The sequence below is a fragment of the Canis lupus genome, chromosome 32 (assembly GCF_003254725.2).
Source record: "Canis lupus dingo isolate Sandy chromosome 32, ASM325472v2, whole genome shotgun sequence".
In the NCBI taxonomy this organism is placed as follows: Eukaryota; Metazoa; Chordata; class Mammalia; order Carnivora; family Canidae; genus Canis; species Canis lupus.
In genome coordinates, this window is record NC_064274.1 from 5,177,963 (window position 1) to 6,331,395 (window position 1,153,433).

General features: G+C 39.2%; 5 protein-coding genes, 3 long non-coding RNA genes and 4 pseudogenes across 30 annotated transcripts in view; 6 read left to right on the forward strand and 6 right to left on the reverse strand.

Moving 5' to 3' along the window:
- CFAP299 (cilia and flagella associated protein 299) overlaps window positions 1-28,087 on the forward strand; it is a 622,454-nt gene extending 594,367 nt beyond the window's left edge. The window contains exon 7 of the transcript XR_007407864.1: window positions 26,528-28,087. The gene's annotated coding sequence lies outside the window, so the exon portion shown is untranslated. The remainder of the gene's footprint in view (window positions 1-26,527) is intronic.
- On the reverse strand, window positions 466-6,304 carry LOC112644327 (MICOS complex subunit MIC27-like; annotated as a pseudogene).
- A 16,238-nt stretch (window positions 28,088-44,325) lies between the features above and the next one.
- BMP3 (bone morphogenetic protein 3) lies at window positions 44,326-72,269 on the forward strand. The gene is made up of 3 exons (XM_025426629.3): window positions 44,326-44,650; window positions 60,565-61,475; window positions 68,281-72,269. The coding sequence occupies exons 1-3, from the start codon at window positions 44,326-44,328 to the stop codon at window positions 68,470-68,472; spliced, it is 1,428 nt and encodes a 475-aa protein (XP_025282414.1). The 3' UTR covers window positions 68,473-72,269.
- A 29,829-nt stretch (window positions 72,270-102,098) lies between these two features.
- PRKG2 (protein kinase cGMP-dependent 2) lies at window positions 102,099-201,612 on the reverse strand. 3 transcript variants are annotated; one of them, XM_049105011.1, is made up of 19 exons: window positions 201,594-201,612; window positions 191,413-191,886; window positions 166,468-166,634; window positions 162,140-162,253; window positions 160,560-160,665; window positions 157,261-157,324; window positions 149,742-149,819; window positions 148,031-148,125; window positions 144,682-144,750; window positions 140,435-140,533; window positions 138,939-139,092; window positions 136,730-136,866; window positions 134,486-134,575; window positions 132,155-132,296; window positions 115,445-115,608; window positions 111,888-112,010; window positions 110,877-110,939; window positions 104,613-104,679; window positions 102,099-102,571 (listed from the first exon to the last, which is right to left on the reverse strand). In XM_049105011.1, the coding sequence occupies exons 2-19, from the start codon at window positions 191,871-191,873 to the stop codon at window positions 102,476-102,478; spliced, it is 2,289 nt and encodes a 762-aa protein (XP_048960968.1). In that variant the 5' UTR covers window positions 191,874-191,886; window positions 201,594-201,612; the 3' UTR covers window positions 102,099-102,475. The 3 variants fall into 3 exon arrangements, with proteins under 3 accessions (XP_048960968.1, XP_035565647.1, XP_035565648.1); XM_035709754.2 differs by lacking the exon at window positions 201,594-201,612 and adding an exon at window positions 200,772-200,813; XM_035709755.2 differs by lacking the exon at window positions 201,594-201,612 and adding an exon at window positions 200,772-200,812 and having other exon boundaries at window positions 139,026-139,092.
- LOC125754200 (uncharacterized) lies at window positions 199,238-203,767 on the forward strand. The gene is made up of 2 exons (XR_007407800.1): window positions 199,238-199,647; window positions 203,417-203,767. It is a non-coding gene; the product is annotated as an uncharacterized LOC125754200 (long non-coding RNA).
- A 181,789-nt stretch (window positions 203,768-385,556) lies between these two features.
- RASGEF1B (RasGEF domain family member 1B) lies at window positions 385,557-933,408 on the reverse strand. Of its 11 annotated transcripts, XM_025426378.3 has the most exons (20): window positions 879,591-879,703; window positions 820,852-820,899; window positions 740,319-740,372; window positions 720,951-721,033; window positions 718,330-718,409; window positions 633,331-633,422; window positions 553,064-553,147; window positions 410,436-410,618; window positions 408,622-408,744; window positions 407,918-408,055; window positions 401,610-401,822; window positions 401,049-401,123; window positions 399,590-399,685; window positions 399,366-399,468; window positions 398,204-398,283; window positions 396,803-396,898; window positions 391,115-391,210; window positions 390,649-390,772; window positions 389,396-389,468; window positions 385,557-386,936 (listed from the first exon to the last, which is right to left on the reverse strand). In XM_025426378.3, the coding sequence occupies exons 7-20, from the start codon at window positions 553,124-553,126 to the stop codon at window positions 386,912-386,914; spliced, it is 1,488 nt and encodes a 495-aa protein (XP_025282163.1). In that variant the 5' UTR covers window positions 553,127-553,147; window positions 633,331-633,422; window positions 718,330-718,409; window positions 720,951-721,033; window positions 740,319-740,372; window positions 820,852-820,899; window positions 879,591-879,703; the 3' UTR covers window positions 385,557-386,911. The 11 variants fall into 11 exon arrangements, with proteins under 11 accessions (XP_025282163.1, XP_025282142.1, XP_025282155.1 ...); XM_025426357.3 differs by lacking the exon at window positions 720,951-721,033; XM_025426370.3 differs by lacking the exon at window positions 633,331-633,422.
- Window positions 490,249-490,626, forward strand: LOC112646507 (60S ribosomal protein L37a-like; annotated as a pseudogene).
- On the reverse strand, window positions 532,590-532,720 carry LOC112647410 (U4 spliceosomal RNA; annotated as a pseudogene).
- Window positions 933,409-970,089: 36,681 nt separating the features above from the next.
- On the reverse strand, window positions 970,090-974,091 carry LOC118353129 (uncharacterized). Its single transcript, XR_007407789.1, has 3 exons — window positions 973,426-974,091; window positions 972,935-973,052; window positions 970,090-970,493 (listed from the first exon to the last, which is right to left on the reverse strand). It is a non-coding gene; the product is annotated as an uncharacterized LOC118353129 (long non-coding RNA).
- An 80,007-nt stretch (window positions 974,092-1,054,098) lies between these two features.
- On the forward strand, window positions 1,054,099-1,055,005 carry LOC112646484 (60S ribosomal protein L6-like; annotated as a pseudogene).
- Window positions 1,055,006-1,082,751: 27,746 nt separating this feature from the next.
- LOC125754197 (uncharacterized) lies at window positions 1,082,752-1,119,540 on the reverse strand. The gene is made up of 3 exons (XR_007407790.1): window positions 1,119,403-1,119,540; window positions 1,085,012-1,085,118; window positions 1,082,752-1,083,290 (listed from the first exon to the last, which is right to left on the reverse strand). It is a non-coding gene; the product is annotated as an uncharacterized LOC125754197 (long non-coding RNA).
- LOC112646486 (uncharacterized) overlaps window positions 1,119,308-1,153,433 on the forward strand; it is a 264,641-nt gene continuing 230,515 nt past the window's right edge. For 7 of the 11 annotated variants that reach the window (XM_049105001.1, XM_049105000.1, XM_025426517.3 and 4 more), the window contains exons 1-5: window positions 1,119,308-1,119,465; window positions 1,125,729-1,125,799; window positions 1,130,081-1,130,177; window positions 1,131,648-1,131,749; window positions 1,138,954-1,139,112. In XM_049105001.1, coding sequence (XP_048960958.1) covers window positions 1,119,388-1,119,465; window positions 1,125,729-1,125,799; window positions 1,130,081-1,130,177; window positions 1,131,648-1,131,749; window positions 1,138,954-1,139,112 — 507 coding nt within the window. In that variant the 5' untranslated portion in view covers window positions 1,119,308-1,119,387. The remainder of the gene's footprint in view (window positions 1,119,466-1,125,728; window positions 1,125,800-1,130,080; window positions 1,130,178-1,131,647; window positions 1,131,750-1,138,953; window positions 1,139,113-1,153,433) is intronic. The other 4 variants (XM_049105003.1, XM_049105004.1, XM_035709757.2 and 1 more) reach the window with 3 other exon arrangements.

Genomic DNA, 1,153,433 nt, shown 5'->3' on the forward strand with positions numbered 1-1,153,433 from the left:
AATATGGATATTTTATCATAGCTCTGGGGGAAGAAAAGAGGGGAGGAACACATCCTTCTATACAACATTCTAATTTAGCTGGCAATAATTTGAAAAAAACAAAATCAAATATGTATATGTATAAATATTTACATGCACACATACATATCATTGGTATTTATATATTTACTCTATTTTTGTTTTTTTTATAAACACTCTTAAAAATCATCAAATGCATCCCAAAACTTCTACTTCTGCCTCTTCATCAACCATTTAATATTGTTTGTATTAAATTTACAGTTCGTGTTTTAATCCCTTATATGATTGGTCAAACTTACATTATATTAGAAGATGTGAGGGAAAAACTTTAATAGTTATATCCTTTAAAAAAAAAGTCATACTCTCTGTGTCACAGTTACCCTTTATATGATTTTTTTCATCATTATTTTCAACTTCACACATCTTGTAGTTCTCTATACAGATTATTCAGCTTCTAGTGCTGTACATATGTACATCTTCTGGATGCGACTGCCCGTGACCCATGAGCTTAGGGTCAAGATAAACCATGTAGCACCTGAGGTGGATTCTGATCTTCTCTTTGTTTCAGAGATTGGTTCAGTTGGCAAAGGCGCTATTCTAGGCTGTGAGTTGTTTTTGCAGGTATTTCTATTTCAGCAGAATTCCCTAGCTTGGATTTTTCTTTAGACTTAGGAAAGGACTATTTTTTGTATGTTTGTCCACAATGATTTAACTGCTTCATAAATTTGCTCGCTTGTAGTGTATGTCTTTTTCCCAGTTACCTTTGCAATTATTACTGACTGAACTGGTTAGCAAACAGCTGCTCCCAAAGTGGCCAGTCCCAGTGGATAAGCAATTTTCTTAAACCTAGAACCTTTTCTTGCCAAAACCAAGCCTATCAATCCTGAAAGAGTAATCGCTCCAACTTTTGGAAGAAAATCTCAAGGTGGATTCTTCAGATAGACATATGCATCTTTTCCAGATTGTACTGTATCCATTATTCCATTTTTCACAAACACATAAACACTCTTGCATCAGCCAATATAATGACCAGTTGTAGTGCAAATGGATGCAAAGCCCATTTGTAAATGACCAGGCTGTTCCTCAACATATTTAGATTGCAGAGGTGATGCAGTTTATACGGGAAGCCATTCTGGTTTCACTAGCTGCTTTTTGTATTCTTCTTCTTTAGCCGCATGCACAGTTATAGATGCACATATCAGACCTGCAGGTATGGTTATCAGCTTTCCCATCCTAACAGCTGCTATATCTGTGAACTTCTCTGTCTAGATTTTCATATGGTGAGCCTCATATGTGGAATTTAAGAAACAAAACAGAACATCATAGGGGAAAGATAAAATAAAATAAAATCAGAAAGCCAGACAAATTATAAGAGACTCTTAACTCTAGGGTTGCTAGAGGAGAGGTTAGAGTAGAGGAATAAGGTAACTGGATGATGGGCATGAAGGAGGGCATGTGATGTAATGAGCACTGGTGTTATATGCAACTAATAAGTCACTGCACTCTACCTCTGAAACTAATAATACACTATATGTTAATTAATTGAATGTAAGTAAGGTAATTTTTTAAATAATAAAAGTAAAAAGAATGCTTCAGATTTTTAAAACCAATTTTATTGAATTATCTTTATGGTACTAAAAAGTAAATATCATTACGGTCTCCAAAAGACAACTATGATAAAAATTTTCTGATGCAACAGCATCATCTGGGTCTATCCAAAACATACAATGTAATAAAATTTGTAGGTAATCTTTAGATTATGAACATACTTGAATTTCCCTATGGTTGATATGATTCTTTAAGGTTGTTCCAACGTTTGTTTCTCCATCCACTGATTTGCTTGTTTTCCTTATTTTGAAAATGACAACTTTGTTGTCTCTAAACAATGTCATCCCAGAGCCCCAGGCAAACAGAGTAAGACAAATGTGCCAAACATATGTATGACAAGGGAATGATTTTCCCAGAAATGATAACCACATGAAAGTTCTCAGAATACCCTCCTGGGCTATGGGACTTTTTAGCCAAAGAAAATGCAAACTGTATGGGCTGAAGTGGGAATCATAAAAAAAGAAAAAGGATAAGGAAACTGGTTCAGTATTTTTGGAAAAGAGAATTGCTTCTTGACATACACAATATCTTCATTATTCTTAAAGAACAGTGCTTCTACTTCTAAAATGAATCAGTTGATCCATGGTATTTTCATGAAAAAAAGAAAATCACTATTGTTGGAACTAACAACACTTGGAGACATAAAGGGAGTAATAATTAAATTGTATTGGGGAGATCATTTATTGAATACCTGCCCTGCTGAGCACTAGACTAGGAATTGAGCACACTAAACTTAATAATATAAGGCTTTGCCCTCAAGAAGCTGAAGTTCTAAGCCAATTCAAACTTGATTAATTCACCAAAGAGCTAACTGTCTTTTGATGATTTGTTTCTGACCTGCCTCTGAGAACTTCCAGTAATTTCCAATAACTAAGAATATCATAGTAGAAATAGATAATTAATTGATTTTAATTAAATGTGATAAAGTGTATGACAGAAGTTTTCACAAAATTACTTGATAGTTTTAAAGAAGCAGCATCCAGAAAGCTTGCTGACTGAAGTGATAGCTAAGATAAGCCCTGAAGAAGGAAATAGCCAGGCAAAGGCGAGGCATCTACAATAAAAGGATTAGAGAGAGGACAGGACGTGTTTGAGGAACTCTAAGGGACTAGACTTGTTGGCACAATGTCTGAAGTAGGATGTGAATGGTGAGACAGAAAGAAGGAGAGGAGAGGTAAACAACAATCAGATCACAAAGGGTCTCGTGTGCTCCACCCATACATTCATATTTTGTTTTTGACAAACCAGGACCTATCAATAGGATTGAGGTAAGAAAAAATGGAAGAAAGGATATTTCTGCTTTTAGATTAGATCACATGGGGTTGGAGAGAAAAAAAGAGAGGCTTGGTTAGTGTCTGAACTTCTGCAAGAATGTGATTGGATTGCTCAATGTCCTGGATAAACTGGACTAGAGAGATGAGAGGCAAGGGAGTGACCTAGGAGGAAACTGCAATAATCCTCCAAGAATCATAAGGCAGTGACAGAGGCCTGGAAGGACGAACAAAGGTGAGCGGTATTTGGAGGTAGGATTAACATGATTTAGAGACTTGTTGGGAATGAGGGAGGAAGAAACTGTAGATGCCTCAGTGATCTCTAGCCTGGGAAACTGGGAGAGTGATGGTGGCATTATGACACAATGTCAAGCCTGCTGAATGTGGTATAGAGTTCATGGCGGACATGGGGAAAACTCTAAAACAGTTTTATTGTGTTAATGACCACATATTAGCCCAGTGTCTTCAATAGCTTAAAGATTTCTAATAGCTAAAACTTTATAATTTACTATGATGTGTCATTTAAAATGTTTTCTAGGGGAACCTGGGTGGTTCAGTCACTTGAGTGTCTGACTCTTGAGTTCAACTCAGGTCATGATCTCAGAGTCATGAGTTTGAACCCCATGTTGGGCTCCATGCTGAATATGGAGTCTGCTTGAGATTTTTTGTCTCCCTCTCTGTCTCCCCCTCCTCTCTTGATCCCTCCCTCCCTCCCTTTCTCTCAAAAAATAAATAAAATAAAATAAAATAAAATAAAATAATAAATAAAAATTTTTTTCTAAAATTTTACCCAAATATGCCATTGGTACATAAAATAAGGTGTATGAAAAATGGCCTTTGCACCACCCCCTTAGAGTTTCTATTTATTTTTACTTAGCAAATGGAAAAGACATTAATATTTACAAAATGCCTACTATGTGCAAGTACTGTTTTAGAGTATTTTTGCTTACATACTATGTCCTCTAATACTCACAAAATTTGAAGAAAGTGATATGCAGGAAAGTTCAGGAAACTTAGAGATAGTAATCTCTGACTACATCTGTAGCCTAAACATTAACTCTGTAATGGCTCTTTGTGTCCAAGGTCATACACTAGCAAATGCTCTTTATTTCTGAGTACAAGTGTAGGCCATCGAGTGATACTTTATACTTCCAGAGCACTTTGCTTTGTACATCTTTGGGAAAGTAGTAATCCATTTGGTCTTGTGTGGTGTAAGTTAAAACTGTAATATATCTTTTGGACACTGGATGGCAATATTCTAAATAGACTGATGTCTACTTCCCTTGTTGGGGCCAGTGTTACATAGGGTTTACATAACAAAGCTTCATTTCTGAAATCCTATTTAGTCTCTGGCTCTCTGAGACTTGCATAGTGTTTTGCCAATAGAAAAATAGAAAAGGCCATTTGGCGAAACCTGCCAGTCTGTCCATCCAAACACCTGCAATAGGTCAATCGTATTATCCTTAAGGATGGAAACAATACGTGTAGTAAATTAACTCCAGAAGGCCAAGGGCTAAGTTTTCTTATAGCGAAATTAAGAATCTGAGCACATTCAAATAATTTCTGTTCCAGTACAAAATGTGACCATCAATAGTTCTGCAGCATCCACATATGATCAGCATATTCTGAACTGGATGTGGTCTGGGTGTAAATATGTGTCACTGTCCCCCAAATTGGGAAATCTGTGGAATCTTTTAATATGTTGGTCTGTTTGGGAAATCATGACACCACATTAGGAATCTGAGGGGGAAGAAATGAGGAGAACAGTGTCAGCTGGCTGACATTTGGTATTAAGACAGAAGGGAAAGGATGGCATATGGAAATAAAAGAAGGGGATCTCTACCTGATAGATCTCTAGATGTAAAAGAACAAAAACTAAGATGTTCTCTTATTCAGAAGAGGGAATATAGAGTTATGTGTATTTTGATGGTTTTTGTTCTTTGGTTCCTTTTTGGAGATATTCAAGGATGCGACTTGCAGCCAGACTTGGACAATTCCAGAAAGTCCTGCAGCAGGTCTCTGAGCAGTTACATGGGCTAAACTCTAGGAAAGCACCTCACTTCCTCCAACTTTTCAGAGATAGACCTTTATAATAGATTAGATATCAAAGCTAATAAATAAATTACTGAGGCCAACCATGAGCCCTAAGCACGGATCTTGGCCATTTCCCTGGGCAGTGTCTCAGAATGGTAATAAGGAAAAGCAATATTAGGAATTACATTCAACTCAAAGCACCTAGTGAAGCTCAGCTCTCCAGACGGCTGTCAGAGCTGAGCTGGCTTCAGTACAGTTGTGTACTCGGGCCAGAGGGGATTATTCTCATCTGTAACAGCTTGCTCTGCTAAACCCTACTGCCATTCTCTTTATACTACTAGTGATATTTTGAAATACAGCGAAAAGAGTTACACCTTAAAACAAACAAGAAAGCACCAGCAGCAGAAACGTGTTCCCCTGAGAAAAGTATAGAATAATTTTACACCATTTACATGTAGTCTTCTGCTTTACAGCATTATTTCTGGGTGAGTCAGCTGAGATTGCAGAAAATTATAGAGGATGCTGAAATATTAGAGCAAAATCAACTTACAGCTTCAAAAGAAAATATCAGAAAGCAATTATGTTTTATTGAAATCAATCCCTCTAATTTCTAAAACAGGGTGGAACTGAGGACAGCTATAACTTCTCTGAGTAGCTGACTGTCAGTTCCTAGGCAGATAGCAATGAAGAAAAAGATTATATTTGGAAGTGACAGAGTATGCACTTTTTTGAGCAGTAGGGAAATAAAAAAATCATATATAATTGCATGTGTATTCCCATTTGCATTTTTATATATGTGGTTTCCAAGAAGCTTGAAAAGTATGCTATTTCCAGACTGTTTATTTTTGTAGAGAGGCAGTGATGAGGATATTTAGGTAGTTGTAGATGTTCAAATAGGTTACTATCTACAAATCTGGTAGATCCTAAATTTGGTCCAATATTAGACATAATTGGGAAAAGTTTTTTGTGGGGGGGGGAGTTTTTAAAAAATACATATTCTGAGTTACATCTTAGTTCTAATGCATTACAATCCTCAGGCAGTGACACATTTACTGTCATCAAAAATTATGAGAGAGCCTCTTTTAGTTGGAATGCCATGGCCCAACAGGCAGGCCTTGGGGGCAAGCTCCTTTCAAGATAGCTCAGACCTAGACACCATCCTAAATAACCCTTTATCTTCCCGAAATGACACCCTTTATTTCCCTGCCAATGGGCAGTTTGCCCAATGGTGGCCTTTTTTCTTCAACCTGTTAGCTTCCTACTTTCAGAACTTTCAAGATAAGAAGGAATCACTAATCCCTATTGCAACGTAGACTCCCAACCACTGGGAAACATGCATTGAGGTCATACCTGATGCTTTCGTCAAAGCCCATGGCTACTTCAGCACATAAATCTGCAGTCCAGTCAATTCCAGTATATGCCTGCCCAATCTCCCTAAGTGTTTCTTGATTTAGAGACTGTTATTTGGCCAAGAAAAGAAGCACCTTCTTCTCTCTGGGGAAAAAAAGCCAAAATATTTTCTACTTCTATAAATTTCCTTAGAAAATTGATCTTTCTAGGGTTGCCTGGGTGGCTCAGTGGTTGAGCGTCTGCCTTTGGCTCAAGGAGTGATCCTGGGTCCCGGGATCAAGTCCCACATCAGGCTCTCTGCATGGAGCCTGCTTCTCCCTCTGACTGTGTCTCTGCCTCCCTCTCTGTGTTTCTCATGAATAAATAAATAAAATATTTTTTTAAAAAAGAAAACTTATGTTTCTAAATAATAATTTTCTCTTCTCTATGCTGGAGATAAATCCTTCTATTTGAGGAGACAAGTTCATTCACCACGCAAAAAGAGGACATAAATTTAATAATTCTCTTTAGAATATGGAAATACTTATCTATTATTGTTTTCAGCTTTCAGCTTAGCCAACATTCAGGATGTCATTTTTAATATCCTGTTCCAGAGATATTTAAACTCAGTAAGCTAAGTTCAATAATAAAATGATTGTAATGGTTAATTTTATGTGTCAACTTTGACTAGCCAGCCATGGGGGTGCCCAGATATTTAGTTAAACATTATTTCTGATATGTCCATGAGAATGTTTCTGGATAAAATTGACATCAGAATCAGTAGAATGAGTAAAGCAGATTGGCCTTTCCTAATGTATGTGGGTCTCATCCAGTGCACTGAAGGCATGATTAGAACAAAAATGTTGAGTAAAAAAGAATTCTATCTCTCTGCATGACTACCTTCAAGCTGGGACATGGGTCTTCTATTGTCCTCTGACTTAGAGTTGGATTGAAACTTACATCATTGGCTCCCCAGGTTCTCACACCTTTGGACTCAGATTGGAAGTATACCATTGACCCACTTGGGTCTCCATCTTGTCAGTTGCAGATCTTGGGACTTATCAACCTCCATAATTGTTTGAGCTAATTCCTTATAATAGAGGGAGAGGGAGAAAGAGAGAGAGAGAGAGAGAGGAAGATACCTTGATTGGTTCTGTTTCTCTAAAGAATCCTAATATAGACATGTAATTATTTCTCATCATTTGCTGCTAGGTTGATTCTATGGGCCTGTTCTCTTGCTCACACCAATCCCTACACAAGACTCCATTAGGAGAAATGTACTGTATAGTTTTTCTCATCTCTGCTTATTCAAAATTAATCTCAACTACCTTGCACCAACTCAATTATGTTTTAAATTTGCCTACTATTCAGAGATTCTTCAGAGTGGTGTTAAAGCTTTGGTAGGTTGATATTGCTCATAGTGGGAGTATTTATACCACAAAATTGGCAAATGCTAAAAATCAGGGTTTGGGAGAGAAGATCCTGTTTTACCAATACCATTTAGGGGTAACAATAGAAAATTTAACTTAAAACTATCCCCACTCTAAAATATGTGCACTGTAAGTATGAAGTTTACATGAAATGGATACTAATAAAAAGAAAAACAATTAAAAAAAAGTTAAAATAAGATAACTCTCCCTTTCCTTAACCCCAAGACTATAGCTAGCTTGAGACTTAGAAGCCTACAATGGGGGAGAGGAACAGAGGGACATGACCAGCTTCTTCTATACTCTCCTTTATTGCTCTAATAATCGTCCTCTCCCACTTGGCACTGCTGTTTCTGATCTTTCTAAGGTTGGGCTTCAAAGAGGAGATGATCAGGGATAAAGAACACAGATTAGGTGCCTGATGCACTTGTAATCTGGCACTGGTTCCCACTTACTGTGCTGGCTGCACAGTTGCTATGCTCTTCTCCTGTGGTTTTTTTTTTTTTTTTTTTTACGATTTTATTTATTCATGAGAAACACAGAGAGAGAGGCAGAGACATAGGTAGAGGGAGAAGCAGGCTCCTTGCAGGGACCCTGATGTGGGACTTGATCCCAGACCTGGGATCACGCATTGAGCCAAAGTCAGATGCTCAACCACCCAGGACTCCCTTCTGTGGGTTTCTTTTGAAGTCAGAGTTTTTAGGCAGAAGACCTTCAGCTGCTGGTCTCTGGATACTTCCCTGGCTGATTACTTAGGTCATTCCCTCAGGCTTTGGACTCAGAGGGTCATGTCTTCTATTGAGGTTTCATGGCTCTTCCAAGTAGTCCTCTTAGATGAGATCCTTTTAAGATGATTCCTGGTAGGATTTCTCCCACCCACCCACATTTGCCCTCAGTCCACTTCTTTTCCCTCAGAAAATAGGCACTTGCAGCCTGCTATCAGCTCTAGTATTGCCCTTGACTCTGCAAACGTGAGTCAGGATCCCTGTGCCCTCCAAATTCCAGATGACACAAGTCAGAATCTCTCAGTAATTCTCACAAAGCGTCCTTTCCCACTTTGGTTAATGTGAAGACAAAGGATCCCCAAGTTCCTCTCCATGAGGAAAGGAATCCATAAGCAGAAAAACAATACTCCAAAAATGTTGTCCTCTCAAGTTTCTTTTTATAGCTTTGTTATGGATAATGAGTCAACAGTGGCCACACAAGCCTTAAGCTTCTGAATGTATCGTATATAAACAGTCTCATGTCTTGCTTTACTATGAGGGGAGAGCTTGATACCTATTTTACTGTTCTAGGCTTTTGGAGCCTCAGCAGAAATTCTGAGATAACAAGTCATCTTTAACATCTTATTTTATGTGTATCTCTAAGTACATTTGAATTTATATATATAATATCCTGAGCAATACATATACATATTACAACTTAACCTTTGGAGAGAAGCATTTGGGGAGATGTGTGTGTTTTTACTATATAGTTTTCTGTAGTGTGTAGTTTATTTTTGCAGTGTAGATGTATTAGCATAGTCTTTAAAAAAAAAAAAAAGATGTGCCCATTCAGATTTGAGAACCACTAACCTCTCAGTACCCATTATGTTATTTAAGCGACTTATTGCAATTTGTAATAGTTCTACTATTAGTGTCTATTTTTACTGTCTGCCTCTCTCTCTAGACTGTAATGTCCAAGGGCTGCTTGTATTTGTTACTAGTGTATCCCTGACACTAAATAGTTAGAAGATGCTCTTTCTTAAAGCAAAAATTAGAAATAGAAAAACAGGAACTAATTGAAATGGTTACCTATTGTGGGTTGGTATGGGATAGATGGGAATTGGAAGAATACTTTTCAATGTATATTTGTTTATATTGTCTAAAGTTACAATATAAATACATTTTGAGTTGTAAAAATGTCAGTGGGCATCTTCTGATCCTGTATGCTATTATGGAATCTTCTACATGAAGGCAGGAATATTGCTAGGCTAAAATTTTGCTTTCTTCTCAGAAGTTCCAGACCTTATCCCAACCTGACAATTGTCCTACCTCCATGTAGAGAGCTCCATCTTAGCATGCACAATCAGAAAATGTCCACTAAAAACATTTTTACAATTCAAAAAGTATTGTCAAAGAATAGGTCACACACACACACACACACACACACACACATACACATTCCACATACACACAGCTGTCCTTCAAATTTCAATAATTTGAAGACACTCATTGGGGTGCCTGGGTGGTGCAGTAGGGTAAGCATCCAACTCTTGATTTGACTCAGGTGATGATCTCAAAGTGCTGGGATTGTGCCCCACATCAAGCTCCATGCACAGCAGGGAGTCTGTTTGAGATTCTCTTTCTCCCTTGTCTCTCCTACTAGTGCTCTCTCTTTCTCTCTCAAAAAAATAAATAAAATCTTTTTAAAAAGTAATGACATTCACTAACTAGAATCTTTATGGACTATTCACCAAATGAACTGAGATTATTTTCTCAAAAACTCAGAATTTTAAAAGGGGTCTAAGCTTCAGAAAACAAAACGTCTACTTTAGTTTAATATTAATAATATGATCCATATTACAAAATTTAGTCAAAGAAATTAACAAATAGAGTAAGCTGGAGAGTTGCATTTTATGAGTTTTTGTGGTTTAAAAACATGTGCCTATTTTCCAGCTTAAGTAAGATTCAAATAGGAGGAAGAGAAAGAAGCCCTTAAAGAATTTTCCTAAGGTTCTAGAAAGTTCAAATATTTCTTATAAGTTATAACACAAAACTCAATTAAAGAAATTTTTCCCCAGGAAGACCTTTTTTCCTTACCCATTTTCTTATTCAATTATTTAATATCGTAATAAAGATAGCCTTTAACTCAGGAAGTGAAACAAGATAGAAAAGATGCGTAAAGGCTCTTGAGGTATAAATGACCTTGGGCACAAATCAAAAACATTAGAGCCATTATTATCATAGAAGAATGAAATGGGCTTCCTAATCAAATTTGTGAAGAAAAAGAAATAAACTTTCCACTGCCAAACAGATTCAGTATTATGAGATAAACTCACCATCTAATATGGGTGTAATGTGAATCATGGCCAATTATGTAATTTGAAAACTTACCATAAAGAGAGAGAGTAGAATCAGTGATCATTCATTTAAAAAAAAAACCTTAAGACAACAAAGAGGAACTTGTCGTCTCAATTCATCTAAAATGTTCAATATACATTACATTTTTTAATAATATCAAATATTTAAGCAGTCTAAATGGCAAATCCTTAAAGATTTCTGATCCACTTTCAAGCAAGCATCCTAGCTTCAAGATCTTTTGCCTATAGAATAGATGTGAGCAAAATTTAGTGGCATCCAAATAGCCCAAGGTAAGATCCTATTCCCTAATTAGTAATGCATTCAAAATATATCTAGTAAGGGCAGCCTGGGTGGCTCAGCTGTTTAGCGCCGCCTTCAGCCTAGGTCATGATCCTGGAGACCCGGGATCGAGTCCCACATCAGGCACCCTGCATGGAGCCTGCTTCTCCCTCTGCCTCTGCCTATGTCTCTGCCTCTCTCTCTCTCTGTGTGTGTGTGTGTGTGTGTGTGTGTGTCTCATGAATAAATAAATAAAATATTTAAAAAATATATCTAGTAAGTGCGTATTACATACCCAACTCAATGGTGTGAAAGACATCTCCCATCTCTGTGGGCCTTACCAAATAGCAAGGAAATAGTTAATCAATATAACATAGTGTGGTAAGTACCTCAATGAGAGAGGTACAGTATTCTATGTAAAACATGGCAGAAGCCACTAAAGATAGCGTAGGAGCTGGGAGTAGGGAAGGCAGCAGATTCCGTGGAAGTAATCTGAAAGCACTTGTGTGTCTCTCTCTTCTTCCTCTTCCACCCATTTTCTCATCTATCTTTCTGTCTTTCCTCTTCATCTTACTCCAGATATCTTTCTTTTCCTTTTTCTTTTCTTGCCCCAACCTACTTAATACCAGTTCCTCTACTCTTTCTACAGTTGCATTGACATAGGATTTGAGCAATGCCCCTCTTCAAAGCTAAAACTCACTTAATTCATATCCAAATTTGGTTTCTTAAAATAGCAGAGAGAGCTACAGCCTTGGGGAGTGAGTGAGCATTGAACTCCCAGTCAGGTGACCTGGGCACTAATCCTGATTTTGCCAAGTAATAATAGCCGTGTGAGTCAGAACAAACAACCTCTCAGAATCCCAGAGTCTTCATCTTCATAATGAGTCCACCTTACAGGTATGTTGAAAAGGGAAATGTAGTGAAAATGATCATAAGAGGCACAGGCAAACAAAAATAACATTATTATCAAAGGAACAAACCAAAAACATGTCTAATTTGACTCAATCAGGAAATGTTTTAGGAGTCTTTCTTTTGAAATACATCAAAAGCTATACCTTAATTGTGTCATCTACAAAATGAATTAAGTTGTATAGCTCAGATAACTGGACTATACTGTACAGAAGTTTGTTTTTTTAGTGAATTTTGTTGGTGAAATGTAAGTATCTGACCATGACTGATAGAGTTTGAAAAATTTTTATTAAAAGACTATATATGGTCATTATATAACCTACTCTCTCTACTTATGTAGCTTTTTTCATGATAGGCATGAAAGCTTCCTACCTTATGAATCCTGGAATCAATCTTAAACAAGGAATGGACTTACTGATTATTCAAAATATTCAGATGTAGATTTACATTATTAGCCAAGTTTGATTGATTATTCAAAATATTCAGACATAGGTTTACATTATTATCCAAGTTTTTATTTTTAAACATCTAAAGAACACTGAGCAGTTTATACTTTGTTTCTCATCACCTACAACTACAGAGTCCTCGAAACACCTAATCATTGCTCAAAGGGAAGAATATATAATTTGACTTATCATGCATTTATAATAGACCTGAATCCAGTGCCTACAGTGATAATCCACTCTTTTCTCATAGTATTTCCAGACAGTGGGTCACCTTTTATCAGAAAGTTTTGGAAGAGTACTTTATATACATACTTGATAGAACAATTTTGTCCACTTTACTTTCTTATAAGATAATTTTTAAATTTCCCCTTCTTTGGGCAAGGCAATGTTTGACTCATGGCATTTCAAGGAAACTATCTACTTATCTTCTGGTGGTTGACTGATTCAGTCAATCTTTGAACAAATATTTATTGAGGAACTAGTATGCACCAGGTAACTTTCAAGGGTTATTCCATTTCACTGTCACCACAATTCTGTAAGGTACATAATATCCTCCACTTTCAGTGTAAAGATGCCTGGACAGAGACAGACCAAACAAAATTCTATGAAAAACATACAGAGGCTTTCTATCATCGTGTCTTCATGGAATTAGTTTGCTCATTTAAGCAGACTGGGCAGTAAACGTCACAATCTGTCTTGAACAGTTTTTCAGTGATGCCTTCTTCACTGTGGAAAGGCACTTGGGAGTCACTGTGTCTCCACTAGGAGTGCTCAATTAGATTTCCACATCACACTGCCAATGCTGTTAGGACTCAGAAGAGGGCACAGGAATCAGCAGCATCCTATCTAGAGAATTTGCCCGCTGCTGACAAAGTTTGTCAAAAATTACTGTTGTCTGTTAAGACAACTTTAGATAGAGATCCCAGCTACTTCCAATGACCAAGGCAGACACATTTTCACCATAATAAACTAGTAGGCAGAATTTCTAGGTATGGCGGGAAATCTCTTTGAGTCTCCCTTCCTTGAGGAAAGGGCAAAAGTGCACCTCCTTTTGAGAAATGCTCCTGCCTTTTGAGAAGAATGCTCCTGCCTTTTGAGAAAGACATATCTCCTGTATGCAACAAAACCAACCTGCAAAAAGACACTGTAAAGAATTTAGTAGGCTGAATCAGAATTGGGGTGCTTATGGATTCATAAATTATCTGCCCTTCTGTTTTTCTGGCTCTCAAAAAGGATGTTGGCAAGTATTTTACTCCTTGGTTTCCTGCTTTTTTAACTCATAAAATACAAGTTTCAATATTTCTCACCAAGTGACAAATGTAAAGAGTTTTGGAATTTTCAGAGGAACAGTGTTTTTGCAGGCACAGCAGTTTGCCAAAAAAATCTGCAGTTGAAGTCTGAAAAAGTATGCGACTTTAATTAAATGACCAGGCAAGAAGTGTATCATTTCTACATCATGTGTAGGCATATAATTTTTTAATTTTACATTGCAATAGAACTCTGCCCCTGAAACATTCATAATATTGCAATTTGGGGCTTTTGTTTGGAGTGGGAATGAACTGAATCACTCATTCTCAGATAAAATGCACACAGTCGAGAGCTCCATGACTATCTGTGAGACAGATGGGAACTCCTGATGCATACCAGGCCGCTGTTCTTCAGCAAAGAAAACAAAAACCCAGGTGCAGAATGTATTGGAACAGTGCAGATGGTCCTTCCAGGGTGTTCACTGTTTACAAGAAAAAGGAACGGAGCTCTCATCATTGAGTGACCACTCTTCCTGGGGATCTATTTCCCCCAGCTGGTCTCAAGCAGAATATCCCCCCAAAGGCCCAAGCAGCAGCTGTCATTGACCTCTGCCCCTTCAAAGAGAGAGGCTGGGTGGCCGCTTTCACCCTGTCAAGATGTGCTAATTATGTGAATGTTGAGAATCAGAGCCTACATACTAGGACAGTATTTCTATAGCGGGTGTGCCTCCCACACATCTTTCTCTTGCCCTTAAGTGTTTTAAAGGAAAACAGTTTCCATCTGTTTCTTTACAGATTACTGGCATCTTTTCCATCTAGTTGTGTGTTATCAGCTCCCAGTTATGTCTGAAGTATGCCATTATTTGGGGAAGTAAAAAGTCAACCGTAGGAAGATGGATTTGGTAGGAGCGGGAGGGTCCTCTAGATAGCTCTCCTGTGCCAGATGTATGTCCTTCATTTACAAGCATGGCTGCATCTGCTTCATCACATCATCACAATAACTCCTAGAGGAGAACACTCTTGTTCACATTGGGCAGACAAGTCAACTGAGACTAGGGGAGACTGATACAATACTCTCGTACTGTACACACTCTCTAGTCTCTCCCTTCCCCATTTCATCTTTGACACTACCTAGTCAGTCTTCCTAAGATGTAGTTCCAATTGTTTTTACTCCAGTGCTCCTCCCTTGAATAGTCAATGAAGTACAAACTCCTCTGTCTGCCTTTTAAGATGTAGCCTCAGCCTGACCTTCCAAGTGTATTTTAAACTCCTTACCAAGGCAAATCTCTCCAGCTACATCCCGGGTTTCTGCCCTTCCTCCTACAATTAAGATTTCTCTGATTCATCTATCTTCCCCTTTATTCTTGCATCCTTCCAGGGAGATCAGACCATATTTCACAGATCAGCACAAAGGTCATCTCTCTCAGGAAACCTTTTTCCTTGCTTTTATATGTGTTAAACCCTTTATAACTTAGCATGTTAAACTTGGAGCTCATCAAAATCCACTAAAGATGATGCTGAACCATGTATGTTCACATTGAAAAGCATACTAAAATTCAATATTATTATGATCTCCACAGAACATTGTATTATGCATCATGTACGGAGAATTAGAGAAAATAGGTAAATTTTTAAAACTCTTTTCTGAGCTGTCTTGAAAGAGAGAGAGGCAAAGAGAAGAACATAGAGTCATATAAAAAAAACAAACACTAAGCATGGAGATAATAATATGAAATTGAGTTTTCAAGTAACAATATATGGTCATTCTGTTTTACCTAGAGGCGTTGACATCAAAAGTATTTAGATACATATATTCTTTAGAGATGGCTCAGATGAAAGAAAATTAATATTGCATCCCTACAAATGATAAGAACCTATTTATTATCTCATCTTACCACAAGCAGAGATGTACCAATAAATGTTTAACAATAGGCTCTGGAAAGAAAAGAGGCCTTGATCTGTAGTCTTTGGCAATTTCTTTAGTGTAAATATTTTCATTACTAATATTTCAATCCGAACTTACTAATGTAACATCTCTGACTATGGAACTAGAAGAGATGGGCACTTTGGGCTCTTATGAGTTGGTTCAAGTCTCCTCCAGCACCCCACTCAACGAGCCAATTAGTATCCCTATTCAGCAGATGACAAAACTGAGTCAGAGGCTTTATAACCTGTGCAAGATCACATTGTAGACATATGGAAGACATATGCTTTTAGTCTGACATGTTACATTGCAAATCCTACTTTTCTCTGCTAGAATACATTATCTGAATGATGTCAAGGGACTGAATTAAGGCAATTGAACGTAGTCACTCTTGAGTCCCCTGATGCTTCTACCAGGAGTAGGGAAGTAAACACAAGTGAATAGTCACATAGTAGACAGGTCTTCAATAAAATATGTCAATAAGGGAGACATATCTGGTAGCATCTAGTGATGCTTCTCAGAAAGATAGAGAGAGAGAGATGAGCAGGAATAGAGCTGTTACCTCTCACATGATCTTCTCTCTACCTACCCAAGCCCTCACTTGTCACTGAAACCACTACTTCCCTTTAGCCCTTAACACAGCCATATAATTAGTTTCTCTTTGAAGTTTGTATTTTTTTTCTATATTTCTCTTTTATCCCTTCTTCCTTCAATCTTTCCTTCCTTTTACTTCCTCTCTGCCTTCCTATCCTTTCTTCCAGCCTTCCTTCCTTCTCATTTCTTTTTTCCCCCAACTACTATTTTATTATTGTTCTTTCATCATCAAGGCTCTGAAATAATACATGGTACCATTTGCCAATGTTGCACATCACACATAATTCATTCTGCATTGTCTAGAAAGTATTTGGGTCAAACAGGATATTAAAAAGTAGTCTCAAAATCAGAATCTGTTAATGGAGCAGGCAAAAGTGTGTTGTGAAGGTCAAATGGACTTACCCAGAGGCACATAAAACATTCCTATTAAAAGTTTGGAGTGAAAAGTTAATTTCCAGGGTATCAAGCTGAATTTTGATTCTTCTCAGTACACACAAACCAAAGTTAAGTCCAAACACTGATGCATATAACTCTCGGATCCCATTATCTTGCAGAGAAAAGAATTATAATACTATAAGTCATGGACAAAGTATACTTCCTTTTATTCTCATCATGAACTTGTCCAATACACCATTTAACACTAAAATGAATTTCTAACTTAGCCTTCATAATAAAAAGGACCAATTCCCTGGTAGTTGACAATGCACATCAAATGAAATAGAAAACAACTCATGACAAAAAGAGGCATTCCAGTTCAATCAAATAGGGCTTTTAAAAAGTCACATACTCAGGAATCATTTTGTAGCCTGTTGCTGTTGTCTTAAATATTCCTAAGGGGAGAATTAGCCTCCTCTCCCACCCACCAGCACCCTTTTTTACATTTCCCATTTGTCAAGCCATTTGTCAGCACGCAGTGGTATCCAAAGTGCCTGGACTTTGTCAGATTCTCATCTGGAAAACACAGCAAAGCTGTCTAAAGTCACTCACACAGCCACCTCCTTACAATGAACAGAACCCAGCTGATGTGCAACCTGCCACTCCTGACCCACACTCGCAGCACAAAGCACTCTGAGTAGCTGTGACACATCTATCTAGAGGACCATTAAAAAAAAGTGCAGTAACAGAAGGGACAAGAAGCAGGACTCCAGACCTGGCTCTGAGTATCTCCAGGCCTCAGTTTCTTCATCTTTAACATCAGACAAGAGCCAGATGATTATACAGGTCGTTTCCAGCTGAAAAACTCTAGAATGTAAATAAAAGCATCACCAGGCTGGGGTTTACTTTTTTAGCTGCATAGATAAGATTGAAGAATCGAGACATATTTTTTTTTATTTTAATCTGGGGGCTGTTTGCCCTAAACAGAAAGAAAAAAAGTGTAGGGTATGGCTGTGTGCTTTGGAACTTTACTTCGTCATTTTGGAAATTCTGAAACAAAGGGATACATAATAAAAGATCTCAGAAAGGATGCTACCTGTCCATGCATGAGAGAAGGAACTCGAGTTCCTTCTCTGATATCCATTTAGCACTCACTGTGGCTTAGGTGTTTAAATAGGTACATAGAAAAGATAGGGCCTCTGAAGGCAGCAGCATCTTGGTAAGGTCACTATCTTCTACAGTTTAGTCCTGAGAATTCACAGTCTGGAGCATTTTGATAAATGTTTTGCTTCTCTTTGACAGGAATAGGTTCCAAGAGCTTGCCTCACATTGATGAAGTAATAGTAACTGCCACATGAGGACCATATTAGGTACTTTCCCTATAATATATCCCTTCTTACAAACTGAGGAACTGAAGTTCAGAAACATTGAGAAACTTGCCTCAAATTCCTAAGAGTTTAGAAGGAGGTAGAGCTTGTGTCAAACTCTGATCTAACTGTAAAGTTATATTCCCCAGTATTCCAGCACACTGTGGGGCCTGGTCTAAATACTACCTGCATCAGAGAATTGCTTGGAGTGTCTATTAACAACATAGGTTCCTTGACTTCAGGCCAGATCTTCCAAATCTCTTTGTGTGTGTGTGTGTGTGTGTATGTGTATGTGTATGTGTATGTGTATGTGTATGTGTTGTGGGACAAAAGGGGCAGGAATCTAGTTTGTTTTTTTTTTAACAAGTTCCTTGAGTGATTGTTTCATATATTCAAATTTTAAAACTTTTGCATAATACTATATGGCCTTCCTAAGCAAAACTCACAAGAACCTGCTATCACCCAACAATCATAGGAAGAATTATAACAAGAAATCTCAATGCCAGGAACATTGTAATACTCAAGTTGGCTGGCCAGTCTATTTCCTTCCCAGCACATGAGAAACCAAACTCCTCTCAGCAAAGGGCCTAGTGAGTGAGCATGGAATAAGTACAAAGGGGTTTGGATGAACTCAGGAGTAACATTAGTCTGTCTCCACAAGGGGATCAATCTGACAAGGAGGACCAGTTTGCTCAATCCTGTTTATGGCAGCAGGTCTAACTTTGCACCGATAAATTCTTGCTTTTTGTCTACCCAGGCCAATTCCAATCTCCTATTGATACACTCTACACCAATCAGGTGGTGAATTTCTGAGGGTTACATGGCTGTAAGAAGCAGGACTGGGATTTGAACACATGCAGCTGAGCCCCAGATCACTCTTATCTACCCTGCCATTGCTTCTAGGAATATCTCATATGCTTATTTTTACTACTATTTTTTGATGGAACACAGATCTCTACATTTAGGTGACATTTTAAAGAAAAGATTGTGAATATAACAATTAAAGGTACAACTGGCTCTGCATGATATTTGTCATACCTGAAAATGAGAATGGCCTGAAAAAAAAATGAAATTTTATTTATAATATCCATTTGTCATGTTTCCATAAGCATAGTACTCACCCTTACTCAGTGATGATCTTAAAAGTACATACTATAAATGCTACACATAAATTATCACTAGAAATATAAAACCAATTGTATAAAACAGTGTGATGCATCACTTCTTTCCCCTAGTTATCTCATCCCTCCTGATGTGTGTCTGGGTGTTTTTACTGATAAATTATTTCACAATCACCAGAACTTAAGTGAATTTAGACTTTATCTTTTTATTTTTTGTTTGTTTGTTTTAGATTTTATTTATTTATTTGACAGAGAGAGAGCCAGGGAGCACAAGTAGAGGGAGAGGGAAAAGCAGACCCCCCACTGAACAGGATGCCTGATGTGGGGCCTGATCCCAGACCTTAGGATCATAACCTGAGCTGAAGGCAGATGTTTAACTGACTGAGCCACCCAGGAGCCCCAGAACTTAGACTTTCTATTTCATGGTACCACTCTTACTGTATCACTGGTGATACTGAAGATGGGTTCCAAGTAAGCTGAACTCATTTATACATTTACTTTAAAAAGATTCCTTTGAAGATCAATAACATCAGAAGATGAGGGTCTGCAAGAATGATGACAGGCCAGATACAAGCTCCATTTCTTCTCTTTTGTGTGAAGATGCAACTTATACAACATCCTGAAATTTCAAATAGAGACAGAGTAATTTGAATTTTCAAAAGAAGTGACTTAGGAAGCTATAACCTCTATTGGAATTCGGAACCAGAAAAGGTTTATTCCTGAAATGTTTCTCTTATTTTTAAAAAAACAATTTAAAAGAGCAAGAATGGGAAACCTGGGTAGCCCAGCGGTTGAGCATCTGCCTTTGGCTCAGGGTGTGATCCTGGAGTCCCAGGATCAAGTCCCACATCGGGCTCCCTGTGTGGAGCCTGCTTCTCTGTCTCTGCCTCTCTGTGTGTCTCTCATGAATAAATAAATAAAAATATTTTAATAAATAAATAAACAAACAAACAAGAATTGGGGCATTTGAGTCGCACAGTCACTTAAGCGTCCAACTCTTGGTTTCTGTTCAGGTCATAATCTCAGGGTCATAAGACTGAGACCCACGTTCTGCTCTGCTCTCAGCATGAAGTCTGCTTACCATTTTTCTCTCTCCCTTTCCCTCTGCCCTTCCCCATCACTCTCTCCCTCTTTCTCTCTCAAATAAATAAATAAATCTTTTTTAAAAGTAAATAATAAATAAATAAATAAATAAATAAATAAATAAATAAAAATAAATAACCAAGAATTTGTTTTCCCCTTCACGTTACTTTGATTTTATGTTTGATTGATAAATAACAACCAGGCTACAATATTTTACTTATTTAAGAAAATTTCCAGCAAACTTATCCCAATTGAACAGGCAAAATATACTATAATGCTGCATCAAGTCTAGACTGAAGTTAATTATAAATAATACAAAAACCATTTTAGACTTCTTGCTCTACGAGGTAAGTCAAGCATCTCATCAATTGATATATTATCAAGAGATTAAACACTACAACCAAATCAATAAAAGATTAAATGATTCAGTTCTAGGTAAATGACAATATGAACACCAATACCACCCTGAAAAAAAGAGTATCAAAGAGTCTCTCATTCTAGAGGAAGAATATCAAATATGCATCTTATGCATAAGGTCTATGGTTAGCCTCTTGCACTATTGGTGGGAATGTGAAATGGTTCAGCCACTCTGGAAAACTGTGTGGAGGTTCCTCAGAGAGTTAAAAATAGACCTGCCCTATGACCCAGCAATTGCACTGTCGGGGATTTACCCCAAAGATACAGATGCAATGAAACACCGGGACACCTGCACCCCAATGTTTATAGCAACAATGTCCACAATAGCCAAACTGTGGATGGAGCCTCGGTGTCCATCGAAAGATGAATGGATAAAGAAGATGTGGTCTATGTATACAATGGAATATTCCTCAGCCATTAGAAACGACAAATACCCACCATTTATTTCGATGTGGATGGAACTGGAGGGTATTATGCTGAGTGAAATAAGTCAATCGGAGAAGGACAAACATTATATGGCCTCATCTATTTGGGGAATATAAATAATAGTGAAAGGGAATAAAGGGGAAAGGAGGAAAAATAAGTGGGAAATATCAGAAAGAGAGACAGAACATGGAAGACTCCTAACTCTGGGAAATGAACTAAGGGTGGTGGAAGGGGAGGAGGGCGGGGGTTGGGGGTGACTAGGTGGCGGGCACTGAGGTGGGCACTTGACGGGATGAGCACTGGGTGTTATCCTATATGTTGGCAAATTGAACACCAATAAAAAATAAATTTATTATTAAAAAAAAGGTCTATGGTTAGCATTTTGAAGAGCATGTATAAGATACAGAATCTTCCAAGGTTTTCCAAGACAACCTTGATTTCAAACATCCTGCCCTATTCACCCCAGGTAATTACTGAATGGCTCCTATGTGCCATACTATTTGTCAAACTATGTATCCTAAATTTTGCTTGGAAAATATGATCAGAATAGGCTTTTGCTTCATCTACCATCATTGGATTTTGTCAGGATTTCTTTTCAAAATGTACTTCACAGAACTTGGACTTGAAGGAGTCCATTGTAAGAGTTAATGTTTCTGAAGCCAGACTGCCTGGATTCTTAACATAGTCCCTACTTGCTACCTACTTGCTGTATGACCCAGGGAATGCAATTTAGCCCCTTGGAGACATAGTTTCCTCAACTAGCAAAATGAATACTAATAATAGGTGTCGTATTGGGTTGTTAAGATATTAACTTCTCAGTAAATATTAATTCAATATTTTATCTAAGCTATTAATCAATTTAATTGACCATTGGATGAGACCAATACAGAGATACTACCATTTTACTTCAAAAATGGCCTCATGATAGGGGTGCCTGGGTGGCACAGTTGATTAAGCATCCAATTCTTGGTTTTGGCTCACATCATGATCTCAGGGGTGTGAGATTCAGCCCAAAGACGGGTTCCATACTCAGTGTGGCGTCTGCTTGAGAGTCTCTCTCCTCTTGCCCTTCCCACTTGTACTCTTTCTCTCTCTCAAATAAATCAACAATTTTTTTAAAAAACTGGCTTCATATACTATAAGAGGGGTATACAATTTGTACTTGAACTATGGATTTATTGATATGCTAGATTATCTTACCTTCTACCTTGCTTTTAATTTATAATATATAACTCCTATATTATTATATAAGTACCTTAACAATGTGAGAAAACATTCTTGTCAATTTCTTGTTGCCAGTATCTTATTACTTTAATTGCTCATTAAAGGAAAACCTTTCAGGATGGCATTATCGCATCTGCCTCATTATCTGTCTCCATATATTTTTAAATGAATGGAACTGCTCATTACACCAGAACCAAATTATTTCAGGTATTGCATCAAGGATATATTTGTTTACTCTTCTCTTCTTTGGTCTACATCAATATCAATACATACTTAATATCAGATATTCTATTTTTAATGTCTAATAAAAGGTTGGCAAATGAAATGCCAATATGGCATACATTTAACTTGGGATAGAATATATTTATACATGACTTTTTTTTTTTCCCCAAAAAGACAACCTGAATAGAAGGAATTATCTTGAAAAGTGTATAAGCAAGAAAATCTGAGTTCAACAAATAAGAATCCATTAATTCTTGAGAAGTAATTGTTATAGTAAACAACTACAAAGAAGCCAACTAAATGATGCTTGTAGAAAACCAGTTCTCATGGGTCCACTATGGAAGGACAGATGGTATAACATGAGGAAACCAACTGTGTAGTGCTGAAGTAGAGTCAAAGCATTAAAGGGGGGGAAAGAAAGGCTTATTCGGTCATGTGCAGAACAACTGTAACCCACACAATCTAACATAAGCATATCCCAGTCATACAGCCAATAAGCCTCACTCACAGTAGGAATTAAAGAAATGTGAGTTGTATGAAGAAATAATGAATGAGTTTGATCCTGAACTACAAGAAGGTAGAAAATGCAGAATAATGTGTTATATGTGCTTTTTATTTGTTTGGTTTTTGGCATAATGGCAATCAATTAATCTACCTCTCTAAACCTCAGTTCCTTCTTTAGGAAAATATATATAGTAATAATACTATAATTTAATGCTCCTTCCTACTCCAAAGGGCTATTGTAAATTTAAAATAAGAATATTCTGGAATTTACAAATGCTATACACAATTAAGTAATTTTTATTTCATTTCCTTGAAAAAAGTAAAAAGCCACTGGTATATTTATAAAGATTCTATCCCTTTCAATCTGCCGTTATATATCTAGAGGTGTGAGGATGAAGTTAAGGGTAGGATGGAAAAGGAAGAAATAAGTATACCTATGGAAGGAAGGTAGAGAATCTTCAATTATCCTTCCCCGTGATGGTTTAGAGAGACTGTCTACAGAAGCTGTGAAGCAAGGTAAGGAAGTCAGCATTGTTTTCCTCTGTAAGTCAAGCACTGGATGGCTTATATGGAAGATGACGTGGTCCCTGAGGAGAAAGGTGAGAGATAGCAGTTGGCAACAGTAAGTTGAAGAACAGTCATCACAAATTCAAGGTGTGAAAAGCACTATTAGTCACACAGGGCTATTTCAAGCTTCACTTGTACTCCTATCAAGCAATATGTGAGAAATGTAGCCTCCTTCCCTCCACTTTCTGAATGCAGAGGGAAGACTGTTCAGAAAGGGGAAACAAAGAGTTTCTTGTGTTAAAATATTAATTATTTGTGGGTGGTGCTTTCTAAACATAGCCAGGAGTTGTTATTGAAATGCAAATGTGAAAAAAAAAAGAAATGCAAATGTGTGTTTATTGCCCTGAGGGACATGCTGTTAAAAAAAAAAAAAAAGACAATACCCAGGGCTGGAAATTGCCCCATGGGCCAAGGGCAGATGTTGGGCAAGAGCACAAACCTGAAGAGAGGACAGGAAGAAAGGAGAAGGGGCAGGGAGGGGAAAAAAGGTCAGAAAGAAGTAGAAAAGGCCAGAGTGGACATCCCACGAGAGCTGATTAAAAAGTCACAGCTGAGCCCAGCCTTTGTCAAATCCAAGGAAGAATTCACTAGATTTAACGGGTAGAGTAGTCAACTAGTGAGGATTGGAAGACTCTTCCCAGTAGAAGCAAATATGATAAAGCTGATCTATTCTGCCTTCATCCTATGAAATGATATTGTACCCGGTAAGGTAGGGCCCAGCTATTCCTTCCCCTTTTACTATTAAGTAAAAATTGACCTAGAAATAAAATAGCCTTAGGGCACCCACATACAGAGCAGAATAGCAGAATCACTAGAGATGCGATAGAGAAGAGACAGAAAAAGCTGAGCTTATGAAATACTTAATGGAGAGCTTTCCCACTCAACTTTTTTGCTCACTGAATGGTGGAAGGAGAAAAAAACCTGGGACTCCCTAGGAAGGGGCCTGGAAGAAATAGAGGGAAATCAAATAAGCAAACTCCCATTCTTTCAGCTTTTCCTCACTTTAGCCATGCTGGAATATTAATAAAAACAACAACTAAAAACAAATGAATAAACAACTAGATATATTCGTGGACTTAGATGCACTCGGTCAATCATGCACCCTTGCTATATCAGGACAGCTTAATATACAAAGGCAAAATATTCAGGAAACTTGAATATGCTACAGTTTGGCAGGGAAGCAGAGCTGGGACTAAATTCATACCTGCTTGTCTCCTTTAGACTCAAAGTGCCTCCATATATGACTACTATTTATTCAACATCCTTTTTGTACTAAGCACTGTTCACTGTGTGGAATGCTGGAGCAGTAAACAAGGTACTCAACAGGGAAACACAAGACAGCACAGTTTGTTGGGAGTGGGACCGGAGAAGACTGCAGGCTCCTCTTGGCTGTGGAGAGACTTCATGAAGGAAGTAAGGGCTGAGCAGGAGTTTGCCACCTGTACCCTGCCAAGGATGACTTTCTTGGAAGAAAGAACTGACTAGTCATCAGCAAACTAAACCCCACTGGATTGGCATTTAAATGTTGTATTTTGAAAGGAATCTTAGAAGTCTTAAAGTATTTTGTCCCAGAGAATAGACATATTCTTTTGAGAAGGGGTAAAAGGATGTGAAGAAACTATGCTCCTTGAGAGAAATTAAGAAATTTTATGAAAGCCTTAAAAATAGGTGAACAAGATTCACATTCTCATAGTATCTGAGTAACATAAAGGATGTGTTAAAATAGTGACTTACTAATTCAATATTTTCACAAAATATATGAGTTCTTACAGGTTTTTTAGTGTGTTTTATTCTTTTTTGTTGTAGTTATTCTACTGAAAAGACCTAATCACTTAAAAAATAAAAAAAAAAACAAGTAAAGGATTCTGTCAATTGTATGAGTATTTAGAAGCCTCTTAATTTTTTAGAGGCTTCTAAATCAATCAATGTTTTGCTCCTATGATTGTAAGAATCAGGATAATTAGAGTTTGGTTTTTGAAATGGTAATTACTTGATCCTGTTCCATAACTGTATTCATTGATACATGAGGATTCATAGTAGGCCTACTAGGAAACAGTTTTTGCCATATATCCACCAACATTAACATTCCAAAAATATGTCCTATTCTTTCTTTGAGATATAGTTTATAACATGCATTTTTTGTTTTAATTTTTATTTGTTATTGAAGTATAGTAGACATAAAATAGTTTCATGTGGTTATCCCTGGTGACTCAGTGGTTTAGCACCTGCCTTTGGCCCAGGGCGTGATCTTGGAGTCCCGGGATCAAGTCCCACATCGGGCTCCCTGCGTAGAGCCTGCTTCTCCCTCTGCCTGTGTCTCTGTCTCTCATGAATAAATAAATAAAATCTTAAAAAAAATAAAATAGTTTCATGTGTTCAGCATAGTGATTTGACAATTCTATAATTATGTTATACCACAGTAAGTATAGCTACCTTCTGTCACCATATAAAGTTATTACACTATTATTGACCAAATTCCCTTTGCTATGTTTTTCATCCCCATGACTTACTTATAACTGGAATTTTGTACCTCTTAATATCCTTCACCTATTTCATGTATTCACTTATAATATATATTTTTAAAAGTACCTTTTAGAAGTGATATATGGGAACAACATAGTAAGACTTGCATTAAATGATCTTTAAAATACAATGAAGTGATACAGTATCTTGAAAGAGAAAAAAAATCTACAATTTGCTGAGTTTCTGTGTATCAAGTACATTAGATTACCTTATTTAATCTGTATAATAGTCTTTAGAAATAGAGTCAATTCTTTGTTATTCATAATAGTCACCTTTTATAAAGTCACCATAAACACTGTATTGGAGGATATAGAACCAATGTTCTATAATGTTCCAGGTTAAAGAAATATGGAGTTAGGTTCCTGCAAATCTCTGATCATAGTTATTTTCCATAACCAGTGAACACATAGCTTTGCTTTATGTGTGTTTCTGCTTAAAGACACCTTATCTATTATATGTTGTTCATTTACTAATGCTGAACTCATGGCCAACATTCAAGCATAACTCATGTGTGATAAAGTTTATATAACTCATGTGTTTTCTCCATTAGGCACATCAAGCCTTCTTATGCATCAAGAACAGCACTTGAGCACCATGCTTGGGGGCTATCATGGAGGGAAAGTCACCAACAAAAAAAAAAACACATAAATGTGAAAAAAACATGGCATCCAGTAGACTGTGAAAAGGACACCTGTTTATACTGTGAGAACTGAAATAAGAACATCACCTTATCCAACTTTAACAGGAAATGTGTACATTGGAAAGCTCACATTTTTCACCATTCTGCACATGTCCATGAATGATTGCAAAGGTGCCAAATATTGATTTTGAGGATACAAATAAATACTAATGAGTAGGTGAATTTGCACATACAGAATCTGCAAATAAAGAAGATTGATTATAAAGTCTGTTCATCCTAATAGGGAAATAGAGACCTAGAGAACTTAAATAATTTGTCCAAGCTCATCCAGTTGGGGAATAACTGGCACAATAATTGTTCAAAATTAGCCTCATCTTGAAACTTTAACCTCAACTAAATTTCCATATAGTCAGTGTACTGGAAAGATTCGGAACATAGTGGCTGGGTTCAAATCCTACTTCTTCCATTTACTAGTTGTCTACCCTTGGAATCTCAATACCACCTCACCCCACCCCACCCCCACCAAGCCTGATTATCTACCTGAGGAAGTGGGGACAATAACAAGTGCCATTAATTGAGTGGCTGTGGGGATTAGAGTGACTAGTACAGTTCTTAGCTGTGAAGTGCTCAGTAACTATTAACTTCTTAGGCTCTATTACTTTCTCTGTAGCCACCATATATTGAATGCCAACTGAGTTGTACACTGAACCAGGAACATGGTATTTATATAGTCCATCTCACAACCTATGACAAAGGTTAAAACACATTTTAGAGATGAGTAAACTGAAGCTCATAGAGGTTTAAGCTAAGTGTAAGCTTACTGCTAAGTTTAGTAGAGAAATTCAGATTTGAACTCAACTTTGACTCCAGCCAGCTTGTTTCTAATGCCTTCTCCCAGTGCCTCTTGGGTCCATCATTACAGGATCTGTATTTGAAGAATAATTATTTAACAGTGATTACATACACCACAGCACAAAATGCAACCCTCTTTCATCTGCTTTGTGCTTTTATATACAATTTCAGATGAATTAGAAATTCTCTAATTGCAAATACAGCTATGTCAGGACTCTGATGTATTAGTCATAATGCTATGTCAATTAGATAAAGAATAGCTCATCTTCATATTTTGTGACCTGAAAAATATACCAACAATATCCCTATTTTTCCTTGATTTCTTTTTGAAATATCTCCATCGCTTCCTCAAGACTATAATGTTGTAGACATAGAAGTCTTCAAGAGGCATTTAAAGTGAGGTGCTGGGATCCCTGGGTGGCGCAGCGGTTTGGCGCCTGCCTTTGGCCTAGGGCGCGATCCTGGAGACCCGGGATCGAATCCCACATCGGGCTCCCGGTGCATGGAGCCTGCTTCTCCCTCTGCCTGTGTCTCTGCCTCCCTCTCTCTCTCTCTGTAACTATCATAAATAAATAAAAATTTAAAAAAAATAAAACATTAAAAAAATTAAAAAAAATAAATAAATAAAGTGAGGTGCTTGTGATGATTCATTTTATGTCAACTTGGCAAGGCTAGGGTACCTAACTGTTTCATTGAGCACCAATCCAAATGTTGCTAGGAAGATATTTGTGATTATTATTAATAGTTTTTGTAGATATGATTAACAGTTACAATGAGTTGACTATAAGTAGACCAGATTATTCTCCATGTGCAGGTCTCATCCAATCAGTTGAAGGTTTTAAGAACAAAGGCTGAGATTTCCGGAGGAAAAAGGAATTCTGCCTGGAGACTTCATAGAAATCCTGCCTGAGTTCCCAGCCTGCCAGACCTATTCCAAGGACTGGAGATTCAAGACTACAACACCAACTCTTCCTTGAATTTCCATCTATCTACAGTCATGTGAACCAAATCCTTAAGTGAAATCTCTTGATAAATAGATGGATAATAGATAGGTAGATAGATAGAGACAGATAGATCTGTGTGTGTGTCCTATTGGTTCTGTTTTTCCAGAGAACTTTGACTAATCCAGTGACCAACTATCCTACTTTGCTCAGGACAGAGAAATTGTATGGGATGTGGACATTTCAGTTTTAAAGTCAGGATAGACTTGAGCCAACTAGGACAAGTTGGTCACCCTGCATTAAAGTATCTCTACCCTGTAGCAAGTGGCATGGTGAAAGGAAATATTAGTGCCATACAGATTTGCAGGATCCTTCCAATTATCTTGGCACAAGTTATCCAGCCAATAACAGGTCAAACTATGTTAACTTTGTACTGCCCTAGGTTGTGTTTGTGCATGATAAAGTTCACATAACATAAAATTTACTATTTAAACCAGTTTAAAGCAACATACCAATGTGCAAACATCATTACCATCTACTTGTGGAGTCTTTGCATCACCCTAAACAGAATCTCATGCTTGTTAAGCAGTCACTCTTCCCAGCTCCTGGCAACCATGAATCTGTTTTCTATCTCTATGGATATGTTTATTCTAGATATTTCGTATTAATGGAATCATACAACACAAGGTAAAATTTGTACATAAATGTTCATGGCAGTTCCATTTCACAATAATAGAAACGACCCAAATGTCCATCAGCAGGTGACTGGATAAATAAAATGTGGTATATCAATTTAAGGAATCTTATTTGGCAATGAGAAAGAATAAAGTCCTGAATACATGCCATTATGACATGTATATGTGTTGAAAACACTATGCTAAGTTTAGTAGGTTTTATAAGAGTACACAAGACAAGAATTAAAACAGAAAGAAAAAAATTCAGACTTTTTTTTTAGGTTTCCATTCAGGACCACAAGATAAACTTTGCAAAGATCCTCTCCTAACCATGTTACTACCCTATAATACTGTGTCCTCCATGTACTAATCTTTGCTGAAATCACTTAGCAACTCTCTTTCACTACCAAGCTTCCTTGGAAGCTTAGAGATTTGAGAGAATAGTTTGATTAATTCAATCCTTCAAATATTTTATAATATTATATATAAATGTGTGTATGGTTAATATACAGAGGAATTAAGACTTGGCGGGGTGGGATCAGTATATTACCCCAAAACCCCAATTAGATAGGCATAAGACCAAGGCATGGCTCTAACACCTAGGCCCATTCTCTTACATATAAAAAATATAGTAAACCATGAACATTCACTTTTATAAAATAGCAACTCAGGAGATTTAAATTCAAACATAAGTATGGAGTATAAATAGAAGGACAAATACAATCAGGTGGACTCAGTTAAGGAGGTCATAGTGTTAAGCATGTAGTGTATGCCCAATGACATATCACATTGAATTAAAAGGTTGCCTGAAGGAATTAAGTTTTGACCTAGACTTTTACAATTCAAGGAACACAGATTATGAGAGAGACTGAGGAAAAGTGTTTCAGGATTTAAATCATTTATTCATGCATTCAACAACTCTTTGACAAGCAGCTACTATGACCAGGTGCTTTTTATGGTTCTGAGGCCGTAACTGTCCTTACACACATAGAGTTTACACAGAGGGCAGGCCAATAATAGCAAAATGGTCAGATGTATTGAGTTTATGGAAAAATGTAAGCAGAGAAGAAGCTGATGAAAGATAGAGGCCCTTGAATTCTGGACTGAGGTGTTCAAATGTTAGATATGTTAGGCCCTAGATAGTCTCAATAGATTCCTGGAGCATGAAGATATCATCCTTGGCTATTCTTGTCCTATTTCTGTGTGTGGAAAAAGATAGGGAATGTAAACAAGTGATTGTTCTAAACAGGCATGAATATGAGTGCAGTCTGCCATTGCACAGGAAGATAACAGTATGACTGTGGCCTTCCCACTTTTTCACAGGATTTTTAAAAACTCCTATCAAGACTGACTTTGTGCAGGGCTTAGTTACACATTCGGCTATTATTACTCTGATAAGAAAAACCATTAAACACCTGTGTTGGGTAATATATGTCAATAACATCTCCCCTAGATCAGGACTCCATCTATACTCATCAATATTTAGCAGGACTTCTACCATGACCTGGTAAATAGATACGAAAAAGTCCACCTCTCTGCAGAAGTAGAGATAAGTACTTCCCCAGAATATTACTATAAGATGCTACTTGGATCTCCTTTATAATCCTATAATAAAACCAATAATAACACTTTGTACTTAGGAACTGCCTCACACTGAAAATCTCAAATGTTTTATAGACCATAAATTCTCCCAACACCCTTCATGAGATAAAGAATAATCACCCTCTCCAATTAACAGTTAAACCAGAAACTAGCTTGGCTGAATGACTGGCCCAAGGCCACTGAGGTAAGACGGAAGTCCACTTGTTCTGCAGACTAAAGCAGGGCTGATGCTCAACAAAGGAATGAGGGAAGTCATACTTCATCCCAAGTACTGGTTCCTCTTCCTCTTTCTTTCTCTACCAACTTCTCCTGATTTACAACATCTCCCCCAAGGTATTAAATGACACCAGTTGATAATGCTCAAAGTGTTAGCCTTCCCAGGAACATCTACCTTTTATTAGGGGGCTCTTGAAAGCTGGCTGAATTTCAAGAACCCAAGAAAGGAGCTCTTTGACTTGCTGCTGGAGAGTCTGTTCTCTTCTCAGAGCTCACGAAGTGTACTACCCCAGGAGTCATTCACCCTTGTACTCTGCGGCCCGGAGAGTACTCTCCTTCCCCAGAGTACTCTCCTTCCCCTACTACATCATCCAGTACACTGAGGTTTTGCTTTGTCTTAAGGACGGGAGTGGGAACCAAAGTCCTCTTTGTGCCCAGAACTACCCGACATCAGGACCCACCGGACCCACCTGGTCCCATCTGTGTATTTTGTAATCACATTCTTTGTGGCCAAATATTGTTAGCAAGTGTATCGTCTCTTGAAGTGTGCTAGGAATACAATCCAAACACTGCCACCAGGTGGGATCTCTTTCATCTAGCGTGACATTTTCCACAGCATTTCCAAATTCAACAACATTAAAGATCTCTTCCTACCTGGAAAGGAGAGAACAGAACAATTTGAAACCACCGGAAAATGCCTGGTTGCCATTGCCCTTTGTTAGGACTTGTATCCAATTCTCTGTAATTTCACATAGCCAGGCTATTACACATGATTCCAGAGGAAAGTAGGAACTAGGAACTTAGGACATGCGGTTTGCTATATGATCACTTGCATATCTTCTATGACATGCATCACTTCAAAGCTCTGGAGGAGGCAACCACACATTATGTATAAGGGCTGAATGCACAGAGAAAAATACTGAACATTTTTCCCCTCCCAATTTTCACACCACTGAAAGGAAGTAGTAGTGTTTTTCAATATATAAAAAGGAAACAAATTTCTATCAACTTGAAGTTCCTCTGTACAGCTCTGTGGAGGCTGCATAGATGTAATAGACTATGCCCAAGTTAAAAACAAATAAATAAAAAAAGGAAGCCTCTCTTTTCATCTTTCTGCCATCCTGGTGACAGCATGAGGATGTCACTGATTCTGCCTACGTACTCTTCTTTCAGCTGCTCTTCTAAAGGACATTTAAAGAATACCTACTGTTGGCAAAATGTTATCCCAGTTGCTATGCATGATTCTTAACCTTAAGAAACTGCATCTTAAATACAGATGCACATGTACACAGATGCCCATTTTATATGGTCAGTTAACTTCCCATATGTTTATGTACCAAATAATAATGGCCTTGACTCATCTAAGAAGGCTTTATGAAAACATTAAAATCCGAAGTTTGCTAATCTGGGGAGAATAAACACTTTGGCTTGGTTGTGTGTCATATTAGGAGGAAATTTGCATGAGAGTCTTTGTAAGCAAGAACAACTGCCACAGGACAGCAACAGATTCTTGAGGCTATTCCTCATCAATTCCTTAAAATTCAAAAATGTATACTGACTTAGCTATAAAGATCATCATAAATCCCTTTTTAATTGGTTACACTTCCTCCAAAATATGTACTTCAGTAAAAATGTGTTGCACATTTAGTATAAATGTGGGAATTACAAAAATGGAAAAGCAGGGCAGCCCAGGTGGTTCAGTGGTTTAGCACTGCCTTCAGCTCAGGGTCTGATCCTGGAGACCCTGGATCAAGTCCCACATCAGGCTCCCTGCATGAAGCCTGCTTCTCCCTCTGCCTGTGTCTCTGCCTCTCTCTTTCTGTGTGTCTCTCACAAATAAATTTTTAAAAAATCTTAAAAAAAAAAAAAAAAAAGGAAAAGCAGCAACCATTGGTCTCCCGGAGCTTAGGATCCATCAACTTCCGTTCTCTCTTAATTCCTGCCCAGCCAAATTCTACTCAGCTTGCCCAGCACTGTCCAGACACTCCTGTTCTGTTTATGGCTCAGCAATAGTTACTACGATTGACAACATGGATACCTGAAATATCTATATAGCGTTTATGCAATCACTCTTCATTGCCCAGTAAAAGAATTGGTTTGCAGGACCTGGCTCCCTGCCAAAGCTATCAAGATCTTAATTTTATAAGGCAAGAATTTACCCTAGAGTTCAAAAATTGAAAAACAGGGTGGAGGAGTTGTTGTTGGCGATCATTTGTGGTCAAGGAGAGCTGTTTGCTTTTCTGTGGGCAGATATCCAGGGGCAGTTTAAAATGACTTCCCTCAAGGAAGAAATGCCAGAAAAACACCTGGAAATCCTGAAGCAAAAGTAAAGAATAAAATTAGTTCCCAGTGGTGATATTTATCATTTCTGCATTCATCACCATACCTAAACAACTTTAATTGATCCTGTGAAAGTTTCACGTGGGCCACCTGAGCAGCTATGCCTGGAAGTCTGCAGGGTGAAAAGGCAGATGCTTACAAGCGTGACAATCATTGGGTCCCTGGGTTGCATAGGTGACAAATGAGATCACCCCCTGCCACTGCCTTTCAGCTCCAGGTGACTGGAGGCTCTGTAACCTCTTCCATCCATAGTCTCATTGCCAACTGTCTCCTGGGCTGTATTTAGTGGAAGTGTTGGTGGCAAGGAAGAGGGACAAAAGGAAAATGGGAGAAAGTAGAGAGGGGTTTGAGCTAGAGAGTAGAAGATAGAGAGAGGAGAGAGAGAGCCACGTGTATTTCAGCATTGCCAGCTATGGTAGCCTGGAGACACGATTACCTGGGAAAATGCTATGGAAATAGGAAGGGAAGTGTTCATGGAATTGTGTATGGCACCGTTGCTTGGTCACAAAGTAATTTAAGTGTTATGCTTTTAGAACCCAACTTAGGGACACTTGGGTGGCTCAGTCAGCTGTGTCTGGCTCTTTAAAAAAAATGTATTTATTTGCTTGAGAGAGAATGAGAGAGCACAGAGGGAGAGGCAGAAGAGACTCCTTGCTGAGCAGAGCACCCAACATGGGGCTCGATCCCAGGACTCTGTGATCATGACCTGAGCTGAAGGCAGATGCTTAACTGACTGAGCCACCCAGGCATTCCAGGGCATCTGACTCTTGATCTCAGCTTAGTCCTTGATCTCAGGGTCATGATTTCAAGCCCTGCTTTGGCCTCCACACTGGGTATAGAGGCTACTTTAAAAAAAAAAAAAAATGAGACACTCCAACTATCAAAATCACAAAGACTAAACCAATAGCCAGTGAAAGAACAACCTTCAAGGTGGGCTTGTAAAATTTCTCATGCTGTGAATGCAAGCATGACAGAAAACATTCTACCAAGGAGAAAGACAGCAGTTATTATAAGTAAAATCCTATTCATTTTTTAGGGTGGCTGTGGGTTGGTGTCGTGGTAAATTCTCACAGCACCATTATCAGTAGAAAATTTTCAGTATAGGTGGAGTTGAATAATACAAGGAGAAATAGGACTAGGCATGTCAATTAATTATATAATCTTTGTGTGTTATTCTGATATGTTAATCATGACACAGAATATAAAACAGCATAAAAAAGGAATAAAGTCACCTCACAATATAATTCCTTTCTAATTAAACAGGAAAGGTCAAAACATTATATGATTATAAAGATACAATTAGCACATGGAGATCTTCTATGCTCTAGGCATAGAAATAGGGAGACTGACAAGATATATCCCAATATACTAATTTTGGTTTTGTTTGTTATGATTACGGGTAACATGAAAATACACAAAATATAGTTACTACCCTCAAGGAGTTGACTAATTCTTATTCCTTACTATATTTGTTTAATCATCTTTAATTTTAACATCTTTAAAGTTTTAAGAAATGTCATAGTTGAAAAATGGTTAAAATTAATGCAGAAAAAAGAATAATCAAAGGCTAAAACTAAATAGGAAGACAGAAATATTTTGTATTCTGTATATTTATATAGGACAACAAATTTGCTGGTGGGAGATATTTGACATAACACCTCTTAGCTTGTCACTATTCAGTTGGACTCAGCTCCATAAATACTGGTTAAACACATAACAAGGTATAGCGATATTAGGGGAAGGCAATGGGAGTAAGAGATGAATGATTGTCTCTGCCTTCAAGGTTCTTGCATCCAATAAGAAGTAAGATTGATATAATGTTATTTCCACCTCTTCCTAATCCCAAATCTGTGCCTTAGATTCATGTCCGATTTTCTTTTCTTTAAGATTTTATTTATTTATTCATGAGAGACACAGAGAGAGAGGCAGAGACATAGGCAGAGAGAGAAGCAGGCTCCCTGCAGGGAGCCATATGCAGGACTCAATCCCAGGACCCTGTGATCACACCCAGAGGCAAAGGCAGATGCTTAACCACTGAGCCACCCTGGTGTCCTTTGTCTGATTTTCTTATTTAGGATAGAGAACAGGGCCAAGCCTTTGGGTGAAACTCTCTGAGTGACTAGTTGTTTTCCATCACTGGACAGCACTCAGCAGGCTCTCCATTCCAATTTTTTCCTGGGGTCTGAAACATTTTTCTTCCAGACCTTCTTAAGGCTGACTTTGCCATCATCCAGGTCTCATTTCAAATGCTGGGTCCTCAGAGAGGCCTCTCTTGACCACCTCACCATCCTGAAACATCACCCCTGCCAATATTCCCTTTCCCATATCCACACCATTCTTGATCCTATTACTTGGTAATCCTGTGAAATTCTTGTACTTTTTTTTGGTTTAGGTTTACTGTCCATTTCCCTTGGAATATACACTCCATGAGGGTAGGGAGTCTTTTGTATGGCTATATCTCCAGCTTCTAGAATAGTATATGGCTTATGATGTATACTCAATGAATATTTATGATCAAATGAGAGAGAGAAAAAAAAAAACAAAACACCTGCCTCTGCCTCTCTGGGTCTTATTGTCTTGACCCTAGATTTTTCTTTAAAAAGACAAACATTCATTTAGTTCCTAGTTTCATCTCTAGCACCTGGAAGAACTTCTACATAATGGATGTTCGGTGTATATATATATATATATATATGCAAAATAATGATAGAACAAGAACCAGGGGGAAAAAAAGACCTAAAAAGCAGAAAATCAAGAACAAAAACATTGTGTAAGCCAGGTTATGGAGTTGTGTGTTGATTTCCTTGTCTTTGTTTCCATCAACCTTTAAGTGTTGTTCACAAGTTCTAGGCTTGCCTCAGCTATGTGACAAAAATCAACGATTAAGGATGAGCTATGTGAGAAAACTTAGCCCAAGTGAGAGGAGTAACAGAATCCTTTAGTGCAGCACAATGATAAAAATCAGAATCAGCCAGAGAAGGATCCAACAGTTGGAAAATCTCTGGGGACAGAGAGTGTGACAAGAGGTCCAGCCTTTCTTCCCAGGTGGATGTTCTCCCATTACTGCCAACCCTGGGGGAGCTGGGTTTTATTAGAGAGGCAGCCGTTTCTTAATAAGAGCAAACAATACCAACATACAGAATCTCTTAAGTGCTACAAGAGGTCCTAAATGCTATGAATATTTAGAGGAGTAAGAGCTCACAAGTCCTTGGACTGATTAGGAATCACTCCATGGAGAAGGTAGCATCTTCAGATGGGTCTTGAGGAGCACAAACCAGGCATATGAAAACAACAAGAGAGGAAAGCAGAAAAGGACCATCTAGTATGGCTGGAACATATAGGATATGTGGGAAAGAAGACAGGTACTCAAGAAAATTGGGTCAAGGACAGATTATGGAAGGCTATGAACACCAAACTGAGGTTTTGTTTTGTTCAAATTCATTTGGTAATGAGCAACTACTTACTGCTTGTTGAGAAAGCTTAAAATACTACTGAACTAAGCTTTAGGAAAATCGATCTAGTGGTGGTATTTAGATGATTACTAGGGTAGGCATGATTCTAAAATGACTCTCAGTCATTTGTATCATTGCCTCCATCTTCAGTGTAAGAGGAAGCTGTGGATATGATGGAATATCACTTTGACGATTAGCTTATGTTATGGCAAAACTGAGTTTAAGAAAGGGAGGTTATCCTCTGTGGGTCTGAACTCAGGCAAGTCCCTGATCCCTTGGGACACCTGGGTGGCTCAGTGGGTGAGCATCTGCATTCAGCTCAGGTAGTGATCCTGAAATCCTGGAATCGAGTTCCGCATAGGGCTCCTTACAAGGAGCCTGCTTCTCGCTCTGTCTCTGCCTCTCTCTCTGTGTCTCTCATGAGTAGATTTTTTTAAAAAAATCTTTAAAAAGAATGGGATCTTTTTTTGGAGAAAGAAATTAGAAATACTGTATTAAACATGTAAGACGCTTTCCACTGGTGGCTTGGAGATGAAGGCGACCACATGGCAGAAATGACAGGTGGCCTCTGGAAGCTAATGACAAGCCCTGCTAATAATAACCAGCAAGACAATGAGCCCTCAATCCTGAAACTGTAACGAACTGGATTCTGCCAACAGTGAATGGGCTTGGAAGAGAATTCTTACTCAGAGCTTTCCAATAGAAACACCACCTACCCAACACCTTGAATGAGAGACCCTGAGCAGAGAAGCCAGATGAGCCCACCTGAACTTCTGATTGGAGGACCTGTGAGGGTGTGGGTTTAAGCTCCTAAGTTTGTAGTAACTTGTTATACAGCAATAGAAATCAAATACAGCAGGAGTGAGGATGAATGGAGAACCATTTGGGAGTTTAGGTTAGAATAAACTAGTAACTTAATGAAAGAGGTTGCAGTAAAAATAAAGAGGACAGGTGGAAGAGAGATCAAAGAGGTAGCCTCTGTGTGACTTAGTGATGGATTAGCTCTAGTGGTCAGAGAGAGGAAGAGGGGGGAATGTGAGTCTGAGACAGGGAACCTGGATGGCTGAAAGGATAATGGTGCCATTTATAGAAGAATGGAAACCAAGAATAAGATGGTGAAGGATGACCATTTTCATTTAAGATGCACAGAATTTGTGTGATGCCAACAGCATATCCACAAGTTTATTAAAAAATGGGAGCCTGGAGCACCTGGGTGGCCCAGTCAGTTAAGCACCTGACTCTTGATATCAATTGGGGTCATGATCTCGGTGTCATGAGATCGAGCTGCACATTAGGCTCCATTCTCAACGGGGAGTCTGCTTCTCTCCTCTCTCCCTCTCTCTCTCTCTCTCTCAAATAAATAAATAAATAAATCTTTTTTAAAAATAGGATTCTGAAATTCTATAGAGAAGCTTAGGCTAGGAAAGTCATTTTGGAGTTCCTAATAAATAAATAAAAATGCACAGCTACAGTGAGTTAACTGAGGAAATTACTGGAGAAAACTATTGGCATAAAGTTGGATGAGGATCTCAGAGGAAAGGCCTCTCTCACTTCTGTGCTCTTGAAACTTCCTCTGCCTGGAATATTCTATCTGAAATAATCCTGTAAAACCACCTACTTAACTTTCAAATCTCAGTTCAAGCATCATCTCCTCCTTGTAGCACTTCCTGCCTTACGCAGCCATTCAACATTATCTTAAGGTTTCTTAAGTGGCAATATTCTTATCTCCCCAGTAGACTAAGTTTTCAGAAGACAGGGGCCATTTTTATTTCATCTTTGCATTCTCAACACCAAATCAAGTGTCAAGAACACAACAGACACTGCATATTTGCTGAGTGAATGAAACAAAGATAGGAATAATCAAAAAGATAGGAAGGATCCAGAATAGTGCCACACACATAAGATAAAAAGGAAGAGAGATCCCAAAAGTGGGTGGTAAATAGTGTCAAAGCCTTCAAGATAAATAAGGCTGAAGACTCAGTGGTGGGGAGGGGTTGGTTTGGTGATTAGAAGTGTAGCGCCTAACACAAGAACAGTACGAGTACAAAGATCAGATTACAGATGGTTAGAAATAAAATGAAGTGATGTGATTTGGAGGTAGTGAGAAAGTGAAATGTCAAGTGAACTTTTTAAAGTAGTTCAAAGATCAAAGAAAGGAAAGTGATCGATGTTTGTGAGCCAGATAAGGAAGAGAGTTTTGATGTGTTTTTGGTTGGGAACTGGAGAAAAGCTAAGCAAGTTCACAAGTAGAACAGAAAATAACCCGTCCATGGGTTGAAGATTCATTCACTGTTCACGTTGGAGGGTCCTTATACAAGACCCTGTTAGTGACTTTACATGTTCACTGCTCCTTCTTCCTTGACAACTGAACTCCAATTCTTCTTGCAATGGCAGTGTGCGGAGGCCCAGACAAGACTCTTGATTTCCCAGTCCCCCTTGCAGGTAGGGGTGACCAATGTGACAAAATTTTGACCAGTGAGAAAAAAGAGATACCTGCCAGGGGTCTGAGAGAGGTTTCGCTTTCCCAGTGAAAAGGAACTGATATAGCCGGTGCCTCCCCTCTCCTTCTCCTTTCTCCCTTGAGAAAGCACTTGATGGCTGAAGTTGCAAAAGGCATCTTGTGACCTTAAGGCAGCAAAAAGTAGAGAAATGATAAATGAGTCCCATAAAACACTAATAATGACATTCATTAAGCCCTGAACAGATACCAACAGCTCCTTAACTGCAGACTTCCTACAACAGGAGGAAAAATAAGCCCCTATGTGTTTAAGCCACTGTGATTGAGATATATACAAATAGATACATGTTTTATTGCCCCCAGATAAGTTTGCAACTCATAAGGTATTAAATATCTTCAATCAGGGGACGCCAGGGTGGCTCAGTGGTTGAGCATCTGCTTTTGGCTTAGGTTGTGATCTGGGGTCCTGGGATTGAGTCCTGAGCTTCTCCCTCTGCTTGTGTCTCTGCCTCTCTCCCTGTGTCTTTCATGAATAAATCAATACAATCCTAAAAAAATAATAAATATCTTCAATCAGCCTGCTGCTTTTGAATCAACCTTAAACTGTCTTTACTTTGCCATCCACCTTATGTGTATATATTTCTGGAGGCAGGAAATTTATTCATTACTAAAACTTTCCAGACCATTTTTGGAAAGTTTTGGCCATGAGACAGCCTTCTATTCTCAAAAACTTTCTAGGGTTGCCTCCTTGCCCGAGATCTAGCATTCCAGGTCCTCCATAAACTCATTCCACCCTGCATCCCATCTCTATTTTTCCTGTGCTCTCCTGCATAAATACTCCATAAAGTCAGATCAGCCTTTGTCCCACAGGACTCGGCCTTAGTAACACAGCCAGCTCAGGCCCACTTCTGCGGCTTCTCTCCTACTGCTATTCTTTCCTAACCTACAAGTCCTTCATGTTTGGCTCTAAAATGTTACCCATTTTTCAAGGCTAAATGAAGCCCTACTTTTTCCAGGGAATTTTCCCTGGCTACTGCATCTCCCACTGATCTCCTCCTATTACTGACACAGCAAATTGTGACCTAGTCTCCAAAATATGGGTGAACACTGAATTAAGCCTTCTCCCACTATTTGTTCACTGTCCCGTGTGGGTTTCTTTGGCTTACCTACTAGAGGGGAAACTCCTCCCAGTCTAAGACACATTCTCGCATATTCTCCCCACAACTGCTAATGCAGCCTTACATACATACTCAATAATAATTTGATGGAGTTTTTTGGAAATAAAGGTATACCGTGCTTAAGGGATCTAATAAAACATGCTTAATACACATAAATACACAGGCAGGATTTTGTGGTGAAAAGTAGAGCTCAATTCAACAGAATCCACTAAAATTCTAAATTGGTGTTTGCTTTATAAAAATGTCTTTAACTTTCCTTCCTTTTAGGAAAAGAGACTGATATAAATGTCCTCCGATTCACTGGTAGGCTGTAATGGTAACACTTATTCTCTAGCATAAAAGAGGAAATTCCTGTTATTAAAATATAAAGCAAATTTCAATTAACCAGGCTCAAGAAGAAATCAGACACAGGCACTTGTACCACAATCATATTCAATTCTGAAGTTCCTCTTTCTGAATAGCTCTAAATCCTCCATACATCAAGTAAGCCAGATGCCCAGCCAGAATTACAAGTCCTATAATTTCTTCCTTGGAGAGGAAGGCATCTAAAGATGCCAGCATTTGGAGACTAGTTAATCCTTCCAGATCTAAGCTTCTATGGCCTTTGACAAAAGAAACACTGTGGTACTGAAGTACCATAAGATGGCATCTCCAGATGTTCTAATGAAGGAACTATTAATTCCATTTCTATTTGGTCTCAGTTCCCTAGGAGGGCACTCAGAGTGTCTGGCATGGGTGCCATTTATTTGGCATTCCTGGACATGATACTGCTTCCTACACCTGTTTCATCCCTTGCTCCATCTTCTTGGGTGTAGGCTCCTTGAGTCCAGGGCTTGGCCTCCACCAGGATTCTTCAGTTTGCTGGCTTTCATCTACACTTTCCTCTCCAGCCTTGCTCTTACAGCTGAGTGTCTCAGCTAGGGATTATTCTACCTGCTAATCCTCTCCTTGTTACTTTGTCTCTTCTGAATGTGATGGCTAGTCCCTGGAATATAAAGCTGGATACAGCTTGACTGCTGCTTTACATAAAAACATACAAGCAATTATCTTAGCTCATAGCTGACTCTTCTTAAGCATCTGCTATGTGGTAGGCACTGTCTTAATCTCCCGACACTGACTGCTCAAGGATTCTCTACAACAACCTCGTGAGACAGGAATTATTATTTTGCACTTATGGCTCAAATAAGAAAATGGAAGCACAAGAAAGGGACAGTACATGGGGCATCTGGGTAACTCCGTGGGTAAGCGTTTGCCTCTTGATGTCAGCTCAGGTCATGGCCTCAGGGTTAATTGAACCCTGCATGGTGCTTCATGCTTGGTGGGGAGCCTACTTGAAGATTCTTTCTCCTCTCCCTCTGCCCCTCCCACCTCCTCACCTGCACTATCTCTCAAATAAATAAATAAATCTTTAAAAAAGGGGAGTGAAGTATATAAATCTGGGAAGAAGTGAAGTGAAGGTAGGCATTGAAGACATGCGGTCAACCCCACCACCTACAGCTTCTACAGATGAAGAATTATGTTGAATGCAGAGTGGCAAAGGGTGCCATAGAGTTATACACTAGAGAGGAAGAGAAGGAAGAGAAGCCTTAGGGATGGCTACAGAGGGGAGAAGGGTGAAATTTTGGCAATGCAGAGGGGGGCTGGTAGAGACCCAGGACCATATAACTTGAAAGGTCAGAGGTGACCACTGAAGCAGAGGATTTTTCTTCTCAGTTTGGCATCTTCCGGGGCTAAGTATAAAGATGTGAGGAACATTGGAGGCAGACCTGGAAAGTGGAGGCAGCTCATAGAACTTAAAGCAGAAAGGAGAAGGAAAGAACCAAAGACTCACAGGGAAAAATCAGGAGAGACTTTCCAGGGTCTATTGAAATTTGCAATTGGGTCTTCATTATTAATCACAAAAGCTACTATGCTCTTGATGCCAAGGAAAGATCACACACATGATCCCCATAATCCACACAACCACCCTTGGACTATGCATTATTATCTGCAGAACAGTTCTAGGGGTGGCTGGGGGCAAAATGCAGACCACAAGGGGCTGAGAAGTGACAGAGTGGGGGAGAATGCAGTCTGCCTTTGGGATAAATTTGGGATAAAAAGGGATTGAGCTCCTATTAAAGGCTAGTCAGGGCGCCTATCACTTGAGCACTGCTTTCCAAAACAGTGCTGAACAAAACAAAACTCTAAAAGAGACATGTCCTTATTCTCCTTCAGAGAAAAAAGTGGGATTCGCAAACCCACTGTGATCTGGGAGCCTATCTTCCTTTTGGTAAGCCCCCACTCTGCTCCCAAGGAGGGGACGGATAGCACGACAGATGTTCACTAAGGGTCTTACTGCACCAGGCTGTGCTCCCTGCTAAGAACATTTCCATAACTGTCATACTGAAAAGTCAGTTTAAGTGCTAACTTCATTAATAATAGTGTGGTGAGTAGGGGCCAGGAGTCAGACTTTCTGAGTTTGGAGCTCAGCTGTGTCACCTAGGAGTGTCCTTTTCTCCCCCTCAGTTTCCTCATCTGTAAAAAGAGCTTCCTTGTGAAAATTCTTTAAAGATAATACAGGTGAGGGGCACCTGGCTGGCTAGATTGGTAGAGTTTGCGGGTCTTGGTTTCAGGGTTGTAGGTTCGAGCTCCACCTTGGGGGTAGAGGTTGCTTTAAAAAAAATACAGGTGAAACATAAAGCATAATGAGTGTCTAGGGCCTGGGGAGTGTGGGGTAAATGTTAACTAAGAGTTTGACCTCCACTTTACAGCCAAAAAAAGAATGAGCACAGATCTCAGAATGAGAAACCGTAAGCGCTTGCTCTGGATTCCTGGATGTCCCAGAAGTGGTTGTTTCATCCCTAGCCACCGTCCTACAGAGAAACCCCTTAAGGGGAATGAAGTGGTGGAGTGGGTGTTGTGGCACGTTTGCTTGTTTATCCGTCCTTAAGGAGGATTGACTCACACCTATTTTCCTCCCGGGGGGGTGGGGGGGGGGAGATGTGAAATGAAGATGTGGCAGAGGAGGAGCTGTGATGGGTGAGCCCTCGGAGAGACAGGAGGGGTGGCACCCAGGCACAGGTGCAGGGTGCACAGCTTGATAAGGAGAGGCTCCGGAAAGGAAGCAAGCAAGGCTGGTGCGCGCACCTTGATTTTGTTTGGTATCAGAGGAGAAAGAGACTAGGAGGAAGTTTATTCGCCTCTGCCCTCTTGAAGGCCTGGGCACAATCAATATTCTTGGAGGGATCAAAACACACCCTGTGCCTTCTACCCGTTCTTCCTGGATCTTCTCCTTTTCCCCCTCCTCTCCCAGGCACCCCACCCCTACTTCCTCTTCTCTCTCTCCCCCTGCTGGTTCGCTGGCTACTTCCCCTCCCTCCTCTCCTCTCCTCCTCTCCGGGCTGCAGCAGGGTGCAGGCTGCCTACAGGGCCAGGGCGAGCGAGCCTGGCCGCGGAGCGTACGGAGCGGCCGAAGAACCAAGTGGTCTCTCTCTCTCTCTCTCTCTCTCTCTCTCTCTCTCTCTCTCACACACACACACACACACACACACACACACACGCACACACACGCACACACACTCAAAACTCTTCGGACCTGCCGCACCGCTGCTGCTCCAATCCCTGGAACAGGCGAGCGAGCGAGCGCCCTCCGGACCGCTGCGCGCACCCAGACCCGACGCAGCGCTAGTGCCCTTCCCCAGCGGCCGTCTGGGCCGGGTGTTCTGGAACATAGAGAGGAGAAGGCGCTTAGGATCAGACCCTGGAGACACCCGGGCCACACGCGCCACGGCGGCAGCTCTTCCTGGGCGCCCCGGCGAGGACGGCGCCCGCAGCGCCCTGCGCGGGGAGCCCACCTGCGGCTCTGCGGTCCGCCCGCGCGGACGGCGGCTCGTCGGGGTCCCGCTGCAGCTCGCCGCCGCTAATTTGAGGTCCAGCCCCCGGGATCCGTCGCGGCCCCGGAGCGCCTGTCCCCAGCCCGCCTCGCGGGGAGCGCGCGCGCGGCGCCGGGTCCCGGTATGGCTGGGGCGCGCGGGCTGCTCTGGCTGTGGCTGGGCTGCTTCTGCGGGAGCCTGGCGCGCGCCGAGAGGCCGAAGCCCGGTCTCCCGCAGCTGCACGGCGCCGGGTCCGGAGACCGCGCGGCAGGTGGTGGCTCGGGCCCGGTGCTGCGGCCGCTCGACAAGGTGTCCGAGCACATGCTGCGGCTCTACGACAGGTACAGCGGCGGCGGCGGGGCCCGGGCGGAACGCGCGCGGGGGGCCTCGGAGCGGGGCTCGCAGCCCGCGCGCCCCCAGCCCCTGCGCGAAGGCAACACGGTCCGCAGCTTCCGAGGCGGAGCAGCAGGTGAGTGCCCAGGCGCCCCCTCTCCGCGCTCGCGCCGCAGGTGGGTCCGGGGACACCCCCTCCCCGGCTTTCTCGCCCGCCCTCTGCTCGCGGACGCTACTTAGAGACGCCGGGGCCGTTGCCCACCGAGCCCGCGTCGCGCCGGCGAGTAGGCCCAGCTGCAAAGCCCGAATTGAGAGGGAGATCTGGAGAGAAGCAAGGGCCGAGCAACCGAGTAGGTCAGGGGGAGGCTGCGGGAGCTGCCCGGAACGGGGGAAGGGGCCACCCCATGGCCGGCGGAGCCCTCCTGCGCTGGGCGTCCGGGGCACCCCTGGGGCGCCCCGTGCTGGGGCTCCTAAGCCAGCCAGCCGAAATTCCCTTGGACCGGGCTTGAGCCACGTTTACCCAAAGGCAGATGTCATTTTATGCCAACTCCGGGGCACCAGAGGGGAAGGTCCCACTCGGACGAGGCGCCTTCCCTCGCCTTCTGGACGGCGGCTTCTCCAGGCCTCGCACCCCACTTGGGTCGCGCCCCCCGCGTTACTGCAGCGGACGCTCCCTATTCGCTGGCCGCTCGGTGGCAAACACACAAGCTGAACCAGGTGGTCGGGTGTTTCCATTATTTAAAACCCATCTGGACAAACGGAGGTTGTACCTAGTCTAACCTGGGAGGAGTTGAGGGGTGGGGGTGGCCCGCGGGGGAGGTAAACACCTCCTGGAGTCTGCGGATGAAAATCTGCTCATCCCATTTTTCATCACACGCACAGATCACTGCAGACTGAAAGCCCGGGCTTAGCAAGGTTCCCCCTGTCCCCTGTGGCGAGCGCATCACTGGCGCTAACAGCCTGCCTCCCTGGTGCTAACAGCCCGAGGGAAAGTTTCCTGGACACTGACCCGGTTTCTGTACGCTTTGAAGACGCATCTGGGCTTTTTTGTCCACCACATTCACGATAAAGGGAAATGTAACTGCAGAGCCTATCTTCAGCGAACCGTTGAAAAATAGCCAAGAATCTTCAAGTAAGGAGGCCTTGACTCATGCTCTATCACTTCTGTCAGAATCACTAGAAAGAAATTTCCCAAAGCTTTGATACGCAGGACTCCCGGAAAAAAAAGGAAAACCAAAGCATCCATCAAGGAAAGCCCTAGGTTGACACTGTAAATACACTCTAGAGCTCCTAGGCATGGTGACTTTTACAATAAATGTGAATTATGCTTTCTAATGCAGAAGTCTTTCACTAGAGTCTGACCTGAACCAGATTTTACTTTGTCCTCAAAACCGTGAGTGTAATCCGTAAGGGGCTGCCCTCTGCTCTGGGTTATCCACAGTATGCCAGCCACTTGAGGAGGCTGTCCTGGCAGCGGACCACTCCAGTCAATGCCCCCTTTAGTTCAGTGCAACTCTGAGGGCAGAGCTCAAGGAAGGAACAGTGTGGGAGCAGCAGGAATAGGGAAGAAGTTGGGGGGGGCAAGGCAGGTGGCAGTAATGAAGGTCCCCAAGTCACTCTTAGCTTGATAGTCCTTTTCTTCCTGGTATTCTCTGCGAGTAGCTAAAGCACCCGAGAGATGAATAGCTTTTTTTGGTATCAACAAGTTTCATTTTTAGCATGAATCATAAGGTTGGGAGGTGGAATGTGAGTTTGTTTCACTCACACCCATTGCCTGGTTGTTTGTTTCTTTTAGGCTGAGTGAACCATGCGTAGGAGATGGATAAGGATCTGAATAAGGCAGGCCCCATGTACGTTTGGGCTTCAGCTCATTCTGTGCATTATACTTTCTAGCGTCCCTTACCAGCCTCACTGGTCTTACACCAGCAAATAATAAACTCTGATAGGGAGGCCAGAAGTTCCTTTGAAATGATGAATTGCAGTTTGAAGCATCTATACAAGGCTGTGTGCCCTGATAAGAAAAGTAATCCCTTTAGCATCCTAGAGACCGTCTTAATGACTTATTCATCAAACGTAGACACTGGTTTTTGTGAAAGCTTAAGTGTCATGTTACTGCATCGACGGAGGCTCCTGGAGAGGTGGTTCATGTTGGACCTTTTCCAAGAGTGTTTAGTTACTAACACACTAAAAAGACCTTATTATAAGGCAGTTCTGGCTCTAAGAAGGCACGACTTCAGGAAGGTGCTAAGGCTTTGTCTCGTGACATATGTTCCTATGTAAGTGAAAGATGCAGTCTGCTTTAATAAATCAGATATGTTTTCTGGTCCCTGGTGTTTAGGTTTCACAACATATAGGCTTCTCTGTAGCAGCGATGTTACAGATTTTAGTGGAGGGTCAGGTGGTGTGCTGTATATATGCAGTGGTTGCTGATCCCGCAGACTTTCCGAGTGCTTATTCAGGCTGAGTTATAGCCTTAGAGCACTATTTGCTCCTTGGAACATACCTGATTAAAATTATTTATTGTTCTAAATCTAGAATATCTTTGGTTGAAATTTAGCTGCTGTGGTATCCCTCTGATTACTTTCTACTTAAATCATTACTTGATGGTGGGTGGCATTCATCCTAAATACACTCTCTGCTAACCCCTTTTTCTCCTCCCTCAATGCTATGCAGTCGGCGTGCCAAAACCGTAAGTTTGGAACACTCGTGAGTCTTTTTGTGATGTGTAAAGGTTTACATAAAGATAGGTTTTATCTTTCCCTTTGTAAAAGGTCATTTACAAAACTATTGGTGACAGAGAAGTTTAGCTTTATAAAAATATACCATCTTTGAAGGAAGGCAAGAGGCATATGAAATCAGCTTTTATTTTGATCTCAGTTTAAGTTGTTCCTGGCTACTATGTAATAAAAGAAGAGTATTTTACATGAGGTTTTCTCCTGGCTTGATCCTTTAAGATATATATTTTGTGTTCATTAGTTTCTCATCATTCCCATAGTCACTCTTCTTTTTCTTACCCATAAATTTAACTTCTTTAGGAAAGTGATTAAAGCACACATGTTCTTACTAGGAAAGTATCATTATTTTAATTTATGACATATAACTACAAAAAGATTGTATTTCAGTGGATATTTGTCACCTTTTAAAAAAAAATCACACAAACCTCATAGGTAAAACAAAACTGAAGTAATCGGGACCCAAAAGTGAATATCGTCCTTTAATAAGAAAGGGAAGAGTCTCTCCTACCATGACCAAAACTCTTTAAAAATAAAGTATTTTCATTTGATGTGTTTCTGAAGTACAAGGCTAAATGATAAGGCTTTGGGAGAGATAAAGTTAAGGGCAGAATGAGCATTCTAATAGGATAGAATAAGCATTCCTGTGAAATACATGGGCCTGTGAGTGAACATCGTTTTTGATGGGTTTAATGGCAAGAAAATGTAATAGCTTTATTAAAACATAGTTATCTTAAAATTTTTGGCACCTAGAAGCTAGGCTTGAAATTAAAGAGTACTCAGGTTATCTAATGTTTTCATTCAAAGGACAGTAGTACATTCTGGAGAAGCAGAGCTGGATGTGCAACTGCTTTGAATTACACACTGCTTTGAATACATGATAGCTCCCAATGAAGTTTTTACTGTAATAGTCAAGAGAGCTTTACAATCTCTGACATTTCAAAATCCATAATGCCAACCATGAATTCTTGATTATCCATACTAATGGAAAAGAGGAAGAGAATGAGTTACATGAAAAAATTATTTAAATCTAGCGTTTTAGTATAGTCAGACACACTCAAAGAGACCAAGAGACCGCGAGGGTCAATGAAAAAAAAAATCCCCTAAGTGGATAATTCACTCAGGAAATAGTTCTACATTAAAAATATGTATATAATTAAGAATATATCAAGAGGGTTACATACATTTTATCTAAGCAGTGGAAGTTTATAAGCATTTGACTGACCCAGTTTAGATATCTCTAAAAATTAAATAAGGACATGAATGTCTAATCTGTTCTCAGCATTTTGGAATTATGCAAGTTTGTATTTAGAAGAGGCTTTAAGGAAAGCAAGTTCAACCCCCTTATATGCAAGAAGAATTGGTTGTCATGATGTATTTACCAGACAATTTTTCAAACTTACTCCACTCATCTCAAAACCTATTATTTCTAATAGTCTAGTCTAATTTTCTAGAAGGAAATTTTGTAAAAAGGGGTCTTTGGAAGATGTTAATAGGCGTTACATAAAATTGGGTCTTGTGGTCAAATAGGTTTGGAAAAAATTATAATTTTTACTTACTGTGGGAACTTTTGGGGCCACTAAATGCTAGTGAGTCCCCTTAAGAGTGGATCATTTACTCCCTGAGTGAGCATTTCACAGAATTGTGGTTCTAAGATATCTAGTTGGGGAACCACTGGTTAAGAGCCTTCTTAATTTCTCAGAAAAGGATGATATACAAAATTCAAGTAAATATCACAACCAAAAACTGTCTCATTTCTCATTTCCCGATTAGCACCTATCTCAGGATGTTTTCTTACACTGTTACTTTTTTGGGCTCAGGTTCAGTTGCCACTGTACCGCCTTCCTGCTTTCATGTTTTCAACTTCTCTGGATGGAATTGTAGAGTCTCACTGTCTTTAAATTTCCATTTTGTCTGTTTCTGTATGAATTCTCTTTCTTTATTTTCTTCCAAAGGGTTAATATTCATTATTTCACAACCAGTGTTATGCTTTTAACAGAAAAGCTGCTTTATTTGTGGAAAAATTCACTGGAGACCATACACATCACTTTATGTTTCATCACCACTAATATCTTGATGAAAGACACATGCAAGACACCTATCAAATCCCTTATATAATCACCAATGTGTGTTGTATTTATTAGACATAACAAAAATCATGCCTATCAAAAAACAAAAAGCCTAGTGAAAATTATTGAGCAACTTTGCATATACTTTCTATTCACTACTCAGAATTTTTTTTCAACAACATCAAGACTTTTCTCCCCAAATTTGGATGGTTTTCCCATTTATTCAATTTGTATATCCTAGTAATCAGTATCTTAATAACTTGATTTTGGTGGGAGTAGTGGAAATAAATTTGGCATCATCACAAATAGTCTCAGCTTGAACTTGCCTATGCCAGATTTCAATTCAGAGTGCTCTGTTATGATTATGTTACGAACCCATGAACATAGAATTATGTAATGGAAACACTGACATAGTATTAATCAAGTGACACAAGTATACCAGGATAATATCTACTTTGGATAGTAAATGAAGGCAATGTAACTGAAGAGCACTCATATATGGAATATATTTGGAAATGCGTAAAGTTGCTAGTCTATTCACATGCTAGTAGTGCTGTGTCCTACCATGTTGGTGGTACCTGAAGCAGTACTTTCGGTAACACACTCTTCAGGGAACTGGGTGATGGGCATGAGCAATGGGTGTTATACTATATGTTGGCAAATCGAACTGAAATAAGAACAAATGTAAAAAAAAAACCCATACTTTTCAGGGATGGTATGTTTAAAGGCATAGATGCCTCTATTTATTTAAAACACCTATACATATAAATCATAGAGTCTATTGAGCATGGGGTGTTTATTGGCTCCTTCAATAATGGACCTACCTTTAAGACCATCATTTCTTGGTGACAGAACCACGGTAAATGCAGTGCCTAGACTTTATTTGGGCACACTATGAATAAACATTTTGGACAAATTTTGAACAAAATTTTTGGACTACTGTGTTACCATCTTCAGCATGGACTTCTTACTTTACTGATTGAAGTCTATTAAATATTCCTTTTATAAAATAAATGCATCCAATAATTGTAGAAATACAAGATCTTTTGTCCAATCCTCCAATTTTACCATTAAAACAACTGAGACCCAGCATGATCTCATTTGTTTTTCTTTCAAAGAACATTTTAAAATTAAAATATTGCATGGTATTAAGCAAAAGACTATTTGAATTAAGTGTAACTGCTATACTTAGGCATGGGTTAAGGAAAATGGTTTTCAAGTAAAGAAGAGATTCCTGGTATTTTAATTTTTCTATTATCTGAGTCTGAGTTAAGAGATCTAGTGGCTAATCTTGGCTGAATTGCTAATTGATAAAGATATCTAATGTAGCTAGCCTCAGTTTCTTCATCTAACAAATGATTAAGTCATACTTACTGTGCCAGCCTCACAGAAAGATGGTAAAACTCAACTGAAAAAAATGAATGTGAAAATTCATTAAAAGTTTAGAAGCTCTATATAAATGAAATATTCTTAAATCTTAAAAGGTATCTCTCTCTAGCTTCTCACAAGCCTTATACATACCTAAACTGTTGCTCATGTGCAATTGTTTATAACACAAAGGATATAATTTCAGCAGCAATGTAAACATAGGGAAGTGGTAGTCCTCTTGTAATACAATCTGTGATATCCCAAATCCACATTCAAGAAGTCACTATTTCTGTCCTGGCCTTGGTGGCTGAATGGAGCAGAGTTGCACCTTTTTATAGTGATTTCTTGAAGTTAATTATTCTAAAATATGGTCTCTGGATTAGCAGTATCAGCTCAACAGGGACCTCGTTGGGGATTTTCCAGCCCACCCAAGACCACCTGAATTAAACTCAGGAGATGGGACACAGAAATCTCTATTTTAATAAGCCATCAAAGTGATTCTGACACATGTTTGAGACACACTCGTCTAAGCTCACGTCCCTAAAGTTTTGAGTATCTTATAACCAGCATCTGAAATCTTGGATTGATTAAAGTGTCTGGTCTCATCTGACATTTTTAGTGGGTCTTTCTGTGGACAAATGGTTTATTAATTTATATAATGGCAAGCTTCTCTCACTTTGGAAGGTATATTCCTGTCTTTTTGGCAGTTTTTCCTCTGGAGTGGACTTCAAAAGAAGTTAATAAAGACTTTTTACCCTTCTTTCATAGCTGCAGAGTTTGGGGCCTAATAGATTTGCTAGAAAGAGGACATGGGACAGGGATCTGTAAAGCAAGTCTCTGAAGCACAAAGAGCACGTCTCATTTCCTTCTTGTGTTCTGAGGACCTGGTATAGTTTGCCACATAACAGGCACTCAATAAATATTTCAGTTGAGCTAAATGAGATGTTCAGGGGACCAGATAAGAAGAGATAGTAGAAAAGCTATCAGCCAACCAAAGGATCCTTTAAAAATAAACTTGCCACGAATGAAGATCCCATGAGGCATTTTACTGTGTATGTGTCACATGGCAGTGCTATTCTACTTTATATACAACTCTTCTAATAATGCCTCTTTTCTGATGAACTGAAAGGAAACGCTATATGGTACTTCTATCCAAGAAGGGCTTCTGCTGACTTTGAAAAGTTGAAAAAACTTGGAAGTTTTTTTACTTTGGTGTTAAGTGGGAAACATTTTTGAATCTGGTAAGTTTACACAGTTGTTCATTCAACACATTTGACAAATATTTTTCAGGATATAAATACTCCAGACCATTCAAAGTACTAGGAGTTCAAAGATTTATTGGGACATGGGTCTCCCCTCTGAGAGCTCACAGTCTAGGAATGCCCTCAGGTGGAGGCTAAGGGTAGATAAACTGATTAAAGAACGTTTTGTTATTCTAGAAGAACGTAACATTATTATCATCCTTGGCCATGTTTTACTTTGGACATAGAGAATGGTTGTCTTGAAACCCCATAAAACTCAGTTGTTTGACTGGCACTCTGCAAGAAAAACAAAATTCTGTGACTTCGCGTTCTATTTAGAGTCTCCATCTCGCCTTGCCTGAGAGCTGAAGGTGACAGAGAGAAGCTGCTATCTGGACTCGGTAATATGCAAGCATTCAGCCAGTGGTTGGGGGTGGAGGTGGCTCTTTCCTAGGCACCCCTGGCATTTCTAGCAGCTGTACTTTGTTTGGAGAAAGAAGGAGGGGGAAAAAATTTGTCCTTAGTTACATATTTTCTGTATGAGTAAAATGTTTTCCCTGCTTTCTGGGGATTTAACTAATCATCAAGATTTCATTTAGTCTATTTGTTTTAAAATCAGACTTTACATAGAAAGCTTTCCATTGTATGTTCTAATTCCCTTTGAAAACATTCTGTGTGGGCCAGCACGAAGGTGAACTTCCACTTACCACTCCCTGGGCACCGCCTCAATGACTCCAGGACAGGAGCCGAACCGTCACGATGGCACGGCAGGTCCTAAGTTATAGTTTCCTCAACTGAGTCCTTGGTTTCATTAGGTTCAAGTGCTTTGTTTTCAGATGAAAACAGACATAAATCATCTGCCTTTATCTATTAATCAAACTCCTAAAGAAAAAAAAAAGTCTATATAGTTAATAGAAGAGCTGGGCTCCTCTCCAAAATCAATGTTAACTTGCTGGTTCTTCATTTTTGCATTTCTACAATGAATAGGTTGGATTCAGTCTGTTTATTCATGAAAGAAGCATTTACTGAGCACTGCTCTAAGTTAAGTCCTATGCTTGGGGCTGAAGAGTCTGATAAAGTTACTACGGATCTTCCTTTAAGAAGTTTCTGGTCGTAGGAAGGAAAGGAACAATAATATGATGAAAATCATATTAGAAGCAGAGCTCCAACCGAAGGCATGCATTGTCACGACAAGCGTACCTCAAGAGGTGGTGCCTCTGCTTTGCCTTAAAAAAAGCAAGTCTGGATTATCAAGAAGAATGGGGCGGGTGAAGGCATTCAATGGGGCGGGAGAAGCGGCAGCAGGTGCAAAATCCTGACAGGTGTGCAAAGAGGAGTCTAGCCCAAAACTCACCTGACTTCTGAAGCTTATTTAAATTCACAAATCTTTCGACTCTAGAAAATTCGAAATAAGAAGATAATGCCAATGGCAATCCTAACTAGACTGCAATTGATGTATTCCCAGCAAAAAAAAAAAAAAAAAAAAAAAAAAAAAAAATCCAAGTTTGTGCTAGTGCCAGCAAACAGTAAGAAAACAGCACCACCTATCGGTAGTTCTATTTTGGCATCAAAACATTTCCTTAGGAAGAGCTGAAAATAAAGCCTGTTGCAGGTCCTTGCAAGGGATCTGAGAGGTTACCTAATGCATCTCTCATACCTCCACACCATAAAGACATCCTCCTGTAATGGTCTTGAATTAGGACTACCTTATGTTTGCCCACTCCCCCAGACGGGTCTCACCGTCATACTAGACACATAGAAAGTCATTCCTTACACACACTGTTCTGGATTCTGTCTCCATTCAACTATCGCTTTTAGACTTCAGTCTCATCTCTGACCCTGGAAAGAAAAACCCTTTGATCGCTCTTCAGCCTCTCAAGTATTTATAACCAATTTTCATATCATCCTTTTTTTTTTTTTCCTTCAAGCCATGTCTCAATTTATTCAATTCAAACTTGTAAGACATAGTTTCCAGGCCCTTCGCTATCTTAGTTACTCTCTCCTGTATCAATGAACTGGTTAAAATGAGGGCACCCAGAATGAAGTATGCAACTAACTCTAGGTGTAATTAGATCTATGTGGCAGTCAATGTCTCCTGGTACCCGAAGACTACAAACAGCCTGAAAATGCATAAGCTATTGCTTTTTTTAACCGGATAAAACCCACCGTTGGTTTTTATATTATTATGATGTCAGTTTGTTCCTATTAATCAGAAGCTATGCCTCAGGTTTCTAGTTCAAAATAGGTATCAGAATCTTTCAGAAGAAAAGAAAAGGTGAGCACTACAGCATTTTTTGCACATTGATATTTGAACATATCATACCTGTGTCTGTAGAGAAAACTGTACCACTCCCAGAGAAGAGAGAGAAGCCTACCTCAAAACTCCTGTTATTACCTACATGAAGACTCTCACTTGAAAAGTTAAATTAATTTTAAAAATCTATTAAATAAAAAGCATGAGAGTAATTGAATAGATACTATCACTTTGTTCTACTTGCAGGGAGGTATTTATCTCCTTATTTTTTTCTCTATACTCATTCGATCATTGTAATGAAGTTATTTGTTGAGTCATTTGGAGGGCAAGAGCATTAACTTGCCCAGAAAATTAAATATTTGAAGGTGAAAGAAGGCAAAAATACAGGACAAGTTAGAGAAGTCAAGAAATGTTTTTTTGGTTTTTTTTTTTTTTTTTTTTTTTTTTTTTGCAAAATGGTTGAGACTTCTAGCTTATTGTTAAAACAAAGTGGGAGAGAAGGTCATCTAGAACAGCCAGGGATAGTGCATCACCATCAACCCCCCACCCCACCCACGTCAAGTGCTGGGCATGATACAGCACATAGAGTTAGGAGCTGAATGTAAATTGGCTACTCCTCTTCTGAATTTAAGTAGCTTAGATAGATGTCTGTTAGGATTTCAAAAAAACTAGATTAATTTAGGACATTTTAATATATTTCTGCTTAAAATATTGGACATATTGCTATGCAAAAGCATCCAGATATACAGCATTGCATGCTGCCAGAATGGGCTCCTTCTGGTTCCCCACCTCCAACAACCCTTCTTTTCCCTTCAATCTTAAAAGTCTGGTTCAAAGGTTAACTCTTCCCTGTGTATCCTTCCCCTTAGTCAGGGCGGAGTTAATTGCTCCCTTTGATGCTGCTCCAAGAGCATAGTTAACACTTTTGACCGCAAGCAGCATCCAGCATTGTCATGGTGTAGGTAGGTGTCATGGTGTAGGTGCACGTTGCTACTTTAACACCCCCCCACACACCCATCATTCTGCCACGGTGTGGACACTGGTGGGTGTTTGTGCAGCCCTGAGACCCAGTCCAGGGACCAGCCCCTAGTAGGCGTTCGACTCATATGTGTTTAAGTGAAACATTTGTTTTGCTTCGGTTCTGGTTCCTTGTTGGCTGTAGTGGATGTATCTGTGTACTACACAAATAACACAACTGAAGCTGTGTAGAGAATCGATGTGCCATCAAGCACTCTTGCTAACCTGCCCATTTAACTCTTTTAACTCTATTGTAGAGCAGTTTGCTAATTTTAGACTTCAGACTGCAGATTGAACGGATTAGCCACAGCTGGAGGGAAGATTAAAAAGTAATCACCAAGGGCAGCCCGGGTGGCTCAGCGGTTTAGCGCCGCCTTCAGCCCAGGGCCTGATCCTGGAGACCTGGATCGAGTCCCACTTGGGTTCCCCGAATGGAGCCTGCTTCTCCCTCTGCCTCTCTCTCACCAATAAATAAAATCTTTAAAAAGAAAAAAATAATCACCAAAATTATCTAATGTTCTTGGTAAAGGAAAGTCTGTTGCATTCCAAAAAGGGAACCTTTTGCCTAACTTACTTTTTGGTTTGAGTATTCATGTTTAGCAAAAATCCTAATTTTTCTGTGCATTTTGAAAAAAAAATAGATGCCTTTTTTCTTTCCTTTTGGACAATATGACTATAAAAGTGTGGTTATCCTGGACTACCAGTGTCCAGTAGAAATTTAATTTGAGCCACAAATGTGAGCCACATAGGTAATTTAAGATTTTTAGTGGCCACACTTAAAAATATGAAAAGCAACAAGTGAAATTAATTTTAATCTTATATTATTATACTGAAAATGTTCTGTACCCAATTCTCATGTGGGTGAAGTGAGTCAGAAGTTCCCCACACCAACAAGCAATTCTCAGACACCAGCAGGGTATCTGAGAATTCAAGTTAATCTCCCTGGAGATAGTATAAGATCCCACAGGCAGAGGGCTCAGCCCCACCAGACCACCCCTCCACTTCAGATGCCAGTCACCAGCCCTGGAGGTAGCTACAGATTGGAAGTTCCAATGAACACCTCCTTGGGTTTCCATTAATTTGCTAGAACAGGGATCCCTGGGTGGCTCAGCGGTTTAGCGCCTGCGTTGGTCCAGGGCGTGATCCTGGAGTCTCGGGATCAAGTCCCACATGAGGCTCCCGGCATGGAGCCTGCTTCTCCCTCCTCCTGTGTCTCTGCCTCTCTCTCTCTCTCTATGTCTATCATAAATAAATAAATAAATCTTTAAAAAATTTTTAAAAAATTAATTTGCTAGAACAGCTCACAGAAGTCAAGAAATCCATTTGCTTACTAGATGATCAGTTTATTATAGAAGGATATAACTCAGGAACTGCCAAATGGAAGAGATGCATAGGGCAAGTTATGGGGCAAGGGTATGGAGATTCCATGCCCTTCCTAGGCATGTTGTTTTCCCCAAATCTCCATGTATTCACCAGCCTGGAAGCACTCTGAACACCAATTCTTTTGGGTTTTTATAAGGCTTCATAATACAGGCATGATTGATTAAATCATTGGCCATTAGTGATGGCTTCAATCTCCAGGTCCTCTTTCCTCCCTGATCAGTGATGAGACCAAAAATTCCAACCCAATCAGTGGGTTGGTTCCCCTGTCAACCAACCCCTTTTCCTACCAGTCCTCTAAATTCACCGCATTAACATAACAAAAGGCACCTGTACAGATCTCTTAGGCAATACCAAGTGTTTTAGGGGCTCTGTGCCAAATATGGGACAAAGATCAAATAAATATACTTATTATAAATCACAATATCATACTATTTAATTCAAGATATCCAAATGTTATCATTTTAGCATACAATCGATTATAGACTTCTATTCATGTGATATTTTACATTCATTTTTGTGTTAAGTTTTTGAAATCCAAGTGTATTTTACGCTTAACAGTATATTTCAGTTTAACCTTAAATGGCTCATCATTCTGTACAGCACGATGCTAGTTAGCTAACATTCCCTGAGTTTTTTCTATGTGTTATGTGCTTTACCTGCATTCTGTCAATTAATTCTCACAACTCTGCAGTTGATACTGTTGGGCTGTTTTTACAAATGAGCAGATTTAAGGAGCTTAGGTTATTTGCCCAAGGACAGCCAGTGGGTGTGGTGGAGCTGGGCCTGGGCCATAAGGCTTGGACTTCAAAATAGTGTACTGAGCTAAAATGAAAGCCATCACAAGAGGCGGTATGGAAGATTCTAAAGCATTTACGAGAGGATATTGAAGATTAGACACGGGTGGAGGCTGCTTAACAGAAGGTCACAAGGTGTCTGGAAACATGTTTGAAAGAAGGAAACTTTTTATTTTTATTTTATTTTATTTTTTTTTTGAGGAGGAGGAGGAGGAAACATTTTGAAACAAAATGTTGGGGGAAGGAGTACTATTACTTTACCCATTAAGATGCTACCATCCAGACCCCTGCAGTTCATTTTTCCCTTGCCAGAATGTTTGGCAACCATTCCATTGCCACATACTTAGAACAGAGACTTCTCTTCCTTCCATTTTAAACTTCCATCTGCTACAAGAAGTTTGGGTAAAAGTATACGCTATGGTGACTGGTATGAATTAAGGCTAGAGTCTCTGAACAACCCTGATGCCATGGCTTTGTTATAAAGGTCTGTAAAATATTATCCTGGTGTCATGGATTATACAAATGTGCACAAATGGCAGTTTCCTCCTTTCCTTTCACAGAGTGTTAAAAATGAGTAAAATATGTTTCCCATTGCACTTCCCTTGTGCTTGGGGACTCAATGAACTCATTTTAAGTTCCCACATCTTTATAAAAATGTTTTGTTTTACTGAAATATGTTTTTGATCAAGAACATAATTTCACGATTGCGTGTATGTTTCTAAAACCAATATATATATGGAACAAGTGCATGGAGGAGGGCTCCAGCTCTGGTGACTGATCCGAGGACTGGGCATTCTTGGGTTTAGCCTTACCACCAACTTGGTAGATGATCCTAAGAGAAGGAACCAACCCCTGCCCTTACTAATCAATCTCTTGTTGTGTTTGTTCTGTTGCTTTCTCTCATTTTTGAAGAGTTGAAACACAATTGACTGATTTCGATACTTTCATCAAACCACAAAGAAAATTCAACTCTTAAGTTGTTGGGAGGTCATAAACTCCAGGCAAGCTCTACAACAGCATTACTTCTGTGTGATAATTTCAATGTGTGGCTCATCATTTCACATAAATTACCTGAATATTAAAATGTATGGTTTTGCTTACCAACCTTCATCCTACACTGTAAACTTTGTGAGGCAAGTAGAAGATATAATCCCCATAATACGGTCAATGCTAGCACTAATAACAATCATAATTTATATTTAAGAAACACTTACTGGGTGCCTTATGAACTGCTTTACACACATCTAATTTAATTCTTTTTTTTTAAATTTATTTTTTATTGGTGTTCAATTTACTAACATACAGAATAACCCCCAGTGCCTGTCACCCATTCACTCCCACCCCCCGCCCTCCTCCCCTTCCAACACCCCTAGTTCATTTCCCAGAGTTAGCAGTCTTTACGTTCTGTCTCCCTTTCTGATATTTCCCACACATTTCTTCCCCCTTCCCTTATATTCCCTTTCACTATTATTTATATTCCCCAAATGAATGAGAACATATAATGTTTGTCCTTCTCCGACTGGCTTACTTCACTCAGCATAATATGGAGGGTATCTAATTTAATTCTGATGGCAGGAGAGGTAGGTATGGTCTCCACGTAATGAATGAGAACACTAGCATAACCAAAGCGGCTGAGCCAGGGCTTGAACCAGGGTGAGTCTATTCCCACCAGTGCTCAGAGCCAATAGGCTATACACGACCATAGATAAGAAGCTATTGCAATCCTGTGCCAAATTTATAGGACTAGTTCTTGGTAGTCTTATAATGAAAAGACAGAGCTCTCAGCTCTCACACCAGTAAGTTTACTGCTGTGTTATAACTTTTACACTTCCGTACTGCTTCAGTAAAGGAAACAAACAGCAAATTAGTAAACATGACTGATCTTGCTTTAATCTTTCTCTAGCTTCTAAAATTACCCCTGTCATCTTTTTTGTTTGTTTAATGTTTGTTGAATTATGAAATTCACATAGCATAAAATTAACTATTTTTTAAGTGAACAATTCAGCATTTGATACCTTTGCGATGTTGTACAACCACCAAATCTACCTATTTCCAAAATATTTCTGTGATTCCAGAATAAGTCCTCCTACCCACTAAGAGATTTTTTTCCCCATTCTGCACTGCCTCCAGCCCCTGGAAAAACATCAGTCTGCATCCTGTCTCCATGGATTTACCTGCTCTGAATATTTTGCATAAATGGAAACATACACTATGTGACCTCTTGTATCTTTCATTTAACATGATGTTTTCAAGATTCCTCCACATTGTAGCATGTATCAACTTTTCATTACTTTTAATGGCTAAATAATATTCTACTGCATGGATATATCACTATTTGTTTAGCCATTCACATGTTGATGGACTTTTATGCTGTCTCCACCTTTGGATATTGTGAATAGTGGAACTATGCATATATATGTACTTGTCTGAGGATCTGTTTTCCATTTTTTTGGCTACAGAGGAATAGAATCGTGCCGTCATGTAATACTTCTGTGTTTAACTTTTGGAGGACCTGCCAAACGTTTCCACGTCAACTGAAGCATTTTATATTCCAACCAGCAATGTAGAAGTGTTCCTGTTTCTTCACATCCTTGCTAACACTTATTTCGTTTTTTATTACTATAGCCAGGCTAGTGTATGTCAAATGGTACCACAGTGTGGTTTTTATTTATATCTCCCTAATGATTACTAATGTTGAGCATTTTTCCATGTGCATTTTTGGCCCTTTACATATCATCTTCAGAGAAGTGTCTTCTTGATTCTTTTGCCCAGTTTTATTGATCTCTTTGACCTTCTGATGTTTATTTATATGTTCCGGATACTGCATTTTGTCAGGTATATGATTTGAAAATATTTTCTTCATCCTGTAGGTTGTACAGAGTTTCTTGATGATGTCCTTTGATGCACAAAAAAATTTTAATTGTGATGAAGTCTAGTTTATTTATCTTCTCAGTTTATTTATTTTTTTCTTCTGCTGCTCATATTTTGGGTGTCATTATCTAAGAATCTTTCACCAGATTTAAGGCCATGAAGATTTTACCTGTATGTTTTCTTCTAAGAATTTAATGGCTCTAGCTCTTATATTTGCATCATTAATTCATTGTGAGCTACTTTTTGTATGTGGTGTCAGGTAGGAGTCCTGTTTACTACTGTTTATTCTTTTTCTTTTTTTTTTTTTTTTTTCCTTCCTAGGAACCCTTGGAAGCAAGGGACTGCACATTTTTAACCTGACTTCTCTAACCAAGTCTGAAAACATTTTATCTGCCACACTGTATTTCTATGTTGGGGAGCTAATAAACATCAGCCTGAGTTGTCCAGAGTCCCGAGGATGCTCACATCATGCTCAGAGGAAACACATGCAGATTGATCTCTCTGTGTCTATCCTTAAATCTGACAGAAACCAAAGTCAACTCTTCGGTCATCTTTCAGTAGATGTAGCCAAATCTCATCGAGACTTTGGATCCTGGCTGTCTAAAGACATCACTCAACTCCTGAGGAAGGCCAAGGAAAATGAGGAGTTCCTCATAGGATTTAATATTACCTCCAAAGGGCACCAGCTGCCAAAGAAGAGGTTACCCTTCCCCGAGCCTTATATCTTAGTGTATGCCAATGATGCTGCCATTTCTGAGCCAGAGAGCGTGGTGTCAAGCCTACAAGGGCACCGGAATTTCGCCACTGGAACTATGCCTAAACTGGCTAGCCATATCAGGGCTGCCCTTTCTATTGAACGCAGGAAGAAGCGCTCTGCTGGAGTCCTGCTGCCTCTGCAGAACAATGAGCTTCCTGGGGCAGAGTATCAGTACAGGGAGGATGGGGTATGGGAGGAGAAAAAGCCTTATAAGACCCTTCAGACTCAGGCCCCTGAGAAGACTAAAAACAAAAAGAAACAGAGAAAGGGACTTCACCAAAAGAGCCAGACGCTCCAGTTTGATGAACAGACCCTAAAAAAGGCCAGAAGAAAGCAATGGATTGAGCCTCGGAATTGTGCCAGGCGATATCTTAAAGTGGACTTCGCAGATATTGGCTGGAGTGAATGGATTATCTCCCCCAAGTCCTTTGATGCCTATTATTGCTCTGGAGCATGCCAGTTCCCCATGCCAAAGGTAGCCATTGTTCTCTGTCCTATTCTTCCTACTTGCATAGAGTAGAAAGACGCACTGACTGTGTATTTTCATTTACAAAATCCATCTGGACACTTATTTATTGCCTTCTAATGTGCACTAGGCAATAATGGTTACACTTGGTTTTTCTTTAATGGCTTGTTAACATAATATGAAGTCAGTATTGATATGAAGAAGGATATGAGAAAAAATGTATGTGTGAAATACGTTTTCTGTGTTGCTTCCAAACACAGTGCGTATTCAGCGATGTGGTCTGTTCAGCTATGTGTGAATCTATGCCTGCCTACCTTAAGCAGGCCCCAAAGGACAGAAGGTGATTTTGGAGGGAACAGTCAGAGAATGACTTGATGTCATGGGAAAAGGGAAGGGGAAGGCTTAATTGGATTGATGCCCGTGCAGAATATATTTTGATGAATAGTCTCTCATGAGATGGCCCCGGACCCAGCAGGGTCAGGATCAGGGCTGGGCCAGGTAAACTTGCCCATGAAATCCACCAGTTGCTTATTTCATTTGCTTCCCTAATAAACATCAAAAAGGAAGGTAAAATAGGATATGCTGACTCTATAAATTTCTTCAAAAACTTACTCCAACTAGTCAGAGCTTACCTGTGTCTCTTTCAAAATCAACAGAAACTGTACTTTATCATATCAGTACTCAGTATCCTGAAGAATATACTCTCAGAAGCTTCCCCCATCCCACCTCTGCCTTGCACGGCAAATCCAAGTGACTCTATTCTCTTTCAATTCAAAGTTAGTAAAATACAGTGATATCCCCTGACCTTCAGTTAAGCTTATCTCCGAAATACTATTCTTAGCTTACAACAGTGTGCATCTCTGCCATACAATAAAATGGGCTGTAGGAATAGAATTGGGAGAAAGAATAGAGTTCGGTACTTTTTGTTCTTTTTCTCAAAACTTGAAATGAATCCACTTTTGCTTCTCTAGAAGAATGAAGAAAAAAATCTTTGCCTCCAAGAGTGAGCAACTTCTGCTTATAACTCTTTAAAGTTTCGTGTTCATGTCCTAGTCCAATGATCATTGGGATGTTAAATAGAACACGTGCACAAAAGTCAGACTGAACAAGGCCAGGTCAGCCTCAGCGCAAGGGACTTAACTGAAATCCCCATTGTCTTATCAGAATGTCTCAGAAGGACAAGATTTCTATAGCGTCGAAGACTTGTCTTTCCCAAGAATTGCTGTCCATTCCATGTTGTGTAAATCTAAACACTAAGTACATTTACTGTGATATAAACAGTCTTATCTTGTCTAAATATTCATAAAGGGTCCATCACAGATCAAACAAAACTTGTCCCAACTAGGATAGCATTTAAACACACACCACAAAGATGCAGATTGTAACAGCGATGGGTTTCATTGCGTGGGTTGCTTTGTGGCCTGGAGAGGCAAAATGAATTCAAAATCTTCCTCTAAACTCAGGATGAGTGATTTTAAGTGGGGCTGTGAGTTTTCCAAATGATCTCTCATGCTCATAAACTGTAACTTCTTCCATGTAGCCTGGGGAAGATGTTTTCCTTCCCAACTCCAGGCGTTAGGACCTAGGGAGCCATGGCAATGAGATGCTGCTGAGTGAGCTTTCAACTTCTCCACCTGGAGACCTGGTCTGGTCTCCACTCCACTCCAATTACCCCACCTTGATCCTCCCATCTCCTGTTGGTTACACTTGCTTTGACTGTTCAGAATCCTACAGTTCTTCTGTAGATCCTCATGATGGTTCTCCATGATCCAAAGAATAATTATTTAAAACCTTATGAGGGATAAGTTAAAAATAACAGAGATATGTTCAGGGAGAGAAGTGTGTTAGTGCAACAGAATGATGAAATGTATGTGCTCATGGCTGGGCTTCTTAACTTTCATGTGGCTACGGATTATCTGGGGATATGGAGGTTCTGATCCAGTGGCTCTGGGCATAGAGCCTAAGATTCTATGTATCTAGTATAGCTCCCAGGTGTTGCTGATGCCACCAGTCCACAAAGCCCATTTTGAGTAGCACCATTGAGAGTTAAATCCTTTTGGCTCAAATCTTGGTTCTACTCTTACCAGCTATGGCTTTTGGGAGAAGTGACTCTTACTGTATACAGTTGACCCTTGAATAATGTGGGGGTTGGGTCACTGATGCCCTGCACTGTCAGAAATCCATAGAGAACTTTTGATTCAAAACTTAACCAATAGCCTACTGTTGATTGGAAACCCCATTGATGACATAAATAGTAGATTAAACATGTGTTTTCTATGTTGTGTGTACTCTATACTATATTCCTAACAATAAAGTGAGCTAGAAAGAATGTCTAGAAATTCATAAGGGAGAGAAAATACATTTACAGTAGTGTATTTATAAAAAAAAAAAAATCACATGTTAGTGGACCCGTGCAGTTCAAACACATGTTGGGTAAAGAGCAACTGTATGTTAGTTTTCTCATCTTTGAGTTGGGCACAATAGTACCTTAAAAAACCCAACAGTATCTATATGAGAACAACAGTGGGGAAATAAAACGGTAGGATTCCTTGCACATAGCAGGTGCTCAATAAATATTTGCTACTGATATTATTATTAAAAGTCATTGCTGAGACTGACAAGAACAGAAAATCAAATACAGGGGCCTGAAGAAAGATCAAATAGGGGAAGGGATCAAGAGAATAAAAGATGTAAGACAAGAAGAAGTTTTTAAAAATGTTTCTAGCCCCTTTTCAAACATCACAAAGCCTAAAATAGGATTCTCCCTGCAGGTTCAATAGCCTGTAAGCTCTTCCAGTAATGGTTTTTTGGAGAGTAATAGAATCAGGACAGCATTGGTTGCAACAACTGAACTCATCATAATATTTGTCCAAACTTGGAATGGCATCAGAACTCCAGGGAGACATAACAGGGATAACTGTGGAGTTTCCTCTCTAAGCTTGAGATTTCCCTTTGCCAAGTTGAGAGTGGAAGTTTGGCCGTTACATGGAGTTCTCGATCTCTCATCACCTTATGTGGAAATGCTTAACTATTAAGGCTTTCTTGTGGTTCCCTTTGGCTTTCCAGGCCTTGTGGCTTTCAGGTGGTACAATAACCAAAAGGATGGGAGGCATGCAGCAATATGAAGCTGCTACATTCGGGGTAATCAATGAGCGTCGCTGTTATCAGCACAGCTTCCCACATGGTAGCCAGACTGAACTATTTAAACAAAAATAGAGTCCAGGCAACAGAGGATGACAAGGTCTCCGACCAGGTCAGTACGAACACATGTGAAATGACTGGGGTGCCAAAGAACTTTTAGACTTTAGATATATTTACATTTTGCCCCAGAGAAAAGTTCTCCCAGGCCAGACTCCTCTGCTGGCCCTCCTTCCTTTTGGCCTCCTGAGCAAAAGCCTGCTCTACATGGCGGGGCTCTCCATCTGCAAAAGTTGACAACCTGTTCTGTAATTCAGAACAGCTGTGTCCTGCCTTTCCCAAATTCCAGGCTTTGCCCTTTCACTGATTCCAATTAGATAGTTTCTGGACTATCACACCCATGTGGGCTGGACTGGAAGAGTGCGGAGCAAAACCCCACGGCCCAGGTCAGGAATGAAGGCTCCTAGCTGATGACACAGCCTCCCTTACTAATGCGTTCGACTCGAGGACATCATGTGCAGCTTGGCAGGTGCGGGCCGGACCACTGCAGATTTCATTCACAGACACGGCCGCGTGGATGTTTCTGATTTCTAGCCCCTGCAGCCAAACTGTTCTCCCTGGGAGAGACCCCTGGACTTCTGCCACGAGATGAAAAATACCCGTAGAGCTAAAGCCAAGTCCTATGCCTCTGCTTCCCCCTCACCACATTAGCAAAGATGGAAAACAGAGATTGCAAATGAAATGAAAATGATTGAGCTGTTGTTGCTGACCGAGATGCAAGAGAACCAACAAGGATTAGAGGAATGGAGTTAATTTTGCATGGAATGGTGTTATTTTCACGTGGAATGGCGTGAACGCTAACAATAGCAGGGACACAGAACTAGGCAGCAAAGGATCTAAACCCTTGGAACCAAATATCCTATACAAAGAAGAAATTCACATTTAATGAGTTCAAAATAATACACCCTCAGTTAATTTCCCGAGTTTCCAATTCCAACCTTTGATCATGAAAAAATGACCTAAAAATCTTAAATCTTGATGTACTGAGTTACCCACACAGAAACTCCCTAGACTGACATTCAAGTCATGTTTTACACTCATTAAAGAGAGAGACTAGGGAGGGAAATAACACAGAGTCACACTTGTGATTGAAAAATTTCTCAAGCTACATAAAGAGAGTCTGAAAAGTATGATCTGAACTCAAAAACAAACAAATTATAGATTGGCAACATGCTTCAAACGAGCAATTACTGCATGGATCTTTTGTGCATGACATAATCATTCCTGGTAATGGCAGCTTGATCAGAGGATTCCATAGTGAGGAAAAAAAAAAACAAACGAGGGCAACTCCCTAGCAAATTGAAAGCTCCTGATAAGACACACCAACCCAGAGCGAAGGGCCCATGCCTGAATTCCAGCAAGCCCACCGAGACTGTTCATAGTTTCTGAGTCTATCATTTGTGAGTTAGAGCTTAAAAAAAAGGACAGGAATTTTCCTAGGAAACACCCATGAATATTTTCCATATCTACTCTGGGTCATTTGCACAGAAACTTTTATTTTTGTTGATGGTTATTATTTCCACAGAAATAGGTAAAGTGGAGGGTATGCTATTTCTTATGAGTATTTCGTCCATTTTGCAAGTATTTATTCAGTGCCCAGAGCATGCCCCGTTCCAGGCACTGGAGAATAGCAATACACAGCAGTATTGGTCAACTGAGACCTCATCTACTTAAATAGATCCACTTCATATGAAATTTCAATATTATAGGGGTCATTAAAACATTAAAAATTACAGAATAATGTCAGAAAATCTATGGCTTAAAAATATCTTTTGGTGCCATTAGTATAAGTTATCTGGATCACCGAGTCTTAAGAATAAATCAATAGAGAAAAGTGGATGGCTGTGAAAATTTCGTTGGAAATTACCAATACTGATGAAATAATAGACAATGGCTATTGATCTCTATTGTACAATAACAATTAAAGTTTGGCTCAGTTACACAGATTTTATTGATGTTGTAAGGCACATGATATGCAAAACAGAACATAGACTTCCTTTCCTTAAAGGGAGAATACTGGCTTTGCAAAGCTAATTGATTGAACATGAACAATCCTTTCCAACATATACTGAAACTTTCCAGGAAGAAAGAGGAAAAAACCAGTTGCCCCTCATTAAAACCATATTTTAAATAATTTGTGCCTATTCACAATAAAGTTAAAGTCTAATATGGATAATGTCTTTCATTAATGTTGAAAGATGGGATGAGACAATTTGGATTTGCCCTTTCTCTGACAAAAATAATCCTTTTCCTTTTTTTAAAATAGAATGCCAGCTTTTCTATAGTATTTGCTTCTCCCTTGGTCTGTATTTACCTTAACCTTTAGACTTGTTCCAGTTTCCCATACTGGGAGTTTTAGGAGTATGAAATTAAAATAACAACTGCCTCTGAGCCATGAGAAAGAAACATGGCTTGAAGTCTTGAAATTAAAAACCCAGAGTTTTGGCCTAAATCCCACTTCTGAATCAACATGTGATCTCTGGCAAGTTACCAAATTTCTGTCTTTAAATCCATTTAAAACACAACTGGTTTCACCTGCCTAAAAGAGACATTGGGGAAAACGAATGCTGAAAAGCGCAGCATCTCTCCCGAAGCAGGTCATACCATTCTGGCAATACCTGAATATTCTGGGCATGAAAAGCGACTGTCCTTCAATGCTGAGCAGAGAGCTGCATGGCACTCTAAATAAAATCATATGTGTCACGTGGATGTCAATGGTTCCATTTGGCATTTTCTCAGGAATGGATTTTACCCAGGCTTCTTTGGTCAAACTCTGATACCCATGGAATAAACTTAGGTTCCCTCTATTCCCAGAGGATAGATAGGGCCCACTCCTAGAACACTTTTAACTCAACCACCTTGAAGGCTGAACCTGTGGAGCAACAGTGACCCCCAGTGGCCAATGGGGTGGTCTTCTTAATGCCAGGCTGTGCTCCCCTGTCGTGAATGAATTACATACACAGTGGAGTAGTTACCATCCAATCCATCCCTGTGCCAACTAGTAAATAAATCAATGTTCCTTGATGTGCTTGGTTTTATTTTTTTTTTGAAGCTTGGTTTTATTTTAACAGCAAAGTATAAATATCACTATATCAGTGGCAATAACATATCTATGTTAAATAGGTTTGTCAGGGTTCATTATGATTAGCATAGATTCGAGAACAAATCGTTTTTGTGGCAATCCTGTTATTGAAGATGTACTAGGATGTATTAATCCACTATTTGGAGACTAAGTTGTTTTTAAGGAAATGATTCTGGTTTAGATAACTGGATTCAAATCCTCACTCTATCACTTACTGGTTATTTGACTTTAGACATGTCATCTGAGTTTTTGAGCCTGTTTCTGTCCTTATAAAATATTTTTAAAAATGTTAGTTTTGTTATAAGGATTAGAGATGCTATGTATAACACACTTGGCACATAACAGGTACTCAATAAATGATAACCATTATGATGGTGATGATACAGGAGATTGTGCCAAATGGGTAATAATGATGTCAAAGTATTATTAAGTTGCTGAAACGAATTCATTTTCTATGTATTTTTGTGATGAATGGTGAAGAGTGGAAAAGCAGTTCCACTTAACTTACATGTTCTTTTCTCATTTCTTTCCTAGTCTTTGAAGCCATCAAATCATGCCACCATCCAGAGTATAGTGCGAGCTGTGGGGGTCGTGCCCGGAATTCCTGAGCCTTGCTGCGTGCCAGAAAAGATGTCTTCACTTAGTATCTTATTCTTTGATGAAAATAAGAATGTGGTACTTAAAGTGTATCCTAACATGACAGTAGAGTCTTGTGCTTGCAGATAACCTGGCAGAGAACTCATGTGAATGCTTAATTCAATCATTTGTTTATTTAATGGACTTTACCCCTCTTTTTTTTTTTTTTTGCACTGCCAATGCATTTCATCCCAAAAGATTTTTTCATAGTCAAAGAGAAAGAGCAGATAGACTGACGATTTCCACCAGGAGAACTGGACTGCGTTTGTTTCTGAATGTAACTCATTGTGAGATTTTAGTAAATATGGACATTTGTTTCTTGTTTTAAAAAAATCATGAAAGAAAAATGATCAAACTGTTTTTAGAGCTATTAGAGGACACACTGATTTATTTTTGTAATGGGCTTTGATAATATGTTGGGATAACACCAATAGCTAATCACTTAGCTCTACTCATTGAGAATAATTTCATATTTTGAAGTAAGCTTATTGCCATAGATTCCTAAGCGACTCAGCAAGTGCTAAATAATCCAATCAATGTTTGTTTATCTTAGAAACATTTAAGATTCTTGTTTACCTGTGTCTTTCCTCCATGTGTAATTGCGTGAATCAATGAGTGGAGAGTGTATGCGTATGTATGTGTGTACATTGCTAGGTGCCTGTGTCCTCTGTAGGAAGGTTTGCTTAACCTGGTTTTATAATTCAGTCTACACAGGATTCTTTGATTTCTTCATTTCATGTTCTGGCAAGCACCATTCAATTATGAGAACTTCACCAAAAAGGGTAGAGTGATCCAAGAGCATATGCAGAGAGTTACCACTTGGCCCAGCCTTGCAATTTGAAATACTGTTGTTTTCATTTCATTGCCTCCTAGAAAAAGGAACTAGCAACCCAATTTTCAAAAACCCAGATGTAATTCCCCTTCTGTATTTCTTTGTCATTAAGTACCTGTGTTTGCTCTTTTAAACTGAATTCAAAACTTCAACTAAATTTTTTAAATTAAATTAAAATTACAGTTTTCTTGATATGTCTTTACTCCATGTGAAGTAATCCATAGATACAGAGGCTCAAAAACTAATAGAATATTGGAGATTTCTTTAAATGACCAAATTAATCACAGTCACATGTCGAATATCATTCTCCGGTGACATTCAGGGCCAGACACCTTTTCATATGGACCAAGGTTCAACCATAAATCTACATTTTAGCGAATTATTCACCCAAAAAAAGGAAGTCAAATATAGACACTTTGTGGTTTTTTTGCCTACTTCTATGTGTCATAAATATCCTTATACTTTGCCTTTGAAAACTTGTTTCAAAAATCTCTCTCTCACTAAATTCACATGTGTGACAAAAATGTTAACAGACCATGGGTTGTTGTTGATGTCATATCTGTGGTTAATAGTCCTTTTAGTTGAGTCTTACCTGAGCAGAGACAACTAAGCCATTTCAGAGGCTGTGAAGTATCAGAAGACATAGGGTTTTGTTCTCTCTCTTCCAGTAGCTACCTATCTTGGTTCATCATTTAATAAATATTTATTGAGCATTTATTCTGTAAAAGGCATTGTTTTAACTCTGTGTCCTTAGCATCCTCACTGGTAAAATGAAGAGTTTGACTAGTTGAGCTAGAAGGCCTTTCTTACGCAGAAAGTTTGGGCTTTTGCTACTAGATTTCATACACATCTTCCTTGAATGGATGATACTGATAGATCTAAAAACACTGCAAGTATCTCTGTTCATAAACCAAAGGAAAGAACATCCAGTCTTCAGCGTTTGGGAGTGAGTATGAAATTCTCTGGTTTAAGTCATATTTCTAACATCCCAACTTATTAGAAATCCATTTAAAGAAGATTATTATGAACAGAAGCTCTTTGACACTTTTGGAGTACACAGAGGTTGGTATGAGTGTGTATTAACTCCATGAATGAGACACAATAGTTCTGAATAATAAATTAAGCTCTAGTGCCTGAGTTACTGTGGTTTCTTATAGTTCACTTTTTATTCTGGTAGCACTATCTTAAATATTTGAAATGAGATAGGCGATGGAATTACTTTTAATAAACTTTATCAACAATTTGAAAGTAAAATTATATAATAGAAGTGAGCCAGTGTATGCCAATCGTATCTTGGTCATACCATCTTTCAATAAAGAAAACTTCTTTTTCACTGGCAGAAATGATGAAATTCTTAGTTTAGATTTTCCTCTAGCAGTTCTCATCATTACTTTTCAGCCTTCTATCCAGATGTCTATTACCTTTCTTAATTTTAGTTGATAACCACTTCCTACAGATTAAATCCTACAATGGCCAGAAAAGCCTCTAAATAATAAAAATTTATGAGTATAAACTAAGATTTTAAATAGCAGTTTATATATATAACAAAATTACAATATAATTAAAAAGCTTGGTAGTCTTTTAGCAACCTAAATATTTTTTGACCAGTAGTTATTTCTGAGTGGCCTTGTAACCATCATTTCACTACCAAATTGAGGACATATTTTGCTATAAACAGGAAAAAATTGTATTCCCCCAAAATAAAGGAAGATTTATTTTCAGTCGAAGGGGTTGAAATAAATGAAATGGTGTTTTAACTAATAAAAATTTATTTGAAATAGTTGGAAAATTGACTATTTCACAATTTCTTAAGTACTAGTGTATGCATAATTTTTGCATAGACTTTTTATAAATCTCCTGGTATAAAAGTGGCAATGGTCTAAGAAGAGAAATTATGTTCAGAAATGCCATTTCTTAAATAATGCGTCTACGTCTGTCCCTCCTGCCTCCCTCTCCCATTCCCCCCCTTCTCTTTCCCAACCTCCATTCCATCCCCATTCCTAGACATCACACACACACACACACACACACACACACAGAGTCATTTAAAAATGAATTTTTTCAGTAACTATTTTCTTAAATTCAAATTCAGAGGCTGCTGATGTCAATATAGAATTTTCAAATATCTTACTATAAGCTGTGTAGATAATATACAATTTACAAGATTTGTGATTGTGGAATTTAAACTGGATGATTGGAATCCCCAGATCTCAGGACTACAATACCCCAGATACATTTTTACATTCACCTAGCTGTATTTTGACTGATGATCATTTATTCATTAAGATAAGATTTTTTACCTTAATATTTCTAGGAAAACTCTTGTTGCCTATTTAATATTTTTATAGACAATCATATGTGTATGATACTATTATCAGTCTGCAACAACATTTTTTTTCTATAATTACACTATTCAGTTTAGTCTTCCTGCTTTCACTTTTCTCTGTGCTAACAAGTAACTAATATCTGGATGTTGACTTCTTGTTGAATCAAGGTTGGGTTAAACAATAGCTATGCACATAAGTGTGTAAGATTAGATATGAAATTAAATAAGAAAGTTTGGATAAATCTCATTTCTCCACATAGTGTCTTTTCCCCTTGAGAATCATATTTTAATGTAGTTTATAAGTGATTAAATGACCCCCCTTTTCTGGAAACCTAGCCTTCCCTCAGCTTTTCACACTAGCTTCTGTAAATGTTTTAGTCCAGAATTTAATGCTTGTACAGTTAATGCCAATTTAAAATATATATTTTATATATTATATATATATATATGGGAAACTTTAAAGGTGCTTTTAATTTATTTAATGACTGTTGCTTTTCTATAATGGTAATTTTCATCCTTAGAGGGTGAGAAAATATTCTTTTTATTATAGTTATTACATGCAAAATGAAATTCGGTTCTTTAGTCAAATCCACTAAAGGGGCATGTTGCAGTGAAACTGTGCAGGACATTTCACTACTGATGTATAAGCTTTGCTGACTTTGTATCATTTTCCTCCACTAATAAGATCTTTTCATTATATAGTATGAAAATAAAAATTGCTTAATTGAATGCTTCCCCATTCTTTACTATTAATTGGGAAAGACTACATTTTCAAAACTTTTTCCAACTATGCTGCATTTGAAAAGAGGTGATAAAGGTTGGGCCCAGAACTGAAGATTTTCCAGTGATATCATAAATGGAACATCATAAACTACTATCAACAAAGCATGATTACAATGTGGAACAAGACTGAAATACATCCGGAAGGGGAAAACTTAGCTTCTAAACTGGAGAAACTGAATCTGAATTCTTTTGTATTTGTTTGGGTTTGTATTTCTGTTTAACCACAAAGTCCCCATTTCCTAATTGGAGGTATTTTTTTCTGGGTGCCTGACTCCCTATTTTGACAATAACATTATTTTAGGACATATCGTTACCATCTTCTAGGTACATTTTAGATGATAAACATCTAAATGTAATTAATCTGATAAGCGAGGTATATTGCTCTATTTTTGTTTAAGCTCTAGCTTTCCCTTTAAGAAAAAGAAGGACTTGAGGTTCAGAAGTAAAAATATACTTTCATATTATTTTCACTCATTTAATCTATATCAAATTTATTCAAACTGTGAAGTCTAATTAAAATCTATAGCATTTTGGAATTATAAGGCACTTTAAAGATTATCTTGAGCAAGTTTCTCCACCTCTCTGTGCCTTGTTTAACTCACCTATAAAATGGGGCAATAAATTTCCTGCCTTATAAAGTTGTGACAAAGTTTAATAAGACAATACATGCTTTGTGTGTATGGCAATTAATTTGCCAAGTGCTTGAAACAGAATACTCGGTTACTATCTATTATTATTGTTATTATTATTATTATCTAATCCAGTCTTCCCATTTTCCAAATAAGGAAATGTAGACTTGCTATCTATTTGGATGTCTACTGACTATGCCCTCCCTAAAAATTGGCTCCCACCATCAGAGATGGGTTTCTTGACACATGACAAACATGAGCATCGGACAAGAGTTGCAAACTCTTATGCATCAGGTTGTAACTCTTTTGTGAGGCATCAGGCTCACAAACATGAGCATCGGACAAGAGTTGAATAAATGTTGGTAAAGCTGGGAGGATATTTAGCAGCAATGCTACCAAGGAGGGTTGTAACTCTTTTGCATCAGGTTGAAAGTTTTCAAACTCAGCATTCAGAGAGAAAGAATGAAATGGGCACAGATAGAGCATGGAGCTTCACAGAGGAGATAGAGTAGCTGCCTTGTTTCCTGACCATATTATAGTTTCCATTCCTGCCTCTCATAAACTGTACTTCCTGTCCTTGGATTACGTGAGGTATCCATGCAAACTCTATAAAGTTTTCACTCTTAATTAAGCAGATTTGAGCCAATGTCTGTAAATTATAACCAAAAAGGATTACGAAGACAATATATTGAACATTGAGTATATTCAGTGCCATATGACAAACTACTGGAAAAATTGGGATTCAGAACCCTGTGTAACATTATGGGGAGAGCATGATCTTTGAGATCAAACAGTCTTGCAGTAGAATCCTTGTACTGCCAGTTATTACCAGGGTGACAGGTGCCTTTGAGGAATATTGATGGGTTCATCAAAACACCGGGGTGGTCAGTTCTGTGACTAATAATGACTTCCAAAATAAGTCACTATTGTAATAGGTTGACTCAATATTTGTGCCAGAGGATTTCCTTGATGTATCTCTTAAGATTGATCTTTGTAGCTATTAGAAGATGTGGTGGATATTGGGGTAGAGGATAAAAACTTCGAGCACAAATCCATATCATCTTAAAAATTATTTTAGCATTACCAAAGATTGCTCACATTGTACAAAACCCTGTCTTAGTTGGTGGAGATGTGATTGTTGAAATAGAGTATCAATATCTAAATTGTCCACCGTCTCAGAACTGGAGATTAGCTGTATGTAACTATTATCAAGTGAACATCAACCAGTAAGACTAAAACAGAATAGGAAAAAGCACAATGCCAGAGGTTTTATACAGTTAGGTCCACAACATACAAAATTAAGAATACATGAAAATTTCCTTCATGCTCTTTTGTTCAAACACACTCAAATAGATGTTCTCATAGTATGAGTTTTTAAATTGAGTTTTAGGGGGTTCTAATATTTGTATTAGAATGTATCAGTTGCATTTGCTGTAACCTTGGATTCTAGTTCCATCATTGCTAAGCTCTGGGATTGTGGGCTTTGCTATATTGCTTCGCCTCCTGGTGGCTTCAGCTTTCTCCTAGGTGGTCTTTAAAATCTCTTCTTGCTCTAGTACACTAGGTTCTATAATCCAAACATCCTTACTTAATCACAATTCATAAGCATTTCAGTCATGATCGTGTCTTAGGAAAAAACAATAATAAGAGCAAAAATGAAAGAAGTGGGGAGAACATGAGAAAGAACTAAGAAAATAGGAAATAGGTCACCTTCCCTCAACTTGGAAGGAGGTCACAAATTCTACCTCACTTCCGTCATGGGATGGCATCTGCCAGACTCTTGAACCTTTCGTACTTATACTTAAAACGTTCATTCTCTCATTTTAATAGCAAAATCAAGTTTTAAAAACTAGATTTATCCATAGGCCTGGAGGGTATCATGCTAAATGAAATAAGTCACACTGAGAAAGACAAACATCCTCTGATTTCATTCATATGTGGAATCTAAAAAACAGAACAAATGAATAAATACAGAAAAAGCAGAATCAGACTGATAAGTACAGACAATAAACTGACAGTTGCCAGAGGGAAGGAAGGGATAGACAAACTGGGTGAAGGGGAGTGGGAGATAACAGGCTTCCAGTTATGGAATGGGTAAGTCATAGGGAGGAAAGGCACAGCATAGGGAATATAGTCAATGGTAGATATTGTAATAGCCTTAGTAAGGTGACAGATGGGAGCTATACTAGTGGTGAGCACAGAGTAACATGTGGACTCGTCGTGAATCGCTAGGCTGTACACCTGAAAGTAACATAACATTGTGTGTCAACCACACTCAAATAAAGTTAAAAGGACAAACGATAACTTGGTTTATGTAATGTTCTTTGTAAAGAGAGTACAGCATGGGAGTTACGAGCTTAGGCTTGGAGTCAGACTATTTGCATCCGAATCTCGACTCTCACTTACCATCTTGCACAAGTTATAAAAACTCTCTGTGCATCTATGTCCTCATGTGTAAACTAAGAAGGAAACACAGAACCTACCTTGCAGAGTTGTGAGGATTACTTGAGTTGTTAAAAATGAAACACTTATAAATATTCACAGTGAAAAGTAATTTTTTTTTTTTAGATTTTATTTATTTACTTAGAGAGACAGAGGGAGATAGTGAGAGACAGCACGAAGGGGGGTAGGGGATGGCGGAGTGGGGAACGGGAGAGGGAGAAGCAGACTCTCTGCTGAGCAGGGAGCCCGACCCTGATAAGGCTCCATCTCAGGGCTCAGGGATCATGACCTGAGCCAAAGGCAAATGCTTAACTGACTGAATCACCCAGGCATCCCCAAAGTAAATGTTTGATAATATTAGCTTTTTGATGCATTAAATGTACTTTATGCATTTCCATGAGTGAGTCCTCCTTTGATCTGAGAAGTAGGGTCTTAGGTATCAGTCTCAGTTTATTCATCAAGGAGAATATTTGATCTAAACAAGGTAAGAGCCATGCTGGTGTCAGAGCTGGGATTCAAGTAGTAGTAGACTTGCTCTGATTGTCCTCCTGTTCTTTTAAACTTTGCTTCAGATGCCTCTTCCTAAAGAGAGCCATCAGAGTAAATATTTTCTCAGAGTTTAGAGAAATATTAAGGAAATAGACAAAAGCATCAGATAGGGAGAAAAAAATAAGTTTTAATAAATGCCATGTTTGATTAGTGTTTGGATCTGAGGCTGTTTGCGTGAGTTGAATTTCCTGCCCAATTGCAGGCAAACCTCGAAGGGCATGGAGACCGGCTGGTGAGCTAAGGTCCTGAAAGATGGAAAATGTGTGTTTTGAGTAGCTAATTCTGAAAAGGGAAAAAGTCCTAGAGGAGCTGAGCTGTGCACTTGTGATTGCCATTTTCCCCACCATCAGACAGGTAAGTTGGCCCCCTTCAAAAGAAAGGATGGAGATAGGAATGGAAAGTATTGTTTCAGTACTTTCCTGGAAGAGAGTACACAGGACTCTTGTTCCCTGTATAGGGAAACTGGAAGTCAGGTATTACTAAAAGCCTCCTTTCTCCAACTCCTACAGTGCTATCACAATGGGAAATAATGCCCTTCCCTACATCCCGTTAAGCATGAAGAACCCAAAAGTATAAGTTTATAATCTTTGTTTACGATCTTAAATCTTAACCTGGCCTCAACTGAGAACTATGGACCAATTGGTGGATGGCCAGTTTTCACTCTGTCCCTGTTTGGGTCAGCTACTGTCTTCCCATGGGGAAGAGCCAGGAGAGAAGGGAGAAGCAGGACATGTCTTCTACCATTGTGCCCTCTTAGCAAGCAGGATAAAATTGAACCCTATTCACAGAAAGGTGAAGAACGGGGTAAAAGTGACCAGACTAACATAAACTATGTTATGAACCATCTCCTATCACTTTTTAAAATTTTAGTGAAATTTATTATGAATTGAAAAGTAACAAATATGGTATATGGTAATCATTTCAGTTAGCTGTTGGGATTTAGTTTTGTATGAATTACTCTGCTCTGTTTTTTATAAGATTGTATTTATTTATTTATTTATTTATTTATTTATTTATTCATGAGAGATGCACACAGAGAGGCAGAAACATAGGCAGAGGGAGAGGCAGGCTCCCTGCGGGGAACCTGTTGTGGGACCCGATGCCAGGACCCCGGGACCCCGAAGGCAGACGCTCAACCACTGAGCAATCCAGGCATCCCATGTCTTGTTTATTATTCTTATTTTCTTCAGGGCCATCAAAATATCTGGAAAAAATAATCTGGCTTTGGTTACCTTGAGTCCAAGGCTATAGTGGTCTGGGTATTTGAGCTTCAGCCTGTGGGACGAGGAGTCTATTCTGTGAAAGAGCTGGAAGCTGCTATAATTAACAAGGTTAGAATACGAAGCACACTTCTCCCCACTCCACCCTTAATGCTGTCCATTTTAGTTTGCAACAACTTGGTTTTCATTTTGTCCTCATTTCCTTCTGAGACATTGCAGTGCTGCTCTGAGGGCAGTAAGAAATCCAGTCCTAGAAGAAGTTAAAATCAGAGAGTAGCAGGTGTTTTCCTCCCCCACAATCCCTTTATTCCAGCCCCATACCCAATATCAATCTCTCTCTTTCTCTCTCTCTCTCTCTCTCTCTCTCTCTCTTTCCCTCACACACACACACACACAGACATGCTGGCTCCATTGCAATATCACTGAAGCAGGGAGTGAGGTATGGTTATGTTCCAACCCCTTGGCTTAAAATATTAGCCAACTACATTTTCAGACTCAAAACATGGGCAAACTGCCATCAAGTTAAAGTCAAAACCACCCCCCACCTCATGAGGGCTCGGGCCAGATGTGAACGCAGCAGTCCAGAGGTGAAGCAATTATGTGCAAGAACCATGTGACAGAGCTTTTCCCAAAATGGACTTGCTTAAGAGAAACATTTTGATGTTTCTAGGACTTTCAGTCCTGCTTTCTGGAGATTTTCCATCACTATAAACACTGGTATACATATACAAGAACATAGACTTAAAACTGGGTCCAACATATGTACTTTCATTAAATAATCTTGTTAGAAATAGGAGAAATTAATGACACAATATCAAGATTTTGCCAGTTGAAACAGACAAATGCTGTGTGGAATCTGGAGTCTATATTCTGGTGTCAATAACATGGATTAGAAAACCCAGAGCTGTTTGGAATGTTTGGATGATTTTATAATGCAGAAGTAACATGGCCTGCCTAGCTAGGGGTGTGCATCAAGAGATAACTGAGCCCTTTGGAGCTGTGCTTTCTACTACCTTTAATTTGAATCCAGCTTTGTAATACTTCCAAGGGATAGCAACATGTTGCAAAGATAAATTTCAGCTGTGATAGGTTGGGCTGAGAGCATTTTGAAGTTATATTTGCCTGTAATGTCATCAGCAGTTCCCATTTTCCCTAGCAGAGCATTCTAGAAGTTATATTAAAATCTTACCCCACCCTCCCTAGTTACAAAACTGAGATCTAGGGCTCATCATCAAGATGAGATATTTCTGTCTTATAGCAGGCAGACTCTTCTAGTGCATTCTGCTTTAAATCACCTGTGAGACATGTAGAAAATGACCCAGCCTTGAGAACAAGGGAGAGATCACATAAACGTGGGTAAGTTAGTTGAACTGAACTGTCACCTTTTAGAGTAAAAAATCTTAATGAATCTTTGACTTCATTATTATTATTCTTTCTCAAGTCTCTTATAGCTTTCAGTAATAAACTTAGTGTGAAAAGGCCAAAATAGCCTCTAGCATGGTTATCAGGCACATATAGACAATGTACAACATACCTCAATCAGGATACCAAGAAAAATGAAATGATCAGATCGACACATTGATCATTTACTAACTGAAAGGGTAAACTCTTAAGTTTATTGGCTTTATAGAAAATGTCAGAGTCATGTCCTGGATATTTATAACTGATGAAAAATAATTATCTTGATTATAAAGCTACTTACTCAAAGAGAGAATGAGAGAGAGAAAGGGGAAGAGAAAAGGGAAAGGAAAGAAAGAGAAAGAGAAAGGAAAGGAAAACCTTTGTTTTGAATCTCTGGGAATCTGAAGACTGTTACCATGACCACTGCCAGAGACACAAGGTCCTAGATAGTAATTTATTCATTAATTGACATAAACACCAGTGGCTAAAAACAGAGGAACCCTAAATAAAAAGCTCTTCAGGTTCTTGGATGACAGGCAGCTTGAATTTTAGTTTTGGCCAAGGTTTTAAGGGTCCAGCATCTGGTAACACCAAACCATCCAGAAAAAATTCCCTCATCATCAAAAGAATTAGGAAAGCTTGAATCTAAAGCTGCACGAATACTGTAGCCATTAATCATATGTAGCTATTAAACTTTAAATTATTTAAAATTGGATAAGAATTAAAATTTGTTTCCTCAGTCCAACAAATCACATTTCAAATGCTCAGTAGCCGCACATGGCTAGTGGCTATCTGGTTGGACAACGCAGATGTAGGACATTTCCGTCATCACAAAAACTTCACCTAGACCATGCTGATCTAAGGAATAAACAAGAAGTAGCTTCACTTTGACCCTTCAAGAAAATGTCGTCTATTTCCTGTCCCTCGTCTGAACATGTGCACTATCAATAGGAAGATTCTTGGCCAACACACAAGGCTCTGTGAGTGCCCTCATGGCTAACTAAACTTGAAAAACCATTCTAAAAATGTAATTTATAAGCCATACTTCTTTAGGATTATATGTTAATTGCTCTCTGATGTAAAAGCTGCCTCAGGTCATTGGTCCTGGCACAAGGTCCAGTTTTTACTCACCTGCTATTTATAATGCAGATGTTAATTACCATTCAGATCCAGCTGGGCCACTCTTACTGGGCATTACATCACATATGGCAGAATGTTCCCAACATGCCTTTCCATTGACTCTTAACAAGTTTATGTGATAACACTAAATCTGTCCACAGATGTTCCAAATTCATTAAGTCCATTTTTACACATAACTGCTCTTTTGCCCTTTCTGAACATTCAGAATGTGCATACATAATATATGAGAATGATAAGTAGATAGATGAAGTTAAATACTGTTAAACCATTTATCCTGTTTTTCATCAACAGTTACTTCAATTCCTTTTTGATGACTCTGTTCAATAAGTTTTTTTTTTTTTTAAGATTTTATTTATGTATTCATGAGAGGCACAGAGAGAGGCAGAGACACAGGCTGAGGGAGAAGCAGGCTCCATGCAGGGAGCCCGACGTGGGACTCGATCCCAGGTCTCCAGGACAGGCCCTGGGCTGAAGATGGCGCTAAACCACCGAGCCACCAGGGCTGCCCTGTTCAATAAGTTTTCTACAAGCAGGGGGCACCTGGGTGGCTTAGTGGTTGAGCGTCCACCTTTGGCTCAGGGCATGATCCGGGGTCTTGGGATCGAGTTCTGCATCAGGCTCCCCACACGGGGCCTACTTCTCCCTCTGCCTGTGTCTCTGCCTCTCTCTGTGCCTCTCATGAATACATAAATAAAATATGTTTTAAAAATGAGTTTTCTCCAAGCAAATGACTTGACAAAAAAAGACTTTAGTTCAAATGTGTAAATGTTATAGAAAAAAACACAATATTATTAAAATTATATATTTGTATTTTATAAAAGGGGTGAAATGTTCCCCAGATATACCAATAGCTCTCCTTCCTCTGAGATAGATTGCTATCAAAATAAATAATAAACAGTTAAAAATAATTATATCAGAAAGGCAGCCATTTTCAAGGCTAAAATAGGCAGTTGTGGGTATAAACTAGATAAAAGCAATCAGTTTTAAGCTCTTTTGTTGGGATCCCTGGGTGGCGCAGTGGTTTGGCGCCTGCCTTTGGCCCAGGGTGTGATCCTGGAGACCCGGAATCGAATCCCACGTCGGGCTCCCGGTGCATGGAGCCTGCTTCTCCCTCTGCCTCTCTCTCTCTCTCTCTCTGTGACTATCATAAATAAATAAAAACTTCAAAAAAAAATTTAAACTCTTTTGTTGATTCTCCATGTAATACTGGGTGTTTGCCCAGAGAAGCCTTCATTTTAGAGGGGAAGGCTTTGGTCTCTATAATCCAGAGAACATACTTGCTTTCTGATTTCTGAAGGACTTATACTCTTCTAAAAACTCTTTTTAAAAAATATTTTTTTTAACTCTCCAGGGGACAAAAGTTTGCCTCAAATGATGGGAAGTGTTCATGTTTCTGGACTTAGAATGGGATTTTATGTGTGAAATACATCTTAGTTATGTTTTCAAAATGTGTGTGTAGTTCTAGTGTTTTTTACTCAGCATCCCATCTACAGAGATGAATGGATAAATGAAAATTAGTACTGAATTATCCATTCTTGCTTAAAAGCCAGTTTTGAGTAAAAATTAATACCTGAAGTAGAATTTTTTCATTGGAAACTGTGAGCAATGATAAGTAATCAAGATGATAATATAATACCATGTGGATATATACACTGTTAAGGTTGAGAAGTGTTCCCAAGTTCTGACTGAGACACTAGTAAGTGAACTTAGTAAACTTAGTAGACTTGGCGAATGAGAGACTTCCAAAGACCAGAGAGTAAAGACTTCTAAGCACCTGCTTTGAAACTCTTCAAGGGCTCTGAGTAAGTTGTTAAGATTCCTTGCCACTTTCACTGGATGCAAGAGGGGCTCTCTCCACTCTTTTAGCTCTTTCTCATGTATTTATTGGTGTGTATGCATTGTATCTATCTCTCCACTCTTTTAGCTCTCAGAGATATTTGTTATGTTCATTGCGCACGCTCGCGCACACACACACACATTTTCAGAAAGTGTTTTTCCCAGTATTCTCCCCCACCCAACAAATCTACATTAAACTCCTCCCAGTCTCTCTGATGCACCTGCATTTTTATTTTCTGGCTAGGAAAGAGAGAGTGGAAACTTTTGGAAGCCATCAAACTCCTCTTAAATCAGCCTGGTAAATGAGTTACATATGGTTTTTAGTGTTCATGGGAATTCCCAAATAATATGCTGAGGAATAAATGCAATCCATAGTAATGCATGAAAACCTACCCAAAGTTCATAGTTTATTCCAACATTGTGAATCTTGTGGAAATATTTTGTGTACCATATAATACCATAGACCCTGCTGTATTTATTGGTGTGTATGCATTGTATCTATCAATTCATCTTCATTTCCCAATGATCTAAGCTTATAAAATCTTCCTGGCTTTCTAATTGTGAATAAGAATTACTTATAAACAAAAAATACACTTTTATTTTACATATAATAGATATGTAGATAATAGAAACAAATTGGTAAAATTCTAAGACCTTACAATAACCTTTGATATGAATAATATCTTTCATTTATTAAGCAATAGAGAATATGAATTTCACAACATCTAGCTTAATCTTTTTTTAAGATTTATATTTGATAAATGCACTTTTTTTTTAGAGGGCGATAAGAGAAGGTGTGGGGAAGGATAGAGGGAGAATCTTAATCTGGGTCCATGCCCAGCGTGGAGCTCAACTCAGGGCTTGATTTCACAACCAAGATCATGACTTGACCTGAAATCAAAAGTTGGACACTTAACCAACTGAGCCACCCAGGCGCACCTAGCTTAGTCTTACAGCAGTGGAAACTGAGACTTGGATAAATTAAGTTAATGTTCAAATTCTAACCTTTAATATGCCTTCTTGGCATCCATTTGAACTCTGATTCATCTGAATCTAAAGCTATTAGCATTGCCACTACGACTTACAGACTTAGTGTATACCTTATACCTTTTGGTGACAACTGGCATACCCGATGCCACACTGTGAGATATTTTTTCACACTGTGAGATATTTTTATTCCCATCTATAGATGTTGGAAATGAGGCCCAAAGTTAAGTGAACTTTCCAAACTTATATGGCAAATTACAATACTCTTTCCAATTTTTATTTGTTGATATTTATTTCATAACTAATTATTACCATGTTTAATGTTTCATCCCACAAATATTTATTGAGATCCATGCGGACACTCTATAAGATGTAATCAAAACGATCTTACTGCTTGCTCTTAAAGAGTTCACAGTCTTATGGACACAACAGGTGATTCAGCAGGTAGAGCAGAGTGACATCCAGGATGCCAAGAAGGCCAGGTAGGATCCTATTCCCCTCAGAAAGTCCCTAGACATCATTTTGGAGAACAGCAGTCAGCAACCTTTTTTCTCAATCCAACAGGTAGTAGAGACGCTCGTTGCTGCCTCTGGCTGACCATCAGGGTGCAATTATCCAACTGCTAGGAAGCTGGGCTTACAGCCAGGAACCACCCGGATAGTGTAGGAGACATTTCCTGGCATCTGAAACTAATAGCTTCAGGGCATCTGCTCATAAATTCAATAAACATTTATTGAACGTGTACAGTATTCTGGGCACCAGGGATGTAAAGTCACACAACATACCATGGGGACCGTGACATGCAAGCAAATAAGAGTAATAACAACATAAGTGCACCATAGATAATGTACTCAGGGCATCATCAGATTCTCCTGCCACACATCCTGTAAGGCAGTCATTTAGATTCAGTGCTGATAATAATGCATCAACCAACATGAATGTTGTACAGTTTGGCAGAATCGAATTAAGAACCAGGATGGCCATGTGTCTTAATTTGCCCAGGTCAGTTCCCAGATCACATCTTGCATCAGCATAACCAAAGTACCCTGCTCTCACTCTCAAAAATGATCTTGCAGGATCCCTGGGTGGCGCAGTGGTTTAGCGCCTGCCTTTGGCCCAGGGTATGATCCTGGAGACCCGGGATCGAATCCCACGTCGGGCTCCCTGCATGGAGCCTGCTTCTCCCTCTGCCTCTCTCTCTCTCTGTGTGACTATCATAAATAAATAAATAAATAAACCTTAAAAAAAATGATCTGCTTGTTTGATAAACTATAAATGAATAAATAAATAAATAAATAAATAAATAAATAAATAAATAAATAAACCTTAAAAAAATGATCTGCTTGTTTGATAAACTATACCGTCATCCAACTTACAGCTCATGGAGGTTAATACCTGCTTTGCTTTAAAGTACAGGAAATGGCTTAATGTTCATTTCTGGAACCCTGACTTATGTGCCAGTCAAGCCTAGTGCTAGGTGCTACTGCCACCTCGCCCTTCCCAAAAGTCAGATGCTGTGGTATTGTATGAGCTCTATAGATGAGGAAAGTGAAATTTTAGGGAGCTCAGTTACTTGCCCAGGGGTCACAAAGATTAAGTGGCGATGGTAGGATTCAAACACAAGTTCGTCTCGCTCCTTGTAGCAGCAGATGGAGTATGTTTGACAACATTATATATATATTTTTAAAGGTTTTATTTATCTATTCATGAAAGACACAGAGAGAGAGAGGCAAAGACACAGGCAGAGGGAGAAACAGGCTCCATGCAGGGAGCCCGATGTGGAACTTGATCCCAGAACCCCAAGATCACAACGTGAGCTGAAGGCAGACACTCAGCCACTGAGCCACCCAGGTGCCCCTTGACAATGATATTAAGGATCAGAGAAGAAGGCTATTAGAGAAGCTGTGGCAAACATACTACTCATTGGGTAGGAGACACTCAGGACCTGGACCTTCAGTGTAGAGACAGGAAACCTATGGACCTCACTGACCCATGAAAGGCCTGCGTCCTTAGCCATCCCCACCCTCTCCTTGTCTAGGCGTAGCACTCCATCACCATTTCTTCAACTCAGACCTCAGACTCTTGGATTCGGACCACAGCTCATGCACCGGCACATGGATGGATGATTGCAGAAGGGGAAGGGGGCTGGTAGAGGGAACGGGGGTGTGGAGGCAAGGGGTGGGAATTTGTCCCAACCATGCAAGCTCTCTGTTGGCCTGCTTCTTTCAGAGAGAGTCTTTGAGTCTTTGCAAGTTTCCTTTTTACCCCCTTCCATATGGAGACTTAATATAGTGCCTAAGGGATACAAGAAGAGAGAATTTTTCACCAGTGAAATGGAACTTTTATGGTCTGTGAAAGATACATCTCTTTTGTTAGTCCCTTTATTTACCTCTGCAGTACTATAAACCGAAGCAGGAAATTATCCTTTCAGACTAGGAAACATTGTAGAAGGCATGGGTACAGAGTTACATGGAAATTTGTCCCAGTTGCTCAGGCTTTATTATTCCCATCTTCAATAAAAATTGCTTAATGGGTTTATCTGATAATAAAAGTAATCTATCGTAATTGTGGGCAACACAGAGAATAGAGAAAGGTATAAAAAAAAGTGGAAATTGTAATCTCACCACTGAGAGATAACACTAGTAATGTTTTAATGTATATCTTTCTGGATACTTTTCCATGCTAATTTATGTACATATGCAACTTATTATTTCAATAAAATTGTGGCATACTTTTGTAAGCTGTGTTCTCTTAGCATATTATAAATATTTTATGGTATAAATGTAGATCCAAATTTTCATTACACTGAAATAGTATACTATGTGGCTATATCCCAATTATTTTTATCATTTCCAAATAGCAAAATATTTAGGGTTGGTTGGTTGGTTGATATTTGCTGTGTTTTGTTTTTAGGGTTTTTTTTTTTTTTTGCTATTATATAAAATCCCAAAATGATGATTATTATAAATATATTTCTGTAATAGTTGTCCATTCAGTTGTTTCTTTTAGATACACTCCTAACAACTGAATCTTCCCTGTATTAGTTCACATCAGTAAGCGCTACTCAGATAGATTACATTCCCATCATCTGCCCAAAAGCCTGTCCTCTCCACAGTCATTCAATGATAGGGCTCTCGACAATTTTTAACTTTGCTGCTTTAACAAGAAATCTGTAATTTATGATTATTAACAATTTAGTTAACTGAATAATCAGGAGTTCACCCTAATTTAATTATTTAAAGTTAAACTAATCTTGCTAATGGTTGGTAAGCTTAATATAGTTTTCATGGATTTTTATACATGTGTAGGTCTTTTTTGAGAGCAACTTGTTCATCTCCTTTGCTCCTTCAGTCACCAAAAGGAGTTTGTTTCTTTTTTTATTATTTGTTTGTTAGAATTCTTTATATGTGAACAATATAAAATTTTTATCTGTTGTTCACGTGCCAAATGTTTTCCTCAGGTGGTCATTTGTCTTTTATTGATTACGAAATTTTAAAATTGGCTTTTGCAAGTATGTACGTATATATATATTAATATGTATGTATATTTTTAGATGAATGCACACACAGAGATTAGGACATGCATATAGTCATGGACAGTCACAGACATTCAACATTCTCTGTACCTCTCACTCCTACCTCCTATGGGTAGTTATCTGACCTTCACATTTCTGCATGGAACTCTCTCGTGGTTTTCTATGGAACTTTGCACCTCTTGTAATGTATTTTTGATACATTCATTAAACTTTTATCTGTTGTCTTCAACTGTGAACTCCTTGAGCCCCACAAAGCACCCAGCAGAGGGCCTGGCAGGTTTTAAGTAGATGACTGGAGGAGGAAAGCTTTGTATCTTCCTTCTCAGACACAAGGAAATTGTCCCACAAATGTTTAGCCCCAGCGACCTTCCCAAAGTCACAGAGCAGAGACAATTCTCCTGACATTCCACCCACTACTATTTCTACCATCCTCCCTTGTATCACATAACAATAAAATGAATCTCACAAAACCATCAGAGGGAACAAAAGCACTGCCCGACCTGCAGGGCCTCAGCCATAACAGGCTCCTACCTATAAAAGGAGGTATCAGAGTGATACCAGGGCCTAGAGGCTCTGTACTTTGTTGTGATTTAGTGTCCTCACACCCTCCGACAACAGGAGCAGTCAAATCTCAAGAACAGCATCGATGGACGGTTTAGTTTCCTTTTGTAAGCATCCCAGTTTGTTATTCTGACCACTAGATGGAGTCCAGTTATTAGCCTGAAGAGACCAGATGCACACTTCAGTGCATCCCAGCCTCCATGTGTATCTAGTGACCCTCTGGTTAACCAGAATGGGACCCTGCCACTGTGCAGAAATGGCTCTTAGGTAGCCCTCGCTTCCAGTGGGGACAATTCTAGATAAAGCTGGAGATCATAGGATTTTGTCTGTCTCTCTGCTGTGAGCTAATAATCCATTTGTGAGGCTCCTCAGTGAAAACTTGAAATTGCATTTTAAGTGTTTCTAGACTCCCTTTCTCTCACCGTCTCCTGTTCCCTCTCTCTCTTTAATCTTTAGATCTTTAAAGACAAAGAGTGTTCTCTGCATCTCTGTCCTTAGATACTTCTGCTATTAGATTCACCTGGTAAGAAAATATTACTGCCCTGAAATAGGAAAAAAATGTCCAGAAATGGGTTCACCACCTCTTAATTTTATCTAAAAGATTAACTGCCGGACAGATCTAGAATGGAGCTCTTCTTGATCTCACATTCAATTAAAGCCTTTTCTGGAAATAATGTTCAAGAGTGCTTTTGTCACATTCCTTATTTTCCAGTAAGTTTTCACAGAGAATATAGCACATTTTGTGATTGCCATCCTTTTTCTATGCTTCTTTATGTTCTTAAATTCGCAGTTTTTAGCAGTCACCTGAACTATCAAATATAAACACAAAGAGACATGGTTGGAAGTAAGACAAATAGAACAAGGAATGGCGATTTTAACCTGAGCACTCCTACTTTTTAAAATTCAAGATCATTCGCTTTGTACAAACAAAAATGAATCACCCCAGCTTCCCCAGGAGGCTTACCATCAGTCTGGTAACCCTCATTTAGAAATAGAGAAAATATCACCTTACAGATTTATACTAATATGTCTAACCACTTCCCCCTCTAAACAGCTCAAGTTCATAACAACTATGACAGCTCCCCTATATCAACCTTTATATCAGTAAGCTTAAGAATGACTGAGACGTTTAGAAGACAAACTTGGGAAGACAATCAATTATTTAACTGGATGGTTGAAAAGTGCCATATGCATAACCACCAACACAGAGGAAACTTTCAGGTTAAAACAAAAATCCCCGGGAATATTTTCAATACTTAAAAAAATGTATAATATCACCGATTCCTATAGGTTTTCTTTTAATGTATGCAGTTCAGACTGAAATCTAACACCTTTATTTTCCTTCTAGTTCCCTGATAAATACTAAGAGTCTCAGGCAAAAATGTTCAAGAACAGCTTGGTCTCGCAGCTTGATGTGAAAGTTAGTGCGTTGGATAAAACTGATGGTTTCATATAAAAATTTAAAGATGTCATCCCTTGAATTTTCTGCAGATCCTGACATTTCTAGAGAACTTATCTACATCTCATGGCATTCATAAAAATAGCATTTTGTGTATTTATACGTGACTTGTTCTAATGTGCTCTTCTACTTAATATACTAATTTGAACATTCTAGGGTCTTTTTAAGGGTATAGCTCTGATCAAAACACAAAGCAGTCAAATTCAAAAAAAGAAAGTACTTGAGAAATAACAGATTCATGCTATACTCTAAATTCTGTGGTTCTTGTGTAAAGAAACAAAATCTATTCACTTGGAAGTACTTAAGAGTAACAGACAAGCAAAATAAATGCAAATTCAAACTTATGATATGACTATCATAGTGATAAAAGAGTATGATAAAAATATATTGGATTAGAGAATCAGAACATGGGGGCCCTAATGAAGTCTTGCTAACACAGGGTAAGTTATTTAACTATTCTGGGATTGGTTACTCCATCTATAACTCATGCATTCATCCAAGAAATTCTTGTTGAGTGCTCACATCTGCTTAGCACTGTTCTAGACACTGGGCATAGAGCACCCTGTCATCATCAAGATTACACTGTACTAGAGGAAGACAGAAGTCAAACACATAAAATGTGTATTATATTAGAGAGCAGGGAAGGCTATGGAATAAACTAATAAGGGGGAGAAGGATAAAGAGAACCAAGGCACTCGCAATTCTAAGTATTGTCCTCAAGAATAAACCGCACTGAGGTGAGATTTGAGTCAAAATCTAAAGAAAGTAAATGTCTCAAGAAAAGGTATGTATCAGAGATGAACCAGTGCAAAGACCCTGAGGTGGGAGTATAACCCTCATATATAGGAAGTGTGTGGAAGCCAATGTGGTTAGGGAGAGTGAGAGAAATCAGTGGGACAGGAAGTGAGGGAGGGAATGGAGTTGGAGGTAGAGTGAGTTGGCCATAAGGAAGGAATGATTTTGTCTTTTTCTCTGAAAGTGATGGGAAATTATCATAAGGTTTTGTAGAGAGAAATAATATTCTGGCTTATATTTAACAGATTACTCGGGCTACTGTATTGAGAATAGATGAAATGGGGCCAGAAGTAGAAGCTGTGAGACCAGCAAAGCAAGGATTTCAAAAATCAAGGTAAAAGATAAAGGTGACTTGATCTAGAGAGCAGCAGTATAGGTCCTATCTACATTTCAAAACAAATTTAATAACTCAGATGAGAATGATTTGGAAGTTGTAAATTCTTCACAAATGTAAGATGGCAATAATGTTCCTATTTAGAAAAATTTTGACTGTTCTTTTGCATATACTATCTTAGATCAACTTTAGAAACAATCTGTAGGGATCCCTGGGGGGTGCAGCGGTTTGGCGCCTGCCTTTGGCCCAGGGCGCGATCCTGGAGACCCGGGATCGAATCCCACATCAGGCTCCCGGTGCATGGAGCTTGCTTCTCCCTCTGCCTGTGTCTCTGCCTCTCTCTCTCTCTCTGTGTGTGTGACTATCATAAATAAATAAAAAATTAAAAAAAAAAAAGAAACAATCTGTGAGTTTCATTTGAAAAATACCTAGATTTTTCTGCAAAAAGATTTTTCCAATTGGATCTTAAATCTTATCTTTTAAAAATTTCCTGTCAATATGATTATATATTTTTCCATTAATCAATTTTCTTACATATTACATTAATATATTTCCAAATAGTTAAGAGCTAAACTTAGCTGGTACTGTGAATCTTGTAATATGGTTTTGGGATTTAATTTGTGATATTTTATTTAGGACTTTGCATCCATTTTTATAAATAAGACTGGTGCACGTTTTTGTTGCTATATAAAAAAACAATTGTATAATTGAATATTTTGGTTTTACTAGCAACAGAAAAAGAATTGGGAATTACTTTTCTTTCTTTGTACAGTAAGAGTTTAAGTATCATAGGAATTGTCTATCAAACACTTAAATTATTTGGGCTCATTGCATTGTGGAGATAAGCAGTTACCATCTCATTTTGGACTATTAAGACATTCTGCCTCTACAGGGATTGATTTTTAGTGATTTACATGTTTTTTTATCTACCTTTGTAATTTATTTTCTCATTTACATTAACTCAAATCTGTAATTATTCCTTTTCTTAGTCCTGGCATCATTGTTTATGCTTTCTCTTCTGGGTCAAGCATACATTTTTTTTTTTTTTTTCTGTTATGGTGGTCTTTTCAAAAACTCAGCTTTGTCTATAATAAGGATCTAGGGGTTTTTTTTTTTCTTTTGTCAAGTAATGCTTTAATCAATAAAGCGTTTCTTACAATTCTCTAGGACTCAATTTTTTTTTCCCAGCCTCATCAGGTGAATACGGAGTTCACTTATTTTTTATTCTTATAGTGTTTTAATAAGTTCACGTAAGAATAACCATTTTCCTCTGGGTACTACTTAATCATATCCCACAGGTGTTTGAAACGTGTTGCTCATATTCTTATTCATTTCTACCATGAAATTTTATATTTTAAAGTCATCTTTAAAACTCAGAGTCATTTTGAAAAAATATCTAGTTTCCTACTGAATAGTTGTTGGGGGATTACCTTACTAATGGTCCCAGTTTTTTGCATTGAGTGCTTGATTTTTTTTTTCTGATCTACTTTTAAACACCAAAAGCACTTCTTTGATGATCCTCAAGACCCTTTAAGACCCTTTATCTAAAATTTAACATAAAAGTTAGTTTTAACTTGGATGAAGCACTTTTAAGCAAAATTAAATTAGACAAGTTTAGGCAATACAGAAATAAATACAAATGCTGACAGAAATTTAGACTGGAGGCAAGGAGACTAAGCCTAAAGAGTTCAAACAGTCCTGGCAAGAAATGGTGTTAACTTCAACAGAGATGGGGATGGAGGAGGACAAGTTCAGTTTTGAACTGAGTTTATGGTCATTAGAAAATTTAGATGAATATGATCAGAGGTCTGCTGATCGGGAGCTCAACTGTAAGGTCTGGTCTTAGGGTTGGGACTTGTGGTCACAGTTATACAGATGATATTAGAAATCAGCTAAGAGGCCATATCCCCTGTAAGGAGTGATGGGCCAGAGGCATTGAGGAGAGTGCTGAAGGTTTGAGCATATAGAGCAGCTGTGAGGAATGAAGAGAGAGGAGAGTCCTCAACCAGAGTCCTGAATAGATTATTAAATTGGATGTATTGACTTTATAGTTGAATCTTTATATAAGCTAGCTGGCCTGTATTGCCACAGAAGCTGAGTTTAACAGCTCTTTGGCCCTCACCATAAAGCAATGATGTGAGAAGCAAGATTTGGAGGATGAAAAGTGAGGACTTGTGTTTTCAACATGTTTAGCAGAAAGTATCCAAACTTCTAATATAGTAGAAGTTGAAAATATGAATGCCTAGGGGCTCCTGGGTGGCTCAATTGGTTAAGTGTCTGACACTTAATTCTGGCTCAGGTCATGATCTCAGGGTCTTGAGATCGAGGCCTCCTCCCTAAACACCCGCTCTAATTTCCCCCCATCAGACTCGATGCTCAGTGGGGAGTCTGCTTGAGATTATTTCTCTCCCTCTCTCTGCTCCTCCTTGCCCCTCATCTGTGCTCTTCCTCTCTCTCAATCTCTCAAAATAAATCTTTTTAAAAAAGACAATAAAATATGAATGCCCAGAGTTTGATTAAAGAGTTGTAGTAGTAATGAGCTGTAATTCAGGTAGAAATCAATCAATCAATCAATCAATCTGGAAAGTGGAAGCAGAAGGTGTAAGGGTAGTATACCCAGTGTCTAGCAAGCATATTAGAAGTTACTCTCCTATATGAGTGCTGCCCTCAAAGCCTGAAGAAATTTCTTTGGGAGGCTATACACTTAATCCAAAATTGTTGACATCCTACCCACCTACTAGTTTATAAGAAAATAAATTTCTTCTCCTAATAGCACTTTATTTTGAACCAAAATGGTATTGCTTATCATTCCTTCTGGTTTGTATTTTCATTCAGACTTGGCTTCTGTGGCTTTCCAAGTTGTTTTGACACTTCCTTAGCTTGCCCTTTCCATCTAGAGAGAAGGTGGAGTAAAGGATGAACTGATTCATTACATGATTCTGCAGGCAACCTCCCCAAATGGCCAATAATCTTTTGAATATATATTTACTACTGCTGAAAAATAACCTTGTTCATTTATTTTCATACTTGCACACACCATGAATGCAAGGTATAGAAGCAAAAAACAAACAAAAAACCAAAAAAAAAACCCCCAAAAGTTCTACATGAAAATAGAATATAAATTTGATGGTACAAGTGAGTTTAAGTTAGAAAAAAGTGCAAAAAAAGCTAACCAAGAAGCATTTTGGAAGCTACATTAGCATCTGTGGGTTGGGTCTATTCCATAGAAGGGGAGCGAGGGGTATTGTAGACTCCTGCAGAAGAAAGACATGATGAAACTAGCAAGTGCAGACGATTATTAGAGCAGCTGCATAGAACAGCTGGCATCTCCAGTGCTGCTTTGTTACAAGGAAAACTAAATTCTGCTGAAAAGTTGAACTTGGCATGAAGAGAGATTAAAAAAAACTAAGTCTGAACACTCCCACCCTGGTCACACTCCACCGTCTAAAACCATAACAACATTGTTTGTACATGATATACATATTTCAACTGACTTCCTGGTACAGTGTATGCTTGAGAATATTTTTGACTACAGGTGCTATATCTGGTTCAAGTCAGTGAATGAAAGGCAAGGTCTTATGTTTTAACTGATTTTGCACCCAGAAAATGCGCCACACCACGAAGAGGGTTTCAAACTTATTTTCCCAGTGAATGGTCATAGTGCCGTACTGTATGGTAATGAAGCTACTCCTTCTGGTCCTCAACTATGAATATAATGCACACAGTAGGTCCTTTAAAAATGTGGGTTGAATAAATGTCTAAAATCTATTAGTCTGTTCTTTTCCCTCCAGAGTAAAATTTCCTCACCTATAAAATAGAAACAATAACTTCATAAAGCTGAGGCATACACTTCATGTGAGATAATATGTATAAAGTACTTAGCACATCACCTTTTATGTAAGTGATTGTAATATCAATCCTTTTTTTTTCTACCTTGAACAGTGTAATCAGCAATATGTAGCAACCCTGCTTTAAAAAAATGACTGAAAAAAAATGACTGAGACCACAGTCCGCAAATTGTTCTTAAAAGAAAGGATTTTTTAAAAATTACATTATATATATAGACACATACATATGCACACATACATATACCTGCATACATATATTTACCCACCTAGAACCATGAAAACCCCAAGAATCATCTTTACTGGCTTTCTCTCTTTCTCTCATTCCTCACATCCAATCCTGTCACCTCTCTCCAGATACAGTCCCACCCATGGCTCCTTGTACATGACCCATTTGACATTCTTGCTTGAGCCAGCTTCCATTAGTTTTCCCCTGAGTTAAATAATTCAACTGCCAGCTAAGTGGTCTGCCTGCTTCCTTTATTCCCCAATCTACGCTCCATTATGGCGCAGCCACCATACTGATCTTTTGAAAACATAAATCAGATCAAGCACTCTCCCACTCCAAAAGAAAAAAAAAATCAAACAGCTTCGTATTTCATTTAAGATGAAAACCAAACTCTTTACAGTGGCCTAGGAGGTTCTCAACGATCTGGTCCTGCCTCCTTCCCTGAGCGCTCACTCTACTGGAAACTTACAAGACCTCTTTCTTTTCTCAAACATGCCAAATTCATGAATACCCCCATGGCTTTTGCATTTGATTTTTCTGCCTGGAACACTTTTTCCTAGACTATCTCAAGGCTGTTTCCTTTCACCATTCAAGTCTCAGCTCAAATATCACCTACTCAGGAAAGCATTTCCTTACCACTTACTCAAAGTCACTCTCACCTCTTCTCAGCCCTGATCTGCCACATTAGTCTGTTTATAATTATATTAATAGAGCTTATCACTGTGATGAAAGTTCACTGTTTATTTTTGCAAAAGGAAAATAATTCTCCTTTTAAATGATTAAGGTGATTTTGTTTTTGCCTTTCTGATGCTAAATTTTGGTTCTTTTCTAGAACCATCCACCTGCTGATTAGGATTAATTCCAGTAGGGTTGTACTGAGAAAGTCTTAGGGAACATTAAGCTTTTGAAATTCAAAAGCCATGCTTTGGTCCTGAAAAAAGGATTATCTAAATTCTTCTATCTCCTGTAGTTTATAAAAGATCAGGCTTTTGTGAAAGAGATCAGAGAATTTTATATATATAAGAGAAACCCAGACAGAAGAAAAAGACCAGGAAGCCTATCCTTTTCTACCTTCTGAGAACTATGGAAGGAAAGAGGGAGGAGAGGAAGCCCCTCCTTCCCACATTTGGTCTTATCACAAGCTGCCCTCAAGCAAAACACAGATAGTAACCTTGAGGGCACAGCATAGCCTGAGGTATGAGGCCCAGAGCTAGAGTTATCCTGAGTCCCTTGCCCTCTACAATGTAAAAACAGGACCTATAACTCTGAAGTTCTGGCTAGCGAAGATTTTCGGAGGGAATTACCTTAGTAGGAAGCAGGTAGATTTATAGTGAGTTCTGAAGAGGGTCTCAGCTAGAGCTGGAAGGGACCACAATCAAACCCCAAAGCCTCTAGTGCCAGCAGTAACTGAGAGGAACCCAAATCATCAAGGCAGGCCTTGGGCCCTGTCTCAGCCCAGAGAAGAGATGATGATGAGCTTCCCTCGCCATAAACTTCTGCTCCAAACATCAAATAATTAGCAACCAAGTACCTGACCCTAGAGCTTTGACTTATCCTCCATTTTGTCAGGGCTATAACTAGAAGAGAGGCTAAATGAAAATCTGAGCATTTTTGTCTAAAAGAGAGTAGGCATTTTACAGAGCAATGGTTCTCATATTTTGTGGTTGGTTTATCAAAACCACCTGGGGAGCTAATAAAGTCCACAGAAGCCCAGGCTTCTTGAAAGGGAATGTGGTCTAGGCCTTGATACCCTATTTCATTCCCTATCACAATCTGATACTGACCAAGACTTGAGAATCACTGCCCCGGAAAACCGGAAAACCGTTCCCATTATTTGTTTGGATTATTTGTTTAAACTAGAGGATACTTTTAACATTCCTCTCACTAACCAGAAGGTGGAAGCTCAAAGGAGATAAGATAAGCCACAGAGAGATAGGGTAACTGGGTGACAGGCCCTAAGGAGGACACATAATGAGATGAACACTGGGTATTATACTATATGTTGGAAAATTGAATTTAAATTAAAAACATAAATACATTTTTTTAAAAAGAATATGTTCTTAGGAAACTAAATAAAATATATGTTGATTAAAAAAAAGATAAGCCGCAGATACTTTTTTTAATTTACATTTTTTTCTTCGTTCATCCAAATTTTATGCTGAGTTCTATTACGTAATGTGCACCATTTTTAAAAATAATTTACCATTACCTTCTTGCAATTAGAATATCTGCTTCATGATGAGAGAGATCCTATGTTGTTTATTGCTGCACACCAGAGTAGTCACTCAAATATTTGTTGAAGAATCAATCAGTTGATTAACTAATTAATTCACACATAGGCATTTAGCAGAGAGAATTTGGTGTCAAGAGATACACTATCTACAGGTATAGGAGAAGTAGAGAAACAAGGCATGGAAACTCTGGCAGAAGCAGAAGTAAATAGTTTTCAAAAACAGCTAAAAAACATTTAAAGAAGTAAATTACCTGCCTCTATCAGGTGAAAGGCTTACTTTGCATCCTTCTGTGTGGAAATACATCAGAACGGAGAGGTAAGGAAGAAAGAGTATCTGTAAAAATTTGACTCAAAGATTTAAGTAAGTAGGCTCTGAATGCTGGTGAGGCCTGACAAGTTCTGTCAGCTGCCTGTAAAGTGATGTGACACAGTGACATGTGTAGTTGGCGTTCATCGGTCCTTTTGTTTATTGACCTTTTTGATGTGTAGCTTATCTGATTCAAATTTAGTTTTTGAAGTAAATCTTGTTCCTTATTATAAAATATAAATCTAATGTATAAAACTCAGATAATATAGAAGAAAAATATCCATGATCACATTTACCTGGATAGTATTATCATCACAGTTAACCTAATTATCTAATAAATATGAGTTTATATTAGGACTCTGATTTTTGTCCCTCTGCTGTATCCTCAGCATCTATGAATGCCCAGAAGAATGCTCAATAAATAACTGTTGAGTGAATGAATGAAGATATGCATCAAATATTTTTCTTCACAGTCAGTACGCATTAGAAAAAGATTCCCCTCACTCCCCTCGATCTTTATGGGCCCTCGAAAAGAAAAATATATGTTTCTATGTTTTTATTAGCCTTTCTTTACTTTCTTTGGCTTTGACTCATGGATTGAATTTTTAAATATTTCTAGGCATACTTTATAATCTTTTGACTCCCCTTCCTAAATGCAAAACTGAGCATAGACTTTAAGGGACAAGCAGAATATAGAAGAGGACAACTTTCCAGATCTTGTATTTTATGATCCATTTAGCAATCTGAGCATCCTCTTGAATTTTAAATAGCAGGGTTAGATCATTGACTCATAGCTTGTGTTGCAGTGTGACACCTGGCTTTTTCCCATCCCCCTTAAGAGAAGCCCATTTTTTCTCTGTGGTTTTCAGGATTGATGCATTGTTGGTGTTTTTCCTTTATCACATCAGAGTTTCTTCTGCCTTTTTTTTTTTTTTTCCTTTTCTCAATGCATATCGACTTCCTCACTGAGGAAGTTTATATGTATCAAAACAAATTTCATGTTACTTATCATTACACCATTTTTAGTGTTGTAACTAACAATTAAATAAACAAAATTATCTTGGCTATCTTTCAAAATTGAAAATGCTCCAGCTCTTATTCAATTTGGAAATCACCAGAGACAAGTTGTTATTGCTGGTTTCAACTGAGTTGTGTGTCCTGTCTCCATGCACACTTTGATAACTCCTGGGTAGAAAGAGAGGAAGAAAATCTTATTACTTAAAAATTCAAATGAAATCAATCATATAAGAATAATTATATATTATATATTTTACTAGCTTTGAAATTTAATGACTTTGCACTTTGTCAATCTAGCTAAGCCAGAAATTGAATATTTCCCAGGGTTCCCTTCTCTGTATGGTTCTGAGTTAGGCTTGGTCACACAGGAAATCAGTGTTATATCTGAAATGCAGAAATGAGTAGCAGCCGTATTTCTGCTCTGGAGGTCATGTAAGACCAAGCCATAGTGGCAGCGCAGGCACTGTTGCTGATCTGCTGGTCATCTAGTTGGTGAAGGGTAGCAGCCAAGTCAGTTTCCTCCAGATGCAGCCAAATTGTCTATAGGCATATGCAAATCCCAAGCCAGGTATAGATGAAGGGAAGCAGCTTATCCCAGAGGCCACCTATATGACCAAGATGGCAACCATGAAAGAGAGAAGCTGGTTCCCCTGTGTCCTCCTGAATTCTGGTTTGTTATCACAAACTATAGTTTTTCCTCTGGGATACCAGTGTGTCTTCTTGAGTCCACTGTGCCCTTGTTGCCCCCACTTTTTTTCCATTTTTCCTTCCCAGTTTAGTAGTTTAAAAAAACATTTCTTAACTCACAGATTCTGTAAGTTAGAAACTGGGGAGTTGTATTTGTGGCTACTCTGGCTGATGGACTGTCATTAGGTACAATCAAGGTGTAGGCCAAAGTTCCGGTATCATCTGGGGGCTTAGCTGGGGGAGCATCTGCTTCTAATCTCACTTCCGTGGTCATTGGCAGGATTCAGCTCTTCATGGACTGTGGGATTGAGAGCTTCACTTGATCACTGGCTGTTGGCCAGAGACTCCTTTAGTTATTTGCCACATGGCCTTTCCAGAGAGCAGTTCACATCATGGCAGCTGGTTTCCATCAGAGCAAGCAGATGAGAGAGGAAGGGGAGTGAAGAGAAGGGAAGCAGAGTCACTTTGTAATTTACTCTTAGAAGTGACATCCCATCATTTTTATTGTATTCTGTATGTTACTGGGCTCAGTCAACAATTAAGAGGAGAGGATTATAAAAGGGCACAAATGCCATAAACAGGGATCACGAAAAGCCATCTTTGAAGCTGTCTACCATACCCTTTCAGATCAAAAGGTCATCTTGTTATATGCTGTGCACATTCCCTCTATTATTTCTAACATTTTATTTATTAATGAGAGACACACAGAGAGAGAGACGCAGAGACACAGGCAAAGGGAGAAGCAGGTTCCCTGCAGGGAGCCCAATGAGGGACTTGATCCCGGATCCCAGGATCATGACCTGCGCCAAAGGGAGACGCTCAACTGCTGAGCCACCCAGGCATCTCTACCCCCTCTCTTTTAAAAAAGAACTAGGAATCATTTTCCCCAAAGCATCTTCACAGGAGGATGTGGAGTATAACCTTTGTCTAATGAAAGGAATCATAAATTTATACACAGGAAACTCACAAAGTTTTTAAAGGAAATGTATCAGGTTGGAATAAACAGAGACAGATTGAAAAAAGCCTTATCTACCACCAAACAGCTACAGACAGGAAACAGGCTAAGCAGTCTACTCAGTTGCAAATTGCAGCCATATCTTATAAAAAAGGAAGGATGACTTGAAAGGCAGAACCAGGATTCTATGCAATAAGGCCAAGAGCTATGAAGAACAACTTACAGGGAGCAGATAAAAGGTACTATGCGTCAGACCAGATTTCAGTATTTGATGGACTAGATACAGCTTTGTGCCTCCCATCTTCTCCCTCTCTGAACGCAAGTACCTGTTGTGGTTATCCTTTGATGGTCTCACCATTCAATGTTGAAAGTGTGCTGACAGATGACTTATTTACTTAGTTCACAGGCCTCCAGAACTGAAAGAACATACCCAAGGAATCACACCTAAGGACACTTACCTACGCTGGGATGGATTTAGTTGGACTAGATCTTAGATCTTTAAGCCTGATGCTGTAATGAAATTATGTTCTTAGGGAGGCTCTTGGGAGGGAATGTGTTTATTTTGCATATGCAGTAATATGATTCATCTGTGACAGAAGTGGCAGGTTTTAAAATTGCTTGTAAATTCTTTGAAACTCTCTTCATTAAGTCTATGTTCCCTTTCCTCAAATGTGGGTGGGCTTTACGTGTTTCCACCAATAGTGATTTGTTATATGGTCCTAATAACTGGAACTAAGCCATGAAAAACCGTAACAGTGAATGAAATGCATATTTGAAGCCAATTGTTTAGCTGTGAGGACAATCAGCAGTGAGTCTGTTTATAATTATTTTCGGATCTTGTGTGAATGAAATAATGAATGTAAATACTCCTATCACAATGCCTAGCAATAAAGAACAAGGGTTTACTATCATGCCAAAAGAAATATATGGGGATCCCTGGGTGGCTCAGCGGTTTGGCGCCTGCCTTTGGCCCAGGGCGCGATCCTGGAGACCCGGGATCGAATCCCACATCGGTCTCCCAGTGCATGGAGTCTGCTTCTCCCTCTGCCTATGTCTCTGCCTCTCTCTCTCTCTCTGTGACTATCATAAATAAATAAAAATTAAAAAAAATATATGCATGTGTTTATTTCCAGATGGTTATTCATCAGTGATCTACAAGTAATAATATGCTGGCCCAAAGTTCAAAAGCTCTACATATCCATCTCCAAGTTACAGATGAATAAGGTGTGGTTTGTCATTCACACAAATCTAGGCAGAGCTAGAATTCAAACCCAGATCTTTTAAACTACAAATCTCTTACTTTCCACCACTACATTTTTCTCCTTCCAGACATTTTCATATTTAGATAAAAGATGAAAAAAACTACAATTATGAAAAGTTGGCCCCACAGAGAAGAGGCTAAACAATGAAAATTTAACTTTGCACTTGGAAAAAAGAGAACAGAAATGATTTAATGATTAGGAATATGATGAGGTTGTTTATTGGGGGATTAGGAATATGATGGGTTCTGTATTTTTGAAGAATATGCTTACATATATATATCCTTAGTTCATAAAAAATTAGAATTCAGAAATGTAGGTGAACTCTTAATAAAGCACTTCATTTTGGTGAGGATTATTAACTCTTCATTTTAGGTACTGAAGTTTGATCAACCATCTTCACTTCATGATTTAAAAGAAAAAGATAAATACTGGATTTAATTGGAACAACTGTATGTGCAGATACCAAATAATACATGGGTTCAAGGCTAAATGGTCATTGAGTCTCTTTTAATTCTAGTAGAGACAGTACCAGTAGCTTCCACCTATGCAGCATTGATTATTTCACAGATGTCAGCAATGGACTCTTTAGGTATCTTTCTTAATCCCTGAAACAGGCGGCTAAAGTAGGTATTACTTTACTATGTCTTCTTCTACAGGTAAGAAAACTAGTACTCTACTCAAAGAAGTGAATGCAGTTTCCCAAGGTCACCCAGCTAGGAAACAATGGAATTGGGATTATATGATGGTTCAATCTCTCATTTCTTCATCTTTATAAAATAATCTAAAGGAAACAAAATAAAACCGCATGTGGAGATTACATAGTGAAATGGTCAATCACAGGCAAAATAAAACTGTAGCCTCTAAGTTGCTTTTATTTGTATATATGTAAGTCTTTTTTGAATTACAACATTGACCTCCTTTGAGAATATCATTGCTATTATAACTGTATAGTTCTAATATCCATCCAATGCATAAATTTTCTACATTTATAGGTGGGTAATTTAAAAATATATACATGGAAAAACATACAATGCTTACAAACAAATGCAAATAAAAATCTTTAAAAATCTTAGAAATTCATTAAGCAGGTTATGTTGATCCTATTAAAAATGGTTAGTCTATGTACAATACATAATCTTTAAAAATACTACTCCAGGAAACAAAAATTCTTTGGTTCAGCAAAAGGATTCTCTAAATGTGGAAATTCAATTTGTTAAGGATGCGCCTTCTTGGGTTGGGCCTCACTTAACTGGTTTGGCTCTTTAGGAAGCATCTAGCTAAATCTTTCTGAATGCTGAAATATGGGTGGAGAGTGGGTAGAGGTTGCTTTTCCCATAGAACATTAGCATGTGAAAATATAACCAGAAGCTTGAATAATGCAGGAACTTAGATGTTATTTTTACCCTGCCAGATCAAAAAGACACAGAGAAAATCTGCTTCCCATCCATTTGGTGGGATTGTGGTCAATGCATAATAACATTCTCTAGTAAAGTTCTTAGGCACTGGCATCCAGAGCCATTGAAACTAGTCTATTCATTGTCTGGAAGATTGCAGAGAGGAGACAGAAGGGCACATGCTGGATGCTCCTTATACTGAAGTCCTGTCACCTCCCCAGCGGTTTATCTACCTTAAAAATCTAAAATTATAAACACATCCATGACTCACATCTCTTTAAAAAGAGTTATTGATGCAATAGTGATTATAGGGCATCAACGTGAGCCAATGAGATTTTCATTAAAAATTAACTGTGGTTATTCTATGCTCTTGATTTCTTAATGGCAACAAACACAGAACTGGCCAAAATATCTCAGTTTTAAAGAGTCAGTAACCTTACCTATTAGAAATTATTCTCCTCCATATTTAATGGGAAGGAAAGGCCTTCACAAATTTGGGCCTACATGTTTTCTACTTTGTAAAAATATTTAGTATATAAGATAAAACCTTTCCAAGGCCCATCACTTGACCACACATTATAACTACCTTTAACCAGGCTTTTGAAAAGTCTCTGAGGTACCGCAGCTGGTCACAAAACAAAAAATATTTTTTGCTTTATTTTTTCAAAGTTCCTCAATGGAATATAATTACTGGCTGGGTGAATTAACTCATTTACGTTAGGAAGTGGTACCACTGACTAATACTTAAACTTGCCTTTCCCCAGACTAGTAACAGGAGCACATTAATATGTTTCTAGGTTGAATGCAGGTGAAAATCAAGAGTTTCTATCGACTACAAAGATTTCTGCAAACCATGGCTCGGAGATGCCATAATGCTCACATGGAATTGTTGGGAGCAGGGAAGTTTTCCGAAGTTCACCCTGTTCTTCCTTCCATTTGCATGACTTAGTTGCTCAAAGACAAGACACTTCTTAAACTTTATTAGGACTCAAAGGAGACAAATATGATTGAGATGGAGCAACAGATTGCAGAGAAAATGATGCCCCATCAAGAAAAATGGTTCTGATTGTGGAGAGGGGAATAGAATAGCCTCCAACATTTGAGAAAAGCAAAGAATAGAATACATGAATAATTCAGAGCATATAAATGAGACATTATAATTCAGAACCACCTTCATATCCACATTGTCCACCCAGCTCTTGGGCAGGGATTTCTCTTCCCTAATGGTCTTCCAAAAGACATTATAATACTCCAAAGAGAGAAATCATCACTATTGGATTATTGGTCCTTATAGTCCTCTTCTGGATGTATAGGCAATAATCATCTTTTCTTCTATCAGAAGTCTTTATCCCAGCCTGACAGCTCATCTGGAGGCACTCCTTTTTCAGGGGGATACTTGTCGAAGTAGCTGTGGTCTGTGGGTCCACTGAGCTAAGAGAGGAAGAATTAAACCAAAAGTGAGGATAACGTTGACTAAGCATGCTATTAGATATGGGTAATGCTTTTTTGGTATCTGAACACTGCTTTTATACTGCAATCACTGGTAAGTTATATGTAAGAGAAAGAGGACCAATTGTCATTTTTGAGTCACAATCTCAGCCTCTGAGATCTCCCCTTTAGACCAAATCCGGTCACTGCATTACATTCAATAGAAGCCACTCTGGCCTGAGGAGGTATGTCTAAAAGAAAAAGTGATAGAAATTTTTTTTTCAGACTGAAAAACATTTTAAAAGCAAATGTTTTTTTGCTTTTAAATGTTTTTTTAAATGTTTAAAATGTTTAAAAAAGTTTTTTTTTAAAAATCAAAATTTGTAACTTTTAAATCCTTTATCTACTTTGTAAAAGTTTCTCACCAACCTTGATTTTTTTTTTTTTTTTACCAACCTTGAATTTTTATATGGTTAGTTGACCCATATAAAGTTTCCAGAATCCCAAACGAAGGGTCAATTCAAAATATTATTGACCCTGTTGAAAGAGTGAAATGATTCTGGAATTAAACTCTTTTGCAAATCAGGTGATTTTTGATTCTTTACATTCAAACAAATTTTTTAAAGTACCCGACTGAATTCTCAGCAGATACATCTATATCAGATACTACTTACAATGAATCATAATGTGTTTTTTTGGGAGAGTGGGGAGATCACTCAGAAGGCATTCAAAGTGACATTGCTATTATAAAATTCTCCACTCCCAGTTACTAATTTATGTGAACACAGCTCTCAGCACTTACACCCATAGCATTTTAAAAAGGAATAGAATTGATGTGGAGCCTGATCCCCATTTTTTAAATAAGTAACATTTCTCCCACAGGACATAAATAATTTCTTTTTAAGAAATATTTTTTAAATACTTATTTAAATTTTGCAACATATATCTGTTGTTTGATACTCGGTGCTATAAAAATGTAATTACAACTGAATCCAGAAGAAATATTTCTGTTGTCACAGAAATTCTTATTGTCACAGGAATTTTAAAATTTAGAAAATTGCAGTTGAAAGCCATTTAAAGAATAATCAAATATTGGCAGGCATAAAAAGATTTTTACATAAGAGGAAACTTTTTAGGGAAAATGGATAGAAATATAAGAATATAAATTCAGAGAGGAAAAGGAATTATGTAATATTGCCGTCTGTGTATTTTAAATGACTATTTTGAATGGCTAGTGAGCATCAAATCTCACTGGTATTAAGATTACATTATATATATCTAAAGGAGTAATATTTTACTTTAATATGTCAATATTTACAACAAACTAGAAATCACATCCTCCACAACAATTTAAACATATGGTAAGAGAATTGAGAGGTCAATCTAAAAATGTACAAGGAGAGACATAGATCTTTGAAATTCCTTTAACACAGCATAGAGTCTATAGGGTGTTGACCAGAATCATTTCTGAGTCATTCTCTGTGCCCTCCCAGCCCTAAGTTAGCAGATGTTCTGTTTTCTCTAGAGCTGTGATGTCCAACCAGCAAAAGGTGGTGATCAAGCACCTGAAAGGTGGCTAGTCTAATTGAGACTGCTATAAAATCCATTTGGGATTTCAAAAACAATATAGAAAAATAAATGTGATGTCTCAATATTTTATGCTGATTCCATATCAAAATGGTCATTTTCTGATATACTGAACTAATTTAACTTAATTTCACCTATTTCATTTTACCTGTGGCTAAACAGAAAATTTTAAATCACGCTAGGATTCATATTATACTTCCAGAGATCTCTGTTAGCCTGACCAATGCTGAGTACCTGTGGACTTAGATTTATATGTAATTGGTTCCTGAGAGCTGAGCTGATCTCCATGAAAGATGAACTACTATTTAGTCCCTGTAAAATTGCTAGGACATTTTCACTTAATTTATAAAAAGTATTTAAACCATCTTAGATGTGGTACATCAGAACATACCTCTACTCTGTTTACAAAAATAAAAACTAGAACAAAATCAATAAAACAATATAGTGGAGACCATACCTCTCTCTGTAAAGGTGATGGAAGGTTCCGCGCTTTCAGGCCCTCCCAATTGAAACCGTTTAACCACCTGAGAAGTAAAAAGAGTACAGAAGAATATTACTTGCCTGATACACTATTAGCATATTAAGTTATCCATCGGTCCATTTTGTTGCCTCCCCCCTGCCCACAACAGTGCAGTGGCAAGTGGTCAGGGGGGAAAGTGTATGACCATGTTGGTTGTCTGGTCTCATAGTGAATCCAGGCCCACTAACCTCAAGGGGCTAGTTAATGCTGCCCAGAAACTGGTCTAGATTTCCCTGTTGTCCCACTCCCTTAGACTCATAATTCATCCTTTGCCCTCTCTCCTCAAACTTCCAGAAACTTCCATCCTCATTCCCAAATGATGACCTGGCTCCCTATTTCACTGAGAAAACAGGGCTGCCACAATCTTCTACCAGTTTCTCTGCCTGCCTGCCCACATCTGTGTGTTCCCTTCTCTCTTGCAACAAGAGTTAACTGCCTTTGCTTCTAGGGAAGGTCAGCTCAGCTCCTCCACTGTGTACTTGATCCTGTGGGCTCTTCGACTCAAGAGCATGCCTCTGCCATGCTCCTCACTCTTGAATCTTCAATGTCTATCTGCTCAATCATTCCCATCAGGATGGAAACATTTTATTTCGTCAACCACAAAACACCCTCCCTTGACCTGAGTTCTCATCCAATTTGCATTTTATTTCTCTCCTTCCACATAAGGAGAACTCCTTGAAAGTTATCCACTCTACTCATTTTCTCCTAACTACACTACAATCAGCATCCACCCTCCTCCACTCCTGTGAATCTCCTCAACTCTCCATTTTTGTCTTACTCAGCCTATGAGCATTTATTACTGTTCATTACTCACACTTCCTGAAATATCTTTTTTGCTTGACTTCCAGACATGTTATTTGACCTTGGATGCTTTCCCTTGTTTCCCACTGCTATTTCCATAGGAAGCTGGTAGGTTCCAGGGCTCAGTCCTTAGACTTTCTTTTTTCAACTACTCTCACTTGCTGGGTAATCTTATTCAATTTTGTGGTGTTAGCATTTATGTATCTACTGGTTACTATTTCCATTTCCAATCAAGACCTCCCAGGCTAATAGTTATAGCTGCTATTTATCATCTCCCAAGCAGGTGTCTAACCTGCATCTAGCATGTATCCGGACCACACTGGAGCTCCAAATGTGCCCCAAGGAGCTGGCCCCGACTCTTCTGGTTGCTCAAACCAAAGACCTTGGAGCTGTCCTTTTTCTTACACCCTACCTCAGTCTATATGCAAATCTTGTCAGTGTTACCTTCTAAATATATCTGAATTCGGAATCGAAATAATTCTCATCACCTTCACTCCACCAGTACAGGCGAAGCTACTACTACTATTCCCCACCTGTATTATTGTAATAACCTCCTAATAGGTCCTCCTGCTTTTTGTCCATGGGAGATAACCAAGCAGCAAGTGTGATCATTTAAAACATGTCAGGTCACATCAGACCTTTGTTCAAAGTCCCCCAGTGCTTCCCATTTTTCTCAGCATGAAAGGCAAAGCCTTTAGGATAACCCCGGAGGCCTTGCACATCATTCTTTCCACCAGGACCCCATCCCCCAGCTCACCACTGTCCTACTTTCCTTCCTCCTTCCCTCCTCACCATTCTTCCAACAAGCTAGAGATGCTCCCACATTCAGACCCATGCACTCACTCAAAGCTAGATGGTTCCTTTCCCAGATTTCCACATGGTTTGTTCCTTCAACATCTTCAGGCCTTTACTCAAAGATCATTTTCTTAGTGAGGCCTTCTCTGACCATCTAAAGTAATATTTCACCTCTCTATGCAACCCCACTTCCTATCCTCCCTGCTTTAGTTTTCTCCTTAGCTCTTACTGCTATTGGATGCTTCTGTTGTATACTTTACTTCATTCTGTCATTTATATGACACCCTATGTCATTTACTTCAGTCCTGTTTATTCTGTCTTCCCCACTAGAATGCTAGCTCCATGGGGCAAGGATTTTTATCTATTTCCTTTCCTTCTGTGTCCCTCACTCTTGGAGCAGGACTTGTCATCAAACCAGGTTCAATAAATGTCTGTTGAATAACTGAATGACTCTGCAAGAGAACACACTTACACAGATCCTCTTATTCTCACATCTTAGAACATCACACTGCCTTGGTGGTGATGTTCCTGGTGATGTGTATACAAAAACTCCAAGATAAAAAGATGTTTTCCAATAATCTGCAATGAGGTTAAGCTGATGGCCAGATGAAGTTTTGTTGTTTTCTTTGTTTTTTTTTTTTGTTTGTTTGTTTGTTTGTTTTGTTTTTCCATTTATTGCTTCCACAGAACTAATCTAAAAGAAATGATCTAGTCTTTAGGACCCATGTCAAACATGGTGGGCTGGAAATGCAACCATGTAAGTGAGGAGGCCTTGCTTCTCTTGGACATAATGTCTCTCAGGAACATGGAATAATACTGTTCTATACCCACTGATATTTTCTACTAGAACAGTGAGATCAAGGCAGCTAGCCAAAGGCAATTTGGTCCCAGGCATTGGGAAAAAACAAAGATCCTGCTTTTCAGATATTTTTATTTTGGTAGAAGGTGCCAAACAAAAATAAATAAATAAAACAAAATTTCAGATACTAGTAAGTACTAGGAAGATAAAGGAGAATAAAGTGGTGCCTGATGGCTGGAATGGGATGGGCTGGGAGTGGCTAGAATGAAGAGAAGGGGAAAGCCACGGGAAGACTTGTGGCAAGGGCCTTTTAATGGCTGAGTAATATTCCATGATATATCTCTATCTATCCAAATCCATATCTATATCTATATCTACATCTACATTTACATCTATATCTATATCATGTTTTCTTTATCCCAGGGCCTTTTAAATGGAAGGAAGTGATAGAAATGAGCTGAAGTATAGTGAATAGAGAGGAAACTAGGGGGAAAAAAGGTATCTGAGAACTGGCCAGGCCTTGTAGCACACAGTACAGAATCAGGATTTTAAATTTAATGGGAAATCATTAGAAAGTTCTACATAAATGACAGATCTAAGTACATTTCCAAAAGATAATTCTGACTGCTATGTGGAGCATGACCACAGGAGGCTGTGATGAGGCAGGGTGGTGGTAGAGGTGTGAGACTGAAGATTGGGGAACCTGGGTGGCTGTCAGCCACACCAAAAATTGTGCTCTTCCATCTTTTCTAATCCCTTCTTACCCCTGGAGTTGGTTTCGTTCAGTCCTTGACTAGAATTCCCATTCCAAGTCTGAGCTTAGCAAGAGAAAAAGTACTGTAAACAGGGAAGGCTCTAGTACATTCCATTTCAGATGCCATTCTTAACCCTAGGTGCCATTTCAGTATAAGCTGCTGAGACACTAATCAAAGAGTAAAAGTCAGACAGCAACCCCAGCTATAAGGCTTTCCCTGTCCTTGCTAAAACAACACAGAGTCCTCTCCTTGATCCACCCATCAGTTTCTTTGCATAGACTGAAGCTCCATTTTTAGGGACTTCTAGGTGCATAGTTATGTGGAATCTTTTCTTTTGCCACCAGATACTGTCACAATTTCTTTTAACATATTTTACAGTGCTCTCTACCCAGAAGTTACCCCATAAATATCAATAAAAATCATTACTGTTACCCTACTGATTCAAAGAGCCTATACATTTCTTGCTGAGTACTTGTTACAATTTGACTTATGGCAATATTTACTTAACATGAGTGGCCATTCACTTAACACTTGGCCTTTTGACACTAACCACATTTTAAGTAACACAAGTGCCAGCATGCATTCATGTGTAAAAAATATTCACCAAAGAAATATTAGCAGCAATGGCACAGAAATTGCTTCTTCATTTTTAGAAGACTTGTAGAAGCTATTCTTGAAGGTAATTTCAGCAGCTAGAAATATTAAAGGTAACATTAAGGCACTTGAAACAAATTATTATTCCTCTATCTAGCAGGAAAAACTTAACTGTCCCCTACAAATATATTATCCTTCTTTTCAGATGAGTGTTGGAAGACATGATCGGTGCCTCATTTATAAATTAGGCTCAGTAAGAGGGGATGGAGGAGCTCTGATTATTTTTAGTTAAGAAGATTTCACTCTGAACAGACAAACATAACAATATGCCATGTGAAACTGTATCATTTTTAAATACAAAGTTAAAATGAATGGTTCTCTGGGGGGGGGGGGACATATATTTTACTTTAGAGAAGAGTGGGAAAATCTGATGGCAAATTTCAGAATGATTTTCTTTTAATTCCAAGGGTCCGGAGAGTAAAGAAGCTGTAAGCCTTGGAGACTTATGGAAGGTTTTAGAACACTCCTACGTAAAGGCAGGGAGAGATCTATTTTTCAGCTTTATTTCTTAAGAAGCACTACAAAAATCAGATGAAATAATGTCAGCGAGTTCCCTCGTCTCACTGAAAGACACTGTGTAAATTTGGTACATCTTATTACTGAACCCTACCCCAATCACTGCACTCTGACTCTACCCTTGCATGACCAAGAATATCCTGCCAGTTAAGAGGAGTGGGCAAATTAATCCCTACAGGGAAGGAAATTCAAAATTCTTCATTACCATGCTGAGGTGAGAAAATCCTTTAGCATCCATTTGCATGTGCACCCAATCACAATTTGACAGGTACATTTAAATAAGCTTCAGATAAATAAGAAAGAAAAGATAAGACCAGAGCCGGTTAACCCAACCACCCAGGAGCAAAACATGAAGAAGCTTCTTTAATGAGAGAAAGGAGGAAAACACATTGGAAGAATGACTAATTGACGGGACACTTGTTTGCTCGATATGCATAGTGTGTTTCTGTGTCATTTTATAAAGAGAAAAAAATTATGATAACACCATGGAGAAAGATAAATTGGAATCTAAGACGAATAATGAGCTCTACAAAGAAGCAATCCAAAAAATGACAAAGAACAATAAAAATACTATAAACATTTTGATGTCTAAAATGCACAGACGAGTCTGTCTCTATCATCCCTACTCCCTCCTAACACACCCTTGAGGCAAAGCCCAATATGAATTTACAGTGTTGAGTACATGGCTTTATTTCAAGTAAGTTCATGAATAGATAGAGCAAGGTTGGCAGCCTGGGGGATTTTTTTTTTTTTTTTTTTTTTTGAAGCTGCACCACTACTGTTAAGCAAAATAATAGTGTTCCTTTTCAGAAGCTTTTCTCCCTTTCTTTCCACACTGTATTATGTGCCTCTAATTCTTCAGTAAAAAAAAATATACAGATAAGAATGAAATACTGAAAGGTGTTTTCATTTCTGAATATCAACACTTCAGTGTGTTCACAGGATTTCAATGATGAAATTCTCAAATTTAGTTTGTCTACTGTTAATAGCACTATCAATAGGTGATATTTTTTGTATATTTGTGAGCAACATTAAAACATCTTGTGGATTGCAGGATTTAACTAGGCATCAGATTTTTTAAAAATCTGAAAAGCTTGAAATCCACACATGTAAACCAAATCAAAGAGGATAATTCACAGAAGTTATCAATGGTTCTGAAGGCCAGCTTTAGAAATCCACAAACTGAAAAGATGCATGTTAGATTATTGTTTGGGGCTTTGTGAAAATCAATGTACTCTACCCTAAATGTAAAATACAACACTAGCTTCAAAATTTGGAGAGCTAGTTAAAGGAAAATTATATTTAAAATAAACATATATTATTAACTAAAATTGAAACAATACTATTTAAGAGTTGATTTCTCTTTAATATTGATAACAGTGACTACATTGTACCATAAGCACAAATCAAAGGTCAAAATTAAAATTTAATTCCTCTGTAGAATCCAAGTTGATATTTTTAAAAAATAATAAGAGGCGCCTGGGCGGCTCAGTTATTTAAGTGTCCGACCCTTGATCTCAGCTCAGGTCTTAATCTCAAGGTTGTGAGTTCAGGCCCTACATTGAGCTCCACACCCATTGTGGAACCTACTTTAAAAATAAAGAATAAAAAATAGCAGTGTATAAAGAGCTAAGTCACTATAACTTAAAGATGTGATTTTGTCACTTGTTTTAGAACTTCATCCATTCTTGATATGAATTTTCAACATTAGACGAATCACTTTGAAACTGTACCTACCAAAACACAAATTAAAAATAAAACACTAAAAAGGAAAAATTGAGCGTCTGTAAAGGGATCCTTGTGACCTACAATGGAAGCTTTAAGATTACATTCTTTTTTATAAATTTATATTTCTTTCTGGGTCGAGCAATAGCTACATACCTGTGTTTCTTAATATCATTAATTCCATTCTTCAGATTTCCAAGTCTTTCTGTTGGATTTTGCCTAAAATAACAATTTCAACAGGCAATTTATAATAACTATTCCTCAGTGAATTTTAAATTAAAATGTAACATTTTTTCTTTATGTATTCATTCATGCATGCAACAATATTCATAGTCCAAGCAGGTGAGTATAGGGAAATGGAACACACAAGCTCCTCTCTGGTGTGTGTATTTGTAGGTACACACACACAGACACAGACACATAAACACACACACACACACACACACACAAACCCTGGTGCTTTAGATGAGCTATGAATAAGGATGCTATCTTACCAACTATCTTACCAACTTTGCTGAGAAAACCAGGAAAGCTTTAGAGAATCATTTACATCTGAGCTGGAATCTTAGAAACATGCAGAAATTTCTGTTGGCAACCCACAGCTAGGTTTCATGTTCTAAATTTACTAAATGCTAATGCTTTAAAAAAAAGTTCAAATGTGCAAAAACAAAAAGGTAAAAGAAAGAAAACAATGACAAAGTGAAGTTTAAACACAAATTCCAGAAGTCTTCTGTTCTACAATATTATTTTTAAGGATAAATAGAAAATAGGAATAATTTAAAATAAGACCAGAGAGGTGCTGTTTTTTCAAAATACAGGCTGACAGAGTCTTTATCACCAACCACTGATTTTCTCACAAAAGGACAGGGTGGAAATTAATTACTCCTCTATTTAGCTAAGGTTCTTTTTGCCTAATACAGATAAAGATGATTCCCAAAGATAAACTGCAAAAGATGGGTCTCTTTTAAACTGTAAGTAGGTCCTGTGAGTCTGTAACATGAAGTAAACTCAAACTTCTAGTGAAGAAACGATTTTCTTTAAGGATAATTTAGCTACAAATAAAAGTACAAAAAGTCAATACATACCTAATTTTAAAATGTGTGGAAACAGAAATGAGAAGACTTCACACACTCCCCAAGAACTCTAGGTTTTAACTTTCATTCTCACCTGCAAAGCCTCCGAATCAAATCTTCCGGTCGTCTTGTTATCTTTCTGGGAAAATCCATTTTCTCAATTCCTTTGAGAATCAAGTTGTAGGTCATCATCTGGTCAATCCCAGAAAAGGGAGGGCTGGAGAAAAGCCAAAACAGGACACTAGGACCAATGTGTCAGACACATTTACAACTTTCTTTTCTTCCCTTCCTTCCTCTCTCCTTCTTTCTCATTAGTCATTGCATAAAAAATCTGGATGTGTGGTAGAAAATAATTTCATTACACAAATTACACACATGCACATGCAGGTAATTGTCACTAATGAGAAAAATAAAGGAAGAGACAGTAACAGAGAGAGGTGATTTTTCTTAGACACAGTAGATAGGAAAAACCTCTGTCACCAGTTGATGACTGAGTAGTGTGATATCAATGAAGAGGAGTCAATGAGCCACATCATTATCTGTAAGCAAAAGATTCAAAGACAGCAAGCACAAAGGCCATGAGTCAGGTGGGGCATGGGTTGTTCCAGGACTGGGTTGCTGGGAGAATGAGTAAGGAAGCAGGAGAGGGGTAGAAGCAATGAGGACTCTAGCATGTGAAGCTACCAGGTGATGGTAAGAGCCTAGGAATACGCTCTGAGTCAGATAATGGAGTTTACAGCAGTTAGATCAGAGTAAGCTTTTTAAAAAATGTGTCAAAAATGACCCATGACGGTGCTAGCAGTATGAGAAGGCAGGCCTCATGGTCTGAACTAGGATGGTAGGAGTGAAAGTGGTGAGATGTGGTTGGATTCTGGGTCTATTTAGATGGTAAAGCCAACAGGATTTGCCAATGGGGTGAATGTGGTGTGTAGGAGAAAGAAAGGATTCAAGAATGATGCTAAAGTGTTTTGACCCATGGAATGGAGCTATTGCTTACTAAGAGAGGAAAGGCTGGAGTAGGAGCTGGAAGTGATGGTCCAGAGGTACAGAGCAGGTTATGAAATGTCCAAATAGAGTTAGGTCTTAAACATCCAAAAAGAGATGCTACACAGGCAGCTGAATTTGTGAGTCTGGCATTCCGGAAAGAGGTTAGAGCTGGAGGTGTGATTGTGGGGTGTCATCAGATAGGATTTCTGGCCATGAACCTGATGCTATCAGCCAAGGAGTGAGTAGATGGAAAAGAGATCAAGGACTGAAGGGGCCCAAAGTTGATTGGTCAGGAGGATAAGAAGGATCTGGCAATGAAGGCAGAGATGGAGCCACCAATGTGGGGAAAGAAATGAAAGAAAAAGAGGTCCTAGGAGTCATGTGAAGAGAGTACTTCCAGGGAAGTGTTGCTAAGGTGAGTAAGAAAGCATTGGGAATTGACCACTGGATGCAGATAACGTTTTAACTCACATATTTTGCTATTAACACTATATTAACACATTGTGCCAATGAATTTTTGAAAATTGAAGATGACTTTCATGAACTACTCTGCTATATCTTGGCCATGCTTGAGACCTTTTGATACCAAGAGTTCCCATTTTCAATAATAAACTTGAAATAAGGTTGGTGCAACAATTTTGCAGCAATCTATGTCTTGCTTGTAAAGAAAATGAGGTACAAAAAAAAAAAGAAAAGAAAATGAGGTATGAAACAAAAAAGCATTTCTATATTTTCAATACTTATATATTTACAGCTATGTTGTGTTTGTTGTGTTGTATCGTGTTTTAGTACTTTTTCTCATTTTCACTTACCCCCTGATTCTCTAGAGTTCAAGCCACTTAAAATGAACGTTTCTCATGCCCTACCCTGAAAACCTTTCTTTTTAAAATTTTTATTTATTTATTTATGATAGTCACAGAGAGAGAGGCAGAGACACAGGCAGAGGGAGAAGCAGGCTCCATGCACCGGGAGCCCGATGTGGGATTCGATCCCGGGTCTCCAGGATCGCGCCCTGGGCCAAAGGCCGGCGCTAAACCGCTGCACCACCCAGGGATCCCCCCTGAAAACCTTTAAAAGAACAATTTCTCAACTTCTTGACAGCTTAAAGCCACTTTAACAACTAACTCCATGTTACTGGGCATTCCCCCTTCCTTATTTCCTTCCTTTATTTCCATACTCCTTGTAGCAATTGTAGCTGATAAAGACTGAGTTGTATATTCTTTAGTTACCTACACAAAGTATCATCTATTTCTTAGAAATGTGGCTGACAAAATTCCCAGGGACGAGGAACAAATTCTTGAAACAGAACTCCTTGTATTCCAAGACTGTAAGCAACTTTCTCTCTGAATGACAGTCTGGATAACTTTCTCTTCTCTCCTTTAAAATCTCAAGTAATGAGTATTTGAAAATGAATGCAGATAATATAAAATAATCTTTCATATCTGTTTGCTCAATGCATATGGCCAAGGAAGTCGAATATACCCACAGGTAATCTAACACTGAATCTGTAGAAGTTGTAAAAGTTCAAGATTTTATGAAACTCTTTTTAAGTATGTGTTGAGACCTGAATCCCCATCAAAGGGCTCATTCCAGTATTTCATATGCCATTCTATATGCAAATCCTCTCTGAAAAGAAGACAATATTTGCTTATAAAGGTGAATGATCAAATCAATTAATGACAAATGGAGAGAGAACACTGAACTGAATCCCATGGGTATGTCCGTGCATTATGTTAAAAATACATACGTATAAGGCATAGGCGTGTAATGCAAAGTGTGTCATATTTAGGGTTAGAAGGTCTGGGATCAAATCCCTGACTTTAAGCAGATAGCTCTGTCCTGGCTTTCTAATCCATAACCTCTAAGTCCTAAAATCATAAAGATTCCTTCTTTAACTTCCACATAAATTTGTGAAAACTAAACTGAGAAATACACATATAAGAGCTTTGTAAACTGTAATTGCTTCACAATATAATATTACATAGAGCCTATGTATGTGTGTGTGCACGTGTGGGTGTAAATGCGTGTGCCTGTTTATGTATGCATGCACGCATGTTGAAAATTTGGGATACTGGATTCACTAATCTAGCCTTTTAATCCCCCCAGGAATGACAATTCAACTTGAACTGTTAAACCTCCTGCTGAGTCTGGCCTCTGTTCATTAGCACCTCTAGAAAGCAGTTGACAAGGAGATTAAAATTTAAATCCAGCAATGTTCCTTTCTCTTAGTTTTTCTGGTTAATGATTTATTGGGAAGATGGAAGAATGCAGCTAAATGTACTTTCATTGTTTAATGGATTTAACTGAAACATGATTACTGTTTGTTCAATTACAAAAAAATATTTATGAGAGGAAATAAGAATGGCCCACAGCTTCACTTCCTTTCCTTATTCTTACCAAAACCTTCCCACATTTAATGATGTTCTGTATAATAACAGGCCTGGCCATGTTAGGTAAACCAACGCAATTCTGTATTTCTTTCCTGTACCTTCCTGTAGATTTTCTCCATGTTACAAACCAGCAAGCCTACCATATGTAAAATATACAAATGAGAAAAGTCATCATGCTTAATCAAAAGCATTTCTAAAATGTTAACCTCTTAAATGATATCTCTTCTATCATTAGCAAATTATCTGGTACTTGTGTGAACTCGCAGGTACTTACTTGCCAGTTAGGAGCTCATACACTAGAATTCCCAGGGACCAAAAATCCACACTGAAGTCATGACCTTTGTTGAGAATGACTTCAGGAGCTACATACTCAGGAGTCCCACAGAATGTCCATGTTTTCTGTCCAGATCCTATTTTCTTAGCAAATCCAAAGTCAACCTGGAAAAGAACATCAAAGACATTTTCAGAGACCATAAAACTCATGTTCTTTAAGTCTCCCTCTAGCTTCTCCTATTTTTTGTCCTACACCTCCATCCTCCCCTTTACACACACACACACACACAATACACACCGCTGGCCCTCTCATTTATTCTTCTGCAGGACTAGGTAAAAATCTAAGTTACACTGGAGACTGTTCCATGCGCACACCTCTACGTCCATGACCCCTAGAAGATGAGATGAACGCTTAGCAAGTATAGACCATTACAACAATTATGAAGCTCAGAGGAGGCAGATGAATGATTTTCTAGTCAATGGTGGTGGCAATCATTAGGAAGAGGAGAGAAAGGGGAAGTGATCGACCCCAGTGCACTTTAAGCTCCATCATGGAAAGAAGAGTAATGGAGAAAATTTAGAGTTTGGGAAAGGGACTGTTGTTGAGAAAAGGGGAGTCTTAAAATTCAGATCAATCTTTAAAACCATTATGCACAATGTCTGCACCCTTTACATTTTGGCATGCCAAAGACAAAGCCAGAATCACATCATCTCAACTTTGACTGACTATGTACACTTTCAGGCCTTTTCAGGCAGGCTGGTGGTGAACAACACCTGCAGGAACTTATGTTCTGAAAAGACCCAGTTGGCACCCACTTTCTGTTGGCCAGGCCCTGTGCTAGGCTTATAGATACAGAGCTGACAAGGAGAAATGCAGGGTGTTGGAAATACTTACACATATGTGACTAATATCACTTCATGTGATACATGATATAGTAGAAAATTACACAGAAGGCCAAAAAAATATATACTTCTGGAGTATTAGGGAGAAGACCACTGGGGGAGATGTCATTAGGAGGTGATATCTGAGCTCAGGCCTGACTGCAGATCAGAAATTGTCCTCGGGTTATGAATGGGTGCTACCATCATCTGTCATTTCAGAACAGGTCCCTCCACTTCTCGGAGACTCTATCCAATGAACTAAATAAGTCTGGGCACAGAATTGAGATGGCCAGGAAGGCTGGAGCAACAGGAAGACTTGCTCATTGAATGGAGCCAGCATACATGACTGATAGGGAGGTTTCTGTCCACAGGAGTTATTTAGCATATGTACTTTTCATCTCTAATACATACAGATATTATTTGAATAAAATCACCTTTCACCTCTCTGCAGTAAACAGACACACAAATTATACCTAGTCCTCAATATGAACACTTTAATAGTTTCATTATGCATGGACTATGCTATAATATGGCAATAATATTGACTAAAAAAAAATAAATAAAGTTAACATATCAAAATAGGCCCACACCTAAAAGAGTATGCCAGTGAACTATAAAATTCAACCCTCGTTTATTTATTTGAATCCTTGTATTTACAGTCTTTGTTGTACCTTAAATTAAGCTCTTAGAAACTGAGCTTTTTACTAATGTTTTTTTAGTATTTATCATGCAACAGCAAGGATTTCCTTATTAGAAAAAGGGAATTTAAACAGCCTAAATTGAAGTGGGCTTTTACAGTTTTCTTTTATCCATACAAAATGACTCATAAAGATTTCATCAAAGGGATGGCTAGGGATACTATGAAATTAAAATTTGTAACCAGCTGAGATTAGCTTATATACTTACTCCTTAGAGAAAGAACCAATATGAAAAAATCCTAGCTAATTTTTATAAAGACTGAAATTTAAGAGACAGGAAGGCAAGGCTTATAATTGCATTTTTGTGTATGCACATATGGAAATATTGTTGTTTCATAATAGCCTTTCAACTCATTTTTTTCATTGCATCTAAGTTTTCCTTTTAAAAATGACTGGAAGTTCATTAGATGTTTAGAAGACTTTTTTCTAGCTCCGAAAATGCTGAATTTTAATTTGAATAGCTGGTTTTGCTTTTGTAGTATTTGAATATCGACCCACAGAGATGGCAATAATTATATTAAGATTCTAGGATTTATGAGAACTTACCACGTTTCTTTGATCTTATCAACTTTAGGCTAATCCATTTGGTCAGAGGAAAGTGACACTCAGACCTATCCAAAATCACATGCCGAATAAAGAAGGCCTCAGATCTCCTCATGTCCAATTCTGTGTATTTTTTTTTAAAGATTTTATGTATTTATTTGAGAGTGAGAGATCACAAGCAGAGGGAGGGGCAGAGGGAAAGAGAGAAGCAGATCCCCCAGTGAGCAGGGAGCCCAATGTGGGGCTGGATCCTAGGACTCTGGGATCATGACCTGAGCCCAAGGCAGACACAACCGACTGAGCCACCCAGGCACTACTCTGTGTATTTTCTATAAGCATTCACATCACCTCTGTCATGTACCACCATGGATTCCAGCACAAAGCTTCAGTCTTTTTTTAATACTATCTCTTCCAGGCAACAGAAATGTAAGTTCCTTCCTTCCTTCCCTCACTGAATATTTATTGAATACTAGTATGTACCACGCACCAAGGATACAGACAAAGCCCCAGTCCTCTCAGAGATTACATTCGAGAGAAAGAGAACAAGCATAAAATTAGAAGATCATATGTAATAATGCCAGATACTGACATATGCTATGAAGAAACATATGGAAGAGTGAGGTATGGAGATCAATAGGAATTTTACTTTAAATAGGGTGACCAGGAAAAGGCTCTCTGAGGAGGTAACATTTGAACAGATTTTAGCAGAAATCTGAGTGAAATAAGAAAAAGGGCTCTGTAAAAATCTGAGAAAAAGTGATTCTGACAGAGAAAGAACAGTGTAAAGGCCCTAGCCTTTGGGAACATGCATGGTAAGTTCAAGGATCAGCAGGAAGGCCAGTATGGCTGGGCCACTGTGTGTGAGGGGAAGAGAGACAGGAAGTAAGAACAGATTATATGTTGCTCTGGGAAACCCCAGAAAGAAGAGTTATACATGTCCTAACTAAGTTTTAAAGGATCATTCTAGAAGGCAAGAAAATAGACCCACACTTTTTTTTTTTAATTCTACTAACAAAACTGAGCTTTCAAGAAGAATATCCAGAGAAGCCACACACGTTTCCTCTAGTCTCTATTAAATTTCCATTATTAAAAGCAGCTTACATGATGTTGAGAGTTTAAAAACATCAAGTCTCAAAGATTTTAATGAACTAGAAGGTTTTAAGATGCTTCTCAATTTGTAGTCGTGATTGCAGCATTCAGAAATAGAAAAATTAGCATTGTAGCTTGCTGGAGCCTGTGTCCAGTACATACTTGCTTTTTCCCAGAAGTCTTCCTCTGGGTCAGTAAGTTTGTCAGATATTGGTTCTCTTGGTCACATAAAAAATGGATACAGAATTACCAGTCTAATTAAGCCAAATGATTCATGGGGACATAACATTCCAAAAAAATGTTTATGTGGACTTTTCAGGGCACCTACTTCGCCTAAGTCTAGACAAAGGGTACAATGGAATTTGTTTATCCTGTCAGCAGCAACAACCAAAGATGATTTCATGTCCTTGTGATACTAATGTCCATCCACTAAAGCAGGCAACAGTGGATGGCTTCCACTGGATGGAAGTGAGAGTGAGGGAGGCTAAAGTATTGTCCTTCACCGGAAATACTTAGCGCATTTTCTAGAAAGTGGGCACATTGAAGGGGAGCTCTCCATGCATGAGCACAAACTGAAAAAAAAAAAAAACTTTGGAGGCTCATCTCATATGCCACCACCTTTTTGAAGCCTTCCTTGAATTTACAGAATCAATTCCTCTCTCCTATGAGGTACTTTAACACTGTTTATATTCCACAGTTACATCCCTTATGGCAGCATCCTTTAGTTGTGTGTGAATAAATCTAGCTCCTTGAGGAAAAGTATTATACCCTATTCATTTTTTAACCCCTACAGCATTTGTAACATAGCAGATGTTCAACACTTGCTTGGTGAAAAAGATCTGAATGAAGAGATAACTGTTAACATCGGTTTTAATAAGATATGTAAAGGCACATGTATATGTATATGTATGATCTTCACAACAGCTTGGTGAGCTACAGACTATTATCCCAATGTTAAAGATGAGAAAATTAAAGTCTAGGAAGGTCACAGATACTTAAGGTGAGACTTGATCCGGGTTCCAAAGGGAACTTTCCCATTATACATAAATTGATGAGAATGTAGGAGATTTTTAAGAGAAAAGAAGCAACATATATTAAGCGCATTGGTGGAAAAAGCTTAATTGTTACTTAATAAGTACAGCTAATAATGGTCTGGCAGAAAAATTATAGTTGGAGCTGATAATTACTTTTATCTGTCATATTAGGAAAAACTGAAACATATAAAATAATGTGACCTATATGCAGGTTAGAATAAAGCATGAGCATAAAAGCCCACTGTACGCACAACCAGGTTAACAGAGCAGAACCAATGCAGAAGCCCTCTGTGCTCTTCCCATGGTGACCTACTGCACACTGCCAAGAAGAGGTCACCACCACCCTGACTTTTGTGTTGGGCAGGTATTCGCATTCATTTCTAACTATACCCCATATTTAAAATCCTTAAGTGGCTGAGTGGTTGAGCGTCTGCCTTTGGTCCAGGGCATGATCCCAGGATCCGGGATCGAGTCCCAGATCAGGTTTCCTGCCTGGAACTTGCTTCTCCTTCTGCCTGTGTCTCTGCCTCTCTCTGTGTGTGTCTCTCATGGATAAATAAATAGAATCTCTTTAAAAAATCCTTAAGTAAAGTAAGTTCTTGTTTTTAAAAAAATTAGGTAAATCTTATAACTATTCTTGGGCAAATGGCCTATTTTCATTTAAAATTATATTTGTGAATTTAATTGATACTGGAGCACATTTATTTTCACTGCCATATCATGCACCACTGAATTAACATACGATTTTTTGTCCATTATGCTGTTGATAGGCATCTGTCTATATCTGTGTGCTATGATTAAAATGCTTCTATTAATACCATTTTCCATGTTACTCAGCAGAGGTACATAGAAAATGGTAGAATTACAAGATCAAAGACATGGTATATTCAATTTTACTACACAACGTCAAATCACTTTCTTTAAGGACCGTACTCTATTATCACCTTCTTCACCAGTAGCAATGCATAGAGTTCCGGTTGCTCTACATCTTTACTATCCTTTAATGACATCAACTTTTATTTTTGTCATTTGTAAGTATTACATCACTGTGACTTAATTTGCATTCCCCCACCTTAGTAATTAGTTTGAACTATAATATTATAACTAGTTTTAATATTTGAGAGAAATTCCTCCCACCCTCTTCTCGTTTGCCTTCAGAAATGTCTTCACTATTCTTGGCCCTTGGTTAATCTATATAAACTTTAGAATCAGCTTGCCAAACTTCATGAAAAGCTTTGCTAGAATTCCACTGCACTGTATCTAATCTGTAGATCATTCTGGAGACTATTCATCTTTATGATATTGAGTCTTGCTATTTTATTTTATTTTTTTATTTTATTTTATTTTTATTTTTATTTTTTTTTTGCGAGTCTTGCTATTTTTAAACCTAATACATCTTTCTGATTTAGGGTGATGCTATAGCTACTGTAACAAACATATCTAAGAAAGTATAAAAGCTTAAACTCTACATTAATTTACTTCTCATAATGAATTTTCTTGAGCAGTAGGGGATCTCTAGGCATTGGGCCAGGGACACAGGCTCCTTCCATTGTTTTTTTTTTTTTAAATCTATTAATTTGAGCAAGAGAGGGATAGAGAGAGCATGTACACGCGAGCAGAGGGAGGGGCAAAGGGAGAAGGAGAAGGAGAGAGAATCTCAAGCAGACTCCCTGCTGAGCACAAAGCATGATGTAGGTGGGGCTCAATCCCATCCCCCTGAGATTGTGACTTGAGCTGACATCTTGACCTGGCTCGAAATCAAAAGCCAAACACTCAACTGACTGAACCACCCAGGCACCCTTGGCTCATTCCATTTTAAGGCTCTGCCAACTTCAGATCTCAGTATTTGTTAGCCACAAGTCATAAAGACTACGAGTGATTATCCACAGAGATCACTCTCAGCCCAGGCCTGATCATGGTGCACAACCATGTCAGCTCACACTTCACTAGCCAGACTGTGCCACAGGGCCATAACAGGCACAAGGAAGGATGGATATGTTGTCTAACTCTGTGTCCAGAAGAAAAAGAATGATCCTATTAATTTACATGTTTTTAATGTCTTTCTATAAATTTGTCTAAGTTTCTCAATAAAGCTCTTACACATTTTTGTTAGATTTATTCCTAGATACATTATATTTTTATTTCTGTTATGTAAACATATATTTTTTGTATGCTTTTTAAAAATGATACTTTTATTCCTATTTATCAACGATGTTTCTGATATTTAAAAATACACTGAGTTCTTATATTATTAATCTTATATCCAGCAACCATTCTAAACTATTTACTTAATTTTAATGATTTGTTGTTATATTCTGGATTTCTGTATAACCATATCACATAGGAAAACACGTTTTGTTGTTTATGTCTCAATCTTTCTTTTAATTTTATTTATATCTTTCTGCATTGGGTTAGAACTTCCAGTAAAATATAGAAGTGCTTATTTTACTGACTTTTAAAAGCATACGCCTAATGCTTCATCATTATGTACAGTGTTTGCTTCAAATTTTAGGAGGTATCTTTCACTGGGTTAATAAAATTTATTTCTATTCCTAGTTTGCTAAGATTTTATCATAACTAAATGTAGAAACATATCAAAAATTTTTCTGCATCTACTGAGGTGATTATAGAATTGTTTCTCTTTTTTAATCTACTGAAATGGTGATTTGGTTTAAAGAATTTTTAATGTTCAATTGTGCTTAAATTTCTGAGATATATCCAATTTTGTTATGATTATGATGTCTCATATAATTTGTATTCAGTTTGCTACTATTTTACTTATGATTTTTACAGTAAATTTATGAGCTAGATGGGACATTAATTGGCCTTCCAGAGTTTTGGAGAACCAAGTTTATACTAGCCTCACAGAATAAGATGGAAATGATCTCTTACTGCTTTCTGAAAGAATTCACATCTGATTAGTATTATAAATCCTGAAGGTGAATTCTCTGGATGTGGTGTGCTATAGATTGAATGTCTATGCCTGTACAAAATTCTGATGTTGAAGCTCTAATCCCCAATATAATGGTATTTGGAAGTGAGCCCTTTGGGAAGTAATTAGGCCACGAAGGTAACATCCTCATGAATGGGATTAGTGCCTTTACGAAAAGAGACACAGAAAGATGATTTCTCTCTGCTATGTGAGGACACTGTGAGAAGATAGCCATCTGCAAACCAGAAAGAGCCTTCACCGGAACCTAACTATATTTTTACAACATACATATAAACAAATATGTATTTCATATATAGTAATAAAGTTGCCCAAATACTTTCTAATCCACATAGATCTCTGCTTTAATTGAAATTATGTTCATTCATAATAGTATTTATCTGTATCTCTTTTGATCAGTAATTCCAGTTTGTTTATTTTTTTAGTCTTTTCAAAACATCAGCCTTTGCCTCTGTATCCCTTTTATTTTCTATTTTATTAATATTCTTAACTTTATTCTTTTCCTTCTTTTCTTTGGTTTTATTCTGTTTCTCCCATTTCCATCTTCTTAAGTTGAATGCTTAGCTCATTAATTTTTAGCCTTTCTTATTTCCTAGTGGAAACATTTAAGACTATAAATATTACTCTATTATTTTAGTTGCAAACACATGTATTGATATGTAGTGTCTATTGTGCAGCTCAGTTTTATAATATTCGTTAAAATTTCTTCTTCACCGATTCTTAAGTTATTTTGAAATATCCTTAAAATTCCAGTGAGATGAGTTATGATCTTTGTTATTTCTTCCTTTTTTTTTTTCAAATTTTGTTTTTAATTTCTAGCTTAAATACATTGACATCAGTGAACAAAACCTTTATGCTCCTATTTTCAGAGCGAGGAGGTAGCTGCCCCTCTGACCTTTCACTCATTCTTATATGCTAAGCAATGCTCTAAGTCTGGCAGTAAATACCACAGCACAATTTTTGCCTCATGGGGCTATTGCCATAGAGGGGAAGGTAGGTCATAAAGAAGCAGGCAGCAATATCAACATTTAATATGTTCTACATTGAATTTTCTTATATAATACTCACTATAGGATTAAGTTGCTCTATTACCACATGAAAAGTATTACTCACATGAGTTAATAGCACAACCAAAGAATGTTTATTGATTTACTAGATTACTACCAAGTCTTTCCTTAAGCAAACCCAAGAAGACAAACTACTACATTAATTCTGCTAGGGTTGAGAATAAGGTAGATTTTTCTTTAAACTCTAAGTACTGTCCTACACTGTATTATTGTCCTTGATTCAATCATGATAACCAAAAGAAAGACTATTAATCATAATTGTCTTCATCACCTTTCCTTGGCCTTGAAAGTATAGAAAGATTGAGGAAATCATTGGATAAGTGGGTGAGACATGGTGACATGAGACTCTTCATGTTCTTTAGTAATATCTGCTAATTCTTGATTTCCTCTCAGTGTGTTTACTGATAGAGACAGTATGGACCAGGTAGCATTCATTTGGAAACAAATCTGGCTGATAATCTCAATTGTGGACTGGGGAAGAAGAGTAGAATGAAGTCTTCATCCCTCACTACAAACTCATCCTCTGTAATTACCACAAAAAGGCACATCTCTACACCCTCTAGAGAGACACTTCCAAAACCCAGATCTTTCTTTTACATAAGTCTTTTCCCCCAAGCTTTCACTGGTTATGCTTCGCTAGAAAACAAAACAAAACAAACCAAAACATCATTCCCATCGTTCCTTTCTTTCTGTCCTTAGATATCTGATCCCTCACAGATATTGCCAAGAAATTATGTAGGAAGATGAAAAACACCACTTAATAAAAGTTTGTAGAATGAGACCAAAGTAAGTCTTACATAATCTTTCATCCTCAAAGACTTGATGTCCAAGGACTGGACAGCTTAGTGTCCATCACCCAGATGTGCATTCTTATTGTGTTGTCACCAGGCACTTCCATCACCCCCCATCTCTACCACAGTCCCCTCAGGAACTCTCAGTGGAACAGCCTGGCTGGACTGTCAGCCGGCAACCTAATTCCTCTTTTTCGTATTTGCTGAAACCTTGCTTCATGGCCCTAATGGATGATAAAATTTTGTTAATTTGTATTCTTCAACTCTTGGGAACAATATTCTATAAGCCCATTAGATCAAGTTTATTAATTGTGTTGTGCACATCTTCTAAAGCTTTAGTGATATTTGGTTTGAATGTTCCATCAATTTCTGAGAGAGATGTATCAAAATTTCCTATAATTGTTCATTTCTCCTTATCAGTTCTTTCAAATCCTGCTTATTTTTTAAGCATTCTAGTAGGTAAATAAAAGATTAGGATTTTCACATCATCTTGGCAAAATGAGCCTTTCGCCATCCAAGGATAACCCTTTTATTTCTAGCAATACTGCTTCTCTGATAATGAAACCTGCATTTCATTTGTTGCATTTGTTGACTATTTCCCAGACATATTTTTTCTGCCCCTTACACTTCCACCTTTCTGCAGCCTCATGTGTTAGGTCTGTCTCTTATAAATAGCATCTAGCTGATTTTTATTTTTCAAATCTATCTGACAATCTTTGGTTTTGATCTGGAGAGCTGTCTACACACGTTAGATTTCTTTCTGCTCTGCTCTTGGAGGGCGCTTTCTCTTGGATCTTTTCCTAGGTTTTCTGTGTCTCTCTTGCTGCCTCCTTTGAAAATGACTGATATTTTTTCCTACTTTATTTTTTTTAATTTTATTTTTTTTTATTTATTTATGATAGTCACAGAGAGAGAGAGAGAGAGGCAGAGACACAGGCAGAGGGAGAAGCAGGCTCCATGCACCGGGAGCCCGATGTGGGATTCGATCCCGGGTCTCCAGGATCGCGCCCTGGGCCAAAGGTAGGCGCCAAACCGCTGCGCCACCCAGGGATCATTAATTCCAATTATACCAACTCCTGGTTTTCACACTGCTGCTGTTGAGTTATTTAGCATTTTCTCATTTTCAATACTGGATAGCGGAATGAGAATGATTACTTTGCACCAATATTTAAAGAGATTTAACATGTTTACCATCTTTCTAAGGTTGCATCTCAGATCCTCCATCAGGGATCATTTTTCCACTCCCTTAAGCACATCCTTTGTATAAGGGTAGCAAACACCCTTCATCCTTGTTTGAAAATACCTTCATTTCACCCTTTTGAAAGATAGTTTCCCTGGACTTACCACTCAAGTTTGTTAGTTATTTTCTGTCAGAATTTTATTTTATTTTATTTTTTATTTTATTTTATTTTAAAGATTTTATTTATTTATTCATGAGAGACACAGAGAGAGAGAGAGGCAGAGACACAGGCAGAGGGAGAAGCAGGCTCCACGCAGGGAGCCCGATGTGGGACTTGATCTCGGGTCTCCAGGATCACGCCCTGGGCTGAAGGCAGGCGCTGAACCACTGAGCCACCCGGGTTGCCCTCTATCAGAATTTTAAATATGTACCACTGCATTCTGGATTCTCTTGTTGCTATTGTGATGCAAACTGAAAGCCAAAGTTTTATTCGTTTCTATGTAAATTGTCGTTTCACTTTGATAGTTTTTGATACTTTGTTTGTGTTGTCCCCTCCCACAATACATTTCACAGTAAATCAGGTCTGGCCCTAACCAGATCTGACCAACAGCATGGGCTGGAAACGCTGGGATGTGACTGAGAGTAGGTTCTAAAAGGCATTGTATGGGCGCTTCAGTGGCTCAGTGGTTGAGCATCTTCCTTTGGCTCAGGCCATGATCCTGGGGTCCTGGGATCAATTCTTGCATCAGGCTCCCCGTGTGGAGCCTGTTTCTCCCTCTGCCTATGTCTCTTGCCTCTCTGTGTGTCTCTCATGAATAAATAAAATCTTTAAAAAGGGGAGGGGCATTGTAGCTTTTCCTCGGATGACTCACTCTGAGGGAAGCCAGCTGCCACGTCACTGAAGACATTCAACCTCCAAAAAGGCCCATAATGCCCCCAAATAACAGCCAGCATTCATTTCCCAGCCATGTGATTAAGTGACTTTGGATCTGGATGCCCTGGTCAAGCCCTAGACAAGCTTCCAAGTGACTGAAGCCCCAGCCAACATCTGACTGAAAATTCAGGAGAGACCTCAAGTCAGTACCACCCAGCTGAACCACTCCCCAAAATCTGACCCACAGAAACCATGAGAGATCTTAAATGATTCTTGTGGTTTTAAGCCATTACATTTTGAGGTGATTTGTTTTACAAAGATAGGAGCTACAACAAATACAATTTGTCCCAGATGGGATTTGTTTGGGTTCTTTTACGTGATGATTGGTGTTTCTTATAATCCCCCCAAATTCTCAGCTATTGTTTCTTTAAATACTGCTTTTCCCTCATTTTCCAATATTATTTTATCTTGGAAACAGATTTATAATTTTAAGAACTTCTCAATCTGTTCTCTTATTTTTTTATCCTTTTCTTTGTGTCTCTATGCTACATTCTGTGTAAATTACTTAAATTCATCTTTCTGTGAACTGATTTTCTCTTAATTTGTGAATCACCCGACATTTAACCTATTACATTTTTCAAATTGATGTATAACTTACAAACAATAATATGCATAGATTTTTGGCATTTAGTTCACTGAGTTTTGTTGCAGATTATACATGTAATCACGACTACCATATAGTTAAGATACAGACACACTCATTCTCTCAGAAAGTTCCCTCATGCCTCTTTCTAATCAAATGTCTCTCCCAGAAGCAACCATTGTATTGATTTCTACCATGATTCTAGAATGTCAATAAATATAATCATACAGAAGATACTCTTTTGTATCTGGCTTCTTTTGTTCAACATAGTTTTTTAAATTCATTCACATTGTTGCTTATAGTAATTCATTCCTTTCTACTGCTGAGCAGCATGCCATTGCTGAAGTACTACCGCCGTGTGTTTATGCATCTTATTGGTGACAGATATTTGAGCTGTTTCTGATTGGGGGACTTTTAGAAATAAAGCTGTTATGAACATTCCTGCCCAAGATTTTGGAAGGCAGGGTTTCAGTTTTCCTAGATAAATACCAGGGAGTGAAGTTTCTCCCTGGAAGTTGATTTTTTTTTTTTTAATCATAGATTAGATATATGTTTGACTCAATAAAAAATAGATAACCTAGTCTTCAAACAGTTTATACCTTTCTTTCTCCACTAGAAATTTAGGGGAAAGTCCTTGCCAACACTTTGTAGTCATTTTAGTGACTATGAAATGGTTCCTCTTTGTGATTTTAATTTGCATTTCCTTGATGACAACTGTTAGGGCTTATTAACCATTCAATGTCTTCTTTTGTGAAGTGATTTTTCAAGATCTTTGACTATTGTTTTTTTAGTTGGGTTGTCTTTTTATTACTGAGCTGTAGGAGTTATTTATATATTTCCCAATACAATCAAATCCTTTGTCATATTAATATATATTGCAAATATTTTCTCCCAGTTTATGGCATGATTATTCATTTTCTTAATGTACTTTATTTTTTTCTTAATGTATTTTAATGATAAGAAGTTTTTAATTCTGATGAAGTCCAATTATTATGGACTGCATGTTTGTATCTCCCCAAAATGTATATGTTGCAAAATCCCCACTGGGATGGTATATGGAGGTAGGGCCTTTAGGAGGTAATCAAATCATGAGGTCAAGCCCTCATTATATAATTTGAACCTTATAAGAAGAAAGCTCACCCCCCTCAACTGTGTGTGTGCAAGTCTGTGTGTGTGTGTGTCTTTCTCAAGTGAAGGAATGAGAAGGCAGCTCTCTACCAGCCCAGAAGCGAATCCTGCCCAGATGGATACCAGATCTGCCCGCACCTTAATCTTGGTCTTCCTAGGCTTTAAAACTGTGAGAAATAAATGTTTATTGTTTAAGTCATCCTGTCCATGGTATTATTATGGCAGCCTGAAATTTTTTAAATTACTATTTGTATTCTAAGAAATCTCTGCCTACCCAATGTAGTGAAAATATTACCATATTACCATTTTGAATTAATTTTTCTTCATTGTGTGAGGTGGGAGCAGGTTCGTTTTTTCCCCTCACATATGCATATCCAGTTGTTTCAGCATCATCTGCTCAGAAGACCGGCTTTTCCCTTTTTGCTAAAAATCAGTTGATCGTATGTCTATCTCTGGACTTTATTCTATTAGATTAAGCTATTTGTCTATCCTGTATTATGACACTGCCTTGATTACTGTAGTTTATAGTATCAGATACTATAAATTCCTCTATTTTGTTCTTTTTTCAAAGTGGTTATTAATTTTTCTAAACTGTGTTTCTGTGTAAATTTTAGAGTGCCTCAGTTTCTAAAACTGCACCTGCTCTAATTTATATTACAATGACCTTAAATCTGTAATTAATCTGGGGAGAATGGACATTTTATCAAATGCTGAGTCATCCAATATGTGAACATAGTATACTTTACCATTTAGTTACATATTATTTTCTCAGTAATATTTTGTGGTTTTCAATGTGGAGTTCTTACACATTTTTACACATTAAATGTATTCAAGTTTATTTTATGATTTTTGATGTTATTATAAATGATATTTTTATTTCATTTATATAAATATTTACTGCTAGCATAAAAATAGAGTTTTTATTTATATATTGACTTAATTTGTATATTGACTTAATTGACATATAATTTTATTTATATATTGACTTTGTACTGGTAATCATGCTTATTTTTCCAGAACTTTTTTGGTAGATTCCTTAGGCTTTTTCTACATAAACATCATGTTGTCTGAAAAAGACAGATAACTTCTTCTTTTTTCATCTTTGACCTTTCATTTCATTGTCTTGGTTTTTATTTCATTTGCTAAGACCTCTGTTATAATGTTGAAAAAAGTAGAAAAAATATTTTTACCCTGTTGACAATTTAATGGAAAAATGTTCTGTATTTCACTGTTAGGTAAGATGTTAACTAAAGATTTATGCCCCATACCTTATACAGTAAGATGTGTCCTGAAACAAACAGCTTTTAAACAGCTATAGCAATGTGGATTTTTCACCCAGCATGGTTCCCTTTTCTCAAGGTTTAAATGTCTACTTTTTGTTGCTCTCCTTCACATATTTTAAGACATCTATTATAATTAATCTAGCAAGATGAGTCCAATGCAAGCTGCTCCACCATTAATGAAACTTCCTTAAATATATAATTTTAATTATTATATTCTTAAGTCCTTAATAAAAGTTTTACTTTCCAGTTTTTTCTAAACTTATTAGGTTTTTTTCTCTTTTCCTTACTCATTTGTCATTCCTTCTCTTATTTTTAAAAGGCATTAGATGTAATTATTTTACATTTTGTATCTGATTACTCCAATATATGAAGCACTTAATTGCCTTCCAAATAATGCTCATGGCACCTTTTTTCCCTCATATATATTTTTTGTTTCATTTTTTTTTTTTTAAATGTGAGATCATGTTCTCTGGGACTTTATCTTCGGGAGTTCTTTGTATCCTGAGTTAAGAGTACATTCGTCCAGTCAGTATTTACATTGATTCTTGAAAAGTTGGGCATGCTACCAACATGAATCCATTTTCAAATTCTTGCATGGGGTTTTCCATCTTTGAAGATCGAGCACCCGACTTCCATGAAGACGAGCCTATGGCCAAGAATTCTTAAAAGAGACTCTTTTGTTACCCTACCAAGAGCTCAATAATGAGAAGAGCATGTTTTCTTGCTTGCACTCTATCTTTATAAATGAGATCTTTTTTCTTGCTTTCCATTTTCCTGAGAGTATAAACTGTGTGATTCGGGGCTCTGGAAAATGTTCTCTGATTCAACTTCCCACACTGCCCAGGTCCAAAAGTTGGTATCCTGTTCTCACAAGGTACAGCTACTAAAATCAGACCTCTAGTCCATCTCGGATTGCTGGGTGCCCACAAAACAGCAGCTTCTTTGTTTGATCTAGACGAAACGCTTGCTCAAGTTTGATTCCCAACCTCGGGGGAATCCCACTGCTGTCTTATAAAGCCAGCCATGCATGTAATACAGCTCTTCATGTTTCATCTAGTATTTTTAGACATTTGTTAGTGAGACAATTTCCTTATATCTGATTTGATATATAGCTAGAAATAGAAATATTCAACATTTACATTTTAATCTCTAAAGGCTTTACTCATCATTCTTCATTTAGCTAGTTGGTAAATGAGTTAGATAGATGGATAATACTAGCTAACAGGAGAGATATTTATTTATGGCTATAAATGATAAACATGCTACTGATTTTTTAAAAACAGCTATGAAGAAAAAGGAATGATCTAATGGATAGTCTGCATCCATCATGATGGTTTTAGTTCTCAAATACTCCAAAGGGTTTCCCTAAATAGCTGTAAGAAGCACAGGCAATGAAGAAATTGTGAAGAAGAGGAGTGATTGAGGCCTGTGTTAATAACTCCTCAGTTCTCAAAGCTGCCTTTCACAGATAAAATAAAGCTTGAATGGATCAAAATGTTTCTTGGAAGTTCACCAGATTTCACATGAAAGGACTTATTTTACTCCTTTACTGTGAAGAGAAATCGCTTAGCAATTACACATAATAAGTTTAATTCCTAAGGCTAAATAACACCGTGTAACACGTAGATGATAAAAACCTACCTCATCACTTATTAAATATACTAATTGCAAAATGTTTAACATAGGTCTTGACATGCAACATACTAAATTACTTATGACGTGATAGCTATTATTATTTCCATGTATGAAAAGTCCTGACATGAGAAACTTTTCACATCTTTGTAAATGTTACATTCAGGGATGGTTTCATGCCCTTGACTTACTGACAAGATAAACTCAGGAAAACTCAGCCTGGGCTCCCCAACCTGATGGGGTTCCCTCCTAGTGTCCAAGGTGCCTTGGTTCCTCCCCACCTTATGACTGCCCAGTTCTCTTACAGTTTTGCACTGAAAGTAGTTTATGTGACTGGTAGTGTGGCCCACAAGGGGATTTGTGTTAGGCATCAGAGGATTATAAAAATGGATAAGGAGGAAAGTCTCTGTCCTCAAGGAGCCTCTACTCTAGTGCTGTGATTCTCAGCCCTGACTATACTTTAGAATCACCTAGAAAGACAAAAAAAAAAAAAAAAAAGCGTATCAATATTCATATGTTTATCTTTCCTCCCTATACAGATAGTGACTATCTTGGGACAAGGGGACAGACTACCATATTCTTTTCTTATTCCTTACAGCCAGTCTCTATATGTCTCAGGAATGTAAGAAAACCTATTTAAATTCATTGTAAAAATATTAGCAAAATCCAATGTTAACGGCATTCTGTTATGTGAATCCTTAGTAGCAGTCACAAATATAGTTGAAACATTAAATTCCCAGTCCAAAAAGAATGTGCTCATAACACTTCTCCCTGTGTTAAGGGTGCCAATGTCACAGGCCATATTCTCCCCGCAGGGTGAAAATAGCAGATGTCTCAATATTTTAAAAAATCTGCAACTAGGATGCAACTTTGTATTTAGAAGTGTCTCTTGTGACACTGTTAAGAATTTGTCTTACCAATTTCAGATAACCATCAGCATCTAGAATTAAGTTTTCTGGTTTCAGGTCTCTGTAAATAATACCGAGTCGATGCAGGTAATCAAATGCTTCTGTCACGCAAGCGACACAGAACTTGGAGGTGGGTTCATCAAAGCTGCCTCTGCAATGAAATCATTTTCCCTCTTAGTACTCTAGACACACTCATATTTATTGTCTATGCCAGGTGTCAGTTATTACATTAAGAAATCAACACAATATAAATATTTTGTAGGGCATCGACACTAAAAAGCATTTTGTAGTGCCAATGAATTAGACTGATGATGGTAAAGCAATTTAGGGGGATACTGGAGGCTACTGAGAAGACTTCACTCAAATTAAAATGTCTACATCCAAACAATTGTTTCTGGTGATTATACGTGGGTACGTAAAATAGAAACATAAGAAAACAAGACTGTTTTTAGACACTTGTGGCAAACTCTGGAGACAATGCAACTACTTTCACAGAGAGCATAGAGCAGACTTCCGTAATTTATTGACTAAAAAATGATTCAAGTGATCATTTTCATTTCCTGTTGGTATAACATGTAACAACAACCCATGTAGATATAGGGTCATAACTCTTCCCTGTCTGGTGCACCTTGATGATATTAGAGCTGCCCTGTGTCAGCACTGCATGTGGGTTTATACACTGAATTATTAAAATGTGGTGGTGATTTGCTGAATGGAGTAGTAGGAGTGTGGCTTTGGAGTGAGAGAAACTACCTCTGACTCCTGCTTCTTCCATCCCCATGTCCTCAGGCAAGTTGTGTGGCTGTTCTGAGCTTCACATCCCTATCTGTAAAATGGATTTACTACTAACTGAAGAGCATTGGGAATCAGACACAGCACCTAACAGATAGTACAAACTCCCCTTTCTAAACAGATTTACCTGTTGAAGCAGAGGTGGAGGGTGCAAATGTTCCGTAGGTATCGTGCAAATCTTCTCATCCTCCCCAGTTTTCCTCACTCAGATGCATCTAACACTTTCCTAATACAACACATCCATCTCTTCTTAGATGCTCAAAGGTTTCCCATTACCTAGGTCTGTGATACTCCACCATGAGTGCACACTAGACTTGCCTGCGAGGTAATTTACTAGACCCCATCCAAGATGAACCAAATTGCATCTTCTGCCATTAAAGGCTCCGTATTTTGGGGTGCCTGGGTGGCTCAGTGGTTGAGCATCTGCCTTTGGCTCAGAGCATGATCTTGGGGTCCTGGGATAGAGTCCCACATTGGGCTCCCCACAGGGAGCCTGCTTCTCCCTCTGCCTGTGTCTGCCTCTCTCTGTGTGTCTCTCATGAATAAATAAATAAAATCTTAAAAAGAAAAAATTAAAGGCCCAGCATTTTTACTTTGTAAAGCTCTCACCTGATTGCAATGAGAACCAGGGTTGAGAACCAATGGCCCAGGTAATACTATCAAATGTTTGGCTTGGCATTTACCTCCACAGCCTCATGCAAACCTACCTTCCCAACCCCTTTTGCCAGCCTTGTCTTCTACTCAAATCCTGCTGTAAATCATCCACAAAGAGACATAATCCTATCTCAACTGTCCTATTGTATTTTTCATCCATTTCCCTTCTTCTCTGCCTTTCCAAATTCTGATCATCCGTAGAAGGTAGGTCCAGCCTTCTCTATTTCATCACATTTTTATATCTTTCCTCTCCTCCAAATCTACAGTCTAAAACACTCACTGCCATTTAATTGCAAAATGCCAACTTCTCTGTCCCATTTAGTTTACACATTAAATAATGAAATGTTTTAAAACTGCACATCATGTTATCTTCCAAATAAAATCTAAACTTACTGGGGTAAAAGTTTATACTTTTATCCTTTGGGGTAGAAAAGTTTACATTGTCTAGAGAACTCCTGCAATGGAGCCTTGCACGCTGGTGGTGCTCAGTAAACATCTGTGGTTTTGATTATGTAGAATCTTTGCAGGAGTCTCACTCTGCTTCAGCACTCCCTACCCCTTTCTTCATTTCCCTTGTAGAGATTCAGAATCAACAACATCTGGGTTTATAGCTACTCTGCCTTACACTAACCATGTGACTGAGGAGAGTTCACACTCTTTCAAGGCCTGTGATTCTTTGATCCCTAATATGGTAATGACAATGACCACCTTATAGGGTGCCTATTACAATGATAGCTAAGAAAACACCAAACACCATCATTACTATTTTATCAGGTGATAATATTTTCTCAGGATCATTTCTTAATGACTTTATCTTTAAGTGATCATGAACAAAGCCTCCTTTAGACCAGATGTGAGAACACAGGTTATTGTTTATAATTCTTTTTTCATTACCTGTCCCTTAATATGCTCCATAGCTCCCCACCTAAGCAGGCCTCCAGAAGCATGTAGACATACTTATTGTCCTTGAAAGTACGATATAATCTGTGAAGACACATAAAAACATGGTTATTATTGCAAATCTAGTTTTAAAAGATTTTTAAAATTGCTTAAGGACATCATCAATATCATCTGGAACTTTGGTGCTCATCTCATTCCAAACATCCTCCAGCTACATGGGACTTCTCACTGAATGCTCTTTGGTCTTTCTTCCTGTCTTGCTTCTGCACGTGTTAACCCCTTCACTTAGACTGCCCTCCCTGCACACACAGACTGACCTTCTGCATCTTAGTTTCACTGTAACAGTGTTATCCATTCCTCAAGATGAAGTTCAGAGGCCTGATAAAGCAGCTCATCTTCCCATCTACCAAATATGGCCTCTCTTCCCTCCAAAAGCCCAGAGACCTCTGCATACATTGCCTTTATGAACTCCCTTGATGCTCATGTCTTATGCCCTCTGGATGGTCTCAAACACTAGAGTGTGAGATGGAGACCTGTAAGCAGTAAGTTTAGTGGGTAGTGTACTTGGGAACAAGCCCCCTAGGGAAGGATTAAGACACACCTGGGTAGCCGAGAGTTGGAGATGATCTAATTTCTAGTTTCAACGAAAGCCTCAGCTCAAGGAGCTCTGCCATCATTGGATGCAGGCTGTAACTGGAGACAGAATGTGATCTTGGGCAAGGTGGATCTCTTCACCTTAGAGCAATGACCAGGAAGGGACTGAGCTAGAGTCCTCATTTGGCAACACTCCCAGAAGCTATAGGAATGACAGCCTCAATCCTGATGTGGGACTTGGGCAGGGTACTGCATTTTAACACTGGGTATCAGCAGAGCACGCAGATCATGTGCAAACAGCAGAAGCAATCTAGTAAAGTAGCTTAGGGTGGGCTGTAGATCCTAGCAGCTCAGTGTGGGCTCTGAATCCAAGCTGCCTAGGCTTGAATCCTTGACTGGCTATTTATTAGCTATGCAACTTAGTTTTCTTAATGTTCTTGAGGACAATCGTAACATGTACCTCACTGTTATAAAGATTAGATGAATACATATATTCATTTGATTTTATATTAATGATATATTAATTTATTTTTTTAATGATATATTAATTTAATGTTATATGTCTGCATATATGACATGAATACAAATACAACTTATCTTAAATATATATTAAACATATTATATATGATACATATATATATTTTGTTTATAAGAGTGGCACATGTTAATTTCTCAATAAATGCTGTCATTAATATTTATTATTGTATTATTATTTCCCTACTATATGCCAGGTACTTTGCAGAGAACTGGAAATGAAAATAGGAATAAAACTTAATTCATGCCCTGAAGCTGCTCATGATAGTTCGTTAGTGAATTATTGATGAAAGGGGGGGCATTCTGGGAACATAGTTAATATAAAAATAATTGGATGACTCTATTGCCAGCATTGCCTGGGTTCAAACTTTTTAATGTTGAAAACAAGTGGGTGTGGGAATATAGATAGACAGGAAGATTCTCTCAAGGTATTTGATCAAAAAACAAAAATTCCATTCATTATAGGGGCACTTTACATTGCCTGGAAATCACTAAAGCTACACTTTATGCCTAAGACATGTATGAAAATACATGTCTTCACTAGCCTACACTAACTCATGAATTCACAAGTAAAGAAAGTAAAGAAATCCATGGCCTAGAATAACATAATTCTCTTCCAAACTCTGGGAAAGAAAGAATAGTGACTTTTAGAAGGTGGATCTTTCATCATCTAGGCACTGCTAGGACCACGCTCTTTTCCTCCTTGGCAGCCTACATGTGCTCAAACGCCACTTCTTACAGAAATTCAACAGTAGCATGTCCCCTGGGGGTTTCAAATGAATTCTTTGCTTCCCAAATTCTGCAGTACGTATGGATTAAATAATCCATTCAAGCTATTCCACAATAATTTTATGTTCTCTCTCTCTCTCGCTCTCTCTCTCTCTCTCTCTCTCTCTCACACACACACACACACACACACACACACACACATTTTCCTAAGATTTACTTGAGAATAAAAAACCTGAACTCTTGACTCCAGACTTCAAACTTCTAACATTTTATGTATTGTTGCTATGACAGGGACGGAGAATTCAGAGCGGGGCCTCCTTTTCCTTTTCTGTTCTTTGGCATGAAACCATTCTAAATTCTGGGAGGCAAATGCTGACTTACTTCACAATGAATGGAGAACACAACTCTTCTAGAATTCTCTTTTCTGAGTAGACGTGCTCCTGCTGCTTTGTGTCAACAATATGCTTCTTCCTTATACATTTCATAGCAAAAGCAACATTCTCATTTTTCACTTTAACCTATGTAAGAACAGAGAGATCCCTCAAAATTAACTTACTAGTAAAGATTTACAATATCTATATAAAACACATTAACCAATGAGAGTTGAACTTTTTTTCACATTTAAACAGTATGTAACCTTTTAACCACTTATCTAACTCTGGAAACTAAGTTTTATTCATTCCCTTTAATTGTAATTTCCAAAAGAGTTCACATATCTGGAACAGGGTCCTAAAAACATTTGCATTAAAACAAGAAAAACAAACTCTAGTTAGATTTAACGTTTAGAAATCTATTCACTTTTGAGTGTGTGATATGAAAAACGCTGACCAGAATTGCCAATTTTTTTCTTTCTTAACATTTACTTCCTTAATTTTTTTAAAGATTTTATTTATTTATTCATGAGAGACACACAGAGAGGCAGAGACATAGACAGAGGGAGAAGCAGGCTCTATGTAGGGAGCCCGATGTGGGACTCGATCCCAGCTCTCTGGGATCACGCCCTGAGCTGAAGGCAGACATTCAACTGCTGAACTACCCAGGCATCTCTTCCTTGATTTTCAAAACAAAACATACTAAATCGAAAACCAATGCTTAACTACCCAATATGATAGCAACTAGTCACATGAGGTTATTTAATTCTAAAGTAATTAAAATAAAAAATCCAGTTCCTCAGGTTCTCTAACCACATTTTAAAAGCTTGCCAGCCACATCTAGGTGGTAGCTACCCTCCTGGATAGCAGAAGGATAGAACATTTCCATGAGTGCCGAAAATTCTTTTGGAGCTTGCTGCTTTAGATGGACAAACAAAATTTTCCCTTGAAGGGAAATAAAAATTTTTAATAGATATTTATTCAGCTAGGCTTAAAACTCCATAAGCTGACTATATTTGACAAGTAATGAAACTGCAGATTTGGCTGCACCCCATACTTTGCTTACATTTGCCATTAGTGCTGCCTAGGATTTTTAAATCAATGGTAGAATTATTGTTTCAATTATTATTACATAACTATATAAAAAAAATCTCAGCATTGCTAATTCCATCCTTTTGCCAGGATCTTTGTGAAAAATACCACTGTAGATGGATATTGCCTTTGTCTCTCCACATGGCATAAAAAAATATGACAAATACTCTTTGGCTTATTAAGAAACTGTTTCTCTCTCCTCCTCACCCATCAGAGAGGAAGTATTGACTGGGTGTGAAATGTACTATCCAGAATGTCCTGACAGCATTTCAGATCTGCTCATGTCCAGGGCCATCCAGCAGATGAAGGCGTCAGCATAATTCCCAGAGGTGAATGTACAGTGAATTGTTAAAAATTTGCTGGGCAAAGAAGAGCTTGGTAATAGCCAAGGGTTCAGAGCCATCTGTATCCAGTAAGGTCACAGATCTCCATTCTACATCAGAGCACTTGATCTGACAGTACCACTCTGTTGCTCCTTGGAAGCTAGTTATAAAGCTCAGAAAGGTGGTGATGTGGAAAACACAACCAAAATCAGGCCGTAGGTTCCCAGCTGTCCTGATCAACACTACAGAAGGCTGCTCTTCAAATATTCCTTTACAGTCACCTTCTCTTCTTTTTTTTCAGATAGAAAATTTTGAGCAACCCCAAGATAGGATAAAGGAAGCCAAATACAGACATGGCAGTGGAGTTGTGTGAACTATCATATTAAAGATTTTATTTCTATGGCACTTCCACTGGACACATTCTTCTTTCCTTCAGTATATAGTTAAGGTGTCAAGAGTTTATGTGCATACACAATTTCCTGTGACAAAATACATTTTTAATGTTTTATAGCCTCTGGGAATGCTTACTGGTACATTCTCCAATAATTATAATTAAAAACCTCACAAAATGTGATACAAGCAGCATGAAATAGCAGCTATATTACTACAAGTTACTTAATTAGCATAGACCTGCTACTATACAACACACAGAGTAAAAAATGTACTTTCTTAATTTCAGTTCAAAGCAACATTTAAGATAGCAACAACAATTCATATTTTCCTCCAAGATACACTAGAATATAAAACAAAACAAAACAAAAGTCAAAAGGCTTCTCTCAGATGCTTGAAACGTAAACCCCTTACAAGCTCAACTCTTCCGAACCCACCAACGCCCAGTGTTGCGATAATCTCAAGGTTCTGGAAAGGGGATGATGAGGAAAATCTGGCCACCTTCTCCTTCAGCTGAATCATCTCCAGAGACAGTGCTTTAGACAGCTTCCAGTTAGACATGGATCTCCTGTGTAAGAAAAGTGAAACTTTGCATACACCTCCTTAGTCAAGCCAGGGTCATGCCACACATAAATTCCACTTTTGCAACAGTCTGATTTCTACCAGTAATTACTGCGCATCATTGCTACAAAGGCTATCTCAACTTTTGCAGGATCAGATTTAATTACCTCTGGGGAGAAAAACCTCAGAATTCACAAACAAAAAACTCACATACACACAATAATAGACAAATGTCAAACTGGATCAGTGAAAGGTAAAAAGAACTAAATTGTGTGGTATTTAAAGTATATCTCAATAAATCTGTGTGTTTTTTTTTTTAAAAAGAGTCAATGAGAGGAAATAAAACCAGTGAGCCATTTCCTTTGCTATGCACACAGAAGAATGCCACATTGAGAATCTTTGCTGTGTTTTCCTATTTTTGTCAAATATTGAAGCTCTCCATGGCTGAACCAAGGAGCAGAGTAACTGCTTAGTGAAACATGAAGAAATGCATTTCTTACTTTATGTCTAACAATCATTGTTTGGAAATAAATACTCATTATTCTCTTTTAATTAAGGTTTACTGCTCTGAATTATATGTTATATATATTCGTAAGTTGTCCTTACTACAAAAGGCCTTTAAGGACATAAAAACTGCAAATACATTCCTTGCATAAAAAGACAAAAACAAAAAAACTTACGAGGTCCCAACTGAATGTTCTAATTTAACTCAAATGTCAATGTTCTAGAACTTTTGAATCCAGCTTCATTAGCACTACTTGATGAATATATGCCATAGTATTTACTCTACAGAATGTAAAGGGTTTTCAAATGATTTTAATTTTACAAAATGGTTTTTCTATTAAGTGCAAAATTTTTCATCAATATTACCACATTTAGCCCAATCCAACTCCTTCCTACATACACACAGACAGAGCCCTGGGCAACAGGTCCCCCTTCTATTCTGAAATAATTCTGCCTCTCCTCCAGCTCTCTGCCTGGAATCAGAATGAATGGGTTACTCTAGGGCCCTGGCATTCTTATTTGATTTCCACCGGCAAGATAGGCTTCATTTCTGAATAACAGTCCCGTTGATATTGAGAAGACAATGTCAAGAATCCCTTTCCCAGGGCCCCCTCTCAGGAAATGTCTCCCCAACATTACTACTCACCACCCAAAATAAGAAGCGGACTACTTACAGACCAAAATAATATCCATACTAGTGGTACGTGGCAGCCTCTTTGTGGAAGAACAATTTAAAAGAACTGCCCCCAATTCCCTAGTGGTGGCACATTATAAGTTACCACTAGAGCGATTCACACACACTGCCAGAAGTCATGTGCGGCTGAGGAAAAGATTCCTCCACTTACTTTGCATGTCTTTTCTCATCATCACGGTTCAGGTTTGCCACATACCCTTCAAGGTATTTTTGGAGTTCTTCGAAAGTCCCAACTGTTTGGTTGAATGTTCTAAGTGAATAAAACAGTTACTTTCACAATTTGACATTTTCTCGAGTTCACAGAAGACTTTTGTATGATTATTGATGGCTTTAAATGGTCTTTCAATAATTTAGGTTATGTTAAAGCTGCCATAATATGTAGAATAGCTATTAGATGTTATATAATTAATCCTGCAAGTTTCTGAAAACAAAGAAGAGAAAACCTTTCTGTTGTTTTCTCTCTTGTGGTTCAGGTTTGTCAGCAATTTTTTAAGAATACAGTGTAAAGGAAATAGTCTATATAATCTGTTTATTGAATCAACAGGTTTTATGGGTTGCAGATTTTCCTCACTTTGTTTCATCAAATTAACCTATTTATTTTAAAAATCAAGGATAAAATTTATCTTTTCTTTTCCATTGATAAACTCCTCGTTTCACATTCCTTTATAATTAAATCCAAACTGTTTACTTTATCATAGTGATTCTCTGAGGCTCAGCCAACATCTTCCCTTGACCACACTTGTCCTCCCCAAGTCAGATCTGTGGCCCCATATAATTTTACATTGCTTGTGGGAATTCTTATACATGACCTTGCCCATGAAAAATAAAGAATCCCCTTCCTAAGCAGGGGATATTTTCTTGATTATCTTTTCAATGCTTCCCCACCCTTACACTTGACAATCCATCTTGATTTGTGATTTTTAGAGTAGTTTTCTTCCCTACTGAAAAATAGTCTCCTTCTAGAAGCCATGCTTTAGTCTACTTGCTGAATCTTAACCACTTGAGGATAGTAAAATGAAAGGAGTGAAAATTTACCTCAAAACACTTAAAACTAATAAACCAGAGCTGGCTCATTCCTGTACTGCCACCATTTGTTACCTACCTAGCTCTGAAGACCTCTACCCACATTGAACTGACCACCAATATACTTCCCCATTATTAAGCAGATCTTACATACTATGCTGGGTATTTTCTATTTTTCTCTTCAGATCTCTTTTCTACCCTGCTTGTGGGCTGTCCTTCATGGACTGCACAACAGTGAGAAACAGAGTATTGCCATGAAATTTCAAATTTCCGATGGCTGATGTTTTCAAGTAAAAAGGAAATACTTCTTGTACTTTATTTTGCTTTTATTCATTCTGCATGTAACCATTACTGGCCTGCTGTTAAACTAATTAAAGTATTATCAACAAGTCTCATTTTAAAAATGTAGGTGACACCGGTGTCCCAGGTCCCTAGAAATTCTTTGCAAAAGTTAAAGCAAATTTAAACAGCTACAACATTCTAGCTGTAACACACAGCCTATAATCACTCTGGGGGTGGGTGGGGGGGTATAGCATGAGGTGTAATCAACTCTTTGGAGATCTGTCCCAACAACCAAACCATGATGGCAATGTCACACATCACCCTTCCCATATATTTAGAGTTACTGCCATTTTGTGCATTTTACTGCATTCTAAAAACAGGGAAACTTTAACTCTCCTCCTTTATGCATTTTGAAAATAATGCATTAGGAAAGAAGAAATAAAGAGCCAAAGCCTTTCAGTCACTATATTTCATTCCAAGGATGGACTTTATTCAGCCAACACATGGAGCCCTTCCCATCTGCCAAGGGCTATGTCATTTGCTGGCACTGCAACAGCAGAGCACAAGTAAATGTTTCTGTTCCCATGAAGCTTATAGAAGGGTGGGAAGACAGGTGTTAAAGTAGTGAAATAACATGCAAATGATGATATAAAGACAGATAGGGTACTGTGGGAGAATTATCATCGGATCTTAACCTAGTCCCTTAGTCATAACTATGATGATCACGTAATTTGCCATTCCAGCTGAATGCTTTTCAGAGTGAAAGGCAGTGCCAATAACAAATATGCTGGACAACCAGAACTGTCCAGGAAATCTAGGATGTAGGTCGACTTGGTCATGACTGATATTCAGCTTCTCTCATCCGTACAATAAATTCATGTAACTTTTTAAGTCTCATTGAGACTCACACAATACTCTATACTACCGCATCTCAGCTGTACACATGTAAATTGAACATTTTAAAATTATAAACTTCCAAAGAATACATAAGCTCTACGAAATCACTGCATCCTTTTCAGGGACTATGAATACAGGAGATACTGTATAAATACTTGCTTGTGGGATTACAATGAAGAAAAAGGAAAGGAGTTCTTCCTTTTTGTCATGTTTTTAGTCCCAGCGCTTTAGAGCAATTTATAAGATTCCACCACACAGCTGATGCTATTGAGTGCTTGCGTATATTTTTAATGAACTCATACACAAAACAATGCATGATCGGGACAATGCTGTACCAATATATTTCCCATTCGTGAGCTGGCTTCCAAAGGTTACCTTTATCTGAACATATTTTGCACTTTCTAGCCCTTCTGCCTTTGTTTTTACATTTTACTTCACCTGGACTTCTACATTTCTTATTTGCTTGAAAAACTCCTATGAATTTTTAAGCCCCATTTCCACACTTTAAAAAAAATCAAACCTTGCCCACTTTACCACTTTGTGATTGCTCCTCTTTCTGAACACATGCTATGGGAGCAAAGTAGCACGGTGCAAAGAATGTGAAAGAAATCGGGAGACCTGGGCGATAGCCCCTGCTCCATCACTGCCGGCATCGCTAGGGCATCCATCTCTTTACTGCCCTGGGATTTCCTTTTCTTATCCATAGGAGAGGGATTAAAATCATTGTAAGTGATATGAAAAATTATTGTCCAATGTGTGGCGATGGATGCTAACTAGACTTACTGCGGTGGTCGTTTTGCAATATATACATATATCAAATCATCATGTTGTACACCTAAAATACTTTATGTGTTTTGATTACAAATCTTGATTACAAATAATAAATAAAAAATAACTATTGCTAATTTTTAGTATATTAATGTTATTGTGGTCATGTATTATAAGGACCATTTATCTTTTAGAGATGCTACTAAAATTTATAGATGGAACAATTTTGTGTTTGGATTTGCTTGAAAATAGTATGGAGGGATGCCTGGATGGCTCAGCGATTGAGCGTCTGCTTTCGGCTCAGGTCCTGATCCCAGGGTCAGTATCAAGTCCCACATCGAGCTTCTTGTGGAGAGCCTGCTTCTCCCTCTGCCTGTGTCTCTGCCCCTGTGTGTCTCTCTCTCATTAATAAATAAATAAAATTAAAAAAAAAAGAAAATAGTATGGAAAAGGCAGGAAGTGGGTGGCAAAGTGATATAGGTAAGGCATTAACTGATAATTTTTGAACTTGTATTATGGAGTTCATAATACCACCCTGTCTGCTTATGTGAAATTTTGCACAATAAAAAGGATTTTTAAATGTTCTAAAGTTATTTCCAGTTCTAAATCTCTATAACTCTAAGTTCAATGAATGTTATGTTCAATTAGCAATCAACTACATACTCCCTTGGGATACTTCTTGTCATTTTACTAATTTTAGCTAATATTTCATATGAGTATGCCCTATTTCTTTGACTACACTATGACATTTCTCAGACAATGGCCTAGCTTTGGTATATTTGGATTTCCTTTATTCTATCTAGATAATCATCAATAAATATCCAACTGATTAATGAGAGACCTAAGGAGCCAGATTCAAATATAATTTGAAATGAGTTAAGGGCACAAAGTAAGACTTTTCTGAAAAATAACCTGAGACATTTAGAGATAAGTATTAACACACAACACTTGTAAATTACTACAAATGTTAAGTTAAACCTTCTCTGGAAATACATATAGCTAATGGGTATTTTATATTATGCCCAAGAAAGATAGGTCTTATTTAAAAAATTTTGACTGCTTAGAGCACTTTAGAAATAAATTATGGAACTGTTTACTATATTGTGTGGGGAAAGAAAATCCATGAGTACTAATAAGCTTATTTCTCTGGAAGATGCAGAATTTAAATCAGTCTATCACTGATATTTATGTACAAACTTTGCACACAAAATATTTAGCCTGCCAGCATCTGCCACTGCCACAGACAGATTCAGATCAGAAGGCCCAGTTCCTCCCCATGAATTTTAATAGAATGTACTCGCAGCTAAGGATAGGCCAGCATTTCTAAGTGGTGAAGAATAAGAAGACAGATGGGCCCTTGGAGTAACAGAAGGCCAAGTCTTCAAAGGTGGCGGAGCCTGCCTTCTTCGAGAACATCAGCATACTTACTCTCGATCTATAACTAGGCATGCGACATCATTTTCTTCAGCAATAATGTTAGCTGATCTGACATCCTCACTGCAGACAAAAACAGGGAAGTCAATTTTCTACAGTTAGAAATTAAACATCCATTTTTATTAGAGAATCTACTTTTTTATGAAACACCATCACTTACATCTTCCAAAGACTGCTTTTTTTCTAAACATCGTAACTTATAATCCACTCCTTTCCAAAAACGGATTTGAAATGTGTCCCAGTAAGGGTTATGTACACAAGGAATTGAGAGAAGAAGATAACTGTATGGGGATCAGAGAGGAATCAGTGACTGTGACTTATGTATGAGATGTCCTTCTGTGCTTTGTATCAGCCAAAATAAAATTCCTCTCCTATGATCAAATGGGAATTGCTAATTAAAAAGCAGCCAAACCTGAAATTAACTGAGCAAAGAAATCTACTGGAAAAAACATTCAGGTAATTAACATATAATAAATCACCAATCAAGAATAAAGCCCAAAGAAAGTGTTCTTAGTGTCATATCAACCAATAATTTAAATAAACACTAAAATACTTTAATTTCATAAAGCCTAAGATGTACATTTTCCACTAAAATCTCTGAAATCAGAGTATGTCCCATAATTGATGATGAATCATAGTGCAATTAATAGCATTGTCTTTCTTTCTCAAGGGTACATAATATAATGGCGGCACACCTCACAATGGATAGCTTAGATACAATGAATTATGGCATATGATCTAATGATGGCAAATTTAATTATCTAATGAATACCAATAGGCCAAGCATTGGGTAAAGTGTTTCTATAGAGACCTTTATTTATATTAGTTTCCTCCCTCTATTAGTTACAAACTAAAGACACTGAAAAATAGTACACGCCTTATGGTACCCAGTGCTGTGAGATTCACTTAAGGTAACTCGGAGGAACAAGCCTGTTGAGACTGATCTCAGCAACTTCATCAAAAATGGCATAGGGCAGCCCAGGTGGCTCAGCAGTTTAGTGCCACCTTAAGCCCAGGGCATGATCCTGGAGTCCTGGGATCGAGTCCCACATCAGGCTCCCTGCATGGAGCCTGCTTTTCCCTCTGCCTGTGTCTCTGCCTCTCTCTCTCTCTCCTCTCTGTGTTTCTCATGAATAAATAAATAAAAAATCTTAAAAAAAGAAAAACTGCATCACACAAAATATATATAGTTCCTTGCTCTTCCCTTAGTGGTGGGATAGGAAAATCTTGGTGACCCATTTCTCATTCCAAAGAAGTCCTTCATCCACACAGCTGACATCCAGAGTCCTTCTGATACAACCCATAGTTGCTCTCAAGTTTACAGGGTCTTTGCTAAATGACATCAGTGAAAACATTCCAGATTGATGAGGTTTTGAGCTGGGAGCTGGGTACTCAACTTGTATGTCTGTCTGTAGACATCTATATGTAGATATAGATATACATATACACATACATATGCATATACATATGATCTTAGATATGAGCCAATTTGATTTGTGAGTTCAGAAAAAGAAAAGGTATGGCATCCCTTTCACTTGTCAGTGTCAAGACTGACTGACTATGAACTTTATAAATATTAGGTGCAATATAAACACTTTATAAATATTAGGTGTTTATAAACACACATATGTTTCTTTCATAATGATGGTGTAAGTGCCACAGATTTATTTTTGCACATAAAATGCTTCAAGAACTCCTGGGACTATTTAATGTCAAGTCTTAGAAATACACAGAATATAAAGAATATGGAGTCACTGTCAGAGGTCCTAAAAAGTGACAGCAAAGAAATGTACAAAAACGTAAAAGTATTTGCATTCAATGCTCCTTTTCCTTGATTTTAGCTTTATGCTTCCAAAAGCCTGAGGAGTTTGGTATCTTTATTAAATATAAATTCCCATGTTTCTCATGGGAAAACACTGTAATTGGCTAGCTGTGACATATAGCATGAATTATTTCAGATCCAGCAAAATCAGACAGCATATTTCCTTTCAAGAGCTATTTTGACTCTACTGGTGCATTTATAAAGTTCTCTGCATTTTTAAACTTTAGTTGTTTTGTTTGGAAGTCTGAGAAAAATGATCTAGTAATGTTAAGAACAAATACACCAAAGTTTTGAATAACAATATTACACAATTATACTACATGAATTTATTTATATTGTCACAAACAAAGAAATTAAAAAGGACAATTTCCCTGTTATTGAAACAAAGTTAATTATGAGCCAGAAGATGAGAAAGAAAATTTTCGCTTGTCTTTAAATTCTATTTTTAAATTATTTACAAGATCACTATAATCTAACTTACTAAGTTTAAACAGTTTTTACTTTAAAAATAAGAGCTTTTTTTAGTTTTTAAATAATCAAATTTGTCTTCCAGTGATTCACGAACACCTTTTCTTTGCTCTATACTTAATATTATCATCACATACAAATCAGCAGAAATGGGACTTTATGATAAAAATTAAAAGGAAGAAAATGAACAGAAATAATGCTCATTTCTATAAGCATAGATTTGAAAATAAAAGCCATTTAGTAATAACATAAAGTTTAAGTGATGTCTTAATTTCAAGAAGTCATTTAAAAATATGTGTAACTCCAAAATAAGTATTGCTCAAACTCCAATCTTTTATAAAGTTATTTATATTTTTAAAAGTGTGTTTTTTAGAGTTGAGGTTGTTTTCTGAGTTTCAGGAAGTGTCTCTTGAGACATTTGATTGATCTTTATAAATATTTCTTCCATCAGTTAGATCAAGAGTAGATAAACTCATATCTCAAAAGACGTAAGATTCAGGTATAAGTTTCATATACACTATTTTGAGTTGTTTCTAAAACTTGCAAAATGACCTGGTAAAAATTCTTAAGAAGCTATTGCTTTTGGCATAATGATTTGAAAGCATACAAAATATGTAAAGTCATTATTTGATAATTTTTTGAGAAGGGGAAAATGGCAATATTTTAAACTTTGGAAATATAAAAACTTGTCCTTAAAGGAAAATTATAATTCTCATGTATTTCAATCTCTTTCTCTGACTCTTTTCAAGTAAAGATTCTGACAGGACACAAATTTTATTTTCACTAGCAAATTTAAGCCTTCCCCATTTCTTCTCTGTACAAAATCAGTCCACTTATTTCATGCATAAACACAAAATTTTTAGCATTCAGTTTAGAACTTTTGTTTAATTCCTGAATATTTGCTGACATTAGTTTGGTAGTTCAATTTGACATCTCTAAATGAGTAGTTGCACATGCAAAGCAATCAATTTTAATATATGTGCTGCCGAAGTGAGCACCACGTAAAGCAATCAAAGACTTATTTAAGTATGGGACAGAAATTCATGGATTTACCTGATAAGAGCTTTTTCTCCAAAGTATTCTCCTTTCTGCAGTGTTTTTATCACTTGTGGTTGATCATGGCCCTCTGTGCTCTGGGTGACTTTTACCTAAAGGATGTTAAACATTTAAAAAGAGAGGGGAAACAAGAAAAAAAATGAGAATCTGAACACATATCCATTCAACCAGACCTTCCAGACCTTTATAAATTTGACTAAAATAAGGAAATAGCCAAGCCTTAGCTTTAACTTTCAGTAGTTAGATAATCTTACTACCATCATCTCATTTGGAGGGACTGCCAAATCCTGTGATTTAACACGACCAAGTGACTACCTGTGTGTAAGAGGAAGATTCTCCATTCAAATAACTCCTCTGAAAGTTAAAAAAATTTTTATGTGAATCTAGCGATTCCTTTATAGGGCTATTCAAAGCAAATAATAATGATCCTGCGGGAACTTCTACTTTTTTCAAAAAGCCAGAGTATTGACAGATTAATCAGGAATAAGGCTAAGTGTCAGAGTTCTGAATTGTGTCCATGATTAACTTGTTGAATCCTGCGTACCCTCTAAAACTGGATGGAAAATGTGGATACGGAGAAGGGTGATAACTTTCATAGGTATCTCAGTGTGATCCATGGCCCAGGTGAGTTTAAGAACTCCCATGGCAGGACCAAATAAAAACTTTAATATTCCTTGTTTGTAGCTAGAATTGCGCCAATTCAACATGATCACAAGGGTTGCTTCTAGTTGATTAGAAATTCTGAATAGCACTATGGAAATCACAATGAATTAAAATTTTTAAAAAACATTAAGTGCAATTTGTTTATCAGTCAGAATGCTTTCAAAGCATGGAGTCCAGGTTGGGGAGAAATGATAAAAAGTGTTTTTGAGTGTTGAGTTTCTGAGGTTTGAAATTATCATGTTAATCTTTTTTTCCCTCGCTGGGTTCAAGGTTCAACCACAAATCAATTCACCAATAGCAGTGCTCAACTCTCTGATGACAAACTCTCCCATGGAAGAAAGCACATTTGTTAAAACATTTGTATAATCAAGATTTCACTCTGTCATTCAGTACTTCGCTAATGCCTTTTATCTCTGAGGAACATTGTAGAGAGTCAACATAGGAATAACTGGTAACATGTTATCCACTCAATATTAAAGAAAAAGATCTACAGTATATACACTAGCCTAAAATTTTCATTAGCATCTAAATCAACTTGAGCTATAGTATATGAGTTGAAGTCTGGAGCCATATTGTTCTATAGCTTCATGCCTGGCCACTGCTGTCTTCAACTGCCGAGTTCATTCTCCCCTACCTGTTGCTGCTTATCGCATCTATCAGATGGAAAAATTTTCCAGCCCTGATCTTGAACCTGTGGGCTTTTGGAGAATCACAGATAAAAAGGATCTTAGAAAAAAAAAAAAAGGATCTTAGAAAGAATCCAGTCACCTTATGAACAATTAAAAGAGATCCAAAGGAAGTCAAGCGACCTGCCTAGGGTCACTAAGAAGTTACTGTCTCTACTAGAACCCATCACAGGTCTTTCATCCCCCAAACCCAGTGCTCAGACCAAACCCCACAAGACTCTTCTGAGTAGAAGCTCCTTTACCTGTTTAAGGCAGAAGTTTTCCTATGGTGTCGTGCTGAGCACTAGTGTGTTTATGGCAAGCTAATGTGAACAGACTTTTTGATTAAGTACTTTAGGTAAGCTGTAATTAATACTCACCTTTCCTTTTGCTAAGATGAAGAAGGTACTTCCTTCCTCACCCTCTCTAATAATATAATCTCCTTTGTCATAGTATTCCTATTGGAATGAGAGAAAAAGAAAAGGTTAAATCCAGTAGAGATATATAAATGAAGGTAGAAATGAAATAGAACTCCTCGTGTCTTTGAAATGAGCATTCCATGCCCATTCGTTATATTTGTTGTTTATTGTCACTGTAATCTTCTTGAATGTTGCAGTCATAAGCTGTAGAAAAGTAAGGAGACTTTGCTTTATTACCTGCATGAATGTTTATCTTTCCCAGAGAAAATTCACCTGAAAGACCGATTTTCAAGCATGGAGACTAAAGAACATGAAGAGAAATGAGAGCAAAGCAATAATCGCTGATACACAAGTGAGCTTTCACCCAAATAATCTAAATACAAGCTGTTCAGTGAGCTGTAAGCAGTTTGAAATTGGGTTTAGAGTTTAGAAAAAGATAATCTAATAAATAGAAAATATTAGCTCCAGTGGACATCAGGAATATTAGACTCAATTTCTAATTCCTTGAAGAGCAAAGGCGAGGAAAACTCTAAGTACATAGTAAGTAGCTCTTTCATATGGATTCTTTTCAAAGATTTATCATCATAAAAGATCAACATTAGAATTTTTCACATGTAAATTATGTTTTTCAGTGTAGGCTTATCCTTATCCACTTATTTCTTTGTTTTCTTCACATATGTGCAATGTCATCAGAGAATTCTTGGGCAGGGCAAAATAATTCATCCATTTGTCAGATCAAACAAACAATTCAGTCTCTTAGGAAACGAAAGATGGATTAAACCGTTCACCTCTATGTCACTTTAACATTGTCTCAAAGTCACAGAACTAAAATGGATCTCTTAATTATTTATATAAACAAAAATGGGCCTGTTTGATTTATTTAAAAAGGCATTTTTAAAAATATTTTTATTAATTCATGAGAGATACAGAGAGAGAGGCAGAGACACAGGCAGAGGGAGAAGCAGGCTCCATGCAGGGAGCCCAATGTGGGACTCCAGGTCTCCAGGATCATGCCCTGGGCTGAAGGCAGGCGCTAAACTGCTGAGCCACCCAGGCTGCCCTAAAAAGGCATAATTAACAATATAATAGCTCTCTCTTTTTCTTCTAGATTCGAAAATAAAATCCAAACAAAACTACTTTTGGGTCTGCTGTATTTCAATATCCTTTTTGGTCATTTACTCCTAAAACCTATGTACATTTTTGAAATAAATATTACTCCTAATATGAATAAACATACCTTTTATTTACATAGCCCTATGTACATTTTATAAGACATTTCAACATTTCATGGAAAGGAGCAAAACATCTTAGGAGGAAAAGTACTCTGAAGCCAAACACATCTAGATTCAAATCCCAATTCTACTTTGAATTTCACATCCATCAACCCAAAAAGTTCAAATAAGCACATTTACCTTCAGAGATTTAGAGAAGTACATTAGTTTTCTATTGCTGCTGTAACAAATAACCACGCATTTCTTAGTGGCTTCTAACAACATCCATTTATTATCTCACAGTTTCCATGTGCCAAAGAGTCCAGGCACAGCATGGCTCACCTGGATTTTCTGTATAAGGATCTCTCAAGACTAACTCAAAGTAACAGGCTGTGTTCCTTTCTGAAGGCTCTGAAGGAAAATCACTTTCAAGTTTAATCAGGTTGTTGGAAGAATTCAGTTTCTTGAGGTTACAGGATAAGGTCTCATTTCCATGCTGGCTGCCAGCCCCTTTGTTCCTATAGACCTCTCTTAAGTCCTTGCACAGAGCCCCCTGTGCTTCATAACCAGCAATGGCTAATCGAATTCTTCTTGGACTTGAAATCTCTCGGACTTCCACTTCTGCTGCATCTCTCTGATGACAGCCAGAGAAAATTCTCTGCTTTTAAGGGCTCATGTAATTATATTCATCCCACCCAGATAATCTGAAATAATCTCCTTATTTTAAGGTCCTGAATCTTAATTACATCTTCCCAGTCTCTTTTACCACTTAACATAACATATTCACACATTCCAGGCACTAGGATCTGGGACATTTTGGGGGGAGTCCGTTCTGCTTACCACAATAAACCAACTCATGACCATGTTTTGATGTGTGAAAAGTACCTGAAACATAGTAAATACTCAATTAATGATTGCCATGTTAAGGAGGAAGATGATAATGGTTTGCATAGCTGTTACTTAAACCTTCTGGACCTCAGTTTACTTTTCCATAGAATTAAAATGGCATGACCTACCATACCTAATGCTGAGATAATGTATCTAAAGCATCTGATAGCACATTTGATAAACACTAAGCACCTGGTACCTCTTAATTCCTGTCAAAGGGCCTGAGAGCTGGCCATCAAAGCCTTCTACAATATATCTGGCTGTTCAGCTAACTACATGCCCCAGCCTCCCTGTTAGCTATAGCATGTGATTAACTTCCTGTTAAAAGAACCTTAGCAGAAGTGATGTGTGCCGCCTCTAGGGCCAGGTCCATAAGTAAGCCATTTCAGGCACGTGTCTTCATAGAGAGATCTTGGGAAGGGGATCATATACCCCCTGACTTGAGTTCCTTCTGTGTAGCCACCAGGGACTATCCTCATGGACTGTTATGTGAGCAACGGACAAACCTCTACTTTATTTGGAAAATGATATTTGAGTTTCTTGAATCCTGGTTTGCTTACTCCAGCTCTATTCAGCCTCGTCTTAGCTTTATCACAGACTGTCGCCACACACAAGCTCAATTTCACAGTTGAGATGATCATGAGCCTCGGTGTCTGAGTAAGTGACCACACTCCATGGTTTGGCATTTTCATGATGCAGCTACTGTTCAATTCTCTTTAACTGGGACTACTGGTGTCAAGTTAGATGTCCCCATTTCAGACAGTCTGCTCTATAATGTCTCCTGTTCCCACCCCTATCTCACTCCCCACTACCCACATGGAACAGAAGAGACATGGAGAATTTCTAAAGTGCTGGTAGACTGTTCTTCAGCTATTATAAAGCCTCTGGTGTGCGCAGATGTGTGGCTTTAATTCCTGCCAGTCAGAGAAGCTAAGGCGAAGCTTGAAAGGGAATACTGAGAAAGAGCCTTATTGTTTCTTAAGGGGCAACCTTCCTAGTGGTATTTTTCCTAGGGATGGCTCTTTGTCACTCAAAACCATGGGAGGAAGATAAATAATACCTCCCAGTGTGTTGACAGTAACTTCATAGATCAGAAAAGGCTGTGGATGTAGGTCAGACCAAAAATATATGGTGGTAAGTACTGGCTATGATGCCAGACTGGCCAGTATTTGTCAACTGGGGAGTGCAGCCAGTCTAGCCAGGGTGGTCTCCAACACCAAAAAGAGAAATGCAAACAGTGTGGTTATTGTCCTGTGGTTATGCTGCAAAGGGGTCCCTTATAGGACCAAGAAGCCATAGACCCTGTCCTCTGGAGCCATGATTTTCAAGCATTTTTTACTCTGACTTACAGTAAAAAAATACATTTTAGGTGTACACCCATATATACATATGTAAGCATGCACACATAGAAACATTTACATAAAATTGAAATATATTTAAATCATATTTATACTTACTACTGATATTTTTTTAAATGTTCCTCCAAATTAATTTCCTGATCTACTAATGAGCTGTGACCCAGAGTCTGAAAAAGATATTTTTAAAGAAGACATGTAGAAACCCTGAGAGTAGTTACTTAGCATATAGCAAGAGGTAAAAATAAGGAAATCAATCCCAGGGCAGACTAAGCGGTAGAGGTCAGAAGAAAACTATACACAGCACAGCAGTAGCTAAAGATGCAAAGAGAGGGATCCCTGGGTGGCGCAGCGGTTTGGCGCCTGCCTTTGGCCCAGGGCGCGATCCTGGAGACCCGGGATCGAGTCCCACGTCGGGCTCCCGGTGCATGGAGCCTGCTTCTCCCTCTGCTTATGTCTCTGCCTCTCTCTCTCTCTCTCTGTGACTATCATAAATAAATAAAAATTAAAAAAAAAATAAAGATGCGAAGAGTTTTTTGCTATAAAGAAAATGCTCAGTCAGTGATATCTAGAAAATGCTAAAGCCTAAATGCCTATAATAATATGTATAAAACCAGAAGAAAAACCCAAAGTGATGGAGAACCAAGACCAAGTAGCAAGCCTATAGCTTCGTTAGTCTTTAGCATGTGGCTAGAAATCTTCATCACAGGGAAGTATTGATGATACACAATCAGACGCATGATACACACACACACACACACACACACACATTCTGCATCATGTAACTATGTACCCAAGTTGGTTGTTTAAAAAAGTGTATACAGTTATTTGGGTTCTCACCAACAATTTTTTTTTTTTTTTTTGCCCAAGTATGATAGTTAAAATACCTTAGATATTTTAAAGCAAATACATTTGGATCAGGTGGACCCTTATCAACCATTCAGGCGAAATTTAGTACCTGTTGCTTATTTCCAAGGAACTAGAGCCTACAAAATGAAAACCCACAGAAATTCCTCTCACCTGAGTGAGCCAACTATCTAGAATTCTGTAACGAAACGTTGAAGGAGCCTGTAGGTATCTGGCCGACATGCCCTTATTTTGTAGATGAGGAAACTCTACTGCCTACCATTATTAATTGACAGCTGTTACTGACAGAAGCTTGACCATAAACACTAATCTCCACACTTTGGACTAGTGAACTTTCTATGACACTCAGCTGCCCCACCTTTAGCTAACTGGTCCATAAACAGACAAAATCCACAGTTATCTCAACTTTCTTATGACTCTGGATGTAATCATTAAAATAAGAAAACCCTCTGGTTTATGCAGGTGTTAGCAGGAACTAAAAGAATGAAAATTAGATTTTTAAAAACTACGAATATTGGAAAATCTCTGAATAAAGAGATAGACTATGGCAAACTCTAAATACAGGTATTCTATTCATGACTTTAAAGTAGTGCTCTCAAACTTTAATAAGCATAAGAATCACATAAATTGTTGAAGTGAGCATTTCTGGGCCAATACCCGGAGTTTCTGATTCAGTAAATGCAAGGTAGTACCCGGGAATCCACCTTTCAAGCAGCATCACGGGTGATGTGGGTAAGGGCAATAATATTCCACGTGACCCCACCTCAGCCTACTACTACTACACCTCCAGTTTCATGAAAGATGTCACATCAGAGTCACAGTGCAGAGGGCCACTGGATCACATATCAAAGCTCTCTAACAAAAGTAAGGTGACATTTTGATCAACCACAATCAAATCCCATGCTTCTTGTGTGAACAGAAACTCCTTCCACTTTGTGCTCCTTACTGCACAATCGCCAGGTGCAGAATTCACGTTATCATTTTCATCACCATTAACACCAGCACTGCATTCGGAATCTGTAACACACCTCATGATGTTCACTAGTTACCTCTTGAATGCGTTGGTACTGTTTTCTCATCAGAACACAAGTTGAGGCTTAAAGGTGATGCCTACTTCTAGAATTGAATGAGTGATTTAAGCTAAAGCAAGAAACGCTCCCAGGATACTGGAAAATCGGAGCCATTTATCTAAATGTGCAGTGGTCAAAGTGTTCACAAACACTTCAGATCAACTGCTTGGTGATGGGATATTCCGATATCCCTTCCCTGTCCCCACATAAAAATTAAAAACCTCCCAAATCAATTCCTAAACAGCATGCCAGATTCAGCTTGTTTTTTGTTTTTTTTGTTTTGTTTTGTTTTTCAAAGATTATGGGACAGCTGGTCCTGGAACTCAGCAGGCGTCCTGTTATAACTCCAATGCATTAGTGATTGGCTGTTGTCAGGAGCCTGTTGATGGGTCATTAGTCCAAGCTATGCTGGTAAATTATGTGCTTTTCTTAACGCTAAATAGATCCCATTACTCCCTTGCTAATCACTTTAGCATTTGAGAATTTTTACACACTATAGAGACACATTTGTTTGCCAGGTATGAATAAAGGGACCTTTATAAATTGTGCTGCTGTCTGCAAATGCTGAGATATAATAAAGCCTTTCTAGGGTGTTTTAAAAGATGAAAACTTTCAAACTCAAATTGTGTGTTAATTAATACTGGATTTGCACCCTCATATATATATTCTGTAGCTGTTGCCTGTGGCTGCAATAAATGTCTAATTTACCATTTATTTTTAATGATACTAAATTTTAATATTTGCTGTTAGCATGGAATTCCCCTCTGGTGAATCTACTCTATTAGTATTATATTAAAAACAGATTTCCTCAGTTAAAAAAAAAATATAGGGCTACTCCAGCTTTAACACACACTCTCAGAAATTAGGATGAATTATTAATTTGTAACATCTGTGGTTGGGTTATGTTACACTGGGAAAATCCCAGGAGATGCGGGGCAAGCAGTCCTCTTGAAAATGACTTCATATCTCTATACTCTGGGGACACAAGGCCAGGCACTGTGTCATCAGGGCCTGTCCTTGATAAACTGCTGGACAGTTTCCATGAATTGTAAATGGAAACATTACTGGTGTCACTTACTCTTAAGGATAAAATGGTCAGTGCTCCCTTCTCAACAGATATTAGTTTACATTGTATATTGTGATTGACAGAGGTATGAATCTGTCAACAATCAGTCTTGTAGAGATTTTTACAGCTTCCACAGAGAACAGCTTTATAAAAGCTTCAAGTCAGCATGTCAGACTTGAAAGAAGTCAGACTTCTTTACTAATCCTTACCTCCTTTTACATTCTGTAAAAGCCCATTCTGGTTTCAACGAAATTGACACCCCCCCCCCAAAAAAAAAATCAGAGAGAAATTATTTGCTTTGAATTTTATTCTCTGAAATCTGAAGAGGTTTTCATATAATGCATATCACTAGAATCCAAGGTACATGTTATAAAAGCTTTATTCACAAAAAGACTTGACTAGCCTTGGACTAGAACCAACCATCTGGATGATGCCTCATATGAGGTTTTTTTTTTTATATGAGTTTTTGAACACATTCCAATACACTGTTTTCCCCTAGATATTAAAATAGGTAAAGTGCTCCTTAAATGCAAGGGTTTTTAAATGTCTTTTCATGGTGTTGAATTTTAAACTATGGAGCTGTTTCATAGCCTGATTCAGGGGGCTATTCCCAAAAGCTCCAATGTATCCTTCTCTACTCCATTACCTAATTAAGCATCACTGACTGCTTTATACTGGAAAACTCTACACGGGATTGTGATGTTAACTGCAGAAAATCAAATGCCTATCCAGTAAGGCAGATTAGTTTTATAAAATGTACTAAAAAGATTAAAGTTTGTAAATCAAATGTCACTTTACACATGCAAGTCCAATTTCCTTTTATAAATTCCAGAACAGTCACCTAAACCTATCCCAGCCTCTCAGTTCCCTATGTGGTAGGTCCAAGGTTTTTCACAAAAAGGCTCCTGGACTCAATAGCCTAGCAACCTACCATCTTTTCCTTGTCATTCATTTACAATGCTAATAACAACTAGATTCTATGGTCTTCTAATGAAATGTATTTTTTCCTTTAAATTTTCTTACCACTTCCAAGCAGTCAATGATCTTGGTTAATTTATCTTCAGGTAAATTCTTCAGCAAGGATACACTTCAAAATTAAAAAGAAACCCTTAGTTATCTTACTGAATTAAACTATAAATATGCACCTATATGTAGTTCAAAAAAATTTTACCCACATCTAAAAAAAATATGATGCACTTTAATTTTTCCAAAGTAAACCTCCAAAATATATCACACATAAATAACTGAATTTCAAATACATGAAATTATATAACCACATGTAATCACAGTTATGTATCATAGGCAAATAAATAAATATAGTAAGATACCATAAAGAGAAAAAAAAATTTGTCTGTTTGAGGGAAAAAAGCCATTTCATATTTGTTGTTGGTTTTCAGAGTGAATCACATCCAGAAATTTGTTTCCCTCCACATCTCAGTATCTCTTTTATTAATATGAGTGAGGAGCTCTGCTTCCAGAGGAGGATCAGATTTTCATCTAAATCCTTGTAATTAAGTAAAGGCTGAATCCAGGGGGGAATATAAGAATTAGCATGGAAATGATCTTTGATTATTAGTCATACTGTACAGTCTCAAAATTAATGGTAACCAGGGGCATGTAACTGGAATGTTTTTACAGATAATATGCAGAGAATGAAATAGAATACTGGAAGTTATTATTTGAAAAAAAATCAGGGGTGCCTGGGTGGCTCAGTAGGTTAACCATCTGCCTTGGGTTCAGGTCATTGGGCCTCACGTTATTGGGCTCCCTGCTCAGTGGAGAGTCTGCTTCTCCCTCTCCCTTTGACCCTCCCACTCCTGTGTTCACACACACACACTCTCTCTCTCTCAAATAAATAAATGAAATCTTTTTTTAAAATCAGAAATTCCACTCAGTATGATTAGCCAGTCAAATGATTAAATTCTTTTAGAGAAATTTCTCTTTGACTTTATCCATTTTTACTCATGACTGTTCATATATTATCTGTAAGATAAATACTTCTTTACTTACCTATCTAAAATTTGACATCTCTAAGGGAAAAATGATGCTCTAAAAATACATAACTGGATCTAATTTTTGAAAAGCTAGCTCTAGATGGACCCTTGCATGTGTGCACAAGGAGGCACATAGCCAGGAGATGTGGATAGAATGTTCATATCAGAATTGTTTGTAATTGCAAAACACCAGAACACACCCCACTTGGAGAACAGATAAACACACTGTAGTAGACTCAGATAAGTAAATTCTACAACAGGAGAAATGGCTAAACCAACCAGATGGATGAAACAGAAAAACGTAATGATATTGAATAAAAAACTGAGTTACAAAAATAACACTGTTTTTTTTTCTTTTTAAGTTCAAAAAGAGGTAAAATCATGCTATAGGCAAGGTGATAAGGAATACCAGGATGATTACTAAACTTCAGAATACCGACCACCCCCAAGAAGAGACATGTAGGAAGCTGAGAAATGAATGGGGAGCATGTGAAAACAACAATTAATGTTGCTAATGTTCTAGTTCCTAGGTTGGGCAGAAAGTAGCTTAATGACGCTACAATAGCATTTTGTTATTATGTTTTATAGCTTACATATGCACTATATACCTTTTGTACATATATTACATACTTTATAATAAAAAGATGTACATGGGAAAAGAAAGAGCTTACTGTATATTATGAAACCAAATGAAATGTCTTTCTGTAATCTACCTTTATATGAATGGAAAGGTAAAAGGTAACCAGAACTTGTCATTGATTAACATACACTCATTGTGAAAGTTCTGCTTCTGGTCCAAACTGGGATCTATAAAGTTAATGAAAAGTCTCTCCTGTAAATCTATCACCCCGGAAGATTAATGAGGAAATTGATATGAGGAAAAATCTTTAATCTGTTTCCCTTTCATAAAGAGATAAGGTTTATTTGGATGGCCACTGAACACAATGTTTAGGGCCCAGCAATAAGTATTTGTTAAATGAATTCATGAATGAGATAACAAAAGGAAGAAAGAAGGAAGAAGGTTTATGTACTAGTAATTTCTCTGAATTCCTTCTACTAAGAACACCCTAGACTCCAAGGGAACAAAATGCCACGCCTAGAGGCTCAAGTTTTATCTCACACATTCAAAGGCAACTCACAAGCACTGGTAGATTTATTTATCCCTTCTTGGACAATTGCATGAGTGTAGTTCATTAGCTTTCAGTGCTGACCTGTGTTGCTCGGTTGTTGGAGTTTAGGTTACCTAGACTCGACAGACTCCACAACATGTCAGCTGAAGTGCTGGTTGGCATTTAGGTAAGGCACTTGCTTATCACTACTGCAGTTCTTTGCCGAGAGTCTGTGTTATCTCTGGGAGGGTAAATCAGAGTCTACAGAAGAACCCTTAACACCTACAATGTTCTACTGATTAACAATACATTTATTCACTATTTATTGAGTCCTTAGTATATATGAGACATTGTACAGCTCCAAAATCATTGACTTTGCAGGCTAGTTATCCAACATAAAAATCACTATAATTAAAAAGAGCTTACAATTTATTATTATTATTATTATTATTATCACTTACCATAGGTAACATTTCATTATAGTATGTACTACAGCTTTAGAGATTGCCAAAACTCCCACAAAGAAACGCAGAAATAGTTTAAATAAAGAACTTAGGTTCTCCAGAAAAAATCTTTTTATATTCATAACTGGCTTTTTCAGTGAGACAGGTATTTGTTTCTCTATGAATTGATGCATACAAATTTTGGGGGATATGGAATAGCTCACAAAATGTGTTCCAAGGATCTGTGTCATCATGACAAGCATATTAACATTTCTGGCAAGTTAATTTGCTACAAATAATATTAATTTGGAAAATGACGTGGCTATATAAATGAGAAAAAATGTCTCGGGTAAAGCAATTTAAGGCAGTAAAATAAATTAATTTTAATCTTATTCTAACCAAGGCATTATTAGGAAGATTATCTTTTGCTACACACTTTCAAGTTACAGGATGTCTTTCAAAGTCAACTGAGCAGCCCAGGTGAACATTTTAGGATTTTTTTGTATATTTTTCTATACTATATTCAATGACTCTATCAATACAAGGGCAAAATTAGTGAAAGGCATAAATCAGTGTGCAAGGCTAATGGAAATTAAATATAATTTTCCTACATAGTTACATTTACTGCAAGGGAATACTTTTGTTCCTGTGGTTTAGTCATGTGGAAAATGCTTAAATGAGAAAAGCTGTAATAAAATAATTATTGTGATAAACCCAACATATCTACAATAAGGCTACACCATCTTCTATTCTTTCCACCAATGGGTTATTCTTACCTTCTGAGGAAGTTTCTGTACTGTTCATCTCTAGCTTGAGCTGTCCTTCTCATTATGTTCTGGAATACCTCTCGATCTAGTGCCCAAGTCTTAACATTGGTAAGAGCTTTAGAAAAATCAAGAAAATAATAAAATATTGTTTAGCCCCACATTAAGAAAACATTCCAAAATGTTAATCAATAAATTTTTCATATATTCTCATAAAATGATATTTCTTAGAAAATACATTATTTAACATGCAAATGGGAGGAAGTAGTGACATAACTAGTGGGTAGTTTTATAAAATCATCTTTGGCTTTGCAATGAACCATGATTTGGAAGTGAGTAGCAAAAGATTTCCTTTCTAATTATGTTTTGCTTAGGATGATATCAAAATTAGTTTGCAATTCCTAATTACATACCACATCATCAGGATGTATTTCAGATTTGTGCTGTGATACAAGAGAAAACCAGCCAGCTTGTAGCTACATAAGAGTGAAAAATTCACAAGTTGATAATTGGAAGTTAAAGATCTCTGAGTGTATGAGTATGTTTTTATATCTTTTTATGTTGTTCAGACATTGTAGCTAATGAGAGCCAATATATTTTAAGGATCTCTATGGTTACTTTTGTATAAAGTGCATACAAATCATTTTCATAGAGATTATGCAAGACAGTTTTTGAGACAATTTTTTATAGGAAAGACATGGAAAGCAAGAATAAAATCTAAAAAGGAAGAAGAGCAGAAGTAGCAGCTCAAAAAATCTAGATGAAATTACAATTGTAATTAAAAAAGAAACAAAGAAGTAATGAGAGCCTATAAAATAAATCAAAATCCAAAGCTTTGGTTTACTAAACTTTAGAGTGAATTAGATTTATCTTGACATTCTTGATAAAAACATAGATGCCTAGGCTCCATTGCCAAAGATTCTAATTTGGGTTTGGAATGAAGCCCCAGAATCTGCATTTTTATCAAATCCTGCAGCAATTCTGAGATGCTTAAGCCAGTCCTAAACACTGAGAAACACAGCTAATTAATTCTGCCCAAGATTACCATGAATAAAGTCAATAAAAATAGGAACCCTTAAACTAACCCCAAAAGTCACTTATGAAAGCTCTCATCAATTAATTCAATCCCTTTTGATATTTATATATCTTCCTTGGCTTCATTAATTTTTCTGGTTTATAATATGATCAGAACATCATGGAGAATGAAAAGCAAACATTAAAAAAAAAAAAAAAAAAAAAAGAAAAGCAAACATTCTGGATAAGCCAAACACAGATGTTTTCACAGTAAAATTAAAAAAAAAAGTGAAGTGGCAATTAAAGCAAATATTGGAATAATTCAAGAATATAAAGCTATTTTCATATTTTATATGCAGGTATCTGCATATAAAAGGTTCTCTTAAAAAAAAAAAGGTTCTCTTAAGTTGAATTGTTTAGATAAGCGCTTTCAATATAAATCCTGTAAGCACAGTATTTCCATTAACAACAGCCTGCGGGGCACAATGAGAGACAAAGATACTCAGCAGGCAATAATGACTGACATCTTCATAAAGATTGGGTAACAATTCAAAAGTATAGCATTTCACTCCTATTACCTTTAACGGAGGCAGTTCTTGTACAGTTGTATAAAATGGCTAGTTCCCCAAACGTAGTCCACAAAGGGATGGATGATAGTAATTTCTCCCCTTGGAATACCTCTAGTCGGCCCTCTATCAATCAGAATTAAAAAAAAAAAAAAAAAAAACCCACAATCAGAATCCATCTGGATTCCATAAGTCACAAAAATAAGACAATCAGAAAGTATACAAAGCATAACAGCAACATACCTTATGATTCTCATTATAATACTGTGGTCCAGGGTGAAATCATTTACTCATTATTAGCTAATTACCTTGAAAGAAAGAGTTACCTACCCTGCCTGTTAGTGTTAGCTTTTGTTAATATTATTATCATTGTTACCAAGTTCTTCCCCTGAAGCAGTGGATGCCAAGTCTTGTATTTAAAATTCATTCTACCCCATGAAAATGTAGCATATAAAACTATTTCTCTTGTCCAAGGAACACAATAATCACTGTATGCCTTGAAAACACAGCAGAGCCATTCACATTAACAGAAAGACTAATTTGTCATAACTGAGAAATACATTGGCCCTGGAGTCCGACTGCCTGGCTCTGACCAATCATTGGCTATGTAACCTTGGGGAAGTAACTTCACCACGCCTCCACTGTTGTTTAACCACTCAATCATTGAAATGAATTAGTAAATTAAAGTTGCTAAGAAAAGTGCTTGAGAAAAACAGTATCAAGAGAATTAGAAGACAAGCCATAGACTGGGAGAAAATATTTTTGCAAAAAATACATCTGATAAAAGGATGTTTTGCAAAAGATACAAAGAACTCTTACAACTCAACAAAAAGAAAACAATCATTTAAAAATGGGCCAAAGAGCTTAACAGACACTCACTAAAGAAGATAGATGGTAAATAAACATATGAAATGATGCTCCACATCATATGTCATCAGAGAAATGCAAATTAAAGCAACAATTAAGTGACACCACACACCTAGTAGAATGACAAAAATCTGGAACACTGATAACACCAAATGTTAGTGAAGATGTGGAGCAACAGGAACTCTCCTACATCGCTGATGGAAGCACAAAATGGGACAGTCACTTTGGAAGACAGTGTGGCAATTTCTTACAAAATTAAACATGCTCTTACCATACAACGCAGCAACTGCCTTCCTCAGTATTTCCCTAAAGGAGTTCAAAACTCAGATTCACATAAAAACCTGAACACAGATATTTATAGCAGCTTTACTTATAATTGCCAAAACTTAAAAAGCACTAAGATGTCCTTCAATGGACAAATAGATAAACTGTGGTACATCCAGACAATGGAATATTATTCAGCACTTAAAAAGAAATGAGCTATCAAGCCATGAAAAGACAGGAGGAGCCTCAAGTGCATACTACTTAGTGAAATAAGTCAATTTGAAAGGGCTACATACTCTATGATTCCAGCAATATGACATTCTGGAAAAAGGAAAACTATGGAGGAAGAAAAGATTAGTGGTGGCCAGGGATGGGGGCTAGAGGAGATGAACAGGAGGAGCACAGAGAATTTTTAGGGCAGTGAAAATACTCTGCATGGTATTATAATATATGTCGTTATACATTTGCCTAAACCCATAAAAGGTACAACACCAAAAATGAACCCTATGGTAAACTATGGACTTTGATGACATATCAATATAGATTCATCCTTGGTTAAAAAAAAAAAAAAGTACCACTCTGGTAAGTGATGTTGATGACAGTGGAAGCTATGCATGTGTGTGGGCGGGGGGGGGGGGGGGGGGGGGGGGGATAGGGGAGTATGGGAAATCTCAGTATCTCCCTCTCAATTTTGTTACAAACCTAAAACTACTCTAAAAATGTTAAGGCTTATAAAAATGAGAAAGAGTGCCTGACACTAACCTTTATCTAGGTAACAGTTGCAGGAAGGGAAAGATAGCAAGTCAGGCAAAATCCTCACAATTTTTTTGCTCTGGTGATTCCTTTCTCCTTTCCCTTTGAACAAGTAAAACTAAAACTTTACCTAACAAAAGGTCATATGCAAAAAAGACCTACATTCTTAAAGGAAGAAAAATGGTGGGGTTATTCTCTTTCCCTTGAAGAATTATTCTTCCCTTTGCCTAATTCACCGCTAGGCAGCTCTAGGTCATCTCTATTCAGCCATCCACTCACCAAATTGGATTTCAGTATCTGTGTTGTAACAGGAACTGGTCCAATGGCCAGAGAGGCAACATGGACAAAACACAAAAGATACTTACTCTGATAGAACTTACATTATAGTAATAAATAAACTCTGTGTTGGCTCCAAATCCTACAGATATGCAAAATTTAATAATATCTCATTACAACTAAATTCTATACCATCGAAACCACTTAGTGGCACTGTCAAGTTGATATCATGGATCATCGTGCATTTCAAGCTTTTTTTTTTTTCTAAATGATTATGACTCATGGAACTTGAGCAATACTGAAGATTTATATGGAATATCAAAAGTTTAAGCTAAATACGCTTTTATTATTGACTAGCGTATTGACTAAATACGCTATTATTATTATTATTACATCTTATGTCATAAAGGGGAGATTTTTAATTAATTTTCTCAATCAATTAAATCAGGCAAGTTGGTCCTTCGTTAACACCATAATTAATTTAAATAAGAAATTGTCCAATTTTCATTTCCATGTGAGCTGTAGCCCTGATTTCAATGACTGTATTGATGCTGGCTTCTGCTCTAACTCTTCTCTGCCCTAGCCTTCCATTAGAGTCACTGAAAAGGAACGAGATGGGCTGACATGAGTTTCTCATCCTTGTCTAACAGGTTCTAATGAAATTTGTTGAGTTAATTTTCTATCTTTTCTTGTCAGAATTTCTGATGTTACTGAAGTAGAAGTGAAATGGCCAAGAGAAAAGCTGAAAGAGGGAGAAATTGCTCTAGATCATCTGTCCCTAAAAACTTGAAGGCTGGCTAAATTCAGACTCTAATTCACTTCCTGGGTAGAATAATTACTTTAGAATGACTGTATAATTTTAAGGGTGTCTACAAAGATATTTATGGCAAATAAACACCAATATTTATGAAACTAGTGTGTCTGAAGAATCAAAGTATATGAAAACAACCTTTCATACAATATAAATAGAATAACATATGTTTATTAATTTGTTTGGATATGCAACTTCTGCCCCATACCTAAGGCCCTAAGGAAATAAGAATCCCAAAAGCAGTCTTAGATTGCTAGGAACTAACAGTATAAAATAAAAGGCTATAGCAAATCTTAGTTTACCACCCCATCTGGGTAAACCACTTTAACTTTTTCCCTAAAATCCCAAAAGGTTGGATATTCAGAATTTGACAAAGTGTTCAATAAGCATATGCCCTGTTCAGATAATTTCTTGCTTCTGTATCTAAAATCATTTTTTGAGTACCACTATAAGGCATGCACTTAAGAAACCCTTTTTTGGGATGCCTGGGTGGCTCAGCAGTTTAGCGTCTGCCTTCAGCTCAGAGTGTGATCCTGGAATCCCAGGATCGAGTCCCACATCAGGCTCCCTACATGCAGCCTGCTTCTCCCTCTGCCTATGTCTCTACCTCTCTCTGTGTCCTTCATGAATGAATAAAGTTAAATAAAATTTAAAAATTTAATTAAAAAAAGAAATCCTCTAATTTTTAAAATTTCTCCAGCATATAAACATGTTCCTATAAGCATTTATGTAGAAAACCATTTAAATGGTTTTAAAAACACCAGTATTAATCCGAAGGCATTCCACATGATTCATATATTGCTTACATGTACCTAAATTATTTTTTGAAGTCAATCATATATAAACAAAATATTTTACAGAACCACAAAAATAACTTTTCTTTATCACACTACAACAACCTAAAAATGTCAACAGAAGCAGCAGCATTTTGAATAGAAACCCCTTTTTTGCAGTCGTTGAGTAAGTAGCACTGTGATAAATAGCATGGACTCAAGTCAGATTGCCTACATTTGCATTCTACCTCCACCACTTAGGAGCTTTGTGGCTTTTCATAAGTTGCTTAAGTTCTCTGTGACAAAGTCCACGTTAGTAATATGGAGGTAACAGCACTTGCCTAACAGAGTTGGTGAGAAGATGAAATGAAATCTATTAAAGTGTTCAATAGGATGCTTGGCATTTAAGAAGCATTCAGTAAATATTATCACCAGTATGATTATATCAACAATGTTACTATTTCATGAGCTCAGTCTGTTATGTTTTGTACAAACAGAGCAACTGGTTTTGCATTTTTATAAATGTTTGCAACAAATCATAACACAATAGGCAAAATATTTGTTATATGATAAGGAGAAAAATCTGTGAAACCCACCTGCTAGCACAAAGATATGGTTTCCTGGTTCTCCTTGCTTAATAATGTAACTCCCTTGCTGGTAGTTTCTCCCATACATGCATTCCACCATGTCTTTGATCTGCTGAGGATCTAGTCTCTTTAGAAACTGATTTTTATTAAGGGCATCTGTAATGAGCTTCTTCTCACTGGTGTAATAGAAAAGAGATGTTAAGTTACAATAATGAATACCATGTTTTGTTATTTAGATTTACTTCATTTAAATTCCTGATATTACTACCTATATGTGTTTATTTTTTATTTAGTTTTATTTATTTATTTATTTTTAATAAATTAATTTTTATTGGTGTTCAATTTACCAACATACAGAATAACACCCAGTGCTCATCCTGTCAAGTGTCCCCCTCAGTGCCTGTCACCCATTCACCCCCACCCCTGCCCTCTTCCCCTCCCACCACCCCTAGTTCATTTCCCAGAGTTAGGAGTCTTTATGTTCTGTCTCCCTTTCTGATATTTCCCACACATTTCTTCTCCCTTCCCTTATATTCCCTTTCACTATTATTTATATTCCCCAAATGAATGAGAACATACACTGTTTGTCCTCCGATTGACTTACTTCACTCAGCTTTAGTTTTATTTTTTTAAGATTATTTATTTATTTCTTCATGAGAGACACATAGAGAGAGGCAAAGACACAGGCAGAGGGAGAAGCAGGCTCCATGAAGGGAGCACGATGTGGGACTCAATCCCAGGACTCCAGGATCATGCCTTGGGCTGAAGGCAGGTGCTAAACCACTGAGCCACCCAGGGATCCTCACCACATGTATATTTTTAACTCTTCCGTCAAGGACAATTTTTTTTTCTAGCCCCACCAACACTGACCCTTAAAACTACCATACTTCACATGTAAACCTTTGAAAATATTTTTGAATAGTTTTCTGTAACTGGCATTATGTCAATTTTATTATCACTCCTACCTGTCATTGCCACAAATGTAGCATCTCTCAAGATCTCCAGATATATATAAATAATAATATTAGTAACATTAATGGATACATAATTTTTATATGGAAAGAAAATCTGGTTGGTTTGGTAGAAGGTATATTTAAGAAATTACAATGCAGTATTCATTTATTCATGTATTCTTGCATGCATTGGGCCTATAGTACTATTTTATTTAATCTTCACCATTATCCTGAGGGATAATTACTATTCCTACTTTACCAGTACGTAGACTACAAAGTAAGAAGCAATATAATCCCCCTAGGATTTCAATCTAAGTCTGTGAGTCTGAAGAATGTATGGTTTCCATTCTATCTATTGCCTCTTCTGAGTTAAAGTCAGCTCCCTTGGGACTCGCTAGGTTTGCTCAGACACAGAGGGTGATGGTGGTAGACTGGATTTACCTAGGTTTTGACTCTTGGTATGCCTAGACTAGACACAACAGATCTTTCCAATCTCATAATCTATTCATTCCCCAAATCCAAGGCCCTCTTGTTGGTAATCCTAAAAATATTCTGTTTTCTTTTGGAAAAGAAGTAGCTCAAAATAGTTACCCAATCTTCATTACCATAAATTTCAAATGTTTTCATTAACATACTTTATATGTAGATATCACAGAATTATTGAGCTGGCAGAGAAGTGGCCTCGTGGGCTAAAACACAATCTCTGTACAACATATTTGATTTCAGTCAAACAGTGTGATTTCTAAAAATAAGGATTTTTTCCCCTGTATCTTTAATTCAAACTCTTTCGCATCACTAGCTTTCCTGTTTCAAAACGTGGTATTTTTCTACACAGAAAGTTCTCAAACATAAACTAGACATCAAGTAAAATTTCACGGAGTTGGATACTTCCTTTGTGACCCTCTCCATCAAATCATTAGGTGTACATGAAGTAAACCGAAGAAATTCCTTCTGCCCTATAGTGAGTCCATCATCCTTAGAGCCACACAAACTCTTTGAGTACTTTGAGAGCTTACTTCCTCCTGCAACTAAGGTATCGCCAAATCTTGTCATTTCTCTTTACAAAATATTACAGGTATCCATTTTATCAAGGATGTCACCCCAATCCAAGAAAAAAAAATTAGGTCTGAACAACGTTAATAGCTTCTTTTTTAGCATTTCAGCTTCTAGTCTCTTTCCCCTGTGGTCTATTCTATACTATATTATCAGATTATTCTTGCTAAAAAACTGACTTCATCTGATCTCATTTCCCCCTCATCTGCTAAAGCAAATAATTCCTTCAACTAATATATACCAAGAAATTACTTTGGCTACACGTTCTTCTCAGAGAGCAAACAGTAGAACTATGAACATAATGCCAAAAAATCCTCAGCTTTCATGGGCTTTTCATGCTCTCCTAACATTCCAGCCAGTGTTTCATCAATGCCCACATAGCCTAATTTCCCAAAATATGTTCCAAGTGGTGCTCTTCCTTCATAAGCAAAAGTGTGCTCAGTTGGAATAATTTTGGAAATTGACAATGCATCCTTTGAGAGTTCAAAGAAACCTTGCAGTAAACAAATCTTTTAAATCAATGTTTCCAAACCTCAATGTCTTTTTTTTTTTTTTTCAATGTCTTTTTTATTTATTTCTTCTTTTGGCTTAACCTCTCTGAACATTCTGTGGAAGTAGTTTGAAAACTCTTTTGTCCATAGCAGAAAATCAACATCCCACAATCTGGTGTTCACCATCCCGTGACTCCACTGCATCCATCCAGTACTTACTTGCTAAAACAAATCCTTTGCTTCAGATAGGCTGGTATCCTCATGGTCTTCTATGCCCGCCAACTTTATCTTTAGGTTTAGCTAGTTTTCTCCTCCAAGTTAACTTAGTTTCTTCTCCTCTCAACTGACTGAATCCTTATAACTCTCCCTTTATGATCTAGTCAACTCTGCCTCGATGCTGTAGCTCACACAGAATCTTTTAAGTCTAGTATAAGCTCCTTAAGTGTTGTATTCATGTCTATTAATTCAACAAATTTTATCAAACATTTACTTAGGACATAAAAATTAATTAAGCATGGCCTCAAAGAGTTTGCAAATCCTTTTAACTTAATTTAGTGTATAACCCTATTAAAATATTCTACTATTAGAAAAGAGTTCTATGACTTCTTCTCCAAACTAGATTACAATTAAAAAAAAAAAAAGATTTTATTTATTTATTTGACAGAAAGAGAGAGAGAAAGAGTACAAGCAGGGAGAGTGGCAGAGAGAGAAGCAGGCTCCCCATGGAGCAGGGAGCCCGACGTGAGGCTTGATTCCAGGACCCTGGGATCATGAACTGAGCTGAAGGCAGATGCTTAACCGACTGAGCCACCCAGTCTAGGCACCTCTAGATTATAAATTCTTAAAGGACTGGGTCTTCTCTTGAATTGTCTTGGAGGCAGCATACAGCAGTGACTATATGACAAAGAGTATGAACTTTGCCACTCCTATGGTTATTATTGTCCAGATCTTACAGAATAGCCCTCCATACTCACACAATACAATTTCAAAAGCTAAGTAAAGTCTATTTTTACCAATCTTTTTGAAAGCATTAGAGATCTATCAACATGGCAACAGCCTGAAAAGTCATGATCAACAAGAGAATATGTGCTTGACATTCACCTCTACTTTTTCCTTCAGGGTATTTGCTGAGTCACACACAGCACTGATCAGTTTTGGCAGTCTCAAATGATTAGGAAGACCAAAGTTAATGTTGAAAGCACACCATGAAGGAAGAATCCTGGTAAACACCCAGAATTTCAGATGGGACACCTGTAAGGCTGCAACCTAGGAGTAAACACCAGCCCAAAACAGGCTAGCTCCAAATAGACTGAACACTAACTTCAAAATAAATTCCTATTTTGGTTAAAATGACTTGATCCTAGCCTGACTGCCTGCCACAAGCAAAGGTAAATGTCTTCTGTTGGATGTTCACAAAATCTAGAGACTCAAATTTTCTCTAGAGTTTTTCACTAAAGAGTATCTGGCATGACATCAGGCATACCAAGAGAAAAGACCAAATGACTGAAGACCAAGAGAAAAAAAGACAATAGAAGCAGACCAAATATATCAATAAATTGCTGGTATAAGATATAGACTTTAATATAACCATATCCAAGGAAAACCATACCTAGGACCATCATAGTCAAATGGCTGAAAACCAAATAGAGGCAGAAAAATCTACAATGCAACTAAAAAAGAGACACATTACCTTAAATGACCAACAACATGACTGACTTACTCCTCAATTGAAAGAACAGAAGCCAGAGACAGTGGGATAGCCCCAAAGAGCTTTAAAATGCCTATTTCCAATACCTTAATCCAGTGAAAACATCTTCAAAAATAAAAGCAAATGAATACCATTTCAAAGTGTCATTCCCCTGGCAACAGACTCATAATAGTGGAGAGCTCCAGACAAACAGAAAATGATCCCAGATGTAAACTAATAGATGTTAGAAGGAAGAAAGAACAACGGAAAAAGTAAATATGTGGATGACTAAAGGAAGCTTATCTTTATAAAAGAGAAATATCAATACATGCTAGATTTTAAAATGTATGATAAATAAAATGTTTGAGAATAATAGCCAAGTTGTGAGGGGGGGAGGGTAGCAGTAAACATAATTTAAGGCCCAGGAAGTAATAAAACTACTAATATATATTATAAATTTAATAAATTAAGGAAGTATGTCATAATTTGGGGTAACCCTTATAAGGTTAGCCAGAGAATGTTTAACCAGAAAGCTAACAGAAAAGAAAATGGAATTATAATACACATTTAATTGATCCTAAAAAATGTCAAGAAAGTAGAGGAAAAGAAATCAAAGGAAAAGAAAAAAACATTAATAAGCAAATATTTGCATTTACACTAAAGATAAACATACTAAATACTGCAATTAAAAGATTGTCAGATTGAAAAATAAAATAAAAAGGAAATACGAAATGTGTGTTACCTATAAGAAGCATTCCTTAAAGTTAAGGATATAGAAAGGCTGCAAATAAGATGGTAGGAAGAGGTATTTATCCTATATAAAAACCAATTATAAAGAAAATGTTTCTTGAGGCAGGAAAGTAGACTTTAATGAAAAGCACATTTCTGGAAATGAGGGATATTTCACTTTGATATGATCAGGAAGATATAGGTATTCTAAATCCATGTGCAATTAACTAGATAGCATCAAATATAAAAACAAAATTGACAAAAATAAAAGAATAAACTAATCCACAATTATTTTGAGAGATTTTAACACATCCCTTTAAGTAACTCACAGAACAAGTGGACAAAAATTAGTCAGAACATAGCTCTAAACAATTGACTATCAAACTTAATTTCTTGACCTCATTGATAGTCTAAAAGGTTACATTTGGGGCACCTGAGTGGCTCAGTCAATTAAGTGTCCAATTCCTGGTTTCAGCTCAGGTCATGATCTTAGGATATGAGACTAAGCCCAGCAATGCGCTCCACACTGGGCATGGAGCCTGCTTTAGGTTGTCTTTTTCCCTCTCCCTCTGTCCCTCCCTACCTCCCCCTCAAAAAGAAAAAGAAAAGATAAGATTGCATTCAACAAATTCAGAATACACATTCTTTTCATGTACACAAAAACCTTCATGAATATTGACCATATGGTGAGCCATAAAGCAAGTCTCAACAATACAAAGTATGTTATTTGAACAGTAGAATTAAGCTAGAAATCAATAATAAAAAATAATAAAAAAATTCTCAAGTGTTTAAGAATTGAGTAACACAATTTTTGAGCAATACACTTACTTTTTTATTTTTTATTTTTATTTCTATGTTTTTTAGAAAGAGGAGAGAGTGAGCATGTGCATGAGCAGAGCAGTGGGAGGGATAAAGGCAGAGGGAGAAGGAGAGAGAGAATCTCAAGCAGGCTCCACACAGCGTGGAGCCCAATGCAGGGCTCAATCTCATGACCCTGAGATCATGACCCTCGTGAACCAAAAAGCAAGAGTCAGATGCTTAACCGACTGAGCTACCTAATGGTGCCTCAAGCAATATATTTCTAAATAGCCCACTGATCAATGATTAAATAATAAGGAAAATCAAATCATATTTTGAAATAAGTGATAAAAATGTAACATACTAAAACTTGTGAGGTGTACATAAATCATGCTATGAGAAAAACTTACAGTATTAAATAGACACACTGGAAAAGAGGAAAGGTAAAAGTGAATAACTCAACTGCTAGAAGAAGAAGAGCAGAGTGAGCTCAAAAAAGAAAGAAGGTAAACAATAAAATGGAAGCAGAAAAATAGTAAAACAGGAAAAAAAAGTACAATGAGAATCAACACAGCACAAAATAGTTTTTAGAAAGACATAAAACTGAGGAATTTATGGCAATACAAGGAGACAAAATAAAAAACAATATATTAAAAATCAGAAGGGAGACATCTCTATAGATATTACAGATACAGAAAGAAATGAGTAGGCAGGGGCAGCCCAGGTGGCTCAGCGGTTTAGCACCACCTTCAGCTCAGGACGTGATCCTGGGGACCCGGGGTCGAGTCCCACGTCGGGCTCCCTGCCTGGAGCCTACTTCTCCCTCTGCCTGTGTCTCTGCCTCTCTCTGTCTCCCATGAATGAATGAATGAATGAATGAATAAATAAATAAATAAATAAATAAATAAATAAATAAATAAATAAAATATTTAAAAAAAAAAGAAAGGAGTGGGCAGAATAACCAACTCTTAAAATTTAGATGAAATTAAAAACTTCCTGGAAAAATACAACAAACCACATCTGACAAAAGAATAAAAAAGTGATTAGCTATTAGGAAAATGAAACTAAAACTATTCCATGCTCATGGATTGGCAGAATTAATATTGTGAAAACGTCAATGTTACCCAGGGCAATTTACACGTTTAATGCAATCCCTATCAAAATACCATGGACTTTCTTCAGAGAGTTGGAACAAATTATTTTAAGATTTGTGTGGAATCAGAAAAGACCCCGAATAGCCAGGGGAATTTTAAAAAAGAAAACCATATCTGGGGGCATCACAATGCCAGATTTCAGGTTGTACTACAAAGCTGTGGTCATCAAGACAGTGTGGTACTGGCACAAAAACAGACACATAGATCAATGGAACAGAATAGAGAACCCAGAAGTGGACCCTCAACTTTATGGTCAACTAATATTCGATAAAGGAAGAAAGACTATCCACTGGAAGAAAGACAGTCTCTTCAATAAATGGTGCTGGGAAAATTGGACATCCACATGCAGAAGAATGAATCTAGACCACTCTCTTGCACCATACACAAAGATAAACTCAAAATGGATGAAAGATCTAAATGTGAGACAAGATTCCATCAAAATCCTAGAGGAGGACACAGGCAACACCCTTTTTGAACTCAGCCACAGTAACTTCTTGCAAGATTCATCCACGAAGGCAAGAGAAACAAAAGCAAAAATGAACTATTGGGACTTCATCAGGATAAGAAGCTTTTGCACAGCAAACGATACAGTCAACAAAACTAAAAGACAACCTACAGAATGGGAGAAGAGATTGGCAAATGACGTATCAGATAAAGGGCTAGTTTCCAAGATCTATAAAGAACTTATTAAACTCAACACCAAAGAAACAAACAATCCAATCATGAAATGGGCAAAAGACATGAAGAGAAATCTCACAGAGGAAGACATAGACATGGCCAACATGCACATGAGAAAATGCTCTGCATCACTTGCCATCAGGGAAATACAAATCCAAACCACAATGAGATCCCACCTCACCCCAGTGAGAATGGGGAAAATTAACAAGGCAGGAAACCACAAATGTTGGAGAGGATGCGGAGAAAAGGGAACCCTCTTGCACTGTTGGTGGGAATGTGAACTGGTGCAGCCACTCTGGGAAACTGTGTGGAGGTTCCTCAAAGAGTTAAAAATAGACCTGCCCTACGACCCAGCAATTGCACTGTTGGGGATTTACCCCAAAGATACAGATGCAGTGAAACGCCGGGACACCTGCACCCCGATGTTTCTAGCAGCAATGGCCACGATAGCCAAACTGTGGAAGGAGCCTCGGTGTCCATCGAAAGATGAGTGGATAAAGAAGATGTGGTTTATGTATACAATGGAATATTCCTCAGCCATTAGAAACGACAAATACCCACCATTTGCTTCAACGTGGATGGAACTGGAAGGTATTACGCTGAGTGAAATAAGTCAGTCGGAGAAGGACAAACAGTGTATGTTCTCATTCATTTGGGGAATATAAATAATAGTGAAAGGGAATATAAGGGAAGGGAGAAGAAATGGGTAGGAAATATCAGAAAGGGAGACAGAACATAAAGACTCCTAACTCTGGGAAACGAACTAGGGGTGGTGGAAGGGGAGGAGGGCAGGGGGTGGGGGTGACTGGGTGACGGGCACTGAGGGGGGCACTTGACGGGATGAGCACTGGGTGTTATTCTGTATGTTGGTAAATTGAACACCAATAAAAAATAAATTTATTATAAAAAAAAGAAAAAGTAAACAAAAAATAAACTATCTCACAAAAGGAATTCTAGACCCTACCATTAAGTTTTCCAGACACTTATGGAAAAAATAATATTAATCTTAATAATCTTTTCCAGAAAAAAAAAAGAATTTCTCCCAACTTACTTTAGAGTATGGCAATAGCCTGATAACAAAATCCACATCACAAGAAAGAAAAATTAATGTAATTAACCACATGAAAACAACAAAGGATAAAAAAAATAGCAAAATCTTACTGGATGCAGAAAAAGTATTTGATAAAATCAAATACCTATATGATTTCTAAATTTTAAAAAAGCTCTTAGCAAATTAGAAATAGACTGGAATGGAATCTCATTAATCTGATAAAAGGTTATGTATAGAATAAAACAAAAACAGAAATGGTAAAACACATGGTAAAATACTGAGAGCTTTCCTTGAGGTATCAGAAATTGGATGTTTCAATTTGATCCTGAACCAAAAGTCTGAGCAAATGTAATAAGGTGAGAAAAAAAGAAATAATATCAAAGATGTAACAAAGGAAAAGAAGAAATAAACCTGCCATCCTTCCTAAACCTATCCTAAAGATATGCTGTGTAAGTGGTAAACTATCAAAATTAACAACTGATTTCAACAACTGGATATAAGTCTCCAAACAAATTCAATTATATTCCTCTATCCCAGAATCAAAAAACTAAAAATGAAAATTTTTAATTTATGTCACTTTAAAAAGATAACAAAACATCAACCACACAGAATTTATCAAACAGAAATGTGTAAGACCCCTACAAAGAGAAGTACAAAATATTAAGAGAAATGAAAGAAAGAGATGGAGGCATATACCACAGTTGTGGATGAGAAGACTAAAGTCTTTAATGATGTCAAATCTACTTAGACTAATTAGGTTCAATGAAACCCCAATCTACATTCTGAAAAAAAATTTTATAAAAATGAACAAGCTGATTCTAAAATTCTTAGTCACAAAGAGGCCCAAGAATAGCCATCACAACAGTGAACACCACAAAGTTGGAAGTCTTAATGTAATAGATATCAGGAATTATATACATCAAAATAATTAGAAGAATATACTCATGCCACAAGAATGAACTAAAAGACCTGTAGAACAGAGTAGAAAGTCCAAAAATCCACTTACATATACATAAATACTTAATTTAGGACGACGGTTGTACTACAGAGCTATGGGGAAAAACAGACGTCAATGGAAAATACATACTTCTAAAATGGTTCACCCTTGTGCGTTACCAAGGAAAAGATAACCAAAACCAAAACCAGATAGCACAGCATACATAGCAGAATGGCTAAAATGAAAAAAATGAACAATGCCAAATGCTGCTGAGCATGTAGAGTAACTTAAAACTCATGAAGTTACTAGTGGGAGTATACATTTGTTCAACTACTTTGGAAAATTACACAGCAATCTAAATTAAATGTAAACTTGGATAAAATGTACTACCCAGCAATTCCATTCCTACGTAGATAACCACCATAAATTATATATATATAATTTATATATAATATATATTATATACATAACATACTGTGTATGTGTAGATAGATATAGATACAGATAAATATCTACAAAGAGAGAGAGACATACATGACAAATTGTTCATGGCAGCCTTACTCAAAATTGCTAAATACCAGGACACCTGGGTTCAGTTAAGTGTTTGTCTTTGGCTCAGATCATGATCTTAGGGTCCTGGGATCAAGCCCCACACTGGCCTTCCTGCTCAACTGAATGAATAATCTTTTAAAAAGTTGCTAAATTAAAAAAATAAAAATAAAAAAAATAAAAAGTTGCTAAATACCAAAATTAACCAAATGCCCAACAACAGTAGAATTGATAAACTGTGGTATAACCACCCAGTAACTACTACACAGCAATATTAATTAATAAATTAGTAATTATTAACAATAAATAATAAATTACTGCCACATACAATAACATAAGTGAATCTCGCTATATAAACCAAGCAAGCTAGGAACGCCTGGTAGCTCTGTGGTTAAGCGTCTGCCTTCAGCCTAGGCCGTGATCTTGGAGACCCAGGATCGAGTCCCACATCGAGCTCCCTGCATGGAGCCTGCTTCTCCCTCTGCCTGTGTCTCTGCCTCTCTCTCTGTGTCTCTCATGAATAAATAAATAAAATATTAAAATAAATAAATAAACCAAGCAAGCTAGACTCTATATATAGAGTACATACCCTATAAATCATTAAAATAAAATTCAAAAAAATTGGGGTGCCTGGGTGGCTCAGTCAATTAAGCATCTGCCTTTGACTCAGGTCATGATCTTGGGGCTCTGGGATTGAGCCACTTGACCAGCTCCCTGCTCAGTGGGGAGCCTGCTTCTCCCTCTCCCTCTGTGCCTCCTCCCCACTCATGCATGCTGTCTCTCAAATAAATACATAAAATCTTTTTAAAAATTCAAAAATAGGCAAAAAGTAATCTGTGATAATACTAGCACAGACACTGGCTACCTTTGAGGTAGATAATGGGTAGAGATTAGAAGGGAAAAAGAGAGACTGAGGTGCTGGGAATGATTGATTACCTAATCTGTTTGGTGGTTACATGGGCTTGTTCACTTTATGATTTACATACTTCAATGAAAAGTTAATTTAAAAAAATGTGTATATAGCTTTGGAGTCCGAAAATCCTGGGTTCAAATCTCAGCTCGGCCACATCCTTGCTGTACAACCCTGGCCAAGTCACTGAACCTTTCCGAATCTCAAACTTCTCCCCTGTGACTTGACTAGAGCATGGTAATCATATCTACTTCACTGGAATATTATGCACATTAACTAAGGCTCCAATAAATACTTTAAAAATGGCAGTATTAGTAATTAGCGATGGTGGTTGTCATAGCATGTTTTGGGGGGTGAGTAGGAAGTTAGAGTGGAATGGGAAAAGTTCTAGAAACCAGGGAGAAACAAAGAGGCACTGCCAAGACACTCAGCCTCAGTTCCTCCAGCAGGGCTTGAACTCAAATCCCTGTCTATGGGCGGCAGCATCAGTGATCCTCCGGTAATCCTTTTACATCCTCCACTTATTTAATCAACATTCTTGGAAGCAGTAAATTTCTGCCCTCTAAATTGCTTCAGGAAATTTAATTTGTCAAAGTCCACCAACAGTTCCTGTTATATAGGGTCCTCCATCTTCTTTCTCTGGTCCCGAAGATTAGAAGCCTGTGTTCTCACTATTTGCTTTTGTTGGGCAACAGCACGTATCCTGCAAACCTTCTTTGCACAAGGCTCAGTGCAAAGCAGGGGCCAGTGGCCTCTGCCTTCTTTCTTGTCCTCTCAAGGATTTCTTGTGAGCATAGAAGTTGAGGCCATGCAACTTGTGTGGCATTTCATAGCTTAATTATATATACGAAAAGAAAGCCTACTGTAAAGCCTATTTGTCAAGGGCACAAGATCTGGAGCCAAGATGCCAGGGTTTGATTCCCAATTCTGCCGCTTATGAACTGGGGAACCCTGGGCAAGTCACTTAATCTCGAGTTTTCTCAGCTGTAAAATTACAATGAACACAGTCCAGGGGTTATGGGATTTCTATGACAATTTAATGAGTTCACAGTATAAACCTCTAAGAACAGCGCCCCGCATGTAAAACATATTACCTAAGGGATAGCTATTACTCATAAGTCAGCAAGTTCCCAGCAATTTAAAAACCTGTAAGTCAAAACAGCCCTAAAACCTATACTTAAGTCCTGTCTTGGTTTTATTGTGAGAGACCCCTTCACAATGGTGGTAAAACTCCTGACAATCCAGCCTCCCTGACTGGCCTCCAGGTGCTCAGAGAACCTGTGGCCCACTGACTTACCTGCAGGTCCACAAATGTGCCAGGCCACCCTGTCTCCTCGCCAGCCATTCCTCCTTCAAAACCCAGCTCGAGATCATCTTTCATGGAGCTTTTCCTGATCCCACCAAGCAAAGTATGCTCCCTCCTTCCTCTGTAGACCTACCTCTTTGAATATGAATCACACAAGACTGCCATACATGTTAGTTTCCCCAAAGAGACTGTGATCTCCAATGGGGTGACTATGTTTTCTTCATCTTCTTATGACCTAAACTCTACAAGTGCACCTGGCACACAGGAGGAACTGGACAAGATCAAGAATGCTAATGGACATGCAAATTCTTTCTCCTAGTTTAAAAATTACGGGTTCAGAGACAAGAGTGGAGAGGAGGAATGTCAGTTACTTGGTAAATAAGCCACAGATAATAAGTAAAATAAGCATCTCTTGATTTCCTTTTCCCCCCAAATTTTTGAGCAATAAACCAACAAGAAAAAAAAGCCTAATAAATGCACATTTATTTGAGAAACTAGATTGAGAAAGATGAGATCATTCCATGATAATCAGAAAATGAGCATGACTTTCTCCCACCAGCTCTCTCACCCTATTGCCCACGTAATTAAATACGGTTGTAATTTAATCATGTTTACTGTTACTTCACGCTCACGACAAAGACTTCTCACTCCCTTTCTTAAATGTGTGCAGATGATCCTATTCCCATGAGCATCCAAGAACAGAGTTTAATAATGAAATGTTGAAAACAACCAACGTTTACAAGGAAGTTAATCTGACACACTCAATGATATGCATAATCGTCATTGTGCTGCATGGTAATTAGGTAGAAATGGTAAATAGTTCCCTTAAAAATCTGTAATGAGTATTTCTCTTAAATTGGCACATTGAACATTTCTGGAGTCAGCTGCAGGGAAGCCTTTTCCTATAATAAAATACTGGTTCCCAATAGTCATTGCACATTATGATCCTCTGGGGAGATTTTATAAATCCTGACGCCCAGGGTGCTCACCTCAAACCAATTTAATAAGACTCCCTGGCGGATGAACCTCAAGCATCGGTATTTTTAAATACTCCCCAGGTGATTACAATGTGCACTCAAGGTGAAGAATTACAGCTGTAAACAAGAAAATGCAAGGGAGCTTGAAGTGCTCCTTTTCCTCTACTAAAGGCTCATGGAGCAATCAATGAATTACTATCAAGTAATTAATGATGATTGATTAATTAATAATAATTTAATTTTGTCACAGGACTTTTCCATGTCTCATTCTCCTCTGCAATATTACAAATAAACACAGAAATGGGAAAATCATTATTCTTCTCTCTCTCCTTCCAGGAAACTACATAGAACCTGAAATGCGTCCTAGCACATTGGGGCAATGCTGTCAAGTCAGCCCCAGGACTCTGGACTTTAAAAAAAAAATTGTGGTAAATTTACATTATACAAACTATACCATTTTAAGGGTATAGTGCAGTGGCATTAAGTATATTCTCTCTGTTTTGCAACTATCATCATCATTCGTCTACGGAGCTTTTTTCATCTTCCCAAACTAAAACTCTGTACCCATTAAACAATAGCTCCCATTCTCTGCTCTTGCCAGCCCCTGGCAACCTCTAATTCTGCTATATGTCTCTACAAAGTTGAAGACTCTAGGTTTGCCATATAAGTGGATTACTACAGTATTTGTCCCTTTATGTCCAACTTATTCACTTGGCATAATGTCCTCAAGGTTTGTTCATGTTGCAGCATGAACAAGGAAGGAATTTCCTTCCTTTTTTGAGGCTGAATAATATCCCATTGTATGTATATACTGTATTTTGTTTACCCATTCATCCATCAGTAGACATTGGGTTGATTACACATTTTGGCCCCTATAAATAGCTCACAACATGCTGCTATGGATACACATATACGTGCCTCTGGACTTTTTATGTATTGCTTTACATATCCAGTATGGCTAACATTCTTAGCCAGGGAATCTCACAACAAGAAAACGAAAGGGCCTGGCATAGTGTGTGGATTTCTAAGATGGTCCCGTGATCTCTACCCCCTGGTATTAAGCTCTTATATAATCCCAGCCCTCAAGTGAGATGGAATCTGTGATTTGCTCCTTGCCAACAGAATATGGCAACAGTGATGGGAGGGTCACTCCATGTGTGTAATATACAATTTCATCTTAGTCAACTATAAAGAGATTCTCCAAATGGCCTTGAAGAAGTGAGCTGCCCTGTTGTGAAAGGATCTGGGAGCAAAAATATGGTTAGGAACTCTGGGCAGCCACTAGAAGCTGAAAGCAGCCACTGAAGACAGCCAGCAAGAAAGTGAGGATCTCAGTCTTACAACCACAAGGAACTTAGTTCTGCCAACAATCACATGAGCTTGGAGAAGGCCTTCTTCCACTAGAAAGCTCTAGGAAGGGACACAGCCAGCTGACTCCGACTACTATCTTCTGAAGCCCTGAGCAGATGACCTAATCATTGTGCCTAAACTCCCAACCCACAGAAATTCTGAGAGAACAAGTATGTGTTATTCTAAGCCACTAGGTTTGTAGTGGCTTATCACACAGCAACAGAAACGAATACACCTGGGTGTCCTTGAATTTCTAAGTCCAAGAAATTTCAGGTAAAGTCTTATTCACTTTTTACCTACCTTTTCCTCATCTGATCTGGAAAGAAGGGACTGGAAGCTACAGATCTTTCTTTCCTCCATATTTCCCAGAGCTTGGTCTATAAACTCCAAAAAGTTGATCAAAACTACTGCTTGAAATTTACCAATTAAAGTTAATCAGACATGACAAACATATGGACATGACAAACATATACTTCTGGAAGGATTAAATGGACATTAAGAGTTTCTGATTGGGATCCCTGGGTGGCACAGCGGTTTGGCGCCTGCCTTTGGCCCAGGGCGCGATCCTGGAGATCCGGGATCGAATCCCACGTCAGGCTCCCGGTGCATAGAGCCTGCTTCTCCCTCTGCCTGTGTCTCTACCTCTCTCTCTCTCACTGTGTGCCTATCATGAATAAATAAAAATTAAAAAAATAATAATAATAAAGCTTCTGTCTTTTAAAAAAAAAAGAGTTTCTGATTGTTCACCTCTTAGTCTGAATGATATACAAGATATCCTCTGGCCATTCTAAGCTATATATATATATATCTCAAAAAACAACAACAACAACACCCACACAAAAATCTGTCAAAGAAGACTGCACTGAAATATCTATGACTAGCAAATAATTTGAAGGAGAGTCAACATGGAGAGGAGGAGACAAATTATTTTAAAATGAGACTTTAAGAAAAGGAAACAGTTTAATCAAAGGATAAATAAAATATATCTTTCACAGAGAAGGTACTTCCAAAAGGAGTCTAAAAACTGAAAAGCTTTATCCTTGGCTTCACATATTTTCCCTTTCTTGAGAACCCTAGAAAAAGTCAAGTGGGGCAGCCCCGGTGGTGCAGCGGTTTAGCGCCGCCTGCAGCCCGGGGTGTGATCCTGGAGACGGGGTATCAAGTCCCATGTCAGGCTTCCTGCATGGAGCCTGCTTCTCCCTCTGCCTGTGTCTCTGCCCGCGCCCCCCTCTGAATAAATAAATAAATAAATAAATCTTTGAAAAAAAGGAAAAGAAAAAGTCAAGTGACAGGAGCAAGGCTGCTCAGGCTTCCAGAAAGAAAAGGGAGGCTCTTCTGGAAGTGGACTGCATTGCTTATTAGAAGGCAAAGGTCAGTGGTGATGTTTCCGTCTGATGCAATAAGCACAGAGAGAAAGGTCACTGTTTTCTTGACTATACTGTTTCTACTCTATTCTTTCCTGTGAATCTAGCAAGGAAATGGGCAGTGTCCAGAAAGGCATGCAATGTCTGTAAGAAAAAACTGGGTCAGAAGAGAGTAGCCCATTTCAGAAGACACTTAGAAGATGTGAGGGGAGCTAGAGGCTCCTGCCCAGGCCTCCGGGACAATGGTTCAAAGCTAGACCTGCTAAATTCATCTGGAAGAACTTACTTGCAATCAAGCAGACCCACAAACTGTTACAAATATCATATAAATTAGTATTATAGCAAATAAAATAAGTACAGGTTTTAGAGTAGCTCTGATTAAGTGGCAGCTGTCTTGACACCCAGGTGAACTCACACAGCTTAAGGCACTGTGAATGATGACCATGGACTAGCTACTTCTGCCTGCTAAGTAAGCCTCAGACAATAATACTTAGCTGGCAGGTAGACTCTGAAAATGAATAAGATAACTCTAATCTGGGTCATACTGCAGTGTGCCTGGCCTGTAGTAGGTACTTGAAATTGGTACTGGTGGCCTCCACCTAGTCAGACGGTGAAAACAGAGGAAAATGAGGAGGGAACAAAATAAAAGTATATGTGAAAGAAATGGGAGAGAGGAGACAGAAAGACATACAGAAAGGGGAAACAAATGAGGAAGAAAACAAAACTAAAGAATGAGCTTCACTGATTAAGAAATTCAATATTCAATAAATAGCTGCCGAACTGAAGGTGTTGACCTGAAGGAGTGAAGGCAATCTTGGACACTACATAGCTGCTAGCCAAGGCTGTTGGTCCTCGTGGAGTCTCAGAACAGCATAGTACATGCTAACACTCTCAGGCACAGAGACCACCAGGTGGGGCGTGCCTTCCCCCAGCACTTGGACTCTGGACTATTCACAGCAGGGTGTCTGTCCTTGGGAGCCAAGTATTTTCTGAGGCTTCATGAAACATTTTCCCTAACACCTGGCAACTGGCAGACTGGAAGATGTGAAGATAAGGTGAGAAGGAGCAAAAGGCGCCTATAAACCAAGCAGAAGACCACGTGAGAAGCTGAGAGAGGACCTGGGTGTGCGTGCACGGTGAGGGGGAGCCCAGGGCCTTTGCCTCCAAAGAGAAAGACGACAAGTAACAGGCAGGAAGTGAGAGAGTGGGACCAGGAATCAGAGAGTCTGCCTAAACCTCTTTAACTTCACCAAGATGTCCAGGTGGCCATAACCTAATTCTAGGCAGGTTCCTCAACTTGGCTATGCTCCTTACCTCTGCCAACCACCTTTTTTTAAAAAACAGCCACCATCCCCACTCTTTCCCTCCATGGACACATCAAGGGGTAGCCATCTACACTGCAGGCTGCACCATCTATAAGAGGTGTCCACATACCCATGGTAGAGAACGTGCACTTGGCATCAGGCAGACATGAATTTTAACCCTGGTTCAGGGAACTACCAACACCATGAGCCTGAGCAAAATGCTGAAAATGACTCTGAGCTTTCATTTTGCCTTCTCTGGTGCCATGGAAAAGCAACTTCCACCTCATCCAGCAACGCTCCTGCCTCCATGAGATAATGTTCAGAAAACAACACCTACCCAGCTGTTATGAGTAATGGTTTTCTCAAGCTTTCCTGCATAGCTAGGTCTGATTGGGGTGTCTCAATGCACACCATTGCTGTAAAACATACCCTCTGTAAAACAAAACATATCACCCAGCTGCCTTCACCCATAGCGTCTGGCCATCAGAGCACCATACAATTGGACTTTTCCTTTTTTCTTTCCCTACACAGGGAGTTTCATTTTCTGCTTTTCAGAAGAGTCAAGTGAAGGCAATAGTATTTATAAGCATATATTTTTTAAAGATTTTATTTATTTATTCATGAGAGAGACACGCAGAGAGAGAAACAGAGACACAGGCAGAGGGAGAAGCAGGCTCCATGCAGGGAGCCTGACGCGGGACTCGATCCTGGGTCTCCCACCCTGGGCTGAAGGTGGCACTAAACCGCTGAGCCACCCGGGCTGCCCTATAAGCATAATACTATTATGCTATAAATAGTATTATAAACATTCTTATAAATACTATAACACAAAATTTTCAACTATCCAGCTGATTATTAAAAGCCTGTACATAGGCTCTTTCAAATCTTTAATAACCTATTGACATGAAATCTAGATACAGAACCTCTCAGACACCAACATGATTTCATGGAAGTAAAAAAAAAAAGTTTATTTCCCTCCCATCCCCAGCAAAATGTGCCACTACTGCAAACTGATAATAGGGCAGTATTATCTGGAAGTGTAATTTTCAGGGAGAAATAACAATAGCCAGGAGCTGTTTGTAATCATACAAAACAACAGCATTAGAAAAAGCACCCTTTTCTAATTATATATTTAATTTTTTACAAGGCTTCCCAACTAAAATTTAATTTTCATTTTTGAAAAGTAGTACATCGGAGTTGTTAGAACAGACTTGAAACAGCAGAGTTCCTGGTTGAATTCTGGTTCTGATATTAAAAGCTGTGTGATCTTGGGTAAGTTATTTAATTTTGCATGTTATTTAATTTTTCTCAGTTTCCTCATCTATAGAATGGGGGGGGGTAAAAATAATAATCTCTATCATACAGGTTTGTTGTGAGAATTAAATAATTCAGTATTTATGAAGCATTCAGAATGGTGCCCGACACATAATTAGTGATATATAAATGCTATTACTTCTACTATTCCTGGTTATTCCATACAAACACCTCGGCCCAATAAAGGAGCTACATTTCTGTAATGCATATTCAAATGCTCAGCCCTGTTTTAGAAAGGAAACACAAATGATAACAACCATACTCTTTCTCCCTCCCTTGATGTAGATCTTATTTACATGGATGACTCACTAGCATTTTCCACTTTTACCTATTCTGCTCCTGGGGTGGGAGTGACAAATGAAACTAATTGTCCTTCCTAAAACTAGAGTCAACATCTGAAGTTAGATGGAAAGTCTTTGTTTTATCCTTCCTTTTCAGGGAAGAACAATAGTTTCAAATGATAGTTTCACTTTCTTAGCGAAAGGCAGTCATACTAGCAACTTGCCAGATGTCTCTGATTAATTTGCCTGTGTTCCACCAGACATTCAGCATGAGCTTGTAATTTTGCTCTGCCAATGCTGAAGTTTGCTAAACAATGTCTACATAAACAGAAAATTTAATTTCAGTGAAAGGTCTGACCTCTGAACACATGGTTGTCTTGGTGCTCAAGGCAGGTCAGACATGGACAGAAATGCTATCTGAACTCTTTCTCGCCCTCCTTTGTCACTGATTTAGTTCTCAATCTTGAGAAGCACTGTACTCATATGGGGACCCATTCTTGTCCCTCCATAGATATCACAGTCTGTGCTATCAGATGGATCAAACCCATTCCCCCTATCCTTGTCACACAGGCCTGAGCTCTGAGGATCCAGCACTTGGTGAACATCGATGTAGTGATTAAGCGCTACCCAACTCTTCTTGGCAGAAGCCAGGAAGCACCACTGTTCCTCCTACCAATCAGTAAGGCATGTCAAAATAAAGCAGACTGGTGCCCAAACTTGACTTGAGGCCTTTGATTTTTGTGGGAAATTCTAAGAACATTAGGAAAAGTACTGGTCTCAAGGTCAAGAATCTTGGATTCTAATCTTAGCTCTGCCACTTACATTGGCATATTCTACAACTCCCCTGCCTCTGTCTCCTCCCCTTCTCCAGTAAAGGGGGTAGCATGAAATAATCTATCAGGTTCTTCGATCTCTAAATCTTCCACTGTTCACCATAATAAATTTAAATCAGAAATCAGAGCACTTGATATACTGTAGTGCTCTGACTCATCATGATTTATGATGCTTCAGTAAGGCTGAGTATCTGTAATAGAAACAGGCTATATGCCCACATAGTTGTATGCCTCTGAAGATCAAAAATGGTCAGTGGATACAAAGCCAAGTCACAAAAGGCTATGATATACTGCAGGCTCAGTGCAGTTTAAGAGTGATCCCACATTGTGCCTGCTTCAATCTGACAGGCACATTCTCTTTTTCTGTGGCTTTGTCCTAAAACCAAACACAGGTCCTATGTTGTCTATATAGATTTCCCAACCTTCTCTGGGTCATGATTCCCATCTCAGGAAATAGCAGTTCCAGTCAAAAACATGCAGTCTATTTCCAAAGAAGATATACAAATGGCCAACACACAAGATGTCCAAAATCACTAATCATCAGAGAAATGCAAGTCAAAGCCACAATAAGATATCACCTTTCACCTGTCAGAATGGCCAGTATCAAAGAGACAAGAAATAACAATAATTGGTGAGGATGCGGAGAAAAGGGAACCCTCGTGCACTGTTGGTAAGAATGTAAGTTGGTGCAACCACTATGGAAAACAGTATGGAGATTCCTCAAATAATTAAAATAAAAATACCATATAATCCAGTGATTGCACCATTGGGATTATACCCAAAGAAAATGAAAACACTAATTCGAAAAGATATGTACACCTCTTTGTTTATTGCACCATTTTCTACAATAGCCAAGATATGGAAGTATCTAACCTAAGTATCCATCAATAGATGAATGGGTAAAGAAATGTGACACACACACACACACACACACACACACACACACACGCAGTGGAATACTACTCAACCATAAAAAAGAATGTGATTTTGTCATTTATGGATAGAACTAGAGGGTATCATGCTAAGTGAAATAAGGCAACAGAGAAAGGCAAATACTATATAGTTTTACTTACATGTAGAATCTAAAAAACAAAGCAGAACAAACAAACAGATACAAACCCAGAAGTACAAAGAACAAATCGGTAATTGCAAAAAAGAGAAGGGTGGGGAATGGATGAAGGGAAGTGGGAAGTACAGCCTTCCCATTCTGCAAAGAATAAGTCACAGGGATGAAAGGTATAGCATAGGGAAGGTAGTGAATGGTATTGTAATAGCCCTGTATAGGCAACAGATGGAAGCTACACTTCTGGTGAGCATGGCATACTTACAGAGTTGTCAAATCATTATGTTGTATACCTAAAACTAATATAACATTTTGTGTCAACTCTACTTCAATTAAAACACAATACATAACCTAAAACTGCAATATCCAATACAGTAGTCACTAGACACATGTGGCTATTTAATTTTAAAGTTAATTAAAATAAAAATTCCATTCCTCAGTGTCACTAGCCATATTTTCAGTGCTCACAGCCACATTTTGCTATTGGCTAACCGCACTGAACAAAACAGATTATAGAACATGTCCATCGTTGTAGAAAGTGCTACTGAACAGCACAGAATGATGAGTTTCCCAATGTTATTAGAGCATGTACGTTCTTCCATATAAACCAAGGAGGTACATCTATACAGTTTAAGCTATCCCTTCAGACCCTACAGGAACACTTGATGGGTTCAGGACAACAAAGCTGGCATGAGTGAGCTGCCTAGCAGTTGATGAAGTTCACTTGCCATTTACAATATATTTGAGCATGGGGCCCCAGCAAGCTCACAGACTGCTGTGGCATGGGTTTTACAGTTTCTCACGAATTACTGAATTTGAATTCTTCAAATTTCAAATCTATCATTCCCCCCACGTTATTTTATGGTTTCCATCAGTATTCATATCTCCCTCATGTTGTTGATTGCAAAAGGGCTGGGAATCTTCCCTCGCTTTCTTGCTCACTATTAAGTCCTGTTAATTAAAGAGACATCCTTTTTGACAAAAAGACTGAAAAGCCATTCAATGGTTTTCTGACTCAGCACAGAGGGAAGGATTCCAAAATGTTGTTGACACATATTCATGGGAACGAATTTAGCATAAATTCAGCCAGGAAATTTTATAAATAAAGTGCAACATGTAAGTCACGAGAATTTAAAAATAAATGAAGGAAACATTTTGACTGATACTTTAAACCCTCTAATATCTGTTTGGAAAAGTAGCCAAACCAATGAGTGCTATATGCCATCCTTTTATCAGTTAATGATGTTCCCATCTTTTCTAAGGCTCAGATTTCTAGAAAATTGTTTCTTCCAAAATTTCTGATAGACTGTGTAAAAGATACATAAAAACATCCAAAGTTTACTTGGGGCTTTTCTCTAAAAGTAGAATATTTGAAACTGGAAAATGAATTGTAATATTAAGTACTTTAAAAAAAACTGGAAAATTTAAAATCTCTGACTTGATGTTAGTTCTCTATACTTAGCCAGTTATTCCAAACATAAGAAGAAAGACATCGGCAAGGGAAATTGTAAGAAAAAATTGAGGCAAAACCTTCTGCAAGGGAACCTGAAGCACAAACCAATCAATAAATAAAACAGTGGTCCCTAAATTCTCTTTTTTTTTTTTTTTTTCAATTTAAAACCACAAGGCTTTATCAAAGTATATGGGGACTCTTAAGTCAGGGATGATCTAGTCTGGTCTCTTCAGGACTTATCCATTTAAAAAACCCATTAGCAGGGTATCTGGGTGGCTCAGTTGGTTAAGCATCTGCCTTCAGCTCAGGTCTTGATCCCAAGGTCCTGGGATGGAGTTTTACATGGGGCTTCCTGCTTCTGCCTCTCCCCTGCTTGTGCTCCCTCTCTCTATCTCTCAATGAATGAGAAGATATGAATGAATGAATGAATGAATGAATGAATGAATGAATAACTAAATAATGAATGAATGAATGAATGAATGAATGAATGAATAAATAAATACAACCTATTGGCCTATTTCTTCATCATGATCTCAACGTAGACTTGTACCCATCTGGCTTGCCTTCATGATAAGGGCAATCATTGTTAATCCTATTCAAGAGATCTAATGTCTTCTCTCCAATGTCCCACTCATTATAGATAGGTGGTCTGGTCCAGAAATTGACTGTATCTAACTCCTGATTTTCTTTTCCTGATTATAATAGAGCTAATAAAGCAATACAAAGAAAAAATTTTATACAAAGGAATGTGTGTATCTTGGATTGTTCAGTTACCTAAAGCCAGGAGAAGGGTTTTCTGCCTCAAGATGGCCAAGTCTTTGGAACAAAAGAATTAAACATAATATTTGCTAAAGAGAAATGTGGTAGAATATGTAGGAAGATGGTGAATGAAGATGAACTGCTATTAAATTCTCTCATGCTTCTCTCAGATATACAAGAACATTCCTATTTGAAAGATTTTTTGTGGGTAAATAATACACTGTGCTTACATAAATATAGCAATATACTACATAACATGGAGTATTAACTCTATATGCATATATCTCTATTATATCAAAAGAGCACTAGATGATATCTAATTTTTATAAAACAAGCACAAATCCACACCATTAAAAATAAACATTAGTTTTGCAAAGGGGATATATAAGACCTTTCTAAACCAACTAATAATAAAACCCTCAGCTTATAGCAAACCCTTCTCTTTTTTTACCACAAATTCTTCTGAACTCTAATATTAATCAGATTTCTTTCAGCCTCAGGGTATTATGATTAATAACCCAGCATGACTTGTTTCCTTAGCAAATATTTATTGATCCCTCACTATGTGACTGTCAACAAACTGATGAATTAAACCTCCCTTCATAATCCCGTTGTCAAAATTCATCATTTATTTGTTTAAGTCAGAAGTTTTATGTTGATTTATATGACTTATGTTTATGAATAAGTTAAAATTTGTTTTAAATTCACAACTCTTCCATTTTGCCAAGAGAGATCCAGGCTCAGCCAAGATATTATCAAGGCAAAAGATCTAATTTCAACTAATAAGTATTCATTCATTTTAAAATAATGCAGAAAAGAGACCCCACCTTGGGATGACTCTAGTTAATCTTTTCTGGTTAGGAAATTCAATCTTCAGTTAGAAAAAAATGTACAAACACGTGCCATGCCCAGACATGCACACATACGCGCACATACAAGAATGCTGTCATACAAAACATGAGAGACACCTAACTCTGGGAAACGAACAAGGGGTAGTGGAAAGGGAGGTGGGTGGGGTGACTGGGTGATGGGCACTGAGGGGAGCACTTGGTGGGATGAGCACTGGGTGTTATGCTAAATGTTGGCAAATTGAACTCCAATAAAAAATTTTTAAAAAAAGAATGCTGTCATAAACATTTATAATTTCTTATAAAAATCTTTATTTTGAACATTATTCTTTTCATTGTTCCTCTGCCTGCAAGGCCCTTTCCACCTAATCTATGCTTCTTTCCCTCCTTTCAGTCTCAGGTAAAGGTCACCTCCTTGGCCAGGCCTCCAGGACAATCCAAATTCTGTTGCCTCCTGCCTTTCTCTCCCCCTAATCACAGACACCACTACTATACTGTTGGTTTCCATCATATCATTTGTCCCAAATAATGATTACACAATGTCTACTTGTTTTTGTGTAGACCTTCTCCCCATGAGAAATGCTCTGTGCCTGTCTGCTCACTAACATGCGTTAAGCATCTAACACAGTGCCTTAAACTGTGGGATGGGTGAATGAACTCATCCCCCTCTTAGGATCCAACTTATTCCTTTTTCATGATGCCTGCAGACTAAGTGCCAGCACATGGTTTTTGCTACACACACTCATAATTCACTGTGATCTGTGCACACTTTTAAGTCCACTCCTCTGGACAGAGAGAGAAGGCCAGACTTCTAGGACTCTCTGTGGACTCCCCTAGGGTTTTCCAGAGAATGGACATGCCTTCCATAAACTCAGCTCCTCAGTTATACATATCACAAACCAATGTCCGGGTAAAGCACCATTCCTGATTTACAAGAAAGTTCTGCCTAAGGGAGAGCCTTTTCCACAGCAGACTCATTTTAGCCAAGCCTCGGTCTCCAAGTCTGCAAGGGTTATTATCTCTTGGCCACTGAGGCAGCCTAAAAACTCTCACCCTCGTCTTAGATGTGACATCAAAGCTCTTGGAGTCAAAGAGTGGGGTTAACTTCTTACCTGGAGTCCTTTCTGACTCTGGCTTTCTCAAAAGAAAATTCGGGGGGTTTATTGAGGTCATAGGTTCGGCTTGTTGGCTCAGCAGACACTCCAGCTTTTGCCCCCCTCCTGCTATGAAGGGACACCAATCCTGAGGCCTTGCGGTGCACCTCAAGAGGCACTTTATCTGGAGAGGCCTGCGGCAGGCTTCCTCCCTGCAGGTGCACCACATCCTGAAGCTTGTTCAGCTGGATGCACTTGTTCTGGAGCTCCTCCGTGAGCTCGGCGACGGCCGCTGTCTGCCTCGACAGCTGTTCCCGAAGCTCCTTCAAGTGGTATTCCCGCTCCTGGATCTCAGCCTCCTTCCTCCTCAGCTCTCTCTCCAGCTCTACCACCTTGCTCCGCAGCGCGTGGGTACTGAGGTTCCCCGGGTGGCCATCGGGATGCTTAGGATGTTTGGGTTTCACTGAACCATTTCCCATTTTGCTCAAGGACCTGAGAGAGGGCAGAGAGAGTGGGGAATTACCTGGTGGAGTGTCACCACCCCCCAGCCGCCCCCCAACCCCCGCTTCATTCTGATCGGTTTCATGAATAGAAACACAGCCACTATTGTTTGATAAGCAATAAATTCCCCTTCTTCCAGAAGGAAAGCTATCGACTGATTTCCTTTATGTCTTTATGAGCTGGCACTTGGTTTCATTCTTCCCTGTCCCTTTGATGGCACAGGCGTCACACCTAAGCATTTTGCACAAGTGGCCTGAGTTACCTGCTCTTCTCTCTGGCCGTTGTCCCTGGACAGCTGTCAAATGCATCAAAACCAAAATGCAATCTGGATGTCGGCATGGCAAAGATGCAGCACAAATGAGCAGCTACAGAAGCAGAGGCTTGGACATGTCACCACTCTCCCTGCTCCCCGTGTAGCTACAGCAAGAAACTATTCCCTGATTTATAAAATAGCGCATCTGCATTCTTCCTCTGGATCAGACTGAGTTGCTGTTGCTTAATTAACACCTTTCTCCTGTCGTATATACCTTCTATGTTTTGTTTTTCTGATAGTGCTTGCTGTTAAAAAGTTCTGGGTGGCAGTCACTAGAAAGTAAAGGAGAGGTATGGGAATTCTTTTTTTTAATTTTTTTTTATTTATTCATGAGAGACACAAAGAGAGAGAGAGAGAGAGAGGCACAGACACAAGCAGAGGGAGAGGGAGAAGCAGGCTCCATTCCATGCAGGGAGCCCGACATGGGACTCGATCCCTGGTCTCCAGGACCACACCCTGGACTGAAGGCGGCGCCAAGCCACTGATCCACCCGGGCTGCTCAGGTATGGGAATTCTTTGACATCTTTTATTATATCCTAAAGCCACAGTTGTCCAAAAATGATGATGTGTGGCGCAAGGCTCCATTCTTCTCCTATAAAGAATATTCTCAAGGTAGGCCCCAAAGTAAGTCCCTAACCCAGCAGATCTCAGGATGTGATACATAAATCAGGATTATCAGGGTGGTTTTAGTTGATTCAGAATGGATTTTTTCGTTCAAAGCTATGTGTTTATTTTAACATTGCTTAGAAATATAAATAATTGGCCCCACAAAGTTGTGATTTCTTTGATATTATTGCTTATGTGGAAGATAAATCAGGTATTCAGGTTTACCGAATCCAATTCAATGACATTTTTTTTAAAATCACCTGCAGATAATAAGCACACATGAGCAAAACCAAAAAGGAGAATTTGAAGGGGGAGTTTGGAAAATGCTGCTTTGATTATTTCTCATAAGGTTTAAGTCTTTTTAGGCTTTTTAGTTTAAATATAAACTTGATATTCTGCACTTGCACTTTTTGACAGCCGTAACTCAAGAAGCATTATAACACTTGTAAACTAAGTGTAAATTATTTCTCATTATATAATATCCGAAGAGCTAGATGAAACCTTGTAGTTACATAAACCACACATTCTTGCCTCTCTCTCCCTCCAACTTTCAAACTCAAGGAGAAAAGAAATGCTTAGACTGATTTCATTAGCTCCTCCAGAATAACTGTGACCTCCACCACAATAAAGGCATAGATGGAAAGATGTAAAACAGCCTCTAAATCTCCAGCAGATGCAACCAAATAGCCAATGCACATCGCCTAAGATGGATGGTGCAAAGAGAAAATAAATGTGCTTATAGAAATAATCTTGCAATACCCAGATATTCCTCATAGAATTTGGGTTCAGAGTAGTCATTAATAAACATTAGCCTCCAGAGAATTGCCTTGCTACGTTGCAGAGATGTGGCAGGTTTAACCTTTAAGTTTCTCTTGACTTGGCAGCATTTAATATTCTTATGTATTAAGAATATATAAGGTTGAGGAGACTAGAATTCAAAGAAGTGGCCCTGGACAACCTTGTGTCCAAATAAGTAATTCAGAAGATGTTAGATTGGGACCTAGAAATAAACTTGAATGTGATTATGAATGACAGGCAGGAGATGGGTGCTCCTGGAGGCATCTTAAATTAATATGTGCACAAGTTTTTAACATGTGGCAGTGAGCCATTTTCTAGACATGCTTTTTAGGTCCATGAACAAGCATTCCCAACCAAGGAAGGATGGAGGGAGAGGACTGGTCAGAGGAAAAGGAATTGCCTTATAAAGAAAAATGAACATAAAAACTTTTAAATGTAATATTAAACTCATTTGTTATTCATGAAACCATTGTTTACTAAGACCGAACTAAGTGTCATGTACTATATCAGGGGCATAACTTCATGAATTTGCAATCAAATTTGACAGAGAAAACAGTTCCAGCATTTTAAACATGAAAAGACTTAGAATCATTTTTGCTCTATGTATGGTATTCAAAATATCCTGTTCCAATCCAATAATTTTACAAACTTGAAACACAATTAGGCAGGTGTTAAATTCTCCCAAAACACCAACTCTTCTCTGGTTTTAATGAAGACAGTTCAGAAGCTATATAAATCTTTCCAGCTATTTAGAATTCCAAAGAGGGGTGAAATGAGAGTAACTAACTCATCTTTCAAGTAACTAATTTAAGATATGTAAGTAAATCACTGAATGGCTCAATACTAAGTCTGATTTCTTAGTTCACTCATTTAAATTTTGTTGTTCCTTAAGCTAAGGCTTCAAGTGCTTGGCTTCACAAAACCTAATTAGGTTCACTCTGTTTCTTATATTAGTCACTAAGATAGATAAACTATTTCTCCAAAATGTATTGCTAAGCCACAAGGAGAATATATTGCTAGCAACTCAGGATGTTGCTCCATTGATCTAGCAACTATAGGTTATTAGAGTCATTCTTAGAGGGCAAGACATGATGTAATAAGAAAGGAGCTTGGAGACGAAGATCAGAATTTAACATGAACAATGGAGTCAGGCCAACCAGCATAGAAAACCAATCTGCCCTTTCCCAGCTGTGTGACTTTTGACAAATGACTTAAGAGTCCTGTTTTCCCATCCAGAAAATGGATATAATTATATCCAGCTCATAGGGTTATTATGAAGATTGTGTTTATAAGGTATCCTGCGCAATGTTTGGCACACAGCAGGCACCAAGTAGCTCTTAGAGTGTGTGGCCAGGGACAGGCACTGAGTGTTCCAGGAGGAAACCCCTACAAGAGATCACTGCTGAGTGGAACAAAGTCTGGCATGCTGGATGTCTTCTGGTTAAGAGATCTCTAAAGATGTCAATCATTCCCTGGGGTGAGGGGAACCTTACTCTGCCTGGTTTAGCTCTTCCATTAAGAAAAGAAATGATTGTGGGACAGCCTGGGCAACCTTCCCTGATAAGGGAAACTCCACCTAAACATGGAGACCAGAAATGTCATAAATGACCCAGCCCAGGTTCCAGGACTCCAAGGACTCCACAAGCTTTGTCATTCCCTCACACTGCCCCTACCTATTTTCACATATTGCAGTGTAATCCTTAAGCCAAAGGGGCCTGCCTAAGTATCTTTAAGGACAATAAAAAAACATGGCTCACTGTGAAGGCAGTATTCTTCTGTATCCAGAAACAGGCAAGAGGAGTAGAATGAGCTGTGGCATTTAGCAAGAAGAGAGGAAAAGTATATACAATTTTAAATTATTATTACATTAATTTGACCACTACTTCAGAAATGTCATATATAAGAAGTAACTAGAAAAGATACAGAAGAAGCAAAAATGACTATGAAGTCTCTTGCAGGTGGATTCATACTTGGGAGCCAACGTGGGAGGAATTAGGCTTTGTTGTCTGTTTTTCCTCCAGCCCTAGGGTAGCTTGAAACCAAAATCTTGGCTCTGATCTGGATAATATCTATTTCTCTCTCTCCCCCATCTGGAGTCTGATATAAATATATTTATCTGTAAATATGGGAGATGGTATAGTGCTGGCTAAGGTCACAGAGCCAGAGTCTCAATCAGAGCACTTTCACTTAGTATGTATCTGCCCTTGGCCATGATTTTGGGCTTGAGTGTCAATAACAGAACAGATGGACAGACCCATAGATAAAGCCATGGGCAGATAAAATCACTATGCATATCATGTAGAGTTGTTAAAGGAAATGAGATAAACCATATTAAATATGATTATTATTACTGTTACCATTATTTACCCAACAAAATAACTCATCTTATTAGATAAACTTTTTGATCAAAAAATACGTACTACACGAACACAATATTATAGAAGAACAAAGACAGTGGTGATACACCCAGATTTCAAGACTTACTATTAAAAAAAAAAAAAAAAGAAAAGAAAAACGTACTATAAAGCTGCAGTAATCAAGACAGTGTGATATTAGTGAAAGAATAGACAAATAGGGGAACCCTGGGTGGTGTAGCGGTTTAGCGCCTGCCTTTGGCCCGGGGCGCGATCCTGGAGACCCGGGATCGAATCCCAAGTCGGGCTCCCAGTGCATGGAGCCTGCTTCTCCCTCTGCCTGTGTCTCTGCCTCTCTCTCTCTCTCTCTCTCTGTGTGACTATCATAAATAAATAAAAATTAAAAAAATTTTAAAAAAAAGAATAGACAAATAGACCAATGGTGTATAATAGAGCTCAGAAACAGACCCATATAAATATAGTTAACTGACCTTTGACAAAGGAACAAAAGCAGTTCAATGGAAAAAGGATAATTTTTTAACAAATTGGACATCCATACAAACACACATACACACTTGAATCTAGACGCATCTTCTATCTTTCACAAAAATTATCCTCAAATGTATCAAAGACCTAAGAGTAAAACACAAAACTATAAAATTGCTAGCAGACAATATAGGTAAAAATTGAACTGGTTCCCAGTTTGGTGATGGCTCTTTAGATAAAAAACTGAAAGCACAATCCATGAAAGGAAAAAAGTTGATAAAGTGGACCTCGTTAACATTTAAAACGTCTGCTCTGCAAAGACACTGTTGAGAAAACGCTAGAACAAGCCACAGACTGGAAGAAAGCATTTGCAAAGCACATATCTAATAAAGGACTAGTATCCAAAATATACAAAGAACCCTTAACACTCCACAATAAGAAAACAAACACCCAGTGGAAAAATGGGCAAAAATATAAACAGATACCTCACCACAGAAGATACACACATGGAAAATAAGGATACGAAAAGATGCACAACACTGTATGTCATTAGAGAATCTCAAATTAAGTCAACGGTGAGATACCACTAGACACCTATAAGAATGCTTAAAGGGATCCCTGGGTGGTGCAGTGGTTTGGCGCCTGCCTTTGGCCCAGGGCGCGATCCTGGAGATCCGGGATCGAATCCCACGTCAGGCTCCCGGTACATGGAGCCTGCTTCTCCCTCTGCCTGTGTCTCTCCCTCTCTCTCTCTCTCTCTGTGACTATCATAAATAAATAAAAATGTAAAAAAAAAAAAAAAGAATGCTTAAAATCCAAGCACTGCCAACACCAAAAGCTGGAAATGAGTTTCTTATAAATTGGGAGTTTCTTATAAAGCTATATAATTACATAATGCATCAATCACATTCCTTGGTATTGATTCAACTGATACGAAAATGTATGTCCACACCAAAACCTGCACATAGATGTTTACGGTGGCTTTATTCATAACCACCACAACCTGGAAGCAATCAGGATATCCTTCAATGAATATACAGATAAACAAACTGTGGTATACCTACACAGGTATTACTCAGGGTTGAAAATTAGTAATGATCAAGTCATGAAAAGACATGCAGGAATTTTAAATACCTATTGCTAAGTGAAAGAAGTCAATCTGGAAAATCCACACAGCACATGATTCTAACTATATGACATGCTGGGAAAGATAAAACTTAGAGACATTAAAAAGATCAGTGGTTGCAGGGACTTGGGAAGATGGAGAGAGGTCTGAATAGGAGAAGCACAGAGGAATGTGGGGGCAGTGAAACTACTGTGTGATGCTGTGACGGTGGACACACGTCTTATACAGTTGTCCAAACCTATAGAATGTACAACACAAAGAATGAACCGTATTGTAAACTAGGCACCTTAGTTAATAATCATGTATCAATACTGGTTCAACAGTTATAGCAAATGAAGGACACTGATGCAACATGTTAAGAATAGGGGACCATGGAAGTGGGGTGGAGGGTCAAGGGAGCATATGGAAACTCTCTGTGAGCTTCATCTAATTTTTTTATAAATCTAAAACTGCCCTAAAAACTAAAGTCTATTAATTTTTTTTAAAAAACCCACATATTAAGGAGTGAATGAAAAAAAAAAAAAGCCAATAGCATATTCAGGAAACAGGCTGAAATGCACGATGGGAGGAAGAGTAATGAGACATGAAAAGTGTAGTGGAGGAATAAGATGCTGAAGAACTTCATATGGCATGTTATGGTATCTGCCTTTTTGTGCAGGTCAGGTTTTTTTTCAAGTTATATGGTCAGATTTGTCCTTGAGAAAAAAAAATAATTTTCTTGGCCATAAATATGGAATGAAGGGAAAGGAGTTTAGAAGGAGAGAAACAAACTAAGAGGTTATTGCACCAATTCAAGTAAAAGGTGATGAGGACAGGGTAATGCCAAAGTCCCAACCCCATTCTCATGTCTTGAACTTCTTGAACTCAAGATCAAAATGGACCAACTCCACGGTAGCCAGAAAAGAAAGACATGATCACCAGGAATTTGGTAAAAACTATGGCCATAGGCAACTCTGCAATTTCCTTCCCTTCAGTGAATATGAAAAGTAATATCGATTCTCTTTTTTTGATGTGGGAAGTTTACCCTGAAATCAGAGGACTGAATTACACAGGTTTTTATAAATAGTCTTCTAAGTCTATATGAAACTGATGAATTTGGTGCTATCCTTAACTTTGTTTCACCCAAGTTCTTTTATAAAATAATTACCCTTGCTAAATATACAAATTCTTGCTGTTCTCCCTGGAGCAAAGCACAAAGAGCTGCCCTTGTGAGCACAGCTCAATTCCCTATCAATGCCACAATTAAAAGCATCTGCCCATCTTGTGACTGATGACCTGGGGCTCAGTTTTGAATCTACTGTGTGTTTTCTCTACCCACAGCATATTAGTTTGGAGAGTAATCTTCTCTTATCAGGCAGTCATATGAGCTTCAGTTTCAGCTACTCCAGAGGTTGACTATCTCTTTGAAGTGCCTCTCCACCCAACAGAATGTTCACAGTGATTTTTACAAATGCCACATAGCCTATATTTTCACCGTCAAATGTGATGGTATTCCATTTAGCTATTTTTGGGTGCTAGAGTATCAGATACACAGGCCAAGACAGAGAAAATGTAATTTTATAGGTGTAGGTCAGAAGATTATAGCTGATGGAATTTGAGTGGTGATAAGAAGAAAGAGAACAAAGATTTGGAATTTTCCATTGTGGTAACTAAGTAAGAAGTGATGTCATTAACCAAAAGGAGGAGCAGATTGGAGAGATAAGACAATGAGTTTAATTTTGTACATTCTCAGTTTGAAGGACCTGTGGAGACTAATGTGGAGGAGTTCAGTAGGCAGTAGACATGAGGGACTAGAAAATCAGGAGGGGGAGCTGAAAATATGGCTCTGATAGCCTAAGTAGAGGTTGAAGCTGAAGTAGTAGGTGAAAATGCCCGGGAGACTGGCAATGAGGAGAGGAAAAGTATCCTGGCCTATATGACATGTGAAAGAAAAACCAGAGATACCATAAGAAGAAGCTATTGCTTTGGTAAAAGTGAGAGGGTATGAATGGATTCATGGTAAAAAAGAAAAAAAATTTTTTAAAAAGGGCATGATGGGAGGAATCCTGCAGGGGCTACATCTCAATGTGGTGAGTAAATGGGTGTACAGAGGGACATAAAAAAAAAATGATTCCAATATTTTGATCTTAGAAGGCTTGGAAGAAGGTAATACTGTTAACTCATTCATTCATTCAAAAATGAAGAGAGCACCATCTACGGGGGCGTACTGTGACACTGAAGTCCGGGGAATGAGTGAGTATGCTTTATGGAGACAGTGCTGGAGCTGAATTTATCTATGTTGAACGTGAGATGCCTGAATGTCATCAAGGTAGAAATGTCTAGCAGGTAGTGGCAAAAAAAAAAAAAAAAAAAAAAAAGGAAGGTCAAGGTAAGAGACTGCTTTACAGAGATAAGAATTTGAAATCTCATTAGTAGGTGCAATTACTCAGGGAGAAAAAAAAGGAATGCCTCTGTGGTTATATATGTACATCTAGATAATACCTGTGGATAGTACTTATAGAAGAAGAGGAAGAGGAGGAAAAGTAAAACACAAAGATGGGGAAGGAATAGTTGTCCAAAAAGAAGCTCTAGGAAAAGTATCACAGAGACCAGGAAGATGAGATTTTCAAGAGGTGAGCAGGCTGCTGTTCACATCCCACAGATACTCCAAAGCAAATTAAATCAGAGGGAAAAGCATGGAATTTAGCTTCTCACACAAGAGTTGGGATAGAAATCTGATTACAGAGGACCGTGGGAAGAGCTGACGTTGACAGTAGGGACTTCAAGATGGTATCTTGGTTCAGGAAACGGATTTTTAGAACAGTGGAAACTTGAGAGTATTTGTAAGCCCAGAATAATGAACCAGGGAGGACAGAGAAAATGAAAACACAGGAGAAGAGGGAATAATTGATAGGAAAATGGCCTACAGGAAGCAAGACAATATGGGATCAAAAGATTTGGGCAACATCCAAGCAACATATGCCTTCACTGTGCAGTGAATTAGCCTCGCTTGTCAGGATTCCAGAAGACTAGAGTTAAGTATTTCACATGGAACAGGCAGATCTCTGTGCACCATCGTTTTACGTTGTTTATTCTCAGTGACACACTGTCTCCGTGCAGAGAGAATGGCCTCTAATCCTCCAAAGAGAATTCTCCACTATATTAACTCCTCCTTTCCTGTGTCAAACTAAGCAGGAGTGCTGGCATCACATACCGTGTGCCATGTGGGATGATCGCCTTGTCTAGGAGGAGTCAGATAGAAACCTGCAAAGAAAAGAGAGGATAATTTCCAAGGAACAGGGGCGGGGGGGGGGGGGGGGAGGCAGCTGTATGTTGCTCCCTTCCTTTATAAAAAAAAAAAAGCCCCCAGGAACTTCCCAGAACAAGGTGAAGATCCGAGAAGCCCAAGACTTCCATCCGACCTCGCCACCTGTTAATTCTGCCTGACTTGTTCCTTCTCTCCTCATCTCTTGGCCTCAACGGCCACCCATTTGCACCCTAGTTCTTCTCAAACTTGAACCCACTGCTTTCGCTCTCACCCCCTAAGTGGATGGTTGATTGCTTTTGTTTGCTTGCTCCTGTTTCCTCACTGGGAAATGCAGAGCAAGCAACGTGACAGCGCCTCGCGGCGCGGGGAGCGCCACAGAACCCCCACCCCGGTTCACAAGGACCCCAACGTCCTTGCCCGCCCGAGGACTAGTCCCCCTGCAGCCTCGCAGGGCTGGCCCAGGAGCGCACGCCCCGACCGCCCGGCCCCGGGCGCCCGTCTCCAGCGCGGCTCTGCTGGGCTCGGGGGTGGGGGGACGCCCCGAGGCATCAGTCCCCACTGGGGCCGGGCTCTCCCCTCCCGCCGCGAGCCAAGCTCCTTAAAATCCGGGAGCAGGCGGACGCGAGGCGCGCACACTTCCACACGCGGCTCGGGCTCGGGCACGAGGCGGCGGGGGTGGGCCGGAGGCGCCCGGCGCGCCCCGCACGCACAGCAGCCCCACGCGCGCTCCCCGCCCGCGTCCCCGCCCGCGCTCCCCCGCGCCCGCACCTCACCGCGCAGCCGGGTAACTTTCCAGGGGCGCAGCTGGTCACGGTGGCGCCGCCGAGTCCCGTCCGCCGCCCTCCCCAGCCGCCCGCGGCGCCCGAGCCAGCGCGGGGCAGCTCAGGGGGCTCGGGCGGTGCGCGGTGCGCGGGGGGCGCGGGGCGCGGGGAGCGCGCGGGGGGCGCGGGGGGCGCGGGGCGCGCAGGGCGCGGGGCTGGCGGCGCCGAGGCTCCGGCTACGCTGCGGGCTGGAGCTGCGGAGGCTCGGGTGCTGCCGCCTGGCTCCCTCGGCGGGGGCCGGTGCCGAGCAGACGCGCAAAGAGGGAGGGAGGGACAGAGGGAGGGGAGGAGGAGAGGGAGGGGGAGGGTCAGCGGGGCTACTGCGGGGAAGAGCCGGGAGCCCGCTTCCCGAGAGGTGGGGGCACCCGCGCGCGCCCACACGGGCCCCAACCTTTGCTCCCGAGAGCAGCCCGCACTTTAGACCCCATGCCCTCCGCAGCCAGGCCGCCCAAGTGGGGAGATAACACCGTGGTTGTAAAGCTTTTTTTTTTTTTTTTTTTTTTTAATGTCATTATTATTTCTATTTCAAATGTGTGGGACTTGGGGACAGGAAAGTTCAGGGACGTGTTCCTTTCCCTGCCCTCCGGCCTGCTTCCCTGCAAGCTCGCCGCCACCTCGCCCTCCCTCCCAGAACGCCAACAGGGGCACACAGGCTGGACGCGCTCGCCTCGCCTCGCCTCCTCGCCTGGCCTCGGTCACGCAGATGCCCTTCCAGGAGACAGGTGACCCCGGAGGAGCTTGGAGACGCGCTCCTCCCGGACTCTGGGGCCCTAACTTCATCCAGGTTGCCGATTCCCAGGATGCCGGGGCCAGTGGCTTCAAGGGACGGAGATGATACCTGCGGGAATCTGTAGGTCCTTTAGCAGGAAGCTTTCTTGATCCACCGCTGCTACTGCTGTCCCAGTCGCCTTCTTGATTACATGTTTTGTTTTGTGGGGTTCCCCCCCCGCCAGGCTTGCATTAAGGTTTTCTAAATATATATATATATATATATATATATATATATATATATATATATATATATACCCCACCGCATTATTTGCCGTGCTCTGGAGTTGTGAGATCTTCGTGTGGCTTTTCCCCTTTCCTTCTGCCCCCAGAGGAATTTCACTGGCACATCCACCACAGACAAGGGCAGTTTCTGTGTTGAGGAATGGGAAGTACAGTGAGGTTGTATTTTTCACTGTGCCACTAGAGATGTCGGAACCCTACTCTCTTGGGGTTTAAATAAACCACATGGTGGCAATGGGACTCGTGTAACACTGGTCTGCTCTAGTACATACATAAACTTATATAGAAACGAGGCCCACGTAAAATATGTTGAATGGGGCCATTACATTTTAGAGAAGGAAGAATGTAGTCCTGTTTGGTTTTTTTGTGCTAACTGAAAAGAAAAATAAGCAAAAGTACAAAGTACTTTTTCATGAGCATATGTGAGAGTCTTTCCATTTTATGCAGGCCTCAAAACAGCCCAACTAGAAGAGATGGTCTTGGGAAGAATTCCACAGGAAAAGGAAAAATAATTAAGTCATTTTTAAGTCACTGTAATAATGAACTAAGTCCATAGAATGGATTTTGACGAACAGTTTAACAGTAAGAAGGAAATCAGACTTTCAAAGTTCTTATATTCATTTAGTCCATTGGGGGTGGGGGGGAGGAGAATGAATTGCTGATTAATGGGTTCACATTTTTTTAATGAAATGGAATAAAAATATCAGAGTACATCATGCATAGTAACAATAAATATGCTCTGTATATCTTTCGTTTCAGTTAAACGTGTATATGTGTATATTGGGTCAACCATGTGAGATATATTTTCTTCCTGTTCCTTGAGGCAAAAGCTTGAAAACTGTAGAAGTACTGCTGTTGCTCAGGGTCACCCATCTAGTCAGAGTTTGAGAGGGGACGTAAGCTCCTTCCCAGAGATCCTGTCCTCTGGCAACAATACTGTGCTGAGCTGTGAAGAACAAGGAGGATGGTGAGGAGGAGAAGGAGAAAAGTGACCATGTTTGAGCCTTTTCATTTTTTCAGCAAATGTGTTTAAGCAGCTCCTATGCATCCGGCACAATGATACACTCTGGGAATTCAATGATGAATAAAATCAACATATGATCTTGGCAATGTTCAAATCTACAATCCAGTAGGGGGATGGGGAAATCAGACATCAAACCAATAAACACAGAAGTAACATACATGCCAAAAGTGCCATGCAAGAAAATGATATGATATGAGAGCAAAAAAGAAAATGAAGTTATTGTCTAGATGCAGAAGGCTGGAATTAATAATTAAGCTAGTTTAAAAGATCTTAAATGGTAAGGAAATTTACTGTTTCATACGGCTAGAAGTCCCAAGGTTGAGAGGCTCTCGCTGGTAGATTCAGCACCTCAGTGATGTCAGGATAGGCCCGGGGCAGTTGCTGTTACTCCCCCTTCTAGCTCCAGCACACCAACTCTGAACCAAGGTCTGCTCCCCTCCACTGTGGCCCCAGGACGGCTGGAGCAGCCCTTTTACCACAGATAATCCTGACAAAACCCAATAGTAGCAGAGTGTGTCTCTTTTCAAGAGTGAGCAAATCTTTCTTAGAATCTCCCAGTCAACCTCCTCTCACCTGTCATTAGTCCAAACTGAGTCCCATGTCTACACCCAAACACTAAGCCTGGAAGGAGGGTTACCAACATTGACTTAGGCTCTTCCGAATTTGCCCTTGAACTTTTCAAAATTGCATCCTTTGAGGAGTTGATACTCAAACAAAAAGGAGAAAGCAATGGATGTTGGGTAGGTAATCTAGAGTCTGCTAGGGGGCTCCAGGATGACTTCTTTGAAAAAAAAAAAAAAACATTTAAAACATAGGATGAGTAAGAGTTAGCAAGGGATGAGGAGGAGGATCCTTCAGACAGAGGGAATGACAGGTGTGGTCTGACTGCCACGTGTGAAAAGCATACATGCAATTTCTCATTTACTATATCAATCCCAAGAGATAAGCCAACTTCAGGAAGCAAACTCAGAGTGTTAAGTAACTTGATCAAGTTCACAGAACTAGGAAATTGCAGAGCTGATCTATCTTATTCCAGAGCCTAAATCTTCATTTCTCCTACTAAGAGAGTGAGAAGCCAAAGTCCCCGGGACTAAAGGTCACTGCCTGAGGAACACAGTGTCCTCCAGGACACCTCTGCGAGGTTTCTCTGGGCCTACTGGTGGTGCAGGATGGGTATTCATGAATAAACTCTCTCCTACTGAGTATGCCTCTGCTCCACTGCGTGTCATGGTCTCTGCCAAACACTGTCACCAGAGCACTAGGGTTATCATGGCCTCAAAGCTCAGAGGTAGTACATGGAGACGTGGAGGGTAAAATGCAGGTCTTCGTGCTACATGCATTTCGGGAAAGTATCCAAGCAGCCTTGAATTTTACAAGAATCTCTCGATTTTTCTTACTTTCCCTTTGTCACAGGGACCTGCATCCAAGGGACTGAGCTGGAAGCAGACAACAGTAGTGCTTCCATGCTGAACACAGACTCCCAGGCCCCTGCATGACTAAGTTCTGGTTCAAACTCATCCAGCCTGAATCCTTAAAATATCTCACAGGAGGCTCCATAGTTGTCCTGGCACACAGACTTCCGTCAGGCCACCCCATCACACCAGCCTTCTTGCTCACTGTGTGGAAGCCCCAGCTCAGAGCAATCTCATGCTCAAGCTGAGCTCTCTCTTATGAATCACCAGAAGATCTCCTGAGGATGTGAGAGGGCCAAAACCAACATACAGTTCCTCACCATCTCTTCAGTTTTCCTCTCCTCTCTCCTTTCCTCTTTCATTTGTCTTTTGGCTTATTTATCCTATTGCACTGACCCCACAGGCAGCCGTTTCTGTTGTATTAGGTCTCTGTGCCCTTCATATTAGCTTTGCCAAACCCTGACCCAGGAGCAAACTACCTTTGCCATGGGTGTTCCTGCTCTCCAGGTGCCAGCATCACTAGATACAGTAACCAAATGGGGTCAACTGATTCCACTGCCTTTTTTTTTCTGCCTCCAACCTCCCTGAGGCCAACAATGCTTCTATTCACCTCAAGGCCATTTATTTCTTCCATGATGTCTCAGTGATGCTGCAGGATAGTGGCTTTGTCCTCTAGGATCCCATAGGAACATGCTGCCCAGAGTCACAAGTACCTGGTGACTGACTGACGGTCTCTCTTACTGGACTTAAGCACGGGGGCTTGGCGGTGTTGATTCTTATATCTTCAGAACGTACGGAGCTCAAATCTTTAAGATGTAGAAAACAATCCCAAAATTCCACTTTTCAGTCTATTGCCTCGATTTTATAAATACATACATATATACATACATAAAATCTTTTTTAAAAAATTGCTTCCCAGGATACTAGTGACTTGAGAAGGAACCCTGCACTCAGTGCCTCTCCTTCCTTGGTGGAGTTCATTACTGTCATCACGCAATCTTGCAGGCCCAGTTCTGGGGGCAACATTCTCCATTCCAGTCTTGTCTCTTTAAGGGGACAATGGCCCCCACTCTGAATTGACCCATCTCTTGCCCATGTTCTCCTTGAATGTCCTACCTCCTCCATCCCACTTCCACACATTTTCCATTTTCCCAGGATTCTGCCCTTACTCTCTCCTTCCCTCCCATTCCTACACTCTCTCATTCTCATCATAGCTTCACTCATTACTCTTAGGTGTATGCCTTCAGAACTCCCACAAGACTGCACTTTATGTCAGCCCTTTTTATGGTGTTTGTCACTCTCCACTTTGTATTATTGTTATCTCTCTATATTCCTCATCACCCCAGATTCACTGTAAACACCTAGAAGTGATGGTTCATCTGATTCATCTTTGCTGTGTCTCTCACAGCACCCACAGCAGGAGCAAATCCTAGAGATAGAGTGAGCTTTGACTTATTACCCAGAAGAATTAGTTTTCCACAATTCTATGGAAAGAATCTGAAAGAAGTTCTTGGGTTTCCTTCTGGAATAAAAACAATTGTTTGAAATAATGACCAATTAATTTACAAATTAATAATCTGCCTAATTAACAGTTAAGAGTAAGTTTTACTATAAAAGACCACCATATACATACATTTCGTTTTGCTTTTCTATGCACACACTGAATTTCAGTCCATAGTGTGTTGACTTTCCTAAACAGTACTTGTTTTTCTAGTTAGGGGTGCTCAATAAATAATACAACCTATGTATATTAATTATGCACTAAATTCACCGTGTTTGGAATCCCACTATCCTGTGTTATTTCAGCCAACATAGACCATCCATCCAATGCTTTGACCTTGCAACTCCTTAGTCCTCAAATCCAATATCCTTCATTTCCAGTCAGCTTCAGCCATCCACACCCAGTCACATCTGGAATCTCCTCTAAAAGCACTGATTCAGATAGTATATGTGCACCTCAGGTCAGCTCAGCCCTGCCTGCCCCCAAGAGTTTAGCCCTTTGCCTTGCTTCTCAGACACAATGGTCATAACAGTGCTTTGTGCTATTCTCATAGTTGTAAAGCTTAGGCCAACACTGCCACTGACCTCAGCCTCCTCTAGAGTGAGAAACAGACCAGCATGGCCTCTGTGTCACCCACTGTAGAGGTAGCCTAAGCTATTCCAACTCTCAGGTCTGACCTGTCTATGCCCACAGAAGCTCCAGCTTCCCTAGCTACTACCTAGAAGGGTCCCAAGACATAGCCTAGAAATATAGTAGAATTACTTCCCTGCGGAGTCAACTTTGACCATTGAGAGACAGGGGCCACAAAGAAGCCGACAGATAATTGCTCCCTTCCTGCCCACCCAAGAACTGGTCAGAGATGCAGTAGTTCTGTACTTCTGGCTGCCCTGGTATGACTTAGAGACCAACTTTGTTTTCTAAAGATTCTGTGGACAACATGGTAATGTACCACCTTGAATTCGCCTTTTCTACTTCTCTCCCTCATTTCCCTTTCTCCCTTACTCCTGCTTCCTTAAGATAGCACCCCCTAAGAATTAGCAGTAAGCTTTGCCTCAGGCTCTGTTTTCTAGAGAGAGAACCCAGACTAAGATAAGATGGTACACTCTGTGACCACAGCCTTCCATCCTTCAAGTTTTTTTGCTCAATTTAAAGTGACCTCTAATTCCTTGACTCTATTTCCTCTCTGTCTTTATCCAACTTCTTACTCAGTTTAGTATGCAGTGTATATACTGAATATATACTAAATATTACTGCATTTCAAACTATATCACAAAGTTATAGTCATTAAAATAGTACAGTATTGACATAAAGACAGACACCTAGATCAATGGAACAAATAGCCCAGAAATAAACCCATGCTTATATGGTCAGTTAATTTACAACCAAGGAGCCAAGAATATACAATGGGGAAAGGATAGTCTCTTCAGTAAATGATGCTGGGGAAAACTGAACAACAACATGCAAAAGAATGACATTCAAACACTATTTTGCACCACACGCAAAAATTAACTCAAAATGAACTAAAGGCTTGAACATTAGTCCCGAAATGTAAAACTCCTAGAAGAAAACATAAGCAATAAGGTCCTTGACATAGGTCTTGGCAATGGTTTTTTAATCTGGAACCAAAAACAAAAGCAACAAAAGCAAAAATAAATAGCTGGTACTACATCAGATTAAAAGGCTTCTGCACAGCAAAGGAAAACCATCAACAAAATAAAAAGGCCACCTAACAAATGGGAGAAAATATTTGCAAATCATATATCTGGTGAGGGGCTGATATGATATCCAAAATATATAAAGAGTTCATACAACTCAAAAACAGAAAAAAGGGGGGGCAGAAAATCTGAAAGATGTTTTTCCAAAAAAGACATCCAGATAGCCAAAAGGTACATTAAAAATATGCTCAACATCATTAATCATCAGGGAAATGCAAATCAAAACCACAATAAGATAGAGGTGCCTGGGTGGCAGAGTTGGTTGAGTGTCAGATTCTTGATTTTGGCTCAGGTCCTGCTGTCAGACTTATGAGATTGAGCCCTACATGGAGCTCCATGCACAGCATGGAGTCTGCTTAAGATTCTCCCCCTCTGCCCCCTCCCTTGTACTCATTCTGTCTCCTCTCCCCAATAGACAGATTTTTAAATGAAAAAAAAAAAAAACACAATAAGATAACACCTTACACCTGTTAATGCCTATTATCAACAAGACAAGAAACAACAAATGTTGGTGAGGATGTGGAGAAAAGAGAATCCTTGTGCACTGGTGGTGGGAATGTAAATTAGTGTAGCCACTATGGAAAACAGTATCTAGTTTCCTTTAAAAATAAAAAATAGCACTACCATATGATCCAGCAATTTAATTTCACTTCTAGGAATTTTTCCAAAGAAAATGAAAACACTAACTTGAAAAGATATATGCTCCCCCTGCCATGTTCACTGTAGCATTATTTGTGATAACCAAGATATAGAAACAGCCTAGGTATCCATTTATAGTTGAGTGCACAAGGAAACTGTGGTATGTGTATAACACACACACACACACACACACACACACACACACACACTGGAATATTATTCAGTCATAAAAAAGAAGGGATTTTCCTTTTGTAATAATGATGGACTTCAAGCACATGCTAAGTGAAGTTAGAGAAAGACATTTAAATACTGTATTATTTCTCATGTGGATGAAAGAAAGAAAGAAAGAAAGAAAGAAAGAAAGAAAGAAAGAAGAAGAAAGAAAGAAAAGAAAGAAAAGAAAGAAGAAAGAAAGAAAGAAAGAAGAAAGAAAGAAGAAAGAAAGAAAGAAAGAAAGAAAGAAAGAAAGAAAGAAAGAAAGAAAGAAAAGAGGAAAAATCATAGATACAGAGAATAGATAAGTGGTTTCCAGAGGTGACAGGGAAGGGAGTGGGAGAAATAAAAAAATAAATGCAGTCTAACTGTATTTTTTGACACAGCATATATGTGTACATGGATCTATATATTTTTTAAAGTATTCAGTGCATTATTTCACACTCTTGGTAGCTTTCCCTAACAATGCATCCTGCAAAAGCTGGACAAAGCTTCCATCTTGGCAGAAATCCTTTTGTCACCTTCTCTTCCTTATATTTGGACAGTGAGTACTAAAGAAGCAAGACAGTCCTGTTCTCATGGAAATCTGGGTCCATGATAGAAGCATTCTAGAGAAATATCTTGCACGATTTACTCAGGTCAAGAATATGCATAACCTAATGATAATTCCACTTCTGAGTATACTAGATATCCCAGAGAAATTCTGACATAGGTCCATATGGAGACACGTTCAAGGATATTTATTGAAGCTTCTTTTGTGTTGTTATGGTTAGGGACTAGAAGATTAGGTAGGGGAGGATCCTTCTCTGGGAGGAAAAATATGTAAGTTATTGGTGGATATATGCCATAGAATATTATACAACACTTAGGAGCAACAGATTTGATATTAACAAAGCAAAATGATATGCCTTAAAATATAGTATCTAATGGAAAATGGAAAAAATATAATGAGATGCATGTATATAACAATACCCTTTGCATAAATCAAAATTATACGTAAAATAGAATTACATATATTTTATATATACACATACAAATAGAGATACAAAATTAGGACATTGGTATGTTTGCCTAACGGGAGTGGGAGAAGGGGAATGGGAGTGGAGTATCTGAATAAAGGAAATAGTAAGGGGGAAGAGGAGGGAGGAGAGACAGAGAAAAAGCAAACAAATGCAAGAGACATTTTTCACCATCAACAAATACTATAATGATGATTGGACAGAAGGCTGTAGGTTGGATGTGGAGGACTACGTCTGAGACTTGGTCAGAGACGATCTCTCAGAATAGGGAACCATGTGAGTAAACTCTAAACGATGAAGAAAACCCACATATGGAGATGTAGAGGAAGGACGTGCCAGGCTGAGAGAACCACAAGTGCAATGGCCAGGAGGCCAGAAGGAGCTTGGTGAGTTTTAGGGGCAGAAGGAAGGCTGCTGTGGCTAGAATGTGTGAGCGTGGAAGAACCTGATGCCAGATAGGTCAGTGAGGGTGAATTTATGACCAGATGTAATGAAGAGTCAGGTTTTATGCCACTATAAATTCCTTTTTTTTTTCTTTTTAGATTTTATGTATTTATTCATGAGATACACAAAGAAAAGCAGAGACAGAGGCAGAGGGAGAAGCAGGATCCCAAGACCCTGGGATCACGCCCTGAGCCAAAGGCAGACACTTAACCACTGAGCCACCCAGGTGCCCCTCCGCTATAAATTCTTGATACCAGTCTCATCTGGGTAAAAAAGACTCTCCGATAATCCTGCTGAATTTAGCTAGTGAGCCTTCTTTCTAATATAATAAAAATAGCTTATCTTTTCCTCTTTCTTCAAACCTTTATCTCACCACCCTTATTGGTGGTAGTTGGTCTTACTGACTCTTCAGAGAAAGGACAATGATAACAGTGGCTATGGACTGAATTGTGTCCACTGCCTCCAAATTCATATGTTCAAGTCCTAACTCCCAGTACTCTTATGTGTATCATATATATATATATATATATATATATATATATATATATAAGAAACTAAAGTTTCTTTCACCTTATTGTGCATAAGTATGTATATATTTATATATTTTTTATATTTATACTTATATTTAAGTTTCTCCCATCTTAAGCAAGAGTTTCTCTTTTTTTAACATTTTATTTATTCATGAGAGACAGAGAGAGGGCAGAGACACAGGCAGAAGGAGAAGCAGGCTCTGTGCAGGGAGCACGATGCGGGACTTGATCCCAGAACTCCAGGATCACACTCTGAGCCAAAGGTAGATGCTCAACCACTGAGCCACCCAGGCGTCCCCGCAAGGGCTTCTTCCATTGTATCTTGTATAGCTCCTCCTCAAATTTCCCAACACCCACACTTACTGTCTTTATTTCCTCTGTCATTCCTTTGATTTTTAGTGTACCAGTTTCTTTTTTTTTTAATTTTTTAAATTAATTAATTTATTTATGATAGTCGGAGAGAGAGAGAGAGAGAGAGAGAGAGAGAGGCAGAGACACAGGCAGAGGGAGAAGCAGGCTCCATGCACCGGGAGCCCGACGTGGGATTCGATCCCGGGTCTCCAGGATCGCGCCCTGGGCCAAAGGCAGGCGCTAAACCGCTGTGCCACCGAGGGATCCCCTAGTGTACCAGTTTCTTAATGCTGCTGTAACAATTACCACAAACTTAGGAGCAACTAACAACACATACTTATTTTCTTAGCATTCTTGAGGTCAGAACTCTTAAGACTGAGCTAAAATCGAAGTGTCATCAGGGCTTCATTCCTTCTGGAGGCTCGAAGGGAGAATCTGTGGCCTTGCTTTTATGAGGCTCCCGGTCCCCTTCTATCTTCAAACCCAGCATCTTAGCATCTTCAAAACTCTCTCTGACTCTGATCCTCTTGCCTCCCTCTTTCACTTATATGGACTCTAGTGACTACACTTGGCCCACCCATGTATTCCAGGGTACCTCCTCATCTCAAAACCCTTAACTTAATCCATCTGCATGCAAAGTTCTTTTTGCCATTTAGGTACAACCTCACAGGTTCTGGAAATTAGGACATGGACTTTTAGGGAGGTTGTTATTCTGTCTACCTCACTCAGTAATCTAGTTTCCCACCGCTCTACCAAAAATACTTTCTCCTAGGTCACTGACAACCTCCATATTTCTAGTTTCCTTAGAAATACATCTGTTTCAGTTGACCTATCAGCAGCACTGCATGCAGCTACTTCATTTCTTCACAGAGCAGCAGCCCCACTGAGCACATATTCTCCATGGTTTCTCTGCTTCTTCACTAGCTGCTCCTTCTCAAGCTCCTTTCCCAATGAGTCTGCCTCTAACCATAAGTGTTCAAAGTCCTTGCTACATCTGGCGAGGTTGTTTTTTCCTCTCTGAGGGTGACCATCCTCTTGAAAGTAACACCCCCTTTGGGGCGTTAAAAATAAAGAAGGAGGAACATAGAGACATCCTTGTTTCAATGCCATCTGCATGATGGCGGCTCCCAAGTTGACATTTCCAAGTCAGGCTTCTCTTCTGTGATCCCAGAACAAATTGTTCATCTGCCTTTTTAATATTCCCAGTCAGGGACCAAGATGCAAGCCACTCAATAACAACATGTCCAAAAGAAGGAAACATCTTTTCCCCAAGAACTAACTGTTCCTTCAGTGTCACTTATATGAATAGCCATTTTCCAGTTAGATTTCTGGTTGGAATTCAAGGAGTCATTCTTATCTCCTTCTTTCCGCCAGTTTCCATAAAAACTTCATTCCAAAGTCCTGACAATTCTACCACACATGTATCTCTGATATCCATAAGATCCTCTCCATCACCACCACCAGCCTCATTTCTCACCTGGGCTGCTGTGAGAGCTTCCTCACTGTCTCCCTACAGCCACTTCTGTCCCCATCCAGCCCCAGTGCATTATCCACACTGCTGTCTGAGTGATCTTGTTAGAAAAGAAAGCTGACTCTGCCACTTCTCTGCTCAAAGCCCATTAATCTAACAAGCATATAGCCATGGTGCTTTGGGCCGTCATTACCGAGGACCTGTGGAATTATATGGGACCTGGAAAAAAATTATCATCTCCATACCACAAAAGAAAAAGTTACAAGATGTTTAACTGAATACCTATAAATCATATTACGCCAACTAGTACTTCAAGTGTACTTGTGTATTTATATATAATCAACTTTAAATCCAAAAAAAAAGTAATAATTTAGTCATATAGAAACTCAAATTTCTAAATTATAAAAAAAATTCATTCTTTAAAAAAAATTATGCCTGGGGATGCCTGGGTGGCTCAGCAATTGAGCATCTGGCTCAGGCATGATCCTGGGGTCCTGGTATTGAGTTCCACATCGGACTTCTTGTGGAGAGCCTGTTTCTCCCTCTGCCTATGTCTCTGCCTCTCTTTCTCTCTCTCTTTCTTTCTCTCTCTCTCTCTCTCTCAAATAAATAAATAAATAAAATTTATTTTAAAAATTATGTCTGCATGTTGAATGGGATGCCACTATATTTGAATGTGCTTACTATGTTGTGGAGGTAGAGCTTCTGAAAGTCAGAGTGGGTAGGGCCTATAAAAATCCTTAAATAGTTCAGCCTTCAAGACCTTCTTGCTGCTCTTACAATGAAGTCCCAAATCTTTAATGTGGCTTTCCAGCACATTAGAGCTACACTTTGTAGCTTGCCTTAGGATATGCCCATGTTGGAGGAATACACTGGGCTCCTAGGAGGCCCAAGACCAGTACTTTTCAAATTACAATGTCCATCTGAACACCGGGGAATCTTGTTACGATGAAGGTTCTGATTCAACAGGCCTGAGAGGGGACTGAGATGTTGCAACGTGTTTTTCACAAGTTCATACTTGTGATACTGCTGCTGCTAGCCCACAAATCTAGTGGCAAGACCCAGAGGGCAGCCCTGCCTCTTTCCATTGGCCACTCCAGTAATGCTAAGAGCTCCATGGGGTCTAAGTTGGCTTGGAGGTTCAATGGCTAGGAGGTACTTGTAATCTGATGGAAAATCTTTATGAGAGACATAGATGATTTTGAGGATTAGAAGATAAGAGACTTGATATCTACAGTATTGAGACTGAGCACATGGGGTGGGATAGCAGGAGAGGCAAACAAATACACTTACCTTTATACGTGCTTGCACTCTGGACATACCCTCACATAGCCTTAGGCTGCCCCCAAGCCTCTTTCCCTAATGTCGGAATCTGGCTGAGACTTGGCCTATATCACAACTTTTATCAAGCCGTTTTATAATCACGTGTTCATGTACCCATTTTAGGATTAAACTATAAATTCCTAGGTGGCCAAGAGGAGTTCTTCTTTTCCATGGTAATCATTCAGTAGATAACAATCAATAAAAGAGTCATGTTAATCCCTATTCAAGTAGAACTTCTAGCCAGAAGGCAACATTGTTCTGGAATGCCAGGAAATAATTCTATCTGCAGGTAACCTGTGTACAGTAACTAGAGATGGGTTAGCTGTTTTGGCACTCAGATGCCATGTACCCAACAAATGGAAATAGCACATAGCAACAGCTCTATAAATGGCAGCCCTAGCTATAAATTTTAAAAGAACTATCTAGCAATAGCTAGGGTAACATAAGCTGTTTGTTAATAGTGGCATAGTGGCTGTTTTTTTTTTTTTTTCTTGTTGTCTGGTTTGCCTGTTGTTTATGTTGTTGTTATATAATAATTTGTGTTACAGGTAGTGACAACTTTACCTCCAAAGTAATGAAAGATAAATGAAAATAACTTGAGTGTAATTTTTTTTCACTTGATGCTTGTAGAGTATTATGCCCTGTAGATATGGGCTATTATTTGCCCATCCTGGCATTTAAGTAGCAGAAACCTGGCTTGAACTATTTATCTTTTCACATAGCCATTCAAGGGAAACTAAATCCATTAGGACCTCTCTGGAGATAGAAAGTTGCCATTTCCCAAACCCAGATGGTTTATAACTGATTCTTCCTCCCAGAAAGCCCTCCGGATACCAAAGATTTCATTTAATCAGTCAGCAATGATATTTCCCTGAAATAAGAGTAATTGAAAATCCTGTTTAGTTTCAGTTCTTCAATGGTGCAAATTGTTTTTCAGATTTTGCTCAGTCTATATAAACAGTGTACCATTAAGTGAGCCCATTTAATGCCACAATGCCAGGCAGAACCATCTGCTCAAAGACAGAAAATAATAAATCAAATCTGGGCTTTTACATAGCCAGAATGTTGCATGAAGAAGCCAGTAAAACACAACTACGTGGTCTTCTGTCTTAGCACATTGTCAGATGTCACTGTTTATGTCATGATCTTATCAGTGGGGATAATGATTAATTAACCTAAACTACATGGTCCTCTCCTTTTCTCTGACCACGCTGATACTGGCTTTGCAGTTTATACATCCAGCTTCCCTTTGAAGACCTAATCAGGAGTAAATTACCAACTTAATTGTCAGTGTGGTCCATTTAAAACAAGTACTTATGTTAATGAAGCATAATAAAAGTTTTATGCATAGTTTGTTCTGATCTCTAGTCATTTCATATTATAAAAGCCAAGGTTCAAAGACTATTCATCAGAGGCTTGCCACAGATTACACAACATCTTCTAGGCTGTGTATTTACAAATATTCACAGAGTGTACCTAACACAGAATTGGGTGATCAATAAATATTTCCTGAGTAGATGTATAAATGTTTCTGGGTTACTTGGCTATAAGAAGAGAGGTGAACATAACCTTGTTTTTGACAATTTAATAAAAGTGAAAATGTTTGAAGATCATTTTTATGAATTAAAATATAAAATTTAATAAAAATTTATTATTAAAGATTCTGCAGCTGTGATTGACTTCTTGTATTCTCCCCCATTAGTGAATGGCTCCTTTATTGAGAGAAAATTTCAGAAATTACATCATTAGCACACTCTCTAGCAGGTGATTGTAATGATTTTACCTTGAACAGATTTTATGTGGGAGTTGAGATCCCACAGTGTTGAGAGAAGAATCTTTTGAGAGGGCAGCCTGGGTGGCTCAGCGGTTTAGTGCCACCTTTGGCCCAGGGTGTGATCCCGGAGACCCGGGATCGAGTCCTACATCAGGCTCCATGCAGGGAGCCTGCTTCTCCCTCTGCCTGTGTCTCTGCCTTTCTCTCTCTTTCTCTCCCTGTGTCTCTCATGAATAAATAAATAAAATCTTTAAAAAAAAAAAAAGAATCTTTTGAGAGATTTGCACTAGGGAGAATGGACACCAGGGTTTGGGCTCAGGCCAGACATATCCAGTTCCAATTGCAGATTTGTAGAGAAGCAGACCACAGTTGGCCTTGTGGAGGGAGTACGTTCAGAGAAATAAGGTAAGGAGGAGAGTGGAACTCCTAAATTATGTAAGTGATGCACTTTCTGCCTCTACACCCCCAATTACCCACCAGAGGTGCTAGAGGCTGTGGGAAGCTAGGCTCTGTGGTCACTCTGAGTTTCATGAAGTATGGTATCTATAGTAGTTTCTGAGGGCTACCATAACAAACTACCACAAACCCAGAGTGTTATACCATAGAAACATGTTGTCTCATTCTCCTGGAGGCTAGAGGTCTGAAGTCAAAATGTCAGCAGTTCCATGCTCCCTCCCAAACTCGAAAAGGAGAATCCTTTGCCCCTTCTGAAGGTGGCCATCAATTCTTGGTATTCCTTGACTTGTAGCTATAGCTCTTCAATTTCTGCCTTTATTATCACATAGCATTCTTCCTGTGTGACTGTTGTCCAAATGTTCCTTCTTCATAAGGACACCAACCACTAGAGTAGAGCCCAGCCTGATGACCTCCTTTTAACTTAATCCCATCTGCAAACACCAATTTGCAAATAAGGTCACACTCACAGGTACCAGGGGTTAGGACTTTAAGGTATTTCTTTCAGTGAAGGACAACTCAACTCCTAACAGTATCCTTGGCTAATTAATTTTGGAGTTAAATATAACAGTGGGTGTGTGCTGGTGGGGTGGAAGCGAGGCAGAGTCACTCCTCCCCCGCTGTCCAAAACCTACCTGAAATAACACAAGATCATAAAACCAATATATCAGAGTGGCTTTGAATCGCAATTAAGGTATCATTTGTGAAGTGAGAAGTAATTTGCTATGTCTAGAAAATAAGCATGGGCCAAATTAGGGATCATGAAGGAATTTGTACATGGCCATTTAAGCAATGAGGTGTTATTGATGTTTCTAACTCACAAAGCAGTAATATTCAACTTGTGTCATAGAGAAGGTGATCTGTCAAGAATGTGAGTGACAAAATGGTCCAGGAAAATGTAAAGCCAGAAAGAGCAGTTAGGATATCACCACAAGAGTCTGGAGAAACAAGCTGGCTGGCAAGGGCTAGAGATATGTGTGTGTGTAGGGCAGTAAACTAGTATGCTGGACAAAACAGTGACCCCAAAGAGGAGGGAAGGAGAATGGTTAGGAACATTCTAAGTGACTTATTATATCTGACTAGTAAGAAAGACAGAGGGATTGAGCAGAAGGGTATTATACTATATGTTGGCAAATTGAATTTAAATAAAATATTTTTAAAAAAAGACAGAGGTGATATTAACTGTGGCCCAATGAACTCAATTAAGTGGGTGGGATGTGTCACCGTTAATTGAAACAAGAAGCATAGGAAAACAATGCAGACTATTCAAAGGGGTGAAGAAATTAGAATATAGAAGATGCTATATAGAGATAACAAAGACGTAAGTGTTATTAAACAGGAAAAACTGTGTTTGTCTGTTATGTAAGGACATTAAGATGCACTGTCTTCTACTCCTAAGGCTTGCAATGACCCCACACGAAAAGTGTCCCAAAGAACTGATTTTTCCTCTTTACTGTTAACTCGCTCCACTTCCCCACAACCAGTCCTGTCTTCTCTACCTTAGTGGGTGACACCATGATTTACCTGTCTTTTGACTCATTAATCTGGAAGTTTCCCAATGCTTCTCTCTTCCCAAACTCTCATTTTCTAGTCATCAAGTCTTGTCCATTCTGTCTTGTAAATCTCTTGAATCGACCCTGCTCCTCTATTTCCATGGTCTCTGCTTTATTGAAGGCTCTAGCCTTCTCTCATCTGTTCTATTACGAGAGTATCTTACCAAGTCAATCCCCAGTGCACTTGAACTCATTCCAACTCTACAGCCAAAGTGATCTTTGCACAATGAGAGTCTGATCATATTGCTCTAAGATAGCTTATCCATGCTAAGACCTGTCCCTCCCCCTGCCTCATGCTGCCTGTCAGCTAAAGTCCAAACTCCATATGACCTACAGAGTCTTGTATATTATTGCCCTTGTTTATCTCTAGACTTTTGCTGTATTGCCCACCTTCTCAGGACATCTTAGCACATTTAAGGATTTTGGAGCTTCTAATTTCTGAATACCTCTTGTTTCTTCTTTGCATCATGTTTCCTCCACCTGCTCCCCTGGTCTCACGGCCCCTTTCATGTTCTCCTTGATGCTTCTGTGCACAAAAATAATCATCCTTTGTCTCACCTACCTTTGTACCATGACATACTTCCCCTGTTACACTTATTAACACTATGCGCCATTTTTGATGCAGCTGACTCCCCAACATCACCAGCAACCTACTTGACAGCAGGACACCCAAATTCCATCCCATAAGCAAACAGAGCACCTATTCTATTTCTTGCACTATGTTTTTGCTTAAGATCCAAAGATGAATGGATTGCTCTTCTTGAGTTTATGAAACCTGTGAACCGAAGAATTGGATTATTCAGACAATGCAAAGGAGCTTATAGCCTCATAGGAGAGTCAAGGTAAATGAAAATGTAAAAAAGAAAGAATCAGTTGGTACAGTAAAAAATGAATCATCACAGGTCAGAATTTTAATGTGTCTGGTTAAAAGCTACCTCAAGACATTCAGGCCAGAGTAGCTACAGCAGTATCTTTAAAGCAAACCATACAGATCAAAACAGAACAAAGTGAGTGTGAATTTCCAAATATAAAAAAGATGACATTTTTTACTTCTTTTGAAGAAGAAGTCAGTAGACCGATACATTGCTTTGGCATTTTATTTGCACCAAATAAAGCAACTCTCAACTCTGCTTTTCTCCAGTCAAAATAGAGAAGTGGTATAAAAGCAAATATATTTTAACTAATAGTAAAGTAGGTAAGCTATCCATTTTCTGATCAGAATTGACCTCTAGGGGGACACCTGGGTGGCTCAGTGGTTAAGCGTCTGCCTTCGGCTCAGGGCATGATCCTGGGGTCCTGGTATTGAGTCCCGCCTCAGGCTCCCCATGGGGAGCCCACCTCTCCTTCTGCCTATGTCTCTGCCTCTCTCTGCGTCTCTCATGAATAAATAAAAATCTTAAAAAAGAACTCACCTCTAGGGATATGCAACTTGACCTGTGACTGATAGTAAACTTTTTCCCACTGCCATCCATACCTACAATCTACCACATACATTTCTCACTGGGGTTAGTGCAGTCACGGCCAAAGTGAACTCACCCACCTCCCCTCCTGCTCTCCAAGAAAGTATAATCTTCTTAGTCTGTTCTCTACATGGCAGTAGATTATTCTTAATAGATGTTTCACTTTCTGCTTAAAATTTTTCAATGGTTTCCCAATTCATTAGATAAAATCCAGACTTCTCTCCCGATCATGAAGGCCTGCATGATCTGGCTGCTATCTCATGGTGCTCATTACCTGCTGATCACTGGACTTCCATTAAGATGTCTGCCCTGTCATGTCAAGATCTTTCCACCCCGAGGACTTTGCTCTTCCTGTTACCTCTGCCTGGAACTGTTCTACCTCTTCTTCAAATGACAGGTTCTTTCATCTTTAGAACTCAGCTTAAATATCACCCTCTCTTGGAGACCTTATCAGCACTTGGCCTCTAAAGATGGCCCTACTCTTGTCCTTTCCTCTGCTCATTTGTTTTTATAGCATTAATTTTGTTTAATTTTTAGTCTTTGTTTATGTTTAATTAATTAGCTGATTGGTCATTTGAGCTCTCGCTCATTCTAGAAAAGGAGTTCCATAAAGAAAGGGACATCTCTGACTCATTCATTTTCGTATTTCCAGGGCCTAGCACATTAACTGGTTCATAATAAGCCATTCAATACATGTTTATTGAATGATCCTTTATTGCTCATTTTATGTTATATTCATAGAAATTTTTATAATTATATTTTTATGGGCATTTTTATTGACTCAATATCTTCTTCTTTGCTAAGGTTTTAGGAAAGTAAAAATCAAGTCCATTTTGTTTGCTGTTGTATTACTGGAACCTTGCAAGTAATAAGGTCCTTAATATCTATTTATTCAATAAATGAATGTATTAAATAATTATTAACCAATGGAGACATTTAAAGGGTAATATTAAAGTATCCCCCAAAAAAGTGTCCAGACAATCCATTGTGTTAAAACAACACAAATGAACTCTACTCTCATTAATAATCTTAAAAATTAAAATCTAATAACCAGCCTATTAGAGATATCACTTTCTCTTTTAGATCAGTCCGCCAGTCTTGTATGTTAGCCTCTGTTTGAAACAAACTACTTGTTTATAGGGATACAATGTACTCAAAAGCATCTATGATGTATAACAACCTAGTCCTTATTATTTGGTTATTGGTCTCAGGATAATTTTGTGGGTTTTGATGTTGTTGTTGTTGTTGTTGTTGTTTTTCCCCCCTTAAATAGTTGTTTATTGGCAGTGGGCTGGAAAGAGCAACGGAGTTAGCATATACAGACAACACCACACACCAATGTCACATGAGAGGCCAAAGTGATGGGAAAGAGCAGGCTGGAGCCCCAGGTGAGGCCCTCTCTTCAAGAGTGAGTGTGGGAGAAGGCGGGGGCTGGAGTGTTGAGGGGGCAGCCTTCGAACATCTCCGTTTAGTAGGCATGGTTAGAGATGAAGAGGGACTCGCTGGCTGCAGTCCCAGCCTGACCACTTGGGGTGTACTTTCCTTGACAGGCGAGGCTGTTAGCCAGGGCTCGCTTGATACACTCTTCTGGCCTCAGGATAATTTTGATAGAAAGTTCTAGTGTAGAGGTTTCCAGAATTGATACTGAAGCATAATCTTGACCCACACTTCTGCTGTGTGGAAGTTTTAATGCCATAGTGTCAAATGACTATTGTGGTAGGTGGGTGGCAAAAATGGCCACAAAACCCTGTATCTCCTTCCACTAAGAAGAGGAATCTATTTTCCTAATTATTGAGTCTCTGTTGGCCTTAAGACTCGTTTTAATCAACTGAATGTGGCAAAAGCAATATTGTACTGGTTCTAAGTCTCAGCTTCAAGAAGCTTTACACCTTCTGCTTTGGCTTCTTAGAAATCTGCAAATGCCATGTGAACTAACTTGGCTAACTAGCCTGCTGGAGGCTGAAAGAACCCACAGACACCCCAGTTCTTTAAGATATCCCTGCTGAATCCGTCATAATCTGCCAGCCTGACCAAACTGCAAGTTGCCTGCAGATACATAAGGGAGCCCAATTCTATTAGTTTGCTGGGGCTGCTGTAATACCACAGACTGGCTGGCTTAAACAACAGAAATTTATTTGCTCAAAGTTCTGGAGAATAAGTCTGAAATCAAAGTGTTAGCAGGACTAGCTCTTTTTGAGAGCTATAAGGGAAGAATCTGTCATCCCATGCTTCCCTCCTTGGCTTACAGACAGCTGTCTTCATGTCCACATGGTGTCCTCCCTATATTCTGCATCACCTTCTCTCTGTACATGGCTGTGTCCAAATTTCCTCTTTTTATAAGGACACAAATCATATTAGATTAGGGCCCATCCTAATGACTTCATTTTACCTTAACTATATCTGTAAAGATCCTGTCTCCAAAGACAATAACATTCTGAGGTACTGAGGGGTTAGGACTTCCACATATGAATTTGAGGAAATGAGGTTGAGGGGGCAGATAACACAATTCAGCTCATAACACCAACCAATATCAGCAAATCTGCCTAGCCCAAATTGCTGACCTACAAAACAGAGAGATAAATGGCTGTTGTTTTAAGTTACTAAGTTCTTTTTTTTTTTTTTAAGATTTTAAAAAATTTATTTATTCATGAGAGACACAGAGCAAAAGAGGCAGAGACATAGGCAGAGGGAGAAGCAGGCTCCCTCTGGGGAGCCTGATGAGGGACTTGATCCCAGTACCCCAGGATCACAACCTGAGCCAAAGACAGATGACCAACTGCTGAGCCACCCAGGTGTCCCTCTATGGTGTCTTTTATAAAAGGGAACTAATCCCATTCATGAGGGCTCCCCACTCTAATCTATTCATGTCCCAAAGACCCTACTTCCTAATGCCATCACTTGGAGATCAGATTTCAACATGTAGATTTTGGAAGGGACACAAACTTTCAACCTAGAGCAGCAGGAGCTGCTAAATACTAAGTGAATTACAAGAGCTGTGCTGCTTACGTGGAAAACTTGCTGTGACAAACATTCACTGAAAACATACACAGTCTCTCTAGCATCCCAAGGATAGGCTAGATGTCATTTACCACAACTATTTAATTTTTTTTTCTGTCAGATTATCCTTTGGGAAGTCCAATAGCAGTGATCACACTATCAACTCAAACTCAAATTTAGTACTTTCCAGTCAATATTTCTATCAAATCTATGTTCTTCAAAGTATGTTCTTGTCCAATTTTAACCTGATCTATTTTCTGAAAAATCAAATCAAGCATACGTCATAGGACCCTCACCTACGTAGAATCCATGGTTTATTTACTTTTATGTGTAATGTTGCATCTCTAAATACCAATATGTTTACCAGAATAAACTTAGTCTTGCAAAATTAAATTTCATTCTTATCAGAAACATTTCCCCAAATTGAATAAATATTAAAATGAGCAATTCTACTTTTTGGCAGAGAGTATTAAATGTGTGTTTGGTCATCAAATTGACTTGGTGTCCCAAAGAATATCCTAATGTTTTTGGCAATGTCTCAAAGCTCTTATGAATCTCCCAGCCAACTATTGCTTAGGAGGGCAGTTTCCTCACGTAGCAGGAAGTTTTTCTAGTTAATTCACCTTAGAATCCCATACTGACCTCTTTTAATTTTTCCTACATATTTAAGCACAGCTAAAATTGTTACCAAGAGATGTTCTAGAAGTCCTATATGGTTAAGTAGCCTTATTACTCTCATGTTGGGAAACTGATAATTTATTATTCTAATTTTAACTGGATTAAAATCCTAAAATCCTACCATGCATATTACACATCTTATTGCCCAATTTTATTGGAAGAATAAAGAATTTAACAACTGTATATGGAAAATGCTGAGAATTGAATGTTTTGCTTTGGAGGGACCACTACTCCTGTTCTTAAATGCAGTTTAAGACCAAGTCAATGTTATATGCAATTTAACTTCTACTCTGAAAAAAATTGTTTAGAGAACTTAGTTTCTTTGGAATTCTTCACCAAAAATCATGAGCCATCCCAGTCTCAGAAGCACCACTGTGAGACCCCTGGATGGCTCAGTTGATTAAGTGTTGGACTCTTGATCTCAGCTCAGGTCTTGATCTCAGGGTTGTGAATTCAAGCACTGCATTAGGCTCCAACCTTGGGATGTGGAGCCTACTCAAAAAAAAAAAAAAAAAAAAAAAAAAAAGGTACCACTGTGTTCCCACTACCACAGGTTCTCACTGTACTGAGGGCTAGTTACTGTTTTGCTTCAAAGTGTCAACATTTTCCCTGTGGTTGTCTGAGTAGATGGTTAAGTTTTGCCACTCCTTGAAATTCACACTGCATTCCTTTTTGCCTTGGCTGTAACTGGGTATCTGCCATTTCCGATGTTCCAGGAAGCCTGCTTTTTACTGGTCTCTATTTCAGTTTGTTAATGTGCAAAATTTATCTGGTTTATGGACATAGATTAAGTCCTAGATAATGTCATCTCTGTTTGCAAATTGACTATACCAAATAAGAGCCTAACATCCGTATTAGACTGCCCAGAAACCTTTTGGTGCTCTGACCTTTTATTTCCATAGTCTGTCACTGGGATAAATTGGCTTGGCATCTAATCACCACTTCTTTGATTCAGGACCTCTTTCTTTCATCTCTGGCAGTGTAATAACTTGTCAACCATTTTCTTCCTCCATCCTTCCTTCCTGTCTTTTTATCTTCACATGTTTGAGGGCATGAGAGTTCTCAGTTTCACTTTGCTTTCTTTCTCACCCTGGACATGTTCTAGTTCCTTCAGGGGTCTCTTTCACAATCTAATTTTCTTGACTTTGCCAAAACCAACAAGGAAGCATTTCCTAAACAGAAAGTCTATGTGCCAGATCATATTAGACAATTTTTGTTCTCCAGATTTTTCAAACTTGAAGAGACATTGATGTCTATATTCTTGCAAAAATTACCATTGGAATCCTTCTTTTCAAGGCTTCTGACAGCCTCTCATGTTCATAAAACACTTAACAAATTTTTGCACTTAACAAATTTTCTAGAGATCTGCAGAGAGATGTTTCTCTGTCCAGGAATATCAGCTTGTTAAAAAAACAGACAAATAGAACGTATGTCCAAAAAACAGCAGCCAGAATTGTTCCTTTACACTCTTCTGCTTTTCTATTTCAAAAATAGCCTTCTGAGTTTGTGATCACTGTGACTCTAGGGGCCAGAACACAGAACATCAATCCAAGTAAATCATTTTGACTGTTTTTTAATGATAAATGTAACTCATGTCAGCTAAACTAATTGGTCATTGAGATAGACAGAACAATATTAAAGTAGGTTTTGTTATGGGACCACCCTTTGGGACATCAGATACCATCTATGACCACCTGTACTGTCAGACATGTGAAGAGCACTAAATATTTGATTACTCTAAAAACCTTTTTGGGTGTCAGATATTCTGAAAAATTCAGACAAATCAGTGGTTTTAGGGTTTTTAACAAGCAGAAAGTAAAAATACTTAGGTGACTGGGATGTATTCCTAGAACCAACAACAGAGGGAATCATTATTTATTGGGCATTTACTTTGGGGGACACACTTACAAAAGGATCTCTTCGTTCCTCACAATAATCTTTTAAGTAAGTATTATATCTCTATTTTATAATTGGGAGAAACCAAGGCCTAAAGATGTTAAGCTACTTGCCTAAGGTCATATCATGCCTTGCTGGTGTGCCGGTATGCTGGAGCCGGGACTGCAAACAGGTCTTGTTCCAAAGATCATGCCTATTCCCTTCTACTCACATGGCTTCCTAAGAAGGAGAAATAAAGAGAAAAGGCAAGGAGGTAGGATTGATCTATCTTCATCATACTTCCATGATTTATAGCCCATGTGGACTAGGCCCCTAGGAAAACAACATATGTGTTGTGTAAGACAGCAAATCATGAACATGGAGACACTGAATGTATATGTTTTCCACACATGTAAATGATAACTGAAAAAATAACACCAAAATCTAAGTACATTGTTTAGGATCAAGTAATATGAATCAAGGACCCTGAGCACATGCTTTCATCTGCACAGACCATCAGAGACACAATGTAGTGGTTAAAAGCAGGGGTGTCTGGAGCCAGACTGTCCCTGGCAAGTCCCCCTATTCCTCTTACCAGATGTACAGTTATGGGCAAGTTACTTAGCCTCCTTATGCTAAAGTTTCCTCATTCATAAAATGGGGGTGGTTTCAAAGAACAGCTTATCTTTGGGGGTTATAAGAATTAAATGAGCAACATACAAACAGTAAGCACTTGAAGCACATTACCTCCTGTTTTCTTGTGCTTTGAATCTCAAAAATTCTATGAATCCTTGTCATAACATTGGCCATCACAACCGATGGTAGTATCATTAGACTGTCTTAGGAGTTCCTGAGATATTTCATAGAGTTCCCAGGAACACAATCTATTTCAGAAACAATGAGTAGAAAGCCAGTATAAAGCAGTGGTTGAGTCAGCAGGCCATCAAGCCATTTGTTCTTACGAGCCAGTGTTGGAACCCTGATTCTACTACCCAGGAAAAAAAAAAAGGCAGGGGGGACACCTGGGTGGCTTACTGGTTGAGCATCTGCCTCTGGCTCAGGGTGTGATCCTGGAGTCCCGGGATGGAGTCCCACATCAGGCTCCTTGCAGGGAGCCTGCTTCTCCTTCTGCCTATGTCTCTGCCTCTCTCTCTCTCTCTCTGTGTGTGTCTCATGAATAAGTCAATAAAATCTCTAAAAAAGAAAAAAAAAAAAAACCAACCAGGGTAACCCAGGTGGGCATTTTTCCATATCTGGATAATGGAAGAATACTAACTACCTCACAGATTAGGAATTCCTTTGCTTCGTATATTTGAGTTCATTTACTCAGATCTTATATTGATAATGTCTTCAATTTGTGTGATACGTTTCAGCTTACTTAGCACTTCACATCTATTTCATCCATAAAACAACTTTGCAAGACAGATGTTATTCCCCTGAGATTGCAGAGAAAAGCAGAGAGATTTACCCAAGATCACAAAGTTGCTAAGTAACTGAGCTAGAACTTGAAGCCAGTTCTCCGGAGTAAAGTCTTCTATACGAGTTTTTCATGTTCCCCTACTTTATTCTGAATGTTCGCAGGAGAATTTTTTAAGGATATGTAGTCCAGGAGTTACACATGTCTCCACCAAATATGTTGATGTAACGTTGTTGAAAGTGAAGCAAGGAAAGAAAGCCTTTCCTAAAAGCAAATAGATAGTTTCAGAGTAAAGGAGAAAGAAACATGACGATGTGCTTCATCTTTTGTAAAAATCTTTCATTCGCAGTTCCCCAGTCAGTAAGAATCATATGACAGATTGTTTACAGAGTTCCCATTGAGACTTGCGAACCCAGAAAAGGCCAGAAAATCAAAAGAGCAAAGTCTTTATATTTTATGTTTTCATTTATTTTTTAAAGTATATTGTTTTCATATGCATACAAATATGAACATTGAGAAACCATTTGAAAATCCAGCAGAAAGATTATTAAATTACAAAAAAGACAGTTGATAAGGTTGTGTAGATAATTACTATGATTTTTTTTTTCTCTTTTGCCCTAATCCACTGTCAATAACTTATTCCAGTGGTAGAAACTGACATTTACTTTCTTACCTTTTTTAAACTCCTGGGTTTCGGCTAAAGTTCAGTTTCCAGGAAATCTCTCCCCATTTGGGGTCACTGTACCACAGCCTCAAATTCCGCCTGAGGCCCTTGCCCATGTACACAATCGTACAACCCATCGTCTGTTCAGGCTGGTTTAGTGGACAGTGCCCATGTGACAAAATTATATACTTCGGAAAGGAGCTGGAATGAAAGAGAACAGATATTACCCACTCAGGGATGGGGTTTAGTGTAGGAAACCAAGGACGCTCACTGGCCATAATCACCAGCTTTGCCAGCAGGCTCAGATTTTTACAATTTGGTCTCTTGGATCTGCCATGCTCCTTTTTAAAGAGTGCAGAGATACAGAAAGCCTAAAACCAAGTCTTTTTATCCAGGAAGGCAGGCCTGCTGATTTTCACAGAGAAGTCTAAACAGAGAGGTAGAAGATCAGCATATTCTAACAACCACTTACTCATTGATGGAGAACAAACAAGGGGGAAGCACAGGTCAAAAATAAATTCCTTAACAAGCCAAAAAGGACAGAAAAAATAAAACTGTGTATCAGGGATACAGAGATTCACTTTTGGTTAATGACACTAACAGGAATGACTACATTTCTTTCCCCTAAATGATGCAGCTGAATGCCCGGATGTTTGTACTTCGTCCGATATCACACATTCTTCTTTCCAAAGAGACCCCCTGTAACTTAGAAAATCAGGACTTTCTGCTCTTCACTGTGACTGTTTTGTGAGCTTGTTTATCAGCTACACAGATGTGCTGCAAGGCCTTTCATCAGCTTGGGACCACAAGTGAGTGTGTGGTGCAAAAAATACCTCACCATGCAATTTAACAGATTCCAAAAAAAGGAACAAAAATCCTGAGAGAAGGCATTCATAACAGTAAAAATTATGGTTGGTGAAACTTGGTTGAATTGGCTGAGGAATTCTTCATCTTTCTAAAAAGATTTGCCTCGTGTATTGGGGTTAAGTTCAGCCCTCAAAGGGCCTATTTGAAATCATGCTGTTCTTGCATCTGGCTGAGGACATTCTACCCCAAATTAACCACACACAAATGCCACTTTTAGTCTTTCAACATTTGCTGCAGACAAGGATTCACATCCTTTGAAGCACAACTCTTTAAGTTGCAATATAGCCAATGTGCATTGGGATACTCATTGTGTTTTAAATGAATATTCTGCTTAGATAAAATATTACCCATAATCAATATTTTTCAGCCCTTATTTCTTGAAAACCATGCTAATATGCATTATATTAGTTATCCCAGCTTTAGAAATCAGAGTATACTGAATGTAATATAATTATTTCTTAATACTAACCTGAAGGCAGTGTAATATATTAAGTAGTTTTTAAAATATCCTTCTGAATCTGTAATCACTAGGACTCCAGGGTCTGGGAAATAGAATATAAATAAGTAAATATCTGACTAAGGAATCCTGCCTCCAAAATTGCTTTTGATGGCTTTAAATATCTAGATATGTTTTCAGGTTCCATTATGATTATTAAATATATATATCCTAAGTGATGTTGAAGAAGATGATGACTTCTACCAACCTAAGTCCATATTCTAAAAGATCTACTTGTAAAAATGGCATGATTTATGTATATAGCAGTATTATTCATAATAGCTGGAAGATGGAAGCAGCCTAAGGATCTGTCAACAGATGCCTGGATAAACAAAATGTGGTATATACATACAAGGGAATAATACTCAGCTTATTCATACAATGGCATGTTATCTAGCTTTAAAAAGGAAGGAAACCCTGTCACATGCTACAACATAGATGAACCATGAGGATAGTAAGCTAAACCAAATAAACCCTACTCATAAGGAGACAAATACTGTATAATTCTACTTATATGAAAACCTAGAGTAGTCAAATTCATAGAAAGAGAAAGTAGAATGACGACTGCCAAGAGTGGGGGCAGGGGGTTGATGAGGAATTACTGTTTAATGGATATACAGAGTTTCAGGAAATTGGTTGCACAAAAATGAGATTCATTGTTACAATCAATGATTCAATGCTTTTTTACAATTTTAGCACAGCCTGTATTCCAGCCATCTATCTTCATTATAGCCCTACTAAACTCTTTACTCCTTCACATTTCCATGATTTTATGAATACTACTCTCAGTCTAAGTACAACACTGTCCAAAAGAACTTTTTTCTGTTGATGGAAATGTTCTATATCTGCATGGTCCAGTACAGTTGCCACCAGCCACAGGTGACTAGAGACTGATCCATTGGATGTCATAGGTCTGGAATGTTCTTCTCTATTTCCAAATCTGCTGCAGCTCTACTCCCTTCCTTTCCATGTAGTGAATACTGTAGTGAATACTGTCAGTGTTGCATGCAGAGCCTCTCAGATCCCTTTTATTGCTTCTGTGTGCCTTTCTTGGACTCTCAGTTTTTACTTCTAATAGCCTGTACCTATGAGTCTTGAGAGACTATCCTGAAAGTGCTGGAGCCATTGTTCATTCTGTGTGGAGAGAGCCCTGGAGTTTAGATCCTGCCCTACCTCCTCACCCCCACCCCAGGGCAGCCCTCAGTCCCTGAAAGACCAGTATAAAAGCATGAATACTCAGCTTTCTTTGATTCGGGCCCATTCTGAAGTAGAACTCACACTCCTAAGTTCTCCACAGTATTAGGTTGAAGCTACTTCTGGAGGATTTGGAAACCTCGCCCTTATGCTTAGCTCCTTTTCCTCCCTTGTCTGCTTCCTTACTAGTTTCTCCTGAGATCACTGCCTTCATAAATCACTTACACATGAATCCTCATATCAGCATCTGTGTCTAGGAAATTTGAGGATAAACTGAAATGCTGATTCCTCTGTGAAAGCTTTCCCCAGTCATCAATCAAAATTAATCTCAGAGTCCTATAAACTGCCAGGGCACTTTCTTTACATTTCTAGTCTAACACCAAGTAATTGTTAATTACATTCATAACTGGGGCCCCAACTAGAATGTGAGCTATTCATAGGTAGAGATCATGTCATATTCATCCTCATATCCTCTTTTTCAATGTCTTGTGTGTTATAAGTTCTATAAAATGTTCATTGAATTTATTTGAATATGAAGGAAAATGTGGACATCATGGCTTTTCATCATTTTTAATAAAAATATTTAATGATTTGAGGTTATTAAAGTTATAGGAAAGAGTGTCTGTTGCCAAAAGATATTTATTCAATGTACTATAGATTTTTTCCCCATACTCAGTGATGATGGCTAGCAGTTCTTTAATTTGAAAGAGATTAATATAAAAAGATGGCCTACCAAAAAATGGCTCATAAACTCATTGACAGTGACAATACTTCCTGCTTTTTATGAGTTCTTCAGACTTTAGAGTCTTTAGAAATTCAACTGGGAATAATTCAGATATATCACTGAGCTGAATCAGGGCAGCACACACAGTAGAAAGGAAAAGCCGCATCTTTCCCATCTTTTGATGATTACAAGTTAATAAAACATGGACCAAATTGAATATCTTGTAGCTATTTAAAAACATATAACTGAAGATACTCAATAATATTTATCAAGTGGACAAATAATGTTTAATGCCAAAAAAAGTAGACCCCAGAGTAGTATATATTTCTAAAAATGAAATATATATGCATATAGGAAATAAAAAACAGAAAAAAATTGTACCAAAATGTTAGAAATGGTTAGCTCTGAATAGTGTCATTTAAGGTGGTTTCTTTTTCTTTCTTCATTCTTCTTTTATTTTTCCACATTTTTTAGTTTATTTATTTATTATTTGTTTAAATAATCTCTACACCCAATGTGGGGCTTGAACTCACAACACCAAGATCAGAGTTCCATGCTCTACCAACTGAGCCAGCTAGGTACCCCAATTTTCCATATTTTCTACAGTGAGTATGTACAATTTTGAAATAAGAAACCAAGTACATTTTTTAAAGCCTCTAGTTACAGTCACATCTTTCCTATCCTGTATACTCCAAATATTGGTAATAATAATTGAATAAAAATGCAGGCTTACATACAGCAGAATAAAAATTATAACAGTTGTGCTCATTGAGAATTATTTACAATTCAACCAATTGCAGAGTAACCTGCTTGTGAGAGCTTGATCCTCTGAGTCGGGCAAACTCATAATGACTTGTTTTGATAGCGATGTAACCCCTCACAAACCACAGGGAGCCCATTCCACTAACTGCATTCTTTCCTTACGTACTTTCATGTAGGTATGTATTATACATGCAAAGCCTATGTCCTTGCAACAGAATGCACCAATTTAAACATTTGAACATTTTGTTAGCAATTCAGATGCATCACGGTTAGTTTGATTATGTTGAAAAGTAACAGGTTAATTTGACTTAAAGAACTTAACTGACCATACTATGCCTTAGGCAACTATTTTTTAAATGGACTAAAATGATTAACTCAGAATAAATCGCTCAAAGAATTCCTATTGATCAAACTGTTCAGATTCTTCAAGGAAATATCTGAATTTTTCCCTTTGAAATTCTCCTTTGGCAATAAAATTATGAAAAGAAACCTGACCTTAACTTCACTGTATGGAGAGGAAGATGATCTAGAAGTCACAAAGCTTTTAAGTAAGTGTGGTATTAGATTCCTATCTAAAAGAAAACTTTTGGTAAGTGCATAGCAGTTGTTGGGGAGCAAGAATATTCCGCCTCCAAGGTCCTAGCCAGACTAAGAATCAAACTGACACAAGACAGATTAACAGGAGAAAATCAAATGTAATAGCATAGAACAGGGAATCCACACAGACATGGAAATTTCAAAGACAGTCAAGGCAATGTAAGGTGTACATATATTGTTGAGCTGAGAAGAAAGGGGTAGGGGTGTGGAAATTCAAAGGGAAGAAATGCAACTCACAGGAAGTTGATGAAGAGTAAATGTTTGCTAAATGCTTGCTGGGCCACTGAGAAACAATGGGACACGGAAGACTTCGACCAAACAGGTCTTGCCAGGCTCTTCCCTGTCCATCGTGCCTAGTTGATACCATACTGTAGTTATCTTTGGTGATAGCTCTCGACCTGGGGCAGGTCGAGCAGCTGAATCTGTTGAGTTTTGACTACTTTTCAACTTAAAATAGTCTTTATGCCAAAGCAGAATATTTTGGGGAGGGGAGTTACCCTTGGCCACTACCTGATATATTTTGTAAATGTGTTCATCTTTATTTACACATCTTAAACATATAATAGCACTGAGAAATCAGAGCGCAGATACTCTTACCCTTATTTTTCTGCTGTAGGATCTGAAGCCACAATTAAGTTCTTTCAAAAGCCAAGCTGCATTGCGAGCACAGCAGTCCTGACTTGTATTTGCAAGGGCATTCCAACAGGCATAGGCTTAAACTCCTGAAGGATGGTTGGCCGAGAGGAAATAAGATTTGTCTGTCACCTCAGGAAAATGTCAAGTGTCCTCCTGTCCCAAGAACTTGTCCAACGTGCTTGGTAGAAATGCTCCACAGCTGAGTGTGTGCGGGGGCAGGGTGGGGCACCACTCACACCACCCCCTCGTCTGGGTGGTCTTTCTGGGAAGCCCTCAGAGGAGTACTGGTTAGGACCAGAATTGCCATGCCACCCACACCGTTCCCAGTGTCAGGACCTGGCCAGCTAAAGCATATTAGCCATCCTAAAATAATAAAAACAAATTAATGGAATTGCCTCAAGGGAAATCAAATTCCACTTAGAGGCCCAGAGGCAGAAACAGCTGTTAAAATTCATTAAATTAGAAGTTCCTGTAGTAGCTTCTTGAGGATGTTTTTCAAAGTCTTTGGGCCACTACTATAAAAAAAAAAAATCTAGTTAAACATTATTCATCAGAAAGTATTTTTGTGGTGAGGACGTGGAGTATATTTTGAAATCTTCATAGGATATAAGGTTGTGGCTGGACCATTTCCCAAGTTTATATTTCAGGAGGCTTTGACAGATGGGCTCATTGTAGTTTTAAAAGTTAAGTAGAGAATCAATGACTGCATTAAAAACCCCAAAAGCTTTTCCACTGAAGATTAAAAACCCCAAAAAGATTCCACTGAGCATGATTGTCCTATCAAAGAAACTCTATAAGATGTTTATGGATTTTCACAAGTCTGACTACAAATTCTACAATAAAATTAGTAGCTAATTGATGAGGGAACAGGGCTAGTTGCACAAAGTACAGCTGATATCCCACAAACGACCCAAGGTGGGATTTGTGTGACATTCTTCAGGAAGTTTCCAGTTGTCATAATGTTAATGCCTTGCTAGAGGGAAAAGTAATCTTTAATTTGACAATGGCAAGGTCTCCAGTATCTTGTAGGCCCTTCCTTAGCATATGAAGATCCTTTTGAAATCTCCCTTTTTGCTTACCTCCCCCAACTCTGCAAGTATATAATCAGCCACACCTCACTTCCTGCCCACAGGTCCTGTCCCTGGGCTTTAATAAAACCACCATTTTGCACCAAAGACGTCTCAAGAATTCTTTCTTATTTGTCGGCTCCAGACCTCACCTATATTCAAAAACTTCATCACTAATGACAAGAACAACTTAAAACCTGTTACTTTTAGGAGCACCCCTGGGTGGTGGCTCAGTCGGTTAAGCAACCGATTCTTGGTTTCTGCTCAGGTCATGATCTCAGGGTCATGAATTAAGCCCCACGTTGGGCTCAGTGCCTAGCTCAGAGTTGGCTTGAGATTCCTCTCCCTCTGCCCCTCCCATTCTCATGGTCTCTCTCTCATCCTCTCTCAAATAAGTAAATAAATAAATCTTAGGGGGGGAAATAATTCTCTTTCTCTCTGCTCCTTTCTGCTTGCTCACTCTCTCAACAAATAAATAAGTAAATAAACAAACAAACAACCTGTTACTTTTTTTTTTAATTGAGGTTTTCAATCTACCTTTTCTTCCAAGGATATTTCTATGCTGTTAAAAGGGATGCATAGGGAAATTATGATCTGAGTCTTAATTTCCACTTGGATCATGGTCTCAGGGTGGTGGGATGGAGCCCTGCACGTGGAGTCTGCTTGGGATTCTCTCTCTCCTTTTCCACCCACTCACGTGCATTCTCTCTCTCTCAAGATCTTTAAAGAAAAAAAAAGGGTGGGGGGCTGTGCTTGTTATAGGGGAACTATTTCAGAAAAAATTCTTATAATGTCAATAATAAAGGAATGTGTCTGACAAGAAAGGAAATGAATTTTGCTGCTCTCTGTGCTTCAAATTCTTCAACTTAAAAAGGGACGGTGGGGATTGGATTAGATTCTCTCTGAAGACTACTTCGGTTTTGAGTTCTAGGAAACTAGAATTCCAAAGGTGTTTCGCAAACCAGTGGGTAGCAGCCAGCTCTAAATGCAGAGTTAATAGATTCATTCTGTTAGATTTTGAGGAGTGCTGATACTGTAAAATGGTGATTATAAATATATCCGCTAAAGCCTTTGATTGTAAATACGGAATTCAACTCTGGAGAACCACAAGTAAAAGGGAAATCATCATAAGATCATGGTGGAGATCACAGACCCAAAAGGAAGCTTGCAAAAGCCTGAAAGGACAAGAAGCAGGACTCCTTAGGGATCTAAGTGGCAGGACTTCAGGACACTGCACTGGGACCAATTGGCTCCAACTATTTTTCTTTTGCCCTGTAGTCATCAGGCTCAAGAGTCAAAGTGTCAGGGCAGCCTGGGGGGCTCAGCGGTTTAGCGCTGCCTTCAGCCCAGGGTGTGATTCTGGTGAACCGGGATCAGGTCCCACATCAGGCTCCCTGCATGGAGCCTGCTTCTCCCTCTGCTTGTGTCTCTGCCTCTCTTTTTCTCTGTGTGTCTCATGAATAAATAAATAAAATCTTAAAAAAAAAAAAGTCAAAGCATCAGGGAAAGACCATTGCTTAGATGATGGATTGATGTCCACTATCCATTCCACCCTATTCCAGGGTCCCTTCACTCACTATAAAGGCTCAACAGCTAAAAGCTGTATTCACCAGTCTCCCTTGCAGCCAATGTTCCAGAAGATATTATTCAGCTAGTCGCATGCATTTGTGTTAGATTGAAAAGGCAGCAGTGAGGTGGATACCACATGTGTGCTGCTTCTGTGATTTCTCTTCCAGAGCATGGATGTCAGAGTGTTTGATTTTCCTGCAAAAGCGCTAGCCAAGGTCACTAGTCTAATAAGTGTTGAGAGGCATGACATGATCATTCATTTTGTTGGTGCAGTCCCAGCAGATCTGTCATAGTTCTGGAGACAACTATTTATCAGTGGTTTCTAATCCCCAGGTCACAGCTAAGGTGGCATATTGCTGGAGTCAACAGTTGGCATCATGGCTTCCTAATTCCCCAGCTTTCTGATGGTGATCATTCTATTTGTAGACTTGTTTTGTACTACCAGGAATTCCTGGAAGTACAGTTCTTTATAATAAATCCCCTTCTGCTTAAATAGCTAGAGAGTGTTCCATTTGAGTCCAACTGGCCATGGTGGTTCATACACCCACCACTGGGCTAGGGGAGGCAGGACATGTGGAGTGGCATACCCAACAAAATTGTACACATAAGAGGAATAATTCTCCCAAAATAAAATAAGTTACCCTGAAAAGGAGTTGAGAGGGGGAGTGATGGATTGTGGGTGGCAGAAAACAAACAACCCTCCTGCAAATAAATACAAGATAATCAAATCAACATTGTTTTAAGAGTATATTGCAGACTCACTACACAAACCAAAGTTTTCTGAGGTCCTGAAATGTTACAGTATATTATGAAAGCTTAACTTTCCTGAGGGAAGGAGCCAGAGGAGGCTTCATAAAGTGACATCTGATTCAGGTCTCAAGGCTCAAGTAGATATGAAGGGCTTTCTAGGTAGTGGGAAATTAGTAATTTAATTATAATTTATTGATTATTTGATAAATTTATTAATTTGATTTAATTTTTCTTGTGTATGGGGGGTGTGGTATCTAAATAAAGATTGAGGGGTTGATTAAATAGTAAAGGGGAAAGTTTTGTTTTTTAGTTTTCCTCAAAGAGGTGTAAATATTATAACTGGGAGGAAACCTAAAAGACAATGCAAACAATGGAAACACCATAGACCCCGGTAGCTAGCAGAAGATTTCAAAAGCCCAACCTCTACTTCCAAGCCCTACCCAGGCTACACACAGAAGCAGGAAGCTGCCTATCTCTGCCCTTTTTATTGCTCTATACATATATAGAAATTGGACCTAATTCCTGAATGCATTCCAAATGCTAAAGTTCATTATCCACAGACTCCCGCATCACCTGATTTTTTTTTTTTTTTTTTTTTTTTTTACTTCCTAATATTCTTCCCTAGCCTAAGTGTGCATTTCATCATCATGGTCACTGGCTCATGGACTGGCCCTGAGGGATATTAGCTTTGAGCCTCCAGATGCTTCTGCTTTCCTCGAGGAAAACCAGGCCTCTGTTATTTTTTCTCAACTCCAGCTAAGGGCATAGTTTTATTTCTCTTCTGATCTGTGACTGCTATTTTTCTCACTTGGCCATTTCACACATTGAGTTCAATTTTTACCTGCGCTGGAAATGCTGCTGAAACAGTATTGTCACAGTGATGCTTTGACCCAACTCACACAACGTGTTTTATGTGCCACCTGGTAGCATCATCAAGAGCCGGAAGGGAAAGAAAACTAACACTAATTGAATTTCCATTATGTGTCAGGTATGCGTCTAAGTCCTTTCCCAGGTGTTATTCATTTAATATAATTTCTACAGTGGTTTACCGCCCCCAGCCAATCACCCTTCAATCTGCCTCAACACCTCACAGAGGCTGCCTATGGGCAAATTCGATTTAATTAAATGCCTTCCTCCCACTAGTGTGCTTTGTCCCACTCATCCTGCTTTTTAGTCCAGGTGACTCTCAAGTCCACCTCACTGCCCTTGCTTTCACTGCTGCCATCCTCACAATCCTCCTTGGTCCCAACTTCCTGCTTTCCTATTCTTGCTTGACTCCAGTCATCCTGAAGTGAGGCTCTGATCCCAGCCCCCAAGTTCAAGCCAGTTCTAAGTGAAATGCATCTGTCTCCTCACCTATTAATACTGACCCCACATAGAGGGAGGGGAAAATAGTGAGGAGAACCAAATTTTGTACATTCCTACCATTTTTGTAAAACTGTGTCCACCTGTTTTGAATCAGTGGCATATATGAAGTGAATGTGATTCTCCCAACAGGATAAAATTGAGCAGATACACAATTCCTTATCACACAATTCCTCAAAGCTTTTCTTCCCTACTTGACCTTATACATTTTCTTTCCAAGTGGCAAAAAGGCTACGAAGAGATAAGTTTCTCAAATATGATAGAGTGTTCCTCAAAAGATTAGGGAGCAAAGATAAAAATCAGAGATCAAAAAAATATATGAATAGCATTATAAACAGGCCAGAGGAGACTTCTGTGAGCCGTTAAAGCAGGGTAAAGTCCTGATGCCTCTGTGTACAATCCTGTGCGTGCACACACACGTGCACACACACACCCCCCTCCCTGTTTACTCTTCTGTCATAGCATTTAAAAATTGAATGTGTTGGGGAGGGAGGGGCAAGATGGTGGAAGAGTAGGGTCCCCAAGTCACCTGTCCCCACCAAATTACCTAGATAACCTTCAAATCATCCTGAAAATCGACGAATTCAGCCTGAGATTTAAAGAGAGACCAGATGGAATGCTACAGTGAGAAGAGTTCGCGCTTCTATCAAGGTAGGAAGACGGAGAAAAAGACATAAAGAAACAAAAGGCCTCCAAGGGGGAGGGGCCCCGCGAGGAGCCGGGCTGAGGCCGGGGCGAGTGTCCCCAGGACAGGAGAGCCCCGTCCCGGAGACGCAGGAGCTGCACCAACCTTCCCCGGCGGAAAGGGGCTCGCAGGGAGTTGGAGCAGGACCCAGGAGGGCGGGGATGCCCTCGGGCTCCAGGGACACTAACAGACACCTGCGCCCCGGGAGATGCGCCGAGCTCCCTAAGGGCTGCAGCGCGCAGGCGGGACCCGGAGCAGCTCGGGGGGGCTCGGGGGCGGTTCCGCGGAGGGGGCTGCGGGGCGGGAGCGCAAATCCAACAGCGCAGGCCCCAGAGCACAGGGCGCCGGGACACAGCCCGGGATCCGGCCTCCCCCCGGGACAGGCAGAGGCCGGGAGGGCCCAGGACAGCGAGGACGCTCCTGCCCCAGCTGAGCAGATCAGCGGCCCCACCCCGGAGCCTCCAGGCCCTGCAGACCGAGAGCTCCGGGGTTACTGCGGGGGCTGACTCCAGGGCTGCAGAGCTGGCGCCGCCACTAGGGCTGTTGCTCCTGGGGCCTCACGGGGTAAACAACCCCCACTGAGCCCTGCACCAGGCAGGGGCAGAGCAGCTCCCCCAAGTGCTAACACCTGAAAATCAGCACAGCAGGCCCCTCCCCCAGAAGACCAACTAGACGGACAAGTTCCAGGGGAAGACGAGGGACTTACAGTATACAGAATCAGAGGATACTCCCACTTGTTTATTTGTTTTTTTTTCTTTTTTTTGCTTTTTGATTTGTTTGCTTCCCCCACCTTTTTTTCCCTTTCTTTCTCTTTCTCTATTTCTTCTTTTTTTTCTTTTTTTTTCCTTTTTTCTTTTTTCTTTTTCTCTTTTCTTTCCTTCTTTCTCTCCTCTCTTTTGCTCCTTTTCCCAATACAACTTGTTTTTGGCCACTCTGCACTGAGCAAAATGACTACAAGGAAAACCTCACCTCAAAAGAAAGAATCAGAAACAGTCCTCTCTCCCACAGAGTTACAAAATCTGGATTACAATTCAATGTCAGAAAGCCAATTCAGAAGCACTATTATACAGCTACTGGTGGCTCTAGAAAAAAGCATAAAGGACTCAAGAGACTTCATGACTGCAGAATTTAGATCCAATCAGGCAGAAATTAAAAATCAATTGAATGAGATGCAATCCAAACTAGAAGTCCTAATGACGAGGGTTAACGAGGTGGAAGAACGAGTCAGTGACATAGAAGACAAGTTGATGGCAAAGAGGGAAACTGAGGAAAAAAGAGACAATTAAAAAGACCATGAAGATAGATTAAGGGAAATAATGCCTGAGGAAGAAAAACCTACGTTTAATTGGTGTTCCCGAGGGCGCCGAAAGGGACAGAGGGCCAGAATATGTATTTGAACAAATCATAGCTGAAAACATCCTAAGCTGGGAAGGGAAACAGGCATTCAGATCCAGGAGACAGAGAGATCCCCCCTAAAATCAATAAAAACCACTCAACACCTCGACATTTAATAGTGAAGCTTGCAAATTCCAAAGATAAAGAGAAGATCCTTAAAGCAGCAAGAGACAAGAAATCCCTGACTTTTATGGGGAGGAGTATTAGGGTAACAGTAGACCTCTCCACAGCGACCTGGCAGTCCAGAAAGGGCTGGCAGGATATATTCAGGGACCTAAATGAGAAGAACATGCAACCAAGAATACTTTATCCAGCAAGGCTCTCATTCAGAATGGAAGGAGAGATAAAGAGCTTCCAAGACAGGCAGGAACTTAAAGAATATGTGACCTCCAAACCAGCTCTGCAAGAAATTTTAAGGGGGACTCTTAAAATTCCCCTTTAAGAAGAAGTTCAGTGGAACAATCCACAAAAACAAGGACGGAATAGATATCATGATGACACTAAACTCATATCTCTCAATAGTAACTCTGAACGTGAATGGGCTTAATGACCCCATCAGAAGGCGCAGGGTTTCAGACTGGATAAAAAAGCAGGACCCATCTATTTGCTGTCTCATTTGAGACTCACAAGAGACTCATTTTAGACAGAAGGACACCTACAGCCTGAAAATAAAAGGTTGGAGAACCATTTACCATTCGAATGGTCCTCAAAAGAAAGCAGGGGTAGCCATCCTTATATCAGATAAACTAAAATTTACCCCGAAGACTGTAGTGAGAGATGAAGAGGGACACTAAATCATACTTAAAGGATCTATCCAACAAGAGGACTAAACAATCCTCAATATATATGCCCCGAATGTGGGAGCTGCCAAATATATCAATCAATTAATAACCAAAGTGAAGAAATACTTAGATAATAATACACTTATACTTGGTGGTTTCAATCTAGCTCTTTCTATACTCGATAGGTCTTCTAAGCACAACATCTCCAAAGAAACGAGAGCTTTAAATGATACACTGGACCAGATGGATTTCACAGATCTCTACAGAACTTTACATCCAAACTCAACTGAATACACATTCTTCTCAAGCGCACATGGAACTTTCTCCAGAATAGACCACATACTGGGCCACAAATAGGGTCTGAACCCATACCAAAAGATTGGGATCGTCCCCTGTATATTCTCAGACCATAATGCCTTGAAATTAGAACTAAATCACAACAAGAAGTCTGGAAGGACCTCAAACACGTGGAGGTTAAGGACCATCCTGCTAAAAGATGAAAGGGTCAACCAGGAAATTAAGGAAGAATTAAAAAGATTCATGGAAACTAATGAGAATAAAGATACAACTGTTCAAAATCTTTGGGATGCAGGAAAAGCAGTCCTAAGGGGGAAATACATCATAATACAAGCATCCATTCAAAAACTGGAAAGAACTCAAATACAAAAGCTAACCTTACACATAAAGGAGCTAGAGAAAAAACAGCAAATAGATCCTACACCCAGCAGAAGAAGAGAGTTAATAAAGATTCAAGGAGAACTCAACGAAATCGAGACCAGAAGAACTGTGGAACAGATTAACAGAACCAGGAGTTGGTTCTTTGAAAGAATTAATAAGATAGATAAACCATTAACCAGACTTATTAAAAAGAAGAGAGAGAAGACTCAAATTAATACAATCATGAATGAGAAAGGAGAGATCACTACCAACACCAAGGAAATACAAACGATTTTAAAAACATATTATGAACAGCTATACGCCAATAAATTAGGCAATCTAGGAGAAAAGGACGCATTCCTGGAAAGCCACAAACTACCAAAACTGGAACAGGAAGAAATAGAAAACCTGAACAGGCCAATAACCAGGGTGGAAATTGAAGCCGTCATCAAAAACCTCCCAAGACACAAAAGTCCAGGGCCAGATGGCTTCCCAGGGGAATTCTATCAAACGTTTAAAGAAACCATACCTATTCTACTAAAGCTGTTTGGAAAGATCGAAAGAGATGGAGTATTTCCAAATTCGTTCTATGAGGCCAGCATCACCTTAATTCCAAAACCAGACAAAGACCCCACCAAAAAGGAGAATTACAGACCAATATCCCTGATGAACCTGGATGCAAAAATTCTCAACAAGATACTAGCCAATAGGATCCAACAGTACATTATGAAGATTATTCACCATGACCAAGTAGGATTTATCCCTGGGACACAAGGCTGGTTCAACACTCGTAAAACAATCAATGTGATTCATCATATCAGCAGGAGAAAAACCAAGAACCCTATGATCCTCTCATTAGATGCAGAGAAAGCATTTGACAAAATACAGCATCCATTCCTGATCAAAACCCTTCAGAGTGTAGGGATAGAGGGAACATTCCTTAACATCTTAAAAGCCATCTATGAAAAGCCCACAGCAAATATCATTCTCAATGGGGAAGCACTGGGAGCCTTTCCCCTCAGATCAGGAACAAGACAGGGATGTCCACTCTCACCACTGCTATTCAACATAGTACTGGAAGTCCTAGTCTCAGCAATCAGACAACAAAAAGAAATAAAATGCATTCAAATTGGCAAAGAAGAAGTCAAACTCTCCCTCTTCACCGATGACATGATACTCTACCTAGAAAACCCAAAAGCCTCCACCCCAAGATTGCTAGAACCCATACAGCAATTTGGTAGCGTGGCAGGATACAAAATCAATGCCCAGAAATCAGTGGCATTTCTATACACTAAGAATGAGACTGAAGAAAGAGAAATTAAGGAGTCAATCCCATTTACAATTGCACCCAAAAGCATAAGATACCTAGGAATAAACCTAACCAAAGAGGTGAAGGATCTATACCCTAAAACCTGTAGAACACTTCTGAAAGAAATTGAGGAAGACACAAAGAGATGGAAAAATATTCCATGCTCATGGATTGGAAGAATTAATATTGTGAAAATGTCAATGTTACCCAGGGCAATATACACGTTTAATGCAATCCCTATCAAAATACCATGGACTTTCTTCAGAGAGTTAGAACAAATTATTTTAAGATTTGTGTGGAATCAGAAAAGACCCCGAATAGCCAGGGGAATTTTAAAAAAGAAAACCATATCTGGGGGCATCACAATGCCAGATTTCAGGTTGTACTACAAAGCTGTGGTCATCAAGACAGTGTGGTACTGGCACAAAAACACACACATAGATCAGTGGAACAGAATAGAGAACCCAGAAGTGGACCCTGAACTTTATGGTCAACTAATATTCGATAAAGGAAGAAAGACCATCCACTGGAAGAAAGACAGTCTCTTCAATAAATGGTGCTGGGAAAATTGGACATCCACATGCAGAAGAATGAAACTAGACCACTCTCTTGCACCAGACACAAAGATAAACTCAAAATGGATGAAAGATCTAAATGTGAGACAAGATGCCATCAAAATCCTAGAGGAAAACACAGGCAACACCCTTTTTGAACTCAGCCACAGTAACTTCTTGCAAGATACATCCACGAAGGCAAAAGAAACAAAAGCAAAAATGAACTATTGGGACTTCATCAAGATAAGAAGCTTTTGCACAGCAAAGGCTACAGTCAACAAAACTAAGACAACCTACAGAATGGGAGAAGATATTTGCAAATGACGTATCAGATAAAGGGCTAGTTTCCAAGATCTATAAAGAACTTCTTAAACTCAACACCAAAGAAACAAACAATCCAATCATGAAATGGGCAAAAGACATGAAGAGAAATTTCACAGAGGAAGGCGTAGACATGGCCAACAAGCACATGACAAAATGCTCCGCATCACTTGCCATCAGGGAAATACAAATCCAAACCACAATGAAATCCCACCTCACCTCAGTGAGAATGGGGAGAATTAACAAGGCAGGAAACCACAAATGTTGGAGAGGATGTGGAGAAAAGGGAACCCTCCTGCACTGTTGGTGGGAATGTGAACTGGTGCAGCCACTCTGGGGAACTGTGTGGAGGTTCCTCAAAGAGTTAAAAATAGACCTGCCCTACGACCCAGCAATTGCACTATTGGGGATTTACCCCAAAGATACAGATGCAATGAAACGCTGGGACACCTGCACCCCGATGTCTCTAGCAGCAATGTCCACAATAGCCAAACTGTGGAAGGAGCCCCGGTGTCCATCGAAAGATGAATGGATAAAGGAGATGTGGTCGGGAGGAGCAAGATGGCAGAAGAGCAGGGTCTCCAAATCACCTGTCTCCACCAAACTACCTAGAAAACCTTCCAATTATCCTGAAAATCTATGAATTCGGCCTGAGATTTAAAGAGAGACCAGCTGGAATGCTACAGTGAGAAGAGTTCGCGCATCTATCAAGGTAGGAAGACAGAGAAAAAGACATAAAGAAACAAAAGGCCTCCAAGGGGGAGGGGCCCCACGAGGAGCCGGGCTGAGGCCGGGGCGAGTGTCCCCAGGACAGGAGAGCCCCGTCCCGGAGACGCAGGAGCTGCACCGACCTTCCCGGGCGGAAAGGGGCTCGCAGGGAGGTGGAGCAGGACCCAGGAGGGCGAGGATGCCCTCGAGCTCCCGGGGACAGTAACAGCAACTGCGCGCCCAGGAGAGTGCGCCGAGCTCCCCAAGGGCTGCAGCGCGCACGGCGGGACCCGGCGGGACCCAGAGCAGCTGAAGGGGCTCGGGCGGCGGCTCCGCAGAGGGGGCTGCGCGGACCCGGGAGCAGCTCGGAGGGGCTCGGGCAGAGGAAGAGGCTCCGTGCAGAGGGGGCTGCGCGGTTCCAGGAGCAGCTCGGAGGGGCTTGGGCGGCAGCTCCGCGGAGGGGGCTGCGCGGCCCGGGAGCGCGAATCCACCAGCGCAGGCCCCGGAGCACAGGGCGCCCGGACACAGCCCAGGATCCGGCCTCCCCCGGGACAGGCACTGGCCGGGAGGGCCCAGGACAGCGAGGACGCTCCTGCCCCAGCTGAGCAGATCAGCGGCCCCGCCCCGGAGCCTCCAGGCCCTGCAGACGGAGTTCCTGCCGGAGCTGAATCCAGGTTTCCAGAGCTGCCCCGCCACTGGGGCTGTTCCTCCTGCGGCCTCACGGGGCAAACAACCCCCACTGAGCCCTGCACCAGGCAGGGGCACAGCAGCTCCCCCAACTGCTAACACCTGAAAATCAGCACAACAGGCCCCTCCCCCAGAACACCAGCTAGACGGACAACTTCCAGGAGAAGCCAAAGGACTTAAAGAACACAGAATCAGAAGATACTCCCCGGTGGTTCTTTTTTTGTTTGTTTGTTTTTGTTTTTGTTTTTGTTTTGTTTTGCTTTTTGATTTGTTTCCTTCCCCCACCCCCTTTTTTTCTCCTTTCTTTTTCTTTCTCTTTTTCTTCTTTTTTTTTCGTTTTTTTTTCTTTTTCTTCCCTTTTTTCTTTTCTCTTTCTCTTTTCTTTCCTTCTTTCTCTCCTCTCTTTTTCTCTTTTTCCCAATACAACTTGCTTTTGGCCACTCTGCACTGAGCAAAATGACTAGAAGGAAAACCTCACCTCAAAAGAAAGAATCAGAAACAGTCCTCTCTCCCACAGAGTTACAAAATCTGGATTACAATTCAATGTCAGAAAGCCAATTCAGAAGCACTATTATACAGCTACTGGTGGCTCTAGAAAAAAGTATAAAGGACTCAAGAGCCTTCATGACTGCAGAATTTAGAGCTAATCAGGCAGAAATTAAAAATCAATTGAATGAGATGCAATCCAAACTAGAAGTCCTAACGACGACGGTTAACGAGGTGGAAGAACGAGTGAGTGACCTAGAAGACAAGTTGATAGCAAAGAGGGAAACTGAGGAAAAAAGAGACAAACAATTAAAAGACCATGAAGATAGATTAAGGGAAATAAACGACAGCCTGAGGAAGAAAAACCTACGTTTAATTGGTGTTCCCGAGGGCGCCGAAAGGGACAGAGGGCCAGAATATGTATTTGAACAAATTCTAGCTGAAAACTTTCCTAATCTGGGAAGGGAAACAGGCATTCAGATCCAGGAAATAGAGAGATCCCCCCCTAAAATCAATAAAAACCGTTCAACACCTCGACATTTAATTGTGAAGCTTGCAAATTCCAAAGATAAAGAGAAGATCCTTAAAGCAGCAAGAGACAAGAAATCCCTGACTTTTATGGGGAGGAGTATTAGGGTAACAGCAGACCTCTCCACAGAGACCTGGCAGGCCAGAAAGGGCTGGCAGGATATATTCAGGGTCCTAAATGAGAAGAACATGCAACCAAGAATACTTTATCCAGCAAGGCTCTCATTCAGAATGGAAGGAGAGATAAAGAGCTTCCAAGACAGGCAGCAACTAAAAGAATATGTGACCTCCAAACCAGCTCTGCAAGAAATTTTAAGGGGGCCTCTTAAAATTCCCCTTTAAGAAGAAGTTCAGTGGAACAGTCCACAAAAACAAAGACTGAATAGATATCATGATGACACTAAACTCATATCTCTCAATAGTAACTCTGAATGTGAACGGGCTTAATGACCCCATCATAAGGCGCAGGGTTTCAGACTGGATAAAAAAGCAGGACCCATCTATTTGCTGTCTACAAGAGACTCATTTTAGACAGAAGGACACCTACAGCCTGAAAATAAAAGGTTGGAGAACCATTTACCATTCGAATGGTCCTCAAAAGAAAGCAGGGGTAGCCATCCTTATATCAGATAAACTAAAATTTACCCCAAAGACTGTAGTGAGAGATGAAGAGGGACACTATATCATACTTAAAGGATCTATTCAACAAGAGGACTTAACAATCCTCAATATATATGCTCCGAATGTGGGAGCTGCCAAATATATAAATCAATTATTAACCAAAGTGAAGAAATACTTAGATAATAATACACTTATACTTGGTGACTTCAATCTAGCTCTTTCTATACTCGATAGGTCTTCTAAGCAAAACATCTCCAAAGAAACGAGAGCTTTAAATGATACACTGGACCAGATGGATTTCACAGATCTCTACAGAACTTTACATCCAAACTCAACTGAATACACATTCTTCTCAAGCGCACATGGAACTTTCTCCAGAATAGACCACATATTGGGTCACAAATCGGGTCTGAACCGATACCAAAAGATTGGGATTGTCCCCTGAATATTCTCGGACCATAATGCCTTGAAATTAGAACTAAATCACAACAAGAAGTTTGGAAGGACCTCAAACACATGGAGGTTAAGGACCATCCTGCTAAAAGATAAAAGGGTCAACCAGGAAATTAAGGAAGAATTAAAAAGATTCATGGAAACTAATGAGAATGAAGATACAACCGTTCAAAATCTTTGGGATGCAGCAAAAGCAGTCCTAAGGGGGAAATACATCGCAATACAAGCATCCATTCAAAAACTGGAAAGAACTCAAATACAAAAGCTAACCTTACACATAAAGGAGCTAGAGAAAAAACAGCAAATAGATCCTACACCCAAGAGAAGAAGGGAGTTAATAAAGATTTGAGCAGAACTCAACGAAATCGAGACCAGAAGAACTGTGGAACAGATCAACAGAACCAGGAGTTGGTTCTTTGAAAGAATTAATAAGATAGATAAACCATTAGCCAGCCTTATTAAAAAGAAGAGAGAGAAGACTCAAATTAATAAAATCATGAATGAGAAAGGAGAGATCACGACCAACACCAAGGAAATACAAACGATTTTAAAAACATATTATGAACAGCTATACGCCAATAAATTAGGCAATCTAGAAGAAATGGACGCATTCCTGGAAAGCCACAAACTACCAAAACTGGAACAGGAAGAAATAGAAAACCTGAACAGGCCAATAACCAGGGAGGAAATTGAAGCAGTCATCAAAAACCTCCCAAGACACAAGAGTCCAGGGCCAGATGGCTTCCCAGGAGAATTTTATCAAACGTTTAAAGAAGAAATCATACCTATTCTCCTAAAGCTGTTTGGAAAGATAGAAAGAGATGGAGTACTTCCAAATTCGTTCTATGAAGCCAGCATCACCTTAATTCCAAAGCCAGACAAAGACCCCGCCAAAAAGGAGAATTACAGACCAATATCCCTGATGAACATGGATGCAAAAATTCTCAACAAGATACTGGCCAATAGGATCCAACAGTACATTAAGAAAATTATTCACCATGACCAAGTAGGATTTATCCCTGGGACACAAGGCTGGTTCAACACCTGTAAAACAATCAATGTGATTCATCATATCAGCAAGAGAAAAACCAAGAACCATATGATCCTCTCATTGGATGCAGAGAAAGCATTTGACAAAATACAGCATCCATTCCTGATCAAAACCCTTCAGAGTGTAGGGATAGAGGGAACATTCCTCGACATCTTAAAAGCCATCTATGAAAAGCCCACAGCAAATATCATTCTCAATGGGGAAGCACTGGGAGCCTTTCCCCTAAGATCAGGAACAAGACAGGGATGTCCACTCTCACCACTGCTATTCAACATAGTACTGGAAGTCCTAGCCTCAGCAATCAGACAACAAAAAGACATTAAAGGCATTCAAATTGGCAAAGAAGAAGTCAAACTCTCCCTCTTCGCCGATGACATGATACTCTACATAGAAAACCCAAAAGTCTCCACCCCAAGATTGCTAGAACTCATACAGCAATTCGGTAGCGTGGCAGGATACAAAATCAATGCCCAGAAGTCAGTGGCATTTCTATACACTAACAATGAGACTGAAGAAAGAGAAATTAAGGAGTCAATCCCATTTACAATTGCACCCAAAAGCATAAGATACCTAGGAATAAACCTCACCAAAGATGTAAAGGATCTATACCCTCAAAACTATAGAACACTTCTGAAAGAAATTGAGGAAGACACAAAGAGATGGAAAAATATTCCATGCTCATGGATTGGCAGAATTAATATTGTGAAAATGTCAATGTTACCCAGGGCAATATACACGTTTAATGCAATCCCTATCAAAATACCATGGACTTTCTTCAGAGAGTTAGAACAAATTATTTTAAGATTTGTGTGGAATCAGAAAAGACCCCGAATAGCCAGGGGAATTTTAAAAAAGAAAACCATATCTGGGGGCATCACAATGCCAGATTTCAGGTTGTACTACAAAGCTGTGGTCATCAAGACAGTGTGGTACTGGCACAAAAACACACACATAGATCAGTGGAACAGAATAGAGAACCCAGAAGTGGACCCTGAACTTTATGGTCAACTAATATTCGATAAAGGAAGAAAGACCATCCACTGGAAGAAAGACAGTCTCTTCAATAAATGGTGCTGGGAAAATTGGACATCCACATGCAGAAGAATGAAACTAGACCACTCTCTTGCACCAGACACAAAGATAAACTCAAAATGGATGAAAGATCTAAATGTGAGACAAGATGCCATCAAAATCCTAGAGAAGAACACAGGCAACACCCTTTTTGAACTCGGCCATAGTAACTTCTTGCAAGATACATCCACGAAGGCAAAAGAAACAAAAGCAAAAATGAACTATTGGGACTTCATCAAGATAAGAAGCTTTTGCACAGCAAAGGATACAGTCAACAAAACTCAAAGACAACCTACAGAATGGGAGAAGATATTTGCAAATGACATATCAGATAAAGGGCTAGTTTCCAAGATCTATAAAGAACTTATTAAACTCAACACCAAAGAAACAAACAATCCAATCATGAAATGGGCAAAAGACATGAACAGAAATCTCACAGAGGAAGACATAGACATGGCCAACATGCATATGAGAAAATGCTCCGCATCACTTGCCATCAGGGAAATACAAATCAAAACCACAATGAGATACCACCTCACACCTGTGAGAATGGGGAAAATTAACAAGGCAGGAAACAACAAATGTTGGAGAGGATGCGGAGAAAAGGGAACCCTCTTACACTGTTGGTGGGAATGTGAACTGGTGCAGCCACTCTGGAAAACTGTGTGGAGGTTCCTCAAACAGTTAAAAATAGACCTGCCCTACGACCCAGCAATTGCACTGTTGGGGATTTACCCCAAAGGTACAAATGCAATGAAACGCCGGGACACCTGCACCCCGATGTTTCTAGCAGCAATGGCCACGATAGCCAAACTGTGGAAAGAGCCTCGGTGTCCAACGAAAGATGAATGGATAAAGAAGATGTGGTTTATGTATACAATGGAATATTACTCAGCTATTAGAAATGACAAATACCCACCATTTGCTTCAACGTGGATGGAACTGGAGGGTATTATGCTGAGTGAAGTAAGTCAGTCGGAGAAGGACAAACATTATATGTTCTCATTCATTTGGGGAATATAAATAATAGTGAAAGGGAATATAAGGGAAGGGAGAAGAAATGTGTGGGAAATATCAGAAAGGGAGACAGAACGTAAAGACTGCTAACTCTGGGAAACGAACTAGGGGGTGGTAGAAGGGGAGGAGGGTGGGGGGTGGGAGTGAATGGGTGACGGGCACTGGGTGTTATTCTGTATGTTAGTAAATTGAACACCAATAAAAAAAAAAAAAAAAAACCCCACAGAACGTCCTTGACAGAAAGTCCCATATAGGAATGAAAATAGAGCTTAACAAGCTCCCCTACCCTTTCCCCCATATAGGAATGAAAAAAAAAAAATCCTTCACCCCTTCTGGAAATCCCCTAGACCAGCCCATAAAAACACAGCTGCAACCAACTGCGGGGTCCAAGTCCCTGCTCCGCTGTGTCACATAGACTTGGACCCAAGCTCGAGCTTGTTAATAAACCCTTGTGTGCTTGTAAATAAAAAAAAAAAAAAAAAAAGAAGATGTGGTCTATGTATACAATGGAATATTCCTCAGCCATTAGAAACGACAAATACTCACCATTTGCTTCAACGTGGATGGAACTGGAGGGTATTATGCTGAGTGAAGTAAGTCAGTTGGAGAAGGGCAAACATTGTATGTTCTCATTCATGTGGGGAATATAAATAATAGTGAAAGGGAATATAAGGGAAGGGAGAAGAAATGTGTGGGAAATATCAGAAAGGGAGACAGAACATGAAGACTCCTAACTCTGGGAAATGAACTAGGGGTGGTGGAAGGGGAGGAGGGCGGGGGGTGGGGGTGAATGGGTGATGGGCACTGAGGGGGGCACTTGACGGGATGAGCACTGGGTGTTATTCTGTATGTTGGTAAATTGAGCACCAATAAAAATAAATTTATTACAATAAATAAAATAAAATAAAAAAAGAAAAAAATTGAATGTGTTGCAGGGCCTCCATTTTTTCACACACTGAATTCACAAGCATAAAAGCTGTAAAAAAAAAATCTATTTTTGCAACAGGATTCCTCTATGGGGTGCTGGGTGAGATTATGCATTTTAAAACAATTATGGCCCTGAGAAAAAGGGTGACAAGTTCCTAAGAGAACTATCAGAAGTTGGATCCAATCACCCCTCCAAGGTTTGAAGTATCAGGACAAGGCATTGCTTACCCCCTCTTCTCACCCCTGAACAATGTAAGAGGAGAAATGGGAGCCAGAAAGACCATCCTTTAGGGGTCTACAGTGTGTTATAAAAAAAAAAAAAAAAAAACAAAAAAAAAACTGTTTCCTCCCTTCCTTCAGCTCCCCCTACTGGGAAGAGAGGATTTTCCTCCCTGAATGAAAGGGAAAGACTCTCAGAAGAATTCTGGTAAGGATTAGGGTGATTGCTGGAAGGGAGATTGATGTTTCATTTTTTGGTTACATAGCTGCTTAGGAACTGGGCTGGCTCATCTGCCCAATGCCACTCAACCAGAGAAAATGGGCCACTCGGGGTCTTGCTGGGAACCACAGCAGCAGCAGGCCAAAGAGAACCTAAAAGAGGAATGCTAGCTGATGTCACCTGCTGCAGGTCGGAATATGGTAAGGATTAAGATATTTTAGCATTTTGTATCTTACATATTAGACTATGAGATAATAAAGCATGCATGTGCCTCATAAATATTCGTCTAGAACTGGTTTCAAAAAGAGGCACATTCAAAACCAACTTGAGTAATGACAACTAAGTAAAATAAATGCATCATTTTTCATAGCAGTAATTTTGAAAGACAACACATTAAGATATACCTATTTTGCTGCACTTATTCAAAAGAATGGCCCTCAGTCCTTTATTATCTACATGGATTGAAATGTGACTCGAGTACCTGTATATACAACAGTTCCACCAGTCATAAAGTCTTCCAATGGCGGATTTTCATGATTCACTTTTGCCGTCTTGCTTTCATTCATTGACCACAGGCAGGGATGTGTTGAGAAATGTCTAACAACTGAGTTTGTGGGGCAGGGGGACACAGTTGATTTGTAAAGGTGTATAATCATGCCTGATTAGCCTCCGTGGCTAATTTCAAGCTACCAATTTGACACCACTAAATGTGGGCTTGGGAAGAGATAGCAAATCAGCTCTCAGGAGCAGGTAGGTATAAGCCATGTCCAGCACACCACTGAACTGGCAAATGTGACAGTAAGATCCACTCAGTCTGTACCACTAGTTCATTTAAAACGCTGTTGTACTATTAATTTTTTTTAAGGTAGGCTCCACATGCAACACAGAAACCAAAGTGGGGCTTGAACTCATGACCCTGAGATAAAGACCTAAGCTGAGATTAAGAGATCCTTAGCTGACTAAGGCACCCTCTATTAATTTTTATTTTGTGTCCTTTCTCAAACAATTGTAAATAGTATACAGAGCACAGAGTACTCAAGTACAAGCAAGCATGGGGATGAAAGGGAAGTAAAGAAAATGAAAAAGGTTAGCCTTACAGAGAAGCCCTAACAGATGAAGGAGCTAATTATGCATCACATGGTAGGTGCTAAGTCCACATTTAAGAAGACAAAAAACCCTGCTTGTTTTATATTCTTGCTGTAATGGCCCCTACCATAGCATATCTTAAAGCACAGGCCTTTAGATGGATTTGCCTTGCGGCTTAAAAGTTCCTCAATGCTATGTGGTATTTGTAGAACTTGCTCTTCCTTTGTACTAGAAGTTAGCTCCCCAGCCCCACTAAGAAACACAGTTCTTTACCCTTGGCAAAGGAGAGAAAAACAAGAGTTGCAAAGTTGGTAGACCTTATTTTCTAAAGAGGAAGGAGTTGTGTCCCTCAAGCTGATGGAAGAGTGATCCAGCAGCAAGCCACGGAAGCCCAAGGATACTTTACTGCTAGAAGTTTCCAAAATGAGTTTTCTAACAAGGCCTCTGAAGTTATACTCTACATATACTCGGATTCTCAGCTGTAGCACAAGTGGAGATGAAAATGATCATAGCTCAATTAAGGTGCTCTCTCAGAAAATGAAATAAAAAGATTATGATTAGTATTGCTCTTTCTTAGAGCAAAACATCCCAAAATCATAGTTTTCAATCAAAAAGAAAAAGAAGAATTAACAGCATGGCCTCAATTTCATATCTGCATTAACAATTCAAGAAGAACAAATTTGCAATCATCTATTAGTAGAAGATTATATCACTGGCCTAATTCAATTACTTGTTGAATAGAGGCTAGGTCAATTTAAAAAAAAAAAGCATAGCAAAGAGTTTCTGATTTTTCACACTGAAATTTTATAGAAGACTTGCTTTGATTTTGATGTGCTACATTTACACACTCCAATTACACCCATATAAAGTTCAGTGAGCATCATGAGGTCAACCCAATTAACTGGCAACATGAAAGCCTTCTTTTACTCCCTGGTCCATCTTTGCCCTGTTCCAATCATCCCATTTTCTATTAATTAGATGCTTAGTATAGAGCTGAGGTTTAAAGGTCTTACTATTTTCCTATTATATTAAATAGAGGAAGAAGCTGTTATAATGGTTTCATTTAAAATCCATTCTAGGTGTATATAATATAATATAGTCCCTCATCACTGAAGGGATAGGTGGGAGTTACAGGACCACAGCTCCTCATATTTTGTCACTTGTCATAATTCATTCTTCTCTTTTTCACAGAACAGGAGAGAGAAACAAAGAAACAGAGAGAAAAAGAGAGGATCAAGATATGCTAAACTGGCCTAGGGGGATATACTCCTATTTAAAGAATTTTTTTCAAGCATGCTTGAAGGAGATGGAGGCAATAGCCAAAGTGTGTCTTCAAATTGTTGATCTAGTATTGCACAGATTGACAAAGAAGAAATGTGGACCAGGGGAGGCTAGCTCCTTTGAGATGCCAGCAGGCAGAAGGTGACTCAAAACTTAAAGCCCAACTCTGAACATGTTGTGAGGTGTATCTACCTTGAAAGTCACTTCTTGCTCAAGCAATTCCAACAGCATTCCATGTGTACCTATTGAACAGCGAATGAGCAGCCAGGGACTCCAACAGTAAAGTGGCATTCATCTTGGCAGAGCTTTATGGTACTGACCCCATTTGGGAAACGGACGACCACTAGACACTCAAGAAACTTTCATAACTGTGAGCTAAACTAGGGCAGCCCCAAGCAGGATGGGGCAGGAGGACTATTTTAAGGACTCCCTGAAGCACAACTTCAAATGAAGAGGCCCCGCTTTGTCACATTGGTCTGATGAAGAAGTACTTTTAAAGACCTTAGGCTAACTCTAGAAACTCAGGCAGAGCAAACAAAAGGCTTGGATTCTGCAAATAGCAGCTGCAAGCACACTTCTAGGAACAGAGTGAGTCCTTTCAGTCATTCTTGTTTTCAAACTATCAGTCTGTCACCGTCATCTTGGAATTGAAAAAAGTCGATTGCCTGCAAGTGATCTGGCCTGCAGAGAGAAATTAATTTGGTACAACTTGCCTCAGCAATGTTAGTGGCAGGCAATGAGTCAATATATCAATAACTGTTATAGATCAATAGGAAAAGGAACAAATGCCCCAATTTTCTTAACTGGGAAAAGAATGTGAAACAGCAGGTTTTTTTTTTTTTTTAATTGAAGTGTAGTTGACACACAATATTACATTAGTTTCAGGTGTACCACATAGTGATTCGATTAACTATATGCTATGTTATGGTTCTCACAAGAGAATGTGAAAGAGCAATTTTTAAAAGTAGAACTACGGCCATCAGTAAACATTTGAAAAAAATAAAGGTCAACCTAAACAGTGAGCAAAGGCATACAATATGCCATTAACAAGATGTCAGTTTTCACCTATTTGAAATTTTTTTCTTAATGATAGCGTAAGGCCAATGACAGGAAAATGAAAACCTGTATGCATTAATTTATTCATTAAATACTTTTTTGAGCTCATAACACATGACAAGCACTATTTCAGATGCTAGAAATACAGTAATGATCAAATCAAGCAAAATCTTTGTCTTCGAGGAGCTTATATTCTGTAAGAGGAGAGAAATTAATAAATGATCAAACAATTTAAATTGACCGTGATAATCCTATAGAAAGTAAAACAAGATAATTGAATAGCCCGTGACAGGAGAAAGGTCCATTTCAAAGAGATTGGGGAAGGCATCTCAGAAGAAATGACATCTGAGTCCTAATGGCAGTATGAATACAATCATACCCCTAAAAATTTGTTAAGGAAATGGATGTGCATGTCTGAAGTATTTAATTGTAGAGATGTTAACTGCAATCTATTTTATAATTGCAAAAAATTAGAAACAACATAAAAGTGCCACAGCTTTCTGTTTATTCTTTGTCTCTATAAGATCACTCATTACGGAAAAAGCAAGATGCCATGTCATGAGCAGTCCTATGGAAAGGCCTATATGGCAAAGAACTGAGGCCTCTAGCCATAGCCATATGAATAGTCTTGGAAGAGATCCTGTAGCCCTGTAACAGCAACTCTGTGACTGCAGTCCTATGAGAGGCCCTGAGCCAGAGTACCCACCTAAGCTATTCCCAAGTTCCTGAACCACAAAAACTGTGAACTAATACAGGTTTGTTTCAAAATGCTAGTTTCTTTAGGACAATTTGTTATGCAGCAATAACCAACAAGTATACCTGGCCAGAAGAATGCTTTTAGAAATTTGAATTTAAATGTTTTAAATTCAACTGGCTGGTTCAGTTGGTAGAGCATGTGACTCTTGATCTCTGGATTGTAAGTTCAAGCCCTACATTGGGTAAATAAAATCAAGGCACCTCGATCTCAGTTCAGGTCTTGATCTCAGGGTTGTGAGTAAAATAATAATAATAATTAATAGGTAAATAAATAAATAAAATCTAAAAAAAAGTTGTTTTAGATTGGCATAGTATCTCCCAATTTGTCACAGACTCTACCACTACCTGCCTCAGGCTTTCATGCAGTTCATAAAGACATTTGAGTTGAAAACACCTATAAAATTCTTACCAGATATTCAAAGGAAGTTGGGTATTTTAAAAAGTTGCCCCAAGATATATATTTTTCTAACTCATGCCCCAAAAAAGTGGTTTTCTATTTAAATCTAATTTGGGAAAGGCATAGAGTAGCTAATTCCCACTTGAAACTCACTGCACATCGCAATTGTAAAGACTGTAGGATGTCCTTCAGGAAAGAATTCTGTTTAACTATTTTTAGTATTTCCCAAAATTTAACAGTCTTTCTTCCTTCATTTCTTCCATCCTTTATTGCAATTGTCTCTCATCATACCTTGGAACACTTCAAGAAATGCTGTTCCAATTGCATTTCAGGGCTGTTCAACTGAGAGGTTTGCAACATCATCCATAATGCACTAACAGAGAAATGAATTAGAGTCTTGGCTTTTTATACATTTGAGTGAATATCTAGAGCCCCGCCTAACCTGGCGTCCCAGAAATTTGTCTAGCCTGCCTTTTTACTATAATCCATTACAAAACTGGGTGCATAGGGGAGTCATTCTTTAAGCATTAAATTGCTGCCATATATTTAAATCTTGCCTAGCTTTCCTCCACTATTAGCTGACACCTAAAACAGGAATGTATGGTTATTTAGATGTTAGTTTAAGAAAACAACAAAAAATTAAAATTAAAACAAGAAAGAAAAGAATGAATATCAACCTAATGCGGTTATTGACTACTTGGATATTGGTAACATAACTCTTCTCCCATTAGTAAGGGTTCTAAAAGCTTCTATCTGGAGATTTCTGAGAATTACCAGAAGGTTGAAAAAACCCTAATACACATGAACCCTTCTATTCATTTTAAATATATCCCATCTATAGAGATGGGAGAACATATTGGCCACAATTCAAAACCATGTCACATTAGAAATGTATTCCTTATAACTGGGCCATGCTTAAAGGCTGACAGCAACAGAATAGATAGACCTTGAGGAAGCAGAATCTGAAAAACCCACCAGTGCAGGGTCAGTACTACCAAGTTACTGGTCGGCTCTGCTGTTACTGTAAATCCTGTAGTATAGTCCTATGAGGGAATGAGAATTCATTATCGCCAAACTACTACAACCACAACCTACTGGCAAAATCTAGGCCAGCAACTGGTATGAAAAACAACATAGCTTAATGCCTTGCTGCTTAGAGTGTGGTCCCTGGCCCATCAGCATCAGCATCTCCTGGGAGATTGATAGAAGTGCTTCTACATTTCCTGGTTCAGGCCCTTGGTGAGTACTATTGGTTAGGTGGACTCTGAAATCAATAATAGTGGTAATTCATAAAGATACACTCAACTGAAAATAGCTAAACACACGCATGCACACATATACTCATGACTGTTGATAGAAATCGTAACAGGTATCGTCCATAAATGATGTTATCACATTGTTTTTATTTTTTTAAAATACATTTTATTTATTAATTTATTTATTCATGAGAGAGAGAATGAGGCAGGGACACAGGCAGAGGGAGAAGCAGGCTCCATGCAGGGAGCCCGACGTGGGACTCCATCCTGGGACCCCAGGATCACACCCTGGGCTGAAGGCAGGCGTTAAACCGCTGAGCCACCCAGGGATCCCCTATCACATTGTTTTTCAAAAAAGAAAATAGGAGTCCACTAATTTATCAACAGAAATAACAAAAACCTTGCAAAATTTGGTGAGTTAAAGCAACAATCATTTAACATCAATCACAGTTTCTGCAGGTCAAGAACATGGAAAGGGCTCAGCTAGGTGGTTCTATCTTAGCAACTTGCTCTGCTACAGTCGGATAATTTCTAAGACTGGAATAAACTGTAGTCTTGCTCACTCACACATCTGGGGCCAGCCTTTTTCTCTATCCCTGTATGATCTCTTCACATGAACTTTGCATTGTGGAGGCTTTAAGGTAGCTGGATTCCTACCTGGCAGGGAAGACGGGCATCTCATTCAATCAGAAATAAAAGTAGTATTTTGGTCTCTCTCGCTTCTCTTTTATTTCTGTACTTGCTCAGGATATAGGAAACAGAGGTAATATTTCCTAGGACCCCTTACACACTCAACCCTTTGGAATGATTGTCCTCTCACTCCTGGGGAGCCTTTCGCTTGGGGGTCCTGCCTCACTTTGGTGCCCTGCTTTCCTCACACCCCTGTCTCCCCTTCCCCCAAAGCCCCTCAGTCTGGTCGCCTTATTCTTTTCTCTTAAGGGACCCAAGGCAACTTCTATCATACCCTTGGCTATCTGCTCACCTTCTGGCAGCACTCTGAATCCTGAGCATCACACATGGCTAGGATATATCCCCCTTGCTGAGGATTCCAGAAGGAAATTATGCATGGACATGGAGCATTCTGGAGCATGTTCCCTAGGGAGGAGAGATGAGGGAGTGCAGCAGGCAGTAGCTTGTGACTTCAGCAGAGTGAAGGGAAGACAGCATAGCCTCCTTCATCCCTGCCCACCCAGTGTTCCAAAAGAAGGGAAATGTTTCTTCACCTCATCAAAAGAATACAAAAATGTCAAGTTACATGAAATTGGGTATAGGGTACCTGGGTAGCCTAGTCAATTGAGCATCAGACTCTTGATTTTGACTCGGGTCATGGTTCCAGGGTTGTGGAATCAGGCCCACATCTGGCTCCATGCTCAATGAGGAGTCTATTTTTCTCTGTTCCCCCACCCCCTGCTTGCACGTGTGCTCCCTCTCTCAAATAAATAAATAAATCTTAAAAAAGAAAGAAATTGAGTGTAATCGTTAGTTCTCTCTATGCTGTGACAATGTCAATACCCAGCGAAATGGTGGGATCAATTAATACCACATGGGCGATCTGTGCCTTCCAAACAGTGTCATCATGCTGTGCTTATAGCCAGGCAGCAGGTACCTCAGGGAGATGTAGAGAGAGTAAACTTTTATACAGACCTGTGAGGAGGCTACAGCTGACTAGCCTGAGAACATATTGGTGAAGATTTCTCAGAGCTCTGAGAGGAAGGACTGTGAGGTCTCTGCTGTTGGACTCTAGCAGCAGAAGTCTCCTCCAACTTGCAGGACGTCAGTGGATATCTCTTGAGCAGTGGTGGGTCCGGCTGTGAGAAGGAGGACTGAACAACCCTTTATGGATCTTGCCTAGTGCCTGGCTATCATTCAAGTGGCAGAAATTGGCACTTGGAGTAGACCCCCTCAAAGGGTACATAGCAAGAGCAGAGGCGACAAGGTGTGGGTTTCCTCCATGGCAGCATACCTCCTGCATCATACCTCCACCAACTAAACACAGAGGGAGAAATTGAATGATACCTGAGACCATCAGCCCTCTTCCAAAGAGAGAGACTGGGAAGAGCTACTATGGCATCAATTTGCTCCCATCTGTATATGTAGGTGGCCTTTGTGGTGAAGAAGAAGGAAATGTATGCACATCACCATTTTCTATCTTCTGACAAAAAATATCTTCCTCTTCTCCAAGTACTTTGCTGGGTTGAGTTGTCCTAGTTTCAGGTTCCTCCTGAAGCTAATGCTGGACAATATTCAAGCGTAAATTGTTCAGTTAGAAGATGGTACCGGGAAGCCCTGGCAAAGTGCGGAGCAGAGAGACCAGGAAGAGAAGAAAGCCAATTATAAGGACATGATCAAGCCAGTTTCCACTGTAAACGGTTGGGGCTTATTCCCACTGGGAGCCCTGGGAATCACTGCAGGACACTCACCACAATCATTCCTTGAGGAGGGTGGCTGTTTTTCCCACCAGCTCCTGTCAGTGACTGGTGGAGGGCAATAATTCCCCTTTCCCCTTTACTTCTAGCTTCCCCTGGCAGTCAGAAAGCCTTCAGGCAAAGAATCTATGATGCCAACAGTTAGGCCAGTCAGGCCTGGATATATAGAAATGGTGACTTGTCTACTACAAACTCAATTTCTGTCTTTCCATATGACTCTCTCTTGCACCTTTATTTATGCAAGCACTCCCTAACTCCCATAGTCCTTCTAGATCACGGAGTGCCTCTTTCTAGAACAACAGCCTGAGGCTCATCTGTCTTCCTGATCTTTCAGGCAAATTTTCTACATTGCTGCATCATCTGGTCACTCCCCTTCATAGTCTGTTACCTTCATTGGACTCTGAGGATTCTGGAATGCAATTAGATATGATATGGAAGATTGCTGGTAGAAATTTAGTTCCTTCACAAACATGTATACTCAAATAACCTCTGGTAGCAACTAGATAATGACTATTGCTGTTTCCCTGATGGGTTATTCAATTTAATTCACTTGGTTGCATTAACCAATCATTTGGTAATTAATCAAAGAGGAAAGGTATTTGAGCCACCTAAGCATGTACAACTTTTTCTTTCCATATGGACTTTAATTACAAATCACTTTCTTGCTATTAAACATCAAGTAATCAGACTTTCATAAGTCTGACATGTAAAACCTCTGAATTCCCATTTCTTCATTCTTAACTAAAAGTTAAAACCATTGCTACAAATCTTGTTTTTTGCTGGAGAGATCAAAGATTTTATGTGTCCTATGACTTTAGAGAGATTACACTGCTTATTCACATTAACCCTTACATTTCAGTTAATATGTAACATATAAATCTCCAACCAACCTTGCTTTCCTCCAAGACTTCTTCCAGGGAAATATTAAACAATGAAAAACAAAATATGAAAATTACATGCTTTTAGGGAGAGAAACAATCTGCCCTTTCCAGTACCCTAAGGGCATAAAGCTATCTATTGCTTTACTCTGAAATGTTAATGAGAGAGAAAAAGAGAGAGAGAGAGGGAGAGAGAGAGAAAACTCTAGCATCTTTGAAGGAGAAAAGAGTTCCCAGAATAATGATTCAGCCTAAAAAGCCTAAATATAAGCATTATTGGAAGCATTTATTTAGAAATTATTGAGAGGGTTTGTGTTTTTTGTTGTACCTTTCAAAGCACTCTATAGAAAAATCTTGACAGGAAAACAGCCCAAGATATCTAATTTACATCTTAAAGAGAAAGTATTTTAATATGACTTTTATGACACTTATAAAGCATGTTCATTTTTGTTTGTTTTGTTTTAATCTCATTGTGTCTTGCTATAATGACCTAAATGTCTTCTCAAAGTACCCGATAGCGTAGAGAGCAGCTTGCACTCTCAGAGATCCCTACTGACTTGAGAAGGAATAGCTGTTCTCTCTTTCCCTGTTCCCTGGATAACAGGGAAAAAATAACGTATAAAATAAAGGCTGAGTGTTTCCTTTTCTCTGACTCAAATGTCAGAAGGTGAAAGGTCTATGAAACAATGTTAACTCATCTGTTCCTCTATAATTTGATTGGGAAATGATTGAATTTCCATCTTTAATAAAGCAACCTTGGAGCCTCTGTAAAATGACTATGACAATGAGATCCATTGAGCTCCCATTTCTTTGGGCATTTTCTTTTTTTTTTTTTTTTAATTTTTATTTATTTATGATAGTCAGAGAGAGAGAGAGAGAGAGAGGCAGAGACACAGGCAGAGGGAGAAGCAGGCTCCATGCACCGGGAGCCCGACGTGGGATTCGATCCCGGATCTCCAGGATCGCGCCCTGGGCCAAAGGCAGGCGCCAAACCGCTGCGCCACCCAGGGATCCCTCTTTGGGCATTTTCATTTTGAAGTTGTAAGCTTGACATTTTACCAATGTAATATTTTCCTCTGTATTTTTTTAAAGGTTGTATTTATTTATTCATGTGAGACACACAGAGAGAGGCAGAGACACAGGCAGAGGGAGAAGCAGGCTCCCTGTGGGGAGCTGGATATGGGACTCGATCCCTGGACTTTGGGATCACAACCTGAACCAAAGGCAGATGCTCAACCACTGAGCCACTCAGGTATCTACCCCTCCAGTGTATTCTTTTTACAGGCTTTAAAGCTGGGAAATCTACTGACTTTGAGAATAGCAAGAGAAAATGCTTCTTCTCCCTCTGCCCCACCTATATTTTGGCCCAGGCCCATCCTCTGAGATAGGTCATGTCCATGTTTCTGAGTGTTTTACATATGTTTACTCACTCAGCCTTTATGACAATCCACGTGGTATGTACTATCATCATCTTCATTTTAAAGAAACAAAGACAAAAAGAAGTAATTTTTCCCAGGCCATGGTTAGTAAGAAATGGAGCCTATGCAACCTGGCTTCTGGTATTCAAGACTCCTAGCAGTTGTTGTAACCTGGGTTCATCAAGGTCCTAGAAAACAACTGTGAGGGAGGCAAAGTGGATTATCTTCATTTTGCTTTTTTTTTTGTTTGCAGGGTTTGTTTGTTGTTTTGAAAACTTTGATTTCAGTGCTTCTTTCCCTTTTCCAGAACTCCTTCACCTGAAGTCTAAAGTCCACTGATCTTGGGGCACCTGGGGTAGCTCAGTGGTTGAGTATCTGCCTTTGGCTCAGGTCATGATCCTGGGGTCCTGGGATCATGTCCCACATCGGGCTCCCTGTAGGGAGCCTGCTTCTACAGCCTGCCTCTCTCTCTGTGTCTTTCATGAATAAATAAAAATAAAATCTTTTTTTAAAAAAATAAATAAAGTCTGCTCATCTCTTGTCAGAGCCCTGATCATTTATATATTTATATGTAGGTCTGTGTTTATATTTGTATTTACAGTTGTATAATGCATATATATGAACATTATATGTGTATGGTATCTACCATATCTGAGTTCAACACAATGATCTGACTCTGTCCACCCTGCATGAGAAAACCAAGCCATTTCTCATGCTTGAGTTTGACCACATAGCCACATAAATACGACAGCACTCTCAGTATATCACACATTGGAAAATATTCAAACCCTCTGAGAGTCTCATGCTATTTATCAGACCCAATACAAGATTTAAGTCTTTCATGTACATGTGTTTTCTAATATATCTGCCACATTTTTGAAACATTTCAGCTGTTTCACATCATGTGCCACTTTGAAATAGGAAATGACTCCAATATGTTTTTAAAAATATGATATGCAGATATATTCTTGTATTTTTTTTAAAGATTTTACTTATTTATTCATGAGATACACAGAGAAAGATGCAGAGATATAGGCAGAAGGAGAAGCAGGCCCCCTACACAGGGAGCCCAATGTGGGACTCGATCCTGGGATCCTTGGGATCACACCCTGAGCCAAAGGCAGATGCTCAACCACTGAGCCACACAGGCATCCCTATTCTTTTATATTTATAGCCTTCAAAAAAATGGTGACAATTCACTAATTCTTTGCTGAAAGTCTGTACATAGACTCACACAATAGTCTCACCTCCACTAGTCACCAAATCTAGCTAACAAGAATAGATTCTTCACAGCTAGTGAGCAAAGGAGGCAAGTTTCAGAAATTCAAGAAAAGAATCTAAAGCAAAAGAGTTGAGTTGGAGCAACAGAACTAGTAAACAAAAATTTAAAACAATCAGGAAAATTCTTTAAATCTAAAATATATATATATATATATATATATATATATATATATATATTAAACCTGTAAGTTCATAAGAAAGAAAACTTAATATAAAAATTTATAGACATTATGACCACACAGGATGTCAAGAAAAGGCCACTTCTCATGCTCTTTTAAGAATACTTCATAGATTTCAAACCCTTTTCATTGGGAAATATTTCAGTTATTACTGATTTAGGGATGTTTTATTGGATACAGAAAGAACATGGAAGTATATTTTGGAAATAATCTAAATCTAGAATGGGATGATATTGGTGAGCAGCTTAATACAACTGGACAAAAACTGGCTCCCAATTCTAGTCCAGATTATGCTGGATATGAGGGCTCTTTTTATTTTCCTACCTCCCTCTGTAATAATTGCTCCAGTTACCAAAAAAGGGGTTGAGCTTAAAGATCTCTGAAACTCCTTCCTTTTTCTGAGTTTTATCAAAGGGATCTGCATTTGACAGCCCATATTCTAAATATGCCTTTAAAATCAATATTTATGTTAGACTCACAAAGAATTATAAACAGTACAGTCTTTGCTACTTACATTTGATAAAAAAAAAAACACCCTAATTTGACTACTTTTATTTTCTTTTATTTTATTGGCCAGCTATTTCCATGAAGTAGCCAAAACCCGTCATTTATAAAGTCAGGAAGACATAGATTAGCTGAAAAATCAACAATATTCTTTTTCCTCCTACCATTGCTGGTTTAATGACACAATTTTATTCTGACTAAATTATGAAACAAAGATATATGATGGCTTTTAAAAATACAGATATTAAAGTTAACCTGGAATATTATTATTATGTGATCTGTGCTCAATGAAAGAAATTAGTATACCTGAAAAGGATGATCTATGTCCTAGAGCTAATAGTAGAATAGATTTGTCTCATAATTTTGGGGACTTTCTAAATCATTAATGAGATTTTCTAATGACACACAAATAACAGTAGCAATTGGGCCCCCAAGGTGGTTTTAAGTATGTGCTTTCACTGTTAAAGTTATTGTGCATTTCATCTTAAAATAGGAATAACATAGCACTCAGCTATTGCAAAAATAGATCACTCCTAAATAGTGAGAGCACTATAAAGAGAATTTACATTCAATAAGTCAATAAATAGAACTCAGTCTTAAGATAAATCACAAAGACAGATATTACTATGAACTAAATTCTGCCCCCTTCCCAAAATTCATATCTCAGAGCCCTAACCTTCAATGACACTATATTTGGAGATAGGGCCTTTACTGAAGTAATTATTGTTAAATGTGGTCATAAGAGTAGTGTCATGATCACATAGGATTAACATACTTGTTGAAGAGGAAGAAAAGCCAAATAATCTCTCTCTCTCTGTCACGTGAAGACACATCAAGAAGGTGGCCATCTTCCAGGGAAAGTTCTCATCAAAAACTGAATCAAGTGGCACCTTGATCTTGAACTTCCAGCTTCTAGAACTGTAAGAAATACATTTCTATTGTTTAAGACCCCAAATCTATGGTATTTTGTTATGGCAGCCAGTGCTAACTTAGACCTGCTTTGGGGGGAAAAAATTAATGTTTTTAAGGTAAGATAAAGGAAGAATACTTCATTAGGTGATGGGCAAATGAGCTTTTTAGTGTTTCCTTGTGGTTATTGTTTGTTTGCCTGTTTTGCAGAAGTGGAGACCCCCAGCATAGTCTAATAACAGATTAGTCAATGAAGGGTAAGAAGCTAGTGTGACCTTGACATATAATCCTTTATAGGATCTCCTATGTTTCTTCATGAGCCCAAGCTTCTGACCCCTAGCTTAGCAAATAGGCTCATGCTCTTCTTTACATCAGCCAGTGATATCTGTCCATGTTTCCTTGACCTCATTAGAACGACTATTTATCTCTTTCTAATTCCCTCGTAGCATCTTTTGAATGAGTTAGGAACCCTATAAATCTGCAGATCTCTTGAGATTGGTAAAGATAGGAAAAGTAAGTCCATGTGAGCACTGCTGTTGTTTGAGGCCTGATGTCAGTTTCATTTTTATCCACCCAAGTGGGAGTACAATAAAAATGTTCTAGAAAAAAAATATTGTTTGTTTCTTCTCATAAGAGTCATAGCAGACAAAATAGCTGGGTGAGAGCTGAAAGAGTCATTGCAGAATCACAAAGATAGAAATAGATTAAGTAACAAACATATGTTGTGAATAACATTTCTGGAGCACACACTATGCTATGTGTACTCTGGGGAGCATAACGAAGTAGAATCTGACCCTGCATGTGGTGTAAGATGATGTCATGAAACAACACAGCACAAAATCAATCAACTTGTATCTACTCAACCCTAATTATGCTTGAGGCATCACACTTGATGCTATGGCATATGCTCAATTTTTCTATATGCAAGGAACTAATAAGCCAATTGGAGAAAGTCTGCACATACATACATATTAGCCATAGAAAATAATAACATGTTGACTGGAAATTTGTTAAACTTACATGAAGACAATAATTCTTACATCACAGCCTTTCAGCGGATCATAAGTGAGGACTAAATGGGAAGCAAAATACTTGAGAGCTCCAGACAAACTTAGGTTTGATTCCCTGCTCTGCTTCTTATGAGATAGTCTTATGCAGACATAATATCTATAAGAATGGATGACACTAGTAGTTTCATGTGATTATGGAGAGGATTGAATAAGATCACCTTTGTAAAAGTATTTGACACAATGCCTGGCAGTAAGCACTTGATAGATGTTACTTAACTGATTATACACATTTTAAGTTTCCAACATAGGGCGTGATCTGTGGAGCTGTTAAACAAATGTTAATTTTTATTTTTCCACAAGAGTCAAAGGAAAAAGCTCATCAACAAGAAATAACATGCATACCAAATATGTAATTAGAAAGCTGAACCAGGAAACACAAGGAAATAGGGCTATCATCTTCTCTAACCTGAGCTACAGACAGACATATCCAAAGCCAAATAGCACTAAACAGTGATCTCCAAAGGATGCCACTCAGGAGTCTCACAGGATCTGATGTGACTGATCTGAGAAGGAAATTTTGTTGTTGAGAACCAGAAAAGAATAGCTCACCCACCATCACTGCTACCACCAGGTCCAAGCCACCTCATCTTGTACCAGATTACTGAAGCAGCCTCCCAACTAGTTTCACAGCCTTTCCTGTTGCCCCCTTATACTCAATTCCCAGGTAGCATGAGTAATTCTTTTATAATCAGATCATGTCACTCTGCTGATTACAACCCTCTCACAGCTCCCAATTTCACTCTTAGTAAGAGCACTTATAATTAGCTCCCTGACCCTGCACCTCTTGTTTTCTGGTCCCTGGCCTCATCTCTTTTCACTCTTCCCCTCTGTGGCAGACCCAATAGCCTCCTTACTGTTTGTTGAACATGCCAAGAATATCTTTGCCTTAAGGTTTTTGCATTGGCTGTTTCCTCTACCTGCATCTATTGTCCTGCAGAGAACTCCCTCTTCTCCTTCAAGCCTTTGCTCAAAACTCAACTTCTCAATGATGCTTATGACATTTAAAATTGCAACCTATCAAAACAAGAACAAAAATAAATTACTGGGACTAGACCAAAATAAAAAGCTTCTGCACAGCAAAGAACACAATCAATAAAACTAAAAGGCAACCTACAGAATAGAAGAAGATATTTGCAAATGACTTATGCAATAAAGGGTTAGTATTCAAAATATATAAATAATTTATAAAACTCAACCCCCCCAAAAAAACAAATAATCCAGTTTAAAAATGGGCAGAAGACATGAATAGACATTTTTCTGAAGAAGACATACAAATGGCCAACAGACACATGAAAAAATGATCAATATTGCTCATCATCAGGGAAATGCAAATCAAAACCACAATGAGATATCACCTCACCCCTATCAAAATGGCTGAAATCAACAACATAAGAAACAACAGGTATCAGCAAGGATGTGAAGAAAGGAAAACCCTCTCACACTGTTGGTGGGAAAGGAAACTTGGTGCAACCACTGTGGAAAACAGTATGAAGCTTCCTCAAACAGATAAAAAATAGAACTACCCTATTATCCAGCAATGGCACTACCAGGTATTTACCTAAAGAATACAAAAATTCTAATTCAAAGGGATACTTGCTCCCCTATGTTTATAGCAGTATTATCTACAATAGCCACATTATGGAAGCAGCCCAAGTGTCCATTGATTGATGAATGGATAAAGAAGTTGCCATTTGCAATGACACAGATGGAGTTAAAGGGTATTATGCTAAGCAAAATAAGTCAGTCAGAAAAAGACAAATACCATCTGGTTTCAGTCATATGTGGAATTTAAGAAACAAAACAAATGAACAAACGGGTAAAAAGAGAAAGAGAAGAGAGGCAAACCAAGAAATAGACTCTTAACTATAGATGGGGATTGTGGAGATGGGTCAAATAGGTAATGGGGACTAAGGAGTGTACTGTGACGAGCACCCAGTGTGGTATGGAAGCATTGAATCACTATACTATACACCCGAAACTAATATTACACTGCATGCTAACTGGAATTTAAATTAAAATTTAAAAAAAAAAATTGCAACCTATCTCCCATTCTCCTCCAGTCTTATTGGTTTTCCTTGTTTTGCTCTACTTTTTAATTTTTCCATAGTAGTTATCAACTATTTGATTTACTTATTTATTACAGTTATTGCCCATTTTGTTTTCTCCCAGAAGAACATAACTTTCTATATTCACAAGGATTTGTGTTTGTTTTATTAACAGTCTTGATAATAGATCTAAAAGAATATTTGGGGGAACCCTGGGTAGCGCAGCAGTTTAGCGCCTGCCTTTGGCCCAGGGCGCGATCCTGGAGACCCGGGATCGAATCCCACGTCGGGCTCCCGGTGCATGGAGCCTGCTTCTCCCTCTGCCTATGTCTCTGCCTCTCTCTCTCTCTCTCTCTCTCTGTGACTATCATAAATAAATAAAAAATAAATAAAAAATAAAAAAATAAAAGAATATTTGGCAAATGATTTACTGAGTGATTGACTTGTCTATTGCTACTATATACAAATATATTAATATTGTGTTATATATTATACATTAATATGTTAGCAATATATCACTACCGATTCTATTATGTCTGCTGCCTTTAATTTAACCTATGATAGAGTCACTAGTAATATTAGTAATTACTAGAATTACTAATAAGATAAATTACTTATAATTTTAATATACTAATAATTCTAATATGTTATTAATATAATAAGACAAGAAAGGGTTTGAAGTATCATAGGGTTCAGAGGAAGAGCCACAGCCCCTTGCAAGAGAGAATCAATCCTTGGTAGGCCTGGCTAGAACACACAAGAGGTATCAGTAGACAGAAGCAAAGAAAGCACAAAGGATCCTATGGAGACTGCCAGTGAAGCCATTTGGGATGCAGTGGGTATATCCTAACCATAAACTAAGGCTGTGAACCAGGTTTTGGGTAGATCACTTCTATCAACTAGCAAGTCTTTAAAAAATAAATCACTGATCTCACAGATTATGTGATAGACAATTAATGTCTGGATATAAACTTTCCAGAAATTTAGGGGCAAATGCAGAGGGGAAAAAATACATTTACTGTGCTCAACAAGAAGCATAGTTCATAGAGTCAACATAGGCATCTTCATTATATGTGTCAATAGGCATCTTTAGAGAGAGACTCAAGGAATGTCCTTCACCCTTCATGCTATCTTGCCCCAATACTGGGAAAATTTCTTTTCTCTTGTGTCTCCCCCTCCCCTGGCCCCAATCTGTCATAGCACGGACATGCATTTACTTCATATTTGAAAAACAAATCATTCCCACCTCTTCCCCAGACACGCTGTTTATCATGCTCAGTTTCTACCTAAAGCGTGGAATGTATATTTTCCTCATACAAAGTAAAAGTCCTGTTTCCAACAATTTGTTTCAATGGGCCACGGGGGAAAATAGGTGTTTTTTCATATAACTAGATGTGAAATATAGATTTTTCTCTATGCAATTTACTGAGTGACATTTTCTCTCTCTCTCTCTCTCTCTCTGTTTTTTTCTTATTCCAAATCTGTCATGGCTACCCAAAATCTTGTGAGCAAAATAAAATGTCTACAACTTGGCAATGGCAAGTCTACAACTTGGTTACTTATAGGCAACCTCTTTCTACACTCCAATATAGGGGTACCTGGGTGGCTCAGTCAGTTAAATGGCTGCCTTTGGCTTGGGTCATGATCCCAAAGTTCTGGGATTGAGCCCCATCTCGAGCTCCCTGTTCAATGGGGAGTCTGCTTCCCTCTCTCCCTCTGCCCCTCCCCCTGCTCATGCATGCCTGTTCTCTTTCTCTCTTGCTCTGTCTCAAATAAATAAATAAAATCTTTTAAAAACCTCATATGAATATATATATATATATATGTATATATATATATATATACTCATTTTGATCCAGTAGAACACTGAACTCAATTCAGTTTTCTTCTTTTGGGAAAAATCTATGTAAACACAGGAGTGTAATACATTTTCTTTACTACATACTAGGTACTGTATAAATATAAACCAGAAATGGCTGGTTTTTTTTTTTTGATAGCAGAAACCATGTCTGAAAGGAGGAAAGCTTAAAAAAAAGTTCTGAATGCAAAACAACAGCAAAGTATTTTGGTCTGTTAGAATGATAATGATCTCTGTGTTGAAAAGTTGTATGTTAATGTCGGAAACAGCTTATTAAAAAGGATTTTCCATTAGTTTCTGTTACCATCTAATAACTAAGAGCACTGTCACCTTGTTTTGTTTTTCCAGAATGATGTTGCTGCATGTTCTCTTACCTTAAGAAATAAACAAACAGGACCACTTGGGTGGCTCAGCAGTTGAGTGTCTACTTTTGGCTCAAGTCATGATCGCGAGGTCCTGGGACCAAGACCTCCATCAGGCTCCCTGCAGGAAGCCTGCTTCTCCCTCTGCCTGTGTCTCTGCTTCTCTCTCTGTGTCTCTCATGAATAAATAAATAAAATCTCTTTTTTAAAAAAGAAATAAACAAACAGCAACAACAACAAATTGTGGCCTTTTTCCTGAATCAGTCAAGGCAAGCCACATTGGGTAAGGAGAAAAAAAAGGATTATTGCCCATTTCCTTCAGCCAAAACCATCTTTAGAAAGATCAAAAGACTCACCAAACCATCTCAAAAAGTTTTTGAAGTAGATGAGATATAAATAATCAATACATTGTCATCCAAAACACCAGGTAAGATGATTGGCAATCTCATGAACACAGGCCATGGACTGACAATTAGTGAGAAGAAAGTCGGGAGAGGTTAAATAAAAATGGAATGTCTTCAGATCACTGAGTATGGGCTATATGGAATGCTCACATCTCATCTATGAAATGGCCATCAACCTCCGTATAGAATGGCTCAGTCTCGCAGAAAGACACAAAATCTGACCCAACTCCCACTTGGGAAATGTTCTGGATCCTGTGATTTTCCCCCTGGGCTAAGATGTAGGCAGTCACGTAGGAAGAATGAACTCCCAATAGCTCCAAACATCAATCTAATGTGATGAAGAGCACATGCCACAACAGCCTACTCGGACCCACGTGTGTTCAGACCACACAGTCCTGAACTTGCTTAGATCCTATGTGCCTTATAGATTTTTTTTTTTAACTTCTAACAATGTCTGAAATGTATCTAATGTTAGGTCTTTTACTGACTCTAGAGTTGAAGAAAATGAAACATTTCTTCCAGGTTTGGTCTGAGGGGACATCTTTTAATATGAGAAGTGAGTGAGGTTTCAATCTTACCTTGAGAATACCCCAGGTCACTCTTTATTTTTAAAGGGTTCTGTCAGAACACAAATTTTCCTGATTCACATTGTGTTGCCATGTAAGCCTTCACATACTTGCTTTTGGGCCTAGGGTGAGAGAAAATGAGAATCAGCCCTGTGATCTTGCTCTGGCATTCCCCAGAACGCTGGAAGATGGCGGCATGTGTCGCCAACATTAACCGATAATAGCTAAAAGATGCTTCTGTTACCAAGAATAGTCCTGCCAGATGGCTGGCATCAGGAAGAACATGCCAAAGAATCATTCCCATACTTTGTAGTTAAACCTCATTTTTTTAAAAAGGGGACTTGAAGGTAAGGGGAGAGTAAGTGAAATGGGTTGAGATGGAATGCTTTTATTTGCCCTGTTTGCTCTAAGATTACTCTTTAACTTAAGTCATCCTGAGATCTGACCTGGTATCTCCCCCAAACACTCTAACATTTTGTTACAACGAGTCCCGGGGCCAGACACAAGTCTCCAGTATGGGCTTTGGTTCCAGTAGCAAATATTATCTCTGCAAATAGAAAATACAGATTGTACTGCAGACTGAAATAATCAATGACAGAGTCTACATTACATCCAAGATCCTCACTGAGATAGTAAATAAAGTCTGTCTGACCTGATATAGCTATATAGCTTGCTTCCCTGACTTGGACTCACAGTGAATTTCACCTTTTTAGTAGTAGTATGAAGCAGAAAGCAAAGTTACTAGACTATTCAGTTCACCACAGATACACACTTGACTTTAATTAAAGAAAAAAAGATGCCCTTAGGCATATGAAGAGACTGTGTCAGACACCTAGGAGACTCAGGAGCATTAAGCTTAGCTTAACAGAAATTTCTGGGGCCCCTGAGTGCTCAGGGTCTGAGTCTTGATCTTGGCTTAGGTCATGATCGCAGAGTCGGGAGATCGAGCCCCAAGCCGGGCTCGGTGCTCAGCGAGAAGTCTGCTTGGGATTCTCTTTCCTCTCCCTCTCCCTCTGCCCTTCCTCCTGTTCCCTCTCTCTTTCTCAGATAAATAAAGAAATCTTTTTTAAAAAAGAAAGAAAAAAAAAACTGCCATGGCATTTTGGGTCAATGAGCCCTAGAACTGTTGCTACACCAAGTCTATAGAACTCACACCACTTTCCACCTGCTTCACTCCATCCTTCTGTATTTGTACGTAATATCCAAAGGCCTCAGGGAAAGATATTTAAGCCCTGGTCACACATGAGTTTGCTCTGGCTGGCAGGACTTCCATTCCTAAAACTCTTGTCTACACGATTCATCTAGCACTGCCTGCCGCCTTACTGGACCGTTTAATTGTATTCCATTTACTCCTTACTTTGCCCAGTGAGTCTGAGGGCCCATCAAGTGTGAAGCCAGACCTTGGATTATATTGGTAATTTCCTCCTCCCCCACAGCCTACATATTGAGTACATTGCTTTGAAACAAACCACTTTAAATAGGATTATATTCCTTTATAGGGAAAAAAAATGCCTGAAGACAAACTGGCTCTGTGACACTAGAAATTTATATGCTAGCCCCACAGGCAAACTTTTCTAAAAAGGGCCACACTATAACAAAAATTTCCTTCAAGGAACAATTAAAAACCAAATCTGAATGGACAATACTGTCTCACTAATGGGCTACGGAAAATACCATGTGATATTTCTAAAATTATTTGACTTGGGAATATTATTGTTGCAAGATTGTACTACTTCATTTTTCCACTTTTAATCGTTTAGAGTTTATATCCCTCATATTGAAAAGGGTTGATGAAATGTTTAATAAGTTAAGACTGATTTTAGAAGAGCTTTGCTGGCTCAATTCCCTGTAAAAATAGGACCTAAAAAAGGAATGATATTTTATGAAAGACCCCCCGAGATGTCCTTTTTATAAGAAAAGAGTTTGTAAACTGACCTCATGCTACAAACTCTCTGTCTTCTAATGTGTGGTACCAGGCTTAGTGACGTGTAGCATGGAAAGGCACACACCATGGCTGGGTTGTCACAGTGACACCTATGTGCTGTTGGTCTGCGAAGGTGAGCCACACAGCAAGTGAATGCTCTGTCCCAGGAACAAGCATATGCCTGGATTGTGAGGAGAAGCAAGAGAGCATGTCTGTCCTACATTCTCTAGAAGTCCTGGCTAGAGCTGTAAGGATTCACTTTTGTCTGCAAAGAAGGAGATGAATGTCAGTGCTGCTGTCACATATACTCTGGCACCCAGAGACTAAAAGGATCTAATGACAATAAACTTGCTACTGTCTAGATCAGGGCCCCAAGCTACTAACGGCCTCCCATGCTTGAAGACATAAGTTAACACAAAGAAATTACATTCTCATTGTCAGCATGTGATCTTGTTCTAGTTCTTCACATATTTAAAAACCTTTAAGCCCGGAGTTCTGATAAATACTGCATCCCTTTCACACACACACACACACACACACACACACACACACACACCATCTAACCCCACACACTGACCAACATTTTCTTTTATCTTGAGACCCAACAGAATGAAGCATACAAAGCCTTAGATTGTTTTTTGAAGCAGATCTTCATTTTACAAAGAGTATTTCTAAATGTATGAATGCTATTTTATAGCATGTTGCCCCAGTGGTCTTGGCATTTGGTTGGTGGTTATCTCCAGCAAGTGCAATGTAGAAAAGTTCCCAGTAAGTGTAAAATTCTACCAAAATCACTGATAATAAATTGTCTGTTGTTTCCCATATGAAAACCCCCTTACAGGCATAGGAAGCTTCACCAACTGAATAATATGCATTGATTCTTAGATGAAATGTCATGCCATGTCATAGCCTGTTATATGAGTTAGCATCATTGAGCTGATTCTATATGCTTGTACTATGTCTGGGCTTTTGCTAGTTATTTTTATTTAACATGTCTTTTAAGGTGTTTGTTTTAAGACAGTTAAACTAATAACCCACTTACACTATAAAAGTAATGGGAAATGTCCTACTTATTTGCTGCCCTCATTTCTATTGTATTTTGCATGGCAGATAGAGGTCAGAAGAAAAGCATATTCTAGTGTCCTTCACAAACATCTAGCTCCTATGAGGACTCTAGGACCCACTAGGATAGAAACCTGAGGTTTCTAAGGGAAGCTAAAAGGAAAGAATTGTGCTTCCACTGTGGGTCTCTAGAATAAGCCACAACCCCATTGCCTCTGAAGAGTAGGAGTTACTCATTAAGTCATTTACTTTACATCTCATTTTCTAATCTTCTATTTGTAAGAGCACTGGACAAAGTTCATCAAGATTTATTGCTCTATCTAAATGTTTAGTCAACAGGCCACACAATGTTAGTCATCCTGAGTAGTCTGTTTCCATAGATAAAGATAATAAAAATTTACGACCATGCATGGTTTTAGCAAAAGGAAATTGGATTGCATCCTCAAGTCCAAACAAAAGCACTACAGTGTAATTGAATCAAATAATATGACAGTTAATTATTTTGTTATGATAACTCATTGTCTAAGTATCATCTTCTCTGGGTTATTTTATTGAAACCAATCAGAGTGTCTTCCATACAGACTGAGATGTCTGGTGTTCTTGCCTTTATCATCTCCTCTGAAAGCCAACCTTCAGATATCACCATAAGAGCCATAGGAAAGAGCACAGAGATACTAGGAAGTTTTTGATATTTGTTCAGAGGAAAAGCAAATGGAGAAAGACAGCTTCAATGAACAACAAAATCCGTGAAACTTCTGGAGAAGAATGGTAACACTTACTCTTTCTTAGGAGATACAGGGTAGCACAAGGAATTGTATTTAGATGAAATTTTGGAATACATCATGAGCCCTTGGGGAGTTTTTTTGTAATTCAGATACTGGCTCCTCACACCTTTGTATATTCTGATTCAGTAGGTTTGGATAGAGCCTATAGGCTATTATTCCCTGTTTCCAGCATCCTCTATCACCTTCCCTGCTTCACTCTTTTTCACAACACTTATCACCTACTAAGATACTAAGTAAGTGAATTATCTAGAGTGTGTATTTTCTCTTTTTCAGTCTCCTCCCATTTGTTTGGCTTATTATAATGACATCTGACACAGATTGATATTGGAAGGAAAGAAGGGAAAGTAGATGGGCTGGTTAACTGTGTGATCTTTTCAAAACCCTTTTAGTCTAGTGGTGGGTCTGATGGCAATCCCAACACTGAAATGTCCACTTAAGTTCCTAATAACTGTATGCCAGGACTGGTACAGATTAATGATGATTCTTTTGAGAAGTGATACACATATGACCCACTCACCTCATTCCTACCTACTGACCAGCTTTCTCGCTTCTCCTTATTTCTCCTTATTTCTCCATCAGACAATGCAAATGTCAAGAGAACCAGAAAAGGTTTTGGAAATGTTGCCAAAGACTAAGACAGGAGTTAATGTGTCCTTCCTTATCTAAACATGAAGGAAAGAAGGCAATGTGAAAGAAGGAATACAAGACAGACAAATAAGCAAATTCTCTAGATTGATTGGAGGCAATTAAGAGGAAGTTTGCCCAGAATCTGCTTACTTACGAGTGCAAATCAACTTTCATACAAGAAGCCTCTATGAACTCTACAGAGCATATTGTTTTGGAGCCACCAGAGCCAAATCTGAATCCTCTTAGATCTCTTCTTCTAAGGAATTTGATATGCATTACTTTTAAAAAGAAAATTATGAGAAAGTGGAGGTACTGAGACATTAATGAGCTAGGAGTTTGGCCTAGGTTTACATGAGACTGAAGACCAGACTAATTAATGGGAGCCAGAAAAAAAGTTAAATGGGACTAAATTGGGAAAAGCTTAGGCTAATAATAGAGATCTAATAATGCATTAGTATGAAAACAGTTAATGGATATTTTTGTTATTGTTTTTTATAGGCATCATGTTATTTATGGAACAGATAGGCTCTATTGATTTAGATCATAGAATGAATCTTTATAAAAGAAATTTCCCCTACTGACTTATATTATAAATTGGAGTACTCCTAGAGAAAAAAAATAATAGTATAGTAGTGAGAATAGCAGCTCCTTTCCCCAAAACATGTAACCCAAGAAATGCCCACAAGTGCCTTTCTCATATCCTGTAGATCATGGTGTTGTAAACTAAGAGGCTGGGTTTTTTGATGTATTTGAATCATAATATTGCACAAATAAAAATTAACTTGGAGTAACAATTTATTTTTTAAAAAACTATTTTCTAAGTGGTATAACCTGACTACTTTTTCATTCTGTAGTGCCTAATAACACCAAGCACTGTAGGGAATATAGTAAGTTAGGTCACTGACAGTCTCTGTATAGCAAACACACAGTGGAATGTCAAATAAACAAGATCCATTAAATACACAATATAAACTCAGCATTATTCTAGGACTACAGGGTTGGCAGGACAGATACATAGAAATAAAAGATGATTTAGTCCTTAGGTTATGAAATTGTTAATTTTTAACAAACTTCAACCTCATGCTGTATTCTTCTATGAGGCACTGATTTGCAGCTTGAAGAATCCCATCAAGTGCCCAGCAAAATGAATGAAAAGCAAAGAACATAACATAAAAGGACAAATTTAAGACTTAATTTACATGTCATATAAATGAACAAATGGTATGAAAGTCATCTATTATGACAAAAAAGATTCTCAGACTGGATATTGAATAAAATCCAAGTAAATGTTGCATATGGCACATTTAAAACAAAGTGTTTTGGAAACACATATCAGAAAATTTAAAATATGGTTCCTGAAATTTTAAAATAATAATAATAATAAGCAACATGGTTGGAAGGTAAAATCAAAGAACTGTTATAACGAAGCTAAAGGAAAAGGAAAGGTTAATGAATGCCCAGCCCAAGGAATTGAAAACAAACACACAAAGGAGTATTATTTTGAAATTTTAGAGCTCAAAAATAAAGAAAATATCTGAAAAGCTTCTAGGGGAGGAAAAGAAGGTCAAATATGAAGGTACGAGAGAGCAGACATCCCAAAAGCAACATGGGCTACTAAAAGACAACAGAGAAGTACCTTCAAAATTCCAAGAGAAAATAATACCAACTTCAAATTCTAGAATCAATTGTGGATACACGTGGTTTGTGGAATTTTAAGTGCTCATTGTAGTAAACCTTTGCTGTGTAGATTTGAAAGGACCTACTTTTAAAAGTAAGTTCACAGGGTGACACTTGGGTGGCTCAGTGGTTTAGCACCTGCCTTTGGCCCAGAGCCTGTTCCTGGAGTCCGGGAATCAAGTCCCGCTTCAGGCTCCCTGCATGGATCCCTCTGCCTATGTCTCTGCCTCTCTCTCTCTGTGTTTCTCATGAATAAATAAATAAATGTTTTAAAGTTCACAAAATCATGATTAGTTACAAAAAATTAGGTTAAAATAAGTTATTTTCTATTTGAAAGATTTTTAAATGGAAATGGTTTAAAGCTGTCAAAATACAATACAATATTGGCATCTTGGTGTCTGAAAGCAATCATTTTACCATATTAAGAATTTTAAGAATATTATTTCTTCTATGGATTATTGGTCAAAGTGCATAAATTTGCAACTAGAAGATAAAATGTCAGTTCTGGAGATTCAGTGAATAGCATGGTGGTTACAGTTGAGCAAGAAGGTGTTATATACTTCAAAATTGCTAAGAGACTGGATTTTAAATGTCCTTACCTCAAAAAAGAAATTATAATTACGTAACTTAGTGATGGAGATGTTAGCTAACACTTGGGTGATAATCATAAGGCAACATATAAATGTATCAAATCAACTGAGCATCTTAAACTTATACAGTGATATATGACAATTATATCTCAATTTTTAAAATCATTACATTATACACCTTAAACTTAAAAAAATGCTTCTATTTTTTATTTTTATTAAAAAAATGCTTCTAAATATGAAAATAACTTACCAGAAGAAACACTTGAGAGTTAAAAATGGTTGCCACTTAGACTGGTTTTGTGGGTTTCTTAAAAATTATAAAACCCCTTAGAATGGTTGGTTTTTTAAAAACTTCCAAATGTTTGTTTAAAATGTTTGTTTTAAATGTTTAATAAAATAAAAGATATTCACTACAAGACAAATGAAGAACAAACACGTTCCGAACTCACCATTACTTAAAATACTAACTACACATATTTTTATTCTATGAAATGTACCAAGGTACTTTTAAAAGTACCCAAGTGTACTTTTAAGTCCCAAAGTGTAAGTATTCCCATTATGGTTGATTTCAAACTACCAACATGATGTCACTGAATGTGGAGTTGGGAAGAGATGCAAATTAACTCACATTTATGTAGTATTTCCACTATACAGAAAAAATAATTTTAAATAACCTTAAGAACAAAGATAATACCAAAGATAATTAGGAAATGATGAATTTTTGAATATTTACTAACTTTATTTTTAACTCGTTTTAATTCCTTTATTTCAATTCATTTAATTATAAGCTTTTATCATTTAATTTTTTTAAATGGCTATACTTAAAGCATGCAAATTTCTAGAAATTTAACAATTGTCACTTGCAAACCAGTTTGAGCCAGCTTAAGCACACAACTGACACTCAGCATAAACATGCCACCATACTTTTCTGGAGTTGGATGGTTGTTAGGTGGATGGATAAATGGATGGACTGCTGGATGGATCAAAACATAACTAACTGAAAACACTAATCATCCAAGAGGCGATTTATAATAAACACTTTGAAAATTGAAGGCAATGTATCCACAGTGACAGTCATCCTGTGTGATGGCTGTAGTTATCTATAAAAACACTGTAAAAGAAACTATCAATAATCATCAGAAACCATATATCAGGACCCAAAGTGGATATTTACTGGATTATTTGATGAGGCTGTGTTAATGGAATCCTTCAAGGAAATTACAAGTATTTGAGGGCAGATATTGTGTCTGGCTCATTTTCCTAGCCTCCGTAACACTCACACAATGTTTATACCTATGTTGGAATTTACCAGCCAGTATTGCAATGACTTATTTATGTGTTCTCTTCTAATAGGCTGTACACTCTCCTTAAAAATGAAGTTTTATCTTGTCAATTCTATATGATAGTGCCTGGTTGATATTAATGTCTTACTAACTAGAAGTTCAGTTAGATTGAAGAGTTGTCTAATAATTATTCATTGAGTTAAATTAACTAGATTGAATCAGAACTCAATTCAATGTGTAACCACAACATGTAGATATATCTGATATGTGATCATAATACATGACTGGCCTAAACGGGTAGCAAAGGTGTTTAAAACAGCGAAACATATTCCCAATTATCTGCCAAAAGGCTTCTGATAAAATAACTTTGTGACATTCATCAGACTGTTATAGTTTCCCTCCTGGATGTAACCTGTGATTCACTAATCTGAATCAAGATTGAGTATTAAAAGATTATTGAATTTTGATCTTTTTCTGCCTTGGGTTTGCCTTGGAGATATGCCATCGTAATAGAAGCCATATATTGGTCTTCTTATCTGAGTAATTCTTCATGCCAACCATGGAGGTGAACACGTTTTATTTACTCTGAAGTGAAAGCTGATACTTGAAGTCAGAAATCTCATGATAAATTTTAAGATTTTGACTCATCAGTCCTCACCACCCAAAGCCCTTCCTACCACAGAATCTTGCCCTGCTTACATTATATAATATTTCACCTCATCTTTCTCACCAAGATTTCTAATTCAAGATGTGTGATCCAGGTAAATCAATTACATGCATTCTCTCCTGATCTTTGGTTGTTGAAGTGAAGTTGTATCCAGATAAGCTTTAAAAAGTGTCTGAAAATTCTTCGACACTTTTTCAGGCGAGAAGCTGGGTCTGTTCACTTTCTTGGAATCTGAGTGAGCTTATAACTACTTTGAAGGATAGAGTACGACAGAAGTGGCAGGATGTGGCCCCTGAGGCTAGTACATAAAAGGCCTTGAATCTTCCACCTTGTTCCTGGAGCACTCTCTCATGGAATCCTGAATTGCCAAAGAATGCCTTGTTCAGAGAGGGCCCAAGTATAAGCCCAGGCCAGAAATAGACATTCCGGTCAATGGTTCCAGATGAAGTCAAACTAGACTGAACCCAGTCCAGGACTCAAACATGCAAGTGAAGAAGCTTCCAGATGATTCCAGCTCTCAGCCATTCAAGTCACCACCAGCTGTTCCACTCTTCCCAGCTGAGGCCTCAGATTTTTTTTTTTTTTTTTTAAGATTTCATTTACTTGGAGGAGGGGCAAGATGGTGGAAGAGTAGGGTCCCCAAGTCACCTGTCCCCACCAAATTACCAAGATAACCTTCAGATCATCCTGAAAACCTACGAATTCGGCCTGAGATTTAAAGAGAGACCAGCTGGAATGCTACAGTGAGAAGAGGTCGCGCTTCTATCCAGGTAGGAAGACGGGGAAAAAGACATAAAGACACAAAAGGCCTCCAAGGGGGAGGGGCCCCGCGAGGAGCCGGGCTGAGGCCGGGGCGAGTGTCCCCAGGACAGGAGAGCCCCGTCCCGGAGGAGCAGGAGCTGCACCGACCTTCCCGGGAGGAAAGGGGCTCGCGGGGAGGTGGAGCAGGACCCAGGAGGGCGGGGATGCCCTCGGGCTCCCGGGGACACTAACAGGGACCTGCGCCCCGGGAGAGTGCGCCGAGCTCCCTAAGGGCTGCAGCGCGCAGGCGGGACCCGGAGCAGCTCGGGGGGGCTCGGGGGCGGCTCCGCGGAGGGGGCTGCGGGGCGGGAGCAGCTCGGGGGGCTCGGGGGGGCTCGGGGGCGGCTCCGCGGAGGGGGCTGCGGGGCGGGAGCGCGAATCCGCCAGCACAGGCCCCGGAGCACAGGGCGCCGGGACACAGCCCAGGATCCCGCCTCCCCCGGGACAGGCAGAGGCCGGGAGGGCCCAGGACAGTGAGGACGCTCCTGCCCCAGCTGAGCAGATCAACGGCCCCGCCCCGGAGCCACCAGGCCCTGCAGACCGAGAGCTCCGTGGTTCCTGCGGGAGCTGAATCCAGGGCTGCAGAGCTGGCCCCGCCACTAGGGCTGTTGTTCCTGGGGCCTCACGGGGTAAACAACCCCCACTGAGCCCTGCACCAGGCAGGGGGCAGAGCAGCTCCCCCAAGTGCTAACACCTGAAAATCAGCACAACAGGCCCCTCCCCCAGAAGACCAGCTAGACAGACAAGTTCCAGGGGAAGCCAAGGGACTTAAAGTACACAGAATCAGAGGATACTCCCCCGTGGCTTTTTTTTTTTTTTTTCTGTTTGCTTCCCCCACCCTTCTTTTCCCCCTTTCTTTTTCTTTCTCTTTTTCTTTTTTTTCTTTTTTTCTTCCTTTTTTCTTTTTTCTTTTTCTCTTTTCTTTCCTTCTTTCTCTCCTCTCTTTTTCTCCTTTTCCCAATACAACTTGTTCTTGGCCACTCTGCACTGAGCAAAATGACTACAAGGAAAACCTCACCTCAAAAGAAAGAATCAGAAACAGTCCTCTCTCCCACAGAGTTACAAAATCTGGATTACAATTCAATGTCAGAAAGCCAATTCAGAAGCACTATTATACAGCTACTGGTGGCTCTAGAAAAAAGCATAAAGGACTCAAGAGACTTCATGACTGCAGAATTTAGATCTAATCAGGCAGAAATTAAAAATCAATTGAATGAGATGCAATCCAAACTAGAAGTCCTAACGACGAGGGTTAACGAGGTGGAAGAACGAGTCAGTGACATAGAAGACAAGTTGATGGCAAAGAGGGAAATTGAGGAAAAAAGGGAAAAACAATTAAAAAACCATGAAGATAGATTAAGGGAAATAAACGACAGCCTGAGGAAGAAAAACCTACGTTTAATTGGGGTTCCCGAGGGCGCCGAAAGGGACAGAGGGCCAGAATATGTATTTGAACAAATCATAGCTGAAAACTTTCCTAATCTGGGAAGGGAAACAGGCCTCCAGATCCAGGAAATAGAGTGATTCCCCCGAAAATCAATAAAAACCACTCAACACCTCGACATTTAATAGTGAAGCTTGCAAATTCCAAAGATAAAGAGAAGATCCTTAAAGCAGCAAGAGACAAGAAATCCCTGACTTTTATGGGGAGGAGTATTAGGGTAGCAGCAGACCTCTCCACAGAGACCTGGCAGGCCAGAAAGGGCTGGCAGGATATATTCAGGGTCCTAAATGAGAAGAACATGCAACCAAGAATACTTTATCCAGCAAAGCTCTCATTCAGAATGGAAGGAGAGATAAAGAGCTTCCAAGACAGGCAGGAACTGAAAGAATATGTGACCTCCAAACCAGCTCTGCAAGAAATTTTAAGGGGGACTCTTAAAATTCCCCTTTAAGAAGAAGTTCAGTGGAACAATCCACAAAAACAAGGACTGAATAGATATCATGATGACACTAAACTCATATCTTTCAATAGTAACTCTGAACGTGAACGGGCTTAATGACTCCATCAAAAGGCGCAGGGTTTCAGACTGGATAAAAAAGCAGGACCCATCTATTTGCTGTCTACAAGAGACTCATTTTAGACAGAAGGACACCTACATCCTGAAAATAAAAGGTTGGAGAACCATTTACCATTCAAATGGTCCTCAAAAGAAAGCGGGGGTAGCCATCCTTATATCAGATAAACTAAAATTTACCCCGAAGACTGTAGTGAGAGATGAAGAGGGACACGATATCATACTTAAAGGACCTATCCAAAAAGAGGACTTAACAATCCTCAATATATATGCCCCGAATGAGGAGCTGCCAAATATATCAATCAATTAAAACTAAAGTGAAGAAATACTTAGATAATAATACACTTATACTTGGTGACTTCAATCTTGCTCTTTCTACCCTGGATAGGTCTTCTAAGCACATCTCCAACGAAACGAGAGCTTTAAATGATACACTGGACCAGATGGATTTCACAGATATCTACAGAACTTTACATCCAAACTCAACTGAATACACATTCTTCTCAAGCGCACATGGAACTTTCTCCAGAATAGACCACATACTGGGTCACAAATAGGGTCTGAACTGATACCAAAAGATTGGGATTGTCCCCTGCATATTCTCAGACCATAATGCCTTGAAATTAGAACTAAATCACAACAAGAAGTTTGGAAGGACCTCAAACACGTGGAGGTTAAGGACCATCCTGCTAAAAGATGAAAGGGTCAACCAGGAAATTAAGGAAGAATTAAAAAGATTCATGGAAACTAATGAAAATGAAGATACAACTGTTCAAAATCTTTGGGATGCAGGAAAAGCAGTCCTAAGGGGGAAATACATCGCAATGCAAGCATCCATTCAAAAACTGGAAAGAACTCAAATACAAAAGCTAACCTTACACATAAAGGAGCTAGAGAAAAAACAGCAAATAGATCCTACACCCAGCAGAAGAAGAGAGTTAATAAATATTCGAGCAGAACTCAATGAAATCAAGACCAGAAGAACTGTGGAACGGATCAACAGAACCAGGAGTTGGTTCTTTGAAAGAATTAATAAGATAGATAAACCATTAACCAGCCTTATTAAAAAGAAGAGAGAGAAGACTCAAATTAATAAAATCATGAATGAGAAAAGAGAGATCACTACCAACACCAAGGAAATACAAACGATTTTAAAAACATATTATGAACAGCTATACGCCAATAAATTAGGCAATCTAGAAGAAATGGACACATTCCTGGAAAGCCACAAACTACCAAAACTGGAACAGGAAGAAATAGAAAACCTGAACAGGCCAATAACCAGGGAGGAAATTGAAGCAGTCATCAAAAACCTCCCAAGACACAAAAGTCCAGGACCAGATGGCTTCCCAGGGGAATTCTATCAAACGTTTAAAGAAGAAACCATACCTATTCTACTAAAGTAGTTTGGAAAGATAGAAAGAGATGGAGTACTTCCAAATTCGTTCTATGAGGCCAAAATCACCTTAATTCCAAAACCAGACAAAGACCCCACCAAAAAGGAGAATTACAGACCAATATCCCTGATGAACATGGATGCAAAAATTCTCAACAAGATACTAGCCAATAGGATCCAACAGTACATTAAGAAGATTATTCACCATGACCAAGTAGGATTTATCCCTGAGACACAAGGCTGGTTCAACACTCGTAAAACAATCAATGTGATTCATCGTATCTGCAAGAGAAAAACCAAGAACCATATGATCCTCTCATTGGATGCAGAGAAAGCATTTGACAAAATACAGCATCCATTCCTGATCAAAACTCTTCAGAGTGTAGGGGTAGAGGGAACATTCCTCAACATCTTAAAAGCCATCCACGAAAAGCCCACAGCAAATATCATTCTCAATGGGGAAGCACTGGGAGCCTTTCCCCTAAGATCAGGAACACGACAGGGATGTCCACTCTCACCACTGCCATTCAACATAGTACTGGAAGTCCTGGCCTCAGCCATCAGACAACAAAAAGACACTAAAGGCATTCAAATTGGCAAAGAAGCGGTCAAACTCTCCCTCTTCACCAATGACATGATACTCTACATAGAAAACCCAAAAGCCTCCACCCCAAGATTGCTAGAACTCATACAGCAATTTGGTAGCGTGGCAGGATACAAAATCAATGCCCAGAAATCAGTGACATTTCTATACACTAACAATGAGACTGAAGAAATAGAAATTAAGGAGTCAATCCCATTTACAATTGCACCCAAAAGCATAAGATACCTAGGAATAAACCTAACCAAAGAGGTAAAGGATCTATACACTAAAAACTATAGAACACTTCTGAAAGAAATTGAGGAAGACACAAAGAGATGGAAAAATATTCCATGCTCATGGATTGGAAGAATTAATATTGTGAAAATGTCAATGTTACCCAGGGCAATTTACACGTTTAATGCAATCCCTATCAAAATACCATGGACTTTCTTCAGAGAGTTAGAACAAATTATTTTAAGATTTGTGTGGAATCGGAAAAGACCCCTAATAGGCAGGGGAATATTAAAAAAGAAAACCATATCTGGGGGCATCACAATGCCAGATTTCAGGTTGGACTACAAAGCTGTGGTGATCAAGACAGTGTGGGACTGGAACAAAAACAGACACATAGATCAATGGAACAGAATAGAGAACCCAGAAGTGGACCCTAAACTTTATGGTCAACTAATATTCGATAAAGGAAGAAAGACTATCCATTGGAAGAAAGACAGTCTCTTCAATAAATGGTGCTGGGAAAATTGGACATCCACATGCAGAAGAATGAAACTAGACCACTCTCTTGCACCAGACACAAAGATAAACTCAAAATGGATGAAAGATCTAAATGTGAGACAAGATTCCATCAAAATCCTAGAGGAGAACACAGGCAACACCCTTTTTGAACTTGGCCACAGTAACTTCTTGCAAGATACATCCACGAAGGCAAAAGAAACAAAAGCAAAAATGAACTATTGGGACTTCATCAAGATAAGAAGCTTTTGCACAGCAAAGGATACAGTCAACAAAACTCAAAGACAACCTACAGAATGGGAGAAGATATTTGCAAATGACGTATCAGATAAAGGGCTAGTTTCCAAGATCTGTAAAGAACTTATTAAACTCAACACCAAAGAAACAAACAATCCAGTCATGAAATGGGCAAAAGACATGAATAGAAATCTCACAGAGGAAGACATAGACATGGCCAACATGCACATGAGAACATGCTCTGCATCACTTGCCATCAGGGAAATACAAATTAAAACCACAATAAGATACCACCTCACACCAGTGAGAATGGGGAAAATTAACAAGGCAGGAAACCACAAATGTTGGAGAGGATGTGGAGAAAGGGGAACCCTCTTACACTGTTGGTGGGAATGTGACCTGGTGCAGCCACTCTGGAAAACTGTGTGGAGGTTCCTCAAAGAGTTAAAAATAGACCTGCCCTACGACCCAGCAATTGCACTGTTGGGGATTTACCCCAAAGATACAGATGCAGTGAAACGCTGGGACACCTGCACCCCAATGTTTCTAGCAGCAATGTCCACAATAGCCAAACTGTGGAAGGAGCCTCGGTGTCCATCGAAAGATGAGTGGATAAAGGAGATGTGGTTTATGTATACAATGGAATATTCCTCAGCCATTAGAAACGACAAATACTCACCATTTGCTTCAACGTGGATGGAACTGGAGGGTATTATGCTGAGTGAAGTAAGTCAATAGGAGAAGGACAAACATTATATGTTCTCATTCATTTGGGGAATATAAATAATAGTGAAAGGGAATATAAGGGAAGGGAGAAGAAATGTGTGGGAAATATCAGAAAGGGTGACAGAACATGAGAGACTCCTAACTCTGGGAAACGAACTAGGGGTGGTGGAAGGGGAGGAGGGCGGGGGGTGGGGGTGACTTGGTGACGGGCACTGAGGGGGGCACTTGCCGGGATGAGCACTGGGTGTTATTCTGTATGTTGGTAAATTGAACACCAATAAAAAATAAATTTATTATTAAAAAAAAGATTTCATTTACTTATTTGAGAGAGAGAAAGAGAGCACACATTCACAAGCAGGGGTGCAGGGAGGAGCAGAGGGGAGAGGGAAAAGTGAACTCTCCTCTGAGCAGGGAGCCTGATGCGGACTTGATCCCAGGATACTGGGATCATGACCTGAGCAGAAGGCAGACACGTAACCAGCTGTGCCATCCAGTGCCTGGAGGCCTCAGATTTATGGGACGTAGAAAAGGATATCTGCTGTGCTGTGTCAGAATTCCTGGCCCCCAGAATCTGGGAGCACAATGAAATGGTTATTCTATACCACTGAGTTGAAGGCAGTTTGTTACGCAGCAGTATTAACTGAAACATTTACCATGAACCACAAGGGAAGCCATAGAGGTGGAAATTCACAAGGAAAAAAAAAGAAAGAAAACAACCACCATCTGAAAAATGTTGCTGGGAAATAGACTCAAGCATTATTGTACAGGTAGGTACACAGCATCTCCTTTGTTTATTTAGCACCAGCAAATGTCTTCATCTCCATCCTAATCCTCTGCCTCCATCTTGCTACATTACACACCCCCAAAACACAGATGCCAAGACAATTTCCCTGATGAACTATTTGTGAGATGCAGCTATATGTGGGAAGAAAATTTTTAAATATGAGAGTAGAAATCTCTCCTACTGGGGTGAGGAAGGAAAATAGCATAAATTGGGGAAAGGTCTTTCTCTACAGGTTACTCTCGATTTTTACTCTTTTGAAATAAATGATAGAGGTATGAAAGGAAAAAGAAAAACAATATTTTTCCAAAAACCTGGAAGAAACGGAAGATGCTTTATTAATTTGTCTTGCTAAATCAGGCACAACATCTTATGATGCCTACAAGGCCCCCGATATTTAATAGTTCCTGCTACTGTATCTTTGACCTGATATTTCTTCACAGTATTAGTCACGTTGACAGAATATTTAAGACTTTGCTACATGCTGTATTTTTTATTCATATTGCCTAAGCTAAAAAAATCAAAACACTGTCAATTACAAAACTAAAAGCCAGTATAATACTCAGGGCTGCGAAATAAGTAAATCCCATAAAAATCAAAGTACAATAATAATAATTAGTACCTTTTAATTAAAAGCAATAAGCTAATTTTAAAAGGTCTCTGTAGGGATGCCTGGGTGACTCAGAAGTTGAGTGTCTGGCTCAGGAGTCCCAGGATCGAGTCCCGCATTAGGCTCCCCTTGAGGAGTCTGTTTCTGCCTCTGCCTCTGTCTCTGCCTCTCTCTGTGTCTCTCATGAATAAATAAATAAAATCTTTTATGAAACAAAAAATGAATAAAAGATCTCTGTAATTGCCCATAGTTCTTTAGACACATTATTTAGCATAGATCTTTGTAACGAATAACAGCCATAATTCAATAATAAAAATGGCAATTACCCATGTAATGCTTACAACCTATGAGTTGGGTACTTTTCCCCCATTTTACAGCTGAAGAAAAGAACACACCCAAGGACACATCACTAGTAAGATGGGGCCAGAATAAAACACAGAGTGGCCTATTCAAAGCCTGCCTTTCAGGCCAATTATCTAAATTTCACTTGATAATTTAAAACATCACCTCCTGTGCATCGTTTAACCTCATTGGATCCAGAAAGCGATGCTGTGAGTCAGCCTGTTGTTCCTATTTTATAGATAAAGAATCTTCAGCTCAGGAAGGCATAGCAAATTTCCTCAGGTCAAGCCATACCTATGACACACTTTTATACATCACAACTTCTCAATTAATAATATTTGAAATGTGTTCTGTGAGAACAATAAGGGATATTTAGTTGGAAATATGGTACCTTATGAGGAAAGATCTTGGTTTTGTGGGAGATATTTTTAAGGAAAAAAATGAACAACTACAGATATAAAATTAGGCACCAAAGTGAATATGTATTCAGAATGAGAAAACATTTCACCATAAATTAATAATTTCTGAAAACCTGAAAGATATGAGACGTCTGAAGGGTTCAGTCAGTTAAGCGTCTGTCTTTGGCTCAGGTCATGACCCTGGGGTCCTGGGATTGAGCCCTGCGTCTGGCTCCAACCCTGCATCAGGCTCTCTGTTCAGTGGGGAGTCTGCTTCTCCCTCTCCCTCTGCCCATTCCCCTGCTCATGCTCTCTCTCTCAGATGAATAAATAAAATCTTTTTAAAAAAATCTAATTATCTAAAGACCTGCCCAGAGTACCTTCATCTCTCAGGTGAACTTGATCTACACTGGACTGTAAAGGGACTAACTGGGACACATAATTTAAGCTATAATTTAAGCTGCAGAACCACTTCATCTAGATCAATTAAAAAAGTGTTCTTGGCTAACTTCATTTGCATATTTATATTAATTCTCCACTTCACTTGGATCTAAAGGGCTGCATTTAATTATAGTACAACCCTTCATTTGTCAAGCACAACTGATGCCAACAGTAAACAAGGGTTATCTATCTATGCAGAATAAAGCGAACATAATCTGTAAGGAGCAGTCATCTTCAAGCTGGAAAGGCTTGGACAAACATGACAGCAAGGGAATGGAGACCCAGCATAAGGGGAAAGCAGTTGGCAATAAAGCTTAGTGCATTTTAAATAAACACAAGTCTCTAGACAGAGATGAATTCCTTCCCAAAGTACTGAGAGGATTTGCAAATGTGAACATTGCTCATTTTTGTAACTTTTGCATAATTACAGAAAACAGAGATGCTGAGAATCTAAAAGTGGAAAAGATGTCCACTCCAAAAAAAAGGAGGTAGATGTATTTGAAAAACACAAGACTGAGGGTCTTGGTGTCAATTTCTAGCAAAATGCTAAAATAGATTATCATTTTATTAAGTAGGAATTTAGCAATTCCTAGCTCAATAATCAAATGCAATTTCTGGGTGTTAGCCATAATGCTAGCTGATAAAGAAAACAATCTATTCATGTCTGACTTAAACTCCATGCAACTCAGCTATATTCTCAATTACTCAGGTTTACAGTTCAAGAAGGATTAAGACCATCTCTCGAGTTTGTTTGTTTTTCCCTTTCTCTTTCCTCCCTGAGATTGACTCTATGCCCTAGAGGGTCTTTAAAAATGACTATGTTGTCTCCTTCATGATAGGGAGGGGGTGATTATATTTTGAGTTTACTCTATCTGCCAACTTCCTTGTGAGGATCCCAGAAGATCCTCAGAGGCAAATAATGGTCACTGTACCCCCCAGGAGCAGCCTCATTGTCCACATGGGCCATGATAGGCTGTCATTAGAGTGCTCACCGGAGTCAGCGTCAGCTTGAGGTAAGCCCAAGGCCCAGGGGCTCTCTTCTCAGAGAGACCATGTGTGTTGCTAACTTGATTATTTCAGGATAATCTGCTCCATTCCAATATATGTTTATAAACAGCCTTTGGAGCAAATTTATACTGCTTCGATGAATTCTGCGTGATCTTCCTTTTGCAGAGGTAAAAATGATAGGTCTCAAATACTAATGTGCCAAGATGAGGAGAAATGTCCTGAATTGCCTGAGAAATTGCAGAATTTCATTGAGTTTTTCTTGATTTTGATTTTATATTTACATTTTTCCTTGATTTTAACATCTTATCCTAGAGAGCAGAAGTTCAAAAATGAAGTGAAGCTTACTTTTCAAAAATCTTCTGTTTTTGTACAATGAAGCCAGGTGTATCATGGTCTATAAATTCATACCTAAGAAATTTACCACTGCTTTTTAAGCACCATTAAAAGGAAGCATTTATCACTTAGAGCCCACATGAATTTACATCTAATAACTTCTATTAAACTAATCACCTTTTTTTTTTAGTTAAAAAAAAAACAAGAAATCAGGGGAAAACTATAAATATGTATCTTGATTGAAGAAAATTAATACTGTTTTTGACAGCATCTCAGAGCCAAAAATGGTAGGAGAGAAGAACTACCTTAAATTCCAATATCTCAAATGAGGAAAATGAGGCTCTGAGAGATTGTGACATCCTCAAGGTCAGGCACTCAATCTGCAACAGAGACTAACCTTGAAATATGGGCTCTTGTCTCTCAGACCATGGACAAGCATGCTATGTGTCAGATGCTATGTCTTGGGTTGAGGACATAAAGACGAATATTCACAGTCTCGCTTTGGAAGCTCAAAGTAAGTCAGGGACAGTAAATAGACCCCAGATGGCTGTAATCTTTGCGCCCAAGGGAGTCCCTGGAACTTTTCTTCACAGGGTTGTGCAGAAGCTGGTTCTCAACCAGCTCACTGAAGCCACGTGCATGCATGTCTTCTCAGTTCCACATCCAGTGACATCAAGTCACTGTCTTGAAATTGGCAGTGGTGCAAAAACTTACATGGAGGGAGCTGGAACGTGCCACTCCCAGGGGTTTCTTCCATCCACACAGCCAGTTTTCACACATCTTCCAGCACACCTCTGCCTCTGGGATTCTCTTGCTGTCAGCCCTGCACTCTTCTCCACAAAGCAGGCTCTGTAGTAAAAAAGAAGTCTTCCTACATCTTTTTATGGCCCCTAAACACAAAACACAAACCACAAACAAAAACACAATAAAAAAAAAAAAAACCACCTTACTGAGGTTAAAAGAATTAAGCCTATTACAAAGGTAAACAGAAATCAGATGAGCAAGTTACAAAAGTTCACAAAAGTTCCTATGGTTTGCATTGTTCATACCACCCTGGCCTCCAGACTTCCCCTTCTGGGTCCATGAATGGATACGATAATATATACAAAGTTCTTAGTGCAGTGCTTGGCCATAGGATAGGTTGCTCAAAAAGGTAGTAACAATTGTGATTATATGAGATGCCTGGGTGGCTCAGGGCGTGATCCCAGGGGTCCCGGGATTGAGTCCCACATCGGGCTCCCTGTGGGGAGCCTGCTTCTCCCTCTGCCTGTGTCTCTGCCTCTCTTTGTGTGTCTCTCATGAATAAATAAATAAAATCTTTAAAAAAAAGTGTGATTATAGTACCAACATCTGGGAATACCATTGGGATTCTGCCCTCAGCCTTTATGGGACTGAGGTTGGAACACAGTACAACAATCCTCCTGACCAGCCCTCCCTCCTCAAGGGAATAGCCACCCACTGCGAAATTCCTTTTGGAAAAAGGAGGCCTGGAGATGCGAGCAGTAAAGCCAACATGTGTCCTGTTTCTCCACTGGCTACTGTGTTCACCTCACTCGCTCTGACCAGGCAGAGGCCTACTCTTCCACTAGAACCCCGATCCTCATAAAGATGACCATCCTCACACACACTGTTTTAGAGAATTCTCTTATCTAGAACATTGTCAAAAATGAAGAGGCAAGTTTAATAGTGAGTAGAAAGACTATGTGTGATAGCAGTTTAGCCTGGAGTGGGGGCAGTGGGGCCTGCAAGAAGGCCTCATGTGTTCTTTCCATGCAAGATACATTTGCAGAGCAGATGGAGAAAGGAGGATTTATAGTTGAGGGAGACATTGCCCAGTGAATCCAGAGGGAGATCCCTAGGGCTAGGCATATTGATTTCTACTTGGCCTGGGTTGTTAGGCCATCTTAACTAATGGGAGACACAGGAGATCTGCCTGTTGCATTTTTGTATGTTGGGAATGACAAATAATGCACTTAAGAGAAAGAATGAGAGACCTCATCACGTTGGTCAGATGAAACCCTCAAGAAACAAAATGAAGTTTAGATGTATAAGCAAACTTTGATTCTTGGGTGGGGTGTGCACTTAAATGATCAGCATGGGGAACATCTTGTCCTTCAAACATGATCTGGTTACCACAGGCCCATGCCAGGGAAATTTGAGCCTGCTTTTCTCATCCCAGATTAGGGGCCGTGTATTTGGGAGATTGCTCGTTGGCTTCTGGTAGAGAGCCCATGGCTGATGCCCCAAAGGTTTCCTTTTTTATAGTTATTTAGCCCTTGAAGAGACTGAGCCTGATTTTGACATTAAATGAGCCATATTCTAACCAAACGAGCGTTAAACCAGACTTTAATACATGGATTGGGAGGGAAATTTGTATTGAATTATCTTGGCAATTTCTCAATTCTTTATTTAACATTGCTTAAGTAATGGCAGATAGAATACCATGGTTCTTAATTTTCTCTGTATGTAGACATGACTTCATGACCAGTTCTGGGAAATGCTTAAGGAAATGAATTTCATTACATACAAGGTGTCATCTTCTAGTGAATGCATGAATGTATTTTAAATAGCCTAAAAATGTATTCTTTAATGGATGCAAAAGATACTTCTATATTTAAATCCAAATGGCCTTGTCTGTTGCCCTCTGAGATGTGTAAAAAAAAAAAAAAAAAAAAGTTTATTACCTTTCTTGTCAGTGGGATTTTGTCCATTAAGATATATTATTACACTATATAATAAAAATCAGCATAGGATATAAATCACATCGATTATTTTTCTGAAATGCCTCTGAATTAGATAATACTAACCATCGCTCTTGTATAGGGAGAAGATACAAACCCACCCTCAGTTTTTTAATATAATCTCTATCCAAATATTTTTAAAGGTTTAAGGGTACATTCAGGAAATGTATCCACTCAATAGAATAAAGGAAGCAGAGTCAATTTGTTAGGTATAGGAAAATAGCTTCTGGTAAATCAGGGGATATAGTAGAAGAAACATATACATACCATAAAGTCCTGTTCATTAATTTTCAATTTTCAAGCCAAGAAGGATACAATCAAATCTTACGTTCATAATGTCTGTAGGATAAATAATAACCAGTTGAGGAGAAATGTAATTCTTGCCACATAAAAATATCTTAGGAGATTTTCTTCTCATGGATGCTCAGCCTATCAATAGCAGACCTGGAGTTTAACCAGTACAATAGGCTTTTCTAGTAGTCACAAGAATATGGTTGAGTCCATCCTCAGACACCTGGCACCATTCCTTATGGGGCCAGTGATGCTGGTGATCGAATCTGTAACAAAGAACAGTCGTGCTAATGGATGCATGTAGTGATCTCTCCCACTGTGAGTAATGGAGAATTGTTTGTATGAGGTTATATATGAGAGAGAAAGAGAGGAAAACAGAATGATTTTTAAATATATATTTATTACACTGGCGTTGGCCTTCCCGTTTTGAAACACCCCCTGCTCTGGGAGAAGGGAGCTGGGCACGCTCCTCCTCAAAATATTCTGAAAAGCTTAATTGATTTTTGAGGAAAAGGTGGAATTTATTTGCATATTGAACCTAAGGATTTGGGGACAAGGAGGAAGACTGCACCTGTGGTTATCTGAGAGCGTGGGTTAGAGAAACCAATGGGCCAAGTGGCCTTGACTAGGGTTTACTGGCAGCAAAGATCATCAAAGACTCCACATTGTCCAAGGAAGTTCATTTTAATGACCTTCACTCTACTGGTTCCAAGACAGAGGGAACTGAAGCCAGAAATCACCCGCAGTAGTGCTTTGAGTAATAGCCACTGGCCATGTGTACATAAACTGAAAGGGTTTTAGCCTAGGATTCTAAACAGAGGGCACCAGTGGATCCTGTATAGACAGCAAGCCACTCATCAACCATCTGACACCGGACTGTAGCAGTCAGAAGCAGCGACAGCAATGAACTGATGCACTTCTCTGATTTTCTGTGTTCTTGACTTTTGGAAGCAGAGTTAATCCCAGCCCCTTTTCCCAAATTAGTTAAACCTTCATGATTGGTAGACAATTTAATGGGGTGGAGAAGGCATTAAGAGAGTAATTATGGACTTCCTGTTAATCAGAAAAGTGGTTTTCTCAAACAGACTAGAAAAGTGCAAGAATGTGCCTGTATTGATTCCCTAGGCTTGTGGAATGGTTAGAAACAATCACATGGGTCTCAGATATGACACTGTGATCCAATAGATGGCACTGATCAGACACACAGCTCTAAATTTGCCTGTTGATTTCTGCTGAACTATATACAGATGAAGGTAGAGGAGCCAGGATCCACATTCAGCCAGTGTCCACATCAGGCAACGACAACAAAAGTCAGGTCCACAGGATGTTCAGTGTGAATCCTGGCATCCTGTTTGAGTGCTCAAAATAGCTTTCCATAATCAAATGCTTCTTTAAGTATCTTGGAGAAGCAGTTTTCTTTAATAATATCTCGTGTCTTATGTCCATCTAAAGTACTTAATTAGTGATTATTAAGACCACAAATATATTATGCACTTGTCATTTCCCTTCTGCACGTCTTGTAAAACTGCTACAAAAGACAATGGCCACCATCATAGATACTCCTGAGTGAAAGATTCTCTACCAGTTACTTCTAAAAGGGGAAAAAATTACAAATAAAAAGAACACATTTCCTTTGATATCCTGTTTTCCATTAATTTGCTCATTCCATTACTCTTTTAAAGTACCAACTATGGGGGCAGTCCCCGTAGCCCAGCGGTTTAGCGTCGCCTTCAGCCCAGAGTGTGATCCTAGAGATCCAGGATCGAGTCCCATGTCAGGCTTCCTGCATGGAGCCTGCTTCTCCCTCTGCCTGTGTCTCTGCCTCTCTCTCTCTCTCTCTCTCTCTCTCTCTCTGTGTGTGTGTGTGTGTGTGTCTGTCATGAATAAATAAATTAAATCTTAAAAAAACAAATAAAGTACCAACTATGTGACAGTCATTTGCTAGCACTGGAGAAATGCAGATATGTGGCGCATAGTCCCTAAGTTCAAGAGATGCCCAGTCAGAGTGGTAGAGGAGAGAGATAGGCACATAATGCGTTACAGGATGCTAAAGGCGAGCTTCAGCTTGGCAAGCTCATGAATTATGGTGTCACTAACCAAGACAGGGCACAAACAAAGGAGGACTCATTCTGGGGAGAAGATAAAGAGTTTAGTTTTGGAATTTCACCTTGATATTGCTTGCCCTGGTTTTGAGCAGTGTGGCATAGTTAGTAAGTACTGACTTCCATTTCAGCCAAACCAGGTTCATATCCTGGCTTTAATAATGCTGGTGCTAATGTTGCTACCTTGGGAAAATTTTGTAAACTCTCAGAGCTATGACTTATTCATCTGTAAAATAAAATTGATGATACATACTTCATAAATGGTAATGATTAAAATGTGCAGTGGTAACTAAATGTGTAATTCTTTTCATAATCTCTCCATACACCTCACCGAGCCTAATCTGAGCCCAAACTAAATCCATTTGCTTCTGCTTCCTTTTGGTCTTCACCAATGAATGATGTACTTCTTTCTGTTGCCTACCACCCCATTTTTCCTGCCATGCTGGCTGGTTTTCTAGTGTCCTACCTCTTATCTAGAGCTGAATCCCCCCAATCCCAGCACACTTCCCAGCTAGTGTTGAGAAAAGCATGTCCTATCTCACTGTTGTCTCTAAGCCCTGGGGGAGTGAATGAATAAAAAAGAAGGATGCAAGTTATATCACCTGTTGTAACCACACCTTGCTGATGGATTGGGTATTTACATCCATGAATTTTGTCCTAACTTCCTTCATTCTTCTATCCTCCATCCTCCAAGGGGACCGATGTCCTCCCACAGTCTTGGAGTGAAGCCAGGGTACACAGTAATGTCATTCTGCTGGACTGCTCACGTGCACGGAGGGTGACAGCTGCGTCCCAGACAGCTGTTGTAAGGCAATGCTGAAGTGGAATAATCACAAGCTGGAAGGGAAAAGGAAATGCTTTATGGATTCACTGAAGCACAACTTCAAGAAAGAGAAAAACTGGAGACAATTAGGAAAGTCAGGCTGACAAGCAGCTATCAGAAACACAGCTTTCCTTTCTAAACAAAGGCAGTTGACTGACCAGGAAATGTCACAAACAGCAAAATCTCTTTCAGATAGCTGTGACCAGTGGTAATTAAAGCACATTTCCTGTGTGCCCAGTTTAGCAAGGACTGCCAGACCAGTGAAGATATTTTTGGCTAGGTGTTCATCCAGATTTCAATGCTGCCTCTCAGAGGAGGATGACCACATGCCTCTGTCCTAATACCCCTGTCTATATCACGGGGCATCCAGAAGTAAGGCCTCCCAGCCACTCTTCAGTCAGAAAAAAGGGCGTTAGCCACAAGAGAAAGGAACATAGCACATGAGGTTAGTGAGCCAGCCTGTTGGGTCAAACAGTATATGATCTGACAGGCTGACATCCAGGGATGGAATGTGCTATGGCAAAAAAGGTCAAGAGTGGATTCAAATCCCAACTCTGAGACAATATGAGAATTTGCTTCCTGGTCTATAAAATAGAGAGAAAACCCCTCTCATGGTTTTCTAAAAATTAAATGAAATAATATAGCATGCTCATGATAGGTGTCTTTTTTAATTTTTTATTTTTTTTAAAGATTTTATTTGCTTATTCATGAGGGATACAGAAAGAGAGGCAGAGACACAGGCAGGGGGAAAAGCAGGCTCCCTGTGGGGAGCCCGATGCGGAACTCAATCCCAAGACCCCCGGATCACAACCTGAGCTAAAGGCAGACGCTCAACCACTGAGCCACCCAGGCGTCCCAGGTGTTTTAAAAACAATTTGCTACTCTCTTTGATGTACTGAGGGAAAATAGGCACAGAGTGGGATTTCAGCTATACCTTTAGCTGTGGCAACTATGACTCCCCATAGCACTCCTGTCTTGCTTACTGGTCAAAGGGAGAAACATGACATTGTCATAACCTAATTTTGTCATTCCATTTGTCATTTATGAGTTTACTGATGAATAATGCAAGCATTTTACCATCTATTTCCTTCATTCGGAAAGGAAGTAAACATGTAGAATGCTCATAGTTACGGTATAGATTTTTTAAAAGTCATATTTTCTACCTTGATGTCAAGAAGGGGGAAGGATGACAAGTAGGCAAAGCTCTGAAAACTTCCCTCAGGCAGAGCAGCCTTACTTTGAAATGTTTCACACATTGGCTTTCCCATAAGTTCTGTCTATACACAAAGGATTCCACGGCTTAAAAAGTAAGTTTGAAAACCACTTTTCTATAATATTCATGTTTATGAAAACACTTGAATAAAAATACCATAGTATTTTTATATCCTGGGTCAATTAATATGGCCACAGCATTCATTTAGTCCATGCAGGGGCTGGAAACTGATATGTAATGTAGGAACTGTTCCTACCAGAAATGTCTGAAATGAGCCAGCCCCTGCACTGACAGAGGAAAAGAAAACATTTCAAGGATACAAGTTGAGGGTTCCCAAAACCATCCTCAGGTTTGATGATTCCCTCCTAGGGAATCAGGATCAACACACCAGCATACTCATGGTGATGATCATTACAGCTAAAAGATACAAAGCAAAAGCAATGAAGGAAGATGCACAGAGCAGAACCTGCAGAAAACAGGAGCAGGTTCTCAAGAGTCCTCTCCCAATAGGGTCCCAGAGCAACAAGCTGTGACAACGAGGGTCCCAGAGCAACAAGCTGTGACAACGCGTGTGAAATGTCATCTACCAGGAAAGCACATTAGAAACTCAGTGTCTAGGATTTTTGTTGGGGAGATAGTTACACAGGCTTCCTCTGCCTCATGCCTACCGAAATTCCAGACTTAGAAGAAATTCTAGACTTCAGCGTAAACCAAATTGGTTGTAGAGACAGTTTAAACACAGCGAGCCACTCTTACCCATCAGGATGGCATGAATCATCCCCAAATGCAAGTTCCCAGATGCCAGCCAAACCATTCATAAAAGAGTAATCAGGCCTGCTATGTCAACTCTTTTTGCACAGACATCCATAAAACAGTTTGACAGTTGATGATGTAAGCATAATATAGACATCAGGATACGAATGAGTTTAAATCCTCTATTACCATATAAATTCATTAACAATACTATAAACCACCATGGTCATTACTCCAAGAGGAACGACTTATGGGAAACACTAGAATCAAGTGGGAAGATACGGTATTCTGTGGTAATGAAAGCCATAAAACATGAACTTTGAATTCATATACCAACTTATGCATTTAAAAAGGGTAGGGGGAAGCATCTAGCCATGGTAATGGAGTGTAGTAAAAAAATCTTAGATCATAGTTTAATCTCCTTATTTTACAAGTAAGGACATAAAAGTCTGGAGCGATTATTTGACTGATCCAAGACCATACAGCTGGCTGTGAGCCAAGCAGAGCACAGAACCCAGCTGCCTGGCTCATAGCAATATACTTTTCCCCTTCACTTCATTCCACCCTTCATATTTGGAGGTCTCTGTGAAAAACAATCTCTAAATTTAAACACATTGCTTAGGATTGTGTTATGTCAGGGAAAGCACAATAATGCTGTAGGAATACTATATGGTGGTCACAAAGTTAATTGATAAATTAACACAAATACTGTGAAATTCCACTGATACTATTGAGAAATGATGAGCTCCCCAAACCTTAAAGCATGTCAAACTTTCAAACATGTAAAATGTGAGTGTTAGTAGGTCAAGGTTAACGAAATGAGGGCAAGGCTGATCTAAGACAAGCAGATGCTAATTGGGTGTTTGGTGAATCTGTTATCTCAGGATACTTCTTAGAGAATGTCCTGTGTTCAAATAAATTTTGAACCATCAAATGTTTGGTATTCATATACCTTGCACTTTCACGCATTCTACATCAGTTTTCAAAAATCTCCTTTCCTCAATGGATTTCCGTCTTTCACCTGTGATTGGACAGAGTTAGGTCATCATGGGATATCTCTAACTGGCCACAAAGGTAGAAGAGGGTTGACACTACAGAAGAAGGGATGGTGTAGTGGGGAGGAGGGTGCTGGTATCAGGATCTGAGCTGAGGGGGAATCATCCTTCAACTTTCTGCTTGTTCTCTCCCCCACCTACTTGTTCCTCAAAAGGAAACACTTTTCAGGATGAGTCGGAAGGGACATTGCCCAAGCTTGGACTCCCAGAAGCCCTCAATCTCCCTGGGGGTAGGGGATGGGGAGGAGTGGCAGGCAAAGAGCATGTAGCCCTCCATGGCTTTATACAGGATGTTAAGAGCCAAGCAAATGGAAACTCTGTAGAAGGAACCAGAGGATGGAAAATATGAGTGAACTACCAAATGCCTGTTCTACTTATGTTTCCCTATCAGTGTAAGTGATGATTACTAAAGCAAAGTCCAAGCACTTCGCTTGGTACAAATTGGTAGTTATTATCTTATAGGGGTCAGTCTCATGAATAAAGAGTAGGCCTCATGATGTAATAGGAGTTATGCCCTTATGATCCACTCACTCGCTCATCCTCCCACCGGCCGTCAGGCAACAAGGCTTTTATGTCTAATTGATGAAATATGCTGGATTCAATTGAGCACAAGCAAAAAGCAGCTTTCTCCTTTTTGCCACGATCTCTTTGAACCCCCTCTTTGAGCTTGTTCTTTCTCCACCCTGGATGAACTCTGGGCAGGTCTCATCCCATAGCTTTGCAGGTTGCTATGAAATACTAAGTCACTATCAACTAAGTAAAAACTTAATCGTATCCAATAAGCACATAACTCCAAACTCACATTCCATTTACATCTTCCCCATAACCAGGTTAGGTCTGCTTTAGGTTTGCAAGACTGCAGGGGTGGAGGATGCACACTGCCTGATTCTCTACTTCTGTACTTGTTCTTAATGAAACACTGGGAGAAGAAAAGATTAAGTCAGTCCTAGTCTCAACAGCTCCATTCAAATTAGTTTATTGAATTAGTTCTCAGATCCTGCCTCCTCGATGGCAGCCTCAGCTGGAGTCACTGATCCCCTCTAGCTCTGGGTGCAGCTGTGCCCATTTTGGCAAAAAGCGACAGAGAACATGCCTCACCCCCGACTCTGGCCTCCCTCCGCACAGGGTCCGAGGCCCTGCCGGTTATCCGGGAAACCATGAAAATAGGCTATTGTCGGCTCATCACCATGTGTCACGGACAGGACAGGCTGCATAATTTGTGGGGTCCCATGCAAAACGAAAACACATGATCCGTGTTCAAAAAATCATTAAGAATTTTAAGACTGTGACAGCAGAACATGGCATTAAGAGCAGGGCTCTTCTGAGCACGCGGCCACATGTGACTGCACAGATCACACGCCCGTGAAGCTGGCTCTGATCACAGAATGAATCCAGGATGAAGCGTGACAGGAAGTCAAGAGAAGCTAGCTTCTGATTCCAGGCAAGGGTGGAGGCTCAGAGCAAAGTCCGGAGCAGAGAAGATGAAAGGAGGCCCTTCAGGAAGAAAGGCTGAGAGTTACCAAAAAAACCCCAAAACAACAACAAAAAACCCAACCAGACTTGACGGGCAGAGCTGGTTCACAAAACCACTAATTCATTGGTATCAGAACCCCGCGCAGGAGTCTCAGGTGAGCTCCAGGCACCTGGGGGAGTGAGTGCTGGCCTTCCCACAAAACTTGCCTGAGCTCCCCTGTGGCCACAGGGTTCCCGATCAAAGCCTCAGGAATTCTTCTGTGGAGGAAAGCAGGGGGAGAAATGGAAATGGACTGCTGACAGACTGATGAAGAAGCACAGACGGGAAGGTCCCCAGTAAGCACCCAGGAGCAAAACACACAGGGCTTCAGGTTTTCAAAACAATCCTGTACCATCATTTCACAGTCGGCATCTGTGCCCACCGAATCGCAAGGCTCAGTCTCAGTTAAAATACCACTTGAACCAGGGAGCCTGGGTGGCACAACTGTCTCTTGGTTTCAGCTCAGATCATGATCTCATGGTCCTGGGATCGAGTCTCTCCTGGGGCCTGCTTGAAATTCTCTCTCCCTCTGCCCCTCCCATTCATGCTTGTTCTCTCTCTCTCCCTCTTTCTTACCCTCAAATAAATAAATAAATCTTTTTAAAAAATAAAAAACACCACTTATAGGTGGGCACATCCAGAGCCCCCTTTCTGATACAATGTGAGAAGACCAGCCATTGGTCATTATAATTTCATGAGCCTCAGGCCTGCCTCGGAGTAGCCTCTCTCCTCCTTCTGCTGCCATTCATTCCTTTGTGGGATGGAAGAGAAAGTGTGAGAAAGAGGTGATGCCAATCTTCGGGACTCGCAGTAGCTTCCCCTCTTAGGAGATTGTATCTATTTTGCAAAGTAAAGACATCCTCCCAAAATCCTAAAATGCTATGAGTTGTTTCAATCTACTCTATCCTGCCATGTCATTGTGGCTCAGATTACTTCAAATGAAAAAAAAAAAGATTACTTCAAATGGGGAAACTGATGTGAAAAATATCAGAATCCTCCCTATCAAGTAGTTCAAACACTTGGCACTTATAACTGAAAATGTAAACCATGACAACCCATTTTTTCTTATCTTCTCCTGGGCTGGCTCCTTTGGTTAATTAAGTCTTCTATTGTTTACTTAATTATCCTCCTTATAGATATTTGATACATCAGAAAAGATACTGTAAGATTGAACACTATGTTGTCACTAATATGTTTTTAAACCTTACTTTTTAAAAAAAGGTATACTTTATATAGGAGTATATATATGTAATTATAAATATTAGTGTTAATAATATAATATGATGAAAATAATATTAAATAAATATGTGTATATACATGTGTATAAAGAAGACAGAGAAAGATTTGAAAAACTTCCACCAAAAAATTTATAATAATTACCTGAGTAGTAGCATTAGGAATGATTTTCATTTTCTCTTTTACATTTTTTCTGTTTTCCAACTGTTCTATATTGATAACACATTTCATATTATCAAGGGAGAAAAGTATTTTTAAAAGTCCCTTGGCAACCAAGAAGATAGTACATGTTTCTTTAAACATTTCTAGGCTTACAGAACACTCCTATATACAGTCCTCACATTTTCTTGCAATAAATGTGTTTTCACAGCTCCTTTCCATACTAGACTTTATTTTCTTAAGATCTGTGTCTTACTTGTTTTTATATTTCTGGCTACTCAGCTATCTAGTTAGTAATAAATGTTAATAAGAAAAATGGGTGAATTTATGAATGAATGCAATGAGGCCACTTTCTAATCCAGACATCAGTTAAATAATTCAACTTTTGTTACTCTTTTCTAAAAAAATTGCATGGCTCCTTTTACATACTAATTCAACAGCAATATTTTAAGTGACTTTATCTTAGACTTTTTCTAAAATATTTCATTTTATTTTCATTTAAAAAACCTTTTTTTTTTTTTCTTTTTATACTCCTTTTTCTTTGGTTTACCTAGTATTCAATTAAATGACATAAGAACAAGGGCAACTGGCATGGACAGGATTAAGTTTAAGAACGATTTATGGGGGCATCGCCTCAGTGGTTCAGTCTTGGACTGGGCTCAGGTCAGGATCTCAGGTTGGTGAGGTGGAGCCCTAAACTGGGCTCATGCTCAGTGCTCAGCAAGGAGTCTGCTTGAGATTCTTTTCCCCACCCCCACACCCTCCCTCCAGCTCTGCTCTTCCCTGCAGATATCGCACATGCATGTGCACATTCTCTCTCTCTCTCTCAAATAAAAATTAAATAAATAAAATCTTAAAAAGAAAAAGATTTACTGTCAGGAAGCATTCAACTCGATAGTGCAAATAGAAGTGAGGGGGTGAGCTAGAAAGTAGCCTGAGGGCAGTAAGCATTCATCATGCAGGGGACATTAGTCAGTGTGCTTTTTTCAGAAAACCTGAGCAAGGAGCCAGCGAGCTTAAGTGAAGGTCGCTCAAGAGAGCTCTGACTTTCTTGCATCAGGCTATCTTAGTTGGCCTGCAGGATGCTTTTGAAGGCAAGATAGCCCTCTTCTGCATCATAAGCTTTGCCCCTGCTCTTCACAAGCAAATGAAAACACTGCAGAGCAATAAACAGAAGAATCTGAGTCTTTCTGTGCAGAATTTGTGTGTGTATGTGTGTGTGTGTGTGTGTGTGTGTGTGTGTGTGTTTCTGGCAGCAGAGTTACATTAAAAAAAAAAAATCAGAGCGAGAGGGAAAAAAACCCCTAAAGTCACTTTGTTACAAAAATATCCTAAAATCTGGGAAAGTGGCCCAAATCCTAGGAAGATTTGGATTTCATATTAGACAAACAGGGTCAACCATAGAACTTTCTGGTAAACATCTGTGCATAAGAATACAATTGGAATTAGTTGAAAGGGAAAAATTGAAAGTAAATGGGGAAGGCAAGAAATCCTAACCTGCACTTTATTTCAAAGTTAGCCTCAAACCTCACTTTTAAATACAGTGTCTGCTTAATATTACCTAGGTTTAAATGATTCAATAAAGAGATTTCTTTTTTCAAAAAAACAGTTTAGTCAGACCTTTAACTAAGCACTTGTTTGAATTCTATGACCATAGTAATATTCTTGGAGTTTGCAGCCAACCAGCACTTCAAATTAAATTTTGATGAGTAAATAAACCTACACCCAGATATAAAGCTAGGTACAGAACAGCCAGTGACATCATAGTGCTGTGTATTTGCAAAAGCCCAGATGAGGCGAGCTTCTCCATTCACTTTCCTTTCAGCACTGACCTGACTTTTTCCTTACTGCAACCAGAATTTTCCTTAATGTTCTATTATTAAGTTATATTATTAGGGAGTGCTTAGAGTATATAAAAATTTTTTTGAAAGGCAAATTATTTTCTAATAAAATCAGCACTATTTCTTGCAGCAGATTACTGGATATTGCAGATGTTATTCATAAAATACCTGTCAGCAGACCAGAAAGGAAATCTAATTGTGTAATGCATAGAAGCTACGGATATCTTGGTTTGTATAAAGAGACTATGTTATGCTAAGTGAAAATTTCAGAGGAAGTTTAAGACTTATGCGTAAACCAGGGTGTTATTTTAGCAATGATACATAAACAAAATAACTTAGTTTAAAATAAATAGTTAAATCTCATACAAATATATATGGACAACTCAATTGGCCTACAGTAACTTTGGAAGCAAATGTATAAAACAGTGATGGTTGTTTCTCCCTCTAAAAAGAATCACAAAAATTAAATGTAAAATATATTGTCTGATGGATCTACTTTGCTGATATAATGTTTGTACTACAGAGACAAAGGACAATAAACATTGCTAGTCACAAGCTATTGTTTCACTGAAGTTTCATTTTCAATGTTTATCCCTTCCCAACACGTAGTCTATGCTTTCTTTATTGTTTTCTACCATTTTTAGTTTTTCTTTCCATCACAATGCAAATTTCATGAAAGCAGACACTTCTCCTCTGACACTTTTATACTTTATCTCTTCACAATAACAATATCATTTGGACATCGAATCAGATTTTCCTTCTGTTCAAAAAGATTTATCTGTACACTGAAAGCACAAGCTGCAGGACAAAACTAGATATAGTTTTCAATGGTAGTTAGCATCAAAATTGAAAACTTCTGTATTGTAAAGGACACCATCAGGAGAGAGGAAAGACAATCCACAAAACAGAACATTTTTTCAAATTATGCAATCTGAAAATTATATAATTATATATAGTTATCAGTAAGGGACTTACATCTATAATATATAATGAACTATTATCACTCAATAATAAACAGACAAATAACCCAATTAGAAAATGGACAAAGGACTTGAATAGATATTTCTCCAAAGAGGATATACACATGAATAATAAACATATGAAAAGGTGTTCGACATCATCAGTCATCACAGAACTGTATGCCAAGACCGCAGTGAGACAATACTTCATACCCACTAGTTTGTTTCCAATAAAGTCAGATATAACAAGTGCAAGGAAGGATGGCGAGAAATTGGTGCCATATGCTGCTAGCAAGAATATCAACTGATGTGGCTGCTTTGAAAAACAATCTGTCACCTTTTGAATAGTTAGACATACAGTTAGCATATGATACAGCAATTCCACTCATAGTTATATACCCATGAGAAAAATAAACCTATGTTCACACTAAAACTTATACACAAATGTTCACACCAGCGCTGTTCATAGTAGTCAAAAAGTGGAAACAACCCAAAATGTCCACCAACTGACAAATGGATAACCAAAATGTGGTATATCCATACAATGGATTATTATTGGGCAATAAAAAAGAATGAAATATTGATACATGCCACAACATGGGTGAACCTTGAAAACATGCTAAAGAAGAGAAGCCAGTCACAAAGGACCACATGTTATATGATTCTATTTCTGTAGAATACCAAGACTAGTCAAACCTATTTGACTGAAGGAGATAAAAAATAGATTTGTGGTTTCCTAGCACCAGAGGTGATGTGGAGATTGGGGATGATGACTAACCTTTAAAAAACAGGTCCATCTTCTATCCACCAAGTCCTGCTGTATCAAGGTGCCAAGAGCCACAAGTTGTTGGACATTCCATCTTATGAGTCTCTACATGTTTGCATACTCACCCGCCCATGGTTGTGCAGGAGCTCTGGATTTAATGTCACAGGCCAAGGCCTTGTATCCCATATTCCACTAACTATACAATCTTGAAAAATTCACTTAACCTTTCCAAATCTTTTTTTTTAAGATTTTATTTATTTATTCTTGAGAGACAGAGAGAGAGAGAGAGAGAGTTAGAGACACAGGCAGAGGGAGAAGCAGGCTCCATGCAGGGAGCCTGACGTGGGACTCAATCCCGCGTCTCCAGTATCATGCCCTGGGCTGAAGGCAGAGCTAAACTGCTGAGCCACCTGGGCTGCCCAACCTTTCCAAATCTTAACAAAATAGAAATCAAAAACAACTACCTCACAGGCACTGTGAGAGCTACATGAGATGGCATGAGTCAAAAGTGTCTCTAAACTGTAGATCCTACACAAATGTAAGTGGTTGCTGTCATCATTCTGCAGACTTGAGGTCTTGATTTCTACTTTCCTACAAGAAGTCAGGCCCAAAGAGACCTGACTCACATCACCTAAATACATCATATGCAGGAGCCAGGATCTTAATTAACAGTGAGAAATCACACTGTCAAGTGGATTGGATAGGCATGTCAGTCTGTCCATTCATTTCCTTCCCAGGAGAGAAATCTATTTGAGAAACTCAATTATCATTGGGAGGTTGCTTAGAGAATACAGAATCAGACCTCGGAGAGTTGGATTATCCTGGGAGCATTAATATGAAGTTATGGCAAATTAATGAGTCCCCTTCCTTCTCTACAGGGATAGATTTGTCAAGCAGACTAACATCCTCCCTTCTTTAGAGCAAGAATTGCTCACAGACATGAATTTCATCCCTAGTTTTTCAGGTAATCCTCCTCCTAGTCAAGGTATTTATAACCACTTCAAAATCATCACCCCTCTGTACTTCATGCATTGTTATAATGAACCAATTCCCAATTTCAAACTTCTTTGTATTTATTTTATTTTGCAGGTTGACTGCTTCCCTGGTGACTATTTGTGGCATACAAGACTCCACACTCGAGGGAGGAGCAAGATGGCGGAGGAGTAGGGTCCCCAAATCACCTGTCTCCACCAAACTACCTAGAAAACCTTCAAATTATCCTGAAAATCTATGAATTCGGCCTGAGATTTAAAGAGAGAACACCTGGAATGCTACAGTGAGAAGAGTTCGCGCATCTATCAAGGTAGGAAGACGGGGAAAAAGAAATAAAGGAACAAAGGCCTCCGAGGGGGAGGGGCCCCGCGAGGAGCCGGGCTGAGGCCGGGGGAGTGTCCCCAGGACAGGAGAGCCCCGTCCCGGAGGAGCAGGAGCTGCACCGACCTTCCCGGGTGGAAAGGGGCTCGTGGGGAGTTGGAGCAGGACCAGGAGGGCGAGGAGGCCCTCGGGCTCCCGGGGACACTAACAGAGCAACTGCGCGCCCAGGAGAGTGCGCCGAGCTCCCTAAGGGCTGCAGCGCGCACGGCGGGACCCGGCGGGACCCGGAGCAGCTGAAGGGGCTCGGGGGCGGCTCCGCGGAGGGGGCTGCGGGGCCCCGGGAGCAGCTCGGAGGGGCTCGGGCAGAAGAAGAGGCTCCGTGCGGAGGGGGCTGCGCGGTTCCAGGAGCAGCTCGGAGGGGCTCGGGCGGCGGCTCCGCGGAGGGGGTTGCGCGGCCCGGGAGCGCGAATCCACCAGCGCAGGCGCCGGGACACAGGGCGCCGGGACACAGCCCAGGATCCGGCCTCCCCCGGGACAGGCAGAGGCCGGGAGGGCCCAGGACAGCGAGGACGCTCCTGCCCGGAGCTGAGCAGATCAGCGGCCCCGCCCCGGAGCCTCCAGGCCCTGCAGACGGAGTTCCTGCCGGAGCTGAATCCAGGTTTCCAGAGCTGCCCCGCCACTGGGGCTGTTCCTCCTGCGGCCTCACGGGGTAAACAACCCCCACCGAGCCCTGCACCAGGCAGGGGCACAGCAGCTCCCCCAACTGCTAACACCTGAAAATCAGCACAGCAGGCCCCTCCCCCAGAACACCAGCTAGACTGACAACTTCCAAGAGAAGCCAAGGGACTTAAAGAACACAGAATCAGAAGATACTCCCCGGTGGTTCTTTTTTTGTTTGTTTGTTTTTGTTTTTGTTTTTGTTTTGTTTTGCTTTTTGATCTGTTTCCTTCCCCCACCCCCTTTTTTTCTCCTTTCTTTTTCTTTCTCTTTTTCTTCTTCTTTTTTTTTTTTTTTTTCGTTTTTTTTTTCTTTTTCTTCCCTTTTTTTTCTCTTTCTCTTTTCTTTCCTTCTTTCTCTCCTCTCTTTTTCTCTTTTTCCCAATACAACTTGCTTTTGGCCACTCTGCACTGAGCAAAATGACTAGAAGGAAAACCTCACCTCAAAAGAAAGAATCAGAAACAGTCCTCTCTCCCACAGAGTTACAAAATCTGGATTACAATTCAATGTCAGAAAGCCAATTCAGAAGCACTATTATACAGCTACTGGTGGCTCTAGAAAAAAGTATAAAGGACTCAAGAGACTTCATGACTGCAGAATTTAGAGCTAATCAGGCAGAAATTAAAAACCAATTGAATGAGATGCAATCCAAACTAGAAGTCCTAACGACGAGGGTTAACGAGGTGGAAGAACGAGTGAGTGACCTAGAAGACAAGTTGACAGCAAAGAGGGAAACTGAGGAAAAAAGAGACAAACAATTAAAAGACCATGAAGATAGATTAAGGGAAATAAACGACAGCCTGAGGAAGAAAAACCTACGTTTAATTGGGGTTCCCGAGGGCGCCGAAAGGGACAGAGGGCCAGAATATGTATTTGAACAAATTCTAGCTGAAAACTTTCCTAATCTGGGAAGGGAAACAGGCATTCAGATCCAGGAAATAGAGAGATCCCCCCCTAAAATCAATAAAAACCGTTCAACACCTCGACATTTAATTGTGAAGCTTGCAAATTCCAAAGATAAGGAGAAGATCCTTAAAGCAGCAAGGGACAAGAAATCCCTGACTTTTATGGGGAGGAGTATTAGGGTAACAGCAGACCTCTCCACAGAGACCTGGCAGGCCAGAAAGGGCTGGCAGGATATATTCAGGGTCCTAAATGAAAAGAACATGCAACCAAGAATACTTTATCCAGCAAGGCTCTCATTCAAAATGGAAGGAGAGATAAAGAGCTTCCAAGACAGGCAGCAACTAAAAGAATATGTGACCTCCAAACCAGCTCTGCAAGAAATTTTAAGGGGGCCTCTTAAAATTCCCCTTTAAGAAGAAGTTCAGTGGAACAGTCCACAAAAACAAAGACTGAATAGATATCATGATGACACTAAACTCATATCTCTCAATAGTAACTCTGAACGTGAACGGGCTTAATGACCCCATCAAAAGGCGCAGGGTTTCAGACTGGATAAAAAAGCAGGACCCATCTATTTGCTGTCTACAAGAGACTCATTTTAGACAGAAGGACACCTACAGCCTGAAAATAAAAGGTTGGAGAACCATTTACCATTCGAATGGTCCTCAAAAGAAAGCAGGGGTAGCCATCCTTATATCAGATAAACTAAAATTTACCCCAAAGACTGTAGTGAGAGATGAAGAGGGACACTATATCATACTTAAAGGATCTATTCAACAAGAGGACTTAACAATCCTCAATATATATGCTCCAAATGTGGGAGCTGCCAAATATATAAATCAATTATTAACCAAAGTGAAGAAATACTTAGATAATAATACACTTATACTTGGTGACTTCAATCTAGCTCTTTCTATACTCGATAGGTCTTCTAAGCAAAACATCTCCAAAGAAACGAGAGCTTTAAATGATACACTGGACCAGATGGATTTCACAGATATCTACAGAACTTTACATCCAAACTCAACTGAATACACATTCTTCTCAAGCGCACATGGAACTTTCTCCAGAATAGACCACATATTGGGTCACAAATCGGGTCTGAACCGATACCAAAAGATTGTGATTGTCCCCTGCATATTCTCGGACCATAATGCCTTGAAATTAGAACTAAATCACAACAAGAAGTTTGGAAGGACCTCAAACACATGGAGGTTAAGGACCATCCTGCTAAAAGATAAAAGGGTCAACCAGGAAATTAAGGAAGAATTAAAAAGATTCATGGAAACTAATGAGAATGAAGATACAACCGTTTAAAATCTTTGGGATGCAGCAAAAGCAGTCCTAAGGGGGAAATACATCGCAATACAAGCATCCATTCAAAAACTGGAAAGAACTCAAATACAAAAGCTAACCTTACACATAAAGGAGCTAGAGAAAAAACAGCAAATAGATCCTACACCCAAGAGAAGAAGGGAGCTAATAAAGATTTGAGCAGAACTCAACGAAATCGAGACCAGAAGAACTGTGGAACAGATCAACAGAACCAGGAGTTGGTTCTTTGAAAGAATTAATAAGATAGATAAACCATTAGCCAGCCTTATTAAAAAGAAGAGAGAGAAGACTCAAATTAATAAAATCATGAATGAGAAAGGAGAGATCACTACCAACACCAAGGAAATACAAACGATTTTAAAAACCTATTATGAACAGCTATACGCCAATAAATTAGGCAATCTAGAAGAAATGGACGCATTCCTGGAAAGCCACAAACTACCAAAACTGGAACAGGAAGAAATAGAAAACCTGAACAGGCCAATAACCAGGGAGGAAATTGAAGCAGTCATCAAAAACCTCCCAAGACACAAGAGTCCAGGGCCAGATGGCTTCCCAGGAGAATTTTATCAAACGTTTAAAGAAGAAATCATACCTATTCTCCTAAAGCTGTTTGGAAAGATAGAAAGAGATGGAGTACTTCCAAATTCGTTCTATGAAGCCAGCATCACCTTAATTCCAAAGCCAGACAAAAACCCCGCCAAAAAGGAGAATTACAGACCAATATCCCTGATGAACATGGATGCAAAAATTCTCAACAAGATACTGGCCAATAGGATCCAACAGTACATTAAGAAAATTATTCACCATGACCAAGTAGGATTTATCCCTGGGACACAAGGCTGGTTCAACACCCGTAAAACAATCAATATGATTCATCATATCAGCAAGAGAAAAACCAAGAACCATATGATCCTCTCATTGGATGCAGAGAAAGCATTTGACAAAATACAGCATCCATTCCTGATCAAAACTCTTCAGAGTGTAGGGATAGAGGGAACATTCCTCGACATCTTAAAAGCCATCTATGAAAAGCCCACAGCAAATATCATTCTCAATGGGGAAGCACTGGGAGCCTTTCCCCTAAGATCAGGAACAAGACAGGGATGTCCACTCTCACCACTGCTATTCAACATAGTACTGGAAGTCCTAGCCTCAGCAATCAGACAACAAAAAGACATTAAAGGCATTCAAATTGGCAAAGAAGAAGTCAAACTCTCCCTCTTCGCCGATGACATGATACTCTACATAGAAAACCCAAAAGTCTCCACCCCAAGATTGCTAGAACTCATACAGCAATTCGGTAGCGTGGCAGGATACAAAATCAATGCCCAGAAGTCAGTGGCATTTCTATACACTAACAATGAGACTGAAGAAAGAGAAATTAAGGAGTCAATCCCATTTACAATTGCACCCAAAAGCATAAGATACCTAGGAATAAACCTCACCAAAGATGTAAAGGATCTATACCCTCAAAACTATAGAACACTTCTGAAAGAAATTGAGGAAGACACAAAGAGATGGAAAAATATTCCATGCTCATGGATTGGCAGAATTAATATTGTGAAAATGTCAATGTTACCCAGGGCAATATACACGTTTAATGCAATCCCTATCAAAATACCATGGACTTTCTTCAGAGAGTTAGAACAAATTATTTTAAGATTTGTGTGGAATCAGAAAAGACCCCGAATAGCCAGGGGAATTTTAAAAAAGAAAACCATATCTGGGGGCATCACAATGCCAGATTTCAGGTTGTACTACAAAGCTGTGGTCATCAAGACAGTGTGGTACTGGCACAAAAACAGACACATAGATCAGTGGAACAGAATAGAGAATCCAGAAGTGGACCCTGAACTTTATGGGCAACTAATATTCGATAAAGGAGGAAAGACTATCCATTGGAAGAAAGACAGTCTCTTCAATAAATGGTGCTGGGAAAATTGGACATCCACATGCAGAAGAATGAAACTAGACCACTCTCTTGCACCAGACACAAAGATAAACTCAAAATGGATGAAAGATCTAAATGTGAGACAAGATTCCATCAAAATCCTAGAGAAGAACATAGGCAACACCCTTTTTGAACTCGGCCATAGTAACTTCTTGCAAGATACATCCACGAAGGCAAAAGAAACAAAAGCAAAAATGAACTATTGGGACTTCATCAAGATAAGAAGCTTTTGCACAGCAAAGGATACAGTCAACAAAACTCAAAGACAACCTACAGAATGGGAGAAGATATTTGCAAATGACATATCAGATAAAGGGCTAGTTTCCAAGATCTATAAAGAAATTATTAAACTCAACACCAAAGAAACAAACATTCCAATCATGAAATGGGCAAAAGACATGAACAGAAATCTCACAGAAGAAGACATAGACATGGCCAACATGCACATGAGAAAATGTTCTGCATCACTTGCCATCAGGGAAATACAAATCAAAACCACAATGAGATACCACCTCACACCAGTAAGAATGGGAAAAATTAACAAGGCAGGAAACAACAAATGTTGGAGAGGATGTGGAGAAAAGGGAACCCTCTTACACTGTTGGTGGGAATGTGAACTGGTGCAGCCACTGTGGAAAACTGTGTGGAGGTTCCTCAAACAGTTAAAAATATACCTGCCCTACGACCCAGCAATTGCACTGTTGGGGATTTACCCCAAAGATACAAATGCAATGAAACGCTGGGACACCTGCACCCCGATGTTTCTAGCAGCAATGGCCACGATAGCCAAACTGTGGAAGGAGCCTCGGTGTCCAACGAAAGATGAATGGATAAAGAAGATGTGGTTTATGTATACAATGGAATATTACTCAGCTATTAGAAATGACAAATACCCACCATTTGCTTCAACGTGGATGGAACTGGAGGGTATTATGCTGAGTGAAGTAAGTCAGTCGGAGAAGGACAAACATTATATGTTCTCATTCATTTGGGGAATATAAATAATAGTGAAAGGGAAAATAAGGGAAGGGAGAAGAAATGTGTGGGAAATATCAGAAAGGGAGACAGAACATAAAGACTGCTAACTCTGGGAAACGAACTAGGGGTGGTGGAAGGGGAGGAGGGCGGGGGGTGGGAGTGAATGGGTGACGGGCACTGGGTGTTATTCTGTATGTTAGTAAATTGAACACCAATAAAAAAAAAAAAAAAAAAAAAAAAAAAAAGACTCCACACTCTACAGAAACTTTGGTCCAATCAAGGCCGACCAGAAAAAGCTAACCTAACTTACATGATATGGCTCCTTTTCTGAACCACTTGGTTATCTTATCTTCTTCCGAACAATTTATATCTGACCTAAAAAGTAGAGTCCTCTAAAATGTAAATTATTGTGATTACTGTAAGCCCTGCAGATCAAAAACTTCATGTTTGATCATCATGGCATGATTAGAACCTGCTGGTAAAAGTCTTTAGTCCCTCTGGCTTTCTTTCCTTTCCTGACACACTGACCATCACCTTTTTCTTAAATCAACTTTGCTTTGAAAGAATTTTAATAATAGAGAAATGAGAGTTTTATACTATTCTAGAATGAAAAATTAATTATTAATATATTTATCTGGTCTCTCCCAAAATATAGATATCATTATGGGTATCACACGGCATAATAGTGGAAAGAATGTGGATTTTGGAGTCAGGGATTCAAAGAATTCTGACTCAGTCTCTTATTAGTAATAAATCTTGGTCCGTTACTCAACCACTCTGAATTCACTTTCTTCATCCACTACATACATCTTCATTACTGTCCTACAGTAACAAAAAACAATGCGACATAACAAAGATTATGACTGAAATGTTTTAAGTACAGTGTAAAGGATAGCTATTATTATTGAGACTTTGACATTCTTTAAAAAGACCTCTGTCATTGTGAGTTGGGTCATGGCTTGCTATGTGTCTCCTAAAACCATGGGTCTTTCTGTTCATTATTTGAAAAGCAAAAGGAAAATGACACTCTTTCATGTTTAAACATAATAACAGTGTGGTTAAATAAGTTTTCCTCAGTGCACACACATTTTTATTATATATTTCAAAAAAGTGGCTCAGAGTATTATAGAACCTCAGTACGATTTGTAGGGCAGCCTCCTAAGAAATGCAGAGAAACACAAACAGTATCTGTACCAATTTTCTCATCTGATCTCACCTACTATTTCAAGAGAGGGAAGTAGCCCACAGCATTACAGGCCTCTGACTTCAAAGCCTCTTAGATTTTAAACTGCTGTTTGACTTGGAAAAACCGTGGTCAGATGCTCAGGCTTTAAAAAAAAAAAAAAATCAAACACCATTAAAAGTCCTGCTAACTGCATTCCCAAGGTTTTATAATCTGATCCTTTTCCAGAAAGGAAAGAATGATCTATGAAAGGAATACTATGTAATGAAACATTTTTTCGGTTGAAAAAAAACTGAGTTTTTTGAGTTGACTTTTTATTTTCTAAAAGTCCTCTAACTGCTGACAAGTCTAGTGCAACTCTTTCACTGAATAAAACAAATGCAGAAAACAAAACAAAAAATCTAATCCAAGAAGTCTAAAAAGGAATGCCAGATGTGAGACAGTCCTACAAGAAACAAAGGTAGTATTTCAGATTTCTTCTCCTTAAGATGAAGTCCTGTGGATTGTTCATTTTCCTGGGATATCCTTTCAGTTTTCTTGAGCCTGTCTACTCCAGCTGAGGCATCTCTTACTCAGAGAAGGGTTGCCTCCCTATTTTCCACTGACTTTTTGCATTAGTCTGCTCACACTGCCACAACCAAATACCATAGACTAGGGGGTTTAAAACAACAGAAATTCATTTTCTTATAGTCTGGAATCTAAAGGCCCATGATAGGATGCCAGCATGGTCTGGTTCTGGTGGAAGCTCTCTTCCTGGCTTGTTGACAGCTGCCATCTTTCTGTGTGCTCACATGACCTCTTTCTGTGCAGAGAGGGAGGGAGGGGAGAGAGAGAGAGAAGGAGAGATTGAGAAAGGGACGTTGACAGAAAGCTCTTTGGTGTCTCCTCTTATAAGGGCATTAATCCCATCATGAGAGCCCTACTCTCATGATCCCATCTATTTACCTCCCAAAGATCCCATCTCCAAATGCCATCTCACTGGGGGTTAGGTTTGGTGGGGGGGGAACACAACTCAGTCCACAACTCACATCTAAACCTCTTACTGGATCAACTCACTACAATTTAATGGTTTCATGGTTTATCTGGCCTTATAGTATGACAATTACTCACCAGATAAAGTGAACCGATATGCTTATAGAAGTTAAGTAAAAAAGTTGAACCCCATACCAGGTTTAAGATCTGGATAGGAAAAGGTCAATGCCTTATTGCCCAAAAGATTTCATATGAAAACTTTACCTTGATGAATTTGCCAATATTCAGAGATTGGTCCTCAGTCTTTTGGACTCAGAAATCTGATTTTTGTAGATGCACCTTTCAAAGCTCAATTTTGGATCAAAATATTCACATTCACACAGCTCAAGAAGCTAGTGTATAAATAAGAATGCCAGTAGGCCAGTTAACAATGAGAAATAAAATCTGTCACACACACACACACACACACACACACACACACACGAATACTTAAATTGGCACAGACTACAAATTCTAAGGAGTTCTTTTTTGGAAAGCCAAGTTATAATCAGAAAGCTGCTTGCTAACCAAGAATTCAAAAGAGAAGAGATTATTAGCATGATTAAAATGTTTAATATTATAAGGCTAAGAAAACCTGATACATTCAGCCTCAGTGTAGAAATAGCCTTAAACCAATGGGACCATGAAAATCAGAATCTTTCAGTAGGACTTCCTCTCCCTGAAAAGTGCCTGAATTTGCTCTCCCAAGTTAAACTGATTTTCCACTTTCTGTTGCTAAATAACACCGTGTACAATGGAACCCTCCAGACTTGCTCAGGTCTGGGAGCCACTGTACCTCTGTAGTACAGAGTTAAGGTGTGGGAGTTCAGAACAGGAGCAGGAGAGCCTGATGATCTCATTTTGAATCTTAGTTCTGCCACTCCCTGGCCAGATGACCTGGAGGGCTTGATTGGAAATGCCCTAAACATCATTCCTCCGTTGCAATATTAAGAAAATAATCCCGTTTAGGCAGTCAGTTGGGGCCACTGCACAGAAGGTACTTTGCTCATTTGAGTTCCTCGCCTTGTTCCCCTGCAACCATGTCTGACAAACCCTATATAGCTGAGATTGAGAAATTGGGTAAGTCAAAATTGAAGAAGACAGCAACACAAGCAAAAAAAATCCACTGCCTTCAAAAGAAACAATAGAACAGGAGAAGCAAGCAGACACATCCTAGTGAGGCATGCGCCGCCGGTATGCACTGTACATTCCACAAGCATTGCCTTCTTATTTTTCTTCTTTTAGCTGTTTGACTTTGTAGGATACAAAGGGGTTGGATCGAGCTTAAATGACTGTGCTGCCACTTTTCACACCAAAGAATTGAGGACCACTGACATGGAAGGCCACACCTGCCTCTCCCATCTGCCCATCTGGCTGGCAGGGAAGGAAAAGAACTTGCAAGTAGGTGAGGGAAAAAGCTGGGTGGAACAACAGGGAAATCTAGAGTAAGAACCAAGCTGCTCTAAGGTGTCCTGCGGGCTATCAAATGCAATTTAACCGGAGTGTCATTTGTTGTTGTTGTTGTTCAAATTATTTTTTTAACTATTGGAATGCACATTTTTTAAATATGTAAATAAAAAGTTCAAGAACCTGAAAAGAGAAAATAATCCCATTTAATTTGTGGGGTTGTTGTGAAGATTATGCTTGTAAGGTTTTTGGCACATTAGCCTTAATAAAATACTAAATAAATCTTAACTATTATTTGGTGGAAATTTGCAAGTTTAGTTCATTATTGGATTTTATAGTTTGAACTCTCAGGGTACAGTCTCATGTCACTTATTTCCATTTTTCCTGCAACTGACGTTTATCTCATGTTTGCTCTTGGAACATACAACCAACCTATCATACTGATGATAGAGACAGGTGATGTAACTTTAGAGAGTACACGCTTACTTCTTTTCTAACTCACTAGATAACATAGAGTTTAACAGAGAACCTCTGGGGATAATGTTATTTACCACTTTTCTAGGACAGAAGTTCAGGTCATCACTGTGGACAGTTTGTGATGGTATTTTAAAAAGGCAGCAGGAGAAGATGACTATAAAGGTCAAATACAGAGGAAAACTGCTTATCTCCCCCTGAGTTTGCCAAAACCTATGGTTATCTTTCTTTTATCTTATATTTTATTGCAAAATAGAATGCATCTACCCAAAAGTACATATACTGGCTTTGTTAGTAATTATTTCTTTGCTTTTATTTATACTTTTACTACCCAAATAATAAACTATAGCTACTGTAATGTAGTCTGTCTTTGGACTTTATACAAGTGTAATCACCCATTATTTTACATCTAACTTCTTTGTCTTAATTTTGTTTTCAACTTATACTCATGAGGGTTGGATATAGTTGGAGTTCATTAATTTTATCACTATGTGGTATCCCACTCTATAAATATAACACAGTGTATTTATCCATTTGCTTTTCATAGAATTTATTTTGGTTCTGGTTTCACCAACTGCTTACAAATAATGCTGCTTCACATTACAAATAATGCTGCTTCTTTAAACATACTTGTGCGTGCCTTTGGGTGAATCCTCACCAAAAAATCAGCCGGACAATCTAAAATTGAAAAAATGTGATATATTAAAGAACAAAAACACACTGGTTTAACAGCAGATGGTCCACAAAAGAAGACAAGCAAGAAGCAGAGATAAAAAGGACTGGGGAAAACAAAACAGAAAATCACCCATGTGGGATCCTGTGACCTGCTCCAGTGCCAACCAATCAGAGTGTTCATTTTCCATGGCCACACGTTTGGCTCAAGAGCTGGCGTGTGACTCAGACTGGGGCTTCAGGCACCAAAATGAGATACTTTCTTTTCCCCTAGACCCAAACCTGGGGTTTCTGGGCTGGAGTCTAGTCAGAGCCAAGAGAGAAGGGTAATTGAGTCCTGATAACATCATGGGAGGCCCTAGAGAGAGCTATACCAGTCCTATCGCTGGACTGGTAGGTTCCATGAGCAAATATTTCTCTATTTACTTTAGACCAATTAGAACTGGTTTTTGTTTTGTCACCTTCAATGGAAATCCTAACTGTAAATACTCTTATGCACTCTTACGCATTCTGCCCTCATTTGTAGCTTCCTAATGGAAAGGTATATATCATATTATGAGAAACTTCAGATCAATTCCCTGAACTATTTCCCAGCTTGTAAATGGCCTTCCTTCCTAATAAAGCAACAACAGAGATCTAGAGACCTAACTGCACACAGGACATCTGCATTGAATTCTTCTTCCTCAACGGATCCCTGTCGATCTATATTCATCTAGCAAAACTTTGCATTTCTCTGTCCCTTGTCCATTTTTTTGCACCCATAATTTTAATATATTGTTTTAATTAACATTTTTGGAGCTAAAGTCTTAGAGAGTTGTGATTATGTCTGAGTGGGAGGATTCATGACTACTCACCAATGGAATCATATTCAAAGAGAAGAGTGGATTGTGAATTGCAGTAGCTTCTGTTTTTGAGCCTAAGGATGAACTTAAAATTCAAGATGGCCATTCATCAGAAAGCCTCTAAGGTAGGTCTCTGTAAATTGGCTTATCTGAGCATCACAGATCTCTCCTATTGAGTTCCCTTTCCAGTTCCCTTTCCTTAGAGCATGATGCTCTAGGCCCTGGTCTCTGGGCTCTGGGCAAGACACGTTGTTCATTGCATGGTTGATTATTTTCTACACAGAGAGACACTTCCCTCTTTAAAACTAAAATGAAATCTCTTTTTCTTCAAGTTTTTTTTTTTTTTTTTTTTTTTTTTTTATTTATGATAGGCACACAGAGAGAGAGAGAGAGAGGCAGAGACACAGGCAGAGGGAGAAGCAGGCTCCATGCACCGGGAGCCTGACGTGGGATTTGATCCTGGGTCTCCAGGATCACGCCCTGGGCCAAAGGCAGGCGCTAAACCGCTGCGCCACCCAGGGATCCCTTTCTTCAAGTTTTATATTGCTCCTTATTCCTCCTTCTTAACTGGGATAGTATTAAAAAAAAAAAAAAACCTCATGGATAGGCTTTTGATTCCAATCATCTTTAAAAATTCCTTGCTTGGCCCTCCCTTCGTGTCCCCCCACACTCCCCACACCCCTAAAATTAACTAAGTCAGAACACAGAACCTGACAGGCTATAAGGCCAGCCCACAGACATGTCCCGCTTGACATTTACAATATATTTTTAAATTTTTTAATTTAAAATTTTTAAATTTAAATTTTTTTTTGTTTTAGTTGATAGTTTATTAAATACACTACATTTGTACCTTATTCTGTAGTTTTTTAAAATCATTCACACAGGGACTTATTAAAAACGTACTTTATAGAAAACCATCTGCAAAACTAAAATAAAAATAAGAACGCACATTTTACACACATATTAGATAAACTGCTGGAAATCTTAGGAACTATTTTAATGAAGGCGATTGTAAAACATGAAGTGCCTCGACTTTATCAAATCTGACACCAGACCATGACTTCGGAAGTGTTAATGTTGAAACGTGGATGCAAAAGTGTCTATTTTGCCACACACAGTTAATATCAGGAGAGTCTACATGACAAGTCTCACTCCAGGAGCCTCTTGAAATATCAGGGTGTCTGGCACCCCACGTATTCCCTCCTGGCAGCCGTTAGCTCGAGCAAAGTAGCAGCTGCCTCTTTCGTATTAAAACCGGTCCACTTCACTTACTGCCTCTCCCACTGGAGCCCCAGGAAGGCAGCAAAATGCAAAGTAGAAATTGCTGCAAAGTGTGACTGCAAGACCTCAGATGGGATGTTACCAAACACCTTATTTTCTTTAACAGTTTTTACCCCGTCCACTTTCGCATCATCTTTGTACATACCTGGTTATCAGAAGAAATATTTTTGAAAGTACATGAACCTTTTTACTTACGAGTCACCTGGAGAATGTACTGTTTCAGTTAGTATTGCCATTTAGCAAACTACCCCCAAACAGTGACTTAAAAAACAACTGTCATTCATCAGTTTGGACCGGACACAGCAGGCTTGGTTCATCTCTGCTCCATGAGATGTCAGTAGGTGACCCACACCGAGGAACTGGAATCTTCAGGAGACTGGCTCACTCACGTGTACTCACTGGCTGGTGGCTGGGCGTGGACTGGGCCTCAGCTGCAGCTTTTGGCTGCAACACCTTTAAAAGGCCTCTCTAGCAGCTGCTTGGCTTCCTTACAGCACAGTGGCTTGGTTTCCACAATAAGCGTCCCAAGAGACAGGACGTGAAAGCTACTGGTTTCTTAAGTGCCTGGTCCAGAAAACTGCACAGCATGGCTTTCACCGTATTCTACTGGTCGAGGGGTGACTGCTGAGTCAAACAGTGGACATAGAGCGAAGCTCTCGATGCAAGATGTGTCCAAAAACCCAGGGCCGTGTTTTATTTTTTTTTTTTCAGGGCCGTGTTTTAAAACTGCTACACTTATTAATAATGCAAATGCTTGGATTTCACCCTAGACTCTCTGAATCAGAATTTCTGAGGCTTGAGCCTGGGAATGTATTTTTATTAAACACCCCCAATTTTTTTAAGCAGACCAAAATTTGATTTCTGTGTCACCTCGGAACCTCTTATTTTAACATTATGTTCCTTAGCTGAGAGTTTTTTGTGATATCCACAACCACCACGCTTCATTAGATGGGAAGGGGCAGTATTAAGTGGTCCGGGTCTAAATTTGAATTCCTCCCACACTGCAAGCAGAGCAGAACACAATAGAAGGTGCAAGAAAGTAAGGTGACAGCTGACAGGAAACTTCACCAGACTCTGACCTGGGGTACCCCTCTCTTGTGAGAAAACGTGCTTCTTTCCCATAAAAATGGGAAAGGGATGATAAGGAGAGGGATGTTATTTCACTAGGGGTGTGTATCAGTTGGGTTCCTCTGAGAAGCATACCCTGAGATGCAGGCTGAATGCACACAGTTTCTTTGTGAGGTTGGGGGATAGATGAGGTAGGAGAAGCAAGACAGGGAACAGAGGTGCGTAATTAAGCCAGCCACCTCAATGGGAAACCAGAGTTTAATCCAACTGAGAGACTCTGGGAAAGGCATAAAGACATATGTGTCAGAATTATCCTGCCAAGTGGTAAGAGAGCTGAGATATTTCTATTCCCACCTTTGAATTAATTAGTAATTAAGTAAGGATGCCCTGAAGGGGTCATGAGTTCACAGCCATTCCATTAGACAATGTGGGATCTAGCAGCCCAAGAGCAGGTATTGGCCATTTTAAATCGGGCTGGTTACATGAAAGTGATAGAGGACCCAAGACGATATGAGCAGAACACACTCGTCACATGTCAGATCTCACATCTGTGCTCCTCTGGCTTAATCAAAATAGATCAGACTAAGGACTTTGACATATGGGAATTTCCAACTCGTTCTTTATGATTATTTTCGGCCTGTTTTGTTATTTTGGATTATACAAGGGAACTCCTTATCTTTCTTGGAGGTGAAGTCTGCCTGCGAAACCTGTACTATTTCATCATTTATGAAGAAAGCAGCTCCTTATCATTGAAAGAATTAACTTTTGGAGCACTGGTGATGTTATTTCCAGATGTGTACCGTCCTGACACTACTGGCCAATCCAGAGGAGCCCAGGCCACCGTGCAATAGTCGACGTGTGAAAACTTTAGGGACATCTTTGGTTCCATTAAGAGACCGCTTCACAGACTACTTTGATGCCATCTCTCCCAGGTTTTCGTGTTTTTATTTTATAAGCAGGGGAGCCATCTGGGCTATGCTCTTTTAGGTTGTGTTTGAGACTGCTCTTCGGGAAGGGCTATCCTGGAAATTGCCAGTGATTACGTAGGTGCTGGTTCTGTACTTGCCTATGTTGTTTGAGTTGCTTTGCCTCATATCCAAGGCAGCCCAGTGCTGCCCAGATAACTCTTCAGATGCTAGTCACTAGGTCCACTCTCTTTAGGAGGTGAGGAAATTGCCAGGCAGTTAATGACTTCTGATAAAGATGCTCTAGACTACAGTGAAAGCAACTGTCTAATATCATTATTCACTCAGGAGGTGGCCTGGAGGGAGGTCCCAATGATTTTGGCTACATTTCTTTGATTCATAAATCTATCTAGTTTACTAAATGCATATCATTCCTGCCTTACAGGAGCCGGTCATCTTTCTAGGCCATTTCTATAGAGAGAAGGTAAGACCATGCTATGGAGCTGCATATTTGTGACGATCTCATGCATATAATGACTGAAGTAAACGGGATTTTTTTTTCTCCTTATGCATTTTCACACTAGAGATGCTTCCTACGTGCTTCTTACTGAATTTGTCTATTTAGCTGTTCTTTTCTTGCTTTGCCACAACCTGCCCTGTGCTTTTCATCTGGTCCTGCAAGTTCATATAAACAGTCAATAAATCAAAGATGAATCAGAGTGTGCTTTCATTGAATTAGGCTATGATATTAAATTTTATTCCTCTAAAATAAATATATATATGTATGTATATCAAGAAAAAAATTATTCCTCTCAGAGGATGCAACTAGAAGCTCAATGGTTAAATTTACTATATAGCTATAGATATCGATATTGATATAAAGGTATATTTTAAAAGGCATATATAATTTAAAAATATATAAAATATATATCTTTATATCAGTCTATATCTATACATATATATATAGATATGTTTTATTTGGTCCTGACAACAATCTGAATTATGTATATAGATATAGGTAGGAAATCCATGTTTTTATGTAAACTATACTAATTTTTAATATAAGCAACTAATTAAAATCGTTTTTGTTTGTTCCTCGCAGAAACTTGAATTAATTGCCTGCATTTTTAAAATAGTATATTTCATGTAACAATATGGATTTCCCACTTGCGCAGGTTAAAGATTCGGCAACATTGGGCCTTCATTACACAGCAACTGTATGCTAAAGAGAGTAGCATCTTCTCTGTTAAACTAAGTACTCTGCAGTTTGCTACAGACCCCACCCCTCTATGGATACCCAACACTGGGGCCCAGTGTTATTACCAGTGTCCTTACAATAGCACTCAACCACCCATCTGCGTCTGTAGGAGACGCTTAGTCCCTGAAGACTGAAGTCCCTGCAAGACTGGAAGTTTCCCAAAGACAGAAAATATGTTTATCTACCTTTGTTCATTCAGTACGTGTCATACGGTAAGCACTCAATGAATATGAGTTAAATGAATGAAAGGAAAGATAAACCTAGTCTTTTGCAAGATAAGATACTTGGCTATAAGAATTCTCTTTTTGCTAGAATGGGAGGCTTTTATGCCCAGTGACCAATAACTTTGCATAACCTGCAGCCCCTGCCTTGAATCTGGACTAAAGTGACCAGCACCACACTTGGGGGGGAAGGAGGGACCTGGGACCAAAGTGACTAGGGGCTGAGTTTATTAACAGAGACTCTGAAAAGCTTCCCCCTCCCAGGTCACATAATACATTATTAATAAGGGAAAAGTGACCTTATGCACCTTATAAAAGAAAAATGTAGCCACTTGAGATTTGAGCAAGTCATTTGCTATGGCTCCAGATGCCAGGAAACTCAGATGTTTCCCTCTCTCTCCCTCTCACGCCCCTGTGTTAGCTATTAGTACTGCTCAACTAATAAAAAATATTTAATTTAATTGTTTTGGAAAGAAATCTTACTGGTAACAGAGAAAGTATGTGACTTTGCTTTATTTTTACAGAAGGCCCTTGCTTTCTAATGTTTCCTTGTGCTCAGAATGGGAGCCCAGGAGTCCACCACACGCAGGGAAACTTCAGCCCGGCCAAGCTGACATCAGAGTGCTCCTGACCCACATGATCCAACTGCAGAGCAGGGGCTCCACCCATCCATCCGTAGTCCTGCCTCTTGCAAGGATTAAACACAGCAAGGAGAAAAAGGAAGCTTATTTAATAGGGCCTTCAGAGAAGAATCCTAAAGTGCAAAATAGATAGAAAGCATAAGACACTTTGTATGACATTGAAAGAGGAAACATTTTCTTAAGGCATAAAAGGAGTGGGCAGTCTTTTGCTTTAGAAGCAAATTCAAACTTATCATCCTGGCCTCTAAAGCCTGACATGATGAGCCAGCATCTGAGGTCATCTCTTGTCTCCCCCCGCCCCACCCCCATGGGCCCTATTTCCCATCACCCAAATGCGGCAAGCCCACTTTGGGGGCTCTGAACGAGCCTGGAGTGCTGTGACCTGCATGCAGGTAGCTTGTGTTCATCATTCAGGTGTTGGCATTAATGTTGCCTTCTCAGAGAAGCCTTCCTTGACAGCCCCATCTGATGCCCCTAGCTTCGCCTTTACCTGCGATGTAACCACTAGCAAGTATGTTTCATTAGAACGAGGTTCTGGGGACGTCTGGGTAGCTCAGTGGTTGAGCGGCTGCCTTCGGCTCAGGGCATGATCCCAGGGTCCCAGGTTCGAGTTCCACATCGGACTCCTGCAGGGAGCCTGCTTCTCCCTCTGCCTGTGTCTCTGCCTCTCTCTCTGCGTCTCTCATGAATAAATAAATAAAATCTTTTAAAATTTTTTTTAAAAAAGAACAAGGTCTGACCTCCATTCTCTGATGCACTCCTGATATGTGGCATACAGAAAGCGCTCCATAAATATTTGTTGGATGAATGAATAAATAGATAAGAGAAGCTTGTCAGCAGAATGAAAAGTTTGAAAAGCTTCAAAGTAAGACTAAAAGTAGCAAGAGAGAGAGGAGCTAGGAAGGAGAGTCCCAAGAGATGTAGGAATAAAAACGGGCAGGAGGCAAGGGCTTTCTTGCTCAGAGGCCTGCTCTCCACTTTCTTGTCATTGAAGCTTCAAGCTCAGCAGAACGGTTTTTTTTTTTTTCCTTTTTTAAAAAACTGTGATAAAATCAACAAAGTGTTGTGTAAATGCAAAGTGAGCAGCATATTGATTTGTTACATTTATATTGCCATCAGTTACCATTGCAGAGATAGCTAACACCCCCATCATCACATCATCACGTAATTATTTCTTCCAGTGGTGGGAAAAATTAAGATCTAGTCTCTTAGCAAGCTTAATGTTTAGAATATGGTTTTGTCCATAATCACTGTATGGATTAGGTCTCTAGGACTTATTTACTGGTTGCAAGTATGAACCCTTAAATTATATCTCTCCCACTCCCCTAGCCTTTGGAAATGATTATCCCATTCTCTGTTTTTTGAGGTTTTTAAAATTCAACATATAAGGGATATCATACAGTATTTGTCTTTCTCTGTCTGGCTTATCTCACCTCTACATCAAACTCCAACATTTTCTGCACTGCAAAAGAAAACAATTAACAACATAAAAAGGCAACTATAGAATGGGAGAGAATATTTGCAAACCATGTATCCTGTATAGGGTTAATATCCAAAATTTATAAAGAATTCCTACAATTCAGTGGCAAAACCAACAAACTATCCAATCTAAAAATAGGCAGAAAAACTAAATAGATTTTTTTTTTCCAGTAGAACATTATAAAGGCAACGGGATGAGGAGTAGAATCAGCTGCCATGGCTCCCTCTGGCTGCCTCTGCACTGTGCTCCCAGCCTGCCCATTCTCTGCAAGGAGCCTGGGGGACACAGCCAACCAACCAGCTTTGGCTTCAGTGCCCTTCCAAGAGCATGACAGCTTGCTGGAGGCGCCTCCCCCCCCCCCCCCCCTTCCCTGGAAGCTGAGAATGATGTTGGCCATAGAGCTTGCGGTATCACCTCTCCTTCCTTCTCCTGCTGGGCCCATTGGTTTCTGCCTATATCTTCCGTAGGCTCCTGGTTCTGGAATTTATCAGACTTTGGAAGGGCAAAATGTATTCCCCACAATGAAATGTGAGATCACCTTAATCACAAAGCCTACATTTCTGGGGGCTGAGTTAATCTCTTCTTACGCATTATTCCATGTAAGCGCACAGACCCTCCATGAGGTAACTATTACCATTAACCCCGTTTCTCAGAGGAACAAACTGAAGCTTAGAAAATTAAACCAACTGCCCAGTGTCACAAAACTTGGAAATGATGGAATTGGCATATAAACCTAGCTCAAATGTTTCTACATGCTTTTAAGTGTCCAAAGGAGTAAAATTTTATTTTAAACTTTCTTCCTGTGGGCACCTGGGTGGCTCAGCAGTTTAGCGCCTGCCCTTGGCCCAGGGCGTGATTCTGGAGTCCTAGGATCGAGTCCCGCATCAGGCTGCCTGCATGGAGCCTGCTTCTCCCTCTGCCTGTCTGTGCCTCTCTCTGTGTGTGTCTCTCATGAATAAATAAATAAAATCTTAAAAAAAAAAAAAAAAAGAAAGAAAATTCTTCCTGTTGTTGGTACCCTGCTCTCGGTTTAACTAACAGCTGATTCCTTCTTCTTCCATCATTGGTGTAGGGGGTGAGTATCTAAATACAGTCATCTATTTTCTCTAGCTAGCCACACGAATTTCAGAGAAATGTGGCAATATTTGCATATATGTTTAACTTCTTTCACAGGGTTAATTGCAGAGGTTATTTTTTTGATTGTTTGCTTTTTGAAGACTCCTTCCTTGTAGCCTGAGGCCCCCAGAATCTTCGCATCCCTTAAACCAGACAAGTACCATCCACTTGCCCTACACTTTCTGTGCCGGGCTGCCCCCTAGTGGTTGAAGTCAATGCAGCTTCTGCTCAACCAGCACGTCTAAGAACCCAGGAGCCACATCTTCTTACAGTGCCATACACTGTAAGAGACATACACAGACACATACAAACGTAGAGTCAAAGCTCCACTCAATGGATTCTTTAAAAAATTTCCTGCAGTCATTGAACGGTACATGGGCAACCATACACTATCTCTGCCTAGCAACCCCGGTTTGGGGTATGGGTTCAGAATGACCCAGGGACGTACCTAAATAAAACATGCTTCATTCCATCTGCAGTGGATGCAGAAGCATTTCTTGTGGCTTCTCTTCCCATTTATCAGAAACTAGGTAAAAACAGTAAAGTGCACAGGGAAGACAGAGACAGTGATGGTAATGAATGTGTGCTCTACAGGTGGGGCCTTCCTTTTACGTGTCACAGAGGGGACATAAATCAGCCAGTACTGTTGCTTTTACAATGAAATGCAAATGTGGAATGCAGCCCACTACTTGGGAATTCTTCTGAATCTAAGGGAAGAAGTAGGGGCTTGGCAGGAAGAATAGAGAGGCTGGTAACAATTCTTTGAAGTCTCAAGGGCACCTGGGATCAAGTCCCACATCAGGTTCCCTTCATGGAGCCTGCTTCTCTCTTTGCCTGTGTCTCTGCCCCTCTTTCTGTGTCTCTCATGAATAAATAAATGAAAATCTTTAACAAATAAAATAAAATACTTAAAAATAACCAATTCTTAAAAATCTCATGTCGGAAGAAGTACAAGTGAAAGCTGTAAGTAGATTCAAGATACTATTTATGTTCACTTGTTTGTTGTGGCTTTTTCAGAGTTTGTGTATCAGGAAGACAAAAGTTCTGAACTTGTGTCTATGTGACATTACAAAATTGACCAGGCTGACAGAATTAACCCACGGTTCAGTCAAACAGGTTTAATTGATTATTTTCTTCACTGAATCTACCAGTTGTTTTGACAATTCATAGACACAGTAAAACCAGGCCAATGAGTTAGGCCAGACCACAAAGTCTGGCAAAGTCTGGTCTAAGTTTGCAAGAATTCTGCCTTGGACTCAGCTCAAGGTTGCTTTTGCTTCAATTTTAATACCAGAGCAGCAGTGCAAAGTGGTAGATGACATCAGGGATACAAACGAGTAGGTGCAGCTTGCTGACACTTCGCATTTCCATCCCCAAGCCACGTCCAAAGGTCAGTGGTTAACACAGCCCACATGGGGTGATGAACCTCCCAGGACAATGGAGAGATCTGCGTGTGGCCTGAGCACCATGGACTTCAGAAGGAATGAGGTAGCAGGGGGCCCACGGTTGTTTCTTTTGGAGAGGATAGAAATGCATTCAGTATAAAGTACATTTACAGGTAGAAGGGCATGGATGGCTGTAGACTGTCCAAGGGATACTAGGGTAAAATATATTTTTCCCACTAAAGGATCCCTAAATCTATAGATGAACGCAGGATGGTTTTAGATCCAAATGGCCATGTGACATGGTTCTGGCCACTGAGAGATAGAAATCCTTCACAAGGGTCATCCTTCCCAAGTAAAAAGGCAAGCCTTCAAGAGGAAGACAGGATAGACCACCACCATCTTTTACCCCTTGGCTCACACCTGGAACACAGAGGAGAGGCTTGGCAGTGTGGTAGCCATCTTGTGACTGTGAGGTAACAAACATGGAAATGAGGGCTTAAATGTTAAAGATGGGGAAGTGGCTCACGGACTGGTGTTTGTTTGTTTATTTGTAAGACAAACTCTGATGTTTAAGCCACTTATTATGAGTTTCAATCTGTCGATGGTAAGACTCTCAGCCAAGAATGCCCGATGCACTCACTTGCGCCTGTATTCCTCCTTGCAAGCCCTGACAGGGGCCAGTGTCGTGGCTGGGCTGGCTCTGTGGTTCATAATGGTCACAGGATACACTTCACCAAAAACCACCAGGGTACCTTATGGGAAAGATTTATTACTCACAAGTGCTGGGAGGTAGGCAGTGCACCCTAAAAGCCACACAGAGAGGTCTTGTGATGAGGGGTAAGGAGCATAGACATGGGGCTTTGCCTTAATGAGGGTCAAGGATGGGGTATCTGGGGTTTCTCTCAGGTCAACTGTTATTGGATAATTTGAAGAACGAGAGTGGGAGTTAGGGCAGAGGAGAATAGAACTAACCAAGCAGTTAGTTGTCTCAGTCACTCAGGGTTTTCTGAAAGGGGAGCTTCATGAGTGTGAGTGGCCCCATTCCTTACCTGGTTGTTTTGCTAGTTGTTTTGTATCTTACAGCTGACAATATGTTTTTTCAAGATGGCTGTCTTTGAAATTGATGTCCCAGCAAGACAATCCAAACCCTACTGCCTGACACTTATACTACATCACTCTCATAGTTCTCCGTTAATTATAACTGAGTAGTACATTCCCAATAGACTGTCTCAGTCCGCTCAGGCTGCTATAACAAAATACCATAGACTGGGTGGCTTTGACAGTTCTGGAGGCTGAAAAGTCCAAGATCAAGGCGTCAGCGGATTTGATGTCTCATTAGGGCCCTTATCCTGGCTTGCAGAAGGCCACCTTCTTTCTGTGTCCTCACATAGCCTTTCCTCAATGCAGCAAAAAAAAAAAAAAAAAAAGAGATTTCTCTCTCTTCCTCTTCTTAAAAAGGTCACTAACTCCATCATGAAGATCCTACTCTCAGGACATAATCTAAACCTAATCACCTCCAAAGGCCCCCACCTTCAAATATGATTACGATAGGACTAGGAATTCAATATATGAATTTTGGAGGGAATACAAACATTCAGTCCATAACGCGGATACATCTACAATTAAAATATAAATTATAGAAGTTTACCAATAATCCTTTAATTACCTTGTGCTTTCACTTGAGCTATATAAAGCTGTTCCTGAAGTCATAGCAAATAGAGCAAGTATATAGGTAAGGCTATATATTTGGGGCCAAGAATCAAAGGTTAGCATTTGACTCATTTGAAAATTTGATAAAGTTTCTTATGAGGCTGTGCCCACTTAATGAGTTTGAGAATATGTATTTATTTAATTATTTGATTCATAAAATTTAACTTTGTCTCTCTGTTGGATTCAGGTTATGAATGACAAAAAAAATCTATATTTGGCTCTCAGCTTCAGAGATATGTATCAGTTTTTAAAAAGGCACACATAGACAGACTTTTAAAATCTTTATTTACTAATTTCATTTTAGTATCCAGCCTAGTTCTAGCTCCTCTCTCTTCTTGACACAGATTGAGGAATCAGGAGGAGGAACAGTCCAGGCTGTGAATACTTATAAAGTCTCGTACTCTGGATCATTAGGAACTGACCTAAAACTGTGAATTAATGACAATTTATAAAAAGAATGGATTGAGGTCGTATACTTGAAAAAAGAAATTTGGCAGTAGAAGACAAGATGTCTTTGTGTTAATTCAGCAGAAAAGTATCTGGTTATCATCAGGAGAAAAGTATTAGCATCAGATGGGACACATAAATATATGCCTCACAGTGATTCACAATTGTAATTTTAGGTCATAATTATGCCTTCCATTACTATGTATTTATATGTTTTCTGTTGTGTGAGTACTTCTACTACAGAGTCAAAGAAAAAATAAGCAGTGAGAACATTTTAAACCATTTCCTTGGACTTCTGAATTTTTTTTTCCTTCTAACAGTTACATAGAGCTCTAGAGATAGAATACACTTTAACATTTCCCTTTCACATTCATAAATCACTCAGCATTATATAAGAATCCCCTAGGTTTGTAAACTACGGCTTTATAGCCCACAAGAGGTTGGTTTTTTTCCTTACTCAGTAAGCTAACACTTTCTGCAGTTCCAGCTGCAGATCCCAGCTGGGATCCTGGCAGAGATTTGAACACAGTGTAAGGTAATCAAGTGGGGAATATGCTTAGTTTCACTGTTAGAAATTATACCCAGGCAGAGACATGGATTTTTTTTTTTTTTTGAGATTGATGTTGCATTCTTTTTGAAAAAGTAAAAAACAAACAAACTCCTCCAATTTTTATCATATTTGGGAAGCAGTTGGGTCAAAATATAAAATATACAACAAAGTTGTGCCAGATGCCACCCCCTACAACCGATAGATAATGCCAGGTTTTGGACAATGTTAGCAAGCCATTGGGGTGGATAGTCGGAGATAAGTGACCCTAGAAGTTATGTCTTGCCCTAGGGGGATTCTGATAACTTTCCTTTGCCCCAGATCTTTATCTGAAACATTAGAGATTATCCATACATCTTGTTCATGTTTGAAGGCTAACCTTGGAGTCTAGATGAAACTAGGTTTTCTATAGCCACTCCACGAGTGTTTGGAGCACTATGTTGAAAGGAATTAAAATTTCAGGAACCCTTTAAACAGAAAAATATATAAACATATCCACCTTAAATAGATTTCACAAGTAATTGCAAATGCCTGGCCTCATCTCTTTCCCCAAATTCTCTCTCCCTGCCCATTCCCACGCATATCCCCAAGAGACCAGAGATATATTAATATAGACTCTCTACAAAAAAGACCTTTTTTATAGAACTTAGGAACTTAAGTATGAAGTAGTGGTTTCTTTTGATCATCCAGACTATAATCTCTCCTTTATAACTAGTTCAAGGCTGTCCAAATAGAAATTAATAATCTGATAAAGAACCAAAAAAAAAAAAAAGGAAGGAAGGAAGGAAGGAAGGAAGGAAGGAAGGAAGGAAGGAAGGAAGGAAGGAAGGAGGGTAGAAAGAGAAAGGTTGGGGAGGTGAGGGGTTGGGGAGGTGAGGGGACATAGCAGAATATCCAACTATAAATGACTTGTTTCATTTCACAATAGAAGATATTAATTTTGTCTATTTCTTGGTAGGAACACAATTTTTAATGTAAATATTTTGATTTAAAAGTGTTTTAATTTCAATAGAGTTAATAGTTAACATACAGTTATATTAGTTTTGGGTGTGCAATATAGTGATTCAACAGTTCCATAGATTATTCAAATCGCCTCAAGGTAAGTGTACTCTTAATCCTCTTCACCTATTTCATCCATTCCCCATCCAACTCCTGTCTGGTAACTGTTTGTTCTCCACAGTTAAGAATCTGGTTTTCAGTTTGTCGCTTTGTCTTTCTTTCTTTTTTTCTTTCTTTTCTTTTGCTCATTTGTTTGTTTCTTAAATTCCACATATGAGTGAAATCATATGGTTATTTTTCTTTCTCTGAGTGACTTATTTTGCTTAGCCTTGTACTCTCTAGATCCATCCATATTGTTGCAAATGACAAGATTTCATTCTTTTTTTTAATAGGATTTTTTAAAGATTTATTTATTTATTTATGATAGACAGAGAGAGGCAGAGACACAGCAGAGGGAGAAGCAGGTCCATGCAGGGAGCCCGACACGGGACTCGATTCTGGGACTCCAGGACCGCGCTCTGGGCCAAAGGCAGGCGCCAAACAGCTGAGCCACCCAGGGATCCCCGATTTCATTCTTCTTATGGCTGAATAATATTCCATCATATAAATGAGATGATATCATATATATGGTGTGTGTGTGTATATGTGTGTGTGTGTGTGTGTGTGTGTGTGTGCTGCTATAGACATAGGTGTGCATATATCCCTCTGAATTAATGTTTTTGTATTCTTTGGGTAAAAGCACACTAGTGTAATTACTGGATTGTAGGGTAGTTCTATTTTTAATTCTTTGAGGAACCTCTATACTATCTTCCACAGTGGCTGCTCCAGTTTGTATTCCCACCAACGGTGCACAAGGGTTCCATTTTCTACACATCCTTGCCAACACTTGTTGTTTCTTGTGTTTTTTTATTTTAGTCATTCTGACAGGTGTGAGGTGATATCTCATTGTGGTTTTGATTTGCATTTCCCTGATTAGTGATACTGAGCATCTTTTCATGCGTCTCTTGGCCATCTGGATGTCTTCTTTAGAGAAACGTCTATTCATGTCTTCTGCCCACTTTTTAATTGGATTATTTGTTTTTTTGGTGTTGCGTTGTACAACTTCTTTTTATATTTGCATACTAACCCTTTATTGGATATGTCATTTGCAAATATCTTCTCCCCATCTTCAGTAAGTTGTCTTTTAGTTTTATTGGTCTTTTTCTTTGCGTGCAGAGGCTTCTTATTTTGATACAGGAAGACGTTATTAATCCCATAATTTGCATCATGCCATAAATTTTTTTATCTCTCCTTGTATCTAAGGAAGATGTGGTATCAACCCCCCTGAGTTTATGTTTTATAGTCATAAAACCTATAGTCTAAGCAGTAGCTTTAGGGCAAAAGGGCTATTGGGCCTGTTTCATAACTCCTAAACTTGAAGACTGTAGGTTCTTCCTGACTCCTGCTCTGGAAAGTTCATAACTTTATACCCTTGAAATCATACCCTTCTTTACTTATATTTTGCCTATTGTTCCCTGATACTGAGTTTTATCTGAGTAAAATATCGTATGTCCCTCACTTTCTAGAGAACACCTGAAAACAGCATGACTTACAAAATAATAACCTATTCTGGTGAAATTAACCTCTATAATTATGTATTGCATGGTTATGATGGAAACTGCTTCAAATAACAAATATATGTTTAGAATATTTTTTCTGCTTCTAAAAGAATTTCAGTTATGCAACTGAGAATAAAAACAAGTGTAGGAAATACAGTTTGTTATATGTATATTTCAATAAAAACATCTTTAAAAGAGATATGTGAAATAAAACAAGTTGTAGCTATTGAGTTCATTTCTGTTAAAAATATTACCTTGTTATTCAAATCTTTCCAAATTAAGTCAGACTCTTTGGGGTTCACATACCCTGGTGTATTGTTTAAATAGATTTTTCTTCATCTGCAGTGATGATGGCCACTTTTTGGAAGTATCGGGGTTACAGTTTTTATTCTGTGCTTGTGAAATATATTTTACTGAAAACTCTAGAGAGTCAAATCCGCAATTTATTCTTATAACTGGTACCACCTGCAAAGTAGAAGCACCATAGCCCCACACATGACTCCTTCCTGGGTTTCACCACAGACAAAGGACCCTGGGAATTAAGGAATCTTGATTTGCAGCCTTCAAGCATGTGATTTAATCACAGTAAGGAAAGGAACTTTTACCCATGTGTAGAAGTCAGAAATGGTTATAGGGCTTCCCAGTGACATTTTCCATGAAGCTATACATTCATGACTCCCAAAGTATTGATTCAGACATCAGTCCTGTGCCTCATTTCCTCTCCTTGCTACCTATGTGTGATGTGTGTATTTGTTCCGGCATATCGATATATATTTTTTTCATATGCAGCCAATAAAGAGTGGCTGAAAGGAGATTACAAGGATGCATTTAGGCAATCATTAAACAGTAGATGTAGAACCCTGCAAGGTTAAATGATTAATTAAATGATAATCTCTGCCACTGAAATCTGGGCATCTGTATTGAAAAAAAGTTCCCTAAATAATTCTTATCAATATTAAAATCTAAAGAATGGCTAAGCTTGACCCTTTATTCATTTATCTGTCTATCCAACAAACATGTACTATTAAGTAGTAGGAGATACAAACAGGAACAGGACACAGTCCCTGTCTTCATGAAACTTAGAATTTAACATTTACTAAACTGTGTCTCACAGACCACCCCCCAAGTGTCCTGAAAAAATTTAACAATTGTTACAAAATGTTGAGCAGACTTTTCTGCTGAACAGGACCCAAAGCCAGGTATAATCCATATTCTAAAGAATAAAGAGAATTGTAAGCAATTGGAGACCAGATTCTCACCATCTCTTGGGCTTAGTAAGTGGCAACTGAACCATGTCCAATAATTGGCATCATCATCCAAGCCGAATCCCATTTTCTATGCATGAAGAATAAGGAGGAAAGGGGAAGGAGAGGGAAGGCATAAGTCCAAACTGGACCACTTTGGACTAGAATGACCTCAAGGCTGTGGGATCTGACTATATCGTTATGGCGTGAAGTGTGTGGTTGAAGGAGGAAACTAAAAAAATTAAGTGTTCCATGTTTCTACTGCACTGCTATACATTCAATTTTGTGTCCTCCCAGAATTCATATGTTGAAATTCAATCTCCAATGCAATGGTACTTGAAGCTGGGCCTTTTGGAGGTGATCCAGTCATGATGCTGGAGCCCTCATGAACGGGATAAGTGCCTTTATAAAACGTACTTCAGAGCATTCCTCACCCTTTTCTCCATGTGAGGATACAGAAAGAAGATGGCCAGAGAGCAAACCCTTACCAGGCACTGAAATTGCTGGTGCCTTCACCTTGGATTTCCCAGCCTCCAGAACTGTCTGAAATAAATTTCTGTGGTTTAAGCCGCCCCAGTCTGTGCTATTTTTGTTATAGCAGCTGAAACTGACTAGAACCAACTTCAGACTATTTAATAAACCACATATATAGGTATTTTGTGGGAAAACAAAAGTGTTCTTTGGCTAAATAAGGTTGAGAAATAATGTAAACTAATCCCCAGCACTACCACCACTGCCACTGCCACTGCCACTGCCACCACCACAACCACTCTCATACTGAAACTGACAGTGACAGTCCGTACGCTAAAGACTCTGGAAAATTCTGCAGAAAAGACTTTTTAATTATTTTCAATATAGCATTTCCCTATCTTATTTATCCAGAGAGAATAAGAAAGATGGGAGTGTGTGTGTGTGTGTGTGTGTGTGTGTGTGTGTGACCTGTTATATCCTACAGTATGCTAATGTTCCATGGAAGGACAGCATAGAAAATGCATGCTGGAATAAATGCTAGTTTGTGTTATACAGAGTGCTATGCAGTGATAGATAAAAATTGCTCACATATTAATATTTTATTATATGGTCACCAGGGCTGATAAAAGTAACTTTGAATATATTATCATTCATAAAGATATTAATAATAACTAATTTTTATTGAGTGCTCACTATCTTCTGGAGATTTTACTAAAGATTTTCTATGCATTATCATAATTGAATATTTTCAAGAACCTTATGAGGTTAAGTACTATAGTTAATCTTTGGACAACATGGGATGAGGGGCACCAACCCCTATACAGTCAAAAGCCATGTATAATTTCTGCTTCCCAAAAACTCAACTCCTAATAGTCTACTATTGGCCTTATCAATAACATAGACAGATAATTAATACATATTTTATATATGATATGCATTACATACTGTATTCTTACCACAATACTTTTTATTTTTGGTTTTTCTAAGCTACAGCATTTCAGCTGCAAGTTTTTTCAAATTGTTGCAAATCTCCCCAAAATTTTCCAATATATTTATTGAAGTAAGTCTGTGTATAAGTGGACCCAAGCAGTTCAAACCAATGTTGTTTGAGGGTCAACTGTATTTATATACTCAGGTTGTAGTTGGAAAAACAGAGGCCAAAGTTGCACAGCTAGTAGAAAGCCTTGTCTGTCAGATCCAAGTCCTGTTCTGGACCACTCGGATATATTGCTCTGTATTCACATTTCTCTCTGCATCCTTACGGGATATTATCCAGACTGTGACTCTAATATTACTCGTGACCACATTGAATCATCAGTTATAGCTGTGAAACTCATGACAATTAAATTATCCTTAATTTTCTAGCCAGTACTTTCAGGTTAAACAACAATGAGGAGTCTACATAATAAGTGTAGTAATAATTTGAAATTGATATGAACTACAAGAAAAAGGCCAAAGAGAGGCTGAACAGCTGTACACTTTGGAAACATTAGGGTTCCTCTGGGTGGCATATTATATGAGTTTCTGTATGTGCTGAGGGGGTGGGGGGAGTATGGGGATAATATTTATCTTCAATATACTCTAAGTATGAGCAAATTGGTTGCAGATGGCTCACAGCTGTGAGAAATACCTTTGTTTCATTTGAAACTTGTTATAAATCTGTTCCTTAAACTACCTGCTCCAATGACTTTTAATTTAGAGGATGTCTGGTAAGTCCCTGCATATGACCCTCATATATCATCATAAAAGTGGTGGGGTGGTTTTGCCTGGAAACCCCTGAGAGAGTCCCTAGATTTATCAAAGGGCTAGGTTACCATGGGTACTTTGGGGAGTTTGAGAAAAGATTTTTATTGATTATCAGCATGGTAAAGAAGAAATCAATTTTTTCAAAGAGTGAGATTGAAGGAGAGAAATCCCCTTTGACTCTACTAAAAAAAAAAAAAACATAATGTTAGAATTATTCTTTTTTGCCCTGCTGGAAATACTATTCTATACTTCTATACCTTACAGAAGTTTGGGCTGCAAAGGAAAAGATAGTTTTTGTGGGTAAACAGTTTAACTTACTTTCCTCTAAAGACAACTATGATTGAATCAATGTCTGGGGTACATGTATCGGGGGTGGCAATGGGACAACAGAGGAGGGGATAAAGTGATGATCATCACATGAGTTATTTGACTTCATAAGTCCAAATTAGTGGAGCTCATACTTGTAAAACAGCGTTTTTTTTCCATTTTTATTTTTTTGTACACCAAATTTTCATTAAATCCTATAAAGTGACTTTATACTTGAAAAATTAACAGAATAAACTTTTCTTAAATGTTGGGAGTTGCTATAATTTCTGTTTTACAAGGTCTGGTTTTGTTATTGGAATTTCAACGGTCCTTTTACACTAACTCTTCAAAGTCAAAAGCTTTGAACTTATAGCTTCTTCTCTGACTCCTCAAGTCTTGAAAAGACTTTAGTTGATAGTTTGGTACACTCTACAGTTGGCCCCCCCCCCCATTTTCTCTACCTTAGCCAGCAGGTCTTTCTCAAAGAACTGTCTAGGTGCTCAATGGGCATTGGACCTTCCCTTCCCTAGAAGTAGGTCAAAGTAGAGATCTGAATCTATTAAAAACCCATGAACCATTAATAAGTTTCCCTGTCACACATAAGCCATGCAAAGGAAAAACAAAATGGATTCTAAAGAGTGATCACTGAGTGGAACAAAGGAGGCCACTGCAAAATGACAGATGACATCAGCTCTCCATTCAAAGATTTTTTCCAACATTCATATCTTCAAATTGACCACAACTTTTTAAAGAGCAATTGTCATAATTTTGAATAAAATTTAAACTCTGGAGCATGAAAGAATATTTCTCTTTGCAATACAAAGTTTTGCCAGGGAACAAATATATCTGTATTGTGTTCCTAACTTCACCAAATGTATATTTTAAGATACGTTGTCAACTCAGCCCCTACAGAAATATCCTCAAAAGACACCAAAAGGTGCTTGGTTTTACCAAAAAAAATATTTTCCCTAATAACCTAAAGTGTTTATTTCTGTTTTATTTCATGTTCCTTTATTTTGTGATCAAATTTGCTTCTTTTGTGGTAGAAATGAGTGTATCCTTAAGAATGTTATTGTCCTATAAGAGAGAAAGGTTTTATATCTGACCCAACTTATAATGATTGTCTAGGAACTATTTAGTCATATTTTTGGGAAAAATATTATCCCCCATCAATTCAACTAAGGGTATTAATACATGTTTTCATTTCCCTCTATTATGAGAGTTTTAAAAATGGCTACCGTGTTGCAGGAAAAATGACCCAAATGTTTAAGGAAAAGAGTTCTCAAACTTTAATGTGCCTGTAAACCACCCTGGGGTCTAGTTAAAAATGAAGATTCTGATTCATTAGACTCAGGTAGGCATTCTAATCTTTCTAACAAGCTAACAAGATGACACTAATGCTGCAAGCTGTTAGAATCCCTGGTACTTGAAGGGGTAGTGGAAAGAAAGTTCCTAAATAAAGTAAAAGGCACAGCATAAAACAATGAGCACTGTGGCATCTTAGCAGCCATCTAGAAGTATCTTAAAAGAAAACAGGGGTGCTTGGCTGGCCCAGTTGGTGGAACATGCAGCTCTTGATCTTGGAGTTATGAGTTCTAGCCTCACATTGGGTGTAGAGATTGTTTAAATAAATAAACTAAAAAAAAAAAAAAAAGAAAAGTAAAAGGATAAAAAATATAGTTAGAGCCATAATGATAAACATAGCTGGTTAAGGAATAGGTAACGAATTATAGCAAAAGAGCACCAGATTGGAAGTCAAAGAGTCTGGTTCTAAATTTAGCTCTGCCACTAATTATGTGAACTTAGGCAATTCAACTACCCAGTGGATCTTGGTTTCACTCAATTGCACAGCCTGGACCTTGGTTTCCTTGTCTCTACAATGATGTAGGCAGGTCTTCAGCTGATTACAGCAATGGAAACAACATGATTAAGAAACTTCAGGGAAGTACAAAGTTCTGCAGTTGAGATAGATAAATTGGCCTCCTCAATGCAGCTATTGAGTGTATTTTCTTAAAAGCAGAATAGCAATCCCTACTTTCTGACAAGAATTCCTCCTCTAAAAATTAATCCTGAAATACAATCAGAAGTGCATGCAAAGAGAGGTAAGCACAGCTTCATTTATCATAATAAAAATTCAGAAAACATCTAAATGTCTAAAAATATAATGAAACAATTAAGTTGGTGATGGTTCATACAACTAATGAAATGCCATGCCAAAATTTTAAAAACTTTTTTTAAAGATTTATTTATTTATTTGAGAGAGAGAAAGAGTGTGCCTATGTGCGCAAATGGAGGGAATATCAGGAGAGACTCCTCAAGCAGACTCCCCCCTGAGCATGGAGCCTGATGTGGAGATTGGCCTCATGACCCATAAGATAGATCATAACCTGAGCTGAAACCAAAAGTCAGATGCTTAACCAGCTGAGCCACATTGGCAGTGCAAAAAAATGTTTTAAAGGATTTTGTAATATTATGTAATAGAGGGGCTCTTGGGTGGCTCAGTCCATTAAGCATCTGCCTTTGGCTCAGGTCACGATCTCAGGTTCCTGGGATTGAGCCCCATGTGGGGCTCCCTGCTCAGTGGGTAGCCTGCTTCTCCCTCTGCCTCTGCTTGATGCTCCCCTTATTTGTGTACTTTCTCTCTCTTTGTCAAATAAATAATAATTTTTTTTAAAAAAAAGGTATTTTGTAATAGATAAATGGAAAATTCCTCAAAGGAAATAAACCAAATTTAAATAAGAGTTTGTATTTACCAGATTTTCTTAGTGCACATCTAAAAGTTCTATAATTAATAAGATTTTTTTTTTAGATAAATTCTCACTGGAGAATTGGGAAATCATCATAGATAGTTTGTCTTTCCTGTCACCCTTGAAAAATGGAATGAAATAATTTCTCAGGTCCTTTCCAGCTCTAAAATCCAATTGTTTTATAAATGAAATGCTTTATACTAAGAAAGCGAATAGAAGAATTGAAAAAACTATCCAGATAATCATTTAATATTCAGAGTTTTTGTTTCTGTTAAGTTTTCAGCGAAGCTTATGTAATACGTACTGATTCCACTCACTCCATCTTCTATATATTGGTCTTTTGGGAATTAAATATGACAATTCTGTACATGCTCCAAAGTGTTTTAGTTCTTTCTCAATCTTATAATCACTTACGTGTTGTTTGGGTAATACAAATTTAATATTGATCAGAAAGCAGAACAAATCTGAAGTGACCTGCTGGCACTGAGGTATAGAACACCGACTTACAGTATGTGTATGGTATGTGATCTATGATACCAGGCTTTTACTTAGAGATCTATGAAGGCATGTTTTTTTAAATGTTTGACAATGTAACTGAAGTTGTGCAATAATAGATTTTGTTACAAACATATATTTTCTCAAAAACCAATTGAATTGCAAATACCTGACATAGAAGAAAGTCTTAAGATGCCTTCTGACTTAAAATATATATGAATCTATGTTCATTTCTCTCTCCCTTTGATCTGAAACAGTCAACACACAGTAGTATATCTGCCATATTTGTAGTTTTGGGCTCAATGATACTGCATTTATTCACTTCCCCTCAAGTTAGGCATGACATCAAAATCTGATTGACCACCCTATCATGGTGCCCAGGATCTCTCCAGCACATTTGCCAAATACTGTGGGTGAGCAGGTGGAGAAGTCCTATGTAAAGCAGCATAGTTAAAAACGTTTATTTTTCCCCTGCATAGAAAGAGGCCAAGTGGAAAGTTTTTAGACGGGTAAACCCAAGATCTGTTTTAAAGGCTTAGAAAATTAGTAAGACAATTGACACCTAAACTAACTTCCCTATATTAAAGAATTAGACTTAGGTTTTCACTCCAGTCAGTCTATTCAGTCATTTGACTTGGTATTAGTGATGAAATGTTTAAAAACTGTTGCAAAGAATTCAGCCTGAAGACTTTTTCATTTGTCACCTGGGGTCATTGTACGTAATCAGAGCACATTGTCTATCTGTGACCTGCCCTCTATGTAGCATATTTTTGACTCAAAATGTCTTTTGGCAACTTCTTGCAAGTAACTTCATCTAGGATTTTTTTTAGAGTGATGATTTCATTGTTTTTATAAAAATGATATACATTCATGATAAAAAATTTAAAGCAGGTAAAGTACAAAGAAACACCACAGATGATCCCAAATGTTACCACCTGAAAACAAACATTTTTAAATATCTGATGAATATTATTCCAGATCTTTATACATACATAGAATAAATGCAAGGGATGGAGAGAGTGAGAGTGAGCAGAGAGAAGGACAATGAGAAATCATACTATACAATATTCATGAATTTAAATTTAAGGTAGCCTTTAGGATACATCCTGTTTTTAACTTTTTAAAATTTCAATTCTATTCCCAAATTGTCCCAAATACTTTCATAGCTTCCTCTCACACTCCTCTTCACCAGACACATTCATTTTAGAGAAAGCGTTCAGCACATTCTTTTGAACAAGATCCACGTTTTTCTGTCTTCAATCCTCACTCTTCCTGATGTCTCCCAGTGCCCTCCCCACTCCCCCTGACCAGAAGTGCTCTTCCCCTCTAGTCTCTCAAAATGTCTAATGACCCACACCTCTCTTCTGGCACCTGCTGTCTGCTGCCTTATATTGTGAGTTGTCTTTTTATGTCTTAGGTAGTGTCGCTGTTAGATTGTAATCTTCCTCAGAACAAGACCTGTGTTGTATTCTTTTTTCCCCCTTTGGTCACCAAAGGCTTTTGACACAGTTCTGAGGACAACAGAGTTAAGTGTTCAACCAATAGTTGTTGGTTGATCATTCCCAGACCACACAGATGTAAAGTCTGCATGCTGCAATAGTTGGGTGATTGTGATGTGCTGCCTACATGCTTTGCAAGGCAGATGAGCAGTCCAGAGCTGTCACAGCAGTGGTGAGGTGACACTGGAAGATTCACCAATGTGAACTTCCAGACATATGTTTAGAAACGTCTCACTAGGGAGGCCAGGAGCTTAGTTGGGAATGACAGTAAATGTACCTAATAACAGCTTGGCCGGATTACATCCTTGACTCTCTTTATACAAACTCTAATTAAATGAGAATAAATAATAAGAGTAACATTTATAAAAAAGCTAATGCTATGTGACCCGTTGGACTAAAAGAAATGAACGAAGAACAAAACATGGCAAAGACCAGAAATAAATAGGAAATGATTGTCAGTTGAGAGAAGAAAGAATAACTAGAAGTTCCTGTGGGGGAAATATGGGAAAAGAGAAAGAACTGAGGGCCAAGTGAAGACAGGCAAGAAGGGTCATCTCTCTAGTTGAGTGTCACAAACCTGCCAAAATCCTGTTTACGTGAAAGGGAGCAAAATGTTCAAGTGAGTGAGACCCATGATTGAGACCAGATGTAACCTTACTTTTAGGCTTTCGAGGACTGAAGAGAGTGTGTACTATGAAAACAACCTAAGGAGCCTATTTAAATTGCTAAATAATATGAAGCTGTTCAACTTTTGCTACATTTGAAGGTATATGGCTAAACATGGATGAGAAAAAAATCAGGATGATTTCTGAACCTTGACTTCCAGATGATATCTTTATAAATTTATTATATATCCTTTTTTCTCTTTCTTTTTGTTTTGTTTTGTTTTGTTTTGTTTCAACATGCCCCTGAAAGGATTCATGATTCAGTCAGGGTCTGAGAGTTACAGCTATCTTCTGAAATGAGAAGGTGTGGATGCCTCGGAAGCATAATCCAAGTCCATGCCACTCTGGACCAAGGGCTCTATCACTTTCCTTGGAGATGAGTCCTAGAAAAATGCTCTTTGTTTTTCCCCAGTTCTATTTTGGCTGAAAAGGGATAAAAGTAGGAAATGGTGATCCTATCATCACAACCCCTCTAGTATCAGATGAATATTCAGTCTACCTTGTCCAAGTATGTTATGGTCTCCTATCTTAAACTAATTGTATTCTAGCCAGTAACTAAGAGGATCTAGGTGAGGGGAACAGGTCTGGAGTCAGACAGGTTTGATTTAGGACCTTGACTTTGTGATTTGGAAGAAATTGTTTAGTGTCTCTGAATCTCAGTTACCTCTTGGATAAAATAGAAATAATAACAGCTGTCTCATAGGATTCCTGTTATACTAAACAGCATACGTGTAAGAGACAAATTTTGCACCTCTCTGACAACTCCACCCACATGGAGGAACCAAGAGTCCCAAAGTAGCTGCATTTGTACTGGGTGATGTTAGCCCCAACTCTACTGCTGAATGGAAAGTAACTTACACAAACAAATATTTCCACAATGTTGTCCTAAAAATAAGTAACACCAAAAATCTAGGTTGATTCCTTGACCTGAGGAGATAAAAGTAGGCAGTGGTATTTAGCCCCCACCAAATGCCAGAGTAGTGCATGCCAAGGCAGTAGAAGCTGCCCAAAGCGGAAGAGAAAGAGGGAAGAGAAGGAAGAAGAAAATGAAAACTCCTTGCCTGGGTTTCCTGGTAGTTGTCCAGTTCCTAGTCCCTGTTCTTCTTGATAGTTTACGAACCTCCTGAACTTCTATCCATAGGATTATTCAGTGGGCTTACATGGAATCCCCTCACATGACATAATTGAAAATGGACCTCTAATACCTGGCAGTCAAACGAAATTTCACTAAAACCAAATCTTAATCTCTTTATAACAGCACATAACACCTAAAGTGATTAACTTTTTTGGTAACTACTTGATGTGCTTTGAGTGAGAAATCTTTGGGAATCTTTAAGAAGCTTCTTAGGAAGTCCAAAGAAAGAACCGAAACAGCACTTTTACTGGTACTAGATGGGTTTGCCAAGACAAGTGATGGAGATACATCTTTCAGATGATAAAAAACAAACAAGATAATGAAAACAGGTTCATAATGAGAAATGCTGACTTATCCATTTTGGGGTTCATCCCTTCCTTGTTTTCCAAATTCATATTTTTCCGAATATGTTTAGCCAAACAACATGGATAAAATATAACAAATTAATAATAAAATTACCCCCAAGTTATTTTTAGTCCGTGAAATTATATCAGATTCTTGAGATGCAGATGATTACAGTCCTTCTCTTTAAAGAGCATATTTACTTTCTATTAAAGGCATGACACATTGTGCCCTAAACACAAAGGTGTTACCTAGCTCTCTCAAAGAGTTTAAAAAGGAATATGGGAAGACAATCCAATGGACAATGAAGAAAGAGATGAAAAGCGGGAGATAAAAGAATAAGGACTTTTCCCAACTCAATTTTACAAATTTTTAAGTTCATACAACACGAAAAGCATTCGATGAGTATGTTTTGTTTTTTTTGTTTGTTTGTTTTGGTTTTTTTTTTTTGGTGATTCGATGAGTATGTAAAAAGATGGTAAGACTGTCCTCCAAGACATTGTAGTTTAATAGGAAAGAGAAGACAAGTATACAAATGTAACAATTCTAAGAAGTCCATGGGAGCGTACTCTAAAGGAAGCACCGTAAAGGTACCAGAACATACCAACCCAAGATCTGCTGCTTTGGTATACTGATTGTCTTGAGCTGTAGGTGCTTGAAGAAGAGCAGAGGCAGAGAGATTTTCTCTGAACTTCCCTTATCTGGCTATGGACAGATCCTCCAAAAGGAGCTCAATTGTCATAGATCCCCTCCTGGCAACTTTCATCAACCGGGGGAGATTCTTTTTGGTAACAAAAGAGAAGACTAGAAATTGACACTTAGACAAACCTTATCACAAAATGTCAGACGTCCCATCAATTCCTGTCAGGGACCACTCATCTTTCTTACAAATCATTACTCTCCCCCTAAGAGGTCTGTATCTCCTGCCCTCTTCCCTATTTAGATGGTATTTAAAACTAAGTTCGAGGCCACCTCAGGGAGTCAACTCATTTTCCCCTGGGTATTTCCCATAATATATACAAGAGATATACATGTTAATAAATGCCTGTTGTTCTCTTGTTAATCTGTATTTTATCACAAGGGTCTCAGCTAAGAACTCACAAGGGTCTCAGCTAAGAACTCAAAAGAGAGAGGGAAAATTATTTTTCCTCCCTTACAATACCAAGGTCTACAGCAACAGAAAGCAGAAAGCCACCACCTTGGATTGAGAGCTTAGAGCCATAAAGCCAAACATAGCATTTGAGCTGGGCCTTGGACAGCAGGTGGGTTCTGAGGCAGAAGTGTGAGAGAAAAGAGCACGAGAAGCAGGACCGAGCTCAGGATACCCCATACCCTCTGCCTGCAACTTCCTCTCCTATCCTCCTTCCCATCCTAAGCAGTCCCTAGTTTAAGACTTGGCTCACTTGGCTCCTCTCCCAGAAAACTTCTTAGGATCAAGCCCTCAGCTGGTCCTGCCGAGGTGCCTCAGCGATGTGCTGCTCCCAATACAGCATTTAGTCTCCATAACACAATGACCATTTATTCATCCAGGTCCCTCACGAGGCCAACACTGCTTAACATCCTGATATGGATCAATTACTTCTCAGATGTGTCACCAATTTGTTGCTAATAATTGTTAAAATTCCGAACTTCCCCCTCCCTCTTTTCTTGGCATTGTAAAGAATATTCAAAATATTCCCATGACTTCTCTTATCACTCACATCACGCTGTGTTTACTTGGCTGGGAGACAGAAAGAACCAAGTAGGTTCTTTCTTGGGAATTTAGACCATTTTTCTAACCTTCCAATTCCCCACTTATATAATGGTTCTGATGTTGCTGAACTTAATGGGCCACCGTAATCTGCTTGGCTTCAGGGTTGCTGTAACACTTACATCATGGCAGGCAAGACATTTCTTAGTGGAGTAGGAAATAGATGCATGTTGGAATTTGGATGTGATATTCAAAATATTTAACAACCCGTAAGGTATGGTCAGTGACAAGTCAGAACACATCTTTTAATGCTGAGGCATGATCCTAGAGTCTCTTCCTCCAAGTCCCTCTGCAAAATAATAACCTTTATTTATTAGGATGAGTAGAAGTCTGGAAGATCTTAGGGAAGAAGCCAGATAGCCAGGGCTACAGGGAAATATTCGAGGGCTCAGAGAAGCTGTTATTTGCCAACTGGTACAGAAGTATTGCAATACATTTAACAAGCTGTACTGCTGCGTACTCAGTGAATATCAGCTCTGCCAGCTGGAAAAGAGAATTGAAGCAGTTTTGAAAAAAAGAAAATACTCAGATTTCATGTGTGCTAAGACCCTGGAGAGGATTCCTCGAATGTATTCCATAAGAAAATGTAGTCTGTAAGATATTTCTAGATGTTCCAAGAGAGTTTCTAAGGTCAAGTAAGATTGAGAAATACCATGTGCATTACACTCTTCTTATATCCCATAATACATTAGTGAATTACAAGTTCTTGGGTATAGAAAACTCTTGAAGTTTGTTCAGCCCAAGTATTTAACAAACTTATTTCCCCAAGGGAATCCTTTTTGTCATGAAATGATTTAGCTTTTGAAGGAGATTAATGTTCTATGCAGCAACATTTGGGAAATATCATCCAAAATATCCCATCCACATTTAAAATACCCAGGCTGGTGAGTTCTCACAGACAGCTCACTACTGATGTAGACAAAGGACAGATTAATCCTGCTGCCATTATTTTCAGATTTCTCTTATATTTTATTTCAGAGGCTCAGGAGTCTTGACCATTTGCTTGCTTGTTTACAACACCCAGAAGTGTCCTCAAACACTAACCCATAGTGACCTGGGGTCAGAAAATATTATCTATAAAGAGCAGAATATTCGGATGCCTGGCTGGCTCAGTCAGTAGAGCATGCAACTCTAGATCTTGGAGTTGTGAGTTTGAGCCCCATGTTAGGTGTAGAGATTACTAAAAAACAAAATCTTATAAAATAAAGAGCAAAAAAATTAATATCTTCAGTTTTGTATACTGTCACAGCTTCTTAACTTCGCTGTTATAGCTTGAAAGCAGCCATAGATATGGTGTAAATGAATGAGCATGGCTGTGTTCCCATAAAAGTTTATTTACAAAAATAGGCAAAGGTCCAGATGTGTCCTGTGGTACATACCCTGATATAGGCTGAAAAAATGGTAGCCTCCTCAGCCTGTCTTTTTTTGGCTTCAGAATGGTTTTTGATCTCTCGATTTGTGTCTCATGAAAGAAACCAGAGCTCAAAGACAAATTAACTTAAGATTTAAAAATTAATAGAGATAAATTAACTGAACAAGTCCTCATTGCTTTTCAAATCTATAAAGAGGTGAAGGTGGGGTATAGAGGGCAAGGAAATTACAAATAACAATGTAAACCATGCACCAGGGAGTACAAGTAGGAAAGACCTTTCGCTGAGCTCCCTGAGATATTTAAAATTAGCTTTACTTCTGCTACTTCCATGAAACATTTTGAGACTAAAAGCATAATGACAATTCTCTGGCTGAGAATCAAGTAGCTGTCGCTTCAGTGTTCCTGCTGTTTGCTACTATTGTCATTCGATAAGCAGAACCTTCTCCATGGGCCTCAATTTGAGGCAAGATCATCAGTGATTCATGGTTTAGAGACAAGAGGTCCCTATCTCCAGGTTGTTCGGGTTTCTTTGGCAGATGTATTGTAAATGTTTTCAATTAGGTGAAAAATAAAACCTCCACAAAGTATGGCTTTAACCCAAATAAAACCTCCCCTTGAATATAATCTCTCTCTCTCTCTCCCTCCCTCCCTCCCTCTCTTACATTCTCTCAGTCTCTCTATGTGTGTCTGTGTATGTGTGTGTAAAATGGTTGAGACAGCTGCATTACACAGGTGGTATCCTAGGCAGTAAATAATACAGCTTTTATAGATGGCTGGAGACACACAGTCTCAAAACAATTAATTTTACCACTACACATTTGACCTAAGAGCACTTTTTATCACAGCAGGAATTCCTTATCAAATTCTCAGGTGCAGGTGCCCCATAAACACTTAGGAGGCATATGTACCTCATGACTGAAATGGCTAGTAACTTGACAAGGGAGGAAGAGATGGCCTGGGAAGACAGAGAAATATAAAACACTGACCTCAGCTCAAAAAAGCAGACCAAGCAAGTCAACCCTGCCCTTCTGTGAAGTCTGTATATCCCTCACCCAGTATAGTGCTAGGTCTTGAGAATTAGAAAGTCATCCATTTTGGGGCAGGTTTTGCTTTGTTGTCAGAAGCCATGTATGCTCATATGGTTACAAGTAACTATATTTATATTTCAAAGGTATTGACAAAAATTACCAAGTGGAGGGCATGGAAGTCATCCTAGCCAATCAGGGCTATGGAGGGCTCACCAACACAACTAGCCAACAAGAATGTTTCACAGAAAAAAACTCATATGATGAAACATAATCATGTATATGGATTTTTGTAGCCACCTGGCTCTGGTACTAATGACAATTTTATTTATTCATAGATTAATGAATTTTACCTCCAGAAGACTCCTAGTCTAATATTTTCTACTTGATTAGCTAAACAAATATTTGCTTAACCCAGATATACAATCTGCAAATTAGAGATTCCACCAGAATGTATATTTCAAGATTTTGTTGTTGTCATTTATTTTTCCATCAAATGGCTGCTGGGGCATGACATTTTTGTTAAAAACAAAACCAAGGGGGAAAAATTATTCCAAATATTTGAGACCCATCAAAATCCTAATGCTTTTCCAAATTCAACAAACATTTTTGATGGGTCAACAACCCCAGTGACATCTAAATGAACAAATCATTACTCTTAAGACAAAGGTACAGAAGCACATTAATTCACTGACCATCCAGAAGGCTCTTTTGAGACAGCAGTCCTTATCTACTGGGAATGAGAGAAGACAATTGGAAGAACAGGGAAAAGCCTTAAATGAGAAAAACCTAACAAAAGTTACTCTTTTATTTTATTTATATATATATTTTTAAAGTTACTCTTTTAAATCTGAGCCCATAAGTAAGTTTCATGTGGAATCATAAATTTATGGACTTAAGATTTCCCTTTCTCCAGAAATGGTAAAGAGGGTATAATTACTTCTCTACATCTTTTACTTAAAACCCTTTATTATTATTATTATCATTATCATTATCATTATTATTTTGTATCCACCACATCATTATAAATAAAATTGTTTTGGTTTCTTTCTGAGCAGAGGATCCTGACTTCGGATAACTAAGGGGTCTGATCTCAGGGGAAGAATTAAGTAGTTGACACAGGATATACATGACATCGACACATAACTAACTAGAAATAATTAGGAAAACAAAATCCCTGAAGCAGCCTTTACCCTAAGCCTCTTTCTAGGAAAATTTTATTCTTTCTTTCAAGTCTAAAACACCTCTTTCAAATATTATTTCATTATTTTTTTCAAAAGTCTGAAAGTGTTTGGCATCTTGTAAGTCTCCCAAAGATGTCTTCTCTTTTGAAGAGCAGAGGATTGCAGATGTATTCTTTTGAGGAATAATCACTAATAAGAGAAAAATGGAGGAATATTGTTTTCTCTGAGTTTAATTGTAACTTGGGTATCTGCCTTTTCCTCACAAATAATGAGGAATCATATGTTCAAGAGGACCATAAAAATGAGATTCTTCTCATTTATTTGATCAGAAGCCAAAAATACTTGCATGTCTACCATGTGAGTGGAGGTAACTGAATCCTGCAGATACACAGATTTATGGCTCAATTCTACAGATGTTAGCTAGAGAAATAAACCACTCTCTATTGAACTATGAATTCATGAGAACACCCCATAAATTTTTGAATTCTAAATAAAGTAATGGTGAGATTACAGCTCTGTGTCCATTAAGCTAGAAAAAGTGGGACAAAGAATAGGCTGAGGATGTCTCTTGAGACAAAAAACACATCCCTTAAACATGGCTCCCCTCCACAAATCTGAGGAGGCCACAGAGCCTTCTCTTCTCTTACCTACCCTCTATATCGTCCTGTCCACTTGTAGAGTTTTCCCAGGTTCCCTGTGTTTCTTCTATTTCCTGGATAATCAGAGAAGCTTTCCCCAGGTGATCTAGGGATGTGCTGGGACCACCTTCTACCTCCTCATGGGAGCCAATTCTGTGGACCTCCTCTAGAGTCCATGTTCAATGACATCATGCTGTGGCTAGAAATTAGTCATGGTGAGAAGAATTTACACCATGGAAATTGGCAAATGCTAGAGATCAGGGCTGCTTTTCTTTCTAGAGAGGTAGCCAGTTGTCAAACATATACCAGCACCTTGAATACATCTCTATTCTTTCCCTCCCCCCTCTCCCATATCAAACCCTCAGCTAACCACACACTTGAAATATTCCAATAAACTAATTTTCTCAGTTATTAGTGGGGAAAGAAATATTTAATGTACTACCTCTGTCAAGCATATATTGAACAGCATCCATTGGTAATGCCTTCACCCAAAGTAAAGAATTTATAACATTAAAGTCTGAGTATTGATGAGAGATAGTGCTTTTGTTTAGACAAACTTCTCAGTATCCTTCAAGTTATACCATAAAGGCAGCTAGTGTACTCTGCATAAAACAAGTGTCGACATGGGACACCTGGGTGGCTCAATCAGTTAAGCGTCTGCCTTCAGCTCAGGTCCTGATCTCAGGGTCCTGGGACTGCCCTATTATCAGGTTCCTTGCTCAGCGGAGAGCCTGCTTCTCTCTCTCCCTCTTCCCCTCTCCCCCTCTCCTCCTCTCCTCCTCACCCACTCTTGTGCTCTCTCTCTCTCTTAAATAGATAAATACAATCTTTTAAAAAACCCACAAAACAGTTGTTGACAAAGAATGTTGAAGGCAGAGTGATGGGAAAAAACACTACTGGGATAGAGGGTCCTATGTCGATTGATGTGCAGAAACAGTCTCATTGGTGACAAAAGAGAAAAGCTAATCTTTAAATAAAGATTTTTTTAAGGGTTTTATTTTTTTTATTTTTTTCTTACAAATTTATTTTTTATTGGTGTTCAATTTGCCAACATATAGAATAACCCCCAGTGCTCATCCCGTCAAGTGCCCACCTCGGGGCCCGTCACCCAGTCACCCCCACCCCCTGCCCACCTTCCCTTCCACCACCCCTAGTTCGTTTCCCAGAGTTAGGAGTCTTTCATGTTCTGTCTCCCTTTCTGATAGTTCCCACTCATTAAATAAAGATCTTGCTGTCACAGGGGGTAGAGTAAAGAAATAAAGGTGTTTCTTTGGTGCCCTCCATCTTATAATAAATAATCTTTTTCTTTTGGAAACATATTTATTCCTACACTGGATTGTTACCATATTTCATTTAATCTAAGTTACTATTGGTTACAAGACATACCATTACATTATATTCCACTAATAAAGGAGATAAAAGTGCTACCAATTAAATTGTGACCCAAACTTTTCCCTTATTTGGAATTTTTCTTTTTATATATTTTTGAAAGTTCTTTCAGATGTGTTTAAACAGATTTTATCATATAGTACCTTTGTGCAGAAATATCTATGCAAAATAAACTGGTGACAAAATTTGCAAATTTCCTTCTCTTTCAGAACTGACATTCCCCGTGGCACCTGGGTGGCTCAGTGGTTGAGCATCTGCCTTTGCTTCAGATCATGATCCCGGGGTCCTGGGATGGAGCCCCTGCATTGGGCTCCCCGCAAGGAGCCTGCTTCTCCCTCTGCCTCTGTGTCTCTGCCTCTCTCTGTTTGTCTCTAGTGAATAAATAAATAAAATCTTTAAAAAAAGAAAAAAGAACTGACTTTCCAATCACTTTTTGACTGAGAGTGGTTGGAGTCCGTATTATGCACAATATTGCCGCATTTTTTAAGGGAGTGCAATACTGGTCCAAGCATCTGCCTCCAAGCTACTGTCACCCTCATCACCGGTGGCGATGGATATGCTTAGGCTGGCTAAGCACCTGACCTGCTGACCCCATCCCAATTTCAGAGATGATAAATTTGGCAGAGATAGGCAGAGACTGTGGAGTACATCTTAGAGTCAGTAAAATATGATCACGAGGCTCTCAGGTTTAGACTCCAGACTTGAGGTCTCAGCCCAGGGGAGATGGCCCCTTTCTGAGGTCTTTTGCCTGTCTTTCTTTCCAAATAAAGTTGACTGTATACAACATTCACCTGGCAATTTTTAAAATTATCCCACCCCAATTAAATCAGAATTTCTGAATTAAAAAAAATAACCAACTAACCAAACAAAAAACCTCTCCAGGCAATTATAATATTCAGCTATTTTTGAGAAGTGCTGAGCCACACTTCCAAAATCCCATCCACTACATTTTTTTCTTATAAACTTTATTACATATAGTATACAAAAAAGGTAATACTCTCTTCACTATCTGAATTTCCTAAGGTTAACTTGTCAAGAAGTTGTTAGGGCAGAAATAGTTTTGGGTTGTTTTTTTTTTTGTTTTGTTTTTTTGTTTTTTTGTTTTTTTTTTTTTGACATTTTCCCCCTAGGCTGAAAATCTTATTTCATAATTCATATAGTTTCAATTCATAGTGATGGTTTTCCTTCACTATTGCAGACCTAGTCAGTGCAAGTTTCTAAAACTAATTAATCATTCTTCAGCCTTTAAGCATTATTTTCTTCATATTTATTTTAAATATTTGAAAAACAGGGGTGCCTGGGTGGCTCAGTCCGTTAAGCATCTGCCTTTGGTTCAGGTCATGATCCCAGGTCCTGGGATCGAGCCCCACGCCATTAGGGCTGCCTGTTTGGCAGGGAATCTGCTTCTCCCTCTCCCATTGCCCCTCTCCCTCCCTACTCCCCACTTCTCTGCTCTCTGTTCTCTCTCTCAAATAAATAAATAAAATATTCTTTTAAAAATAGATATTTGAAAAACATGTAAATACTTTGATAGAAATCCTTAAATTCCTATGAAACAACTTTGTTTATAAATTACTGGCATATAAATATCATAAAATAAAACATTCCATCCTGTGACCAAATTGCTCCTAGTGTCAAAGGAATAACACAATTTATTGGCAACAATAATTTTAGTTAGGGTGTCTTCTCTCCTGGCAAGGACATCCATTAATCACCCTGAAAATACTTAGTCTTATTAGCACTGAAAGACTCTAAAACTACAATTCTTCCCAAACTGATTTTCCCCTTCATTTTACCTTCTCCCTTTTTAAGAGAATCTAAATTGCTCTTCAAGTATCTACCCTACTTCTAGCCCCAGGGAGAGACTTTTGGTTATTCTTTGTTGTTTAATGCATTCTCCTGGCTACCGTTACCATTCCAGGTATGGGGGCCTTATCAGACTCAAGGAAAGAACTCATACACCAGCCTTGACAGTAACATTTCTCATCTGTCTCTCCTGCTGGCATGACAAGGAGGCATGGACCTCTAATTACCATTGGCCACCATCTGAGACCACAAGGAGAACCAACTTGAAAATGAAATCAACACTGAGTAGAGCAGAGAGAATGAAGCTGGGCCCCTAGTAAATTTCCTATTTAAGCTAGTTTGAGCCAGATTTCTGTTACAGCCAAAAACACCAGACTATACCTTTTTCTTCCCTGGGCATCATTCAAGTAGCCGGATTCTAGCTCTGTTTGAGCTAGGAAGACTAGGAAGAGAATGAAAGTTTGATATCTGACTACTCATTTTGTAGGATATTGAATGGTTCAGAAGGAACACAAAGAAGTAGGGGAGGGAGTAGAGACAAGCTCTAGGAAAAAAAGCCCTGCCTCCTCTTACTGTCAGCTTAGACAAATCGATTTAGCATTTAGAGCCCAGATTCCTCATTTGGAGGACAGATCTGTTACTACACAAACACATTAAACCAGGGATCAGCAAACTTATCTGCAAGGACCAGATAATAAATATTCTAGGCTTAGTCTGTTGTACCATCTCAGCCATAGTTACCCAACTACCACTGTGCAGAACAGTGTCAGTACCTAAAGGAGTGAGGGTGGCTCTCTTCCAACAACACCTTCTTTACAAAAGCTGATAGCAGGCTGTATTTGGCTCTGGGGCCCTAGCTGGTGACATCTGTGTGAAGACACCATCATGGTGGAGCAACCAGACACCATACACTACCCAAGGTGATGCAACAGGAGCTATAAAGCACCATCTATAAAGTATTTCACATCACTTCCCTCAAAAGAGTTTAATTTAATGTGCTGAAAACTAACTTGCAGTTTACAAGAAATATAGGAACTAAAGAATCAAGTTAAATGATACAATGGGAAAATATCCAGAATGGGGAAGATTCAAGGTGGCTAAGGACTGCTCTAGATTCAAGGGGATTTATGTTCAATTCTGTGTGTGGACTTAGTGTTTGAAACCAGAGTTGGACTAACTGTAAAAAAAGAAAAGAAGGATTTTTAGATAATCAGGAAAATTTGAAAATGTTCTTGGTATTAGATTGATACCAAGGAATTATTAACTGTGTTAGATGTGATAATGACATTAGGATGATGTAAAAAAGTATCTATATTTTTATGATGTATTTTTTAAGTGTATATGAGTGAACTACTTAAGACCTAAATTCTCTCAGAAATTCTTAAGAAAAAAATTTAAGACAATGAAACAGTAACATTTTCTACATCATAGCAAACCCATTTTATGGGAGTTCCTTGCCTTGAATTAGCCTGGTTCTCAAGGCAGGGCCAAAGTTATTTTGGCACTTGAGTTAAATTGCAGCACAGTTAAAATTCAAATAAACACAGCTGATTGGAGAATCTGGAGTGAGATTTTGGTGCAATGATTTCTTGGAAACTGGCTCTGAAATGTTACCTGTTTTTGTTTTGAGAAGTTGTCTCTATTTTTAGTGCCATGTAAATACATATAATTGAAATGAAGATCATAAGCGTATATCTGCTTGCATATATAGATATAAAATGGATCTGGAAGCATAAACCAAAAAAAAGGAAACATCGTGGTCTTTGAGGAGGAACACTGGATGGTGAAGGATCAAGAAATAAGGGAGATTTTTTTACTATACCTATTCATATCTTTTGAATTTTTAATCCTATAAATGCATTGCTTTTAAATGCATTGCTTTTTTTTTAAAACAAAGACACATAATTTAAAAAATAAATAGATCCCCTTGTAGATAATTTTGCACTTCAGGTTTTGTGGCCACCTGTGCCTCAAACATTCTGCTCTCACCCAAGCAGAAGGAAGTCCATCAACAGCTTCATGATGACCAAATAGGGTATAATAAAATAATTGGGGGAGTAATTTATTTCTTGGTTCATAGAATCATTCTGTGTATGATATGGACACATTAGGCCTTTCGTGAGTCTGCTCAACAAAAACAAAGTCAGAATCTCATTAAAACACAAAGGCATCAACTAGAGGATAGATATGTTGGTGGGGTCAAAGGCAATTGCCAAGAGAAATACACAGATGAGTATGCTCTTCTTCCCTTAACCTCCTTTTCCTGTCCATCTGCATAGTGAGCTCTCTGCATTCTTTCCTCCTACATGAATGGCCTGGAAAGACTGAGCCTAAGAGCTCAGAGGTTCCCCCAACTGAGAAGCATGGATCCCAGAGGAAAGCAGTTGGTGCAAATCTCTCATATGCCCTTCATATGCAGCGTCTTGAGGGCAAAGACCATGATGTGGACGAATTTTCCCCTAACAGGAGCCTTACTTATTTGGTATTCCCAGAATGTATCATTTATTTTCCACTTTTCCAACTTGGCTTACTTTGATCATTTCTCCAAGCTGAAATAACTTTTCCCATCATCTTCCTTTCCCAGAGTCCATCCATCCTTCAAAATCCATGTCAAGTCCTCTCTTGTCCAAGGAGCTTGTGTAAATCACCTCTGTCCCACCCAAGGGATGGGAGAGGCCTCCAGGACTACATGCTCTGGACATAGGGTCAGCAGCAATCCTCGCTCACTGACTATGGCATGGAAGTGTTCTGGAACCATCCTGGCTCTCAGGGCCAGAATGTGTACTGATTGGGGTGCTGAAGGAGGAGGAGTCAGGAAAACAGAGCTGAGGTAGGCCATTTTCAACTAATTGCTTGGTCCACCACCACTCACTCCTCTAAATTTATAGAACACGTTGTCTACGCTTAACCTAGATATGCATATTCAGAGCTCCAAGCACACAGAATTCAACAATATTATAAATTGGATGATTGAGCTCTTTTTCTTAAGAAAACCCCCTTAAAAGGATTTCTTTGATTTTTTTTTTTTCTTTTACTGGCAGTTTATTTGTGTCCTTTTGGATTCTTGAGCTTACCTAAGAAGAAGTAATTTCACTATTTCTGAACAGGTTATGTTACTACTTTAAATAGGGACTATTTAATAGGGACTATTTCTAAAAGAGTAGAGAATTGTGCAGATGGGAGACCAAGCCCTGTGTGACCTTAGCCTGGCTGTGTGGTTTTCACCCTCCTGCCATTAAGCCTGGAGCTTGCAGTTGGCTCTCCAGAAGGATGTATAGAGCAAAGGTGGGAGCCTACACATCTTTAGCGGCACAAAATGCCTGGAAACCAATTGTGTCCATGGAGTCCTCTGCTTACTCCTGCCTTTTGTTTTGAAGCGCCATTTGTCTGTGTAAAACGCAAATGTATTAAACCTTGATGATGACTCATGGGCTGATAGTGAGCTTATTTAATGGAGCAAGTGACAGTTTCTCATTACTCTAGATTGATTCTAAGCATGTCTAGAAACTTGTATTAAAATTTCACCACTTCACTAAACTTGCTGAATTTGTCCACTAAAAAACCAGGATTCAGTTAAATTCAAATAATTTAATTAATTTAACTGTATATCCCCAATATATCAGATACTCTTACAGGTATGATAAATAAATATTTCCATTCCTGAGCTTTTTATTATGGTCCACAGTCTGTGCTAAGCATTTTACCTATGTTATCTCATTTAATTGTTATAATGTTTCTATAGTAACATATTATCCTAATTTGCCATTGAAGAAACTGAGGCAGGGAGATTGAGGGACTTTTTCAGGGCCACAGGATTCCTATGACACTTGCCCAACTCTACGCTTAGGCTCTCCTTTGTCATGCTCTCCTCTCCTGCTTGTGTCTAGTGAACTGCTTGAGGAATCTGTAATTTGAACCCAGACTCCTTAAGTCTGAGCTTAGATCCAGGCAGTTCCCTATGCCCCCTGACCTAGGAAGTAGTCAAGAGTCAGCTAATTCAGTTTCCCTTGACTTCATCTTTTCTAATTGATGTTACGAACACTAACCTCCATGACTGTTTAATAAAATGCTCCTGAAAGACATTAGATTCCAGCAAGGGACTCCTTGTGACCCTAAACATCAAGACCCTCTTTGTACGGAAGCACCCACTTCAATGAGAGGGGACTGGGGGTAACAGAAGCAATTCCCTTTCTGTGGCCTCCCCTCACCTAAGCCCAGTACCTCAGTTCAACTGAGGCAAGATGAGAATGTTTGGAAAGAATTTTACTACAAAACAACAGTGGAAGAGTGACCAGAGATAAGAAAAGAAAACCCGACAGGCGCCTGGGTGGCTCAGTTGGTGAAGCATCAGACTGTTGATTTCAGCGCAGGTCATGATCTCAGAGTCTTGAGATGGAGCCTCAAGTCGGTTTCTGAGCTCAGGAGGGAGTCTGCTTGGGAATTGTCTCCCCTCTCCCTCTGCCCCCCGCCCTGCTCTTGTTCTCTCTCTGTGTGTCTTAAATAAATAAAGAAATTTAGAAATTTAGAAAGAAAGAAGAAAGAAAGAAAGAAAGAAAGAAAGAAAGAAAGAAAGAAAGAAAGGAAGGAAGGAAGGAAGGAAGAAAGGAAGGAAGAAAGAAAAAGAAAGAAAGACCCCAGAGCAGAGAAATGGTAAGTTCACAGACCTTACGTGGTTTTTAGCTCACAGTTCTTTCAAACACAGATTCTAGTTTCTTCTTACCAGCTTCCCATCAAGACCGGGTGGTTTGCATTTCACACGGTGTCGGGTGAGGGCAGGTTCTCAGATCAGTTGAGAAGCCACTTTCTCTGGCTTGGTTCTGGACATCAGAACTGAACGTAGAGGGTTATCCCAAAAAATGATTTGAGAAAATGTGTGGATATGAGAAAAAAGATAATCGTGAAGTACAAGTAAGACATGTGGGCGAAGGAAGTCAAGGGCACTCTCCCTCTCTCCCCACATGACGATTGCTCTTCCTCATGTATGACCTCAAGCCTCCTAAAGCCATATTTCCCCCTTTTTGTCTCCTGGGTGAGAGAGGCACTTTTTGATCTAATCTACACAGTCCTCCTGAATCGCCTATGAAACCTTCATCTTCGCTCCTCAAAAAATAGCTCTGACTCTGGCCCCCAGTTTTGCTAATGAATCTTTTTTGTTCAGTCCTGTTCATTTGCCTGAAACCAAATATCTGCACTAGCTGATGCTGGTTCTACTCTCTGGACAAGCTCAGATTCTTCATCTTCTCTAAGTGAGCCTTCACTTCTAATCCAGCTAAGACCTGTGCTGGCTTCAGAAAAATCAGCCTCGGTGCAGCAATGAAGGCAAGCAGATCAGATTGATGGCACTCCAGGTGCTCCAAAACCAGCCCAGGACCAACGGGGTGGGAGACAGTGAGCAATATCGTGGAGGGCTAATTCTCCTCGGCCACTGTCCCTTCTAGGACCAAATGAGGACTAAGTGAGACGATACGTGTAACATGCTTAGAATAAAGCCTGTTACAAAAGAACTGTGCAATAAATGTTAGCTATTTAATTAGTTAAATTGCTTTTTAATTAGTTACTTATGCTGGACTTGCCTTTGTTGCTGAATAGTGCCCTCTATGGTGTTCATTATTCAGTCAGGGAATCGTATCTTCACTTGGAGAAGAAGCATAAAGTAATTTCCTGTAAATTGTTACTGTTCCACTTACTGCATCCATTTGATGTTGTACCTACTGTAGACCACAAAATTAATTCATGTGCAGGGGCAGATAGATGAGGGACAATTCACTGCCCTGCAGCAGAATTTGTAAAACCAAATTTGTTAAGAGTGAATATAGGACGGTCATTTTGGAATAAACTTTCCATATTCCTGGCTTAAAATTTACCCTATCTATAAACCTACTTACCTCTGGACAGGTGTTCAGCTCCGGTCCTTATTTATAACATGTTACTTAACCACCAAGACACCACCCTCCCTGATTTTTCTCTCTGCCCATTTTAATGAGCTCGGGTCATTGCTTGAGGCAGGTGACAGAACTATCCTGGTTTCCTACAGAGGTGAAAGGGAGCAAGCACCCTGCTGTTGCCATGTGATGCTTGGCTTCCAGCAGCCTGTGTTATCATTAAGAAAAATAAAAACTGTGGCCTTTGCCCTGAGAAAAAGGCAATGATTTTTCTGCATGTCTGACTTCTCTTAGCTCTCAGGTCTGGTTTAGTCAATATTTACCTGTCAGCCCAGAACAGGTTGCTGTTGAGCTCAGAGGAATTAGATCGATCTATTTTTTATCTATCTTGTCCAAGCTTTCATTAGCTATCGCTTTTTGTGAGCTGAATGTTTTTAAGCAGCAGACACAGTGGAAACACTTTATACTACAGACAAAGGAACTGGATTCACACTTAACTTAGGAGCTCAACAGCTGTGATCCATTAGGCTATTATCATCCATAGTTGCAGCAATTCTGGAAACATTAGACTTACAGGGTCTAACCCATATAATCAATAGCTGTTATGAGAAGATGCTTTTGTAACTTGAAAAAAAGAATAGTATTTAAAAACAAACACAGTTAGGCAATCATGAGTACTATGTAACCAAACAATTTTATTGATTTTGGCTTGTAGGATTTCTTCTTCTTCCTCTCCTCCTCCTCCTTCTTTTTAATTGAGATGCCATATATTTGACTGTAATACATTCCCTCACTAACACACTGGCATAAATATGCTAAAAGTTGGCTCCATGCCCATGGGGCTTGAGCTCACAACCCTGAGATCAAGACCTGAGCTGAGGGAATCCCTGGGTGGCGCAGCGGTTTAGCGCCTGCCTTGGGCCCAAGGCCTGATCCTCGAGACCCGGGATCGAATCCCACGTCGGGCTCCCGGTGCATGGAGCCTGCTTCTCCCTCTGCCTGTGTCTCTGCCTCTCTCTCTCTCTCTGTGACTATCATAAATAAATTTAAAAAAAAAAAAAAAAAAAGACCTGAGCTGAAATCCAAAATCAAGTGCTTAACCTACTGAGCCATGCAGGCACCCCTACAATGAATTTTTAAATATAATTTAATTTCATTTAAAATTCCGATATAGGGATCCCTGGGTGGTGCAGCGGTTTGGCGCCTGCCTTTGGCTCAGGGCGCGATCCTGGAGACCCTGGATCGAATCCCACATCGGGCTCCCGGTGCATGGAGCCTGCTTCTCCCTCTGCCTATGTCTCTGCCTCTCTCTCTCTCTCTCTCTCTGTGACTATCATAAATAAAAATTTAAAAAAATAATAAAAAAAAATAAAAAAATAAAAAAAATAAAATAAAATTCCGATATAGTTAACATACCATGTAATATTAGTTTCAGGTATAGAATATAGTGATTCAACACTTCCATACATCACCCTGTGCTTATCACAACCAGTGCCCCCATCACCTATTTAGCCCATCCCCGATCCACCTCTTGTCTGGCCACCACCAGTTTATTCTCTAGAGTTAACAGACTATTTCTGGTTTTCTCTTCTCTGTCTCCCTCTCTTTTTTCCCTTTGCTCATTTTGTTTGTTTATTTGTTTGTTTTTAAAATTCCACATATGTGTGAAATCCTATGGTATTTGTCTTTCTCCAACTGACTTATTTCACGTAACATTATACTCTCTAGCTCCACTCATGTCATTGCAAATGGCAAGATTTCATTGAATACAATGATTATTTGAATATATACAGTGACTTCAACTGTCCTGAGGCTTTATCTTTACTTGATCTCTCTTCCTTGGGGTTTTGAATGATTTTTTTTTTCCAGTTTACAATTGTTTTCTACCTGCTTGCCCTCTGCCTCTCACTATCTTCATTATAGAGGCTATTAGAGAACAGAATAGCACCAAACTCTCTTTGCATTACCTGTTCTTCTCAATGTTCCAGAGGGGCTTGAGAGAGATCACTTCCTGTCATGAACAAAATTGCATACATACAGAACAGATTCTCCTGCAAAACTCAGCAATTCTTTCCGCAAAAAAATTGAGGAAATTCTTATGGTGAGAGACTGTCATTTCTAACAACACTTACATAAGAAGTGAGAGAGACTTTGGGGAAGGAAGAGACTACCCATCACATCAGTGGTAGTTGCCCTTCCTAATTACAAAACCAGTCTGTTAAAAAAAAAAAAAAAAAAAAGCAAACCAATAAAATATCTTCCACTTTCATCATTCTAAGGTAATTACCACAAAAGTTTCCCAGTGGGATTCTCTAAAAGATTTTTCCTTGATGCATTTTAAATGATTGTCTTATAAAAATTAAAGTTGTATATGACTTGAAAACATATCATTTTTTTTTAATTAAGGTAAAATCCACCCTACTGCCATTCAAGATAAGAGACAACCCCAACCCGGAGCAAAAGAACCCAGACAACTTCGAAAGTGGTAGCAACAAGTCAGTCCATTGGTCAACAGATGTGTGTTGACTGCCTGTTCTGTGCCAGACACTCCTCCTTCTCCATGTTTTGGAGACAGCAAGAAATAAGAGGCAATGCAAACCTCAAGTTCACTGGCTGTAAATGGTTAGTTACTGACAGAACATTTAATTTCTCAGTTTTGGGTTGGTTCATTGCATTTAGTTTTTTATCCAAAACAGTGATGGATACTTTTGCAGAATGTAGCTGGTCTACCTATAAGCTATTTCGGTTTTGTTTTAGTTTTGCCCAGAACAAAAGGATAGCATGCTCCAAAGGTAAAGTCAACCTGCCATTTCTAATAAGGCAAAGAATACTTTTTAAAAATGTTAAATGACATTGTTCTTGGTTTCTCCTTAGAGTTTAGAAAAACAATTAAAGTCCAAGTCTCTTCCAAGATATCCTATTACCTCTGGAGAAAGAAGAGCTAGGATATAAGAAACTACAGTTAGATGGCAAAAGGGCCCTTGTCAGAAATAGTTTTTGAAATCACGGGTTTCGTGTCAAAACTACTAAACAAACACTAGTTGATACTTGCCACTCATCTTTGAAAAGGCCTCCTCCAGGGGGCTGGCTCAGAGAGTCAAGGAGGCATGAGCAGTGAAGACCACAATCAGGGCTCCACCATCCTTGGAACCAATTTAGATGTTTAAGTTGTCAAGCTGCGTAAAGTTAGTCCAACCTGCCTTTCCCAGTTCCCACTCCTGGGAATAAAGTCCGAAAGGCACGGAAGAGGCCAGTGTCTGTCTATTAAATTGGGCCACACTTGAAGAGACAAGATCACAGTCTTAAGTAAAAGCTCCAGAACCACGTGTTCTATATTATTGTGCCACATTTTTAACTTCTTACCTATTTGGCTGAATAAAGGAAGCAACTGAGACATAATATTAACTAACCTGTCATTGCCATTCAAAGCTTCACCTTTCCCCAGGTGCCTATTAGATCGTTCTCCTTCCTGTTAGAGAAGCCTCGTCTCCCAAATCATGCCCTCAGCAAGGCCCTAAGTAGCTGTCTGGGGGAACATGGGGTGGAGCCAGTTACCCTGACGCCTGCTCTTCGATGGCATTAGACTATATCGCAGGCTCCACTGGCCACGAGTGGGGAGAAAGCTGTTTGTTTCCACTTTGGTTGCTGAGTAGATTAAGCCTGGAAGAACGTGATGCAAGCTGGGGACCCTGCCCTCCACCCAGGCCGGATCCCATTTCTGTGCTGTGGAGACATTTGGCAAACCTTACAGCTGGAAAAAAAAAAAAAAAAGTGCTTCTTAACCCCCAGTGCGGTGGCTACAGGTGTTCCAACCCGAGCAGCCTTCTGGTTATCCAGAACTGGGTGGGTCTGATCCCAAGAATGCCGTATCTAAGACTCAAATGAATCCGCTTTGGGTCTGGCAGTAACGATGGTCACTGGGCTGCGTGCACGTCTAGCATGTAATGCCTCTTAGTTGAGAGTTACATGTGGAATGTGCCTGTAACAGTTATAAATTGATTTGCTTTCATTGGGTCAGAGTCTTATTCTCTGAACGCAGCAATAACTCTCTCATAGAGCTTCAGAGGATAAAAATCTGGAATCCGGCCTGGGGTTTAACCTTTGCCGAACCTGAGTGTTTGGTTCCTTCCAGAATGTTGCAGTGGATGTCTGAAATCCTTCATTCCCACATTTGGGGAATGGCGTTAACTTGCCCTTAGGTAGCATGAGCAGGACGGCTCAGATCAGCACCAATTCCTAGAGGAGGCGGCTATGTCGCTGAGCCATGGAGAGGACTAAATTGTGAACCCCGTGTAGATCAGATGGGGTCCAGCCAGGGCGTTGCACCAGTGTCTGATCCTCACAGCTGTGGGAATGCTGACAGCTCCCTGAGTATCTTTTGACACCAGCATTTGCTGTCATCCGTAGCATGGATTTACCCATTAATGTCAGAATATCCTCATATACATTTGTGCAGCGTTTAATTCAGAATTATAAGAGGTTCAGGCTGTAACTATGGTAACACCGCCAATAACAAAGACTCAAACATAACCTCAGGCAGTTTTGGGGTTTATCATTCTCCCATAGCCCTGTGGTTGTTCTGTTCTCCGGAATTTAAAGACTACTCCTTACTTTGTTACTGTGTATATACTGTCACCACCCTGAGAGTCCCTTGGGGACAGAAGCCATTTTCCAACCATCTTTATAGCAAACATAGGACAATAAGAAGGACAGAGCCTTCAATATTAAATTGACCTGTGTTTGAATGCCAGATCTTCCTAGGTTGGTGGCCTTGTGTTATTTCACTAACCCCTCCAAGCCTCAGTTTTCTTGCATGTAAAATGGGGATAACACCCTCATCATACAGTTCTTAGCTCCTTCCTTTACTTTCCATCACTTTCGCCCTCACCCAGTATCTATTAGAATGTTTTACATGTATGCAGTGCATATTTTAAATATGTGAACTGAATTCCTTAAAATACGCAGCCAACATCTTCAAAAGGGGAAAAAGGTTTTATTTAATAATCCCATATATAAATGAGTGAAAGAGAGAACCAGAGAAACCCAATTAACTGTCCAAGGCATTGGTGGCAGATCCCAGGATAAAATCAAGACTTGTGGATCTCAAATGAGCTCTTCAAGGTCATCTAAGGTCTTCCATAAATGAATATTTTGCAACGGTCCATGGGGAAATAGGACCGAGCAGGTAGGTGGCAGGGCTGGAAATCTTACCAGAGCTAATGCCATTCCTGAATGCCCCACACAGCACTTTCGTGGCCTCAGTGAAAGGCAGAGATGGACTCCACAAAATCTGAAAGTTACATTTTATTAACTAGAAGAATAATGTCCATTCTGTGGCCTGCAAGCACAAAGAAGGGAATTAAGACAGCTAAGAAGAAATCACAGTATGGAAAGGTCTCCAACCCCACCAACTCCTCTCTGCTTTGGTCTTCCATCTTCCTAGCGCGCAGGAAAACGAAGAGAAAGAAAACAAGAACTGCTTGCACACAAATACCACAAACACTATCACCGCAGACATATTAAAAGGACTACCGCCAAGAGATTCCTCAAGAGGTCTCCTCCTGGTTCAGATGGCGAGAGATGCAGGAGGAGCTCAGGCCTAGGGGACGTGGGGCCTCCTGCTACCGTGCTGTGCTCTTCTACAAGAGGAGCCCATTCGATAGCAGCTCAAACTTGTGAAAAGTTACATTGGATCTAACTTAGTGATTCTCAAGCCCTTTTAAATCTAAAATATTATCCATTACATAGTCAGTACCTAGTGTTCTGGTCTCCCACATTAACTTAGCTGTCCACCGTCCTAAGGTTTAAATCATTTGACTAGCTGGTCTCTTTAAATTTATGGTGTGTATCAGTGATGGGAAATGTAGTGAAGAAATTGTTATGGATAAATAAACTTGGAGATAAGAGCCACTCTCTGCCAAAGACCAACCAGATCTTCTGATTAAACATCTCTGAAGTGTGGTACTTGTTTCCAATGGGAAAATATGTTTCCATTCACCAGACCCACAGGAATGAAATAAGACAAGTTCATTGACCAAAGAGTGAGGCACCTAAGGCCCCACTATGTGTAAAGTTGACAATGCAGGGATGGCGGCCACATGTAGGACCTCGCAGATTTCTTCCCAAGTAATAATGTGCCACCTTCTCCCCTGCAGGACTTGACCTTTTCCTTTCAACATCATTGAATGGGTTGGGGAATGTTGGTCTTGGAGAACCTAATACATGCACTTCTGCCATCAAGGAGGGGAACCCTTAGTACTAAGACATCCCCATCTGCCTAGGACCATCTTTTGCCTCATCTCCTGCTCCCAGACCCACAAGAGAGAAAGGACAGCATGTTGGAACTCCAGCACACCTTACACTACACAAAAGATCCACAACTGAATCCCCACAGTGGAATATCCAATCAGGTTTGGAAAGCTGAACTCAAAGAGTAGAATACTGGAAATCAAAGAATCACATGCCCAGTGTCACAGAGCAAGCCCTCTGCAGCCTAAGAATGGCTGTGTCTGCATATCACGCGGCATCCGTGAGACGGGATGGGCACAAGTAACACCAGCATTCACACAGCTCTTTCCTCCTGACCTGACCATTTCTCCCTTTCTTATTTGTTTGTCTTTGAGAGGCAAGACAGGTGAGATAAACCTAGCATCTAAAAACAAAACAAAACAAAACTGGCATCTAAAACACTGATGTATATCAGGTAGTTCCTTTTCTTTTTAAGAGAAAGTAGGGAAAAGACACTAAGTGACTAGTGGGGGAGCCACGGGCCATCCTTGCTCCACTTTGTACCTTAGCTCCACAGAATTCAGACAAGCTATAGAGAGACAGCATCACCTCCATTTGTCTGTGTCTCTCGTTCTTTAGTAGGATAGAGAAGGAAGGAGAGAAGAGATGAGCCTGAGAAAGGGGGAATAGAAACCAGGGAGAAATGAAAGGTTTGTATTGTGGGGAGGGAGAGCCCTGAGCTGGGTAAGTATGGAAGGCAGAGAGAGGGAGAGAAGGGGAGCGGGCCAGGAGTTGAACACTCAGCTGTCCAAGGCCTCTGGCAGGTGACACAGGGGAGTGATACATGGGCAGGAGGAGAGCCCAGAGGGAGAGGTGAGGACCGTCAAGAATGACGAATGTGTGTCCCCTCTACTCTCCTCTAGCTTGCATTTATCAAGACAGAACATGGGCTTGGTAATACTGGATCTTTGATTTTCCCAAAGCAGTTTGAGATCCAAACCTTCGTGTGAACTATTCCAGTTTCTATATATTGGCAAAACACCATTCATCATAAAAAAACACTTGCAGGGCAGATTTGATGCAAAAACTACCGTGTGTGACCAGCATGTCAACAAAGAACAGGTTAGGAAAGGGTCGGACACCTATCAGATAGGAGTGGGTTGATTTTCACAGGACAGGAGGGTGGCTAAAGAACAAGAATAGGGAGGGAGACAGTTGGCTAAGCCAAGCAGGACACCGGATGATCGGTGCCCTAGGGTAGCAGCTGGGATGTGCATCTTAGAGCCTGGAATACCTGTTTAAATGCCAGTTTCCTCCAGGCAAGTTATTTGACCTCTATGGGCTTCTGCTTCCCTGTCCATGAACAGGAGAACGACACTGACCTTGCACGGATATTGAGGTGACCAGATGAGCTACCCTGTGTGGACATTCCTGCCATGTGGCGGATGTTCCACAGATGTTGGTTAACTTTCTTTTTGTTGGATCCCAAGAAGACAACTCATTAGCTTACGGGACCAAATTCTTATCCTCTGAAATGCCATTTAGTAGGTCCACTGAGGAATTATGAATTCTCTTGAGAACTGTAGGAAATACACGGACTTTCTCCTCAGAAAAATGTGCATAATGACACACATAAATATACATACATAGACAATGGAGTTTACATTCCGCTTCAGGAGGTCACACAGATCCTCTGAAACCTGTCCATGAACTTCAGGTCAGGGTCACTCATTTATGATACTTTGTCCCAAAGCATTGGAAAAGAGAATTGGTCCTTCACATTCATAATGATAGACTCAGACCCAGAGCCAGGCCACGGCACGAAACCCTGGGATGCATGTCAACACATATGTACACGTTTTATGTACCTTGTTCATTTAGGCTACTCCAGCATCACCAAAAAAAAGGGGGGGGGGAATTGTCCATACCACTTGTGTGGTCCTTTGACTGCAGAGATGGAATCGAGTGGGAGGCAAGCTGCATCGTCACCAAGTCAAAGGAGATCATGTAAGGAACACTCATCCATATGACAGTAACAGGCTGAAGGTGAGCCATACTGCACCCAGGAGTGGGCCCACTGAGACATTTGGAAACATCTTTCACAAACCAGAAAGAACCCAGGGCAGTAATCGAGACCAGGTCTCCCTTCCCTGAAAGTAATGCCCTATGCGTGCTAACGAAACACTACCAGATAACAGGTAGAGACACCCTACCGTGATATCTGCTGACCCTTACCTATTGCTCTAAACTTTGCAAGGTAATTTGCAGAGACTTTTTGAAAATTCCATCTAAACGTATTCCTCACCTCTCAGCAAGTACCACACTTGAGACAGAAGCGGCTTCGGTATGTAATTGGTCTTTCCTCTACATTTACCTAAATAAAACTCAGGGCTGGGCAGCTTTCGAAGTGTTCCTGAGAAATATCCTTGTAAATACAACTGATCCCTCTCAAGCTGCAAAGCAGCTTCCACGTGTTGTGAACTGAAGATAAGTAAAATGAGAACCATCCAGTGAGGAAGGCCGTGGGCCAATGGAAAGGGAGTTGGGTCTGAGAAGACACCTGGCAGAGGCAAAGCGCTCTCCTCACCCAGAAACCTCCAGGCCTCCCTCTGCCGGGTGTGGGGTGGGAAGCATGAGCCGCCAGGCAGGTCTGTGGGGTTTGGGGATCTGTGTTTCTCCTTAACTCCAGTATCCTTAAGGAAGGCAGGCGGCACCTGCAGGAAATGAGCAAAATCTTCCGGGAAATTTAAGTCATATAGGAACTTCCTCGGTTTCCAAAGTATGGGGTTACCATCTCTCAAGCTGTTTACTCTAGAAAATGCACATCAGTGGCCCTATTTCTTATTAATTGTTAAAATGTGATTGCATAAAAAAGCATTTCCCCGGTTTTATCATCCGTTCCTCCCCTTGCCGTTGTGAAGAAGCAGGAAGAAGTGTAATATTTAAGCAGAGGTTCCGGATCCTTAAGTCAACACAATGTAGACGATGTCCTTGGATTCTTTTCTGGGAGACCCGGGTTCCGTGGGTCCTGCGGGCTCATCTGTATCGGGAGCGATGTCTTCTGTGTGGGACGAGTAGCGGAGCCCGTGGTGACCTGCACGACAGGACCTCCCACGACAGGGGAGGAAGTGGTAGTGGAGGCTCTAAGCAGAAACTCAGCCAAATGAACCTGCGGTTTGGCTGGAGTTCTACCAACTTGCACTTGAAGAACTGGGAATTTATGCTCAATTATAAAAAATAAGGATTTATTTTTGCCATCCTACATTTTATGGACTGACCTAACTCCAAAACAGCACAGCAGTTACGTACATATACTTCAGTGTGAATTCATGCAACGAAATCAGTTTTTCTATCCTGCCCCCTGCCCCATTTACTTTCTACCTGGGCGGGGGGGGGCAGGGGGCAGGATAGAAAAATACAAGAAGCTCCTGTGATAACGGAGGCAAATGATAAAGGGAGATACTATGTGTTGTGTTCTGTGAGTGTTATGTCGTCCGTTTGCCAGATAAGGAAACCGAGGCTAAAGAATTAATTATGGCCACACACAAGTGAGTAATCTCTACTTGCAAAATAGTGTATGTCTGGGACACCTGGGTGGCTCGGCGGTTGAGCACCTGCCTTCAGCTCAGGGCATGGTCCTGGAGTCCCAGGATCGAGTCCCACATCGGGCTCCCTGCATGGGGCCTGCTTCTCCCTCTGCCTGTGTCTCTGCCTCTCTCTCTCTCTGTGTGTGTGTGACTATCATAAATAAATAAAAATTAAAAAAAAAAAGAACTCTATTCCCTTAAAAAAAATAAAAAGAATAGTGTATGTCGTTTCCCCACAAAGGGGAGGCTAGATCTGTCAGAGAACAATTCTGCTGGCTTCACGACTTTGCTTAGGGCTGGATTCCCACCTTAATGGGTCCAGATTCCTGCTCGCAGAGTTCAACCTCTCCTTGCCGGGCCGCAGGGCCTCTCGTCACATCCGCCACTGGGTGGCAGCATGTCCCCAGCGATGCCCCTGCCGGCGCCCAGGACCGAGGAATTCCCCCATAAAGCCGGTGGAGACTGAGACAGCTGATACAGGACATATAAAAAGAGGGAACGTTCCCAAACGGCGACAGCATCCTGAGCAAGGAAGAGCCTTCAGACCTAGTCATACTTTCAATGTAACCGCTCCCAGCCCCTCTGCTGCTGAGAAAGAGGAATTCCTGGGAGATCACTTTGGAGCCATCCTTGTTCCCACCAGGTGCTGGCAACCCAGACCCCGCGGGTATCTACCCCCCTTCTCCTCGTGAGAGGTGGTGGCCAGCGTGCTGGGGAAGTTCAGCAGCCTGGGCCCTTGTCCGTCATCTCCTGTTCTCCTGCGTTCCAGGCGCCTGGGTGGGATGCCCTGACCATTCCTGAGGCCCATCGCCTCTCTCCGAGCTCCTGCTGGGAGCTGGTACAGACTCACATCGTCTCGGTGGTGGATCTAAGAAGTTTCATCATTTTCCACCTCTAGCTCTTGGGTTACCCCTTCAAATAGCTTCCGAAACAACCAACTCTCTGTGTTTGGCCCTGTCCCAACTCCACGTGCAACTCCCATGACGTGCACCTGTCACTGCACGCACAGCCTAAGACATGGACACTCTGTGAAATGCAGTCCCTAACTCGGGTGTCTAATGGAAGCAGAAGCAGCCCTCCGACAGCTCCTGGAGGCTGAGACCGCGTCTCGGGCACTCTTGGTGAGGCCAGCGTTAAGCTCTCAGCAAAGAGCCTAGTGCCGAGGCTGCAGAATGAGTAACTGTGAAATTGTGATCTCCTTGGCTTCGGTGACGCTGATGATGAATTTCCTTTCAGTGCCTTGATTTGATGTGAGGTGACCACTGGCCAAGGTGATCCACGAAGACGATGACAGCAGAAGAAAGGGAGAATTAGCAAGTGAGGGGAGAATAGCATGAGCGGTGTGCTGACTCGAGTCCATGACACAATTCTTGATGAACTTTTAGAAGTGGTGAAAGCCTACACTGAACCTTCATCTCTCTAAGTCAGGGTGGCTCCGGGATCAATAGTTGGCTCGAGTGCAAGATCAAGCCTGGTGTAGACTTTTTTTTTTTTTTTTTCCTAAGACGAGTTAAGTTATACATCAAGATGCTATTAGTTTGGCCCTTTTAGCAATAATTTCTTGGCTGCACATTGTTGGAAAGAAGCAATGGAGAGGATTCAGGAAGGCCGTGCCCTTGGTAGATGAAGGCGAGGCCAGAGGCTAGAACCTCTGAGGTATGAATCAGAAAGCTGAAGAGATGGCTTCTTTATAGCTCCTTGAGGACTTGAAGTTGATCGAAGAAAGGAATGAATGAAGAGTAGTTGTCCTCAGAGGAAGGAAATAGTCTTGGGGAAATCATTTTGATCTCTGTTCTTCATTTTTCTGTGACTGTAACTGAGGATGCTCTACCCTTTCTGTCTACCATGTTACTGCTCAGATTGTATCAGTGCTGAGTGAGGCAATGACTTCTTGGCACTCACATCATACACACTCGGTGTTTGTAGACAGTTATCATATCATTAGTCACCACCTAGTTAGTTCTGCTTTCATGTTTCCACATAAATGAATCTCGCCCACTCCCTCCATCTTGTCTGTCCTTATTCTCTGATCTTCTTCCAGCATTTCCATCTCTTTTGGGCCCCAGAGCACCTCATTGACAATTTACTGTCTCAGGTAAAATACTGGGGGTAACCAGAAGAAAAACATGGTGTGTGGACTCAGGGAAGAGTTAACCCTCTTTGTACAGTTTCCAGTTGGAACTAGAAATAAAGAAACCTAATTACTGGCCTCTAGATTTGAATGAATTGCCCAAACTACTTTTGAAGCCTTGACTATCTGCTAGCTGTACCCGTCAGGAAATTTTGAGACATTATAGTTTCAAATGTTCTATGATACATTATAGTACATTTAATATCTCTGTCCCCAAAGACTGGCACTTTGTAACAGAGACAACAACCTTTCACAAAAGGAGATGGAACAAAACCCAAGGAGAGTGGAGAAGATGGAGGAGACCATAGGAAGATGCCTGGAGCTTGAGCTCTCTTGTCCCCTGGCAGATAGTCACATTGGCTATAGACACAGATGAGATGGAAAGGAGGGTGGGTGGCAGGTGGAGGGAGGTGGAAATTGAGTTCATTTTCCCACTGACCTCCATTTTCTTAATGAATCAGGAGACAAGATTGTCAGCTGAGTGTGACTGGGATTGGGGGTGGAAAGGAGTTTTGAAAGTGAATGCTGGAAGGACCCAGGAAGAAGGAAGCATTGAGAGCCTGGCTGAACCTGAACCAGGAAACACCGACCTGGGAATGACTTTCGTATCCAGCATGCCAATTGTATCCTTCTAACTGTTAGATATTCCCGATCCTGCCTTCTCTCCGCCCTGCTGCTCTCTAGATTTTTGTGACTTTTCACCTGTACCTGATTGGTCTCACTACCTTCCATCTCACTCTGCCAACCTTCTTTCTCGTAGCTGCTGGAGTGATATTTCTCACCCCTGGATCTGAGCAAAGGACTCAACGGCTCCCCTGACTGTTGATTAGAAAACAAGTTCCTTTCCTTGGCACATGAGGCTCCGGTAAATTGAAAAATAGCCACAGATTTTTTCTTTCCCCATATAAAGGCACTTTGCCAAGTGATTTCGCAGCTCTTCCTGTCAAGAGATGGAGTCCACTTCTCCACCCCTTCAGACTGGGTTTGGGCATGTGATTTGCTTTAAGCAATGGAGCAGCAGCCAAGTTGCTACATGCAGAGATTTGAAAAGCACTGGTGCCCTCTCTTGCTCTTCTTTGGGACCTTTGGAAGTCCACGTGAATAAGCTTAAGCCAATGGACTGGTGGATGAGAGGCCACCTGGAGAGAGTGTCCATTCGTTCTAGAAATTCCAGCCAAGGCCATCACCAACCAGCCAAATCTGGCTGACCACAAATACATGAACAAGCCTAGCCCAGACCAGCTCGGCTCACTCCGTATTACTGACCCATAGGCTCATGAATCCAACCACTAAGTTTTGGGGTGGTTGAAGATTGGAACTAGGGTAAAGTGAGGCATGAGTAGTGCAAACTATAAGGAGGCTCTCACTTAATTTTCACCACACTGAAAGGGAGTGCTTCCTTGTACCTTACATGTCATACTGGCCTCCCTCACCTGGCCTACTCCTGGCCTTACCCCTGGTCCTGCATAGGTGTTATAAGCCATGAGTAACTGGCTCAAGGAGCTTCTTGATCTGGCTCCTGAGACTTTATTCTGGTCAGCCACAGCATCTATAGAATGGCCACAACTGCTTTCATCCTCTCATAGTGTGCCCTATGATATATCAGCCTATAGGCCCAGTGACAGCTGTTGGGCACCAGGGTCTGGTACCTGTCCAAAGCTTAAAGCAAATTAAGAAGTATGCTAATGCAGAAAGTTCTGCTCAGACAAGATCAGGGATGTTTATCTAAGCCAAGAGATTCTGGACCTTGGATTTTGAATCAGGAAAGGTAGAGAAAATCTGTCAGAGAATTAAAGTAATAATCTATTAACTCTTGCCTATGAGATCCCCAGGGCACCCTGAATCCTGAATCGCCTTCCAGAATCAGCCGCAGTGAAGTATTGATATATTACAGGCTTTTCCTCCAAGATTTTCTTGAGATTCCCACCACAATTGAGCTAATCTGCTGGAATTTTTTTTTGTGTGTAGTACCACAAAAATCTACCACTGTAGCTCTTTAGCATTTTTCCTCCTTATGTTTTATTCACCCTTTATGTTGAGTGATGCTGCATCTATTCCTCTAAGCACACATCAGTTATTGTGCCTTTGCTCAGCAAGTTGTTTTGCTAGAAGGTCCTCTCTTCTATATCTTTGATGGAAGACTCTGTTGGTATGGAACCAGATCTCAACCTTAGCACGTTCTGCTGCCGATGGCCCACCCCCAGCACTTATGACCCTTGGAGGATTGCCCTGGAGATGCCCTGCCTATTGCCCATATGCCTGGAGATTTATACCCCTGCCCTCCCTGCTCCTTCATCAGGGTACCCATAACCAGTGACAGACCACTGTGGAAGTACGAAAGGCCCACTATCTCACCCCTAGAAGGACAATGTCTGAGTGTAATGTATACTCCAGAGCTCTTCATGGGAGTAGGGATGGGGCTGAACCTGGGACTTCACCTGCAATTGCACTTTTGTTTGGCTCCTTCCCATCCTTGTATGATATCCCTAACTCCCTTACGGCTTTCTCCTGGGAGCATGTCTTTAGCACATACCCTCCTGTAAAACTCACACTTGTGCTTGTCAGTTGTGCCTACTAATGGCTTCTGTTATGTGTCCATCACCACTTAGGGAGAGGGCATCAATCACTTCTCCTCCGTGCCCTTGGACTCCTACCACCAGCTGGCTCTCTCACTGGTCAGTGAGCACCGAAGGCAGCGGTATGGTCATGTTACTATTCACTGGAATATGTCCTATAATCATTAGCATCACAGGACATATTTGTTGATTAGAAAATTCTTTGCATTGACTTGAAATATGCCTCCTGATAATTCTCCTTTTGCACCCTCTTTCCTTTTACACAATAGATAAGACTTCTGACAGTGCAGTCTTCCCTTCCAGCTGAATAACTTTGGGTCTCACATGGGTTTCATTTCTAAAACTTCACCATCCTTATCATCACCTCCTTGGTGCATCGAGTTTGTCAATCCTTCATTAAGGCTGGCACTCAGAACTGGGAACAACAGGATGACAGGAGCACCTGTGGCTCCGTTGGTTCGGCGTCCGACTCTTGGTTTCGGCTCCGGGCCCAATGTCAGGGGGGTGAGATGGAGCCTCACATCAGGCTCAAAATAAGTAGTAAATCATACACACATACATACACACAAACAATAGGATGACATCAAACATATGGGGATTAACCGCCCCTTGACGTGAGACCTCTAATCTTCCTCCATCTAGATGCAGATGACTACTAAAAATACCTATATTGGTCCAATGGAGACGTAACAGACGTATAAGATCACTAGCACCCTTTATGCAAACTTTTGTAAGACCCATCTTCCTCCGCCTGAATTTACAAGAGTGAGTTTTGAACCTAGCTTAAGTCTGTCTGGCTTTGTCTGGTTTCTTTTGATTTGTAATCACAGCAAAATGAAAACTCCGTTGGTCTTGTGAACTTTACAAGCACCATGCTGGTCAACGATAAAAAGGAGAACAAATTGAGGACAGAGTCAGAACACCATCATTCCATCACCCACCTGCACGCGAGTGGACACTGACATTAGCCACACCCTGGGGGCCACCGCCCAGTGAGCTCCTCAATTCCTGTACCGTGATGTGGCCTTGATTTTGCATCAGTAGGATGACGTAAACATGTATTTTAAAAATTGCCAAAAATCAAGTTTTGTTATGTCTTTGGAGCTTTCCTAATTTGAGAAGCAAAATGACATAGCAATTAAGAGCATGACTTTTATAGTCTGACAGATAAATCTGAGTTGTCTCACCTACCAGGTCTGTGATTTTTTTCTTTTAAGATTTATATTTATTTATTCATGAGGGACACAGACTGAGAGAGAGGCAGAGACACAGGCAGAGGGAGAAGCAGGCTCCTCGCAGGGAGCCTGATGCCGGACTTGATCCTCGATCCTGGGATCACGACCTGAGCCGAAAGCAGGTGCCCAACCGCTGAGCCACCCGGGCATCCCAGGTTTGTGATATTAAACAAGTTTCTAACATCTCTATGCCATGGTTTCTCTACCCCTTAAATAAGAATGGTTTCCATTTCCTAAGATATTTGTAAGTAAGTTTGTTGATTTCTATCAGGAGTTTAACTGAGAACCTAACATGTAGTAGTAAGTTTGATATGTGTTACTACCAACTTAAAGGCATGTTGGAGGGTGCTGAGTAGCTCAGGCGGGTAAGCATCTGCCTTTGGCTCAGGTCATGATCCTGGGGTCCTGGGATCCAGCCTGTATTGAGCTTCTGTTCGGAAGGGAGCCTGCTCCTCCTTCTCCTGCCCCCCATGCTTGTGCTGTCTCTCTCTGTCTGTCAAATAATTAAATTAAATCTTAAACAAACAAACAAACAAACAAAAAGACATATTGGAGGTGGCTGCCGATTAAGGGAAAAGAATTCCGATCACTAATTCCAACACGTGGGTGGCATACAACCAAACAATTCTCTGGAACAAGCTGGATGTCCCATGATCCAACTGAATTCTGAATCAGATCCCATAGGTGAAGAGCTCAGCCTTACAAGACTGCCTGCTGTCCCTACTTCAGATGCTAATCGCAAGTTCAGGTTAGAACTTGAACTTCTGACCAACTGGCTATAGATAGGAAGTTTCCACCACCTCCTCCTTGGGTTCAATTCATTTGCTAGAGCAGCTCACAGCACTCAGAAAAATATTTTTCGCTGGTTTATTATAAAAGAATATAACCGAGGAACAGCCCCCTAGAAGAGAAGCGTAAGGCAAGGTCTGGGGAAGGGGTCACAGAGCTTCCACGCCCTCTCAGAGCACACCACTTTCCCTGCTGCTCCATGTGTTCACCAACCTGGATGGTCTCTGAACTCTTCCTTTTCAGTTTTTACGGAGATCTCGCTGCACAGGCACAATTCAACAGATCATTTGTCCATTGGTAACATTCAACTTCCAGCTTCCCACCTCTCCCTTGAGGTCAGGGAACTGGAGTTGAAAGTTCCAACCCTCTAACCACAAGGTCCATTCTCCTGGCAACCAGCCCTCTTCCTTAGGTGCTTTCTGAAATTCACCTCATTAACATAACAAAAGACACCTTGATCACTCTCCTCACTTAGGAAATGCCAAGGGTTTAGGAGCTCGGTGTCAGAAGCCAGGAAGGAAAGAAAACCAAATATACATTTCTTGTTATAAATCACAATATCACAAAAGGACATCAACCAGAAGTCCTCACTGAGAAGGAGTCATGTGAGCAGAGCTGGTAAAGGAGGAATGAGCCATGAAGCTGACTGGGGAAGAGGGCTCCAGGCCACCAGGGTGGTTAGGACAAGGCTCAGTGCAAATGTGGACTGGTAAGGAGCCTGTGCCTGGATCTGAATGAGCAGGGGGAGGATGGTAGGAGGTGAGGCCAGAAAGGCAGCAGGATTCAACCTTACAGAATTCAACCTCAGATTTCACACTGAGCAAGATGGGAGACCTTTATAGGAGGATGGGTAATGGGATGAGTGACATAAATGGACCAGGGTCTTCGCCCTTCCTGAGATGTGGCATGTAGGCCGCAGGTTTTGGGAGGCTGTTGCAATAATCCAGGAAAAGAGAGGAAAAGAGGATGGTATCTGGACCTGCTGGGGGGGAGGGGCTAGAGGTGGTGAGAAGCAGTCAGTTCCCTGGATATACTTGAAGGCGTGGTCTACGGGACTGTTGCTGTGCCCTAGAAGAAAGAGGAAGTGGGGATGAGGTCAAGTGATCTGGCCTGAACGGCCCAGGGCACTGAGTTGCTGTTTACTGCGATGGATAAACAGGAAGAAGGGCATATTTAGGAAGTACAACAATCAGGATAGGCTAGGTTATGCTGTGGTAACAAACAGGCCCCCAGGCTTCTCTGGCTTACCCCACACGAATCTCTTTCCCACTCTTTCCAGTACCTGCCTGCTGTGGCTTGACAAGGAGCTCTGCTCAGAGTATCTGCTCAGGAACCCAGAGGCTGAGGCATCCTCTTAACACCCCAGCAGTTGGAAGGGAGCAGCATGAATTGAACTCTGGCTTCTTCTAAAGCTCCTGCTGGGAAGTGAAATGATTTCCACTCACATTTCATCAGACAAAGCAATCACAGAACTCTATCCCACTTCAAAGGGGATGATGGGAAGTGCAATCCTACCACATGCCTGGAAATCAGGGTTGGAAATACTCAGTGACTAGCACTGGTGAGAAAATCCCAATTTTTTGGCTCTTATATTTTGGCCATGGCCAGCTCAGTAGAGGTATAATGTGCAAGTCTGAAGTCCAGGGGACAGTAAGGTGTGGATCCAGGCTTGTGGAGTTTATATAATTTTATATAAATTTATATATATAATTTTAAGGAAAATATAATATAATTTTATATTTATATAATTTTAGGGAAATTAAATTTCCTAGAGTTTATATAATTTTAGGGAAAGCTTCTTTAAGATAAGGACTTTGAGATGCAATATAAAATTAGGGTCAGAGTCTTAGAAGGGACTGTACACGCAAGAGGGCCTGAAGTTGAAGCTTCAAGGTGAATCCACTTCTGAAAAAAAACTCAGAGCCATAAATGGAAAAGACACCAGGTAGTAGAGGATTTTGTTTTTTTATTTTTTTTCTTCCTAGATTTTATTTATTTATTCATGAGAGACCCAGAGAGAAAGGCAGAGGGAGAGGCAGGATTTCTGCAGGGAGCCCGATGTGGGACTCAATACCATGACCCCAGGATCACGACCTGAACCAAAGGCTCAACCACTCAAGCACTGAGCCACCTGGGTAGCCCGGTCATAGAGGATTCTAAAGCAACGGGGCCGAATGAAGTCACCTATGAAATGCTTTTAAAGGAGTCTCTGAAACCTGGGGCCGTGCAGTGTTTTGAGAGGCAATCAGCAAAGGAGACTCAAAAGTAACCAGTGAGATATATTCCCTGACAAAATAATTCCCTTTCCTCTTTGTGCTTGCCCTCCTATGGGCTGCTACCAGGTTTATTACATCTCTTCTCCTGAACTACTGTTGGGCGGAGAGCCTCACATCATTTGCCTCTAACACTTGCCTTCAGAAGCTGGGGGCAGCATGGAATGAGCTCAGTTCCAAGGGAAATTCAGCACTGACCCAGCGGGAGAAGGAGAAAAAATGGACAAGTGAAGAGGTTACATGTTAGCTTCCAGCCCTGTCACCAATTTGTTAAGGCACTAGCCCAGGGTCATAGAAATTCTCTGGACCTCTGTATATGTATCTGTAAAATGAGGGAGTGTATTATTTTTTTCCAGAGTCCTTCCCAACTCTACCGTTTGGCTCAGATATTCCATCCATTCCATTATGGGCTGGGCCCCAGGACTGGATCCCATCAGCGGTGTACTTAATTGCTTTGTGTAAATATTTCAAGTTCCCTATCCATTTTACATTGATTAAGATACGATACAAGGGAAGGTAATAAACAAATGAAACAAAGAACCTTAAAAGGATGCTTGGCAATAAAATGGAATGATTGCAGTTGTGGATTTCAAAGTAAAGTGTAGGAAGTATTACCTAATCCCTTTATATACCTCTGCTTTATTAGGGGAAGTTTAATTAATGATAGACTTCGGCTAATACATGATTTAATCACAGGAGACAGACTATTAGTTTCCTAGGGCTGCTATTACAAAGTACCACAAACTGAGTGGCTTGAACAACAGAGATGTAGGTGTCAGCCAGGCCACGCTCCCTCTGAAGACACAGGTGAGGATCTGTCCCCTAACTTCTGGAAGTTCCTTGGCTTATAGCAGCACAGCTGCATCCTCACATGGTGTCTCCCCGTGCACATGTCTGTCTCTGTCTCAGCTTCCCCGACCTTGTAAAGAGGCCAGTCATTATCGTTTTAGGGCCCACAATAATAACCTCACTTTAACTTGATTATCCCTATAAAGACCGTCACTCCAAATAAGGTTCCATTCTGAGGTCATAGGACTAGGACCCAGGTACTCACCCAAAGTACTCGGACTCTGACCTGTTTTTGTAGGGGACCCAGTTCTGCCCATAACACAGACCTACATGCAACTGCTGCTCCCTGCACCTAGTTCGTCTCCAGGACTTTTTCTCTGCCTTCTTAACAGTTTACAAATTCTTCTCCTCCTCTCCTTTCTCCCTATTTTGCCTCAGGCTCTCCTGATTCATTGTCTGGCCTCAACAAGCATCTTCTACTCAGTCCCCCAAGTTATCCTCATGATCATCCCCCTTCCCCAGGCCAATTCATCTTCTCCTGAGCAGCCGGTGTTACCTTGCTAACATGCACCTCTGCCGAAAATCCATCAATGGCTCTGCATAGACATTTAGGAAAAAGTGCAACTTGTCAGCCCTACCCTTTTGTCCATGTGGCTCCTGCCTACCTCTCAAGCTTCAGCCCCAACCCTAACTCAGCCACAGCTACCACCAGTCGGTTCTTCGAATGGATTATTTCATGTGTGCCCTGTTGCAAGGCTGCTGTCAGCATATCAAGAGCCTTGGTGCCAGTTAGGAAAAGGTGCCTCCCCTGGAGAGGCTGGATAACACCAAAGCACTCAGTTCTCCAGGTGGAGGCCACCTCCACGTAGGCTCCACAGGGCTTGGCAGGTGGGAGCTGGCCGGATTTCAGTCCTCAACTGTCCTCTTCTGCCAGCACAGAGTAAAAGGCTACACACAGCCCCGTACCCACATGCGGTAGGAGTTTCCCCGGGCAGACATTCGTTAAAATCTCAGGTTTGCATCCATTGTGGAAAGTGCTCTGATCTTCCAAAATAATTAGTTAAGAAGAAAGGGTTCAGGGGCAGCGTCAGGGAGAGATAAGCTCCCAACACCTGTTACACTACAGAGGGCGATTTTTCTCAGGAGAAGGTGAGTCCCTTCCGCGTGGTACTGGGTCTCCCCCACACCTCAGTATCTCTGTGCACTTTGCATAGTGTGCCACGTGCATAGGGACTCAGTAAATCTCAAGTGAGATTTTCCCCTTTTTTTTTTTTTCTTGGCAGTTAGAGAATCTGTAACTTCAAAAGTGCCAGCATAGCTGAAAACACCATGAATTGCTAAGGATGGGGACCTGGGCAGAGCCCCAGGCAAGCTGGCCTGCCTTAGAGGGAATCTGCTCAGTGCAGTCCTAGATTTGGTTCTAGTCCCAGGCCACTCATCAACCACCTTGATGGCTAAATTAATCATCGCTTGGTAAAACCTTTAGATCTCTTATATTTTATGGCTTTACTTGTTCTTCTCATCCACATTTCTCCCCTCGCTGCCTTAATTATTAAACTTCACTCTCTTATATACCCTAAAATTCCACCAGTTAGAAAGCTAACATAAAATGATTCTCAATCACATAATAGAATGAATTCGAGTAACAAATTTAAACCTTCAAATTGTTAGCTTAGATCAGTAAACCCTAAAGAAAAGGATGTGTTGGGGGATCCCTGAGTGGCTCAGCGGTTTGGCGCCTGCCTTTGCCTCAGGGTGCGATCCTGGAGACCCGGGATCGAATCCCACGTCGGGCTCCCGGTGCATGGAGCCTGCTTCTCCCTCTGCTGTCTCTGCCTCTCTCTATAAATAATAAATATATAAATATAATAAATAAATAAAATCTTAAAAAAAAAAAAGGGATGCGTTGCTTTGGAGAGAGGAGTGAGAGACACGGAGCAAGTTAAGAAGGTAGAATGGGAGCTGGGAACTGCCCAGCCTACCGGGAACAGTGTTGTCTGTCATTGGCAAGGCTGCATTTCCTCCATTCATCCTCCAGTCCGCTGAGGCACAGGACCACTGACCTCTGGGGCCCAGGCACATTCCACGTAGAGATCATTGATAGGACTCTTGGTTAAAGCAAAGAAAAGAGAGGCTCTATACCGACAAGAGCACCTGGGAATGGTGCTAAAAGAGATGGCCAATCTTAGCAGTGATACAACTATTTTCCTTTGTTCCTTCCGTCTCTGCTAGAACCCCCGGTTCCACTGAGGCAGGGGTCTGGGAGTTGGAGGCTGGACAGGGCTGGATGGGGCCCAGTGAAACTTCCTTCAGGCTTGTTCCAGATGGACAGATACGGACTGAAAAAACAAAGAACTGCTTGTACCATATTCTAAACTCTCCAAACATAGGACATTCCGTGCATAGAATATTTTGGTAATAAGCCTGCCCTTTCACCGCCTTCTAAAATTTAAAGGCACAGCTAAAGGATCCCGTTTATTCCACGGTGCACTTGACAGCACAATAGGGCTGGATTGATACGTAAGCCACAAGAATCCTCTGAAGGAAAGAGAATATTTTATAATGCTTGAGCCTTTGGGGGGCACCTAAGAACCCCGCTAGTTCTCCTTATTTCCTAAGTCTGAAGTGGCTGAAAGGCAACACTCTAGCCAACTTTTCCTTGCCCTGCAACAAAGAACTTGGTAATTTTGTTACCGGGAGAGATCGATGATGCCCATTTTCCAGAATTTTATAGAATTTTAGAATTTTAATTATAGTCAAAATTAAGTGACTATAATTCAAAGCAATAAATTATAAAATTTTATAAAATTTTTGATGAAGGGGAGAGGGATCAATGACACCCATTTTCCAGAATTTTATAAAATTTTATAAATTCTGTAGTTTTAATGATAGTCACTGTTAAGTGACTATAATTAAAAGCAATCCTCCTACTTATCTAGTTCTATTCACTTACCTAATATCTATTTTATTTTATTTACTTTTTAAAAGATTTCATTTATTTGAGAGAGAGAGAGACAAAGATAGCAACAGAGATAGGAAGAGAGAGCAGGCTCCCCGCTGAGCAGGGAGCCTGACACAGGGCTCAAACCCAGGAGCCTGGGATTATGACCTGAGCTAAAGGCAGATGCTTAATTGGCTGAGCCACCAGGCACCCCCCTAATACCTATTTTAATGGCAAGTAGTTTGTGATTTCCCCACATATTGCCTAACTTCATTGTTTTACTAGATTTTAAATGTTCCGAGTATCTCAAAAACTGACACTGAGACACAGAGTCACGTCACACTTCTTAAACTTGCCAAGAGCTCTACTACGTACTTCTAGCCCCCTCTACATTTTTTCTCCCTCTTCTGAGTTCTTGCTCTTCCTTTGATCTTTTTTTTTTTTCTGTTGCAGAGGTCTTCCTGGATTAGGTAGGCTTCCTGGAGCATGGGTAGCTCCAGTAAAGAAGGTGCCCCTTCTTGCGTGTGGGGACTGGTGTGTGCCCTTTCTCCCTCAGGGTAGGACTTCCTCTAACAGGGTAGGTCACATTCCCCCAGTTTACCACCGAGGACCCCCCTCTGGCCCAAGAAACAAAAGTCGACAAAATGCAGAAGCGGGCTCTGATCATTACTTGTGTGAATCTTGGTCGTTTAAACCAAATCGTGACTCATTTGTAAATGACTAGGTGTGAACAGGCAATTTATATGATTTTATCTACATAAACAAGCACAATTATAACAGCTGCTGTGGCGAAGATTAGCCTACACAACAAAGCTATTTTTTAGTCTTTAGAAACTGTGCTTTCTTAATCTAGTACCTTTGAAATCATTCAACTGGTCTTGCACAAAGGGTGTTTTCTGGTTTCTGGTATGAGTAAGGGTCACTTTGCACTGTAAAAAACTCTATCCCCGTGTGGGGCACAACCACAGGGTGACTTGAGCCTCTAACCCTCCTTTGTCTTCTCTGAGTAGCAATTAGCCTCTGATCCTTTCCGTCTTCAAACACAATGAAACAAAACACAAAAGAGGCCAGCAGGAGGAAGAGAAGGTTGCAGGCACAAATGCAGGATGCTGTATTTACTTGCTAATCTACCTTCCAGTCAGGCCAGCTGAGAAGGGCTTTCCCAACCCACAGATTCTTAGATCCGGAATGGCCGTTCCACATCAATCAGTCCAGACCCATTACTTACAGATGAGGACACTGAGGTTCAGAAAAGGTGGGGAGACTTCCCCAAAGTCCCACAAATCTCAGCATGGTAAGGCTTAGCACTTAGTTTTCTTGTTACTCATCTAATACTCTCACAGAGTAGATTTCAAACTTCAGAACCCTGAGCAATCTTGATCCCACATTTTTTTAAATGAAGGATTTTAGTATTATTTTTTAAAGATGTGTTCCTTGCTATGATTATTGGTACTAAGAAACACAGGGGGAGCATTAGCAGTCTAATTCATTATCATCATAATAAAAACAAACCTCAGTGCCTTGGATTTCTCTTGTTGATCTCTGGTTATAGGGCCACCAATGAGCATGGACTGGAATTACTTAAGTTTATACTTCTTTCCAAAATCCAAATGTCTCAGAAATACATGTGAGATTCATTCAATCCAAAGATAGCAAAAAGTTGTGTATCTCCAATAATTATAACTAGCTTGCTGGTGCATTCAACACACTGAGAGGCAGTAACTCCCCACACTTGTCACCTGCCCTTATGATATTTCATAATTGCTTTGCAAAAATTTTAACAATGCCCCTGGTCCTCCAACTCCATGTTTCAACCAAGTTGACAATATACTCTGGTGAACTTACTTTCCCACAGCAATTCATCCAGAGAAAGATGATTTCATGCTACTATTTTCTCCAAGCAGCATAGGTAGAAAGGGAAAGAATGCAAACTTTATTTCATGGTAGAAAACCCATTGGTTTGGCACCCTTCAAGAAGTACATCATTTTCTTCTTGATTCTAAGAAATATCAGTTCCCTTCTTTCTCTTTAATTCCCTAAATTATGACCTAAAAACCATTGCCTAGAAATCCAAAAATGCTAGATTCTGTGCACATTTAAAGTGAAGTGTGCTAACAACAGTATTCTAAGATAGATCTCTCGTACCATCCAGAACATGATCACACACATTTGGATGTTTCTTCTCTGATTGGATCAAATCGTAGAGAAATGAAGCAGGGTTTTTAGGCTCTCAGAGTGGGAATTAAGCCTGTTCAAGGCTTCTAGAATTAAAAAGGGAATTCCCTGCCTGGGAATTTCCTTAATGCATTAGGTTTAAATAAAGTAGTACATATATACATCCTTTAGGAGAAGTTGGTCTTTAATATAGAATTAGGGCAGTGGTCTTTTTGCATGGAGCAAACCTTATTTGCTAGTTTTGAATAAATTCCCTAACCTGTTAGGTTTGGATGCATAAATCTCAACATCTCTTTTGTTAGCATTTCGTGGAGTCGGTGATCTTGATTACTTGAAGCAGACAATTGAGGGAATTATCTGATCATTCAAATCCAGAAAAAACACTCCGGCTTTGACTTGTCCAGAAAGTGCCTCAATTTTCTATTACAACTCTTGAAGTTCAAATCTGGCAAACATCTTTCCTTTTTAAATGTCTTAAGGGTGGGGCACCTGGCTGGTTCATTAGGTTGAGTGTGCAACTCTTGATCTTGGGGTTGTAAATCAAGCCCCATGTTGGGTACATAGATTACTTAAAAATAAAATCTTAAAAAAAAATCTCAATGGTAAAGCTGATAGTGTTGCTATCAGAATATCTTTGAAGTTTTTATGTTTCGTTACTAGTTTCCAGGTAACTAACATTTTTTTTTCTCCAGGAAATGAATTTAGGAATTCCTTTGAACCCTTAGCTCCAAAAGAGAATTAATCCCCAGTTGTGCACTCTCCATCAGGATAGTAAGATATGTTTGGAATAGAGACAGGCAGTGTCTTTTGTTGAGGCAGGTCACAAAGTAAACAAAATGTACCCCAGAAGAAGGCAGGGGATGTTAATAATTTACAGTTCAACATTCCTATATAGTTTAGCAACTCAGCTCCCAATGGTAGGCTGTGGTTTCTTGAGATTCAAAGTGCAGGAGGCATATTATGGGCGTCAATTAGAAAAAGATAAGCACATAAAGGAGCATGCGAAGTACAAGGTGGGTTAGGCATTGGGCAAGGGTGCCAGAGCCAGGTCAAGAGATAAAGCTAAAAACCCTCAAAAACAAAGGTAAGATGACCACAGCCAGTGACTGTTCTCCGTGAGATGAAAGGCAGGCCACCCCTGGGGAGCTCAAGCCTGTCAGCAAACACAGGGGATACTTCCCCATAGAGAAAGGTATATTCATCTTTTCCTACCAAACCCAGGTTGTTCTGAGGCTCCCTCCAGGCCTCAGCTCAGAGGCTGCTTCTTTGGAATGTCTGGCGTGCCTGGACAGATTACCTCCTAAATCGAAATCTACTGACTGACATAGCCTGGTGTTGTTGATGCCATGTTTACTGAGGCGTCCATCCAGCCACATAAATTATACATGTGTCTGTAACCTGCTGGGGAGTCCAAATACATGGCACAAAGAGAACAGTCAATGATTTCCACAGATCAGTCAGCTATAGGGTTTAAACCCTCGATTTATCTAGATATTAAAACAAGAGGCTATGTATGAGAATGGCAACTCTTTCCATGAACAATTTTTGTTTAAGTAGACTTAGAATCATATTTTTAAGCCTAATACTGCTGTAGTAAAATTGTTCCAGCAGCCACGTTTATGTATCTAATGCTGTAACAGAGACCTTAGAGCATCTTTGCAAACTCATTTACGTAATGCTCAAAATGACCACTCTAGATCAGGGGTCAGTCAGCAAACTTTCTGTAAAGGGCCAGAGAGTGGATATTTGAGGCTTTGCGGGCCATATAGTCTCTGCCACAACCACAAGACTACAGCAGAAAGCAGCCACAAGAAAATGTGTGAATGGACGAGTGTGGCCGTGTCCCACTCCACTTATGGACACTGAAATTTAAGTTTCATATCATTTTCACCAATCATAAAATTTTATCCTTTTCTTTTTTTTGTCATCCATTGTCACCTTGTGGGCCCTATGAAACAGGCAGACTTGGCCAGCAGCCCCGAGTTAGTGGAGCCTGGATGTAGACAGTTGGATGCGAAAGAGCACAGCTGTCACAGCAACAACAGAGGGGCACAGAGCTCTGGGAGAGGCATTCCTCGGGGAAAGGCGGCAGTATTGTGGGGTGCCTTCCTGCTCTCAGCAGATGCCAGGACCATCACCTGAGACCTACAGAACCCAAATCTGCACCTAAACAAGATCCCTGGGCTGTTTGCAAGGTGAAAGGTTATACCAAAGTTGGAGAAGGCTTGGCAGTCTGGCTTAAAGCTTGGATTCTGGAATCAGAAGGCCTCCTTCAAATCTTTGGGCCTCTCAATTGCTATGGGACCTTGAACAAATGATGATGATGTCTATTCCCACACCTAAAAAATGGGGATGGTGATCTATGCTAAACACTTACAAAGTACCTGGCAAGTACTATTTATTAAATGCTTGCTGTGATCCATTTTTAGAAAATTAATGTCCACACACACATACTCCTCAAGGCTACTTCCTCAAGGACAGACACCCTCCTAGCCAGTCACAGGAGTTGAATTACTTTGATAATAGCCCCCCACCCCAATAACCCCTTCCATAAAAGAAAAGAGAGACGCCACAACTCCTGGCCGCAGAGTGTAAAATATATTGATGGTTGTAAAGGGACAACTTGGAGACATTTTAGGTCTGCTGAGATGGCGTGCAGCATACATACATGCTCTGTTTTTTGAAACCATGTCATTAAGTTCTCAAATACATCTCTGTTTTGAACACGATGTTTTGTTTTTTTCATTAGCATGGTTTACTACTCTACAGTTTCTCCTAGAGTAAATAAATATAATGGCTGCTTGCAGAGCAACTACAGACTTATTGAGATGTTTAACAAGGTGAACTATTTCACAATTAGATCGACCTTTGAGTTAACAGCAAGATGTTTTTCATTTCTTTTCATTCACTGCTGCAGTGGAGCGGAGGCGGGGGACTAACTTTTCCAATTTCTTCTTTGTTCACATGTTTAGTTACCAACAGACTCCAAAACGTAATGAAAAATAACAGTCTGTTCAAAAAATTAAATTGTAATTAGGCTGTGCGTTTTTCCAAGACCCTTAAAGTCAGATAATTTAAATTTACAAGAGGAAAAAAAAATAGGCATGATGGAAAACTAAGCAATAACAAAAAACTACTGAAAAATCCATCTGTTGAACACAGTGGTCAGTTGTAAACAGCTCAAAGGGCAGAGAAAACAAAAAGTCCTTCTAGAATGTTAAGTAGTCTAATGACAAACTCTGCTTTTTTTTCCTAGTGGCTATTTTCCTACCACAGTGTTGAGCTTCATTATATTAAATAACTTATATGGGTAAAAAGGAGTTTGCTAACCAGCAGCCAACTCAAAATCTTGCAGGAAGAGGGAGGAGAGGAATTCAAAACACAGCACACACTAAGGGGAAATGAAGTCCAGAATCGGCATTCAACCAGTCTTACCCCTCCTGGCAATACCATGGAGCTGAAGGTGGGATCTACATGGAAGGTTTTCTCCCCTCCCTCTTCTCCCTTTTTCATTTAAGTTAACAAAGAAACATGGGCTTCCTAAGAGCCAGCACTCAGCTGGGCAAGTCCCATTAGCAGCAAATGTTCAACCAAATAAAAAACACACGCACACAAAAGAAAGCTCCATCCAGGTGCAGAGCTGTGATTCACATGGAAATTCCAGACGATGAATCATGTGCAGAGCCGGGATCTGTAGAGGATTCTTTCTCAAGTGTCTTCAGTGAACATTTCCGTCTCCCAAAATCCGAGTCAATCTGTCAGCTGTAGGAAATAAGTTCCCCATCTACTCCTGAGTGGGCTTGCTTGTGGGGACTTAGCAGGATATTTTGTAGAACTGGACACCAAAAAACAGGCCAGCCCCTCATGTCATGATCTGCGCATGACACAGCAGCAGCAGCAGCAGCAGCAGCGACCGTCAGCATCCCGTTCCTTACACTCTGCCTAAGAGGTTGGACCTGAGTAATAAAGAAGACAGGATGAGAACGAATGTGGTAGATTATTTCAGTTAGGATTAAAATGTCTTGCCTAATACGAGTTTCACCTTTCCTAGGCCTTAAGTTTGATTACAGATAGTTAAAAAGAAGAAGAAGGTGCCTGGGTGGCTCAGTTGGTTAAGCATGTGACTCCTGAGTTTGGCTGAAGTCATGATCTCCGGTCCCACACAGGGCTCCCTGCGCAGGGAGGGAGTTGGCCTGAGATTTTCTCCCTCTCCCTCTGCCCTACTACTTCCACTCCCCCCTCCCCACCCGCTCATGCATGCTCTCTCTCTCTCTCTTTAAAAAAAAAAAAAGGAGGAGAAAAAATACTAAGCATTGAAGTCCTTGTGGTTCTTGTGCTAGTGATTGCTAGTCACTTCAAATAAATATTTATTAAGGAGACGGCAAAAGCTTTGTTTATAGGTAAATCTTTATTTTGAGTGGCTTTATATCAAAACAAAAACAAGACAAGCAAGTCATTAATTATAAAAAGCTTTTACGTCTGCACTGGTCTTATCACAGATGGACTTACTCAGTAAATAAAAGCACCTTCAAATTCCATGTTCATTGAGAGCATTTAAAATAGCCAATGACCAGAGAGGTGTCTACCCTCAGAGGTGTAGCTGTCATTGCCACTGTTGAGCCTAAGTGTCTGAATGAATGGCACGAGGGCCAGCACGAAAAGGGTCTATGGAAAATTATCAAATGCCTTCAAAGTTAATGTACATACACATTTCAGGTAGGTAGCATCATTCTAGAATAATTAGTCTCTGTATCTACTTAACACAGGTGGTTTTACAAATGATCATAGCCTATTTTCTCTTCTTTATCCTCTTGGTGATTGCTATGCTTTGGTCAACTCCTGCAGGAACCCAACATCATTCCCCAGCATGGCAGGTACACATGTTCAGTGATGTGGCAGACATGAAAGACTCCTTGCTTGCCCTCAAGAGGGTTACACTGTAGTAGAATGCACTACAAACCGACATGTTTGTAACAGAAGAGAACTGCCTTAGACTCCTGGGGAGATATGGGTCAGGAAGGAGATATGGGTCAGGAAGGAGAAGACATTGGAGTGAGGCCTTGAGATTACATAGGACATGGAAAGGGCGGAGTACTTGGCTTACACCCAGACTCAAAGGAGAGTTTGTTCTTCAAGCCTTCTTAAAAACAATTTTCGTGTGTAAACTAGTCTGTTACATCAAGAATACATCTTCATTGTATTCATATACGTATTTCCATGTATACCATTCTATTTGTGCCTGGGCTACTCCCTCAATGAATGCTTATCAGAAGCATTATTACTGAACACTTTTGAGTACAACTGTGGACAGACTCATGGATTTGTGTCTGAATTTAAGCCAATACAGGGCACTCTCTTTTTCACTTCACATTTCTAAATCCTCCACTAAAGTCTCTAGTCACATTTCAACCCATCAAATGTTAACTGTTATTGTATATTCTGTGTATGGTACATAGAGATATGGGAAGACTCCCAAATGACTTTGGGAAGAAGAGAAAAGTGTTTGCCCACTCTGATATAAAAAGGCGTATGTCCCCAGAGTCTCTTAGTAGAAATACAAATAGAGCAATTTTGATTATATGATTACTATATCCTGGGCTATTTTACCTATTAAAATAAATATCTTAAATGGTTAAAATATATATTTACCTATCCTTGTTTTTTTGAAAATACGTTTGAAAATACCAATAAATTAACACAATTTTTAAATTTGAATAGATTCTGGATTATGTTTAAAGTCCCAACTTCTGGGTCACCTGGTGGCTCAGTTGGTCAAGCATCTGATTCCTAATTACCACTCAGGTCATGATCTCAGGGTCGTGAGACCAAGTCCTACATTGGGCTCTATGCTCAGCACAGAGTCTGTTTGGGATTCTCTTCCTCTACCCACCCTCTCAAATAAGTAAATCTTAAAAAAAAAAAAATTTCAACTTCTTCTTTCTCTCAAACCAAAGAAGGGACCAAGACCCAGTTGTCAAGAGAGTGACACACTCAGATTTACTGAACCTACTGGCACTTGGGTCTCTTTTATCGCAGGTCAAATAAAATATTAGTGTTAGAACTATTCATAAATAGAGTCTGAACTTGTTATCTTTTAGATGAAGACAATGAGTCAGTGTTCTTTCTACCATACATACCATGGGGTAATTTCAGTTCCTGACTCCAAAAAATAATGGGAGAAAGAAACGAGAGCAGAGTCACTGTATATATGACAGTGTAAAAAAGTGAAAGGCGATAAAACTGAATGATGGCAATGAGGATTCTAAGCCACAAAGATTCAGGTGGCAAGACATAAGGAACAGAGAAAACTTGGAACACACAGGGAAGGACTTCCTACAGAAAGCATGTGGCTTTCCTCAAGTAAGTCCAACATGGCCCATCGATCAGCATGGCAATAAGCAGCCTGGAGACTTACCTTAAGGACTTCCATCTGTCTTTCTCTATATGGTTTTCAGGTCCCTCACTCTCATAGGAAGCCAAGTAGAGCGCTACAATCAACCAAAATTAAGAATGCATTAACCCTGAGGCCTTCTCCTGGTATATTACCCACCACCATCCATCTCCTGTTTAACATGAGCTAAACCCTAAAGTGAAACTCTTTAAAATATCCAATTACAACTGAGAAGCATCATAGTTTCATTAAGAACACAAAATATCACTTTGCCTGATTGACCATCTCAACAAAAACCCAAGGGCCTCTAGGCCAAAAGAGCACTTAATTAACTAACAGTTTATGTGGGGAAATAGCTTACAAATGCAAGCCACATGATGCTATCTACGCTCACATTTATGTTCTCTGTGAAGAAGGGGTGGGGAGGGGCATTCTTTCCTGATAGCCTTGATTTTTAAAAAACCTTTCGTAACTAAAAAGCCAGATTTTTTAGGCCTCATTCTTCTAATATTTTCTCCCTATTTTTAAATCTAAAAGAATTTCATTCAAAGATTTTAAGAGCTCGGTATTAATCCTTTTAGGAGAGGTTAATAACAACCAAGCCCCCTCTGAAATGGGTAATATTAATGCAAATGCACTTCAGTCATTATTACAAATGCTTTCAATCTATTATGAGACATTGTTATTTAATAATACTATTGATTTCTAGAATACTAGGATATAAAAGATCAAAGGAATAAATCCCTAAATCTTTTACAAACTTTAACTCTCTTCTCATCAATTTTTCTCAATATGGACAATCACTGTTTCTGCCTCAAATTCCTTAATATTTTAACAGGTCAAGATTTTCAGCTACTTTTTCAAATAGCAACAGGTACCAACTAACTAGTTTTTTTGTTTTTTTTTTCAAATTACTTTTAATATCAACATACCACAAACAAAATGCCCTTTTTCTCCAACAAAACAAGTCCAAACAAGGGGAAAAATAAAATCCTTCAAAATCTTTCCATTTGTGCCTGATGTTCTCTAGCTCTGGTATTATAAAGAAGGTTTAAACACAGAAATAATCGATTTATGGCTGGAAAGTGAGTGCCTGAGAAATATTTTAGGGATAAACCATATAGTTTTCTGTGCAACAGAAAACTCTTAAGAAGGAAAAGGTCAGAAGACAGGCCTCATGTGATATGAGGAACCAGGCACTGGGAATGTTTACAGCAATGTCCTAATGGCAGGGCTTTTGGACGCTGGTGGCAGCTCCAGCTGGAAGGCTCACTTACCATCTTCACTGAAGACTGGTACCGTGAGCAGATACTGCAAGATCTTCCGGTCCCTCTCAAATGGGCACTCGACCTGCTTCCATGTCATGAATTCACTCACTTGTTTGGCCAGTTCCCAAAATTTCTAAGAAAAAAGAATTTAAAAGCAGCCATAAAAAATCATGAGCATTCCGTTTAATGTTTCCCTCTGACTTCTAATCAACTGAACTATGTAATTTCCTTAATTTAATAAAAAACTAGCCATAGGTATTTGTGAGGAACAGGAAAAAAAAATTTACTCAAGAAACTCTGGATAATAATTAATAATAATGTTGCAGCTAATTTATTCTACTCAGTATTGTTATTTTCTTAAAAAACAACAGAGAAAGAGAAAACTTAGTTACAGAACTTCAGAATCTGCTTAGGCTGCCTGGCCTGGGAGAGGAAGGGCCCTCTCTGTGCTCAGATTCTTACAACCTATCCTTACCTCAAAGTTGACGTGGCCATTTGGAAGGCGGTTAGCACAGCCCTCATTGAGGAAATAAATATCTTTGATTAAAAGACTGAAGAACGGTATCACAATCTAGAGAAAACAAAAGATTTTGGTTTGCTTGCAAACGAATATGCAGTCTCTCATCAAACATTACAAGAAATTCAGGAACAACATTAGTTCTGGATTACATAAAAGGCTATAATGAATTAAGATACAGTGTTTTGTTCACCAACCATGATAGCAGTTTCCTCCGTTAGGTAATTTTGCTAAAGATGCAAATGCTATTAATAACCAAAACCTAGCAAAGGTAACAGGCATTAGGAGGTGAGTGGCTTCATGTAGCTTCTGCAGTTTTCCCCACTGCAACAGCATATAATAAATCTAAAAGTTCTAGCTGTAATCAATGGAAGAAGATCTAAAAGAACTCTTGCTTTTCATTCAGCAACCTCTTAGTTGGAGCTACGTATCAACAGAATACCTGTCATGACAGGTATGAAGATTTTAAGATCTGCCCACTAGAATCTGTACTGTTATATCATTTAGACTTCTACATTTTAGGTGTATTTCTTTTCGGATGAACATTTTACCCTTGAAGACATTGTTCAAGATAATGTGAAAGCTCAGGGTTCTAGGTAATAGTTGCTGCAAACTTCCTATTGGGTAAACCTGGCCTTCATAAGACTGAACAAGTAGGCACCTGTTCTCATGGGAAATCACTTAAGCAGTACCTTGCACAATATATTGTGAGATGTGTCCAAGTGAAGGAGGAATATAAATGTGTAAATTAGAATTAATGGTTGTTTGAAAAACAATAAGCCTCTGGTAGGACTTTCCTGCCTCGGGTCTTTAATTTGATGAGGTGGTATTTCATTAATTAATTTAAAATAATAATCTCTAAGAAATTATCCTAAATCTTACTAAGCCCCATAATGAACAAAGAACAAAGCTCAGACATGGTAACTTCCACCTTTCCTCAAATGCCAACAAATTTTTGAAGCTTTTAAATTTGCTACAGTGCAAATAACACTCCAAACACAAGTTACTGGCCCTGTTGTTTACCCAAGAGCAGGTTTTTGAAGTTTCCCTAAGCTGATGACTCACTGGGTGGTACATCTACACTTAATGAATGAGAGGTCTGGAAAACATACATTTGGGCTCATACATAAAAATATGAAGTATCAATTTTTACTTCTATATAAATTCAGATTTTCCCGGAAGTTATTGAAAAAAACAAGTTTTGGTTTTTTTTTTATGCCACTGGTCGCTGGAAAAGCCAAAGTGAATCTGCGGTTTTGACGGCAGTTGGTATTGTCTGCAGAAGTCTCTCAAGCTGAATTGGTAAAATCCCCCTCATTACCTTCTCCTTCAAATATTACTGGCTAATCCTCTATTATTTTAGGACTAAACAGCCACGGTAACAATGACAATGCATGCCTGGACCTTGTTCCTCCAATGGGGAAGCCTGTGTTTTGGAGTCCATCAAAACTCAGCTTAAAATATGGCCCCACAATTGACTGGCAGTACAAGTCAGGAGTCTATTAACGGTGGCCTGCAGCCCCACCCAGGCCCATCACTTGTTTTAGTATACCCCAGGAGCCATGCATTTAACACTTTGAAATGGCTAGGAAAAAAAAAAATCAAAATAATACTTCATGAGCATGAAAATTACAGGAAATTAACTTATAGTGGCCAGACAGCTTTCCTGAAAAAGAGCCATACTCACTCTTTCATCTACGTGTTGTCTATGTCAGAGCTGAGTAGTTGAACGAGAGGCCGTATGGCCCACAAAGCCTAAAATACTTATGATCTGGCCCTTAAGGGGGAAAAGTTAGCCCTGGTGTAAGTCTAACATACTAAGAAAGTCTAGTTTCCTCCTCTTAAGATGGGAACAACAATAGCTACCTCACCAAATTGTGGTGAGCATTACATTAAATACAGCTCTGACCTCAGTTAAGCACTCCCCAAAAACCAATGGGGCCCTTAAAAAGGGAAAGATATTATTAATGCACTTGAAAGATAATGAGGATATATCACCACAAGGGAAATGAATACTAAGTTACAATCACGATATTGTACTTGCATAGTGTAACAGTTTTTAAGTAAGAACTTTCTCGTTTTATTCTCAGTACTGGGTGTGTGAGATTCAAGTGGTGCTGACCATTCTGTCTCACATTGATATTTAAACATTTCATAACTCCAGGTCATGTGCCTCTAGCTGAGGCACAGAGGCTATGCTTTATGTAATATTCACATTCATGGTGCCTCCAAGATGATCCTATATATAGAGAGAGAGACAGAAACTTCACACCTAAGAGCGATCATCTGGTATTTGTCTTTGTCTGACTTATTTAATTTAGCATAATGGCCTTGAGGTTCATTTATATGTTGTCACAAGTGGCAAGATTTCATTCTTTTTTATGGTTGAATAATATTCCATTGTGTATCTGTACCACAATTTATCCATTCATTCATCAGTAGACTACTCAGGTTGCTTCTATGTCTTGGCTATTGTAAATCATGCTGCAATAAACACAGGGGTGCAGAGATCTTTTTCTTTGGATAAATAGCCAAAAGTTGAATTGCTGGACTGATCCACTAATGGTTTGAATCACTCTTCCAAGAATATAGAAATATATATATAAGTAACCTTCCTTCCATTCTGTTCCTTATGCCCATATGCCAAAAAGAAGTCTCATAGGCTTTTCAACTTTTAATTTACTCATCAATAGTTCTCTACACATCTGCAGCCCCTACAACAAATCTAACATAATAAAAATCAGGAGATTATAAGGACTTTGGATTTCCAGGCACCACGGTGGATGTATGGGTTACCAATAGGAGGGAGCAAAAGTCTGGTCTCTGGGAGGTCCTGCCAATGATGTCTTTAATAGGAGAACTTCTCAGGTAATAATGTTTTCTAATTCCCTTTCAAAATATTCTTTTTTTTAAGATTTTATTTTTTTAAGTAATCTCTGTCCTCAATCTGGGGCTTGAACCCATGACCCCTAGATCAAGAGTCATAAGCATGCTTCACCAACTGAGCCAGCCAGGTACCCCCCTTTCAAAATATTCTTAATTCAGGGACTTGGCAAATATACCTTACAGGCATTATCAGTTTCAAACCTAGAAATAAATGCTGTTAAGCAGGAACAAGTCCTCACAAACATAAATGGAACAGTAAAAGGATTTAAAACCATGTAATCATATGAGAAATGGTTAAAAACCTGGAGGCACAAGTACCCACAGGAAAAATAGTTATTTAAAGATCATTTAAGGGCCTCTGTGTAGAAGACAGAAGTGATTTGTTCTAGGATATGGTACCTAGAGATGTGCCACCTTGGCCACATAAACTTTGACAATTTGAAAGAATATTAAAGAAGCCATTACCCGAATCCTGTAATGAAGATAAGGAGATTTTTAAATTACTTAGGAATAAAGAGAGTTTATCCTCACTTCAAAAAAGGGAAATTAAACCCAAATCTCTTGCATAAAAGATGCATGTTACCCAGAAATGTTTTCATTCAAAGCCTTTGAGACCAAATGTGAGAAAGAAATGGCATTTCTTTTAATGATGGTGATTTCATTTGTTTTATGAACTAGAGAGTACAATTTATATGCTCACAGAGAACTGGTTTAAAAAAAAAAAAAAAACAACAACCAAGGGATGCCTGGGTGGCTCAGTGGTTGAGTGTCTGTCTTCAGGCCAGGACATGATCCTAGAGTCCTGGGATCGAGTCCCACGTCAGGCTCCCTGCATGGAGCCTGCTTCTCCCTCTGCCTGTGTCTCTGCCTCTCTGTCTCTCTCTGTCTCTCTCTGTGTGTGTGTGTCTCTCATGAATAAATAAATAAAATCTTTAAAAAGGAAAAAAACCAACAAAATGAAAGTGGACAGAATTTATTAAATGATGTAAAGGGTAAATACTTTGGACTGTTTTCTGGAAAAAGCTATTTAGAGTCCCACAAGTATAGTCTCTCTGGGGAGCTGGACTTCTTCAGAAGGACTTTGGCCAGGGCTCCAACCCCCTGCTAGAGATAGGATTCTAAAGCTTCCTGGCTCCCCCAGAGGGTCCTGCAGAGACAGCCTTGCATTCAACTGGGATGGGAGTGAGAGGATGCAGATGGCACCCCATGTGCTGATTTTCTGAAGCTTAAGAAACTTCTGATTTGATTTTTTTTTTTCAGTCTTGTCACAGGAGTGCTGATACCTGAGCAAGTAAAATTTCGAAGCTGGTACACCCTGTCGGCTGAATTGAGATAGTTACCCTGCCTCATCTCTTCCCTGACTTTGCCTCTTTATTAAAAAATAATAATAATAACGTATTTATAGTATCTCTCAAATGTTCTCAGCACTAATATTTTGGATTTTTCTTGAGAACCAATTTAACATTTTCAAAAGGTGGAGTTTTTGTTTGTTTTTATTTTAGATCACTGAGGCTGAAGCTTTTTTTGCAGAAGTGACTGAGATGCCCTGAAATGTTTTTTACCCTCATTTCCAAAAATTTGTGGAAGATACAGTTTCATTTAAAAGATGGATAGAAGGGGATCCCTGGGTGGCGCAGCGGTTTAGCGCCTGCCTTTGGCCCAGGGCGCGATCCTGGAGACCCGGGATCGAATCCCACATCAGGCTTCCGGTGCGTGGAGCCTGCTTCTCCCTCTGCCTGTGTCTCTGCCTCTCTCTCTCTCTCTCTGTGTGACTATCATAAATAAATAAAAATTAAAAAAAAAAAAAAAGATGGATAGAGGGCAGCCCTGGTGGCACAGCGGTTTAGTGCCACCTGCAGCCCGGGGTGTGATCCTAGAGACCCGGGATCGAGTCCCACGTCGGGCTCCCTGCATGGAGCCTGCTTCTCTCTCTGCCTGTGTCTCTGCCTCTCTTTCGCTCTCTCTGAACAAATAAATAAATAAATCTTAAAAAAAAAAAAAAAGATGGATAGAACCTGAACAAAAAATAACTCTTATCAAACAACTTCATCACCCCATTTACCATAACCAGGTATTTACTTTGCAAATAACATGATCTCTAAATGTCAAAATGACTTTTCCTTTTCACATAAGGATATAGGACACTGACATGGGCCAGGAAAGGACCCTCAGAGTCGAGGGTATGAGAGATCCAGGAGAGTATTAAATTGTTTACGGGGAGAGTAGATAGAGTAAGGACCATTAATTTCTCAGACATCATCCCTGTACTTTTTCTACCACCCACATATCCAATTAGTAACAGCAGGCCTAATGCTACAGCAACTAACCTACTTTCTGAAAATAAATGACTTAACCATGGGAGATAAGCTAATTCTTTTAAGAAAAAAAGGCTACACTAAATCAGCTGTCTGGTGCAGAACTGAAATGTTTATTTTCCATTAAATCAGATTACTCTAATGTTATCAGTCATCTTAACATATGACTTAATTTATTGCTTGAGAAACAACTGAGACATATTACAAAATGATCATTTAAATAATGCAATAATAACACAGTAATATCCATTTATAATGGATAACAACATGGTACCTTCCTTTAGCACTCTCCTTCTCTATGTGGCAAGGCATCAATATTTCTATAGTGTATCAACTTGTCTCTTAGGTCTGAACAGGTAAAAGCAGCTCAGTGAAATAGTTCATGCTGCATTTCAATGCAATACATGGCAACTCTGCCATGAATAAAACCCCTTTATGCACATACCTTCTCTCTGCTGCTGTGAGCAGTTAAAGACCTTTGTGCTGCCCCACGAAGAGCTGTCCGGTAATTGTAGAAATTACTTGAAGGGTCCATCTGATGCTGTCCACAGAGAGAAAAGAGTATTAATCATTTATTTCTCAGTGGCAGAAAGTTGGTAAGATCATACTTTTAATACTACATTAAAAATTGCAATAGGCTAGGGGCATCTGGATGACACAGTTGGTTAAGCCCCGGACTCTTGGTTTCAGCTCAAACCCTGATCTCAAAGTCATGAGACTAAGCCCTGTGTAGGGCTCCATGGCCTGGCTAGATTTCTCTCTCCCTCACCCTCTGCCCCTTCCCACTGCTATTCTCTTTCTCTCTAAAACAAACAAATAAATAAATAAATCTTTTTTAAAAATTGCAGGAGGCGAGAGAACTCATTAAGGATAGGATTTACCCCTCTCACACACACATGTAGGCATAAAATACATCAGAACACAAATGTTTTCTTTGCTGAGTTTTGGTTCATTTAAATAAGCTGATGTCAGCTCCAGTAATGTCAAACCTAGACCAAATTCTTTCCAGGTTCACTGTTGAGATTAGACTTAAAACTGATAACAGAGAATCAAACATCGGCATGAGAAACTAGTTCTAGGTTTCATCTGAAGGTTAATGGATCGGTTAATGGTTAGTCATGCATGGTGATCCAACCCTTTGTAGTGACCTTGCTCTTTGCATTTGCTAATAAATATTTTACAAATAACTGAAGCATACTATCTTATAAGAAGGAACAGAAATTTATTAGGTAATATAAATAAAAGCATAATGCAATATATCCAGTGATACTTCCCAGTTTGGATGAAGACGTAGGAAAGAACATTTTTTACATTATCTCCAAAGACAGCTGATTCAAAACACCAACATGCCAAAGTAATAATGACATTAATATGACCCAAACACAAATGCCTTTGCGTATAATTCTTACTATCCTCAGAATTACACTAGAACAGCTTCTGCACAGGTTAGTAAAATTTGCTGAAAGGATGGTGAATTAGTATATCTACAGGGATGGGAACTCTTCCCCTGGGACACTGTAAATAAATGAAATTAGTAGGCCAACACTGAAGTAGCACTCCCAATGGTTCAGGATCCAAATTCCAACCTGGCAAATAATGGGATGTAACAGACAGGTCACCACTTCCTCAGTCAATTCACCCCAAAATGGACACCTCTGCCTATGAAAGGGCCGGTCTACAACTGATTTATTCTCCCTCGTCCAATGCTAACCCCCTTCCATTCCCCGTGTCTGTAAGGAGAGATGGGCTTTCTCTTCAGTGTTTCCTGATTAAGAGGCAAGCTGACATAGAAGAATTCCACTTTCTGGGGGTAAAATGTTAACAGCAAGGCATCAGCTTCACATACCTCAAGAACATCAAACTTTGCAGTCTTCACTTTGGCCCATGTTTTTTTCAGTCGAGAGACTGGGCTCATGTTCATGCCAGCTTCCCATTTAAAATGGAGTGGGGGAGAGAAAAAGTTGAAACGGACAAATAAGTCATCTGAAATTATTCTCTAAAAAAGTGCTCATTACTAAGTGTAAATAAGTTACCTTAATAAAAAAACGTCCAAATAGAAGGGAAGGGAGAAGAAATGTGTGGGAAATATCAGAAAGGGAGACAGAACATGAAGACTCCTAACTCTGGGAAACGAACTAGGGGTGGTGGAAGGGGAGGAGGGCGGGGGGTGGGGGTGAATGGGTGACGGGCACTGAGGGGGGCACTTGATGGGATGAGCACTGGGTGTTATTCTATATGTTGGCAAATTAAACACCAATAAAAAATAAATTTATTATTAAAAAAGAAACTTCTAGCTTTCCACAGCACAAATACCATATTCCATACTCCTATCAATAATATATGAGAATTCCTTTTGTTCTTCATCCTCGCCAATATTGGGTTCAACCAGTCCTTTTAATTTCAGTTATTTCAGTATGTGAAATGGTTTTACACTGTGATTTTAATTTGTATTTCTCTGATGACTAATGATGTAGAGTGTGTTTTCATATAATAAGATATTATTATAAATATCACATATCTATATATTATAGAAAATAAGTATACGAAATTATATTTTTCTGAAGTATCCAAGTATCTGTCCTTTTTTTTCATTGAATTATTTGTCTTCTCATTATTGATTCATTGGGTCCTTTATAGAGTCTGGATATAAGTTCTTTTTCAGCTATATGTACTACAAATGCTTTCTCCCATGACATGGCTTGTCTTATATTTTCTTAATCATATAAGGGAGAAAATTAAGTAATCTTCTGTTACCTACAGAAAGACAAACTCACTGAATGCATTCCATGAATGCTCATATAGTTAAAAAAGAGTATACACACTTGTATAACTTTGATATTTAAAGCATTCTGAAAAAAAGTAAAGCATTCTGAACATTCTAAAACAATTCAGAATTTAAAAAGTAAGAGTTTTCATTAATAAAACTGTACTAAATGTAAATTTTTAGAGGGCACATTTCACCAGGACCTATAAAAACAAAGGACACATATCTTCCAGAAAACACTTACAGATTATTGCCATCAAGGAATTGAAGTTGCCAATGTTAAAACATTCCCGAGCTACGTCAATGAAATACTCGATCATTCTTGCTCGGTGCTTCTTCTTTACAGGCTGTATAGAAAAGGGGAGAAAAAAGAGGACAGTGACCCAACATGGAGACCAAGAGCTGTAAAATAAGTATATGAAAAAATAATAGAGAGAGTGAGGAGAAAGAGAGAATTCATTTTCTCACCATACAGATTTCCGTGGCAACCAAGTAGCTGAGGCGATTGAACCATTCCACATAAGCCTCTAAGTTTCGTGTTTTCTTCCGTTCACTGTAGCAACTCTACAGAGAGAGCAAAGTGAGCAGAGGAGTTAGAGACAAAAATGGGTGAATTAGGCTCTCATTTTTGTCAGACATGGGCCTTTATGGAGCAAGACAGCTTTCTAAGACAAGGGGACGGAAACAGAGAAAGAGAAAATCACTAACATTCTGGACTCCCTTTACAGAAATATCACAATCTCTTGGTACAGTCCAGTGAAACCCATAAGGTCTAGAAGTGTACTCTGATGCATTCCAAATGGTATCCTTCCCTCCCAGGAAACTAAGTTACTCTCGGGGGGGAACTGTCCTCAGAAGCATCATTCAAAGGGTTTGGGCTAAGTTCTAAAACAATCTTGCCTGATTAATGGGGTATGAATGCCAACTGTTAGCAACAAAGCAAGAAGCAGCTGAGAGAGCAGGGGACTAGGACATTTTCTTTTAAAATTAAAGATTCTGGAGCATCATGTAGCAAGAAACTAAATATCTGCCAAGGAAGGTAAATGGAAGTCTATGACATCACAGTCTTTAGTCTGGTGAATGACACATTATTCAAAAGCAAAAGGAGTTAAGCTCATCTTGGACTTCAAGGCCAAGCTTGAACAGGTTAATTACACCCCTCTTTTCTTCCTTCCAGAAGAAACTAACAAACAAAAAAGTCCACTAGCCTTCTACTGCAAAACCTAACCCTTGCTTCCTGTACTGAGGGAAGCTATTCTTAGGCCGGAAAACAGCTGTTACCCCTAACTCCCAAAGGGGGGCTTTCATTAGTGGTTGATACAGTCTTTGCCTAACAACTCAAGATGCTTCTGGAGGTCACTGGGGGAAAAAATTCTTGTATGTTCACCAATTTTATAGTTCATGCCCAGTGTTATTTACTTTACATGTGGGCTTCACTCAGGCAATAAACTTGTCATGAGGGATTTACCCTTAAAAAAAAAAAAGAGAGAGAGAGAGAGGCAAAGCAGCAGAGACCTTTACTCAGCACGCTGGATGTGTATGCATCCTGTCTTTACTGCTCATTATTGTTGAATCATGAGCAGAACATTCTCTTGTATTTTTTCTGACTTCACCTGCTAAAACCATTATGCTTTTATCTTCTGCCTTCATCACCACAAATCCTGCATCTATTTGCTTATTAAATTTCCCAAGAAGGAGGAAGAAGATGCTGAAAGTTTGTGATAGGGTAGGAATACAGTGATGGCACTTGAAGATCTGGCTTAAGAAAACGGAAATGAATCAGATGTGGCTAGTGAAAAAAAAATTTTTCTGATTTTAAAACCTAAGACAAAATAATTCCAATTTCTGCTTCTGGTACCCACTATCACAGGCTGAGAAATTCCATTTCCATTTTCAAGGCTGACCCCTATGTAGGTAGGCTGATTACCTTGTCATTGTCCAAAGGGTCCTTCTGTACAAACGCCTGAACAAATTCTTCTGGCCCAATATAATTGAGCCTCTCCTGAAACACAAAACCAGGTCAACAGTATTAAAGAAAATGAGAAGAAATAGACCGTCAATTCCTTCTGCTGACTTGGCACTACCCCTCCTTTTTTATGCAGCTTATAAAATGACGCTTTAATCTTAAATACTGTCATCATCTTCAAGATCTGAGCAGAGGTGATTTTCTGTGTAAGACAATGCTATATGACATAGTGAAAGGCTGAGCAAGTTACGGAAAAGTAGAGGAGGAAGATGAGGTAGGTCAATAAATTTGCCCTCCAGTCTTGTGTACTAGTGTTTATTTTAAAGTGAATTCCCAGAATGTCAGAAACGTTCATATTCAAATGTCTAAGCAAAACATATTTTAGGTATTTCACATATTATTTCCCATTTGGATTATTCTAATAGAATCCCTTGTGACATTTACTACTGATAAACAACTTGTGTGGTTGCCACAGCAAAGCAGATCTGTGGTTGCGAAGGTCAAGGATGACAATGACCATACCAGCTCTATGTGAGTCAGCTGCTGAGCCAAAGTGTAAGGGTCACTGCAGACAGTAATGATGTCCCTTTGTATGGACTGTGGCTTGGTCTTGAGAACCGTGAGCCGATCTGTAGACGTGGAGCTGATTTTTGCCAGGACTTCCTCGTACTGGCTGAGTGCAGCAAGTTTGCGGATTAGACACTGGATCATCTGCTGGACATTCTTCCTATATGTCTGCCAGGGAATAAGCAAAGGATTACATCTTCACTCTGCATGTCTACGTTCACCACTATGCAAACTCAGAGTCTCTGTACTAAGTGCTTTTATCTGGATGTTGGAGAAACACCAGGGCAGTTACAGGACGACTCAGCCTAGCCCTAATAGTTTCAGAGAGACATGTAACACATAAGGTGTTTTTCAGACTTGTAAAATTTAGCTCTTTTTCTCAGGCTGCTCTTGCAAGTATAATTCAAGTTGAACCACGAAAACCCCACAATGACCCTTTAGATTAGCTACTACTCAGAACTAACTGCTCTCTGGGCTGGCATAGGAAGGTACTGCTTTATTTTTGGTAGGTTAAAATACATTGATCTCAACTCAGAGCATCCTCTTCCTAACACTTTTTCTTTGGAGTCACCTTCTTGATTTTCCCACTCCTCTTATGCCCAGTCTCATTAGTCTACAAGCACGGACACCAACCTGACAGAAAATACTATTACTTCCTACTCACCCCCCAACCACCTTCCCGACTTCCATGTGTAACATGGGTTCTCACAAGGAAGCAGTGGATATTCATTTTTGGTATCTGACCTCTATTTGACTCACGTCCATTTCTCTCTCATATTATGAGTCAGTGCTAATATTTGCAACCAACCATACTCTTCCACGTGGCAATTCTACTCATAATGCTATTACCAGATGCCACCTTGTTTGCTACTGCATTATGCTACGACCACAACACTTAAGATAAATTGGATTTAAAAGCAGTTCAGGTATTAGAGATAAATTTCTTGACTTTTTACAACACTCATTAAGTTAAAGAAATAGCAATCAATCCATCCCTTGGGTACTCTTATCATAAGTTATGGTGTTCTTTTATTCCTCCTTTTCTAGCCCCAAACTGCTAAACAAACAACAATCGTCCTTGCAGGTAAATTACCTGAGAAAGGCACACATGCTAACATGGTCCTTAAGTGAACAGCTCCAAAGGAGGACAGTCCCAGTGAACTTAGATATAGAAAGATCTATGGTTATGCTCCCTGCTTAGTCAGCCCCTTTTTAAAAGGTACTACACAGTAATACTTTGAGATTGTTTGAAAACTGAACGGCATCTTACCTACAAGTATAAGAACCATATTATTTTACAGAGGTAATTTGGCTTACCCAAGCAAATTACAAAAACTCAAATGACTAGACATTTGCATACTTAAGGCAAATTACAAATGCATCTGGAAATGATCAATTCTTACTTAGTTAAGGCAGAAAAGCATATATAGCCTTCTTTTTCTTTTCTTTTTCATTACTTGTCTGGCACATATTCTACTCAGTTCTTTAAACTGGTCCATTAGATGACCTTTTTTTCTCTATATATTCACAGCCTACCCTAAATCATTAATGAAATACTTAAGTGTTTAAAACGTGTTAACCTTCAAAAAAACCTATTTTCCACACAGCATTACAATTATCGGTTTAGGAGATGCTATTTGGAAACAAGACTGTCACTCAAAGAAAATGTCTTTTTCTTTGGAATATGAAGGAGATCAGCACTGAATTTTAAAACCCTCGTGGTGGGGTGAAGTAGGGGACAGGAGATGGGTAAAACAGGTGAAGGTGGTCAAAAGATACAAACTGCTAACCATAAAATAAGTAAGTCCTGGGAATGTAATCATAGCATGGTGACTATTGTTAATAATAATGTGTTGCATCTTTGAGGCTTACTAAAAGAATGAATCTTAAAGTTCTCAACACAAGGGAAAAAATTCTGTAACTATGTGTGGTAATAGATATTAGTAAGACTTACTGTGATCATAATATATACAAATATCAAATCATTATGTTGTACACCGGAAACTAATATAATGTTATATGCCAATCACACCTCAATAAAAACAATAAATAAAAATAAAACAAATCCCTTGTCCTTATATCCCTTTCATCATCTTTAGTTACATTAAAAATCTATGGACTTAAAATGGTTTCTTCAGTCCCCTGTCCCAAATGTCATAATAAATATTTCCAGGTGATTCTAGTATAGCAAAGCATCAAAATCAATGCTCTACAGGCATATCTGGTGAGAGATTCTTATTCTACATTTTAAAAAATGCTTTTTTAGAGAAGAGGTCGAGGAATATATAGTCAAGGATTCAGCTAGTAAGAAAAAGCAGTGAACTATAACTATACAACAGAGTATAGGGTAAAGCTACTCAAATAATAAAGAACTAGTCTCTGGAACGCCTGGGTGGCTCAGCAGTTAAGTTTCTGCCTTCTATCCAGGGCAGGGTCCTGGGATCGAGACCCACATCAGGCTCCCTGCATGGAGCCTGATTCTCCCTCTGCCTATGTCTCTGCCTCTCTCTCTGTGTCTCTCATGAATAAATAAATAAAATCTTTAAAAAAAAGAACTAGTCTCTGACAGAGATAGAGAGACACACAGAGAAAGAATATGTATGTATGACCTCTTTTAAAGGTTTCCTGCTGCCATTTGACTCCATTCCAAGCTTTGTGTTGTTAAGCATGCTTCCTTACTGAGTCATGAATTGCTAAATATGCACTTATTCTTTTTTATAACTTCAAATGCCAGTGACAGTAATTACCTAGCAAATAAAGATAGAATAAAGACCAGCCCCTTAAGGAAGAGAAAATTGCATTTTACCCACTATAGTCATTTGTCATCTAATTCAATCATTAGCTCCATTTCATGTTTCTTGCAGGCAAGTCCTAATAAGCCACTTCATTTTGGGCAAATCCCCAGGGGGGAAACATATTAAGCCAAATTATGCAGAACTGTCCTAGCAGATTCAGCAGAACCCGACAAAATTATATATAGGGTGCACCTGGATTCATTGACTGCCAAAAAAATCCCTAAAGTTTCAGGCAAGAAGCAACAAGTCTCAACCCAAGCCCACACTCCTTCCTGTGGAGGGACATATTTTTTTCCTATTCCAGTAACTGATTGTTTTGTTCGTTCATTCATTCGTTCATTCATTCATTCACTCATTCATTCACTCATTCAAACACTACTGAAGGGATGCCTGGATGCCTCAGTGGTTGAGTGCCTGCCTTCGGCCCAGGGGTGATCCCGGATTCCCGGGATGGAGTCCCACATCGGGCTCCCTGCATGGAGCCTGCTTCTCCCTCTGCCTGTGTCTCTGCCTCTTTCTGTGTCTCCCATGAATAAATAAAATCCTTGGGATCCCTGGGTGGCGCAGCAGTTTAGCGCCTGCCTTTGGCCCAGGGCATGATCCTGGAGACCCAGGATCGAATCCCATGTGGGGTCCTGGTGCATGGAGCCTGCTTCTCCCTCTGCCTATGTCTCTCTCTCTCTCTCTCTCTCTCTGTGTGTGACTATCATAAATAAATAAAAATTAAAAAAAAAAGACTTGCAGTTGTCTTAAAAAAATAAATAAATAAATAAAATCCTTAAAAAAAAAGAAAAAGAAAATAAACACTATTGAATACCTATTAAATGCCAGGCACTGAGCTAGTAGTTCAGGATGCTGTGATGAACAAAGGGGGCACAGCAAGGAGTCAGGAAAAACAAGTCATAAAAAAAGCAAGTAATTACTAACCACAGAATGCTATGAAGAAAACCACTAGTGAAAGCCAACAGTGAGAGGGCTGCAAGGTGATTGAGGTTGGGGTGCTGAGGGAAGGTCTCTCTGAGAGAGACACTTGAGCACATCACAGACACATGGCCCGCCAAGCAAAGAACTGAGGAAAGAGCATCCACTGCAGAATTTTAGAGCTGACAGGGACATTAACACAGCGTTACCCCTACAATTTACAGAACTGAAGAAGCAGCGAGGAATTTAGGGAACTGCCAAAGTACACTCAGATCAACCAGATGCCAAGTGTCGCCCTGATTTCAAATACTGGATTGAAGGAGCTGAAGTATCTCACTGTAAAACCCAACCTGATCAAGGTAGGGGGCACTTGGCTGCTCAATCCCTAGGTTAATCAATTCCTTGGTTCGACTTGGCTTATCTTCTCATCTTCTCTTTTCACACTCAAAACCATCTGAAAATCTCAGGGTTTATCAAGGATTTGCTATTAACACAGGAGTGCTGACAAGAAGCCAGGTTAGAAGGCTGTTTGGCCCTTTGTAGTTCCAACCAACTCTTGAATGGCTTGAGCCTATTTAAAAAAAAAAAAAAAAGACCGGATCCAATCTGGCTAACACAGATAGAAATGACCTCCGTCACTGACTACTGTGACAAGAAAAACAAAACACCACTCACCTGGCATTTTCAGAACACTAAATTTTTATGTGAAAAAGATTTTTAAGGTGTTCCTTTGGAAAGAATCAAGGAACAATTTTTATTTTTTAAAAAGGCAATAGAGGGGAATGTAAGCTGATCGACCTATCAAGGTAAGTACCTAAATACAACTACACAAAAATGAAGTATTGACTCAGGACTCATCCTTCATACCAGAAAAAGTCCTTATGATGCCACTACTCTTTTGAGCATCCTGTCATAAACTAAGTTCACAGAGCCAAGACTGACCCTGCCAAGCAATCCAATAGATAACCAACCCCTCTAATATAAGAATTACCTCAAAACTTCCCTGGGATACTTAACCGTTGCCTTTGTGAGTGAGTGACCTACCAATCCATACCTTGCTAGAACCTGTCACATGCAAACTGGCAAAATAATTATAATAGTCATAACTTGCAAAACGACTCAGGAAACCACCCAGTCTTACAGATATAAATCATGGCTGTCTTGAGCACCAGGGTTCAATATAATGTCATAAGGGAGCAGTAAAAGGATTAATTCCATTTTCATGAGGACATAACTGCAGGGAGGCAAGTATTTTTTATTGACAATCTTATACAATTTTTTAAGTTGGAGGAAATATTGAAATATATACTATATAACAGGGTATCTTGTTACATGATCTTTACAGCACACCACTGAAAGAATGAGTTCTCAAGGAAGGTTATTCATAATGGGAAAATGCATTTTAAGATGAATGAAACAGGACATCGCTGCAACTGCAAAATGTTTCGTCAATCTTTTCCTGTGTGTGAAAGTGTTTTATCTGTGCCTAGGTAACTTGCTCCCAGGAGCTCAACTGGCAGCATAGACTACAAAGACACCCTTGCCCAACAAGCCTCAACACAAAATATTAGCCTTCCAGGCCTGCTTCAAGGAGGATCACCTTGAATTTGTTACAGCTAGTTAGCTCTTATCAAAGGCTTGATTGAGAGAAGTGATATTTATGAATGATTATCCAGAGATTTACTTTTTTTTTTTCTCCACCTATCCTGGGTGCTAGCCCTGACTCAACTTCTGGGCACCATAAGCCTTGGATCTTTTTCTCATTGTCTTTTCTCCAGAAGAATGACCTTTGCTAATTATACATTAACCTTATAACCCCAGGGTTTTTTTTTTTTTTTTTTTTATCAAGGAACATTTGTTATAAAAATTATACAGAGCAATTTTCCTGATCTCATTCTATGCCCCTATAGAAAGTCCTCCATGAGTAAGTTTTTAAAATTTCATTTAGTTTAATGCTCTGAAGAATTAGTATGCTGTCTTTTCTGATAGTGAAAATCACATAACCAACTATATTTCTCTTTCACCTGGAGTTTCCACTCAAATCACAGCAGTCTTGTCCTACTATACTGCTTCTCAACATTAGCCTATTTGTTTTCTCCCTTCCATGGTAAAACTGTCTATTTCTATATATGATGTATCAATATACAACTTATTATCTGTTAATATGTTACATTATTTGTTTTGTATCTATTTGTTTATATCTATTAATATAATATGTATGCTCTAACTTGCTATGTCAAATCTTTTTAGAAGAAAGAAAAGTATAATTAAAATTAAAACACACTTGCAATGTGAATCCTATGCATGAAGTGACATGAACATACTCCCAAATTAATCACATAAAATTCCAGATGATATCCCTTTGAAGGGGGATTGTATAATCATCTCCATTCGACACACCAAACAGGCCATGATGCTATGTTGAAGACTTGCCCAAAGGCAACACAGAAAGGAAGAGGTGGCGACTGTGATACATAATTCAGCACCAGCTCCCACCAAGGCTCAGCCTGGAAATTCGAGTGCTTTTGCTCAATTCAAGATACCAACCTCCTCGCCACTGGCTATTCGGTGAGCCAGATCTTTTAAGTTTCTCATCATTCTTTCATCCCGAAAATCATAAGGAAACGTTTCTGTCCATTCTGTCAGGAGTTGAAGAACTTTGGGTGCAATTTTTCTTATCTGGTTCTGGGGACAAAGAGCAAATCTCATTCAGTGATATCTATCACCATGGACTGCATCAAAGAAAACTGCAAACAGTGTCACTGGTAAACTTCTATTGCAAAGTCTTTGGGGTTGAAGAAGTCTAGTCTCCCTTCCCCAAGTCAATGCCAAGTACCACCGACTTAAAGCAGGACCTGGGGATCTTCCATGGCATTAAATCTATATTGTGTGAGTTTGTTTGTTTGGCATTAAGGGCATGACAGTTTATTTTAAAAAATCGTATCACACTGATCATAATGACCAGTAGTATCCACGTTATGATAGCTTTTCTCGAGTATTAACATTGCAGTATTTTAATCTACTGAAATGCTTTAATAGGACCAAGAACTAGAGAAATAAAGATCTTAGATGACAATGAACACTAATAATACTGGCATCCAACCCTATTTTGTGTTCTTTATACCATTTCCAATTCTCTTTGCATAGCCACGATGCCATTTTTGCCCTTCAGCCTGGGGATAAGGAACCAACTTCCCAAAATCTAAGTGAAAGTATAACAGAAAATTGTAAAGTTCAAAACACATCATTACCTTATCGCTATTAGGATCACTTAGCCTCTGGTGCTCAACACATAAGTGACAAACTTTGGCCATTAACTCATATGGATGCATAAATAACCGAGAACTCAGCAGGAAGGTAAATATGTATGTTCTCTGTAGCAGGAGAAAAAAAAATCATCATGGTTACATTCTCTCTGAGACTAATATCTTTCCTATAGATTATACATTGTATTTCATTAAGTTCTCTTGATCAAAGTTAATATGCTGCAGTTTCAAAAGTAATGCTTAGTAGTAAAACATTTTAAGATGGATTTTTCCTTTGCCTTCTGATATATCTTTTCCCTTAAATTGTACTAAAAATAAAAGAAGTACAAGATAAGTTTATCTAATGAAATTACTCAAAGCACACTTTCATGTCCACCCTCTGGGAGGCAGGACACCAGGACACATAACTCATTCTAGCAAAGAAGAATTAAATTCAGCTCAGGGAAATAGATTTAACATAAATATACCACCCATACAGAATCTTGTTCTGTGTCCAAATATTATGGTAACTCAATGGAAACCAAAAAAACACCCGATCTACATCAGCTCAAGAATTCTCCAGTGTGTCTACTGTGGCACACAGCGGTGTTTGTGTGCTTGTGCCAGAACATTCAAAGGCGGGTTTTCAAGTCATCTGTTTACTTGCTCAAAGGCTAAGCAATTCGATAAAGCACAGTATCAAACTATATACTTCTCTTTAACTACATCGTCTCCCAAGAAGCCAGAATGAAGTAGAGCTTATTTGTTAAAATAGTTTCAGACTCCCAGTGAAAAGAAAAATGCCAGGGCTTTTTTTTTTTTTTTTTTTACCCCTCCCCCCCTTATGCGCCTTTAATAGCTCATAAACACTTACAGGGCTGAACAAGGGATTCCTTTTACTTTTGAGTACAAGTTTTCCCTGTGTGACAACATATTTCAAAATGCTATGTAACAAATCACACAGAGAGATAACTCAGGAAGAAACACTATGGTGACTTACAGTGGCAAGCACAAACTATCCTTCGCACACCAAGGTCATTATTATATTTATAAAAACATATGAACCCGGTGTCTAGATATTTTCATGAAATCTATCAACAGCCAGCTGTTGTTGAATAACCGGGGCCTCTGTGGCACAATCAAAGGGGAAGGAAGATACCACTTGCCCAGAAACATAAAACCTAGGTCTGATTGCTGATCCTGGGGGTGAGACCATGTGTGGATTATTCAACATTCTGAATTTCAGTGTTCTCCTCTCTGGCCTCTTGCAATTGCCATAAAGACTGAAAAAATGTAAATGAACTCCCTAGATTAGAAAGTATTATCTATATAGATGATGGCTATCAAAGCAAAACATAAGCAATCTATAAAGAATTGCATCTTGAATATAACTGTTGTTCTCCTTTCTATAAAGTTTTCCTGTCCAGCTTCACTTTTCTCAACATAGTAGTGGTCTTGGAAACAAAAAAAGCATTAAGTATTCTAGGAGTATCCAATATCCTCCAGCATTTCTATGTAAAGACCAAGGTATAGACATGAATTAAATCTACGGATGCTTCCCTTACATGTTATCTGACTGTCTACAGTGTGGTACCAATCCTGAAAAGAAATGGATATGCAGAAAATAATCAAAATCTGAATCATACTCAGGCTGAATTTGACCTCAAAATGTTCCATAATCAATGTGCAATTTCTCATTCGAAAAATTCTTAGCAACCCAGATATAATTCAGTAGTATCTAGGGTTCCTGTTGTATTGTATTTTTGTATTTTTTATCGAAGAATACCAAGGACGTGTTTCAGAGGAACAGAGATACCTACATCCGGATAGTAATCCACGTTAGGTACTAAGTGCTGGATGAGTGCTTCTAGAGATCCAGAGAGGAGGTTGTTGTCATGGTAATACAATCCTCCACAGCTGTCATCTGCAGGCTGATAGAGGTTTCGGTTGTAACCACTGCTGTCAAACATGGCTGAAAAGGGAGGAGTCTGAGGCATGCTTTCCTAAAATGAATTGCAAAAGGAGAAAACATACAGTCAGTAATATGCAGTCCAGAAAAAAGGTAAGCATTAATAGAAATAGGTCATTTAAAGAATAGGATTAGGTTGTGATAAAATATCAGAACCCATCAAGAAAGCAAATTGCTCTTTGAGTAACACATGTATGCATACTTTTGAGTAGCAATCTAGTTCAGTCAAACACCATATAATGCTTAGATCAGAGGATCCAGTTTGGATTTGAATTCAAGTTTCCAGCTGCCATACTTAGATCTTACTCCTTCATATATGAGGAAGAGAATGAGTTTCCAACTGTTTTATCTCACTGAGTCAAACAATTATCCTAAGGGAGAAATGTGCAAGACTTCCAAGCTGGTTGGGAAGAATTACGTCACATATAATAAATACTGGACTGACACTGGGAATAGTAGAAGATAATCAAAATAGAAGTTGAAAAAATGAAATTGTAAGAGAGGCCTAGAATTAAAGTACATTGTGTGTGTGTGTGTGCGCGCGCACATGCATGTGGCTGCATGAGTGTTGACAGATGCACGTACAGCTGTACATATGTCAATCAAGAGATTTAATGCTGACCCTCCAGCTTCCATCCGGGATCTGATGCTGTTCATTTTCACTCCTTTGTGTCAAATTCTTTCAGAGCGGGGGCTCTGTAAAGCCTCAGTTCTCTGCAAACACATGGGCTGAGAGGCACCTGATTTGGGGAACAAGAAGTCCTGTGACGGCCCTCTCTATTTGTATGCCTTATAACTCACAAAGCCCTTGTTAGAGGGTGCTCAGGAAAGCCAGAGGCTATTAAATTATTACTTGGATTCCTAGGGACAGAGCTCTGGACCCTGAGAACAGACTCTTGGTTTCTGGCAGCATGTCTGGACAATGGAGGTATTCAGCAGCTGCCAGATTGAGAGTTCCAGAAGGCAAACAATGAAAGCCAACTCCAGGCTTTGGACTGGGACAGGGTGTGTGAAGGCTGCAGAAGGACATAACCTGGGCTAATCCTTCTTTTCGAGACGCCAATAGATATTTGCATCCGAATGGGGAAGGGGTGCGGCGCCCTGTCTGAGAAGGCACATCCTTCACTCCAAGCGCATCTGTTCAGCTCCAGCGAATGGGGACCACGGCATTGTAACATGTGCGTGTGCCTCAGCAGGGGTGGCCAGGGGTGGGGTGCTGGAAAAAAGAAATCTACTAATAAGACAACCTGATAGGTGAAAACAGCATTTAGGGAAGGAAACATCAAGAAAAAGAAACAGAAGACAAGCTTCAGCATTTTGTACTTTCTCCCATCCACAAACCAATGCCAAGGGGGAATGAAAAAGGAAAAACCAGCCACAAACAGGAAGAAACTTATTATTAAGAATCACTCTGGGCAATCTGCCACTACCTGCATCATCATTGCCATGCCTCTCACTGAGGCAGGACAGGGTCATAACAGCCAAAAGACTGGGGACTATGGGATGTAAGCATTAACACAATTGCTCCACACTTAGTTGAAATCAAATTGATAGTTTTCAATGAGTATGATTTATTTGCAATATAATCTTTGCAAATGAGTTGTTCTTCGTGGGAAGATAAAAAAAAAAAAAAGACCCCATCTACCCTTGCCCCAAGAAACTCAAAATGTCCTTAAACTGAAACTCTAGGACCTTGAGATGAGAAGTGCCTAAAAGTTTTGTCTGATAGCCTGGAAGGGACTGTCCATCTGAATCTGGTTACGTATTTCTGGCTTTAAAAAGCTTTATTTAGCTGGATAGGAGCACCTGGGTGGCTCAGTCTGTTAAGTGCCTGCCTTTGGCTTAGGTCATGACCTCAGATCATGGAATCCAGCCCCAAGCTGGGCTCCCCGCTCAGTGGGGGTTCTACTTGTCCCTTTCCTTCTGCCCCTCTCCCTGCCAGCTCTCACTCTCTCTCAAATACATAAAATCTTTGGGGGAAAAAAAAAGCTTTAGATGGTTAAAATCAAACAGTGTCCTTCCTGAACACGATCACAGGTGGACCTCTATCATGACCTTGGAGGTTTTTTGTTTTTTTGGTTTGTTTTGTTTTGTTTTGTTTTTGCTAAGAACCATGATTTTCTTCAATTTCTCCACTTATTCATCATTACTGAAAGCATCCAAATAAAGTGATTTGGGAATATAGTTGGCCAAAGACTTGGGAATTATTTCAGAAAACCAGAAAATGTTAAAACTTCAAAAGGAGGGGAAAAGGGGCAAGATGACGGAAGCGTAGGGTCCCCAAGTCACCTGTCCCCACCAAATTACCTAGATAACCTTCAAATCATCCTGAAAATCGACGAATTCAGCCTGAGATTTAAAGAGAGACCAGCTGGAATGCTACAGTGAGAAGAGTTCGCGCTTCTATCCAGGTAGGAAGACGGGGAAAAAGACATAAAGACATAAAAGGCCTCCAAGGGGGAGGGGCCCCGCGAGGAGCCGGGCTGAGGCCGGGGCGAGTGTCCCCAGGACAGGAGAGCCCCGTCCCGGAGGAGCAGGAGCTGCACCGACCTTCCCGGGGGAAAGGGGCTCGCAGGGAGGTGGAGCAGGACCCAGGAGGGCGGGGATGCCCTCGGGCTCCCGGGGACACTAACAGACACCTGCGCCCCGGGAGAGTGCGCCGAGCTCCCTAAGGGCTGCAGCGTGCACGGCGGGACCCGGAGCAGCTCGGGGGGCTCGGGGGCGGCTCCGCGGAGGGGGCTGCGGGGGGGAGCAGCTCGGAGGGGCTCGGGGGCGGCTCCGCGGAGGGGGCTGCGGGGCGGGAGCGCGAATCCACCAGCGCAGGCCTCGGAGCACAGGGCGCCGGGACACAGCCCAGGATCCGGCCTCCCCCGGGACAGGCAGAGGCCGGGAGGGCCCAGGACAGCGAGGACGCTCCTGCCCCAGCTGAGCAGATCAGCGGCCCCGCCCGGAGCCTCCAGGCCCTGCAGACGGAGAGCTCTGGAGCTACTGCAGGAGCTGACTCCAGGGCTGCAGAGCTGGCCCCGCCACTGCGGTTAATCCTCCTGGGGCCTCACGGGGTAAACAACCCCCACTGAGCCCTGCACCAGGCAGGGGGCAGAGCAGCTCCCCCAAGTGCTAACACCTGAAAATCAGCACAACAGGCCCCTCCCCCAGAAGACCAGCTAGACGGACCAGTTCCAGGGGAAGTCAAGGGACTTAAAGTACACAGAATCAGAAGATACTCCCCGTGGCTTTTTTTTTTTTTTTTTCTGTTTGCTTCCCCCACCCTTTTTTTCCCCTTTCTTTATTTTTCTTTCTCTTTTCTTTTTTTTTCTTTTTTCTTCCTTTTTTCTTTTTTTCTTTTCTCTTTTCTTTCCTTCTTTCTCTCCTCTCTTTTTCTCCTTTTCCCAATACAACTTGTTCTTGGCCACTCTGCACTGAGCAAAATGACTACAAGGAAAACCTCACCTCAAAAGAAAGAATCAGAAACAGTCCTCTCTCCCACAGAGTTACAAAATGTGGATTACAATTCAATGTCAGAAAGCCATTTCAGAAGCACTATTATACAGCTACTGGTGGCTCTAGAAAAAAGCATAAAGGACTCAAGAGACTTCATGACTGCAGAATTTAGATCCAATCAGGCAGAAATTAAAAATCAACTGAATGAGATGCAATCCAAACTAGAAGTCCTAACAACGAGGGTTAACGAGGTGGAAGAACGAGTGAGTGACATAGAAGACAAGTTGATGGCATGGAGGGAAACTGAGGAAAAGAGACAATTAAAAGACCATGAAGATAGATTAAGGGAAATAAACGTCAGCCTAAAGAAGAAAAACCTACGTTTAATTGGGGTTCCCGAGGGCGCCGAAAGGGCCAGAGGGCCAGAATATGTATTTGAACAAATCATAGCTGAAAACTTTCCTAATCTGGGAAGGGAAACAGGCATTCAGATCCAGGAAATAGAGAGATCCCCCCTAAAATCAATAAAAACCATTCAACACCTCGACATTTAATAGTTAAGCTTGCAAATTCCAAAGATAAAGAGAAGATCCTTAAAGCAGCAAGAGACAAGAAATCCCTGACTTTTACGGGGAGGAGTATTAGGGTAACGGCAGACCTCTCCACAGAGACCTGGCAGGCCAGAAAGGGCTGGCAGGATATATTCAGGGTCCTAAATGAGAAGAACATGCAACCAAGAATACTTTATCCAGCAAGGCTCTCATTCAGAATGGAAGGAGAGATAAAGAGCTTCCAAGACAGGCAGGAACTGAAAGAATATGTGACCTCCAAACCAGCTCTGCAAGAAATTTTAAGGGGGACTCTTATAATTCCCCTTTAAGAAGTTAAATGGAACAATCCACAAAAACAAGGACGGAATAGATATCATGATGACACTAAACTCCTATCTTTCAGTAGTAACTCTGAACGTGAACGGGCTTAATGACCCCATCAAAGGCGCAGGGTTTCAGACTGGATAAAAAAGCAGGACCCATCTATTTGCTGTCTACAAGAGACTCATTTTAGACAGAAGGACACCTACAGCCTTAAAATAAAAGGTTGGAGAGGGATCCCTGGGTGGCGCAGCGGTTTGGCGCCTGCCTTTGGCCCAGGGCGCGATCCTGGAGACCCGGGATCGAATCCCACGTCGGGCTCCCGGTGCATGGAGCCTGCTTCTCCCTCTGCCTGTGTCTCTGCCTCTCTCTCTCTCTCTCTCTCTCTCTGTGACTATCATAAATAAATAAAAAATTAAAAAAAAAAAAAACAAAACAAAACAAAAAAAAGGTTGGAGAACCATTTACCATTCAAATGGTCCTCAAAAGAAAGCAGGGGTAGCCATCCTTATATCAGATAAACTAAAATTTACCCCGAAGACTATAGTGAGAGATGAAGAGGGACACTATCTCATACTTAAAGGATCTATCCAACAAGAGGACTTAACAATCCTCAATATATATGCCCCGAATGTGGGAGCTGCCAAATATATCAATCAATTAATAACCAAAGTTAAGACCTACTTAGATAATAATACACTTATACTTGGTGACTTCAATCTAGCTCTTTCTATACTCGATAGGTCTTCTAAGCACAACATCTCCAAAGAAACAAGAGCTTTAAATGATACACTGGACCAGATGAATTTCACAGATCTCTACAGAACTTTACATCCAAACTCAACTGAATACACATTCTTCTCAAGTGCACATGGAACTTTCTCCAGAATAGACCACATACTGGGTCACAAATCGGGTCTGAACTGATACCAAAAGATTAGGATTGTCCCCTGCATATTCTCAGACCATAATGCCTTGAAATTAGAACTAAATCACAACAAGAAGTTTGGAAGGACCTCAAACACGTGGAGGTTAAGGACCATCCTGCTAAAAGATGAAAGGGTCAACCAGGAAATTAAGGAAGAATTAAAAAGATTCATGGAAACTAATGAAGATACAACTGTTCAAAATCTTTGGGATGCAGCAAAAGCAGTCCCAAGGGGGAAATACATTGCAATACAAGCATCCATTCAAAAACTGGAAAGAACTCAAATACAAAAGCTAACCTTACACCTACAGGAGCTAGAGAAAAAACAGCAAATAGATCCTACACCCAGCAGAAGAAGAGAGTTAATAAAGATTCGAGCAGAACTTAACGAAATCGAGACCAGAAGAACTGTGGAACAGATCAATAGAACCAGGAGTTGGTTCTTTGAAAGAATTAATAAGATAGATAAACCATTAGCCAGCCTTATTAAAAAGAAGAGAGAGAAGACTCAAATTAATAAAATCATGAGTGAGAAAGGAGAGATCACTACCAACACCAAGGAAATACAAACGATTTTAAAAACATATTATGAACAGCTATACGCCAGTAAATTAGGCAATCTAGAAGAAATGGATGCATTCCTGGAAAGCCACAAACTACCAAAACTGGAACAGGAAGAAACAGAAAACCTGAACAGGCCAATAACCAGGGAGGAAATTGAAGCAGTCATCAAAAACCTCCCAAGACACAAAAGTCCAGGACCAGATGGCTTCCAGGGGAATTTTATCAAACGTTTAAAGAAGAAACCATACCTATTCTCCTAAAGCTGTTTGGAAAGATAGAAAGAGATGGAGTATTTCCAAATTCGTTCTATGAGGCCAGCATCACCTTAATTCCAAAACCAGACAAAGACCCCACCAAAAAGGAGAATTATAGACCTATATCCCTGATGTACATGGATGCAAAAATTCTCAACAAGATACTAGCCAATAGGATCCAACAGTACATTAAGAAGATTATTCACCATGACCAAGTAGGATTTATTCCCGGGACACAAGGCTGGTTCAACACTCGTAAAATAATCAATGTGATTCATCATATCAGCAAGAGAAAAACCAAGAACCATATGATCCTCTCATTAGATGCAGAGAAAGCAGTTGACAAAATACAGCATCCATTCCTGATCAAAACTCTTCAGAGTGTAGGGATAGAGGGAACATTCCCCAACATCTTAAAAGCCATCTATGAAAAGCCCACAGCAAATATCATTCTCAATGGGGAAGCACTGGGAGCCTTTCCTCTAAGATCAGGAACACGACAGGGATGTCCACTCTCACCACTGCCATTCAACATAGTACTGGAAGTCCTAGCCTCAGCAATCAGACAACAAAAAGACATTAAAGGCATTCAAATTGGCAAAGAAGAAGTCAAACTCTCCCTCTTCGCCGATGACATGATACTCTACATAGAAAACCCAAAAGCCTCCACCCCAAGATTGCTAGAACTCATACAGCAATTTGGTAGCATGGCAGGATACAAAATCAATGCCCAGAAATCAGTGACATTTCTATACACTAAGAATGAGACTGAACAAAGAGAAATTAAGGAGTCAATCCCATTGACAATTGCACCCAAAAGCACAAGATACTTAGGAATAAACCTAACCAAAGAGGTGAAGGATCTATACACTAAAAACTATAGAACACTTCTGAAAGAAATTGAGGAAGACACAGAGAGATGGAAAAATATTCCATGCTCATGGATTGGCAGAATTAATATTGTGAAAATGACAATGTTACCCAGGGCAATTTACACGTTTAATGCAATCCCTATAAAATACCATGGACTTTCTTCAGAGAGTTAGAACAAATTATTTTAAGATTTGTGTGGAATCAGAAAAGACCCCGAATAGCCAGGGGCATTTTAAAAAAGAAAACCATATCTGGGGGCATCACAATGCCAGATTTCAGGTTGGACTACAAAGCTGTGGTCATCAAGACAGTGTGGGACTGGCACAAAAACAGACACATAGATCAATGGAACAGAATAGAGAACCCAGAAGCGGACCCTCAACTTTATGGTCAACTAATATTCGACAAACCAGGAAAGACTATCCATTGGAAGAAAGACAGTCTCTTCAATAAATGGTGCTGGGAAAATTGGACATCCACATGCAGAAGAATGAAACTAGACCACTCTCTTTCACCAGACACAAAGATAAACTCAAAATGGATGAAAGATCTAAATTTGAGACAAGATTCCATCAAAATCCTAGAGGAGAACACAGGCAACACCCTTTTTGAACTCGGCCACAGTAACTTCTTGCAAGATACATCCACGAAGGCAAAAGAAACAAAAGCAAAAATGAACTATTGGGACTTCATCAAGATAAGAAGCTTTTGCACAGCAAAGGATACAGTCAACAAAACTCAAAGACAACCTACAGAATGGGAGAAGATATTTGCAAATGACCTATCAGATAAAGGGCTAGTTTCCAAGATTTGTGAAGAACTTATTAAACTCAACACCAAAGAAATAAACAATCCAGTCATGAAATGGGCAAAAGACATGAAGAGAAATCTCACAGAGGAAGACATAGACATGGCCAACACGCACATGAGAAAATGCTCCGCATCACTTGCCATCAGGGAAATACAAATCCAAACCACAATGAGATACCACCTCACACCAGTGAGAATGGGGACAATTAACAAGGCAGGAAACCACAAATGTTGGAGAGGATGCGGAGAAAAGGGAACCCTCTTGCACTGTTGGTGGGAATGTGAACTGGTGCAGCCACTCTGGGGAACTGTGTGGAGGTTCCTCAAAGAGTTAAAAATAGACCTGCCCTACGACCCAGCAATTGCACTGTTGGGGATTTACCCCAAAGATTCAGATGCAATGAAATGCCAGGACACCTGCACCCCGATGTTTCTAGCAGCAATGTCCACAATAGCCAAACTGTGGAAGGAGCCTCGGTGTCCATCGAAAGATGAATGGATAAAGAAGATGTGGTCTATGTATACAATGGAATATTCCTCAGCCATTAGAAACGACAAATACCCACCATTTGCTTCAACGTGGATGGAACTGGAGGGTATTATGCTGAGTGAAGTAAGTCAGTCGGAGAAGGACAAACAGTGTATGTTCTCATTCATTTGGGGAATATAAATAATAGTGAAAGGGAATATAAGGGAAGGGAGAAGAAATGTGTGGGAAATATCAGAAAGAGAGACAGAACATAAAGACTCCTGACTCTGGGAAACAAACTAGGGGTGGTGGAAGGGGAGGAGGGTGGGGGGTGGGGGTGAATGGGTGACAGGCACTGAGGGGGGCACTTGACGGGATGAGCACTGGGTGTTATTCTGTATGTTGGTAAATTGAACACCAATAAAAAATAAATTTATTTAAAAAAAAAGAAAAAAAGTTCAAAAGGATCATAGAAATTATCTGGTCCAGGATGAAAAACAGATTTTATTTCACTTTCCACTGCAATCAAATTACAAGTGGGTACCTCACGTCCTGAAGATGAGGGAGAAAAATTCCAAGGCTCTAACTAGGTAGGAGAATGTGCGTCCTAAATGATTAGCAACAACTGCAAAAACAAGTCATGGAAGAAGCCAAAGCCCACGTGCCATCACACTCTGCTCCAATCTCCTATTTTTGTAAGTGTACAAACCCTAGAAGGTGAGATGAAGTGACCAGGCTAAGATCTCACAGTGATGTGCCTAAAGTACCAAGTGAACCCAATCGTACCCCTCTGAGTCCTGCACCCCTGCTGCCTACTGTTCACTGACAATAAGCATTAGCCTATGATAGTCAAGTGTCACCCAGTTCCCTTTCAAGGAATCAGCACCACAAATATTTGTACTTCTCGATTATTTACTTCCACAAAACAGACAAGGATTCAGATCTGACCAAGGACTCAGATTTAATGAAGATTAAATGAAGATTTAATGAAGATTTAATGAAGCCCTAATCTGGTGCTTAACAGTTCTGATAAGAACTTCAGAAGGTAATATACCACCACCAACACATGTTTTTTATTTAGAAAATTATTCTCAATTTTATTCACTCCTCCCAAAATCCTAAATTATAACAAAACCATTAAATTCTTTTATGGCAAAGTTCTTCTTAGAGCATCATTAGAGCGATGGCAAAAGGCTTCTGTATTATTCCTTGGAAATGTGTCACTCATGAGATTTCTTTGACAAGATACAAAACAGCAACCCTCAGACAATCCCCTCCAACCAAGCACGGAAGAAAATATTGCAAATAGCAATGGAAACCAAACTGAGGTAAATAAATTGGGGTTATAGCTTATTACCCCTACAAATCAATTTTAAGAAGAGGGTATGTCACAGGTCATTTTCTGCCTCCTAATCAGCCCTATGTTCTACCGCTAATCAGCTGATTTCATTCTCCCATGAACCATCTTGGTTGTTGAACTTGCACACAGCAACAATCAACTGCTGAGATTTGAAATCACTCCAAGAGACTCCAACCCCTTATTCACATACAGTGGTCATATTTTTCTATGTTGCCTTATACTTGCCTTATACGCAAGATGGCATCTTTGAATTCCTTAGGCCCTCTCCCTCCCTTCTCATTCTGTTGCTTTTGGATCTTTTGTGCTGGGAAGGTCTCCACATTCCACCTTCCTTTACTTCTCTGATTCCCCTTCAAGGCTGCTCATCAGAGACATGCCTAGATGCATAGCACAGGAGGCTGAGAAGATCAGCAGCTGCCATTTGTGTAAAGTTTACTGCCTGTAAATGCCTTTTGGGATTCTTAGAGCTACTCTGTTTGGCAGACATCTTCTCACTGTTTTGACTGTATAAGCAGCTGAGGTTCAGAAAAACTGTCATAACTGACAGGGGTTACACAGCAGATCAGGGACAGATAGGACAGTGTTTCAAACCTAGATCCTCAGGTTCCGGGTTCAAAATTTAGTATACTACATCATGTTGAACTACAAATGGACTTCCTTGAACTTGTAATATTTAACCATTAAATAAAAAATCCGTCCCTCCCAAATTGTAGGCTATCAGAATAATTTATATGCTTTACATGTTCTGTCATTGCTCCAAAGATGTATTAATGCCACGAATTACTCTTACTAATAAGCAATAATATCATGGTAACAGAAGTAGTATGCTACTGACCTTTGCAATCAAAGCACAGTCCCATCGAGTTAGAGCTCAGATTTTAACACACTTCTTTATATTTTAGTATCTTTTTAATTGGAATGCACATACTGATAAAGGCATGTGTGACAGTCTTTTTTTTTTTTTTAAGCAATATGAAATAAAAGAGCATCTTACAATGGATGGAATCTTAGAATTCAATTAAATACAGTAATATTTGCTTGTGTTTAAAATCTTAACTGAGTAAAAAATCCAGTAAAACATCTTAGTGAGACAAATGACCAAAATAAAGATCATGGATCACAGGATTCATTACAACCATTTCTGGACAATCTCTAACAAGTGGCCAATCTAGCAATTTTCTGAAAAGGCCAACTGCCTTGTGTAATAAACGCATTTGACAAATAAGGGGAGGTCAGCAGCATGGTACAGAAAGTACTGTTCGTGGAGTAGACCTTAAATACCTAAGAAGATAAACATAGTGAGTCTTTTCTTTCAAGTATCTTCCCTGTTATCAGCACATCAAGAGCTACTGTTTGTTCATATTACTCAGATTTGTCATCTATGCCTCATTTTTCAACTCAAAACATTAATATTAGCTTGGTTTTATTTAAAAAACCAAAATATCCAAGCACTGGACATAAGAATCCAGAAAAGCATTATATCTCCAGGCATAATTAATGCCAGGAATCATTTGCTAATGATTTCTGTAGTGGAAGAAAGGCAACGGGTGAGGCTGCTCTTAGCCCAGGGATTCCATTTATTTATTTGTTTTCATCTCTGTGTAGTTCTGATTTCTTCTCTTTCTCTTTATAGCTCTCACAATTAATATTTTCTATCTCTAGAGTCCTTTAAACTCTCAATTTACTCCCCTCTACCCTTTCCAATATAACCTCAAAACCAACTTCTCCACTGTCTACCACCCTTCCTTAGCACAAATTTTGCACAATCCAATATACCTATCTGCTAACCAAAATCTTGCCCGGAGAAAAATTGACTTTTCCAAAATTAGAATGTGTGACAGCATTAAGTAAATGCTGGCAAACTTCAAGGGGCACCTGGGTGGCTCACATGGTTAAGGTCTGCCTTCAGCTCAGGTCATGATCCCGGAGTCCTGGGATAGAGCCCCATGTTGTGTCATGTTGTATAGGGCCCCTTGCTCAGCAGGGAGTCTGCTTCTCCCTCTCCCTCTGCCTCTCCCCCACGGTTCATGCTCTCTCTTGCCCTTAAATGAATAAATAAAATCTTTCTTTTAAGTCAAACTTCAAAGTAGTTAATTCCTTTGAAAAAAGATATTTATATGAGACACTTGAAAAAAGCTGCTGACTTTATTCTAATAACTACTAATAATATAAGGCAGAGAACAGGTTAATCTCACAAGCAATTCTCACCTTACAAAGTTTCATTTGTAAATCATTTCCTGGGAAACTCAGAATGTATTCAATGTGACCAGTGGCTCTTAACTTTCTAGGGAGATCACAAACCTCTCCCCACACTGTCCTGGGAGAAATACACCAACAGGTTTGCATACACCTTCAGGGAGATCAGACCCCAGTTTAGGAAGCACATGTGCAGGCCTGTGCAGAGCCTAGATACAATTTATCTAGTCATCTTCAAAGAAGAAGAACCTGGTGGTTTGGAAGGGAAGCTTGGTCTGCCACATTCAAGCCTGGCTCCTTAGAAATCAAGGCATACTTGTGTTTTCAGGTAGTACCAATCAAATGGAGTTTATGAGAATTTTAAAATGATTCTTCTTTGGTTTGGGTAGAGATATTTAAACAGGCATTTTGTTCCCCTACAGTTAAGATGGCACTTTGGGGTGGGGAAAAATGCCATGAGACAACAGGAAACAGATACTGGTTTTTAAAACAATGAACCAGGCTAAAAGAAAGCTTAGAACCATGAAATTAGCATACAGATTACAGGTTCTGTTGGAAAACTTCCCAAAGGGAAGTAAAAGATATATCTAACTCAGGTATACAAGATGAATGCTCTTTTCTAAAATTAACTTGGTAAGCTGAAAAGTTGGTTGACAGACAAGATATGTTACAGGGGCAGCTAATTCAGTCACCAAGATATATCATGTTCTTCCAAGGACTCTGAAAAAGTTCAGCCTGACATTGATCCAGAAGCAAGGAAGCAAGCTCTGGGTGATTTAAGGGATGAATGGATTTGAAAGGCATGCCTAATGGTTTCAAACCAAGGAAAGCACCAGATGAAAAGCTGCCTTTTTCTAAACAGCAGACTGTGTTTGAATTAGTGACTGCTTTTGCACAATGTTATTTATGATGAGGCAGGTGCACCAGGATAAGGTGGTTTCAGGTGACAATTCAAATTGGAAAAGAGGTTGAGGAAAAGATGGGTATGGGAACGAAATCAAAAGCTATCCTTCAACATCTGCTGCAGGTGCTTTGTAATTCTCTACCAGAATGTCAAGTCAGCATTTCCTTTACACTTAAGAGAATAAGCTAGAAAAGGTAGGACTCAAAACAACAACAAAAAAGGTCTGGAGGGCTTTCGCTCCATATTTCATCAGAGTACTCTGGTGAAATACTTAACAAACCCAATACCTTTATATTGATCACTATCTTTTTGTTTCCCTTCAAATGCTGGGCATGTGCCCCAATTTAAAAAAAAACCCACTGAAGTAGAGGAAGGCCTCCCTATCACAGCTGAACTTTGAAAGTATATTTGTTTAGTGAGGAGAGGCTTAATTTAATATCCTGGAATTACAGGTTTCCCAATTCCCATCTAGATTCCAAAGGAACTTTGCACTTTGGTGAGAGGCACCTTCTTCCTTTTCTCATTTGAGGTTCCTGAAAGCTGAATGAGAAAGAGTTCACGTATTTCAGCTTTACTCTAGCTGATTTTCTCAAGCATAGCTAGCCTCCTTTTGGCACCACTGGATCCTAGAATACAAGGATGGACTGCATGTTCCTAGAGTGTAGCTAACTATGGATTTGGTTCAGGGTGAAAGGAAAAGTCATGTTCCTGACACTATCTAAATAAAACATGGCTTCTTCTGAGCTTGAAAATGCCTAGAAGATTATCTTCTCACATCTTTCCTGAGCCAGGGGAAATCCTAAAGGCAGAGATTTCTAGCAACAGCTCTGGAAACTGTAGAAATGCTACACTTCTGCTGACCTCCTTGAGAAAAGAGGTACAGTTTCTGTGAGCACAAACAATGCAGAGCAGACAATTCAGAATCAACTTACTTCTTTGGCACTGAACAAAAAATCACTCAGACAGGTGTATTCTTTGAAACTGAGCCCCCAAGTGCTTAGTAAATTTCATAATCGGGGGAAGGGGGGAGTAAGTATTTTTTTAATTAAAGAAGGTCTTATTTCTCTCCATAATGATGAAATCGGTGGTATTATTTACTGATGTTATAGGCTTTCATACAAAAAAAAAAAAAAAAGAATTTGCATGTTGCTTGATTTATCCTGGATGCTACTTAAGAAATCTTTACTAATTCCTAATTGATGGAGGAAGAGGATTGACTCAAATAATTACTATCTTTGGTTTCCTTGGAAGAAAATCAAAGCTAAAAAATTTATCATCTTTTGTCTTGGGGATATCTTGTCAGGAGCTTATTTACTAAAACACAAAACGACATTTCACTACATGACAACTCTAAAACTTTTCTGCAAGACAGATCTTTACTGTGTGGGAACAGATCGCAGAACACGTTGATACTCTTAAGGCATTGTTTTGAATCTACAATTTGCATGTACTTCCCGATCTTAACAGTAGATGGCTCCACGTTCCTTGTCTGTGAAAAGATGGGTGCTTTTCAGCTGTTAACAGTGGGTGCTGGTTTAGAAAAGTAAAAGGACAACTGCAGTTCCGGATTAAAAAAAAAAAAACAAACTAAGAAATTGGTGTTTGTGATCTTGGCATATTATTGAGCTTAGGAAAGTGGCACTGTTCATGCTGTACAGTTGAAAACAAATGCTGGCTGAAAAAGTCAGCCTTTTATAGGTCTTAGGGGGCCCAAATATGATGAGAATTAATTATTTCATTTTCCCAGAGGGATAAAAGTGATCTTCTGGATAATCAAAATCATCCTGATCTAATTACGTGCTGTCGAAAAGAACTTTCTGGGATATTAGAAATGTTCATCTTCTATACTGTCCACTACAGTAGCCATTAGCCCCAAGTAGCTATTAAGCACTTAAAATGTGGCTAGTACAACTAAGAAACTAAATTTTTAATCCTGTTTAATTATATTAAATACCCCCATGTGGCTAGTGGCTACCATACTGGATGGCACAGATATAAGTTGTTGAATCATCTATATGATAGCTCTCAAGCCAAATTATAGACTATCATATGGGGAGCATCCTTTACTAAAAGGGTTTATTTTTCTAGACCAAATTTATTTCAGCAGGAAAATAACCTGATACTTAGTAAGGACATTTAGTAAACAAGCAGAATTTTCTATTTACATTTTACTATGTAACATAGTTCCCGGGATAATTTTATTTTTTGGCTGCAAGTTCTTGGAAAACAATGTTTATCCCTCCCCGTCCATTCTTCTCTTTTTGATAAATAGAAAGATCCTGTCCCTCTGTAAAGTGTTTTCCTTCCTTACAGGCTAATTTTTACTTTCCCTTTGTGAAACTGATTTTCATACCAGGGCTTCCTAAAAAAATTTGCATCAAATGAATGACTTCTAGATATAGACATACCTTGAAATGGGATAGTAAATATATAAGCCTAAGAAAAAATGATAGGTCAAAGACTGGTTAAAAATTTCATAAATGGTGGGATGCCTGGGTGGCTCAGTTAAGTGTCAGACTCTTGGTTTCGGTTCAGGTCATGATCTTGGGATCATGAGATGGAGCCCTGCATCAGACTCCGTGCTCAGTGGGGAGTCTGCTTGAGATTCTCTCCCTCTTCATCTGTCCCTCACACTCGTTCTCTCAAGTAAGTAAGTAAGTAAATAAATAAATAAATAAATAAATAAAATCTTTTAAAAAATTTCATAAATAGTAACACTGACTTAAGTAAAAAAAATTCTCACTCAACTTTCTTGATAATTAGTATTTTTAATACACTTAGAGGAGAAAAACAAAAGCAAAAGAGAGGTCAAGAAAATATTAAATTTCTGCATAGTTGTTATCAACGCAAAGAAATTTCACTCTCTTCATTTCCCTACATTCAGAAAGTAGCTGAACATCTAACTGTAGACACTTCATCCTTCATTTTCCACCCCATTTAAGGTACAAATGCACGAAGTGATAGTATAGCAAAATAAATCAGTTGTCACAGAACTAAAAGTGACTCATAAATCATCTAGTTCAACACCTCATCCACTTTATAAATATTGTGGGTAAAGGGTGAGAACAAATGACTTGCTAAGTCTCCAGAACCCATCTCCCTACTCCCAGGGCAGAAATCTGTCCACAGCACGAGGCTATAATATCTGTCATTTTAAGATAATCAGGGGTTGTATAGATCTATTTTTTAAATAGGTTTAATTGGAGAACCAAGAAAGGACAGGATAGTTCTTCTAGAAAAGTGAAGCAGGTAATGAGGCAACACCTAAATTCAACCACTAACAACAAAAATGCCATAAATCTTAAGCAGTATTTTCAACAGTACGATTTGTCTCTTTAAGACTTCACAATACATAATGATGTCTTTTTCATTTGTTTTTTGTGGTATCAGAATAAAAATTCTCAACCCCTGCTTTGGGGATTCCAAATTCTTTAAGTAAGGAAGAATATCCTCTTTTCCCCATCTCCTGTCTCAGGGAAAACCTACTGGAGCCACACAAATTCCTTCTCCAAAGTCCCACTTCTTACAGGTAGCCTTGGAGATTGAGAATGTTGATTCCATCATTTCCTGTGCCATTATCAGGTACCTTACCTCGTATAGACACTCACCCAGCTTGTCCCCTTTATCTCTTTTTCCTAGATGGGAGTTATTCAACTGTTAGTTTTTTTTTTTTTTTGAAAGGGTCTATTGTACTTTGATGGTTAATTTTAGATTGACAGAACATAATGCTACTAATAATATAAGAAATGTGCATTATGATAAACAATACATATTCAGAAACATCAAGTAATACATACCTAAGAGTACATTAGATTGGATGCTAATCTGGGATAAAAAGAGACAAAAACTGTAAATGCTTTTTGGTGATTTTCTATTCCAAAAGACGTGTTATCTCAGGTATCAGGTGTTAGTAGTATCAGAGAAAATGTCTTGTGGAGCACATAAAATGGAGTGAGACTGAAAATGAACCATGGGAGAAATAAATTCTAAGAACTGAACACGCCATTAGACAACTGGAAAGTACAAGGCCAGTATGCTTAGTAGTCAGAAATGTTGCCACCTCTAGGAAAACAAAGCACTGACCCACATGTGGCGGAATAATGCCAACCAGAAACTTGCTCATCAGTAGCTCCTCTTCTCATCTTTGCCAGAAAATCTGCTTGAAAGGAATGATATAGCAATGCTTGGGAACCCTGATTTCTGTCAAAAGTGCCCCAGGGTCCTCACTCGCCCAACAACTGTTCCCCCTACCCCATCCCACCCCCCACATGAAATAACTGCTAATGATAAGATCTAACAAGCTGCCATTCTTTTATTTTGTTATGAGAATCTCAACAGCCAAAAATTTTTATTTTTTTGAAAATCAATTCTATATTTGCCCTAAACCTCATCTAACCAGTTATATTCCTCCCAAATCTCCAATCAGGCATAGATTCTGGTTAATTGCAACCTCCTTGTTTCTTCGCATAGGTTTTATTAACAGAGGTCCAACCATGTTTTAAATTGAGACATAGCTATCACATGCCAAGCTCTGGCTGCTGTTTTCAGGAGGGAAGAATAAATTATTCACCCCATCTGAGTCTGACTGTACCAAGACATTATTCAAGAGTGCAACACCCTGATCCCTAGGCTCTTCCTCTTTATGCACCCAGTTCAGAGACCCTCCCTCCCCCTTTGGAGATCATCCAGGGCTAAATATAGATCTACGCACACCAGCAGTTCCTGACCGCTGTCACATGGTGCTGCTGACGAAGGACTCCTTGGAGACGTGTTCGCCCAAACACACATACACAAATTTGTGTGCATATTCATCTATACACACTGTATCCACCGAATCAATCAGCGAAGATGGGCACATCGACATTCGGAGAGAAAGTCGCTCCCTAGAGACCTCCTCCTGCTATTTACATCACTTGGACCACCCTCTGCACTGTCAGGGGACTTAGCTACCTTGCGTTAGCCTGAACTGCGTCAATTGGGTTGGGGTTAAGGTGCGAAACAATGCTCAAGCAATGCTCCAGTGGTGTGTGGATGCGGGGACACACACACGGGTGTGTAGACACCAGCCCCCAGGTCCCCCCTCCTTTTCTTGTTCAGCACTGAAGTTGTTCCCGGGGTTCCCCCTAGGAAGTGGAGCCTCTCTTATACCAACCAGGTGCCGCAGGCTCCCAGGTACTTGGGCTCATGCTATTAAATCCGAGCCAGGCGTCTCGAGGCGACTCACCTGAGCTCCGGCCAAAGCCAGGAGCCTCGGTGCGTCCCAAATCCGCCAAGTGGACGGAGGGATGAACAAACCTCACCTCGTCAGTCAACGGCAAGCACATGACATCTGTTTCCTGTCCTTTCCTAAGAATCAGATCTTGGATTATAGGACACTCACCTCAACAACACACAATCCCCTCCCCACCCCCAACACCCGCGAAAACGAGCCAAGTTGTAGAAGGAAACAACCTAACAGCGCACAGAAAAGGGGATGGAGGAAGGAAGGATGCGGTTAGAACTCAGGCAGATCCTCAAACACTACCAAGATTTCAACCCGAAGGCCTGGCTGCGGGACCGGGGCGAGAGATGCAAAGCACGACCCAAGCCGGTCCCCGCCCGGGCCGCGGCGGCTCGGCCCCGCACCTGTTGGCCCCCGCGCGGCTCCCGGGGCAGCCCCAGGTGTCCTCGGCCGCCAGGCTGGGGGCTCCCTCGCTCCCCCGCTCTTGCGGGAGAGCATCTGGTCGCCCCGATTCTCCCGCCTCTTGGAGGCGCAGCCTGCAGCCGGGGCGCCGGAGAGCGGCGCGCGCTCGGGGCGCAGCTCCGGCACCGTCCGCGAGAGCGCACAGGGCAGCCCGGCCGCCCGCCCCCGCGCCCCGCTCCCGCCCCTCCGGGAGGCGCCGGCCCAGGAGCAACCCACCTGCAGAGGGGCCCCGGCTCCTCGGCTCCCCGGCGGCTTGCCGCGCGCCCACCAGCGCGACCGGAGCACCGGGAGCTACAGCGCGCGCTCGGAAGAGAAGAAGAAGAAGGAAAAAAAAAAAATCCGCCCGGCCAGTCGGGCGCCTTGTTTATGCTGGAACTACGGCCTCCGCCGCGCCGCACCGCCTCCGCCCCGAGTGCCCGCCTCCCGCCGCCGGCCCCGCCCCTGCCGGCAGGCGCGGGCCAATCGGGGCGCAGCTCGCGCCCGGGCCCCGCCCCCGCCCCGCCCCCGCCCCGCCCCCGCCCCCGCGCCGCAGGACTCCGGGCTCTGGGCGCCGCGGGAGCCCGGGTGCGCTCCCCGCTGGGTGGGTGGGTGCGTGGGTGGGCTCGGCCCGCTCCGAGGGCGTGCGCTTCGTTTCTTTCTGAGTCCGCCTGCCCGAGGCTGTTTGTGCAGTCGCGTGTGTGTGTGTGTGTGTGTGTGTGTTCATTTCCCTGTGTACTACCTGTAAATACCGGCCCGACTCGTTACACAGTATCTATTAACGTAATTATGCGCTAAAGGTTACCGTCCGTGCACTTTGAGGAGCTTGCTGAAACCACAAGAACATTTGCTTAGCAGGTATTTATGCCGAGCTCGAATGCTAGGGCGCTGTGCAAAACGCTGGGGGCACGCTCCAGGCGAAAGTAGGCAGGTCCCTGCTCTTCCTTTTTTTTTTTTTTTTTTTTTTTTTTCTTTTTTTAATTTTTACTTATTTATGATAGTCACACAGGCAGAGGGAGAAGCAGGCTCCATGCACCGGGAGCCCGACGTGGGATTCGATCCCGGGTCTCCAGGATCGCGCACCCTGGGCCAAAGGCAGGCGCCAAACCGCTGCACCACCCCGGGGATCCCGGGTCCCTGCTCTTCTGAAGCTTGCAGCCAGTCTAGGGGAGGACAAACGTTAAGCAAAGGGTCACCCAGACAAAATACAAAATTGCGGCTGTTACAAGTTCCACAAAGGACGCTGAAATAGGATTCTGGAGGCAAGGCCGGGAGGCCAGTCCTCAGTAAAGGCCGTGTTGTCATGGTAACCGCATAGCCTGTCATTGGATACTCGATAACTATTTTAGAAAAAGGGTAAAAACCTCAATGCTTCACCTTGTACAAATAAAGGAGACTGAAGGGACGAAACGATGGAAACAAGGGAAGAAAGAGACCCATGGAAAGAAAAAAAAAACAAAACAAAACTGAAGCATTGGGAGACTCTCTTGCTAGCTAGCTACATGACCTTGAGTAAGTGAAGTATCTTTCCTGAGCTTCAGTTTTCCCATATATAAAAAACAACACTATTCATACCTGCCTTCTAGGACTATCATTAGGATTACTGGGCTAGAGGAACTTTTCCGTGTGTGTGACCCTGCTCCATCCTCCTTCTCTCCCTCTTCCTTCCTAGTCTGGACGTGGTCATCTTGAAGTTCACCTTGCCAATTCTTACCTAATTCCTCCCCTCATTTTCTTCATCTGGACCTCCTTTCACTGCTCCCCCTTTAATTTTACTCACTCCTTTGCTTCTGCAAATGGGTCTCCTCAAATCAGTAATTCACTCTGAGCCTCTCTGCAGTTTAAAAAAGAAGCCATGCAGCCCAAAAGGCTTGGTGGGAGTTGCCCATGCGGAGAGGCACAGAGGCTCTGGCTGCCCAGCCTGGCTATTGCACTTGTGCTGGGTGTTTCCTCCATCCCGATTCTGTAACAAACAAGCCATTTGAGGTTGTGTGAACCAGGCACAAGATTGAGGTTCCTGGGTCTGTAGCAATTAATTAAAGGGGTTGATGTAAAGCAGGTGGAAATATTTGATATATCCTTTATAACCTCTGGATACACCCACCACCCCAGGAGATTTTGCCCTGTTTTAAGTTTTTTTCTCACCAAAAACAAAAGATGTTTATTTTAGATTCTCAAGATATAAAATGGACACTATGATAGTATTGATTTAATGTTTTACCAAACCACATTCCTGGTCCCACTTTGGTGGATTCCCCACAGCTCCTCCCAGCTCCCTGTATGAGAGGTGATACATACAGGGTCAGCTCCAGAGCTAGGTGGCCCAAACTCTAATCCTATCCTATCCCTTGGCCAGTTATCAGACTTTACAGGAAATACCCAAGGACCCTAAGCCCAGGTTTGCTCAGGTGAAAATAGCAATCATAGTTTATAAACGTAACTTCTTCGCAGCAGGTTGGGAAGAATCATTAAAGGAGATACTACATGAAGTAGGTTTGGAGCAATGTCTCTCAGGGAAGCTTTCCCTGACCCCCACTGCACAGCATCCTTCCCTCCTTACATTGTTTCTTCTATAGAATTTACCACCATAACATATTGTATATTTTAGTTATTATTGCCTCTCTCCCCTGGCTGGAATGTAAGCTCCGTAACAGCATGGTTTGTTGTTGTCGCTGCAGTGGTTGATTTCCTGCTGTATTTCCCATGTCTAGGACAGTGTCTAACACAATAAGCACTCAATAAATATCAATAAATATGAATTGGTTGACTTAATTAATGCCCGGTTAATGGTAAGCACTCCATAAATAAAAGCTCTTATGACTTAAAAAAAGCTTTTTTTCCATTTTCTACTTCCCATAATTTCTTTCTGGTCTTTTGACTCCATTGACTCAGTCTTATCCCTATAAACATTGGTGAGCTCAATAATACCAGTCACACTGATGCAAATAAAGCCCTGCTAAGTAGGATACTCAAACAATAAAAATGGCCTCTTGCATGATGCTTCAACTATATGGGAGGCCCTGTGCTAAACATTATTTTATCTTCCTTTCCTCTTGGATCTCAAGTGCACAAAACTGTGCATTCATGTCCAACACCCTTTTAAAAATGTTTATTATTTTAATATATTTGTTTTTTTATCATTGGTCTCTTTCATTTCCCCTCTAAAATCCTAGTTTTCACCATTCCAAAGCCATTTACTCTTTCACAATGTATGTAATGTGTGTTTTGCAATCTGCCTTTCATGAGCAATGATGGTATTGTTTTATGTGAGTACCACATGAGTACATTGACCTAAATGTTGTTGTACCATCCATCTTATTCTGTTTCTCAGTGTGTTCCCTCCAACGGTTGACTTTGCTCATCTATCCAGCTTGATATATGTTGATGTTATTCGCTCCTTTTACCTTCTGTTGAGTATTCCACCCTATTTGTGTTACTATTTTACTTATATTATCTTTGATCCTTGCCAAAACTCTGATAGGTAGGTATTCTTTTCTTCACTTCTGAGATGAAGGAATGATGCATAGGAAGGTAAGTTAACTTGCCATGACCACACAGCTGAAGAAGCCATAAATTAAACCTATACCTCTCTGATTCCAGTGCTCCAGTCTTTCTACTCTATAAAATGGATTTTAATTACTAGCTGTAAGATTTATGAAATAATGTCTGAAAAAATATACCATTAATTTGACTCATTTTACATGTATAAGACATTGCTATTAAAACTAGTAGATATATGCATTTAAGCTAGAGTTGTTTTCATTGGAAAGCAATATGTATTATTTGTCTAAGACACAAGTTCATTATTATTCATGGTTTATTATTTTCTTTTTTAAAAAAGATATATTTATTTGAGAGAGAGAGAGCACGTGCGCGCAAGAGATAGAGCAGGAGGAGCCAAGGGAGAGAAACTCAAGCAGACTCTGGACTGAGCATGGAGCCCAGCTCCTGAGAAGATGACCTGAGCTAAAATTAAGAGTCAGACTCTTCACTCACTGAGCAACTCAGGAGCCCTGGTTTATGGTTTTCTTAAAACACTTGAACTTTAAATGAAAATCTCACAAAGCATAACTGCCTTCAAATATGTAAAAACTAAAAAACAAAAAAACAAAACAAAAAACAAATATGTAAAAAAAAAAATGTCTTGTAAAAGAGGAATAAGTCTCCAGAGCACAAAATAGGACTAAAGAGTGGAAAAAATGAGGGAACAGATCACAGCTTTGGTGTAAGAAAAACATTAAAGATATCCAAGGTGGAATAGCAGCCTTTTCCAGCATTGAATTCCCTCTCTCTGGATCCTAAAAGGTCATGTGAAATGGCCAAATAACTCTCCAAAACATTTTGGACATTTGACTTTGACATTTTCTCTTTCATTTGTTTTCTCAGTGTCACTCTGCAACATGGAGATGAACAGTTTAAGAATAAGGCATTTTAATCTGAGCTTATCCAGGTAAGAAAACAAGGTGGCTGATGACACTACTTATCAACAGTCAATCTAGACCATGACTGTGGCCTTTTCACTTTCAAGGCCAAGGAAGACAAACCCACTATGTATGATGTATCTTGCCTGTCTTGTATTTTACCAAAAGATACATGAGAGTTTTATAAAGCAAAAACCTGAAAAATCATCAAATGCAATTTTGAGAAAATTACTTAACAGTTCCTAAGCAAGGTCTGTTACTATGAAATATAGCTATTCCATCCCCATTACCACCCGTTTCACACAGAATGAGGAAATATTATAGTGGCATGGCTAAGTCAAGACAAGTATTTTGGAACCACAGGACTCATTTTTGGGGATCCCCTCTCTTTGGACTCTCTCACAGGGCTGCAAACGGTTAAGATGAGTTACTGTGCAAGATGTGAAAGGCTAGAGTGAAAGGCTGAAGGAGGCTGCTTGGCATGCATTGGTACCATGCCCTCTTCCTACTTCTACCTTGAGTGAAAGGAATTCTATGGGCTAACCTAGCTCACTAGGGAACCACGTTGGAATTTCATAGTATGAAAAGTGTGTATGTTTGGCATTGACCTGTGTGCATTTTTCTGGAACCTGAAAGAAGGATGATGAAGGCAGGACGTGAAGATTTAGATATTGAAGACCACATGTCCCTGCCCAGTTGCATGAACACCTTTATAGTCCTGCCATTTAGAAGGAATTTTTGTGATGAAACACATGATTGAGTCAGTCTTGGAATGGTCATCTCAATAATAATTCCAAACATTTATTATAGTTTACATTTTTTTTTACACCCGCTATCTCATTTAGGGAGATCATTGGGTCTGTGAAGGTCATTTAATTCTGACAGTTGTCATTACAGAGGCATTTATTTTCCCTTCCTGGGATCTCTGAGAAATATTACAGATAGTGTTTCATTTAAACTTATTAAGAAGATACTGTAAGGACAAAGGAACTGACTCAAAAAGATAACTCTGGGGAAGTCTCTTCCATAGACCCATGTGATCTTTGATCACCATCACTTTTTATCTCTCAGACCTTAAGTTGTACAAAAGAATGTAATGACCTCTTAGGAAATTCCACAACAGATATAGTAGGTTTTCAAAATCCCCTAGGGAGATGTAAAAAAAAAAAAAAAAAAAAAAAAAAAAAGGATCTTCATTTATCCTAGATAAGAACTGTTGAAAGGCAAAGTTATTATTTTTCCTTTATCAGCCTTACTGTTTCACTCATTTGCCACTTCTTATTTACTCATACAAAGTAATTATTTGTAATATCCCCAGGAGGGAAATTGATATTGAGAAACAATATAACTTGGCCTGATCATAAGGCTATCATCTTCATTGGTTGTATAATGCACAGTGACTTATTTTTTTCTACACAAAGAAATATTTCATAACCTTAAACATGCATCATTTTGACAAGATGTAATGTTGTTTTGAATGTAAATTCAACTTTGTTTAACATGCATTTGTTCAGATAAGTATTCATCCTATAAAATCTTTATTACAAATAGTAATATAAATGTATAAATATAAATATAAATAAATGTATTTCTCTATTTCCATTTTCTCTTTCTAGTAGTTTTTGTCTGCTTTCTTGTGAACAAGTTGATCTTATAATGAATTAAGGAAAGTTTTTGTTTCAAATTCTCATAGCCTTTAATGTTAAGTCTGATTACTTTGCTAGAAGATCCCACAATTTTGACTAATTACCAATCTATGTCCTAGAACATTAAGTGGGAAGGGGGAAGGGAGAAAATGAATAATAGAATAATAAAATTTTAGAACTAGTAGAAATATTAATAACATCTCTTTTAGGGGCAGCCCTGGCGCAGCGGTTTAGTGATGCCTGTAGCCGGGGTGTGATCCTGGAGACCCGGAATCAAGTCCCACATCGGGCTCCTTGCATGGAGCCTGCTTCTCCCTCTGCCTGTGTCTCTGCCATTCTCTGTGTTTGTGTGTGTGTGTGTGTGTGTGTGTGTGTGTGTGTCTCCCATGAATAAATAAATAAAATCTTAAAAAAATATATCTTTTAATCTCTCCCCACCCCCATGTCACCAACCAAGGCATTTTTGAAAGGAGATTGAATTCTAGAGAGATTAAATGATCTTTCCAAGGCCATCCAACAAGATAAATAGTAAAGTTATGCAAGTCAAAGAGCCTGAATGATAAGCCTAAAACTTTAAAAACTACATGATTTTATTTCCTAATTACTTTTGCAGAGGTGACATCTACGGAGCTACTTTGACATTGTAGAAGGTACAATTTGTTTTCAAATACTGATGACAAATATTCTCAAGATATTAAATATTTCTCTTTTTTTATTTTATTTTATTTTTATCTTTTTAAAGATTTTATTAATTTATTCATAGAAACACAGAGAGAGAATGAGAGGCAGAGACACAGGCAGAGGGAGAAGCAGGCTCCATGCAGGGAGCCTGACGTGGGACTTGATCCAGGGTCTCCAGGATCACGCCCTGGGCTGCAGGCGGCTCTAAACCGCTGCGCCACCGGGGCTGCCCAAGATAGTAAATATTTCTTAATGAAATGATAAAGGAGAATTCTCTAGATGTTGCTAATACCATTTATCTTATTTAATATTCAAGGCAGTAAAATAGTAAATCCTTAGTTGCTTTATCATTAAAATAACCATGGTGTATTCATCAGACATCACAAAGTATATTCAAGAAATTATGCTGATCAAAGAGCGTCTCTAATAAGCATTTACTGTTATCATCATGAAAACATATACCTAATATACCTAATGTATTTTCTCTTTCATCTACTAAAACAATTGATTTTCACAAGACTATATCATTTTTTAAAAATATTACAGCATTGTTGTGATTTCTAGATAATCCTGTGAAATTTAATTTTGTAAAATATCCAAATATTTATTTTGACACTCCAATAATATTATTTCAATAGGAAAACCAGCTTTTTTTTTTTTTTTTTAAGATTTTATTTTGAGAGAGAGAGTGAACCCAAGAGAGAGCACAAGTAGGGGGTGGGGGAGTGGGAGGGGCAGAGCCAGAGGGAGAAGCAGGCTCTCCCACTAATCAGGGAGCTGATGCAGGGCTCCAGGACCCTGGGATCATGACCTGAGCCAAAGGCAGATGCTTAACTGACTGAGCCACACAGGTGCTGAGAAAACCACCATTTCTGTATATACGTTTAGATATTGCTATAGAAAACATAATACTAAATATATATTTACTACACAAAAACAAATGGAGTAGATCATATAGTTTAACTGTATTTTACTAGTCAATTAGAAAGAACAGGGGTGAAGGCAAAAGGGCCTTCAATTTTTTGTATAGTGTTTGATTTCTTTCGTAGAAAAGACATAAAGCAGATATGACAAAATATTCATGATTATCATTTGTGGGTGCTGGGCACACAAGTTTTTATACTTTTTTATTTTGAAAATTTCTCAAAAAAAACATTTTTATAACTATAGCTGGAATTTTCATATAGCTATACCATATAACCTTAAACTTAAATATTAGAGCTTATATTCTAAGGCAGTCTATACTGGTGAAGTTATTGTTTTACCTTGTTCTGCTCTCTGATTAATCACATTCATAAAGTATGACTGTCAATCAGAAGTGCAGAGAGTTTTATTTGGTCTCACCATAGAAAAATATAATATGTGAAAAGTTCATAAAAGAATGTTATACATCTCACATAGTTTATCAAAATTAACTTCCTCTTGCTTTTTGATGTGATCTCATGTATCCCCTCTCAGAGTGATGCATATGGTGAATATACACACAAAAGAGATTTGATTCTTGACTGAGACTGTCTTTAAAGTCAAATCTAAGAACAGACTAACACTACTAGCATGTGATTAACATTTCCAGGGCCTGGAATTATCTAGGGATAATTTTAGAATCTACAATTATTCACCTAATTGTCTCCAATTAGCTGTCTCTGAAGAGTGGTCAAGAACCAAAGGAAAATGGAGGCTGAATATATGGACATGTCTCCTTTTTCATGGAATGGCCCATTTACGTCAGGTCTATTGAGTAAGCCAAAGTATATGTTTGGAATGTGTTCGGATGAGTCAATGGGGTGGAAGCAACATGACTGTTGCTTGTAGAAGTGGAGTTTGGGGAGATTGGAGGAAGAGTGGAATTCTCTAGTCCAGACTATTGGTCAATGATTTAAAAGAGATTATCTCCTAAGAGAAAGCTTGTAAGGAAATAAGCCTGAGAAAGAACAAGGCCTTCTTTATGAAGGTATGAACTTCATACCTCTCTCAGCATGACATTTATTTATTTATTTATTTATTTTTTTTACAGCATGACATTTATAACAGAGGGTCAAATAAAATGTCTCAGTCTGAATACAGTTTCCCCAGATAAATAAAACATTAGTCTTAAGTTGTTTTTTTGTGTTTCTTAAGAACTCATAAACTCATCTTGAAATGCACTTCTTTCCTAAGTTAAAAGTTAAACACCAGATATTACAAAAGGCAGTTGTGAATCCAAACTTTCTAACTTCCAAAATACTAACAACAATTTGTATTTTTTTTCCCAAAATAGTTGAACTAGGACATACCGTTTTGAAAATATCTCTAAATAGATGCGATTTGGGTTAGCCCTGCCCCGACTCTCACATTAAGGCTAATGGCGAACATATTGCCATTTTCTGATTCACAACAAAAACAAAATAAAGATTTGAAGGTAAATTTTGATCTGTGTCTTTCCCTCGGTAAGGAAAAGCCCATATATAATGCTGGAACCAGTCCTTTAAAGTGTATCTCAATGACATAAGTTCTAGGAACATCTCATCTGACAAGTAAGAGGTCTGTTAGGCTCTAGACATTTTTACATAAGTTTCTAGGGCATAAGGGAATATTTGAACCTGTTACACAGAAATTCTTCTGAGGAGAAATGACCAGTATATTGAAATATATATTGCAAAAAAGGCTAGCAGAACTTGTTCCAGAGCACACAAAATGAGGAAAGAAATTCAAAACAAGACAGCCAGTTGAGAGCAAACAATAGAAGGGACACATCTTCTCACCTAGAGAGCAAGAGCAGTGACCAGTATTTGAAAGGGACCCTGGTCTGTGTGGGAACGAATAAAGATCTTATAAAACTTGGCTCTTGGGGATCCCTGGGTGGCTCAGCGGTTTAGCACCTGCCTTTGGTCCGGGGCGTGATCCTAGAGTCCTGGGGTCGAGTCCTGCATCAGTCTCCTGCATGGAGCCTGTATCTCTCTCTGCCTCTTTCTGTGTCTCTCATGAATAAATAAATAAAATCTTTTTAAAAAAATTAAAACTTGGCTCTCCGCTAAGGAAGTTAACACTCAGATTCTGAGTTTCCTCAACTGTAAAATGAGAGATTGGATGACCTGATGTCAGAGGGCTTTTATTGCTGTCAAAAGCTACTTCATATTAAGATTTTGTCAGTTTTTAAACTAGTTCCATCTGGATATCTCAGCAGCCAGTCAAGAGGCTCAAAGAGGATCAGAAGTGATAGACTTGACCCAACTCCACTGACATTATCAGTTTTCCTGGAATTCAATGTCTACATTATAGTGATTGTGATGTTTCAAAGAGTCCCTGGGCATCTACTTTCACTTTTCCCTGAGGCTCAGGCTATACTAGAGGCAGTAACTACCAGTAAATATATCATGGCATAGTGATACCTCTGCTCTGGGTCTGATGTAATAAGACCTGAGATTTAGCTTCAATAATGGAACGTCTAGGATTCGTTTCTTACCCAAAAGATATGCATTCCATGTAGGGTGACCTAACCGTTCCAATTCACATGGGACTGTGCTCGTTTTAGCCCTGAAAACCATATGTCTTGGAAAGATCTTCAGCTCCAGGCAAATTGGGATGGTTGGTTGCCCTAATTCCACAGATATTTACTAAGAAACTTCCATGGGCCAGGCCCTGGAATAGGCATTGGGAGCCCAATGAGAACAAAACAGACAAGGTTCCTGCTGTCTGTCATGGGGCTTCCCTCCAGCTGGACAAGACAGACTTAAAACAGGGAAATAAATAAATAACCAATCATCACAGATGGTGATCATTACTGGGATGGAGAACAGCTGTGAGGCCCTTCTCAGAGGGGGTCAAGGAAGGCGTCTCTTGAAGTAAGACCTGCAGGACAAGGAGTCAGTCATGAATATTGCCAGTATAGGTTAGTTCTAGGTCATTCCTAAGAATGAAGAGGCCCTTCAAGGAAACCTTAGGATCCTATTATCAATCTCTAAAATTATGCCCTTTATCCATTTATGTAATTGCTACTAGAATTAAATTTGGAATAAAAATTTCTATAGAATAATTAGAATAAAAAGTACACATGAACAAAGACCTCATCTATAACACCAGTGGGCATAGCAATACTTGGTGTATAGTATGTGTTCGATATCTATCGAATAAATCAGTAAAAACATTGCTGTCATTTGATCTACTATGTAGTTCCCTAAACTCACTGCCCCTAAAATATTCCCCTTTTGTCAACCAGTCTTTCATAAAGTAGATGGAGTTGCAGATCCTATGGGCCATGGAACACCTGTAGGTTTCAGGTAAGGATGATTCTGAACCAATTCTGTGCCTGCTGGCTCCAAGAGAGATTTCTGAAGCGCTTTCCTTTGCCGTGTGTTTATGTTTTAGCTCAGAAGATGTTAGGTGCTCAGCCACCTAAGCTGAGGACAGATAGAGCTCACGGGTTTAAGTTTTCAGCTTTATGATGACCAGCCTCTATCGGTGGGTTGGTCGTGGTGTTACTAATTAAAAGAAGGCAGAGGTCTAATAAACTCACAATCTTAATAAATGAATCATAATGACTATCATACTGATGATTTAATACTAACAAAGACATATTTGTGAATACTAGCTGAGTTCTCCTGTTGTGAGTTTTAGGGATTCAAAGCCATGGTCCCTGATGCCAGCAAGTCGGTAGTTGGAAGATCCACCATTGGCAATCACTTTGAACATCAGGTGTTTTTCTGTATAAGCAGGAGTCATTTGTAGAAATTCAAATTAAATTTTTTTAAAAGGTGGGGGATGGGTGACTAACATTTAGTAAAGCATTTGCTACATGCCATGGATTGTGCTAAGTGCTTTATCTATAAATTTATTTAATCTATATAATAATCCTATAAAAAGGGTTCAGTTCTTAGAAGAGGAACTTGAAACTGAAGGCAGTTTTTAAAAACTTGCCTAAGAACAGATGTCCAATAAATGACAGATCCAAGATTTAGACCCAGGTAGGCCTAACTATGGTCTTTGTATGACAAAGAGGACACAGTTCATGGAGCAGACAAATAAACATTAGATGGATTTGCATTATAATAACTCTTGCAAAGGAAGTAAGGCCATAGTTTGTGTGCTTTCCATTGTCACATAAGTAGTTACAGCACAGTTTGGAGGCAGGGCAATGCAGCCTAATAATCAAGATCACCCACAATGGAAACAGGAACTTGGTTCAAATTCTGGCTCAGTGTGAATTTAAGTTGTTTACTTATTACAAGCTTCAGTTTTCTCATTTGTAAAATTAAAATAATAATGATGCTTGTTTTAAAAATGAACTAATATCATATGTAGAAGGTAATTAGTACAGTATCTAGCACATAAAATTTAATAAATGGTAGTTAATTAAGCATAATTATCATCACTATGCAGCAGCTTCTCTCATCTTTAATACCTCAGCCTCTTTCAAACTCCTTAAAAACGTATGACGAGATTTGCTTATCTATACCTGTGCTTTCATTTACTGTTGTTGAAAAACCACTTGAAAGCTGCTAATACCCTTACATACTTAGGAGCATGCATCTCCTAAAAATAAGGACATTCTTATACATAATGTTTAAGCACCTATGAAAAGGTAACCATATTAACTAATATTATCTAATTTCTACTATATATTTAAATATTTAAGTTTCTAAATTGTCCCCCCAAATTATTCCCTTGTTCAAAATTTTTTTGAATAAGGATATAATTAAGGTGTTATATTTGGTGGTCGTTTCTTTATTCTCTGTTAATCTATATCAGTCTCCACCTCAGTCCCAGCCCTCTCTGCTTTTCTTGACATTGCCTTTTTTTTAAGAAACCAGCTCATTCATCTTGGAGAAAACACCACAATCTGGATTTGTCCAATGTTTTTCCTGGAGGTGCCATTTAACTTGTTCTTCTATCTGCCAAGTTATCTTTAAATTGGAATGCTGGTCTTAAGGCTTTATTGCTTTTTAAGTTAAACATTGTGCCAAAAAGGCTTCAAAGTGGATGCGGTATAGTTCATATTACATCATATCATAATTTCCATGACCATTTCCTCTTCATAATACTTTGTGACTTTATAGGCATCTCTGGTGTATGGCTACACCGGTGGTTTTCCACTCTAGCTTCACTTAGAGTTATCTGGGGAGTGTTAAAAGTCTTTGTTCCCAACTTGCACCCTTAGAGTTTCTTGTCAGGAACCCATTCATTGGATTGTTGTGAAGCTTCCCCAAGTGATTCTCATTGTAATCAGGGTGGAGAGGGGCTGGTTTAGAATACCAGCTCTGAGAAAGCAAGGGGCATGCCCTTCTTATTTACTAATACACATTCTCAGTGTCCAGTAGAATGCCTGGCTCATAATAGCTGCTCAATAATACATGCTGAATCAATCAGTTCATTAATATTCAGTGTATAGGCAACCTCATCCCCCTTTCATACTCTAGCTTTTCCTTTTCTTCTAATTAGTGCACTATGAAGCCATAGGTTAATTTTATAGCATGTTCGGCCAAATCAGAACATGACACTACTTTTCAAATTTCTGAAAACTATATACCAATAGGAAAATAATCATTTTCAAACATCTAAGAGAGGAGAAAAGAACAATCATTTAGCTATGCTGTTAGATTGATTCTGTTGCAGATAATTCCATTCTTTTTCTTTTCACATAATCAGTTCTTCCAGTTCTTATTATAAGGACTGGTGAAATGATTCTAAAATTACTTATGGAGAAAGAAAGACTGGGGGTTTGTCTTGGTTGTAATTGTTTCTTTCAAAATACATTAAACAAATCTCAATCATATGGAGGGACGCAGTGAAAAGAGAAGGAGTTTGGGTATAGCTATATTTCTATTTGTTCAAATTCAACTTTGGCCGAATCTTTAAAAATGGAATAAAAAGATGCATGACTTGTTAGGGTTTGCCAAAACCAACCATCTGCAACTTCAAATACAAAGGAGATAAGAATGGTCACTTTTCTCCTAAAAGAGAAGCCTATCCCGTAGCAAACTTTGAAAATAGTAAATATACACTTCTTTGTGTACTTGCACTAAGTGAAAATCATCAACAACCAAGAGAAACTCAGCAAAGGATTGAACACACGAGCTTGTATCTGAAAAGGCTTTTACACAGAGGAAAAATGCTCAGTGTGACTCAATACAACAGAAATGTAAATGAAAACTATACCAAACTATCTTTTTCTTTAATGCATCAAATTAATAAAAATCCACTATTGTGGAGAATTACAAAAACACATACCTTTGGATCCACCAATAGCAGCCAAGGAAAATCATCCTAAAGATACACTCCATTCATTATGCGAAATAACACATGAACAAAGCCATTCATTTCCTCAAGTAAAAGATCAGAAGCAACTAACTGTCCATCATTAGAGAACTGGATAAGTAAGTTCTGACACATTCACAGAATCCAACAGGTTGCAAGTATAATAGAAAATAATGAGGAAACTATGTACTGATAGGAATGCTCACAAACTACTTAGTGAAAGAAGCTATTATGTAGTGTATGCCATAATATCCTTTTATAGGGATCCCTGGGTGGCGCAGCGGTTTGGCGCCTGCCTTTGGCCCAGGGCGCGATCCTGGAGACCCGGGATCGAATCCCACGTCGGGCTCCCAGTGCATGGAGCCTGCTTCTCCCTCTGCCTGTGTCTCTGCCTCTCTCTCTCTCTGTGACTATCATAAATAAATAAAAATTAAAAAAAAAAGAATAAAAAATATCCTTTTATAAAGGATAAAACAAGAAAGCACTGTATTATTTCTTACGTGAAAAAAAATCTGCATGTAGATAAACTAGGAACTGATAGGTGGTTAGCTATTTGGAGAGGAGATGGGAACTAGGTAGATAGAACACAGCAAGAGGGACAGACAGGAAGGAAACTTCTCACACAACAGGCACCTTTTCACACTTTATCATGTTTAAACTGTGTGAATATATGATATATTCAAAAACTTAAATATTCCTTAAAAGCCTTACCAAAAGTCCTAGGAAAATACAGTTTAAAAAAAGAAAATAACCCAGATATTCTTGTAGCTCTTATTCTAGTTGTACAATTTCAGAGGAAATCCTATGTCTCCATTTCACTAAAAATGAAACTGAAACTCTGCATGCTTTCATACACCCAGACCTAAAACTTGGATTCAGAAGAAAAGTTACCAAGGTAATTTCCAACTTTGATTTTTGTTTCTGTACAAAATTTCAAAATTTTAGAATACATTAAAATGTGCACTATTTAGAGCTAAAGCCCAAACAGAGCAGTGTTGAAAGCATCCATCCCAAGGCTAGTGCTTACATGAAGTTGAAGTAATGATGTCAAAGTGAAATTAATCTCTTTCTCTCATGGAGCTCTTCATGGAGTCCACGAGAGATGAGGCTACCTCCCACAATGACAGGGGAATTCCATCTAAGAAAAGGGGATTCTTTTTTCACAGACAGTAAGAGGAAAAGGAATTGTGGTTTATTAATTTGGCTCTTCCATCTATGACTTTCAGTTATCAGTTGTCTTTGTGTGTGTATTCTATTATAAAAACGTGAGGGACTGTTGCTGTATTGTTAGCACTTCGCCCAATGCCATCCATACGACATGTGTACCAGAAAAGTCAGACATGCCACAGTAAAATATGTCTGGGTTCTAGGATCTTTATGATGTTGCCAAGTCATACATCCTCCTCTATCTCAGCTCAATTTTCTTATCTGGAAATGGGGATAGCCTAACTGGAATACCTCACAATTTTGATATAGTGACCAAATAATACACAAATAGGAAAGACTTTGAAAAGTGTAAATTGAAAATAGTGCTATTGTGACTGCTGTTATGACATAGATATGAACAGATAGGGCAGAGGAAGGAGAACATGATTTCAAAATATATACATCATGGAGAATTAAGTCTCACTTTTACAGATGAGCACAAAGAAACCCAGAAAGGTTAAAGAAGTCAAGTAGCTAGTTGGAAGCAGAACTAGAGACAAATTCTCACTCAGATGTTTTGCTTGAATGTCCCTCTCTTCTACTACTCCACTTCTATTACTTTGAGTCGTGAGGATACCTGGAAAATGAGAAGGGACCAAAGGCCACTTGATGATGCTGGTCATAGAAAGGCTGGAGAAACAGTGAAAAAATGATCAGAGAAGACACAGAAGGATAGCAGAGTATTGGTTAAGTTCTGGTTGAGTAGTTATAAAAAGAAAAATAAGAAGGCAGGAGTTAACAGGAAACCCATTTTTACTAAGCATTTCTGAATTATTAGCAGGGTCTTAGCAGAACTTTACCTCATTTAACCATTACAACAATCTAAACTCCTCTCCATCTTCCAGTTGAGCAAACAGGACAAGAAATAATTAATGACTGCTGGCCAATAAGGCGCTGGGCAGAGATGAAATCTGAGACTGAGGGCCTCTGGGTTGGCCCTTGACCACTCTGCCTCATTCCATCATTACTGATGATTGTGGAGGATGTGGGCCCAATGGGAGAATAGTAGGTATTTAAATATATATATTTATAATGTATGCTCAAAATTTAAAAATAACATCTTTGTTAAATATTTTCTTTCTGAACCTTTGGGGTGAAAGATTACTAGAAATCTTCAGATGGACTCACGATGGGTGTTTTCTGCTTGAGAGTGAAAAACCTGCGGCCACTGCTTTGAGATCCTCCTTTAAGAAGGACCAGAACAAGGGGTTTGAGTCAATGAATAATAAATACTATCACATAGGACTCTGAATGAAATTAGCCTGGGGTATTTTTTTTTTTCTGCACTAAGTAAATTCCTGAGTAGTGATAATATCTAATACACATACAGAACTTTCTAAGTAAAGTGTACTCTACTGAGAGGTTACACATTCATTTAATGCTCATAACCATATAAAGTGAGCTCTATTATTATCTCCAATTTGCAAATGAGGAAACTGAAACACAGAGAGGAGATGGGAACAGAGAGGTCAAGTAACTTGCCCAAGATCAAACAGCCTGAAAAAGCCACCATTGGACCTGCGGCTTAAACCCAGACAGTTCAGCCAGCAGGACTTAATGTTGCATATTATATAGCACTTTGCATATTTTGTCACCTAGGACTTCATTAAAATAGCAATCTTGCTGCCTACACTAAAACCCTCGATTCTTGGAGTTGGACAGATAAGAATGAATTTATTCATTAAGTCATTCCAATATTCATTCATTCAATATGTGTTATAATCCTACTATATATCAGGCTGAGTAATAGGAAAAATGATGTGGTTTCTGCAATCTTCCAACTGAGAGTCCAAGGGGGAGAAATATTTATCAAATATTGACACAAAAAATGTAAAATTACAAACTTTCATAAGAAATATGAAGGAAATGTATAAGATGTTATAAGATTATATGAATATTTTTTATTAAGAATTTCATTTTATTTTAAAGACTTTATTTATTTATTCATGAGAGAGAGAGAGAGAGAGCAGAAGCAGGCTCCATGCGGGGAACCTGATGTGGGACTCAATCCCTGGACTCCAGGATCAGGCCCTGGGCTAAAGGCAGGCTCTAACCTGCTGAGCCATCCAGGGATCCCAATTATATGAATATTTAAAGAGGTATCTGTCCTAGTGGAGGGCAGGCCCTTAGGAACTTTGGTCTTTGAGCTGGGATTACAAAACAAGAGACCTTGAGTTGTTTAACATTTCTAAACCTTAATCCTCACCTCTAACATGGGGGCAATGGTTTGAGATGTTATCCCAGCACTTAGTAACTATTTAATTAATGATAGCTACTGTTCTTGTTATTTTTAATTTTCTCATTACTCCATGACCCATATGCACTTAGAGAACAGGATACAGGAAATAAAAAGATTTAGAACAATAAACTTAGCAATTGTAAAAGTGGAAAGGAACGAGAAGAAAAAGAAAATAATTCGAAAAAATGCTATGCGGGTGCCTGGGGGCTCAGTCCATTAAGCGTCTTTCTGCCTTTGGCTCAGGTCCTGATCCTGGAGTCCTGGGACCCGGCAACCTGCTTAGCTGAGAGTCTGCTTCTCCCTCTCCTTCTGCCCTTCCTCGTTCACGCTTGCTCACTCTCTCTCACTTTTTCTTTCAAATAAATAAATAAAATCATTTTTTAAAAAAAACTTTATTTATTTTTTTTTTTAAGATTTTATTTATTTATTCATGAGAGACACACAGAGAGAGGCAGAGACAAGGCAGAGGGAGAAGCAGGCTCCATGCAAGGAGCCCGATGTGGGACTCGATCCCGGGACTCCAGGATTACGCCCTGGGCCGAAGGCAGGCGCTGAACTGCTGAGCCACCCAGGCATCCCTAAAAAAAATCTTTAAAAAAAAGAAATACAAAAAGAAAATGCTATGGATTTTAATTAAAAAAAAAAAAATAGAGTGCTTCAGTTAAATGAGCAGTATATTGAAAGTAGCCAAACGGGAAAATAAACGCATACAGGAAGCCTAATGTTTTGTTCTTGTTTTTCTGACGCCTCAGGATTTTGTCATGATATTGCTTATGTCTGGCTGAGAGCATATTTTTCTGTGGTTTTAAGTATTTCTTTCAGCACTAGTCATTGGATTGATTGATTGATTGATTGATTGATTTGCATGCTCTTTTACCCAGAGCTTAATATTGCAGCACTTAGGAAAAAGGGTTGGAATGACTTCACCTGGGTGGGTAAGGGAAGGACCTTACCCGCAGGTGGAGAACCTCCAGGTCTCACAAGGAAAGATGTTTCAAAGCTATTATGTGGGCCACAGAGAGCTTCCAGCCTGATGACTCTGTGCTTCAGCTTAGCAAGGAAAAGAAGGAAAGTTGATAGAAATTTATTTCCTGCTTCCTGAGATGTGAGCTGTCCCAAGAAGAATCCCTCTGGGAGGAGCTCAGGGATACCACATTTTTCAGACAGAAATTTGCCTCTGCCCCCTTGGGGAGAGGACTTCAAAGGGTCAGGGGACACTTCAAAAGGCCTGGAGCCTCATCCACAACTAGCGTGAAGCTGCTGGAGGTAGTATCCTGGCAATCCTGAGTACACAGCCCAACCGGCAGGGAGGCTGTCCGCTGTGCACAGGAGCATGCTCTGACCCGGAATCCCAACTCCACACCACTTCATCTGGGGGCAGGGAGAGGCACTGTGGCGCCCAGGAAGGGCAGTGGAGAGTGGGACCCATGAGGTTGGACCAGGGCCATCTCCTGTCCAGGCTCCAGATCTGGACTGTAGCAGCCCTGCCCTTGAAGCTGGCTGGTTTGGTTCCCACGGAGTCCAGTCCTGGAGGCAGTATCTTTCGGGGAGTTCAACTGACTCAGGTGCTCTGGGGGAAAGTTCTTTGCCCTCAGTTCCTATATTCCTGGAGTTTCCATCAGTAAAATATTTGCTTTCCCTTAGGTAGTCTAGAAGCCACTAACATATGTGCCTGACTTCCTCTCTTCTGTTCCTTCTGGGAGAAATTCTAAAATCGTAAAGGGGGCTATGTTAAATAGGAGATATGGGGCATTAAGTACAGGCAGCCCCCAAAAGCCACCATTAACTGCAAATGGGATTGCCATGCTCCTTCCAAATGCAATGGTGTTTTTCTCATTATCGGGGACAAACACTCGAGGTATCTCATGCTTCCAGGGTGATTCTGGGGGTCCTGACCTTTCTTTTAAAAGGCAAGTTTGGTAACTACATGTGTGCTTTTCCCCGTGTATCTGAACACTGACAAATGCCAACCGTGTTTCTGCCCCCCTTCCAAGCATACACACATATGTACATGGAGGAATGAGGTGGGGGTGTGTGTAAAGACCAGTAAAGAAATGAGACAGGAGAAGAGCTTTTCATGCATAAGTATGCAATAAATAGAATCACCATGGCAAATCCAGAACTAAGAGAAGCTTTTGAAGGCCACATTGCCTGCAAGCTCGCATCCTCAACGCCCCCCAGTCACACAGGCAAGGAAGCAGGCAGGCGCTGTTAAATCTGCCTGGGTGGGATACTACCGAGTTCCAATTCTTAACCTTTAAGTCACACAGCAAAGAGGATGCTTTTTCCTCCCTTGAATGTAAAGAATGAGTTTTAAAATATATTTCCTGTGCACAGTCACTATTATTTACCACACTTAGCACATGGCAGGTAGTGAGTAGTTGTTGAGTGAAATATATGAAGTATGGAAAATCATATGTGTTTCCCAACGACCAGAGCACAGACTCCTGCCGCTCAGGAAAGAACCTAAATTATTTGTCATGTGTCAAAAACAAAAGGCCCCCGTCACATAGCTCTTCTTGTTGGAAGTCTCCAGAAACAGAAAATGATCTCTTGTTTAGTTATTGACCTATGACTGCTGTATCTGGAGTTTAGCTCTAGAAATAAAAGGAAAATAAGATATCTTTAAACAATTTATATACATATATAAAGGACCCTCCCCCGAAGCTGTTTGCTGCCACCTTCTTTTTTTTTTTTCTCTGCTTCCTTCTTTTCAAACCTCTACCTGACAGACTGCAGCAATCACCCTGTGAATGTAAGTAATTTCCTTATTGACAGCCTCCCATTCTCCCTGACATCTGCCAGCACTCCCTGACACTTGAATAAGCATTAAGACATTAACAGTCTGGCACAGGTTTAAGGGCTGGAATAGTAATGCTTGGCAGGCCTGCTGCACAAAGCCACATGCAGAGAGACCCCCACTCATTCAACTCTGTAGTCCTTCTGGTTCGAAAATGCGGCAGAGCCCAGAGTAAATGCCGATTATTCGCTCGACTGCTCTGGCATTTTGGTGTCTCCTTAGACAGGCCAGATCGTACATGAAAAGAAAGAAAAAAAGAAAAGAAAAGAAAAGAAAAACAAGAAAATGCCTGCTTGTGAGACAGTGTAAGTGAGAAGTGAGTGTTCAGAAAAAGGCAGGTCTTTGCTCACTGGGATGAGTTAATATTTTAAAGGGATTGACTTGGAATAAAAAGCCAAGTCAAGCTCCCCTGACTTACCCATGGGACAATTTGCATTATGCTTTCTTCTGATAATATCAAATTCTTCCCAAAGACTAGCTGGCAAATGCCATCTCTGTGCCATGGATTTTTGAAAGCCAATTTGTCAGATCCTCATACAGAAAATTATTAGGACAGAACACCACAGTAGGCTTTGTTGCCAGAATCCGTTCACTGAGAAATGGCAAAGCTATTAACATGCTTGATTTTTAAACTGGTAAGTGAGTCAGAGAGCTGCCTCTGTTCTATTCCAAGCCGGGCTTGTTTTGGATCAAAACCCAGCAATCCACACAGGTAATGCTAAAATTAACATCAAAATAGAAGGAGCAGAATTGGGAATGTGACACTTTTTCTTGAGTGAAAAATGACTCAGGATGGCTGCACTTGGGAAACAAAAGAGGAGTTAAAATGGGTCTTACAAAAGTTTAAGGTAGTCCGATTACAGGGTCAGGCAAGATGTTTCCCTTGGAAGCGCTTTGTGGCTCTAGACTTTGACATCTTCTGGGGGCTAAGAGCCCTGATTTTCCTCATTCTTCCAGCTGGCTCCTGGGACCCATTGCTGGCACCCAGCGATGCCACAGAAAACAGCTGATATTTCCATAGTGATTCCTTCTACAGATGCCTTCGTTTCCTGATTGTTTGATCTGAGCCTGGGTCATTATCTCTGCTTTGCAAAAAAGGAAGAAAAAGAGGCCCCAGAAGGATAGGGGCTTGCTCCAAGACACAGGTAGCAAATGGTGGAGGCCCACAGTGAACCTGACTCTGGTCTTCCTGGGTTGGTGTTATTTCCATGGGATTGGCTCCCAGCCCCAGGGAGGCTGGTCAAAATTATCTCCAGAGAGATGCAATAGTAAACCTGGAAGGACTGTGAGACTACCTTTCCAGAACCAAAGAGCTGTCTGTGATTGTGATTATGATTAGGCAGAGTGACTGGTATCTGAGCAGAACCAACAAAATCTGCTCCAATCCACAAAAAGGGAGTTGCTCAGGAGGGCGGGGTGGTTCCCTTCAGGCTGACCTCACTTCTTCATGAGCACAACAGGAGAATCAGGGCCAGACACCGTGGTGGTGTGGGTTGTGCCTGTGGGTGCTTGGGCAGGGGGAGTTAGAGTTCTCAAACCAAATTCTGTGCCACCTCCAGTTTGCCACTCCAAACCTTGAATGTTAAAGGGTATGGACTTCGGAGTCAGGGAGACCTGAATTCAAGTTCTGCCTCTCATTAGCTGTATAGGCTGGGCTAAATTGAGTCGACTAAATCTCAGTTTTTGCATTGTAAAACAGTCCTGACAACCATATCTTCCTTATAGGCTTGCTGTGAGGGCTAACGGAGCTAAAGCCTGTCAAATGTTTAGCAAAGTAAATGCTCAAAAATAAATGTTAATACGTTGTTATTATGAATTAATATAGGGGCAAATGTGAGGCTCCTATCTTCCTGATTATCTACTTAACATCTCCCTTTGGATGTCCTATAATAAAATGTTAATAATATTAATTGATTTAGAGGCTCATCTAAGGCTCCCACCTTTGGGATTGGCTACCTGACACCTGTCTCTGGATGTCCTACAGTTACTTCAAATGCATGCCCCAAGCCAGTTCATCTTCCATAGAACTATAATAATCACCACAAAAAGCTATTGAGAGCATTGTCTGTGTCTGAACATTATTATTGTATTTAATCCTGCAAGTTAGGATTATATTTCACTTACAGATTGGACAAATGAAGCTCAGAGAGGTAAAGTAACCTACCCAAAGCTTCATAGCTGTTAAGTATCAGGCCAGACTTTGAAGCTGGGGTCATCTGAAGTCAATGCCCACTCTATATCTAACCACCCTACCCCCACCAGAGATTAGGCTGCAAACCATAGGAACTTTGATTTTTATTTCTGTCTCGGTCTCCCATCTACACAATTGGGAATTCCTTTCCTACTATTCTGCCTCATGGGGATCTTTCGCAGCTTCTCTGGGCTTTGCATTCACTCTGACTGCCCTGATTCAGGACTGCTTTTCTATTCACTGGATATCAGATGCCTTCTGGGTGTCCCTCTTTCATTTCAAGTCTCTTTCTGATTCACGCCCCCACTCAATGCACACATGCACAATGCTGCCTGATTAACCCCCCCAAAGTCTAGTTCTCATTACATCTTCCCTTGCAGAAGATGTCCAATTACTTCCCACATTCTGTAAAAGAAAAATGATACTGGGACGCCTGGGTGGCTCAGCAGTTTAGCACCTGCCTTTGGCCCAGGGCGTGATCCCGGGGTCCTGGGATCGAGTCCCACATCGGGCTCCCGGTGTATGGAGCCTGCTTCTCCCTCTGCCTGTGTCTCTGCCTCTCTCTCTCTCTCTGTCTCTCATGAATAAATAAATAAAATCTTAAAAAAAAAGAAAAAGAAAAATGATACTAGTCAGTTTGACAATCTAGGTCTGCTTCCTCCATAAATGTACAGTTTAACTTTTTGGTTCTCATTATGTCTCTTTGCATACTCAGCAAAACGCACAATCCATGGGGGCAGAAATCTGTGCCCCTTGTTCCTTGCAGCCTCCCAGATACCTAGCATAATTGCTTGCTTCCATTAAGTGTTCACTAAGTATTTGTTGGTTAAATGAATGAATGAAAACAATTTTCCCCGCTGAAATGACGATAATTTCTTTCTACCATGTTTTACCGCATGGCCTATTGGTCATTTATTTATTTTTATTTTTTTTAAAGATTTTGTTCATTTATTCATGAGAGACACAGAAGGAGAGGCAGATGAAGAGACACGGGCAGAGGGAGAAGCAGGCTCCTCACAGAGCCAGATGCAGAACTTGATCCCAGGACCCCGGGATCACACCCTGAGCCCAAGGCAGACGTTCAACCGCTGAACCACCCTGTTGGTCATTTAAAGACAGGAAATCTGCCTTCATTTTTTTAAAGCTGCTGGCACATTTTTTTAAAGATGAAGAAAAGCCAAAGCACAATTTTTAAATATTCGATAGATTGTAGAAGATAATGTTTATCAAAATAATGCGTTGATGTTTATTAAACACTATGCAATATAATTGTGCTCTGCAAGGATAATTACAGGAGTTATAGAGTCATTATTAGTCATTACAGGTAGTGTGACTCGGCATTGGGATGGCAGTTTAAGATCAAGTGACAAAGGTCATCTTTACTCTTGCCAGCATAGGTGTTGCTGAGACAAGGCATAAACGCTTCTGACCTCCCCGCTGAGTGTGTGCCTTGCATTAATGCCTCTGCAGCCCCACATTACCCCTCAGGCCTTTCTGCTAGCATCCTCTTCCTTACCGCACCTGCACATCCTCACACCCATCTTCTTCAGAGGCTAAACTAAATACCTCTCCCATCCTCTTCTAGGCCTCCCCCTCAGAAGAAATCTATTACTTCCCTACAGCAATTTCATGTGGGTTCATATGTTTTATGGTTTATGACTTGAGTTGTCACATCCACATGCACTTGAGTTGTCACATCCTGACTGGGTTTGTGAGAGCGAGGCCCAGCCTCCATTTGTGAATTATCTTTCTAACCACTCTCCACCTACTGTTTTGTATCATGTCATGCTCACAGATGCTCAGTATATATTTTTTGAATAAATAAGTGAATGTGGCAATACAGGTAAAAATAACAGATGGCTGAAGTCTCGGTGTGAGGCATTGGGCAGACTTTCCTAGTTGGCAGAGGGAGAGGGGGAGAGAGGAACTGTGTCAGAGGGTTATCCGATTAAAGGCAGCATATTATGAGAAGTGACATAGTCTGTGGATGAAGTGTGGGCTCTTGAGCCAGGCTGCTCGGGCTCAAATACCAGCACTGTCGCTTCACTGTATAAACATGGGACATCAAATGATATTTTTACCTATTTCATAGGTTCTGTTGCAGTGACTAACAAGTTAATAAATGTAAAGTGGTGATTCCCACTGTGGTAGATCGTAATAATGTTTCAAATATCTTGCTGCCATTAGTGTTAAAAAATGTTTTAATGTATAATATGTATTAAATATATCTAGATTATAAAAATATATAAAATATCTCTGTTCATTGTCTCACATCTCTGCTCATTGTCACATGACTTGCTGTGTTCCTTTCATCGGCACTGGGCTTGGCCACATGACTTGCTTTGACCTGTGGAATTTAAGTAGAAGTGACTTATGCCAGGACGGAGCAGAGGTTTTCAGGGCTTCTGCACCCTCCTTCCTCTGCCACAGATGGACACATCTCACATAGGGTCATCTCCTTCATGCTGGATCATGTGTTGAAGAAGCCACGTGGGGCAGAACTTTAGCCATCACAACCAACATACAACATGTGAGAAAGAAGCTTCTGCTATTGTTAGGCCACTGGGATTTAGGAATCGTTGCTGGGACAGAAGGTGGTGAAGCTGACGCCTAGTGAAAGAAGGATCCCATCCATGTATAGCACTTGAAACTGTGCCTGGAACATAAGAGGGGCTCAAGAGTCATTATCATTGCCAATGCACTCTGACTTTTGACACTACTTTCTAATTTGCACTCGCCCATCTTAAATTAAAAGCCTCATCTTTGGACTCTTCAAAGTATTTTGTTGTAGACAGTCATCTGGCCAAGAACTGGAAGGTGTGTGCATTCCAGTCCTAACTTGGTTTTTCTGGGGCTCTGATTCCTCACAGGTAATTGGCAAAGTTGTTTCCAGCTCACAGAAATTTCAGAGCCCACGGCAAGCAGCTGCCGGAGACTTGCGTTCATCACATAAACAAATGTTGGCTCTACCACTTACAAAGCGGGGTGATTTCAGGCGCTCAGCTTCTCCATCTTTCCCTTCAGAGAATTTAGGTTCAGCTTTGGCCACTGTCAGTTTTCAAAGCAATGGAATTTTCACAGGCTCCTGCGGCAAAGCACTATTTTTTGCTTTATTTCTAAAATTAAGTCACTCAACTCTCAGCCAGAGAAAAAAGTGATTTCCTAGAAAACAAGTTACAAAAAATCTTTGGCTAACCAAGGATATTTTAATCTAAAGGACTTAAAATAAAAAGCAAGGTACAATCAGAGAAGAAAACCAGGCTGCCGTGGTTGGGCATAGGTCTGGCCTCAAAGTGAAAGCTTTGGGTTCCAGGCTTCTTCCTGCCATTATCAGCCAGATGATTTTGGGCAATCACACATTACTCTGGGTTTCAATTTCCCTATGTGTAACAGTAAAGGATCTCCAAATTCCTGTCTAGTGCTCATGTTTTATCACTGTGATTCCATCAAAATTAATTGACAATGTTGTTTTTTCAGAAGTTTCAGGTGGCGGTTCTCTTAATTTGTAGAGTAGGGGAAATACATTAGGGGAGGTAAATGTTTATAGGGGAAGCCCAGCCCGCAGAAATCTTCTGAATTGCTAATAAATTTTGACCCTAAAGGAGAAATAAAAGAAAGAACTTGATTTATGATCATTTAACAAAAACAAGCACTATTTTGTTTGCCAGAAGAACAGGTGGCCTAGTATTTTTTCCGGCCCACTCATGGGAGATTTTCTGCTCCAACTAAGGAGAGCTGATCTCTGCCATCTTCCTCCTAGCTCTATTGAAATGTGCCTCAAAGTCTCAAACAGAGGTCTGCCAGGTCGAGCGTGGGGACCAAAGCTGATCTGGGCATTGACTGACTTCCAACACTTGGGATGGCAGGTGCTAGCTAATCCTATGCCACTGGCCTTGGCTTCCACACCTCACTTTCCTTAGATTCCCACCACCATATCCTCTTCTCGGTTGTGGGCAGAGACAGCTCCAAGACTGGCCTTTGTACATATACAATCTAAGTAAGATCATGTGCTCCAAGAGAAGTCCCTGGGATTCCCCCCCTTAAAAACATATTGTTCTCCTCACAGAGATTCTATGATTACCAATGCTTGCAAAAGCCCACCCTCAGCCTCAGAAAGGCATTCTGGAAGAAAGGACATGAGGGTGCCCTACTCAGATTTCCCCTGAAAGAACTTGTGGTGGAGTATAGCCTCCAGCTGCCATATTTTGGATTTACTGAACGTTCACTCAGAGGCCACACTTCCCCCAGGGATGCTCCCAACCAAAAACTGAACACAATGGGGGAACTAGAGCTGGGCCATTCTTGTCTCAAGGAGGGGAATTTCTCATATGGACACTTTTGGCATGGGGACTTTCCATCAGGATGGTCAAAACTTTCTTAGAACTCTGCTGTGGTCTGAAACTCTTCCTACTCAATCCTTCCTTCCCTCTTCCCTTTCCTAGATTTCAGACCTGCTTTAATAAGCTGAAGATTCCCCCTGCCTGCCCCTTTTCTTCCCCACTTTATCCCTTATCCTTCCCAGGCTCTTTCCTCACTAAACCTCCTGCACATTTCCTTCCTTTTGGCATCTGCTTCTAAGAGAAGCAGGGCATGACACTTTCAGAAGTTAGCATGCCTGGCCCACTATATTAGTTAGGGTTCTCCAGAGAAACAGTATTAATAGGAGATTGATCTATCATCTATCTATCTATCATCATCTATCTACCCATATTATAAAGAGTTGGCTCATGTGATTACAGAGTCTGAGAAGTCCCAAGATCTACAGTTGGCAAGCTGGAGACTCAGGAGAGCCAATGTATAGTTCTAGTCGGAGTCTAAACCCTGAGAGCCAATGGTGTACATTCTAGTCTGAAATCTGCCAGGCTCAGGACTCAAGAAGAGCTGATGTTTCAATCTGAATCTGAAGGACAGAACAGACCAATGTCAAAGCAAACAGGCAGGAAGAGTTCCCTCTTACTCCTAGGGAATGAGGGGCTAGTGTAGTGGCAGCAATATGGTGTTAGTCATTTTGTTCTATTTAGACCTTCAACTACTTGGATGAGGCCCACCCACATTAGCAAAGACAATTTACTTCACTTAGTCAACTGATTCAAATGTTAATCTCATCCAGAAACACCCTCACAGACATACCCAGAAAAATGTCTGACCAAGTATCTGTGTACTCTGTGACCCAGTCAGTCAAGTTGACACATGAAATTAACCATCACACCTATGAAATCCAATGCTAATCAATTAAAGAACTGCTGCAAAAGTCATGAATACGGGGAACCCCAGGTGGCTCAGTGGTTTAGCGCCTGCCTTCGGCCCCGGGCGTGATCCTGGAGACCCTGGATCGAGTCCCAAGTCGGACTCCCTGCATGGGGCCTGCTGGTCCCTCTGCCTGTCTCTGCCTCTCTCTCTCTCTCTCTCTCTCTCTCTCTCATGAATAAATAAATAAAATATTTTTTTAAAAAGTCATGAATACAAGTCAAGGTATAGTATGAGTTGCACTTATGTTTATATCTGTCTGTCTAAAAAAAAAAAATCTATGAATAAAAGATCTATGAATGCCTGAAGGTAGAAACCATGTCCTATTCACTTTTAGATCCTAAGTACATATTGAAGATTCAATAACTTACATTTTTTGAATTCTACTATGTGCTCTGCACAGACAAGGTGCTAAGGGTATAGCAGCAAACAAAACAGACTGGGTGCTTGTGCTCAGACAGCTTACACGTAGATGAGAGAGACAATATATAAAACAATTGAATATACAATATAATGTGCCATGATAAGTATGACAAAGAAAGAGTAAAGTGGGTAAGGGAATAGGGAGCAATGGAGGAGTGTCATTTTATATACATGCTCAGAGATGGCTTGAATGGGTAACTGATGGATGAAAGACTCTATGCAAAGAGCTATCAGGAAGGTGGTGTAAGTGTTGGGATGAGTAGGAACTTGGAGTTACACAGAGCAGAAGGAAGGCCTCCTCCTCTACCCAGAGAATCAAATCGGCTCAACTAAATCGTTATTTCCTCCCAGTTCTGGCCTGTTCTTTGCCTCGCTTGCTCCTATTTTTACAACTTTTCTTACAGAGTGGGCCCAGACTACCTTTCCGTAAGTGACTTTCTCACTGGAGTAAGTCTTTAAGTTAACTTTATCACTTGCATTGACCTTCCCTAACATGAGGGCTTGGGGCCAGTTTCCACTTCTGAAGAAATTCCCCTAAAAGTGGTGCTCTGGAGATACTTCAGTAAATGAAGATAGACTTGGCAAAGAAATTCCGAGCGTACAGACAGATAATTAAGAGAGATTTTCAAAGCCTAGAGGGAAATCAAAGACCATTATGTATGTATGGTTTGCACTAAACCACTTTTATTACATTTTGAACTCCTTACAGCTGTGCAGCAATTGAGGAGTGAGTATACACAGCCAGTGAAAAAAATGTAAGTTACCTGGATGCCAACCTTTTAGCTGCCTACAGGAGCCACACATAAGTTTAAGTTTCACCGTTCCTGAGGAGTTAGAGAAACCAAAATAGGTAATTTTACTGCAGTGCTAATAAGGAAATGATGACATAGCAATTGAGGAAAAAAAAAAGCTTAAAAATTTCCCTTTCCCCCTTCCACATCTCTGATTCAATTCCTTATCCTCAACAGGGATGTGGTAAGACGGATGAGATTTTTATGGAGTCATCTGAAGTCTTTGGGAGGGTTAGGAAAGGAGTCTAGACTTTGGAACCGGGCAGGCCTGAAACAGGATTTAGTTCTGCCAGTTAAAAGAGCTGTGTGATATTCAGCAAATTACTCAGGCTCTCTAAACTCCACTTCCTTTTTTTTTTTTTTTTTAAAGATTATATTTATTTATTCATGAGAGACACAGAGAGAGAGGCAGAGACACAGGCAGAGGGAGAAGCAGGCTCCATGCAGGGAGCCCGCTGTGGGACTCGATCCCGGATCCCTCAATCATGGCCTGAGCTGAAGGCAGACGCTCAACCACTGAGCCACCCAGGCGTCCCTGAACTCCACTTCCCATGTGTGTAAAATACCCACTTGATAGAGTTGTGATGATCCCATGAGATAGGGTAAGAAAGCTGCCTGGCACATGATGGGTGCCTAACGAATGATGGTTCATCTTTCTGGAAAGGAAGGTCCCTAAGGAGCTCAAAAAGCATTATCATACTTTCTCTTTATTGTTTCTAATAAAGATGATGACATCAAAAGTCTTTGTCAAGAGCAGTGATCACAAAGGCAAATGTACAGTAGGATTTGATTTGTGATTTGCAGAGGAAAACTGTGGCAAAATAGTGGCCGATGCTATTCTAAAGGGGCAATTAAAAAAAAAATAAAGGGGCAATTAAAAGGAGTATGCCTGATATGAGGGAGTGCACCCTTCATCTACTGGAGGCCCTAAGCCCTGTCTACAGGGGGCAGTTGTAGTGAAGACCTGCTATTGACAGATTTTTTTAAAGCCCTAAATCCATTTCCATGTGAAATTTCCAGTTTGCATAAAGTGGCTCCTAGGTCACTTAATAAAAAACATAGAGACCACACAAAAAGCATGTTTGCCGGCTGGATATGGCCTGCAGTTAAGCGGGGGTTGCCAGTTAGCAACTTCTAGAAGAGGAACATTCCATGATTGCACTCTCACTCCTTGTATAGTAAAATATTTTAGTTTTAAAATAATTCTTCGAATAATTCCACACAGAGCAAAGAGTTCAACGTACAAATAAATCTCTTCCTGCATATTTCTATATCTAGGACATCAAGGGCTCAAAATAACCTAAAAAACCTATGAAGGATTTTGTTGTTATTTATTCTTCAGGATTCAGAGATTGCTGGTGGGCACTGTCCAATGTCTGTGTCTAGGTAAAGACAAGCTGATGCCTGCTGATGAAGCCATTTTCTAGATATGTCCTTATAAAATGTGATGTTCCCTGACACTTTCCATGGTATCATAGAGGGGTTAAATAATTGATGAATAGTCCATGAAATTGTTGCCTTTACATCTTTTTTTTTTTTTAAGACTTTATTTATTTATTCATGAGAGACACTGAGAGGCAGAGACACAGGCAGAGGGAGAGGCAGGTTCCCTGCAGGGAGCCTGATGTGGGACTCGATCCCAGGACTCCAGGATCATGACCTGGGCCAAAGGCAGACACTCAACCACTGAGCCACCCAGGCATCCCTGTTGCCACATCTTAAAAGAGAGAGCAGAAAGAGCTTGGAAGAAGTTATTTTGTTTTTTAAAGAATCTTTCTGTTGGTCCCAGACAAGCCTCACAAAAACAACGCTCCAGAGAAAGTCCCAGTGGGAATCAAAGTGCTAATTGTTGGCATATCAGTGGCTGAAAAGTATTAAGCCACCAGTGTATTAATTAACTTGTCCCATTCCACTTCTGAGCTTACAGCAGAGAAAAAAAAATTGTACTTCAATATCAAGAGGCACAGGAAAAGTTAAGCTTCATTTTTGATTGACAGTTTCCCACACACGCATACACCCTAAAACTAGCAACTGTACATTTAGAGCGTTTACTACAATATAATAGGTTTCTCAAGTATGTGACAATCCAGATATCTGTGCATGGCTTACCCACAGAAGCCATCTTCCAGGACAGGAAGGTACGGTGACATCCCTTTTGGTAGGTAACAGGCACATTAGGATGGAATTACCTCAGTTAGGATATGACTGTGATAACAAGAAGAGAGAAATCTTGGACCAGAAGAACCACAGGACATCTTCAAGGAACATGTTGAGTCCCCTTCAGCACACACCCAGGGATTTGTTCAGAACTGGCTATAGGAAATTAAACTACCAATACTTCATCTCAGGACATCTGTGTGTTCTGTGGACATGTCTTCACCAAATAATTGCTCAGTCTGTAACCATCCAAATAGTATTGGGCAATGATTGCATCTGGCCGAAATGATTCACTTTACACACTGGCAACTTCAATGATATGCAATACAACAGGTTAATTCTGTGTTCTTTTGCCTATTTTTTCTGTTTTCAACACTGAATTGAAAGCAAATTCCATAAAGAGAATGGGGCCTGGAGGTGTTCATGTTCCTTATTTATTGTAGGCAGTGTAGGATTTCTTTCCCTCTTCAAATGCTAGGTTAGGAAATAGCAACTAGGGTCCACAGAAAGGGACAAATGCAATCATTCTACCAAAATGATGTTTCAGGGATCTGCTATAAAATTCTCTCAGTATTTAGAAAAAATATAGTTTTGAAGTTACAAATTTTAGAACCTAAGATGTCAATAATAAAAGGGTGTTTTTTTTGTGGTTTTTTTTTTGGTAAAACATATTGAGATTTTTGAGAGACGGGCACTAAAACAGCACTATTGTAAAGTAGCATATCGAGTAGAATTGCTATTTGGAAAACTAATCCTCAGTTACTTCTCTTATTTCTCACACCCTTTTGTCTCATGACTCCCAATCTCTAATACTATAATGATCCAATAATAAAAATATTTTGCCTCAGAAGTCTCATTTGAATGTCGAGTATATTTTAATCATGATATTACATACACCTTAGTTTGAGAAAGGCTTTTTCGAAAAGAGAAGTCCAATTCCAGCAAGTGTAAGCCAATCTTTCGGCAACCCTGTTCCCTAGGATTATGATGTTCCCAAGATAATTTCCTAATCTCTCTTGGGTCAACACTGCGGTTGACTTGAATGGCAGAACACGAAGGGAAGTTGCTACGCCAGATTTGGCACTTACGGATGCTGAGTTGTGCTTTTCCTTGAGAGAGCACCCCATTATGGGAATAGAATCCTGGGAGTGGGATTTGAGGGGGTGGTCGAGACCTTGTTTTGCAAGGTTAGTGAAGATCTGATTGGAATTTGGGTATAAAACAGGACATAAACTCTAACTGGGACAGTGGCAACTTTTCAATACCCTTAGTGCACGCTTCTCAAATTCCTGCTGTCATTTCAATTAGAACCAATGGTCTTCTTTCCTACCAGTTCCTTCAGATGTGAAGTGTTGCTGTGATCTGCCAAGAATGTATTAGGTTCCCTTAATAAAGATAAATACATCACAGCAGTGGGTTAAGTGACACAGCCAACAGTTAATTCTTGCTTCATTAAGCCAAACCAAATAATGCTCATTTAAATGAAGAAACCCATCCTATGTCCCAGTAAATATTTGGTATCAGAGCAGCAATGAAACCTCATGCTATGTAAACCTTACTTCTCTTTAGAGGCTCCTAGGACATTTCCACTAGTACCCCACTGAGAATGATAAACATTCAAAGCAAAATGACACTTGTCCAAATAAATGGGTAAAACAAGCTTTGTGGAGTCTCTTCCTAGAATTTGTGCTGTTTTTTGTTTTTAAAAAAGTGTGTATTCTCTCTATTGTGCAGGCGTGAAAATGTTGTAATCCTCCCTGGGCATCTCAGCCATTAGTATGAATTAGAAATTCCTACTGAATAATCTCGGCAAATCATCTGGTAGAAAGTGCCAGGGCTTTCCAGGCTAAGTGCACATTATACATATAAATCATTATCACTTTGGGGTTGATTAGAAAAGGGCAGATATTTTGCAGTCTTGGCAATGTGTGTAGGCCTGTGGCAACTGATTAGCTATTTCAAATTAATAGCTTAAAATTAAAACAAGCCTGGGGTTAGAATAAAGGGAAATGGTTTTTCTACGTAAGGAAAGCTTCAGCCTCTTCAAAAAAGCCCCTTCCCTCCTCCTCCACCTCTGCCTTCCTCTTTTTTTTTTTTTAATTTATTTTTTATTGGTGTTCAATTTGCCTTCCTCTTATTATCCAGCCTCAGAACGGTATCTGTCAGCTAGAGGACATACCGTGATGTGACTTATCATGTGAGTTTCCAGAGTTCCCTGGAAGGGAAGGCGGTGTCAATAAGATGTATTTTTCTGTAGTTGTCTCCCAAGGGAGCTTGGAAATTTCTTAGGGGGAGTGGCCCTGCGGCAAGAGGACTGAATCCTTCCTTCTGTAGGCCACACACCACCCCTGCCTGCCTCAAGCAGCTTCCGGAGGCCGGAGACTGGAGACCATCTACCTAAACCCCACAGGCCCACTACAGGACTCAAGTGTCTCCCATTCAGTGAAAAAGAAAAAACCCAACAGAGAAGAAAAGATACAACAAATGCATATTCTGTTTCCAGGGTAGGAGGGAGGGGAGGCTCAGGAGCAGGCAGGGCGGGTCATGTGCTTTGGAGGTGGAAAGAGGATCTGGGTTTCCTAAAGAATTTTATGAGATCTTTTTTTTTTTGCCACTTTGCCTTCTTGGTATTACGGGCCTAGATTTTATTTTGGAAAGTATTAAAAATTACACTTGTACTACTATCTCAGTTTGCCTTTTAAAGTTAAGACAAGAAAGGAAGAAAAAAATCTCGGTCCTTGAAAGACCCTTTTGCAGGCAGTAGAAAAATATTCCTTGACGTTCTTGGTGCTCTCCAAGAAATGAGAAGCCTCAAGTTTGCCCAACCTTAGGATTTAATAGTTAACTACGATGGGCAAGGCTTTATTTCTTTAACTATTGGCTTTATTTCCCTAGCGATTTCCCCTTGTTTTCCAGATTTTATTTGACAAAGAGAAGCTGTCCCCTATGCAATTTTAATGTAATTTTTAAAAAAAGATAAAAATGCCATTTTAGCGTCAAAACTATTTTTTTTCATCAGATTATCCACTAAAAATGCATTATAACATTTTATGTTCTGCAGTCTTAAAGATTGTTACCACTGTTAAAATACTGAGGCGGGGAGAGCAAAAAAAGAGATTAAAAAAAAAAAAAAAAAGAAAGAACAGAATGGAATAAAATCAGTATAAGGGGAAAACCACTATCATAAAATTGGGTAGGCCTCTACTAGAGATGCTCTAAAATGTATTAGGTCCCAATTAAGCCTTATTATAGATTTTTCATTTAATTTTTTGATTGCTAATATATTTACATATTTCAAAATCAAAACAATATAAAAACAATAGAGAAGTTACATTGCCACCCCATCCCTGTCTAGCCCATACCCACTGCTGAGTCCCTGCAAATAGTCAACTTTATTAATTACTGCTGTGTTCCTTTATGCACAGCCCGCATACATGTTAGTAAGTATGAATTTAACTAGAAAAAAAAAGAGGAAGGAAATAAACCAACCTTTACTGGACAACCGCTACTTGCCAGACACTGTTAGGTGTTTCTCCATAAGTTAGGTCACTGATTCCTTAAAACAGCTCTGTAAAGTTGGTCTTTTTATCTGCCACAGGACCAGACCTCACGTCAGGTGGGCAGAAACCCCAGCCCTTTGCATTGACCTTCAGAGTTTCATGTGGATTGAACACACCTTTTGGTTTTTATACTTCAACTCAATGCTCCACCTAAATAACATCTTTAAAATACTCATCTTTCAGGGTGGTTTTGAGGCTTACATTGAGTTGTTAACGAACGATGTGGCATACAGTGAGAGTTCTATAAATGGCAGCTGTTATAATGTCTCTAAGAGAACTTCCTGTGTCAGGCTAAGTTCATTCAAAATGTATTGATTTCTGTTTGACTCAAAGAGATGGCCCCATTTTTGGATTTAGTCTATTTCGATGCCAACCTTACCCCTGAGTGAGTAATAACCTTTTTCTACTTCTTACGAAAATAAAAATAAAGCTAGATATTACATCACTAGATCCTCTCTTGGACAGCCAAGTTTAAAGCCTAGGAACAAGAATTACCATATTCACTCTGTGTCAAGGATCAGCAAACTTCTGTAAAGGGCCACATAGTTAATATTTTTGGCTTTTTGGGTCTTTGTCACAACTACTCAACTCTGCATTGCAACACAAAAGCAGCCACAAAAATAAGCGTAGCTACCTACACTCCAATAAAACTTTATTATGGAAATTTGAATTTATATTTAATATTAATGCATACTCATGTTTAATTTGAATTTACATGTGTTTTAAAATATTTTTCTTCCTTTGCTTTTTTTTCCACCATTAAAAAATGTAAAAATTACCCTTAGCTAATGGACCATATAAAAGTTGGCATAGCTTACCAACTCCTACCCTAAATTATAATGATTTGATGAAACTCCTCTTGAATCTGGCCAAGTCTCTCCCCTACCCCCTCTATTTTCAAAGACTGTATTTATTTATTTGAGAGAGAGAGAGCAGGAGACCATGAGCACGAGTGGGGTCAGGGGCAGAGGCAGAGCAAGAAGCAGCTTCCCTGCCTCACAGGAAGCCCAACACAGGGCTTGATCCCAGAACCCAGGGATCATGACCTGAGCCAAAGGCAGACGCTTAGCCAACTGAGCCACCGAGAACCCCCCACCCCCCGCCCCCTTAGTCTTTCTCTCCCACTGCACCACTATCATATCAAGGAAAACAAAAGGCAGGCCCTTCTGGAAGAAATACTCCTACTTACCCAGGGAGCTACAGTTTTATTTCTCATAAGCACCTTAGAGTTTTGTAAATACAATTTAGTGATTCATATGCAAGTTTAGATGCAGGTTTGAGTTGATGTCAACGAAGCACCATGACCTCAATGCTGAAAAACACAGTAGTAGACAATATGTCCAGCTGCTGGGAAATTAAACAACATTAGTATCTGACAGTATGTAATTACTTTATTTGAAAACCAAACTTTGGAGAAGATTAATGGTAGAAGATGCAAGAGCATTTTGCTACTTGTGTACCTTGAAAGCAGAGGCTTCTGCCCTTTGGTGCCAATTTGGCCAGGGGATGCAGGGAGCTCAGAAAGGTCCCGGTGTAAGCTCTCTGGGGCTTTGTCCTGCTGAGAGACTAGAAGTCAGACTTGCTGGAGACACCTCTCTGGAAGGCTGTGCCCCAGCCTCTGCTCCTTCTTCAGGCTTTGGCAGTTACTTTTCCATCTCCTGGCTCCAACCACCTTCATGTCTCCTCTCTCTAGCACCATGATTTTCTCAAGAGTTCAGCCCTCTAGAAACAAAAGTCAAGAAGGCAGGTTGTCTGTGGAAAACTTCTGTTTTCCACAACACACCCCTATTCTGAGGCTAAAGGAGCACAAAAGCCTTGCTAACTACTTAGTAATGGTTAGGGAAAAATACTTTAATAGTCCCATAAATTATCTTTGACACAAGCATTTCTTTATCATCTGGGGAAACCAAGCATTTCAAAGGGCCAAATAGTCAGCTGCAGTCCACTCAGGAAAATTCCATCTGCTTCTGTGGATTTTCAGATTATGAATTCTTGGAAAGAAGATCTGAAAAACTGGTGTGACCAGGGAAACGTCTAGAATTCATTTCAGAATTGTTGTTAGCACAGAACCTAGCACCTTCATGGTGCACAATGGGAATCTAGATGTTGAAATTTTAAAGAAGAAATATTGGAACAAGGGCTAAAAAAAAATTGCAATTGTCAAGAGATGATTGAGGAGCAGGTAATGAACAAAGGCATAGGGAAATGAAGATGTGAGCTATTTCAAGCTCCAGGAAAGCATGGAGCTTGTGTGTCTTATTCACCTGGATGTCCTTCACCACCAGACCTTGGAAGAGTGCCTGGCTCAGTAGCATTTGTTGAATGGATGGGAGAGTAAATGGATTTTTATTGAGAGGAAGGAGGAATAAGGCCAGAAAGACAGTCTATTGGTCAAGTCTCGGCAAGAAATGGAATTTCCCTCAGATAATTCAAGTACCATTTTAATGAAGAAATGACTTAAAAAGATATGGTTAAGGGAAGCAAAAAGAGATGTTGGGGCACCTGGAAACTTGTGAGAGGAGACCAACAGCACCTCTACAGGTGATAGCACCCTACAGGGCGGCAGCAGCCATTTGACAGAAACCATGCAGTTACTACCAGAGACAAGTACAGAAGTAGGGAGGACGTTAAGGAAGAAGTACCCTGACCTCTGTCTCCTCCAGTCCTCCATTCTTCCGCCACTGCCTCCCTCTCGCCAAACCCAACCAAAAGACAGAGGGCATGAAAGCAGGCCAGAGAAGGTTGGAGAAAGGATCTGAGAATGGGGGCAAACCAATAGTCCATTGGGTGAATAGAAACTGGAAAACCATTTTTTTAAAATATACAAATGACATATAACATTATATTAGTTTCAGATGTACAACATAATGATTGGATGCATGTATATGTTGTGAAATGATCACCATAATAAGTCTAGTTAACATCCATCACCATGCATAAGTTACAGTTTTTTTTCTTCTGATGAGAACTTTTAAAATTCATTCTCTTGGCAACTTTTGTGAAAGCTGGTCTTAAAAAATTTTGTGCTAGAGTTAGGAGTCTTTTATGGCTTCTCTTCCTCTCTAATTTTTCCCACTCCTACCTCTGGGAAACAAACAAAGTGTTGCAGAAGGGGAGGTGGGTGGAGGGATGAAGTAACTAACTGGGTGACAGTCACTAAGGAGGGCACATGATGGGATGAGCACTGGGTGTTATACTATATGTGGGCAAATTGAATGTAAATAAAATATTTAAAAATTAAAAAAAGAAATTTGTGCTTTTGCTTCCCTATGCCTTCATTCATTCTCTGCTCTCCAAAGATAAATCCTGGCCCACTAACCTCTTATCAATTGGATTGATAGGCTATTAGCTGCCATTGGAGATTTTGAACAAGAAAGTGGCAAAAAAAATAGGGTTTTGGGAAGCCTTTTCTATGTTCACATTCCAGCCCCCACCACTCCTTAACTGTAAACGCGGTCTAGTTACTTAAACCTCCGTGTTACTTAAAATCTCAATTTCCTTATCTATAAAATGAAGGAAATTATGGTAGCTATCTCATAAGGTTGTTATGAAGACCAAATGAGATCATCTAAGTAAAATGCTTGGGTCTAATATTATTGCTTTTTAAAAGCTTATCTTGGATTGAATTTAAACAAATTTGTCATATATTGAAAATTTTACTCTCAAATCAATGTTAGGGCGAGGTTGTAGTGTATTTGGCAATGATAACTAAAAGACAAGAGTCTTTTTTATGACTTCATGACCATGCAATTTTACTCTGCTTTTGTCTACTCAAGCTAAGAAGCTCCCTTCCTTAAGCATTGATTTTTCTGTCTTTAAATAATATTAGAATCTTATAGAAGCTTTAGGTAATACCAGTGAAGTCCACCTACATGTGATCTCAACACACAGCTGCGGTTTAGCTACCAATGCATTTCTGAAAATTGCTTCCTTGGCATTTCAGCACTTTATTTGAAAGAACAACTGAAGCAGAAAGAAAGTCAAGCAACAACAGGAGGGCTTCGTTTTTAAACTCATTAGCTGGCAAACTAAAAATTTGCTTAGATCAGTTGGGGTTTCAAATGTTAGAATAGGCTTCTGAAATGAAAGTCAGTAGCTACAGTTTAAAAGTCTGAAGCAAATTTTCTTCCCCTTCCCCCACCCACTTCCTTAATTTTCTAATGAGAGTTTCACGTGCCCTCTTAATAGATGTGTATTTATGGTGTGCAAGGTACTGCTGTTTATACCATCATTAAAATTTAAGCAGACATACATTTTATGGAAAGATTGGCTATAATTATGATTTTTAAAAAAGATTTTATTTATTTATTCGTGGGAGACAGAGAGAGAGAGAGAGAGAGAGAGAGAGAGAGACAGGCAGAGGGAGAAGCAGGCTCCATGCAGGGAGCTCGACGTGGGACTCAATCCAGGACTCCAAGATCATGCCCCAGGCTGAAGGCGGTACCAAACCGCTGAGCCACCCGGGCTGCCCCATAATTATGATTTTTAAATCCCCTCCCGCTTCCAATTTTTAGCACTATAAAAGAAGCATTACTTTTACTGAGTTCTTGACAAATATTTGTGGAGATTTCTAAAATTATAAATGCATTTATAATTCTGATGCCTGGTGTGCCAATTCCATGTGCTTAGGCTAAATAACAAGGGGATGCAAAAGTATTTAAATATCATTTTGATCCCTGAGACTTCTAGTTATTTCAACACGTAGGTGAACCTTCATGATGATTCTTAAAGATAAATTGCTTATTATTATAATATACACTTTTTATGAGTAATGACTACCTTCCCAGTGAATTATATTTTTAAAATATAGTATTAAAAAAATGGTATCTCTTGGGCCATGAAAGCCCTTAGATAATGGTTTTCAAGGATTTCCCCTGTCATTGCTTAATAATATTCAGGGCCTCCAGAGAGACTTCTGAATTACATGTTAAAAATTGTATATACAATATAATCACATCTATATCTAAAAAATGCACTCAAACCAGTTGCATAAAAAGTTGAAAAGAAATTAATCAAACTCTTAATAGTAGTTACATATGGGACATAGGAATAAAACAAAGTTGTAAAAACAGGGCTAATCCATTCCCAGGGACTCTTGATCCCCTTTTATAGCTTTCTTTTAGAATAGGTGGTAGTGGCAGTGGTGAAGAACATGAGGTCTGGGTTTGAATCCAGGCTGCACTGCTTGCTATTGTGTGACCTTGTACCAGTATGAACATTGCTGTGACTCAGTTCAATCTATACATAAGGGATAAATAGTGATATTTACCCTGTGGAGTTGTGAGACTAAGTGAACGAGTGTGTACAATCACTTAGAACACTAGCAGGAACTCACTAGGGACAGATAAATGAGAGGAGCTATTATTTTGTTGTTTACATTCAATCTTTTCCAGTAGGATGTGACCTCCTGAGAGAAGTTATTTATTTATTATATTCCTGGACTCTAATGCAATGACTAGCAAATAAGAGATCCTCAATAAAGATTTGTGAATACATGAATGAATGAATTCCACATGTAGGTGACAGAATGTCACTATTTCATCAGTAATGATCTAATTATCCTATCCCTAGTCTGTGGTCTGTCTTTATTTTAGCCTTCGCTGTTTAACATCTGCTCTGAAAGTGTTCCAAGCCCGTCCACACTGATCCAGGTCACTAGTAAATGGTTTAACTCATGATGACACATGTGTTGGCCAATAAAGAGCATTTAAGAGGAGTCTGACTCTAGGGGCACTTGGGTGGTGTAATCGGTTAAGTGTGTCACTTTTGGTTTTGGCTAAGGTCGTGATCTCAGGTTTGTGTGATTGAGCCCTGCACGAGGCTCTGCACTCAGCATGGAGTCTGCTTGTGACTCCCTCTGCTTCCTCCCCTGCTCTCTCTCCCTGTAAAAGAAATAAATAAAATTCTTTAAAAAAAAAAAAAAGAGGAGTATTACTCTAAGACATACCAGCCTTTCTAACATTAAAAATGATAGTTACCTTTCAGATTCTCGTATGAGTTACAAAGACTAGGTCACATCTAAAGTGTAAGTTCGAAAGAATCAAAAGGCACTTAGTCCATGGGTAAAGGCAGGGTTTATAAACCAATCAGTTGGTTATGTCCCTTTAGTGCCATGCTTCTCTTCAACAGCTGCAGCCCAAAACTATTGGGCAAAGCTGCACCTGCCTCAAATTTTTTCTGGTAAGTGTAAGAAGACACATAAATGGCTGGACTCCACCTTCATAGAGAATTAATTCAATTGCTTGAATTTTCTCCAAATGTCACTGGATTTTAAAAACGAATATTATTTTACAATATTACTTGCTTAAAACCTATCCAGAGTCTCTTATGATGAAACAAAAATTATCACGTTCAACTAACATATATATTGTAAATCCTAATATTTGTCTCTCCCTGCAAAATTAGTTGTTGGGAGGAAACAATCTCCTCAGCTTCCTTCTGTCCTATTTCTGCCTCTCTTGCTGAAGCAGAGGCCAAATTTAGAAAATATTAAACACACATACATGTGCCACACCTATATCTTGTTTGAAAAAGAAGATACATATTATTACCCCCTTTAAGATAAGGCTCCTAAGGCACCTGGAAAGTACAGGAGAATGAATCACCTCTGGGAAGTACCCTACAGATTTTCAAAGGGTTGTACCCCAGGATTCGTAACTGCCCTTTATTAACCCATTATGGGTTATTACTTTATTAAATGAAACTATTAAAATACCCAAGGGATGAGGTGGGAGAAATGGATTGGCCATAATTAGTAAGTACCCAGTAAATAAGAAGCGATGGAGGGAATTCACTAGAGGAGAGAAGGGTGAGGAATTAAATCACACTGGCTAGTATTTATATAATGTTTACTAATTTACAAAGTGTGTTTTACACACAGGAAAAGAGTAAACCAAAGAGGATAATGAATTAGTATAGGTAGGGAGTCTTCACTAACACATAAGGTCTTTCTTTAGACCTGAAACTTGCCCTATTGTTACACTGAGGTAATGAAATCTATTGAGACTACAAAGAAATCTAGGTATCTCCTTATTTAACTTTAAATGTCAAATGGGTGGATCGAAATCTGCCTTAAAGTTTCGTGAACTTTGATACCATTACTCCTTCTATTACATGGGAATTTTTTTAATGTGGTTCTACATTCTAACACATACATTGGGTTTCCAAGAGATTTCATTTATCTGTTGCACAAGCCCCCCGCCCCCAGCCCCATGCCATGGACGTGGTGAATGCAGGTATCACAACAGAATCACAGCACAAGGACAAGAGTGACCAATGTCCCTCGGAAGCCTGAGGCCAATCAGGAAGAAATTCATATTTCTGAGCATTTATTCTGACCCAGGCTCTGGCTCAAGATGCAGAGCACTATCCCTACTGATAAGACCCAGGCACCCCTTAACTCAGTGGCAGCTTATCTTCTCAAATCGCAGCCCAGATAGTAGCCCAAATGGCACAGGGTACAGGTCTCCGCCTCCCTCCCCACAGTCCCCTCCTCCCAAGTAAAATATTACTCTGCATGAAACTTTACAAAAAGAAGAGTGTGAAGTCACAGCCAAGCCTACTCCCCATCCCAGGGGGCCATTATGTACCATTTTACTGCAATTTCGCTTTGCTTTGTTTTTTCCGCTGATGCATTTAGCTACAGCAAGTAGAGAAAAACCCTATTCAAGAGAGTGGGGTCATTATCCACACAAAAGGCCATTTAGAGAAAGAACAGCTCCGTCAGTTCAAGCTGTGGCTGCCAGAGTCCAGACCCATTAGAAAAAAGGTTAGCTGTTTAAGTGGGAATGGGAAACAAAATGTAATAATTAGGGCTAACTGGGCACCCTCCCCCCTGCCAAGAAAGCTGCCTGGGATCATAAACTAATTCCCTGAAAGTCCTAAGCTTAGGGGAAAGCAAATCATCAACTCTACATGACAGTTCAGTTGTTAACCTTTACCCTAGAGACTAGGTTTTCATTCTTTCTCTCTTTTTTTTTTCTTTTAGGTATGTTTTTTATAGATGTCACTTTTATAGGGTTGGGCTGTTCTTTTTCTGGCTTACCACTATTGACATGTTTCTGATTACTGCCGTGTGTGCGTGTATGTGTGTGTGCGTGTGTGTAAAAACCATGAAAACAAATAAATGCCAAAATTAACAGGAGTTACCTTTGGTGATGAAATATGTGGTAGAATCAGGAATTCATTTTTCTTTGTTTCCTCCTCTGTACTCCCTAATTATTCATTTATTAACATGTAATGTAAAAAGGAGAAGAAAAAGACACATAAACTATTTCTGGTAAATTTTCTGCCATGCTTCCCTTAAAGGAGAAAAAAACAATTAGAGTCTCAACATGATTAATCATGAGGAGAAAGGAGGTAAATGCCTTAGAGAAGAAGCTGCATCATGAAGGGATGAGAACTGACGCGAATGTTAACCAGACTTCACCTCTCCTTTTCGTAAGTCATTTAGCAGCATCTGGATGAAAGTAATTTCAGACTAACAGATATTTGTAGTTGTTAGTGATACAGGAAATGCTCAGCATTTAGCATCCTCAGAGGCACGCTGTTCTGGTTAATGAAACAATGGTAGGATGAGCACATACTCATCATTTTATAGTCCCACTCGGACTGGAGGGTAACCAGGCACATAGGGTATGGATAACCAACCTTCAGTAAATAAGATGGGGCCGAAAATGCTATGGAAAATGTCATGTTTGATGATTCAGAAGGCACTCTGGGAGCTTGCAGACCGTTGACTAATTATTCTGAACATCCATGATGAATATAACATAGAGCAGCATAAGTACAAACTTGTAAGAAATTTCTATTGCTAGATTATGTGACAAATTTGTTTTTTATGCAATATTTCTAAGCTGACTTGAAGGTAAAATGGAGATAGGAATTAATTGCTTAGCAAAGAGAGATTAGGCATTTTATTTATGCCTTTATGGACTTTCATTAACACTTGTTTTCATTTTTATGGCTTCTCATGACAGAATGTTTACTGAGTGTGGCACATTTAATCCAAAAAAAGCATGATTCCTGTGTTCACATTGCTTAATTAATAATTTAAGAAGTATTTATGGTAAGGGCATGTCCTTTGAATCACATGAGATTTCTTAAAAATTTTTTTCATCATTAAGTTTTGTCTAGGTAGTTTTTTTCATCTTTATTTTTTAATTAAAATTTTTGTATTTGAGTGTACTTGACACACAATGTTGCATTAGTTTCAGGTATACAATATAGTGATTCAACTTTTCTTTCTGTTATTCTGTACTCATTACTAGTGTAGCTACCATCTGTCACCACACAATGCTATTTCAATACCATTGACTATAATCCCTGTGCTGTGCCTTTTATCCCCATGACTTATTCACTCCAGAACTGAAAGCCTGTATCTCTCATTCTCCTTCACTCATTTTTGTCTAGATATAGTTTTGTCTGGGTAGAGGAAAGACCAAGAGACAATCTTGAAATCTATAATCGCCTTTTGGTTTGTGGGGAAAAGAATAGATGTGAACGAAATATTACAGGCCAGTAAAAGCTTGAGAAATGAAAATGAAGTAAATTCAATGACAAACATTTTTTAAGGCCTACTATGTTCTAGATGCTGTTGGAGGCACTTGACATACATAATGTTAACGAAGAGAAAATAAAATGTGTCATGAAAATACCAAAGATGCTAGATGATGATAAAAAATTATCAAAAAAATAGAGCAAGGCATGCGAGATTCAGAGAGGGGGTTGCTTTTGAAATTTTAAATAGTGTGGTTAGGCTAGGCTCCATTAAGGAAATTTTTGAGCAAGCCTTGAAGGAGGTGAAGAAGTTAGTCACATGAATATGGGGAGGTGGAGAAGGGACGGTCCCAGCCTACAAATAAGAAACAGTGGGAAAATGGGAAAGGGAAAATTATTCAATGAGGCAAAGAGAAAGAGTACGGGAAGAAAAGAGGTACAGTCATTTGAGATAAGCAGACAGGGAATTCTTAACATAACATAACTTTGAAATGTTGGCTTTGGAAATGATTGGAAGAAATAACAAAAAATAATCTTTGTCCCTGATTAGCATATGGAACACAGATCTATAAAATAAAAAAATAAAAAAATGGGATCCACCTATACATACCTAAAGACTGGCATTTTTCTAGGTAGTGGTTACCAAACTGAATGCATTCATTCCTTTATCATTTACGTTTTGAGAATCACATGTGCCAGATGCTGTGTTAGGAACTGGGGCACAGTGATGAGCAAAATAGATGCAATTCTTGCATTCATGGCAGAGACATACTTTATCTAAATGATGCACTTGTTATCCTATTATAAGTGCTGTGGAAAATCACACAGAGTTAGGAAAATATGTGGGAGAGTTACTTGACCTACTTGGGAGTCAGGAGAAGCTTCCACTAGGAAGAAATATTTGAACTGAGACTTGAGGAGTTGCATTAGTGTTAACTAGGGAAAGAGAAAGATTAACCTAGTCAGAGGTGGGCATGTTTGAAACAATGAAAGGCCAGTGGCTTAAGGAGGGAAGAATGATTCAGTCAGGATCTAGCAAAAGACAGAGCACACTCAAACACAGTCACTGAGGACAGGTGAATCAAGAGACTCCTTAAAATAGTGTCTGAATGGTTAAGGGGAATCCACAAGGGATGTATAGCACCCGTGCTATGAATGCAAAGTTGAAAAGAATGAAGCTGCCACTATGCCTGGACACCATAGTGGAAGGCAGGAGTATTTACAAAAGACAAGAGCTACAGGAAAGAGATACCTCACTGCAGCTGTGGCTATAAGGAGATACAGCCAGTTGGAGGCAACACAGCAGGGAGAGATCCAGGGGAATAAATACTGTGCTGCAATTTCCCGCTGCCTTCCCATCTCCCATGTTTCTTTAGTCAAATGGACTATAAATCAGACCATGAGGGTCTTGATGCAGAATATAAAAGTCAGCTCCTAGGGCACAGAATGAAATGGAGAAGGATAACATGGATGTGGAGGGGCAAACAGAGACTGTCCTGCAGAGTATGGGCCAGATCGTATGAGAACTTATGGGCCAAGTGAAGGATTCAAGTATTTGTCATTCTAAAAGTGGTAGGCTGCAAGGGAAAAACGTGATCTGATTTGCATTTATAAAGGAAGGTCATTCATGTACTGTGAGGAGATGGGAGCCACTGTGGATGAAGGAAGCTCAGCTGGAGCTGTTTTGGTGGACTCTGTGAGAGATAATTGTAGTTTCTACCGATCTGGTGGCTGTAGAAGGTGGGGAAGTGTGGAAAGACTCAAGAGGTAATGAGTTTGTGTTGGTTTGGGTGTGGGACATACAGAAGAAGGCACAACAGGTGCTTGAGATGAATTCCAGATTTTGGTTTGCATAAGTGGGTAGGTGATGGTGCCATTCTTTGAAGGAGGACTAGGTTTGGGGAAAATCGTGAGCTTGGTTTTGGACATACTGAGTCTTTGAGAAAACCACTGTAAATGTCAAATCAGCACCTCCACTTTACTAGGTGTTTACAGCCTACTTTTACTGTGCCCTACAAGACATTCTGCAAGGCATTTTATAGAAAATATTTTCTCCTATCCTCAAAATGTGGAGGCAGACATTATTTTTCCCATGTTTCTGATGAGAAAACTGAGGCTCTAGGTTAAATATTCTGCTTGCATTCAGTACTTAAAATCCAGACATTTTAAATTCCAGCTGGAGCTCTTTCTCCTGTCTACTGTTTTATCTTCAAGTCACATAAGCATCAGAGAAGGCTGTACAAGAGGGTGAGCAAAAGTGAAAAAAACTGTTATGAGGTCTTATTTCATTTGGAGAAAATGTGGGTTTTGTCTCATTAGATTCTAGAGGAGGCTCACATGAGTTTTGATTCGTCAATCAATCAGCACCCCTCGGGCAATTGTTATATGGTTAGGATTTTGCTGGCCATTATAAAAAGATTATGAATAGTATGAAATATGATCTTAATATTAAGGGCTTAAAATTTAGTTGTGGAGGCAAATACACTCTGGAAATAACTTTACCTATGATAATATTATATGCTGATAACAAAATGCCAGATTGTGTAGGGCCAACAGCCCAAGAAAAGGATAATATATAGCGTGATAAGGTCTTATTTAGGGGAGACTTGCACTGTGTGCACAAAAAGAAACTGAAGGAGGACAGAATACTGTGTGATGATGGTCTAAGAAATTTCAGCAGTTGAATGTTGGTCTGCAGATTGTCTCCTTAGGGAATTTCTTAAGATGTGCAATTAATTAGAGTTAGCTAAATGAAGTATGCATCAAACAGTCTGAGTTTGAAATTTTTGGAAGCCTATTTTATTTAACATTTATTTTTGCAATCCGTGCAGCCAAGAGTGCTGTGTTTTGGTGTGTGTGTGTATGTGTGTGTGTTTTATAGACAAGCGATAGCAATCTGTTCATATCTTTGTTGAAGGCAAGCTGAAATTGCAAATGTGTTTAAATCTGATACAGTCTAAACCTTTATCCCAATAATGAAATATTATCAATAAATCTTACCCTAAGATCTTTGAAACTCTGTAAAGATATGCTTTATGGGAAAATCACCTCAAATTTCTTTCCAGAAGGAAAGATAAGACCTCTCTTAAATAACGGCATCTGGAAAATTGAAATTTTCTTAGTAGTAGGCATTTTAATAACTGACATTTGTATAGTACTTTATGATTTGCAGACTACTTTTTATACTTTTTTATACTTTATCTTATTTGATAACTAAGCAAAGCTAAACTTTCGTCAGAAAATTATGTTGGACAAATTGTTCTCCAGAGAAGAAAAAAATGTGTTGGTTTTAACCATTTTAGAAAAAAAAAAATGTGTCTTAGCATCTTAGGCATTAAGAGGGAGGTCATAGGTTGCCGTATAATATAACAGCTGTCTAATGATATAGTAATGATGATAGTTGTAAAAATAACAGGAATTGAGCCTTTGCTATATGTATGCTACTGGTCTATGCATTTAGATGTATTAACTTGTTTAATCCTACAAAAAAAAACTTGAAAAAGATATTATTTCCATATTACAGATGAGGAAACTGAGGCACAAGTGTTTAAGTAACCTGCCAAGTTCACAACATTAGTAGGTAGAAGAGCTGGGCCTTGAACTCAAGAAGTCTGGCTCCAGAGTGCTCACTCTTAACCACTTAGGACTCTATCCAAAATGTAAATTATCTCTTATATAAACAGTTTCTTAAATAAAAATTGTAAAACAGCCAATGATTTACAAGCAAAAAATAAAGGGAAAAAAGGAATAGACACTATTGTGAATTCTAATCAGGGCTCCTCAATAAAATCATATAGAAAGGAAGAAAAATCATGAAAAATAAAAAAAAATAAAAATATGCCTAAGGAAATAGAAATTGAAATATTTCTAACTTTTTGGCTAGTCTCTGAAAAAAGAAAAAGGAAGGTTAAGAAGGAAGAGACTAATTTATGATCCAAGAATAACACAGTTATCATAATTATAAAAATATGTTTTTAGTCCCTCCTAAAATATTTCCTGCTTTACTTGGAGAGGACATTAGTAGTTCTTCTAATATAGAATAATTCCATTCCCAAACAAAGAGAGAGTCTAGAGACAGATAGAACATATTGTCTAATGATACATACTTATGTGATAAAAGTATAAAAATAAAGCCACAGAGCAGCCAAACCTAAAATCCAAAAGCACAGTTACCTCTGGGTGGAGGGTGGGCTTGGGGAAAGTAGAGGAGTTTGGAAGAGAGCAGACAAGAAATTTCTACGGTGTTACTCTTGTAGTTTTTAAGGTGTAGTTTTTTGTTTTTTTTTTTAAGATTTTATTTATTTTTTCATGAGAGACACAGAGAGAGAGAGGCAGAGACACAGGCAGAGGGAGTAGCAGGATCCATGCAGGGAGCCCAATGTGGGACTGGATCCTGGGTCTCCAGGATCAGGCCCTGAGCTGAAGGCGGTGCTAAACCGCTGAGCCACCCAGGCTGCCCTTTTTTTTTTTTTTCCCCCTGGGAACATCAGACTCATGTTTATTAGGAGGGAGGGAGGGATGGAAAGAAGAGAGAGATCCCCTTGCCCTCACTCTCCCCGACACAGTGCAAAGTCCCCAAGCCTCTGCCCTTCGAGGGGAGGGGAGGGAAGTGGGTGAGCAGAAAGCCTTAGTTCTAGCAGCAAGCCAAGAAAAAGGTGGAGAAGGTTTGCATCCTCCTCATTGAGGAGGCCCATGGACCCAATCCACCTCTGCCCCTTGCCCTCTGGCAGGCTCAGACGTCAACAGGCTCCCGCCCTCAGTTCTGCCTCTTCACCACAAATACCCTCTGTCCTGACACGGTCACCAGCAGCGTGTGTTCTCCAAAGACCAGGGATAGGCGCTTGAAGGGTATGTTTGTGCTGTGGTGCAGCCGGAAACCACAGGCTGTGCTGACCAGCTCAGAGATGGCACTGGCTGCCTGCTCCTCATTCTCTAGATCCCCAGATGACGCCAGCACCGCACCTTCACTCAGCACCAGGTAGCCTGTGGGTCTTACTATGTTTCATGACTTTAATATATTCCTCAATTTGTGTTATGTTAATCCTTTCCTGGTACCCAACAATGAAAAGTGAACTTGTTGAAACAGTTTTATAAAAAAAAAAATAAGTAAATCTAATTAAAAAATATTGTATTTGATAGAAGCCTGATAACTAACCTTATTCCTAAAACACACTACCTTTCCTTATGATGGAGTGGCCAGTGATAACCCAGACAACTCAGCTTCTCTAAAAATAAGATCAGCTTTCAAGCAGCTGTGTGGAAATGACAGAAAAAAATGAAGATCATTTTTGCAAGATTGCAGGCACCCCTCTGTGACCCTGCATAATGTTCTTCTCACTGCCTCAGTTTCTCCAGCTGCAAAGAAAAAATTATGTGTGACTTTGGATTCCTGTTCCCTCCCGATCCTGCTCTAGTCTTCAAAGAATAAGACCAAGCTTTCTAAGTACTTCTTCACAGACTTGCTGTTTGATGGACACACCGTCAAAAAAGACTTGAATGGTTGCCAAAATACCTAGCCTCAATCCAGACAGCAGAGTTCATTTCATAGTTCAGCTCTTTTGCTGTAAAGGAGCAAAGTGCTTCTTGAATGGGTGGAAGAGCAGCTGCCTGCAGTTTCCTGTCTTCAGAGAATTCAATTATTAGGAAAAAAAAAAAAAGTTAAGTGCTCACTCAGCAGTCAGACAGTAGTTTGTACATGCAACCTCACATCCTCAAAGTGAGTACCCACGGTTCCCAAATCAAACAGTGTGTGTTCCAAATCCACTGGAAAGTTGATTGCTTGGAATTAATTTTTCCTTTCTGAAGGAGACCATGCTAGAAATGATGAAATGTCTATCCCTGGGTCTCTAAGGGGCCGGACAGTCCCCCTGGTCCCTCTTGCCTCCGAGGCCTCATGGGGCAAAGGATTTGGTGGGGAAGACTGAGGAGCAGGGCTGGTAGACTGAGCAGACCCACCCAACAAAGGGAAGCTGTTATATGTGCCATGTTGGGGAGTGTCGGGGGGGGTGCACTTCTCAGTGGGGTTCTATCTTGGGCAGCTGACAGTGAGGCAGGGGAGTGGGAGAGGGCTTTTCGGCAGAGGATGCCCATATCAAGAGAGGCTTTCAAAGGCAGGCAGGCCAGATGGGACTTCCGGGAAGTGCCACGGGGCCTATTTGTAAGTACTGAAGAAAAAGTGCCCTTTGGGACTGCTGGGAATTAAAATGTCTGTCCAGATGTTTGTCCACTAAGTTGTTCAAGGCTCATAGAGAAGGAAAACTGCTGGGCTGATGTACTTTTCTTGTCCTTTTTTCTTTTGTTCCTCTTTAGTGAAAGGGCAATAATCCCAGGTGCCTAAACCACCACAACTCCATTCTTGGTGGTCAGATGGCCCAAGGCCACGGCACTAACCTGAAGGAGATGGAGGGATGGTGGTGGCAAGGGGACGTGCGAGAGAAGACCTGGGGGCATGGCAACATTTTATACTTGCATTAAATATTATGGTTCATGATCACCAGAAGAGAATGATATCTTTCAAATTTCATGAGTCCCTTCAGCTGACAGGGTTGACGAAGTCTGGTCACTGCAAAAAGGTGCCAGGAGACCCTTGGGCAATTGTGGAAGCAGCTCTGTTCCCCCAAGCTTGCCAGTTCCACTTACAGTCTCACAAGGTCTGGGTAAATTGCCATAAACAACTGAATCAATGTTGATGAAACCCTTTTCATATTTTCCCGTCACTATTCAAAGTAAAAATATGTATGTTAGCTAGTTTTCAAAATTATCATTTTGTTTATTTGTACTTAGAAAACTACATTTATTGACCACCAAATCGAATAAAACTAAGAGCTCTGCACAAGTGTTTTAAGAGGACTTTGACCTTTTCCCCAGTGCTCTGCTCACTGAAGTCAGCTCCTTTAGTTTCTGGAGCCTCTGGATCTGTTTCCTGAGCTGCTAAGAGGAGTCCCCCTTTCCTTTGTGGCCTCTCAGCATATGTGATCATCATGGGATGCACAGGGACAAAGCCAGAAAGACCCAGAATCTTCTCCACCTGCTGAGAGAGGTGGGTTCCATAGTGGATCCAATGCCAGATCTGGTCCAGGTTGAGAGCAACGATCTTCTCTCCATGACTGTTAGGCAATGGATCACAGGAGTCCAGATGCTCCATGAAACAGCCATCACTGCTTACCTGTTGTGAGCAGCCACAATGTGGTAGAAAGGCTGGTTGGCACAGTCACTCAGGGCAAGGAGAATGGTTAAGTGGCCTCTGTGATAGGCCTTTGCTGTGCTCAGCTAGGAGCTGGACCACCATGCAGCCAGAGTGGGCCGGGGCTTGTGTGCCACCTGCTGAGCCTCCAAGCACCCAGCCACCCTCACAGATCAGCTCTGCTGCCTCCGGCCAGGTGGCTGATGGACTCAAGAAGTCCACCGCTGCCAGACCTCTCCATGACCCAAGCCCTAGCAAACACTGCCATTTTAAAGTTCAAAGATTGTGAAGATAAAGGGGGAAAAATACCAAAGATACAATGTAGGTGTACCTCAATACAATCATACAAACTAGCAAAGACATTAAAAGTAGCACCTGGAGCTGTTGGCGTACATCTTAAAGAATCATGTTTTTTGAAAAATAAGGATTTGGGGGCACCTGGGTGGTTCAGGTCTTGATCCTGGTGTCCTGGGATCAAGTTCCTCCTCATGCTCTCAGCAGGGATCATGTTTCTCCCTCTCCCTCTGCCCCTTCCCCCTACTCCTGCTTGTGCTCTCTCTCTCTCTCTCAAGTAAATGAATAAATAAATCTAGAAAAAAAAAAAAAGAAAAGAATGATTTTAATACAAATGAACTCTGGTCTCTAGCTTTAGGACAAATCCATAGAATACTATTTTGAGCTACTAGCTGAGTCATTTTTTTTTCTTTCTCTCTCTCTGCCATGTAATAATTATTGAGAATATAGTGTTTCAGACACTGTAAAGAAATGATTAGCAAAAGGCATAATCATTTTCTTAAATGGAAAAAGGGTAGGGAAGCATTTTACTGATGATAAAAAGACTTAGCATCCCCAACACAATCGGAAGGCCAGAGGTAACAGTAGAAATTGTCACTGGATTCTAAGTCCCAAACTATAACTCTATGGGATTCTTTACAAGTTTGACATTGAACTGACTATTGCTAGAAGGAAACTTGTAGAGAGAAAAATAGTGTAAGAATTAATCCATCTGAAAATAGGATATATAATTCTAATAGCTTATGATCCAGAAGGCCAATACTTTAATGCAATCAAGACTATAATATCACTTTGAAACATACTAGTCTCCTCAGGCGAGGGCATGGCAAAGTACTTTACAAAAGATTCAGCAATAATAATCCACCAATATAGTTAATTAAAATTTTATAGGCACTGAGATATTTCTTAGCTTCAAACTCTTTAGTTACTCATGAAATCAGTACACTCAAAGCATTCAATCAGAGGCTTAGATGGATTTCATTCATTCCAGAAATGAAAGAATTTACTGAGTGGCTCTGTTTGAGATTCTATGAAGGATGCAAGGAAAATCAGGCACAGACCTCGTTTTTCTAGGGAGTTTTGTGCCTAATAGGTGAGATCAATACACCCATAAATAACAAGAATACAAGGTCAAAAGTGGTTATCACAGGAGAAGTGTGGATGACAAATCAGGGAATGCAGATTGGGGAAAACTTTTGGGAAAAAGAGATGTACTAGACCTACAGGAAATGTAGTCCAGATGGAGGGAAAAATTCAATTACAGGCATGGTTTGGGCAATTTCAAATAACTTAGTTTAGCTGGCTGAAGAGTAGCATAAAGGGGAATGCCATAAAGGAAAATGTAGCATTTTATGTAGCATAAAGGAAATGTGGCAGACAAGGACTGCATGAATCCTTAATGGAATGAAGGATTAGGAATGTCAGGTTAAGCAAGTATGTTAGACAACTCATATCTCAGCTCACAGGCAGCTTGTTTCTTTTCCTATGAGAGCACCATCCCAACCATTGTTCAAAATCTACCATTGAGAAGAACTCTTAGTTACAGACTGAGAGTTTAGTGCATAAGGAAGTATATTAATTAGGAGATTGTAAAATAATATGTAATTTTCTTTTTTTGTAATGTACTCTTTTATCCACCCTAAACTTGCAGATTAAATTTCCTTTTACTCTATGTTTGCGAAAAAACCATGTCGCATAAATATTGTTGAACAAATTAATGTCAAGGGATAAGTGTGTGTGTGTGTGGGTGGACATGTGGCGGTTGTATGACAGATTGGATGGGTGGAGACAGGATATGTGAGTGGATGAGTGTGTATAGTTAGACAGGTGGATAGAGAGGTGGAAAGGTACTGGATGGATGACTAGGTGGCAGAGTGTTGGGTGTCTGACCTGCTGACAACCTAAAGCACTTAGGTGATATGCCATATGATCCCATGAGTAAGTGTTCAATATCCAACCAAAAATTGTCAATACAAATCCAAACAATCGTTTGCTAGTAAGATTTTAGTCTGGCTATGGAAGTCAAGTACATTTTTTATTGTACTTATAAAGTGCACATTCTTCATTGCACATTGAAAAAGAACTCAAAAGACATGTCTTTTTTTTTTTTTTTTTTTTAATTTCCTTTACCCCTTCCTGCAACGGTACAGGTCTTGAAGTTTTCTCAAGTACAATTTGACCAAAACAAGGCAAAGCCACTGAAAAGGTAAAAGTCAATTAGGTGAATTTAGGGTGATTTTTAAAAATGACATTCACCATCCTATAAAGCAAGGGGATTCAGTTACATTAATAGTTTCAAAAATTATAAAACACTGATGTATGTTTTCAAAACCAACAAACAAACAAAAAAAAAAAAAAAAAAAAAAAAAAAACAAACAAAACCAACAAACACCAACCAACACGCCATCCAACCAACCAAAAGAAAAATCTCAGAAAACCATTTATGTGTAAAGGGGGCACTAGTATTTACTAGTTTCACTAGTAAAACAAGTTTTAGGAAATCTGATACCCTTGTTATTCAAAGTTTCGTCCTTGGACCAGGAGCATCAGTATCACCTGGGAGCTTGCTAGAAATGCAGAATCTCAGATTCTATCCCAGACCTACTTAATATGCAATTTTATATGCATTGAAGTTTAAGATGCATTGCTATATGCTCTTCTCAGACATTCAAAATGTATATAGTGTTATAGGTTAAGTTTTGTTTAATCCAATGTTTATAAGAGTTATTTAATCATGGATTTCTTTTCGTAAAATACTAACATCGAATGAAATAGTTGAGCACAGTATGGGTGATGTCAAGCTCAAGGAACCCTCAAGTCCTCCCAAGTAAAGCATTCTATGTATATGTTAATTAGATATACATTTATCTGTATATGTGGGTATATATACTTATCTACATCCATACATGTATGGATTACCTATCTATCTAATAGAAAATAGGCATGATAATTTATGCATTTAGTAGATGCAAAAAGAAAATAGACTTGTTAGATTTGAGAGAAATGGTAGAGTGCAATTTTAAGTTCTTGGTGAAGAGAAGGAATTTTGTGAAAAATGAACCAGTTTAATCAAGAGGTTTACTAGGGAACGTTTATGTGGGGCTGGGATTTCCTTTTACTCTCCAAGATCTTTTCCAAAATATACATTCTTCACTAATGAGGGTTAATTTTTTATGTGCTTTCTCCCACTTGTTTCTATTCAAATATTTTATTTTTGAAGGAATGTTGTTTTGGGGGCTGTTAAGATTTCCATAGTCTTTTAGGAATGTTATTAAAGAATGCTAGTTTTTAGATTTGTTTTAGATTAGTTTTCTTGGGTAAGTACAAATTGATATGAAAGATTTGGACTTAATTTGATGCTGTTGGAAGTAATCTGAAAATATACTTTCTCATGGTGGTGATTACATCCTTTAAACAGTATTATAAACAGGAAATTTTATTGGATTTGGCTTTGTGTTATTTTAGTGCTTATCCAAAAGTACAGGGATGTTATCACTGCCCAGTCCCTGCCCCTGAAAAAGGCACATGGATCCAGGATGGTGGCTTTTTTATTCCAGGAACTAAACACTTGAGAATAGAAAGGGCTTTGCCCATTGCAAATCTTACTTTATTCTGACCAGCTTTGGGGATGAGCAGGAGTAAGACTGAGATTCTTCCTGGCTCAGATGAATCCTGAGATTCATCCTGAGATGATTTCCGGTGGTATTTAGATATCTTTTAGTTTAACAGTCATGAAATTATCTTTATATCAGAAAAATGAAATCAGTATAGCAAATGTGCTAGATATTATCACTTAGAATGAGGTTAAGTTTAGAAAGTGAAGCCATTTGGAAAAGTAAATAACATTACAGATATGCATTCAAAATTGTGATGTGGTAAAGGATTGCAATGTGAGAAATATTCCTCTAATCCAACCGTTCTGATCTGCTGAGGAATGTGAAGCCCCCTCTGTATGGTAAGTTCATGGGAATTAGGGCCTAGAGTTTCTTGCTTCTTAGGGTCCAGGTGACAGCAACAGTAATAGTCCCAGAAGAAAATATCTTAAGTGCATCTGAAATATCTTTGGGATGTAGAATCATCAATCACAGTGAATGTCTACTTCTTTAGATATTAGACAACTGATTACATGGATTCAGTTCATAATTTTCAGGATTCTACAAAGCATTCAGATACATCGTATTAGTAAAGTGAAGAAATCCCTCTCTGAGAATAGGTTGAGTTTTTCTTACTCGAGGTACAAACTGTCAGGAAGTTTATCTCATACCTGTCTCCACTTTTCTGAGGGTTGGTTTTGCCTACCATTTTCAGATGGAATTGTGAGCAAGTAATGATTCTGCCTCGAATTTCTTTATTATACAAAACATGGAAAAGGACTCCCTACACCAAATTACCTTTCCAGTGCCCTGGCTTCCTTATCTGTGAAATTCCATTAATTAGCTGATCTCTAAGGTAACTTATAATCCCAAAGTCCCATGGCTTTATAGCTATTAAAAAAATGAATGGTATATTAAATCCATAGAAATAGCCTAGCTTCCAGGGAGAAATATGTGATTGGATAACTGGATTTTTCCAGTGCCTTCCATGTTACAAGTACTCACAAACATTGTTTTGTTTAACCTGCCCTGCAACATGCATGATTCCTGTTTCACATGTGCAGAAACTGAGCTCCGAGGGGCAGAGCAACTTACTCAAGATCACACAGCTAGTAAGTAGTTTGAGCCCAGATCTCTTTTTCTCAAAAGTCTACTCCTTTCCTCCACCACACCAAACTCCCTTTCCATGATCAGAACACTATTATTATTAACTTTGAGATAAAGCTACTGGGTAGGATTGTAGAAACAAATATCTATTTGTCAATTTGTCATCACAGCTGGAAAAACATCCTAAAGACTGCCTAATTGTTCAGAATATTGAGAACCCATGTCATTTTGTCATGATATTTTAAATACATGGAATAGATGAATGATATGAAAGTTTATCAAACCCAGTTTAGATGTGAATTTGACGTTTAAAAAACCGACTCTGATACTGATCAGGAGACAGAGAGTAACTGATATAAACATTATTCTTGGGAGGAAAAAGAACAGAAACCATATGAATATCATAAATAAATAGAAGGAATTATTATAAATAAATAAAAGTATATGCAAATATTTTTCCATGATTTCAGAATTATACTAGCTTTCATTTCCATGAAAATAGGAAACAAATATTGCTACCACCTGGAAGAGAATACGTGATTGCTTATGAGAAAAAAGGAAATGTTAAAATTATAGCAATAATACTTATAGCTGAAAAGATGCATTTTACATTAAATTTTGCTTATGCATGATGGGGTGACTGGGTGATGGGCACTGAGGGGAGCACTTGATGGGATGAGCACTGGGTGTTATGCTATATGTTGGCAAATTGAACTCCAATAAAAAATATACAAAAAAATTTTGCTTATGCCTGTGTATATTAATGTATATTTAGGTGGTGAGTCAAAAGTCAAATTTAAAAGATGCATTAAGTAGCATCTACTTGTTGGAACAGTTTACAGTTCAAATGTAAACTGTATGCAGATTTGGCATTATCTTTTGAAATAATAACTTACCTAAAAGAAATTCACTTTGAGAACAAACAGTTTTGATCTGGCATGTGGTTTTGAGGTGGCAAGAAAGAGAATTTCTTGAGGATATAGAGAACCAGCTTTGGATAATGACATCATCTTTGAAAACATATTTTAAGGAGTAAGCCTTCATTTCTTGTTTGCAGACTTACTTTTCACTCATATTCAAAACTCACTCAGAAATGCACAAAAAAAATTATTTGAAATTCTTGAGCTAGCACATTAATGCCTCCCAACAATAGTGGCTTTCTTATATCACCTGGTAATCCCTTTAACAGCAACATGCAAATGGTCAGCATTTCAAGTGAATTATTTCATATACCTACTCTGATTGCCTGTTTCAGACAAGGTGCTCTGGTGGACAGGTGCTCAGCTGGAGAGTAAAATAAAGGTAACCATGATTTTCCCAGAAGCCATCAGTTTGTGAGTATGAGCGAGGTCGCCTGAAACAATACTTTAATTTTCATTGGCTTTACCAATATGACTTAGGTCCTCAATAGCCATGTAAAGCTTCTGTGTCCTCAAATCATTTCTGGAAGCCACCAGTTGGTACCTTGTATTCTCACATGTAACCATGAACAGATTCCTGCTAGGCAGCTGCAACCCCTCCGTCAATGCCCCACTGCTCCTGTTGCTCCACCAGGCACAGCCACTCCTGGCAAAATGCACCAGTGCTCCATCAGGCTTCTTATGCTGGCTCTTCCAGGACATATGTCACTCCTCTGCCACTGCCGTGTTGGGCACAGCCCACTGATTCCTTGGGCCTTGACAGGGGCAGAGAAGTATTTCAGATGTATGCAAGAGGAGGTTATGATCCACACTGACTCTCTTTCAGATTCCAATGGATAAAAGCACACAGTCTAAGAACTGATAGCTAATTGATGATCACTTGTGGATTTATTAATGAACTGGGCAAGTGGCCAATGTGTCTTACAAAATTTGGTAAATTTTGGATTGAAGAATGCAATTTAGATCTAAAACCAAAGTATCTCATTCCATCCCCCCTCAAACACAGACCTTGGGGCCATCTGGAGCCTGGGGTGGGTTGGAAAGGTGAGGGAGAAATGACCTTTTAGAGCAGGCTTGCTTCATCAACTCTACTACTGGCTGACCAGAGATAGAAAGGGAAGGGTAGGAGGTTGATTCTCTCCCTTTGCGCTTTCTCGTACAGAAACAAAGTGAGCCAGAGAACCTGAGTGTCTACTGCTCCCGTGTGGGTCCTGCAGAGCAAGGGATCTATGCAGGAGCAGTCACTTTCAACACAGGGACATCCTCCCTGAAATGAGCTCCTGCTCCTCCTTTGTGGGAAAGCGGGTGTGGGGCTGGGAGAGAAGCTAGAAGTTTACTTTCAAAGACCACAGGCCTGATAAAAAGGAGAACAAAGTCCCTTCCTCTATGAAAACATGAAGACAGGAGATTAAACTTCTTCCCTGAAGACTATGTAATAGAACATGATAAAGTGCTGATGAGGAAGGGGCAGAGGCAGAACGGCCACCTTACTTTGTGTTACACTCTATTGAAGGGTCTCAGAGCACTGTAAAACAGAATCCCAGATGTTAGAGAGTTTATGGAGAGAGTCCTTCCAGCTTTGGCTTGTCATCCTTCTGCCTTCCCTGCGTCTAATCAGGTGGGCAGAGGAGACAATCTAAGCAACACACCTGCTTGGGCACAGAATTTGCTTTCCTTCCAAAGTAAGGAAGGATGTGCCATTGGCTTGGCCTATCATGCTTGGCTATTTTCCCTTAAAATTAATTCTCTTCCAGAAGATATCACAGTCCTCTCACCTGAAAATCTGCTTTGGAGCAGACTCAATAATTTGCCAAACATATCCATAGGCATCTAATCCCAGCAGTAGACATAGTGAGAATATTTCCCCCAGGATTCTCTTCTTCCTCAAAGGCAACTGGGGGGTCTGTCTTGTGAGTGAGTTAACCAGACACTGCCAATCATGCCTGCACCCCAGCAGGGACCTGGCCTAGGACTAAGCTGTCATTCCCCACTCTTGGCATAAACCATAATCTAATTTTATAAGCAGGTATATATATGTAGACTTGAGCTTTGAAGCAATTAAAACATAAAAACTAATTAAGATGATAATAAACAGGAGTTCAGGAATTCATTAAAATGGGAGGGTCCATTGAAACATTTACTCATTTTTTATTTTACTCAGCATTTATGAAGTATATTGTAGGCACCAAACACGGCTTATGGGGATAAAAAGATATTTACTCTCTGTCCTTAAGGAGCTCAAAGTCCAGGTATAAAGGCAGATGTGTTAAGAAGCATATGACATCTCCTATATATCTTTACCAGAAAATGGCGTATACAACAAGTTTTATAAAAATGCAACATGATATATGCTATAATAACAAACACAAAGCGCTGTGAGGTACACAGTGGGGAGCAAGCAATTTGTAAGATAACATTAGGCAGTCTCTAAATTGGAAAGATTTGAGAACATATTAATGATGATAAGTACCTTGGCTTAATTTTTTAATACATGACTATTCCTGAGCCTGGATTTCTACTCTAGTATTTGGTTAATGTACTTTAGTTTTTGCTTTATTTATGGCATATTCATGGCAGCCAGGACTAGTAATGACTCTGGCTTATGAAAATAGATCTTTAATGAAGTAAACACATTTACTGGGAAACCATTAGAACATCTTGGTTCTGTGGAAAAACACAGTTATGTGTTACTGATAAATTAGTGATAAATTTCCTGCTTATGTAGCTGACCTGCCATGTTAGAGCATCATTCAAGCAATATTTTTGAAAATCAAACAAATATTCTTCTCCAAAAAGAAAGGGTTGAGTTCAAGTTTTTAAATGTTTTTCTTTCTTGCTTGTGTTCAGTTTATCTGAGATTTAAAAAAATAAAGAGTTTAAAAACATTTCTTTTAGTTTGGAATTTTAAAATTACTTGGAAGTCATTGTCGTTCATTTGATATACTATCTCTCTGGGCTGGTAGGACAGATTTCTAAAACATTCATAGAAGTAGCTCCTAAATATTAACAGATTGAGGGATTTAGGAGTATACTGAGTCCACTATAGAAAGATTTCTCCTATTTTTTAAAAGATTTTATTTATTTATTCACTAGAGACACACAGAGAGAGGCAGAGACACAGGCAGAGGGAGAAACAGGCTCCCTACCCGGGGCCCGATGTGGGGACTCGATCCCTGGGACTCCGGGATCACACCCGGAGCCAAAGGCAGTCGCCCAACCACTGAGCCATCCAGGCATCTCGATTTCTTCTATTTTTACATTGTCCTCCTTTCCTTTTATTACACCTCAATTTCCGAAGCAGTCTCCTGTTTCCTACCTTACCGCCTCACACTTCAGGATTTTCATTGGTGTACTTGAATGCTGCACAGCTCTTTAAGTTTGAGTTAGTGATTCTGCATGTTCATCTTGAATAGCCCAGTATAGATCTCTCCTTACAGATTATATTCACGTACAGAATAGGTATATTTGATATAACATAGAGATTGATACAGCATAGAGTCATAAAATCTCATACCATTTAATATTTATTTAATTATTTTTAATTAATTATTTATTTAATATAATCAGTGATCGCATATGGTAGACATCTCTTATTTCTTATTTCTTCTGCTAGTAGCACCCTGACTTTTTCCTTGGAGATTCACCCATAGCTACCTCAGTCCATATGACCAGTCAGTGAGACAATTCTGCTTGCATCAGAAGTGCACGTGACTCAGGAAGGGTCAGTCAGAGCCAGTACTGGAGATCTGTAGGAACTAACCGGATGGGGTTCTATTTTGGTGGGAGTAAGCTTGGAGCTGTTGGAACCAGTCTGCTGTCTACGAATGACACTGTCACAAAGAAGACAAAGCTGAGAGATGGAGAGAGAGAAAGAGATCCTGGTCCTGATACTATTGTTTGAGCCCCTAGATCTAGTTAGTCCTAAATCTGGTAGAACCATGTATGTTTCAGAAAAGTGAGTCGATAAATTACTAAACTTATGATAGCATATTGTCCTTCTGCCTAAAGTTCACATTTTTTACATAAATTCTTATCGTCTCTTATCCATTTCCTCCACTAAATTGTAAATGCCTGGAGATCAGAATTCCCTACTACCTGGCAAATAACAGATGCTCAATAAGTATTTCTTCAAATGAACAATACAGAATCTACCCTTAAAACAAAAATCAGTCCTCTCTGGGCTCGGACCTGGCTGGCGGCGACATGGCCAAACGCACCAAGAAGGTCGGAATCGTGGGTAGATACGGGACCTGCTATGGGGCCTCCCTCAGGAAGATGGTGAAGATTGAGATTAGCCAGCACGCCAGGTACACCTGCTCCTTCTGTGGCAAGACCAAGATGAAAAGGCAGCGGTGGGAATCTGACACTGTGGCTCCTGCATGAAGACCGTGGCCGGTGGCGCCTGGACCTACAACACCACTTCTGCTGTCACAGTAAAGTCTGCCATCAGAAGACTGAAGGAATTGAGAGACCAGTAGAAGCTCCGCCATTTGAAACATTGCTAGCCTATAATAAATGGGTTAATTTATATATATATATATATATATACAAACAAAAAACAAATATCACACAGTTTAGCAACATTGATAATATATGTTAATATTTCTTTTATATATATTTTAATGTATGTTTTATTTTTTAAAATAAATTACTGGGTTTTTTAAAAGATTTTATTTATTTATTCATGAGAGACACAGAGAGAGAGAGAGAGAGAGAGAGAGAGAGGCAGAGACACAGGCAGAAGGAGAAGCAGGCTCCATGCAGGGAGCCCGACGTGGGACTCGATCCCGGGTCTCCAGGATCAGGCCCTGGGCTAAAGGCGGCGCTAAACTGCTGAGCCACCTGGGCTGCCTCGCTGTATGTTTTATATATGTTAATGTTCCTTTCTTTTTTATGAAGGCTAAACTTTATAATTAGATTACCATGTTTCTGGACAGGAAATGGGAGAGTACTTGGTTTAAAACTATTTGGAAAATAATTTGCAGCAATACAAATTCTGCTTATGGAATTGCAAAAAAAAATAGATATGTAGGGAGAAATGATAGTTTCTACTATACTTAAAGTTACTGGTATCATAAACACAGATTGACTGGACAGTTCCATGGAGAACCACAATCTAATTCCTTCCATGCCTACTCTAATAAAATTAATCACAACGTTATTCAATATGTGATAATCCTGATACACAGTTTCACTTTGCTCTCCTAACTCTCTTGGTTTCTATTGTTGCAGTGTGAAGCTACAATAAGGGAAACCATCCATTACTTCACTAAATATGTGTTTAACAATTTGGGATTTCCCCTATGTCTCACTTGTGAAAAGTCTACAAATGGAAGACTAGAAATATTGCTACCTGTCTTTGCTGGAACTGCCTACTGGAAGGGTCTCTTTATCCATGAATTTCTGGATAAATAAGAATTAATAGCTAAGAAAGATCAATGACTCACAGCACACATAATTTGTCAGTTGAGAGAAGCAGTATTTAGAGTGGCAGGGAAAGGTAGAGGCTAATCACAAAACATTAGTAAAGGGAAGACGTTTAGAATTAACCTACACTCTATTTCCTCAATCATGAGAGATTCATATCTGAAAAGAACAGACACACACACACACACACACACACAGAAAATGAACAAACCAGTATCACACCATACCTCCCTAGCATACCCAGTAAATTTCCTCTCCCTCAGACTCCCTTATCCTTAAACAACATCAGCTTTTAATCGACAAGAGACTGAGATTCATTTGCTAGCAGGTGCGGCATTACTGGATGGCTCTTTCAAGGTAGCTGCCTCTGGCTTTTCTCTCTAACTTGGAGTTCTATTTAACTGATGTGTAACTGAAAGTTCAATGCCTGATGGCTTCTTGCCAAGAGGGTTCACCTTCAAGGTAGCCTGGCTTCATTTCACGAAAGACTCTTTTAATCCTGCTTCTGTAAATCAAAACCGAATTTTAAAACACGAAGCATTCTTTATTTTTTTATTGCCTTTATCCTACCTGGTTTAGGAAGAAGTTGAGTTCTCTGATACTCTGTGGTCTGACATTTGGCATGCTTTGCTCTTTTGTGGTAAGCAGTTAGTGATTCTCTGTATTGTTTTTTTGAATTCTAATTACTAAGATTTTAACATGGGAAGGCAAGACAAGCTTACTTTCTTTGAAAGTTTCTGCTTCATGTGGCCATTTTTATGAACATAAAAATATTTTGGTAAAATTCTATTTGTTTAGCTCTTAATCCTCTGGGTTTAGAATAAGCCTTGCAAGCCTTTTACTAGTAGGATAAACCAATTCTTTACCAAGAGGTTTTTATGTCACTCTCTTGCAGTGGCATGTAGACTCTTCTTTTTTATAATTTTAACAAATAACACAGTTTCTGACAATTGTTTTTTTTTTTAATTTTATTTATTTATTTGAGAGAGAGTGAGTGCATGGGCAGGGGGAGGAGCAGAGGAAGAGGGAGAGAGAGAACCTCCAGCAGACTGTTTGCTGAATGCAGAGCTCGATATGGGGCTTGATTCCAAGACCCTGAGATCATGATCTGAGCTGAAACCAAGAGTTAGGTGCTTAACCAACTGAGCCACCCAGGCGCCCCTATAACAACTTTTACCGAAATACTGCAGGATGCATATTAATCTCAATGGTTCTGGCAAAAATAACTTAAAATATTTTGTAGAAGTTGCTCTTACCCATATGAATAGGAAATAAATGTAGACATCTATGTTGTACTCCTGGATATTGCTGAATATTCCTGCAAGCACTGCAGTTTCTAAGGATCTCTCAATTTGGATATTTAAATATAATCCACCTCTCCTTTCACTGTTATATCAGTACTTAAATGACTTATTACCAGGTAATATGAACTGCCATAGAAGTCCTTGAACTTCATTCAGATAAATTTTGAACAGCATTCACTTTCTTTTTCATGTGACCTTTATTACATAAGGTATATATGCTTATTGATTAAAAATTAGAAAGATACACACAAAAATCCACTTGTAATCCCACCACCCCCTCCATATTTTAATGTTTATATATCTAGATTTTCTGCATATTAAAATTGTCTATTCACTTAAAACAAATTGTGGACAACTTTCCAAAACACAGTATTCATTTAAATGGATTTGTTGCCTACAGAATCTTCCCCACAACCTGAATCTATAAGCAAAATCTTGAGGTAATTCCTCATGGCCCAAGTAGGCATGTCTCTATTTTTTTGGAGTAAATCTTTCTTGTTTTATGCTGACTTATCACAATCTGTCTTCCTACATATTATGGAGAAAATAATTTTGAAGCCGTTCTTTGAATTTATGAGTCATTTTATAATACTGTCTCCCCAACTTGGGCTTTGCCTACATCAATAAAATTTTCCAAAGTAATTGATTCAGCCAAAAGAAATCACCAGAGAGCTTTGCCAAGGACTTCACATATGAGGAACTCTATCGAATATCAATAACAGTATTCTGGGCCTATGAGTGATTCAACTTTGTAATAATACTTGTGCCTGGCACAGAGTAAGCTAGCAATAAATCCTAAGTGATAAACAAAATAAAACAATTTACATAAGAAAGAGTAAATCTACAATGTCAATGGTGGTGCCAAAAGCCCATGGCAATTGACTATTTTTTTATATTAAAATAATATGAGATACTAATAAAAATATTTAATGAGGTAACAATTTTATAAAATAGCCTTAGAAGTGATAATTTTATTAAAAATAAACATTTTGGGGATTCCTGGGTGGCTGAGTGGTTGAGCATTTGCCTTTGGCTCAGGTTATGATTCCAGAGTTCTGGGATCGAGTCCTACATCGGGCTTCCTACAGGGAGTCTGCTTCTCCCTCTGTCTGTCTCTGCCTCTCTCTGTCTCTCATGAGTAAATAAATAAAATCTTTTAAAAAAAGGAAGAATAGAGAGAAATTTTTAAAAATAAACATTTTTTTAAGATTTAATATGTACCTGACATGAACACATATGAGCATTTACATATACTCTTTTATATACATGTTTCAGAACAACTCTATGAGACAGGTGTCTCAAATCCCATTTTACAGATAACAGGCACAGAGATAAAGTAAATTGCTGTACATCATCCATGTGGCAAGTGGCAGAGGAAGTTAAATCAAGCTTTGTGTGACTCAGATGCCCTTTGCATTATCCTTAAAATGCATGTGGCCTTCCACAGATATTGGGATATGACTACAGACTCCATTCCATTGTTACTATACTAAACTTATGACCCTAGAAAGACAGGAAAGTTAGAAACTATAATGTGACTTATATTTGAGTCCCACATGAGTGTGTCCAGAGATGTCCTTCTTTAAGGTAAAAGGAATACCTCTCATATTAAGAATTCCAGGATACAGATTGACTGATATTCAGATTTATCATTGATTACTTGCAAATAGACTTCAATTGCCTTCTCCTTCCTTAAAGAGGATCCCTTCCCTGGTTCTGAAAATATTGGCAATGGGACAGACAGTAGCAATAGTAAGGAATAAAGTCAAGTGAAATGAATTAATAGAACCGTATTAAAGCTAATCCATATATAACTAGTTTTTAAAAAAGAAAACCATAATTCAAGAGAAAATTGATATGTGTTATCCAACCTAGACAGTGTTATGGTAGTGATAAAACTGTTGTAGCATTACAGAAAGAAACAATGTTTCTAAGGCTGTCTGATGAGTCATTGAAACAGAAGTCCAACTGGCTCTAGCCTTTTAGAAGACATTTTTTCTACGATATTGCTAACAAGCTTATATGACTCATTCTACACCAAAGATAAACTCTAAAGAGCAATGTGACTCTAAGAATAACTTCTAATAAGTAGGAGGACTAACTGTGGTTCTGTTTGCTCACTAACTCCACAAAGAATTATTCCATTTGGTGGTGAATACAGTATTGCTCTCAAATTTATTTTCTTCTTCAATATCGGTTGACCACAAATTATAGTTTCCAGCACCACTGTTGTTGCCAAAATTTCCAAGAGGATCCTTGGCACCTTTCTCAGGTACCTTGCAGGCATGCTGAGAATGGAAACAAAGCGAGCAGACAGGATACTGTGACAAGGGCTATGATGGGCTATAGTTGGTCAGGACTCCATGGATGCACAGTGAAGGAGAGCATGGAGAAGTGGGAAGAAAGCATTTCTTTTGAGAGATTTCATTTAGGGCATGTGGAATCCAGGTGGAGAAAGTGGTAAAGATGCTCTAGGCTAAGAAGGTGTACAAATAAAGGCACAGAGGAATGACAGAGCAACTTTCAGGGACTGGAAACAGCTGAGTATGGGTTACATGGTAAGGTGCAGATAGTGAGTGTTGGGATGGTAGGTCTGTCTCTAATCAAATACTCTTTACCTTTGGCTGTTCATTGGGTGGTGAACTAGCCTTCTATGAGGAAACATTAAGAGAGCTTTGCTGGTTTGCTCCTGTGCTCCTTCCTGCGCTTCAGTGCGGGGTATGTATGCATGTACTTGAATATTCCTTCCCACTAAGTGGTCAGCTCTGAGGACAGGAGCCATATGCATCAAAGAAGGTTTCAGACTAAGCATCATCCTCAAAGCTATGAGGAGCGCAAAGGAGTACCCTCAGAGGAACACACTATGTATAAAGTTGAGATCAGTTAGAAAGCATCTTTCAAGTAAACTGCTGAGTCAAATGAAAGGAAGGTGGAATACATTTCAAGTATACAAGGACCACAAAACACTACTAATAAAAGGATGTTTTATTAATAATAAAAAGAGGGAGCTAACTGTTGGACCTAAAAAAAAAAAAGATGAACAGGAATTGGCATGAGGAGCATTTGTAAAGCCATGGCAGTGGGAAGCCTCAGACCACACATGGATGATAGCAGGTGGATTCACATACATGGTAGATATATGGTAGATGGGAGCTTTGTCAAAAATCAGTGAGAATGAGGATGGTATGATGGATGATGTTAACTAGATCGAAAGGCTGACCCAACTAATCCTTGGAGAATGGATGGAATATAAATAATAAATAACACAAATTGAGTTGATAGTGAAAGATCCTGATTGCCTGACAGAAAATAAATAATTGGATTGAAACCAAGGTAAGGTAGCTTGTGAGTTCTTGAGGAAGTCATAAAATATTATAGCTAAAAAGATAGAGAGAGGCAGTATCTGGCAATAATTTCACTCTCTTCACAGAATGGAGATACTGGATCTAAAACATACAAGACACTGATGACCTTGTTTTGATGTGACCGATTCCATATTACAAACTGAGGAGACGGACTAAATAGACCAAGGCTTTGGTTCCAACCTTGATTTTCTCTGTGCTATTTATTTCTCCTTTCACTCTGAAAACGTAGATCTTTTTGTTTATTTGTTTTTAACTTCTTTTTGTCTTTATTTTCATACGTTATCTGGGGAGAGCCACATCATCTCTCTTGGTATCAGATTCTTTGCCTGTTAACATGTACAATCCAGATTATCCCTGAGGGTGCCTTTCAGATTTAGAATTCTATGAAATTGCATAAAATTGGTGGAATACAATCTTAATGTAACTTTATCCATGGATAAGAAAATCCTTGTTGACTTTACCTAGGGGACCTAGAAGGCTTGAGGAGAACTTTCCAAGTGATTAGTCTAATGTTGATTTAATTTTTTTTCATATTTTAACACCTCTGACATAGAGGTATGTCATATAGCCAATGGCATTATACCACCGTAACTGACAGCATATTTTTCTTCTTAGCAGTTCATAAAATAATGGTGTGTTATGCAACTGAATTTTCCTTTAACTCTCAAATCCAGTTAAGGTCAGGGTATATATAGAAGCAGATCTTTCAAAGATCTAATGTAACACTATTTAGATGAATCAGGAACACAGGTGGAATGGGGACAGAGTCTTCAAAGTGATTGCCAATTATTATGTCAGAAAATCTTCCTGGACTGTAAGACCGTTCCTTTATGTCTTCTACTCTAGGACACTCTTAAATAATTGTAATTATTCTCAATAAGGCTCAGGATTCTGTTGGTTGATGCTTTTATTGTATCATTATTATGTACTAATATTTATCATCATCATCATTATTAATCTAGGCCAGTGTTTTTCAAACTGTAGCCTACAACCTATTTATGGATTATGTAGTCAATACAGTGGGTTACGGTAGCATTTTAATAAATAAAGTAGGATAAACCAAAATAGTCTCTCATAGTACATTCCATATGGTGAGAGTATCATTTCCTGAGACTTCTTTCAGATGTATTTACTTGTACTCAGACATACGTATATTCACATATGTGACTACTGGTACATAGTTTAAGTTGTATTTCTACTGTGGATTGTGTTTAGAAAAGATCTAAAAATGCTATTCCACATCCAATCTTAGAGGTGGTCATGACTATTGTAAATGGCTTGCAGCATGAGCAGCCAAGCAGAGAGATGCTGAATTTGGGATCAGCGTTTCTGGCCCTCATAGCAGCACATCTATACTCCCACCAATCACGTACTTGGCCAAATAAAACTGTACTTTGGTTGGGTTTGAACTAGCCACTCATAAATAAATCTCTGATGAATCTATTCTCTTTGTAAGACATCTCTATGACCAGTCTTATTCAAGAGCTTTTCTACTTGATGGCTCCCTAACTGCTTTTTACTTGATTGGTACAGTTATAGGCATTTATGACAAGAAATTCCAATTGACATTTGACGTTTGGTTACAACATTTATTTCTCTTATCAGAAGATTTCCTAAGGAAGGCTTTACCTTGGAATTTTGACTTATAGGTTTATTGTCTTTTAGGCAGTACATTCACATAAGGAAGGTATTTGAGGAAGTGGATACTCTTAACTACCTTTCCTTCCTAATTACTCACAACCATAAATGGTCAAGACCCCTTTACAGGCATATAGGTTCATGTGGTGTTTCCTATAGTGCCAGGAGTTTCTGCTTTCACTTCCATTTCAAGCATCTTCCCAGTACATCACAGAAGGGGATTCCTACAAAGGGGGAAATGAAACCAGCAGCTGCAATAATAAAAGTGGGAAAGGACTGCTTTTTCACCTACAATCTCTATGGTAGTTGAATCAGTGTCTTCCTGAAGGATATCCTTAGTTTAGCTTTTCAGATGTATCGACATTCTAATGCTGATACTGCTGCTCAACCAGATGGAGCATTCTGTGAGTCTCTGAGATCTCCTCTAGCAACCATTTCATTTTACAAATAAGGAAACTGAGGCCCAGATGAGAGAGTGGCTAGCCAACACTCAGAAAGCTTGTTACTGGCAGATTTGAGACAGCTAAATTGTCCCTCAGCAAATTAGTTGTTACTTTAATTTATTGTATTTAGATTCTTTCTCAAGGATACCTTAAATCTTTGTGGGAGGCTTAAGACCTGGCTTAAGCATTTTAAATCTATTATTGAGTCTCCCAAGAGAAGTTTCTCCTCTTATAAAAATTCATGCTAGACAGTTAAAATTAATAAATTCTAATAAATTAGGTAAGTCATATAATCTGATCTTAAATTCCTTTGCTATTCTTTTCATGTATTTCAAAAGCAGAAAAATAAAAGCTGTGCTTTCTTTTTCAAGATATCTGTGAGGAAGATCAATAGTGAACAGATTTCCCTACAGCATATACATTTTATAATAGCAAGTTTCTTTGTCCACTGGGATGCTGTGAAGTAATATCATCTTCTATTTCCAATGAATACAAAAACAATACACATGGTTTAAATATAAGGATTGAGTCACCGCTACTTCCAAAGGAGCCAAAGAATTTTATTTGTAAGTTGGAGCATACAGACAATTCAGGAAACGAGTGCCTTTGAAAAATTACTACAGTTGACCCTTGAACAGCACAGGTTTGAACTGCAAGGGTCCACTTATATGCAGGGTTTTTTTTCCTGATAAATAGATACAGAACTGTAAATGTATTTTCTCTTCCTTATGATTTCCTTAATAACATTTGCTTTTCTCTAGCTTACTTTATTGTAAGAATACAGTATATAGTACATATACAAAATGTGTGCTAATGGACTATTTGTATTATCAGTAAGTTTTCTGGTCCATAGAAAGCAAATGGTATTTTAAAAAGCCAGTAGTGTTAGGAAAGTCAAGGTTAAATACAAATTTTCGACTGTGCCAGGGTGTCAGTGCTCCTAACTCCTGAGTTGTTCAGGAGTCAACTGTATTTTGAATGAAAAAAAGAAGATAGAGTTTAAAATAAGCCAGATGAGCCCGAGAGAAAGAACTTTCTGACATCTGAGTAAGCAAAACAACCTCAGATGTCTTTGATTAGTGTGTTTTCAGAGAGTTTGCTGTCAGGAAAATTTCTATCTAAACAAATTCTGTTTTTTAATTCATATCTTTGTAAAATGTGTTTCACTAGAAAAATGAATTTATTTTGAATAGGATGTTTAAAACTAACTGACAAAATATTAAGGAAAACTTTTACAAACGATCTGATAAAAGAAAAATTATGTTCAAAATACCAAAAAATCACACCCCAAAATAGATAAATTCATAAAATAAGTGGAAAAATATGAATATACCAGTATGTATAATGATCAATAAATATGCTCACTGAAGGACATCCATTCAATCTATTATGTAATAATTGAACTATTAGTTATTATGTAGTAAGGCAGAAAATATTTATGATATATTAAGTAGAGAGGCTACAAAATTGTGTATACAAAATGACTAGAGTTATGTGACTCCTCCATCCATCTTATTACTCTATGTATAACACACACACATACAACAGTTATTTAAATGGTGGTTCTTGAAAGATTTTAATATTAATAGCAAGTATCCTCGGTAATATTTTTGAGATACTTGTTTCCTTTTTCTTTATTTTCAAAATTTCATAAAACAACCATGAATTTCAGTTTTGAGAATAATAAATAAATGTGTTTTGCTTTAGTGGTGAGAATCTGTCCCCCTCCCCATATTATTTTCACTGTCAAGTTTGTGTTCAGTAAAGCCTTCACAACTCCCTAGGATTTCCTCAGTTTATGTTCAAGTACTTCATTTTTCCTGAACTCACCTGGCAGTCCTGTAAATAAGATCATAGATGAGACTATAAAATAAAATAAAAGCAACTGTGAACATCCAAATGATGTCAGAGTACACAGAGTTCACAACAACTGACAAATTTGGCACGCTGAAGTCTAGGGGTTTTGCTCCTCTACTGATTCAGAGCCTATTTCCTGGTGCTGTATCCATAAATTTTATACCCTTGGCTATTTGACTTCCAAGTTTAGTAGATTAGAGGCAAGTCTGAAGGAGGGTGGGGGTGTGGAGCAGCTGCTGACAGCCTGGCAACAAGGAAAGTGATAGAAAACTATAAAAAGAAAATTAGGGAGAAAACCTTTAAACATTCAGTTGATGGAGAGTTTGAACAAAGGAGGCAAATAAATTTACATCCTTCTGTAGGAACCAGATCAGCCTTATGTAGTTGTAGAGAAAAATAACTAGTTTTAACAATAATTACGGGGATCCCTGGGTGGTTCAGTGGTTTGGCGCCTGCCTTAGGTCCAGGGTGTGATCCTGGGGTCCTGGAATCGAGTCCCACATCAGGCTCCCTGCATGGAGCCTGCTTCTCCCTCTGCCTGTGTCTCTGCCTCTCTCTCTCTCTCTGTGTCTCTCATGAATAAATAAATAAAATCTTTTTAAAAAAATTAACAATAACTAACACCAAGTAATAAAGGAAAGGTAAAATTATAACCAGAATATACTCTTCAGGAAAGAGAATAATAAATTGTGTTTGTTTAATATAATCTCCATAGAAAAATTACAACAAAAATATTCTTGTATTTCAGGGAATAAATTGCCAACTCTTTTGAATGATTCATTCCCAGATATTTCAGGATAATTTATTTGTACTGTAATCTTTTAACCTTTTGCTCACTTTTCTCATTACTTGAGAACATTTGCTTCTTGGTTAGTGTTAGCCCAATGTTAGGACCACTAAATTAACAGTCCCTCTATAGACTGATACCATAGACAGGGGAGGTAATAGCATGTCGAGACAAGAATGTGGCTAAATTGTGCTATCCTTGCTCTTTATGGGTGTTCATCCCAGTGTCCACTGTAAGCTAATAAATGCCTTACAGTAGCAAATCAGTAAATTATTTTTGTGCAGCTTTTGGTACCCTTTATAACTTGCTGTATGACTCCCTTTGGTACAACCAGCTGCCAGCTGCTTGCAAAGAGCAGATCCTGGTTGACATAACCTGGTTGCAGAGTCCCACCTTAAAAGGTAAAACTGGGAGACTCTAGAATCCAGGAGGTAATAACACCACTGACAAATTGCTGACTCAGAATGCCCAAATTCTTTATAAGCACAGAATAAAAATTCCTTTTTTTTTTTAAATACTTATTTATTTCTTCATGAGAGATACACAGAGAGGCAGAGACAGGCAGAGGGAGAAGCAGGCTCCCATGGGGAGCCTGATGCAGGACTCAATGCCAGGACCCCAGGATCACAACTGTGACCTGAAGGCAGACACTCAACCACTGAGCCACCCAGATGCCCCCCCCCGAATAAATATTCCTTAAAATTCAGTTAATTCAGTTCACTTGGGTGTATTCTATATTTGATTGATTGAGTGTTCCTCTTCTACCTCTGTTCCCCAATTTAAGTACTCAAGTTTTTCTACTGTGAAAGTTTTACTTTTGCTGGTGCCAATCGCCTCTTTCCCCTTTTTCTCAAAATTTCCATTTCCCTAATATTTTAGCCTAGAGGTGGTTCTGCTCACTCCTGCCTCCCACAGCCTTGGCCCCAGCCCAAGGCTGGTGGGTGGAGCGTGGTGTGTCAGGGACTGTCTGGGTCAGAAGTGACGGGGCTGTGACGCTCAGCTGCCAGGAACAGACTTGGGCTCCAGCTGCGTGTCCAGTGGAGAAAGGACTCTTTCAGCGCCCCCTCTCTTGCAGGATAAGGACCCATAGAAGTTTCTTTTTCTGTCTCTGCCTTTAGTGCACCTATCACAGCCCAACGTTGCCTTTGCTCTGTTTTCCTTCAGCTTTCCCAAATGGGACACATAAAGTTTAGGGGACTCATCGTTTGTGCCTGGAAGCTACTCAGAATTTACATCTTAAAAAAAGTCTCCCCCCAGGGATGCCTGGGTGGCTCAGCGATTGTCTGCTATGGCTCAGGTCGTGATCCCCGTGTCTTGGGATCGAGTCCCACATCGGGCTCCCTCAAGGAGCCTGCTTCTCCCTCTGCCTGTGTCTCTGCCTCTCTCTCTTTCTGTGTCTCTCATGAATAAATAAATGAAATCCCTAAAAAAAAAAAGTCTCCCCTAAATCGAAATACTCTCTATCCCTTCCTGTCCCAGTGTGGCATCCCACTCAATTTCCACTGGATTTTTGTCTAGTTATTTTCACTCCCATTTCTCTTGAAGCCAAACTCAGCCACCCCTCAGTTATTTACTAAGGAGGCTATTTCTCTCCAACAGACTATATCTTGTTTCCAACTCAGCTTCCCTTCTTTCCGGCTTCTATTTTTTCTCCTCCATCCACCTAATCTCTAAGTGCTTGCTCTCCAACCATACACTAATTCGGCCCTCTCCTCTCCTGGTTTCTTTCCCTATTATTCTTTAGTCTTTCCCTTGGTTCACTTTCTCTTGCCTCATTTCCCTCCCCTTGTCTCCCATTCCCTTCCTCAGCCTAATTCTTTCCCTTGTTCCTCTTAGTAATTATCTTTTCCGTCCTTTATGGACTGTTTGTTTTGCTTTCCCTCTTCTGATAAACTGAATCTGGCAAGAAGAAAAGATATTTCCTGCCTGTGAAATTGTGCCATTCCACTTTAAGAAAAATAAGCACTGCCAGTAGAATTAGTTAACATTAACGAAAAATAAATATTTGTAGAAAGATAGGAAGCAGGACAAAAAGTACTTATTTGCTATAGTGGAAGTTAAAAATTGATACTGTGAACTAAAAAGGAAACATTTCTTTTAATAGTTCAAGAGCCAAAGTTGGCAAACTCAGTGTTAATATGCTTAAGGTCTATTGTCAAGTCTGTCTTATTGAGTATTTTTATCTAATAGTATTCAATTTATCATTTTGTACGATTTTTGTTTTTCTAATTATTAATTTTCTTAACGGCATAAGTCTATCATAATTTTTTAAAATTTTTATTTATTTATGATAGTCACAGAGAGAGAGAGAGAGAGGCAGAGACATAGGCAGAGGGAGAAGCAGGCTACATGCACCGGGAGCCGGCCATGGGATTCGATCCCAGGTCTCCAGGATCGCACCCTGGGCCAAAGGCAGGTGCTAAACCGCTGCGCCACCCAGGGATCCCTATCATAATTTTTTTAAATGCAAAGGTTATATCATGAAAAGTTATTCTCCCATCTGCTAAAACCCAGGTCACTTTCCCAGATGCACTCACAGTTTAGGATAGACAAGAAATCTCCATTCATAAATAATAATGTGTATATTATATATATAAAACCAAATTGCTGTAATCTTTATTTCCCTATCTTTATACAAATGAAAGCATACTGTACATAACTTATTTCATTTGCTAAATTAATATGTAATAGAGTGAATTCCAGTATGTACTTATAAATCTATTTTATTCTTTTTCACTGTTAGTAGAACTCCATTTTATTAATATTCTATACCTCAGCAGTTCTCAAATTATTTTGGTCTCTTATCCAAACTTTCTACTCTTAGGAGTTACTAAGAAGTGGGCAGCCCAGGTGGCTCAGTGGTTTAGCACTGCCTTCAGCCCAGGGTGTATTCTGGAGACCCGGGATCGAGTCCCACGTCAGGCTCCCTGCATGGAGCCTGCTTCTCCCTCTGCCTGTGTCTGTGCCTCTCTCTCTCTCTCTCTGTGTGTGTCTCTCATGAATAAATACATAAAATCTTTTTTTTTTTAAAAAAAGAATTACTAAGAAGCCAAAGATTTCTGTTTATTTATATTGATACTTATATTGATATTTCTTATTTATGTTGATATGATTCTTACCAAATACATGTCTATGCACTAGAAATCAGTTCGGAAAAGTTTTAAATATATATTAAGAGGACAACTATAAGCCCACTGCATATTAACATAAATGTATTTTGTGAAAATTAATTATATTTCCCAGACTTAGTGTGAAAAATAGCATTGTTTTATAATTTTATAAATTTCTTTAATGTTTGGTTTAATGTTTGGTCTAAGACAAATGGATTTCGTATTTGCTTTTGCATTCAATCTGTTGCAAAATTTTGTTTTGGTTGAAATATATAAAGAAAACCTGACCTCACACAGATATGTAGTTGGAGAAGAGAGGAGTATTTTGAGTCTTTCACGTATTTATGAATATTCTTGTCTGCACAAAAAAATCAAAGAGGTGGTAATTTCTTAAAAGTTAGTTACAATATAGAATCTGAAATCACATAAATAAACTTTTCCTACTTTGTTACATTAAAATCTATTGGTCTATCTTGCACTCTGAATGGATTATTTATCTCTGCATGTTTTGTAGCATCATGGATTAATCATTTGGAAAACAGGATTTAATGAGTTTTGAAGATCTCCCAAAGGTTGGCCTATTTTATTATGTCATATCACAAAATAAGATTTATTAATATCACCACCAATTTCCCCCCTCCAAAGTCTTTGAGTATTGAGAACTTGTCAAGTTCTTGGACGCTTTTCAAAATTCTAATTTCCTCTTGAAAGCTCAAGTTTTACCATTGGCAAGAAATGTGGTCTATTATTTTCGTCAAAGTGGTAAGTCCACTTCTTATTTTTGAGAAAGTATCTACCCAATAATCAATTCTGAATAACTACAGTTTGCCTGTCAGTTTTTCAAGTAAAAATGTCCCATTATAGTTCAACTTGCAGCTCAAATGATTGCATAAGTGCTTTTCCTTGAGATAGCCCCCGTACTTCATAGAATGCTTTTGCATGCTTCTCATTTTGTCACACAGAATATTAAAAGACAAATACTCAAGGCTCAAGATTTAATGAAATTGGTAATTTGTACTGCTTCATCAAGGACATTCTTAGGTAAAACTATAGATAGATATAGATAGATAGATAGATAGATAGATAGATAGATAGATAGATAGTTTTTTTCCATGGGCATGTGCAGTGGTGAAGAATGTAATGACTACCTGCATATCTTGGTGCCACTGTCTTGATTCATGCTAAGGCACCATTGGTTTTACCCACCTTTGCTTCTGTACTATCAATGCAAACGTCAAAACAACGAAAAAGATGAATAATGTCTTAGCATTATTAAGAAAATAGCTTTGACCTCACAGTCAATCCCTGAGATCTGTGGATCACATTTTGAAAACTGCTATTATTACTTATTTAACCACCTTGCTGAATATTTGGATTGTTTCTGGTCCTACGCTAATCAAACTTTCTTTGTACAATACCCTCAAATAAATATCCCTTGATTTTCCATTTGTAAAACAATTGAAGCTTCAAGGGTATTAAAGAGCTAAAAATCCCTTATTTTCTGGCTTTCTCATTTTGATAACAAGTATGAGATCCTGTTAAAATGAATATCAACCCACTTTTACTGTTAAAATAACACTTTCAAGCATATGAAGATGTGAGTTGACCTGCATTCTGAAATTTATGGGCTGAGAAAATTTTATTCTATAAATTCTATATAAAAGTTAAAAAACAAAGGAATTTGAATAGTATTGTGCTGTTCCTTATTATTTTGGTTCTTTGCAAATTTTCAGATATAACAGAAAATGGGAATTGACTTAGAATGTTTTTTTATCTGGGAATAACTGGATTAACATGGACCTAAATCATTTAAGCATTCAAAATTATTTTCTAAGGAACCTACTATGTTTATTTAGTACGTGGTACCAATACTAGGCACTGCAGAGACAGTAAAAGTGCATTAAGGACAGATTGTGACTGCAAGATTTCCAAGAGTGGTTGAAAAGCTTTTGTCAAATGAACAACTGCAAAGACCACATCCTGTTCTCTCAGTTTGAGAGCACAGAAAGATGGAGGTAAGATGGTGCAATTATGTGGTCTTTCCTGTTACTCATAATTAGGGTAACTATACAGTCCTGGGGTTTTGCTGGTTGTCTCAGCCCAATTATTAATAGCACTTCCTTTCACTCTTAGTAGTGTTTGAGCAGTAGATGATGTAGACACAAATAGTGGACTTAGAGATTTCCTCAAAGTTTCATCTTACATCTGAGGACTTCAGATAGAAAACTAACATTTATTGAGCACCTAGTATATGTTCTGTGTGCTTTTTTAATACACGTTTATTTTTTTATCTTTTTATTATTTATTTTTTTAAAATACACATTTCATTCTCTATGAGCAACAATCCCATGAGAGTATTATATCCTCATTTTACAGATGAGGAAACTGAAACTCAGAAAGTATTCTAAATTGACTAAGACTACAAACAAGTAAGTGCTTCAATTAGGATTTGAGGCCTTCTGTCTGATTTCAAAATCTATGTTCTTTCCCTTTTTCAAAGTAGGGTGAAACCCACATTAAAATAATCTGAGTGATCATTTTGAATGCGGATTACTGAGCCTCACTCCAAAGCTCCCAAGCTGGAATCTCCCAGAGTAGGGAGGGATATCTGCTCTTTAAATAAGCTGTCTGTGTGACTCTCATATGCTGCAACACTGAAGGACCACTGTTTTACATGATATTACCTTCAGAGGTCAGCCATCTATCCTTTTCTAGGGGCACTGAGTGGATCCATTGGCTAAATGTCTGCCTTTGGTTCAAGTCATGATCTCGGGGGCCTGGAAATGAGCCCAGCTTCTGGATCCCTTCTCAGTGGAGAGCTTGCTTCTCCCTCTCCCTCAGCCCCTCTCCCCACATTGCATACTTGAGCTCTCTCTCTCTCATAAATAAAATCTTTTAAAAATATTAATTAATATTTTTCAAATATTCAAATAAAGTCATGAATCAGTGGGATCCAACGGTCACGGCATAGACCCTACTTGTAAGCTCCAATTTCCTTAGTTAATAGCCAGGTATATATGTTGGCTACTTTATACAGTTGGTTGCTTAGGGTGATTAAATTGACCATTCATTCTGTCTGTGAGCTGCTTCCCTTTCCAAGAGATTTACCTGGGCCTCTCACAGGGTTATGTGGGAGTTTTTCTGCGAAAAAAGCCATTCTGTACATTCACATTGCAATTTTGGCAATGTCATCTGTGGTTATATAGTCTCTGAACTTTAGCAAAATGCCTTGGGGTAAATTATTTTCCTGGTTATTGATAAACTATAACTAGAATCAATTTCATCTGGCATTCACTGCAGCAGAATCATTAAATGGCTATCACTAAATTTATCTGAGATGCATTGCTCAATGCCACCTGAATATATCCAATTCACGTATTTTATTTGTTTTTAAAGATTTTTTTTTTATTTGACAGAAAGAGAGCACAAACAGAGGGAGTGGCAGGCTGAGAGAGAGGGAGAAGCAGGCTCTCTGTTGAGCAATATTGGGTTCAATTCCAGGACCCTGGGATCATGATCTGAGCTGAAGGCAGAGCTTAACTGACAGAGCCACCCAGTCACCCCCAATTTACATATTTCAATAAGAAAAGAGAGGCACCTGGTGGCTGAGTTGGTTAGGCATCTAACTCTTGATTTCAGCTCAGGTCATGATCTCAGGACATCATGGAACCCTGTGTCAGGCTCTGCACAGGCATGGAGCCTGCTTAAGGTTCTCTCTCTCTCTCTCTCCCTTTGCCTCTTTCCACCTCTTTCATAAAAAATAGTAGAGAATAATAAAGATTAACTAATTCCACATGATGTGACTTCTGTTTTTTGAGAAAGGGGCTCTATCAGAAGGACTTGGGTCCCCTATATGATATGACTTCTACCAGATACTCCTGGTTTATAATTTAATGGATTTAAAAGACATATCTTCTTAAGTTTGCCACACTCTTGAATCTGCAAATAGAATGTTAGTGGTCACCTTTTACAGTTTCTCATCTGTAAGAACATTTGAAATGCCCTAGATCACTTGGAAAGCTCTTGGAAAGGTCCCTTTGTGTTATGCAGTACACTTCTAGGTCTCATTGCATGGGTTAGCCAAGGCCATGCTGTGATAGAAGCTCTTGCCTGGGAGAAAAGACTAAGCCAATACCAAGTCAGGCTCCACATTAAAGCTAGGAAGAGTTGATAGATCAAAACAAATGTTTAGGGAGGGCAAGGAACCTCAATCCAATCTGGGTCACACTCTATGGTCAAAGAGAAGACAGATCTAAGGGGCTTTAGGGGGTCATCTTGTCTGGGTTTTGAGGTATTTGGATCTAGCTGTCAATGGTATGAATGTCCAGTTAATGCTGGAAGCTCAATAGGAGACCACTAATGGAGGCAAGAAACAAGATCCAGTTAAATGAAAAATGATTACACAGAAACTGGGTAAGAAAGTCATCTAGGGATAAAGAGTTAAAGAAGGTAGCTAGGCACTAGAGACCCAGGAGATGGGCCAGGCAAGCAGAGTTGCCATGCTCATAAAGTTTAAGGAAGGCTCTGGCTTGCAGCTCACAAGGGCATTAGGTTCCGTTTAATTAGACCTATAGATGAAACACTGCTTCCCAGACCCCACTCACTAATAAGCAGGGTTGGGGAACAGCCCTAATGCAACAGCTCTCTCGCTTTCATTGGCCTGGAGCCTTGGGGTTGATCTGAGTTTAGAAGTGACACTATCATTAATAGCTATTAATTCATTTGTGTATTTTAATATAGTCTGATGCCTTTTTCTTAGGCCATTAATAATGTCTTACTTAGATTCACCATCAAGGATGTTAAATGGGAGGCTTTTGTTGAATGCTTTATTGAAGCTGCAAGAGCTATTATACCCAAAGGTGATATCTTGAATCATCTGTAGAGGTGGACCTTAATTTATTGCATGCCAGCCCCAATCGATATTTTGATTTTTTAAAGCTTCTCTGATTCACCTCATTATTAGAATAAGAATGTATATTTGCTTTAAAGGAGTCCAGATTGATTCCTGTCAAACTGAGAGACAAGAGCAGTCACAGCCTCTTGAAATAATAGCATGATTTCCTCCCTAGAATTCATCATTTATGAGGAAGGCATTTATACTGATGGCTTGTGAACAGTTTTAATTCTTGGCACATTCATATTTTATCTTGGCCACACCATATGTAGGACATCTGAAAACTATTAAAAGAAGAAAAAACTTTGGCCAGAATCAATGTCTAATCGTCTCAAGTAGAATTTGAGAAAAATGTAAAGGTACAGGGCTATTTAGTAAGACCATAGACAGTGATTAAGAATCATTAGACAGGAAACTATACTGACTTTGCAGGACCGGAGAATTCTCTTAATTACGATGCAAAATAGCATCAGTATTTCTTGCTCCATCCTACACATTAATAGTTCACGTTCTCTGTACATATAGGAATGGCGCTTGGAGACTCTTGGCAATGAATTCTGTAGTTGTCTCAGTTGACCTTGGGAAACGTGTGGCATTGAAAATGACCTGGGTTGACAGCATGACCCTGTATCATTTGAGCAGGAAAGGATGTTGAAAGTATGAGACCACCTGGTAGGACAACAGTACTGAACATGCTTCATTACACACTGAAAAAGATAAGTCAGTCTCAAAGTCCTATGTGCATAGTCCTGCCTTAGATGTAAACTTATATATATATATATATGTAAGATGAAAACATATATGTGTTTATATATAATTAAATATTAATTATATTTATATATATATATATATATAAAACCCCAAAGGTAGAATGGATCCTTTTGAGTCTGCTCTCTCTGTTCATTTTTTTAAAAAAGTTTTACTGGATTTATTCATGAGAGACACAGAGAGAGGCGCAGAGATATAGGCAGAGGGAGGAGCAGACTCCTGGGGAGTCTGATATGGGACTTGATCCCAGGACCCCAGGATCATGACCTGAGCCAAAGACAGATGTTCAACGGCTGACCACTCATACACCCTTCTGTGTTCATTTTTGACAAAATTGTTAAATACTGCAGAAAACAATGAGCAGAACAATGGGAGCTCCTGCTATGGTGAGTAAAGCCACAGGCCTATCTTCTCCAAGAGCCAGGATCCAGATGTGACAGTAGGGAGGGCAGTGAAAGTTCTTCCCAGAGTCACCAGGCAACAGTATCATTAGAAGGAACTCCTCTAAAACCATCAGATATGGGCATTTCAGCTACACATATCTAAGGGTCACCAGAACTAGAAAAATAGGCATTAGTGATTCTTCTTGAATCCTAGCGACTGCTGAAGGCATCTGATATTTCTCTTCCCACTAATATAGACAGACACAGTATTGAAAAAACATTCTTCCTGATTTTCATGAGATTACATTAACTAAGCAGGAAGGAAGGTGTCATATAATCTGGTGATACTGGTTCACTGTTGTTACTCTGTGAAAATGAATAAAGGAAACCTCATTCAAAATAGAGTCAGGGCATGACACTGTACATAGAAAACCCAGAAGACTCCACCCCAGGATTGTTAGAACTCATACAGCAATTCAGCAGTTGTGGCAGGATACAAAATCAATGCCCAGAAGTCAGTGACATTTCTATACACTAACAATGAGACTGAAGAAAGAGAAATTAAGAAGTCCATCCCATTTACAATTGCACCCAAAAGCATAAGATACCTAGGAATAAACCTAACCAAAGAAGTAAAGGATCTATACCCTAAAAACTACAGAACACTTCTGAAAGAAAGAGATGGAAAAATACTCCATGCTCATGGACTGGAAGAATTAATATTGTGAAAATGTCCATGCTACCCAGGGCAATTTACACATTTAGTGCAATCCCTGTCAAAATACCATGGACTTTCTTCAGAGAGTTGGAACAAATCATCTTAAGATTTGTGTGGAATCGGGATCCCTGGGTGGTGCAGCGGTTTAGCGCCTGCCTTTGGCCCAGGGCGCGATCCTGGAGTCCCGGGATCGAATCCCACGTCGGGCTCCCGGTGCATGGAGCCTGCTTCTCCTTCTGCCTATGTCTCTGCCTCTCTCTGTGTGTGACTATCATAAATAAATAAAAAATTAAAAAAAAAGATTTGTGTGGAATCAAAAAAGACCCTGAATAGCCAGGGGAATTTTAAAAAAGAAAACCATAGCTGGGGGCATCACAATGCCAGATTTCAGGTTGTACTACAAAGCTGTGGTCATCAAGACAGTGTGGTACTGGCACAAAACAGACCCATAGATCAATAGAACAGAATAGAGAATCCAGAAGTGGACCTTCAGCTCTATGGTCAACTAATATTAGACAAAGCAGGAAAGACTATCCACCGGAAGAAAGACAGTCTCTTCAATAAATGGTGCTGGGAAAATGGGACATCCACATGCAGAAGAATGAAACTAGACCACTCTCTTGCACCAGACACAAAGATAAACTCAAAATGGATGAAAGATCTAAATGTGAGACAAGATTCCATCAAAATCCTAGAGGAGAACACAGGAAACACCCTTTTGGAACTTGGCCCCAGCAACTTCTTGCAAGATACATCTATGAAGGCAAGGGAAACAAAAGCAAAAATGATAAGATCAAGATAAGAAACTTCTGCACAGCAAAGGATACAGTCAACAAAACTAGGAGACAACCTACAGAATGGGAGAAGATATTTGCAAATGACGTATCAGATAAAGGGCTAGTTTCCAAGATCTATAAAGAACTTATAAACTCAACACCAAAGAAACAAACAATCCAATCATGAAATGGGCAAAAGCCATGAAGAGAAATCTCACAGAGGAAGACATAGACATGGCCAACAAGCACATGAGAAAATGCTCTGCATCACTTGCCATCAGGGAAATACAAATCAAAACCACAATGAGATACCACCTCACACCAGCGAGAATGGGGACAATTAACAAGGCAGGAAACAACAAATGTTAGAGAGGATGCGGAGAAAAGGGAACCCTCTTACACTGTTGGTGGGAATGTGAATTGGTGCAGCCACTCTGGAAAACTGTGTGGAGGTTCCTCAAAGAGTTAAAAATAGACCTGCCCTACGACCCAGCAATTGCACTGTTGGGGATTTACCCCAAAGATACAGATGCAATGAAACACCGGGACACCTGCACCCCGATGTTTCTAGCAGCAATGTCCACAATAGCCAAACTGTGGAAGGAGCCTCGGTGTCCATCGAAAGAGGAATGGATAAAGGAGATGTGGTCTATGTATACAATGGAATATTCCTCAGCCATTAGAAACGACAAATACCCACCATTTGCTTCGACATGCAGGGACCTGGAGGGTATTGTGCTGAGTGAAATAAGTCAATCAGAAAAGGACAAACATTATATGGTCTCATTCATAAGGGGAATATAAAAATTAGTGAAAGGGAATAAAAGGAAAGGAGAGAAAATGAGTGAAAATATCAGTGAGGGTGACAAAAGATGAGAGACACCTAACTCTGGGAAATGAACAACGGGTAGTGGAAGGGGAGGTGGGTGGGGGGTTGGGGTGACTTGGTGATGGGCACTGAGGGGGGCACTGGGCGGAATGAGCACTGGGTGTTATGCTCTATGTTGGCAAATTGAACTCCAATTAAAAAAATTTTTTTAAATGGAGTCAGGGGGCATGTGAGTGGCTCAGTCAGTTTAACATCTCATTCTTGATTTTGGCTCAGGTCATGATCTTAGGGTCTTGGGATTGAGCCCCGAGTTGTGGGGTTCCATGCTGAGCAAGCAACCCGCAGAAGATTCTCTCCCTCTGCCCCCCCAACTTTCACATTCTCTCTCAAAGAATTTTAAAAATAAATACATAAAAATAAAAAACAAAGAGAGTCAGGAAACCATGAAGAGAAAGCTCTCAAGCTACCATTCCTGTCAGCTGAGCAGTCTAGCAGGAAGAAGGAAGATTTCCTCTCAGCCAGGAAATAACAAGCTTGCCTAACTTGTAGCCAATGAGAAGCTACCACCACTTCCAACTCTCATTTTCCTCCAATGAACTCTTGTTCAAAACACCTGTGCCAACTTTCTCCTTTCCACTCTATAAAAATATGTTCTCCTCCTTTGTTCTCCACAATTGCCTATAGTTTGCCTTAGTTTGCAAATCCTGAGTTGCAATTCCTCTGCTATTTCTGAGTAAACTCATTTGCTGCCTGCCACCAGGTCAGTCATCACCGTGTCTCTGACAGAGGCAGAGAGGACCATCCTGTACATGTGGAATAAGATCTACACACATGGGTGATGAGGCCCTGGAGATGCTCCTTCCCAGCTATCCCTGCTCCAGGCACTTTGACCTGCAGCCAGCTGTGCACAGCTGTGCACAAAGGATTCCAGGGTGGGGGCCCGCCAGGGGCAACAGGGTCAAGAGCATGCCAACATGGCAGGTGTCCTATTGGAGCTGAGAGAGCTGCATGCATATATCCTATAGGTGTCCTGACACACTGTCTGCTAGTCATGGTCCCCTTGCAGTTCCCTGAGATTTTCCAGGCAACCATCCATGCTGCCTGGGACAAGTCTGTTTCCATCATGTCTTGTGTTCTGACTGAGAAGTAACTCTGAGGACAGGCTGTGACCCTTCTGCTGTTCTAAGGGATCTCCCAATCCCTCCACCCTCTTCTGCGATGAACCAATAAAGAAATCAATGTCCAAAAAAATAAATAAAATAAACTCATTTGCTGCTTGATAAGCTTTGCTGTTCTTTTTAAGATTTTATTTATTCATTCATGAGAGACACAGAGAGAGTGAGAGAGGCAGACACACAGCCAGAGGGGAAGCAGGCCCCACGCAGGGAGCCTGATGGGGCAATCGATCCCAGGACTCCAGGATCACGCCCTAGGCCAAAGGCAGGTACCAAACCACTGAGCCACCCAGGGATCCCCACTTTGCTGTTATTTTTAAGCTAGACAGCTCCATCTGATTTCCTATAGTTGTATCTTTCACGAGTGATTGTGGGCTTCATTGAGAGCAACTCTGCCTCAGTGCTAATATTTTACAAGAAAATACTCTTAGGTTATCATTATTGTTTTAAAACAGTTGTTGGACATCCTGAAGTAAAGTAACCTACAACCAACTGTGCTGTCCTGTTTAAGGAGATGAGCATTCCAAAAAAGTGGATATGAATCTTGCTAAGAACATGACTTGTATCCTTGAATCCTCAAAATACAGATTCATTAGACAGCCAAACTTAAGCAACAAGCAACAGTGAAGACATGATCAGCTTGCTAAGGCGCCTGGCTGTTGTCCACAGGGGAATTAATCTTCATGTTCTGTTGAAAAGGATCACACTTCAATCCCAAAAGTAGTAGCATGGGCTTGGTCAAGGACTCCCCCTGGCAGCTCTGCCCTTCAGAAACAGATGGACTTTGGAGGTTTTAACAAATTGAAAGCAACTTTAGAGATTGCTTTCTTAAAAAAAAAAAAAAAAAAGATTTAATTTGTAAAAAAAAAAAACAAAAAACAAAGAAACAGCTAGTTGTAAAGTAGTCAAGGAGCAAATAAAACTGGCACTTAATTTGCCAGTTCTCTCATGTCTAAGCAGAAGTCCAAAGAACTGGTTGGATACTACTAAAGCCTCCTGCAAAATTAACCTCCATTTATCTCTTTTTTAAAATCTTAATGCTTAATACAGGCCAACATCTACTCACATATTAACTGTGAAATACTCCAGATCAAAGGGCCTCTAATTATTGGACAATTCTTCAGAACTTAAATTTCACCAGCTCAACTTGTAAGAGAAAAAGATACCCTAGTATAAGTACTGAATAAACCTACTAAATATTCAAAGACAGCAGCATTGGGGAAAATGCTTAGAACAAGTACACATTTACTCATTTTCTACCTCGCTTAAATAGAGTGCAATAAAGTCACTTTCTTAACTTGAATACACTGAAAGATTTGAACTGAAAGTCTACATTACAGGTGGTTCATCAAGGTATACATACTTGAACAACTCTCATCTAAGGACATCAAGGCATCCGACAAAATGGGGCAGCATTAAATCAAGGAAATCTAAAACAGAAGTTCATTTTAGCATTAAGAACATATCACATTGGGCAGCCCAGGTGGCCCAGCGGTTTAGCGCCTCCTTCAGCCCAGGGCCTGATCCTGGAGATCCAGGATGGAGTCCCACGTCGGGCTCCCTGCATGGAGCCTGCTTCTCCCTCTGCCTGTGTCTCTGCCTCTCTCACTCTGTGTGTCTCATGAATAAATAAATAAAATCTCTTAAAAAAAAAACATATCACATTATAACCTTAAATAAAACTGCATCCTGAGGAACCATGTCTTTTTCACATTTAGACCCTGGATCCTGAACTCTGGCACAGTGCCTGTCTAGCACATGGCAGACACACAATCAATGCTTGTGGAGAGAACCATAAGTAAATACCATAGAGGTCTCACAGCACCACCCTCATGAGTGTAAATAAATATGGTAAAGGTCTCACAGCACCACCCCCACAAGTGTTAAGAAAACTCATTACTTGAGGAATGCATGGGGTAACCCTGACTGCTGGTGTTTTGCTATTATTTTAATATCCAAATTTCCTCAATGTTTACCCTAAAATAACAAGGGCAGTGTGCCATAACTTAATGCAAACAATAGTGTAAAAAGAGAAACAATGCTTTAAGTGACTGTTAAGTTTTTAATGCACAGATTCACATCATGAGTCTTAGGAGAACCTCTACTGTCATCTAGTACATTTTTAAACCTCTGCTTAAACTCTTCTAAATAACAGAGAACACTGTACCTCACAAGGCAGTTCATTACAATCTGGGCATAGCTCTGATCATTATAAAGATCCTCCCCATTTTGAATTGGAATTTATCTCCTGTAAATTCAACCCTTTTGCCCTTTATCAAAGAATTCTAACTCCATGAGGATCCTTTGAGCATTTTTTAAATTTTTATTATTTAAAATTTTTCATATATTTTAAGATTTTTAATAACTTTTATTTTTAGTATAGTTGACACATTTTATAGTAGTGCCAGGTGCACAACATAGTGATTTGACAATTATGTCCATTACTAAATGCTTATCATGATACCATTTGTCACCATGCAAATTATTACAATATTACTGACTATATTCCTTATGCTATACTTCTCATCCCTGTCATTTATTTATTTATTTATTTATTTATTTATTTATTTATTTATGATTTTACTTATTTATTCATTACAGACACACACAGAGAGAGAGGCAGACAGACAGACACAGGCAGAGGGAGAAGCAGGCTCCATGCAGGGAGCCCGACGTGGGACTCGACCCCGGGTCTCCAGGATCACGCCCTGGGCCAAAGGCAGGTGCTAAACCGCTGAGCCACCAGAGCTGCCCCATTTATTTATTTTATAACTGGAAGTTTGTACCTCGTGATCACCTTCACTCATTATACCTAATCTCCCAGTCTCTTCCCCTTCAGCAATTGCCGGTTTGCTCTGAGTCTGTTCTACTTTGTTGTTATTTGTTTGGTTTGTTTCTTAGATTTCACATGTAAGTGAAATCATATGGTATTTGTCTTTATCTGACTTATCTCATTTAGCATAATACCCTCTAAGTCTATCCATGATGGCAATATTTCATTCTTTTTATGGCTCAGTAATATAAACACCTTATCTTCTTTATCCATTCATCTGTTGATGGACACTTAGTTTCCTTCCATATCTTGTCTATTATAAATAACGCTGCAATAAACATAGAGGTGCATACATCTTTTTGTATTAGTGGTTTTGTTTTCCTTGGGTAAATACCCAGAAGTGTAATTACTGGATTACCCACTTCACTGAGAGTTTTTATAATGATGGATATTAAATTCTGCCAAATGCTTTTTCTTCATTTATTGGGATGATCATATAATCTTTTTTATTCATTTAAATTCAAATTAGTGGGGATCCCTGGGTGGCGCAGCGGTTTGGCGCCTCCTTTGGCCCAGGGTGTGATCCTGGAGACCCGGGATGGAATCCCACGTCGGGCTCCTGGTGCATGGAGCCTGCTTCTCCTTCTGCCTGTGTCTCTGCCTCTCTCTCTCTCTGTGTGTGACTATCATAAATAAATAAAAATTAAAAAAAATTATAAATTCAAATTAGTTAACATATAGTGTAATACTGGCTTCAGGAGAATTTAGTAATTGATCACTTACATATAATACCCAGTGATCATCCCAATAAATGCCCATCACCCATTTACCGCATCCCCCTACTCACCTCCCCTCCAGCAACCCTCACTTTGTTCTCTATAGTTAAGAGTCTCTTATGGTTTTCCCCCTTCTCTGTTTTTTTTTTTTTTTTTTTTTTTTTTTTTTTTAAGATTTTACTTACTTATTCATGAGAGACACAGAGAGAGGCAGAGACACAGGCAGAGGGAGAAGCAGGCTCCATGCAGGGAGCCCAACGTGGGACTCGATCTGGAATCTCCAGGATCACACCCTGGGCTGAAGGCAGCGGCACTAAACCGCTGAGCCACCCAGGCTGCCCCTCGTTCTCGTTTTTATCTTATTTTATTTTTCCCTCCTTTCCCCTATGTTCATCTGTTTTGTTTCTTAAATTCCACATGAGTGAAATCATATGGCATTTGTCTTTCTCTGACTTATTTTGCTTAGCATAATACTCTCTAGTTCCATCCATGTAGTAGAAAATATCAAGATTTCATTCTTTTTTATTGCTGAGTAATATTCCATTATATATAGATATATATACATCTGTACACATAATACATACCACATCTTCTTTTTCCATTCATCAGTTGATAGATATTTGGGCTTTTTCCATAATTTGGCTATTGTTAATACTGCTGTTATAAACATTGGGGTGCAAGTGCCCCTTTAAGTCAGGATATTTGTGTCCTTTAGATAAATAACCTAGTAGGCAATTGCTGGGTCATAGAGTAGTTTGATTTTTAATTTTTTAGGAACTTCCATATTATTTCCCAGAGTGGCTGCACTAGTTTGCATTCCCACCAACAGTGCAAAAGTGTTTCCCTTTATCTGCATCCTTGCCAACAAAGATGATCATATGATCTTAATCCTTCATTTTATTAATGTGCTGTATCATGCTGATTGACTTACATATATCAAACCATCCTTGCATCCCTGTAATAAATCCCACTTGATCATAGTGAATGATCTTTTTAGTGTTTTTTTGAATTTGGTTTTCTAATATTTTGTCGAGGTTTTTGCATCTATGTTCATCAAGGACATTGATCTTTAATTTCCTTTTTCTGTAGTGTCTTTGGTTTTGGTATCAGAGTGATGTTGGTTTCATAAAATCTATTTCATTTACTTTCACTATAATCTTTATTATTTCCTTCTACTAACTCTGGGTTTTGTTTGTTCTTTTTCTAGTTCATCTAAATGTAAGGTTAAATTGTTTATTCAAAATTTTTCTTGTTTCTTGAGGAAGTCTACAAGTATTTGAAAACCATTATTATAGAATACTTTTCCTCCATACCCCAAAGTGAATATCCTTATCCAGGATAAATATTTCTGATTCCCTAAGAAATGGTTTGTATACCCTCTTCCCTACTTGAGGCATGTTCCAGTCTGCTTGTGTTTTTCTAACATGAAATGCTAAAACCTAAAAAAATTATTGTGGACTCCCCCCCCCTTTATCCATTGTCTTAGACATGCTTAACTCATATTTAGCTTGAAATTAACACCTCAAAGACATTTTTATGTCAACTACTAGTAAGCAGCATTGGCTATCTTTTACTTTCATGATTATTTTTTGTTTTTTTTTTTCAGAGTTAGATTTATATTTTAAAATTTTTTTCATTGTACTTGTTTTGGAGTGATTTTTCAAGCTACCATTACAGACTACTGAGACTTATGTCTGTCATTCTTGTGACATATATCATATTAGCTCATCCTCTCCTAACCCAACAGTGAAATAAATTCTAAATGGCCCAGTGACTTCAACCTGAATCATATCTCAAGCTTCTCTGAGGCTCTATGCAAGAGGAATTTATGTACTGTAAATGTGCTAGAGCTGAGATTATCTCTGAGCATTTCGATGTCCAGAACTAACTAAATCCCTTAGAGCTTTTGTTTCTTCCAGGTTCAGTAGGAGCCACTTTCAAACTGTGCAGTAACCTTTTCCTGCCAGGCATGGTATTTCATATTAGCATGATGTCTTGTCTTTGAAAAAACCGTAAGAGTCTTCTAACTTTTCTTTTCTCCCTTAACATAGATCTGATTTTATTCCCCTCCCAGCCTCTATTTCACTCTCACCCCAAAAGATTTTATTCTCTTAAGAGATTCATGTTAATTCATCAAGAGAAGATACATGGAAGGGAAGGAAGCCAAAACCACCAAAGTGGAGAGAAAGATGCAAGTATAAAGTGAGATTGTACTTCATGTCTGGAAATTCCCTAATTCCTCCTTTCCAACTCTACCATTGTTTTTTTTTTTTTTTTTTTTAACATAAAGCACGGCTGACAATTTCAAGTGTATAAGTAGAAGCAAAATACAGCTCATAGCAAAATGATGGTTTAATGAAACCTGGGTATTGGAGTTCTGTTTTAAGTCAACTGGGTATTATTTTAACAAACTTGCCCAGGTCCTAAAAATTTAGAGCATGGTTTACAGTTAGATCTCACACACAGAGATCCACTACCTACAGGCTCTGACTTGCAATTGGGACATTTATCTGATTTGGTTCAAACAAAGCAGTATTGTGCATGGCTGAGCTTATTTAGGAATAAGTCAGAAGCCTTAGACCTTAGCTCCTCCCTTGTTCTTTGACTTTAGGTAAGTCACTTAATTACATGGGCTTGCTTCAACCTTTGTAAATGGAAGTGACGTTGAATTATATCATCCTGAGGTCTCTTTTGTTTTTCATTATTTTTTAAAAAGATTTTATTTATTTATTCATGACAGACAGAGAGAAAGAGAGGCAGAGACACAGGCAGAGGAAGAAGCAGGCTCCATGCAAGGAGCCCAATGTGGGGACTTGATCCCGCGACTCCAGGATCACACCCTGAGCTCAAAGCAGACACTCAACCACTGAGCCACCTAGGCGTCCCCTGGGGTCTCCTTTAGTTTTAACACCATTGTCCTTTAAATTTTTTTTTCAGTATTTGAAGTTTATTATATTTGTAAGTATAAAATATTATGTGTTCATTGAAGAAAACTAGACAAAATGAAGAAAAGACATTTTTGTGATATCACTGAACAGAGACAACTGCTATTAATATTTTTATTTATTGTCCTAATTCTGTTTTCTTGCCATGCATATTTCTACATAGCACTTAAATACTAGGCACATTTTTGATGCTTCTTATTTAGGGTTCCTCCAGCCTAAGGGTATGTACCTTGGTATACCAAAGTGATATTTGGCCACCAGAATCGAAGGTTGCCCATTCTTAAACTAAAAACCTACAAACTGGTCTGACTCAAAAAGATGAGCTGAGCCAGTCAGTTTAGGAGTTGGGAAGTAGAAGACTCAGAGGTGAATCTAGTGAGCTAAACTAAGATGAATAAGCTAAGATGAACACGTGAGATATAATAGAAGCTAAGGAAAACGTTTGCAAGCTGAAGTTACGAGACAGCAAAATCTATGTTTAAGGAGAGGAGGTAGGCCTGGTAGAGAGAGAAATATGGAGATGGCTTGTAGAGAGAAGGTTTGCCAGAGAAATTCAGTACCCAAGAAAGGATCTTTTTTTTTTTTAAGATTTTATTTATTTATTCATGAGAGACACAGAAGGGGAGAGACACAGGCAGAGGGAGAAGCAGGCCCCATGCAGGGAGCCTGACTTGGGACTTGATCCTAGGTCTCCAGGATCACGTCTCGGGCTGAAGGCGCTGCTAAACCACTGAGCCACTGGGGCTGCTCTAGAAAGGAGCTTTATGCTCAGTGATTTTCCATATTCAAATTCCAAGAGATTCCTCCATCCTTGATTCCTATGATTTGATTCTCATGAGACTTCTAAAACCTACTTAAAGCCCCTTTTATCTGAGGTGGTTCAATATTGCTAAGAACCAAAAGAGACCTGACTCAAACAAATTTGCATTGACATTTTTATTAGCTTATAAAATAGTCTCCCTAAGTTATTACATATGCTTTAAATAGTTTTTAATGGCTAGGTACTATTTTCATAATATGGATATACTGTATAAGAAACCTAAATGACAACAAAGTTGGTTATTATTAATGTAATTAAAATTATTCAGAGTATTAAGACATCTAAGAAAATAAAAAAATAAGTCATCTAAGAACTGTTGCCCAGATGATTCTGAAAAGCTCCTATATTCTTTCAAGAATCTTTTTCCTACTAGAAGTGGCAATACGCACACACACACACACACACACACACACACACACACACACCAGCTTAGTGTGGAGACATCTAGCCTTCCTTCAAATAATTCCTTGAGTACTGTTTTCCTAACTGAACCTATTACAAAATACTTTTATGAGGACACAGTGGGTATTTTCCAGCTTCCCATGCTAACTCAGAACAAGGCAGGCGTGACCCCACCCTAGCCTGATCTTAGTCATGGAGCAAGAAAATCTGGGATAAAGGCCACTGTGAGGTCCAGATGAGCAGGTTAGGTGCACAGAAACAACACAGGCACCTAAGCCCTGAATCTACATTTTCTTTGTAATACAAAGATTGAAAGGATATATAATGCCATGATTGTTCTTGGAAGAAAAGCAGAAACTGTATCAGTTCATAAATTGGCACCAATGCTTGGTAAAACCTCAGACAAGCTGTGAGGAATCTGGGCTCCTTTTTCTGTTTCAAAATATATGAAATATATCAAATGCTGCTCTTTGTGGGTTTGAAAATTGTCTGGGGGAGAAAATGCTTTTCACCTTCCTTCATACAAATTTCATCCACATGGTAACTTGAAAATTTTCCTGTAGCTCTCCTTTTCAACATAATAGAAAAATTAGTCTTTCTATCTGGGTTCCTCCCAAACCCCTAAACTCACACCAATCCTCTTCAAAATTACACCGATTCAATATTATAAAAAATATATGAAAGAGAAAACCACCCACAGGTGTAATTAAAGCAGCAGGGGCATATCTGAATCAGAAGAACAGCCATTCTCTAAGTGCTCTGCCTTATTTTATTTTTTCAGGGAACAGATGATACTGTGATGTAGCTAAACCACTTATGAGATAAGAGACCAAGTTTTAATATTTATTTAGTACTATTTATTTATTTATTTATTTTATTTTTTTTTATTTAGTACTATTTAGGAATGATCATGGGCTCACTTAACTCAAAGGTTAGTTCTGAAAAAATAAGACAAAGTGCATAAAAGCATTTTATTAAATTTTAAGCAATATTCAAATAAAATTCTTCCCTTTTGCTGAAAGGTTTAATAAGCAAAAAGTTCTAGTGAACAGAACAGAATGGCACATCACAGACTTGGGTTCAAATCTAATCTTCTTGATCCTGGGCAAGTTCCTCACCACTCTGCATTTTGGTTTCCTCATCAAAAATATGGTATTATTGATGTGTTATGTATCCCATCAAGCTTAAATGTATTCTGTATCAATAATACCTTCCATGTTAAGTTAATAGGAAGGTCAAGTAACATTTGTAATGTGGTCTTAATGGATAGCTTTGTCTTGTTTCTGCATTAAATGGTAACGTCTCTGGTATTCCTTTGTTAACTATGATCTTGCTATTGCTTTTCAATATTAGGTAAAAATTTTCCTAGAAAACCTTCTATTCAAAATATAAGAAATGGAATTGATATTATGTCCCTTGTGATATTTTATTTCTAGTTATATGTAACATAAATCTATTTGGAAAACCCCAGGAGAATCAACTAATAAAATATTAGAATTAACTTTATTTAAGTTCAGTATGGTGACCAAATTCAAAATAAAAATTCAAAATTCAAAATTTGTTCTATGTATTAGCAATAACCAGTTTGGAAATATTAAGGGAAAAAATCTCATTTATAACAGCAAAAAATATATAAAATATATAACAATAACTTTGATTAAAAATTTTGTGGTACCTTTCATAAAGAAAAACTATAGAATTTTTCTGATGAACAGAGAAAATGTTAGAACAGGAAGATATTCTTTATTCTAAATGTGATGGACAAATGTGGTAAAGATGTCATTTCTTTGCAAAGTAATTTACAGATTTAGTGTACTTTTGACAAAGTTTCAAAAATTTTTTAGAAGATACCCAAAATAATTTCAAAAAAGTAATGAGGGAGGGACACCTGGGTGGCTCAGTGGTTGAGCATTCGCCTTCGGCTCAGGGCATGATCCCGGGGTCCCAGGCTTGAGTCCCACATTGGACTCCCACAGGAAGCCTGCTTCTCCCTCTGCCTATGTCTCTGCCTCTCTCTCTCTGTGTCTCTCATGAATAAATAAATAAAATCTTTATTAAAAATAATGAGGGAATATCAAAAGGTACTATAAATCTGTAAAAATCAATACAGCATGCTCCTAGAAAAGAAAGGACAAAGTCCAATGACTTTGATATGCAAATGAATTTGATATGCAATGAAGTAAGAATCACATCCTAACATAGACAGAATTAACTCTCCAATGATGAAATTAGAACAAACTGGGTAATTAAAAAATAATAACCTAGATTGTCAACTCATCCTATAACAAAAGTCATTTATCTCATAATTATTTAAGTGTTAAATGTAAATACTGATGCCACAGAAAAACTGGAAGAAAAGCAAGGTGATGATATTGGGTAACTCCAACATACACGCACACACATTTGTAGACATAACCATAAGTCTACAAAGATGTAGACTTATAAATAATGCAACTGAATGTGAAGAGACTCCCTGTTTGTAACAATTGATAGTCTGGGCTGACCCCAGTGATCTGTCTGCCTGGTCAGGAGGGTGTTCTCTCAAACCTCACCATATTATATGCATGTGTAATATCACACACTTAGGGGAAGAAAAAAGAGAGAGGAAGGAACGAAGGCAGGCAGGCAGACAAACATCTTTCCCAGATAGGAGAGGCTTGTTTTACAGTATAACCTTTCTAAGTTGCTATTTCCACCTCTAGAATATCTGTGCAAATTCTCTTAAACAAAATTAAAGTCAATAGAGGGAAACTATTTGTTTAAAAATATGAGAGCATTGGGGTGCCTGAATGGCTCAGTCGGTTAAGTGTCTGACTCCTGATTTCAGCTCAAGTCATGATCTCATGGTCATGGGATCAAGCCCCGCATCAGGCTCCATGCTCAGGGGGGAGTCTGCTTGAGACTCTCTCACTCCCTCTCCCTCTGCCACTCCCCACCCCCTGGTGTTCTTACATGCTCTCAAAAAAAAAAAAAAAAAGGACAGCATTATTTATATTTATTATTTGAGTTTAACCTTAATAATAAACCTGGGCTATCTTATCCTTTCTTAAGGCCCATTCTAGCTCAATGACACACCCAAAAGGAGCACAAATCCAATTCCACAATGTTGAAGATTTATGGATCATGGTTTTATTTTCCTATGAGGAGCAGAGGTAGCAGCAAATATGAGGTTTCACTGCATAAAACAGTGAAATTTACTAAAAATCCTCTTTGCTTATCCTTCTCATCAAAGCCTCATCAATCAGTTCATATCCCTTATTATTAGGTCTCCAAACTGCAGCTCATCCTGACCTTATTTCTTTTCTCATTCTCCCTCCTGTCCAGTGTCTCCAATTTCTTGCTATTTCCATAACCTTTTCCCCTAATCAGCTACCTCCATATGTCCTTATCTTATTCTTTTATATGTTACCATGCCTTTCCTTATGTACATAATTTAGTCTGCATGCTCTCAACCGTACTTCTCTCCAATTAGCAAAGCTGAAGGCTCAACATTCCTTCTTATGAGAAGAAAAATGGGAAATGAGAAAGAGAGAAGGGAAAGGAGGAGGATCACAACAAACATTCATGGTTTAATATAGTTTCCTTTTATCCCTATCACATGTGTAAAAAAAAATCAGTATAAAAAACCGAAGTTCCAAAAGAAAACATATCAAAGATATGCACATGTACTATACAGAAGTACAAAGAACCAAATAGGCCCAAGAAAAAAAAATCAACCCCACTACTAAACAATAGCAAATGAAAACAATGAAATACCATGATTTAACTCAGCAAAGATTAAAAATTATAATATTCAGTGCCGATCGAGGTGTAGTGAGATTGTCATTTCAGAATGCTAGTAGAATAATGCTAGTAGAATTATATACTGAATAACTTTCTGACTTGCAACTAAGCAGTACATATTATGAAATTTTAAAAGTTTCTAACCTTTGCCATGTCTAGGAAAAGTTATAAAGAAATAATTAAAGAAACATACACAGATCTATGTATAAGTATGTTAATTTTTAAAAATTTTAGTATTATTGATAATGACAAAAGTCAGAAACAACCAAAATATCCAAAGCTTAAAAATAATTTAAACGATAATGACATACTCAAATATTATTTATTAGAATTAAGATTTTTGACATTGTATTATATATGTAATTAATATAATGCTCTGTGTCAATGCATACCTTAACTAAAAAAGGTATTTTTGAAATCTGTGTAATGAAATTGTAAAATGCTCATATAATAATGTGAAGTTAAAACTGTTTGAATAAAAAATTGCAAATGTTTTATAATCTTAGTTATATAACACAAATGTATGCATAAGTAGGAAGAAAACACAAAAACATGTTAACTTTGATTTATAGTTATCTTTGGGTTATGGAAATTTTTGTTTCCTTCTGCCCTTCCCTGAATTTTCCAAATTTAACCATAATGAAGAACAAGAAGAGCATTACTTCTATAATCAGAAAAAGAGGGTTTTTTCTTTTTTAGAACTAAGACAGCCAAATTCTATTGCAAATAATTAAATGCCATTCCAATTTGTCATTGACATTTTAAAACTCATGCACGAAACTTAAAGATTAAATCCCTTGTCTCCAGGAAAGACTTTCTTGAGAATAAGAGTATAATACTTAGGCTCCAGTTAATTTGATAAAGTTGAAGGGAATTGGGAAGACAAGTGGGGAAAGAGAATTATAGAGCATAATCTGAGTTGTATGGCTTCAGGAAAAGCCTTAATTCCTTGTTCTAAATGACTTTAAATTGATTATCTCCATAGTTGTATCAACAAATGGTCACATCTTTGACATTTTTTGGTTGTTTTATCATTTATCATGATGATCATGATGATATTTATCATCATATCGCCTTTTTTAAAAGTGCATGACCATTGACAAATCATAGTTGTATATCTGATGCTAAGAACCAGATATGACCAGATATGACTGCTTAACACACAAGCCTTCTGGACATACCAGTTACAAACTGCACACAGCATCTTAAAGCTGAGAGTTAATGATGGGGAACAAACTTGGTTAATTTTGTAAGATCATAACTCCTTTTGTAAGATCATCCACTCCTTTACCCTTACTTTCTATCTTGCAAATTACATGGTATTAATCTCCTGGGGGAACTAGGTAAAAAGATGAAAAAAATAAGAAGAAATTCATCTTAACTATTAGAAAACCACTTAAAAATTTTTTTTAAAGATTTTATTTATTGGGGCACCTGGGTGGCTCAGTGGTTGAGTGCCTGCTTTTAGTTCAGGGCACGATCCCAGGGTCCTGGGATCAAGTCCTGCATCAGGCTCCACACAGGGAGCCTGTTTCTCCCTCTGCCTATGTCTCTGCCTCTCTGTCTCTGTGTCTCTCATGAATAAATAAATACAATCTTAAAAAATATATTTTATTTATTTACTTGAAAGAAAGAGAGCACAGAGGGATAGGGAGAAGCAGACCCCCCACTAAGCAGGAAGCCCCACACAGGGCTCAATCTCAGGACCTAGGGATCATGACCTGAGCCAAAGGCAGATGTTTAACCAACTGAGCTACCCAGGTGCCCCTAGAAAACCATTTTAAGTCCATTCTTAGAAAGTCCTTGATGCTACCTTTATGTGTAACGTACATGGAGCTCTTTTAGTCATTAAAACCTCCCATTCGATGGGATTAAAAAAAAACAAAACAAAAAACTAACCAGGTCCAGCCACTATGGAAAACAGTATGGAGACTCCTCAAAAAATTAAAAATAGAACCACCACATGATCTAGCAACTCTACTTCTGAGAATATATCCAACGGTAACAAAAACTTTAACTAGAAAAGATATCTGTGCCTCTGTGTTCACTGCAGCATTATTTACAATAGCCAACATGTGGAAACAACCTAAGCTTCCATCAATGGATGAAAGGATAAAGAATTTGTGATAAATATACATGATGGAATATTATTTAGCATAAACAATGAGGAAATCCTATCGTTTATGACAAGAATGGATCTTGAAGTCATTTAGGCTAAGTGAAATAAGCCAGACAGAGAAAGGAAAATATTGTACAATCTCAATTATATGTGGAATCTTAAAAACAAACAAGCAAACAGTAACAACAAAAAAATTCATAGAAAAAGAGATCAAACTTATGGTTGCCAGAAGCAAGGTATGGAGAGAGAATTGGAGGAAGGTGGTCAAAAGATATAAACTTCTATTATAAGATAAATAAATATTAGGGATATAATGTACACCATGATGACTATAGTTAACTCTGCTGTGTGATATACAGGAAGATTGTTAAGAGTATAAATCATGAGTTCTCTTCACAAGGAGAAATTTTTTTTTCCTTTACTCTTTACTTCCATCTTTCTTCTTGTTGTATCTATATGAGAACCAGGATAGCATCTGAACCTGTTGCAGTAATCATTTCGTGATGTACGTAAACCAAATCATCACACTGTATGCCTTAAACTTATACAGTAATATATGTCAATTATTTCTCAATAAAACTGGGGAAAAAAAGAAAATTCTCAAGGAATTCTTGGGTTTTCCTAGGGTATTCTAAATTTAGGGTACTTCCAGAGATGAACACTCCCCTGACAGCCATGCTTCTGGGGAGCCCCGGGAACCAAACGTGAGTTAAGAATTTCTCTCAGGACACAGCTTCTACCATTATAGAAACTCAAGGACACCCCATGCTGCACTCCATTCCAAGGCAGTTATATTCCTCTGCTCTCACTCAGGGCAATTTCAGGCCAACCACCACATAAGGCAACTCAAGGCATGTGGGTCACCATACTGGCTGCAGTTTACTTTAAAACAAACTTTTATTATAAACTATAGTGCATGTATTTAAAGAGCATGAAATCTATATGTACAATTTAAGAAATAGTTATGAAGGACCACCCATGTAGTTACCAGCCAAATTAAGAACACTGTCAACACCCCTTAGAAGCACCCTGTGAAGCCCTCTTCCGAGTTCATTTTTTTTTTTTTAATGCACTCCCTCTTCAGCCCCAGCATGGATTCTTGGCCAGGATTTTATCAGCACTGGTGAAGTGTTAGACTTTCCCAAAATAATCCTTACTGTATAGTACATGACACTTTTTTGGCATTTAATAAAAAAGCTGCTACTATATAAAATATTCTTCTCTATTGATCATAGGAAATGACTGTCTTCCAGGACATAAAAGGCATATATGTTTTGGAGAATAGCTTGGTTTAGTAGTTCAAAAGAATTTAACTTGCTTTTTTATGATTATTTCTAGAGGGATGTTTTAAGAAATTTGCATTTCCTCTTTTGAATTCTATGTTTGTATTGTTTAGCTATTAGGTTTTTAGCATTTTTCCTATCAGCTTGTATATGTATGTGTAAGTGTATGCATGTGTTTCAAAATGGATGTTAATTCTTTGCCACATTTGTAATGAACATTTTCCCCAGGCTATTGTTTAAAAAAACATAAAAAATCTTAATTTTATGTTGTAGATTATATTGACCTTTCCTTTGTGATATTTTTTCCAATAACTTTTAAATAATTTGAACAGATGTTTCCAAACTTATATAAAAGTAGAAAAAATATTATAATGAACCCACATGTACTCATTACCAAGCATAAACATTATCATCTATACTCATCTATCATCATCTATTCTCTCCTTCTTCTCATTGTTTTTTGCTGAAGTATTTTAAAGTAAATCTCAGACATAATATTATGTCACATATAAGTACTTCAGAATACAGCTGTAGCCTGATAATAGCTTTTCAAAGAACAACCAACACACCCATCAACATTTATGATAATTTTTAAATTTCTATTTATTTACTTATTTATTTATTTGAGAGAGAGCAGATGAGCATGAGAAAGAGCATGAGTAGGGGTGAAGGGTAGAGGGAGAAGCAGATTCCCCGCTAAGCAGGGAGTCCAATGCGGAGACTTGATCCCAGGATCCTGACCTGAAAGCAGATGCTTAACTGACTCAGCCACTCAGGTGCCCTAACTTTTAAATTTCTAATATCCAATCCGTCTTAGTTTTCTCTGATTTTTTAAAATGTCATTTCAGAATTACTTTTTTGAATCTAGATTCAAATAGGATTGATGTGCTGTATTTAATGATATGTCACAAAGGTTTCCCCTCCCTTATATTTTATGCCCTTCCTTTGTTAAAGAAATGGAGTCATTTGTCCTAAGAAATAAAACCTTTTCTAGATTTGAATGATTGTATTGTGATGTCATTTACTACATTCATCTATCCTGTGCATTTTTTAAAAATATTTTATTTATTTATTCATGAGAGGCAGAGACACAGGCAGAGGGAGAAGCAGGCTCCATGCAGGGAGCCTGACATGGGACTCAATCCCAGGTCTCCAGGATCACACCCTGGGCTGAAGGCGGCACTAAACCGCTGAGCCACCCGGGCTGCCCTATCCTGTGCATTTTCTATGAAGTGATAGAGCTACAGATTGGGTAAGCTTCAGGTTTAATTTTGGAGACATAGAATACTTCATAGGTGATGTGGTGAGCCTCCTTCTGTATCATGTCATGAGATACATAATGTCTCACTTTTAGTGACATTAAAATTAATTAGTGGCTGCAGGTAATCAACGTTGGAGGCAATCAATGTTTGAGCTATCAGTTCTAATGGTCACTGATATTTCCTAGATCCATTAATGAATTAGTGTTCCAATACTTTTAAGCTTAGAAAGTCTTAATCTATTACAATATCAGATCATTAAATATTTTCCCAGGACTTTATCTTTTTTTTTTTTTTTTTCTGTTTAACATTAAATCTTGGGTCAATCTGGGATTCACTTCAGTGTATAAGGGAAATGAGGATTTAAATTGATTTCTTCTAGAATGTATGTATTCCAAGAACATCTCCAGACAGGTAGTCAAGATGCCTTTGTTATACCATGAACCTAGTGATGGAATTCTGATTAGCGATAGGCCTTTTCTAAGGGGGATCTCAAACTATTTCACAAACATTCAATAATTTTCCAGCATTCTCTGTGTCCTGACTTTGGAACATTGATTTGAGAGAGATTTTGTTACCTACAGAGATCTCATGGTAGGACTCAGATTGAGAGTATCTGGGAAAGCTGGGGTGTCTGTCATGACCTCTTGCAATAAGAAGCACTTCTATACCAGGACAGAAAATTAAGACTTTTGTGATTACTCAGGATTTTGTTCAATCACTAAGTTCTGAATCTTGAAAATGTCAGCTTTTTATTTCTGCAAACTATCACTTTGCCATTGTGGGAAATAACCTTCAAAAATCTATACACATGACATAATGACTCAAATATAAGCAGAAGTAGCTGCATTTCCTTTTATTCTTTAAGAAAAAAAACAGTCAACTTTTTCCAGATTTTGGCACCTTCTGTCTTCTCCTTACATTGGCTGAAATAAAACTTATTGACAGGGTAATCATTTAGGTCATTTTTGTTTTTTACTACCTTAAGAAAAATATATCAGTTACTTGGTTTAAATCAGGAATTAAAAAAGCTGTAAGGCTTTCTCAATGGTTCCTGACTCAAAAAATGTCCCACTTAAACTAATGCTAGGTTAATTGTACAAAAATTTTAATCACATTCTCTTTTTGCTCAAAATCACCCATAATCCCCCACTGCTTACAAAGTCAAATTCAGATTCAAGTTTCCACCTTCAAGTTCTCTCATTATGTATCCCTCCCACCTAACCTTCCTTTCTCTTACCACTTCTCAGCGGAATTCTTCAGTATTGTCACTCTGGTTTGTTCACTGCATCTGTGTAGTTTTGTACATGCTAATTCCTAATCTGAACACCTTTGTCATTTCTCTTTCCCAATTCAGATTCTAGTCTTCTCTTTTTCAAATCCAGATCCAGGTTAAATTCATGAACATTCATTTTCCTGGTAGTAGACCTAAAGACCACTTTGTTCATTATGTGTCTTTAGAAACAGAATGGTATAGTTTATTTAGCATATACATTTTTTCTTTTATTATTTATTGTGTGTTTTTATGGTGTATTTATTGTGTGTTTTTATGGTTGTCTAAACAGATCATAATAACCAAAGTAGTATGCTACATAGAACTTTATTTTTGGACCCTATTAAATTGAGATTTCTATGGATTTTTTAAGAATAATTTCAATGATGTGCTTATCAAATCCACAAATGGCATAACCCTAAGATTATGGTACATTTAAAAAATGGCCACAATTTTCATGCCTTCGATATTGTGGCCTTTTATAAAATGACTTGGAAGCTCCTCCCATCAAGAGATGGAGGCTGCTTTCCCAGTTTTTGAAGGTTCCTCGCTTTGGGACTTGCCTTGGCCAATTGACCACAGGGAAAACAATGGTATCTCTGTCCTGAGCTTATTAGGACTCATGGAGTCTTTCTTGGTTTCACTTACTGTCTTGGGACCCCTCTTCAAATGTGAACAAGTCTAGGCTAGTTTGTTGGAGGATGAGAAATCATGTAAAACAGAGACTAGCTATCCCAGCTGAGGGTCTTTTAGATCTACCACCCTCCAGGTGACCTAGCAGCTGACCATGGATGCATGAGTAGCGAAGTCTAAAAATACCAGTAAGATGAGTCTAGCACAAGTTCTGAAACAAAGAATTAGGAGCCAAATCCACCTTTAATAAATACAAAGGGAAAAAATGTTAATGAAATAAAATAGAATAAAAATATTAAATAAAATATTAAATATTCATTTGATCCTAAAAAACTATAGCATTCTAGAATAATATACTATTAAGGTAAAACATAACTGAGATCAGTGCAAAGCTCTAAATTCAAGTCTGAAAAGCAAACTGTGTAAAGAACAAGATAGCAGAGAGATAGCTTACCAACATATGTACAAAACACTTAGTGGCTTTGGTTGACCACGAGCATATTTCTCAACTTTGTTATTTTCACTCTTCCAACAAAGTTGAGCTTTTTATAAAGCTGTGATTTTTGACTTTATGCTGTGTTAAATGTATAAGACCCTAAAATGGGGTTTTCCAAGAGGTAGTGACCATGATGTTAAAGGGCCTAGAAACCATGTCACACAAGGAAAAATGAAAGACAATGCACTTGAATTCAGTGGAAATACTGGGGGGTGAAGTGGATAAGACAACTGCGTTCAACTATTTAAAGAGCTATCACTTAGAAAAGAGACTGGACATGTTTAGTGCCACCTCATTAAAATTCAGGCCTATGAATAGAAGCTATAAGAAAGTATATTTCAAGTCAACAAAGAGAAGAAGTTGAATTAGAGAGGCTGCATGTGTATACTGTTTAAGAATGTAGGGGCTCGGTTGGTTAAGTTCGAGTCTTGATCTCGGCTCAGATCTTGATCTCAGGGTTATGAGTTCAAGTTGCATGTTGGGCTCTACACTGGGTGAGGCATCTACTTGAAAAGTTTTCAATTAGCAATAATCACGCCTCAGATAAACCTCATTGGCTACGATAATGTCACTGCGCAAAGCTGGAGTCTACTTGAAAAAAAAAAGAATGTAAACCATGTAGTCAAAGCCAGGTCCTCTACTTATAGTTGGGTGATGTTGGACAGCTGCCCAGCCTCATTAAGCCTCAGTTTCCCCTTTATCTGTAAAATAGAAATACTAACAGTACCATTTCTTAAGGTTGTGATAAAGATTAAATAGGATTTTTGAAGATAAAATGCTTAACTCAGTGCCTAACACATAGTAAGCAAACAATACATTTTATTTATTATCATTAGTAAATAATAGCTATATAAATATGCAAGGAACTGCCTCAATTGGTAGAAATTTGCCTCTAACTGCAGATAGTCACAAGAGGTTTGGCCGGTGTTTGTAGGACAGATTTAAGCATCAGATGAGAAGTTGGACTAGATGACATTTAAATTACCGTCCAGGGATGAATAAGCCATTCTATATCCCTTAAGACAGGAATAACTTTAGTGTCTCCCAGAATACTTAGCACTACTTGTCAAATGATATTCAACTTCTATATTTAATAAAATTGTTGATTATACAGTTATAAATGTATACTTTTCTTATGGTAAGAGTTGTTTCATACTGAAATGAAGACATACGAGGATTCTTGATTTTTCTGTCTTTCATTTAATCGAAAAAAAAGATACCACGAAATTTTATAATTACTGGTATTGACTAAAACAAAAGAGTGTAAACTTTAGTGCTTACAAACTCTTCTTTGTGGGAGGTTTAAATTCATATGTACAAAGCTCTCATCTTCTCACACTTGGTACTTCCCTAACAGAATGCTTCATTTTTTTAAAGATTTTATTTACTTATTCATGAGAGAGAGAGACGGAGACATAGGCTGACAGAGGAGAAACGGGCTCCATGCAAGGACCCCGATGTGGGACTCGATCTTCAAACTTCTGGATCATGCCCTGAGCCGAAGGCAGACACTCAGACACCTGAGCCACTCAGACATCCCAAAATGCCTCATTTTAAACTGCTCAGGGGACACCTGGGCTGCTCAGTGGTTGAGCGTCCGCCTTGAGCTCAGGTCATGACCTTAGGGTCCTGGGATCGCGTCCCACGTCTGGCTCCCTGCATGGAGCCTGCTTCTCCCTCTGTCTGTGTCTCTGCCTCTCTCTCTCCATATCTCTCATGAATAAATAAATAAAATCTTAAAAAAAAATAAACTGTTCAGATATTTTCAAGGTACAAAAGGCTAAATTTTCTTTCATGACTGACGTTCTATTAAAAGTCAAAGCTGAAGCCAGTAATCATTTTTCCTTCTCTTTGCATAGGCAGCATCTGGAAATGCTGACCATGATCACTCTTGCTTTCTATAGGCACAGCGTGCAGTTCCAACTCCCACTGCAATCCTGTTTAATAAAATAGATCCGATAGAATTACCTAAACAAGGTAATATACCGATCTTCCTCAATTATCTCATTGTTATCAGTTAATAGGAGGGAATTCATGATGGCCAAGGCCTGTCTTCATGGTCTCTAGTTGATAAAAATCTTTCCTTTTCTTACAATGAGTTCCAGCATAACAGTGGGCATTAATCATCTGTGAGAGGTGTTTTACTTTAATTAATGGAAGTTTAGAGTCAGGTACTCTGGCCAAGAGAATCTTAAATGTGTAAGTGGGGAGAAAAGTTCTTAATTCTGGGTTTGAACAAGCTCCAGATTCTGGGTATGTGGTGAAATAGATGAGGTTTTCACAAGCACAGACAGGATTTCCAGAACATTCAGCCTCTACCATATGCCATACACTTTGCCACACCTCAAGGACTACAAAGAAAAGAAACATGGTCCACAACTCAACTAAGAGGAGACAGAAATCCAAGCAAACAATTTCAACAAAATGAGAGGACTACAGTAGTAGATAACAAAGTACAGTTTTAACTCAGAATAGAGGAGGAAAGAGGAGTAGAAGTGGAAGACTGGAAGAGAGGAGCGCATCAGGCAGGAACAGCCTACACAATGGCACAGAGTTATGAAGCAGTGTGTGGGAGTCGAGGGACAGAACAGTGGAGCTGAGGCTAGGGTGGTGGCGGGGAAATATGTCACCATATATGCCTCATTCTGCCCTACAGACATTTGGACTAACTTGGTAGTAATGGGAAGTCACTAAGGAACTTGATCAGATTTGCAATTGAAAGGATAATTCTGTAGTGGTATTGATGAGGTGCTGAAAGAAGGTGAGAGTGGAGAGGGGAACCAGTTAGAGTTCTGCAGCAACCAGAGGAGAGATGACAAAGACCTTAATTACAGCAATCACAATGGGAAAGGAGAGGATGAATGTCAAGGGTTTAGAGCTATCTGAATTGAGTGGCTGACTGAATGGAAGAGAAAGAAGAATGAAGGATGCTGCCCAAGTACCGACCTTGAATTGTTAGGTAGAAGGTAGGAACGTTCACTGAGAGAGGTACAGAGCATTTGTAGAGCAGGGAAATCAGAAGAAGGGAATGAAAGAACCAACTGGCCTAGTTTTGAACATATTGAACAAATAGAACAAAAGAATAAAAAAAAAATTTCTCAAGGAGCAAGAATTGATTTTTTTTTTTTCAGTTGTGCCAGGGGTGCCTACGTGGCTCAGTCAGTTTAGCATTTGCCTTTGGCTCAGGTCACCATCCAGGGTCCTGGGATGGAGGCCTGCATCGGTATCCCTGCTCAGCGGGGAGTCTGCTTCTCCTTCACCCTCTCCCTTGGCCCCTTCCCCTTGCTTGCTCTCTCTCTCTCTCTCTCTCTCTCTCAAATGAATAAAATCTTAAAAAAAAAATCCAGGAATGGAATATTAGAAGGTGAATGAAACAGTGAAAGAGACTGAGAAAGTAGATGGGAATTAGAAGGTTCAGCTCTCAAGAAAATCAAGAGAGGAACAACTTTCAAGAAAAGGTCAGTTGAGTCAAGTTAGAGAAGAACTGAAATGTATTCTGGGTTTAGCAGTAAGGATTTTCCTTTGACCTTGGCAAGATTACTTTCTCTGGTGCAGTTAAGGAAGGACTCTTCCATGCCACAAAGCACGAGAACATTTCCCTCCCCTCTCTTTCTTTTTCTACTTTATTGTAATCTCAATGTGTCTACAAATGCTGGTTTCCTTTTCAAAGCTCTTGGTGTAAAAATCACAGTTTCTGCCTTTTGCAAATGAATAATGTCTTTTAAGAGTTATTCTGTAAGCAAAGGTCTTTTAAGGTAAGGTTGAATTTTTCACTAAGCTGTTTGTTAGGGAGGTTTCAGAAGGCATTGAACGAAAAATAGCCTTAACCCAGGTAATCAAGAAAACAGTGATCTCAGATACAACAATATGAGAACTTCTTTCCCTTTCTTTTCCTACCACTTCCCTTCCCTTCTTAACAGGCAGCTACAATGTGGAAAGAATTAAGTCTTGGCGATTTGAGGACATAAATGAATGAATAAGGCACAAATCCTGCCTCGCCTAAGCCCCCAGCCACAGAAATTATAAGCCCTGCAAAAGACAGACATGAAATCAACCAATCCCAAAGTCAGGTCGGGTGAAATAAATAAATGTTCATAATGGTAAAAGCAAAGTTCTACAGGGGCCCGAATATAATTCCCTATCTCTCATAAAATGCAGGAAATGACTTTTAAAAATGTAGACACAATTGGGGAGTTCATCACACCACTAATTACCTCCCTTACTCTTCAGACCATAAACTTTTATGCAATCTGTTCTCTGTTTACTTCATTCATACTCATTTACTTCCCCAGACATCTAAATTGTCGATATGAAAAACTTAACAGGCATTAGTGGCAAGTGGAGATTCCAGCTCTACTCTTGGCTCTATTGTGATTCCTTCATTAAATTGAACTTTAATGCTATTTAATATCACTTTGACTCTTCATTGAAAGTGTTAAAGTTCTTAAAATTAAACGCGTAGCCTCATGAATTAGGTGAACACTAAATCTCTTTCTCCCAGAGGAGATAAACTGGGACACCAAAATATATGGAAGGGCTTCTGAAGAATACTATTTTGATCTGAGTAACCTCATGGTGATATCTTTGCAGTTCATATCCTCTTTAAAGTTCTTTGTAAAGCAACTGCTTTTAAAGAGACAACCTAACGCTATACGCTCACACATTTTTTCCCATTTGTGCAGGGTTGCTATTTATAACTGGAGCCTTTGGAAAATGAAAATCTAAGGTTGGTTAGCTATAGCCAGAGTGACCCATAATATAAGTCAGGTCACACTTTTTTGGCATCCTTCTGTGTCCTCTCGGGAAACTTTGATTATATTTCAACTCTGTTCAACTAGGAACAGAAAAGAGATCGTCCAAATGAAAACCCATCTCCCTAGCAGGCATGCCTGGTTTTGGATGCTAACTCTACCATTTATTAGCTCTGTGACCTTGAACAAGTTCTTTATCCTCTTTAGGCTTCATCTTTAAAATGATTAAATGGGAGACTGGATATGAAGAACTTACGTTAGGTTTGGCAGAGTACTTGAACAATGGTAGTTATTATAATAATTATTACTGCTGTTATCACTTATGCCCAACTGACCTGGTTTACTGTTTATAGCAGACTGCCTCACACATGGAAGGCATTCAATATTTGTTTTTGTTGTTGTTGTTGGTTTTTTTTTTTTTTCTTAGTGGATGCCTGGCTGGCATAGAATACTTAGAATGTGGTATTTTCAAGAAGGGCTTCCTTTGGCTTTCTCAAGGGTGCCTACAGTATTGGGAAGATAGCAAAACTGCATACATTCTACATTAATTCTGCTGATAATTCTATAGTGCTATTTCTTAGAGTTTAGTGATTTTTTTTTTTTTCTGATCTAGAGTGAACAGAGAGTATATATATCTTCTGGTAATCTTAGATCATCTTTTTTCCTTATTCCCAGGTGGGACCAATTAAAGTTTCTTTTTCTGTCAATAACAGACCAAACATTTGGTCAACAGGCAGTCTACCAAACATTTTCTTATCAGTTTCATTTGATATTTTTCAGCTGGGTTCTGGGAGAAAAATCGGGGCAGTGTTAACGTGAAAGTGTTAGCATGATGAGACAAGAAAAGAATAAACAGTAGTTCTGTAATATAAATATGACTCCATGACCTTTGATAAAACGTTACAGTTCCCAATAGCAAGGGTCTGGTGATCTGTATGTGTGGGAGTCTGTACGTGTGCTGTTAACAAAATATTTACCTCATATTTAAACATCAAGTACATCATAACGTGGCTGTACATTTAGTCCATACATGTCGTACCATAGATTTCAGCCTTTTTTAAAGATTGTATTTATTTATTCAAGAGAGACACAGAGAGGCAGAGACACAGGCAGAGGGAGAAGCAGGCTCCCCTCAGACAGTCTGATGCGGCACAGATTTCAGCCTTTATAGATAAGTTGTAAAGAAAGATCAGAACAAGAATGATTTTTGTTAAGCCTGTTGTTTCCCATTTCCATAGTGTATAGGCATCTACCTGCTTCTGAATTGATGAATTTTGTAAACCTAATAAAAAATATTCTACAGGGGTGCCTGAGTGACTCAGTTGGTTAAGTGTCTGCCTTCTGCTCAGGTCACGATCTCAGTGTCCTGGGATGGCATCCCACATTGGGCTCCTTGCTCAGTGGGGAGCCTGTTTCTCCCTCTCCCTCTGCCTCCCCACTAGCTCATGTCCTCGCTTGCTCTCTATGAATAAATAAAATCTTCAAAAATAAAAATTCTACAGATATTAATTGTTCATATTTCATTTATTTTCTATAGGTTTTGGGAGCTGACATTGAATATTTTTATATGCTTACAGAACATAAGTTGAACAGCCATTGGTTTAAGCATATTTGTTAAATCTTATTACAACTCTCTGTAGCTTATCAAACCTGTTTATGGAGCCATTTTGTCTATTAAGAATATTGGAATAGATAGACTTCTTGTCCTTGCACATCAGGCTGCATTTCTTACCTGGTGAATTCCTACCTATGAACCCAAACTTCAGCCTAGGTTGTGCTATGTGACAGTGGGAACCCAAGAATCTAAATTTAAAGGATATATATTTTCACTATGGTTATTTAATATTTGCAGGTATACCTCATTTTATTGCACTACAAAGATATTGTGTTTTTTGTTTGTTTTTTATAAACTGAAGGTTCAAGACTTCAGTGGAGGAAGTCACTGCAGACGTGGTAGAAATAGCAAGAGAATTATTTTTTTTTTAATCTTTTTTAAAATTTTTATCTATTTATGATAGTCACACACAGAGAGAGAGAGAGAGGCAGAGAGACACAGGCAGAGGGAGAAGCAGGCTCCATGCACCAGGAGCCCGACGTGGGATTTGATCCCGAGTCTCCAGGATCGCGCCCTGGGCCAAAGGCAGGCGCTAAACCGCTGCGCCACCCAGGGATCCCAGCAAGAGAATTAGATCAGAAATGGAGCCTAACGATGGGAGTAAATTGTTGCAATTTCATGATAAAACTTTAACAGATAAGGAGTTGCTGCTATGGATGAGAAAAAAAAAGTTTCTTGAGATCAAATCTACTCCTGGTGAAGATGCTGTGAAGATTATTTATTAAAATGACAACAAAGGATTTAGATCATTACATAAACTTAGTTGATGAAGCAGCAGCAGGGTTTGAGAGAACTGACTCCAGTTTTGAAGGAAGTTATACTGTGGGTAAAATGCTATCAGACAGCATGGCATGCTACAGAGAATCATTTGTGGAGAAGAAGAAGGAGGAGGAGAAGGAAGAGGAGGAGAAGAAGAAAGAAGAAGAATAAAAGAGCCAGTTGATGTGGCAAACTTCATCATTGTCTCATTTTAAGAAATTGCTATAGCCACCCCAACCTTAAGCTGGTGACCCAGATCAGTCGGCCAATCAACATCAAGGGCAAAACCCTCTACCAGCAAAAAGATTGCAACTCGCTAAAAGCTCAGGTGATGGTTAGCATTTTTTAGCAATTAAGTATTTTTTTTTAGTTAAGGTATGTACTTGTTTTTTAGACACAATAATACTGCCCACTTAAAAGACCATGGTGTAGTGTAAACATAACTTTTACATGCACTAGGAAACAAAAAAAAAAAATTCACTTGACCCACATTATTGCCATATTCACTTTATTGTGGCGGTCTTGAACTGAACTATGTGATATCTCTGAGATATGCCTATATAGGACAGGAGCAGTGTCCTATATAGGACACTTTTAATAATTAACTTTTAAAATTCTTTATCTTTAGATGTAGTAGGTTACTCACATGGAGAACTACTTTAACAACCATTATGAGGGACGCCTGGGTGGCTCAGTGGTTGAGCCTTTGGCTCAAGGTGTGATCCTGGATTCCCAGGTTCGAGTCCCACATCAGGCTCCTTGCATGCAGCCTGCTTCTCCGTCTGCCTGTGTCTCTGCCTCTCTCTCTCTCATGAATAAATAAACAAAATCTTTAAAACAAACAAACAAAAACAACCATTATGAACAAGGACAAGAAGATGAAAATAGCTAACTGAATCACAAACTAAAATTCCATATTCACTTAAACATCAGTAACCAAGCATTTACCTGCCTACTACGTGCATGGCATGGTGTCAGGCATTTTGAGGAATGGGGAAAAAATGACATGGACTCCAATGTGTGGTAGAAGTAACAGTTGATGTTTTAGAAGGTTAATTTGTTAAATCAAAATATTGTTATTTTATGTCAAACAAAAGGAGAAGGACTCTAGAATGACATCTGAGGTAAGAATCCACTCTACCCGTAAAATCCTGTGTGATAGAGTTACAGCAAAAGCTGGAGCCCAAAATGTTTGCCTCAGGGAATCCAGACCTGCTTCAGATGATGAGAGAATAGAATATTATGCCAAATACATGTATGAAGACATTTATAGATGTTTTCAAACTATGACAGCTCCTATATACAATAAGTATCGATAAAAATGTTATTTGTAATGGGTTCCACTACAGTACCTCAGTTTGATTATTTTCACTGGAAACTGGTTTGCCTCAGTTCTAGGGAGAACTTTTCTGAAATTCAGTGTATGATAGATATCTGGGTTTATTAAGTTCAGAATTCAAAGACAACGTTCTTGGCTAAGCAGAATCCTACTCATTACCTGGTTCACAGAGACAGAACTTAATGTGTTTATCTCGCTTTCCTCATCCAGGCTCCAATTGGAAGATAGGTCTTAGCAACTAGGCATTTTCAATCCTTTAACTGATATTTACTGTACCAGGTTCTGGTTTCTACCTTCACTAGATTCTAAGTGACTTTCCATAGAGCATGCAGCTACTTTTCTCCTTGGTCTAATTATGCACTAGGATACCATGGCCAAAATAGCAGTGGTGTAGATGAGATGGAAGTTGATTTCTGTCTCAGGCAGTAGTGGGTTAAACACAAGCAGTCAAGAGTTCTGTGGAGTCAGAGATTCTGACTCTTGAATTTCATTCAAGAGTCAAGGTCTAAGGTAGCTATTCTTTGTGTGTGTGTGTGTGTGTGTGTGTTTATTGGAGTTTAATTTGACAGCATATAGTATAACACCCAGTGCTCATCCCGTCAAGTGCCCCCCTCAGTGCCCGTCACCCAGTCATCCCCACCCCCGCCCACCTCCCCTTCCACCGCCAGAGTTAGGAGTCTTTCATGTTCTGTCTCCCTCTCTGATTTTTCCCACTCATTTTCTCTCCTTTCCCCTTTAATCCCTTTCACTATTTTTTATATTCCCCAAATGAATGAGACCATATAATGTTTGTCCTTCTCTGATTGACTTACTTCACTCAGCATAATACCCTCCAGTTCCACCCACGTTGAAGCAAATGGTGGGTATTTGTCGTTTCTAATGGCCGAGGAATATTCCATTGTATACATAGACCAAATCTTCTTTATCCATTCCTCTTTCGATGGACACTGAGGCTCCTTCCACAGTTTGGCTATTGTGGACATTGCTGCTAGAAACATCGGGGTGCAGGTGTCCCGGCGTTTCATTGCCTCTGTATCTTTGGGGTAAATCCCCAACAGTGCAATTGCTGGGTCGTAGGGCAGGTCTATTTTTAACTCTTTGAGGAACCTCCACACAGTTTTCCAGAGTGGCTGCACCAGTTCACATTCCCATCAACAGTGCAAGAGGGTTCCCCTTTCTCCACATCCTCTCCAACATTTGTTGTTTCTTGTCTTATTAATTTTCCCCATTCTCACTGGTGTGAAGTGGTATCTCATTGTGGTTTTGATTTGTATTTCCCTGATGGCAAGGGATGCGGAGCATTTTCTCATGTGTTTGTTGGCCATGTCTACGTCTTCTTTGCTGAAATTTCTGTTCGTGTCTTTTGCCCATTTCATTATTGGATTGTTTGTTTCTTTGCTGTTGATTTTAAGAAGTTCTTTATAGATCGTGGATACTAGCTCTTTATCTGATATGTCATTTGCAAATATCTTCTCTAAGGTGGCTATTCTTGCTTTTGCTGCCACATCTGTATTCCAGAGAGCAAGAGGGGTATGCCTTTCTTATGAAAGGCATAACTTAGAAATTGCATATATCACTTCCACTTACATCCCATTGGCTATAATCTCAACATATTGCCACATCTAGCTGCAAAGGAGGCCAAAAAATATGCTTTTTTAGCTAGCTAAAATTTCCTTTATCTTAGAAGAAGAAAATTGACTCCTTAACCTGAAAGTCTCTTTCACCTTGTTACAAAAAGCTTTCAAGGTGAAATACTTAGTTTAATGCATTTTGCTTCACTTACCAGGAGCTAAATGTATAGAGAAAGAGATCCAGTCAAATCAGTTCATGTTCAAAGAATTAAAATCCTGTTTATCTATGACTGTAGTAATTGTAATGTTTTGCGTTGCTCAGCATTATTATTATCTTCTGATTATTCTGTTCCTGACTTTTGTTTTTTTTTTTTTTTTGGAAGCAGCAGTAGGTCATGGACTAGTTTGTGGGTTAGTTTCTCGATCCTCTTGGGTCACTGAGAGCCCGAAATATTGCGTATTAATACCAAGGTACTTCTCACAGAAGAAGTGTTGTCTATCCAGACCCAGCCACCATATCATGATGTAACATTCAATGATCCTCAATGGGGCATGACTTGGAAGACTATTCTTAAAATGGCCCCTGTTTGCTATTTTGGCAAGGAAAATTCTCAGTGCTAAAAGGAGCTAAGGATTAATCTGTTAAGGGGACACCTCTATTTCTTTTCTCCCCACAGATGCCTCCCAACTTTGAAATAAAGCAGCTCCATATTCTGTTGATTCTGAGTTCACCAGTTCCTTTCTTTTTATCTCTTGTTTATCCAGTTACTTCCACCTAGCTCCTCCAGTCTCCCCTTCCTTCACCCGGAAATACAGAGGCGTGGGGAGCTTTGTTTGCTTTCTTAGCCACCCTTCCATTTAATAACACTTCTATCCTTCAAGGCGCTGTATTTCTTCATTCCTTCTGGTCAAATCAAGTAATACATTTAAGTTATTTTCCCTTTGACTGGGGACACATTTACCTGTCACCTAAATTCCTTTTGAGAAAGGTAGGTTGGCATAGCCATGGTTATGGGCAGTTTGTTAATCTAAAAACAGCTCCATCTGTTTGTGTATTCTGTTCAGTTTGCCAAGGTCATGGCACTTTACTGGGTTGTTTTGACTTGGCATGATCTACACAATGCTTGCTGAGCTGAAATAATGTTTCTTTCAGCCCAGTTTCTTGTCTTACCAGTAGTGCCAATCAGAATTTTGTGGGAGAGCCTGGTAAGTTAAATTTTATGTCATCCTCTAATGTTACTTATCTCCCCAAATCCCTGATTTTGTCTCCATCATCGTCTTATTACCTTTCAACAGTCCACTTTGGATATGCCACTAATTTGTTGAAATCCTGAAATCCCTTTTGCATTTTTTGTTAGCCTGTGCAACCTCTTGGGGGCAACATGTTTACGGTCAACTATATTAAAAAGTAGTCTCTTTTAATTCATCCTCCAGAGTATCTCCTATAAATTACAAAGAAAGTCCTCTAGTAATAACATTGTGGGATTTGGGAGAATAAGTTCATCTTGAGCTTTCACAACACAATATTTAGCAGCTGCAAAGGCAAGGAAGACAAAGCTGCCAGGTCATCCCCTGGAAATCCCAAGACACATATTTTTAACATTTGCATTCTTATTTACATAAATTTGTATGCTCCATTCAAAAGACACTGACTCCAATTATGTAAAATAAAACATACAACTCCTCTTGATCTGAGAATGGATAATCACACGTTCCAGGCTTGCTTTTCTGCTGCCCAGAGTGATTTCTTTGGTGTCTCCCTCTCTGCTCCTTAAGTTTTCCTCCTTTATTCCTACCCTCTAATCATAACCATTAATTTAATGAATACTTATCACTTAGTTGTAAAATTGGAGTTAATTTCAAAATATTCTTTTTTCTGTTATGAGCTCACATTGGAATTCTTTGTTATCCAATTGGCGTTTGCATAGCAACTTTCCTTCCCCCATAGCAAGGAAACATTGGTCCTTGGTTCAGCTAGGGGTACCATAATTTGTGTGGCAGAAATTGTACCTGGGTCCAGCATGTAGTCTTTCACTCAACAGAAAGTTTCTTGATAGTGAGGAAGAGAGTTTGGATTTTGGGCAGAATAACCGTAGATTAGAATTATTCACCCAAAACACTGCATTCCATCAACCTCTGTAATTAAAGCTTGATTTTGCTTACATTTTTGGCATCATTTTCCCCTTCAGGTGAATGGAAAATGGAGCTGAATGCAAAATGAATTCATTAGAGTATTTTACAGCTAATGTATTGAACCCAGAAGCCAGAACTGTGGAGAGAAGAAAGAAAAAGAGATTCCTTAAGAGCAACCCCACTCAACCCAAGATAGTCCTGGTGTCACTGTGGAGATACCTGCCTGCTAAGTCTGCTCTACTGTGAGAGGGAGACCTTAGAATCACATAGTGAAACACCACCAAACCAAGAATGGTCATACTGCCCTTAATTTCCTTCTGCTTTCTGTAAAGCCTTGGAGAAAGTCACACCCTACCATTTTTATACTGCTGTTAGTGTTTCTGATCAAGTCTAGGAAAACACCAAAGAAACTCAGGACTGTCTATTGGGGGAAGTGAAACTTAGTCAAAGGAGACCCCTCCATCTCCAAGTTTCATTGACTTCTGACCTTAGCCTTTGAAACAGCTTCTTTCTGTCCCCATTGACAAAGTGGTGGTCTTTTTAGAACCCATATAAACAAAGTCAAAATAGGGGGTGGCTGGAGGGGACAGAAGCAGAGGCAAGGCAGCGAATTTCAGGGCAGTTGCCAAGACATTTTGTGATGTGCAGGGTGTGTTTTACTTGTTTGTTGTTTTAATCTTTGGCCAAATGATACCCTTCTCACTAGGAACTAAAGTCAGCAGATGGGAAGTATCTCACTGAACACAAAGTACAGAAACCCAGTTCCCCTGCTATGCCTGCAAAACATCAGCCTTGCTGACGGCATGAAGAAGAGGCTTCCTGCTCAGCCAGGATCTCATACCCTGTGGACAGCCACTTCAGGCGGGACTTGCCGCCAAGCTGTTACCAGGAATTGCCAAATAGGTTCATTTCCTTTTAAAAAGTGCAAGAAACTCTAGATCTTCCCACATACACCTATAAGTTGGAAACACAAGCCTTTTTTTAAAAAAAATTTTTTTTGTTTCGTTTTTTACTTGTGCTAATAGTAGCTATGTTTCATCCTAGGCTCTGGATTGTGTGTGGCCCAAAGATGCACCTGCCAAGGTACAAAGGACAAGAGGGTGGCGGGCTTCTCAGATAGACTGCAGTCCTTCTGCTGAGGTGTGCTTGGAAAGTGTCTTTGTTTTTTTTTTAATAATAAATTTATTTTTTATTGGTGTTCAATTTGCCAACATACAGAGTAACACCCAGTGCTCATCCCGTCAAGTGCCCCCCTCAGTGCCCGTCACCCATTCACCCCCACCCCACTCCCTCCTCCACTTCCACCACCCCTAGTTCGTTTCCCAGAGTTAGGAGTCTTTATGTTCTGCGTCCCTTTCTGATATTTCCCACACATTTCTTCTCCCTTCCCTTCAATTCCCTTTCACTATTATTTATATTCCCCAAATGAATGAGAACATATAATGTTTGTCCTTCTCTGACTGACTTACTTCACTCAGCATAATACCCTCCAGTTCCATCCACGTTGAAGCAAATGGTGGGTATTTGTCCTTTCTAATGGCTGAGGAATATTCCATTGTATACATAGACCACATCTTCTTTATCCATTCCTCTTTCGATGGACTCCGAGGCTCCTTCCACAGTTTGGCTATTGTGGCCATTGCTGCTATGAACATTGGGGTGCAGGTGTCCCGGCGTTTCATTGCATCTGAATCTTTGGGGTAAAACTCCAACAGTCCAATTGCTGGGTCATAGGGAAGGTCTATTTTGAACTCTTTGAGGAACCTCCACACAGTTTTCCAGAGTGGCTGCACCAGTTCACATTCCCACCAACAGTGTAAGAGGGTCTCCTTTTCTCCGCATCCTCTCCAACATTTGTGATTTCCTGCCTTGTTAATTTTCCCCATTCTCACTGGTGTGAGGTGGTATCTCACTGTGGTTTTAATTTGTATTTCCCTGATGGCAAGTGATGCAGAGCATTTTCTCATGTGCTTGTTGGCCATGTCTATGTCTTCCTCTGTGAGATTTCTGTTCATGTCTTTTGCCCATTTCATGATTAGATTGTTTGTTTCTTTGGTGTTGAGTTTAGTAAGTTCTTTATAGATCTTGGAAACTAGCCCTTTATCTGATACGTCATTTGCAAATATCTTCTCCCATCCTGTAGGGTGTCTTTTAGTTTTGTTGACTGTATCCTTTGCTGTGCAGAAGCTTCTTATCTTGATGAAGTCCCAATAGTTCATTTTTGCTTTTGTTTCGTTTGCCTTCGTGGATGTATCTTGCAAGAAGTTACTGTGGCTGAGTTCAAAAAGGGTGTGGCCTGTGTTCTCCTCTAGGATTTTGATGGACTCTTGTCTCACATTTAGATCTTTCATCCATTTTGAATTTATCTTTGTGTCTGGTGCAAGAGAGTGGTCTAGTTTCATTCTTCTGCATGTGGATGTCCCATTTTCCCAGCACCATGTATTGAAGAGACTGTCTTTCTTCCAGTGGATGGTCTTTCCTCCTTTATCGAATATTAGTTGACCATAAAGTTGAGGGTCCACTTCTGGATTCTTTATTTTGTTCCATTGATCTATGTGTCTGTTTTTGTGCCAGTACCACACTGTCTTGATGACCACAGCTTTGTAGTACAACCTGAAATCTGGCATTGTGATGCCCCCAGATATGGTTTTCTTTTTTAAAATTCCCCTAGCTATTCGGGGTCTTTTCTGATTCCACACAAATCCTAAAATAATTTGTTCTAACTCTCTGAAGAAAGTCCATGGTATTTTGATAGGGATTGCATTAAACGTGCAAATTGCCCTGGGTAGCATTGACATTTTCACAATATTAATTCTGCCAATCCACGAGCATGGAATATTTTTCCATCTCTTTGTGTCTTCCTCAATTTCTTTCAGAAGTGTTCTATAGTTTTGAGGGTATAGATCCTTCACCTCTTTGGTTAGGTTTATTCCTAGGTATCTTATGCTTTTGGGTGCAATTGTAAATGGGATTGACTCCTTAATTTCTCTTTCTTCAGTCTCATTGTTAGTGCATAGAAATGTCACTGATTTCTGGGCATTGATTTTGTATCCTGCCACGCTGCCAAATTGCTGTATGAGTTCTAGCAATCTTGGTGTGGAGGCTTTTGGGTTTTCTATGTATAGTATCATGTCATCGGTGAAGAGGGAGAGTTTGACTTCTTCTTTGCCAATCTGAATGCCTTTCATGTCTTTTTGTTGTCTGATTGCTGAGGCTAGGACTTCCAGTACTATGTTGAATAGCAGTGGTGAGAGTGGACATCCCTGTCATGTTCCTGATCTTAGGGGAAAGGCTCCCAGTGCTTCCCCATTGAGAATGATATTAGCTGTGGACTTTTCGTAGATGGCTTTTAAGATGTTGAGGAATGTTCCTTCTATCCCTACACTCTGAAGAGTTTTGATCAGGAATGGATGCTGTATTTTGTCAAATGCTTTCTCTGCATCTACGAGAGGATCATATGGTTCTTGCTGATATGATGAATCACACTGATTGTTTTACTAGTGTTGAACCAGCCTTGTGTCCCGGGGATAAATCCTACTTGGTCATGGTGAATAATCTTCTTAATGTACTGTTGGATCCTATTAGCTAGTATCTTGTTGAGAATTTTTGCATCCATGTTCATCAGGGATATAGGTCTATAATTCTCCTTTTTGGTGGGGTCTTTGTCTGGTTTTGGAATTAAGGTGATGCTGGCCTCATAGAACGAATTTGGAAATACTCCATCTCTTTCTATCTTTCCAAACAGCTTTAGGAGAATAGGTATGGTTTCTTCTTTAAAGGTTTGATAGAATTCCCCTGGGAAGCCATCTGGCCCTGGACTTTTGTGTCTTGGGAGGTTTTGGATGACTGCTTCAATTTCCTCCGTGGTTATTGGCCTGTTCAGGTTTTCTATTTCTTCCTGTTCCAGTTTTGGTAGTTTGTGGCTTTCCAGGAATGCGTCCATTTCTTCTAGATTGCCTAATTTATTGGCGTATAGCTGTTCATAATATGTTTTTAAAATCGTTTGTATTTCCTTGGTGTTGGTAGTGATCTCTCCTTTCTCATTCATGATTTTATTAATTTGAGTCTTCTCTCTCTTCTTTTTAATAAGGCTGGCTAATGGTTTATCTATCTTATTAATTATTTCAAAGAACCAACTCCTGGTTCTATTGATCTGTTCCACAGTTCTTCTGGTCTTGATTTCATTGAGTTCTGCTCGAATCTTTATTAAATCTCTTCTTATGCTGGGTGTAGGATCTATCTGCTGTTTTTTCTCTAGCTTCTTTATGTGTAAGGTTAGCTTTTGTATTTGAGTTCTTTCCAGTTTTTGAATGGATGCTTGTATTGCAATGTATTTCCCCCTCAGGACTGCTTTTGTTGCATCCCAAAGATTTTGAACGGTCGTATCTTCATTCTCATTAGTTTCCATGAATCTTTTTAATTCTTCCTTAATTTCCTGGTTGACCCTTTCATCTTTTAGCAGGATGGTCCTTAACCTCCACGTGTTTGAGGTCCTTCCAAACTTGTTGTGATTTAGTTCTAATTTCAAGGCATTATGGTCTGAGAATATGCAGGGGACGATCCCAATTTTTTGGTATCGGTTCAGACCCGATTTGTGACCCAGTATGTGGTCTATTCTGGAGAAAGTTCCATGTGCACTTGAGAAGAATGTGTATTCAGTTGAGTTTAGATGTAAAGGTCTGTAGATATCTGTGAAATCCATCTGGTCCAGTGTATCATTTAAAGCTCTCGTTTCTTTGGAGATGTTGTGCTTAGAAGACCTATTGAGTGTAGAAAGAGCTAGATTGCAGTCACCAAGTATAAATGTATTATTATCTAAGTATGTCTTAAATTTGGTTATTAATTGATTTAAATATATGGGAGCTCCCACATTCGGGGCATATATATTGAGGATTGTTAAGTCCTCTTGTTGGATAGATCCTTTAAGTATGATTTAGTGTCCCTCTTCATCTCTCACTACAGTCTTTGGGGTAAATTTTAGTTTATCTGATATAAGGATGGCTACCCCTGCTTTCTTTTGAGGACCATTTGAATGGTAAATGGTTCTCCAACCTTTTATTTTCAGGCTGTAGGTGTCCTTCTGTCTAAAATGAGTCTCTTGTAGACACCAAATAGATGGGTCCTGCTTTTTTATCCCGTCTGAAACCCTGCGTCTTCTGATGGGGTCATTAAGCCCGTTCACGTTCAGAGTTGCTATTGAGAGTTACTATTGAAAGATATGAGTTTAGTGTCATCATGATATCTATTCAGTCCTTGTTTTTGTGGATTGTCCCACTGGACTTCTTCTTAAAGGGTAATTTTAAGAGTCCCCCTTAAATTTCTTGCAGAGCTGGTTTGGAGGTCACATATTCTTTCAGTTCCTGCTTGTCTTGGAAGCTCTTTATCTCTCCTTCCATTTTGAATGAGAGCCTTGCTGGATAAAGTATTCTTGGTTGCATGTTTTTCTCATTTAGGACCCTGAATATATCCTGCCAGCCCTTTCTGGCCTGCCAGGTCTCTGTGGAGAGGTCAGCTGTTACCCTAATACTCCTCCCCATAAAAGTCAGGGATTTCTTGTCTCTTGCTGCTTTAAGGATCTTCTCTTTATCTTTGGAATTTGCAAGCTTAACTATTAAATGTCGAGGTGTTGAACGGTTTTTATTGATTTTAGGGGGGATCTCTCTATTTCCTGGATCTGAATGCTTGTTTCCCTTCCCAGATTAGGAAAGTTTTCAGCTATGATTTGTTCAAATACATATTCTGGCCCTCTGGCCCTTTGGCGCCCTCGGGAACCCTAATCAAATGTAGGTTTTTCTTCATCAGGCTGTCATTTATTTCCCTTAATCTATCCTCAGGTCTTTTAATTGTTTGTCTTTTTTCCTCAGTTTCCCTCTTTGCCATCAACTTGTCTTCTATGTCACTCACTTGTCCTTCCACCTCGTTAACCCTTGTCATTAGGACTTCTAGTTTGGATTGCATCTCATTCCATTGATTTTTATTTTCTGCCTGATTAGATCTAAATTCTGTAGTCATGAAGTCTCTTGAGTCCTTTATGCTTTTTTCTAGAGCCACCAGTAGCTTTATAATAGTGCCTCTGAATTGGCTTTCTGACATTGAATTGTAATCCAGATTTTGTAACTCTGTGGGAGAGAGGACTGTTTCTGATTCTTTCTTTTGAGGTGAGGTTTTCCTTGTAGTCATTTTGCTCAGTGCAGAGTGGCCAAAAACAAGTTGTATTGGGAAAAGGAGAAAAAGAGAGGAGAGAAAGAAGGAAAGAAAAGAGAAAAAGAAAAAAGAAAAAAGGAAAAAAGAAAAAAGAGAAGAAAAAGAGAAAGAAAAAAAAGGGTGGGGGAAGCAAACAGAAATCAAAAAGCAAGAAAAAAAAAACCACGGGGGAGTATCTTCTGATTCTGTATACTGTAAGTCCCTTGACTTCCCCTGGAACTGGTCCGTCTAGCTGGTCTTCTAGGGGAGAGGCCTGTTGTGCTGATTTTCAGGTGTGAGCACTTGGGGGAGCTGGTCTGCCCATTCCTGGTGCAGGGCTCAGTGGGGGTTGTTCACCCGGTGAGGCCCCAGGAGGAACAACCGCAGTGGCGGCGCCAGCTCTGCAGCCCTGGAGTCAGCTCCCGCAGTAACTCCAGAGCTCTCCATCTGCAGGGCCTGGAGGCTCCGGGGGCGGGGCCGCTGATCTGCTCAGCTCGGGCCAGGAGCGTCCTCGCTGTCCTGGGCCCTCCCGGCCTCTGCCTGTCCTGGGGGAGGCCGGATCCTGGGCTGTGTCCCGGCGCCCAGTGCTCCGGGGCCTGCGCTGTTGGATTTGCGCTCCCGCCCCGCAGCCCCCTCCGTGGAGCCGCCCCCGAGCCCCCCGAGCTGCTCCGGGTCCCCCGTGCGCGCTGCAGCCCTTAGGGAGCTCGGCGCACTCTCCCGGGGCGCAGGTGTCTGTTAGTGTCCCAGGGAGCCCGAGGGCATCCCCGCCCTCCTGGGTCCTGCTCCACCTCCCCGCCAGCCCCTTTCCCCCGGGAAGGTTGGTGCAGCTCCTGCTCCTCCGGGACGGGGCTCTCCTGTCCTGGGGACACTCGCCCCGGCCTCAGCCCGGCTCCTCGCGGGTCCCTCCCCCTTGGAGGCCTTTTGTTTCTTTATTTCTTTTTCCCCGTCTTCCTACCTTGATAGAAGCGCGACCTCTTCTCACTGTAGCATTCCAGCTGTTCTCTCTTTAAATCTCAGGCCGAATTCGTAGATTTTCAGGATGACTTGAAGGTTGTCTAGGTAATTTGGTGGGGACAGGTGACTTGAGGACCCTACTCTTCCCCCATCTTGCCCCTCCCCCCGGAAAGTGTCTTTGACACCCTCACCACAGTTATGCTTCTCTTCCATCCCCTTCTCTAGCTTCTATTTCTTGGCATAGGCAAACTGAGGATGTGCTTCCTCTAAGCTTACTGTATATATTGCTTTTCATTTATTCATTCATTCATTCATTCAATTCATTTGCATAATTTGCTGAGTGCTGGGATACAGAGTGAACAAAATAGGTAAAAATAAAAACTTGCTGCCGTGGATTTATGTTAAATTATTTAATCTGATGACTATCCTGTGAGGCAGATATTATTTTGATACCCTTTCTACAGGTGACCTGGTCAAAGTCACATAGCAAGTGAATAACAGCTGGTATTTGAACCCAGGCAACCTGGCTCTAGAGAGCACACACTTACCCAACAGACTCTTCAGGTTTAGAACAGTAGCAGTTCAGGTAAAACCTATAATCTCTCTTCTAGAATCAAAGTCTTTTACTCCTCAAGATAGTTTAAATAACAAGTGTGTTGGAAAAAACGGGAGTATTGTGGCTGGATTTCACACTAACATGTTGAAGGTACCAGAATATGCCACCCCCAAATATACCAGTTTGGTGTAAGAATTATTTTGAGCTGAGGACAATTGAGAAACAGCGGACTTGCAGGAAAAGCACTCTGCTCCCATTCCCCCATCACTTTCTAACAGCAGGGCAGAAATTTCCCTTTCTAAAGATTATGTAAATTTGTAAATGTGTCTTCCTCTCCCATACCAGTAAGAAGATGACTATTAGTCACCAGACATGATTTTTGTCAACGGAAAATGCACCAACTTGAGTCTCCATAACAAACTTAATAAATAACCATACCACTCATTAATGTCCCAAAGTCTATGGCGAGAAGCCCAAACCCCTCTTCCTTTCTCTTGTCGCTTCTCCACATTTTATTGCTTTTTGTTAAAATAGTGTAAGCCTTGAATAAAACTTCTTTGGGTTCTCACTTCTTTTCTATGAAGGTCTCTTTATTCATAGTAATAAATATTTTCTCTTGTTTGTCTTTTTTTTTCAGTTTAATTTGCATAACCCCAGGTTCTGAACCTAAGAGACTAGAGAAAAAAAGGTTTTCAGTGTTTTTTTGTACCTCCTCTACCATGTAAATTACTAAAAGTAACCTCTTTCTTTCTAACATGTTCTGATACAGGAAGATAAGTTCAAGGGCTCAGAAACCAGGACATTGAAAGGAGTGGGGAGGATATCACCAGGGTTGGAGTAGAGGTAGCAGCTGAAGCACAGGCATCTCTGCTGAGCATCTCTCAGTTCAACATTTTGCCAAGGGCAAGGGCATAGTAGGGCCAATTGAAAAGTTCAAAATTTGTATTTTATCAGCCCCTTTTATGAGATTGGCTTGATTATTTCACCCACATAGCTCAAGAGAAAAAGAAATACAGCCATCAGGTTCAAATAATACTGTTCAGTAAGAAATGGAGTCATTCTTACTTTGCCAATTGGCTTCTCAATCAGAGGGCTTGTAAAGCAGACTGGAGTTATGCTGCTGTACATCGGAAGTTTCCATTGCTGTTCCTGCAAGAAAGGAAACACAGAGAGCAGGGGGGAGAGAGAGGGAGAGAGATTTCAGGGACTTGGTTGGCTTTTCTGCTGTCTAGAACCATTTTCCAGTTGTTCACAATAGTGCCTCAAGCACTTAAACATTGTCACTTGAAATATCTGAGTCAGCATTTTTGCATAAGAATCTTCGGTGTGCAGTCTGTGCACACTCAGTTAACCTTGCTCAAGGACATATTACGAAACTATTTATGACATTTTGAAGAATTCATGCACACAAGTTGACATAAATGCAAAATATTTTCAGCCTCATCTGTTAAGATATCTCCCTAGAACATAAATCAAATGGTATGAAACTTTTTAAAACAAAAATAACTTTACTGCTATACTGCTGTGTAAAAACACTTACCACAAGTAAACTTCCAGTTTTCAGATCTTTAATTCCATGTGGGATAATGTCTATAGTTCTCTAACTGCTTTCAAAATGCACCAAATGGGACTCCTTTTTATTTTTTCTGCCTGAACTCCCACTCTGTCCCACAATCTGACCTAAAACCCACCGATGTGAGTCGATGTGTTTTCCTTAAACAGACTCCATCCTGAGCCTTTTTCATACTGTTTATGGATTCTAAAATATCCTTTCCTCAGCATCTGCATATGATTTCCTACCTGTCCTGTTAAGCCCAGCTCAGATTCTCTAAAAACCACTTCACTATTTTTCTCCACTTCTTCTCTTTCTGTCTTTAAAATTTTTAATTCCAGTATAGTTAACATACAGTGTTACATTAGTTTCAGGTGTACAGTATAGTGACTCAACAATTCTATACATTATTCAGTGCTCATCACAGTAAGTGAACTCTTAATTCCCTTCATTCATTTTACCCTCTGCCCTGCACCTCTTCTCTGGTGACCATCAGTTTGTTCTCTAGAGATAAGAGTCTGTTTTTTGGTTTGTCTCTTTTCTTCTTTGTTCATTTGTTTTGTTTCTTAAATTCTACATATTAGTTAAATCATATGGTATTTGCCTTTCTCTGACTGACTTATTTCACTTAGCATAATACCCTCTAGACCCATCCATGTCAGTGCAAATGGCAAGATTTCATTCTCTTTTATGGATGAGTAATACTCCATTATATATGTGTGTGTGTGTGTGTGTGTGTGTGTATGTGTGTGTACAACTTCATCTATTCATCTACTGATGGAGACTTGGGTTGCTTCCATATCTCAGCTATTGTAAATAATGCTGCAATAAATATAGGGATGCATATGCATCCTTTTCAAGTTATCCAGTAGTGTCGATTACTGGATCATATGGTAATTCTATTTCTAATTTTTTGAGGAGCCTCCATACAGTTTCTCTGACTGGCTGCACCAGTTTGCACTCCAACAGTGCGTGAAGGTTTCCTCTTCCCCACATCCTTGCTGACACTTTTTGTTTCTTGTGTTTTGATTTTAGGCATTCTGACAGGTGTGAGGTGATATCTCATTGTGGTTTTGATTTACATTTCCCTGATGATGAGTGATGTTGAGCAATATTTTCATGTGTCTGTCGGCCAACTCGATGTCTTCCTTGGAGAAATGTCTGTTCATTTCTTCTGCCCATTTTTAGTCAGATTATTTGTTCTCTGGTGTTGAGTTTTAGAAGTTCTTTATATATTTTAGATACTAATCTTTTATTGGATATGTCATTTGCAAATATTTTCTTCCATTCTATAGGTTGTCTTTTAGTTTTGATGGTTTTCTTTGCTGTGCAGAAGCTTTTTGTTTTGATGTAGTCCCAACAGCTTATTTTTGCTTTTGTTTCCCTTGCCTCAGGAGACATATCTAGCAAAAAGTTGCTATGGCTGATGTTGAAAAAGTTACTGCCTGTGCTCTCTTCTAGGATTTTTATGATTTCGGATCTCATGTTGGGTCTTTAATCCACTTTGAGTTTGTTTTTGTGTATGGTGTAAGAAAGTGGTCCGGTTTCATTTTTTGCATGTAGCTGTCGAATTGTCCCAATACGATTTGTTGAAAAGACTTTTTCCCATTGCATGTTATTGCCTCCTTTGTTGAAGATTAGTTGACCATATAATCATGGGTTTATTTTTGGGGTCTCTATTCTGTTCTATTGATCTAAGTATCTATTTTCGTGTCAGTACCATACTGCTTTGATTACTACAGCTTTGTAATATAACTCAAAGTTCAGAATTGTAATGCCTCCAGCTTTTCTTTTCTTTTCCAAGATTGCTTTAGTTATTTGGGGTCTTTTGTGGTTCCATACAAATTTAGGATTATTTGTTCTCGTCCTATGAAAAATGCTTTTGGTATTTTGATAGAGATTGCATTAAATCTGTAGACTGTATCTTCCTCTACTTCTGACTACAGTCAAAATAAACTTCTCTCGGGGTCCCTGGGTGGCGCAGCGGTTTGGCGCCTGCCTTTGGCCCAGGGCGCGATCCTGGTAGACCCGGGATCGAATCCCACGTCGGGCTCCCGGTGCGTGGGGCCTGCTTCTCCCTCTGCCTGTGTCTCTGCCTCTCTCTCTCTCTGTGACCATCATAAATAAAAAAAAATAAAATAAAAAAAAATAAACTTCTCTCTACCACAGAGTCCATGTACTATTATTAGAGTGCTTGTCACAATCTGCTGGGAATGTGAACTACTAAGGATAAGATTCATGTCATAGTTATCTTTGTATCCATCATGGTTTAGCACAGGTCTTATATATGGCTGTGGTCTGAATAAATGTTTATGTCCCTGCAAAAGTCCATATATTGATATCTTAATCTCTAAGGGATGGTATTAGGATATGGGGCCTTTGGGGACTGATTGGGTCACGAAGGCAGAGCCTTCATAAATGGGATTAGTGTCCTTATAAAAGAGACCCAAGAGAGTTTCTTTGTTGTGTGAAAATACAATGAGAAGTCTACAACCCAGAAAAAGGCCCTCAGCCAACAGTGCTGGAGTCCTGATCTCAGATGTTAGCCTCCAGAACTGTGAGATACAAATTTCTGTTGTTTATAAGACACCAAGTCTATGGTATTTCGTCATTGCAGCCAGTACAGATGAAGACATACTGTTGGTGCTTTCTATTAGAGTAATCTTTCTTTTTGCCAGCTGAATCTTTTTCTATATGTAGTCACTAATTTCCAAAGCACCCTCCAGATCCAGCTCTCTCCAACTCCCAGCTCTCATTCCTATAACACACATTTTTCACTCTTTTTAGAGGAGACATAAAGAGGGTTATATTGAAGAAAAAAACTTAACTGTAAGTACCAATAACCCCATAAAATAAAAATGATCTTTAAAAATTCATTAGCAGGTATTGATCCATCCCTACCTCCTGCTGTCCATTAATTGGCCATTTTTCTTGAATGGAAGGAAGATTTTTCAGTGGTCTTAGCAAAGGATACAGTATGGCTCTCTGGAATCTCTACCCCTGCTGTTACTAATTATCTCACCCTGGGCAAATTGCTTGTTTCAGGGTGGCCCTGCCTGTGAATGTGGTTTGCATTATTTACACACATCTCACAGGGTATTTTGAGACTAATTGTGAAGATACCTGTGACCTAGAAAGGTGAAGCATAATTCCTGGGGAAGAAGCCCTGCAGTTTACCCTTAGAAGAAGTCATTTAAATCTCTGCTCTCTTCCCTGGGTCAGAAAACAGGGGTTATGGTTGGATTCCAAGGGATGTGGATTTCCGTCCTTTAGGGGTTAACCTGAGACCAGCAAGCAACTCACTTCACAGGTCATATTCCAGCCATCAAAGTTTAATTACTATCAAACCCTGCTGGCTCAGGTTGCAGCCATATTAGTGAATTCATGAATGAAATTTCCAAAGGATCCCGTTACCAAACCCCACCTCCCAAAGATAATAATAGCACCAGGGGAAAGGCCAAAATATATCTACTTGAGACTACAACTTTTTTTTTTTTAAGTGAAAATAACTGACTCAGTGCTGATGATCAGGACTTATGATTCTGTTTCGAGGAAGTCAATCTGCAGATACAATAGATGAATCTGAAGAACTCTGCCCTTCACTCTGATGCTGGTTCAGTTGCTATGGTAACGTATAACTAGTTTTGTTAGGTTGTGCAGCCTGATTTTCTTTAGACTAAAGATTCCCTTGATAACGTTTGCACTGGGTACAGTTAACACCAAAACAACCCATCAGTTGCAAAACATAGGTTTCTTACCTACATATTATTGGTTTGGTGGGAAAATATGTGATGATTCTGGACCACACATACAAGAGAATTTCTGAAATCATGGGTTCATACACAAAACAGAGTAGTGATGGATATACAGTTATTATTAACTAATGTCTCCCTTTTTCTATATCCCTTCCTCATTTCAGGATTTCTCATGGGTTTTTGTTGTTGTTGTTTGGGTGGTTGAGTGGCCGAGTGGCTGGGTGGCTGGCATAGCTGCTGTTCCACATCGAACTCACCATTTGCTAAATGTGGGGACAGGGATGCTGAGAATGGACTTGGACAAAGTAAAATAACAGAGTTCGAGAAAAGTTGTAGAATCCTCAGACAGCTCTCTGCAAAAGAGGGCAATTACTGCCCTTCGTCTTCTTTATATAATAACTGCACCCCTGAGAAGCTACAGAATTGCTCAGAGATCTCCACAGGAAAGATACGTTGTGTTTTTGTTCTAAGACTAAATTCCTAAAGGGAGACAAAAGAAATGGTTAAGGACTTGAACTGTAATTACAACCTTCAGTGTTTATCCTGGTGACTGAAATATAAGAGCAGCTCCTGTGCTAAAGGACAGAAATAATCTAGGATTTCAAAGAAGGATGCAGGAATCACTTAAGTTAGCTGCTTAAACAGTAGGATCAGTCCAGATAGCATCTATTTAAGGGTACATTGCTGGGCAGCTCAAATGAACCTAATAACCCTGAAGGAAAGAATGTGTCCTCCCTAAGAAGTCTTGATTCTATATGTGTTCTGTTTTGAGATGGAAGCAGAACTTAATTTAAAGATCACCATGCCTCTCTGCAGCCTTACCCTGTCACCATTATTTATCTGGAGTAAATATAACTTAGAGTACTTTTAAAGAACCGCCAACATGGCACTTTAGTTGCTTCTCACAAAAGTCATGAGTTGTTTCTGGGACCTAGGATATCGAAGGACTGTGATATTGCAAACATTAAGTGGGAACTCGGGAAGGAAAAAGTTCCAGGAAGAGTATATGATATAGGTCACCACCATTGCTCTGGCCCCTGTTTTCTCTGGCCTCTCAATCTGATGGTTAAGACTGACCAACAGAGATTCGGGTTCACCCCACCCACCCCAGCTGGAGTTCCTTCCTTGCAAGGGTCAAGCACACAGATGCAGAGGTGAGGTGGCCTTGGGAAGGGAGGAGGACTGGGTGGAGGGTCATTAAATGTTGACTCACTTAGACTTAGCTAGACTTCCTCCTTTTTTCCACACTCCAATACAATTTTAGTGAACTTAAGTAAACTGTGCATACTGCTAAGTTTTCCTATTTCCTTTTGGGTCATTATCACAGACCTACACCAGCTCTAGCATATGAAAATCCCCTCCCTTCAGAACTTGCAGGCATAGAATTACAGGGAAGAACTGTACACAGGCAGTCCAATTTTTAAGTTTTCTGGACAGAATTCCGTTAGAGGCTGCCCTGCTTATACATTCTTTTTTTTTTTTTTTTTTTTTTTTGCTTATACATTCTTTAGTACCTCCCTCAGTACTCATTTCCCTTAAATGCTCTGCTAAATTTTTGCATTTAAATTTCCATTTCTTGGATGTTTCACATGCTGATTTTTAAAATGTCCCTTGTGCTTCTTCCTTCCTTTTCTATTTTTTATGCATCTTCAGTAGCACTGGTACCTACCACAGGGCTACCATTACAAAGAACATTAAAACAAGTGCTCTTGAGACACTCAACAACATTAGTGATACTCCTGGAAGAAAGAAGCACTTTCCCTTTACCATATGCTTGTGTCTACAAGTTTCCTGCCAGCCTTTAGCCAAATACATGCATATTTAGATATAACACCACTTTGCATCATACTCTTATGCATTTTTTACTTATCACATTACTTATTTTCTGTGTTGTTACAGTTTTTGGACTTGCAATATTTAGTGACTACATAATGTTCCATCAACAAAGTAGAGTATAATGTATTTGATATCTTGGTAGGTATTTTCTTATTTCCATTTTTCCCTCTACATTTTTTGGAAATTTAAAAAACAGTGTATTGAATCAATTCACATAACCTACAATTCACCCATTTAAAGTGCACAATTCCATATTTTTTAGTATACACACAGAATTGTACAGCCACCACCACAATGGAATTGTGGCAGTCATTCAGCATCCCTTCTTTGCTCTCCTCTAGGCAACCTAGGCAACCTCCTTACCTAGGCAACCACTAGTCTACTATCTATCTCTATATTTTCGCCTATTCTGGACATATTATATAAATGGAATCATATAATATGTGGTCTTTCATGACTTCCACTAAGCATAATATTTTCAAAATTCACCCATATTGTAGCATGTATCACTACTTCATCTTTTTATTGCCAAACATATTCCATTGAATGGATATACCAAATTTATCTATTCATCCATGAGTTGTTTCTACTTTGTGGCTATTATGAATAAAACATCTATGAACACTGACGTCCAAGTTTTTGTGTGGGATGTATCTTCTTATTTCTCTTGATTATACAAACAGGGATGGAAATACGAGATCATAATGTAACTCTATGTTTTACTCTTTGAGGAACAACCAAACTATTTTTTCCTGTAATTAATACCTAAATATATATTTTTTGTCTTTTGAATCATTTCTTCAGAATATATTTCTAGGAGTAGGGTTCCTGAGCCAGAGATATAGACATTTTTATGGCTTTTATTCTATACTATTCAATTATTGTTTTTCAAAAGTATTAGACTGGCTTAGACAACTACAAGTCATATTTATCATGTATGTATGCATGTATATACACACACCTACAACTCTTTTTTTCTATACAGCAAACTTATGAGAAAGATGCAACAAATTAACAACATATTTATAGATGAAGACACTAAGGCCCACGGGGGGTTAGTAACTGTCAGATGACCAACCAAAGCAATGCAACACCCCTTTTATGAGCCACATTGGCTTCAAGTGTCTGTACCCAGTATGTCCCTGGTTACAATGAGTAATTGCTGACTAGGTCTCTATCCTGTAATTTCTTCAGCTTGTGACACAGTGAAACAATAGCGTAGAGTCAGAAGCACGAGATCGAATTCTAGCTCCGTAACTTGTTAGCTTTGAGATCTTGAGCAGGCTATTGAATCATAAGCTTCAGTTTCTCCAAACATAAAACAAGAAGAATACCTATGCCATAGGCTTCCCTGGAGGATTTAAATTAAAATTTGGCTCAAAGAAATACATAAAAAGTGCCAATATTATTTTTCATGTGAATATCAAATGTCTTATTTTATTCTTTCTTGATGTCCTTTCAGAGTGAAATATCAGCTATCTATGTATCTCTACTATGATTTAATAGATTTTCTCTTCTTTGTGTTCAATGAATTATCCTCTGAGTATTGTAACTTAGCTCTGTGCTCAGTTTATAAGAATTTTTGTATGGAAATATTAATAAGTAATATAAAGGTTTATAAAGTCTTCAATAAAAATGATAACAATTATAGATTATTACAATTATAAAATCTATAAATACAATAGAAGAACTACAGCACAAGTTTATTAAATAAGTTTAAATAGGTATATTTATTTTTTAGCTTTAAAAATATTCAAAAGTTTACATTATAAATCATAATTATAAATTTTAAATTTATTAAGATTCTATAAAATTAAAGTGTATAAAATAAGCAAAAATTTAAAAAGGTGATCAATTATGAGTTAATAAAATAAGCATAGGCTCATAAAAGTAAATGCTTATAAAATAAATATGTGTCCAGCTCTACGGACCTTGTAAATAAGATAACAATGTTATAGTGTAAAAAAACCCTGGGGTCCTATTGTGAAGATTCAAATTTGAGAACAACTGTTACACTTCCTTGATGTGTGGCCTCTTTGGGGTTCTATTTCTTCAGCAATAAGAAGTATAATATATAATTCGTATTTTTTAAAAAAAGATCCCAATAAGACAATGTATTTGAAAACAATCAGCACTACCAAAAAATTATACATCTCTGGAATTTCAAAAGATGTGACAGTTACACCAGCCAATGGCCCACTTACTTGTAGGATATGAACTCTAAATTCTCTAGGAGTTTAGAGAAGATAGGAAGTAAAATGAAAATAGGAAGTCATCTATTCAAATATGAGAAAACATCACAAAGAAGAAATAGTTCTCCCAGTTCCCATATGTCACTCATGGTCAGCTTCATACCCAAAATGATCCCAGAAGTTTAGTTTCTGAGAGATCCAAATCTAAAGTGATCACCATGGAACTTTCAACAGGAGGGAGGGAGGAAGCCAGGGATGCTATAACCTGCATCTCTGCAGATGGGCTGCTTAGATACTGGCAGTAAATTTGGGTAAAGTTATCAATGGGTAGGGGGCATCTTAAAGGCTGAATTGTGTCCTCCCAAAATTCATATGTTGAAGTCCTAACTCCTAGTACCTCAGAATGTGATTGTATGTGGAGCCAGGGTCTTTTAAAGGGGTGATTAAATATTTAAAATGTCATTAGGGTGGGCCCCAATCCAAATGACTCTGGCCCTTACTAGAAGAAGGAATACACATACACACATAGAAGAAAGATCATGAGAAGTCACAGGGAGAAGGTGGTCATCTCAAGCCAAGGAAAAAAGTCTCAGGAGAAATGAACTCTGCTAACATCTTGACCTTAAACTTCTAGCCTCCAGAACTATGAGAAAATAAATTGTTTAAGCCACTCAGTCTGTGGTACTTGGTTATGGCAGCCGTAGAAAACTAACACAAGGCATCTTAGCAAAAAAGACAATAAATATTAGGGGGAAGGGCTTTCAGGACAGAAATCTTTTGGGGACTTTCAGGTAGTCAGTGTAGGAAAAGTTTCCAAATGAATTGGGAGAAAGGGTGCTTCAGTAACCGGCAATAAAGCAGATGCAGAAATTTGGATGGGTAGTGTTCTGTATATTAGTATTGAGTATGCCCTGAGGGTCCTCAGGTAAATAAGAGGCTGTCTTACCCTCAAGGATATCACCCAAGTCTAATGAGGGAGAGATGTAAACAAATAATATTCTAAAGGAGCAGTGCATATTAAGGATAGAGGAGGAAGAGCATCCAGCCCAGCCAAGAGAGCAGCTCCTATGGCCAGGAGGCTTCTGGGAGGAGCTGGTACAGGACCTGAGTACAGGAGGTCATCACAGAAGTCAGGTAGACAAAGAAGTAGGGACAGGGAGGGGGTGGAGGGTGTGGGGATATGAAAAGAGGTTTACGGTGTTTCAAGAAAAGGAAATATCATGGGGGCAAGAGGTATGGAATAAAAACAAATGGCTTTTTATGTGAGCCACAAATAAGTTGAAGCTGTTGGATCTTATGGAGTGAGGCAGGGGTGGTAAGAGATGGCACAGGGAAGGTAGGCAGAAAGCCCAGGATTCTTTCACAACAATGTTTGAATCGGTTTCTTGGCCAGCAGACAGGAGCACACAGTTGAGAGGAGGAAAGATTCTTAACCATTCAAGCTGCTATTGGAACAAATCAGGAAAGATAGGCTAATGCCTGAAAATCTGGACTAGCAGAGTAGCAGAAGGGCTAGACAGTGGAGAGACTTAAGAAAGGGTTTGGAATTAAAATGATCAGAACTTAAACATTTCTTGGACGTGAAGATTGAGCTAGGAAGAATTAAATGCCGTTTTCTAGTGAATGAGAGAATAGAGACAAGGAGTACACACTCCTGATAGGACTCTAAGAGAGAGAATGACATAGTAAGCGTGCCGGTGAGGCACATGGAGGGTCCGTGGGCTGGCATCAGTGTATGCCTTAGGCACCAAACCATGCAAAGAGCACTCACCACTTTGGAGTTCTGATTTTAAACGTATCATTATTTGATGTAAATTTGGTACTACATTTTGGCACTAACCTGTCTTCTGGTCTCAGCTTGAACTTCCTTGTGCAGTCAACATTTTCTGCTTCCTCCCATGCAAACATTTGGCTTATTTATTCCCTGTTCTTTCTCAGACCTTTGCCTCCCCTTCTCATAGACACTGCCTCCACCAGCCACTAGCCATGGAACTATGGGCAAATTGCTTCACCCTTCAAACCTTATACTTCCTTGCACAGAAAATGAGGATAAAGACGATGTCCATCACAAGTTCATTGTATACATTAAGTAAAAACAACAACCACAACAAAAACACAGGGTTCCACAGGAGCACGAGGAAAGAAGTTCTATTCCAGCCCTGATGCTGGAGATGGGTGAGGTTTAGGGAACTCAAGAAATCTTCACACAAGTGGTAACCTCACTTCTACTTTCACTCATAAATATCTCTTCCTTGACCTTGTGGAAGATTCTCCACTCTTCTTCTCCTCAGATCTGCTCTCCACACTGTATCTAAGACTGAGAAGTCTTTTTAAGAATGAATGGAAGTGTGATCCCCTGCTCTACTGCCTTCCCCCTTAAACCAAACACTCCAGAAGTTTTCTACTGCGCTTGGATGCAAACTAAAATTTTATCTTGGCCTACAAGGCCCTTCCCAGTCAAACTTCCTCCTACCTCTCCTAACTCATATTGACCCTTTCTTCCTTTTGGTGTCTTGAATGTCAGGTTCTCTTCTGCCACAGGACGTTTGATTATGCTCTTCTTTCCTCTGGAAGAACTCTCCCTGTTCCCTGCATCCCACTCAACCTCCTCATTTCACTTTCTAAGTCACTCCAATCCTCCCCTCAGTGTGCAGCTCAACTGTTATTTCCACTGGGTTATACTTTCTTCTTTCTGTGTTCTTATCCCATACAGCATTTCCTCCTTGGCAGAGGTTACCAAAATTGTTATTGATTTGGGCATTTTCTGTACCTATCTGTATATGCCTTTTAATAAAAAAGCACATATTATTTGGGCTGTAGGTAGTATTTTCACCATAGCATCTGTGCTGTAGACTCCTTCTGCAAATATGTTCACCACATCACTAATTATCTAAAAGTCAATTTTGCCATAAAAGATAAAAAAAATAACTGGTTGACTGATTTGATTTCTCTGTGGATGCAGTACTCCCCTTTTTATGTTATATAAGTCTTAACCCTGATAATGATCTATAGGGTAGGGCAGAGTTTTGAACCCACAATTCCCACAGAATTTAGGAATATCTATCAGTGGACATGTGACAATATGCCAAGAACAAACAGTGTAGATGGCTTTCAAAATATAATACAAAAAAAAAAAAGTAAAGAAAACCCAACACAATACAAAGTTTAGTGACAAATATGCACTCCAGTGTTTGGAAACTGATACCTCTCTTAATTAATGAAGAAATATCAGTGAAAAAAATAAAAGATACTAACCAAGACAAATTATTTTTTTAATAATAAATTTATTTTTTATTGGTGTTCAATTTGCCAACATACAGAATAACAGTGCTCATCCTGTCAAGTGCCCCCCTCAGTGCCCATCACCCATTCACCCCCACCCCCCGCCCTCCTCCCCTTCCACCACCCCTAGTTTGTTTCCCAGAGTTAGGAGTCTTCATGTTCTGTCTCCCATTCTGATATTTCCTACCCATTTCTTCTCCCTTCCCCTCTATTCCCTTTCACTATTATTTATATTCCCCAAATGAATGAGAACATATAATGTTTGTCCTTCTCCGATTGACTTATTTCACTCAGCATAACACCCTCCAGTTCCACCCACGTTGAAGCAAATGGTGGGTATTTGTCGTTTCTAATGGCTGAGGAATATTCCATTGTATACATAAACCACATCTTCTTTATCCATTCATCTTTCGATGGACACCGAGGCTCCTTCCACAGTTTGGCTATTGTGGCCATTGCTGCTATATACATCGGGATGCAGCTGCGCCGGCATTTCATTGCATCTGTATCTTTGGGGTAAACCCCAACAGTGCAATTGCTGGGTCGTAGGGCAGGTTTATTCTTAACTACCAAGACAAATTATCAAGCAAAAACCTCCGCAAATGTATACTTCTATGAACGAAAGACTTTGAAGGTAAGTATTTAGATAAAATCCACAAAATAAAATCAATTATTTGTGGAAGACTGCCATAATCTATACATTTTAAATGTATTCAAATATTTCATATTTTACAGTAAAGTCTTTCTAATTTTGTTACTCATTTTTCATGTTTCATTATGTCCTTTTGAATGAATGTCCATCTCATTTTTCATGATTTTATCTTATACACCAAAATTATCTTATGGCCAATTAGTGATTCAGTGAAAATGACTGATGAAAATGCTTGAGGCAAATGTGCTTATGGCAAAAATACTGGACATGTATTATTTGCTTCCACTCCCCATGACTAAGCGCCCCCCAAGGTCAAGGCTTTCTCTATTCTTATCCATCACTGTGTCCCACAACTCTAGCACAGCACCTGGCATATCAACAAATACTTATTGAGGAAATAAATGAATAGGAAAATGAACAAATTGATTAATTCCTAACATAATTCTTAGAAAAGAGGTAAGAGAAGAATAGGTAAAGAAAACAGGGTAGAGTTTTCCAGGAAGTAGGATAGTACACATAGAAAGATTAGAGAGCAAATGTATTTAAATATTTGCACATTGTTTGAAGGGTGTTAGGATACCTCAGAGGCTGGAGAGGTGGGCAGGGCCAAACCACTAAGGACATTGATTATCGTGAAGATGTGAAAAATCCAGTAAAATATTTTAGGCGAGGAGCACCCAGATTGACTATATGCTCCATAAAAATCACTTCGGTGTCATGGTAAAGAACATATTAGAGTGTGAATCTGGAGGCCCAGAGGTCAGGCAGGATCCTGGGAGCTAAAACAGACAGTGACATTTCAGGATATAGAGAAGAAACTGGATTTGAAAGGATCAGTCTATCACTCTCATGAGAGCTAATTGTTGAACAATATTAAAAGTTTTTTTTATATGACTTGGTTCTTTGTGCTTAGTGAATGCCCTCACTCTATCTTGTAAATATATCCTGGTACTGAGTTAGTATTTTATTTTTGTGTTCCTCAATTAAAGAAGAAGAGAGTGAAGGTGCTCCTGGAGTGTGGGTAGGGAATGAGAAAGAAAAGGCATCAATCAAAGGTATAAAAACCTGTGCATTTGTTTGGGGATGCTGAGTCTCACTTTAACTTTTAAACTAAGGGAAAAATTGTGTCCAGGTGATGTGAATAAATCATCAAGATATAAGTAAATTATAGTAGATACCCTTCTGAGTGGCATTTTGGCAACAACTTACCTTCACTATAGTTTCACTATAACATTCAGGGCCAGCTCCATGGGTGTGTGACCTCCACAACAGTACAAAACTCAATGCTTACAAGAGCCCCATTCTGTTATTGCCATCCTAAAATTCTTAATAATTTTATCTTTAAACATTATTTTGTAAGTGAAATCTGAGGGGAGGAGGGAGGATACCCATGCATAGAGGAGATACACACAGTGTGTATGTCTGCAGCTCCTTGCCATCTCATTTACATATAGTGTTAGCAATGTCCCATGAGCATAAAATGCCAGTGAAACCACAATGGGTGGGATTTCAGAGAGACTTCATGCAAGTTCAAGGTGTAAGTGTGTTATGTCCATAACTGAGTAAAGAGAAGCTGCAGACCATGCTTTCCATTTGGACTTGAACTCGCTTCAAATATAACATGAAAGCAATAGAAACATGAACAACTAAGGAATCCTGTCATATCCTTTACTCTCCCTTAAGCCAATCACTCAGGCTAAAAATAATGATATACAAAGAAAGGAAAAGATGGGGCAATCCATAGTTCTTTCTCCTTAGAGTCCTTCCTGACTCCACCATAAGCCAGACGTCAAAGTGTTGGTAGAATATGTATGTATCAAGAAGTGGAATAAAAATAAATTAATTAAATTAAATTTTAAAAATGTCTTTAAAATAAGAAGTGGAATAAAAACACTTGAGTAAATTGTGCAATGTGTCCACTGTTCTGGTGAGAATATAATACAAATGCTTATACAAGCTACACATTCACTTCAGTGAGTCTGCATACAGGTTAAATGCTCTTATATTTACAAAGTTGACAATGTACAATGTAGATATAAATGATAAAATCCATGCTAATAATTTAATATTTCCTTACTTAGAATGACAACAAAGAGCAAATAAAAAAACATCATGACCAACTAAGAGAGAGAGAGAGAGACACTGCAGAAGAAAGGAAAACACTTTATATTTTAGTACATTTAATGGCATTTGATTTTCCTGTTTTTTTGAACCAAAGATCCTGCATTTCCATTTTACTGAGAGCACTGCAATTAATGACGCCAGGAGCCCTCCTAAAAGTTTAAACACCAGGTACTAAAGTAGCATTGCAATGTAGTGAAGTAGCAACAAGATAATGACCAATGACCTGATGCAAACAGTTAAAAAAATAGCTAATAAAATTCAATTGTATTTAAAAAACTAATGTGTCTATGTAATCTACCACAGTATGCATGGTCTGATAGGTGAAATCTACACTTAGGCAAATTTATCTTGATATAATGTTAGAAGACTATGATAAACTGTACTTTTTTGTGTGTGTGTGATAAATTGTACTTGAGATACATTCCAGTGCTTTGCTCATATCAGGAGTTCAGGTAAAATACAAGTGACAAAGAGTCAAATTGCATTCCAAAATCTCTAAAATTGATTTGTCCCCAAATATATGAACCTCATCTGGTTCAGGCACCTCTAGATACTCTTAAACTATAGGCTCAAGCTAAACTTTGAATTCTGAAGCCATGTAGACAAAATTTCTGTTTTCAAAAATTATATCAATTAATATAAATTTTATGTAATACTAAAGTAATAAAGAATGAAAATATCCATGCATCCTTTATACTCAAATACAACTTCTAAGGAAAAGGAAATAAGCCTTTGTCCTTATACTTTCAAGCCTTTCTCTGCTCCCCAAGCAGATGTATTTTGACTATACTCATATGTTTTGTATAGTGACTCTTGGATTCATTTTTCAGATCTGGACATAGTAAAGTAAAAGATGTACAGCAATAAAATTCCCAACAATTAACTAGTCATCCTAAAATTTTCTTATGCTACTAGAAAATAAAGGTCTATTGGTAATTCAATCCCAGGTCTCCAGGATCATACCCTGGGCTGAAGGCTGCGCTAAACCGCTTAGCCATTGGGCTACCCCCTACTTGACATTTGTATGACAGGAACTATGATAAGTAAAACCCTGTGAAGTAACTATGATTAATATGCAGAGCAAGAAATCAGTTTATTTATTTTATCAATTTAATAAATTGATATAAATTGGTTAAGATAATCTATATATAATGACAAAGCAGGATTTAAACACAAGGTTGTCTGGCCTCCGAAAGCTATATTGTTCACCAATATGCCACACGAAAAAGGCATTGAAAAGAATTGATTAATTTAGAACAAGTATTTAGAACAGATTCTGTTAACTCTAAATAACATTAAACAGCAACAGCCATCTTCCAAAGTTCTTTATTTTTCCCAGTATCTGTGTAGACCACCATAGGCAAGATGGTGGGTATGTCATGGAAAAGATGGAACACTCCATGGAATGGAGAGCATGACAAATCATTTGCCAATATTCTTCAGTTACTAGCAGCTACTGATGCTGCATTGCAACTCTGGTAAACAGCGAGTCTTAAGTAATAAAAATAACTGATATTCATACAATCTTTGTGCCCTAAAACTTTATAGATCTGAACACTGCTAGGCACAAGGAGTGATAGGTTTCTTCACCATCTCCATCCAAGTGTTTCTTTAAAATTAGTGAGTTTTTCAGGATAAGTACAGAGTGGAAAAGGAATATAATTTTTTTTCTGTTTTATTTCATTTTATTTTTATAGGTAAATATTAAATTTGAATCAACTTATCAGAATATGAACTGATTTAATCATTTTTACAGCTTTATAAGGCTGATATGTTTTGGGTGGTTGGTTGGTCTTGTTGCTATTGCTGTGTTGATGGTAGTTTTTTGATGTTTGATTGGCCGAAAGTGTTACTAATGCATGGCTCCTGATAAAGGCTTCAAGAACATTTTATCAAAATAAAGTGTATTCCTTCCTTGGGTGGGATTTCCCTCAATTTTCTTTTTAAATTTCTATTATTTTTTTTATTTTTAAAAATTTCTATTATTTTAAAACATTGATAACACTTCAGAAAATTTTCAAGTTGAATAGATTTGGTACATACTAGGGGCATTTCTTCATATAATGCAGCTGCAGTTATAAAATCAAGTCACATCAAAAGGCAACATTGGAATCCACTTAGAAATCAGTAGTAACAATCAGCCCCAAGGAAAATACTTCTGTTAGCCCAACAGAGAAGGGTAGAGTAAGGCAATAAGAAGAGTTGAAATATTTTCTTTTGGCTGCTTATTTAATTACATTGTTTCCTGAACCAACTCTGTTTTCAACGCTTCTCTCTAAAAATTACTATTGAACAGACAGTTACAGTATCATCTGCTGCCTGCTGCTTATAATTGACAAGTGATTGCTAGATGCAAATTGTGTAATTAATCAGCCTTGAAGAAAAGTGAAAACTGTGTCCTCCATCCAAATGCAAAGCTAGTTTTTTGGTGTTAGTCTGGTCTATTTTTGAAGCATGGGCTGATGTGAGCACATGCATACCAGCTGCTACTCCCATCGGGGCCACTTCAGCCTTCACAACGTGGGCAGCTGACTCCGTCATACATTACACCAGGTGGGCCTGAACATCTTCATGTACTTCATCTTCAGTCATATTCAAGGGCAGGGAAATGCCTTTCCATTGTTAGGGAAAGGCAGCCTTTTCTAGCAAAGAGCAGACGCAGCAGATGCTAAGCCCAACTGTGCATTACACATAAAACCCAGTAATAGTATTCAAATAACACTCTTTTTCCAATCCTCAACACTCTGAATGGACAGTTTATTCTTTCTGAGTGTTTCCATCATTTCATTTAATAATCATAAAAAAAGATGATTCTGAACCATGAAAATGTACTTGACAGTTAAAGACAGATCGGGGTAGAATTAAGCTCTTGATAGAGAACAATCCATTTAGGTTCTGAATTAAAAAAAAAATCCATCTAAGAAACTCAGAGGATGAATCACCATTGCTTGTTTGGAAACGGATATTTAGGTGCTTCACTGACAACCAGGTGTTTAGTTTCTTTGAGTGACCCTGCCAATAATTCCTTATTCCCCTTATTTTAATGGATTTTCATTACTTAAAGTCTTATGGAAAGTTAAAAATACAGATAAACCTAACAACACAGACACTATGTTCTTCTTAACATTCTCTTTTTAACTTCAGGATTTCTCCTCTAATATTAGTGTATGTATACAAATAGTAAAACCAAAAAAAAAAAAAAACAACAAACAAACAAACAATAGAAGCAATAACAAAAATCTGATGCACCTCAATCCATCATTACCTTTGGTGTATATCTGGACTCTAGTTGAGCTGGCATGATAAGAATTAAGAACTTTTAGCCACGGTAACTTCTTGCAAGATACATCCATGAAGGCAAAAGAAACAAAAGCAAAAATGAACTATTGGGACTTCATCAAGATAAGAAGCTTCTGCACAGCAAAGGATACAGTCAACAAAACTAAAAGACAACCTACAGAATGGGAGAAGATATTTGCAAATGACCTATCAGATAAAGGGCTAGTTTCCAAGATCTATAAAGAACTTATTAAACTCAACACCAAAGAAACAAACAATCCAATCATGAAATGGGCAAAAGACATGAAGAGAAATCTCACAGAGGAAGACATAGACATGGCCAACATGCACATGAGAAAATGCTCTGCATCACTTGCCATCAGGGAAATACAAATTAAAACCACAATAAGATACCACCTCACACCAGTGAGAATGGGGAAAATTAACAAGGCAGGAAATCACAAATGTTGGAGAGGATGCGGAGAAAAGGGGAACCCTCATACACTGTTGGTGGGAATGTGAACTGATGCAGCCACTCTGGAAAACTGTGTGGAGGTTCCTCAAAGAGTTCAAAATAGACCTGCCCTACGACCCAGCAATTGCACTGTTGGGGATTTACCCCAAAGATACAGATGCAATGAAACGCCGGGACACCTGCACCCCGATGTTTCTAGCAGCAATGTCCACAAAAGCCAAACTGTGGAAGGAGCCTCGGTGTCCATCGAAAGATGAGTGGATAAAGAAGATGTGGTTTATGTATACAATGGAATATTTCTCAGCCATTAGAAACGACAAATACCCACCATTTGCTTCGACGTGGATGGAACTGGAGGGTATTATGCTCAGTGAAGTAAGTCAATCGGAGAAGGACAAACATTATATGTTCTCATTCATTTGGGGAATATAAATAATAGTGAAAGGGAATAGAAGGGAAGGGAGAAGAAATGTGTGGGAAATATCAGAAAGGGAGACAGAACATAAAGACTGCTAACTCTGGGAAACGAACTAGGGGTGGTGGAAGGGGAGGAGGGCGGGGGTGGGGGTGAATGGGTGACGGGCACTGAGGGGGCACTTGACGGGATGAGCACTGGGTGTTATTCTGTATATTGGTAAATTGAACACCAATAAAAAATAAATTTATTATAAAAAAATGGGCAAAATGGACAAGCCACGTAGTGATGGAAATGTTCTGTATTTTGACTGTTCCAGTGTCAGTTTGTTGGGATACTGAACTGTGGTTTTGTATTTGCATTTCCCTTAGGGGAAACATGATCGAGGGTACAGGGGATCTCCAGTATGTCTTTATAAGATCATAGGAGTCAACAATTATCTCAAAATAAAAAGTCTAATTTAAAAAAAAAAAAGAACTTTTAGTACCTGACTACCAAATAAATGAGTGTAACAGAAAACAACAGAATTCAGACTAAATTCTAATTCAAACTAAGGAAGGGTTGTTTTATCAATTTTTATCCAGGAGGCTCCCCCTCTGTTGCTGAATTTCTTTATCTTTTTTTATTTTTTTAAAGGATTTTATTTCTTTATTAGAGAGAGAGAAAGAAGGAGCAGGGGAAGGGGGAGAAGCAGGCACCCCACTGAGCAGGACATGAGGCTCAATCCAGGCAGGTGCTCTGGAATCATGACCTGAGCCCAAGGCAGACACTTAACCGCTTAACCTACTGAGCCACCCTGCCACCCCTTTGTGGCTGAATTTAAACCCCGGTATCTATGAAATCTATTTGCTTTGGTTGAAATTTGGAATCAAACTAAGGTCAGTATTAATCTTAACGTCAAGCATTTAGGTTAATATTAAAACTTATGATGTATTGAGAGGATTCACTTGCTTGGTTATTTTTAAGGGTGCCATTCATATACTTGAAATGTAGCTCTCAGTTGTATTAATTTTGAAAATTATGCAGCAGATGCAGGTATTTACCTTCTTTTTGTAATTTTTTTAATGTAAGTCCAATGCATGTGTCCTGACTTGGAAGGGCTGAGCATCTCATACACTCTGAGAACGACTTTGATTGAAAATATACACTATACTCAAAGCAGCTATAAACTACAGCCGTGCCCATTTGCTTCAGTTTCCTGAAATGTGTGTGTACAAGTAAAATTGAAAATGATTTGAAGTAAGCAATAGTAATCAAGAAAGTGTGATATTGGCAAAAGAATAGAAAAAATAAATCAACGGAATAGAATAGAGAGCCAGAAATAGATCCACATAAACATAGTCACTAATCTTTGACAAGAGAGCAAGGCTATATGATGGAGCAAAGATAGTCTTTTCAACAAATGGTACCAGAACAAGTGGACCTCCACATGAGAAAAATGAATCGGGACAGATCTTACATGCTTCACAAAGATTAACTCAAGATAGATAACGGGCCTAAATGTAAAATGCAAAACTATTAATTTCCTAGACGATAATATAAGAGGAAACCTGGATGATCTTTGGTGAGGAGATAACTTTTTAGATATGACACTGAAGGCATGATCCATGAAAGAAATAATTGATAAGCTGGATTTCATTAAAATTAAAAACTTCTTGTCTGTGGAAGATAAAGAGAATGGGAAGACAAGCCCCAGACTGGCAAAATATATTTACGAAAGACACATCTGATATAGGATTGTTGTCCAAAATATGTAAAGAATTCTCAAAATTCAACAATAAGAAAAAAAACCGACCTGTTTAAAAAGTGAGCCAAACACCTTAACAGACACCTCGCCAAAGAAGATACACAGATGGCAAGCGAGCAATGAAAATATGTTCCACATTATACATCAGAGAAAGGCAATTAAAACAAGATACCACTGCACACCGGTTAGAATGCCCCAAATTCAGAACAGTGATGAAACCAACTGCTGACAGAGATGTGGAGCAATAGGAGCTCTCATTCATTGCTTATGGGAATAGTAAATGGTACATCCCTTTGGAAGGTACTTTGGCAATTTCTTATAAAATATACTTTTACCATACAATCCAGCAATCACACTCCTTGGTATTTACCCAAGGGATCTGAAAACTTCTGTCCACAGAAAATCCCACACACAGATGTTTATAGTACCTTTATTTAAAATTGCTGAAATCGATCCCTGGGTGGCGCAGCGGTTTGGCGCCTGCCTTTGGCCCCAGGCCCGATCCTGGAGACCCGGGATCGAATCCCACGTCGGGCTCCCGGTGCATGGAGCCTGCTTCTCCCTCTGCCTATGTCTCTGCCTCTCTCTCTCTGTGACTATCATAAATAAATAAAATTGCTGAAATCTAGAAGCAACCAAGATGTCCTTTAGTAGGTGAATAGATAAATAAACTGGTACATCCAGACCCTGGAATTCTTTCAGTGCTAAAAATAATTACACTATAAACCCATGAAAAGACACAGATGAAATTTAAATGCATGTTACTAAGTGAAAGAAGCCAATCTGAAAAGACTGTATGGAAAGGCAAAATATGGAGATAGTAAAAAGATTAGTGGTTGCCAGGCACTGGGGGAGGGGGATAAATAAGCAGAGCACAGACAATTTTTAGGGCAGTGAAACTATTGTCTGACTCTATGTGATAATGGATACATATTATCATGTTATTCTGTGCTTGTCCAACCCCATGAGAGGTACAACACCAACAGTGAGCCCTGAGGTAAACCATGGACTTTGGGTGATGATCGCGTACATCGATATAGGTTCAACAGTTCTACCGGATGTACCATTCTGGTGGTGGATGTAATAGGGGAGGCTGTGCATGTGTGAGGGCAGAGGGTTTATGGGAAATCTCCGCAACTTTCCCTCAATTTTGCCATGAACCTAAAACTGCTCTAGAAAAAACAAAGTCTTAATAAAATACAATCAATAAATTAAAATGGCTGGAAGGCTATTAGTTTGACATTTAAATATTTAATAGTGATTATCTCTGAATAGTATCCTCCATGGGAGAAAGGGATTCTGTTTTATTCACTGGTTCATCCCTAGTACCTACCATTCCACCTTGCACAAAACAGATGACAATGAATACAGTTTTGAGTCCTTATTGTCAAGTTGCATGCTGTGTGTGTTTTTGTATTTTCTAATTTTTTACAATGAAAATACCTTTATAATAATGAAAGGGAATGTTATTTTCACATTGCTTAATATTCTACTTCTTTTACTTATAAGAGCCACTTTGTCAAGTAGTCTATCCAGAAATTAAAATTTTAAAAAATGTAAGAGGAAGAGGACGTTGTTCCTTGCCTGCTCACACAACTGCTTTCTGAAAGCATTTCCCACCAGGAGCAGGGTGAATTTATGAAAACTGGGCTTGTTGAGACTATGCACAACTCTTCCTGCCAAGCCTGAGTGTTTGAGGTCAATGACTGGGCTGGTATGATGGAATTTCCTTCATAGTAAGATAAAAAGCCAGAATGTGTTGTCTTTCGAAGATAGTAAGCACTTGCTTTTCCTGTTTAATGGGGCCTTGGAGGTCAGGTCCAAATAGACATCTCTATTCAGAAAGATGGATTCTGTTGTGGCAATTTCACACTAATAGGAGGTAAAAACGAATTCCCTCTCCATGTGGGGAAAGGGAGTGAGTACTGAGAGTGGTGGTTCAGATACAGATTTTCGTGACAGGTCGGTCTTGACCGAATCACTTTTGAGTGGGTCAGTGACCACTTCGTGACATCCTTGTGCGATTTTTTTTCCTTTAATTCATTGAAAAAAAATTTTCTGCAAGTGTTGCTCATACATATGAAATAACATTTGTGTAATTATCATTATTTACTTCTAGCCCTGTATTTCAAGCCTTGTTAAACTAGACAACTTAACCCCAGTAGTCAGTTTTGTGTTCTCCAAGAGCTTCTCATGCTAAATATAAGTGCTATTTCCATAGCACTGGTCACTGGCTATGATAGAGTTGGGTATGCTTACTATACCTGGTTCTCCTTTCCTTCCTGGATACATGAGAAGCCTTCCCAGTCTCTGTGAGGCCATGTTGGAAAAAGAGGTGTTCTTACTGGAGAAAGGAGCAAGTCCTAAGCAAACATGAAGAGAGTTATAAATTATCCTTGTTTTCTCCTGTAGTAGCAAACTCTGAAGAATCATGTGGAGGCAACAGCGTCAAAAGATGATGGAGACTTTGTCAATGTGGGTTCCTGAGTGACTAATGGAGCAGAACCTTCTGCTACCCAGCACTGTATATGTGTTGTGTTGAGTCAAACCACTGAAATCTAGAAGTCAATTTGTTATCACGGTATAATGTAGCCTATACTGACTAATATATTGGTTAACACGTTGGAGACATATTTATGCCAAATAAGAGAGGAAACTACACAAATGTAGCAATGTATACATGCCTCATCAGTGTTTCCAGGGATCACCCAGTTTCTGACTGATGAATATGATCTTTCTTCCTGTGCAAGTAACTTAGATCAAGGATGAAATTCATTAATTTATTCAACAAGTTATTTTTTAGCAAGGCACTTTCTAAAAACTGCAAATATAACAGTGAACAAAATAGAGAGCATCCCTGCTCTCACAGAGCTTAGATTCCATGGATCTTAGATTCCAGGGATGAAATAAAAAGTAATTTCAGAAAGTTAAAAATGATAGTATTTCAGAAAAGTTAAAAATGCTACGAACAAAAATATATCAGGCAAGGGGGATAGGGAGATAAAGCATGGGGAAGGGTAGACATACTCCCAGTATTTATGACACCAAGTAAGTCTTCAGTGAATGAGGACCAGAGCATTGGAGCATACCAACCATAATTACATGAACTCTCGGCATTTCTTCAGTTCTTGTCTTGGAGTAGTTTCACACCACACTGTGCAGATGGCCTTGAGGACTTGCCCTATTCCTCCATTGCCTAATGAAGTAGGTGTGGCAGATGCTAACCTCTGAAGAGAAATAGATCAGCCTCCAATAGAGATGTTCCTTAAACTCCTTCTCCGATTGCTCACTGCCTTCTATTCCCAACTGGCATTTGCCGGATTTATTGAATACTGGTTGCATTTTTCCCTCACAAACTTACTCTTGACTCCTGGTACTTAGAGGTGATATTTAAACTCCCCAGTTAACTCTCAATTCCTCCTCAAGGGCATGCCTCATTCCCCAAATTAGAGATGCCAACTGATGTGTGCTCACTTCTACTGTCTTTTGAGGGAAACACTCCCCGTAGCCCCCAGTATCTAAGCAGCTACATTTTATACAGCACAATCCCTTTTATTTCCTTCCTCCTACTCCCATCCAAGCTTCAGATAATTAAGCTAATGGTGAGCACCTGAGCTAAGCTAATCCTTTGGCTTGCTGGTATTAAAGATGAGCTTAGACAACGAAGTTCTCTGTCTCCCAATCTTGAATTAAGTCATGCAGTCAGAGCGTACCAGTTGGTGGTATGAATTGAAGCTTAAAAAATGCCATGAAGCAGAATTGGGTTCATGGCAAGCCAAAAGCATGTGCAATCCAAAATTATGAGGCAGTAGAAACTATGAATAAGCAGAAAAAGCCTCATAGCAAAGAAAGCAAAACAAAGCTACCACTTGGAGATGGGCCCAGAATGAGAAGGAGAAAGGGAAAGAAGGTGAGTGTACTTTATCACCCCCTAGAGTTGTATCATGAAAGCTTTCCAGTTTTAGTCCTAATTAGAGTACTAAATCAACATATATCACCGCAACAATGTTATCCAAACCACCTTGAAAGGGTCAATCAGAAAAGCCTAGTCAACAAACCAAACCCTATAGGCCCTGTCAGCTTTTATGCTTTACCCCACTGCCCTTGGCAACTTGACCATTGTTGAAGGAGGTCATCAAGAGAATGGGACCACTAGTTGACCAAAGAGCTAGACCTAGACAATTGGGAGGCTCCTCACCCTCCCTCTTGTCCTTGGAATATTCTGCCCACTGTTCCCATGGCTGCAGACATTTCAAGGGCACAACCATGAGAGACCAAGGTGTTGTTGAGACCATCTGAGCTATGGACTATGGACTGGGACTGAACCTGAGTAAAGCCTCTACATAAACTGTGATGATTCTGGCAGGCAAGTGCAGAGATCTACTCATTTTGCAGCAGCCTGAGACAAACCTCATGTGTAAATTCCTTTGCTTATAAAACCTGTCACCCACCAATCTGGAGTGGCCTGCCCCTTTCTTTGCTTGGTGAGGAGCATGGTGGGGAGCACCCTCCATGTATGGGGTCCAGTTTCAAATTTCACCCACGGAATTTCTGAGGTTGTGAAACCAACAATCATGCCGAGAAGACTGTTTCATGGCAACTGTGCTAGACACTAAGGACACACAAGAGAGACCTTTACTAATTCCTTCCACCAGAAGGCCAGGTGACAGGCCTGTAAACTACGATTTTTGATGAAATGATAAATGGCAATTGAGATTTTTCAAGTGCAAAGCAAGTATTGAGGATGAAAATTCAAATCAGCAGTCACAGGCAGGGATCAGCATACTGTCTATATGGTCCTCACCCTCAGTGTTTTAAGTTTGTCCTTCTAGGCTCAGTTTCCCTGTTTAGGGCCTACGGGCCTCATGGGACTCAGCACTCTGCCATGAGACCAGACTACTAAGTTGGTGCTTAATGATGCCCCGTCTTGCTCACTAGTGCCCCTGCTCAGGAATTGGACCACGACAGCTATTTTTTCCTCCTCCCTGTTCAGCTTCCAGTGGCTAGAGTTCCTCCCTGAAAAGTCTAATTGTTTACATTAGGTCAGGCAAATATTAACTGAACATCAAAGGACTTCCCACCTCAGAGCCTTAGGCTTGCTGTTCCATCTGCTTAAAACATTCTTTTATTTTTTTCCGCATTCATCCATTCAGCAAATCATGGAGATAAAAAGAAACAGAAGGGGAAAACCTTGAGGCTTTTCCTCATATTTTGCCATCATTCACTCCCTTATTTCCTCCAGGTCTTTGCTTAACAGTCACCCATGACAGCATTACAAGTTAATGGTATATAAGATTACAATTTGCCCATCACTATCTCTTTTTGCCTTATTCTTTTTTCATAGTGCTATGGTCATTTGACACATTTTATAATTATTTTTGTGTTTTTCCCATCCTCCCCACTGGTAGGTAAGCTCTGTAAGAGAGAGACATTGCCAGACATTGCCAATATCTGAGGCACAATTGGCATTTAGTAGGTGCTCAATAAATATTTGTTGAGCGAGGAATGAATTTAGGGAGTCTCCTAGAGGATAAAACCTGTGCTGGATCATAAAGGGTTTTCATGTAAATACAGATGGAGAGGCATTCTAAGCACTGGGAATAGCATTAGCTAAGGATCAAAAGTGAGAAACAAAATGGTGTACAAAGCCACAAAAGTATGAACAAATTAGTATATATATACATATATATATAATATAGCTGAAGTAAGGTGCAGAGCACAGAGTAAGCAGAGGCAAGTCTGGACAGATAGGCCAGATTACATAGAGCTTTACATGCCATACTAAAAAGCATGCGCTTTATTCAGTAGGTAAAATAAGTGTCCATTGAAAAGTACATATACATTAAAAGTATATATTTGAACTCTGTGGTAGGCAGAATTCTAAGGCAGTCCTTCAAATTTCTAGCCCATTGTGTACACATATCTTCTCTCAGTTATTGAATTAAACACTAATTTAGGTGTCACTGTTAGGGATTCTGCAAGTGTAATTTGGGTCCCAAGTCAGTTGACTTTAAGATAAGGAGGGCAGGGGGATCCCTGGGTGGCTCAGCGGTTCAGCGCCTGCCTTTGGCCTGGGGTATGATCCTGGAGACCCGGGATTGAGTCTGCCTTGGGTTCCCGGCATGGAGCCTGCTTCTCCCTCTGCCTGTGTCTCTGCCTCTCTCTCTCTCTCTCTGTCATGAATAAGTAAATAAAATCTTAAAAAAAAAAAAAAAAAAGATAAGGAGGGCAGGGGGATCCCTGGGTGGTGATTTAGCGCCGCCTTCAGAGCAGGGCGTGATCCTGGAGACCCAGGATCGAGTCCCACGTCAGGCTCCCTGCATGGATCCTGCTTCTCCCTCTGCCTGTGTCTCTGCATCTCTCTCTCTTCCTCTCTCTCTGTTTCTATCCCCCCCATCTCTCATGAATAAATAAATAAAACCTTAAAAAAAAGATAAGGAGATTATCCTAGGTGAACCTGACCTAATCAGATGGGCCCTTACAGGGAATTGACCTCTTCCTGGCAAAAGAGATTGTAAGCATGAGATAAAAATGATATGAGGGAGATTCTCCACTGCTGGAAGGAGCCATGTGACAAAAAATGGAAATGGTCTGCAGTTGCTGAGAGTGGTCCCTGGCTGGTAGCCAGCAGGGAAACAAGAACCTCAGTCCATTAACAGAAAGGAACTGAATTCTATCAGTGACCAGAATGAGCTTGGAAGAGGATCTTGAGTTCCAGATGAGAAACAGCCAACCAACACCTTAATTTTAGTATGGTGAGATCCTGAGCAGGGAATCCAGCTACTCCAGAAATGTGAGCTCATAAATTGGTGTGGTTTTATGCTGCTTGTTGAGAGAGGAATGAATGAATGAAACGCTTGGCAGTAGTGTAAATACAGGTAAATAGCAATAGTAAATATAGGTTTCAGCTGGACTGTGTGGAAAACAGCTTGCAGAGGGTTAAGGCTAGAGACAGGGAGACAGTGAGGGGGTAGACACAATCTTCCGATGAAGGATGAAGGATTGCAATGAGGTCTGCCCTGCTGAGCTGACCTCACCACTGCTTTTGAACACTGTACTATAAAGCACCCAGCAACTTGGGAAGGAGCTCCTTTCCCTGGATGGGCTGGCTCCCCCAGCTCCAATGGGTCTAGTCTCAGTTTCCCTGTCTTCCCACCAACATGGGATACTGGCTCCCTACCAGTTTCTTGTTCAAGCCGCCTGAATTATGAAAAGCAGGAATGCTTTTTACCGGTAGCATCCTTCTGGAGGCAGGGACATATAGCAGTAGTTCTCAATCTTGACAGCCTATTAAAATGACTTAAGAAGCTTTGTAAAATATGATATCCAATGTAGCCCCTCACAGATTCCCAATTTACTAGCCGCAGGTATTGTTTTTTATTGTTTTCTCAACTTTCCCTGTGATTCTAATGCACAGCCAAGGTTGAGAGGAGCCAAAAGAAAATATACCTCTATAGGACATATGACATAGTAGCAAAATATCGTTCTCTTGTCTATTGTTATAATAGCATTATGAAATCTCCTTCCTCCTCTTCTCTTCCCTTTCCATCTCTACCAATAGGGAAACTATCATCATCATCATCATCATCATCATCATCATTTTATCATCATTATCATCATGATCATGTAAAATTTTGTTAAATTGACACTTCATTATATAAATGATTTTAGGTAGTTGTTGAGGAAGCAGACCCAAAAAATAATTAAACAAATTGCCCTAAAATCACAAAGCACAATCTCAAACCCATTTTCATGTCTCAAATGCTGTGTTCTCCACACCAACACTGTTCCATAAGATACAATGAAGAGTGTATTGCCACTCCTTACATCAGCCGTCACCTAGTGATCACCACCTGCATTGTCAAGTATGTTTCTGATTTCATTTGATCTTTACAATGGTGTCATCTGGTGGGAACAAATGCCTCCATAGTAATAACACTGAGCTTCAGAGTGGTTAAAGAACTGGCCCAGATTCAGACCACTATTACGTGATTAATTATGTATCAAGCTTCTGATTCCAAGTCCAGTATTCCTGATTGTACTTGCATAGATTGTGGAGAAAGAATATCTTAGGAAAAGATGGAATCCTCCAGTCCAAGTAAACCATAAAAACAATCCCCACTATTTCTTCACATTTCTCTTCCACCACTTGGAGTACTCCTATCAATTCTCCAGATGATTCCAAGCTCTCATTTGCCACCTGAACAAGTACTACAGACTACTTTATAAGAAATCTTGCTAATGACAACAGTGCAGTCCCTACAAGAACAGTGATCCTGACAAGAGATGGTATGACAAAAGCCATATGCATGTACAGGCACAGGTCTACATGTCTGTGATGTAAGGCGGAAACACAAGACATCCAAAACCCAAAAAGTTCACCATGATTATTGTGTTTTTCTTTTTTCTTTTCCTTTCCTTTCCTTTTTTTTCTATTTCTCTCTCTAAATTTCATAAATGAATGTTTAAGATGTAATGTTTTGTAATTAGGAAAAAGTTAACAAATGAGGAGAAAGAAAATGATAGTTTTCAAAATTCCTTTTTTTCTGCCTTATCTATTCCACTGTCACATATTAGCTCCAAATCCCTCCCCTTCAAAATTTATTTGGTATTAGGCCCAAATAAACTGTCCCCTTACTATCACTATATTCATTCTTTATGATCGCAGCTATTCATGTTTACTAAATACCTATAAATTATCATTGGCAATGGAAAGGTAAGTAATATTTTCTCTTTGTCCTCCAGAAACTTGCATCTAGAGTGGGAAATTAATTAATGGGCTATTATTACACAACTTAAGTATTACAATATAAGAAAGAAGCAACTCCTTCCTTCTCCAGTTTTCATCTTGAGAAAAATGTCTTCATTTATCTTGAAAGTCTACACTTCGCAGCTGCTACATTATGGGAAAGTTGTCTGGAAACAGCATGTAATATTTATGGGAAGAGATAGAGAAAATGTCAGCAGTGGAAGACTGGACTTAAATTTGTTTGAATAAGAGTAGGGTGACCCTAGCATTTATTGTTCAAGCTTTGAGATATTTTTGAGAATGGAGAGGGATGGCATTAATACTTATCTTGGGACAACAGATATAAAACCAAAACCTTCCAAGAAAACTGGGATATATGTTCACTCTCAATCCTCATAAAGGATTGAGGAGGGGAGTCAAGACTTTTTTCTATTGAGATGACTTTAGAAAATCGAGGGTATTTACTCAGATTTTTCATGTCTGGGTTTTTTGACGATACCGACATAATTTCCATTCATGTGGTTTGCATCATTCCACACATGGACCACTAATTTAATGAGTTTGTCATGTTTATACCAGGACATTTCCACTTGCTCTGCCTTCCTGGGGAGGTCCGAGTTTCTCACTTGCACCCTAGGACATTTCTGCCTAGGAATTTGTTCTGCTGGGTCCTTTGTCTCTGCCACCACATTTCTCACAACAGCAGCTGGGCCTCCCTCAGCCTCCTCGATGTGATTGGCAGAGGCAGGCTCAGTCACAGCTGCAGAGACAAAGGTAAAGGCCCCCTGGAGCTAGCTGGTGGGCAAAGAGCAGGGGCTCCAAGACTTTGTTGCTAGCACAGATTCCTCCGAATTCCTGTGGAATACGATTTAGGGGCATAATGAGGAAGCCCTGTCGTGTTCACCACATGAAGGCTTCATCAGTACAAAATTTCATTCGGCAAATGAACACAGACAGATGCACATTTCCTTCACCGATGAAATATTAAACATGACAGGTGTGTTACCCATCAGGAAGGCTGCATACAAAAATGCATGTGTAACCCACTAGGTCTTCCCCACTCTGCTTCTCCTGCTTGGCTGGGTTTGGGGAGGTAACATTCCTCCTGCCACTCTGTTCAGGTATTCAATTCCAAAAGTTATGGCCAGTGGTATCCTTGGGAAGATCATTTAAAAGCTTTCGGCTTTAAATTAAGAATCCATTAAGATAATAAAATGTTTTCTTCGAGTTTATTGTTATTCTGCCTAAGGGATCTGTGGGGGAACACAAGGTAAAAACTATGGAGAGAAAGATTCCCGTCACTATGGAAACAGATTCATTTATTTTTATGGGCTGATTTCTAATTCCTTTCCCTGGGCAAAGCTCCCACTAACTTCTGATGCTAGGTGATTATACTCATTCAGAGGACATTTTTCTGCTTGAGGTAGTATTTCCCATTTATTTGGGGAGGAGGGTAGCAGGGAAGGTGGGAGCAATACAGAGCCAAGACATATAAGAATATTTTTCCAAAGAGTTGACTCCAATCAGAATAGTCAAGTGAGGGGATCCCTGGTGGCTCAGCGGTTTAGCCCCTGCCTTTGGCCCCAGGGCGCAATCCTGGAGTCCCGGGATAGAGTCCCACATCAGGCTCCAGGCATGGAGCCTGCTTCTCCCTCTTCCTGTGTCTCTGCCTGTCTCTCTCTCTCCCTCTCTCTATCATAAATAAATGAATTAATAAATTAGTAAATAAATAAATCTTTTAAAAAAAAGGAATAGTCAAGTGATTGGAGTGAGGGGACCATATTCAGCATTCACTTCCGTTAGAGGAAAATATAGGTCCCTAATAGCTACTAGCTTGGTATCAATCCTTAAAATATGCAGAATACACAGATGGCAGGGCTCAAGAAGCATACTCCTGCATCTATGGGCTATGTTCAGTCTAGAACCTATTAAATATAACTATATGTAGATATCATCACAAAGGGTGGCATTCTTTAGGAACCACGATTTATTTCATGTCAATTATTTTTAACTACTATTTGCAGAGCTTACATTCTTTAATGGAATGTCAAATTCTGTCTCCTATGAGCAGTATATTTGTGGATAAGTCACAGTGTCACCACTTCCCCTATTGGTAAAATGGCAATAGTGATATATGGCAACTTCCAGGAACAAAAGAGCATTGTGATTAATATCTGCTATTATGCTGAACTCTTGCCTTGAAAAGTGTTGGGAATATAAATAGCATGCTGATGATTTAACTCAATCTGCTTTCAGAGATTCTGTGTGCTTGTTTGTTTGCATCAAAATGGCATCATGCCTAGTCATTCAATGAGCTATGCAATCCCACAAACTGTGAGGATGATCAATTGCAGATCTTTGCATCAGAATTTGTTCAAGGCTATGGAATGCAGACTGGAACAGTACATGCAGAACTGGTAGAAAGATCAGTAGAGGAATTCACTCATCAGGTCTGACTGAATATCTACCACTCCCCTTTCAGACGACTCAGACATTAACCATCAATCCTGGAAAGCCATTGGGGCAAAGCCAGTGAAATAATGACTCAGCAAGTTGGGGTTCAGGTAAAGTTCAATGCCGTGTGTGTGTGTGTGTGTGTGTGTGTGTGTGTGTGTGTGGATATGGGTGTACAAAGGTCATGGGTGTGCTGAAAGGTTCCCTTGAGTGCAGTAAAATGTTCCCTACCTAATCCTTAGTACAGAGATTAGGCTTTAATAATTGGCTTTTCAATGCCTGAATGTTGTGTTTTCATATTGCCAAACATTTGATCATGAGACATCTAGATGTTTGACCAAATTCTTCATCACTATGTTTGACACATGTGCTACTATTTGTTTATTGCACTGCAAATATGCACAAAGCTCTTCAGGGGATTGTTTGTCCCCTGTTACCTGCCTCATGTTCAGAGGACTCTAAATGATAATGAAGGCAGGATGTAGAGGTAAGTAAAAATATGTATAAGAGAAGACTAAATAAGTAAACCTGGGATGGAAAAGTACATGGTGTAATATTTTACACTCCAAGGGCAATTTCCAAAGCAGGGCAGGGAAGGCAATGTGTGTTTGAGGGTTTTGGTAAAAGCATCAATATCCCTCTGAATTAGAAACAACTAGAAATACATATAAGAGAACTATGGAGCAATGACACACTGAAATCTTCATTTTAAGTCAATAACCTTATATTGAGAGATATATGCAAGGTACTATGCAGAGGGTCCATGACCACAATGACTTTATAGCCTGGTGGAGGATACAAACATAAAAACAATACAACCTTGGAAAGAGGAAGGGAGAAGGAGGTGCCTAAAATGATGCCAAGATTCTTATTTGAATGACTAGCAAGAAATATGGGAGAATGAACAGTTAAATGTTGGTAAATTGAACGCCAATAAAAATTTTTTTTTCAAATATTACAAGAGAAACATGTATTTACTCCTCTTCACCACTGTCCCAACCAGCGACACAATACTAACAGTCTGCTGAATATCCTTCCACTTCTTTCCTCACGTTCATTTAAGCACACAAACACATAGACACATACAGGGTTTCTTTTTTAATTTTCATTTTGTTAGTATAATAATTAAATAATATTATACATATTTCTTTGCAAGTTGCTTTTTGACTTCAGAATACATGGACTACGTTTCACATCAAATAGCTGCAGAATAGCTATAATTCATAGTCATCTATTCTCCTCTAATGGACATTCAGGTCATTGCCAAGTTCCCACCACTAAAAACAATAAATATCCTTACACCTGTACTCTTATATAGAGATGTACTATGATTTCAGTAAGATGGAACCCAAAGTGAAATAGCTGGGTTAAAGGGTATATGTATTTTCCATTGTGACTGAGTCTTCCTGATTTTATTTTCAAAGAATGTGAAGCAAATTTTACTCTAGCAACAATAAATGGACATTTTTAGTGATGATGAGCAATTGTGAGAATTGGGAGCCTGGGAGGTGCCAGGAGAGAAAGGGAAGCATAGCTTTATTTGATTTTTGACATGCCTGCTAAACATCTATGTTGATACCCAGAAGGCAGTGAGATGCTTAGCACTGACCCTAAAAGATCCAATCAAATGTGAGTGAGGACATAGGAGTAGATAGAAGCACTCTGGGGAAGAGAGTGGAGCAGAGAAGAGGATGACTATAGATTCCAACATAGTTCCCCCATCACAGAGCTGAGTGGAAAAACTAAGAATCAGCAAAGGAGGCTGAGGATACAGGGAGGACAGAAGCAGAAAGTATACAGACTAAGAAAGCAGGAGGAAGGGCCAATTGACAGTTTTGAGAAGCAGGGTCATGGCTCTGGTGCCCAAAGCTGAGTGAGACCTTCAACCATAGTGACCTGGACGTTCTCTTCTTACACTTTATAGTTGGGGCACAGACATGAGAGTGCCGCTTCCAGATTTTATTTTATTTTTTAAATTTTATCTGTGTCCGTTCTTAGGAAAGGAGTAATATAGATCCATTAAATATACTTTCCTCCAAACAGCATCACAGGCATCCCAGCTATCGATGTTCATGTCCCTACCCCGCAGGAAGGATGTCCTTCAGTGAAGCTGCCGATGAGTTGGAAAAATGAACATGTTTGAGTTTCATCTCGTTCCCCCTCCCTGTGCCCTTTTCGTGAAAGAAGTGCTGGCAATCACAGAACAAAAGGCCCTAAATCATTCACTGAGCAGAAAAACTGCCTCTAAATTATCAGAAGCTGATTACATCGTGCTGACAGACACAGGCTACAATGCCGAAATCTTGCTGTCATCAGCTTCTCTCTCCGGACAATGGAAATAGAGTCCTCACCTGCCTATCATCAAAAGTCCTCCTGATGACAACCTCTAAAGATGTCTCTGCAGCACGTCTGTGTAATTATCTATAGCATATACCTCGTGACATTATCTGACGTTTGCGGAGGGGATTCAGGACAGGAAGTGGCCCTGTCATAAATGGGCACATATATCCACACTTAAAATATTTAACCTCTGGGAACACTTACAACCCCCTCTCTACCCATTCATTTCCTTTATTTAGTGATGATCCACCCTGTTAATGGAGCCACCTATTTGGGGGACAGTTCAGAAAAGAACAGCCATTTCATAATATCACTAGGCCGTATCAGTGCAGGCCTGAGAGTACGTGTGGAGGAAGGCGAGCTTTTCAACTCTGACTTCATGGAGTCAGGAGACACAGGGGTATCAAATGCTCCTCCTCAGACAGGTTTTTAGGAGGATGATGTTTGCACAACAGTGATAAAAGCTATCCTGGGAATTGCAAATTCGATTTGACTTACAGCAGTCACTCTTGCCTCTGGAGACTGGGAGGATTTGAGCTGCAGAAAAAAAACAAAAACAAAACAAAAAACAAAAAAACACCCAACTCTTTGCATTGCCTGGAAATGAGTGTGGATTGACAAAATGAAATGGCACAGTAGACTGGCAGATAGACAATAATTGCAGCAGTCAGGCGACCAGGGTCGGTCTACCCCAGAGCAGAAAATTATCATTTTGATTATGTTCAGGAGGATCTATTCATGAGTACAGGTTTCCTGGTTGAGTCAGACTGAATATTTTTCTGGATTTAAAAAACAAAATTTGGGTAAGGATAAACAAAGGTAAATTCTTTGACCCAAAGCATTTTCAAACATTTATGCTTGATGAAGAACAGTCCTAAAGGGGAAAAAACAAAAAGGCTTCCCATCATATCACAGATCACTTACACATGTAACATGGCAGAGGTCCTATTCCACTTTTTGGCTAAGAGGCCAAGTGTTCTCCTCTGCACACACACACCCCTGTCATGCCTGAGCCTTCTTTTCCTCATGCTTTCTCGGGCTACGTGGCTCACCCCAGGTGACAGAGAACACTGTTTCTGTAAGAATGAGGAAGTGACAGGACTGTGGGGAGGGAGAGCAGTGATGCTTTTGCATGAGGCAACCAGTAGCTCATCAGACTGTGGATTCAGAGAGACCTGAGTTCAAATTCCATCTCAGCCAGTTATGAGGTGTGTGGCCTTGGGCAAGTTATATAACATTTGTTTCCTATGCATGAAGTAGGGAAAATAAAACCCAAGTCTTCAAAGTGTGGTAAACATCAGAGAAAAAAAAATAAACAAATAAATGAACCCATACATATACATGTTTAATGCTACTGGCACATAGTAGGCACCATCGCAATGTGATAATTATGTTGAGAATCTCTCTAATCTTATTAAAAATGCCTGAGTTGTTGACTATGTAGTCAACTAGTTTTCTATAATGTTAAGTGCCAAAAACATTACTAAAGAAATACTCTTTTTCCATTGTTTTTTTTTTTTTTTTTTCTCATGAAGCCCACAAGTTTTTTCCTCTTGAGTCACTTGGAGGGTTTGGGGTTGTGAACTGCATTAGACCCACGTTAGGTTCTAGTTTAATTGCACTGAGGTTAGAGGAAATCAGGAAGCCCTTTCTAATTTCTTAAGTGGCCTGAGGAATGAGGAACCTACCTTATGATAATTTGTGTTACTTGTTCTATGGGTCCTGCCATAGGACCACAAATTCCTTGCCAGCTCTCTCATGAGAATCCCTACCACCATACTCCATCAGTGTCTCCCTAGCCAAGCTGAGTTCATGCCCCTAATTTAGAGCTGGCCTACCAGAGGATACCAATCATGAGGTCTGGTTGTGACCAGAGGACTGGACCTAGGGAGAGGTACCTACCTGAGCCACTCTTGAAATAGCAAGAGCCAGAAGAGTGAGCCCAGGCCACCCTCTCCACATTCACAAACATCTGTGTAGCGCCTGATCTCTCCCAGGCTCTGAGTTAGGCATCAGGAGCAGAGTGATGAACAAGCCATGATCCCTTAGTGTCTAATAAGTGGTACAGACACATGAATTGTACTTATGTCATTATTGCCCATGATTGGGTAAATGGAGGGTACACAGAAATGAGGTCCCTGTCTCCAAAGTGAGGAAGTCACCAAAAGCTTCCCCAAGGAAATGAGATAGACATAGAAGTAGGAATCAGCCAGGCAGAGAAGGTTAGGTTGAGAATGAGGAAAGGAGGAGAGATTCTAGTATATTTGAAACAAACTAAAGGCAAGTCAATGCACAGTCCATTAGCCAAGAGACAAAGGCTAGGAGGCAATGGATCCAAGTAAAGGGGTTTGTATCTAGACAGACCTGGGATCAAATTCCAGTTCCACAATCTCTCTGTTCCCTCTGTACAATTTTAAGGAAGTTATTTAACCCCTCAAAACATCAGTTTCATTTTTGTGAGAGATACTACTATAATGTCCGCCTCTGAGGATTATTACAGTGACAAAATGAAATAATACACAAAAGTCACATTGCACCTTTCCCTTCTATGAAGTAAGCACTCAGGCTGTGTTAGTCATTATTACTATTAATAAGAATACCAAGGTGAACCATTTAGCTTCACACGGCAGGAATGAGCCTCTGTGGGTAGGGGGCGGGGGAGATGGTACCCAGGGATAGTTTAGCTGAGTTCAGATCACAGGGGAAGCAGTAAGGAAAAGGAGCACCACAGACCCAGGTGAAGCTGTAACTGCATCACACCATGCTGTGACTGCTCATTCTGGTTATCAGGCCCAGGATGCATAGACATATATATGTCAGCCCACTCAAAAGCACAGGGACAAGACTCAGGGGCAGGTGAATGGATCATTTTCTCACTGCAGGGGGCTCTGTTCACAATTCTTCGTTGTATGGGACTACCCCTCGAATTGCAGGACATTTAGCATCTCTTGCTACATCCACTATATTCCAGTAGCCCTTCTTCATTCTCTGTGACAACCATACTTTTCTTAACATCCTCTAGGTTAGACTGTCCACCTGTTTTTTAGCCATGAGTATTTTGAATTTGAAATCATCTCTTAGTCAAAAAAGATTGGAAACTCTTAGGCCAGAAAAAGTTTAGAAAGGGATTTTGAACTTCAAAGTAATAGGCTCTACTGAAGGTAAGTGCTTCAGAATATATCCATGTTACAAACTACACTGATAAACACACAGTTCTTCAGAGGAAAATCCAATTTAAATAAATGATATTCATGTAACTTGTGCCTTTTGATCCTATATTCACCCACAAAGAAGAAATACCTCAGTAGGGATAATAAGTTTCCGTTTCTGATGTGGAACAGACCAATTCTATATCTCTGGCAAGAATCCACAGAGAACAAAGCAGAAATTGGCACAAACTATATGAGTGGTACGATTACAATTGTCTTTCAGAAATTTGTCAACAAATTGAGTTCTTGCACTATTTAAAAAAATTATCCAGGCATTAGTTTTAGAGAAAATAAAATCTAGCATTACTTCTTTGGATCACCTCACAAAAATGATTCAAGGCTGATCAGATTTTATTTGTCTTTTCAGTGCTGTTACTGAATGTGCTGAAACTCCATTTCCCCATATGTCCACCTTGCTTGTCTCTACAAAGATAACATAATATACCATAGCATATGTGAGTAAGGAGGTAATCACTGAGAGTCCAGGACCGGGGATGGATCGATAGATACCAAATTCCATTCCAGAATCACTTTCTACTGTCCTTTTTGGGTTAAAATTACCCTCTGCTCTGCTAGTCTGGTGTCCAGAGATCACAACTGGAGCAGCTTGAAGACTGAGAAATCAATTGCACCCTTCGGAATATGGATTAACTGCTCCAAGGCCTGATGCCCACTGTCTGCATCTCATACTCTATAGACAGAATGTCCCATGAAAGGCAGCCCCATATGCTGCTTTACCCTTTGACAGAAAGTAGCACTGCCTGTCCAGGCTGATGGCTCCTTTTTAGCTCTGCTCCTCATCCTTTGGCTGAACAGATGAGGATGAGACCCAGAGGGAGGACAATCAATCCTTATGTTCCCAAACTACTGGTCACATGAGATTTACTATTAAACAGGGTTGTGGTGTTTTACCTTCAGGGCAGATAAATAATGCACGTTTTCAAAAGGATTTTTGATATATTTTGTGTAGATAAACAAGACTGCTAGAGTTGTATTGAAAACTCACAGTGATAAACATAAAGAAAGAATTAAACATGGTTATCCAACCACAGAACCTACTGCTGGTCCAGCCAGGTTATGCATTAAGGGAAAGTATGCTGAGGAGAAGAGATGCTGGGGAGAATGTATGAGAGTGGACAGTATGTGCACAATAGCTGGAGCCTCAAGCCAAGTCTACATGGTTCATTCTTTCTTTTTTTCTCTCTCTCTTTTCTAAAGATTTTATTTATTTATTCATGAGAGACAGAGACAGAGAGAGAGAGAGAGAGAGAGAGAGAGAGCAGAGGGAGAAGCAGGCTCCATTCCCGGACTCAATCCCGGGTCTCCAGGATCACGCCCTGGGCTGAAGGCGGCGCTAAACCGCTGAGCCACCCGGGCTGCCCTCTTTTTTCTTTTCTTTTCTTTTCTTTTCTTTTTTCTTTTCTTTCTTTTCTTTTCTTTTCTTTTCCTTTTCCTTTTCTTTTTCTTCTTTTCTTTTCTTTTCTTTTCTCTTCCTTCCTTCCTTCCTTCCCTCCTTCCTTCCTTCCTTCCTTCCTTTCTTCCTTCCTTCCTTCCTTCCTTCCTTCCTTCCCTCCTTCCTTCCTTCCTTCCTTCCTTCTTTCAGAAAAGTGAAAAAAAAGATACTTTTCTCATCACCAATTTTCTTACGTGAAATATAAAATAAAGAAAGGCAATGACAGAGGGGTGCATGGGAAGTACAATCGGTTAAGCATCAGACTCCTCGTTTCAGCTCAGATGGTGGTCTCAGGATCATAAGATCGAGCCCCACGTTGAGTTCCTTGCTCAGCAAGTATCTGCTTAAGACTCTCCCTCTCCCTCTGCTCCCCCACTCATTCTCTCTCTCAAATACATAAATAAATCTTTAAAACAATTTTAAAGAATAAAAGGCAATGATAGATAATTTAAAATGTTTCAATGACATGAAATAAATCTAACAAAGGAAAATAGTAACAGTGTGTCCTGTAGGATTTCCTAAACTTTTTTTATTTCTCATTGAAAGGATTAGCCAGCATAAGGGTGGCTAAAACCATTCAATGGAGAAAGAATGGTCTTTTCAACAAATGGTACATATACATTTGCAAAAGAATGAACTTAGATTCCTTCCTCACACCATAGACAAAAATTAACTCAAAGTGAACACACTTAAATGTAAGAACTAAAACTATAAAACTCTTAAAGTAAGCATAGGAGTTAATCTTCATGACCTTGAGATAAGCAAAATCTTTTCAGATACAACAGCGAAAACACAAGGAACTAAAGAAAAAACAGGTACATTGGACTTTGTCGAAATGAAAAACTTTTGTGCTTCAAAGACCAACAAGAAAGTGAAAAGATAACCCACAGAATAGAAGAAAATTGTTAATTACATATCTGATAAGAGATTTGCATCCAGAATATATAAAGGATTCCTATGACTCAATAATAAAAAGACAACCCAATTTAAAAATGGCATAGGGTTTTTAAAAAATTCTCCAAAGATTTACAAATAGCCAATAAGAATACAAAAAAAAAAAAATGCTGAACATAATTAGCTATTAGAAAAGTGCAAATCAAAATCCTTGTAAGATGCTCCTCACACTAAAATGGCTATAATAAAAACATAAAAAATAACAAACATTGGCAAGGAAGTAGAGAAATTGGGTCCCTTATATATTAATGGTAATAATATAGGGGGCAGCCCAGGTGGCTCAACGGTTTAGCTCCACCTTTGGCCCAGAGCCTGATCCTGGAGACCCAGGATCGAGTCTCACATCAGGCTCCCTGCATGAAGCCTGCTTCTCCCTTTACCTGTGTCTCTTCTCTCTCTCTGTGTGTGTCTCTCATGAATAAATAAATAAAATCTTAAAAATATAAATTGTACCGATGCTATGGAAAACAAAATGTTAAACAGAGTCACCATATGATTTAGTAGCTCCATTCCTGGGTATGTACTCAAGAGAAATGAAAACACATATCCATACCAAAAAACATGTACACAAATGCTCACAGCACCATTACTCATAATAGCCAAAAAGTGAAAATGACCCAAATATCAGCTCAGGAATGGGTAAATAAAATGTGGTATGTTTGTTCAATTGAATATTACTAGACCATAAAAAGGAAGTAAGTAATGGTTTTACAGATGGGAAAATTTGTTTGGAGAGATTTGTCTCTATCCAAAGTCACATAATTTTCAAGGGGCTGAGCTGTGTTTAGATTACTGGTCTACCTCCAAAGTGGATGCTCTTAACTAGTCAGCTTTTGTAGTTACCTGTGGAAATGATACCATAGATTGCTTTTGCTCTATGCCAGGTACTTTGCATGTATTATCTCACTGTTCCTCACCACACCTCTGCTAGATGAGGGTTATGATCTCTATAGCAGAGAGATGATCCAAAGGAGTAGTTAAATGCCTTGCCCTTGCCCATAATTGGGCAGAGCTGCAATTTGAAGGCAGGTCCATCCACTCCTAGAATCAGCATTCTTTCTGCTAAATCTTATTGTCTCTGTCATCAGATTCTCAGGATGATTCTTTAATGCATCTCTGGGGTCTGTACTGTTCCTTTCTTTCTCAAGGACACAAGGCTAGCCTGATGCTCTGACAATTCACACCAGGATTTCTTTACGAATTCCTGGTTGGGCTCATTTCCGTGAACTTCACTCTCTCTCCAATTCACTTTTCAACCACCAGTTTCCTCTAGCATATAACTTCTATTTCTCTATCACTTAAGAACATGCAATGACTTGAAACCAAATCCAAAGTCCTCAGCTTGGAATGCATCAGTCTCCATACTAAATGTGGCTGTATATCACAATTGATCAGTTGGGAGCTTTAAAAAATCCTGTTGCTCAGGCCATGCTGCTGACCAATTTAGTTAGAATACCTGGCTGTGGGACCAGACATCAGTATTTTTTAAAAATCTCCCAAGGTGATTCCAATGTGCAGTCAATACTGAGAAGTACTTAAATAAACCAATTGGCTCCACAGTTTAAACCTCCCTCCTAATTGTTAGGTTTATTTCTTTATTGTACTTCATATCTCCCATCTCTGCTCCCACAATCCTCCTCATTGGCCCAGGGAGAATGCATTCCCCTCTCTCTGATATTCAAGTCTCTCTCAACTGCCAGACCTTGGCCCAACCCCACCCATTCCAGGAAGACTTCTGTAAGTATGCTCACCTCTACACAAACCCTATATCTAAATATCATTTTATTGTCCAGGTAATTTAGCTAAGAACATGACAATACAAGACTTCTTCTTGCTTTCCAACTGCTTTCTAACTATTAGTCTTTGGTCCCCAAAATTGTGTAAAATATTAGAGCCAAGATCTTTTCTGTGTACTGTTATTCCACTGAGGTTCCTTTGTCTGATTTCATAGTACTGAGTACCCTTTAAGACCTAACTTGTGCATTTGTTTCCTCTCCCTAAAATCTTGAATACCCACCTTTGTCCCAGTGCCTTGAGCTTTCTGTAACTATTCTACATTTCTTCACCAGACCCTGCATTTTCACTCCTCTATGCAGTTGCCTTTGTCCAGAATTCAATAGTCTCCAATCTGGCAAAATTCTACTCTATTCATTTTCAAGGCTTCCTTCTGTCTCAAGCCATTTACGATTCTTCCCTGCTCAGACAGAGCTAATGGTGCTTTCCTTCATGTTCCTATTGCACTGTACTTATTTCAGTAATTTAGAACTTGTCACAATGGGTCAGAGTTGGCAGGCCTCTGCTGATTTTAAATAAGAAAGCATGGCAGATGTACAGGCGACAAAATAGAGGATTATTTAAACAAAAGTCAAACTTCTGACACTGTATTTTCCTTATAAACCTGGCAACAAACTACTGTTGATTTGAAAGACCATTTTTATGGCTCATAACATCACTGGGGGGTGCTGACCTTTGGAAGGTTCTGGCCCAGGACACTTGTTATGTTGTATGCATGTCATGTGTGTAGATATGTGCTGTCTCTCTTTCAATAAAAGCAGCAAAGAAAGGAATTGGTGGAGAAGCAAGATGTGCAAACGTGTCCTTCTCTTTGAAGTCCATCACTGATCAGAGATAAAAAGATCTTTGTACTGGCAGAGGGGGGCAAACTTGAAAGCTTGGTGCCTTAAGCAGGCCCATGTAGTAACAGTTCCTTTTTTAAAAATTCCAAATTCAAAGTAATCTTGAAATAGTCCATTTTTAAAAGTCACCAAGAGACACTATGACAAATAAGAATTCCATACCCAGGAGGATCTTATCAATAAGCGACTCCAGATTCTCCTCTGAGAAATATGTTATTTTAATAGAGGACTAGGGAGTTAAGTGCACATTTCAAAATAAAATTGAAACGTGGTTGCCGCTATAAAAGTCTGTGAGCTGAGTTTCTTAATCTTGAAATTGCCATTCGCCCATCTCTGTACTAACACATTATAATAAGGATAATAGGTACAGAGGAGAAAGCACAGAGCATGAGACTATAATTCTGTGAAGAATCTCCTCACTGGGAATTCAACGTATATAAAATGGTGTCCAGGCAATTTCTTTTTTGTAACTAAACACTCATTTTCCAGCTTCTTATTCTAATGTCCCCTCAATTGATCCCAGAGTGAACACCAAGTTCCTCTCAAGTCCCTACTTTAACATATGACACCGATGAACTCACCCACAGATTTTAGGAACAGATCACGTTCCTACCTCAGCATGACTCTTTCCCAGCTTCAGCCAAAGTTCATTAAAATCCAGATTTTGTCTAAACAAGAATTCACACTGCATGATGTCATGACTTGTCTATAATGTTTCTTCAGCTCTAATCAAGTTATTCCCAGGCTGACAAATCTTCAACATTGAAGATGCAGGCATATGAATTAAGGCGGAATTCAATCGAAGTGGCCTGGGAAGATGAGGAAAGGGATGGGAATAGTATTCATGGGAGAGAAGACCTTGGGATTTGTTTTGGAAAGTGAGTGTCTTTGGGTATCTGGAGAGAAGAAAGTGGTTTTGGGTCAGAGGGATACACAAGCAAAGGCTCAGAGAGAGGCACAAAGAAATCTGTCACTGGTGATGTGACAGGTACAGTAGCACATAGCTACTGGCATAGGCTAAATTGTGTGTGTCCCCCCTCAAATTCATACGTTGAAGTCCTAGCCCCCTTCCTCCCCTGCGTAGTACCTCAGAATGTGACTGTATGTGAAGACAGGGCCTCTAAAGAGCTGATTAAATTCAATGAGGCCTTTAGGGCGGGCTCTAATCCAATCCCTGGTTCTGCCATCTGCATAGTTTCTCCTCACTTTCACCACTCCTTGTCAGCCTGCTAGCCCTGGGTAAGGTAAGGCAGGTCACACCCTCTAATTTAGATCAGCCAATAAAAGATGAGCATCCATGTGACAGTCAAACCACTGACTCCCACTATTACAGTAATCATTATAAAAGGTAACATTTATTGTATCCTTATTAGTACAGAAACTACAATAAAGATTTGTATATACATATATGGATATAACCCTCACACAGCCCCCACGCATCTATTATCCGCCAAGTAGCATCTCTGCAGGATGCCCTTTCTCAATTCCAGCTGGAGAGAAGTGGCCCCCCATGAGTTCTTGTTACACCAAAAACATATCTCTAACAAAGCACATAGCTAATAATATCAATTCTTGTGAGTTATTTCTACCTTCCTGAGCATGGTATAAGCTCCTAGAGGGCAGGAACTTTGTTTTATACATTCTGTATCTCTAACACTAGACATAAGGATTGGCATATAGTAGGCATTCAATAAATATTTGCTCAGCACTGGCAGATACTTTCACTTAGCTACCCCAAATGCTTCCCCAGTTCATCCCTCCACTCTAGAGAGTGGGAAAGCTAGGTATTTTTCCAGTTTTCCAGAAGATTCTGAGACAAATATTCCTCTTTGTGATACTCTGAAGTTGTCTGACAGGAAAGGTCTGTGTGGTCCTGTGTGGATATGATGCTTAGAGCTATGGCAGCCATTTTGTGATGATGAGGGAAAGACCAAGAGAATCACAGGAACCCAGAGCCAGATCCTTGATGTCTCTGAACCACTGATCTTTCCAAGAATTATCTCTCTCCAAGACTACCTGCAATATAAGAAAAATAAACTCCTTTTGTTAAAAACACTGAGAGTTTCTTTTACTTGAAGCTTAGAGCATCCCTTCTTATTCATGAACATTTTGAAATCAATAAGACCTGGCTCTTAATCTTAAAAAAAAGACCCACTAGAGGAACACCTGGGTGGCTCAGTGGTTGAGCATCTGCCTTCAGCCCAGGGCATGATCTTTCTCTATGTCTCTCTATGAATAAATAAATAAAATATTTTTTAAAAAGACCCAATAGATATGGGGTTGCCACAGTAAAAACAAGATACCACCTTAAATTATTAAATATATGACTTTTCAAAACCAATGAGTTACTTTCAACATAAGTATGTCCAGTTAATATTTGGGATACACCTATATTAGAAAAATACTTGTGGGGGCATCTGGTAGCTCAATCTGTTAAGCATCCAACTAGGTTTTAGCTCAGGTCCTGATCTCATGGCTCATGAAATCAAGCCCTGCCTCGGGCTCTGCACTCAACAGGAGTCTGCTTGTGATTCTCTTTCTCTGCTGCTTCCCCCACTCACTCACTCTCTTTCTCTCAAATAAATAAATAAATAAATCTTTTAAAAATACTTATGGTTTATTAGAAATTCAAATTCAAATTTAACTGGGTGTCCTGTATCTTTATTTGCTAAATTGGCAACTCTTTGTGGATAGTAACAAGCAGCTTCTAAGAGAAGCAGAAGAGATCCTTAAGTCAGAACATCCGATTTACCAAACAAAACCACTCCCCAAATGAGATAACAGCAATAGCAACAACTTAAATTATATATATAATCCTTCAGTTTTCAGAGAACTTTCAGACGTTACTCATTCATTAGATAGTTGCTGTTTACACTATATACATAGTTATATATATTATATACATATATATATATACATATACATATATATATAAAACCACTTGATCTTAATGAGTTATTTGCCCAAGGTGGCACAGCTAAAAAGGAGCTGAGCTCTGAACTCTCATCTCCGGATCTCTGCTTCAGTGCAGCAGAATCAACTGGAGGACCTTTTAAAACACAGATTGTCCAGGGTCTTTACCCAGTAGTAGGTCTAGAGAGGGTCCAAGAATGTGCATTTCTAACAAGTTTCCTAGTGATGCTGGTGCTGCAGGTACCGGGACCACACTTTTTGGAAACCACTGCTTTATAGGACACCAAAACAGCTCTTTTCTAGGACAGAATCAACAAACATCTAATCTCTTTCCGAGAAGAGAAAAATCTAGATAATGTTTTATCAAAGCCAAACGATAACACACTATTATTGCAAAGAAAAATAAGCCCTTTTTTCTTTGACTTGTATCATTTGGAGCTTGAAAGTTAAATGCATACGTGGGGAAACACGTTAAAATGAACATGATGCCTTATTTTCCAGTCTCTTGAACACTGGTTTTTATTCATGGGTGTAGATGCTGCCCAAACAAGCTGCAGGTTTTAGTAAAATGTGGGAGATGGGAATATGTGATGTTTGTGTGTGTGTGTGTGTGTGTATGAGAGAGGGAGTGCACACAGTGTGATGTATAGTGTGTGTGTACATGTGTGTGCCACATTTCTGGAGGACAAGCAGCACAAAATTTAACTACAAAACTGCTGAGGAGCCTGGAAGTTGGAATTCCCAGGGTCCTCATCTCTAAAATCATGTGTCGGTCAGGGCATGAAATTTGACCCTTTGGATGATAAGCCAAGAGATGTCCTTCATTTATCCAGAGTCAATTACATTCTCCCTCTTCTCTCTCGTCCTTGTCTCCTTCATACTCCCACAGCAACCACACAGGAAGATAATATAGAAATGGAGAGAAGCGGCCAATTGTAAGGCAGTCAAGTGCAGCTGCCAAACCGCAGGTAGGTGGGGGGGGGGTGTGGATGAGAAGCAGGGACATGGGAGAGAAGAAAGAGCTATTTATTCTCTGAGTCTCTGAGTGATAATTTCACTGTCTACATAAATAGTAGCTGAGAGCATTAAAAACAAATACAAATATACTACAAACATGGTTCACATTCTTGGGGTCTCCCTCCATGGCTGAGTCCTGAAAGTTTTCTGGGGACCTTCAACACTCCCCAACCAACCCCAGATCCCCCAGCCAGCAGGTATACTAGGACCCTTCACTGCATTCCAGGTTAGCAACAATCTCTGGCCTATCCAAATAGTTTCTCCAATTATGAAAAAACAAAGCATAATCAGTTTCATTTTTTTAATTTTAAAAAATATTAGTGTTGTAGAAAAACCTACAAAGAATGACATAACCACAAATGCTCACAGCCCTATGATCCAGATTTAGCAATTGTTAATGTTTGGTTGTATCTCTTCTAGGTTTTAATATTTTGCTATTATGTAGTTAAATGACAGATATAGCACAACATCTTTTTATGCCACCTATTCCTTTCTTATTCTTCTTCTCAGGCAACAAATACAAATTTTGATTTCTTTTATCCCTTTTAAAAAACTTTTACTAACATAAACATGCATTATAGCATAACATATGATCTTATTTTTATTTTTTGTGTTTATTACTGGTGGAAATATATCTTGTTTATATAAATGATTCATACTATTTGGTTCTTCCCCTTGTTTTCACTCAATATAAAATTCTTGAGATCTAATTGGTTGATTTAGATGATCAATTTTAACTGCTCATTTTGCTTACCCATACATCTTTAAGTGGACATTTAGATTAATTGTCTCCAATTTCTTTCTTCTTATAAGCAAGGCTGCAAGACTCATCCTATTACATGATTCTGTGTTCACCCATGAGAGTTTTTGTTGGATATATATACATGGCAGTGGAATATTTGAGACCTTGGTATTATATCTTGAATTTTACCAGATGCCATCAATACTATCTTGAAAGTGGGTCTATCAAAATATACTCCCAAGACCACTGCAGTAAAGTATCATCTCACCCACATGGTGACAACTTGTGATGCTGTCAGACCTTGATTTTTGCTAATGTCAGACTAGGTGATAGATTTAATTCATATTTTCTTGTGACCAATTGAGTTTTTTTCTGATTCAATTTTCCTCTCTGTGAATTGCGTGTTCGCATCCTTTGCCCGTTTTTCTATGTTATTGTCTTTTGTCTACTGATTTGTAGGAATTCTTTATATATAAATAAATAATTCTTTATATATAAATAGTGCTTTATGCATTATATATAAATATTGCAAATATCATCTCCCTGTTCATGGCTTGTGTTTTAACATTGTTTATGAGTAACTTACTACTAATTAGATAAAGAAGCCAAAAGAAGTGATCACAGACCAGATTTGGTACTACCATCTACAATCTTTCAATGGACTGAGGATGAGGTAACTGAAACTCAAAAGCAAAGAAGCAACTGAAGAAATTGACATTTAAAGTCCTGTCTGAAAGCTGTAAGTCTATTGCTTACCCCACCACAAACCAACATTCTTGCTCATGTGTTCCGTCTTTCACAAGCACTATAAAGCCTTATCACAGTTAAAATGTGCAGAGAGAATCTGTGGCATCAGAAATATTTGGGAACATCTGTTAAAAGGCCAAAGATTTTTATTCTATAGGACAGGGCTGAGTCCCAGAAATATGCATCATAAACAAGCGCCCCAGAAGAAAAACAATGTAGCAGGTCAGTGGGCCAGACTTTGAGGACTCTTGGTGGAGAGCTGAGAAACCAGACAGAGTACTTACTGAAGCTGGTGGAGTCCTGTGGGAGGTCTGGAGTTCCAGCTACCTGTGCAAATGTTTCATGTGCCTCTCTCCTGTTTGTCTATAGACTCTGTGAGGGCACAGACTTGCTTCTTCCATTTTCTCCTAGCATCTAGCAGAGTGTTGCTTCAATAAATACTTGTGGAATGAAGAAATGTTCCACTTATTGCATTCCGCAGATCACTGCCCATGGCTAGGAAAAGTCTTAGGAAAACCTGCACTTGGCCTCAAATTCTAAACTTCCTTCTGCAAAAAGGGAGATAGGTAACAATAATTCGTCCCATGTGCCAAGTACTCTGGACTTCAGTTCACTCACAGTACTGACCCTCTATCCTGATGGTTGTCATCTCAAAGTACTCATTATGAAAATAAACATTCCGAATTATGGTTGTGTCTATAAAATGACAATCAATTCAGTGGTCAAGGAAATTTGTCTAAACTATGTGAAAATAAAATACCCAGAGGTTTCTTTGGAAGCTGATGTGCAGAAGGCACTTATTAGGGTCCTTTCAATACCTTCTCTTTTCGCCTTACTCTGGTGCTAAAGGCAGAATGAGTTTCAAGGCCCCTATGCCTCATGCTTTCTCTTTGAACAAGTATGATTCATTGGGCCTAAGTTTTTAGTCCTGACAATTGTCTGCATCCGGTGTAGACCATCTGTGTCTTTGATCAAAACTGTCAGCATTTCCCCACCCCTCTTTATGCTTTAGTCATACACTATTGAGATGACCAGTGGATCCTCTCTCCAAAGCCAGCCAGCCAGTAACACCTGTCAAGATAGGCAAGAATTTAGCACAACAGAGCTTGGAGTGATTCAATCTTCAGATATATTTGGCAGAGAAGAAAAAAACGTAAGCATTTCTAAGAGCTTTGTCACCTCCACCTATTTCTGATTCTTCAATGGGATAGGTCTATCTGAATATCCTCAAAAGGTATAACGAATAGAGGCCCTGAGAAGTGTATCTGAGCGGGAGATATGACAGGGTTATGGGGGAATGTGGTTCTGGGAGATTCTTAGTTCTCTCAGATATTTTTTATTTTAGAAGTAACATTAAAACTTTGGAAAAGGAAAAATGTTAAAAGTCCTCATGTGCTTAATCAAGAAACAACATAGAGATGCTGTTGGTTTGAAGATAAAGACCAGGAAGTTGTCTTCTCTATAGCAAGAGAATGTGATATGAGGACCCTTATCTTCTCATTCCGAAAGAGTGTGGTGAGAGGCAGGTGGCAGCTGAGATAGAGCAGGGGTGGGTAGAATGTCTTCTCTGGAGAAGGGTATGGTACTCATTCCACCTACTTCCCCCAGGCCAGCAGACAGGCTTAACACTTTAATCTTCAGAGCAATTTCCCTCTCTTCACTTCTTCCCTTTAGGAACCAGACAAAGATGGACCTATATAGAACTGTCAGTTTAGGCTTCCACATACTACAGCTGTGTGGGGAGGGCACTTACAAACACAATGCATAAGGAGTACAGGAATTTGTTGGCTGGTTTTGTCAACTGACAGTAGTTTTCATAGCTTGGATGAATTTAATATAAGGGGTTTTGGGTTTGTTTGTTTTTTTGTTTTGTTTTGCCTATAACCTTATATATAGCCTGCCAAAGATATTTTAAGCTATATAATTCTGATGAATTTGCACTTGACTTATACACACATTTTTTTCCGGCCTACGGTGTGATAATTACTTTCTGATCTTTTTAAAACTCCTGGCCTCGGAAACAGGAAGTGGGAAAATAAACCAGAAAATCAAAAGGTTCAAATTTAAGGCAAACGCTGAGTCACACTAATTCTGGCACAATGTAATTTCTAATCCTGATGTGACATATCAGTCTTGCATTAGATGTGAAGCAAATAAAGATTATATTTAAAAGAAAATGTCTGTAGGAGCAAAAAGGTATATGCTAATTGTTTTATAAATTAGTGTTTGAGAGGAAACAAAATGGAAAGGTTTGGTTTTCTTGTGACAGTTCAATTCATTCTCCTCACATCTCAAAAGCTCCAAGCCTCACAAGTCTCTCTCCCATGGTCTGATCTTTCTCACCTGCTATTTGCTTGTCCCCTCTTCCCCTCTTCCCACAAGTACAGGTATATGAGTGTATGGTGTGTGTGGTGTGTGTATATGTGTGTGTGTGCGTGTACTTTGCTCTCACATCTTGTTTGCTCTAGAAGCCAAAAGGTGATGAAAATTTTTTTGATCGTTATCTTTCTCGTTTCCTAGCCCATTTCCATGCCCCTACCCTCTACTTTGCCATTTGACAAATATGTGATCAGGATCAATTGTCATTTCTTGAGTGTCATCTATACCCCAGATACTGGCACATTAATTTATCTCATTTAATTATCAAAATAGGCTTATGGTGTATATGCTACATCTCCAATACACAGTTAAGCAACCTGAGACTCAGAATATAGAGGTCACGAAGCTAGGAAGTTATGGTCTGAAGATTCAAACTCAAGCCTTACTGATTCCAATGTACAAAATTTTCCTCTACATTACACCTTCAGAAACAAAGGTCTGAGTGTGTGATGAATTTAAGGCACATTTACACTAATTTTTTTTCATCAAATTATCCTTAATGGCAGAAAAGAGTGACTATATGTGGTTGAATGGGTATAAGCATATGTTACAAGGTGGGGAGGGGATACAGTGAAAGGAAACAGTATGCTCTTGAGGATATTAGCCTGAAGTGTCTGGCTGCATCCACATGATTTCTTTTAAGTATTCCATTTGTAAAAGAAAAAAAAATGTATTCTAATTTTGCATTCTATTCCTTAGTATATTCATGTTTGCTATAATGTTAAAAAAAAAAGGGTTTAAAAATACTTGCCATTGGCTAACTTAATGTTCTAAGAAGATATACCATGTTTATGCTGCAGGTCTATAGATCTCAGACATCTTGCCATTGTTGCTCTTGGGATTAATGTAACCCAGGATAAAAGGTAGAAAAAAATAAGTCCATTTCTCTCACTGAAAGTACAACTGAGAAGTATATTCCTTACAAAAAAATGTGCCAACAGCATATTATCTGCACCTAAAGAACATCACATTACTACTAATGACCATAAGATGGATTTTGAATACTCAGTAGGAGACTATGAGGATAATAATAAATAAGAACAGTATAGTGCAATTTTTGGAAAGTGAGAATTATTTGTAAAGCCTAAACCAATCAGTTTTAAAGCCTAGCACAGAGAATCAATTAAATCCTAAATTCTACTAGCGCACACATAATTATGATATGCAGAGGCAATATGGTAGAGTGAGAAGAGTCTTGGATGAGGACTCAAAACCTGGCTTCTAGACTCAGCTCTACTGTAAGCAAGTTTCCACGTGGGTTTTTAATAAGTGCTTGGCTCCTGCATTTGATTCTATAAAGTGAGGTGTTGAATAGTGGGCTAGGTGACTTCTGATATACCTATGAAGAGTTCACTCTATTCACTCTATGGAATCTGTCTAATGTATTGCAGTGAATAGAATATAGGTGTTGAGATCAGATAGATCAGAATTTGAATCCCAGTGGAGGCATTTAATAGCTATGTGAAATAAGATCTACCTCTTCAGATCACTGAGAAAGTTAAACAAGAAAACATTTGTAAAAATCTACCATGGTGCCAAGATAGACTGTTGGCACTCGATTATGGTAGCTATTATTTTGGTGCTATTTATTACATAGATAATAATAAATAGCATTTGGGTTGTTCTACTGAGTTATCAGCTATACTATAAATATAGTTACATCTTGGTATGTATTAGATCCTTTGGCCATACTCTTTTGGCACCATGTAGTTTGTCTTTGTAGCATTTACCACAAATTCTAACTATCTATTCTAACTCCTTATTGGGACTCCAGGAACATTTATCTAATATCTTCCTCCCCACATTGCTGTAAGCCTCATGAGGATAAGGAACACATCAGTTTTGCTCACATCTATATTCCCAGAATATAGCATAGTGCCTGAGACAAAGTAAGTGCCCCCAAATTAGCTGACAAATGAATGAATGAATGAATGAATGAATGGGTCTAAAAAATCCTAGTCCTTATCTCACTTCATCTACAGACATCATGCAGAGAAATGTACTTGTTATCTGAGGCCTAGGAAACGTGCTTGTTCAGTCCCACCTGTATTATTGAGTCTGACAATAGGCAATTTCAAACACAATGCACAATATTTAATGATAGGCCATTCTGCTATCAATTCGTGAGGCTACTAACTTTTAGCGCTTACTCTAAACTTCTACCCACCACGGCTCAGGTTCTGCCGTATACATCCACGATGGCTCTCCAGTAATATGATTATTAACTCATGGCAGCGGTAAAGAATGCTCTGTTTCCATTGTGTTCATAGAGAAATGACAGGGTATTTCTCTTGTTTTATTTTATTTTTTTAGTCAATTTTTTAAATTGACAGACAGCCTGTAAAGTATATCAATATCATCTGGGAACCTGCTAAATATGCAGATTCTTGGATCCCACCCCCAGATCTTCTGATTCTGACTTAACAAGCAGAAAAAGTGCAGGTAAAGACTAATCACATCACCACGTTAATGAGACTCCATTCCATATGCTGCAGTCACAAAGGAAGTAAAAGTTCTTCTCACTGCTGATGAACTGTCATCAGTTGTGCCTACATGGCTTTGAGAGCAGTGAATAAAATCCACGGTTAGTCTAGTAGGTTGCAGGGAGAAAACGGGAAAGTCAAAGTGCAGGGCATTTCTGCCTATTAAAAATCATTCATATGACATATCTTCCAACTTAAACAGTCCCAGTCTGTAGAGTCTAAAGCTATTTTACTTCAGGACATCTCCCATACACCTGAGAATAAAATATCAAGCTACATAATGTAATTCTACCTCTAATTTAGAACCTGAATTTCACGTCTTTAGAGGAGAGTAAAAGGCCTACGTCAACTTTTTGCTTCTGGCAAAGATAATAATTTAGGCTATCACCAGACACCTGTCTAACCTGTAATTTTTCCTTACTCGACTTTATTTAATCTCTATGGATATGTAGATAGCAGTGGTTGCCAGAGTGCTAAAGTACAATACAAAGAGCATGCATTTAATTATTCAGGAAGAGGTAAAGGGAGGAGAGTAGTCACAGGTGCTCGGTGGTGGTGAGTCCCAGGCACTGGAACCAACTGTCCTTCTCTTTCATTTCATCCCAGGTAATTATAGACTGCCAATTGTACTTGGTAGAGTAAGCAAAGAGCCCAGAAAGGCAATTACGGGAAAGGGGGAAAAGATATTGATGTAAGTAATGGGAGAATAATAGGACTGGCATGAATAAGAGCAAGAGGAGGCATGATCATTGAAGAAAAATTATTTTTTTATAATTTTAAAAAAATTGTATTTATTTATTCATGAGAGACACAGAGAGAGAGAGAGAGAGAGAGAGAGAGAATGAGAGAGAGAGGCAGAGGGAGAAGCAGGCTCCATGCAGGGAGCCCGATGTGGGACTCGATCCCGGGTCTCCAGGATTACGCCCTGGGCTGAAGGAGGCGCTAAACTGCTGAGCCACCCGGGCTGCCCTGAAGAAAAATTCTTAATTGAGTTTGTTCCATTCTTTTATTCGGAGAGGATGGTAAGACAATATTATCATCTAGCAATATAGATGACACTATGTATACTAAGCAATGGAAAGCCTTCCAGGTTCCTTTGGGTTCTGTCTTCTCTGGGGACATCGATTCATTTACTTTACTCATTCAGAAAAAGTATTTATTGAGCACATACTACATAATCAGGATTTGCTCTAGGCACACAGGATACAATAAAATAAGATACATTTCTGTGCTCAAGCAGCTTTAAGTCTATTGGGAGAGACATACCAATAAGCAAGTCATTTCAACTCAGTGTGTCTTCCAACTAGGATCTGGGGCATCAAGATAGGCTTCCTGGAACTGATACTCAATTCCAAGAACAGCAAAAGCTGAGAGGAGACAGTGAGGGAGACTAGGAGAGAAATGGATAAGGAGACTTCCAGGTAAGTGCTTGGAAGCAGTAAAGAAGGGAGAATCAACAGGAAGTGAGCAGTGAGGAAGTATGTGGCTTGGAGGCGATTTCTGGAGGAGGAAGAAAAGAAGAAAGTTTGTAAAATAGTTTTTCACTTTCTTTGCCCACTATTTCTAAACACAGAAGAATCCATATTCCCTTCTGGCACCTTTAGCTATTCTAACCAAGCAGCTACGCTTTGAAGATTGACTCATGGTGGTCTCACATCTATTTACTTATAGCCAAAGTAATACAAAATATATTTTCTTAATCTACCTACATATATCAAATTCTAAGGCTCTGTTTCCTTTTGGCCTGTCTTCTTTACTTCCTTCATTTCATACACAATGAACAATGATATCTGCAGTCCTGCCTTTCCAGACAAACTTAATACTATCTCTATGTGTTTATATTGTCTAGATTAAACTCACTTTGTAAAAATGTATCTTTCCAAGTTCATGTTTAGTTGTGTTTATATTTCTTTCAAAACTCTAAAGAGTCTTTTTGATGTTTTTAGGAGTGGCTCATCTGGCAAGCCTGGTCTCTCCACTCTTTGCTGTTGATATGATCTGCACATTAAGTGCACAAATGCCAGGGCTTTGTACTGGCACCAAATAAACCATACTAAATGGACATATCCCTGCTCTTTAATTTACTTTGCTTAGGATGGGAATTCAGAATCACTTACATTTTCTTGCCCAGTTTTTCAAGCATTCCCAGGAAATTAATAAACTTTAGTTTCTAAATACTTCATTTGTAACGGTGTGCTGGAACCAGTCCATACGAGCTCACAAGAACTGATGATTAAACTTTCAGGAACTTTGTGAGCTGATTGTTAAACACTGTTTGTTATTTAAAAATTAAATTATATGTACCAACAAACAAATTATGTTTAAAACTAGTATATGTACTCAATACTAATCACTTCCTAGTTATTCTACTACCTTTTACTATTATCTATGCTCTTAAGTGCATTTATGACTATTGTTTTGAGTGGTGGTAATATTATATAATGCTATATAATGTTTTCTACTGTGAATCTCTTCCCAGCTCTGAATTCAATGATAACATGTTGGTAACTTGAAAATAGCCATGATGGGAGTATTTGCACCACAAAATGAGCAAATGGGATAAATTAAGATTCATTCTTTTTTCCTTCAGAGGTCAAGATTTTGTTAAACCTTGACTCATCACTACTGCTCATATAGAATAAAGAATGAGAAGACTGGTTTGAAAGGAGAAAGAATAAATATTAGCAGAAAAGTAGTCAGCCAGTTCTAATACTATGAATAAAATCTGTTACAACTATAGTCTAGGAGAGGATCAGTTGAAATGAAGTCATATTCTCTGAAAATGTATGCATCTGTCCTCTTGAAGTTAATAAATTTTTAAGGACAATGAAGTCATGACATGTTACTCCTGTTCCTTTTTGCCTTTAGCAGAACAAGTGACTGCAGGAGAAGAAATTACAGGAGTCTAGAGTATATAAAACCTGTTTAGGGCAACTGCCAACACACTTTTAAGCCCTGGTAGGAGCATTGGTTATGTAAGTTCTCCCAGATATTTGAGAAATCATAAAGTAGATGAACTTGTTTTGTGAATTAAAATAAAAATTGTATTAATATTTCACAGTCAAAATTATTTCTTCTGAGCTTCTGTAGTTTCTGGATGCTGTCAAAGTCATGTAAATGGCATCTTTGTGCTCAAGAGAATATGCAGGGCTATTTAACATAAAGGCCCAGGATAAGTAACAACCTAGCAGACAATGACAAATGTGATGGCATGAGGGACTTTTCACTAGAGCACCTTGATAGACCTTCTAGAGCTTCTTTGATTCTTCAAATATCCTTTAGACATAGTCAAGGGGCAAAAGCAAGTATTCAATTGTTTGGGGAGGGAAGCAGACAAATAGTGCTTTAACAATTTTCCTAAATTTTGGAATAGATCAAGTAAAAAAAAAAAAAAGAAAAAGGACCAGAATCCCAAACTCTGACTCTTAGTCAAAGACAGAGTACACTGCCAGATGGTAAAGGATAGTGATTCCAAAACCTTAGCTTCAAGTCAAGCAAATTAGTCTAATGGATAAATAAACAGTGGCCCAAATCTTCTTTAAATTTTTAGGGAGTAGGAACTAGTTTTTAGGAACTAGGAAAACCTTTAGTAAACAAACAAAGAAACAAAAGACAGACTTGTGTGACTTGTGTATCTGAAGCTGTTCAGGGCACTTATCATAAATCCCGAAGTGTGGAAGTCAACATTACAATTATAAGGCAAACTTTCTCTTTAAGACTATATCAGCTTAAATAATTTTATGATTTCTGCTTCACTTAAAGACCTCTCAGAGCTTATTCTATCAAATGAAGATTATATTGTCTCCAGTTTACAACTAGCTCTATGCACTTCACACGAACATATTATAAATTGATTGACTTGTAAGCAAAGTAAAATTTCCAAGTTCCACCTAATGAGTGTGAATGAAGGAATTTCTGGGTGCTTTCATTTACTCCCCAGACAAGGTGCATCATCCGGCCATTTGTTCCAACTGGTTACCAATAGTCAGAAAGAGAGCATGAGAGGTTCAGCCAAGGAGCTAAAAAAGAATCAAGTCTCTAAAAACGTGTCTTGTTTGAGAGGATTTTCTACTTATGGTTCTGAAAATGATAAAATAATTTTGCTGCTTCTGAAATGGGTTATGCCTCTCTCAAATAAAGATTAAATGCACCATAGAACGCAACTTTAGCTAAGGTTAGAACATACAAGGCATTCTTGCCACTACCTGTCTAGGATAGACAGAGCTAATCTATCAGGATCAGCCTAAATCTGAATCAAAGAGGATGCTCATTCCCTTGGAGAGTGGATGTAATCTTAATGGTTCTCAACATTCTCCAGCATGCCACTCAAATGAATCTGAATTTGTACTTAAGACAAGCCCAGATCTGATCCAACATTTTTATTTCATTGAAAGTGAATGCCAAGAGCAGTTACTTGCTTAAAGTTACAAAACTAGTTTGTGATAAAACCAGACTTTGAAACCAGGTTTTCAGAGTTCTTTCCACTGTGATATATTACCTTACTTAAACCACTGAGGGTTTTGGTCTAGGGCAATGCAACATGAATTTCCATCAATAGGTCTAAGGATTCAGTTGATGGATGCATTAGGCCAGACTCCAAAAGGCAGCTACCTGTAGATGGAGCTACTTATGAGTTGCCACTCAGAAAAAATCACTTATCAATCAATATGCTTTTCTTTCCACATATGAATTATCAGTATTTATGGTATTAGAGTCAAGTGAAGAAATCAAATGGGCCAAAATAGAGCTCAAGAATTAAGGAACTTGTAATTTTTATTAGTTTATCTACTTAAGCAGAGTTATGAATTGTGAACAAGTTATTTTCGTCTTAAAGGGCCTCATCTTTGCCTTAAAACTGTGGAAAGACAAGGTATACGTGAGGGGACTTTAGAAGAAATATAGAGCTGAGACAGAAATGCAGACTACTAAAGAGGGAAATTTGAACTAGCTTTTCTTGCAAGTACTCTCTTTGTTCATTTTCAAGTGCGTCTCATTTGTCAAGCCCATGCCTCTGTTATTCTGATAGTCTACAGTACCATATTTTATTGTTACATTACTACACATTTTCAGTATTGCTAACAATTTTCAAAGCATCATTTAAAACACTAGATGAGGGGATCCCTGGGTGGCTCAGTGGTTTAGTGCCAGCCTTTGGTCTAGGGCGCATCCTGGAGTCCCGGGATCAAGTCCTGCGTCGGGCTCTGGCATGGAGACTGCTTCTCCCTCAGCCTGTGTCTCTGCCTCTCTCTTTCTGTGTGTCTATCATAAATAAATAAATAAATAAATAAATAAATAAATAAATAAATAAATAAATCTATCTTTAAAAAAATAAAAAATAAATAAAACACTAGGTGAGGGGTGCCTGGGTGGCACACTCAGTTAAATGCCTGACTCTTCAGTTCAGGTCATGAATTCAGGGTCGAGCCCCATGTAGGGCTCTGTGTAGGGCTCCGTGCTCAGTGCAGCATCTGCTTAAGTTTCTCCTTCTCTCACTCCCTCTGCCCCTCCTGCTCATGCTAATAAATAAATCTTATACATACATACATACGATGAGAGCTTTCCATTTGTGCTTCTCCTTAACCACAGTTTTTAGCCTGTGTTAGGTTTGAGAATAGTCATAATGTGATGAGGAGGAACTAGTTCCATGCATCCAGATAAACCAAGAGCAATAATTTGTGGATATCATCATAAAGGGCTGCACTTATCACACACATTCAACTATGTGGTTGGGACAGAGGAAAGGAGTTAGTATTACCGGCACAGCAGATTCTGCTATCTTTCAGAAGATTCCCAACATAACAGCTGCCCACACAACGTGAATAACATCCTGTCCTGGCCTCAAAGACATGAATATGTTTTCTACCTCCACCCTTGGCAATAGGCCTGTTTCAGTATGCCACTTTGGTTATAAATGTTAGTTGGTTCGTATGACTCAGGAATTTCATATTTCCAAAATCCAGTTAAAATTTAGACATTTTAGAGGGAAGAGAATCCAAAAGTGTAGGGCTTCTCTGCACGTTCCTCTATTTTAATGCTTCAGCAGATGGCATGACTCTTCTTTGCCCAAAAGGCACTTGCAAAATTATATCAGTATAAATAAGACTAAAGATGAAACTATTAATGCTACATTAGAACCTCATGGCCCTCAAATTTTATTTTTTATCAGCAGTATAGCATTTCATTGGTATTATTACCAAAGGAGTGCTTGTGAATTTAGTAAACCAACTACTTATTAGTTGTTACTTAGGAGGGCTATTTACAGATTTAGTCCCTTAAAAAAATCCACATCTTATTCAGAGAATATGTTGTTAAAGAAAAAATCTTAAGTATTTTTTTATTATACCTGTTGCTCTTAGCTAAAAAAAAAAAAAAAAAAAAGAGTAAATGAAGATCAGTGAAGAGAGTCCTAAACCAGAGGCAGAGGGCGGCATTTTAGACTAGTAAATTTCCTTGTCTTTCAATTTCCATTTCTCTAGCCCTAAAATTGCCTCTGGGGATACATGTGAAGCATGGTGAAATGTTTAAGAATATTTGGAAATCATTATTCTTGAAGCACTGAAAACTACTTTGGCACAGGAGCTAATGAGAGAACCAGCGAGGGTGGTCCACATTTTTCATAGTTAAGACATAAAATGATTATGAGAGATATAGGCAGACATACTGTTTTACATTAAGCTTCTCACAAGATTTTATTTTTTAATTGATAATGGCCCCATTCCTAGTCACATGAAATCCTTCCAGATCATTCTTTCCTAAGCAGTGTAGGCTCTAATTTGTTGTTTTGTACTAATTTGCTGTTACTAATTTCATAATAATAGAAATTGGAGGAAAGCCCACAGTCTTAAAGGCCAAAAGAAATCAATGCAGAGGCACCTACGTTACACGTGGGCATCAAGTCTTCAGTCTGAGGTTGGCAGCCCATAGATCACAATCAATGGCGAAGCAGAGATAGTAATTAAGAATGGAGGTCAAGAATGCCAAAGAGAAGGAGGAGTCCTAACATTCAGACACACAGATTTATGGAGCAAGTTGAATAGAGCAGACAGAAAGGGAAGAAGGCCTTTAAATACCCGGCCATACCTACAGGTATTTCTACCTACCTTGGTTATGCAAATTAACTCCTACATTCTTAATCCCATATTAGGAATGTGGTCTTGACCTGATTTCAACATCAACAGTGGGATAACCCAGTTCAGTGTTTCCCAAAGGTTATGCTTATCACTAGTGTTACAAATGAGGATTATAAGAAATACCACATTTTAAAATTTAATTTTAGTTGTCATGTATTTCTTTTCATATATGTTAGGAAACTAGAACATAAAACCAATAATTTCATAGATATTATTTCTTAGGAAAAACGATGCTTTTAAAAGCACATGGATTTAAAGAAAAAAAACTACAGAGTATTAAGAGAGGTGATATATAGATAAGGCAAAAAAATCATCAACAGTCTCTGGATAGCTTAAATTTGGGAAAAACAAATCTAATCTGGCTAATGTCAACAGATGTTTTGTTTACTTACCCTTTTCTGTCTCCCCAACAGGGAATGATATTTTTCTAGACTCTAATCCCATTTTACTCAAGACACAGTGTCACACAGTAACAAAAAGTTATGTTAAAAAGGTTCCCAGGGAAAAAGCACCAAAACAAGTCTAAATTCATTCTTTTGACAGACTTTTAGCAAGAGGGTAAATATTTAATGAGATTCTACAATCTCTTCTCTAAGAGTTGCAAATAGCACTGTTCTGGAGCTGGGGCAGGTGCTTGAATTATAGTAGAAGAATGGTCTATTTTGAGAAGTGGAAATGGCAGACATGGGAGGGAGGAGCAACACACTGCAATAAACGTGCTCAAAGTAAACATTCCGGTCATGGTGCTCCTTTCTTTCTTGTATCAGACAAGGAGCCATCTGCTGCCTGATGGGAAACTCATCATTGCAGAACACACCCTCCACCTTATAACCCCATAATTTTTATAATATATCTTCAAGTTTTAAAGAGTCAGAATTTTAACCATTCTGAAATTTTGAAGGGATCTCTCCTAAAATGTTGCATTGATTTTTTTAAACAATGTTAAAAAGAAAAAAGAAAGGGAAAGGAGCATGTTCCAGGTTACAAGAAGTTGAGAAAAAGAAAAGTCAGGGGACCAGGGTTTAGTGCAAGGAGCATTGCATCATTATATTCTAGACCATTAATGTCAAGGCAGGATTTTTAAAATATATTTAAAACTGTTCTGGTGATTTATTCTGTAATTGCTCATTCCTTCATTCCCTCATCCCAACTGTTTGGAAAATAAACATTATCTCATCCCAAAATGGCTCTTAAAAGGGTGCTGTCCTTTTTTCTTTTCCTTTTTTTTTTCTTTTTGACTGAAGATGTACAACTTTACATTAGTTTTAAGTGTATAATAATAGTGATTAGACAAATCTATACGTTATGCTCACCACAGTCTCTATATTCCCTGTGCTGTGCCCTTTTCATTCAAGAGCAATGAAATATATTTAACTTGAGAGACGTTATAAACCCTAAAATATGCCCTATAAGTCTTCCCCATGCATGCCGGGCTCTGTGGTAAAGTTCAACAAAGCAGCCCACCTTTTTGCCTCATGAACCGACAATGTGAGAATTGCAAAAAGGCAGAGGCTGAGGTTGGAGTTCTCAGGAAAGAGAGACATCAAGCCACAATCTTCTTAAAATATAGCATGTCTCTAAAGCATTGTGCTGGGCCCATAAATCTCCCAACTGTGACAGGATACCACAAAATGCCCCAATCCAGTGTCCTTCCTGAGAAGCTTTCTGGTCATCGGATAAACCTATCAGGATCAGTCTTGCTGAAAGCAGAGGAATGGCCAACAGATCCAAGTAACCTGAGTCTCAACCAGTAAGATTCCTGGACTGTGTTTAGAGCACACTGGTCTCTGCCCTTCCATGTAGAGAAAACTGACAATGGAGGTGAGAGGCAGTGAGACAAAGAGATGTACCGGGCTGCAATAAATACCTATTAATTAGTAGTATGCACCACATACAAAGGAGAGCCATGTGGACACAGATTTGTGAAAGGGTAAGGAGGAGATCAAACATTGTGCAACTACAATGAATCAAGCACAATTTGCAGTTCTTATGTATAACTTAATTGATACTGGCAACAAATGGTAAGATCAACAAATGTGTGAGGTAGGCGTTCCACAGATGAGGAAAATAAGATGTAGAGATTCTAAGCAACTAGTCTAAAGGTATACAATAAAACAGTGGAGGAGGGAACAGTGATGGGGGGGGTGAGATCACACATCCATCTGACTCCCAAGGGTTTTTTGTTTGCTTGTTCTTTGTTTGTTGTTTTTCCTATTATTCATTGAGTCCTTGCAATGCATCAGTCATTACACTAAACACTTAAGGGATTATCCCAGTAAATCCTCAGAATAACCCTATTAGGTAGTTAATTTTGAAATATGATAGATGAGGAAACTGAGATACAGAAAAGTAAGTCACTTGCTTGAGGTTATACAGCTACCCAGTGGTGGACTGAGGGCTAGAATCCAGGCAATTTGTTTGCAGGGCACAGACTATGTCACAACAGCACATAGTCTCTGCATTGCTGTGTCTGACTCCAAAATCTTTTGGGGAATAAACAAGACACACTGAGACCATGTTGAGTACTGGTGTCAAGCACACATGTGCACATGAACACACACACACAGACTGAGTGTGAACTAAGTTATCTGGATGATTGGTATTATAGAAATTCAGGAGATAGTAACTGGCTATAGCACTAAGTGGAAGAACCAGAATCCCATTACCTTCATTAAAATGATTCCAAAGTGAAAATCATTTGATTCAACAGAACCCAATATTCTCTATGATTAGATATCTTAATTCAATGAGCCCCTTTTTTTTTTATTTATAGATCAGACAAATTTGACAAGCAAAATATGGACAGATGTCTTAGAAGCACTGGTTTCTTATTTTGTCAAATAAATTAAAAACAATAATTGCATCTACTGTCACTATCATTTCATAAAAAATAAACACCATATAAATTTAAATTTGTGGAAAACTATTTGTACTGTAATTATTTGACAGTCATGGAACGGTGAAAATGATGTCAAGATCACACTGATTCACAAACTGGCTTCTGGGAATAGACTTTGGGATGCCTGGAAATGCTCGAAGCATATGATGAGACCCAACTGAATATATTTAAATCCTTGTTGACACGTTCTATTTTAAATTACTCTGTTCATAGACTCTAGAATATTCATGCGGGATGGAAGGGATCTTTGAGTCCAGTCAAGCTCATTACTTAAACTACTACTTTAATATTTCACAGAGGACAAACCTAACATCCAAAGGGATTCAATGACAGACCCAAATCAATCTTCCAGCTAGTCAGCTCAGTGACAGGAGTAGAATCCCATTCAAGAATTCTTTGCATAATCCCATGCTAGGAAGGTAAACATGAGTAACTTTTAGTGGTCTATGTGGAGGGTAAGCCCTAGGGAACTTTTACACGCTATAAAACAAAGAAATGTTGTAGAAGACAGCCTTCCCAGAGATTAGCAAGGCAACAACTGGGTAAATTACGTATTCACACAGTCTCCAGTTCCAGAAAACCACTCTTGGGAAAGAGGATCCCTTTCAAGTCACTTATATCTGGGGTTAAGTGTATGTATAATATTTATGCTAGAAGACATTTTTTTTTCATTTGATGTCCCTTGGGAAACAGACTTTTTTTTTTTTTTTGGAAACAGACTTTTAAGATGATATTATAAACATGAGAACTCTAATTAATATAATTTAATTACTCTTTTATGATTTAAATTTTTAGGATCTTATCATTTAATTTAATCATTTAATGAGGTCATCATTAAAAATACCAGTTATAGGTCTCTTTAATGTACAGAGGTTCTGGTTAATGAAGTTTGGCTAGTAATTGACTCTGTGCTCACAAAGACCTGATTTTCTTCTGCATGCTGTCTAGTCTTTAGGATGAAAACACCCATTGCAATGTCTGGCAAATAGTAGACATATAATAGACTTGCGCTCCTCTCTTTCCTTTCCTTTAGGTGTATACACGGCTATTTTTGATGTGGGTGGCCGTGCACATCTGTACACCTGTGTCTGTGTGTATCAATAGGGAATTGAAGAAGTAGCTGCCACAAGAACTCAGGCTCCAGAGGACTTGCTTTGTGACAACCTTACCAATAGTGTAGATAAAATGGTAATCAGGATTGGCACTAGACGCATCACCTGTGCAAGGTTCTCCTATTCTGCTCCCTGCAATGACACAGGTCTCCCTACCCACAGGAGAGTCCTGGTCCTAACTATATCTAATTTGAGAAGGAGCCTGGAACTGATGTTCTCTGATGATCCCTTCCACTTCAGAGCCGCGATTCCATTCCAAAAGGAAAGACCTATCAGACTTGTCTAGACCTGTGCTTCTCAGGCTTACTATGTATATAAGTTTTCAGAGGATCTTGTTAAAAGGTAGATTCTGATTCTTCAGGTCTGGGATAGTGTGTGAGATTCTGTGTTTCTAACAGACTCCCAAATGCTGCTCCTGCGCAGACCACACTCTAAAGAGCAAGTGTCTAGATGGCCACTTCCAACTCCACTTTGGTGCCCATGGTCACCTCCACTTACACCCATGGTGAGCTCTCACATTAGTGGCATGGTGGTTATACCCTTCTGGTGAGTTAGAGAAGAAAACTGTTGATTATCAGAAAGCATGAGGGTGAGAATAAATACAAAAGCAAAGAGAGATGGATTGAGGGGGAAAGGGAAAGATAGAAGGGAAAAAAAGCAAAGTGGGAGTTTTGAGGTCTCTGATATTCTTTGAAAGATTCAGCCTTCGTATGGTAACATCCATTTTGCGGTGTCCTTCACGCTCTCCTGAGTACTTCTGAAATCCTAATACTTTGTTATTTGATTTTCAAAACTAAATGCACTTCCGAAGTTCTGTAATATCTGCCATATAATGTACAATTATGTGGGATTCTCTCCTGATATCCAGCCAATAAGAAAATCAGTCCCTACTAAGTGGTATTCTAGGCCCTGGTATAAACATATCTGTGTGTGGAAAGGGAAAGTGTATTTCCACTGGCTTCTTGCAGTAAGGAGCAACTATCTAACAAAGCTTACTTTTCATTCATTGAATATGAACATAGTCTGTGAGGGTTTTAATTTGGTAAACTATCTCCCAGAGTGGAGAGTACCTGGATTTTGAGTCTAACACTTCTGGATTCTTATTCTTATAACCTTTGCAATTTGAGGAAATTACTGATATTCTTTGAGCCTCTGTTTCTATGTCCATAAAACATAGATAATTATGTCTACCTTCTGGATTCTAAAAAGAACTAAATGAGATAAGAAATGAAAACATCTACTATACTGCTTATAGGATAGAGACTCAATAAATAGAAGCTAATATTGATATTTTCATTCTGAAAAAGAAAATTATTTTAAAAGTCTGATAAATGACAGTGACTTCAAAATTACATTAACATTGTGTTATTATTAGCCATTTTAAGGTTACATTTAAAAACAAACAAGGATGCCTGGGTGGCTCATGGGACACCTGGGTGGCTCAGTGGCTGAGCATCTGCCTTTGGCTCAGGGCGTGATCCCTGGGTCTGGGATCGAGTCCCACATTGGGCTCCCTGCATGGAGCCTGCTTCTCCCTCTGCCTGTGTCTCTGTCTCTCTCTCTGTGTCTCTCATGAATAAATAAATAAAATATTTAAAAATAATAAAAAATAAAAAGAAAGAAAAATAAAACAAACAGAATAAACCTTAGACACCATAGTCCACACAATGACTCATTTCAAGCTTTCAGAATCTACCTAGGTACAGAATGTCTTTGAATCCATCAAAACAGCATTTTAATTCTAGAAGATTTGAGAGAAATAGGAAGAAAACTTAACATTAGCCATTTTGGCTTTCACAAACTGTTCTATGATTTGGAAGAAAGATATACTTTCCTTTTTAAGATTTAAAAACAATAATTAAATCCAGCCCCAGATTAACTATATAGGACCTGTAATTATTTAAATATCAATTAGTATTAATTGGGTACAGACAGTCCTATGTCATTCCATTTAATTCCTCTCCACACCAAGGCTGAACATAAAGGCTACTAACTTCTCACAGATAATTTCTCTTTTGCAGAAAAGATTGACTTTTAGACCATCTGGATATCATCAGAAATGAAGATCAGATGGAATAATTTACTGACTGAACAGACATTAAAACAGCCAGTGTGGTGGATGACAAGAAGCCCATGTTTTTGTTTTTTTAAAAAAACATTTTTGTCATTTGGCTCGCATGCATTTCACATTTCGAAATATTTTGGGACAAGCATTTAAACTGTGAGCTTGAATCTCATCATTATAGAGAAAGAAGCCATCCTACTGCAAGCCACTGCCAAGTCACCCAGACGACTGACCCTTCTTCTAACCTTGTTGTTAGTTCCAGAAGAAAAACTCAGGTCAGAAGATATCAGGAGAATGAGGCAGCCCACACGGCAAACTGGGAGGTAATCTTGCCTAATAGATTGGAAATGCTAGGAGTTGAGTTCTGGTTGGCTCAGCATGCACCCCCATGCTGCTTTGGGCAGATTCTCTCACCTCCCAAGTCTTTCTCAGTCTTTTCTGCAGCTGAATGTAAAGAGAAACTGTTTTAGTTCTCAGATTACTTAGCAGACAAGGCTGGTTAGAGGTAGGAGGATATAATTAGCAAACACTTTTAAACTGCACATATTACCTGAGGCACAAATTGTTCCCACCCAACTTGGTGATGTTGGTGGAGAATGAAGCAGTGTTGAGACCAGAGCTGCCATGAAGAAAGGCAGTATGCTGCTAGAGTGTGGGGGACCCAACTACCAGTCCCTCTCTTAACATTTAGCATCTAGAACCAAAGAATAGAATCCCAGATTATAAGAAAGGAAAGGCTAACATCTCAACTGGAACTTCTCCAAGAAGGTCACATTATGTCACACACATTCCATTATGGAAACTCCTTTTGGAGCAAGGTCAAAAGCAAATTGGGGCATGTCTGGGAAATATCAGGTCTTTGAGTTTTCCAAGATTTTCCCTTCCTTCCTCCCTCCCTAAATTTATGTTGTAGTCTATTGGCTTGCGTCACAACCTCAGCTTCCTTGACAAGGGAAAACAAGGAAATCTACACCCAACCAATTAGTAAGTAAAACAAGTATTCAAGAGCATCTGTACCTAACCAGGTTTCTTCATCAAGGTCTTTCAAAAGGGGACTCCACTCCCTGGGGCAATTCAAAGACACCGTGTAAAATGTGTGATGGGTAAATATAGGGCCACAATAATTGATTATTGTTAATAGGGAATCACATGTATGGTAGTATATTTTCTTTTTAATAAGTAGACCACATATAAGGAGCATGAAGAGACAGGAAAGCATAAGGGTTTTGATAGCTATTCTTAATTCTGCCTGCCTTACACCTCTGTGGTTCAAAAAGTCTGCGATGGGACACAGTAATTTTTGTTAAATCCCTACAAATAAGAATTACAGATTTAAGTCCTTGACTGTGGAATCAAAGGAACTTATGTCTCATCTTGATTCAATGATTAACTGTGTGACAATGCTTCCACTCCACTGCTCCCCAACAAGATACATATATTACTTAATCTAAAATATGGATAATATTGTATCTACATCAGAGTTATGGTGATGATTAAGTGAATAAACAGAGTTGGCACATACACTGAATAAACTGTTAACTTATTTTTATCATGATTATTTTTCTTCTTATGACTGAAGTCGATACAGTTAACTTCCTCTAGAAGGTTGTCAGAAGATAGCATCACTGTAAGAGGGTGTTTGGGTTGTACCAAGATTTTACTTGAGATTCTTATTTGAAAAAAATAAGCCCTGACAACAATGTAATTGAAGTCCTGTAATAGTGAGCTACTTTATAGATTTCTGAACATTGCATGCAGTGCCTGATTTCACTACACAGACAGAATTGCCAAGTCACAGAGTATGCATATCTTATATTTTGATACATGTTGCCAAACTGTCTTCCAAAAAATTGCACGAACAACAAATATAAATTTTCAACTGAGCATCCACTATGTGCCAGTCACTATGCTTTATCTCATTTAGTTATCCATATGATTATACAAACGTAAATTTTATCTTCATATATAGTACAATATTATGAAAACAAAGCTCAAGTGTGTCAAGTAATGTGCTGAAATCATATAGGTAGTAGGTGATAGATAAGGATTTGAAACAGATCTGAATTTGGATGGAGCAGATGCTTTCCAACTGCACCATGGGAAAATTAACTCAAGATAAAAATTAATTTGAGGTGTTGAAATATATTCATAAATCTGTCAGATTTATAACTGAATGACATCTAATCCTTGCATTTGTTTACATGTCTGTAAAATTAGAAGGTTCAACTTAACTAGTGTTTATGATTGTTTCCAACTAGATGAGTCTGTGTTTGGGGTACTGTTCAGCATTAGTCCTAGTGGATAATGGGATGTCTATATGTAAGTATTTTAAGAATGTGACCATGTTAGTTGTTCTCCATGTTTACAAAGTACCAAACAAGAAGAAATGGAACCTAGCTAAATCCAAAAGGTTTTAGAGTTAAAAGAAGATAACTTAAGATTATCTGATTGTCTCAGTGAAAAACCAAAGATACATTAATAGGTTCTCTGCCCTTAAACATCTCCAGTAAGGAAAAAGACCATTAACAATCCCAAGTGGTTTGGGTATAAATATGCCTGATGCACAAAGCCTAATCAAATGGTCTCTTAAGGTCCTTTTAGCTTTGTGCCTCTATGGCTTCTATCATGCTAGAGATTCAGGTTATTTGAAGGTTAAAGCTAACAAGGGAGCCTTAGTGACAAAGGTGTGCATAAAGTATAGTTCTGTGTTCCCCAAAGTTAGCATCATACATGCCTGTTGTCAGTTCCTAACCAGTAATGACTAGGCAGTGGGCCAGTAATTTTGAATCCTTAGCTTCTTATTAAAGATGTAGTTCCCTGGGCCTCATCTGCCAGATTTTAATTTTCAGGGTTTCTGACAGGAGCAGGAATTTGCACTTGCAGTAAAAACCTCAGGTGATCTAAGTGAAATGGTTCCCATGTTCCACTCTGAGGAACTAACACTGCACTCAGCTGATGTAGCAGAGGAGAGGAAGAGGCATTCTCTCTGAGCCTGCACATGGTCTTGATGCACATATGGAGAAGAGAAGTAGTTAAAAGGTTAGAAAAGTTAGACTGGAAAAAGAGTTCCTTGGGGGTATATGTTGCTGCTGCATGCTATTACTGCGATACCAAAGACCATTTACACTGTATTTTGTTGTCACTCTTTATATTGTGAAGTTAAGGCCTATCTATTGATAACAAGATAAATCAAGAAAAATGGCAAAAATAAATATCAGAATAAAGCCCTTATACTTCCTTTTGAAGAGTCATCTACCTTAGTTTCACAAATACTGACAATTTTCTTAATTGTCTTAAAATAATAATTACCATATTTGTGAAGAGAGAAAATTTGTCCACTGTTTCCTTTGGAGATATTAACAATCTAATCCTACCCTATAGAAATACATGACTCAATCAGTCAATAATATTTACTGAGCACTAAGTAACAGGGATACATAAGTAAACAAAGTAGATAGAATCTCTATTCTCATAAACCCTATAGACTATTAGTAAACATTAACTGCAAAGATTTTAAGTACGAACAATATTATAAATATAAGTAGAAGATGCTACACAAGTATACATCGTAAGGAACCAATAATTTAATGCATGGAATCATGGGATGTTTTCCTGAAAAAACATACTAAAGCTGAGACCTGAAGAATGAGTAGGAGTTTGTGAGAGAAAGAAAGGATACAGAGAAGCATGTGGAGGAAGAACATAAGGCATTCAGGTACCAGGAAAAAGGCCTATATGGCTATAGCATGAAATCTCTGGGGCAGGGCAGCAAAGGAGAGAAGAGCCATTTTTTAGACTGAGTTAAGGATTTTTGAACATTGCCCTAAATTCAGTATGAAAGTATTAAAGGGTTTGAAGCAGAAGCAGGACTGATCTAATTTGTTGTTTTAAAAGATCGCTTCTAGCTGTAACATTGGGATAGTATTGTAAAAGAGGGAAAATGGATGCTAGCAGATGAGGTATAAGGTTCCTAAAATGATCCAAGTGGGTGATGCTGGCAGACTAGATTGTGGTAGTGGCAAGAAGATAGAGAGAAGTGGGTGGATTCACAAAATATTAAGGAGGAGGAATTGGTGGGAATTGTTGATTTAGATGGGTCTGGGTAGAATGAGAAGTCAGGAGCATTCAGGCTGTGGCTTGAGCAACTGGGTACCATTTCCTCAGATGGGAAAAGGTAGAAGAGGGTGAATTAGTAATTCAGATAAATGACTCTCCAGTAGAAACTCAAGAATATGTAAAATGTGTTTAATTGGCAACCAGCCACATGAGAATCAGGCAAATAAAAAAAAAATCCACCCTTCCCATTCAATTTGTTCCAACTATGATCATTTCTAAAATATTTAACATGAAGCTCCTTGATGTAGGATCCAACAAGCACAAAATCCCATACCGATTTTCTGCCCAAGCTTTTCCACTTCCACAGAATGCTGACCTTAAGGTCAATAATTTTCCAAACCTAAACCATATATGAAATCAGGCTGCTCACAGATTATGTCTGTAATGATATTTGATCTGTTCTTTCATTATATGATTAACTCTTTTAGAGACCAAGGATGAATCAATTAACTACTGTATCTTCATCATATATACTGTATCTTCATCAATATATTTCAAAAAGAAATACAGAAATCCTTAATGTTGGAGGTCTCTTTGAAAATAGATGTCTCTATACTCACTGTATACTTATTAATTGAATTTTTCAAATAAATATTATTAATAACCCCAAACTATAATCCAAGTCAGTCAGACTACCATTTGGTAGGATTTAGAGTCATATTGGGTCAGAAAATATCTAACAATATATGCCATTCACTCAGTTCCTACTTAGTGTTATGTATTTAGTTTCAAATCTTTCAACAAAACTAGAGATCTTTTTTTTAAGATTTTATTTTTTAAAGTAATCTCTACACCCAATGTGGGGCTCAAGCTTACAACCCTGAGATCAAGAGTAAGATGCTCCACTAACTGTGCCAGCCAGGCACCCTACCTAGAGACCATCTGATGGCTAAGAAATGTGGAGTTGAATGACTGAGCTGGCCAAGGTCACATAGTAAGAGGTAGAGTGAGAATTCACACCCAGGTCTACCTGCTACCTGAGCTCTTTTTACTTCTCTAAGCTGCCTCTTGTGAACTCCTCTTGTGAACTCCTCTTGTGAACAACCAATAAGGTAGGTGATATTTTCAGGTTTAAATAAAAATGTTAATTATTCCTGCTCCACAACTGGGAAACAAGTTCTTAAGACTCTCAGTCCTTCTCATTCAGTTACATTTACTAACTCCTTAATATATGTCATTCATTTGTCTCAATGCCTTCACAATAAATAAAAAGATTTTTACTTATTTCAACCTAATTAAAGAAGAATGCATATAACAACATACCTTTAAAAACAATATTCAAATCAAAAAACAATTGGAAAAAAACAATTATTCATCAACAATAGAACAGATCGAGAAATTGTGGTGTATTTAAACAATTGAATTAGGGACTCCTGGGTGGCTCAGCGATTGAGCATCTGCCTTCAGCTCAGGGCATGATCCTGGGGTCTGGGATCAAGTCCCACATCAGGCTTCTTGCGGGAAGCCTGCTTCTCCCTCTTCCTGTGTCTCTGCCTCTCTCTCTCTGTGTCTCTCACAAATAAATAAATAAAATCTTAAAAAAATAAAAAATATATAAAAAATAAAGAAATAGACAATTGAATTACTCTACAGCAATGAAAATGAACTCACTATAACTGCAGGCAACAACATGGATGAATCTCACAAACATAATGCTTAATGAAAGAAGACCAATGATCTAGCAATTCCACTTCTGGGTAATTATCCAAAGAAAGCAGAAACACTAACTCAAAAAGATATACAGACTTCTATGTTCAGTGTAGCATTATTTTATAACAGCCAAAATATGGAAGCAATGTGTTAAATAAAATATTATATAAAACATACAAGCGCACATAAACAATGAACCCGTAACAAAGGAAATCTTGCCATTTACAGCAACATGGATGGCCTTGAGGACATTATACTAAGCGAAAAAAGTCAGAGAAAGACAAATGCCTTATGACCTTGCTTATATGTAGAATTTACAGCAAAAACCAAAACCAAAAAGCTGAGCTCATAGATATAGAGAAGACTATATAGGTTGCCAGAAGACTGGGGGTGAAGGGTGGGCCAAATGAGTGAAGGGAGTCAAAAGATGCAGATATCCAGTTGTAAAATAAATAAGTCATGGGATATAATGTACAACATGGAAACCGTAATTAATAATACATATTATTATATACACATTGCTTATTTGAAAGTTGAGTAAATCTCAAACTCTCAAATTTAAGAGTAAATCTTAAAAAGTTCTCATTTTTAGAAGATTTATTTATTTATTTTAGAGAAGGAGGGGAGGAAAGAGCGAGAGGGAGAGAGAGAATCCCCAAGCAGACTCCTTGCCGAGTGTGGAGCCAGATACAGGCCTTTATCCCAGGACTTTCAAATCATGACCTGAGCTGAAACGAAGAATCGGCTGCTTAACTAACTGAGCCACCCAGACACCCCAAAAGTTCTCATTACAAGAAAAAATTCTGTGACTGCATAGAGATTTGGTTTTTGCTTTTTTTTTTTTCGTATTGAAGTATAATTGACATTGTATGGTGACAGATGTTAATTAGATTTATTGTAGTGATCATTTCACAATATCAAACCATCATGTCACATACCTAAAGCTAACACAATGTTGTATAACATTTTTACCTCATTTTTTTTTAAAAAGGAAAGATAACAGACACAAATGAGTACTTACAGTATTATTCAAGTATTTAAAGAACAAAAATAGGCAAAACTAATCTCTGCTGTGAGAATGCAAACCATTGGTTACCTTTGGGAGGGCAGTGGCTGGATGTGGGCACAGAGGCAAAGGGGTTCTGGATGCTACTAATGCTCTGTGTTGGTGTACCAGTGTATTCACTTTGTAAAAATTCATCAAACCAAATATTTATGATTTTAGCACTTTTCTGTATCTATGTGTTACTTCAACATAGTTTACAATAAAAAATTTACTGAAAGATAAAAATACTTAAAATGACTTTCAGATTTAGGTAAGACCTTAGATATTTAGAGTACTCTAATCAATGAAAATACCAAAATGTTCCCTATAATTTAAGCTCTGACTTAGTATTTAAAGTGGATATTTAATGAAAAGAATTTATAAAAGCACTGATTAAAAAAATAGAAAAATGCTAATAACAATAAGCAGTTGAAAATACTTTCCACGAAAGATTATTAATGCATTTCACTGAAGGATAAGACTACAGAGAAACTATAACCATATGGAACCTTGGACAACAATCCCCACTGTAATCATGGATAAATTACTAAATTCTTCAGTTTCCATGTCACCACATCTAAGAGCAGGATAATTCCTACCTTCCTCACAGGGGTGTTGTGCAGCTTAATTAATGTTTGTAAAGCACTTTCTGTTCCCTGGGTGAAAGGTACCACAAAAGAGCAAAGCATAATTATGTTTTAATTGCAGGGCTGATTTTAAAGACACATACACATACATAAAAAATGTCTATGAATTGTGATTTAATCAGATCGCTCCATCAGATATGCCTTCTGGCTTCTGCTATATCTGAGAAAATGGTCTTTTAAATTTTGTCTTTCTGCTCAGCTTCTCTATCTGTAAAATGGGGTAACATGCTTTCCATGACTTGCAAGTATGTCTTTATTTTTTCAAAAGCTCTTCAGTGATCCTTAGATGAAAAGAAGCCACATATTGCTGTGAAAAGAAGAAATGCAACCTCCTGCTGCCCTGGATGAATGGAATTACCTTTCTCTGGGGGAAACTAGAGTGCCAGATGTCTTGCAGAAAGGAACTGGCTCTGCAGAAGGAGAGTCTGAGAACAGTCAGTGTGCAGGAAGCCAGGATACCAGATGAGAACTTTTGAGAGTTTGTTGGCATTTGGGGTGGTTACTTTCCACTCTCCCACAGGGACAGCTGATTCTACTATCTCTACTTGGGCCATCATCATTCCTATTCTTAATCCAAAAGATTTATACTTCCACAAAACCAGTCATTAGAAATCCATTGATACATACAACTCAAGCTATGACCTGTCATGTACTACCAACCAAATTGAGCTGTGTGATCTTGCTTTCTGAGTCCTGAGACTGGGTCTTTCACAGACCTTGACTTAAGGAGATCAAATAATTATGTCATTGTGGCTCACATATTTAGAAGAGAAGATCTTTATAAGAAGAAAAATATTTTTCATTTCTCCTTTTTAACAGGATAGGTAAAACATAAAGACACCCACAAAAAAGGTTTTAGAGTCCTTGATGAAAATGAAAGAACTTCATACATGAACAATATAGAGCTTTTCTGGCATTAATTTCCCCCACCATGTAGAACTAAATGTGTCTTCTATTTAGTTAATATATAGAAATATTCCTTATTAAAAAAATAAATGTCCAGTCAGAACAGACTACTCCCAGTTTTAAGTCACACTTTTGGGCAACATACTTCTCTTTCTGTATGAAATCTTTCAATAATTAACCTTCCTCTTCCTCTCTCTATAAAGACAAATCACAGAGAGGTACTTTAAAAATAAAAAAGCAGTATAAATCTTGATGACAGTAGATGTGACTTTAAAGTAGCTAAAATTCAAAAAATAAATAAATAAATAAAGTAGCTAAAATTCCCCCTGAAAGATTAAGTTGTCTGTTTGAATACCTCTGTTCATCCACCAGAATCTTTTAGGGAAGAATATTGATGCTTTGCCTTAGGAAAGTACAAACCAAGTCAAGTGTGCTGACTTAGTGAATAAAAGTCCTGAGACTTTTCTGAAATCATACTTAGGCTATTTGATGAACTAATTTTAAAGGTTTAGTAAAATACTCACTACCATTATACAAACATACCTGGGGAATATCTGTGTAGATTTTGTGGAATTTTAAAAGAATACACTAAACTGTCTATACATTCAAATCATGCCATGTCAAAAAAGGGTATATGCTAAAAGTCATTTTGAGGGTGAGATGAAAAGACAGCAATGAAGGGCCAAAACGCCAGCTTCATTTTATTTATTTTTTATTTCTGGAAGAACACAAAAGCTTCAGCTCTTCTGCTGTGCTGTCACAATGGGAATGGTTTTTAATGCTGTGGGTGAGGAACCCATAAAAAGCTCATTATACTCACTGCACCAAAGAGCAACTCCTACTGGACAAACAGGGCCTACCTCCTCAAAGTTCATGTCCAAGTACATGGTCTCTGATTCCTTGGCTATCAACATGAAGAGTCATGTGAATATTTATCAGTCATTCCTTTCTCAAGTTCAATTTAAGGGAGAGAGATTCAAATTCTTCCTGCAGGATGAATAAATTAAGAGAGATTCCAGAGGTTTATGTCACTCACAGTCCTTGATGCTATCCACCAACCATTTCCAACTCTCTGACTTCTGGATTTGGTAGGACTTCATGAGGTATAATCTTTGTAGGTAGGCATGGTCATGTGACTTAATCTGACCAATGAAATGTGAGCAGAAATAACATGTATTATTTCTAAGTGGGAGTTTCAAGAACCAGTGAGCAGTTTTCCATAGCTCTCATTCCCTCTACCACAGCAATTGGCAATGTTCCAGATATTGTCTGCTCTGTCAGCTGAGGTAGCAAAGTGAAAAGAACACAATGCAGAGTCCCTAGTCACACACAATGGACATAAATGGTATGAGGGAAAAATAAAACCTGGCTCCTGAGACGCTAAGATGTGGGAATACTTTCTTTCTATACTATCACCAAGCATCTCTCACAGACTCAGCTTTACACCATGGTAAGGATCTTAGTGCTGGGAGGATGACACGGGGATTCATGTAGTATTCCAACAATTTTGCCCTCAGTCTCATCCAGTCTGGTCCTGAGCCATGACACCTGTTTCCTTTGGGTTCTTTAACTCATAGAGAGACTCTCAGCACCGCTTCTCTAATGTCCACAGAAGGGTCACCACTTCAAATCACTACAGGGGCAAGCAGGTGACCTAAATGAGTAAACACACCAATGTGCTCACATCAAACATTTTTTAATCCTTACCTCTCCCTCAAGAAAACTCTTTAAACATGAGATACTCGTGGCCTGGCTTAACTGTTCAAAGGAGTGGTACAACAGGCGTGATGATGAATTGCAGCTGCAACTCTATGCCAGTGTGGGGGAAATAACAGGGACAAGTAGCAACTACAGCCTCCTTCAAAAGCTGGTGTCGATACTGGAATGCATACCAAATACTCTCAGCTCGTTTTTTTTAGAAGCCAGAATCTTAGATTTTTATTCCAAATCTCTAATTTTCTTTAAAAACTACCCAGCCCAAAGGAAACACAAGTGGGCTTCATTTGTCACTCAGGCCCACTGGCTGCATTCCATAGGCATCTGTAGGTGAACCTTGTATTATGTTTTTGTGAGGACAATGGCCATTAGCCAATTTTAAGAAGCCCCAGATTGTTAAATCCAAATCCAGGCCAGGGACCAAGATCAATTTGGAAGAAAACAAATGTTCAATTCTGCTACCTTTCTTATTGGAAGAAATTTCCTCCTCTTGCTAGGGAAAACTATGCCAACCAAACTCAAGTCCAAGTCATTATTTGGCCTCTCTGTTGGTCTCACTGGCTGGCTAATTCCTGAATTCACTCTTTTTTCCCCTGATTATTAAAGTCATACATTATTATGACTAGCAAAGTATTAATAAGAGAACAAGAGGTACACATAGGTCTGGACCCAAAGACTCCATATTAGCATAATCCTTCTGATAATAAACAAAGTTTAAAATATACTTATGTTTAGAGCTTTGTATTTTTACTTGTTTGGTATTCTAATTTTTTATTAGTTTTTCACTTCCTCATAGAGTAGTCAAGTTTTAGATTTGACTTTTTTTCCTGGTTTCCAGAAAGAGTAATTTGTTCTTAGAATATTCCTTTTCAGGGGCACCTGGGTGGTTCAGTGGTTGAGCATCTGCCTTTGGCTCAGGTCATGATCCCAGGGTCCTGGGATCGAGCCCTGCATTAGGCTCCCTGGAGGGAGCCTGCTTCTCCCTCTAAGTCTCTGCCTCTCTCTTTGTGTCTCTCATGAGTAAATAAATAAATTTTAAAAAAAAAAGAATATTCCTTTCAAAGTACTTCACTAATTCTTTCAATAATTCTATGGCAGGACTTACTCCAAAAGAGAGAGTGGGAATTATCAACTGTTTTGTTATGAATGACTTGTCTAGGGATGAATAATTTAATAATTTACTTTTAAAATTTTAGTAAGTATACATTTTTCTTTAAAGAGTAATTCATATTAATTGGAGACAATCTAATAAATACTAAAACATGGAGAAAAGACAAAAAGTAGTGGGCAGCCTGGGTGGCTCAGCGGTTTAGCGCCGTCTTCAGCCCAGGGCCTGATCCTGGAGACCTGGGATTGAGTCCCACGTCAGGCTCCCTGCATGGAGCCTGCTTCTCCCTCTGCCTGTGTCTCTGCCTCTCTCTCTCTCTCTCTGTGTCTCTCATGAATGAACAAATAAAATCTTTTTTTAAAAAAAGTATCCATAGTCCCACAACCAAAAAATGACTAATATTAATATTCTGGTGTACTTTCTTTCAGTGTCCTTTTTCTATATATGGGTTTTAAACATATGAGTGAGAAAAAAATAAACAAATAAACATATTTATGTGCATATGTGCACATATGTGTTATACATAGCTAGATATTTATATTACCAAATGTAATAGAGACAGAGAACACTATACATAACACACACGTTATATATTCAATTTTAATTACATATTTTTGTTATGAGCTTCTTCACTTATTACATAAATGTTAGCTGGGGAACATACCTCTGCTACTCCTATTTCACTTGAGAGGGAAAGTTCTCCCTTAGAGGGAAAATAAAGGAGAAACACTGTGCTCCCCTTAAATTCATATATTGAAGTCCTAGCCTTCACTAATTCAGAATGTGACTATTTTTGGAGAAACAGTCTTTGGAGAGATGATTAAAATAAAAGGAGGTCATTAGGGTGGACTCTAATCTAATATGACTGGGGCCCTTATAAGAAGAGGGAAGATTAGAACACAGAGAAAATGTGGGCACACAGAGGAAGGACCATATGAAGATAGAGGGAGGAGATAGCCATCTACAAGCCAAGGAGAAAGGTCCCAGAATTAAACCAACCCTGCTGGCACTTTAATCCCTGATCTCTCACTTCCAGTTCTGTGAGGAAACAGATTTCTGTGGTTTAGGCCACCCAGTCTGTGGTATTTGTTCAAGCAACTCCAGAACACTCATACAGTCACAGGACTACTTTCCATAACACCAGAAGTGATAGAAATAACAGGGGAAGTGGTGGTACCAGTAGTCATAGAAGTGGGGTTGGGGAGGAGGTTATGGGGAGGTTGGCCCATACTCTTCCCTTCTATTGCCATCTTTCCTTAGAGGAAAAATTAAGATATTCAGTTATCGATAAGGAGGCCAAAGTAATTTTTACTTACACAGATCTTTCTCAACTTACCATGATAAGTTGAAAACAGCATTAAGTTGAAAATGCATTTAATATCCTAAACCTACTAAACCTCATAGTTTAGCCTACCCCACCTTAAATGTGCTCAGAACACTTATATTAGCCTACAGTTCAATAACGCCTATTTTATACTAAAGTGTTGAATATCTCATGTAATTTATTGAATACTATACTGAAAGTAAAAAACAGAATAGTTGTACGGGCACAGAATGGTTGTACATGTATTGACTGTTTATTCTCATGATCATGTGGCTGACTGGGAGCTGTGGCTCACTGCCACTGCCCAGTGTCATGAGAGTATTGTACTATATATCACTAACCTGGGAAAAGATAAAAATTCAAAATCTGAGAGTTTCTACTGAATGTGTACTGTGCTTTCACACCATAGTAAAGCTGAAAAATCTTAAGTTAATCCTTTAAGTTGGGGACCATCCATGCAGTATAACCGATCCCCCTGTTTTTCACTTACAATATGATAACCTTTCCACCACATTAGTTAGTTTTTACTATATTTTCACCTTGTACCTGAATCATTGATTTAGATATCCTTGAACTTTAGTGCTGGTAAGATTAGCAAGGTATGCTTGAAAAATGAACATTTTCACAGCATTTGAAGAAACTACAAGTTTAATAAAGAATTATAAGAGGGATTCCTGGGTGGCTCAGTGGTAGAGCGGCTGCCTTTGGCTTGGGGCATGGTCCTAGAGTCCTGGGACTGAGTCCCACATCGGGCTCCCTGCCTGGAACCTGCTTCTCCTCCCTTTCCCTATGTCTCTGCCTCTCTCTCTATGTCTCTTGTGAATAAATAAATATAAATCTTTAAAAAAAAAGAATTATAAGAGACTTTAAATTCTCTGAACAATTCTAAAGAGTAATTTGAATAAAGATCCAACTTTATTTTTTATTTATTTTTTTAAAAGATTTTATTTTTACTACACCCAACATGGCACTCAAACTCATAAGCCTGAGATCAAGAGTAGCACACTCCACTGACTGAGCCAGCCAGGCACCCCAACTTTAAATTAAATAATGGGGAAAAAACAGGTTATATCCCTAGTACTCAGTAAATGCTGGATGTTTGCTGAATTAATCAATAAGTAAGTAAATAAATGAATGGCTAAATGAATGAATGCTGTTCTTATCAGGGTGCAGCAACCTTTTTCCATAAAAGACATCTAGTAAATAGCTATGACTTTGTGGGGCATATGGCTATATGTGTCAGTCACAACTATTCAACTCTCCCATGTAGCCCAAAGACATCCACAGACAATAAATACATAAATGGGCACAGTCATGTTCTAACAAAACATGCTAGCAGGCAGGATGTGGCCCACTGGTCAAAGTTTGCTGACCTCTGATCTGAAACATTCACTCCCCTGATCAAAATCCTTTTCTAGCACCCTATTGCCTACCAATTTCAGAATAATACATCCATTTGGGATTTAATATTATGTATAGTATGAACTTCCTCTACCTTCCCTGTCTTATCTCCCACAACTCCAACATATATAATCTCTATTCTGAAAAAAAATTGAACTATTAACCTATACTCTGTGTTTTCCCACTTTCTTACTTTTGTTCATCTACTTAAATTGCATTTAACGTTTAATGCCATCCTCAAATTCTACAGTGTCCAGGAAGCTTTTTTGAATTAATCCAGTCAAATATGAGCTTTCTCTGAGCCCCATAATTGGCATTTTTTTTTCACTTTGCTGGTTGTACTTATTAAACTCAACTTCACATTAGAGTCATGTGAGCAATTTCTTTTTTTTTTTATGTGAGCAATTTCTTAATAAGCTACTCCTAAGAGTAGAAGCTGTTTCCAGCTTTGTATATCTCCCAATACCTTGAACATATAGTATGGACTCAATAAATCTTTGAAAAATACACTGAAATGATACCATTTTGAATTTTTTGTTCCAGAAAAGTGAAAAAAGAGCTCTGATTGGTCTGTTTTCATTGGATTCCAAGACTTACTATCTCTGGAATATCTGTAGATGTGGTCTGTAGGGGCCACTTCTTTGTGGGGTCATTAATCTAGCAGGAATTAAAATAACCTTGTTTGCTATAGAACTTTAAAAGTACATTAGGGAACTAGAATTCTTGGAGCCAGTTGTCCTTTTAATTAGCTTTGGTCTGGCAGCAAGGAGCTAACTACCTCTTCAATTGCTATGCTTCTAAAGAGGTTAATAGGAGTTGAGGTTTTACCTGTTGTATTCCTAAGGACTTGCTTACAGATCATTTCCCTGTGACAGCAAATGAGTAGTTCTGTTGAACTCAGTTATTTCTTGAATGCCTGCCTGCAATGCAGAAAACACTATGAGAAATGGAAAGATAAATAAGACATGAGCAGCCCTGATACCCAGGAGTTAACAGGCTAGTCAGGGAGACAGACACATATACAAAGCCTAAAATATAAAGCAGGCTGTTAGGGTTACAATGAAACATGGTGAGATGATACTGCAAAAAGCAAGGTTATTTGGTGGAGGCAAAAGAGTCTGGACAAAGAGGCCTCACAGAATTGATGGGATTTGAGCAGGTAGGAAAATACTGATAAAGATGTGGACATTGTGCTGTCTTGCTGTGTTAGAGCTGGGAATGACCTCAGCCAACCCTCTCCTTTATCCAGTGAGGAAGGTTAGACACAGAGAAGAACTATGACTTCAGGCACCTTGCCTGCCCCCCTTTACAACCATCCATATGCAACTTCAGATTCACAGGAGAGGTAGAAAAAGAATCTTAGACTAGAATATTTTCATTCCTAGGCATTTGTGACAAACATCAGAGGCAGCAATTAGTATTCTGACCACACAACAAGCCCAAGGCCAGGGCAGCCTCTGCAGGAAGCCACTGCTTTTGGTGGTTATCAAGGGACCAGATTTAGCTGCTAGCAAAATCACACCTGGGTCCTGTAACTGAGGCTATAGAACCTTGGCAATGGAACAAAAGTATTAGGGGATAAATCAGAGCAAGCTTTAAACTCCAGGTAGGGAATCTTGTGGAAAAGTCCAACTTTGGTTCAAAAGAAAGGATCTCAAAAGGAACCAAAGGAATGATGATTTGCCCTAGAATTACAGGGTATAATATATCACAGGGGCAGGCATGGGTGTGTGTTCTCCTAGGGAGTGTTTCCCTGAGTCTGTGAGGATAAGCACAGGTGTCCCGAATCTCCTTCCCTCCCTGTGCCCCACTCACTCCCCAGCCTTTAAGTTCTGCTGTCGAGAATGACAGACCATCCTGATTGAGCTGATGCCAACCCAGAAAGCACACCTCCCACAGCGAGTCAGAGAAGTAGCCGGGGCCCAAAAGAATGCCCTGTGACGGTTTAATTTAAATAGATTATTCTGTTTTCTTCACCCTCATCACTAACAGGCCCTATGTAACTGAATAATTAAACAACAAAGCTTTATTATTTATTTTAGATTTACAGGAGCAGCTGTGCCTTTTTCTCTTTTCTAAAGGGCATGCAGATTTTATTAGGATCTCTTTTGTTTCTACCTAGTTCTCTCTCCTCTGTATTCTCCCACCCTATATCCCTATCTCCCTCCTTGTTCCCGCCATAGAAATATGTTGTGCCTGTATTAATCTACTGAAAAAAATCATTTTTCCATAAAAGAACAACAAAAAATTGCCTCCATAGAGCAGATGCAGTAAAACGGTCTTATTAAACTCTGTGGCTTTATCACTTGAAGAGAGTTACAGTTATTTTCCACACATGAAACATCCAGTTAAAGAGGTACGACAACTTGATGGGATGAGCACTGGGTGTTATACTATAGGTTGGCAAGTCGAATTTAAATAAAATATTTAAAAAAATAAAGAGGCATGACAGTGACATTACACAAATTATCCATTCTAGTCGATTTATTTCCCAATGACGGAAATGTGTTTCTGAATGACCAACAAAGCAAATTTTGCTAATATTATCACTTTAACATAGTTTATATCAGTTTACCAAGCACGCTGAGGGTATAGAAGGTAGTATTTTCCCTAATAAAAATTAAATAATATATAATGACGGAGTGCTAGAGGCGAGGGAAACAGCAGGGATCATAAGCAGCCTCTAGACCAACTGTTTATTCTACAGATGGGGAAACTGAGATAAAGAGGAACCAAAGGATTTGCCCAAAGTCAGACAACCAAGACAAAGCCTCACAGCAGATGGGAAAGTTCCAGTTTAGAAATCCTCCTTAGTTCAAGTCTCTTGTCACTACATCTAGTCTCTGTCTCTTTAACAGTAGCCCATGCATATATATGTGTATGTATATATATGTGAGCACGACACTATATATGTGAGATATAGTGAGGTATATATATCTCAGGGAAGGCTCGTACTTGCTGAAAGGAATCTAGCATTGAGAAGTCACAGAAAGATATGATACTAATTCACTATGGAACTCTCTTGCCAGCACTGTCCACATCCCAAACGAAGGGCATCCCTGGAAGTGTTAGTTAGCTTTCTATCAAGGTTTCCATAGAGAAGAAGAGCCAGACTCAGTCAACATGAAGGAAATTTTTTGCACAGGAACTAGCACAGAGTATATGGTAGGTTTTCAGGAAATGCTTGTCAACTTGCTGTGAAGAACATGGAATACATTTTCACAACACAACAGCTGGTAATTTCCAGAGTAGAAAGTCCATGCAGATAGCCTCGCAATGTTAGAGAATGCTGGAAACATTACCTGGATGGAGAAAGAGAAGACTGTGGGGGAGAAGGAAAAGCCAGAACTGTCAGCTTCTCTTCTGCCCCAGACACTGGAAGGTCATTGGTCAGATACCTTTTTTTTTTTTTTTTTTCCATTTCGGATCAAAGAGTCTGCATCTGGAAGCCACTAATTAGCTGTTGACTCAAGGTCTCATCTACTCAAAAACGATCTGGAACAAAAGGACTTTAAAAGTCCTATTAACATTTTGCTTCCTTGCCTCCCCCGCACAGAGATTCAGGTAAAATAAAAGCCCACTTAAAAATTCTGACTCTTCTATGTCCATGAAAGATACCTAACCTAACTTCCTTTCCATTATTCACTAAAAGCTGTGAGATTTGGTTACATAATATTCCTTTTTATATAATACTCCTGATTATTGAAATAAGGAAAACTCTGGAACACTAGAATATAACTATTCTATGAGCTACTAATTATACTAAAATCTGCTTAGAACACTTTTGTATTCAAAAGCTTCTGTTATCACCAACCTATTCAAATGCCCACCAAAACAGCAGTTCTGTGTTCAAAAGCTGCATTCAGAAACTGTTCTTGTCGGGGGAAACCAGAGAAATACAAATTTTCATAAGAGTAAAATCTACTTTTTTGAAAGGACTTTGAAAACTTTACAAATCTTCACAAGTAGAAATCTTATTAAAGAACTATAGTTCTCCTGTCCGTGTTGTAGCTTGTAGAAACTCTTTTCCCCAAGCAAGGCAGAAACTGGCTTAAGTGGTTTAGTTTAGTGTTGATGTTCTTGTTAGTAAAGAAACACACTCATCAACATTGGAAGCATCACTTTGACTTTGACAAAAGTTATTCTTCGGGTTTGTAGTCTCCCTATCTCTTATTTGATAGCTCTCCCAATCAAATTAATTTTATGATTATAGACAAACCAGAAAACTGCTGTGCAACGGCCTTCCAGCCCTGTGTTCCACTAGCACTGGAAATGCTTTCAGAGAATTGTCTGTCTGAGAATTCAAAGAGCCAGGTCTGTGTCAGTTGAATTGCCATTCTTCTTCCATGCCTCAAAACTGAATCACCTTTTATTTTCCCCTTCTTTGTCATCAGCCATGTCTGTTTTATTACCAAGACCTCCATGTTTTACTTTGGTATGTCCTTCATTTGGATCTTCTGCTCTCTATCCTACACCATCCCCCCATCCAAATATAAATCCAAGCGCAGGGGATCCCTGGGTGGCTCAGCGGTTTGGCGCCTGCCTTTGGCCCAGGATGCGATTTTGGAGACCCGGGATTGAGTCTCACGTCGGGCTCCCAGCATGGAGCCTGCTTCTCCCTCCTCCTGTGTCTCTGTCTCTCTCTGTCTCTCTCTGTCTCTCTGCCTATCATGAATAAATAAATAAATAAATCTTTAAAAAATAAAAAATAATAAATCCAAGTGTATCATACATTGGCTATTACAATATTATTTAGCCAACCTCTATAAACCAGCTTCTCTTCATCCCATCTACCTATCTACCTAGGTAAGCGTCACCTTTTTAATACATCATATTCCTACTCGCAACTTTAAAAAACTCAAGGGTATCTAATTCAGTCTCAAAGGCTCCTACACATCTAGAATCATACAACTTGCAAGTCACTTTGTGGAATCTTCTAATCCAGGAAGGTGAATCTCCTCCGTCAGTCATGAACTTGAGATGTTTGTTCCTTTGTATATCCTGATTCATGGAATTCTACTTGTCGAGCCATTTAATTAATATCTCTGAGCCTCAGTTTATTTAACTGTAAAATGAGACTACAATACACGGCAGGGGGTCCCTGGGTGGCGCAGTGGTTTAGCGCCTGCCTTTGGCCCAGGGCGCGATCCTGGAGACCCGGGATTGAATCCCACGTCGGGCTCCCAGTGCATGGAGCCTGCTTCTCCCTCTGCCTATGTCTCTGCCTCTCTCTCTCTCTCTCTGTGACTATCATAAAAAAATAAAATAAAAAAAAATACACGGCAGGGTTTTAGTGAACCTCAAATAAGAATAATTTACTTACAAGTTGTTCTAAATTGTTAGGCTCTAGAAAAATTTAGCTATGTATTAACTGTGGTCTGTCTTCACAGTTGTACCCCAACATATTTAGCATATATTACCCACTGAAACCATTTCACTCTTGGTGCATGTGTGTCTCTACCAAACTTGACTGTAATCTATTTGGAACCAGAATTTCATTATGTCATGAGTCACCTTGAGCTTATTACCTAACCAGAAGAGGCTGGGGGATGAGCTTAGGCCAATCTTCCCAGTCCTTTCCAAGGCCCATCACAAAGTAGACAATGATACACATTTGTCAGTTGCTTTAGTTGGGCACTGGAAACAAATAAGGAAGAGCAGCAGAATCTCATCTCATCGGATCAACTTTCCCATTAAGGAACAACAAAAATACGTGGTGATTAGTGAGAAAATATCTGTGAAGTGTTAGAAATAGTTTGAGAAGCATTTGCCACAAATAGCAACTTCCTGCTCTGGGGAACTTTGAAATTATGATTTCCAAATGGTGACTTGATATGCTAACCTCCCATTTTGCATGTTATAAGCTCAGGAAGGGCAGATAGCTATAGGGAGGCAACAAAACGTCATGAAAGACAGGGATTCTCACCTGTAGAGATTCATAGAGTTTTTTGCTGTCTTTTTCTCCTTTCCCTCCCCTGCCTTTATCTAGAAAAATGTGTATGAGATTTATTTTTTGTAAGCTATAAAAGAAAGCAAGCCCCTGGTTACATCCTCTAATAGTCCTTTGGTCATAAAACTATGATTTATGGTTAGCAAATTTTAGTGAGCTCATCCTTCCCCTAATTACACAACTTATCCCTGATCAAACATCTTTTTTCCTTTCCTTTCTCCCTGGGGCCTCCATCTGCCATCTCTTACATCAGTTATTCCTCCTACACAAAGATGACACAGCCCACACTCCTCATAATAATCTATTTTTGAGGTGTAATTGTGTATATATATTTTTTTAATTTATGATAGTCACAGAGAGAGAGAGAGAAAGAGAGGCAGAGACATAGGCAGAGGGAGAAGCAGGCTCCATGCACCGGGAGCCCGACGTGGGATTCGATCCCGGGTCTCCAGGATCGCGCCCTGGGCCAAAGGCAGGCGCCAAACCGCTGCGCCACCCAGGGATCCCATGTATCTTATAAACGGGAATAATGTTCAGAGTAACCTAGAATTATAGGACTATCAGAACATTTAAAGTTCCCTATAGCAGATTTGTAGTCCAGTTAAAACCTTTACAAACAGATGAATAGTCTTGGTCAGTCTGAGGATTTCCTGAAGAAGTGAGGACACAATCTGTAAAAATTCTATAACAACTCATCACCTGGCAAATTAAGTGGGATTTATTTTTTAATGGTCAACATTCACTCTTGGAAATGGTGTGTGAAAAAATAGCCACTTTCATATATTATGGGGCAGTGTATAAATTTGAAAAGCTCTTTAAAAAAAAGGGGGGGGGGCAAAATGTTTCAAGAGCCACAAACTGTGTTAATCCTTTGATTCAGTAATTCTGTATCTAGAAATGGCTTGAGGATATAAAAGCTAAAATACAGAAAAAGTGTTTAGTGCCTCAAATATTTCTTAATTATAATTATTACAGTAGTAAAAGCAAGGAAAAACTTAAATGTTCACCATAGGATTGTGTATGGAAATTAAGATATTATACTGAACAAATGCAAATGGAAATTGCAACCACATCCCTCATCATGGAAGAGAGAGGGAGAAGAGTCAGTTACAAAACAGATTTACTATCATAGCTGATGAAGCACACACCAGAAACCCCAAAGGAAGTTCAACTGCTTTGTTTGTTTCTGAGGCTAATGATATAAAGGCCTGGTGGGATGAGATATGGTCCACCTTCCTTCTCTTTTTCAAGTCTTACCATAAAGTAAATAACAGACACTAGTTTGCTCATTGCTTACATTGGTCAATGGAAATGAGAATAAGGGAAAGAAGTAGAACCTCATCTGAGAAATTTTACATTAAGGGGAAAAAAACCAGGATGATGAGTGATAAAGCATACAGTGGGAGGAAGGGTTTCAAGATGAGTACCTATTATCTACTCAACTCATCCCAAGTGCAGTTCCCACAAGAATTTAACTCTAAACCCCATGGCACCACACTGAAAATATGAAACATTTTGATAGAAGCATCTATCAAAATACTGTGAAGGATAACATTCTGGTAACATATTTCTTATCTCTCATATTAACAGATGAACTTCTATTCCCAGTAATAAGCAACATCATGGCAGACTCCCTTGTTTTTAGTTTATTCTAGGGTTCCCAGTCTCTAAGAATGGAGATGAGGGGACTCATCTCACTACTGATTATTATATACTCATTCAAATAAGATAGGGGAAGACAAGATAAAGTTATAAATGGGAACACAGATGACGCGTTATCTCTTTTTTACTTCTACTTCTCAACTTTTTTCCAAGTTTCTTATGAGGAATAAGTGTTATTTTACGATTTAAAATGAAAAATATAAAGATAAGACATTTTACTAAAAGTCTAAGTCTTAGCCACAAAAGTTGAAACCAGTGTGCTTTCCTTGTTTCAACCAACTGTTAACTGCAAAGTGGTGTGCTGGATAAAAAGATGAGAAAGTCATGGCGCATGTTCTCAAGGAGGTCAAAGACCTCTGAAGGAGAGAGGAAGAGAGTGGCATGGATTTGAGTGTTGGTAATACATGGTAAAGTAGGAGTACAACAAGGGCACAAGAGAAGGAGTCACTGGTTCTGCCTAGACTAGAGTGTAACAGAGGACATCACAGGAAAATGAACTCTCGAGCTAAGGTTAGGAGAAAGTTTCACTTCATTGTTTGGGGGTAAATGATGGAAGAAAATTCAAAGCAGAGAATAGAACTAAGGAAAAAGATCAGGCTGGGAACTCAGGCAGGTATATAATGAACAAGAAAGAGATGGGAGATGTGATCATATGGCAGTCACAAAGAGAATGACAGGCAAGAAGGATGTGAATGGCCAGACAGAAGTAAAATCTACAGGACTTACTGACAAGACTAGCTATGCGAGGTAGAGGCCAGGAACTGATTTACTTCAAGTTTTGTGGTTTCAGCAAAACTAACTAAACCTAATCCCCGAGGTTTAGGTAGGGGGATAGTGAGGCCATTAACTAAGTCGAGAAAACTATGAGAAAGGATAGATTTGGGAAGAGGGAAAACAGAAGAAAGGAAATCATTCTAGACATGTGGAGTTTGAGCTGCTTCTACACAAGCATCTAGACAGTAATGTCTATTACAGGGGAAAAAAAAAAGTATGATGCTGGCATCCAGGACAAAGATCAGGGTTAGAGACTGACATCTGCAAGTAGAGATTATTGTCAAAAGAATAAGTAAAGGTAGAATAGGAACACCCTCCTAACCATCCTCCCTAATTCCAGATCAGCCTTCCCCACCCCTATCCTAACCAACTCTCTCCAGTGATTTTTCAAACCAGAAAGCTTAATGCCTCAGCTTAGAACCCTTCCACACACCCAATCTCACTGGTAGTCAGAGGAATGTCAATTGAAAGGACAATGAGATTCTATATTTTGCCTGCTGGGCTGGAAAAAATTAAAGATTGATAATATCCACTGCTGGTAAGCACATGGGGAAATGAGCACTCATACATTTTTGGTAGGAGTGCAAATTGCTATGATATTTTGGGACATCTATTACCATTTTAAAAATCTCATAATTTAGAGTGACAGATGGTAGCTACACTTGTGGTGAGCATAGCATAATGTACAGAGAAGTTGAATTGCTATGTTATACACCTGAAACTAATTTAACACTGTGTTAACTAAACCAAATTAAAAAAAAAAAACTTAAGATAGAATTACAAACCATAAAATAGAATAGAATCTCATAACTTTGGATCTAGAAATTGTACTTTTAAGAACCTTTTAGAAACAAAAGCAAAGGTACAAAAGGATAGATGTAGCTTATTGCTACAGTGTTTGTAGGAGTAAGAAATGCCTACTAAAAATTTAATATTCAAACAAATAAAGTCCACATTAAGTAATAGGATGCAGCTGTTAAAAAATAATAGTAATATCTACATATGTTTATATTTGCATCTAGAAAGGTACTTAGATTAACTAAGATTAATTAAGAAAAAAAATGAGTTGCCAAATTCTATGATGATTTATGAGAAAATGAAGAAAAGAGTGACATTCATAATAGCTATGCTAATAATAGTTAATATGAATATCATGCTTATTTTTTTACCAGATATTATTGCACATGTATTATGTGCTACTCATTGCATACTCACTACAACCTCATAAAATAGGCAAAAAGATTGTTATGACTCTCATTTCACAGATAAGGAAACTGACACCAAAACAGATTAATTTGTGCAAGGTCACACAGCTAGCAAGTGGCAGACAGGGTTTACATCAGGCAGTGTGGCTCAGCTTGACCTCTGTTCTATTCTGATATACAAATGATAAGAGAGGGTTGGAGCTTATTATTTTTTCTACCATTGTATTGTTGGGTTTATTAAGAAATGTGTTATTTCTGTAACTGGAAAAAAAAAAAAGAAAAAAGGTCACTAGGAACATAAGGGGAGAGAGACTCCAAAGACTCCTAACTGTCCTTACAACAAAAGATCATACTTCCTACCTCCGCCCCTCCTCTTGGGCAGCGTCCTAGAGGCCCATTTTTCTAAAAGACTCAGTAACCACAGGCTAAAGTCTAGCCAGCTGGTGATTCAACTGCATGCATAGCTTGGACATTCATTTTGTGCAAGACAATGATAATCCACGTTCATAAAAGTCCTTAAAAGCTTCTGAAGACCCGGCCTCGTAGAGCGGGAAGTGGAAAGAGAAGAGCTGGGCTTACCAGTTCACGGTTCACATTTCAGAACCTGATGGTGCCTCAGAAGAGGAAATCCATTATCAGGGAGCACAAAGGGTGCTGCCTTGTCAGGCCTGACAGGGAGCAGACTGAGTGTAACAAAGCTCTGGTGCCTTATTTATGTGGCAGCGTACAGCTGCTGAGGATGGGCCTCCTGCTCCCCGGGCACCGGCCAGCCCCTCAGGAGGTCATTCACAGGCTTGCTGGGCTGCGTTCATGTGCACTGATGGGACCCAAAATCAACACCCACAATGCTCCTGCTTTGATATCCATAGGACTAGCTGCCTCCCAGCTTCTGCATCAAGTCTCAATCTCACCAGTAGGAGCAGCTCCCCTCACTCTGCATTATTCTTCATAGCATTGATCTCAGCAGGCTTCAAGCTTAGTTTCCTCTAACACCACCCTTGCCAATGCCTCCATGTAACCTGTGCAAATGCCACCCACTTGAGTCATGTAACAGGGCAGCTGGGCTTCCCTAGGAGAACAGAGGCTTATTCAGGTGGGATTTGCTTGGTTTGAAGGCACAGAGTAGGTGCTAAGTGTATAACCACTGAACAGAGGAACATGCTGACTTCTATAAGGGGCTCTCTGCTGGATGCTAGCAGATGTCTCTTCTAGTCTTTTCTCTCTTCAATTTAAGATTTCTCAATTTGAGATATCGAGATATATATGGACATATGACATTACAACGAATTTTTCTTTTTCACATTACAACGAATTTTTCTTTTTCACTAACAACTAATAATAATTAATAACTGAAATAATAATGCCATTCTCACTCTTGTGCATTCCAGTATGCTTAACTTGAATAGGGGAGGGATAGAATTTTATAATGTTCATAATATAATGTAGCCAGTGGCACACAGGTATGTCATGCTCACGTACACACACATACACACACACACACACATTTTAAGAATACAAATATTTATTGAGAGTCTTCGCTCAAGTTTTTTTCTATCAATAGGAGAAGACCATTTAAAAAGTTTGAACACTGGGAGTTCAAAGAAAGAAGGAAGAATAATGCTAAAGCCTCTTTCAAGAAAACATGGGCTTCTTCAGAGGTGACTCACATAGCAACAGCTATCCTAGCTACACAGAGAATAGAAGGAATGGCCCTGTAGGCAATTGCTATTAGACAGAAAATTAGAGGCATGTCCTGGGGCACCTATCATCCTGCTTATTCAGAAACCTGCAGGCCCAGCTTTTATTCTGACTGACTCGGTATTGCTTAAAATGTGCTGGTTGCCATTTTTCTTTCTCTTTGCAATTTTCTGTGCATTTTCTGACTAGAACAGTCCCTGCAGGCTCCAGGGTCTCATGTGGAGCAGCACTGCCCACCCCTCCACTCCGCAGAAGGACAGACAGAAATGCTTTCTGAGCTTATGGGGAATGACTTCCAGCCACAGGAAGCCACCACCAATCTAATGCTGAAGACTGTTGGTTTTAAACCACTCATCACCTCAAATCTCCAAGAAACTGGTTCTCTGATAGGCAGGCATTCAGCAGAGGTCCAAAAATAGGGACATATTCTGATTTTGGGCTGGAGAGGGTATATTCGTTGCCCTTGAAGGACATCTTTTATTAAAAGATTGAAACACAGTTTTCTGTGGGCAATAGCTAGCTGCACGTGAGCAGCCCTCTCTTGTCAAACAGGGAACAAAGAACTGCACAGGTATGAGGTTAATTTATCTTCCCCACAATATAGAATGTTCCATCAGTTTTGCAAGTAGATTTATTGAATGTATAAGCCCTGAAACGTTATTTTTACAGACTTGTAAAAAACAGCAGCAGCATCTCCCCTCTTTCTCAGTATTGCTATCAGCAGGTACATAGTGCCAATTGGACAAATAGCATGCATCAGATGTCTGCATATGTCAGTCAGTTCCACGGACATAAACTGTACCACCAACGCTTGCTAATGGTGTCACAAAGGCTAAGAGGAAGATGATGGATGCATGGTTGCAAATCCATCAAGGCTACAAAAGAAAAAGAAAACAGCGCTCAAAGTCTGGCCTCCTAATAGAAGAGCCAGAGAAATAAACTTTCTGCATGAAGGCCTATTTTGTATAAACACTAAGGATTGAAGTACCTAGGGACTCTGAATATCAGCAGCTCAAAATAGAAGGTCAAAATTTCCAGTATTATAAAAATGTTTGGTTTTCTGCTATGTGTATTCTTTTGTTTGTTACTTTTGGTTTGTTTAGATCTATCTCAAATTCATTTGAGCTCTGATTTCTCTCCTGAATTCCAGAACCATATACCTACCATCAGCTAACTGAACATCTCCACCATCAGGGTTCCAAAAACATCTTAATTTCAAATTGTCTCAAGCCACACTCCTTCCTGACCTCCCAAATCTGCTATTCCTCTGGTGTTCCCCATCATAATGATTACATCATGGGGAGTGGTTTCTACATCAGAACACTGGGGTGTCGTGTCCACTTTGGGCCCTCCCTTCAATGTACTTCTCACATCCAATCTATCAAGTATCAATGTTGTACCCCATTATCCAGGGAGGAATGTGTTCCAAGACTCCCCAGTGGATGCCTAAAACCCTAAAACCATAGATGGTATGGATCACTATATATACTGTTTTATCTATGCATATATACCTATGATAAAGTTTAATTTACAAACCAGGCCCAGTAAGAGCTTATCAATAACAAATAACAAAATAGAATAATTATAACAATATACTGTAATAAAAGTTATGTGAATGTGTTCTTCCTCTCTCTTAAAAAAAATACTTCATCCTACTGTATTCACCCTTCTTCTTGTGATGATGTGAGATGATAAAATGCCTCCGCGATAAGATGAAGCAAGGTGCAGGAACTGTGATTCAGTGTTAGGCTTCTACTGACCTCCTGATGCCAGAAGGAGGATTATCTGCTTTCAGACCATGGTAACTGAAACCACAGGTAAGGGGGGGACTCCTGTACTGTGCAACATAGAGTGGTGGTGAAGAGTTCAAAACCTGCCTCTAGCACTTACTAGCTGTGTGTCCTTGAGCAAGTCACTTAATGACTCCATGCCTCAGTTTCTTCATCTGAAAAACTCCATAATAATAATACCAACCACATATGGTTGTAAAGATTCAATGAAATAAATGAATGCAGAGTGCTATGAACAATTCCTGACAAACGGAGAGCAACCAGTAAATGTTAGCTACTATTGATGACATCTTTCTACACAGTCTCCCCCTCACCTCCTATCCTTGGAACAGTCTTGTTTTCTTCAAACCTCCTCTGCCCTGTCCTTGCTGTTCTCACTTTGTTGCCACACTGAGCTTCCTGGGCCCATCCATGGGTAAGGAAACTGAGTGAGTGCTGCCCAGGCCTATACTTGGGGGAACAGGTGGTGGGGGTAAGATGAGCCATAGAACCTTTGTCTTGCTCGTCTTTTCTGAATACCATTAAAATTCAATTCTGACATCTTCGTTGTACCCTGTCCCAAGAAGCCCACAAAATATGCCAACAGCACAGCCTTCTTTCAAGCTCAAATAGCCTAGGCAACCTCTGTACTGGTGGACTCGCCCCCTCCCCCAGAGCCCCCAACTTTCTAGAGATTGCCAGGTACTAAGTAATGATTTGAGAGCAGAGTTTATACCATTTATCTTTGTACCTCTCGGTATAGCCTGGCCATAACAAGTTTAAAACAAATGCTTTTTTTAATGGCTAGTCAGATGACCACTATTTCATAGGTCTAGGCCACTTCTATTGTGTCACTATTATTTGACACTAGAGCAAGTCAGGACTACAAGATAAAGGTAAAACCAGAGGCAAACTGGTTTCTAAACTCTCAGCGCACTGGCCATCTATACACATGCCTGTAAAAGGAAGATAATAATGTTAACTACCTTGTCACACAATAGGTCACACAACGCACCAGTGTTTGAACCTCCCAACCGGGAAGACTGGAGGAGCATTTGCTAGAGCCTAGCAGGGAAATGATTCTGGAGGTTAAGGAGAGCATCGGTGCATTTATCCATCTAGCAAATATTTACTGAACACCTACTATGTACCTGGTACCACCCTGTACAATTCAAGAGAGTGTTGTTTATATCCCGGGGAAGGCATAGGTGAAGGCCCGGCTTCATTGCTATACGGTGTGGCCCGGTATTAGAAAACTGATTCCTTTCAATAAAGAAATTAGTTATCTTTGAATGAAATTTTTCATTATTATTTCTTCTGGCAGTTTGTCGATCATAATGTGAACCTTTCAGTTCACACAATGCTTCATATTTGAATGGTCTGATTTTCCCTTTTATTCCCACAAAGACACATTCACATCTTCTTGAGCACCACAACTAGTTAATTAAGAAAAATGGAGTGTCAGATGCCACAGAAAAAGTATCCATCTTTGAAGGGAAACCAGCTTGCTTCCTCTCCTGGAAAATTGGGTGTTCAAGTGAATAAAGCTCCTATTAATGTTCTAGGTCCTAAACTGTCATTGACTCATATGACCTTTGGTGGATTGAGTATCTCCTCTGGGCCATGAGTTCCTTCTCCTTAATAGGTAATTGATATGCCCACCCCAGGGCTACAGTAAACAAGGGGCCACCTGCCCCTTTAAGACGGATCACCAGTGGCAGAGTGAAGGTTCACATGTTCCTTCAGAATGCCCAGGAATTCAAAAGGACCTAAAGAATTATGGGAGAAAAATGGTTTTTCTTTTAAGATCTCTTGGTTTTCTTTGGGGAAAGAAGGACTCTCCTCTTGTCTTCTTGCATATGTCTTTCCTGGCATGCATTACAAACATTTTATTTAAAATACTCAGAGCAGGGGATCCCTGGGTGGTGCAGCGGTTTTGCGCCTGCCTTTGGCCCAGGGCGTGATCCTGGAGACCCGGGATCGAATCCCACGTCGGGCTCCCGGTGCATGGAGCCTGCTTCTCCCTCTGCCTGTGTCTCTGCCTCTCTCTCTCTCTCTCTCTGTGTGACTATCATAAATAAAAAAAAAAAAAAAAAAAACTCAGAGCACCGCCTGTACCGCCCCCCTGCCCCCCACCACACACTCAGTTACTATTCATTAATTGCCTAGAGTATTTTGCAATGAGATGGCAGCATCCATGAAACTCCTATATTTCACAGAGGTTTGTTGGCTGTCTCAGGGCAACACTGCAGTTACGAAACTTACAGATGAGTTTCATATTCCTCTCTTACAAAAATTCAAATCTTCTGATGTTTTCTGTAATATAAGAGATTGCTAATCCTGGAAGATAGCTAGAAGATATTTTTTCAAAACAATAAATCCACTAATGCACTTTCAAAAAATTTAATTCTACCTTGCTTTAAAATCTGCCCTCCATTAATGGAGGAGAATTTTTTACAATGAATTTAAAAATTGCTTTTTTAAAAAAAGAACATTTTGAAAACAGATGTCTGGAAATATTTCCATGATTACGTGATCTTGTTGCCTGAAAACACTATGTCTCGCTTAAAATATTCTCTTATCTGCTCTTTTTAAAGATTTGCATCTATTTTCAGTCTCCCAAATAAAGATATTTAGTGGGGTTTGAACCAATTTGTTAAAAGTTTAGGGTCTTGACATCATCTGATTCTTTATAAGAGCAACTGAGTGACAAGTTTAAATGTTATGTGGAAATGTATTAGCTGAATGAGATTTTAAAAATTATTTACATAATTAGTAAATGAGATTGGAAAATAAAAGAATGTCCTGATTTAATTATATTAAATAAGATCCTTGGCAATATGAATGGAATAATGTCTACTGGCCTGCATAAACTAGCATGGCCCTGTCTGTGCTGCTGCTTCAGTAGAGATAAGCACTGGTTGCTAGGGCAAAAGAAAGGAGATATTCCTCCCTCAGATAGTCTGAGAACTCAGGGTACATTAATTTCAAAATATGTAATAAGTATAATTTTTTCCAAGTTTTTATTTAAATTCCACTTAGGTGGAGTGCCTGGGTGGCTCAGTGGTTGGGGGTCTTGCCTTTCACTCAGGTTGTGATCTCAGAGTCCTGGGATCGAGTCCCACATCGGGCTCCCTATTCCTTGGGGAGTCTGCTTCTCCCTCTGCTTATGTCTCTGCCTCTCTCTGCTTCTCTCACAAAAAAAATAAATAAAATATTTAAATAAATAAATAAATAAATTCCACTTAGGCAATATACATTGTACTATTAGTTTCAGGTAAAGAATTTAGAGATTCAACACTCCCAAACAACAGCTGGTTCTTATCACAACAAGCGCAATATTAGAAGAATTATAACATATTGGAAAAGCATCTTAAGACATGCCCACTTAATGAAATCTAGAAGAAAACTAGCTGTTCCCACCAGAGAAATCATAATTCAGAAGTAATTATTCATTTGGTGACCGACTGTGACTATAGGAGCACTGCATTCAGGAGAGAGAGTAGCTTCTAAACTTCCAGCCTAGAAAGTCATGGCAAGTGTCTCTCTTTCATTCACAGTGTCCTGCATTTCTTGGCATGAGAGAACAGAAAATTCAATACCAGGAGGTAATCAGCACAAACCCAAACCGGTTGCAATGACACAGGCAGGGGGGAAATCTGTTTAACGTCTTCACAGTAATCGCGAAGCATTGGGAGTTGTCATGACCCCGACACTGCGTAATGATTCCTCCACTGCCCTTCAGGGTACCAGGAGAGGGGAGAAATCAATGGTCGGGTCTTGGAGTCCTCATCTTGGATCAAGCCCTGGTTCCTTCCTCGTGTAAAAGTCACTTACTGATGATTCATCAAGAGCCAAATTCCCAAGTCTAAGTTCTTGGGAATAAAAATCAATACCCTTGTCGATGAGTTTATTCTCTTGCCAGGGATGACGAACATGGATACTCTCAATTTTTCTCAGAGTTTCACAGCCCCTTGCCTTCCCAACCCCCACACGACTGTTTTTCTTTGTCTCCTCTCAAATACAAAGAGAAAGAAACTTCTTAAATTTCAGCTTCTATTATGTGAACATCTGTGAGCAAATAAACTGAGTGTGGTTTCCAACCCTTTCCCTTCTTGGGACCCCACATTTCACTTCCAACCCATTGAGGCCCATTGCACCTGGCAAAGATGAGTCAGTACTCAGTGGGGTGACTTTAAATTCATAAATGATTCAAAGGCAATAAACAAAATAAGGATTGAAAGAGAAGACAGTATTTGGGAGATTATCACCTTAGGCCACAATTTAGGAAATTATTTCAATCTCAAAAAGAGCTGATGCAGGGATGAAATTTTTCCTGAATATCATGAGAACAATCCTTGTCTTTTCTTTTTTTTTTTTTTTTTTTTTTTTAATTTTTTTTTTTTTTTTTTTTATTTATGATAGTCACAGAGAGAGAGAGAGAGAGGCAGAGACATAGGCAGAGGGAGAAGCAGGCTCCATGCACCGGGAGCCTGATGTGGGATTCGATCCGGGGTCTCCAGGATCGCGCCCTGGGCCAAAGGCAGGCGCCAAACCGCTGCGCCACCCAGGGATCCCAATCCTTGTCTTTTCTATTTTGAGTCCACATTAGCTACCACTAATAGTGTTGTAGGAACCTAACCGAAAAGTCACACTAGAAATTCTAGTAAGCATTATAAACATCAACAAATATAAAATTTTAAACATCTTTCCCCAAGAATATACATTTCAAATGACCTAGATAACGTGAGGTTTTGGAGAAGTTATTTGCCACGGTGCAAAAACCAGGGCCCTGATGCATAAACTAGGGAGCAACAGAAGTACTGGGGATGCCCTTGTCTATTGAGGTCTGGTTACTCTTCCTTTGTTTTAAGATAAATTTGGAAAATTTCCCGCTGAGCCAAAAATAAGTCACCCTAAATGCTTGTAGAGTTGGTGAGACTCGCTCCTTTGCTTCTCAGCATGCTAACACAAGATCTGAAAAAGAGACATAGGGCTTTGAATATGACAGTATAAACAACCTGTTTCTGAAAATGGTCAGCTCCGGGAGGGAGTGACGTCATCAGGGCAGCCACCTTATGAGGGGTTAGATTCTAATTATCCACTTCCATTTATTTTAAAACTTCTTGTAAAAGCATATACTTTATTTAAAGAGCTACGAATAAAAATCTTTCAAATGCAGGAATGAGAATCTCTCAGTTCATTCTTATTTATACTTAAGAGCGTCCGAAGGCAGTTTGGCCATCTCAGGCTTGGAAAGATTCAAGGCTCAGGAGAAAGAGGTAGGCCCACTGCGTGGAAGCAACAGGCAAGCAGAGTAGCACTGGGGCCCTTGTACACCAGCTCTACTCTCAGGCAGTGCTCTCTTATAATAAGAGCTGCCAGGGCGCCTGGGTGGCTCAGTGGTTGAGCATCTGCCTTTGGCTCAGGTCATGATCCCGAGGTCCTGGGATTGAGTCCCGTATTGGGCTCCCTGCAGGGAGCCTGCTTCTTCTTCTGTGTATATCTCTGCCTCTCTCTCAGTGTCTCTCATGAATAAACAAATTAAATATTTAAAAAAAGAGTTTCTTTTCTCTTGGCTCCTTGTAGTTGGTATATGTTTATAAGCACCAGAGGTCACACTATCCACTTGGGTAAATACAAGTTACAAACCATTGGTAGAATGTCTACATGCAATTCCTGTTGGATGATGACCATAGGAAAATCTCTGGATTGTTCATTTGTTCATTCATGCATTCATTTACTAAGCATACATGCATGGAGCACTGCTCCATGCCAAGCATGACTCTTTGTGCTAAAGAGCCATCTATGAACAGATGAGGACCCGGTCCTCTTGATGCCTACACTCTAATAAAAGAAATAGAGAACTCACAGTGAGTCAATAAACAAAGTAATGGCTGAGTGTGATATATACCACAAGGAAATTAAACAGGGTAAAGAGATAGAAAGTAATGAAGAAGATCTGCTGCAGATGGAGTGTTCAGGGGAAAGTCTCTCTGACATTTAAGGTGACATTTAAGAATTTAAGACTTAAGGCTTGAGAAGGAGCCAATTGTGCAAACGCCAGATGGGCGTTCCAGACAGAAAGAAGAGTAAGCTCTAAGACCCTGAGGCAGCAGAGCACCGAGCCAAGGCCAGAAGGCCGGAGCAAGGCTGAGAAGAAGACAAGAGCCAGAACCTGCAGGGAGTGTTGAGCCCCAGTCAGGCATGCACATTGTATTTTCAGGCAATGGGAAAACCTTGAAAGGCTTTAAGCAAGAAAATGACATGACCTGTCTATGTTTCCAAAAGTGCTCATTGGCTACTGTGTGGAAAATGGACTGGAGAGGGTAAGAGTGGAAGGATTTTATGCTAAGATGTAAAATAAGTTAAAATATGGTTTGCGTGGGGTGCCTGGGTGGCGCAATCAGTGAAGCGTCTGACTCTTGGCTTTGGCTTCAGGTTGTGACCTCAGGCTTCTGAGATCCAGCTCTGCATTAAGGACCTTGGTCAGCAAAGAGTCTGCTTAAGTTCTCTCTCCCTCTTCCTCTACCCCTCTGCCCCATAAATAAAATCTTTTTAAAAATTGGGCTGTGCAACTAAGGCATTCACATGAGTACCATGGTACGTGCAGGGGGGTACATGCACCAATGTATCACAGCAGTTCCAAGAAGGAAAAATTGAGTTTGATCCTGTCACCTATCAAGTTAAGACATGTTAAAATAAAGTCAGATAGATATAAACAATATCACCTGGCATAATTAAGACATTGATCTTTATGCAAAAAGTATAACTTGAAAACCATCAGGCATTTTATCAGATTCTGAAGACTCTACATATTGAGAAGCAAGAGATTTTGCTAGTGATCCCCAGCTTGTAAAAAGAACCTGTTTCAACAGTTTATTTGGAAATCTTTGGTTTGGAACAGGTTCTCTTCTGACAAACTCTAGCATCAAGTATTTTTCTGGGTATAATGAACTTTCAACTCTAACTCTATCCTGGTGATAAATGTCGAAAAAAACCTTCCTGAGTACACAGAAAGATCTACCTAGATCTTGATTTGCCTGATAAAATTCATCAGTTTACCAAAGATTACCAAAGTCATTTTCCATGTTAAGGAGTCAAGAGCAGTGTACTGCTCTCAGTTCCAAGCCAGCAAGAGGATCTGCATGGATGAGAGCAGTTAAGAGGTGAGAGAGGTGGCTTGTGGTTGAACCGGGAGAAGGATACAAATGGGAAATCAGGAAGCAAGGATGTCTACCTCCTTTCCCTCCTCACATCCCCTCCTGTAGCAAGGAGACTGACTCTGGGTGTGGCAAAATGGTTCTGGCAGCAAAGCAGAAGAGAGAAGGGGTCCAGCGTCAAATTTACTTTGCTGTCTTTACTGCCTAGCTCTAGAGACATGGTGACAAGCAGGAGCAGACATGGAGAGGGAAGCACTGCTCTGGACATCATAACCTGTACACAAATCCAGTTTGGCTACTTACTTATTATACAGTCTTGGGTTATAAATTTCTTTGATCTTTAGTTTTCCTTGTCATAAAATGAAGATAATACTCCTTAGGTGGTTTTGAAGATCAAAGAGTTGATGAGTTGGCTCTGTATCTACTTTCCCTTCTCTTCCTTACCCCATTTCAGAATCCATATTGATCTCTGGTGCCAGGAAACCCACCCTCAAAACAGGAAAAAAAAATATGACTGGACAAAGAGTCTGTGTGTGTGCTACCTGCCGAGTGGACAGTGGTTACAGAGAAAAAACAAATTTACGTTAGATGCTCCTAACTCAAAGAATCTCTCACTGTGCTCCAAAACCACAAAGATATGCCCCCCAAACTCCCCATTGTTGCTCTGACATTAGCATCTGTCATTTCTGTTCCCCCTAAAAGCAATTTCTGTGACCCAGTTTTCTTACTTCTGATAAAGGATGAAAAGATAGATACTCATAACTTTGCAGATTTCCTTTCATCTGGCAATGACATTTTTTTAAGTTCCTCCTTATTAATAGTTTTTATAATGCACATCAAAATATATCCCATTTAAGGAACTCTCTTCTTAAGATCATCTGATTAACCACCAGTCCTTTTCTATTTGTTAATGCCAGTATCTACAGTAATTGACAAAGAAACAGCACATGAATGGAATCCTATTAGCTGGAGGAAATTTTCTACCTATAGTACAATTAGACACATATCTTTCAGAGGTTCCCAGGGACCTCAAAGTATTTCCGTGGCTCTGTATCCTCAGTTCTCCTGGGATGCATTATCCTCAATTAACTGTTCAATCTCTCTGAAGTCATGTTCCAAACCTAGCCTAGATGAAACAAAATGCTTATTCCCTTTTCTCTGTTAGCAACGCAGCTAGTACAGTGGTTAAGGGGAGGCCATGAGCTGGACGGTAGGAATTTGAGTCTTGGTGCCATCATTTACAAATGACCTGGGGCATGGTACTAACTCTGTAAAATGGAGACAATAGTAGCATCTACCTCATCTGGGTTGTTAAAAAGAATAATTATTAACATTATTAAAATGTTTAGAACAGTGCCTTGGTCCAAAAGCAGCTCCCAATAAGTGTTAGCTATTATTATTAGACAATAAGGTGAAGAGCTTTGCATCCCTCTCAAATAGGGACAGCTGCATATGGCACAAGAAAACACTGTTCGTTGTCCCCTGCCTTCTCTGGACCATCAATCTCAAATAACAAGTGTTGTTTTATTGTGAACACCTGATTCAAAACAAGATTTAAACATACTTTTGCAAGTATCCTAGGCAAGTGTCTGAGCGATGTGTGTCTTCCAGTCAGGATGACCTATCTTGGGGCTCTCACCTTCTGCCCTCAGTACAAGAAACGAGAATGGCAGGCGAAGGTGTGCTGGGAGCGCTCCCTCCCTGAGTGACAGCTGGTGCTGTCAAAAGTTGTTACTGCTGGTGTGCATAGACCTTCTGGCAAAGCCAGGCGGAACAGAAGAACCGCAGTCTCCCTGCCCACCTGTCAGCCTTGTCCAGGAACAGCAGAGAAATTTGCTCTTTTCTTCCTTCAAAGGTTCCAGCAAAGCCCCAGTGCCTTCATTAATGCTTGCCTCTTCAATCCTGGCCTGCCTCCTCACCCCCTGAATACATACTCTCCAACCTATTCTTCCAAGAAAGGGATTAGCCCAATTAATCTCTGGACAAATGTCAAGGAGTCTGGAGGTGGGGGCACCTTTCAAGTGCGTGTCCCAAATAGCAAATAAGAGCAGACATGGGCTGATGCCGCCCAGCACACGGGTGAGCCAGAGCAGCTGCCAGCACAATGGCACTGAGGTCCTCTTAATCTCAGGCTTAGCCACCAAGGGGCTCGCTGTCTTGCCAGGCTGCTTTGACAGACCACAAGCCCAGGCACAGGGTCTCTCCTCTTGCCATCTGGGATGGGAGCTATGTGGGAAGGAAGCCGGAACAGAATCTGTTTTTGAAAAGCAAGTACCACTCTCCTCTCCTGAGTATCTGCATCCCATGCTCCTGTTCTTGCCCCTTCTCTCTCAGTCCTCCCATCTTCCCCCACCAAAGCATATTTAAAAATGAAAGGTCCTGGGACACCTGGGTGGCTCAGTAGGTTGAGCCTCTGCCTTCAGCTCAGGTCATGATCCTGGGGTCCTGGGATCGAGCCCCACATCCAGGCTCCCTGCTCAGTGGGGAGTCTACTTCCCTCTCCTCTTTGCTCGTGCTATCTCTGTCTCTCTTTCTCAGATAAATAAATAAAATCTTTTTTAAAAAAAACAAAGTAAGGAAATATAGAAGGCAAAAAAGTCAGTATCAGGAAAGCTGGGAGGAGGGTGGAATTGGAAGAAATTCTCATTACACACACAAACATAAATTGGGATTATTTTCCCCCAAAACTGTAGGTTTCACTGGCCTAGTCTACAGAACTTTGAGAAAAGTCCTAGGAGTGTCTTTTCTTTGCTCTAATTCCCAGAAGACCTCATCCAGTCTATCCAAAGGAGTTAATATTCTTGTAATAATTCTCTGAAATAGAGAATTACCAATTGTTCCATAAAGTCATTTTAAATTTATAAGACATTCTTTCTCTCTCTCTCTCTCTCTCTCTCTCTCTGTCTCCCCCTCCCTTCCCTCCCTCCCACTCCTACTCTTTTCCTCTCTCTGTAGCCAGCAAAAAAACCTGGCTTAACCAGCAGGCTATTAAACAACACTTCCACATGCTACAGTCCAATGATTCAGTAATTAATTTTCATAATGATGATCTGGAAGGATTTTTAGAGCCTCCTGGAAGGTCCCAGAATTATCTCTTCCCTACTGGTAGTGCATATGCTTTGGGTAGAACAGTCAATCTGGGTGTCCAGTCCTGGCAGTGCCACTTACTAGCCATGTGACCTTGGCAGGTTACTTAACCACTCTGCCTGTCACCATTTCCTCATCTATGACATGGGGATACAAAGTTTATTAAGAAAGATAATAGCTAACATTCTGGTTATAAAATGTGTCCCATGAACCAGATGCTGTGACAAATGATTTACCCGAATTATCTTATTTAACCCTCACAACAATTGCTGGGTTGATATTAAGTCTATTTCATTATAGTCCAATTTGTTCAACATTAGCAATACATGCACGCCACCTCTAGTGACTGTTAACCAGAACACCTGGTTATGGAAACACCTCATTGCCTGACTCTGTTAGATAACAAAGACAGTCTTCTTCATGGTCAGAATTATCATCCCAAACTCTTATATTCTGATGTACTTTGGAAATCAGAATCTTTTTAGATTTTAGAAAGATAATATGGCCAATACAGTGAATATAACACACTGGCTTGGAGCAGCATCCTGTAATTGAATACATTACAGTTTCATCAATAAAATATAGAAATATTCTTCCCAAAGAGGACAAAAGGAGCTTCATGTCATCTCAAAAAAAGTTTTTATTGCCAAAAGCAGATCAGATAGGCAAACATTTTGCCATTGAATGAGTTAGGAAAGAAAAAATAAACTTATGCTGTTTTCGTAGAGATTTCAGAATTTCAGATAAGGGATTGTGACCTTTACTACACAAGAACATTGGATAAAGAAGCAAAATGCTAGTCCAGGTTCTGACAGTAACTGCTGTATGCTCTTGGGCAAATCACCAAATCACCAACCTCTCTGGTTTCAGATTCCTCTATAAAATGAGTTATACAGAAGTAGCTATGAAGAACAAATGAGGTAGGATTCCTCAGAGCATTTTGAAAAAGTGAAGTGGTTGGCAAATCCAAGCTGTTTATTATCTTTTAAAAGTCATTTTAAAGATTATTATAGTTTTAATTATGCCCTACCACTTCCTGTTTGAAAAGTAGAGTGTTGGGCAGCCCCAGTGGTGCAGCGGTTTAGCGCCGCCTGCAGCTCGGGGTGTGATCCTGGAGACCCAGGATTGAGTCCCACATCAGGCTCCCTGCTTGGAGCCTATTTCTCCCTCTGCCTGTGTCTCTCCCTCTCTCTCTATCGCTCATGAATAAATAAATAAAAATTTTTTAAAAAGTAGAGTGTTGCTGGCACAGGAAGGGTTCCCATTAAATCTCATTCTTGGATGCATGATTTTGTTGCTTCTTATACATCAATAAAGATCAGCATATGCACGATGACTGCACTATTTCAGTCTTTTTCTGACTTAATCTATAAAAATCACCTCCAGGAAACAATGACAAGCTGTTGTATCAAATCACTGCAGTCACTAAATACCCCTCTCTGGTATCTTGTGCTTTGAAGACCTTTTGTGCTTTGAAGAAGCAAGCTGCCCAAGGGTCAGGTTGCTCCTAACCTGATTTCACAACTTCTTCAAAATCTGGTCTTGTTTCCCTTTCTGTGTGGTATATGGAGAGAGCACTAGTACTGTATTGCTGGTCCCAGTCTGGCCTCTAACATTCTATGTGATCCAGGACATGTCACTGGACCTCCTTAGATGAACTCCAAGAAAGCTGTGCCTAGTTAGACTTTGGATGGCAAAAGATGGCTCACTGCTGCTATTTGGTGTCCCTCTATAGAAGGTTTTTTTCTCTGGGGATTCCAACCCTGCTTGTCCCTGCCACACACCTCTGGCTGGCTGGCACTGTGTTTGCACGGATGTCAATCCCCTGCTATTGATGTCAGCCCAGCTGTGACAGCTGAGTTCAACACCACCCATGGTTGACCCGGTAAGTCAAATCTGCCTGCCTTCCCCTTGACGTGGACCCCCTCAGGAGCCTGGGGCAGAGCCCATGACCTGCTTCCCTCTTTGCATCTCTTTATTCTTTGAGCTTGAGGAGTCTCCATGGCTGAATGATTTGTCCCATTAACCATGGTTCTATAAAATTAACCATGAATGTTCTCCAGTGTCCGTGGCAACCCTTCTGCCAGGGAGCAATTATGACTATGAGCTATCTTCTTTTCATGTTAACTTGTGCAAACAGAGCCTTTCCAGCCACTAACATGCAGTGGAGTGGGTGTCTCATAAGAAAGAAAATGTCCTAAATACTCTCTTCCATAGAGAAGGAGGACACACTGAATAACTTTGACTGTATAATAAAGCTAGTAATTATTCTCAATAACTGAATGGCATTCTGTGGTGGAAAAATCCTAGGCCTATGACATGTATGAAAACAGGAGCATAAATGTAACATAGAGAAAACTTAGAAGCTGGACTTAATTCCCAAGGAGGCTGTGATCTAATATAGGGGACAGATATATAAAACAGATTATTACATTACTTTCTTACTATATAAAATAATAAATAGGGGCTGTGATAAAGATAGCCACAGGTTGCTACTGGAGATCTAACAGTGCTTAACCCATGCTGGAGATCCAGGGAAGGCCTCTTGGAGGAGGTGATTTATTAATGTTAAGTTACTTAAACTCTGGATCTTGATTTTCTCATTTTCAGTGTACTTTAGAAGACCTAGATCTACATTTGTGGTGACAAATTCGGCATGCAGATTTGGGTTACCATAATATTCTTGGTTCAATAAATAAGTTACTGAAACATGACCTGCTCGTATCCCATACGGATGTAGAAGCTAATGTTGTTAAAGCAGAAAATCCTTTCCCACCAAGAATTTCTTGGTTTATGTCATTCCCTACTGCATTGTTGTTTTAAGACATACCAGAGTCTGAAGATGGGCTGATAACGGTTCTGAGCAACTTTGTTTTTCGGCCACTTCCAGCAAACAAGTTCTCCCAGGTCAAAGAACAAGCTGTGTTTCTAAGTGTATTTTTTTTTTCTCCCTCTGTCCTCATCCTGGTGTCTGGAGCCCTCTGTGTCACAATACCCTTTTGACTGGAAGAAATATTTTGTGCTCAAACTTGTACTGGGTGGTGACAACCCAAAGGCTTCAGAAGAAAACAATAAGGTCACTATGTAGATTAAGTGGTAAGGAGCTAGAACACCAGGGCAGTTTTCACACTGAATCAATTATTCGATATGCATTCACTCTGTATGGGGTGTTATGGCAGATGATAAAGAGTAAGAAATAATTCTTCTCTCAAGGAGTTCGTGATCTGCTTGGAAAGACAAGACCAACACAACTGGAGAAATGAAGGGTAATGAAACGCAATAAATGAAGGAGTACAAAATAATGGGAAATGTGCACACCATAATGGTTTAAAGGAAAACAAGCTACTTAGGAGCGGTCAGGCAGCAGGCAGCACTCAGGCTCTGAAGGGAAGTATGGAGAGGATTTGAATGGAGGAGTGGGTCCCGCAAGAAAGAGGACCAGCAGAAGTGAGGGGACAGAGGTGAGTAAAGGTGTGATCTGCCCTCAGGGCAGCATACAAACTAGCCCAACTGGAATAGAGGGGTATGCTAGGTATGAGAACCACCCTGTTCAAGGCTTGCTCCTAACCCCAGGTGAATCTCAGGTGGTTGATTACCTCACCCTTTGCCTGGCCCTGTACAAAACTCTTACAAGGATGTTCTAGAAATCTAAAAATACTGTAAAGCCCTATTGATTTTTGCTATCCTAAGAGTCCCTCAATATTTTCAGACCACATACATTTTAGCCTGTGATTTATTCCTATGAAGAGTCTAAAAATTAAGTCTAAGTCTTAATTAGGTCTGACGTCCCTTAAGTCTAAGGGATGCCGGGGTGCCTCACTGGTTGAGCATCTATCTTTGGCTCAGGGCTTGATCATGGGGTCCTGGGATCGAGTCCTGTATCACGCACCCTACGGGAAGCCAGCTTCTCTCTCTGCCTAAGTCTCTGCCTCTCTCTCTCTCTCTCTGTGACTCACATGAATAAATAAATAAAATCTTAGGAAATAAATAAATAAAATAAAATTATGGTGAAGTCCAAAGTTTTTCATCTTATGTGGGACTTAACAATAATTTAAGAGTATCCCTATCCTGATTCTGAGTTAAATTCAAGATGAAGAATAAAGATCTCAATTTTCTATTTGAACCGAAACAAAAGGAATTCATCATCTGTCCTGGAAGAGTGGCCAGAGCTTAGTGGCTCCATGGGTCTGTGGAGGGTTTCCCAAGGAACCAAGTTTTGTTGTCATACAAAAGGTCATCTTTCTGATTTGCTGCTTGAGGACCTAATAATTCTGTCTCTCGACACATGTAAATTATTGACCCTCAAATTCATCTTGCAATAAGTCATCAATTGAACTTTGAACTGAACAAATCCAATTGAACTAAAATAGGACTGTGGTAAAACCCATCATGATACTGGTGATCCAAGAGGGATCACCCCTATAAAAAGGGTTTACCTTTCCTAGTGAATTATGAAGACACCATAACATAATAGTAGAAAAAGTATATATGAACTTAGACATGCTAGGACTTTGACTTAACTAGTAGATTTATAAAATTTGGTTTAATATTGTGATATATAGCTTATATGGTCCTTAGCTTCCTCATATATTAAAAAAAGAAAAAGAAAAAGAAAAATAGGCATATTTATACTGAACTCTATCAGTTAGGGCCTAAACAAGAAAGAAGAAATTACTTCAACTATTTCTAATCGGGGAAATTTAATGCAGAGAACTGATTAAACAGATGATGGAATCTGAAAACCAAACAGCAGACGTTGGGGTAATCCAGAGATGAGTAAGAGCAGGAAGTTCTACCATCCCCTGGCTGGAGACACCAAAGGAGGGGAAAATGTCATTGGAACCTCGGGGCAGAGCCACCAAGTGGAAGCTAGAACCATGGTCTGACAGGGCCTTGGGAGCTGGAGCCATAGAGAAGGTGCAGCAGTAATACCCTGACTTCTCTCTCCACCCCCACCCAACATCTCCACCAGTGCCTCCCAATAGCCAAACCCAAGAAGTGCACAGGAGAAACTAGGAAAAGCAGCTGCTGGAGTCAGTCTCTCGTAATACAGACCAGAGCACGGGAAGGGTGAGATGGGATCCAAGGCCAATGGGCCCAAGACTTACCCAGGACTCCATATAATTACTGGGAGGATTAAATGAGGCATCATATAAAAGCATCTATCACAAGACCTCGTACATAGTGAGCTTTCAATAAAAGTTTAATATATAGAATCATCCCACATGGACTCACGATGTTACCAAATCTATAGATACAGAGACTGCTTATTATCTTTATTTTTCACAATATTGTATTAATATATTTTATATATCACAATATTATTTTTTTTAAAAACTTCAAAAATACATCACCACCTTCCAAAGGAGAAGCTGCAGATGGTATTTATGATTTTCACCAAAGCGTCTCAGTTAAATTAATTACTTGCCTACTAAATTCCTAAACTGGCAGCTTTTATTGTTTAATGTGATCACTTCATGCAGAAGCCCACAGCCAATTAAATCAGAACAAATGACTAGCTGATCTCTAAAGTTGCTTCTGACTCTACCATCTAAGATTGCTCAATTGCATCAACGGCAAAATGATGAAAGGATTTGAGGTAAGTCCTGCCCTAAATCAGTTCCAAGTATCACCTGAATCAGTCTCAGGAATACACCTTCTTCCAAAAATCTAAAATACACATTGGGCAAAGCGGAAGGCAATTTAATTTTCTCAGCTTTGAAAGAGCACTTTCCCAAGATGATTTACTTGAGAAATGTGTGTTTCCATGCTATACAGGGACACTGAAGAGACCTACAGGTCCCTTTAGGTTTTTTCTGTTCATCATGCAAACATGTATGTATGTGTTCTAGATATAATTCAGTTTGGGTTTCTTGTTCACAAACTGACTGGGGAAGAGCTGGTGATCAGTGACTTTCTCTACTATATAGGGCAATAATAATAGGTCTTCTTCATGTGGTGCTTTTAATTCATACTTGGTATTGTTCTAAACACTTTACATATATAAACTCATTTAATTTTCCTAACAAATTTATGAGTTGGGTGGCATTATATTTGCCATTTTACAGACAAGGAAACTGAGGCACAGAGATGTTACAACTTGCTGTGGTCACAAAGCTGGGAAGTGAGAAAGCAAAGATCCAACCCTGGTAGTCTAGCTCCAGAAACTATGCTCTTAACCATGGTACTATACTGAGGAAGAAAAGAAAGGAGATGCACATTCTAACAAGGAAAATGACAAGTCATTCTCCTCTCACTTTTATAAAGATGCCCTTCTAGACTAGTTCCCACCCACCCTGCCCACCTTAGCTAGTCCACCAATCCCTTCTCCCCACTCCAACCACAAATGGCCTCCATTCATTGTTATTCTTACCAAGCTCCCACCCACAGAGCCCTTGCAGTGCTATTTCCTCTGCCTGAAATGCTCATTTGTCTCCTTTTGGCTGGTGAAGCTCCTCTGTCCCCTGGCTCTCCAACCGAGCTCTCTCTGGTTACTTTAAACTCAGATTACAGGCTCGCACAGTACAGAACACCTCTGTTTCCTAGCCACCATCAGAGCTATAATTTGACATTTTGTTTACATGATTTGTGCCTGCTTAGCTTCCTGGAGTATCCCCAGTGTCTGGAATATAATGCATGTTCAATAAATACTTACTGATTGACTTGTTAAGTAATAATTGTCTGCTCCCTAGACTGGGAGCTCCATGAAGGAGAAAACCATGTGTGTTTATGCTTCTGTGGAATCCTCAGTGAAATTTCTGGCACATAGATGATACCTACTGAGCAAATACATAAAACTAGAGTACAGTTTTATTATCTCTATGGCACTAATTGGAATTTCCTGTGATGCTTTTTTTAAAAAAAATAAACCAGTGATTGTGCTCATTTCCAAACTTCAATATGACCAGAAGACAGAGATGTCACCACTCTGCCCAGGTGCCCTCAAATCTAATGGAGCATGCAGAAGCTAGATTTTAGAGGTTGCTCCCAGAGCTCCCCCATCTCCTCCAAGGCTGCTGGTCCACCTCCCTGGATGGGAGTTCAGGAGCCACATAAATGCCACTGAGTCTACATCCTCCAATTTACAGTCCTTTGACTCCCCTCCATACCATCCCTTACCCCAATGTTCACCTTGGAGTATCCACACTTCTAACAAGTGTAATTCCGGGAGGGGGCAGAGCAATAATCAAAAAAGCATAAAGACTTACTCAGACAGCTTCTGACAACTTAATTTTTCTTTAAGTGAAAAAATGATAAAGAAGCCTCCTGTCCTTTCTTTGATGGTTTTCTATGGCTTTGGGACCTGTCACCATTGTCAGAGCCCACCACCTGCTGTCACTGGGCTCAATCTTTACAAACGAAAGGAATCAAAGCTGTCTCTCCACTTCAATTTGTCAGATATGGCAATCTGCTTTCTCCATATCAACAGGAGGTAAAGCTTGGTCACTCAGGGTTGGAAGCCATCCCTGACCCCTGACCCAAGGGAAGCACAGGTTTTGGAACACTGACATTCCAGTTTGGAAAGGTTACTGACCTCTGGCCTGGAAAGCATGCAGCCACCTCAATCCACTGCCAGAGTCAGTGATTAAGGTAGATTCCTGTCAACCCTCTCTTCTTTGAGCAAAGACTGTCTCAGAAAGAGCTAGAATGGTACAGGAACTGTTAGCAAAAACTAGAATGCAATCTTTTCACCAAAAAAAAAAAAAAAAAAAAAAAAAGCCTTTAAATAAGTCCGATACAAAAATCATACTATATGATTCTACTTATGTGAAGAACCCAGAATAGTCAAATTCATAGTGACAGAAAATAAAATGGCAGTTGCCAGTGGGTAAAAAGGAGAAATGTGGAGTTACTGTTTCAGTTTGTACTGTTTCAGTACAAAGTTTCAGTTTGGAATGACGAAAAGTTCTAGAGATGGATGGTAGTTATGGCTGCACAACATTGTGATGTACTTAATGCCACTGAACCGTACATATTAAAAAATGGCTAAAAAGGCAAATTTTATGTGATATATATCCAATTAAAAAAACAAACAAACAAACAGAGGCTTTATAGGGCTTGGCCTGGGCATTTTAATATCTTTTCATATTGAAAAGATATGATGTGATTAGATATTAGAAGAAGTAGTGCTCCTTCCCTACATTTTCTGGTCAGCAATTCCTAAGGTTAAAACAAATAAGAAATTTGTAAGACCTTTCCTCTTGAGCAATTTCCTTTGCCATATTTCTACTACCCCTCAATATGGAGACCTTAACACAATGATTTCCTTATCAGTCAGGCTATGTTGCCGATCCAAATAATCCCCAAATTCAGAGTTTCAAATAACAAAGGAGTATTCCTTATTCTCTCTACATATCATATCCAAAGTGGGTCTGTCCATAAGATTTCATCAGGGACGGGGGCTGATGGAGCAGCACCCACCAGTCTATTAGGAAGACGAGCATGGCAAAGCACACTCTGGCTGTAGAGCTTCTGCTTTCCCTCCATGCACATCTGATTAGCCAAAGCAGTCATAAGGCCACCCCTAATTCAAGGGAATACTGGGGAGGTACAATGTTGTCACAGGCCTGGGGGATGAGCAAACTGGAAGTGCCTTGTGAATGCTACAGTGTCCTTCTGACCACTGTAACCTAGAGACTTTGCACATGTCTTCATATTATTTCCAAAATTTAGCTTGGTCATAATTTACATTATAGCATAATATATATAATCACACACACATAATTACATAAATTATGATATATATTATAAGCAGAAGGAAACAAAACTGAGTCTCCCCATCAAAGGACATCTCCAGCATTCTGCAACATGTTTGTTTCCCACAGTTCAAGAACAGCAATGCCTGGCTGCTCTGCCAATGAGTGAGAAGGACACCACCTCTTCCCGTCACCACCTTCTCAAGTCCATTATAACCTTGAGCCCCGAAGTGAGGAAAGCCCAACAGCATGAAAGGAGATGCTGCTACCTGCTTCATTTGAGGAGGTAAAAAAAAAAAAAAAAAAGGCCATTGCATCAGAGGAATAAAAACTTCAAAAGGAAATAAATGACCTTTAAGATTTGTTTATTCTAGGCTTTCTGACCTCAGAAGACTCTGAGAAGGTTGAAACAGATTTTAGATGTACTAGAGATTCCATAAATTCACATGGATGGCCTTCACCCACTGACACTGTGAATTCAAGATTCCCAGGCAAGAATCCCTGACCATTCTATAACGGCCAGATAAACACCCTGTCGGAGAAGAGCCATCCCATCTAGGCTCTCAGGAAAGCATGGCAAGCTCAGACAGTAAACCCGAGCCATTTGCTCAGCCTGCACTAAAATGGTAGGATTTCTCAGAGGCTAAGCATCACATTACTGTGCAGGACAGAAGTTAATAGAAGACATGTACATGGGGACCCTTACACATTCACACATTAAAATGCAGTGAACAGAACCTTCATTTGCTGTCCTCCTGTCCCATTTATTACTACTTGTAGTAATACAGACAATGTTAGAAAAGCTCAGGTATCCTCAGGCCTCACATCTTCATTCAATAAACCCATGTATTGGTAGACAGAGAAAGTCTGGCTAGCTCTGTTTTGCATTACTTGCTAATGATAGCTTTGGGAAGATTTTCAAGTATCTCTGGCAGATTGAGCAAAATGTTATCACAGCCATTAGCTAAAACAGAAAAAGAATGGTATAAAGCATAAAATCCACTTTCAATGTTGACAAAATAGCAGTACCAATGGTATAAGTTAGCATGTGAGCATATTCAGCAACTCATTATTTAATTTTTGTCGTAGGGGTTTCCTTCTTGTGATTCATCAGATTGCATAAAGAAACATCTCAATCCTCAGTGATAAAGTCAGCTGTTGTTTGAAGTTCACAGATGCTTCGGCAAACTCTTAGGGAAAGACTCATTTTTTAAATAAATCAACAACAAAAAAATTACTCATCTGCACAATTACTAGGTTTCAGATTCTAGGAAGGGATAAACCAAGGGATTGAGAATTTTTTAATTTAAATTCAATTTGCCAACATATAGTATAACACCCAGTGCTCATCCCATCAAATGCCCTCCTCAGTGCCCATCACCCAGTTACCCCATCCCCCCACCCACCTTCCACAACCCTTTGTTTGTTTCCCAGAGTTAGGAGTCTCTCATGGTTTGTCTCCCAATCTAATTTTTTCCCACTCAGTTTCCCTCCTTTCCCTTATAGTCCCTTTACTATTTCTTATATTCCGTGTATGAGTGGAAGCCGTATGGTGATTATCCTTCTCTGACTTATTTCACTCAGCACAATACCCTCCAGTTCCATCCATGTCGAAGCAAATGGTAGGTATTTGTCCTTTCTGATGGCTGAGTAATATTCCATTTTATATATAGACCACATCTTCTTTATCCATTCATCTGTCAAAGGACATCAAGGCTCCTTCCACAGTTTGACTATTGTGGACATTGCTGCTATAAACACTGGGGTGCAGGTGTCCCGAAAAAGCATGGATTTTGAAGTCACAGATCTAGATTTAAATCTCTGCTCTATTATTTACTAGACATAAGATCATGACCATGTCCTAAGGCCACTTTAAGTTTCAATTTCTTCACCTGTAAAATGAGGAAAACAGTATCTACTTCCTGTAAAGCATATGAATGAAATGAGATAGATAATCCGTAGAAGGCCGTTAGCAGAATGCCTGGTACATAGCTGTGCTCAGCAAAGGTGGTGTGTTATTGCTGATAGCATTTGATAAAATTATAAGGAAGGGGGTTCCCTGACTAAAGTCTAGTCATGCCTTGAAAGTTGCCTGAGTGTCCAAGATGAGAAAGACAATGCATATCTGACTGGCATTCTCTTCTCCAAACCCCCAGTGCATAATTTTCTGGTTTCACTGTCTTTTCACCTGGAAATTGGGTGTGACAGATCTAGACAACTTGGCTTTGGTGTCTACCTTGATGTGCACTGAAAGCAGTGATTTTGTTTGTCAAGATTATTCTGTTGCCTGAACTCCAGGGAGAACAAGTGGACACATGGCTAATAAAGCTGCACCTTTGGCTTTAGGCTTCTGAGCATCTCTCAGTGTTTAAGAGGAAGAGGATCATAATATACCTTGATGTAAATGCATTCATGACAAGAATAAAATTTGGAAGAGATTGTTTTCTGTGGCCTTCCCTGCTGACTTGGCCCTGCTGTTTTGTAAACAGAAAGACCTGCATTTAGATAGTTATTTGCAGTATCGTTTCCTCCTTATAACTAATGGTATCACCATAACATGTCCTTTCATCTGGCCCCGTCACCTAAGGAATCCTCTTAAGTTTCTCTTCAGGAAGTAACTCTACACTTTTGGTGCTTAGTCTTGTCTGCAAATTAGAATCATCTGGAGAGCTTTTAAAAGTCCTGATGCACAAGCCACGCCCAGACCAACTGAAGCTGACTTTCCCACACATCCTGGTGTTTTAAAGCTCCCCAGATAATGGCAGTGTACAGCCAGTGCTGAGAACCACTGTCAGACTAAACACTATACATATGCCTACAACTAACAAGACATTAAGAAAACAAAGAAGAAAGCCTAAAGAGAGGTCTATAGTCAGTTAATCCTAAATATATACCCGATAAACTGAAAAGCTAGCTGTTGCCAGCAATCAAATTGATGTACACATGCGTAGACACACACAGACACAGATGCACACAAGCACAACACAAGCACAAACACACACAACCTCCTGCCTTCCTCAGTTTGCTTGATTTCCAGCTGGGCAAGGTATCTCTGCCCCTCTATCCTCTCAGGAAGTTTACTCTCTGTAGCCATCTCATGCCCTCAGCATGATGCTTTAGATTAACTCCTCACAGAGAACATAGTAAGCTTTGAGACAGAAAAACAGGCAAGGAGGGGCTGTGTAGCCAAGAACCAGGCACTCCCAAGTGGCAACCAGAGCAGAGAAAATCAGAAGGAGAGATAACTCCTCCCATATTTGTTACAGTGAAGACTTCAAATAAGCAACATCATACGATTTCATCATAAGATGAAATGAAAGAAGAGAAATTTTAATCCGAACTTCTATTTTGAGGACTTCAACTTGGCAACGTTCAGAGTATTCATGTTTTATTTTTCAGCTTTCAGACTCAACGAGGACACTGAAAACAATGGAGTTTCTTCATTTTTCCTTCTGAGCCACAAACACATTAATTTCTCAGCTCTCTGCCTCTGCCCTAGGTCAAGAGCTAAGACTCTGGATTTGCCTCACACCTCCCTTCAAACCAGTTTGTTTGCATATTTTCGTCTAGTTGAAAAACATCTTTGTATTTTTGCTGGCCCCGGCCCGGTTCTTGGCTGTGTATCTCTTGCTGTGACTGGGGTTCAGAACTGTGAGGCAGAGGTCCACTCCCCTTGCATGTGGACCCTTTCCATTTAGAAGACTCAGGATAGGGAACCTGCTTCGAAGGCAACAATAGAAGCCAGGGAGGCAGACAGGTGAGGGCAGGGACAGAGAAAGACACCTGCTAGGAATGGCCTTGGATGTCTCCTGGTCAGTTAAGCTGATTCAGCTTACATATGCATAAATGAGAAACAGCTTCTCAGAAGACAGGGCCTTGGACCATACACGTAACAACAGACTGCTGTGCCAGGGGAGTGGGAGCCTGGTTAATTTCTCTCCATGGACCCCACGGAAGACAAGAGCATTTGGGGGTGTGGAAGCCAAAGCCCCACCGAGGACTCTGACAGATGGCCAGCACCACACAGGCAAGAGCACCACTCCTCAGCCTTCTGCACCCTGTAGGCTGCACTCTCGCCTCCTCTCTTGCGCTCCCTTTTTCCCAAGGCCCCTTCAAGGTTTGTAATTATTAGGTCAACCTGAGCATGACCAGATGTGTTTTATTTTCAAGATTTAGAGATTGTCCTTTAGTGCTTTCAATTCCCTTTAGTGAGCAAATATTGGTTTAATTTTATAGGCTTTAGGCCTAGTTCTTTCCTTTCTTCCTTTAAGACTTGTCTTTTTTCCACCCCTTAAAAAGGTTGTTTCTCCAGTTTCTGGACTTTCCTCCTGTGTGCCCTTCTTACCTTTCATCTCCTGCTCTTAGTTATTGTAACAAGCAGCTTATTTTAACATTGGTGGGACTATGCTCTACTGCCCTATTGGGTGTCAGGTGCCTTTTTTTTTCCTTTACCAGTTTCTTTGATTGTGACTCAATTTCCTCATCTATAAAATAGGGATCATAACAGGGTCACCTTAGAAGGCTACTGTGAGGATGAACAAGATAATTTATATAAAACACTTAAAATAGTGCCTAGAAGCAACAAGTGCCAAGCAAGGCTAGTTGTTTTCTATGGTACGTTGTTGGCTTGGAACCAGAAGTGGGGTCAGAGAAGAGCGAAGGGGTGGAGAATGAGGAAACAACAGCAATAATTTGAATTTCTCCCTTATAAATAAAACCCATAATTTTACTGGATGACAAGTTCAAAATCCAAGACATATATATTGAATTACTTCCTCATAAGGCCATTCATCACATTGGATTTGTGGAAATTTCAGTAGTTTCTCACCCCCAGCATTCAAAGTGGAGAGATCTGCCCTGTAATTTAGAACGCTGAGCTTGGTGGCTTGTTTGCTGGAAGTGCTCAGTATCATCAGACTTGCACTGAAGTAAGTTCCTCTACCCCTTGAATGTTTTGCATGTTTTCTGACCCACCAACATCTGAAGGCTCAACTGACATCCCTAGCTGGACGGTTGCCTCTGCTGGTTAGATACCTTTTATTAGATCCCCACACCTTCTAAAATGTGTTCCTTTAATCCTCTTTCATCTATGTAATTTATGATCTGTTTATAGTCTCCCCCACACTGGGTGCTTTCCCGTGCCCTCTCTTGAGCTAACTCTTCATTTTTTAGGAGATGTTTTTTCCATTGACACTGATGACCAGTTGCCCTCTGCCAGCTGGCCCCAGAGGGCTGTTATCCAAACACCTGGCTGCTTTGATCCACTGTACACATTTTTCCAGGACTTGTAATAAGGCATCTAAAAAAATAGTGATCAAATGTCCCTTTTCATTTACCTTCTCAATGCCTAAGCCAATTGCCCCTTTTTGTGTCCTTTAGGAAAATAAGATCTGCAAAGAACCACCCTCAAACTCAAAGAATAGACTATTGATCAGACTCAGGGCACATAACATCCTAGATATTTTTCTATCTTCATGTAAATGAACTTACAATATTTTTTTCCTGACTGATCTTCTATTAAATGAACATCACATTTTCTTAGCAGTGTGCCAGTAATTATTCATGCATTATCTGTATGGAGCTTCCTTTATATTCCAGGCATGGTGCTAGGAGCTAGGGATAAGCTAGACATCGCCTCTCCTCACTTATAGCTTATATATCACTATCTTCAGCTCAAAGGTAACTATGAGAAGAGATAAACAGAAACTGTCCTCTATTTTTAACGTGCCTCAGGAAAGTCCCTCCCCCCTTTTTTTCTTTAAACCAAGCTCCTTTTTCTTAGGCTAACCCTAAGTTGTAAGGCACAACTATAATATTTAGACAGAGGTTGCCTTCCTAACTATATGTGTGCTACATGATATTTGCATCCAGCTCTAAAGGCAAATCTGATCAAATTGGGGGATATAGTATTGTATGTAGCAGACCCCTGGTGTAAATTGATTTGACCTACAACTTTTGGCTCATTAGGAATAACCCTTAATAGTAATCAAGAGCTGGGATTTGGAGCCACGGGTGTGTGGCATTAAATGTTAGTTCCACCACTCACTAACTTTGATTTTGGTAACCTCATTAATTTCTCTGATCCTTTTTCCCTCCCTTCTCTGTAAAAGGGGATGGTATCACCTATTTCACAGGGTTGTTGTAAATAACTGATATTCATGTATTTCAGATTCAGTGCTTTGGCAATGAGCAGTAAATAAATGGTAGGTAGTAGCTGTGCCTGCTGTCATTGTTACATGTAGTAGAATGCAGAGGATAACCTACAATCTTAGCAGAGTACACTGAGTCCCTCAGAGCATGTGGTGTGCAGGACCAATTAACTTAGCTAGTGAATAAACTAGCTTCATTGAGTTGCTACTTACTGTCGTGACTCTTGATGCAGCAGAATCTTTGTTTCCTTGTTAAGAAAAGAAAAATTTGGGGGATCCCTGGGTGGCGCAGTGGTTTAGCGCCTGCCTTTGGCCCAGGGCGTGATCCTGGAGACCCGGGATCAAATCCCACATCAAGCTCCCGGTGCATGGAGCCTGCTTCTCCCTCTGCCTGTGTCTCTGCCTCTCTCTCTCTCACTGTGTGCCTATCATAAATAAATAAAAATTAAAAAAAAAAAGAAAAATTTCCATCACATAAGAAACAAACGCACGTGTCTTTCCATGAAAATATAACTTGGGAGGAAGCCCGTGTGCGGTATGAACATTTCTATATTTTTACTTTCGGAATATTTGGAGGTCTTAAACATATTCCCTGCAGATACCAATGTTTTACTTTACAAATCATGTTATTATTTTACAATCTTTGTAACAAAGAAGATGGCTTTTGCTAAGTGGAAGTGAAACATAATTTCCAACTGAATGAAGTGATAAGACCAAGGATTAGTTGACAGATGAAAAAAAACACAGTGGTTGGCACTTTCCCTTCTGATTTGAAGGGGAGGGGAGAAGCTGAGGGCCTCACAAAATATAGGAACTTCTTCCATACACAGCTCCTTAAAACTCAGAGAGATAAGCTACTGCTTCAGGAAAGAAATAGAATTCTCATCTTCCAGTTGCTAAGACATTTCAGTAGCTTTGTGAATTGTCAGCTCTAGTAGCACAATTACAATTCCTGCCAGATCTATAAAGAATCAGCTAAGACATTTCTAGGGATACTTGTCATGCTGCCAGGGAAGTGTGCACTCAGATCTTCATCAAGAGACCCTATCCATAGTTGATTTGTGGTTTCTAGCTCCAAGGCCATGATTCTCCCAGCCTCACAGCTAGTGACTGAGTAGGGTAAGGAAAGCATGGAGAGACAGCCCATTCCTACCCCATGGGGGAGACTTCTAAGAGACATGCTGCTCAAGAGACCTATCACCTTGCCTGAGACTTTCTCAGAACTGCACTACAATCTGTGACCCTACCTATCCAATCCTTCATTCATTCCCTCTGTCCTTTCACAGATGTCAAACCTGCACTGTGGTCTGAAGGCTGCATACAACTTCTCCCTTCCCTTTTATCTTCACAAGTGTTTCTTCTTGTTGGCCTTATCCTGTTTTGGCTGCTCCTCAGAGGATCCAAACTGATACTCCCATCCACCTGTCGTTATTCACAAAACAATTGAGTATTTTAGCCTCCAGATGATATATCAATTAGTAGTGGTTACTTGAAACACTATCTCATGAAGATTTCTGAGGCCACATCTGGACTCCCAGGAAAAATGTTCCACAGCTGATTATCAATGTCTGCAATGGGCACAGAGGGCAATGGGAAGGCGCATACGCCACGTATTTGTCCAACATGAGCACAGGGGTTAGTCTCGGCTAGTCTGGACATTTGAACTTCCCTACTTAGGCCACTCAGTGTTGGGAAACTGGAAAACTGGAAAAGTTGTAAAACTGCAGCTAAAATGCAGAACTCTAAGCTTACTAAATATTAGGCCCTTGGAATTTTACATCTCTTCCTTTGAATGGCAAGCCAAAGAGAAGCAAGCTACTTATTTTTAAGCCTCAGTTTCTTCATCTATGAAATAAGACTTAAATAGTTCCTGCCTCCTGGAATTATTATGACATTTCAGTAAGATTAGCCTAAGAAAGCTTGCAGCATAATATATGGCATTATATAAGATGTTGGTGATTAATATTATGATGCCACTTGGGACATAAAACCATGATTTCAAGGTGCATATCGGTATACTCTTATATTGATTAATAGTTTATTCAAGACAGTGCAACATAGGTTGCTCATGAATTTAACTAAGGGATATAATAAAGTCAACCAAAGTAATAATAACATGAGGTGGGTAGGGGGATGGGGTAACTGGGTGATGGGCACTGAGGAGGGCCTTTATGGGATAAGCACTGGGTGTTATAGTATATGTTGTCAAATCGAACTTCAATTAAAAAAAAAACATGATCAGATTCTTCCCTTTTCCTCTTGTAATGTGGGAGGCTCACATTGTTATTAAATGTTCTGATCATTTACATAGTATATACATATCTTGATGGTGAGACAAATAACATTCTTTGAATTATGTAAGGACAGTCCTTTAATTTTTCCTCCGTGACAGTCTCTCGAGCATAACATCATAAATCAATAATGACCAAATGGCATTTCCTACATACTCAATAAGAAGTTCTCATCAAAATCAATAGCTCTAACAATTCATAAGGGGCATTACCCTCAAAATGATAGGACTTCCTTTTCTGAGGAAAAAAAATGTGTTTGTGGTCAGGGGTCTCTGTCAAGTCTTACCTGAATACTTAGAACCCTTAATTCCTTTCCATGAGTACACCCTAACCTGTCTAAACCACCCCTAAATACACACACACACACACACACACACAAAGTTCATAAATAGGAACTTCTAATTTGTCCCCTATTCCACTGAGAAAATTCAGCTATCAATCCTCAACTCTATAAACTCATTCCCCACTCCTATAAACTTGTCTAAGTCCACACTCATCTCCACTCCCTTCCAGGACCTTTTCCTTTTTATTTTTTTTTAAAGATTTTATTAATGTATTCATGAGAGACACAGAGAGAGAGAGGCAGAGACACAGGCAGAGGGAGAAGCAGGGTCCATGCAGGGAACCCAATGTGGGACTCGATCCCGGGAGTCCAGGATCACAGCCGAAGGCAGGTGCTCAGCCACTGAGCCACCCAGGCATCCCTCCAGGACTTTTTCCAGTTCAAGGTTAATCCTTTTTTCATGAAGCTTGAAGGCTTTCACGAAGCTGGAATCTGGTTCACTTATCACTCCTTTACTCTAGATTTCCCATTATACCAGGTCCTTATTCAACATATATGTTAAATCATTTCTCATCTCAAAGAATCTTCTTTTGACCCCATGTCTTCTTCCATCCTTTTTACTCTGGGCCACAAAATTATAGTTTCAGGCTCCACTCTTACCTACCAGCTGTTCTTCAAATACTACAATCTGATTTCTTAGGAGAGCTAAGAAACCATCAAACCATCCTGAGAAAGGGCACCTCTGACCTAATTGTTAAATCCCATGGACATTTTCCATCATAATGTTACATGACTGCTTAGAAGTTTTTAACACTACTGACCGCTCCTTTCTAGAAACTTCTGTCATTGGTTTCTATGCTGTCACTCCCTCCTTGCACTCCTTTTCTACTTCTTATAATATGCTTTCTTAGTCCTTTGAAAACTCTTCTCCCTCTGTCCATTCTTTCATTATTCATCCAACAATTAGTTATTGAGCACCTACTATCTGTCAGGTATCCTGCCAGGGGTGGGTGAAATGTTTAAGAGACATAGGCCTTAACATCAGGACCTAAACACAAAAGAAACAAAGAAGCAAAGAGTCTATTGTACTTAATGTAGTAATGCTAAGCACATATCTAGAAGGGGTACTTTTCCTGCATAGAGGATTATTTTAGAGGTGGGTCTTGAAGGATCAATAGGAATTTGCTAGATGCAAAGAGCTAAACAAGGAAATAAAGCAGGGAATATTCTTGACAGAGGGAACAGTATGTGCAAAGACCTTGAGGTTAAGATATCATGTGTGTTCAGCGAAGGTCAAGCGCTTTAGTTTGACTGGTGTTTACACTGCTAAAAGCAAATGGTATGAGATGAGGTCAGAGATAAACAGTGCCCCATAATAAAAGCACACTAATACATCTACTGTTGTCCAAATTTCTATACTTTACAATTTCATTCATTCCTGCTTCTTCAGCCACCCTTTGATATTCATGAGTCCTAAATCCATAGGATTCCCCTGCATGTATTACAGGTACTTCTAATATACTGGAAACCAAACTCATTATAATTTAGCCCTCTTGCTGCCAAAAATAAAACAAAACAGAAAACTTTACACTTTTTCTATATTCTCTATCTCAATGCATAAAATCACAGGCTAAGTAGAACAAAAAACCTGGGAGTTATCCCTGAATCATCCTTTTTCCTAATATAGTCCTCAGGCAATAACTTAGGTTCCATAAAATAAACTTTATTAATATTTCTACTATTTGTCTCTTCCTCTTTTTCTCCATATCTCATTAAGACCTGCCATCATTCCTTGCCTGGACAATAGCTCTTCATTCATTAATCTCCCTGTTTCTAATTGGAGAGTGTCGTCTATCCTCTATGAAACACATAGAATGATCCATCTAAAACAGTGCTTCTCTAATTTTAATGTCACAAAAAAAAATCATCTTGAGAGCTTGCCAAAACATAAATTGCTGAGACTCTGATTCAGTAGCTCTGCATAGGGCCTGAGAATTTATATTTCTAGTCCCAGGTGCTGTTACTGCAGCATGTACACAGACCACAAATAGAATAGCACAGATCTAAAATAATCTGATAAGGTTACTCCACTGCTGAAATGCCTCAATGCCTCCCCACTGCTTACAATATAATTTGCAAACACTTCACTTTAGGATTTAAGACCTTCGTGATCTAGCCACCGCCAACGTCAGCCACCCTGTTTCATACCTCTGCCTACAGGTGCTATTCACAGCTATTCTGAGCTCCCCGTAGCTTCCTGAATTTACTCTTTCTTTCTTCATTCTCATCAGTCAGCTCAGAATCTCTCCCCCCAGCAGCCCTGGCCTCACTGTCTTCTCCCTGGAAAACATCTAATCACCTTTTAATTTCTAATGCAGCATTCACTACCTTGTCCCAAAAGAGCTGACAATTCTCTCTTCTATGGTTCCACTCCTTTCTATACTTATATTTATCATTAATTCATTAACTCTTCACTTTATACCTTTATGTAACTGTTATCTGTCTACTTGACTATGTTCTTCAAGGGCAGGGACTGTGACTCATTCATATTTACACCCAAATATATAGCACAGTACCCATTACCCAGCAGTTGCTCAATAAGTGTTTGCTAAACAATTAAAAATTATAATAGTTACTGTTTATTAGGTACTCACATGAAAATCACTGTGCTAAGCACTATACACATTCACACACATATTAATTTAATCCTCACAACAAACCTATGAGATGGATACACTACAACCCCCACATTACACACAGACATAGAGGCTTATAGAATTTAAGTGACTTTCCCAAGGCCACAGATCTAGTAAGTCAAATATCTATTAAGTAATAGAGATATAAATTGAAACCATGTCTCATTCCAAATTCCAACTACTTCACAACTGTGCCTTCCTGAAATGTAACTACGTCATCAAATCAGAATGTTGCCATGGATTCCACCTGAACATCATATTAACTTATAGTTAAGAACCTTAAACATTAAATTAAGAAGGAAAACCCTAAATATGAAAGACTCTGCTAAATACATCCAGGAAATGCCATGCATTGCTTATAACTGTTTGTATTAGTTTTGTTCTTAGTGCATTGTCACTTTAAATTTTAAACAAGAAGTTAAAAATACTAGCAATGAATATCTAAGCCTTTGCCCTATACTTTTTAAGAGAAAACAGAAAGTCTTTAATAACAATATAACAATAATTATAATGGCACTATTTTACCGTAGCATTTCTCAAAAAAGATTAGCTCTTGGAGATGCTCCAAGAAAAATAAATGGACAAATAAATTTAGAAACTCTGCACCACATAGTCTGCCTCCTGAAGATTCACAATGAATGCATGTTAAGAACTTCTAGGAATTCTGCAGTTTAAGTTTTTAAAAAGTTATATTCCTTGAGGGTCCCAAAAGTATTTGAACATAGAACCCTTTAACAACTAATGTCCTATAGAATACACTCCAAGGAACACTGATTCTAGCCATGTTTCCTTGACTTAAAATACATGACACAAAGCCGCACAGCAGACATCTTTGCACCTTACATACATTTTGAACTGAACCAATTCTACTTATGGACTCTCATTTTCCTTGGCTATCAGGAGTGTTCTTTACTTTTCTGCTGTTTTACTTGCAAACACTTGAGATTATATACCATAATTTCTTCACATTAGAGAGAATTTCATTTAGTTCTTAATACATCAATCACAAAAGGATATAAAATGCTTGAAGGAGTTAGTATAAAAGGTAAACTGGATGGGAATATAATAAAGCTAAGGATAAAATTAGTATTATTCTTCTTTAGAGTTATGTCCCAAATTTAGCTCTTTCTAATGGCTAAAGCAAAGAGGAAAAAACATAATGTTACAAGATAAATCATGTCTTTAAGAGGAAAGCAAAACAACTACCCAGGAGTAATATGGTTTTTCCTGGTACTGAGACCTAAAAGCCATGTCTCCTGTGGGATCTGATATAGGTGACATTGTAGGATGTGGTGAGCAATGCTCTCGAATACATCCCATGGTGAAAACAAGAGTGAATAGTTAGTTGTTGCTGATTAAACCTGCACTGTGATCCAAGAGCAGTTCAAATCCCAAAATGCAATTCAGTTAAAACATTTTGACAAGTGACCAACAACAGGGATCAAGGTAGACAGTCCTCTGATGATCTTCTTCAACGAAGGGAAAAACTTTTAATATCTGGAGGAGTGGGTGGACTGTAACATCTGCAAACACTCCTTTGCAATGATGATTTCCCACAACAGAGACTTTGATAGGTATTGGACTAGAAAAATGTCAGGTACTCAGGTTTAAACAATCTGTGTTGTTGGCTAAAAGTAGATCCATATGCTTTGACTCTGAGCAGTGGCCCAGGATGGGGTACGAATAACAGCCAACCTCAGGAAATAATGGTATGTCCATAAGGAATATGAATCCATTTGAAAAGATTCAAGATCCACAGATACCTGGAGAGACATGTGGGGAGGATAGTTCTGCACAGACTGTGCTGGGCTAACCCGTCTCCTTGGCAGCCCGAGTCAGCTGCCCATCACCCATTTCTGGCTCTGTTGAATAACATTTCAGTGTCCAGTGTCTCTTTCACCCACACTGTTCAACTAACCTCTTTGATCCAGACCAGCACAATTAGCCTTCTGCCAGCAGCATCACTGACAATGTATAACATGAAACCAAGCAGAAAAAAAACAAGAACAGGCTATTTTCTGGCCCTTTAAAGTGAAGCCTGAGAAATGCACGTTTCCCAGTACCCCAGCCATCTCAATGCCTCCCCAGGTGATAGAAGTCATACTCAGGGAAATGTGCTGTGCCTTTTTCTATGCAGCCTTTTAAGACACAGCTATGAAGAACAAAGCCGCATCATAAATAATTTGGAACATTCTTGATGGAAAATTTACAGGGCACAGGCTGACACCTGATAGGCTTGACCAATCTCCTAAAAGTGAAAGAACTTTGCTATACGAACCAAGCAAATCAGCCTCATGGACTTTGTTTAATCTACATAAATTTTTTTCAAGTCATCTTACCTTCTGTTCTCTGTCTCTACTTTATTCTCAATGCAAGCAAACAGGAATAATACAAAACATAAAGAAAGACGAACCAAGCTAGGTAGGTAACAGCATTTCACTAAGAGAACTTTACAGGGGTTTGAAACTTTCCATGATAACTGTCATCCAAGATAGTAATATGGTTCCAGTCATACATCTTGCCGCATTTTTTTTTTTTTTTAGTGGCTCTGGTGCTTGGAGAACTGAAAGGGGTAGAGCCTCCTGCTCTCTTCTCTTATGAGCTGAAAAGGAAAACTCTCCAAGTCCATTTATATTTATAAAACACGAGGGATTCCAATATAAAACTTTGATGAACAGAAAATGGCATGTGTGAAAAAGTTAATGAAAGGATGGGTGTATCAGTAAACAGAAGTTTACTATGTTTCGGGCATGTCTTAAGGTCAATTTTCATTAAAGAAATAATCATGAGTATATCATGACTCATTTGCAATTTGGTGGCATTAAGGGAGAATTCATTATTTAAAGCAGCAATCACATCTATGTTGCCTTTTTCTCCATCTCCTAGGGATTTATTGGACTTTAGAAATGGAAAAACCAAAAAAAAAAAAAAAAAAGAAATGGAAAAACCCAGACTACCCATTCCCTTTATTTAAATAAGCATGCACAAAAATAAATGAGCAAGCAAATGCTCTTTTCTAAGGGGAAAATTTTTCATAATCAATCATCATTAAGCATCTCTTCTGCAACCCCAGCCCTGGTCAGTCACTACTCACAAAGATTTCACCTCATTTTACGTTTCATGGTAAATTGTGATAAAAATAAACCCATGTCTTTTTTTTTTTTTTTTTACTTCTAATGAGTTTTAACCATCCTTTACCCAATCCCTTTTCTTAGCCATGATCTTTTCTTTGTCTGATACTGCTCCATTGCCAAAATCTGATACTCGAAAATTCTACTTTCTAACCACAAAATATGATCCCTCCAGCTATCAAATCTCTAACTCTAAATATCTTTGCTTTTATTTTATTTTTTTAAGATTTTATTTTATTTACTCATGAGAGATACAGAGTGAGAGAGAAAGGCAGAGACACAGGCAGAGGGAGAAGCAGGCTCCATGCAGGGAGCCCGACATGGGACTCAATCCCGGGTCTCCAGGATCACGCCCTGGGCCGTAGGCAGTGCTAAGCTGCTGTGCCACTGGGGCTGCCCAGAATATCTTTGCTTTTAGATTCCTTTCAGGTTTCATGTGGCTTGACTTCTCACTTTTCTCTTCTTAGTTTCACTTCCTGCTTCCAGGGTTGACTCAACAAGCCGTTACTTCAACTCCTCATTGATTAGCACATTCACCCACTTAAACTTTTCCTTGCACCTGCATTTCAAATTCCTTAATTTATGCACCATCTGCCTTTCATGCTTCTACCCAGACCATGGCTCACTCTCGACAGATTACACTATCATATCAACTGATACTTTATGGTTTCCAAGCTCTGTTAGCACCACCCAGAAATTCCTTAACCCAAGCTAGTGAACTTCCTCTTGTATTTCATTTTTCAGTTTTTCATCCCTATCTTGGAGCCCCTAACTCCATTCCCCGTTTGCTGCTCCCAGGAAATGAACTTATCTCTCATTTTATAGAAAAATAGAGGCAATCAGACATGAATCTCCTCAACTTCCTCCTCTCTCTCACCATTGCCCAATGTATCCAGAGTCATGTTTCTCCCTACCTCATTCCCTAACACACTTGAGAACTAAACATCTCTCTTTCTGTGCATCAGTTTTGTCTTTTTCCCTATTCTTTGGGGTTTCCCCATGCCTTTTCTTTATTTCCTTTCAGTCTATACATTTTTATGACACCTTCCAATTAATAAAAAACCTTTCTTCAGTTCAGTGTCTTCCTTCAGCCAATTCCTTCACTCTCCCCTCTTCTCTGGCCAACCTCTAGAAAATAGACTGCATGCACAGTATCTCCATTTCTTTATTGCAAATTCACTTCTCCATCCACTCAAAGTTCTTCACGTCCTTCAACCACTCTTCACAGCCTATTCGTACTGAGGTTAATCAAGGGCCTCTTAACTGACCAGTCCAGTGATGTTTCCCTGTCCTAATTTCACTAGCCTAGCTGTACTCAGTGTCATAGTTTGCACTTCCTTCCTTCTTAAACTTGAATTCTGTAGCAATATCTTCTTTTCATTCTTTTCTACTTTGATGTTCTTCTTGGGTTCCCTCCTTCTCTGCCTGATTCTATGGCTTTTCTCTTGGACTGTTCTGCTCATTCTTATAGCTTCCACTATCCCCTATACACTGTACTGTTGATTTCCAGATCTGGCTCCCTAGGACAGGGCTTGTGACAGAAACCCAGACTAATTATCTGGCTGCCTTTTATATTTCTCAACTTTGGTTTTTTCCTCATAAATACCTCGTATTCAACAGTTCAAAACATATGATGCCTTTCTACCTCCTTGCACTTCTTAAATTTCTGGGTTTAGTCAATGACGTCACCATCTACGCAATTCCCAATATTAAAAGCCTGAAGGGGTTAACAATGACCCTCTAATGGATCCCCTCCACCGCTCCAATCAGCCCCTGAATTTGTGTAATTCTACCTCAGAAATATCTCTGGAATCCTTTTCTATCTTTACTTAGTTTTTCCTTCATCTTCTGCCACCTAGCTTTTAAATAACCTCCAGATTAATTGATTCTGGTTGGCTTCCATCCTTTAATGAGGAGATAAATTCCACTCACATGTAATATGGTGACTTTTATAGTTTAATCCTATGCTGCTCCTCTAAACTCCATATTCATATATCCAGATGCCTAATCCATGTTACCACATGAATGTCTCAAATCTATCTCAAAGTCAAAATGTCCAAGATAGAACTTATTATTTGTGTCCCATAATCTTGTCTATCAGTGAGTAATACCAATTTTTAGCCATTTTGCAAGTCACAAACCTAAGAGCCATCCTTGATACTTCCTCTTTATCATTTCATATCCAATCCATGATCAGATTATTTCCATCATATCTCTTAACTCTTTTTTTAATGAATTCTTTAAATTGTGGTCAAGCACACATAACATAAAATTTGCCATCCTGTCTTTTTAAGTTCAGTGGTTAAGAATATTCACATTGTTATGCAACCAATCTCCAGAACATTATCATCTTGCCAAACTAAACTCTATTTCCATTAAACAATAACTCCCCATTCTTACCCTCCCCCAGCATTGGCAACCACTATTCTACTGTCTCTGCAGATTCAACTACTCTAGATATCTCATATAAGTAGAATCATACAATATCTGTCCTTTTGTGACTGGCTTATGTCATTTAGCATAACATTCTCATGGTTCAACTGTATTGTGGCATGTATCAGAATTTCCTTCCTTTTTAAGGCTGAATAATATCCATCGTTTTATTTAATTCTTAAATCTACTTTTTCCATCTCCACTGCCATAAGCATAAGCTGAGCTATAGGAATATCACGGAAGCTGATATTCCTGGATTCACTCTAGGCGGATGCCTAATCCTTGCAATCCATTATCCATATTACAGATAGAGCAATCCTTTCAAAAACAAATTTGATTGTGTTATCTTCCCAGTTAAAACCCTTTGATGGTTTCTTATTGCTGTTATGATTAAGATAAAAAAATTATTGGCTAAAATTAACAAGACAGGAAACAACAAATTTTGGAGAGGATGTGGAGAAAGGGGAACTCTCTTGCACTGTTGGTGGGAATGCAAACTGGTGCAGCCACTCTGGAAAACAGTGTGGAGGTTCCTCAAGAAGTTATAAATAGAGCTACTCCACGATCCAGCAATTGCACTACTGGATATTTACCTCAAAGATACAGATGCAGTGAAACGCTGAGACACTTGCACCCCAATGTTCACAGCAGCAATGTCCACAATAGCCAAACTATGAAGGAGCCTCAGTGTCCACTGAAAGATGAACGGATAAAGAAGATGTGGTATATATACACAATGTAATATTTCTCAGCCATCAGGAAGGATGAATACCCACCATTTACATTGATGTGGATAGAACTGGATGGTATTATGCTGAGTGAAATAAGTCAATCAGAGAAGACAATTATCATGGTTTCATTCATATCTGGAATATAAGAAATAGTGAAAGGGACTATAAGGGAAGGGAGAAAACTGAGTGGGGAGAAATTAGAGAGGAAAACAAACCATGAGAGACTCCTAACTCTGGGAAACAAATGGTTGCAGAAGAGGAGGTGGGTGGGGGGATGGGGTGACCGGGTGATGGGCACTAAGGAGAGCATTTTGATGGGATGAGCACTGGGTGTTATAGTATATGTTGGCAAACTGAATTTAAATAAAATAAAGTTAAATATTAAAAGAAAATAAGAAAAAAATTCTTGTTATAGTGTATAGTCATCTAGTTCCTGCCCACCTCTCCAACTTCATTACATGTCACTTTCCCTTGCTCTCAGCATTCTAGCCAATGGGCTGCCTTCAGTTCAGCTCTCCAATGAGTATGGAGTGATACCTCTCATGCAGGATTAAAAGATCATGGATATGGTTGTATGTGGGTGGGGATGAGAAGGATAGAAAAGAAGGTGGGAGAGGGAGAAGAAAATGTTCAGACAACTAGCTAAAAGATGATACTTTGGTTGCTCTTCCCTATCAAGAGTAATATAATACTCTGTTTTAGCTAGTATTTCTCAACCTGCTTCTTTTTTTCACTTTGAGGACTGAGTAAGAAAGAATATATTCTAATCATTTTTTTTTTTTTACATATCAGATGAAAGAAGACTCTTTAGGCTAAGATTTGTAGGCCATTTCACATGACTCTCAATTAAATTAAGAATATTAGTTTGCTATAGCCGCCTTAACAAAATACTGCAGACTGAAGGGCTGAAACAATAGAAATGTATTTTCTCACAATTCTGGAGGCCAGGAGTCCGCAATCAAGGTGTTGGCAAGGTTGGTTTCTTCTGAGCCCTTGCTCCTTGGCTTATGGATGATTGCCTTTTCCTATGTCTTCAATTGGTCCTCCCTCTGTGCATATGTGTCCAAATTTCCTCTTCTTCTAAGGACACCACTCATATTGGATTAGGACCTACCCTAGTAACTTCATTTTAACTTAATTACCTCCTTAAGACCCTATCTCCAAATACAGGTGCTTTCTAACATACTGAGGGTTAGAACTCCAACAGATGAATGGGGGGGGAGGTAAACACTTCAGCCCCAAACAGAGGTAAATATGTAGAATTTTATGGTAGGATTCAGCACATTCCATCCTTTCCCTCTTCTTGAGAAGCACCTTCATTTGCATTCCTCACAATAATGGCTGAAGAATGCATTTCAAGTGAGCTAGCTTCTAAATCTGAGGTTTTAACATTATACAAAGTCCAAAAATTTAAAAAACATCATGACATATCTTACACACTTACTGAAAAATAAAAGATAACTATGTGGATATCATTTTCATAGCAATCTTATTAGTAAATTTATTTTATTTTTGAATGTATTGATGATAGGCCTGTTTCTACAAAAGACTTGAGTCTATGTCATCTATTCATTCATGCAGATTGAGCTCCAGGGAAGAGCTGCCAGAAGGGGTCTACTCAAAAATCACAGCCGGAGCCCCTTTGCTTTGTGCATCAACCCTTTGTAACCACCAGGCCTGTTGCCAACAGGGTGATAGATTCACAGCTCTTCTTCTCACCTTGCCAAGCAGCAGCCTCTCTGGCAAGAAGCCTCTTTGGTCCCTGAGCAGCATATTTGAGGCTGTCCCTTCCTGCTGGCATTGTAACAACAGTGGGCTACAAAGCCCCAAAGCCCTTTCCCTGCCTCTACGGTCCACTTGGCACTTGAACCCAGCCCCTGGTCCTATCAGCAGCAGTTTTCAGTGATTTCTACACACATGCAGATTAGAAAGGACACTTAGTCTGTGTTTTGCCCTCAAAGAGTAGACACTCAGTTTCTCTGGGACTTTAAAAGCATCTTCCTTCTCATTTTTGTATGGAGTCAGCTAAGGCAAATAATCAGTGTTATCAAGTACACATGCCTACTACATCTTTGCTAAAGAACAGCCCAGGGATCGGACCTAGAAGTAGGAGAGGTAACAGAACAGATCACACTTGCCTTGCTTTTCAGCTGAAAAAATTCAGCAGAGTAGTAGGGGTCAAAAGAAAGACTGACACAGAGATTAAAGGCAGAGCTAGTACCCAATTCCTGTGCTGAATTCTTGTTGTTGACCTGAGATGACTCACCCAGGTGGCTGCCTTCTAGCCCCCCAAAAGGAGATGTATAGATGTAATGAGAACTTTACCAAATGTTAGGGGAAGACATTATCAATATTTTCTGCATTTTCTCTATAAGATTACTGGAAAATAAAAGTATTGACTTTAAGGCAATAATGTGAGAAAACAAAATGGCAGAATCAATAGAACCCCATTCTTCCTGCACAATAACTTACTTTATTTTTATGAAACTATTAGGTAACATAGAAATGTACCAGCTTCTGAAAATGCAGAGGGACATTGAAGTAAAATGTCTGAAGGTTATTCCTCTAGATATCTGTGGTCTTTATCCTGAGCTATACACTTTTATTTCTCATTTTCAGTCCATTTGTCCTTTATATGAATTTGAAGAAAAGCTATTTTATTAGTACAATGCTAGACAATCATACTTGGAACCATAAATACAGATTTAAAAAAAAAGATGAGTTCCCTCCACCACTCACCAAGATCATTTTACAGGGACGCATTCTTGGGGCCAGAAGGTGGAGTCCCTTATTCTGACCACCAGACTACTAACACAGCAATGTAAAGATGAGTGCTCCCAGGAGAGACAGAGAAGGACAAGCTTTGCCATATATAATATGTATGAGCAGCTCCTCAGGGGATGGCAGGCCCTTAAAAATGTGCAGAAAGAGCAAGCTGATTTTTTGCCATAAGGAAGAGAGGTGCAACAGCTGAGATATGTGACTAGGAAGCTGGCTGGAGGAGGGCCCTTTCTGTCCCAAATCCAGCAGCTTTTCTCAAAAGCATTGTCCTACTCCCACAACATATGCAAGGGCAACAGATTGCCTAGCCTGGTTCAGCCTTACTAAGGACAGTGGGGTTTGATCAAACCCCGACAGAGCTCACCCTAGTAAAGGAGATGGCAAAAGATGCAGTGAGAGGGATGGGTGTAAATGACCATGTTCAAGAGCTCATACTCTACGGGAAGATAAGCCTTTGCAGAAACAGAAAGAAAAATGCTTTCCATAGTTCTCATTATTTTTAGTGTCACAGAAAAATATTTACTGTGTTCAATCACTAAGTCTATTGAAGGCAATTTATGTGCATTAAAAAATAGGCTCAACGTTTAAAATTGCAATGAGAGACATTGCAACTATGCACACAGAAGTGATTGCACAGAAGCCTGGCAAATTTAGAATGATCCAAACACTCCCTGCCTTATTCTGGGGAGCACCCTACCACTTACAGATGTGTGAAACCTTTATTAACATCCTTCAGCTTGTCAGACACCACCTGCTGTTCATTTCCAAATGGGAAACTCAAGTGGACACAGCAGCATTGTTACATGTTTAAGTGCTGTGCCATTTGAGTACAGAGTAAGGGAGTGGAGAGATGCAAAGCACCACATTTCATTACACAATCTCCCATTCATTTGATCACTGTTTAATCTTTGCTGTGCACTCCAGGTGTGCTAGATTATGTTCTCATGTGAAGAACAATAAAGTTTCTATCCAGAGAAATGATATAAACAGGTGAAGTTCAACTTCTTTACAATCAAGGTATCTGTCGTAAATTCTACACAAACACACCACACGGAATATTTTTAGAAGCTCCACATAACCATCAAATCAAGGACTGGTTCTGCTCTTCTGCAGGTAACATTATCCAAATAATGATAGGCTCTATTCTACAAGGAAACAGGAAGTGAATGCACAGGTTACTGTGTAGAAAACTGTACCAAATGTCTCCAGATGTTTCCAAATGCCCCTTAGGGAGCAAAATTGCCCCTGGTTGAACCACTGGCTTAACAGAATTTATGGGGCGTTTTAGGAAACATTTAATTTCTTAAAATGGGGTCCTCTTGTCAGGTTTTACAATGTAACTAATGCAAAGATGCAAAACTCTTGGTTTCCTTTAGGTGGCTTAAGTCTTATGCCAAACTATCCCATTCCATCCAACCTTCCTTCTTACATATACTTAGCATCTTTACAGGCAAAGCACTCTATTTAAGCCCTAAAAACACAAAAGCAAAAACATGCAGTCCTATCCCAGAAGGAGTTCAGAATTCAAGGGAGAAATAGACTGAACAAATGATATGAGAAAGTCCAAATAGCCTACAAAACTCACTATATTATCATTCTTCCATATTTTACTTTCTTTTGGCCCTCAGCTCCTCTACATGACTTTTGACTTTGTTTTACCCTGAGCTTGCTTAGGAAATTTTCTTTCATAGACATAGGCAGAGGGAGAAGCAGGCTCCATGCACGGAGCCTGACGTGGGACTCGATCCCGGGTCCCCAGGATCACACCCTGGGCCGAAGGCAGGCACTAAACCGCTAGGCCACTGGGGCTAGATTCCATCTATCTATGATTTCATTTCCCAGCATAAGGGAACATGGAATTGTCACTGACATCCAAGCAAATTTCACACGGGTAGTCACAGGTAATTTTGATGCACCTGCCCTCTGTACAGCTTTGGTCTACTCAGGCATACACAAATAAAAGATGTATAGAAATACAAGAAGAAGGATAAAGAGATCAGATTTTAACATTTTCATATTCATTTTGCTTTTTTTTTTCCAGCTTCACATGCTAAAGGATCAAAAACCTAGATATTGTGTGAAATCTGATTTTGGTCTACCCGTTAGTTCTGAAAAATGGACATTTTTACCGCATAACAAGGCCAATTATGGACAACTACTATTCCTAATGATTCTCAATTCACTATTAGTAAATGGAAAAAAGAACCATAAGATCTTACTATTTCCAATCTTCCCCCAGAAACAGTAACTTATCAATATTAGGATTTTATGAATTTTGGAGTTAGCCGCCTGCCTCTAGCGCCAACCCAATGGAGAATGAATTCTTTACAGGACAATGGATTCTAATAAAGTCCAAAGATTTCTGTCTCAGATGCATTATGCATAGTTCCCCACACTTTCTTCTATCAATCTTATGATGTGACATTCTCCTAGTTTTCTTATTCCCTCACTGGCCATAGCTCATTCATCTACTTGTCTGTCTTCTCCTCCTCCTCCTCTTCAGTTCAGCTTCTGAATATTAGAATTCCAGCAGATGAGGACTGGGTTCTCATCTATCCTGTATCTCTACCATTTCCCTACATGAGTTCCTGGGCTTAAATAATTGACTTTGAGGTTGACTTCACAGACTGGTTGCTCTCCAAACACTCTAAGTCAACAGTAGAAACTGTATAACCTCTGCCAGTGACCAGTTCAGAGATGGGTGAACCTAAGCCAATCTGGACCAATAAGATGTGAGCAAAGGTTTGCTAGGAAGAGAGAGCAGGCTCCCCACTGAACAGAAATCCAACATGGGGCTCAATCCCAGCACCCTGGGATCATGACCTGAGCTGAAGGCATATGCTCAACCGACTGGGCCACCTACAGGCCCGAAATATTTGGATCTTTGAAGAGATCGTCAAAGTGTTGTATAAACCAAACAAGATCAATATGTGGGCTTCCTCTTATGTATAATCATCATTTAACCTAGTTCTATTTTGGTTTCCTTTTACATGTGGCAGGAAATATTCTAAATGATACAATCATCTACATGGTTAATAATTCTGAAATTTTTATCTCAGCCATCGTATCTGTCCTGTAATCCAGATTCATAGGTATAACTGCCTACTTGACATCTCAACCTGGATATATAATTAACCAACAAAACTAACTTGTCTAAAAAAGAGCTCCCAATTACACCTTTTCCTGACAAATCTGCTCTCTCCTGAGTTCTCCACCTTTGTAAATGTTACCATATGCTCAAGATACACCACCAGTGTTGTCATAGATTATCCCCTTCCTCTGAATCCATATCTAATCTATCCATCAGTTACGTTCATTCCTACCTAATCATTCCCTTAACCATCCCCTTGCTTTTCTTTGTGGTTTTACTGCAAGTATGTGTGTGCACATTTGTGTTCCTAAAAGAAATCATTTAGTTTTACTTGTTTTTGAACTTTAATTATGCAGAAGCATACTATATATATGCTTAACTATTTTTAATAGTCATCCATGTTGACACACATAGCTATATTTTATCCACTTCCACCACCATATAATATTTCATTTATTTATACATCAAATTCATTTATTAAGTCATTAGATGGACATTGGGTTGTTTCCTTTTTTTTTCTGCTATGAGTATTACCATGTTGCCATGAACATTCTTATACTTCTGTCCTATTATTTAGGTGCAAGTTTCTTTGTGAGTACACCTAGGAATGGAATAGCCAAGCCATAGGACATAGGCTTCTTCAGTCTTACTTGGAAATGACTTAATGTCTACCAAAGTGTTCACAGCAATTTGTATCCCTACCATCAGCAATATATTAGAGTTCCCATTTCTCTACATCCTTGCCAAAAACTGGTATCTTCAGACCTGTTAATTATTACTGATAATATGGGTATAAAATGGTATTTTGTCACTTTTACTGGAATATACCAGATACTCCCAAAATATGTATGGCCTGCTTCTACACCTCCTTGAGGTCTTTGTTTATGTCACTTTCACAGTGAGACTTTCCCAAACAACCCAATTTAAAATTGCAGCCTCTAGATATTTCCAACCCCCTTTCCCACCTTATTTTTCCTTATTGCACTTATCACCCTTGCACATTGTTAAGAGCTGTATTATGTCCCACCAAAATTCCTATGCTGAAATCCTACCTCTCATACTTCAGAATGTGACTGTATTTGGAAATAGAGTCTTTAAAGAGATTGTTAAATTAAAATTAGGTCATTAGGATGAGCCTTAATCCAACATGAGTGTTGTCCTCCTAAGAAATTTGGACACAGAGCTGTAGAGAAGGCCAATCATGTAAAGACACAGAGAAAATGGCTGCCTACAAGTCAAGGAAAATTGCTCAGAAGAAGCCAACCCCACTGACAGCCTGATCCCAGGCTTCAGGCCTTTACAACTGTGAAGAAATAAATTTATGTTGTTCAAGCCATCCATTCTGTTGTTCTTTGATATGGTAATATAAACATGTAATAATTTTATTAGTCAGAAAAATACAAACATAAACCACAGATCACTGATTCATTCCTGACCCCGTAGAGAATATGGAACAATGACAGTGGGCATTTTCTTCTTATTGTTGATGGTGAAATGAAATACCTTCAACTTTTTATTATCACATGTTATATTTGATATCTGATCATTCCAGTGACTGCAGCTTTTGTATATCTGTTTCTATGGTTCTTTGTTACTGCTATTTCTCACTTATAGTGGTTTATTTCCTCATGTCCATAGGAATTCTTTAAATTATGAGTTCATTTGACTTGGAACATCATCTGTGGGGTTTGGGGAGATGCTGTTTAAAGTACATACCTTCAGGGGGATTTGGTTTGGCTTCTACTTGCCACTTAGAGACCACACCAAACAGGGCCATCTCACATTAAAAAAATATACAGCTTAGAATGTTTTGGCACCAAGAAGACAGTGTGAATTCAAGACATGATCCAGCATGAGTGTGAGCTTGTGCTTGGGGATTATCAGAGGAGGCAATTTTCTTTATTTCTTTGCGCCACCCAGGGACAAAGTTAAAACAGGTGCATATCTACATTATTGTAGAGGCACACCCTTTTTTAGCATATCCACAGAGCATATTGTTCTGTATTTGTGTGCGAACTCTGCTCTGACTTCCCAATCTGCTTGGGGCTCTAGGCTTTGTTTCCTCCTTCGTGCACATGTGGTCTATTAAAACCCAGGCTATAGACGTCCTGCAATCTGTAGATACCCCAGGTCAGTGCCAGGTTTGACATTTTGTTTAATTCTATGAAGTCAAACTACTTATCATACCTGAAACCCAAAGAATTCTACTATTCTGCCTCTAACTCAGCTACTTATAAAATGTAGGAAAGTAAGATTTTTAATTTTAAGCATCTTACTGGGCATTTTTAGATGTATGTCAGGAAAAGTTTCTCTAATCATCTGAAGCAATTCTATCACCAGGAAAAAAAAATCCTTAAGGCACACACATAGATGGGCCTCACCAAGTCATAATTTCAAAAGTATGGCCCCAAAATCATTATTTTGGCAACTTCCACCAGCTTATTTTAAGGTAGTTGTTCACCAGCTGGTGGTTTGGAGTTATTACCTGAGTAGGGTGCCTTTTTATTCATGGTGAAGCTTCTAATTTAAGGAGAAAGCTTAGTCATGCCTTTTTTTACACAAAGAAGGTGTAACACAGTAGAGTCTAAACCTGTTTTGAAGGTATTAAGTGCTTATATATTTGTTATCTCTGGCTCAACATTACCACTGTCAAACCAAAGTTATTTTGCTTACAATTAACTGGTGCCTTCAGAGATTCTCTATCCTCTTAGACATCATTAAAGTGGTTATATGGGGGGAAAAAAGTAGTTGTATGAATAATGTGTATGGGTGACCTGGGGTTTTTTAGGGCCTATTGAGATCATTTAATTTAATCTTGCACATTAGGGTTACAGAAAGTACAATATAAATTTCAAATTTCTGCTGTTCCCGGACTTGTTTGAGAGCTTTCAAAATTTACCAAAAATTCAAAGGAGTAAAATCGTTCTTGAGTAATGGCTGTGATTATTTTCTGTGATTAAATAGCCTTGCTTGTGTTCACCAATGAGACAGACTTCGGGGATGTCAACAGGCCATGTGCTTTTTCTAGGTATCACTAATTGGGATTCTTTTACATATTCCTTGGGATTTTATGCAGACTCTTTGTAAGCTAGCAAATGTGACAGTGGCTTATCAGTTTATTGCTAATTTGTTCCTTCCCTTCCAAATAGAATATTTTCTTCATAAGCAAACAGTTTTTCATTCATTTTTTTCAACAGGCACTTATTGTGTATCCGCTAGGTGCCAGATACTATTCTAGGCAGTGTCATACCTGTTACTCCTGCCATAGCTTTTCATGACCATTAAATGTTGAATGTTTAAAATACGATACATATTTCCTGAAGTAGAAGAGATAAAATGTTCTAGGACATATTTTAGATCTATGAGAAACCCATTCTTACACTCTGTTGAAACACTGTAGTGCAATGTGCACATAGGGAGCTCTGCAGGAGCCCATGGGGATTATGCCAGTTTTAACCCCGGAAAAATAATCTGAGCATCTACTGGAATGTTGGGAGGATAGAAACCAAACTCCATCCTAAAGCCCTATGACAATACTACTTTGGCCAAGAGAACCAAATAAGGTCCCTATTATATCGTGAGAAAACTATTTCTATGAGTATAGAATAGAAAACTGACTGAAGTAATTTGAGATATTTTTTGAAAGGAGACAAAATTCACTCCTTTTTCCCTGGCTCAAGAGGAATTGTAAGACTATAGAATAGTCTTGAATTTAAAACTATGCAGAGACTTTCTCTAGCAGTAAGAGGCCTACTCAAAGTTTCATAGACATAGTCAAGTGGGAACACTTAAACTGAAATGATACCACTCACAGTAATCACTGGAAAGATCAACTAGTTATTTCACCAAGGGATCTGCAAGAGCTGCTTAAATGAAATGCTCCTTGTTAGAGGGTCCACTACCATCTTGTGTTGCATTAGAAAAGCAGTCACAGTCAACCTGCTTGCAAACATCTTGACATGGACTAAAATTATGTATGCAATTAAATTATTCCACTTCATTTCTCTTATTTTCATATTTAAAAATATCCACCTCTAGCACCCACCACGCACTCCAGGGTGCAGATTAGTAGAGAGCTTCCCCCTTTTCAGAGGTTTCTGCTTTACCTCGGATCCTTCCAAGATCCTTGGAAGTTTACTGAAAACCCTATTGCAGATCCTTAGCATTGAGAAAATTGGAGAGTCTGTTCAGCCCACCAGTAATTTTCATTTCTGTTGTTGCTCTTGTGATTGCCACTACCAAAAATTCACACAGCCCCCAAGGATTTTGTCCATTGTTTCGTGGCTCCTGAGCTGGCTCAGAACCTTGTGGAGGCCGAGGTGATCTACCAAGAAACGAGATTCTGTTTCCTCAATGTTTAACCCCCTTTAACTTCCAATGTCTTTGTTCTTTAGCTACAATAACATAGCTGTAGCCTGTATTCCTAAAGCAATGCCAACGCAGACTTAAATGTCTTGATGTTGAAGCAGCAATGAGAAATTGAGGCTTCTCTTTTCTTCATGATGAATTTCTTTGAGCTAGGAAGAGAGAGTGACATCTTAGAGCTATCTCTAACCATCAGAAAGCTGCTAATAACAGTGAGCCTCAAAAAAAAAAAAAAAATGTAATCATGGCGTAAAGTCTCCTTGGCCTTTGTCAAGCCTTACCAAAAAAAGTCATGTTATTCCTGTCCTCCAGGATAATTATCCTCAGGACAAGCTATTTCGAGGAGGCTTTTCTAGATCTAGCCAGAGAAGTGATTTGAATATTTATATGGCATTCCTTCCAGAAAAGAAATTTCAAATCTTTATCTAACTAGGCCTTATACTTCATTTTCATTTGAGTGCTAACTGCAAACTCATGTGCTTTACAAATCGCTTCACCCTTTTTGTCTCCTAAGTGGTAAGGCAAGGATGCTATCGGCATCCTGCAACTAAAAAATTGCTACCCTCCATTGGCAAATGCCTTGATTTTTTTTTTTCTACTTGCTTGGAAGAAGTGGCATTGTTTGTTTGTTTGTTTGTTTAAATAGGGGCAATACTCAATGGTGCAATTCCTGACAGAATGAAAATAACTTATTCATGTGTAGCCTGGAAGAAAATCTATGTATTATTAGAAATGTCTGCTAATTGAAGCAAAAGAATTTTTTTTTAGCAGATGTGAATTCTATCAAATTGTGCAGCCTAATTATTCTCTGCACTTTGAAGAAGTGCAAAGGTCAAAAGGCTAATATGTAACTTAATCAGGAAATTATGTAAATTAGCCCAAATCAAGCACATCACATAACCCCTATAATCAGTAAAATATGTAGTTCACTAGCAAATCAAGTGAAAGTTCCAGCTATTTAATCAGTAAAAATAGAAAGAGGAGGAAAACCCAGAACATTGGTAGATGTTATAACTCAGGCAAATCTGATTTTAACATGCCAATAAGAAAATAAAATATAATACTGGAAAAGGAACATGTACTTGAGAAATACATGATGATTCGCAGTAAATCACTAAAACATAAGCACCATGGAAGAAGGATGCTTTATGTTCACTGCTGTATTCTCATATCTAGAACAATAAGTTACAACAGGTCTTCAGTAAACAGTTATGAATGAATATTAAGTTAATCACTGGGTCAAAAATATTATGGTAAAAACATGACAATGCAAATTTGAAATGAGAAAACAAAGCTACATGTTATAACTTCACATATTTCTTCCTTTACTTTATATTCAGTATATTAGCAATCTTCCACTCTGCCAAAAAAAAAAAAAGCCCTAGAAGAAATAGCACTGAAATTAAAGTACCTTTATTTAAAATATCAACAATAATGAATTTTTTGTGCTTATAAAAATACTCATAGTAAAGACAATCCTGCTTTCTTTTAACTCAGGTAATATTTGTAATATTTGGAAACATGGTATGTTATTATCTACACATATGTTATGTTATTATCTACTTTTCAGAGATGAGAATGAGGCATGAAGAGATGGAGTTATTTGTCAAGAGTCACTATGAAATAAAACTCAAATACAACTGAATTTCAGAGAAAGAGTCTATTTCAAAGTCATATTTTATTATCACCAAATATTTTCCTTATCATTTCTTGCATTAATGTCATTTTAAGATGACTTCTTTGTATCTTACATAGTAAAACAAAACAAGAAAAGATCTGTCACTGTTCGTTACCCCTCAAATCCTGCCACCCTTTGAAAATGCTTTCCTTATATGTTCTCTTAATAAAACATAGTGCATATTCAACAGAGGAAACATATACAAGAAAAAATTTTTGTTATATAGCTATTCACATATTTCAGAGGAATTTAAAGCATACTGCACATGCTATGACAAAAATGTGATTGAAAAAAATAGGTGGGTGAGAGAATGAAAGTAGAAAGAGAATGAGGTATGGAAGACAAGATGAAAGCAAAGATTAAGTTACTATATAATATGCAGATGATAAGGTTTGTGCATTTAGTCATTTGCTACTTGTTTCTAAGCTTTCTAGCAACCAAAACAACAGGAAAACACAACCATATCATTTTATATCCTGGAGATAAACCAGCTAAATAAGCCATGAAAAGCTTTCTTGGTACTGAGAACAAAAAGAAATATTTTTCACTGATGCCCATAATAAAGATAGTGCATAATGTTATAAACAACATCTTCAATAACATCTCTCCAATAAACAAAATAATGAGTGGTGCCATGTGGACTTTTTTTTAGACATCCTTCAATAGGAGCTCACTGCCACAGAGCAATTCAATAAAGCAATTGGGACCAGGGTGTGAGGGGTGGTGAGAGCAGCAAATGATGAAATCCAGGCACTGAGATCAGTGGTCTAATCCAGAAATAGACTTTAGCATGTTTAGAGGAGTGGAAAGGCCACAAATTCTTCAACCAATCTCTACAAATGTTATGAACTTTTGATAAGAATCAAGGGCTGTGTGTTCAATATTCTATTCTTTGATCAGAACTACTTAATGCTACCAGATCTAAATAAATATCGTGTCATATGCAGGAATCCAGGCAAAATAAACTATGATGCTCCTTATTTATAATTATTAAGAATTTCTGAATCAGTAATAAAAAAATTCCCAAAAGACAAATGTCCAGGAAAAACAGCTTCACAGGCAAATTCTACCAAACATCTAAAGAAGAGTTAATACCCATTTTTCATAAACTATTCCAAAATATAGAAGAGGAAAGAAAACTTCCAAATTCATTCTATGAGACCAGTATCACCCTGATACCAAAACAAGATAAAGACACCACAAAAAAAAAAAAAAAGAGAACTATAGGCTAGTATCTCTCATGAATATAGATGCAAAAAGCCTCAACAAAATATAAGCAAACTGAATGCAACAATATATTTTTAAAAATCTGGGGCATCTGGGTGGCTCAGTCAGTTAAGCATCTGCCTCTGGCTTGGGTCATGATCCCAGGGTCCTGGAATCAGCCCCACATTGGGCTATCTGCTCAGTGAGGAGTTTGCTTTTCCCTCTGCCCCTTCCCCTGCTTGTACGCTCACTCTCTCTCTCTCTCTCTCAAATAAATAAATAAAATATTTTTTTAAAAAGTCATATACCATGACCAAATGGGATTTATTCCTGGGATGTGAGAGTGGTTTATATTCACAAAACAATCAACATGATATGTCACATCAATAACAGAAAGGATAAAAGCCATATGATCATTTGACTAGATGCCAAAAGAGCATTTGACACATACAACATCCATTCATGATTAAGAAAAAATTATCTAAAAAAAAAAAAAAAAAAAAGAAAAAATTATCTGCTAAGTAGATCTAGAGAGAACATAATAAAGGTCTTATATGAAAAACCCACAGCCAACATCATACTCAATGATGAAAAACTGAGACCTTTTCCCCTATGGTCAGGGAACAAGATGTCCACTCTCACCACTTCTATTCAATATAGTACTGGAATTCCTAGCCACAGCAATTACACAACATAAAATATATATATATATGACATCCAAACTGGTAAGGAAGAAGTAAAACTCACTATTTGCTGATGACATACACTATATATAGAAAACCCTAATGACTCCATCAAAAAACTACTAGAACTAATAAATGAATTCAGTAAAATCACAGGACATACAATTAATGTACAGAAATCTGTACAATTAGGAAAGCAATTGCACCAAAACCAATAAAATATCTAGAAATAAACTTAACCAAAGAGGTGAAAGATCTGAACTCTGAAAACTATAAAACAGTGATAAAAGAAATTCAAGGTAATGCAAAAAAAAAAATGGAAAGACATTCCATATTCATGCATTGGAAGAACAAATATTATTAAAATGTCTATATGACCCAAAGCAATCTAGACATTTAATGCAATCTCTAAACAGCATTATTCACAGAACTAGAACAAACAATTCTAAAGTCTGTATGTAACCACAAAGAGATTCCAAATAGCCAAGGCAATCTTAAAAAGGAAAAGCAAAGCTAGAGGCATCACAATTCTAGACTTCAAGTTATATTACAAAACTGTAGAAATCAAAATAGTACTGACAGAAAAATAGACACATAAATGAATAGAAAAGAACAGAGACACCAGACATAAACCCATGATTACATGGTCAATTAATATTCAACAAAGGAGGCAAGAACATGTAATGGGAAAAAGACAGTCTCTTCAACAAATAGTGCTGGGAAAACTGAATATCTACATGCAAAAGAATAAAACTGGATCACTCTCTAACACCATACACAAAAATAAACTAAAAATGGATTAAAGACCTAAATGTGACACCTAACGCCATAATAATCTTAGAAAAGAATACAGACAGTAACTTCTGATGTCAAAGAAGTTACATCAGCCATACCAACTTCTTACTAGACACATCTCCAGAGACAAGGGGAAAAACGCAAAAATAAACTATTGAGGCTACATCAAAATAAAAAGCTTCTGCACAGCAAAGGAAACAATCAACAAACAGGCTACCCACTGATTGGGAGAATATATTTGCAAATGGCATATCCAATAAAGGGTTAGTATCAAAATATATAAAGAACTTATAAAATTCAACACCAAAAAACAAATAATCTGACTAAAAATGGGCAGAAGAAATGAAAAGACATTTCTCCAAAGAAGACATCAAGCTGGCCAACAGACACAGGAAAAGATGTTCAACATCACTAATCAGGGAAATGTAAATCAAAACCACAATGAGATATCACCTCACACCTGTCAGAATGGCTAAAATCAAACACACAAGAAATAAGGGTTATTGAGGATGTGGAGAAAAAGGAACCCTCATACACTATTGGTGGGAATGGAAATTGGTGCAGCCACTGTGGAAAATAGTATGGAGATAGATAGATAGATAGATAGATAGATAGATAGATAGATAGAATGAACTACTCTATGATCCAGGAATCACACTACTGGGTATTTACCCTACAAAAACACTATTTCAAAGGGTTACATGGACCCCTATGCTTATTGCAGCAGTATTACAATAGCCAAACTATGCAAGTAGCACAAGTATCCATCAATAGATGAATGGATAAAGAAGTGGCATATATATACAATGGAATATTAGCCATAAAAAAAGAATGAAATCTTGCTATTTGCAATAACATAGATGGAGCTAGAGAATATAATGCTAAGTGAAGAAGTCAGAGGAAGACAAATATCATATGGTCTCACTCATATGCGGAAAGAAAAAGAAAAGGAGAGAGAAAGAGACACACACCAAGAAACACTCTTAACTATACAGAACAAACTGATGGTTACCCGAGGGGAAGTGGGTCAGGGGATGGGCAAAACAGGTGATAGGGATTAAAACTTATCATGATAAATAAAAACAAAAATTAAATAGAAAAATATGGTACATAAAAAATGCATTAAAAAACTGAAAAAAAATATTAAGAATTTCAAGATTGCTATAGCAGAATATTAAATCAAGCACAAGGCACTTCTGAAAGTGAAGTCACATACCTGTGAAACCAGCTCTGCCCACATGTCCATATGTCCTTCCTTCTAAAGGAGCTTCCCTCTTCCCATGGGAAAATTCAAGATTCTCCCAGTCTAACTCAGAGATGAATCAACAATCATAACATGCAGAGCTCACTGACCCAAACATGGCAAATTTTAAGCCTGAATAATTATAAAAATAGACATTATTCAAATGCCTAGCTTGGCCATTTGAAAATATATATGTATAAGAACCTATAAAATGTTTATCCTTGAGCAATGAAACTTCCTTGTACATACTCGAAAATTAACTGCTTCCAAAGTATATTCTGGATAACCAAACAAGATGCTTTTCTAAATAAGTTATTTATAGGGATCCCTGGGTGGCGCAGCGGTTTGGCGCCTGCCTCTGGCCCAGGGCGTGATCCTGGAGACCCAGGATCGAATCCCATGTCGGGCTCCCGGTGCATGGAGCCTGCTTCTCCCTCTGCCTGTGTCTCTGCCTCTCTCTCTCTCTCTCTCTCTCTGACTATCATAAATAAATAAAAAATTAAAAAAAAATAAGTTATTTATAATCCAGTTAGTATTAGAAGATGCCTACCCTACCATGATGACTCTATTTTTTAGTTATCTTTCATTCCTTCCGTCTGGCAAGGAATAGATAGCAGAGCTCATTGCTTATTGGGGTCCTTCATAGATAATGCCCAGAGCCAATGCATTTGTAAGTAAGAGGATGTAGGATCTTTTATTCTCTTTAAGGTAAGGAGGATGTATCTAGCACATTCAAAACCGGAATCAAGTCATTAAGGCAGAAGTTCAAAAGAGAAGATGCACCCTATCTATGGTATATGAATGTGGGAGTAATACCCTAATTTTCTTTCCTCTCATGCTTTCTTAAGGAGTATATCCCACCCATAGGAGCAGCCCTACCAGCTCCTATCACCTGACCCAGTTGGTGAGTGTTAGGATGTATGAGGAGAAGGATGAGGATGCATTATTATTATCATAGGACATATACATCCTAGGATACAGGATACATTATACTCTTGTCAAATGGCTTAAACAAAGAATTTCTTAACTCTTTAATTTCAAGAAGCCCAGAGTTAGGGCACACTCTGGGTTAATTCACTGACTCTAAGAGGTCATCAAAGACTCAGGACTTCTCTCTCTTTTCAGACTCCAGGAGAAAATGGATTCCTGTATTCTAATACGACCCCTTTATGGTCATATTACAGTAGAGCTTCTGTCTGAGCTTCAAATGTAGTATAACCAACTGTCCTAGTTTCCCTGAGATTGAAGGACTTCTGGGACCTAGGATTTTCAGTGCTAAAAACTGGGACCATTAGTCACCTAATTTCAATAACAGAATCTATACAAAATTCATAAAACTCCTCCCATATCTAGTGTTTAGAATAAAAGTTTGAAAGATGACCAACAAAATTTATATACCTACAAACTACCTTATATTCTTACTTCCAGACTTCACTATGGTTTTAAGGTACTAAATATTGGTTACATTCAGTCCAGTTTTATACATGTATAAAACTCATAATGGCAGTTCAATAGGTATTGAGAAAATAAGTCCAAAATGAGTACCATTATCCCTAACACAGGGGAGCGGCTTTCCTAAATAAAATGTACCATTATGTTGAAGACAAAAAACATTCTCTGAGATGAAAAGAAACAACCCTAAAGAGGCCCATGACCTGAAAGCATCCTTTCACACAGTAAGAGTTACCCTTGGTGTGATTTAAGCTCTGCTGAGGCTGTGTTGACTTATGAATAAAGTAATCATGATTAATAATACATTGCCTTTCCTCATGAAATAGGATAAAAGGCCTCTTGCCTTAAACAACCACAAGGAGCAAAATATGACATTAAGCAATGATAGTTAAGCTGTCCTGAGAAATACCCTAAATGTGTACTACAAAATGACAAGAAAATGGGATTCAACAATCAGAGGCTCTAAAGCCATATTTTCTCCCTGTCTCTAAAAGCACAGTCAGGGATGTGACAAAACAAAACTCATTCTCTTTCCCTGCAGATATTAAAGGACATCTTGTGTGTAGCTATGGCAGAAAAGACACACCAAGATAAAGAACAGCAAAACCAAATTCACCTGAGACTTTGGGCAAACTAGTGGAGACCCATTAGATTCAGTAATAATATCATAAAAAAGCCCAGGCCTTAGCCTATCTATTATTTTACATCAAAATTAGCATGGTATTCAAATTTCCTTTTTCCTTTTTAATGGAAAGCAACTCTGATCTCATTAGGTCCACTCTTCCTCTCAAGAGGTCATACCCCCTAGTTAGGACACAGCTCATTGATGACAATTTTATTCATCTTCATGGACTCTTCCCCACCTAAAAATGCAGCATATTGGGCCCCAAGAAATATGTGTTGGACAAACATGTGAAGGAAGTGAACAAAGGTGAAAGAAAACACTACTTGGATAAAAGAGGTTGCTAATACCAAAATTTAAACTTGGGTGTCAAATTTTCAAATAAAAATTAATAAGAAAATATCTGTGTATCAAGATATGTGTGTGTGTATATATATATCTATATTTGCATTTATATGTGAATATATACATTTCTTCTTCACCTCTTTAGTTAAAGGATAGGAGACATTTGATAAAAGGAAGACAACACAAATTAATACGCTAAGATTTTTAATGGTAAACAGGAGAAGAAAAGTAAATATTCAAAATATAACAAGAAGGCCAAGAGGTTGTCATTGAGTGAAAAGAACAACCATGATCTTCCTGACAAACAAAACTAAGAGGAAAAAGTGGTAAGTCATATAAATCATTCTGATCTGAGAAGAGGAAACATACTACTTTCCCAAGGGAGATAAAGCTTTTCCTAGAACTAAACTCAGATAGAAAATTCCCATGTAAGGAGGGAGCAGGGATCACTCAATGATGTAATGGACAATAACCTTACAATTTCAGGGTAAATGCAGAAACATAGGAAAAGATGATACCTGATGAGGTTGAAGCAACAAGTAAAACACTTTACCTACCAAGAAAAAAATTAAGTTCACATAACTTGACCCATAAATAAGTATACAGAATCAGAAAGCAATAAAGGAAATACTCAATCTTGCATAGAATTTGACAGATTTTTTTCTGTATACTAGTAAAAATGTACAATAATAGTAAAAAGTAATAATATAGACAAACACATTTACACACATTTACTATAAATCTGATTCTGGAATAAGTCCTTTACCAATATTATCTCATCAGCATTTACAATAACAATATCAAGAAAGTATTTCTGATGTTCACTAAGAAGAAAATTGAGACTATGAAAGGTAAAGAAACCGTCATGCAGCAAAGTCAGAATTAAATCTCAAGATTCCCTGACCCCAAACTATTGTAATCATAACCTCTGAACCATTCTGCTTCCCTTAGTAACACAGTTATTCCTGAAACCCACTCGATTCTTCCTATAAAATACTGGACCAACAAACTCAAATATGCATTTTTTTAAGAGGGAAGATGGAATAACATTTGGAAAGTATATTTAGAAAAGTGATGATTCTATAGCCTTAATATTCTATAATTTACTGTCTAAACTATACTTTGAGTCCATTTTAGAGGACATCATGGCTGAATAAATTACTTGAAGGAATTTGTCATAGATTGGAACTTCCTAGTTAGAATGAGCTTTGAAGCAATTTTGGAAAAGAAAAATCAATTCACCTAGAGCTCTAGGCAGCTTATTAGTTGAACTGTTATGCAAAGGGCTGATTACAAAGTTCCATTCAGAAAAGGACTCAGCGTCTATAAAATTTTAATCATTTCTCTGATAAGAACTAGACTTCACATATGTCCTCCAATCTCTAACCAATGCTATGCTTCAAAGCAATGTTGATCCCCCAAATCTGGGCAGCCCAGGTGGCTCAGCGGTTTAGTGCCGCCTTCGGCCCAGGGTGTGATCCCAGAGACCGTGATTGAGTCCCACGTCGGGCTCCCTGCATGGAGCCTGCTTCTCCCTCTGCCTGTGTCTCTGCCTCTCTCTCTCTGTCTGTGTCTCATGAATAAGTAAATAAAATCTTAAAAAAAAAAAAATGCCAAATCTCCCACCGGGATGAACTATACTATGGTTGGGAGTTTCTTCCCTTCCCCAAAGTAGTGAGTCTGTAGTAAGATATAATCTCTATATTCATAATTAACTTTTCTTTTTTTCCAGGTTTATTGAGATATAATTAACATATAATTTTGTTTAAGATGTCCAATGTGTTGACTTGATACATTTATCTGTTGTGAAATGGTTACCACAAGAGGATTAGCTAACAAAACCATCACTTCAAATGATTACCATTGCTTTTTAGTGATGAGCACATCTAAGATCTACCCTATTAACAACTTCCAAATATATGACACAGTATTATTAATTATAATTACCATGCTGTACATTAGATCTCCAGAACTTATTATCTTACAACTGAAAGTTTATACTCTTTGACCAATATCTCCCCATTTCACCCACCTTCCAGCCCTGGCAACCACCATTCTATTCTCTGCTTCTATGTATTTGGCTGTTTTAGATTCCACAAATAAGTGATACTATACAGTATTTATCTTTCTCTGTCTGTAAATATGTATAATGCCCTCAAGGTCTACCCATGTTATTATAATAACAGATTCCCTTTTTTCCCATGGCTAAATAATATTCCATTTGTTATATATGCTACATTTTCTTTATCCATTTATCTATCCATCTATGAATACTTAGGTTGTTTCCATATCTTGGATATGGTAAACAATGTGCTTCAATGAACATGGGGGTACAGATATGTCTTCAACTTCCTGATTTTGTTTCCTTTAGATAAATACCCAGAAGTATGACTGCTGGATCACATGATAGTTCTATTTTTAATTTTTTTAGAAACCTCCATACTATTTTCCATAGTGGCTGTACTGATTTACATTCCCATCAACAATGCACAAAGGTTTCCTTTTCTCTACATCCCTGCCAACACTTATCTTTTATCTTTTGATAATAATCATTCCAACAGGTGTGAGGTGATAGATATCTCATTGTGATTTTGATTTGCATTTCCCTGATGATTAGCGATATTTTCATGTACCTGTTGGCCATCTATGTCTATGCCTGCTCACTAGCCATCTGCCAAAGCTCACCCTCACCACCATCAGGACTGTGTGCAGAAAGCCAGTCACAGGGTGAGGGGGTGTGTGAATTGGGCAGAGAGAGTGCTAGAGGGTGCCTCTGGGCCAACTGGAGAGATCTGTGGGTGAGATATGCCCAGCAGTTTGTGGGAGGGCTTCTTGATGGAGTCCACGATACAATTAGTAGGATCCACAACCCTTTAATATCCTCTGAGAATCCTGTCTGCCACTCTTCTAGCCACTTCCCACACCCCTACTTGTTCAGCATGTGACCTAGTATTGTGGATGAGGTGAGAGAGAAATGAACCTCTTGGGCAGCATCCTGCACAGCTGGAAAAGCCAGGCACCCACTGACACCCTCTCACTTTCTCCCAGCGGAAGAAATCATGGCTGAGAAGATCTCTCTTGGCACTGAAATGTGCTGCCTTGGGGCGGGGGTTGGGGGGGTGGGGGAGACATTAGTAAATTCATACTGTATCTGTTACCCCCTCCAATGCATCTAATCTCCTATTTTTTTCCTCCAACAATAATTCTCTCCCTTTATCTAATGTGAGTGGATTTGGGGTTACTCTCTCTGACAATACTGATTCCAGGGATGAACCAAAAGAGGAGTAACTCCAAAGAAAGATTAAATCACAACCCTCTAAGTTAGAAGCATTACCAATATTTCCCCCTGATTTGTCTTACAATGTTATTCCAAAGAAATATTTATATACTGATGGAAATCGTACTCTATATACTTACTGAAGACATACTATCTACATCAAATTTAGAAATCAGATAGTACAGGTGATAATACAGATATATGGTTCCCACTGGATGTTCCTTGATCTCTTCACTTTTTCTCTGATTTCTTCTGTGTGAGAGGGATGACTGTTCAGAAATCTGGGGTCTCTTGGTCACAGAATTTGAAGCCACTAGAAAGTTAAACCCTGAACTATATATAAGCCCCCAATGTTTTCAATTATCAAATTACTGGCTGTTAGATCTAGTCCACTTCGTGCACTGTCAGGATGTAAAATTATAACTGCAACTGTAGTGGTTAAGTATATGTGTCACATATAGCCACAGAGAGCATCCTCTCCCAGTCTTCTCTCTGCAGGAGGTAGCATGGATAATAGAAATGACTAATGGGCTGGAGATGGCACGAGGTGCCACTTGACTTCATTATTAACTGTAGAGCAAAAAGTGACAAAAATTTAAAATTTTAAAATTCCCTTACTATTCTGGATAGCTAAAAAGGCTGTCAACTGCCATTGTAGCTAACAAATATTGTCTTTAATAATGTGCATATTTTCAAATGCTGAGAAGCATATAGAACAAAACAAAACTCCTATCCCTTGGATAAACCTTGACGCTTTGAAATGAGAAAAGTATTACAGAAACAGAGATATACATTGGAATTGCTTGTTTGTCAGGTTTTCTGCTATTGCAAATACTGCTGCAGCTTGTATGTGAACATATATATGTATGATATATACGTGCATATATACACATACGTGTATGTGTATCATCATTACACACACATACATATACACATCACATATACACCCTTCAAGATAAAATATTTTCCCTCTGTGGTAAAATCTGGTCTTCTACTTAATTCACAGGGAAAAGTGCAATTAACAAAGCTACCATATGCTAATAGTCTTTGGAATGAAAGCCATTTATTCTGCAAATGCAGAGAATCACCATTAATTCTAATTCTTAAAGATTTAATGGTTTCTTTTTCTTTGAAAAGTATTGTTATCAAGTCTTGTTCTCGGGAAAGAAGTACAATAAGCCCTTCCCCCTATGTCCTAACTTTTTCATGCTTTTACCTATATTCTTAGATTTATTAGTTTGTCAAGCTTTTCTATTTTTCAGGAGAAAATATTAACAGTAAAAGTAGAAACAATACTCATTCCATTTCCATACTAAAACAACACCTTGTGGCATGCTTGTGTATTTAATGGGAAAAAAAAAAAACAGGTCTCTTTTAGAATTTTTCATCAGGGCATCTAGTCCATCTGAAAAAGCAGCACTCCATCAATACTCAGAGGCATGTTTACCTATAAATCATATTTGTGCATGCATGTTTATCTCAATCAATAGATATACAGAATACACAGTCTATTTTTTTCATGAGCTTGGTTGTTGACTCCTAAAGCAAAAGTCAGTTTGTAATCACTAATACTCCACCTCTAAGTGTGAGAAAACACACACTTTTAATAAGGACTCATCCAGCTTTTGCATTACATACTTAGAAGACCCCAGACCTTCTATTACAGCTATAAGACCTTGAAACTGAACTTCAAAAGTTGTTAACTTGGTTCCATCTACTAGTAGTATATCTCACAACACATTCATTATGATATTCCACAGTGCATTACTTGTGAATTATGAAAATAGGGAAAAGGAAAATCACTTCCACAAGGTTTTCTCACCAAGAAAATATTAAGTACACCTCCAAATTAGTTTGGCCCTCTTACACACTGCCTGGTTGCCATGAGTTACCACTTTCTCTGATGCAGTCATCCCTGGAAGAAGAATGTAAGACACAAATGAAGGGAACTACTCCTGACTATAAAAGAATGATAAATGCAAAGATTCCAGTACAAAATCATTTTTAAACCATAGCAAGGGCACAAAACTTTTATTTCATTTCTTTATTTATTTTCTTTTTGGGGGCAAAATTTGCCATTGCAATTTTAGCTGTTCTACCAGAAACATTTTTTTTACTGAATCTTTACAAAAATGCATTCAACCACTGTCATTCTTTTCTTTTCCTTTTTTTTTTTTCTGTCATTCTTTTCTGTCAAGGAAAAGAGACTGTTAGTTGAACACAAGAACTTTCCACATGAAATTAATTGCTCTAGAAAAAGAGAAGTTGAAATAACAATAATTTTGTTACTAATACTGCATTGTCCTGAATATGTGTGTTTGTGCGGGTGTATGTGTCTATTAATAACAAGAGAAGAAACATTTGATAGGTACATAGAGGGACTTGGAATCCAGGACCTGTTCAATTTAAAGGAAATCTAAAAAGCTTCTAAACTTGCAAAATAAAATGCAAGCTGCCTGTCCACATATCAAACAACTTCACTCCATAGCTCTATAAGTGATAACATTTTTTTTTTTAAGGAGGGAATACCAACCTTTATTTACACTTGAGTTCAAGGTCACAGCCATCTTAAACAGCATAGCAAAATAGGGGAAAAAGCACAGATCTTGGGACTCAGGTCCAGCACAAGCATAGTAACTGTGTGACAACAGGCAAATGTTATCTTCAGTTTCTGCAGCAAAGTGGGGAGAGCCTCACCGGAGCTGCCCACAGCTGCTCCAGCTGCCTTGGCCCTAGGCCCTGCCCTGGGGCGCTCAGCCAGCCAGAGTGGGCTCTGCAGGGCTTGCTCTGCTGGGCAGGGCAGGACTCAGTGACTTACTTAATGGCACTGGGTAGGGGCTGATTTTCCCCCCAAATATTGCATAAATTGGTATGTTAATATTTTTATTTGGTTCTTATGAAGATTCTCAAATGACAGCAGGGTATTCTAAAAATTAGAAAAAGTTTTCTTTGCTATTTTTTTTAAGATGTTGATCTCCAACAAATTCTTTTCCTTTTTTTTCAAGATTTTATTTATTTATTCATGAGAGACACAGAGAGAGAGAGAGGCAGAGACATAGACAGAGGGAGAATCAGGCTCCATGCGGGGAGCCCAACGCGGAAACTCGATCCCAGGACTCCAGGATCACACTCTGGGCCGAAGGCAGGAGCTAAACCGCTGAGCCACCCAGGCATCCTTTCTTTGCTTTTAAAATCATCTGAAGTACCATATCTCAAAAGTCAGTACTGTTAATATTCATTGCATTTGCATTCAGTGACTAAAATTAGATGAGAATTCTTTGAACTCTTGATACATATTGTCAAACTGACCTTTAGAAAGGCTACCCCAATTTACTTTGTCACCACTAGTGTATCAAAATGTCCATTTCAATGAGCCACTAGGAATATTAAAGAATATGCTCACAATAAGATGTTAAAATTTATTTTATTTTGCCAAATCCTTTGATTTAATTCAAGTAGCACCAAATATTTTCTGTAAATGGCCAGACAGGGAATATTTTAGGCTTCTCCGGCCTTACAGTCTATCACAAGAAACCAACTCTGATGCTATAGCTTAAGAGAAGCCATAGCCAATTTGAAAACAAATGAGCAAACTGTGTTCCAATAAAGCTTTATTTACAAAAACAGGTAGCTGGGCCATAGTATGCCAACTTCTCTTAAAATTCTATGTAGTCATTTTTAAAACCAATCTTGGCAATTCTCAGAAAGAAAATATACAGAGAATTGTGTGTGTGTGGGGGGGGTGTTCTTATTGTAATATCTATAAACAAGTTGATTCATCTCAAGAGGACAAAAAAATAAAAGAGCACCTTAAAACTAACAGTGTAGAGACTAATATTCCCAAATCTTATCCATCATCATCATCATCATCATCATCATCATCATTGCTAAACTCTTACAGTACTTTACAGCTTACAAAGGATTTCTCATTCATGATCTCATTTGATCTTCAAATACTATAAAGTAGCTCTGATTATCACAATTTTACATATGGGGATTCTGAGGCTCAATTTACTAGCTGCGAAACTCAAGGCCAGAGGTGGCTTCATTACTTCCGTTGCTGTTTTAAGTTATGCCAACCAGAAAGTCAGCACTGAAAATTCCTCTGACAGAGTGAACCCAGCCAAGTAAAATTCCTCTGACAGAGTGCACACATATCTTACCTCAGCTTTTCAGGTAAATTGCTTGTTTTCTCTTTAAGACCTCAAGATTTTGTCAGCAGGAATGGGTGGTAATTAGTAAGATAAGAGATTGATCTTGTATTCTTGTCTGCTAATGTCTTTTTCAGGCCAGAAATTGCCCCTTTGGCACTAAGCTAGAAAGTATTAAGCAACTATAAATATCTAGGCAAAAGATTTAAAAATAAATTCACAAGAAAGAAAATCTATGATGAGGGAGATTGTGAACTATATTTGAAGATATATTCACAAACTCTGAGTTTATGCAGTGGTGGAGTCAGTCTTCTATTCAGATAATCCAAATAGCAAAAGAGAATTGCAATTTTTTCCCTTCAAAGAATAAAAGATGCCGGCATGGGTGCTAAAACATATTGAAAAGAAATGGGTAATTTTGCCTTAACTGGAGTCAGTGTTATTCTGTGACCACAAAGAACATTCTGCTGATTTTGACAATTTTTCTCTTCTAATCCAAGTGTCTGAGTCCAATGCACAGTCCTTAGGTAGACACAAATCAGAGTTAGGTATAGCTCTTGCCCTCCGGGGCACTGTTCTCTGAAACTAATCATCCCTCTGCACCTTCGCTGGTAAAGGATTCTTCTGTTCACTGTAGTTAACAGCCAGGTTGGTATACCGCCACATATTTCCCACTTACTCTCTGCTGTTCTCCAGCACTTGAGGCAGGGCCTTTAGAAATCCCTCACAAATTTTTCTTCCCACATTTCCCACAGTTTCTAAACTCAACTTACTATACAGCAGCTACATAGGTATCCTGATGTTGTCTTTTCCTCAAATGCACTAGGCAAGGGAGGTTGTGTTTTGACCAGCGCCAGCTGCTCTGATGCCACATTTTCAGCTCTACTGTGTGCAGGTGGCTATGCTTTCAAAGTGCACACACTTTACGGACAGTTTACTAAGACAGCACTGCATTTTGGAACAAGAACAAGCCCAGACACAGCCAAGACTATTCACCAGAATAGTGAACAGGGAAGTGCTAAGATTTTCCTTGGAAACAGCCTTGAAAATGTAAACAGAATCCTGCTGCATAAGCAGTATGTGGTCCAGTGATGAGCTAATCCACGAAATGGGCAGAACTAAATTGGAAGGAGAACAAGTTGCAGGAAAGCTGGAATTGGAAATCAGTCTCTAGACGGTAAAGCAACAGTGCCTGGAGTAATTTATAGTTCCAGCTCCTTCCATTAAGTTATGTAACCTCAGCAAGTGAGTTTGGCTCTCTAGGCTGCATCATATCCATTATAAATATGGGGAAGACAATGCATTCTATGATGTTTATGTGAAGATGAAAGGAGAATGAGTGGGGCACCTGGATGGCTCAGTGGTTGAGCATCTGGCTTTGCCTCAGGTCATCATCCTGGGGTCCTAGGATTAAGCACCACATCAGGTTCCCAGCAAGGAGCCTGCTTCTCTCTCTGCCTCTCTCTCTCTCTCTCTCTCTCTCTCTCTGTGTCTCATGAATAAATAAATAAAATCTTAAAAAAAAAGAAAGGAAAATGAGCTTTCTAAACTGGTACAGTATGATACAGTTATGGGTCTTGCCCTACTAGGGATCACGAAAGATGTCATAAATTCTTCTTGTGCAGATTTATCAATATCATTTAGGAGGTACACTGAACATCAACTAGCACTTCAATAGCATCAGCATGAATACCTGGCACATAGCCAGTTCACTTGATTAGAATGGTGACTTAGGCAAGAAGCTATACATTAGGGGGGGGGAATAGATTGTACCTATGATTCCAGGGGTGTTGCAGTATACTCCAGAAAGCTGAAATCTCAGAATTTGATGAAAAATACTTAAAAGAATCCATCATCTTGCCCAAGTTTGCATATTCTTCATATAAAGTATTTGATTACCTTCATCTTATACTTATCTCATTGGTCCTAAAACAACCAAACAAACAAACAAAAATTTATTCTAAATGAAGGAGACTATATGGGGAAAGAATCTGGAAGTACTCTTTTCTGCCCATTATCATATAAAAATATATGATATACTTGTATTGGATTAAATCATACCCAATTACTTTTTTTAAATAGGTCCAACACACTCAAATATTGGTAATTTTGTAAGGTTCAATACAATAGATGAGAGATTGAACTCATACAATGCAAATGACCTTGTCTTCCATGAGTTCACAATCTAATACTTGGTAAAATGTGTCCAACATAATTTACTTCTTACTACAGCTTTTGTTCCAATTCATTAAGTGCTTATTTAAATAAAGCACCTTTTAAATGATTTATAAACTTGTACGTTCAAGAGGGAGTGTTTTCAAGGAAGTAACAGAGTCTATACCATTTACATAAATTCTTAAAGGGAACTACTCTTAAAAGGAGCTACATTTTTTCTTTTTCTTTTTTTTTAAATAATGAAGCTCAACCTCCGTATTAGTGGGTTCTGCAGAGAAATAGACCAATAGGAGGGGTGTGTGTGTGTGTGTCTGTGCGCGTGTGTGTGTGTGTGTGAGAGAGAGAGAGAGAGAAAGAGAGAGAGAGAGAGAAATTTTTAAGGATTTGGTTCATGCAATAATGATTGCTGATAAGTCCAAAATCTGAAAGGGGGTGCCTGTAGGCTAGAGACCTGAGGAAGAGCCACACTGCAATTCAAGTCCAAAGACCATCTGCTGTCAGAATTTTCTGTTGCCAGGGCCAGCCAGTCTTTTTTCCTGTCCAGGCCTTCAAATGATTAGATGAGGCTCACCCACATTATGGAGAGCAATCTGCTTCACTCAAAGTCCACCAATTTAAGTGTTAATCTCATCCAAAACTGCCTTCACAGAGACATCCAGAATAATGTTTGACCACGTATCTGGGCACTTGAGCCCAACCAAGTTGACACATAAAATTAACTATTATAGGGGCGCTGGGGTGGCACAATCAGTTAAGCACCCTACTCTTGGTTTCAGTTCAAGTCGTGATCTCAGGGTCATGAGATCAAGCCCGTGCAAGTCAGCTTAAGACTCTCTCCCTTTTCCTCTTCTCTTCTTGCCCCCAGTTCTCTCACTCTCTCTTAAATAAATAAATCTTAAAAAAAAATTATAAACTCAAACTGAAATATCCTATGTACTACACTGAGTACAATTACAGATGAGAGGGGAAATATTATAATTTCTATTTATATTTGTTATAATAGAATTGGGGCTGTTTTTCCAGTGAGTCCTTACAACAAAAGTTGCTTCCTTTACACCTTAGGAAGCAATCTCCCTTTGTGGTACAATATCTGAGGAGATTCCATTCCATCTTCCTAAAAGTACATGATACATCTGCTTTCAAAATTCGAATTTAGCTATAAGAATTTTACAGTACTTTTTGAGTTTTTTTTTTTTTAATAAAACCCAGCTTCTGAAACTGCTGATACACAGAAAAATCATATAGCCCCTTCCCGTCAAAAACAAACAGATTTTGCTCTGTTGAACTATATATTAAAAGAGAAAATAATCCAGGGCCAGAAGATATTACATTATTTTTAAACCTTTTGATACTCTTTCCCCCACAAACCTCTAAATTCATTCACTTAAATTTTAACTGACCAGGGGCGCCTGGGTGGCTCACTCAGTTACATATCTGCATTCAGCCCAGGTCATGATCCCAGGATCCTGGGATGGAGCCCTGCATAGGACTCCCTGCTCAGCATGGAGCCTGCTTCCTCCTCTCCTTTTACCCCTCACTCCGCTCATGGTCTCTCTCTCTATCTCTTGCTCTTACTTAAATAAACAAAATGTTTTTTTTTTAAATAAGATAAATTTCAACTAATCTTTATAGGGTTCATTGAGAGATCGGTAATAAGAGTGGAGAAACTCACTTTGAAGTTCACTGCCATTCACCCAGGAGCCAACAGGTGCTTTCAGAGGCTCTGGGGTGCAGGCTCTGAGAGCAGCTGCAAAGCCCTCTGGGAATACGGAGTGGAGTAGTGATAAAGGCAAAATTAACCTAGCAATTTCCTGCTTTGAGGACTTAAGTCAGCATTTAATCTCATTGGGATGTGGTTTTTCCTGTTGGCTTTTTAAAATTAAATTTGTCAAATACAATTCACCTAATCTTATATGTAGTATTCTTATTAGGGTATTACCATGTAAAATATATTATCATTATAAGACTATTACTAGGGCTAAAGCTCAGAAAAATAGAGCAATTACCATCATTTATACATCTATGGAGAGACAGTATGGCATAATGGAGAGAAAAGTCTAATAAATTTGATTTCAAAAACCACTAGTCAGGTTCAGAAATATTTCAGTATTCATGTTCACTTTCTCCCCAGCCAGGCATTTCTCAGGGCTTCTAACCCCAATTGCACCAACCTTTCTCTTCTCTCCCTCAGGAAGGAGGCAGGAAGCAAGGGGCAGGGGTTGCTTTTCCCCCACTCTGAGCCTAAGTCTGCCCTGGCAGATAACATGAGGCCTGGGGAGGACAGTGTCCCAAGTATGTTATCCCTCTAGTACTTTGTGATATTTATATATCATAGTAACGTGTTATATTAGAATATGTATCTGATGTAATGCAGATTTATTCTCAACCTTCCCTTTTATTCCTCCAATAGATAAGCCTTTTTTCTTTCTTTTTTTTTTTTTTTTTAACAAGATCCATGTCTTGTTCTTCCTTTGTATCCCTGATATTGAGCTCCACAAAGCTACGCACATAGGAGTTAAGTGAAGACAGAATGACTGACTGGGTTTTTATTTCTTAATTCCTGGCATAGGTGGATTGAAGTGAAGAAAAAGGAAGGGGGACAACCCCGTTGGCCCAGCAGTTTAGTGCCGCCTGCAGCCCAGGGCCTGATCCTGGATACCTGGGATCGAGTCCATGTCGGGCTCCCTGCATGGAGTCTGCTTCTCCCTCTGCCTCTCTCCTCTCTCTCTCTTTCTTCTCTCTCCCTCTTTCTCTCTCTCTCTCTCTCTGTGCCTCTCATGAATAAATAAAAAGTAAAATAAAATCTTAGAAAAAGGAAGGGTAGCTGCTTAATTCAATGTGTTACTATGGTTCTACTAAAATGGATAAACAAGTGAAGCACACTGGCTGTTGTTTCCTGAAGATTTCACTATGGATATCAGGTACATTAATTTTCTAGGGCTATGAAAATAAGGCCCACCCACAGGTAGGGATGAAAAAGAATAAGGATAAGAATCAAGTTCACACATGATACTAAAAGTATATCGTGTCCTCCACCTCTCCTTTCTCTTTCCCTGGACTTCCCTGGAGAGGTTTAACTACTGAATCACCCATCTCTCTTATTACAGACTTCATGTTCTCTCTAGGCGCAGCCTTGGGCCATATCTGTTAGATAGGGCAGATACCTAATCCAAACTAAGCCAGTCAGAAGTGGAACCAGGAAAATGTCTGCGTGTAGTTACAGCTATAATGGTTCACTCTGGAGCAAGTATTCCTCGATGTAGCAAATAACCCATCTTGTGGACTGGAGATCAAAGACCACTGGATCCCCAGGGAAAATGCAGTTAATGAGCAGAAAAAAGAGGAGGAGAGACAGGGTAAAAATTCCAGGTCCAGCCTCTTCCTGGGAGCTGGCTACCTGCCCACCCTTGGTTCTATGATTTATTCCTGCATTCTCACCGATAATCATTTTTTTGTTCAGTCTGTTTGATTTTTGTTACTTGCAACCAAGAGTCCAAATTAATACAGAGAGGATCTATTTTGGAAGGGCAGAGGGGAAAAGGAGGAAATGTAAATTAGTGCCTTTGAGGATAGATCTATTCACTATAAAAATTATTTCTTTCCAGTGGAGTCTTTTGAGCTGACTCAGGCGCCTGGTATTTCGGTTACCCATACACTCAACAATCATTCTTATCTTCAGGTTTCTTAAAGTTGAAATTCGGTAATCCTGAGGTGTGAAAAAATTCTATACAGTATGTTCTTTTCCCTCTAGTCTAGCAGACGCACAGTTGCCCTCTGAGATTGTGCTACTTTTCCACAGGCCATAAAAGGATCTTCATTACTGCTGGTAGGATCACACATACTCTTTCGGGGAGACACACATCATGAATACGTAAGAGAAAAATTAGCATAAGAAATGTTACCCTCCCATGCTTGTCATTTTTTTTTACTTCTTTTATTTTATTACCATTTGCTTTATTCATCTCCTTTTCATGTATGTTTAGAATTCTCACTAGCATATCACCATTTTATACTTTCAATGCAATATCTACCATCCTCATTGCTCTGCCTTGCTGTTCCCATAGCATATACACACTTCTATATCTAACACACACATCCTGTAAATGTCTTTCTACTTCTGTGATTCACTCCCCAGCCTGAGACCTACTTATTGGAAGAAGCTGTGCCATATTGTTATAACCTCAGCGTCTCATACATTAGCTAGAAACAACTGTTGATGAAGTACATGGGTAAGTGAATGATGAAGTGAGTGAATTAATGACTTTGTACTATCCAGCATTTCTGATATCACAGTCATACACTATAAATGCATTCTCTCTTTCTTTTGTTGTCAGAATAAGTGACTAGCATGTGCCCTGACTGAGCTTCTATAATTTTATCCCTTTTCATATAACAGTTCATTCTTGCCAAATTTTCTTAAGAGAGTTTGCTACTCTCTTGATGTGTCACCTTGGCCAGGCTAAAATTCCAGACATTCAATCAAACATTAGTGTAGCTATTACCATGAAAGTATTTTATAGATGTTATTAAAGTCCATAATCAGTTGACTTTAAGGCAGATCATCCTAGATCATCTGTGTGGGCCTGAATCAATCAGTTGAAAGGCCTTAGGAGCAAAACTAAAGGCCCAGAAGAAGGAATTCTACCTGAGGACAGCAGCTTCATCCCCTACCTGGGAGTTCTCCCTTCCTGAGAGCTTGCCATAGGAATTTTGAACTTGCCTAGCCAGCTCTACTACTGTGCAACCAATTCCTTAAAATCCATCTCTTAATATATGTGTCCTACTTGTTCTACTTCTCTGGGTGAACCCTATTAATACAGAAATGATCAACAGACTAAATGCATAGAATAAGGCCGTGAATTGGGAACCATTTTTCATTGCCTTAGTGCTTTCATTTCCTACCCTTTCTAATCAATGATTTTAGAAATAGTCACATATGCTAGCCACATGGCCTGAGAATAATTTAAAGATCTTTCAACATATCTTATTAGCACTGTATATTTTTGCATAGCCTGAAAGAAAAACAATCATAGTTTGTTAGATCAAACAAAAGCCTATTATTAATCCAAACATAACATACATTCTATTTACCTTTTCCTTTGGAATGTTCTGGGATTTTCCTTCATGTTCTCCCTACCCCACAACACAGTGCGACATGTCCTTTGTTGACCCAGCCGACCATTGCAGGTAGTCCTACAGGGAAAATCTATGATAATATACTATAAGCAATGGTGGTGGTCTCCAATTTCTAATATCTCTTAGTCTTTGATATTTTTTTCTTCCTTCCTTCATCCTGTTTGCCAAAGGTTCTCTCATACAGTGTTCAAAAAGCTTTGTATGGCACAACAGTGTATCTGTAAGCCCTAGAACGCTTGCACTTTTCAAAATATGACTGTGCTATTCACTCTCTGAGCTACCATGTCTGCCATTAAATGTTTTGTTTCTTCATTTTTGATGCCTTAGCATTGTTTGCACTTTTCCACTTTTAATCACTTTTCTTACCCATGAGAGAGCTCCACAATGAAACTTTCTAGCTTTACAGATTTTCCACAGTGTCACCTGACTTGTCCACCTTCATTTTATAAGCTGATTACCCCTTCTCTTCATCATTCCAACAGAAATTCTAATATCTTGAAATTTTTACCTGCCAATTTTCCCCAGCTTTTTGGGAAAAATAATTCAGTTGTTGCTGTGGCTGCAGTTTCAAACTGCATTCACCTTAGATTTCACATCTATTGTTATTTGTTGTAGCATGTAACTATTATTGATTACATTAATCAGCTTCCTAATTTTATGTCCACATTATAAACTCCATTTGAATGCTGTACTTCAATTCCATATAATGGCCAACTTATAAGTAGTCAGCTTCATATATCAAACATTGGCTGTTTTGAGACTCCATTTTTTTTCTCAAGATGTAGATTAAATTCTTCCCCCAAACTGTCACTCTTATAATGCAGAAAGATGTATTCCCTTAAATGATTTTTCTATTTTAGATATATTTTGAGGAAAAAGTACATGAAGATGCTTATGAACCAGGAAGCAGCCTTCACTAGACACCAAATCTGCCAGGGCCTTGATCTTAGATTTCCCAGCCTCCAGAACTGTGAAAAATAAATGTTTGGTTTTTAAGCCACCCAATCTATGATATTTTCATTATAGCAACCTGGATGGATGGACTAAGGCAAGTGGGTTGGGTAAGCTAAACCAGAAGACATAGAGGAGAGCAGAAGTCCAAAATCCTGATGGGAGAGGTAGAAAGCATGACCAATCTAGAAAGGTGTGCAAGTGGTGGTTGAAATCAGATATGAGGCTGACTTTGAGGAGAGAGTGAGGACAAGCAGTCAGAATCAAAGAGGAGGGTGCCATTGGTAGTCCTGAACACTATCAACTAGCCTTTGCAGCTTTTGTTGATAGTTGGCTCCATTTCAAAATTAGGCTAGGTGAAAGTTGGCACATGCCCTTCTCCCATGGCTTTTCCCCAGGCAGTAGGTCTTGAGACCACCCTGGATATGCTGGATTGCACACACTGGCATGACTAAGGAATTGTTGGGATGAGTGGTGGGCTGAGGCCCATATCAATCCCTGGAATCAGATATTGGAAGGCACTCTTGGTCTCTGTGGTGGTGAAGTCTACTCCCACATATTCTTCTGTATCTTAGATTCTGAGGTCTACACCAAGAATTGGAGGGTGAGGGTGAGGGGGGTGTGGAGCAGAATTTCTGAGGGGCAAATGTGACAAGGAACAGTGAAAGCCAGGGTAGGTCCATAGCCACAGGATAGTGAAAATGGAATGCCATTAGTTCTATTGATTTTAAATAGTTCTAAAGAATAGTCCACCATATTTTGTCTGGGACAGGTTCTGAATTTGTACAGGAATATAAGGTTTCTTCCATGTAGCTTGGTTTTCTGATGCTTAGAGTCTGTAAGAATTAGGCACTGAACTACTTCTTGACATAGAAAAGGGTGTCTGACAGATCTTAAGTAACTGACAACTTTTCTAGGTACCTTCCAGATATTGAAGTTGTGATAATAATTGAGGTGCAGCAAAACAAAATTGGAGGAGAAGCTGCAGAGTTTTTTGTATGGAGGGAATTTGTAAATAATTATACATAAATTTAGCAGTGTTGAGATACATGGAATGTAAAGTTGTATATAGAAGGAGCTACATTACATTCCATTGGACTTAGTATAAGGACAAGGAGTAGAGGATGGATGGTTCCAGACAAGCAGGATTTTGAACTGTGTCTTCTAGATTCATGACATAAACATATATGTGGAATTAAAGGGTCAAATTTTATATCAATTGTAAAGGCAGGAATTTCCCTAATGAACACAGTACAGCTAATTATTATGTGCTGTGTTCTGCCATCTTGGTAAGGATAAGAATCTTCATTGTGGCCATGGAAGGAAGGCAGGTCCATGATGAAATCCTTCAAATAGCAGTCTATCAGTCCTCGTGGATTAAGAGTGGATCTATTCTCCCCATGGAAGAGGAAATGAACACATTTGGTGGGCAGCTAGCCTAGCAGTTTCCATCATAAATGAATATACTTTTCATATTGAAAGTTCAAATATGATGATGTCTTACAGGTAATGTTCAAATCATGCTGGTTCCAATTCAATCACCTTTAGCAGAAAATCAGTCAGGGTCTGGACTATTAGGGCTATCTGGGAATCTGGGAAGTTTTTCCTGACCAAGTATGCACAAGTGCTATCATGGGTCTTCATAGACTCAATATTCTGTTTGGGGGAGCTGGTCACAATGGGTATGAGTATCTAGACAAATTGCCCCAGGGTGGCTCTGACATGTATCTCTGTTGAAAAGCACTACATACACATACAAAAAATAAATAATTAAGCACTGCACAAAGAAAATGGCAGCACCTATTCAGGAATTTCCAAGTATTTAGATAGATGACTTCTAGTTGTCAATCTCTGAAACCAATGTGAGGATGGTCTTCAAGAGACAGCTCACAACTTGAGTTTAGGGCTTATTAGAAGACATTCAAGTCTAGTTCAAGCTCTAGTTCTAGATCCAATGACAGCACAAGGCCACATTATGGGTGGTGTAAAACAAAGATCCATGAGGGAAGTGCCACTGTTTTCCAAATCCCTAGCAGTGGGGACCTGGGAGCAGTATCAATTACATGGGGGAGATTGAGTTAGGTAGCAAACTCAGTCCAGTTAACCAGGGCCAGTTCATAAGAAAAAGAACTTTGAGATGGAAACGCATCATACATACCCTTAGCTCAGTGGTTTTCAACTCTGGCTGCACAGCAGAATCCTTCAGAGAGCTTCAAAATTTGTCAGTGCCCAGGCCATCTGCCAAAACAACTGAATCAGAATCTCAGGGAGGAGAGATATGCACAGGAATCTCTAGTTCTGCCCTTTCTCCTCAGGTGTTTCTAAGACACAGAGAGTATGTATAACTCTGCCTTACCTTCTAACCTCAAGAGCAGAAACATACACCACTGTGCCTCCTAAATTTACTTCTTTGTGTTCTGTGCCTATCAGCATAGGCATCTGCTGTCCCCTGTGCCCATGTTTATGTCTTCTCACCCAGGCCTGTTTAGCAGGCACAGTAGAAAAATGAAGCAGAAGTAGCTCTCTACCCAGATGGGTGACAGAAAGCCCAACCTCCCAGGAGGATTGTGGTACCAGCCAAGGAACCAAGTGGGGGTGGCTACCTGTGGTGTTAGGGCCTAAAGAGGAGTGAACTGACCTGGAAGAGACCAGAGCTGGATGAGAAAGCTAAACTAGCAGCAGTGTAAGAAAGAATCGGGAAGTGTTGACAACCCAAGGAGGGCTAGAGGTGGATTTCTATCTCAGTGGAGATACAGAGTCAGGAATTTAAAATCTGTTAGATGAGAGTGAGCTGTAAAACAAATATGTCTGGATCAAACATGAAAGCAAATGGGATGGGGCTGGCCAGGGTTCCATGCAGTTTTCTTTAATGTTATCTGTCAATGTATGATTTATATTACAGGTGTAATATAAAGAATTATATATAGAATTATATTTATTATATTATATATTATATTATATTATATTATATTATATTATATTATATTATTATATTATATTACAGGTGTAATTCAAAGAACTCAACATGGGGCAGTTACATGCTGAAAATGCTAGAAATGTACTCACAGCCACCTCTAGCTTCCCTATATTTACCTAAACTTTTCTGAAATCGTCTGAATATGCCCCACTTCCCAACAAATTGCCTTCGACAGCATATGTCCCATAGCCTTCTTCTAGTTAGTCTACTGTAAATGTTATTTCCTTTACTGGACTGTGAACCTCTGACAAACAACAATTTCACCTTGTTCACCTTGGTACATTGTAGGCGCTCCATAATCATATATGAAAGAGTGCTGTAAAAACAAATGTCCAATGTGCTAGGAATGAAGAAAAGAAATAGCTTGGAGAGTCACTGAAGACTCTGACCCAGAAGTAACCGGTGATCAGGGTCCTAATGAAGAGCCTTCCTGGCAGAGTAGAAGGACAAAGTAAAATGAACAGAAGCATATCTAAGGACAAAAATGTGTAAGAGAGCTCAGACAATTCAAGTGGCTTGGCATTACCAGTGCTATTGCTCCTCTTTCTCTTACTCTAAGACCGTAAGGCCAGCAAGGCTTTTGGTACGTGTCTCTACCTTATGGTGGTAAACTCTCATCAATTTGCATTAAAATATCCTTCCACAAAGGTGACCCAAAAATTCAAATATTCTCATTCTTTACCCCTAAAACACATCTCATGACTGCATAGTCTTAGTGAAATGACTTCCTGAGTCATATCTATACCCTGCTTACCTTTGGTTGTTCCCTATAGTAGCTAAAATTCTTCTTTGTTCTTAAATAAAAATAGTGTTCCTCCACTATCAAAAGTAGAGTGTTACTATAAAATATCTTCTAAGCCCAAAATGGTATAAAGAGAAGAAGCAATTGCCACTTCATAAAACTGAAAGTCCTCTTCTAATTTTCTTTGGTTAGAAAAAAAAAAAAAAGACACTAATGTAGGTCTTTCATAAAAGCAAAATGGAATAACATGAACTTTCAGGTGGTGGGGAAAAACTTGTCCAGGTCTGCAGATAACTACATTCTTCCATGCCAAGTCCTAAACATATCTGTAAGTGGAGCTGTTACATATCACAATCTTCCACCTACTCATTCTGCTATTTATCCAATCTCTCTAGGAGTTAGTGTTTTGGCAAGCTGAAATAGAAGAATAGAAGATTCAAGAAGTTCTGACCAAATTTCCCTTCATTCACTTATTCATTCATCAAATGTAAACAGAGCATCAACAGTGAAAAAAGGTGGCCCTAGTGGGTTTACACTTCTTTAAAGTCTAAATTTTTGGCAAATGCTTCAAGGTCATGCTTTTAAATACCTTATTTAAAAGCTCTGAACATGTCTACAAATTCACCCAATTTTATAGGGGCTGCTGTTCTTTTCCAATGTATAATGTGCAAACACTGTCTGTATTACTGTGGCAATAAGGATCTTAAAAATTGCTCTAGATTTTACAAGACAAATCTTCATATTGAAAGTACAAAAGAGATTCCTATATTACCTGGAAGTCTCCAAACTACATCTACATCGTCGCTTCCTTTATCATACAAACAAATTCTTAATCATCCCTAGTTGCAGCAGCAGTATTGGCAAGAGTTGAAAACAGTCTACCTGCTGTCTCACTGGGGTTCTGCACTTTAACTGTTTAGTACCCACGTATTTGTATACTTTGTAGTCTTCAAATTAACCTAATTACACAATCATCGAGTATGAGTTATGTGCTCACTTCATTCATGCAAAAAGCATTCATCAGGAGATTGCTTTGTATCCTCATGTGGTAAAATTATACCTTGGATCCACTCATTCCTTTATCCATCATTCAACAGGCATTTATTAAAAACCAGCTCTGTTTCAGTGTCCAGTCTGGATGTGCTAGGAAGAAGAGAAACAACAGCATTGTGGTTCCTGCCTTTGAAGAGCAAACAGTACACAGTGTTCATCACAATTTGATTCATGAAGAGGGGCACCATGCCCAGCTCTTCTCATTAGTAAAGCAAGAAATTGCAAAACAAATTTCCCGCAGTCGAACCTTCCCTCTCTCTTCTTCCCTTCACAAAAACTGCACAATTTTTTAAATCTTCTCCTTCTGTCTTCCCATGGACTTTGCAGAAAGCAAATATGGTCTTCTTTCTTCACCCCTCCTTCTTTTCCTCCTCTCCACCCTCATGCCAGAAAACCCATTCATGCCATTCTAACAGATGCACTGTTTATCCACACAAACACTTTTATATTGGGCGTAAATGCTATTATAGCCATATAACCATTTATCAAATAAGGAAATAGATGCTGAAATTAAGATACTGCCCCCAAACCACATAAATCCATGATGAAACCAAATCGAAGATCTAGGTCTTTTCACAATGTCATGCTAACCCCAATAATCTCTCTTGAATCAATCTATATTATTTTTCAATGGCATATATAGCTAATTTTTATAGAATCAATATTATTTCTGGACTTTCATCTTAAAATATTTTTATTTTATTCCTGGGCTTTCATCTTAAAATATTTTTTCTAAAAATATATATATATATTTTTTTCTTTTTTTATTGAGAAGATGGCAGAGTAGGAGGATCCTAAACTCATCTCCCCACAATAAATGGAACTAGATAGCATCCACATTAGTGTAAAAAACCTAGAAAATGACCCAAAGACTGGCAGAACAGATTCTCCATAGCTAAATGTAGAGAAGAGGCCACGTCAAAGAGGGTAGGAAGGGTGGAGACAATGTTGGGAGCTAAACAGACTCCAGGGATTGTCCACAGAAGGGAGGGGTATGGCAGACACAGAGAGGGCAGAGGAACAGACCCCCTCACCAGGCACCTCAGGAATGAGGGATACACACAGGGATGACAAATCCCTACAACATTGGACTTTGAAAAGTTCACAACTTCTTACAATCAGTGGAGCTTCATACCTTGAGCTTTAAAAATCAGTGGGTTCAGCTCCTAGAATGCTGGGAGGACAATAGGAAATTGAGTCCTGCCTTTAAAGAGACAACACAACAAACAATCCCACAGAGATAGCAGGAAAAAAAAAAAAACAGTTACGTATAAGGGAAACCCTAAAAGTCTACTGGTTGGTTTTTCAGCAGAAACTTTGCAGTCCAGAAATCAGTGGGGCGTGATACATACAAAGTGCTGAAAGAAAAAGACTTCTAGTCAAGAATACTCTATCCAGTAAGGCTATCATTCAGAACAGAAGGAGAGAGAGTTTCCTAGACAAAAGTTAAGGGAATTTATCACCCCTAAACTAACCCTACAAGAATGTTAAAGAAGACTCTGAGTGGAAAGGAAAGACTATAAGTAGGAATAGAAAAAGTAGGAAGCACAAAAACAGTAAAATTATATGTATAAAAATCAGTCAAGGGACTCATAAAATTAAAGGATGTAATGTATGATACGATATACCTAAAACATGGGGGAGGAGAAAAGTGAAGAATGGGTTCAAACTTAAATGACCATCAATTTAATATACATTGCTATATGCAGAAGATGTTAAATACAAACCTAATGGTAATGACAAATCCAAAACCAGTAATAGATATGTTAAAAAAAAAAGACAGAGAGAGGAATCCAAGTATATCACTAAAGAAAGCCAACTTATTGTGAGAGAAAACAGCACAGGAAGAAACGAAGAAAGAAAGAACTATAGAAATAATCACAAAAACCAAGTAATAAAATGGCAATAATATCTATCAATAGAAATAATCACAAAAACAAGTAACAAAATGGCAATAATATCTATCAATAATTACTTTGAATGTAAATAGACTAAATGGTCCAACCAAAAGACATAGGGAGACAGAATGGATAAAAAACAAGACCCATTATATTCTGCCTACGAGAGATTCATTTCAAACCTAAAGACACACGCAGATTGAAAGTGAAGGAATGGAGAAACATTTATGCAAATGGATGTGAAATGAAAGCCAAAGTAGCAAAATGAACCGGACAAAAGAGACTAAAACAAAGACTGTAACAAAAGACAAAGAAGAACACTATATAATTATAGAAAAGGACAATCCCACAAGAAGATATAACAACAGTAAATATTTATGCACCCAACATAGGAGCACCCAAATACATAAAGCAGCTAATAACAAACATAAAGGAAGTAATCAATAGCAACTCAACAACAGTAGGGGACTTTAACACCCCACACCCCACTTACATCAATAGACTGATCATCCAAACAGAAAATCAACAAGGACCAAGAGGCTTTGAATGACACATTGGACCAGATGGACCTAACAAATATATTCAGAACACTCTATCTTAACACAGCAGAATACACATTCTTTCCAGGTGCACATGGAACAGTCTTCAGAATTGAACACATAATAAGCCACAAAGCAAGTCTCAACAAATTCAAAAACACTGAAGTCATATCATGCATCTTTTCTGAGCAACTCTATGAAAATAGAAATCAACCACAAGGAAAAATCTGGGAAGACCAAAAATATACGGAGGTTAAATAACATGCTATGAACCAATAAATGGGTCAACCAAGACATCAAAGAGGAAAACAAAAAATATATGGAGACAAAATAAAATAAAAATACAATGATCTGAAACCTTTGGGATGCAGCAAAAGCTGTTCTAAGACAGCAGTTTATAGCTGGGATACCTCAAGAAGCAAGAAAAATCTCAAATAAATAACTTAACTATATTACCTAAAAAAGCTAGGAAAACAAAAATGTCCCAACCAGTAAAAGGAAGGAAATGATAAAGATTAGTGCAAAAATAAATGAAATAGAAACTAAACTAAACTAAACAAAAACAATAGAACACATCAACGAAGCCAGGAGCTAGTTCTTTGAAAAGATCAATAAAATCAATAAACCTTTAGCCAGATTCATAAAAAAGAGAAGGACTCAAAATCAAAATGAAAGAAAAAAAATATCAAGTGACACAGAAATCACAGAAATATAAAGGATTATAAGACAATATTAAGAAAAATTATATGCCACAAAATTGGACATTCTAGAAGAAATGGATAAACTCCTAGAAACATATGACCTCTCAAAATTGAATCAGGAAAAAGAGAAAATTTGAACAGACTGATTAGAAGGAATGAAACTAAATCAGTAATCAAAAAATGTCCTGACCAACAAAAGTCCAGGACATGACAGTTTCACAGGTGAATTCTACCAAACATTTGAAGAAAAGTTAATACCTATTCTTCTCAAAGTATTCCAAAAGGTAGAAGAGGAAAGAAAGCTTCCAAATTCATTCTATGAAACCAGCATCACCCTGATATCAAGACCAGATAAAGAAAAAAGAGAGAACTATAGGCCAATACCTCTAGTGAACATGTGCAAAAATCATCACCAAAATATTAAAAAAAAAAATCCAACAATACACTTAAAAAAACTATTCACCATGATCAAGTGCGATTTATTCCTGGGATGTAAGGGTGGTTCAAAATTCATGAATCCATCACCATGATACATCATATCAACAAGAAAAAGAATAAAAACCACATGATCATTTCAATAGATGCAGAAAAAAAAATTTGACAAAGCACAGCATCCATTCATGATAAAAATCATCAACAAAGTAGGTTTAGAGAAAACATACCTTAACATAATAAAGGCCATATGTAAAATCGCACAATTATAGCATTCTCAATGGTGAAAAACTGAGATTTTCCTCTAAGATAAGGAACAAGAGAAAGATGCCCATTCTCATTACTTTTATCCAGCATAGTACTAGAAGTCCTAGCCACAACAAAAAGACAAGAAAAAGAAATAAAAAGCATCCAAATTGGTAAGGAACAAGTAAAACTTTCACTATTTGCAGATGATATGATACTACATATAGAAAACCCTAAAGGCTACACACACACACACACACACACACACACACACACAACTACTAGAACTGATACATGAATTCAGTAAGGCCACAGGATACAAAATCAATATATAGAAATCTGTTGCATTTCTATACACTAATAATGAAGGAGCAGAAAGAGAAATTAAGACAACAATCCCATTTACAACTGTACTGAAAATAATAACATACTTAGGCATAAACTTAACCAAAAGGTGAAAGATCTGTATTGTGAAAACCATAAAATACTGATGAAAGAAATTGATGATGACATAACCAAAAGATATTCCATGCTCATGGGTAGGAAGAACAAGTGTTGTTAAAGTATCTATATTACCCAAAGTAATATGCAGATTTAATGCAGTCTCTATCAAAATACCAAAAGCATTTCTCACAGAACTAAAAAAAAAAAAAAAAAAAAAAAAAAAAAATCCTAAAATTTGTATGGAACCACAAAAGACTCTGAATAGCAAAGCAATGTTGAAGACAAGAACAAAGTTGGAGGCATCACAATTCCAGATTTCAAAATATACTACAAAGTTATAGTAATCAAGATAGTATGGTATTGGCACAAAAATAGACATATAGATCAATGGAAGAGACTAGAGAGACCAGGAATAAACACATGATTATATGGTCAATTACTGCAAAGGAGGCAAGAACATGCTATGGGAAAAAGAAAGTCTCTTCAACAAATGGTGGGGAGGAAACTGGTCAGCTACATGCAAAAGAATGAAACTGGACCACTTTCTTACACCATACACAAAAATAAACTCAAAATGGATTAAAGACCTAAATGTGAGACAAGAAACCATAAAAATCCTAGGACAGCATAGGCAATAACTTCTTTGACATTGACCATAGCAACTTTTTTTAGGTATATCTCCTGAGGCAAAGGAAACAAAAGCAAAATAAACTGTTGGGACTACATCAAAATAAAAAATTCTACACAGTAAAGGAAATCATCAAAACTAAGAAACAACCTACAGAATGGGAAAAGATATTTGCAAATGACATATCCAATAAAGAGTTATTATTCAAAATATATAAAGAACTGATAAAACTCAACACTAAAAACAAAACAAAAACAAAACTGGGGTGCCTGTGTAGTTCAATCAGAATAAGTATCTGACTTTGGCCCAGGTCATGATCTTGGAGTCCTGGGATTGAGCCCCATGTTGGGCTCTGTACCCAGCAGGAAGTCTGCTTGTCTCTCTCCCTTTCCCTCTGCCCCTCCCTCCTGCTTGAGTGCTTGTTGTCTCTCAAATAAATAAAATCTTTTTAAAAAAATAATCTGATTAAAATGGGCAGAAGACATGAACAAACATCTCTCCAAAGTAGACATACAAATGGCCAATAGACACATGAAAAGATGTTCAGTATCACTTATCAGGGAAATGTAAATCAAAACCACACAATGAGATATACCTCACACCTGGTCAGAATGGCTAAAATCAAAAACACATGAAACAAGTGTTGGTGAAGATGTGAAAAAACCTTCTTGCACTGTTGGTAAGAATGCAAACTGGTGCGGCCACTGTGGAAAACAGCATGGAAGTTCCTCAAAAAAATAAAAAAGAAACTACCTTATGATCCAGGAATCACATTACTGGGTATTCACCCAAAAAATACAAAACACTAATTGGAAAAGATACATGTATCCCTGTTTATTGCAGCATTATTTACAGTAGTTAAATTATGGAAGTAGCCCAAGCTTCCATCAATAGATGAATGGATAAAGAAGGTGTGGTGTGTGTGTGTGTGTGTGTGTGTGTGTGTGTGTGTGTGTGTGTGTATGCAACTGAATACTACTCAGCCATAAAAAAGAAAGAAATCTTGCCATTTGCAACAACATGGGTAGATCTAGAGGGTATAATGCCAAGTGAAATAAGTCAGTCAAAGAAAGACAAATACCATATGATTTCACTCATATGCAGAATTAAGAAACAAAACAAATGAACAAGGAAAAAATAGACAAACCAAAAAACAAAAAACTTGTTTTCCATAGTTAAGAGTTTAACTATAGAAAACAAACTGATGGTTACCAGAGGGGAAATGGATGGGGGATGGGTAAATAGGTAAAGTGGATTAAGAGTACACTTGTCATGAAGAGCACTAACTAATGTATAAAATTGTTGAGACACCAGATTATATACCTGAAACTAACACTGTATATTAATATAACTAATATAACACTGTATATTAACTACACTGGAACTGAAAGAGAAGAAAAGAGGAGTGACTTCAAAAGAAAATAGGGGCACCAGGTAGCTCAGTGGTTGAGCATCTGCCTTTGGCTCAGGTCATGATCCTGGGGTCCAGGGATTGAGTCCCACATCAGGCTCCCCCCAGGGAGCCTGCTTCTCCTTCTGTCTATGTCTCTGCCTCTTCCTCTGTGTCTCTCATGAATAAATAAATAAAATCTTAAAAAATAAAATCTTTTTTTGTTTTTGTTTTTTTGTTTTTTTGTTTTTTTTTTACTTCACAGTTACAAATGGCAATAAAATTACATTAAGTTGAAGCCAAACTGATAGGTTTTCCTGACCAGGTCATGACTTTGCCTGGTATTCACTGATCCCACTAGAAATAGTTTGCGAACAAGAGCCAACTTTTATCTATTTATGTACTTGTTTGTTTGTTTGTTTATTATTTGTTGTTTTGAGTATATTAGACACAAATGTTACATTCACTTCAGGTACACAACATAGTGATTTAACTTTTAAAATGCTGAGGTGGCAAGCTTGGTTCTACAGATGTTGAATGGGTGGTTCAATAAGTGATCTAGCTTCCTTTGTTTATGAATGGAGGACGAGATAAGAATCTACAGACACTCTGGCTTTCTCAATCCTTTAAATCCAGACACTGCTAAAATGCACATAACAGAGATAGAGAGCTTTAGAAACGTAAACATGGATTTCCTCTAGCAACTAATTGGTGTCTGGAGGAACAAAAAGACCAACATTTTGGTGAATTAACCTTCACACTTTCCTACAACTAGGAGTCTTGAGAGCAAAGACTTTGAGCTATTCACCAGCTTGGAGAACTAGACTATCAGAGCATCCTAGCTGTCCAGATTAGGATTCTAAGATCTCCTATTTATGAAACTGAGTAGGGACCATCTTGAGCACATATGTTAATGTACTAAGACATGGGACCTGTGTTTGGATAAAAGAGAAGGCAGAAAATTTGGTGCAACAGTGTTCAGGAGAAAGGAAAATATTGGCAAGGAGGGGGTGAATGAGCATAGTGGAGGGGATGCCATGGCATGTACCTTTCCTCCTGGATTGAGGAACAGGTCCTGTGCCTCAGTGGGGAGTGTGGTAAGATCTGAAGTTGAAGACACAGTGTTCATGAAAGACTTTGTGGAATGCTGAGAACAAGCAGTGCCTCTCTGAGGCTTAAGGGCCCAACCACTTTGCAGACCTGTAGAGAGGGGCGTTCTCCAGTTTTATCACTGAAGAAAAGCAGCGCCCTGCAGGTTATGGAGCACAGCTACACAGCAATAGTGCCCGTCTGTCCACCAGGCTGCCGGGTAAGCGACGTCTCCAGGGAAAGCTGACAGCCAAAGCAAAGACAAGCTTCCCTCAGGTGACAAGTTAGCAGACCTCCATTAGGAAACCTGAGAAATCCATATGAAAAACTCTTAGGAACTTCCAAAAACACATGGTAAGAGAAATGTGGCCAAGAATTAAGTTGTCTACGTCAGTAGGTGGGTGCTAAGAACAGGCAAGATAGAGTATTCAGTGTTGGTGTCTACGCTCACAGTTGATGAGGGCATTTTCTGTAATGCCACCTTCGCTTGTGGCCAAAGAGGATATTAGTAAAAGAACAGCCTCTCAGAGGCAGAGGCAGAGGCCTGGGAAGGTATCCCCTAGAAAGAGAAGCAAGCCCACTCCAGGTAAGGGGCCACACAGATGTCAGGATTACGCAACCAGCAGCTGCCGTGAGTCTGTTTCCCCTTTCTAGTGGTAGGAAGCCATGTGGTTATCGCCCTTCTGTCTTACCACTGTCCGTTGTGTGTGTGTGGATGGGGAAATAATTTGTCATGGAGTGGGGGAACAGATCCGTGTCTTGATCAAGAGAAACTAGTTTCAGAAATGATGTAGACTCTGACGAGATTTGAGTTTGATGTCCTTACCGGACAGTAACTCCCTGAGGTAGGTGCTTTTATTATCTTCATTTTAAAAATGAAGAAATGCTACCCCCAAATCCATTCATACTGAAATGTTCTCTGTGCAGGTGGGGTGTTTCTCCTTCTAGTCAAGGTTAATTTCTGCACTTGTGCTCTGACTCCTGTGGCCAGCACCCTTTCTTTTCCATCTCCAAGACATTCCTGAGCCAACTGATTTCTCTTTTCTCAACATCTTCAAACTCTCGGAATCCTTTTGTGTCTGTTGTTTTGTTTGACTTCTAAGAAAGTACTGTTCCCCAAATTTCTCCTTTCACCTGGTTTCTCACCTTGTGCTTCTCAATCTGTCTAAGACTTTATATTTATTCTCAAGGCTTTAATAGCTGTATCCTCATTTGGTCACTCCCACATCTAAATCTGAAGTAATATTATACTTTGCTGAGGCACTCAGTAACATAATATTTTAAATTTGCATTTATGTTTTTATATTTTCTAGTTTGAAAACAAAGCTCAGGTTAACTTTGGATTTCAGTCTTTCTTATAATAGTAATATACTGCATAAAATGCTTTTCTGGCTGTCTTTGATCACAGTGTGGAAGCTTGTTATTGGCTTTCACTCACTAGACCTTTCTAAACTACTAAAGTACAAATGATGTCTCCAAAAAAAAAAAAAAAAAAAAGAGCAAAGTGTGGCACAGAGAGGCTTAGTAACTTGATGCACATCACAGAATTAATGAATGCTGGAGGCAGCATTTTATTTGGGCAGTTTGGCTCTAGAGTCATTAATTACTTATATATAACTAGAAATTATATTACCTGATGCTATAAATATTCTACACATTACATAGCCTATGTTTACCAATAGATAAATAATAACTCCATTTGATTTGTAAAAGTACATAATCACATTCTTCTAGAGGACCAAAAGATTTTTTAAAAACTTTTGAGAACCTGGAAGAGCATTGAAGAAATGGTCACACAAAGCATTTCCCCTCTTATGGTTAATGCTAAAAACAAAGGAAGAAAGCCAGATGCTCTAGCTGGAGCAGGACTGGAAGCTCCACAGTCAGTGGTCCTCATTATGATCCTATGATTTGTACCACAGCACATCTCTGCTAGGAAAGGTGAGCAGAGAGCTCTGTCCCTCAGGATATCTCTGTCCTTTATAAGTAAACTGAAGAGAGTTTTCCAAAGGGCATCCCTGTAGCAACTTGAGCAGAAGGTGCTTCACGGCAGCACAAGGGCACACAAAACATTTGCAACCCTGCAGGATGCTTCCTCTGAGACACCTGGCAGCACTGCTTCTAACAACTGAGATTTCAAGACCTTTAAGAGATAACAGAGGGATGTCTCTCAAAATGCTGGATTACCTTGATGATGCCAGACCAGCCTCAAAACCTCTTCCTGCCTGAATAACCTTGGGATTTCCAGGTTTCCATTATGCAAGATAACAGACTCTGATTCAGCCACAGTGCAACCTTCCATTCAACACCTTCTGCTTACTCCAGATGCTGGCTTTTGTGGCTCTCCAAACAGAAACTGAAAATAACACTTTCATTTTTGTCTCTGTCCCACCTCTAGGACTGCATGAGGGGAAAAACTTTGCCAGAATCCTCTCTCTGAAGAACACCAAGAGGAAAAACAGGCCTCAGGAGGAAGACACAGCACCTGTCTTTCCCATGGAGACAGGTTGACACTTGAGGCAGGCTTCTGGGAGGGCAGCAAGTCACCGGAAGCGGCCCTCCACAGTTCTTTGCACAGGCATCCATGTTCAGGTGCTTTTGCAGCAAGCTGCCAGATCAAGGCACTAATTAATTAAAAAGCTCTTCTTGCCAGGGATATTGGCCATTTGACATCTCAGTTGGAGATTGGAGCTCATGAAGGAGCTTTGAAAGAACAGCTCTGCTGTTACCACGTTTGATCTCCCCAGTGGGAAAACCCAAGTGCCCAGAGTTGCAATAATCATGTTAAGTGCCAGTTTCCTTTGCCAAAAAAACAGTACACTCTTTTCTTTATCCTTCCCTCGGGGAAAACTCCCACTGAGTCATATACTGGGTTCTCTGCTTATCTTGCAATTCCACACCGGCCGCATCATATTTTTGTTTTCAACATATATAGGCAGTTCCACAAGCCTGCACAGTCTGTGGTTTTAAAGATCATTAAATTTAGGCTCAAACCCAGAAGCAGGACATAGCACATGATCTCCTGTAACAATACTTAAAATGCTAGCAACATTGGAGAGTTATCCCACTAATTTCCATGGGGCAGGCAAGTCTTTGAGAAGACCATCCTTCAGCCTCTGATTTAAAACCTAGATAGTCCTGGCCACCAAGCCGATAGAACCCAGAGGTGCATTTAGATGTTGTCCTGGTAAGAGAAGAATAGGAGAGGGAGTCGACCAGTAACCAGGGAAGGTTATTCACAACATTTTCTCTGCTACCAAAGCATATAGAACTTAACCTGTTGTGATTTATCCTAGTATTGCCCACTCCCTAAACTATCAATTCATTCATGAGAGGGATTCTTTTGTCTTTTACCCTCTAAGTAATCACGGGAGACTTTCAATATGTATTACAATAGTAAATTAATTGGGTCTAGGTGAATCCAAATCACCCTCTCAGTCTGGGCCTAAAGATTTGAATAAATTTTATGTGTCCGTGGGCAGCAGGATGGGGAAAAGGACACAACTTATAACTTGTTACCTGATATATTAGGTCAAGAAAAGAAAAAAGGAAGGAGGGAGGGAGGGAGGGAGGGAGGGAGGGAGGGAGGAAGGAAGGAAGGAAGGAAGGAAGGAAGGAAGGAAGGAAGGAAGGAAGAAGGAAGGAAGGAAGGAAGGAAGGAAGGAAGGAAGGAAGGAAGGAAGGAAGGAAGGAAGGAAGGAAGGAAGGAAAGAAGGAGAGAATAGAGAAAGCTAAATAGAGAAATGAAGAAAATGAAAAGAAGAATCAAGAAAAAAGAAAAAGAAATTTCTGAAAGTTACTGAGATGCCCAGGCTAGAAATTATGGTTGCAAAAATGCCTGGTGTTAGGTTATAGCTGTAAAAAAAAGAAGCAAATATAGGTTAATGGGTAAAAGGTACATATATATTAACATTTAGAAAAGGCAATGTATATACATTTATTTGAGGGACAGGAATGTTTTATATTTTATTCTGTACCTCCAAGCAAGTGATAAGGTATATCTACCTCCCTGTAAAGATTCTAGGTGTTGGCATAGGAAAACATACAAAAATAAGTTCTCCCCCTCCATTTCTTTTCCACTTTGAGCCTTCTGTTGGAGGCTTTTGGTGGAATGACACTATGCCAAGTTTATGAATTAACAAACATTATTAAATGTCTGCTATAGGCTCAAAATTGTATCAGGTGCTGGAGGTACAGAAAAGTATATTCACTGTACTATTAGGAAGGTTTTATGTTTCATTTATTAAAAAATGCTTTGCTCTTACAGAGCTGAAACACAAAACAATATTGAACTTGAGTGCATTCTCATTAAGAATTAGAATTACTAAGAATTAGAGACCCACACAAGGGTATTTCTCCAATGCAATTACAGCTTACATTTTTGCAAATGTGCATTGTAGTCCAAGTCTATTGTACTTTCCTTGGTGTTGTTGTCCCTTTAGAGCAAAAAGATAAAGTGAGACTCAAAGTGCCAAGGTTCAAATTATTCTCTACAAGCACAGGGATGGAATAATGAACATCTCTTACTGAGACACTGCTCTAAGAATTTGACATGGAACCATCTATTCAATCCTTAACAACAGTTATACAGGTTGATACTATACCTTGTCTCATTTTATACATGAAACAAGTGAGGCACAGAGAGGCTAAGTAACTTGGACAAAGTTGTAGAGCTGATGAGTGGTGGAGCTGGGACTCTAGTTACAGAAATTGGTCTCCAGTGCCTGTACTCTTAACCCCTGCACCATATTGCATCTCAGGAGATTGGGATTGGGAAAATGCAAGAATAAAAACCAAAACCAAACAATAGAGATGAAAGAAGAGCTCATGGCATCCAGAAACACCTATCTTATCCCAAATATTGCAAATGAGTGCTAAGAGCTCCTTCTTAGCTGGGAGAGTAAGGTAGGGGATGGCAGGGGGGGGGCAAGGAAAGAAAAGGACTAAAGTGCTTCCCCTGTGTTCAAAGGGATACAATTGTCCTTCCCATAAATTAGTAGCCTGTATTGGCACATATGAAGAAAGGATAGAAATTTGCAAGCATACATACACCACCCTTTATCCAGCAGAGAGCACTACATCAAGTCAGCAAAAAATAGCACTCTGTCAAAAATGAACCTTCCTAGCGTCCAAAAAAAAAAACTATTTAAAAAGTAAACAGCATTCAAATTTATTTGAAATCATACCCTTCACTATGACTCCTCCAGTACATGGGACTCTGTCTTTCAAGGGGTGGGGAGGGAAGGAGAGAGGAATTTCTTCAATGCTAACAGAGTTGATCTGTTCTTTATGACCTTTCTCGGGGCATGGGAAGAAGCTACCATGACCTACCAGTCCAGAAATTCTGCCAAGAAGCTGAGAGTCATGGGACTCTGCCCAGCCAGCTTTGTGGAAGTCAGTGAACGCTGTGTAGACAGTAAGTCTTGATCTTTGAAAGAAGAAGCCAGATATAATATAGTTTCAAATGGCTGAGGAACCAAATGTGAGTAAATATCTTAACTGCTGATATTACTATCTTGGGCTTTGTTTACCCAGAGATCTATTTATCAACACTGATGAAAAACTTGAATTTTCCAATAGTCCATTACATTCTATATCCTTAACCATCTTTTCCTAAAGTAAGAGTGAAGGTAGTGAAGCATCATCTATGTCTATTAAAAATAAAAATACCACACAACAGGCTAAGAGATGATGTGGGCACATGTTCTGCACACTCACACATCATTGGTATTAGTGGAGGGGCCCAAGTCACAGCCAAGGTGGGTACAATAGGTAATACAGTCAACACAGCCACACATAATCCCATAAATTACTGCCACCAACAGATAGACTTCCTCTAGGTTTCCATAAATTCTAAAACCAATACTTTTTATACAATAAGGATACATTTCTTAAAGATCTTATTTTTAAAAGTTGCCATTGATGGGTGCCTGGCTGGCTCAGTTAGTTGAGCATCTGAATTTTGGTTTCCACTTAGGTCAAGATCCCATGGGTCCTGGGACCAAACCCTGTGTGGGGCTCCACACTCAATCTCCTTGAGATTCTTTACCTCTCCTCTCCCTCCCCCTCTATCTCTCTCTCTCTCAAATAAATAAATAAATCTTTAAAAAAGAAAAAAGCTCTCATTGATATGGGTTAAGATATCAGGAATCCAGGGAGAGAGAACAGAGGGACATATAGAGAGAGAAATGGAACCCCCCAACCCCCACCAAAAAAAGTTATAATAAACAATCAAAATGGTAGCTGAATTTTTTAAATAAATTCTCCAACCTGAGGAACTTATTTTTATGATAACAGAAAGGATTTTGCCTGGGATTCTAGGTTACCATATACAGATGAAAGTTACAACTGGATAAAGCAGGTCATTTTTTAAAATATTTTATTTATTTATTTATTTATTTATTTATTTATTTATTTATTTGAGAGAGCAAGAAAGAGAGATCATGAGCAGGATGAGGAGCAAGGGGAGAAGCAGAACCTCCCCCCCTCCCCGCACTGAGCAGAGAGCCTGATGTGGGCTTGATCCCGGGACTCCTAGATCATGCATGACCTGAGCTAAAGGCAGATGCTTAATTGATTGAGCCATCCAGGCACCCCAAAGCAGGTCATTTTGATACCAAACTGGAAAACTCCTATTTTTCATTTTCAAGTAAATTGTGAAAGAGAAATTTCTAATGTTTAACTCATCCCTGGGATTTATTTTAGCCCTTATCCTTGCCCCATCCATCACTCTCACCTGCCCATCACCCCTAACCTATCTCTGACCTTTAGCTCAGGGGTGAGAGTCAGGGTCAGAGCCAAGACCCCTGAGAGGAGATGAGAATATATGTTTTGCCTATTACTTCAGATTAAAGTACTGGAAGTAGAGACGCCTGGGTGGCTCAATGGTTAAGCGCCTGCCTTCGGCCCAGGGTGTGACCCTGGAGACCCAGGATCGAGTCCCACGTCGGGCTTCCTGCATGGAGCCTGTTTCTCTCTCTGCCTGTGTCTCTGCCTCTCTCTGTGTGTCTCTCATGAATAAATAAATAAAATCTTTCTTTAAAAAAAGTACTGGAAGTTGAATAGTGCCGTGACAGAATGTCCCTACACAAAAATAGCTGAGTTGACATATCTGGGTCTGAATATCCTGCACTAAGAGATTTAAAATTATCAAGACACAAAGATATAAATAACAATGAGAATAAAACAGGTAGCAGGAGACATGGAACATGCTTGAGGACCATTCTCTGCTGCTCATCCTCAGTACACAAGTCCCCATGAGACTCTAGCACCTAGTAGAATACCAAGGGATGAGATTAAGATAATGGGAATGACTCGTTGAGTTATGCAGAGAAGTATGAGGTCTATTCCGAATAAAATTTGAATCTCTTAGATGCTTTTAAATAATATTTGACATGAACAGTTGTGTTTGTTGTTTGTTTTCTGGAAAGTAAATCTGGTAGTGCTTTGGAAAATGAACGAGGAAGAGAAGACTTGGTATAAGAAAATAGAAAGGGAGTTGTTGCAATCTTCCAAAGGAGAAATAAGAAGGGAAGGAAAAAGATAATGGAGAGATTCTAGGGGCATCTCAAAATGGAATTTACAGAATTTGATAGCTAGTTGGATGTGGGAAGTAAAGGAAAAAGTGAAATCAAGGATGACACTGATGTTTCTAGCTTGGAATGGTAAAGCCATTGACTGGAGTGGTGAATATAAGAGAAGAAAGTTCAGGATGGGAGAGAATATGTTTAAAATATTTACAATAAGACTTGATCTGTGGAAAAGACATCTAGTTATCACCAACACAGATCTAAGGCTCAGGAGAGATTTCATTACTTGAGACACAGATTTGAGAATAATTTTCTTAAAATAGACCCCATTTGAACAGGCAAGACTGCCCAGAAATTGTTGATTATGTGCATGGTACTATCTATGCAAAATATTGTAGGAGAATATTTGTAGGTTAAATAAATATTGTTGAAATAGTTGCATAGACTCAAAGCTGGTTAAATAATAATCCTACCTGCCCACCAAAAAGTTAAACAAACAAACGAAAAAAAGTAGTTAACTGACAAGAGTTGTTTAATGACATGGACCCATTCTGGCTCCATCCATACAAGTTCTATCCTTTTTTCCTTCTTCTAGCAAGATGTGTCCCTCCATATATCTAAGGTTAATGCTGTGCTTTGGTATCTCCTTGCCTCTCTATTGTCTTCTTTCTAGCATTTAAACACCCTGGCTCAAATCTATCGCATCTTAAGAGACCATCCCTCAACCCAATAGCTCCCCACCAACAACTCATTTCTTTCCTTCCTTTTGCAACATATTTATTTAAAGACTACTCTGTCATTTCTATTTCCTTCCTCACTCAATCTTAAACCCACTGTAAAGTAGCTTCTGCACCCATCACTTGGCTCTCACTAAAACCAACAATGACCTACAATATTAATAAACTCAGTGGATGCTTTTCAGTCCTGATTTCACTTAACCTCCCAGCAAAAGTTTTGATATAAGTGACTATCTCATTTTTAATGACTTCCTTTTATATTTATTTGATTTCTGTGAAAGTACATTCTTCTGATTTCTTCCAATATCTATGGCCCTATCTTTTCACTTTCCTTCACAAGAAATAGTGTTCTCCCAGGCCTTATATACCAATGGTCCTAAATTTTTATAAACAGTCTTCATTTCCACTCCACACATTCCCTGGGCAATCTCGTCCATTCCCACTCTGTGAACTGTTCTGTGAATATGTGCTTATTCCCCCTGTATTCATATTTCTATCCTAGAATGCTATCCTGAATTATAAATCAACATGCCCAGATGCCTGCTGGTCATCTTTGCTGGGAGAGCTAACAAACACCACAAATAGGACATGTATCAATCTGAACTCATCAACTTCCTCCCTGACCCTGTTATTTAAGAAAATGGCACTGTTATTCCGCCAGTTGCCCATGCCAGAAATCAAGGAATTATCCTTACTTATTTTCTCTACCATATATCCAGATTATTATCATATCCTGTTGACTTATCACTCAAATATCCCTCAATCTTCAATGCCATTATTCTGTCCTGGCCACTGCCATTTCTTGTCTAGATTATAGCTTTATATCTAGACTTCATGTCTGATATCTTGCTTCTTCTGCCCTACAGCAGCCAAATGATCTTAAAGTAAAAATCATATCAAGTCACCTATACCCAACCTCTCAAGTAAAAATTTCTTGTTGTTATCCTTACAATAAATCCAAATTCTGGTTTTACAAGCCCCTTTGTGATCAGGTTTGGTGTTTTGTTTTCTTTTGTTTTGTTTTGTTGTCTCACTGTTTATCATTCTCTATTTCCAGCTGTAATTTTCAGACATTCTGAACATTTTATAAACCTTTACCTCTCACCTCCAGGCTTTCACACTTGGTATTTCTCTGCCTCCACCTTGTCTTCATATAGCCAAATCCCATTCATTCTGTGGGTATCTGCGTGAAGGCCACTTCTTCAGGAAAGTTTCCCTGACCTCTTGGTGTATGCTCTTGTAGCCTCACAACTTAAAAAAAGAATCATATCATCCATCTCAATTTTACTTGTCCAATGACTACCCATATGTTCTATGAGGGAAAAGACCATATGTGACTTGTTCACCGTGATAGTCCAGCTCATGTCACAGAGCAGGTGTTCAGTGAGCACTTGGTAACTGTGCTGGATGAATCAAAGTGAGTCATAGAGACTAACTATGCTACTCTGTGCATGACAAGAACTGGGAGAGGTAGTAAACAAGTTGGATAACAGAACTGGGTTCATAAATTATCTTGATTGATAAAATTATAAAAATTAATAAAATAAATGTAATGGCCTATATTCATACTCAAAGACTTATTTATATAAATATAAAAGAAGGTTATTTTTAACAGCTATGAAAATGTCTTAAGAGCATGTGCAAGGACTTCAAACTCACATGGCCCACAGAGAGACATGGCTGATAAACAGAAAATGATGCTATCTTACACTGGATTAGTAGAATATTAGTGCTGCACTAAAGAAAGCCTACAGCTTGTTCTTTCATCATAGCCCTGGTCTTATGTTGTACCTGGCATACACCAAGTATGTAAACAAAGCTTTTAAATGAAGAGTGAAAAGTCTCAAAGTGCTTTTGCCAAACTGACCACATCTGAAGAATAATACATAATTTTTGACATTGGTAACAAAGAGTGTGCAAAAAAAAAAAAAAAGAATAACCTAGTCTTGAAAGTAATAATAATAATAATAATAATAATAATAATAATAATAATAATACCGTGGACAGCCCGGGTGGCTCAGAGGTTTAGCGTTGCCTTCAGCCTAGGGCCTGATCCTGGAGACTCGGGATCAAGTCCCATGTCAGGCTCTCTGCATGTAGCCTGCTTCTCCCTCTGCCTGTGTCTCTGCCTCTCTCTCTCTCTCTCTCTCCTCTCTGTGTCTCTCATGAATAAATTTTTTTTAAATTAAATAATAATAATACTTAATATAGCATTGATTATGTATTCAGCACTGTTCTAAGCACTTTATATATATTAACTCATCATATTAAGTAGGAACAATTATTATCCCCATTCTACAGTGATAAAGTGAGGCACAGATAGCTTATGTAACTAAGCACAATCATATAAGTAGTAAGTGACAGGGCCAAGTTTTGAAACCAGATAGCCAGCAACCAGCAGCCCACACTTCTAGAAATCAATTTTAACAATATTCTACTAGAAATAAAGAAGGAAAATCATTAGCCCAGGAGTGAGCTGGGGAGAAGATCAGAAGAAAGCATGTTGACTGGCTTCACACTTTAAACATCAGACAGAAACCAAAAGGAAATAGATCCTGGCTCAGTAAAATGAAGAACTTTCTAATGCTTTGATTTGTCTCACTAGTGAATAGTCAGGGTCATTGGATTCCCTGTTAATAGAGTATCCAAGTAGAGGCTAGAAGTCCATCTGTACATGCTATCAATGGCAGTCCACTCTGGAAAAAGGTGAAACTAGAGAACCCCTGAAGTGCCTTCATTCTCTAGGATCTGCAATGATAAGAATACGACATGGACCTCAATCTCAGACAGCCCAGACCAAGACAAATACAGCAAAACTCAATCAAGATGGAGATTTAATAGGCAATAGAAAACTATCAAAATAATGAAATGGCTGGCATTCAGAACAGTGGGCCTTCACATCACCTTTGAAGATGGATATCTCAGCTATCTATTTCCATGTCAAGCAAATTTAGAAACGGAAGCAGCACAGCAAAAAAAATGTCATGGTATAAAACCCTAAGAAATGCCAAGTTACTAATATATGAGACATGGGTCAACTCTTTATGCACCTGGTTTTCTATATCAATAGATAGTGTCAAAGAATTTATTTGAGTTGTTCAGACTGTGAAATCACTTCTTTCCCCTCAAAAAGGAGAAGATCTGGTTAAACCTGAGATTAAAGAGGCGGATAAAAGTGCCCCCTGGACTGCGAAGGCCAGGAATTAGACACACTGCTACTGTTGTAGCAGGCAGTCCCCAGGCACGATCCATTACAGGGACGTCTTCCATCAGATGCTAGCGAGGCTAATCCTTTTGCACAGCATGACAGCTTCTCAAACTTGACTATGGTGAATCCAAACCAGATTTTTATGCTATATGATCAGGTTTCAAAATACAAAATCATTTTTATATTGTGTTGAATTTAGGTTTATTACATTTAAATTTGGAAACAAAGATATAGATGCCTGCAATGCAGCCTGTCCTGGACTGCCTTGATGCTCATCTTGCAGAATAAAATGTCAGATAATAGTAAGATAGAAATATATGCAACCAGAGCTACTGTATAACAAAATGCTGTCAAATGATAACAGAGTTTTCCACATCCTTAAAGAGAACCATTCAAATTTCCATCTCCGAAGAAAGAGAGCTACATGTCACCAGAACATTCTCATTGATCCTGTAGCTTTTCAACTGAATGTCATCAACTCTGAAGCCATTTAGTACTCTGACAGCAAGTTAGAAATTCTAGAGACTGACTTACCTTTTTGCAGTCAGATAAGGGCTTTTCGCTGGCCAATGTGCTGAAAATGGTGGTCTATAAAAGAGGAAAGTAGCAACACATTAGAATCATCAAAGTGTAATGATATTGACTCTGCACTGTTCATTTCTAATCCATGGTGGGCATCATTTCTTATGACTCCATTGATATCTCTGGATTTTAAAAACTGCCTGCCCTTCACTGCTTCCACTGCCACCCTACCCAAATTGGAACATTCATTATGGGCCAACAATGAGAGTGAGATAAGGACTCTTATTTATCATTATTTCACAAACAAGGTATCTGCAGCACAATTCAGTTAATTGTCAAAAATCACATACCTTGGAAAGAGGTGAGGAATCAAAGCCAAGTAGTCTGAAACTAGAACCCACCTTTTCAACCACACACAGTACTCTTTCTTTCTCTTCAAGAGACATGTGCAAAATGTCAAATACCAGGTCACTCAAGTGGAACTTATTATGAGCCTGAGTGAGTGAGGTGGAGTGTCTCCTCATTTAAGAGATTTGTGAATCTGAACAGCAGTACCAGATCTTATCATCTGATCTCTACTTTCTTTAGCACACTTGTTCTCCATGTGATCTGCTTTTTACATATTTTCGTATGTACTTTGCTAGCCTCATGAACCACTAAAAAGGCATTTTAGCATGCAAGGTCAGCTGGGATTTATACACAAGTTTGCTGCTTTTGGACTATCCTACGAAGAGTTAAATGAATCTATGGTCAACCACATAAATGGTGTTGAAATTTTTTCAGTAAACCTGTCTACTTTTTCTTTAATTACAAAATATATATTCTTAATGTGTCAATCTCCTTTTTGATCTATCCTTTTGGGGTAATCGATAATAATTGATCTGGGGTGCCTGAGTGGCTCAGTCAGTTAAGCATCCAACTCTTCATTTCGACTCAGGTCATGATCTCAGGGTCATGAGATGGAGCCTGGTGTTGGGCTCTCCACTGGGCATGGAGACTGCTTAAGATTCTCTCTCTCCTCTCTCTGCTCCTACCCCCTGCTCTCACATGCATGTGCATGCACTCTCCCCCCCAAAAAATCTGTGTTCATCTTTCCAAACTTTCTCAATGTTTACCCAGATACATATTACATTATATGTAATTACATGACATATATTAATTATCTGTATTATATTACATACGCACATATAGAAATTTCTTTCTTTCTTGAGATTATATCATCCTACTTAAGAATATAGTATAGCTTTCCAGGTCAGTTCATATAGATTGGCTCGTTCTTCTAATAGCCACATGACAATGCATACATGCCAATATCTCATGCATGTATGCTTTCCTTTATTGATGGGCACTTGGTAGCTTCCAGGTTTTGGTTCTTTTGTTACTGCTTTTTGTTTGTCTACTTCTGTTTGGTATTACAAACTATGCTGCAGTAAACATTCATTATATATGCAATGCATATACATGCAATGCATATATATGCAATGCATAATATATATTGTGTGTGTACATACATATATACATATTTATAGTAATAATTTTATTTTGGTTGAATAGGGTCAAAACCACAAAAGAAATGAAAAATAAATAAAGACTTTTGTATGGCTTAAAGACGTAACATACACAAACATTCTCACCCTCTCTCCTCGCATAACATAAAAATATCTATCACCTCACCTAGGATTTTGCTTTGTTTTAGGATAAGCATTAGAGATAGTTAAAAATCGGAGCCAGCATATATTATGATCCAAAGTAATAATGCAGCATTAAAAGACAGAAAACACAGATATGGATATACATTTTTAAAAGCATACTTAATGAAAAAAATAAGTTCAAGGTTTAGATTGGTATGATCTTGAAATATGGTTTGCTGTCAGTTTTTGTGTTTTTATTTTGTTTGTGAAGGAAGATATAAGTTATCTAGAAAGTTTTAATTAAAAGTAGAAAAGGGGGGTGTCTGGGTCACTCAGCTGGTTGGGCAACCACCTTTGTCTCGGGTCATGAACCCGGGGTCCTGGGATCAAGCCCCACATAGGACTCCCTGCTCAGCTGGGATCCTGCCTCTCCCTCTGCCTCTACCCATGCTTGTGTACTCTCTCTCTCTCTCTAAAACAAGTAAATAAATAAATAAATATTTTTAAAAAGATAGAAAAGGGATGGGGCACCTGGATGGCTCAGATGGTTAAGTGTCTGCCTTTGGCTCAGGCCATGATCTCAGAGTCCTGGCACGGAGTCCTGAGTCAGGCTTCCTGCTCATCGAAGAGTCTGCTTCTTCCTCTGCCCCTCCCCACCCCTAGCTTGTGCACTTTCTCTCCCCTCTCTCAAATGAATAAATAAAATTTCTTTTTTAAAAAAGTAGAAAAGGGAAAGAAGGGAGAAATCTTAAGTAGTGGAAGAAAAGAGGAAAAGCAAAAGTCAAAAAAGAAGGGCAAGAAGAAAAGTTCACAAAAACAAACCTAACAGTTACTAGGAAAAAGAAAAAAAAATAGTTCTCATAAAAGAAACAGCCATCTTTGCTCAAAGAAAATGAGGGCATGTGACCCATTCATCTTAACATAATCAAACCCACTGACCTAATTTCAACCCTGACAAATAGCAGCCCATGTTAACAGGAATGGATATAGTCCAGAAGTTCCATGTCATCTTATCCTTTGCTGTTGCCAGGTATATCTACTATTGAATTTTAAGTAAGTTTAAGATACACCACCAGGAAAAGTAAATTAAGGAACATGTGATATTAGTGCCCTAGCCTCAGGGGAAATGATCTTCTATATTAAACAATACCATTCAACCTTCGAAAATAGTCTCAGGTGACCTGAAAAACATGTTTGGAGGAGATAGGTGAGATAAATGGGCTTCACTAAAAAAAAATGAATACAAGTAGCTCTAAATGTTACATTTATAGAAAGGAACCACTTGAGCTAAAGGACAAATGTACAGTGAAATCTCAGTACCTGGAATGAGTATGAAAGAGGTATGGGATGGGTCAATGAGAGTTTGTATCTTTAATTTGGCCATTTTCTAAGGGGATTTTACTTATACGCTCTGTTGGTCTCATTTCGTTCCCTTCAAAAGACTTGAACTGGCATTCCAGTTTCCTAATTACAGCTATTGTAAATGACTTTGGGTGGGCTTTCTAAACCTTCCAATAACATGTTCACTTTAATTACTGGAAATGAAAGGCTCAAAACATGGTGACTTATCCACACTGTGACCTTCTTGACTATTGCATCAATATTTTTGTACTAAAGAGGAAACCCCTAACAAGTCTCCTCCACCAAAGTTTGCATGATGCTGCATTTGTCAAAGGAGTGCAAGCACAATGGTGCACAGTGACTTTTTAGAGCACTGATTTCTAATCCTGTTGGCAAAGTGACCAGCATGGGGTGAACAGTCTTATACATAGAAGGTGTAGCACCTTGCCAAATGGATCTAGAAAGGTGAGGTCCTACTGTTGTTCATTTATATACTGATACCTGAAATTTCACTTACTAGAGCTCTGTTTTTCACATCAGGCTTTGAATCATCATAGACAAACCCTCGAGGGATACTAGGATATAAGAGTCAGTGTAAAGAGGGCAATTGAAAATGTCATGTATTGTAACTGTTGGTCTGTTACAACTTAGAAGAAATGAGTTTATCAGATCTTTTTCTACAAGCAGATTTTTTGCTTTGGATTTTTTAAGTTTTCTGAAAATTTCAAAAACAGATTTTGATGAGAGAGAAATGAAGACTTACACAAAAAGGACGTTGGACACTCATGGTAATGGGAAAGCTCTAAAAACATAGGTCACATCAGGCTCCCTAAAAAGCAGACTGTGAGATGGAGGTTAGCATACAGGAGGTTTATTAGGGGCTGCTCTCAGTAACTCCACTTGTGGAAGGAGAGGGAAGGGCCCAGGACCAAGCACAGGAAGAAGTTGGGCCCTGGTACAAATCACAAAGGTCTCAGTCCACCAAACGGGAAGCGCTGAACTAGGATCGACTTGTACCCTGCTGGGGTGGAGCTCAGAGCTGCCCTGGAAAGGCATGACCCTGGGCAAGATGACTATTTTCAGCCAGGGGCAATTTCCTGAGAGGGCTGTCAGCTGAGAGTAGTCAGCCAGCCGCTCTCCTAGCAACAGGGACATCTGTGTGGAGCACTGCTGCGTCCACTACAATATACTTTACTTTGACACAATTTGTTGAGGGCAGATACTGGTTATGACTGACTTATTCTAGTTGAACATGATCTCTTATTAGAACTTTGAGTTTGTTGATCTTTTATGATAGAATTGCTAGACAAATAAATGGGCCACTTGCTCAGGAGTCTAAGGTGCTTGGTTCTAATGTCCCTTCTTTACAGACCTCTTGTGAGCTTCAGATGGATGGATGGCCATACGGTCTTGAATTCCTCATTAGGAAATTAGGAAACCCATATTCATGTCCTTTTAGGTCTTGAGAACCTGGCTAATTTGAAGAAAATAGGCCTGATCTTATCAGGCACATCATTTAGAAATCAATGAGCATACTGCCTACTTCTTCCCTCCATCCTCTGAGGAAAGAACATTTGACTGAATAACATGGTCAGCTCTCAATTACCTACAGAGCTTGGAGAGCATTTTACAGGTATCCACAAAAGCATAACTTATAAAATGTCTCTACATCTGATTTTGAGAGATACTAAATAATGGTCTATTTAGAAGACTGGGGTAGTTAAACACATCTTCCTTAAATTAACATTAATGATCATATACAGAAATATTCCAAGTGGCCAGAAAGGCAAAAGCAACCCAGAAGGAAGAATGACTTGGGATGAAACACTGACACTGATGAGGCCTTGATCTGGTAACCCAAATGGAGGATCAGCAAGACTGATGGCTCATCCAGTCTGAAATACAGAAACAGACTCCGCTGGGCAGCTGCTTACTCCATTCTCACTGGTTGGAGTGGTTTGCAAACTGAGCACTGAAAAGAGACTCCATATGTTCAACACTCCTTTTTAAGAGAGAGTTTACCTCTGAGAGTTATTACAATGTTGTCTCAGTCCCACTAAATTAGGTTTAGAAAAAGAAACAGAAACAGGCTCTAACTCTCTGAGCTAGTTTCTTCCATGTAATGTCTACAACTTTTATATTTTAAAAACAGCAAATATATGACACTTGATTAAAATGGAACAAAGTCAGGTGCAAGAGAATTGTTAAAGTACTGGATTATAAAAACTGAGGAATTCAGAAACTGAATCTCTGAGATAGATGATGTTACAAAATTTTATTTCAAGTATCAGTTGTTCCTTTACGTGTGTATGTGTGTGTGTTTCATGCTCAGCCAAACACCACCAAATAGGCCAGCTAGTTTTGATAAATGGTTAAATACAGTAGAAAGCTAAGTACCATTTAAAGGAATAACGCCTGCATAAGGCATCTCCATTTGATACCTGCCATTTTTACTGCACAGACACATTGGATGACTTCTTACTCATTGGTAGATGTCAGAACTAGACCTACTCGTATTACTAACAATTTGGAAGTCATTTACACATGAATCGATGGGTCCCAAAAGTGCACACTACTTGGATGCTTTCTTAGACATTACCGTCGGCCAATTTTAGGATTTCTAGACAAAGTATAAATTTCCATTTGGTCTTCATGGTTTAGCAAACTAGTATTGATACATGCACACTGCAAATAGTGGCATCCCTCCAGGCAAAATGTGGCATTCATATTTTTTAAGTGCATGATTATAAAACACAACCAGCTAAAGGAAAAAAATTATACCCCTGAATAAATGATAAAATTACAGTGTTTTCTTGTAGTCCATGAATACTGAAAATTTCAATTAACCAAGTGAAAAGCCATTGAATGTGCCAGCAGGATTTATATCCCAGACTAATGACCATCATCTGCATCCTATTTAGCTAATGAAGGTTTGGAACACTTGTGGATAATTAAGGGAAAGCTGATGGGAGGAAATTCAAACCATGGAAAGATCAAATCTATTTATGTCTGCATTTAAAACTAAACATATCTAATAGTTCACTCAATCAAGGCATAATGTCTGTTCATTTGGGATAAGATAGATGCTCTTAAGTTAAACAGGCAGGTTTGCTCCCAAACACGAAATTCACTGCTCATTCATTCATTCAATACTTACTAAATACCTTCCATGTGCCTCTGCCCTTGTGGATCAACACAATAGCACCATGATTTCCCTAATGTTTTCCCCACCATTTTCTGTCCTCCAGCTTAATTAAGTTTATAGCTCTGGTTTTCACTTTACCCACATAACTACTGACCACCTGTCTGTCGTGACAGCCATGGCAGAGCTACAATCTTTGAACATGATGGGAAAATACAGGGTGTACAACAGAGCACTTGGCTTTTTCTGACACCTGGCAGAGCCCCCTCAGGGGTGGGGTTCAGGTTCATTAATAGGGGAGTGTTCAAGTGGGAAAGACTAAAGACTGTTTGAGGAAAGACAACACCTGATATTCAGGAGTAGCAAAAATAGGAATCAAGCTCAGCGCAGTTCTATTGAATTTCATTAAATAGTTTATAGCCATTTCATTCAACTGTTATTATCCCATGTGAGAGGAAGCACCTTAAAACGCTCACTGGATCCCTGCCATAATCTGACAAATTTGTGTTTAACAAAAGTGATGCTTCCAGAACCCATAGATCCTAGGATCTATGTCAATGCTGAAAATGGGACACCTAGCTGATAGGTATGTTGTAGGGTCAACGAATGATGGCAACTCAATCAAGTGCACACATTTGTGTTTTTTCAGAATCCCTTCCATGTCTGAAAGGAAAGTTGGATTTTTAAAAGTCAGAGCTTACACATAGCCAGTTAGGTATAACTTTGTCTAAGCCAGGGGGTCTCAAACATTAGTGGCACGAAAATCACCTGGAGGTCTTGTTAAACTAGTTGCTGGGCCCCACCTCCCAGAGGTTCTGATGTAGGAAGTATGGAGTAGGGCCCAACAATTTGCATTTCTAACACATTCTAAGGTTGATGATCCAGGTCTGGGAACCATCCCTCAAGAATCAGTGGTTGGCTATACCCAAAGGAAGTAAACAACAGTGATAACTATGCTTTTTACCATCTCATGAGAAAGGAAGAAGTGTCTTTGAATTTCCATAAGTATTAGTGACAATTAGTGACGATATTAATTGCTTCTGATATTTACATAATACTTCCAATCTCAAAAGCCTCTTAACATACATTGTTTCACTTCAACTTCCAAACAAAACTATAAGGTAGTGTTATTAATCTCATTGTAGGACACCAAGAAATAAAAAGGTTAAGTGACTTGCCCAAGTTTTCTTAACTAGTAAGTTGTCAAACCAAGACTCAGGTCACTGGCCCCTGGAAGTATTTCTAGGGTAGAATTGTGCTATGAGAACTGTACTCTAGGATCATCAGAGCTCAAGAAATTCATTTAAAAACTAACAAAGTGAGGTTTCTCTAGTCTGATGATATCAATGTCAAGGTTTCTTTACTAACAAACACCAATTTTTTCTTATTCAGCATCATTTATAAAAGCTAATGAGCCTTTGCATTAATAGTGAATTATATAAAAGAGATTAGGGGATCCCTGGGTGGCTCAGCGGTTTAGTGCCTGCCTTCAGCTCAGGGCATGATCCCAGGATCCTGGGATCCAGTCCCACATCAGGCTCCCTGCATGGAGCCTGCTTCTCCCTCTGCCTGTGTCTCTGCACCTCTCTCTCTCCCTCTCTCTGTGTCTCTCATGAATAAATAAATAAAATCTTTTTAAAAAATAAAAGAGATTACATAAAAGAGAATCATATAAAAGAAATTTTCTTAAAGCTCCCTTAAAAGGGCTAGGTGGAACAGAAACTGAGAAATGTATATATAAAGTCCAAATGCAAAGATAAGATTGGCAGCAACTACGAACTTGAGAAAGAGAATACCATTGGGAGAAGAGGTATTATTTTTTAGTACCAGTTCCTCCTTCTTCCAGGGAATGGATCTTTGATGTTTCCACCAGATTAGCATCTTTGGGGCAGATAACCAGTAGGAAGCTCTGAATGTGCAGAGAGCAGAAGGAATTCCATGGTTTGCAAATAGCACAGAGCACAACAACAAGCACAGAGTAAAACAATGGGACGACCCGAGGCTGCTGTCCACAAATAGCCCCAGCCAGAACCACCCTGAACAGGACAGACTCCCTCCCTTAGCTGCATCCCCACACCCCTGACCCTAGCCAGGAGGATCCTATGAGATGGTACACTTTGAGGCAAGGGGAGGAGAAGCTGTCAGAACACATTTCTTGCACTTCATGACAGTATTTGAATGTGGCCAATTAGTGCCAGGAGGAGAGAGCAGAGCAACAAAGAGCCTCAATGAAGACCAACAAAATACAACATATTGAGACAAACAACATCCACTGAGTGGTATTGAGCTTCATCTCACAAAGCTGCAGACCAGGCTTCCCTAAAGCTATCAATTTAATATAACAAGGCTAAAGGCTAGATGTCCCTACTCAGGGTCATCTCATTGTTCTTCCCAGAGCAGAATATCCTAATCTGACCTACTAGATGCTAAATGGAACAAATAAGAGGAGCAGAATATTTATTTCTGTACATTTTGACTTTAAAAGAATAGTAAGGAAACTCAACACTAAAATTCTATGTCTATTAGTATCTATAATTTTTGAGTCAGTAACTGTGACACTTTAAATACCTGGAGTACATCAGTTATTTTGAAAGATTATTACTCAATATTTGGGAACTTAGATCCTTAAGATCCCTCCATATCTTGATCTCTACTGTCCCTTATACAAATCCCTTGAGAGGACTTGATCCACATTGCACTGTAAGCTCATGGAGGCCAGAGGCCCACTCTTTATCATCTTTGCATCCTATACTTTAAGTACAGTAATGAGCGTAAGAATAAGGACACAGTAGGGACTTCATAAATGATTGCTGAATGTATAGTGAATAAGGCGAGGGAGGCAAGAGGAAGGAAAAAGTGGGGAAGGAGGAAAAAAGGGAGAGAAGGAAGAGTAATGCTAATGTGGGGACAATACATCATAGTGAGAAAAGTGTTACGAGTTGAATTGTGTCCCCCAAAAAGAGATGCTGATGTCCTGACCCCTCGTACCTATAAATGTGACCTTATTTGGAAATAGGGCCTTTACAGATGATCCAGTTAAGATGAAGCTATTAGGGTGAGTTTGGACACAAACAAGCACAGAGGGACGATGAGGTAAAGACAGTCAAATGGAGACAGAGACTAGATGGATGCAGATGCAAACAGGAACACCAAGGATTGTTGATCACCACCCAAAGCTAGGTAGAGGCAAGGAAGGATTCTACCCAGAGTCTTAGAGAGAACACGGCCCTGCTGATCCTTGATTTTGAACTTCTAGCCTCTAGAACTGTGACACAATAAAATTCCATTGTTTTAAGCCACCCAGTTTATGCTTTTTGCAGTAGCCCTAGCAATCTAATGCCATAGTATGTACCAGGATCTCTATTTACTAATCAATTATAACAGTGATTGACAAGCCTTTCCTAGAGCGGGGCAGATAGTAAACATGTTAGAGTCCGTGAGCCATAAGGCCTCTGTCACAACTCAACTGTATCACTGCAGTATGAAGGAAGTCACAGAAAATACATAAATGAATATGTATGGCTGTGTTCCAACACAACTTTATTTTATAGACACTGAAATTTGAATTACATATAATTTTCATGTGTCATGAAAGACCATTCTTTTGCTCTTTTTTTTTCAAATATTTAAAAATGTGAAAACCACTCTTAGCTTGCAGATATTCAAAAACAGACAGTGGGCCAGATTTGTCCTGCAAACTATATTTTGTTTGTCTTTGGGTAGAGATCTACCTGACTCTAGTCCTGATTCCACTAATTACTATTTTCATAACCAAGTGGTTTCCAACTTCAAGAGAACATAAGGAGGCACCTGGATGGCTCATAGGTTAAGCAACTGACTCTTGACTTTGGCTCAGGTCCTGATCTCACGGGTCTGAGATCAAGCCCAGTGTCAGGCTCTGTGCTCAGCAGGAGTCTACTTGGATATTCTCTCCCTCTCCCCTTTCCCCCACTCACTCTTGCATGCTCTCTCTCTCTCTCTAGTAAATAAATAAATCTTTTTTTGAAAAAAAAATAAAAGTAATTTTTTTAATTAAAAAAATTTTTTAAAAGAACAAAATAGACTTCTCTCTACCCACATAGAAGGTTATGGTGAGGATGAGATGAAAATCATATACTTCAAAATACTTTGTTTACATAATAGCATTGATATTTGGATATATTTACTCTGTCTTACTCTTCAGAAATAAATATTAACATTAAGGTCAGGGTGATGATCAACTGACTGAGTCATGGAGACAGGGCAGGGTTGACACAAAGGTATAAGCCCCTTCAATTACCCACATCTTCAGATATATCAGGGAAATGGACAAGGAGATGCATACCACACACAAATCTGTGAGCAGATGGACTTTCTGAGGTAAACAGCAAGTCCAAGGCAAATGTTCATCATTTTTGGTCATATTTGCCCCTGGGCTATGGCTGAACCAAGAATTTCTTCTTCTAGCGAATGTTCTGGACTAGGACAGTTTGCTGCTGAAAGGCTGTACTGTAACTCAGTTCCCCAGATGATCACTCTAAACAAACATTCATCATCCACTAAAGCTCCTCTGACCATCTTGAGCCCATTTCTATAGTGCCAACAGCTGACAAAGCCATAAATATTACCCTCCATGCAGAATCATCTTCACACTCACCACCATAAGGAATTGGAACATTGCCACTGTGCTCTGCAGGGACTGGACTTGGGCTGACAGCTCCAGATTTTCAGGTCTGGCACAAGGTAAAGCCAAAGAGAGCACCAAGGAACAAAGAAAATAGTTCACAGGAGGAAATACCACTTTGCTCACAGTCCACAGGGCTGCAGACTTCCCTGGAACTGAATCATGCCCTTGAGGAGCCAAGAACATACCCTTCCAAATTACTAGCGTAACTCACCATGGTCATAATCCTTAGAAAGTAGGGGTTTTTTACTCCAAATTAATTATTCCAGTTATCCTTCATCCCTAAGACTATGTATTTCCTGGATATAGAGAGAAGTGTTGTCACTAAGCTTTTTCTCAGTTCATGACTTCTCATACTCATGTTTGAAGTGAACAGAAGAGAATCTACAACCTCAGCCGGCAGTATACTGGTTGCTACCAATATCTGTACTTTCATTCTCCCTGTTGCATTCCTCCCCATTCCCACCTCCACCCTAGCACCTCGCTACCTGCCTTCCTAAGAACAGAAAAGAGAGCCATGGTTGTTACATCTCTCTTAGCAATGTGATACTTTCTTCTAAAAGACTCTCACATAAAAGAATGGTGAGGCCAGAGCTGACCCTCATGGGTGCAGGGCAGCTTAATGGAAAGAGAATGGGCCCAAATCCTAGCTCTGCCCCCTGTCATGGGGACTGGAACACATCACTTAAATTCTCTGAACAATTCCTCATCTGTAAAATAGGAGTGAGACTGTTTACCTTAGAGCATTTCGCAAGAATTTAAGAGGATGTGTGCTCAATAAAGAGTACTATTATTATTATTATTTCTGAGAACTCTGGAATTCTTCTCTAGCTCTGTCTCCAGCCACATCTACTCTACAGACTTCACAAATACCCACTGATAGGGCTATATTTGTGCCACTAAGCCCATAATGGTGAATGGAGAAGTAAGGGAAAAACTACAAAATTACTTGAAGCCTGGCCTCCACAGAACAAGTGGCTGGAAGAGGGAGGAAGGATCAACCTTTCCTCCCTTGAACAATCTTCAGATTATTATTAGCTGGCAAATCTTCATGCTGCTGGTTAAACTAAATGGATAATGACTTATGCTATGAAGTATAGTTGTAGGTGCTTGATAAGATTCCCTCCTTCAAACTTCTCAGGAAAGATGGGGATTAAGCTGGTACCTGCCTTGGGCAATGAAATTAAAGGTGTTCAACTTTTGGAGGGGTTCTGACTAGTGGAGAGGTAAGGGATATCTTTTTTCATAAGGTTTTAACACAATTTCTTTCTTTCCCTTTTTCATAGTAATTCCACATGCTAATATATAGCTAAATATATCCATCTTCAAAAAAGGAAAAAGAAAAGAAAACCAGTGTTTTGTAATTTGTTAATTTGTAATCCAAGCTGATGAAATATTAACGTGTAAATTTGGAGGGTGAGGAGGAGGAAGGTCAAGAAAAGAAAGACATTTTCATAATTACTGACTATTACAAATCATTTAAACAGACACACAACAAGAAGGGAAGGTACAAGGCCCAGCGTGATGGGTTCCTGTTTAAAAGCCCAACACTGTCATTAATAAATGAAAGGTAATGCACCATTATCTCAGACACTATAAATGATGGCTTGACAAAAAAAATCAATGGCTATACAACTTTACTGTACACCAGAAATAATAATAAAAGATCTAGCTTGCCAAAAGCACATTTCATAATTGAACACTGCCAGATGCAGTCCTTGTCATTCTGAACTGATGCATCTTCATTTCTTCAGAGAGTTTATTTTGAGTTCTACCTTTACAAGCTCTCCAAGTTAAAGGCTAATAAGAGATGATTAAAGTGTTCCCCAGGGCTTGGGGAAATCCCTTGTTTCATTTTTGTTTTCATTTCTTTCCAACTACCCTGGACCCATTTATTCAACAAACATTACTGAGTACTTATGTTGCAGGCATTAGGCTGGATTCTGCTAGGAGGATTTTGATGAGTGAGATGTGCCTTGAGAGATGAGAAGCAAATCTGTGAAGCTTTCCATACATAGTCTTTGGAGAAGTTCTACTGAGTTCTGACCCTAGTTTTCTTCTCTTCCATGTCTTCCTTCCTTCCTATGTGATTTCTTTTTACTTTGAAACACTTCTGAACTTTGTACATATTTCTATAACAACCTTCAGCCCACTATAATGCATTTATTTGATTATACCCCATGCCTCTTCTTTGGAAGCAGAGGCCATGCCATATTCATATTCCTATTCTAAATGTCACAATGGCCGGTACAAAAAAATTTTTTATTTGTTGAATATGAGCATAGTCCATCTACTTCTGTTGCTTCAAAAACTAGTATATGATGATCATTCTAAATGTGTATATTCGGGATCCCTGGGTGGCGCAGCGGTTTGGCGCCTGCCTTTGGCCCAGGGCGCGATCCTGGAGACCCGGGATCGAATCCCACATCGGGCTCCTGGTGCATGGAGCCTGCTTCTCCCTCTGCCTATGTCTCTGCCTCTCTCTCTCTCTCTGTGACTATCATAAATAAATAAAAATTTAAAAAAAACAATAAATGTGTATATTCATCCCTGATCCCTCTCCCAAGCTTCAAAATCATTATTTTATTAAATACCTATTGCCATTAACTATCTGCACTGGAATGTCCCACAAGCATCTCTAACTGCAAGTTAGTCCAAAACCGAACACAGGTATTCCCCTCCTGAAAAACTGTCACCAATTGTCCATATATTGCTTAATGATGAGACCATCATACTCCCTCTTTCAATCACAAATCTCAATGTCTTTTCTGACTCTTCTCTCTTCCTTACCCATCACATTCTATTGACTTGACTACAGGAAACTCTCAAGTCATAAAGCTTTCTTTCTAATAGTCTAAGACTAGTTGTAGTGAGGCACCAACTGTGTATAAGAGGAGTTGAAGCCACAGTTATCATTGAGAGCACCTAGGAGAATATGTGATTATAAGGTGATATTTCTTAAGATGAAGAGAAAAAAGAACCAGCTAAAGAAATTTAAGAAAAATCAGTCATATTCCATTGTATACATAAACCACATCTTCTTTATCCATTCATCTTTCGATGGACACCGAGGCTCCTTCCACAGTTTGGCTATCGTGGCCATTGCAGCGATTAGAAATGACAAATACCCACCATTTGCTTCAACGTGGATGGAACTGGAGGGTATTATGCTGAGTGAAGTAAGCCAGTCGGAGAAGGACAAACATTATATGTTCTCATTCATTTGGGGAATATAAATAATAGTGAAAGGGAATATAAGGGAAGGGGGAAGAAATGTGTGGGAAATATCAGAAAGGGAGACAGAACGTAAAGACTGCTAACTCTGGGAAACGAACTAGGGGTGTTGGAAGGGGAGGAGGGCGGGGGGTGGGAGTGAATGGGTGACGGGCACTGGGGGTTATTCTGTATGTTAGTAAATTGAACACCAATAAAAAAATAATAATAAAATAAAAAAAAATAATAAATAAATTAAAAAAAAAAAAAAGAAAAATCAGTCAGAGGAGAAGAGCCAGAGTGTTGTCATAGAATAGCATTTCCTAAAAGAAATGTAGGAAAGCACTTCCTCAAAGAAACTCCTTGATCTTCCAAATCAGAACTAGACTCCCATTCTATGTGCTCCCACCTCATACCATACTAATCACTGTGAGACTGCTTATCACAGTATACTTTAAATGTGTACCTGTCTACATCCCTCATAGAATATTAGTTCCTCAAAGGCAGGAACTATGTCAGTGCCAGTATATGGCACAGAGCATGAAACATAGCTAGTACTCAATAAATATTTGTTGTTGAACAATTGAAGAGATGAATGGTTAAATAAATGAGTGAAACTGGGTCAAGAAATCACATAAGGATTGAAATATGCCCCTTATTTTAGTGTTCAGGAAGATACTGCATGATTTCTATTCTTGTGTTTTGCCACATATGCCCCTATAACTCAACAGTTTCACAAGGAAGATTCAAGAACCTGACATAAAATGAAAAGCCTCATGGCTGTCACTTGGCCTTCCTTGCCAGAGCCATCACTATAAAGATGGATAGAAGGCTCTGAATAGGTGAAAATAGGTTTTATCCAATGGTTTTCACCCAGATAACATATAATAGTCATTACCTCCTTTAAGAGATGGAAAGTTAAATACATCATGTCAAAATTGCTTCAGCAAATAGTAAGTCTCTTTAAAGCCATAGAAACTTTAAGCAAATTGGGATCAACTCATCTCTTAGCAATCTTGACTTTTTGGCTATTATATCTTGTATATGCTATAGTCATATGCCCTCTATTTGGGAAATCATTGCAAAATAGGCCAAATAATTTTTATCATCATAAGACCCCAAGTTGCTGATATGAAAGAAGTATTTTAATAACAAATTCCTAGACAAATGAATGGAACAGTCCCTCCAACAGATTGCTAATGTTTTGTTTTTAGATTTACAAATGAAGAGAACATGAAATAAAGACGATTAAAAATGGAAAACAAAAGTACAGTCTATAGACAACAAATGGCCTTCAGGACATGAAGTAGGGAATTAGAAGAGAACATATTTCAGTAATTTCTGAGAGTTGCAGGGAATTGAAAAGTTAGCTACCCCAGGACACTGCAAATATAATGATGTCCAGTAACTGCTTTTGTTCTCTTGTCCTTTGTGACTTTACCAGTGAGTGTCATTTGCATACAAGGGACTGTCACAGCAAAAACCTTTGAAAGGAATTTGCTATGTTTTTTCAGCCTTGCCCCTTGGGAAGTTAAAAAAGACCAATTAAATCCTTCCCATCAAGGACATGGATCTCCAGGACACTTGTGAAATCTGATCGAAACCATATTTTTAAGTAGATAAACCAGCTTTCTGGGCCTTCTTTTTTCCCCAAGGCATTTTTGAAAACCATTTCCTAGAGTGATCTATCAGAAGATGAAGGAAACCCAAATACCCTGAATGAGTTGTGCTATGCCCCCATGCTGCAGGGACACTGTTTACTCCAGGCAGCCCAGGGCACAACAGAGAAATGATTCACTTTTCAGGGACATCAAGTCTCATTTCATCCTTTTGATCACAAAGATTGAGGCTGGAGTTCAGAAAAACTATTGCTATATTGTTTAATTGGATATCTCAACATTTTTAAAAGGCTGCCAGAGGACAAATGTACATTGTTCAAAGAGAGCTGAGTTCTACAGGCTGTTAAAGAGAAGCAGTGTACTGCAAAATATAAGTCTGATCAATATTGCAGTAAAAGTATAAGATTTGTAGTCAAAATACATAAACACACTGTTTTGAATAGTGACCCATTGTAGCAGTACGACTCTGTACAAGTTACTGAACTTTCTAGGCCTCCTTCACTATAAAATGTAAGTTTCCTTGACTGCGTAATGAAAACAAAAAACCCCACTTCACAGCATGGTGAGGATTAAATATGATTATATATGCACTTCGCTCAAACACCTGGCAGACATTGAGTAAATGTTGTTCTCTCTTCCACTCTGAGCCTTTTTTTAAAAAAATTGGACTAGAAAAGAAAGTTTATCTATCAAACAAATTTTGAAAGAGCATTAAACTCTAACAAATTAAGATGGGTATACCATAATAGCAGATACAGTATTTTATCACATAAGACATCATTGATTATAAGACATCACTAAAAAAGAAAAAAATGCCTCTAATTATATGTTGCCATTCATTATATGAAGTGTTATAATTTCAGAAATGTTAAAATATGAAAATGTTAATGTTAAAATATGCACATATTTTTATAAAATCAATGAAATACAGTAAGTGCCTAGGATTCCAGATGAGCTTGGAGATAAAACAGAAGCAAGAACCAGGAAACAGAAAATTCCATATTCCCTCTGAGGTTTACTGTCTTTATCTTAAAGGGAAAAAAAATCATGAATGTATAGGCCAAACTGTCAAGCCATTGCTCAGTTGGGAGTTCCTTTAAATGCCAATTTACCCGGTTTACACAAGTAACTAGAATACAGAAATAGCTTTTGAGGAAAAAGGCAAATGGAAGAAGTAAAGGGCATTTTAGAAGGTTTTACCATCTGCTTTATAAAAATCATAGTTAATTTCCATCTTAGTGTTTCCTTATGTTTAAGTATTTCAAGTACGTAGTTCTAAATATGTAAGGAGACTATCTGGTAGCTCTGTGCCTTATAGAGGGACACCTAGAGCTCTCCCGCCCACTGTTATGTAACCTACAGCGACATTTAGCGGTGGCTCCCTCAAATTACAACCAGGTGTCCCAAGTTGGGTAAGACCATTGCTGGGACAGAATGACTAAGCAAAATTCTCCTTTATCCACAGTGTGTGGAATGGCTCCATAATCTTGCCTGACAGGTTATTAAGATGTCTTCTGGAGGTCTTCTGCTAGAAGTGGTGGGAGTTAATATCATTACCATTTTACATTGTATATAGTTTGGTATTTTCTGCATATCCTTTATTTCATTAATAGAATTACAGAGCTAGAAGATACCCTACGGGTTATCTAATCCAATTCTCTCACTTGCAGATTATAGAGCTATGATCAAACATGCTAGCCCAAGGTCATTCAACTGGGTTGAGGCAGAATCAGGCCTTGAACAGAGGCCTCCCAATTCCAAATGCATTGTTCTTTCAATTAAATTACTTTGCTGTTCATAAAGTGCAGATTAAAGTATTGGCTATGCATATCTTTCAACAGTTATTCACTCAGCACTTAATACATGGTGAAGTATATTAAAAGGATATTTACAGTTGTCAGAAAGTAGGAGATGAATTAGGGACTGATGCATAAAAAACAAAGTCAATGAAAACTAGTAATGAACAATTATATAGTTGTGACTACCCAATGAGGTGGTACAGTGATTTTCCCCCATTTTGCAGTTGAAAAGATTGAAATATAAAGAGCTTTTGGTAATTACCAATTTCAAAAATAAATAAATAAATAAATAAATAAATAAATAAATAAATAAATAAGAGTTACACGGAAAAGTAAATGCAAACATACACACTACATGGTTTAACTATAAGTTATAGTAACATTGGCTTAATAATATAAACCACAATTTTAGAACATAGCCACACTTGGAAGACAAGGGGGAAAGTGTATGTTGAAGAATGAGGCCAGGAAGTCAGACACAGTAAGGATATAGAAAACTAAATCATCAATTTCTATAACAGACATCAATGGAAATTATCCAAACTGAAAAATCAAAACAAAAATAACAATATAAACATAGAGATGCATGTAGAGATAAATCCAGATGAGAAAAAGAGAGTTGAAGTTGTTGCCTATGGAGAGTAGGCTTAAAGGTAGAGAGGGGTGCTATTTTTAACTATAAAGTTTATAGAACTATGTGATAATTTAAAATATATGTGCATTTAGACTATAACAAGATACAAAATCAAAATTTAAAACTAAGACATAATAAAGGCAAATCACTAAAAATATTGCTTTCAAATTATATATAAAAGACACTTCAAAGTATCTAAATCTTTTACACAATAATTTTATGTCTCTTGTAAAAGATATAAGACATCAACCAGAGAGTCTGCACTCAAATAAAGGCCTTATTCCTGTAATTAAAAGATTGGCAAATTAATACACATTGATATATTTTAAGTTGAAATAATTTATGGCTATATGTATTGTCTTTTATGATTCTCCTCTTTAACTGAATTTTTTAATTAACCAACCAGTATCCCAATCCTGTTGGTATAGAAAATAGTGCCATGGTATGTCATCCAGATTCCCTCTTCAGAACTGAGGCACTCACTCCCCAGCTACTAGGAATGTTGGCAGCAATCGTTCTCAGCCAAGTCACTCTCTAGTCTCTAGTTGCCTTTACCCAAAAAAATGTCATCTTAGCCAAGGTCACCAACCCCTTTCCAATAAGGTTCAATATGGTGATATAAAGACTTGGTACTTTTGTCTCAAAATGGAACAACTTTGAGCTCACTCTAGAGCCCTCCATGGGACCAGCTAAGGTCTATGTTAGAACTGCCCAGTCCTGCTTACTTCCTGCCTTCCTTCCACAGGTGTTGGTCCTCTCCCACACTTCCCAGTAAATTCCTTGTAAACAAATCTCTCCATATTGGAGTGTGTTTCCAGGGAATCTGACATTAGACAGCCAATACTGTTTTACTTTATTATGATGGTAGGTATACTACCATCATAATTTTGGTTTAAAAAAGTTCAAGGAAAAAAGCTTTCTCAACATCCAAAAATCAAAGAATCCAACTTAAAAGTAGGCAGAAAACATGAACAGACATTTTTCAAAAAAGACATGCAGATTGCTATCAGACACATGAAAAGATGCTCAATAGCACTAATCATAAGGGAAATGCAAATTGAAACTACAATGATATCACTTCATACCTGTCAGAATGTCTGAAATCAAAAATATAAGAAACAAGTGTTGGTGAGGATGTGGAGAAAAATGAACCCTCATTTACTGATGGTGGGATTGTAAACTGGTGCAGCCACTGCGGGAAACAGTATGGAGGTTCCTCATAAAATTAAAAACTGAATCATCATATGATCCACTAATTCCACTATAGGGTATTTACCCATACAATACAAAAGCACTAATTCAAAAAGATATATGCATCCCTGCTTATTGTAGCATTATTTACAATAGCCAAATTATGGAAGCAGTTCAAATGTACATCAACAGATGAAGGGATAAAGAATGAGTGGTGTATTCCACAGAATGGAATATTATTCAGCCATAAGAAGAATGAAATCTTGCTATTTCAATAACATGGATGGAGCTAGAGAGTATAATGCTAAGCAAAATAAGTCAGTCAGAAAGACAAATTCCATATTATTTTTTTCATGTGGAATTTAAGAAACAAAACAAATAAGCAAAGGGGGAAAAAAGAGAGAGAAAGACAAATCAAGAAACAGACTCAACTACAGAGAACAAATTGGTTGTTATCAGAGGGAAGATGGGTGGGGGGAGGGGTGAGATGGCAATGGGGATTAAAGAGTACACTTACTATGATGAGCATTGAGTAATGTATAGAATTGTTGAATCACTATATTATACCCCTGAAACTAATGTAATACTGTATGTTAATTATACCAGAATTAATAAAAACTTAATAAAAAAAAAAAAGAAAAAGTCCCTTGACCTTCTTACCTTCTTTTATTTAACCCCCTTTTCAGAGAGTTTTAAATGGCGCATGCCATGTACAGTGATCTTATTTCATTGTAATGGTGAAATTTATCTTCAAGATAATTTAATATTAGTTTGAATATCTACTACATGCACAGTACAGTGAAAAGTGAGGACGGAGAAGGCAGAGAATACAAAATGAAAAAAATGAATAAGATACTTTTTTTGCTTCCTTGATGAGTTTATAGTTTGGTAGAGATACCAAAATGTACAATAATTGCTATACAAATTAGAATGTAACATAGAAGCAAAAAGCACAAGGAAACTCAGAAAGAATTTGATTTTGTTGGTTTTGTGTTTGGTTGGTGGCAAAGGAGTAGAAGAGAGAAGATAAAAGTGAAGAATTTTTAAAAGCTATCCTTTCAACACTGAGTTGGAGTAAGATAGATGAAAAAGTTAGAAAAGTAATTTTGGACAGATGTAACAGACAAGAGCAAAGGCTCAGAGGTGTAAAGAATGGTGGCAGTGTTGGGGAACAGCTACTAATCCAGTTTGATTGGACCACTGGATATTACACACAAAGGAATTAATGGGGTCAAAGCTAGAGGGTGGAACCTACCTGGAAACATATCTTCTTGTTCTGTCACATCCTTCAAATCAAACACCCTAAGAGAAGAACAGTGGCTTTGACCAAGCCAGAGATTATCACATATCTTTGCAGATATCATAAGGAATGCTGGTGACTGCCCTCGGGGCACTAGACTAGTTAGCCAGCCATGAGGTCCCAACCTACTACAAATGTATTTGATTTTCCACTGATCCTCTAAAGACATCCCTGAGGAATTCTCAGTCAAACCTCTGCCAAAGAGTTACTTTTAATATATTATTGCATTATAGTTTACCAAAAAAACAAGAAGAAAAACAAAACATATAGCCACTTCAGGGAGAAAAAAGTTTTAAGCTTCTTCAAATAAATTTCTACAAAGTTATCTTTTAGTATTTCTAGATCTTGCTTTTTTGTTATCATGAGATTATTTTCTTAATAGAGAGTACTTTGGTGCTTGGTTCTCTGTATTTCTAAGTAATTTATTGAATTAAATTTGAGTCTAATTTAAAGAGCCTCATAATTTAACTGCATGAAAAAAGCTTAATTCTCTGGGTAAGCATATTCTTCTTATTCAACACCCTCTTTATTTTATACTTCTACTTACTTTGGTCTAAATCCATAGACTATCATAAAATCACATTCAAATTTTTGTTTATGAGGTAATGAGGAAGGGAGTTGTACCCTCTATGATTTCAGATCATTAGTGGTCTAATCCCAGCAATTTTTAAAACAATTTTGGATCATATTTTTAACAATCACAGCCATATTTATTTATTTATTTTAATTTTTATTTATTTATGATAGTCACACAGAGAGAGAGAGAGAGAGAGAGGCAGAGACATAGGCAGAGGGAGAAGCAGGCTCCATGCACTGGGAGCCCGACGTGGGATTCGATCCCGGGTCTCCAGGATCGCGCCCTGGGCCAAAGGCAGGCGCTAAACCACTGCGCCACCCAGGGATCCCCATATTTATTATATGAAGATAGTGAACTTCAAACTTTGATAAAACTCACATTTTCATAAATATATAAAAAAAAATGTTTTCTATCCCAAAGTAGACTTTTGAACATAAACTGCCCAGGGACCATTTCAGGCTACTGTACAGCAAAGCCACTAGCTGACCACCAGTTCAATTTCAGCAGCGACACCATCTTTGCTCTGTCATAGTATTTTTTATGTGCAATTATTTGAGTATTTCATTTCTATTTTTTGCCCCATTTTTAACCAAAAGGCAACAAAAACCAATTCATTCATATGCTAAAATTAGCAACAAGAAATAAAAATCTCATCAAAATCATGAGACAAAAGACATAGATAAAATACCCACTGTAATTACTATTTAATGTTATACTAAAAGCCAATGTAACATGAAAAGAAATGAGAACAATAAATATTAGAAACAAAGACAAAAATGTTACTGTTTGCAGATCACATGTCTGCTGAGAAAAATCAACAGTTCTAAGAACTCATTAAAAAATTTAATAGAATTTTGGTGCCCAAGTGGCTCAGTGGATTAAGTATCTGCCGTCAGGTCAGGTCATGATCCCGGAATCCTGGGATCGAGTCCTGCATTGGGCTCCCAGCTCAGCAGGGAGTCTGCTTCTCCCTCTGTTCCTCACCCTATTCATGCTCTTTCTCACTCTCTCTCTCTCTCTCTAAAATAAATAAATATATATTTTTTAATTTAGCAGAGTAGAAAAGTCAATAGATTTCTTATATCCCAGACATTACATGAATAGATACATTTCTAAGAATAAACATAACAAGAAATGTGTCTGACCTCTGTGAATTAAACTACTGAACTTCAGTGAAATTCATAAAAGGAGAATCAATGGAGATAAATATGTTTTGGGATTCAAAACCAAAAAGTAAATTTTAGCTTTATCAAAAGTGACAAATCCCGGCTTTAGCCAGGAAATGATAAGACTTAGGCTTGTCAGTTATACGTTCAATGAGAAAGAAAATAATTAAAGAATGGAACATGAAATAAGATAAATAGATTAATGAAGATAGTATCTAAAAGAGTAGAAGCAATTAGGACTTTTGGATATATTTCAGCTCTCTAGCACTAGCTCCCCACACCCCCCCCATGACATCTTGAAATTTTTGAAGTTCACTGATCATCTTTCATGCACATTTTCAAGAATGCAGTCTGAAAATAGGCAATCATACTAATTCAGAGCCAATCGTCTTTCAACACAGCAGTACAAGCAGATATTCAAATGACAACATAATTTAAAAGAATACACCTATGTCATAGAGCTCATAGCTAGTTACTAAAAAATAAAAGCTATTCTCATTTGAAATTTAGAGCAAAATTCATTGATCTCTGCTAGAGAAAACAGAATTTATAACTGAAGAAAAAATTAAATGAGACACATGGGAGTCATGTCTTCATATAACGCAATATCATGAAAACCTGAAATAAACAAGACAAAAATGAAGACCTAGAAAAAAAAGCAAAATATGAGTGAATGGTTAAATAAATATGCACTCAAGAGACACATTAAGCTATTAAAATATGGAAAACATTGCAAAAAGATTGGACCAGGTTGATCTGGGTGATGGAACTGTCCAGCTTCCAACATCCCATGCCAACACTGCAAACTTTGCTCTCTTGTTGGAAATCTCCCCATTTCACCAAGGAGGAATCAAGATTTTTTAATTAGTTAAGTAAAGAGAGCAACAGGTTGCTGTTCAACTTCTCCATCTTTACAAAGAAGTTCACTACAGGGGAAAGAAACTTGCTATCAGATGGTAGATTTGGTCATTAATTTCACATTTTCACCTTCAGTTATTCCTACAAGATTCTTTACTTCTAGGACTTAGTAAGAGATTTCCAAATCCCACCATCAGAAGTGTATGCAACTTCCTAAATTGCCCAAAGATCCAGTTTAACTTCTTAAGCTTAACTGAAAACAAAAGGAATACTATACCAATTCTTTCTTTAGAATTAACTGATAATTTCACCTAGAAAGTATAATAGAAAGTATAATTAGAAAGTATAATAGAAAGTATAATTAGAAAGTATAATAGAAGAACAGATTAGCTGAATTCAAGTATAATTATTAATAGAGAAATTTATAAAGAAATTATTATTCAATTATAACTATAAACAAATTATTATAAAAAGAAATAAAAACAAGATAAGTAAAAACAAGACTTCACATGTTCTCCAAAAGATGCACCTTAGTCTTGGCTTATTATCAATTCCCACTGTCAGACTCTAGGCCAGTTTGTTCACAGGGGCTGGCCAGGAAGGCCTTCTTTGGTGCCAAGCTTCTCTGGCCAAATACCAGCATGGGGACATCCCTATGTTGGTAATCTCTAGCTAATTTACCAGCAATCCAGAAACTCCACATTCAGTAAGAATGGCTCAAATCTGCTCCCAAGAGAAAGCCACAAGTTTACCATCTTACCAATGTACTAGGAGATCTTCAATATAAAGTTCTTCAAATATGATAGTGACCATGACCAACATCCTCAGAGGGCCCATAAGTCCCTAGTCCAAGAAAAGATTTGGGTTTTTTCCACAGCTCAGCATATGTCTGTCTGACTGCACAGTGGGACAGAAATCTTGCCAAATAACCTGGCACTCTTCACCCTGGCTTTCAGAAGACAAAAAACCATAAAGCCAGTTTAAGCAATCTGCCAAGACAATAGATTGTTATGCCTCCCAAACAACTTCTTAAAACAGAATGAAAATGGACCTGGATAACTTGCCAATCTCTAGTAATTAAATACAATATATTAATAAATTCTTTTAAAATATATAGAAGGAAAGGAGTAAACGACTCTAAAATCTCATAGGTTGGTGGTATAGAAACTACTCATATGTATATAACACTTGTGCATCAGAAAGATTAACTATATCAGAGTGATTGAGATTTTTTATTCTGTATAAACCCATAGATAATCAAAATTTGGATTTCGTTCAATCTCTCTTTCATACTCGCCATATATCTTCACACAGTGTCTAGAACAATGACTATACAAAAAAGTACTCAATGAATATTAATATATGTTGAATGAACAAATAAACAAATGCTGATCTCTAAAAGGAGCCCAAGGCTCTCCTCCATTTTCCTACTTCCACTCCCAAGAAGAGCATGTGATGGGTATGGTGGAGACAAGGATAGTATTGGGTTATAAAAGGTGAAGTTTTGGGTATGACAAAGCTTAAAGGCCTTCTGGTTGATGTGGCAATTTAGAATCCTAACTTGTTTTAGGATTATCCCTCCTGCCTTCTTCCTATTGGATGCTCCACAGCAAGGGTACCATTCTTCACCCCCTTCTTTTACTCATCTTCCTTCATCATCTTCATATCCCTACCTTAGAAAGGCAAGCTGGAAGTAGGATTAAACCCAAGATAAATGAGTTCTATAAAAGCTGCCTTAGTCTTTCTGTCCCAAACCAGCTAGAGGCATGTCCACCTCTTTCCTTGCTTCCCCTGACCACCAAGATGGATGCAATATTACAGAGTAAAACTCAAGAAAGAGGCTGGGGGAGTAGTAGACCACATTTTCAGTCACCTACTTTGGGAAAAGGTGTCATACATACTCCCATCCAGAAGACCTGGAAACAGTAGAATGGTTTATGACCTAAAACCTCAGAGAGTAACAGGGAGAATGCATTTGTCTGGCCCTGTATGTATATATGTATCTTTTTGTGTATTTATATATGTATCTTTACAGCTCCTTAATTTTTGGAAAATGGCTAGTTAAGGATTTAAGGTGGTTGATCATGGTCAAAATCATCTTGATATAATCAACATAGAAATTTATAGAACTGCTTTCAAAAATAGGATTGGGGCACCTGGGTGGCTCAGTCAGTTAAGAGGCTGCCTTTGGCTCACGACATAATCTCAGGGTCCCTGTTCATCAGGGAATCTGCTTCTCTCCCTCTTCATCTGCCCCTCCCCCTGCTTGTGCTCTTGCGCTCTCTCTCTCTCTCTCAAATATATAAATAAAATCTTTTTTAAAAATAGGATTAAACCATTACTACTCCAAAGGACTTCAGAGTGGTGAATACAGTATAAAATCTATAGGGCATCAATGTAAAACTGTGAGGAGTGAAGTAGGGGCGAGGTGAAAGCCAGACCCTTTGGGAGGCCTGAGAACAAAACAATAGCACATACAGTCTATGAACAAGTCCAGTAGCATACAGTCTCTTCATATCCTCAAGGGGATGACAATCAGGTACCCAAGTTATCTATATGACCCAACTGAACTTTACCATGAGTAGAAGCAGAACTTAGAAGTCCTCAGAAGACCTCAGGCTTATCTATAGTTAAGTCATGTTCACATCTGCCTTAGTCAATTACTTTCCCTACACTGGGGCACTTAACATTACTTTTGACAGCTAATCTCAAATATTGTCATTATATCACTGCTGGCAACTTATTTTGCATGTAGAGAAGTTTTATAAGTGTCAAATTATTGAAACTTGCTCCCTCCTTTAGAGAAGTTTTAAAAAAAACAAAAACAAAAACAAAAACAAAACAAAACAAAACAAAAAAAAAAAAAAAAACAAAGCTTATATGAGCCTAGGAGTAGCTACTTTGTACCAGGGACTAAGTTGTATGAGAAATTAGGCAAGGCAGCTAGAAAAAAGATATTCAGACCTCTAATCCAGTTCCCTTATAATGCCCTTTATTATTTTATTTCAAAAGATTCTGCAAACAGCAAAGTCATTTCCAAATGTGATTATAAATGTGAAAAGAGTCTGCAAACAGCAAAGTCATTTCCAAATGTGATTATAAATGTGAAAATTTATACTCTTTTGCATCCTCTTAATTTCAATTTTCTCATCCTAAAGTTTGTCATAAACCAGGACTGCTCTACTTCTAAAATCCTAAAGTTAAAAAAAAAATCCTAAACTGTTATACCATGCTCTATGACAACAATCATCTGCCCATCCATTTATATTATTCCATTTCTCCAAACAACTTCGGTTCTTTCAGTTGTCCAAAACTCCCAAATCTATATTTCAATTCATAGACTTACTACTATTCCAAACTCATACAAAATCCTCTTTGATCTCTTCAGCTGAATGATTTACAGACATACAAACTCAGCATGACTAAATTAAACATCCCTTTTCCCCATGAGCCTGCCTTCTCCTTGAACCCTGTGCTTCACATAAACCAGACTTATTTATTTTCAGCTTTCCACTGCATAAAGGAAGCTATGGGCATCTTTAAGGAATTTTTGAGATACTTAAAATTTTAAATTGTTTTGGCACTTTTCAATACAAGTGTTTTGGGGATTTTGTTTAGTTGGGTTGGTTTTTTGTTTTTGTTTTTTGCTGACTTTTAATTGTGTCAAAATGATTAACTTAAAAGTAGCTCAGCTTTACAGAGTTACATTTAACTATATAGAGCCCTTCTCAACATTAAAAAATACAGACTTTTCAGATCCCTCTTCCTATATCACTTTCTGGTATCAAATTGAAAAGGAATGAGCAGGACCTCAAATGATAATAGCTAAATTTTTTAACATTTTGATCTAAAGAATTGTTTAGATTTAGAAAACATTTGTTTTCTAAAGAATTAATTTATTTGGTTTTTACAACCAACTCTAATTAATAAATACCGTTTGTTATCTAAATAGGTACCTATTTAGATAGGTATAGTTTATTATCACTCGTGAGACAAAGGAGGGTTAAATAATTGCCTAAGCTTATATAACCAATAAGTGGCAGAGCTGAGTTTCACATCCAGGCAGCTGAGATCTAGTAACCATGTGGTTAACTCCCATTTTCTGCTGACTCATGCTGTTAAGATACAGTACATGTCTTCCCTAAATGGAAGCCATTATTCTTCCACATGAATGAAGCCAATCACACTATGTCTTTATGTAGCATACTTCAGTTAGCAGACATATACCCGAATTTATATGATAATGAAAAAACCAGCCACTCCAAAGTCAACTGATCACTGAAATTTCCACAGATAAAAAGAATACTATCAAAGTAAGGATTTCCTACAACTACAGGTATTTTATCCAAGAAACTAAAGAGCAAGTAAATGTAATCAAGAAACAGTTTAAGTAATTTAGAGGAAAAAGTAAAGACTTAAAGACACTGGTGAGAAAGTTGCAAAGATTGAAGATTCTGTTCATTCTAACATTAAATTATGCAAATAATATGCAAATCATGCAAATCTACATGAAGACAGAGAAGTTGTCGTTTTTTTCTTTCATTAAGCCTTATATAAACACTTTCTGAAGTGAACAGTGAGGGTACTGAATGTGAATTTCACAATAGTATGATTTCCTAGGTACTTTTCCATCTAGCTCACAGAAAACTGAATTTCTCACATATTTTAAAAATGTAAATGTGATAGAAAATGTTGTAATTCTTTTATCTTTATGGTCATTGTGAAATGGTATTTAAGTACTTCTAGGACTCTAATCATCTTTTTTGCATTGATACTGAAAGGCAGAAGTATCACATCAAAAGTCAAGTATGTTACATCAGAATTGGTATCATAAAGGTGAAAAGACTCAATCAGACCATGATTATATTCTAACCCATATGTTGATAGCTGAATTATCACAAACTCTAAAGCACAGGATAAAATATTTCTGATTTGGTTCTCTGAGGTCATTTGTACTAATTCCTTCACTTAGGAACAACTATTTTGACACCATATTATTTTGATTTTGAATGAAAAACATTATGAGGAAAAGCCAATACTCTTCAACCCATTCCAGTGACACAAAACAGTTATTTTTCCTACCTTTTCTGTTGAATCTATAACCCTTGAAATAAATGAAATAGAATGCCTCAAACTAAGAATAGAAAAGTAGATGCATAGAAAATATGAGAGAGGGAAAAGCCAACTGAAAGGGCCCCCCAAAATTTCTGCCAGTTAATTCTTTAGAAATAAAATCCACTCCAGGATTGCAGAGATACAAAGATAAATAAAACATGATTTCTGCCTTCAATCTTCTTGGATTTTTAAACTTTTATCAGGATTCATATTAATCAAAGAATAAACCATTCTAAAAGAGGCCCAGCAATTGTCCATTAATCAGAATAAACTATCCCTAGAAAACATAACATGCCCTATCCTTTGTTGGTAGAACAAGACACTTAAGCTCTCTTATCTGGCATAGTAAGGAAGGAAACTAAATCCACTTGGTGACATCCATAAAATATTAGCAGTGGAGGAGACTTCAGACAGTCTATTCAACTGTCTCACTGATCAGATAAGGAAGCAGAAGGAAACCAAGACCAAGAAAAGTTAAATGACTTTCCCAAAGTCATACAGTTACTTAGTGACAGTGGAATGGGAATAATATCTATTTTTTGCTTATGCCAAGATTTCAGTTATGTATGCTTTCCTAGACTCATATTATCATAAATAGTAGACTGCTGACTGCATGCTCCATTAAAATTAGTAAGTAACAGCTACCCATAGATGCCTTCCAGAGAGATTTTATCAAATACAATGCTAATCACACCATTGCCCTGCTTTAAAAACTCTCTCATCCCCAAAGGATAAAATTCAACACAGGACAACTACAGGTGCTTTCATGCATAATCCCCCAGCCTAGATTTCCAGATCTCCTACCTCAGACTTTATATTTCATAAACATCAAATTGCTTGTATTCTCAAAATAAGAAAGATTGTTTTACTCTGCCTTCCTTTGCACAAGCTCCTACCTCCACCTAACATGGTCTTCTCCCACTTCTCCCATGCTTTCAGAAAGAACTTTTATTCATCCCTTAAAAAACATCTCTTTCCTAAAGACTATATATTCTACCTTTAAAGATGGAATTAATCATAGCCTTCCTTGTATTTCCAACATTCCTCTGTTGTTGAATTAATCACATTGCTTAGCAATTACCCCCTCTTCATCTTTCTCTACTGGACTATGACCCCTTGAAGGGAACAGTCTGTAGCCTTGAGTCTTTACATCCCCAGCTGCAAGTACATAAGTACACAATTAATATTTCTTAAATAAATTATTCAGATGAAGCTAAAACAGGTGTCATTATTTCTGTCTCATTTTGTTTATAACAGATGTAATTCAAAATACAAATGACAACAATCAAGCTAAAGATTAATATTTGTAATTATTATCCATTTTAAATTAGAGGAAAAAAAATATTTATTTTTTTAAAGATTTTATTTGTTTATTCATAGAGAGAGAGGGAGGCAGAGGGAGAAGCAGGCTCCACACAGGGAGCCCGACGTGGGACTCGATCCTGAGTCTCCAGGATCACACCCTGGGCTGCAGGCAGTGCCAAACTGCTGCGCCACCGGGGCTGCCAGAAAAAAATATTTAAAACCTAACTGTGGAAAAGGGGTTGCAGGAAAGACAACAGTCTATATACAATGTGCACTGATTTAAGCCGTTTTTTTTGTTTTGTTTTGTTTTTTTTAAAGAAAAGCTTTCTTGGAACAGGTGACCTTTATTACCACTTTGCTTTAATTGCAAATACTTTTAGTACCTGATGCCTATTAATTTGTCATCCCTTCCAGGAGTAAAGCCAAGAAATCACAACAAAAGAAAAATAGACCTTTAAATGCAGGCAATAAAGAACTGGCTCTGAGTAACAATTACCTTGGGCAATCTAGAAACACTAAGTAGCCAGTACAGTTCACTAAATAAATTTCATTCTTAATTATGGAAAATAAAAAGGGTAAAATTAAAAACATCACCATTCATTGTACATTATAGGAATCCAAAGGAAGTATAGATAACTTGATTTTATTTTATAAACCAGAACACTTTCACAGAGGCAACTATGCCCAATAGAAAGGGCCCTGCCTGCATATTCACAGAAATCTGCAAGCAATCAAAGGGGAGAGGATCCAGATATAATCTGCCAACAATTCTCCAGCTGTTCTGGAGGTCACTCCAACAATATCAAGTCGATGGAGCTAAAGAAATATTTAACTAGTGTTCAATTCTTCCCTAAATGGAGAGGATGCTAAACTTGCCATCAATAAAATTTGCTAAGTATCCATAATGCTTGGATGTTGGAGTATACCAAAAGATAAATATTCTAGGCATGCAGCTATTCCCTTGGAAATGAAAGTTCTTATGAGTTCTTGACTTTGGTGACTTTGGTGAATGCACCCACTGACCAGCCATAGGATCGATCAATTACCCACTCTAGGAACTAGAGACAATGGAACTGAAGAGAGGCAGTGTTCAAACTCACCTCATTAAATAGCTCAGGCAAGAAGGGGGTGGTTCGCTAAAGAAAAACTGGAGAGCTATTACCAGAAGAAAAGATAATGGAGGAAAGGATGCTGGGCAGGTGAAAACATACAGTATACATTTCACAATCTGAGAAAGTTAAGAACTGCTAAACATGGGCCAAGGAACAAAGATAGATCAACTCAGGTACTTCAACTCTGCTGAAACAACATGTAGATTTATTCCATGAGTGTCAGGAGAACAGAAGTAGGACCAAAAGGTAACACTTTAAAAAGGCAGCTTTATCACAAGAGATGTTTAAAAATAAGGAAGCTGCCCTAAGGAGAAGTGGGTTTCCCATGCTGAAAAGGCCAAACATAGATTCTTCCTCCAGTGCTCTTGCTTTGGATGCATCTCTCTCCTTTTAGGGGGAAATTGTCTGCTCTACCTTCTCTTCCCTTTTATGTTCTTCCCCAAATGCAAAGAGAGATTCAACACTCATGTTTATCCAAGGTTCTCTCTATACTCTCTCCCTTTCAGAGCTGCCTGTACACATCCACAGGTTGTATGCATTCTTCTCCCCACTCCTGCCTCCTCGTTTTGGGAAACCTCCCAGGACAGATGCAGACTCTATGGGGTGGGAAGAACTCCACTTATCCAGCTACATAGTCTGTATCTGGGCACTGGGCTCAATCCAGGAGATAAGAAACAGGCAGCCCACTTTGATCACTTGACTCTGAACCAACTTTGCAAGCATTAGAATTAATGTTTGATTCTTATCTAACTTCTATATATCTTCCTCAAGTGGTTCAGAATTTAAAAGGAAGGTGAGTGTGATTAATTGGCTCCCTTAAATTCTAGCATTTCCTAGTAGAAATTCCAACATGGACTAGGAATCATGTTTGGAATGAGGATGTTGTTTGGAATCAGTAGAATTCCTTCTGATCTTACATAAGTCAAAAAAGGTCACTGAAAATAGCCAATATTATTGGCACATATTTATTCTCCAGAAATAGACTTCTAACTGATGGCAGACCACTAGAAAATATAGCATCCTTCTTTTATTAAGAACTGACACTATTTGCTTCAGGTTGCATGACTTCATGAAATTCACTCTCTCTTAAGGCAGAAAACCTGATTCCTACCTTACCTAACAACCATATGGCATTTATTAAGTAACCCCATGCCCCAGTTACTCTTTGTTTGAAATAACGTAATAAGGACAACGTTTTACTGCAGTGTTGGAGAATTGCTGATTGGGTGCTTAGTATTTATAAAATATTCATAATACATTAAATGCTTAAAAGGAATTTTTAACTTCTAAAAGTGGATAGGTTATTATTAAAAAATGATTCGCTATGTTCTCAGATGAAAATTGTGGAAAATATGATGCATGCAATGAATCTAGAATATCCAAAGCAATCTTAAAAAGAATAAATTGGAGGACTTACACTATCTGACTTCAAGACTACTATTAAGCTAAGGCAATCAAGACAATACCTTACTGGTATGATAATCAACAAACTAATCATTGTAACAGAAGAGAGACAAGGAACAGAAACACTCCTTTAATTTTTTATGAAAACAATTTAATTGGGAAAGAAAAGTCATGGCAAATGTTGCTATAATAACTGGATATCCATATGTAAAAAAAGTGAACTTCAACCTCTACTTCACACCAAATACAAAAATTAATTTGAAATGAATTGCATGCTTATCATAAAAGTTAAATAATAAAGGTTTCACAACAAAAGGTAGGAAATATCTTCAACACGTGGAGGTAGATAAGTGTTTCTTAAACAAATCTTTCCGATAAAAAATGGGTAAGATTTCAACAGATCCATCTTTAAAGCAGTTTTATGAAAGGCCGGTAAACACACCTGCATTCTCATTAGAGAAATGCAAATTGAAAACCTCAATGAGATACCATTTTATATCCATCAAGATGACTGAAACTTTAAAAAGCCTGAAAATACCAAATGTTGACAAGGGTGTAGAACAACTGAACCTCTTCTACAGTGTTGGTGGGAATATTAAACAGTACATCCAGTGGTGCGCAGGAGCTAGCTTGCACTAGCCCATGAGAACCAATCTTGTACATCTCTGGAAATCTTAGACTTCAGTGACTTCACACTGGAGGCTTAAAATTGGCCGTGGTGGGAGTATTTACACCAGAGTTGGCAGTTTTATGTTCGTTGTTATGGGTAGTCCTCTCTTCCTCCTCCTGCCCTACCCCCTCCTCCTTCCCCCCTCCTTTTTCTTCTTTTTCCTCTTCTCCCTCTTGTCTTTCTCCTCCTCCTCTCCCTTTTCCTCCTCCTCTTTCATTTTTCTTCTTTTTTTGGAGAGCCAGTTGATAAAGCACACTACTGGGTATAGCTATCTGGGGATAATTTATGGCAGTTTCTTATAAAACTAAATATATAATTCCTCTTTGACCTAGCAATTCCACACACACACACAAAAAAAAATTCTACAGGAATGTTCATAGCAGCTTTTATTCATTATAGCCAAAACCTATAAACAGCCCAGATGTCCCTTAATAGGAAGAGTGGATAAACAAACTAGGGCATATCATACATGGAATAGTTCTCAACAAGACAAACAAATGAAGACTAACATGAATCTCAAAAACATTATGGTGAGTACAAGAAGCATTATACAAGAGTATACACTGTGTGGTTACATTTATATAAAGTTACCTAACAGGTAAAACTAATCTAAGGTTTAGAAGAAAGAAAAACTAAAACAAAAAACAGAAGTTGCCTCTGGGAGTAGAGTTTAGGAGCAGGGATTGATGAGGAAGGAACATGAGGGTACTTTTTGGGTAATGATAATGTTCTGTAATTTAACAGGGATTTGAGTTAAACAAATACAAGCATTTGCCAGCACTCGGTGAATATACACTTAAGATTTTAGCATTTCACTCTATGTATATTACCTCAAAAGAAAAAAATGTAAACAAATAATGGATTCTAGTTTATGATTTACTTGCTGAAATGTTTAGGAGTATACTCATGTCTGCAACTTTCTTAGAAATCATCACAAAAATAAAACAGATCAGTGGATAGATGATGAAGCAAATATAATGATATGTTAATGGGAGAATCTAAGATGTGGGTATGGGTGTTTACTATAAAATTCTTTAACTGTTCTGTACATTTGAAAATTTCCATAATAAAATGTTGGAGAAAATCAGTAAAAGATAAAATTGGCAGTTCTTACTTAGAGTGCTTACCATTGCCAGGTGCTATGCTAAAAGTTTTATCAGCATTATCTAATGTAATCCTCACAACCATCCTACGAGTTAGATGCTGTTATCACTTCCATTTTACAAGTAATGAAACCAAAGCCTAAAGCAATAAAGTTACTTGCCCAAGGTCACACAGCACATAAATGAATAATGACCTCAGCTCTGTCTATCTCTTAACTATACAGCATACATATTTCCTCTTCATGTGGAAGAAACAGAAGGACAAAAAAAGAAAAAACAGAACAAAAATCCAAAAAGGAAAGCAATCTCAATTGGTAATAAGAGATAGCAATATCTGGTTAGAGTCCCTACTTGGCCACTTTTTAAGACTAAACTACAAGCAGGACTGGCTGTATAATCTGTGGAGCTTAGTGCAAAATAAACATGAAGTTACTCCTTGTTCAAAAATTATTAAGAACTTCAAGAAGGTAACAGCAGAACACTGAAGCTCTTCTGAGCCCCCATCCTCTGTGAGCACCAGCCACATGAGCCACACTCCCGTGCTGTGTGCAATGAGTCCAAGAACAAAAAGTGCATGATACGATTAGGATGACTACACATTCCTCAACGCATCAAGCAACCCTTTCTGTGATTACATGTTTTCCTATCTCCCCCTCCTGGAGGGTTTTTATACCCAAAAGGTAGAAAAGGCTAGCTCAAAGCTTTGTGGTCGTGGTACCCGCATACTGACACTATGGTAAGGCACCACAAGACTGTTTTGTGTTCTTGCCAAAGCTGAGACACATTTGTCATAAAAGGTACTGATCTTCCTCTCAAATTGGCCATCACAGTTGCAGCTGGGAAATCCTGATGGATTACCCCACAGAAGTAAACAGGTGTCAAAGAGGCAGGCTTTGTCACTAGGGGAATGAGTCGGTTATCCATCACTCCTGTCCGACTCCAGAACCGGCTGGGCAGTCAGACAATGTCTCCTCCATTTACGTAGTGGCCTTTCCCCCTCAGGATTTCTAACCAAAGAGCTCATTTGTACTTCAGGAAATGGAGACTATAGCACCGAGTGAAAGTACTTAAAAAAAAAAAAAAAATAGAGCTCCCATCCATTTCCAGGCCGCGACAATTCAGCTTAGCCGCTTCCTGCCTGGGCTGTCGCTGTAATCAGTAATTCTCAGACAGACATAAAACACAGTAGTTTTGCTATGGATAATAGGCTGTTCATCCACTGAAAAGACTTCTATATTTTTTTTCATGTACTGTACAAAATGCTTCATTTCAACTAGAATCAAAATGACAAATCCTTTTACATCAGAGTTTTGTTGGCTGCCTCAGGAAGCTGAAAAATATTGTCACTGGAGAATAACTGGAGGATTTTAGGAAGGCCCACAAGGGAACGGTGTGGGAGACACGACTGGCCTCTTTTCATTCTGCATCTGACACTGCAAAGGCTATTCAAATTAGAATGATCACCCTGGAAGCTTTGATAACTCTACATTAAGAATGACTCCTCAATTTATTAAACTTAAGATCTCATATTTTAAAAAGGCCACCAGAAGGTGCAATATAACAATGCGTTGGTTTGAGGACTTCCAGAAAGCCCTTAATTTTAAGAGGGAGAAACCACTTAAACTGGGAATAAGGGAAATATGCTGATTCCCTAGCAATTTCCAGGGCCGCTGCCCCATGAAAGGCTACAAAAACCACTCTGTAAAATGCAGAAAGCCACATGCTTCCATAGTAACTGAGAGGTTCAGCTGCCTTCCTTTCAGACTATGAAAAATATTATGCATTTTTAGTAAAAAAAAAAAAAAAAAGAGAGAGAGAGAATCACCTCTCCTTTGCAGACTTTGCTCTCAACACGTCTAGAAATATGCCAAGAAAGTCTCCCTCACAGAGATGGCTAGGCTGACCTGTTTGGATCACAGTGTCTTAGGTCTTAGTAGGAGCCAAGAACAAGGACAGGTAAAATCGGCATAGGTTTTTAATTTGGAGAATCCACCAGCATTAGGGCAACTGCAACCAGTGAAGCAAATCACTAGAATGAAGACTTGGGTGGATTTCCTTCCAACAGTGTTTACAGCACAGATCAATGCACAGCAGCCATAGAGTGCAGTGTTAAGGAGATGGCTGGAGACATGTATGTATTTATAACTTCAACTACCTCCAAAGCAAAGCCAATCTCTCTCCCACAGAAAGTGAACAAATGGGTAATTTACCAGGACTGGAGATGCAGTAGAGAATGTGTCTGGCTGCATATAAGCCAATCGTCCACTACTCTTGCTTTTATTTTTATTTTTAAGATTTTATTTATTTATTTATTCACAAGAGATACAGAGGGAGAAGCAGGCTCCATGCAGGGAACCTGATGCAGGACTCGATCCTTGGACTCTAGGATCACACCCTGAGCCGTTGGCAGACACTCAACCACTGAGCCACTCAGGCGTCCCATCCACTACTCTTGTTTTTAGTTAACCAGTGATGTCTTTTGGAAACCGTTTATCTTTTTTTAAAAAAAACTTACTTAAATTACTGTTGTCAAGTCACTGAGAACAACATCATTTTAATAAGTTGGGGAAATATCAGGGCACCTGGGTGGTTCAGTGGTTGAGCACCTAACTTTGGCTCAGGTCATGATCCTAGAGTCCTGGGATCAAGTTCCACATCGGGTTCCCCGCAGAGAGCCTGCTTCTCCCTCTGCCTGTGTCTCTGCCTCTCTCTGTGTGTCTCTCATGAATAAATAAATAAAATATTTTTAAAAGATGGGGAAATACCTATTTTTTAAATAAATATGTTGACCTGAAATTCATATTTCTAATATTTTAAACACATCACCAATGTAGCTCCCCATGATTCTGCAAAGGGCTAAATGGGAGATGAGCTTTGAGATCAACTAAACCAGGTCTGAATCCTGCTTCCATGTCAGTTAGCAGTTAGTTGTAAGATGCAGAGCAAGCCAAGTATTTAAAGGACCCAAACCTGAGTTTTCCTCTTTTATAAAATGGAAGGGAATGATACTATTTCATCGGTGCGTTATAAAGATTAAATAAGATAATGTATGTAAGACACCCAGTGCAGGCCTCACACATAAAAGGTGTTAAACACGCATCTGGTTCCTTCTCACTTCGTCCTTCCCTCCCCTCACCAAGTTTGGAAAGGCAGTTGAGCTGCCTGCCCTTGCATGCTAATGACTGCCTGAAGGTGGCTTGAGAGCAATTTTAACAATCTCAAGTTATTCTACTTGTTAGTAGTTACAGTGAATAATATATACAACTTGTTCATCATCCAGACAGTTTTTGCATTGGAGAATCACATTAGCAGCTTTGCATAACAAAGGGTTTAATAGGAGCCTCGAAATAAATAAACAAAGGTTGATCACTCAGCTCAAAATTCAGTACGCCCTATTTGTGCCTTTCAAAGGAGTCCCACTGAAGTGCCCACAACTGCCTTTTTTGTTTTTTTAATTTTTATTTATTTATGATAGTCACAGAGAGAGAGAGAGGCAGAGACATAGGCAGAGGGAGAAGCAGGCTCCATGCACCGGGAGCCCGATGTGGGATTTGATCTTGGGACTCCAGGATCGCGCCCTGGGCCAAAGGCAGGCGCCAAACCGCTGCGCCACCTAGGGATCCCCCACAACTGCCTTTAACTAACATTTAATCCATATTTCTCTCTAATAGATATTAGTAAATTTGCAAGATTATCCCTCAGAAATAGTGAAGTGCTCAGGCCTTGAGGCCAGATTGCCTGGGTTGGAATCTCAGTGCCCCCACTCTGTGAACTCCACAAAGTAGTGACCCCCTTCGGGCCTTTGTTTTCATGACTTAAAATGGGGGGAGTTGCACCACTTTCATCTTACCACGTGTTTGTCAGGATTACATGAGTTTATGATGTAAAGCACAAACAGCCTGACCCAGTGTCAAGAGTTCAAACACTATTTGTTTCACTCTAACTAACATATCAGTTGGTATTCTTTCTGTGGACCAGAACATTGGGCCACTATCTTCAAACAGAATGTGGTCATCATTTTCCTCAGAAAGTCCATTTCTCCAACCGATGCTCTACAGGTGGCTCAAAGGATAGAAGTGGGGCAGGGGGGGGGGGAGAAGATGAAGATATCCACAGACCTGCTCTGACTGGAAGGTACACCCCAGTTTCCTCTTTCTCTCCTCTCTCTCTCACACACACATTCATACACACAAATATATTTAGACCAATTACCTCCTCCCAGAGAGAAAGCACTTGAGGACAGAGATTAAGTGACCAACTCAAATTCCCTATTTGTTTCAACTTAAAAGGAAAAAATACATATGAAGTACTTAAAATGGCCCCTTTACTAATGCTGATTTCCAAAACTAAGTTAAGTGACCAAGTTCTAAAAGATCTCTTCTGATTTCTAGGTCAAAGTCTGGTGATTTAGAGCTGTACTTCTCAAACTTTAATTTTACATAGGAATTACCTACATTAAATGCAAATTCTGATTAAGCAGGTTGGGTAGGACTTGAGATCCTGCATTTCTAACAAGCTGGGGGTGATAACAATGCTCAGCAGAGCAAACTTTGAGAAGCAAGGATTCAAAGGCCCATTTCAATATGATCTGTTGGTCATATTGCAAACTTCTCTTTCCTAAGAGAAAACAAGCAATATTAAAGGAAACTGGCCTGTACAAATCCTTTGGGCTTTCAATGTCTCTATGGAAAGTAAGTCCATTGGAGAGAATATGTTGTTAGTGGGCCTCTCAGGCTTCAACTTGACTTCATCAGCTATCACTCATTACTCTATTTTCTAAAATATTGCCTGAGTGACTTCTCTGTATGCAGTGCTGTTCTAGGATCTCAGGACGTAAGGGGTATTCAAAGGCCTTGTTCTCACAGAGCTTGTGCTCTACTGGGGGAGGCAATAAACAAGAAACCAAGTAAATAAATAGCATGCCAGGGGTGATGATGCTATTGAGAAAAATCTTGCAGAGCAAAAGAAATGGCTGCCAAGGTAGGGTAGTGATCTGACACAAGGTGGTCAGGAAAGGCATCAATAGTAAGCTGACATCTGTACAGAAACCTTAAGGAGATGAGTGATGGAACTACATGGGCATGCTGGGGAAGAGTGGTGAAAGCAGCAAGTTCAAAAACTGAGCCTGGCAACAAAAGACCCAGGGTCCTGGGGTAGAGAGAGTAAGGGGCAGAGCAGTAGATGACATACTGTTTTGAGTTGCGCTGTGTGGTATTTATTACTTTGAGTTAAATTCACGCCAAAGTGAAAACAGGAACAAGACAATACGATAATAATTTTTCTAACATGATGAAAATTAACTACTGACAAGAAGAATGCTTATTATCAGTGGGCTTTAGTTAGAACTCAATGGTGGATCACTCTTCCTACTAGAAAAACAGATAAATCAGTGTCCTTCTGACAGTGGTTACAAGAGGAAATGTAATAAGGTCTTTAACATGAGAATGATAATTCCAAACAGTTAAGTAAGTACTGAGGTACTTTGGAGTATGGGAAAGTGAGTGCTTTCGTCATTGGTCAATGGGGTATTACAAATTAGTTTGTCTATCAAAATTATCCTTTCTAATGGATGCACCTGACTAAATGCATAGCCATCCAAACGTGCACCTGGGGGATTTTGAACAGAAAGCTGCTGCGCAGCCAGGGCTTTTGCCGTCAGTTCCAGTAAGTGCAGATGGGTCCCCGAGTGAACAGATATTCATATTGGTGAGATCACATATTTAAAAAGTATGTGGATCACTGTTTCTGGAATCCAGGTTCTCCCAGAAGACTCGGATGAACACCGATGTGGGTACACCTTGTCAGGCAGAACGTATAACAAGCCTGCTTGCACTGCTTTTGCACTGTGCTATACTCTGCAGGGTACCCTGCACCACCAGGAGAGGGTCAGGGAGAGAAGGAGCCCAGGGACACTGGTAGGACAAGAGCAACGAGTGGCCATAGTTACAGCCAAGTTCTGTGTACCACCTCAGTTGTGTGGAACCTGAACTTGATGCCGGAAATGAACTCACTACTGCTCAGGCGTTATTCCAGACCAGCTCCTCTCATCTGAGTATACATAGATGCTCAAGGGCCTCCCATCTCAAAAACAAACAACAAATCTTCCTTACATGGTTTTCCATCAAGATTAAAATAAAACCCAAATTTCTTCCCATAGCCTCAGGAGTCCACTTGACCTGAACCTGGACCTTTCCTACCTTTTCCCTCAGGTACCCCATGCCAGCAGCCTCAGGCTCTTCCAAAAGCAAATCAAGAACATTCCTTCCTCAGGGCTTTGCAAGACCTGTTCCAAGAGCCAGCAGTTTCCAACAACTTTTCTACAGGGCTTGTACCCTGGCTCCATTCTCATCTCTGCTCAAACATCACCTCTTCAGAGAGCTCATACTTGTCTCACCATCTATGATAGCACCCACATGACTCCATCATTCCCCTCCATTGTTCTTCATGGTACTGGTACAAGATATTGTCAGATATTTGTTTAGTGCCTGTCTCCCCCTGGAATGTGGCTAGGTGTTGGCTCTATAGCACCCTTGGGATCTAGAAACATCAGGCACACATTAGGTGTTCAAGAAGTATCTGCTGAGTGAATAACTGAATGAATAAAGGAATACGTTTAACTCCTTGATATATACTAAAGTAGCTCTACAGGCTTTCTGCATATGTTTTATCAAAATATACAGGTCTATGTTCATTCTCCAGGCATGCACTTCTTTATTGAGTGATACATTTTTCAAACTAAAAGAGAAAAAAGATTATACAGATATTAGTGTACAGAACAATGCACTGAAAGAAAGAAAAGGAAATAGAGCAGAATCAGCTCCCCTAAGAACATGGCAAAGATAGATAATCCTAAACAATAGAATAAATGAGTAATCTAGGAGGATCACAAAGAGGGACCAGACAAATAAATACCATGGTTGCAAAAATATTTTTTCCAAGTAATGTAAATAATAACTTAGCAGGCAGCCTGGGTGGCTCAGCAGTTTAGCTCCACCTTCAGCCCAGGGCCCAATCCTGGAGACCCAGGATCGAGTCCTGCATCAGGCTCCCTGCATGGAGCCTGCTTCTCCCTCTGCATGTGTCTGCCTCTCTCTCTCTCTCTCTTTCTCTCTCTCTCATTAATAAATAAATAAAATCTTTAAAAATATATTAAAAAATAAAAAAATAAATAATAACTTAGCAAAGGAAGTTTTCAACAGAGGCTAGATAAAGAGGCTAATGATCGTGTAGTACAGGAATTACTTGGTCAATCTTCATAATCTGCATAGCCCAGGGGAGAAATCCAAGTAATTTTTTTTCACAAGGAAGATTACAGTACAAATAGAATTTTTATGACCAATGGATAAATATTCTTAACATCATTGATTTTTTTCAGTGGGCCCCACATTCCAGGTCTAAGTGACAACTTTTATTTATTCAATCATAATCTATTACACAGTCATAAACTTAAATGCTCACAGGAATTGGGCAGCCAGTGTAAATGAGGGAAGCTGGCTGGGATATCCTGGAGATGACCTGCCATCTGCCTTCTGCTGGGAGCACAGCTACTCTGCTCCAGCCAAGATGAGCACCTACGTTGTTGGGAGACCTGGGTTTTCTGGTAAGATTTCTTGATTTTTATTGTTGGCAACAAATTCAAACATTTTATGAAAGCCATGCAAACAAAAAACACTTTTGCAGCCATCATCAGCCTTCAGTTTATGATCTCTGATAAATTATTCAAATATGAAAAATAACTAGAAGAACAGAAACAATATATCTACTTTCCAGCCATCTGACCAAATTCCATTAAGATACTTGCAGTTGGGATCCCTGGGTGGCGCAGTGGTTTACCGCCTGCCTTTGGCCCAGGGCGGGATCCTGGAGACCCGGGATCGAATCCCACGTCGGGCTCCCGGTGCATGGAGCCTGCTTCTCCCTCTGCCTATGTCTCTGCGCCTCTCTCTCTCTCTCTGTGACTATCATAAATAAATAAAAATTTTAAAAAAAAAAAGAAAAAAAAAAGATACTTGCAGTTGACAAAAACCCATGTCTTTGTCAGTTATAAATAAGGAAACCTTTGAAGGAAATCTAAGATTCTCACATGAGATATCAGGTAAGAGAGACATTAATGATGATTTCATTTTTATCCACGGACTCTTAAGGTCTCAGTCACATTTTTCAGTTATCAGATGTTTATTAAATAATCACAAGGTTCCGATCAACATATGAAGTACTTAAAAAAAGCAGAGTAAAGAGTTAGCTAGCTTACTTACTATCTAATCTGTTAGTTTGACTAAGAAACAAGCCTACAGCTAACATATAAAACACATAAGTATTTGTTTCACTATTTGCAAGTAACCCCTCAAGGGCCATATCACACAGAGATCCATCAGCTCATTGACAATGAACTTGGTGAGTGAACTCAGAGATGGCCTAGCACATGCATCTCACTGTAGTTTTACTGTTATCCACACATCAACATCACACAAAAAATCTTTACTAAGCTTCTGAAAGAAGTTCATTTATTTTTTCAGTCATATTTTACTGCGTTCTGGGATCAAATTTAAATGTCACTCCATTAACAGTATATTGGGAGCTCCATACAAATGGTGTTTTCCTCATTGATGCCAAGATGTACCTCACCTGTTTACATCGGTGAAAGCAGCCCTTTACCTTCATAAAGACTCCTGTGCTGGGAAGCTTCCCCACCCTCCAAGTCAGTCGCCACCTGGCTTCACCATCTCAATGTGCCTTTGGGTCCTGGCTCCTGCTCCCTGCATTCCCTCACCATCAAGCCTGACAAAATGCAGCCATCTCTTTCTTGACTTTCTAGCTCAGCCTGCAGGCCTGATGGGTTGCTGCATCAGTTTAGGTCTGACTACAGACAACAGATACTACTATAGCTGTTTCAAGGAGAAATAAAGAAAAGAAAAAAAAAATATATATATATATATATGCCAGGTATTAGATGCTTAGCGAATTAAGTAGAAGCAATGGAGACATAGATGAAGTCAAGCTTCCAAGAATAGCTCCCATAATCTGTCATGATCTAAAATTATTCTGTTGCGTACCCTGAAACACAGCCCATCAGAGATCTGCTATGAAACCAAGCCTCCTCCACCAGCATGGGAGAACCCAATGGCTGCAAAAGCCAGTGTGATCAGGAAGGTGGGACCTCACACCTTGCCTCTTGCTCCTTTTCAACATCAAGTCATTTACCTGTGGTCCCACAGGAGGAATTCAGATCATACCTGGAAGAGAATCTACAAAGGTTTTAACCTTCTGGCCTCTCCTATAGTAGAGAGCATACTGGTGGGAGCTTAGAATAGAGGCCCAAAATATCAGTCCACAGTAAACACCACAGACTACCTGCCAGGGATTATACTTCTGTGGTTCCTATTATAATTACTGTTTGTTTTTGTGTTTTGGGTTTTGTTTTTTGTGGGGCTTTTTGTTTTGTTTTGGTTTCGGTGAGAACCTTTCTATCTCTGAAGAGAAAATCAGTGTAATCACCAGTAGAAAAATAGTGCTATCTGGTAACACAAATGTAATAGACATTTATACGTCAAAAAAAAAAAAAGAAAAAAGAAAAGAAAAGAAAAGGTATAGGGATCTCTTAAAGATTATCCTAGTAGCATCCCTGGATAAGGTAGGCAAGTGAAATGTTCTATTCCCTGGGATGAGATATAGAAAAACCTGTATGTCTCAGGGTCAAAAAATTGGAGGTCCCAGATTGCCTGGGAAAGAAGGGGCACTCAGGGCTCATAAAATGGTGGATTCCTAACCCCAATATAAGAAATTACAAACCCAAGCAAGCTGCTACTTCGATGTCAGCGCTCATCATCCTGCCCACAGCATTCACTAATCCTGGCCTTTACATGAGATAGGGGTCAGTGCTGGAAAAATGTCTCTACCCTCACTCAGGTACATACTAAGCTGAGAGAAAAGTAAAGTGAACATTCCTATTAAAGTGCCAAAGTTCACATATGCTTATTAAGACCATGGTATCAACTCTATACCTGTTCCTCTGCTGCCCTAAAATTTCCCCAGTATACTTCCAATAACATTCTTCAGAGAACTCTTTTGGGATGCTTTCCATTCATCTTAAAACTCTGTTCCCACATCAGCCCCATTCCTCCCTTAACATAGTCTTTCTTATATGAACTACTGCAACTTCCCTCCCCTCTATCTTCTCTGGGTCAGTTTCCTCTACCTTACAAGCTAGTGCCAGTCTCTCTCCCCTTCTAGCTCTTCTAGATCACGGGTCAAGACCTGTTTTCTTTCTTTTTTAAAGATTTTATTTATTTATTCATGTGAGATACAGAGAAAGGCATAGACACAGGCAGAGGGAGAAGCAGGCTCCCTGCGGGGGGCCCGATGTGGGACTCGATCCCAGGACCTCAGGATCATTACCTGAGCCGAAGGCAGATGCTCAACCACTGAGCCACCCAGGTACCCCAAGACCTGTTTTCCTATGTAAACCTTCACTGGAACACAGCCACACCCATTCTCTTATCTCACTGTAGGGCTGCTCTCATACTGTGATGGCAGAGTTGAGAAACACTATCTGATTCACAAAGCCTAAAATACTTACCATCCAGCCCTGGACAGAAAAGTTTGCTGGCCTCTGTTCTGGAGGATTTACCCCTTTCTACTTTCTGAAAATTCCTCTCATCTCCTCTTACCTCCTTTCTCTCCGCGATCTTCAACTTTTCCATGTCCATGGTTTCCTTCCCTTCAGCCCGTAACATTTATGTCATCATTTGATCCCTCTTCAGCAAGCCCCAATTGAACACCTACTAAGCATCAGGTACGAGGGATACAAATATTAATAAGACACAACCCCTGCCTTCAAACCACTTATAGTCTAATAAGGAAAAGCAAATATGCAGCAGCCAAGTTGTACCAAGTATTTCAGAAGTTAAGAAGGAAGTCCAAGCAATACTCAGTTCTACCTGGGGATTTCAGGGGAGTCAAACACATCGAAGAAGTCCACAAGAACACACAAATGGCAAATATTTCCTAAAGGTGGTAAACTATCCTCACACATCTTCTCCATTCTAAAAACTACATCTTCCTTCACCATCCTTTAACCTCTATCTGCCATCCCACACTCTCCCCTTTCCTTTATGGCTACCATCCCTGGCCGAGCTACAGAGTAGGCTACCAACCCCTTCTGGAATTCTTTGCCACCTGCTCCCACCAGCACCAGTCAGCTGAAGCTGTTCTCTCCAGGGTTACCAGGGCACATGGCTCATATGTTTCCTGCCTCATCTCAATTCTCATCTTACCCTCTGTGCAGTGTTTCACTGCTGCTCACTCTTACTCTCATTCTCCTGCCTGGCTCCACCTAAATTTCAAATGCCTCAGACTATCACACACAGCTCTTTAAAATCTCTACATGCCTTTTTGTCCCAGGACCCTTTGCAAACCCATAAGCATTTCCCACTGTGTTGTATCTCCTTGCCTCTTCCTGCTTTGCTCTTTGCCTGAGGTGATCTTCACTGCCTTGCCCTGTCTTCCAAACTCCCACTTCTTTAAAACCCAGTTCAAATGCCATTTCCACCTTGAATGTATCCCAGCTTGACGGGGCTGGCTCTTCCTTCCTCCTTCCTCTCTACTAGCTTCAGTGTGCTCAATATATAGTTCCACCGAAGGTTCATGGCTCCAACTATGTGCTTACTGGTATGATTCCCTCATTTTGCTATGTACAGAAATCATGGCTCATACCTTTTTAAATCCCAAGTACTTGGACTAAATCCACATAAAGCTATACTAAATAAATGATTAGAATAGCAGCCAAGCTTGGCAGTACCAACCGGGGCGGGGGAGGGGGGGGGAGAATCCAAATTCCTAAATATATCCAGACAAGTTATTTCTCAGGCACACATCTCTTAAAATTCAATAAACTTTCAGAATATGCAAATGACAATAAAGCTTCCCTTTGGCACATTAGAGTGACAGTTATAAGACAATGACATAAAGCTGCTCCCTAAGGAACCATCACAAGATAGCATCAGATACTCAGGCTTGTCACTAGGAAGGGCACCACTGAAGTCATATTTTTTTTTCAGCTTTAATAACAAAGATGGCACAGTTACCAGCATATTTTCATCATCATCTCTGTCTTTAGAACTATGGGCAGAAAAGTATTTATTATGAATGAATGTTCAGTTTGTGACAGCAGAAGACTAACGGGTTTTAGGCAAATAAGTACAAGAGATGGATTTATAGTCCAGTGGGTCCTACCATCTCTGGGATTGCAATGGAGATGCTCCAGCCTTGAGTTTTCCCCATGTGAGCATCAGCCCTAGCCTAGTTCTGGAATATAGAATTAGCTACTTGTTCAAGTTGTCAGTTTCTCCCCGATGCTGGGACCCATCAGAGCTTTAGGAGTCAAAAAGGACCCTAAGGCAGGAGAAAAAAGGCACTTCCACACAATGAATACTCTCAGAGTGCCCACAGGCATATTGTGTGGTAGGGAAGTTAGGGAAGTGTATACATCACTCTTGCATGCTTCCAGAGACAATTCTGGGTCAGATTAAAGCCCAAGAAAAGCCCGTTCCCATTCTGTGGGGGCAGAAAAGCATTCATCATCTCCAGTAAAAAATTTTCCACTTTCTGGCTCCTGCATGTATTCAGCCAGTCAAGTGTCATATGCTTTGTAGCTTTCTCTGTGACAACCACATTTCTAAGCGTTTAGTTGCAGGAAAGACAACATTTATAATTGTCTTGTCGGCTAAGGGTAAAACAAATACACATTTAGATCACAACAGATAAATGCTTCCTCTGAATTAATCACACATGGGAGGCCAAAGCACACACTTCTGCTGGAGAAACTGAATCTCATGCTGGCAAACCCACCCATAAAAAAACAAAACCCTTAAAATAGAGGAAAATTTTAGAATATTCACAGTATCCTTGAAGTATCCTGTTATGGAGTAAGTCCATGAAAAGGCAGCAAATAGGTAAGGCTGAGAATGCCTGAAGGTGAACGGCAGCCTCAGTGGGTGAGCTTTCCAGAGAATCCTTTTTACCCCAGCTAGTGAGGTCACACTGATTGTGGACTCCATGCAATTCATTTCAAAATGTACCTTGCAGGGTACCTGGGTGGCTCAGTCGGTTAAGCATCTGACTCTTGATTTAGGCTCAGTCGTGATCTCAGGGTTGTGAGATCAAGTCCCACATCAGGCTTCATGCTTGGTGGAGGGGGGGAGCTCTGCTTGAGATTCTCTCTCTGCCTCTCCCTCTGCCCCTCCCCACCTCGTGTACTCTCTCTCAAAAATGGATAAATAAGTAAATAAAATGAAAATGAAATGTATTTTGCAGGCCCACAGTGTGCTTGGCATAGAAGACCATAAAACCCACTTCCATAGCCTATCAGGAGGGGTGAAAAGCAGCATAAGCCCTCTTGGTGAAAGCCCTTCGCTATAGAAGCTGTAAGTAAATTTTTCCTCTTTTCTACGAACCCATGAGTATAGAAGGTACACTTGTTCTATTCAGAGCAGAACCTGATAAGTTAGACTATGTTTGATGTGGAGCAGGGAGGGAGGGAGAACACAGATTTTGTAAAAAGCACATTCTGCATGCAGAATTACAATATAACACCAGTACAGGCCAGTGACAGAGGAAGGTGAATGGAGCAATCCATTATTAAACAAACTCATCAATATCTGGGCAAGCATATGAAGGGAGTCCAAAAGAATTTATAGAGTCCTTTACTTGATGTTGGGGTCATATCATTTAACAACACTGAGTTTTCCCAGAAGTAAACAGAAAGGAGGCCTTTTATATCAATACCTTCAGGAAGCACTGCCTAAGACAATCCACAAACAAAAAAAATTCCCTCTCCTGTTGGTCCTCTCCCCTTCCTTCACCCTCCTTCCTTTCCCTTCCCTTATCTTCTCTTCTCTCCTAGATCCAGTTCCCAGGAAACCAATTCTGAGAGGGAGAGTGCTGTGCAGGAACCCTCCGGGCAGCGTGAACCACAGCTGTTAAGGGTGTGGGAACTGGGTAGGACAGAGCAGAAAGAGAAGTTGAATTCAGTTGCAGCCAAGGCCTCAACCAACCCTGCTGGGAAGTACAAAACTGGGATGGCCCTTCAGAGGCTCTTCAGTGGGTCTTGGTAGTACCACCTTGAGTAGCAGGAGTTATAACCTTAGACTAGGCACCTTCCCACAACCAAGGGCAATCTCTGGGAGAGGACTCAGCTATAAGCCCTCAGCAGCCAATACACTATCAGCAGCTAAGAAATGAGGGGAGATCCAGGGGGCCCACCCCAGCTCCACTTTCTTTCTCTTGTCTCCCCATGGGCCCAAGTCCTTACACTCCCTTCTTCCCTTTCCCCAGAGTCCGGCCTCTTATTCTCCTGGATCTATGGGATAAGCTTGTAATAATCCCATTCCATCTAGCTCCACTGGGATGGGGTGAGAATCTGCTAATCACCTTTCACGGTGACAATATCTAACTTCTCTTAGCACATCTGTAGTAGGTTTCCAAAAAAGAAATTCCCCTTTTTATCTAAAGTCCACACTACCAAACAGGCACTATAGGTTACCCTAGCTTTAGTGTATACCATGGCCCCCTTAGGAGTTATTCATCTAAAAGTCTCTACTTCTTCTTCTACCTTAAGATAAGAGACTACATGCTCTCTTTGGGTTGCCCTAGTTCTGTACGTCCTATGATCGTGGTTAAAGAAAAATGTGAACAAGTAAGTATCTTAATTGAATTGAAGTAATGATATTATAATAGCCCCTATATATTAAGCATTACTATTAGCTACTTCAAATACATGTGTCATTTAATATTTACAACAATCATACAGGATAAACATATTATCCCCATTTGCAAGTAAGGAACTGAGACCTAGAGAAGCTATAAACTTGCCTGAGACCACAGAGCAGGAGGAAGTGCTAAAGGTCAGATGTGGTAGAGATAGCCAACTATCCACTAAAATCCATATTTTTCTCACCCAGGATGATGAGTGTTGAGTCTCTTTGAGAAAGCTGCCTAGCCAGGGATGACATGTTCCTGCCCTCCTTGTTGCTACATAAGGTCATGTGGCTAGTTCTAGTTAAATGGACATCAACACAAGTGAGGTATGTTGTTTGTGCCTTCCTATGCTCTCTTTCCTGTCTTCTCGACAGCTACAGTGGGCTCTGAAGCCCCAGTGGAAAGCAGAGCTATGAGCTAGAAGGAGCCCAGACTTCTGAATCACCAAGTAGAGGAAAGCCACTCATCGATCATCACCACCACATTAGACCATTATGAATAATAACTACAGTTCTGTTGTACTAAACCAAAGAAGTTTAGGGGCCTACTTATTGTAAGCAGCTAGCATTACCCTAAAAAGTACAGAGGATGAAAGTCAGACTTCCCTTTATACATTCATTTATTCATTCTACTAAATGAATGTGAAGCTTAAGTAACCTCTCCTTGCTAGGTATATATTAGAGACTGGGGATGTAAAGATGCATGTGACATAGTCTCTTCTTTCTAGGGGCTCATAATGTAGTAAAGAAGAGAGATGATTTACAACACTATGGAAATACTGAGAGGGAATGACTAGCTTGTCTGCCTCATTTATGGAGTTTCTCCCTTGTGTAGGCACTGACATTTACATGGTAATCTTATTTTTATTTATCTTTTCTATATTTATTACATTAATACAAATTCTTCCCTGGTGGATATTGTGATAAACACAGAGACCTATTTCAGGGGGAAAAAAAAATCCCTGAAATCAATTTTGGAGAAAGAGATGGTTAGAATTTAAAGTTAGACAATATATTTAGTGATTACCGGTAACTCTCCTAAAAGCTTTTTTTTGGGTGCTGAACACTTTTGTCCTCTGCCTTCAAAAACTATTTGGCAAAATGGATAGATTAAGAAATATAATAAATATAGGTGCAAGAAAAAGTGTTTTTTTTTCTTTCTTGGTCTCATTTTAAATTATGCAGTCTTCTGAGAGGAAGAAAACGAAGTAGAGCAAAAGAGATCAAACAAATGGGTATCTGCACATTCATACATTCCTCACTCCCTTCACCATTACACCATTACCCCAGACTCTAACACTGGCCCAGAACATTCCCTTGCATATTCTAATTCTGTTTCCATTGGTAGGAAAAACCTTTTTTTTTTTTTTTTTTTTGTCTTTTTATGCCTCATCCATCTCCATCCTTACCATCCCTCCACATCTATCTACTCCCATAACACCCTCTCCATTGCCCAAGTATTCCAGCCTACACCATCTCTTTCCCTTTTGTGAGCAGCTCCACATTTACCATTTAGTAGCAATTAAGAATTTAATTGTTCCCTAAGTGTTTTGTTTACTCATCTTCCAATGTGACTGAAAATGTCTTAAAGACAGAAAACAAGACCTGATTTTTGTCTCCGTGCACCTAGAAATGTAGTGAGCACTTACATAATCAAAAAATAAATGTCTAACGAGCAACTAACTGACTCTTCCCAGAAAATCTCCTGGGGCCTTATGACAGGAAGCCTTTTAAAGCCTTAAGGAGTTACTGGCTTTATCAAACTTTAAACAACAGGCAACTCAACATGGTGCTGAGGAAAGAGCTAGGATAATGAACAAGTCAATCTTAGTTCCGCATCTGTTTCAACCCTGCACAGCCTTGGGCACAGCACTTGCATAGATATCCATGGGCTTCAATCTCCTGATCTTTGGAAAGGGAATAATAACACTTTCCTCTTAGAATCAAAACAGGTTACATAGAAGAAAGCCTTCAAAAACTCTACTCTAAGGGATATCCTTTTGTATTAAATTAGTGGGTAACAGAATCCAGCCACTCTTGTGCCGCTTATTAATACTAACAAGTATCTTAATATTGACGAAAGAGGGATTACATCTCAGAACAAAACAGCCCTCCCTTCTAAAGCCATGCTTCTCCCAAAAGCAGTTGGCTAAATAAATGAAAGATGTGACACAGTTAACTCTGTGCCCTTTGCTTTCACAACCTAATTCTGCAAACCGCTGAAAAGGCACTTCTGCTCTAATGGAACCAGGAGGGCAATGGCAAACTGTCTGGTCATAAACCCAAGCTTGAACAATATGGAGAGGTGTCCCCCTGTCATCACGCTGCTCATTAATTGTCCCATATAAGGCAAGGCATAGTGGGAGAGGGTGGTCTTTCAAGATGCAGCAGGGAGGCTATCGAGTGAGGGGAGCCCAACAGTGGGGGAGGGGGTCTCTAACTACTCAGTCAACAAGCTCCAGGCCTTACTGGGGGCTCAGGGCTCCCACTAAGAGCTTTATTTTTCTGTCAGCTGCGGCAACCTTCTTCTCATTAATGTGTGTCCTGGAGTCTTCTTTTCAGAAGCTGAGGCAGCATCCTTCAAGACAGCTCTCCTAATTGGTGGAGGGGCACTGGGAGGTACATGCTCAAACAGAAGCAAATGTTTACCCAGTTCCTTTCCTCAGGCCCTCATCCCAGCAATACTCACAAGACCCTAGGGCACAGTCTCCTTCCATGTTGTCAATACAGGCTGCCTCCCCTGCCCGTACTGGAGGCCTCCTTTGTCTAGACCTACTGCATCCTCTGTCTCTATGACCTCTTCACCACTGCAGACTATGGTAGTAGCAGAGGCTCCAGGGGCAGACTGCCAGGAATTGAGCCCTGGGTCTGTGTAAATTGAGGCAAATCACCTCATCCTCTACTTCCCAACCTATGAAATAGAAGTAACAGTATTTTCTATAAGGGTTAGTATGAGGATTCAATGGAAAGCATTTCCAAGCATAGGCCTTGCCATGCAATGAGTGCTCAGTATCAACCAGCATCAACTGTCTTCTCTGACCACCCACAACCTAGTTCCTGTTCGTCTGCACTCCCACAGAACCACTCTCGTGGGAAACGATTTCACATCCTTCTCCCAAACTGATCCAGTCATTAACTAAACTCTCCTTCCTATTCTTTCTGTTACTTTAAACATCAGTTTGATGACACCAGGATCTTTTGAACTTTTCCCACAGGTTAAGATTGTACTTGGGATTTCTATACAAAAATGCAAAGTACTACAGACCACCTGAAAAAGTCACAATTTCCTCCCACTGTATTCTAATCTTGGTGTGATCAGAAAATGTGAATTTGTATGAAAAGGAAAAAATTCACACACTATCAATGATGGCAAAAATGCTGCAGTGTGATTTTTAGCCACAACCAATCACTTTCATTGTTTCTCCATCCACTTACATAAATTTTTTTTTATATTTTATTTATTTATTTATGATAGTCATACAGAGAGAGAGAGAGAGGCAGAGACACAGGCAGAGGGAGAAGCAGGCTCCATGCACCGGGAGCCCGATGTGGGACTCGATCCCGGGTCTCCAGGATCACGCCCTGGGCCAAAGGCAGGCGCCAAACCGCTAAGCCACCCAGGGATCCCCACTTACACAAATTTAAGAGAAAGAAGTTCTCATAAGATCAGTGTTTCAGCTTTAAGCAAAAGAAAAATTTAAGAGAAAAGAAAGTCTTTACATTCAGCAACTTATTTAGCCACAACCAATTATTCTCCATTATAACTGAAGTGATTATTGCTGGAGTTTCAGTTTCAAGGTAGTCTGACCTCCCTCATTTTAAAAATCACCCTAATACTCAAGGAAGTAAAAATCAGAAATAGGAATTGAATCTCTGAGCAGACTCCAAGACTATTTAATTCTGAACTAAATTATAAGATGGCAGAAAGAAATAGAAAGTAAACGACTTGCCAGAGAGAAGAATGCTTTCAAGTGCTTATAAAAAATGATAATGATGAGAAGCAAATTCATGCTTAGCCTGCAGAATCCAGACAGGCTAAGAATGCAAGTTCCTCAGAAGGTAGGATAGATCTGCATCTGACTACTCCTCTTCCACAGCTGCAGGAGGAAGTGAGGGTCCAGATTCAGAGACAAGAAGTGAAAGGGAAAGTAGAGGTGAGGTGTGCCTGGGTGGCTCAGTGTTTGAACAGCTGCTTTTAGTTTAGTACATGATGCTGGGGTCCTGGGATCAAGTCCTGCATCAGGCTTCCTGCAGGGAGCCTGCTTCTCCCTCTGCCTGTGTCTCTGCCCCTCTCTGTTTCTTATGAATAATAAATAAGATCTTTAAAAAAGAAAGAAGAAAAGAAAGAAAGAAGAAAGAAAGAAAGAAAGAAAGAAAGAAAGAAAGAAAGAAAGAAAGAAGAAGAAAGAAAGAAAGAAAGAAAGAAAGAAAGAAAGAAAGAAAGAAAGAAAGAAATAGGGAGATTAAGTGAATGTTTGCAAACTGAACAGAGACAGCCAGAAGATCGAAGGAAACTTCTCTAGAAAAACTGAACCACCCTCAGACAAAATGCTACAGATTCTGTCATTTGTAGGCCCTCAATGAAAAACCCATGTCATCATGATGACCCCACAATGAAGCCTATCAGTTGAAAAGTCCAATGAACAGACACAGAACTTCCAATCAGCTTTCTAAAGATTCACTCATAAACATGAATGAACAGGTGACGAGTCCAGGCATTTGAGGAAAGTCTGCAATACTAAGTGAAACAGGCAAACAAATAATAATAAAACTTTTTTTAACTCGGAAGATACAGATACAATGTGGGAAGAAAACAAAACTACAAAGACATTCTATTCAATATGCTCAGGGGTTCTGAAACTTTTCTCCCAATGTGCCCAAGCGATATGACGTACTCATGGCAAAGAGGTTTAAAAGACCCTTCCTTTCCTCAAAGGGGGCATATTAGCATCTGTACTGGTGGAAGAAGAGAGTACAGCCATACAATAAAAACATATTATAAAAATAAACATAAAAAATAAAATTCTTCTGGATGTTCAAAATATTGCTAAAATTTAAAAATAAGAAACAGTAAAAGAACAACAAGATTAGGTCAATGAATTCACCCAGAAAATAGGACAAAAAGATGGAAAAAAGGACAAAAAACTTCAGAAGGTAGAGATTCTATCCAGCCAAGAGGAGTTCCAAAAAGAGCAGAGAAATCATTGATGAAGAAATTCTCAATTTAAGGAAATTTGCTAGAACTGAAGGACATAAATTTCCTGTTTAAAACACATAGCAAAATAAGTGAAATAGAAACTCATACTGAAGACACCATTGTAAAATTTGAGGATATCTGAGATAAGGAGATCTTAAAGATTTCCAGCAAGGAAAAACCGGTCACCCACAAAGGATCAGAAGCAAGAAAAGCATCCATCTTCTCAAAAACAACATGATAAGCTAGAAGTCAACATAGTAACAACTTCAAAATTTCAAAAGAAAACCATTTGCAACCAAGGATTCTAAATTTAACCAAACTATCACGGGTCAAAAGTAGAGAAGATATTTTCAAATCTGTAAAGTCTCAGAAAATTTACCTCCAATAGCTTTTCAGAAAGCCAAGGAGGATGAAGAAACAAACCAAGAAAGGAAATGACATAAATCCTGATCATAGGAGAGAGAAGCAAAGTGAATTAGGCAAAGGGTGGCAATTCTGCAGCAGGTCCAGGGAGCAACCACTCCAGGGTGGAACAGAGTGACTAAGGCTATCCAAGATGTCCTTTTAAAAAGAGGGCAGGATATGACAGATTGTTTGGTAGGTTTGACTCTGAGAAAACATTTAAGAAAGGCATTTTACGAGACCCCTGGGTGGCTCAGCGGTTGAGCGTCTGCCTTCGGCTCAGGGCATGATCCCGGGATCCTGGGATCGAGTCCCACATGGGGCTTCCTGCAGGAAGCCTGCTTCTCCCTCTGCCTGTGTCTCTGCCTTCTTTCTGTGTCTCTCATGAATAAATAAATAAAATCTAAAAGAAAAGAAAAAAAAAGACATTTTACACAGCTGCTGGATGGTATAAGAAGAGTTGGGCCAAAGATCGGAAGGCAGTGAAGAACATAAAAACAATGAATGAGGCAATCATTAATTTCAGGAAAAATAAAAATTTATAAAGTAAATAGATAAAGGGGATGGAGACTACACTTACATCATTGAACAGTGAATAACGTAGAAAAATGTTCAGTCATTATATTGTACACCTGATGCTAATAAAATACTGCATATTAAGTATACTTCAGTTTTTTAAAAAAAAGGAAGAAAGGGGCGCCTGGGTAACTCAATCAGTTAAGCATCTGACTCTTGATCTCAGCTCAGGTCTTGATCTCAGAGTTGTGAGTCCAGGCCCCCCGTTGGGCTCTATGCTGGCATGGAGTCTACTTAAAAAAAAGAAAAGAAAAGAAAATAGGTTATAAAAAAAAAGCAAATGTAATCATAGCTTATTTAGCTCAGTAAAAAATAATATTTACCTAGAAAAAAATAATAAAAAACACAAACATGAAACTAATCAAAGTTTGTGAAATAGCTGTCATGAAAGGATATAGGAAGTGAGAAGATAAGAGACTGAAAATTCTGGCTTCATAAAATAGGAAATCATGACACAGGATTGAGTTGCAAGCAGTTAACTGCCTCTGGAGAATGGCATTGAGAGAGGGCACAAATGACTGCTATTTTTTTATACACAAGCCTTTCACCATCATTTGACTTTTAAAAACTCATGAATGTATTTGTGTGATAAATTTTTTTAAAGCAAAAAAAAGGGGGGGATAAAATTACAATACAGTTAACCCTGTGCCCTTTGTTTCATGACCTAAATATTTCTAAAATACACTGGGGAAATAAAAAGCCTTTTCCATTATTGGAACCAAGCTATGTATTTGTACTAAACTTATTTTATTTAAAAGATTTGGTTCTAAAGTTTTAAATTTTCTCTCTATGGTCCACAAATCACCAAAATATAAAGCTCTCTGTGGTCCGCCTTTTTTTTTTCTTCCACATCATTACTATTCCTAATTGTAGGTATTTAAAAGTGACTCAGAACACTGGGAGTGTCTTTATGACAGAGAATCACAATAAATACACAGGAAACTTTCTCCATCTTACTCCATTCCCCATTGCTAAAATATGAAAGAAAGGTGACGTTTGTCCTGAACTATCTAACATATAAGCCTAAGACTCTTTGCAGTGATATTTATGGTTTTTACCATGTTATTATTAATTATAAACTCCAAGGGCTGCAGTCAACAAATAATCGGGAGCCACCAATTTTCTGATGTCATGAAGGATATGAAATTACAAAGTAATCTCCCCAGAATTTATCAGAAGGATAAAGCAAAAGCAACAGTTAAATCAGGGTTTCTGCAAGTCTTTTCTCCCCAGCATGCCTAAAGGATAGGACATACTGTATTATGATTCAAGCTCACTAATCATCTCCCTTCTTCCATAGGGGAGCATTATGAACATTTCTGCTAGTGGAAGAAGAGCCATGGGTAGTTTGAAAAAATCTCATAGGTAATTCTAGTGGGCCCCTGTTTCCTGCTATCCCCACTCATGGGTATGTTTCCTCCTCTCTCTTTCTCTTCCTCATTTTGCTCCTTTCATCCAAAGGAGATTTGTTTAGGGATCAAATTAAGAAGATAGATGCCACCATAGGGCAAAAGATGAGAGCTCAGAGCAACAAAAAAATAGAGTATGTATAATTTGCATCCAACCCCACTCCCATCCACTGTTCCAGTCTTTGCTGATTTTCCAGGTTTAATGTGGAGACTGGAATAATTTCAGAAAAAAAAGGGAGCATGGCACATCAGAGACAACTTCTGAAAAATTTCCCATGCCTAGGGGATTCCCATTTCCCTTCCCCAGTCCCTATCTAGCCATGGACTCAGCACATTCTTATTCCATTTCTCCCTCACATTTCCCCTTACCTGCTTCCAAAACATACTTGTTTGAATGCTTTTCAAACATTAATTAAAGTTTGAAATTAATTGAAATAGTAAGAATAGCCAACATTAATGGGACTCTTATTAACACTCTCATCAAATTTTATGAAACAAAATTTCACACGTCATCTGAGATTCTATCCATAACATGTTGATATCTGAAGAATATAACCATAAGAAGAAAGGGTTTCAGATTCTCAAAGATTTGTGTTCTAACCTAGGATAAATCACACATGATTTCACATGACTATCCATTTTTCTACCTGGTTAAAAAAAAAAAAAGCAAGGGGACATTTAATTAGGTGATGGCATCTTCCATTCGGACTTTCTTGACCCCACTATCTTCATTGCTTTAGAGTAGCTCTGCCTTTACTAGACCATCTTGACTTCCATCGTAGGGTTTCATTTGAAACATTTTGAAAATAGCAAGGAAGGCTCCTTCCAGCTCCAGCCTTCTGGTAGTTCTATGACACATGCTCTGAGAACTTCACCACAACACTGTCTTGTCTCCTCATTCGTATCCCAATTTAACATTTCCACCACGCTGACTGCACAGCCTATACACACATGTCTATGTTGGAGATGTCAGATCCAAATTCCTTAGAATGTAATTCAGGGCCTTTCCATTTGACCTCATTCAACCTTTACTTCCTCCTCACAGTCTCTCTCTAACTCTCTCCTTCCCACCTCAACAATACATACCCTTTGCTTTAATCCCTAATGCTCCTGTCATTCCCTGGTTGTGCCATGTTCCTTCATGTCTCAATGCCTTTCCTTGTGTTCTTTTCTCTACCCAGAATCTCTTAAGTCCACCAATGTCTTTTGAAAACTCATATTCATCTTATAATGGTCAACACAAATATCACCTCCTCTATGAAGTTTTTCCAGACTTCTCCAGGCAAAATTAATTACTCTCTTTTTTGTATTCACTAGATTAAAAAAGCATCAATTACACAATATAGTTCACTGTTTATATATCGATTTCCTGTGCTAGATGGTGAGTTTCCACAGGGCAGAAACTTACTCCTATTTGTGTCTCTGACACAGAACCTTGCATAGTTCTGGAACAGTTACCTACTGCTTCCTTTTTTTTTTTTTTTTTAATTTATTTTTTATTGGTGTTCAATTTACTAACATACAGAATAACCCCCAGTGCCCGTCACCCATTCACTCCCACCCCTCGCCCTCCTCCCCTTCCACCACCCCTAGTTCGTTTCCCAGAGTTAGCAGTCTTTACGTTCTGTCTCCCTTTCTGATATTTCCCACACATTTCTTCTCCCTTCCCTTATATTCCCTTTCACTATTATTTATATTCCCCAAATGAATGAGAACATATAATGTTTGTCCTTCTCCGACTGGCTTACTTCACTCAGCATAATACCCTCCAGTTCCATCCACGTTGAAGCAAATGGTGGGTATTTGTCATTTCTAATAGCTGAGTAATATTCCATTGTATACATAAACCACATCTTCTTTATCCATTCATCTTTCGATGGACACCGAGGCTCCTTCCACAGTTTGGCTATCGTGGCCATTGCTGGTATAAACATCGGGGTGCAGGTGTCCCGGCGTTTCATTGCATTTGTATCTTTGGGGTAAATCCCCAGCAGTGCAATTGCTGGGTCGTAGGGCAGGTATATTTTTAACTGATTGAGGAACCTCCACACAGTTTTCCAGAGTGGCTGCACCAGTTCACATTCCCACCAACAGTGTATGAGGGTTCCCTTTTCTCCACATCCTCTCCAACATTTGTTGTTTCCTGCCTTGTTAATTTTCCCCATTCTCACTGGTGTGAGGTGGTATCTCATTGTGGTTTTGATTTGTATTTCCCTGATGGCAAGTGATGCAGAGCATTTTCTCATGTGCATGTTGGCCATGTCTATGTCTTCCTCTGTGAGATTTCTGTTCATGTCTTTTGCCCATTTCATGATTGGATTGTTTGTTTCTTTGGTGTTGAGTTTAATAAGTTCTTTATAGATCTTGGAAACTAGCCCTTTATCTGATAGGTCATTTGCAAATATCTTCTCCCATTCTGTAGGTTGTCTTTGAGTTTTGTTGACTGTATCCTTTGCTGTGCAAAAGCTTCTTATCTTGATGAAGTCCCAATAGTTCATTTTTGCTTTTGTTTCTTTTGCCTTCGTGGATGTATCTTGCAAGAAGTTACTATGGCCGAGTTCAAAAAGGGTGTTGCCTGTGTTCTTCTCTAGGATTTTGATGGAATCTTGTCTCACATTTAGATCTTTCATCCATTTTGAGTTTATCTTTGTGTATGGTTCAAGAGAGTGGTCTAGTTTCATTCTTCTGCATGTGGATGTCTACCTACTGCTTCCTGAGTGACTAGGTGAACAGGAGAGGAGATAAGGAGAGCAGAGCTAGTGTTTGTGTACTTCCTGGGCCAATAGTCCCTAGCTCAGCATCACATCCCAACCTCACAAAAGATCTGTGATAGTAACTATAGCAAATATATCTGATGCCCTGACTGACTTTCTTCTGGGCTTACGTCTGATCTCAGCCATAGCTGGGATAAGCATTTGTGTGAATTAGATTCACTTTATGGTGACCAGCTCTCTCTGAGAGCTTCACTACAGGGAAGATATAACAGTGGATGCACAACCCCAGGATCCACAGGTCCTATTGTACTTTGCATCACCCAGAAGGACCCTGCCTATGAGAATATTAGAATGGCCTCATATTGGCTCAAATATAGCATCAATTCATATTTACAACCTGCAGGGTTGGAATGCTACTCCCTAGGGTGCATTATATGCATTGAAACAATAGCCATTATATGTGCTGTATACCCCAAAGCTGGAAAACAAAGGTCTGGGTACCAACGGGTACAAGCCTTGGTTGACCCCTCTCATCATCACTCCCAGTGACACAACTGCTTAACTTGAATCTCTTGTTTCTGTAACTTTATTCTTTGCTAGAATAGAGGTCCTGGTTCTTGGAGGCCAATACTTCTCCATGAGACACTGAGCCTAATGTTGTAAATCCACCTTTTCATTCAGGCTCTTCATGCCAGAGGACCACAGGCAAAGAATGGAGTTTCTATATTGGCAGAGGAAACTGATTGTGATAATCCTGAGGAGACAGAGTCGCTGTGACACAATGGGTAAAAGGAGGAATAAGTCTGGATATCTGGGGATTCCCCAGGGTATCTCCTGATGTTTCTATGCCCACCAATCAGAGGCAACAGGCAATTGCAGGAAGTCCGTCAACCCAGGTTTAGATGCACCCAGGGGTGAGGATCTGGGTCACCTACTGAGCAAGTATCCTCAGAAATGCTGGCTGAGGATGAGGGAAGTCTAGAATGGATAGTGGAGGAGAGAGATGATGGATATCAACTGCCAGCCTCAAAATCAGCTGCAGCTAAAGGAACTACACAGCTGGTTGCACTGATAAACCTTTTCTTAGAGGCAGGGATCAGCCTAGTCTCTGAAGAATCAGTGACAGAATAGAATTAATTAAAAAGATCTGTGGATCTGAGCAGCACCAAGCACGGTACAGCAGACAGAACACTGTTTTTTGGTGCTGGGGTGAACAGTGCCACTCATGCCTTCACTTGCTGCCTGCTGATAACAGCTTGGCCCCGTGCACATGACTGAGCCTACCTCACACCACTGTGGGGACCTCAGTGGCACACCTGTATATTGGCTTCTCCTCCATCTCTGTCTCTCTCCCCACCCTCACTCCTGCCTGCTAGGATCATCTCCAAAATAAACAACCTTCACCCAAGTCCTCATAGCAGGCTAGGTTTTCAGAGGAATCTGAGTGAAGACCATGATCATGTTTAAACTGGCTTTTCACTAGCTTTATAACCCTGCATTGCCCTCTCCCTGATAGACTAGCTACTTAAGAAAATATCCCAGAGCACTTTATTTCTTTAAAGCACACTTATGAGGGAAAGTTATAGGGTGGTTGTTGTTCCCTTGTCTTTTTTATTTTTTAAAACAGATAAGGAACCTGAGGCTTGGACATATTATACGTCTTATCTGGTGCCAAAGGGTTTATAAGTGATGGAGACAGGGTGCTGTGTATTGACACTTACAGTAGATGTTGTGGGCATCCATACATAGCTCCTTTATTAGGTCAGTTTACCCAGGTGTTGCTGTTAGGAGCTCGTGGCTACACCTTCCTCCGAGAACTTCCCTCTGTGGAGTTTATGTACTTACATCCCACTCAGGGACCCCCACAGTGAATGACTGAACAAACCAAAATTCAGCCATCCTCTCTCAATGTGAGACTTCTCTGTGGTGCCATTCATGCTCCAGAACTCCCCATGCAATCAGATCAAGGCCAGATGTGAGCTGAAACACCTCTATACTTATCTTCTTCCCCTGCCTTGTCTGTTCCCTCACTTCTTATAGAGCCCTTGCTCAATGAATCACCTGCCCATCCTTTTCTATAGTGATCCCCCACCTAAGATAAGATCTGTGTTTTATGATTCCTGCTCCAGGGGATTTCCCATTGCAGACTCCACACAGTTAAAGAAATGCTAGCCCCTTACTTACCACTACATACCAGCCCCTTACTTGTTAATGCTGGATAGACATTTTCTCCATCTTAGAAAAATCATATAAACTTCATTTCCCAGTCTATCTTACAGTATGCTGCTAAGGAGAGTGTCTGCCTCAAATAAGGACAAAGATATTGTATTTTTTAGGTATAAAGTTTTAAATAATTCAATCAATATATTTTAGTGATTTCACTTTATACCACATTATATCATTTGCTAATTATGAAATGTTACTAATCTAAGGTTGATAATAAAGAAATTCACAGGTCATTGTAATTAACATGTCTCATTTTATAGCAGTATATAAAATAATTCATCAGCTCAAAAGTACCTGCCTACAAAATGATAAAGCTATTATCTCAGTTTTCCCATAATTATTCTCCTCCTTAAGGTCTAAAATGAGGTAAATTTTATAAACTTTAATTTTCTAAAAATTCTCACAAAGACAATGGCTCATTCTGTTAGCAATCATCCCTGAGAGCTGATAACTGTATAACTCAAAGTCTAACTAAGAAACCAGAAACCACTTTACGTACAGATTTTAGAAAATTGGTAGCACCAGTAATGGAAGAGGGGTTGAGAAACTCAACAGAAAAGCAAGACAGCACAGAGACTGGAAACAGCAGAAAGCCACAACCAACCTTAAGCTGGAGGGATCATGAAAGGAGGCAGGAGCTGGGGTCTCCTGGAAAGGCTGGGGTCCTGGATCCTTCCACCCTCTAGCCCTCTTGCCCACCACTGGTTGGCCCTTGCCAAAGACCAATGGGCAAGAAGGAGCCTGGGAATCAATCCAGCCTGGCAGGTTTGATCCCCTGTCACAGAAAGCAAAGCAAAAGACAGCAAGGAAGGCACACAGATAACAGGACCAGGATCAGCACATTGACATGCAACATAGCAACAAAGCTCTTCCAGAACAATCAAAGGCCCCCATGTGAGAGGCAGCTCATCAAGATCATTGCCTGGAATTCTAACACCAGAGAACAAAACAAGGGGGAATACAGTCTTTGATTTTCCAGCTAATAAAATTATTAATCAAAACCACAGGGAAAGCCTTCCAACTCAGGTTTGTAGTAGAACTTACACATATTTCAGAAAACCTTCTCACTAACATCCTTTGGAACAGCTTTAGGAAAAGACCAGGCAGCTCTGCAAATGTAACTGGTTTGTTGTTGTTCTTTTAGTCACCTAGCCTCCAAGCCCTTCTATAAACTGTAAATATTTCATGCCTCCTCTATGTAGGCTTAAATTTAAGGGATTACTAGATTTAAAAATATATTTATACATATTGGGTGAGAATTACAGTGTGCACACTAGTTATTATAATTAATGCTTGCAATAATACTCATCATTAAAACAAAAGAAAAAGTTGATTCAAGCATAAAATCTTTGAAGCAAAAAATTAAATTTAACAAAGAAATTCTATTTTGCAAACTGAATAAGCACTCATTAATGTAATAAATCTAATGATTTCTTTGAATTATTTTTTCATGTTTTTTTTATTTCAAAGGTAATATAATCAGAAACTGAAGTATAATCAAAAACCAACTATGAATGAGTGGGATTTGTGGAAAGCAGAATACCTGGAAAATACCGAAAATGTCATAATCCCACTAACATAAATACTATTAGTATATTCCTACTTGAGTCACAAATCATTCATTGAAAGTCCCAATTAAGAGACATTATCAAGAGCTCTGTGTTAGAGAATGGATGGTATCAATTTGATTTTAAGTCTAAATCAAGATCACAACTTTCTCTTATTCATAGTGCAGAGGAGTGACAGGGAAGAGAAGTAGGGAAAAAAATGTATTTGTTATTCTTCCCATCATATTTCAGTGACTCAGGTGTCTGAGCCTTTGGAAAGCTACCACTATTCAGGATACCACAGACTGCAAATCAATTTTCTGACTCCCAATCATTTCCTATCCCCAGTTAGAATCACATTACACAGACTCCATAAATAGCACCTAAGAGAAGGAAATCCCAAAGGAATGATAACCAAAGTGCCACTAAAGGACATTTTTCTCCCCTTCTTGCTTCAGATTATGGACTTGTCCTTTAAACTGTTTAAGTCTAGCAAAATTACACTCTTATTTAGGGAAGTGTAAGACCCCACAGGGTCCCCTCAACCTAGAATCTGTGTCATACAATTTAGCACCAAATAATTATAAACTGTTTCCATTTGATATTTATATATATATTGTTTTCAATTCCCATCAAGGTTGTAAACTAGGTAGCCGAGGTCAGACCTCACATTTCCCCACTATCCAACAGTCCACTTCACCTACCAAGCACCTAGCACATGCTCAACAACTACTTTTCATACAGCCCTTTCACAAAGATAGTACCAAAGGTGAAGAAGGAAGCCCCTACACCTCCCAAAGCCAAAGAAAAGACTTTGAAGGCCAAAAAGGAGTGCTGAAAGGTATCTACAGTCAAAAGAAAAGAAGATCCACACATAACCCACATTCCAATGGCCCAAGACATCTCATCTCCAAAGGCTGACCAAATGTCCTCAGAAGAGCTCCCCCAAGAGAAACAAGCTTGACCACTATACCTTCATCAAGTTCCCCAGACTACCTAGTCAGCCATGAAGAAAATAGAAGACAATAACACACTTGTATTTATTGTGGATATCAAGGCCAACAAGCACCAGATCAGACTGTGAAGAAGCTCTATGACATGGGCATGGCCAAGGTCAATACCCTGATCAAGCCCAATGGAGAGAAAAAGGTATATGCTCAATTGGCTCCTGACTATGATGCTTTGGATGTTGCCAACAAAATTGGGATCATCTAACTTGAGTCCAGTTGGCTAAATCTAAATGTAAATCTTTTCACCATAAAAAACAGAAGTACTGGAGTGCCTGGGTGGCATAGTCAGTTAAGCACCAGACTCCTGGTTTCAGCTGAGGTTGTGATCTCAGGGTCCTGGGATCAAGTCCTATGGCAGCCTCCATGTTCAGGGCAGTCTGCTTGGGACTCTCTCTCCCTCTTCCTCTGCCATTCCATGACCCTTTTTCTCATATAGATACATAAATCTTTTTTTAAAAATGTACTTTTCATATAATTAAGTCTGATTTAAAAATAAAACCTGAGGCAGCCCGGGTGGCTCAGCGGTTTAGCGCTGCCTTCAGCCCAGGGCCTGATCCTGGAGACCCAGGATCGAGTCCCACGTCAGGCTCCCTGCATGGAGCCTGCTTCTCCTTCGGCCTGTGTCTCTGCCTCTCTCTCTCTCTCTCTCTCTCTCTCTCTCTCTCTCTGTATCTCATGAATAAATAAATAAAATCTTTTAAAAAAATTAAAATTAAAAATTAAAAAATAATAAAAATAAAACCCAAACTATTGGATACAAATTGCAAATTACATTCTGGACCAGATATTGACATGGCTTTCTCCCTTATTTCATTCAGGCCCATGAAACAGCTCCTCAGAGAAGCCTTCTTTGTGTAATAGAGAACTTCCTTCCACTTTCTATCACCTTATCCTCCTTTCTTTCTCTTCTTAGTACCGTGGCCTCCTCATGTAGTGTTGAATATACTCTCCACTAGAATGTGAACTCCACAGTCTTGCTTATTCACTTCCTTATCCCCAGTGCCTAGAACAGAAACTGGTTCATAGTGATACTCAATAAGTAAGTACAGAACAAACTAATTTGTGAATGAATTAAATTTGTATTTACACATGAAAATAAATAAATAAATGTAATGTGTGTGCGTGTGTGTGTGTGTGTAATTGCCCTAGCAAAGTTTTAAACTACCAATACAAACTTCTTTTTTAAAAATTTTAATTTAGGGATCCCTGGGTGGCGCAGCGGTTTGGCGCCTGCCTTTGGCCCAGGGCGCGATCCTGGAGACCCGGGATCGAATCCCACGTCGGGCTCCCGGTGCATGGAGCCTGCTTCTCCCTCTGCCTGTGTCTCTGCGCCTCTCTCTCTCTGTGTGACTATCATAAATAAATAAAAATTTTTAAAAAAATTTTAATTTAGATTTTATACATGAAAGTCAAATACATTTGTGCTATAAAAAGGCCAAATACCACAAATGTATATATAAAGCAAACCATTCACCCACTCCAAGGACAAGCATCCTGAAAAGCTTGGAGTATAGTTTGGAAACTTCTCTATATACATACAAGTATAATAAATGATAACTAATGAGTAAAAAATTGTAAACTTTCAATCCTTTGAAGTATAATCCATTGAAATTTAAACTTTTGTGAAAATAAAGGATGCTAAAAACAAGAATCTTTTTTTCAATCTTTAAATTTGAAGTTTTTACTCTCTGAGTCTGTTTTCCCACCCATAGGAGACATGATATAAATGACAAAATATATCTAAAGTGCTTATCACAGTGTCTGCATATTAAAATTTAAAAATAGGTGATAGATAAAAGATAAATAAGTTCAAGGAACAATGAAAACCCAAGCGAAGGACCTACCCATGATAGTGGAGGACAAAGAAGCTGCTTGGAAATGATGGGATCAAATTTTGAAGGATCCTTAAGCATCGGTCAAACCTAGAGACTACAGGTTGACCTTCAGGTTGAAGGAAAAGCATGTTCCTCAAACAAGAATGTTAACAGCTGCCAGTCTTAAAAAGGGAACCATGTTCGTAGAAACATCTTGAAGGGCTACTCTGCAAAGTGAAGGTGAAGTCACAAGGCAAGGAGACTCAAAAAAAAACAAAAAAAAGGTGGAGCTAAACAAAATGTGAACTAAAACTGCAAGTGGATGAGAGCAGAGAGGAGAGAAACTGAAGTGAGAAAACAGAAAGCCTGGCAACACAGTGAAAACCTGGCTTATAATTATTTCAGTCTACAGTCGAGCTCCATTTTGCATATAATCACAAAATATTTTTGTACACTTTGACTATTCAATAAATTTCCCAAGAAGAAAGCTATCATATAAATTTGATCAAGATTGAACTTAGATAATTTGGAATTTTGCAAGAGTTGGTCACTATATTAATTTCCTTTCACTGTTGTAAGAAATCATCACAAACTTAGTGGCTTAAAACAATACATATTTATTATCTGACAATTTCAGAGGTCAGAAGTCTGAAGTGGGCCATCAACTCTATGTTCCTTCTGAAGACAAGGAAAACAGCAAAAGAATAGCAAGAAAGATGAAGACACAATAACAAAGGGACCCCCCACCTCCAATGCTACCAATAGCGGTGGGGAGGGATAGTATTGAGGGACCAGGCATAGATCCCTTTGTCCTTGGGCACAGGAAAAAAACCCATTATTTAAAACAGCAACAAGCATATAAAAGAGACAACACAAACTCTGTCAAGTAATGGAGGAGCTGCAAGAAAGCTCTCTAGGTCCGAGGGAGAATGACATGGTTTATGTTCCTACTCTGACTTAAAAGCCTAGACTGAAGGGGTGTGTGGGTGGCTCAGTCAGTTAAGCATCTGACTATTTTACCTCAGGTAATGATCTCAGGGTTGTGGGATAGAGCCCTGCTTCAGACTGTGTACTCAGCAAAGAGTCTGCTTCTCTCCCTCTCTCCCTCTGTGCCCCCACCCCCCACATAGGCTGTCATGTACTTGCATTCTTGCACGCTCTCTCTCTCTCAAATAGATAGATAGATAGATAGATAGATAGATAGATAGATAGATAGATAAATAAGACCTTAAAAAAAAAAAAAAAAAGAAGCCTAAACCAGAGCAGGGTCCAGACACCATAGCAGGCAGGTCTAGTCCTCTCAGTGAGCTTACAACTTCATTTACAAGCCTACATCAGCCCTAGTCCTGCTGAGGCACAGAAAAAAGCCACAGTTTAAAAGGGCCAAGGAACTGCAGGAACACTCTCTCCCCATCTACCTCAAAAGCCCAGACTGGACAGGGTCTGGCCATTATAAGGGGTGCATTCAGATGCCATAATTGCAGGGTCCTGAGGCTATATCTGGTGAGTCAGATTGTCATAGAAAGTTTGTAACCTCAGCAAGCCCAGTGTCCACCAGCCATCCTATGGTGCCGGGGCACAGAAACAAGTCATGGTTCCATGGGATTTTTTTGTGTTTTAATTTTTACTTTTCATTCTTTTTTTATTTTTTTCTTTTTGGTTTTGTTCTTTTATTTCTTGTTCTCTTCTTTCTTTTCTTCTTTTATTTTATTATCTTTTTACTTTTATTACTTTTTTCTTCATTCTCCCTGTAAAAAGCCACAGTTTAAAATAGTAACTAACATATATAGCCACAGCTCCAGTCAGCCAGCAAGTCATCAAACAACCACAGTCTGCATAGGGGCCACCATACATGAGACCATTCCTCAACTTGAGAAGCTGCAACTTTATGGAATATTACTCAACCATTAGCAGTTGCATAATGTACAGAAACAAACACAGAAAATCAAGCAAAATAAGGAGACAGAACACTATGAACCAAAAGAAAGAAGACAAAAACCTCAGTAAAAGAATGAAATGAAACAGAGATAAGTTATATGTGGGATAAAGAATTTAAGGTAATGACCATATGAACAGAAATTTCACAGAGGAAGACATACACATGGCCAATAAGCACATGAGAAAATGCTCCGTGTCACTTGCCATCAGGGAAATACAAATCAAAACCACAATGAGATACCACCTCACACCAGTGAGAATGGGGCAAATTAACAAGACAGGAAACAACAAATGTTGGAGAGGATGTGGAGAAAGGGGAACCCTCTTGCACTGTTGGTGGGAATGTGAACTGATACAGCCACTCTGGAAAACTCAGTGGAGGTTCCTCAAAGAGTTAAAAATAGACCTGCCCTAGACCCATCAATTGCACTGCTGGGGATTTACCCCAAAGATATAGATGCAGTGACATGCCGGAACACCTGTACCCCAATGTTCATAGCAGCAATGTCCACAATAGCCAGACTGTGGAAGGAGCCTTGGTGTCCATCAAAAGATGAATGAATAAAGAAGATGTGGTCTATATATATATATACACATACACACACACACACAATGGAGTATTACTCAACCATTAGAAACGACAAATACCCACCGTTTGCTTCGATGTGGATGGAACTGGAGGGTATTATGCTGAGTGAAGTAAGTCAATCAGAGAAGGACAAACATTATATGGTCTCATTCATTTGGGGAATATAAAAAATAGTGAAAGGGAATAAAGGGGAAAGGAGAGAAAACGAGTGGGAAATATCAGAGAGGGTGACAGAACATGAGAGACTCCTAACTCTGGAAAACAAACAATGGGTAGTGGAAAGGGAGGTGGGCAGGGGGTTGAGGTGACTGGGTGACAGGCACTTGATGGGATGGGCACTGGGTGATATACTATATGTTGGCAAATTGAACTCCAATAAAAAAAATTTTTTTAATTAAAAATAAAATAAAAAAATAAAATAATGACCATAGAGATTCTCACTGGGTTGGAGAAAAGAATGAAAGAACTCAGTGAGAGCTTCAATGAAGAGATAGAAAAAAAAATTTTGTAATGAATCAGAGTTGAAAAATACAATAACTAAAATAAAAAACAACACTAGAGGGAATCAACAATAGATTCAAGGTTGCAGAAGAGCATATCAGTGATCTGGAAGACACAGTAATGTAAGGTACACAAGCTGAACAGCAAAAAGAGAAAAGAATTTTTTAAAATGAAGATAGATTAAGAGACCTCTTGGACAACATCAAGCAAACATTCACTTTATAGGGGTCCCAGAAGAAGAAGAAGAGAGAGATAGAAATGTGTAGAAAACTTATTTGAAGAAAAATAACTAAAAACTTCCTTAACCTAAGGAGGAAAAACCTAGACATCCAAATCCAAGAAGCACAAAAAGTTCCAAACAGGATAAACCCAAGGAAGTACACCATGGCACATAAGAATTAAAATGTCCAAGATTAAGATAGAGAAAATCTTAAAAGCAGCAAAAGACAAAAAGTTATAGAAGGGAAAACCTATAAGGCTATCAGCTGAGTTTTCAGGAGAAACTTTGCAAGCTAGAAGAGAGTGGCATGATATACTCAAAGTGCTGAAAGGGAAAATCTACAACCAAAGATACTCAGCAAGGTTATCATTCAGATTCAAAGGAGAGTTAAAGTTCCCCACACAAACAAAAGATAAAGAAGTTTATCACCACTAAATCAGCATTACGAGAATGTTAAAGGGATTTCTTTATGTGGAAAAGAAATGGTCATATTTAAACATATGAAAACTATGAATAAAAAGATGTAAAATATGACAATATATACATAAAATGTGGAGAAGGGAGTAAAAAAGGAAGAGAATGATAAAAAGAAAAAGAAGGTTTCTTTCCTTTTTTTTTTAAGAATGTGTTTAAACTTAAATGACCACCAAATTAATATGGACTACTGTTTCCTTAGGATGTTATATATGTACCTCATGGTAACCACAAAACTAGATCCACAAAAAATAAAAAGAAAGAAAATCAACCAAAACACTAAAGATACTCAACAATCACAAAAGAGAGAGAGAGAGAGAACAAGAGAAGACGAAAGGTACAAAGAACTAAAAAACAACCAAAAATAAATTTTTTAAATGGCAATAAGTACATCTCTATCAATAATTACTTTGATTGCAAATGGCCTGACTGTTTCCAATTAAAAAACATACAACAGTAAAATGGATTAAAAATAAGATCCGCCTGTATGCTGCCTACAAAATACTCACCTCAAACTAAAGACACAATCAGACACAAAGTGAAGGGACAGAAAAACATTCACCATGCAAATGGAAATTGAAAAAAAAAAAAAAAAAGCCAGGGTAGAAAAACTTATATCACACGAAAATATACTTTAAAACAAAGTCTGTGGGGTGCCTGGGTGGCTCAGTCAGTTAAGTGTCTGCCTTTGGCTCAGGTCATGATTCCCAGGATCCTGGGATCGAGCTCCACATCAGGCTCCCTGCTCAGTGGGAGCCTGCTTCTCCTTCTCTCTCTTCTTCTCCCCCTGCTTGTGCACACATTCTCTCTGTGTCAAATAAATAAAATCTTTAAAAATAAGACAAAGAGAAAAAATAAAACCAAGGCTCTCACAAGAGACAAAAATAGAGCATTACATAATGATAAAGGTATCGATCCAACAAGAGGATATAATAATTGTAAATATCTATGCAGTGAACACTGCAGTAACTAAATACATGAAGCAAATATTAATAGACATAAAGAGAGAAATTGATGGTAATACAATAATAGTAAAAGTAGAGTAACACTCTACTTACATCAATGGATAGATCACCCAGACAGAAAGTCAATAAGGAAAATGTCTTTGAATGACCCATTAGACCAGATGGATATAATAGATATATACAGAATATTCTATCCAAAACAATAGAATACACATTCTTTTCAAGTGCACATGGAAAATTCTCCAGAAGAGATCACATATTAGGCTATAAAATAAGCCTCAATAAGTTTCAGAAAATTGAAATCATACCATGCATCTTTTCTGAACACAATGGTACTAAACTAGAAATTAGTCACAGGAACAAAATTAGGAAAAACACAAACACATGGAGACTAAACTACAATGAGATATCACCTCACATCTGTTAGAATGACTAAAATCAAAACCTTAAGGAACAAAAAGTATTGGCAAGAATGTGAAGAAAAGGGAACTCTTGTGCACTGTTGGTAGGAATGCAACTGAGACAAAGCAAAAGCAGTTCTAAGAGGGATGTGTAGAAATACAGGCCTACCTCAAGAAGCAAGAAAAAACTCAGCTAAACCATCTAACCTTATGCCTACAGGAACTTGAAAAAGAAGAACAAACAAAACCTAAGGTGAGTAGAAGAAATGAAATAATAAAGATCAGAGCATAAATAAATGACATAGAGGCAAAAAAATGTTTTAATTTAAAAAATAAATAAATAAAACCAAAAGCTAGTACTTGAAAGACAAAAGAAAAAAAAAATACTAGCAAACCCTTAGCCAGACTCAAGAAAAAAATAGAAAGGATCCAATACATAAAATCAGAAATGAGAGAAGAGAAGGAACACTAACTGATAGCACAAAAATACAAAGGACTGTAATATAATATGATGAAAAATCAATAACAAACTAGACAACCTAGAAGAAATAGATAAATTCCTAGAAACATATAATCTTCCAAAAGTTAGCCAGGAATGAATAGAAAGTCTGAACAGACTGATAACAAGTAACAAAATTGAATTGATAATCAAAAATTTACCAAAAAGTAAAATTCCAGGACCAGATGAATCCACAAGGAATTCTACGAGACAGTTAAAGAAGAGTTAATACCTATTCTCCTCAAACTATTCCAAAAAAATGGAAGAGGAAGATAAGCATCCAAATACATTCTATGAGGTCAGAATACCCTGATATGAAAACCAGACAGATGCCACAAAAAAGAAAACTACAGGCCAATATCTCTGAAGAATATAGATGTAAAATCCTCAACAAAATATTAGAAAGGAACAAGGGCAGTAATTTCTCTGACATCAGTCATAGCGCATTTTTCTAGATATGTCTCCTGAGACAAGGAAAACAAAAGCAAAATAAAATAATTGAGACTATATTAAAAGCAAAAATAAATTAATTGAGACTATATTAAAATAAAAAGCATTTGCACAGCAAAGGAAACCACCAACAAAACACAAAAGCAACCTACTGCATGGGAGAAGATATATGCAAATGATATATCCAATAAGGGGTTAATCTCCAAAATAAAAAAGAATTTATACAACACAACACCAAAAAGACAACCTGATTTAAAAATGGGCAGAGGAAAAGAAATAGGTGGAGGATGTGAAAAGACCTCTTCCCAAAGAAACACAAAGATGGCCAACAGACACATGAAAAGATGCTCAGCACCACTAATCAAGGAAATGCAAATCAAAACTACAATGAGATATCACCTCACATCTGTCAGAATGACTAAAATCAAAACCTTAAGAAACAAAAAGTATTGGCAAGAATGTGAAGAAAAGGGAACCCTTGTGCACTGTTGGTAGGAATGCAAACTGGTGCAGCCCCTGTGGAAAACAGTATGGAGGTTCATTAAAAATAGAAATACCGCATGATCAATAATTCTACTATTGGGTTACTTTTGGGTGACAAGAGAAAATGACAACACGAACTCAGGAAGATATAGGCACCACTATGTTTATTGCAGTATTATTTATAATAGTCAAGGCATGGAAGCAACCTAAGTGTGTCCATCAATAGATGAATGGAAAAGGAAGATGTGATATATATGCACACATACTGCATATATGCATACAGTAGAATATTACTCAGCCTTAAAAAGGATGAGATTGTACCATTTGTAACAATATGGATGGACCTAGAGGATATAATGCTAAGTGAAATAAGTCGAACTAAGGAAGACAAATAATATATGATTCCACTCATTAATGGAATCTTTTAAAAATGAATAAACAAACAAAAAGCAGAATCAGAACTATAAATACAAAGAAAAAACTGATGGTTGCCAGAGGGGAAGGAAGTAGAGGTTGGGCAAAATTCATTCCAGTTTTGGAATGAATAGGTCACAGGAATAAAAAGCAGAACACAAGGAATACAGTCAGCAATACTGCAAGAGCAATGTTTAGGTGGTAGCTAAACTTGTGGTGAGTGTAGTATGATGTATAAACTCAAATCACTAAGTTGTACACCTGAAACTAAATGTAACATTGTCAACTATGCTCAAATTTTTAAAAAATCAAATAGATGGGGATCCCTGGGTGGCGCAGCGGTTTGGCGCCTGCCTTTGGCCCAGGGCACGATCCTGGAGACCCGGGATCGAATCCCACATCGGGCTCCCGGTGCATGGAGCCTGCTTCTCCATCTGCCTGTGTCTCTGCCTCTCTCTCTCTCTCTCTCTCTCTCTCTCTCTCTCTCTCTGTGACTATCATAAATAAATAAAAATTTAAAAAAAAAATCAAATAGATGAAACAAAACATACTGAGCTGTAAATACCCAATCTCTGCATAGAGAATTGTCTTTGTTTTTGTTTGTTTGTTTTAAATATTTTATTTAAAAAAATAAAATAAAATAAAGATTTTATTTATTTATTCATGAGAGACACAGAGAGAGGCAGGAGACATAGGCAGAGGGAGAAGCAGGCTCCTCATAGGGAGCCTGATGTGGGGCTCAAGCCCTTGAACTGGGATCACACCCTGAGCTAAAGGCAGATGCTCAACTGCTGAGCCACCCAGGTGTCCTGAGAATTGTCTTTGTTATAAGAAAAGAGGAAAAAGAAATACATTTTCATTTTCTCCTTCTGAAATACTATCTAGAGTATTTCTGGACCATGGGAGATTTTGATTTATGCAAATCAAAATATTTTCTTTGTTTAGTTAACCAAACCTGTGTATACAAAATCAAAGTTTTTCTTCAGAACATTCTTGACACAAGGTTATCCAAGAGCAATTCTGAGTTGAAGTGCCATGAATTTTTCAGAGCTCATATTCCCTTCAATTAAGAGAAAAAACTGCATTGCATTTGGATTGCTTTATGGACCCTTTGTGACATTTCCCCGTAAAGCTTCACCTAGTCTCCTCCTACTTCCAGGTTTAAGGTCACTGGCCCTCCCTCGTAGAGAGATTGTCATTCTGAAACACTGGGTTGAATTCAGGCTAGGGATCCCTTTAGAGGACCAGCTTGAAGAGATCTACTGAAATTCAGAGAACCACAGGGGAATTGGGCAGTGACCATATTTAATATTTAACAAGGACAGCTATACTTGGAGGAGCACTATTATTTCTCATTTTGCTCCAGAAATATATGGAAGATGCTTTGAGCAATCCAGCTCAGGCCTCATCTCCCATACCATTTATACAGATACATTTGCTCTGTGATAAAATGGATTCTTAAAACTGTTGGCATAAACTGTTTTGAGTTAGAGATACTAGGCTGTAACTTCAGCAAGTCTGAGCATGTATTCTATATTTGGAATGTCTCAGGATATTGGAAAATTAAGGGAGAGAAGACAGGAATGAAGGAGCCTTGGCCTGAGCCATGGGGCACTGGGACCTGGAGGGCCTACAAGCTTTGGTTTGAGTGCTGTCCACCAAGGCAAGGGGGGAAAAAGGAATAAGATGAAAAGTGAAATGACTCCAGTACCCATTTAATCAATGCCATCACATTAAAAATCCATGACACTCTTTCAGAGCCTCAGCCTAAGGCTCCTATTTTCCAAATACTATTCAATATAACACAAGTTCAAGAGGAGGAGGCAGAGAAAGCACTGAACAGACAGTCCCCTGGAGCTCATGGCAATAGAATTTGACCTACATTGTTGAAATGCCCAGTTTGTCTTTCCAGGTCTCTTAAGGACACAATTCACAAATGAGATAACTGTAAATGTTATCAGGGTGTCTGACACAAAGCCATTGATCCTTTGAACAATATTCATCTGAAAAACTTCCCTCTTTCTAGAAAAGTAAAATAGCATTTTTAAAAGCCAAAACATAGAAATGCTAATTCAGGTGTCTTTTATTTTTGTTTTTACTTTTCTGGAAAAAAAAAAAAATTATAAGCTCTTCCTTGAATCCCCATTGTTGTGAGTCTATAGAGATGATCTCCATCTTTTTTAAATTCATCTTGCTTGCTCTGTCATTTTTTATTTGGGCTGCATCTTCCAGAAAGCCACTGGGTATCTTTCATAGGCCATGAAAAGATAACACGGATAAAAGATATTATGGACTCTACTTCAAGGAGTCTGATTTGCTTTCCATCTCCTGTCAGGACCTTCAAGGGGAATTGCCACTACCAGAAAGCAGTGACTTTTAATTTCCCCTTAAGATAGATTCAGTGTTCAGAGCCTCACAGCTATGTAAAAGGCCCAAATGACTCTCTCTGATGCCAGTGGAAACACATGAACAGACAGAATTTTAACTCTGGGGTGCTCATCTTCCAGTTTTTACTACTTAACTTGCCCAAATCTAGTTATTTTATTAAAAACTTCTTTGCACGTACATAGTGTTTTTCTCTTTCCTGACTCTTCCAAGTGGGGCATAGATCATTCTCAGGGACTTAGGAAGCTTCATGCAGGAAATACACAGCCAAGACAGGAAGGACACTTTAGAAAACACACAAGTTGAAGCAGAAACTTGAAGACTATCGAGTAAAGGCTGTGAGTCATCTTGGGGAAGAAATGAAAAAAAAAAAATTGATCCAGCAATCACACTAGTTGGTATTTACCCAAATGAATGCAAGCAAGACATATGTTCATGAAAAAACCTGCCCATGAATGTTCGTAGCAGCTTTATTCGTAATTGCCAAGCCTTGCAAGCAACCAAGTGTCCTCCAATAGGTGAATGGATAGACAAACTGTGGTACAATCCGGACAATGGACTACTGCTGATCAGCGCTAAAATGAAATAAGCTGTCAAGCCATGGAAGAATATTAAATGCATATTATAAAGTGAAATAAGCCAGTCTGAAAAGGCTACATATTGTATGATCTCAACACTGGGACGTTCTGGAAAGGGCAAAACAGTGAAGCCCACAAAGATCAGTGGCTGCCAAAGTGGGAGTGGAGACTAGTACAGGGAAAGCACAGAGGACTTTTAGGACAGCGAAACTGTTCTGTATAACACTACAATGGCAGATATGTGTCACACACACTTTTTGAAACCCACAGAATGTAGGACACCAAGAGTGAACACTAATGTAAACTATGGACTTCGGAGGATAATGAAGCGTCAGCATAGGTTCATAGATTGTAACAAATGTACCACTCTGGTGCAGGATGCTGATAGTGGGGGAGGCTTTCATGGGGGGCGAGAATTGAACGGAGGGTGCAGAAGGGCAAAAGAACACTGCTGATGGAGCATAAAGATAGAATTAGAAAATGAAGATAATACCGCCGGAAATGTTCAAGAGCCTTTTTTAGTCTTTGGCAGGAAAAACTAAAAGCTACTTCTCCAGGGACCCGAGACTTAACACTGAGCTCCATTATTGTCCATAACATGGTTTGCTCAGGTATAAATGGGGTATGGGGTGTTTTTTCAATGCACTTATCAATAGTTAGGAAGCACTCAGATACTAGGAGCCACAGAGAAGGGAGTAGAAGAAAGGTACAAATATTGACAAAACACAACTTTTATTTAGAGGACAGCATGGGAAAAAAGTGACATTATATTCATAAATAAGGAGGTTTTCAGGGAATGGAGTGGGAGGAAGGACATGATCATGGGCTGGGTCGCCAAATGCCAACCTTGGTGCTCCAAGTTAGAGCACTGATTCCCTACCCACTAGATACATTCATGACTCTAGATCATCTTATCAGTTAACATTCCTCCAGAATCGATCTTACCGGTAAACGATGTAATTTTTGGAGCAAGGATAAGATCTTGCAACCAACCCAAAATTGTTCCCTGCTGGCTAATGCCAGAAATCCCACCCCTTCGACCCCATTTCTTTAGCTCCATCACCTATTAACATGCAAATACTCATAGGACAGATTAGACTTTAAGCCATATAATTCGAGTATCACTGTGAATTTATTTATCAGATCTGAAAAGATGGTTTCAAGAGAAGAAAGGATATACGATGATGTAGTAAACTCAAAATCTCTGAACACCAGAGAAATGTTTGGGCAGGAGACAGAATATTTAAAACACTCTGTTACCTGTGGTCTTTGGCAGTTTAATTTTCTGGCTGATTAAAATCGAATGAAAACAGTGCAACCACTGAATGTTTGCAAAGCAACCAGAACATTGATTGTATGCTATTTTTACTAGTAATATTATTATTAATTTTGAAAAGATTCTCAAGAAGTAGAAGGTAAGTTTTGTCAAAAGAAGACAAAAGAGCCTTCTATTTATTTCAGCCTTGCTCGCTCAAGTTCTACATTGGGGTAATAGAGTATTTATTAGCCAAATGAAAGGCTACCATGCTAGACTCCAGGTCAGCTTTCCCTTGAAGTTCTACCAAAGCTCATATATAAAGCCCTTCCTGGGGCACCTAGGTGGCCCAGGGCATGATCCCGGGGTCCTGGGATCAAGTCCCACATCAGGCTCTCTGCATGGAGCCTGCTTCTCCCTCTGCCTGTGTCTCTGCCTCTCTCTGTGTCCCTCATGAATAAATAAATAAAATCTTAAAAAAGAGAGAGAGAGAGAGAGAGAGAGAGAGAGAGAGAGAGAATGAAGAGTGAGAATGAGCATCTCGACTGATGCATCACATGTCCCCCCAAATTGGAAGAAAAGCTATAGGGCAGGGTCTGTTTGCCTGTTTATATCACTCCTCGATGCCACTCCTGAGTAATGTCTAGTGCAATTAAGTACCCAATGAATAATTGTTGTGTTAAAAAATGAATAAATAAATTCAATGATTTCCCCCACCTCTTAGAACCTGAAGTGAAAGGCAAATTCAGTATTCTGATGCACCCCTAATAAATTCTGATTTTAAGGACATCATCAATAAAGCCTCCATTGATCAAGCTCCAGCATTAAATCCTCTCTACTTTTTACTTTCTGATATAAACACTTAAATATGCTAAGCTGGAGAGATAATCAATTAAATAAACAACCCACTGGAGATGGGATCACCACAAGGCAAGAGCAATACTTTCAAAACTGCACACAGAGTCACTGAGGCAAATGAGGTTCCTATATTCAAAACAAGAGAAATGCCATATTTAGCAAGACCTAGTATTTATTAAAAACCTACTATGTACCAGGCAATATAATAAGCACATAATTTATGTTATTTAATCTTTAGAACAGCCCCAGAAGTTGGGAATTATCATTCTCATTTTGCAGATTTTTTTTTCCTTTTAAAGATTTTATTTATTTATTTGAGAGAGAGCGCACAAGAATGGGGAGAGGCGGAGGGAGAGGGAGAAGCAGACTCTCCGCTGAGCAGGGAGCCAGACATGGGGCTCGATCCCAGGACCCCAGGATCATGACCCGAGCCAAAGGCAGCTGTCCAACCAACTGAGCTACTCAGGTGCCCCTCATTTTGCAGATTTTAAAAGTAAGACTTGAAGTACTTTTGCCCATGGTCACTTGTTCAAGAATTTAAAAGCATAAACTTTGGAGCCAGATTGACTAGGTTTAATTTCTGACTCTGCCTCACCTAGGTGGGTGTCTTTGTATATTTGGGTGGCTCTCCTGGTTCTGGAGGCTAGAAGCCTGACATCAGGGTGCCAACATAGTCAGGTGAGTGCCACATACAACTCACTGTCCTTCTGTGGTGGAAGGGGCTAAGGAAGCTCTGTGGGGTCTCTCTTTTTTTTTTAAGATTTTATTTATTTATTCATAAGAGACGCCGAATGAGGCAGAGACACAGGTAGAGGGAGAAGCAGACTCCGCACAGGGACTGATGCAGGACTCGATGCCAGGATCCCGGGATCATGACCTGAGCTGAAGGCAGACACTCTACCACTGAGACACTCAGGTGCTCCTGTCGGGTCTCCTTCATAAGAGCATTACTCCTATTCATAAAGGCAGAGCCCTCATGACCCAAGCACCTCCCAAAGGTCCCACCTCCTAATCCCATCACCTATAAGAGGATTTGAATTTGAGGGGACACAAATATTTAGGCCAGAGCACTGGGCAAACAGAGCTTAATGCACCTGTGCCTCAGTTTCCTGATCTACAAAAGGGAGCTAATAATTGCACCAGTTGCTAAATATTATCTCTCATCTCCATACCTGTCTTTCTGGAACCTGCTTTGTGATCTAGGCCTGGGACTCTGAGAGACACATTCCGGCATAGTCAGCTGGCTTCTTGTTAACTGTGCTAATGGCAAACACGAGAAGGGCTACAGAGCTGGAGGAACAAGAAGGAACTTTGCTCCTCCACCTCACAGCGTGCTGGTCCTCACTCTCTCCTCAGAGGTCTGAATTTCAAGTCTGTAGGGCCCTTCCCCTAAGTATCTAAGAAGTTTTCATAATCCCATCCCCTTGATCCCTCAGCCCTGGGGGTGAGACTTGCTTCCTGGTAATTGCCACCCCCACCCATATGCTTCTGTCTCTTTCCATTACCTAGCAGGCTTTTTAACCAGTTAACAGTTCTTCTATTAAATTGTCTCTGTTCAAATTATTGATGTAATTTCATTGTGCCAACAGACCCTGGGGATACAGGAACACCTAGGATTCTAGAGAGTATTAACTGTACCTGGAGCAACATTTGCTCTACTGGTGTTAGCTGTTAGTGGCTGGTAAGTATTGAAGCTAGGCTGGGACCCTAGTCTGCTCAGCTTCTTCCTAAGCAACATGACGTTCCTCTAATGAAAATAGCTCCTATGTACTTAGGAGCTGGGCTTTGAGCTTTCACAGATGTTACCTCTTTTAATCTCCTTAAGCACCTCTTAGATGCTTTGCATTCTTGAAGTGTTTTTTCCTCTAACAATTGACATCAAGAAAGGTATTCTGAGTTAATACACCCATTATCCTAAAAGGTTAGGCAAGTACTCCAACAGGTTCAAACATCGACATTAGAATAATAATTTTTTAACATGAGCTTCTCCAAATTCTAATAAACCTATTTATATCATTGCCCTATGTATCACCAGGAATTAACATAATTTAAATATATGTAAATTGTTGCTTGTCTGTGTCTGTGTCTGGGGATTAAGATTTTGGAATTTCAAAATTTTCTGTTGTTTTTTATATCTAAAGGACCAATGAAATAATATAGGATTTGAAAAATGAAGTGCCTATTTTGTGCTAGGCATTAGGATATAAGTGTTGTCACAAGTGTTACCTCATCTCATTTTATTTTTTTTTAAAGATTTATTCCTTTATTCATTTATGATAGACAAAGAGAGAGAGAGAGAGAGAGAGAGAGGCAGAGACACAGGAGGAGGGAGAAGCAGGCTCCATGCCGGGAACCAGACGTGGGACTCGATCCCGGGACTCCAGGTTCACGCCCTGGGCCAAAGGCAGGGGCTAAACCGCTGAGCCACCCAGAGATCCCCGCATCATCTCATTTTATCCTTAAAATATACTACCATACTAGGTACAATCATCTTCTTTGTACAAATATGTCCAAGGTCACATAAAGTAACAGAACCAAGAATTGAAACCAATTCTTTCTAACTCAGAGCTCATGTTTTAGCCAATTCACCACAGGTCGTAGGTGAAGGTCATTCTCCATAGCAGATCCTGAGAAAATAAAATTTAGTGAACATAGGAACTGAGATAGAAACAAATTCCTTCACTGTGAAGGGCTTAAAAAATAAAAGAACTGAATCTGTGCATTATCTTCTGACCTTGCTTTCAAAATTGCTTATAAGCCATGGGAAATTCTCAGCTTCTGTCATTGGGTTTCCAGAATATCTCTCATTCTACTTCATTTCAGGGATTTCTACTCCCATTTCAGTTTTGCTATTGTAGAAGCAAAATAAGTGGAAGTCCCAAAATACCTTGTTTCTGGGAGCATCCCTACCTTCCAAAAGCAAGTCATTTTCTTTGCAAAAAAATCAAAGCATCCGCCAAAACAATGATATTGAAAAAAACATAAAAGCATCCGCCAAAAGAATGATATTTTAAAGGAACAGTGCAGAGAGGAAGAAAACATACCTTTTGCTTCGTGCTTGATTTCAGGCCAACTCGGGAGTGACTTTTGGACTAGAGGAAAAATGAGAAAGAAATCTATGAAAGACACAGGATAACAGGAGGACTTATTTTGAAGTCATTTCTTCTAGAAGGTATAAGTTTTGAGTTAAAACCCTTTCCCATCTCGTTCCTTCACAGCCTCTAGAAATCTAAGAATGGAAGCAGCATAGACACCAATGTTGAATTTTACATACTGAACAGAAGACTGTTGAAGTCCTAGAGCTGAGAATGGAAAGATGCACCTACACTTTGTCAATGCCTTGCTCCTAGTTACTGATTCAGCATGTTTCTGAGACGACACCGCAGAAACCACAAACTGCAGCAAAGGAGAAAATACCTCCAGCTGTAATAAGACAAAAGGGGAGAAATGAATAAAAGAAGTGGTCTGAAAGAAAGACTAGAAGAGGGGAACAAATGCTCTGCTTTACAGAAAAGACAAAATAGGAGCAGAATGAGGGGAAAAGTACATTTATGGCAAGATTTGTAAGTCCATCTCTAAAGGGCAGAATTTAACCTCTGCTAATTTAAATAAATCTTCATTCAATTGAAACAAAGCTCTCAAAAACATTAGTTTTTATAGAAGGCTTTTTGTTTCCAGTTTGTTCATGATTATCTAGCCTTATTTGGAATTAGAAAGGTAAAATGGGCATTTCTCTATGCATAAGAATAGTTTGGCATAGAATACCAATATGATTTTTCTCCCAATGAGAAAAAAGTGAAAGTCAATGTTTAGCATTCAGATAGTGAATATATTTGGCTCTAAGTGTACTATGAATCAAAGTTAACTCTAAACCAATTACCACAACATAGTTAGAAACATGTCTAATTGAGTAGTCCTCAAACTATTGCATCTCAGGATCCCTTTACACTCTTAAAAATTACTGGGGCTCCCAAAGAGCCTTTATTTATTGGGTACAGCATGGGTATTCACTATATTGGAAATTGGAACTGAGAAATTTTTAATATGTATTTATCAATTCATTTTAAAATAGTAATGATAAACACATTACATGTTTAATAAATAAAATACATTTATGTATTTTATGTTTATCCCTAAACACAAAAAAATTAGTCAGAAAACGGCATGTTTTTATATTTTTGCAAATCTCTAATGTTTAGTTTAAATAGAAGATAGCTAGATACTCATATTTGCTTCTGCATTTAATCTACTCTGGTATATTTTTTATTGAAGTAAATAAAAAAAACTCAGCCTCACTCAGATATGTGGCTAAAAAGGAAAGAGCATTTGTAATAATCGTTTCAGATAATTGTGAATATTCTTCTCTGATAATATGCCAAAACGTGACAATTATAGTTCCTTAAAGGTTGCAATGAGAATCTGAAATCAAATAACGAGCTACTACATAAAAATTTGTTGGTCTATCTTGCCCTTTGAATAGATCTTTCACTCACAAGTGATTTTGCAGCATCATGCACTGGTCATCCGGAAAATAATGGTTCCATGAGTTATGCATATTTCCCAAATATTGACACCTTTCATGACATAATATGGAAAAAAATAACATTTGTTAATCACCAACCTCACTAGAAAAATCCTCAAATGTTGGTAAGCTATCAAGCTCACAGTAACAGATACAAGCTTTCCAAAATTCCAATTTTCACTTGAAAGCTTAAATTCTATCACGAGCAACAAACACTGTCAGTCATTTTTCACAAAGTGACAGGTTCACTTCATTCATTTTTGTGAACATGTCTGCCAGCTACATGAGTCTGAATAACCATGGTTCATCTATCACTCGTTCTTTGAAGTTAAAATGGTATTTCACGGGGAAAAAAAAAAAAAAAAAAGAGGCTAGTTTGGTTCACAGTTCAATCCTGTAAGTGCTTCTCCTCAAAATCATCATTGAAAGTTTATATGCGGCAGAAGTGCTTTTATACATCCCTCCCATTTTGTCACCTATATCACTAAAAAAAAAAGGTACACTCAAAGGTTGAGATCTAGCAAACCTAATCATTTTTAGCACTTCAACAAGGGTATTTTTAAGTGAGACTGGCATTTTATGTCCTTCATTGCAAATGCACAGTGGTGAAATTATATAATGACTATGAGTACAGCTTGGTGCCACTGCCTTAATCCATGCTGAAGCACCAACAGTTTTAGCCACCACTGCTCTTGCACAATCAGTGCAGATATTATCCAGTTTAAAAAAAAAAAAAAGGAAAGATCATCTTAGTACTACTTATAAAGAGATTTTTGGCTTCTCAGATTTCCTTTGAAAACCACCATTCTTAGTCATTAAAGCAGTTGAGTCAATAATAATTAGACTCTCCTACACTCAAAGAAATGGAGCTAAGGAGGAGCACAGCAAGTTGTCATTGTCCTTCCTGCTGCCTTAAAAGAGAGAAACAAAGAGACCAATCAGGAATAAGTTTCCATCCGATGGACAGAAGCCAGAATGGGGAGGGAACGTGATCGTAAATCTGCAGTGTTCATCTTGCACTTATTTACATAGTGTTTTGAGATTCATCTAGACTACTGTGGGCTGAATTGCTTCCCCCCAAATTCATATGTTGATATCCTAACTCTCAGTGCCTTAGAAGTGACTATTTGGAGATGGGACTTTAAAGAGGTAAATCAGATAAAATGAGGTTCAGTGAATGGGACCTAATCCTATATGACTGACTTACTTATAAGAAGAAGCGATTAAAACACAGATAAAGCTCCGAACAGAGAAACCATGTAAAGATAAGAAAGATGACTATCCGCAAGACAAGGACAGTGATCTCACCAGAAACTAGCCCTGCTAACACCTTGATCTTGAACTCCTAGCCTCCAGAACTGTGAGAAAATGAATTCCTATTCTTTGAGCCACCCTATCTATGGTATTTTATCATGGCAACCCCAACAAACTAATATTACATAGACTCTGACAAATCCACCTCGAAGAAGTCAAGAATCTAAAATACGGAGCAAAACCAAATCCTGAATCAAAAGGGACCATTGACATCATATTCATTGTCAACCACATACATCCTAAGGCAGAATGTCTGCATCAGTGGTTCTCAAACTTCAGAGTTCATAAAGACCATTTTGGGGGCTTTTAACTATGCAATTTGCCAAACCCCAACTCCAGAAATTTCAACTCATAAAGTCTGGGTGGCCCCCAGGATTGTGCATGTTAATGAGCACCCCAAGGAATTCAATATATGGTACACAAGCTATAATTTGAGGACGACTTGCCTGCCAAGGACAGCAGTAACTTGGTATGAGAAGTAAGAAAATACAGAAACTGGCATGAATTCTCTTTCATTTTATCTTTGAAGAATCCAAATACATGAATCTCTTTTTCCTTTCCCTTTTAAATGCCTGGTGTTAAAATTCTTAATTTGATTGAACCAGTGGGTGGGCAAGGATAATGGAAACAGGCTGAATGTTGTCGGTAAATTACTCAAACTAATCCAAAAGAGGTTCCCCAACCTCTCCAATTTAAAAATATGAGCAAACAAATTCTGTTTGTTTATATTTTTAGAAGTTTATAAATTGGGTTTTAATATCATATTCAATGCAATACATCTCCATGGATATAGCCTTTGTACTCAACTCACTCATGAGAGTAAAACTGAGTTAAAAGACAAAGACTTCCATTTATAAAGGGAATTAAAAGTTGTGATGGTTAATTTTATGTGTCAATTTGACAGGGCTAAGAGCTACCCAGATAGTTGGTAAAATATTTCTAGAAGAGAGTAGCATTTCATTCAGTTGACTGAATAAAGAGATCCACCCTCACCAAATGGAGGGGAGGGGGTGCATTTTCCAATTCCTTGCATGTCCAAATAAAACAGAAAGGAGAGGGATCCCTGGGTGGCGCAGCGGTTTAGCGCCTGCCTTTGGTCCAGGGCGCGATCCTGGAGACCCGGGATCGAGTCCCACGTTGGGCTCCCAGTGCATGGAGCCTGCTTCTCCCTCTGCCTATGTCTCTGCCTCTCTCTCTCTCTCTCTCTGTGTGTGTGTGTGTGTGTGTGACTATCATAAATAAATAAAAAATTAAAAAAAAAAACAGAAAGGAGAAGGAAGGACAAATTATCTCTCTTTCTTTGAGCTGAGATATCCATCTTTTCCTATCCTCAGACACTGGAGCCATGGTCCTGAGACCTTTGGACTCCACGACTTACACCAGTGGTCTCCTAATTCTCAAACCTTCAAACTCCAACTGAATCATATCACCAACTTTCCAGCTTGCAGACAGCAGATTGTTGGATTCTGAAACTGAATGAGCCAATTCCTTTAATAAATCAATCTCTCTCTCTATCTCTCCCTGTCTCTCCCTGTCTCTCTCTCCAAGTGTGTGTGTGTGTGTGTGTGTGTGTGTGTGTGTGTGTGTGTGTATCTTATTGGTTCTATTTCTCTGGAGAACTCTAAGACAAAAGCTCATCCAATTCCAGAGAAATAACATTTTCATTTGACATTAAATCAGTTCTTGGATCTCCCCTGGTAAATGTCTTATCTAGACAGAATTGTGGTCAGCCTAGTAAAAAAATCACCCGCATAAATATTATTCTATACATTCAGTCCTCCATTCACAAACTTGTAGCATTCTAAAATTTCTTTCATTAGTTAGGTATTTAGGATTTTTTTTTTTTTTGGTATTAAGGATTTTGAACTTATTTTCCCCATAGAAATAATTTTATAGGCTACAACACAAAGGCCAATTAATGTTGAATATAACTAAGATGCTATACAATTTCAATAAAAAATAGTATACTATCACAATAGTAAAAATTACACAAGAAAAATAAAATCAGCTAAGAAACCATTTTGTTTTAACAGTATCTTGAAAAATTGTATGAATACAAAAGCATATTTAATTTGAAGAGGATGGGGACTAAGGTAGAAATGCTGTAATTCTGAAGAGGCCTTGTTAGAAATTTTAAGATATGGTATTCACTGCTAATATATTGGATGGCCCTCACCCTCCCCACCCAAGCAGATAGTTTCACTTTTCTTAATTTAACTACATCCACCAGTATTACTCTGATCTTCAGAAGCTATGAATAGGGTCACTCAGGATTAATAAGTGGGTGGTGAAGAGTGCAGAACAAAGTAGGGTGTCAGGCAGCTCCCTGTGGCAGGACACAGTGTGCCCAGGCCAGCCTCCGCTAGAGACTATTGCTTATTGCCTGTGTCCCAACTTGAAAAATATAGAAATGGGGGGAGATAATGAAAAGAAGGAAAAGACTTGTTTTTCTCAAACACCTGAGTAAAAATTAGAAAGAATACAGCAAGAAAGAAAAATAAAGAAGAAACTAAAATAAAAATAATAACAAACAGCAACAAGCCACATTTTTGAGCACTTACAATGTGTCCCCACCCTAATGTCCAACTTATGTTGTTTTACATGATATTCATAACATGGCTAAGAAATAAGCATAATTGTATTATTATTCCAATTTTATAGATCAGAAGATTGAGGCATAGAAAACAAAGTCATACTTCTGATAGAACTAAGACTTGAACCTGTCTGTATGAGTCATGATCTTAAACACTGTACCATTTATATGAGAAAATTGCCCAAGGAAGAATTAGCAGAGTTCACCCAGAGCAATGAAAATCACAAGATACACAGAAATTGTATTGCATGAATAATTACTTCAAGAGGAAGAAAGGATGTCATTGAAAAGAGGTGGTAGATCAGAAGTTTACCCAAATCATCCTTGAGCTGGCATCAGTGGCCAAGGACCTTGCCAAGATGGTTCTTTTGAGCCAGCAAATGGCAAGAAGGGAAGGAAAGGAGGGTAGCTTTGTGGTGAGGCAAGTTGGGGAAGGGTTATTATGTAACTGGCACCACAAAATACAAGACATATTCACAAATTAGATGTGCCTAACTTGGGGACCTCCTGCATGGTATTTTATTGTAAACTTCAAGTTCACTTAAATGAAAAGAGCCTACCTAATAAGGCTAACCCTTCACCCTCACATACATATCCATACACAAAAAAGGGTGCAAGAGCAGAAAAAAGCTTTGTAAAAGAAATCCAGGATTTTCTTCTACAATCAAATCATACCAGCCTATCTGGAATTGTGACCTTAACTCGGATAAGTCAATGTTAATTAAAACAGTGTGTTCCATAAAATTACTGCAAAGTTGAAAACAGCAAGGGGTGAATGTGACTTTATATATTCCAGACCTACTTAGGAAAATGAGCACTCTGACATCTAAGTTTGTGGTTGTGACTGAGTACATTGCATGCAGGACTTTAATGGAAACCAAAAGGGAATTTAAGTGACCTTTCCTAGCAAATACGACCCATTTTCCCTGCCCAGATTGGAAAGGGGGCTCCAGGATACGATTCCTGTGTTACCTCTAGCAGAATTAAGAAATGTCTCCATTTGCTCTACCAACATTAAGAATTCAATTTAAACCCCAGGATGAAAATGACAAGGGAGCACTCTTAAATATGGACTCTGGTCTGAGTTCCCTTAATTGAAGCTGCAGGGTAACTTAATGGGATCATCCTGCAAATGGGGTGCTTAGCAACCCAATAACTCATGGGAATATTTGCCTGATCTCTTAAGCAGGCTGTACTCAGAAGTGTCCCCCTATGTTCAGAAGCTGGAGCAAGGGACACCTCTGAGCTGATGTGACGTTAAGTCTACTTCATGTCCTTGTCTGTGCTTGCTTTCCAGAACAACACAAGAAGTGGCTGAAATGGAAAGGTTCCAGAAATAAGAATGTCTGCCACTTATGATTTGTCTGGTGATAATGGTGCAGTTAAGACAGCACAGTCTGGAAAGGAGGTAATTCCCTGACCTTTGGGTTGTTTTTATTCAACCATACTTGGAAGAAATCACAAAGACAGTTTAAATCAAAGGGCCTAGGACATTCTGAACTGCGACTCTTCCATTAAGTGGGGCCACCACTTCCTTGACTGAAGGTGAGGGAAAGTATCTGACTCTCCAACATAAATTTAAGGAGTCCTTCCTGTTTAGAGGAGTATCTATGAATGACTGGGACAAAATTCCTCTGTGGACACTGAGCTGCTGCTCTGATTTTATTCACTTTCCACACAGTGGGTCATTTGACAGCTGTGGGCCCAATCCTGCCCAAACCGGATGTTCTAATCTGGGAGCAGTGGCAGGTCAGCATCAGTTGCTGTGGACATCTGCTGTTACTGTTTGCCCTTCTTTCTGCTAATAGTGTCATAACCCCATTTCAATCAGGCTCAGGGAGGCAAGACGGAGCACCCTGAAGAGGGCTTAACGAAGGGATGTTGTACGGACGGAGCTGTAGACAGGATTAGGGGAAACCAGTAAGGGATGGGGACTCACTCCAAACTAACAACAGTAGCAAGTGATTATCACCACTGGACCAATGGAGCTAAGAGAAGGATTTTGCACGATCAGTGAGAGCTGCAGACATCAGAGAGGGCTGTGCTGGGCATTAGCACAGACTGTTTAGCCCTTCACCCTCCATCACCTGCTGCCACTGATCATTGACCAAATTCAAATGGAAACCAGAGCACAAGGGAGTGAGGGTCTGTAGAAATCAGCTTCCCAGTGAAGGGCAGTTAGATGTAGAAAGTGGATCTGGAGGGACTGTGAGACACCTCCAACACCAGCACTTCAGTCTTTTGTTAGGAAGCATCACCTCCCATTCCTTTCTCTCTGTAATTAGTAAGCATGTTACAGGGACACTATGTATATATCCATTCTTTATGGTCATCAATTATCAGCTTGTGTCACTTTGAACTCATGGTTCCCTGAGTTTATTCAATAGGCATTAATCTGTTAGTATCATTGTTTATTTTGAATCTCAAATTGTCCCATCTGTGGCCAGGGGGAGCCCTTTATACAGCTCATGTGTCCTTCTGACATATTCCTCTCATTCTTTAGCCCTTCCTGGCTTTCATGCACAAAATGTTCCAGGTTCATTTTGTGACTTCCCAGCCCCAGCCCCTCAAGCATCCATTTCTCCATGGATCCCTGGCTTCTTCTAGTAAAGAATGGTATCTGGAAACATAGGTAGGTAGGTGGATACTGATATAAATATAAATATAAATATAAATATAAATATAAATATAAATATAAATATAAATATAAATATACACACATATATACACACACACATACACATACATACCACTACTGCATATACATACACGTTTATGTTTATATTTATTTCTACATCTATCTATCTATACCTACCTACTATAGAGAAGGAGAGAAAATGTCAAACTCCAGTCCATTCTGAGAAGGTTGCTTTTATTTTTCTCTTTCCTATCTGTAACACATTTCTCTCGCATTGAGACCTTGGCTCCCCTGTGAAAGCCCTCCACACCATACCTGGGCTCGGACACCTCTTCGCAAGCCACTCCACCCCACAGGGAGAGCCTCCTCACCCTTCTCAGGCTCCAGTGCCTCCTTCTGAGCTATATTCTTTCACGAGCACCCTCCTCACTCCACTTGGGCTCCATGCCAGGCCCTCCATTGTGGGCATTCCTCATCCTGCCTGGTCTCCAACAATCTGTACTGGATGAATACTCTCCTCACCTCACACAGGCTTTTAACAAATACACTTAGCAGCCCTTCTCCCTGTATTCTCTGGTTACCCCACTTGGACTCTGATCCCCAGCAAAGATCACCCTCCTGCTGGAATGCCCTCCTTACCCTGCATGGGCTTCATCACTCCCACGTAGACACCCTTCGCATCCCTGTTGTACTCGAACACTCTGCTCCGTGTCACCAGAGCTTCCCACCCCTACCCTCGGCAAAGATCCCAGCTTGCTAAATTCCACTTAATGGCTTTTTGGTGGAATAGTTCAGGAAAAGAGAGGAAAAGAAGGAAAAAAGGAAAAGAAAGAGAAAGAAGGAGTGTTGAGTTCACAGAATATAAACCAAGAGGCATTAGTGGCTATATCACCACTGTCATAAAGAACTCCCTAAGTATGATACCAACACAGGGGAAAGCAGACTCAAGGGTTGCCAAGAGACAGATTTCCAACATCATTAGAACATCTGCATCCAACCATGCCTGAAGTCAGGTATACTACCATATTTTCATTTGTAAAGCAATAAATTAAATCTTATACTCAAGCTAGGTTGAGTTGACATTTCTGTCACTGGCAATTGGAAAAATCTTAATAAATAGATTTACTCTAGTTGTTAATCCAATTTTTATCTTGTGGTGCCATAATTCTAATAACTGACTGGGTGTCTGAAATACACCTAATACTAAGTACCTATCCTGTATCCCAACTAAAATAACTCGGTTCTCACCTTAACAACATAACCATACTGTGTGCAGGATCACATTATTGTCTTCCTATGCTTCAAGCAGCACCTGGCTGCTTGTATGTACTCCATAAATACTTGTTGACCCTGGCAAGAGGCTACACCTTGCTCTTTACAGGCCTCACTACAAACTGAAGTCCCGTCCCTCAGTCTGAACCTGGTATCTGGAACTCTATGCCCTTAGAATGCTCACAGACATCCTAAAGCAAACCAGCTGCTTGCATATTTGAAATTTTACATATTCTCCTGATAATTGTGGTAAAAACTAACATTATTGTGCTCTTCTAAGTGCTATGGGCTTTACATATAGTATTTCATTTAATCCTCACAAGAAGCTGATAGTATAGGTACTATAATTGTCACTTCCATATTAGAAAGAACACCAAATATCAAAGGGGTTACCTGAATTGGCCAAAGACACCCCTTTGGTCAGTGTCTGTGCCAGAACTTGAACTCAGACAGTGTGTCTTCAAAGGTGCCTTTTTTTTCCTTTTATATATCATCTTTGAATTTTTTTAATTTTCAATTGTGGCAAAATACACATAACAGAAAATTTACCTTATCACCCATTTTTAAGTGAATGCAGTAATGTTACCTGCATTCACGTTGTTATTCAGTCAATCTCCAGAACTTTTCATCTTGCAATTCTAAAACTCTGTAATTGCAATTCTAAACTCTTGCAATTCTAAACTCTTTTATCTTGTAAATCAAGCAATTTATTCCTCACCTCACCCAGCCCCTGGCAACCATTATACTCTGTCTCCGAATTTGACAAATCTAGGAACCTCATTAAATGGAGTCATACAGTATTTGTCCTTTTGTGACTGCCTAATTTCGTCTACCATAATGTCCTCAAGGTTCATCTGTGCTGTGGCATACATTAGGATTACCTTCCTTTTTAAGTCTGAGTAATATTCTGCAGTATGCATACACCACATCTTGCTTATCCATTCACCCACTAACAGACACTGGGTTGCTTTCAAAAGCTGCCCTTCTGAACCACTACATTTAATCATCTCCCATGTGCTTTGCTGTCTGCTTTCTACATTTAGAACCTCTTCTAGGACTGCCCTGTGACCTGGGTGCTCTGGTCTGCCTAACTGCCTTGTTCTTTCTACCCACAGCCAGATGTTTCCTCTACCTGGCCCCTTAGCACCTGTTCAGCCCCAGGGTAAGGGAGGAGGCCCTGTAGCTCTTACGCTCCAGTTTCTTCTTGTCTACCCTGTTTGCCATGGCTCACTGCTCCACACCAGCCCTCTCGTGAACCATGTCAGCTACAAAGAACAGGATTTCTAAGGAGTGGTACTCCCTGGCATACAAATTACTTGGGAGATGAATCCTTCCTATCTCTTTTGAACATCCCTTTCAGGCATGCCACTGACTGACGCCGAGAAGCTCCGATTACTATTAATAACTCCACAGTAGAGAGGGGAAGAAGGAGCTGAGCTCAAAATAAAACAATGATGAACTCAGTGCACGAATAAGGCCGAGACAAATGACTATAATGTATTCTGGATCCGTATGTCTCCAGAGCTAATTAACATGTAGAAAGAAACCTAATACTGAACATTCTCTGAAAATGCAATGGCACAAGGAAAACACTAATAAAGACCAGATATTTTCACATGATAAATCGCCAGGCAAAGGTTATGTTTTATAGGTCTTCATTTAGAGCTCTCAGAAAGCACATAGTAGGCACTTATTCATTCACTTGACACGTTTTCATGTTTCTACTCTAAAACAGGCATAGGCTTAGTGCAGAGTTTACAGAGGTGAGTCAGACAAAGGCCAGCCTTCAGGAAGGAAGTCAGACAAGCAAACAAGCTATTACTATAATGCAACCAGTCTATTGATCCCAGTGATCAAGCAGTTATAAAACGAACAAAGCTCTAGAAGAAGGAACTCCTTTTTTCAGTTTGCAACTCTCTATTAGCTACTTTGTAGCTAGAGAAGGGGACATGGTGCAGGAGAGGCAATCATTTTATTTGCCACCACAGAAGAAGAGGGTTGAGATTACTCAAGAGCATTTAGAAATCACTTCCTGTCCCCATCAATCCATTCCCCATCCAACATCCCTGAAGAGCTTTATTTTTTTCTGTATGGTTCCAGGATCTCATCCTCATCTGCACCTTCATCCCATTGAACATGAAGAATAGCACAGCCCTCAAGGGTCCAAAGTGGTACCTGGTGGCCCAGTGAGGTCTTTTCAGCCCTATCTCCAAGGTTCGGAGAGCCAAAGCATGAACAAGCACACAGAGAACTCTCACAGCTTCTCACATTGAGTGTCTACACATTCACTCAAACATCCATATGCATCTCCACACTCTACAAGTAGTTACTGAAACTACCGTGTGCCCGGTGCTGTTAGGGACACAGTGCTGGACAAAATCACTACAATCACCGTAGGCCTTAATGTGCTATGAAACCACCATCAAGCCCTGCCTAAACTGCAAGCATTGTAAAGCATTGTAAACTTTACGTTTGGTATTTACCTTATTAGATGGTTCACTGATTTTTCCTCCAAATTGCTAACTAGTCATTTCAACAATATTTGTATCTGCCCTTTGCCACTGTTTTTATAAAATCTCTGGAATCATACAGTTAAAAAAAATTTTTTTATATGCAAGGGCCATGTTTTTGTGAAATATCTCCCAATGCCTTTCTTTCAGGATAATTCAGTTTCTTTTCCTGGTGTCCCTGGGAAGTGGACAGGGAAAGGTACAGTTAAGGCTTTTTCCACCACTAGCATTTCCACCACTCATCTGTGGATGAGTCCTAAAATATTTTAACTATTATAGCTCTTTGTGCTTTAAAATCTAACAGAAATAGCCTCTCAAATATACTTTTACAGAATCTCCTTTGTAAATTTCATTCCTTCATATAAACTCTTCTCTCCATCCCAATGAGATTTTAATTGTTATTGTATTAAGTCTATAAATCACTGCAATTTGAGAAAATCTTCACATGATCTAGCCTTCCCACCTGGGAGATATTTACTTTTAATGAACTCAGGCAATTATGTTCCCAAAAGTCACTCTTCAATCCCAGAATCCCTGACCACAGCCAGCCTGACCCGCCTCTACACACAGCATCATCACAAACATGCTCAGCTGATTCCAGGAGCAAAAACACAGAGTCTAAATGAATAAAGATAATGTGAGATATAGATATAGATACACACACACACCTATATATAGTAATATTATCCAGTCATAAAAGAAGGAGTGGACACACAAGATGGCAGAAGAGTAGGGTCCCCAAGTCACCTGTCCCCACCAAATTACCTAGATAACCTTCAAATCATCCTGAAAATCTACAAATTCGGCCTGAGATTTAAAGAGAGACCAGCTGGAATGCTACAGTGAGAAGAGGTCGCGCTTCTATCCAGGTAGGAAGACGGGGAAAAAGAAATAAAGACACAAAAGGCCTCCAAGGGAGGAGCCGGGCTGAGGCCGGGGCGAGTGTCCCCAGGACAGGAGAGCCCCGACCCGGAGACGCAGGAGCTGCACCGACCTTCCCGGGCGGAAAGGGGCTCGCGGGGAGGTGGAGCAGGACCCAGGAGGGCGGGGATGCGCTCGGGCTCCCGGGGACACTAACAGACACCTGCGCCCCGGGAGATGCGCCGAGCTCCCTAAGGGCTGCAGCGCGCACGGCGGGACCCGGAGCAGCTCGGGGGGGCTCGGGGGCTGCTCCGCGGAGGGGGCTGCGGGGCGGGAGCAGCTCGGGGGGACTCGGGGGCGGCTCCGCGGAGGGGGCTGCGAGGCGGGAGCAGCTCGGGGGGCTCGGGGGGCTCGGGGGCGGCTCCGCGGAGGGGGCTGCGGGGCGGGAGCAGCTCGGGGGTGGCCTCGGGGGGGCTCCTCGGAGGGGGCTACTGGGCGGGAGCAGCTCGGGGGGGCTCGGGGGCGGCTCCGCGGAGGGGCCTGCGGGGCGGGAGCGCGAATCCACCAGCGTAGGCTCCGGAGCACAGGGCGCCGGGACACAGCCCAGGATCCGGCCTCCCCCGGGACAGGCAGAGGCCGGGAGGGCCCAGGACAGCAAGGACGCTCCTGCCCCAGCTGAGCAGATCATTGGCCCCGCCCCGGAGCCTCCAGGCCCTGCAGACCGAGAGCTCTGGAGCTACTGCGGGAGCTGACTCCAGGGCTGCAGAGCTGGCCCCGCCACTGCGGCTGTTCCTCCTGGGGCCTCACGGGGTAAACAACCCCCACTGAGCCCTGGACCAGGCAGGGGCACAGCAGCTCCCCCAAGTGCTAACACCTGAAAATCAGCACAACAGGCCCCTCCCCCAGAAGACCAACTAGACGGACAAGTTCCAGGGGAAATCAAGGGACTTAATTAAAGTATAGAGAATCAGAAGATACTCCCCCGTGTTTTTGTTTGTTTGCTTGTTTTGTTTTGTTTTTTTTGTTTTTTGTTTTTTTTTTTTTTTGCTTTTTGATTTGTTTGCTTCCCCCACCCCTTTTTTTCTTTCTCTTTTTCTTCTCTTTTTTTCTTTTTTCTTCCTTTTTTCTTTTTCTCTTTTCTTTCCTTCTTTCTGTCCTCTCTTTTTCCCCTTTTCCCAATACAACTTGTTTTTGGCCACTCTCCACTGAACAAAATGACTAGAAGGAAAACCTCACCTCAAAAGAAAGAATCAGAAACAGTCCTCTCTCCCACAGAGTTACAAAATTTGGATTACAATTCAATGTCAGAAAGCTACTGGTTATATTATAAAGCTACTGGTGGATCTAGAAAAAGCATAAAGGACTCAAGAGACTTCATGACTGCAGAATTTAGATCTAATCAGACAGAAATTAAAAATCAATTGAATAAGATGCTATCCAAACTAGAAGTCCTAACGACGAGGGTTAACGAGGTGGAAGAACAAGTGAGTGACATAGAAAACAAGTTGATGGCAAAGAGGGAAACTGAGGAAAAAAGAGACAAACAATTAAAAGACCATGAGGATAGATTAAGGGAAATAAATAACAGCCTGAGGAAGAAAAACCTACATTTAATTGGGGTTCCCGAGGGCGCCGAAAGAGACAGAGGGCCAGAATATGTATTTGAACAAATCATAGCTGAAAACTTTCCTAATCTGGGAAGGGAAACAGGCATTCAGATCCAGGAAATAGAGAGATCCCCCCGTAAAATCAATAAAAACCATTCAACACCTCGACATTTAATAGTTAAGCTTGCAAATTCCAAAGATAAAGAGAAGATCCTTAAAGCAGCAAGAGATAAGAAATCCCTGAATTTTATGAGAAGGAGTATTAGGGTAACAGCTGACCTCTCCACAGAGACCTGGCAGGCCAGGAAGGGCTGGCAGGATATATTCAGGGTCCTAAGTGAGAAGACCATGCAACCAAGAATACTTTATCCAGCAAGGCTCTCATTCAGAATGGAAGGAGAGATAAAGAGCTTCCAAGACAGGCAGGAACTGAAAGAATATGTGACCTCCAAACCAGCTATGCAAGAAATTTTAAGGGGGACTCTTAAAATTACCCTTTAAGAAGAAGTCCAGTGGGACAATCCACAAAAACAAGGACTGAATAGATAAACTAAACTCATATCTTTCAATAGTAACTCTGAACATGAACCGGCTTAACGACCCCATCAAAAGGTGCAGGGTTTCAGACTGGATAAAAAAGCAGGACCCATCTATTTGCTGTCTACAAGATACTCATTTTAGACAGAAGGACACCTACAGCCTGAAAATAAAAGGTTGGAGAACCATTTACCATTCAAATGGTCCTCAAAAGAAAGCAGGGGTAGCCATCCTTATATCAAATAAACTAAAATTTACCCCGAAGACTGGAGTGAGAGATGAAGAGGGACACTATAACATACTTAAAGGATCTATTCAACAAGAGGACTTAACAATCCTCAATATATATGCCCCGAATGTGGGAGCTCCCAAATATTTAAATCAATTAATAACCAAAGTTAAGACATACTTAGATAATAATACACTTATACTTGGTGACTTCAATCTAGCTCTTTCTACCCTCGATAGGTCTTCTAAACACAACATCTCCAAAGAAACTAGAGCTTTAAATGATACACTGGACCAGATGGATTTCACAGATATCTACAGATCTTTACATCCAAACTCAACTGAATACACATTCTTCTCAAGTGCACATGGAACTTTCTCCAGAATAGACCACATACTGGGTCACAAATCGGGTCTGAACCCGTACCAAAAGATTGGTATCATCCCCTGCATATTCTCAGACCATAATGCCTTGAAATTAGAACTAAATCACAACAAGAAGTTTGGAAGGACCTCAAACACGTGGAGGTTAAGGACCATCCTGCTAAAAGATGAAAGGGTCAACCAGGAAATTAAGGAAGAATTAAAAAGATTCATGGAAACTAATGAGAATGAAGATACAACTGTTCAAAATCTTTGGGATGCAGCAAAAGCAGTCCTGAGGGGGAAATACACCGCAATACAAGCATCCATTCAAAAACTGGAAAGAACTCAAATACAAAAGCTAACCTTACACATAAAGGAGCTAGAGAAAAAACAGCAAATAGATCCTACACCCAGCAGAAGAAGAGAGTTAATAAAGATTCGAGAAGAACTCAACGAAATCGAAATGAGAAGAACTGTGGAACAGATCAACAAAACCAGGAGTTGGTTCTTTGAAAGAATTAATAAGATAGATAAACCATTAGCCACCTTATGAAAAAGAAGAGAGAGAAGACTCAAATTAATACAATCATGAATGAGAAAGGAGAGATCACTACCAACACCAAGGAAATACAAACGATTTTAAAAACATATTATGAACTGCTATATGCCAATAAATTAGGCAATCTAGAAGAAATGGACGTATTTCTGGAAAGCCAGAAACTACCAAAACTGGAACAGGAAGAAATAGAAAACCTGAACAGGCCAATAACCAGAGAGGAAATTGAAGCAGTCATCAAAAATCTCCCAAGACACAAAAGCCCAGGGCCAGATGGCTTCCCAGGGGAATTCTATCAAACGTTTAGAGAAGAAACCATACCTATTCTACTAAAGCTGTTTGGAAAGATAGAAAGAGATGGAATACTTCCAAATTCGTTCTATGAGGCCAGCATCACCTTAATTCCAAAACCAGACAAAGACCCCACCAAAAAGGAGAATTATAGACCAATATCCCTGATGAACATGGATGCAAAAATTCTCAACAAGATACTAGCCAATAGGATCCAACAGTACATTAAGAAAATTATTCACCATGACCAAGTAGGATTTATTCCCGGGACACAAGGCTGGTTCAACACTCGTAAAACAATCAATGTGATTCATCATATCAGCAAGAGAAAAACCAAGAACCCTATGATCCTCTCATTAGATGCAGAGAAAGCATTGACAAAATACAGCATCCATTCCTGATCAAAACTCTTCAGAGTGTAGGGATAGAGGGAACATTCCTCAACATCTTAAAAGCCATCTACGAAGAGCCCACAGCAAATATAATTCTCAATGGGGAAGCACTGGGAGCCTTTCCCCTAAGATCAGGAACAAGACAGGGATGTCCACTCTCACCACTGCTATTCAACATAGTACTGGAAGTCCTAACCTCAGCAATCAGACAACAAAAAGACAATAAAGGCATTCAAATTGGCAAAGAAGAAATCAAACTCTCCCTCTTCGCCGATGACATGATACTCTACATAGAAAACCCAAAAGCCTCCACCCCAAGATTGCTAGAACTCATACAGCAATTTGGCAGCATGGCAGGATACAAAATCAATGCCCAGAAGCCAGTGGCATTTCTATACACTAACAATGAGACTGAAGAAAGAGAAATTAAGGAGTCAATCCCATTTACAATTGCACCCAAAAGCATAAGATACCTCGGAATAAACCTAACCAAAGAGGTAAAGGACCTATACCCTAAAAACTATAGAACACTTCTGAAAGAAATTGAGGAAGACACAAAGAGATGGAAAAATATTCCATGCTCATGGATTGGCAGAATTAATATCGTGAAAATGTCAATGTTACCCAGGGCAATTTACACGTTTAATGCAATCCCTATCAAAATACCATGGAATTTCTTCAGAGAGTTAGAACAAATTATTTTAAGATTTGTGTGGAATCAGAAAAGACCCCGAATAGCCAGGGGAATTTTAAAAAAGAAAACCATAGCTGGGGGCATCACAATGCCAGATTTCAGGTTGTACTACAAAGCTGTGGTCATCAAGACAGTGTGGGACTGGCACAAAAACAGACACATAGATCAATGGAACAGAATAGAGAACCCAGAAGTGGACCCTGAACTTTATGGTCAACTAATATTCAATAAAGGAGGAAAGACCATCCACTGGAAGAAAGACAGTCTCTTCAATAAATAGTGCTGGGAAAATTGGACATCCACATGCAGAAGAATGAAACTAGACCACTCTCTTGCACCAGACACAAAGATAAACTCAAAATGGATGAAAGATCTAAATGTGAGACAAGATTCCATCAAAATCCTAGAGGAGAACACAGGCAACACCCTTTTTGAACTTAGCCACAGTAAATTCTTGTAAGATACATCCACGAAGGCAAAAGAAACAAAAGCAAAAATGAACTATTGGGACTTCACCAAGCTAAGAAGCTTTTGCACAGCAAAGGATACAGTCAACAAAATGAAAAGACAACTTACAGAATGGGAGAAGATATTTGCAAATGACATATCAGATAAAGGGCTAGTTTCCAAGATCTATAAAGAACTTATAAACTCAACACCAAAGAAACAAACAATCCAATCATGAAATGGGCAAAAGACATGAACAGAAATCTCACAGAGGAAGACATAGACATGGCCAACATGCACATGAGAAAATGCTCTGCATCACTTGCCATCAGGGAAATACAAATCCAAACCACAATGAGATACCACCTCACACCAGTGAGAATGGGGAAAATTAACAAGGCAGGAAACCACAAATGTTGGAGAGGATGCGGAGAAAAGGGAACCCTCCTGCACTGTTGGTGGGAATGGGAACTGGTGCAGCCACTCTGGAAAACTGTGTGGAGGTTCCTCAAAGAGTTAAAAATAGACCTGCCCTACGACCCAGCAATTGCACTGTTGGGGATTTACCCCAAAGATACAGATGCAATGAAACGCCGGGATACCTGCACCCCGATGTTTCTAGCAGCAATGGCCACAATAGCCAAACTGTGGAAGGAGCCTCGGTGTCCATCGAAAGATGAATGGAAAAAGAAGATGTGGTTTATTTATACAATGGAATATTCCTCAGCCATTAGAAATGACAAATACCCACCATTTGCTTCAACAAATGGAACTGGAGGGTAGTATGCTGAGTGAAATAAGTCAATCGGAGAAGGACAAACATTATATGTTCTCATTCATTTGGGAAATATAAATAATAGTGAAAGAGAATAGAAGGAAGGGAGAAGAAATGGGTAGGAAATATCAGAAAGGGGGACAGAACTTAAAGACTCCTAACTCTGGGAAACGAACTAGGGGTGGTGGAAGGGGAGGTGGGCGGGGGGTGGGGGTGACTGGGTGACGGGCAATGAGAGGGGCACTTGACGGGATGAGCACTGGGTGTTTTTCTGTATGTTGGCAAATTGAACACCAGTAAAAAATAAATTTATTATTAAAAAAATAATAATAAATAAAAAAAGAAGGAAACCCTGTCATTTATAACAACATGGATGGACCTTGAGGATATTATGCTAAGTGAAATAAGTCAAACACAGAAAGACAAATACTGTATGATCTCACTATTATATGTGGAATCTAAATAAAAGGAAACAAAACAAAACAAAAACCCGGAGCTCAGAGATACACAGAACAGATTAACAGTTGCCAGAGTCGGTGGAGAGAACAGGTGAAGGTGGTTAAAAAGTACAAACTTCCAACTATAAAATAAATAATTCATGGAGATGTAATGTACAGCATAATGACTATAGTTAGTAACACTGTATTGCATATTGGAAAGTTGCTAAGAGAGTAGATCTTGAAAGTTTTTACCACAAGAAAAAAAATTGTAACTATGTATGGTGCTATATGTTAACTAGACTTATTGTAGTGATTATTTTCACAATATATATAAATATCAAATCATTATACTATACACCTGAAACTAATATAATGTTGTTTGTCAATTATATTTCAATAAAAAAATAAAAATAGCTCCTACACAGTTCTGGGTACTCAGTGAAAAACTTAATACTGACTGCTACTAGACCAACCCTTGCTCGAATCTATGCAGTAAAGGAAACATTTAAGCAAAATATTTAAAATATAAAATAATAAAAGCTACACTGAAAAAATTTTCAGTTTCACTAGAAAATAGTTCCCCTAGTCCTCTCAATCATTGGCCAACATTTATTAAGGTACTTCCTAAAGTTAGGCGCTGAAGATACAGTTCCTACCCTCTAGAATCCTATACTTTGGGACACCTGGGTGGCTCAGCAGTTAAGTGTCTGCCTTTGGCTCAGGGCATAATCCTGGAGTCCCAGGATCAAGTCCTACATCGGGCTCCCTGCATGCAGACTGCTTCTCCTTCTGCCTATGTCTCTGCCTCTCTGTGTCTGTGTTTCTCATGAATAAATAAATTTAAAAGAAAAAGGATGCTATACTTTTAGTTGGGTAGGTATGCAATATGCCTAGAATGAAAAAACCATTGAAGGTAGTATATATTATTATAGATGAATTATGCAGTACCTATAGGAAGTGCTAATGTAGTAAAAAAAAAAAAAAAGGCTGAGACCATTGGTCAGAAAAAGACACAAGTGTGAGTAAGACTTGGGGAGCCTGAATAGTGGAGTCCTATTTAGATAGGTGAAGAGCCCAGCACAATATCAGATATATAGGTAGTCAGTAATTTCTAAATAAACAAGGAGGATGGGCTTGCCAAGCAGGGACAATGCCACTGAGCAAGGCACAGTGGGAGCAAATGCTGCAGACAGTATCCCTGGGGAATAGCAAGTCAAACAAATTCTCCATCAAGTTATAGTGAACAGATGAAAAAGGTGGACAAAGTAGGGGAATTTCAAACTGGTAAGGGCTCATGGATAATCTTACTTAATTTTCTATTAGGGGCTCATGACTATCTAAATTTTTGGTTGCTGTTGTTCAATTCCAAAAGGGTTTACTGAGCACCTTTACATTCTAGGCACTGTGCACTCGGGATGTAAACATGGTAAGATATTCTCTCTGAACTCAAGGATCCCCTAGGGGAATGGTCATCCATACAAGTAAATGACCACCAACGTGGCACATATTCTAACAGAAATGCAACCACCTAGGAGGTGTGGGAGGTAGTGGTGCTTAGGCTGAGTCTGGAAGATAAGTGGGCATTGTTAAGCACTGGGACAGTAGGAATCCCAGGAAGAGATAGTGAAAAAGTGTGAGTACGTGAGTCTGTGACTGCACATCGATGCTGTCTGAAATGTAGAGCTCGAGGGGCAAGAGGTGGCTACAATAGACCAAAGAAATAGGGAGAGTTCTGGCTGTTATTCATAGAAGTCTGGACTTTGCCCCATAGGCAGTGGGGAGCCACTGAAGACTTTTACATAGCAGGAATGGCTTTTTGGAAAGAAAACTCTGGCACGGTTAGAGACATCTAGAGCAGGAGGGTTGGTAGGATTTTACTGGTCCTGCTTTTTTATTGCTAGCATTAGTAGTAACGTAGGTTTTGCCCGATAGCAAGTACCCTAAACTCAGTTCTTTTCCTAGCTCTGCCATGAAACAGGCACCTGGGACAAGTCATTTCCCCTCTATGATCCTCAGTTTCCTTGTTGCAAAATGGAGAAGCTATACAAGATGATCTCTAAGCCCTAGAAGCGGCAATAATTTTTCAGGCCCTCTTACTTACCCTCAAAGAAAGGCTGAGTACGTAAAAGTAGGGGAATGATCCAGTCAATAGTCTTTACCTTGACTTCCATGGAAGTTAAACTAATGTAAATGAGTATGCTATCAAATTTATCACAGATTTTCTTCTAAGCTTTATCCAAGTCATAGAGAGGCTTAAAATTCCCAGACAATTTTGTTTATGTACTGTTAGTACTTCCATGAACTTTAAATTAAACTGCATTTATGAAAACCCTGTGAGCTCCTTGGATTAAATACTATATTTCAGTCCTAAGAATTATGCCAGTGCAGAGTGCACCCAGAGGACCATTTACCTCCAATCACTTATGCAACTTCCCAGTCCTAGCTCAGCCCAGTTTTATTAAAATCTGTATTAGTGCAACTCAGTTATGATTAAATATTCTTCCTACTTTTTCAAGGAGAAAAGAATGCAGCTAACTCTTGATAGCCTGTGTCAACTGGGGACATGGATCACAGGGATAAATTAAATCCATAAATAATCCAGAACCCTCATTTAAGCCAAGAGTTTCAATCTCCTTCAACAAACCTTTTCCAACAGCTGCTAACAAAGTATTCAAGCTGACTTAAATGAGACTCCTTTGTGCAGGGTCCGCTCTAGGTAAACTTGGGAGGTGACTGCCTGCTACTGTGTATCCCAGAACCCCCACTGCCAACCTTACTCTATATCCCACTCATAATGTCAAATTGTCTTCAATGGTTCCCCACTGCCTATGGGGAAAGTCCAGACTTCTTTGAACAATATAGCAGAACCCTCCCTATTTCTCTGGTCCAATACAGCCACGTCTTGCCCCTCAAGCTCTACCTTTCAGACACAGACCCATGTCCTCACACTTTTTCACTATCCCTTCCTGGGATTCCTAATAAATAAATGCCAAATTGCAGTCTACATCTTTACCTGACCATTCTGCAACTCCATACACTACTAACCACTTCTGTTCTCTGAATCTCTTCCTTTGGCCCCTATCTCCCCTTATTCTCCTCTCACTTTATCAGTCGTGCCATTTGGGGATATCTTGTACGTCTCAGTGGCTTCCCGGTTCCTATTTCTATAAGCTCTAGTCCTTATCCCTGGCTACCCATTATCTGATTTCCTTTTTCTTGGCCTTTCCTAAATGGATCTCTGTCCCTTACAACAGTTGAAATAAAGTTTAAAAGGCTACAGGAAAGGAAGTATAAAGATGCTGAAAACAAACATTCTCAGTTTCATACTTTGCCTACAGCTAGATCTGTATGTAAGAAAATGAGAGCAAATTATTCCTTCTTTTCCTGAATCCCACTTCATAGCCCCTTCTATGAACCCATAGAACCCATAACTCAAGCTGCTAATCCGAGAGTCATGGATAAATTACATCCTTGAAATAAGTAAGCGTTTATGGGGTGGGAGCCTAGAAAATCAACTATTATTTCTAACATTTCTGTGAGGCACTGATTTCTAAGATGATTCACTTAACAAGTATTTACTGATTACCTACTGTGTGCAAGGCACTAAGCAAGGAACTTGTTTAAGAGTAATTGTCTTGGAGAACATGGAAGACTCCTAACTCTGGGAAATGAACTAGGGGTGGTGGAAGGGGAGGAGGGCGGGGGGTGGGGGTGACTGGGTGGCGGGCACTGATGGGGGCACTTGGCGGGATGAGCACTGGGTGTTATTCTGTATGTTGGCAAATTGAACACCAATAAAAAATAAATTTATTATTAAAAAAAAAAAGAATAACTGTCTTGGGACACCTGGATGGCTCAGTGGTTCAGCATCTGCCTTCAGCTCACGTTGTGATCCCAGAGTCCTGGGATCAAGTCTTGAATCAGGCTCCCCATGGGGAGCCTGCTTCTCCTTCTGCCTATGTCTCTGCCTCTCTTTCTGTGTCTCTCATGAATAATACCTAAAAATCTTTAAAGAAAAAAAAAAAGAGTAACTGTTCTCAAGGAATTTACATATGGGAAGAGAGAAATACATAAGCAAACAGACAAATTTTAAAAGATTACAAATTTGTATTATGTGTTACAAATGAAACAAGCAAGAAACTGAGAAAGAGAATAACAAGAGAAACCTATTAGACAAGGCCCTGATGAAGAGGTAACATCGGAGCCCAGACCTACAGGATGGAATGCAGAGAGCCATGTGAATACTGGGCATGCAGAGATCCAGCAGAGCCCTGAGTCAGAGAGTACACAATGTGTTCAACAAACTGGTCAGTGTTGGCTAAAGAATAGAAACCAAGTAGATGAAGATGTAGATAGAAGTCATATCATGCAAAACTTTGTAGCCACTCCGGAAAACTGTGTGGAGGTTCCTCAAAGAGTTAAAAACAGAGCTACCCTACAACCCAGCAATTGCACTACTGGGTATTTGCAGTGAAACACCGGGACACCTGCACCCCAATGTTTATAGCAGCAATGTTCACAATAGCCAAACTGTGAAAGGAGCCACGATGTCCTTCAACAGATGAATAGATAAAGAAGATATGGTCTAAATATACAATGGAATATTACTCAGCCATTAAAAGCAAGGAATACCCACCATTTATTTAGACATAGATGGAACTGGAGGGTATTATGCTGAGTGAAGTAAGTCAATTGGGGAAGTACAATCATATAGTTTCACTCATACAGGGAATATAAGAAATAGTGAAAGGGATTATAGGGGAAAGGAGGGAAAATGAGTGGGAAAAATTAGAAAGGGTAACAAAACATGAGAGACTCCTAACTCTGGGAAATGAACAAGGGGTAGTGGAAGGGGAGGCGGGTGGGGGGATGGGATGACTGGGTGATGGGCACTGAGGGGGGCACTTGATGGGATGAGCACTGGGTGTTATACTATATGTTGGCAAATCTAACTTCAATTAAAAAAAAGACTTTGTAGCCCATTATACAGATTTTGGATTTTGCTCCAAGTACAAAGGGAAGCTATTGATGAATTATAACCAGTGGGCAGAAATGGCCTGATAAAATTTTTTTTCTTAAATCATTCCTATCTCTCGGTGGATAATAATGCCAGGAGACACAAGTCAAAGACATGAGGCCAGTTAGTATGCTAATGCTGTAGTCCAGGTGAAAAAAATAATGTACTACGAAAGTGACAATCAACGTCCATGGATAAAGCAGATGGATTCAAGACATTCTGAAATCAGTAGGATTTGCTTGTATGTACGTCTCAACAGGACTTGCTTGTAGAATGTGTGTGAGGTACATCAAGAACAACTCATAGAGCAGCATGAATAGTTGAGTAGATAGGAGTCCCACTTGTGGAAATGGGGGAAATTCAAAATGGGGGGTAGGTTCAGAGAAGAACATGCAGGGTTCCATTTAGGATATATACTGAGATGTTGATGAGCTAGCTCGGGGGGAAAGTCAAATAGGCAGACTGTCTTTGGAACATAACATTTGGTGAACCAATGACTACCTATTTTAATGTTGAGTTATTTCACCTATTTTTTTTAAAAGTCAAAAAATATTTCCATCTTTATCTTTCTTTTGTTGTCCTTGTCTTCCTTTGTGATACTTAATAAGCAAAGGGAGTTCAAAAATGTGAGGGCCAGTTCCATTCCTCATTCCATGGTCATATATTATAATGACCTAAAGAGGGGTGATTGTAATAAAAAGAAATAAGGTCATATAAAGCCTCTGTATTAGTTATAAACCAATAAAATATAAGAAATATTAAGTTGCAAATACAATACTGAACTTGTCTATAGAGAACCCTATGCAGAAATTTCACACATATAGATTATATATAAGTACATCATTACTTTTCTACTACACAGGCTGTCAATACTGAATGCTGACTTGAAATTATAAAGGCATCTGTGACTATCTTAGGGGTAGACTTCCTAGCCAAGGAGAGGATCCTTGTAGTGCTGTCATTGAAAGCTGCCTTCCTATTACTGACAACAACAGTTTGTGGAATCAGCCACAGGAAAAAAAAAATACCAAGATGAAGAGAGGTGGCCAGCGACAGCATTACACAAAACCAGCCCAAGTATGCTTAAGAAGATATGTCTGTGAATAGAATTTTTGTAAATCCAATCTGGTTTTCCTCTTGCCTCACACTGTGCCTTAAGGTATGTGTACGTTTCTGACTGATCTCCAATTGATAGTGGCTCCTAACTCTTCACATTTATGTTCCTTTCTCCCTGATCATTTTGAATTAATTAATGCCATATAAACGTGCACTTTAATGCCCAGGGAGTAACTAGTAACAAAATTATACCATGAATCTTTTCTTTAAATTACAGGATTCTTTGGAATGAGGGTATTGAACTTCTAATTATCCTATTTAGTTAGTTGGAGAATAGAAGATAAGTACCAAATTTAAAAATGTTTCCTTAAAATGGCAGATGACATAAAATGCTATGGCCAGAAGTGTTCCTACTACTCTATATAGCTCCTGGATCTGTTGGATCCCTCTTGTCAGTATCCTGAATAAAATGCTGTGTAAATGGTATGGAGTGGCTTGCTTTGTTTTTTAGTCTCAAAGTGCCATCTCAGTTTGGAAGATATATTACTATCCCTCCTCCACCTTCTGACAACTGGAGAGCCAGCCAGGAGACTGAAATGAAACAAGCATGAATAAAAGGGCCATGTTAGGGGAAAGTCCACTGTCCTTGGGGGAAATCCTACTGTCCATGAGGTGAAGCCCATTGCCTGCAGAAGAAATCCCCAGCTGGCCAGCTACCTCCAGGTGGGGAGACTTGGCCAGGTTTCTTGAGCATTTCAGACCAATGTGTTAGTATGAAAATACCCTTAATATTCCTAAGGAATTGTTAGATATCCTATCTAAAACTGTAGGGAAGCAAAAGAGCTAAAAAGGTACAGTAACTTGGGTGTTACAACTGTAGGATGCCATGGGATTAAAGACCCTTTCTTATAGTAAGCCCCCAGGGCAGGGTACAGAACTTAAGTATCTGTCCTTGCAGCTATGATTAATCAACCCATTGCTACAGTAGCTGCAATAATAGCTGACTTCAGAGAAACCAAAAGAATCTGTCAAAAGGGAAATCAATTACAGTTATTTGCATAAGTTCAATAAGAATCTCTTCTTGTAACAAGACATCATTAAAAACATTGTTTATATTATCAAGACTTTGACTGAAATGTCATACTTAAGAGAGATACACATAGACTCAGGCTCAAGTATGACCAGAGAGTTTTAATGAGCTAAGATTTACTTTATGAAGTCAGTGAAGCCCCTTGGGGAAATATGAAGAGCCCACAGAACTCAAGTGCCACTTGTCAGGTTGAGTTTTGCATCACACAGTGAAATTTGTAATATCAAGAGAATTAGATAGGTCTGAAGCAAAATTAAAAAAAAAAAGAAACATGTCATACTTATAAAATTTTTAATAGGAGACAGCTTCCAAATACACACCAACTTAATAAACCACAACTACCTTTCCTAGTAGTGAATATTTTCCCAGAAAATAAAATAATTTCCCCCCTGAGAACTCACTCATGCTTTCAATTAATTTGGGACTTTAAAAAATATATCAGGTATGGCATATGTTGCAAAATAATTATCTAAGACCTATTCCTTTTTTATCGTTCTGGAAATTATTAGTATATCTAGTGAATCCTGTACCTAGTACAAGATCCCTCTGGTCCACTTTTGCTGCTTTTCTGGTTTTGTAGCATGTTCCTTTCCCCATTCCCTTTGCGTTCTTATGACTACCCAGGTACTTCAGAATCCTGGAGAATACTTGTGTGGGTCCATGCCCCATGAAGCTGTATAGGTTTCTCTCCACTCCCTACAGAGAATAGCCTGCGAGATCAGGGCAAGATGGCAGAAGAGTAGAGGTCCCCAACTCACCTGGTCCCACAAACTTAGTAAGAATAGCTTGCTTTGGTCAAAACATTATCACAATACCAACCAGGTTTAACTTGTAAACTCTTCATTATACTTTTTTCAACAACAACAACAAAAAATCATTGTAACTGATAAAGTCTAATACATTTCCAAAATATGGGGCACCTGGGTGGCTCAGTGGCTGAGCATCTGCCTTTGGCTCAAGTCATGACACTGGAGTCCTGGGTTCGAGTCCCACATCTCTCTGCAGGGAACCTGCTTCTTTCTCCCTCTGCCTATGTCTCTGCCTTCTCTCTGTGTCTCTCATGAATAAATAATTAAATCTTTTATATATATATATATATCTTGTAGCAAGTGAATATAAAAATGGGAAACTGAATCTACTCATTTTTATTTAAGGCACTGCACATTGATGATTTGTGAAAGAAAACTGTGAAATATTTAAATAAGAAGTTAGAAGCTGAGGTGCCTGGTGTCTCAGTTAAGTGTCTGCCTTCAGCTCAGGTTGTGATCTCAGGTTCTGAGATTGAGCCCCATGTCGGGCTCCCTGCTCAACACAGTCTGCTTTTCCCTCTCCCCATCCCCACCTGCTTGTGCTCGCTTGCTCTCTCTCAAATAAATTTTTACAAAAAGAAGTTAGAAGTTTATTATACTGTTGCTATGCATAATTCAAATAGACTTTGGAAAAATACAACTGTATAATTAATCCTTATGAATCAAGATCTATGGAAATAACTACATTTCAGTATAAAAACATATAATTCTGCAGATTCATTTATCTGCCTGTTCACAAGAATTATTTTCTCCAACAATTTGGCTTTTTGACATACACATTAAAAGGCAATTTCTTGTCTCTTTTGGAAACGTACTTTCTTGACACTACAAAATACTTCCAAATCTACCTGGTTTAAAGACCACTTTAAGATAAGAACTTCTTCTTCTCAACTAAAATAATTATTGGAGAATCACTTCCAAAAATAAAAGAACACTCCACACAGGGATAGTGAAATAACAAAACACATAGTCATTGAGAGCCAAAGATAAATCTGAACTTCATGCAATCCAGGGAAAGAAAGACAAAATGTTCTTCCAGAACTCTGTAATACTAGAAATGGAAGCTTAATGAAATGTTAAGTAAATAATAAAGAATGAGCAAATGATGTTTGGGCCTCCTAAGACATTTCTATGGAATTTTTTTTAAATCCTAGATTCATTCTGAAGGTAATCTGAGGACACCTAGTATGAGGCAGTATTTAGGAGCATAGGTATTCATTAGACCATAATCCTTCCTACTCTGTGCCCCAGAGGGCTGAACCATAGGGACTGTACCAATGGACTTTTTTGCCCTCTGACTTCCAGTGGGATTCAGCCAATAGAAGGCATCAAAAGGATATCCAAAAGCAGAAAGAGAGTAAGGTTAAGTATCTATTCCCCAGCTCCCTTTCTTTGGAGCCTTTGAGCCTGACAACACATCTCTCCCCAAATCTTCAGATCCTTTCAGGCAATCCTCTCCATATAGCTTGGAATCCAGGAACTATTCCATTCCCCCATCTCCTCAATTCCAGGGTGGAAATGACTTCTGAGGTTACTAACTCTGTGTTGGCTTCTCTAAACCCTGCCAATACTCTTGTAAATAATCCTTTTTTAATAAACTCTCTTCCAGTTACCCAATTGGAATGTGTTTCTTGCCAGGACCTTGACTGATTCTCAGAAAAGTCATCAAATACCTCTGCTTCAGTGTCTGCATCTATAAAACCAGTCTCGTAACAGAATCTACCTCATAGGACTGTTGCTGGTGCCCCGCTCACAGGAAACGTTCAATCACTGTTAAGTGCAAGCTTATTACATCTCTATCATTAGTGAAATAGTGTTGGTTCTTTTTTTAAGACAAAAAAAAAATACACTTCACATAATAATATTCTGCAGAATGCCCATGGTCCTGAAAATGAGATTTTATTATTATTAACCCCTATTATCTTACTAACTTGGTAGTTCCTAATGCTCTTCTTCTATATCCTCCTTTAGCAGTGAATAAGCTAACTTTATTAATTCAAATGTAAGATATCAACAGAAATCAACATGAAATAAAACAAGCCTCAACATTAAATAGTCAATCTCTTAATGGGACTTTGGGGAGAGGGAAGAGAGGGAACAGATTTTAGCAATGCCTAGACATGTTTCCTAAGGGACACATGTCCACCCATTTGAAAGGTTTTATTGGCAGTGTGAAAGTTTCATCCATGAAAAATAATGATCATTAGCTTTTCCATGACAACTGTGGTTGCCCTACAATATCCATCATGCTCCTGGGGTTCATAGCTTTTTCACAATTCTGATCCCTCAGTGCAAGACATTAGTGAGTATTGATGCAATTTTAATTGTTTCTCACATAAGGTCCAGGCCACTTGTCACAAAGTCCATATACCCTACAGATCATTATTGAACTTTTGGGAGTTCTGTATGTATGAAGCAATTCTGAACTTGCCCTGCAATTTGAACCAAGGTCACACCAATGAAAACCATGGCAATTTGATTTGATTAACAGGGTGAGTCAGAGCAAGACCTCAGATCAAATAAGATTTTAAAAAGCAGCAAATCTGTACTAAACTATCTGGAAAAAAAAAAAAACTAAGATGGCATTAAGACATATCCTAGCATATATATTTCATATGAATAACCAAATAACTTCTATTTGGATTACAATCCTCTTTACTACCTAGAGGTCACAGGTCAAAATAAGTATTATTTTTAAACCCGGAAATAGCTTAAGCCCTAGGAACATTAGAGTGGGACTCTATTTCAATCACTCCCAATATTTAAAATAAGCTTAAGTGGTGCCTGGCTGACTCATTCAGTACAACATGGGACTCCTTACCTCAGGGTTGTGAGTTCAAGCCCCACATTGACCATGAAGCCTAGTTTGAATGAATGAATGAATGAATGAATGAGTGAGTGAATGAATTTAAAACTATCACTAGTGGTCTCATGTTCTAGCTCTAGAGAACCAGAGGAAATATTTTCTGCAGATTCTCTTCAGAATATCTGTAGCCTCTCATACAGGGTTTAGTCTTCAACATCTAATTGGTATGTATAAATAAGTATATGTATTTATTTATACATCCATAAATATAGACACACACATATATAAATACACAATGTATTTCAGAAATCCTAAAATGCAAAAATTTTGCATGTTAAAACCTCTGAAATTTGGATGCATATTATATTCTAAAATGTGACATTATAACATAATAATATAATTATTATAGTGCTTTATTTAAATTTTACCAGAGTATACCTTAGTGATATATCTTATAATCAACAGCATCCTAGATTATATGTGTATGTCTGTGTATGTGTCTTACTCCTACTGTTTTTCTTTGTTATTGTTTTAGCACTTTTATTTTGTATGTGCCTCATGAGGTAATATTAATCTTAAGAGTCACAGGTTTACAAATCTGGTAGATATACCTTAGTTACTAGGAGAAAACAAGCAAATTCAATGATGAAACATGTTGTCAACACTCACAATACAAAAATTAAACTCTGAATTGTTGAGCTGATTATAGTGTAGCCGAACTTCAGGAACTAAGTTCCAAGAAGAAACACAGCCAATGAGCCACACCAGCTCCACAGCAGAAAATAATGACCCATGAAACTAACTGAAGGTTATCAAGCTCAAACTTCATGGATACATTATCGTCCTTACAGATGATTATAATGACTTTCGATGCATGAATGCGTGGAACTAAATTTTGTATAACATTAAGATACACAGGCAGTGCATAGATTCAAATCCACGCTATTAAAACCACAAGTGCTAAAACTAATTTCATCTTTTCTATGCATAACCACTGATTCCATTGGTCCCAATCAGTCTCATTAATCTTACTTTCCATTTCCTCGATGTTAGCTCTTACAATTTGTCATTTTTCTGATTTTCCTTTCTCTTTTCTCTTAATTTAGGTCAAGTTTGGACTTTATTAAAGTCGAAGTTTTCAAAATCACTTCTTATCACCATTTCCTTGAATTTCCCTTTAGAGAATATTTCACCTGGTAAGAATATTTCATTTAAAATATTCAAAAGAAATTTTCTGGGTTCCCGCTCCATATTAAGAATATGAGAATAGAAAGGTGAGTGTGACAGTCTGGGCTTTGGTTCTCAAAATGTGGTCCACTGCCTAGCAGCATCAGCATCATCTGGAAACTTCTTAGAAAGGCAGAATCTCAGGCCCCACCACAGACCTACTATCTTAGAGTTCTTCAGAAAAACAGATCTGGTAGGAGATACAAAGAGACATAGGTGATATGGATATAAATAAATATATAGACACACACACATAAAGAAACACTATAAAGAACTGGCTAACACAGTTATGGACACTGACAAGTCCCAATACCTACAGCATGAGTTGGCAATTGGACAGTCAATGGTTTAATTCTAGGCCAAGGGTGGCAGGCTCAAGATCCAAGAAGAGCTGATGTTTCAGTTCAAGTCTAAGGCAGGAAGAAGCCAAGTTTGAAGGCAGTTAGATAGGAAGAACTCTCTCTCTTACTTAGGGAAGGGCTAGCCTTTTTGTTCTATTTTGGCCTTCAACTCCTTGGATGCGGCCCGCCTGCATTAGGAAGGCAGCTATGCTCACCACTATACCACCAATGCACCCGCCTGCATTAGGGAGGGCATTCTGCTTCACTAGGTGTGCCAATTTAAATATTAATCACACCCTCACAGACACACCCAGAAATGGTGCCTGATCACATATCCAGATACTCCATGGCCCAGTCACGCTGACACATAAAATTAACTATTACACCTACTGTACTGGAATCTGCATTTAACAGGATCATCAAGCAATTCATTGGCACACTGAAGTTTGAGAAGCATTAGTCTATTCTGTGTACACAAGGACCTCACAGAAACATGAACGAATAACTACAACACAGCATGGCTCCAGCTGCAATCAAAATAGTCTGAGATATTGTGGTGGCTGGCATAGAAAGCAGTGTGAACAGACCAGGAAAGACTTGACAAAAGAGGCGCCCCCTGACTATATGAGAAAGATGAGCAGGAGTTTCCCACACATGGCTTCTACAGCCAGACTACCAGGATTTGAAGCAACAACTCTGCCACTTACTAGTTGTGTGACCTGGGGTAATATAACCTTGCTGTGCCTCAACTTCCCCATCTGTAATAGGGAGAATGATCATACCTACTTCACAGGGTCGTTGTGATGATTAAATGAGCTACTATATGTGAAGTTAAAACAATGCCTAACACATAGTAAACACTATAAAATATAAAATATCATCATCATCATTATTATCTTTTTAGATCCTCTAATCCACAAGTTTGCTAGTGTTTGCAGCTCATTATTTAATGCCTCTGTCCCATTAACAATGGCATCATCCATTCATGTAAAAGCCTCCTGGATTCTCCTGATGTTAACATAAAAGAATTAAACACAAATGCAAAGGTCCTTAGGAGTCCTGGGCTAAATCATAACTATAAGTCCTTGAAAAATTATAAGAAACGACATTTATTGTGTGCTTACCACAAGCCAGAAAACACTGTAAGCACTTAGCTGTACCACAGTAGTCCTCACTCCACCCCCAAACCCAGCCCTTATTCGCAGTTTCAGTTATACCTGCTGTCAACCGTGGTCTAGTAGCAGATGATCCTTTTTCTGACACATCATCAGAAGGTCACTAGTAGCCTAAAGCTACTAGCACAACGCCCACATCATTTACCTCACTTCATCTCCTCACCTAGTTATTTTATCATCTCACATCATCACAAGAAGAAGCAGGGTGAATACAGTACAATAAGATATCTTGAGAAAGGGAAAAGGACCATATTCACATACTTTTATTATAGTATACTGTTATAATAGTTCTATTTTATTATTGGTTATTATTGTGAATCTCTTACTGTGCCAAATTTATAGTTAAACTTTATCATGTGTATAGGAAAAAAGATGGTATATAAACTATCTGCAGTTTTAGGCATCTAGTGGGGGTCTTATATCATATGGATAAAAGGGAGGGACACCTGGGTGGCTCAGTGGTTGAGCATCTGCCTTTGGCTCAGGTCACGATCCCAGAGTTCCAGGATCAAGTTCCTCATCAGGCTCCCCATAGGGAGCCTGCTTCTCCCTGTGCCTATGTCTCTGCCTCGCTCTGTGTATATTTCATGAATAAGTAAATGAAATCTTTTTTAAAAATGGGGGGGATTACTGTAATTCATTGAATTCTCATAACCCTCTGAGGTAGGTAGTATTATTACCCCTATTTTTCAGATGCAGAGACAGAAACACAGAAAGGTTAAGCAATTTGCCCAGGTTCACAGAAATGTGAGCAACGGAGGCAATATTAACACCCACGTGTTCTGGCTCCACAGCCTACACACTTAACCACTATGCCATACTGTCTCTCAATGGGTGAAATCTTGGGGAGAAAAATTTAGGAAGGTGATTTATAAATCTGGAGTGTGTTAATTTTTAATCATATATTTGTGTCCTCTTGTAGATCTGATAGGCACAGAAAATGTAGACTGGTCTCTTTCCACTGTAAGTTCAGACTGACAAAGGTTTCAAAGATACAATAAACATAGAATAGTAAGATCAGAGATTACCCAAAGGAATCTATTTCCTATAATAGAATAACGCTGGTTGATGTAACAAATAGACCTACAAATGTACAAAAATTCGAGCACAATATAAATTTATTTTTTCCTCAGGTAAGAATATAAGGTGGATGTTCCTAACTGACAGGTAGCACTCTTCACAATGGTTCTATCCTTTGGCTCCACCATATTCAAATATAGTTACCTAAAAAAAAAAAAAAACAAATATAGTTACCTGCATCCAGGCAGCAGAAGAGGAAAGAAGAAGCACGGAATGAAAGAAGCATCCCTGCTTCTAAAACACTGTGGAAGGTAACACACACATCAGGAAGTGACACACACATCATATCCATTCATGCTCTATTAGTGAGAAATAGTTACTTGGCCATACTTATATGCAAGAAGGGCTGGGAAATTTAGCCCCAGCTGGGTAGCTACTTAGCAGAGACAAGTGTGTACTATAGAAAGAGGAACATGAACTTTGGGCTATAGCTAACCACCTCTGACATATCATTCCCATGGGGATTATGTGGGCTCTCCATCACATGGCAGTATGTGCCTATTGGAGATACTCCCTGGGGAATCTGATAGAAAACAATAGAACCCCATTTCCACAGCTCACCCTGGTCACTGATAATTGGAAGGGTAGTGCTGCTTGAGAGTGCTAGATATATAGAAACACAGATAATCCATGGTCTCCTAAACTTGACTGTAAAGCCAAGATTGTGGCTTTTTATTGCAATCCTCACCCATCTCCTAGCATGAAAAAAAAAAAACTTTGTGTCTACTTGATATTTGCTAATTAAAATATCTGAATATAAAAAAAAAATCTGAATATGTGGATGAAAAACATCCTTGCAACAGCACACAATTATTCTGTCATTTTTAGATTAGGAAAAGGATCTGGGGGCACCTAGGGGTTCAGCCAGTTAAGTGTTTGACTCTTGATTTCAACTCAGGTCATAAGACTGAGAGCTGCATGTCAGGCTCTGCACTCAGTGTGGAGTCTGCTTGAGATTCTCTCTCTCCCTCTGTCCCCATCCCCCCCCCCCCCAGTCATGTGCATATTTGCTTGCTCTCACTCTCTCTAAAAAACAGGAAGGAAGGAAGGAAGGAAGGAAGGAAGGAAGGAAGGAAGGAAGGAAGGAAGGAAGGAAGGAAGGAAGGAGGGAAGGAGGGAAGGAGGGAAGGAGGGAAGGAGGGAAGGAGGGAAGGAGGGAAGGAGGGAAGGAGGGAAGGAGGGAAGGGAAGGGAAGGGAAGGGAAGGGAAGGGAAGGAAAAGGAAAGGAAAGGAAAGGAAAGGAAAGGAAAGGAAAGGAAAGGAAAGGAAAGGAAAGGAAAGGAAAGGAAAGGAAAGGAAAGGAAAGGAAAGGAAAGGAAAGGAAAGGAAAGGAAAGATCTGAAATGGTTAAGCTTTCAAGTGATTAAAATGCACTAAACTGAATGAGTGACACAAAATTTGGTTCCTTAAAACTGGTACTTCTCTAAATTAAGTTTCTTCTGACTTTCAAAATCACAAAAAGGCTCCAATGTGTTCAGTGGCAGTGTATTTCCATATAAATATTTTCTAAATCATAATTCCTAGTAATTACGGCTAAATATATGGCCAGCACAGTGAAAATATAAGTTGAAAGGACTTTGACCTAGAGAATCTATTTCAATAAAATAGAAAATAAAAATGCAACTTCAAACATGGATTTTGCCCCTCCTAGGGATGCTCATTACTGCCCTGCAACAACAAACATATCCAGATAGACCTGAGAAACCATAGCAAATACTTTCCTCGCCTAGTAAATTGTCTTGCAAAGTTAGATTCATTTTTTTTTTTTTTTATGAGTCACAGAGAGAAGGAGAGAAAGAGAGACAGGCAGAGAGAGAAGCAGGCTCCATGCCGGGAGCCCGATGTGGGATTCGATCCCGGGTCTCCAGGATCACACCCTGGGCCAAAGGCAGGCGCCAAACCGCTGCGCCACCCAGGGATCCCGCAAAGTTAGATTCAAATGTCAAGTATGTCAAGCCTAGAGCCTTCTTCACCTTACTTATATTATTGTGATAAAATTAAAACTGTATTAAACATTTCAAACTTGAAGTTGGTAGCAAGTGTATTAACCTTACTTATATTATTAAATGATAAAATTAAAACTGTATTAAACATTTCAAACTTGAAGTTGGTAGCAAGTGTATTAATTTCAGTCAAATTGAAACTCTACTGAATAAAGCATGTATTCCAGAAGAGAAACTGTTCCAGAATAGAAAGACTAGAAAGGCCCATTGCTTTTTTTTCTTTTAAACTAAATATCCAGGGGTGCCTGGGTTACTCAGTTGATTAAGCATCTGCCTTCAACTCAGGTTATGATCCCAGGGTCCTGGGACCTTCACTACTGCAGCAGGGACTCCTGCTCCACAGACTTCAGACAGACCTGCTCTGCTTCCTGCCCTTTTCCAGCCTGGGTCTCAAGCCTCTGCAGGTTCCGTGAGCAGCCCAGCACCTTCCAAACAATCTGTTTCTGCTTAAGGTGGTGACAGCTAGTTTCTGCTCCTTGTCGACCAAGAACTCTAACAGAAAGACCCACTCTTACACCTGAGGACACTGAGGCTTAGAACAACTCTATGAGCTGGCCAAAGTTACATATTCGGTTGGTAACAGCAAAGAATGGAATCCCAGTCCAGTATTGTTCTGCTTTCCTGAGTCCCTTTACAGGGACCCCCAGTCAGAGGTTTATTTCCGAATTTCAAAGGCACTTGAACTGATCTGGCATGTTTCCTCAGAGGCGATGTTCTCACTTCTCCCTCTACCCCTCATAGCATGCTGCTCTCAGGGAAACCTAGACACTCTCTGCTGTAGAAACAAACAGCACCCCCACATTTTAGGGCTCCCTTGACAGCAGACATGATTCCTTAAAGTCTCCTTCTGTGCTACATACAAAGTAGGAAGTTTGTCAGCCATTTTTTAAAGATTGTATGTATGTATGTATTTTAAAGAGAGTGCATACACACACATGACAGCAGAGAGGGGGCAGAGGAAGAGGGAGGGAGAGCCTCAAGCAGACTCCACACTGAGTATGGAGCCCTACACAAGCTCGATCTCATGACCCTGAGATTATGACCAGAGCTGAATCAAGAGTCAGATGCTTAAGCAACTGAGAGCTACCAATGTGCCCCTTTCAGCCATTTTTATTTGTGCTGAATAGTCATAAAATCTAGACTATCTGGAGGATACAGCTAAAGATTATTAGAACAATTTTTTCTTTACAAGTATTTAGCCACGACTGAGAATTGAAATAAAGAATTTGTGTACTAGAAGTGTAGCAAGTAAATTCCACCAAGTGGCCATTCCTGAGCAAGAACTTTGCCAATCCTGTTCTTTCCCCTCACAACAGATGAACCCAAAACTGTGAAATATAAGCCATGCAGCAAGGGAACCACCATAAATGCAGGTGATTAAGAGAGCCCCATGCAACAAAGAGGCATTGTCTCATGGGAAGAAAGAGACCAGTCGCTTCCAAAGGTCTAAGTCCTCTTCTCCTGGGAAGCCTTGCACCAAATAGAAGTGAATGCTATTCAGTATTTCCTGTTTTGCTAGTACAGGAAAGAATTAAGAGGTAATCTAGAAAATAAAGCAACAGAGAAGAAAAACGCCAGTATGCTTCCTTCTATATTAGAAAGACTTTTTTTTTTTTCAAGCAAGCAAAGATTTTGTTTTAAAATAAGAAATCCAATATCCAGGAGGATAAGACCCACTTTGAATCTCTGGTAGGTTTCCAGGAATATTATCTTCTCTAAAGTAAAGCTTCTTAACAAAGCTTGATTTGACTGCCTAGAAACTATTCCTCTGCAGAACGATTCATAAAAATTATTATAAGCCAATGGATCTGAAAATCTGTTGCTACTGGCCTGTATAGGTTATACTATGAAAACACATCAGCCCTGACACCCAAGAGTAAATAAAGTATCCCCCAAAGAGCTGTTCTTGCCTGAATTTATGCTCCTGGACTTGGAGACCTTCTAGGAAAGTGGTACCTACCTAGATGGGGAATTATTTTTTAACAACAACAATTTATTATCTCATAGTTTATGTTAGAAGTCTAGGCACAGCCTAACTGGGTCCTCTGCTCAGAGTCTTACCAGGTCTCAGTGTGTCAGGTGGGCATGTGGTCTAATGAGGAGCGTGGGGTCTTCCAAGCTCATTCAGGTGGTGAGTAAAATTCATTTCCTTGTAATTGTAGGACGGAAGTCCCTGTTTTCTTCCTGGCTACAGCCAGAGGTCGCTCTCAGCTCCTAGAGATCTAGCTCCAGGATCTAGCCATGTAGGTTTCTCAAAACACAGGCTTACTTCAAAGCCAGGAGGACAATCTCTACTACTTTGAATCTCCGTGTCTTCTGAATAACTCTCACTGATTAAGAAAGGGCTATCCAGAATAATATTCCTTTAAACTCATTCAAAATCAGCTAATGTGAGATTACAGCTGCAAAATTCTTTCATACTTGTCATGTAATGCAACCCAATCAGAGGAGTGAATTCCATCACATGCACAGACCTGTCCATAGTCAAGGGGGAGGAGATTATAAAGAGTGTATAAAAAGAATATGTAAAAGGGAGGGACAGGAATCTTGGGGGCCATCTTAGTATTCTGCTTACTACATACGCCATGTACTTTTAGGATGAGCTTCTATTTTCGTCACTGGTTCAGGAATGGAGTGTGGAGTTGAAGGTGTATCAGTGAGAGCTATGTCTAAAGACCTTATGGATCCATAGCTACAATAACCGTGTAGCCACTATCTGCCATGGTTATCCAGTAGCTAGATAGGTAAAATTCTCTTTCCATAGATCTACCAGAACTTTCACCTCCATTAAAACTCAACTTAATCAACTTCTAAAGAAAATCTTCCCTATTGAAAGTCAATTCTGCCCTCTTAATCTCCTCCAGTTTATTTCATGCAATCCTCTACAATAGACAGCTTTGCGGTATTGGGTAAGTCACTTTGCCTCTCTGGGTCTTAGTTACCTCATTTATAAAATTATAAGGAGGTTGTTCTAGGTGACATTGAATTTGTTTCCCAGGTCTATTCAATAAGTCTAAGTAAATCCAAATAAGTTTAAGTAAATCCAAATACCTAGGGTTATGCCATCTAAATGGAAAGTAGAACCATGTGAAAAGTCACTAAATTGAATATCGGTTCAAAGTCACTGTTCTGGGACATCACCAAAGCTCAGAATTGACAGTCTAGAGGAATAGTACATGACAGGACACAACAACCATCCCCCTGATAGTGGCAGTCACTGAATTCTTCACTTCAAACATCTCTAATCATTATTCTCATTATTCTCCAGTCAGTATTCTCCACTTAAATATCTCATCAGCGTTCCTCCTCATCTCAACCCTTACACCTTGTCACAGGCATGCATAACAGTCACCACATGGGTTGTACTTTGGGTTATTTCCATTACTAACCTAACTTTTAGTCCTGGCTCCCACATTCCCGTTAGCCCCTCTGCGACTTAGTTCGTCCATAAAAGGGAGCTATCTTCCTCAGGGGTTAGGGTGGAGAGCAAATAAGAACATGTATTTAATAATACGTTATGCAAATTAAGACATTATCAGTATTGTTATCAATAATAATAATTTTAAAACGTACACAGGGTTCTGTTACTTCTCCTAGATCAGTCAAAGGTGACTTACCATGGATAAACGCAACATAAAATTGGCCAAGAGAGACAAGTACCTTTTTTTACATAACAAAACCCCAAGAGACTCACAGATGTGTACTTCCATCCTCAGGAAACCTGTGCCAAAATATTTTTTTTCACACTTCTGGGACTTCGAGAGACTAGACTGGACATGACTAAAGCATTCTATTCATCTCATTTCTGTCTTCTGATATTTTTTTATTTCCCAACATTAAATTTATATCTCATCTCATTAAACTCTGGGAACACTCAAATACTAATGCTATGTGAATAATTTACTTCTCCTTCCTATTCGTAACTTTTATATTAATACCTTGACATCACATTTTCCTAACCAAATCTGTATCTTTAAAAGGTTTCCCCCTCTTACCACCCCATGCCCATTCTCCATACACTTCCTGGTCACCCCTATAGCATCATAGGTCATATAACTCATGATTCAACCTAACTCCAAATTATTTCTATTTCAGCTATGCTTTTTGGATGTTAACTTTATGTTTTTAACAAGAAATACATTCACACAGTACAAAGATCAAAAGAGAATAAAAATAAGTTTCCTTCATCCCATCCCCAAGCCACTGAGCTTCCCACCCAGATGTAGCCAATATTAACAGATTACAATGTTGTTACAGTGATATGTTTCAAATTCAGTTACACAAGAAACATAGATGGACTACCCATCTATGTACTGCATTAGTGACTAACTAATAATAACCATCACAAATTATTGAGCACTTACCACAGGCCAGGCAGTAGGCACTAGCCTAAACATTTTACATGCCTATAACTCTTAATCCTCATGCCACCACCAATAAATTGGTTCTATTAGCATCCTAATTTAGCAAATGAAGAAACTGAAAGTAATTAACTAATTTGCTCAAGGTATCTAAAGACAGAAATTAGGAAAAAAGACAAAAACTTGCACAGATACTTCATTAAGAGGATATCCAAATAGCCAATACCAGAGTGAAAAAGTACTCTTTTTCCTTAGTCACCAGGAAAACGCTGATTAAAATCACAATGGACTATCACTATACAACCACCCAAATAACTAAAATGAAAAAGACTATGGGTTGGTGAGGATTTGGAGCAATGAGAACTGGTGGAAGTATAAGCCATCACAATCACTTTGGAAAACCGACAATATCTACTGAAGCTGAACATACTCAGACCTATGACCTTGCAATTCCACTTCTAATTATATACACAACAGAAATATTTTAGTATGTTCATCAAAGGCATGTGCTAGAATGTTTATAATAAGTATTATTTACATAAGCCAAAAACACAAAACTATCCAAATCCCTGTTAACAGCAGAATGGATAAATTATGGTATATTCACACAATGGGATACTATACAGCAATGAGATGAGTAATCTACACCTCCATAAAAAGATATGGGTGAATCGTACAAGTAAAATGTGGAAAGAAAGAATTAAGATACAAAAGAGTATAGAGTGCATTATTCTGCTTATAAAAAAGACTAAGAACAGGCCAAACTATGTTGTTAAAAGCAGGATAATAGCTACCTTTAAGGGAAATGTCAAGAAGGGTACCTGAGGGAGGCTTCTGGGATGCTGGTAATGATGCAGGTTCTTCTTATGCCAATATGTTCAGTTTCTGAAAATTCATCAAGCCATACACTTGATGAACACACACACACACACACACACACACACAATACTTTAACAAGAAGTTACTAAAAATTCATGTCCTCATGAAGTTTACATTCTAGCACAGCCAACAATATACTACTTACAGAGGTAGATGCTGACCAGAGAAATGAGTAAATGCATCATTCTTAGTGTGGAGTTTTAGGACATTTGGACACTGCTGGGGAAGGTCTTACTACAGTGAAGAAGCTGGATCCTGGCTATACCGCTGTCCTCTCAAACTCAGGCTTATATCACTCCACTAAAATTTAACATTCCTGCACTTATAATCAAGGCAAGGGTTCTTAACCCGGTATCTTCAGGCCCTTAAGGAACCTTGGATAGAATTCATAGGTCTGGGGATCCCTGGGTGGCGCAGTGGTTTAGCGCCTGCCTTTGGCCCAGGGCGCGATCCTGGAGACCCGGGATCGAGTCCCACGTCGGGCTCCCGGTGCATGGAGCCTGCTTCTCCCTCTGCCTGTGTCTCTGCCTCTCTCTCTCTCTCTGTGACTATCATAAATAAAAAAAAGAATTCATAGGTCTGTAAACTTAGATGGGGAAAAGTATATATTGATCTATAACACTAAACTCTACTCAACTGATATCTAGCATTTCCCTCAACTATAAATGTAGACAACAAAGTATGGTGGTGTTCGAAGAACCTAAGACTTTATCATCAATAAAAAATTACAGATTTATCCATACTCATTTCAACTCTTACAGCTGTCTTAAAATATCATCTACATCTATCATTATTTAGAAAGTTTGGCAACTATTGGATCTGCCACTAGATGTTTTTAGTCTCGTGTGTTAATCAGCATATATATTATTGTATCAGGTTTTTTTTTCTAGTATTTTGATAGCTTTACTTCAATATAATTGGTTTCCTTTGTCAACCCATGTCTATTCTTTTGTATTTAGGAACATTATTTTGAAAAAGGATCCGTTAGCTTTTCAGACTGCCAAAGGGGTTCAAAGAACAAAAGAAATGTTTGTATGCTGGCTACCCTGTATCCCTGCCCCATAAACCCTGTACTCTCCACAGCTTCTCTGCCTTGTGCTGTACCCCAGAAGTGGGCCATCTTCCATCTTGGACGATAGATGAATTTCTTCTCCCCAACCCCACCACCTCCCTTACTAGACTTTGAGCAGAGGCTGCATTTCTCTGCAGCCACAGCTGCCATGGGTCAGCCCTACTGTTCAGCACCATCTCTCTCAAGGCTCAACTACCTTCATTCCTGAGCCTCGTCCCTTCCTGCTGTCACTAGTCCTTCAGTATTCTACCCCCTTCAGTATTTTAAAGAACCATGCTGGTTCTTTAACTCACCCACCCTACCGGAAATAATAGCTTCGTTAAATCCTTTCAGGTAAAAGTCTTTTGAGAACAACTCCCATTTCTTGTGAGTCTGATTCCACTCGCAGGTACCAGGCTTGCCTGATTTGTGAACTAAATCAGGAAGGATATGACCACATCCTCTTTGGAGGGTACAGTGTGTGTGTGTGTGTGTGTGTGTGTGTGTGTGTGTGTGTGCTGTAGACTTGTGTTAGGAGTGGGGGAAGATATCCGAGGCAATGCCCAGGAATCCTGAATAATAACTGTTTTTCCAGCTTTCCAGGGCCCTGAAAAAAAAACCCTATACAGTCTAAGATGGGAAATTGGGCAAGCAATGCTGAGAAAAGGTCATGCCTGAGCTGAATGTATAAACAACCAGCAGGAGTTAGTCAAGGGTAAAGGGGAGGCAAGATTCTTAACAGAGGGAGCAGCCTTTTTCTGAAGCACAAATGGAGGAGAGCTGCTGCGAAAGGTTCTCCTGCAACTGTCACATGTTAGTGTCACCCGGAACAAGCCCAAGCAGAAAGAAAGGAAGGAAACCTTTCTTTAAGAAGGCAGAAGGGCAGCTCCGGTGGCCCAGGGGTTTAGTGCCGCCTTCAGCCCAGGCCTGATCCTGGAGACCCGGGATCGAGTCCTGAGTCAGGCTCCCTGCATGGAGCCTGCTTCTCCCTCTGCCAGTATCTCTGCCTCTCTCTCTCTCTCTCTCTCTCTCTGTGCCTCTCATGAAAAAATAAAATAAATAGAATCCTTGAAAAAAAGAAAAAGGAAGGCAGAAGAAGAAAAGGGTCTACTTGAATAAGATCACTGCTGGAAAGATGCACAGTCCCACATTCCTTGCACCTGCTAGAAGCTTGAGCTCCTGGGCATCTTATTTCCCAAGGCTCCACTGACAGGGAAAAAAAAAAAAAAGAAAGAAAGAAACTAGATCAAGTTCTGCTTGCAAAGAAGATCATTTCTCCTAAGATACTTCTAGGCACTTGCCCTCCCCTCTAATTCCCAGGACCACGCTGGCTGACAGCCATCTGATATGGAAGAATGAATGGAGGAGACCAGCCAGGCAGGAAAGGAAGAAAGGAAGGAAGCCTGCCAGAAGCACACTTCCATATATCAGTGTGTGCTCAAGATAAATAATCCCAGCCAGCCCAGGCAGCTATCAAACCAAAGGGCATGTTGCAGGTAGCAAGATAAATCGTCATTGTCAAGGATGTCTTTGTTTGTTCAAGACAGCCTCTTACTATATCTCCCTCTCCTGACAAAGCAGCCCCAGGAACAGGTTTCTAACATGCGCTGCCCTCTGGAAATGATAGTGCTTTTAGGGAGAGAAAAATGAGCTTGAGTTCCTGGGTCCAAAAGCCAATATACAATTGGCTGTAGGGACTACTCACTAAATACTGGTTAGAAACAAAATCTATTGGAAACAATAGCTACATGCTGTTTTCACCAGGTCATTTCTGTCAATCCAGCCTAGCAAATCTGAATTACCAGTGCCCTGTCAACTGTCTCATATCATGAATCTTATCAATACTCACCTTTCATGGAATTCCTTCCGACCCCATTATAGGCATTATATTCACTGGCAAACATAGGATACCAAAAGAGCACCATGTGGAAAAGTTTATAAGAGAAATTGCCATCAGTTTTTTAAAAATCTAAACATAGAAATTGTTTTAATGTCTTTCTAGAAATACCAGAAATATACAACACTTTCTTTTGGGTAATAATTACAACTACATCTGCTAAAACTTGGCATCAAAGTTTTGTCTAGGTAATTTGGAGATGGAAACCTCAAATGATCTCAGCACCAGACTCTGTTCATTACCATTTCAGACACCTTAAAATTATTTGGGTCATGACTGCCAGGTGCTAGAGGAGGGAGAAACAGGGAGATGCTGTTCAGTGGGCATGAAGTTGTAGTTACACAAGATGAACAAGTTCTAGAGATCTGCTGCATGGCACTGTACCTGTAGTTAACAATACTGCACTGCACACTTAAAGATTAAGAGGGCAGATCTCATGTGAAGTGTTTTTACCACAATATGATAAAAAAAAATTATTTGGAGATTCTGGTTGTGTCTGAAGCAATGTAGAACAAAAGTAACAGTCCAGACTTGGTAACAAGCAGATTTGGGCACATAGAAGCAAGCTTTGGCAGTGATCACCTTCTGGGAATGAACAAAGAGTCTGGCTGAATATCCAAAACACTGAACTAGAATTTCCTCTACTTATATTCCCATTCTCTCTCTCTCTCTCCCAGCTCCCCAATGTCCCCAACACCCACCCCAATTCCTCCTCTTCACACACAATAACAAAAGTCAAAAAGGTTAAGAAGAACCTTTGCCTCTTTAAATGCAACTGAAATGTAGTTCCTATACTATCACAAAGCCAAGCATCCCTCTGTGTTGGTAGAGAAAGCCTCCTTCCCCTTGTATAAAGAAAGGTAGCCTCTAGGAGTCCAGCTGGAGCTGTGACTCTCCTATCTTGAAAGACCACATCTCTGATCAGCTTTTCTGCTCATCAAGAGTTAGAATGGTGGTGCGATTAAGAAAATGGGCCCTGTTGCTGGGCTGTCTGGGTTTGGATCCTGGGTCTATCTACCACTTACCATATGACCTTGGGTAAGTTATTTAATTTCTTTGTGCCTCAGTGTCCTGCATATCAAATGGGAGTAATAGTTTTGTTATGAAGATGAATTTATTTATTTTATTTTATTTATTTATTTGAGAGAGAGTATGTGCATGCATGAGCAGGGGCAGGGAAGAAGGAGAGGGAGAAGTAGACTTCCCACTGAGCAGGGAGCCCAAAGTGGGGCTCAATCCCAGGACCCTCAGATCATGACCTGAGCCAAAGGCAGACACCTCACAGACTGAGCCACCAGGCACCCCTGTCTATCTGCTTTAAATGGAGGATGCATTATACCTCTCATCACATTTCCTACCAAAAAGAGAAACATGCCCCTCTCAGGGCCACTGCCTCCATTCCTGTTACCTAAGGCTTCTCCTCCTGCTGGAGGGTCCTGACGTCCAGACACCAACCTTGCCAATAATTGGGGAGCCTGCCAGGGACCCTAAATATGGAGCTCAGCCTTTTCCTTTTTTTTTCTTTACCTTTTAAATCATAAAGCAATTTCTCAGAAACAGTGTATTTTTATTAAAAGGACACTGTGCCTTTGGCTCGTGTTGACAAATTTTTGTTATGCAGTCTGCTCTGTGAACCTCAGTTTTTCAACTGTAAATAGCAATATTATAATAATAGCTGTCATGCAGCATTTTTTTCATTAAGACCTCCCTCCCCTGGGATCCCTGGGTGGCGCAGCAGTTTAGCGCCTGCCTTTGGCCCAGGGCACAATCCTGGAGACCCAGGATCGAGTCTCACATCAGGCTCCCGATGCATGGAGCCTGCTTTTCCCTCTGCCTGTGTCTCTGCCTCTCTCTCTCTCTGTGTGACTATAATAAATAAATAAATAAATAAATAAATAAATAAATAAATAAACAAACAAACAAATAAATAAATAAATAAAATTAAAAAAAAAAAGACCTCCCTCCCCTGAACTGTGCAAGATAAGTAGTAGTGTCCCCATTTTAGAGATGAAGAAACAGGCTATGAGAATTTAAGTTAACTTGCTCATGGAAACACAGTAGGGCTAGAATTTCTGGGTATGGTACTGTCACGGGGAAGATGCTTGCTTGTCTGCTACGTCTGCCACCCAAGGCCCTTGTGAGGAGGCTAAAATGAGATTACGCTTGTAAACATTTACTTAAATAGCAAAGTACAGCATAGATTTTTTTTTTATATGTATGTCCACTTCTTTCGGAAGTGAATAGTAATGAGCACAACATTTCAGTGCTACAATTAATTAGGCCAATCAACCCAAATCAAATACAGGGATTTGGATGAAGTCAAAGGCCCGGATTTTCAGATTACTATACCAATCTCTTTCTATGCCATTGCTGAAACAGTTCTCCATCTTCAGCACAATTTCTCCCTTTACTCAGTTTCTCTGGGGGACTCTTATAGAAATTCCCAGAATGATAAGGAAGCCTAGGTTTCAGGGCTACCCAGAAAGAAGGTATAGTTCCTGGCAGAGCTCTTCAGAAGGCAAGAGGGGTAGCACAGGATCACAAGATCTAATGCTACACTAGCACTCCCATATACATTACATATATCTATGTATGTTGCTTGGTTTTCTTTTTTACTTATTTTTTTTAACTCTCTATCTCCCAACTAGAATATAAGCTCAATAAGGAGAGGGATCTCTTTGCCTGTTTTCAGGAGAGTGTTGAGTGAAGGGGTAAGTCATAAAACGCAGCCTGGATAGATCAAGCAGTGGAGACCAGAGTGGCCGAAAGCCCTGAGCATAGTCATCTCAGTGAGATAAAAGAGTCAGTGTGGTGATAACTGCAGCAATGCAAAGAGAGTGGGTAAGAGTGAAAGGCATGGTATCCAGACCTCACAGAGGGACCAGTCCTTGCTGAAGCCTGTGCCCAGGGAGGAGCCGTGGAAGTAGGTTGCCCTTCTCAAAATCCAGGAGTGTTTTCACTGCTGTGCCAGAGCACTGTGCAAAATACCTTACTGAGAAAACAAGTGCCCATTAAAAATGGATACAGTACACTCAAAGATGATTTCTACTGAAATGTGGTCTGTAGGCTTAGAAGTTAGCAAATATAAATTTGGATACAGTGCAAAGATAGCCCCTTGAAATAGGACTCTCATCTATGATTCTGTTTAATAATCAGTGAACCACGGCAGATTGACATCAAGAACGAGCCTCAGAAATGACACAAACCTCTCCTCCATGACCCAGGGCCATAACATTTTTCCAAACTCTTAGAGGTTGGCAAGAGCCCTCAGTATAAGAGACTCTACCAGAATGAGTCCCCTCACTTGATCTTCTTAGTCTGACCTTTCTACACACTGGACCAAGAACACTTCCCATTCTCCCCTTCAAAAGCCTGACCATGTAATCATCCCTCCCAGCACCTCTGAGTACGAAACACTTGCAGAGCTGAGGAAATAAATCAGAAAATAAAAAGAGAACGTCTCAAGGTCAAGCACATGGCTAAATCCTACAGGGTGTCCTGCATGTGACAGAACACAAACAAAAAGCAAATGGAAATTAACTTTGGCATAGCACGCTTGCGATGCAATACAAAGCACTGCTCTGTGAGCCTTCAGGCTCTGTCTGGAAAGAGAACTTTAGTAAACATATCTTTGTTGCTATCCAGGGCACCTGCCACAAAGATACTACAAAATACAGCTTATTCCTGGGCTCATAAAAGCTCTGGGATGGGAACAATTAAAGCAATGTATGCCTCTGGGGACATCCCATTTTACATCAACAAATGTTATGTCATCTGTAACCATGCCAATTTCCATTTAAGAATTTCCAATTATTCATATTGCTAGGGGGTGAATTCTGGTTTTCTTGCTGATGGTTCCATAACCTCTTCTCCAACCCCCTCCTCAAAAAAGACTGTAGGCTTTTCTTGAGAAAAAAAAAATGTCATAAACAAACTGCAAAGTCAACTTTCCAGCATTGCCAAGCTGGGTATTGTTTTTCTATGGTTCCTAATGGCCTCTTCAAAACCACATGAGATAAACCTATTTCTTTTTCACACACTCACTGTTTCCCTGCAGGTTGGAGGAAAGCATTTTCAGTCAGTTATCAATTGCTCTATGTGGATGCAAAGTTTTCCTTATTATCCTACCACCAGAGCATCTCAGACCTGTACAAGGAGAGAGAAGAAGAAATAGTGGGGAGTGATGGCAGGGAAAAGAAAAGTTAGGAAATAAGGCTTGGTCTGCTGATCCCATAGGTGGCCACTGCAGTGGAGGGGTTTGCACCTGACTGGAGCCCCAATACTACAGAGCAGCTGCATCAGCTTGAGAGTTAGGCAGACAGATTGCAAAACTTGCTTCCCAGTCTCCTGATGGCAATGCACATAAATTAACATCTCATTCCCTGCAGTCCGCTCAGCGGCTGGAAGACAGGATTGATCTAACATTTGGCCTCCCTAGGAGGGATGTGCTAATTCTTTCTTCCAGCACTCTCCACTTCCTTCTGAGCTCAGCTTTTCATCTCCAAACAAATATCTGGGCTTAAGAGTCTGGGACCATCAAGCACCAGCCAGCCTGCTGAGGTGGCTCCTCCACCTTCTGTCTGTGCAGCCCCACACAACGGGCAAGGCTAGTGCTCTTGCACAGGTGGACTCAACAGCATCAGGAACCACAGCCAGTCCACTTTCAAATTATAAGCCTTCCTCCTCCTGTAAGGATTCTGAAAGTATTTTTCCATGTAAAATTGCACATGTCTGAGCAAAGTGGATTTGGTTGGCAGGCATGACCGTATTTACACAAATTCACTTGGCTCGTTCCCCTTAAAATAATTCTCAGCATTTGGTTTGTTTCTGTTCATAACATCATCCTTTAAACCAGAAAGAGTTTCCAAGATTTTTTTATTTTCTACTATCAATCAGCTTATTTGCTGGCTTATCTGACTGTGAGCCCACACAGGTGCCCAGTGGAAAAGAGAACAGGGCCACCCAGAGGACAGGGACAGAGAGGGCTTGTGTGTGAACCAACCAGTGGGGGCCCTTTGCCTACTTTGCACAAGGACTTCTCTCACCCTAGTAGTATCCTGAGGAGTAGAACCACCACACCACTGCTGTCACATCTATGCCATGTCTTCTAAAGATTATAGGAGGGCTCTGTAGTTTGTGCATAGGGCAGAGTCAATACATTTTAGCTGGCAGAGAGAATTCTATGCATGTTTAATACAAGCTGCTTTCCTGTTTTTGAAGAGTAGGTGGAAGAGAGGAAGGCTTGAAGTAATTCTTGCTGTGCTTTTGGCTTTTGATAAGAAAAAAGATGGATCAGCTCCTGAGAGATTGAAGGATTTGGAGGCAAAGGTGGTGTTTTCACCTTTTCTTCTAATGAGGACTGAGATTCAAGAAGAGAACAATATGGGAGATATTGAGGAAAATTTGGTTTTGTAGGCTAAAGTTTACAATACTAGATAAATGTGCCGTAGGATTGACTAGGCTCTGTTCATCGTTAGCAGGTACATATTAAGCCTCTGTTACATCTCAGGCACTGAAGGAATATGTGTCAGAAAGATTGTGAAGAATGGGTTTGCCTGAAACAAAGGATTGCGGAAGGGGAGGTGGGTGAGGGGATGGGGTAACTGGGTAACGGGCACTAAGGAGAGCACTTGATGGGATGAGCACTGGGTGTTATACTATATGTTGGCAAACTGAATTTAAATAGATTTTTTAAAAAAAGAATGGGTTTGCCTGGAGCCACCACTTAAGACAGTTATGTGTAAACCAAGCAGAGGGGGTGACAATGTCTAGGAAGTAGTGAATTAGCTGAAGAAACTGGGGTGGGAACACTAGAGGGTTGAAGGAAGGGGAATGACAACGGTGTTCAAATCTGCAAGGAACTGTCGTAATAGATTAGTTCTGTATAGCCCTAAGTGTAGGATCCAAGGGCACCTGGGTGGCTCAGTTGTGATCTGAGTCCTGGGATCGAGTCTCACACTGGGCTTCCCACAGGGAGCCTGCTTCTTCCTCTGCCTATATCTCTGCCTCTCTGTGTCTCTCATGAATAAATAAATAAATAAAAAGTGTAGGACCCATGTGTGGACATGTTGAGGACGCAGGGTTTGAGTCTAAAGGAAATAAAGCCATTATTCAAGCCATTATTACCAAAGCCATGCATGCTACTGATTTTTTCCACCACAGAAGGTTTTCAAGCAGGAGTTGAACAAATACTTGTCCTGGATTTTCAAGTGGAAATTCGAGCAGCATAGCAGAGGGTGAATGAATTTAAAGTCCTTTATGATCCTTACAGTCCATGAGATTCTGAAGGAAGGGATCTTCATGCTTTTCATGTCCGTTCTACTGCACCAACTCCTTCTCCAGCTTCTATTAAGCATGTTTAATTTGAATAACAAATACGTTGTAATAAGATCATAAAATTTGGTTTTGTTTTGTTGTGCCCTAACAAAGTGATTCATGCCTTTTATCTCATTTGAGTTAAATAAAACAACAATCAAGGAAGGATTCATTGTACTAATGTTCTGTTTCTTGAACTGAATGATGAATATAGATGCCTATTTTATCTGTCATCTATTTATCTATCTAATTGGAATGCTGCAAGTGAATTTGTAAAGAAAGAAAAATAGCTAACTTTGGAATGTCCAGTCTCTGACTTTCTACTTTAGAGCCTGTAAGTTAAACTACCCACGTGTAAGATTTATAAAGTATATAACCTTAAGTCATATAATTTTTTCGTTGGCTTTTAGATGACTGACCACAAAATTTCATTAATTACCCCTCAAATTGGCATCAGACCCACCCACATTTTTCATTGCCTCCCTTGGCTTAGTGACTATGACTACTTCTCCCTTCAATTCCCCAAGTCACGCAGGGCATTACTAAGTAAAGGCAAATAACTGCCAGATCTCAAATATAATCAAATGTATCATTCTTCTCAAGTTGCCCTCTTTTTTTTTTAAGATTTTGTTTATTTATTCATGAGAGACACACAGAGAGAGGCAGAGACATAGGCAGAGGGAGAGGTGGACTCCCGGCAGGAAACCCAATGTGGGACTGGATCCGGGACCCCAGGACCATGACCTGAGCCAAAGGCAGACACTCAACCACTGAGCCACCCAGGCGCCCTTCAAGTTGCCCTTTTTTTGTCTCTCTCTCTTCCTCACATGATCTACCCAACCCTCTTCAAAGCACATACACATACACACATACACACACACACACGAGTGCGTGTGTGCACGTGCACTCCTACTCCTCTAGAAAATACATTGCCTGGTTCCTGGCAGCTCTGAGCACTGGCAAATTGCAAAGCATCAGAAAATCCATACATATTCCAGTAGACTGTGAAAAAGAATTTCCCCTGGCATTTGATGAGATGACCACCCAGAATCAGAATAACACGTATTCAAGACATTTAAAACAGATTGGACAAAGCACTAGAGATTATGATGTAAAGATCAATTCTCCTCTCCCCTAGCAAACAAATGGACTACGTGATTTAACGTACCTCTCCCATTGTTAATTTCTATGATCTTGAGATTAATTTGAATGCAGACAGAATCCATTTGAATAATGGCTCAAGAAAAGAACCTTGTTGCTAATTTAATAGGTGCCAGGGTGTGAAAAATTATTGTCGTGATTATAGTAACTGGAACTGAGCTTGTAAAAATATTTTTGCAAATATTAAACAGTTCTAGAGCCACACACATACATATAACATAGCAAGCTCCCTTTTGTTTTTAAGATTTTACTTATTTATTCATGAGAGACACAGAGAGAGAGAGAGAGAGAGAGAGAGAGAGAGAGAGAGGCAGAGACATAGGCAGAGGGAGAAGCAGGCTCCATTCAGGGAGCCTGATGTGGAACTCGATCCCGGGTCCCCAGGATCATGCCCTGGACCGAAGGCGGCGCTAAACTGCTGAGCCACCGGGGCTGCCCAGCAAGCTCCCTTTTATCATGAGTTTCTTTTTTCTTTCAAGTAAAACGTAAAATTTTAATTTAAATTTAAAATGTGGGGACACCTGGATGGCTCAGTCAGTTAAGTGTTGTACTCTTGATTTCAGCTCAGGTCATGGTCTCAGGGTCATGAGATTGAGCCCTGCATTGGGTTTCATGCTGGGTGTGGAGCCTGCTTAGGATTCTCTCTCCCTCTGTCCCTCCCCACCCACCAGTCACATGTGCACACATGCACTCTTCCACTCTCTCTAAAAAAATTTAAAAATGTGTACCAAGATTGTAATGAGTTGGAACTGCCTTAGTCCATCTCACTGATCTGCCTCAGTTGCCTAATAGATGTAAGAGACTGCTTCTAAACAAGTATATCACTTAGAATTGAAAGATAACTGAAAGCTAGAACAAATACCCAAAACTGTAATTTTGAAGGAAGAACATGACAGTGATGGGGTTGCAGTAGGAAGATATCCTCAATACTTGCATTTTAGAATTCATGTTTACTTCTTTCTATAGCTTCTGTACATCAAAGATTCACCTTGCCCTCATCTCTCTATTGTGAATTTCCTAATGGTCTTTATTAAATGCTTTAACTCTTAGCATGTACTTCATGTTTTTACATTTGCACATACATTATGGTATGTGTCGCCTGAGTGACAAAATAATAAATGACAAATACTTCTATATCCAATGAATGAAGATACAAAAAAAAAAAAGATACATCCACAGTGACTTTATATTTTGTTGGCTTGTTTATTGGATAGAGGAGAAGTCAGAAAAGAATAAAAGAATAAAAATTAAGACTGGGCTCATCGCCTACTTTTTACAAAAGCCAATCAAAAGTTTAGCAATAGGGATGCCTGGGTGGCTCAATGGTTGAACATCTGCCTTCGGCTCAGGGCATGATCCCAGGTCCAGGGATCGAGTCCTGCATCAGGCTCCCTGCGAGGAGCTTGCTTCTCTCTCTGCCTATGTCTCTGCCTCTCTCTGTGTGTCTCTCATGAATAAATAAATAAAATCTTTAGAAACAAAATAAAACAAAAGTTTAGTAATAACATCCACAGTTTATTGGGCACCTACTACATGCTGCATAGTTTGTGAGCATTCTCTGAAATCCTCATAAAAAATATGCATGCAGGCAGGCATTGTCCTCATTTTAAAGATGAAGAAACCAAAAATCAGAGAGGTTTATTCCTTCCCCAAATAGGTGACAAAATAAAAATATAACCACCTCTAAAGACCATGCTGTTTCACTTACATGTCTCAGCATCCATCACAAATATCTAAAGGGAGTTGGCCCATATTGAGAAAGGCTGATTGGGCCTGTCTTTAGGATTAGTTACTTTTTACTTAGACGCAAGTTTCTTCTCAAATTATTTTTGCCATATCAAGCTTAACCTGACACCCCTAACAGAAAGAATGTCATAATCTTTTTTTTTTCTTTTTTTTTTTTAAGTAGTATTCAACACCCAGCATGGAACCAAACACAGGACATGAGCTCACAGCCCTGAGATCAAGACCTCAGCTAATATCAAGAGTCCAATGCTTAACAAACTGACTCACTCAAGCCCCAGAATGTCATAATCTTCATTTTGCAAAACAGAGGAGTGATAGTGGTTTAATTTAAATCTTCCAGATACTGGCTGTATTTTAACAGTATTTTAACTCTCTTGGGCTTGACTCAGAGACATAGGTAAGTACTACAAAAATCTCAGGACAAAAGGCATGCTGAGGTGCACAGGGGGTTTGGTGGACATATCCTGGGACTGTGAACCCCCAACTGAGAGAAGTTCAAAGAATTCTGGACTGTATTTCCTTTCTGGTTTTCATACTTTTCAGCCCAGACTCCTCCTCACGTAGAGATTCAGTATGGAGAGGACCCCACTGAGTGAATTCTGACCAATTCGCTTACAACATATTTAGATCCAGACTTCATTTCTCACTGTTGTTACCTGTTCATTCAGTGACCACACAAGACCACAGTGCAAGAACAATTAAGATGTGGTCTCACAGAGATCTGTTTTGAGACTCAGAACCCAGAAATATGTTTCTTGCAAAGCGGATGCTGCACATACCTGGATATGGTAATCAATTAATAAATATTTACTAAGTACTTAAGGCAAGAGGACCCTGGGAAGAATACAAAGAAGCAGTAGGTCCCATGTCTTCCATCAAGAGCTTAAAATTTAGTTGGGAATTTTAAAAGACAAGTAACAAAGATAGGTGTCAAGTGATGGCTCTGGCCTGACCCTAGGCCTCTGCAGTTCAGCCTGGGTCCAGCCCAGGGAGAAATCTACTCTTAGGCAGAAGAGATTATAGAAGCTGCTTCTGCAACAAGATCAGGTCTGTAAAGCATCAAATAGTCCCTGGCACACAACAAGCGCCCAATAAAGATTGTTTTTCTGTCTCCCCTTTCTGTCCCATTATTCCAGGGAACAACATGAAGCTTTCCCGGCAGTTAACTCAGCTTTGATCTTGTTCCCCCCAGTCCCAGTAACAGGACTTTTCTTTTTTCTTGAGGCCTAGTCCCACTTGATAGTTCTAGGATTCTGTCCTGTTCCCCATTTTGGTGACCTGCCCACATCGCCGTCCCTTCACAACTGAGTGCTTTATGCTTTGCTTGTCACTCTTCAAAGGACTGGAGCTCCAGGCCAGTTAGTAGCTAACAGCCTACTCCAACAATGTCTCTGGCCTGTTTGACTGCTGTTCCAGATACTGCCTGAACTGCGATTTGTTATCCTCCTGATGAGTCACCAAATTAGAGCACAAATATCATTCGTTTAAGTGTACTGGCCCCCTAGGACACTCTGTTGAAAAGAAGCCCAAGGCCATGGTCCAGTTTCTGGAGGAAAGGATGTCACAATCAGTTAGCAATGGCTATCCTTGGCATGGAAAAGGAGGCCTGGTGTGTACAAGGGCTGCATCCTTCTTATCTGCATTTTATGAGCCATTCTCTTTTAATTGCCCCCCTCACCAATACCATTTTAACTTGTCATCCTTATCCACTTCCCAGCACTTGCAGTTGGATCTGTCCTTCTAAACCCACCACAAAGACCCGAATGGATCCAGATCCAAATCTCCTCCCTGACTTCCCATACCAATGGCTGAGGAAATCCCAGATTTAGCACACACACACACACACACACACACACACAACACAGACAACATATTTCAGATTGGAGAAGTCAGGGAGAGAGCAAGGATAAGACAATGCAGACAGGGGAAATATATTCAAAGATATGACAGTCAGAAAGCATAGAATTATTCCAGGCATAAGCAGTCTACCATGAAAGTCAGTAACCCATTCATTAAAATCTGTCTTTAAAATATTACACATCAAATTTTGAGCCCTCTTCTCTAGGACACAGGTATCAACAAAATCATCACCTCATATCTAATCCCTCCTAAGGAACTTGACAAAAATTTCTATAATTGAGTTATTTGAGATCCCAATTAAGATCTACCCTGAACAATGTAAAAATTCAGATGTGTTTGCAATCCTAATTTTCTTTTTTTTTTTTTTTTAAGATTTTATTTATTTATTCATGAAAGACACAGAGAGAGAGAGAGAAGTAGAGACAGGCAGGCTCCATGCAGAGAGCCCGACCATGGAACTTGATCCCGGGATCTCGCCCTGGGCTGAAGGTGGCGCTAAACCGCTGAGCCAGCGGGGCTGCCCATGCAATCCTAATTTTCAAGTGGCCCTTCATGAACTCATTTGTCAATGGCCTCTACCTAATTAAGAACCCTAGTTTCCATAAATACTTTATTTTGCAGGTTGGTTAGGAAGTGCAATTGTCTATTCTCTTTATTTGTCTTTCTCACCTTAGTGAGATAAGCCATCAATTTGTCTGAATTGACACACAAAATTAACAGAAAAAGACTTAATAGTAGGCAGAGTTTCAAGTGCATTTCATTTGGTCTTCAAGTCATGAGCAATATTTGCCACACTGAATTTTAAAGAAATGAAAAACAAGGAACTACATAGAGGTTTCTGGGGATTTATTTTCTACTTTTTTCTAGTATTTCTTTCAGTTCATTTTTCAGTGAAACAAAGTTTACATGCTAGAAAAATGGATATCTATCCCTTTAGAAAGTTCTATGGTTTAACCATACACAATGACTACAAGTGTATTTCTATTAAACCAGACTGTCTCCACCCATGTCTACTTAACAAAAGTACATTCTGCCCTTGTTTGTAATCTTGCACCATAGAGAAAGGAAAGCTTTGATTTTGTCTCCGTAATCTTGGAGCCACTCTTGAGAGGGAAGGAGTAATGATGCCCTGTGATTAGAAAGAACATTCAAAATATTTAAATATCTTAGGATGAAGGATATGTCCCTCGCAACTCTATTTGGTTTCAGCATGGTATTATACATTGTTAGTTTAAACTACACTGTAACTACAGTTGCCCTGAATGGAAATTCACACTCCAGGGGTTGTCAACCACCATTTACTTAATCAGAGGCAACTACTACAAGCCTTCAGCTACCATTGTCTCTGATCAACATACCAGAGGTTTTCACAATTGGCTTAACAAATGTTGAAAATGGTTTTGGTTTTCATTGGTGAAATTATTGTCTTTTAATTGGCATAAAAGATGCTAGAAACGGGTTACCATTGGTGAAACTAAATACATTCAAAATAGGAAGACACGCTCTCCTATGCACATGTGAAACCACTATAATGATACAATCAGCACTGTAATTTTAACCCAATCTGTAAACATCCTGTGCCCAGCCAGAGGTATCAGCCCCTGCTGACGGACTGGCCTCGTTGTCAACATCCATCCACAGGGTCTCCCCATCTTCCATCTTTCTACTCAAACACTCTGCCTTGAGATGGTTTTCACTTACTCTTAAAGATATTTCCCCATGTGCACATTATTTTAGCCCCCAACTGATGGTCCCTCATAGCCATTAATCTTAAATAATTTATAGAGATGAACTTACATAATAGATTAATGCAATATTTTCCACTTTATAATTTTCACACTCAACAACCTCATATTCCTAAACAATACTCTCCACCAAGTATCTGAACTGGAGATGAAACCAGTACATGGGCTGCAGGTAATATGGACTTGTGGTTAAGACTCTGGAGCCAGACTGTCATGAGCACATCCTGGCTATCCTACTTGCCAGCCATGTAACATGGATAAGTTCACTTCTTGGTGAAATTCACTTCTCGGTGCTTCAGTGTTCTCATCTTTGAAATGAGGCTGTTATGACACCTAACTCATAGAGTTGCTGTGAGAGTTCAGTACAAATAAGACATTTAGCCAGTGACAGGCTGAAGTTCACTCCTATTAATTCACAAAAGCCAATCAGTAGCATCTATTTCCAACTCCCCTTTCAATTACATCACATTCATGGCTCACAACTGGCTATAGTGGGAATATTCGCACCACAGAAAATTGGCAGATGCCAAAAATGAAAAAACTGTGTTTTCTTTTCTTTCTTTCTTTCTTTCTTTCTTTCTTTCTTTTTTTTTTTTTTTTTTGAGAGTGATTGTTCAATATTTACCAGTATACCACTGCATTTAGCACAAGGGCTAGCCTACAGTTAGCTCTCAAAAAATATGAGCTATTAATAGAAAAGGTGATGAGGGTACTTCTGCCAAGCTAAAGGATTTTTCCCCCACTTTGCTTATCACACAAAGAAAATTGTAATTACACAAAGAAATTTGTAATTACACAAAGAAAATTGTGACAAACTACTCTTTGGTGACTCTTTCAAGCTAAATATAAACTAAATTTCTCCATCCCCGGTTAGCTTTAATAATGTTTATGTTCTTGGCTAGAATCACCTTGCCTGTTTCAATCTATGACATGGCACTAAGGTGCCTTATAAGAAAATAAATTGTATATAACATGTGAGCACTTTTTCAGTGGTCTTGCCAAACTCAAGGATATGTGGGTTACATATTTCTATTGAAGTCTGCAAATGAGTCCCTGTTTGGCAATCAGTTCAAGGACAAAACTCTTAAGTACTCCATGAGCAACACAGACATCTCAAAGACACAATTTAAAGAAATGACTGATGGACTCCTTCATCATTCCAGCCAAGAAAGAAATCAATAAAATAGAATTGTGTCATTGTTTCCAGTTTGTTTGTAAAGGAGACAGATGCAAAGTGAGAGAAATCAATCAAACGTGGTTTTTTTTTTTCTTTTTCACATTTATTGACAGAATTTAAGATCACGTTAAATTTCCTAAGTATTTATCGTATAGTTTCTTTGAGCAGTGAGGAAACGAAGAGAATGGATTTTTATTGCTTTTCTTTTCCATTTATTTTGCTTTTTAATGTTAATGGGAGAAATGAGTAAATCAACAAAGGCCAATTAGAATTACCAATTGTACCAGAATCTGGCCATATGACACCCTGCTATGCAAAACCCTAAATATTTCAGAAATATTATTAATAATGTCCTAAAATCTTTTTTGCCACTCCTCTTAAAAAACTAAGGATTTTGTGATATAACTCAGTCTCAAACCACATAATAGGCCAATAAATCACAGCTAGATCCTACAAGTCTCAGCCAAATATTTGGTCATTCACACACCACAGGCTTAGGGTTTTGCCCATAATTCCGGGTTAGATGGTCATTATTCTTATCAGGTATCCAGATAAGTGAGCAAAAAGAAAACTGGTCATTATAAATATACCAGCACACCATCCCTGAGCTTTAACACTTGTAAGTTTCTCTTGAATCAAAAAGCAAATTGCTGTGCACATGGTACAGCATCTATTTGTACTTGTATGTATTTGAAATAGTCTATGATGACTATTTCTAGTGCACTGCTATAGTGAGATGGAATTTGAATGACTAGTTGTCTTAATTTTAAGTTAGTGGTTTGGGGGTGGGGGCACACACCACTTCCAGAGAAGAAAATAAGACAAGGTATATGGCATTATCCACCAACAAGAAAATGCAGGAAAGCATTCTGTTCTAGAGACAAAGATGGTCAAGAAACCATGGATCCTCAGAAACAGGTAAGAAAAAAAAATAGAATACACACTTTCTTTTCTTTCTCCTCCATCAACAACAGAGAAGCTCTTGTTGACCATGGAACCATTAAGAGTTCTTAGCAGTACAGGTTGCCATGCACTCCACTCCTGCCGGCTTCCTGGACTGGAGAAAGAAAACAGGAAAGGGAAAAGGTGTCTTAGGAGAAAGGACACCTTTGAGGGCCAACAGCTAAGAACAGTAGGTCAACAAACTGCTCAACTATATACACACCTAACCATCTCTCTGCCCCAGGGCTCCCACCCAAAGGAAAATCAAGCCTTTCCAAGTCCATGCGTGCAGGAAAGCTAGAAAAATTAACCTTGCAGCCTAGGCAGCTTTAACTCCTCTCCGTGTAGAGTCCAACCAGGAGGACAAATGCCTATATTCAAAATGTAAATGAGGCACCTGGCTGGTTCAGTCGGCGGAGCGTGCAACTCTTAATCTTGGGGTTGTGAGTTCAAGCTCCACGTTGGGTGTAGAGATTACTTACAATCTTTTTTTTTTTTTTTTTAATGTAAATTCGTTTTCTCTTACCTTCCCTCCACCTTTTCAGGGAGTTCAGTGTCTCACTCTGTTCTTTCCCATATCCGCCTCAATCAAAGACCTATATGAACTTACTCATTTCACAAGTCAAGGTGGATACATTTCATCTCCAATTCAACCCTGTTCTTCACTACTGCTAAGACTTGGAGTTACCAGTTTCCTTCAGCTTTAGAGTACAGAGACACAGGTTTGAATCCTATTTTAATACTTAGTCTCTTTTCAGCCTTGGATGAATTACCCTCTCTGAAGTTTCTGCATCTAGAAATGAGAATATCTTCTTCCCCAGGTTTGTTGTAGATTAAATGGGATAATGAATATAAAATCACTGGTACATGACAAGCTACAAACCCACTAAGTAGGATTAAATATAAGATTTAATAATAATTAAATGATTTAAATAAATATAGAGGATGACCTCAAGAAGCCTGAGCCCAGGGACGAGATTCAGTCTACAAGGATAAGGATGAGGCAGAAGAGGGGATGACATGAGATAAAAGAAGTCCTACAGTTGTTTTGAATCTACGACCTTGTCTCTAGTTGAGAGTATAATTGAGTCAGTATATAAACAGAATTAAACTGTATAAAACATCTAGAAAAACTGTTTACACAGTTAAAGGGAACGCTTCTCTACCCTTGATGAAGGGAGCTTATTTAGTGTCAACACCCGTGAGCTCTCTGTGGGAGTGACCTATCTGATGGAGGAATAAACTAGACGTGTTCGGTTCAACTCTTCCCTTTTATTTCATGGGGAGTTTTTGGCTGTTTCTCCAGGGTGGCCCCAAGTCATCCCCTAAAGCCCCCTATCTCAAACCCCCTCCTCCACTCATAGAGAGTCAGCCTTGGTCCAGCGCAGCTGATAAGTGGGTGGGAAAGTGTGATTAAATATATCCTCCAACTGAGCCTTTATGAGTCATAAAGGTAGTATTTTGAACTCTCATCTGTTTTATTCTGTTGTCTTACTCTCACCTTAGCCCTCAGGCAAGATGAAGGGTGTTATCTAAGAGGCCCCCTTAAGAACTCCAACAAGCCTTACTGACTGCTACTTAAGGATACTGAAAGATTAACAAAGCAAAGGGAAAAAGCAAAACTGGTCCAGCTATGTCAAAGTAATACTAATTAGAATACATGGCAGAAAATAGCATCATGACTAATTGTCCTAAGTATAATAATACTAAAAATAACATTTATGTCAGTCATCTTATTTTTCTTTGAAATTTATTTAAACCAAATGTGTGGGATCCCTGGGTGGCACAGCGGTTTAGCGCCTGCCTTTGGCCCAGGGCGCGATCCTGGAGACCCGGGATCGAATCCCACATCGGGCTCCCGGTGCATGGAGCCTGCTTCTCCCTCTGCCTATGTCTCTGCCTCTCTCTCTCTCTTTCTGTGTGACTATCATAAATAAATAAAAATTTTAAAAAATAAAAAATAAAAAATAAACCAAATGTGTTTCCACATAATTAGGTTACCTCTGTCTTCTAGCACTGAAACATTAGAAAACGAAGAGAAAATGGCAGCCACATGAGTGGATATAGTTTAAGCTACTTGGTTTAATGCTAGTCCTTGCCTCTAGCCTAGACCCTTGCCCTGTGGGATTTCCTGTACTGACCTACAGGAAGTGGATTCATGGTTTAAGTAAGTTTTATATGCACCAAGGGATCTGCACCTTCCACCCTAGGGAGGTAGTTATTTAGAGAGAAAGCAGTTAAAATGTGAAGTTCATCATCAGAGGAAGCTCTCAGGATGACCCAGAGGACCTACTTCTTGCAGAGAAAATAGGATTTTAATTGACAGATTCGATCCCAGGTTCCTCTCTAGGGCCTCCCAGTAGAGGTCATGAACTGTGATGTAACTGCATGGTTTCAAACACTTTCAATTCAGTTCACACCAGGCCCCCATGGAATGTACTTCAGGCTACCACCTCATTCTACATTCCACTCCCAATCACTCTACTCACTCCACCTCCCAGTCACCCTAGGTTTATGGCTTCAATATGGGAAGTTTAAATTATGTCAATCTCCATTACTGATTATTCACCTTTCATCCAAATTACTTGAGTCATTTCCAAAATTGCTCCCTCTGAGATAAGTGAGTGGGTTCTTTCTACTCATGTACAAATACAAAGACTTAACTTTCTTGACACAATAATAAACATACTGAGTGAGCAGCCCTGGTGGCACAGTGGTTTAGCACTGCCTGCAGCCCAGGGTGTGATCCTGGAGACCCGGGATCGAGTTCCACATCGGGCTCCCTGCATGGAACCTGCTTCTCCCTCTGCCTGTGTCTCTGCCTCTCTCTCTCTCTCTGTGTGTGTGTGTGTGTGTGTGTGTGTGTGTGTGTGTGTCTCATGAATAAATAAATAAAATCTTAAAATAAAATAAATAAATAAATAAAATAAAATGAAATGAAATGAAATAAACATACTGAGAATCTAAAGTGAATTAATCCTTGAAACTAACTAAGGATCCTGGCAGTTAAGAGGCTCTATTTGGTGGTAAGATCCTTAAAGTTTGGGGATGTGTTTTGTCCACTCCTGAATCCCCAGGGCTTAGAAGGGCAGCTGGCATGAGTATGTTTGATAAATCCTTGAAATTAAATAAAGTATTTAGCACTTTAAAAGCAAATATCTGCATCAAAACCTTTAAGAAATGCTCCATAAATTAACAAGATGATGACCAAGAGGGACGACTAAAGAGACCGTCAAGAGACCGACTAAAGGTATCTGTCAAGCTGGTGTCATTGACTAACCACATCCACAAAGCACATCATTAATCCACTGTGATCAAGTTGGGGGGAGTCTGGTGAAGGGTTCTGAATATCTCCCTCTTCATCCCTCCCAAAATCTGGAATACTTATTCTATTGAGCTATTACACCAGTTTTAACACCTTCCTCGTGTTATGTTTAAAAAAATAAATAAATTTAAGAAAACCATTTTAAAAATTAAAAAAAAAAAAAGGACTGGGACTCCAATCTCAGGCAGATTTCATCACCTAGAAGGGTTTCTTCTTTTATGCCCCCAGATGCACAGAGCTGTTTTCATATTTGCTGTGTTTGGCTACTCAGAATCCACCTCTCTTGACCATGCAACTTGAGTACTTCATCTCCCCTGGCCACTGCGATTGGTTCAGGGATGATACAAGAGACTGAGATTCCATATGAGCCAATGAGATGTGAGAACGGCTTCTTGAAGGCTTCTAAGAAAGATAGTTCTTTACTCTTCTGGGACTACTACTGAGAGTTGTACTATCTCCTCCTGCAGGACATAAGCAAAGAAGCCGGGAGCGCTAGAAACTTAGCAGCTCTCTTATGACAAGGGAGGCCAGCCTTAGGCTAAAGCAGTCCTAGCAAAATCAGAGAAGAGAAAGGCTGATACAAAATGATGGTATCAGTGAACCACTGGCTCCAGCCTGACCTGAAGCCTACCTACCTTCCCAGTTACATGAGCTAATAAACACGTCATTGATTTAGCCAATTTGAGACCAGTTTTCTGTTACTTGCACATGGCTAAAGCCAAATTCACTGAATTGATCAAGTCAGCTCTTAATAAATTGCTGTCCGCACTGAGTTGAAAAGATTTAAATGCATCAAGGTTAAGGGACCTACTAGGAGACTTTCAATGGAGCAAAAGAAGTAAGAGAATGCAAAATCCCCACCATTTCCCAGCCTATGCCCTCACCTCTCGTATGTGAGCCTCCTTGGATTCCTTCAAGCATTTACTTGCACTCCTTACATGCTAATTATGTTCAAGCCAGTGTCTACAGAAGAAACAAAAACATTGTCCCCACTCTCTAGAAGTTTATAAATAACTATAGAATGTGTAAAGGTAAAAACTTAGAAGTATTTAAGAATTAAATAATTATAAGGTGTTAATATGGTAGATTTCCCCCTAAGTTGCCTTTAATGTTAAGCCACATTTTTAACAACTATAGCTTTGATTTAAAATAAGTTCACAATAGAGGCACCTGGGTGGCTCAGTCAGTTAAGTGTCCGACTCTTGATTTGTGCTCAGGTCATGATCTCAGGGTCATGAAATCAAGCCCTGCATCAGGCTTCTTGCTCAGCACATACTTTGCTTGAGATTCTCTCTCCCTCTCCCTTTGCCCTTCCCCCACTCTCTCTTCAAATAAACAAATCTTTTTTTTTTTTTTTTTAAGATTTATTTATTTATTTGACAGAGAGAGAGCACAAGTAGGCAGAGCAGCAGAGAGTAGGCTCTCTGAGCGGAAGAGCCTGACATGGGGCTCAATCCCAGGATCCTGGTAATATGACCTGAGCTGAAGGCAGACACCCAACCAACTGAGCCACCCAGGTGCCCCATCAAATAAATACATCTTTAAATAACAATAAAATAAGTTCACAATAAACTGGAAATACATTAATAATACATGCCACAGTATGGTTTGAAATCCAACAAAATAATATCTGTGAAACTTCTGTGCAACACAAAGCACCATGCATGCATGTAATATTTTGTAAATAATAATAGCCAACATTTATTGAATGTCTATTGTATGCAATGTGCTGGCACATACTGAGCACTTTGCATACATTATCTCAATCTCCACAACAAATTATAATTCTTGTTTTATAATTGAGGATACCAAGGCATAGAGAATATAATTGGTTTCCCCAAATCATACAATGAGAAAATAATGGGTTAAGACTTAAACCAGGCAGGCAAGTCTGGATGGCTCAACAGTTGAGCATCTGCCTTGCACTCAGGGCAGCTCAGGGCATGATCCCAGGATCTGGGATTGAGTCCCAAATTGGGCTCCTTGCAGGGAGCCTGCTTCTCCTTCTGTCTATGTCTCTGTGTGTGTGTGTGTGTGTGTGTGTGTGTGTGTGTGTCTCATGAATAAAAGTCTAAAAAAAAAAAAAAAAGACTTAAATCAGGCAATCTGACTTCAAATCCTGGATCTCTCACAAATATGTAACTGTGTTTAAAGGTTTTATATAGTAGTCAGAATAATGGTCCCCCAAAGATGTCCATGTCCTACTTCCCTGAATGTGTGACGATGTCAGATTACACAGCAAAGGGGAATTAAAGTTGCTGATGGAATTAAGATTGCTAAATAGCTGACCTCAAGATGTGACGATTATCCTGGCTTATCCAGTGGGGCCCAGTACAATCACAGCAATGACAGAAGCAGAAGTCAGAATGATTCAACAGACTCAACCTGGCCATTGCCAACTTTGAAGATAAGGGAAGGAGCCCTGCACCAAGGCATAAGGGCAGCTTCTAGACCCGGAAAAGACAAGAAAGCATAGTTCTCTCTTATAGCCTCCAGAAAGGAATGTAAGCCAGCTGGCACCTTGATTTTAGCCCAGTGAGACATATTTTTGGACTTCTGATCTCCAAAACTGAAATAAAATAAATCTGTTTAAAGCCACTAAGTTTAAAGCAATTTGTTACAGCAGCAATGGGAAACTAACACACAAGTGTGTGTACATTTTTGCATCATTCAGGTAGAAGGATGAAGAGAAGGATCTATCCCCAAGATACTACTTTATTTTTTTAAAAGATTTTGTTTATTTGAGAGAGTGCACACATATGCATGAGTCGGGTGTGGAGGCAGAAGAAGGAGAAACAGACTACCTGCTGAGCAGGGAGCCCGACTCAGGGCTTGATCCCAGGATGCTGAGATCATGACCTGAGCTGAAGGCAGACGCCCAATGGACTGGGTCACCCAGGCACTCCCTCAAGATGCCACTTTAAATAATGATATCAAAATCTAACCTTATAGGGGATCCCTGGGTGGCTCAGTGGTTTGGCGCCTGCCTTTGGCCCAGGGCCTGATCCTGGAGTCCCGGGATCGAGTCCTGCGTCGCGCTCCTGGCATGGAGCCTAGTTTCTCCCTCCTCCTGTGTCTCTGCCTCTCTCTCTCTGTGTCTATCATAAATAAATAAATAAATAAATAAATAAATAAATAAATAAATAAATAAATCTTTAAAAAAAAAAATCTAACCTTATAGGAAATGAAAAATTGGCCTTGGAGACACCAGAGTCTGGTTCACATGGATAAGCAACTAAATTACCTGGGGCAAGATACCCAAACTTTGAGTTTCCTCCTCTGTAAATCACGGATCATTATTTCTCATAGGACTGGAGTAAGGACTAAGAAAGTTATTAGAAAGAAGTTAATACAATGCTGAACTCTCATTGCAGAGTTTCCTGCCCATTTCTTCATTTAAACTCCCAAGGGAACACGGAGAAAAAACAAGCTCATCTTAGAAAAAAGTTTTCTGTTTTTCATAAATATTAAAAAATATTTAATAAAATATTAACTATTAAAAATATTAATATATAATATAATATAAATATAATGTGTAAATATTAAAAATATTTTTTAAAAGTTTTCTGTTTTTCATAAATATTAAGGATATCAAATGATTTTTTTTAAAGATTTTATTTATTCATGATAGTCACACAGAGAGAGACAAAGAGGCAAAGACACAGGCAGAGGGAGAAGCAGGCTCCATGCAGGGAGCCCGACGTGGGATTCGATCCTAGGTCTCCAGGATCGCGCCCCGGGCCAAAGGCAGGCACCAAACCGCTGTGCCACCCAGGGATCCCAAGGATATCAAATAATTTAAACATCAGTGTAATTTGTTAAATGGAAATGGTGTGCCATTTTAAAAAAGAAATCTCCATACCAAAATTGTAAAGCAAGAAATTTCTCACCCTAGCCTCGTTCTGGACTTTGGGTCTTTCTCTACCAATCTCTCTCTCTCTCTCTCTCTCTCTCTCTCTCTGTCTCTCTCTCTCTCCAGGAAACAAGTTAAAGTAAAAAGTAGTACAATAAAAAATAAGGATGCAAACAGATTGATTTATGTTCATTTTGCTGAGCAAATAACTAGCACTGCTTTCGTTACATAGGCTACTTCTCCAGAGGAATATATATTTTTGAAACCGGTTTCTCTGGGGCTTCAATTCCGATCTGCATATCAAGGTTTTACCCTTTCCCCCGGTGACCCATTTGTCTGAGGGAGGCATTCAATTAGACTGCCAGAGCAAATTGATTCAGTATTGACCAGAAGAGGCTTCTCACTTGAAAGACATATTACACAGAGGTGGAGGTGTCACTGCCACAGGTCAATACTCCAAGTGCAAGGGCCCAGATGATTCAGGAATATGAAATGAGGAAAGGTCCTCCCTGGGCATTTGGAGCAGAAAAGCCCCCTCTTTCTCTTACAGAATAAATAGCATGGGAGTGAGACGCCCAATAAAATGCATTTTCATAAAGGCAGGAAACCGATGCCTGTTCTCTAATGGTAGGGAATAAGCAAATTCCCTTAGTGGGAATAAGGAAGATGAGAATAAAGGAATAAGGCAAAGGTTTCTTTGTCTCAAGAACCCAAACTGGGATTTAGGATCTCAGTAACCTCATCCTCAAGGTCATTGCTCTTCAGTGAAACATCTCTGCTCTTTTCAAGTGCCCTCGCCCCCTGGACCCTTTTCTGTGGCCCTGCCTCTCTCCATTCATGGACTGCAGCCATAAAACCCAGGCCTGACCAATTTATCAAAACTTTCTCTCCACACCCTTCACACACTGTGTTCATCTTTGTAAACCAAGATAAATACTCAGTTCTTATAGACAAGCCATTGGGTCTCCTTACATCTAAAGCATGAGGAAGCACTGTATGCCCAGTAAGACAGAAATAAATGCTTATCCATGATAAGTATGCTTTATTGAATATAAAACTGGAACTCAAATTAAAGGGCAAGAAGGACACAAGCTTATGGTACCCAATGCTGGCTTTTAATCTTTGTTATTTCTCAAGTGATGGCTTTGATTTGTTGAAATGTTTTATAGCTTTGACTATCTGACAGAATAAATTAAACCCTTTCCAAGAGCCTTTCCCTTGATTATCCCAAGTTCTCATTATCGATAAGATGGTCCTTTATATCCAGCTTGAAAAAAATCATAAAATTGGCATCATTAAAATAATGAAGACCCCTACACATACCTTTGTTTTAAGATTTGGCCTCTACATATTTACACGACTCCTTTTTTATTTATACGTTCACATCGTTGCAACAAGGTGACCATTTTTATTGTGTGACACACACAATAAAAAATATTATGTAAGGCATGTAGTTTCCAAATGTCACTGGTGAAAGCTGAAATCCATTATCATTTGCTCGCAGAAATGAAGCCCATCATGCTGTGCACTTGCAGAAAAGAATAAAAAGGTTTAAACCAAAATCTGCATAATCCCAGGTAGAGGCAGCAGCAGCAGCAGCAGCACGGGGAGAGAAAAAGGAAAAAAAAAAAAAGGCATCATCTCTGATATGCAAAGCATGGAAAAGAATGGCATATATTACAAATCAGGCTGTCTGAATGCAAACGGCCCAAGAACATGCTTAAGTAAGAACACACACTGTAATGAATTGGTTCAAGGCATCGGTTGATCATTTTCTGTTTCAAAAAATTCCTCAGACGTATATATGCACAACTCTGCAGTTAAAATGCAGCTGCAGTTCCTTCAATTTTCATTTGGAATCGAATGTCAGATAAAATGAAAAACCCTGCCTTCAACCCTATCCAAAAAGATCATCCTCAAAGAATACTTTTCTTACTATTTCTTCCTAAATAAATTTCTAATATTACTCATATGCCTAGATGAAAAAAAAATATTTTGAGCATTAGAGGGAAAACAGGAACATTAAGGATGGGTGAGTACATGCCCCAAGTGGAGAAGAGGATGACCTGTAATGTTCCAGAGTTCAGCTCAAACCAAAGAGATAGAAGGGAAAACAATTCTCATAACAGCCTGTTTCTTCTAACAATAATATAATTTCAAATACTAGTATGTCAACTCAGTAAACTATTCAATAGCCAGTAAAATGATAAATATAAAGATTATGTAGAAAGCATGGTAAAGAGTCTATGAAATATAAAAGCAAAAGATACCAGGGAATTGTGCCTATGCTATTACTACAACCTTGAGAAATTATTTATACCTTTATTTAAAAGGTCATAAAACGGGATCCCTGGGTGGCGCAGCGGTTTAGCGCCTGCCTTTGGCCCAAGGCGTGATCCTGGAGACCTGGGATCGAATCCCACGTCGGGCACCTGGTGCATGGAGCCTGCTTCTCCCTCTGCCTATGTCTCTGCCTCTCTCTCTCTCTCTCTCTCTCTGTGACCATCATAAATAAATAAAAATTTAAAAAAAAAAGGTCATAAAACACCATAATACATGCAGATCTGATGACAGTAGTGATTTTTATGTAGGAGAGTGGTAGCAGTTAGGGGAAGATTTTTTCTTTTTTCTTTTTCATTTCTAATATTATTACAGCAAACACATACTGCTTTTTAATTTTTTTAAAAAATGTTTTTATTTTAAAGATCTGAAAGGCTGAAGACTAAACCGCATCTCCAACTTTTTTGTAGGCAAAATTATTTTCTCAAAGCACTGGATTCAGAGACCTGAAGAGAATATTACCACTAGTGGCCTAGTATATCTGCTGCCCTGTATTTGCTTATCAGGAATTTCTGAAATTGGCAAAGGCCAAACCTGCTAGGAAAAACTTGGGAAGAAAAAGTAAGCACAACCAAGAAAGGAAAGTATCAGGTATACTCAGAGCCACTGAAATTATAGCCTGTTTACTCACAACACTGATGCAGTTCAAGACATGGCACCTCACAATATTTTAGGCTGAAGAAACTTGACAAACGTCATGGGCAGAAAGGACTTTCCCCTGAAGCAAGTCATAGAACCAACCCTCAGGTGGATGGTAGGTTCCCTATCCCGGGAGGAAAAGAACATCCTTATTTCCAAGATGGAGGGACATCAGAGGTATCTGAACAAACAGGGCTCGTTTCTCCCAGTTTACTATACCTACGTCATGCCCTTTTTTGTCCTATCACATTTTTCTGCAACTTTTCACTCTTCGTCTAACCTTGCATAAAAACACTCAGGTTTAACCACTTCTTTGGGTCTTCATTTCATTATCAAGGCTATCATGTCATGCAAAAGTTCTACTAAATGCACTTGCATGCTTTCTTCTTGTTAATCTGTCTTGGCATATGAGCCCCAGCAGAAAACTTACAAGGGTAAAAGTGATGAAGTTTTGGAATATAGGTGAGGCTTGGTGGGGTGAGGTCCAGAGCCAACAACCAAGAAAGAATTCTTGAGATGTCTTTGGTGCAAAATGGTGGTTTTATGAAAGCCCGGGGACAGGACCCGTGGGCAGGAAGAGCTGCTGTCCAGGGCCTGTGAGGGGTGGCTGATTATATACCTGGGAGTGGGAGGGGTTTGAGGATAGAGTACTCTCTAGGGAATTTTGGAAGCACGGTTTCCAGGACCTTGAGGGGGCTAGCTATTGTTGGGGAAAGGTCACTTATTACCGTCTAATAAAACCTGAGTCATGAGACCCTTCAGATGTATATTGGTGGCCCATGTGCTTGAGGGATGATTGCCAACATGTATCTTAGGGGTTTAGAGATAAAGGAAATTACTAAAGGAATTTGTATATATTAAAGTATATTTACAGGCTCCTGGGAGTTGGGCTAAGATTGCCTTCTGCCCTTAGCAAAGTCTGAACATCGAGGCAGTTGAGTCTGTAGAGGAATGTCACTCTCCCTGATTCAAGGACTTGTCAGTGTGCTTTGTCCTCAGCTAGCCCTGTCCCCCCCCTCTTCATTTTCCCCCTGAACAATTCTGACCCTTAAATCTTTAAGGTTGTTGAAGGTCTCAACTTCTGTAACTTCTTCCTGCTGAGTAGGGGCATAGAGATGTCCCTACCTACGGGTCAGTATTGGTCAGTTGGGGAACATATTGGGTCTCATGACTCAGGTTTTATTAGACGGTAATAAGTGACCTTTCCCCAACAATAGCTAGCCCCCTCAAGGTCCTGGAAACCGTGCTTCCAAAATTCCCTAGAGAGTACTCTATCCTCAAACCCCTCCCACTCCCAGGTATATAATCAGCCACCCCTCACAGGCCCCGGGCAGCAGCTCTTCCTGCCCACGGGTCCTGTCCCCGGGCTTTCATAAAACCACCATTTTGCACCAAAGACATCTCAAGAATTCTTTCTTGGTTGTTGGCTCTGGACCTCACCCCACCAAGCCTCACCTATATTCCAAAACTTCATCATTTGGCACCCAATGTGGGGCTTTGAGTCTTTACATCTGGACTCTGAGCTTTGGTGCAAAGTTGGTGAGTACTTTCCTCTTCTTTCTTTACTCTCATTCCAGGGGCCCTTCAAGGAGTAAGGTCTTATTGGAACAGTTTCATGCCGATTGCTCAGGCTGCAATCCTCTAGCCTGTGGCTACTCTACAGGGAGGAGAAAAAGCCTGCCTTTTGGCTGGAAGTTAGTACCCTGGCCAAGATAGTAATAATAAGATCCAGAAACTTGATACCCTCTCTTTATTCCTGTCCATATACAAAATTGTCTGTCTTGGGCACAGGACAACCACCTAAGTCACCAGGATGGCTGCCAATCTTAAGACTCTACTGTGAGGTTTCCTCCTACTTGATAACATGATCCCCTCCACATCCCTGGTCTAACTGCTTCTGGCCCCAAACCTCCACTGGGAGCTGGCCAAAACCAGTACCTGATGGAATTAAACCCAACCAGGGACTGTTTCCCAGGGAAATTGGCTGTAAAGACTATATGTGTTAGAATGTCACTTAGATCCATTCCATTCCATTCACTTAGATCATGATGGATTTCTATCTTTGTTTTTTCCATCAATGTCCTCTACTAAATACATAAGCTACAAAATTGGGTAATTCCCTTGTAAAACTTTTCTGGTGTTCTCCATGGGTTAAAAACAGCGGGTTTTGCCTTCAAGGCAAGGCAAAATAAGGGGTGGCCTTCATGGCACGACCTTCAAGGCATGGTATTTCGGTCCATATGCCAGCACCCATCCGTAGCCTAGGATGCAACGGGGAAGCGGGGAGAGGGCAGGCCTCCCTCCTACACCTGCTTTTAACGGCTGCGGTGATCATTGTGACTTTGTTCAGGTGATGCCTCCGGTCGCTTTGACGCTAGGAACCTCTGATATATCCTGCACATGGGACGCCACCCAGTAGTCGGGGGGATTTTCTTTGGTAATGGACCTTCTTTACTCTTCTCAGAGCATGGGAGCTCTTCTCTTCAATCCTAAAGGTGCCTTTTAACCCACTGGAGACAGTTCAGATTGCAAAACTTAGGAAAGGACTGAGCTCCTCTAACACTGCATGGCCTCAGTGGGATCTATCCATTAGATCTCCTCTGCAGGAAAAAAGGGCAAATGGCCCAAATGTGTTGGCTAGTAAACTCCCTCCTGACATTGGATAATAATGATCTAAATAGGCCTCCTCCAAGTAAACCCAGGATGTTGGAGGAAACACAGGCCATCCCAGATGAAAGGGACTCTCTTACTCTCTCACTGCTCCTCCTAACAGATGTGGGGGGTTTCTCCCTCACTCATTTCCATTCTCCCTCACTCATTTTCCATTCACTCAGGTGGATGGCAATAATTGGGGCCAACTGTGGTTAGTCTACCTCAGGATGGGGACTTCAAGGAATATTCCCAAGCAGTTACTGAAACTCTCTTTGTTTGGGGGAAATTCCCTGTCTTGTCTGGCTCGACATGGACTGCCTGTTCCCCTTTGTTGGCAGGAAAATATGGCTTCTGCTCCTCTCTGGAGCTGATGAGCTCTACAACTGGGAACCCTTTCTCTGCCTTCTGGCAGCACTTTGCCTCTTCTGTCTCTCTTCCCTGTCCCCCTGTTTCTGCACCAAGTTGCTTCTATACCATCCTTGTTGCCTCTGACACCATTGGCTACCGTCTCTCTTAAGGAGCAAAGAAGAGCACCCCTGAACTTAACACCGCTCACTCCAGATTTCCCCACCAGTGTCTCAGGTAAAAATTGGCAATGGAGAACAAAGTGACTTTTAAGAGTGGGCCCAGGTGAAACATTTTCAGTATTTAAACTAACTTTGTTGGGTTAAGGTAGACCTGTCTTTAAAGTTATCAGCACTAAATATGAAACTTTTATTTCATAATGTTGTGCCCAAGATTGCAAATCCGAGAAACCACCAAGGAGCCGACACCGATGCAAGCGCACGAGGGTTTATTAGCAAGCTCGAGCTTGGGTCCAAGTATACCTGACACAGCGAAGCAGGGACTTGGACCCCAAAGTGGGTTACAGCTGGGTTTTTTTATAGGCTGGTCTAGGGGATTTTCAGAAGGGGTGGAAGAATTTCTCCAAGTTCTGTTTACATTCTGATGTGGGGCTTTCAAGGGCATTGAGCTCTGTTCTCATTCTAATATGGGACTTTCTACCATGGGTGTGGGCTCTGTTGTCTTTCTGATATGGGATTCTCTGCCGAGGGCAATTCTGAGCTCTGTTGTCTTTCTGATACGGGATTACCTGCGAGGACAATGAGAACATTCTGCAGTTTTTCCCATAAAGTTCAGCTCTTGACGGGATGAGCACTGGGTGTTATTCTGTATGTTGGCAAAATGAACACCAATAAAAAATAAATTTATTATTAAAAAAATAAATAAATAAAAGAATTACTGGGAAAAAAAAAAGTTCAGCTCTTATTCACAGGGGCCTAAGATGGCTGTACTTGTGCTAATGCTAAACTTCAGGTGGGATGGCCTTAATTTTTCTCGGCCTCCACAATAAAGGTTTGCTAAAAGTCAAATAATCTCATGTTATCTCTGTTGCAATTTGTTAGGAAAAAAGATAACTTGAAATGATGGTTAATTGCCTGTCATACTCAAGTTTTCATAATTGTTAAGACAGCTTTCAAAGTCTTTGGTAACCTGAAACTTTATAAAGTTTTGCTTGGATAATCATCTAGGTCTTTTCCAAATAGGATAAAGTGCTAAAGCGTTGATTACTGGATGTAGATTTGTGCTTTTGACTCATTACAGAGAAACTAAGCATATTTAAGTCTGTTGGTAAACATGCTTTGTGCTTAATAAATCCGTAAATCTGCCATCTGAAGAGTTTTGGTATAACAGTTCACAATTGGTTACTACATAGTTTTCACTGGAGACTAAGGTTTCTAAGACTGAAAAATTCTGCTAAATGTAATTAAGACTGATGGAGAATAAGGGAAACAACTGTATGTAGAAAGATTAGAGCTATATGGGAAAGATAGAAGAATGGGAATATATTTTTGTTAAAGGTAAAAGAAGGTAATCTTGTCTTAAATAAGACTGGAAAGAAATGGCTTGGAACAAAATCTGCATGCAAAAAAAGTTGTAGAAGGTCTGTGAAAGGAAATCTTTGGAAAGGAATTTTAGATGTAGTCAGGACAGACTAAGGTTGAAATGAATGGATTTTAAAAGTACACAGGTATAAGAATAAGTCTGATTTCTCTCTGTTGGAAAAGACAAGTTTTCTTGAATTGTTGTTTTGCTTTTGATAAGAAAATGCAAACAGTTGTTTTCTCTTTGCCTGCCCAGAAAAACCAGTTTCTATGTTTTGCCTTTATCAGGTCTTTAACATCCCTAATCCTATTTAGGCATATGCTTTAAAACTTTATAAGATTTTAACAAACTTCCCAAGATTTGAGTTCTAAATGGAGTCTTGACTCATTAGGTCTTTTATTTGGTATGTTACCTTACTCTGAAAGTACTGTTAAGCAAATGATAAGCCTTACGTTACATTTGGGTAAATGCTATAACTATTCTAGAGATGATATGCAATTCCTAAAGTTTTAATATGTTTTGGTATAACATATAATATGTTATATGTCACAACTTGAGTTTCCTTGTCAATTGCATCATTAACCATATCCATTTCTAAGTTTTTGTCATTTATAATTGTTATTATTCTCTTGCAAAATGATTTTCATCTTTAAGGAGATTCATAAAAAGTCTTTAGGACAAATACAGGTATTCAATGTCTTTAAAATCCTAAAACTGAAATAGATAAGAATCTCCAGAACTAACTAAGCTGCATTCAGACTAAACAAAAATGGTATTACAAGACTAAGTAAATTGGGAAAAATAATTATGTATATTTGCTGTTGTTGTACTCTTGGTTAAAACATTGCTGATTCTCTAATATTTGTTCTTCCAGATTAAGGAAAATTTCTCTTGAGACATCAGTGATAAATAGAAATAATGATGACAAAGCATTTAACTTTTCTCTCTACTTGAACCCTCTGAAATTCAAAAGGTCTCAGTAAGTATTCTTTCTTCCACGGCAATCGTAGTAATTTGCATAAATTCAGTAAGAATCTGTTCTTGTAGGACACCATTGGAAATATTGGTTATTTTACCAAGGCTTTGACTGGAATGTCACATTTGAGAGACATGCATAGACTCAGATATGATCAAACAGCTTTAAGGAACTAAGGTTGACTTTATAAAACCTAGAGCAATAAAGCCACATGGAAATGTTGGCCTGATACCTTGCTTACACAGTTCCCAGCAGCCTCACCACTTGAGTAAAGAATGTCACTCTCCCTGTTTCAAGGACTTGTTAGTGTGCTTTGTCCTCAGCTAGTCCTCTGTTCCCCCATCAAAAGGAAAAGATACTTTTCCTCCCCTACAGCATTATGAAAAAAAATTATATTGGTAGACCATACCAACTCCAAATCATTTTGGAAAAATAAGTTATGAGTATAAAGGGCTCATTTCTTCCCTTCTAACAACATCTCTCAGCATTTGTCATACCAGGTTATGGTAGCTCTTCTCTTTAATAAAGTGTTCAAATGCAGGAGGATTACCCAGAGTCTTGAGAGGCAAATGTAACACTGGGAGACTTTATTAACATCTAAACAAATGTGAGTGGATGTGTTGCTCACAAAACTCAAAAATTAATAACAATTGACTTAGACCAGGCACCACAGGACGACTATGTTCATCTGCTCTTGTGAAGTTCTGGGGTGTTCATATCTTTTGCATTATCCTCTTCAACAAAGACAAGAGTATCTCTTCAACAAAGATATCAGTTGTGATAAAATCAGGGAAGATTTCTCATTTGGCAAGTGTCTTTTAGGAAATAATCATGGTAAAAGACTAATTTTGATGTTCAGGGAAAAAAAAGTAGAGTTCTTGTTTGAGTATCTACACAGAAATTAACCAAACAGACACAAGAATAAGAAACACTAAAATGAACAACATTGATATGTAAACAAGTTACCAAAAAGCAGAGAAATCTGATAACCAAACTCTCAATTCCATATGTTTACAGCATAGGTTGAATATTTTAAAACTTGAGCTAAATATCTGAACATGTCATGGTAAAAATGGTATGCACTCTAAGGATGAGCTAAGAAAGCCTATTGATACTTTGTAATGGCAAATCTGCAGAGTGGTAGAAATCAACTTTTGGAGGAAGGTAAAAACATGTAGCTTCTTATTTGTCAAAATAAAAATGAAGGACAATTCACATATTAAACTACGTAATCCTGACTCTTGCAATACAGTTTTGGTAAAGGCAGTGGAGCCCACCAAACATTCCATATGCTCCCCAACATAAGGAAAAAGCAGCCCAAACACAGGGCCACTAGTGGAAGAAGGACAGTGTCCCAAACCATAGCAGCTTTGGCATGAGCAACTGCTGTGTTAAACCACTGAGATTCAGGAGCTGTGTGTTCCTACAGTATGACCTAACCTGACTGAAACAATAGTGAAACCTAACTTTTCTTCTGCCCTGCCAGAAAATTGGTAATTCAAAGAGTGAACAATGCTAATTTTTTAACATATATGAGGAGGTTAGTTCCTTACTAAGGAACTAAAAAGAGTTCCTTAGTAAAATAAGTTTAGGAAATAGAGATATTCCTTTCCAAGAGATTTAACATGTAAAGTCATATATTAAAGGCTCTGAAAAATCCTACACCAAAGAAATAGGCACAACTTTGTTCAACGCAGTATTATGCAACTGAATGAAAAATATTCCCATAAAAGCGAGCTTGAGAAATGCTGAATTCTAAGCCATCCCCCCAAAATGAATAGATTTACTTACTAATAAAATCTGTCTCCAGCTAATATTGAGATTTATTTGCATTCCCTAAGCAAAAATCACCTGGTGAGTGGAGATAGGTGAGAGCCAAGATATTTAATAAGAGTGCATCCTAGGGATCCCTGGGTGACGCAGCGGTTTGGCGCCTGCCTTTGGCCCAGGGCGCGATCCTGGAGACCCAGGATCGAATCCCACGTCGGGCTCCTGGTGCATGGAGCCTGCTTCTCCCTCTGCCTGTGTCTCTGCCTCTCTCTCTTTCTCTCTCTGTGACTATCATAAATTAAAAAAAAAAAAAAAAAAGAGTGCATCCTAGACATTGACCAATCAGAATCAACTGTGAACTCTGAAGCCATTCCTCCACCCACTCTACGGAGCCCCAACCTCCCTCAGTCTTCCAAGCTTTGATTCTTTAATTGCTGCATTTTAGGGAGGTCCGGAGTGCTCAGGGCACCCAGAGGAGAAGGTGTTCAGGGCAGTGGCAATATACCAACCGGTATAGTTTATAATTTTGTCTAATACTAATTAAATATCAACTCTGCTGATAGGTAAGTCATAGGTAATTTACTTAATGTTTATGATTTGAACATTTCTTCATCTTCAATTGCCTACAAGGCTTAAGTCTTATCTATTATTTTATTTTTGAGGATGTTTTAAGTGGGTACTCAATAAATTTACTGAGTATTGAAGTCCAGAAAATGTTCATTAGGCATCTACCATGTGATAGGCACTGTGGTTAGCGCTTTCATAAAATTAAACAAGAAAACATGTTTTCTGTAACCCAGGACATGTTAAGACATTTAATTAATACATACTTGCAGACTGAAATATTAACAATATAATAGTCTAGCTGGATATTTGGCAAAGGCATTGAGAAAAAAAACTTAAGTTTCTTTCATTGTATTGAAACTAAAGACATTTCCTTGTATGGAAAACTTTTTGGCTTTGTTGAAAGAGTATCTGAACATAAATCTCATTTTAGAGATAAAAGAGCCTTACCGAAAGGATATTTAAAGGTTATCTTAGTCATCAAAACATAATGTGCCAGAGGATTCTTTAGAATTTGATTCTCCTTACCACCTGGCATCAAGTTATTGAACTATGTTTTCAATAAGAAGCATTTTTAAAATTTGGGAAGGTTCTGGAACATTATAACTTGAGTTTGGAATGAAGTAAAGTGGGAGCCAATTCAGCCAAACTTCTACATCTCCTTGACAGCCAAAAATTCATATCTATCTACTAACAAGATATTTTAAACCCCGTGTTGGATCCAAATGTCCAAGAAAATGTGCTATTCATATGACACTTCAGGACCCTACTCTAAACAGAGTCCTCTGGGTAGCTGAGCTGATCAACAATGACCTAAAATATTTCTCAAAAATCTCAGCCACTACCGAATGTAATTTATGTAAATGAAGAACATGACCAAGATTGATCCAAGAATCATTCCTGGCTTTGAGAAAAAGCTGTCATCAGTGTTTGCTTCTATCTCCCTCAAAAGGAGGGCAGAGACTTGAGGCATTACTCCAGAGAAAGGAGTCCTGGATTTTACTGAATAGGAATTCATTATATTCCTCCATATCTACTCCTGATTCTTCTTTATTTTGTTTACATCTCCTTAAATTCTAATCAGATTTTTATTTTTCACTCAAATGCCCTGGACAGTACAGGAAATATCCAAAATTCATGGCTTAGTTCCATGGAATGGTTTGGTTGTCATTTATTAATTCTGAGTTTGGTGGGAACTTTATTCTGCTGGATTGGCCTTAAATATCCCAGTTTATGACTCCTTGGTCCAAAATACAAAGCCAGACCCTGCCATGAGAAAAGATGATGAAAAAGTTCTTAATCAGTGCATGTGGGATAAGCTAGTCAGATTTGTTGTTCTGCTGCATTCTGTAATTTTTTTCTGTTTAAATTACAATTCAGAGTTCAGGGAGTACTTTCAGATTACACAGAACTAAATTTAAAATTCTAACTTGGGGGCACATCCCTGACATAATTAGCAGTTAAAATCGATATGGACCCCTATTGTTAAGTGATTACTGAGATAATTCTCGGCTCTAATGCAATATGGTGGGTGAGGTAGTTTCACTTATGCAATTTATTCTCCATTGTGAATTATTTTCCTTCAATTGGATTTATTTAACACAATGCTGCTTTGTATCCTTTAAAGTGTCAGGCAAACATAGTGTACCTATTTACATAATAAATCAATAGTTCCATCACCATTTATTAATTCTGAGTTTGCTGGGAGGGACTGGGATGTTAACGTGAATTGAATTTCTCGCTGATTGAGAGGAAACCAGAAGAGAATTAGCTAATATCTTGAAAACCTTTCCAAAATGTATGTATTTACTTCCAGTTAAATATCATGCACTGAATAGCTTCTCATACTCCACTTTTAGGAAAGACAAAAAAAAAATTAGGAAAGACAGAAACAAAATATTGGAGAATGGAAAGCAGATAGACAAGTGGTACTGACTTAGCAAAGCTGAGAAAATTTAACCCTAAACTGGTAGTGAAAGAAACCAAAAAAACAATTACTTCCTCAGAATGTTGAAAAGACTTGGTAATTAGAGTTACTAAGTACTTCCAAAACAGGGAAATTAGGCAGGGTTAAAACAAGAAGATTGGCTAGGAGTCTGCCTAAGATTGTACGAGACCTCTGGATAACTTACCACCCTGAGGAGACTCTCAGTCTGGGAGGTTGTGAACCAAGGGTCACCAGGGACAGGGGGAATAAGAGATATGACACAAAAATAGGTGGGGTACATAAAAACCATATATTGAAAGATGATATTCTCAGCTTCTCATTCACTTTTGCTTCCTGAACTCACACAACTAGCTTTATAATTCTCTCACAATAGGCAAGAATTTGGGAAATTTCTCTCTGGACAAACACCAGCTCTAGGGAAAGGAGTCATGGTATCCATGCGGAACTGCAGAATGGGGCAATGAAATGGCCTGGCCCAGTCATCCTGAGTAAGGGACCAGGTAGGAGAGATAGATGGGGGGCTATGTGATCAGGCTCACAGAAATCCCAAAAATGATAAGAAAACCAGAGATAAGGGAACAAGCCAGAACACCCTGCCCTAGGTGTTGGTAGGGAGGGTATCTTTTTCATGAGTCATCTGTGACCAACAAGAATAACCAGACCCCAAAGAAGTAAGCCATTAAAGATGTTATCACCAGTCAGTACTCAAACCAAGACAGCACAAGAATCTCAAGGCCACAAGCTTCCTGGTCAGGTTCTCTATAAAAATCCAAAAAAAAAAAAAAAAAAAAAAAAACCTTCAGTGGCAACTCTGTCGGGACCCCTCCTTACTCCTGAAAGCTCTCTCAGTATCCTTGCTTAATGAACTTCTATTGCTTTATTCACTATCCTTTGTCCGAGAGATTCATTCTTGGACTCCGTGAGACAAGAACCAAGTTCTCCGGCATCAATCCTACACTAAAGCCCTTCAGTTTACAAATCACACACAGGATTTCCAATCAGAATTGTAGTGTTTAATTCTTCAATGTGAAAAACAGGAAAAAAAATTCCAAAAAAATCTCTCTAAATATATAGAAAAAATGCAGAGAAGAGATTAAAAAAAACATGAATGTTCTCTGATTGATAAAAGATACTGAACTGAAAGAAATAAGAGAAAGAGTCTATATAAAAGCATTGTCCAAGAGAAACTGCACTGGACAAATTAACAGGGAAGGAAGACTTTATTCAAGATTACTACAATAGATCAAGACTACTGGAAGTAGGGGAGAGAGGTTAGGCTCAACTGTGAATACAATAGGGACAGCTGGAATTGAGGGAGCCATTAAATGGAAATTTGAGATGGAATACTAAGAGGAAATTATTTAGGTTTGGAAGATAGAAGGCTGACGAACTTCATTGGCTATCAATTGTTGGGGGTGGGAGGAATTCTTGCTAAACTGGTTTAGCAGGATTCCTGCTAAAACTGGACTGGCAGGCCAAAGAGAGGCATTCTCATAAGGTTTCAGCAGAGCCTGACTAAAGTTTGGTCAAAGAGGGAGTCCTTATCATCATTCAGAAACCAAATATTAGTTCTTGGGAATTAAAAATGATATAAAATGTAAAAATTTCGGGATCCCTGGGTGGCGCAGCGGTTTGGCGCCTGCCTTTGGCCCAGGGCGTGATCCTGGAGACCCGGGATCGAATCCCACGTCGGGCTCCCGGTGCATGGAGCCTGCTTCTTCCTCTGCCTGTGTCTCTGCCTCTCTCTCTCTCTCTCTCTCTGTGACTATCATTAATAAAAAAAAAATCTTTAAAAAAAAAAAATGTAAAAATTTCAATATGAGAATTGGGAGATAATAAGTAAAATAAAAAATACAATAGAAAATGGAAAAGATAAGAAAGATCATCAGACACAAGTACTCCTGCTCCCTGCTCAACTGCTTTTACTCAGTGATAGGCTAACAGGTTTCCAGAGACACAAAAGAACAGGGCCTCTATGGAAATATCATCCCTGGGGGCTGGTCTGCCATTCCCTGAAAGTCAGCTATATTCTAGACAGTCAAGCCCTGGCTTAGAATGGGTCCAATAACGCACCACAGGTTCCCAGTTCTCACTGTCTGTGTGCAATTTGCTCCCATGCCAACCTCATAATTAAAATATCAAAAAGTCATAATGTCACCCACTAAAGCTCCAAAGGAATGAATTAAATTTTCAAACATTCAGACGTGGCAATTACAGCCTTTCCATACTTCAAGGGTTTGCAGGGTAAATGACCCCAGTTAAAGTATTGATTTACTATTTGAAACCTCCTTCCCCTCATTTCCCTTAACGCTTTGTACCAGTTTTCTATTGTTGTGGTGATAAAACACCACCAATTTAGTGGCTTAAAACAATATAAATGTAGTACCCTACATTTTTGAGGTCACAAGTCCAACATGGGTCTCACTGAAGCTAAAATCCAGGCATCAGAAGGGCTGTGCTCCTTCCCAGAAGCTTTAGAGGAGCATCCATTTCTTTGTCTTTTCCAGCTTCTAGAGGAAGTCTTTAATCCTTGTCTCCTAGCTCCTTTTCATCTTCAAAGCTGACAACAGGTCTAGTCCTTCTCAAATCACACTGCTCTGATTTCTGCTTCCCTCCTACTGTGAAGGACCCTTGTAATTTTTTTCTAAAGATAGATTGATTGGTTGATTGATTTGAGAGAGAGAGAGAGAGAGAGAGAATGCAACAAGTATGCAAGCAAGAGAGAGAATGAGCAAGGGGAGGGCCAGAGGGAGAGGGAGAAGCAGACTCCCTGTTGAGCAGGGACCCTGACTTGGACTCCATCCCAGGACCCTGAGATCATGACCTCAGCCACCCAGGTGCCCAAAGGACCCTTGAGATTACATTAAGATCACCTGGATATTTCAGGATACTCTCAGCATCTCTAAGTCTTGTGATTAGCAACTTTAATTATCGACAACCTTAATTCCTCTTTGCCAAGTAGCCTAACACATTCACAGGTTCCAGGAATTAGCACATGGACATTTTTGGTGGGCCACTGTTATGCTTACCACATCCCTATTAAAAGTAATTCCAAAGATCTCCCTTTAAAAAAATGTCCTAGAAAGCATGTAGCAGTGGTAGTTATTTCAAACACTGTTTGTTGAAGTATTAAAACAAATGGTATTAGGCCAACAATTAACTTGTACAGATACTAGTAAGCCATGTCTAGTATAAAAAATAACCATGCATAAAAGCTATGTATGGCAGTCAGAAATATCAATCAATTCATTCAAGAGAAGCCAATTTTTAGAGAAAATACAAAAAAACCCACAAATGTTCCATGCATAGTAGGAACACAATATTTCTCGATTACTGAATCTCAAAGAACTTTGTTGATTCAAACTCAGTAAACATTCTAGGCTGGCAAAATGGTTAAATCTCCACGGTTGGGACTCACTCAAAACTTAATTTCTACTTCCCAAATTGATGTTAGACTTCTGTTAAATTTGAATCTTTAGTGAGCATGAGAATCATCAAAGATGCTTGTTAAAAACGCAGAATCCCAAATGCTGCCACCACCAGAAACTATGATTCAGTAAGTCTAGTAAGGGTCCAAGGAATCTATATTTTCAATACATGTCACAGGATGTTAAAATAACACCATCTCTCTCTCTCAGTTTCAACCAGGACATCATATCAAGTACAATCTCAGCAGGAACTAGAGAGCACACCAAAGCTAGGTAATGTGAAGGAAGTTTCATAAAGGGGGTATTTACAAAAGGTGAAGGCAAGGTGCAGTGAAAAGGCAAAAAATAATGCCGTGCCTCAGGTCTCACAGCAGTAAGGCACCAGTCAACATTAGTAGACCTAGATAGACAAGGGAAGAGAGTTGTCACCAGAACCAGAAGGAAGAGTCAGGTGGAGAGAGCTGCTTGACAAAAGCTATGGCCTTTGTGGAGGGATACAGGCAGAAGAAAGAAAGAAAAAAAGAAGAAAAGAAAAGAAAAAAAAAGAAAAGAAAAGAAAAGAAAAGAAAAGAAAAGAAAAGAAAAGAAAGAAAGAAAGAAAGAAAAGAAAAAGAAGAAAAAGAAAAGAAAAAAAAAGAAAAGAAAAAAAAAGAAAAGAAAAAAAGAAAAGAAAAGAAAAGAAAAGAAAAGAAAAGAAAAGAAAAGAAAAGAAAAGAAAAGAAAGAAGAATCCAGTAGAGAAGGAACCAAGGTATTACTAATCCAACCATGTTCCTCTCTTCTTCCTGGCTTCTTTCCAAACTCCCCCTTGACCAAACTCAAGAGGAAGCCAGAAGGCATGGGAGCCCATTGGTGAAGTCCATATGTGTCACCCTCTGGAGCCACACAAGAGGAGATATGAATGGGGAGTGAATCTAGAGGGCAAAATGAATATAATAGATATCAAAGTTGAGTGTAAAATATACTCATTTAGTCTCCCCTTCCATGTGCAGAATTTACAAAAGAAATGTTTCAAACTGGTTCCATGACATTGAATGCCTCCTCTGTACAAGGGAATAAAAAGTAGTCCTAAAGCAAGAATTGGTATGAATTAGACCTCTGAATAAAACCAGGATAGTGGGAGAAAAAAAACAAAAGCTGATTTTAGATTACATCCCATGTGCCATGCTTCACCAATGAATTGGTTATATGATATGATTCTGATGCAGGTTGTCTGGAAAAAGTTTTTGTAAAACACTGCTCTGGATCATTTAAATCTGCCCAGGTATGATAAAATGGACAAGGAAAAAAAGATGATTCATCATGGTGTTCTCATTCTTGGTATTAAGAGTTGAATGGACTGTGACACCTGACCTGGGTGGCTCAGCAGTTGAGCATCTGCCTTTGGCTCAGGGTGTGATCCCAGAGTTCTCAGATCAAGTCCCACATTGGGCTCCTTGTGGGAAGCCTGCTTCTCGCTCTGCCTATGTCTCTGCCTCTTTCTCTCTGTGTCTCTCATAAATAAATAAATAAAATCTTACAAAAAAAAAAAAAAGAGTTGAATGGAGTAGTTACAAACAAAAGTTTTAGATGCAGACTGCCTGTAATAAAACCACATCTCTGCCACTTATTACCTGGGTGATCCTGGGCAAGTTATCTAGCGTCTTTAAGCACCAAGGTCACTACCTGTAAAATAAATATAATAGTAGTACAAACCTCCAAGTACTGGGAAGACTAGACAAAATAATTCAGTTTCCTTAGCAAAGCGTCTGGTACACAGTAATACATAGCAGCTATTTTTAATAAAAAACAGCTAGTAGCTAAAATAGCTAAATAGTAGCTATTTTTATCGTTCAAAATACATTTATAGAGTTATTACTACATGCTATATTTAAGAGGTGGTATGCAAATAACCACATTCTAGTATAACATCCAATTCATCTACATACATCCTCTTTTGAGTCCATAAACCATTTGTTTTGCCCTCAAACACTCAAAATCTGAATAAACACAGAATTTTGATATAGAGGTTTACTTACTGGTTCTCCTACAAGGAAAGGTGATAGGTTAGTTGGTTAATAATCATTTATCAAGCGCTCAGTTTGGATTGGAAGCTATATTAAGTGCAATGAAAAGTATTATCATTCAAATAAAATATACGTATTGAGGGGATGTTGCCCAATGACACCATTAGAGGGAATAAATAGCATTTAATAGGAGAAAACTTCCTGCAGGAATTGAGTATTGAACAAGATAAGAAAGGAAAGATTAGGGCAGCCCGGGTGGCTCAGCAGTTTAATCAACGCCTTCAGCCCAGGGCCTGATCCTGGAGACCCTGCATGGAGCCTGCTTCTCCCTCTACCTGTGTCTCTGCCTCTCTCTCTCTCTCTCTCTCATGAATAAATAAATAAAAATCTTAAAAAAAAAAAAAAAAGAAAGGAAAGATTAACTCTTACTAACACCGCTGATGTTGAGAGGTTTTTCAGTCAAAAACAGTAGCCTGGGAGAGTGGGGGACAGGGGATTAAGCAGTTCTAAACTGGGTACCACACTCAGCAAGACTCCAGAGAGGAGCAGATGGTCTGTTCTAGAGACAAAGAGATGAAGTCATATGAGGAGAAAATCTTTTTGCTGTAAATCATCCAACTACATTGAAGTATACTTGTACACAAAAATGTATGGGATCAATAGTAACTTCTACAGTTTCCAAAATGAGAGCTTTCTGAATCTCTGAAAATTAAGTGAAAATGGTTATTGTAAGGCAAATTATAAGTCATTAGTGATTACTGCTGTTCTAAGTTCAGCTTTTTCTACAGCAAAACATAGAACACAAAGAGGAAGTTTGGGGATTAATTCTGTTTTCCAGGACTTTGAAAAATTTCTCAGATTCCTATTTTTCTCTCCTGTGAATCAGGTAAAATTGCTAATACACTCACCTTTCATGGTCTAACAATACACTCACAATAATGATTCGCAGAAAATGCCCTTGGAGTGTGATAGATTTGGGGGGATAATTAATTCTGCTTCCTTCCTCTCTCGCTCACCCCAGGCCACTACCAGCACTACTTCTAATCAATTTTCAACTTGAACAAAAATCCATAAGGTTGCAAATGACCAGATGACATGTTTATTTCTGCAGTGATTAATTTCCTCAAAAAAAAAAAAAAAAAAAAGACAAAGTTCCAAAAGAAATTGGATTGGTTTAATTGACACTCTCCATGTGTGAAGCCAATGAAAAACCTTAAAAAAAAAAAAAAAAAAAAACTTTCACCTCCTACAATTCCAACCCAAATGATTTTTAAGACAAAGAAAAATAAGAAATCAGGGAAAGAAAAGAAAGCCAACTCTGCTCACCAAGAAGACTTTTTGAAAAAGTATTTAACATGACAAAAGTAAAATCCTTTTATAATTCCAGTGATACTGAATAAAACCAATATCTGATATTAAGTAATAGTGCTATATCAGAAATTTTTGAGCAATTCTCATGTTTATAGAGAAGAACAGAAATTGACACCTAGCATATCTGAAATGCATAAAAATGATATATACACTGTCATCATATTTGAAAATTAAATATTAAGGAAGTAATGTATCCTAAGCCATAGACACATCCAGAAAAATTAAATGCCTACATTAAAAGAATCCCACCAGCAAGCCACCTCCAGCTACGCTAGTTTCTTTTATCACAATCTAGTTTCCATTTCATTAACCTTTGGGTCAAAGCTTCCAGAAAACTGTTGGCTATACCTCAAATGAAGAGATAAATGTCAAAAATTTACTGATCGGGGAGGAATTCTGGGAATATGATTGCAGCCACAATGCAGTTTTTAAATCTCCCCAAATGCCCCCCATAAAAACAGAGCAACAAAGATACCAAAATATTTACATCAGATAGTGTCGACTGAATGATAAGATTTCCCCAGGAACCTGCGATGCATTTATTATGCCATTAAGTAGGAAGGAGAAAAAAGCATAGGGTCTATCTGATGAATCTGAGAATAGGAAAACCCAAAAATTGTCAACTAGTATTCACTGGAAAGTACAGTGGGACCATTGTGAGGACAGTGGTTGAAACTCAACTCAGGACATTCCCATTTGTAGTACAAGAGATTCTCATTAAGGTCTAAAGGGACTGAGGGAGCTGGGTTCCTACAAATTCTCAAAATCAGCCAGCCAAAGCCCCATCCCAGAATGAAACCCACAAAGGATAAACTTTTGGGAAAAGATGCCAACTTGAGCAAGACAGAAATAAGAGGGAAGAAAAAAGAAACAATCCAGATAAAAAGTTGGGAAGAGAAACACACATAAATAGAATTAATTCAGTCAAGGTCACCTGGTCAATACAGTATGACCATGAAGATGAACCTAGTCATCCAAATCTAATGCTTTTTCAATTTTTACCCAGATATCTGTTATCTAGTAGGTAAAGACTGAGAATACTAAATAATATGAAACTTAAGAAATGAATAGAATATTACATTTGAATATAGTTTTTTTTCAGCTATAAGAGTTGACGAGAAAAAAAAAAAGTTTTAAGTCAGAAGGCTGAATGCCACAAAAATATCTTCATGTGATTGCCATTCTGCCTTCGTAGTATAACAAATAATGGCACCAATCATTTATTGAAGGTTCAGTCATTGCCAGGCTCCACTCCAGCTACTTTATATGAATGATCTCACTTAACCCCAATAACAACCATCATTATTCCCATTTCAAAGATGAAGAAACAAGCTAAGAGAAGTAACTGGTCTAAGGACACAGTTAATAAAAGACAGAGCCAGAATTCAAATCCAGATCTGCTTGATTCAAAGCCTATTTAACATTTGTTTATTATTTACAATAAAAACTCATATAGTAAAATAAGATGATATTGAAAATTAAAACCTGGTATTATATTAACAAACAAATATTCTCAAATGACAAGCTTTATAGTTTACTGTATTTCAATAGTTCCCATCTAAAAGATATGGATAAGCAAAAACATTTCCTTGAGTTAAATATGTAGACTGGTACCTTAAAATAGTCAACAATAGAGATTTTGTTCATTCATGTTTCCATAGCTCTTTTGTGACAAAAGAAGGACTCTTCCTGACTGCAGGGATATAATTCACCCACCGATATATATCCAAATCCTACTTAACCTTTGAATACCAGTTCATTTCCTTTTTTCCATGTACCTTCCTCCTATCACTCTGGAAACTACTTCTACTTTTACTTAATTACTACAGCTATGCTTCTTGCATGCAGCACATAGTTTACATTACATTACATTTCCCCAAGAGTATCTGAAGTAACAGAGATGAGATTTACCCGTCCTACCTGAAACCACCAAAACAAACAAACAAAATACATTAAAAAATGGTTTTCAAGATACTGGATAGCAGGCAACAAAGAACAATGATCCCTAAGAGATAAGAAACAAAGTGAGGCCTACATTTGTGCAAGTATACTGCCTTGAGAGATTTTCCAGGCTGCAGCCCAGAGAAAGGGAACCCAGGGAAAATCCAGCTGACTCCCTGAGATGAAAGGAGAGAGCTGAGAGTCTGGGGAGACCAAGGCAACTGAAATTTGTACAACAGAGTACCAAAAAGGAAAAACTTTCATAGAAAAAGATTCCAGAGATCTGCAGAGGATCTCTCAAAAAAAAAAAAAAAAAAATCAGCAGGGTGCTGATTTAAACATGAATGTGAGAAAATGAGCTGAAACTGGGGAAAGAACAACCTGAAAGGATTAGAAAGATGAGTACCTAGAACTCACCTAGGACTGGGAATAGTGCCTCTTCCCACAAAGCAGGAGAGGAAACATCATAATGCATAAATCATTGGGTAAGGTGCTTGAAAGAGTGCTGCCTCGGAAGTGAGAAATAATTAGCCTTAGACTAAAAACACCTTTAGGTGACCCTAATAATTTTTTTTAAATAAGAAAGCACAAAAATAGTTACTGGAAATACAAAAATGTCTAGCACTTGAAAAGGCAATGTCTGACATCCAATCAAAGATTATCAAGCATGCAAGAAAGCAGGAAAATACAAATCTTAATGGGGGGGGAGGGGAATCAATCAATTAAAACTGGCCCAGAACTGACAAAAAGGTTAGAAGGACATTATAGTAGTTAAAACTATATTTCATATTTTCAAAAACTTAGTAGAAACAGAAAAAACATTTAAAAACTCAAACCAAACTTCCAGAAATGAAAGCTGCAATGTCTAAAAGGGATTAATGGCAAATTAGGTATATAGAAGAAAATATTATTAAACTGAAGATATTACTAAAAGAAACTTTCCAAAATTAAACACAAAGAGAAAAAAGAATTTTAAAAACAAATGGAAAAAATCAGTGAGCTGTGGAACAACTTTGAGAGGTCTTCTATAAATATATTAGAGTCCTAAAGAAGAGGAGGTAGGGAGTAAAAAAAGTTTTGAGTATGTATTTGATGAAAATATTAACTCATGGAACTAAAAAATTCATCAACCTCAAATACAAGAAACATAAGAAACTGACACCAATATACACCATAATCATTATTCTAACCAATGATAAAAAGAGAAAATTTTAAAGCAGCTATCAGAAAAAAGACACATTATATACACAAGAACAAGTATAAGGATGATAGCAGATTTCCCAAGTGCAACAAGGTACAAGAGAAGACAATGAAGCAATATCTTTAAAATAATATTTAAAAATATATTAATATGATTGCTTCCATAAAAATAAAATAGAATCTATAGAAAAGCAACTAGAATTAAGAAGTGTGGTTTGAAATATTGCAGGATCAAAGATCAACATACAAAAATCAATTGTATTCTTATATACTCCCAATGAGCAATTAGAAATTAAAATTCAGGACACCTGGGTGGTTCAGTGGTTGAGCATCTGCCTTTGGCTTAGGCCACGGTCCTATAGTCCCAGGATTGAGCCCCACATTGGGCTCCTCTTGAGGAGCCTGCTTCTCCGTCCGCCTATGTCTCTGCCTCTCTCTGTGTCTCTCATGATAAATAAATAAATAAATAAATAATAAATAAATAAATAAATAAATAAACCTTTAAAAAAAATAAAGTTATAAAAAATAAAGAAGAAATTAAAATCCAAGGGGCGCCTGGTGGCTTTGGTGGTTGAGCATCCAACTCTTGATTTCAGCTCAGGCCTTGATCTCAGGATCATGAGTTCAAGCACCATATTGAGCTCCATACTGGGCATCAAGCCTACTTAAAAAAAAGAAGAAGAAGAAGAAACTAAAATTCAAAAAACAATGCCATTCACAATTACATTAAACTAATAAATAAATACTCAGGAGTAAAATCTGACAAAAGATGTATAAATTCCATACATTGAAAACTACAAAACAAGGTTGAGAAAAAATTTAAAAGACCTAAATGAATTAGAAAGATACATTGTGTTTATGGATCAGAAAATAACAATATTGTTTCCCAGCATGTTTTTTTGTAGAAATTGGTAAGTTGATTCTAAAATTCATATATAAATGCTAAGCAATCTAGAATAGCCAAAGAATAGCTTTGAAAAAGAGTAGCAAAGTTAGAGGATCTGATTTCAAGATTTATTAGAAAGCTACTATAATCAAGATAGTTAGTATGGTATTAGTGCAAAGATAGACAAATCAATGAAACAGATTCTAGAAATAGATTTGCATTAAACAACTGATTTTTTTTTTTTGCTTTTGCCTCTTCTTTTTTTTTAAAAGTTTATTTTTTAGAGCAGATATAGGTTTACAGTAAAACTTAGAAAGTTCAAACATGACAAAAGTTTTCATAGACAACTTTTTAACAAAGATAAAAGAGCAATCTGGGCAGGACACCTAGGTGGTGCAGTCGATTAACCCTATTCATGCTTTCGGCTCAGGTCACGATCTCAGGGTTATAAGATCAAGCCCTGTGTCAGGCTCTGCACTCAGTGTGGAGTCTGCTTGAGATTCTCGCTCCCTCTGCCCCTCCTGTTCATGCTCTTTTTCTCTCATTCTCTCTAAAAAGTGAATAAATAAATCTTTTTAAAAATTTGTTGTTAAAGGCAATTTGGTGGAGGACGGAAAGGATCATCTTTCAACAAATGGTGGGGATAATTGCATATCTGTATGCCAAAAAAACTTTGATCTATACCTCACACTATGTGCAAAAATTAATTCAAAATAGATCAATGACCTAAATGTAAAACAGAAATTCTACAAGAAAATATAGAAAAGAAGTTTTTGTGACCTTGGATTTAGTATTTCTGTGATATACCAAATGCATGATTGATAAAAGGGAAAATGGTAAATCGAACTTCATAAAAATTAAAAATTTCTTCTGGTCAAAAGAACTGCTATAAGGATGAAAAGATAAGCCACAGAGTGGGAGAAAATACTTGCAAATCATTTATCTGATAAAGTACTTGTATCCAAAATAAAGAACCCTCAAAACAATAATAAGAATCAAAATGGATAAATGATTTGAACAGACATTTCGTCAAAGAAGATACATGAATGGCAAATAAGCCAATGATAGGATGTTCAACATATCAGTCATTAGGGGTATACAAATTAGAGCCACATGAGATATCTCTACACACCTATTAGAATGGCTAAAATTACAAGGGCGAATCATACCAAGTGCTAGTGAGAATATAGAGAAACTAAAACACCCATACACCACTAATAGAAATGTAAAACCAGCCAACTGCTTTGGAAAACAGTTTGTAAATGTCTTCAACAATAAGTATACACCTACCAAATGATCCAGCCATTCCACTTCTAAGCATTACCCAAGAGAAATAAAAGTACTTGTCTACTTGTCCATGAATATTCATAGCAACTCTATTTGTGAGACCCCAAAACTATAAGCAATCCAAATGTCCATGAACAAGTGAATGAATAAATCAGTTCTGGTATATCCATACAATAAAATACTCTCAAAAAATACAGAACAAACTATTGATACATACAATAAATTTAAAGGGTGGTTTTGTTTTGTTTTTTGCTCTTTTCCCAGTAGATACATTTGAAAGACAAAGGTCTACATTTCTTTTAATTTCCCTATATTCCCAAAGTAATTTTATTAATTTTTTCAAAGGAGGTATCAAAACTTCAAATGTTTCCTTAAGACAGTCAAACCAAGTCAAAAATTATGGGGAAAATAAAATTAGCAATCCAATGTGCAAGAACAAATTAAGTAGCATTTCAAACTACTGGGAAGGGAAATAAAGCCTTACCACATAAAATTCTTCTAGGAATAATTTTTAAGGGTGGCTCATATTTTATCTCAGATTTTTTTTACCTAGTTGTCTCAAGGCTTATTCCTCCAAATCTTGCCACCTTTCTCAAAAAAAATTTTTTTAAGATTTTATTTATTTGAGACAGAGAGAGCATGCACATGAAAGCACTAGTGGGGGAAGGAGCAGAGAGAGAGGGAGAAGCAGACTCTCCAGTGAGCAGGGAGCCCAATGTGGGGCTCCATTCCAGGACCCTGAGATCATGACCTAAGCCAAAGACAGAAGCTTAACTGACTGAGCCACCCAGGCACCCCCAAATGTTTTTTTTTAAACCATGAGTGGATACTGAATTTAAATACTTGAATTATCATTATCTCATTATGCTAAGATAATAAGGTAGTTGTTCACATTTGGGAAGTACTCCAAAATCAGTCAGAATTTTAAGAAGGCCTTCAAAAGACTCAAAGCTCAAGAATAATTCAGAATGTTTTGTAGTTTTGTTTTGTTTTGTTTTGTTTTGTTTTTCCAAACAGGATGTATAGCCCTCACTGGTAGGGTTGTTACGAGCTAATGAAATCTCATCAGTATACCCAACAAGGAAAAAAATACCTACATACTTCCCTGCATCCAAAGGATTTATGAAGACTCACAATACAGTAACTACCTTTTCAAACTGAACCCCAGAGGTTTATGCATTTAACTCTACTGGGGTTCTCTAGGTTTGAAACCTGATTTTCTAGCCTGGCAAAGTGTAAAAAATACATGGATAGTTGTCCTGATAAGTCATTAAAAGCTGCAGTAAATTAGGCAAGTGAGTTCCAATCTCTACATTTTTTCATTGAAAATGGAGGGATGAGTCTAGAAATTTCTAACATCACCATCATTTTGAGACTATGTCTAAAACAAGACAGTATGCTTTCAGTACCAAGGACAGTCACAACAGCTAGGAGAAAGACACTGACTCAAGCACAAAAACCAATTATGTTTTAAAAATTGTTGTAGCAAAAGTCCATGGATAGTTTAATATTTCAGGTTGATGTGGTGTGTATGATAAGTACATTTTCCATTTTCATTTTTTGTAACCACCTTTCAGAATTATGAACATCATAGAATATAACAGAAACAATTTGCCTTGTGAAGAAAACTTCTATATTTATTATCTAAATGTTCCAATTAATTTTGATTGAAGGGCACCCTGGGTGGCTTAGCAGTTCAGTGCTGCTTTCAGCCCAGGGCATGATCCTGGAAACCCGGGATCAAGTCCCATGTCGGGCTCCCTGCATGGAGCCTGCTTCTCCCTCTGCCTCTGTCTCTCTCTGTCTCTCTCTGTGTCTCTCATGAATAAATAAATAAAATCTTTAAAAAAAAAATTTGAAGATTTACAAAAAAATTCAAAAACTCTAAATGGACAAACAAAACAATTACCAAAAAAGTGAGTAAAAACTACATTACATTATACACTTCTGTGCTCTTCAATTGAATAATATGTGATATTATACAATATCTAATATATTATATATTATACAATATATATAATTGTAGATATTACATAAACATATGTATATATTATATGACATATATTATGTAATATATAATATATAATATATTCAATATCATATTACTAATATTAGTAACTAAAAAGAATAAAGTTTCAACTGTTTAAATTAAAAATGCCAGACACATACCAATATTTCTAATCAATTTAAACAATGCTAAAGTTTCTATCAGAGTAGATCTTAGAATTTACAACCAATGTCATCCTAAAATATGTTAGGGTCCAGGGCATCCCCCAAAGAAGGGCAAATCAGGTGATGATAACATCCTTCCTCTCCACCCTCAATATTTGAAAACAAATGAAAACAGACCAATATGAAAGTCAAATCTGCAAGCCTTCAAGGCCAAAAAGAAAGGAGGAAGGAGTCCATCAAAGAAGTATTTTATATCCTTTGGTATGGACACTCATGGAGTTGAATGTTTCTTAACTTTCCCTGATTATGGGGGGAAGTGGAAGGTCTGTGGAAAAGATATAGTGTAGTTTTATGCATTTAATCATTTGTGTATTAGTTCTATAAGACTGCTATTCAGGAAACATTGCCATGTCCTGGGGATACAACAGTGAAGAAATAATCATAGTTCTTCTCACTAATATTGATCTTCTTGTTAGGATAGTAACTCCTTATTTGTTGCATTGTAGAATGAACAAAGTGAATCTAAAGATAGCAAGAAATCTTCCTGGACCTCCTCTGAGAAACAGGTTTCTATTCTCACAATATAGAAGGAAATAGAGAAAAGAGAGTTAGCTGTGTGTTTTCACAATGAGAGTTTTCCCTGGTCCTTACCATTCTAGAAGGAAGAAGGAAGAGACAGACGTATGCATACTAAGAATCCACCCACTCACAGATAATGGCTCAATGTGAGTCCTGTCAGATTTATATTCCTTCACCCTGGGGTCAAATGGAAAAGAAAACTAATTTGATAGAATGAGTAAAAAGGAGCACTGAATAAATATTCTCTCTAGAAGACCACGTGTAACTTTCTATTTAACTTTCTTTTTGGAGGAAATGTCAGTATAAGCATATAGTTGACCCTTATCAACAGCTTTGTCTCTCTGAAAGCTTCACCTTTCAAAAGATAATTGAGCCAATCTTGGTATCAAAAAAACAAGGACCCATTTATGTTTTAAAGGGAATGTACATATTTGTATTACACAGAGGCAAATTTGGTAGTTCAAAATTCTATAATATGCATGTAATACAGTAATATGCAGCTTTATCAAGGAAAGCAGAATTAGAGCAAAGATCATTCTACTGCTTTTCAAAAGTGCAGGGAAAACTAACGTATCTGTCTGGTGTTAGTCACTGTTTTCATGGATCAGTGTCAGAGCACAAACTAAAGCCAATAAACTGCTTATATTTATTAATTTTCAAGGTTTCATATATGAGAAAATTGATGATGTTTCATAGTAAAATTGATTTAAATCAACTTGCTATTGATTTGTTTACCTAAACAGTTTCACTTTTTAATTTATTAAAGAGATAATATTGAATTGACAATCTAATTTTTCTATGAGCACACCTAAATAGAAAAAAATGTCACCACACTCACATACAATGTGTATAGTGAAATAATTTCCCTGATGTGTGCAACTATGAACTGGATAAAAAAGCAGATCAGACCAAACTCCCTTCTTACTCTTTAAATACTACAAGAACACCTTTTGCGATTTCATTTATTTATTTGTCAAATATTTACTAACCATCATTTTCCCTACCTACCAGGTAAATGGGAAGAAGATGCCATGAAAGAAATGTAAGTGTTTATCCTGGGCTTCAGAGATTCACACTTTAATTGAAGGGGTTATCTTGTAGGTCCTCCTAACAGCGGATATAAGTCGAAATTTCATTCTGTTTATTTTCCAATTTGGATATAATCTCTATCCCCTATCCCTTGCATTAGGCTATTATTATCTAAAGGGCAGAAACACTGACGCCTTCCATGTAACAACTACTCCAATTCTCATGGCATATACACCACATACACAATAGAAAATAAATTTTTTTCTAGCATAAAACAGTGAGAAACCAGTTTCCCCAAAACTCTTAATAGTATTAAAAAGGTTCAGTATTGTTTTCTGAGTATTTTTATAATTCAACATTCAGCAATAGCATAAATCCTATTTTCTGAAATTAAAACTACTATAGAGCAAAAAATTCCCTTATGAATAAACAAATTCTGAAACAATGTTAACATCCTCATAACATTGTTCTATTTGGCTAAGTCAATGTGACAGATGGGTTACTGTAAACTGGAATTCCTTACTTGCACTTAATTTCCTGTTTAAAAACATATCAAACCCACACCACCACACTGGAGTAGTACATTTCTGGTTCATTGCAAGCTGACCAATTAAAGTCAAATCCATGTATTTTGCATAATGAAAACTAAATTTAACTCTTTCCCACAATTTGGAACACTAAAGAACCACTAGCCTTAGAGTCACAAGATGTGGTTCAAGACCCAGCTTTGCCACATACTAATTATCTGACCTTGGACAACTCTTCTAACTTCTTGGCAATTCATATTCCTCACATGAAAGTTAAGAAGTTAAGATGCAATTCATTCAGCATCCCACTCCATCTCTAAAAGGCTGTACTCTTTTAAGTCACTGGCGTTTACTGAACCTCTCATTTGACCCAAACCACGTTCCATTTATCCACAAAACACAAGCCACATCATTATATGCTATTCTTGTGAATTCATCCACTTTTACCTGAATATATAACGAGGCACACAGAGTTTTTATGAATTGGCAGAATTTTTTACAAACCAGTAATTCAAATGGTCACTTTGATCTTTTAAGAAGTTGCTATTGTTCTCTATCATTTGAAGTTATAGTCAGAAAGAGATGAAATATTCAGATTGCGTAATTCAAGGAAAGTTCGGGAAAACTTTGACTATTTACAAATATACAAGAAGGGTATAAGAAAAACCACAAGGCATGGTACCATATCTTGGGGCTAGTAACATGCCCCATTACCCACCCACTCCCCATACACACAAAGTAGCAAGAGAAGGGAGACTTGCGGGAAGCTGGAGACAGGCTAGAGAGGACCACCTTACAGGAGCTGTGATCTTAAGTAGAGGGACACAGCCAGCTCAAGGTGACCTTGCAAACAGGGAGTCGAGGTAATAAATGCCTTGCCCTCACAATCTCCACTCCCTCCAGTCTCTGACCAATGCTCCCCCTTGGCCAAACTCAATTAGCAGCTGAGGCCAAGAGAAACCTGCAGATGTATTTCATACAAGTTGGCTCCCCAGAGTACAGAGTGGAGAAAGATCAAGAACTAGAGGTGGGAAGGGAAATACCGAACACAAACCTCTTCCCTCTAATTAGGCTACATTCTCAAAGAATTATGCTGCCCCCCAACTTGACAGGAGACTTCTTTAATGGTGTCATGAGTATAAACTACTTGTCTAGTGGGTTCATGCAATATGCTGGATTCCTTCCAAATTCTAACTATGTATTTAATGTTCAAATAATCTTTATTCTAATACTAAGAACCTATTAAAACTCTCTAATGTAGTCATCTGGGATAATTTTAGATCTCAACAGGTTTTCACAAAGAACGTAAGCAAACCAATTGCTTAAATTGGAAGAAATGTCAATGTTAGTAAAGATTGATTTTCTATACTCCCTCTCTCTAATTAGTTGCTTTGGACATCAATGAGTTGCATGAAAAGAGCCACAATGATTTCTCTGATTAAGTAGCTCCAGTAAACTAGAAAGGTTGGAGCACAGCATTATTAACTCTTTGATGGGCTATGCATGTAAAGCCATGCTGATCTCCACACAGTATTGAAGTGCTCCAGAGGATAGGAGAATAAAAGTGGATAACAGGAGGAGGAGCTTCGAAAGGAGGACTTCATTAAAACTGCGAGTTTAGAAAAGACAAGGAGCATAGCCATCAATATAGAAAGAAAACTACTGCTAATTGGATACTTGCTACCATGTACCAGGTGCTGTGCTAAGTGCTTTTACATCATATCTCATATAATCTGCATAACAGCCCAGTGAGATATTTTTATTTAGAGCATTTTACATATGCAGAAAGTAACTTGCCTAAGGCACTACAAGACAAAATCAAAAAAATCGAATGAGACACAGTTTCAAAAAGGTTTTGATATGACCTCAGACATAATGCCACCTTTTTACCATTTTTAATCATTGCTGGGTCTTAAAAAGTGATAAGACAAAAATAACTTATTCTATCTATTTATAGCATCAATCTGGAAAAGCAGAATTTCTTCTGAAATTGACTACTTCTTTTGACAAATATTTTAAGTGGTTGTCACAGCACTTGGAAGCATGCTGGTAAGAGTTAGTCTGTGAAATCCTTTCCCTAGAATAGGCATACTGGTTTTCCACCACACATTCAGTTCAGAATAGTCCTTCATTTTTGTGCTTAGAAATCAAGCCTCCTCAAATAGAGGGGGACTATGTCTTGTTCCTTTTGTTTTCGGTTTTTTTTTTAATATTTTATTTATTTATTCATGAGAGACACAGAGAGAGAGGCAGAGACATAGGCAGAGGGAGAAGCAAGCTCCTCACAGGAAGCCCAATGCGAGACTCAATCCCCGGGGCCCGGGATCACGCCCTGAGCCAAAGGCAGATGCTCAACCGCTGAGCCACCCAGACATCCCTGTCTTGTTCCTTTTGTAATCCTTACAGCACCAAGCAAATATACAGGACACATAACCGGGATTAAATAATTACTTATTCAATGAGTAATCAGCATAGTGCAGTATGTTATGGGCAAGAGACTTCAGAAAGAAAAGTACACACTGGTTTATTTACCCAGAAAAAATAGAAATTAAAACAATCTTTGTATCATCACTAGAGCTGTGGCATCTAATTTGCTTTTCACGTGTGCCAGACACAAAGTATACTACAGGTGCTTTCTATAGTGGAGCCTTCCCCACACCCATTACATATCCACTCAAAATTGACCCCACCTCCAAATAATTAATACATGAGGAATGACATTAAAATGTTTTGAAGTGGAAAAATAAGAAGAAAGGTAACATCTAATTCAATTACGTTTCAAGCACAGTACTTAACACTTTATAAGTATTTTCTCATTTAACCCTAATAACAATTACTGTCTTCACTTTATAGATGAAGACATTGAGCTTAGAGAAGTTAATTAATTTGCCTATGGTCACACAAATAATAAACGACGAATGACAGAATGAAGATTTAGCTTACACTCTAGAAGATAATCATTAAAAGGCAGCCTATTATCAAAAAGACAAGAGATAGGGGCAGCCAGTATAGAAAACAGTATGGAGGTTCCTCAAAATATTTAAAATAGAACTACCACATGATGCAGCAATTCCACTTTTGGGTATTGATCCAAAGAAAACAAAAACACTAAGTCAAAAAACATTTGCACTCCTGTGTTCACTGCAGCATGATTTACAATAGCCAAAATATGGAAACAAGTGTCCACTGTCATATAAATGGACAAAGACAATGTGATGTACATTCAGCCATAAAAAAGGATGAAATTGTGCTATTTGTGAAAACACAGATGGACCCTGAAGACACTATACTAAGTGAAACAGGTCAGAGATAGAGAAAGCAAATACCATGTCATCCCACTTATGCGTGGGGAAAAAAAAAAAAGCAGCTCATAGATTCACAGATATAGAGAACAGATTGGTGATCGCCAGAGGTGGGAGGTGGGGGTGGAGAGAATGGAAGAAGGTGGTCAAAAAGTATAAACTTCCAGTTACAAAATAAATAAATCCTAGGATGTACTGTACACAGCGTGGTGATTATAGCTAATAGCTGCAATGCACACTTGAAAGTTACTAAAAGAGTAAATCTTACAAATTTTCCTCACAAGGAAAAATATATTCTGTAACTGTATGGTGACAGATATTAACTAGATTTATTGTGGTAACCATTTCACAATATATGCAAATATCAAATTACTTTATTGCACACCTGAAACTAATATAATGTTGAATGTATCTCAACATTTTTTTTTAAGATTTTATTTATTCATGAGAGACACAGAGAGAGAGAGAGGCAGAGACACAGGCAGAGGGAGAAGCAGGCTCCGTGCAGGGAGCCCGATGTGGGACTCGATCCCAGGACTCCAGGATCATGCCCTGGGCCAAAGACAAGTGCTAAACCACTGAGCCACCCAGGGATCCCCAACATTTTTTTAAGGCAGTCTTTAATATCACTAAAGATATAGGGAATGGGAAGCACTAACTTCTGCCTTAGTCACACTGGAGTCACTATTGAGATGAATCATGGATTTGAGGTTCGGTTGCTCCCCCACATTGGTAAGGGCATCACAGCTAACGCTAGATTGCCCTAGAAAATGTGGGGGAACTTGGGAACAGAAGACCTAGAACTGAAATCCTAGCTCCAAAGTTCTCTGGCTACGGTTATCTGGGGGCATCCGCTTTACCTCTCTGAACCTCAGCTTCTAAGTCTGTCAAGTGGGGATGATAATACTTTAAGAACCATTAAGAAGATTCAACCAAAGTGCTTCAAAATCTATAAAGCACTGTGCCATAAAATTTGTTGATTATTCTCTTCTACTGGTGACACTTTCGGCCAGCAGGATAGGAGATCCCATAGGATAAAATCTGGGCAATCACCCCAACACACTGTACCTTAGGAATGGTTTGTTGAGAGAAACAAATCTAATTATTCTTTATAGTTCATGGCTTGGGTACTTTTCATCCGGTGATATAAGGAACTTAAAGGAGGAGATGGGGATAGTTAGAAATGGCAGGTAGGATTTATGCTAATTTTGTAGGACAAAGAAGGGCTTCAAAATGATTTTGAAAATTCATAATCAAAGTTGCTCCCATTTGTTATCATATTCACTTTCAAGGCCAGAAATAGAAAGAAACTTTACTAACCAATGGAATTTATCTTTCATTTATCTTTTTGTTTTTTAGAGTAAACTCTATGCCCAATGTGGGGCTTGAATACATGACCCTCAGATCAAGAGTCCCATGCCCTACCAACTGAGCCAGCCAGAAGCCCCTAATTTTCACTTAAATAATATTTTATGGTATTTAGACATACTCTACATTATTCCAAACTGTATTTGAGGTTAAGACACCTTACATTTTTTGGTACCACTTTGTGATTTTGCAAAGAATTTAATAATTATTATTTTAATTGGTAGTGTTTTTTTTAAGATTTTACTTATTTATTTGTTTATTTGAGAGAGAGAGAGAAAAAATGAGGAGGGGGTGCAGAAGGAGAGGGAGAAGTAGACTCCCCACTGAGCAGGGAACCCATTGTGGACCTGGATCCCAGAACCCGGAGATCATGACCTGAGCCAAAGGCAGATGCTTAACTGACTGAGCCCCTCAGATGCCCCTCAACTGATGGTATTTTTATAGTGCTATCTTCTTAATTCTATGAAGAAGAAAGTCAGGGGCAGCCCGGGTGGTTCATCCTGGAAACCCGGGATCAAGTCCCACGTCAGGTTCCGTGCATGAAGCCTGCTTCTCCCTCTGCCTGTGTCTCTGCCTCTCCCTCTCTCTGTCAAAATAAATAAATAATCTTTAAAAAAAAAAAAAAAGAAGAAGAAAGTCATACATAGAAAAGGTGATAAATTATTTTTATTATGTGCAAGGTTGGTTAGACAATTTTAGACCCAAGCTGTTTTCCAAAGCTAGTATTGCTTAATTCCCTGTTCCCAAGTTTCTCCATCTGTAAATAGAGTAAAATAATCCCCTACTGTTTTTCCATTTCTAATAAAATTATGTATGTAAGGTGTTTTGGTAAATTCAAAAGAACTGTTACTATTGTCTATTACCCGTCAACTCTGCTAAGTGAGAGTATATTTCTTAGTCACTCTAACCCACAGCAATTCTGAAACAAAGATGCAACCCTACAGAAACCCCTTTATTTATCTAGGAAGTATTCACACATAAGGGAAGTCCGTACAACGTGCATAGGGGTAGCCGAATTAACTAGGAACCCCAGAGGGTCCGCCCAGCTGCTTGGACATCTAAACCTGGCACTAAGCAAATGAACTCCTAAAAATCACAGGAGGCATTAGAGTACTCACCCAGCCATCTGACTCACTCACAGCATCTGGGCATGAGAAAATTTTATTTCCCAAATCCCACTTCCCTGCCCCCGTCTTCCCTAGCCACACATACAAACAATCTGGACAGTCCATAAGGTAGAGGATAATTTTAGGGGGTTCCCCAGGGCCTGGCTGGATGCTTTCCAATCATTTCTTTCTGGCCTGTGAAATCAGATGCACAATTTCTTTATACATGAGAAAAAAATGAAATCAGTTTCTATTTGCAGAGTGAGATGGAAAAAATGAAAATCACACACAGCTATGTCAGAGATTCTTAGAAAGGACCTTCCTAAGCTGGAAGAGAGGAAGGAAGCAAAAGAGAAACTTTTCTTTTTTTTTTTTTAATAAAATAATTTTTTATTGGTGTTCAATTTACCAACATACAGAATAATACCCAGTGCTCATCCCGTCAAGTGTCCCCCTCAGTGCCCGTCCCCCACTCACCCCCACCCCCCCCCCCGCCCTCCTCCCCTTCCACCACCCCTAGTTCGTTTCCCAGAGTTAGGAGTCTTTATGTTCTGTCTCCCTTTCTGATATTTCCTACCCATTTCCTCTCCCTTCCCCTCTATTCCCTTTCACTATTATTTATATTCCCCAAATGAATGAGAACATACACTGTTTGTCCTTCTCCAATTGACTTACTTCACTCAGCATAAAACCCTCCAGAGAAACTTTTCAAAAGAAAAGGAAGTTTGGGGATGCCTGAGTGGCTCAGCGGTTGAGCACCTGCCCCTGGCTCAGGGCATGATCTGTGGTCTTAGGATTGAGTCTCACATCAGGCTCCCTGCCTGGAGCCTGCTTCTCCCTCTGCCTACGTCTCTGCCTTTCCCTCTCTGTGTCTTTCATGAATAAATAAATAAAATCTTTTTTAAAAAAACAGAAAAGGAAGTTTGATTTGTGAACCCCTGGAAAGTGTCCCATGCACTTGGTCTCACATACATACACGGCACAGTCGAGGTTTTAGAGCATAGTTAGCCAATAAAATCAATGAGATTTTTGGATTCATTTTAACCACTGATCATATGTTTTAATCATCATGGCCATTCCAGAAGTAAAGAACTGTGTGTAGCTCTGGATGTGCTTCTGAGCTTTCCCACACCACCCTTCTTTCTCCTAACAGACATACAATAAATTTTAACATATATGAAATTTGGCTAAAATGAACATCAAGAATAGATTGTTGGACTAAAAAAAAAAAAAAAAAAAGGCCTGGGACATTAGATTTCACAAAAGGCCTACACTGATTCAAGAATGGAATAGGAAAGGGACACCTAGGTCATGATCCCGGAGTTCTGGGGTCGAGTCCCACAGCAGGCTCCCTACAGGGAGGCTGCTTCTCCCTCCACCTATGTCTTTGCCTCTCTTTCTGTGTCTCTCATGAAAAAATAAATAAAATCTTTAAAAAAAAAAAAAAAAGAATGGCATAGGAAAGAAGGACATTGATTAAGAAGGAGGATATGGCCCAATATTCTGTATCTAAATGTGATTACAAAGGAAATCATCACATACCCAAATTTTGCTGGCCACATAAACCCACCTCCACCCTGAGAACATCAGATTCTCTTCCAAGGATCCCTCCTTCTTTGGTACTGGTAGGTGTCCTCCAGGTGAAATGACATCATGTGAGCTCTGGAACCAGTCCAGACAACCATAGAGCTTGTTGACTCCAGATTGCCCATGAGCCTGAACTGCTCCTGCAGGAGACTATCCAGTATTGCTCTGCTCTGCTCAGGTCAACAGTGCTCCCCTTGCTTTGAAGGGGTTCCCTTCTCTGAGTTCTACTCTCTGAAACAATAGATGATGATCCTGCTATGGATCCTGCTATTTCTTCTGACCCAGGGTAGTAGACTCAGGGGAGAGGGCAAGGGGAGAGAGTACAAACAACAGCCACCATATGTTTCTGCAAACTACAATCCTAGCCTCTCAGACCCTCTTCATAGCCTAGTAATTCCTCCTTGCAATTTGCCTCCTGCGACTGATATCTGCCCCACCTTCCCCACCAATGTTGATAGAATTTCACTCATAAACTCATTTAAGTGTCATCTTTATTAAGTACCTTATTAAGTAAATTTCTAGGTATAAGAAGATTCCAGAGTTTACTGCCCAGGGGTTAAAGCTCTAGTTGTAAATTATGACTGCTTCATATTTCCTTCTCTACCATTTAAACGGATGCATTTCTATTCCTAACCATCCCCACCATCCTTGACAGTCCATTCACCAATAGATCCTTGCATGCCTGGGATGCCAAGTATACACCTTGTTTCTGTGCTCTCCATTACAGTGTCAGTAATAACAATTCACATTTGTATAATGCTTGACATTTTATAAAGGGCTTTCACATTTATTACCATTCTGGAGCCTCACATCATTTCTGTAAGTAAAGCAAATCGAATATTGCTACTTTCATTTTAGAGCTATAAAAATGGACACTCAGAGAGGTAAGGAGATTTACCCCCAATAGCATTCAGCCCATGAGGTAATGAGCCCATCCCAGAAACCAGATCTTAAGACTCCTGGTGTTGGTTCTTTGCAATACATAATCCTGTTACCCTCTAGCTTTCAGCCCCATGGGCCTCTCTAGGCTCCCTCACTTGACTTCCAGCCAAGTTCAAATAATCTCCTTGAAAGTAAATTTCCAAGCTTTCAGGCCATCCAACGGAGTTTCCAGAGAAGCAGGGCATCATTACTCCCTCTTTCCCACTAGAAATAGGATAAGAAAGCCCGCTGGGTAAGTATTCTTTGGAGTAAATTAATTTTGGAATAATCTAACCTGACTTCCAGCCAGAATTCTACACCAGCAGTACGCAACATAAAAGTCTGATGAATAAAATCTTAACTTATAGCATGAATTTGCTTCACTTGACTTATTTTGAGGATACATGTTTGCAAACCAATTGAAAAATAAAAAATACTCTGTGTTTAATTATATTGCAATCTATGGTTGAATTTCATTTAAATGGCATTTATAATCAGCACATTTTTCAAGTACTGCATTTGCCAGAATTGTATGTAAGATTATCAACATTTGTACAACTTTAATCCAAGTTAGCATCAATACACATCCTACAGATTAAGGGGCAAGTCACTAAAGGACAGTGGCTGTCACATTTCCATAAAATACAATTAAATATATTCAGAAATAATTTGGTTCCCAGATTTTGCTAAAACAGCATATGGCATGTTTTCAAAATTAATGAGCACTGATTGAGCACCTATGTTGTGCTCAGCATTGTAGAGAATTCAGAAAAGTGAAAGGAATGTCCTAAGATAGTCGGAGGAGAGGGACACCCCAGGGTACTGGGATCAAGGTGAAAGTATATAATCATTATCATCATCATCATCATCATCATCACTATTAAATTATTTGTCAATTACTACATGCCAAGCACTATGCTTAGTATTTTGTTTGAATTATGTAATTTAATCTTCATAACAACTCAATGAGATAGCTACTATTATTATTCCTATTTTATAGAAAATAAAAGCAGGATACAAAGAAGTATTTTATTTAAGGTCATGTAGCAAAGAATTGAAGGAGCCAGGATTGGAAGTCAAATATCTGATTCTCCTGCCTGTGTATTCTTAGCCTCTTTCCTGTAATTGGAGAAGCCTTCATGAATGGCTGGATCTTTACTATGGCCTTGAAAATTAGGTAGGGTTTAGTTAGGAAGAAAGGAAAGAATGAAGATAGGATAAGCAAGTAGCAAAAAACAAAGGCGCAGGGGCAAGCACTTGCATTTGACCTGTAAAAGATCCCTGAAGAAAATTAATGGCAGGAAGTAAAGTAAACAAGACAGAGTAAGACATATAAGAGAAAATCTTTAAAATAACCTAAGCATTTTTTATAGACTTGAGCCTTTGGAAACAGAAAGTCATGTAGACAGACTCTTGTGTGGGAAAGTGACAATGAAAAGGCATTGTAGTACACTAGCAGCATATTCAGGAAAGGGGAGAAGAGGGTGACTTGAAAGAAGCAAACCAATTATTACTTATTGTCAAATCCCCTACAGACCCTGCTCCTTGGTCATGGTACATACTCAGTAAATGTTTGTCAGATCAGTGGACAAAAACTAGTAGCAATAAAAAGAGAAGTATAAGTCCAAGAAAGAATCTGCAGGAGTCACTAACAGACTGTTCGTTAAGAAAAAAGAAAAGAAAGAATGCAAAAATGGCACCAAAGTGCTACTCTAGGTTAAAAAGGTGGCTGATGATGGAGTTGGAAAGGAGAAAGGGGGGGTTCCAGATGGGTAGAAAGGAGGACGATGAGTCCTCCTCATTTTGAAAATGTGTTTGAAAGGGAAATAGAATAGACCTAGGATACATTTAAGATTCTTTGAGGGTAGAGGGACACCTGGGTGGCTCAGCGGTTGAGTGTCTGCCTTCAGCTCAGGGCGTGAACCGGGATCCCTGATTGAGTCCCACATCAGTCTCCTCACGTGGAGCCTGCTTCTCCCTCTGCCTGTGTCTCTGTCTCTCTCTCTCTCTTTCTCTCTCTGGGTCTCTCATGAATAAATAAATAAAAATCTTTAAATAAGATTCTTTGAGGGTAGAAAACACAGTCCTTACTCATCATGAAATTCAGATAAATAAAAGTTGTCATTTTATTTATGGGCCACTCCTATAGGTAACTCCAAGTAGGTAAAGCTTTTTAAACATAAATGTCACTACTAGACCTATTTATCAAAGACTTGTGAAGAAAAGAAATTCATAATGTACAAGAATACTATTACAAATTGAAAAGAACTAAGCAAAAGGAAATAAATCAAAGAGTGACGCTCTTTTCCTGCTCCTTGTGACATGCAGCCAGCACTGGCCATTTGACAGATTTGAAACACCAGCCTTTACTTATCAAAATACAAAAAAAGGAAAAATCATGTAATGACTTCTCAGCAAGAAGCCATTAGACAGATGTAATCATAATGGGACCAAATATTCCTATAAATGAAATGCATGCATTTAGGACCACAAGCAGAGTTTAAAAGCAGCTAACACAAAAGGTAAGTAGAGTTGCCTGTGCGTATATACAACGGCTCAGATGTGATAGAGCAATCCAATTGGCTCTCAAACAAACTGAATTCTGAATTTACAAGACAAACTCAGTATCCATTAGCTTAAAATTCAAATGACCCTCAGAGAAAGCCCAGCTGTGGCAAAAGGAACTATTATTCTCAAAGTAAACTTCTCCCTTCTGATCAGGCACCAACATCCAATCACTGAAGCTACAGCCTTGTCCATCCAAATTATTTGCTTTCAAAACAGCCTGACAACTTGGCTCATTCTTTAGATGCTTAAAGGCCATCAGAATGACCAAGTGGATGACAGCATGTAAGATTCATCTAAATAAAAGGGCTCATTGTAATGGACAAAATCAAGATCTTTACCACACAGATAGAGAGGGGGAAAATGCTTGAAAGTGTAAATTCTTTCAAGAGAGAAGGGTTGGGGTCGATTAAAATATAAAACTGGAAAGATCCACAAATGTAGCCTGGGGAGTCATTCAGCCCATGGAGCACATTTGTTGTTAGTAGATGCAAAGCAAGAGAAATTGAGATCCAACTGTAGTGTTCTAAATAAAAGGCATATCATAAAATGTGCTCAGGTAACATGCCAAACCTTCTACCCAATTTAGAGGCAGAATATTTATCAAAGGTTATTTGGTAAGTTAGTTGTTTGAAATCCTGAAAATATTTTCTCCCAAAACATAATGTTATTCATGGTGATTGGCTTCCCATGGTAGACCACAAAAATTTCCTAATGTACAGTGTCATAATGCTTAAGCACAGTACTGGGATAATGAGGTAGTACAAATTGTTCTGTAAAAATTGAATCTTACCATCCTATATAGCAGTGCTTTTCAAATCATGAGTCACAACTCATGAAATCAATTCAGTGGGTCTTCCCCTGTTTAATTCTTAATAGAATGGAAGAAATGGAATGGAAAGAACAGAACTGCAAAGATCAAAGTACTTCCCCGGTCATAAATAAAAGTATTATTCTTGAAACTTAATTTCAATGTTATAGGTATAAATAGCTGTGTGCATTCAGGATTGCAATGTAAAATATATTTCTTACTGTGGGTCACAGTTAAAATAGTTTGAATGTCTTTTAGCAAAGCTTCCATGGGGTGCCTAACACAAAGCCAGGGTTTAATAACATTTGTTAAATGAATGAATGATTGCAGTTGGTCCCAGGGTTGTGAGTTATTGTTAAGCTGAATGAATGATTGCGTGAACTGGCAAATACACGAAGAATGAATAAATAGGATGCCAGTGATAACACCTCTCTTACTCTCAGATCTGACACTTGCAGAAGAAAACTTGCTCACTTCAGCATTTCCATACTAGTGAGGTGATGGGGACAGATGGTTGCCCAACTGCAATTCCCTATAGGTAGTTTCCTTGGCTCGGGACAGGGTCTCCGTCAGATAGAGGCCGTTATGAGGGAAAGATAGGGACAAGCTTCTACAGTTGAGTAGGATTGGACTTTAGGGCCTGGGTTCTGAGGGGAGGAGGAGAAAGGTAAGATGGGGTTGCCAGATTAGCAAATAAAAACACACAAATAAATAACTGCTGGTTAAATCGAAACTTCAGAAAAACAACAAATAGTTTAAGAGCAAAGAAAATCATAAACCTGCAGAGTTGGAAGATCTGTTTGATCCATCAGTTGCTTATGTGATGCAAAATGATGTGTACAGTACTCTACTGGGGGCTGTAGAAAGAAAAAATACTTAGTTCTTGAGCCTGAAGAGGTCAGAGACAATGCAGTCAAGGACCTCAGCAATGACCATGCTCTGGGCACCACTCTAAGCACTTTCCAGGCATTAACTCATTTACCCCTAGCCACTCTGCATTCCGCACTGCTATCGTCCCCACTGAAGACAGAAAACTGAAGCACAGAGAAGTTACAAGAGAAAGTTGCCCTAGGTCTCATATAGAAACACACCGATAGTATTCAGTAGGCCTGCAGTAGAGGCCTGGCTGTGTCCAAGGGGGCTGAGGCTAGAGGCGGGATCTGAGCTGAACCTCGAAGAAAGAGGAAACTTTAATAGATGAATTGGGGGCGGGAGTGGGGGGCGGAACACTCCAGGCAGAGCAACAGCTCAGCAGCAAGAGGACATGATGGAGAAATGGCGTAGACCAAAGTTGCCGGAGTACTAGGAGGATAGTCAGAGGAAGGAAAGACCGGACAAGAAATTCAGGTAGTGAGCACACTGTCAAGGGGAACTGCTTTCCCTGCTGCATCTGCATGCAAAGGCAAAGCACCAAAGAATTGGGGGTATATAAATGGACACTGAGTTGAGTTGGGCTATTAAGGAAAATTACTTGGGCAATGGTCCAAAAGATCGAGTGGAGGAGGCAGCAATCAGAGGCGAGGAAAAGATCAGCTAAGTCAGCACAGCTGGCTGGCCAAGCACTATGGAATCGGAAGTAAATCCTCTCAGATCCGATCCATAGTAGGGAGTAACCTTGCACAATTCCGGTAATGACCCTGAGCCCTGGCTCCCTCACTTCCAAAACAGAGATGACAATACAACTTAACCTCATAATGTCATTGGGGAATAAAACAGGACAACACGCAGGAAATGCTTCCTAAGTGGAAGCTATCCGTCAAGGTTCATGGTGATTGAACTTGAATCTTTCCCTTCACAATTCCTCTGAGTTCAATCAGCCTTTGATTGAACATTTCCAGGAGTAAGGTGCTCACACCATCCCAACAGTAACACCATGAAGGGGAAAGAACGAAAGAATGCAGGTGTTTACCTTTCCTATTTCCAAAGAGAAAGAGTATAGCTAGGAATAAAGCTGAGATAGAAAACAAAAAACAAAACACCACATACCAAGTAACCATAATTGAAGAAGGGAGATGAACTTTGAGATCCTCACTCTAACACATGTCGCTAGAGTGACCTTAACCAAACTACTTAACCTCTGTAAACCTCGATTCTCTCGTCTGTAAAGCATGGTTGTTGATACCTATATCATGAACCTATCGGGAACATAGCTGAGATTGTAGATGCCCTGCCCTTAAAACAATGCCTATCAGAGTAGACAATCATGACAGTTATTGTAAGGCCAGATGTGTTCTGCTCAATGGATGTGGCCCCTGAAAGGTGCCCCTCCAGGTTAGATAACAAAGGATGGCAGCATTAAAAATGCAGGTTTGCAGACTGAGGGAAGGGGATCCAGTAGGAGAAAAAGTAGTCACCTCTGACTGTATAATTCTCCGCTTTTTTCTGCTCTGAAACCAGACCCCATCACTGACTATCAGGAAGGCACAATACAAAGCGACACTGAGGCTGAGATGGGAGACAGGTTCATAATATGGCAAAGCTGACAGGGTCAGGAATGGACATCAGGGCCAGACATCCATTCACCTAAGCATATGGGACACATGTAAGTAGGACCTGCTAGGTCTGAAACCACCACTGTACTCTTAGAATGTCCTACCTCTATAGCCATCAGAACATACAGAAAGCCCACTCTTTCCGCAGAAGCTCTGCCTTGGTGAGGCACAAACATTATTTCAAAAATCTAGCCCAGTGCTCCCGGCACCACCGTGACTGAGATAAACTTATTACCCTCTTATTTTTTCTTGAAATTTTAAAATTGTCTCTCAAAGACTTAGTTCATAAACTTAAATACTAAGACAACGTAAAGGGGAGATTAGCAAAATGATCATGAAGACACTGTGTTTCAAATGCACACCATCTGTCCTTAGCCTCTGAAGATGACACAGCAAGGTACACACTGGACCTGTTTTCCAACACCAGTGACTTTCTGCCCCTTTGTTCTCCATAACCTGTCACCCGTTCTCCCTTGTCACACAACAGCAAACACACAAGGGGTCCTGTCGGGATTCAGTACTCTTGCAGGCAGAAATCTGTTTGCAAACCAAACTGGCCGGTATAGGAAGAAACCACATTGTTGGCCTCCTCCTAACCAAAATGAGACTAAAGGCCATTCATTATGAAAACATCCATCTCTTCTCTTGATCTCCCTGCAACTAAAGGTAGCCTCCAAAGTTAGAATTAGAGCATTTGGTGGAAATGAAAGGCTGCCTAAAATTTCTCATGTCCTATCACTTTCACTTTTAGGAAATGAATATTTAGAAAGGTTTAAGAATATCTTTCTTACACATTTCTTTCCCTCCCAAATATAGAGAGCTCATTTATGAATAAGAATGTGTTGCCTGAGAAGAAAGCAACCTCAAAACACATTCCTGACTCAGTTATTCATCTCTTTGGGCAGATTTTCCCCTATAGGTAGGGATGGCATGATCTCTTAACTCTTCCAGCAACACTGATTAAAAGCGATACCTGATGGGGTGATTCAAGTCAACAATAAATCAATCATCTGTAGAAAGGAGAAAGCAGAGATTATCGTAGCTCCCGCCCCCATTTGGGTAGAAAAGAACACAAAGCAAGATATATGGAGTTATCGAGGACTGAGGGAATTGCCTTTCCCAGAAGCTCTTCAAAGACAAAACAGCTACTCATTTTCTTAATTGTCTAAGTAAGTCTCTGACTACTTTTTAAGCTGCCCTCCAAGCAATGATTGAGAGCCAATAATTCTAAGAAATCAAGGTGGGGCATCCATTGGCTGGAAGACCAAACAGACCGGAATATACAACCAAAAGACAGTACATACAACAAAATTGCTGTGGGTCGACAACTTAAAAACAAAAATCCAGGGGAGGGGACGCCTGGGTGGCTCAGCGGTTAAGAGTCTGCCTTCAGCCCAGGGTATGATCCCGGACTCTAGGTATGGAGTCCCACGTCGGGCTCCCTGCTTGGAGCCTGCTTCTCCCTCCGCCTATGTCTCTGCCTCTTTCCTTCTGTGTCTCTCATGAATAAATAAATTAAAATCTTAAAAAAAAAAAAAATCCAGGGGAGCCTGGCTGGTTGGCTCCGTTGGTGGAACATGCGACTCTTGATCTTCTGGGTATGAGTTTGAACCTCATGTTGGGTATAGGGATTACTTAAAAATAAAATCTTTTAAAAAATAAGTTAGTTAAAATGAAAATCCAAATACAATGAAGACAAAGTCAGAGAGAAAAGCAATTTTAAAGGAGCATCTCACCTCTCTGAAATGACCCCCAAGTGCTACCAAACATTTACATCACAGAGAAGGAGGTGGGCAGAGATGTAACATGCCAAAGGAGACAGCTGATTTTAGCTGCAGACCTGGAAAACTTTACTTTTTCAGACTTTTCATGATTTTTTTTTTTTTAGATTTCAGGCCACCAAGCACCCAGGCAGGCATTTCAGTCTGGTTTCTCCCAGTCTGCTCCTGTTTTCCCAGCTGCTCTTGATCACTTACTATTGAGATCTCCCTGCTTAAAAACCGATTTGTCACACAACAGACGTTCCGCGTTGGGCAACTGGAGCTCTAAAATCAAAGCAATGTGACCACAGGACCTCAGAGGGTACGAACACCGACAGTGCCAAAGGGGAGAAGAGATTCACTGCAGCCAGGGAAGCATGTGAGTGTGCAGCCTGAAGATCTGCCTTGCTGAAGGACCAGCTCTCACACCCATGAGAGAAGACCCCAAATTCTGCTTTCCCTGGCCGGTCCGGAAACTGCAGAGAGGGCTGAGGTGGCTCCTCCAGTAGCCCTGAGGCTGGCAGGAAGGGTCGTCAGGCCCTGGGACTCCGCAAGGAGCGCCCGCCGAGCACACAGCGCTGGTTAACCTGGCCGTCACAGCTGTGGCCTCTGCTCTGCTGGGTAGATAGAGACAAAGGACATACTGTTCCCGCTGTAGGCCTAAGGGGAAGGGGGTGCCTGTGCACAGTGTGGAGCTCCCTCCTGAGCAGCCAGTATGGGTTTCCACGGTTCCCCTCCGCAGGACAAGCCAGCCAGCCTTCCCAGAAGTGATGCCCTGCAGAGATGCTTACAGCAGCACCACTGCCACCTCGGGCAGGTGTGAGCAATTAGATGTCCCTGCCTTCAGAGCTGCCATGTGTTCACCTGATTTGGCAAATCCCACGTTAACCCTTCTCCTCCCCAGCGTACCTCACCCACCCAAGAAATGAGTTAACTTCGCGGAGTTTGCAGTGTGCTGGAGGTCGGGGGGAGGGAAGAAGCCTTCTGACCTAAAGATCTTTACTGTTAACTTCCCCCCCACCAGCACCCCAAGATTAAAAGGGGGCGAGGGTGGGAAATGCAGCAGCAGAGAAGGGTGAGAGGATACTGCTCATCCTCAGACATTCCTGGCATTTCAGGTAAAGAGCAACTCGCAAAAGTCAGTCCAGATTGACAAAAAAAAAAAAAAAAAAAAAAACGTGCTCGCCTGTCGACCTGTCAACTACGGAAGGCAACACCGGGCTCGCCGAGGTCCCGGGCTTGGGGTCTGCTCCCCGCCCCCCTCGCCCCGCGCGGGCCGGACGGAGGCGCCAGGCGGGCAGGTGAGCCCGCGCACCCTCGCGCTCACCGGGGACCCCAGGGCGGCGCTCGGGGCTCGCGGCCGCGGGGACACGCCCTCCACCTACCTCCAACACCGCAGAGGCGCCCTTGCTCGGCAGCGCGCAGCCCAGCAGCTCGGCCAGAAACTTTGCCATAGACCAGCGCGGAGGCGGGGCCCTCCCGCAGCGCCCGAGCGGCCGCCCGGCTCGCGCTCAGCCCTCGGGCGGGCGAGGCGGGGCCCCGGGGCGGGGCGGGGGCGGGGGGCCGGGGGCGGGGCGAGCGCGCCGGGGGTCCCGCCGACTGTCACCACGACCGCGGCCGGGGAAGGGCCCCGCGAGGGGGTGCGGGAGGGCCAACGGCCCCGCAGCCCCGAGCCGCGCGCGGCCAAGGCCACGCCCGCGACTCCGCCGGGCCCGACAGCGCGGGGGAGGCGGGCCGGGGGCGCCCCCAGTACCCCGCTTCCCCCTCCCGGGCGCGAACCGAGACCGGAACCAGGGCTGCCGCCAGCCCGCCCTCCCGGGAAGGAAAAGGCTCCAGAGCCTGGGAGGAGGGACTCCCGCTCCTCTCCTCACATCCACCCCCGTCGTTGAAGGGAGCAGGCACAGGTGCGCCCCAGAAGGGGAAGGGCGCACTGCGTAGGCACAGGGGCTGGGCCAGGTGAGCTCCGTAGTCACAGTCACGGCCCTCCCGAAGGATGGTCAAGCCAGGAGACAGACACACACAGCTGTGGCCCCGTTTCTCTTTCCAAACCTATAAGGCCTGTCTTGTTAAAAAGGAAGATGCTTTTAGGACACAAGACCTATGTACATCTCAAACTTTGGAACTTTGGCGTACCTAAGAATAACCTGCTGCAGACCTTGTTTTTTGTTGTTGTTGTTTTTAATTTTTATTTATTTATGATAGTCACAGAGAGAGAGAGAGAAAGAGGCAGAGACACAGGCAGAGGGAGAAGCAGGCTCCATGCACCGGGAGCCCGACGTGGGATTCGATCCCGGGTCTCCAGGATCGCGCCCTGGGCCAAAGGCAGGCGCCAAACCGCTCGGCCACCCAGGGATCCCAAGACCTTGTTTAAAATCAGAAGCCCTGGGCCCCAACTCCCAGTGTTTCTGATTCAGACGGTTTGGGACAACCCCAGCATCCGCTTTTTTTATTAGGCACCCCAGGAGATCCCGATGCGGGTGGTGCCCAGCATCAATCTGGAGAAACATTGCCCTACCTTGTCAAATCCAGAAGTCAGAGCATACAAGACCTGTAAAAGCATTAGACAGGCCAGAGACAGAGACCCTCAAGAAAGTTTGTCAAATCACCTAATTTTATTATGCAAGGAAACAGAGCTGGAAAAGTTTGTATTACCTCACGAGAGCCGTGGTATTAGAGACACTCCAGGCATTATAGAAGCACCCTGTAAATCTTGCTCGACTGAATGAATAGAAGAAGACGGATAGCCGGATGGATGGTGATGCATAGCTCGGTCTAGATTTCCTGATTTACATTCCAGAATTCTAGTTGGCACGGCAGAGTCACTGTGAATTCAGGAAATAAAGATGGGAAGGAAAGGTGTTATACTAAATAAGCTGGAATTTATCAGCTCAGTGCTTCTCCAACTTTTTCAGTCAAATATTTTTCACAATAGGGGATCCCTGGGTGGCTCAGAGGTTTGGCGCCTGCCTTTGGCCCAGGGCGCGATCCTGGAGTCCCGGGATCGAGTCCCACATTGGGCTCCTGGCATGGAGCCTGCTTCTCCCTCCTCCTGTGTGTGTGTCTCTCTCTCTGTGTCTGTCATAAATAAATAAATAAATCTTAAAAAATATTTTTCACAATAAAGAGATGATCAAAAACAAATTTTTTATGGAATCTCTGGTTTTATCTTTTTTCATTTTGCCGTATGAAATATTCAATTTCGTTACAATCTAAAAAGGCCTACTCCTATAAGTAAAATGAACACTTCAAGTACTCTATCTTTATCCAGAACCCACTAGCATAGCACTAACTAATCCCCATCAGTGAAATCAAGAATGTGGCAGCTCGATGCCCATGCACTACACTAAAAAGAAAAGAGAAGGGAAACTAATATGCACTGAGTACCTCCAAATGTTTTAGGCACTGTGTCACTGGGCTAGAGGATGGGCTCTGCTGATAGACTACTAAATCTCATTTATGATATTTAATAGCTGTGAGTCTTCGAACGAGTGACTTCTCTGTGCTTTGGTTTGGGCATTGCAAGTCAGGCAAATAATAAAGGTAGCTACTGCATGTGGTTTGTATTTGTTTCCCATTGCTGTCACAACTTAGCGTCTTAAACCAATACCCAGTTATTATGTCATAGTTCTGTGGGTAGGCTCAACTGGGTTGTGTGTGTAGGATCTCATAAGGCTAAAATCCATACACAGCCAGCTAGGCTCTTATCTGGACACCCTGAGAAGAATCCACTTCCAAACCCAGTTCCTGGCAGCTGTAGGTCTGAGGTCCTTGCTTCCTGGTTGGTTGTCAGCCCAGCCCGTCCTCTGCTCCTGGAGAATACCCAGGCTTTTCACGTGACCTCTTCCATCTTTAAAGCAGCAATTGAGTTGAGCCCTTCTCACACTTTGAATCTCTCTAACTTCTTTTGCCAATGGCCAGAGAAGACTTTTTGCTTTAAAGGGGCTCATATGATTATATGATTATAATATCCAGGCCCACCTATATAATCTTCCTGTCTTCAGGTCAACTGAGCAGTCATGTAATCACACCTTCAAAGTCCCTTTCGCTGCATCAACTAACATGATCACAGAAATAACAGCAGAAGTGAAGGTCATGAAAGCTATCTAGAATTCAACTTACCACAGATTATTTTGAAGAATAAGTAAATGTTTGCATTTTAAACCCTTAGAATAATGTTTTATTTCATTATACTTACAGTAAGAACTCAATAAAGGTTAGCTGTTATTTTTTTTTTCTGACCATAGCACTACATTTGATTGTCATTACAACTCTGTATTATTTTAAGGGATTACACCAAGAATCAAAAAGTTTGTCCATGTTGGTGAAGATGTGGAGAAAAAGAAACCCGTGTGCACTGCTAGTGGTAATGTAAATTGGTGCAGCTTCTATGGAAAACAGTATATAGGTTCCTTAAAAAAATAAAAATACCATATGACCAAGTATTGGGTATTTACCCAAAGAAAATAAAACACCAATTCAAAAAAATATATGCACCCCTACATTTATTGCAGGATTATTTACAATAGCCAAGATACAGAAGCAATCAAGTGTCCATTAATAGCTGAATAGATAATGTGAAACACACAGTAGAATATTACCCAGCCATAAAAAAGGATAAGACCTTGCCATTTGGGACAACATGGACAGACCCTAGAGGGTATTACACTAAGTAAAATGAGTCAGACAGAGAAAAACAAATATCATATTATTTCACTTATATGTGCAATCTAAAAAAAAATGAGTGAACAAAAAGCACAAATAAGTCAACAACAAAGAGGATGACAAAATGAGTAAAAGGGAGTGGGAGGTAAAGGCTTCCAGTTTTGGAATGAATAAGTCATGGGAATAGGGATGCCTGGGTGGCTCAACAGTTGGGAGCTTGCCTTCCGCCCAGGTCATGATCCCAGAACCCGGGATCGAGTCCCACATCAGGCTTCCTGTGGGGAGCCTGCTTCTTCCTCTGCCTATGTCTCCACCTCTCTCTCTCTCTCTCTCTCTGTCTTTCATGAATAAATAAATAAATCTTTTTTTTTAAAAAGTCATGGGAATAAAAGGCACAGCATAGAGAGTATAGTCAATGGTATTAAAATAGTGTAACATGGTGACAGATGGCAGCTCACTTGTTAGGCACAGCATAACATATAGACATGTCAAATCACTGTGTTGTACACAAGAAACTAATGTAGCATTGTGTGTCAACTATACTTGAATTAAAAAAGACAGCCTGTCCAATACCACATGACCAGTTAATAGCAGAGACAGGAATCAAGCCTAGCACAGCCGCCAATCAAGTCTGTGCTTTTGCTATTACGTGATAGTACATCATAGAAAGCTGGCAAAGGACAGGGACTATTCATCTGGGGATGGAGGGCTTGAGGAAGAGTGTGGCAATAATTAGTGGCAGAAGGAATATTTACAGATATAGTCAGTTGCTGAACGTGAGTTCTTTATGGTCTAGGTGCAAGGGAAGCTATACTAAATTTTAAAAGTCTTTCACTGAACTGATGATTTTTAGTGAGCAGAGGCATTTTGTTGTGAAGATATTCATCTTAAAGTGCTATAAATTTCACTGTGGGTCTAGATTCATTCCTTTGATGAACTCTTCCTCTGCATGCCACCTCCCTCCCCTCTGCCATGTTGCATCTTGCAGTCTCAAGAGGAAATAAATATTTCTGAAGAGCAGTCCCACTGACCCCATCTTGATAACAAGAGCATTGTCCAGATTTTCTCCAGGGCCTACTCAGGCCTGAATCACTACCACACCTATTTTCTGCTGTCTCCCTAGCTACCTAGCTAGTAGCACAATGGCAGACACCCAGGGGGAAAAAAAAGAAAAAAAAGCAAGTAAATAAATTACTATCATCTCTGCTCCCCCACCCCCCTTTTAGGACCTTGTTCACTAAAAGTTATTCATACACTTTGACTCAGTATTTCTATTTCTAGAATTTATCCTAAAACATAGGGAATCACTCAAAGAGTATTGCATTTAAAATTGTTTCATATCTATAGAGGTAAGGGTCTTTTTTACTGACATAGGTTATCATGGCTAAAAGAGCAGGACTGGAGTTGACCTGCCAGAGGTTGAACTCTGGCTCTGACAAGTACCAGGTTCTGATTATGGGCAAGCCACTTTGATTCTGTAACCCTCCATTTCCTTATCTGGAAAGTAAGGATGATAACACCTACCTCATAAGAATTTAGTTACTACTATTATACTAACTTATTAGAATGCTGATATTAACATACCTTCATATAATTAATGGTTCTACGTAGTGTCACCATAAGAATCTTTACCACAAGCATTTTTGCTGCATAATCCAGTACCCATAAGGCAATACTGCCATAAAAGATAAAAATCATTAAAAATAAAAAAGGGGGTATTCACTAAAAAGAAATAAGGAAACATGAAAAAGAATAACAAAATTAAAAAGACTTCATTGCAAAATACAAAATATTTGAATACATTCAAAATGTATAGTATAGATTCATGGAGACACTGTGCAAATAATTGATTTTACTTTGTGGATTATACCTAAGCACTTTCTTCAAAGTATTTCATTCATAGTATTACACATTTTTTTTTTTTTGCTTGTTAATTCATCTTCTCATTCAGCATCACATTCTTTCCTTATTTGCTAAAATTTCTTCCTTCATTGAGAGACATATTACTTTCTAAATACTAGGATGCACATTGTAATTGAGCCTTGTATTACAGTGTTTGTTTGTTCTTGGCATACTGTCACATGTCTGCTGACAGACGCTCCAAAATTCTATGGTAAATGTGGGTTCAAAACCCTGCACACCGTATAGACCGTTATGAAGGCTAAAGTTTATATAATATAAAAATTATAGTACTGTGTCAATGGAGAAATCAAATCAAACTGTCAGTCAGTTATTTTTTTATCTTTTACGGCAAAATTGCCTTCTGGCCAATTAGTTATATGGCAAAAAAAAAATGTTTTCCGTGAACATGCTAACAGCAAAGATGTCTACAGCAAAAAGGTTTACAGCAAAAATTCCAGATACAATAATTAATATACTAAATAAGTACCCAGCCAATAGTTAGTAATAAATGTTCACTATTAGAAGAGTCACAATTAATGATACATCCTCAATCCTGGCCCATAGCCTGGCACCCTATACTCAATAACAATTGATTGAATGAATAGATGGATGGACAAATAAATGAGCAAAGATACTTGTTGCAACATCATAAAGCCAAAATTTCTAAATCTTCTAACATCTAACAATGGGAGATTGGTTTGATATACTATGGTTCATAAATACAGTCAGCATAAAGTATATTTTAAAGAATATTCACTGACCTAGAAAATGTCCTTTATATAGTGTTTGTGGGGGACAGCATACAATTTGTGTCGTATATGCTAACTTTGTAAAATGTTTCCATGCATATGTCAGAAGAAAACAAGAAGAGATATACCAAAAGGCAATAATAGTTCTTTCAGGGTGACAGAATAATAGATGACTTTTATTTTCTTTCTTCTTTATACATTCCTGAATTTTCTATTCTTTGCAGTGAACCTGAGCACAACAACCATTCTAATACTTTTTAAAATCTCATCATGAAGAACTTGGACATTTAAAAAAATGTTGAGTTAATCTTAACTGATTTAAGATTTTATCCCTTTAGGGACACCTAGGTGGCTCAGTGGTTGGGCATCTGTCTTCAGGAGCCCCGGGATCGAGTCCCACATCGGGCTCCCTGCGTGGAGCCTGTTTCTCCCTCTGCCCCTCTCTCTTTGTGTCACTCATGAATAAATAAATAAAATCTTTGAAGGAAAAAAAGATCTTATCCCTTTAATAAAACATTCGCAATAGACCGATTAACACAGCTAAATATACTACACCGTAAGAAATCTGTTTGTGAAGAGGCTTTACTAAATATCATCCAAAATTCAATTTTAAAGACACTCACCTTTATTGTAAGAGCTAACACTCCGGTTATCATTAATAGCCATGACCCTGAGAATGGCAATGTCATAAGCAGCACATATTACCAGTTTTTACAGCTTACCTATTTCCTCTTCTCATTTAGTTTAGAAACTAATGTCGAAGTTGAGGGGCACCTGGATGGCTCAGTTGATTAAGCACTGGACTCTGGATTTCTGCTCAGATCATGCTCAAGGTGGTGGGATTGAGTCCTGCACCAGGCCCCACACTCAGTGCAGAGTCTGCTTGGGATTTTCTCTCCCTCTCCTTCTGCCTCTCCCCCCACTTGTGCTCTAAATAAATAAACAAATAAAACCTTGTTTTTTTTAAAGAAGAAAAAAACTAATGTAGAAGTTGAAGAATAAAGCTCTGGAAATAGTCATTTGCCCAGGGTAAGTAATAATGTATGCCTGCCAACCCATAAAGAATACTACTTTTTGCATTGACGAATGAATAGATAAAGAAAATGTGATACACACACACACACACACACACACACAGAGAAGAATATTATTCAGCCATAAAAAGAATGAAATTTTGCCATTTGTGACAACATGGATGGACCTTGAGGTCATTATGCTAAGTGAAATAAGACAGAGGAAGACAAATACTGTGTGATCCACATACATGTGGAATCTTAAAGAAAACAAACAAACCAACCGTAAAACTGAAGCTCATAGGTACACACAACACATTGGTGGTTGCCAGAGGCCATGGGGGGAGTAGTTGGCAAAATGGTGAAGGGTGGGAGCCTGGGTGGCTCAGTCAGTTGAGCAACTGACTCTTGATTTCAGATCAGGTTGCGATCTCAGGGTTGTGAGATCCAGCCCTGTGTCAGGCTCTGCACTCAGGGTATGGAGTCTGTTTGGGATTCTCCCCCTTTCCCATGGCCTCTCCCCCTCCAAATAAATAAATAAAATCTTTTTTAAAAAATGATGAAGGGGGGCAGCCCCTGTGGCCCAGCGGTTTAGCGCCACCTTCGGCCTGGGGTGTGATCCTGGAGGCCTGGGATCGAGTCCCACATCGGGCTCCCTGCATGGAGGTTCCTTCTCCCTTTGCCTGTGTCACTGCCTGTGTCACTGCCTGTGTGTGTGTGTGTGTGTGTGTGTGTGTGTGTGTGTGTGTCTCATGAATAAATAAATAAATATCTTTTTAAAAAATTATGAAGGGAGTCAAAATATACAAACTTCCAGCTATAAAGGAAATAAGTCATGAGAATGTAATGTACAGTATGGCAACTATGGTTGATAATACTGTACTGAATAATTGAAAGTTGCTACAAGAGTAAATCTTAAAAGTTCTCATCACAAGGAAAAAAATTCTGAACCTAGTGTGGTGACAGATGTTAACTAGACCTACTGTGGGGATCATTTTGCAGTATAGACAAATATCAAATCATTATGTTGTTACATCTGAAACCAATATAATGTTGCATGTCAGCTACACCTCAATAAAAAATAATAACAATAAAAGAAGGAATACTACTTAAATTTACCCCGCTTCCTTCATGGTTCTCAGAGAGATCTGGTATTGCAGTTACTGTAAACATTGTGCTTCGGAATAGTCAAAAAATAGAGCAGTCTGCTTAATCAACTATTCTAATTATCATCGATGCAACACATGAATTACCACTTTTCAAAAAATTAGGCTGTCATAAATTGTAATTAACACTGAAACTCTACTGAAGGTTTCATAATTCTTTGATGATGCAGAAGGCACTTCAGTGTCTCTCAGGGTGTCAGGCTCACCAGCATAAAAATCATTTATCCCAGTAGGAAGGATGAGGGGAGATGCTGGCTAATAGGAATTTTCAGTCGAGAGAAATGCAAGTAAGCCAGGTTTCACTGTGTTTACAAGGCTGAATGAATGTCTGTTGAGCTCTTTAAGCACCTCCTGAGAAAGGCGCTCTCTATTTGTCTGAGATGTTATAATTATAATTCCACAGGAATACAATGGTAACATTCTATTTTGCAACAAAGAAAATTAGATTACAAGTTTTCCTACAATCCTCCCTCCTCCCACTAAGACCACACACCGTACAGAGTTACAATGGTGCCAATTACAACATCTTTTCATGCACTGTATGCTCCTTGGCTTTTGATGATCTGAATGGATTTCATACCAAATAGCAGCTACTGGCAGCAATCAAAACAGTTTGGAGGAAAATAGTCCCATCCTCTGTGTTCAAGTACTGCTATTGATTTAAACTTCATATTTGCCTCACTTTTCTTGGTACAACAAGCAAGCATGTGGCTTCTGTCTGGGCCCCCATTCTGCTTACCAAGAAGAAGGGGAAGGAAAGCTGGATACATTCTAGGCCTTGTCCATCACCAGTTGCTAGAAGCCCACTTCCATCTAAGAGAGAGTGTTTCTAAGAATTTAGTCCAATCCACCACATCCCCCTCCCCTCACTCCACTTTACAGAATCAGAAGCACAGAGAAGTTAAGGCTTTTTCCCCAGTTTACAAAGCTAGTGTATTGGTAGAGCAGGGCCCAGATTCTAAGTGTCCTGAGAGCCCACAGTTCCACGGAGTCATTTCCTCAGTGCCCATGTGTGAGATTCCACATCTTCTCTAAATCACGCTAGGGAAGAGATTTTGCCTGAAAAATAGCCCTATTCTTTGAGCTAGGTATAAAACAAAAGAGGACAAAAAGAAAGAGAGAGAAATGTTGTGATGGAGGCAGGGAGGGAAAAGAGCCCAGCATCATTCCCTTGAGGTATCATTCCCACATCACAGCCAAGCTTACTCTCTTGATACAGGAATTTGGGATTTTGGTCCTAACACAGCTGCTCAGGTTTATTTATTTGAAAAGTTGTATAATGGGACTCTCTGAAAGAGTCTTTGAAGGATAATTTTTTTTTTTTTTATGATAGTCACAGAGGGGGGGAGCAGGCTCCATGCACTGGGAGCCCGATGTGGGACTCGATCCCGGGTCTCCAGGATCACACCCTGGGCCAAAGGCAGGCGCTAAACCGCTGCACCACCCAGGGATCCCTCTTTGAAGGATAATTGAAGCTGATGGCCAGAGGCTCTCTAATGGGCTAAGAAATACTCTGACCCTCCCAGCCCTGCTCCAGCTGTCCGGGATAGGAGGGAGATATATTCTAACATGGGAAAGATTAAAGCTTTAGGTCAATATAATTGGCCGATGCTCAACACCAATGGAAGTTAGTCTGTCTAAGGGGTTAAGTCATTCAGTGTGATATCAATCAGCTTCCAGCACAGCCCAGCAGGGAACTTTTATTAAGACTCTCAAGAGAGGTACAGCCTGGAGAAATTGAATCAATAAATGGGAAAGTTGCAATATTATAGGTGAGACAAGAAACTAAGAGAGAAAGCTATACGTCCCCCCCAGTTTGAGGCTTAATATAAGAGTCACTGTGCTTATGGGAAAGGGTCTGGCTCCTCATGGTGCCAGTGACAGTGGGAATGCCTCGGTCAACACCAATGACAATGAGAGGACTGATAATACATAACAATGACAAAACTCACAGTGGCATTAAGGCTACACCATACCCTTAGGAACCATTCCACTCAAGGGTAGAAAACCAAAGTTCACCTCAGAAAAAAGCGGGTATCAATATGGAGCTCTGGGTGCCAAGTACATCAATGGGTAGCAGTTTAAGTAGGACTGTAGCTTACACTAGGCAGAGGAACACCAGGGCCAGGACCATAGCACCACCCAGGAAGCAAAAGTGGCTACAAATAATGGAGCAGAGAAAAGGAGCCAGCACTAAAAAGCAGAGCTACAGGGATAGAACCAAACATGTGACAGCCTGGATCCTCCATGGGAAGGAATCCTCCATGGGATCAGCCAGAAAGCTAAAGATTCAAAGGATTCACCCAAAGGGGCTTGAGGTAAATGCTATTTTGGCATTTACCCATCCTACCTGTGTGGCCCAGATGAAAGACAGCTGGGACAAGGGGATGGATAGGCTGCTTCAGCTCTAACTATCCACACAGACCCAGGTTTGCTCTGCATTAGACACTCAGCAAGATTAAAGAGTTCTGGACAAGGTCACCCCTCAGGCTCCATCAGTCCCACAACCAATTCAAAAATGACTTAAAGTCAGACCAGATCTATAGCAGCCACATACTTAAACCGGGCAGAGATGTGTTCCAGACATCTTCCACAGCCAAGGAACACAAGTCATGATGCCGAATCCACCATCCATTTTTCTCTATCCTTTGTGTCTGGGCTAATGACAATAACAATGGCCAACGTGGTACTATGTGAGAGGCACTATGCTACGCTCTTTGCATATAGTATATTTTTTTTTTTTTGTTTTTGTTTTTCCAATTAGCTAGTAACTTTGCATATAGTATATTTTTATATTTGATCATTTTATCAACTCTTCCGAGGAACACAATCATAATCCCTACTTTATAAATAAGGAAAATACAGCACAGAGATGTTTATTATCTTCCCAAGGTCACATAGCTAGAAAGAGATGGAGCCCAGCCAGGCATCCAGGCAGTCCTCCAGAGCCCAACCTTCCCCTACATCCATCCCATCATTAGACTAGAAGAGCAGCAAGGGATTAGGCTCTTTCAGCTCCCCCGTAGGGAAAACTGAATATGAAATGAGTTTAAAGAGGAAGCAGTTTTTAAATATATACTGCCTCCTCTAAAAACATGCAAATTTTTCTGACTAAATAAAAAATGAGCAGAGCCACAAAATTTTGACCCCAATGCCCTCAAGCCTGCACAAGAGAATGTTCCAAGTTCACTTTCCGTGAGTCACCCCTGCCCAACACTTGCTTGCTGAGTAATGCTAGGAGAGTCCCAGTGGGTTCCCACCCAACTTGCATATAAATTAAAGAGCTTTCCAAATCTACTAAATTTCTCCACCTTAAGCAAGATTTTAAGTTAAGAGCTCGGTTTGACTGGCTTAACTTATTTTCATCTACTTTAGGGTTTAAGATTCCCATATGCCAATTACCTTAAAAGACACATGGTTCCCGGTCAAAGACACCCAACATAACTTCAGTCCTATAAGGAGCTACAGCTACTAGGACCGGCCCAGCAGCAGTCACAAGATTTCCCTTGAGGGAGGAAGAAGTTTCAAGTTTCACCCCTCAAGAAAAAAGCACGCAGATTTAGCTAGGGAAGAATTTGCAAGTGTCCAAGGTCTAATCGGCACACACTGGGAGTGGCTGCAGTTTAACCCCAGCCACCTCATGGGTGCATCACAAGAGTTCATAGGTCCTTATTAATTTCAAGGATCCAGGTCTGTAGAGGGTACATGGCGATCAGGAAAGGGGAAGCCATTTATTAAAACAGAGGCATCAGAAAACAAAAGAAAATATAACTGTAGAGGGTGCCGCCTCGTAACCTACTCCAAAAGATAAGGAAAACACAAATGATCCAAACTAAAAACCTCTGAAAAGAGGGGGGGAAAGACCAGGCTTTGTGTTTGATTCTGGAAACATATATTATGCTCACACTGAAAGCTGGCGGGCAGACGGTTGAAGCTCGTACAAGGAATATTAAATCTATTGAAAAAAATAAAAAATAAAAAAATAAAAAATAAATCTATTGAAAACCTCTTGCCCTCCTAATACAACACAGCTCATGCCTAGGGGGCAAGACAATCAGCACACTAATGCCTACAGATGACTCAGATTGTGTCACAAACTGGGAAATCCTCACTGCATCCCTGAGCACGGGGAGCCTGACTGGTCTGCCCCAACCCTCACAACAGATCCGCCAGGGAGGGTCCGAAGGCTGGGTCTGACTACCTATCCACCGCCCCCTCTTTCTCTCTCTCTCTCCCCATCTCTTTCTCTGTCTCTCACATGCATACATGCACACACAGTGGATGTCTTTGTATTCAGACTGGTTTCTGCCATTAGAGGCAGATATGAAATGAAATGGCACGTGGAAAGCACCCAGCATAGAGCCCGTTTATGGGGCTTGATATGTTTTTGCCATCTCTTTGCAGGAATAAGAACAGATAATTAGATTTTAAAGGCCAGGCGAAATGAAGTCAGCAAACTTTTACCTTGCCCAGTAGTCCTTTACTCTTTATATCGTTTGATGGGCAATCATTCAACAATGTGGTGAAGGTCACACACGTTTCACTGATTCTGCCTGGAAATAGCAAAGCATGAGATGAGGAAATCATTCCAAAATAATAGAATATGTTGTATTCCTCTTTTAACCTGAGCATCTAAAGCTCAGGGTGCCTGGGTGCTGAGTCAATTAAGTGTCAACTCTTGATTTCGATTCAGGTCATGATCTCAGGGTCATGAGATCGAGCCCCCGTTCAAGCTCCATGTTGGGCATGGAACCTGCTTAGGATTCTCTTTCTCCCTCTCCCTCTACCTTCCCCATCCTCTCTCTCCCTCTCCCTCTCTAAAAATAGATAAATAAATAAAAATAAAAGATAAAGCTCAGTGGCTTGTGAGCATTTGGATCACAAGATGCTTTAGTGCCAGATTACTCAAAGTATGGTTCACAAACCAATTCCATTGACATCATCTGGGAGCTGGTTAGAAATGCAGGGTTCCAGGCCCCTCCCAGACCTACTGAATCTGAGCTGGGGACTCCTTTGCTCAGGAAAGCACTGCTCTAGAGCAAGCAGTACTCTCTGCTGAGAGGTACGTGCACCTCAGAACCCACACAAATGATCTCTAAGGTGTGCAAAGAAATTTTACAACTTCTATTTTTAAATGTGTACCTCTATATTAGTTCATTTTATTTTTATTTTTGTTTATGCTTATCTCAAAAAATTCAGCTTCTCTACTATTTGACATTGAGCTTGACAGTGATATGTGTATAAATTTATCAATATATATGCTTATATTAAAAGTATGGACTCAACTTTTTTTTTTCTTTTTAATAATAGGGCTTTCCACTTAAAAATTGGGCTGATGGTTCTAGCTAAGCTGTGGTACAAATTAGGCCATCTCTCTGTCCAAGAAGCTTCCACTATCCCATGTTGACTAGATGTCCACTATCTCCTCCCAGTTACCTTATAAATATGTACAGTGGTATACAGCAGGGCCCTTCTCCCAGAGCACTTACCACTATTGGTCCAGCTGTGCCTCACCCAGCACACATCTCAGCTAGCTGGCCAGGGGACAGGGACACAGATATGACACTGACACTTCTGCTGTGACCCTCCCATAAAACTTATCTTACATCCACATTATGATACTAGTGTGCTCAAGTCTTTGTAAGACCCACATATAAACAAATAATCATCCTCCAAATAAATAATTAACCCATTTTATTTGTAATAAGTACCATGACGGAAACATGCAGGAGAGTTAGGGAAAACATTCATAGTCCGGATGGCCAGGGAAACTTTCATGATAAAGTGACATTTGATTGGGGACCTAAAGAATGGATACAACATAGGAGCATTCAGGCAGGAGGAGCAAGTGCAAATGGCCTATATGAGGAAGGAATTTGAAACAGATTAGATTCTGAATAATGGCTAGTATGGTTGTATCCTAGTAAGCAAGAGAGATGGCAGCAGGGATGAAGCTACAGGCAAAGACAGGGTGCAGATGTTTGGGACCATGTGAAGGATTTTGGACTTTCTCACATAAGACTATTGAGCCTAGGGTGATGTCCCAGTTTGAGCTCATCCAAAAACAGATCCTGAGGCAAGGACTAGGTATAAAAATTTTATTTGGGAAGTAATCCAAGAAGCTTGGTGAGGGCTGAAGACAAGGTAGCAAGGCAAGTCAATAAGAGGGTCACCAATGAATGCAGTAGACAATTCAGGGTCATTCCCAGAGGGGACTCTCTGGGTGATCGCAGGAAACATGCCTTAGAATGTTTCCACTGAGAGGCAAGAAAGCTGGACACATACCCATCAATTCCCACCCATTGTTTGTGATATGTTTCTGTAGTGTTAACTTCCACCATGTATGAAGATGAGGAGGGGCCTATGGCTAGAGAATGTCCTCATCACATGCAGGTAAAATGTCCCTCATACACATAGAGTCAACAACCCACCCACCTCATCCACGAATGTCCTCGTTTTAGCACTGAAAGTCTTACACCCTGAGAACCCCCTAAGTCCTGGCAAACTGAGATGACTGGTCACTCTAATATAAGAAGTATCTGCAGGTGACATCTGGAGTAGGTCAAAGGGATATGGGTGGAGCACTGACAACAACTGGGAAATGGTATCAAAAGATTCCATACCTACACCCTGTCTAGCTCCCAAAATATCAATGACATTTCTTACCAGAAAGACAGAGTCAAAGACATATGACAATGACATATATGATAGCAACGCCCAAGAGGATGACAAAGCTGGATGTTACAAAGTTCCAGAACGTAATACACGTTACTGCCTATAACAACACACCTGTATTAGTTTCCCATGGCTGCCAGAGAAAGTCAACACAAAATTAGTGGCCTAAAACAACACAAATCTACATCTTATAGTTCTGGAGGTGGAAATCTAAAGTGTTGGTAGTACTGTCTTCCTTCTGAAGGCTCTGTGGGAGAATGCATTACCCTGCCTTTTCCAGCTTCTAGAGTCTGCATTCCCACTCACAGTCCTGTAGCACTTTGACTTTTGCTTCCATCATGAAACCTTCCTCTCTGACTTTGACCTTCCTGCCTCCCTCTCATAAAGACCCTTGTGATTACATTAGGCCAACCTTAATAATCCAGGACAATCTATCTTAAAATCCTTCACTGAGTCACATCTGCAGAGTCCCCTTTGCCATGTAACGGATCATATTCACAGGTCTCGGGGATTCGCACATGGACATCTCCGGGGCGCAGAGGGGAGCATTCTGTCTACAACAATGCCCTTGATCCTAAGGCATATTTAATTGTAAGACGCACATTAATTTAGTAGTGGCTTTGATGGGTGGTAACCATGATCTAAGTAAATGTATATTTTAAGTATATATCCTGATTTCAGAAATACCAACAGCTATAAATCTGGGACTTCAGCATGTATGAGAATGCAACAAGCATAGCACAACTGTGATTTTATAGAGGCTCGGGTTCTAGATGCAGAGCCTAAGGTGAATCTCCACCAGGAAATATTTGGCAGTAGAAGACAGGCTCTGCCCTCATGGAAATTTCTTTCTGGTAGGAGAAGCAGATGAAAAGCAGTTACCCAGGGAGTGACCAGTGCCAAGAGGAAGAAGAAATTAGAAAGAGGAAAGAGGCTATGAGACGGCAGGTAGGAGAGGGTCTCATTCAGATGGGCCAGGTCAGGGAAAGTAGGCAAGGTGGTCGTGGTTAAGCCGAGACCTTAGTGAAGGCCCAAAGAACAGGATCAGGGTCAAGGGTCAGCTCAAGCACAAGAACTGTGGGGCAGAAGGAAGCCTGATGTTGGAACATTCATCAGTTCCACAGGAAAGATACTTCCCAACTACCACTATCCCCACTCTGAGGCATAATGCTGCTCAGGTAACATCAACTATAAAACCTGACAACAAATTCCATTTTTTTTTTCTTTTTTTCTTAAGGTTGGGTGGGAGGTGTGGTGGGATAGCAAGGAGACCAAAGTTAGAGTGGAGAAGAGTATTTGCTATAAAACTTAATAGCAGAAACTACCATTCTGTTTCTAATTCAAACTTGTATTAAGTGCATTGCCTGCAAGGAGCATAGAGATAGGCCCAAAGGAAACATGATGTTTTCATCTTCCTATTTCTTGTTCCCTTAACAACTGTTTCATTATTTTAAAAAATCAAATGGACATTTCTTTCCTCCTTTTTTTTCGACTTTATAATCCCAACACCCCAATACTCTTAGCACCTCCATCCTAATACACCCTACTTCTACCCTCCTGAAGAAAGCCAAAGCTCTGACAAGCATCTGAACCTGTCCTAAGGAAAACAAGACCCAGACCTGTCCCCAGACCAGAGATGAGACAACCAGTTCCTGTCCCTACCAGAAGGGTCAAGGGCCAAGACCATCATCTGCTTGATTAAAATCCCATCAAAGAGAATAAACAGAAGTCTCAGTCCATCTCAAGAGAAAGGAAAAAGGCATCTGGAAAATCCTCCACATCGTTATGACAGCTACAAATTGCCAATTATTAATGGCTCCCAATCTAACAGCCAGACTACAACAGGGACTCCATTTGTTAGGAAATGCTGCTGAGGACCAGTTCCCCCAAACAAAAGGGCAAACACACAAGCACAAAGAATCTGCCCACCCCTTCTGCGGTAGTTCAAAGGTTCAGAATCTTGCAGCTTTAGAGGATAATCTGGAGGAGACTCATTAGTGGTGAAAGGGTGAGGTCTCAAGCTGTGGCTCATGACTAAATCATATAACAGAACACCTGCTTATTCTGCTTATTAACCTTGACTTACACATCTCAACAATGTTTCCTGACATTAAATTTGCAATCAGGATAGATACAATTAGTATAAACACTATTCAGAGTTATGTAAGAAATAGAAATCTGATTTTTTTTGTTGTTCTCTTGGGTTTTTCATGAAAGTATTTTAAAAATTGCTGGCCCACATGCCAGTGAATCTGAAGGTTATTTACAAATCATCCCAGTGGCAAAAATATACAGGCAACTCAATTGTCATGGATGTTTAACTTAAACCTCAAGCTTTCAGAAGTAAATTTACATAATTCTATCATTGTTAGAACAGTCATTTTAAAGTCATATTATTCCACATCTAAAGTATCTTGACCCAGGTCCTACAGGAAACAAGGCAGGTCTGGACATTTATAATTATATTTGACCTAAACTTGAAACTGTAACCAAGAAACCAAGAAATTTTCAATAGCAGCCTGGACTAAGGCTGAATACTTTCCAAACCATAAATCATAGGTTTGTTGGACACCCTTACAGGCTAACTGATGCAAGCAATTTCAGTGCAGGCCAGTGCAATGGCCACTGAAATGAAATGTGAACCAATATCTACAGGGAGATGTTCAGCATGATCCATGAGGATTTAACCATAAGTCACTCATTAGTGTTAATGGAGCATGGCTCTCAGCTTCCAGATGACACGTTGGAATGTTACTGCCAATAGAAAAGGTAGATTGAGGTATAGCAGCTGTGATCTGGGAAAATTGAAGGTAAATAAAGTGCTGTCACTGACTGGAGGTGGGGAAACTGAAAGCCCAATCTCTATTTTTACTAACCTGTCAACACAGAATATTTTATATAGAAACTCATCTGCCATTCATCATTAAAAACTACCTTCTACCTGGCTGTTAGGTCCTGTCTTTGTAACTAAGCTACCTGAACAGATGAGGAGGCAGCAATTCTGTCTTACACTTTTGGCTCTCTTGAAATCCAGCTTAGTGTTTTGGTCATAATAGATACTCAGCAAATAATTCTTGATGAGAACAAAAGAGGAGAAGGAGGAAGAACAGGATATAAACTATCCTCAGTTGTCAACTCAAACAGGAAGAATCATCACAAGTAATAAGCAGGCCCAAACAAAGCAATAACTTTAAGCAGTTTTCCTCTTGTGATTTCAGGTAAGAATGCCCAATACCCCTAATTAAGCCCAGATCTAAGTTTAGAAGGTTCCATTCTATCATTTACAATTGGCTATTCTTCACCTTACATGGGATACTTCTTGGTCTTCCTTTTTTTTTTTTTTTAAGATTTTATTTATTTATTTATGAGAGACACAGAGAAAGAGAGAGGCAGAGACACAGGCAGAGGGAGAAGCAGGCCCCACGCAGGGAGCCCGACATGAGACTCGATCCAGAGGGGCCCCAGGACCTCGCCCTGGGCCAAAGGCAGCGCTAAACCACTGAGCCATCCAGGCTGCCCAACTTCTTGGCCTTCTTGTCGCTCATTCGACTGAGGTTAGTGTAATACATTTAACCTTAATGGTGTTTACACTTGCTCAGCTAACAGCAAGACATGACGACTGGATTTTTATTTAAGTGTTCTCTTGGATGGCGTCCTAGTGAGATAAGATAGAGCAAAAGAAATAATGTCTGCAGGCACACATTACTAATGAGGGGTGAAGTTAATTGACATGTGGGCCACAGCACTCATTCCTTTCTTGCGGAGCCATTTGGCATCATGAACAAAATTCTAAATCCCAACAGTACTTTGTAATACTTCCTGTATTACAAAATTTCATAACTTCCTTTCAGAGTTGAAAGTTATTCTTGAGAAAGGTTGATTTTCTTAAGTTAGGTAGTCAGGCATATATTAAGCTACCAGAGGACTTTTCCACCTATAGGCATCTTTCTCCTGTTCCAAACACCTGTTCCAAGCACATGGTGCATGTGCCAAGCACCATGTAAAATGTTTACCTCATTTTATACTCAGCACCAGGGGCAAAACAACCCTGAGGTTAGGAATCTCAGAGAAGTTCATTAATTCATCAAAGGTCACACAGCTATCCAGTGAGGGAGCTAGGAACTGAAACCAGCTCTTAGATTTTAAAGCCCATATGCTTCTCCAGTACACACCTTATAGCCTGAATCTTCATCTCATTCTCATGAAGCCAGGCCTGACTTCTTTCTCTCATTTCATTTGGAACAATTTACCAAGTTTCTCCTATTCTGGAATTGGGGAGTGGGGCTGGAAATTATACTGACAGGAGGAAATCTGATTTCCCTCAAAACTCCACCATGCCTATGATTCAACACTTTGTAAAGACATTATTTATTATTATTATAATCGATATTGCACTGAATGACAAGACAGTACTATATTTTTCAGAGTTGGGCTAAATTAAAAAGATGAAGCTGAACTCTCTATTGAATCAAACTAACTCTATAGGACCTGGTGAGTTAGCGTTCTAAAGAAATTTTTAAAAATTTATAAAACAAAGTGAGCCAATGGATGCTTCCATTCCACGTTGTTTGAAAGGAAGTTTAGACCTGCCTTTGAAAGAAAAGTCCTGTGTGTGGCAGAAATCTCAACTGGTGAAAGCAGTTACCGCTTGACCATCGCTGTTCTTCGCAAAATATCCTACATGCTAAAATTTAAACTTAGAAATATAGAAAAGATGTAAACAAATAAATAAAAACCTCATGATCTCAGCACCAAGAGACAATCCCTATTAATGTTTTGTATAATTCCCTTCTTTCTATTTTATATGTAGTATTTATGTAGCTGATTTAATATCAAAAATATAGCTTTTGATTTCTGAGGAGATTTGGGGAAGCATATGGGCACTCAGTTTTAACATTAGCATATTAAAATAATAAACACTGGTCAGAATTCCTTCGGAAAAGTTGACTTTCAGAATATATATCCGTTTAAATTCATTGATTTAAAGGCGTTGACTCAAAGGAGTCTAAATTTATTCAAATATTACTGTTATATAATTCCATCAGGTTTCCTGAACTACATAATTTCATAAATTTCCCCAATGACAAGAAAACTCCAGTGAGGATTACACAATTCTGCAAAGTCAGGAGTAAGCAAAAAGGAAATTAAAAATTGTGAGAAAAGGACATTAAACAGACTTTATTCACTTGTTTTAATTAGCATAGCTGAATTTTAATTATCACAATTCTTCAGCAGACACTAGTAAATGTGCTGAAACCATCTTGGAAAATTAACAAAGCTTTAATACTACCAGGCCCTGTTTAATTTTATCCTATTCTGCATTTGCAAAACAAAGAGTGATTTAAGCAAGAAGGTAGGGCATTTGGAGTAGGCAAGTGAAATAGAAAGTTTGCATCATTTAAATAATTCATTCAGTTATAATCTCCATGAAGGCAAGGATGGATCTACCTCATTTATTGTCATAGACATGGCATCTAGCATAGTGAGTGGATGGAAAAATGAATAGTTATATCCTTTGTCTCTTCAAAAGGGTTATGAAATACCCAAAGGCAGAGATTGTGACTTCTTCATACACAAAACATCAATAGAGGACTGAGTAATTAGGAATCAGATACTCCTTAGCAAACATATTTTCTAGGGAGGAATAGCTTCCACCATCCCCCAATGAAAAGGACAGAACAATCTAGACTCTAAACCTACAACACAACACAACTAACTTACTGTGATCCCGGAGGTGCAGAACTCTGCTGCTTTACCTCTCATGTGATTAACACCAAGGACTATCAATGCAAGGGCCGGGGGGGGGGGGGGGGGGGGGGGGGGGGGGGGCGGGGGGTGTCAAGGTCTGTACTCTCTAATACATCCAAGTGTTTCCGCTTGCTTCTTCTTATATACATTTGAGGATATTTCTCTGTTATCGGTATTATTTTTACCTCAACATACAAAAGTTTTGGAGGATGAGTTGGAAGGCTGCCTTATGCAGGAGGATCTCTGATTCCAGCACTGCACCATCTTATTCTTGATTCATTTCATTTCAGCTATCATTTACCACCATCAGACTAGATGCTGGATTATGCTACCAGCCCAACACCTCAATTTTATCATCACTTGATTCTTAATGTGTTCAATTAATTCGATCCATTCCATTGCTGAATTTGCTGCTGACGGGTGTATGAGTTTCAGATCCTGTCCTCACTCTGGTCCCTGACATCCGCCTAAACTATCACTTATAGCTGCGGTTGTCCCCTTTCTGCCTGCTTACCTAACCACCTGCCTCTCTCAACCACCCCTCATTCAGAACCACAAACCACAGACATTAGGTTCTCCACAGAAGTGAATCTACATTCCTGAAAATGAAAGACTTTGAATTATTATGAAAGCAAACCACATAAACACACATACACGCACACCTTAGCAGAATTCATACGATACAGAACGCTACAAAATAGGACATAAAGCTCCCTTATAATCAGACACCCAAGAAATAATTGCTAGTATCATCTTATTGTGCATTCTTGCCCATTCCTTCCTAAATTAACATCTAAGTTTAGGCAGAACCTTGTCTCATCAGTGTTATCCATCAGTTTGGATTGAGAGTCACAAGAAGAAGAGACCTTAGTGTTACGAGTACATGATATAGTCAATAAATAGTTTTGGGCACTAATTATGGAGTAAATCAGTTGCCAGGAACAAAGATATGAGGGATCTATCACAATTCCACACCTGTTTGTTTCCCTGGATGAATGCTTTGACTTCAATAACATTTTCATTTAGAATGCTTATCGGTAGCATATGAAGAACATAAAGAGAGACATAAATAAGAATTGTTTAGTGTAATGGTTCAGATCGAGTTTTGCTTTGCTCCAGTCAATTTTTTCAACCTACTGGGCTTCCTTCCTAACAATGCAAATTTGATTCTTTCATAACCTACTTGAATTATAAGGCCTTGGCTTCTGTAAGTCAAGTGTTATATGAGTTTTAAACCTTATATAACTCTGGGTATGTCTGAAATCACATTAGTCTTTTTGGTACTAAACAACAACAATAACAACAAAAACAGACTTAAGAGAATCTCTTCTATCCAAGTGCTTGCATTTCACAGGTAAAGGTGAATTTGGTATCTATGTATAGATATACAGAAGTCTTACAGAAATCTGACATAACTAATAGCTTTATTTCACCTCTGTATGTGCATCTCTAATCAGACTTAAAGCTTTGTTATATTGATAATTAACTCGAAACACATAAAGTGAGACAGAAACATTATTAATAGGTATAGGTGTTAGTCTTTCTTGCTAGGGACCAAAGAGCAGCATTCAGTCTTCTATGTATGTATCTAGATGTCTAGGGGCATTTGTAGGGATGTGTTATATACATGTATATGTGCTATAGGTAACATTCCAGAAATATAAACACCCACCCCCCAACTAAAGTCAACGTATATAAAGAGGTTTGGAGTGTAATCAACTCACCACCACCCTTTCAGAGAATCACTGTGGGATGTAAAATAAAAGCACAAAGCTGTACCATTTTGCCTTTTTCTTCCAGGAACTAAATTTGCATTATCTTTCTGCCATATGTTCAGGTAGCTTTCAATGGTACCTCATGCAGCTGTGTCATTGAATTCCCCAACCTTAATGAATAAACTAATTACAGTCTGAAATGAACTCTTGCAGACTAGCTATCTCCTGCCATAGATCACGGAGAGAACTTTATTCCCCAACTATCTGCTAATTTGCATGAGCCATAAAAAGTACACCAGAGCATCCTTCCCTACTCCAGCTGGACAACCAGAGCCACATCAATAGGACAATATGCCATGGTATTAATTCTTCACAGTTCAAGTTTGTGCAGTATATTTGCCACTGCCATAATTCTCAAGTATAAATGCAACCAGGATGCTATTGATTAACTTGAGTTAGATGGCAGTGTTGCTATAATTGTTAGTTTCACTGCATTAAATTTTACAATTGAGCACTATTATTCATTTGGGTCTTGGAATTGTTTGTTTCCAAACAATTTCCAAAGAAAGGTCAAAATAAAGGTTGGATCATTTGAAGAACTTGAGACTATTAAGAGTCATTTTATCAAACACAATTATGGCTGAATCAATGGTGAAAATTATCTCAAAAACAAGATAAAGAGAGAGGACACTAGATGCAAATCAGCCTCCATTCTCTGAATTCAACATCTATCCTGCCCCTCAGATAGGGATCCTGCTGTATCTGTTAATTATAACGCTGGGTTGGATTCCAATTACATGGTTCTCAGATGATTATAACCTTATGGTGGCTTTGTTGCCAAATTAACTCTATCTCACCAGCAGCAAGTCACAAAATTTTAAGAGACTTACTGCAGAGCAGCCCAGGCTCCTTGGCTCTTTTCTCCTTCAACATGCTTATAAATTTTCCCATTGGAGTTGTAGAATTCCAGAGTGAAAGCTGGGATCACCTATCACAAAAGTGACCGTTACTAGGCCTGGATTCTAGCCCCAGATTTGTGCATTCTAGCTCTAGGACTCAGACTCCAAGAGCTTCTACTTCCTTTTCCACCACGTGTGTGTGTGTGTGTATGTGTGTGTGTGTGTGTGTGTGTGTGTGTGTGTGTGTGTAGGGGATAACGAAGTGTTACCAAGCTCCACTAGAACATGTGTAGGAGTGAATATGCCTTTGAGACCTACATGCATTTAACATGCTCATGGGATCACTTATCCTTGACCCTCTCTACCCAGGTCAAACCTCTGTTGCTTATTTTATTCACAATACATTCAGATACTCTCATCCAGAACATTCAAAAATTATCATTATCATCATCAAAAAGTGAGTTTTAGAATATATTTCAGATTTCCTTTCGAGAGCTAAAGCATCTTCTTCTGTAGTATATCGCACATCTCACAAAAGCACAAAATTATAAGGTAACTTGTCATAAAGTCTTTACAACAAATCAGATTAAATTGAAACCATCCTGATAAAAAAATAGCCCTCTAATTTTTCCTTAGAATTAAAGTTGGGGGGGAATCCCTAGTTGGCTCAGCGCTTTAGCGACTGCCTTCGGCCCAGGGTGTGATCCTGGGGTCCCAGGATTGAGACCCACATCAGGCAGGATCCCTGCATGGAACCTGCTTCTCCCTCTGCCCCCCGCTCCCCCTCTCTCTGTCTTTGTGTAGGTCTCTCATGAATAAATAAATAAAATCTTTATAAAAAAAAGAATTAAAGTTGGAAAGTAGGACTAGAGACAGAAAGTCCTAATCATGGTATAATGGCCACAGATCCTAGGAACATTCCAGAAATTACACACAAGTGTAGAGCTATTCATTTCTCCAGTATAATATCTAAATCCAGCAGAGGTCCTCTGATGATTTATGACAACTTACTGTCTTCTCCTAAAAGAAAAAAAATCAATATTCAACATGAATGACCTAAGCAAGCACCATCTCTATCAGGAAGTGTACAGTTTCCTTCTTTAGATCTCACAGTATCTTTCACCACGTCCTATATCCTGTTCTGAAAAGAAGGTCCATACTTGTTTCAGTCAGGGTTGTAGCACAAAATATATGGCATACTCATACTGGGCCATTAGGAGACTGTTTATAAGGATATGGGCAGGTTTAAGGTTTGGCAAACCAGTAAGGGATAGAACCATACACTGAAGCTAGTAACCTGGGGGGAGGAGTTTGAGGGGGAAGAGATTACCACCCAGGACCTGAAAAGGCTAGGATAGCTCTGGGAAGGCCCATGCCTGATTCTGGAGCAGTGGCCTTCAAGAGAGGGAAGCAGCCAACCTATGGTGACTCAACAGGTAGGAAGCAAGACTCCTCTTTCCTCCCTCTCTCAGATGTCCTGTCAGTTCCCCCGACTCATCAAACCCAACCAAGAAGCCAGAAGACAAGGAGATCTCTGTAAGGCAATACTTGCAGGCTGGCTTCCTGGGTCTAGAGAAGAACAAAGAGAAGGTCCGGAGGAGCAAACAGGCAGAGATCCAGCAAAGCGAATTAGCCAACTGAATTCCATTAACACTGGGGTGCAAGTCTACTCTAAGATCCCTGAGAAATAACCACAGTCCTTACACCTTGAAGTATTCTACATTGGTATTAGACCATAATATTTCCCATGTAAATTTTGTCTTGTTTTATGCACAACAATTCAGAATTTCAGAACCTGGAGCATTGAGTAAATAAACTAGACCCTTACAGAATATCAGCTTGAAGGTAACTCAGAGTGTATGATTTAAGGCCTGTAGCAAATGCCACATCCAAGCAAGCACAGAGAAGAGGTAGTCAATACGGGTTTCGAAAATGGCCCATTAAAACTGAAATGTTTTTAAAAGTGGCCCAGTTGTCCAGTACAATGGCATCATCCTTGCTGGCATATTGTTTGACATCATTAAGGAACTGGTTGTACTCCCCACACCATCTTATATCTCGGTTTTCATAATGTTGCCATTTCTTGCTTCTCCTTCTCACTCTCTGACTGCCCTCCTTATTCTTTTTTCTAGCTTCTCTCATCCTGCCCCCAACTAAATGTCAATGTTCCTCAGGACTTGATAGTTGCCCTCCTTTCCCCTTGTCTGCATACTCTCCTGAGCAAACTCACCCATTCCCAGGACATACCTGCATGTCCACACCACAGCTGTCCTTTCCAAATGCACAACTCACAGCCTTTCCTCTCTAGTCCATCTGTCTCACTGCTACTGGAGTTACATTCCTTTTTAAAAAAAAAGATTTTATTTATTAATGAGAGACACAGAGAGAGAGGCAGAGACATAGAGGAAGAGGCAGGCTCCCCACAGGGAGCCCAATGTGGGACTAGATCCCAGGACCCGGGGATCATGACCCAAGCTGAAGGCAGACACTCAACCACTGAGCCACCCAGGCGTCCCTAGAGTTACATTTTTAAAACACATCTCTAATCATGTCACTTCTCCATTTTAAAATCTTCAGTGACTCCCAGCTATCCTAGATAAAATTTCTTCTGAATATAGCATTGAAGTCCTTGTGGTCTTTGTGGTCATACCCTGCTCTCCAATTATCACCCACTATTAGAGCATATGGATCTTACATTAAAAACATTATTCTAGGGGCACCTGGGTGGCTCAGTTGGTTAAGCATCCAACTCTTGATCTCAGCTCAGGTCTTGATCTCAGGGTTGTAAGTTCAAGCTCCACATTGGCCTCCACACCAAGAGTGAAAGCTACTTAAAAAAAATTATTCCACCATGCACTTTCACATAACTTTGCCTTTTCTTATGTTGTTTCCTTCCTATGGATAATTCCTTGCCGTGATGAACTCTTGTTCATCCTTCAAGGACTAATTCAAATGTTCCCTACTCTATGATGCTTTCCTCAAACTTCCTAGGAGATTGAACAGCTCATGGTCCAACGAAGCTACTATTATACAGTAATAGTGGTTTTTTTTACATACTCATCTCATCTACTGGGTTGTGAGCTCTTCTGGGGTAAAACCACATTTCATTAATGCTGAACAGAGTAAATTAATGCTGAAAATAGAGTATTGAAAGTTCATATTCTCACTACCATAGATAGTAAGTCCTACACAGAAAAAAGAACATTCTTTTTTTTTAAAGATTTTATTTATTTGAAAAGAGAAAAAAGCAGAGGGAAGGGCAGAGGGAGAGGGAAAAGTAGACTCCTCTGCTGAGCAGGGAGCCCAACTTGGGGCTCAACCCCAGGACCCTGGGATCATGAACTGAGCCAAAGGCAGACACTTAACCGACTGAGCCACCCAGGCACCTAGAAAGAACATTCTTGAACAATGAAAGCTTGAGTAGATATAGAGAAGAATTGACCTAAGATATGCAAAGTCAACACTCATCAGGTAAGCCTGGGTTTTAGGCAGGATTACCATGAAGGATAAGAACATGGACCCTTAAGCTAGATAATTTAGGTTTAGGTTTGCCAGATAAAACACAAAGCTTTTTTTTATTCGAATTTCAGATAAACAATGATTAATTTTTTAGTATAATTATGTCCCAATTATTGCAAAAAGAAGCCAAGTAAGGAGTAGGAATCCTGTGTATGTGTGTGTGTGTGTGTGTGTGCATGTGTGTGTGTGTGTTTCCCGGTTTCCCTCTGAATCTGGCAATTCTACCTAGGTTTTAACCTTGGTTCTATGGTTTCCTGGCTGTGTGATCTCAGACAAGTTAATTAACCTCCTTGTCCTTTGGTTTCTCATTTTTAAATTGGGATAATGAAAATCTACCTCATAGGGTTATTATACAGATTAAATGAGTTCATACATATAAAAAACACTTAGGTTTTTGTTGCATAATAAGTTCTTAGTATTAACTATTTGCTACATAATGGACATTACTTTTTTTTAAAGATTTTATTTATGAGTAATCTCTACACCCACATGGGGCTCGAATTCACAACCCTGAGATCAAGAGTCACATGCCAGCCAGATACCCCTGGCCATTATTATTATTAGAAGTTGTACCTTATTTTAATGTTTACCTCATTAAGATAGGTTTTATGCCCATCTTAATGCTCATCAACAATACTGAATGTTAGAAACATCTTTCTTCTTCATTATCAACAAAAAAAGACACATTCATATGTAGAGGACCATACTACTGCTAATTCATTTCACCACTAAAATGGTTCAAATCAAAAAAAGAAAAAAGAAAGTAACTATGTGAGGTGATAGATGTGTTAATTAGCTTGATTGCAATAATCATTTCACAAAGTATATGTATATTAAATCATCACGTTGCATACCATTAAAAAATCACATTGTACAACCTGAATATATACAAACTTTATTTGTCAATCATACCTCAATAAAGGTGTAAAAGTAAAGTTGGTTATAAATAAATACAACTTAAATTAATGTAAAAAAAGGTTTAAATCTAACTGTAGTAATAAATACCATAAAGATCTCCATTTAAACAGAGATATGTAGTGAAAGAGATTATAGGGGAAAGGAGAGAAAATGAGTGGAAATATCAGAGAGGGAGACAGAACATGAGAGACTCCTAACTCTGGGAAACGAACCAGGGGTAGTGGAAGGGAGGTGGGCAGGGGGTTGGGGTGACTGGGTAATGGGCACTGAGGGGGGCACTTGACGGGATGAGCACTGGGTGTTTATATGTTGGCATATTGAACTCCAATAAACAATAATAAAATTAAATAAAATTTAAAAATAAACAGAGATATGTTAGCTGAGGATAATAATTACTAATAACAGAAGTCAAGCAATTCTGTCCTAAATAATCTTACATGTTTGTAGGCACAATTCATTCTTTTGATTGTCTGAACTGAGTCAAAAACTAACCAGTGGGGATGCCTGGGTGGCTCAGCGGTTAAGCAGTTAAGCATCTGCTTTGGGCTCAGGGTGTGATCCTAGAGTCCCGGGATGGAGTCCCACATCGGGCTTCCTGCAGGGAGCCTGCTTCTCCCTCTGCCTGTGTCTCTGCCTCTCTTTCTGTGTCTCTCATGAATAAATTAATAAAATCTTTAAAAAATAAAATAAAAAAATAATCAGTGAGAAACTCAACCCTATACAATGTAGTGTACCATTTTAGTGACAGGGGAAAAAGAACAAATTGATAGAAAGATCATGTTCTAATGTCAGGGAATGAGAATCTCGAGTCATGAAAAAGAAAAAGAAATTTTAAAACCATTCGTTTTCACCCATATGTAAATTTATCCGCTCCATTATGGCAATACCTTAGGATTATTATGCTAGAGTTCAAACCCACCCTGATGGTGATTACTAAAAACCCTATCACAGGATCATCAGCCAAGTGTAATACTATACGGATTGTTAGAGCATGTGTATATTTCTACACCTTCCCTATTGTTTTGCCATTGCTCATCCAGTCAGAGTCCAAGTCCCGTTCACAAAAAGCACAACCAAGTGAAGAGAGAAATACGCCTCGTAAGAAATGATTCCACTAGCTTATATGAATATGCTCCAGTGGGAAATACTGTCTCATGCATTACTATTAAAAACACGCACGCACACAAACACACTCACACATGCACACACAGAGAGGCACGTCTCAAAGCAATAAAAGGCCTGCAGAGAAAGGAGGTAAAATATGCTTGCTGAGCAATGATTACAAAATGGGGGTGGGGGGGAGGCCTGAAATCAACAAAGGACCAGTCTCGGGAAATTTATAAGTTAATATCGGTCACACCTGCAAATTACTACAGTGAGACCCCTGACCAAATCCAAAATACCATTTAAATGGATTTGGTGAGATATTTATATATCCCTTGGAGTTACTAAAATGCTCTGAATCTAAATTTGTCAGTTATCCCAATTAAGTCCAGTGGAAATAATATCTACAACAGTGCAGAGGAAGCAGATTTAACTGTACCATTTGAGAACAAGGTTTTTCTTGGGAATCTATAATGCAGTCACCACACAGCTTGTGACTCAGATTGTAAATTTATTGTTTTCATTTAATGGCCAATCAGGACTTTTTTCCCTCACTTTTAAACTTTATAAGACTCTCAGATGCCTTAGAAAACACCAAACACTCTATTGGTACCTTCTGTGAGTTTAGCAAAGCATGTATTTCGAGCTGTTCGCCAAAATACCCCCATTTGAGTGACAATTTACACACATGTCACATCATTTCATCTCCCTTGTTTTCGTGGAAAAGGTCAAAGCCATCAAGCCGACATGCTTAGCCAGAGTCAGGGAGAGTCATCATTTCACAACCATGAAGTGGAACTCACACAGCAAATGAGGCTAATCATTCAGCAAGTACAAGGAAAAGAGATTATGAGATCATAATTTTCTCTCCAATTGAGAATCACTGTGCATAAAAATAGAAATTAATAAGGAAAAAATTCAGAATACTTACCAAGAAAATAAGAGCACTAAATAAAATGATCTCTCATCTGGGAAATGACTTTCCATTTCAAGCAAAACAGAAAGCTCTCAGATACATACAAAAGATATGAGAGTAAGAAGGCACACAGACCTGTAAACAATTGGACTCTTGCTTTATTCTCAAAATACAATTTATAACACAGAATGCCCTGAGTGGCCTTGCAGATGCCACTCACCTGGAGTCAATATCACTCTTTCTGCTGGCAAGTGGGAAATGGTTCTGCTTTCGTTTATTTGGCTACAAATACGAATGGTCTCTTCCTAAACGTGTTAGCTAAAGTGTTATAAAGACTGATGAGGCTAACTAATGGGAGCTCACTAAAGTGCACCTGGCTTTTAAAACCTTATAAAAATTCTGCTTAATGTTTTCCGGATGAGCATCTCCCAACAAAAAAGATTCTTTAACGATGGAGGAAGAAAAGACTCTTTCTCAGCTTTTATGCATTCAGGAAAGCCTAGATAGAATTAATTTTTCTATAGAAGGAATATATAATAGATCTCAGGAAAAATCTGGTTAATCCCAAAATTTTATTCTAAGGAAGAGGCATTCTTTTAAAGAAAAGGCTGGGTGGCTCTTTTGCTCAGCCAAGCACCTTGGTTGGTGTTGCATATGCAAAGGTTGTTGTGGGGTGTGAGGTTGGGCCAGGTGGAGGTTGGGGGTGTGCTCTACAGTGTTGACATTTCCCCAATAGGAGAGTGAGAAGAATTTGGAGCACCTAAGAGCAAGTGTGTAGAAGTGGCTGAGACAAAGGAGACACAGAAGCAAGACAGAGAGGCTGGGATACTATAGGAAGTGGCTTGACCAAGAACACATACCCTTGTGCCGTGCAGCCAAAGACCCCTCTAAGGACAGAAATGTTTAACACATGATTGTTAAGTTATATTCTGTGGCATGTGATATGACAATGTGACTCCTGCCTTTGGTTCCACAATCCTTTATAAAGATTCTGGCCAATGAAACAACTCTTTGTGGCTAGAGGGATCAAGAAGAAAGGGCCTGCCATACCGACAGAGATAAGGGACCATTCCAAAAGGCAGAGCAGAAAAAAGGGATTCCCTCAGAAATAACCCTGGGAGCCAAGTACCTCAGGATTTACAGGAAGCTTAGGAATGGCGTTGGTAACCATCCAGGGGTGGCTCCAGGGTTTGAGCCCTCTTATCCAAATCTCCAGGGGCAGAATAACCAGCTGATGTCTGGGTATAGATGCTTAAACTATTCGTGTTCCTTCACCTTCTAGCTGAGTACCCCTGTCCTGTGCTTTAACTCTGGCAGTTCTGTCTTTGTATGGTCCCTGCTCTGTACCTTAGAACTTAATTAATCTGAATACCCTGAGCCATAATCTACTCACAGTTGTTAACTCTACACTTTAAAAATGATTGTCATCCAGACCACTGATTTCACACGCAGGCAAGCCCCAATGTACCCACACACTAAATTCCAAAGGTACACTTTGAAGCTGATTGGCTGTACCGAGGAGTATATTTTTCCCAGGGAAGTAATGCTACAAATCAAACGTTCTCAAACTTTAATGCACGAAGGAATCACAGTGGAGGCTTGTTAAAAATAGATCCCTGAGCTCTACCACCAGAGATTCTGATTCTGGGTGGAATCCAATAAGCAGCGTTTTGATTAAATACCAGGCGATTCTGATGCAGCCACACTTTGGAAAATATCATTATTAGTAACAATAAGATTTTCTTTTTTTTTTTTTTAAGATTTTCTTGATACCCCTACAAAAGTTAACTTAACACATAGTATAACTGATATAGGAGTAATAATAATTTTCATCTTTGAATACCCAACCCCCTAGTCTCAGATCCTTAGGCTGAGAGCCCAACAGCTCTGTACCCAGAGAAGGCGACCCCTCTGGTAGGGGCTAAGTGGAGCGAGACAGCAGCAACTGTTACATCGGAGGGTTGCCTATAATTCACATTTCCCCCTCTGAATTTGTCACCCCATATAGAATTCCTTTTTTTTTTTTAAGATTTTATTTATTTATTCATGAGAGACACAGAGAGAGGCAGAGACACAGGCAGGTTCCATGCAGGGAGCCCAATGTGGGACTCGATCCCGGATCCCAGATCCCAGAATCACACCTCAGGCCAAAGGCAGACGCTCAACTGCTGAGCTACCCAGGCGTCCCACCTCATACAGAATTCTAATTAAGGTCCTGGTGGCTTAAAAGAATTAAGATAGCACCTTAACTTACTTCACTTACAGCCAAGTAATTAACTTGAGACAATCTAGTTCCATTAATTATCGTGTGATATTTCCAGAAGAACACAGCTTATTTGAGTTTTTTCCAACTGAAATTATAGAATTTCAAATAATTTCAATTATAGAAGCCAAGCCCCAAAACAAAAACTGAATTGAATATTGTTTTCCTTTTGAATCAGAAAATACACCAAATGGCTTCTGATACAGAGGTCTTCTGTAGCATAGTGTCCAAAGTGATAAAGAAAAATAATATAAAGGACAAGAATTGTTCTAAGTGACTGAAAGATTTTCAAGATCTTCTGCATGATGGCCAGCCACAATCTCAGTCCAGCAAAGACTGCTAAAAACACTAGACATGAATAGGCAATTTTTAACTTAAAAAAAAATCCATCAAGCTTATAGCAGAGTAACTTCTAGACCTTGAATAACAACATGACAATTTTATTGGCTGACCTTTCAAGAGAGAGATCTAATTAGACACTCTGATGTTCAGGTTCTGAATTATGATGAGCAAGAAGAGGTCTCTAATCCCCCCACCGTTGCGGCTAAACATTTGGGAGTAATATTGCTAATTAAAATGCAACATTCCAACCTGAAAGCAGAGCTCCCTGCTCTAGTCCATACTGGTAGAGCCTGCTGCTTCTGCTACCTCTCCTCAACATGCTGCCAAATATTTCCCACCATAGAGATTCCCTTTATTACAATTTTTAATGTATTTCTATAACAGATGCAGCATGTTTACCTGGGTGCCTGGAATCTGAATCTCTTCAGGTGGGTAATCATTTGAATGAGGAAAGTCAAGTAGTCACTATAATCCCCACCTCACCTCTTGCACAAAATAAATTCCATGTGGATTAAAGGTTTAAACCTAAAAAATAAATCCACAAAATACTAAGAGAACAAATGAGCATGGTTGCCACAGAATCTATAATGGTAAAAACGTGGCAAAAATTTTTCTAAACCTGAGTATCCATCAGTAAGGGAATACACAAACATAAATTATGGATTATTCATGCAGTGGAATAATAGGTACCTACTAAAGCAGCTCTTTAAAAGGAGGGGGTGGATTCTGTATTCTGATATAGAATGATGTCTATGGCATTGATAAGTGGGAAAGGAAATTAGACTAAAGTATGTGTTAAAAAAAAAAAATGTGTGTGAGTGCATGCGTAAAAGAAACCCGGGGGAGGGGGCTGTGGATACAAAGCCATCCTGGAGGGAAGTGCACAAACTGTTGACATTTGGTCCATCGAAGGGCAAGACACAGACATCATCTCGTTATATACATTATGCCTTTCAGTATAGCTTGAATTTTTGCTACAACAAGAAAGTACAATGGAGTAACATCATTAAAAACATTTAAATTGGTAAATTCCACCCTGCCCAGAGTGAAAAGGGGGAGAGAAAAAGATCATTTAAATTGTCCAATCATGTTTAAAAGTGTAAAGCAAAGCGATTAAGAAAAGCACTAGCACCAGACTGCCTGAGTTCAAATCCCAGCTCTGCCTCTCTCCAACTATGCAAGTCACCTGACCTCCCGGTGCCTCAGCTTAACTTTTTAAAAAATGGGTATAATAAAAGCCATATTTTCCCCTTAGTCCACTTCAGTTTTTAACCTCTCATAGCATGAGCATCTTACTGAATTCCATAGGATTTTAGTATTTGAAGGTCTATATTTCTGATACAACATGACCTCTAAACCCAAGTCAACTACTTTTAGCAGTCAAATAAATAATGGTTTGTTTCAATGCCAGTGGGAAAACCGACTGTGTCAATCTATTGAAAGATAATATATCAGTCTTCACCGAGGCATGTAATATGGCCATGTATACATAGTCTAGGAGCAATTTAAGGGAATTTCGAGAGTAACTTTGGTATATGCAGATTTTTTTTTACACACTGGCTTTAGAACTGAACCATAGTGTACAATTACTTTTAAAATTAAAGTCAGGGATGCCTAGGGTGGCTCAGCAGTTGAGCGTTTGCCTTTGGCTCAGGGCATGATCCCAGAGTCCTGGGATTGAGTCTCACATGGGGCTCCTTGCATGGAGCCTGCCTCTTCCTTTGCCTATGTCTCTGCCTCTCTCTCTTTCTCTGTGTGTCTCTCATGAATAGATAAAATTTTTAAAAATCTTTAAAAAATAATAAAATAAAATTGAATAAGCAATAACCCCCCCAAGTTTGGTAATATTTTAAATACAATAATTATAAAGATCATCAGACCTTTCACATTGCCTAAACTGACCTCTTCTTAACATTCCTCTTCTGCATTTTTATGTTCCAAGGGTTTCTGACTCTTCTCTTTTGTACTTCAGCTTGGTTTAAAAAGGAAGGGTGCTTGGGGAGAGAAAAAAAAAAAACAGTTGTAATCTCTGAAACAAGTCATCCCTGCATTGGTGCTGGCAGCTCGGTGGCCTAGGAACCAGCATTCCTAGTACAGTTAGCAGGGTCCCACGACCTTCCAAGCAGTAGCATCCCTGGCACCAGTATTGGCTGGCATCAGCCACAGAAGTACTGGCTTCAGCGTGCCCTTCAGTGGACCTCAGCCACACAGAAGCCGCTCTCAGGACAAGCAGCAAACATTGTCACAGTGGGCCAGAGCAGTTGCCACCAGATGGGAAAGGTGCTATCTTGTAGCATCAGAGTAAAGACAGCAAGAAGGATGAAAGAAACCTCATACATGAAGCATAATTTGACATTCCCTGAGGATTCCTCAGAGGTATCAGAAAAAGGTTTGCATTCCCATGGGAATTTTGGATACTTTAAAGGGCAGAATGTTAAATTTGGCAATGAACTTGGATCTAGGACTCAAAAAAGTCCACAATATGCTCTATATGAAAACAGAGGGGAATTCTGAAACTATTTCAGGGACTGCTCCAGCCAGTGGAAAAAATACCCACTTTGTAGGGGACTTCCATGCTACAGAGTTATTTGCAAATCTGGGGATTCTTGAATATCTCTAAGGGACTATCCTCAGATATGTTAAGGGTCCTCCGTAGCTCAGAGAACCTTGACATCCAGGCCTTTCATCATCCAATAGGTATTCCAGACACTGTAAAACTCTGACAGAGATCCTGGAAGAAGCTCACTTGGGGACACCAGGGAGAACCCGGAGAAGCAGGTGTCCTGTTGGAGGGAGGCTGGGACTGCAAGAGCTGCCTGGTCAGCAGCAGATCCAGACTGAATATAAACTTCAGGGGACTTGCTCCTCAGTCTTCACTCTCAACTACAAGCTTCCTCCAGACCCTCAAAAGATGCATTTTTAAAATTTACCTATGTGAAAAGCCCTTGTAAGGATATAAGCAAGCTTTCATTTTGAATTGTATTGAATTATTGAAGCAAGAGAGAACATACAAATTCTGAAATAATATCTCGCTGGAGAAAGTGAGTGTCCATTTATTATGGCCTATAGGTTGGGCTCCAAGTTCTTTGGTGCACCTTTGGATTGACTGATTTCTTAACAGAGGGTCAATGGAAGCAATGAAAGATCCTGAGTAAGAGCCAGGGCTTGGGCAGCCCGGGTGGCTCAACGGTTTAATGCCGCCTTCAGCCCAGGGCCTGATCCTGGAGTCCCAGGATCGAGTCCCACGTCAGGCTCCCTGCATAGAGCCTGCTTCTCCCTCTGCCTGTGTCTCTGCCTCTCGCTCTCGCTTTCTCTGTGTCTCTCATGAATAAATAAATAAAGTCTTAAGCAAAAAAAAAAAAAAAGAGGCAGGGCTTTCTGAGGTTGTCATGGCCAAACTGGTAAGATGGTGGTTCCATTTCTCACTCCCAATAATGATAATAATAGCAACATAAAGTCTGTGCATTATAGATGAGAACTAGCACAGTCACTCCTATCAATTATTCCACACTTCATTTTTCATCTTAGATTTTAAGTGTACAGAAGATAGGTCTCAGCCTCTTTCTTTGTACTTTGCCTAAAAAGCTACCATACACATTTATGTGTTTATCAGGCTTTTAGGTTTAGTTTGCAATGAATATAGTTAGAATCAGCCCTGCCAAATGAGATCTTTACTCCTCTAAAGGCATCATTCATCTCTGCAGGGATCTTTCAAAGGAGAAAGAAAAAAGTTCTAGACTAAGTTACTTCTTTAGGGCCCATCTAGCTTTAGGGATCTATAGTAAAACATGGTACACCTTACAGCTGTGCTATATGCACATATAATGAAGAACCTTTCCTGCAAACTTATTAGAGAATGCTACCAAAGGAAGCAGGAATGGAGGTTCTACTGTGACTCCAGAAAGCAGAGGGGGGAAAAGGTGGAGAAGCAAAGTAGCAATCAGCACTGATATGAAGACCCAAGGTACTTCCCCATCATGAACATGGACTCTTCCTTCTACAACCATCCAGGCAGGAACCCCTTTCCCTGTACAAACCTCTCAACTTACATGTTACTTCTTCAGGATGTTTTCTCCATTCCTTTTTTTCCTTCCAGTTTTAGTGAATCTATTTCTCCTATATTTAAATACTTGGAGAGTAGCTGGATATGGGTTTGACCTTGGGACAACTAGACCATGGAACTTGTATAATCTTTTTTTTTTTTTTTTTTTAATGAGATCTTATAAGAACCTCAGACATCTCTATCCCATTCGACTGGATCTAAAATCCAAGACAAGAATTTTTCTAAATCAATAAACAGTAGATTGCTTATTCAATGTGTAGTTAAAGAGAAAAATGTACTGATCTGTTTCCCTGGCTCACCACCCAGGAAAATCATCTGTCTCGAATGATGAGGTGAAGACACTGGACAGAAGGCCCAGCAGGAGTAAAGGATTAAACACTCAGCCAATTCTAAGTCATTTAAAAAGAAAAGGGGTTGTGTTTTTAATGCTTCTGTGTTAATCACTCCTCAAGGTCGGAGGGATAGATCCCCCAGCAGTACCACAGGCTTACGTACCCTTTAATAGCTCAGGGCTCCAAGCTCATAAAAACCAATGGATTAGACAGACACCACACAGTATAGTAAAGAATACGTTTACTATATTTGCAAGAGGTAAAAATATATAAATATGCCAATATACCAATGTCCCAATATTGTTTCTATGGAAGAACGTCAGTAGTCGAACACCCTGTGTTAACTACCTTTTTGCAATGTTCATTTCCCACCTTGCTTCCTTGCTAATAGAACTCCAATCTTGTGCAAAGGTCACTATGCCCAGACATAGGCAATGGATCAGGATTTGTCTTGGTCACTCTTGACAGTCTTGTCCCTTGTTTTCTTGAAGTTGGGGGCAGGGGGGCAGGGTACCTTTTGACTCAGGATTAAGCAGGGAGGCTTAAGAAGTTATTGGAAGGTGTGTTTCTGAAAAGGTTTGCTTTTCCTTGATGGAAAGGACGGATGCATACGGTGCTGCTCCATTCCCTAAGCAAACAAGCAAACAAAAAACCAGAGAGATATTAGATCCAACCACACTATCACTGAACCAACCCCAGCAGGGCTCACTTACGGATTTTTTCAAGTGTAAGAAAAAATAAACCATTATGTGCTTAAGCCACAGTATTCTGTTATTTGCAGTCAAAAACACTCTTAACTAATATAGTTCCTCTTCTCGCTTAAACTAAATGATTCTAAACCGGTAAGTAGAAAAGATGCATCTCCTCCGAAGGATAGCCAGACTTTAGCTCCTGATTCCCTTCCCTACCTTCCTCAGTATGCCCAGCTCCTCCCACAGCCAACACATGGGTGAGGTGAGTGCAAAATGTGAGGGGCTGACAAAGAACTCGGTGATCGAGATAAGCAATATTTCAAGGCAATAGTGGTTGTTTCTTTTTGGTTTTAAACTGTGATAGAATACACATAATATAACATCTACCATCTTCACCATTTTGAAGTGTATAGTTAGCAGGATTAAATGCATTCATAATGCTGTTTAACCATCACCACCACCCAACTCTAGAACTTTTTATCTTCCCAACTGACACTCTACACCCATTGAACAATAACTTCCTGTTCCTGTGTTTCCCTAGCCCCTGACAATCACCATTCTACTTTCTGTCTCTGATTTCAACTATTCTCACTCTAAATATTTCATGTAAATGGAATAATGTAATATTTGTCTTTTGTGACTGGCTTATTTCACTTCACTTCAAGGTTCATCCATGTTGTGGCATGTGTCAGAATTTCTTTCCTTTTTGAGGCCTAATAATTTTAATGCAATAGTTTCAAAAATCATAAAGGGAACCATATTACTAACTTGTCCTTTTTTTTTTTTTTTTAGGCTCCAATATGGCTCAGGACAGCACTGTTACTGATCACGTCTTTATTTAAAATTTTTATCTTTTGTTCATCATGTACATTTTTGCATTCATTTTGATTTTTAAAAAATATTAACATATTATTTACCTTGATTACTAAGTGTTTTGGACACCTCCTCTTACATTTTGTGCCCAAGGTGAATGCCCTACTCACCTCACCCTAGTCCCAGCCTGGCACTGCTCCACAAACATGCCATATAATACCACGCGGTACTTGTAGTAGCTTTAGTGTACTCTTTTTGTTTATTTTTTAAGTAAGTTCTACCCCCAACATGAGGATCAAACTCAGGACCGCAAGCTCAAGAGTCATACGCTGTACCAACTGAGCCAACCAGTCCCCTTCCCCCCCTTCTCCTCCCCCCAACACCTCCACCTCCACCCCCAGGATTTACTGACCCTAAGGAAACTATTCCTTTCAGAGCTTGCCAATTCCTAGAAACACTAAACAATCTGCCTTCCTGGGAGTCTTTCATATGCAAACCAACCAATCGAAGTCCAGATCCCAACCCCCTACTTAGGTCACTGCCTCCTGCCTTAATCACCCCAAAGCCAGGTATCAGACAACTAGGGACAGCCCCAATGTCCAGACCCCACCAAAATTTTTCAAACTGGCCAATCCTAACCTGCTTATCCTGCCTTTCCTCTTCCTTGCCATGGAAACCACAGTAAAGGCTCCTACTCATGTTTCCTCCTCTACCTCTGCCCCCTGACTGACCCTGGCGCTTCCCCATGTGGCCCTGCAGGGCATGGCATGACCCCTCTTCGTGGGAACTGTGAGTAACAAACTGTCTTGTCAATGGCAATCATCTATCTGATCTGTTGGCCTCATCACACATGAATAGTAGTACAACCTGCATTATAATACAGTCTCGGGGAAGGTAATATAGAGTGATGGAGGATGCTTGGTGGTCCGGAAGGCATCTCTGAAGAGATGTCTTTTGAGCAGAAACCTGAAGGCAGGGAGGAAGAGGAATGTCTGGAGAAAGGAAGATATCCTGACTAGATAATTTACTCCTTTCTGAACCACCTTCTCCCTTTCTCACGATTTTTGCAGCACCATTTTCTTTTCTGTTTTTCCCTTGCCTTTCTGAGCATGCTGTGCAAGCTCCTCACTGCCTCCCTGGGGCTTCCAAGGTTCCTCCTCTCCACCAAGTCCCTGAGGTCTCTGGAATCACTAATATTTTAGGTGCTGATTCCTCCTGGCAGCCAGTTCCAAGCACTCACTGGCCTTCCTACAGATAATTCAAACTTATCCTGTCTAAAACCAAATTCATTATCTTCCCCTCAACCTTACCCAAACGTAAAACTTTCGATAGTTTCCACCTGGATTGTACAAGTGTCACAGTTGGTCCCTTTCCCTCCAATCTCTCCATAGCCAGCTCATGCTCTACAGCATTGCCAGAGGATTCTTAAAATGGGCATTTCCCTGCCTAATAAATTCAATGATTTCCCATTGTCTACAACATAAAGTCCAAATTTCTGAGCCCAACCTGGCATGCCAGCTTCATTTCCAGTGATAACTCCTACAGTCTCAAATCTTTGCCTTACCAGGTTAACTGTCCACAAAGGCCAAAGTTCAATGGATTCTTTGACTACAACAATCTTCCAACTCCAGTGTAGCCACAGACTCTGATAGTCATCCCCTGAATATGTTAGGATACTCTTCCTACCAAAGAAAGACATGTTTATTATAGAAAGTTTTTAAACTAAAGAAGACTCTAATAATAAAATTGAAATCACTGCCTATAATCCTACCACCCACTACTCTCCATTTTCAAGTATTAATTGAGTATCTACTAGTTGCAAAGAATAAGATAGAACTAGATACATAGGCAGTATAAACTCTTAAAGATGTTTGAATAAAACCCAGAGAGATAGGCTTTCCAGAAGCCATTCCCTCTGTCTACAATGTCCTTCACCCCTTTGCCATGTAGCAAACTTCTCTTATCCTTAAAGACCAACTCAAGCCTCTCCTTTATGAATCTTTCCTTATTTCCCTCAGATTGAACTGATTACCACTTGATTTTGTCCTTCTGTACCTTGTAGATTCATCCATGTTAGTCCCTGTCGCAAACTTTAAAGGTCTCACTCTGTGTTTGTCTCCTCTTCCAAACTATGGAATTTTGAGGCTGGGAACCATGGTGACCATCGTTCATCTAGCCCTGATACAAAGCAGGCCCTTAGAAATAAGCGTTACTAAAACATGCTTCATAGAGCTCCTCTCAAGTCCGAAAAACTCAGGTGGTTTCAGTACCTGCAACTCCATTTGACCAAAGCTTTGTGTATTTCCAAACACCGCTTTTTATATTAAAACATTTCCCCAGGTCATGTTTTATTTTTTGTAAAGATTTTATTTATTTATTCATGAGAGACACACACAGAGAGAGAGAGAGGCAGAGACACAGGCAGAGGGAGAAGCAGGCTCCCTGCAGGGAGCCAACGGGGGACTCCATCCCAGGTCTCCAGGATCACGCCCCAGGCTGAAGGCGGCGCTAAACCGTTGAGCCACCCAGGCTGCCCCAGGTCATGTTTTAAATGCAGTAGCATATATAACTCATTTTAATGAGACATGCTCTACAATAAGCAAGTCCTACTAGATACCAAAACAAATTAGAAGAGCCATTTGGTACCCTTTGTACTCCCACTGAGCCTGCAAAAATTATTTAGCCTGCCCTTCCTACTGAAGCCTCTGCCAGCTTCAAAGCATTTAAAATAATCAATTAGCTAATCCTTGCAACACCTCTCTAGGCTTAGCCAGTGCTCTCATAACATTTTAGAGATATATTTAAAGCAGACAGAAACAAAAAAAAACAGCTATCCTATAAAGCAGTTGGATTACCCAAGGATACATAGCACCTGAGCAGTCAGCCCCCTACGCTCAGGGATAAGTCGCTGGCCCACCTACCCACCCACAGATTTTCACTTCGCCGCAGACCTCCTGTTTCTAGCACTCACCACTTGAAGAAGAGATATCTGAAAATTCCACAGATTTGAGAGAGCAGCCAGGATCATTTGTGGGAAACAAAGTGTCATTTAGGTAAGCAGGAACTCGGGGGGCACAAGGGAAGAAGAGGTCCACATAACTTGAACCTGGAAGATCAGCAACACAAAGTATAGAGAAACTAAAAGCCACTGCTTTGTAACTGCTCACCTGACCAGTGACGAAGTGATTCAGTGTAAGTTGAGGGGAAACTAAAACATTGTGTGTGTGTATGTGTATGTATATATATTTGTATTTATTTAAACTAATGTAACAATTAACATTTTTGAATACTCATACTTATTCCATAATAATTCTGTGAAGTAGATAATATTATCCCCCACTTTATTTTTTAAAAAGATTTATTTATTCCAGAGAGGGAGAGAGAGGGGAGTGTAGAAGGAGAGGGAGAGTGAGTCCTAAGCAGACTCTATGCTGGGCTTGATCTCACAACCCTGAAATCAGACCTGAGGCAAAACCAAGCGTCGGTCACTTAGCCGACAGTGCCACTCAGGCACCCCTATTCTCACCTTAAATTTGAGAAAGCTGAGAGAGTCAGAGTGGTTAACTAATCCCCACTCCCAGTTAGTGAATGGCGGGAATGTATTCAAACCCAAATCAGTCTCATGCCAAATGGAAGATAACCACTATACCATACTGCCTCCCAGTAATACAGGCATTTATTATATTATCCTATCCATCAGGGCCCCAGCAAGGCACAGATGGTACGTTCCAATATAATAACTTGAGGAAAGTTTAACAAAGGGCCTGTCTACAATGGTGTGGCCAGGAGGCAGGAAACCTCAAGGGACAATGCAGTTGGTTATCAGTGGTCTCTGTTAATACTCATAAGCCAGAAAGGGCAAAGGAGGCTGCTGGAATTTGAAAACAAAGAAGCAGTGTGGAGAGGAACACTTTACACAAAACATAATTCCATCCCAGAAATACAGCCAATGCACTGGACGCTACAAAGAGAGGGAAAGGATGATGAAAGCACAGGCCTCGGCCTCTTCCCTCCCTCTAATCCCCACCAACGCTTCCACCTGGCCAAACCAACCTAGAGCCAGAGGATGAGGCAGCCTGCTGAAGTTGTCCAACTGCCAGGGTATAGAACAAGGTAGAAAAAGCTGAAGAGTGGCTCTGAAAAAAGGAAACATGAATTTAAAAAAGAATCATAGCTTCATGAAATTCCTTCAGAGTCACAAGAAGAGACATAGAAAGGTATGTTATTCCAAGGGATGATGGTAGAAGGTGGGGAGAGATAAAATTCAGCTAAAAACACAATAAAAATCGCACTTTAAGACTATATAAAGACATAATATTATGTCCTTAAAATTTTACTAATAAATTGAGAATAATCAAATATGACAATAAGTGTGCTTGATTTTTTTCTTTGCTTGGCCTGATGGCTTGATGACTTAAAGGAAAAGCAAAGAATTGAACTAAACTATCCAGGAAAAAGAAATTGGGCTGAAAAAGACAATCCTTCTTCCCTTATGTTATTTTTTTTTAAGATTTTATTTATTTATTCATGAAAGACACAGAGAGAGAAAGGCAGAGATGTAGGCAGAGGGAGAAGCAGGCTCCAGGCAGGGAGCCTGGTATGGGACTCCATCCCAAGACTGCAGGATCACACCCTGAGCCAGGGGCAGGTGCTCAACCACTGAGCCACCCAGGCATCCCCTTCCCCTATGTTCTAGGGAATAGGAGGCTCAGGAAGTACCCAAGCACATGGTCTAAACTGCTCCCTTTTGGAGATGAACAAAATCATGGAAACTGAAGAAGAAAGAACAGAGAGAAAAAACCCCAGTGGAAAACAGTAACAGATGAACAAATGACAAAGTCATTTTTATAGAATATCACCCAAGAGATCTACAATTCATTGAATTCAGTCAACAGGTACCATATAGATATCTATACCTATCAATTCTTCTTTCAAGTTTCACTGTATTGAATTTCTGTGTAATAAAAAATAACTACCATTAAAGAAGAAATGGACATTGAAACAAAAAAAACAATATTTAAATTAAAAGTAAATACAGACCAACACCAGCCCATTATTCCTTCTAAGACAACTCTCAATATTCAGAGACAAAGCCCACTGCCTTGAACAATTTATGTAACCTGCAGAGAGGACAGAATTCATTATAAAAGCAAACATGAGAAGATTGTGACACTTTTCTTGTGTTTTTGGTCAATGATTGCACAAAAATTGAAGGAAAGCAGTTGAATCCTATGAATTCTCCCTCTGATGCACTCCCTGGTCTAAAGGATGGCCCACCTATGGCAGGATCTTGGCACCATCACCACACACATCCATTAGTCCTTACAGGAGCAGAGCTGGCTGGGCTATCAAATAGCGAGACCCAGAGTTCTATGATTGAGCATCATAAGGGAAAAGACCTGTACCAAATCAGCAAGCCCTTGAAAATGCAGACCGTGTTCCATGGCTTGCCTCACAGGCTGCTGCAGACTTTGCCTATGATGTAACTGCAAGGGAAAGGAAGACCAGCTCCGACTCTCAGAGCTCACAAGGAAGGTCCAAATCCCTCACTTGACAGGTACAAGGAAGCACAGCCCTAAAGGACTAAAGTGTAAGGCATTCCATACCAAGAAGAAATTTGCCATTTTTTTTCTCTCTCTTTTGGCAGAGCTTTACATCCTTAAGGCCAAAACATTGCACCTAGCACAATGATGATACTAAGTAAAGTAACCTAAATGGTCACTCAAAAAAGTAATGATCCTTTTCCATACACTCAGGTATAGAAACAGAACTGTCATCGTGAGTAAGCCTGGGGCAGGAGCTGAGCTAGAAATGGAAATAAGTATGTGGCCAAAGGCAAAATATGAATGAATATAGAGAGATAGAAATAAGATGGAGAGCAGCTGAGTTCAAGGGCTTGTATAGGTCCTTCACCATTAAATGTCTGTGATTTATTTTAAAATCTTCAGTGCAGACAATGGAACACAATAATGTATTTGTTGGCTTAAGCTTTACTCAAGGGGCAGTCGTCCTAATCAGGAACCCCCAGTGTCGGGGGGAAAGCCCACACACCACAGGGACTCTGCCACTTGTACACGGGTATTCATATCTTAGTCCTCACCTGTGCTTTTGCTAATGAGTACAGAGTTCAGAAATAGAGCTCTGCTGGTGAAATTATTATCTTAATCAGTACCGTGCTGTAGGTGAAGAGTAGTATTCAAGATAATGTTGGATGGTTCAAATATCTGCCACATTTCCCACTGTTTCGTGAACAGCATAAAAGAATGTATTGAGACCTGCAAACTGCAGGATGAGGCTTCCTATCTAAATGCTCCCTTGCCGTACAACCACAGAAAAACAAGAATAAAGGGAGAAGGCTGCTAAGGAGAGAAAGACAAATTAACACTTCAGGACAGAGATGATATGATGCTTATTTCTGAAGCAGAAGTTCTTATCTAGGCAAATATCAATTTTTTTAAAGATCTATTTATTTTAGAGGAAGGGGACAGGATGAAGAAGAGAGAGAGAATCTTAAGCAGACTCCTCACTGAGTGCAGAGCGAGAGGCAGGGCTCGATCTCAGGACCCTGAGATCATGACCTGCATCAAAACCAAGAGTTGGATGCTCAACCGACTGAGCCACCCAGGTGCCCCACAAACATCAATTTTTAAGGTCTTGAATGGATTTCTTTAAAACATATACTATATATGGGATGCTTGGGTGGCTCAGTGGTTGAGCATCTGCCTTTGACTCAGGACGTGGTCCCAGTCCGGGGATCAAGTCCCACATCGGGCTCCCTGCCGTCTTCTCCCTCTGTCTATGTCTCTTCCTCTCTCTCTGTATCTCCTGTGAATAAATAAATAAATAAAATCTTAAAAAAAAACATATACTGTATAGAGTGATTATTGGTTACCCTAAAGCCTACATGGTCCTTAAAACACAAATTTAAAGGAGACCGCATGCTTATCCACCCCTACCCCTTACCCTACACATAAATACACTACCTAGTCACAAACACGAGATCCCCCAATTTATGCTAAGATTTTCTTCTCTGCATTCCATTGGATAAGTTTACTTTAGAATAACCAAATCTATTTCACTGTTCAATTTCATATGTTAGCACATTGTAGCCATCTGTTGATAAGTATCTGCCCTGTAGTGCTTCTAGATTAAATTTTTTAAACATACCTCTTGAGATTTTTAACCATTTCCATTTAATTTTCAGGTTTTTGCAAAACCCCATTTTTAAGCATCTCCAACATATGGAGGAGGTTAGTCTAAAACTTCAAATATCTTAATGCATTATTTTAGTATTAAATTATGTCCAATTTTCTTACACTATATCCATTTTTCATAAGCTCCCCAGCTAAGCGCTTTTCCACCTCTATACTAAACAATGAGGAAGAAGACATTACAAATTAATGGACAGTAACATTGGTGACTGCTGGGGTCCTGCAATATTATATCGCAAAGATGAAGCAGCAGCCAATTGTGTAGACCCAACTGAGGTTTCTTTGCATAATCCTTTAATGAAATGAGACTGCTGAATTAGAAGAAGTTGGGCAAACCTGACCCAGATTCTTAAAGTAAGAGTAGTTGCCCTAGATGTCTGTCAAGATTGTGCATTAGAGTGTATTCTTAATCAGTGAGCAATCAAAACAAATATTTCACTCTGCTTCATAAATCCATGCCGTGTGATTGCATCTGACACATCTAGGAGAAGATAATCCCTTACAGTTCACTTCCTCTTGTTTCTAAATGTTAAGTTGCGTTGTCTTAAACAGGCCTCTCCAGTCTGCTCTGTATTAGAAAGATATCTGGAGGGATCAGAGGAACGGAACTGGTGAAACAAGAATTCCACCAGGACTGAGACTGCCGGCGTTGGTTGGGTTCTCCCAAATTAGCACAGGAAGAAATTAACATGGGATTCTTTCCAAAACAAAGAGTGTATCAGCATATAGATTTCTTTTTTTTCCCCCTTTGATAAATTTTTATTGAACTATAAATGGCATACATTATATTAGTTTAGGTGTACAATATAATGATTAAACATTTGTGTATACTGTAAAATGTTCTCTACAGTAAATCAAGTTATTATCACCATACAAAGTCAAGAAAATTTATCCCCCTGGTGAGAATTTTCAAGATTTACTTTTGTAGCAACTTCAGATTTGCAACACAATACAATTTCTATAGTCACCATGCTATACATTATACCTCCGTGACTTATTTTATAACTGTAAGGCTTTACTTCTTGACCCCCTTCACACATTTTGCCTACTCCCAAATCCCTGCCTCTAGCAACCACCAATCTGATCTATCTATGAGTTTTGTGTTGTTTACTTGTTTTATTTTTTAGTTTACATGTCTGAGTTAAATGATATGGTATTAGTCTTTCTCTCATTTATTTCACTTAGCATTACACCCTCAAGGTCCATCTATGTTGTTGAATGGCAAGATTTCATTCTTTCTATGGCTGGGTATTATTCCATATATATATATATATATATATATATATATATGGAATAATACCATTTTTATTAATAATAAAATTATATATATATATATATATATATATATATATATATATCACATCTTTATCCATTAGTTCATTGATAAACTCTTGGGTTATTTCCACTTTTTGACAAATGCTAATCAACCATTCACTTCTTCTGTCTTATTCCTACGGCTTTCTTGGACTGATGTTTAATCTGTCCCCACCAATACACTTTACCTGTGTTAACTCTTGCTTTATCCTAAGGTTTTCTCAAATGGGAAAGTATTAAAAATCCATGGGCCAAACAGAGATATTTCACTAGATTCCTTTCCAAGCAGAAGATATAATGAATGCAGGGAAATACAGAGCCCTGAGAAAGATTTCTTTTTCCCTATATCAGTATATATATATACTTCAGTGTTGTTTATTTCAACATTGTTGGCAGTAGCAGAATAAGAAGAGGGACAAAGAGGAATCCCCTCAATCTCCATCAATAGGGAGATGATTAACTTATTGTCCATTCGTTCATGGACTATTCTGCAATAAGAGAAGCGATAGAGCACACAGAATTCAGGAGCATAGAGTGTAGAGTCAGACTGCCTGCGTTTCTCATTCTACCACTTCTTTATCTGTATGACTCTCACAAACTACTCAATATACCTAAGCCTCCAGTTTTTCAAATGGGAAATGCTAATGGTAACACCTACCTCACAGGGTTGAGGGATCTAATAAAGTATTTCCAAGAGAGATTTGGACATACTAAGCATTCAATAAAAGAAGCTAATAATAAAAGAGTTACTTGTCCAGCTAGAGCTAATAACTGAATTGAATGGCTGTTCTTGGCAGAGTAACGTTCATGGTAGGGTAATGTTAAAAACTGACCCTATGGGGACGCTTGGGTGGCTCAGCAGTTGAGCGCCTGCCTTTGGCTTGGGGTGTGATCTCAGATTCCCAGGATCGAGTCCCACGTTGGGCTCCCTGCATGGAGCCTGCTTCTCCTTCCTCTGCCTGTGTCTCTGCCTGTCTTTCTGTTTCTCTCATGAATAAATAAAATCTTTAAAAAAAAACACAAAACCTGACCTATGTATGTATATATATTTGCCTACCATAGAAAAAGGTACAGAAGGATACACCCATTAGAAGGAGAGAAAAAAAGAATAAACTTTTTCTTTATATACTTTTGTGTTGATTTATTCTAATAAGCATGACTTACTGATGAAATGTGTTATATCCAGTAAAATAAGAAAATATGTGTGTTAATGGGCAAGTATTTGGATACTTAAAGTCAGCTGATATTTGGCTTTGGGTCCACATATGGAAACCAACACTAGAGTAGGGGAGGGAAGCACAGCAGCGTAGCAGGCCAGGCCTGACTCGGTATCTCTGTCTTCACCGTTCATCCATATAGCTGAACTGGGAACCACTGCAGGATACCGACTGTTGGTCATTAACTGTTGGTGCCCACAGGTGTTACATTAATGGATGGCTCCATCCCAGAGAGCACTGGTTTTGCACATGGCAGTGGAGATAGCCTAGGTTATACCACAAAGGCATCAGCCACAAAGGTTTCTTTCTCGTTCACGTTACATCTCCAGATGGCATGTCCTGCCACAGCTCCATGCCAGGCTTCACCGCGAACCCAAGCTGATGGACCTGAGCCTTCAGCTGCAACACTGCTGAGCTAATGGCAAAAGAAAGAGAGAGAATGGAGAGCTACCCATTGCCCCTTAAAGCTTTGCCTGAAATGATTCATTCCTTCTGTTCACATTTCATTTGCCAAAGAAAATCAATCACATGGGTGTGCATGGATTCAACAGTGTGAAGATAAGTAATCTTCCAGGAGGGAGGGCACTAACGTGAATGAAGCATACTGTAATCACTGCTTGTGTTTCTCCATTATTCTGTGTTATTCACAGAATGTCTCTCTTCCCTTCTTTAGAAGAGATGTACGGTCCCTTATCTGAAACCCTTGGAGCCAGATGCATTTCAGAATTCTTCAGATTTTATGCAACCATTATTAAGAATACACCAAATGGGATCTGGGGAGCACCTTATATTACTATTCCTGAAGCAAACACACAAATATCCACATTAGGTGAGATAAATAAGCCTAAACCTCTGTCAGTTCAGATCTGGGTATTTTCACCAAATAAGTTTGCATAACTTAAGAAAAATAGGACTTTCCAAGCTTTTTGGAATTCAGAATTTCAGGTAATGGATTGTGGACAAGTACAGTCAAGAATTAGCTATGGAGTAAATCCGCTTTAATGTCACTTCCTCCAACAGAAAAGCAAAACTAACAACCAATGAGAAAGGTAAAAGGAAACCAAATATTTTGGCGATGTCATGAGGCATTCTACATGAATATTCTACTCTCTCAGAGACAGTACAATTTATAGCACTACTTAAACCCAGGTTGAAAGCAACTAAAGAATGAAAACCAAACCACCTGAACATGCTTTAAATTTCTTTTTAATGTAGCTTTGTCTTATGTTTACATCAAAGATATTTATTTGAATGAACTCCAGGTAGATAAAATTCCAATATTTATTCAGGAATTTGGACCTAATGAGCAACAGTACACTGGGAAATCATTCTGAATAAATATTAGGAGAAGAAACTAAAAATAAAACTGCATGAAAAACAAGTATCTCACATCAACCCCAGCCTTCAGGCAACGCATAGCAACAGATTAGTTGGCCTATTCCTAGCTCCAGAAAAACATTCAGTAGTCACTGTAGCAGAAGATGATGTTGGATAGGAAGAAGATTTATGGTCAAAAGACCGAGGTATGATTCTCAACTCTGCCACTGACTCGCTGCGTGCGGTTTAGCAACATTCTGAATATTCATTTCTTTTTTTCTTCCTTAATTTTCATTGAAGAGAGCATCCATTTCTTATGTAGAAGGGGAGGTTAGTGAATGATTTTGCCTACCCAACTGTATTGCAAGATTGCTGAGAGACTCAGAGGAGGATACACTTGAAAACCGAACAGTTCTGTACCAGTACTAATCACTACCACGCTGTTGACCCCTTGGAGCTGTCCTTAGGTCATGTAGTAGAATCTCCTTTCTGTCCATCTTTCCTCCTCACACATGCCATGGACCAACTTAAGTGTTCACTGGGCTCTTTACATCCTCAGGTATATTTGGTTCTTTTAAAATCTATGGAAAAACATGTTCTTATCCAGAGTTTGGCTTTGTCTTAAGGGTCTGTTTGTTTTTTCTAGTGCCTTCACTTAGGAAAAATACAATTTTCTAAGAGAATGGACAATGCAAATTTTTCATAGTGATATCAACCTCAGGAGGTCATTCGACAAGCTGCAGTGATCGCCAAGAAGGCAAGCCAAGTCACAGTTTAAAAAAATAAATAAAAGGATGATGAATTAGCATCATTCTGGTTCAACTCAGGCTTTAATCCAGATAAGACACTAATATGCCAATTTGAGGAAACATAGAGGTAAGCAGTTGATTTAGTTAAAGCAGTAGGGTCATAAGTGATTTTTCTTAAGAAAAAAAACTTGTGTAACTATGTTGGTGATAGATTTTAACTAGACTTCTTGTGGTGACCATATCACAATGTATACAAATATTGAATTATTATGCTGTACACTTGAAACTAATATAATGTTATATGTCAGTTATACCTCAATTTTTAAAAAATAATTTTTTGGCAGAAAAGTTTAATAGGGGGTAAAGAAAAATATTTGTTTCAGGGTCAGAAACATTAATTTCAGTGGTCTCTCTTAGATTTTAGGCTCCAGAGATGTTCAGTTTAAGTCCCTGATTTGGAGAGGATTTTCGCCATTCTGTGTACTGTGTACAGTTCATATTACGGGGAGAAATCCTATTATGTCAGTATTTTGGAATGGCAAAGCAAGCCTTACCTGTTATTCCTAAGAGCTGAAAAGAATATAGGAAAGATCTCTTGATAACAGATAGAACTACAGGAATTACTGTGAACATGAGAAGGAGAATTGCAGTTTTTATGTTCTTCTATTCAAATAATTTTCCTTCTGGGTTCCCAATCCCATACTTATACTTTATGAAGTATGTTTACTTCTTAAAATGTTAAACTCTAGGGGCACTTGGGTGGCTCAGTTGGTTAAGCGACCAACTCTTAATTTCAGGTTGAGATCAAGCCCTGCCTGGGGTTCCATGCCCAGCACAGAGTCTGCTTGTAACCTCTCCCTCTGCTCCTCCCCCTGCTCATGCTTGCTCACTCTCTCTTTCTCAAATAAATAATAGAATCTTTGTAAAAAATAAATTAAATTAAAATTAAATGTCAAAGTCTATCAACATTTAATATTTGGTCAGCATTTATTGAGTATCAGCTACACAGGAAACACATGAGTAGGCAGATCAACAGAGTACCTGTCCACACAGAGCTTAGGTCCAGGTCTAAGGTAAATTCTAGATTCTTGTGGAAACAGAATCCATAGAGCCAGGAAGAGTTTTTACCTAGAGGCCTGCTTTGCCAGGTGGGGATCTGAGAGCTCCTACTGGTGAGAGAGGCAAGTGCAGGGGACAAGGCTGCAAGAATCAGTCTTACAAGGGGTACGTCCCAGAGAGGTCAGCTAAGGCTGGAAGCCATTGGCAGGTGCCATAGCTACAGGCAAGGTCTAGAGTCTGGAAGGTCAGAGACAAAATCAAGAAGCCAGGAACCAAGGGGTAGGATTATCAGAAAGTCTGAGTTAGAAGACCTTGGCTTAACTGGTGCAGCCACTCTGGAAAACAATGAGGACATTCCTCAAAAAGTTAAAAATAGAGCTACCCTATGACCCAGCAACTGCACTACTGGGTACCTACCCCAAAGATACAGATGCAGTGAAACGCCAGGACACCTGCACCCCAATGTTCATAGCAGCAATGTTCACAATAGCCAAACTAGGAAGGAGCCCCGGTGTCCATCGAAAGAAAAATGGATAAAGAAGATGTGGTCTATGTATACAATGGAATATTACTCAGCCATTAGAAACGACAAATACCCACCATTTGCTTCAACATGGAGGGACCTGGAGGGTACTGTGCCGAATGAAATAAGTCAATCGGAAAAGGACAAACATTATATGGTCTCATTCATTTGGGGAATATAAAAAGTAGTGAAAGGGCATAAAAGGGAAAGAAGAGAAAATGAGTAGGAAATATCAGAGAGGGTGACAGAACAAGAGAGACTCCTAACTCTGGGAAACGAACAAGGGGTAGCGGAAGGGGAGGTGGGCAAGGGGGATGGGGTGACTGGGTGACAGGCACTGAGGGGAGCACTTGATGGGATGAGCACTGGGTGTTATGCTATATGCTGGCAAATCGAACTTTAATTTTTAAAAAATGGAAAAAAGAATAAGAATCATAGATCTGTTCCAGACAATGGGAATTATTGAAATGGCAATCCTAAGTAAGTTAATGAAAAACAATTGAAGACCTTTCCTTCCTTCCTTCCTTCCTTCCTTCCTTCCTTCCTTCCTTCCTTCCTTCCTCTCTCTCTCTTTCTTTCTTCTTTCTTTCTTCTTTCTCTTCCCTCCCAGCATTTACCCAAAGAAAATGAAAACACTATTTTATGAAGACATATGCATTGTTATGCTTACTGTGACACTGTTTACAATAGTGTAGCCAAAATATATGGAAGCAACCTATGTCGTCCATCAACAGATGAATGGATAAGGAAAATGTGGTGTGTGTGTGCGTGTGTGTGTGTGTGTGTGTGTAACAGAATATTATGCAGCCATAAAAAAGGATGAGGTCATGCCATTTGCAACAACATGGATGGAACCAAAGGGTATTAGGCTAAGTGAAATAAGTCAGACTGAGAAAGACAAATACTGTATGATTCCACCCATAAGCGGAACCTAAAATAAATAAATAAATAAATAAATAAATAAATAAATAAATAAGAAGCCAGGAACCAGTGCATAAGACGATCAGAAACTTTGAATTAGAGGACCTTTGCTCTCTTTCTTTCTCCTCTCTCTCAGCTGAAGTGTGGACAGCCTGGTTGGAGTCCATACAAATGTGTTACAAGCATGACAATCTGAGGTGTGTAGGGAGGTCCTAACGTAGACTGATGCAGGGACAGAGCAGCTGGGCTCTCTGCAAGGTCAGAATGGTGACATTTTCAAGTCCTTAGAGGCACGGCAAATATTCTACTTTGCAGCCAGATAGGAATACTCAGAGCCAAAACAAGTGAGCTACAACCCCCTCAGTCTGATAATGATGAATCCAGGCGTTGTAATAGATAAGCTACAGCTTTTAGAATTAGTAGTGAATGTTCACATACTCCAGATGCTACAGCAAGCTGAAAAAGTCTTGGAACAAATCCAATATCCTTTTCTAAGATGTCATGTGAGTATATTGCAGACACTAATGCTTCCGTTAAATAAAATAGAGGGTGCATTTTCAATGACATTCTTCATTAGGAATTATATTGCTAGAGATAGAAATAATATAATAGATATAACAATATTCTAGGTTATCAGAGGGGAGTGGATCAAGGCAGGAAAATATGTTTAAATTTCTGGGATCCCATCAAACGGGAGGAAAGTCATTAAGAAGGATCATTATCTGACTTCCTGTTCATGCACTAAGATACAATGAACCTGCTGCCCATGCATCTGGCCCTGAAGCTTTCCTGCAGGCCTGCTTCGCCACAGTGGCAGAAGGGCTGGCTGGCTGAAGGCTCAGGATCTGTACAGAGCAGCAGATGAATTTGGCTGTGCTTGGGTGCAATTCACAGCCTACGGAAGTAGACCACTTCCCCGTGCCGTTTTGCTCAAGGTCAGGATTATACCCTCAAGAAAACCTCCCCTGCATGAGACAGGGAGCCAAATACTACTGTGGTTAATACCCTCTGGCAGGGCCCCCTCCAAGGTCATGGGCACTGTTCTAACCACTGCTTTGTCATGTCACCAGGAAAGGGTTTTCCACCACCACCTGGGAGCCCTTGACTGCCATTAGGTCAGGCCCTCAAAGCTCACCAGCTTCACCATGTGTGTGATACAAACGGTGTGGCCTACAATTTCTGACTTAAATTCCACTATTTGAGAGCTAACCACATCTTCCATCCAACATGATTGGGAGCTTATGTGATGTGTCATTGCTTTAGTCCATGCTGCTCAGAGACTGATATCACTTTCATAACATAGCATGCTACAGAAAATGGGCACATGATGGCTTTTAACTGAACAGCAGAGCCCTGGCCCCACCTCTGTGACATTCTGATCTTGTTGACCAGAGGGGGCGCCCAAGAATCTGGACCAAAATGAGCACCTCGGGTTATTCTGATCCAGGTCAAAGGCCCACATTGTGAGAAACAACTAGTAGAGGGGCTGAAATGATGTCCTGACCTGGACACATATTTTAAACCAAACATAAGAAACAACTCCTTCAAGCAAAAATACCATAAATCTAGTAGCATGGCAATTCTGCTGTGGTCTTATTCTAGCACTGGTGGTTTTACCTTCATATAAATACTCTGAAGCATAGTATTCGTCTCTAGCCCCTCAAACTATTCATAAGAAGTCGTAAACATTGTATGCAAATTCTGATCCACAAATGGCCAAAGATACGCAATATCTTATGCGTGATTGACAGCACTGAGGGAGAGTAAGCTTTGTGTCATATCACCTAACACCATATATTTTCCTATTTTGGTTTGTAACCCAGCACTTTGAGCTTGCACTTTATTTTAGCAGCAATAATGTTATGAGATTTATGCACCAAGGCCATATGCCTTGCATAATGCAAGTACTTGATTTATAACTGATTTTAAAGCTGGTGATGCCCAACTTAATGAATGAACCACTTTACTTGTCATCTTTTTAATTTCAACCCTCCTTTTGAACCCAAATTTATTTTGTACTTCAACAGATTTTTCTCTACCTTTTTTCTGTTTGCATGCCACTACTTTTGAAAGGTCATTTGGGACATAAAATGTACTATGTCCACCAAAACTAAAGGAAAGAGGCAGAGGAAGAAGCGGAATGAGAAAAAAAAAAAGGGAAGTGAATGAGAGAGAAGAATAGAAAAGGAAAGATGAAGAAGAAGATGTCTTCTGATCAGTCCCTTCCATGCAAAAGTTGCTATTGTTTTTGTGCATTCCTGCAAGGCTCAGTGACATCTTGTCCTCTCTACCACCTCCCCTTTGCTCTTCCACTTGCCCAATGACTTGAAGTCCACACTCTTTCCCAACTCCAGTGATCTAGCTTGTATGAGCCCACAAGGCTCATAGAGGCTCAACAAAGACTCAAAGCATACCTGGTGCTCAGCCTTCTGTCTCTTTCTTGGGGAAAAAACTACTGCAGGTGAATGTCTGTGTTCGAGATGCCCCAGTATGTGTCACTGATGTTCTGTCTGCTTAGGTCTGGTCACCCATCTGGTGTTCTGAATAGTAGGTCAACCTTTTTCCTGGCTAAACTATCTGGTAATCAACCAAAATTTATAATCATTGACTAAGTGCAGGTACTATGTATGACGCTGAAATGCAGAGTTCAATAGGATTTGGATTTCATACCAGAATAGGAGGGACAGACATAAAAACAGACAGACAGGGGCACCTGGGTGGCTCAGTGGTTGAGCATCTACCTTTGGCTCAGGTTGTGATCCCAGGGTCCTGGGATCGAGTTCCGCATCGGGCTCCCCACAGACAGCCTGCTTCTCCCTCTGCCTATGTTTCTGCCTCTCTCTGTGTCTCTCATGAATAAATAATAAAATATTTTAAAAACAAACAAACAGACAGACACCCCTGCTGGAAGAAATTGTGAAAGATTTCCTCAAGAAGAAGACAGCAATGTGGTCTCGAAGTAGGAGTAGGAGTTAGTCCACTGAAATAATAGGAGTAGTGATTATACTTCAAGACAAGGAAGAGGCATGATCAAAGGCATAGTGGTGGGAAATATTTGGTGTGGGGATATACAATCAGTTTGGCGTTACTGAAATATAAATCGTGAAGCCTAGAAAGGTGCTCAATGAAGCTGAAAGCCAGAAGCCAGGATGAGGAGAACCTGAATGCCCCATGGAGGTGCTTGAACCCTATTGATGAGCAGTAGGGAACTGCCAATGAGTTGTTGTTTTGTTTTGTTTTGTTTTTAATAAGGAAAGATATTCCAGATTTGCACTTTAGGAAGACCTGCACTGATGACCATGCAAATTCTGCATGTGATGTGGGGTAGAGTGGTGGCTGGGAAGCAAGATTAAGGGTATCAAAACCAAGTAGGAGATTTCTATAATGATCCAACCCAGAACTGATGAGACTCCAAATTTGGACAGAAGCCAGCATAAAGAGGAAGGAGTAGATTTGAACGATCCCATAAAAGGTTAAATCAATTATGTGTGTCAGGTAAGGAGAATTCAAGGAGATTTCCAGGTTTCTGACTTGTGTGACTCAGCAGTAGATTTACTGAACAGGAAAGAAGGGGGAAGAAACTTGTTTGGGAATATCAGGAGTTATTTGTGAATTCATCATGAATTCCAAACCCTTCTTATATATATATATATATATTATGATAGGCACACAGTGAGAGAGAGAGAGAGAGAGAGAGGCAGAGACATAGGCAGAGGGAGAAGCAGGCTCCATGTCCCGGGAGCCCGACGTGGGATTTGATCCCGGGTCTCCAGGATCGTGCCCTGGGCCAAAGGCAGGCGCTAAACTGCTGTGCCACCCAGGGATCCCCCCAAACCCTTCTATACAAGCCATTCAATCTTCACAAATTTGGAAGACTTTTAAATGCTACTGGCTATATTAGAAGAAAAGCCATTTTCCCAAGGTGTTGGTTGGTTCACTGAAGTTTTACTGCCTGGAATTCAATTTGTACCTTCCATTAGGGTGACTATCCACACACGGGTAAGGTGTGTTCTGCTTTCAACACTTAGTTCATCACTGCACTCATTCCATGCTACTCAGTGACGTTTCCACATGGTTCCTGTCCATGTTCACCCATTCAGTGTTGCTGAGGTCAAAGATCAGTTGCTGTGTGACTGGTGGTTCAAACAAGTACCATAGAATAGGGAAGCCTGGGGGGCCTGCCATGCTGTCAAGAGATATCCCAAGTGCTCTGTCTGTAGCACTTTTTTTATATACCAAAAGATCAAATATAATAACTTATTGACAAACAGCCAGTAATACATACCTGGCCATTTGTTATTTTATTTCTGTATTTTTCTTTTTTCTTTCAAATCCTCAGATTTAATTTCCAAAAAATTAGCTCATAAATATCTTTCATCTCCTTATTCCCACCAATCATCCCTCCCTTTTTCCCAAACACAAAACCTGGGTTTTTTCTTCTCTCTTTAATAATGACTATGAATTTGATGGATGTAAAAGGAAGGAGGAAAAATTAATAAATAAGATACATTTTTTCCAAATTTAAGTCTTATGGAAATGCTGTAAAATTACCAGAAATATGTGTACTTGTATGGCTCCTGGGTGGCTCAGTTGGTTAAGCATCTACCTTTGGCTCAGGTCATGATCCTAGGGCCCTGGGGTGGAGCCAGGTTCCCTGCTCAGTGGGGAGCCTACCCCTCCCTCTCCCACTACCCCTCCCCCTCCCCCACCCTCACTCCTTCCACCCCAAACCTCCCCCACACTCCTGCTCCCTCTCTCTCAAATAAACAAATGAAATCTTTTTTAAAAATGTGTGCTTGCATATCATATACAATGTATACAATACGTATGCATTTGTATACATACATGTTCAAACTTGACCTGACATAACCACTTTGAATACCTCTGTTTACTCCCTAAGAAAATTTATGAAGAGTATTAAAAAAAAAAATAAGACATCAGTGTAAACTCCATGGCATGTTATTTTTCAAAGACTCAGTGATCCAAACTATGCCCCAGTGGTTAGTCTAATGTCCCAGTTCAATTTCCTGAGAAGCAAACTCTGAAATGGAATTTGTATGCAGGACATTTAGTAGAAAGTATTCTCAGGATCAATACCTGTAAAGAAGGAAAGGAAGCCACATTGGACAGAGGGAGAAATTAGGCTTCTGCTGATCTTCCTGGCTGTTTATGGTTGTCTCCATTGAGAATGAGGGCGCCAGGCCTTTCTTACTCCTCATCAACCAGACACCTCAGGCTTCACATGCAAGCTGTCCCTTGAGATAAGAGTATGACGTTCCAGAAAGAGACTTTCTGCCATCAAGGGCAAGTCCTCAGAGAGGGACTCAACTGAGAGCTACCTGCCGCCAAAATTCCTAGTATTTTGGGTGACAAATATTTCAGTCCTGAAGTGGGGTTCTGAGAAGCCCACCCTACTATCCACTTACTATACCTAAGTTCTAAAAAAGGAAGCAAAACTATCATTAATTACATGTTGAATTAATGTAAGCACAGTGATCTCCAACAAGTCACTTAATATCGTGGGACCCATTTTCCTTACCTATCAAATAGGCCTTTCTCAAGTTTCTTCAGCCCTGAAGATCCAGATGTGAGCTAAATTTATCACATTGTAGAACTGTTTTATAATTTCTACATATACTTTCTACACACATGTGGGATACATGCCATGCTTTTATGCTCACTTCATATGACTTGAATTTGTGGAAACCCTTTGAATGTCTCTGATTACTCTAAGAAAAATTTATAACATTTAGAGGGATGCCTAGATGGCACATTCGGATAAGCATCCAACTCTTCGTTTTGGCTTAGGCTGTGGTCTCAAGGTAATAAATTTGAGCCCTGCAGGGACTCCATGCTCAGCGTGGCAGCTGCTTAAGATTCTCTCTCCCTCTCCCCCTGCCTCTCCTTCCTGCACTCTCTCTCTAAAATAAATAAATCTTTAAAATAAAAAAAAAAGAAAGTTTATAGGAAGATATTTCTTTTTGTAATGACATATAATTTACTATACTTATGATTTATTTGATTCCAAGTTAATTGGTAGGAAAATATAGGTTTTGGCTTGATTTCGGCTCAGTTCATGATCTCAGGATCCTGAGATGCAGCCCCCCAACAGCTCTATGCTCAGCAGGGAGTCTGCTGGAGTTTCTCTCCCCCTGTCCCTCCACTAGCACTCTCTCTTTCTCTCCCTAAAAATAAATAAATACATAAATACATAAATAAATAAATATTTAATCATTTTAAAAAGGCATTAGGTCTACGTTTTGAGTGTATGGCTGCTTGTTAGATATTGCCAAGGGTTCCACTAGTCAAGATGACAAATAGCAAGAAGAGAGAGAAACAAGCATCCTGAACATTTTAGAAGTCTGTCAAATGAAATTGGCAATAGTGATGCTAAGTTTGTTCAGAGTTCCCTGGAGTTGGTTTGTCAGTACCCAGATACGCTTAAGCTTAATTCAAAAGGAAGGTTATTCTCTTTCCACTCCCTTTTATCAACATTTGTCTCTACATTGTCAACTCACTTCCCTATGGAGTCAGGGTCACCAATAATAAAATAGACTTTCCTATACATGTTCCCAAAAATAGCATTTAAAGTAGTGTAATTTTCACATATATATGTACTGGGATGTTCATGAAAATTTATAACAGCCAAAAAGGATATTGTCTAAATTTTCAACAATAAAGACATTTTTTAATGAAGTATAGTATATCCCATATTATGCCATGAATATTATTACTAGAAGATATACAGTGAAACAACATTTGTTCGTGTAGGACAATTATACAATTTTTTAAGCCAACAGGTGGGCTATGTGTAAAACAGTATTATAATCCTGTGCACTACAATGTTTATAGTGGTATGTTTTTCTTCACGTTCCAAGTTTTCTGCTTTGAACATGTATTTGCTTTTGTCACTAAAAAGAGTACCACTTTTTAATTTATTCTATTTTATTATTTTTTTAAGATTTTATTTATTTATTTGAGAGAGTGAGAGAGAGCGCGCACAAGCAGGGGCAGGAGGAGGGGTGGAGGGAGAGAGAGAAACAGACTCCCCGCTGAGCAGGGAGCTGGACATGACCTGAGCCAAAGGCAGATGCTTAACCTGTGGGACCCAGGAAATTTAACAAAAATCCCTACCCCTGGACAAGCAGAGCAGGACTGATTCCATTTTGTGCTACACCCGCCACCTCCCCTATGACCCCCACATGACCTGCTTATGGCTTAAGGCGCTGCCCCACCCTAGTCAAGCCGCTGGGCACACCCTAATTGGAAATCGGCTCATAACAATGTAGCCCTGCTTTGTGCCCCCCAAAACTGCGCGCCGATTCTGACCGAAGTAATAGGCCAGCTCAAGTGGATGCTATAGGGTAAGGTGGAATTCAATCGGCCACCTGCGTGTGGACTGACATGACTGTGCAACTTTCTGTGTATCCCATGGGCCACTGGCCCCTATAAAGCTGCTACGCCTCTTAGTCTCGGGGTCCAAGTCCCTGCTCCGCTGTGTCGGGTGCACTTGGACCCAAGCCCAAGCTTGTAAATACACCCTCGTGTGTTTGCATCGGTGTCGGCTCCTCGGTGGTTTCTCGGATTCGCAATCTTGGGCACAACAAACCGACTGAGCCATCCAGGGGCCCGGAGTACCACTTTTTCAAATGGCTATTTTCAGTAATGTAGAGAAGACAGTCTGAGAATGGATTACAGCTCCAAGCACAAGTGCTCCATCTCGCTCCTAGTGGCAGCTAAGCCGTGCATGAGAGGTAGGGGTGACAGCGGAACACAAATACCTCACTGTGGTGCAGCTCTGAGGCCATGCCTGGGTCCTGAGTGATTAAAGGTGCCTAATCAATTCCCAAGAAATACCTGCACAGAGCAGAGCTCAAGGCTGGAAGATGGGAAAAGATGGGAGATGGGGAAAAAACGGCTCACCTAAGCTGCCAAACTGAATCACTAGCCTGGGGAGTCTGCATAGTATATGATACATCCTGCATATTGCACTATGGGAGAAACATTCCCATCTTCTTCTCCAGGAGGATAAAAACAAAGGCTGAGGTAAATCTGAAAGGCAGACCTGTCTTACAATGACTTGGTTTATTGAATGAAAATGTTACTAGGTTTAAAAGATCTCCCACTTTAACAAAGCGAACAGCCAGCCAAAGAGAACGAAATACATGAGAAACCTATGCAATGGGAAAGCTCTCTCGGCATTCTGGAAGCTCATCCTGTCTTTTTGGCAAAGGTCAAGAAAATCCTTCTCCATAAACAGCAAGAAAATACAGTCCTCCTAAAGCACAGAGGGAAGTCACCAAGGACCCAGGTGGGTAGAGAGGTCTGACCAGGTATTCTGAGGTGAGCCACCAGCTTCACTTGGCCTCCAGGCTGGTTGCTCCTCTCACCCCTACAAGAGGGACCTGAGGTAAGAAGAACTAAATTCTGTGGCAGGTGGGCCCCATCCAAGAATTAAGGGATGTGTTTAATGGCACGTTATAAAACAAATGCTACCTCACATTTAAAAACAAAACAATAATAAATGGGCAAAGATAGAGAGAAATTGAAACTCTGTGCACAGTTCCTCAAAAAATTAAAAGTAGAACTGCATAAGATCCAGCAATTCCACTTCTGGGTATTCACCCAAGGAACTGAAAGCAGACTCACAAACAGATATCAGTACCCTTATATGCCTAGCAGCAGTATTCACAACAGATAAAAGGTAGAAGCAACCCAGGTGCCCACCACCAAACACATAAACAAACACCATATGGTATATACATAACGGAATGTTATTCAGTCTTAAAAAGTATCTGAAATTCAGGGATCCCTGGGTGGCGCAGTGGTTTGGCGCCTGCCTTTGGCTCAAGGCGTGATCCTGGAGACCCGGGATAAAGTCCCGCGTCGGGCTCCCGGTGCATGGAGCCTGCTTCTCCCTCTGCCTGTGTCTCTGCCTCTCTCTCTCTCTGTGTGTGTGACTATCATAAATAAATAAAAATTAAAAAAAATAAAATAAAAAAAGTATCTGAAATTCAGATACATGTTTAATGACACTATGCTAAGTGAAATAAACCAATCACAAAAAAAAGACAAATATAGTACCATTCCACTTATAGTAGGTACCTGGAGTAGTCAAACTCTTAGAGCCGGAAGGTAGAATAGAGGTTCCCTGCAGCTGTGGGAGGGAATGTGGGAGGGACTCAGCCACAGCTGAATTCTAATTGTGAAACCAGGTCGGACTGGTGTGAAAATTAACTAACGACAACGCATGAAGTGCAGAACACTGTATAATGTGTTCCTGCTTATGCCAGGAGACAGAGGTGAATATATATGTTCATATTTTCTTCTGTGTAAAAACCTCAGGGAGGATATATAATAAATGGATAGCCGTTATTTATTTTTTGGACAGGTGGTAATGCAGTGGAGGGAAGAGGGGAAATTTTTACCATCTCTTTTAATTTTTGCATTGTGAACCATGCAGCTACATCATCTTTTAAAAACTAAAGGGGTGCCTAAGTGGCACAGTTGACTGAGCAGCGGATTCTTGGTTTCGGCTCAGGTGGTGATCTCAGGGTCATGATCTCAAGGTCCTAAGGTGGAGCCCGAACCCGCCCAACCCCCTCCGGCTCCCGGCTCAGGGTGGAATCTGCTTGGGATTCTTTCTCCCCTTCTCTCTGCCTCTCCTGCTCATGCTCGCTCCCTCTCTCTCTCTCTCTCTCTAAAATAAATAAATACATCTTTGGGGAAAAAAAAAGTATTTAAAATTTTTAAAAATTAAAAATATCAAAAGTCAAGGTATATAGAGCATGCGTCATACAATGTATATTAATTATGATCATGATAATTATCATTAGAACCGCTACCCTTACATCTAAGCCAAACAGCTCTCCTAGGTTCATCTAACAAAAAGTCAATCCCCTAGGAGAAACCCTGAAAGCCTTCCAGAATCTTTTAGATTCACGACTCTCCATGGTAGGTCCAGAACCCCCAAGACAACCTTCCAGATCTGAAATTTTATAATGCTAAGGCATGATCTTGTTACTCATAGCCGAAATCTAAGCAAGGCAATAGCTGTGCCAACCACGGCAACAAAAGTGTGCAAGCAGGACAAGCAGACAAAGGGAAAGACAGGGACAGGGAAAGAAGGAGGAAGGAAAGAGCAGGGCCACTTTTGCTCACCTAACTCTGCCCGTCATCCTTTCCCACTATTGCTCCTGGCCAAACACCTGTCCAATCCAGTTTCGGCAGCCAGCCTAGACCTAGCCTACTGACTTAGATTAAACAGCCTCCACGGCACAAGCAAATCATGATGCCAGCCCCGGGAGGCAGGATATCACCCAGCAACGGGTCTCCTGCTTCCCCAGCTGCCTGGCTTCTCAAGGGCAAAAGAGCAGACTCCCCAGCTAGACATGGGGGCATACTGGATTGTCCTCAGGGGTGGGCCAGCTCTGTCACACCCCACCAGCTTATCACGGAAGAACCTGACCTTGATTAAAGGCATTCTTTCCACGCCCTTGCTCTCAAGATCTTGCCAGCATCCATTACCGGGTCTCAGTGTCGCCTCCAGCACAAAAGGACACAAAAGTTACCAAACAGCATCACAGTCATAACCCAGAGGGCAATATGAGGCAGACAGCTGCTTGTGGCATATTTTCGTGTACAACACAGACTGCCTTGTTGGGCAATAAGTTATTTACGCGAATCTGCATTTTTATATCTTACTCTGTGCAGGAACAATTGGTTCCACTTGGGTGCACAAGAATATAGAGGAAAGAAGAAACACATCATGATGTTGGTACCGGGAGCATTCAGATCATCAAGGATTGATCAACAGACACCCTGTATTAGATGCAAACCTCTTCCCTCACTGCCAAGTTGTTGCTCATGGTGTTTTTAGTTCATATACCATGCTAACCTATTATTAATTCACAAAGGTTTATTTAATTATGGAGAATCAAGCCTTTCAAAAAATAATTAATTACAAAAGCTACTTAATATTCAGAGGTGTCATGCAAGCAGATAACTGGCATTCTCTGTTGGTGGTTTAATTAGACAAGAAGATGCAAAAAGCTGTCACTTGAGGGTGGGTGGCTGCAGGGGAGGGAAGCCCGGGTAAGCACTACCAGTTGGCCATCTGTACCATACACAAAAGCACGACTCTTCAGCTGGCCTCCCTTAGAGAAAGCCCCCCATTTTTACCATCTCATCCACTGGCAATTTCTTTCTGCAGCACAGAGCTGGAAGGCAGAAGATATTCATAAATGGTAATTTCAAATTTGATGTTTCATACATGTGGAAGGTGGGGAAAAACAATTAACCACGTGCTGCCTCAGTTTCTCCATCTGAAAAATACAATTCATAAATGTCATCCATCCATCTGCCTCCCAGATCAACAGCTGTTGAACATTTTCTTTACAAATGGCCAGGAACATGCCAAGTAACAAAACTGGCCCCATGTTACACATTTTGATATAAATATGCTGGCAAGAAATAGAAAAGCTTCTTAATTTTACTGAAACAATTGATTCTTGATTATTTCAGAGTTGATTTGTCAAGTTGTGATTTTCTGTGCCACTCCCCCCTCCTCGCATTTTTAAAAATCATCTTTGGCCATCTGCTCTCCAGATAATTCTTTCTTCAGTATCTTTGTTAGATGGTAAGTAATAAAAATACCAACAATTAGTACTATGGTTCGTTGTATATTCACATGTAGTCTTACCGGCTCAGTGAGATAGGTTTATTGTTATTATTATTTCTATTTTATGGATGAAGTTTAGACAGTTTAGCTGATGCCACCAATGCCCCAAAATTAAGTAGCAAAATTAGGATTAAAACTCAGGTCAATTTGATACCAAATCACATAAGATTGCTTTTGCTATTCTGCTATAGAGGACAAAAAACATATATAAACACACACACAGAGAATGGTCAGAATTTCTACTGTTCAGAAATTATTATAGAATAGGGGAAGAACAGGGCAGCCTGGGTGGCTCAGAGGTTCAGCATTGCCTTCAGCCCAGGGCCTGATCCTGGAGACCCAGGATCGAGTCCCACATCGGGCTTTCTGCATGAAGCCTGCTTCTCCCTCTGCCTGTGTCTCTGCCTCTCTCTTTCTCTCTCTCTCTCTGTGTCTTTCATGAATAAATAAATAAAATCTTTTAAAAAAAAAGAATATGGGAAGAACAGAAATCACTTGATAAAATAAAACTTATTCTAAACACAGTGTGATATTCTAGAACAGAAAAAAATTTGTGGAAAACCTGATGAGATCTGAATAAAATCTGAGTTGGGTTTTTAAAAAAATCATTTCTAAGGAATTCTTGCCATCTGTGGCCAAAACTGTAAATTCTATCACTATTACTGAAGTCAAAAGTTGATCATTGTTTACAAGTAATTTAAACCATTTTTGAGTATCTGCTATGAGATTTATTTCATACGATAGCTATCTAATCCATAAATCTTTCCTCAAGAGCCTTTTTGAAAAAAACAAACATTAGTTTAGTATATTCATGATTTTCCCTACCTAAGTAGCACAGACAACTGGAAGTCAAGTGAGTAATATAAAACAAAATGGTACATCAAAAGAGCTTTCATATTTGGGAAAGGAAATAAAAATATTAATATTGATCTTTAACTTATCAAAGTATAGGATCTCTAAATTTCATTCTTTAACAAGTTTGTTTTAAAAATAATAATAAATAAGCTTGTTTAATATAGTAACAGCTTATTCATATTATGGAATCAATGTTTTAAGTAAAATTAGATTTTGTTAATAATTTTTAGCATGCCAGTTAATTTCCAATAAAAACATACTTGTAACAATATAGATTCAAAACTGCAAAATTTTTCAAATGAATAAAAGGACAAAGAAAAAAATGCACTTATGAGAAACTACAGGAACAGTAAAATTTTATAATTTAATTAGAGAATTTTTGATACATAAGTACACTTTTTTCCTTCACTATATTTTTGGCTTGTGTACAGAGTTGTAGTGTAGTTATATAATGTGGAATTTTATGTGATTCCTAGTTTCTCTATTTTCTTGAATAAGCATTTGGAATTTTGTTTTGATAATGGAGTTAAAATGAACTATAAAGCAAAAGCTAGAAAGAACTATTTAAAATTTCAGAAATAGAATGAACTTAGATACCAGTTTTCTTCCTGACACAAACCCTGACAAAGTGCCATGCTAACAACACAAAAACTAGCAACTGACCTCAGATTTATTTAATTATTTATTTATTTATTTATTTAGATAATGTACCAGAACAAAACAGCATCATCAAACTATTCTCTGCACCAGGTCTAAACATTCATTCAAGTCCATGCATTCTATAGAAAGCTCTGTACACCAGACCTCTCTTTCTATGGATCTGTGCTTAAAATCTGGTATCAGAGACCTCTTTGGAAATTAAGAGAACTGCCCCTGTTTTTCAGGAGAGTTCCCAGCATGCACTTGGGAGTTGACGTTGCTATAGTGAAAATTTTACAGAGCTTCTTTCAGTTTCTTGCACTGCCAAGTTTATAGCCAATGGATTATAAACATTTAGGTGAAAGATCTAAAATTGTAATTAGTACTGGCAAACCTTCCTAAGTTTTGTGACTTTCAAACAACTAGTCTGATGGATTTGATCACTGAATTCCCTAACATTGTGTAGTTTTAATAGAATCTGGACCAAGGATTCTAGAGCCTAGGGGTTCCCTAGGATGAGGAGGTAGTTAATGTGAAATTGAGTGTATATATGCATTTCTCTGGGAGAGGGCCCCTACTTTTCATCCTCAAAGGAGTCTTTAACTCAGAAGTTAAATACCACTTACATGAGCTACTGTGTGGTTATAGAACCAAAGAGTATCTGAATAAAATAGGCATACTTTTGCCCTTATGAACTGAACTGTGTCCCCCACAAAAAAGTCACGTGTTAAAGAATTCCCCTGTATCTGAGAATGTGACTCCATATCAAGAGGATCTTTACAAAGGTAATTAAGATAAAATGAAGTCATTAGGGTGAGCCCTGATCTAATATGACCAGTGTCCTTATAAGAAGAGGAAATTTGAGCAAAGGGAAGAATATGTGAAGACACAAGGAGAAGATGGTCCTCAGAAGGAGCCCACTCTCCTGACACCTTGGTTTGAGACTTATAACCTCCAGAACTGTGAGAAAATAAATCTATTGTTTGAACCACCCAGTCTGTGTATTCATTATGGCAGCCCCAGCAAACTTGTATGGATGCGTAGTATATTCATTTCAGACTGCAAATACTAATGGTCAGGGATAACTGAAAAGACTATTGCAAGTAGAAAGTCTCCAGCACTCTCATTTCTTTTTCATATAAAAGGCCATAAATATTAAAAAATTAAATATTATTCACCTGGTTAAATAATGCATTCCTCAAAGATGTGAAGAACATATAAATTATTTTTGCCCAACTCCCTTAAGAACCAGTGGAGGAACAGAATTGCAAATTGCAAACCACAGTCCTCTACCCCACACTTCCTTCTTTGTCTGTTTTATTATGGGTCTCCTCAGAACTCTGTGGAAAAACACACAATGTTTAAATTGTTAATTTTTTAAACAACGTGATAGATGGTTATTTAAAAATAAATGTTTAAATATAGGTAAGCAAACAGAGAAAAACAAAACTTCCCACAACCCAGAAGTAACAACTTCAGTAATACTTGTTAACATATTTGTATTGCTGCTAAGTCTCATAATACTATTTTCCTTAAAACTGTAAAATAATGTTGCCTTCTTCAAATAAACAAGCTCATTATACAGGTTATCCAATAAAACAAAATGTAAAACTGTCACAACTATTTTGAAAAATTATAAATGCCCACCAATGAAGAATGTGAACAATAATTTATCACTTACACAGATTATATTTTATCAAACAAAAGTTACATAAGATTACATCCAAATTGAGATACACCATTATTTACATTCATGACAGAAATAACAATCACATTAAGTCTTATAAATAATTATTACTTCAACAATCTCACATATGCATTAAACATTACTGACCAAGAAAAGTAAAGAGACATTTCAAGATAATAGCAAGCAGCACCACCATTTTACTAATGCAGCACATGTAAAAACATATAAGCATGAAGGCACACATACACTCAGGAAATAGGTAGTATCTAAGTAATGGATAAAACAAAATAACTTTTAAAAGGAAATGAGAGAAATTATTTAATATAATTAAAAGGGAATTAGATCAAGAAAAATAGCAGTAACCTAAAAGAGGAAAACGGAAAACCAACAAAATGTTCCATATATTAAGAATGGTTGACATATTAGAAACAATCTCCTAAGGAAAATTACATAAGCACTACAACTCAAAACGAAGTTGTATGGAATTATTGTCTACTAATGCTCTTTTCTGAAATAATTTTAATTTTTCAGTCATTTCTGTATTATTCCTTCATAGGCTCTGTTTCGAAGAGATCAGTATAGCACTCTGGTTTGAAACTAGGTAAATCTGATCTATTTTTACTACAACATATATTTTAGATTTCCCCATACAGTTTTTTCCTTTGCATATTTTTTTTTTGAAATTGAGGATGGGAGCATCAAAAGATGTCCCAATGGAACACTTGAGAGAGAAACATTCTTTCCTGCCTCCACTGAGTTAAAGCAGCCCTGTTATCTCCTGATGATCAAGTGTCACTGTAGTGACACCTTTTCCTTGTCTGCCAGTCACAGTGATTTGAAAAGGAAGTTAAAGAATAGTTCTGCGAGATAGCCAAATGTTTTCTGAAGCTACAGTAATCAAAACAGTGTTGAATTTACTGCCTTACTAGGAATAGGGAGAGTTAGGGTGTCATATCATCGGGAGTCAATGGCGAATTTCAGAAACAGTCCAAATATGTAAAATATTTATTTATTTATTTATTTATTTATTTATTTATTTATTTATTTATTTTAAGATTTTAAGATTTTATTTATTTATTCATGAGAGACACAGAGAGAGGCAGAGACATAGGCAGACGGAGAAGCAGGCTCCCTGCGGGGACGTGGGATCACCCCCTGAGTCAAAGGCAGACGCTCAACCACTGAACCACCCAGGCGCCCCATAAAAAATAATTAATACTGAATAAAGAAGTCATTTTAAACCAATGAGGAGTGTGTCAAGGTAATAGCTGACTGTGTAGGGGAAAAAATCTGTTTCATCGAGAGCTGATATTCAGCAAGAACTATCAATCTGGCCATACCCAGTTTTTATAATTGGCATTCATTTTGATTGGTCCACATCCACAGCATAATGGTTGTTAAATATTTTGAACATCACTCCAGGTTTCATCTCTCCACAATAATGAAAGAAATTCCTAATGGGATTAAAGTGTAAATATTTGGAATGAAACTTGAAAAGCACAGGAAAATATAATTAAATATTTATATAATATCAGATGAAAGACTTTTCTAACCATGCCCTCAAGAGCAAACACCCATTTTTAAAAAGATTGAAATTTCGATGAAAGAAAAATTTTAAACTCTTTAGGAAATAAAAGATGAAATATAAAAGGCAAACAGCAATTTGATACAAATATTTCTGATATATATAAAAGAGGAGTAATTTTATCCTGAATATGTAAAGGGCTACTACAAATCAATTTTTAAAGAAGTCTAACAACCCAATAGAAAAAATAGGCTAAAGGTATGATTTCACTAGAGGAATACATGTAAATAGATGATAACACATAAACAAATGTTCAACCTCTCTAGTAATCACAGGAAATCATATTAAGACTATTAAATACCATTTTAACTATCAAGTTAGCAAAGCTTTTTTAAATATGTAAGAACCAATGTTGGCAAGGGCTCAGGGAATTGGGAACTCCCATTCACAGCTGGTAGGAGATTAAAAGTGCCCTAATCTTTCTGGAAGTTAATTTATAAATATGTGCTTTAAAAATCTTCAAAAAGTACATCATTTTAAGTACTAAAAAATCCACTTCTAGCAAGGATATCCAAAAATATTGCTTGTTGTAGGATGCACGTACCAGGGTATTCATATTGCCATTGGTAATTAGTCAAAAACAAAAACTAGAATCTATTAAATTTCTAATAAAAAGAGACAGATTAGGGGTGCCTGGGTGGCTCAATCAGTTAAGCGTCTGCCTTTGGCTCAGGTCATGAGCTCAGGGTCCTGGGATGGAGCCCCAAGTAGGGCACCATGCTCAGCAGGGAGTCTGCTTCCCCCTCTCCCTTTCCCTCTGCCCCTCCCCCTGCTCGTGCTCTCTCTCTCTCTCTCTCTCTCTCTCTAATAAATAAATAAAAACTATTTTTTAAAAAAAGCTATGCAAATATGAACTAGTAGCATTATGAACATCATGTATGGTGCTATTTAATGCAGCACTGTCCTCAAAAGTTATGTGATCCTGTGGTTGCTTCCTCCCAAACTAAACAGCCTCAGACCATTGTGCCAAAGAACTAGGGAGAATTCAAAAGAAATTATTCTGCTTTCTAGAGTTCTTCTGTTTCCTCCCTCTGCTGTCAGCTATCATTTCTCATGAGGTCAGTGAGTCCTGCTGCTATCATCTGCTGCCTTACACACACAGTTGTTCTGAGCGACTGCCTGAGGGCAATTCTGTCTTTCATACGGAATAAAGTACTCACCAGTTTGCAGCTTCAAGCCTTTCTCGTTGCCTTTTTCCAACCTATGTTCTGAATGGCTGAGGCTACCATCAGTCTGACCTCTGGATAAGAGGGGATATTATGGCATAATAAACATATAGATACATCTTTTACATAGAGATATTTGTATATCTATGGCACCAAAGCAGGGACCGCTACCAAATGGGTGCACAATACGATTTTTTAGTTGAAGAAGTAAATGAGTGTGTGTGTGCATATCTCATGGAAGTGTGTATATAAACAGTACATGGTTTCACTCTGACACTTCTAACTCCTGTGGCTTACCAGAAGACCAAAAACTGTGGTCTAATCAACCCAAGTCCATAAACACTTCTGGGAAAACAAGGCCAGGGACAAGAGTTAATGGAAAGCCATTAGCATTCTCCTCACAGGAAAAAGGGCAGCATTTATACTTGTGTGGTAAAACAGGAGAAAACACTCTGAAGCATTAAAAGCACTAAATAAATATAGGTGCTATTACTATTAATATGATATTATATGAGCATTCACCAGCCCACCTTCCCTGAATCTCTAAGTGGACCAGTCAGGCACATGTCCTAAGAACGTGGCCGAGCCTAACACAGATACCCAGTCTGGGATAGGCTACCACTGGGCCTTCTACTGATTTTTAACTCTGTTGTATAATGCTCAGTAGACAGTGGGTGCTCAATTAATGTTGCCATCTGCATGAAATTTCAGAAGTTTAGAATGCTGATTCTCAACTAAAATCAGAAATCTGCTCAAGGAAAGCAAGTCAACGCTGTCCTGAAATAGTGATGTGATCAGCAGAAATTTCTACAACATCAATCAAAAGGGTTCACAGCAAGTAGTCAGTGAACCAAGTAAAGTGACCTTCGGGCCCCCTCCCCCTCCTGCCCCACTCCATATTCTAGTTAACCACTGTTGATTGATGGCTTCCTAGAAAAGATGATCCATCACTGTTCAGATGAGCGAAACTTCTACCACGACTTGCAGGTTATTCCAGCGTTTTGTAAAAATGAGACAAAATATAAAGTCTAAAAAATGCCAACTCATGGGAAAAGAGGAAAAGCTCCAAACAGCATGTTATTGCCAAGCACCAATGAAATTAACAGACAGAAGATGGATGGATTTTTTGTTTAATGTATATGTAATGGAGGAGACACCTATTTTTCAAACACATAGAAGGCCGGTGATACAGTTTTCAATTCCATACTGGAAAATTGTTTATGACCAGGATAATTACTGGGAAAATTAAGTGCCCCCCCCCCGCCAAGTATCAGCGACCACTGAAATTGAGCTCTTACTCATGCCAGATACGCTGCTAGCCACTTTGTATATGTTATCTCTTTCAATCTTTATCACTGTAAAAGGTAAAAGTCTCTATTTTGCCAGTAAAGACTTGTTCACAATCACAGAGCTGAGGAATGATAGAGCCAAATTCAAACCAAAGGCAATCTAACTCCAAAGCCCATATTCTATGTGCAATTCTTCTCCCTACCTCCCAAATTTTCAGAAAGGTGAAATCAGGTTTAAATGATTGTGGCAACAAAAATGAAAGGATCAGTCTCAAAACATGTATGTGCCCTGGAAGTTGTGTGTGAAATGGGAGAAGGACAGCCTTACTCTTTACACTGTATGGTGGCCAAACTGTTTATAGACTATAAAACACTCCTGAAAGACACAGAAGTGGGCTTGAACAAATGGAAAGACATGCCATGGTTTTGGATAAATAAACTCAACACCATAAAAATGTCAGTTCTCCCTAAGTGATTTTGTGAATTTAACAAAACAACAACAACAAAACAGTAGGGCGGGAAGGACAGCCCTACCAGGTATTAAAACACATTATAAAGCCTTCAGTGTATGCACATGAATTGATAGGCCAATAGAAAAAGAAATGAAAAATTGAAAAATACACCAAACTAAATATGGAAGTATAGGATGTGATAAAGGCACAATTTCAAATCAGTATGGAAGAAATGGACTATCTAGTTGGTAGCTTATCAGCAATATAGAAAAATATAAAACTAAAACTATTCCTCATATCGTACACCAGAATAAATTCCAGATGGATCTAAATGTTGGACACAGACATATTAGGAGAAAATATAGGTCATTCTTTTATAATCTGAAAATGGAGAAAACTTTTCTTCAGCTTAAAATCTAGAAGCAATAAATAAAAAAGGATAAATCTGACCGCATGAAAATAAAAAATTTTGCATGAAAAAAATAACATAAGCAAAATCAACGGACAAACACAAATTGAGGGAGGAGGCATATTTGCAACTTATAATACTCAGAAAGTGTTACTATTTCAAATATATACAGAGGTCTGAATGATCCTAGAGGATGGAAATATCCATAGAAAAATGAGCAAATGATAACATTTAGAGAAAAAAAAGCAAATTTCTCTTAAACATCTGAACAAAATCCCAAATATGTAACATCCTCTTTTCCAAATGGGAAAATATGCACTGCCATACCTTGCTGTAGGAAATGAAAAATAGTAGAATTCCTAAGGAAGGGAATTTGAGCAGTATCTAGATAGATTACATGCACACATTTAACCCATTGACTTAACAATCCCACTTCTAGGAATCCTATCAAAAATACACTAGCAAAAACATGATATGATGTAGGCATAACACTATTCACTGTAGCACATTTCATAATAGTGAAAGACTAGAAACAACATAAATGCTCAACCATAGGATACTGCTTGAACACACTCTGGTACATTCACAAAATGGAGTATGGTGCTGTCATAAAAAGAAATTAGAAAGCTCTCGATATCATTAAAAAGCACTGGTTCTCAGCTAGGGATGATTTTGCCCCTCCAGGGGATATCTGACAACGTCTAGAGACATTTTCGATTATCTAATGGCAGAGTTGCTACTGGCATCAGGTGAGTAGAGGCCAGGGATACCAAACAGCCTATAATACGTATAACACATAGAATACGTAGAACTGCCCCCCAAGGGACGCCTGGATGGCTCAGCAGTTGAGCATCTGCCTTCAGCTCAGGTCCTGATCCCGGGATCGAGTCCCTCATCCGGCTCCTTGTGGGGAGCCTGTTTCTCCCTCTGCCTGTGTCTCTGCCTCTCTCTCTCTCTCTCTCTCTGTCTCATAAATAAATAAATAAAATCTTAAAAAAAAGAACTGCCCCCCAAAAGAAACAAAGAATTATCTGATCCATAATGCTGCTATTGATACTCCAAATCAAATACTAATTTGGAGTATTCCTCAAGATACATTGTTAAGTGAAAAAAAGCAAATGAAGAACATATTGCTGAGACCACTCCCACTTTTGGAACCTGACAAGACTGAATGAAAGCCCACAAACCTAAGTGGCTTCTCCCTCAGAGACATTTTCATACAATATGATGATGGACTGGATAATTATTAATGATTAAATGGATTCTAGTAATGAGCATTTTGACTTTTATGAGCACTTTACTGTAAGGGATATGTGTCCAAAGACCAGGAGGTAGAGCATAATGTTGTAAAAAAAAAATGAGAAATATATAATTGATCTTCATCCTCAGTTCCTGGCACAGAGCATCTAAAACTCTTATAATTTTCTCAGTGATAAACAGAAAAAGGAACATCTTCTGTTATTCACAATGAGCCCCTTTTAACCACACCTGATTTTATGGTAATGGTGACTCTTGGAGGTTGGCAAAGGAATCAACCATGTAATTAGAGGATTTGAACTTTCAGCCTAGCTACACACCTGCAAGGGGAGAGGGGCTAAGGTTAAGCCCAATCACAAATGGCCAATCATTTAATCAATGTAAAGGAAACTCCATTAAAAACCCTAAACAACAGGGTTTGAAGAGCTCTCAGGCAGGTGAACGCATTGACATGCTGGGACAGTGGCATGCCTGGAGAGTATGGAAGCTCTTCTCTTCCCAATACCCTGCCCTATGTATCTCTTCATTTGGCTGTTTCTGAGTGTACTTTTTATAATAAACTGGTAATTTAGTACGTAAAGTGTTCTGTGCACTGCTCTAGCAATTTACTGAACCCAAGGAGGGGGGCCACGGGAACCTCCAATTTATAGCTGGTTGGTCAGAAGTACAGGTGACAACATGGGACTTGTGACTGGCATTGGAAGTAGGCGGCAGTCTTGTGAGACTGCACCCTTAACCTATTGGTGGAGAATTGCTTGGTGGAAAACCCACACACTTGGTTTCAGAAGTGTTGTCAGTAGAGGGAAACATTGTCATGAGGGAAACATGTTGTCATTGAAGGAAACATTCTTCTTCAGCTAATAATAAATGTAAAGAGAATGATAAAACCGTAAAATCCCCATTTTGCAATCCCCAATAAAACAATGGATATAGGTAATGATCATCAATGGCCATGAAAATTCTTGGGTGAAAAATAAATGAGAAACTTTAGCATGGATAAATCAGGTGAACAACACATAGACCCACTAATCAAAAAGAGAGATAACCAATTATTGTATGTTTTGTGATGTGATGCAATAACGAATATACAATTTCGACTGTGAAATATTTTTGCCAGAAAGTTAAACATGAATGCTAGATCAGTGGCTCCTAACTGGGGCAATTTTACATGAAGAGAACATTAGGCAATGTTTGGAGACATTTCTGGTTGTCACTCAGGGGGGCTGGTGCTATTGGCATCTAGCAGGTAGAGGTGGAGGATGCTGCTAAGATAGCCTACAATGCATAGGGCAGTCCCCTATTGCAAATAACTATCCAGTCCAAATGGTCAATAGTGTTGATACTAGGAAACCCCGCTCTGGGTCTACCACAAGAAACACAGGACCCAAGGTGCATACCAACCAAATGTAATCTGTAGGCCTTGTCTGAATCCTGAATCAAACAAACCAATGACAGACATTTATGATTCTGAGAAATCTGAACACTGACTGAATATTGAGGAACTGTTCACTTTTTAGGTGTATTAATAGTATTATGCTTATGCTAACAGGAAAATCGTATCTGTTGTTAGAAATATACACTGAAGTATTTACAGATGAAATGGCACGATATCTGAGACTTACTTTAAAATTAGGCAGCAGGGTGGAGATTAGAGGAGAAAAGTGAAAATTAAGCAGTTTGGTCATAATATTAATAATCACTGAAGCCAGATGATGGGTCAGCTTCTACTTTTGTGTATGTTTGAAAATAGATAATAAAAATACACAGAGCCAGACACAGGGCTTGATCTTGTGACCCTGAGATCATGACCTGAACAGAAATCAAGAGTTACATGCTCAAACAACTGAGCCACCCAAGCGCCCCCTTAGATTAGTTTTAGAAACAGTTAAACTGAGTACAATGTTACTATTCCCAGAAGCAATGAACTGAATCCTCAAGGTCCTAATTTCCTATACTCGGCTGAAGGCTTCCCATGTTTTTCCACCAAAGCACCCTATAAGGCCCATGCTATGGTATCTATACTTTAATATTCTCTAGGATAGAGTGTGGGTCAGTTACAGTTTCACTCTTGGGGCAGGATGCTGCCCTAATCAGAAATCCACAGTCTGGAGATGATGAATTAAATTTTATTAGAAAAGTCATGCACTAGAGGTGATGACTAAAAGGTCTTCAGTCATTTTTTTCTCCCTTCATTGCCAGAGATTTCCTAATCAGCATAATGTTAGGAATGGGTTTTCATGGGTGGAATTGGTGGCTTGTTAATTGATAAAAATGAGGCTTTCATTTGGGAAGTGGCAGTGGAGAAATATGAATTGGCTACAATATTTTATAGACACTCTCTGTGACTGCAAAAAAGAAAAAGGAAAAGGAGGTAACATTCTAGAGAGCCCTGGAAACTTTGTCCTTAGGAGTAGAACCCTGGGTGAGATCTCTAAACGATATTTGCAGAAGTAGTTTAAGATGATGTTGTGCCTGCCTATAATAATGTCTATGTGAGTGGCCAGAATTTGCTCTGAGACTTGCTTTCCTAACAACCTAATATAGGTTATAAGTAACTAATCCTCTTTACCTCTAACCATTAATATAGCCCGGGATATACCAAAAAGAACCTAATAGTGGTGCACACCAAACTGGGCTGGGTCAGTTCTCAGCAACAGAAAAAAAGTAAATGCATTATCCAGAGTGCATGAGTCCTGGTCTATCATAAAGACAAGTTATCTTGAAATCACCTGTTCCATCGTTAAAATTCACATAAATTTGTCATTATTACTCCATGTGATAGACTGTTACATTGGCAACCCCCAGTGAATCATGCCTTTAGGCTTCAAGGCCTTTGCTCCATGACACTGGGTCATCTGACACTTTGGCCAATGGAACATTAGCAACTATGATGCAAGTAAAAATTTGATAAGTGATTTCACAGTGGGCTTTGTCTTCTTGGTGCCCTGAGCCATCATGTAGAAAGGTCTCGCCACTCAAATGGACAGACCTTGTAGAAAGAAAGAGGGTTGCCTGGCTAGCCCATCCCAGCTCTTGCAGCCCTTGCAACTGAGGCACCAGACGTGGGAGTAAAGAAATCATCTTAAATATCCCAGCTCCAGGGCACCTGGGTGGCTCAGTCAGTTAAACATCCAACTCTTGGTTTTGGCTCAGGTCATGATCTCAGGATCGGAACATTCCCTCCATGCTCACCGGGGAATCTGCTTGGGATTCTCTCTCTCCCTCTGCCTCTCCCCTGCTCACTTTTGTGCCCTCTCAAATAAACAAACAAACAAACAGCTCCTGCAGTCACATGTGGAGCAACAGAACCACCCCAGTGAGCCCAACCTAAATTGCACAGCTTTAAGAAATAATAGCTCGACCTTTGGGAAACTGTACCAAATTTATCTTGTGATTTCACATATTCCTTGGAACAACATTAAACGTTTTCCCCATGCTGCAGCAGCAACCACCTACAGCATCATAGATCCACTACTCTGATACTGTGGAGAACTTCGGAAGCTGAGGAAAACTTAAGAAAAAAAGAGACGGTGAGTGCATCGTCCAAACGCTCTCTCCAAGCAGACTCCTCATCATGTGGGAGCCATCAGAATTGTAAGGAAGATTGCCAGAATCCAGAGGGAATGGATTCGAGTTAGGCCAAACCAGAGAAATGTCCCCACATGCTCTAGAGAAGTTCTTTATACTTTCTAGACAATTAGATTTCTTCTATCTTATTTTTATGTCCTGGTGACTTAAGTGTCTTGGAAGTAGGGTTGGAAGGCCAAAGGAGAACATTTGGAAAAGTGGTCAAGAAGAGGGCAATTCAATATGCTGGTATTAGCCATGATGTAAAAGATAACCATCTTGATAAGGCACTGTGCCTGCATTAAAGCATGCGTACACCCAAAGTACAACTCTGCCTGACAACCCACACATTATTCCAAGCATCCTGGATATAGAATCTACCACTGCACCAGTAATTCTATACCTACCAGTTCATGAGTCTATCATAATAAAGCTCACCTAATACAAGATCAATCAAGGATTGTCTTAGGAATTAGAGAAACCAAACCCATATGTTGTATGTTACAGAGTACCAGTACTGATATAGTCTGAAAAAGATAAAGGACAAACTATTCCACAGCCTACCCACTAGCAGGTATTTCTGGGGGCAGGGGGAAGGACTCCAGTAAGATATTTTCATATTTAACAAAATCCGCTTAAAAACAAACATTCTTTAAAAAAAAAAACATTCTGTAATTCTGCTGAAAAATTTATGAACAGTTCATTGACATTTCCATTTGCCATAAGAAAAATCAGCCAAAATTTATATTATTCCTTTCTCGTTTTTGAAAGTAGATTTTATACAGTATGAGCAGAAAATCAGTAAATTTCTAGATAAAGAGCCTGTCTGGGCTAGGCTTGCTTACTTTTTTGTATGTCAATAAATCTTTTACTAACCTGAGGGACAATAGAGAAGCCAAGTATGTTTGGCCTTAAAGTTCAGGAATGTATGACTAGAAATATAGATGGAATCTAACTCATGAAATGATAAGCATCTGTTGGGATGATCACTCATGTTCTCATAAAGACTATTCATGTAATATGTCAGATAACAGAATGTGAATGTGACCTCCCTAACCTCCATGAATGGCGAGTTAGACAAACACTCCTATACAGGCATGCACAGGCACATAGCAAAGTCGACAAATAAACCTTGCACTTATTTCAATCTGTATCTCTCCAGACTAGTCTATTCTAAGTCTACCTAGGAAAACTGGGGCAACCAAACAGATGTCTAGCATTATTTCAGTACTCTGATTTTCTTTCAGAAAATTCTTGTTACCACTGATTTTCAAAGTATTGTATATCTATTACAGGATAGATTTCTTCATAGCAGGAGACAACAAATAGTGGTTAAAATCATTAAAAGGTTAAAAAAATAAAAATAAAAATAAATAAAAAAATAAAAAATCATTAAAAGGTAATAAAACAAAGGAATAATATCAATAGTACTCATATTGCTGAAATTGTACACCAGTAAAAATACTAATCATAATAAAAGCATATGTACCAGAAAATAGGGAATAGAAACTTAGGTACATACTATTTTATTAGCAAACTAAATATTTGCTGTTGGTAAATGATGATCCTGACAGGAAAAATAATGTGAAGAACATAATCTGATAACTATATATATCTAGAAAAGGAATTTAAACAACCATGGAAGTCAAGAAATAACATATTCTCTTCCCATAAGATATCTGAAGGTTGCATACAATCTAACTAATAGATAGACAGTAGTGCTAACACATAAGAATTAGAACATACAAAAATACAGTAGTGTCTTGCTCTTTTCTAATATTGTGCCTCTGTAAGATAAATTATTGTAACCATATTTTAAAAAAACGAAGATAAATTATTGTAACCATATTTTAAAAAGATTTTTTAAAAAGTGACCTATTTGAGACTACATATCAAGCTCTTGTATATTCCCAGAGGATTTGCCCCAACAGGAAAACAGCATGACTTTTACACAATGAAGGTGTCACATGAATAAAGATTTACACATAAGTAAGCAAATGAAATTAAAAGGCAAGTAGGACAGAGGTATAGTTTACTCCTAGATTGACTTTCATCAATTTTCTGCTTATCTTAGAAACTCCTTTTGCTCTCTAGCTATATGTCTGAAGAGAATCTTAGATACAGTTATTTTCAGTGTTTCTCTAAAACAAAAAAGTAAACCATTATATATGCATTTTTTCTGTGAACCAGGGTCATAATGCGTTTAAATGTTCACTGAATTAGTTTTGATCTTCCTCCAATGAGCTTATAAACCAAATGAATAAATAAACAAGCTGTAAACATATGCAAGATGTGAGAAATACGCTGAGGGGGAGCAAGGATGTGTGAAGATAAAAATAAACGGAGTTGCATTCATACATTGTGAAAAAAAATAGCCACAAAAGTCCATGAATCACACTCACTTTAACAGAAATGACAGGAAGGTGGGAATATGAGCAAGTGGGCTGTTCTCAAATATATACTATTATTTTCCAGAATCATTAAAATTAGATTGAATTGTTATGGATTTTTCATGAGGCAGCATTAGACTGCTGCTAGAGGGTGCCATCTAATAAAATCAGTGATTTGCAACACAGGAATACTTCACACCAAAGGAGGTGTCTGCTAATTCATCACACCAGCAAGCTCATTGTTTCACTTGAGAGAAAACCTTTATGAAATACCAGGGGAGCTCGGAGATAAAAATGTACGGTTTGTTGTCCCTAATTTTTTAACATCATGTAAAGGCTTTTATCTCAGTCTACTTTATTTTTTAGTGTTTGCACAACCATATGGTTTGTCCATTGGCTTGTCTGAGCCACTCTTGTTATTTCCGGGGATTCCAAAGCCAAATTCTTAGGCAACACCAACGTGCCTTTGGTAGACCCACATGTGACCTTATAACATGGCAGATTTTCTCAGTCCACATACCATCTTTGGGACAGAAGGGTCCCAGGAGTACTCATTCCTCTACTCACAGGCCCCTTTAGAAAACCTTGGTGAGTTGGGGTACAGGACCTCCCAACCATGTTTTAATTCTGCTATGGGCATTTGGATATGACCACTTTGCTTTGTGCAGTGCCTTGCTTAATAACACGATAGGGACGCCTGGGTGGCTCAGCGGCTGAGCGTCTGCCTTCAGCTCAGGGCTTGGTCCTGGAGTCCCAGGATTGAGTCCCACATCAGGCTCCCCACATGGAGCCTGCTTCTCCCTCTGCCTCTGCCTCTCTCTCTCTCTCTCTCTCTGTGTGTGTATCTCTCATAAATGAATAAATGAAATATTTTTAAAAAATAACACATGATAAATAATATTCAGAAATGTTATTTTGATGATGACCTAATATACCAAAAGCTACCACTTCTTGAGTTTTTACTTCCAAGCCAGATGTGCCTACATAAAACAAACGTCTCTGAATTTTTCTCCCTCCGGTTGCACTTAGAAAATGTTTGGGATTTGCATTTAGAATAAATTTCTTCTCCAACATTGGGGATATATTCTAGAGCTTCCATGAATGATTTTAAAACAGTACATATTGGGGCAGCCCTGGTGGCTCAACAGTTTACCGCTGCCTTCAGCCCAGGGCCTGATCCTGGAGACTTGGGATGGAGTCCCACGTCCGGCTCCCTGCATGGAGCCTGCTTCTCCCTCTGCCTGTTTCTCTGCCTCTCTCTCTCTCTCTCTCTCTCTCTCTAGGTCTCTCATGAATAAATAAATAAAATCTTTAAAAATAATAAAAATAATAAAAAATAAAATAAAACAGTACATATTCCTGTGTTGGGTACAGAAAAGTCTCCAACTAGAAATGACACTACAAAGTGTTAACAACAATAATTGGTACTATGGGCTGTGTTCTAGACCTTTGGCCACCTGCTGACTGCAGAGGAAAAATCCAAAGTTAGAAATTGGGGAAATGGATGGGATGAGCACTGGGTGTTATTCTGTATGTTGGTAAATTGAACACCAATAAAAAATAAATTTATTATAAAAAAAAGAAATTGGGGAAATGGAACTTGAAAGGGTTTGTAGTCTTCATTCCTTGAGGAACAGCACTAATACAAGGGAAAAATATGTGGCTATATATGAAGAATGTCCAATCAAAATTAATTTATATTTCCTATTGACTGAAAATCTAAGATACACTAGGACTCAAGAATAATAATCACATGTGTCGTGTGTTTGAAAGGGCAAGGTGGGTGGGAGTCAGCATCTAAAGGAGAAGCGTAAATAAATGAGAGCTAAACATTGTTAATTGAGAAATACCAGGAAGCTGAAGGGGATAAAACTGGGATTCAGGGAGAGCCTAATGATGGGCTACAAAGATGAGCCAAATGTTTCAAGATAAATATTCTAGACTTAGGTTTAGAGTGGCAGGAAAAAAGTTCAGGGCAGGTTTGATGTAATTTAACAGTTGTACATGTTTTGAAAATGCTCTAGGAAAAAAAAAAAAAAAAAGAAAATGCTCTAGAATAGTTGCTGATTACATACTCAATGAGTCATCTGAGCCATTTGGCAGTCTGCATTGACTGACTCATGGAGTCCAAACAAAAGCATCTTTCTGGATTATGAGACCTGAATGCTACTGTCAGCCAGAGACAGGCTTTGGATTTGGGGTTCCACATGTCCAGACCCAGTTAGCAAGGAGGCTGTCTGTGGAAACTGGGGTGACTCTATCTGTTGTTCGCATTTTCTCTTCTACTCCCTGTTGATCTTTCTCTGATCTAGCAGTTCATGCTGTCACAGTTACTCAGTTACCAAAAATATGCATTACAACAACAACAGTGTTTGTCTAATTATCATCCGCTTGTAATTCTTAAGAAATAAATACCATGGGGGTCTCCATAGCCCCTTGGAGGTCACAGTGTCAGAGAGTGTGAGAGCAGTACAGGTTTCCGGTAGGCCCTAATTGGTGTTGTTAAACGTGGAATAAATAACTCAGAAACCATGTTTCCAGTGCCATTCAGTGAGCAAGACAGAGAAAAGTCCCTGTCTTCATGAAGTTTATGTTACAGTGGAAGACAGACAAAAAAGATAAGGAAGTAAAATATACAGTCCAGTAGAGAGTAACAAGTTCTCAGCAGATGTTACCAGCACCCTTCTCAGATTCCCTCGGACTCCATTCCCACCTGTCCTGACCCCAGGGTTCCTACTTGGAGCCTCTGCAAAGCAGAGGGCTTTCTCTGGCAGCTGGAGGACACTGGCCCAAGCACAGAGACAGGAACTGCTGGGAAGTTAAAGTCCCAACCACCACCCCCACTCCCACAGCAGCTCTCAACCACCCACTGATGAGAACTGGTGGATAAACATGCCAACTTCCGGATGCCTCAGACCCCCTCCAAGGCATGTCCACACCGTCTCCCAGAGGCCCCAGCAGGACTGAGTCCCAGCCACCCACAGCAATAACCTGCTGACTACTGAGCCCTGACTGGCTTCCTGCTCTGCCCTATTTCACTCTCCCAAACCCCACTGGCCTTCATCACCCCCATATCAACCACGTGCACGCATATCCTTCTCTGAGATCCTGCTTCTGGGCAAGACAAGTGTTAAGGAAACATGATGCAGGGAAAGAGGCGATGAAATGCCGAGTAGAGTGAAATATCAGATGGGGTGATTGGAAAAGGCTTTGCTGAGGTCATTTTGAAAAAAGACTTGGATGGAAGGAGGAATGAAGTCACTAGTCCCAAACCAAGGTTACTGCCACACCTACCACACCATGTTACATCCAGAGTCATAGTTCAGCTTGGGGGTAAGGGGAGGTTTCCCCTATCTGGTGTTTGAAAATAAAGTGTTCATCCCTAGTAATTTGGTGGTTTGGTTTTCACAGCTAGAAGCAAAACACTGATTTTCCTTCACAGCATTTTGATATAAATGTATGTGAAGCCCTTAGGGCATCTTGCCCTCTTATTCTTATTATAAGATGTCTTGTCAACTGTCCTAGCTCAAGGCCACAAAACTGACTTGATACTGAGACGTTCTCTCTCAGAGGAATTCTCAACAAAATTTCATGAGTACAGATATGAACGTGGTGGGGATTCATGTCACTTTCACTTAGAGCCTCCAAAGAATAAAATGTCATTCTGTGTAGTCACCCTAAGCTTACTGTGTGACACACTGGCCCTATATGTGTAATGACCTACAATACATACATTAAATATGTGTATATAGAAAGAAAGACAATTTTACAGAATCACAGGCTTCTAAAATTAGAAGCTACCTCAATAGGTAGAATCTCTTACTCAGGACAATGATCCCTGCCCCATCATTCCTGATAGGGGGGTCACCAGCTCCTGCTCACTTTTTCCTGGTCTTGATTTGACAGTTCCATTTAAACAAAAGTGCAAAACTTACCTATCTGATTGCAGGCCCACAATACTATACACCATGCACATCACAGATGTCTTACTGTAAAAGTTTGTCTGTATTATATAGTGGCCCCCACAATAGATATTTTACCCTTGGAATGCAAGCCAGCTATTCTTACTGGGTTTAGAGATCATTTAGGGTGCCAGCTTTATTTTCACACCTGACCAAGCCTTTCCATTGCCAAATTGCCTCTATCACACGTAGCTTCTACTTTTAGTTGATAAGGGTTCAACAGGCCTTCCCAAAACTGCTCATATGCCTGGACTAAAAATAGCTTAAAAACTAAAGTTGCACAGGAAGTTAGAGAAGCCAAGCATGAGAATGCATCTTCCATAGACAAATCTTTTCATTAGACTTTTTTGTTGGAGATGAAGGACTATCACAGAGAAGAAAAATGTTCTCCACAGCCTAGAGTGACCATTGCAGGCACTTTTGGGCCCAAGATGAGGGCTCTGGACCAGGCCTCATCCAGAAGATCCATTCCAGCAGGGGTGGCCTTTTTAGAAGGGCTCTAGGCTTACAAACCAGAGAATCCAGAGAGCATTACCACAAAACATGAAATTTTAAAATAGGTCTCCTCCTATTAGATCAAATTGGCCAAAAGATCCCTGAAACAGACCCTGTGGGTGGTCCTCTGGATTAGGAACCACCAGAGCTTGAAGTAGACCTTTTTCTATCAGTAGGAACAATCTTGGCTGCAAGAAATAGCTCATTTAAATTTAATGAACAATTAAGGAAATTTTTACCTCACAGCTCTCCATGCAGTGATCAGATGACTAGATAGGTCCTTGTCCATTTCTCCTTGATTATCTTTATTCTCTTTCCATGTCTCTGCTTCAAGTTGACTGCAGTAATTCTAAGACTAACATCATGAACGTGTCCAGAGGAAAAGATGTCTGGTACCCTCCTAAAGCCAAAGAAAATATTCTACCCAAGGTCCCCAGCAAGCATTCGTTATTGTGACACATGTCTATTCCAGAATCAATCATTAACAGTGATAGGGACAGAATTACCCTTACACCAAAAGGGAACCCCTGGAACTGGAAATGGGTTCAGCTGCCCTCTGGAGTCCATGAACAGCATTGGCTGGATTAAAAGGAAGTTATTTTGGGCAAAGGGGAGAAAAATAGATACTGGGAGAAAATTGACAATATCCTCTGCATTCTTATGGCAGCTCTGTGCTCTCTTGTCTTTCTTTTTTCTTGATCAAAATTCCTGGGGTCCAAGAAGCATAACAATAGCCACAGCAACAGTCCAGAGAAGTCTTGGATTCTGGTGTTTCAGCCAAGGCTGTGGACTTGTAGTTTATATAGAATTGAAAATCACGGACCCATCTCGTTTCTTCCAGTACTGTGCCCAACTGTCAGTTCTATATGCTGACAGAGGCTTTTTAAAGCTCTATGCTCAATTCTTTGGAATCGAGAATACTGAGTGATACCAATAATGAAGTCATATCGTTACAACACCTATCTTCATTCTTCATTGTTATTAAGCTGGAAAATTCAACTATTCATTATGATGATCATTTCCAGCCTTTGATAAGATTTTCCATTTTCTCTCTTTTTTAATGCTTTTAAATTGTAATAAAGCTTTAAAGGCTGAGCTACCAATAGTTTCATTTGCCTATCTTTCAACTATAATGAATACAGATGGGCAGAGAGGAAAAGAAATCCTGGATTTGGTCTAATCTTATAATCTTTCTCATTTGCTTGTGAAAGGTTGAATAATTCCAGATGAATACCTTGTAATGCTCGTGTTTTCTCATCCCAATGATTTATTTTCTCATCGACGCTAAAGAAATATTCAATATAATGTGCATATATAAACTACAAAATGATAATAACCCACATATGAAAAGTCATAAATAACCAGTGTAATCAGAAGTAATGTGTAAGTCTGCATGCATATACACACATCATTAATACAGAAACACTTCCTAGAAAAGAAACCACAGATATTACTAAATGAAAAAAAACCACTGAGTGCATTTTCTGCCCCATAAAATAAGAAATCATGTTGTTTTTCTTTCTAACCATATTTGTCCAAATATCATAGTTGATATATCCATATTGTGATAAGCTGTGACATTAAAATTCTTCTGTTGGAGTCCACTTTGAAAACTTCATTTTACTTCCCTGCCATTTACCCAGTCATTTGTCTAGTTATGTATGTGAAAAAAAAAAATTGACTTCTGGGTTGCTCATATATCTCCAGAGAATTGATGCTGCCTACACACAAATTTTACTCTGTTTCCCCAGTCAAAAAACAAATCAAAATGAAACAAAACAAAACAAAACAAAAAAACAAGCCCCAAGTGTGCTAGGTACAGCAAATCAGGAATAATAAAAGCACCTCAATTTCCCTTGGGTTGGTAGTACACCATGGACAATGCATGGGTAGGATAAGTAGTGATCTTATGATCCACAGTGAGCTCTGTCTATTAAATGAGAGAAATTGCATGAAAATGACCAACCTTTACAATGAGCTCTGGAAGGAACATTTCTGAGTGAGGAGTGGTAAATGTGCAGGTAGCCTGTTTATCTCCTCTTCCATCCCAGTTATTTCTGGCTGAAAAAGTCTCTTACTCCAATTCTACCTTGTTGTCAACACTCCAACTTTGAGAGCAATGCTCTTTCCTCTTTAATATTCTGACTCGAATATATATATAACTAAAATTTATTTCATTCATCCCCAGATCAAAGAAGTTTGAGCTAATTTCCAAAATGAGATGAAAAAATACAAGTTTTAAATTTACAACATATGGTGTCCTGATCACAGCTTATTCAGTTCATAAGCCCTGTTTCATTTAACATCTTATCTCAGATGTGTTTTAAAAAAAAAAAGACTAAGGAAAAGAATTTTGGGTTACTTTGTCTATGACTGGCACAAATTTGAAAGGGAGCTGGGGATATAAAAAGGTGATATATAGTTCAATCATGAAAATTCATTATTTTGTAGGCAGACATATCTTTTTAATCAAACTCAAGCAAATTTAAAGTAATAATCTCTGGGGCCCCTGGGTGACTCAGCAGTTGAGCATTTGCCTTCGGCCCAGGGTGTGACCCCAGGTCCTGGGATCGAGTCCCACACTGGGCTCCCTGGGGGAGCCTGCTTCTCCCTCTACCTGTGTCTCTCATGAATAAATAAGTAAAAATCTTTAAAAATAAATAAAGTAATAATCTCATCTTAAAGCATTCACTTGTGCTTCCTACACAAATTCTTGAGTAGCAAGAATACAGTCTCTTGAGAATTAAAGGCATATTTAAAAAGGGGTTTTACTTTCATTAGTGCAGACTGGATGATTTAGACCAAACTTATTACTAAGAATGACTTGAAAAGATGAACAAATATTTTTTTAAATGTTTGAAGGCACAGATAATAAGGCAGTAAAAAATTACATAGCCATGGTCCAGAAGAATAAGGAAACCCAAGAAGAAAGCCTAGAATTTGAAGCCACTTTTCTACCAGGAAATGTGCCGATGTTCCACTAAAAGCATCTGAGAGGCTGAGAAACTCATCAAAGGTTTTAATAGACTCACAGGTCTTGGACGACAAAAATTGGAATTCAGAGCCAACTGGGAAGTGAGTGGTGGTTGATAAAACCTCTCCCCACACCTCCAGGCACATAGTTGAGATCCTTGAGTTCCTACCCATTCTGGAGTAATAATAAACTGAAAACAGACCACCACCCCCACAGAGGATGAAGCTCAACTTCCTTTCATTTCAAATGGTGATTGGATTAAGAATATCTGGGATTTCCAGTGTACCTAGCCTACATAAATGCAAATATAAATTCTCCCTGAGAGGAAGGTAATATCCAGAACTACAAATTATCTGTAGTTTTCATAATCTTCAGCACTTAATCAAAATAGCTAAGGGACATGACATGACAAGACAATACGACTAAAAACAAAAGTAAATAGCAATCAAATACAGAGTTACTAGAAAGGGTCTCCAGACTCTCCATAGAGTTAACTGACACAAACATTAATATAACTATACTTAATATATTCAAGGCTAACACAGACAAGATTTTTAATTTGGGAAGATAACCAGAAATTATAAGAGAGAACCAAAGGAGAATTTTAAAATGTTTAAATAAAATAATTAAAATTAAAGATTTTATGTGTTATATGTGGAATTTAAGTAACAAAGCAAATGAACAAATTTAAAAACGAGACAAATGAAAAAACAGACTCTTAAATATAGAGAACAAACTGGTAGTTACCAGAAATGAGTTTGGGGGCAGGGGAAATGTGTGAAATAGGTAAAGGGAATTAAGAGTATACTTATTGTGAGGGATGCCTAAATGGCTCAGTGATTGAGCATCTGCGTTCAGCTCAGGGTGTGATCCCAGAGTTCCAGAGTACCAGGATAGAGGCCCACATCTGGCTCCCTGCATGGAGCCTGCTTCTCCTCCCTCTGCCTATGTCTCTGCCTCTCTCTATGTCTCTCGTGAATTAATAAATAAAATATTTTTTACAAGAGTATATTTATAGTGATAAGCACTGAGTGATGTATAAATTGTTGAATCACTATATTGTATACCTAAAACACTGTATATAGCACTGTACATTAATTCTACCAAAATTAAATAAATAAATATAAAAGATAAACTTTTTTCAGAAGCAATCTTATGAAAACTTTGTTTCATGATATTCTACAGCCTTATGAAGATATTTTGGGCTCTAAACTCTGTAACCAAGAAAAAGAAAGAATGAAAGAGAGAGGGAGGGAGGGATGGGTCTGAAGAATATTTGAAGTGACTGCCAATGAGCAAAAAAACTTCAAGTGGGAGCTATTAATTTGATGAATTATTTTAAGTATAGGAAAAATAGCACTATTATAGAAGCTGAATGAGAACATTCCTTAAAATATATTTATTAGTTATTCCCCTCATGATTACAAAATCTTTGACAGTCACACACCTGGTACACCAGAGGATGATTAATGCAGGACCACAGGGGCCTTATTAGCAGATTCTTTAATACAACTGTTTTGCCCCAAAAAGTAAACTTAACAAAAAAGATTATATGTATTAAACACCATCCAAGACACAGTCAAAAAGAGAATTAACAAATTGGAAGATAAGTCAAACATTTTTAAAACAATAAATCCACACTTACATGGTCAATTAATCTATGACAAAAGAGGCAAGAATATACAACGGGGAAAAGACAGTCTCTTCAGTAAACAGTGCTGAGGAAACTGGACAGTTACATGTAAAAGAATGAAATGGCCACTTTCTTACACCATACACAAAAATGAACTCGAAATAGATTAAAGACCTAAACGTGAGTCCTGTAATTTCTTCGGTATCAGCCATAGAAACATTTTCCTACATATGTCTCCTAAGGCAAGGGAAACAAAAAAATAAATAAACTATTGGAGATATATCAAAATAAGAAGCTTCTGCACAGCTAACAAAATCATCAACATAACAAAAAAGCAACCTACTGAATGATAGAAGATATTTGCAAATGATATATCCAATAAGGAGTTAATATCCAAAATAGTGAAGAATTTTTATAATTCAACACCCAAAAAACAAATAACCTGATTTAAAAATGGGCAGAGACCTGAATAGACATTTCTCCAAAGAAGAAATACGGTGGCCAACAGACACATGAAAAACTGCTCAACATCACTTGTCCTTAGGGAAATACAAATTAAAACCACAATGAGATATCACCTTAGACCTGTCAGAATGGCCAGAATCAAAAAGACAAGAAATAAGTGTTGGCAAGGATGTGGAGAAAATAGAACCCTCATGCACTGTTGGTGGAAATGCAAATTGGTGCAGCCACTGTGGAAAACAATATGGAGGTTTCTCAAAATATTAAAAATAGAAATGCCGGGGATCCCTGGGCGGCTCAGCAGTTTGGCGCCTGCCTTTGGCCCAGGGCGCGATCCTGGAGTCCCGGGATCGAGTCCCACGTTGGGCTCCCGGCATGGAGCCTGCTTCTCCCTCCTCCTGTGTCTCTGACTCTCTCTCAATCTCTGTGTCTATCATGAATAAATAAATAAATAAATCTTTAAAAAAAAATAGAAATGCCACACGATCCAATAATTCCACTACTGGGGGGGATCCCTGGGTGGCGCAGTGGTTTAGCGCCTGCCTTTGGCCCAGGGCGCGATCCTGGAGACCCTGGATCGAATCCCACGTCGGGCTCCCGGTGCATGGAGCCTGCTTCTCCCTCTGCCTATGTCTCTGCCTCTCTCTCTCTCTCTCTCTGTGTGACTATCATAAATAAATAAAAATTTTAAAAAAAATTCCACTACTGGGTACTTACCCAAAGAAAATGAGAACACTAATTCAAAAGGATATATGCATCCCTATGTTTATTGCACCATTATTTATAATAGCCAAGATAAGGAAGCACCCCAAATGTCCATTGATAGTTGAATGGATAAAGAAGGTGTAATATACAATAGAATATTACTTAGCCGTAAGAAATGATGAGATTTTGCCCTTTGCAACAATATGGATTGACCCAGAAGGTATTAAACTAAGTGAAATAAGTTAAACACAGAAAGACAAATAACCATATGATTTTACTTATATGTAGAATCTAAAAAACAAAAGAAATTAATAACAAACACACAAAAAGCAGAGTCAGACCTATTGATTGGTGGCTGGCAGAAGGAAGGAGGATGGGATGATGGGCAAAATGGGTGAAGGGGAGTGGGAGACACAGGCTTCCAGTTATGGAATGAATAAGTCATGAAGATGAAAGATACAGCACAGGGAATATAGTCAATGGTATTTTAATAGTGCTGTATGGTGACAGATGGTAGCTACACTTGTGACGAATACTGCATAACAGTTGCTGAATCAATATATTGTACACCTGATACTAACGTAACATTGTGGCCAACTAAGAAAGAAATAAAGAAAGAGAAGGAAGGAAGGAAGGAAGGAAGGAAGGAAGGAAGGAAGGAAGGAAGGAGAAAGGGGAAAGAGAAGGGAAGGGAAGGGAAGGGAAGGGAAGGAAGGAAGGGAAGGGAAGGGAAGGAAGGGAAGGGAAAGGAAGGAAAGGAAAGGAAAAGGAAAGGAAAGGAAAGGAAAGGAAAGGAAGGAAAGGAAAGGAAAGGAAAGGAAAGGAAAGGAAAGGAAAGGAAAGGAGGAAGGGGAGAGGAAGGGAAGGAAGGGAGGAAGTGAGGAGAAAAGAAAGAAAGAAAGAAAGAAAGAAAGAAAGAAAGAAGAAAGAAAGAAAGAAAGAAAGAAAGAAAGAAAGAAAGAAAGAAGAAGAAAGAAGAGAAAGAAAGAAAGAAAGAAAGAAAGAAAGAAAGAAAGAAAGAAAGAAAGAAAGAGAAAGGAACAAGAGAATTGAGAGGATAAAAAGGACATACAGAGGATACAGTGAAAGGGTAATTATAATCTAAAACGGAAGAGGACAGAAGGAATGGGTAAATAACGACTACGAATTTTTCCCAAACTGTTGAAAGACTCTACATCACAGCCACAAAATACCCATAGCCCCAAGGAGATGAATGCAAAGTAAAACACACTTGTGCAAACCACAGTAAAACTGCTGACAGAGAAAGACAAAGAAAAATCTTGAAAGCAACTCCCTGCCACAAAAAGAAATATTGCCTTCAAAAAAGAAAATATCACTTTTCAACAGAAACAATGGAAATCAAAAAACAATGTATAATTTTTTCAAAGTTCATCAAAGGGAAAAAACTGCCAAACTATACTCAACAAAAATATCCTTTAAGAATGTAAAATAATGGGGATCCCTGGGTGGCGCAGCGGTTTGGCGCCTGCCTTTGGCCCAGGGCGCGATCCTGGAGACCCGGGATCGAGTCCCACGTCAGGCTCCCGGTGCATGGAGCCTGCTTCTCCCTCTGCCTGTGTCTCTGCCTCTCTCTCTCTCTCTCTCTCTCTGTGTGACTATCATAAATAAATAAAAAAATTAAAATAAAATAAAATAAAATAAAATTGTGTTTAAAAAAAAAGAATGTAAAATAATGTTTTAAGAATGTAATAATAATGTTTTTACATTTGCATGCAAAAACAAAAACAAGAGAACTACTTCTAGACTTAAATAAAAGTATATTGAAAGATGTTCTTTAGGCAAAAGAAAAGTAATCCCAGGTAAAATATTAAAGATGTAAGAAATAAATGAAGAGAGAAAAAAGTGGGAAGTAAACAAATTGATTGAATAAAGCAATAACACTAATACTTTTCAGGGCTTAAAATATAGAGAAAATTAAATAAACAGCAATAATTAGTCAGGATTACTACAAAGAGAGTTAAAGTATTGTAATATTTTTGAATTTTCTTGGATAAGATGAAAGTACTAGTTTATATTAAACTTTGGTAAATCAGGGATACAGACTGTAAGCCATTAAAAGCATAGTAAATATCTTAACCTGTTAATAGAGAAAAACAAATAATAAAAATACTTAATTCAAAAGAGGGCCAGAAAGAGAAACAAATAGGAAAATGATAGATTTATATGTCATTACATTAAATATAAAAACACTGTTCCAATCAAAAGGCAGATTATGAAGACAGGGTTTTAAAAAGTCAAAAACCATATTAAATGATGTTTGAAAGAGAAACACTCTTAAAAATAGAGATACAAAAATATGTAAGTAAGAAATGGGAAAAGATATAATATGCACACACAAAAGAAATCCATGTAGCCATCTTAACATCAGATATAGTAGACTTTAAGACAAAAAAACAAAGAAAAAAAAGAACACAAAATCATAATGATAAAAGTTACAATTGCCCAGGAAATCATAGCAATTCTAAATGTATGTTCCTAAATATATGGCCTTAATGTATAGAAACAAAATTTGACACAACTAAACAATAATAGGCTAACCTACAAACATAGTGGGAGATTTTAACATGCCTTTTTGGTACCTGATAGAACAGACCAAAAAAAAAAAAAAATACAAAGGAGATTTGAACATGACTGACACTTGAACTAAGTGACATATATAGAACACTATACCTAACAACTGCAGAAAACAAATTTTTTTCCAAATTCATCGACACATTTGCCAAAGTTGACATGTTTTGAGTCATAAATCAGGTTTTAACAAATTTCAAGACTTAGATCATAAGAGTACATTTTTCTGACTATACTGAGTTAAGCTAGAAACCAGCACCAACAAAATAAGAAGTCCTCATGTACTTTAAAAATTAAAGTTCTAAATAACCCATGAGTCAAAAAAGAAATCAAAATGGAAATTGGAAAATATTTTAAAATAAATGTTAATAAAATACTATTTGCAAGGTATATGAAAAGTCATGCTTAAAGGGAAAATTTACGGTCTTAAATGTATGCTTTAGAAAGAAAAGTAGCTGAAATCTAAGCATTCACCTCAACAAGTTAGAAAAACAATAGTAAATTAAGCACAAAGAAAGTAGAAGGAAGAAAATAATGAAGATAACAGAAAATTATAAAGTATAAAAAACATACAGCGAGAGGAATAACAAAGTCAAATGTTGGTTCTTTGAAAATACTTTTTTTTTATTTCAGGGAGAGAGAAAGTGGTGAGGTGAAGGGGAGGGAGAGTGAAAGATAATCTCCAACAGACTCCCCCAATAAGCATGGAGCCTGACACACAGGTCTCAATCCCATAACCTTGAGATCATAACCTGAGCTGAAATCAAGAGCCAGACACTTAAATGACTGAGCTACCCAGATGCCCCCAAAACACTTTAAAATTGATAAACTCTGGCAAGACTAACCATGAAAAATAGAAGGCACTCATACTTAATTTCAGGAATAAAAAAGAATATCACCACAGATACTGCAGCCATTTTTTTAAATGAGAGGATATAATATAATTATGCCAATAAATTAAAATTCTTTAGTTGAAATGTACAAATTACTAGAAAATCATAATATATTAGAATGGCCACAATATAAAATAGAAGAGCTGAATAATCCTACAACTATTAGACATTATCCATAATTTAAAACAATCCCTCAAAAATATTCCCAGCCCATTTGACTCCACCAGTGAATTCCATCCAACATTTAAATAATTTAAGTAATAGATTGGTACAGAACTGTACCAATCATACATAAATTTTTCATTTGTTGTATTTTTTAGAAATCATATAAAAATCTCACCCAAAACAGTAAAGAAAGAACCACTTTCCAACCTGTTTAATGAAGTCAACTTAACTTGATACCAAAACCACTAAAACCTGACAAAGACATTACAAAAAAAGAAACTAACCAGCCAATCTCACTTGTGGATATAGATGAAAAGTCCTAAACAAAATATTAACTATTCAAATTCTCTGACACATATAGTGTATATCATAACCAAATAGAGGTTACCTCAAGAATTCAGAGTAAGCTTAAATTTTAAAAGCAGTAATATAATTCACTATATTAACAGAATAAAAGAGAAAAATCATATTATCTTCTTAATCAGAAAAAGCACTAATAAAATTCAACAGTAATTCATTATTAAATTTTTTAACTCTTAGAAAACTAGAATTATAAAAAATTTTCCTTAACTTTATAAATGTATATAGAGTAAAACTTTTGGCAAACATCAAACTTAATAGTAAAATTCTAAGAGATTTTCTCTTGAGATTGGAGTGATAAGAAATGCCAAATTTTATCAATTCTGTTCAATATTTCATGGAAGATTCTAACTTATATAGCATGTATATAGAAAGTTCAAGTATCTATCCCTTAAGTTCCTTAGCCCTCAGATAGTGGTGCTGGCTAAAGATCTGAATGTATGAAATGTATGACAGACAAATCAATGCCTGAAATATGTCAATTTTGGTAAGATGGAAGATGCCCAATGTAGTCAATTCTTCACCAAATAGCTGGTTGCCCTCCTTATGGGATGGTGCTGGACTGGGGACTCAGTGTTATCTCTGCTACTGGAAAAGTGGACACTCATCAGTGGCAGTAGCTAAGTCTCCCTTGTTAAGTGGGAGTCCTTGCACTTGGGCCCATATGCCTCCACCCCTGCTACAGTGGCTACTCTGTTCATGATCCCAGTTGTATCAGCACTGGGATAGTTAATGGCAGAAATCAGCAGATGTAAATTGATTCTATGTGGCTGTTGAGCATCGCATCACTGAGGATGCTTTCTGACAGGCATGAACATATGCAGCACTTTAGACCCAATCCTATAGATCTATTTATATTCTTCTTTTCCAGAAAGGCTTCTGTCTTCTATTATATTATTTCTTCCATAGGCCCCTGACCAATCATCCAAGCCATTCTCCATTTGTGAGTCTACAAACTTACCTCAGGCCCCTTTTCTTTCCGCATAAATTGAATAATCAGACATACTGACCAAAGCTCTGCCAATTAGGATGATTTCTTCCCACTGCTATCTTTCTTTCTAGGCTACTTCAAGTGGGTCTGTGGTTTAACTGCAGTCCACTTTTGGTATACACTCATATACTGAACTAAACCATCTATGGACCAAATTCAGCCTCTTTCCTTCTTCATCAGCTGGTCATAATGAACCCTCCCCCCCCCACCCGAGGTACAAACTAGGTCAGTCAGGACCAACTATAATCCATCATAAGATGAAAGTAGTACATCTGGAATCAGCCGTGAACAGGGTCAGACAGTAGGTGGCCCAAACATCCATGCCATCTACCAGTGATGTACTGGTACCTCTCACTCAGTTCATACCTCATAGTCAGTCATAGGATATACCAGTCAAATGCTCCATCTACATCATGTGAGCCTAAGTTGCCCATCCTGGGCGTGGATTCTCTCAGATCCACCAAGTCATAAGTTGGGTAGACTTATCAGTAATCCATCAAGTGTCAGGCTCTTGCACCATATCAAGGACCTTCTGAAGAGCTCTTTCCTGCCCTGGGCCACACTCAAAGCTTGAAGCTTTCTGTATCACCCAACTAATGGGTCAAAGCAGTATTCCTAGGTGAAGAATATTCTGCTTCTACAACATAGAGAAGACCTGAGCTGCTGCTTAAGTAGAGGTTGTAATAATGTGTCCTTTACTTTGGAGAGAATTCCCTGGCATGGCCAAGACCATAGACATTTTAAAAACTTTAATGATATGGCAGATGTCTGACCATTACCCCTTATTCTCTGGAGTGCATGTGTCTTACTAAGGCTTCCAACATTCTTGCCACTTACTGCTCATCAGCAAAATTAATTGATGTCACTGATACAGTGGATCAATATAATGTTCTCTACATAGTACCCAGATGGACCAGATCTCTTTGGATTATATTATGACTATATACAAGAGAATTAACATATTCCTAGGTCAAGAACATTCTGATGTCTATCCCATGTGCATACAAACTACTACTAATTCTGAGAAAAACTAACATAATATTTGCCATATCACTGGCCATCAAATATCAAGTATCTAAAGCTTTGTTAACCTGCTCTTGAAAAGGTGTCATATCTAGCACAGCAGCTGCAACTAGAGATACAACTTGGTTAATTTGTGATCGTTTGCCTATTGCCATCCATAAGGATCCAACTGGCTTTAGTAGAGAACAAACTAGTAAATTAAATAGAAATACGATGAGAGCTATCACCCTTTTATCCTTTAGGTTTTTAACAGTGGCATTAATTTCTTCCCATGCCCAAGATGTGAAACTGTTTTTAATCTACTATCTTGACCAGGGGGGGAGAGGAGAGTCTCAAAAGCTTCCAATATGCATTCCCCACAATATAGCTCTTATTCTACTGGCAAGAGGGCCCTATATCATGGTTCTGCAAAATTTAGTAAAACCCATCCTGTTTCTCTGGCAAAAGTGTTCCCAATCCTGAGTGAGACCTTGAAATAATACCCCTAATGTGGCAGAGCCTTTAGGCTGTGGGGAGAAGATGCACAAATCCCAGAAACTAGTCACAGGAACTGATGGCAAAAAAAGACCAATCCATCATTTAGGGTCATTGTGCTGTATCGGCTGTTGATTTTGTGTATATATAATACCCTTGAGGACAGTACCCAAACTCTACAGGCTCTTATTCCCAAGCTAGCTCCTTAGCTGACAGCTCTGACAAGATATCAGGATGAGATTAAAACCACATTTAGATACCACTGCATATACACTAGAATGTCAAAAACTTAAGACTGCCCATACTAAGTTGTGACATTGTGATTTATAATAGGGAGAATATATATTTGGTCTTTGTTCCCTGTTCTAGCACAGAGCTTCTAAAGCACTTAGAACTTCCAAATGATGAGGAACGCCTGGGTGACTCAGCGGTTGAGCATCTGCTTTCAGCTCAGGGTGTGATCCTGGAGTTCCAGGATTGAGTCCCACATCGGGCTCCCTGCGAGGAGCCTGCTTCTCTTCTCCCTCTGTCTGTGTCTCTCATAAATAAATAAAAAAATAAAATCTTTTTTAAAAATTTCTTTAAATTCTAAGTGATGAAAGTTATAAAGGTGTCTTCTGTTATGTTAATGAGGTGACTTTTGGAACTAAGGATGGGGGATGGTTGTCAGGAGAACCAACCATGTGATTAAAGGATTGGAACTTTCAGTCCCACCCCTGTGATGGAAGGTAGTGAGCTGGGAGTCTGAAGCTGAATCAACCACCAATAACCAATTATTTCATCAATCATACCTATGCAATGAAGCCTCCCTGAGAACCTTAAAGGACAGGTTAAGAGAGCTTCGGGGTTGGTGAACGTGTGAAGATGCAGGGAGAGCAGCACACACGGAGAGGGCATGGACACTCTGTGCCCCTTTCCCTATACCTTGCCCTGTGCATGTCTCCCATCGGGCTTTTCCTGAGTTACATCCTTTTATAATAAGCCAGTAATCTAATAAGTAAAATGTTTCCCTGAATTCTGGGAGCCACTAGAGCAAATTATTCAAACCTAGGAAGGAAGTTGTTGAAACTCCTAATCCATAGCCAGTGGGTTAGAAGCACAGGTAACAACCCAGGCTTGTAATTGGCATCTGAAGTAGGGAGAGGCAGTCTTGGAGGACTGAACCTGTGGAATCTGACACTATCTTCAGGTAAACAGTGTCAGAATTAAGCTGAATCATAGGACACCCAACTGGAATGCAAGAAATGCTTAGTGGAAACTCCGCATCCCATATTGAAATTGGGTGCAGGAACCCAAAATACAAGTCTTGGAGAAAATATAGAGCAACAAGAATTCTCATATACTGTTGATGGGATGCAAACCACGTACTCATGGTACAACCACTTTGGAAAACAGTTTGTCACTTTCCTAAACATACACCTAAAATATAACCTAGCCATTCTACTCCTAGGTATTTAATAAAGAGATATGAAAGCATATGTTCATACCAACACTTGTACACAACGTTTCTAGCAGGAAGGGGAGTGATTGATATGGAGGAAATATAAGAGGGGCTTTGGAGGTATTGGTGATGTTCTATTTTTTTTATCTGGGTAGGGAATATGTGGGTGTCTACTTTGTGATCATTTGGGGGGCCAAATACTTATGATTTGATCATTTTCCTATTTGTTATATAAAATGATTTTTAAAATTTTTTCAAGCCTAGAAAAGAAAATATCCCTAAAATATCACTAAATCAAAATATTTTTGCTCCTTCCAATATATAATATAAAAATATCATCACCATGGAACTCATGGTAACATTTAAAATGAGGACTAGCAACTGGGGAGAGGGTCATTTATGTGAAGGAAGCAATAACAAAAAATTTAAGGTTTATGTGTTTGCCCAAAAATACGAACAGTAAAACCTTGCTTTTCTCAATTGAATGGCAAAATGCATCAGATTCACTATTGTGAGGTATTTCCAGTAGAAGCAGCAAAATAAACACCATTTGAAACAACAACAAAAAAAGGTGTGTGGGGTATATCCAAATCTGAAATTGACCCAAAATTTGAAGTAAAGAAAGTGACAAAAATAAGAGGGATGATAAATATCCTGCACATAGTTTTAAAAGTTAGTTGCTGAAGAAATAGTTCTTAGTAGAAATTTAAAACAAGTGATATAGAGGGGGAAGTCTAATTTATTGATATTTATACACTCCAATGTCCAAAAAAAGGATGTAAAGTGACTTACAAGGAAGAATAAAGAGACATAAGAAATAGTTCACGAAATAGGAATGAAGAGAGGAAAGCAGTGTTAGAAAAATAGAAGGGAGGGGGAATAAATATGTCAACCATAAGTGCAAAAAATAGGTTTCCAATTCAGAATTTTACCCTGAACTCCAGACTTAATATATATTTTTGCCTATTGGATTTGAACTATGATACTTGTCCTTTAAAGTACCTGAGCATAGACAGTGCTACCTATATATTGCATTAATAAATTGAAGTTGCACCTTCAGTATTATCAGTTACCCTCATCAGGAATCCATATCCCAGGGGTGGTCAGCTCGTGCTCTAATCATGAAGCCTAGATCCAGCTGCAACTATTAACATGTGCTTCTATTATCTTTGATCAACACCAGCGGTTTACTAATTAGCATAATAAATGTTTAAAAAATGAGTTTCACTGGCAAAGTGAATAGCCCAGAGGATGTTAGAAATAAGCTCTGGATGAAGAAATTAGTGGTATTTCATTGATATTTATTGAATAAAATACATTTTATTTTGTTGCCTGTGTTCTCCTCTAGGATATTGATAGCGTTTAAGAAGATACCAGAACCTAACGTCTGAATCTTATGGACAGTCCTTGAGATTTTATACCTAAACACTCCCCTCTCTCCAGCCACTGAACTGAGGTCTGTGACACTGATTTATGCATCTGCGTTATGCAACTGCTGGAGCTGAATTTTTTTTTTTAAGATTTTATTTATTCATGAGACACGGAGAGAGAGAGAGGCAGAGACACAGGCAGAGGGAGAAGCAGGCTCCATGCAGGGAGCCCGACGTGGGACTCGATCCCAGGTCTCCAGGATCAGGCCCTGGGTTGCAGGCAGCACTAAACCGCTGAACCACCCTGGCTGCCCAGAGCTGAACCTTTTATGAAAACGTCATTGTGACAGCTAAGAGGACAGGACAGAGTCATTGTCATGACTCTATCAACCTTACACAATGGTGTATGTTAATCATTTGGGGCCTGCTTGCTAATAAATGCTCACCTTAAATATAAATATATTTATAAATATAAGTAAATATAAATATAAATATTGATAGATTCCTGTCTCACATTTAGATCTTTGAACCATTTTGAGTTTATCTTTGTGTGTGGTGTGAGAGAATGGTCTAGTTTCATTCTTCTGCACGTGGCTGTCCAATTTTCCCAGCACCATTTATTGAAGAGACTGTCCTTTTTCCAGTGGATAGTGTTTCCTGCTTTCTCAAAGATGAGTTGACCATAGAGTTGAGGGTACATTTCTGGGTTCTCTATTCTGTTCCATTGATCTCTGTGTCTGTTTTTGTACCAGTACCACACTGGCTCGATGATCACAGCTTTGTAGTACAACTTGAAATCCGGCATTGTGATGCCCCCAGCTCTGGTTTTCTTTTTCAATATTCCCCTTACCCAGGGCAATTTACACGTTCAATGCAATCCCTATCAAAATACCATGGACTTTCTTCACAGAGTTGGAACAAATAATCTTAAGATTTGTATGGAACCACAGAAGACCCCGAATAGCCAAAGGAATATTGAAAAAAGAAAACAAATGCTAGGGGCATCACAATGCCTGACTTTCAGGAATCTATCAATATCCTAGAGGAGAACACAGGCAACAACCGTTTTGAACTTGGCCACAGCAACTTCTTGCAAGATACATCTATGAAGGCAAGGGAAACAAAAGCAAAAATGAATTATTGGGACTTAATCAAGATAAAACACTTCTCCACAGCGAAGGAAACAATCAACAAAACTAAAAGACAACCTACAGAATGGGAGAAGATATTTGCAAATGACATATCAGATAAAGGGCTAGTATCCAAGATCTATAAAGAACTTATCAAACTCAACACCCATGAAACAAACAATCCAATCATGAAATGGGCAGAAGACATGAACAGAAATCTCTCCAAAGAAGACATAGACATGGCCAACAAACACATGAGAAAATGCTTCACATCACATCAGGGACATACAAATCAAAACCACAATGAGATACCACCTCACACCAGTAAGAATGGTGAAAATGAACAAGACAGGAAACAACAAATGTTGGAGAGGATGTGGAGATAGGGGAACCTCTTGCACTGTTGGTGGGAATGTGAACTGGTATAGCCACTCTGGAAAGCTGTGTGGAGATTCCTCAAAGAGTTAAAAACAGACCTGCCCTACGACCCAGAAATTGCACTGCTGGGGATTTACCCCAAAGATACAGATGTAGTGAAATGCCGGGACACCTGCACCCCAATGATCATAGCAGCAATGTCCACAATAGCCAAACTGTGGAAGGAGCCTCGGTGTCCATCGAAAGATGAAGAAAGATGTGTCTATATATACAATGGAATATTACTCAGCCATCAGAATGGACAAATACCCACCATTTGCTTTGACATGGATGGAACTGGAAGGTATTATGCTTAGTGAAATAAGTTAATCAGAAAAAGACAATTTTCATATGGTTTCACTCATAAGTGGAATATAAGAAATAGTGAAAGGTATTATAAGGGAAAGGAGGAAAATTGAATGGGGAAAAATCAGAGGAAGACAAACCATGAGAGACTCCTAACTCTGGGAAATAAACAAAGAGTTGTGGAAGAGGAGATCGGTGGGAGAATGGGGTAACTGGGTGACGGGCACTGAGGAGGGCACTTGATGGGATGAGCACTGGGTGTTATATGTTGGCAAATTGAATTTAAACTAAAAAATTTAAAAAAAAAAAGAATAGCTGGTCCTCATCCATCTTGGGTTTGGGGAACCTGTTATGCAAAACCCAAGTGCCTTAGGTCAGCTCGCAATTTACAGTTGAAGTCCTCTCAAGTGTGGAAAGCCATAACTAAACTCAAGCTGCCCTGGTTCCAGCATGCTATTTTTTCTGTTTTTCCTAAATTTATTAATTTAGGACTACTGTTTATCTTGCCATCCAAGCCAAAATCTTGTGTCATTCTGATTCCATCCCTGCCTCACCCAATGTAATTTCCTATGTGTCAATACCTAAGTTGTTGGGTGTTTTTAACATATTAAGTAATTTAATTTTCACTGTCGGGTATGAGGAAAAAACTAAAAAACTAAGCTTAAATAATAACTTAAGGTCACACAGCTACTAAGGGGCAGGACCAAGATTCAAACCCAGGCAGCCTGGCTCCAGAATCTTCACTCTTACCCACAACTCCTATCAGTTTTACCTTCTTAAATCTGTTAATCTATATCCTTAGCCCCAAGCCCATAACCATCCCTTAAGCCAGATATCATTTCTTACCTAAGTAATTATGAGACCCTTTGATCTTAAACTTCTCAGATCCACTTATACTATCTGTACAGAATCAAATTATATCATGGTGTTCACCTACTTCAGATGTTTTGTCATCACCCCAGCGTGATGGCTGAGCTCCTTGGCAAAATTCTTAGGGCCCTTATGATCAGGTTTGCCGATCTTCTCCACTGAGATCAGCCCTGCTCTGCATGGCACTGCAGCCTCAAGCTTTGCAGCCTATCTAAAGGCCCAGAAACTCTCCCCTAGTCTCCAAAGCTTCTGCTCTTGTTGTTTCCTCTGCTTTGGGAATGCCTTTCCTCTCCTGTCTGCCTGAAAAAATTTTATCCATCCTTCAAGATGCAAACCCTCTGTGATAGCTTACCTATATCCCCACAGAATTAGTCAGTTCTTCTACTGCCTTCCAAACTCCTACACTTGATTTTATTATAGCATGTATACTCACATGTCTGTTTTTTCTATTAGCACTCATGGAGGGCAGTAGCCACATCTTACCCACCTGGGCATCGCTAGTAGCCACATAAATGAATATGTATTTAATAAGACAAATGGATGATTGACACAGGCACCATATTCAGGTGAAAGATTTGGCTCCAGGCTTCCAGGCCACCATGGCAAAATAAAGGGTGTTGGGGGGGAAAGGAGGAGGGAGAGGGAGATCAAGGAAAGAAGGAGGGAGCAAGAGAGGGAAGGGAGAAGAAATCCACAGTACTGGGCAGCCCCAGTGGCTCAGCGGTTTAGCGTCGCCTTCAGCCCAGGGTGTGATCCTGGAAATGCGGGATAGAGTCCCATGTCGGGCTCCCTGCATGGAGCCTGCTTCTCCCTCCTCCTGTGTCTCTGTCTCTCTCTCTCTCTCTCTCTCTCTCTCTCTATGTCAATCATAAATAAATCTTTAAAAAAAAGCCACTATATTTTAAAATCTGTATATGGAATCAGGGGACATGAGGAAGAAATGAGGGAACAGTTCGTGAAGCCAACAGAAATATCCTCATTCCTGACACCAAATCAAAACAGCCACTCTGAGATTAATCTAAGTCCCTCTTTCAATGCTATATCCATGCAATTATTGCAAGTCCATTTCTTTTTTTTTTTTTTTTAGGGAAATACACTTTTATTTTCTTCTTTTTTTAAATTTAAATTCAATTAGCCAACATATAGTAAGTACATCCTTAGTTTCAGGTGTAGAGTTCAATAATTTATCAGTTGCATGTAACACCCAGTGCTCATCACATCACAGGCCCTCCTTAATGTCAATCACCCCTTTACCCTGTCCCCGCACCCACCTCCCCTCCAGCAATCCTCAGTTTGTTTCCTGTAGTTAAGAGTCTCTCATGGTTTGTCTCCTTCTCTCTCTCTCTTTTTTTTAAAGATTTTATTTATTTATTCATGAGAATACACAGAGAAGAGAGAGACAGAGACACAGGCAGAGGGAGAAGCAGGTTCCATGCAGGGAGCCTGACATGGGACTTGATCCCAGGTCTCCAGGATCACACCCTGGGCCAAAGGCAGCACTAAACCACGAGCCACCGGGCTGCCCGGTTTGTCTCCTTCTCTGATTACTTTCTGTTCAGATTTCCGTCCCTTCCCCTATGATCCTCTGCACTGTTTCTTATATTCTACATATGAGTGAAGCCATATAATTGTCTTTCTCAACCTAATACCTTCCAGTTCCATCCATGTCAATGTAAATGGTAAGTATTCTTTAATATTTAGGAATATTGCGTAAGTGTCTTAAAGATGTTTTTACTTGAGAGAGAGAGCAGAGGGGAGGCGCAGACAGAGAGGGAGAGAAAGTCCTAAGAAGATTCTGTGCTGAGCCTGGAGCCCAACATGGAGTTCAATCCCATGACCCCAAGATCACGACCTGAGCCAAAACCAAAAGTCCAATGCTCAATCAACTGCACCACACTGGCACTCCCAATTGTATTCCATTTATGAGAATATACTCTAATGTAATCACCCTGAAGATGGAAAAACCTTTATGAATAAAAATGTTCATGATGGTGTTATCATTTATAATAAAACATGGAAGTAAACTAGATGTCCAGCAATACAGGAATGGCTAAATAAAGTAAGATGCATCATACAGGGGAACAGTATGAACTCTCTTAAATAAAATTTGGCAAAACTTTTTAAATCTTCTATTATCAAAGATACATGAAAAATGGTAGGTTATGAAATTATACACATACGTTCTCAATTATGCTAAATCATACAAAAATATGGTAAAGAATCAAAGATAGCCAGGCCAATTTTGAAGAAGGCACAAGAGGAGAATTTTACTCCTCTAGACACCAAGGCTTAGTGATATTTGGAATCTGTGATCAGTGATCTTTGATGTTACTACTGTAACTGGGGGCACCAGTTACTGCTCCACCTACTGCCCTTCCCCACCTTCCCTCAGGCCTTCCTTGAGACACACAGTATTGACATTAAGCCAAATAATAACCCTACAATGGCCTCTAAGTGTTCAGGAAGAGGAAGAGTCCTAAGTCTCTCAACTTTAAATCAAAGGCTAAAAATGATTAAGATTAGTGAAGAAGGCATGTCAAAAGCCAAGACAGGTCATAAGCTAGACCTCTTGAGCCAGTTACCCAAGTTGTGAATGCAAAGGAGTAGTTAATGAAGGAAATTACAAGTGCTACTTCAGTGAACATGTGAATAACAGAGAGCAAACAGCCTTACTGCTGATAGGGAAAATATTTTAGTGGCCTGGATAGATGATCAAATCAACTACAATATTCTCTTAAGCCAAGAGCATAATCTAAAGAGCAAGGTTGGGCAGTCCCTGTGGCTCAGCCGTTTAGCGCCACCTTTGGCCTGGGTCGTTATCCTGGAGACCCGGGATCGAGTCCCACATCAGGCTCCCTACATGGAGCCTGCTTCTCCCTCTGCCTGTGTCTCTGCCTCTCTCTCCCCTTCTGTGTCTCTCATGAATAAATAAATAAATAAATAAATAAATAAATAAATAAATAAACAAACTTTAAAAAAATAAATAAAGAGCAAAGTCCTATTTCTCTTTATTTCTCTGATGGCTGAGAGAGGTGAGGAAGCTGCTGAAGAAAAGTTTAAAGCCAGCAGAGTTTGGCTCATAAGGTTTGAGGAAAGAAGCTGCCTCTGTAACATTCAAGTGCAAGGTGAAGCAGCAAGATGCTGTAGCAAGTCATCCTGAAGATCTAGCTACAACAATTAATGAAGATGACTATGCTAAACAACAGATTTTTTTAAATATTTTATCTATTCATTTGAGAGAGAGAGCATGAGTGGAGGGGAGAGGCAGAGGGAGAAGCCGACTCCCTGCTGAGCAGGAAACCTGATGCTGGGCTCTATCCCAGGACCCTGAGATCATTACCTGAGCTGAAGTCAGATGCTCAACCATCTGAGGCACCCAGGCACCCCAAACAACAGATCTTCAATGTAGACAAAAGAGCCTTATATTGGAATAAGATGCCATCTAGGATTTTCACAGCAAGAGAGGAAAAGTCACTCCCTGACTTCAAAGTTTCAAAGGACAAACTGACTCAGAGTGGAACCTGAAAATGTGTCTGAATTGCTACAATTTCATGATAAAACTTGTAGCAGACAAGGAGTTGCTTCTTATGGATGAGTAAAGAAAGTGGTTTCTTGAGATGGGAATCTACTCCTGGCAAAGATGCTGTGAAGATTGTTGAAATGACAACAAAGGATTTAGACCGTTATATAAGCTTATTTGATAAAGCAGCAAGATTTGAGAGGATCAACTCCAGTTTTGAAAGAAGTTCTACTGTGGGTAAGTTGCTACCAAATAGCATCACATGCTCCAGAGAAATGGTTCATGAAAAGAAGAGTCAATCGGTGCAACAAACTTCATTGTTGTCTTATTTTAAGAAATTGCCACAGCAACCTCAACCTTCAGCAAATTTGATCAGTCACTCTGATCAGTCAGCAGCCTTCAGCATTAAGGCAAAACCTTCCACTGGCAAAAAGATTACAACTCACTGAAAGTTCTGATGATAGTTAGCATTTTGTAGCAATGAAGTGTTTTTTAATTAAGATATATACATTGTTTTTTGAGACATAATGCTTAATAGACTACAGTATGGTATAATATGCTGTGTAGTATATAGTATAGTATATAACTTTTATAGGCACTGGGAAATCAAAAAAATTCATTCAACTCACTTTATTGTTGCAATATTAGCTTTAATGCAATGGTTGGGACTTAACCTATAACATCCCCAAGATAAGCCTGTAAACAAAAGTAGTATTGTAATTAAACTAAATAATGCTAAAATAATGGACCCCAAATGTAAATATATACATAATTTAGATCCCTACTTTGGGGCAGCCCCGGTGGCGCAACGGTTTAGCACCGCCTGCAGCCTAGGGCCTGATCCTGGAGACCTGGGATCGAGTTCCATGTTGGGCTCCCTGCATGGAGCCTGCTTCTCCCTCTGTCTGTGTCTCTGCGCCCCCCTCCCCACTCTGAATAAATAAATAAATCTTAAAAAAAAAAAAAAAAAAAAAGATCCGGGATCCCTGAGTGGCGCAGCGGTTTAGCGCCTGCCTTTGGCCCAGGGCGCGATCCTGAAGACCCGGGATCGAATCCCATGTCGGGCTCCCGGTACTTGGAGCCTGCTTCTCCCTCTGCCTATGTCTCTGCCTCTCTCTCTCTCTCTCTCTCTCTCTCTCTATCATAAATAAATACAAATTAAAAAACAAAATAAAAATAAAAAAAGATCCCTACTTTGTATTGTATGCAAAACCTAAATTTCACATTGATTAAAAGATGTAAAACATGAAAAAAATCTAAAACTTCTGCAGAGGGATATAGTAGAACATCATTATGATCTGAGAGTAGGAAAGTATTTTTTCAATAAGATGGAAAAAGCCAAACCATAAAGAAAAAGATTGATAAATTCAATTGTATTAATAGTTAAAACTCCATATGGCAAAAGTAAATATACAAATAAAGTGAAAAAATAAGCCACTGACTGAGAGAAGACATTTCTTTCTTCCCCCCAATTTTATGGAGATATAACTGACATATAACATTGTATAAGTTTAAGATGTACAACATGATGATTTGATACACATATATACTGAAAAATGATTGGGGTGCCTGGGTGCCTCAGTCGGTTGAGCATCCAACTCTTGGTTTTGGCTTGGGTCATGATCTCAAGCGTTGTGGAGTGGAGTCCCACCTCAGGCTCCTTGTTCAGTGGGAAAGCTGCTTGAGAGATTCTCTCCCTCTGACCCCCCCAATATGTGGTTGTGCTCTCTCTCTTTCCAAAAATAAATAAAGAAATCTTTTTATGGGGCACCTGGGTGGCTTAGTGGTTAAGTGTCTGCCTTCAGCTCAGGTCATGATGCCAGGGTCCTGGGATTGAACCCCACTTTGGGCTCCCTGCTCAGTCGGCTTCTCCCTCTGCCCCTCTATCTGGTCATGCTTGCACACTCTCTCTCTCTCTTGCTCGCACTCTCTCTCTCAAATAAATAAAATCTTTAAAAAAAATTTTTAGGGCAACCCCAGTGGCTCAGTGGTTTAGCGCCGCCTTCAGCCCAGGGCATGATCCTGGAGACCTGGGATCGAGTTCCATGTCGGGCTCCCTGCACGGAGCCTGCTTCTCCCTTTGCCTGTGTCTCTGCCTCTCTCTCTCTGTGTATCTCATGAATAAATAAATATAATCTTTTTTTAAAAAAAATTTTTTTAGATAAGTCTTTTTTAAAAAAGAAAAATGATTATCACAGTTAATTAACACTTCATATCATTTCCATTTTTGTGTGTGCTGAGAACTTTTAAAATCTACTCTATTAGCAAATTTCAAGACCCCAGTATAGCACTGTTAACTATAGCCACCATGCTGTACGTTAGATCCCCAGAACTTATTCATATTATAACTGAATGTTTGTATTCTTTGACCCTCTTCACCCATTTCCCCCACCCCTGCCCCCTGGCAGCTGCCAATCTCTACTAAGAGTTGTATATTTTTTAGATTTCACATATAAGTAATATTATATAGTGTTTGGCTTTCTCTGCCTTATGTCACTCAGCATAATGCCCTCAAGATTCATCCATACTGTCACAAATGGCAAGACTTCTTTCTTTTTATGGCTAAATAATATTCCAACACACACATACACACACACACACACACACACACACACATTTTCCTTATTCATTCAGTTGTTAATGGACAGTTAGGTTGTTTCCATGTCTTGGCTATTATATATAATAATGTCTCAATGAACATGAGAATGCAGATAACTCCGAGATAGTGATTTCATTTCCCTCAGACATATCCAGAAGTGGGTTTGCTGGATCTTATCGTCATTCTAGCTTTAATTTTTTTGAAGAACTTCCATACCATTTTCCATAGCAGCTTTACCAACTGACATTCCCACCAACACAACTTCCCTTTTCTCCACATTCTCACCAACACTTGTTATTTCTTGTCTTTTTTATGATAATCATTCTAACATGTGTCAGTAGATAACTCACTGTGGTTTTGATTTGCATGTCTGTGATAATTAGTGATACTGAGGACCTTTTCATGTATCTCTTAGCCACTTGTGTATCTTCCTTGGGAAAATGTCTATTTATGTCCTTTGTCCTTGTATTTATGTTTTTATTCATAAAAATGGTTTTAGTTGGATTATTTTGGGCTTTTGCTATGCCAAGCAGTACCCTTATATATTTTGGATATTAACCCCTTATCAGATACAGGATTTGCAAAATTTTCTCTCATTCCATAGGATGCCCTTTCATGTTGATCATTTCTTTTGCTGTGCAGAAGCTTCTTACTTTGATGCAGTCCCACTTGTTCATTTTTGCTTTTATTGCTTGTGGTTTTGGTGTCATACCTAAAAAAACCAATGCTAGGGTGCCTCAGTGGCTCAGTCAGTTAAGCATCTGCCTTTGGCTCAGGTCATGATCCTGGAGTCCTGGGATTGAGCCCAGCATGGGCTCCTTTCCAAGGAAGATACACAAGTCCCTGCTCAGTAGGGAGTCTGCTTCTTCCTCTGCCCCTTACCCTACCCATGCTCACTTACTCTCTCTCTCTAATAAATAAATAATCTATTTAAAAAATCAATACCAAGACGAATGTCAAGGAACTTACCTCCTATGAGTTTTATGATTTAAGGTCTTACATGTAAGTCTTTAGTCCATTTTGAGTAAATTTTTATGAGCGGTAAAAGATAAGGAATAAACAAAGTTTAATTCCTTTGAATGTGAATATCCAGTTTTCCCAACATCATTTATTAAAGAGACCATCTTTAACCCATTATGTATTCTTGGCTCCTCTGTCAAATAGTTGACCATATATGTGTGGGTTTATTTCTGGATTCTATTCTGGTCCATTAATTCCATGTGTCTGTTTTTATGCCAATACCATGCTGTTTCATTGATAGCTTTGTAGAATGGTTTGAAATCAGGAAGCATATGCCTCCAGCTTTGCTCTTTCTCAAGATTGCTTTGGATATTAAGGGTCTTTTGTGGCTCCATACATGATTCAAGTGGGGCTGCTGGGTGGGATCCCTGGTGGGGCAGTTCTACTGGATGCATTCTCTGGTCAGAGGAGCTTGGGGGGGCAGGGGACACTAGCTGATTCTGCAATCACCTTTAGGCTTGCAGGGTCACAAGCTGTGTTCTCTAATAGTGCAGGCCTCTGGTTGGGCAGGACTGTGGGCATGCCTCACAATCTCTTGTTGGGAGAGCCTCAGGCTGTGCCACTGGCTGGACTCTGAGTTGATCCCTGTGATTCCTGTGAGGTAAGACAAGGTAAGCCCAATGAGCCTCCCAATAAACATCTTGTAATGTTGGGGAACTGAATGTCCACCTTGGGTTCTCTTTTTCCCCCAGGAGAAACCACAGGCCCTGGGGAACCCTCTTGGTGTGGTGCTGTGCTGGCCTGGGGCAGGGACAATGCAGTCAAGTCAATGCAGTCAAGTCAAGTCACATCCCTGTGCTCCTCTGACACATCTAAAGCAGCCGGTCTCAGTCTCTCTTGCCCAGGGGAGTGTTTCAGGCTCACTCCCAGATTCTAAGATTTTCAAAGTTGTGTCTCATCTATGGATGGCTGCTACTTGGTCTTCTTGTGAGGGAGGCTACAGCCAGAAACATCCATGTGAACAGAAGCTCATACATCCTCATAATCATATCAATCTTAAGATACTTCAACATCAATTTGTATCTTGAATCATATAACTCAACATGAGAAATCTAAACTGAACAAATAGAAAAAAGACAAAGGCTATTAAGCAAGCAATTTGTAGAAGAAAAAAAATGAAATGGCTGGTAAGCGTATGAGATCTTTAAGCTCACTAATAACCAAGGACAAGCAAATTAAAACCAGAGTAAGATACTATCTCATATTTGAAAGCCTGGCAAAAGCTTAAAATGTCTAACTATACTGGCAGACATGTCAAGAGAAAGAAACTCTCATGTATAGCTAACGTGTTCTGGGTGAGAACTCCAGAAGACAGCCCAACTAGGACTCCATTCTGGTTTCCAGAAAACCAGATTTCTGGAGACACCACCTCCCTTCTGTACTATAATAGGTTCTTGTTAGTGGTTTCAAATCAAAGAGAAAGGGAAGTTAGTACAATTGCATGCTGGGGAGAAGGTAAGAAAGATTCTAGCCCTCTCTTAAAGCTCACCAATGATCAACTGTCAACACAACCCCTAAGTGAACCAGACCTTCCTCTTTCTGTTCCTTTAGTGAGACTAATTCTTCTCTCCCCGCCCCTCTGAACTGACTCCCACAGTTCCAGTCAACTGAATGAATGGAAACATAAATCACTTGCCCCCCTTATTTTTTTCTTTCTTTTTCTTTTTTGAAGGATAGTTGATATGGAATGTCACATTATTCACCTCCCTTCTGCCAAACAGAAAATAGAATAAAACTTTGAGAACTTATCAAGGCAATTATATTAATACATACCTTTGTAATTAAAGAGACAGCCACCAAAAGCCAAATGGTCCAGCACTAGACCCTCTACTTGTTCTCAGCAAATCCTAATGGGAACAATTTAAAAGGGAGAATGAAGGAAAAGAACCAGCACTACTTGGCATAAGTGTAGTGGACTGACTTGATAGGTAGCACCACACTTTACACATTATGAGGCAGCTGGGGATATTTTTCCTTCTTGTGGGTCTAGACTGCATGGTCTCTTGAATTCATTTTTGCCCACAAGAGGAGTGAGTGTGTGTGTGTGTGTGTGTGTGTGTGTGTGTGTCTGTGTGTGTGTGTGAGAGAGAGAGAGAGAGCATAAATTTGGGAGAAGAAATAGAAGCAACTCAACTCTGGTGATGAGATCTTAGAGGACACAAAAGGGAGACCCTTGTCCTGTCTGGACCAAAGTGTAAGACTCAGAGTACCATAGTCCCGATCCACATCTGACCTCCATCTAGGCAGTTCCATTGTGTTCAGATCTATAATCACATCTCCCATGATAGGGTGCCATCACTTTAGAACCCACCACTCAGACTTGGGGAAACAGACCCAGAGGAAGGAGGGAAGAGGAACAGAAAGGTATGGGGCTTCCAAATAAGACCAGGAGATATTCATGGGGAGGGATTTTAGAAGGAACTATATGAAACAGGAATAATTCTGAGGACAGGAGCATGCCCATAATAGAACTCCATCATGGGGATCCCTGGGTGGCTTGGCAGTTTAGCACCTGCCTTTGGCCCAGGACATGATCCTGGAGTCCTGGGATCAAGTCCCACATCAGGCTCCCTGCATGGAGCCTGCTTGTCCCTCTGCCTGTGTCTCTGCCTCTCTCTCTCTCTCTCTCTCTCTGTCTCTCTCTCTCTGTCTCTCATGAATAAATAAATAAATAAAACCTTAAAAAAAAAAAGAATTCCATCAGTTTCCTTGCCTCTTCCAGCTTTGGGTGGCTGTCAACATCCCTTCACTTAGAGCCACATACCTCCAACCTCTGCCTTGACCTTCACACCCCCTTCTCCAGTATGTGCACAATTCCCTTGGACTCTCTCTTAGAAAGACTTTGGTGACTGGATTTGAGGCCCACCTGAATAATCCAAGATAATCTCCTTTTGTCCAGACCCCTAATCTAATCACATCTGCAAAGATTTTTTTTTCTTTATAAGGTAACATTCATAGTTCCAGGGATTAGGATCCAATATATTTGTGTGACTGTTTTTCAGCTTACTACAGGCACTCTCCTGTGAAGGATTTCATTTCTTGCATTTCTTCCTCTTAGATCTTCTAAAAGGTAATATTTACCCCACAGACTTAAATTGCATCTCCTACCTTTTCATTTCCTTTAATTGTCCCCCAACTTCCTAGCAAAGAAAGTCAAGTACATTAATACAACCCTCTGTGAGGTGCAGGCAAGAGAGAGGAGAAGAAGGGATTGTGTGAAGGATGTGAAGGATGTGAAGGACGTGAAGGATGCCTCATCTCTATCAAACTGTCTGCTTGTCCTTATGCAGAGAAGCAACAGTCTATCAATGACATTTGCCTGAGAGTCCCAGGAAGTAATCAGCAGCCACTGGGTAAGCAGGGGTTCATGGTGGAGCTGAAAGCAATGGAGAAAAGCCTGAGATGCTAAATAGTTTTCCAAATTGATACTCTGAGCCCAGTAGGGGCCACAAATAAAAGCTGCCAATTTCCCAGCCTGTCTTTGAGCAAACTGACCCTGAGAAGGGAGTACAGGTAAATTCCTGTGTTGCACATGTTTTCCTGGGTGGCCTAACAAAGACTTTACCCCAGAACTTAAATGCTTTAATAATAATCTTGCTTCCACTCCCTTTCACACTCTCCCACTTTCTAATCCCACACTTCTTTCTCTATCTCTCTCTCTGTCTCTGTCTCTCACACACACAGATACACACACACACACACACACACACACCACAGCTGCTTGTCTCCTGGCAATAACAGTTAACTCAAACAAGGCTATCCAAAAGCATTATCTACTTCTGCTTTCCTCATCACCACCATTACAAGCATCACTCAATACCAAAAGAAAAAAACTAGCTTGATTCCACACAATGCGTGTGACCATGGAAAATGACAGACTGAGATACAGTGCATCGCATGTGCTGCCAATGGTGACACCGTTAAAGTAAATTCATCATCCTGACATGTTCATGATACTCCCAACACTGCTGTCTCACCACGTCCCGTGCTGCCGAAGCTTGCAGCTCAGGGTGACACACCGCGTCGAGCAGAGCAGCCTCACTCCTTACATCTCACCTAAATGCTCTGTCACATGCCAGTATGTGTTCAATGCTGCCCGGGTGAGGAAAATGAAGTGGACAAGAGTAAGAGCAAATGGGTGTTGGTACCTGATTGAAATGGAAGCTCAATGGCTTTTCTCATCTAGGCTTTTCTGAGGAACTGCTCCTGAGCAAGGCCATCAACATCACCTTTGCAAAAACTGATGAAGAGACTTGTCATAAACAAACAAACCCTCTATTTGAAGCAGAGGAAATTTTCCCAAATGATGCAATTACTAGTAGATCAGAAGGACTCTCATCCTCTCAACACTGATGAGTTAACAGTCCACAGTGAGCCAGGGAAATCAAGTGTCAATGGAAGGTCATACGTCCTTATCCCTTCATCCCTGTACCTATACCTCACACTTCTCCCAAGCCTCATGGAAAAAAAAAAAAACAAAAAACTAAAAACACACAACATAAAACAAACCCAGCAGTTTTTAAGTGATGACCACAAGATACTACAGTGTACTTTGGAATGAGCAAAACCCGATCCCTTTGTGTGGGCTATCCAGAAACAGACCCTATGGCAACCACAGGAGGACAAGAAGTTTCCGTGGGAAGCGCAGAAAGCACTACCTCTAATAGGTGAGCAGGAAATGAGAGAGGGAAAGGAAAGAAGCCAGGGAAGGTATTATGGCAAGCTAGCCACCACTGGGGATGACTGGAGCTTACACCCATGAGAAAACTGGGAAACAGTATAAAATACACATTCCCAGTCATCCTACTAGAGAAGCAAGCCCACCAGCCTTTGGCTGAAGACTGCTCCCTGGAACAGTGAGTTACTAGGCGTTTCTAGTCCAGGACATCTGGTCAACTTTGGACATGTCACTAACCCCAGCCTGCTAGGTATGGGATGGCAGTATCCCCTGACACGCTTCCTGAAACTACAGATTACCTTAGTGAAACCATGTCACAGGGGGAAAAAAGTCTCTCCCGCCAACAAAACCCGAGTACTGTGCTAAGACTCAATGTCTTCACTTTTGTCACAAGGTTATAGTTTTAGGTCACTCACTATGCATTTTGGGCACTAAAGGAAATGCTCACAGTGACTATACCCACTGGTTTTCATTTTACAGAAGAGCAAGTATACAGGGTTTTTGCCCAGGTCTCTTGTAGCTCCACCCTCAGCCAGCCAAGTTAGGATTGGCTGCATGGAAAATTTTGAAGGGGATGAGGTTTTAATATTCTCAGCCTCCTCCCTCTGGTTCTTTCCTCCTCTCCTGGAGTCTCCTCCTCCCCCAGACCCTGTCAAAACCAGCTACCAAGAAAGGTTCATATATTAGTCATTTATACCTAAGTATAAGTGTAACTTATTCACTCAATAGATATTTAATAATCAAATTGTTTTAGGCCTGACACTGTACTGGATGCTACATATAGAATTGTAACTCACAGTCCCTGTCTATACAGTGTGATTAAGACAGAATGGTATGAGAGCCCTCAGGAGTGGCTGCTAGGAAGTATTTCTTAAATTAATGACTCAAAGCCTTTGTCCCTTGTTAAATGCATTTTAAGCATCAGTGAGTTGCCAAAAAGGAGTAGAGAATGGAAGGAAGCCTCTTGCCTCAAATTCCTGAATCCCACATTGTTGCTATAGAGAATTCAGGCACTTGAGCAGTTTTCTATTCCAACCTACATATAGCACTGGCCTGTCACCATGGCCTGCAGAACAAATTGAAAACTGAGCAGCAAGCAGCAATGTGGGCATCTGTTCTGAAATCCTGCTGTGTATAAAGGATGTTTTTTAATTTGCTTGCCCATTTTGGGGGAAAAAAGATATTTCCTACTTATACATGAATTCAACATTTGGATAATAATGCTTTCTTGGCTTATTATTCAGTATGGAGATCTCCTCTGTGTTTCTGTTTACACCTGTTCTGGTCCCTTGTCCCTGTAACTCACTTTAAAGAATCAAAGCCAGAGCCCTAAGAAAAGTCTCTGTCTCACATTTCTTCATCTGTAAAAGGAAGCTAATAATTCCTCACAGAGAAGCTGGGACGATTAAACAAAATAATGTAAAGCACTTAGAAACCAATGTCTGATATTGAGAAGGTAATCAGTAATGTAGGGAGTTTAGGAAAGCAGGTTTAGGGGATCCCTGGGTGGCGCAGCAGTTTGGCGCCTGCCTTTGGCCCAGGGCGCGATCCTGGAGACCTGGGATCGAATCCCACGTCGGGCTCCCAGTGCATGGAGCCTGCTTCTCCCTCTGCCTGTGTCTCTGCCTCTCTCTCTCTCTCTCTCTCTCTGTGTGACTATCATAAATAAATTAAAAATTAAAAAAAAAAAAGGAAAGCAGGTTTAGGAGTTCATTTTTCCCAACAAATTATAGACTTACCTGAGAGATTATAATTAAATCTCTGGCTGCACTTGGTAACAATAGTTATCAAATGCTTACTGATTTCAATAAGCAGGATATCATCAGAGCCTGGGGGCTGCCGTATTAGGTTATACTCAAACCCAACTAAGCAGCGGATCCTTCTAAACTTTCTATAAAGGTCCAGAGAGGAAACATTTTTAGGCTTTATGAGCCAAGAAACAATGTCTTCATTTCTTAGGCAACTGTTCTAGTAGAAAGGTTAATAGTTTTTTTCAAATTTTACATTTAAAAATGTTAAAATCATTCATAGCTCAAGGACTAGATCTGGCCACAGAGTCTATAATTTGTCAACTCTTGTTCTTAAAAGATGAAACTAAGAGTTTCAGCTGTTGTATTGCTTTGTAAATTTCCATATGAATGAGAATGCAATTCCGACCTAATAGACATCTTCACCAAACATACTAGGAGGTGTACTGTACAATCACTCACCTACAAAAGAAATAGTCTGTGAATCCTAATGTGGCCCCAAGTCCCCAAACATACCCATTTCCACTGAAAACAACCCATCTACTATTGTCTAAAATCCCTCTATTCAAACTGCATTTTTTGCACTAAATATAGATTGCTTGCTTCCGAAACAACTTAAAGGGATAGTACATTAAGCCACTAAAACTTTAACAATAATTTATGTTTTCAAATGACTTTTTCTTCATGCAGGAATTTTGAATGATGTATGAAAGAATACCCAAAGAAATAAGAATAAACAAGAGTGGTCCTCAAAGAAATTTGGAATGTGCCCTAATTCCAGATCAATTATTTAAAAAAAGATTAGAGGAATGCCTTGATGGTTCAGTCAGTTAAGCATCCAATTCTTGATCTCAGCTCAGGTCTTGATCTCAGAGCCGTACATTCAAGCCCCACACTGGGCTCCATGCTGGGCATGGAACCTACTCAAAAAAACTTTTTAAAGAAATTAAAAATAATTTATAAAAAAGATTAGAGATAGGACAGTATTATTCTGATGTATCTGCATTTTTCACCTAGTTTCCCTACCAGAAACAAAATAAGCTAATGGTAGCACAGATTCCAGAGGCTGAGTCTGGTTCACACCAGCTGCGTAACCTTGGGCAAGTCATTTAACTCAATGAGCCTTAGTTTAATTATCTGAAAAAATTAGAATGATAATAGGATCTATCTCAGAGTGTTGATGGAAGAATTAAATGAGATGAGTATATGTGAATACTTAGAATAGAATTAGAAGATTCACAATAAGTGATAGCAATAATTGTTTTAACATTTCTCAAATTTGAGTGCAAAAAACATAGAATTTGTTAAAAATCCATACTCCCAGGGCACCTGGGTGTCTCAGTTGGTTAAGCATCCAACTCTTGCTTTTGGCTCAGGTCCTGATCTCAGGGTTGTGAGATGGAGCCCCGTGTAAGACTCCATAGCATGGAGTCTGCCTTGGGATTCTCATTCTCTCTCTCCTCTTGCCCTAAAAAAAAATTTATATTTCCATCCCTAAAGATACTGACTTAGAAGTTCTGGTGGGGGGGAAGGTGGGGATCTGTATTTTAACAACAGTGTCAGATGATTCCAATGTCAGTGATGCAGATCATGTTTAGTAATAAATAACATCCTACAAAACTCATCAATAAGGTAAGGAGTCGGAATAGTGGTTACATGAGAGGACATGGGAGAGAGTAATGATTAGGGGGAGCTCAAGGGAACCTAAGAGGTATAGGTAATGGTCTATGTCTTGGCCTAGGTGTTGGTTACACAGGTATGTTCACCTCATGATAATTTAACAAGATGCACAGATGACTTACCTGCTTTTTTGTACTTAAGTTTTTTCTTCAATAAAAAAGTAAAAACCAACACCAAACAACAAAATAAAGCCAGTATCCTGTATCAGTGGTTCTCATTCCTGATTGAATAATAAATTCAGTTTGAGAGTATTTAACATGGATGCCAGACTTCAATTCTCAGAAATTGTGATTTAATTGATCAAGGGTAGGTCCAAGCCTTCAGTATATTTTAGAAGCTCCTCAAATGAGTCTATCCTTTACAGCCATGGTCGAGAACCCATGCCCTTACACCAATGTTCTCAAAACCTAACACTTGAGGGTTTATTAAAACACCATGACTGCACCCATTTCCAGAGTTTCTGATTCAGTGGGATCCAGGATGGAGGCTGAGAATATGTATTTCTCAGTTTTTAAGAAATGCCGATTTTGCTGGTCCACACCAATGGTGATTTCTTTATAAGGTCAAACCTCTGGCATCAAACCCCTCTTGTCATCATTTACCTAATATTCTTCTATCAATAAAAAGTTAATATATCTCTAATATTAAAAGTCTATAGCCCAGGAACTGGATTTTGTAGTTGTGGAATACAGATAGTTCTAACATTAACTCTTAGTCATATTAGAAAGTACATTCTTTCATTGAAATGTCCACATTTTCTTTAAACAAACATTTCCTGAGTCCATACAATGTACTAGACACAGAGCTGGGTGCAGATCTTCTTTTCAAGAAGTCCTCAAACTAGAACAGAACTCCTGATTCTCACACATAAAGGAACTGGTATTCATGCTGATTTTTTTAAGTATTATACATGTCTCTCTTTTTTTTTTTAAGATTCTATTTATTTATTCATGAGAGGACAGAGAGAGAGAGAGAGAGAGAGGCAGAGACATAGGCAAAAGGAGAAGCAGGCTCCTTGCGGAAGCCCGATGCGGGACTCAATCCCAGGACCAAGTGATCTTGCCCTGAGTCAAAGGCAGATGCTCAACCACTGAACCACCCAGGTGTCCCTCATGCTGATTTTTTACTGCAAGATTGCCTTCTGGATTAATACTGGAAATGGTTCTCTCTTTCTGTAAGTGGGCACAGAAGAATATGGAGGTCCTTGGGAAAGGACTCTAGTCCTCTCAAAAGAAGGGTGTGCACACCTCAGAGTGAATCTAAGGGTTGTTTTCTTATATATTTGTAAGTACTCCCAATATATTGGCCCTGGATGCTCTGGTAAGAACTTTATCTTTTACCAGAGAAAGAGATTCCTTTGTGACAAATCTGATGACAATCTTAAAGATCACTTTGCAGTTAGAGCCTCAGATAATACAATGAAGAATTATCCTCAATAGCATCACAAGCATAACCCTTGGACCATCACTCAAAACTGATTTACTCCTAAGGACTTTGCTCTGCATATCTTCATTCCCTCATGCCCTTTGTTTGTTTATGTTACTTAAATTCTATTGGGAACAAAGGGCTTGATATTGGACTGCAGAGCCCATGTAAAATGTCTATGCTATTATATATGTCAGCTCTCAAAGCACATAGGATAATAGAAGTCAATTTAAAAAGCTTTCTATAGCTCACTAGCAGGAGCATAAACTGATAACTTCAACAAAAATATAAGGAAGAAAAATTCTTATAAAACTTTATTCAACATGAATTTTTCTATATTTCTAAGACTTCTCTGTTTTACAGAAAAGTTTGGTTTAGTGCCAATTAACACTATGGCAATAAAACACATCATCTACTATATCTAGTGGCTACAGTCTTATTTTAGAGAAACATTTGCTCTACAACCTAGCATCTCACTACCTCTTTTAACATAACTAATGCTACATGAAATCCTATGTGATCTGCAACCACCTTTATGAAATAATTGGTATTTCAGCAGAATTAAATCCAACAACAGGTAAAAAGAGTAAAACACCATGATCAAATAACATCCAAGAAATTTTTTTTTGCTTGTCTCAGAAATGAAAGGTTCAACATTAGAAAACCGATCAATGAAAAAAAAAAAAAAGAAAAGAAAAGAAAAGAAAACCAATCAATGTGGGATCCCTGGGTGGCGCAGCGGTTTGGCGCCTGCCTTTGGCCCAGGGCGCGATCCTGGAGACCCGGGATCGAATCCCACATCGGGCTCCCGGTGCATGGAGCTTGCTTCTCCCTCGGCCTATGTCTCTGCCTCTCTCTCTCTCTCTCTCTCTGTGACTATCATAAATAAATAAAAATTGAAAAAAAAAAGAAAACCAATCAATGTAATTCACTATATTAGCAAAAAAAATAAGTGAATACAATATGACCATCTCATTTTTCAACAAAAGTCAAAATCCATTTATGTCAAACACTCAGCAAGCTAGGAATAGAATGGAACTTCTTCAGCTGATACAAGAAAACCTACAGTTAACACACTTACTTGTTAAAGACTGAATACTCTCCCTCTAAAATCAGAAGCAAGAGTTCCTGGGGTACCTGGGTGGCTCAGTCAGTTAAGCATTCAACTCCTGGTTTCAGCTCAGGTCATGATCTCAGGGTCATGGCATTGAGCCCTATATCAGACTCTGCATTGAACACAGAGTCTGCTTCAGGCTCTCTCTCCCTCTCCCTCCCACTCACTCTCTCTCTCTCTCTCAAACAAATAAATAAGTAAAATATTTAAAAAGAAAAAAAAAGAAACAAACATTCCTTTTCTCACCACTTATTAAACATTTTGCTAAAAGTTCTAGCCAAAGCAATAAGTTAAAAAAAAAAAAAAAAGCATGCAGATTGGAAAAAAATGAAATAAAACTGCTACTATTAGTAGACATAATATGCTCATATGCCTAGAAAAACCTGAGGAATTTAGGTAAAAGCTATTAGAAATAATAAGTGAATTTAGGTAGGTAGCAAGATACAATGGCAATACTGAAAAATCAATTCTATTTTTATATTCTAGAAATAGGCAATTAGAAATTAGAGTTAAAAAGCAATATCACTGGGGATCCCGGGTGGCTCAGCGGTTTAGCGCCACCTTCTGCCCAGGGCGTGATCCTGGAGACCCGGGATCAGGTCCCATATCGGGCTCCCTTCATGGAGCCTGCTTCTCCCTCTGCCTGTGTCTCTGCCTCTCTCTCTGTGTCTTTCATGAATGAATGAATAAATAAAATCTTAAAAAAAAAAGCAATATCATTAATAACAGAATCAAAATATTAAATACTGATGGACAATTATTTTAAAATGTTTGCAAGGCCTTACGTTGAAAATAAAACATTGCTGAGACGAAATAAATACCTAAATAAATGGAAACATATCATCTCCATTCATGGTCAGAAGACTCAATATTGATAAGATGTCAATTCTCACTAAATTGGTCTGTAGGTTCTTCATAATGTCACTGAAAATCTCAGCAGACTTCACCATATAAACTGACAGGCTGGGTCTAAAATGTATATAGAAATGTAAAGAATTCAGAATAGCCAAAAAATTTTTGAAAAAGAAGAATAAAGCGTCCACACTTACCTGATTTAAAGACTTACTAGCAGTTGAGCGTCTGCCTTTGGCTCAGGGCGTGATCCCAGGATCCAGGATCCAGGATCCAGGATCAAGTCCCACATCGGGCTCCCTGCATGGAGCCTGCTTCTCCCTCTGCCTATGTCTCTGCCTCTCTCTATCTCTCTCTCTCTCTCTCATGAATAAATATATAAATCTTTAAAAATAGACTTAATATTTAAAAAATTTTTAAAAATAGACTTAATATAATGTTATAGCATCAAAACAGAGTGGTACTGGCACAAAAATAGACATACAGATCAGTGGAACAGAATAGAGTATTAAAAAATAGCCATCCCTTCTTTTCCATCTTGCAAGATGGCGGGCAAAAAAGCCAAGAAGCCAGATACTAAGGAGAAGAAACCTGAAGAAGCCAAGGAGACTAATGCTGGTGGCAAGGCAAAGAAGGGCAGCCCCAAGGCTAAAACACCAAAGAAGGGGAAGACCCACTGCAGCCAAAACCCCGTCCTAGTCAGAGGAATTGGCAGATATTCCTGATCAGCTATGTGTTCCGGAAAGGCCATGTACAAGGGGAAGTAAGTATTTGGCAGCTAAATCCAGGGTTGAAAAGGAAAAGAAAGAGAAGGTTCTTGCTACTGTTACAAAACCAGTTGGTTTAAAAAAAAAAAAAAAAAAAAGTTGGTGGTGACAAGAATGGTGGTACCTGAGTGGTTAAACTTCGCAAAATGCCTAGGTATTACCCTCGAAAGCTGTGACTCGAAAGCTGTTGAGCCATGGCAAAAATCCTTTCAGTCAGCATGTGAGAAAGCTGCAAGCTAGCATCAGTATCACTCCTGGGACCATTTTGATCATCCTCACTGGGCACCACAGAGGCAAGAGGGAAGTTTTCCTGAAGCAACGGAACAGCAGCTTGCTACTTGTGACTGGACCTCTGGCCCTCAACCGAGTTCCTTTGCGTAGAACACACCAGAAATTTGTCATTGCCACTTCCACCAAAATTGAATATCAGCAGTGTGAAAATCCCCAAACATCTCACTGACGCTTATTTCAAGAAGAAGCAGCTGCTTAAACCCAGACACCAGGAAGGGGAGATCTTTGACACAAAAAAAGGAGAAATACAAGATTACAGAGCAGCACAAGGTTGATCAGAAAGCTGTGGATTCGAAAATTCTGCCAAAAATCAAAGTTGTTCCTCAGCTTCAGGGTTACCTCCGCTGTGTTTTCTCCCACAAATGGAGTTTTCCCTCACAAACTGATGTTCTAAATTTCTTACAAAGAACCTAATTAAACAACTGATCCATTTCTAAAAAAAAAAAAAAAAAAAAAAACCCATCCATACAGTCAACCTATGTTCAATAATAACAAATGGTGCTTGAATATCCACATAGGAAAAAGTGAACCTTGATCTTAATTTGAAATGGATCATAAACCTAAACACACACAAAGAAAAACTATAAAAATTCTAGAAGAAAATATTCAAAATGCATGTATCTGACATAAAGGACTTATCTCCAGAATATGTAAGAACTCTTATAACTCAATAAAAAGAAGATAAATAAGCCAGCTAAAATGGGCAGAATATTTTTTTAACGTTTTTAAATTCATTTATTCATCAGAGACACAGAGAGAGAAAGGCAGAGACACAGGCAGAGGGAAAAGCAGGCTCCATGCAGGGAGCCTAATGTGGGACTCGATCCTGCGATTTCAGGATCACGCCCTGGGCCAAAGGCAGGCGCTTAACCACTGAGCCATCCAGGGATCCCCCAGGCAGAATATTTTAACAGAAATTTCATAAAAGGAGATGCATGGAATGCAAAAACCATATGTAAAGATGCTCCACATCTTTAGTCACAAAGGAAATGCAAATTAACACAATAAGATACCACTACTTCCTTACTCAAATGGCTAAAATTTTAAAAACTGATGATATTACCTGTAAGTGAGGATGTGGAACAACTGGAAATCTCAGACATTGCTGGTGGAAATGTAAAACAATGTATAGCCACTTTGATAAACTGATAATTTCTTAGAAAGTTTAACATACACTGACCATGTAACTCTGGAATTCCCCTCCCAAATATCTCTTCAAAAGGAAACATGTGTACACAATCATTTTTTAAAATTGTTAGATGGATGTTTAGAGCAGCTTTACCCATAATAGCCAAAAACAACCCAAATGCAACTTAAAAAAAACAAAAACTGTTCCATGCAAAACATAGGTGAATCTCTAAAACACTATGGTGGAAAAACAAAACTAATGTAAAAGAGTGCTTACTGTGTAAGTCATTCTCATGAAACTCTATTGAAGACAAATTTAATCTATGATAAAAAGCTGAACTTGGGACACTTGAGTGGCTTAAGTGGTTGAGTGTCTGCCTTTGGCCCAGGGTGTGATCCTGGGGTCCCAGGATCGAGTCCCACATCGGGCTTCCTGTGTGGAGCCTGCTTCTCCCTCTACCTATGTCTCTGTCTCTCCCTGTGTCTCTCGTGAATAAATAAATAAAATCTTTTTTTAAAAAAAGCAGATCAGTAGTTGCCTAGAACCAAAGTGGGCAGATGGGACTGATTTGGAAGGAGCTCATGGGGACCATTCAGACAGATGGAAATGTTCTATATTTTGATTGTGTATATACTTGTCAAAACTCATGGAAGCATTATACCTTATGTAAATTATACTTCAATAAAATTAATTTTTATTTTTAAGTTAATTTTTAAGTTAAAAAGCTAGCATTTTTTACATCTCTGAACACATTTGACACTGTCCGTGTAAAGAGGCAATGAACATAAAGCATCAAATAAGAAGAGCTACCATTGACTATTTACTGTGTCAGAATATATGCTCAGCATTTAAAAAGTATTTTCTAGTAAAACCAATGTCTTAAGGCTTATTTCTGTTCCCACTTTACAGATGAAGAAAATGAGACTTAGGAAAGTCAACAGTTACTAAATGGTGTGCTGGGCTGGGAAAGCCAAATCCATCTATCTCCAAAGTAGCCTTTACTCTCAGAATTTGCACCATGCTTTCTCCCAAAAGAAAAGGACATTCCACCTTCTGGGGAGCCCCAAGAGTCATTCCAATAAAATGCTCTAAACAAGATGCCAACAAAGAAGAAAATTAGTGGATCTGTTGCCTGTGCAGAACAAGAATAAATAATAAACCATCAAGAAGCTTTTCAGGAACCACTAATGTCAACAGACTATCAGATCTGAACCGATGGAGCAGCAAATGTAATTATGGCAGCAGGGAAATTCCAGTTTAAAATATTACATTAATCTCAAATATACAAAGGTCCTTGTTATTATTCTTATTTAAGAAGGAAAATTAACTTATAAAGAAAGGCAGACATTTTCAATGAATAAAAACTATGTATACTATCTTCTCACACTTTTTCTTGTCTTATTTACCAGAATGCTTATGTTCCTAGCTTATGCTGTTTTATAAGTGAAGTCTTTCAAATTTTTAGACTGTCATATTAAATAAATAGATCCAGTTCCAAAACATAAAGAAATAGAAGACAACCTAATTAACTCTAGAAAAGCAAATATAGCTATAACGCCAAAGCCTTACAGAAATAGCACAACATTTTTTAAAGGAAAAGAGGAAAAGAAGGGAGGGGGAAAGAAAGGAGACTTTCGAAATTTTTCAAATAGGAGTAGGAGACTAGAATTCAACAAAATATCTTCTAAGGCAACCAAAAAGAATTAAACAGGGAAAGTAAGAATGCCTCAATCATGAGAAATTTATTAATAGAATATACTATAACAAAAAGCTCAACAAAAAATCCATAAGATAATGCTCCATTTAATCATCTGCCCCAAATTGTCATCAATTTTTTACCCTGATATATGAATAATTAGAAGTTATCCAAATTCTTTCTTTGAATAAGAAAGAATACCAATTTATACAAAGGTTCAAACATAGATTTATGACATTATTACATCAACAAATAAAAACCACCAGATGGCAAAAAGGCATTTGATGAAATTAACTTCCATTCCTGATTTTGTTAATAGCCTAAAAATAAGGCAGAAAAGAGGGGAAACTTTAACAGACTCAGGGTCAACTAACACCACTATTGACCTCATGTATACATAGCACAGCACCTGGTACATGATAAGCACCAAGTAAATAGAAGCTATTTTTTATATCAAACCAACAACCAGCTTCATGATTAACAAAGAAATTCTTCAGGCACAATATTAAAATTAAGCACAGAGGCTGCTGGGTGGCTTTGCTAGATGAGTGTCCAACTCTTGGTTTCAACTCAGGTCATGATCTTAGGGTTGTGGGAATGAGCCCCATGTTGGGCTCCACCATCTGCCCCTCTACACACACACATACATTCCCAGCTCGCTCATGCTCTTCTCTCAAATAAAATGAATAAATAAATTTTTCAAAAAAAATTTTTAATAAAAAATTTTAAAAAACAAGTAGAGAACTCCTTTCTTGTCATAACTAAATAACATCCAGGTGGGTCATAAAGTTAAGTAGTTAAGGGACACCTGGGTGGCTCAGCAGTTAAGCATCTGCCTTTGGCTCACCATGTGATCCTGGAGTCCCGGGATTGAGTCCCACATTAGGCTCCCTGCATGGAGCCTGCTTCTCCCTCTGCCTGTGTCTCTACCTCTCTCTCTCTCTCTCTCTCTCTCTCTCGCTCTGTGTGTGTGTGTCTCTCATGAATAAATAAATTTTTTTTTAAAAAGTTAAGTAGTTAAAACTTATAGTGGAGAAACACTATAAAACATCTGGAGGGAGAAAGAATTCCTAAGCTCAAAAGCAATAGAAGAAAAAAAGATTGATACCTTTATTATTCAAAATTTGGGAAATTTCTCCAAGTTAATAAAAAAAAATCAAAATTAAAAGGCATAGGGATCCCTGGGTGGCGCAGCGGTTTGGCGCCTGCCTTTGCCCCAGGGCATGATCCTGGAGACCCGGGATCGAATCCCACATCGGGCTCCCGGTGCATGGAGCCTGCTTTTCCCTCTGCCTGTGTCTCTGCCTCTCTCTCTCTCTGTATCTGTCATAAATAAATAAAATATTTTAAAAAAATAAAAAATAAAAAATAATAAAAAAATTAAAAGGCATACACTGAGAAAAAATTAGGTTATATAGTACATAAATGATCCTTCCCATTAAAATTTATATGGTTTATATATACAATAAGGAGAAACTCACAATTCTGATACCTAATAATATAAATAGATAAACCACAAAAGAAAATACAACTAGTAAACACACATGGGGAAACATCCCAATAGAAATTTAAGAAATGCAAAATAAAACCACAGGGAAGTGCTATTTTTTTCATGATATTAGCAAGTACTTTGTCAAATAATAACATTCTACTCTTGCGCTAGTGTTGTGAACCTAGTATTTTTATATTTTATATACCAGATTTCAACCTTGTTGAAAATGTAAATTGGCACAACCATTTTGAAAGCAATTTGAAAATATTTTTTATAGGCCTTAACTTCATTCACAATAATTCCATTTTGAAAAATTTATCTCAAAGAAATAAATATGGGAAAAGCTTGTGTGTGAAGATATTCACTGGAGTATTACTTATAATAGCTAAAATTGGAAGAAAAACCTTAAATATCTAATAATAATGAAAAACCTAAGAAAACTAAAAACTTAAGTAATTTATACCTACTAAATGGAATAATGAGTAGGTGCTTCAAGTGACAAATAAAAAAACTATTAAACGGGATCCCTGGGTGGAGCAGCGGTTTAGCACCTGCCTTTGGCCCAGGGCGCGATCCTGGAGATCCGGGATCGAATCCCACGTCAGACTCCTGGTGCATGGAGCCTGCTTCTCCCTCTGCCTGTGTCTCTGCCTCTCTCTCTCTCACTGTGTGCCTATCATAAATAAATAAAAAATTTAAAAAAAAAAAAACTATTAAACATGTTATCTATGGGAAGTAAAACTATAAAGAATTTTTATTTTGCACTTAATGCATTTCTTAAGGTTTGAATTTGTTATTTCTTTCATATCATAATGAGAAAAAGGATATAAAGATATTTCCATTTTGAAAAAACATACTTAAACTGATGGTTACAAAGATCATAGTAACAACATGGGCATGCTCATTATCCTTGAGGGGGGAAAACTCTGGAATGAAATACCCATAAATGCTAATAGTGGATATGTTTACCCACTGATGAGAATACGGGATGATTTTTTGCCTGTTTTCCAAATTATCTTTATTCAACAAACACTTATTGAGATCCTAAGTTAAAGGTCTTATACTATGACAAAGATATAAATGGCACTGCCATGCTGTTTATTAATACACCTGACTTATTTTTATAACATTCAGGATAGACATTTTCTCCCTGCAAAAGAGTTCTCAGGGAAAAGAGCATAATGCATCACAAAACAATCCATTAAGAGTTTATTAGTACACAAGTTTCTGTGGCATGAAACTATAATATCCATTTTTCAAATACATATAAGAAAATACTATTAAGATTTAATAATTTTGGTTTACAATAATGACTTCCAAACTTCCAAATATCCAACCACTCTATTAAATATGAGAAAGAGAGGGGTAAAAAAAAAAAAAAAGAAAAGAAAAGAGAGGGGTGCCTGGGTGGCTCAGTCAGTTAAGGGTGTGACTCTTGATTTCGGCTCAGGTCATGCATGATCTCAAGGTCATGACATCAAGCCCCACTTCGGGCTCTGCACCCAGAACTTAAGATTCTCTCTCTGCCTCTCCCTCTGCTCCTCCCCTCCCTAAAAACAAACAAACAAATATGAGAAAAGAGAGATAGAAATTTCTTTACTGTTTCCTCAGATCCCTGAGATTATTTAAACACCTACTTCAAAAGCAAAGAAATAAAGAGTGAAAAGTTTACAGAACTGAGTAGCTGCCTTCAATAAATATTTCTTAGTAACCTCCAAAGTGAATTTGAACATGTCCAGAAATTTCAATTAAATATCTACCAGATTAAAAAATTTCACATAAAAATGTGAAACATATCATTAATAACCTTATGTTGATTAAATGTTAAAATAATAGTATTTCAGAGATATTTGGTTAAATAAATGTAGTATTAAATTTTTTTAATAACTATCACAGGTAATTTTCTAAATACCATTTCTTTTTTTTTTTTTTAAAGATTTTACTTATTCATGAGAGACAGAGAGAGAGGCAGAGACACAGGCAGAGGGAGAACAGGCTCCCCATAGGGAGCCCGATGTGGGACTGGATCCCAGGACTCCAGGATCGAGCCCTGAGCTGAAGGCAGATGCTCAACTGCTGAGCCACCCAGGTGTCCCCTAAATACATTTCAAATAAACCTTAAGGAGTTCAAAGACAAAAAACATGACCAGATTAATGTCTATCAAGTTCAAAAGCATTTTCTTCTATTAGAATGTTCTAAAGATAACAAATAAAAGAATGTTCTTTCATGTCATCATATTTCATATTTGTTAAATATGCATTAATTCATAGAAAGCACTCAAAATAGTGCCCACCTTAAAGTAAGGACTCCACAAACACTGAATGTCATTTTTAACAATTTAAGAAATCTTTTTGAGCAACTATGTGCCTGGTATGGTAATAACCACAATTGAACACAGTTAGGTCACTGAAGAGTGCAGCTCTGAAGAACAGGACATCCTGGGCCATCACATCTCCTTAATCAATAACAAAATAGGGGCAGAATATTCACACTGCTGAAGAGCGAGAAAGAAATAATGCCTTTCCTTTGGTCTCCTACAAACACTAGATTCTTAATGGGGTTACTTACCTGTCCATCATCAGAGCACAAAAGGGTAATCAGGAAACAAATATGTGAAAGCCAAGGCGGTGACAGAAGGATAGTGAGGTCTCTGGAAATAATAGGAGAGGTTTGTTGGATGAAAGAGGAGGGGCAATGACGGCAGAGTTGATACTGTGTCTGTATGGACCTTCTTCCCTTTAAATCCCCTCCTAGAACTTGATGGGATGAGCACTGGATATTATACTATATGTTGGCAAATTGAATTTAAATAAAAAATAAAATAAATTTTAAAAAATAAAAATAAATTCCCTCCTAGGAATGTCTTCCCCGTGTCACATGCTAATGGCTGAGTGACATCACACAGCAAGGACATGACATTCATCAAAACCCAAAAAAGGGGATCCCTGGGTGGCTCGGTGGTTTACTGCCTGCCTTTGGCCCAGGGTGTGATCCTGGAGACCTGGGATCGAGTCCCACATCGGGCTCCCGGTGTGGAGCCTGCTTCTCCCTCTGCCTGTGTCTCTGCCTCTCTCTCTCTGTGTCTGTCCTGAATAAATAAATAAAATCTTTAAAAAAAAAAAAAAAGGAGTATAAAGAAATCATTTAGAGCCACTGGAATCAAACAAAGGTCAGCTTTGCTAATGAGAACTATGTCAAATGTCACAAAAGAATAAATACAAATCACAGGTAGAATCTATTTTCTGGGAAGTAGATCTAGAGTCGAGTTCAACATCTTAACCAACAATAAAGAACTTCTACATTTCTTCAAAAAAAAAAAAAAAACTTCCAATAAGGCAAATGCAAAAGTGTTTAATTGTTAAATCAGAAAAACAAACATTATGATAAGCACCACAGGAGGTGGATTTGTATTTTGACAAACAATAAGAATCCAAAACTCTAAACAGTAATATTAAAAATACTTAATTTGTGTCAGTTTCACAATTCCCATGCTTTACCACCACATTATAAGTTGCTTAGAGGACTATATTTTTTAAGATTTTACTTATTGATTGATGAGAAACACACACACACACAGAAGCAGAGACATAGGCAGAAGGAGAAGCAGGCTCCATGCAGGAAGCCAGACATTGGGACTCGATACCAGGACTCTGGGATCATGCCCTGGGCCAAAGACAGATGCTCAACCACTAAGCTACCCAGGTGCCCGCTTAGAGGACTATTATAAATGTTTTTTCATACAGTAAACTTCTAGACATTTAATTGCAGTTAAACATATATTTCTCCAATCTAATTAAAGTGAGGAGGGAAATAAAGATGAGCAGGGATGAGACCATTTCGTGAGCAGCCTAGAAAGTAAAGTAGGCCCAAAGCACCCCAAAGGTGTTCCTAAGTCTCCTCAGCCAAAGCAATGAATAGTGCCTTTCCCAAAAGCAGGAAGGATCCCCTCTCTTTGATTCCTTAGACAGATTTCTGAAGCAACAGCCTTGGATTTATTTCTCTGGCAAACATTATAAATAAAATATTAATTAAACCTGCCTGGAAAAAAGAATACCCTGCTAGAGACCAAACCACATTTTTCTGGGCCCAATTCAGAAGTTTTTACACTTGAAGAAAATGCTTTTTTTCCTTTTACTGAAATTTTTCTGACTCAGATAAAAACCCCAAAGGATCTTCAAGGTTAGAAAATGCCCTGAATATCACAAACACCACAGCCAAAGATTTGAATAAAATGAACCTTGTCTTCAGCTGCCAAAGGGAAGTGCCTTGTATTATTTGGCCTGTGTATGTGCCTTAGCTTCTCTCTGAGTAATGTAAAGATGTAAATGTTCAACAACTTCTTAACTACAGATTATTTCAACATGCAAGGCCCAACAACTACCAATTCCAATCCAAACCCAGACACCACTATCAGGCAAAGGATGACATCCACTCCAAGCAGAGGATATCCCTTAGGAGACACTCATAAATTACCCATACAGCTTTCCATTCATCTAGTCAGTGAAACTACTCTCTGATAATCATGGAGAAACACCAGTGACCACCAGAGACTTGTGCCCAATTTACCTAACAATTTGGACCTTGGCACTGACTAGTTCTATGTATTATTGATAAAGAAATTGCTCATTATTACAACCCCTCCAGGTGCCATTATTCTTTACACAGTAGAAGTCATTAGGCGGTGTCAAAAAAGGGTTGACATGGCTGAGATTACACTGCACATCTGCCCATTAATAGTATGTAGTGGTCATGCATTTCTTATTAGGAATGTAAAAAGTTGAGCATGCATAAAGAAGTCATACAAAGTAAGCTCATTGTTTAATCTGCTTCACCAGCCCTCCAAAGAGAAAGAATGTCTTAAAAACTCACAGAATATCTTTCATGAGTTTTCTTCAGGGCAAAAGAATTCAAATCCCTTGCCCTGAAGCACAGAAAGTCTCACTGACTTCAGTTACTATTATTTTAACATCTCCAGAACAGACGGCTCAGAAAAGACAAAAGCTAAAGTGAGAGACTAGTCAGAGAAACATAACCACAAACAAGGAAGTTCTTCCACTTTCTAGTTCAGCAAATAATAATTATTACAATTTACATCAGTATTGTGGTTTAGAGTTCACTAAAAACTTTTTAAAAGATTCTTTTATATGTGATTCTCACAAGAATCTACTTAATATTAAAGCATACTATAGCACTAATGGACTGTCATGCAGCCAGGCAAAAAAGAACAATGTTGTAGAACTAATAGCACAGAAACATGTTCATAACAGATTGAGTACAAAATGCTGGTTACAAAATAGAATGGACTCGGCAGCCCAGGTGGCTCAGCGGTTTAGCACTGCCTTCAGCCCAGGGCCTGATCCTGGAGACCCGGGATCGAGTCCCATGTCGGGCTCCTTTGCGGGAGCCTGCTTCTCCCTCTGCCTGTGTCTCTGCCTCTCTCTCTCTGTCTCTCCCCGTCTCTCGTGAATAAATGAATAAAATCTTTAAAAAAATGGAATGGACTGTTCAAACTGTCTCGTTTCTGCAAAAAGTTATATATGTGTATATATATATATGCATATAGATGCATACACACATACATATACGTATGTATATGTAGAAAACAGGCAGGGAAGATATCAACCAACTATAGCCTCTGTGTTACGATTACTATCTTTTCCCTTTATCTTCTGATATATCTGCAATGAACATGTATTATATGTATGATCAGTAGAAGATAATCATATATGGTAATGGAACTTCTCTTATATTTCTAATAATAATTTTTCCCTAAACTTCAATATCCATGGCTTAAAGCCAAGGAGAAATAGAACCGTAGTTTGAACTGCTTTGAGAGAAAGCATTTTTGAAAATATCAGAATTCGCTGAGTTTTAGAACCATCCAGGATTATAAGGTCTGTGAGTTCAGGAAAGTTCAGCACAAAATATCCATTGAGTGATGCCTCGGCCCAATTCCTCCAGGAAGCAGAACTTATGGTGGGAATTAAAGTGCTAATACTCGATTTGGAAGTTCAAGTCCAAGACAGTTTAGGTAAGAGGAAAGGGGAGAGATGAGGAAAGCAGCAAAGCAATGCGACACAGTGCCACCTCCTGACCACTGACGGCCTTACATCAATCTCAGAGACCACGGGTCAGGCAGCCAGACTGTTCACTTGGCACACGTGGCTTCTCTGGAATTGACTGCAAGCAGTAGTGACCCCGGAACAGTCCAAGGAAGAAAGAAAGGAGAAGGTGTTATTTGCCCAGGTCCCCACAATCTCCAGTGCCCTTTCGATCAAGTTCCCTCCGGGCCCTCCATCCAGCCCCCCAGAACCCACTCAGGAGGCCAAATCCAATGTTTTGAGTATCCAAGCACAGAGGAAGAAGGCTAATTTCATGCAGGTGGGGCTCAGCATTTGGGATGTGTAGAGATCCAAGGCCTAACCTCAGACTCCAGGATGCCAAGGAACCAGCAAAGGTGGCAGTGTCAGGAGAAAGGTGGCTCCTCCAGGAGAAAGAGGTGATTCAAGGACTATGAGAGAAGTATAAAGACTTATGTCCAATATAAAAGTCTTGCTATATCTTGGAAATAGTTGGCCATTTTATTGCATCAAATTCCATTAATATAATTAATAACAAAATAATTTTCCCATCTGTAAACCTATAATAGACTATGAGAGATCTTGTTTTATTCATTTACTTCACTAACATCTGGCATAGTCTCATACATCTGAGATGGACATGCTCAGATTACTCATTGTGCAGGTTATACTTAATTCTTGATGCACAAAACATACTTCTAGCCTTTATTCTCCCACTCAGGGAAGCATACTAGAATGCAAATAAATGAACCAGATGTTATTAAAGAAATTATGTTAAATTCACTCTAGTTTTGGGGCACCTGGGTGACTCAGTCGGTTAAGCGTCTGCCTTTGGCTCAGATCATGATCCCAGGGTCCTAGGATAAAGCCCTGCATTGGGCTCCCTGCTCAGCAAGGAGTCTGCTTCTCCCACTCCCTCAGTCCTTCCTCCCTGCTCCTGCTCTCTTGCTTGCTCTCTCATAAATAAATAAATAAATAAATAAATAAATAAATAAATAAATAAATAAAATCCTTTTTTAAAAAACCTACTCTAGGGATCCCTGGGTGGCACAGCGGTTTGGCGCCTGCCTTTGGCCCAGGGCGCAATCCTGGAGACCCGGGATCAAATCCCATGTCAGGCTCCCGGTGCATGGAGCCTGCTTCTCCCTCTGCCTGTGTCTCTGCCTCTCTCTCTGTGTGTGACTATCATAAATAAATAAAAATTTTTAAAAAAGGATATTTAAAAAAAACCTACTCTAGTTTTTTTAAAGAAAATCATTCATGAACATCAGTTTTGAATTTAAAAAAAATCACTTATAATTTATGTCACAAATGATCACCCTACATTATATGTGGAAATATTGATTTAAAAGCACTATGAGATATCACTTCACACCCATGAGGATGACTATTATAAAATTTTTTTTAAAAAAACAACCAGAAAACAGCAAATGTTGGTAAAGATATGGGGAAATTGGGACTCTTGTGCATTACTGGTGAGAATGGAAAAAGGTGCAGCCACTGTAGAAGATAGTATGGTAAAAAAAAAAAGAAAGAAAGAAAGAAGAAGGAAGAAGAAGGAAGAAGGAAGGAAGAAGGAAGAAGAAGAAGAAGAAGAAGAAGAAGAAGAAGAAGAAGATGATGATGATGATGATAGTATGGCAATTCCTCAAAAAATTAGACATAGAATTACCATATGATCCAGAAATGCCACTTCTAAGTATAAACCCAAAAAGTGAAGGTAGAGACTCAAACAGATATGTGTGTACCAATGTCCATACCAGCATTATTTACAGAGTCCAAAAGTTGGAAGCAATTCAAGTGTCCGTCAATAGATGAGGGATAAACAAAATACAGGACTTCCATACAATGAAATATTTTTATGCACGTATCTTTAAACAGTGCTTTCTTTTTTCTGGATTTATTGACACATAATTGACAAGCAAAATTGCATATATTTAAAGTATACAACATGTGACTTAATATACACATACATTGTGAAGTGATTTAATGCACTCAATTAGCACATACCTGACCTCACATGGTTACCTTTTTCTTTTTGTGGTGAGAAAATGAAATGTTATTCAGCATTGAAAAGGAAGGAAATCATGATATATGCAAAAACACAAATGAAATTTAAAGACACTAAGCTAAATGAAATAAGCCAGCCACAGAAGGACAAATATCGCATGAGTCCACGTATATAGGGTATCTAACGTAGTCAAAATCATAGAGACAGAAAGTAAAATGGGGTTGGAGAGGGACATGGGGAGCTATTGTTTGGGCAGAGAGTTTTACTTTGGGATAATGAAAGAAGAGCTCTAGAGATGGATGGTGGTGATATTTGCACAACAGTAAATGTACTTTAATGTACTTTAATGCCACTGAATTGTATACCTAAAAATTGTTAAAATGGTAAATTTTATGTTTATGTATATTATTTAAATAACTTTTTAAAGATTTTATTTATTTATTCATGAGAGACACAGAAAGAGAGAGAGGCAGAGACACAGGCAGAGGGAGAAGTAGGCTCCACACAGGGAGCCTGATGTGGGACTCGATCCCGGGACTCCAGGATCACACCCCAGGCGGAAGGCAGATGCCAAACCGCTGAGTCACCCAGGGATCCCCTTAAATAACAATTTAAAATTGTAATGCCAATTAAAAACTACTTTTCAGCACACTAAATAATCAACTAATATTTATAGATACAAAATACACAAGTGGAGCATCTGCACTGGTGGTCTAATAAATTGCTCAAAATTACTATCAAACTATGAAAACACATTTTAAGCCTAATTTTTCCAATGTCTGAAATGAAAATAAAAGATAACCCACAAAAAAATACCTAGAAGAAATTATTTGCAATGCTCATAGCCATTAAAACATTAACATATCCCTCAATGCACAAGAGGTCATACAAATTAATGAAAAAAAAAAAGACAAACTCAGAGAGAAAAAGTGTAAAGAATATGAAAAAGCAATTCACAAAATAACTGTAAATGGTCACTAATATTTTAAAATAAGCTCAATTTAGGGCATCTGAGTGGCTCAGTCAGTTAAGTGTCCAAGTCTTGGTTTTCGCTCAGGTCATGATCTTAGAGTCATTAGATTGAGCCCCAAGGCAGGTCTTTCCCCCCACCCCCAAGCAAGGAGTCTTCTGGAGATTCCCTTCCTCTCTCTCTGTCCCTCCCCCTTCTCTCTCTCCCGTCTTCCCTCTCTCTCAAATAAAATGAATAAATAAAATCTTTTAAATAAGCCCAACTTTAATAGTCAGGAAAATGCTAATTTAAAACTGTGATGATTTTTTAACTACCAGTTTACAAGAATTGAGGGGTGGACTGTAGGGACACTGGGAGAGGGAGAGAAAATCCCTGTGTTGCTCCACATGGAGCCAAGGTGGGATTCAATCTCACAGCCCTGAGATCATGATGTGAGCCAAAACCAAGAGTTGGACACTTAACCAACTGAGCCATTCAGACAACCCAAGCTTGACAAAAATCTTTAAATTAATTTATTGTTCTGGGGATAAGTAGGAGTTTGGTTTTGATTTGGCAAAGGGAGAGAGAATCCTAAGCAGGTTTTATGCCCAGCACAGAGCTTGATCTCACAATCCTGAGATCATGACCTGAGCTGAAATCAAGTCAGATGCTTAATCAACTGAACCACCCAGGTGTCCCAAAGGAGTTTAAATTAATATAATTTTTGTGCAAATAAATTGACCACTATCTATTAAAATTTAAAAACATACAAATCCTTTAACACCCTTAATTTCACTTACTGAAGAAATCCATCCTAGAAAATACTTGTATGACTACACAAGGATTTCTTGCAAGAAAGTTTAGTACAGTACTGTTTATAATCAGAGAAATATAAAAATAATCTAAATATCCATTAAGATAAATACAATTAAAAGTTTTTTTGATAAAACCATTCCATGAAATATTATGCATCTGTTAAAAAGAATGAAGTAGATCTATACATGCTAACATGGAAAGATATCCAAAATGTGTTTAGAAAACATACATGAAAATACATAAAACATAATGCCATTTATGTTTAAATAAAAACTACCTGGGGATCCCTGGGTGGTGCAGCGGTTTAGCGCCTGCCTTTGGCCCAGGGCACAATCCTGGAGACCCGGGATCGAATCCCACATCGGACTCCCGGTGCATGGAGCCTGCTTCTCCCTCTGCCTTTGTCTCTGGCACTCTCTCTCTCTCTGTCTCTCAGTCTTTCATGAATAAATAAATAAATAAATAAATAAATAAATAAATAAATAAAATCTTAAAAAAATAAAATAAAATAAAATAAAATAAAATTTAAAAAACTACCTGTATGTATATAAGTATTGTGTGTGTGGTAAGTATCTTGGAGGATTTATATCAAAATACTAACCATGGATGTCTCTGTGGAATAGAGGCATACATAGGAGTGTAGGAGAATGAGTCCCTTGGAGATTCTTGGTCACAAGTGAGAGAAACATAACTAAAAATGAATAGAAACATACAGGGTGAAACATTATTCTACACCCAGAACTCCAAGCTTTAGACATGACTGGATTTAGTTAGAAACTCAAAGAATGTCATCAGGCTCTCCTGTCCTCTCCTGATGTGTCTGTCACTCCTTTCATTCTTCAGATAAACCCTTTTTCCAGGGTAGCTGAAGAGGCCCCTGAACACCCAGACGCCCATCCTGCCAACTGAGCAATGCTGGAGGGGAGAAGCTGCCTTCCCTTTTAGCTCCCACAAAAAGTCTTAAGAAGGAATTGATGGTTCCAGCTTGAGACACACGCTGAATTAATTACGGTTTGCATTTAGAGGCAAGTGACAGAGAACCCAACTAATATTAGTTTCAACACCTAAGAGTTTGAGGTTTCTCCCCCACACCACAATAAGTCCTCAAAGCAGACAGCCTGCTGGCCTCAAGTCACAGGCACTGGTGTCGGTTCTGTCAGTCTTCCTTGTGGTCCAAAGGCGGCATCTCCTGCTCCAGCTAACGGACCCCTGCGGACAGCGTGAGAAGAAAGCAGCAGCAGTCTGTCTCAAAGCAAAGGCTCCCCTCAAAACTCTCAACAGCCTTGTTTACTTCTTACTGGCAGAACAGTGACACATGCCCAAGCCCACCGCAAAGTAATCCAGGAAAACTTGGCATTCCTACTGCATGGTGAAGGACAGCAAAGGAAGCAGATGCTGAAAGACTGTCTAGTGAACCAGCCTCAAGAATATCCTACAAATCCCTGTTCCTAACTAATCAATCCCTATAGCTCACCAGACTAGGGTAACAATTTTCATCCCTGTGTCAGGGGAGAGCAGTGTTCTGTGACCACTGGAATAGAAGGGACCAAGGACCACGTCTGAAAACACCGACCTTGCCAAAGAAATTGTACGGAAAAGCACCCCAGATAGAAAGCAGTAGAATTACCACAGCTGAACCCAATGATCCATAAAACACACACATATACACACATGCACACATACACAAACACACATAAATACAAACACACACAAATACAAACAACACAAGCATGCACACACACACGCACACACACACACACACACACACATCCAGAGATACCAGGCTGGAAAAAGTTGAAAAAAAAAATTTAAACCCACACTATTAACTGTCTTTTTCTTGTGGGGGAGGGGTGCAGAGAACAGGATGACTTCCATGTCTTACTTTATGCAGCTCCCAAAAATAGCTAGACTTCAAGGTGATTTTTTCTTTTTTTTTCTTTTTTTTTTTTTTGGCTTTTTTGGGTTTTTTTCAGTATCTTCCAACTAACAAAGAAATGTTATTAACTTATTAATAATAATATTAGTAACAAACCATTTTACTGAAGGAGAAAATGGGACTAATCCAGGTTTTTCTCATTTTGGTCCTGGAAATTATCATCAAGAGGCAATATTTATTAGGAAGGGCATCAAAAAGAAAAAAAAAATGGGGTAAAGAAAGAATCATGAATAATGAAAACTGATCTCTCCTATTTAATTTTCCTACATCTGTCTGGATGAAATTACACCTACTAAATATTGACTTTGCTTCTAAGGACCTGAAGACATGTGACATATTTCATTTAACATAGATCACTACATTTAACCTTTGGACAAAGATGGAGCCAGAATATCTCATTCAACGACACAAAAGATAGTGATACATAAAGACGTGGAGTGATGAATCTGGGTTCAATTGTCACACCGTAATTGCCTTATAGATCCCTCTGCCGCCGATGAGAAGGCCTGGCTAACTGGCTCTGTTGTGGCTGTTTCCAGCCAGTTTGTCCTCCTACCTAAAGAGAAAGTTTTCTTGGGACGCCTGGGTGGCTCAGCGGTTGAACGTCTGCCTTTAACTCAGGGTGTGATCCCGGAATCCCAGGATAGAGTCCCACATTGGGGTCCCCGTATGGAGCCTGTTTCTCCCTCTGCCTATGTCTCTGCCTCTCTCTGTGTGTTGCTCATGAACAAATAAACAAAATCTTTTTAAAAAATAAAAATAAAAAAAGAGAAAGTGTTCTTCACCTGGGGCATTGTAAACTTGGATTTGAAAAAAAAATTATCTTTCTCCTCCTCCCCCCCCCAACAAACCTCTAACTTGTGCTTCTTTCCATCATAATATAGGGCACCAACCACTGTAGTACTAGCAGTACCTATGAATTTGTCACCAACAGAAATCACAGATATTTTCCTAACTGCTGAGTCTTTGCCATGTCATCTATACACATCACCATTTCAAAAGCAGTTATTAGACCTTTATATTGTGATAACTGGATTTCAATAAAACTTGTTTTCTCTGTAATCCTACATATTTCATTTTATGCATTCAAAAACTTTCTTCTGACTACCAAGAGGATCTATGGCACCAAAAAAAAAGGAAAAAAATAAAAAAGAAGAAAAAACACACAATACATTAAGAATGTCTGCATATAATATCTCAAGCATTGAAGCATATGTAGGAGCCTTCAAATACCTCCCTGAAGTCATCCCAGGATTAAAAAAAGAAAAAAAAAACCCTTATTCCAAGTCTTCCCAGATATATGACCATAAAACATCAAACCCATTGTTTGGACATGTTTGCCTGCTGTTACAACATAACTATATGACAATCAAGTCTCAAATCCCCTTTTGGTGCTCTTCTCCTCCCAGGGATCTCTCAAAAGAACCCTTCACTTTCACTGCTATTGAGGAGCATTATATGTTGCTTGGGTCACACACAAAACAGCTACCATTTTTCCAACATAACTGCAGACACTATAGCAGTACAACAGTTCACAGTCAACATTCTAACACACAATCTGTAAAACTAGAAGCCAAGTAAAAAGGTTAAAACCTATCAATGTTTCCTCTTTAACTCTCCCTGGCTAGGGAGAGAATTATGAGTGTTTCTTCCACTACATCAATTAGCTGTCACTTTGGGTGTTTTCCTATGGGCACCGAAGTCCAGCAGAACTAGTTCTGAATTCCAGCTCTTCTACAATTTACTGTGAGTAATCAGATATCCTTCCTGAGCTTTGTTTTTTTTTTTTATTCAATCATTCACTCATGAATTCATTAATCAATAAATGGTTTTTGAGCATATGCTGTAAGTCGTCTTTACCACAGTTCTGAATAGATAATGCAGAAATGGAAGGAACCTAGGAAGACTCAATATTAGGATGTATAAACACTCTCAAGACAAAAATCCACAAATGGTTCAGAAACAGTGGGCCCATCTTGTTATGTCTCAGAACTCAATATCAGACAGATGTGGTTTGCCAGAAGCATAGAAAAGGTAGAGAGGAAGAAAATTAGGATACCAGAGAAGTGTGTCAGAACCAGGTTAAGACAGTTGCCTGAAAAGATCTAGCCAGCAAAAGAATATGGGCTTGGAACAATGGAAAGAACATCAGTGGTTGAAACAAAGATCCACAAAGAAAGTTCAAGAGAAGACTGGGGGAAGCTACTCAGCAGTGGGTAGAAAAATAGCAGCTGTAAATCCAGGGTCAAGAAAATTCCAGAGTGACATGATAACATTTGTCAAAGGCAAAGCAGAGCCCACATTACCCAACCTGGAAGCAAAAGCAGGGTTGTAGCTTCTAGGAAAAGGCTTAACAAGAACAAAACAAGTTAACAGGCACCAGAGCTGACAGCCAGAACAGGTTGCTGGCACACACAGGATGGAGAGAATGTACCCCAGGCAGAGTGAGCCCAGGAGTCACTGGAGCATGAAACCCAGGCTGACAACACAGGAGAGCCAAGGAGTGAGGCAAGAGCCTCCATGTATACCCAATCTCAAGTGTAGGAAAATGACTAGTGCTAAGTGCAGAGTGAGGGACCTGATACCACACAGGTCCTGCTTCAAGGAGGACTGGCTCTGAACCTAGGCCAAGGTGAGATGGATATATAGGAGCTTCAGTGTTACCAGCTTTCAGGCACAAGAAAAGATGAAGCAGAGGAAGTGAATGATGGGAGGGGGTGGAAGCAACCAATTGTTCAACTTTCTTTTTTTAACTTTTTTAATTGAAGTATAATTAACATACAGTGATCCAGTTGACATATAGTGTAATATTGGTTTTAGGAGTAGAACTTAGTGATTCATCACTTACATATAACATCCAGTGCTCAATACAATAAGTGCCCTCCTCACCCAACACCCATTTAGCCCATCCCCTGCCCACCTCCCCTCCATCAACCCTCAGTTTGATCTTTGTAAAGAATCTCTTATGATTTGCTTCCATCTCTTCTTTCCCCTCCCCTTATGTTCATCTGTTTTGTTTCTTAAATTACACATATAAGTGAAATCTTATGGTGTCTTTCTCTGGCTTATTTTGCTTAACATAATGTTTCTAAGGACCTTCTAATACACTCTAGCTCTATCCATGTTGTTGCAAAGGGCAAGATTTCATTCTTTTTGGTGACTAATATTCCATTGTATATATGTACTACATTTCCTTATCCATTCATCAGTTGATGAACATTTGGACTCTTTCCATACTTTGGCCATTGTTAATAATGCTGCTATAAACATCGAGGTGCTTTGAATCAGTATTTTTGTATCCTTTGAGTAAATTACCCAGTAGTGCAATTGCTGGCTCATTCATAGGATAGTTCTATTTTTAACTTTTTTTTTTAAAGATTTTATTTATTTATTTATGAGAGACAGAGAGAGAGAGAGGTAGAGACACAGGCAGAGGGAGAAGCAGGCTCCATGCAGGGAGCCTTATGCGGGACTCGATCCTGGGATCCCAGGATCAGGCCCTGGGCTGAAGGCAGCGCTAAACCACTGAGCCACCGGAGCTGCCCTATTTTTAACTTTTTGAGGAACCTCCATCTGCACCAGTTTGCATTCCCATCAACAGTGCAAGAGGGTTCTATTTTTGTGACAGTACCATACTGTCTTGATGACTACAGCTTCAAAATCTGGGATTTTAATACCTTCAGCTTTGATCTTCTTTCCCAAGATTGCTTTGGCTATTTTGAGTCTTAAGTGGTTCCATACAAATTTTAGGATTATTTGTGGCTCAATCAGTTAAGCATCTGCCTTGCCTCAGGTCATGATCCAAGGGTCCTGGGACCCAACCCCATGTCTGGCTCCCTGCTCAGTGGTGAGTCTGTTTCTCCCTCAGCCTCTCCTCCTGTTCATACATGGTTGCTCTTTCTCTTTCTCTCTCCCCCTCTCTCAAATAAATAAATAAAATATTTTTTAAATGTTGGTATTTGATAGCAATTGCATTTAATTTGTAGATTGCTTTGGGTAGTATGGGCATTTTAACAATATTGGTTCTTCCAATCCATGAACATGGAATATCTTTTCATTTTGTTGTATTTCTTCAATTTCTTTCATCAATATTTTATAGTTTTTAGAGTACAGACATTTCACCTCTTTGGTTAAGTTTATTACAAGGTATTTTATCATTTTTTTGGTGCAATTGTAAATGGTATTGTTGTCTTCATTTCTCTTCTTGCTATTTCATTATTAATGTATAGAAATGTATAGATATGCAACAGATTTCTATCTATTAATTTTGTATCCTATAACTTCACTGAATTCATTTATCAGTTCTAGTAGTCTCCTGGTGGAGTCTTTAGGATCACTTACATCACTGTGTAAGTCCACCTACACCCAATCAAGGCCCTTCCCATCTTGAAAATATCCCTGCATCTACAGATCTACTGGGTCAGGATTTGCCAAGAAAATACATCACTCTGGCTACAGAGTGAAAATAACTCTGTTAGTAACTAACAGATATTGCCTAAGAACACACAGTGAAAAATATTAATATCAGAGATGAATCTATTACAAAAAATATTCTTCCTCAGGTTCCTGGGTGGCTCAGTTGGTTGGGTGTCTAACTCTTGATCTCAGCTTAGGTCATGATCTCAGGGTCCTGCGATGGAGCCCCACATCGGGCCCTGGGCTCACTAAGGAGCCTGCTTGAGGACTCATGTGCTCTCTTGCTCACTCTCTCTCTAAAATAAGTAAATAAATCCTAAAAAACATAGTTCCTTCCATTCCAAATGAGCATGAAAAAATCATGGGAAATAATCTCTTATATCTAGACTTAAGTTTGTGAGGTGAAACATTTGTAAACCTGAATCACAAGTTTACAGGTAAGACACTCAGTCTGCAACCCTCCCTAACAACAACCAAAGTTCCCTGTCTTGGGCATCCCTGGGTGGCGCAGTGGTTTAGCACCTGCCTTTGGCCCAGGGCATGATCCTGCAGTCCCGGGATCGAGTCCCGCATCGGGCTCCCTGCATGGAGTCTGCTTCTCCCTCTGCCTGTGTCTCTGCCACCACCCCTCTCTCTGTCTCTCATGAACAAATAAGTAAAATCTTAAAAAAAAAAAAAAGTCCCCTGTCTTGACCAACCTTATTTACCATGTCAAACAATTTCCTAACATTTTTATTGTAATCTTTCTTTCTACATAACAGGCTCAAGTAGAAGATGTCTTTTAAAGTTGGATGGCCTTCATTTTCAAAGGATATATTTTTTTTAAGTTACAAAAATATGCTTTGCTTTACCATAGGGAAACACCAACATTAAAACTCTATGCCACTGTAATACAAAAGGAGTGGGAAGTTGCAGAAATGAACATATTTGTATAAGATTTCTGAGATTAGGGTAATTTTAATTTAAAAAAAAATGTTTTTCAATGCTCTCATTGCATCTTTCTAAGAACAAACATATTCAGGGCAGCCCGGGTTGCTCAGCGGTTTAGTGCTGCCTTCGGCCCAGGGCATGATCCTGGATCCTGGAGACCCAGGATTGAATCCTGCGTCGGGCTCCCTGCATGGAGCCTGCTTCTCCCTTTGCCTGTCTCTGCCTCTCTCTCTCTCTCTCTCGAATAAATAAATAAAATCTTTAAAATAAAAAACAAAACAAAACAAATGCCTTCCTTTCCTTGACTTATTCTGAATTAGAAAATTGAACTGGTCTAGCTGTGAATTGATTATACCATGTTGCTGATATAACTTAAATCCAGGTATTGTTTGGCCACCTCTGATGTTCACTCAGGTTCTCCTTTACAACTTGTCTGCCACTAAGGAGTGGCTCTAATTGTGTTGTCTAAAGACCCTTCCAAAGCACTTTAAAATAAAAAAGCTTTCCATGTTTTGAAAGCAAAAGTTTCTGGAAGTTTTATAATATCTCCTCCTCTATTGGAATAATTATACTAGAAGTCACTGAAGTGACTATGAGGGGTCCCTCTGGAACTGCAGAGGGAATCTCTACTTCATCACAGCTGAGAGTCCAGAGCAATGACTATTACTTTTGTTTAAAAGCACATTTCATCTTATGTTCAGAGAAACATGAACTTCTGCGATCCCCAGAGCTTCCTCCTTCTAACATCAAGTTTGGGCTGCAGGCCAAAAGTATAAGCCTAAATTCTAGGACCTCACATAAAAACTTCCATTTGGTCTTTAAAAACTGAAAACCTTTCCTATAGAGAACAACTGAATAGGAGCTAATTGCCCAGGCAGTATCTGTTCTTAGAATTAACAAATAATAAAATGACTACAGTTAGTTTTTATTTCTTATAAATAATTAAAGATATTAGGCAACCATACCTGTTACAGGTTAAGTTGTGTCCCTCCAAAAAGATATGTTCAAGTCTTAACCTCCCAGTGCCTGTGAATATTACCTTATTTGGAAATAGGGGTTTACAGATGTTATCAAATTAAGATGAGGTCATTAAGGTGAGTTCCTAACCCAAGATGACTGGTGTCCTTATGAAAGGAAAACAGCATGTGACAACTAAGAAATGCCACAGGAAAATGCCACATGATGACAGAAGCAGAGACTGTCAGAAGTAATGTAGCTGCAAACCAAGGAACACCAGGAATTATTGGCAAACTACCAGAAGCTAGGAAGATGCAAGTAAGGATTCTCCTGCAGATTTCACAGGGAGCATGGCCCTGCCACACCTTGATTTTAGACTTTCAGCCTCCAGAACTGTGACACAGTAAGTTTCTGTTATTTTGAGTTACCAGTTTGTGGTATTTTGTTATGCCAGCTGTGAGACTCTAATACAGTATCTCTGCTTCTTATTGCTAATTTTCACACCAATGCGAGATTCCTGGTGAACTTTTCCTTGAAAGTATGTTCTTCATTCAGCCACTATAAATGCAGTGATACAGAACCAGGCTCATCCATGCATGCGATGGGTTTAGTATTTTAATATGGATAATAAAAAGTCCTGCTTGCTAGGGTTGCCAGATAAAATGTAGGATGCCTCATTAAATTTCAATTTCAGATAAATGATGAATAATTTTTTAGTTATGTCCTATGCTTTACTTGCGACATACTTACTATAAAATCATTTATTGTTTATCTGAAACTCAAATTTAACTGGGTGTCCTATATTTTTATTTGTTAAATCTGGTAGCCCTGGGATGCCCAGATGGCTCAGTGGTTGAGCATCTGCCTTCAGCTCAGGGCGTGATCCCAGAAGCAGGTAGGGAAGCTGCTTCTCCCTCTGCCTGTGTCTCTGCCTGTCTCTGTGTGTCTTTCATGAATAAATAAATAAAATCTTTTTTAAAAATCTGGCAGCCCTGCATTCCACCTTATAGATTGAAGGTCTGCTTCTGGGATATTCTGTATTTGCTGTTTGTTTCTAGTCCTTGAGCCAACAAAACAAACTACCAGATATTGTGCACTATACAGGCTATTCTTCTCTTTGGTTTCCAGCAGCTCCAGTTTAATTTGTAGACACTGTTAACAATTACAGACAGATGATGACCGCTGCAGTGAGTTTGCTCTGGGTAAGCACCATGACATCCAACAGCTTTTATAAAATGCTACGCAATCAATAGAAAGAAATTAGAACCATCAATTCCATATGTAAAGATGTAATCAGCTTTTGGGGCATTTTAAATTCTTCATTTCAATGTTGTGAGCAACATAAACATATATGAACACAAAAGGGTTTTTTTCTTTTTATCAACACTAACTAATTTTTTATAAAAATGTAATATATCCCTTTATGGATAATGCTGTTTTTAGGAGACTTTGTAATCTACTGCTTCAATCTTATTTCTTATTCTCCCTGGACTTCTGCTCCTTCATCTGTAAAATGAAGGAAGTAGAAGATACAATTCCAGGCCTTTGTTAGGATGCTGGAGTTAGCCTCAGGCTTAATCAACCTTTCTGTCTACTCCCTTTTGCTCCCCCACAATTGACCCTCATCTCCCATGAAAGTTCCTCTTCCCTAGTGTCAGATAAGGCCTCCCCAAGCATAACAGAAATCACAAAAGAAATAATTATTAAATTTGACTGAACATATCAAGACTCCATGAACAAAATTAAAAGGCAAATGACAAATGAGAAAATGTATTTTCATTATATTATATAGAAAAATTTTAACATGCCAAAAAAAATTTGGGCCAAGGACATAAGCAGTTTACACATTTACACACAGCACAGTAGATGTATATGTATATGTATGTACACACATAAAAAGAGATAATAAACATATGAAAATAGTTCTAATCCATTGCTAATTAAAGAAGCCCAAATTAAAGAAAGCAAGCATCATTTTGTCTATCAAGTCGACAAAATTCTTTCAAGAAAACAACCCAATATTAGAAAAATGCACCCTCGGGGATGCCTGGGTAGCTCTTGGTTGAGCATCCAGCTCCTGATTTCAGCTCAGGTCATGATTTCAGGGTTGTGAGATCAAGCCCTGCATGGGACTTCATGCTGAGCGTGGAGTCTGCTTGAGACTCTCTCTCCCGCTCCCTCTGCCCCTCCCCCCACCTATCTCTCTCTCTCTCTCAAAAAAAAAAAAAAAAAGCAAAGAAGGGAAAAAAGAAAAGAAAAATGCATTCTTATACCCTGCTGGCAAATGTATACAGTGATAGAATCTTTTTTTAAGATTTTATTTATTTATTCATGATAGACATAGAGAGAGAGAGAGAGAGAGGCAGAAAGAGAAGCAGGCTCCATGCTGGGAGCCCGACGTGGGACTCGATCCTGGGACTCGATCCTGGGACTCCAGGATCACGCCCTGGGCCAAAGGCAGGCGCTAAACCGCTGAGCCACCCAGGGATCCCCAATAGAATCATTTTAGAAATCAATGTTAGGGAAACCTGACTGGCTCAGTCAGAATATATGACTTTTGATCTTGGGTCATGATTCTGAACCCCACATTGGGCGTAGAGACTACTTTAATAAATAAAACTTTTTAAAAAAGATAACAATTTAGTAATTCTTATGAAAGGCCTTAAAATCTGCAAATGTTTTTTTGTGTGTGGTGTAGTCTTCTTTTTTTTTAATAATAAATTTATTTTTTATTGGTGTTCAATTTGCCAACATACAGAATAACACCCAGTGCTCATCCCGTCAAGTGCCCTCCTCAGTGCCCATCACCCATTCACCCCCACCCCACGCCCTCCTCCCCTTCCACCACCCCTAGTTCATTTCCCAGAGTTAGGAGTCTTCCATGTTCTGTCTCCCTTTCTGATATTTCCTACCCACTTCCTCTCCCTTCCCTTCTATTCCCTTTCACTATTATTTATATTCCCCAAATGAATGAGAACATATAATGTTTGTCATTCTCCGATTGACTTACTTCACTCAGCATAATACCCTCCAGTTCCATCCACGTTGAAGCAAATGGTGGGTATTTGTCATTTCTTTTTTTTTTAAATAAATTTATTTTTTATCGGTGTTCAATTTACCAACATACAGAATAACACCCAGTGCTCATCCCGTCAAGTGCCCCCCTCAGTGCCCATCACCCATTCATCCCCACCCCACGCCCTCCTCCCCTTCCACCACCCCTAGTTCGTTTCCCAGAGTTAGGAGTCTTTATGTTCTGTCTCCCTTTCTGATATTTCCCACACATTTCTTCTCCCTTCCCTTATATTCCCTTTCACTATTATTTATATTCCCCAAATGAATGAGAACATACAATGTTTGTCCTTCTCCGACTGACTTACTTCACTCAGCATAATACCCTCCAGTTCCATCCACGTCGAAGCAAATGGTGGGTATTTGTCATTTCTAATGGCTGAGGAATATTCCATTGTATACATAAACCACATCTTCTTTATCCATTCATCTTTCAACGGACACCGAGGCTCCTTCCACAGTTTGGCTATTGTGGCCATTGCTGCTAGAAACATCGGGGTGCAGGTGTCCCGGCGTTTCATTGCATCTGTATCTTTGGGGTAAATCCCCAACAGTGCAATTGCTGGGTCGTAGGGCAGGTCTATTTTTAACTCTTTGAGGAACCTCCACACAGTTTTCCAGAATGGCTGCACCAGTTCACATTCCCACCAACAGTGTAAGAGGGTTCCCTTTTCTCCGCATCCTCTCCAACATTTGTGGTTTCCTGCCTTGTTAATGTTCCCCATTCTCACTGGGGTGAGGTGGTATCTCATTGTGGTTTTGATTTGTATTTCCCTGATGGCAAGTGATGCAGAGCATTTTCTCATGTGTTTGTTGGCCATGTCTATGTCTTCCTCTGTGAGATTTCTGTTCATGTCTTTTGCCCATTTCATGATTGGATTGTTTGTTTCTTTGGTGTTGAGTTTAATAAGTTCTTTATAAATCAATGCCCAGAAGTCAGTGGCATTTCTATACACTAACAATGAGACTGAAGAAAGAGAAATTAAGGAATCAATCCCATTTACAATTGCACCCAAAAGCATAAGATACCTCGGAATAAACCTAACCAAAGAGGTAAAGGATCTATACCCTAAAAACTAGAGAACACTTCTGAAAGAAAGTGAGGAAGACACAAAGAGATGGAAAAATATTCCATGCTCATGGATTGGCAGAATTAATATTGTGAAAATGTCAATGTTACCCAGGGCAATTTACACGTTTAATGCAATCCCTATCAAAATATCATGGACTTTCTTCAGAGAGTTAGAACAAATTATTTTAAGATTTGTGTGGAATCAGAAAAGACCCCAAATAGCCAGGGGAATTTTAAAAAAGAAAACCATAGCTGGGGGCATCACAATGCCAGATTTCAGGTTGTACTACAAAGCTGTGGTCATCAAGACAGTGTGGTACTGGCACAAAAACAGACACATAGATCAATGGAACAGAACAGAGAACCCAGAAGTGGACCCTCAACCTTATGGTCAACTAATATTTGATAAAGGAGGAAAGACTATCCACTGGAAGAAAGACAGTCTCTTCAATAAATGGTGCTGGGAAAATTGGACATCCACATGCAGAAGAATGAAACTAGACCACTCTCTTTCACCAGACACAAAGATAAACTCAAAATGGATGAAAGATCTAAATGTGAGACGAGATGCCATCAAAATCCTAGAGGAGAACACAGGCAACACCCTTTTTGAACTCGGCCACAGTAACTTCTTGCAAGATACATCCACGAAGGCAAAAGAAACAAAAGCAAGAATGAACTATTGGGACTTCATCAAGATAAGAAGCTTCTGCACAGCAAAGGATACAGTCAACAAAACTAAAAGACAACCTACAGAATGGGAGAAGGTATTTGTAAATGTTTTTTAATTCAGCAATTACATATCTGGGAATTATGTTCAAAGATCTACCTTAAGACCTCATTCACTATATCATTGGTGACAAAAATAATTTGGAAACAACCTAAATTTGGATTTGAGTCAATAAATTACGATTCAACTATATGTTGAAATTCTATGTAGCTATTTAAAAGATATGTTGTAGGGGGACGCCTGGGTGGCTCAGCGGTTTACCGCCTGCTTTTGGCCCAAGGTGTGATCCTGGAGTCCCTGGATCGAGTCCCGCATTGGGCTCCCAGAGTAGATGGAGCCTGCTTCCCCCTCTGCCTATGTCTCTGCCTCTCCCTCTTTCTCTCATGAATAAATAAATAAAATATTTTTAAATAAATAAATAAATAAAAGTATGTGGTAGAAACATACTTAATGACACAAATTATACTTACAATGTATTAAAACTATTTTAAAACAGCATGCCAACAGTGTGATCCCATTGTTCTAAAGGAAAACATATGGACATAACTGTGTAACCCTAAATAAAGACTAGAAAAACATACAAAAATTAATAATAAGCAGAAATTATTTCTAGACAGTAGGATTATGATCTTTTTTTCCCCTTCCTACTTTCAAAGTTTTCCACAATGGTCATGTACTACTTTTCATGTTAAGGAAAAAAATCACATATATTTTATATTTTAATTTAAGTATCCTGTCTTAAAACCTACTCCCTGCTGGGCTGCAATAGGTCAATCTAATAAACATGCCTATTAATTTGTTGGTGTATAAAATAATGTTTTAACCTAGTGAACTTGGTTGCAAGAAGCAGAAATTACAGTTTGCTGTACATTAAAGCCAGAAGAGTAATTATAAAAAGTAGGGTCACATAAGAATATGGCAGCTCCTGTAACAAATAGTGTGATTGGATTTGCAGGGAAGGACAGTTTCTAAGACAAAGGAAAACAATTCCAGAAAAGCAAAGGCTTGCCAAGAAAAAATATAATAGACATCAACCTACCAGCTAAAGCACAAATGTATTTATTTAGCAGGCCTGTGAACAGTTTCTCTGGTGAACTTCCAATCTGTCTTAGATTGGGTTCCCAAGTAAAATCTGAGGTGGGAAGCTGTGTGCAGGAGGATTTTAGGCAGTGTTCATGGGAGACACTTTACCTGTAAGGATGTGAAGAAGGCTGAGCTGGGCAGAAGGAGGAGCTGACAGCAATGGACTTGCAACTGAGCTCTCAGCCAATCCTGCAGGGAGCTCTGGAGCTGGGACAGCCCTTCAGAGTTCCTCCAAACTCAGGCAAGGAGATAGGCCTTCATACACCCACATAAGTCAAGACGAGGCACAATCCTGGGCAAGGCAGTTTCCTGCAGCACAGGTGCCAGCACCGTGAAGGACACAGCTGTTAACCATTGGCAGCCCATAGTCCCAGCAGTGGGGGGATGGATGGGTGTGCCACAGCCCCAAAAAGGGTATCAGGGTGGGCATCACACTAATCAGTGTGGTAGAGCAGAGTTAAGCCCTACCCCTACCTCCTTTCCAAAAGCATAGTAATCACCAATTTTTAATATTTTATTAAAGGTGTAGTTACCCTCGTAAGTAAAATAGACAAATTGTGACTCAGAAATAAAAAATCTAGTGATAAACAAGGGCTAAAGACTGTAGACCTCCTAGGCTTTGAAATCAGAAGCAGCCAATGCTGGCTACAGCATGGGGCTAGGGTGAGAAAGTCTAGAATCTGGAAGATGATGGCTCCTAGTACTGCTCTGTCCATTTGTAAAAATTAATCGAAGATTTAGCCACCCAATATACTCAGTATAAAGGCTCACACTTAATAGGAGTGAATGTTTGGGTCACCCATCAGGTAAAAAAAAAACCATAACCCATTGAGGCGCTGGCTGAGAGCAAAGGGAATGCAGAATGGGTAGTAGAAAAAGAAATTATAAATACCAACTTTAATCTCATGGCTAGATACGTAAATGAGAATTATAGTAACCATATATATTTTTTCCTTATTTTATCTCTACACTTTTCTACTTTTTCCCTATTTATACAAGGTATGTTGCTATGATAAACTTTTTTTTAGATTTTTATTTATTTATTTGAGAGAGAAACAGAGCACGAGCAGTGGAGGGTGGGCAGAGGAAGAAGCAGACTCCCCACTGAGCAGGAAGCCCAATGCAGAACTCGATCCCAGGACCCTGAGATCATGACCTGAACCAAAAGCAAACACTTAACCAACTGAGCCATTCAGGTGCCCTGATGTGATAAACGTTATACCATGCTTTTTGGGCTATAGGATCTCAAGTTGCAATTCTGACTTTATTAAAAGAAGCCTAATCATCATTCAGAACCAAAGATGATTATTAACACCGTTCTGTAAGCTCAGTCCAATAAAGAGGGCAAAGAGGAGAAAAAGCATCCCCCAGAAATGGTTACATAGACTGATGGGATGCTAGATCTCTCTTTCCTAAGGAGAGAGTGTGTTTCCTCTGGACTGAGAAACAATTGTATCACCTGAGGCAGGAGTATGTTGCTGTTTGAAAATTCAAATATAGGTAGAAGTGCATAAATAAAAACTAGCCATATAACATTCCATTAAAGAGATAAGCCACAATTGACCGTACTGTTCCTCCATCCTTTTAAGTTGTCATTTAGGTTATTTCTAGTTATTGCCATTACAAATTATATACTGATAGTTTTGGAATTTTGTAGTGGGGTCACAGAATTGGAATCCAAGGATGTATTTCTAATCCTCTCAGCCTTATACAGCTCTGTGAAAAAATTCCTTCTCTCTTTCTGGAAGAGTGGCCAGCAGGGTCAGAAAACCACTGATAAGGGCACCTTAGTGCTTCAGTCTTAATGCCTGTTCATTGATTTCCCTGATTCTCTATGCTAAAATCTTCATACTCAGAAGAGTGGGGGAGACCAGGAGGAAGCTCCTTCTCAAGGTGGGATTGTACTTTATTTACTCATTCAACAATCTTTTAGGAGAAACCACTTAATATTGTGCCCTAACAGTGTTTCATTTACCACAAAATAAAATGTTAGCACTCTTCTAGAAAATATACAGAATTTCATGGCATACCTTTTGTCTTCATTCCATCTTTATTTTCCATTCTTTTTTTATTTTTTATTTTTCACCTATTTCAAATTTCTTTACTCATACTATATTGTGGCTGCCTTCAGTTTTCCCTGATACAAAGAAGAGAAAGGAGAATTAAGAATACATCTGCATACTCATGACTGCAATGAACAGAATGCCCACCTTAGAGTGCTTTAAGCAATAAAGGCACATCATCATTTCAAGTAATAAGTCTGAAGGCATATTATTCAAGAATCAGTCCAGCAGCTCAGTGATGTCATCCAGGGCCCAGGGTCTTCCCATCCTTTTGCTCTGATATCCTCAACACATTGGATTTTTTTTTTTTTTATGATAGTCACAGAGAGAGAGAGAGAGAGGCAGAGACACAGGCAGAGGGAGAAGCAGGCTCCATGCACTGGGAGCCCGACGTGGGATTCGATCCCGGGTCTTCAGGATCGCGCCCTGGGCCAAAGGCAGGTGCCAAACCACTGCGCCACCCAGGGATCCCTGGATTTTCATCTTCTGGTTGGTTGTCTCATGGTGGTGTGATGGCTGCAGCAACTACAACTATCACATCCTCACACCACAGTGCCAAATGCTGAAAGAGAGGAGGAAATGGTCTCCCCATATAAATCTCTCTCATGGGGAGAAAAATCTTTCCCAGCCCTGCAGATATCTCTCATGTTTCATTGACCAGAACTGGGTAATGTGGATACCATTAGCTGCAAATACACTGAGAAAATGGGCATCTGGCATTTTTAGCTTCATTCAAGAGGTAGGGGTGGGCTTTCCTAGAAGGGAGGAGGTAGTAGAAAATATGTATTGAGTCAGCAACCAAGTGACTGCTTTAGATACAGGATTATGGAGTGGGGCTGGTGGTGAGTAGAGGGGTGGATGCATGTTTACATATCTATATAAAGACAAATCTTTTTTTAAAAGCTTTAAGGCCCAAATGTTGTCTTCAATGTTTCTATCTAACTATATATCACAAAATATGGCTCACAACTCTCAAACACATTCTCTCACCCTTTCCTTGCCCACTCCCCTCTCTCACACACAAGAAGTTTCCAAAAAACGTCCTGCAACCTATTTTCTAATATTTCCATTTCAACACTGTCAGTGATGCAATATCTAATGTTCTTTGTTTGGAATGGTTGACATTAGCAGACATGTCTACAACATTTCCTTTCTAGATGATATATCCTTCTGCATAACAACAATCAGATGTGTCTGGAAGTCTAATGAGTCACTATGAATAAGTTGCTATATATAATTTGGTAATTCAGAAAAAAAACTCCAATAAGAACCTTATATTAAAATATAATTATAGGGGATCCCTGGGTGGCTCAGCGGTTTGGCGCCTGCCTTTGGCCCAGGGCGCGATCCCGGAGTCCTGGGATCGAGTCCCATGTCAGGCTCCCGGCATGGAGCCTGCTTCTCCCTCTGCCTGTGTCTCTACCTCTCTCTCTCTATGTCTATCATGAATAAATAAATAAAATCTTTAAAATAAAATATAATATAATATAATTATAAAATACCTACTTCTTAATATATAATGCTCCACCATCTACTAAGTATTCTCATATTCATTATCTTACTTATCCTCACAATGACCCTGTAAAGTCAGTATCATTATTAGCATTTTACAGATGAAGAAACAACTGGTCATTAGAATTAAGTGACTTTGGCTAGTCACAGAGAAGAAGTGACAAATCAGGACTTTAACTCACTTATCAAGACATTACACCAATTGCTTTTTAGGTCCCACACAAGTAGGAAAGAATCCAGTGATTTCTCATATTTTATTATGTAACTATGTTTTTTAAGAGTTATGAAAGTTTAGGTATATCACTTAAACTCTCAGTGATCCTTAATATTTTGTTCTATAAATTAGGGGCTTAAATAGATCAAAGGTTCCCAGCTATCAGTATAGCAACCAGGAAAGGTGACATAGTAAACCTCTGAGCTTCACCTGAGTAATATCTGAACAACTACCACTGCCACAATTCCTTTCCTTCCGACCGTTACCTCCAAAGTGGTCTTATTCATCTATATATGCATTCAAAAAACATTTATGAAGCAACTGCTATGGGCCAGAAATTTTCAGGGGGAAAGAGTTCTCCCCCAATGTCTATGTTTTCACTGTCAATAACTTTATACCCCTGCCCTGATTTTCAAATTTTTATGGAAAGATTAAAAGTGGTTTATTCCTGATGTTTGTGTTCTAAAACTCTGTGAATCTATGACTTTGGACATGAGAAATCTAATAGAGTGAATATAAGAAAGAGGGACTGGGGCACTTGGGCGGCAGTTAGTTAAGTGTCTGACTTCTTGATTTAGGCTCAGGTCACGATTTCAGGGTGGTGAGATCAAGCCCCGCATTGGGCTTCATGCTGAGTGTGAACCTGCCTGAGATGCTCTCTCTTGCTCTCCCTCTCCCCCATCAACCTTCTTCTCTAAAAAGAAGAATAAGTGGAGGAGGAGGAGAGGAGGAGAAGGAGGAGGAGGAGGAGGAAGAGGAGGAGGAGGAGGAGGAGGAGGAGGAGGAGAGGGACATGCAGGGAGATAAGTAATCAGTGAAAGTAAAGGACTAAAGCCAGACATAGCAGCCCAGTCTTTTGCCATTAACAATTCCTCAGATAACGAGCCTCACTTGGTTGAGGTCCAGATGAAGCCAGCACTTCCACAGACCCAAACACAGCCCCATCACATCAGCCACATCTCCCCACAGGCCCACTGTGCCTTCTCATGAGATCAATGCCAGCGCTTGATGATCAGATCACAGTTTGTATTGTCCCACCTGGGACCCCGGGTGCAGCCCTATGCTGTGCCTGTGAAATCTCATATTTCCTTTTTAATTTTTATTTATTTATGATAGTCACACACACAGAGAGAGAGAGAGAGAGAGGCAGAGACACAAGCAGAGGGAGAAGCAGGCTCCATGCACCGGGAGCCCGACGTGGGACTCGATCCCAGGTCTCCAGGACCGCACCCTGGGCCAAAGGCAGGCGCTAAACCGCTGCGCCACCCAGGGATCCCCGAAATCTCAGATTTCCTACAGGCAAAGATGGGTGGCGATGGATGTTTATGACTCCAGAGGGCCACTGTGAAGATTGATGACTTATGTTTTGCAAAGTGTTTTTATCCCCAGATGAGAGCTGCTCCTTCAGCTGGCTGCTGCATGATTAGCATTTGCTTGCTTTAAATTGGTTGCTCTTGCCATATTTCAAGACCCCAAGAAAGACCAAGATTAAAAGAAATGCCCAGGAGTCCACTGATGACTCTTAGATTGCACTTCCCCAGAGGCTGATGGGCTGACAGAGATGGAACACTTCTTTTCAGCACCACCTTTACAGAGACACACTGCATCTTGACTTTCAGATGTGGGATCAAGATCACGAAAGTCACATTTGAACCAAGATCTGATGTGCCCCTTGAGGCCACGCTGCAGACTGCCAGCATACTGTTCTGCCTTGGGAACATTTCCAGGCTAATAGCAAAATGATTTCTTATGGGACTGCTGGAGGGGGAAAGACTGAGTGGAAATTTATCTTGCAATTTAGAAAAATAGTAAATAAGTTTGAGTGATAATCACAGAAAATCCAAACTGGTTTAATATGCATGGTTTCTAATAATGTGAAAATTGATTAGAAACTATACTTACTATCTGATTATCTTTAGAAAACCTAGAACAAAGACCAGTTTTGGAATTCTGTATTATTTCAAGACTGATTTTTTGGGGGTTTGGCAATTTGAGCAACTAACACTTTAAAAGATAAAAATAAATTGCGTTGATCCAATAAAGAGAAAATAAAATTACTGTATTGCTTTTCCCCTGTGAAGCATTTTCCCTGGCCTTTCAAGTTTTGTTAAAGAATATTAAAAGCATCGAAATGAGCAAGAGGTATAATTTATAATTACGTGACCCATGCACACTCTAAAATGTTTCCGTAGTACCACTAGCACAGGTATGGAAGTCAAACTTGAAGTAGTTACAAGTGCAGTGAAAATCTGCATTTGAGAAGTTCTAATGGCTAGTGGAGTCAGAGTTTTCACAAAATACACAGAGTAAACCCTTGCCCTACAGATAAATTAGATTTAAATGAATAGCTAGTAATAATGCATGAAGTAGTCACATGAATATTAGCAAAGATTCTTGACTAAATGTACTAAATGTAGAAGTACATTAGGAAAAATGGTGACTTCATCATGGCTTATTTTGAATTTTCAATTTTCTTAATATTTAGTTAAAGTCCAAGTGACTTAAGGAATAATAATAAGTTTTATAGCCTTTGGCTTCTAGGTTACTCTCAGCAGTCCTCACTGAAGTCTGTATTAAGAATGAAAAAGATAAATTTACAAAGGCTGCCCTTTGACAATATCTCCCTATATTCCTGAATAAATTTCACAGGTGACTAGGAATAATACTGAACAGTTAGGCTTCAATAAGTAAATCAGTGAATATCCTTCTTTTGATCAGCTAAAAAGGAATCAGGAATTATCTGGCACTTAGTTATATATTTACCATTTAGAAGTAGCAATTTTCACCGAGACACAGAAGCCCTGAAAGTGAGGGACAAAGCTACATCCACTCTATTCCCAGTCACAGTGCTGGGCCACAATATAGGTAGGTACCATGGGAATGACAGATGGTACCAGAGTAATCCAGTAAGCACATAGTCTTAACTAAGAATGTGACTACTACAAGTCCAGTGATAGGGCCCTAATACCAAAGAACCAAGTTGCTACTAACCTAGAAACCCTGGAAAATGGCCAAATAACAATAATAATACTTACCACCTCTTCTTGAGTGTCCACAATATGACAGGCACATTGCAAACATTATTATTATTAATATTCACAACTCCATAAGACCAGAATGACTATCTCCATTTTACAGATAAGAAAGTCAAAGGCTAAAAAATTAAATCATTTGTCCAGTTCGAAGCAGCACAACACAGGAAAAGCATAATTCAAACACAAGCTACTCTGATAACCAAGCCAATGTACCAGACCTCTCTACAAACTCAGTGAGCCTGAATCCAGAGCCGCAAACACATGTTTATGCATCCTGTATACTTACATACTTGGGTCTATGTCATGGGCATAATCTTTAGGGAAAAAAAGCACAGAAGTCATATAAAAAGGTGATCATATTTTACACAATACATATTGAGAGCTAGCTATCATCTGCAAAATTACTTTTGTGACACTTTCCAGGTGTGATAGCCTGCATGTGGTCCTTGAACCATCAGCATTACTTTGAAGCTTGTTACGAATGCCCCACCCCACACCCACTGAATCATATATTCTAGAATAGATCTCAGCAATGTTTAACTAGCCCTCCAGGTGAAAGAGACATATGCTAAAGTCTGAGGACACTTAGGTTTTGACCAGTTCTGATTCGACCTCTGAAGTTAGAGCATGATCACATCCCTGAGGATACCTAAACAAATGTGGGGCTCTGACAGCAAAAGGGTGTCTGACACAGAGTCTCTGAGTCAAATGCTTCAGGAGACCAGAAAAGTTTAGAGGCTACAAGGGAAATGACCTATGACTCAGCCAGCGTTTAACAGGACCATAAAAGGCACTTCAAAAAGTGGAAACAAACAAAAAAACAAAACAAAAAAAAAAGTGGAAACAAAATGAGAGAAGGAAGTCACTATAGTTCCTTTAGCCCAGAGCCACTTAACTGATTAGGATTCATTTGTTGCAGATGAAGTAAAAATTCATTTCCCCGAATGTCAATCTAATATACATGAACACCCCCCAAGTCCTTCTTTTACAATTATAAATATGCCTAAAGGGGAATTGTAATTTTAAAGTACCTCAGTGTGAACAAAGCAACTAATTCCCTTGAGGTTATTTTTCATATTTAGATTAACTTAGTGAGACCTTATATTACCCACATCATAGTTTCTCTGTATACCCAAATTATTACTACTTTTCTCAAATGGCCAGTACAAATTTTAATAATAGCTGGAGTAATACTTTCAACTTTGGGGTTTTCTAATGTGAACAAGAAATGAATACCAAAATGTGGCAAATAATTAGGTTACAGATAAGTAAGAGACTGGAGAGAATATTTGTAATACATAGACTAGAGAAGGAATTAATATTCACAATATATAAAGAGCTCCTACCAATAAAAAAGAAAAACAACTTAATAGAAAAATGAGCAAAGGAAGCAAACGGGTCATTCATTCATCATTCAACAAATACTATTTTTTTAGATTCAGTATCATTTGCATCCTGACTCTATCCTTCCTAGTTGTGTGACCTTTAGCAGTTTTTTTTTCTTTTTAAAGTAAACAGAGGGATTGAATTCACGACCCTAAAATCAAGAGCCCCTCGCTTTACTGAGTGGGTGAGCCAGGCACTCCTGGGCTTTAGTACTTTATTTAACCTCTGACTTAGTTTTCTCACCAGTCATAAGCATCCTAATAACAGTACCTACTTCACAGGGTCTTTGTAAGTATAAAAATCTACATAAAGTATAAGAAGGCTCAGAAACTGCTAGATATTGCTATTATTATGTTACATATTATATGATTAACACTACTAGGCACTAGCAATTCTAAAAAGAAAAATAAGTGGAAAAAATAGTAAAAGATGTTTACTAGCAAAGATATGCACAGGTGTGTAGGGAAATAGCATTCCCATACTTTGTCAGTATAAACTGGAGGCAAAGAGTGGAGCTGGTAGACAGTATCAACTTTAAATGCACATGCCCTTCAAAAATAAATAAAACAAAATAAAATAAATGCACACACCCTTTGATGTCTAAATTAGAACACTAGGAATTTACCTGAGAGTACTCAACAAAAGCATGAAAATACTCATCACAACATTTTTATAACAAACAAAAAATTGAGGGCCATCTGGGTGACTCGGTTGGCTACGTGTCTGCCTTCAGCTCAGATCATGATCTCAGGGTCCTGGGATCAGGTCCCACATTGAGCTCCCTGCTCAGCAAGCGTCTGCTTCTGCTTCTCCCTCTACCCTTCCTCCCTCTTTGTGTTCTCTCTCTCTCGCTCGCTCGCTCGCTCTCTCTCTCTCAAATAAACAAATAAAATCTTTTTTAAAAATTGGAAATATCCTGAATTCATATACAGAGATGATTAAAAGAAATAGGGTATTCAAATTCTGGAAAACCCACTGAGAAAAATAAGATAGATGTGTAAGTACTGATATGAAGACATCTTCAAAATATATTGTTTTTCAAAAGAGTGTAATGTGATCTTCTTATGAACATCTTAAAAGGTATTACACATTATATTGCATATGCATGAAAATTTTCTAGAATAACATGGTCACCTTGGGATGAAGAACTAGAGATTAGGGGTTATGGATGTAAACTAAACTTATTGTGGCAAACATTTCAAATCTATACATACATCAAATCATTATATTGTACACCGTGGACTAATATAGTGTAGTGTGTCAGCTACATCAAAATAAAACTAGGAAAAAAAGAGAGAGGAGATTATCATTTTAATTTTTCCTTTTTATACTATTGTAATTTTTCTGGGAATAGGTATTATTCTTTCTATGAAATTATGGATTATCTTTTTTCTCTTCTTTGTTTTTCAGTGTTTTTTAAATCTGATTTTTAAAAAGCAAATATTTATTCTCTCACACAATTTCCAAGATTCAGAAATCCAAGCACAGCTTCTTATGGTGCTTCTAGCAGTGAAGATGCAAGCAAGATGTAGACCGGGGCTACAGACTCACCTGAAGGCTTGGCTGGGACTAGGGGATCTGACTACGAGGTCACTGACATGTCTCTTAGCCAGAGGCTTCAGTTCTTCCCTCTGTCGTCCTTCTCACAGGGAAGTTGCCATCTCTTTCACAACATGGTCTCTGTATTTATACACCATTGCCTCTGCTTCATTCTAATTCATTAGAAGTCAACCAGCCCAAATTCATGAAGAAGGGAAGTAGAAGTATTAATAAATTTGTAGACATTTCAAAACCACCACAGAAGGGCAATATTTGGGAGGCAGATCTCAGAGGGGAATGAAGCTAGAATCACAACATACGGAAGTAGATATGTGGAAAGAATACTGGCCTTGAATCAGGGGAGCTGGTGTCTATTTCCTGACATACATACAGCCAGCACATAAAAAATGTTTGTTATATAATTGCATAAATAAATTTTCTGAGATTGCTCCCAAGTCTTTGGCCATGGGCATAAGAGCACATTACCACATTACAGGGCTCTCCAGAGGGCTGAGTGGAATAATGGATAGCAGAGCTCTTTATAAACTCAACACGTATATTCAATGACACCTGGAGGTGAACATGGCCTGGACCATGAAGAAGGGGCTCCAGCGCACAGGAGTCCTAGCCCATCCCAGGCATCTCCTCTACCTGTCTAGCACCTAGGACCTGGGGAACAGCTCCGATTCCAGCTCTCTATCTCAGCCTGAGTCCAGACTCCTTACAGTGTCCTACCACCAGTTAGGTGCTAGCAACCTAACATTTTATTTTATGAAACACTACCAAACTCTTCCAGTATTCCCTATCTCAATAAATGGTGACTCCATTTCTCCCACTGTTCAGCCCAAAAACTTGGAGCCGTTCTCAACATCTCTGCCTTTCTCACTCCTCATATCAGTTCATCAGCAAGTCCTGCCAACTATATTCAGAATCCAGCTGCTTCTCGCCATTTCTATTACTACCACCCCCTGCCAAACATGACACCTGATATACCAACATGATTTCTTTATATGATTGCAAAAACTTTTTTCAACAAGCCATTTTCCTGGATCTAACATCCAACTCTGGATACAATTTCTTATGCTGCCACCAGCATCATTTGCAAAATTTTCCACAGGTTATAGAACACAGCATTATATAATAACTAGGCATGATGCATGCCTAATGGCACTATATTACAACCATATCATGATAAGCAATCTGTGAGCATCATCTGTCTCCTGCATCCCAAGACCCAGGCCTGACCAAGGTCTACCATGGCATGTAACATCCAGACGTACTAAACTATTCATGATAAGGAGGGGACATTGTCAAACAGAGAGGTTTGTAGAGCAGTAAGATAAAGTATACATGGTCCTCTAGGATATTGTTGTATCATCTAATTTAATCAAGCCTTGAACTGCCAGGCTTGGTCATATCAGATAATAAAGACTTTATTGTTTGAACTATTAGTTGGCTTTTCTTTTGCAGCAAAAACATCCTTATCAATATAACAGCCATAACTAAAAAGGGTGGTGGCAACTAAAAATAACAACAAATACAATAGGTCAGTTAAAAATAGGTCATAAGGGATCCCTGGGTGGCGCAGCGGTTTGGCGCCTGCCTTTGGCCCAGGGCGCGATCCTGGAGACCCGGGATCGAATCCCACGTCGGGCTCCCGGTGCATGGAGCCTGCTTCTCCCTCTGCCTGTGTCTCTGCCTCTCTCTCTCTCTGTGACTATCATAAATAAATAAAAATAAATAAATAAATAAATAAATAAATAAATTTAAAGTTCCCAACTACAAAGAGAGAGAGGAAGGTACACCAACTCTTTAGAATAAGAAAACTTTTTCCATAAATATCTCATGGATGCTAATTCCATGAGATATTTATCACAAAAAGATAAAGGACACAGAATAACAAAATGGGGCAGTGTGTCTGTAGCAAAAATTGTTGATGCTTCACCAAATATCCACATGCTTCTCTCTATTTCCCAGCCCCCATGAATCCAAGTGGATCATGTCACTAATCTTTTTTTAATGGGAAAATGTGTAGCTGCCACTGCTTTATTTAAAACTATCTTTTAGTTCCAGGGCACCTGGGTGGCTCAATCAATTAAGTGTCTGATTTCGGCTCAGGTCATGGTCTCAGAGTCCTGGGATCAAGCCCTAAATTGGGGTCCTTGCTGAGGAGGGAGTCTGCTTCTCCTTCTCCCTCTGCCCCTCCCCCAACCCGTGCTCTCTCTCTCTCTCAAATAAATAAGTAAAATCCCTAAAACAACAACAACAACAACAACAACAACAACAACAACAACAACAAACTATGTTCTAGTCCCTGAACTGTGTCAGGTTGTTACTCTTTTTTTAAATTCCATTTAGCAGTTAACATACAGTGTTATATTAGTTTCAACAATTCCATGCATTACTCAGTACTCATGATAAGTTTACTCTTACTCCTATTCACCTATTTCACCCAATCCCCCATCACCTCCCCTCTGGCAACCATCAGTTTGTTCTCTATAGTTAAGAGTCTGTTCTTTGGTTTGTCTCTTTTTTCTTAAATTCCACATACGATTAAGATCATATGGTATTTGTCTTTCTCTGACTTATTTCACTTAGCATTATACTCTCTACTTCCATCCATGTTGCAAATGGCAAGATTTCATTCCTTTTTATGACTAACATTCTATATATATGTATATATATACATACATATAGATATATACATACATATAGATATATAGAGATATAACACCTTCTTTATCCATTCATCTATTGATAAACACAGGGATTGCTTCTATAATTTGGGTATTGTAAATAATGCTTCAATAAACATAGGGGTGCATGCATCTTTTAAAATTGGTGTTTTTATATTCTTTAGGTAAATCAATACCTAGTAGAATTACTAGATCATACAGTAGTTCTATTTTCAATTTTTTGAGGACTCTCCATTATGTTTTCCACACTCTGCACCAACTTTCATTCCCACCAACAGTGCACGGGGGTTCATTTTTCTCTACATCCTTACCAACACTTGTTGTTTCTGACAGGTGTGAAGTGATCTCATAGTGGTCTTGATTTGCATTTCCTCGATGATGAGTGATGTTGAGCACCTTTTCATGTGTCTGCTGGCCATCTGGTCATCTTCTTTGGAGAAATGTCTGTTCATGTCTTTGGCCCATTTTTAATTGGAGAATTTGGCTTTTTTGATGTTGAGTTCTATAAGTTCTTTATATATTTTGGACACTAACCCTTTATCAGATATGTCATTTGCAAATATCTTCTCCTACTCAACAGGTTGTCTTTTAGTTTTGTTGATGGTTTCCTTTGCTGTGCCGAAGCTTTTTATTTTGAGGTAGTCCTAGTAGTTTATTTTTGCTTTTGTTTCCCTTGCCTGTGGAGTCATATCTAGAAAAATGTTGCTACAGCCTATGTCAGAGAAATTACTGCCTGAGCTCTCTTCTAGGATTTTTATGGTTTCAGGTCTCACATTTAAGTCTTTAATCCATTTTGAGTTTATTTTTGTGTATGGTGTGATAAAGTGGTTCAGTTTTATTATTTTGCATGGTTGTCCAGTTTTCCCAGCACCATTTGTTGAAGAGACGGTCTTTTCCTATAGCATATTCTTGCCTCCTTTATTGAAGACTAATTAATCATAAAATCATAGGTTTATTTCTGGATTCTCTGTTCTGTTCCACTGATCTACATGTCTGTTTTTGTGTCAGTACCATACTGTTTTGATTACTACAACTTTGAACTATATCTTGAAATATGGGATAGTGATACTTTCATTTTTTCTTCTTTTTCAAGATTGCTTTAGCTATTCAGGGTCTTTGTTTCCATACAAATTTTAAGATTGCTTTAGCTATTCAGGGTCTGTGGTTCCATACAAATTTTAAGATTATTTGTTCTAATTCTGTGAAAAATGCTGTCGGTATTTTGATAGGGATTACATTCCATTTATAGATGGGTTTGGGTAGTAGGGACACTTTAACAATATTAGTTCTTCCAATCCATAGAGTATCTTTCCATTTCTATCATCTTTAATTGCTTTCACCAACATTTTATAGTTTTCAGAGTATAGGTCTTTCATCACCTTGGTTAAGTTTTTTCATGGTTATTTTACCATTTTTGGTGCAATTGTTAATGGAATTGTTGTCTTAATTTCTCTTCCTGCTACTTCTTAGTAGTATATACTTCTTATATACTTCCTGCTTCTTCTTAGCAGTATATACTTCTTATATACTTATTAGGGTATAGAAATGCAACAGATTTTTGTATATTGATTTTGTATCCTGCAACTTTACTGAATTCATTTATCAGTTCTAGTCATTTTATGGTGGATCTTTTAGGGTTCTCTACATATAATATCATGTCATCTGAAAATAGTGAAAGTTTTACTTGTTCTTTACCAATTTGGATGCCTTTTGTTCCTTTTTCTTCTCTTTTTGCTGTGACTAGGACTTCCAGTACTATGTTGAATAAAAGTGGTGAGAGTAGACATCCTTGTCTTAACCCTTGTCTTAGAAGTTCTGTTTTTCAGCATTGAATATGATGTTACTTGTGAATTTTTTATAATTGGCCTTTGTTATGTTGAGGTATACTATCTCTAACCTTTCTTTGTTAGGGGTTTTTATCATGAACGGATGTCATATTTTCTCAAATGCTTTTTCTCAATAGATGATCATATTCTTTTTATCCTTTCTCATTGATGTGATGTATAACACTGATGGATTTGCAAATATTGAGCCACACTTGCATCTCAAGTATAAATATCACTTGATTGTGGTGAATGGTTTTTTTAATGTATTGTTGGATTCAGCTTGCTAATATTTTGTTGAGGATTTTTATGTCTATGTTCATCAGAGATTTAAGCCTATAGTTCTCTTTTTTTTTTTTTTTTTTTTTTTTGTACTGTCTTTCTCTGGCTTTGGTATCAGGTTTTAAAGAATGAATTTGGAAGCTTTCTTTTTTCTATTTTTTAGAATATATTGAGAAGAACAGGCATTAACTCTTCCTTAAATGTTTGTTAGAATTTACCTGTGAAGCCATCTGGTCCTAGACTTTTGTTTGTTGGGACTTTTTTTTATTTTAATGCAATTTCATTTCTGGTAATAATCTGTTCAAATTTTCTACTTCTTCTTGCTTCTGTTTTGTGAAATTATATGTTTCTAGGAATTTTTCCATTTCTTCTAGGTATGATATAAAAGAGAAATAAACCTTTGCTGTGTTAAGCTCCTGAGATTTTTCAGGTTTATCTACAGTCTACTTATTAAGATTCTGGAATCAAGAATGTCATTTAAAATAGATAACTAAAGTTTAATTCTTCTAAACTGACCACACCTTTCCTATTACATAACCATCCTCAGCCCATCTCCACACATACACAGAAATTCATACTACTCTTTGGTATCTTTTCTTGAGTCCACCAGGCATCCTATTAGCTCTAATAGATGACCCCTTCTCAAGGAAGTCTAGTTCACATCAATTCTGTTTCATCCTCTCTCTGCAGCATTTAGGAAGTTGAAAACAGAAGGAAGATGAGGGCAAGTTTAAAACAAATTTAGATGATGATAAGTAAGAGAATATTACCTGAATGTTGTATATATATTGGGAGAATCCTCTATTTTTTAGCAATAAAAATTATAACACACTAATACATCACTTCAAATGCTATGTTAAGAATAATCCATTGCTATAAAAAGTTTGCCAAACCAAAAATATTTGAGATCTCCAAACAAGAGATTTTGCTTGACTAAAAACATCATTAGCACATACATTATTTCAAGTATATAAAAATAAACTCTGAAAGAGCTGAACACTGCAGGAATAAAAGGGATAGACGCGCAATGAAACACTGTTGAATTTCATCATTTCAGGTGCCAATTTACACATTTTCCTACCCCTGTTTTCCTGGGTATAATGCAAGTACTGATCTTCCTTTACTTGAGCTGCTCCAGCCACCACTCTGGAAATGTTTAACACTGAGGCATCCCTCCTAGTAGACGGCTAGGGAAGGGGTTGCTAGATCTCCAAGTCTAACATGATCCCCCTTTACCAACACTCAGAGACCCAGGGCACTATCTCCCAAAATGACCACTAATTTCCTTTGTGAACCTTGAATCTTTCCCTCTTAAGTTCCTATTATTTATTAAGTTCCTGCTTATGATTTTACAGGAATTTTTCTTTGGTCCCTATTTCAACTTATTATTCCTAAAATTATTATTACTAGTCCTGTACTCCCTCCCCACAAAAAAACCCTACCCCCTAAGCTTGGGGCATATACCCAAGGATAGTTAATAATGCTAAGTATTCATCAGGCCATATGCTAGCAGTTTCCTACAGCATCTTTAAATCCCCACAACCATACTTTAAGGTAGGTACCATTATTAGCCCCATTCTGCAAATGAGAAAACTGAAACCCAAAGGTTAGGTAACTTGCTCAGAGTTTCTAGGCTAGGAAGTGGCAGGGTCACTGCTGTCTGACACTATTTAATTTAAGGAATTAAATGTACCACAGTATAATGGGTTTTAATAAACTAATGTCTTGTCTAGAGGCCTGACAGTGAGAGTGATCATTGGGTCGACAGACCATAAGATTGATGCTCCTAATCTGTCTAGGGCCTCCCACGCTTGGGTGTATGGCAACACTTGCTCAAGGGAGACCTGAGTATGTGTGTATGTGGGTGACAGTGGCAAGTGCAGGGAATGGAACTTGGCCCAGCCAGGAAAAGATATTACCCAAGTCAGTCCATAAATAGACAGCTTGGCTTTTAAAAAAAGGTTCATTTTTCCACCAGTAAATCAAGAAAAACAAATGTAAACTTCGTCATTTTTGGTGTTAGCCAAATGTTTAGACAGGTTAATCCAAAAATTGACTGCCCACACAAGGGAATCCAATTTATGTAATGTCTGTACTGTCAGGACTGGCTTAGAGGAAGAGTCAGAAGGGCTCCTTAAAGGAGTTTCACCAGCTGCTGACCATCTTCTCAGTGCTGGCTTGATCCAGTCTCATTTCTCCCCTCACACCCTTCCTCCAGAATCAAAGTTAAATCAACCTCATTTTTGGAAGGTTCTTTATTCTTTTAACTCTATGGTATATTCAGAGTAAGGGAAAAAGACAAGATTCCAGTTCTTTGAATAGGTAATACAAGTATATATAAATATATAAATAAATATATATACATTTGTGTTTGTGTATGTGTGTGTATGTACATACATATCTGGTCCAAGATAAATATGCTCGAGTTCATAGTCATTTATTTAATCAGTATGTAACGTTATAAGCTAAATTTAACATCAATTCTCAAACCTTGCATTGAATAAGAGCACCCTCCTCAGGCCACAACTAACTTACTAAGTTATATTAATAGTGCTAAACTGTCACTTAGCTTCCAAGACAAGAAAATTGTGCAACAGTAAGTGAAAATTATAGAAGTATATGCCAGCCATCCCATAATTACTCCTCAAAGTCATCTAAAGTCAAATTCTAATTTAATAAAAGCAATTGCTGGGCAATGTTTTGTGTAGGGAAAAGAACACTAAAATAAAAATGTTTTAGTCAAAAGTTCCACCACTAACTGTATGACCTTGAGTAAGTGGATGAACCTCTCATAGTCTCCATTTATTCATCTCTAAGATGGTTATAACCCTTACTCAATCTGCCTCACTAGGGTCCAATAAAATATATCTGAAAGTACTTTGTAAAATACAAAGCAATTTTTATTTTTTTCAAAATATTTTATTTATTTATTCATGAGAGACACAGACAGAGGCAAAGATATAGGCAGAAGGAGAAGCAGGTTCCCTGTAGGGAACCCGATGTGGGACTTGATCCTGGAATTCCAGGATCACACCCTGAGCCAAAGGCAGACACTCAACCACTAAGCCACCCAGGCATCCCACAAAGCAATTTTTAAAATACAAAGCAATTATAAATGTCAGCAATTATAAATCTTTACTGAAATGATATATCATGAGGTATCACTTCGTTTTGATCAGATCTAGAACATCTTACTTGAGAAAAAAGACATTTGTTATTTTTATATAATAGGTATCCACTTGTTTAAAGAGTGAATGAAAAAAAAAAGAGTAAATGAAATCTTCAATTGCAAACAAAAACAAAACACTGGTTCTGCCAAGGATCTTTGCCCCAATAAAGACGCGCACTTCAGACTCACATTTAGATGATCTGCTTTTCAGCTCCTTGGTAAGGCTTTGAAACATTTAAATTAGAGGTCAGTATCAACAAAGATTCATTAAGCATCAGAAGTAAGGCACTGTGTTAGGAATTCAAAGAGAGCTCAATGAAAAGCACTGAATTTGTATTTAAATCCTAGATGCAAAATAAATAAATAAATAAATAAATAAATAAATAAATAAATAAATCCTAGATGCTAGGAAGCACCTCAAGAAATCACCTAATATACCCACTAAGTTTCTCTACAGCTCGTGTCAGAGAAAGATCTCAAAGGATAAAAATCTGTTAATTATGATTAACCCCTAGAAAGTGTGGTTAGAAGTAGGACCATCACTTCTGTTTTGTTCGAAAATTTTAAATACTGTATGTTGGCAAATTTAATTTAAATAAAATATTTTTTAAAGTTTTAAATAATAAATACATGTTGCTTTGTCATCTCAGGAATCAAACAATGATTTGCAAAAGCTGGTAAACTTTTTAAAAGACTGAAGCCAACATGAATAAATAAATAAAATCTTAAAAAAAAAAAAAGACTGAAGCCAAAAAGTATAGTCAAAAGCCTTAGTTTCAAAGAACATTAGTCTAGGGATAACGATGCCCAGCCTAATACATAACTTCAGAATCCTTTGCTTGCACCTCACCTTTAACAACTTTGTTAACAATGTATCTTGCAAGTTGTAAATGAAATATCTAATTTTTTCACCATAATTATAAATAATTTCAAAGGATATAATTTTTGGCATGCTGTAAATATTGATATTTTAAAATGTATACAATTGAATCTAAAAATCATAGTGATTTCATACTTATATATCACACACTAATAAATAAGCTCCTTTTTAAAATTTGAAAATGCTACATCCTTCATCTTTATCCTTCAACTCTGCCTGAATCTATTGGGGTTCAGAGCAAGAAACAGAACCCCACCCTACTTAACGGGGAGTCTGCTTCTCTCTGCCCCTCCCCAGTGCTCATGCTCTCTCTCTCTCTCTATCTCAAATAAATAAATAACATATTTTAAAAAGAAAAGAGAAGAAAAGAAACAGAAGCCCCTAGGAGCACCTGGCTGGCTCAGTGGAGAATACGATTCTTTTTTTTTTTTTTTAATTTTTTTTTTTTTTTTTTTTTTTTTATGATAGTCACAGAGAGAGAGAGAGAGAGAGGCAGAGACACAGGCAGAGGGAGAAGCAGGCTCCATGCACCAGGAGCCTGATGTGGGATTTGATCCCGGGTCTCCAGGATCGCGCCCTGGGCCAAAGGCAGGCGCCAAACCGCTACGCCACCCAGGGATCCCGAGAATACGATTCTTGATCTTGGGGTTGTGAGTTTGAGCTCTACATTGGGTGTAGAGATTACTTTATAAATAAATAAATATATATATACATATATTTTTTTAAAGAAACATTAGCCCTTCAAGACATGTTAAGCAGAAATGAATTTAATACAAAGAATTAGGCTCTTACAGAATCGCCAAAACAAGTGAGTAAGCGTCCTAAAGTCCAGTCTGGGCAAATCTATAGAGATAGAAGGTAAATGCCTCATTTATTACTAGGGCTGGTGTGGGGGTGTAGGAAGTGACTGTTAATAGGATAAATAACTTCAGGGCACCTGAGTGGCTCAGTCAGTTAAGCATCTGCCTTGGCTGGGTCCTGATCTCAAGGTCCTGAGATGGGTCTAAGCTCAGTGGGGAGTCTACTTCTCCATCTCTCTCTAGACTCTCTCATTCTCACTCCCTGTCAAGTAAATAAATAAAATCTTTTTTAAAAATAGACTAAACAACTTCACTGGAACACAGCCCTGTCCAATTGGCCACTATCTGTGGCAGCTTTTGCACTATAAGGAAGAGTTGAGTAGTTGTGACACAGACTATGTGATCCTCAAAGTCTTAAAAATTTACTACCTGGCCCTTTAAAAAAACTCTGCCAACCTCCCTTTTATTCAAAGATGCAGTGTTGAACTGTCAGAAATAATATGTAATTTTTCATCTTCTCTTCTTGAAATGAAATTAAATAAGCACCCAAGGCAAAGACTGAGGCACCGGGGAAAGCAAGTCCTTACCAAGCTGTTGCTTACTCCTAAGAATTGTAAAAATACAGAATGGACCTCCTTGCAAGCTAGAATTTCCCAGCATGCTTCTTTACGAACTTTAAATATTTGAAATCTGAGAGAGATAAACAGTAGTTTTACTTTTAAATGGTAATATTTATAGTACACCGGAAATTGCATCTTTTGCAGCTATTTAAACTTATGATGAGGGCAGCCCGGGTGGCTTAGCGGTTTAGCACCGCCTTCAGGGCATGATCCTGGAGACCTGGATTGAGTCCCCCATCGGGCTCCCTGCATGGAGCCTGCTTCTCCCTCTGCCTGTGTCTCTGCCTCTCTCTCTCTCTCTCTCTCTCTCTCTCTCACATGAATAAATAAATAAAATCTTTAAAAAAATAAACTTATGATGAAAAATTTTAGATGTAAACTTAAGAATGTATGTGGAAAACATGGCCAGGTTTGTTGTTTTGTTTGTTGGTTGGTTTCATAATTTTTAGAGAGGACATGCAAGTAAAAAAAGTTGAAAGTCCACTGGCCTAAAGAAGAAAGTCATCTTTGATTTTAAGCAAGAGACTTAGGTAGAGTTATAAACTCCCCCTCCCCAACTGAAACTATTAGAATTGCTCTAAAAGTTAGCTATCTTCTTTTATTTGTTTTAAAGATTTATTTATTTTTAAGAGAGAGAGAAAGAGCACATGAGCATGGAGGAGAGGGATCGGGGAAGGAGCAGAGGAAGAGAAAGAATCTCAAGCAGGCTCTAAAGCCAGTACAGAGCTTGATGCAGGCTTGATCTCATGACCCTGAGCTGAAATCAAGAGTCGGTCACTTAAATGACTGAGTCACCCAGGCGCCCCATCCTCTTTTATTATTATTAAGGTACATAGTGTTTCTGTTCATTCAGTATATCACATAGAGGTTTCCAGAAGACAAAGTGTATGTACAAGTCATTCTGTATATGGATACATAAGTAAAAAGCAAACTAACATTCATTGACCACCTATTATTTGCCAGGTTGTCTACATCAATCATCTTATTAATTCCTCATAATTAAACTATGTGGGATATATTATTATATTAATACTATTTTTTGGCTATGAAACAAAGCTAATACCAAGTGAGTGTAGGTCATGTTCATACAGCCAAACTAGGATACAAACCCAAGACTGACACCAAAGCCCATGTACTTTCCACTCCCTGCACTACTGAGTTCAGCTTTCTTATATAGCAGGCCTATACTTACATGTGTCTGAATCCATGACCTGCAAGGATAATACTTATTTAATAGTGATAATACTTAGTTCCTAAAAATCCCTGGTACTTAGTTCCCCTTCAATCATCAGTTAACAGGAGCAGTCAAACTATGTAACGACCAGTGGGACACCAGCACTAGCCACTCAGAACTGATGCCCATTCAAAGACAGGTATGGGGTTACCTGGGTTTACCAGCTGAACATCAGCCCTAACTATACCTAAACCCATAGCATTTTTAGAAAAATTGAAAAGGATAAACCTGTCCAACTACCTCATTTTTCAGATAAAGAAGCTAAAAACTAAGAGATTAACGTCTTGCCAAATATGACACCATTAGTTATTAGCTGGGTGGATTAGAACACCAATCTCCAGAATCTCCCATATTTTAATGATTGATTGAGGAGTGTGTGAATGACTGACATAGCTCTGCTTTCTTTCTTTTAGAATCTAAAAGAACTCCAGTTAGCTTCATGTTTATAATCTCCAGCACTAGAGCATAAGTATTTCAGGATGGCTTCAAATAAGCAATTAAAAATTCAGAATAAATCTGTGAATGTCTGTTAAATGATTCCAGTCCTGATATCTGTCCTATCTCTCTTTCCTTTGACCTCACATCCACTACTTGCATTTTACTAGTGGAAAACAGTGCATCTTACAATGCATGCAGAAAACTTAGGGATCTTGTTAAATTGCAGTCTGATTCAGTAGGTCTGGGGTGAGAGCCAAGATTCTGCATTTTTAATAAGCTCCCAAGTCCAAGTGATGCCAGTGTTGCTGATCAGCAAACCACAGTTTCAGTAGGAGGACTTAGACAACATTGTATAAGACAACATTGTATAAGTATTACTTTATACAAAGCTTTTCCAAAATTACAAAAAAAAAAAAAAGATGGAGTTTAGGATTATTCAAATTAAGACAATTTGTAAAATCTATATTTTTGAGCACTGAACTCTAACCAGTAATCAAGTAGCTTCATCTGATATATTGCAAATGGAATTATCACACCTCTTCAGGGAAAAAAAATCTATCATATGAACATACCTGCCCTGGATTACATTATCTCTTCACTTTAATAAAAGTAATGCTACTGCCTAGACAAATACCTACTAAAAATGCATGCTGCATTTTTCTCATGGAAAGGAATTCATGAGATTCTGTTTCTCTTTTACTTAATTCATTACCGTTTACACTTTCCTAAAAACAACTCTACCACCAAGTGGACAATACAAAAATTAGTCTATGTGATACAATATTCAGGCTTTTTTTCAATTCTACCCTCCAACTTCACAGGTTAGTGAAGGACTGATTATTAATTCTGAACTAATTAATAGAGCCCCAGCAAGACTCTCTATTCAAAATGGCCACCTCAAAAGATAAGCCTAATCAAAGAACCATTTTCCAGTACCTTTTAAACAACAGCATCTGAATAGGACTGACACTGCTGATTAGAGAATGTATAACAACAAGTAAATATTTCCTCTATGATACCAATGATTAGAATACACAGTTAAAGCAATTTTCTAACATGTGAACTCATGCTCAGTATTAATTCACTACCACAGATCTTAAACAATGAAGTAACATGATTTTCACTGCTTTTGTCTTGGGCTTTTATAATTCTATACCTACTTCAAAAATAAGGAAACAGAAACAAGCAATATTATAGGGACATACAATAGGGAGAGCACCAAGGCCCTCCCACTGTGAGGAATGTGTCACGTCCCTCCCCTTGACTCTGTCATGTAATTTATTTTGGCCAACAGGATATGAACAGAGGTAACAAGCAGAGGCTTAGAAAGAGCTTGTTTGACTGAGTTTATTTATTCCTTCTTCTCTGCTATCACAGGATACATGCCTTGAATAGTCTTCCATATTTATCCATCAATTTATAGAATTTGTATTTGGGATTCTTACCTCTATAAATAATTTCCCTCTAAGGACTTTTTTAGCTATATCCTATATTTTGGCATGTTGTATTTTCACTTTATCTGCAAGTATGGATTACTTATCTAAAAGTATGGATTACTCCTGTGATTTCTACTTTGACCCACTGGTTATTTTAGAAATGTACTATTTAATTTTCATATATTTTGAATTTTGCCAAATTACTTTTGTTATTGGTTTCTAATTTTATTGATTTGTAGCTATAGGACAAATTTAGTAATGATTTCAATCCTTTCAAACTTATTGAGGTTTTTTTTATGGCCCAATATATGGCCTATCCCATAGAATGTTCCATGTGCACTTGAGAAGAATGTGTGTTCTCTTTGGGGATGGAGTGTCCTACAGTTGTTTATTAGTCTAGTTGGTTTATAGTGTTACACAATTCTTCTATGTCCTTGTTAATTATCTGCTTAGCTATTCCATCTATTACTGAAAGTGGAGCATTAAAGTCTCAACTATTATATTTTAATTTGCTATTTTTTTCCTTCAATTCTAGGAACTTTAAATTCATAGAATGGGACACTCTGTTGTTATGTGCAGATGTTTATAAGCATGTCTTCCTGGGGAATCCCTGGATGGCTCAGCGGTTAAGCATCTGCCTTTGGCCCAGGGCGTGGTCCTGGAGTCCCGGGATGGAGTCCCGGGATGGAGTCCCACATCAGGCTCCCTGCATGGAGCCTGCTTCTCTCTCTACCTATGTCTCTGCCTCTCTCTCTCTCTCTGTGTCTCTCATGAATAAATAAATGAAATCTTTTAAAAAAAAGTATGTCTTCCTAATGAATCGTCCCTTTATTCATTATAAAACTTCCTTTGTTTCTAATAATGTTTTTTGTCTTAGAGTCTTCACATGTATATCTTTTTCCATCCTTTTACTTTCAAACTATTTGTGTCTTTTAATCTAAAATGAGTCTGCTGCAGACAGCATACAGTTGGATCATGTTTTTTAATTCATCCTACCAATCTCTGCCTTTTAATTGGAGTATATAATCCATTTATATTTAATTACTGATAAGATTTACATCTCCCATTTTGCTATTTGTTTTCTACATATCTGATTTTTTTAGTTCCTTGATTCCATAACTAACTTTTATGTTAAATAGGTATTTTCTGGTGTACCATTTTAACTCCCTTGTCCATTCTTTTCTTATACATTTTTTAGTTCGTTTCTTACTGGTTGCCCTGGTGATTATCAGTAATATCTAACTTATAACAACCTGATCCTGATTAATACTCACTTAATTTCAGTAGTATATTTTAAAGATTGCTCTAGGGGCACCTGGGTGACTCACTGGTTGAGTGTCTGCCTTTGGCTCAGGTCGTGATCGCAGGGTCCTGGAATCGAGTCCTGCATCAGGCTCCCTGTGGGGACCCTGTTTCTCCCTTTGCCTATGTCTCTGCCTCTCTTTCTGTCTCCCATGAATAAATAAATAAAATCTTTTAAAAAATAAAAAATAAATAAAAATTGCTCTAAACAGCTCTCTTCCCCACCACTTCACTACACTGTTATTATCACAAACTATATCTATATACATTGTGTGCTTAATAACATACATTTATAGTCATAGCTTTATGCACTTGTCCTTTTTTTTTAAGATTCTATTTATTTATTTATTCATGATGGACAGAGAGAGACAGAGACACAGGCAGAGGGAGAAGTAGGTTCCATGCGGGAGGCCTGATGTGGGACTCGATCCCAGGACTCCAGGATCATGCCCTGGGCCGAAGGCAGGCACTAAACCACTAAGCCACCCAGGCATCCATCTGCACTTGTCTTTAAATCAGATATGGGAGGAAGAAGTAACAAACAAAAACTACATTTATATTATCATTTAAACTTAACTATGTGCTTACTGATGTTCTTTATTTCTTATGTGGATTTGAGTTACTGTAGAGTGTTCTTTTACTTAATTTTTCTTACAGGGAAGATCTGCAAATGATGAACTCTCTCAGTTCCTGTTATCTGTCAGTGTTTTAATTTTTCCTTGCCAGATGCTGAATTCATGGTTGACAGTGATGTTTTTTCTTCCTTTTTTTTTTCTTCTTTCTTTCCTTCAGCGTTTTGAATATGTCATTCAACTGGATTCTGGCTTCTATGGCTTTTGATAAGAAATCAGCTATTAATGTTATTGAGGTTCCTATATATATATATATAACGAGGCCCTTCTCTCTTGCTATTTTCTTTTTTAAAAAGATTGTATTCATTTATTCAGAAGAGATACGGAAAGAGAGGCAGAGACAAAGGCAGAGGGAGGGGGATCCCTGGGTGGCTCAGTGGTTTAGCGCCTGCCTTCAGCCTAGGATGTGATCCTGGAGTCTCGGGATCGAGCCCCACATGGGGCTTCCTGCATGGAGCCTGCTTCTCCCTCTGCCTGTGTTTCCGCCTCTCTCTCTCTCTCTCATGAATAAATAAATAAAATCTTAAAAAAAACAAAAAAAAAAACGAAGGCAGAGGGAGAGGGAGGGAGAAGCAGGCTCCCTGCAGGGAGCCTGATGCAGGACTTGATCCCAGGATCACACCACTAAGCCACCCAGGTGTCCCTCTCTTGCTATTTTCAAGATTCTCCAGCTTTCAACAGTTTCATTACAATATATCTAGGGGTGGATCTCTGTGAGTTTATGTTATGTGGATCTGTTTTAACTTCTTGGATGTGTAGATGAATATTTTTCATCAAATTTGTCAAGTTTGCAGCCATTATTTCTTCATGCACTTTTTTTCCCTTTTCTTGCACTCCTCTCCTCTGGGACTTCCATTACACTTACATTAGTAAACACTTATCGGTGTCCCATTGGTTTGTGAGGCTTTGTTTTACTTTGTTTACTTTTTTTTGTTTTGTTCCCTAGACTGAATAATATCAACATATCTATCTTCAAATTCCCTGATTCTTTTTTCTGCATGTTCAACTGCTGTTGAGCTCCTCTAGTGATTTTTTTTTCATTTAGGTTTATATTTGTTTCCTTTTCTTAGTTTCTCTTTATTGATATTCTCTATTTAGTGAAATGTGATTATTACACATTAATTCTTTAGATAGGATTTGCTTTAATTCTTTGGAATATTTAAACTGATTTAAGCTCTTTGTCTTGGGGGGTACCTGGGTGGCTCAGTCGGTTGAGTGTCTGACTCTTGGTTTCAGCTCAGGTTATGATCTCGGGATCATGAGATCAAGCCCCATGTCAGGCTCCATGCTCCGTGGGGAGCCTGCTTGAGATTCTCTCCCTCTCCTTCTGCCCCTCCCCCTGTTTGTCCATTTTCTCTCTCTCTCTCTCTCACATGCTCTCTCTTGAATAAATAAATCTTAAAATAAATAAATAAATAAATACAATAAAGCCTTTGTCTTGTAAATCCAACACCTGGGGTTCCTTAGGAATAATTTCCATTGATTGATTTTTGTCCTTTTATGGAATATATTTTCTTGTTTCTGTGTATGTCTCATGATTTTTTAAGAACCAGACATTTAAAACAATATAATGTGACAACTCTAACAATCAGATCCACCAACCTCACCTACAGAGTTTATTGTTTTTGCCACTTATTATAGTAATTACTTGTTTAGTGACTTTTCTGAACTAATTTTGTAAAGTCTATACTCTTTGTCATGTTAGTGTCTCTATTTAGTTAGCTTATTGGTCAACTAATGACTGGACAGAAATATCCTTAAATAGCTGGAATAACTAAATATCCCTGGCTTTGTTGTGAGCAGCTCTGTGTAGGTGTTGAGCATGCCTTTAAAACTCTGTTCAGGGATGCCTGGGTGGTGCAGCAGTTGAGCATCTGCCTTTGGCTCAGGGCATGATCCCGGAGTCACAGGATCAAGTCCCATATCGGGCTCCTTGCATGGTGCCTGCTTCTCCTGTCTCTGCCTCTCTCTCTGCCTCTCTCTATGTCTCTCATGAATAAGTAAATAAAATCTTTACAAATAATAATAATGACATAAAATAAAATAAAACTCAGTTCATGGGACACCTGGGTGGTGCAGTTGGTTAAGTTTCCAACTCTTGGTTTCCGCTCAGGTCAGGATCTCAGGGTCATGGGATGGAGCCCTGCAGCAGGCTCTGCGCTCAGTGCAGTCTGCTTGAGATTCTCTCTCCCTTTCTCTGCCCCTCCCACTTGTGCTCTTTCTCTTTCTATAATAAATAAATAAATATTTTTTAAAAAGAGTGGTTTATAACTCCACCTCAGCCTTCACTTCCTACTTGCATAAAATCTCAAGCTCAATCAGACATGAGAGCTTAGGGCCTTCTCACATCTTTCCCCAGCATGCTCAGAGCTCTTCTATATAACATGGACTTCTAGATTACCACAACTATTTCAGAGCTTTTCAAAGCCCTTACAGACAGTACATTCATCAACTATTCCTTTTGAGCTTTTGGTACACTGTTTCCCCAACAGTTATCCATTACCTAAAGCATTTGCAAGTTGAAATCCTTGCCTATAATTGTTTTGACAATGCCCCCTGTGGGAGGAGAAGGTTTTTAGCACTGAATGAGCTCTGAGTCAGCCTTGTAAGTGAACTCTTCTGGAGAACCACTAGACAGATCACATAATGACAATTCTATGAGAATGGGGCTTTGAAAGAGTTCCAAATTCATTCTGCCCTCTCTAGTGGCTGCCAAACTGCCCAGGAATATAGACTGTTATTAAGACTACTGCATAACTGGAAAGTGGGAGGTGGGATTAGGGTAAGTTAAAATGCGATAGAGGTCACCATTCTTACTAAGATTCAGTTACTTTTCTTGAATAAATGATCCTTGGGTCAGCAGGCCTTTAGTTAACTTCTAGAGTTCTGAAAATTTAATTCTGAAATTTTTTAAAGTATAGATGATATATATTAGTTTCAGCTATACAACACAATGATTAAATAATTGTGTATGTTACAAAATAAATTCTCCCAAAAAATCGCCTTTTTTTAATTGCTCTTCTGAAGGGAAATATTTTTGGCAGTCCTTTATTTTGCCATTTTTTCTGACATTCTCCCATAACCTTTTTTAAGCCAAAAATAATCCAAACCACGGCTAAGTACTAAAGCACTAGCAGCCAGACACCAGCATTATGGAAATGCAGAGTCAGGAGTTGTAAAGTAATAAAGACATAACAAAAAGCCAGTGTCTTCCATGAAATTGCTCCATAAGGCCCATTCAGAACATCCACTAATTTCCAACACCTCTCTATCCTCCTTTAATTAAACCTGCTCTTCCTTAAACACTAGCACCAAGATGAATGAGAGTGAGCTAGTTCAATCTTATTGATTCCCTGTTTTGTTTAATCACTGGAGTTGCTATTTTGTTTAATTACGAAAGATTGTTTTCAACTATTTCTATTTCAAATACACCTTGACTCAGTTACCATATTTCTGCAGAGAAACGTGCTCTACATTCCAAACAATCAACTTATAAGCTTTTTATACCCAACAGACCTGTTAACAAAGAATGTATGCTATTAATGGCTGAAACCTATACTGTGAAAAAATAAGTAGTACAGTTGGTGACCTCTAAAGGTCCTCACCTGGGTTTTGAAAGATGGAAGAATTAGGAAAATGTGGGGAAAAAATACAAGAACAAAAGCTTCCAGCCCGGAATCAGCATAATATGATCTCAGATCCGTGAGCAGACTAAATTGGCTATGGTGATGATTAATGTACAGAGAAGAAGGTTAAATTTAGAGAGATGCTGGGGTTGGGAAAGACAATAGCAGACCTTGAGCAACAGGCAGAGAATTTCGTACTTGAGTTGTGAGACAACAGTTCACAACCATTTTATCTCTTCCTCCAATACACCTGAGAGATGCAATCACTGCCCGTGACAGTAGTGGCTCACAATTCAAGAGATTCTCAAATATGGAGTGCCACAGATCTGCTTTTGCAAGACAATGAAGCAGCAAGTGGCATTTTCCCCCACTCTCTAGAAACCCTACAACCTTCTGTCCAGTCTTCATTTGCCTCTCCGATTCCTCATGCAAAGAGAAATCTAACCCCAGCCCTTTCAGTCCACCCCCCCTCCAAAATGGCTTCTGACAGTGGGAATTCTGAATCAAGGCACCCGGTTTCTTCAGTGTTTTTCTGGGACCCTCATCAATGTCCAAACCCTGAATCTGAGCTAAGTAACTGAGCTGACTAAAAGAGAAACTAGCCTGGAGAACATGGGTCTTGTGTGTCTTATTGTGTAACTAACCTAAGGAAAGGGAAAAGTTATGAGAAGCTGCTGAGCAAGGGGCAAAAAAAAAAAAAAAAAAAGGTGAGAAGAGGCCTTCCGGGGCCTGAATGAGTTACAAAAGAGAACAGGGCAAAGAGAACCAAATGGGGAATGACCTTCTTCCTAGCTCTTCCTTCCTTCCTCTGTAAAACTCCTCAGTGGCCTTTTCCTGCTTTCCCAGTCCAGCTGCAGCAGCTTGCTCCTTCAAAGCTGTGCTCTGTGCTCCCTCTGCTGGCCCTGACACAGCAATGGGATTTAAAACCAACTATAATAAAACAAGTTGCGTATGGGCGGCCTGCAGAGATGTTTGCCATCTACACATCCTCTCTTAAACGCTACGCTTCCTAGCAAAGATAAGAAGCCAACATCTTTTGTATTAGCAACAACAACAACAAATAAAGGTAGGCAACTGGTTAAATAAATACTTCATACTATGAAATGCAGCCACCTAAATTGTGTCCATCACTGCACCAGGTGCTAGAGATAAAAAGATTGGTAATATTTGACCTCTGTTCTCAGAAAACTTATTACAGAGTGGAGACCAACAGATAACATATTTCTCAAAAGGAAGAATTTTAGAAAACTTCTGCATCGAGGCACCTGGTAGCTCAGTGGTTGAGCATCTGCCTTTGGCTCAGGGCGTGATCCCAGAGTAATGGGATTAAGTCCCACGTCAGGCTCCCTGCATGGAGCCTGCTTCTCCCTCTGCCTGTGTCTCTGCCCCTCTCTCTGTGTGTCTCTCTCATGAATAAATAAATAAAATCTAAAAGAAAAGAAAATTTCTGTATCATCTGCCTCGAATGATGATTCAAATATGTTCACTGAATCTACACACAAGCAACTCATGTAGGCCAGGCTGTGCTTTCTTAAATGTGCATCTTAATGGATAGATCTAGTTACATGATAACATGGATTCATAATGATCATAACAGCCATCCACACTGGAACACCTACTGAGGACCAGTTATATGCTTTGTGTATGTCAGCTCATTTTCTTTTCCTTTTTTATTATTTATTTATTTATTTATTTATTTATTTATTTAAGAAAGAGAGAGAGTGAGGGGGGAGAAGCAGAGGGAGAGGGACAAGAAGACTCCACACTGACCACAGAGCCACACATGGAGCTTGATTTCACGAACCTGAGATAATGACCTAAGCTGAAACCAAGAGTCAAACACTCAATCGACTGAGCCACCCAGGCACTCCAAGCTCATTTTCTGAATTAAGTTCAAAAATGAGACTAAGAAATAAACAGGTTCAGAAATGCCAAGATTACACAACTAGAAAGTGGCAAAGTCAGCATTACATCCAGGTCTGCTTGACTCCTAAGTCCCTCCAATCTCCTCCTACTACACTACCTTCAATCATTTTCCAGTTTTCACAAATATCATTGCTACCTGAGGTTCCCCTCCACTTGGCTGTTGAATATAATGAAAAAAACGAGTATGAGAGTCAACAATAGTATCCTACATCCTGTTCACATTGAGCATAGCACAATGTGCTGGATGTGTAAAAGCCCATGGCCTTTAGGAGTTTACAATATTATGTAGCAGGGGCTGTATGTAAAAGAAACCAAATATAACTGATGAGGGATAGAAGCAGAAAAATATTCAACTTTAGCCCAGAAGGCTTACCTGCACCATTCTGATAAAGATCAAATATGTGCCCGTTGCTACATCCTGAAAGGATCTCATGACTCCTGGGTATCTCACTGATAGATAATATTGAACTGAACGATAAGCACCAGAGAAGTCTTGCGAAAGCAGTTTTACCAGTAGAAATTCAAAGAAGACATTTATGATCTAATACTCCCTGGATGTCCCTACCACCTTGAGCACTAAGCATATAACCACCAGCTCCATACAGCAAAAGTGCAGCCCTTTCTGCTCATAGGTCTGGTCCCCACGCTACTTAAATAAACTTACTAAGTTGCATCAGACAACATCTCAAGAATTTTTTCTTGGCCATTACACTCAACAACCCCTCATTTCAGTCAACAGATTTTGTACATGCCAGAAATAGGGGCACTTGGCTGGCTCAGTCAGTAAAGGACACCACTTTTAATCTCAGGGTTGTGAGTTCAAGTTCCACTCTGGGTATGGAGCCTACCTAAAAAAAGGGGGGAGCGGATAATATGTGCCAGAAACAGGCAACTGGAAGACAAAATGGGAAACAAAGTCCATAAACAAGAACAGCCAAAATACTCTAGAATAAACATTTCTAAAAAATTGTCAAGCCTTTATGAAGAAACCTACAGAACTTTTATAGGAAGATATAATAAAGAATAAATAGAAAATCAACCCGTGTTCCTGGATGAGACGAAATATTGCAAATATATTAACTCTTTCCAATTTGTTAAATTTAAAGCAATTCAAGCTACTGTCATTGAATCACTGTGATACCAGTGCAGAAGAGGACATGTTAATCAAGTCTAAGATCCAATTAACAATGTTATAGAAGAATTTAGTTTATGGCAAAAGTGGACTTCAAATAAGTGGTTTGAAACAATTGGCACTACATTTGGGAAAACATATATTTCTCTTGTGACCTCACAAGAGACACAAAAACAAATTACAGCTGGATTAAATATTTAAACATTAAAACAAACAAAAGTAACAAGAAAATAAAAGAAATATTTTCATATGGGAATAGGAAAGGAAGCCTTGCCTAACATGTCACCAGGTTCCATCATCATCATAAAAAGCAGGGATATGGGGATCCCTGGGTGGCGCAGCGGTTTGGTGCCTGCCTTTGGCTCAGGGCGCGATCCTGGAGACCCGGGATCGAATCCCACATCGGGCTCCTGGTGCATGGAGTCTGCTTCTCCCTCTGCCTGTGTCTCTGCCTCTCTCTCTCTCTCTGTGTGTGACAATCATTAATAAATAAAAATTTTTTTAAAAAAAGCAGGGATATGGTTAACTAAGTCAGAAACAAAAACATCTGCAAAAGAATAGGCACCAGAAGGAAAAAGAAAATGATAAACTTCAGAGGAAAATATTTGAAATATATGTGATAGTCAAAGAAAACAGTATATTAATTTATTTTTTGTTTTTTTTTTTTTTACATTTTTATTTATTTATTCCTGAGAGACACAGAGAGGCAGAAACATAGGTAAAGGAAGAAGCAGGCTCCCTCTGGGGAGACTGATGTGGGACTGGATCCAGGGCCCCAGGATCATGACCTGAGCCAAAGGCAGACACTCCACCACTGAGCCACCTAGGTGCCCCAGTATATTAATTTTAAAACAAGACAAAAAACAGATTTCGGAAAAAGTAGTATGCATGTGTCTGTTAATATAAAAATGTATCAAGACAGTCAAATATAAGTTAAATTACTACTATTACTATTCTTATAGGTTGGTAAAAATAGAGAAGCTTTTACTGCTGTATTGTTTGAATTATTACAGTGATTACATGCTGTAAAGAAACAATATATGCATATTCTCATTTTGAAGAACAACAGTAAGTAAAACAGGAGTCCAGAAGAGAACTTCAATACTGAATAAGTAGCATCCTGAATCAATGAGTACCTGATGCTCTCCAGCTTGTGGAATATTTACAAAGTCTTCAGTGACCTAAGAAACTGGATGATTCAAATAGTAGTGACTTTCTGGTCTGGGGAGCTAACCTGAAAAAATCTAGCAGTAGATTTGCTAGTCAGTGAAAGTAGTCATAAAGCCAAAACCTTGTGTTAAAAGAAATGGACAATAGTGAACGTCCCATTTCTCCTTCCCACAGATCCAGCTTCTCACCACTCATCCTGTTTCGCCCTCAAGGTTTTGTCAAACTATCAAGGGAGAGATAAAAACGCCTGTGATATTTTATACTACCTGCTGCAGGTTTTCATTATGATTCTCTGCATAAAAATAGAGAACAAAGAAAATGGAGTACCAAGAGGGACAGAGGTGGAAGAGCAGGCAAAGAAGGAAAAGATTCTCTGCTCTTAAAGTTTCATAATAGGTTCTGGAAAGTCCCTGAAGTATATGAAAAGAAAAGGTTTGGGACAGCAGAAGCCAACATTAATGCCATAAATTGGGAAGAATGCCTGGGGTAGTATTAGGTTCCCTACCTAGAGGCACTGGCGTATCCACAGGCTTGAGGAGGACAGGGTCCAACGGAAGCAATCCAATTAGTCAGTCCTTACTGGAAGGTGAGGGGTGATAGAGTGTGGTAACGAGAAGACTCTCAGTTAATTGGGAACCCAAAGAGTTGCTGCCCAGGTGAGATAAGGTCTACGAGCTGCTCCCCACATGACAACAGAATGACAGCATGACAGAAGGGGTGGCACCACGGTGTGTTGGCCAGAGACCTGAGACAGCCTCTGGAGCCCCACACACACACCTCAAAATGGCATGACGGAGCAAGGGAAAGTTTTCCTTCCCCCAAAAGGGCTAAAGAGTGGCTGAGACAGAACCAGAGTGCCTAAAGGGGTCTTGAGTTTCCAAGTGGAGTATGTGAACTGATGACCAAAGACAGAAACAGGAGTGGCAGGTGCCACCTTGGAGGGATGGCAATCACGAATCAGATCTCCACCACCACCATGTCCCTTACACACACAGATGCCACTCCTACCCCACATAGAAGGAGGAAGGGGTAAATCCTGAGTTAACTGAGGAAACCTAGCATTGACTAGATTAAGCCTCAGATATCAGGTAAAACGGGGCTCAAGGATAGAGTGGTATAAAAAAAAAGATAGAGTGGTGTTATCACTTATGTTTTACATTTCTAGAGGTCTGACTATGTGGGCTGTGCAAAATGAACCCATCATACCTGCTTTACAGGATTGCTTTAACGTGGCAAGGTGAGACCAAGACGGGGGAGGCCCTAGATACATCATTCCAAGTATCAGATGCTTGTTATCATTACTACAGCTCATGATTTCTTTGCCCAATCTCCTTCAGTTCCACTAGTTACTAAACACAAGGGGTACTGCCATGTGGCCGAGTTTATTCAGCTTTATTTTTATCATTAGCAAGAAATATTCCAATGCATTACCTCAGAATTAACATATTTCACTTTCCCACATATAAACAGTGTGACTAGTGTTTTTAATTCAATGACTCCTGTAACAAAAGACATTCTCTCTAAGCTGATAAGGCACACTGATTCAAGATTTCCTTTAGATAGGAGGATACATGATTCAACAAAGCATTTTTCACAGGAGTTACTGTCCAGACAAGTTCTGCGACCTGCTTGTCAAATCCAATTTGATTGCACTGGGTTAAAATGAACTCCATTGACTACCTGTCTCCACCTCTGCCAATCACCCAGAAGGACATCGACTGGTTTTCCTTTAGAGTTATACTACTGAGAGCAAGAAAGTAATTCTCATTTAATGTATTTATCACACTCAGGGTGCAACTGCTAAGTACTTTGCATAATTACTTAATTTAAACTTGAAGACTACACCCATTTTATAGACTAGGAAACTGAGTCTCAGAAAGGTTAAGTTACAATGAAGGTGCAGAATACATGGCAGTGCCTATATTCAATCCAAGTTCGTCGGATTTCTTTTCACTCTACCACAACACCCTGCTGATGAAAATACATAAACTTATCTGAAGCTTGTATATATATATATATATATATATATATATATATATATATATATATATATATATATTTTTTTTTTAAGTTCTTGTCCAGGAACTCAAGACCTAGGATGACAAATCATTCTATCGCTCCTACCCCTCTCCTTTCCTACCCACTCCGCCGCACACCTTTCCTCTGCCACACTACTCACACCCATTCCCTAAACCCACCTGCCTGCTCTCAAGCCTTTACAGAAGCTGTTCCCTCTGCTTAGGCTGTCCTCGCCTTCCTCCTCCCTTAGAGAAATTCCAACCCCTCCGAAGTCGGGGCGGGGGCGGGGGGCGGGGTGCAGCGACCGAGAAGGCTTTGCTCCCTCTCCCCGGGAGAATGGGCTGCCTCCGCCCCAGCTTCTACCACTTAGTTGATCTTTCCGCATGTCACTCATTGGAATCGGCGTCTGTCTTCACCTGCCTCTGTAGCCACTTCCAGAAAGAACCCCTCAGAGCCACACCTCGGGGCCTGCCTCTTAGCATCCTCCCAACTGCGGGAGTTCAATAGCCGCTGGCTGAGTTAATGGATGAATTTTATTTTACTTGTCATGTTGTGGACTGAATCGTAGGCAGGTGGTACCGTGAAGCGAACTGGCTCTCACCAAGTGACTTTACGGAGAAGCACGAAGGAGGAAGGTTTCACTCACCCAAGGCCAGTTTTGTTTTGTTTTGTTTTGTACCAAACCCCGCCCCCGTCTCGGCAGAGGCTCCGCCCAGGCCAGGGATGGCCCCGCCTCCCGCCCCCGCCAAGCAATCGCTCCTCGCGCCTGCGCGAGCCCCGCCCCGAGCCCCGCCCTAGCCCCGCCCCGTCTCGGCAGAGGCTCCGCCCAGGCCAGGGATGGCCCCGCCTCCCGCCCCGCCAAGCAATCGCTCCTCGCGCCTGCGCGAGCCCCGCCCCGAGCCCCGCCCTAGCCCCGCCCCGTCTCGGCAGAGGCTCCGCCCAGGCCAGGGATGGCCCCGCCTCCCGCCCCCGCCAAGCAATCGCTCCTCGCGCCTGCGCGAGCCCCGCCCCGAGCCCCGCCCTAGCCCCGCCCCGTCTCGGCAGAGGCTCCGCCCAGGCCAGGGATGGCCCCGCCTCCCGCCCCGCCAAGCAATCGCTCCTCGCGCCTGCGCGAGCCCCGCCCCGAGCCCCGCCCTAGCCCCGCCCCGTCTCGGCAGAGGCTCCGCCCAGGCCAGGGATGGCCCCGCCTCCCGCCCCGCCAAGCAATCGCTCCTCGCGCCTGCGCGAGCCCCGCCCCGAGCCCCGCCCTAGCCCCGCCCCGTCTCGGCAGAGGCTCCGCCCAGGCCAGGGATGGCCCCGCCTCCCGCCCCCGCCAAGCAATCGCTCCTCGCGCCTGCGCGAGCCCCGCCCCGAGCCCGCCCTAGCCCCGCCCCCGCCCCGCCCCTAGCCCCTAGCCCCGCCCCCGTCGCCGCCCCGAGGCCGTGGCGGGCGGTTCAGGCCGGCCGGAACCTCTCCTCCCGGGCCCGCCCGCCATGACGATCACCTACAGCTGTGTCGCTAATGGCCGAGCGGTCCTAGCGGAGCTGGCCCTGACCGGCGGCTCCTATCAGGTACCGGGGTCCGGACCTCCGCCTGGGCAGGTTCCGCCTCTTCGAGGGTGGTGCCTGCCGGGCCCGCCCCTCAGGACGCTGCGCCGCCCGGCGGTCGGGGCCGAGGCCGGCGGGTCTCGGGCGAGAGCCCCCGCGCTTCCGGGTCGCGGGTCGCGGGGCGCTGGGCGCAGTGCGCCGCCTAGGGGTGGGGGGTGGTGGTGCGCGCGCCCCCCTTGGCGGGCACGAGCCGCCGCGTGCAGCTGCGGTTCCAGAGGCCCTTGGAGGTTTTCTCTCCGCCGCGGAACAGTGACTTGCAGTTCAGCCCACATTTATCGAACATGTGCCAGTTGCATAGTCCCGGGGTACAGGTGTAGGGGGCGCAGCGGCGAGGAGAAGACGGGACCTTGATGAGCTCCTTGTCTCGTTAGGACCAGGGGCTGTAGAATTTGTCCGACGGTGCGAAAGTCCTCGGGGGGGGGGGGATCCCTGGGTGGCGCAGCGGTTTGGCGCCTGCCTTTGGCCCAGGGCGCGATCCTGGAGACCCGGGATCGAATCCCACGTCGGGCTCCCGGTGCATGGAGCCTGCTTCTCCCTCTGCCTGTGTCTCTGCCTCTCTCTCTCTCTCTCTCTCTCTCTGTGACTATCATGAATAAATAAAAATTTTTTTAAAAGTTTAAAAAAAAAAAAAAGAAAGTCCTCGGGGGGAGACGGGTCGAGATTGCTCCTGGGGCTTCAGGATGGTGGCTGCTTGGGGACCACAGCAGGGGTGACTGGGGCGCTTGGCCTAGAAATCTTGTGAGAGTTAGCCTGAGACAGGGAAGGGAAAGGGGAACTCGGTTCGGGTGGAGCAGCACGGTGTGCTTGTTTGGGGAACCCCAAAACCTAAGCGTGGCGAGAGCACAGGGTCGCGGTGCGGGGGAGGCTAAAGATGAGGTCCGGAAAGCGGACAGCGGGTGCTTAACGAAGGGTCGGTCCTATAGTGTGGCTCCTTGTATTGTAGGGAAACTGGGGAGCGATTAAACAGAGGAATGGCAGGATCTGATTCATCTTTGGAAAACCTGGTTTGGTTCCAATATGGGAAGGTGGCGTGGAGGGGAGAAAACCAGTTGGCATGGCATTGTCGTTTCTGTAGGAGCTCAAAGAGCCTGAGCGAAGGGCCGGGACGGTGCAGATGGGAGGGAGGGCGCAGATCCTAGAGAGACTGTGAAAACCGACGGGGAACTGGGCCATGCCTAGAATGATTTTCCTTTTTTTTTTTCTTTTTTTGATTTCCCCCCCCCGCCCCAGGATTATTGAGACCTAATTCACATATGATGGTGTATAAGTTTAAGATGTACTACGTGATGATTTATCAAACATTTTTTTTTCAGGTGGCATTAAACAAGATTGAAATTACAGAAGGAGGAGCAGGATTTTGAAGGAGGAAGTCAGAGGGAATGCAGGGGAGGAGAGTATAGTTTGAAACGGGTTGTAGTTTGTTGCCTGTTGGAAGTGGCCAATCTAGTTGGGTATTTCTTCCTCCACCGGCCAATCTAGTTGGGTATTTCTTCCTCCGCCTTATTCCCAAAAGATTGAGGTCAAAAAAATGTCCAACAAGTAGCGCTCAGAGAGTCATGGCTAACAGTTGAAGCTAGTAGAAGAAGGTAGAAAAGAAAAGTATGAAAGTGAGGAGAGAAGAGGACCAAAAGGCAGAACACTGCAGGAGCAGGGTAGAGAAATGGGGCACCAAATGAGAGCTGTGGGTCCGAAAAGCCAGAGAAGAAAGTTAAAGGAATGGTTTATGCCCCCAAAGAAGTTGAACAAGACTTAAAAAGTGCTCATTGGATCCCCAATTAGAAAATGATTGATGGTTTTAGGATTAGCAGTTTGGAAAAAGCAGTAGAGGCAAAAGCCCCATTGCTTGAGGCCAACTGAATGGGAGGTGAGGGAATAGGAAGAGTGGAGTTAGACCTTCTCACAAGATTTTAGAAGGGAAGTGAGATAGAGTAAAAGCTGAAGAAGTATGGTCCAGGAAGGGGCCTCACTTTTTAAAACAGGAAAGACTTTCAACGTATGTGGGCTAATGGAAAGGAGAAAAGGTTTACAATAAAAGAGATGAGGTTGGGGATCCCTGGGTGGCGCAGCAGTTTAGCGCCTGCCTTTGGCCCAGGGCGCGATCCTGGAGACCCTGGATCGAATCTCACAGTCAGGCTCCCGGTGCATGGAGCCTGCTTCTCCCTCTGCCTGTGTCTCTGCCTCTCTCCCTCTCTCTCTTTCTCTCTCTCTCTCTCTCTGTGTGACTATCATAAAAAAAAAAAAAAGAGAGAGAGAGATGAGGTTATTGGTACAGCAAGACCTGAAGGAACAGAAGGCGTAGAATCCAGCGTAGCTGGGCTCCTGAGTTGCTCAGTTGGTTAAGCATCTGCCTTCAGCTCAGGTCATGATCCTGGGGTCCTGGGATTGAGCCTCGCATCAGGCTCCCTGCTCAGTGGGGTGCCTGCGTCTCCTCCCTCTCCCTCAGCTCATGCTCTCTCTCTCTCTCTCTCTCTCTCTCTCTCTCGCTAGCTCTCTCCCTCTCTCAAATAAATAAATAAAATCTTGAAATTAAGAAAAAAAAAAGGAATCCAGGGTAGCAGTGGAGATGTGAGTCTTGGATTATAGGAATATCCTCTTTATCTCAGGGAATAGAAGAGTGTGGACATAGAGATATAGAACTGGTCTCCTTCTGGGTTCTCCTCTTTGCCAGTCCCTAAGTGCTATGTTCTCCAGGCTTCTGTCTTCACTACTCCTTTAACTTGTCACATTCATTCACATCCATGGACACCTTTACCTTGATCCACTTCCAAAGTAATCTCTCTCCACAGTTACATCACCTAACAGAAGAAGTTCAAACATATCATGTCTGGAACTAATTAAATTTCCCAACAGCTTCCTCCTCATCTGTTTCTCATCTTGCTGAGTGGTTCTACTGAGCCGTTCAAGCTGGAAATGAGGAGGCATCTTCCACTTTCTCATCTTCTACACCTTCATATTTGTTCATTTGCCATCCAGTTCTATCAGTTCTGTCTCCTGCATAGGTGTTGAACACATCTTCTTGCTTCTGAACCTTCTAGGCCCTGATTACTTCCCGCCAGAGTTCTTGAAAATGCCTCCTAGACATGATCTCCCAAACTTCAGCCTTGTCCCTCTCGAACCGCCTAAAAGGAAGTATGATGTCACTCTCCTGCTTAAAAACATTTGGTGGTGCCTCATTACATTCAGAATAAAATCCATACTCATTAGCCTGGCATTCGAGACCCTCCTGGTAGGGCTTTTCCACGATTGTCTCCTTCTCTTCCCACACATCCTGGTGCTCCTCCAGCTACCCTGAACTTCACACTCATCTCACCAAGGTCTTTATACCTCCCATTCCCTCTCCATGGAACCCACTTTTCTAAATTTTAACAATATAACCTCTTTTGTGTTTTGTAACTTTTCTCAAAGCCTCCCTGAAGCCTTCTCTATGCCCAGGCTAATTTACATCCCTTTACCAAAGTACGTAAGGGGCTGAATTGTATTCTTTTTCTGATCCCTTGCAGCCATCAGACTCCTTCAGGGCAGGAACTGTCATCTCTGTCTTTGCAGTGTACAATGCCTAGTGTATAGTAGATTGTCAACAAACGGTTAAGAAGGGAGAAAAACAGAAAGCTGAAGCAGCTCACAAGCCCAGTGGCCTTTCTTTCTGAAGCATGCAGGGAAGTAAGAAAGTAGAAGGACCTGGAGCAGTATGCAGTTGGAGGAAAGGACTAAAGGTTTGGTAAAACTGCTGTGCAGAAGCTGACCAGTGAGAAGTAAAAGAATGACAAGGAGCTTTAAGGAACAGTTTGGGGTTTTTCTTAGATTTTTATTTATTTGAGACAGAGAGAGAAAGCACAAGCATGCAGAGAAGCAGAAGGAGAGGGAGAAGCAGACTCCGTGCTGAGCAGGGAGCCCAATGCAGACACCATCCCAGGACCCCAAGATCATGAAGTGAGCCAAAGGCAGACACTTAACTGACTGAGCCACCCAGGCTATCATGTCTTTCCTCTGGGCTAAGTATTAATGTCACAGATATTTTATATTCATTAGAAAAATATTAGTATCTACCAAAGCGTATTCATGAAATCAAATCCACTGCTATTATAGGGTCCTAGAGCTGGACAGGACCCTAGAGAGCATCTTGCCCAATCCTTACATTCTTCATACAAAACAGACCCAGACAAGTCACTTGTTTTTTTTTTGGGGGGGGGGGGGGGTTTGGTTTTTTTTTTAGATTTTACTTATTTATTCATGAGAGACACAGAGAAAGAGAGAGAGGCAGAGACACAGGCAAAGGGAGAAGCAGGCTCCATGCAGGGAGCCGATGTAGGACTTGATCCCGGTCTCCAGGATCACGCCCTGGGCCGAAGGCAAGCACTAAACCGCTGAGCCACCCAGAGATCCCGACAAGTCACTTTCTTAAGATGTGCAACACATTAATTCCAGAAATAGAACTAGAGCCTAGTTTGCCATTCGTTTCACTGCTTCATGTTGCCATTCACTTTGTTTCAAATTTTGCTATGATTTCATTGTGTATATAATCTAAAAGGGACACTTGGTGAAAGCTAGGGGAATATGTTTCAGTGGTGATAATACAGTAATTGAAAGTTTATGTATTCCCTTTATTTTTGTGTTTCTTAGGAAATCTTTCCCTGGATTTTTCAGGCAATACAAGAATTTCAAGTTTTACTTTCTCCTATTAATAAGTTTTACTCAAAAGCTTTTATTTCAAGTGTTATTTTGTGGAAATGGAAAAGTGAATTAGGAATGTGCCTATTTAGGGTGCTTGTGTGACTCAGTTGATTAAGCATCTGACTCTTGTTTTTAGCCCAGGTCATGAGCTCTCAGTTATGAGATCAACCCCGGTGTCATGTTCCACACCCAATACAGTCTGCTTTTGATTCTTTCTCCTTCTCCCTCTGCCCCTATCCACTTGTGTGCTTTCTCTCTTTCTCAAATGAAGGAGGGAGAGGGACATCATCTCATAAGTTGTGAGATCAACACCCCCACACCCCCACCCCCATGCTCTGAGCTCAGCAGGGCATCTGCTTGAGATTCTCTCCCTCTGCCTCTCCACCCACCCCATGCCTGCCCATACGTGTGTGCTCACTCTCTCTCTCTCTCTTTCTCTCACTCTCTCTCTCTCTCACTGTCAAATAAATAAATCTTTAAAAAAAAAAAAAAAAAAAAGGAATGTGACTATTCAAGTCTTCCTAGGTAACTTTCAGGTTCCTTTCATACTTCTAAAGTAAATTAATAGGACTCCCTACAATTAACTATATTTAAGATATTATCGATAATCGTTGACATCTCGCACATTTTCCCCCCAGAGAATGAGCCTGACAAGATACAGATATAAGAGATCTTGACAATTCTGTTTCATAGAAAGAAATCAGTGAATAATACTGAATAAAAATTTTTATCTTAATCAAACTAAAGAAAGAAGAATGCAAAGAAAGGAAAAGAGAGAGAGTAAAAAGGGGGGAAGGGAAGAAAAGGAGGAAGGAAGAGAGGAAGAAAGAAAAAAGAGAAAAGGAAAAAGAAAGAAAAAAAAGGAAAGGAAGGAAGCAAGAAAAAAAGGAAAAGGAAAGGAAGGAAGAAAGAAAGATAAATGCTTGGGATATTCAGAGAATAAGAGTTGAATACTTTTTTTAAGATTGATTGATTGATTTTAGAGAGGGAGAGAAAGTACAGTTGGGGACAAAAAGAGAAGGAGAGAATCTCAAGCAGACTCCCTGCTAAGCATGGACCACCCCACCTTCCCACCCCCCAACACAAGCTTCAATCTCATGACCCTGAGATCATGATCTGAGCCAAAATCAAGAGTTAGACACTTAACCATGAGCCGCTCAGGTGCCCCAAGGGCTGAATACCTTTTTTTTTTAATACTTTTAATCCATTAACATTTTTAGGATGTTTCTAGTCACTGAAAAGATATTTGATTAATACTGCTTCCTAGCCTTAAAGCCATGTGTAAGATGTGACTCTAAGATTGATTAGTGCAACCTGTATTTGCGTATTATAAGTATACACAGAAGTATATGTATATTTGTATAATTTTAATATTTTCCTTCAGATTCAAATGAATATTTCATAACTTGCCTCTTACCACACATTCTGACTACCCATTAGTTCTAGTGAACACTTGTTCTTTAATAAACCAATCAGACCATTAGTAAATTTAGGGAGAGGAAAAATTAAAGATATTACAATGTTACACAAAATAAATGCTGATAATTTATTTTTAGGAAGCAGCAGCAACAGTGCTTAGACTAGTGCTTCTTAGAGCTGAACAGAAGACCATAATTCAGATGGGAAGGTAAGGTATATTCTTATTTTTTTTAAGATTTTATTTATTTATGAAAGACACACAGAGAGAAAGAAAGAGACCTTGGCAGAGAGAGAAGCAGGCTCCATGCAGGAAGCCTGATGTGGGACTTGATCCTGGGACTCCGGGATCACACCCTGAGCCAAAGGCAGACACTTAACCACTGAGCCACCCAGGTGTCCTGGTAAGATATATTCTTATAAAAGTCTGCTTTTTTTTTTTTTTTAAGTCTGCTTTTTAACAATAATAATGACGTGCAACATTAGTTGCACGTGCTCTCAATTGAACCCTCAGAACGGAAAACTTCTGTATATAAAAGTGTAAGATCAAATGAGAGTGATTAATACCAAATTCAGCATAGTGGTTACCTCTGCAATGGGAAGGGAGAAAAATGGAGTTGGGGAAGAGTATACATACAACATTAATTGTATCTGTAAGATTTTAACCAGATGGTGGGTCTAAGGTATTCTTGTTATCTTATTCTCCACTCTTTTTTAGTATACCCAAAATATTTCATTAATAAAAAAGAAAACTTCCATTTGAAAAATCTTTAATAAGACCATTCTAAGCTATACTTTGGACATTACATAGTATGGTCTAACCCAGTCTTGACAACATTTTGCTAGTAAAAGAAGAGGTGGGAAATAAGAGCATCTATTACTTTTAGACTCATCATTGTTTTTTTAAGAGTAAGTTTGTTTTGGGCAGCCCCAGTGGCGCAGCCGTTTAGCGCCGCCTGCAACCCAGGGCGTGATCCTGGAGACCCTGGATCAAGTCCCACATCAGGCTTCCTGCATGGAGCCTGCTTCTCCCTCTGCCTGTGTCTCTGCCTCTCTCTCTCTGTGTCTCTCATGAATAAATAAATAAAATCTTTAAAAAAAAAAAAAGTTTGTTTTAAGCTTTATATTGTAGAATAAAACAAAATATAAAAACTACATCAAGAGAAAATACAGCCTTATTAAGCTTTAAAAGGGAACCTCCCCACCAACTGCAGCTACCACCTATGGCAAAAATATGGAATACTGCCAGCCATCCCCAAAACTCCCCACCGTGCATCCTGTCCCATCCACAGCTTCCTTCCTTTCCCCCAAATCAACCACCATTCCAACCCCTATAGTAGTGACTTACCCTGGGTCTTCACTGCCTCAGCACCTAAATATGCAACCTCAGACACAAGAGCCTAATCCTACCCAGTTTTTTTTTTTATCTCTTTAATCTATATTTCCTCCCTGCATCCTTTTCCTTTCCTTACAGTTCATCATTGAAGATCCTGTAGAGTGTAGAGTTTCCCACATTCTGGTTTCACTGATTGCATATTCAGAATGCATTTCACAATGTTTTAAGCAGCTGGATCCACAGGCTGGATCCCTTCGGCAAGACTCTGGGTGTTTTTTTTCCATCAGATGGTACATGTGTCTGCTTATATCTCCTTTTGACATGCTAAGAGCCAGTGGTATTCCTTGCCTGCACCATAGAGCCATTCATTTATTGGGGAGTGCAAAATGGTGATATTCTAGTTTGTTCCCTCTTATTAGCCAGCATGATTTCAAAAAGAGATGCTTTTCCCATCTACTATTTGCTTGCCTATATTGTGCATTCTAATTGAATCATTTGAAGACCTCTTCCTGAACTCCTGCTTCATATATCCAACTGCCTATTCTGCATCTCTTTTGGATGTCTGATGGGCATCTCAAACTCCTGTCCAAAACCAAGCCTTCTCCTACAGTCTTCCACATACCACTTTTCCAGTTCCTCAGGCCTGAAACCTTTTTTTTTTTTTCCTGAAACCTTTATGATCCTTGACTTTTGTCTCCTTGACATCTAAACCCAATCCATTCCCGGGATCGAATCCCACATCGGGCTCCCGGTGCATGGAGCCTGCTTCTCCCTCTGCCTGTGTCTCTGCCTCTCTCTCTCTCTCTCTGTGTGACTATCATAAATAAATAAAAAAAAAAGGGGATCCCTGGGTGGCGCAGTGGTTTAGCGCCTGCTTTTGGCCCAGGGCGCGATCCTGGAGACCCGGGATCGAATCCCACATCGGGCTCCCGGTGCATGGAGCCTGCTTCTCCCTCTGCCTGTGTCTCTGCCTCTCTCTCTCTCTCTCTGTGTGACTATCATAAATAAATAAAAATAAAAAATAAAAAAAAAAAAATAAACCCAATCCATTAACAAATCGTGTTGCCCTTCCCTTCCAAATATATCCAGAATCCGACTGCCTCTAGTACTACTATAGGAACCACACCATCATCATCTCCTGTCTGGGTTATTCCATACAAAGTTAGGTTCATTTTTGTAATTGTGGTTTTTTTTTTTAAGGATTTCTCTCTTAAAATTTGATTAATAGCATTTTATAATTATGCAAAACATGCATGTGGCTCCAAAGTCAAATTAAGAAAACAGGTTTTCTTTAAGAAGTCTAATTTTCGTTCCTTTCCTCTCCACACTGTTCTCTCTTCCCCCTAGACAGGTTATCCTAGACAGATAACCATTTTAACAAAGTTTTCAGTTTGTCATTTTCTTTTTCTTTTATTTTTTTTTCTTTTATTTTCTATAAGGGACACATGCATATATGTGTATTTCCCTTCAGGGAGTATATGAGAATGATAGACAAGTGGTAATACATCATACACACTTTTCCTCCTCTTGCTTTTGTTAGTTATGGTGTATCCTGGACATCAGGTATTTGTGGGTTTGTTTTTGTTTTTGTTTTTGTTTTTCATTTTTAAAGGTGGTTTCTGAATGTTACTCACTAATAACATACTAAGCATAAATGTAAAATATCTCTTCCCTCACACCCAATATCAATTTACTTCAAATCACATATATAACTTTTAGAGAGATGATAGAATTAGCAACTCGTTTTCAACAAACATTCCTCCCAATTTGGAAATAAAAATATTGGGCAGCCCTGGTGGCTCAGCGGTTTAGCACCACCTTCAGCCCGGTACCTGATCCTGGAGACCTGGGATCGAGTCCCACGTTGGGCTCCCTGCATGGAGCCTGTTTCTCCGTCTGCCTGTGTCTCTGCCTCTCTCTCTCTCTCTCTCTCTCTCTCTGTCTGTCTGTCTGTCTCTCATGAATAAATAAATGAAAATCTTAAAAAAAAAGAAATAAAAATATTTTCCAAGTGGAGAGTATGTGTATGAATCAATATCATCATTAAAAATATTTGTAGGGACACCTGGGTGGCTCAGTGGTAATAATAAATAAAATCTTAAAAAATATAAATATTTGTAGCATATTGTATTCATGATATGATATGAAGGATTTACACTAAAAGGGCAGGCACATACTTTAAATTTTCTGCCTTTGGGATTATCTTTTCTCCCTGTTTCTGAGCTTTGTCATTTTGTGTATATCCAGTTTAGCGTTTGACCAAGTCTGTCACCCACTAACCATTTGGATATATAGTGTTCAGAAAGACTAGATTAAAAGTCTAGGCACCAAGCAACTATTTTTGTTGCCAGATTTTTAAATTTTCTGGATTGTTGAGCAGTAAAGATGAAGGCACTTTCCAAGAGTTTTCTAGCTTTCTAATATGTGACCCTGAGAAGGCATAAAAGGTCAGATAAGATACACTTTCACATACTGTAGAGGACTTTAATTTCCCCCTCCCCAATTAATCCTGTTCCTCAGAATATTTAGTATTGGCAGTTCATAACTTTTAAATTCTAATCTATCATAATAGAAAGCCAAGAAGTACCAAAATTAAATATGTCTACCTAAAGATACAGGGATAGTAAAAATCAATGAATATAGTATTTTCTATTTGATGAGAATCTTTTTTTTTAAGATTTTATTTGTTTATTCATGAGAGAGAGAGGCAGAGACATAGGCAGAGGGAGAAGCAGGCTCTCTGCAGGAGCTCAATGTGGGACTCGATCCTGGGACCCCAGGATCATGCCCCGGGTCAAAGGCAGATGTTCAACCGCTGAGCCACTCAAGGCATTCTTATTTGATGAGAATCTTGATTCAGTCTTGTAATGAGAGATATCTATCAAAGCCATTTTAAATATAGATAGATAAATAGATGGATAGGCTTTTCTCTCCATTGAATTTCATTTTTATTGATGAAATTTTAAATATATATTCTAATTTTATAGTTTTTATTTAACATAATTTCTCACATGTATGAAAGATTTTCTAATTCTCATTATAAAAAGTTATATAGCTTGTACACTACTGCTGAGAGCTTGAAAATAAAATTAGATTCTCTGCGAGGGTATTTAATTTCTCCAATGTTATCATGTAAATGAATGTATTCTTTTCAAGCTTTGTCTATCATACTCTCTTTATTGATGGAATCACTTACCTATGTGCTACAGACAATGCCTTGGATACCATAACACCATCTGCATTTCTTACAAATGTAAGTAATTTCTTATACTACTTTAAGGACTTTTTCAATTATTGAAAGTATGAGGTCTTTGTTTTATAGTATGTTAGTAATAGTGTCACTAACCAAAAGCAGATCACTTATTTGTCTATAAAAGAGAGCTATTAATGACCTTCAGAGATTTCTCCTTTTTTTTGACCTTCGGAGATTTCTTACACCTATTCTTCATCTGCCGTTTCCACACTTCTCCCGACCCTAAAGCAACGTCTGCAAAAGACTACCTTACAGATCTATTAGACTCTCTCTTTGTATTTATTTTATTCTTTAAAAATAAGAAAAATTAAATTTTACTAACACTTAATATATCTTTTCAATAGCATGCATATTTAATTTACAAATGGGGCGCCTGGGTGTCTCAGTTGGTTAAGCATCCAACTCTCGATTTTGGCAGGTCATGATCGCAGGATCATGGGATCCCTATATCAAGCTCCCCACCCAGCAGGGAGTCTGCTTGGGATTCTCTTTCTGCCTTTTTCCCATTTGTGCATGTTCGCTCTCGCTCTTGCTCTCTCTCCCTCTCTAAATAAATATTTTTTAGAATAAATAACAAATAAATAAATAAAAATCACTAATGGAAAAATTAGTCAGCAATGCTACATAGTTACTAACAGTTATTCTCCAGTCATATTCATGAATCATGCATATATCTTGTTAGTGAACTGTCTTGCTTTAACAAAACTCAAACTGTAACCAGATATAGAATCAAGGATTATAAGGACTAATATTGTAATTCACTCTTCAGATACACCTTGATAATTGCTAGAGTCTAGATGGTAAACACTGTTAGCAATTTAAGTGACTATCCTCTAATTTTTTTCTCCCTCTGCTATTATGAGAAAACATCCCAACTTTACCATCTTTCCAAAACCAGATGATACCAAACTGCCAACCACATAAATTTTACCACTGTTTCTGGGGAATACAACATTGAGTACAAACAACTGCAAGAATTCCTTCTTGAGACTTTGAAACGTCCTATAACAACCATAAGCCTTTGAAAGATAGTATCATGACATTTAGTTGGGATTGTTTCATTATCACTGAATGGATTTTGAGGGGAGGAGCAGGAGGGCAAAATGAGAAACACTTATTTTAGAAAATATCATGGAATCCCATCTTTCTTTGTCTGCCAGAGGTGAGCATCTGCTCTTCCCCTCAAGCCCTCAGGCATACGAAAGACTCAAAGTGGTATCTGTGGTCTCTCTGTATGAGGTTGTGATCTGTACTACAGCAGTGGAGAAGACTGGGAAGGCACAGTTTTCATAAATACTGCACCTTTGATTAGAAAGGACACCCTGCCACCGAAAAGCTAGAAATAGTGTGGAAATGGAATATTCTTTTATTTCACATTTCTGCCAGACTTTGCTTCAAATAAGCATTTGCTCTGTAATTCTCCAGTTGAAATTATCTATGTAGGTTAAATATTTCTATTAATGTCCCCAGGTTAGTGATACTTTTCTGAGAAATCCTTTGATGTCGCAAGAACATTTTTCTCCTTCAAATGCCGTTGCTGCAGATTTTCAACAAGTATTAGGAAAGTATATGGTATGTAACCTCCAACTGTACTCCTCAGCATTATATTACAGCTGAGAAAATAGTTTGGAGTTAGGAGATAAGAGCTATAAAAATGAGTGAGAACTGAGAACTTCTACCTTTATATAATGGTAAAGAATGATATCCTCAATATATTGATCAGTGAATAAAACAAGATAGAGAAAGTATGTATGGCATACTATTATTTGCTTACCATTCTTATTTGCAACCATTTAAGAAAGAGGGAATAAATACAAATATATGTATTTGTTTGTTACAGTAAAAAAAAAAAGAGAGAGAGAGAGAGAGGGGTCAAAAAAAGGATAAACCAAAAATATTTTAATCATTGCCTATGTAGGGATGGGGTACAGGAATAGAAACTAGGCCTCCCTGAATGAAACTTGTTTTGCAGATTTGACTTTGGAACCATGTAAGTATTTTATATAATCATAAAATACTATTACATTAAATATATTTTTTAAAGATTTTATTTATTCATGAGAGACACAGAGAGAGAGAGGCAGAGACACAGGCAGAGGGAGAAGCAGGCTCCACGCAGGGAGCCTGATGTGGGACTTGATCCTGGGACTCCCAAGATCACGCCCTGGGCCAAAGGCAGGCGCCAAACCACTGAGCCACTGGGATCCCCTATTACATTAAATATTTAAAAATAGTCCCTAGAGTGAAATAAGACAATCATAAGAGGACAAATACTATGTGATTCTACTTATATGAAATACCTAACGTAGTGAGATTTATAGAGACAAAAAGTAGAATGATTGTTGCCAGAGCCTGGGGGAAAGGGATGAAGAGGAATTAGTATTTAATGGGTACAGAGTTTCAGTCTGGGAACATGGAAAAAGTTCTAGAGATGGTGGTCGTGATAATTGCACAACAATGTGAATATATTTAATGCCACTGAACTATACAGTTAAAAATCTATACAATTACAATTATAAATTTTGCTATATATATTTTACCGTAATAATGTTTTTAATTTTAAAAAGTAATGCCTAAAACTCAAGAAAAGAACCTTATTGTGTATCAAGTTGATGGCTTAAAAACAGAAAAATTTATTTCAAGCAACTTTAAAACACAATAATTTGATTGTATATTCCTAGTGAGATTATACCTTAATGACAAAAGAACTAAAAATAAATCTTAAAGTATTTCTTTTCAAGTGTCACATCGTTATTGCTATTCTAAAATTGGTTTATATAGATATGTTACTTTGAGTAATAAAGTTAATGTCATTAGGAATCAAGATATTCAGCAAGAGTTGCAAATATAAAGACAAAGAATTAAGTAAAACCTTATCCTAAATTTTAATTGAAAATTAGTATTTTTTTAAGATTTTATTTATTTATTCATGGCAGACAGAGAGAGAGAGAGGCAGAGACACAGGCAGAGGGAAAAACAGGCTCCATGCAGGGAGCCTGATGTGGGACTTGACCCCAGGTCTCCAGGATCACACCCCAGGCTGAAGGCGGTGCTAAACCTCTGGGCCACCGGGGCTGCCCAGAAATTAGTATTTTTAAAAGAAAACCAAATTTTGAAATTTTTTAATTGAAAATGGAATATCGAAAGTTTTTTCTTTGTAAATAAAAAGATTTTATTTTTAAGTAATCTCTACACTCGACATGGGTCTCAAACTCATGGCCCCAATATCAAGAGTTGCATGCTCCATCACTGAGCCAGCCAGGTGCCCCCAAAATTTTTTCATTGAAAACACATCACATGATGTATTTTCTCTTTTAAAAAAAATCTGGGGATCCCTGGGTGGCGCAGCGGTTTAGCGCCTGCCTTTGGCCCAGGGCGCGATCCTGGAGACCAGGGATCGAATCCCACGTCGGGCTCCCGGTACATGGAGCCTGCTTCTCCCTCTGCCTGTGTCTCTGCCTGTGTCTCTGCCTGTGTCTCTGCCTCTCTCTCTCTCTCTCTCTCTCTGTGACTATCATAAATAAATAAAAATTTAAAAAAAAATCTGTTTTCTAGCCTATTGAAAACCATTAGAAATAATGACCAACCCAGAAGCAATGTGCCCCTTTAGCATCTAGATTATTGTCTCCAAATACCATTTTACACTAAAAGGAACCAGGCCTGATTGCAGGAATCGGGCAGGAAATGTATAAACCAGAAGCATTTTGTCATACCAGAAGCAACGAAGCTTCAAAGTTCACTGTGCTCATGTCCAAAGACTTAGGAGCTAAAAAAAAAAAAAAAAAAAAAAGACTTAGGAGCTAATTTGAAGAGCCTAACACTAGTCAGTAATAGAATAACTTGAGCATCAAAAAGAGTAATAACTGTAGTGGATTGTAGCACATCAAATGTGTTAAATTCCTTGAGTTTCAAGATACTATCAAAGACCAAATAATCCCTCATCAGTCAACTCTGGAAGATACTGAAGATCCACCTCATCATTCCGAAAACTAATAAATAAAAGACTCAACCATTTTTTCTGACTTTCCTATATGAACTATACCTCAAAGAAAACAAGTAATTGACTAGGGAAAAGTTTTTTGTTTTTTTTTTTGTTTTTTTGTTTTTGTTTTTGTTTTTGTTTTTGTTTTGGTCTTTATAGAAGTATTCTAGCTTTCATAAACAAAGGAGAGGTGATAAATTTCACTATTTTATAATCCCTGATGAAATAATGGATCTAGGCAGTCATCATTGATGACTGAAAAAAATTAGGTGTGGGATGCCTGGGTGGCTCAGTGGTTGTGTGCCTGCCCTTGGCTCAGGTCATGATCCTGAGATCCAGGATCGAGTCCCGCATCAGGCTCCCCATGAGAATCCTGCTTCTCCCTCTGCCTGTGTCTCTGCCCCTCTCTCTCAGTCTGTGTCTCTCATGAATAAGTAAATAAATAAATCTTAAAAAAAAAATAGGTGAAAAGCTGATGAGGAACCTCATAACAGATTAAATGGGCTCAAAACACCTAAACCCATTTATTCCTAAATTCACAATAAGGGGTGATTGATCATTAACTATGTTTCTTAATATTACACAATCAATGGTATACAGCACACATCTGAAGTATGCTTGCCCAAAACATCAAACTTGAATATGAGCAAGCCTTTATATCTACCAGTTTATAGGAAATAGATCAGTGACCACATTAAATGATCCCACAGCAACACAATCAGCAAAATCCAGAATATAAGAAAATCTACAAGGGAGATAATCCAATTTCTTCAGCAAATAAATTGCAACAGGGAGAAAGTTAAAGAGAAGTCATAGATTAAAAGAGATTTACACATATCAACTAAATGTGGACTTTGGATTCTGATCAACAAAACAAATATTTTTTTAAAAAACGGATTTTTTAAATAAATTTGTACACAAACTGAATGATGATATTAAGGAATCTATGTAGATGTGATAATGTCTTATTTTTTTATTTTTTTATTTATTTCTTTTTAAGATTTTATTTATTTATTCATGATAGACACAGAGAGAGAGAGAGAGAGAGAGAGGCAGAGACACAGGCAGAGGGAGAAGCAGGCATCATACAAAGAGCCTGACGTGGGACTCGATCCAGGGTCTCCAGGATCACTCCCTGGGCTCCAGGCAGCGCTAAACCGCTGCGCCACTGGGGCTGCCCTGTTGTCTTATTTTTAAGAAAATTGAGGTCATATCTTTTAGAGATACAAACTGAAGCATTTACAGATTAAAATGATGTAATGTCTGGGATTTGCTTTGAAATAATATATTTGGGGAAGGGGTAATCAGTAGTACAAGTGAAACAAGATTGACCATGTGTTGATACTAGGTGATGGATACATAGAGATTGATTATACTGTTCATTCTACATTTGTATATGTTTGAACTTTTCCATAATAAAATATTCTAAGTATACCTGTTTTAGTTTTCTATCTCTAGATCTAACAAATTCTACAAATCAACAGCCTAAAACAGCACACACTTATCTCATAGTTCGTATGGGGCAGGAATCTAGGCCCCACTTAACAGGTTCTTTTCTCAGAGTCTCAGAAAACTACGGCAAGTGTCCTCAGCGAGGCTGTGTTCTCATCCAGAAGATCTGGGGAAGATTCTGCTTCCAGGCTCATTCAGAGCCTGTTGCGGAATTCATTTCCCTAGATCTGTGCCAGGGTTGCAGCTTTTTGCTGGCTGTTGGCCAGGGGACATCCTCAGGTCCTAGAAACTGATAACAGTGCCTTGCCATTTTGCCATTCTCAGGAAGGTCACTTGCTTCTCAAGGCCAGCAGAAGGCATCTATCTCCCTACTCCAGTTTACTAAGTATTATATAATGTGACATGATCACGGGAGTGACATTCCATCACCTTTGCAATTAGTTGGAAGCAAGTCATACTTGGTTGGGTGGGGGTTGGGGGGTGACAAGGATGTGACGCATTGGGCAGTCACCATAGGACACCACAATGTCTGAAAAATAATTAAGGATAGATGCTTTTATATTAAATTCATACATTTTCTTATGAATTCTGCATATTCAGTATAGCCAAAATATATTAGTGGTATAGCTCCTTGAAAACTAGTTACCATGAGAAAATATGCACATTTTAAGCAGTTAACACATCTGACATCAAAGAAATTTCTGTTTAACATTTATAAACTAATCCGGTAAGCATTAAATATGTAGAAAATTTTATAAAAGTTGTTGAATTTCTTACACAATAGTTAACAAAATAAAAATACTTTTGAGAGATTTAAATATATGTGTGTGTGTGTGTTGTATAGAAGCTGAATGTCAATGAACTATGAATACATTATCTTAGCAAAACAAATGATTCCTTTAGGTTAAAAAAGACTAAGCATTTTTTAAAAGGACAGAAAGAGAAAAAAAGGAACAAAAAGAAAAATTAAAACCATTCATCTTAACCTGATTATATCTACAAAGACCTTATTTCCAGATAAGGTCACATTCACAGGTATCTGATGTTAGGAATTGAACATATCTTTCTGAGGGGAACACAATTCACCTAGCAAACTCCTCTTTCTACATTTACCCATTGAGCTCCTCGCAGAACAATTCTAAGTTGTATGGGCCCATAACCAGCAAGATCAGAGTTCTGTTTAAGGTGGATTTAAAGGGCACCTGGGTGGCTCAGTCAATTGAACATCTGCCTTTGGCTCAGGTCATGAACCCAGGATTCTGGGATCAAGCCCCACATCAGGCTCTCTGCTCAGTGGGGAGTCTGCTTCTCCCCGTCTCCCCTCTGCTCCTATTCTCTATCTCTCCCTCTCAAATAAGTCATATCTTTTTAAAAAGTACTTTATATAGTGGTTTGGGAATTAAATGAGTTAATATGTGTGAAGTGCTTAAAACAGTACCTGGCACATGCTAAGTGTTCAGTAAGTTATTATTTTAATATGGTTCTGCAATTGCGGCTTACTTTTTTAACATAACGCTCTATTGTAGAGATCGTTTTTGTTAATACAGATAAAATAGAAGACAAAAATAGGAACAAAGGACAAGAACAATAAATGGAAAACAGTAACAAATATGGTAGATATTAGATCAACTATATCAATAATTACTTTAAAAGTTAGTGATCTAAGTCAAGAGACAGAGATTGTCAGGTTGGATCAAAAAACTGTCAAGAGAATGAGAAGACAAGTCACAGACTGGGGAAAAAATATTTACAAAAGACACATTATCGGGACTCCAGGGTGGCTCAGTTGGTTAAACATCTGCCTTCGGCTCCAGTCATGATCCCAGGGTCCTGGGATCAAGCCCTGTGTTGAGCTCCCGGCTCAGCAATGAGTCTGCTTCTCCCTCTCCCCCTGTTCCTGCTCACTCACTCTTTCTCTCTCACTTGCTCATTCTCTCTCCAATAAATAAAATCTTTTTTAAAAGAGACCTCTGTTACCCAGAATACACAAAGAACTCTGAAAACTCAACAATAAGATGATAACCTGATTAAAAATTGGGCCAAAGGAGCACCTGGCTGGCTCAGTAGGTGGGTCATGTGACTCTTGATCTTAGGGTTGTGCTTTTGAGCCCCATATTGGATGTAGAGATTACTTTAAAAAAAATAGTCTCTTTATAAAATGAGCCAGTGACCTGAGTAGATGCCTCACCAAAGATCTACAAGTGGCAAACAAACATGAAAAGATACTCAACATCATACATCATTAGGGAATTGCAAATTAAACCAACAATAAAATACTCCTACACACCTATTAGAAGGGCCAAAATTCAAAACACTGGCAACACCTAATACTGACAAGGAGGTGGCAAAATAGTAACTCATACTCACTGCTGATGGGAATGCATAATGGTACAGTCGCTTTGGAAGACAGTTTGGCAGTCTCTTACAAAACTAAACATATTCTTACCATACAATCCAGCAATCACACCCTTGGTGTTTACATAAGTTGAAAAATTACGTCCACACAAACATCTGTATTCAAGTATTATAGCAGCTTTATTAATAATTGCCAAAACATGGAAGCAACCAAAATGTCTTTCCATAGGTAAATGGATAAACTTGTGGTACATCCAAACAACTAACTATGATTCAACACTAAAAAGAAATGAGCAATCAAGCCCTGAAAAGATATGGGAGAATCTTAAGTGCATATCACTAAGTGAAAGAAGCCAATACAAAAAGGCTACTTAATTCCAACTATATGACATTCTGGAAAAAACAAAGCTATGGTGACAGTAAAAAGAGCAATTGCTGCCAGGGCTTAGGTGCATGAATCAATGGAGCACAAAGGATTTTAACGCCAGTAAAACTGTTCTGTATGATACTATCCTGGTGGATACATGTCATACATTGACCAAACTCTAAACTATGGGCTTTGGGTAATGATGTGTCCATGTAGGATCATCCATTGGAGCAAATGTACCACTCTGGCATGGGATGTTGATAGAAATCTGGGGGTGAAGGAGGTGGAGGGGATAAGGGTATGTGAGAACTCTATACTTTACACTCAATTTTATTGTGATCCTAAAATTTCTCTTTAAAAATCTATGTATATAAATAAACAACTTAAATTTTAAAAAAAAAAGACTTCCACCACTGATTGAATACATTGAAATATTGCTCTCCCGTCCACCTCTTCCCTTTTCTTAGCAAGATTAAGGTGGGACAATCTGAAGCTTAGTTGATTCCTTATGCTGAAAAGCAAGTGAAATGTACCTTTGATACTTTTGTTCAATTTGTAAAACATATTATAGATTTTAATTATAGAAAATATTATTTATATTATATTTCATTTCTATATAGATGAAATACAATAAAAATCAAGATGGTAGCTCAATATCTACATTGAAGAGTCAAGTAACTGATGTAAAAAATATTATGTCCCAAAATATTGATGAAATTTTGGAAAGCGAAAAAAGATTGAATATCTACACTGATAGAACCAGTTATCTCCAAACAACTGTAAGTGATGCTCTCGTCTTGGTATCTAAATAGTGTTCTAAGCCTTGAGACAAATGGCTAAAAGCAAATGCATTCCAGGGATACCGTGAGATAATCCTATGTCGCCAAACTATGGCTTTATCAAAAAATTATTAGAATGCAACTAAAGTATTTTTTTAATTATAAAACAATGAAAATTTTAAAACCCATTAAAGTAGTAGGTGGCTATTTGCATAACATATATTTCTTACATTAATAAATACACAGGTTAATCAACAAATAAATTTCAAGGACCAAAAAAAAGAGGGAGAACTAACCAAAAAATGGGTTGAGAAAGTTACCAACTGCAATGTGTGGGCCTTATTTGGAATTTAATTCAAACAAATTATAAAAATGAAAATTTATAACTTCGTGAGATAATTAGATGTTTGAACTCTGACTAGATATTAGATGACATTAAGGAATATTACTAGTTTTTAACTGTGATAATGGTATTGTGGTTATGCTTTAAAAAGAGTCATTACTGGGGATCCCTGGGTGGCGCAGCGGTTTAGCGCCTGACTTTGGCCCAGGACGCAATCCTGGAGACCCGGCATCGAATCCCACATCGGGCTCCCAGTATGTCTGCCTATGTCTCTGCCTCTCTCTCTCTGTGTGTGTGACTATCATAAATAAATAAAAATTTAAAAAATAAAAAAATAAGAAAAAGTCATTACTTATTAGAGATACATATTAAAATATTTTGAGTCAATTTATATGATGTCTGAGATTAGCTTCAGAACAATTCAGGAATAGAATGGGGTATAAATGAAACAAAATTGGCCATAAATTGATAACTGTTAAAACTGGATGTTGAAGGTGCCTGGGTGGATCAGTTGGTTGAGCGTCTGCCTTCAGCTCAGGTCATGATCCAGGAGTCCTGGGACTGAGCCCTGTGTCAGGCTGTCTACTCAACAGGGAATCTGTTCCTCCTTCTCCCTCTGTCCCCCCACCCAGCTCATGCACTCTCTCTCTCTCAAACAAATAAATAAAATATTCAAAAACCCAGATATTGGGCAGCCCCGGTGTCTCAGAGGTTTAGTGCCGCCTTCAGCCCAGGGCATGATCCTGGAGACCCAGGATGGAGTCCCACATCAGGCTCTCTGCATGGAGCCTGCTCCTCCCTCTGCCTGTGTCTGTTCCTCTGTGTGTGTGTGTGTCTCGTGAATAAATAAATAAAATCTTAAAAAATAAAAAATAATAAATAATAACCCAGATATTTGGGCACCCGGGTGCTAGGTGGTTGAGCATCTGCCTTTGGCTCAGGTCATGATCCCAGGGTCCTGGGATCAGGTCCCAAATCAGGCTCCCAGTAGGGAGCCTGCTTCTTTCTCTGCCTGTGTCTCTGCCTCTCTGTGTGTCTCATGAATAAATAAATAAAATCTTTTTTTTTTAAATGGATATTGAATATATAAGGGGTTCATTATCCCATTCTGTCAACTTCTGTATATATTCAAAATTCTCTCAATCAGTAATAGTTAATTACCTTAGGGTATTTTAAATTTTATTTTTTACAGATTTTTTTTCTAGAATACCTTCTAGTTCCATCCACATCACTGCCAATGGCAAGATTTCCAATTTTTGATGGCTGCGTAGTATTCCACTGTGTGTGTGTGTGTGTGTGTGTGTGTGTGTGTGTGTATCTATCCATTCATCTGTCAACAAACATCTGGGCTCTCTCCATAGTTTGGGTATTATGAACATTGCTGCTATAAACATTGGGGTGCAGGTGCCCCTTTGGATCACTACGTTTGTATCTTTGGGTTAAATACCCAGTAGTGCAATTGTTGGGTCATAGGGTAGCTCTATTTTCAACTTTTTCAGGAACCTCCATACTGTTTTCCAGAATGGTGGCACCAGCTTGCATTCCCACCAACAGTGTAGGAGACTTCCCCCTTCTCCACACCCTCACCAACATCTGTCGTTTCCTGACTTGCTCACTTTTGCCATTCTGACTGGTGTGAGGTGGTATCTCAGTGTAGTTTTGGTTTATATTTCCCTGAGTGATGTTGAGCGCTAAAAAAATGTGTGTGTCTATTGGACATTTGTATGTCTTCTTTGGAGAAATGTCTGTTCATGTCTTCTGCCCATTTCTTGATTGGATTATTTTTTCTTTCCATGTTGAGTTTTATAAATTCTTTATAGATCTTGGATACTAGCCCTTTATCTGATCTGTCATTTGCAAATATCTTCTCCCATTTTGTTGGTTGTCTTTTGGTTTTGTCGACTGTTTCCTTTGCTGTGCAAAAGCTTTTTATCTTGATGAAGTCCCAATAATTTATTTCTGCCTTTTGTTCCCTTGCCTTTGTAGACATACCTAGCAAGAAGTTGATGCAGCCGAGGTCACAGAGGTTGCTGCCTGTGGTCTCCTCTAGGATTTTGATGGATTCCTGTCTCACATTTAGATCTTTCATTATTTTTTAATGTATTTTTGTGTATGATGTAAGGAAATGATCTAGTTTCATTCTTCTTCATGTGGCTATCCAATTTTGCCAACACTATTTGTTGAAGAAACTGTTTTTTTTCCCCCATTGGATATTCTTTCCTGTTTTGTCAAAGATAAGTTGACCATAGAGTTGGGGATCCATTTCTGGGTTCCCTTTTCTGTTGCTTTGATCTATGTGTCTATTTTTGTGCCAGTACCATACTGTCTTGATGATTACAGCTTTGTAATAGAGCTTGAAGTCCAGTTTTGGTTTTTTCAACATTCCTTTGGCTATTCAGGGTCTTTTCTGGTTCCATACAAATTTTAGGATTATTTGGGGTGTCTGGGTGGCTCAGCGGTTGAGCGGCTGCCTTTCACTCAGGTAGTGATCTCAGGGCTCTGGGATCGAGTCCCACATCGGGCTCCCCACAGGGAGCCTGCTTCTCCTTCTGCCTGTGTCTCTGCCTCTCTTTGTGTCTTTCATGAATAAATAAAATCTTTTTTAAAAAATTAGTATTATTTGTTTCAGCTCTGTGAAAAAAGTTGATGGTATTTTGATAGAGATTGCTAATTTTTTCACTTTTAGGAACAATTTATTAAGATATTACTTACATAAAATAATATTCACCCACTTTGTAGACTTTGATAAATTGTGGTACTTGTGTACACTTGTGTAATCACAATCAGGTTATAGAATAGCTCTGTCATTTTTTTTAAGATTTTTTATTTATTTAACAGAAAGAGCACAAGCAGGGAGAACAACAGAAGGAGAGGGAGAAGCAGGCTCCCCCACTGAGCAAGGAACCTGATGTGGGGCTCAATCCCAGGACCCTGGGATCATGACCTGAGCTGAAGGCAGACGCTTAACCAACTGAGCCACCTAGGCACCCCTAGCTCTTTGATCTTAAAGTTTTTCTCATGCCCTTTGCAGTTAACTCTTCCCTCATTCCCGGCCCCAGCCCACCACTGATCTGTTTCCTGTCCCTATGCTGTTGCCTTTTCTACTTTTGGCAATAAACTTTCCTAAGTTTGTTGGAAATGGTCCTGTCCCCATTATATATTCATGCCTCCATTGTCGTAGATTAATTGACCATATAACTGTGGGTTTATTTCTGGGTTCTCTATTCTGTTCTATTGATCCATGTGTCTGTTTTTGTGCGAATACCATACTTTTTTGAATATTATAGCTTATATGTGGAATCTAAAAAATAAAACAAATGAACAAACAAAACAGAACAGACTCATAAATACAAAGAACAGACTGGTTGTTGCCAGAGAGGAGGGTTTGGGAAGAATGAGCAAAATAGATGAAAGGGAGGGGTGCCTGGGTGGCTCATTTGGTTAAGCGTCTGCCTTCAGCTCAGGTCATGATCCCAGGGTCCTGGGATTGAGCCCCACATCAGGTTCCTTGCTCCTTGGGGGAGCCTGCTTCTCCCTCTCCTGTTGTTCTCCCTGCTTCTGCTCTCTCTTTCTGTTAAATAAATAAAAAATCTTAAAAAAAAAATGACAGAGCTATTCTATAACCTTGGCTTTTGCTCAGATCATGATCTCAGGGTCATAAGATCAAGCCCCATATAGGGCTCACGCTCAGTGTGGAGTCTGCTTGAGATTCTTTCCCTCTCCCTATCCCTCCCCTTCTGTTCCACTCCTGCTCGCTCTCTCTCTCTCAAATTAATTAATTAATTGATTGATTAATTAATAAGATTATTTTTAAAATATGTGAAGGGAATAAGAGATACAAACTTTCACTTATAAAATGAATCACAGAGGGGTACCTAGGTAGCTCAGTCAATTAAGCATCTGACTCTTGATTTTGGCTCACGTCATGATATCAGAGTTGTGAGTTGGAGCCCCGAGTCAGGCCCATGCTGGGCATAGAATCTGCTTAAGATTCTCTCTCCCTGGACAGGTTTAGTGCCTTCAGCCCAGGGCGTGATCCTGGAGACCTGGGATTGAGTCCCACTTCAGGCTTCCTGCATGGAGCCTGCTTCTCCCTCTGCCTGTATCTCTGCCTCTCTCTCTCTCTCTGTGTCTCTCATTAATAAATAAATAAAACCTTAAAAAAAAAAAAAGATTTTCTCCCGCCCTATCCCTCTCACCTTCCTCCTTCTAAAGAAAAAAATCACAGAGATGAAAAGTATAGCATAGGGAATACAGTCAATAATATTGTAATGATGTTTCATGGTTTCATGGTTATTGGTGGTGGCTACACTTATGGTGAGTATTAAATAATGTACACAATTGTAATATCACCATGTTGTACACCTGAAACTAATATAACACTGCATGTCAACTATCCTTCAATAATAAAAACTTAATAAGATAAAGTAAAATGTGAGTATTATATATAGCCTTCATTATTTTTTAATATTTATTTATTTATTTTTAGAGAGAGAGAGTGCATTCAAGAGAGCAGGGGAAAGGGCAGAGGGAGAGAAGTCTCAAGCAGACTCTCAACTGAGCACAGAGCCCGACTTGGGGCACAAGCTCACAGCCTTGGGAAAATGACCTGTGCCAAAAATCAAGAGTTAGATGCTTAACTGATGGAGCCACCCGGCCACCCCTATCTATAGTCTTCTTAAACCCTCCCATCATGTGCCTTTGACCACACAGGGTAGAGTCCAACCCCCCTAACATAAGGAGCTTCTTCTGACTATATTTCTGGTCATATCACCAAGAGACCAATCTTGCAATTTATAAATTTCAAAAAATAACAAACTATTTGTAGGTCTCCAAAATACGTGTTGCATTATTTTACACCTTAATACATGCTGTTCCCTCTCTTTTTCCTTGCCCTAAAAACTTCTACTCACTCATCAAAACCCAAATCAAGGGTCATCTCCTCATTGCCCAGACTGAGTTTATCACTCTCTTATCTCTGCCATCCCTGCAACTTTTATTGATTGATTTATTCAAAAAATATCTTTTGAGGATCTGCTGTCTGCCAGGCTCTATATGAAGAATTAAGAATATTTTTTAAAGATTTTATTTATTTGACAGAGAAACCACACATACAGGGGGAGAGGGAGAAGCAGACTCCCCAAGGAGCCCAATGTGGGGCTCCATCTCAGAACCCCATGATCATGACCTGAGCTGAAGGCAGACATTTGACCAACTGATCCACCAAGGCACCCCTGAAGAATTAAGAATATAATGATGAGGGGTGCCTCAGTGGCTCAGTTAGTTGAGCCACTGCCTTTGGCTCAGATCATGATCCCGTGGTCCTGGGATTGAGCCCAATGTTGGGCTCCCTGCGCAGCCTAGAGCCTGCTTCTCCCTCTCCCACTGCCTGCTGCTCCCTCTGCTTGTGCACTTTCTCTCTCTCTCTCTCTCTCTCTGTCAAATAGATAAATAAATAAAAATTTTTTTAAAAAAAGGTTATAATGATGAGTAGTTATTTACAACCCTAGCAAATAAGCCCTCAGTGTTAGTTAAATTAATACTATTTATTTGAGCAAAGCACCCTCTACATCATTTTTATAGCAGGAAAAAGATAAGGTCACATTCGTCTATATAACCTATAAAGGAGAATTAATAAAGTAAATCATTATCTAAGATTGTATTTGTATTTTATGAAAGTTATAACTCAAGAACTCAGATAATATTGTCCAAGCCATTTAGATTCATTCAAAATTCATTAGTAAATGTTCTTCAGGGGCCATTATAATGTACAAAATACTATGTTGGTCATCTTTAGAAATAAAAGAATAAAATGAGATGTTTGCCACAGTTTAATCTACTGCAGAAGACAGATTTGTATAAATTAACTGCAGTATTAAGTGTGGGCTAAGTGTCACAATAGGTGGATAAAGGATAACAGTCAAACAATGGAGAACTGACAGCATTACATTCTTACAAAGCACTTTGAAATGGCAGTCATAAAATTCTGCAATCAGTATTACCTCATTCTGTTATATTAGGAAGCATGTATGGGGCACCTGGCTGGCTCAGTTGGAAGAGCATATGGCTCTTGATCTCCAGGTCATGAGTTTGAGCCCCACACTGGGTGTAGAGATTACTTAAATAAATTTTTTTTAAATAAAAATTTTTTTAAAAGGAAGCATTTGCTACATGATCAGAGGCCATAGTTGGGAATCAAAACTATTTTATTATAAACATTCATTTCGGGGCAGCCTGGGTAGCTCAGCAGTTTACTGATCCAGGAGCCCGGGATCAAGGCCCACGTCAGGCTCCCTGCATGGAGCCTGCTTCTCCCTCTGCCTGTGTCTCTGCCTCTCTCTCTCTCTCCCTCTCTCTCTCTCTCTCTGTCTCTCATGAATAAATAAATAAAAATCTTTAAAAAATTCACTTCAAGCACATGAAAAAATTTTCAGAATAATATACCTAATGCCCCTGTAATCATCAGCCTACTTTATCTAACCTAATATTTTGCCATATTTTATCAGGGCCTTTGTTTTTAAAAGAAATAAATTAAACATATAATTAAAATTTCTGTGTACCTTTCCTAAGCCCATTCTCCCACACCAGAACCACTATCATGAATTTGATATGAATCATTTGTATGCATGCTTTGATTCCTCTGATATGTATGTATCTATAGGTACATATGTATCTACATTCTTGGTTTGCATATTTAGCTTTATATCTGTGACATTATAATGTACATGTAATGAACTAAAACCTGAGTTTTTAGTTCAACATTTAGTTTATGAAATGTATTAATTTGAGCACATTTAGATCTAATTTACCAATTTAACTTCTGACAGTATATCATTACTATCTAAATAAACACAATGTACTTTTCTCCTTTAACAAACATTAATGTAGATTTCAACTATTATGAACAATATTGCCTTAAACACCCTTATTCATGTCTCTTGGTACACTTTTGCAAAACTGTTTTTTTTTTAGATTATTTATTTATTTTTAGATTTATTTTTTTATTTGACAGTGCAAGCACATGCATGAATGAGCAGGGAGAGAGACAGAGAGAGGGACAAGCTGATCACAGGGCCTGATCCTGGCCTGATTTCAGGGTGCTGAGATCATGACCGAGCCGGAGAAAGTCAGACACCCAACTGTCTGAGCCACCCAGGTGCCCCTGAAAAACTATTTCTAAGACAATGATTTTTTTTTTTTAAGACAATGATCTATAGAGTTTTTTGATCTTGCATACTTATTTGTAAAACATTCTTGAGAATGAATTTAAATATGTATATCTAAATTATATATTCTTCTACAATAACATTATATATTATAAAGCACATGAAAAATAGAAATTAAAGGAATGAGATGCAGACAAAATAAAATATTAAATAATTTGTTTTTATAAGAAGATTAAACCTGTTTCTCTCTAATTTTTTTTTAAAGATTTCATTTATTTATTCATGAGAGGTACAGAGACAGAGGGAGAAGCAGGCTTCTCGCAGAAAGCCCGACGTGGAACTCAATCCCAGAACCCCAGGATCACGCCCTGAGTCAAAGGCAGATGCTCAACCGCTGAACCACCCAGGTGTCCCTGTTTCTCTCTGATTAAGGAAAATATTAAGGGGCACCTGGGTGGCTCAGTGGTTGAGCATCTGCCTTTGGCTCAGGTCATGATCCCAGGTCCTAGGACTGAGACCCATATCAGGCTTCCCACAGGGAACCTGCTTCTCCCTCTGCCTATGTCTCTGCCTCTCTGTGTGTGCGTCTCTCATGAATAAGTAAATAAAATCTTTTTTAAAAAATAGAAAAGAAAAAAATTAATAATAATGTATTTTAATGATAGTAATTCTGATTAAAAGTCAGATCTGGTTACAATCACTATTTATCTATAAATATGGCAGGTGGAGTACTCAACTAGAAGAAGCAAAAATATGTCCTCTTTGCCATGCTTTTGTTGTTTATGTTTGCCTTATTGGTATAATTTTGCTTAAGTTTATTTATCTATTTAAGTAATCTCTACACTCAACATGGGCCTCAAACTCATGACCCTGAGATCAAGAGTTGCATGCTCTTCTGGCTGAGCCAGCCGGGTACCCTTTGTTGGTAGGATTTTTAAGCCATATGTCTACCTTTTAGTTTAAATAATAGGGGTTGCCTGGGTGGCTCTGTCAGTTAAGCATCCAACTCTTGATTTCAGCTGAGGTCATGATCTCAGGATTGTAAAATCGTACCTCATGGCAGGCTCCACAGTGGGTTTGGAGCCTGTTTAAGATTCTTTCTCCCTCTCAAAAAAAAAAAAAAAAAGATTCTTTATCCCTCTCCCTTTGCCCCTCCACCCAACTCTGCGTGCAAGCACTCTCTCTTAAAAAAAAAAAAAAGACAAACAGTTGCCAAATATTTGAATAGATAATGAATAAGAGAATAAAAATATGTTTAAAAAAAAAGAACTCCTTCCTTCCTTTCCCCAGGCTATGAAGATATTTATACTGTTTCCCAAAAGTTTTAAATTTTGCTGCTTAAACATAGATCTTTAAAACATCTGGAGGGGATCCCTGGGTGGCTCAGCGGTTTAGTGCCTGCCTTTGGCCCAGGGTGTGATCCTGGGGTCCCGGGATCGAGTCCCACGTCAGGCTCCCTGTGTGGAGCCTGCTTCTCCCTCTGCCTGTGTCTCTGTCTCTCTATGAATACATAAATTTAAACAAAAATCTTAAAAAAAAAAATGTATAGTCGGACAGCCCTGGTGGCTCTTGTTTAGCGCCACCTTCAGCCCAGGGCCTGATCCTGCAGACCCGGGATCGAGTCCCACATCGGGCTCCCTGCTTGGAGCCTGCTTCTCCCTCTGCCTGTGTCTCTGCCTCTTTCTGTCTGTCATGAATAAATAAATAAAAATCTTAAAAAATATATATGCTCTATGCCATGTGAGGTTGTATTCTTATATAATTTTTATAGTCTATCTTGTGCCTATAGTTGGTTTCATTTTCTCATTCTTAAACTCTTAATTTTTTAATCAAGGTTTTTTTTTTTAGTCTTTTCAAAGGACCAGATTTTGGTTTACTTATAATTCTGTTCAAAACTTAGTTGATTTCTAATCTTTTTTGCTCTGAGTCCTTTCCAAGTGCCTGTAGCCACATGTAAAGTTCTTTTCTGGACAAAATTCTGAAGCCTGGCTATTTCTTTCCTTCCTTGCCCTCATGCCTCCCTCTCAATTTAAGGGAAAACTACCTTGAGGCCATTAGGATTGAATAGGAAGCTTATTATACCCTTAATCTGATCTCTATTGCAGGGCAGAATCTTTTTTTCTTTTTCTTTTTTTTTTTTCTTTCTTTTTTTCCTCATTGAGGTAAAACTGACATTTTAAAGTATACAATTCAGTGGTGTTTAGTACATTCAAATATTGTATACCCAACACCTTATTAGTTCCAAAACATTCTTGTCCCCCAAAATGAAAGCCTCATTCCCATAATCAATTATTCCGCAGCCCCTAGGAACCACTAATTTGCCTTGTTTCATGGATTTACTTATTCTGGCTATCTCATATAAATGGAATCACACAATCTATTATCTTTTATGTTTGGCTTCTTTTACTTAGCATGACGTTTTCAAAGTTCATCCATGTTATAACATGCATCAGTAATTCATTCTTTTTTGTGGCTGAATAATACCCCATTATATGGATATACCTCTATTTCTTTATCATTCATCATCAGTTGGTGGATGTTTGGGTTTCTATCTTTTGGCTATTGTGAGTAATGCTACCCTGAACATTCAAACAAAAGTACAGGAATCCCTGGGTGGTGCAGCGGTTTGGTGCCTGCCTTTGGCCCAGGGTGCGATCCTGGAGACCCGAGATTGAATCCCACGTCGGGCTCCCTGCATGGAGCCTGCTTCTCCCTCTGCCTGTGTCTCTGCCCCCCTCTCTCTCTCTCTCTCTCTCTCTCTGTGTGACTATCATAAATAAATAATTTATTTAAAAAAACAAACAAAAGTACAAACTTTTGTTTGAATATTTGTTTTCAATTCCTTTGTGTGTATACATAGGAATGGAATTACTGTCACATGGTAATTCTGTGTTTAACTTTTTGATGTAGCTTCCAAACTATTTTCTGTAGCGACTGAACCCAGTAACATAAGAGGGTAGCCACAAATACCCACGAGTAGTGTAAGAGGGTTCCGATTTTTCCACATCTTCTCCAACACTTGTTATTTTCCTATCTTTTTTAAATTATACTCATCCTATTGGGTATGAGCCAGCATCTCATTTTCTTTTTTAATTAGCATCTCATTTTAATTTGCATTTCCTCAGTGATTAATGATGTTGAACATCTTTTCACATGCTTATGGGCCATTTGTAGATCTTTTTTTGGAGAAAGTCTATTCAAGTCCTTTGCCCATTTTTTAATAGGTTTGGGGGTTTTTTGTTATTGAGGAAGGGCAGAATCTGAATGGAAATTAGTTATTAAAGAGCTTTTATTTTATAAAAAAAATATTTATTTATTTAATCATGAGAGACACAGAGAGACAGAGAGAGAGAGACAGAGACACAGGCAGAGGGAGAAGCAGGCCCTTCACAGGAGCCCAATGTGGGACTCCATCCCGAATCCCATAATCACTACCTGAGCCACCCAGGCATCCCTATTAAAGAGCTTTTCAATCTTATTTCCTATTGTTTGGACCAAAAAAAACATCAGCTTACCCAATCTTTCAGTGTTTCACATTTCTGCACCCTCTTTATTTCTTTTTCATTTCTTCTTGCAAACCAGCCATTTGGTACCTTGATAAATACAGCCAGCAACAAGAACTCATACCACTACCATTCTATTTTCCAACATTTTCTTCCAAAGGGAGATGCAATAGACAATTTGTATACCTTCCAAGTTGTCACAGGTGATAATAAAACCATCAAATATTTTACTCTGGAGAGCACAGTTCTTTATCTTTCCAGGCTTTATTTTTTTTTTAATTTTTTATTTATTTATGATAGTCACCGAGAGAGAGAGAGTGAGGCAGAGACACAGGCAGAGGAAGAAGCAGGCTCCATGCACCGGGAGCCCGATGTGGGATTCGATCCCGGATCTCCAGGATCACGCCCTGGGCCAAAGGCAGGCGCCAAACAGCTGCGCCACCCAGGGATCCCTCTTTCCAGGCTTTAATAGCAGTTTGTTCACTTACCTACCCTGACACTTAAGCCAATGCCACATTTTAGATTCTTGTGAAAACATCTCATCCTACTATCAATTGCAAAATTAGAGAAACACTAGCTGTACCAACATACCTCAAGTTTTCAGTATTTTTTAATTAAACAGAGGTTTATTTCTGGTTATATAAGTAGAATCTAAGACAGGTTTTCAGTGGGCGTACTTTCACATGGTAATCCAGGAACCCAAGCTTTTTCCATTTTGTGACTCTCCCATTGCCTTGGGCCTCAGAGTCTTTCAGTTTCAGGTGGCAGTTGGTTAAACAGGGAGTGGAGGAAGCACATTTGCATATAGCCACTTTAGCCCCAAAGTGACACCCATCACTTCTACTCACAACCTATTGGGGTAAGAATTAGTCTTACAGCTTTGCATAAGTGCAAGAGGCAGAGAGGGACACAGCATAGGGTGGGGTGAGGAGCCTGAAAAATGGGTCTGTGATTGAAGAGTCTCTTGCCAGCAACAATTCTACATTATGGAAGGGAACTCAAGTCTTCAGTGGATGGTTGGCTGTCTTTATCACATCTGCACTATAGGAAATTCTAAAGGAATTATTTTAGGTAGTTGGAAATTTATCTCACAGGGAAAGTCCAAGTTTCAGCAAAAAATTAAAGAGCAGAGAAAGTTGTAGAAAACATTAAATGAATACTGACAAGTGGTGAGAAGTGGTTGGATTCTAGGTTTTTTTTTTTTTTTTTTTTTTTTTTCTTTTTTTTTTTAATTTTTATTTATTTACTTATGATAGTCAGAGAGAGAGAGAGAGGCAGAGACACAGGCAGAGGGAGAAGCAGGCTCCATGCATCGGGAGCCTGATATGGGATTCGATCCCGGGTCTCCAGGATCACGCCCTGGGCCAAAGGCAGGCGCCAAACCGCTGCGCCACCCAGGGATCCCTGGATTCTAGATATACTCTGAAGGTGGAGCAAATTGGAGTTGCTGACAGACTGAATGTATGGTAAGAGATAGTTAAGGAAGACTCCAGTTTTGAGCTTAGTTAGCAGGAAGGATGAAAATCCAATATAGTACCATTCATCTCCTCATCTAAGCCCAAAGCTTAGCCTGCTATGCCTATGAGCAGTGAAAGAAACCCCAAGCCCTTAGATGACAGAAGCCAACATCCTCACCCTCCCAAATCCAGAGAAGCTGCACTGCAGATTTTCACGGCTTTTCTAGGTTCCTGCACCGGGCCTTACTCTTACTTTCTTCCAAATTCAGCCATGAATGTAAGTTTGCTTATATATTTTCTCTAGCACTTCTGAGTAGTAATAGTGGCAGGAGGGTAATGGGGTTACTTAATCCACCATATTGCTAGATTTATTAACTTTTCATTAGATTATATGTCTTTCTTATGGCAAAAGTGGCAACATCTAAATCCCACAAAAATGGGCCACCTGGGTGGCTCAGTGGTTGAGCATCTGTCTTTGGCTCAGGTCGTGATCCCAGGGTCCTGGGATCGAGTTCTGCATCAGGCTCCCCATAGGGAGCCTGCTTCTCTCTCTGCCTATATCTCTGCCTCTCTGTGTCTCATGAATAAATAAAATCTTTAAAAAAAAAAACTTTAAAAAAAATAAAAATAAAAAATCCTACAAAAATATGGCAAAAAATTTTGAAGTTTTATTTCACTTTACTGCCTTACCTTCCAAACAAATCTCTTTTATGCATACATGATTACATGAAGAAAAATTATTTCCTCTTTGAAGACAGTTGAAGAGAAGCAACTCCATAAAATACATTTGACTGAAGTATTTTACAGTTTTTCTCACACAGATAGCACATAATCATTCTCATTAAACCTCCATATTTTGCCTAATGAAATTAGTTTTCTCTCTTTTCCCTTGGTCCCTATGTAAGAGACTCTACTGAATGTTTTTAGGAAGCCGATTTGGCTTATCAAAAACTTTGGCTTATCAAAAACTAAGTCAACAAGCTTTTCAGTCAGCCTACAGGTAAATAGGGGTCATGGATTTTATTTTATTTTTTTTAATTTTTTTAAATTTTTATTTATGATAGTCACACAGAGAGAGAGAGAGGCAGAGACATAGGCAGAGGGAGAAGCAGGCTCCATGCACCGGGAGGCCGACGTGGGATTCGATCCTGGGTCTCCAGGATCGCGCCCTGGGCCAAAGGCAGGCGCTAAACCGCTGCGCCACCCAGGGATCCCGGGGTCATGGATTTTAATTTGGCAGATTAAGCAGGTACATTTATCCTGGTATACTCTCATAACTCCAATAAAGTGATAAGTTAAGCAATTAGGGATTTTAATGTATAAATCACTAGGACAAAAAACAAGAGAGAGGCACCTGGGTTGTTCAGTTGTTTAAGATTCTGACTCTTGATTTAGGCTCAGGTCATGGTGTCAGGGCAGTGGGATTGAGGCTCCACACTCTATAGGAAGTCTACTTGGGATTCTTTTCCCCTTTGTCTGTCTCTCCCTCCCTTTGCCCCTGACCCCATTCACACTCTCCCTCTCTCTCTCTAAAATAAAATAAATACATCTAAACACACACACACACACACACACACACAAAAGACAACAGGTAAGAAATGTCAACAATTTTGGAAGCTAGAAAATGGATTATGAGTACTTGTTAGCCTTAGTAGAGCAAAAAACTCAAAACACATTTGCAGAAGATACTAAGCAAAAGATACTAAGATGCAATGTGATCCAGGCCATAGAACCTTGGAAAGGACCAGAAATTGGAGATACATGGTACTTGTAAAAGTAGACATGCAATATAAGTCTAGAAACAAGAGCCTAGGTACAAAGTCTTTCAAAGGAACAAGTTACCTTTAGAGCC

Bases quoted from the DNA above. Each gene is read 5' to 3' on its own strand.
- PRKG2 (XM_049105011.1), bottom strand. From the start codon at position 191,873: ATGGGAAATGGTTCAGTGAAACCCAAACATCCTAAGCATCCCGATGGC. The intron at 110,940-111,887 runs GTGAGAATGAAA...TTGTTATTTTAG, and splicing joins TTGATTCGGAGGCTTTGCAG to GCAAAATCCAACAGAAAGAC. The intron at 104,680-110,876 runs GTATGTAGCTAT...TTTACTTCTCAG, and splicing joins AATGATATTAAGAAACACAG to GTGGTTAAACGGTTTCAATT.
- RASGEF1B (XM_025426339.3), bottom strand. From the start codon at position 933,333: ATGGCAAAGTTTCTGGCCGAGCTGCTGGGCTGCGCGCTGCCGAGCAAG. The intron at 399,469-399,589 runs GTGAGAAAATGA...TTTTCTATACAG, and splicing joins TTGCCACGGAAATCTGTATG to CCTGTAAAGAAGAAGCACCG. The intron at 390,773-391,114 runs GTAAGGATAGGT...CTTTTTTCTTAG, and splicing joins ATGGCCACGTCAACTTTGAG to AAATTTTGGGAACTGGCCAA.
- BMP3 (XM_025426629.3), top strand. From the start codon at position 44,326: ATGGCTGGGGCGCGCGGGCTGCTCTGGCTGTGGCTGGGCTGCTTCTGC. The intron at 44,651-60,564 runs GTGAGTGCCCAG...TTTCCTTCCTAG, and splicing joins CTTCCGAGGCGGAGCAGCAG to GAACCCTTGGAAGCAAGGGA. The intron at 61,476-68,280 runs GTAGCCATTGTT...TTTCTTTCCTAG, and splicing joins GCCAGTTCCCCATGCCAAAG to TCTTTGAAGCCATCAAATCA.